Consider the following 1,153,433-nt stretch of genomic DNA (forward strand, 5'->3'; position numbering starts at 1 on the left):
TGCTTTGTTAAAGGAATAAGAAAGTAAAAGGTATGAAGAGGAGGTGGTAAAATGGACAAACCTTAGTGACAAACAGAATATGTTGACAGAGATGGAGGAGTCAAAGCTGATTCAAACTTGTGAACCTCTGGGACAAGGATATAGATTCCATTAACAGAGACAGGAAACCTGGGAAGGCTGCATGTGCAATGAAATTGTGATTATTTAAATACATATATTAATACATTCACAAATAGCCAGCAGATGCTTGGAATGGTAATGCAGGAGCCCGGATAAAAATAGAAGATCAAAAAGTTAATCAACAACTTTCAAATTTGTATATACTCTAGACTGAGGGTATCAGTTATGGATATAAAATCCAGTTATTGCTAGAAGAAAATAACTTAGAACATTTATTACAGGGAATTAGATGTTTATAAAATAATTGGAAAACATGGAGGAACCTTATGTTGCAAGACCTTTAATAGTCTTCTGGCTTCAAACGTCTCTGATCCAGTTGTTACGAAGTGCTATTGCTAGTCAGAGGTCAAGAAAATGTTACCTCTATGGTTGCCACCACTGCTGATGTCATAGCCACCTCAACTGACAACCTAGTAGGTGGGCAATAGATATGGAAGTCTAACTGCTGCTTACATTCTGCAATATACCTGACTGTGCACACTGGGGTAAAAATAATAATAAATTGCTTCCCACTCCTTTCTGCCTTCCAAATATGGTATAAGTGGATTCATTGGCAGACCCTGTAGCGTATCATGAACTCTCATGGTAAGTGTGCCAGGGAAAAGGAGTTTTTACTCTTCTAGCCCTTCTCTTTTAGGTGGTGGTACTCCAGGGACATAAAATATAATTGGAAAAAGATGCCGAGTGCTGGCAGAGAAGATGCAGCACAATGGTCATTGCGCAAAGGGCTATACACACATTTTCTCACTTTTCAACAAGAATAAGTAATTCATATTATTGCTACACTGACTTTATAGATAAGAATGTGAAAATATAGAAACATTAAGTAACTTGACATAGATCCACACCTAATCAGTGTGGGAACCAAGGTTTGTATCTAGGCATTCTAACTTAAAAGCTGACATTCTTTAGCCCTGTGCTGGAGTATTCGCCTTAGAAATAACAGCTGTAGACCTCAAGAAAGAATATTAACTGAACAAAGAATATCAAGTCTAGATTTTGGGGCAATTCCTAAATTCAAGAAACAGGGAAAGGAAGCAGAAGTGGTAGCTGAGACTAGAGAGTGTTGGAAGCGTGTATCATACTCAGAGGAGGTGAATTATAAAGGAGATGGTAGTCTATGGCCAACTGGTCTAAGAACAGAGAAACCATCATACTAGGCAAAAGGCAGGTCAGTATTTTCACTATTATTATTTAATTCTGTTAATATGAATAGAAGTATTAATACTGTATTTATTTGAAGGCTATGGTGAAAATCAAGTCATATGAATTAAGAGACAGAAGACAGCTTTTAACAGTTGAATACCACATTCCCGGCGTTCTACCCAAATGTGATTTTTCCCATTGGCTTCTCTTTGAACTTAAAGTTTATTAAAAGACTTAAGTTCCTGAGTTCCTGTTATGCATCAAAACCACTGAGAGAACAGAACTGAGTGTGTGTCGTTCCATGCAGTTATAGAGTTACAGTCATACCCACGTGGCCGCTTTGGCTGAAAGTAGACTCTAGATTGACAAACTCCAGCCACATCTACCTGCTCTCCTGATTCTACTCTCTGGTCCAAAATAAAGCCTTGGGACAAATTTTCTGAGTCCTTTGTTGTACTCTGATTTTGAGTGGGATGTCATTTCCTTAAAACACAGGAATCTTTATATGGATGTTTAAGAGTACTACTACTTCATTCAGGCTACTCTTCTGGTTTCATAGCAGGCAGAATTTTGCTAGAATTTAGTATGCATTGTTTCACCAAGGAGCTACCTTCAGCGTTATTCCTGCTCAGCTATAGAAAAACATGTTATATTAACATTTTACAGAAGACATTACAGAAAAGGAATATTTCTTGCTGCAGGATCAGATATGTTTTTGAAAATCTCTAGGTGGCAAAAATTGATTCTTTCATTGCATGCAAGCAGGAATATCATTTGGTTAATTCCTCTGCAACATGATCTAATTAAAACTCTTTGGAATTTGCCTTCTACTATCAATTGCTATAACAAATTATAAATGATTAGACCTAAATAGTCTAAGAAAAAGTTTTCCTGGTGTGTTTAAATGACTCTACATATAATCTTGACAACAAAGATTAATGATTTGCTCCATGTTAAAGCATTAACACCTGGTTCTGAACCTTCTTAAAACTGGTTATTATTATTATTTATTTTCATTTATTTATTTATTTTGAGATGAAGTCTTGCTTTGTCACCCAGGCTGGAGTGCGGTGGCATGATCTTGGCTCACTGCAACTTCTCTGTTTTCCAGGTTCAAGTGATTCTCCTGCCTCAGCCTCCCAAGTAGCTGGGACTACAGGCGCATGCCACAACGCCCAGCCATTTATTTTTATTTTTGTTTTTAGTAGAGACGGGGTTTCGCTATGTTGGCCAGGCTGGTCCTGAACTCCTGGCCTCAAGTAATCTGCCTGCCTCAGCCTCCCAAAGGGCTGGGATTACAGGCGTGAGCCACCATGCCCGGGCAAACTGTGGTTAATCTTGCTTCCACGGAATAGCCATCCTGAAAAGTAAATTCCGCTGGTGAAAATTAGATTAACCTAGCATCAATGAAAAATTTTCACTGTTAATTGCAGCCCAGTAGAAAATTAACGGGGAATTGGATTATTGTTTATGCTACATTTCTAATATTTTAATTAAAGTTTAAACATTTCTGTAGTGATGAAAATGAAAACAATGAATAATGGGGAGAAAAAGACAGAAACATAAAAAATAAAAATCACATTTATTTAAACAAAAATATACACACAGTGTACAATGAATATGGTTTCCACAGAACAATAAAACAAAAATGACATGTCTTAAATGCCAATATAAAATGATCAATCTATTTGTGTCTAGAAAAAATTCCTATTTTCTAGGAATACACATTATTGGTTCATCTAAAATATGTATGTAACATAAAAAGAAAACAAATGCCAACCTTTCAGATGAGTACCGCAAAAATCTAAAAGTTCAATGTTAGGTTAAATAAAATATCCACATGAGAAGTCTGTATATACAAAGTAATGTATGTATGCAGTGAAATGAGAGTGCCCATACAGTTAGTTATATGCAGTCAAACTTTTGAAGGTTTCATAGTTGTGTAACATAAAATATTTTTAATGTTGATAGTGACATAAAAACATCACAAGAATTATCTAGATAATATAGCAATCTTGTCAAAATTTGAGTCAATGTTGCCTGTCAGTGCAGTAGGTCATCATTGATCATGTCCTTTCATGACCTGGCAGTAATTTAGATGATTTAAGGAATATTATGAATGTATTTATATTGTGAGTGTGAAAGGGCAACATTTCTTTTTCTTCCTAAAGAACTGTATTTACTAAAAAAAAATACATTTTTTGGCAAGATGTGATTTATCAGGCAACATCACTTGTATTAGGCCTTCTTTCCCTTGATACTCTCTCTGGGTACCATACTCAATTGTAAATCTTTTAAAAATTTAAAATTCTAAGTATGCATGCAATCTGTAAAAATTCCAACTCAGGACAGCTAATTTCATTACATTTTTTTTTTTTTGCTTATGTTACCTTACTATTTTTCCTATCTCCTTGTTATTAATAGCAAGACATAATATGTTCCTTTTAGAAATGTTTGACTCTCTTATTTGCTTAGAAATAAAATTCAGTGAGTGATCAATGTGCACCATGATTCAGAAAAACAAATGCAAATTTCCATACATTAACTCTACACCTAATAGCTTGCAATATTTTATCTAAAACATTCATTTTGTTTTCCCATTCTTAAAGATAGTTTTTGCTATAGGTGACATCTCTGTGAACGCAGAGCTCTAACTTAAAACTGCCAAAGCAACAAAAGATAATATATTGGGACTTTATAAGCTAAGAAACATAAATATGGGGGGGGGGAAGCATAGCGTATGTAGATTGCTACTGGGTTAAATGAATGTGAATTCACACTAAAATTGTCAATCAGCTACACATCTCTCACCAAATCATTCTTTTTAGTCGTGCTTAATTTTTAAGGCCTCCAGCTACTATGATGCCTTGTGATCAATGTTTCCTTCCCTCTGTAACTGATGATCACAGTTTTTTTAGACAAGTTTCCTAAATCTGTGATAAAAGTTAATTTATTTCCTAAAAGACTACAAATGGTGCCTCGTATATTAAACCAAACAAATGATACACCATCCTGCTTGGAAATTAAACACCTAAAATATCTGTGGTGATTTAACATAGTGCCAGAGTGTAACTTATTTAATGTAACAGTTTAGGTTTCAATTGAGCTACATTTATTAGAATCTGGGCACAGTAATATGTTACTGTTTTTCCTACTTTCAGCAAATGCCAAAATTATAAACTCCAAAATAGATGGTGAAGTACATTTTTAGTGATATCTGATTGGGCTAACATTTCCCTGAATTTAGCACTGAGTTATTGCTTAGACTACAGTTGAATTGCTAAGAATTGTCCTGCAAAGCATTATCAAGAGAAAATGTGATTTAATAATTTAATTATGTATATAGTCATCAAATATGACTTTTAACCTAACAGGAGTCTTTAAAGAAGGTAAAAACCAAAACAACATTATAGCCATCTGAAGATAAGGGATTGCATTTGATACCATTTTAACAATTTTATACTGCCTGTCATAATTTATTTCCTAATGAAAAAAATAGATGAAGGCATTCATTGTGTGCCGGTAAATGCTCAACAACTGCCTTTCCAGGAATTAAAATTGCTAGTTCGTAGCATTTGCCAGTTTCTATGGTGTAAAACTCCCACTATGGACAGTTTCAAGCTACTAACACTATGGCGGTGGCTCAAGCCTGTAATCCCAGCACTTTGGGAGGCCGAGGCGGGCGGATCACAATGTCAGGAGATCGAGACCATCCTGGCTAACACGGTGAAACCCCGTCTCTACTAAAAAAAAATACAAAAAACTAGCCGGGCGAGGTGGCGGGCGTCTGTAGTCCCAGCTACTCGGGAGGCTGAGGCAGGAGAATGGCGTGAACCCGGGAGGCGGAGCTTGCAGTGAGCTGAGATCCGGCCACTGCACTCCAGCGCCGGCGACAGAGCGAGACTCCGTCTCAAAAAAAAAAAAAAAAAAAAAAAAATACAAAAAACTAGCCGGGCGAGGTGGCGGGCGCCTGTAGTCCCAGCTACTCGGGCGGCTGAGGCAGGAGAATGGCGTGAACCCGGGAGGCGGAGCTTGCAGTGAGCTGAGATCTGGCCAGTGCACTCCAGCTTGGGTGACAGAGCGAGACTCCGTCTCAAAAAAAAAAAAAAAAAAAAAAAAAATCTGCAGTCAGGAAGAGACCCATAGTAGCACAATATTGTATTCTGTTTTCACTGTAAAGATGCAATAGACCTAAATAGACTCAAGAGTCCTGATAAATAGTATAAGGTAGTAAAATAATTGGGAAGTGGTATGTTTTGATTATTACCTTTGTCTTTAATGTATTCCATTGTGTTTTGTAATTTCATATTTAATAATGGTTACATTTAACTAGCTTACAAAATTTCGGATAATTTAATTACCAACTTTTATGCGTCAGAACAAGCTAGTTCCAGCCCACCAGTGGTATTGTGTCACTGGTACATTAGTGTGTCATTGGTACACTATCAACTTTTACACAGGGAGAGGTTTGATTTGCTTGGGAAGAAAGGCATTACTTTATACAGATCAGTTTCTCCTTGCTTTTTTACCTCTTATTTTATGTAAAATGCCATACATAGTTGAAGGATAAAAAGGAAGTATCCTCCATCCAAATGCTAGCTTTTAAGCCTTCAGAGTTTTTCAGAAGAGGGGTTAGTCTTATAAAATAAGGGCTGGAGACTGAGTCTGTGGAGCTCTGCCCTGATTGGGCAGTTTGTCATTTAGTACAGTTTATCACTGGGATCAAATGGTTTCTTGACTCATTGAATTATGAAGCTGAACAAACTATGTTCAGGGTTTGTTTTGGCAGAGTGTAGACAAACCTCAAGGCAATACTTAAAAAAGCAATGATATGAAATGTAAATGAATGCTTTCCTTGTCTTTAAATATGTTTATCCTAGGGCTCGGTAAATAGCTAATCCAGAATTGATATCTGCATTTAATATCAAAGGGGAACATATTATTTTTGAGCAAAAAAAGAGTTTGGAAATGTCATTTGCTCAGTTCATTTTTTGGCTCAATATGACCTCCTAAAATAGGTCTGCTGGTGTATCTTTTAAGTGAAAATGTAGATAGAATAGCATGACTGTGGCTGTGTTCGTTCAAGAGAGATTTAAACACTTTTTTTTTTTTTTTTTTTTAACATTTGCTCTTTGATTTAGCCTTAATTTAAGAAAGAGTGAAATGGTTGTTCAAAAATTTTTGAACTGTCTCTCAGGAAAAAAGCAGTATTGTTGTCTCTATGAAACACATTTTCTTGATGAAATCCACTTTTAGAAGTTTACACCAGTATAGGCTTTCTATAAGGAAATGCAGATGACTATGCTAATGAATGAAAATTCATAAAGCGTTTATATTACAGTAAGCACTATAATTTGAGGCTTCTATATTATTTATTTATTTATTTACTTATTTAGAGATGGAGTTTCGCTCTTGTCACACAGGCTGGAGTGCAATGGCGTGATCTCAGCTCACTGCAACATGCACCTCCTGGGTTCAAGCGATTCTCTTGCCTCAGCCTCCTGAGTAGCTGGGGTTACAGGTGTGCACCACCACAGCCAGCTAATTTTTGTATTTTTAGTAGAGATGGGGTTTCACCATGTTAGCCAGGCTGATCTCGAGTTCCTGACCTCAGGTGATCCATCCGTCTTGGCCTCCCAAAGTGCTGGGATTACAGGAAATCCTTGAAATGTCTTTTAAAAATAGAAACCCCTACTGTTGGCTTTCTAGTTAATATTTTTCTATATTTGAGTCACGTGGTTTCATTTTTTAAAACTACAAATAAAAATTATTGTTTATAAGAGTATTGGCAGGTTGATAAATTACTTAAGGTTTCTTGGAACTCAGATTACCATTTGATATGCTGAATGAGGCTTCATAGCTATTGGAGGAGGCCTCTGTCATCCCAGCCTCTTTATCTTAAATCCAATGGGGCATGAAAATAACCACAAATCCTACCATTTCCAAATGATATTGAACAACTCAAAGGTCGTATTTAATCACTAAAATAAAGAATGAGTTAAGTGAACATCAAGGTAATTTTGTCTATGAATGGATTCAAAGTACACAGTACATTTTCATTAAAAAGGCTGTAAGTAGTTTCGTAACTGCCTCAAGTATAATACCCACAGGTAATTAGCTAAAATAAAAAATTGATAATTATAGTGTAAAAAACTCCAGATGCTTACCTAAAATTTGTAGTAATTTGGAAATCTTAACATGGGACTAGAAATGTGTTTGGAACCCTTATTTCAACAGGAATATTAGGCAAGGAGCTATCACATTCGATATGGAAAGCATAATATTATCCATTGATCATAGCTAAGAGAGGGCTTAATAAGCCTCTGTTATTTTCAAGGGAGATTTATGCTTTGGATAGCATGCTCTTCTAATGAGAAAGGAACAAGAATAAATTCATAAAATTTGTAGAAAAAAAGTTTCATTCATTCAGACTTTTGTACTCTTAGTTTCAATTCCAGTGATAAATCCTAATTTCTTTTTAACTAACTAGCATTCTCCCTCAATTTTCATGCATATTTAGCATAGCAATTTGCAGAAGGGACAAGCCACAGGCTAGAAAACTGAGAAGAGATTGTAATTCTGATTTTGCAACTCTCTTGCTGGGTGATTGGGGGTGATTAACCTTACCCATTTTTGAGTACTGGTATTATGCAAGATGATTTTTAAGGAAACTTCTACTTTGGGATTTTGGAAAACTTATAAATGTTGTTATTTTACTGAGTAAGGGCAAGTTTGAAATTCAGGGTAACAGAAAATAATTCTTTTACTTTATCATTTGTTGTGATTGCATATGTTTTAAAGGCTAATTAACATATACAAACCTATGCCATAACTGCATGCTTATACTGAGACGACTGCTAAAAAACATCTCAGAGAGACCTCACTGACATTCATGAACTTCATAACATAAAGTTCAGGCTGATGGGGATTTTCATTTTGGGTATCAAAATGTTCATTTTTATTTTCTTTGCAATTTTAGATCATTGCAGTGTTTTGCCTATCATTCTATTAAACGTTCTATATTGCTACATTCACAGCTAGATCACACAACCCAAGTCAGAGTTCTGAAAAGATGCCGTGGTTTTGAAAGGTCTGTTGACTGCTTTACTCACTCCATGCATATGCCTGTTGAAGAGGAGGAGTCACACCTTGACTGGATGATAGAGATCATTGTGGAACATATCTGTAAACCGCCTCAGTATTCCAGATCATGAGTTAACTCTACCTAATTGAGTGGCTACACATTTTCTTTTAATCCCTTATGTTGATTCTCAGGTTGACGGTGTTCTCATAGGTTATTAAGTTGTATCACAAAAAAAAACTCTGCTCCTTTTCCTCCTCTCCTCTCTTTATTTGGATGGACAGTAGTGCTCTCTGAATCACCCCTAGTCCTACTGAAATGATCCTTGTTTCCTCAGAAACATTTAAATACTCATGAATGAAATTTACACTTTGTGAACCAATCACAATCAGCTAGGCTCAGCACATAGAAATTTAGAACTAGAAATGACAGTACTGAGTCATGTAAGATTTTTTTAAATGGATTTCTTTCAGAGTAATATGCTGACAATGAATTCAAGTAGTTCCTAGATTTTGGCAAACATCTGTGATCATCTCCCCCACCACAAATTCATGACAATAAAAACAAACAAAAAAGACCAAGGTGAAGATTATCCAACTGAAACGTATTTGTGTTCCTGTTTATTAACATGTTGGTAAACTTAGGTGTCAGCTTTTCCATAAGTCCCCTCTGGAGGTCTGTAGTACTTGGGGAAAGCCATCAGCTGTAGCATGTTGAAAGCATACTTTCTGCATTTGATATTCTTCAGTACATTCTCTATGCGGCATCCTTCTCTGGTGAAAGGGGAAAAAGTACAACTTCATGAAACACAGAATAAATAAATATGCTTTATTTGTTTAATGCAGAGTTGCAGCAACAGTCCAAGTAAAAATAACAAAGATTCAACTCTACATTTTTTTTTCCACAAGTGATGATACATCTTACAAAATTAAATCCTAGGCCAGGCCCAATACCATTATTGCCCTCTGAAAGAGATGACTTAAGTCTCTTTACTCTTAACAGACATTTAAAATTTAATAAACTCTTTAAATATAATGTGCTCCACAATACAGCTCCACTTTAGTTTCATAAATATATCTGCCATTTTATAACATTTCCACAAATTAATTTCTCACTCTCTTTAAAACACATTAAAATCTATATGTAGCCCTAAGGATGCAGGTTCTAGAAATAAGGCATTTAATTTATTAAGTCTGGCCCTATAGATTTTTAAAGAAAAATTTCATCTCTATTTTAATTTTATTATTTTAGCTGTGCAAGGAAGAGAGAAAATGGCTTTCTGAACAGCCTGGGCCAAGTCTCAGCTTTATAAAGGAAGAGTGCTTGTCCACGGACAGTACAAAAGTCACAAGTGCTGGGAATGGTACATCAAGACACAAACAAGACCTTGTTAAAAAGAATAGAAAAGTCCTCTGAAAGCCAAATCAACCCAAACAAGAGATACAAACAGGTAATTTAATTACAAAACATAAATAGCCATTCTCTCCATAAAGTTACTTGACAGAAAAGAGTTAATTGCAGCGAAGAAGTAAAACAGATTAAAAAAAATTTCTATCAGCAGATGGCATCTATGATATTAGCACAGTGGAAATAAAGTCTGCAACCTCCCACATCTCTAGAACTTGTCTCAGAGTTTCAGTGTTTGTGCAAATTCAGTCTTAATTTCTTTAATAAATTCAATGGGATGAGGACAGGAGGTTCAGAACTTCAAGCTTTCAGGATTCTGTTCTTTGTCTTATTCCAAAGACAGTAATTTAAAAATTCTTCTTGAGCTAGTTAACAGTGGGAAACACTTTTCCATGAACAAAAGAGCAAAATAATCCACTTAATGCATAGCACTTTCTGTTTTTTAGATTTTAGGAAAAACAAACAAAAACACAAACATTTTTTTTTTTAATTCTGTGAATTTGAAAATGTAAAAATATTACAGCATTGTCCCCATGATTTAAACTTCTTTGTCATTTGTAGAAAAGAAAAAGGAATACAACATAAAACTTATTGGTATTTGGCTAAGAGCAATGCCAGACTTAAAATAAGCCACACAACTAGCAGGTGTGAGCTGACAAGCAGCAAGGCGACAGGATAGAAGTGTCGAGAAGTTGGCTTGTTATCAGTTAGACAGCCTGTTTCAGGATCATCGGATTCATTCAGTGCTCCCTGGGTTTGTCTGCTGTTAAATGAGGGGAAGTTAGGGGAGAAAAGAAAATAGTATAGAGTTCACACAGTAAAAGAATTTCAATCTTAAGTATTCTGAAATACAATGCACTATCTTATATAACACAACTGTTTCAGATGAAATCTTATGGTAAATTTCCCCAAATGCATCTTGTGTATTGTTTTCTCATTGTACTACATGGGCGAAGGAATTAAAACAGGAGATTCCTTTAGCTCTCTGTGCAAGAAGGAAGGGAGAAACACTGTAATGATGTTCACATGGGTTGACTATGTATGTACAAGGAAGAATCAAATAAGCATAACAGCACCAAATCAAGACTATGAAATAAGTAAACTATGGATTAGCTCATGAAAATAATCTGATAACTACATCTTTAGAAAATGAAATGAGCAACACAGGATGTAGGGAAGCAAACCAATGTGTCTGGCATATTTAAACATACCCTCTACTGGCATTGCACCTATATAATGTATTTAAAATTATAGAAATGATTTATTGAAATGGCACGATCTTTAAAATGAACAGGACATCTGACATGCCATCCTTGCCAGCCATAATATTAGTTTAATAAAATCCAACTCAGCACCCTTCTGTTAGTTCAGCTCATAAATTACATCGCCTCCTGCTCATCTTCCTTAGATAGGGACAAATCTATCTCCTACGAACACTTCATCTGAAAAGAGATCCATATTTACAGGGCTTACCTCAGAAAATAAAAGACTTCGTTTTTAGATTATTTACTTTCTGTGTAAATAAATAAAAGTAGGGGGTTGGTTCGTAAGTCTCCTTAAAAGCAGCTCCAATTATGGCCAGTCTGAAATATACCATATTGATATAAATTGAAAATAAAATAATGTTCTATGCTCTAGTTCATCAGTATTCAGAGTATTAAGAATCTCAGTCACATTCAGTGGTTAAGGGTGGTATATTCTCTATTAGCTCTTCTACGTTTTCAGGCAAAAAAGTGATTGTGGCTCAGCGTTATGAAAAGTGTGGAACTTTTCAAAGGAAACTTCTAATGAAGATCCTTAGTTATGGCCAATTTCTAGCCCTTTGCAATCCCCAAACAACAGAAAATTTTGACCCGGCATTGACCATGCCAGTGTCAGCATTTACACAAATATCAGTCATAATTATTTCAAACAACATGAATTAGTTTTAAACACCAAATCAACAAATCAACCATGTTGTGCTGTGCTCTGTTATATCCTCATGGTTTGGTAGGACCTAAGAACTATGTAATCAGTGACAAAGTAAAAGATTGTTTGGAAAACAAATGGTTTATTGAGCAAAAGGGGGTTTATTTTGGATTTACATTTATTCCTATTGTCAGTTGTATGAGTAACTTGGTTACTATTCAACTTTTTCCAGCACTCCAGGTAGAAAATGTACAGTATTTTAGGCATTGATATTTTTGAGTGTGATTAAGGGAAGCTCCCCTGTTTTATATTATTTCTCTTATTGGCTTCAAATCCCTAATCGTTAATCCCAGAGAAACAGTTTATTCATTTGTTCAACCCAAAGCTTTTAGTGTCTACTATGAACTAATTGTGCTATGTAGGCAATGGGCATACAAGGTTGGATACATCAGATAGATATTTTTACATTCATAATGTTTATTTTTGAGTTGGAGGAGGGGGAATAGAAGAATAAGAAAAACATCTGATAAAAGCACCGTGAAGAAAAGTAATGCAGAAGGGAGTTTCGTGAGTGTGTGTGAGAGAGAGACAGAGGGAGAATTTTAAATAGGAAAGTTAGAGAAGTTCTCACAAGAAGGTAACATGTGATCACTGACTGAAGATAGAAAGGGAAAGAGTAATGTGGATGTTCAAATTAATTTTTCCATTGAGCAAGTAGTGCATTACCTAGTAACTTCCTGATATAATGGGACTGGAAAGTTTAGGCTGGAGGACAAAGGGGCATGAAGGAATACGGGGAAGGTGTTTTCTGCCTGGCTGGGTCAGTGGGAAAGCCCAGGCTCCCAGTGGCAGCAGAGAGGTGGGGGAGGGAAGTGACCTGAACTGGTGGATGGCAGACCAAACTGGAGGACAGAGTCTACAGTTATAGACCCCACTTCCATTATAGAATCCAAATAGAGACAAGGACACTAAGACCCCTGAGGCTAGCAGTTTAATTTCCCCTATAAGAATCCCCCAAGATGATCTTGGAAGGAGGGCACACAGATCTCAGAGATGGTTCTAGATGGCTCACTGGAGCAGAGGACAAAAGTATGAGAACTTCAATATTGCCAATAGGTCTCTCATTCTATTAAAATTAATCTTTTTCATGTATTTCAAACAGTATATATTAGGAGAATAGCACATATAGAAACTGCTGTGATATAGTAGATCAGAGCACAGACTCTGGAGTCAGATCAGCTGTTTCAAGCTTGGTTCTGTCACTTGCTAGTTGAGTGGCACTGAGCATGTCATTCAGTATGTCATGTCTCTATTTCCTTATCTGTAAAGTGGTGATAATAACAATACTACATCATAGAACTGCTATGAAGTAACTTACATAAGTCGATTCTTACAAAGTTCTTAGAACAGAGAATGCCTACAGCAAGCATTCAATAACTTATGTCATTTGTATATCAATAAATAGGTACATCTTGGTAGTGTACCTAGAAACGTTTTAACTAGTATGTTCCCTCCTGCCTTTTTTTCTCCACAAAGACTCCAGATTCTATTAAATGCATGGTAAAGAAAAATATCACCAGGCCCTTGGGAGTAGCAAGAAAATAAAAAAACCCTAAAACATGTGCTTTGCAGAGAGGAACCCTTATTCCCATGGAAAAGAAAAAGAAAAGAAATCTGAACAATTGCTCATCTGAGGGCCATGTGGGTCTCCAAGGAGGCTTTGTAGCACACATGCTTCCTGTAATTGAGGGGTAACCATTGCTAACCTGGCCAATTCAGCAAAGAGGGAAAAATCAAAGTTCACATGGAAGGCTGGTCCATAAACTCGGTTCTGCGCACGTTGTGTGTCTTACCCTGTCATTACCTTCACATACAAGTCAGACACATTCCTCCTCCACTGTGCCAACCATACCCTCTGGACCATGGGCCAGTGGTCATTTCCAGCAGCAGAGAGGCTTGAGGGCCAGGCAGGGTTGGAAGAAATTGCTGTAGTGAGTGTTGTGACAGCACTGGCCAACGTGGGGGGAAAAAGCAGCAAGCCAATGCCTGGTTGGGGTCAGTTCCTGAGGGTCTGTAAGTCTCCTTCAGGGATCATTAGTGCTAAAAGGAACTTCTAGAGGTCATTCTGTACATTCCTCAACTTCCTTTGGGTCACTTTCATACATGGTTTTCCTTGCAGGTCTGATAGATTTTCAAGAAAGCGCATGCCTTCAGCTTCTTTTTATCTCTCTCTTTTTTTTGACAGGTTCTCTGTCATCCAGGTTGGAGTGCAGTGGTGTGATAATGGCCTGCTGCAGCCTCTATCTCTTGAGCTCAAGTGATCCTCCCACCTCAGCCTCCCGAGTAGCTGGGACTGTAAGTGTGCACCACCATGCCTAGTTAGTAGTTAATTTTTGTATTTTTTTTAATAGAGGTGAGGTTTCACCATGTTGCCCAGGCTTGTCTCAAACTCCTAGGCTCAAGCAATCCTCCTGCCTCAGCCTCCAAAAATACTGGGATTACAGGCATGAGCCACTGTGCCTGGCCTCTACTTCATTCTTATTGAGTACTGATACTCTACTAATCAGGCCAATCAGCTAACATTTCAGGGAATAAAGTCAATAGTTTGGTTACTGTACAGTCCTTGGTAAACATTCAGCCCCGATTATTGACAGTGCTGAGGCTGAGAGACCCTGCTTTAGCATGAGACTCTCTCTATATACATATAAATACATCAACTATAATCTACACATATAAATATATCAACCACAACCTATCTAACCTTTTTATAATTTAAGAAAGTAGTTTACAACCAACTGATGTTACCCAGGGACATTGGGCAATATCTGGAAAGATTGTTGGTTGTCATAACTATAGGAGTGGGGGTACTGCTACTGGCATCTTAGTAGGTGGGGCCCAGGGATGCTGCTCAACATCCTTCAATGCATAGGACAGTCCCTGCCACAGTCATCCAGCCTGAATGTCACTGCTGGCATAGCAGAGAGGCTGGGCCCCGGCTCTTTGTATTTCATACTTGGTTCTGTCCCAATGATCCTCTCTTACCTCTCTCTCTCCATATCTCCTGTCTCCATCAGGAATTCTTTTACTCATGCAACCCCCATAAACAATGCCCAACTCCCTTCCAGCCCTCAGTTCCCCAGAGCCTGACTCATCGCAGCCTGCACAGCCAGGCTCACCACTGCCACCCTTCCTCTATCCCTGCTAGTCTACCTTCACAGACAGGAAGCATCACATGGGACCCTTCCCTCGTATCCAGACCACTTCGGTCAGGAAACCATATATTTGTTTTATGATGTCCTCTGCTCAGAGCACCAGGCACCTCCTCCTAGCCACTCCAGTCACGTTCATTCTCACCCTTGTTCACTCATAACTAACTTTCCCTGTCCTTTCTAAAGTATGGCTCTAGTAGCATCAGTTTCCTGCTGGAAGCTTCCATGGCTTTTCTAGACCTGCTAATGAAGTTGAACCCTCCTGGCTGGGACACCCTCGTCCCTGTGAGTACCAATTCTGTGACCTGGAAAACACACACACACACACACGCACACACCCCATCTCTGACTAGTTTGCTCTCCTCACTTCTTGCATGGCTTCATCAAGTACCACTGCTTCCAGGAAGCCCTCCAGGCCTGTGTCTGTGTCTCCCTGTCTCGCTCATCTTTCTACCTCTTAGAAGCACTCAGCAGGATTTGTCTAAGGCTCACATCCACAGGAGGAGGCAGGCCAGCAGCCCCACTTGGCTAAACACGAGGGATCTGGAGGCCAAAAGTCTGGCTTCAGATTCTACCTGTCCTCTTAGTTCTGCCTGCTTGAGAGATTTGATTTGTCTCTTCAAAGAGACAAATCAAATCTCTTTCCATTTCCCTTCTTGGAAAGTGAGGTTAGGATGAATGAGATCGTCCCAACGTAGGTGCACAAAAAGTGCTGGCTTGCAAAGTCGCAGAGGTGAGTTGGATGGGACACATGCTGTGAGCCGAGATATTTTGTGCACCTACATTGGCACCTTTTAAAATGTATTTCTCTAGAATCTTTTTAACCAGATAAAGGTACTAGTCACCTAGAACCTTTTTAACTGGTAGAGATGTATAATCAAACAAGGTTGCAAGCCACTGACCTAGCCCACTGGTGTTCAAAAGTGGATGTACCAGGGTGTGGGTGGAGGAGCAGAGGGCCAGGACTTGCAGCTTGATCTTACCAGCAGCAATTGTTTATGTACTACTCCAAGCCATATTTGGGTAAACAATAGTCATAATTATTTTAAGCAGATGACACAGCAATTTGAATTATACCAAATAAATCATGCTGTGGTCTGGTTGCAAAGAATAGTTGAAAATAACTGGTCTACCTCATGCTTGAACAATTCTGGCAATGAGGAGAAAACGCTTTTCAAATAAGTTCATTCCACCCACAGTCAGCTGTGGAGGGGTTCAGTCACAGAACACACATGCAGGCATGTGTTGGGGAGCTAGGGAGAGGGGCAGGAGGAGGCAAGGTATAGTTCTTTTTTACAAATCTTTCAACTTTCAATTTAGATATGGGGGGTACATGAATAGGTTTACTATTTGGGTATATTGCCACTGGACAGTGAGCTTAGTACCCAATAGGTAGATTTTCAACCACTCTCCCCTCCTTCCTTCTCCCCTCTAATAAGTGTGCAGTGTCTACTGTTCCCATGTTTATGTCCGTGGGTGCTAAATGTTGAACTCCCACTTATAAGTGAAAACGTAGTGTATTTGGTTTTCTTTTCCTATGTATTGTGGTTGCTATTATCATTAATATTATCCTAGCACTACCTCCTAATCTGTCTAGTTTTAAGGTGAAGGTTATCTGTAGCACATCTTAATAACTTTATTGAAATCTTGATTCCTTTTCAATGTCTCCTATTAGGAGAGAAGGACAGAATCATCTATCAACCAATCAATCAATAATCATAGTATAAATATCACATGCTGATTATAAATTTAGCTTAACATATTAGCCACACTTTATCAATATAATAGTAGAGAAATATTCTTTCTCAGTAGAGCCACCCTACAGATGTTCCTCCTGGCTGAGGAGTAGAGCATTCAAAAGTCTGAAAAGTAATTTGAAAGTGTCTTAAAATGGTCCTTACTCCAAATACAGGGGACTAATTTATGACAGACGGCTTTATGTTCTACAGCTGCCAAATCTGCATTTTGTATTGTCTTCCAAGTGAAAATCACGAAATTAAAAAGCTTTTGTTTTTGTCATGGAGGGGCAGTTTTACATTGGAATTAATTTGTTGTTTATTAACTTCCATCTCTGGAAATTAGAATAACACATTAAAGATGTCTCACATGTAATCATCCTATATTCAGCTGGAATTTAAAGCAACACGGCCTAGGACACTGCTTCAGAACCTAAAGCTTGAGTCCCATGATTGTATCAGAGTAGACACAGGGTGACTTTGGGACTGCTTCCTTGCTTCCTACTAAGAATAGGACAAACTGTCATTTCTTCATGGCCACCAATGAATCTGTAAGTGCCCTGCAAGTTCAAAATGCAAGGGATGTTTTAAGTAATAACATTAGTAACTTCTTCACTAGGAGATTATGACAAATAATTAGTAGCTTGCAAAGTACTCTGTCATTCCAATGTCATTAGTTTTGGCCATCACTGACCGGTAGATCACCGTGGAAGCAAATCACAATGTTGTTTCCACTGAGAACGTGACAAGATCAGACACTTAAGGGCAGTTGCTAAATCTGCAGGATAGAAAATGATCTTTTTATTTATTTTTTTAAGACCTGTCAAAGCAGTCACTTAAAATAGAAACAAGTAAAAAGACATGTCTCACTTTTAAACACATCACTGCCTACAGGAGGAGATATATCCGTAAATATAATCCAGTGTGCATGACTTGATGACATTTGCTTATTTCACTTTCTTTTCTGCAAGTAACTATGCTGTATCCTAGATCACAAGTCACCCATCACAGATACTCTCTCAAATCATTCCGACTTCTAAATATAAAAGTCAGTCTTCCTATCTTCTCCTGCTGGGTAGTTATTCATTAATAGGTTTGCTATTTGATATCTTATTCCTTTAACTATAGCTATTCAAGCTTCCCAAAGGAAAATTACCAATTAAAACTGAATTGAAAAATCTTTCCTTCTGACCACCAACCTGATTTCCTCCCATGATAAAATGAGACCATTTCACATTTAATTATATGCTTCAAGTTTGAAGCTATGGGTATACCATCCTGAAATTACGAGCCAGGATTTTAGAACCAATATCTTGCAGAGCTTTATTTGACTCAACATTCATCTGATGGATCAATATTAATAAAGTACCATGTTTCAGGCCCTGGACTGCTGAAATGTATCAGATTTAAACCCTGCAGATCTGTGTAAAAATGGATATAATGAATCTGGTATCAATAAGAGCTGTGAGTATGGCACAAGAAATCACAGGATCATAGAATCTCAGATGTAAAAATGGCTTTTAAAAGTCTTTGAGTTGAATGTGCACATTTTCTAGATGAGGAAATAAATTTAAAAATCTTTCTTATGGTTCCACAGTAACAAAAAGTAAGTAAAGAATCTTGAGAATGTAGTTTCCCTAATTTACAGTTTGCTTATATCAGTCTGACAGGAAATGGAGAAGGATTTTCATTTTCAGTTTAGATCAATGTCCATGAAGTTAAATAACTCGAAATACTCTAAGATAACAAATCATCTAAACTTTTAAAAGATTATAATTAAAATATTAAAAGTAGAGTTTCATGACTTTTCAAAAACTGCAACTATTTAAATGTTGTGAAAATGTTTATAAAAGAATATCACGAGTCAGATAATTCCCACTGGCCTGGATGTAAGCATAGCCTATATGGCCACAGGATCCCCAGCCCTGTTTAAACTGTCTTCTCGTCTAACTGGATTTCAGAATATAATTTAGAATATATTAAGTTAATCACAGGAAAAGCCCCTAAATGAGGAAATTACTCAAAAGACATAAGCCAATGTCACTGCTTTGAACATCATAGACTGTTTCTAATGATTATGGATAAGTTTGCTATAAAAGAAAGAGCAATCTTGGGCAGCATTAAGCAAAATGCCCACTCATGGGAGGTGTGAGTTCTACCCACATGTGTGCTTTTCTTTTTTTTTTTATTTTATTTATTTTTATTAGACTTCAAGTCCTAGGGTACATGTGCATAACGTGCAGGTTTGTTACATATGTATACTTGTGCCATGTTGGTGTGCTGCACTCATCAACTCGTCAGCACCCATCAATTCATCATTTATATCATGTATAATTCCCCAATGCAATCCCTCCCCCCTCCCCCCAGGATGCAGCTGGAAACCATCATTCTTAGCAAACTATCACAAGAAGAGAAAACCAAACACCGCATGTTCTCACTCATAGGTGGGAACTGAACAATGAGATCTCTTGGACTTGAGAAGGGGAACATCACACATGTGTGCTTTTCTTAACATGGTATTCTAAGGGAAGGGTTTCTGTAAACTAGAGGATATCACAGCATGGTAGCAAAGGTAATGATAGTGGGGTTTGGGAAACCTGGCATATCAGGTTTTCAAAGACTGAAGACATTGAAAATGAGAAAAATCCATTGCGTTGGAGAAGAGGAAAATTTATGATTCAGTGGTTGTTGATTTCAAATAATCGAATGCTATGTAGTGTAAGGCGTAGGCTGCCTTGGAAAGGAGCGGAAGTGTGTGAAGTAGGGAGAGATCGCCTATATACTGTCCTGTCATGCAATACGACATCTTTTTAGATATTTTTTTCATTTACTGCAAGCAGTCACATTAGTTGGTATTATTTTTTGTATAAGCTCAAAATGGTTTCAAAATTTGATCGAGTAGCAGATCAGGGCTTTTATCCCTGTCTGTCTAATAAAAAAGCCATATTCCTTTCACTTCATGATTGAGCTCCCTTAAGCAAAGGTTTTCTGCTACCTCTCAGAAGCAGGGAGATATGGTTTCCTGCCAGTTGTAAGATTAGATTCAGTGACCTCTAAAATTACTTTCATCTTGACTTTCTTGTGATTCTTTGATCCTATGAAAACATAACTGCAGTACTCCAGAGATGCATATTTTTTCTAATAGAATACTTGACTATTCAATAAGAAATCGTGGAGCTGGGGGCAAATCCGAAGCATCCAAAGCATGCTGAAATTGTATTTGGTTTCTAAAATTGTTCATGCACCATCTTATCTATTTTCAATTTCAATATTGAAAATGAAAACATGACAACATGAATATATTTAAAACATGACAACATGAATATATTTAAATGTATTTTTCCACTATCACTTTTTACACCCTTTGTTCCAGTTCAATGTTTTTGTTTTATAAAATTCCTAGAAAATAGGAATATCCTCTCATCAGAAGAAGCCAGGTACTAAGTAATAATATTTTCAGAGGATGTCTAAACATTGCTTTGAAGAGAAAGGAAGTACCTATGGCCAGAATTATAACTCAAGAACAGTTAGGAAAGTGGCCTGGTATGAAATTTTCAAAAGTGCTTTATTAAAAAAAAAAAAAAAGGAAAAATGAGAGACATTATGAGTTGAGAGTATAATTGCTTCCATTAAATCATTTCAAAGAACTGATTCTAGTTTTGATCTTTGAATTTTAGAAAGGAAAATATTTGGATCAAGTCTACAGGGAAATATCACAAAAGATTAAAGGACCAAGAAAAAAAACCTTGTGAAGAAGTGTTTAAGGTTAGCTTTGTTTGCATGAAAGAATGCTAATATGTGATATGATCACTGTATTTAAATATATGTAAGATGTAAAATTTTTGATATATCAATTTTTATTTTGATCTTTCTTTTTTCTTACCTTTTTAGGCTATTGTTTAAAACGTGTGCCCAAGGGAATTTTAGCAGTACTGGAAGCAATAGCTGCCTGAACTAAATACATTTATCCTTTATTCATGACAGAAAATTTGAAGTTTCCGTTGGGAGGGTAATACAGAATAAAAGGATCTTTTAGGGTAGAGAGAGAAAGAGAAACAGAAAAGAAAAAGAAGGGAAAAGTGGGGGAAGAAGAGGAGGGAGGAAGGAGAGGAACAGACAAACACAAATCCAGCAGTGACAGGAGAGAAGACAAGGGGCAGAGTTTGTCCAGGAGGGTGAAGCCTTGTTCACTATTCAGTTGCCTGGTGAGGGAGCCCAATAGCAGAGGACGCTGCAGGATGCATGACTGACCCTTGGTCATTAGTCAGCTTCTCCAAAGATTCCCCTGTGTTGAGTTAGGCTTGGATGCAATGAAATGAAAAGGCATGATGGTACCATGATATATAGGAAATAGGCACATCAGTGGCTAATAATGACTGAAACAGAAAAGTCTGAAAGCTCAGCACAAAGGAAGACTTGTGGCTGGAGGAGAGCATAAAATAATAGAGACTGACTTTCCACCCCCTTGGCTAGATAGGAGCTGAAATATGCAATGAAGCTTGTTGAAAGAAAATTTTTAAAAGAAATGAAACAGGCCGGGCGCGGTGGCTCACGCCTGTAATCCCAGCACTTTGGGAGGCCGAGGTGGGCGGATCACAAGGTCAGGAGATCGAGACCATGGTGAAACCCCGTCTCTACTAAAAATACAAAAAACCAGCCGGGCGAGGTGGCGGGCGCCTGTAGTCCCAGCTACTCGGGAGGCTGAGGCAGGAGAATGACGTGAACCCGGGAGGCGGAGCTTGCAGTGAGCCTAGATGGCGCCACTGCACTCCAGCCTGGGCGACAGAGCAAGACTCCCTCTCAAAAAAAAAAAGAAATGAAACAAAACAAAAATACATATCTGACATACCTTAGTTAGTAGACAGATAAATAGAGGAGTTCTACAAAGAAATAGGTATACAGATATAGATCTATAACTCATTTTCTGGTTCCAGTACCATGTAATTATGCTTTACTCTGTACAGAATCTCCAACAAGATGACTTAGTCTTGCTTGAAAATAACAGAGAAGAAAGGAGACTAGTGTCTTAAACATTCTGTAGGTGTGTTTGTTGCTAAGGTACTTTAAAATATGAACAATCATGTTTCACTGTTCTGGTTTGTCATTCTCCTGGAGTTTGGGATAACTTTAATTCCCAGTTAAGAGGACACTAACATGCAAAATTACTGTCTAAGCCTTCTGATTCTATTCTTGATAAGCACTAGTCAGAGAATAGGAGGTAAATTCATCACGACACCTGGCTGAGAAGGCAGTCTGACTTCAGGGCTGCTCTTAGCTCCCAAATAAAAATAAAAGCCGACATATACCTTAGATAATAGCCTACATTCTGAAAGTAACCTGGGAAATTTAGCAGAACTCAATAACAAAAACAATTAGGATATAAGTAACATAAAAAAAAAAAATAGCTCAACTCCCTATTATCTAACTCCATTAATTCTGAAGTTCTTCCCCTTAAAATGAGAATGTTAACATCTATCCCATAGGATTATTGTTGGAATTATGTAAAGGTACTCAGAACATGCTCAATAGTAAAGATAAATAAATAAAAATTTAATATCCCTTTTGCCAGGTACAGTGGCTTATGCCTGTAATCCCAGCACTTTGGGAGGCTGAGGTGGGCAGATCACCTGAGGTCAGGAGTTTGAGACCAGCCTGACCAAACTGGTGAAACCCCACCTCTACTGAAAATACAAAAATTAGCCGGGCTTGGTGGTGGGCACCTGTAATCACAGCTACTCAGGAGGTTGAGGCAAGAGAATCACTTGGAAGGGGGCGGAGCAAGATGGCCGAATAGGAACAGCTCCAGTCTCCAACTCCCAGCGCCAGCGACACAGAAGACCGGTGATTTCTGCATTTTCAACTGAGGTACTGGGGTCATCTCTCTAGGGAGTGCCGGACAATCGGTGCGGATCAGCTGCTGCAGCCTGACCAGCGAGAGCTGAAGCAGGGCGAGGCATCGCCTCACCTGGAAGCGCAAGGGGGAAGGAAATCCCTTTTCCTAGCCAGGGGAACTGAGACACACAACACCTGGAAAATCGGGTAACTCCCACCCCAATACTGCGCTTTAAGGAAACAGGCACACCAGGAGAATATATCCCACACCTGGCCGGGAGGGTCCCACGCCCACGGAGCCTCCCTCACTGCTAACACAGCCGTCTGCAGCGATCTATCCGCAAGGCAGCAGCGAGGCTGGGGGAGGGGCGCCCGCCATTGCTGAGGCTTAAGTAGGTAAACAAAGCCGCTGGGAAGCTCGAACTGGGTGGAGCTCACAGCAGCTCAAGGAAGCCTGCCTGTCTCTGTAGACTCTACCGCTGCGGACAGCGCACAGCTGCAGTCCATTAGGGGAAAGAGCGGGGCCGCTGCAGACCCGAACGACTCTGTCTGACAGCTTTGGGGAGAGCCGTGGATCTCCTAACGCGGAGGTTGAGATCTGAGAACGGACAGACTGCCTGCTCAGGTGGGTCCCTGACCCCTGAGTAGCCTAGCTGGGAGACATCCCCCACTAGGGGCAGTCTGATACCCCACACCTCACAGGGTGGCGTCACCCCTGAGAGGAAACTTCCAAAGAAAGAATCAGACAGGTACACTCGCTGTTCAGCAATATTCTATCTTCGGCAACCTCTGCTGCTGATACCCAGGCAAACAGGGTCTGGAGTGGACCTCAAGCAATCTCCAACAGACCAACAGACAGTCCTTCTGACTGTCAGACGGAAAACTATCAAACAGGAAGGACACCTATACCAAAACCCCATCAGTACGTCACCATCATCAAAGTCCAGAGACAGATAAAACCACAAAGATGGGGAAGAAGCAGGGCAGAAAAGCTGGAAATTCAAAAAATAAGAGCGCATCTCCCCCTGCAAAGGAGCGCAGCCCATCGCCAGCAACGGATCAAAGCTGGTCAGAGAATGACTTTGACGAGATGAGAGAAGAAGGCTTCAGTCCATCAAACCTCTCAGAGCTAAAGGAGGAATTACGTACCCAGCGCAAAGAAACTAAAAATCTTGAAAAAAAAGTGGAAGAATTGACAGACTAATTAATGCAGAGAAGATCATAAACGAAATGACAGAGATGAAAACCATGACACGAGAAATACGTGACAAATGCACAAGCTTCGGTAACCGACTCGATCAACTGGAAGAAAGAGTATCAGCGATTGAGGATCAAATGAATGAAATGAAGCGAGAAGAGAAACCAAAAGAAAAAAGAAGAAAAAGAAATGAACAAAGCCTGCAAGAAGTATGGGATTATGTAAAAAGACCAAATCTACGTCTGATTGGGGTGCCTGAAAGTGAGGGGGAAAATGGAACCAAGTTGGAAAACACTCTTCAGGATATCATCCAGGAGAACTTCCCCAACCTAGTAGGGCAGGCCAACATTCAAATTCAGGAAATACAGAGAACGCCACAAAGATACTCCTCCAGAAGAGCAACTCCAAGACACATAATTGCCAGATTCACCAAAGTTGAAATGAAGGAAAAAATCTTAAGGGCAGCCAGAGAGAAAGGTCGGGTTACCCACAAAGGGAAGCCCATCAGAATAACAGCAGACCTCTCGGCAGAAACTCTACAAGCCAGAAGAGAGTGGGGGCCAATATTCAACGTTCTTAAAGAAAAGAATTTTCAACCGAGAATTTCATATCCAGCCAAACTAAGCTTCATCAGTGAAGGAGAAATAAAATCCTTTACAGATAAGCAAATGCTTAGAGATTTTCTCACCACCAGGCCTGCCTTACAAGAGACCCTGAAGGAAGCCCTAAACATGGAAAGGAACAACCGGTACCAGCCATTGCAAAAACATGCCAAAATGTAAAGACCATCGAGGCTAGGAAGAAACTGCATCAACTAACGAGCAAAATAACCAGTTAATATCATAATGACACGATCAAGTTCACACATAACAATATTAACCTTAAATGTCAATGGACTAAATGCTCCAATTAAAAGACACAGACTGGCAAACTGGATAAAGAGTCAAGACCCATCAGTCTGCTGTATTCAGGAGACCCATCTCACATGCAGAGACATACATAGGCTCAAAATAAAGGGATGGAGGAAGATCTACCAAGCAAATGGAGAACAAAAAAAAGCAGGGGTTGCAATCCTAGTCTCTGATAAAACAGACTTTAAACCATCAAAGATCAAAAGAGACAAAGAAGGCCATTACATAATGGTAAAGGGATCAATTCAACAGGAAGAGCTAACTCTCCTAAATATATATGCACCCAATACAGGAGCACCCAGATTCATAAAGCAAGTCCTTAGAGACCTACAAAGAGACTTAGACTCCCATACAATAATAATGGGAGACTTCAACACTCCACTGTCAACATTAGACAGATCAACGAGACAGAAAGTTAACAAGGATATCCAGGAATTGAACTCATCTCTGCACCAAGCGGACCTAATAGACATCTATAGAACTCTCCACCCCAAATCAACAGAATATACATTCTTCTCAGCACCACATCGCACTTATTCCAAAATTGACCACATAATTGGAAGTAAAGCACTCCTCAGCAAATGTACAAGAACAGAAATTATAACAAACTGTCTCTCAGACCACAGTGCAATCAAACTAGAACTCAGGACTAAGAAACTCAATCAAAACCGCTCAACTACATGGAAACTGAACAACCTGCTCCTGAATGACTACTGGGTACATAACGAAATGAAAGCAGAAATAAAGATGTTCTTTGAAACCAATGAGAACAAAGATACAACATACCAGAATCTCTGGGACACATTTAAAGCAGTGTGTAGAGGGAAATTTATAGCACTAAATGCCCACAAGAGAAAGCAGGAGAGATCTAAAATTGACACTCTAACATCACAATTAAAAGAACTAGAGAGGCAAGAGCAAACACATTCAAAAGCTAGCAGAAGGCAAGAAATAACTAAGATCAGAGCAGAACTGAAGGAGATAGAGACACAAAAAACCCTCCAAAAAATCAATGAATCCAGGAGTTGGTTTTTTGAAAAGATAAACAAAATTGACAGACCGCTAGCTAGACTAATAAAGAAGAAAAGAGAGAAGAATCAAATAGACGCAATAAAAAATGATAAAGGGGATATCACCACCGACCCCACAGAAATACAAACTACCATCAGAGAATACTATAAAGGCCTCTACGCAAATCAACTAGAAAATCTAGAAGAAATGGATAATTTCCTGGACACTTACACTCTCCCAAGACTAAACCAGGAAGAAGTTGAATCCCTGAACAGACCAATAGCAGGCTCTGAAATTGAGGCAACAATTAATAGCCTACCCACCAAAAAAAGTCCAGGACCAGATGGATTCACAGCTGAATTCTACCAGAGGTACAAGGAGGAGCTGGTACCATTCCTTCTGAAACTATTTCAATCAATAGAAAAAGAGGGAATCCTCCCTAACTCTTTTTATGAGGCCAACATCATCCTGATACCAAAGCCTGGCAGAGACACAACAAAAAAAGAGAATTTTAGACCAATATCCCTGATGAACATCGATGCAAAAATCCTCAATAAAATACTGGCAAACCGGATTCAGCAGCACATCAAAAAGCTTATCCACCATGATCAAGTGGGCTTCATCCCTGGGATGCAAGGCTGGTTCAACATTCGCAAATCAATAAACGTAATCCAGCATATAAACAGAACCAAAGACAAGAACCACATAATTATCTCAATAGATGCAGAAAAGGCTTTTGACAAAATTCAACAGCCCTTTATGCTAAAAACGCTCAATAAATTTGGTATTGATGGAACGTACCTCAAAATAATAAGAGCTATTTATGACAAACCCACAGCTAATATCATACTGAATGGGCAAAAACTGGAAAAATTCCCTTTGAAAACTGGCACAAGACAGGGATGCCCTCTCTCACCACTCCTATTCAACATCGTGTTGGAAGTTCTGGCTAGGGCAATCAGGCAAGAGAAAGAAATCAAGGGTATCCAGTTAGGAAAAGAAGAAGTCAAATTGTCCCTGTTTGCAGATGACATGATTGTATATTTAGAAAACCCCATCGTCTCAGCCCAAAATCTCCTTAAGCTGATAAGCAACTTCAGCAAAGTCTCAGGATACAAAATTCATGTGCAAAAATCACAAGCATTCTTATACACCAGTAACAGACAAGCAGAGAGCCAAATCAGGAATGAACTTCCATTCACAATTGCTTCAAAGAGAATAAAATACCTAGGAATCCAGCTTACAAGGGATGTAAAGGACCTCTTCAAGGAGAACTACAAATCACTGCTCAGTGAAATCAAAGAGGACACAAACAAATAGAAGAACATACCATGCTCATGGATAGGAAGAATCAATATCGTGAAAATGGCCATACTGCCCAAGGTGATTTATAGATTCAATGCCATCCCCATCAAGCTACCAATGAGTTTCTTCACAGAATTGGAAAAAACTGCTTTAAAGTTCATATGGAACCAAAAAAGAGCCCGCATTGCCAAGACAATCCTAAGTCAAAAGGACAAAGCTGGAGGCGTCACGCTACCTGACTTCAAACTATACTACAAGGCTACAGTAACCAAAACAGCATGGTACTGGTACCACAACAGAGATATAGACCAATGGAACAGAACAGAGTCCTCAGAAATAATACCACACATCTACAGCCATCTGATCTTTGACAAACCTGAGAGAAACAAGAAATGGGGAAAGGATTCCCTATTTAATAAATGGTGCTGGGAAAATTGGCTAGCCATAAGTAGAAAGCTGAAACTGGATCCTTTCCTTACCCCTTATACGAAAATTAATTCAAGATGGATTAGAGACTTAAATGTTAGACCTAATACCATAAAAACCCTAGAAGAAAATCTAGGTAGTACCATTCAGGACATAGGCATGGGCAGGGACTTCATGTCTAAAACACCAAAAGCAACGGCAGCAAAAGCAAAAATTGACACATGGGATCTAATAAACTAAAGAGCTTTTGCACAGCTAAAGAAACTACCATCAGAGTGAACAGGCAACCTACAGAATGGGAAAAAATTTTTGCAACCTACTCATCTGACAAAGGGCTAATATCCAGAATCTACAAAGAACTCAAACAAATATACAAGAAAAAAACAAACAACCCCATCAAAAAGTGGGGAAAGGATATGAACAGACATTTCTCAAAAGAAGACATCCATACAGCCAACAGACACATGAAAAAATGCTCATCATCACTGGCCATCAGAGAAATGCAAATCAAAACCACAATGAGATACCATCTCACACCAGTTAGAATGGCAATCATTAAGAAGTCAGGAAACAACAGGTGTTGGAGAGGATGTGGAGAAATAGGAACACTTTTACACTGTTGGTGGGATTGTAAACTAGTTCAACCATTATGGAAAACAGTATGGCGATTCCTCAAGGATCTAGAACTAGATGTACCATATGACCCAGCCATCCCACTACTGGGTATATACCCAAAGGATTATAAATTACTCTACTACAAAGACACATGCACACGTATGTTTATTGCGGCACTATTCACAGTAGCAAAGACTTGGAATCAACCCAAATGTCCATCTGTGACAGACTGGATTAAGAAAATGTGGCACATATACACCATGGAATACTATGCAGCCATAAAAAAGGATGAGTTTGCATCCTTTGTAGGGACATGGATGCAGCTCGAAACCATCATTCTTAGCAAACTATCACAAGAAGAGAAAACCAAACACCGCATGTTCTCACTCATAGGTGGGAACTGAACAATGAGATCACTTGGACTCGGGAAGGGGAACATCACACACTGGGGCCTATCATGGGGAGGGGGGAGGAGGGAGGGATTGCATTGGGGAGTTATACATGATATAAACGTCATGCACATGTACCCTAGAACTTAAAGTATAATTAAAAAAAAAAAAAAAAAATTCAAAAAAAAAAAAAAAAGAGAATCACTTGAACCTGGGAGGTGGAGGTTGCAGTGAGCTGAGATCACGCCACTGCACGCCAGCCTGGGCAACAAGAGCAAAATTCCATCTCAAAAAAAAAAAAAAAATTGATATCCCTTTTTGTTTCCCTTCCTGTGCCAAATCTCAGTTCTTAGACAATGAGTACCTTGCCATTACTCAGTTCTGGCTCTTTTCTCTCTAATATTGAAATGCCCCAGGATTCAGGGCAGCATCCTTTGTTTTTATATATATTTTATTTCATTCAAACAGTTCCATGACTTAAATGTCATTTGATGCTGTATTACAGACACATGTACTGCATTTCCACTTAGTTGTCCAACAGACACATTAGGTAACAAGGCTAAAACATAACGTAAGTCCTGCTTACTCTGCTGCCACCTCAGATCAGCTCTTCCCTTTCTTTCTATCACAGGAAATGACACCCACTCTCAGACATCTGTGTTAAACACCTCAGTCCTCCTTGATGCTTCTGTATTCTCTGCACTCCATAGCTATCCATCAACAAGTCAGACCACTCAGCAAGATCTCCACTGCTGCCTGTCATCACCATCACTCGTTCTCCTACTGTCAGAAGCTATTTTCCTATCTTTTACCATGCTTGCCCATCTATTAAGTTTCACTAATTCCTAATATACCCATTTAGACACATGGCAAAGCAACCAATGCACAATGCTAGCGGCATAGTAAAAATATTTCCAGAAGAGTTTTCATGGAATCAAAATTCAGTTGTATCCTAGCTACGCACAGGGAGCCAAGCTTGTCAAAATAGCAGTGGTGCTTATCCAACTGCAGGGAAGTGGAAATATTTTCAACTGCTCATCACCAAGAGATTGAAACTCTTGAATCTTAAGGAGGAAGTTTATCTACAGCCTCTTTTTGCACAATCTCTTGTTTTTAAACTTGTTTCTCAAATTTTTCAACCCCCTTTTCCACTGCCAACTTTTTTTTTTTCCCCCGGATGGAGTCTCGCTCTGTCGCCCAGGCTGAAGTGCAGTAGCATGATCTCGGCTCCCTGCAACCTCCACCTCCCAGGCTCAAGTGACTCTTCTGCCTCAGCTTCCTGAGTAGCTGGAATTACAGGTATGCACCCCCCATGACCGGCTAATTTTTGTATTTTTAGTAGAGATGGGGTTTCACCATGTTGGTCAAGCTGGTCTCGAACTCCTGACCTCGTGATTCGCCCACCTCGGCCTCCCAAAGTGCTGGGATTACAGACACATGAGCCACCACACCCAGTCGATTTTATTAGGGTTGAATGCTACCAACTTCTCTCAGTGATAGAATCTTGCTTCTGTTCTTTTTTGCTGCATCTGAAATTGATGGAGCTAACCAACTATGAACTGGTTCAACACCAAACACCACCATTCCCAGTGTTGTATATTCTCAAATATTAACCTCAACTCACTCTTTTGAGTCACCCCTCCCAAAAGAGTCAATTTGGAGTTTTGTCCCTGAAAGTATTAGAGGATTCATCATCTTCCCTAAAAGGATAGGGTCTCTCTCTTTCCTCCAGCTTTATTCTTTTTCCACTTCTATTTCCTAACTTTTTAATTCCACTATACCATGCAAACATCATGATGCTACAATTTATGTTATCAATTCCTGGAAGTGATAAAAATCCTAGAGAAACAGAGTAAGATACATTTAAGAATCTTAAGGTTTAGTTTTGGAATAACATGTACATGGCTTTAAAAAACAGCAGCAGCACCTATATGACTATAAAAAAGGCAAAATATAAAATATACCAGAAAGGAATAACTTCCAAGGTATAGCTCAAAATGCTTTACACATATCATCAATTTCTTCTACAAAGATTCAAACACCAGGGAAATTTTCTTAGAGAAACAGAATGTTGTGATGTATAGTGAAAGCCGGATAGGGTTACAAGGATTAGAAATTAGGGGAGATGGGTATAAAAATAACATGGAAAGGCATGGAAAGAAAAATGGCAGATGTATTTGGGAATGATCCACAGCTAGCTTTGGTTATAATGATGAGGAATAAAATAAATGAAGAATGGAAAATTAAATGCTAGGATTTTTTTTATTGCTTATCTATTTTATATATTTTCTAAAATAAACATTTACTATAAGAAATTCAATAAAACGAGATGAGGCTATGTTGTAAATGTTTGTGGTTGATGATAAACACTTAGACATTATTCTCTAGATGGAGGGTGGGCAAACATTGAAGACTCATGAGCAGCAAAGTGGTGGGATTAGCTGTGTTGTAGGATGGCACCTAGCAGGAATAAGTAGGGTCGCTTGAGCCAGGACTGAAAGACAAGAATTGAATAAACTAGGGACATGGAGACCAATTAGGAGGCTACTACAATAGTAAAGGAAAGAAATGGTAAGGGCTTGAACTGAGGAATGAAGAGGAAAGGCAAGGAAGTTACAGATTCTAAAACAGAAGTAATTTAAAAATAGAGTACAATCAAGATTTTAGAAGATCGGAAAGAGAAAAAAATTAAAAAATATATTTTCAGGTTTTAGAAAAAATGCATTATATTTAAACATGCTAAAGTTTGATGCATGACTTTAGTTAGATATGGATAGTAAATAGGTAGGTTTGGACAGGATCTATACCATAGCTCTATTCCTTATATTTCATGAAAAAAGTAGGTTAATTAGATGAAATAATCCATGTGTAGAATACATCACAAAGACAAGGGTTGAGGGCAAAACTCTGGGGGAATGCTTACATTTGTAAGGCTAGAGAAGAAGGCAGACAGTGAGGAGTGACATAGAAAACAGTCACAGATTCAAAGACTTACTCTGTAAGTATGTGTCAAATGCTGCCGGTGGAGCAAGGAGGCTACAAAGGAAACAAGGTCACCAGATTCCATGATTTTGCTATTTATAGCCTGTGACTTTCAGTCAAATTTTAGGATTAGGGATTAGGTGACAAGCAGCTGATGAATGAAGAAATGGAAGACAGCATTCTATTCTATGGAAATACTGTGTTCAGAGCACTGATAGTGAAAGAAAAAAAAAAAAAAAAGCACAGAACCTTGCCCAGCCAATAGAATTGCTGGGACTGTTTTAGGATATATGAGATGAGGATGCTTGGAGGCACAGAGAAAAGGGTAAGTAGGGAAGATCCAAGAATAATATGGAATATTTCACCATCTTTTTGTTGTTTCTCAGGAGAACAAAAAATATTTCAGGGTTAGATATTAGCCATACAATAGATAAGTTTCAATGATTATCAAAAAGTCCTTAGTAAGTCAGAGTCCACAACCACAAAACATTTTCCAATTCATCTGAACATGAAACTGGAGAGAAAGGTGTATAGGTGCAGGACGCAGGGAATGTGGGAAAGTAACCCAGTTAGAAAATTCACCTTTCCATTTTGTGACACAATCAGAAATCTCTGCAATATGTTCAGTCCTTTAGTAAGAAAATAAAGCCAAAATTGAATTTCTGAGCACCTAACAATTAATGACAAAATAAATTAGAACACCTGTGCTGCTAAGTGTGTTTGAAGTAGCATCTTTACATATAATTTTAAAGCCCAATGTTATGAAAATCTCAAGAGTGTACATACCTATATAAACATTAATGCAGTGTATATGTCTCCTGAATTGATCCCTTCTTCACATGGTTATTTGGTTTAAAGCCTTCCACTGAACATATAAATACAACACTACTAATTAGGAACATTTTATCAACACCAATGATTGTCAAAATGATTATGCCAGAATGCCTTTGTACTGGCCTTTTAATTTCTAATAACTCTAATAATTTTTAATTACCTGGGACTAGATTTTGTATCCAACATACTATTTCTGATTATGGTCATTGGAAAAGCCTTACAACTGGCTTCCCAGAACTTCAGTATCTACTCAGAGTTGATAAAGAGGTCCATCTAATTTCCAGATGTCTACTTCCTCTTGTTTTTCTAATATTGAACATTTTCTTTTTTAAAATTGGTACTGTCCCACTGTAAGTTACAGCGACTTGGCTGTGCATGTTTATTAATCTCTTTCCATTTTTTACCTTTACCTCTCAGCCCATCTAGGAATAGGGAATAAAACTCCATGAAATATTTCCCCAAATATGTGTAATTAAATAAGCTTGGAAATGCTGGGTTAGAAAACTCAAACGGAATTTCTAATTTGCTTATTTAGTCAAGAGATATTAAGCATCTGCATTGTGCTAGGCTTTAAGTAACCTGGATACAAAAATAAAGGAGATGAATGTCCTACTTTCATGAAACTTATATTCTGGTCAAAAGGGCAGACCATAAGCAAACAAATATATGTTTTATTTTAGGTAATAAGCCTGAGGAAAAATAAGAGAGTAAAGGGCTTGAAAGCAGTGAGGGGGGAGGGCTTTTTTTCAATAAATGTATCAGGGAAAGCCTTTTTTGAGGGGGTGAGCAAAAGAAGGAGCATTTTCAATACTTGCTTCACCCTGCAGCTTTTTTTTTTTTATTGGTAATACAAAATGTGTGAACCAATATTCTACAAAACAAACTTTGAGAAGGGCCAAGCTACTCTGCTCCTCTACCTTTCCAAATTTGGGCTCTAGTAATAACACTTTTTCTTATCATACAATAGCTATTTATGTCAACTTAAACTTTTATTGTAAGCTAAGGAACAAGTTTGGCAAGATGACCTGGAATGCCAGTTTAATTTTAGAAACAATCTTTGTTAAGCATATACGATGTTTTAGACCTTTGTTAAAACTAAACTCAACTACAATCGAAGGCAGTGATGACAGCACCAGAACTAAGTGCTGGCCCAGAGGAGAAAGGGATTAGCTTGGCCTTGGGGATTCATGGGCATCTCCATGGGTTCTTGTGAAAGCTAAATTGGTGCCTAAAAGACGTATGAATGTAGTAGAGTTGAAGGAGGCTGGTAATCCACGCAGGAGAAGGAAAGAACAGAATGAAGAAAGGTATTAGGAAAAATTAAAGGACATATGCAGAGGATTGTGAATAATCCAAACTGAATAGACACTAGAGTGAAAAGAAAGAAGAGGGAACAAGGCAGGAAAAGCTGATGGATCCTGAAATGGCAGAGGCCCCGAAATTCTAGGTAATTTTAAAATTACTCTGTATGTAGTGGGGAGAGAGATGATCATTTCTGAACTTTAGGAAACTACTCTTTGATGGGAATGTGGAAAGTAGATTGGAAGATAAAGGACTAGAGAAAAGGGAATTCAGTGACTACTGCAGTGGTCCCGGTGAAAAGTCGTAAAGGTCTGGAGTAAAGCAAGAGGAGGAAATGAACAAAAGACCATGTATTAAAGATGGGAGTGAGTGAATTAGCATCTTAGAGAGGTCACCTTACAAGGATTATAGACAGAGGTAGCAATTAAAAACTCCAAGAATGAGGAGACAGTATTTTATCTCATATACATTTTTTTTTCCTTTCTTTTCTCTCTCTCTCTCTCTTTTTTTATAACTACACTGAAACAGATAATCAGACTGGGTCTAACAGAGCCATCATTCATTTCTGACACTTGCAACGATTCTCTGCAATAATGCTTGAAATGACTGTGTTGTTTGTCAAGAAGATGGCTATCAGGGAGAGTACAAAATATCACTTGGAGTCAACAGTGGTAATTTCCTCAGAGTTAACTTTTTTGATAAAAACAAAGAGTATTTCAGTAGTTTTATTCTAGTAGAGCCAAGAGAATTCTAAGGGCACCACAGTTTTTTTCTATCCATTTGGTTTGTGCTTTGTTGCACATCAGTCAGAAATGACATTTTGTATCGACTATTCTGTTCAATTGTATAAGACACAAAGACACAGAGCTTGGAAAAAGGGTATTTTTTTCCTGACTTTTTAGTTTAGGCTTCTGCTAAATTGCTTAAAGCTTTTCTTCAACTCAGACTGTTAAAGTTAGAAGGCACCCTTAGAGATCGCCTGGTTCAACCCCTTCGTTTTTCAGATGAGAAAGCAGAGGCCTCCAGAGAAGGACCAAGATCTCATTAGTAGTCCATGGGGTATAGAGTAGAGATTATGTGCAGAACAATTAGATTAATGATACTCTTTAGCTCCCACGAAATAAAGCAGCATCTCTCCTCCCATGCCCCATCTGGAACAGAGAGGAAAGAGTTGGTTTCTTACTTTTCAGGTTTTATATATTATGAGACATTCCTGTGAAGAAATACTCCCAGGGATTGTAAGGGAGCAGAGGCAGAGATAGCATAGATGTGAAACAAGATCTCTCTATTCCCCAGAAATCCCCATGGTATTTTCATTTCTTTTCCTAGATAATTATAGTATGAAATTATCCTTTCTGAACCTGCCACTGTGGCTGCTATTGCACCAACTTATAAGCCACTAAGAATTCCAGGATACAGAAGAAAGGAAATTAACACTCATTCAAAAGCATCAAGTAAATTCATAAAAAGTCAATCTTAAAAGTTACTATGTATTAAGCACTGACTATTTCACAAATGCTGATCACTTCACCCCACTGGTCACCTTTAGCTTTCATACCACTCCTGTGAGGTAGGTACAAAGATCCATTCTGCAAATTGGAAAACTCAGAGATATTAGGTACTATGTCCAAACTCTCACTGGTAATATGAGGTAGAGATAGAATTTGAATCCAGTTCCTTCTGACACCTAAGTCTGTGCTCTTAACAACTGTGTTATACTTTTTTTCTACATTCTCCATTGCACGAGAAACTCTGTAGATTATAGTACTTGCACACATGGCCTTACAGAATATATAGGACAGCTCAATACTTAGAATAATTAGAGAGTAATAGGTAGTATTCTCTGTAAATGAAATACATGTTCTGAACCTAAAGAGTTATCAGAGTGGGCTTAGGCTTAGGGTGACTTGTGATAGCCCCAGTTCATACCTATTGTCCCAGCAGGATTTACATAGAAGGATGGAAGAAGGGCATCTGGTGAAAGACAGCATTAAAAAAGAGAGAAAAAGAAATAAAGAGAGGCAAGCATTTGTGGTGTTTGTTATGTTTGTGTTACATGTTTGCTACATGAGTTGGCAGGGGCAGGTATTTATGTGAACTAAGTGTGAAAGATATATGGGGGAGAGAAACAGAGAGGTGTGGTCTGATAAAGGGATGAGCAGATGAGATGGGTAACCAATAGAGGCAAAAGGACCTTGAGAGCTGGCAAAGAAAAGCCACTGCAAGATCATAGGATTATACATGATATACTTGGATTTAAAATATTAGCGTGAAAATACTGTGCATGGTAGATTGAAGCAGAGCAGTTGGAAGCAGAAAAGCCAGTGAGATTATTGCAAAGAATATTGAAATAATCAAGATGTGAGCCAAACAAAACAGGATCAGGGTGGCAGAGAGAACATATCAATACCAAAGGACACATCGAGGGGGAAGAAATGGCAGAATTTTGTGCAACAGACTAGTAATTAAGACTTACATCATTGTTTACAATTACATTGTCAACAACTTTGAGATGCTATCACCATGGGCAGTGAAAGAATAAGAGGAGCTGGTTTACTGCACTCATGAAGTTTTGGAAGTACCAGCAAACCAAAATTATAGCACATGTTACCAGAAAGTTGTTTATAGTAACTTAAAAAAACGTAATGGGAGAATGCTATCATCATATAGCACAGAAAACATAGACAATCTGACCTGTTATATGTATTTTAGTTTCAGCAAAACATCATGTCATAATATATGAATTATGCTAACTCAGATTTTGTTGGTTTTGTTCTATGTAAATTTGTACATTTGTTTTGGCTTATAGTTGCATGAAAACTAAAGACATAGGAAGTTTATGTCTGGTTTTATGTTTGTATATCTATAGGAAACATGATAATTTATGCCTGAAGGAAGTTATGTGATAATTACTTTTTCTTAAAGAGGTCTATTCATAACTTGAGTTGAGAAATAGAAATCTAATACAAATAAGGTTGTTTTTTATACTACTGGCTTTGACAAGCTAGTAGCTATCTGTGATCTATGACTGTACAGGTTAAGTGGACTGGTGGTTTAGAAATAAAACTGTAAAGGGATAGGAAGAAAATAGATTAGAAAAGCAACAACAGTAAGTAGTTGTGACTGCATCAAGAAGTGTATGTTGTGTATGTCAAATTCTGAAGGATGAAAAAAGAATGAAGAAATATAAGACATAAAACTAACCATATAATCTACGATTGGTACTCAAGACTTGGTACAATAGATGCACTTGGCTAAAATGTGAGTTTTGTCAGTATGTGGTGGGCACTAAATATATTTCTTTCCAGAAAGATGAATATATGAATAAGCAGAAATTCATTTTGTGACAAAATTAATAAATGGTAATTTGTAAGATATATTGAAATACAAAGTACCAAGAAATATGAAAGGCAATTCAGACACCATAACTCAGTACTCAAAATCACAAAACAATCAACTAAAGCCCTATGTTCATATTTACATAAAATACCACTGATATTGGAAGCTGATTTTATGACTTTTCATCAGGTGATGAATTACTGTCGTTAGACTCCTGCATCACATGGCTCAAATAGTTTTATTTTTCAATTCATTTTTTCTAAATACAAGCAAATAATTCACTGAAAACTGCTGCCAAAAAGTTGGCTAGGGGATAGGGAAGAATTGACTTAGTACAAATGAGATTCCAAACTTAATCTAATAGGTATCTAAAACTTGCTTATGTAGAAATCTGTAGCTAAAATTTACCAGGTTTCTTATCCTTTTGTTTTAGGGGATTGTAGCCAAAAGGATGCCATTCTGGTGAAAGAAGAATTAGCTGTCTCTCTCATTACTTTAACATTTTTCTAATAAGAAGTATTTCAATGAAATGAATAATTAAAAACAAAAAATAATTAGCTAGTGAATTCTTATAATTCTACAAATATCAGGTTTTTAGAGATTTTCAGAAGATAGCACTGCACATGGCACATAGCGATTCTATATATATTATGGGATTCTCAACTCCATGGTATACAGGCTTACAGTGTAGTGCTTATTTACTGAGGACTCAGACAATCCTAGGTCTGAATCGGGCTTATTCTCTTCCTACCTGTGTTATTTAGATGAGCTATACTTTGGTTAATATTTAAAATAGGGATAATATAATCATTCATTAGATTAATGTGAAAGTTAAATTTGTATACACACAAAAAATCATGAACAGAATCTTTAGCATGCCTAGCATATGTTAAATACCATCATCTCTTGGTACCTACAGTGTGGTGGATTGGCTCCAGGATGGACCACCATGGATAACAAAATCCGGAGATGCTCATGTCCCTTACAGCTGGCCCTCTGTGTCCACAGATGCAACCAACCACAGATACAACCAACCACCCATCGTCTGAGGAGGATCCCATAGATTTAATTATATACAGATAATTATTAAAGGGATTATCTGCAGAATAAATTATTAACATGCATAATGATTTTTTTTTTTTTTTGAGACGGAGTCTGGCTCTGTCGCCCAGTCTGGAGTGCGGTGGCTGGATCTCAGCTCACTGCAAGCTCCGCCTCCCAGGTTTACGCCATTCTCCTGCCTCCGCCTCCCAAGTAGCTGGGACTACAGGCGCCCGCCTCGTCGCCCGGCTAGCTGTTTGTATTCTTTAGTAGAGACGGGGTTTCACCGTATTAGCCAGGATGGTCTCGATCTCCTGACCTTTTGATCCGCCCGTCTCGGCCTCCCAAAGTGCTGGGATTACAGGCTTGAGCCACCGCGCCCGGCTGCATAATGATTTCTAAAGAGAAATGTTGTTGCTCTTTTATTATTAAACTATTTATTCCCTAGGAATTATTTAAAATTTCTCTAGAATTTGCTACCTGATTGAGTATAATACATGTTCTTCTGTGTTGAGATATGTAAACTAGAGAAATTGCATATTTGTATAAGTAAAATATATAGGTTCTCTCTTATCCTTCTACTCCTACACAAACAAGCATATATTTATAAAATAACATTAATCCTCAAAAAGATACTACAGCCAAGAATACATTGAATACTTTCATTAAACATTGTTTTGAACATAATGGCATTACTTTACTGGCTAAAATTAATAGTGCTTAAATTGCCTAGTTTTCTAAGACAGGCTTTCCTATATAGTATTCTATGAGTATTGTTATAGAATAAAATAGATGCTGGGTTAACAACAGCATCTATTATGGTAGATTATTTATGGTAGAGTTTTCCTAAGACTTTAATATATAAATGAGATTTCTGGGAGCTAGCACCATGCTATTTCTTGGACTTGGGTAGTGGTTTCACAGGTTTTTGCTTTACAGTTATGTTGAAATGTACATCTATTTTTTATTCATTTTACCATAAATACATAAAAAAGTCAATGTATGTTGTGATATTCTATGGCAAAATAGATTAAAATTTTCCTTTGACGCACATATTTAACATCTGTGTTGCTCTACAAGGGTTTTAAAAGACGTTTAAAGCCACCAACTAATTAGAAAGTAAACCATTTACCTAAATTGATATCCACATACCAAGATCGTGATGGCTCACAAGCTAAGTAGAAAATTAATTCAGATATCATTTTGTTTTGATTTGTAACCTAAATAAATGTTTCCATTTTCTTTTCACTTGGTAAAGGATGAAATCTAGGGTTCTCCTAAAAATCTGTGGGTCCAGAACCTATCATTACAAGAAAGCAATGTGGATTCTTTATAATTACAAGCAAAGGTAGTAACACTGTTCTCATCTCATTTTTCTTTGATGGTTTTACTTTGCAAAAAGTATAAAATGACACATTAGACTGAAATAAAATGTTCTGACTTCCTTAGAACCAACAGGTCTTTTTTGATCAAGAATAGACTATTTTTATCAGACTACCATTATATTTAAATACCTTTCAACTATTTTACAAAAAGACCTCACAAATTGTCCAAATATTTATACCTTTAATAACTTTAAATACTAAATGTCTTATAAATTAGATAATGAAAATTAAAGATTGGATATAGAATAAATTATTAACATGCATAATGATTTCTAAAGAGAAATGCTATTGCTCTTTTTATTAAACTAGCTTATTTATTCCCTAAGAATTACTTAAAATTTGCCCCAAAATTGCTACCTGAATACTGAAGTATAACCCATATTCTTCTGTGTTAATATAAACCTTTTTTTAATTCTTTAGATTTCTAAAAAACATGACATCAATTTTGCTGTGCTAAATAAGTATTGTGTATTACACTTTTGGAAACACTTAAAGACATAAAACATTTCCAACAGACAAGACATGCACAAATAACTGATTTCCCCCAGATTTTTCTATAAATTATATAGTCATTTTAGAGCTTTTTAACAAGAACTCTGTTGATGAGATTTAAGCACAGTTATTGGGGAAAAAAGGCTCCTTTTAAGGAAAAGTAAAGTATTAAAAATGATGGGATTTGGCAAATGGGAACCATACTTATGCAAAGGACACATTGGGGAAGTGGGTTCTGGGCTTGGTGCTCTCACTGACTAGTGGTGTGTACTTAAACTTGACTTACTAGAATGTTATTTGGGAGAACTGGCCTAGGTACTCTCTCTAAGCCTAAAGTCTATTCTACTTCAGCAATTCTATATTTGCTTGTAGAATTCTACCTCTTAATTTCTAACTACCTCTTCATTCATCATGTACCAGGCACTGTACGAGATGCTGGAAAGATAAAGTTCCAGGCTTCAGGGCTCAAAGACTAAGGGGGGAAATGATACCCAAATCGATACCCAAATCAATATTAAAACATCAATCTCATGATGAACGTCTGTACAGTGACACTCAAGCATAGACAAAGGAACAATGAACCATCACGGAAGAGGTATTGTCTGGGAGAGACTTCACAGAGATGCGGGAGTTTGTTAGGCAGAGAAGGGGAAAGGACAGGGCCAACAGGGACCACGTGTGAAAAAGACAGTGAGTTCAAGGACCTGGAGGGTTGCCCGGGAGGACAAAAAATTGTGGAGAAGGGAAAGGAGAGGGAGATGGTTAGAACCGTGTGACAGGCCACTGAACTGTTCTTAAGCAGCTGGTGCACAGATTAGATGTGTATTTTGAAATAGAAATTTGGAAAGCTAACACAAAGGCTTCCAGAAGGCAATCAGGGGAGTGAACCTGAAGAGAGATGGTGGTGAGGCTGGATCTACCAAAAACATTAAGTGGATGACAGCATTGTATCATTAACAGAAAGGAAACATGTATTTTATAAACACTGGTGATATTGATGCCAGTGTCATTGTTTTGCTGGGAAAAATTGTCATCCTGACTTATGTTCTAGTTCCCAAGGATGGCTACTACGTTTCCACATACAGAAAAGTTAAAATTGTACCTGTAGTCATGGCCCACCTTCTCAGAAAATACTGTAGGTATGCTGGAGTGTTTCACTCAAAATTAACCTGAATCTCCCAATTTTTGTCCAAGAAACCATGAACGATAACCTAGACTTAGAAAATTGTGGGAGGGTAGTGAGGTGCTAATTGCTAACCTCTACCAGAGAGCAAGAATGTTACAATAAGAACCCTAATTCAGGTCTTCCTTGATTTCTTGGGCTGATAGACTACAGTGACCATTCTCTAATCCACTTGAGGCCTAATCTGTTCGCACTTGAATATATTATTCTTGCTCACAAAATATAACTTAGTGTTTTAGAATAAAATAGGACAGCTAAAGGAATGAGTTTGTTTTCTTAAAAGCCCAAATAGTTTTAGGCAATTCTTAGGACACTGGGGAGATCTACTCTGTTTCTTATTTTATAATTCTAATCAACCCTCACCTTCATGTATTTTCTTTGGATAACACTGCTGTTTTATACATTAACTTGGAAACTTCTGAAGGAAATATTTGTATACAGGTCATTTGAAAAATTATGTGATCATGCTATATGCTGCTCTGTCAACCTCTATTAAGTATAAAGTAAAATAAAACCTGGCTGGCTGCCCCATGCTCAATGCAACAATATGCCCAACCACAACACACTATATTTTTCTTTTTTCTTTTTGTTTTACCTGTTTCTGAAGAAGTGAGTGATGTTAGCATCTGGAAACACCACTACTGTATCTGAACACTTTTATATGCATGTATGAGATAATCACTGCTGCAAGTTCATTACAGCTTCATTTCAAGTTCCACCTGGGAATTAAACTTAAATTGAGACTGAAATATGTTTTGTTATCCTTATTGTGCTGCTTAGAAAAAGATGCTTCATGGTGATAGGGAGAATGATTGTCATTGGCGCTGAAAACAGCATTTCAGATAGTTCACCACACACACACACACACACACACACACACAAATAATATAAAAGTGAGATAGTTCCAAAGATAGTCCAGAGGGTCCCATTTTTTTTCTTGTGAACTGACTTAATTGTGGGTATCTGATTGGACTGTGGATCTACAACACTTATTTTAATATTTTCCAATCAATTGCTAAGACTAGTGCTGTGATTATAGAAGACTGGATAGTCACAAAAGATTCCTATATCATGCTTAAATACATCCACTGACAGCTAATGGCATTGTTGGGCATTGAGTATTTGGGAGATGGAGATAACAATACATGCAAGGGGCAGTTAATCTTTATTATGTACTGTCTGTAAGAGCAGAATAGATGAAGGTCTCTATATCTGTGTTAACTTATTCAAAATGATGTGTTCCACTCAGCTTGTGTGGCTTCTTTAAAATCAGTCAATTTCAACTATAATCACTCACTAAAGATTGCCTACTAAGAGATAAGAGTGGCTAGGTATGTACATGTGTGTATGTGTGTGTGTGTATGTTAGACTCCACTTACTAGTTTGAAACTTCAAGATTCTTGATGTTAACTCACTATTTTAATCATTTTTGGGGGACCTACTTTGTGCATTTATAATTCCAAAGTAATACTAACTATGGAACTAACTGATTGGCATGGAGAAAATAACCAAGAATACCCTTTTCAACAGTGTGGTACATGAAGGTTTGATGGTTAAATAAGCCACTGTTAATACTGATAATCACTGATTTCTAAAACGTACCACCTAAAAAGAGATGAAACACTGCACTCATTCTTGTCATTTATAGTGATTCACATAGATAATTTTCATTAAATTCTTAAAAATACTACAAAAATGAAATTAAGCTGATGTTTGAGTTAACTCAAAGGACTTTGATAGCTATGTCATATCCTAGCTCATCAGGATAAGTAATCATAAAGTGGTTAAAACTTAAGTGTTTTAAGTAGCATTTGTTCAACATTGTATAATCTTATTTTTCTAAATGTTTATTTTTCTACAGAGAATTGTTTTCATGGAATATTAAAAGGATCCTTTAACACAGCAGTCCCCAAACTTTTTGGCACCATGAACGGGTTTCATGGAAGACTATTTTTCCACTGACCTGGGGGTGGGGGTGATGGTTTAGGGATGATTCAAGTGTATTACATTTATTGTGTACTTTATTTCTATTATTACATTGTAATATATAATAAAATAATTATATAACTCACCATAATGTAGAATCAGTGGCAGCCCTGAGCTTGTTTTCCTGCAACTAGATGGTCACATCTGGGGGTGATGGGAGACAGTGACAGATCATCAGGCATTAGATTTTCATAAGGAGCACACAGTCTAGATCCCTTGCATGTCCAGTTCATAATAGGGTTTGAAATCCTATGAGAATCTAATGTCTGTGCTGATCTGATGGGAGGCAGAGCTTAGATGGTGGCTGTAAACACAGATGAAGCTTTGCTGGCTCACCCACCACTCACCTCCTGCTGTGCAATCTGGTTCTTAACAAGCCACAGTCCTGATACCAGGGGGTTGGGAACCCCTGCTTTAACCAAACCAAGACAGCAAAAACAAAAAAAATTAGTATTTAAATAGGCTGAGTTTGAAATATTTTCTTTTATGTGAGAGAGGCTTGAACTCTCTAAACATTGCTACCTTAAATAAATCTGACTTTAAAAGGAATTCAAGCTATAGAAGATAAAATATTCAGTTGTCTCCCTTTTCTGAAAGTTAAACCTTCAGGGAAACCTTTGATTAGGGAATTAGGCACACTGGTTTATGCAACAGAGGCTACATAAATATAAGAAGGTGTTGTGGTACCTGGAAACATTTAATCTCACTAACGAACTAAGTGATAGGAACGTGAAGAAAGTCAACCTCAGGGACTTTTGATTCCCAGAACAGCGTAAGATTCAGGCCCCAGAAAGAAGCTACTTCTCAGATGTTTTGGTTGGTAACAAAGTGCCAAAAATATCTGGAAACAGCTAAGCCTAAAAACACACACATATTTTACAAGGAAATGAACAGCCTCAAGTGCTAAAATGAAAAAATCTAAATCTGCAAAGTGTTGGTAACATTAATACTTAATGTCCATGGTGATAATAGGGTACATTCATTAACTTGGAGGTCTACTGTCCTCTAGATGCCTTTGGGAATCTGAATAACACTGGTGACAAGAGTAAATTAAGGAGACACTAACTTTGAGCTTCATTTTACAACTCAAATATACCTTGTCTCTTGTCATGGTTGCTTGGGAACTCTGAAGGCTCTGATCAGAGAGTTTTGACCCTTCATCTGCAATCCACACATGGTTGAGAGGTCATTTGTGCTAAATGCTAAGGAGACACATTTTCTTTTAAATTTTAGAGTATGGTACTGTTTGTGATTCCAGAGTACTCATATTCCAGAAAGACAGGCACCATTGAAGTAATTACATTGGGAAAAGATGGGAACATATAAATATCTCATCACACAAATCAAAAATTAGGAAACACAGTATAGCACATTTCCCATGATCTTTTGTAACAATACATATTCCATTTTAATAGGATGTTAAAAATCACACATAAGCCTTTCCTTTCTGCAGTATTTTATCTGTTTATTTCACTCTAAAGTTACAGAAACCTAATCTATAATCAAGTTCTTTATTGGCTGCCTCTTAACATAGTTTTTGTTATTCTTCCTCTTCAGTATTGGTTAGTGATGGAATGTGAGAAAAAAGCAAACCTAGGGGTGTGCCCAAGATGGCCGAATAGGAACAGCTCCAGGTTCCAGCTCCCAGTGTGAGTGACACAGAAGACGGGTGATTTCTGCATTTTCAACTGAGGTACCAGGTTCATCTCACTGGGGAGTGCCAGACAATCAGTGCTGGTCAGCTGGTGCAGCCCGACCAGCGAGAGCTGAAGCAGGACAAGGCATCGCCTCACCTGGGAAGCGCAAGGGTGAAGGGAATCCCTTTTCCTAGCCAAAGGAAACTGAGACACACAACACCTGGAAAATCGGGTAACTCCCACCCTAATACTGTGCTTTACCAAGGGTCTTAGCAAACGGCACACCAGGAGATTATATCCCACACCTGGCCCGGAGGGTCCCACACCCACGGAGCCTCCCTCATTGCTAGCACAGCAGTCTGAGATTTAACTGCAAGGCTGCAGGGAGGCTAGGGGAGGGGCACCCACCATTGCTGAGGCTTAAGTAGGTAAACAAAGCCGCCAGGAAGCTGGAACTGGGTGGAGCCCACTGCAGCTCAAGGAGGCCTGCCTGCCTCTGTAGACTCCTCCTCTGGGGACAGGGCATAGCTAAACAAAAAGCAGCAGAAACCTCGTTAGAGGTAAATGCCCCAGTCTGATAGCTTTGAAGAGAGAAGTGGATCTCCCAGCACGGAGGTTGAGATCTGAGAATGGACAGACTGCCTGCTCAAGTGGGTCCCTAACCCCTGAGTAGCCTAACTGGGAGACATCCCCCACTACGTGCAGACCTACACCTCACACGGTGGGGTACACCCCTGAGACGAAGCTTCCAGAGCAAGAATCAGACAGCAGCACTTACTGTTCAGCAATATTCTATCTTCTGCAGCCTCCGCTGCTGATACCCAGGCAAACAGGGTCTGGAGTGAACCTCAAGCAAACCCCAACAGACCTACAGCTGAGGGTCCTGTTAGAAGGAAAACTAATAAACAGGACACCCACACCAAAGCCCCATCAGTACATCACCATCATCCAAGACCAAAGGCAGATAAAACCACAAAGATGGGGAAAAAGCAGTGCAGAAAAGCTGGAAATTCAAAAAATCAGATCGCATCACCTCCTCCAAAGGAACGCAGCTCATCGCCAGCAATGGAACAAAGCTGGATGGAAAATGACTTTGAGGAGTTGAGAGAAGAAGGCTTCAGTCGATCAAACTTCTCAGAACTAAAGGAGAACTACGTAACCAGCACAAAGAAACTAAAAACCTTGAAAAAAGAATGGATGAATGGATAACCAGAATAATCAATGCAGAGACGTTAAAAGAACTGATAGAGATGAAAACCATAACACGAGAACTACGTGACAAATGCACAAGCTTCAGTAACCGACTCAATCAACTGGAAGAAAGAGTATCAGTGATTGAAGATCAAATGGATGAAATGAAGTGAGAAGAGAAGTGTGGAGAAAAAAGAGTAAAAATAAATGAACAAAGCCTCCAAGAAGTATGGGATTATGTAAAAAGACCAAATTTACGTCTGATTGGTGTGCCTGAAAATGACGGGGAAAATGGAACCAAGCTGGAAAACACTCTGCAAGATATCATCCAGGAGAACTTCCCCAACCTAGTAAGGCAGGCCAACATTCAAATTCAGGAAATACAGAGAACACCACAGAGATACTCCTCGAGAAGAGCAACTCCAAGACACATAATTGTCAGATTCACCAAAGTTGAAATGAAGGAAAAAATCTTAAGGGCAGCCAGAGAGAAAGGTCAGGTTACTCACAAAGGGAAGCCCATCAGACTAACAGCAGATCTCTTGGCAGAAACTCTACAAGCCAGAAGAGAGTGGGGGCCAATATTCAACATTCTTAAAGAAAAGAATTTTCAACCCAGAATTTCATATTCAGCCAAACTAAGTTTCATAAGTGAAGGAGAAATAAAACCTGTACAGAGAAGCAAATGCTTAGAGATTTTGTCACCACCAGGCCTGCCCTACAAGAGATCCTGAAAGAAGCACTAAACATGAAAAGGAACAACTGGTACCAGCCATTGCAAAAACATGTCAAAATGTAAAGTCCATCGATGCTAGGAAGAAACTGCATCAACTAACGAGCAAAATAACCAGCTAATATCATAATGACAGGATCAAGCTCACACATAACAATATTAACCTAAATGTAAATGGACTAAATGGTCCAATTAAAAGACACAGACTGGCAAATTGTATAAATAGTCAAGACCCATCAGTTTTCTGTATTCAGGAGACCGATCTCACATGCAGAGACACATATAGGCTCAAAATAAAGGGATGGAGGAAGATCTACCAAGCAAATCGGAAAAAAAAAAAAAAAAGGATTGCAATCCTAGTCTCTGATAAAACAGACTTTAAGCCATCAAAGATCAAAAGAGACAAAGAAGGCCATTACATAATGGTAAAGGGATCAATTCAACAAGGAGAGCTAACTATCCTAAATATATATGCACCCAATACAGGAGCACCCAGATTCATAAAGCAAGTCTTTAGAGACTTACAAAGAGACTTAGACTCCCATACAATAATAATGGGAGACTTTAACACCCCAGTGTCAACATTAGACAGATCAACGAGACAGAAAGTTAACATGGATATCCAGGAATTGAACTCAACTCTGCACCAAGCGGACCTAATAGACATCTACAGAACTCTCCACCCCAAATCAACAGAATATACATTCTTCTCAGCACCACAACACACTTATTCCAAAATTGACTACATAGTTGGAAGTAAAGCACTCCTCAGCAAATGTAAAAGTACAGAAATTATAACAAACTGTCTCTCAGACCATAGTGCAATTAAACTAGAACTCAGGACTAAGAAACTCAATCAAAACCACTCAACTACATGGAAACTGAACAACTTGCTCCTGAATGACTACTGGGTACATAACGAAATGAAGGCAGAAATAAAGATGTTCTTTGAAAGCAATGAGAACACAGATACAACATACCAGAGTCTTGGGACACATTTAAAGCAGTGTGTAGAGGGAAATTTATAGCACTAAATGCCCACAAGAGAAAGCAGGAAAGATCTAAAATTGACAACCTAGCATCACAATTAAAAGAACCAGAGAAGCAAGAGCAAACACATTCAAAAGCTAGCAGCACGCAAGAAATAACTAAGATCAGAGCAGAACTGAAGGAGATAGAGACACAAAAAAACCCTCTAAAAAATCAATGAATCCAGGAGCTGGTTTTTTGAAAAGATCAACAAAATTGATAGACCACTAGCAAGACTAATAAAGAAGAAAAGAGAGAAGAATCAAATAGACGCAATAAAAAATGATAAAGGGGATATCACCACCAACCCCACAGAAATACAAACTACCATCAGAGAATACTATAAACACCTCTACGCAAATAAACTAGAAAATGTAGAAGAAATGGATAATTTCCTGGACACTTACACTCTTCCAAGACTAAACCAGGAAGAAGTTGAATCCCTGAACAGACCAATAGCAGGGTTTGAAATTGCAGCAATAATTAATAGCCTACCAACCAAAAAAAGTGCAGGACCAGACAGGTTCACAGCCGAATTCTACCAGAGGTACAAGGAGGAGTTGGTACCATTCCTTCTGAAACTATTCCAATCAATAGACAAAGAGGGAATCCTCCCTAACTCATTTTATGAGGCCAACATCATCCTGATACCAAAGCCTGACAGAGACGCAACAAAAAAAGAGAACTTTAGACCAATATCCCTGATGAACATTGATGCAAAAATCCTCAATAAAATACTGGCAAACTGAATCCAGCAGCACATCAAAAAGCTTATCCACCATGATCAAGTGGGCTTCATCCCTGGGATGCAAGGCTGGTTCAACATACACAAATCAATAAATGTAATCCAACATATAAACAGAACCAAAGACAAAAACCACATGATTATCTCAATAGATGCAGAAAAGACCTTCTACAAAATTCAACAGCCCTTCATGCCAAAAACTCTCAATAAATTCAGTATTGATGGAATGTATCTCAAAATAATAAGAGCTATTTATGACAAACCCACAGCCAATATCATACTGAATGGGCAAAAACTGGAAGCATTCCCTTTGAAAACTGGCACAAGACAGAGATGCCCTCTCTCACCACTCCTATTCAACATAGTGTTGGAAGTTCTGGCTAGGGCAATCAGGCAAGAGAAAGAAATAAAGGGTATTCAGTTAGGAAAAGAAGAAGTCAAATTGTCCCTGTTTGCAGATGGCATGATTGTATATTTAGAAAACCCTATTGTCTCAGCCCAAAGTCTCCTTAAGCTGATAAGCAACTTCAGCAAAGTCTCAGGATACAAAATCAATGTGCAAAAATCACAAGCATTCTTATACACCAGTAACAGACAAACAGAGAGCCAAATCATGAATGAACTCCCATTCACAATAGCTTCAAAGAGAATAGAATACCTAGGAATCCAACTTACAAGGGATGTAAAGGAACTCTTCAAAGAGAACTACAAACCACTGCTCAGTGAAATGAAACAGGACACAAACAAATGGAAGAACCTGCCATGCTCATGGATAGGAAGAATCAATATTGTGAAAATGGCCATACTGCCCAAGGTAATTTATAGATTCAATGCCATCCCCATTAAGCGACCAATGACTTTCTTCACAGAATTGGAGAAAACTGCTTTAAAGTTCATATGGAAGCAAAAAAGACCCCTCATTGCCAAGACAATCCTAAGCCAAAAGAACAAAGCTGGAGGCTTCACGCTACCTGACTTCAAACTATACTACAAGGCTACAGTAACCAAAACAGCATGGTACTGGTACCAAAACAGAGATATAGACAAATGGGACAGAACAGAGCCCTCAGAAATAATACCACACATCTACAGCCATCTGATCTTTGACAAACTTGAGAAAAACAAGAAATGGGGAAAGGATTCCCTGTTTAATAAATCATGCTGGGAAAATTGGCTAGCCATAAGTAGAAAGCTGAAACTGGATCCTTTCCTTACTCCTTATTCGAAAATTAATTCAAGATGGTTTAGAGACTTAAATGTTAGACCTAATACCATAAAAACCCTAGAAGAAAACCTAGGTAATACCATTCAGGACATAGGCATGGGCAAGGACTTCATGTCTAAAACACCAAAAGCAATGGCAACAAAAGCCAAAATTGACAAATGGGATCTAATTAAACTAAAGAGCTTCTGCACAGCAAAAGAAACTACCATCAGAGTGAACAGGCAACCTACGGATTGGGAGAAAATTTTTGCAATCTACTCATCTGACAAAGGGCTAATATCCAGAACCTATAAAGAACTCAATCAAATTTACAAGAAAAAAACGAACAACCCCATCAAAAAGTGGGCAAAGGATATGAACAGACACTTCTCAAAAGAAGGCATTCATACAGCCAACAGACACATGAAAAAATGCTCATCATCGCTCGCCATCAGATAAACGCAAATCAAAACCACAATGAGATACCATCTCACACCAGTTAGAATAGCAATCTAAAAAATCAGGAAACAACAGGTGCTGGAGAGGATGTGGAGAAATAGGAACACTTTTACACTGTTGGTGGGACTGTAAACTAGTTCAACCATTGTGGAAAACAGTGTGGCGATTCCTCAAGGATCTAGAACTAGAAATACCATTCGACCCAGCCATCCCATTACTGGGGATATACCCAAAGGATTATAAGTCATGCTGCTATAAAGACACATGCACACGTATGTTTATTGTAGCACTATTCACAATACCAAAGACTTGGAATCAACCCAAATGTCCATCTGTGACAGACTGGATTAAGAAAATGTGGCACATATACACCATGGAATAACAAGCAGCCATAAAAACAGGTGAGTTCGTGTCCTTTGCAGGAACATGGATGCAGCTGGAAACCATCATTCTCAGCAAAATATCACAAGAACAGAAAACCAAATACAGCATGTTCTCGCCCATAGATGAGAATTGAACAATGAGATCACTTCGACACAGGAAGGGAAGCATCACACACTGGATCCTATTGTGGGGAGGGGGTAGGTGGGAGGGATAGCATTAGGAGATACATCTAATGTAAATGGCGAGTTAATGGGTGCAGCACACCAACATGGCACATGAATACATATGTAACAAATCTGCACATTGTGCACATGTAACCCTAGAACTTAAAATAAATAAAAAAAAAAAAGAATAAAACAAACCTTCATTCAAGCAAGTAGCTGAATTTATCTATTTCCACTTATGATTCAAAAAAGATAAAGCCCATGTGGCTATTTTAAAACATAGTTTGACATATACACTCCCAGTGTTGGACTTGAAATTAAGAGGTCAGCTGGTATTGGTATGAATGTTAACAAAGACCTATAGGCTAAACAATAAATAGTTTAGCCTTTTTTAAATTTGCCTGTGTATAAAGATTATGGATAATCTCACATATTCACAGGCAAACGATGAAGTCACAAAATCCAGGGCTGGTAATATTCTATTTCCTTGAACTATTCATGCTAAAATTATATCAAACTTTGCTTTTTTAATCCTTAAAACTTTCTACATGTCCACTACCGCTTTGTGTATTGCCCATTCTGCTTATTAAATATTTCTAGAATCTACAGTGCCCACAATTTAGCAAAAATTTTATATCTACATCTCTATATCTACTATTCCTTAAGACCCAACTCAAAGGCTCCAGGCAAAGAAAGCATCATAGGGTGTCAGCTTCCTCCTGTGAGCATGTATTACACTTTCTGGATTCAAGCAGATGGCATTCACAGCATGCAGCTCTGCATTTTCTCCAGTTTGCATTTCTTTCCTACCCTACTAGACTGGAGTTAGTTTAGGGCAAAGAACATATTTTATCTACCTAATGTGCCATATACTAAAGAATCATATATAAAAATACCATACAAGTCAAGGTCCTCTAATGGAACTAAGTGCCGTTCTAACAAACAGTATCCTCTATTTGGGCCACGCATATCCTAGTTACTCCACAAATAAATGCACTATATCTTAGTAAATTTCAGGAGCTTATGATCACAATATTTAAATTGAGGGTAATCATTATTTGATATTTTATACTGATTTGACATTTTCATCAGATCATATTATTAAGAAGCCTTGAAACTGAGGACTAATTCTGGTGTCTTGGACTCACTCAAATAAAAACAACCCCTCATTTTCAAAAATGGTTTTAAAATACATAGCACAACATTACATATTACTATGCCATTATTTCTCAGATTGTGCTTGATTTTTTCTTTTTCCCTGAAAGCAACTTTGAGGAAGCAATTCCAGGTTCACTCTGTTGTCTATTCCAAAAGCATACAGTAGCACAAGAGACCACACACTCTCCAGTTCAGTATTACATTGAAGGCACTGCAGAATTCATATACCACTCTTATATACCATTCAACGCTTATGAATGAAATACTCAGAAATGGGAAGGATTCAAGACTTTTAAAAACAAAATAGGAAACTAAAAATTCTACTTTTTAGAAGTAATATTTTAAATGTCACTGCCAATTTTAATCCAATATTACAAATCTATTGTGGATTCTTGGACAAAAATCAACTTATCTGTTGTAAGACGTCTAGTTCTAATACAGTTTTCGCTATTTCTAAGAAGAAAGGATTGAGATTAGGTTGAGCAGCGATGGTGTTTACAACAATTGAGAGGTGGACACAACTAAAATTGAAACTAATGGGAAAGATTATGTTTTTGTTTCACAGATTTCTCACTCAAATATAGTCTTGCCTGCCACCGTCTGATAAACTATAAAGCAGAAAAGTGCAGGCAGGTTAGAAATCACCTAAAAATCAAACCAATGTGTTTGTGGACGGAGATAAGGGCTTATAAACCTGGATATTTAGTTGCTTTTCTAGTTTTTCTTAAGGTCATTACTTTGTCAGAGAACATAACTTGATAAAGTAATCGACTTTTAATATTTATTGTCAATACATCCCAATCATAGGCATCTAGCAAAACATGGTGACATTTCTAGAGTAAGCAATAACTTTTTAAAAATAAGAATCATCATTGTCTCCTGCGGGTGGAGGGTGTTGTTTCTTAACTTATCTATCCGGCAATAACACCAGCTTAAAGTTCACTTTCTCCCTGTAGCCCCTGACAGTGCCCCATACTTTTCTTACCCCTCCTACTTGCTTAATTGTTCCCTTATTTCTGTTTCCAAAAGCAGAAATTCTGTTTCCATTAAGTAGTTTGTACTTAATACCCTAAAATACTTAATTTATCATTATGTATCTGTATGTGACTCTCTTTCAGATTTTGAGGTTTTTCATGAGAAGGAACACAACGTACTCATATACGCATCTTCAATGCAAAGCATTGTGCTTGGTAAATAATATGCACTCAAAAATTGCTTACTTATTTGATATAAGAGAGTGTCCAGAACCATATACTCTTTATGGTATATGGATTCTGGCATAGTGGAATAATAACGCAGAATAAAATAACATATTTTTGGAAGAAGCAACGCATAGTCAACTAAATCAACCAAGGTCAGCCTATATAGGCTCTAAAGCATTTTGGGGCAGTAGGTAGACCCCTGAGACATGGCTACATTTTACCAATGGCATAACATATAGCTAGTTCAGGGGACTGATTTGCCAATTTACTTTCCAATTCTGTACTCTGGGTGGATCTTCTTGAAGACAAGCTGGTTCTGGGTAACTGCAAATATTTAGTGGTATTCTGTTCCCTTTGACAGCATTGTGCTACTTAGTCAGTGGGAAACTCAAGTGAATTTGAACAAAGTTAAATTGCCTACCTCATCAATTTTCAAACTTAGTCAAGATTTTATGGTCTGGCTTAACTCAAGAATTAACCACAAATTAGTTATAGAACGGCTGCTTGCTATATACACGTGACTGATTTTTGGTTTTGCACCTTTCATGATTTTTCAATGCAGGAATCTCACCCTGCCCAAAGAAACTGCCCCATGGGATTTCTACTTTAAAAATTTATTTACTTATTTATGTAAGTGTTTGGTTGCAGAGCCCGAAATCATTTATTAATTAGTTATCATTGGGTATAAGTATATCCTACCAAAAAACTCAGTCCCATTTCTTAAAGCACAGAAAATATATAATGCTCATTTAGGCTACTGTACTTACTTGATGGCTAGAGCCAATTAGAATAAAAATGTATTCATTTATATTTCATTGTACAATATCAAGTACCCTAGAAGAACTGAGGAAAAACCTTGCTAGATGACAACATATACCACAAAGGACTACAGTTTTAAATTTATTTCATAGTGAGACAAAGTTCCTTTAAAAAGGTGATGCATTTTATGGATCCAGGAATAAAGAGATGAATGTAATTTATCAGCTGAGGCTCTTGGAAGCTAGGACTCAGAGTAAAAGGGCCTGGTTCCACCACATCGTAGCTGTAAGGCCTTTTGCATGTCATTTAACCCCTCTGTGGCTGTTTCTTTAAGACTTAATCCATAGGTTAAAAATCCATAGAATTAATCCACAAGTTAGAAGATTTAATTCACAGATAACACCCTGCCTGTCTGGAGTCCATACCATCTACCCTGGCCAAGGGGCCCCAGCCATTAGAATCAGAGCAATTAATATCTGTAAAGTAGTTAGAAAAGTGCTTGCTACTTAGTAAGCACTATACAACTGGAAGGAAAAAGGGAAAACAGGCAGACCTTGGTCTTATTTTACTCTGTGTTCTTCATATTAAATATAGAACATGGTAATTGATCTTGCTCGTAATTACTTATAAAGAGTATTAAAATGCAGACTGCATTGAGAAATGATGGCAGTATCTTTCAGGAAGAGCAGGAGTTGGACCAACTTTCACATCTTAAAGGGATTTTTAAAATTAAGCAGAACACAGAAACCATATTCCAATATTTGACAGGCTGACCTAAGGAAGGTGATGGTTGATCCAGGCAGGTGACTGGATCAATAATCGGAAGTTATGGGGTAACAGATTTCAGCTTAACAAGAAGATAAGTTTTATAAATCACATAGCTGTCCAAAAATGGAATGGGTTGATACCCAAAGTGACAAACTCCCTGCTATTGTGCATGTGCAAGTAAAGGTTAGCTGACAATCTGTCAGGGATGTTGTAAAAAGAATCCCTGCTTTACTTGGCAGGGTCACTAGATAATCTCTAAGGTCCTTTCCAAATGCTGCAGTCTTAAAATACCATTAGCAACAAAAGGTATGGGTACATAGAAATGGAAGGAGTTTGAAAATTGACTTTTAAGAGAATAACAATATGTAAATAAACATTTTATTCTGTTACCAAACACTTGTAATGTTTCACTACCCCATGAAAATAAAAAGCAAAGTATATAGTCTGACATATTTGGGAAAAGTTAATTTATATGTATTCTTTTCTCAATTTGTCTTATTTTAATGAGATACACAAATGTTGGAATTTTAAAATTAATATTAAATTTAGTGGCTGAAAAGATAGCATAAGAATACATATATATCTCAGGAGTCACAATAATTGGGTCATTTGAATGAAAATGAGGTTTATAAACACGATCAAATTAGATTTAAGCATAAAGAGCATTTAAATAATTTTTATATATTTTATGTACTGAATACAATAGCATGATATATTAATATATAAAACATAAAATGTTATACATAAAGGTATATATGTACATATATACATACACACACACACCTCTCTCTCTCTCTCTCTCTCTCTCTCTCTATATATATATATATATATATATATATATATCTGTAACTTTGCTCTCCAAAGCAAGTAAAAGTAATATGAAAAAATTCATTCCAATTTACTTTTCAATTTCAGTTATTTTATTTGGATCACAAGTCTTGCAAGTATGCTAAATTCATTTTATCAAACAAAAGTGATTATCTGAAATAGCTTTAGTTAGACTATTTCCTCAAACACAGAGATCTAACCTTGCTCTAGCAATTCTGTATAAATTATCACAGTTGCTCAGGGAAGCATATCTCCTTGCAGTGGAATCAGTTCAGGTGCATAAAGGGAACACCCTATGGCATCCGGTCTGTCTATTCTTGCCTGCCATCACACTATGACAACATCACACCGTCATACCAGGGGGAATCACAGAGCTTTCACATTAGATTCAAGGTGCAGAGTCTTCAATTGAAAAACCTATCAGAAAACTCAACTGAAGGACTAGTATAGAGTTAAGAACAATAGCCAGATTAAAAAATAATTACTTTATTAGGCTAGGCGTGGTGCATCATGTCTGTAATCCCAGCACTTTGGGAAGCCGAGGTGGGCAGATCACCTGAGCTCAAGAGATCAAGACCATCCTGGCCAACATGGTGAAACCCCGTCTCTCCTAAAAATACAAAAATTAGTTGGGCGTGGTGGTGCGTAGCTGTAGTCCCAGCTACTCAGGAGGCTGAGGCAGGAAAATTGCTTGAACCTGGGAGGTGGAGGTTGTAGTGAGTTGAGATTGCGCCACTGCACTCCAGCCTGGGTGACACAGCAAGACTCTGTCCCCTACCACCAAAAAAATAAAATAAAACAAAAATAAAACAAATAAAAAATAAAAAAATCTTTATTAGATGAATACACTCCTTAACATAAGATACTGCGAAGTTTTGGATCAGAAGGTATCTAGTTTGCCTTTCAACACTGATCCAACAGAAGCACTTATCTATAGACCTCAGGTACATATTCTGAGTGAAACGGGGAAATACGTTAACTACACTTTTGTAGGCACTTCAGTATAATTTTTGTCTAACGTTGAAATACTGAACCTTTAATTTAGATTTATTGGTGCCAATGGGGACATAAAGCTTTACAAGGATAAAGATGCAAAAGCCTTCTTTTATATGTAAGAATGCTGATTCAACATTTATTTTTTTCAGGGATGTGGCAAAAATATCAGATTGCCAAGCATTTTCCTTAGAGGAGAAGTCAATATCTATGAGGAGTGCTGACTACTTACCTTGTAGCTACTTTCTTTCTTAACTGCTGGTGGAAATAGTCCAGATGATCTGCCTAAACAGAAAGCTTACCTTTGTAGAGAAGAGAATGCCCTGCCTGTCTGAAGACGCATACTATCTACCCTGCCCAGGAGCCCAAGCCATGAGAATTAGAGAGGGAAGTTCGCACATGCTTTTACCTCGTCAGACTCTAATTGAATTAAAAAGCTTCTTTTTCTCTTCTAGTCCTCCACACACACAAGTCCAGATTCTTCCAAGACTCTTTTAGTTTGTTTTTTCCTTGATTGCGATAAATTAAATTGAAAATTTGCTTCCTTTTCAAACTCCAGAAGAAAATATGTTCAGAAACATATTGACAAAACATGCTAATACCATTTTAACATTTAGTTGGAGATAAGGATATTCAAAGGGCAACTACTAAATTTAAAATTGAGCTCAAAATTTTAAAAATATACACATATAAATTTATTTTCCTTAGTACTAGTGTGCTGACATCCTAAAATCCCTAAGGCTTTTTAAAAAATGGGATATTTTTCATCTTCTTTTCATCTTAGCACTAGTGCCAAGGTTATTAATATACTTTTGTTTTTCAGGGGATGTGGGCAAAGATAGCAAAATACACATATACATATTTATGATAAAACTAAATAAAGCATACTGCAAAGAAACGTGACTTTCTTTTACTTTGCCATAAATAGAAATGCAACAGAGTTTCCACTTTCCGTTATGGTCTGAAATCATAACCTCTGTGATGAAATTTTAATTTATAAACTAACTTTAAGGATTGCATAATGGAAGGTTATAACTGACTACATGAATATCAAATATATAAGTTTCTGAAAATAGACATTTCAACCGCAAATGCCCCATGATTTAGAATTAATTTCTAATTATGTACAATGTCTATGTACTATAATAACTCAACCTTCAAGACTAAATCCTTGCTACAACACTGTAGCAAGGATTTGTAAGGCAAAGTTACATGTAATCACATAATCTATTTTCTTCTGAAACATCACATCTTTTATTATTCAGTGTATTAAAAATCAGCTCGATTCTCTGTTCAGAAACCACATGATACATTAGCAGCTTTTAAGTTATTAACATACACAGGAAAATTGTATGTATGTAGTCAAACCACAGAGGAAAAAAAAAAGATGAAACTCATCAAATGCTTGTTGGAGTGTGGGCTTCCACAGTCCATCAACCACGTGTTTCTCATATATGGTCAAGCTGAATCCATGGTAAGTCTACGCAGTGGTCTCTGTTGCCATTTAACTTTATGACCAAGTAATATTTAACAATATGTACCTTGCACATATGCATATGAGATTTTTGTTGTATGAAAGGTTTTTTTTTTTTTTTAATGGCAACTACAGATACTAGGAGTTTCCAATAAATCTATTTCAAGAGCAGCTGCTATAAAATTGGTTCATTCTTGTGAAGTGGAAGGTATTTTCCTCTTTATTTTCTGGCAAAAATAATATATCTTGACAGCTCTAACAGGTCTTTTTTTCACTTTTGTTCTAGTCTATTTTCCTCAATAGAAAAATTCTTGATCACAAAATCAAATAAAACTATTGGTGTTATAAAATTCTGTGAATTTATGTTATAAAATTAAATTGTGAAACAAAACTGAACAAAATATGACATCTTTGTATTTTCAAAAACAAAAGAACAGTCAAGGTGGTTTGAAAACTCTAAAGCATATAATAAATATAATGGCATTATTTTCTCAAATAGTTGAGAAAACAGACACCATTTTTAAAACACATAAATTCAGATGTGAGAAAACATATTTTGCAGTTTGAAAAAATTTAGTATTTTCAGCTTGTATTGAAGGTTGCTAAGAGTAAATTTAGGAAGAGTCTTTAGTATAGGATATAGTGAATAGTTTACGTGATTTTATTGTTATTTAAGTATTTACACCCTGCCTTATTCCAAAAAGAATTTAAGGCAGTTTACCTGAATACATCAAATTCAGTAAGATATCAGGAATAAAAAGTGAGAAAGAAACAGTAAATGCAAGAGTAATGTCATAAAATGGAGCTAAGAATGAGGCCAACACACACACACACACACACACAGTGAAAGCCTATTAAAGAATGCTATACATTTGAAGTAGATGAATCACAAAATTGGCCCTGAGCTTTTTAGTAGTCTCTACAAAAAGGAAACTACAAAATTAAAGCCCACCTGTACACATACAATCACACATTGCCCCACCCCAGACAAACATATATTTACATGTGCACCTGTTTCGTTGTGGGGAATCATTCATTAGCCGAATGTTAATGCTCTGGGAATGACTGCACAGAATACTCACAAAGAGGGAACTTTACAGAGGAATTAAAAATGTCTGACAACATGGATGCACCTGGAAAATATTATGCTAAATGAAAGAGAGCATTCACAAAAGACCACAAATTGTATAAATCTATTTATATGAAATGTCCAGATAAGGCAAACCGAGTGGTACCCAAGGGCTGGGGGGATGGCATTTGGGAAGATACTGGTAATGGAAATGGGGTTTCATTTAGGAGTGCCAAACAGGTACTAAAATTATTGTAGTGATTGTTATACAAATCCGTCAGTATACTGAAACTACTGCATTGTACCCTTTAATATGTTTACTGGTTTATTATAAAGTTATTACAAATAATACAGATGAAGAGATGTGTGGGGCGAGGTATGAGGGAAGGGATACTGAGCTTCCATGCGCTCCCTGGGTGCACCGCCCTCTAGGAACCTCCATGTGTTTAGCTATATGGAAGCTCTATGAACCCAGTTCTCTTGGATTTTTATGGAAGCTTCATGATATTAGCATTCCTTTCCCCGAAGAGTGTAGAGCACGACCTGCTCTGGGAAGAGTCTCATGACCCACCATCTACATTGTACACTTTAAATGGGTGGTTGTTATAGTCTGGTAAGTATATGTGAACTGTATCTCAAAAAAGATGTTAAAAATGTATCAATGTCCTTACATTAGGCAAGTGCTTATCAAACTTCAGTGCACATCAGAATCACCTGGTGAGCTCATTAAAACATTGATTGCTGGGACCCACTTGTAGAGTTTCAGGTCAAGTAGTTCTGGGAAGGGCCTGAGAATGTGCATTTCTAACAAATTCTTGGATGATGCTGATGCTGGAATCACTCTCTGAGAACCAATGCAACAGATGGTATGAATCATGGAACTGACTTTTTTTTTTTTTTTTAACTTTCCTCAATATAATTTGAGGACATCACAGCCATTCAGTTTAGTAAAAACAATGTGGTAGGAAGCTGCTATGACAAAGAAGCAATAATAACAGTAATAACAGTCATCACCACACATCAGTATTAGCCATGACAGCATTTAATATTTACTAATCCTCATTGTGTAACAAGTACTATATTAACTGCGTCAGCGATGATCGTTTCTTCTAGCGCTCATGACAACTCTATTAGATGAGGATGCTGGTGAAATTATCACTACAATATAACAGTTTGACTTTACCAATTGCTTACTGTGAACTATACCCAGTTACCAATTCCTTTGTATATGTTGTTTCATTTTACAGATAAAGAACCTAAGGCCTCTTAGAATTTCATTCCCACTGCTAAGAAGTGAAGAAATCAGGCAGTCTAATTCCAAAGTCCTTCCTTTTAACCACTTTATGTGCCATAGAGGGGCAGCCTGCCCTTGGCTGAGCTGGCCTAATTGTTAGATTTTAGAGTATTCAGAGCAGTGATTACCCCCAAATAATGCTGTGATATTTGAGAGATATCACATGTGATTTGTTACTAATAAAATACCAATTTTGCAAATGATATGCTTTATAAATTACAGTTTTGATCCCCATAATGATGTCATTCACACTCATATGAGTGAGTTTTGATATGCTCACTAAATGAAAGAGAATGGGGTGTAATTATGCATAATGCATCTTTGCTCATAGGGCTTTAGACCATTATCCTTTGAGCATTAGTATATGATGCCCAGCATTTGAACTTCTCTGTCATCTGTGGTCTTCTGATCAGGAGAAAAGCTTGCAACATTTTGGGGGCTTATTCCTAAACACAGTTGCCTCCTAGTCCAGTTTTCTTTAGAAATTGGCCTGTGAAACCATCCAATTTGTTCTCTTGAACACGTGTCTGGAGCACTATAACCAATATTCAAGTTAGGAGAAGGGCTGAAACCACTTTATGACAGTGTTTACCAGGGTATAGCAAGTGTTCTGATGGAAGACAAGAAGTTTTAGACTGTATACTGATAATTCATTGAATTAATAGTTTTGGATTTCTTTGTATGTGAGGACAAACATAATAGGCACATTGAGTATATGAATTCATGGATATCATTGGCTAGGACAAGGCAGTTGGTGTTTGTAGAAAAAATCATTGGGTGGTGAAATGAAAATTACTCCCTTGATTCTCTTGTCTCAACCTTCCAGGGGCATAAACAGACTCTAGGTTTTGGCATAACTGCTCTCCATAGCTCATTCAGGTTTGGGCTGCCTGCATCTCAGCCTTCTTTAGTGAACATGAGACCTTTTCCTGGACTAGTTCTTGCTACACCTCATTTTCCAAGTGCAAAGCCATCAATCATCTCCCTAATCAACTAGAGGTTTTTGTTTCTCAGCTGGAACTGTCTTTCCCTTGTCTAAAGTGGAGCCCTGTCCCCTTTCCTGCTAAAAAGCCTCACATCATGTCACAGGCTCCCGTCATAGCATGATGCATTCTCTGTCCAAACCCAAGGGATGCTCCTGTCTTATTCCACTGTGCTTTCATTTAAAAAATAAAAATAAAGCATATTTTTAAAAAACCACACCACTCCTGAAACAGTGTCTTCTAAATGTAACTTAAACACAATAGGCCAGTGGTTTATTTATAAATGCTGGAAACCTTTCCTAATTTGCAATTATGTGCAAAACTCCATTATGTGAAATATTGAAGATGAGATGAGTGAGAATCTGGATGGCCAATCAATGTTTAGACAGATATTTAATCTCATTTTGTGTTACTGAGAAAGTATAACTTAATCAACGATAGCACTTTCCATCCATCAGATGGTTAAAAACTCTTACAGTACAAGTATTGGGATGTGTGGAGATATGGGAGCACATGTGCATGGCTTGTGGCTTATAAATTAGTATAGCTATTTGGAAAAGCAATCTGGCAGCATGTAGCAAAATTAAAAATACAAATGCCTTACCACCCATTCTACTTATGGGTTTATATACATGGATATACATGTGAGAATGTCTATTACAGTATTGTTGGTAATGGTAAAACATCAGATGTTTTGGGCACTAAATTGTGGTCTATTTATTCAAGTGAGTATTATACAAGTTTAAAGGAAGATAACTAGATATAAAATAAATAAACACTGATCTCAAAAAGTTGATATCAGTTGAAGAAAATAAGTTGTTCAATGTGGCACACATTACAACATTTATGTAAGCAAAACCACTTGACGAGGTTGACTATCTTATCCACTTAGATAATTCTAATACAGATTTTCCTAACTCCTGGCAACTTACCTAATTGTCTGCATCCTCAAGACACAGTTCAGGTTCTACCTCCTCCAGGACACCTCCTGGCCACAGTGATTCTTTTTATCCTCTGAACTGCTTAATAATGAATGCTTCCTACGCTCTGGACTCATTTATCTGATTCTGTTCTTGTGGGAATCAGCAGTTTCCCCATATAGGATGCTTAGTGTTATTCTTAGTGCATAGTAAGTCCTCATTGACTATTAGCAGCTGTTATGATTTCAAATGCGTTTCTCCATTTGTACAGCATGGTACTCTGCCATAGTAGATATACAAAAGATGTTCACTTTTGACTATGAAAATGACGCCCACATATTTCTATTAATGATCTATTTTCCCAACTCACCTCCAGAGGTGGGGCTGCTGGCACATTTTATAGGATATACTAACTCGCCAATAAAAGCTGTGGGAATTCAGGAGTTAGATATTCACCAGTTCTACAAACTGAGTGCTGAGTGCTGCTCTCTGGGGGCCCCAGATATGCACTAACCCCAGCTCTAAGCTTAGCTGCTTCTAGATTCCCTGATGCTATAGCTAGGGCTCTAGCAAGATTTCCAAACCCTGTAGCCCACTGTCACTGAGAGAAAATTTAAGGCTTTTAGAAAGCAAATGTTAATGCTGGGACTTTTTTCCCTAAGACCTCGAAGACCAGGAGAACTCCCCCATTTTAACAATATCCAAGGATGCACTTTTAGAGAAAAATTGGATAAGGAAGAACAAGCAGGGTAGACAGAGATGGGGAGAGTGTAGAGAGCAAGGATAACATTTCTCAGCAGAACACTTCACGCCCACTGGGTGCAGAGACTTTAAGTAAGTGATCTCATTTATCACAACACTCAAAAGAGGGCGATGGAGCATCATCTCACCTTTACACATTAGGAAACTGAAGCCTTGAGATTAATTAATGTGTCCACCACTACATAGATAATTAGTGTTAGAATAGGGAATTAACTCCAGGTCTTCCTGGATTTAAAAAACCTGTATTTGTGGCAGAAGTTAAATGTATTTGCTTCAGCTAGATTCATTTACATTGATTTTGATTTTAAGTTAAAACATATGTTTGACATCCTTCTATGTCTAGGCACTTAGTTAATAATTTTGGGAGTTGAAAGAAGTGGTTGACTTGGAAAGGTGTGTACAAAGCTGATGGCTGCTCTGGACTATGGCCTCCATGCTCACAGGGTCTCAAGTTGCTACAACTGGAAAACAACCCTATCAACAAAAGAAATTAGGGGAAAGAAATAGACCTCAAAATCATCATTTTTCTGTCAACAGAATACTATGACAACCTTGTCAGGCATGAATATAGGAAGAAGATCGACTAAAATCAGCACATATGTTTTGTTCAGGAAGTCGGAAGTCCTTTGTAGGCCATTCTTTGATTTCCCCAGGAAGGTTAGTTCTCTTCTAGGGTTTATAGTGGATGGCTTATTAAAAGCTACTTGCTCTAACATGATTTCTAAGGATGTACACATTCTTTGCAGTATCTTTCAACTCACCTTCAGCTGAAGTAAAAACATCCCAAATAAGGTCAATTTTCATGTTTTTATTAATAACCCTGAGTTGAAGGTGACTCTTTCTCAGCTTACTCCTGTTATTTGCTGCAAATACTGACTGAAGTAATGTAGCAAACACACCACTGAAATTCTCAAGGGAGGAGACAATACTTAGCAATCATGGAAAAACTGTTCCCAATTACAATGTTCCCTACAAACACATCTCTTTCAAGTAGTCAAAAAATAGCTGCAAACTTCAATTACCTATGTTTATAATGCTTATAATTCTCTTTAATATTTCAAATAGGATATAATATGAAATAATAGCAGCTCTTCTCCAACGAGTACAATCAAAAACAAAGAAAAAAATAAGCTCAAGTGGAAACAAGACTAAAGATAGAAGGAAGAAACTTTTCTATTTTAACAATAATTGAACTATATTACTTAAAAGTGAACTCTACAAGGGAGGAAGTCATACAAACACATCTTTTACAGACATGAATTGGTTAAGAGTCATTTACTTATAAAGCAGAATACTTCATAAATTACGCTCCCCCCAACAGATAAATTACAGGTGCAACATTTGAGAATATGACATTTAATAAATGAAACTCAATAAGGCCAATGGGCCTTTTAAGTCTCTTATAAATTAAATATTTACTGAAATAGAATGACTAAAGCCCTGTATTGCAAGGGTGATACATAAGTATATGCTGAAACTTACCCTGAGTCTTCCTACTAATGGCATATTAACTATCCTAATTTTAAGGAGCCATGACAGATTGAGAAAGTAATGTAGTATAAAACAAAAGACAATTGAGAACTACGGTGTCACATTATTACTTTGTATAGCCATCATCCTAGAGTTCCTGTTAAGGAAAAAAACAGTACCATGGTATTTTTGTTTTAATTTACTTTATAGAGGCATTAAATTTCCCTATACAATTATTTTTTGTTAAAATAGTTTTCTAGATTTATGATGGTCAATGTGGGTTAAGAATCACTGTTTTGGTCTTAAAGATATAGTCAACCACTAAGAGAGCCTTACAGAGTCAGATCACCCAGATACCTTGTGTTAATCTTCTATTCTGAAGAGGGATTTATGCCATTTCATCAAACAGATGGTACTCAAAAGTCCATCAGGAGTGTGCAGCTGAAAGTAATACTGGATATGTAGAAAAAAGGAAGTCTGAATTTTTTGACTATTGTACAAAGGGTGGATTCAGGTGGTGAGCTGAAATGGTTTCTTTATTGCCTATTTGTTTTTGAATTAGGATCATAAGACTTTTCTTTCATATTCTGCAACTTGTGCTTATCAATATATGACAATCAAGTGACAACTTCATATGCTTAATTTAAAATGCCTATGTATGCACAATACCACCTAATACATAGGACCCGAAAGTTTTAGAAACCCATGTCATTCATGTATTCCTTTATTGTATATTTATTGAGAAAAAAATTATACTGTGTGCACTGGATACTGTTTTAGGTAATGGAAACATAGTAGTGAACAAAAAGAAACAAAAGTCTCTACCTTCAGAGAGCTGCTTCTCCTGTGGGGAGTTCTGAATAAGAACCAGATGGAGCTTTATTTACTTTCATTTATATACCTTTACTCATCATAAATAATTTGAAACTGCTACAGAGATACGCATATACAACAGAAAATAATTAATATAGATATAGCAAAAATAAAACTAAATAAAGAATGATATGATAACCTTGGTGAACTTTATTTTTCCCTTGAATTTTTACGATGAAGAAACCTTGGTGAATTTTTAAGAAATCCAGATAAAATAGCCTGGAAGGTGATTGGAATAATTCAAAGGTAAAATAAACTGCAACTGATATTAAATAAAATTAAAAGTTGCAGTAAATTCAAAAACATACAAATCAAATTCCCTTAAAACACTGATTTTTAAAAATCCAGAGTTATTCCCCAGAATGTCTGTAAAGTTCTTAAAAAATTAAATTCCGGGACCCATCTCAGATCTTCTCAATTATAATCCATGTGGGGGTCTAAACATATGTATTTTGTTTCAGTATAGGACATGCTGTTTTATTATAAAATTGAACCCAAGATGATGACAACTTAAACTACATCTTGATATACTTTAAAAAATAGATTTGGGGGTACAGATGCATCTTTGTTACATGGACATACTGCATAGTGCGGAAGTCTGGGCTTTCAGTGTAAACACCACCTGAATAGTGTACATTGTACCCAATAGGTAGTTTCTCATCCCTCACTCCCTTCCCATCCTTCCACCTTTTAACATACCAATCAAACATAGGTATTTTTTAAAAGTTACAGTTCATTTAAAAACCACTGTCTGAAGGGTGGGATTTGACAGATGGCAGAGTGAGGAGCTAGGCAAATCTGCTTCCTCTCAAAAAACTCAACTGTAAAATATTGTCAGAACCCAGAGTTTTGGGACCCTGGTAATCAATCAGCATTAAGCAGTAACTTGAGAAATGTTTATTCATGAACCACTATTGCATGTGGGGTAGGAAATTTGTAAGAGTTATATGTATAAAAATATTGATAAGAAATTTCTAAGGTGACTTATCTTAAATTCTATGATTATTTCTAGATATATAATACACATTAGCATCAAAAATGTTTATAAAAAAACTATTCAGGGATTGTGATGCTTCCATAATTAACACAGCATTTGCAAACACTTGCACATGTTTAAAGTGCTATTTAAAGAGCTGATTTTCGTAAATAGGGAAGATATTGCATTTGAAACCTTATTTACAAGAGCTGCCAGGACACTTTATTTTAACATATGCTATTGTAGTCCAACTTTATGTCATAAAATATTCACAAATATAAAACTATAAGGATCATAATTAACTAGATTATACTGCATATGGAAAATCAGAGTATTAACATCACAGCCCTTGATTTTTTTATTTTTTAAACCAACATTATTTAGTGATTACCATGTGCCAAACATTGTTAATTCCTGTACATGTATCAATTCATTTAATCCTCAATACGCTCCTAAAATGGAGCTACTATCACCATGTCTGTTTTAAAACATGAGGAAACTGAGAGGTAGCAAGAGGTTGCGTAACTTGCCCTAAGGCACTAAGAGGCAGTGAGAGACTAACTTGCCTATGGGTAATGGGCATATAGCCTGGATTCAAATTAGCTGGCTCCCAAGCCTCATGCTCTTACCTACTCTGCTGTGTTGCCAGAGCTTGTAAATCTATGATCCTGTGTTGTGAAGCAAAATACCCAGAGGGAAATGAAGGCAGTTATTAAAGAAAAGAGCACATCTTATTTTCTTTTAAATACGTGCATACATATATACACAAATACAGGTCACACTCACACTCTGGCACAGTCCTCATATACACACAAAACCAAAAGAAGAAGAAGATCACCAGAATACTAGGGATTTCAAGTTAAGCCTTTAGTGTTTTAGATTAAATTTCTAGTGCCTTACCTTAAAAAGACAAAAATGAATCATCACAGACGCTATATCATGAGCAAATGTATTGCATATATAATGTCAATCATAGGCAATACCAAAATATGTTGTTCTATAGTATAACATGTCTAGTATACATATAGCCTTTATTTACCTGTTTGAATTATTTTATTTCTAATTTAAGGGTTCCCTCTTCTATCTTAAATAAACAGACAGCAATTTCATCTTCCAGAAGATTTGTTACCTAAATCAGTTTAGTCCCATGGTGTACCTGGCCTATAATATCATGCATTCCTGCATTTCTCACCAAGCACATTTGTTCCATCTACAGTGACGTTTGTCTTATTTTTCTGCAGATTTGAAGATTTCATACATGAATTTGTTATTTTACCTGTTGGTGCTGAGATATTATTTTTTGAAAGAAGTTTTTATATCAACCAAACATGTTTTATATGGCTGAGATGTTCACGTCAGGCCTCTAAGACATCCTCACACATTTATCAAAAAATTATGATAAAACTCCACTGAACAATGAAAATGCCAAGAGACATGAAATGGGATGAAATACAGGACTTCAGAAACCTCTCGTTAGGGAGAAAACACAGAGGCATAGAACGAGCACAAGCAAACGTCAATGTCGCCAATGAAAGACTGCAGCAGTTAAAAGAAAACTGGTAGCTAATGGCAGGCTAGATAAGAAGCAGCCCTCTCCAGTGAATCACATGACATTCCTTTCTGGGAACCCAGAGCCTGTCCCACACTGCCTAGCGTGCTTCTGAGCTAGGCTTTGCAGCAGAGACAATTTCGTTTAACTTTTTAATTAACGTGTGTCCTTGCTGATAGACACTGTGAATGAAGCACTTTTTCCTTCCCATTATGGCTTAGAGTTTAGATTTAATTACTGTGGAAATGAATCAAGAAACATGACTTCGGGCATAGCATTTTAAATGTCGGCAGAGTAACCATATTAATTCTCTATTTTAAAGTATCAGTGTCATCCCATCTTTATGATGAGTGATGTGAAAATAACTTTAGAAAGGAGGTTACTGACCCAGAGACTCCGTGGGCCATGGGAATATCACCTATTAGTTGTAATTTGGAAAGATTTTGTTTGGATAATGAGTTAGTTTCATTTTGCGAGTACTCATAAATACTTATGCATCATGAAAATTTGCTCTTACAGTGTTACATGTGACATTTTCGGGCCCCTTAACTTCAGCCAATCAGCTAACAAAATATATAATATCATATACAATCATGCATGTCATCAAATGTGTACACAGCCACATTTTCTAAAAATGAAAAGTTTAGAAAAGTAGCCTAAAATGAGTAGGGGAATACAGATAGAGATAAAAATATTATAGAGGTAGAGAAAATTATCTCTTTCGCATGTCATAAGCTATAAGCCATGAAAATACAGTAAAGTACTGAAATATTTAGTCCTCCAATAAAATATGTATTTTGAAAAAAATAAAAACAACTCTAAATGACCTTAAACGAAAAAAAACTTGAAAAACATGTGAGGTACCTTCTCATGCAATCCAGCGCTCGGATAAAGAAGTCCTTGTGTAACTGGTGCTCATCTCTCAAGATTGAGCATTGTTCAAGTGTCACTGACATCGATGTCCTGTCTTTGGCGCTTTTACAACAGGTGAAACGAATACCATTTAGTTTGCGGCAAATCTGTAACATATGTAAAAACGGATGTTTGCTGTACATTTGTAATACGGTAAAGTGTTGACCTCCTCCAAACACTTCTAGTCTAAACACATCAAATATAAATTTGGGTTTCTGTTAGTTTATGGTAGTCAATTGGTTCAATCGGTCTTATCAGATGTAAAGGCATTACCTTTTCATTTCAAAAGCCAATGCAATGGACCTAATTTATTTAGTTCTTTGTACATGAGGCATGGAACCGTTGAAGCCTTATAAGATGTGAAATACCCAGCAGAGGACGCAGCACACTACCCAACGGGGTACCTGGTCTGCAGTGTATGACAATGCTAAACTAATTTCTGCTCAGAAACAACACCTTCATTGTAAAGAGGAAAAAACAAACAAACCAAAAACAAACAAACAAACAAAATCTATATTCCCTGGATTAAACAGTTGATTCAAATCGTATATAGCTAATATTCTCTTATTTTACATTTAAGAAACATTTGCTAGTCTTGGTTTTATGTTATGAGATTTTAAACATCCTCATGGTGCCTCACAACAGACAAGGGAACTACTCATCAGTACTAAAAAGGAGAATACTAGAAATGGCCACTGTTTATTGCAAATTGACTGTGCTCTAGGGTACAACACTAAGAAATTTCATATACAGTTGCACTTTTTAATAAACTTCACAGGGACTGGGTGCAGCGGCTTATGCCTGTAATCCTAACAATTTGGGAGGCCAAGGCAGGAGGATCATTTGAGCTCAGGAGTCTGAGACAAGCCTGGGCAACATAACAAAGCCTCCTCTCTATCAAAAATAATAATAATAAAATTAACTGGGCATGGTGATGCATGCTTGTAGTCCCAGCTACTCGGGAGTCTGAGGTGGGAGGATTACTTGAGCCTGTGATCATGCCACTGCATTGCAGCCTGGGCAACAGAGTGAGACCCTGTCTCAAAAAACACCTCCCAAATTAAAAATAAAAATAAGTAAATAAATAAACTTCACAGGAACTCTAGAGGAAGGTATAATTATTTTCTTTTTATAGATGAGGAAACTGAGGTTTGCATGGGTTAAGTAACTTGCACATAACAGAGCAGAACCAGGATTCAAACAGAATTCTACTTAAGTTCAATAATCAAGTCTTTTAACTTCTGTTATGTTCTGTTTTCCTCTACAGTTCTTTCTTTTTGTTATTCTGATTTAAGTCAGAGAAAAATCACTGAGCATCAGTACTGTCTTGTCTCATTGCCTTATGGTTAATAGGGAAATCATTCCATTTGTTTCTCTTCTATACCATGGTAGGGTTCTAATATGAAATACCAATAATCAACTTCGGCATTACAATGCTAATCAGTGTGCATTTAAAATAGATCTAATGTGATATAACAAAGGTCTTCTTTATTATCTGTCATCAAGCAGTCTTTAAAAGTTGTCTGCTTTTAAAAGAAGGTAAAATAATACAGCTAATCTAGAACTTATTACAATGTTTTAATTGTGATTCTGATACTTAAACTTGAATTTATACATCACTATTAATTTAGACCTTTGGTACTTCTATTTCCAATATAAATGACTAGAAAAATGTGAGAGCATGATTTCTCCATACAATCTTTTTACATCTAGAAAATCCTAATCCTTTCAAATAAACAGTATTTCATTTTTTAAAATTCTTAACTATATTCATAATAATAAAATAGACCATAATGGCTATTTATGAGATACGATTTTTAAATGGAATTAATATTCCTTAAAATTTTTTGTTACTATCATATGTACTTGTCCTACTTAGAATATTTAATGTTTTAAATTTAAAGTCTATTGGAGGTAAGGGCAGTTGCGTAAGAGTACACAGGTTAGGCCTTGATTTCTGTATTTCTACAATACCCGAACTGTTGATTTAAATGCCATTTGTCCTCTTTAAATCTTCACTTTTACTACTGAAACTTAAAGAAGATAAAACCAAATAACTATTTATTTATTTGTTTATTTATTTATTTTTGAGACGGAGTCTTGCTCTGTCACCAGACTGGAGTGCTGTGGTGTGATCTCGGCTCACTGCAACTTCCGACTCCCTGGTTCAAGCGATTCTCCTACTTCAGCCTCCTGCGTAGCTGGGATGACGGGCATGCACCACCACACCTAATTTTTGTATTTTAGTAGAGACGGAGTTTCACTATGTTGGCCAGGATGGTCTTGATCTCCTGACCTCGTGATTTGCCTGCCTCGGTCTCCCAAAGTGCTGGGATTACAGGCATGAGCCTCCACGCCCAGCCACTTTATATTTTTCAATTAGAATGTAAAACATTAACTAAAGCAATATTTCATTAAATAGATTTTTAAAAGGGAAATAAAATAAAAACAAATATTGACAAAATATTTCTGGAAAATATCAAGAGGAATTTCTATATTTCTTTATTTTAAAAGTTTCATTAAGGCCCATGATTTACAAATAGAATATTGAAACTAAGGCATAAGGCAACAGAAATGCTACTAATCATTTATTCAGTGGTGAACTGTGAGTAAATCATATTTGATCAGTATACACATTTCAAAAAATTTTTTAGAAATGTGTGGGACTTATAGGAAAACTTTTTCATACATTAAAATGAGAAATTGCATATATTAAAAGAAAATACACATTTGTGTTTATATGTGTGTATCCTTAATTTATCTATTTACATAACTTCACAATATGTACATAATGACACATTTATGTTTGTAAATCGTCAGATGGCATGAGTATCAAACTATCTTCATGCCGTCGTGTTTTCAGTAAAATAGAAAACACAATTTATGACCTGTCATTGTGAAATTTTTGTTGGAATTAACAACCAGAGTGGTCTTTGAAGATACAAAGAGCAGCCACACTATTAAAAACAACCTTCGTGTAATACAGTATGGCGCTAAATGGAACCAGTGTAAATGAGCTGCCTGAAAGCAACATTTCATATTGTTCTTCCCTGGGGCTCCCAGAAGGCAGGAAGGGAAACTAAAGAAGCTGTCCTCTGCCTTGCTTTTGGTAAATTATTTCATATGGGCTCATGGTAAATCATCCATTCCTTTTTCCCAGAAGAAAGTAAGTAATATTGAATTATAATTGAAACACTGGCAGTAGCGGAAAACTTTCTGTTTTAAATGCTATGACTAGAGAATGAATAGAGTATGCTAGAAGTGTGGTTAACCTGAGCTCCAAATTATAGGAATAACACTGCAGAACTGCAAACATGGCATTTATCATAAAGATCTTTAACATGTACCTTTCCTGATGGAAGAATGCATTCCTAATGAAAGGATGTTTGGGTCTGAATGTTTAACACAATTCATAAATTTCATGTGAGCTATGCCTCAATAGTTACCAGATAAGAGCCTTAAAAATACAGGCATTCTTTACTAATTCTTGTAGAAACCTGCGGTGAGAACACAGGCAGATCTTTTACCCCAAAGGAACCATTAAATGAGGAAGAGCTATACAAAATATAGCTCATTACCCTTAGAGCAATTCATCAGTAATGAATTCTATGCCAATATCTAAATTAACAAACACATTTATAAGCTTGTTAACTGAACAATATGTACAGGAGCCTTATTGAAGCTGTGAATCAGAGATCTGATAACCACATTCTGTTGAAACCATATGTCTCTAAAGCAGCAGTTCAAAATCCTGGGTGATACGGGCAATTGACGTTGCAACATGCAACATCAAGAAACTCACAGATGCTCCCTCAGAGTGGAGAACACATCCAAGGTTAGTAAGAATAGCAAGTGAGCAAGATTCTTTCTTGAGTTCATCTTCTTTCATCTTATGTTCTAGTCTATGGATAGAACTACCAACAAGAGTAAAAATGCCTAATCCACAGAATAATAGAAGATGACAGCTGGTAACCCCAAGTGCAGAGGTTGGAACCTGCACAATAGAGAACTGATAATATTTGCTGGTTATGACGTGGCAGGAAATAAGATTTGCCATGAGAGTGCTTACCGTTGCAGCCAGCCACATAATTTCTACATTCTTTCTTTTTTTGGATTGGATATTTTGATGGAGATTTTCTAGTAATGCTTTTAAATCATTTTGTTCCTGAAAATGTGAAATATCTGAAGGAGGAAAAAAACAAAGGAGAAAAATAAAATGAGACAGTGTTCACATTAAGCTGCCTATGGAGTTTTTTTCAATACATTTATTTGCAAGCACAACTTTTCTTTTAGACAGGGTCTTCCTCTGCCTACCCAGGCTGGAGTGCCAGTGGGACCAAATCTCTGCTCACTGCAGCCCAGCCTCAATCTCCCAGGCTCAAGTGATCCTCCCACCTCAGTGCCCAAAGTAGCTGGGATTACAGGAGCATATAACCATACCCAGCTAACTTTTGTATTTTTTTGTAGAGACAGGGTTTGGCCATGTCACCTAGGCTAGTCTCAAACTCCTGAGCTCGAACAAACTGCCTGTCTTGGCCACCTGAAGTGCTAGGATTACCGGCGTGAGCCACTGCACCCAGCCTCAAACACAATTTTATAACAACAAATATCATTTGAAGCAGAGAGTATCTGAGGATAACCATACATATTAATTTATCTGGTTTTATTCTTTACTTATAAATATGCTTAATTCTCTCATTCTCTATTCTGTATAACTATGGTAATATCAAGTGGTCCTACAGTACTATTTTACCAGCATTTTGGACAAAGATGACAACTTCTGTCTCACTTTAATGAAAGCATAAGACATAGATGTCATGAGATATAACTTTCCTTCTTTTTTTGCCATTGAGTATCTAGTCTGAGTCAAGAGAATATATTAAATTGAACATCTCAGGGGTGGGAGAAATCTAAAAGCTCAAATAAAATACATGAAGTCAGCTGCTATACAGCAAGTTTCCTTGAACTCGGCACTATTAACTTCTTGAATCAGGTAATATGTTGCTGGGAGGAAGACCATATTGTGCATTACAGGACGTTTCACAGCACCCCTGGCCTCTACCATTCACGCGCCAGTAGTAGCTTTCCCAAGGTAGCAGTAAAAACGGCCTTCAGACACTGCCAGTGTCTCCTGACAGAAAAATATATCCTGCTTGAGAACCACTGCCAGAAAGAAGCACAGATATGATACGGAAAGAGGAAAAACATGAGGCTATAGTTCACAGTATGAGGTAATTGGGTAGAAAGCAGGAAATGACACCGGTGGCTCAGATTTCTACATACTAACAACTAAAGCATGGGTAATAAATGGCATACACTTTATTCTAAAAACAGAGACAATGTACATTATGACACAAATGTCCCCAAGACTTGGTGAGATGGGGTTCAAGATTACAGTGACAGAGACAAGAAGACTGTCTAAATGAATGGTTGGGTAAGTACTGTATAGTATGAAAACACACTCTACTGTTGAATCCATAAACTGAGAGAGAAACTCCCGAGAGCTTTAACTAAGACTAAAAACAGGAGAAAATACAATGGACTACACCTACATTACCAAGTTTCACTGAAGAAATAGATGATATAGTCCTTACAAGTTCACAAAAACTGACACAAATGAATTTTAGTAGTAATGAGGCTTTGTACTTTTTCAAATTTGTACCAGATGTTGCAGTTTAGCAAAATAATATATCAGAATAGTTCTAGTTTGTGGCTTTGGCTCCAGGGAAGGGAGGAAGAATCTCAGTGAACTATACTAGTGATTAAGAGCGGAAGTGGTTGTTAAGGTAGGAATTTCCATTGAAAAGAATCATATCTCATCTTGGATTTTATGATCACAGAATAGAGGAAGGTTGGGTACAATCCAGATAGGTTGAGGGAAGTGAGATTCAAAATCGTCGTATAAAATATATGCATGATTCCACTGAATTTGTTTCTAAAAGGGAAAGTTGTCAAAAGTCAAATCTTTACTATTTAACTACAGATGATTCTCATAAAAATGAGAAAGTTTGACTGAAGACATTGCATTGCGAGGTAGAAGCTTCTCTGATATACAGAAATTTTAACAGGACACAGCCCAAAGATAGCCTGAAGAGAAAGGGAAGGAGGCCAAATATGGAATGCCTTGAAGGGAGTTATAAAATCAGACCAGGACTTGGTGGCTAATCAAAGAAGGTAAGGACAATAATGCTGCCTTTTAATTTATAATCATGGCATGCAAGAAATAAGAAGTCAAGTCCACCATCCCTGCTTTTAATGTTGATAAATGGCAACCAAAACAAACCCAGGGGAAGCCATAAATTAGAATTATAAGCAGCCATTAAAATTATGTGCAGGTATATCAGTGACATAGAAAGTGTCCTTGATATTGCTGAAAAGAAGAATTGGTCAGATTAATGAAAGAATGTATTTGTGTAACAATGTGTGTGTATGTGTGTGTGTGTGTGCACGTGCACATGAATGCCTGTGTGTATGTTGGCTTCTCTTGGCATATGTATATAGGCAGAGGGAAACATTACTTTAGATATTAACGTGGCCATCTTTAGGTGTGCAACTTAGTGTAATGTTTCAACTACCTTTTCATATCATTTTAAATGAACATATATTGTTTTTAAATAATAAGATGATTTTAAGAGCAATGGGAAACAGAATGTGCATGAGAAAAGGAAAGAACTTAAATTCTTTTTTTTTTAGATTCATAGTAGAACAGTTTGTTATATCCTGAAGAGCCTAAATTCTTATGATATAAAGACCTGAATTCAAAATTTCCACAGTCTAGTAGGGTGGGATGGATATTTAAACTATTATTAAACATAGGAAAGTATACTGCAGACTGTGACATCACTCAGTAAAGATTTGTGAAGCAAGGGAAGCACTGGACAATTCTATAAGAATTGGTGTGTGTGGGAGGGCATCTAGCAAAGATAATGCTTTGTGTCTACCAAGAGCATTTGAGGCTGAGGGGCAAATAGCAAAGGCACGAGGCATGAGCCAGTACTGCAGAAACAGGGAGTGTGCGGTTCACCATGTGCTTAGAGTGGATAGTCCTGGGGCAAGATTTATGAAGGAGAATCATGTTCTGCTATGCTGGGGAATCTGGGCTTCATCCGAGAAAATGCGGGCAGCTGGTGAGTTTTACACAAGGGCTTAACCCCTTCTGGAAAGCCCCTGAGTTTCTTTCTGAAGTCAGGCTTGTACAAATGGCTCTCAAATCATTTTGAAAGCAATACAGAATAAGAAGTTTCCTTTAACACAAGATGAAGACATCACACGTGTTCTGGAGAGCTGATGCATAACAATGCAATTTTAATCAGCAATACTTTATTATGTATTTGAATTTTGCTAATAGAGTAGATTGTAAATGTTCTCACCACACACACACACACACACACACACACACAAAGTGATAACTATCTGAGGTGATAAAATAGTAATTAGTCTGACTATGGTAATTATTTAATAATGGATACGTGTAACACATCATCAAATTGTATGCCTTAGGTATACGTAATCCTTAATTATCAAAAATATCTCAATTTACAAAAAGAAAAAAGCTTAATTTACATAATATCTCACAGCAGTCATACACACACACACCCCTTTGTAACAAAAATTTTATGAAATAATATTTACCCTTAGTGTATGCCTTGCACCTGAAATTTTTCTATTTCATAATTTTTGAAAAATTGTAGTTCCAACACACCACATTTATTTAACATTTCATAGGATTAACATAAAACATTTGGAAAGCCCTGATTTAGGGCAACCCTATGTCCAAAGTGACTGGGGCTGAAGTGACTTTTTCACAAAGTTCATAGTGAGAGGAGGAGTCAAGGCTAAAACTTTGTCTCTTAACTGTTGTACCCGTAATTTCTCCAACATCTCTGCTGATGTTTTTACCATTGGTAGCACTAAAAACAGCTCTGGTATTAACACAATAGGCCAAATTCTTCAGAATGCTGAGACTCCAGAACACAGCATGATTTATCAAAATAATTTTGTTTCATTGTAGACATGGAAATGTTTTAATAAGCCATTTTAAATAGACTATAGGGATCCTAAATGTAAATCAAGCACTTGGCCATCCTTTCCTCATTCCCACCTCATAAAGAGAGTGTGTTAGAATCGACAGGCATGATGTCTCATGGAAATTTCACTCCCTCTCCCATGGTGTGCTTCTTACAAGAAAGTAATTTTGATGTTTTTTTGTCGTTTGTTTTTTGTTTTTTATTTTTACATTTTTAGGCCACTATTTCTATTTCTATAGTGACAAAACTTGCTTTATTCAGAGCACACCTCTGTCAACCTAATACTTTGGTTGCTGCCAGTTTTTTTTTTTTTTTTTTTTTTTTTTTCCAACCCAATAAAAATTGCAGACCACAGAAATTCAAGTCTGGTTCAGGAGAGCAGTACAATTAATAATAGCCAGTTTGTTAATAGGTGAGATTTCAAGATGTAATGATAGATCCTGATGTATCAACTGAAAATTGTGGTGTACACAGAACGTGAATTGGTTTTAGGCTTAGACTGTGTCTCCTCAAATGTAAATATAGCCAAAAAGTCTTGCTTTTGCTACTCATTCCTGCATTATTCTAACACAAAATTTAGACAGCACAGCTGAGTCTCTATGCATATATCCATAATAGTATTCTTTTTCTTGAAATGGAGTTTAAGAAAGTATTCAGAGGTAAAAGTTACAAGAATGTTTATTGCATTATTGTTTATAATTTTTCATAGCAAAAAAGCTTTAAAATGTTCATAAAGAGTAAGAATAAACCAATATATTAATGCAAACTAATATAAGTAAAAAGGATACACAAATACCATATGTGTCAACATGGATATATCACAAAAACGATATTGAGCAAAAAAGAATGAATTATAGAAAGATTCACCCAAAGCAACTAGTCATATAGTTAAATGTGCAAAACTGTACCATATTTTAATGGATATATAAATACAGAGTAAAATGTGTATGAGGATGTAAAACATCAAATTCAGGGTACTGGTGTTCTCATAGGAGGGGAGGGTTAAGGGTGGTAAGCCGGAGGGATACAAAGAGAGCTTTCACCCTATCTGTAAATATCTGTTTCTTAACGAAAATTCCAAAGCTGAGCAATGGGTTCCCAAATGTGTGCTATTTATGATTTGTTCTTTTTTGTTTGTTTGAAACTTTTATAATTGCTTTTCAAAAACAGCACTGAGCCAAGATTCCAGGAAAATGATTTCTAATGCCAACTCTACTGCTGCTTTGACGTGTAGTCCTGGGCAAATTGCTTAACCCTCTGTCCCTATTTCCTCAACTGCGAAATACGGATAAGAATCCAGTCATGCGTCATTGACTAGTAGTGGAAAACAATGAATAAAAGCCTTGGCAGAAAAGGCTACATTATTAAATTCTGTGTCACCTCTGAAAAACAGAAGAAGATATTAGTAGCACTTAAAAAAGAGTTCATAGACTCAGAAGGGAAGCTACTTTCTCAGGTAAAAGTCAGAATGTATACAAAGTAAGAAAAAGTCTCCTCATACACATGCAGTCACATACCCCAGTCACAAACATTCACAAACCCTGAGACTGTTCTTCCACCTCCCCAATGGAACACAACAATCAAGTTGAGAGTCAGGTGTTAGGACCTATTTCCTCCTTGTTAGGTCAAATAGGTTTCTTCAATAGGAAGAGCTCTGAATATGACATTGACCTGAATCACAGGCACGGTATTAATAAGGAAACAGGAATGGAACCATGGCCTTTTAGCTCACTGAACTGTGATGCTAATGATGTCAAATAGCTTCATTCTCTTACGGCCAAATAACTGTAAATGATGTCAAATAGCTTCATTCTCTTACGGCCAAATAACTGTGTGGCCAGAAACTGTTCCAAGATGAATCAGAAATTATGATTGCCTTCCCAGTCCCTAATCTACTCATTTCCCACACGAAGTGGCAGATACAAAATTTCCATGGGAGGCACCACACTCTCACTCTGACATCCATTGCTGTGATCCATACCCCTTGAAATCAAGACTAGTTCAGGAATGGACATGATCTAAACCAGATGGCACTAAACTCTCATCTCAGCAACTGTTTTAAGGATATGCAAGTGGCCTGTGCTATTCCAGTTGAGTGAAGCTCCGGAAGAGGAAAGGAACCTCTTCTTAACCCTTTGATTGAGCGTGGGGTTAGCTCATGACAGCCATCTTTTAGCCGTGAGGAGACTAGATGTAGGATAAAATTAACATGATAAAAGATAAGATCAGCCTAATGATAAAATACAAAGGAGATTTTTGTTTGTTTGTTTGTTTTTGTTTTTTTGAGGCAGATTCTTACTTTATCACCCAGGCTGGAATGCAGTGCTGTGATCTCAACTCACTGCAACCTCTGCCTCCCTGGTTCAAAGGGTTCTCCCGGCTCAGACTCCCGAGTAGCTGGGCTTACAGGCACCCACCATCATGCCTAGCTAATTTTTGTATTTTTGTAGAGACGGGGTTTCACCATGTTGGCGGGGCTGGTCTCAAACTCCTGACCTCAGGTGATTCACCCGCCTCGGCCTCCCAAAGTGCTGGGATTACAGGTGTGAGCCACGGCGCCTGTCCTGAGATATGTTTTATACTGCTGAGTCACTGCTGAGTCACTGAACCAACCTTCTCTTGAAACCTACCTTACTGCTAGAATTTTCAGTGAGGTTTATCACCAAGTTTTCTTTATTGTTTAAGCTAGTTTGAATTAAGAGTTTTTGTCACTTGAGGCCGGGCACAGTGGCTCAAACCTGTAATCCCAGCACTTTGGGAGGCCAAGACAGGCGGATCACGAGGTCAGGAGATCGAGACCATCCTGGCTAACACGGTGAAACTCCGTCTCTACTAAAAAAAAATACAAAAAACTAGCTGGGCAAGGTGGTGGGTGCCTGTAGTCCCAGCTACTCGGGAGGCTGAGGCAGGAGAATGGCGTAAACCCGGGAGGCGGAGCTTGCAGTGAGCTGAGATCCGGCCACTGCACTCCAGCCTGGGCGACAGAGCTAGACTCCGTCTCAAAAAAAGAAAAAAAAAAAAGAGTTTTTGTCACTTGCAATCAAAAGCATTCTAAGGTAAGTAAATTCTTACATATGTATCTTAAACACTAACCAGCCATAGTACAAATGTGTACTGTTGATTTAAAATGAGGAAAGGACAAGTCAGAGTATTTCTGGAGGGCAGCAAATCTATCACACCTGCAGTGATGGTTTTAAAATATGGTCCTACGTTCTTCAACACTTTTTATTGAGACATGGAATGTATGGCTCCTCAGGTTGAATCTGGGTGGGCTTGTGACTGTCTTGACTAATGAAGTATGACAGAAGTAATGCTCTGTGGCTTCTGAGGCCAGGTCTGAATTGATTATGCCTCTCCTGCTTAATTCTCTTGGAACTTTGCTGACTGTATTCTTCATTTTGAGATGCTCCCCAGTGCTTCTCCCCAGCCACTATGCTGGGAGAAGCCCAAGCCACATGGAAGGTCTTGTTTAGGTGCTTAAGTCAACAGTCACAGCTGAGCCCAGCCTTTGAATCAAGTTAGCCCAGGTGCAAGAATGTGAGTACAGAAACCTCCAGATGCCTCCAGTTCTCAGCCCCCAGGTACTCTTCCTTCCATCTGAAGGTCATGGACATCATGGAGCAGAGACAAACCATCCCCAGTTTCCCTTTCTGATACCTAACCCACAGAATCTGTGAGCATAAATAAAATCATTCTGATTTTATAACAGTAAACTTGAGGTAGCTTGTTATCTGGCAATAAATAACTAGAACAGAACAGCTACAATAAAAATAATTTAAACAGCTTGTACTTCCAAGTATGAAAAAATTAACAGATGAACGCTGCTTTCACTGCCTACTCTGGTGAGTACTATATTCTGTAATATCAAGTCTCTTCTACAATTAATTCTAAAATAATTATAGTTAATTGTACTAGCAAGCAGACAAATGCAATTAGGTAAAAACCATTGAGATATCTTAAAATTGAAAATTATGTTGTTTTAGATGCTGTAAAATCTTGAAAAATAAGAAAAGACAAAACTCCACCGAAACCAGCTTTATTAAAATTGCATTTCTAGTTTTCAATTTATGAAGATGGCAATACAAAAAAAAAAATCAAATGTCAAGATCCCAACCTGGTCTGAGTTGAATATTTTTGACCTACATACTTTCAGTGTCTTGTCTTAAACAAATTTCAAGGTTGCATCACCCATGGCAAAAAGAAAAAACAAACTTTAAAAGTAATTTTTAAATTATACTCAAAACAACATATTAAAAATTATTTGAAATTTCCTCAATCAACATTGTACATTGGGGACTATGGAATAGGGTGTGCAGGGAGAAGAATATAACGATAACATATTTTTTCCTGCTTATATTTTTTTAAAGACAGAATTCATAATTTGATTCCAGAATTTCCAAACAATTTAAAGGCATGTCAAAAAATCTAAAGATGATTTGTTAAATGGCTCTCCAACTCTAAACTCTAGTCTCCTCAAGATGCCTAAGATAGTTCAAGCACAGATAATAGAGCAGAATGGGAAGGAAAACAGGAGTATGAGAAGGGCTTAACACAAATCCCCAGTTCAGTCTTCTTGTGAGCCAAGTTAAACTGGGTGAACAACTACTTTTGCCCATACTCAAGTGGCCTGGGTGCTGGCACCAAAGGCAATTGAATGGCCTCCTTTGTTTCACCTAGTCAAACTCCCTAGTCCCTGCATTTTACCCCAACAATAGCCCTAGCAATAAATGGCCCACTGAAAGTGCATTCTCCACACAGAAGTCTGAAAAACAGACTAAGAATGGATTTCTTAAAATTTAGGCAGAGAAGGAAAACAGCTTTTGAGGTGATTTCAGTGCCCTACCTTCCTGACCGTGCAAGAGCCAGACTGCTAGTGAAATACACCAAGGTCAGATGTCAGCCCAGGGAGGCAGACACATAACAAGCCCTTCTGCAAAAACCAAGGGCTCACCTTTTCCATGCCTCTCCTGTTGCCTCTAATGTGGAAGGAATTAAATCACAAACTGTAAGAAAGTCAGAGAAAAAGGGAGATAGTTGAGAAGATTGGGGCTTTTTCCAATAGTCACTGTATGTGGTCTACCTCTTCAGACTCTTGCAGGCAAGGAACAATTAGGTCTTGAATATTTCTTACTATATAGAATAAGTTAAATGAATAATTTCTGAAGTATTAGGAAAGGTATAAATAGAGGTCAAATACAGGAAGATGATGAAAATAAAGCTGTGTTGGAAGGCTCCAAAATGAGGATAGAGGTAATAAGAATATGAAACCTACAATTTATTCCATTCATATGGCTGCCTTTTTTGACTTGATGTGGTCTCTGATTTGGTAATCTGGGACACTCATATATTTACAGTTTATCAATGGCAACAAAACATATTAATCTATTAATGTGCTTGCACTGTTATTTTCTGACCCACTTGATAAAGACAACTTCATCCTTGAGACTTCAATTTCTCACCCTTACTTAGCTTCTAAGGAGAGTTTCACTCTATCTGACATTCTGTGATGCAGAATTAGAATGACAAAATAAAGGTGGAAGAAAAAGTGGCCTGGAAACAAAAGGCCTTGCAGTTGTGGTTCAGGGAGGAGGAGAATGGTAAATAAAGAGTGAATGTTTGCAAGAGTACTATGCCAAATAGCTGAGTGAATTACAGAGTTGGAAAACTGGATCTAAAAAGTGAAATAAGAATTTGTTAATTGTCTTTAATTTGATGTTTCATTGAAGGTTAGAATTAATGTAGTCAACCTTTAATTGTTGGTTTGATTGAACATCATACTATGATAAATATCTGAATTTAACTTCTTGTTAACAAGAAGTTTAACAAGGATTTAACAAGAAGTTACATTTATATATTTATTTCCAAAAAGGATGATGAGTCTTAATATTTTCAGTATCCATCTTACTTTGCAGTGTAGGACCAAAGAACTTATCCTAATGATGATTTCAGGAGCTCACCTATAGGGACATTCCAGAAAGAAAAATGTATGCTTTATTTGAAAGATTATCAGAGAATCAGTGATTTCATGAAAAAAATAAGATAAGTCAACATAGATTGCAAAGATTATAGAAATGACAGAGAAGGAGAGAGACTATTGGATAGAGAAGAGATGAAGTTTGGTTCAAACTACTAAAAAACTTCACGATCAAATTTAACTAGATTGTTGTTTGTTTCTGTTGTTTGTACACAGCAGATATATGACTCTGTTGAAAAGCTGAAAGTGTGCCACAATTGTCATCTTAACCATCTTTCTAATATTTATAAGTACATGTGACACTTTTTAGTCACAGAAATTGACAGTGGAAATTTTAATACTAACTTCTTTTCCCTGGTGAGATAATGCTAGAATGCACTTTGAAATACAAGGTATATACAAAGTAATTATTCTGATTTGGCTGACAATGAAATGCAGGCATTGAAAACACCAAGTGACTCACCTAAGTGAGCTTTCAGTTGAATTTATGTCTTTTGATTTCATGCCACTATGTGCAGACTTACTAGACTGGTATACTGGGAGGCCAGCCAATCTTTGATGAGTAGTAGAATCTGGAATGCAAGAGTTAGACATTCAAAAAGATGAGAGCCTCAGTGAAGAGGAAATAATGAAGAAAATGTAAGGCTAATTGAAAGGCAAGATGTCTAAGTTTGTACCTACACATACTACAGCAGAATAAGGCTAGCTAAAAGATTTGATGACTATAATTTATGAGGACCACCAAGTAACAGATAGTAACATAGATCAATGCCTGGTTGGCCAAGCAGGTGGACCTTTATATGTGTGTATGTGTGTCTATCTTTGTTGCCTGTACTGCTGTTTGCATTTCATAATTTGATGTAGTCTAAAATTTAAGGGACATTAAAAGTCTATGTCTGTGGTTTAACATGCATTGAGGAAATACAAATTGGATATTATTTCTTCTTACTTTTTCTTTTAAAAAGCAACAGTAGTACTTCAAAAGATAGTAAAAAATTCTCTCAATCTTTTTAATGCTAAAAAGCATTAAAAACTTCAAAAGGTTAGTACATCAGAGTTTCTTCTGCAATTAGTTTAAAATAAATTTGTAATTACAAGTGTGTAAAAATATATGTATTGAAAATAAAAGCATGGTGCTGGAAATATTCAAATATTTAAAAATCTACAATCTTAAATTCAGTGCAGAAGCCATTAGACAGCAATAGTGGAGCAGCAGCATATAAATTAAAAGAACATTTGACTGGGAGTCAGAGAACATGGAATTTAGTCTCTGTTCTCCTACTAAACGGCATGTGAACGACCCTAAGTCCCTCATAGCAAATGATGGGGTTGGACTAGGTCAATATTTCTTAAACTATGTCCTGGGGAACACTTATTTAAAAAACATGAAAATGAGGTTTCAGATAAGTTTTTGTATTCCCATAATGAAAAAAAAGCTATTTTAAACAAAATTAATGTAGATACTATAGATTAGGTTAGCAAACTATGACTTGCAAGCTAACCCCAGGTCATACTTTTTTTTTTATTTTTGTAAATACATTTTTATTAAAACTCAGTCATGTTCATTTTTAAATTTATTTTATTTAATTAATTTATTTTTTTGAGACAGAGTTTCACTCTTGTTGCCCAGGCAGGAGTGCAATGGTGCGATCTCAGCTCACTGCAACCTCCTCCTTCCTGGTTCAAGCAATTATCCTGCCTCAGCCTCCTGAGTAGCTGGGATTACAGGAGCCCCCAACCATGCCTGGCTAATTTTTTTGTATTTTTCAGTAGAGACAGAGTTTCACCATGTTAGCAAGGCTGGTCTCAAACTCCTGACCTCAGGTGATCCACCTGCCTCAGCCTTCCAAAGTGCTGGGATTATAGGTGTGAGCCACCACGCCCGACTTGATTTACATATTGTCTATGACTTATCTTACACTATAGTAGCCAAGTTGAGTGATGACAGAGATCATATGGCCCACAAAGCTAGAATTATTTATTATCCGGCTTTTTACAGAAAAAATTTGCCAGCCATCCTACAGACTTTCTCAGAACTTTCAATGTGATAATGTGAATTCCAAAATAATTTCACTATTTAATCCTTGTATCACTCAACAATTATTAACAGAAATAGTGTTACTTTTCATAGTCTTCATTAAATTACTTCCAACATCCAACAGCTTATACCATGCATTCAACAAATGTTAATGGAATAGAAACAACGTGCTTGTCCTCCTGGAGCTTACATTCTGGCAAGGAGTCACTGTCAAATGATGTAAATGACATATTGCATGCTACATGATGGTAGAGGCTATAGAAGAAAATTAAGAAAGAAGGGTTCCAGGGGGTAAGAGATTGCAATTTCAAAGAGGGTGTTTAAGAAAGGCCTTACTGAGAAAAGTGACATTTAGGTAAAGACTTAGAGGAGGTGAGTGAGTGACCTCTAAGGGGAGAAGGCATTTAAGACAGAGCAAACAGTCATTAAAAAGTCCCAAGAAACAGCAAGAGGTCCATGTGGGGCAGAAGTCAGTGTGGAGCAGAGTAAGGTAAGAGTGAGAAAAAGAGGTGGAGAGGGATCAAAGGATCAAAGGGGTTTTGATCCTTTGTGGTGCCTTAGAGGCCACCGTAAAAATGTAGGTTTTAATTCTGAAAACAAACAAACAACAACAACAAAACAACAAAACTAACAACATTGGGGTTTATTGGAAGAGTTTTAGGACACACATAATGAGACTTTCATTTTAAAATAGTCACTTTGGATGTAGTGGATATGAGGGGACTGAATGAGAAGTGAGAGAAGAAACAAAGATGCTAGGAGGAAGCTGTTGCCAACACCTAGAAGAGGTAAGAAGGGTTTTGCACAGGGTGGTAGCAATGCAGGTGATAAGAACTGGTGGCATATATTTTGGAAGTGGGGCCAGTAAAATTTTCTGATGGACTGGAAAGGGAATGTGAAAGAAGGGACTCAGGGGTGGCTATTTTTTTCCCCAAAGCAACTGAACGGTTGAAATTGATATAAATGTAGATGGGGAAGACTGTAGGAAGAACAGCTTTTTAAGGGCTTATCAGGAACAAAGATTAAGGTGTTAAGCAGGACACAAGAGTTTAAGGAAGAGAGATGTAGATATGAACATTGATAGTTAATAGCAGATATTTAAAGCAACTAGGCTGTGTTCAATTGGGGAGCAGAGTAGACATCCGTGGACTGAATCCTAGGCCACTCCAACGTTACACGTTGGAAAGATAATGAGGATTAGAGATTTAAAAGAAGCAGCCATAAGGCAGGAGAAATCACAGACTGTGGTGGCTGGGAAGCCAAGTGACAAAAGAAGGAAAAAATAACCATGTCACACTTGTTACTAGATCAAGGAAGATGAGGGCAAATGATTGAGCAGTGGGTTTAAGAATGTAGGCTCTTGACAGAAACAGTTTCCACGAAGTTACAAGGGTAAAAGACTTACTGGAATGAGTTTAGGTGAAAAAAATGGGTGGTGAAAAATTTTAATTCCACTTTTATCTACTCTTTTTGGGACATTTTCAAACTTAAGCTTGTCCTGCAGTGTTACATAATATTCCTCTCTATTTCCAATCCCTTTTACACATTTTTATATGTCTATGCAATGACAAATATGAATATATGAAGAATTCCTCAGCCATCTTGATGTTTCCAAATATTCATATGTTTTAAATAAAATATGCAAAATATTTGGATAACTGATGATTTTTCATTTATAGATTTGGGTGTCTACATGGTATGACAGTTGAGATGTTTATAAAACAGTTATTAGAAGTAAATTTTGTTTATTACTCTGTAATAGTCTAATGTATAGTTTCTGCTGGAATGATATTCATGTGCTAATTTAAGAAAATCCTTGTATCTTCTTCTATCTTTAAATCCTTATGTCTTCAAGTTTGTTAAAAATACCCTATAGGCCAGGCGTGGTGGCTCAAGCCTGTAATCCCAGCACTTTGGGAGGCTGAGACGGGCGGATCACGAGGTCAGGAGATTGAGACCATTCTGGATAACATGGTGAAACCCCGTTTCTACTAAAAAAAAATACAAAAAAAAAAAATCTAGCCGGATGAGGTGGCGGGCGCCTGTAGTCCCAGCTACTCGGGAGGCTGAGGCAGGAGAATGGCGTGAACCCAGGATGTGGAGCTTGCAGTGAGCTGAGATCCGGCCACTGTACTCCAGCCTGGGCGACAGAGCGAGACTCCGTCTCAAAAACAAACAAACAAACAAAAACACAAAAAGCTCTGTAATATTAAAATTATTCTTTGTGTTTAGGAAATTTAGATACACTTACTTAGCTTAACATTATAAATCAAGGTAATCTCACATTGAACAGAATCATCATTACTGCTGAGTTGTTTTACATATACGTTTTGCTTAGGTCATTCAACTATTAATATTTGTTAAAACAACAGATAAATAAAAGATGAACAGTTTCAACATTCTGGGCAATTTCATCTTCTTTTACACTCGTGTCCAAAGTATAATGCAGTGCAAAAACGTAACATTTAAAATTTGACAGCTAATTCTATCATATCTTATAAATCCAAACAAGTGGTTCTCAGGTCTTACTGTGCAGGCAGAATCACCAGGAGGGCTTGGTAAAACACAATATCGTGGTCCCACAGCCAGATATGGATATGTTTGAAATTATTCTTGTATGTGTAAAAGGCAAAGAAAGATATTGAGTAGCACAGGGGTTGATGATGCTGATCAATTGCTGATGTGCCCTCATTTCTATATGTACCATTCCCCATTCTGCTCTTTATCACAGGAAACCTCATTTTCCAGGCTAACTTACACTTAACTCTGGGCAATGAGGAGCCAGAGGGAGAGTCAAGGGCAGGAGGAAGATAGAAGCCAGCCTGTTGCTCCCCCACCTTTCTGCTTCTTATGGGCCCCTGGAAGTGCTTATGTCTTTTCTATGGCTCCAGCTCCCACTGGGAACCTTTTGCATTCACGGTCCCAGGTTTTGCTAGACAGTCCTCAACAACACTCTAGATCCAGAGGGATAGCCCCAGCTTTTGGCCTCTGGTGACACTACCTCTGACGTTTGTCCTTTTAGCACCTGGGTTAGTAGCAACTCAGTATTGCTAAACTCTTGGTGACTTCACCAAACTCTGCTTAATTTGTAAATTCCTAGACTTCTTGATTTCCTGTCTGGGGCCTGATGAATACTGCCAATGGGCACTTGGCATCATTTTTAAATTTTACCTCAGTATAGCCTAGGCTAATATCCTAACTCAATTGCCCTTCTCTTCCTGATCTTGTTTGCAGGTTAACCCCTTCTTGAATAAGCTTGACCTCCTCCTCAAAGTTTACAGACAGTGAAAATGATGCAGAGAGAAAAGAGATATTTGGAAGGGAGAGTATGATGATAAAGTGGCAAAGTTTAAGAGTGCTTTTTGTCACTGTTGAACCTTAGTCGAGAGAAAAATGGCCACCTCTGAAGTCACTGTTCTGTAATGTAGAAGGCTCTCTTAACATTCAGAAAGGATCTCTTTATATAAATGTGAACTATTCAGAGGAAACTGAGTATTACCATGTATGGAAAAATGATTAGTAACTTAGAAATTACTGTAGAACCTGGGAAATAGTTAACTTATATCAGAAAGTCTCTGTGCTAATCAGAAACAATCTGATTGTTTGAAGACCTTTTGTGGGTGAAGTCTGGGAATCCAGGCTCAAGATAAGTGATAGTTTCTAAGGATAGAGGGCTCTGAAAAGCAGAAATGAGGAATAACAACCATGGCATGTTCTGAGAAAGTAAAAGCAGCACATTGAAACTTGTGGCAGCAATGAGTCACATTGGGGTGTCATATCAACACACATGATTCCAATTTTAGGTAAATAAGCAGAAAGTGGATTGGTATTCAGATGCACCCTTTTTTGTTTATGGAGCATTGCCATTCACACACAGCTGGTGCTGTCAGTATTGATTCCACCATATATTTTTGGGGTCTGTGACAGAGCTCATCAAGTCACCACTGTGAAAGTAATCCTCACTTAAGTAGCCTTAATTCTCATCATTAGACAGATAAAATGTAGTACAACTCTTCTCTCTGATATATGTACCAACTATATGTCAATTTATATTCTGTTTCTCAGTGATATTATCCTTGTCTAACACAAGGTATCTGTTAACATGTGATACTGACTGCTTTTCCACAGTCTGTGGCTTTGGAACAGTATGGAGAGTCCAACAATGCAGTTTGCTAAAGAAGTCTGCCAAAACCTAGTGTTGATTTCTTCCAGAGCACAATCTATGTTATAAATGTTGTAGCTAGTTTTCTGATTCTCAGCAATAACCTCATGTGTATCAATTTGTAAGTTTATTATACATGGAATATGATTCTGTATATCTTAGTAGCTTTGTTCTTTCATTTTGAAAACAAAATCTAATAATCTCACTCAGAAAAGCATTATCACATACTTGTTCTGGAAAAATTATCTTGATGTACTAGAGAGTTCTCTCCTGTGTTGGAAAAATTTGGTATATATTCAATGGCTGTTTGGACAGAGTATTCAATATTAGGGGTGAGTTGCTCCATTATTTGACCTAACAAAATTCAATTTTATATATTCCACATTGTACTTAGAGTAAAGCTCCTCCTTCTCACCTGCTTCTGTGAAATCCTCTCATGGGAAGGTTTACTTGTCCCAATGGAGTTCTTTTACTTGTCATAAATTTCATATTATTTTTAGTTTCTATAATTTTCTTTCTAGTTGTACCCTGACTTAAGTCATCTTTGCTCCATGAATCTATATTTTAAATAAGATTTAAGATAAATCGAAATACTAAAAATGGAAAATGCTAACTAAAAATGTAAGTTCAAAGGACACAGAATACCTTAATATAAATAAACTGTGCCCTACTAACTAAATGTACTAAATATTAGTTTACTTAAACTAAACCTAAGTCCTTGACATGCACTCACAGCTTTTACACATTATATTTAAGGGTTACATCTTAATAATTATGCTAAAATAATTTTAAAGGATATCAGAGAGAACCATGATTGATCAGATTTTTAGTTGGTAAGGTAGATGTGAACAAAGTCTTTTTTTTTTTTTTAAGCTTTTCCTCTGAAGCAACCAAAGGACCATGGGAGACGTGAGAGAAAGTGTCGTATCAGCAGAGGTCTGAAGACCAATCCCAGACTACATTTAGAATTCTTTCAAAACCTTTGTATCAAGAGTTTTCTGTGACCTTTTGTTGGAATTCTTCAGGTGTTAAAGGGCCTCAGGCCGGCATGGCATATATTTCTTTTTCCCTGAAAACGAGGGTACTATGTTTTCAGTCTCTGCATCATATGAGAGGCCTAGTCCTCTGCGGTCTTACAGCTTCTCTTTAGCTTTCTGGTTAGTCTCAGGGGCCTCATCATTGTTACCTCCCTAGAACCTCTCAGCAGGATCAAGTATAGATCCTTTGCCCATAACTTCCACCCTGAAATTTCCAACTGTCTTTAAACATGCATCAATTTACACCTTGGGAAAAGAAGATTCAAGAAAAGCTCTCTCACTTGATTCTGTTGCATTCAGCCTATTTTTTAATTTCTCTATTTGTATCCACTGTTACGTTTCCTAAGAGAGTAGCTTTCACCACTCTGTTTCTCTATTATACAACATGCATTCTCTCCTTAAATGCCTGTAATGTGATTTCAGTCCATGCTTTTTATTAAAGACTCCATTAAATGTCATTGATGATTCACAATCATCAAATCCAATAGCTTCACTTTCATCCTTATTCTTCTTTCATCAACACATTTGATATTCTTGCTCATTTTCACGTGGATGGTATTCTTCTCATTTAGTTTATTTGACTCAATCTCCAATAATTTCTACTTCTTATGGGATCCTTAGTCCTCCTTTCCTTACACTTATGAATGTTCTCATTTTATAATGTATGTTTTCTATGTGGACTACATAGAAAACTAGTCAAATAATTCCTCTGAAATTAGTTATCTATAAAATATTGGGTTCTTATCCTATTTTCTTATTTTTGTAAATGTAAGTGATGCAGATCATGTTTTATTTTTCCTGGTGCAAAAATAAAATCTGTGACAATGCATACAACGAGTGTCAGAAGTGATTGGTAGAAAGTAAAATTGTTTGAACAACAGCAACAACAAAACTAAATTATTCAGAAAATGAATCAACCCTCCAAAAGAGCAACTATTGTTTCAGAAAGAGGTTTAGCTTTAATGTAGATTATTCTTTGATTACCTTGAGTCATTAAATTGAAAGCTACTAGGGCATAGACTGTATCTTATTCATCTTTCATCATCCAAACTGAATAGACTTTTACACATAATATTATCTCCACCAATATCTGCTAAATTTAATGTGAGACTTACAGTAAAAATTGTTCATAAACACACACACACACACACAACATTCTACATACCCTCACTACAATACTAAATTTCTTTTTCTAAAAAATATTTTGTATATAATCCTTATTGATGTAGTTGATGAAACACTATATACAAAACACTGGAATGTGAAATATTGTATAAAAAGTATAGAACAGGTTAAAAAAAAAAAAGCTCTGTTTTCTTTCTTAGCTCACAGTGCTAGTAAGCTCACCCTTATAGTGCTAGCATAGGAATCATTATGGTACAATTTCATTAGAGCCGTATGACAATATCCTTCTTCTTTGTTTCAGATAAAACACAAAGGATATGGGCATTATTATTAGAGAAAGGACACAGAATTTAGCTGTAATACTTTGATGGCTGGTTCTTCCTCCCTTAAAGGGAAGAGGAAGACAGAAGGGGCTTTATCTGCTTCCTTCAGAAGCCCTGAATCATGTATGATACGCGGTGGTGACTTTAAACACAGAGCAGTTTGTGTTAGTGATTTACAGAAGTACTATTTTATTTTATTTCTAGCACAAAATGTAAGTGTCTGAATGCTTTAGGTAGGCACAAAAGGGAACGTGAAGGATGTCTGAGATCATCAAGCCCAACAGGAAGATTAGAGCAAGAAAAGGGAGAAGCACTAATAACTGCCACACTGGAATTCCCAGGCTGATCAAAGGGGCCAGTGAATATCACAGGTAGGACCTGAGGGGAAGTAACTTCTGAAGATTTCTCGTGCCTTAGAGTCAGCAGAAAAACTGTCTGAGAGCTGCATCACATACAGAGGAGATTTGGTGGGAGAAACACACAATACATGTGCCCAGATAAAGCAGTCATCAACAGCTTTGTCTATCTGACAGATATATAAGTTGTCCCTTGGTACGAGGATTGGATCCAAGACCCCAGAAGATACCAAAATCACAGATGCTCAATTTTCTTATATAAAATGGCATAGTGTTTGCAAATAACCTAAGCACATCATCCCCTATACTTTAAATTATCTCTAGATTAATTATAATACTTCATGCAATATAAATTCTATGTAAAAAGCTTAGACTATGTTTTAAAATTTTTAATATTTTTGTCACTGCATTTTTTTTTTCAAATATTTTTTATCTGGGGTTGATTGAATCTGCGGACACAGATCACACGGATACTGAGGGCCAATAATATATTATTTTCTGCAGATGAAGATTCAGCAAAGATTTACAGGAAAGGAACTTCTGGGATTCCTATATGTGGCCTCTTTCTCTGTAACAGGCACATCCCAGTTCTAGATCCCATGAATTCCCCAAAAGAAAGACACAGAGGCCACCCAGCCCTACCAAGACTTCCACTAATGGCCTTTCTACAGTTGCAAGGAAGATGGGGGTGGAAGATAATAATATCTGAACTTGGCTGAATATTTCTTCCAAATGAAACTGAGATTTTAAGTAGTCTAAAAGCACTAGACTATGCTAAACATATTGAAAGGGCATGTTGATTGGCAACTTTAATTATCCATTTCCTATTCCCAATTACTAACTTCTAAAGGTTGATGAGTGCTTCATAAAACTGGTAGTAGTCACTGAAATAAAACTATTCCATGTTTGTAGATTGCTGAATTGAGGCTATAAATTAAAATTGCTACATATATAACAGAATTAGAAGACATTTTGGAAAGAATATTTAGTCCACAAATGTTTCTATATGAGAAGAGTAAAAAGATGAGAACTACTTGACTGGGAGTGAATATATAAGCTAAAATTAATTTGTCATTAAGTCCTGATATCACAAGTCAGGGATATCCCTTAAAGTTAAGAAAATCTTTGGAGAAGAAACATTTTTTTACTTCAAAAATAGAATTCACCTGCTTAATTCATAAATCATTTAAAAAGCGGATCAATAAATTAAGAGTCAGCACATCAATAATGAATTAAAAAGTGAAAGTAATATGTTTAAGAAATTAACCTATCCTTTAACATTGACACTAATTATCCCTTGACTTCGCTATGAAAGAAGGAAAATAATAGATTATATGGATTGTGGATATGACCCAGCATGACAGTTTTTTCCTTCTTAGCAAATGGCCTAACCTCTACTCATACTCTTATAAAAGCTTTATGGTTTTTTTTTTCCTTAAATAGAGCACAGCTCAAATGATTCTTTGGCTTACAATGTGTCTACAGGAGGAATAAACCCGTATGTCATTATAATTGTATAGACTGGATTTGTACTTTTGTTATGGAGCACAACCACAGCCATACTACAACTCCATTCTGTGTCAAAGAGAGTTGTCTCAAAAATACCAGAAACAAAATATCAGAAAAAAATCCAGTATGTTCAGACAACTGTGTAAGCAATGAAATGCAATTGGTTTTATACAAAATTCCATCTTATTTGCAAGGAGAGAAATATATTTACATGTTTTCAAAAACGCTTGTCTAATATTTAATTGGCAACATATAGAATCACATGTTGTTGTTGTTGTTGTTGTTATTTTGAGACAGAGTCTCACTATGTCACCCAGGCTGGAGTGCAGTGGCACAATCTTGGCTCACTGCAGCTTCTGTCTCCCGGGCTCAAGCAATCCTCCCAACCCTCAGCCTCCTGAGTAGCTGGGATCACAGGCGCACATCATCATGCCTGGCTAATTTTTATATTTTTTGTAGAGATGGAGTTTCACCATGTTGCCCGGGCTACAATTTTTCAAAGTTATATTCCTATGAAGAGCTACTTGAATATATAATTATTTTGTATTTCAACAGTGCCTCTACATATTTCTTTAGCAATATGATTGGTTTTAGTACTGAAACCCTTCACAGACTTTGCCAGCAACCTACTTTGTAATATATGTTTTGAGTAAGGATGGCATATTATTAGTTCTCAAACATTAGCATGAATCAGAAGTCACCTCAAAGGCCTATTAAAACACAGACTCGGGGAGAGTTTAGTAGATTCACAGCGGGGCCTGAGGGTTTGCATTGCTAACAGGTTTCCTGGTGATGCTGATGCTGCTGACCTGGGGACCACATATACTTTTCAAGAATTAATATAAAAAATATAATTTGGAAGAAAGTCTCAGAATTTTTATCAGTAGCTTGATAAAAATTATAATTTGTTAAAAAAATCATTAACAACCAAGTTAAAATAAACTCTTTTTCATTAATTACTAAAGAAAAATAGTTTTACTTACATTATTAACTTTTCAGGTCATTAAAAAATTTCATACTGAAAGTATGTGGCTGCCAAAGAATCTCCATGTACTTAAGTTCATTTCGGCCAAAAATAATATTTGATTTGAAATAAAATATATAAATCATAATATAAAATCTGCAAGTGACATTTTTTAACTATCCACACATGGGCATGCATATGCCACTGTAATATTTTGATACCACATTCATTAGGTTATGAAGACATAAATGCTCTGCCACCTGACATATTTCAACTAAACAACAGAATATAAATCAGTGAGCAAATTGTTCATGATTAAACAACAAGTAGTAACAGGTAGACTTTGATTACAGCTTTTGGTTAAAATATAATTTTCCTACTTTATTAAAACTTCACTTATCATTGTGAATATCTCAACATATTTATACTATTTATAGATGAATTCCAAATACATTCCCAGCTCTCTGATTTTGGACTGCTCAAATGTTTTGTGCTTCATACAATGGGGGAAAAGAAACGTAGAATTGAACAACGGCCCCCTCCAAGACAAATTCCAAACGTGTAAAACACATTTTTAAAGGCTTGGGTCCTTAACTTTTTTGCACAAAATACTGCAATACATATATTTAATAAGTTAGTTCCCTCATTCACATTGACTTAATATTACCTTGTATAACTGGTGTTATATCTGATGTTCTGCATGCGTGTCCAATGTCTGATGTTGCTTATAAATAGAGACTTAAATCTTTAGTCAAGTCTTTTATATGGTTAAGAATTATACAAAATTTTTATCAGACCAATTAAAATGTCTAATTATAAGGTCCATATTTTTATTATTTGGCATTTTCCAGTGGCAATGAAATTAATGTCTCAGAATGAACAGCAGGACACATTCAAGAAGGCAATCAAGAGAATGATGCAGGTTTTGGCCATGCCACCTTGGCAATCAGTCTTTGAAATCAGATAATTTCAAAATCACTCTCATATCCCCACCCCTGCTTCTTTAGTCCAATGACCTCTATGTCTGACCTCTTCTAAAGATTTATAATCAAGAAGCCATTATTGTTGTCTTCTCTACTTCACATACTTACAATCAGGAGGCATCTTTTCCATAAATATCTTGTAATATTCTTGCAGAAGTTCAAAGTTTTCCTGATTAATACTTTCTTGCAAAGAGACATCTCCAAACCTACAAATAGAAGGAAGAAAACAGTTATAAGTTATAAAATGGCACCAAAAAGTAGCACATTTTACCTTTCCTTTTTAAATAGATTGGAATAATTTCCTAAGGAAAGAGTCTGTCTCATTTTTCAGGCTACAATGCACAATGGTGATTTCAAACATATTCCAATCTCCACTGGCCCTGATTTTACTAATCACTTCTAATACATCAAATATCCTCACAACCATCAAATGTGAATTTAGAGGAAATACCATGTGTGAAACACCAGTCTCTGTGCATGGACATAATTGATAATATTAGTTTCCCCATCCTACTCCATACCTCCGCTGCAGGGCTGCATCTCTGTATGTGTTTAAGAAAACCTTCTTTCTTATTATCTATCCAACCTTCCATGTCACTCATGGCTGCTTAGGGAGGGGTCCAGAAGACCAGCACTGGACCCTGGGCTGCACACAGTTTTGCCCACACTATCAACTGCTATAGGCACACGTAGAGCCAGATTTCCCAGACAGTAGATCATTTCTGCTGACATTTTTTTCTGTTCATACCGAGAAGTCAAATGGTTCTGTCCATATAGTCTTCCACCTCTTGTTCAAGACAAACCTGTCTACCTGTGTGTCACTCACCTTGTGTTCTTTTTGAGAATTTCTCAAGTTCAAATGTAAAACCCACTTGTTTCTCTATGAAAGGATGCTATGTAAATGGCTTCCAATATGTATCTCCATCAAAATCTATATTTCTATATGTCAACAGAAAATTTCAGTGTGCATTTTCCCACTCCACTTCAAATACAACACAACCCCAAACTAAAACCACTTCCTCCTTGGAACCATTTCTAAGCATGTCCCTAATATTTTGGCACTAATTCAGGTTCAAAATCTAGGCATCATTTTGGATTTCCTCTTTTCCTCACTTTACCCACTCTTCTCAGTCTTTTCACACCTCATACCCCTTCCTTTTTTTTTTTTTTTTCTCAACCGCTGTCAATATATATTAAGACATTTAATTATATCCAGTGTGGACTCTCCTAAAGTTTTCCAAATATCACAGAACTATGCCTCTAGTTTCTCTCACTTCCAATTTACTTTCTGGAGCCTGGTCTGATCATTCAGTCTCAATGAAAAATGAATTTACCCATACAAAAAATATTTAACATCAACTATGTACCTTTCATTGCACCATGCAATAAATGAAATGTTGGAAAAATTAATCTAACATACATTTCATCATATCAGCTACTGAACTTCAATGCTTCTCTCCTCCCTGAAAGGATGATGTTTCATAATCTCCTTAATTTAGCATCTAACTTTCCACAAAGGCTTCCAAAACCTCTTGTGGGAATGTAGTTACACTGTCCTCCCTTAGCAGCATTTCAATGCCTTTGGGACTTTTAACATTCTATCCACTCTTGACTGGAATGTCTTACTTTCCTTAATGGCTTGATTAATTCTGATTCATCTTTTAAAGCCTGGCTCATCTCTTCTATGATACTTCCCGCATGGATTCATCTCCCATCTGTGAATCACTTTCTTTTATGTACAATTCCTGTCCCTTCCACACCTTTAATTATTGCATGAGCCAAACTGTAACGTAATGTTTGTTGACTTCTCTTCCTCACTGGATTATACATTCTTTCAGGATAGGAAGCAGATTCCATGCTTCTTGTTACCCTCTATTCTCCTTATGTCCCATAGCTTGGCAGAGCACATGGTATTTTAAAAATACCATACTTGCTTAATATTAGTGTTATGGAGTAAATGCTTGTGTTGTCCTAAAATTCATATGTGGAAACCCTATCCCCCAAAATGGCAGTATTTAGAGTTATGGCCCCTAAGGGGTCAAATTAAATGAGATTATGAGGGTGGGCTCTCTCTGTCCACAGGCACAAAGAAGAGGTTGTGTGAGCACACAGGGAGGATGTGGTCAGTCATTTGATAGCCAGAAGAAGAGCCCTCATCAGAAACCAAATTGGCTGGAACCTTGACCTTGGACTTCCTAGATTCCTGAACTATGAGAAACAAATTTCTGTTGTTTAAGCCACCTAGTCTATGGTATTTTGTTACAGCAGCCCTAGCAGACTAATAGTATTTATTTATCTAAGAACGGTCATATACAAGATCTACATTTTGATTTTGAGTAAACAGAAGTAAAATATTACTTCTAGATTACATAGCACATCTAACATGTAGATGTTGCTGCTAAAGCTCAAAATTCAGAATCAGAAAAAGGAGGTTCAGAGAATACAGAGCAAGCAATATGCTCAGATTAACAGTTGGTTGATGTCAGAGTGCTATTCATATTCAGGCCTCCTGTTTCTCGCAGGGTTTCCCTACTTTGCCATTTTGCCTCCTTTTCCAGTCTTGTGTATCTTGTACAGCTTCCGTGTGTGAAAAAAGTGCATTCTTAGTATGAAAGAGAGATGAGAGGGAAGGAAAGGACACTTCTTAAATAAAATGACTGACAACTAAAACAGTCACAATGACAAGAATGATGCAAATTAGTCCATTTTAGAAGCTTTGAAAATATAATACTGACTAGTCTTTGAAAAGTCTGTGAATTAAAGAGTCTCATATCTCTCTCAAGACTGCAATAACAGACCTTGTTAATTCCAACTCAAAACACTCTACTCTAGTGTACCAAAGAAGAGGCAATTTGGAGTGCTGTTTCCCTGCTCCAAGTTGTATAGTTTATGCTCAGGAATATCATTCATCTCAAACACTGAATTTGCTAAGACAAATATATACAGATAAATAGAATATAATCTGATCCTAGACACTAGCCTTCAAAAGTGCTTAATTACCAAAGCAAGGGATGTGCTAGGTACTTTTAAACTTACCTGTGGGGCAGGGGTCACTTGGAGAGTGAATTATAGACAAGAAAGCATGTTAAATATTATACTTCCAAAGGCTATCAAACTCCCCAAATTGTTGCCTGTGAAGGAACTTCTCCAGCCAGCCCCCACAGAGAAGATGATAACTTCTTTCTCTAAAATATTTCAAAAGTATGCTCTATGATTTTTTTTGTTAATTTTTTGAGACAGAGTTTCGCTCGTATCACCCAGGCTAGAGTGCAATGGTGCAATCTCGGCTCACCGCAACCTCTGCCTCCTCAGTTCAAGTGATTGTTCTGTTTCAGCCTCACAAATAGCTGAGATTACAGGTGCCCGCCACCACGCCCAGCTAATTTTTGTATTTTTAGTAGAGACAAGGTTTCACCACGTTGGCCAGGATGATCTTGAACTCCTGACCTCAGGTGATCCACCTGCCTTTGCCTCCCAACATGTTGGGATTACAGGCATGAGCCACCGCGTCCAGCCGAAAAAAGTGGTTTTTAACAGTGACTCATGGGATCACAGTACAATCATTTGTTGACTGAGCAAGTCGTTATTAAAAAAAAGTTAACATTACCAAATAATAGCCATTACAATAAACACAAAAAAGAGAAAGACTCTGTTTTAGATGTAAAAAATTTGATGCTATTATCTGTTTACAATATTGAGATATATATAAACATGAATTCTAAACTTTAATACACACATAGGTATTTGGAAATAAAGAAGGTTAAACAATTTGAATGCTTTATTTAGTACTGGCATCAAGATATTCCTCAATGTTTTTGCCACATTTAAATTCGACTTGGGCCAGGATTCCTTAAATATGAAAATTTACCTTCTATCTCAAATAATTTGGTACTGATTAAAAGAAAAATGTTATGCATAAATCGATGTTAGTTCTATATGCAGATACATGGGACTTCTCATCATATGCTTAAGAGGAACAAAGAAAAATCTCAAGTGCCACTCTTACACCAAAGCTTACCTCTCAGCCAGAGTTTGCTGTTCATTGATTCCAACGTTAAAAAGTACTGGATACACATGAAGCAACTGTCCTTCTTTAATCTGTAGAGGTAGCGACTCAAACATTCTGGCTGGAAGCTTGATCTCTACCACATAATGTTCTCTAAAGAAGGCAGAGGACAAAGTGAAGAAACATTACTTACTTGTTTTGTGTTATTTTAGATTTATTGGAAGAAAACAATAAAAGGGTTGGGATATAGCACTGATTTAGTTTTCTGTTTGCTATATGCTTATTTTCCTCATTCATTCATCTCCTTATTAAATTGCTTGACATAAAAAAGTTTGTAAGAATTCATATACATGTGTGATTTCTCTACCTCACTCTGAATTCCTTAGGAAAGAAATGTTTAGTCCATTTTTGTATACCCAGGGTCATGTGCATTGATAGTCTCATTTTGTTTTCTTATTTTTACAACTCAATCAGTCCTAAGAATAAGAACACTAATCTAATGACTGCTGTTTCAATACAGTGAAGCTAAATAAACCAAATAAGTTATATAATTTTTTGGTATGGCCTGTTTGTTATCACTATTGATGAGTGTTTCTGTTTATGATGGGCTGATGGAAAGGTAATGGTTTTATTGCTTAGAGTGAAACTTTTGGGAATTCTGGTCATTTTGAAGCATTAACATATCACAGGAGCATTTTTCATTGGAAATGTCCATTAAAAACTACCCCCTTTTTAATGTTGAAAATTTAAGTTAGGATTGATACAATATGATTAATAAGAGTAGCTACTTACATATTTTAAAAATTGTCATCTTCCGATACAGTGTGAATTGAATATAGAAATTTAGAAAGTTTTGCCCAGAGGTTGAGCAAATCCATGTGTTTCAAGAACTATACAGGGGATGGGATTGTAAGATACACATTGGGGAAATAAGCATAGGGCAAATAGTGAGCCTCTTTGTGAAAATCTTTTTAATTTCTCCTAGTGTAACATTATTGATAAACAGTAGGGACCACTGACTCTGAGACTTTTTTTTTTCTAGCTATGAAACAGAGACCTGGCAAATATCACGAATTTAGCAAGCATAGATGTTAGCATTACCTTCAGATGAATGAGCGCATTATTTTTCTTTGTTTAATTGCTCTCAATGTCATTTACAATAGCCTGGCTAACAGTCTTTCAGGAATATGAGAAGCATCAATGAGTCAGTTCATGATTTAAACTTGCTCTGAAGGTGAAACATATAATTTCTTTGTGATAATTTTACCAGGTTTATTAAGAAATTGATATGAACTAATGTATTTTAAGTATATAATTAATAATTTTAGCAAATGTATAAAATTACACAATCATCACAATCATCCAGGTTTAGTTCATTTCCATCAACTTAAAACAATTCCTTGTGCCTGTTTACAGTCAACTCTACTACCATCAGCAGCCCAGAAAACCATTCATCTATTTTCTCTCTATTTCCTATGAATGAATTTTATTTTTCTGCACATATGCTATGAATTGATTCATACAGTCTGTAATATTTTCTATCTGGCCTTTTTCACCTAGTATAATGTTTTTGAAGTCATCCATGTTGTGGTATGTATTAGAAGCTTGTTTCTTTTTATTAGTGAATAGGATTCTATTGTATCAATATCACATTTTGTTGACACATTTATCAGTTGATGGACACTTGCATTTCTCCATGATTTGGAGTATTATTAATAATGCTGCTATGAACATGCAGGAATGAGCCATGGTGTGGAGGTATGTTTCATTTTCTCTTGGGTGTATGTCTAAGAGTCATATGGTAATTTTATATTTAACTTTTTAAGACTGTCAAACTGTTTTCAAAGTGACATTTCCACCAGCAATGTACAAGGGTCCCAGGTTTTCCACATCCTCACCAACATTTGCTCTTATCTGATGATTCTAGTGTAAGTGGATTGGTATCTTTGATTTTAAATTTATTCTCCTAGTGATGAATTATGTTGAATATGTTTTCTTGACCTTATAAATCATTCATATATCCTATTTGGTGAAATGATTATTCAAACTTTTTGCCCATATTTAAATTCGGTTTTTGGTATCATTATTATTGAGTTGTAACATTTATTTACATATTCTGAATATGAGTCCTTTTTCAAATATATGATTTGTAAATATTGTCATCTAATCTGTGGCTTGTCTTTTTACTTACTTAATGGTTTTTTTTGATGCTTAAATGTTTATAATTTTGATGCAGTCCTATTTATCTATTTTCTTCTTTTATGGGTTTTGATTCTTGTGTTATGTCTAAGAACTCATTACCTAAACCCAACTTACAAATATTTCCTTCTGAGTTTTCTTCTAGAAGTTTCACAGTTTTAGCTCTTCATTTAGACTGATAATCTCTAGTGAGCTAATTTTTGCATATGTGTAAATTCTTCTCTTTCCATATAGATAAACCAATTGTCTCAGCATCGTTTTTTGAAAAGATTCTCCATTCTCCATTGAATTAACCTTGGCAGCTTTGTAGAAAATCAATTGACTTTAAGGATAATAGTTTATTTCTGGACAGTAAATTTTGTTCAATTAATCTACATGTATATACTTATGCTAATACTACATTGTCTTGATTATTATAGTTTTGTAGTCATTTATGAAGTTTGAAAGTATAAGTTTTTCTACTTTGTTCTTCTTTTACAAAAATTGTTCTTCTTTTACAAAATTTCTGGGTCCTTTGCATTTACATATAAATTTTAGGTTAGGCTTGCCAATTTCTGCAAAAAGACTACAGAGATTTAGATAGTGATTGCAGTGAATCTATAGATCAATTATGGAGAATTACTAAACAATATTGAGTCTTCTAATCCATGAACACAGGCTGTCTCTCCATTTATTGGATCCTATTACTTTCTCTCAGCAATATTTTGTGTGTTCTGTGTACAACATTCTAACTTTGTTAAATTTACATCTATTCGTTTTGATGTGATTGTAAGTTAGACTTGTTAATCTAAACCACCACTATTTCTGACAACTTTCAGGACTGTGCTATTTCCTACTCCAATCCAAGTCAAATCAGCCCACTCTGGTAGTGAAGCTGTTGTGTTAATGGCCTTGCCCTAGGAGAACTGTGTTCACAGGGCCAGGGTTGATGGGAGCAATCCTCAACAAAATGCCTCAGACTCTTACTGATGCTACCCAATGTTCGCTGGTTTCTTGCAAACAAGTGCTTCTGAATTTGTGGTGTGCATCCGATTTATTGTTTGTCCTAAAATGGTTGTTTTGGATTATTATTTCCAGTTGTAATATTGCTTTTGGAGAGAGGGTGTGCTAAGCTGCTCAATTCATCATTCTCGGAGTCATGCCCCTACCCGCATGATCACTTTTGAGTTTCAATACTGCTTGAAGAACTTCCTCAGAAAAAGCAAGCTGCACTCTGCCTACGCCAGATGGTCTGGAAGCTTCCCTTAAACATTGTGATATAAGTATTAGTGTTTCACTTTTGACAGTAAACTTGAGAGAAATATAGAATTGTGCTGTTTTTCGGGTGTGCGTATAAGCAATTTTATTCTCCTTCTCCCAAATGAATGACAAGTTAAGTATTAATTCTAGGTAAATATTTAGTTTCTGAGGATGTGGGTTTTTTTGTGAGTAAGAAAGTTACCTTTCAGCCAACTATGTGGTTCTAGGTATCCTTCACAAAATTTAAAATAATTATTATATGTTTACTATCAACAAGAAAACAAGTTTACTTTGAACTTTATACTTAGTTTGTTTTGCATCTCTCTCTAGCATGAAACGGACTCTCCCTTTTGTATATTCATATGTTTTGAACATGACCTGAGAATGTTTCCAATTTTAAATATCCTCATGCAGCAATTAAAAATACTAACACCAGAATAGTTTGGACTTCTGATTGAGACAAGTTACTATAGGATGTACCTCTTCTTTTGGAGGTATGTTCTACACACCATCATTTTTCTTAATTATTTCTGATATTTTGCCCATCATACACTGACCTTCGAAATTATTTATTTAAAACCCTTCTCGGAAATCTCACAGTCTGAGAGTGAGTTGTCAAAAATAATTAAGAGAAATGGTGGTATATTCCCCTGACACAGAAATATATCTTTTCTAAAATGTTACTGCTTTTAACTGAATTTAATTTAAAGTCATCTCAAGAATTATGACTCTATTAACTGAACGATTCCCACAAAAGTAAAAACACCCAGAGCTTTGGATGAGATAGTAATAAGGAGAAAAATGTTCTCATGCAAGCTATTATTTTGAATTTCTTGTATTTTGTGGGAGAGTACTACCATACTCAACTCACTACAATTTAAAACATTCATGAGACTTCCAGGAGCTTTTCAAGATTGTCCCATATTATAGCATCCATGTTTATTTTTTACCAAAAAGGAAAAAAACAAAATAAAAATTCCCAAATCAAACCTGAATTCTCCTTGCCTCCTCTGACAGGAGTTAATATGACACGTCTAACAAAGCCTGGTCTTCAGGAAGTGAGCACTGTGAGCACTGCTTACCGTCTTCCTGTTATAACTGGCAGTACATCATTGGATTTGGCTTCAATTATTTTAAATGCGACTTTCTTTAAATCAGAAATGCCAACAGCCATGTCCTCTAGCATTCCAATTTCATCACCTAAGCAAGAGAAAAGGCACTTAGTTACAAACAAATATTTGAGGAAAATGTCACTAGTTACTATGCCTCCCCGCTGGAATTTGTTCTAGCATTTTATTGAATGAGTTTCTGAATGCAGTGAACCTACTCTACTTTTCCTCAGAGGCTGAAGGTTTTCCTTAGTGAAATGAGAACGATTTCAATGGACTCCAGAAGTCAATCTACCCTTTGAGGGAAGGAAAAACGTGGTCGTTTGCTGTGAGGCTGGAGAAAGGTTGTAACCCCTTTATGATTTATGTACATTTCTTTCTACTGGCAGGACTGATAAGCGTTGTCTAGAAATAACAGAGGTAGCTGAACTGATAATCACTGACCCAGGTTCATGCTAGTTTTGCATCTCCATACATTAACAAATGCAGCCTGAGAGGGAGATCATTAAGATTCCAGATCAGCACTCTCTAACAGAAACATAATGTGAGCCACATATATAATTTTAAATTTCCTGGTAGTCATTTTTTAAAAGAGTGAAATTAAAAAGGTAGAATTAATTTTGATAATAGATTTTACTTAATCCAATATATCCAAAATACCATTTCAGTTGTAAATTAATATAAAAGTAGTATCAATGTAAAATACCTTTTAAAACTAGTTTTTGAAATCTGGTCTGCATATCTAGTACTTATTGATTTGGACCAGACACATTTCAAGTGTCCAACAGTCACGCAAGGCTACTATATTGAACAGTGCAGTTCTAGACATTACAGGGTTCAGACTTTAAAATCCAGTCATTGAAACTATGTTGGCACAGAGCCTTTTATATTAAAAAAAGCCAGATGGCTGCTCAGGAGTCCACTCTGAAATAATCTATAATTCCATTTTCAAACCTTAATGGGAGGCAAAAGTAAGTTACAAAGTGAATACAAAAAAACTGAAAGCTATATTATTTTTGTAATATTTGGTGCAATAAAGGTTTACTTCTTATTTTTATGTTTTTCTGAAAAAATTGTGGGTTAAATATCCTTACGAATAGAAATGTGATTTTTAACTCGTACTAAAGCAATACTCACTGTATGTACTTAGTAGTCCTTCATATTGTACTATCAACCCCACTGTGTGAAGCTGCTGTAGGAAGCCTGGGTCATACAGACTTGTCTGTAATTTGATGATAAAACCACAAACCAATCCGGCAAGCTGAAAATAAAATACTGATAAGATTTACTGCAGTTAGCAAACGTATTTGTTTTATTTTGAAATATTTTAATACTTCTGAGGCATCACAGATTCAATTCTCAGGTATGTGTAACAAAACTACAACTATTTGGTAGGCATATTAAAACAAGGGGACAGTCTTTGATCTAGAATTGCTGTGTATAAAAGTCTTGGGGAAGGTAGAAGTCCAAAGGGAAAAAGAACATGGATAGCAGTGAGGTTGATGGGTCTTCAAATCTTATGTCTACCATTTCTAACAGTAAAATCATAAACACTTAAGCACTTCCAAATCTTATTATTTTTTGTACATGTAAAATAGAGATGATAATAATCATTTCACAGGGTCATTAAAATAACACAATGACAAAACATGTATGTATAAGGCAGAGCATATTTTCCGACACCTGGTTAACTCCATGTGCCACTGTACCATTCATGAAATAGCGTGGGAAAGGGACAGTTTGGTTAAAACATTCCCTTTTCCTAGAATGTTTAGAAAGATAAGTCTTCTTTTTCTCCCCCTCCATATGCCGTGTCTATAAAACTCAGCCATGGGGATGGAGGCAAGTGGGGAGAAGGAAAGCACCAGCACAGTCACCATGATGGAGGCAGGCCTTGGCATTATGAAACATGTTGGGTGTAGGCAAAGAAGGTGGCCCTGTCAAACTTCCCATTTAAGCCTTACTGCCCTGAAAACTTATTTTAAAAACAAAATAAGAGATCATTGTGAAACCCTGTCCCAAGATTCATGGGGGAACTGTACAAATAAGCAACTGCAAACAGATCCCCCTTGCCAAGTCCTAGTTTGTCACCTGCAGTGCAAGGCAACAGTCCCTTCCCTTACACTTATGTAGACCCCTGAGCATAATACAAAGATAACAACCACGTCCTTCATGGATTTCATGCACTGTGAAGCAGAATTTATATGTTAGAGACTTGGCCATCTCTTTTCAGAAATAAATACTTAAGGTCTCATAAACTATTTGCTTAGGATATTCAGCTGATATTTATCATGAATAAGAAACATGGGGTACCAAAACTTTAAGGATCTTTCTAAAAATAAAGCTGTCCCAATAAGAATTCTATTCATCATCAAGGACAGAATGTTAACAATCCGGCACTGTTTTGTACTAACAATAACAACAGGCACCTACTGCTTGACTGAAGACGATGTCTCTTCTTAGCGTCAGCATCAGACACTGGGGCAAGCTGTACGCAAGTTCCTGAAGGAGCACAAACGTCAGGGACTGCCTGGCTCGGTTCACCACTTCTCCCATGCAGTCCTTCAGGGTAAGGATGAGGGGATACAACTGTTCATACCAGTCCTCTGAGGGGAGGGGGTGTAAGAACAGTGCAACAGATGAAGGAAGGTCTTGGAATATAATGCAGAACCAACTTCCAACTTATTTTTAATTTTTCAGTAAAGTTAGACATATTCTTAAAGATTCACAAAGATTAGACCTGAAGATCTCTAATTTAAATCTGTCCCCTAAAAATGTCCATAAGCAGCCACCCATCAGACCTCTCCACATGGATGCATTTAATATATTTGCAGCAGATCTCTCTTCTCTGTTCATCTCTAATCTGTGCACTGCCTGTATCTTAGTGAGTGGTGCCATCAAACCTTTCTCATACAGGAAATAGAAGTTTTACTGGCCTTCCTCTTCTGCAGTTTTCACATTAACTTGGTCATTAAATTAATTCTACTACTGTAACAGTCCATCAATATGCATCTTCTTCTTGTCCATGCCCATTGTCGTTTATTGCTTTCCCTTGGATCACTTCCTGGACTACTCCCTAACCCATCTCCCTTCCTCCAGTCATACTCTACTGAATTCCCTTCTTAACAGTGTTGCTGGAAAGATTTCTAATCAGTTTGTATCTGATTCTATCACTCACTTCTCACTTCTTAAAATATTTTGATTAAAAAAATCCACTAAAGCATGCATAAATAAATAAAGTTCGAACTCATGAAAGATTCTCCATTATCTAAACTTTGCCTATTTGTCTAATCTCATCTTTCAGAACTGTATTTGCTGTCTTGAGTCTCAGGTGAAGTGAACCACATGTATTTCCTTAAACTTACCCCGTTCTCTCATCTCAATGTCTTTGCAAATCCTATCTCCTCTCCTAGAACACTCTTTTTCTACTTATCTTCCCGACAAATGCTTTATCTCTTTTGCAGACTCAATTCAGGATTTCTCTTCTCCAGGAAATCTTCCTTCATTTCCCCCTTACAACACTTCCCTGTTCCCTGAAGATTGGGTTGAGTTGACTTCCTTTTGTGCCTATAGCTTCTTGTCCTTACTGTTCCAGGACTACTCACACACTACTCACCATTTTCCTCCGCAAGAAAGAGAACTCACTGAGGGCAAGGAATTCATTTTTTAATCACTGAATTACTAGAACCTAGCACAGTGCCTGGCATATAGTAAATATTCAATAAGCTTTAATTGAATGAGAAAAGTTACAGTAAATATAACAGAGTTTTAAAGATATAGATAAGTATAAGTCAGTCAAGTTTTCGGTAGTATTTGGGATTCAAATAGCTGTTCTTCAAATGAGGATGCAAAACTGAGACCATTTGTGCTATTTGTATGTCTAGATTTCTAACATGCCTCGATCATATAATTATGACTTTGGTATGATAGAGAAACAATTTATGTTCTGTTTCAGTTAATTTGGAGATCAAAGTCCTGGCAAATGTTAACTATCATAAATTCTTGACTATGTGACATTCCATTAATATATAAATAAATTAATGGATGACAAATACGATTTGATATGAATGAGTACATGCTGTGAAATTAATTATAAAGCAGGAACTGAAATGATATGATCTCCTCATCATAAAAGTGCAAGCATCATTGTGAGTAATGTGAGTAGTAAATAAGTAGTTAAGACCTTGAAAGAGTGACAGAGAACAATAAAAAGAATCATAATCACTATCGTACCATGTCTACTGTCACTTATTTATTTTATGTTGTGGTATAATAGACTAGATAAAATAAACCCAAAGGGTTGAAAAGATAATTAATGGACCCAACATAATTAAATGATATGCACTTATTAATACTCTATGAAATGTCTATGTGATGCTATAATGTAAAATACATTAGAATGTTAGAAATTATTATTTTAAAAATATTGTAGACGTAAGTGCTATTATAAGGATAAAAAGCATAGAGAAAGAGGAATGCAACAGTGTCCTATTAATGCATGATCATTTAATACTGGACAAACTTATAGGCAGCCTAGAATAAAATGTGAACAAGGGTTCGATTAAAACAAGCATTGGTTAACGGTTGATTCTTATGACAATGACATAAGAATCAACCGTTAATCAATGCTTGTTTTAATCGAACCCTTGTCCAAAAAGGAAAATGGAGGTACACTGGACTTTTTTTCATAATAAAAGATACATCAATAGATGTCAAGAATGAATATCCTATATTCCTATTTTTTTCATATTTGCATTTTTTATCTCCTATTATCTCTCACTTTCTTATGTAATTGTTGCTCTCAATATGAAGGGGTAGACTAACAGACACAGAGAAACACTAGAAAAAACTTCAATAAAATAACCCAGATGTAAATTTTACACAATAGCAGACTGAAAACTGAGTTTGTTCTGTGCTTAGCTCTGTAGAGATTTGTTTCTGCTAAAGAATTCCCGAACATAAAGTACATCTTCTGTGCAGTAGGTGGCGCTGCTTAATCAGGCTGAAGTAGAACTACTTTGCACTTGCTGCGTTCAAGTAACTGATTTTTACTTTTGTATGCAGTTGTATAGTTCCCAAACAGCATGGACTTATTGTTTAAGCATCTTGCATCATATTATTCTGAATCAAGTGGTCAATACTTTATATGATTTTTCTAGTCAGAAAATAAAAAAAAAAAACTTAAGTGGCCACATTTTTCTTTCTTGCAAGATATTAAGTGACAATTCTAATTAAATATTTGTTTCTGTTAAAAGTATTTAAAAGAGAAAACTTTGCAGATTTTCTCATTAGCATAAGGATAGTTGCTTTATTCAATTCCATCTTCACTTATTTAACCAGTTGATTCTTAATTGTAAAGTATAATCAGATGACCAAAAACACAAAACCAAAACAAGTCTGGTTTCCAGTTCTACAAGAATAGAAGTGGAAACCTGGGAAAATAGGAACACACAACATTCTAAACCTAGGAACACTGTTACATACTTCTGATACTAATGATATTCCAGCATCTCTATTTAGCATAATTATATATACTTTTTATGGCTAAAATTTCAGGAAAATGACAATATAGGAAAGCATTAATTATGAATGAGAAAATTACAAGTTTGTGAGCAAGGTAAAATGTCTTTAAAATAGTAGTAAGCCTTCTATGGAGGAACATAAGTGAAAAAGTTAAAAATAAATTGTTTTTTTTCTAGAAAAGAAACAATTTAAATTGAGCAGATAATGGAAAATTGTACTGGAAAATTCCAATTGCCAATGACTCCAGGTTTTCTTCTCTGTTAATATGCAGTCAGTGTAAATCTCAGGTTCTGAAATAAACACAGTGACTATGACAGGCCAAAGCAAGGCCAAAGTCAGTTCATAAATGGCCTTTTTGCTCCAATGAACATCCCAAATCATTCTCACACAGGAACAGTAAATGCTTTAGTTTTTTGCTTTAAAATACGTTTTGGGGGAAATTAAAGAAAAAACCCAAGCTTCAACTCTTCACAGTTTTCAGATTTGTCACTTGCCTATCACCTTTGTATCTCTCCACACTTTACAGTTTATATGGTGTGTATTTGTTCCTCCTGATAAAGATGAAGGTAGTATTCATTCATATATATATGTATGTGTGTGTATATATATACACATATATACATGTGTGTGTGCATACACACACAATCTTAGTTGAAACTTGAAACTAAACTCAGAAGAGTAGATGTATTTCAGGATTTCGTACTTTTATGTACACACACACACACACATATACACACACACACAGTTTTTTATAAACTTAGTGAAGCTGGGGAGCTAAGGGTGCCCCACAATATAGTTAACTGCCCCGACATCTCTTCCCTGAGCCAACTAGCCTAGCAGGCACTAAGTGTGATTTTATTCCCGGGGCTCTTTTCCATGACAGAGGAAAATACTAAGAGAGTGTTTGAGTGTATCTATAAAAACTTGCTGAGACTCCTTAACCCTGAGACCAACAAGCAGAGTCTTTCCTTGGGAAAACATAAAATGCATGTGGCTTAGCTGAGCTTTTCCTGAGCTTTGTGAAGTGTGTTGGAAGCCATCCAAGCAGAGCCTCTGTTTTCCAGCCCCTCTACTTGCTTCTCCGACATATTCAAGGGAAGCTCACTGAAGGATTCAGAGAATTGCTGCTGGGTGCACCCCCCTCACCTCCTCCACACACCATCTATTTCATGTGCAGGATGTTCACGTCCTCTGAGCTCAATGGCTCTTATGTTACTCAGGAGAAAAATAAAAGAGCCAAATATCAACCAGCTGTAGCAGAGCATCATGCTTTCTTTCCAATTTCTGAGCCATTCTCTTCTCAGATGCTTGGTCTTCTTTGCTCATTTAAAATAATTAACTTCACAAAAGCTTGTAGCTATTGTTATTTTTGTTATCACAACCTTTCAGACACCGAAAAAAAGAAAAGTGAAAAGATTGCACATCCATTAAACTTTATACAAAGAGATAACAGAAGAAATGAGCCAGCTCTTAGGATTCTCTTCAGGTAATAAGATGATGAACTGTGAAGATAAGCGATTAGAATGGCCATTAAGGGGGGCAATAAAATTCCCAAGGTCATGAAGTGAACACAGACCAAACTTACAGCCAGTAGGGGTTTTAATCTATGCCTGAACCCCAGGTAGCACAGAAATGGTGATGGGTTCATGGTTGGGGGCTGGGGGTGGGATAAATCTATTTCCTGCTTATAAAATATTTGTTGACTTTGAAGGGTCCATGCCTTACATCAACCCAAATATGGGTACCTATGTGCCTCTCTGAGTGAAGTTCTTGTCTTTCAGGCACAATTTTGCAGTGTGAACATTCATAATGTGAAGAGATCAACTAATAATAAGGCTTCTTCTGCAGACACTTTCTAAGTAAATTCCTTTGTATGGGTATAATATATGTAACCAACTTTGGTCATAGACCCTTGACACCTGCCCATAGGAGGCCTCTAAATACCTGGACATATCCTAGGGGCACAGGGCATAGAAACTAGGCTAATTCCAGACAATAGAAGAGTAATCAGGAAAAGAAAAGCACCCGTGGAAACTTGACTGCTTTGAATGTTTTCTGGGCCACTCAGAATGTCCTTCTCCAACCAAGCCTTCCTGATCCTCTTCCTATCTTTATAATCTACTGCCTGTCTCTGATACAGGAATTGAGAAATCAATTTTTTGTCTTCTTTTAATAAATGCTAATGTGTCTTTCTTATATCATTGTTCCCCCCTCCTTTTTCACTGACATCATGAGAAATGGACTCATTCATTGGACAAAGATAGTGTCTTCTACGTGAGGTGCTGTGGGTGATAGTAATATTTTTAACTCATGTCCCCTCCCTTCAAGGAGCTAAAATCGAGAAGGAAAGGTAAGAAGTATGAAGGAATACCTACAGTATAAGACAATATGATAACAGCTACAAAAGTTGGGATAGTGACCAAACAAGTTTTAGAAGACTGAGAGTTTAGAGGCAAGAGAGTTCATCTCTGGTGAGAAGATTGTGTTCACTCATGGACGTGGCATTTACTGCACACTTAAAGGAAGCCACAGGTGGAAAGAGCCCAGGGAAGGCTGCCTGTACTGCAGGTGGTAGACACCCACAGTGAGGCTTTGTAGGAATAGAGACTGAGAGGAGTGTTTGGTTTTGTAGTGGAAATCTAATAAATAGATGCATAAACTGACCAGAGGGAGAAACAGGGGGTACTGGAAGAGAGGAAATAAATGACTGAGATCACTCAGTGATTTGGAGAAGGCAGGAATAAAACAGAAGTAAATGTTAAGCTGAAGCCATGGACTAAAACCAATAGGAGTCTAGGAAGAGGCAGTCACCATGCTAGGGATAGGGAGTGGAGGTAGATAGGGGTGGGGATAAAGGATGGTGCAGAGGATATGTGAATAGGGCAAGAGCTAAGAAGCAAGGCCAAATCAGAAACAACGCATATCAGACAGGGTGAATGAAGAAACAAGGCTTATGTTAACCCTGAGAAGAAGGTAGCACATGAATGTACTTTCCCTTGCCTCTATCTCAGGGCAGCCTCAAAGGCCCTAAGGACATTCACATAAAGAACAAACATGTATCTTAAAATGCCATCAGTGTAGTGTCCACTGAACTACGTTCCAAGGTAAATGACTGATCTTAGCTACTTCCACATGTATGAGAAATGACTGTACTGCTCATCCCAAGACAAATGGCTAAGACAAGAACAAAGGCAACCTTTCCTCATGTCAAGGGAACCTTGTTTGTTTAAACCCTGCCAGACTGAGAACACAGTGTCATAAAACTTTCCAGTCTTGCTCTTAGAAAAATAGCAAAGGAAATGCATCAACTGATATCCTGGTTAAACTTCTCATTTCGTAGCACAAAGTTGAAAGCCTTAAGTAAATTCTGCTAAGACAGTTTCCAGGAACCAAATCCTTTAATCAAACAAGCCTTGTATTTGTTGTAGCACAAAAGTTTTAAATTCGGGTTATGTATTGACTGGAGGAGTCACACACCCACATTCACTGTGCTTATTTTGTTGCATTTTGGCCTTAAATAAACTGTAACCTCAGGACTCTGGCTCTTAAACAGGTTGGGTATTTAAGAACAAGCTGCATAAGTCTTAGGTCTTTGAGCAATCCGAAATCATCAATATGTCTACAATAGTGAGCTCCTATCATTTAAATATTGGCCAGCATCTAAGGTTGAGAAGAGAGGTAGTGGATACTGAGTTGACTGAATCCTTATCGGCGAGCATTCAGAGAAGTGAAGAGGTGCAACATTTTTACTAGGTGAATGTAAATGAAGTAAACTAGGTGAATATAGAAGTTTCCTAGTAATGTTCAAGACCATGGAATATAGTACATCAGCTTTTTGGTGCATAAGTTTATACAAGTGCAAGTTTGCTATATGCATGGAATGTGTAGTTGCACCAGTTTAAAAACAAAATTCTGCAAACACAATAGGGCCTCATGTCCATAGATTTAACGTATAAATGCCGGGTAAGCAGTCAAGTAACCAAACAATATAAACAGTACATTTCTTAGGCCATTTCATTCAATAATCATATGCCCTACGGCCGAGCGTGGTGGCTCATGCCTGTAATCCCAGCACTTTGGGAGGCCTAGGCAGGAGGATCACCTGAGGGTGGGAGTTCGAGACCAGCCTGACCAACGTGGAGAAACCCTGTGTCTACTAAAAATACAAAATTAGATGGTCATGGTCGCTGATGCCTGTAATCCCAGCTACTCAGGAGACTGAGGCAGGAGAATTGCTTGAATCCAGGAGGTGGAGATTGCAGTCAGCCAAGATCGCGGCATTGCACTCCAGCCTGGGCAACAAGAGTGAAACTCTGTCTAAAAAAAAAAAAATTCACGTGCCCTAAAGTTCCTGGATGGGAGCTATCATCTCCCTTTTCCTCTATCTCGGTTTCTCTGTGGGTGTGAACAACATCATATTTATGAGAAAGTTAAGTAATTTTTCAATGTAATTATGAATTCTTAATTTCTGCATATGATTCCACAGTAAGCCTTTAAGAGATATCTAAGGGATTGATTTTCCTGAAGTTATCATATAGCAACACAAATCTGTGCCTGAAGCAACTCAACATTTTGTTAAAAGGGTCCTAGCAAATATGTTGGTAGAGAATAAGACTGGAGAAGGTGTTTTTTTTCTTGGAGAGAACAGAGGCAATGCATCGTAGACTCTAAGAGGGCAGGCTCTGGAGCCAGACCACCAGGGTTAGAACCCAGGCTGTGCACAGGTCACTTCAACTCTCTACTCCTTCATCCATTAATTTTGTAGAATTACTCCTATAGTGTTGTAAGAATTAAATGAGTTAATGCAGTCAATATTTAAATTTTTTTTTACCACATATCAAGTAACCCATAAATAAGAGCTTCTATGTTAAAACAGCTGAAATCAACAAAGTAATTTCTACATGATACTTTGCACTTGCCCTCCTACAAGCATGGATTCTTCATGCTCTTCCTTCTGTCCTATTTCTGAGGATGAACTGTTGTCCAGCTCAGACCAGCTCCTCTGTTGGTACGCCAGACCTCATCCCCTCTCACCTACTTAAGAGTGTCACTCTAGCAATTCTCTCCCTTCCTCCCACATTATCAATATTTCCTTTTATACTGGATCATTCTTGTCAGAAAACAAACATGTTATTATCTCCCCATCTTGAAAGAAATATCACTGTTTTGACCCTAATTCCCTTTATAGCTCCTATACTTCATTTATCCATTTCCTTTCACAGTGAAACTTCTCAAAAGAGTTGTCTATACAGGTTCTCTCTACTTCCTTTACTTCCTCTTTCTTTTAACCTACTCTACTTAATTCCTACCCACTCCCGTAAGGCTACTCTTGTCATCAAATACATCATTCCTGCTAAATCCAAAGCCATCTCTCAGTCCTCATTTTATTTGACCTATTTTCTAACCCCGGCTTTCAGGATAGGATATTCTTTTTGTATTCCTCCTACCTCACTGGCGGTCTCTTGACCAACTGTGTTGCTGGTTCCTTCACTTATTTCTGACATATCAACACTGAAATGTCCTCAAGTATAATCTATAGGTTATTTCCCCTTTCTCTGTATACTCAATCCCTGTTGTTATTATTCAGTCTCATGTCTTTAAGTGCCATCTATATAATAACAATTTCCAAATTAATGTCTTTAGCCTGAATATGTCTCCTGAACTCGATTCTTATATGTAACTGCAAACTTGGTATCTCTGTCAAATTTAACATTTCAAATGTCTTACCCTAAAAATAGGTACAGAATCTCACTACTTTTCATTACCTCCACCTAACATCTTCTTCATCCAAGCTCATCATATCTCACCTTGACAACTGTATTCATGTTCTAACTGCTTATACCTGGTTTTATCCTCTTCATGTATAGTCTAATCTCAACACAACAACCTAGGTGTTAATATCTAAGTCAAATCAGGTTAATACTCCTGTTCAAAACTCTCTAATTGCTCCCCATTTTTCTCAGAGTAAAAGCCAACATTTACACAAAGCCTCTACATGATCCTTCCCCTAAGTGACCTGTTTAATGTCATCTTCTACTCTCCTACCGTCATTTTCCTTATTTGATCCAACTGGCTTCCTTGTTGTTTCCTGAATATGGTAGGCACATTTATGTTTCAAGGCTACTGTAATAGCCATTTTCTATGACCGATATATCCTTTCCCTAGATAGTCACATGGCTCACTGTCTCACCTCCTGTGTCTTTGCTCAAGCATCAGCTTTTAAATGAGACATACATTGCCTACTCCACTAAACTGCAATCTCTGCCCTACAACATTACATCAAAACCCTTTTACTTTGCTCTATATTTTTTTCTACAGCCTCTGTCACCATTACTATACCATACAATGCCCCTATTTCTTGTGTTACTTTTTATCGTCTCTTTGCTACTAGAGCATAAACTTCAGGAGAGGAAGTGTTTTATCTTTTCTGTTTATTTTTGTAGTCCTCGGGGTCTAAAATAGTGCCTAGCACATAGTAGATAATTAAAATATGTTGAATGGCTGAAAAAAATTATATCACCTTTAAAAACATGGCATCTTTTTTATCACCATAAAACTTTGGAACTGGAAGAGATATTAAAACTTTGTAGATTATTTTACCAAAATAGGATGTTAGATGCAGAGAATATAAGTGACTTGACAAAGGCCACGAAGCCAAATAAGTTCCAAACTGTGGACTTGCCAAGTATCCTGGCTCTAAGTCCCATGTTACTCTGTTACTTCATAATTCATTGTACAATATTTAAGGAAAACAGCATTAGTTTTCTGGTAAGAACAGATATTTTAAAATGTCATAATGTAAAAATGTTATTGAAATTCTAGGCTTACAATAAAAATGTACTTTATATGGCATATTTTGATTATTTAAGTTTTTAAAAAATTTGTAAGTATACTCTAGTTGGGAGGCCAAGGTGAGCGGATCTCCTGAGGTCAGGAGTTCAAGACTAGCCTGACCAGCATGGAGAAATCCCGTCTCTACCAAAAATGCAAAAACTTAGCTGCACATAGTGGCACATGCCTGTAATCCCAGCTACTAGGGAGACTGAGGCGGGAGAATCACTTGAGCCTGGGGGACCGAGGTTGCAGTGAGCCGAGATCGCACTATTGCATTCCAGCCTGGGCAACAAAAGAGAAACACTATCTCAAAAACAAAAAACAAAAAAACACTATTGTTTTAGCTGGAGAACTATTAATTTTTTAAAGCTTCATTCATTGATTTTTTTCCAATGAAATTCTCAACATTCATATGTAGAAATTTATGAAATGCAAAATATTAATATTTAAGCCCTCTAGTGAAAAAGATTTTTGGTACTTGTATGTTTGTATTTTACAAAGTAAAAGACTTGTTATAACTATAAAACCACTGAAATAATTGTCTATATTGTCTATATTATTGAGTATAAATTCTGAGAATATTAATATCTTTGTATAAATGTTGAAGAATATTCACTTAATAATATCAAGAAACACTCAAAAGTGTCAACAGCAATGGTAGATCCTCATTCCACAATATTGGGCCTCTATTATTTGCTATGAATTATGTTAGGTTCTGGAGATTCAAGAACAAATCACAAACACTTTCTTATAGAGCCAAGTCTAATGGGGAAATGACATTTAAGATGGAATGTACAATAAATCAGAGATTCAAAGGTTTCAAATAGCGGCCTATAGACCAGTCTTATATGACCTGCAAATTTTATTTGGAATTTATCATGTTTTAGCAATTTTTAACCTTTAAAACAAGTGAGGTATTTTACATAAACATTCAGATTTATTTGAAAAATCAGAAGGGATGAAAACTTTAGGTCCATGTTCTCCATGGAAATAACTGGCTGGGGCTGGAGCAGTGACCTCCTTTTGGAGGAACATGTACTCTCTACTTTGCTCTGGCTTCTATCCACTTCACTTGATTCGTTCATATTACTTCACATGATGCCTACGGACCTTTGTGCTTGCAAGCCCTGCAGAAAGTGTGACAATATAAATGACAGAATCCAGTAAAAAATAAAAACAGGAGGACCTATTCAAAAAGCAGTAAATGAGATTTTTTTTCCTTTTTCCCTCAGTGGTGTTGCTCCAGACCTGTCAGGATCTTTTGTTTTGTTTTGTTTTAATGTTTGTTTGTTTGAAACAGAGTCTTACTCTGTCACCCAGGCTGGAGTGCAGAGGTGCAATCTCAGCTCACTGCAAGCTCCGCCTCCCAGGTTCATGCCATTCTCCTGCCTCAGCCTCCTGAGTAGCTGGGACTACAGGCGCCCGCCACCACGCCTGGCTAATTTTTTGTATTTTTTAGTAGAGACGAGGTTTCACTGTGTTAGCCAGGATGGTCTCGATCTCCTGACCTCGTGATCTGCCCACCTCGGCCTCCCAAAGTGCTGGGATTACAGGCGTGAGCCACCGCACCCGGGGGGTGCTTTTTATTTACTCTTTTGTGCCATACTCCCTTGGATGTGGGGCTATGTGAATACAGAGCCTCAAAGACACCCAGCCTCACCCTGGCTCTTCTGCACTGGTACCCAAGCATGTTGGTAGGTGGGGGTGGGAAGTGATCATTGGGCTGGCGTGAAGATGAAGGTTGGGCAGGCATTGGAGAAGCCTGCAGAACTACAAGTGAGGCAAGCCTCCAAGGCCTGCACACACGCTTCATTGCCCTATTGGACTTCACTGATAAAACACAAAAGCAAAGATAAAATTATTTGGAATTTCAGGATGGCAACTCAGAGCATTAATCTCAGAGCACAGGGCTCTGCTGAGTGAGTGGCCATGTGTGACCACATTGGTCTCACATTCACAGCCTTGACCTGGGTGACCAGGGAAGGCATCCTGGAGAATGTGAAGTTTGGGAATGGGGAAAGCTTTGAAAGCTCAGGAGTGAAAAGCACCAGGTGAGTTCTCAGAAGAGTTTAATATGACTGGATCATGGAGGATGAGACAGGGTGAGGTGGAAGGAGATATCAAAGTGCCTTGAAGCGGCAGGTCAGATGGGGATAAAGAAATGTAGAGCCATATAAAAAAGGGAGAAAGTGCCTAGAAGAGGCAGGTGGTGGTAAGGGAATTTATCACCTTGTAAAAGAGGGAGAAAGCTTGGCAAACTAGTGAAGCATAAGATATGACTATCCGAGAAACAGTTCATTAAGATATCAAGGGCAAACCTAAAGGCAGGTAAATCTACATACAAAACTGCTCTTAAAATTTAATCATTCCTTTTTCCAATAGATATTCTGAGGATCTCAGACAGAGATCACTCTGGTTGAATTTGAATCCTTGCTTGGATACCCACTACCTCTGTGATCTTAGACAAATTACCTAACCTCTTCATCAATGAAATGGGGATAGAACCAGAAACTCCCCTACAGGCTTGTTGTGAAAAGGAAGAGAGGAAAGAATGCAAAAGTTCATCAAAGTACTTGTCACATAAAGGTGAGTGTAATAAGTGTCAGCTATTAATGTGATCATTACCCCTCCTTTGATACCTCATTTGGTCTCCAAACTGCATTTGATTTTCATCCCTTGATGTTTCTTACACCTCATCTGAGAGTAATCCTCATGCCTCAAGGCTAACAAAGATTTTGCTCATCTTTTCTTCTTCTTTCTCTTTACATTTTATCCAGGTTAATCTATCTGCTGATGCCTCCCAAATGTTTACTTCCTTTCCTAAGTCTTTTATCTCGTAAATGATGCCTTTGGAAGATCTCTCGCTAGGTATATCCCTTCAAATACAACTTACTCATGCACTAGACTGTAAAGACAGGGCCATGACTGAACATGTTCCTGGATACAGTAACTGGAACGGGGTAAGTACTCAACAAATATGGAATGAATGAAAGAATCTTCCTCTTTCTTTTCCAATCAACATAAATTTAGTGTCTTTCCATGAGGCTTAATGCCTGAACTATTTTATATATAATTGCATTAATTAGTGAGTTGTTCTAGTCTTTAATTATTATTATTATTTTAGAGACAGAGTCTCTCTGTCACCTAGCCTGGAGTGCAATGGCATGATCTCAGCTCACTACAACCTCTGCCTCCCAGGTTTAAGTGATTCTCCAGCCTCAGCCTCCCAAGCAGTTGGGACTACAGGTGCATGCTACCATGTTCAGCTAATTTTTGTATTTTTAGTAGAGATGGGGTTTCACCATGTTGGCCAGGCTGGTCTTGAACTCCTGACCTCAAGAGATCCACCTGCTTCGGCCTCCCAAGGTGCTGGTATTACAGGCATGAGCCACTGTGCCCGGCACAGTCTTTAATTATTTTAAGTGTATTAGATAGATAGCTAATCTAGAGAACCAAAGACAAAGGATGGGAAAGAGGAGCAGTTCACTACAGCCTTATATGTGTTCCTATTTGAAGGTTGGGGTGCACTTTTAGGATGAAAAATCTTTGGCACCAGCAAGACATTGATAACTGGTGACAAATCACTGGCAAATCTCTAGTAGTTACCAGCAGACAGCTGTGCATTTTTCTGTTTGTTTGCTTGTTTACTTTTTACATACAGATGGGCTCTCACCATGCTGCCCAGATTGGTCTCAAATTCTTGGCTTCCAGTGATCCACCCACCTGGCCTTCCAAAGTGCTTAGATTATAAGTGTGAGCCACAGCGATTGGCCCAGACGATTGTGTTAACTGAAGGCAGGCAGAGATAAAGTAAAATATAAGGTATATATAGTGCATTATCAGATCCCAGGAGGAAATGTGGAATGTGCCTTACAAGTTAAAAAGAAACTTTCAAGCCAAAAAGGACATGAGTACCACGAAACTAAAAACAAATTCTAAGCAGTGATACGTGGACTAATTCAATGACCTGCATGGATATTTCCCACCTTTGAAAGAAACAGTGATGACTCGAAGCCCATACGGGGTCATTAAGGAAAATTATTTCAGAGGAACTTTATCTTTGACAGGATTTACAGCTGGATAGATTAGGAAAAATAATTCAATGGCATAGGATATTTGGCCTTTTATAGGGCATTTCATGATATACTTGTGAAAGATGGAGAAATATAGGCCATGCAATGATATCAATGGGTGAATATAGAGCTGGTTGAACACACATCCCCAAAGGGTAGTGATTAACCAGCATATTTGAATGCATACTGTTCTTTTTAGTGGTGTGCCTTAAGAATCTTTATTTAGATCTGTTTTCTAATCACTTTTACCTGTTACTTCTAGGAATGGACAGAAAATGCATATAAAATGTGAATTAAATAATCCTGAGTAGGTCAGTAGATACGAAGGACGAAAGAAACAGGTATTTATTAGAGTGTACTCAAAGGCGTTTTATACCAGTCAGTCATGGGTTTAGACATCCATCTCTTCAGTAGAATCGGGATAGACTGTTTTAATCTTCTCATGCCCCCAATATTTCATAATGTCTAGTATATAGTGCTGCTTAAATGTTGCTTGAATCTTTAGAAGCCTGAAGGGTAGGTCAAATTTAGCAACGTTTATGGATATCAATAGAATTAGTGGCAAAATGTGGGTGTCGAAACAGTGAATGTCAGCTTAGATATCATTAATATTAGAATAGTACCCAAAAGTATGGAGGTGGTCCTCCTGGGTTACTTTGCAGCTATTAAACCATATTTGTATCACTATGCCTAATTCTACAGACTGCTGAGACAAACTAGAAGATGTTCAGAGAAATGCAAACTATTGGTTATGCTTGAAGCTATTCCTTTGAAGAATGACTGAAAAGGTGACCATTCAAAAGGGACATGAGGGTTGCTTTCAGATACACCTTAGGCTTAATGTAAAGAAAGAAAAGTAAATTTGTTTTTTATTGCAAAGGATATCTGGGCCAGTGGGTAAAATGAAAGAAAACATATTAGGATCAAGGTCTGGAGTATGCTGCTCTAGAAAATAAAAAGAGTTTTCTATGGCTAAAGATGTGCCTCAAAGGCTAGTTGAAAATTGGCAGATATACTGTAGATAAGCTTCTTAACATATTTTAGGAGGTTTAATTACATAATCTTTAAGACGACATGAAAATCTAAGATTCCAATTTTCACTGATTTTACCTTTAAGTAAGCAGTTTGTGAAACTGAACGCATGTAGTGCTACACAGACGACAGATGATTAGAAAGGTGTTTGTACAAATAAAAGGACAATCTTTGTTCATTAGGAAACCACATAAATATACATAAGCTGTAGAACTTTGGAATAGTTATTCTATTATTTCTGTTCAGAACAGCACAAAACGTTTTACATCTCTCAGCACTATCTGCATTTACCCTGAAAAGACATTTATAAAGCAAGCCAAAGATATATGGTAAAACCTTGGTTCTCAAACAAACAGAAAACCTTCAAAACTACAGATTTAAAATATTACTAAATTAATATACTATGAAAAGGAAAATTTACAACTTGAAAAGAGAAATAGCTGTACATTATAGAACAGTGTAAGAAGATGGATAAAAGTAGCACAACTCAGATGACCATCTGTTTAGCCATGTTAAGTACACAGCAGCAAAACAAACACAAATTATAGCTACAGTGTAAAAATAAAGGAGTGTGATGAAAAAAGAAAAACTGTCATAGAATTGATTTACTCCATACTTAAAAATGTATCCCAACATAAATCAGAATAATCAAAACCCTATAAAATAAAACAAAATTCCAGAATTTGATTTAAAATAGATACAGAATCTAACAAACAAAAAAACAGAAGTAATACAACATGAAGAATAACATCACTAACAAACGATGCTGCAACAAATGCTTATCAGTCTTTATCATACCATATGTTGTAATAAATACTATATGTCTCAAATTGCTTACCTAATCAATTCACTAATTAATTGTAAAAAAGAAAGGAGCAAAATGGCTTCTGCACCCCAACTATGGGCTGGGATAAATTTGAGACTATTGAAGAAATACATTTTATTATCAAAAAAATATTTTGGAATATAGAAATATGTTATATAATGTCAAACTTCACAGAAACAAGAAATTACAATATGACATTTTCACCCACAGTGGCATGAAATAAGTGAAAATATTTAAGGCTGAGAAGACTGTAATTAGAAGGGTGCTTTTAGATCCTGTAGTTAGAGTGCCTTTTGTTATAGAGAACTGTCAAAATGTTTCTATCCATCCAGATGTTGATTTCTAAATGCTGTTCTCCAATAAAATGAAACCAGGGTTCTTTAGAAATTGGCCAAACCTGAAGCTGGGGTAGGGAAAATATAAGATGAGACTAGAGCTTCTTATGGTGCCAAAGAGGAATGCAGCAAGTAAAAAAAGTAAGAAAATGAGTAAGGGAAATAAGAAAGTAAGGGAGTAAACAACATATGGTAGGATGTTGTCAGAAGGACACAGAAATCAGTCTGAATAAGAGAGAACAACTTGAGTCCAAAATAAATAATATTAGTATTGGATTCTTAACCAAATAAACTAAGTATTCAAACAAGAAGAAAAGATTTTGAATGTTATCACCACAAGGAATGATAAACATTTAAAGTGATGAATACGGTAATTACTCTGATGAATACGGTAATAAAGGAGCACATGGGGTTTTACCCCAAAACATGGCTCCCTGATATAATGAATATTTTGAATTACAGGCCCTTGGAGATCAACAGATGCTAGAACAGAATTTTCCTATCTACATAAAGACCGGGCACACCGACGAAGGAGAAGAGTTGTTTCTCCTCTGCCTTGGCTCCACGTCTCTTAATCTTCTACCTCTTCAAAAGCACAGGCTGAAGTTGCCTTAACTGCTTAAAGCCCAGATCTTCAAAAATAAACAAACAAAAAACCAAACAACAATTTCTTGTGATCCATTCCTTGAGTTTCTATTAAGTGAACCCATGCCAGGAGGAAGACCAAAGTCATCAACAAACCTGAACATATTTTTGTCACAAACCAACAGGCCCAACAGACCACTGTATGTTCTTCAACCCCATTAAATTATCCTAAAAATTATTTGCTTTCTTCCTAAAATCATCCACACTACCTCTCCTTTCCCTTTACCTTTACATGTAGGGTATATAAGCATCTGTACCCCATTGAGATACTAGGCAATCACTGTGTGATTCTCCCCTTACACATGATAGCAATAAATTTATATTCCTTTTCTCTTACAAATCTGCCTTTCTACGAGTTAATTTTTCAACAACTTTTCAGAGGGCAAAAGGAGAAGCTTTTCATTCACCCACACATACACATTCATTGAGACATCACAGTGAACCCCATAAAAATGTACAATTATTATGTGTCAAATATAATTAAAATTTAAGTTAAAAATAAGTATTCATGAGTCCACATTGATATTTTAAAAAATGGATAAATAAATACATAGAAGGGAGAGGGCAACTCTTCCTTACAAAATAATTCCAGTTCTCACAATCTAATTTATGAGAAAATATCTGAAATTTAAAGACTTAGAGAATCAAAGATGCTTATATGTTAATTATAGCACTATGATAGTACTTAAAAATCTAAAATAATGGCTTCTATTTTGATGAATTCGTTTACAGTCATTATAATATTCGTTCTGGAGAATGATTATGAGGAAATATTCAGACAAAAGTAACATATTTCACACATTTAAATAGTGACTTCTCCTAAAAAAAATTCTAACACAAGAAAGAATTGATGATGAGTGAAATAAACACAGATAATAAGAAAATAAATTAGAGGGTAATATGTTGTAGTTTGACTCTAACCATCCACAACATTGATCTAGTTGTGAATTCTACTTTTGCAGCAACTTCTACTTGGTTTTAGACTATATCTACACAACATCTCATATTCAAATAAAAATGACTCATCTTATCTTACAGACGATTTATCTACTGAATATTTTACCTTTTAAAATGCATTTTGATTGCTCAGATGCAGTCTTCTGGTGAAATACAAGATAAACACACACACACACACACACACACACACACACACACTATAATTTCAAATATTTTGGAATTTTATTGTCTTCAGTGAGAAGTTTTGGCAACATTGAACAAAAAATGTAACAAAATCCAGTGTCTCTTATTTCTGCTAAAAAATAAAATGTCTTGAAAAAAATCTATCAATGGACATGGTAGGTCACTAAAATGAATTCTTCTTACCTCATTTTCTAGAGGACAGCAGTGTTTGGCCCATACTTGATAATCAATATATGCTCAATTAAAGAAAATTGAAGTATGCTATTTCTTTATGACATAGCTATGACAAGGTTTCATTTTGATTCATGTAAAGTTATGAAGCTAGACAAGATTCATTAACTAATAAAAACTGGTATTATTAAAAACAGAAAATCCCTACATACAGTTAGATCAAGTAGGTGTGAACATAAAGAACATTAGCATAAATGTTTCACCTGTATGAATGTATGACAGAGGAAGAGGGACCATCTACAATAAGAACACTTTAGGAAGCCATAGCTTACAATATAATTTAGAAATGGTTCTACTGTTAATCAAGTGATGAAAGATGGATGTTTGAGATAATTAAACTCCTGACAAAAATGTGAGTAATGAAAAATCAGGAAAACAAATTGAGGAAACATAAATCTAATTTTATAAATGTTTCTATTTTCTTATGCTTATGACTCTTTTCTTTTTAAAGTGAAAGAAAGAACAGATTTCAGAAGAAGAGAGTAGGAAAATATTGCTTATTCTCTACAAACACTTAAGGTACTCAGCAAAAAAGTCTGACTCAACCCTAATAGCAGTTCCTACTGCCATAAAGAGATGTAAACATTTGTCTTGGTTTTTGTGTCAACATTAATCAAACATTAATCAAATCAACAAAAAGAAAATTTCAAAACCATTTATAGGGACACACCTGTAGTTAAAATTTTGTTTGTATTTTCTAGCCAACTTTGTAATAAGGTATACATGTGAAAGTATCTGCCTACCTATCTACCTACCTACCCACCTATCTCTCCACAGAAAAACACACGCACTCACATGTATACACATGTGTACATGTGTGCATGGTTTCACGAAAATCTAGATTTGTCATATATTTTTTAGAGCAATATGCTAACATGTTCCTTACAATCAAATCTTTCTATATGTTTTGGAGATAATTTACACAAATATTTCTCAGAATAATGCAAAAGTCATCCTATCTGATTACATTCTGTTAAGAAACCACTGTGAGATACTGTGTCTGATACGCCTCTAAGTTTCTAAGAGTTAAGTGCAGATGCTTATTTATCTTTCAAAAAAATTTTGGAGGAATGTGTCAAGGTAGGTTAAACTATGTCAGATCCTTAAAACACTTTTCTTTTTTCAAGGTTTTTTATGTGGTAAGAGAATAAAAAAAAGAACATTGCTAGCAGTTCTGAAAACACAACTGAGATGCAATTTGATAAATAGCCTTCCATCATCCAAGCCAGAGCTGTGGAAAATCATGCTATCAGCACTTTCATCAAAGATACTATTGACTCCTCTTTTTCTATCTCATTTTATCATGACTTTCTCATTTTGTTTACTCAGTAAATGATTGGGAAAAAAAAAAGATTTCTTACCTCTTGGGTGAGAGGGGATGGAGTCTGCTAACGAAGGTTCCTTTTCTCCATCATTGTTGCCGCCACTGCCTTCACTGCCGCCATCTCTTTCAATCAGTTTGTCCACCATAGCAATAATGCAGTTCAGGCTCTTCCCTACGTTGGCCCACACCCTGTCCTGAAAAAAGCATGAGTATCACTACGTATTTTTTATCACAAAAACAAGATAAGGTAAAGTCAGATAAATCTATTTTAGAGAAGCATTTGGAAGGGTAGTCATTAGAATGCAGATGGAGTAGCTCTAAATTCCCATTAATTTGGTCAGACTATGGATATATAATAAATATATGTTCTCTTAATAAAGCGAAAATGAAGTATTATGAATCTTTTTATTTAGTACATTATTTTCACTCTGTCATAAAGAAATGATCATCATACAATACTAATCCATAATAGAGCACAAATTATGATATTTTAAATGGAAGATATCAATTCTCTTTATCAACACTTATTACGAAAGCAAAGACACACCAATATTTTTAAAGAATGGCCTCCTCTTATGTTAGGAATTCTTGGAGTATTTTTGGATATATATATTTCAGTAGCATTAAGTATATTCACATTGTCATGCACCCATTACTAACATCCACTTCCAGAACTTTTTCATCTTCCTAGACTGAAACTCTATACCCCTTACACATGAATTTCAAATTTCTTACTCTTCCAGCCCTTGGCAACCATCATTCTGCTTTCTGTCCCTGTGAATGTGACTATTCTAGGTACTAGAAATTCTGGAAGTATAGTCTTTAGACCACTTCTCACAGAATAGCCCAGAAAATTAGTATGCAGATCCCTGGGTCTCACCAATTGAATCAGAAACCCCGGGAGGAAGGCACAATAAATTGAAATTTTGACGAATTCCTCAGATACTTCTGACCATACTGTCTTATAACTTCTACTTAATATTATACACTAGAGCTACATAATAAGTCATTTTGAGTGATTTATTTCCCAGGGAGCAACCTGTACCACTAATGGGCCTCTTTGCCACTAATCTTCCCAGTTCTCATTAGTAGCAATTTTTGCTTAAGGCAATGCATGCAACTAAATTGTTTGATTCACAAAATTGCTATTATTAATTGTTTAAATACTATTTGTAATATATATATCACGATAGAAGACTGCCATTCCTCATTTCCTTCGTGCTTCTCTTCCTATATCATCTAGCTCTGACTCCTAATTTCTCTCTCCAGGCATAATATCCAGACAGATTTATGGTGTTTTCCCTGCATCATACCACAGAACAACCTTTCAGTGGGTGCTTTCTCTATAAAAGAGGTATCTCAGGAACATGGAGTACCACTTAATGTAAAGATAGTACTAAATTATAGTATTTCCTTAGTGGTTTGTATATTTTTTCTCAAATGTACTTTTTTTTTTTTTTTGCCTAAGCTAATTTTGCTACTTCATAAACATATAAATTAATTTTGGAAAGGATAAATCAAGGAATAGAAACTAAAGTTGAATTGAGATTATGCGATGGCTGTCTTGTAAAGACAGAGTGCACAGACTTGCCTACTTTAGCTGAGGAAGTAATAGGGTTTTAAAGAAAAGCAGAACATTCAAAGTTAGCACAGGTAATTTTGGATCCTTATGTGACATGCTACCTAGGAGACATTGAGAAAACTATTTCATCCCTGGGGAAGCCCAGTCGTTTCAGTTGGAATGATAATTATTGCTCTAACTACCTCACCAAACTACAGTGGGAGCCAAATGTTGTGTTTTCTATGACGGCACTTGTTAAAATTACTACCATCTGGCAAAATCACATCCAAAACTTCCTGGCTTTCCTAAGTGAATCAAGCTTTCCCCTCACCCTGTAACCCTGAGTGGGAAGTATTCTTTTAACCACATGTGATTATAACAATCTTTCCCCTAAAGTCTGATCTTTCCACAAAGAATTGAAAGCACTTTACCTCTAAGAAAAATTTAAACATCAATCACATCCATAGATTACATCATCATCTGCCTGTTGTCTGAAACAATGATGTAAAGTAACCTCTGAGCCATAAACCAGGAGAGCTAAGGAAGCTCATTTATTCCAGGAGGAAATGCTGGGGAAAGGTAAGTAACCAGATGGTCTTGACATCAGTTGGATTGGGATTTGGTGAGGAGCTTCCATTCTGGAGCACAATAACAAACTCATGGCCTCTCTTTTGAATATGTCTTAATCACTACCACCAACTGCATCTTTAAGGTGATCAAATTGAAAAATGAAACAACTCTCCAGCTAAAACTGGAAATCAACTCTGCTACTGAGGGAAAAAAAAAGGGGAGCAGATTCCTCTCAATTTTTCAGATTGGCTTTGTACATAAGTTGTCAACTCTCTTCCTGTTGTCCATGTTGAAAGCAACTTGTGTGTGTGTTTATGTGTGTGTGTGCGCATATGTGACACAGTTGGCTCACTGCAGCCTTGATCTCCCGATAAAATGATCAAATGATCAAATGATCCTCCCACCTCAGCCTCCCAAGTAGCTGGGACCACAGTTGCGCCCACCAAGCCTAACTAATTTTTGCAATTTTTGCAGAGGTGGGGTTTTACTATGTTGCCCAGGCTGATCTTGAACTCCTGGGCTCAAGTGATCCACCCACCTCAGCCTCCCAAAGTTCTGGCATTACAAGTGGGAGCCACTGCACCTCAGGGAACTTTATATTTTGATCAAAGATCAAGTTGCATTGCATGTTGCTTTTCTTACATAAAGGAATGTAAGGGATAGATCAACTTCTCTTAATCACATCTCTGAAGAGCCTGAAAATAAAAGTATTTAAAAGATAATTTGACATTCACACGTATATATTGTTCTTCCTTTCCAAACAGCTCAGGTTGTAAGATTTCGCTGGTAGAAAAACCACCTTTGTAGCCTGTAAAGAGATCTTTGTTGGTCTGAGGAGCAAAATGAAGCATGCTCATTGGCTAAAACCAATCAGCATGTCATAAAGGGCTATATACGGTAGGCAGAATAAAAAAAATTTAGTCATTAATGTTTAGAGGACACAGAAGATGAGACAAATATTTGTTAGGGGTGGGAAATTGAGCAGTCTCTTCTGTGATACTAATACACAATTAATGCATAATCAAATATTTGCTTGAGGGGACACTCAACAGCAGACCCTAAGCAGACTCCTTCTATTCCTTGTCTGTTGGAGAGGAGATGCTGCCTATCTGGTGGTGAGAGAATTCAGCCTTGCTGGTCATGGCCTCCTTCTCTTTTATGGCCTTTACTAAGTAGTTATTACTACTTAGTAGCAGTTAATAAAGTTATTGATGTGTGTTTCTGTCTCTAATATTAGACTGAGTTATTTGAGTACTGTGTTCTTGTTTTGTGGCACAGGGTCTGGCTCTCAGAAATTTTTGTTGGAGGAAAGGAAAGAAGGCAGGTGGAGAAAGAGGGAGGAAGTAAGAGAGGGAAGAGAAGGAGGTGACTCCAAAGATAGATTAAAGGCTATATTTATATTCATTTTGTATATGCACATTAGCTAATTTAATGTTCAAAAGCCACCAAATAAGGTTACTGTTATTGACTCAGTTTTTAGAGATAAAGGACTTCTTGTAAGAGATGTTTAATAACATTCAACATTAAAATGGTATAAATGGACTAGAACTTCCATTCAGTTTGGTTCCAAAGACTTGATTCTTTCACTGTGATTTTCCACAGAAATGGGGTACACAGTAGCACAAACTACTGTCACATATGCGCACACACACACATAAACACACACACAAGTTGCTTTCAACATGGACAACAGGAAGAGAGTTGACAACTTATGTACAAAGCCAATCTGAATGTATTTTGTGTATGCAGAAAAAAAAAAAAAAAAAAACAGAATAAAGGAGCCCAGGAAGGGTGAGGTAGAGGTGTGTGCCACCTTACAGGAGCAAGACTAGGTTTTAGTTATCTGAGACTTAAATGTGAGAAGAGATAAGTCTACAAAATGAACTGGCTGGTCCCATCTCATGTACCCTCAAGTCTGAGATCAAAGATGTCTTACAAGCAGTGATAGAGCGGTCATTTGGTTAAAGGGTCATTCAGTTTGGCACAAAGGACATAAGTGACCTGCATTAATAAAGGAGTATCAGGATCAAGGCCCCAGATCCATTCATGTGACCAGGATATAGAGCAGGGTGCAGATAACAAGGAGGAAAGGTGATTATTCAGTTACTAGGAGACTGTAGTACATGGTAGTCAATTGTTTTGAAACTAGGATGCTAGAGAAGGGTAAGAAAGATTTTTAAAGGGAAGCCTTGAATATCTGAGTTTTTTCTTAAACAAGCCCCTTTCCATTATATCTCTGTGAAAACATACACAGAGGAAAGTTACCAGCACCAATACATTCTCATTCTGATGATTTTTACTCACTGTGCCAGTCCACAGGGGAAATACCTTGTGCCTAGATTGCTGGTATGGGGCTAGGGCCTACTCTTCTTTCTTCTCTACTAAAATCACACAATTAGTTTCAGATTGCTCCCATGATGAAGAAAGGCTGATTAGTGGGAAGACAACAGTAGCATAAGAATGTGGCTGCAGTACGTGGTGCTTCCAGCCCCTCCAGATCCTGCTTAGCTCCCCGCCACATGAGAGGATTAAAAACCACTACCACCTATCAGAGAAATGGATTGCTGGGCCTTTTCCCAAGAAACAGTAGCCATTATCTTGCTAGGTCCCCTACTGTCTGAAGGAAGTAATGGGGAATCAGCAGGTTAAAGTCTAATCTTTATTCAGTGGAGCCTAACTGGTGTATTTAACCTCCATGGAGCCTTCACAACAACCCTACTCCTTGGAGGTGAACTGGCTATAAACTTTTCCTGGTCAATGAGGGCATAGAGTCAGTGGGGAACCAGCAGCAATATTTATTTCACTCTGAGTCAGGTGCTGTTTTATTTCTGGGTTACAATCTAAGCTAACATCCAGGTCAAACCCACTGGCAGTAGATGCAGAAATGTTGACGGATATAGCCACGGGGTCATTACACCTGGCAGAGTGAGCCATGAAGGCAGGCAGCATGATGGTGACTCAGCATGTAACACAATTATGAGTTTAGTAGCATCAAGAGAAATCCTGACTGCTTTGGAGCAGTATATTTGGAGAATATATTTTTTAAGTTAAAAAATATATTCCGTAATGCTTAGCTGACCAACGTTTTCTAAGGCCAATTTTTGATCAGAAAGAATGTGAACACTAAGCCAGAGCTGATATAGATATACAAAATAGCCCTGATGTATCTATATTTCCGGAATAATTTCTCACTTGTCATTATCAATTTCTGAGGACTTTGATTAGAAACAGTCAGTGAATTAACAAGGCCAATCCCATCTTTAAAAAGAAGCTTCCATTTATCCTTGATTTTGATAGAGAGCAATATGCTGTATACTGGCCAAGGTCTGTAATACTGAAAACCTTTGTTCTTTCAAGAGCTGGATAGCTTTTCTCCCTGAAGCCTTTATCCAGACTCTTAGGTAAATTGAGTTGCACTTAAAATATTCTGTGTTTCAAACTGGCAAGTGTATAGCCCACGGTATCTGTCTCTTTCACACACACCCACACCCACACACATACACACACCACATATCAACATACACACATCAACACACACACACACATTCACTAAAAATAGCCAGACACATAAACATCCACCAGATGAGATTCCCTGATCTTTGCTTCCTGTTGGTCCTCCTGCTTTAACTTCACCTATTTCCTCATGTAAAAATACCTGACCTTCATCTCCCAATAACTACACTCAGTTTAAAATTTACTCCTGGCCTCATCCTGAAAACGAATCCCCTGTAACAAAAATGGACTCAATTAGCCATTGTTTCTCCAATTCTGACCTCTCCAGATTCCCCTGGCTTGGATTTTTCTCATGCCTATATTATTGGCTATCACAAAATCAGGTCTATCTATCAGTGCCACATTAATCGTCACTGATCACCATCCTCATTTGATTATTTCTAATCAAAAGCAGGCCTAGTACTATAGCCAATATTACATTCTTCCCTCAGCCTGGAGGCACATCTATAGTTAAGTAGACCTAGATAATCCTTATTTCTCATTAGTCTTCAAAATGAAACCTTCATCCAGATGTCTTCTTGTGGTCTTAGAAACATGCTGTTACATTAAATCAACATATATTTACTAGACATCTGCTATATGCCAGTTCAGTGCTAAACATCAAAGATTTGAAGGAAACTTTGGAAGATCTAATATTTCTAATATCTTGAAACATGTTGGCTTTTATACCTAGAATACTTTCTCCATTATCTTTCATCAATCTAAATTCTTCCCCTTTCAAATCTCACCATCTCCAAGAATGTTTCATGCTTCTCTCCTTTCTCTTTGCCTAACATACTTTTTTCTTTTTAATAGACTGTGTGCTCTATAAATGAAATGACTATTATTTTTTAATCATTTTATTCTCATGTCTTAGTCCTAGAGAGGAAGTGGATGAATAAAAGAAGAATGGATACAGGAATAAAAGAAAGAAAAAGGGGGTGATTCCTCCATCTTTTCTGACTGTCACATAACCACTCTCTGAATATTTTTGGCATTTTTAAATTTCAAAATTTCTTCTTCTTCCTTTATTTTTAGAGATTAGATCTCCCTCTGTTGCCCAGACTAGAATGCAGTGGGGCGATCATAGCTCACTGCAACCTCAAACACCTAGGCTTAAGCAATCTTCCTGCGTCAGTCTCCCAAGTAGCTGGGACGACAGGTGTCTGCCACCACACTTGGCTTGGCATTTTTAATGTGTATCACACAACCACTTGCATCCTTGGAATATCTTTCAATACCTCTGTTCATTTTATGAGTGCTAGTCATCTTACTTAAATGAGATGATATTACTGTTAAGGTCAGGTTTCATATAAGTGCCTATACCACTGTTGCACACTGTTTATACTTATTGAATATCTCTTGACTGACTTACTAATCTGTTATTTGGTAGTTAAAAAAAAAAGATACTATAAGAAGTTCTCATTACATGCATCTTCAAATTGAATTTAGAACCAAGTTCCTACTCCAAATGGCTACATTCAACCTAATAAATGCCACATCATGCTAAAGCTTTCAATTCAGTGAAAATGTTAAATAAAGCATTTGCTTAATAATAAGTGAAAAAATTCCACTGATTGACTAAAGCTTTTAACTTTAAATTGGTAACTGGATGCTATCTGCACACCATTAGATACTTGCACAACTGGTTGAATTGTATGACGTTATCAGTTAGTGTGCTGTGCACAACCATTTTCAAAGACTAATTCTTTTTAATTGTATGTACCTTAATAAATCAAGCCAACGGTCTGCCTTACTACACCATAGTGTTTCCTTTACTTATTCACTAAATTTTGGAGTTAAAAATTTTCTATTTGGGAAACAATATCTCATTATTCAAAATAAAATATATTAAACTTTGAGGGCACTTGATTTGAATGTAATAACACATTTCTAAAGTGTATGTATGCAAGTTTGCACATTCATTATACACAGGCACATCAAAATACCTGATATTGAACCAGGCATTATAAATGTCTAGAAAATATCCAAGGGAGATGATGGTATCCAATACAGAACTGCAGGAAAATCATTACATTATTTTACATAATCATTACATTATTTCATTACATTAATAGAAATAAACTATCTATTAAAATACAGGTTTGAATTGGAGGATGAGCTGCTGATTCAGCAAGTCTATCCATTCACTTATTCCTACATTAATTCTGAAAAAGACATTGAGCTAGGATGTATAGGACATGTTAGGTGTTATAAAAGAGGGGACTGAGGTGAAAATATTAACTGCATGTGGGAAAATCTAGAAATTGGCAGGATTTCACGAATATGCATGCACATAAAGATCTCATCAGGGGTTTCTTTTCTTTAATAGAACATTTGTGCATTTTGATGGACAGTCATGAACTTTGCTTAATCACCTTTTGTGGACCTTCATATTGGATAAGTATTCAAAGCACATTTCTCTTGGGTGATATAGACTGGAGAAGTTCAGGAATGTTTCCCATCCATCAAGAAAACAGAGGATAGAACACATTCAGTTGCCATATAGGGAACAACTGGCCCCACTCTCCCTGCCTTTGACTGCCCTTTCTGATGGTGACAGTGAATGCTTTGAGTGTTCCCTCCTTCTTTTAAGATTAACAAAACCATACAACCCTATTATGTGTGACTTAGGGATAAAAAAATAAAAAGCTGAGACAAGGGGCAAATAGTTGCTTTCAATTTACATTTGCTGGGAAATATCTGAAGAAATTATTTCTGTGTAACTAGAACCTTTGTAATCCGCACATGAATAATTAAATAAAGTTGCCACCACTGGTTTCTGGAGGCTTCTGAAGTCCTTCATTAGTCATGACCTTAGTTTTGGTCATCTCTGATTTTCTGTGTCTATCTTGAATTTTATCACTTTCTATATTTGAAGATATTTTGAAGATGACTTAAATAGTCACTACATACAGAGTTGATTAAGACACTAGGAAATATGCACTAGGGAGAGGGGGATATTTTGCAGATGGCTAGAATAGTTATCTTAGAGCTAATTAAGACACTGAGAAATAAGAACTGAGAAGGACATAACTGGGTACTCCTCACTGGAAGGGAGAAACAAAATCCTCAAAAGGACTCATGAATTATAGTGGGAGAAAAGCTACTGGACATAGGGCAGAATTATATTAAGTTGAAATATTCTGTTTCAAAATAAGAAGACAAATAAAAATAACCATCTGCAGACAAATTTCAAAGACATTAATTTATTCTATAAATGTGTATTGAGTACCTTTTGTGTTCACACACTTCACTAACTGTGTAAATGCAACAGTGAACGAGACATTGTTTTTTTCCTATCAGAGCTTATAAAGTTCATGAACATATGGAGAAAACAGACATATAAACAACTGATTATAATCAGTGTTCACTAGGCTATGTGGTCATGTAATATAAGAGTAATGCTTCATTATACAAAATGATTTGAAGTTGGATATATATACATATGTACTAATATAAATACACACATATATATGCACCTGTCTATCACTTACAAAATTTGGAAGTATATGGCCACATTTTAGTAGAGATAATACTCATTTAGGTTACCAAGTTATAAGGTGTTGCTTTGAAAAAGTTTAATCATAGATTAATATCAAGTAGTCTATAAAAATTTGTTACTTCTAAAGAATGAGAATGATTTATCTCCTTATTAAGATCAGGACAATGGTTTTATTTTTTCTTTATTTTTATTTTATTTTATTTTTTATTTTTTTGAGACAGAGTCTCACTCTATCGCCCAGGCTGGAGTGCAGTGGCCAGATCTCAGCTCACTGCAAGCTCCGCCTCCTGGGTTTACGCCATTCTCCTGCCTCGGCCTCCCGAGTAGCTGGGACTACAGGCGCCCGCCACCTCGCCCGGCTAGTTTTTTGTATTTTTTTTTTAGTAGAGACGGGGTTTCACGGTGTTAGCCATGATGGTCTCGCTCTCCTGACCTCGTGATCCACCCGCCTCGGCCTCCCAAAGTGCTGGGATTACAGGCTTGAGCCACCGCGCCTGGCCAGGACAATGGTTTTAAATCACATGTAGCCAATTAGATAACTGAACAAAATCTTTTGAATATTAATTTTCACAGATACCTTTGCATTATGCATGTTCTCAATGTTTTTCTGTAGAGGTAATGTTTTCTAAGATGGACAGAGTAGTTGGACAAGAGAAATTGAGAATACAGATCACTATAGATTTCCTGTGGAGACACCTGGCTAAATATGCTTTGACCTCAACAATTAACAATGCTTGCAACTGTCTATGCTCATTGCTACCAATTATGGCAGTATAAATAGCTCTTCAATACTCCTGTCAAGCTTGATGCTCTTATGCCTAGTGTTCCATTATTGGAATGCTAAGCATGCTGAGTTATTTACATCCAACCGCTCAAGGTCATCGCCAAGGTCTGATTTTTCACTCAGGCAGAAATTCAAAAAATTGCAACCTCAGGAATAACGGGTTAAGCATTCACATTTGCTGTAGGCATCATTAGAGAATAGTATAGTACAAAATGAACTGTATAAAATTTGTAAGGATATATCAGAAGATGGTTCATATAAATCTAATTCCCAAACACAATCTTTGGTAGTATTGAGTTACAGAATGGCCACAAATTTTTAGGTTATCTATGGAGTTTATTAATAGGATGTTTTACATAAATATTACTATAAATTTGTGCTATTGTTTCTAAAGTCTATAAAATTATTGAAAAATTAATATGGATGGATCATCCATTGTGTTTATGTAACATAAACACATTTAACATAATAAGAAATAGCAAATGTTTGCCTAGCTTAAGAATGAAGACTAAAATTTTAAATTTGGTTTATATTTGTAACATGAAAGGAATTAATTGGATAATTTGGATGCTGAAATGCCACTTGACATAGAAATGTAGTTCAATTAAAAATGGGCTTTGTATATGTCTAAATACTAAGAATTGTTTTTCACTTTGCTAGAATGGATCAGAATATAAAGGATCAGAAGTTTCTTTTTTAACAATTGATTTGAATAGAAGTAGGCAGATTTAGCCCTTAACCTATAGTAACTTTGAAATTAAATCACAGTGTTCCACAGAATTTCAGAATTATTAGAAACCACAAAAACTAGGTCAACTTAATAGTTTGGTTAAATGACATGCTTTCATATTTTAGACAAACTAATCTTGGAATCCCAGCTGCTGGAAGCATCTGTTGCAGAGATGTAGAGAAAGAAAAGTAATATGTCATCTTAACTGGCTAAAAGAGAATGCTATGTTAGTCTATTCCTTGGAACAGATTGTTATACAAAACCAAATATTCCTTTGGGGTTTAATTGTTTACTAAATTTTCAGGAAAATAAACCCTTGAAGTATTCCTTTATTTAATAAGTAAAATTCAGCAAATAATGGACTTTTTTGTAAACATTCATTTTAGTTTCAATCTTTACCATATTTACTATACAATTATTATCCAGATTCATATGCCATCAATTTTGTCAACAAAACAAGTTGAAAAGAAAAAGGACAGCCTCATAGTGATTTACAGTGAACAGGATTCTCTTTTTTGACTTCAAAAGAATGGTTCTTACCTGCATCAACCGGGTAGAATTTAAGAGTAATCTAATAACATTTATTTACTTGTCAAATACTTATTATAAGAAGCTAAATACAATTGTCCAAGTTGGGTAATTATTACAGTCACTATCAGAAATTAAGTAAAACAAACAAAAAATGCTTAATGGAGTTACTGTAACCTTATTTGCAAACGTAAGCCACTTTAAGTGATCAGGGAATATCTTCACATAATATCACAGAAACCCAATTAAATTAATTTAAAATACTGAATTACTTCCAGCGTTGACTAGACTTGTAATCAGCACTGAAACTTTTCTAACAACTAATTAAAAAGGGAGTACACAAAGTTATGTTTCTAATTCATTTAATGCCACAGTCTCTAAAGGCATTTTCAATTAGCTGCATTTTCTTTAGTTTTACTCAATTTATCAAAGTTAGATGAAGCTTTGAGAATAATGTTAAATGGTTATGACTCTGGTGAAATATTGTTTCTATCTTTTTATAAGGGATTTCTATCCCTTGATGAAGGAATGTTCTCAGTAGACAGTGGATGCTAAGGAAAATCGATGAAAATGTTATACATCAATGAGACTCGGTTATTGTTTGCAAAAAGAGTACAATTATAATAGAAGGAGAGAATTAGAAGTAACTTTTCTGAGTGGGAAAGATTTTTCTTGTAATTATGGTAAATTTAGACAAAGCTTTTATATGCTTTCCAGAAACAATGAGTTCTGAAGGAGGCTTAGAAATGACAGGAAAGGAGACGCAGAGAGTAATGCAACCCTTCATTATTACCCGACTCCTTTTGCCTTTTGAAGGACAGCAAGAGAAACTGAGATGTCACCCCTTCATCAACTGGAGAAAAGAATCAGGAAGACGTTTTTCCTGGTGTGAAGACTAGCAAAATATTCCCAAAAGAATAATGAATGCTAACAAACAACCATGCCAGCTGATACTCCAGCCTTGGCTGGCCCATCACAAAGCCTCCAATTTTTCACGTTACTCATAAGCTCAAGTACTCATTTCGTCGGTGCCTATTTGAAACCTTCACCACTCACTTCCTCCAGTCCTCCCCGTCTTTCTCTCTTAGCACAGGATTCTACTTTACTGATAAAAGCAGCCATCCAGCCCCACCAACCCTCACATCTTCACATCCTTCCTGCAGTCTCAGGAGAAGGGCCTGTTCTTCCACCTGGGCCCTACCGTTGACTTTCTTCCTTCTCTTGTAAGGACCTTGCTCCATCAGTTATCACCTCTGTGCCTCTCACATAGCCTTTGGAATATAATATGCTCATATTTCACTCACTTTAAAACAAAACATGTAAATAACTAATAATAATCAGACACTAACACACATACTAACTACCGCTCTCTGTATGTCAGCTATTATGTCCCATCTAAAAGGCCACCCCTTCCTCTTTCTTGAATGTTTAACTTATACTCAGATTTAAATCTCCAGAGTTACTTCTGGAAACACCACTATGGCTACCACATTCTTGCTGTATCCCATGTACATCTCTAAGGCTGCACTGCGATTGCCATGTGTCTTTCTATAGCACTGAAATAGGCTGTGGAGTAACTGAGGGCCTAGGTTGTTCACCTGTGTCCCCAGCATGTGGCACAGTGAATAAGGCAGAACAGGTACTCAGTAACACTGGAGGGAATAGTTCTCTGTAAACCTTCTCAACTAATGATACGGTCCTCATTTTTCTTCCTTCTTTGCCCATCATAAGACAGTTCTGGACTTAAAATTTTGAGTTGAAGTCATATTAGCAGAAACTGTCTTCTATCATGTCTCTTTCTAAGCTTTGTTGCAAAATGTTGTAACTATTTGTTAAAGTATTTTTATCTGTCACTAGACTCTGAGCTGCAAGAAGTAAGGGTCTAACATTACTTGCCCTCCCACTTGAAATACTTACTAAATAAAAGGTTTCGAAAATTATCTAAAGAAAAGGAAACAAGGAAGGAAGGAGGGAGACTATTTTCAACAGGAGGAGGAGGGTCAAGGTGAGGAGGAGGGTTTGTAAAACATACTGAGTTACAATGAGGGCGAAAAATTCCAAAATTCTCACTTCATTTAATATCAAATGGCAATTATCTGTCAAAAGGTTAACACTGGATGTTTATTAAAATATATCTTCCTTTCTGTATACACTTGAACTCTTCAAAATTCACAGTCCATATTGTATGACGTATCTAATTCCCCCACTTATCTCAAGTGATAGTATTAATCTTCACAACAAGATTATATACTTTATATTACTTAAGAAACATATAACAATAATACTAAAGTAATATAATACATTTGCCTGGGCCTTTCCAGGAAATGGAACATCATAACGTGGGTAAATCATTGATTTCATGACCACTCTAAGAGCTAACAGAACATGTGCTGTTATTTTGATTTTACAGTCGAGAAAATTGAACTTCAGAGAGGTTAAGAAGTGTGTACACTTGGAACTGTGAAAAAAAATTGAAGAAGGTGAAGGTAAAAGGGAGAAAGAAATATTTGCTCTTTGAAAATGCTTCATTGGGAGAAATGCAATTTTAATCACCAACAACAAACGCTGACTCAGCATTTACCTCTTGGAGTCCAGCTCTGTCCTTTTTGTGATAGAAATTTTACCAAAAGAAAAAGCAGGCATCACCTCACAGCCTTTCAGATAACATTTTTTTTTTTTGAGAGGCCTATGCCTTTTAAGTAATTTACTCCCCAAACATTCTTAAAGTATAGAGTGGCAATAAGTAATTGTTAACTAAAAACTTAACATCTAATAGAGCTAATACACTATTTTTTTGTTAAATATATGATACAGTAATAGATTTCCCTTTGTGTGTGTGTGTGTGTAATATGCATATACTTTGGAGAACTATTGAATAATTTATATGTGTCGATTCAGTAATAATACCCCGTTCCCCTGCCACGGTGAACCTTCACGTTTCTCCCGTCGTATTCGGCCCAACTAGAATTTCTCTCACCATATTTATTTCCTTTGTTTATTCATCTTTCCTAGCTATTTTTTCATATCCTTTTATGGGGCCATTCTTCTGTAAATTTTAGAGCACCTAGAGCAGCATCTTACATTATAGAATCTTGAGCGAGAGATATTTGCGAGATATCTATGTCTACAGTCATTTAAATGTGAATACTTTTAAAAAGTACTTCCAGAATCAAAACACTGGATTGCAATAATGAAAATACTTGTTGCATCCAAGTAGTAGGAACATGGAGGATTTGTTAATCTTTTTCTAAAAAATACCTTTCATGTTTTATACAGCTTGGCAATAAATAAGGAAACATAGAGTCTTGTAACTGTGGCATCTTTGATGACAGATTCTCACTTATATATATAATTCATTGGCTAGCAAATAAATTTTATCAGGATTTCAACTTCCAAAAACAATTGCCCCCAAGGAAAAATGTGACCTATTTATCCACAATCTGTGTTATAACTTTTTTCCATTTTTAAAAATGAAAAGCAGAGCTATCTGATCATTCCTACCTCATTTCTCATTGCTAAACATAGAGAGGCAAGCGATATACAAGAGACTTACCCACTCTTCCTCATCGTAGTCTGAATGATGTGGTATGGAGTCCTGCCGTCTCATCAGTGGGGGCTGCTCTTGGGGACTGCTCTCCTCTGCGCTGCTCTTAGGAGATGGGGGTTTCTTAAGAACGCCGCCTGGCCTTGCAGTGTAGAGTGCTAAAAGAGCACTCCTGACAAGCTGATCCTTGAAGGCATGTACAAAAAGCTCTGTCTGGAAAGAAATTGACAAGGATTAGAAACACCTTGGTAGGCATCTCAGCATAGAGCTGTGAAAAGGTCAATTGCAGATTTGTTGGCACTTAAGTGGTGTGTATGGTGGAAAAAGTACAGACACCAAAGAGAGAAAATGATTCATACCAATCAATGGAAAATAGTTTGGTTTTGGAATGCTGCCAAGGCCCTTAGTCCTCCTGTTTTAAACTTAATGTTGAGGTTTTAAATGTACTATAAACACCATCTGTCTCCTCAACCTTCTCCATTTTAGTTTCACAAATCCTGTCTTTGGAGATGAATTTCACTGGGGATAATCATTTGAACAACATCTACCTGCGGCAGCCTTCAAGTCATTCCAAACACTCCTGAAAAGAAAATGTAAACAGGCTATGTATATCTTATTAAAACCGCAATTACTTTTGCATCAGTCTAATATATTTTAAACAGTTAAAGACTAAAGAAAGACATACATCCTTAAAGGAGATTATTTTTTAGTATCATAAAAAGATCTCAACAATAGTAGAAATGGCATAGGCAGACTTCTTCATGAAAACATCGGGCCTGTATTCCTTATTACCACCTCCTAAACGTTCTTTTCCACTAAATTGTTTCAGTAATGCTTAATGTTAACGAGGTTACTGTGAAACTTGGCTTGTAGATTTTACAAGCTGGTGGCAAATACCTAGTAAGTACTGTAGCAATGAAGGTTTCCCAACAATAAAGAACTTTACAGCTGTACTTTGCAATTTCCTGATGAAATGTTTAACAGTTGCACCCTGTAATAGACTGAAGGGTGCAGTAATGAGTACACTTAGCATGCATGTGGCCTAACAATCTGTTCAAAGAGTAGAGATGTAAGTCAAGTAATGGCCCATATTGTTAACATATTGATCCTCTGTAATCTCTTAGGAAGGGACCCTTTAACTCATAGCATTATATTGAATCATAATTGATATTGCCCCCATTTAAGGAGACAGTCTTGATAATGCTGGCTTCACCAGTAATATAACTCGACAGCATTATTTCTCGGTGCACTCTCAATATGCAGTCAACAGTTCCAAGCCTATCTAGTAGTCACTAAATTATCTCTAAATCTTCTTGTTTTGAGCATCAGCAACTAAAGAAAACCCGTTAAGTCCCATGCAAAACAAGTGTCCAATAAGACTTTGTTATATATGCATAGTTACTTATTTGCCATACATCATAAAATTCTAGACGTGAAAGGGATCTTAAAGTTGACCTCTTCATTAACGAAGATGAGAAAACTAACAAAGAACTGTGGTGATACATTTTAGGGAGTACCGCGTATTGGCAGCACAAATGGAATAGGAATCAGCAACTTTCTCCCTTATTCCACACTACTCACCACCTGCCATAAAACTAGATGTTTCTATCCTTCTTCCTCTTCTTCCCTAACTCCTACTTTCCAAGTGTTTTGAACATCTACCAGTTCTCATAATTAAATGTGCCTATAATGCCTGTGTAACTACTTTACTGCTAAATTTTGTTGAATATTTTAAACACCCTGTTATTAGTCACATTAAAGCAACTTTGCAGGTGAGAAAACAAAACACGAAAAACATAATTTATAAGAATAAGAGATTGAAAAATATTTCAGAATAAATAAGAAAAACAAAATAAAAAGCAGTTTATACTGGATAGGCACAAAAAGAAGTGTTCACTGGTGTTCACAATGAAGTATTAAAATGAGAATGAAAGATATAAAAAAAACTGATGGAAAAATTGGCTAGACAGTACTCAAACAAGTCAGTGTAGTCATAGCAAAATGAGGAAACATGTTATTTACATAATTTTTTATATAGCATGGATGTGCTTATCAGTGTGACTTTAAATATTAAAAACGTGAATTTACTCCCATTCAGCTTAACTAAACAATTTCTCTGTTGATGGTTTCAATAAATTCTTTTGATTTATTTTTAGAGCCAAACAACTTGCCTTCTTTGAATCCCTGCTACTACATTTCAAGTCTCCACAATACTCATATAATTGCCATGTAGCTAAATATTCATTCATACTCAATGAAATCTTCTCTAGCACTTGTAATCACCATCATTTTCTTTCCATCACATGCACATGCAGAGATTCCACTTCATTTATTCAAATCTCATTTGAGTTGATTTACCACCAAAGGCCAGGGAGATCATGCAGGAGGGTCTTGCAGTTTTAAAACCCAGAATTTTTTTTGGATAACTGAATATAAGGCTTACAATCTTAAACATAATAATAGCTAATCTTTCACTTGGTGTCTGTACTGACAAAATTTATCTGACTTCTTGGAAACTCTCTGTATCACCGGTATTCTGTGTATAGAATCACATTTTTTAGAAAATACCCTAATGTCCCATTGTTATATCCATGTAACCCAAAAAAAATTTTAATTTTTTTCACCAGCACTACTCAGTGATGTAGACCATTGTAGACCACTGATGTTTTGCAGTCAAAGAAATCAGCTTGAAAAGATTAATGTAGTCATGAAATCCCAACACAGCTGTATACAGTAGTCCCTCTTTGTCTGTGGTTTTGCTTTCTCATGGTTTAGTTACCTGTGGTCAACCTTGGTCTGAAAATATTAAGTGAAAAAAAAAAAAAAAGAAAAAAGAAAAAATTAAATAGAAAATTCCAGAAATAAATAATTCATAAATTTTAAGTTGTGCAGCTGTTCTGAGTTGAGTGATGAAATTTTGTGCTGTCCTGCCTCAGATTGCCTGGGATATAAATCGCCTAGTGTATCCATGCTATATATATTACTAGCCCGTTAGTCACTTAGGTGCCATCTGGGTCACCAGATCAACTGTCACATTATTGTAGCGCTTGTGTTCAAGTAGCCTTGACGTAGAAGACTGACACTACATCATTTCCCCCACTTTATCTCATCACGTAGACATCGTACCATCTAATATCATCACAAGAAGACACGTTGAATACAGTACAAGAAGAGATTTTGAGAGAAACCACATTTACATAACTTTCACTATAGTATATTGTTATAATTGTTTTGATTATTAGTTCATGTTAGTCTTTTACTGTGCCTAATTTTAAATTAAACTTCATCATAGCTATGCGCATGTAGGAAAAAACAGTATAAACAGGGCTTGATATTATCAGGATTTCAGGCATCCGCTGAGCATCCACTTGGAACATATCCCCGTGGATAAGGGGGAACTATTGTATTGCTGTTCATGCAACTGGGACAATACTAGAAAAGCTGAAGTCATGGAAAGGATGTGACCATATCACCGAGTTGCCTATTGACTTCTGAAAAACCTTTTTCTTTTCTCATGTAGCTTTAACTACATTAAATCAAAAAAGAAATGCTATCTAAATGTCATCGTAAGAGTAGGCCAAACAATTTATTTAAAATATCAGCTTAATAATAGTGTGTAAAAAGAATAAACTCTGAATGTAAGGCAGATCTATTTTATTTTTTCATATCAGAAAATGAAAGAGAAATGTTACCTTAAAAAAATGAAATGTTTTCTAGCCTTCTGACATTTTTTCCAATTCATATCCCCATACAACTATTCTTCAAAGCAACACACAGAATTATCTGCAAGTATAAAACTACTAAAAAGTACTTCTCCTGAGGATGAGTGAGGATAATTTCTAGTTTCCTGAATATTAATGGCAGAGAAATAGTTAGGACATGTTCATTTAAAACCACTCTTTTTCACTAGAGATCTCAACAAATTAAGTAAAGTTCTATTCTACTTAGAAATCTCCTTATTTTTGCTGAAAAAAATTTAAGGCAATGCCTCATTCCATCCATAATACAGAAGCAGCCAATGGCATATGCAAGTGATTATTTTAGTAATCATCTATGCAGCAAGAAAGAATCCTATTTATTTTGATATTTGATATTTTGAAATTACTTGATATAGGAATAGTGCTATACTCTATCATTAGTGCACTGATGTATATTCAATATTCCCTAAAGGAAAGCTAGACTAAAAGCTAGGAGGATACTTAACATCTGGGCAGCTCATATATATATTATCAGTTTGCCCTTGGAAAAATCACATAACCATTTTTCCTAGTTTGCACAAAATTACAGTGCCTACCTGTGAAACTCTTATGAGAGTTCATTGCACACCCTCAAGTGCACTCTTTGATGGTCTTCTTTTTATTTATTATTGTATTTTATTTTTATTTTTAATTTTTATTGTAGAGACAGGGTCTCACTATGTTGCCCAGGCAGGTCTCAAACTCCTGGCCTTAAGTGATCTTCCTGTCTCACCTTCCCAAACTGCTAGGATTAAAAATGTGAGCTACCGTGCCTATCCTAATGCTTCTCTTTCTTGATTGACCTTTTCAACTTCTTTTCTTGACTCATCATTCTCTGTTCACTCAAAATGTGGTAAGTCAGCCCACAAGGGAACTTAAATCACTTTCTCAAAAGCACTTTTTTCATTGGTGAGGTAATCCATTTTACCATAGCTTCACCTGTCATCCTTACACCAAGGTCTAATAAATCCATCTCTACTCACCTCCTGAACCAGCTCTATCAACTGTTTCCACTGAAAAGCCCTTAAAGTCCAGAAATGCCAGGCTGAACTCAAGATTATGTTGTTGTTCTTTTATTTTCAGTAATTTTGTTCTTTCAAGATTTTCCATTTGAGCAGTATCATTAGTATTCAACAACTCAGAGTCCAAACCTCTGAATTATCCTCACTAATGCCTATTTTCTGGATTAGTCAGCAATTTATTCTACTTATACCTTTACAATAATTTCAAAACTTGATCCTTACTTTACATTTCCACAGCTAGTCCCAGTTAAGATCCTTTCTACATTCCATAGGGATACTTTCCACAGTCTCTTTATTGGTTGGTTCACTTTAACTTGTCTTTCCTTTATGATGTTATCAAAGGCCACCAATGTTAAAATATACACTCCTGAGTTCCAACCTTGAACTACAATACAAATACAAATATAAACGAGAATTTGTATTTTTAGCAAAGTCCCCCAGAAGCATTACTTTTATTTTGTGATGCCCAGTAATATTCAATAATTCAAATCCAGTATCTTAACTCAGCCTCTGTATTGTTATAAGGATAACCTTCACAAAACATGTATCTAACCCTTCCTCATTCAACAGCCTTCTCAGTGCCAACAGAATAACATTTCTCTCGAACCAATAAGTAGGTGTCAGATGACCAAATTATATGGTGTTTTTTAAGCTACGAAACATTGCTGAAACATTCACACTTCCAAAGTGTGCAAATAATTGTATACATAGCAGTGATGCATGAAAGTTGCAGGTCCATATCCTCCTCTACTCTTTTTATCCTCAGCCTTTTAGATTTTAGTTGCTCTGGTAGGTGGCTAAGGGCATCTCATGATAGTCTGAATTTGCATTTTTCTAATGGTAAATGGTGCTAGGCAACATTGCATGTGTTTATTTACCATTCATAAGTCTTCTTTGGTGAAGTATATTTTTAATTCTTTTGCCCATTTTTAATTGAGCTGTTTGTTATATTATTAAGTTCTAAGAATGCTTTATATATTCTGATACAAATCCTTTAACATATGCATATTTTATAAATATTTTCTCCCAATTTGTGACTTCTTATAGAAGTTTGCCTGCTTTTATTCTTTTACATTGTACATTAAGGTTTAAGATCTATTTTGAGTTAAATTTTATATACGTATGAGGTAAAGTTAATTGTTTTTTTTTTTTTGCACATGGATATCCAATTGGTTTTGCAAAATATGTTGAAAAGATACTGTTTACCTCTGGCTAGCCATATGCAGAAAATTGAAACTGGGCACCTTCCTTACACCTTTTACAAAAACTAACTCAAGATAGATTAAATATTTAAATGTAAAAACCAAAACTATAAAAACCCTAAAAGAACATCTAGGCAATAGCATTCAGGACATAGGCATGGGCAAATATTTTATGATGAAATCACCAAAAGCAATTGCAACAAAAGCAGAAACTAACAAATGGGATCTAATTATGCTGAAGAGCTTCTACACAACAAAAGAAACTGTCAATAGAGTAAACAGATCACCTACAGAGTGGGGAAAAAAATTTGCAATCTATCCATCTGACAAAGGCTTAATATCCAGAATCTACAATGAACTTTTATAAACAAACAACCACATTAAAAGTGGGCAAAGTACATGAACAGACTCTTCTCAAAAGAGACATTTATGTGGCCAATAAACATACATTAAAAAAAAGCTCAACATCACTGATCATTAGAGAAACACAAGTCAAAACCACAATGAGATACTGTCTTATGCCAGTCAGAATGGCGATTATTAAAAAGTTGAGAAACAACAGATGCAAGTAAGGCTGTGGAGAAATAGGAACACTTTTATACTGTTGGTGGGAATGTAAATTAGTTCAACCATTGTGGAAGACAGTAGTGTGGCAATTACTCAAAGACCTAAAACCAGAAATATCATCTGATCCAGCAATCTAATTACTTGGTATCTAGCCAAAGGAATATAAATCATTTTATAATAAAGATACATGTACGTGTATGTTCATTGCACAACTATTCACAATAGCAAAGACATGGAATCAACCCAAATGCCCATCAATGATAGACTGGATAAAGAAAATGTAGTACATATACACCATGGAATACTATACAGTTATAAAAAGGAACAAAATCATGTCCTTTACAGGGACAAGGACGGAGCTGGAAGCCATTATCCTCAGCAAACACACACAGGAACAGAAAACCAAATGCTACATGTTCTCACTTATAAATGGGAGTTGAACAATGAGAACACATGGACACAGGGAGGGGAACAACACACACTGGGGCCTTTGGGAGGATGGTATGGTAGGGAGGGAGAGCATCAGGATAAATAGCTAATGCATGCAGTGCTTCATACCTAGGTGATGGGTTGGTCTTTGCTACACTAGTATGTTACAAAGGACATAATACATTGGTACTATTTTTGTTTGGAAGAGTAAATATGTTTGAGAAACATGTTTGAATTAAATAAAAAAATCTATTCACGTATTTACCATTTCTGGCATTGCCTATTCTTTTGTGTACATTCAAATTTCTCTTGGTATCATTTCTTTATTCTTGAAGACTTTCCTTTATGATTTGTTGTAGTAGAAATCTGTTACAAAATTTCTCAGCTTTTGTTTGCCTGAAATGGTCTTCATTTCACCTTTATTTCTGAGAGTTAGCAGGATTTTTTTTTTTTTTTTTTTTTTTTTCCAGTAGCTTGAGGATGTGACTTTATTTTCTTCTGGCTTGTATAAAGCCTAATAAGAAGTCTGCTATCATTCTTGGTGAATGTCAGCGAAACATGTGCCCTTTTTTCTTTTATTTCTTGGTTGTTTTCACAATGTTCTATCACTGTTTTTCAGTAACTTGATTATGATGTACCTGAGTTTATTTTTCTATATGTATTCTGTGTGGAGTATGTTGAGCTTCTTGGGTCTGTAGTTTCATTAAATGTTGAAAAAATTTGACCGTGTTTTCTGCCAATATCTTTATGCTTCCCTCTCCCCCTTTTTTGTCATTTCTGTTTATATGCCTTGATTTTTCTTCTGGTCATGGATCATATTTTCCTGCTTCATTGCATGTTTAGTATGTGCTTATTGGATGGCAGGCATTTTGACTTTACATTCTTGGTTGTCAGATTGTATTGCATTCCTTTAAATAATGTTGGATTTTCTATGGCAAAGTAAAATTACTCGGAATCAGTGGAATCCTTTCAAGCCTTGTTTTCAAACCTTGTTATGGTAGACTAAGAGCAGCCTCTAATCTAAGACTAATTTAGTCCCACTACTAGGGCCACATACTTCTGAGGACTTTAGTCAATTCCCGGCGTATTGAAAGGTCTTATCACTTTACTGGTGGAAAGATAAACTATTACCGGGCCTGTGTGACCATGAGGAATTGCTTTACAAGCTTATTCCTAATATTTATTTCTGTGGACATGGGTAGTTTATTCTCATGCATGCATAGATTGGTACTCATAAAGAGTTAAAGGCACTCATTTACAGATCTCCAGGGTTCCTTCTGTGTGAAGTTCCTTACTCTCTAGTACTCTGCTTTGTGAATTCTGGCAATCTTGGCCTCCCAAACTCTAATCTCTGTCTCTTCACCTTGAGAAGAGAGTGTTTAGGTTCCTTTTTGCTACAGCCTAGAAACTGCCCGAGGAAGAAATCTAGATAGCTATAAGAATCACATAATTTGTTACCTATTTTCCAGTGCTAAAAACCATTATGTCTACATTTTGTCCACTTTCTTGTTGTTTAAGGTGGGAGGGTCCATGTTACTCCATCATAAACAGCAGAAATTCTGATTCCATAAATTTTATATGTAGTCTCATTGTCAATATTATCTTACATTCTTATCTTTGTTTTTATCGTACAATTTTCTAATAACAAATTTTGTTTATTGCACACTATCACTTATTTCACCAATTAAATAATTACCATTTAAAGGCAATTATGAAAAACAGAAACATAAGTTCTATCCTGAAATTTCATTTTTACCTAAACTATTTATTCTCAAGTTTTCTTAGACTCCGAATACATACATTCGCCAACCTTAAAAAAACAAACAAAATTTCTACTCATTAAGTTCTTTCCCACAGTTTGGGACTGGGATAGACCTAGGAGTGGTTATAGTGAATAAACAATGAAAAAGTTATTCTCAGTCTTAAATAATCAGCATAACGTTCTTCTCTCTATTACGTGTATCTTCAACTTCTTAGCACACTAGCTGCCTGGCATTGCTGTTACAGAAAACAACATTTCTTGAAAAAATCCTGATTGTATATGTTTCAGAATACAATAGTTTTTATTTTCCTTTGAATATAATAGAATGTTTTGGTATAATATATTGAGCTTGAAAGAATAGTAGGCATTATAAGCTATGAGAATTTCTCAAATATGCTGTGAGTATAGCCTCTAACATTTGCAATAAAGGCCATTATTTAACTATTTAACAAATGCAATATTGCAAAACACCCCCATTCTTTTAAATTCTTAGGTTTTAAGAGTTTATTAAGAGCCATATCTATGTAGTATCAAGTACAATACCACACATAATTAAGTGCTCAATAGTGCTTTTTGATGAGCAGGATAATAATGACTTTCTAAAAAAGGTCTATCAATCTCAATGGAATAGAGAAAGTGATGGGTGTTTGAACGCTAATATCACACAGATTTCTGAGCTACGAGAGACACCTGAACACTGTCCACCTTCAGGACTTTAAAAATATTATTTATTTTAGTTTGAATTTATTTTATCTCTTGTTTTTCCTTCATAGAATTGCATACTTTTAGTCTGAGAAAAAAGGAAAGGCATGTTTATCTCACTCTATTATTAACCGTTCATACTGTGTGTTAAAATTTTGGTCTATCTTTTGCCTTTTTTTGTTGGAATTATTCAGATAAACTCAGTTTGCCTTTTGTTAGATTCTTACACCATAAGATTATACTATTTCTTTAATATTTTCATGAACTAATATGCAATAACCAAACCCAGTTATCCATAAGAAAGCATACCAAGAATGTTAAAATTATAATACAATTTAACTGAGTTTGTGCATATTGGAACATGAAACATTAAATGTATTCATTTTTGTGAAATTGTAGTAGTACTCCTTCCCTGCTCCCACATTTGTTTCCTTAGTCCTATGTACAAGCATCCATATAGCAATCTGAAGATACAGCATACTGGTCAAGCTCACAGAATCTGGAGCCAAAAACACAAGGTGTGTGATTGTGAGTAAATTTAATACTTCTCTGCCTCAGTTTCCTCAACTGTGTAAATTAAGGCTACTCACAACACTTACTTCATAGAATTAGGAAGACTAAATGTTAAAATAATATTATCCACCACATGGAACTCTGAAAATTGAAGAGTTTATAAGACTATCTCAGAGTTATTAAGCCACCAATAAATGCTAGCTATTACTGTCACTTCATCATCATAACCACTACTATCAAGAGTCTTGGAGTTCCTGGGAAGAACAGGCCTGTGTTTTATTCCATTTTTCTACCTTTTGTGTTGAGCACAGTGACTGGAAAAGAATATGAATTCAGGAATTGTTTTTAGTTTATAAATTGTGTGTGTTTGTCTCTACCAACAGTGTTTAGATGGATGGAATTTTGGCTGGGGAGCCCTATCCATGTGCCTTGGTTCTCAGTAGCAGTAGAGATGATGTAAATTACCTTTGGATCTACACATATTGCCTACTCAAAGACTCCTGGAATATGACCTCTCAGCAAGTTGAATTTTTCTGTTGCCACTTGCTTTTCCCCCAGACTATGAGTATATGTTTAATTGATAATGATTTAATGGCTATTGTCTTCAGAATGGCTTACCTACGAGGAGAGACGCCATCTCATTACAAAATAGAATACCTCCTTCTTCACTGCCCTGGGCTGCCCTTAGCCTTCCCCAGGTGCCCCAAGTCTACAACAGTAAACTCTTCCACGTTCAGGTGCTCAAAGGCTATGAAACCTTTACATTTCCCTGATAAGCATGAATATAGATAACTCCTTACTGTCTTGAATATGCTATATGGATAAGTCCCCAAGAAAACAACTCTAGGTACCTATTTTCCAAACATACCAGTTCAGAATCAGTAAAGGAAACCAGGGACTATCCATGAAGTAAACAGTTTTATTTTATAACCCATAGTATACAACAAGCCCAAAACTTAAAAACAGAACTTTTAAAGCTTACATCCTGCTAATATTAAATTATATTTAAATTTAGAATACCACTAAAACAATCTCTCTTTCATACCTGAATTCATGGATCATACTTTGTTTTAAACCATGAGCTACTAAGAGTTTTCATAGACTATACAAAACTGTGAACTTAGATAATTCTCTGAAATTCCAGGCATGAATTCTTAAAAGAATGCATGGCTTGCAAACTTAACTTAAAAAAAAGATCCTCCTAGTTTAAAGGACTGAGAGATTTATTAGTTGACTAAACTTGTCTACTCAGTAGAAAAGAGAAAACATAGGGGAAAAAGTTGGAGCAATGCTGGATTCAAGGAGAAGAGAATGCCCAACCTAACCTCCCCCACCACCAAAATCACTGCAGCAAGTTGTAAATGATGTATGAAATGACAAATCCCTGCCCAGTGCACAAGAAGAATATAAATACTGCTCTGTAATCACTGCAGTGGTGTGCTACTCGCTAAAATTTCCAGCTTAGGTGAACCCAGGAAAACCTCACCTCATCTGTAAATCCAAAAAAACAAATGGACCAAAATGAGATTATATTATTGTACTGTATGCAACAACCTCCTCTTTTTTCTCTTTCCCTAGCCATAAAAAACATACTTATTGAATATCTAGAATACTTAGGTGTTACTAAGGCATTTGCCTAAGAAAAATTTTTTAAAAAACCTTTAAATAAGGAAATGTCAAAATCCATATATTAGATGGAGGACACTAGAAAGAACTTCCATTCTGGAGTCATCCAGACCCAGGTTTGAACCCGAGTTTTGTTTGAATCCTGTATTTGACTCTAGCTGCATGACTTTTCACATTTTTAAAATTTATCTGAGCTTTAGCATTTTTCTGTGTTAAATGAAAATAATACGTTCTCCATAATTCTGATGATTAAATAAATGACATAAAGTGTGAAGCCCATTGTCCTATTTGACACAGAGTAAGTACTTGCAAAACTTGGGTCAATATTTTCCTCCCTTTTCATACAGAGGCATGTGTTCTGGCATGGAAGGAACGCTGCAATTTGAACTGGAAGTTCTGAGTTTGGTTTTTCACTTTTTAATTTATTAGACAATTCACTTGAACTTTCTGAATAGATATTAACTATTTTTTTCATGAAAATAGGTATGTTTTCTCCCATGAGAATAACATATAAAAATGTATAAACTGAAATGTTAAATAAGTATAAGATATTATTATAAATTAACATACCTGAATAAAAAGTATGGACATACATAAGATCCAGGTTTCTATGAATTTGTTCTTCAGAGAGATGAAAAACTATGCTTTTGTCTTATTCTACAATTATGAGAATTTTCTTCGGTCAGTTTCTTCAAGGGCATATTTACTAGAAGTGTCTCGTAAAAAAAATTACATGATCTCCTTAAAATGCAGAGGTGAAGGATGCACACATTGGAAGTGGACTCCAGGACACTGATTGTACATTGAAAATCAACTGTCACTTGTCTTTTTCTATCTGAGCTTTCTATCACACAACTAGCTGCCCTCGTTAGCTCTGGAAGTTGATATTGAGTGTCTACCCCATGCCAGACTAGCTCTCCTTTCTGCAGATAAAGGAACAAGTCACCTTTGGAAAAACTAAGGCTTAGATTCTACTGCTTTTCAAATAACTAACACATTTGGAAATTTTTAGAATCTCTCCTCAGTGTATAATGTTGTAGAGAGCAAACCGAGGCAGAGGAAGGACCCCATACAGACTGATGTAAATCCACATCAAAGTTCTGCCTTCAAATGAAGTGTCATTCCTATTCAAATGTAAAGCTTATATGCATAAAAATTAGGTGATCACCAGAGGAAAATAAAGTAATTTTCAAAATCTCATTTAATTCACTTAATAAGACCATAAACCAAAGAAAATGAAAAATGCCAAGGAAAAGAGAAGATATATACTAACCAATAACAAGTTTCATTTCCTGCTAGGAAAAAAAAAGAGTGCTCAGTAAGATTTGAACAGAGAATGAGGCCAATTCATTTTGATCCTGTGGCAATACTTTGAAGCTTACTTTTTAACCTACTCTATTTTACATTTCCAGATGCTATGAAAGGCAATGTATGCAGAAAGCCAGACCGATGGGGATTTGAGTATTTCATTTTCCCAACTATAGCAATGATTTGGATCTTACTTTTTCTGAAAGCATCTTTAAAGAACTCTTCAGGCTGTCTGGAGAATGCTGGCTTGCAGAATTAAGCAGTAGGTCTGCATGGGTTGCTACAAGAGGTTGTAGTTGATTGATGTTGCTGAGCACTTCTTTTGCTTTGGCTGTGTTTTCAGGTGAATAGTAAATAAACTGGTATCCGGTACTGCAACAACAAAGATAAAAATAAGTTACACAAACAGTATAACGGATGTTCAGCCCTTAATACCAGATGGCAAATGATAAACAGAACTCCAAGTATCACTCTTTCCTACTGATCAGATAAGAACTGTCCTAAGAGATTTTTAATAACGCACTAACAATTTTTATGTAAGGTGACAAAAATACTTTTTAAAACTAGGTAATCTTGTCTTTGCTAAAACACTGGGAAGATTAATACTAATATTTGACAATGATTACTAATACTAATACTTGACATGACACATATGTAATCATGTCAAGTAACAGTATTCAAAACAAATTAGTATTACTATCAATTTCTAATGAACTTGAGGCCACATAAGCCAGTGGGAAAAGCAAGCTTTTATATTCAGGCCAATCTCAACTTAAATCCTGGCTTGTCACTAACTAGCTGGGTGACCTTAGACAGCTTTTTTCCTCATCAGGAAACTGGTAATCATCATTCAAACGATTCTATGAGGTGTGTAACATTAGAAGTCATTCATATAAAGTGCCTAAAATTGTGCTTGGCACAGAGATAGCATTCAATAACTACTTCCCCCTCCCCCCATGTTACTAGGTGAGTGGTGTGGAGGAAGTGAATTTTAATAGCTGAGAAATGAGGAGAAAATTAATGAATGTCAAGTGGGCACATGGACAAATATATTGGATAGAAAAAGGACATTAATAGCAGAATGCTATTTCATGGTGTTATTTTATCATGATACTTTTTCTTCTTATGGTTTTCCATTTAACATACAAAGAAATCTAAAACTGATTATTAACTAAATAATTTTAGACTTTTTTTTTAAGAGACAGGATCTCACTCTGTCACCCAGGCTGTAGTACAGTGGTGCAATCAGAGCCTACTGCATCATCTAACTCTCAGTCTCCAGTGACCCTCCCGCCTCAGCCTCTTGAGTAGCTGGGACTACAGGTACAAGCCACCACACCTGACTAAATTAAAAAAAAAAAAAAAATTCATAGAGACCGGTCTTACTATGTTTGCACAGACTGGTCTTGAATGCCTAGCCTCGAGCAATCCTCCCCTCTTGGCCTCCCAAAGTGCTGGGATTACAGGCTTGAGAATTATTGACTTTTATAATCATCATCTAGGAACTAATCAAGCACATTATGGGAGTAGGGATATTTTAGAGTGAAGGAATCTTTGATCCATTTCATTAGGAAAAGGCATTCCAGCAGGAAAGCTGCAAAACAGCACAACAGCTGCCAGAAGCAAAGAAGAGGGAAGTAATGACTCGTGCATTCACAAGATTGGTGTAAACTTGCTTACATCCCATTATACCCAAATGTCAAGACATTTTTTCAAAACACTTTGCAGTCAATGTTGAGTATTTACTGAATATGTCTACTACATTTTTACCAGCTCAATTATTTAAATTCCATAATTTTATTTCTCACCTTGAAACCTCAGACACCACTAAGAAAAACTGACATCTAGGAAGCATTCTCTGTTCTATTTCTCTCACACTAGTGATTTTTCAGGGGAAAATTACCAGAATCTTTAAGGAAACAGGTTTTTTTTGTTTTTGTTTTGTTTTTTTTTTTTGCAAACACATAATGAATATTCCTATTTATTTAATTAATTAGTAAAAGATTAAAAGAAATGCTCTTTGAGGCTTGGGCTACTCAGAAGATTGAACAATAAGTCAATGAAGGTATCAGGTTTATGAAGGCTAAAGAAACGCACTACTAGTTTATGACCCTTACAGATATTTGCTCTCAATTTTTTACTTGTAGAGTTTTAAATGTCAGAAGTGAGGGCTTCAAATAAAACATATCTTAATTTGCTATTATGTATATCTTAATGCAAGTTAAAGTAAATGAAAAATAACAATTGTGAGGAGGGAAAAGGAAACAGCAGTCCTTGCCAATTCTTTGTGTCTCTTTCTGACTTCTTGAGTGGTTAAGACAGATCTCATGCAGGTGTGTACTAACGACTTTCGAAAAGAAATCATGAACTCAAGTTGGATATAAAGTTTAATCCATAACAGACTTTAATAAACAGCTCCACATTATTTTTGCAAAGAAAATGATTCTCTAAAGATACAGATGTGTCACCAGAATTTAAACAATGTTTGATACCCAGCAGTTCCGAGAGCAGAAAGCAGGACCTACTTACAGACCCAGTACAGAGCCATGTGGTCGCTGCTATGTGATCCCTCTTTGCAGGTCTGCTATTCTGTCATCAGAGGTTGCTTCCTGTCTCCTCTTATGGCTATTTACAGACTCCCCATGGCTTAGCCTTTGGAAAGCTAGAATGCTCATGGCCTTGTGGGGTCTTCCATCTCTCTCTTCACATGACTGCTTTCTGAATGTGTCTTCTCTGGTCTCTCATACACTCACTTCTATCCATTCCATTTTACTCCTATCACTATTGCCTTCCTTCTTTACTATTATTCTTTCCCAGAAGTTCACTGTTACTATTTTCCTGAATATTACTACTTTCATTATCAAATTCCCTGACAGTCTCTACTCCATTCTTCTCTAATTCACACATTTCTAATATTTATTCTGCACATGTTCTTTACTTATGCCCTAGTTGAACGGTGCTCAAATTTTAGCAGTCACAATGAGATTCCCTTGGGGATGAGGACAGGCCTCAATGTTTCCTGAAAAAATGCAGATTCCTTGGCAACATCAAGAGATTCTGCTTTAGTAGGGCATAGCATTTGTGACAAGCACCTCCGGAGATACAAATGTAGGGATGGAGCATCTTTAGAGATACCCTGTCACTGTTTCGACTGAGATCCCCTGTAAACCCTTGATCATGCTACACAAATACTCTGATAAAAGTTCCCTCTTAAGGGATTCAAATTTTCTTAGCACCTTTTACAAGGCTACTTTTACACCCCATCTTATTCACACAAGTTGCTTTGGTTCCCTCCTCATGACCAGCGTTTGCTCTCCTAACCTTTTTCATCATCATTTCATCTTTTCCCTCCCAATATATTCCCTTTCCTCTCCCCAATACATTCTCCAATCACCATGATAGGACATAATCCTAACTTCTGCCTCTTTCTCCTAATTCAGTCTTCTTTGGAGCAGAGTTATGTAGCAGGCATCGGTTGAAGTCTTTTTAACGATGAACACCTCACCTAGTGAGGCTGAAAGATTCATCTTCCATAATAAAAGCCAATGCTGGTGTCCAGGATGAAAGGATGAAATAGTATGGTATGGAAAAAAAAATCACCACTCACAAAATAATTTTAAGTATACATAAATTTTATCTACCTATTCAGTGCCTTACTCTTTAAACATGTCATATATTTTAACAGTTATAGCTTCTTAAATGGGAAGTAATAAGTATAATTTAATTATCTAGATAAAAAGAATATAGCTAAACTCTATTTTATAGTAGTATGAAATTTAAACTGGATCCAAACACTTGAGTCAACAATCAATCAGATGACTCTGGAAGAAAGACAAAATATTTACTTGGACGAAATATTTTATAGAATATAAATAGTACTGCAAATCACAGATAATGAAAATAGAAATTAGTTTCATATTTTTTCTATAGATGAGAGAGTGAATTAAGTGTACTATATACTTTAATATATTCATTTAAATAAGGTAATTTAATATATTTAATATTATTTTCATTAGAATGCACACCCACATCCCCATCCTCACATGTTTGTGTGTGTGTATGTTGTTACTATCCATGTCATATTTTGGAGTTGTAAAAATAATATAAAGCACATAATGAAGTAACATTCACATTCATAAGCTCTAATTGCTAACCAAAGTACAATTAAAACAAGGACTTATATATTCCTGAGTGTATATTTGTGCCAGTCCCTCTTTCCTGGTCTTCCTTATTTTCCTATCCACTTGTTGGCTTGCTCCAAGACTCAGTTTTTGGAACTCTTTTATCTATATGTCCCTCCTAAGTAATCTCATGGTTCAAATACACATGTTGCACTAATGCTTTCTAAATCTCCATCTCTAGCCTAGACTTTCACCCTGAACTCCAACGAAAATAAAAGCTCTCCTATTTACAGATCCAGCTTAACATGTCCCAAACTGATCCCAAGATCTGCTCCCCGCTTTCAACACCCAGCTCCTTTGCACTCTCCCATCTTAGATTATGGCAGGTCCATTTAATATTGTCTGTCATTCTTTGGCTCTTATCTTTCATCCAAATTTTCAGAAAATCTTGCCTTTTCCTTCAAAATATATCCAGAATCCAACTACTTATTTCCACATTCATTGCAACCACCCCATCATTCCTGCCACTAGGATTAGTGTAATAGCTCACAAACTGGTCTCCACACCTCTGTACTTAAACTTATCTATTGCAAGATAAACAATACTCTAAGATATTGAAGTCCTTGACTTATGCTTAGGGTTTGAAGAAGGCAGGAGGCAGACAAGAAGAGAAATATAATTTATTTTCCTTAACTCCTTGACCACAAGTGCACATTGTGGGACTTGCTCTGTTACTTATCCATCCTTTCACTTCCCACTCCATTGCTACCTCCACTCCTTAATCTGTTTGCTCAACCAAGCTACTACTTTGCACAGCGGAGTCATTAAAAAAGATAGATGAGACATGATTAACAGGCAAGGAGGAAAACAAGAAAGAAAAGACAGGGAAGGTGGGGCATGAACAGAAGGGGATTGGGATTGATGAGTTTAGGGAAAAATGACTTAGAGTGGTGTGTCTCTTCTCCTGTGGCAGAATTAAATGTCCAGAGGGAAAAAAAATCTAGAACATCTAGAAGTATTTCCACTTATATTTTTCTAGCTCAAACACACCTTGTAAAAAACAAAAAACAAATTAAAAAAAAAAATGTGGTCTCTTGAATCCGGAGGAAGGGATATATATGCTCTCAGTTCTGACTGAGAAGAAAATAATGTGGATCACAAAAGAAAATTTACACCTTAGTGCACTTAAATATACCCTTCTGGTCTCACACGGTTTAATAACAGGCTTTGTGCCTCTCTGCTTTCCCCAATGCACCCTTTCCATTTTCTACTGGAAGTGGGGTTTGGAGAAAAGAATTAGAAACAAAAACAAAAACAAAACAGTATTTTACCTCCTATGGATTTCACTTACATAATTAAATGAGCTATATGATCTGTACTTAAATTAATATTTATCTTTACTCCTGTTCTAAAAAAATCATGGTTTTGAGACGGGCGCAGTGGCTCACGCCTGTAATCCCTGCACTTCAGGACGCCAAGGCGGGCAGCTTGCCTGAGCTCAGGAGTTTGAGGTCAGCCTGGGAAACATAGTGAAACTCCGTCTCTACTAAAATATAAAAAATTAGCCAGGCATGGCAGCATGCACCTGTAGTCTTAGCTACTCAGGAGGCTGAGGTACGAGAATTGCTTGAACCCGGGAGGCGGAGGTTGCAGTGAGCCAAGATGGCCCCACTGTACTCCAGTGTGGGCAACAGAGCAAAACTCCATCTCAAAAAAAAAAAAAAAAGAAATCATGGTTTCAAGCAAATTTTAGAATCAAAGAGTGTTCTGATCAAAAGTTGATTCTGTCATTTATTAGCTCTGTGACAAATGATGCTAATTAAGCAGGAAAAAAAAAATAGCATTCGTTCCTGCTCAAAATTCCCCCTCTGAGAAAATGTGTTTATTGGCTCAGATCACAGTGGTTTCTACTATTCCACTTTTCAGTTTGCAAGTTCTTACTTGCACTTTCTAAACCACTGAAACCTCTTTTTTATGCACATCCTTTACTTAGCCCTATTCTTGCTTTAATGCAAATTTTCCAGGTACCATTATATGACCTTTAAATAAGCAAAGTCCAATGTGCTTTATTTCCTTTCCTGGCCTATTCCCACTTGTCCATGAGTTCACTTGCCTTGATTTCCTTTGCCACCTTCCAAGATCTAGTCAGTTCTATTTCTGCCTAGTATGGCTTCTGGTATCTTCATGTTGTCCCTCTGCCAGGGTGTTATGAGGATGATACCCAAACCTGGTCTCCTGATTCCTTCCAACCTCAAAACCTTCTCAGCTTCATCCTAGACCTTATGCCCTAATATACTTAATCAAGTATAGGATAAGAAAGATCCAGGAGTAAAAATCATTCCCCAGTACTCTACAAATATAAATGTTCCTTTGACTGCAAACAGGCATGAGAGACCTTTTTGGGGTGATGAAAATGTCCTAAAATGGGATTGTGGTGATGACTGCACAACCCTGTAAATTTACTAAAAATCTTCAAATTATATACTTCCAAAAGTTCATTTTTATTCTAGAAAAACTATACTACAATAAATTTCTTTTAGAAAAACCAAATCTTTCCAGCATAAGACATTATAGACTAACAATTATGATTCTGAGATAATACAAAAAAAAAACAAAAAAAACAGAAGGTACATATATAAGCCATTTTATTTTTTTTCATGTTAAATCAGACAATACTTTAAGTCAATCCCCAATAAAGCCAATATTTTATACTGCATAATTTATGCTAATAATTTAAATCTCCTCCTCTATCATGTTAATAGATAATAATCATTGGGTACATATACACTATGGGCCTAGCATTATGTTAAATGTTACTTTTTCAGGGATTATATTATTTAATTTTGACAACAATCCTCTAAGGAACAAATATTAATCCAAGATGTAGAAACTGAAGCTTGAGTAAGTTAAGTAACTTGACCTGGATCACACAAACTAGCATAGATGTTAAAACCAGGTTCAAACCTGGGTCTTTACTGTTACACAGTTTGAACTCCTAATTATGTTTTACTATCTTTTGAACACAGAATCAACCAATTTTAAATCTGGAAAAATTAAAATGCTATAAGTAATATGGAAAACATCTTTAATAAGTATCACATATAAATATTAAACTAAAATTAAAGAAGTTATCACCTAATTAAAACAAAGTTCATTAGAGATGTATGATTCTATTTTATAACACAGACTGAAGAATTTCAGAATTGTCTCACAGTAAATTATTTTCAACAATATTTAATAACTACTACTCAGTCAATGAATTAAGAAAAGCAAAAAGACAGAGGTACTCAGTTAACAAGGTAATCAGTGGATCATGTGTAATGATGCCAGCCCACTAAATGCTACATGCAGGGCGGGTAGTGAGAAAGAAGAAAAAGGGAAATACTATTTTGTCTGAGTCTTTTTCCCACAAGAGCTTGCAACCTAAGGCTCTAGATGCTTGGTGTCTATGAATATCCTGAGGACAGCTGCAGTTTCAGGGCTTGCTTACTAACCACTCTGCACTAAAGTTCCTTACATTCCTGAGAGGAAAGGAAAAGAATGACATATTGCGTCCAACTGTTCTACGTTTTCCGAGATTGGAGAATCTTTTTGTTATCTAGTTTCCATATTTGCTGGAAGTAGAAGTTGCAAAAAGATTTTATGAAAACATTTCTCTTATTTTACAACTAAAAAAAGGAGGACAGATAAAACAAATATTCAAAAATAAATATAACTGTATTTATCTGTGGCATTCTAAGTAAACTTACTAACCTTTCCAACACATTCACTGATATGATTAGATTGATGTCTTCTGTACACATGTCATACTTTCTTTCAGGCACATTTTTTACATACAGCTCTACATACCTCATAATCCACAGAATAATTGAAATGACTACATAATATTCAGCTTTAGTGATGCAGAATAGTTTGCTTATTCATTCATTAATTCAAAATGCTTATACTATTTTACTCTTATGAATGGTAATCTATGAACATCTCTGAAAAATTTACTCCTTTTATTTTTATTGTGGCCATATTCCTTAAAAAGTGGTATTCCTAAGGGGTATTTGAAAGGGCTGTAGATAGAAAACTGATAAGGCTAGAGCTTTAAAACTATTTTTACTGACTACTAGGCAGAACAATTTTAGGCAGATTAACATAGTAATTGACTCTAAGTGCAAATCACCACATCAATTCACATGATTTTTAATAGTAGAAATAATTTATTTTAAAAAGTATATTCTCTTAAAGACCCATAAGGAATTGAGTAGACCAACTACATTTTATTTCTCTCTGGTGGATAGCAAAATCCCTTCCTAAGTTAACATTGCACATTTATGAAGAGGATGTTTGTGTTGATCATCTTTTGACTGCTTGAGGGTAAATGAGTATGGAAGAAAAACTTGCGAGTAAGGACAGAAGTCTAATTTTCTAGCTTTGGTTCTGTTATTAGCTGTATTGGTGACTGAATCTTTGGTCGTTGGTATTTTCATCAATAAAATAAGTAGGAGAATTCATGCTTTCTGGGATCCTCCATAAGTTCTATGATTTAAAAGATTATTGGCTGGGCACGGTGACTCACGCCAGTAATCCCAGCACTTTGGGAGGCTGAGGCGGGTGGATCATGAGGTCAGGAGATCGAGACCATCCTGATTAACATGGTGAAAACGCATCTCTACAAAAATTACAAAAAATTAGCCGGGCGTGGTGGCGGGCGCCTGTGGTCTCAGCTACTCGGGAGGCTGAGGCAGGAGAATGGCATGAACCTGGGAGGCAGAGCTTGCAGTGAGACGAGATCAGGCCACTGCACTCCAGCCTGAGCAACAGACAGAGACTCCGTCTCAAAAAAAAAAAAAAAAAAATTCTTAATGTGAAAGAAAGCACAGACTCAACAAGATTATTTTCTTTCTTTTATTTTTTTTTTGAGCTTATTTCTCAAAATGTGTCTTTAATGGAATATAAACAACTGACCTTATTAATTAAGCAATGGAAATGTCTTATTTCCTGTATCCCCTTTCTCAGCTGTCTTGGCATTTGCCCAGTTATAGAAACCAGAAACCTAAGAGTGCTTCAATCCTGCCCTGTCTCCCTCAAGCCATCATCCAACTGGATTTAAATTCTGTTAGATATTTCCTTAAAATCTTCAACTCCCCAGGTACCTGTTTTCCCTCATGCCACTATTGTAATAGTCTAATTGTTTGCAATTCTTCTGTTCTCTCTACACTGTCACTCCAAATACCATGATCATGCCAGTCTTCAGCTGAAAACCTACCAATTGCAGTATCTGTAACCTACAGGGTGAACTGCCAGGAGCTGACGTAGCAAATAATTGTTTAAGATTTGGTCCCTGCTCCCTGCCCAGCCTAACATCCTTTCACATTCAACTACACTCGAGCAGCTGCTCTGTGTTGCTGGAGTTTATAAGCCAAGGTGCAGTGAATGGCACTATCATTCCCCAGATGTATGTGCGAGTCTTCCTTGATACCTCTGGGTTCTTACCTCTACTCCTAACACACACACAACCCCCAGTTGCCCCTAAATACCTCTGTAATTTATCTTCTCTCCATCTCTGCTGACACTATAAGCCAATCCATCTTCCTTCTCTGATGGGGTTACTACAATAATCAATTATTAATGTAAGCCTCATCACAAGGAAGAGGACATTGAAATAATTCAGGTAAAGTCTTCTCTAATAACGATTTTCCAATAACAGTATTTATCTCATGTAACACAGCCAATTGTTTGATTTTTCCATGACATAAATTCCATATGTACATTTTTAAAAGTTTGTAATCTTGTAGAAAAAAAAAAGAGATGTTCTACAGTTAACTTTCAAAGCTCTGAAAAATATAGTATATTTTATTTGTAGATGACTGGCAATTTATTTGTAGATGACTTATTTTCTGCTGTATGCTGCCTTTGCAATGATGACTGTTAAATATCTAGAACAACAGACAGCTTTAAAACTATTCTGGAAACGGCCGGGCGCGGTGGCTCAAGCCTGTAATCCCAGCACTTTGGGAGGCCGAGACGGGCGGATCACGAAGTCAGGAGATCGAGACCATCCTGGCTAACACGGTGAAACCCCGTCTCTACTAAAAATACAAAAACTAGCCGGGCGAGGTGGCGGGCGCCTGTAGTCCCAGCTACTCGGGAGGCTGAGGCAGGAGAATGGCGTAAACCCGGGAGGCGGAGCTTGCAGTGAGCTGAGATCTGGCCACTGCACTCCAGTCCGGTTGACAGAGCCAGACTCCGCCTCAAAAAAAAAAAAAGAAAAACAACAACAACAACAACAACAACAACAACAAAAAACTATTCTGGAAACCACTTGGCTTTTAACAAGTTCAAAAGTTCCTCCTTGGATTTAGTGAATACTGCGGAGACAACATAGTGTGTCATGGTTTAAAATGTTGTTTCAGTTTACAGCAAAGGAGAAATGTAACTTCTGATTTATAGAAAATAAATCTTCAAATCATATTATCTTTATATATTTAGTTTTAAAAGTAAACAGGAAAAAAATGTATTTTTTCCTGTAATTTTCATATTAGACTTAACATTTTTGCTATTAAACCCTAATCTTCTTGATTATTTTTTTCTGACATATCTCCAGGTATACACATGTAGCCACAGCCATAGAGAAGACAAGGAAACCCAAGAGTGAGAGGTTCAGTGGCTTTCTGAAATCCCACAATAAGACTGGTTATGTATTTTGTCATTTTCAGACTGCCCTCTTCACCAAATTTCATATCATTAAAAATGTGGGGATAGTTTAGCAAATACATTTTGTCATTTACAATTGAAGTCATTTTCTTTAAAAAAAAAATATTTAACTTTTTAAAATTCTGAACTGTCACACTATACACAGGGCCTCTTGCCTAAACATCAGATCATTCTTTGCTTCACAAGCTTTTGGACAGGTTATTGGAAGAATGCCACAACTTGGAAGTGTTAAAGTCACTACTGCATTACTGATATTGAATCAGGTTTTTAAGTTAGCCATTTTTTAAATAAAGTGTCTCCCTTCTTTCAGAAGACATAAAAGCATATTTTCCCTTGCTAGTGAGGTACAAGGAAACATTGATGTTATACCTGCCAAATATATGTATAGGTTTTGTTATCAAAACCTATAAGACATTTCCCACAAGTGCCTTTTTGTTTCTTTTTCCTAAATCCAAAAAAAGTCTCTATGTCCACTACCTAATTCTGTCACACTGATCTCTTCTTCAGGCATAGTCATTGGTTCTTCCCTTTGCTCTTATGCAGGCAGCCCTTTGATGTTATTCATTCATTTCCCCATATATATGTCCATTCATCAAACACTTATCAAGTGAGTCCCTGGGGATACTGACTGTGGTAAACTGGACAGACCCATTTCATATTCTCAGAGCACATATAGTCCAGAAGGATTTTGTACACTGGAGGCTTAAAGCAGACTTGGCTTAGACAAGGAGTCAGAAGAAGCTTCCAGGCAAAAATGATTTTAAGCTAAGATCTGTGGTGGTGAGAAAGTTCTCTCTGATTCACTATGGAGGGCAGTGGGGAGGGAAAGATGGTGTCGTGGTGTGAGATGAAGCTGGAGAAGAAACCAGGGCCAGATCACATGTATATATTATTGCACCTTAGATTTTCTCCTGCAAGCAAGAGGCAGCTAAAAAATGTTTAAAATTATGAAATCACAAGAATACATATTTGACTTTAAGAAATATAATTCCAACCAAGATAAAGATAAATGATGGGGTGAGAGCCAGTCTGGAAGGAAGGATAGTAATTAAGAGGTTTGATAGTAGAATATTTAAAAGACAGTGGTTCTATGGGCTAGGATTATCTTAACCCATATTTTATTATTAAAATGAATAACTTCCAGATATATAAGAAGGTAAATTAATTTTAAGAGAAAGCAAGGGAGAAAAAGTTGTCAAGGATTTTCAGGTGCTACATTGAACAGTGGGGTAGATGATCATACATTTTTATTAAGAACCATAACCCCCAAAAGAAGCAAGTTTGAGGGCCAAAGGGATGCAAAATGATTCAATATCTCAATCTTGAGGTGTATGGGAGATATGAGTAAAGTGGAGCTACCTGCTAGATGCTTATAAACATAAATATAAATATAAATACATATATATGTATTTATATGTATTTACACACCTCATTAGCCATACCTCTACTTCACACATGAATAATATCCAAAGCTCAGTACTCAAGACTGAATGAGAAATTAGGCATATTATTAATATTAATACAACTTTTCGGTGGTATTATTTCTAAAATTTAACTATCTCTTAACTAAGAAGCCTTAGTTTCTTAGTTAAGAAAGAAGTCCTCTTAACTAAGTGTAGTTATATTAAGTGTAGGAATTTATCTAGAAGAAACACTCAGAAATTTGCAAAGATATATGAATAAGGATATACCTTGCAAGTGCAGGTGGTTCTAACCACAAACTTAGGAACAGTCTAAATGACCATCAGTAGTGTATTGGTTAGATAATTACATTAAATCAAATCAATAAAATCCTACCCAGCTTACAGAAAGAATAAGATTTCCATGCACTAAATTAAGAAACTGCCTAAGCATTTTTGTGGAAATGTATCCTTTATATATATTTACATAAATAATAGCTAATATCGATTAAGACCTCATCATGTGCCAGGAACAGTTATAAATGCTTAGTATATATAAACTCATCAAATCTTAAGAACAATCATCTGGGGTAAGCAATATTATTTCCACTTTACAGATGAGGAAACTAAGGTACAGAAAGGTGTGGTAATCTAATGTCACAAAGACAGTATGTGAGAATCAGAATTCAAATCTACACTGGGAGTGGAGTCTATGAATTGTCTGAGATGAAAGTTTCTGCTTGTCCCAGAATGGGGGACAGAAAAATTAAACAGAGTTACAGAAAATTCAAGAACATTATATTCTCAAGATTTGAGTTTGTGGACTAAGAGAATCACTGCTAAAACTTAAATAATTTGACATTCCAAGAAGAAATCTTGCTGCAAAATATATTAAACTGCTCAGATTGGTTTGTTTTAAAAAGAGGACTGGAACAGGTAGGCTTTCAACTGTACAAGCCTCTTTATTCTTTGAATTTGTGGGCTATAAACAAATTTTGATTTTGTATACAGCTACAATGAAACTAAAAGAGGAGGAAAAACTGCATTACAAATTCACTTATTACAAATTCAGTCAGGATCATGTGAAATTGAGCAAAAGTCCTTCCATTCATTGTACTACATTTAGTTCAAAGCTTTGCAGGCCTCATTATTTACTTCGTACAGTACGTTCAAGCCTCAGCATGACTACTTAATTAAAAGCACTTTACTCTCCCTCTATGAAGATTTGGTGTTATATACAAGGAGTTGTATATAGGGAAGTCCACATGAAGAGAAACCTGGTGGACAGTTTTGGCTGATCTACCCCGTATTTGTCAAAATATGAACAGAGTTAAGAGCTGAGAGTAGCCAACAAGGAACTAACTCACAGAAGGAAAAAAAAAATGTACTCCCAAGGAATCAAATTATAATCAAAAGAAAAACTTTAATTACCGTTTCCTTCAAAATGATATATTGTCAGCTACTGAACACAGTCCAAAAGAAAAAAAGGAACTCACAGGGGCTTTTATTTAAATTATTCTTATTTCCAAAGTGCCCATGTAATTTTATCATAATTTTTAAAAGAAAATTTTGTGACAGAAAATGTTCTTACTGAAAAGAAAAAAGTAAAGTATATTTGAAAGTGAATGGGAGATAAATTTTAGCTAAATTTTAGCTATAGCCTATGAGGCTGATGTTTTTAAACTTGGAGTATTGGGCATGACTTCCAAAGAAACACAAAGTTTTAAGTTGTTTTATAAATGAAGAGTATTATTCATATTATGTGTATGTGTGTGTCTGTGTGTGTATATATATGTATTTATCTATATAAATATATATATATTTGCATACCATATATATACACACCCACACATTTTTTTATTTTATTTTATTTTTTTTGAGACAGGGCCTCTGTCTGTCACCCAGAGGCTGGAGTTCAGTGGGGTGATCTTGGTTCACTTCCACCTCCACCTTGCAGGCTCAAGTGATCCTTCCACTTTAGCCTCCCAAGCAGCTGGGACTAAAGGCACATACTACCAAGTCTGACTAATTTTTGCACTTTTTTTGTAGAGACAAGAGTTTTGTCATGTTGCTCAGGCTGGTCTCAAAACTCCTGAGCTCAAGCAAACCACTGACCTCGGCTTCCCAAAGTCCTGGGATTACAGGCATGAGCCATCACCCCTGGCCTATACTATGTATATAACTTAAAAATTAGTCATTTTAAACAGTTTTGCAGTTTTGAATTTGTAATAGAAAAAATGATGTAAATTATATGTGTTAAAAAAGACTGGATGAGAGCACCCAGTATGCTACCAGTAATTGTTGTGAAGGAAGAATATTACAAGTATGCTTTTAATCTCTTTCTTTTGATTTTTCTGTTTTCCAGTAAGCATATTTCTTTACAAAACTGGAAAGTTATCAGTGAAATTATTTGTTAAAATATATATCAATAAAGGATCAAAGTATTTCTACTTAAAATATATATAGTATGACTTGTGAGTTCATACAAAATACAAAGCATAGTTAAGATCTCAGACTAAATTGCACTGTCAATGACTGACAAGTCAAAGGTCTAAGTGGAATCTAGGGATCAAAGAGAAAGAAAAAATCAAAGTAGGGAAAAAAAGAATTATCATCCCCGATCAAGTAACACGATCACATCGCTTTCACTGAATGCTTTCAAATCACTCTCTTTCATTAAAAGAAATAAAAATTTTTATTCTTAAGAATGAAAGTGAAGGTGATTAAAACAAATATTTTTGTAACTACTGATTAGTCTGCTCATTTGTTACTGGAGAAGGCATAGAAATGTGAATTTATGTTTTGCATCTCCCAAATTAAGTAGTGGTTAATAGTTCTATCAGAAAAACACATTTCAAAGGTAACAGTATAAGGTTGTGCATCCAGCTCTCCCATTCCTGGTTTATTGGATGCCTACTATGTTATAGGTTATGGACAGGTTATTTCCCTGATATGTCTTTCCCCTTTTTATGTAAAAAGCCTCCTATTTATAATAGAGAATAAGAAAATATCTACCCTCATTCCTCCTTACAGTTGTAAGAAAACTTTTCAGTCCCAGAGTTTTTGCCCTGTGACAGTGTAACCATTGATCTTATAGGAGATCCGGCTGCTTTAACTCTTTATGTTGTTGTTTGTTGTGGTCTGAATGTTTGTATTCCCCAACATTCATATGTTGAAACCTAATCATGAAGGTGATAATATTAGCAAGTGGAGCCTTTGAGAGGTGATGAGGTCATGAGGAATCTGTCCTTGTAATGGGAGGCCCCTGAGAGTTGCCTTGCCCTTCTACCAGGTGAGGGCACAGCTAGAAGGTGCCATCTATGAGGGATGGGCTCTTATCACACACTCAATCTGCTGGTGCCTTGATTTTGGACTTCCTAGTCTGTAGAACTGAGGGCCATAAGTTTCAGTTGTTTATAAATTACCTAGTTAAGATATTTTGTTAGCAGCAGGAATAGACTAAGACCTTGCTTTACTTTTCTTTAAAAAAGGTCCCCAGACTGAGCACAGTGACTCACACCTGTAATCCCAGCACTTTGGGAGGTCAAGGGAGGCCAAGGTGCGTGGATCACGAGGTCGGGAGTTCCAGATCATCCTGGCCAATATGGTAAAACCCCATCTCTACTAAAAATACAAAAAAAAATTAGCCAGGCATGGTAGCATACACCTGTAGTCCCAGTTACTCAGGAGGTTGAGGCAGAAGAATCCCTTGAACCCGGGAAGCAGAGGTTGCAGTGAGCTGAGATCGCACCCCTGCACTCCAGCCTGGGTGACAGAGTGAGACTTCCTCTCAAAAAAAAAAAAAAAAGTCCCAAATTCCAGCACAGGCTGTAGTTGTTGCAAGATCAAGTAGAGCCTGCCACATTCTTATCAGTAAAATTTTAGTTTATTTTTCTTAATACTTTTTGAAGTGATTTTTTTCTTTTCTGATTGAAATCTGGGGGAAGCAAATGATCATTAAGAGCATCTGGAGCATATTCGGGGAAGGTGGGTGTGTAACTAGGGCAATTACTCAAGACAGGCATTTAAATTAGGACCACTTGCAGGGCATTAGTTCTGTAGTTCCAAATGAATACATAGATAGTAACAAATTAAAATTCTCAAGAAGAAGCTAACATACCCTTCATGGGCTTTTTTTTTTTTTTTTTTTTTTTTCATTTTAACAAAGAGTCTTGGTTTTAATTACTTTTTTGTGTTAATGAAAGAGTGAGGCTTTTAGGTCATGATCCTACTTAGTGAAGGTTCCGTCTGAATCTGATGTTCCTGACATCGAGGCAGGTGGATTGCCTGAGGTCAGGAGTTCGAGACCAGCCTGGCCAACACTGTGACACCCTGTCTCTACTAAAAATACAAAATTAGCCAGGGTGTGGTGGTGTGTGCCTGTAGTCCCAGCTACTTGGGAGGCCAGGGACAGGAGAATCTCTTGAACCCAGGAGGCAGAGGTTGCAGTGAGCTGAGATCTTGCCATTGTACTCCTGCCTGGGCAACAAAAGCAAAACTCAGGGAAGAGAAGGGGAAGGGGAAGGGGAAGGGGAAGGGGAAGGAGAAGTGGAAGGAGAAGGGGAAGGGAAGAAAATCTGAGTGTGGTGGCTCATGCCTGTAATCCCAAAACTTTGCAAGGCCAAGGCGTGCAGATCCCTTGAACCCAGGAGTTCAAGACCAGATTGAGCAAGATATTGAAACCCTATCTCTGCAAACAAATATAAAAATTAGTTGGGCATGGTGGTGTGCATCTGTAATCCCAGCTACTTGGGAGGCTGACACATGAGAATCACTTAAACCCAGGAGGTGGAGGTTGCAGTGAATGGAGATGGCACTAATGAACTCCAGCCTAGGCGACAGAATAACACTCCATCTCAAAAAAAAAAAAAAAAAAAAAGTTTAAAGAAAGCAAAATATATGTTGTAGGAATAAATTTTCCTTTCTGTTAAACAATACTAAAAGTAAAAACTTGATTCATATTTTGAGGGAGAAATCCACAAACTTTCACATGGTGTTGAAGTAAATCAACTGACACTAGGTACAAGTAAGTGTTTGATGTTACAAGAGAATACAGAAGTCACAAACATCCTGATTTGGGTCTATTTAAAAATGTGTAATTAGAATTTTGGTTATCTTAGAAAGATATCAAGTTTTCTGTATGAAATCCTCTATGATATGTTCAATTGTGTGTGTCTGAATGTTACTCAAGCCCAGATTGTCCAAGATCAAAATTCTTATAGCTTTACCCTCACATTCGGTTCCATTTTGCAACTCTCTAATGAGTTTGGGATTCTCCAAACAAAAATTTCCAGTGAGTGGTAATACTTTATATCTCAATAAATATTCTTTTACTTAGATTTCCTTTCCTCTTGACATATACCAATTGAAGCTCTATATAGTTTTTCAAGTTCAACTCATTTGTGTAGGTATTTCTGGTTTTATTCTCCAAACCTTTCATCTGTCTTCAGATAGCACTATTCGCTCATAGCTGTATCAGTAGTTCTCAACCCTGGCTACACATTAGGCTCACCTGGGAGGCTTTTAAAATGTACCAATCCCTGGGCCCAACTACCAAAGGCTTTGACTTAATTTTTCTGGGGTGATATCCTGTTATAAACAAAAGGTTTTAAAACTCCAATGGTGATTCCAGTGTGCAGCCAAGGTTGGTAACCCCTGCTGTCTATATTATTAATCTTATTGCATTATGATTATTTGTGAAACTTTTTCTCCAATTCTAGCTTTTAGCACTTTTAAGTCAGCAGCTATATCTGATTTATATGTGAATTCCAATGCCTGTGTATTTGATCTACATAATACTTATATATACAAGGCACTCCATCTCTTATTCAAGGAAAGCATAACATGTTATAGAAACATCACACAAGAAAAAACTTAATACATTACTTTGGCCTAGTAAGGCTACAAGAGAAATAAAAATAAAATATTAGGGAGGAGAGCCAAATCAACTTGAAAAATCAGGAAATCCTAATTACAGGAGTAAAATTTTCACATGGACCATGTGTAGAATTTTGAGTAGGATTATGTAAATAGCTTTCACAGAAAGAAATGAAAAATAGTAGAAAATGAGAACAGAATAATTTCTTGTAAAAGGAAACAGAACGAGGAAAAAGGAAAAGGTAGAAATACATGAAGCCCATCTAGGAAATAGTTTATACGGCATTTTAGAAACAACAATAAAAGTGGGTGATGAGGGTAGACATTGGTGGGAAAATCATGGGTGCTTTGAATGCCCAATGGATAAGCATGAACTCCTCAAAGTTTCTAAGCACAAGAGTAAGGTACTCAGATACTGTGCTTTAAAAGTTCAATCTCCCTAATTATCTTATAACTTTTAATAAATATGGTTGTATGACCTGAATTGCTTTATATAAATACTATAAGCAATGTTCTTATGCTAAAACCCTTTTCATTATGTGGCCATTGTATTAATCACAAAAGAGATCACCAACGGACATAAACATAAATTATATCTTTTCTCAGATGACAGTATTTTATTGGCTTAGATGAGAAAAAAATAAATGAAGGTGAAATAGTACAATGACTGTGGTAATTCCCAAAAAACCTGGCCTAAAAGAGTTGGCTATCGGTTTTTTTTTTGGTGGGGGGCAATATCAAATGAAAGATGAGGCAAAGAAAAATTTCCTCACTTGTGATTTCATGTCCTGCAAAACGTCATTGTTTACTTTAACCTAAAACTCAAATTACTCATTTCATATAGTCATTCTTCTATACACTGCTGTTGACTGACAAATGCAATATTTGTTGCTGAAAAAGTCTGCAGAAAAAGTATTGGCATGGTGTGACAACTCTGTAATCATTAAGTCTCGGCTCAAGTTAGCTCTTAATTTAACGGGTAGGCTGATAGTCATGCTCAACAGTATATTGCCTCAGCAAGCAGTATTTGTCCCAAACCACTGCCCTATGGAGAATTCTTTTAAGATCCACAAAGTTATTTTTTATGTCTTTTAAAATCTTTATTGTATTTTATCAATAAAGCAATGAAACACAAATAAAACATTTAAAGCAATCAGTGTTTGTAAGCATTGAACACACTTCTACTTTTATCTTAAAAGTAACCCAAGATGTGTGTGTGTGTGTGTGTGTGTGGTGTGTGTGTGTGTGTGTGTGTGTGTGTTGATATGTAACAGCCCAGTAAAAAGTGAAGAAAAGTGAAGGATTCAAATATTTATGCAAATATTTAAACCTTAAGAAATATTAGTTAGAGTCTAACCATAGAACTCAACAGTTGTCTTTGACAGAAATATATTTTATAAAATTATAGGGTTAGGTTCCATATTTCACATACTGATGCTTTATATGCTCAGCTGGATTCTGACTGCCCTGTGGGCAGTTTTGAGTTTTCTAATTGAGTTAAACACTTTAAAATTTAATTGAGGAAAAAAAAATAGATTAAGTGAACTCTCAGCTCTCAAGGCTGAGACATAGTTCCAGACAAGATGGAGTAAATGCAATCTATTTTATTTCCCCTGTTAATCACCATGAAACATTCTAGATAAAACAGACGTCACCTATCAAAAGACTCTAAAAGGTAGGCTAAAAAGGTATATTGGTTAAGGACCTCGGGACTTAAGGAATGATATGACAGTGAGTTCTATGGGATTTTTTTTTTTGCCTCCTACAATGTCCCAAACTGGGTGCCACAGAATTTCTCAATGCAGCAAAGAACCAACAAAAAATAGCACCCAGGAAAAGCCAAAGAATCTGGAACAGGGTGGCCCAGCCATACCAACCTATTCTGGGGTGAATATCACAAAAATGTCATGTCCCTCCTCCACTAGAAGAATGGTACAGTAGGGAATCAGTGAGAAACACCCTCTATCCCCACTCGATTCCATGGGCAAAACCCTGTCTTCCACCCATACCTCCACTTCAGTAGGTATGGCATTCCTGCCCCCATGGAGCCTGTGGTGTGAATTAACTTCCAACTCCCATAAAGTAAACAGGAGTTGCCTCTCCCCTGGAGAGCCCATGGTTGAAACTTTGACTTTCACTCCCAACTGCAATAATATTTGTGAGAAGGGTGTGAGTATTAATGGGTAACCTGAGGGAGTTTCTTTGTAGTGATGAAACAGTTCTATGTGATGTTTATAATAGTGATGGTTACTCTAATCTACCCACACAATATAATTTTATAAAACTATAAACCTTTACCCACCAAAAGCAAACAAACAAAAATGAACAAAAAAATAGAAAAATCAGAGTAAGAACCATAACAGAGTAAATATTGTACCGAAGTCAATTCCATAAAAGGAAAATAGAAAAATATATGTGTATTGGTAGTTTACATATTTATGTGATAGTCAGTCAATTATTCAACTCTCACCTTCTTTAAATGCTTTCTTCCTAAACATCTGGGCACCAAAAAACAAATTTTATATTTGACAAACGTGATAAAACTTTAAAAAATTTTCTGGTTTTGGCACTCAAACCGATTTTCTAATACTATTACTAAATCAACTGTGACTGAAGAATGAGTATTTTTCCCTAACTTTCAAAATTTGGATTCTTCAACAGACACCAGGACCTACTTAAGGGTGGAGGGTGGAGGAAGGTGAGGATTGAAAAACTACCTATTAGATACTATGCTTATTACCTGGGTGGCAAAATAATCTGTACACCAAATCCCTTTAACATGCAATTTACCGTGGGGAAAACAAAACAAAACAAAACAAAAAACCCTGCACACATACCCTTGGAATCTAAAACCAAAAAAATTGAGATTCTTAAGACGCGTAACTATTTGAAAAGGAAAGTAGTTATTCTTCATACCTGGATAATGCACTTTATGTTTTACATGAGCATGGTCATAGACAGAGAATATTATAGGATAAGCTCAACTGATGAGACATGGGGCAGAACTATAAACTACTGCTGCAAAAGCTTTATAAGGCAATATTTAAAAGCATGTAAAAATAAAAATTGGGGAAAGAGTATAATAAAATTATAAATAACAGTGATAATACTCATGCCTTTTCCCTAAGGAACAGAACATAGAATTCTGTATTGTTGTGTCTTTTTCAAGTGGCACAATTAAATGAGCCTGAGGTCAGTATGGAAATTACTAGCAGGGTAAAAACCATAAATTAGGAGCCATATTCTCTATTCAGTATCTTTGGCTCCATAGTTAAGTTAGACTGTATTTCTAGCTAAATCTCTGAACACTTCCTTTGAGCAAGCAATAGTTGACACTAGAATATCACCCCTTAGTCATATGACTTCTCGAAAATTTTCTGCCATCACAATGCCACTCAGTAAGCAAGACACTTAGGCAATTTGTTTAATCTAATTTCTTCTCTGGTAGTTTTGAGATATTTAACAACTCTATGTTACTAAATAGGTTAAGATGTCAAGAACTATACATTGTGATGGACCAATCTTCTTTATTCTAACCTTGTATATAGACTTCCCCAAAGGGGAGATCTTATTAATGGAATCTGTGCTTTCCTCCTGTCTTTACTTACTTTCTTCTTTCTGTTTCAAATCTATGGAGTAGTTTCCGAAGACCACCATTCTTAAATCCCTGAAAATGGGCAGCTGGGGCTCCCACAGTGATGACATCGTAGAGAGCATCTGGAATAGAAACAGACAAGGAGATGAACACTTTGTAAACATTTATCTCCACCACGCTGTTTGCATTGAAGCATACCTACTGTAGGAAGTATGAGGAATTACTCTGTTTAATTTTGCAGGAATAACTATGAACTCACATCTCAAGGGGGAAAGAGGAGCTAATCAATCTTTCTAAAAGCCACCTGTGCACCTAAACAAGATATAATATTTTCCTGATTTATGACTACATCTTAATTCTATGCTACATTGTAGAACAGTGTGTTCTCTCATTATTCTACATACTTACTGAGATAACATGTTAATTGCTCTTTTGTGTATTTTCCTTTATTGAGTTTTGCATCATTTAATTTGCAATCATGTTGAAATTCAACAATAATGAACAATCTTTCAACCAAATTTTACATAGAAAAAAAAAAACAAAATATTAGGCATTTTGACTCAAGGGCAGAATAGTGCTAGTGCATTTTTAAAAATCTATACAGAGTCTTTCCTGATTGTGTATACTAAATCTTACACAACTTCAAACGGATGCTTTTGCAATTTCCTTAGGTGACATAGAAAGAATACATAAAATGTTTCTTGTTCTGTTTTCTAGTAAGACACTTTGTTTTTATAACCAAAAAATCCATACTTTTAAATTGAAACTTAATCCTTTGATCTTGAAAGCCATGAAGTTTGATACATACTAAGTTTATGACTTCAAAACATGCCATCAGTTTTACATTCTAATGCAAAGTATCCCCATAAGAAGGAAGACAGAGTGAATGGTCTCTTGTTAAACTACATTTTATTTGAGAAACCTAATTTCATAGTAGATCCTTGTCCAATTCATTTTGCTATTGACACTTTGGTTGCTCTTCAGATCTCATTTACCAGGAAAACATAAATTATTTTATTAGCTTCAGGTAAACACCATAACTTCTTCAGAGTAGTTCAATCCAGATGCATCTAAAAATTTTCTTTCAATAAAAAAAGTCTTCAAGCGAAAGATGTCAGCAGCATTCAGAAAATGCAAGATCACAAGAAAAAATACAACACAAACCAACCCATCAATAAGGCATATCATGAAAATCACTTAATAGTTAACTGTGCCCTGTTTAAAAAGTCACTAATAAACTAGAAGTCAGCTCTTCTTAAGATAGCAGAATATTAGATTTGTAAGAAATTTAAATATTTTCTAGTTCGGGGGATTTTAACCTAGGGCTAAGACACTGGTTTCAAGGTATCCAAGAATGTTTGTTAATTACATAATTACGTCTGTTCTATGTCATGGAAAGGGATCACAGCTTTCTCAAAGGGTCATGAGATCACCCCAAAGTTACCAACATTATGTTCTAGTCCACCTTCATTTACCTGGTAAGAATCCTGAGGACCATTACAAGCTAACTGCTTTGTCCATTTATCTGATAAGAAGCCTGAGGATCACTAGAAGTTAACTGCTTTGTCTAAAACCCCAAGGATTTTACCCTCAGGGACTTCTGGCTTTGAACTCAGTGACAGAAAGTCAGGGTTTCCTGGTGGTTTAAGTTACTGATGGGAACCTGAGTGCTGGCTTTGGATTCCAGATCTGCCACTTTTTTAACTTCTCTGTGTCTCAGTTTCCTCACTTATAAAATGTAGTTGAAAGTAGCTAAATGTGGTAAGCATTTAGTAAATGTTATCTATGATTATTATTTTCTGTATAAGAAACAATCGCACCAATTAAAGGTGATATAGTAACTTTTGTCTATTTCCCCATAAAAATAATCTTTTGAGTCTGAAAGGAAAAATGACGCTGGGGCTCAGTCTTCTGAATGGAATGAGTTCCCACGTTAATTGAAACGCAAAAAGACAAATTATCATGACAATGCAACAAAATATGCTGCATTTCTGCCAAAAACTGGGTGACCAGCAATACCAACAATATACAGAATGACTAAAAATATTATTCAGCCTTAAAAAAGATGGAAACTCTGCCATCTGCAACAAAATGAATGAGCCTGGAGAACAATATGCTACGTGAAATAAGCCAGTTACAGGACAAACATTCCACTTACATGAAGTATTCAAAATAGTCAGCCTCATAGAAGCAGAGAATATAATGGTGACTGTCAGGAAATGGAGAAGGGGAATGCAAAGTTGCTATTCAATAGGCATAAAGTTTTAGTTATGCAAAATAAGAGACATGCTGCACAACATAGTGCCTATAGTTAATAACACTGTATTGTTTACTTAAACATGTATTAAGAGGGCATATCTCATGTTAAGTGTTCTTAAAACAACAACAACCACCAAAAGAAAAAGTCCACAAAAAAACCTTTTAGACTTCATGGGTTTGTCTGTTATCTTAATTGTGGTGACAGCTTCATGGGGGTATGCCTATGTCCAAATTCATCAAGTTGTATAAATATATGCAGGTTTTTGTAGGTCAATTTTACTTCAATAAAGCTGTTTTATAAAAAATGTAGACATATATTCCACTAAGCCTAAACTAAATGTATTCTTACTTCAACTTCTCCCAAAACATTGCCAGTAGCCTCTCCAGAACTACCCAATAAGAAGGGAAGGAAAAGGGAGAGAAAATCTGAATAGAGACAGAACTCTGAATTAATGAAAGTTTAAATAACTAACTTTTGCCAAATTTGCAAAAGCATTTGTCCATAAGCATGTTTATAATTCCTTGTAGTGTCTTATAAGAGGCCCATGCAAGTGGCAGGCCCTGACACTTCAGCTGTTTCAGCTTTACGGTGAATCTGTGTCTTCAATTCATCCATAATTTCAGCATCCTCCAAAGTGACTCTCTGGGAACAGAAAGAGTCTCTATTCATCCACCTCCCTGCTCATGAGAATTCTAGACATCTATGAAGAAACCAAGACATTTTGAAATAGCAGGAAAAGAAGAAGCATGGTGTTTGAATGGTCTCCTCCTCTCATAACAAAGAACTGATTGTTTACTGTTAAATCTAAATGAAGGAGTTTGTGTTTCTATAGAACCATCTATATTATAACTCCTAAGTTATGAACAAGCTGTTCTGTAAAGTTCTGATGTTTTCTTTTAATTCTATTTTCTATTTATGAACTCATCCCTTTTAAGGTTTTCACACCATATTTTTACAAAGGACTATGAAATCTCTTGACTAGTTCTGACCTCTTCCAAACAAAATAATCCAATTCCTAACAGCTTTATGGGCAAGTCTGAGTTTCAAAACCTATTCAGCTTAACATGTTCCAACTCTTGACCCTAACTGGCTCTTCCTTCCTGGTTCCCTGTGACAAATACAGACAACACATTCCTTTAAGCCTCCAAGAGTAGAGTCCTCAAGATCATGTTCAACTCCTCTCCTTCCCTCATCATTATATCTCACCAGTTCTAACAACTCTGTTACAAAATCTTAATTCTTTTTGTTCATGTTACTTATCTTTATCTTAGTGCTTACCTTCCTCATTTCTTGTCAGGATGACTACTGTCTCTTAACGTTAGCCTCTCTGCATCCACAATGCAGTAGTTCACTTTTATATGAGTGGCCAGTCGGTTACTCTGACACACAGCCTTCAATACTTAATTCCTCCTTATAAATGTTCATAGTAGAACATTAAAACATCTCAAGGTCATATTTAGGTCATCTATGACCTGGGTCCAATTCTTCCTTGGTCACACCATCCAGTGGATTGTAAGCACCATGAAAGTGAAAATTATTGTAATCCCAGCACTTTGGGAGGCCGAGGAGGGCAGATCAATTGAGGCTAGGAGTTTGAGACCAGGCTGGCCAACATGGTGAAACCCTGTCTCTGCTAAAAATCCAAATATTTAGCCAGGAGTGGTGGCAGCCAGCTATAATCCCAGCTACTGGGGAGGCTGAGGCAGCAGAATCACATGAACCTGGGAGGCACAGGTTGCAGTGAGCCGAGATCATGCCATTGCACTGCAGCCTGGGCAATAAGAGTGAAACTCCATCGGAAAGGAAAGGAAAGGAAAGGAAAGGAAAGGAAAAAGGAAAAAGGAAAAAGGAAAAAGGAAAAAGGAAAAGGAAAGGGAAAGGGAAAGGGAAAAGGAAAGGAAGAAGGAAGGAAAGAATGAGGGAGGGAGGGAAGGAGGGAAGGAGGGAGGGAGAGAGGGAGGGAAGGAAGGAAGGAAGGGGAAAATTATTGTAGTCATTTTCAAGAGTATATCCTCAATGCTTGGCACACGGGAGGTACTCCTCATTTATAGCATGATTGTCTGTTGTCCAGTTACAACAGCAGTTCCACATTTCTTGAAGTCTTTACATCTTCGTCTTTGTGTTCTCTGACTTGGATATTTTTCCATCCCAACCTCCCTTCCATTTCTTTGCTACTGAAATTCCACTGCTCTTTTGCAATCAAACTCAATTATCACCTTCTCTTTGAAGTCTTTCTGAATATTCAAGTCAGAATAATAATTTTTATCTATACTTCCACATTGCTTTGTCTTTACCTTGAAGATGTAATTCCTTATGATAGTTTCTGCATTCAAATAAAATAATGAATATGGTCATAAAATTGTTACAATTGCCTTAAGACTCATATTCTTCACTGGATATATGTTATTTGTGGATAAGAATTGTATTTAATAAACAATAACAATGTTAATAATAATGATGGTGACAATATAGTAAGAGCACAATAAAAGTTCCTAAATGAATGAATAATTATGACAACAGTTGGCATTTACTCAGTGCATACCTGAACCCTTACTTTAGTAGGTACTCTATTTTCAGGATCTCATTTAATTTTCAAAATAATACTATAAGATAAATATAGTTTCCTCAACTTTATAGATAATAAGACAGATTCTCCATGAGATTAAATAATGTGTCTAGTCTTAATGCTAGTAAGTTTCGGATCTGATATATTTTCCGAAGTCTGATTCACTAAACAAAAAAACTTATACTGTAAACAACCTTCAATGTCTTAGTCACGCTTAGATTCTTCCCTTAGCTGCAGCAACAGTGAGCATATACTGGATGCTCAATAAATGTGATTTGTGTTAACATTCTAGATGTTTGTTTCTAAAATAGAGATGTTTTTGTGATCACATCAAAAAGAAGATTAAACATTTATTGTTAATTGTGGTCTCAGAGGGCAAACAAAAGTTTGTAATTTATAAAAATAAAAAAATGATTAAACTGACCCGACCTATATTATCCTAATCTTTATTCATTCACTAAACAAACACCCACGGAACATACATTATTTTCAAGAGTGACCCTAATTTCCCGTGAATATTTAAAATTAAGGGTCAAAAATTTCTGTATTAGAATTGATGTCATTCTTATTTATCAAATATACAGAGGTTTCAGCATGATTTACTACAACAGCAACTAGGTATACACTTAAATTATAAGCAAAATTAATTTTCATTTTAATTACCTTTCTCATCCAGGTATCGTTTCTATTTTTGCTATAGTTTTCATTTGTTCTTTTTTTCATTCTTAAAATACTTATTTTTTCTTAAGCTTTCCTTTTCCAGCTTTCTCCCATGCTTTTTTTCCCCTATTTTTACTTAAAAAAAAATCCTTCCACAATCTTATGTCATATCCACAATTCCCTTTTCTTATCACTCTGTTCATTTCCTTGTTCTCATCTTTGGCTTCCTTCCCTGTGTTCCCTGTAGGATTCCTTCGCTTCAGAGGGTCAATGTCTTATTTATAATCCCTTGAATTACTTACAGTTTGTGAACTCTTTTCCAATTTCTCATCTATTTATTTTAGTATCTTTCTCACTTTTTTATTTTATAAGTTCATAATATAGGCAAACATCAAGTGGCTGTAAGATAAATAAGTGTAAATATTCTGAGGGAAAACAGTATATTTGGCTTTTATCATATTTATGATTCATATTCCTAACTCAAGATAATTCATGGAGAGATATTCTACATATTCTGTTAAGATGTCAGAATATGGAAAGTAAATGACACAATTAATTAAATGTCTTTTCTTTAATCCTGTTCCGATTCTCCCACTCTCCTAAGGCTCTTCCCATTACCTAAACTGCCCTTCTCTCTTTCATTTTTCTGTTCTTTATACTTGTAAATTTCATAGTTAGGCCTTGTTGCTAAGTTAGTTCCTACACAGAGATCTTTGTGTAATGTATTCAGCTAGAAATACTTACTTCTTCCTCTTTCCTATCATAGTCCTAAATTCATATCTTTATCAGAGTATTACTTTTCATATTGCATAAAATAATTTTGATAGTTAATTTACTTTCTTCTCTAGGCTTCACACAATATAAAATACGGCATTGTGCATTTAATGTCTTTTTCTTCAAATGGAAATCATTGTAAGCTGTAGGTGTTCAAAAATGTCGATAAATAAATATATAAATATTTAGATGCTCAATTTGGTTTGTCTTATTTGTCGTTAGATCATACAGGGAATTAATATTCTTAACTGATGAATAAAAAATATATATATATATATATATATACTGTCAATAAAAACATTAGAATCTGGCTACACATGCACACACACACACAGATGTACATATACACACATCTCAGGAATATGTGTGTATGTATGTATATATATTTTCTGGATTATAGTCTATAAACGATCAAAGAGCTTATAACTAAATTGCTATCAATATTTCCATGGAATTTGAATTAACTTTTAATATGCTGTCCAAAACAGGAAGGAATATAGAAGTCCTTTAAGGAGATGTATTCAGGTTGGTTTTTCCACTCACACATTTTTTCTCTTCTAGGATCCTGTCTTTCATTCAGCTGTCAGGTCTTCTCAAGCTCCTCCAATCTATAAGAGTTCCTCAGTGTTTCATTGTCTCTCATAATCTTGACATTTTTGAAGAGTACTGATCAGTTACTTTGTAGAATGTTCCTCAGCCTGGGTTTCTCTTACAGTTTGTCATTAGACTGAGGTCCTGCAATATGGAGCAGAATGCTACAGAAGTGATGTGCCCTTCTCAGAGCATCATATCAGTGTATGTTTCTGTACTACTTTGAGGCTAACCTTGAGGCATTGGGGTGCCTGCCATACTGACAGTTAATTCTCCCCTGGAAAGTTAGTAAAAATCTGGGGGGACATACTTGGAGACTATGCAAATATCCTTTTTCTGCTTAAACTTTCACTCATTAATTTTTACATTCATTGATGGATCTTAATTGTCACTGATATATCTGAATAGTAATTTTTTGTTTCATTCTTCTCACATTATTAATCGGAATTCTTCTGAAAGGCATGATTGACTCTTCTCCTCCATTCATTTACTTATTCTGTTGTCTATTAATATTAATATAGGCCCATGGGAATTTTTTATTTGGTTAATGACTCAGTAATATCTTTTTGCTGTTCAAGTTGTGCCAGCTTTGTGTTTTGGGAGCTCCTTAAGGTTGGTTATTGTGCCCTTTATATATAACTATTCTATTAAGAACATTTTTTTTTAGCATACCACTACTTTCCAGAGCCACAAGATGCTCCAGAATCATCTTGTATTTTCCCTGACTCAGCCCTGCAATCAACCAGCTTTCCAATAAACCTTGATCCTTTTTATTAGGGAATAGTGTTTAGAAATCAAGCACTGAGGACTAGTTATGCTCACTGCTACTATGGTGTCACTGTTTTCCCTTTCAGTAGCTAGGACTAGAAAACATATACTAATTGTGTATACATATTTCCATATTTATTACCTTATCTGCCTCTATTCTTTATTTCTCATTCCTTTTATTATCACTTTTATAATTTTATTGATCATTTATTATCACTTAACACAATGAAAGTAAGTTAAAAATAAAGCAGTTTGGGGATAAGAAATTCTAAGACAGTTATATTGATAGGCAACAAAACAATCAGGATTCGAAAAAAAATAAGCAGACTTATGTGTTCTCAAATGTGAAAGTACTAGAGAGCTAAAATAGGGGAAAAGTCCCCAAACATTCTGCAGTTCTGAACTTCATAGAACAAATTTCAAATTGACAAACTCTCACAGCTAGCAGAAGTGTAGTACCTTATCTAACTTCTAGAAAGGCATTTTCAACCTATGATATTCCATTGCTATCTTCTCCACAAAGACACTAGATATGCTTTATGTCTAGCTACTTATAAAGCAAACAAAGCCTCCCTCTCTTTGTATTTCCTCTATTGCATTCTGATTCTACCTATCTTGATCAGAACCACCCCTCAAAAAGCTTGAATCTTTGTGTGCATATTTTACAGAAGTCCAAAGAGTTTGGCTTTAAATAGCATTTGTATACTTCAGGTCTTCAAAAAACTGGTTTTAAGTTTTAAACTTTTAACTTTGATAGCCAAAGAGTGACTTTGAAGGAAACAATTGGAAAGTAGCTGCTGAATGTTATTCTCAGAACTGACATGAATTTAAGCCAAGAGAAACAGTTTTGTTCTCCAGCTACGCGTATGTTAGGTCTGTCACATGGTCTGAAATGACATTATGTACAGTTGTGTAATCCTTAACTGTAATTGAGATATTTCCCCTCACATTTAAAACTAGTCACTCAAATTGTTAAAATATCAATACTTCTCATGAAAATTACAAATTTATTATCTTAGGTAGTCTTCTTAATATTTCACAATTGTCATTTGATAATTATCAGCTACCAGTATCTCAATGTGAAACAGCTAGGTTTATCTCCTTTACCCCTTCAGCCTTAAATTTCACTTGGAACTACTACAAAATAGTAGACTGATCTATGTATACCATGTGATTTATTTCCTGGTCTCTTCAGTCAATGAAGAATGGTATACACTTAAAGTACCATGTTCATTCTTAGCTGCGGCAGTTGTATTCCTTTAAATTTAGAATTAACTGCAATTGACTGTTTTCCTCCAAGGAGAAAAAATGTACAAGAAAAAAATAACCTATAAGAAAACAAAATTAAAATTCTAAGGTAACAATACCTATAAGAAAACAAAATTAAAATTCTAAGGTAACAATTTGATTGGTAAAATCTGTATTATCATTTTAAAAATCTTTTTATTGTACCCTGCTCTTTATGATTTTTTGAACAGCTTTTACCATGGCCATATCCTGTTCTTTATGTATCTTTGTGATTTGAATAGCCCTTAGCTGTGTAATAAAGGTCTTCAAATTTTTGGTATCAAGAGACAGTTATAAAAATCTAAGTGGGAATTTTTTATAGAAAATTTAAGAAAAAAATACGTTTTTTTTTTCATCTACATGTGTCTTCCTTTTTGGACATTTTATAGTGTCTCAAAAATTGTCTTTGGCTTTGTGAAAATTGCATAGTATCCAAAGTAATAGATAAAAAGTAATAGAGAAGTAGAATTTAAGTTGTTGAGTCTTGCAAAGCTAAAGACACCGGATTGGTTTGAGATTTAATAATAGGGCTGCCTTGTAGCCTTTTAAAAACCATTTAATAATAGAAATGAGATAATAACTCTATTTTTCCCAGAAAATCTTTCTAAAATTTCTACAACTATAAAATAGTGCTAATGTCAAAAATGAAGACACGCTGACCTCATATCAAGGAACAACGTAAATATAATCTCCGATTTCAAAATGGCATGTAATATGCCTTTGACAGGAATTGCAAGTCTTTAGGGATTTTTAAGGGAAATCCGTTTCAAAATAGTCCAAGCAATTTGACATCGTTATTAAATATATCTAACGTAATTATGCTTCACTGATGAGGTGATACTCTCAGATTCTTGAGATACAGAAATCAGAGAGCTCTAGAAGCTCTTCTCTTTTGCTCCTTCTTTCTATGCAGAGATTATAAAATGAAAGGCCAAAGAGGTTAGCTGACTCCTCCACAGTTAACACAGTAAATATTGGCTACTGTTCGACCTGATTTCAACTGCAGCTTTATGATATAAAATCATTTTTTAAACATATTTTAGTCAAGCTTCTTTTCATACCAATTTACAGAATCCCACTTGAGATATCTGAAAAACAACAAACAAAAACAATGAGAGTGGGCGGGGCTGTGCTTGACAGGTGTATTTCACTCATGCAAACTAAGGGCAAGCCCATTCATTCCCTGTGGGCTCAAATCAGGAACTGAAAAGCCATGAGAGACTATCTCTGCCTTTCCTCTCTTTTTGTGGTCTGCCTTATTACTGTATGTCTGATTCTTCTTCCTTGTTGGTTCCCTAGAACACAATTAGAGTTAAATTCGTGAGGACAGATTGTCTCTGAATCCCCAAAGAGAATACACGAGTGAAACTCCATTGATTTAGCTTGGGTGAAGTGATCACACCAGACTCTCTTTTTATTTTTTTGCACATGCTGTGTCAGGCATTGCAATCACTCAAGCAGCTATATCTAAGGGGACCAGGCTCACAAAGTAAAATCACAGCTATATAGTGTTTACAAAACACTCATGCTTACAGTTAGCTAATATATTAATAATGCAGAGTTGCATAAAGAAGGCTTTCAGTACTATAGATTACAACGGATCCATAAACTATGTCTGCTGTGAAACAAAGTAGCTGCTTTAGTTTGAATTCATTACATTTTATAGCAAAATATTATACTTTTCTATTGTATATCTATAACATATAAAATAAAACAGAATATTACATAACAGGAATTTATATTCTATAATATTCACAATTGATGTGCCATGAAAATAAAATGTATTAAAGTATATTAGTATAAAATATTTTGTTTTTAATTTTGGGGTTTACGTTTCATTCTTGTCACTGCTGGCTAAGATCTATTGTGGTGAGCATTCTACTTGTTGCATTTAGTTTAAGTGATGAATAAGGATGAAAAACTTAACTTAATGAGTTTCAGGGCACCCTAAGTTAACTGCAGGTTATTCCATTTGTCAGTATGAGACATGACAACATTAGTTCTGCTCAGTTACTTATTTCAAGAGCTACATATTGGCCTTGTATTTAGTGACTCTGCCAGCTATTGTTTGCAAAGCTTCCTCTCCAAATATAGCAGGCTTATTAATCAAATGTGAAGACACAATTTACTAATGGTAAAAATGAAAAAAAAGATAGACCACATCCAAATAGCTTGCCAGTAAAATGCCAAGGCTTAGCCCATCTTACTTGCATTATTACCTTGCAATAATAATTCAGCTAAACATTCAAATCAGTAGCCACAAATCTTAAATAAATTCAACTGCAATCCAAAATCTGTTAAATACATGTTATAAAAGAAAGTAGAATATTTGATTCACTACCATCTATGAAAACTTTTAAGCTTTTCATTTTGCAAATAACAAAATGACACTCAAAGAGGTCAAATAAGTTAAAGTTAAAGTAGTAAGTGGTAAGGACCCAAAATTTCAATGGAGTTTTCAACCTGTATTATAACATGTAGTTGGTGACCTAGTCTATATAGAGGCTACTTAATCTGAACTCCAGTTTCAACTAATAACTTTTAATATTATATAAATATTTTTAAAACATAAGCTTGATAATTTAGCATGCTGTTATACATGCAATACAATTCTGTGCTGTTCCCATTAATGTGGCTCTTAAGATATCTAGCCTTTTCCCATATTTTCTCTTTAGCTCTTCAAAGACCAGAACCAGTCTTTCTGCTGCTTTGTAAAAAATCTTCTAGTTTCTGGGTTGTACCCTAGATCTGTAACATTATTTTTTTTTCTGTATTGCTTGATATTTGTCATTACAAGTAAGAAATTCCTTTCAAAATCCTCTTGTGGGTTTGCTTGTACCTCCCAAGAAAGATACCTCAGAATGTGACTTTATTTGGAAATAAGGTCTTTACAGATATAATCCAGTTGAAATAAAGTCATTAAGGATGGATCCTAATCCTATATAACTGTTGTCCCTAAAGGGGACATTTGGATACAGAAACAGACATATAGAGAGGGCAGGAGAACACCATGAGCAAGATAGAGGACTGGCATATAACATCAGCAGGCAAAGGATTACCAGCAAACCAGCACATACCAGGAAGGGAAAAGGAAGGAATACTCCATAGGTTTAAGGGGAAGCATGGCCCTGATGACATTTTGATTTCAGACATCCAGCCCCCAGAATTGTGAAAAAATAAGTTTGGCTATTTTAGCAACCCAGTTTTTGGTGCTTTTTTACAACAGCTCTAGAAAACTAATACATATCCCAAACCAAACAAGTTAGAAAATGCATGCATGCATGCATACACACACACACACACACACACACACACACACACACACACACCTTTTGTTTGCTTTTCTGAATTTCTTTCTTTTAGTTGCCAGATTGTTTCTTTCAAATCTTCAAATCAGAGAATCAGAAACTAAACATATTGTCCTCATCCTATTTTACTCTATTTTTCAGATGGTACCTTTGAAAACAGTATAGTACATGGTTCTTTCATTTTCAAGAAAGAAATATGAAGTAAAAGGCCACTTTGATCATAATTTCTCTTTGTTTGGTGGAGGTATTTTAAGGTTAATCAACAAACATTTGAATACATAATTAAATATGAATTCATATGTATGTGGTCCCAAACAAATCTATCTGGTTTGATGACACTGTCATCTACCCACGGCTGTAAAGCAAATTATCCTTTTCCCTCCTTGGCTTATTCCCTCAGTCAGTAAGTATTTGCATGTGATGGTTTCTCCAAAATGCATCTTTAAGTCATCTTTAATCTAAACCTGGCTATTTCCTTAGTTCAAGACTTCGCGGATTTTTAATAGGTTCTTACTTGATCAATTTTCTCCAATTACATCAGTTCTGATAAAACAGATCCATTTTGTTCCAGTGATGCAAAATGCCACATGTATAATAAAGCTACTATTATTTTATCATTTTATGTGTTTTACGCACCCTAACTCAATCAGGAATGAGAATGAAATTGCTTGGAAAGATTAAATAGCAGACTCAGCTCATGTAAAAAGTGGTAGTGCTACAATTCAAGCCCAGGGCTATTACACTTTAAAATAATATAAACATTTTACTACATCATAAAAGCCTTTTCATTTTGGCTATTAAAAAAACATTATGTTGATTGTCAGATAGTTCTTAAGTATTTTAGTTTCTTTAACACTTGTAACAGTTTGTTTTTGGTTATTTTAAAAATCATTACCTAATGTTCTATTCAAACTACTGACAGACACTCAGTAATTAAGGAAGAACTACTGTCTACTCCATTTTGTGCTGTTATAACATAATATTATGGACTAAGTAACTTGTATTTAAAAAATATAAATTATTCTCTAACAGTTCTGGAGGCTAGGAAGTCTAAGATCAAGGCACTGGTATCTGATGAAGGCCTTCTGCTGTGCTTTTAAATGGTAGAAGGTGGAAAAGCAAGAGAGAACAAATTTTGTAAATCTACAAGGCAGAAGAGCTAAAGAGGGTAAACTTGCTTCTGAAAGCTCTTTTTATCGTGGCATTAATTCACTCATAAGTGTAGAGTTCTCTTGATCCAAATGCCTCCCCTTAGGTCTCACCTCCCAACATTGTTGCACTGGGGATTAAGTTTATAACACATGATTTTCAGGGATACATTCAGACCACAGCAGTTTCTAAATGCCTTGGGCCAATCCATCTCTCTTTTTTTTCAGTTCTTCAATTTGACATAATCTTAGGTGAATAAGACCTAAATTAAAATTTCATATACTTGATCACCACATATAATAACATAATATATCAGAATAAGTATAATCACACTTAAACTTGCAAATCAGCTGATGATGTATATATGGTTGGTATGCAAACACTAGAAAATAAAGTTTAATTTTTCAGACTATAAAATTTCAGACAATTCTAAAGCAGAACTTAGATCTCACTTTCACATTTTAAAACCACATTATTGAGGTATGATTGACATAGTAAAAGCGATATATACGTATACAACTTGATGACATTGGACATAAATATATACTCTCTAAACCATTACCACGACTTATGTCATAAGCCTATCAATCATCTCCAAAAGGTTCCTCTCTCTTTAATATTGCTATTATTATTAATGTATATGTGTCTGATAAGAACACTTAACATAAGATCTATCCCCTCAGAAATTTTAAAGTATACAATATAGTACTGTGAACTATAGACACTATCCTGTACCATAACTCTCTAGGACTTACTCATCTTGCATAACTGCAACTTTGTACCCTTTGACTAATACCTCCTTTTTTCATCCTCCCCATAGCCTCTGGAAACCACCATTATACTCTCTGCTTCTACGAGTTTGACTATTTTAGATTCCTCATATAAGAAGTGTCATGTAGTATTTGTCCGTCTGTATCCTGGCTTATTTCACTTAGCATAGTATCCTCCAGGTTCATCCATGTTGTCTCACCATGGCAGGATTTTCTTCTCTATAAGACCGAATAATATTCCATTCTTTGTACATACCACAATTTATCTTTTCACCCATTGATGGACATTTTTCTGTCTTGGCTACTGTGAACAATGCTGCAATGAATGTGGGAGTGCAAACATCTCTTTGAGATTCTGATTTCAATTATTTTGGATAAACACCCAGATGTGTGAATGTTGGACCCTATGGTAGCTTTATTTTTAGTTTTTTTAGGAACCTCCATATTTGTTTTCACCATAGTGGCTACACCAGTTTACATTTTCACTAACAGTGTACAACAGCTCTTGTGTTTTAACCTTTCTAAACCTGTAACTACTATGTTGTGACAAGGGCTACAAAACAGAGTGTCAGAATGAGAATTTAGATGTCTCTCTAAGTATGTTTGTATGCATTTTTAGGCACTTATCCTAAAGAATTTGATAACTTTGTGACCCCTAAAAGACAGGTACTAGTAGGATGAACACAGCATTAGTCTTTTAAACAGGGAAACATTTAAGAAGTAAAGGAAGCAAGAGTACCATTAACAATGGTCATAGGCATATGTAGGGACAGGGACATAATCTAGGACTTTTGCCAGCAAACCAGGGCATAAAGTCATCCTGAATTTGCATAATTGCTATAGTAATAAGTTAAGGAAAAGGGGAGATGAAAAGATATTGGAAAGTATATTTTTGATAAATGGCAAGGGATTATGTATAATGGTAATAAATATGACACCATATTGGTCACTCTGGATCATTTTCAGGTACGTTCAGAAAAACCTATATATTTCTCTTTGACAAATATTTCTTACAACTGATTACTTTTAAATACTCTACCACTTTCTACCTTACTATACTCACTTTTTTTCCATAGAAAAGGGGGCTTCTATCGATAGTTACCAGTAAGTCAAAAAAACTTGGCGTATTAGTCGACTTTGGGGCTTTGGTTTCTCAAGACAGGAAAAATATGAGCAAATTTCGTTTTTTCTTTTTTTTTTCTCTAATTCAAGTGAGCACAAGTGTTACCTATTAGCCACCGTTAATACTACTTAAGGATGCTATTACTCATTTTGCATTTCCATCTCTACCTCAATCCAGGTGCCACAATCATAAAATATTTCTCAAAAATACAGCAACAAAAATGTCATAGTCTCTTTAGCAGGATTTAGGGTCATTATGAGGTTCAATTGTTTCATTTTCAACTGTATATAATTGTTAAACTTCACTTCTGCCAACACTCAAGCTGTTCAAAGAGGTACACACTGTAACATAATTTGCCATTTTGAAAAGAATAATTTATGATGATACCTTTCAAGTGAGGGCTGTGTACCTGCATTCTTTGCAGATGTAGATTTACTGGAACAAATTCTAACGTTTTCTCTCCTTTGCTGCTGCTTGATTTGAAAGAGGACCCTGATGGAAACCAGAAATTAAACATTATTAGTAAATAATGATAAATTAATATGCATGTTAAAAGATAAACCTGACAGAAAAATGTTAAAAGAACTTCAGAAAGAAAAACATATCCTATATTTATGAGTTGCTTTTCTTCTTAGAAATTCAATATTTTAAAAAATTATCTCAATTATTCATATAATAATTCCGTAAGGTAAAATAGGGTAACGTTTTCTTTGTTTTAAGATGTTAAAGTTAGAAGTAAAAGAGTTTTAAAAAAATCTCCAGTTCTCCTATCTACATAAAATCAGTTGATTATTTTTTTTTCATTTCACAAGCAGGAAATGCAATTCACTTCGAGTAAGTAGAGTTATTGCTTCCACACCTGTTTCCTTGCTCAGTTCTGTCAGAATGTCTTGGTACATATTCACCATTTGGTCACAGTGAGTAAGGACATTTTTTCGCAGATTGTCCCAATGTGGAGAAAGCTCACCAAGTTCTTTTATCTCTTGGTTTCTGTTAAGAGTGGAAGAGAGGAAAAATTTTACTTTTATCTTAAATCCATAGACACGTAACACTTAGTCAGAGTTGTCAAGATAGTAAGAAATTTTTTTATCATAATTACTAGGAAAGTTCTATGAGCTTATTAGCTTAAATATTTTTTAAAAATTATTTTAGCACACAAAAAATATGAATAGTTTGGACCACACAAATAAAAACATATGTCAAAGGGCAAAAAATTAGAAATGTTAAATTCCCTGATGAAATTTTCACAAAGATAGTAGACATCCTATTCTTATACACATAGAGAAGACATCAGTGAAAAAGCAAATTGTAAAACCTCTATGTAAAGATGGTTACGTTTTTAAGTTTCAATGGTACAGAATCAAAGAATGTGGGAAGGGATATCTGACCATGTGGGAAGCAAACATGAGATACTTAGGTAATTCAGTTTATATATATAGTACAGTTACAAATATCTCTTTAAAAAGCAAAAGCCCTGCCAGGTACCGTGGCTCATGCCTGTAATCCCAGCACTTTGGGAGTCCGAGGTGGGCGGATCACCTGAGGTCAGGAGTTCAAGACAAGCCTGGCCAACATGGTGAAACCCTGCCTCTACTAAAAATACAAAACTTAGCCAGGCGTGGTGGCGCGTGCCTGTAGTCCCAGCTACTCGGGAGGCTGAGGCAGGAGAATCTCTTGAACTCAGGAGATGGAGGTTGTAGTGAGCCGAGATTGGGCCACTGCACTCCAGCCTGGGTGACAAAGCAAGACTCTCTCTCCAAAAAAAAAAAAAAAGCCTGAATAACAAATAAATGGTATTGTTAGGTATGGTTTTATTGACTTCAGCTTCTGTCAAAAGGACAATGTATGAAACTACTGTATGTGTATGCGTTGTTCCCTCCTTATCAAAAAGAAGAGCTAACCATGTCATTTAGGCTTCAATTATTAATTTTTATCTAAATCTCTACCCTTTAGCCAAGTTAATTTAAATCATCAGAATGCCTTTTTAAAATTATAGTGGTAAATGGTCCAATATGCTGCTTGGTTAGATCTCTTATTCATTTCTGTAACCTTTTACCAACAACATTTTCATGAGGCTAATTTAACCAGTAATAATGAAGCTTCTTTGCTATTTTGGCCATGAAACATGCTAAATACCAAGCTAATAAATTCACAAGCTGTAGAATCTTTAACATTCTGTTAAATGCAAGAATAATGGATGGTGCGCAAAAATGTGACTTGCTTTCAAATGGTTGTAGCTGTCTTTGTTTTGTTCCAATGGGATTGCAATTTTGAATTGCTGCAATTTTCATCTGAGGACTTTATAATTTTTGTGAACATTCATGTCACTCTCAACTTTTCCAAAGATTAGTATTCATGATGAAGCACTCATGGGAGAAAAAGTAATTAATCAATAGACAACAGAGTAAAAAAAAAAAATCATGACCAAATGAGAGACAAAGAGAAGGTTAAAGATTGGGGAGTTAACTTCTTGTTTGCACTCAAACGGCAGGATGTACAAGTTTAGGAAAAAGCAACAACCACTAAAGCAAACAAGTAATTCCAAAAGATTGATATATTCAAGTCTAGAAGAATCTGAGCAATTAGGTTGAATCTGAGATATATAGCAAGTGCAATATATCAACTTAATATGTAAAGTTTCAGCTTTGCTTTCAATGCACAGTTATATGAAAATATTAGCTAACGATTCTTATTTAATACTAATAGATGCACCATACGGTTACAATATGTATTGGCTCTAAATTTTTTTTTTTTTTTTTTTTTTTTGAGACGGAGTCTTGCTCTGTCGCCCGGGCTGGAGTGCAGTGGCCGGATCTCAGCTCACTGCAAGCTCCGCCTCCCGGGTTTTACGCCATTCTCCTGCCTCAGCTTCCCGAGTAGCTGGCGCCTGCCACCTCGCCCGGGTAGTTTTTTGTATTTTTAGTAGAGACGGGGTTTCACCGTGTTAGCCAGGATGGTCTCGATCTCCTGACCTCGTGATCCGCCCGTCTCGGCTTCCCAAAGTGCTGGGATTACAGGCTTGAGCCACCGCGCCCGGCCGCTAGGCTCTAAATTATTATCAGAAAGAATAATTAAAGGGGAGGTGACGAGGAAGGTAGAAGAGTGATAGTGAAGCCCCTGACTACATTCTGGAATACTGGGGGTGGTGTACATTCCCCTGCCTAAGATAAGTTTGGCAAAATGTAATCAGAAAAGTTTAGTATTCTGTGAGGTGTGCCTTGATATAAGCTGTGAGGACTCCATAATTTTTGTTCAAAATTTATTGCACTCTTCCATTATGCCACAATGTATAAAGAGAAGTATACTGATGAACCTGTTTGTTCTAAGCAATGACAGTAAAAAATAGGTACACATTCTGAAAAGGATAAACAACTAGCATACTGTCTCTCTGCACTGAGAAAAGTTCCAATATAGGGGAACTACATGATAAAAGTGTAATAAACCAGACAGAGTAATGAAAACATTGCAAAACAAAATGGGGCAGGGTAAGAGAGACACTGCATTTATTAAAAAAAAAAATGAATAAGCACATTAATTTCATTAAAGTAAAGAAGAGAGGTACATTCATACATTAAAATAGATAAGGATAGAAGATAACTTGGTGCATGAAAATTGGTAAATTTTCCAATCAGGAAGCCTAAAATGTCTTATTCATAAAGACATTTTACTTTGTCATTCAGTGTTCAAAAAACTTCCTGAATTAAAACCTTTGCTTGGCATCTTAATCCAGATTCTCTAGGAAGCACAGCCTGAGATTAAACAATGCCAGGTCAACCACAAGGAGGTAAAAAAGAAGTGATACAGGGAAGAGAAGAAAGCAGCCACAAGGTGGTACATGACTGAGCTGGGCAGAACTTCCCAAGAAAACGTGGCTCATTATTTGGTCATGTGAAACAAACCTAAAGAAGTCATTTGGAACCTTTGTACTTTGGAACAGTTAGTCAGAGAGAGGGACATTTATATGTCAGTTGGTTGTCATACTCTGTGTTTCATTGATAAAGATTCATCCTACAGGTCATTAAGTCCTCTGTCTTTATGATTTTATAATCAGCCCCTTTGTGTAGCCACTGGGGAAACAATACTCTAATGGAGATAGAATTTTCCTGGGTGTGTCCCTATATGACAGTTGCCAAAACTACTGTGAATTCTTCCATGGTGGTTGCTACTAGGGACACACTAATGCCTGGTCTTCACCTTGAGAGAGGCTGATATAGTAAATGATGTTAAGAGATAAGGTGACAGTGGTGGCAATATCTGAGGCTCACCATTGAACAAGTGGTCAAAAATGTGAAGACATGTTAGGATTATAAGCTTTTAATCCTTAGGATTAGGATTGAGCCAATGTAGAAAAGCACATAAACTGGGCCCAGGACAGACAACCCCATGTACAACTCAGATGTACTAGCACCATCTACTGATAACCCGATAGCATGCAAAATAAGATCCCTCACATATTTCCCAAGAGGAGAGTCTAAGTACAGTCCTTTAGAGTGACGGCAAGCTGCAATTCCCCAGAGACTTAAAAGAGTGGTAATAAATCCAGCCACAATATCCAATCCTCCAACTAGTTCTTAAGGCCTTAATTGACATTCATCACCTATGTCCTTTACCATGAATCCCAGATTTTCCCCCATACTCTACCAGCATTTCAGCTGGTCTGAGCTGCTGCTGAGTAGGGTGTTGCAGACCTAAATCCTGAAGAATTAAGCCCTTAGTTTTCTTGCTCCTATGGAGTCTTGGTTGCTGTAATTTCTCCTTCCCATCAGGGCGTGGAGTACTTCTAAGTTTCAGACATATTTTGCCTCACTCAGATTCTGTGGCAGTAGCCCTATCTCCTCATGGTGGTGAGTATGGATATCTCACACCATTTTTTTGGTGTATTGTCATGAGGAACGCCAGATCACATATGGAACCAATCACAGCTTCCACTTAAGTGGGATTCTAATTGTGTCCCCTGACAGAACAGCACTGCTCCCCTGACTCCACCACAAGAACCAGGATTCTAACTGGCAAAGTATAAAGTTGTAGGGAAAGGTAGTGCAAATACCACAAGCAGATCACTGCTATTGATTACAGGAAGGGCCTACCCTTAGTCTCAGGACTGTGGGTCCTGGGTATGATAAATACAGCATTCTATATCAGCAATTGGTTTGGCATATTTCCCAATCCTAAAAGGCAGTATCCCGATTCTAAGGTTTTTCCTCATGCTGGTGTCTTGGCTGAACTTTTCATGATTAATATTATTTCACTGTACCATCAGGCCTGTCGCCATTGGGTGATGAAACACATTATGACCATAAGCTCACTGTTGTGCCTTCTTTGATACAGCAGCAAATGTCCCTCAGTAGAAGCAATATTATATGGGGCACCATATCATTGGATCAGTCATTCTTAGGCTATCAGATGTGGGTGCCAGTGAAAGCACTGTGAGCGGAAAGACAAACACATATCTAGACCATAATTCCCCACTTAGGACAAATTGCTGCCTGCTCCAAAGTGGAAAGGATGCAACTTAATTTGCCTGCCACCCAACAGATGTTGGGTCTCTATCATACCCTGGAGGAATGGTACCATCTCAGTGGCTCATTGTCAGTCTGTTTCTGGCATTTGATAGTTAGAAGTGACAATAGCTATATTAGCTTTGGAAAGGGAGGCCATGTCTTGGGTCCATGCATTTTCCCTGCCTCTGTCACTAAGATCTAAGTCCAACAACAATAGATCATTCTCTTCATGGGTCTATTGCACAAACTCTGGAGTAACTGAGAAAGGAGGCTGGCTAATATCCACTAGACACGTGACAATGTCCACCTGGTAGTAGAAAGCTTCCTCTGCAGTATTTACAGTCTGATAGCATGATTTTGATTGTGTTCACTCCTATAGCCCCATCTACATGTCTCTTGTTCATATTCCTTGTATTTGATTTTCTAGTCTTATTTCTTTCAGGCTCATCAGATTATTAACTCTGCCAAAGCTCAATGTACATCTGCACCTCAGGTTACCTCCTTCTCTACATGAAGGGAACACCAAGTAAATGCTTTGCTGATCTTTCCACTAGGTAAATTTCCTTCATTATTGACCGTGAAGTCCACCCAACATGTCAGGCTGACCCATTTTTATACCAGCGCAAGTTCTTTCCTTCTCCATGAGATAGTCATAGGGAACTCTCGAGGGTGTGAGTTGAGTACATGTATGTTGAATGTACTCTCTAGAGTATATTCGGGAACTCTAAAGGTCTGTACTGACACTTTCCTATTTGCTTTTCCTAAAGATTCCACATAACAGAGTTGTTTCTCACTACAGACACTTTCAGCCCCATTGGCTCTCCTTGGTCACCCCAGGATTTATAATGTAGTCTGAATCTTCCGGGATGTCCTTCTTGAATGGGCCCCACTTGTCACATTCTGCTGTTTAACTCAATGGTTTAATATATATTTATAAAGGGGTTGATTAGCAGTTAGTTAAGCACTAGACAAAAGGTCTTAATGATATGTGAATCAGAAATATAGTTCAAAGCACATCAATTCTTTTTTTCTTTTCTGAGATGGAATCTTGCTCTGCTGCCCAGGTTGAAGTACAGCAGCATGATCTCAGCTCACTGCAACCTCCGCCTCCCTGGTTCCAGTGATTCTCCTGCCTCAGCCTTCCAAGTAGCTGGGACTACAGGCACCTGCAATCATGCCCTGCTAATCTTCATATTTTTAGTACAGATGAGGTTTCACCATGTTAGTCAGTCTGGTCTCGAACTTCTGACCTCAGGTGATCCACCCATCTCAGCTTCCCGAAGTGCTGGGATTACAGGCGTGAGTCACCGTGCCCAGCTCAGCGGGTTAATTATTTGCATAGACGAAAAAAAGACCTTTATTGTGTATGTACACATATGTGTTACATTACTTATTTTCCTCATTATTTGTCATCATACCACAATATGTTAGAGGTGTGGCAACCACAATGCCAGTTTATACCTGTTATTCCACTGTAATTATTAATACTTACTTTTATTCTCAAAATATTTATACTAGATTGTCTAAGTTATAGGATATCAGAGTTCATATAAGAACCATAAACTCCCAGGATGCTACGGTTGGAAGGAAGCTCAGAGAATAACCTGAAATCTCATGTTTCACAGATGGAGAAGCTAAGGTAAAATCGCTTGTTTATCTTAGAGTCACTAGAATACCCTAAAGCTTTTAGACTGTAATCCCCAAGCCCACTGTTCCCTTACCTCATATTATTCTCCACTATACAACGAAGAAACACAAGACAAACAGCAACAAAAATAAAAACAAAAAGCAAACAAATGGAGTGTACTTAATGAAGGTAGGTTGTAAGTGGGATTTGGAACCCGGGCTATTGATTTACAGAACTACATTTGTAAACTTTCACATGCCTTAAAAACTAAACCTGAACAAAGGATAAATTATTATTTGGGATTTTTAACTCCTGGATATTTTAGTTTGAATGACACCCCTACCAGTTACTACACAATAACTGAAATTTTCTAAAACATATTCAAGAGCATAATGGTGTCCGGAATTATAAGACTCGAAGATGACAGCACCCTGTGGTCCAGTCTCTGCATGTTGCTTCATTGATATAAGAAGCAATTTGCACTTTGGGAGGCCGAGACAGGCAGATCACGAGGTCAGGGGGTCAAGACCATCCTGGCTAACATGGTGAAACCCCGTCTCTACTAAAAATACAAAATATTAGCCAGGTGTGGTGGCGGGTGCCTGTAGTCCCAGCTACTTGGGAGGCTGAGGCAGGAGAATGGTGTGAACCTGGCAGGCAGAGCCTGGGTGACAGAACAAGACTTTTGTCTCAAAAAAAAAAAAAAAAAGAAGCAATCTGACATTACTGTTATAACTACACAGTTGCATACCATTACAAAGCCTTTGGCATGAGCAGCAAAGGAGATTAGCTACATAAATGCATTTTTTAATTCATAGAAAAATAGGTTTTAGAATACCCCTTTCCTATCTGTAAACATTCTCATTTTACTCACAGTCACAAAAGCTTCTACTTTCAAAAGTTCTCTCTTTCAATCATTACTTTGCAACAACAACAAAATAATTCTTCTTGGAAAATCCACCCCCTTGCTAAACACATACAATCTCATGAATTCATTGCTTTACTCTCACTAGAGCTCTATCTCCAAAACAAATCTTCTAACCTGTCTCCAGCTTCTCCCAGTTCTGCAAGAGTCCAACAGGTTGACACAAGAAGTTAGGGAGAAAAGACTGAATAATAAAATATTAATAAGCTTAAGCCTCTTACACATTAAACACTTTTGGGGACTTACTTCCATCTGCTCCGTTTCCCTTTGCTGACTACAAAAATAAAAGGCAAATCATACAAAATAAATCTCCAAAGGAGACATATAATTGCTAAGGTCTATTTAGGAAACATCTAGTGCTCTATAGATCCCTGCATTCCAACAGCAAAGTAAGACATTCTTGATACTTGATGAAATATTCATACAGATCTCTGGAAATAATCTCATGAAGTATTTTTTGTCTATATGGCTTGCTTTATCTTACTGTGTTTAAATATTTCAAAAACACATGCTTTTATTTTCAGTAAAACTGCAAGTTCCTGGAAGTCATTATATCCTCTGAACTTTCCACAATATAGAACATCCTACTAATTATATGACATGTTTAAAACATAAGCTATTTTAAAACATGAAGAGAAAATGAGATTAAAAGACAAAACAAAACAACTCTGTGAAGAATAAAGAGAAATAATTAAGCACAGAGTGAATCACAGAATAACTGGGAAAAAAGTAACCAAATGTGCTTTAATTTTGATACATATAATGCATAAAATATTGTCAGGAATATTAAACAGATAAGTGTTTTTTTACACTTTACTCCTTACACCCCTGGGGCTGTTGTGGCTATAGGGACCCGGAAAGTATTGGACAAATTAGGGCAAGTAAATGAATAGGTCTCAGGTTCTTTCCTTTGCTGTACCCACCCAGCAGCTCCAACTATTTCTCTTTAATTCGCATTGGAATTCTGTGTACAATTCTGTTTAGAAAATAAAAGTTACTGGCGGAGGAGGGGGGGGATGTTGGAAAGAAGAAGAAGGCTTAAGATCACCAAAATAGAAAATTGTAGCTCTATTTAAAGCTTCTATTTAAAACACAGCATTAAAGCCCACTGACGATATATTCAAGGAGGGATTTCCAACACGGGGCAAAAGTGCTTTGAGCATGTGAGTGGCACAGACTATCTTTATTCATCTTTTTGTCCGACTACAGTCTCCTACCCATGGGAAGTATCCAGGATGACCTTGAGCTTGTTGACTGAATAAATGAAGTTTGTTTGCAGATTGTTCTTATATTTTCCTAAAATTTAGGATAAAGTCAAAATATAGACTAACCCTAAAGTAGAGTGCTACTGCCAAGTTTCAATGCAGAAATGAGACATTGTACACCTGTAATAAAGCACTTTGGGAGGCCGAGGCTGGTGGATCACGAGGTCAGGAGATCAAGACCATCCTGGCTAACACGGTGAAACCCCGTCACTACTAAAAATGCAAAAAATTAGCCAGGCATGGCAGCGGACTCCTGTAGTCCCAGTTACTTGGGAGGCTGAGGCAGGAGAATGGCATGAACCCGGGAGGCGGAGCTTGCAGTGAGCCGAGATCGTGCCACTGCACTCCAGCCTGGGCGACTGAGCAAGACTCCATCTCAAAAAAAAAAAAAAGAAATGAGACATTGTTCAGTCTTCTAACCTTGTATGATGTAGGTCTGTAATCCTAGATTAAGCAAGTCCTCCTTAGGGATAGAGAAAGATTTGAAAAATTTATCTTCATATGGCATTTCCTACTGTGATGGTTAATCGTATATGTCAACTTGGTTGGGCCACAGCATGCCAAGATATTTGATCAACAGTATTCTGAGTGTTTCCATGAGGGCATTTTTGAGGCAGATTAACATTTGACTTGGTAGCCTCAGTACAGCCCACTGCCCTCTCTAACTTGGGTGGGCCTAATTCAGTCAGGTGGAGGCCTGAATAGAATAAGAGGCTGATACTTCCCCCAAGTAAGAGGATTCCCCTGCCTGACTGCCTTCAAACTAAGACGTTGCTTTTTTCCTGCCTTTGAACTCAGACTGACACCCTGGACTGGAACCACACCATCGGCTCTATTGGGTTTCCAGTTTGCCTACTCAACCTGCAAATCTTGGGACTTGTCAGCTTGCATAATGATGTGAACCAATTCTTTCTAATAAATCGTGTGTGTGTGTGTGTGTGTGTGTGTGTGTGTGTGTTCTACTGTGTTTCTCTATGGAACCCCGACCCACACACTAACTATGCTGGGATTCCATCGCACTGATTTCTCTCTGCTTAGTGCATAAGAAGCTGAGAGGCAGGCCAGTTGGTGGTGGTGGGAGAGAGATGCAAGGAAATCATCCAGAATATAGTTTAGGCTCTTCCATGGGCTTTTATCCTCCTATCACATTTTACAAATGCTCTCCTGACTTGTTCAAAAGAAAAACGACTACAGAGATGTTTGACTTGTCTAAGGGACATGCACAAGAAATCTCTGTAGTTCTGAGGCCAACATTCTGGGTGCAAGCACCTATGATATTGGAATTGTGAACCAGAATTGGTAAACTTTAAAAATCTGGGTATATAAATTCAAAAATGTCAGAAATTATGGAAGGTAATTAGTGTAATGAGTATCTGAGAATAATAGGTAATTAACTTACAGAAAAGTAGTAAGCCAAAGTAGCCTGATAAAAATGTATACACCAAACGAAATAGCCCAGTATGAGAGACATAAACATGTTATTTGAGACTGCTATAATTTAAGTAAACAGAAATATTTTTCCACAAGGAACTCTACAATACCATTTTTAAAAATAAAAATAGCTATAGAACTTAAATAAAGCCTTTTGTTAGTTATTACACAGTAAAACTACACATGGTATGCATGGGTAGAAAGTTTAACAGCCAAGATGCTTTTATTCATTAAACAAAATTAGACCTTAAATCAAACTTAAAAGAAGTCATAAAAAATTTATTCACTAGGAAAAAAATTCAATACTAAATAGTGAAGAATACACTACATAAATGACTGGCAGGTGGCTTCAATTTCATAAAGTGGTTGGGTAACACCATAAAACTGCAAAGTTCAACTGGATGTCAGGTTTCACAGTATATTCAGCCCACAATTCAAAATGTCTGTACTTTAACCCATACATGGATAAAAATTGCATCCATAAATCACAGGCCTATTTTTCAAAATACATTCCTATAAATGACAATGTGGTTAATGTTGCAAGCCATGAGCCACTATTTCAGGGGAAAACAACTGAATATTCCAAGTGGTCATTCACTCCAATTTTCACTTGAAGTTAAAATAATGGCTTATTGTACTACACACACAATAAAGCCTCAAGTTATATACAAAGACTGACAGTTGGAACACAGTTATTACAGGATTTAGTTGTAATCACAAAATCTGTTTGTATCTGATAAACAGCCAGATTCTATTATTTAATTTTAGGTAACTGCATTAGAAAAAATGAAGAACAATAAGTATGTCTTTTTCCAAACTAAGAATCTATTTGCTATTCTTGATAAAGTTAAATTGATATTTATTTACTTCTAAATAACATCTAGTTTACCCTTCATAGGTTGCGTTAAAGTTATGAAACATGGCCAGCATTTAGTTTTTAGTATTTTAAAGCTCAGTGCTCCTCTATTGTCTAAAGCAGTGGTAGTTGCATTGTGTGAAGGTGTCTCACAAATCCACATATGTTCATTACACACCTTTTCATTCTAAGTAGCCATGGAAATTATGAAATGTACTTAAAAGCTGTTAAAACAAGAAAGAGTACTAATACTCTCATCACATTTTAATAATTTTTGCCCATAATTTCAGAAATAGAGAACATTTCTGGATACCACCCCTTTAAATTCCTCCACCCCAGGACTTGGATGGAGTATGTTTTCCAGTTCTGTAGGTAGAAGGAATTCAGCAGGCTCCACTGGATATTCTATGTCACATTTGTTTGGTTAGTGGACACCATAAGATTTGCCAGGTGTTATCCCTTTTGATAATCAAGGTTACTTTTGCATAGAAAAGATCCCTTCCTTTGATTTCAAAACAATCCTCTGAGCTCATTGCCCCACTGCTGCATCAAACAAAATAAAAAATTCAGTCGTGCTAGGTATATTTCAAATGTTCAACAGCCACAAATCACTAGCCTATGGGATGGTACAGTACAGAGCATTTCTATCATCACAGAATGTTCTTTTGGACAATATCACTCTAGACAAATGACTGAGAAGTAAAGTGACTTGGTTGATGCTACAATGCCAGTAAATGGTAGATTCAGAACATGTACTCAGGTCTTAGGAATTCAAATCCTATTATCTTTTTAATGTAAATTCTTGGGGGACTACAGTTTCTCCTATACAAGTGTCCCTGAATAGAAGGACAAGATTAGAAGCTCCCACCTGAGGGGCTCATCCGAATGTAACTTTCAAATAGTTCAACTGAGCTGGTTCAAATATTTTCTTTGAACGTGCATTGAACAGACAGTCTTGGCTATAGCGACTGCTGGAAAGCCAACCAACACAACAAAATGTGTATTTACGTTCTAGTTGTTTAACAATTACTTATAGAGTGCTTCTATGTCAGCTATTATTCTGAGCACTTCACAAATATTCACTCATTTGCCATTCATAACAATTCATTGAAATAGGCACAATGATTATCATTCTCATTTTAGAAAGGAGAAGTTAACCAGAGATGTTAAGTGACTCACTCCTGGTCACCCACCTAGTGAGTGGGAGAGCTGGCGTTAAGTCCAGGCAGTTTGCTAAGACTGTCATAAGAAAATATCATGGACTTGGTGGCTTAAACAACAGAAATTTATTTTCACAGAATTCTAGGGGCTACAAGTCCAAGATCAAGATGTTAGCAGGTTTGGTTTGTTGTGCAACCCCTCTCATTGGCTTGCAGATGACAACCTCTTCACTATATTCACACTATGTCTTTCCCCTGTATACATATACTCCCTGGTGTTTCCCTGCATACCCAAATTTTCTCCTATATGAACATGAGTCAGATTGGATTAGGGCCCACCATAATGGCCTCTCTTTAACCTAATCACCTATTTGAAGACCCTGTCTCCAATATAGTCATATTCTGTAGTACTGGGGCTAGGGCTTCCACATGTGAATTTGGCAGGGGCAAGGCACAATTCAGACCAAAATAGAGCTCATGCTTTAAACTGCTATGCTGTGTGGACTCTCTATTAGAAACGTAACACAATCCCTCTCCCACTAGAAACCTTAGCAGAGAACATCTATCTTGACATTATCAATCTGAGGAAAACACACACACACACACACAAATACCAAATTTCTATCTTGCCCACAAGGATAGAGTAGAACATGTGATGCCAGTCTTTTCGTTTTTCACATTAAATTCCAATGGGCCATAAGAAAGGAGCGTTTTTCCTCCAAAAAATCAATGAATCCAGGAGTTGGTTTTTTGAAAAGATCAACAAAATTGACAGACCGCTAGCAAGACTAATAAAGAAGAAAAGAGAGAAGAATCAAATAGACGCAATAAAAAATGATAAAGGGGATATCACCACCGACCCCACAGAAATACAAACTACCATCAGAGAATACTATAAACACCTCTACGCAAATCAACTAGAAAATCTAGAAGAAATGGATAATTTCCTGGACACTTACACTCTCCCAAGACTAAACCAGGAAGAAGTTGAATCCCTGAATAGACCAATAGCAGGCTCTGAAATTGAGGCAACAATTAATAGCCTACCCACCAAAAAAATTCCAGGACCAGATGGATTCACAGCTGAATTCTACCAGAGGTACAAGGAGGAGCTGGTACCATTCCTTCCGAAACTATTCCAATCAATAGAAAAAGAGGGAATCCTCCCTAACTCTTTTATGAGGCCAACATCATCCTGATACCAAAGCCTGGCAGAGACACAACAAAAAAGAGAATTTTAGACCAATATCCCTGATGAACATCGATGCAAAAATCCTCAATAAAATACTGGCAAACTGGATTCAGCAGCACATCAAAAAGCTTATCCACCATGATCAAGTGGGCTTCATCCCTGGGATGCAAGGCTGGTTCAACATTCGCAAATCAATAAATGCAATCCAGCATAGAAACAGAACCAAAGACAGGAACCACATGATTATCTCAATAGATGCAGAAAAGGCTTTTGACAAAATTCAACAGCCCTTCATGCTAAAAACGCTCAATAAATTCAGTATTGATGGAACATACCTCAAAATAATAAGAGCTATTTATGACAAACCCACAGCCAATATCATACTGAATGGGCAAAAACTGGAAGCATTCCCTTTGAAAACTGGCACAAGACAGGGATGCCCTCTCTCACCACTCCTATTCAACATAGTGCTGGAAGTTCTGGCTAGGACAATCAGGCAAGAGAAAGAAATCAAGGGTATCCAGTTAGGAAAAGAAGAAGTCAAATTGTCCCTGTTTGCAGATGACATGATTGTATATTTAGAAAACCCCATCGTTTCAGCCCAAAATCTCCTGAAGCTGATAAGCAACTTCAGCAAAGTCTCAGGATACAAAATTAATGTGCAAAAATCACAAGCATTCTTATACACCAGTAACAGACAAACAGAGAGCCAAATCATGAATGAACTTCCATTCACAATTGCTTCAAAGAGAATCAAATACCTAGGAATCCAACTTACAAGGGATGTAAAGGACCTCTTCAAGGAGAACTACAAACCACTGCTCAGTGAAATCAAAGAGGACACAAACAAATGGAAGAACATACCATGCTCATGGATAGGAAGAATCAATATTGTGAAAGTGGCCATACTGCCCAAGGTTATTTATAGATTCAATGCCATCCCCATCAAGCTACCAATGAGTTTCTTCACAGAATTGGAAAAAACTGCTTTAAAGTTCATATGGAACCAAAAAAGAGCCCGCATTGCCAAGACAATCCTAAGTCAAAAGGACAAAGCTGGAGGCATCACGCTACCTGACTTCAAACTATCCTACAAGGCTACAGTAACCAAAACAGCATGGTACTGGTACCACAACAGAGCTATAGACCAATGGAACAGAACAGAGTCCTCAGAAATAATACCACACATCTACAGCCATCTGATCTTTGACAAACCTGAGAGAAACAAGAAATGGGGAAAGGATTCCCTATTTAATAAATGGTGCTGGGAAAATTGGCTAGCCATAAGTAGAAAGCTGAAACTGGATCCTTTCCTTACTCCTTATTCGAAAATTAATTCAAGATGGATTAGAGACTTAAATGTTAGACCTAATACCATAAAAACCCTAGAAGAAAACCTAGGTAGTACCATTCAGGACATACGCATGGGCAAGGACTTCATGTCTAAAACACCAAAAGCAACGGCAGCAAAAGCCAAAATTCACAAATGGGATCTCATTAAACTAAAGAGCTTCTGCACAGCAAAAGAAACTACCATCAAAGTGAACAGGCAACCTACAGAATGGGAGAAAATTTTTGCAATCTACTCATCTGACAAAGGGCTAATATCCAGAATCTACAAAGAACTCAAACAAAATTACCAGAAAAAAACAAACAACCCCATCAAAAAGTGGGCAAAGGATATGAACAGACATTTCTCAAAAGAAGACATTCATACAGCCAACAGAGACATGAAAAAATGCTCATCATCACTGGCCATCAGAGAGATGCAAATCAAAACCACAATGAGATACCATCTCACACCAGTTAGAATGGCAATCATTAAAAAGTCAGGAAACAACAGGTACTGGAGAGGATGTGGAGAAATAGGAACACTTTTACACTGTTGGTGGGATTGTAAACTAGTTCAACCATTATGGAAAACAGTATGGCGATTCCTCAAGGATCTAGAACTAGATGCACCATATGACCCAGCCATCCCACTACTGGGTATATACCCAAAGGATTATAAATCATGCTGCTATAAAGACACATGCACACGCATGTTTATTGCGGCACTATTCACAATAGCAAAGACTTGGAATCAACCCAAATGTCCATCTGTGACAGACTGGATTAAGAAAATGTGGCACATATACACCATGGAATACTATGCAGCCATCAAAAAGGATGAGTTTGCATCCTTTGTAGGGACATGGATGCCGCTAGAAACCATCATTCTTAGCAAACTATCACAAGAACAGAAAACCAAACACCGCATGCTCTCATTCATAGGTGGGAACTGAACAATGGCATCACTTGGACTTGGGAAGGGGAACATCACACATCGGGGCCTATCATGGGGAGGGGGGAGGGGAGAGGGATTGCATTGGGAGTTATACCTGATATAAATGAAGAATTGATGGGTGCTGACAAGTTGATGGGTGCAGCACACCAACATGGCACAAGTATACATATGTAACAAACCTGCACGTTATGCACATGTACCCTAGAACTTAAAGTATAATAATAAAAAAAAAAAGGAGGGTTTTTTTTTTATGTTACTATAGCTCTTTTTAAATAAATTACAGATGCTGCAGCTATTTACCCTGGATCAGTCTTGTCCAGTAGAACTCTTCATGATGTTGGAAATGTTCTATATCTGTGCTACCTAGTATGATAGGTACTAGCCACACGTAGCTGTTTAGTCCTTGAAATGTAAGCAGGTGACTGAGAAACTAAATGTTTCATTTTATTTCATTTTTTAAAATGTAAATAAGTTTAAATAGCTACATGTGGCAAGTGACTGTGGTATGGAATAGCTCGGTTCTAGATGATTCAACTAAGTGTCAATGAGGTCCTTTCCTTCTAAACCTGGTGCTTACCCACTATTTCTGTTCTTGTTTTTATTTTTGTTTTTTCTGAGACGGAGCCTCACTCTGTCACCCAGACTGGAGGGCAATGGCAAGATCTTGCCTCACTGCAACCTCCACCTCGCTGCAAACTCCGCCTCCCGGGCTCAAGCCATTCTCCTGCCTCAGCCTCCCAAGTAGCTAGGATTACAGGTGGATGCCACCACGACCAGCTAATTTTTGTAGTTTTAGTAGAGACAAGATTTCATCATGTTGGCCAGGCTGGTCTTGAATTCCTGGCCTCAGGTGATTCGCCTGCTCGGTCTCCCAAAGTACCAGGATTACAGGCATAAGCCACCACGCCCAGCCCTTACCCACTATTTCTTACACCCATGAATTATACTTATCTGTTCAGTTATGCTGGCCAGAATGCTTGAGTCATCCTTGACACTTACCTTCTAAATGTAATCCATCACCAAGTTCTATTGATTTAGTTCCTTACAAAAGCTGAAATTTATGTACATGACTACCCTGGTCTAGGCCACCATCATCATAAGCCTAGGCACCCATAGTATCTCCTAACTTGTTTTTCTCTCCACACTTTTCTCCCATTTTCTAAATGTAATCATGTTGCCCTGTGCTAACAATTTCAATTGTTCTTAGGGAAAATATATTATTGAGTGCTTATTATATGTTAGGTATTATGCTAAATTCCAGGAATAATACAAATAACAAAATTGAGGAATTATTTTTATGTTGCTCAGCAGCTCCTAACTAATCTGAAGCCTGAGTATTACTCCAAAATCAGTGTCTCAGCTTCAAACACACCAGCTTTCTGGACAGACGGCATGCCCTGCCTGCTCTTCTGTCCATTGGGAATTCGTGGCATAGTATCGTCAGCATATCTAAGAAGTGTGCTGGGTTTTAAGCCAGAGGAGACTAAAATAAATCACAGACTCAGATTTGTATCTGAGACAGAACCAACTTTCAGCTGAAATACAAAAGAACTATCATAGTAGCTCTGATACATTGTTTCACCATGTATATGATTCTTCACATAAATGTTAAGCATAGTTTCCACATTTTAAAGGCATATGAATCTGTGAACCAGATTTTTTTTATCAATAGTTTATTTTAAACCTTGCAGTAACCATGTGCATATACTATTTAGTCTCTTTTTTACAGCTGAGGAAACTGAAAGTTAGAGCGGCTAGATAAATTGGGCCATGTCATATAGCTATTAAGTGGCTTTGGGGCAGCCAGGTTTCACACATATATGTTCATATGTTCCAAACATATGTGCATGCACACACACACACTCACACACCCTCTATAGTCTTAAGTGCTAAACTCTCTTGATCACTCAGTTACTATAGTAGCTCTGCCAGACAAATGATAGTGGTATAACCAAAAAATAAAATAAAAATCTGGAAATTGAGAGATTAAATAGTGTTCTAGGAATTTTGTCTATGTGCCAAGTAGTAGATATATATTTTGAGTGAGGTTTATATTTATTCTCATTCTGTACTTTTGTCATTTCCATACACTTTTCCCTCCTCCATTCACTTGAAATACAAAAATCTTGGCACGAGAAAAAAATGTGCTTCTGAATGAGTTTTGCCTTATTCTTTCCCGTGAGGATATGTTAATACCCAAATAGAATATAAAAGACATATTTCTATCACCAGCTTGGTGACACTAAGTGCTCTACAGGACCTCTCATTAAGTGATACCAAGAATCCATAACAATGAACTTAATGACACACAGCATCTGCCCTCAATACTAGGAGTTGGTAGGACAAACATACTTTAGATGATGAATATTATACCACATGGTATTCTAATTGTGCATCAACATTGCATAAAGAAGAACGAACAGAAGAAATAGTATTAATCAGGTGTGAGTCAATGGTAGAGTCCTGATGTGATATTTTTAATGCATTTTTTTTGGATCCTTTGTTCTTAGAGAGAGCAAGCAAGAAAGAGAAACAGAGAAGGAGACAGAAAACTACAAAAAAAATCTATGAAGTTTATCTGATACACATTAGATTAAACAGAGTAGTTGCTCCCTATTGCTTTTCCCACTAATCAATGTTTCTTTAAAGTCAGTAAAGATTTTCACTGTACATTTGTTTTACCTAAGTATTCAAACGTCAACAGACATCCCAAAAGGCATGTGCTTCAGCCATGCCAAAAAAGTCAAGACACAAGGTGAGGCTGGAGAAATAGCTAGATATAAAACCACGCCTACCTTGTAGGCCAAGTGAAGGGGAACCCTTGTCTGATGATAAACATATTTTGACAAAATACATAAATTAAATCTTAGAATGTCAAATCATGCTCAATGGAGAGTCTGGGTCACTATGTAATATAATCCTACTATCTTTTGCATAATGAAACTGTTTTTGATATATAATTCACTTAAATAAATCTGAATGTATTTGGAGTTTTTAATATATATTTTTAATATTTTTAAAAGGTATTCTTGAAGTGCTATCATTTTGAAATAAAATGAATAATCATTTAAATTATAGTTACAAAATGTTTTAAGATGTAGAATCAGAAAACAAAATATCTTCTGTCTCTCAGAACAGCTTTACTGCTTAGGAAACCAATTCTACATTATATGAAAACATTTAAGTAAACATATAGAATGTGTCTCTTTAACATATTTCCTTGTGCAGCAATTAGGATTTCAAAGCTGAGATTTTAGAGACTCATACCGGCCATCTTCTTCATATATAATAATATAAAATGATCAAAATATAGATTTAGGATATATATATAATTTATCATTGTTCTAAAATACAGCTCTAAAATATAGAATACAGAATATCTGATTTAGTGATAAACAAAATGTATGTTTATCACTGAATGAAAAAGTATTTTATCACCATTAATCTAGTATATGTATAACATTTGCCAACTGTGATATCCAAGATAAGGTGTGTATATTCTCTCAAATAAGTTGCCCATAAAACATTATATTTAAAGTTTCTATGTCCCAAACTCTACTGTATTGTTTATACTAAAGTGATGGTTAATGTTAAGTGTCAGCTTGATTGAAGGATGAGAAGTATTGTTTCTGGGTGTATCTGGGTGTTTCTAGTTGTTACCAGAAGAGATAACATTTAAGTCAGTGGACTGGGAGAGGAAGACCTACCCATACTGTGGGTGGCACCATCCAATAGGCTGCCAAAGTGGCTAGAAAAAGCAGGCAGAAGGTAGAAGAAACTACTGAGTTTCTGAGTCTTCCAGCCTTCATCTTTCTCTCATACTGGATGTTTCCTGCTCTCAAACATCAGACTTTAAGTTCTTTGGCTTTTGACTCTTGGACTTACACCAGTAGTTTGCCAGGGGCTCTCCAGCCTTTGGCCACAGACTGGAGGCTGCACTGTCAGCTTCCCTACATTTGAGGTTTTGGGTCTGGGACTGAGCCACTGCAGCCTTCCTTGCTCCTCAATGTGCAGATGGCCTATTGTGGGACTTTACCTTGTGATCGTGTGAGTCAATTCTCCTTAATAAACTCCCTTTCATATGTACATATATCCTATTAGTTCCTGTCCCTCTAGAGAACCCTAATACATACACAAACACACACACATATATAGCAATGTGTATATATATAGCAATTTATATATATTTTAATATTCTATTTATTTATTTTATTAATATTTCATTTATTTATTTTATATATAGCAATTTACAAATTTATAAATTTATATATATATATATATATAAATTTAAGAAAGGCTTTAAGTTCATTGTTTGGAATATTCGTATCCTTTCCTCTAAAGTCCTTGCATTATATGCTAGAAAGATCCTCCCACCTCCTTCCCATTTATTGAGTTAATGATGAGACTTCTATATAGGAATGAAAAGGGGCAGGAGAAAAAGAGAAAAAAAATATGACATAGATCAAATTAATTTTCTCCTGGGAACTTTTACTGGTTATGAGGTTCATTTCCACTGAAAAATTTCTAAGTGTTACTTTAAAATATTTTGTGCTCATGATAGGTTTTCCAAAACTATTTGAGGCGTAGGAATTTATACTTTTTTGACAAAGCCAGTATTTCGTGGCCACCACAGTCTCTCATCTGAACATATAAAGGTACACATGATATAACAAAACATTTGTAGCTGTCATGAAGCTTAAGTTATACATGTACCATCATTTTATCTAGCAACCAACATATTTCAATGTAGACTGAGCAGAGCAAACCTTTCAAGTAGTACAAAATTTGAAGAAAATACTCAACATAAACAAAATATATGGCAACATTAAAACATACTATAAAAATTTTAGCAATAGTTTAGCAAGACATACATAGCTTGTCGGCACTCAACCCAAGCTTGAAGGACTGTAAAGTCTGAAGTACTGTGAATACAAACAAACACACTCACATATAAGCACGTACACACAGACCTTAAATAAACATAGGATCTCGATGCTGTTTTCAACATGTAGCTCGCTTCCTTCCATCATAATTACTCCACAATAAACCAGCTGCCATTTCCCGCATTTCTCATTTATGCTAGATCAAAGAGGTTGTTTTTTAATAGTCCCTTACATATCATGATTATGGAATAATTTATTAAACTTCTCAAAACAAAGATGTTATATTGAGTACGTTAGAACTAATATTATTCGCCCACTCTTCCCTTCCCAACAGATAATTCCAGTATACTTCTTAGGAGGTTAAATATCAAAGCTGTCACCAGAAAACTCCTATTGTAAATCTGCATTTTATAACATTTTCAATCAGATTGTGTGTGTCTGCAACATGAGTCATGAACTCTAATGAAAAGAGTAAAGTTGTAGACAGAAAAACCATTAGTAGTAGAAGGTTGCATTATTATAGGGAAGAAATGATACAGTTTAATAAGAGCATGAAGAACAGTAGATATAAAAATTAAATGGACTTGGGATAAATTGTGGAATTAGAATCATCAGAAATTGACACTTAAAGTAGAATGTGGTTAAATGTAGTCAAATAAAAACAAAAGGACATGTTCTATACTCCTGCACTGAACTGTTGGGTAGGCAGAGGGTAGTATTATGGACTGAGATAGCAACTAATTGAGGAAGAATGAATTTGAAAGGAAAAAGACAAGTTAAGTTTTACACATGTTGAGTTGGAGCTAACTGCAAGACAAACAAATAGAAACATTCGGCAGGTGGTTGTGTAGTGGTATCTAGAGTTCAGAATACGAGTGAGAGTTGGAGGATTTAGAAAACAATAGCATGTAGGTAATGATGAACTCCATGGCAGCGGATGCAACTGACTACAAAGGGCAAATAGAGTGGGAGAGCTGGTATACTTAGAACCAAGCATAAAGAAACACCAGTCTGTAAGGGATGGATAGAAAAAGAAGAGTCTACTCTGGAAACACAGAAGGCATAGCAAGGGAGGTCATTTTACTACCAGGAGAATGTGCAGCCACAGCATCTGATGGCAGACTGTTTCCAAGAAGCAGTTGAATGCTGCTGAGATGCCAAAAATATGAGGGGTAAGGACTGCACATTGGATTTAATGATAAAGCTGTCATTGCAAGATGTTTATCATATAGCCCTTTTAACTTCTGACAGTATAAGTAACAAAAAAAGAGATGAAGAAAGAACATTAAAAATGTTATATGATGAAAAAATTTTAAATTAATGAAAGTTATTACTGCTTTTTATATCTCAGATATAGAATACAATATATTTTCATTTATTCACGAAAAATTTGAAAAAAATTAGGCCAGTCATGGTAGCTCACGCCTGTAATCCCAGCACTTTGGGAGGTCAAGACGGGCAGATCACTTGAGGTCAGGAGTTCGAGACCAGCGTGGCCAACATGATGAAACCTTGTCTATACTAAAACAAAAATGAGCTGGGCATGGTGGTGGGTGCCTGTAATCTCAACTACCTGGGAGGCTGAGGCAAGAGAATTGCTTCAACCCGGGAGGCAGAGGTTGCAGTGAGTTGAGATCATGCCACTACACTCCAGTCTGGGCAACAGAGGGAGATTCTGTCTCAAATAAATTAAAAATAAATAAATAAAAAAGAAAGAAAAGAAAAAATTAAACAGTATGTTTCAAGAAAAGCTAAATATAAAAACAGAATATATTTAAAAATTTTAAACCAAGGGTAAAAACAAAATTTTTAACATCTTCAAAAAGAAAATTTTCTGAATAACATTTGGTCAAAGATGGAACAAAACTAAAATTAAAGACTTTCAAAAATACTAAAAATGGAAACATGCACATCAAGGTTTGTGTATGTGATCTAAGATCTACTTATCACAAATTCACAGTTTTTAAATAGTTTCTCCATTTAAACAGACAGAATAGAAATAAAAGCAGCATGTAGTCCATGTAGAAAGTCTGTATTTTAAAAAAGAATGAAGATAATAAAGATAAACAGAGAAATAATTGATTGAGACAACAGGAAATGTGGAATTGATAAATCCGTAAGAATTCTTTTTTAAAATATTAATACAAATCAAATATGTTGCTTTTTATAAAAATATGCAAAATCTATAGGAACAAAACTATAAAAGTGCATTGTATACAGAAAAGATGTCTTGAGCAGACCATATTCTTAAATGTAAAAAATGAATATCCAAAGCTATGAGTTCTTTTGAAACTAATTTCGCTGTTGCTGTCACTGTTTAATTTTCTTAATCACTTTGGTGAAGACAGTGAGGAGACATGAAAACTTGGCAGTATTGTAAGGAGGTGAGAAAGAGATGAAAGTGCACTAAATGGCATCTCCTTTTACAACATGCTAACTAATCCACTCCAAATAACTAACATGTTTACCATTTAATATTGAACTATTCCCAGAATAAAGTCAAACTTTCTAAGTACAATAGAAAAAAATCCACATTCAATTTTATAATAAAAATAAAATTTTAAATATACAATTAGAGATAATATTTGAAAAATATGTATCATGAAACATATACTGAATATATACTAAATATATAAGTAGTTCTTGTGAATCAAAAGGAAAAATAGGAATATCCCAGTTTCCACATAAGCATTTATGTGTACTTGTGTGGATATTTATAATAAATATACAGATAAATGTTGACTCACACAGGCAATCAAAAACTATCAGTTTAAAAAGTAATAAGAGTTTAAGTTCTGCCTATGTAATTAATGGAGGTAAAATTGACAAACTTTTTGGAGGCAAACTGAAATGTAAAACCAAGGCCCTAAAATACATACACATTTTGTCTCAGTAATTTAACTTATTGTATTTAAACCTAAAGGATACTGAACATGTGCACGAATATGTATTTATACGGTTTTCTACATTTAAATTATTTATATAATATGTATAATATATATTGATGTATAATATAAATTTAAGCAACAATTTATATTTCCCTTATGGAGCAGTTCTATGACAGGACATTATATAACCATTACAAATCATACTGTAGGGAACCATTTGTGAAAGATGTTAAAATATACATGATACACGGTGAAAAATAAGGTTACAAAATGAAGCATAGTGTAATTTTCAATAAAGCATTTAGATTCCTATATAGAATATGCAGCACTATTAATACATGAACTATATAAGGCTTTGACAACAGTGCCTTATTCAACATGATAGATAAGCCATGCTGTGGTACTGATCGTGGAAGGTGGTAGGTAGATGAATACCGTCCTGCTTCCCACATGGCCATTGAATGGTATATAAGGAATCTAAAAGATTACATACATCCCATTGAGGACTCACAGAAGTCCTGAAAATGCCAATGTTTTGGTAGAAGCATATGATCAGGACCAAGTAACCCCCAAGTTTAGGCACTTCAAAGATCGGATGCAAGGAAGTACCAGTAGAGATGCCAGAATATCACTCAAAAGCCAGATGAAGCTAATGGCATCTCCATGATTATCAGCCATCCCATAATAGAAATCCCTAGGCATCCAAAGGATACTGCAAGGAATCAAGAATCCCTTTGTTCCTGATGCTATGAAGACACAGTAAGCCAATCTCATTTACCTATATATTTTTAGGGGATAGGGAAGAAAGAAATTAAAATTCTAAAGAACTGCTGATTTTTCTGAAAAGATAGAGTCATCCAAACTTTTTAAACCAAGCCTGAGGGGAAACTAAATTTTGAACAGACTTTGATATTTAGATGGAAAGTAAGCTATTTAAACTAGAAGAAACCAAGGTACCACTAACTGGTAAGTCTAAACAGCCTACGCTACTTGTAAAGGTTCGTGTATTCATTTTATTTTTCTGTGAAACAAGTTACTACTGTAAATCCATCACCAAGAAATAATCATCGTTCATATGTTAGTATACTTCCTTCTAGTCTTTTTATGTATTAAATTAAAATATTTTTAACTGATTAGTAGCCTACAGTTTTATTTAACATTATATAAATAATCACAGATGTATGCATAATATAACTCAGATGTGCAAGAAAAATTAAGGATGATAACAGAGAGTGATGGTCACAGGAAACAAACCTCTCCTATCGCAGTGAGGCTCATGAAGATGAGAGTAGACATAGAAAATAAAAACAAGGCTGGGTGTGGTGGCTCACACCTGTAATCCCAGCACTTTGGGAGGCCGAGGCAGGCAGATCACCTGAGGTAGGGAGTTTGAGAACAGCCCGACCAACATGGAGAAACTCCATCTCTACTAAAAATACAAAATTAGCTGCACATGGTGGTGCATACCTGTAATTCCGGCTACTCGGGAGGCTGAGGTAGAACCACTTGAACCCAGGAGGCGAGGTTGCAGTGAGCTGAGATCATGCCATTGCACCCCAGCCTGGGCAACAAGAGTGAAACTCCACCTCAAACAAAAAAAAAAAAGAAAGAAAAAAGAAAAACAAAATTGCCTTTCTTGGTGTGGATTTGAAGTCATTTTATCTTTTCTCTTTCATAAATTTTCTATATTTTTACTATTTCGCATAGTGAGCATGTATTATTTTCATGGCAAAAACTCAATATATATTTCATGTATCTGTAACTGTGGCTGCAGGAGCAAAGAATGAGAAAATTACTAAGCCCCCATATGAGCCTTTCTTCACAACAGTAAACAACTCGAGTGATATCTAACATTTCCTCCTTGTGAATTTTTTGGAACTAAACCATAATATTAAAAAAGTCTAGTGTTATGAGAACACTTCACTGCCAATTCAAAAACTGCTATGTATCAAACTTGAACTCAGAAGGTGTTAATGCTTAGGCCAATCGAAGGGAGCTCCCAAAGGATTGAAAGTCTATCACAACCCTGAGATTTTGTGTATGTACCTTCTCAAATTTAATAAAAACAGTTCATGTTGAGTCCAAATGTCACACTAACTGTGAGACTAAGAGACTAATAGCAAGTGTGTTTTTAGATGGCAGCTGCAGGCAAGACAGACCCTGTGTGCAAGTGATGGAAAAGTAGCTGCTGCGCCGTTATGTCTCTGCCAACAACATTTCCATTCAATATCAGGATTGGCTGCAAAGAATAACCTCTTCCATTCTCCTCTATTATACATATGTGTATGCTTTAGACAAATAAGTGAACAGTGGACATACATGATTTCTGCAAACAAGACTCACACGGACTTAACGCTTTCAGGTATACACCAACTTTAGATGTATGAAAGTTAACAATATACTTTAATGTTATGAGTGGGATATCATTCTCACTGATTTTTAAAAAATTATGAAACCACTAATAATACCTTGTTTTTAATACATAGTTTGACTATATATAGAGACATTTCTATATAATATTTTCTTAATACTATTCCTTTGCTATTTGCCTTCACAAATCCACAGTAAAAAATTAAAAAGTCTTTATCTGTGAGTTGTAAAAAACTGATATCAATCATAGGAGGCTTTTAAATTCTCCATTTTCCACTCCCTTGGAAAAGTAGAGACTGTTATGTAAGCAAATATTCAAATAATTGTCTAAACACTTCTATAGAGAGATGGCAACACACCAACTCACAATTGTTTGTTCATCAGCTTATACATAAATGTTTCAAATTGGGATACAAAAAGAGGTAAAGGGTCAATTTATTATAAAAATGTATAGGATTTTTAAAATCCTGACTTCATAGAAGTCAAGGATTGACTATGGTTGCAAATTCATCATCTTGGTAATTAAAAAGACAGGCCTGCTTTTGTCAATAAAGTTTTATTGAAACAGCTACAATTAATCATGCAAATACTGTCTATGAGTGCTTCTTTATTACAATGGTAGAGCTAAGTAGTAAGGATAGAGATCATATGCCTTGCAAAGACAAAAATATTTACTACCTTGCCCTTTTAAGTAAAAGTTTTTGCTTACCCCTCATGTACGGCATGAACGAGTTCATATTGTATTTATTAATTTTTTGTTAAAAATAATATATTTTACATATATATATTTACTGTGTTTTACTGTGCTTAGCTTTATTGCTCTTCACAGATACTGTGTTTTTTTGTTTGTTTTTACAAATTGAAGATTGGTGACAATCCTTCGTGAAGGTCTACCAGCTCCATTTTTCCAACAGTATGTGCTTACTTCCTGTCTCTGTGTCACATTTTAGATTTTTTGCAGTGTTTTCTATGTTTTCATTATTATATCAGTCATGGTGACCTGTGATCAGTGGTCTTTGATATTACTATTGTAATTGTTTTGGGGTGCCATGAACCACACCCAAAAGACAGTGAACTTAGTCAACAAATGTTGTGTGTTCAGACTGCTCCAACTGGTCAGACATTCCACCATCTCCCTCCCTCTTCTCCTTGGGCCTCACTATTTCATGAAACACAAAAATACAAAAGTTAGGCCAATCTATAACCCTACAATGGCCTCTCAGTGTTCATGAAAAAGAGTTACATGTCTCACACTTTAGATCAAAAGCTGGAAATGATTAAGCTAAGTGAGGAAGACATGTCAAAAGTAAAGAAAGGCTGAAAGTTAGGCCTCTTGTGCCAAACAGCCAAGTTGCGAATGCAAATAAAAAGTTTTTGAAGGAAATTAAAATTGCTACTCCAGTAAATACATGAATAATAAGAAAGCAAAACAGCCTTATTGCTGATGTGGAGAAAGTTACAGTTTTCTGGATAGATCAAATCAGCCACAACATTCCCTTAAGCCAAATTCTAATCCAGAGCAAATTCCCAAGAGAGTTACTTCAATTCTATAAAGGCTGAGAGAAGTCAGTAAGCCAAAGAAGAAAATTTGAAGCTGACAGACATTGGTTCGTGAAGTTTAAGGAAAGAAGCCCTCTTCAGGCCGGGCGCGGTGGCTCAAGCCTGTAATCCCAGCACTTTGGGAGGCCGAGACAGGCAGATCACGAGGTCAGGAGATCGAGACCATCCTGGCTAACACGGTGAAACCCCGTCTCTACTAAAAACTACAAAAAACTAGCCGGGCGAGGTGGCAGGCGCCTGTAGTCCCAGCTACTCGGGAGGCTGAGGCGGGAGAATGGCATAAACCCGGGAGGCGGAGCTTGCAGTGAGCTGAGATCCAGCCACTCTACTCCAGCCTGGGCGACAGAGCGAGACTCCGTCTCAAAAAAAAAAAAAAAAAAGAAGCCCTCTTCATAACACAAAAGTACAAGGTGAAGCAGCAATTGCTGATGGAGGATCTGCAGCAACTTATCCAGAAGATCTAGCTAAGACCATTGATGGCGGTGGCTATCACTGATGAATGTGGTCTGGAACTGAATGTATAATATTTCTCAGGTATGCCTCTGTGTGTGTGTGTGTGTGTGTGTGTTTGTGTGTGTGTGTGTGTGTGTATTCCCACAGGTCCTATACAGAACAATATATCAAAGGGACTTAGACATAGTTTGTATCTGCTACTCATTGGTTTACTACTCTTCACCAAAAAATGTTACAATTTAGTTAATATTTATGTTAAAATTTCAGATAATAGTTATTTAGTTTCCTAAGCAATGCAAATGACTATAATATAAAGTTTCTCAGGCAATACTCTTGTCTTTATGGATAAAAAAAAAACAAGCAAAATTTTTACTTAGTGGTCCTTCCAGTTTGGATTTCCAAGCATGTAAATGAATGGTCTGCACTCTTTGCAACTATTGAAACATAATGGTACTAAGGCACCTGTCATTTTCATTAAACAAGGCAAGAGTTTATCTGAATTGTGGGACTGGGAGGGAAGTTGGTATAAATAAAACACTTTCTGGGATCTGAGTAAAGGTAGTGGAAGAGCAGCTGAGAAAAAACCTCAGAGTAAAGCTTTCACTGGAGATTACACCAAGAATGCCTCGAATTCTTTTATAGGACAATTTCCCATTCTTAACATGCCTAATTTTTACATTATGGTACATTAATTTTATATCATCATATAATTTAATTTTTTATTATATTACAAATATAATTCTTAAACTATTTTCTCAGTTGGATAGGATATATCTTCAAGTAGGATTTTCAAGAATGTTTTGTGCATAATGGTTTCTGAGTTCTTGTATATGTCAGTACGTCTGGCTTCATCCATAAAAAATTTATAACCTAACTCTATATAATAATGTAAAGCCACAGCCTTTTTCTCTCAGAAATCAGTAGATACTGTTCCATCGGGTTCTACAGGGAAGTATAATGCTGGCCTGATTTTAGCATGTAAAAGTAAAAACAAAACTGTAGACTCTAATCTTTTTATCAAGTTTTTGCACTAACTGTTCTACTCCAAGAACAAGTAAAATTATTTAGTAATGTCCAGCTCTTTGTCTTGCACATCTAACATCTTCTCTCTCATCCATTTGAACCTTTATTTCAACTTTCGTTAGCATTTAGGAAGAGCTTATTGTGTTTGTCTTCCACATTACAGACATGATTTCTCAGTGTTAAATCTTTTCTGCTGGCTCTGTGGATTTAATGTGGCCACTGCATTTTAAAATTTCATTATTTAGTGCATTACACTTTTCTTCATGACCTTTTTTCTTTAGATGGTTCTCTTTGCATAGATTTCTTATTCTGTTTTACAATAACTATATCTTCTTACACTCCACTGAGACAGCCGGCCAATTTTCCTACAAGCTTTTCCTATTTCCCCTTTGAGTCTCCAGGATGAATTTTGAAAATTTCCTTTTCAATGTAAAATTTTAAACATTCATTGTTGAATTTTTAAATACATTCTAATGATAGGAGATTTATACAGAAAAGGTATTGGAGAAAGCCTGGCCATCATAGACCCTGGTGAGTTTTTGGAATCTATCAGGTTTTTATATCTTTTGTTTTTGTAGAATTAAAATGTAATTTTCTTCTCTGAACAATTCCAGTTTCTAATTTTATCTCTGGCAATGGAGCTTCATATTGGGAGGTGGTGTTTATTCATCTTTCCCAAAACTGCCCACCAGCCCCTTCTATGTGTTAGCAAATGTTTCGCTGTGAAGCATATGGAAATAACAAAAGAGATACAGAGAAAGTCATAAAGAGAATAGGGTAGGTGGATAATACTCTGATGTGTTAAAATAACAACAACAGTAATGACAGTGGCTATGACTACCAAAATTCAATAGCTTATTAGTTTCTTTCTCCTAATTCCCTACTCGTTCTTTCTCCCTTGATTTGCTATCAATGAATGCAGACAGAAGGATATTAATGAGAATAGAGGTGGACTTTGAAGACAGCACTGTAGAAGACTCAAAAGTAGCAGACAAGCATTAGAAAGACAGCTGCTCATCCTTTAAGAGAGTTCTAAACTGAAGACAAAAGACAGGGGCACAAGATGATTTTCAAATTCAAGTGAGATTACTCTTTCTTTTCCTAGCTTGTTGAATTTTTTAATGAAGCGGTGTTAATGATCCATCAACTAAGATTTTCAACTCAAAAATATTGGGCTAAAATTAGTTATTATGTTAAATACTATATATAGTATAATAATAAATGCGATGTTAATGAATATATGTTAATGAATTTCAGTGTTTTATGACATGTCTTTATTTATTTATGTATTTTTTTGAGACGGAGTCTCGCTCTGTCGCCCAGGCTGGAGTGCAGTGGCCGGATCTCAGCTCACTGCAAGCTCCGCCTCCCGGGTTCCCGCCATTCTCCTGCCTCAGCCTCCCGAGTAGCTGGGACTACAGGCGCCCGCCACCTCGCCCGGCTAGTTTTTTGTATTTTTTAGTAGAGACGGGGTTTCACCGTGTTAGCCAGGATGGTCTGATCTCCTGACCTCGTGATCTGCCTGTCTCGGCCTCCCAAAGTGCTGGGATTACAGGCTTGAGCCACCGCGCCTGGCCTATTTATTTATTTATTTGAGACGGAGTCTCACCCTGTCGCCCAGGCTGGAGTGCAGTGGTGTGATCTCAGCTCACTGTAATCTCTGCCTCCCAGGTTCACGCCATTCTCCCACCTCAGCCTCCTGAGTAGCTGGGACTACAGGTGTCCACCACCACACGTGGTAATTTTGTTTCCATATTTTTAGTAGAGACGAGGTTTCACCATGTTAGCCAGGATGGTCTCAATCTCTCAACCTAGTGATCTGCCTGCCTTGGCCTCCCAAAGTGCTGGGATTACAGGCGTGAGCCACTATGCCCGGCCGACATGTCATTATTTTATATTTTCTATGTCTTCAAAGACATTTTATTCCATTTATCTTATGTTTTGTTACTATATCATAGTTGTATATATTTTGGGGGTACATGTGATATTTTGATACTTGTATATGATGTGTAGGTCAGAGCAACTGGGATATTCATCACCTCAAAAATTTATCTTTGTGTGGTGAACATTACAATTCTTCTAAGTATTTGGAATCATAGAATAAATTATTGTTAACTGTAATTAGAAATTTAGTTTTGGCTACATTAGATGTAGCTATTCTGGAGCCATTTAAAGGGTAAGCCCTAGTTCTAAATTCTTAAGTCTGCTTCATGTGGCAACTCTTCTGTGTTTCTCCGGTCCTGCCTGTAATCTCATGCTTGTCTACTGAGAGTCTTTCCTTATTCTGCATAACTCCTGTGAGGACTAGCTACTGTCTTCAACCCTTCAGGATAAAAAGGTGATCATTACATGGCTCTAGTAGGAGTGATTCTTGGTGTCCAGTGGTCTAGAACGCAATCATGTTGAGGATAATGACTTCTAAAATCCAAATTTCTTGTGCTTCTACTGTAATATATAAGCTTGCTTTATCCTTCCAGGTAACGTGAATAACTTGGCTTTTTCTTCTTGCAGTTGGCTCTTACGTAGTGCGCTTAGATTCCTGAGCATGCCATAGCTTCTCTTTGCCTGAGTCAATACATGTTGTCTGATTTCTCTGGCTTTATGATCTTCACTTTGCTACTCTCAAACATTCACCTGTCTCATTTTTAGTGTTTATTTCCCTACATGAAGATCATATTTTAATAATCCAGTTTCCTGTCTAATTTCCCTGAAATTGGGGTTCTATTTTCGTATTTGTGCAGTCATGCCTACCCTAACCAATTTTGTTAATAGTTGCCAATTTGACCTGCCCTGTTTATGGTGTCCTCACTGGCTTAGGTTAACATGGAATCCCTGGGGACTTCAGAGTCTACCAAAAGAGTACAGTACTATTAAATAAATATGTGCACTAATGTGAGCATAAGGCAGGAACCCAAATGCCAGAAATTTCACACTCTGCTGTAGATTTCAGCAATTATAAAGTGTTAGCTTTTTAAAAGTTGCTAATTTAATGAGATTTAGAACCTTAACAGGATTTTATATAATGTAGCAGTCAGCATTTTTAATGTTATTACAGGTTTGTTTAAAAGGCAGAGAAACAAATTGATTAGTCATGGTCCAGAGATACTCTTAACAACCAATAAGCTCTCAAATCCCTCTACCTTATTACAGCAACTGATTTAATTTTGTTGTACAATACTGTCTATTAGCATAGCATGTTTTATTCAGTCATCTCCAGTCGTTTTTAGACTAATAAATTTCTGAAAGCCTTACTACAAACAAGAAGTCCAAAGGTGAGTCAAATAGGAATTACTTCCAGAAACAGCAACCATAAGCACTTGAGGAAAAGACACAAGAATTATTACAAGATCAAAGCTCAAATTATTGGCTAGATATCAAGGTATCCAAGAAATATAGCTCAAACCACAAATGAAAGTAACATATGTAATGTTAAATTTTCTAGTAGCCATATTTTAAAAGTTTAAATAAAAAAGCAGGTGAGGTTAACTTTAGTAATATATTTTATAAAATCCCAATATATCCAAGTTAACATTTTGTTATTAAATCATCTGCAAGTGTGTGCTAAGAATTAAAGACCTGGTGTGTATCTTACACTGATAGAACATTTCATTTTGGATTAGTCATATCTCAAGTAATCGATAGTTACATAGGACTAGTGGCCACCATAGTAGACAGTTCAGGTCTAGATTTTTACATCATCATTATGCCTTTAGAAAAAATATTCTAGAGAAAAAATAATAATTGATAAGTATGTGAGGTAATGAAAATGTTACCTGGGCTTGATTTAGCTATTTCACAATGCATACATGTTTCAAAATGTTGCACAGACTATATATACATTGTCAATCAAAAATTTTAAATCATTAAATTTAAATGATTTTAAATGATAAAATAATTAATATGAGAGACAACAGTTATTTTCTCTTACCTGCACAAATCTTCTTTAATGTGAAGGGAAATCAATTCCTTAGGAATATGAAAGGAAAGAATGCTCTCTGACATTTGCTCACGAATTCGCATCCACTTATTGTCAGACGTGGGAAATCTATATAATTTACATACTGGGTTCTTTAACACTGGAAAAAAAGGAAAAAATAATAGTTAAATTCTAAGCAAATGCATGTCAGGCAAAGCCCAATTAACAAAACCATTAGTCAAGGTAGCACTTTTATTATTCATTTGATCCAAAATTTCTTTTTTATCAAAATCCATTAGTGTATCTGAATTTCTAAGAATTTCATTTTCACATTATTTTCAGTAGCTTCTGAGACATACAATCTTTGTTAAATTAAAAGAAAAAATTATACACCAAACTCCAAATCATAAATGTGGCTACTGTGGCTTTCTAATTTATTACCTATTGATTCTTCTCTTCTTCTAAAGTTTTATAAAGTGTATGTGTCTACAAATATACATTAAAGCATAAATATGTACACATAACATACACTTTGAACAAATATATTTCTGAATTTCTTCTGATCACTTTTAGTCAACTTTACCTATTTACATAGTAGGTCACAAACTGGTATGTTATTTTAGGAGTTACAAAAGGTCTTACTAAATGTTATTTCTTACATGTCAGAAAGGTTCACTCTTTTGTCTTAAAATCTGTTAAAATTCAAGTACCAAGCATACTTTAGTACCTATGAGTCAATAACACACTTTCCTGAAACCACATATTATCAGAAGCAAGGCAGAGAGACTGTGAAGAAACCGTATTTAGTATGTAGGGGAAAGTAACAAAGTCACATAAGCAAGAATTTTTTTAAAAGATTCAGAAAAAGCATATAGGATTAGATATTATGATAACATTTGATACTTATTAGTGAAGCCAGTACTCACACCACACTTTCAAGTCATCGGGGCAGAATTTCATTTCCATTGCTCTTCAGCAATGAATGCCTATGTCACACTTACTTACACACCAAAGCTTAGCGGGCAATAAAATATCAAGTCAGTCACCAGTTAAGAATCTATGATTAGTTGGCTTCAGTTTCAATAAAGCTAATTAAAAACATTATTTGATATTGAAGCAGAAGGCTTCAAATAATATTGAACATGGTATGTGGGCTAGATCTCCTCAATGTACAGGGAAAAATTCTTTTCAAAAGTTTACAGTTTGTAAGAACACCGTATTTCATTCACTACTTGGGTAAAAATACATATTTTTGAACACTGAAATGAGGATCTATTCATCCCTCTGCAATCATCTATTCTCAAAGGTACACTGGAGACATTATCATTATCAAAACTAATACCATAATGGAAACTTTGATTTTGAACATCCCATTCTTCAACCATCAGATTCAAAACTTCTAGTACACTTACATACCTCCTGCCAAGAATTAGAGTGCTCAACAGCACCAATAGAAGTCAGAAGAAAGTACACTATTTCTAGCATGTTGAGAGAAAATACTGCATTTTAAAATCTAGAGTGGTATGCCCCTAAAGATTATCTTTTGAATATAAGCACAATATTTAAATGTTGTCAGTTTGGTTCTTTACAGAATATATACTTAGAGTTTATTATCTTTACTTTGTTTTCCCTGAAATATAAGAACTTACAGCTGATCAATAAAAGAAAAAGTTTTATTCATTTGTGAAGTGACAGTGTTTCAAAGATATAAGAATTTGATTACTCCTTCTATTACAGTATCTCTGGAATAGGAAGAGAAAAAATATGTACTAAATTCGTTATGGTGTCCATATACCAAATATGGGATCTCATGAATTCCCAATATACCTAACATGGTTAGGAATATGCATGCATCATTTTATGGTAAAACAAACTTCAGTCCTTAAAATGGCCAAATTGTTTCTTATTTAGCAACATATATAAATATTTAGTTATTTGGTTTATCTAGACTCAGTATAAGCGCTATTTTTTAACCTCTTTTTTTTTTTCATGATTACACAGAACTTTTGTATCTCCTAAAGCATGGTTAAAAATCCTTGGATTTTGCTTGCCTTTTATATATACATCAATAATAATTTTTTAGAAAAGTTGTATTTTTCATTATGTCACAAAATATAAAAGTCTTCATTTTCTCTGTTGATCTCAAAACAAATCCTTCTACTTTTTAGTTTACTGTTTTCATATATACACACACACACACACACACACACACATATATATATATATATATATCTTTTTTTTTTTTTTTTTTTTTTGAGACAGGATCTCACTCCATCACCAAGGCCGGAGCTTAATAGTGTGAGCTCAGTGATCTTCCTGTCTCATCCTCCCAAGCAGCTGGGACTACAGGAGCATGCCTTTTTTTTTTTTTTTTTTTTTTGTGTGTGTGTGTGTGTGTGTGTGAAGACAGAGTTTCACCATTATTACCCAGACTGGTCTTAAACTCCTGGACTCAAGCTATCCCCCCATTTCGGCCTCTCAAGGTGCTGAGATTACAAGTGTAAGACTCAAGCTATCCCCCCATTTCGGCCTCTCAAGGTGCTGAGATTACAAGCCACCACATCTGGCCTTATTGTTTCCATTCTAATACTCTTCAATGCACTCTGAATATAAACCTTTGTTGAAATAGATTAAGCAGAAATCAAGGGTGGTTTGATTAATGAACTCCAGAACTCTCCTGTAACTACCAGGTACACAGCATCCAAGGACTCTCCAGGAATGTTGCTATTTATAAAGAAAACACTTGGAACAATTTAAAACCCAGGCACTTTAGTTATGCAAAAAATTGCCAGTGATGTTGCCTATTTAAATTTTGTGGTATAGGTTCTGATGTTTTGAGACTCATAGGTCTCCAAACATTAGTAGTAAATTGCATATCTTTATCATTATCTCAATGTAGGTATAATGGAATCTACTTTGCAACCCAGTTTGACCCAGCAGCATTGTTTATTAAACACCTATCATGTCTGAAGCAAGTATCATAAAATGCAGTATATGTATGTATCGTATGTATCCTATGTATCATAAAATGCAGTATAACACAGTATTATTTTTAAAATGAATAAATTGGGTCTGAACTTTAAATACCATGCAAATTTGTTGCACTGGTTACACAAAGAGCAAATAAAATGTTCTCAACTCAAAATTCTTGATGGTCTGATGGCAGGGAGGTTTTGCTATCATCACATAAAAGAAAGGCATGGTACTCATGTATCTAATATTGAACAATGGGCCACAAAAGATGAATGTTTTGCCAACTTAAAAAAAAAAAAAGATTATTCTCTATAGCAGACACTCTGCTCACACACACTCCAGCTGTGTAAATAAGGAAATGACTGTGTGAATGACTTTCATCTCTGGCTCTCCACTGGTGGCAAGTATTTATTCATGCAGGAGATGACTTGCTGTCCATACAATAGGCTTATCTCAATAACAGTAACTATGGAATATCTATTATAAGCTCTTTTTAAAGAGAGCCCTGTGTGTATTCTCATCTTCATTTTTTCACTACTTTTGCCATACAATTGCTAAAAATATCATGTGACCGATTATATCAAAAGAAAAGTAGTTGAGATATTTTAGACCATATCATTGTATTGTGAAAACAATGTGAGTAAAGTTCTGAACTAGTCCAGATCTTGATTGACACATTCCCCTGGAGATGAACACATAGAAGGAAAGTAAATGGCAGATTTTTCTTTCCTTTGAAATTGCAGCACAACTCAAATTTCTATATTGTTTCTCCCAGACTGTAATAGGGATATTTAACAAGGTAGCATGACACCTGCTTTTTCATGGGATTCACTAATTGTGAAAGCCAAACTGCTGCAGTTCTAAATTATCCAGAATAAGGATGCCAAGGAAATGTTCAACAAAGCTAACACAGATAAAAAAGACTGCTGCTCAAGTCACCTTGGAGCAGAGAAGATAAACCAAAGAGATACCATAGAGATGGCCTTCTCTCTGCTGTTTCTGTAAACAGAGCTATGCTAGTAATATCAGTGGGTTCACTGGAGAAGAAATTTTGGAAATATAGATTCAGGGTCCAGGGGATAATCAAAAAGCTCAAACATTTATTTCACCAGGTTATCGTTTGTATGTTTCTCCAGAGGAAGCTAATCTGTGATTATCTTCACACACTTTCTTGCTTCCAGTACATGATAGAAGCAGCATATTTCAATGAATCCAACTTGATTGGCTTCAGGCCATACAGATTCATTATTTTACTACACTGCAGATTCTTGTATAGAATCTATTCATTCCATAGTTTTAATTATGTAGTTGTTTAATTAATTATTCAGCTAAATGTACCTATATTGCCTATTCTCCAAAAGCTACATTATACTTTCTAAGGATAAGTCTGTAATCCAATTAGATACTGACACATCTTCATTTGTATTTGAAAATATCTTAGACTTAAACACATAATAAATGAACGTTGGCTCTTTTAAAGATTGGATGAGCACTGAGAAACCTAAACAGAAATTACAAAAACATTATCCTTAGCATGGCTTCAGACAAGTGAGGGTAAGAAAAACCTGAGAGGAACTCAGAAAATACAGCAAACAGACACCCTGAATCCAGCCAAACTCACAAGCTCTTGGCCAAAAATAAAAACTATTACAGATGTCATAATAAAATACACATGCATTATTTGTCTGCAGTTGGTGACAACTGGTGAATTTCACCTGTAGAATTTGGATTTTAGATCCTAGGTGGTTAGAAAAAGGACTGGCCTTAGGTCTGTTCATTATGCTTCAGTGAGTGAAGGACGCAATTTGTAAAGCTAGAAGCCAGCTCCTATTTCAAGCTGAGAAAACCGGACAACCTGTACTCTATTGCACTCATCAGGTTGTTTCTTGCCAGTATGCCTCTGGTCAAGGCATTCCATGTAAATCACAGGAACTCCCCACTTTCCTAACCACATGTAATCATCCTATAAACTTAGCTCAGCTATCACCTCCTCCAGGAAGCCTTCTTCCCTATGTAGATTTCTCTCCTTTTTACATCACACCCCCATTTCTATCATGGATCTTACCAACTGTACTATAGTAGTCTGTTTAGTAGTCCACGTCTCCTGTGGGAATATGAGCTTTGTGTGTGTGGAGGGGACAGTGGTGGAGAGAGCTGTGTAGTTTTTCTAGTTCTCTTTTTTTCCTCCTGCACTTACCATAATGCCCAGTAAATAAAAACATTCCACAGAAATGAGTCTTAGATCTTACAACTCAGATGTTTCTCGTCATTACTCTCCCCATGAAGAGAGCAGGTAGGACACCAACAATTGTGGAAATTGAGAGGGGAAAATGCAAGAGGGAAGAGCATAATTATAAGCCCCAATGCAGGAGAGAGCACAGGGATCAGAATCAGAGAAAAGATTAACCATAACGAAAGACCCCTTCATGTTCTCATACAAAATGTAAACTTGTTGACTATTATCACTTTCTTGCCTGTATTAGTTTTCTACTCGTTTACCTAAAGGAGGAAGAGGAGGAGATAAATGGACTTACAAAGATAGTTGAAGCATTTAAAGTCATCTAAGAGATGGTCCTATTATTATTAGACAGCGAAGTTTACCCTTCCATTTGAAGCTACTTGACATCTTAAGTTAAATCCCGTATTAGCACACAGTAATGAAAACATACGAAAATTTCAAAACAGCAAAGCCAGTGGATTGCATCACGTTTGTTAAAACAGCAAAGGGCAAATAAATCTAGGGAGGAAGTCAAAAGGATCAAGGGCCAATGTTATAAACCAAGATGGCCCCAAATTTTACATACTAGAGACTTACAACCATTGAGGCAAAACCCATTTAAATCACATGGAGAAAATATATTTTGTTAATATAAAATGAATATCATCTGATATTCAACAAGGTAGTGAATTTAGTAACGCATGAATGAAAGGAAAAACAAGGAAAAACTTAGCATTTGCTTTTGGCTGGAATTCATCAGGACTCAAAATGAGTACAGTGGGGACTAGTTTTGACTATCTTAAAATATTCTGAATCATGCATTGCTTTGGATGGGGGTGGTAATGAGGAGAAAGTTATCTCAATATTTAGCTCAATTGTGTGGTATTGTGAAAGTCAATTAAAATCTATGGTGCTACATGAAGTAGAACAAATTTTATTATTATTGTTATTATTATACTCAAGTTCTGGGATACATGTGTAGAACATGCAGGTTTGATACATAGGTATACACGTTCCATGGTGGTTTGGTGCACCCATCAATACGTCATCTATATTAGGTATTTCTCCTAATGCTATCCTTCCCCTAGCCCCCCATCCTCCAACAGGTCCCACTGTGTGATGTTCCCCTCCCTGTGTCCATGTGTTCTCATTGTTCAACTCCCACTTATGAGTGAGAACATGTGGTTTTTGGTTTTCCGTTCCTGTGCTAGTTTGCTGAGAATGATGGTTTCCAGCTTCATCCATGTCCCTGCAAAGGACATGAACTCATCCTTTTTTATGGCTGCATAATATTCTATGGTGTATATGTGCTCCCCCACTTTTTGTTTTTTTTTTTTTTTTTGAGACGGAGTCTCACTCTCTCTCCCAGTCTGGAGTGCAGTGGTGCAATCTCGGCTCACTGCAAGCTCTGCCTTCTGGGTTCATGCCTCAGTCTACCAAGTAGCTGGGACTACAAGCACCTACCACCACGCCCAGCTAATTTTTTGTTGTTGTTGTATTTTTAGTAGAGATGGGGTTTCTCTGTGTTAGCCAGGATGGTCTCGATCTCCTGACCTTGTGATCCACCTGCCTTGGCCTCCCAAAGTGCTAGGATTACAGGTGTGAGCCACCGTACCCGGACCACATTTTCTTTATCCAGTCTATCACTGATTGGCATTTGGGTTGATTCCAAATCTTTGCTATTGTGAACAGTGCTACAATAAACATACGTGTGCATGTGTCTTTATAGTAGAATGATTTATAATTCTTTGGATATATACTCAGTAATGGGATTACTGGGTCATATGTCTGTGGGCCACATAAATGTCTTCTTTTCAGAAGTGTCTGTTCATACCCTTCACCCACTTTCGGATGGGTTTTTTTTCTTGCAAATTTGTTTACGTTCCTTGTAGATTCTGGATATTAGCCCTTTGTCAGATGAATAAATTGCAAAAATTGTCTGCCATTCTTTAGGTTACCTGTTCACTCTGATGATAGTTTCTTTTGTGTGCAGAAGTTCTTTAATTTAATTAGATCCCATTTGTCAATTTTGGCTTTGGTTGTCATTGCTTTTGGTGTTTTGGTCACGAAGTCTTTGTCCATGCCTATGTCCTGAATGGTATTGTCTAGATTTTCTTCCAGGGTTTTTATGGTTTTAGGTCTTATGTTTAAGTCTTTAATTCATCTTGAGTTAATTTTTGAATAAGTTGTAAGGAAAGGGTCCAGTTTCAGCTTTTCTACATATGGCTAGCCAGTTTTTCCAACACCATTTATTAAATAGGGAATCCTTGCCCCAATGCCAGTATTTTACTGAGGATTTTTGCATCGATGTTCATCAGGGATATTGGCCTGAAATTTTCTTTTTTTGTTGTGTCTCTGCCAGGTTTTTGTATCAGGATGATGCTGGCCTCATAAAACGAGTTATGGAGGAGTCCCTCTTTTTCTATTGTTTGGAATCATTTCAGAAGGAATGGTACCTGCTCCTCTTTGCTTGTTTGTGTCAGGTTTGTCAAACATCAGATGGTTCTAGATGTGTGCCATTATTTCTGAGGCCTCTGTTCTGTTCCAATATATGTGTGTGTGTGTGTGTGTGTGTGTGTGTGTGTCTGTTTTGATACCGGTACCATGCTGTTTTGATTACTGTAGCCTTAGAGTATAGTTTGAAGTCAGGTAATGTGATGCCTCCAGCTTTGTTCTTTTGGCTTAGGATTGCCTTTGCTATATGGGCTATTTTTTTGTTGTTCCATATGAAATTTAAAGTAGTTTTTTCTATTTCTGTGAAGAAAGTCAATGGTAACTTGATGGGGATAGCATTGAATCTACAAATTACTTTGGGCAGTATAGCCACTTTCATGATATTAATTCTTCCTATCCATGAACATAGAATGTTTTTCCATTTGTTTGTGTCTTTTCTTATTTCCTTGAACAGTGGTTTGTAGTTCTCCTTCCAGAGGTCCTTCACATCCCTTTTAAGTTGTATTCCTAGGTATTTATTCTCTTTGTAGCAATTGTGAATAGGAGTAATTTGTGGATCACTCATGATTTGGCTCTCTGTCTATTATTGCTGTATAGGAATGCTTGTGATTTTTGCATATTCATTTTGTATTCTGAGACTTTGCAGAAGTTGCTTATCAGCTTAAGGAGATTTTGGGCTAAGACGATGGGGTTTTCTAAATATATAATCATGTCATCTGCAAACAGAGACAATTCAACTTCCTCTCTTCCTATTTGAATACCCTTTATTTCTTTCTCTTGCCTGATTGCCCTGGCCAGAAATTCCAATACTACATTGAATAAGAGTGGTGAGAGAAGGCATCCTTGACTTGTGCCAGTTTTCAAAGGGAATGTTTCCAGCTTTTGCACATTCAGTATGATATTGACTGTGGGTTTGTCATAAATAGCTCTTATTATTTTGAAATACGTTCCATCAATACCTACTTTATTGAGAGTTTTTAGCGTGAAGGGGTGAATTTTATTGAAGGCCTTTTCTGCATCTATTGTGATAATCATGTGGTTTTTGTCATTGGTTCTGTTTATGTGATGGATTATGTTTATTGATTTGCATATGTTGAACCAGACTTGCATCCCTGGGATGAAGCCGACTTGACCGTGGTGGATAAGCTTTTTGATGTGCTGCTGGATTCAGTTTGCCAGCATTTTATGGGAGGACTTTCGCGTCGATGTTCATCAGGAATGTTGCCCTGAAATTTTCTTTTTTTGTTGTGTCTCTGCCAGGTTTTTGTATCAGGATGATGCTGGCCTTATAAAATGAGTTAGGGAGGAGTCCCTCTTTTTCTATTGTTTGGAATAGTTTCAGAAGGAATGGTATCAGCTCCTCTTTGTAACTCTGGCAGAATTTGGCTATGAATCAGTCTGATCCTGGTCTTTTTTTGGTTGGTAGGCTACTAATTACTGCCTGAATTTCAAAACTTGTTATTGGTCTATTCAGGGATTCAACCCTTCTGATTTAGTCTTGGGAGGGTGTATGTGCCTGGGTATTTATCAATTTCTTCTAGATTTTCTAGTTTATTTGCATAGAGGTATTTACAGTACTCTCTGATGGTAGTTTGTACTTCTGTGGGATCAGTGGTGATCTCCCTTTTATCACTTTTATTATGTCTATTTGATTCTTCTCTCTTTTGTTCTTTATTAGTCTGGCTAGTGGTCCATCTATTTTGTTAATCTTTTCAAAAAAACAGCTCCTGGATTCACTGATTTGGGGGAGGGTTTTTTGGTGTCTCTCTCTCCTTTAGTTAGAGGCAGTACAAAATTTTAATGAGACTTAAGGAAAGTAGTAAATTATTTTATTCCAAACCTAAATAATTACATTTGAACATCTTTCTCAAAGAAAAAAAAATAATTGAGTTTTCTGTTATCTGAAGCATAAATTCAGATAAGATACACCTATTGTTTACCATTTAACAAGCATTATTATATTTTTGTATGGAAGAATCTCTGTGTTCTCCGGAGGGAAGGAAGGCATCACCCCTCCTGTACCTGCCCTCCAGCCTCCTGTGCTCCCATCTGCTCTAGGCAACTTCCACTCCCAGGAGATGTTTATATTGTACATCACCACAATGATGCCTCACTGACTGCTGATCACCCCCATCCCAAGATCAGGTTAGCTCTGAGCATTTTTCCCTTGAAGAGGGTATCAGTGAATGGACTGCATCTATATCAAGACTCTAAGACTATCAATTTTTGAAGCCTTTTCCCCATGAGATTTAAGAAAAAAAAGCACCCTTTCCTCCCCCTCCTTTCCCACTCTCTGTCTCTATCGCTCTGTCTCTATGTTTCTATTTTATTTTATTTTATTTTATTTTACTTTATTTTACTTTATTTTATTGAGATGGAGTTTTGCTCTTATTGCCCAGGCTGGAGTCCAACGGCGTGATCTTGGCTCACTGCAAACCCCACCTCTTGGGTTTTCAAGCAATTCTCCTGCTTCAGCCTCCTAAATAGCTGAGATTATACATGCCCACTACCACACCCAGCTAATTTTTTGTATTTTTATACAGACAGGGTTTCACCGTGTTGGCCAGACTGGTCTTGAACTTCTGACCTCAGGTGATCTGCCCACCTCTGCCTCCCAAAGCGCTGGGATTTCTCTCTCACTTTGTGTGTGTGTGTGTATGTGAGTGTGTGTGTGTGTTTGTGTGTGTGTGTGTGTGTGTTTAGGTTTAGAAGTCACCATTATTTAAAGGGCCATGTGGGGAAATCAACTCTCTTGCTTGGTTCTCCTGAAATCTCAGGGGCACATTCAGCAGGGCTAGAAATTTTTATTCCTTACAACAAATTCTTTTTTAACCCATAAATTATTCACCAAATTCTAACTGATTAGAGATTTCTAGACCAATGGGAGAGGGTACCTGCTCAATAAAGAAGAATTCAATTTATAATGTTTAAGTGCCCAGAGCTTGTTAACATAAAATGATATAGACTGCAAATTAAAAAGTAATGTTCCTTCCTCTTATGTAGCTTACAATCTAGTATCTTCTTCAAAACAACAATAATAGGTGATTTAACCCTATTTGGTGAAAAAGAATCAAAGCTGTGAAGCAAGAAATACAAATACCAGTAAGTTCTCCACATAGGAGGGCGAACTGCACATATTTATGACTAGTAGCAGCACAGTTTCCTCATCTTTGTTTGGATTCCAACTCACACAGTCATGGAAATCATGGCTGTTAGGTATACAAAAATACTGTATCAGATCTAATGCTTGCTGAGGGCTGGAACTCACTGTAAATGGGACCAGAATGGGAAAGTTTGTGACAGGGTCTACTAGATTCTTAGATTTGGCATGGTAATTTTAGGGTCCATGGGCTGAAGTACTCTGTAGAATTATATAATAATTTTACCAAAAAAAGAGAGAATTAAGGTATTTACAGAGAATTGTGTTTAAAACACTTTTTTTTCAATGTTCTGTCACTGGTCAGACTTTTAAACTGTAAATAGTAACCCCTGAGAAAGAAAACTACAAATGCCAAATATTCCTCCATATAAAACTGATGAAAATGAATACTTTCATGAAGTGTTTCTAAAAAGAAGGAGAACAATGTAAACGCTAACCTATGCTACATCAACTTCAAACATTTGAGAGCCAAAAAGGAAGTAAAAAACTGTTTAGGTTAATTTGGTCATTTTAAAATAATTGAAAGGCAAAGAAGCTGAACTGTCTTTCAGGACCAAACTGCTGGTTGAAAAACTTAGGCTTTAAAACCATTGCATCTGTCAGCCCATCCAGTGTTCTTGTATCAATACTACCAGAGCCCATTTATCATTGCTGTGCTGCAGACAAGGTACCTCAGTTAGTGTGACTTAGGCACCAAACTCCATGACTGTGTGAAAGACCTACCATCTCCCCTTCTATACGGTCAAAACTCATTTCCCCTACTCCCCTTTCCATTCCACCTCCAACAGAAAATAATTTAAAGTTTTCTTAGTACTATTTTACTTAAATAAGCAAATAATTAGAGATAAGTCTACTTTTTAACAACTTAATTTTATGAGTTATATAGTTAGAAAGTCAAACTAAGTAAGACCTTCACCTGTCTATTACATACTGTGTCTTCTAGTGTGCCTTGTTTGTATTCCCATGTAATAAAGGTACTTATATATCTTTCTTATGGAATTGTAAATTCTGCCCCACCTGTTCCTTATTCTCTCTCTCCTTCTACCCTAAATCCCCCAGATTCCTAACATCCACATTCAATTTGCAAGGGCATGAAAAGGGTGAGGCCTTTGGGGAAAGTGTTTTTCTTCTTAGTTTTACAACAGATAAGTGAATTCTTGATTTATACCAAAATCTCTAGAGATGTAAATAGAATAGTGAGGAACTGATATAAGATATGACATTCTCTCCCACTCAGTAAGTACTTCATAACTCACTGGAGACTTGAAAGCTCCATTTAAGACATTAATACAAAGACTTGAGAAGAATGTCAATAGATTACTTTGCCCACAGATTAAAGAAATACCACATGGGTATAGAATGGATTAATTCCAAAGTTGCTGAGTTTAGATAAATAAATAGAACAAAAGATTAAAGTCATACATATACATATTTTATATCTGTACAATGCACCTTTGTATTTTGAACAGAAACATTTTATGAATAGCACTTAGTTGTATTTTTATAAGGTTTTTAAAAATCCAGTCTTTATAACATTTGATTTTCATTTAGTCTCATCTTCCCCTAATATAAGATGACTCCAAGAAAATATCTGTGACAAATATCCTAGGTTCTGAGTGGTCCTCCAGGTTGACGGGACCAAAGACATTTAGAATTATCTTCAGAAATAAGTGGACTGTCACCACCAAACTGTCACCTCCATGAAAGGAGAAAAGCAATAATTAATCATCTTTCACTCCACAAAGTATATTTAAATTGCAGAATGTAGCTGCTCCCATCAATTTTATGTCAGTAGCTTTTGTCATATTACAGTTCATCTGTAACAAACAAATACCCTGGTAGTCTGGAAGAATTAGTATGGCTTCCAAGACTTACGCCTTACAGAATTTATGGCGCAGCTATGGAGAGGTAATGATCTATTTTTCAATATGATCTCTCTGTCTCTTCTTCCATAAGTAATATGTTTGCTTGATTTTAAAGTAATGTTTCTCTTTCTCCTTGAAATTTATACTTAACCAATAAGCATCACAAAATGCCACTTCTTTTTGTGTGTATAAAAAAGTTAAGAGGGTTCACGTAAGTCAATCATTAAAATGTGTCTTATTATAGTATAGATGGTTTCGATGATAACCTGAATCAAGCTGTATTTAACATGAACTTAATATCCCACTCAAATTTATTTTTAAAAATTAACATTTAATGAATGAAATAAATTATAGTTTGTGAACATATTAAAGTAAAGAACTAAAGGTTTAGCCAACTTTCAGGTGAAAAATGTGAAGAGGACCCTTTGATAATAGTTTAAATATTTTAAGAACACTAACACCTCGGGTGTTTTTTTAGCATGTATGGTTGATTTATTAATAGCTTTCTGGGTAGACCCTTCAAAACACTATTTAGTACATACCCCACAGTATTATATCTTTCATAAAAACTAAGAAAAATCCCATTTCATTTGGCTGTAGGTTGAGAAACACCTGTTCTTCCTTGGGTTAATTCTTCATTCTGTGAAAGTGGACTTGATGTTTTTAAACATATTTCTCAATTAAATTGCATTTTATTTATCTGTGTGTATAAACAGAGCCAAAGGGATGCCTCTCCTTCCCCATTCCCTATTGTTAGCTGCCTCCTGCAAGAGAAAACTGCTAATAATTTAGGGGTTATGTATTTGTAAGCTGTTGATGTTCTGTATTATTCATTAATCTGATTATCATGCTATCTATGTCACTGCTTAAATGTAAAACACGGCAGGGCTAGAAAAAGAGTAAGGTATTTTACTGTGACACCAATTTGTTTATTAATGCCTTCTTAGTAATACCACAGCCTATTATGAGCAAAGGCCTTGGAATCAAAGTGGGTTTAAATTCTGGACCCATTGTTTACTACATAGGTTATCTTGAAGACTTCCTCATTTGTGAAATATGGATAATGATAGTACCCTCCTTATAGCACATGCCAGAGGATTATCTAAGATAAGGTATATAAGGTATTAGTATATTGTCTTTCACTACAGTAGTCATTATTTACTAACGGTCATTTAATTTACATTATCATTTAAAAATTGGTTACATAATTTTACATATTCATATCACATATATTTTAACTGTACTATATGTCTCAATTTTATTCATAAATACATTTAATATATAGTCTAATATCTTGTTAAAATGCAAACATATTACTGTGAATAAAGCAATACACACATATATACCCAAGAATGTACAAATGTGATTATTAATTTTTCCTACTGAATCCATATATCTATGTTTTAACAACTTTATGAGTTACATAATTAGGAAGTCAAACTAAACAAGAGCTTCACACTGTCTTCTAGTGTTTCTTGTTTGGGATAATACATGATCCAATAGCTAAAAGAAATTTACAGTCATGTGTAGTTTAACAAGGAGATATGTTCCGAGAAATTAGTCATTAGGCAATTTCGTCATGGTGCAAACATCACAGAATACACTTACAAATACCTAGGCGGTAGAGCCTACTACACACCTACGCTCCATGGTATCGTCTATTGCTCCTAGGTTACAATCTGTATAGTATGTTACTGTGTGTAAAACTTTAGGTAACTGTACCATAATGTTAAGTATTTATGTACCTAAACATATCTAAACATAGAAAAGATACAGTAAAAATATGGTATAAAAGATTAAAAGTGGTACACCTATAAAGGGCACTTGCCGTGAATGAAGTCTGCAGGGCTAGAAGTTGCTCTGGATGAGTCAGTGAGTGTGTGGTGGGTGAATGTGTAGACCTAGAACATTACCGTACTCTACTGTAGACTTGATAAACAGTGTACACGTAGGCTACAACATTTTACAAATCTTTTCTTTCTTCAATAATAAATGAACCTAGGATTACTATAACTTTTTTACTTTATAAACTTTTAAGTTTTCTTAACTTTTTGACACTTTCATAATAACATTTAGCTGAAAATACAAATACATTGTACAGTTGTACAAAAGTATTTTTTCTTTCTTCCTTATTCTATAACTTTTTATTTTATTTTATTTTTTTACTTTTTAATTTTTTGTGCTAAAAACTGAGACAAAAACACACATTAACCTAAGCCCACACAAGATCAGGATCACCAAGATGTCACTAGGCGATAGAAATGTTTTCGCTGTGTTATAATCTTATAAGACCACTGTCATATATGTAGTTGTCATTGACCAAATGTCATTATGCAGCACACGATCATATTTGTTTTTTGTTTGTTTGTTTTTTGAGATGGAGTCTCGCTCTACCTTGAGGCTGGAGCACAGTGGCGCAATCTCGGCTCACTGCAACCTCTGCCTCTCAGGATCAAGCAATTCTCCTGCCTCAACCTCCAGAATTGCTGGGACTGCAGGCACGCACCACCGCGCCCAGCTAATTTTTGGTATTTTTAGTAGAGACGGGGTTTCACCATGTTAGCCAGGATGGTCTCAATCTCTTGACCTCGTGATCTGCCTGCCTCGGCCTCCCAAAGTGCTGGGATTAGGGACGTAAGCCACCGCGCCTGGCCGATCACATTTGTTTTGCCATAGAGCTAGCACATTTATCTTTCCTGTGGAATTGTACGATCTTCCCCCATTCTGCTGGTCCCTCATGACTTCCCAGTGTATTTACTAAGCTTCACAAACAACTGTGAGAATGTTGGTTCAGTGTTGATTTTATATAAAATTAAAATTCATTTTCACATGAAACTAACATAAGTATTTAAAACTGAGTTACATACCTGAATTCAAAAAAGGTAAGTTATCTTTTCCGCTCACACTTTCTGGGGCTGTACATTCACATACCAGGGCACACTAGGAAAAAATGTAAAAAAAAAAATTTGAAAATAATCAAAATAAGAAATGATATTCTTTTATTTTCTTTGCAAAACATAAGGCTATGTACACGGTTCCAAAACGTTTTGAATAAAATACTTTTAAAAAACTATTTCTAGTTTTATCTTTACTATGAAGAGTATTTAACTTGTGATTTACTTAAATGTATATGTAATATGCTTATATTATATAATATAGAGGCTACTCAGGGAAAAAATTAAAAACAGAAAAATGATTATCCCCAACATGCTAGAGATATGTTCCTAGCACAGTAAATCATATTTGACAAGCTGAATCATTTTGTATTTCTTTCACCTGAGCTAATTTCAGATCAACAGAAAGCAAATTATTGTCTAGAGTTTAAGTAATTGCAACTTTAAATAAAAGACAAAATATGTTGAAACCACTCGTTATATAGGGCAAAAGATTATTTTGTCTCCAGCAAAACAATGCAAACACTTGCTCAAAAAGTATGAGGACCATTTATAAATAAGCTGATCTGTGGAATCTATAATGAATTGATTAAGCTCCTGACCTTAACGGTACTGTCAATTTCTCAACAGAAAGAGAGAAGAGATACAGAAGAGAACGTGGACATGTTCCTAGTCAATGAACTGTGATGGGAGAGAATGTCCCAGACAATTCCTCATTAAACATGGTACTCTCCCTCAGCTTCCTATGAAACTATAATGGAAAGAGGAAACAAAATTCTTCTGGCCCCAGGAGTTGGACAAGATCTATTTTCACATAGGCAGGCTCTAGCATTTGTGTCTTCAAATGAGTTTCCTTTTATCTTTAGAAAAAACATGTGGGTGGGGGTGGGGACAGGGAAAGAGGAGAGTGAATTTTCACAGCCAATATACCCCATATAAACAAGTAAATGCAAACATAACAAAGCAAACATACACACAAAAATTGCAGAAAGTTCTTTTGGTGACAACGTCTGAGGAAACCAGCCATCCTTCTGTAAGTTTTGCATGGCTCTGCTCATGGGGCTCTGAGGGCTCAGACAAGCTTCTCCAAGGTTCTATCAGCCTTGCTTGAGCCATTTCCCCGCTGTTCTGTCTCCCTCCACCTCTCCTTCCCCAGGCACTGGCCCTCATTGAGAATCATGGACACTGAGGTCACTTTTAACAATGGAATGTTTACATTCATTCCTCAAACATTTTGAGGAAGAAGACAAAGAATTCAAAACATTGATTTAAATGTTACTTTCTATTTTCTTAGAGTCTACTGCTTATTCCACAATCAACATTCATCACATTACTCAGTAAATTTTTTGTTGGGGTACAAAAAATTGTTTCATAATTTTTTTATTGAGGTCCTAGTTGACTGAAAGAACAAATGACTGAAAATAGCTCTTAAAATTTGATGTTCTCTAAATCACATTTCTGACCACCCAGAAGTCAGAGGTGCACTTCCTCTAATCCACAGCAAGTTTGGAAATGCACTTCCTAAATCACTAGAATGATGTTCAATGATACTAGAAATACATAAAATTTTAATTTCTCCTATTTTCAATATTTCCTTTAATTCTTTTAGCATATACAGGGCTGTTAAAATAATTTTTCATCAACATTATATTCATCATATCAGTGTTCTACGCTATAATAAATAATAGCTACTTATTTAGCTCAGAGTCTTATGGCTTACAGCGGAGTACATGATCTGTTTCTCCCCGCCCCGTGAATCTCAGCACTCAACTCCAACCACTTCTCCTCGACCCCTGAGCTCCAGTCACACTGGCCTATTTGTTGCTCCTTCAACACAACAAGCATGCTGCCACCTCGGGGCCTTTGCTCTTGCTATTCATGCTACCTAGAATTTGTATTCCTGCCATATATCCCCGTCTCACTCCCTTATTTCCTGAAAGTTTCAGCTCAAACATCACATTACCAGTGAATCTTTCCTTAACCAACATCTGGTATAAACAACCTGTTCCTTTCACCCTGTCTTTTTTTCTGTACAGCATATAGCACCAGTCAGTAATATATTATCTGTTATTTTAATTGTTTACTTCCCCTGAAGGTACCATCTGTGTCTCTCTGGTTCATTGCTGAATCTCCAGAACCTAGTAGAATGCTTAGAACTTAGTAGGTGATATTTTTGATAAATGAATGATGATTATTTGCCTACAAATATTCTCTATGAGGTAAGGCTGGTTATAATACTTTCAATTTTATATTTGGAGGAAATAAGGGGATAAGACATTCTGAGACTGGTCCTTAGCCACTCAAAGACTCCATCTTTCCTCTGAGCACTGCTGATAAACCTCAGTGAAAACAGTACTTCAAATAACAGGAGCAAGATGGCCTGAGAAAAGCAGAAGGTTTTCATAAGGGGATGTATTAATACTCCACTTACACTATTTTTGCTGGTATCATAAATAAGTAAGACATTTTCTTTCCTTTTATAGAAATCACAATCCCTTTGGTCACTAGTGTTATGCTACATTCCAATACAACACAGATCTTAAACTACAGGAGAGACAAGGCAGGGGCTGAAGTAAACTAAGCTGCTCCCGTGCCTCACTGGAGGATGCTCCTAATAATGCTTCAATCCTGACAGGAAGCTGATCATCTCTGCTGTAGGCAAAAAAGGGCTGTGCTCAATGGGAGGACTTTTCCTGTCTCAATCAATCCTTTTGGCTGTTACTTATTGGGATTTCTCATTTTTCACCTGATTTGATTATTTGGTTCCTACTTATCCTGTCTCTAATAGTATTGTCTTTGACTACTTCAAAAGTTGTTCTATAACTTTCTTTCTTTTTCTTCCACAATCCTACACTCTTTACTACATGCCATCTTATTTATTTTCCACCAATTGGCATGGAGTTATACGCAGCCACATACTGTCTCTTCTATAGGATAATTTTTAGCTTGACTTCTTTACTTCTTTAAAGTAAAGTTGACTTCATTTATTCATTTATTTCTGAGTCAGACTGTTTCAGGTACTGGGGATAAAGGAGGGAATGAAAACAGACAGTTTTGTCTCATGAAGGTTAATACTAGTGAGGAAAATAGACCACAAATGAGATAAATTAGTCATATATATATGACATTGAACAATGACAAGTACTAATGACAAAAATAAAAAATAATGCAGAGAAAGGAGATAGAAAGCTTTGGGGTAGACACTGCAATCTTAGATAGGGTTGCAGGAAAGGCTTCAGTGAGGAGCTGACACTTCTGCATAAAGACTAGAAGGAAATAAGTGAACCACAAAATTACCTGGGGAAAACACTTCAAAGGTAGGTGGAAAAACAAAGTGCAGGGACCTTGAGTTGGCAGTGTGTACCTGAAACGTTCAGGAACAACAAGGAAGACAATGTGACTGAATCGTAGTGAGCAAAAAAGAGAAGTTGGGGAGGAGGTCAAAGAAGTAATGAAGTAGCCGGGGGTGGGACAGGGAGGCTCTTGTAAGACTGTATTTGGTCACTGAAGAGCTTTGAGTTTACACTTTCAGAGAGTCAAGAAGCTGTGGGAGAAAGACATGTCCTAAGTTACATTTAAATAGGATCACTTTGTTGCTCTGTTGAAAACAGCCTGATGTAGTGACATGTGGTGGCAGATAGGGAGAGAAAAGGAAAAAATCAGGGAGACTTTTAAGTCATTACTGTAAACATCCAGGTGACAGACAACATTGGTATCAGTAAAAGGGCCAACAGTTGTTAAATTCTGATTTCATTTAAAAGGTGCAGTCAACAGGATTTGCTGACATATTAACTGTGAGTTTATGAGAGGCAGAAAGGAGTCAAAGATTATTCCAATAAAAGAAAAAATATTTTGGATACATAATGCAACATTCATCTACTATATTAGTTGTGAAAAAAAGAGTTTTTCTTTTGTAATTTTTTATTTCTACTACTATGTGGTTTTAATGCTTTATCTTCTATTTCTATATGTGCATATACTGAAGTTTGAAACAATCTAATATGGTAAATGACCCTCTGAGCAATCTTTCCTTGATAATAAATATGTATTCATAATATAATTAATGGAAACAAGTAAGAAAAAGAAAGCAAACGTATGTGAGAAGAAAGAGTTTGGATTTTCACTTATATTTTATTCCATGCTCTGGAATTTAACACTCAAGATTAAAATGTAGTATTTTAATAATAAAGGTACTATTATGGACTGAACTGTGTCTTCCAAAGTTCATATGTTGAAGCCCCAGCCTCCAATGTGACCATATTTGGAGATAAAGACCTATATTATGGAGGTAACTATGATTAAAAAAGGTCATAAAGATGGGGCTTTAATACTACAGGACTGGTATTCTTACAAGAAAAGGAGAAGATACCAAAACACTATCTCTCCCTCTCTCCCTTCCTTTCTCCTTTCCTCTCTCTCTCCCTCCCTCCCTACCCACACTTCCCCTTCCTGCTTGCACACAGAAGATAGACCATCTGAGAAGGTAGCAAGAAGGCAGCCACCTGCAAGCCAAGTAAAGAGCCCTCACCAGGAACTGAACAGGCTGGCACCTTGATCTGGGACTTCCTAGCTTCCAGAACTGTAAGAAAATAAATTCCTGTTGTTCAAACCATACAGTTTATGGTATTTTGTCATGGCAGCCCAAGCTGAACAATATCAGTATTGCTCTTTTATTTACGTCTATATTAGATAACATGTGTCACTTTCATGACACATGACTATGGTGCTAATAGAAGTTTCATTCCTTTGTCCCTAGCTCATGCAAACCAATGCGAGCAATGTTATTTTAGGAATAACTTCTATTTCAGTTACTTTCTCTTTCCATAATGATAGTCATTCCGGTCTTAAATCACCATTAGTAACAGATAATATTAATTGATTTTCTATGGATTTTTGTTTAGCAGATGTACAACGGTTCACGCATTTGCAGTTCTAAAAAACACTCTAGGTGATTCTAATTACACTTTGAAAAACGCTGAGATAAAGTTATTTACACAATAAATATCCTGCATGTTGGGCCCTACTATATGTCTCAAACATTGATATTCTTAAAGATTGCCAGGAGAGTTTATAGTTACTTTATTAAAAAATTGCAAATAATCCAGACAGGGCAGAGCTGATGCCAAAATATTTGATATGTTTACCATTTTAGTCAGCTTATGACTCACACACGGTGTGTACTGCCACTGCCACCTTCTATTTCTGGAACAGCTCAGTTAAGTCTTTTTTAAGTTCACGTTCCTAAGCCAGAAACACTATGTAGGATTTGGGTGGGGGCATATTTCTAGGTATCAAGTTCTCCATTTATGAAAAGAGTATAATTCAATTTGCACTACCTTATACTGTAGTGACATAGTCTGGAGTCAAAGGGTGGGCTAGTTTTGAGGAAAGTAGAAAAGTGGCTGGTGATATATTCAGAATCAGAGAAAGGAGCTCTACTTTGAAATGGGAAGTGTTTCTGCTTCTGGTTTCCTGGTACACAGTTACAGGTCTAGGCATGATTATCTGCCTGTTTCTGCTCTGTGTCCCCAGTTTAGCTTCCGAATCTTCCTTCCTTGAGCATGATGCAAGTGTTCATGTGATAGTGACAAAGACGAGTCTTATACAGATCTACAAAATAAACAAGGATGGAATGAAGGGACCCAGCACTAAGACAGGGTTTTGAATACGTACCCAAGAAAGTCTGCTCCAAAACTACCACGGCCCCGATATTAGTAAATAAACTGATTTAAACTTGGGCCTTCTTAAAATATTTTTATTATGTGGGATATATTCCAAGGAGAGGAGAGGATAAAACAGAAGAACAAAGTTTAGGGTAGCAGAGAAGACCCTAGCCTATTCCGGGAAAAAGACAAAAAATTTTTGAAAGAAAATCTTTGATATTTTTGTAAAGTTAATAATTTGTTAAGTGATGGATAAACACCATCTCCCATGCAACAGTTTCCTGGGTAAGAAAAACCAGAAAGTAAGTCACAATGGGCCTTTTTTTTTTTTTTAATGCAATCAAGAACGAGACAAAGATGTCCATTCTCACCACTTCTATTCAATGTTATACCAAAAATTCTAGCTAGAACAATCAGACAAGAAAAAGAAATAAAAGGTATCCAAATAGGAAAGGAAGAAGGGAAATTGTCTTTGTTTGCTAATAATGCAATCTTTTATGTAGAAAATCCTAATGACACAACCAAAAAAATAAAAGTCAGTTAAAACTGATAAATTCAGTAAAGTTGAAGGATACACAATCAACTCACAGAAATCAGTAATGTTTCTTTACACTGACACCAAACTATTTGAAAAATAAATTAAGAAATCAATCCTATTCATATTAAAAACATACTTAAAAGTAAATTTAACCAAGGATTTGGAAGATCTGTATACTGAAAACTGTAAAACATTAATGAAAAAAATTATAGATAACACAGATACATAGAAAAGTATCTCATGCTCATGGATTAGAAGAATTAATACTGTTAAAATGTCTATACTACCCAAAGCAATATACAGATTAAATGAATCCCTATCAAAATTCCAATGTCATTTTTTCACAGAAATAAATTTAAAAATCCTAGAATTCTTAAGAAACCACAAAAGAGTTGGAAGAGTCAAAGTTATCTTGAATAAAAAGAACAAAACTGAAGGAATCATGTCAGCTGACTTCAAAATCTACTATAAAGCAAAGCTATCAAAATCAAAATGGCATGTTACTGGCATAAAAACAGACACATTGACCAATGTAACAGGGCAGAAAGCCTAGGAATAAATCCACACATATATGGTCAATTCATTTTCAACAAAGGCACCAAGAACACAGAATGAAGAAAGGGCAATCTCTTTAACAAATTGTGTTGCGGACACTAGATGTCCACATGCAGAAAAATAAAATTGGACCGTTTTCTCATGCCATGCTCATGCACAAAAATCAACTCAAAATGAGTTAAAGACTGAAAAATAAGCCCTAAAACTATAAAAGCACTAGAAAGAAAACATTTACAAATGCTCAATGACAGTGGTCTGGATGAGATTTCCATGACATGATCCCAAAAGCACAGGAACAAAAGCAAAAATAAACAAATGGCATTGTATCAAACTAAAAAGCTTCTGCACAGCAAAGGAAACAATAAAGAAACAACTCACGGACTGGGATAAAATATTTGCAAACCATACGTCTGAAAAGGAGCTAATATTCAAAATACATAAGAAACTCAACTCAATAGCAAGAAACCCAATAAAAAATGGGCAAAGGACATAAAAATCACCCGCAAAAGAAGACATACAAATGGCTAACAGATATATTAAAAAATGCTCATCATCACTGATTACCAGGAAAACACAAATTAAAACTATAATGAGATACTATTGCACACATGTCAGAATAGCTATTATCAAAATGATGAGGGAGGCCAGGTGAGGAGGCTCACGCCTGTAATCCCAACACTTTGGGAGGCTGAGGCAGGTGGATCACAAGGTCAGGAGATCAAGACCATCCTGGCTAACACGGTGAAACCCCATCTCTACTAAAAATACAAAAAATTAGCCGGGCATGGTGGTGGGCGCCTGTAGTCCCAGCTACTCGAGAGGCTGAGGCAGGAGAATGGCATGAACCTGGGAGGCAGAGCTTGCAGTGAGCTGAGATCACGTCACTGCACTCCAGCCTGGGTGACAGGGCGAGACTCCATCTCAAAATAAATAAATAAATAAATAATAAAATAAAATGATGAGAGATAAGTACTGGTGAGGGTGTGAAGCAAAGGGAACCCTTATGCACTGTTGAGAATGTAAATTAATACAACCATTATGGAAAACAACACAGAGGCTCCTCAGAAAACTAAAAATAGAACTACCATAAAACCCAGCAATCCCACTCTGGGTACTCCAAAGAAACTGAAATCAATATGCCAAAGAGATATCTGCACGCTGTTCACTGCAACGTTATTCACAAAAACTAAGATGTGGAAGCAATCTCAGCATCCATCATCAGATGAATGGAAAAAGGAAATGTGGTATATACCCACAATAAAAAACTATTCAACTTTGAAAAGGGGGAAAGTCCTGTCATTAGTGACAACATAGATAAACCTGGATGATATTTTGCTAAATGAACTATGCCAGGCACAAGACAAATACTGTATCATCTCATTTATATGTTGAGAAAGAAAACAGATTCTTGGGACCCCAAACCCACTATGTCGGAAGGAAAGTTAAGATTGGGAACTGAAACACACAAAAAACTGCCTTTGTTTTTTACCCCTGACGAACAGATAGCTGCAATGATAGAAGGCCACATCTCTCCCCAGATGCCCTCATTCACAAATTGCTCACAATTCCCTGTGGGTCCCAACTCTTTCAGAATATATATCCCCCCTATAAAATAGCCTTAATACAGAGTTTTGTTGAATCTCACCCTAACAATGTAAATTAACAGCTTATATTTCCACAGACAGGGGACAAGGATAAGACTAGAAAATCACCCCTCTGCCCACTCTGAGACAAACACATAATTGACTTCTTTTATTTTACATAAAATGCAGATTTACTGAATATTAGAGGAATGTATAATTGACTATTCCTCTTCTCCCTTTCACATATAAAATGTAGATTCACTGAGCACTAATGAAAGCCTCACTGTGTGACCACTTACCTCATTGCCTACCCTCCCGCCTGTCTTTTTCTCTCTTTTTCCCCTCCTGCTTACTCTTTCTCTTTTACATATCGGAGTCCTCACAACCCTTTTTGGAAAAGGCAGGGGTCACAGATGCTCCTCTAATTTGTGCTTTTTCCCAGGTGCAGCCTCAACCTTGGTAACATAAACATGTAAATTAATTGAGACCTGCCTTGGTCATTTTTTTTTTTTTTTGGCTTACATTTGTGGAATCTATGTGAGTCAAATTCACAGAAGTAAAGGGCAGAATGATGGTTACCAGAAGCTGGGGAAGGGAAAGTTCAGGGAAATGGGAGGTACTCATCAAAGGGTACAAGTTTCCATTAGCCAGGAGGAATAAGCTTTAGTGAGCTATTGAGCAGAATGGTCACTATATAATAGTCCATTGTAGATTCCAAAATTGCTATAAGAAGAAATTTTAAATATTTTTACCACCCACACAAAATAAGTATGTGACGTGGTAGGTTTGTTACTTAACCTGATTAATCATTCCATAATGTAAATATATATCAAAACATCACATTGTTCCTAAGTATATACAACGATTGTTTATTAAAATAATTTTTAAGTGCTCCTTTATTAAAAGTTAGAAATTATAGTGTATAAAATTCATTTTCCTAAAAGAAACTACTAGCAGTTTCTAAGTCTACCACATGTGCTTCAGTAGTCTCAATAAAATAGGCAATTGCATTCCTAAGAAAGAAATTTAGGTTACTATTTATGTAGAGTTTCTCTGCCTTAGTGAAAAGGAACAGAAAGAAAGACAGAATCCTGGATGCATGTTTATATGCATCAGGCCTTTATTCTGTGTTTTGGGAAGCTGCTTCTCCTTCAGTTGCCATTGTCCCTCCTCCAGAGCTCTTCCTTCAGTGAATACTATTTCCTGCTTCTCTCTCCTCCATTTCATAAGGCACAAAGTTCTTGCTAAATCTGCCCTCCTTCACATAAAGGTGAAATACAAATTAAAATTGCATATCTTTCCAAAGAGGGTTTTGGGAGTAGAGAACAAGTTATTTTGGGTAATAGCCCTCCCAGAATCTTCTGGCATCTCACGTAGAGTTAATTGTGGTAAAATGCGACAATGACCAATACTTTTGTTCCAACTGAGAAGAGGCAGTGTCAACCAGGGAGCTGGCAGGGAAGAGGAAGGTGCTTCTTAATGGAGCATTGCTTTGCATAGTTCCAAGCAAATAGGCCCTCTGACTCAGAGGCTGAAACATACATATTGTATTCCAATTTCAGAGTTGTTGTCTCATTTAGGTTTTGATAATGAGATTTCAAACCCCACAGAGATGTTGGTGAGACAGGCACCTGGCAAAGCTGATCATTTTTAACTTAATTTGTACAATGAGAGGACTGAGATCCTACCTTTTGTCCCTGTACATCTGTGGTGATGTGGTCGGCTTCCCCATCCTCAATCTCCCCCATCTTCACGACACCAACTTCTATGGTGCCAACCACTTTGCCACCATCTGAAGTTCTGCAACAAAAAATACACGAAATGGAAAGGTAAGAAGCTTCTCTCTTCCCCAAAAATATCGCAAACACATTTGTTTCTGAAAACCACTAGCATTGTTATTTACTTACAAGACAAAATCTGCATAAAACACAGCAAAACATGTTAATAGGGTAGGTGTTTTTTGCTTTGTTTTATTTTGTTTTTGAGACTGAGTTCCACTCTTGTTGCTCAGGCTGGAGTGTAATGGCGTGATCTCAGCTCACCTCAACCTTCGCCTCCTGGATTCAAGTGATTCTTCTGCCTCAGCCTCCCGAGTAGCTGGGATTACAGGCATGTGCCACCACACCTGGCTAATTTTGTATTCTCCATGTTGGTCGGGCTGGTGTCAAACTCCCAACCTCAGGTGATCCACCTGCCTAGGCCTCCCAAAGTGCTGGGATTACAGGCATGAGCTATAGCATCTTGTTTTTAATTTGAAATTAAAATTATTCATGAATGTGTGAGGTAAGAGTATAGACTGTCGAAAAGTAACTCAGGAAGATGAAACCTCCTAAATGTTCTCAGAGGTACCCTCAAGGAAAGAACATTGTGTCATAGATCAATACCCTATTTGGAACCATCAAATCTAAAACAGCATCTATTGTGGCCAAGTAAAATAGAAAAGAGTATAAATATTCTTATCTTCCTCTATGACTGGGCTTTTGGCTACAAAATCTGACTTTGTGCCTTTTCTCTAACATTTTTCTTTATATACTACTAAGTAAAAAAGATTCTCTCCTAGCAAACATAAGAACATGTAAAGCAGAACATAACCCAAAGATCATTTAGTACAACTCTTTACTTTTTCAGATAAAGAAATTGAGACTCAAAAAGATGGAAAGACCCTTCCAAGGTAAAGAAGTGGCAATTTCAGGTTTCTATCTTCTCCAAGTCATCAACAACTCTTTTATATTCAATGATAATAATATAAGATTTTCACCATCATTATTTTTAGCAGCATAAAAATTTTATGTTTAGCAATAATAATGAAAGCTAAAGATAAGTTTAAGAGCCACACTTTAAGATTCTCTAGTTTCCTTTTCTGAGCAAGAAAAATTACAAAATAAATAGTGCCATTATACTGTGGAAACACTGCAACATATAATTATATTTTTCCCTTGAGCCTGTTGTGAAAATAGGTAGCAAGTCATCTCGTAGACATGATGTGTTGCTGTAACTTCTATTTGAGTAGAATTGACTGAATAGTCATGTGACGTCTCATTTTCTTCTTTAGTCATATCTTTCATGAAATTTGTTTTCAACTTTTAGCTGAACACCAATGTTATCTTTCTTTTAACTAATTCCTTCCAAATACTGCTTCTTTTTTTATTAAAAGTGTCAGAAAGGAGAAGGGGCATTCCTATGAGTAGTTTACCAAAATGCTAATTAAAATAATGAATAAATTAAGTGAAAACTAAAATTGACTCTACTACTAGATAAGGTGCAAATTAAAACACAACTTTTGTATTAGGTTTTTTAAGAAAATTAAAAGAGAAAATTTCTGATAGCATGTACACAGCTAATGTCATGGTGCAATAAAATAAAGAAAATTAAAACAAAAAAATAAAAGTGATTTATTGTTAAATAGATTTTTTACTAAAATATGAAGTGAAATGCTTCTTGGTGATTTTGAAATCAGTGGAAATTATAATATTGACTCAGTTGTTTGAAATTAATATAGAAAGCAAGTATTTATCACAAAGAAGATGTGTAGACAGGTGAGAGTATGATCTGTGAAGAAAACTATATTAACTCCAATTCTGGGATGGCTTTAAATAATTCATTATATCATTTTTCCAGTGTGTCATATTCTCATTTGAATATGACGTAATAACTTGTGATACGTCATGGTGAAGCATGTTTCTGTATAATTCTTCAGTACTTAGTAGTTAAATAAAGCATATAATAAGGACATTCATGGGTACTACTTAAAAATTAATTTTGTAGATATTTGCAGATTTCTTTTTGAAAAGAAAAAGAAGGGTTGTGTAATAAATCGTATATGTCGTATTGTTTAAAAGTGTGAACTCAAGAGTTTATCTGCTAGCTGTGTGACTTTGGGCAAGTCATTTACCCACATGAATGTCTGATTTTCTCACTTGTAAAATGGAGATAACAATAGCCTTGTTTTAAGAATTAAATTATAGGAGATGACTAATGTAAAGTGCTCAACACAATGTCTTTTTTTTTTTTTTTTTTTTTTTGAGACGGAGTCTTGCTCTGCCGCCCAGGCTGGAGTGCAGTGGCCGGCTCTCAGCTCACTGCAAGCTCCGCCTCCCGGGTTCACGCCATTCTCCTGTCTCAGCCTCCCGAGTAGCTGGGACTACAGGCGCCCGCCTCATCGCCCAGCTAGTTTTTTGTATTTTTTAGTAGAGACGGGTTTCACCGTATTAGCCAGGATGGTCTCGATCTCCTGACCTCGTGATCTGCCCGTCTCGGCCTCCCAAAGTGCTGGGATTACAGGCTTGAGCCACCGCGCCCGGCCCACAATGTCTTACATAAGATAATTGCCACTTCCACCCCATCATCCTAATAGTAGTATTGGAACAATAACAATAGCAGCAAAAACAGAATTGCTTCTGTTATTAATGTATTAAATTATATTTAATTTGATGTTCTCAAGAAATTTTACTGAAACTGATATCTGAGACTATAGTAAAAGGCTATAGGATCTCACGGCATATGCATCTCAACAGTGATTAAATGCTCACTGGGGATACAAAGACTTTGTAGTAAGAGGATGTTATGATGTTTACATTCCCACAAATTTACTAATTACAGTACAAGTGAATCAGTCAAAAATACTAAAGTAGATGAATAATCAATGAACTATGGGAGTGAACTTGGAAACTATGGCTCTATCTAGTCTCTTTCTTAAAGCATTTGGCTATCTTTTTAATTATTTTCCTTCCTTTTGGGTTTCCTATGTTTCCTTATCTTCTATAGGCTTTCACTTACTGCCTGGGTGGAATCAAAGCAAGGAACATGGTTAATCTAGTGACACTATAAAATTCTAGCATAAATTTTTCCCCAAAAGCATTTTGAATGGGCAGCTTTTTTGCATGCCCTAAAGCATGTTTCCTCAATTGAACTTCACGGAAAAAACAGAATGGTAAATCCAGGTTATAAACCAAAGAACTAAACCCAAGACATCCAAAATATGGTTCACCCTGTCACTGAACTAGAATGTAAAATGTAAAAGCCATTCCCTATTTATTCCGTTATAATTTATCATACAAAGAATACAGATATCCACACTTCCTGTCAATTAGGAGAGTCACAAATGAAATATCTATTTCATGTTTCCAAAGATTTTTCAAAGATGACTTAAAGATTTAGGAAAAACATTCTTAAAAGCTAAATTATGCTTTCAATTTATCACCTTTCAAGTTGGAAAGGCTAGAAATAATAGCTTAATCATTATTCATCACCAAAATTCTACTGAATTTTATCTTATGAAATTTATCACATCTGCATAGAAGATACATTAAAGAGAGTTCTGTGCTAGGAATCAAGAAATTCAGGTTCTGCTTCCAACTCATCCACTAACATATCACTTCAGTTCTCTGGATTTGTTTCCATTACTGCAAACAAAGAGTTGGTCTCTAAAAGCTGTCTCATACTATTAGCACTCAAACCTCATGCTCTAATCACTCCTGTGATTTCATCATAGGGCATCACAGATTGATATGGACTCAGCAAAAATCTCAGATCAATTCTAGCCTCTCTTCGTCACTCTACACCTTCCCATTCCACTTTCTGTCAGACAAACCAAATGCATGCCAAATCTGGAAAGTGACTTAGCACTTATAACTAAATTGAAAAAGAGCTAGCTTTTCTTATAATATCATATTATATAGGTCATACAGATGTATATAGCAATTATGACATTGGATCTTGGTATGTTTACAAGGATACAAATTTGACTGAACCCAAAATAGAAGTGATCTTCATACTCTTACCTTTCCTAGCAATTCAGGTAGCAGTAAGATGGGGCTGCAGTAATCAATATCTCAATCTACTTAAGGAAAAAACCATGTCATTTTAGACAGTGTATTGCCAGGTCATTACCACTGTTTAATGCAGAAAGCAGAGAGAGAGAAGTAAAAGATAAGCAGTTCATGGCTGCTGCGGTATTTCAATCACAATGTCAAGTTTCTCTTTCCCTCAGAAGATAGACTTAAATATTTAACCACAATAAAAAGATATAGAAGACAAAGATGGGGAAAATTTCAGCAACACAAATCTACACTCCCTTCTTACCTAGGTTTTCAGCATATATAATATATTGGTGATTAAGGTTCTTTAAAATCTGCCTTTAAAATGACTCCCCTAATACTTCCTAATGACTAATGTAAAGTGCTCAACACATAAATAAAGTGCTCAACACATAAAGTGTTCACATGCTAGAACACATAAATATTTTTAGAAGACTAAAGGAAAGGGAATGTTAAACAGTCTTCTAACAAAGGACAATTTAATGATACTTTTTTCTAAACTTCTTTCTCACCTATTCTGCCATCATTAATAAAGGGAAAAAAAGAAAAAAGAAAAACACCTCCAGAAGTGTTAAACAGCAAAATGTAAATAACTTCTTGATTTTGGAAATGCCACAGAGATACAAACCAACAAATGACTCTGTAAACATCCAGGGACAAACCGTCATTAGCACTGTCAGTCTTTGTGAATATAAAGTAGTTCTGGTACTATGCACAGGAATCTTCAGCTGTGAGACATGCCCTGCATTTCAACCATCTAGACATGTAACTAGAAATGGAAATCTCACCCAAACATAAAAATAAACAAGGGCCATAAGTAAACAAACAGATTCACTGAGTGAGTGACTGCACCCTGATGATCTTTCTGGTGAACACAATTATACAGCAGTACTGGATTTACAGAGGGCTCACAGAAATTGGATTTATATTTAAGTATGTATAACTAAACACCTCTATTCTGGCTGAAATTCACAAATGTCAGAAGCCATATAATGCTTTCAAATTAACAGTAAAATAAAGCTTTTCAGTATTGTTTAATATTAATAGCTTATACTCTAGGGTTTATTAGTTTTCTGCTCTTTTTTCAGTATAGGCTCACCTTCAGACATTCTATCCATCATCATGAGCTTTAACTATCCTTTTATGAAAATCTACTCCAATCCTATATTCCAAATTTGATCTTGATTTTCTGATCTAGAACTCCAAATTTGCTCTGGTCTCATGACTTTACATTCTACAAGCTTGAGACCTAACCTTTCACTCCCTCAAACCCAAATTCACTCACATTAGTCACATGTCATTCTCCAAAACTCAAAACCAAGAAGATTCCATCTCTACCTCTGCCTTGCCTTTCCCCTATCATTAGTCATTAAGCCCTACCTGTTCTCCCTCCATAATGTCTATTTCATGTGTCCCTTCCCAATAGCAACATTCCAGTTAGTTTTATCACTTCTCCTATGTTATCCCTGAAGAACCTACTTCCCATCCTCTAGTATCTGTTTCTTCCATTTCATTCATGTCAGGTTTTCATCTTAAAGCTCTGCTTTCACTATTTTATTTTTTTCCTGTTAAAAGTCCTTAGACGTTGCTCAGTACTTACTCAAAGGGGCTAAAACTACATAGCCTGTCTTTCAAGTCTTTGTATTAGGATCTGTCAAAGTTGATGGACACTCAGTATTTTTGGCTCACACTGATCCACCTCATCACATACCATTAAATAATGAAGTATGGTTTAGTGAAAAAGCACAGTGAATGTTGAGTAACAAAGCCCTTGGTTATGGTGCTGACTCTCTCTATAAACAGCTATATAATTAAGAGTAGGCAATTCAGCCTCTGTAAAGATTTTCCAGCTATAAAATATAAAGATTGTAAGCCATCCTACTTATCTCACAAGACTCATGTGATCAAAAAGAAAATATCTTAGGTTTAAAAATAAAAATTGCTTTAGTATATGGAAATGAGTAATATTGTTTACATGGCCTGGGCCACAAAGCTTCAAGAGAATGATGTAGAAATGTTGATCATCATCAGTTTTTCAGACTAACTGGCTTGTAGATTACCCTTTACTGCTAAAAACAGTACTGTCCAAATATGAGGAATTATACAAATACAAATAAGATAAAGCAATTTTTATCTTCCTCATGACACTATTAAAAATATATATTATATTTGGAAATTTGTTTCAATGCTAAATGTAAAATATAAATTAGCTCCTTGAATATAGTATTTTATCAGCAAGGTGAGAAAGTAAGGTTGGAGTCTTGTAATTGTCTTGTCAGGATTCCAAAATTGCATTAAAATTAACAGGTCATTCTTCCAGTAGTAAGGTGGTATTGCATTATGATTTTGATTTGCATTTCCCTGATAATTAGTGATGCTGAGCATTTTTGCATATTTTTGATAGTCATTTGTACATCTTCTTTAGAGAACTGTCTATTCATGTCCTTAGCCCAATTTTTGATGGGATTGTTTTTTTTTATTTTTCCTTGTTGATTTGAGTTTCTTGTGGATTCTGGATATGAGTCTTTTGTCAGACATATACATTGCAAAGATTTTCTCCCACTCTATGGGTTGTCTGTTTACTCTGCTGACTATTTCTTTTGCTGTGCAGAAGTTTTTTTTTAGTTTAATTAAGTCCCATCTATTTATCGTTGTTTTGTTGCCATAATAAAATGAATAAATAAAAATAAATAGATGTTGATGTAGTTGTAGTGAAAAGGGAACATTTTCACATTGTTGGTGGGAATGTAAACTAGTACAATCACTATGGAAAACAGTGTGGAAAGAACTAGAAGTAGATCTACCATTTGATCCAGCCATCCCACTACTGGGTATCCATCCAGAAGAAAACAAGTCACTATAAGAAAGATGCTTGCACATGCATGTTTATAGCAGCACAATTCACAATCACAAAAGTATGGAGCCAGCCAATGCCCATCAATCAATGCGTGGATAAAGAAAATGTAATATGTATGTGTGTGTGTATATATATATATATACACACACACACATACAGACACACACACACACACACCATGGAATATTACTTAGTCACAAAAAGCAACAAAATAATGTGGCATTTGCAGCAACCTGGATGGAATTGGAGACCATTATTCTAAGTGAAGTAACTCAGGAATGGAAAACCAAACATCGTATGTTCTCACTCATAGGTAGGAGTTAAGCTATGAGGATGCAAAGGCATAAGAATGGTACAATGGACTTCAGGGACTTGGGGGGAAGGGTAGGAGGGGAATGAGGGGTAAAAGATTATACGTTGGGTACAGTGTGCACTACTTGGGTGATGGGTGCACCAAAATCACAGAAATCACCACTAACAAACTTATTGATGCAACTAAACACCACCTACTCCTCAAACGCCTATTCAAAAATAATAAATAAATAAATAAATGGCCATCATTATCTGCCCATTGGGTTCCAGTTGCAGGTAACACGGAGTATGCACATTCTACCACATTGTGCCTACTGAATACAGCTATAAAACCTAAACAGAACACAAGGAACAGCTATTTGAGGACCAAAACTCAATAGCACCATGCATATTGGGGAAGGAGATCAGAATCTTAAATATCACTGAATCAGCAGTGAGTTTACCGTTTCTTCCCCTCTGGTTTCTCCCAACCTAGATTAGACACAGCTCGAAACGTAAGTGAGGGCATTGGTGTAGACAGAGAGAGCTCCAGGAGAATTCCTTTAGTTCTGACTCAGGGGCAGGAAAGTGGTCTCCTAATATTCAGAAAAATGAAGGGAAATCCTTTTTCCTCTCTTCACTCTCTCAAGCCCCAGCCCTCAAGTAGTCTTGCAGTGGCAGTGATGGCAGTATTTAGGGCTCACAGGGACCTAAAACTATGAAGGACAAAAAGTTTCCTCTCTGATTGGAGAAGCTGTGATCCCAAGAGAGTGGCGTGAATTCCCCTTACCTTTCATTTTTCTCTATTTTCATGGCCCCAAGAAGAAGGAGGAGTTGTACAGAAGAATAGGTAAATAAAACCCAAGCTTACTGGCTGGAGGATCAAAAAAGGAAGCTACAGGAAACAGGAAGTATGGAGGAGATTGTGGAGAGGAAGAAGCTCCAGAAAGTGACTTCTTAATATTGTTCATGAACTCTGGGCTCGCTCAAAGTTGTGCATGGAAAGGTCTGATACTAAAAAGTATGTAAGAGACTTTGAGAAAATCTATGAACCAGAACACCACAAAGGTCTTGGCTGTCACTGAATGACAAATATGAGGAACAGGTCTGAATAACACTATAAAAATTTTGAAAACAGAAGTGACATTGAAACCACAGGTTTCACAGGACACAAGGTTAATGCACAATATCTGGCAATGAACAACTGGAAATTGAAATTTTAAAAATTCAGTAGATCCAAAACAAATACAATGTTTAGGAGTGACTATAACAAAATACATATAAGATCTTTATGCTGAAAACTATAAATACTAATAAAAAATCCAAAGAAGGTCTAAATAAATATACATATAGACATACACTATGATCATGGATTGGAAGATGCAACTTTAAAAGTTATCAATTCTCCTCAAATTGATCTACAGATTTAATGTAATACCAATCAAAATTCCAGTAATATTTCTTGCAGATATCAACAAGCTGATTTGAAAAACAACAAGGAAAGACAAAAAAAAAAAAAAAAAAAAAAATAGAACAGCCAAAACAGTATTGGAAAAAAAAAAAAAATGAAGGAATTGAACTAACTGATTTTAAGATATACTGCAAATCTAGAGTAATTAAACTCTGGTTTTGAAATGGAAAGATAAATTGACAAATAAAATCAAGATGAAATATAGCCAACTGATTTTTGACAAAGTTGCAGGCAATGGAACAAACTAAAAGTAGTCTTTTCAACAAATGGTTCAAATTGTTCCAACAAATGGAACAATTAAACATCCATTTGGAAAAAAAAAATACTCTGCTTAAACTTTACAAATTAAACTAAAGCAGTTAACTATGAAGTTTAACGCTTGTATGAACAGAGTCTGTATCCATAGTCCAGATACAGAACTTTTCCATTACCACAAAGAGACCCCTTCCTACTGCCTCTTTGATTCATAACTCCACCCACACCAACCCCTGGCCACTATCAATCTGTTTTCCATCAAAATAGCTATTCCTTTTTGAGAATGAGATTGAGTAAATTGAATCATATAGTATATAATCTTTTGGGATAACTTCATTCATTCAGTCCAATGTTAATGTTAATTTATAAAATGGGATAAATGAGAAAGGACACATCCATTTTGTCTAATAAATCAACAGCAAAACAAACAAACAAAAAACACACAGCCATTTAGTCTGGGAATACAGAAACCATAATACTAAAATGTTATCATCTTCCATGTCAAGCAAATCTAATTTCTGACATTTACTTGGGATGTTAAAGTGTGGATTTTATCCCATGCACTATAAATTCAAAATATCTAAAGACATTAGAAATTTCATATAGGAAAGGAAGAAATTTCACTTGAATAGTGGGAAGCATTTCATCAGAGACTAGATTCTCATTCAGGAGGTGCAATATATTTACCAAGTCAGTGACTCATAAATCAGCTGGCCACCTATCATCTAAAATTATCACATTTAGACCTACAGAAAAGAAACTGTTGCTGAAACTTTTTGTTAGGTTCATTTATTTCATTATTTTTTTTGAATTTTTACTTTTGAGTAAGAGAAAGAGGAAAAGAATGCTACACCTCTTAAACACAGACTATTGGGAGAGGAAGATGATTGTGGCAAGAAACATATATGTTATAGGAGGTTATAGACAGACAATTGGGAATACCTGACTTCCTGTGGAAATTTTCAGAAGCAAAAAATATACACACTTATAAGCCCAGGTGAAAACAGTCTTGATAGATAGCTAAGCTTTTTTTTTTTTTTTTTTCTTCTGCAACAAAAACTTTTTACATGAATGGTTTATAAACATCACAAAACCAATCAAAATGCTTTTAGACACTGTGAAAATATTCCATAGATAACAGGTATGGAGAACTGGAGTATTAAACTATTAAACAATCAGTATTAAATGCTAGTGATGTGACAATATTTAATATTCAAATTTTGAATTATATATAGAGAGTTTGTATGCTTTTGGGTTTTATGTCCCTTTAATAGTACGAAAGAATGCAAAGAGATGTCGAAAATAAAAGCTAGTATTAAAAGGTCAAAGTTTTACAGTATTGCACATAATTTTAGAGTGTAATGTCTTTCAAACCTGTGCAGCCAGAAATTCACTGAGCTTTAAATTACACAATGAGGCATGTACTCTGAAACTGAGCAGTTCTTAATCCCTATATTTTCATGCTTAATTGCATTACGATTTGTTTTAAATGTTTGTTACTCAGTTATAAAATCCTGTGATTTTTAATTTTTTTAAATTCTCATTTAATCTGACAACACACAATAAAATCATTTTTAAAAAACATAAAAAACCATAGAGATGTAAAATTAAGGTCAAAATTACAGAACATACTAATTATTTTACAAACGTTTATTAAGTACTTACTAGTACTATTAAGCACTAATCCATGCACAATAATGTAACAGAACAAAACAAAATTCTGTGCCCTCATGGAACTTATATTCTAGTGGTAAACAAACTTGATACGTCAAAATATGAAAAATGCCATGGAGAAAAATTAAGCAGGGTAAAAGGTGGATGAGTGCTGTGTTGGGGCTGCTACTTTGTTTTCAGTGGTCATGAAAGGCTTTTTAATAAGAAGACATTTGAACACACACCTGAAGTGTAAAGAAATGAGTCATACATCTTTCTAGGAGCAAGATTTTTCCAGAAAGAAGCAGATGATCCAAAAGCCTTGAAGTGAATCCTGGTTACCCTATTTGAGAAACAGCAAAGATGCCAATGTGGCTAAAGCTAGATAGGTGGGGAAGAAAGCACTAGAAGACCAAATCAGATGGGCACGTATTAGTTTTCCATTGCTGCATACCAAATTTCCATAAACCCACTGACCTAAACTCTGACTGGACTTATTATCTCAGAGTTTCTATAAATCAAATGTCCAGTCAGAGTCCTCTACTCAAGGCCTAACAAGGTTGAAATCAAGATATAGGCTGGACTGCATTCTTATAAAAATCCATGTTCTAATTAATTCAGGCTGTTGGTAGAACTTATTTTCTTGTGGCTTTAAGACTGAGATTCCCATTTGTTTGTGTCCTCTTTGATTTCACTGAGCAGTGGTTTGTAGTTCTCCTTGAAGAGGTCCTTTACATCCCTTGTAAGCTGGATTCCTAGGTATTTGATTCTCTTTGAAGCAATTGTGAATGGAAGTTGATTCCTGATTTGGCTCTCTGCTTGTCTGTTACTGGTGTATAAGAATGCTTGTGATTTTTGCACATTAATTTTGTATCCTGAGACTTTGCTGAAGTTGCTTATCAGCTTAAGCAGATTTTGGGCTGAGACAATGGGGTTTTCTAAATATACAATCATGTCATCTGCAAACAGGGACAATTTGACTTCTTCTTTTCCTAACTGGATACCCTTGATTTCTTTCTCTTGCCTGATTGCCCTAGCCAGAACTTCCAGCACTATGTTGAATAGGAGTGGTGAGAGAGGGCATCCCTGTCTTGTGCCAGTTTTCAAAGGGAATTTTTCCAGTTTTTGCCCATTCAGTATGATATTAGCTGTGGGTTTGTCATAAATAGCTCTTATTATTTTGAGGTACGTTCCATCAATACCAAATTTATTGAGCGTTTTTAGCATAAAGGGCTGTTGAATTTTGTCAAAAGCCTTTTCTGCATCTATTGAGATAATCATGTGGTTCTTGTCTTTGGTTCTGTTTATATGCTGGATTACGTTTATTGATTTGCGAATGTTGAACCAGCCTTGCATCCCAGGGATGAAGCCCACTTGATCATGGTGGATAAGCTTTTTGATGTGCTGCTGAATCCGGTTTGCCAGTATTTTATTGAGGATTTTTGCATCGATGTTCATCAGGGATATTGGTCTAAAATTCTCTCTTTTTGTTGTGTCTCTGCCAGGCTTTGGTATCAGGATGATGTTGGCCTCATAAAAAGAGTTAGGGAGGATTCCCTCTTTTTCTATTGATTGGAATAGTTTCAGAAGGAATGGTACCAGCTCCACCTTGTACCTCTGGTAGAATTCAGCTGTGAATCCATCTGGTCCTGGACTTTTTTTGGTGGGTAGGCTATTAATTGTTGCCTCAATTTCAGAGCCTGCTATTGGTCTATTCAGGGATTCAACTGCTTCCTGGTTTAGTCTTGGGAGAGTGTAAGTGTCCAGGAAATTATCCATTTCTTCTAGATTTTCTAGTTGATTTGCGTAGAGGTGTTTATAGTATTCTCTGATGGTAGTTTGTATTTCTGTGGGGTCGGTGGTGATATCCCCTTTATCATTTTTTATTGCGTCTATTTGATTCCTCTCTCTTTTCTTCTTTATTAGTCTAGCTAGCGGTCTGTCAATTTTGTTGATCTTTTCAAAAAACCAACTCCTGGATTCATTGATTTTTTGGAGGGTTTTTTGTGTCTCTATCTCCTTCAGTTCTGCTCTGATCTTAGTTATTTCTTGCCTTCTGCTAGCTTTTGAATGTGTTTGCTCTTGCCTCTCTAGTTCTTTTAATTGTGATGTTAGAGTGTCAATTTTAGATCTCTCCTGCTTTCTCTTGTGGGCATTTAGTGCTATAAATTTCCCTCTACACACTGCTTTAAATGTGTCCCAGAGATTCTGGTATGTTGTATCTTTGTTCTCATTGGTTTCAAAGAACATCTTTATTTCTGCTTTCATTTCGTTATGTACCCAGTAGTCATTCAGGAGCAGGTTGTTCAGTTTCCATGTAGTTGAGCGGTTTGGATTGAGTTTCTTAGTCCTGAGTTCTAGTTTGATTGCACTGTGGTCTGAGAGACAGTTTGTTATAATTTCTGTTCTTGTACATTTGCTGAGGAGTGCTTTACTTCCAATTATGTGGTCAATTTTGGAATAAGTGCGATGTGGTGCTGAGAAGAATGTATATTCTGTTGATTTGGGGTGGAGAGTTCTATAGATGTCTATTAGGTCCGCTTGGTGCAGAGATGAGTTCAATTCCTGGATATCCTTGTTAACTTTCTGTCTCGTTGATCTGTCTAATGTTGACAGTGGAGTGTTGAAGTCTCCCATTATTATTGTATGGGAGTCTAAGTCTCTTTGTAGGTCTCTAAGGACTTGCTTTATGAATCTGGGTGCTCCTGTATTGGGTGCATAGATATTTAGGAGAGTTAGCTCTTCCTGTTGAATTGATCCCTTTACCATGATGTAATGGCCTTCTTTGTCTCTTTTGATCTTTGATGGTTTAAAGTCTGTTTTATCAGAGACTAGGATTGCAACCCCTGCTTTTTTTTGTTCTCCATTTGCTTGGTAGATCTTCCTCCATCCCTTTATTTTGAGCCTATGTATGTCTCTGCATGTGAGATGGGTCTCCTGAATACAGCAGACTGATGGGTCTTGACTCTTGATCCAGTTTGCCAGTCTGTGTCTTTTAATTGGAGCATTTAGTCCATTGACATTTAAGGTTAATATTGTTATGTGTGAACTTGATCCTGTCATTATGATATTAACTGGTTATTTTGCTCGTTAGTTGATGCAGTTTCTTCCTAGCCTCGATGGTCTTTACATTTTGGCATGTTTTTGCAATGGCTGGTACCGCTTGTTCCTTTCCATGTTTAGGGCTTCCTTCAGGGTCTCTTGTAAGGCAGGCCTGGTGGTGACAAAATCTCTAAGCATTTGCTTATCTGTAAAGGATTTTATTTCTCCTTCACTGATGAAGCTTAGTTTGGCTGGATATGAAATTCTGGGTTTAAAATTCTTTTCTTTAAGAACGTTGAATATTGGCCCCCACTCTCTTCTGGCTTGTAGAGTTTCTGCCGAGAGGTCTGCTGTTATTCTGATGGGCTTCCCTTTGTGGGTAACCCGACCTTTCTTTCTGGCTGCCCTTAAGATTTTTTCCTTCATTTCAACTTTGGTGAATCTGGCAATTATGTGTCTTGGAGTTGCTCTTCTGGAGGAGTATCTTTGTGGCGTTCTCTGTATTTCCTGAATTTGAATGTTGGCCTGCCCTACTAGGTTGGGGAAGTTCTCCTGGATGATATCCTGAAGAGTGTTTTCCAACTTGGTTCCATTTTCCCCCTCACTTTCAGGCACCCCAATCAGACGTAGATTTGGTCTTTTTACATAATCCCATACTTCTTGCAGGCTTTGTTCATTTCTTTTTCTTCTTTTTTCAAACAAATGGAAGAACATACCATGCTCATGGATAGGAAGAATCAATATCGTGAAAATGGCCATACTGCCCAAGGTGATTTATAGATTCAATGCCATCCCCATCAAGCTACCAATGACTTTCTTCACAGAATTGGAAAAAACGGCTTTAAAGTTCATATGGAACCAAAAAAGAGCCCGCATTGCCAAGACAATCCTAAGTCAAAAGGACAAAGCTGGAGGCGTCGCGCTACCTGACTTCAAACTATACTACAAGGCTACAGTAACCAAAACAGCATGGTACTGGTACCACAACAGAGATATAGACCAATGGAACAGAACAGAGTCCTCAGAAATAATACCACACATCTACAGCCATCTGATCTTTGACAAACCTGAGACAAACAAGAAATGGGGAAAGGATTCCCTATTTAATAAATGGTGCTGGGAAAATTGGCTAGCCATAAGTAGAAAGCTGAAACTGGATCCTTTCCTTACCCCTTATACGAAAATTAATTCAAGATGGATTAGAGACTTAAATGTTAGACCTAATACCATAAAAACCCTAGAAGAAAATCTAGGTAGTACCATTCAGGACATAGGCATGGGCAAGGACTTCATGTCTAAAACACCAAAAGCAACGGCAGCAAAAGCAAAAATTGACACATGGGATCTAATTAAACTAAAGAGCTTTTGCACAGCCAAAGAAACTACCATCAGAGTGAACAGGCAACCTACAGAATGGGAAAAAATTTTTGCAACCTACTCATCTGACAAAGGGCTAATATCCAGAATCTACCAAGAACTCAAACAAATATACAAGAAAAAAGCAAACAACCCCATCAAAAAGTGGGGAAAGGATATGAACAGACATTTCTCAAAAGAAGACATCCATACAGCCAACAGACACATGAAAAAATGCTCATCATCACTGGCCATCAGAGAAATGCAAATCAAAACCACAATGAGATACCATCTCACACCAGTTAGAATGGCAATCATTAAGAAGTCAGGAAACAACAGGTGTTGGAGAGGATGTGGAGAAATAGGAACACTTTTACACTGTTGGTGGGATTGTAAACTAGTTCAACCATTATGGAAAACAGTATGGCGATTCCTCAAGGATCTAGAACTAGATGTACCATATGACCCAGCCATCCCACTACTGGGTATATACCCAAAGGATTATAAATTACTCTACTACAAAGACACATGCACACGTTTGTTTATTGCGGCACTATTCACAATAGCAAAGACTTGGAATCAACCCAAATGTCCGTCTGTGACAGACTGGATTAAGAAAATGTGGCACATATACACCATGGAATACTATGCAGCCATCAAAAAGGATGAGTTTGCGTCCTTTGTAGGGACATAGATGCAGCTGGAAACCATCATTCTTAGCAAACTATCACAAGAAGAGAAAACCAAGCACCGCATGTTCTCACTCATAGGTGGGAACTGAACAATGAGATCACTTGGACTCGGGAAGGGGAACATCACACACTGGGGCCTATCATGGGGAGGGGGGAGGAGGGAGGGATTGCATTGGGGAGTTATACATGATATAAACGTCATGCACATGTACCCTAGAACTTAAAGTATAATAAATAAAAAAAAAAAAAAAAAAAAAAAAAAAAAAAAAGACTGAGATTCCCATTTTCCTGTTGGTTGTAAGTGAGGATAACACTCATTCTCAAGGCCCTTCTTGCCGTAAGACCCTCTCCACTGGCAATTCACAGCATGGTGGTTTGCTTCCTCAAGGCCAGCAGGAGTATTTCCATCTCCAGTCTGCTAAGATGCTGTCATACGCATGGTTATCCCAGCCACCTGTGTATAATTACAGGCAGCATATATTCACAGGCCCACCTGCACTCAAGGGGAGGGTGTTATGTAGAGCAGCTACACCAGGGGCTGAGAATCTTGGGGAACATGGTAGCATTCTGTTGACCACAGCAATGTGGAGTGAGATAATGTAGAGCTCTAAAGAAAACACTGTAAGAATTTTGCCTTTTACTTTGAGTGAGGTCAAATAATCAACAGAAGATTTTGAACTGACAAGTTTTAGACACATCTTGGGCTGCAATATAGAAAATAAACTGTAGGGGGCAGAGAGGATCATGAAGATGAGGTAGGAGAAATTAGGAGGAAGGGCAGATGTGTCCGATTTTAGTTTTATTTCGAAGGTAGAGCTAATAAGATACTGTGACTGACTGGCTATAGAGAATATGAGAAAGAGGAATCAGAGACTACAGAGATTTTGCCCTGAACAATAGGAAGGGTGGAATTGCAATTTCCTACCTGGGGAGATGGTGAGGACAAACAGAATTTGGGGGCATAGTGGGAGCAGGCAGGAATGAGGAGTCCAGTTTAGCAGATTTTAAATTTGAGACACTTATTTAGTGTTCAATTTTCATTAGGTGGTTGGATATTAGAGTCAAGAGTTCAAGGAATTGGCCAAGGCTAGAGCTATAAGAACAGTCATGCATTGCTAAATGACAGAATATATTCTAAGAAAGATGCCATTAGGCAATTTTGTCCTTGCATGAACATCATAGCGTGTACTTACATAAACCTAGATGATACAGCCTGTTACTTACCTAGGCTATATGGTATAGCCTGTTGCTCAGAGGCTACAAAGCTGCACAGCATGTTACTATACTGAATACTATGGGCAATTATAACACAATGGTTAGTACTTGTGTACCTCAACGTAGAAAAAGTAGAGAAAAATATGGTGTTATAATCTGATGGAACCAACACTGATTATATATGCAGTCTGTCATTGACCAAAACATCATTATGTGATGCATGAGCATATAGGAATCATCAGAATACAGATGATATTAAAAGCTTTAAGACTAGATGGAAGAGGCTGGGTGCAGTGTCTCACGCCTGTAATCCCAGCACTTTGGGAGGCTGAGGCGGGTGGATCACTTGAGGTCAGGAGTTTGAGAGCAGCCTGGTCAACATGGTGAAACCCCCTCTCTATTAAAAATACAAAAATTAGCCGGGTGTGGTGACACACTCCTGTAATCACAGCTACTCAGGAAGCTGAGGCAGAAGAATCGCTTAAAACTGGGAGGCAGAGGTTGCAGTGAGCCGAGATTGCTCCACTGCACTCTAGCCTGGGTGACAGAGCAAGACTTCGTCAAAAAAAAGAGTAGATGGTAGATGGAAGAAAGTGAATGAAAAGTGAAGAGGACACTTTTCATCCTAAACTGAGGTACAGGACACTTTAACATTTAGAGGTGATAGTGATAAGGAGCAACCAACCAAAGAAACAGAGAAGAAATGACGACAGGAAAATGAAGTCTGGTGTCCCAGATAGCAAGGGAAGAATAGGTTTTGAAGAGTGAGCAATTGATACACTGGGCAGATAACCCAAGAAAGAGGAACACTGACAATTTTCCTTAGGATTTAGCAATATGGAGCCATTACTGATCATGACAAATGCTGTTTAGCTGCTAAAGTAATAGGATTGAAAACCTGATGAGAATAGATTGAAAAGACAATCAGAGGAGGGAGGCAAAGTAGATACAGTTCTTACTCTGGTTCTGCTATAAAGAGAATCAGAGAAATGGGACATAAGTTAGAAAGATAAACAGGAGATTTGATGGCATTGTTTAATGCTGACACACATGATCTAGCAGAGAGAATAATTCATGATGCAAAAGAAAAATGACCTAAGTGCTGGAATAATGTTCTCGAATAAGGGAGAAGAGATAGAATCTCAAACACTAGACAGAGGAGGAGTTGACTTTAGACACAAAGTGGGAGTTTTTGTATAGTAACAGGAGGAAAGGTGGAGAAGGTGCAGGTAGACTAGTAAACGTGGCATGGGAAATTGTCAAATTTCTCTTCTCAGTGAAACGAAAATCAGATAAATCAGCTGATAGGTTGGTAAATGTGGAGTGGGAAATTGTCAGATTCCTCTTCTCAGTGCAACAGAAACCATAAACCAGCAGAGACAGAGGAAGAGGAGAGATATTTTAGAGGTTTTAGGAATGCAGAGGTGTAAAATAGTGGCCCCAGAAAGTGGGAGTGAATGAATCAGGGGAGCATAGTGGCTACAGTATTAATGAGGGTACCTGTGCAGTTAGGGGTCACGTACAAAATAAAACCTGTAAGCACGGAAGTCAAGCTTCCCCAGCCCGTTCAGCTACAGAAATACAAGTGTGAAAGAGGTATGCGAAACGCTGGGTTTAGCCACAGTTTTTGTTGTAATTTTTAAATTAGTGAATTAATCAGTTAATCAATTTATATTTTGCTCATGGAGTATAGCAACAGGAAAGTGGAGCACAGGAGTTGAGGATATATGCGAGGGAATCGTTTTGTGATTTCTCAGTGATGGATAAGAAAAGTGGATGTGGGGGAGGGGCTGCGTAGGGCAGAGCAGGACTTCACATCAATGACTCGGGACAGTCAAAGAGCAACTGGAGGGAGTGTACTGGAAAGAAAGGCGATAGAAGTCAGAAAACAGGATGCTTAAAATTGAGACTCCGGAGCACTGGGATTAATGATGACATCTAGGAGATGACAATGAGAATGGTTACTAAAATAGGGCAGAGAAAAGTCTGAGAGGCCATTGAGCTGAAAAGGGCACCCCTGTGGCTACTGAATCACAAGAAGTCTGGGAGAAGTAATGCTGAACTGAGAGTGCACCCCAAGTAAAAATTTTCATGAAATGAGGGGAGGTGACATCTCTAGGTGATGTAAGGATTGAGGCTCATGGCCTCAGACATGGTATATCTGAGGCCATGGATTGAGGTTCATGGCCTCAGTTATACCATGAAAGGAGGTGACATCTCTAGGTGACCTAAGGATTGAGGCTCATGGCCTCAGATATACCATGTCCAGAAGTGTTTTTAGAGGATGCCTATCCTATACCAGGTACGAAGGGCAGTCACTTGGCAGGGTTGCAGGGAAGAGAGCCAGTTTCTGGGTAAATAAAGGGGAATGATTGAGGAGAGGTCATGGGGCTAAGGATGGACCTCACATACTAGGAGTATAGTTGGAGAGCAGAGGCTGCTAGAGCCAGAGTAGGATGTGGACAGAGAGGTAGAAGGATGATCCGCCATGCAGATGAAAGATGACCTGGGAATACAGGGATTCTGCATGGTGAAAAATCACCTGGGAATGAGTAACAATTATGACTACAATAAAGCAACTCAGTTTAGCTAGGCAAAATATGCAAGGGCAGACAGGGCAACATTAATTTTAAAATAATATAAAGATCTGAAAGTTTCCATTTTCTGATTTTAACTTGTTCTGCTCTGTAGTGTTAACTCTGCATTACTAAATCATCTGGTAATTATTTTAGAGGTCAAAATGGGTCTGATTCATGGTTTAAGCAGTCTATATAGAACAATAAAGATTCCTACAGGACTTTTTTTGTTAAAAGGAAGAAAAGTAATTAAAGCAAAGTTCAAAATACTCAGCTACATGGAAACAGTATTCCACTTTAATTCATGTTAAATAGATTCTAGAGATCAGTGGGAATAAATCAAATGTCCTGCATCCATTTATTCAACATAAAGTACATGGGAAAGCCATCTACTTTCTTCTATGAATAGCTCACTTTTAGAACATTATTTCAAGATTTCTGATTATAAGAAAATTTCTCCATTAGTAGTTAAATGCCTTTGTCATCTCTAAATAAAAGAATCCATATAAGAAAAAGAATATATTTTGGTATTTGGTGGATAGAGGTTCTAATAGGAAGTAGGAAAGATAGTAAAAATTAAAAGTCATAGAATTAAAATGTTCAATTCCAGAGGGATTGCTATATATATTTTTGTAAATCTTTGAGAATTGATATGAAATTTGTATTTTAAATAAAAGGTTTACTTGTTTTAAATAACCCTGGATATAGCTGTTTTTCTTTCTTACTCTGAGATAAATTTCTTAGAACTCTTTGTATCTGAATTGACTGCAATCAGACTTCTTAGGGAAGAGAATAACCTTCAGTATCACTCAATGCATTTTGTATTAACAGGCCCGGAGAGATTACATGAAGGGCTTAAGGCCACCTTACAAGTCATGAGCAGTGCTGGGATTATCCAAGAGTAGAAGAAATTAGAAAGATGCATCTAATTTTTAAAAATTTACTCTGAAAAACAAAATATAAAGTGGTGGTCATTTTTTTATCTTCTTGATCTTGTTTTAGCTGCTTGATCAATTAGTTTACTATCTTTATCTAAATGTCTTTACAGACAATTGTAATGGTTTGGTTTGTGTCTCAACAGCCCACTACTGAACTATGAGGACACTTGCCTTCTTTTAAGGTACCTGATCTTTCTTCTGGGCGGGAGACATTTTCTTCTTCTCTTTAATTTTTTTCTTAGGCTTCTTCTCAAAGTTAGGTGTAGCAGTGTGAGCTTCCTATACATCTCCTCTATGTCTAGAGTTGCAATGTTCTTTATGCATTGAGAAAAATGTTTCCTATAAGCATCTTCATCTTCTATTAGGTTATGCATATAATCTCCAATGGATCTGTTGTGATCCATGATGTGCTTCTGAAGTTTCTGGCACTGAGTTCCCTACTTTCTGAATTATTACCAGGAAATCATTCAGTACCTTGAGGGATAGAAAAGCTTCCATCCATAGCACCCATCAGAGTACCAAAAACTTTATTTTAAGTGGTAGTTCTGGCAACAGCTGCATCTAAATACAAAATACCTTCACACTATACTTTGGGAGTTCATAAGCATCGGCTGTTCAGCGATTACATCCCCTTTTCTGTAGGCATAACAATCAGACAAATGAGTTCTCCATTGGTTACGCAAACTGTCGCCCTGTGTTGTACTAGTTTTGTCCTGGCTTACTAAGCATTTCCAAGCATCACAATTAATTTACCCTCTTGTCTTCTTCTAAATCACACTTGGTATCTCTTGAAGTAGGCATTATTCTTGATAACCATTAAAAACCCCATCCTGTGGAACAGAAATTCTAAGCCTGGGGCTTGCCACAGACCTGTGGCAACAGTGATAATTTTAAAATTATAATTAGAGATAACAACAAGAACACACAGTTGATTTAATAGGAATAGACTCCTAAAGGTCTATTCCACAAACTCTATGAGAATATAATAAGTCTTTATTTTAGTCTACTTGGATTACCATAACAAAGTACCATATACAACTGGGAAACTTAAAAAACAGACATTTCTGTTTTCATAGTTGTTAGAGTCTGAAAGTCCGAGCTCAGCAGAGTTGGTTCTGGTGAGGGCTCTCTTCCTGGCTTGCCAATGACTGCCTTCTAGCTGTGGCCTCACATGGGAGGGAGAGAGTAAGCTCTCAGGTATCCCTTCTTACAAGAGCACTAATCCCACCATGAGGGCCTCACACCCATCAACTCATCCAAACTTAATTGCCTTCCAAAGACCTCATCTTTAAACACCATTACATTGGAAACTAGGGCCTCAGTATATGAATTTGGAGGGAACACAAAAATTCATCCATAACACTCTTAAAACCTCAAACCTTAAAAATTGCCAGAATATGATTTAATATTGGTCATTATTTCTTCTGCTTCAAACACAGAAAAACACACTTTATTTGTATTTGTAAATCTCTAGAAATTTTTATCTTAAAATGGTTGATTACTGAATCTGGCCTATCTTCCCTAAAATAAGGCTTTAATTACAGTTCTATACATTGCCCTTGCTTTATACATTTTCTTCTCTCTCATACTTTCCAGTTTTTGTTTTTTTTTTTTTCATTTTCTCTGAAACATAACAGCAATATCGTATTGGGTAACTTGCTCAACACCTCTAAACTTATTTTTCTCATATGTACAATGGGAATAATCATATATTAAATGCCTTATGAGATATTTTGAAGCTTAAATGAGACAATGTGTGCAAACATTCAGTAAGTTATTATAATATTCTTGGCATCCTGGTGGTGAAAGCAGCAGAATCAGTGAAGGATTCAAGTATATTATTTGAACTCTGGAATATTGCCTGGGTTTATCTTCTGTTCACTGATTCAGTTTTCTGCAGTGTCAAATTACTCTTTCTTACTTTCAACAAGTTTTTTATTTAAACCATTACATTATTATCTTTATTATACTTTCTTCTCTCCATTCTGGTATTGTTTAATAAATTGGTGTGTTATGGGACTTCATGGAAAGCATCAGACAGAGACTTTCTAAAATATACATTTAGCAGTGAATTTTTAAAATACGGTGATGATTTTTCTCTATTATTTCCTCTATTCAGAAATTTGCTTTTCTTGACTGTAATTTAAAATACTTTTCTAGGCCTTCCAGGGTTCTTTCATTATTTTGTATATTAGTTCATTAATTCATTCTTACAAACTTAACTCATCTAAACTCGACAATGTTTAAAACTGAACTTTCAATCTTTCTTTTTTAAAATTTCCAACTTTTATTTTAAGTTCAGGGGTACATGTGCAGGACATGAAGGTTTGTTACATAGGTATAAATGTGTGCCATGGCGTTTGCTGCACAGATCATCCCATCACACAGGTATTAATCCCAGCATCCACAAGCTATTCTTCCTTGTCCTCTTCCTCTTCCCAGCCCCCCGCCCTCCAACAGGTCCTGTGTGTGTTGTTTTCCCAAATGTGTCCATGTGTTCTCATCATTTAGTTCCCACTTGTGAGAACATGCAGTATTTGGTTTTCTTTTCCTTCATTAGTTTCCTAAGGATAATGGTATCCAGCTCCACCCATGTCCCTACAAAGGAGATGATATCATTCCTTTTTATGGCTGCATAGTACTACACGGCAACCCAATCTTTCTCTTAAAACCTGTCTTACCACAGTTTCCCTATTCAGCAACAACTTCATTGTTCCCAAAAACTATTGTATTGTATTTGTAGACCAAAACTATTGAATTCAGTTTTGTTTCCTCTGTTTCTCTGAAATCTCACATTATTCATGCTGTCACATGTTCTACCTGTCCTTTCTTTAAAATGTATCCAGAATGTGACCATGTCTTACCACCTCCCTGCAAACCACCATCACTCCCACCTTGAATTAAGACAGAGTCCTCCTACCTGGTCCCCCGATTTCACTCTTGCCTTCCTTCAGTCTTCTGATCCCAACATAGCATAAGTCAGATCACCCTTCTGCTCAAAACTCTACTATGGCTCCCAGTTTTACTCAGAGTAAAGGATGAAGTGGGCACAGTGTTTTTCATTTCTGTTTCACCTGGAACTCATCACCACCTTGGCCGGCTGGCTTGCTTGCTTTCTCTCTCTCTCTCTCTCTTTCTTTCTTTCTTTTTTTTTTTTTTTTTGAGATGGAGTCTCACTCTGTCACCCAGGCTGGAGTGCAGTGGTGCAATCTCAGCTCACTGCAACCTCTGCTGCCCGGGTTCAAGTGATCCTCCTGCCTCAGCCTCTTGAGTAGCTGGAATTACAAGCACCTGCCACCACTCCGGGCTATTTTTTTGTAGTTTTAGTAGAGATGGGGTTTCACCATCTTGGCCAGGCTGGTCTTGAACTCCTGACCTTGTGATCGACCTGCCTCAGCCTCTCAAAGTGCTGGGATGACAGGTGTGAGCCACCGTGCCCTGCTGGCCTTATTTCTTTACCTCTCCTCCATACACTGCTCACTCAACTCTTGCCTCATTGGACTTTTTACTGTTCCTCGAATATACCTGGGAAACTCCTTCTTTAGGGCCTTTGCATTAGCAATTTCTTTAGTTTGAAACGCTACCACCACCACCATCGCCACTTCCCAACTGATGTCTGCATGGTTATTTTCTCCTTCAAGTTTTTTCTCTAATGCCACATTTCCAATGAGACTGGCACTGATCATCCACTGGACCAAGCTGACCATAGATGGGGGACGTGGCGTGTATGTCCACAGACATCTAGGCATCAAACAACCTGGAGCTGGATCTTTATTTTCAAAGAATGTAGGGGCTATTCAGGGCTCAGTGTTATAAGACACCCAAGTTGATGATGAGGATAGGAATGATGACCAATATTTATTGGTGGCTATGTACCAGGCACTAGTTCAATTTTTTGAACATATTATTATTATTTTTTAAATCTCAAATCAGCCTTATGAGATACAGTCTGCTCTTAGAAGTCCCAATTACAGATGAGGCTGTGAACTCTGTCAATGCCTCTGTTTCTAAAGACTTATTCTTTAAATCTGATCTTAGAAGGGCTATCTTCCAGGGACATAGGAGTTACCCGATAAAAACCAAAAGCTTTTCCTTATATAATTCACTAACCATATCTTCTAAGTAATACAAAATTTACTTCCTTCCTCCCATCTCTTACAAGATGGAGAAAAATCATGAGGCAATTAACACTAGAGATTGTTTGAAAGCATATCTAATTCAATTTTTTTATTTTAGAGATGACATAATTGAAGTACAAAAAAAGATAGACTTTCTGAAGTGATGTGTCTAACTAATGGCAGAACTTAGACACAATTCCTAATGTGATGTGACTTAGTTTCTAGTCCCAGCTGACATTATAGGTAATGCACATGGCCATCGACAATCTGCACTGGGACCTCATGTGTCAGCTTTATATGCTGATTACTTACATGTTTGACTCAAAAATAGGAGGGGAAACTCTTTCCTAGAATGGGTATCCATGTACTGTTATAAAATGTTGCTTGCTCTCTACTCCCAGACTGTCTTCTCACTTCATAGTTGCCCAACATCCTATTCTTAAAATCGGCTCCAGAAGGAGGCCCTCTTTGTCACTGTCACTTGGAAAATCATTAGCCTTCAATTCTGACTCCATCTCTCTAAAGGGAAGGCATTAGGTAGAAAGTTCATAAAGCTCTAATTGAGGAATGGACCTATAAGGTGTAAACAAAAAAATATTCTCCAAAAAATGTATTTTCATTTTTTTCTTCACTTAGCCCTGAAACTGAAAAGAAATTGTGCTGTATCATTTTCTATCCATGACTAGCATTTTTGGACTCAAAGAATTTAAAGTCATTACAAAGACAATCTCTGAGAAAATGACACAATTTTATAGCAAATACAAAACCAGTAATATTTGTTTTTAACATTCCCTCTCCCTGGATCTTTCATATATTATATGTATTTTTGTCTCAATGTATTTTTTCAAATGAACTTAGTGGGAAAGATAACATCACTCAAATACTACTTGTTTCAAGGACTAGTGGGAGTATTGAGAAAGGAGAAATGACATGAAGGAAAGAATAGCTTGAAAACTGTTGATTTTTCTATTAATGTATAGGAGATCCTTTTCTTTAAATCTGGCTTACAAAACTACAATTTGAAGTAATCGCAGTGATATTATTATCACTACCAGATAGACCGGTACATTTAAGCAAAGTAATGAACTCCTGGTAACAGTGATGAAACTCTAAATTCTCTCCATGTTACAATCACAGGCCTATCCTGAAAGTGCTTTAAAAGCTATATCTCACTTGGTCATAGAAGCAACTCATTTTTCCTGATTCTAGAGGCAAGCGTCAATAACCAAAAAAATCAGTGTTAGCTGGCAGCCTGCCCAACAAACAAGCAAACCGAAGAACTATTAGAGACCATCTCTCTTATTTATTGTATGAGTCCTGGAAAATCTTCAATTTGATTCTAGATAAGAGAAAAATAATCCCCACTATACACCATTTCTAAGTTTAGGTTTTAAACTTTTAAATCCTTTCCCTGAGAGAGACTGCATCAGAGAAATACAAGGGAAGATTAAAAACTACGATAAAATTCAAGTGGTCTGCTCTGGTCATCAATGGATAGATGAGGATTAGACCATGTTTATTATGATACCTTAAATTTGTTTTTATCAATCAGTTTTTATATTAAGCTCTAAAGAAGTGTGTTTACTTCCCAATTTACATGTGTGAACATCAGAAAACAAAAGTAACATTTGGCGTGTCTCTACAAGCTAATTTGGTCTTTTGTTTTTCTTGTATAATGTAATATATGCCTAGTAACACTTCAGTCAGGTTCAATTAAGCTTTCATTTGATAATGTGTTAATTTTAAAACTTTACTTTCTATGCAAGATGGTAAAACTGTCCTATAATGCAATAAACTAATCAGCCCAAGACGATGTTATAAAAAAGGTAATTACCGGCCGGGTGCGGTGGCTCAAGCCTGTAATCCCAGCACTTTGGGAGGCCGAGACGGGTGGATCACGAGGTCAGGAGATTGAGACCATCCTGGCTAACCCGGTGAAACCCCGTCTCTACTAAAAAATAAAAAAAAAATTAGCCGGGCGAGGTGGCGGGCGCCTGTAGTCCCAGCTACTCTGGAGGCTGAGGCAGGAGAATGGCGTGAACCCGGGAGGCAGAGCTTGCAGTGAGCTGAGGTCCAGCCACTGCACTCCAGCCTGGGTGACAGAGCGAGACTCCGTCTCAAAAAAAAAAAAAAAAAAGGTAATTACCTAATTTTTATATCCTCTTTTTTTTTTTTTTTTCAAATCATAGAAAAACTCTGTTTATTATTTCTATTGGATACAGACAAAAACTTACAAAGATAAATTTGTTTTCTCTTACTTGCCGGAAAAGAGGTTGTTACTGTGAGTGCCTTCATTTATTAAATAAATTAATTATATTTAACATTGCTTATTTATTTTGTTTATGTTTTATAAACTTATTGAGATGAACATAACATAATTTAAAATTGACAGTCTTAATGCGAACAACTCACTGGCATTTATTTACCTTCACAAAGTGGTACAACCACCACTTCTGTCTAGTTGCAAAACATTTTTCCTGAATGCCTTTTTATTTTATTTTTATTTATTTATTTTTTGAGACGGAGTCTCGCTCTGTCGCCCAGGCTGGAGTGCCATGGCACAATCTTGGATCTCTGCAAGCTCCGCCTCCCAGGTTCACACCATTCTCCTGCCTCAGCCTCCCTAGCAGCTGGGACCACAGGCGCCTGCCACCACGCCCGGCCAATTTATTTTATTTTTTTTATTTTTAGTAGAGACGGGGTTTCACCGTGTTAGCCAGGATGGTCGCAATCTCCTGACTTTGTGATTCACCTGTAGTCCCAGCTACTCGGGAGGCTGAGGCAGGAGAATGACGTGAACCCGGGAGGCAGAGCTTGCAGTGAGCTGAGATCCAGCCACTGCACTCCAGCCTGGGCGAGAGAGCGAGACTCCGTCTCAAAAAAAAAAAAAAAAAAAAAAAAGGTAATTACCTAATTTTTATATTCTTTTTTTTTTTTTTTTTTTTTTAAGACAGAGTCTTGCCCTTGTCACCCAGGCTGGAGTGCAATGGCGGGATTTTGGCTAACTACAACCTCCACTTCCTAGGTTCAAGAGATTCTCCTGCCTCAGCCTCCTGAATAGCTGGGATTACAGGTGCCTGCCACCACACCCAGCTAATTTTTGTATTTTTAGTAGATATGGGGTTTCCCCATGTTGGCCAGGCTGGTCTCAAACTCCTGACCTCAGGTGATCCACCCACCTCAGCCTCCCAAAGTGCTGGGATTACAGGGCATTTCTATTAAGCTTAAGTACATTGATCAGGGAACTTAGTGGATCAACCACAAAACTGTAGGCTGGATGCAAAGTGACCATCCTCCATTGCAGCACAGCATTAAAAAAAGCAATCTGTTTATATTGGTACTAAATGTATTCAAGTAAAACAACATAAACTTGCCTATTACTTCTTCTGTATTATTCTACATCTTTTATTTCTTTCTGTTTGATGTCATCCTTCTCTTCTGCCTTCTTAAAATCTCTCTTGTCATATTATTTCCCATGCGGTTTCTACATTTCCCTATCTTCCATGAATTAAACAGTATTTTTTTTCCTGACTCAACTCTTTCTCTTACTGAAGCACTATTGCAAACAATCTCTCTTAACCACAGTTTTACTATAAAATAACTATGCTAGGCCACAGAACAACAGACAACAGTGAATGTCATTTAATGGTTTAGGGTAGAAATTCCTGAGCTAGAGTATGCTACAAAGGGTAATACACTGCCAAGAGGTAAGTAACTTCCTATCTCTGCTTTAGGATGGTATCTTCAGTACAACTCACACTTAGAACCGACAATATCTTTTGCAGCAACATGGATGGAACTGGAGGTCATTATCTTAAGTGAAATAACTCAGAAAAAGAAAATCAAATACCACATGTTCTCACTTATAAGTGGGAGCTAAGTAATGTGGACACATGGATACAGAGTGTGGAATAATAGATACTGGAGACTCAAAAGGGTTGGAAGGGAAGCGGGTGGTGAAGGATGATAAATTACTTAATTGGTACAATGTATACTATTCAGGGGATGGTTACATTAAAAGCCCAGACTTCACCATTATGCAATATATCCATGTATCAAAACTACCTTTGTAATCCCTAAGTATATTGTAAAAAGAAAATATATAAGTAGAAATGCAAAATAAAATCGCACTGGAAGTAGTTAAAAAATGATGACCTTCTAATGATCATTAAGCATCTTAACTGGAACAGGAATGATGAGCTCTGACATCCTTTTCCCAGCACCTAAAGCTTATGATGATGGACAGACGCTCACTGGTCATAGGAAATTGAGAGGCCAATGGTTAGCTGTGGTAGGGGATGGTAACGAGACCTTCTCACTGACATGCCTGGAGATTATTACCTCTTAATTCTTAGTGTGAGTAAATTTGGAGAACACCAGGTGGATATCTTCGCTGGGCAAGGGATATCAAAAAATGGTGGGGAAAAAGTAGACACAGGCGGGGAACAATCTAAGGTGCACCATCTGCACATACAAAAGTGTGCTCTCTTGCTGGATGAAATTGAAACTGAGCTCAAAGAGCATGAGAATAGGGATCTCAGAGAAATACAGGAACTCTGATTTCACCTTTAGAAAATGTTAAGTACCCATAAGCCACTATAAATGAGGTAAGAAGAGGTGGTCAGGATCAAGAATAATGTGGGTGGTGAGAGATGAAACGGAAAAGTAGACTTACGCCAGGCTGTGGATGAAGCACCTTGTATAGCTGGGCTGAGCAGATGTACAGATGTTCATGTGCATGCTCATGGAGGAGAGAGGAGTGGTGTGGGGAAGGGAAAGAGGACATATAAAGTTTCAAGAAAGAAAAGAACATTACCAGATAAGAATTTTAGAAAGGATAAGTTGAAAATGATGCAGGGATTTCTAGCCTGGGCTACATTTAGGGTACCTGAATGTAGGATGGGTCTTAGTTTAACCTGAAAACAAACAAACAAAAGTCAGAGCTTTCAGCAGAAGAACTAAGTTCAGTTTGGGGTAGGTAAAATAGTAGGTGATTACAAAAATATGTGTTCACTTATGCAAGCTTAAAAATAATCTGTCAATGAACATCAAAGAAACATCGAATATTTTGCCACTTTTCCCCACACTTCTTGTATAAATATTACAAACTCCTGCATGGGCATGAGTATAAGATGCCACAGGTCTGTCAATGACTGTGGATGGGGGTGTGGCACCAGCATGTGGATGGGAGCATGTGTGGGGAAACGGGGGGTGACTGTTCATTTGGGTGAGGACCACACGCCTGTCTGCAGATGTGTGCGTTAGAGAATATGCTTATGGTAGAAAATACACAAATATACATAGACAATCACTCACACATTTCTTTGAAAAATACATTTTTGTTGTTCTTCTAAATCAGGATTTTCTAAATAACATGACTGTGTTTCCTGGAACATAGTGTCTAACAAGTGGTTGATAAGTATTCCATGACGAAAGCTCCTTGCATTCAAATTAATTTTTTTTTTTTTTTTTTTTGAGACGGAGTCTCGCTCTGTCGCCCAGGCTGGAGTGCAGTGGCCGGATCTCAGCTCACTGCAAGCTCCGCCTCCCAGGTTCACGTCATTCTCCTGCCTCAGTCTCCCGAGTAGCTGGGACTACAGGCGCCCGCCACCATGCCCTGCTAATATTTTTGTATTTTTTTTTTTAGAGAGACAGGATTTCACCGGGTTAGCCAGGATGGTCTCGATCTCCTGACCTCTTGATCCACCCGCCTCGGCTTCCCGAAGTGCTGGGATTACAGGTGTGAGGCACCACGCCCAGCCGCATTCAAATTAATTTAAGCAAAGCCGCAGGCGACACGTGCCCTCTGAGAATCTTCAAAGGCCTTGAAAGGCTACTAAAGGCTAAAGGCTCTGAGATGTCCTACAGGAAGGAAATTCACTTTCCCTTTTTTTTTTTTTTTTTTCCTGAGGACTTTCAAACTTATTTGGCCACAGAATTCCTTTATTCAAAAAACATGTATTAATAACCGAAGAGATACTGGTGTTACAAAACAACCCTGGAAAAAGCAGATATAAATGTGTCCAGTGAAGCAGAAACACAGTGATAATAATAAAACTGACTTTGGTAAATATGGGCAAATCCAGTACAAAATTTTCAGGTCAAATATAATTCCTTTCAAGCCTAATCATTCCTACAAATTATCTTCAAAGCTAAATTAGCTCTCAAACTTCTTAAGCAGGTAGGTCTTTGTGTACAGATATCAACTTTACGTGATTTGCATTTTAAAAAAGGAAAGGTTTCAGGCTTTTCTATACAAATTAAGGAGCTATTGAAGTGTACTCTGGTATGTGTTGTCCCTTCAGTGACTGAGAACTCTAAACCAATTTGCAATCTGACAAATCCAACACCTTTTGAATAATGCAAAATAAGAAAGTGCTAATTGGTTTCCATGGTCATACCTACAGCTTTGTTTAAATGGATTAGGAACATAAAGAAAAATAAAGAATATATAACTGCAGAACCACTTAAATTATAATGAAAAACAGTCTCGTTGAATGACATGGAAAATGAAAGTACTGATGATAATAATTTAAATAGTAGGTAACATAATGGGAATCTGCTTTGCATTAGATACCATCTCCAACAGTTTGTGTACAATGTGTCTTATCCTCTCTTGGAAAACAAAAACCGGCACTAGAGAAGCTAATCAACTGAAAATAAAAATAATAGCTAACATTTATCAAGAACTTATATGTCAGATACTGTTGTAAACATTTCACATTAGTAACTTATGTGATCCTCACAGAGAACCCCATGAGGTAGGCAACACTAGCATCCCCATTTCACAGATAAGATAACTGAGTCTCAGAACAATCAGCCATACTGATAGGCAACAGAAGAGCCAGGATTTGGGCACAGATATGTCTCTAAGTCATCTGCTTTTTCTACCTCTTTACTGTCCTAATCTCACATTTGCATGCTTTGCGTTCTCCCCAAGTTCTATAAATTGATGGAATTTTAAGTCATTACAAAATGGCTCATGTTAGAGGCTTTTGAAAATTTCAGACAATTGTGTCCCTGAAGGCCTTTAACATAGTTCACATAAAATAATCAGTTTTATAAGATGTCCCTGCTTCTGTGTTTGATGTCACCCTTCATTCTCACAGTTCAACCCCAAGAAATGTCACTTGAATTTACTTCTCTAGACAGTTTTGTATATATTCAGCAATAAAATGAATCAGTAACGTCTAAAAGCAAAACTCTGTTACACTTACGAATTTCTGTCCTGATTTCAATCTTTTATTGCTAAAGTTTTTAGTTTAAATAAGTATTTTTCTCCCAACTCTGGCACGTTGCCTGATTCAACCAAACTGCTGGCCATATTTCTTTTGCTAGTAGCTGCTACCTGGCAATAAGCCATATGATACCAGAGTGATTAAAGCCAGAATTTAAGTTTCAGGTAAGCACCTCTTCCTTGGATAATAGAAATGCTATATCCAGATCAAGGGTTAAGTCAACCTCTTTCCCACTTACCAAGAAACATAGTTTGGATGTCCCCTCCAAATCTCATGTTGAGATGTAATTTCCACTGTTAGAGGCAGGGCCTAGTGGGAGGTGTTGGAGTCATGGGGGCAAATTCCTCATGGCTTAGTGCCATCCTAGAGATAATGAGTGAGTTCTTGCAAGATATGGTTCATTCAAAGTGTGTGGCACCTCCCCCACCTCGCTTGTTCTCACTCTTGCCATGTGAGACCCCTGCTCCCACTTCACCTTTTGCCATACGTAACAGCTTCCTGAGGCCTCACTAGAGACAGCAAATGCTGGTGTCATGCTTCCTATACAGTCTGCAAAACCATGAGCCAATTAAACCTCTTTTCTTTATAAATTGCCCAGCCTAAAGTATTTCTTCATAGCAACGCAAAAGCAGCCTAACACACCAAGTTTAGAGAAGGTGGCTGTCACATTCTAAAAAGGAATCTCAACAAGTTAAGCAAGTGAACTAAGCAAAAAACTAAGGGATGGCTGAGGGACTTAGTAAGTTTCATGCAAGAATAAAGAGAAACGATATTTATAGAGTTTTTCTCTAATGCAAGGCAATGTTTGGAACTTCACTGCATTTATTAATTGCCCAGAACCACCCTGGAAGGGAGTTATTACTGCTCCCATTAGTAGATGTTAAAAAGACATGCCTGGGTGATGCAGGTGGTGACCAAGCTTGGACTTGCACCCAAGTCTGGTATGAAAGTCCTACTTCTACTACCTCATATACCTTCCTAAGGGGGAAAAAAAAAAAAACAGGAAAGAAGATTTAGAGTTGGACAAAAGAGCTGCTTTCAAATGTGGTTATAGAGAAAAAGCATGAGGCTTGTTCTACTTAACTCCACAAAGAAGAGTTGGGACTGTAGTAAAGAGATAAAACTTGAGATACAATAGAAATACTTTTCTAACACTAGACCTGTATGAAAATGGGAGGAAAAATTCTGAGTTTCAGTCTCCTGTCATGAAAGGGGTCCAAGAAGAAGGTGAAGGGCCAGGTTCAAAGTCTCTTCTGGTCTCTAAAATAATTTGATCTGGTCAGGTGCGGTGGCTCATGCCTGTAATCCCAGCACTTTGGGAGGCCGAGGCAGGTAGATCACAAGGTCAGGAGTTCAAGACAAGCCTGGCCAAGATGGTGAACCCTGTCTCTACTAAAAATACAAAAATTAGCCAGGCATGGTGGAGGGCACCTGTAATCCCAGCTACTGTGGAGGTCGAGGCAGAGAATTGCTTGAACCTGGGATGCGGAGGTTGCAGTGAGCAGAGATTGCACCACTGAACTCCAGCCTTGGTGACAGAATGAGACTCTGTCTCAAAAAAAAAAAAAAAAAAGAAAAAGATAATAATAATAATTTGATCCTAAAATTTTAAGCAAAATTCATATTCTCTGAAAAATACTTGATAGCAAGAACCCTTCTTCTCAATAATCTCCATTCTTTCTCAGCTGTGCAACCTTAAGAAGTCAGACTGCTGTTCCTCAGTTTACTTATTTGTGAAGCAGAATTAACACTATTTTTAGGCCATCTTTTAGAATATTGAGGCGAATAGATGATTAAATATGATAAAACATTTGAAATTCTTAACCCATCATCAACTCCAAAGAGTGTTATTTATCTCTCCCTACATTTTTATGAGGTCCAAGTCAGTGTCAGAGCTGTCATGGAGGAACTTCCTGTCATCTTAAATAGAATCATGCCAAAAGCACAGTGAGGCTTGCTCATATGTGTGTGCCTGGACTCATTAGTGCACATTTGCTGTTGACTCTCATGTTTTCCTGCTTGTTAATTTTTTTTTTTTTTTTTTGGTGGGGGGAGACAGAGTCTTGCTCCTGTCCCCTAAGCTGGAGTTCAGTGGTATGATCACGGCTCACTGCAGCCTCACCCTCTCACCCTCCTGGGCTCAAAAAGGGATCCTCCCACCACAACCTCTCACATAGCTGGGACCACAGGCATGCGCTATCACACCCAGCTAATTTTTGTAGTTTTTGTAGAAATGGGGTTTTGGCATGTTACAGTTGCAAACCACTGAGCTAAAGGGATCCTCCTGCCTTGGCCTTCCAAAGTGCTGGAGTTACTGGTGTGAGCTACCACATTTGGCCTTGTTCACTTTCAAAGAAAAAAAAAAATGTAGTGTTTTGATGCATTACTTTTAGGTCTTATGATGTAAGTTTTTAGTTTCTTTTTTTTCTACACAAAATATAAACTTAGCTACTTATGTGCCATTCTCTTCCTCTAATTTTTTTCATCCATGCTTGCAACAAAGTCTAACACTATTCTGTTTTATAGTTAATTACAAATGTGCTACTCTCTTCCAAAGAGGGGCTATTGGCTGCAATCACTTTCTATTGACCTTATTTAATATACAAAATATTTTAGACGTGGAAAACTCTTACTGTCGTGGAGACCATTAGAATCTTAGTTTCTGGTACCTTCCCCACCCCCCAAAAAACTGGAAGACTATTAAAAGAGAAAGAAATTTATGCCAAATACACATGACTGTTAAGGGGCTTGGATATAATTTTGTAAAGACATCTCTGAAGTTTAAGTAGATATCGATAAGAAAAAATGCCATTATAGAAGTATTCATCATACACACAATTTAAGAAATAGATTCCATGTTTAAAGTAAGAAGACATACGTAAACTTTATTTGTATGCAAAAAAAAAAAAGTGTAGGAATAGAAAATCAAAAGTCTAAGACTGTTTAATTTCATTTGAAAAGAAAACAAAATTTGTTATTTAAAACCCTATTGTCTATCTATGGCCAGGGTTGTTTTCAGGTCACTGCGGGGGTTCACACCAACTTACAGGATTCCAGCAACAAACTTATTTCAATCCACTGCCCTGTGGTCTGTAAAACATGCCTGGCCTCCCAACCTGAGAGGTGCTACTAGCAATTTTATTTTTTTATCACTCTGACTATGCTTGTATACAAGACAATGGAGCTCTCCTTATCACTACTTCTAGCTCTCAAATTAAGAACATGTCTTTGGAAGATTACGTGGAGTTTTTTGTTGTTGTTACTGTTGTTATACTTTTATTTACAGAAACTGCAAAACTGAACTTTGTATCTGTTCATGTGTGTGTATTTAAGGAGGCTAATTAAGCACAATGCCAAAAAATAAAAACTTAAAAACCTCAAATTTGGATCTTACATCTCTAGGCATAAACATTTGACAAAAATAGGAAATAAATATTCATAGTTTGTGAGGAAGCAAAATGTTCTAAAATGATATAGATGACCAAACACATATTCATCCACATAATCTATAATACACATACATAGGCATGCATATGTATACACATAAATACTATAAAAATAGGAGAAATTTAAAAAACAGAAGAAGTTAAATGTTTTTCTTTCATAGCATCTTGCATACATCTATATATTATAAATGCAATTATATATCCATTTAAGATCATCAGTGTTTTATGTTATTTGTTCCATAGAAAGCACTTCTGTAAATGTGGTAGAAGTAATAAATGAAAATCATATTCCCTTTGTATGAATAAATACTTGCACATCTCTATTCAAGAAAAATTTTTATCATATTCACCCTGATAAAATGATATAAAATTTGTTTAATTGGTGGGGTGGGGGTGTGGTGACATGTAGAAGGTTACAAAAGAAAATAAACTCCTTGTTAAGATGAAGTGAAAGCTTCTGTGACAAGGTAAAGTACCCTGTGCTGAAATAAATGTAGATTCTAAGATTTTCAGCTTTTAAAGGAGATTACAACTTTCACTATTACTCTGAAATTTGCTTGTGTCAGATATACTCTAATGCTTATACTGCATAATATTCACCAATTTAGATGAATTATACCCAGAAATGAAGTCTTGGTGCTAACATTATATTTAGCATCTATAAAAGTATAAGGAAGTAATCATCATGAATTGAAACTCCAACAAATAATTATTAAACCTCTACTATGTTGCAGGCAGATAAAATGGAATTTTAATATAAAACATTAGTAAAAATTAATTGAGATTTCTAAAACCCATTGAACAATAGAATTTAAAATAGACAAGGAAGAAAATGTTCTGTTAGATCTTGAGCTTCCTACTAGGTAATAAAATAAAAGTAGAATAGCCTCTGGAGTCAGACCAAACTGAGTTCTAATCCCACTTGTACAGTCAGCAGCTGTAGAATTTTAGACAAGTTGCTATAAGACAGATGATAATGCCTATAAGACAAGGATTAAATAAGATAATGCATGAAAAGTACCTCACATATTCCTTGCATGCTAGCAGATGCTCAGTAAATAATGAGATTTTTTTTCATTAAACACATAATTGGTAACATCAATGGGAAAATATTAACTCTATCCCTGTACTTAGAATATAAAACATTCTTAGTAAATGTTTGCTGAATGAATGAGCACTGAGTGAAATCTAAACTGCGCGGAGTCACACAACAAAGCCGTGACAAGGCTGGAACACTTGCTTCTGTCCCCACTCCCATGAGATAAATTTCCCAGGAAACAAATGTTACCTTTGTAGTTGTTGTTTTGCATCTGTGGTTGTTTAAATACTTTAAGATCAATGTAATTTTTTTCCTGACTGCTAGTATCATTTCCACAGAGAGAAACAACTTTTATATTATTTTATATTTAACTTTTATATTCATCAACTCATAAGACATTATTACGATGTTCCAAAATTCTGCTTGTCCAGTCCCCCAAAAATTATGTCAGGTTGGTAGAGCAAAGGATTGTCGGGTGTTTCGGCAACAAACCAGATCGAGATCAGGATACAGTCATGGTTCTGGGATAAGAACACATTCCATAGGTTTCCCTCAGCCTTCAATCCCCCCTTACACTAGCAGACCCTTTCACACTTTTCCATCATGATTAACATTCCTACCCTGGCATAGGACCACTCTTTTAGTCATCACCTTCTGTAAGCCCAGGCACGATGGTGAAGTCAAACATGGAAGAAACCATGAAAAACTGATTCTGGGCCTCAGTCCTTGCTTTGCTCTGCCATTATTAAGTTATGTGACGTGTGATATGAATTTCAACTAGTTGTCTGTTTTCTCTTTTGTTGAAAGAGACAAAATGTCGGTCATGAAAATCATGGGTTTTGCAGTTAGAAATGTGTGGTTTCATACCCTGCCTTTCCCATTTAAGAGCATTATAACTTTACACAAATTACTTAACTACTTTCTATACCTCAGTTTCTTGATTTATGAAATGGAAATTAAGAATAGCATCTCATTTGATAAGGGTCAATGGGATATCTCTAATATAATTATCAAAGCACAAAGCACATGGTTTGTTGTTGTCATCCTTATTATCATTCTTATAATATCATCAAGCGTCTTTCACAGCTATAATTATAATCCTCCATACAGAAACTCTACTTTGTTTACAAGTCTAGAAGTCAAGACTACACAGCAATGAATTAGAAAACAAAAACAGAAAATATAATTGAGATAAAAAAGAAGTAAGAGGAGACAGGAACTACCAAATGCACAGTAGTGAAACAGAGTGGATGTAATATAAAGATATAGACGATATTACTAAAGAGAACCCAAGTCCATTTGGGATGCTAGAATACTCAAAAACGTAGTAAATTCTGCATTTAACTAAAGATGACATATGAATAGAAACCACTCTATACATCAGAGGCATTTTCCCCAATACAAATAGACAAATTTTACTCTGCATCTTTAAAAATACACAATATCATATTTCATTAAATTTGGGTCTAAATCTATAAATTAGATGCACATGTCTTGTTCCTTTAAGTTTCCTGCAGGAAAAAAATAAAAGCAATATATCCCCTGCCCTTGATCTCCAGTTCAAAGCACATATGACACGGAAGCTATATTAAATCACAGTGCTCTGTGGAATTAGTTTGAAAGTTTTAGAATCTGAATTATCACATAAGAAGCCCCCAAAGAAACAGCAAATACAAGCACAACTGTAAGATTTGGGGAAGCTAAAATTAATCATAAAGAAAAGGAACTGTATTCATTATCAAAGAATGCTGTTACTTCTGTGAATTTGTTTTATAGAAATCGGAGAATTTTACTGTTTTAAAATTAATGACTATAAAATAAAAGTCAGAAATAATCTGTGCAAAGGAATATTTTAAAAATCGAAACAAAACAAAAATGCTTCTTAAGGCTGACCTAAGGCTCTTCTAACTCAATACTTAAGAGACAGAATCAGTGGAAAGAAAATAAATTATATCAGAATTTTTTTAAAAAGCCATCTACCAGAAATCAAGAGGCTATGATAAATCTATAATCTATCTGGTTCATAGAGAGAGAAAACCACAAATTTGGCAAAGCACAAAACTGGGAAAAATAATAACCTAGCCCTTTCAGAATTGTTGAAGAAGTCAACAAAGAAGTCAACTCTTCGTTGTTGAATTTGTTTTATATAATCAAGATCAAATGACTAGGAATCAGGGGTATTAAAATAAAAAGTGAAGAAATTTGTCTTGCTTCCATCTAAATATGAAATTTATGTATTTCTTTTCTCTTTCAAGGGTAATACTTTAAAACTGACCCTTTGGTGCTTGTTCTCTCTCTAAGGTACTGTGTGTTTACTCATTTTCGTTTTACTAAGAACTTCTGGTCCCCTGATTTCTGTTTCAAACCAGTGTCTAAATGTTGCACTACTATGTAGTATGCTTCTGATGTTAATGACTGTTATGTCATAATGAATACTGGGGCTTGTGAGTCAGTAAGATGAGGAAGAACATGGTATGCATCTGATCTAGAAAACATGTGGACTGCTCGGAGTCCTAAGACAGCTCAATGTTTGATATCTTCTGTTATGAATCCAGGGGTATATGGGTCAGATTCAACAGTCAGGCTAGAATGATGATATTTTCTAGGTTATCTGTGACACTGATAACCAGCCTTTTTAGCTGACCCTTTATACTTCAAACTGAAAACAATAACAGCAGCAAAATTGTATTGGTAATAACATCATAAAACCATAAAGATTTTAATATGTTTTCCCATACAAAATATAACACCAACACCACCACCAGATGTTTAAGAGACATAACCTAAAGAAAGCTAGAGCAGATGGCAGCCTCATTAGAATCCACAACTCATTTTTCTGTTTGAAGTATTACATAGTTTAAATTATATTTAAATTATATTATCTTATCAAATCAAAATGAGGAGCTGTAAGGATTAGAAAAAAATCAGAAAAAGACAAATCGTGGAGTAGAGATGCTAACATAAGCCATCACATCTTTATCGAAATAAATTGTTGGTTACAAGTGGGTCCTTGGTGGAAGGGAACAAACAGACTTAAGACATTGTCCAGCTCCTTGAAAGTGGTCTCCATGTTTCATCAAAATAAGAGAGTCTTAACATTTACAAATGGTGTTCTATGCAATTGTTGTATTCATTTGTACCATAAAAATAGTGCAAGGCAGTATTCCCAATGTATGCATAATTATGAAAGTTACTATACTGTTAGAAAACAATTGTTTCAAAATTTATGTGTTTTCAAATTTACTTTGAATTTAAAAAGAAAAGTTTATTTTATTTAATGCTCTTCTTAGTAATTAAAATAGTGTGACTTCCTAAAGACTGTTGTCTCATCTTCTATTTCAAAGCAAACTGTACTCAGAATTAGCTATGATCTATTGTCTGTGTCAAGAATGTGTTTTAACTGATAAGTGGTTTAAGTGGTTTATGTTTAATAGTATAGCACCAACATAGGCTGAGAAAAGAATAATCAGCTTACTCTCTATTATCATAAAACTACGATATTGCCTCTAACAGATTTCAAATATGGAAAGTTATTTGATTAAAGGTAACATTTCAATAAGAGAAAAAAATATTTAATAATGTGATCATAATTTATATATACTTTCTTACTTTCAAAGAATTTAATCACTTTAATGATAATGTGATATTGTTTTTTCTTACAAGGGTTAATAACATTTCACAACCTGAAACATGAACTTCAATGTGAATTTGAATAATTGCTGTTTCACTATAACTTGTTGCAGTGGAGAACATTAGCTATTTGAGAGCTGACATTTAACATCTGCAAGAATTGTGACTTTCAAACACACTGACCATCAACACATACCGCTTGTTATTAACTTTAACAGTGTTTCTACAAAGAGACCCACCTCAGGCTCAGGGCCAGCAACTGCTCCTTTGACTTCAGTAGCTCTCCCACTTTAAAACTGGCATAGCCCAAGAAACTTCGCTGAAAATAACAGAAAGAATGGTTTCATTAACTTGAGGTTCTTTAATATGTTTGCTGTCACATCAATCACACAAAATTAGTCTGTAGAAGAATAAAATATTAAATCTATTAGTCTGACAAATATTTCAGTAACAGAGATAAAATTATCAATAATATATCCACCTTATGGGGTAGGATTAAAGGGTGAAAACGTATCATTTTCCCTAAAAGAAAAGATGATCAACAGGCTAGAAAATAACAAGAGGTAAAATACAGCACCCAGAACTGTTTCACTAACCATAATTTTCTCTGCATATGAAAACTGGGGCAAAAGAAAAGATGATATATTTTCCATATTTACCAATGCTGTTGTTCCTCTTATTAGAATTCCTCAAATCACTGGCAGCAACAACTTTGTATTCCAGATATGAGCAAATCTGTTAGTTGGGGCTATTTTTATGTGGGACTTTGTACAAGTTATAAATAGAAATGTTTTAGTTTTCCCCCGTCACAGCAATGTTTTAAAGCATTTTTCCTTTGTTATTTCTTTACTAGCATGGGACAATTTCATTCTAATACACGAAAGAGAATGGCACTTATTCAGTTACATTTTTTTAAATTGCTTTTTTAGCCTATTATATTAGGTGATGATGACCTTTGAATACCTGCTTTCTACTCTTTTTGACTCAATGCAAAGAATAAAACTCCAAATTGTTTTTTTTTTTTTCTTTCCCAGGATAAAAACCCTATCATCTCTTTCTAATATCCCCGGCTACTTCTGATTTAAAAGTCACAATATTATGGGATAAATAACATGAAAAAGAGCTCTCATTCTTCCCTTCAGGTCAAGGAATAAATATGAAAATATTAAACCCATGTTATTTCTTATGCCACTGTGGCCTAACAAAATGTAAATACTCTATAATAAGTCAATGGTACTTCTTCCAGAACAGTCTCTCATCATAGGTCTGCTGCCAAGCTGCACTAGAATGAGAGGCTGGACAAAGAATTTGAGAGTAACGACATCTTTTTAGAGGTAAATAGGAAAATATTTCATACATGAACGGCTACATCCACACTGACAAATTACTAGGCAGAGGAAACAAAAGCTTGAAGTCGGAATTTTTATCCCTCTTTTAAAATCTTTAACTTAGACAAGCTGGTCCTAAAAGGCTTAAAATCAAACATTTGGTAAAACACACTGGTCATGGTGGCTCACACCTGTCATGCCTATAATCCCAGTGACCCTGGAGGCTGAGGCAGGAGGACTGCTTGAGGCCAGGAGTTCAAGGCTGCAGTGAGCTATGATTGCATCACTGCACTCCAGCCTAGGAGACAGAATGAGACCTCATTTGAGAGAGAGAGGGGGAGGAGGAGGAGAGAGAGAGAGATAGAGAGAGAGAAAGAAAGAAAGAAAGAGAAAGAAAGAAAAGAAAGAGAAAGAAAGAGAGGAAAGAAGGAAGGAAGGAAGGAAGGAAGGAAGGAAGGAAGGAAGGAAGGAAGGAAGAAGAGAGAGAAGAACAACTAACGAATGAACGAACAAAAGGAAAAGGAGGAAAGGAGGAAGAAAGGAAGAAGGAAAGAGGGAGGCAAGGAAGGAAGGAAGGGGAAGGAGAGGAAAGAAGGAAAGAAAAGAAAGAAGGGAAAGGAAAGGCAAGGAAGGGCATGGCAAGGCAAGGCAAGAAAATACAACTCAGTTCTGAAGGAGATACCCATATATTGTTAATGATAAACCCAATTAATTGACTTAAAGTTCAAAGAGCTAGTTTAGACACAAAGTCATCAAAGCCTGAAAAATCTGAGACTAAATTATTAGGTGAGAAACATTAGGCAAAAAATAGAAGATCTGTAGAAACAAGCTCTGATGGTAAGTCCATGAGTGATGAAGTAGAGTGAACCAAGACAAAGAAGGAAGTTTGTGAGCTCTATTAGCAAAGCATGCAGAAATTAGGGTGACTTTTCAGCCAGGGGCAGAGAGGGACTCGGAGAGATCCTCCTGAATAAAGGTGATTATGTCACCTCATCAGAGATGCCTTCTAAAACATCCCTTTACAGAAGCACATCCCCTCCCACATACACGCTCCACTATTCTCTATTCCTGTTTCATTTTTCTCTATCGACACTTATGACCACCTAACATATTATATATATTATATATTTGTTTATTTTGCACCTCTCCAAAAAATAATCGAGAATTGAAGCTCTACAAAGAGTTTTCTTTTGTTTGCTGATAACCCTCCACTGCACAGCACACAGTAGGTAACTGGTAAATATTTACTGACAATGAATGAATGAACAAATGGCATAGACACCAGCCTTTATTTAAGTGATTCTATTAGATACAGGAGAAAAGCTACTTTTGCAGCTATTTATAAACTTCTGTAATTCGCTGAAACGTGGAAAATCGAAACAATTTTGTAGTATGCAGATCGTATACTGCTGTAGTGAATTTTATTTTAGCATTTTGTATTTTAAAGAGATGTTGATCTCACTTTCTCTTTCACTGAAAATCATAGCTTTTAAATTAAATTCCCACTTATTATTCACACTCAAAGAAAACTTTTAAGCAATCATAAATTTTATGACACTCCAAAGTTGCAAAGTATTTTCTATTTGCCTTTTAAGATTTTGGAGGTATGGATGGTTTTAGAATTAATAAAGCTGGCTACACATGTCATGAGATTATTGCAGTCTTTTTAGCAATAAAAGTAGCAAACATCCCACAGTGGAATGTAGCAGCTAGAGACAGGTGGAATTCTATTTTCAGACATAAACTATGGACTCACCATAAGGCACAGCTGCAAGTAAAATTTATGACCACAAGCCATTGAACGTTTCTCCCGTTCACCAGACCAGGAGCTCCTGTGGAAGCAGAACCTTGGCTTGTCCATCTCCTAGCTGAGCCCAGTGTCTGGAACGGAGGGCTGCACTGTGAGTGCATACAGTGTGCCAAGGACAATGCCCATGAGTCAGGTTTATCCATTACAACTGTCAGCCACTTGCTTGATCCCAAAGGATAATGAAAGTGCTCACAAATAATAAAATCTGTTAAAAATCAATCTGGATAATGATGGCATCATACCATTATATTTTGTAAACTTGTCAAACAAGAGGAGGTATTATTTGGGTACCATGCTATACATTTTTTAATCCTAAAAATAACTATATATCAGGACTGCATATTGTATAAACTACATTAATAAAATTAAAAAAATGTGAAGACAATTCTTTTATACTGCAACAACAAACAATGGGATTGTCTATACATTTACTTTTGAGCTGGTTTTTTATTTGTTTTCTTCACCTCAGTATAACGAAAACTAGGATTCTCCCACCCCCAAAGTTAGAAAATAAATCTTTAATCTATGTGAATACTTGCTGAACACATTGTAAAAGAATGAATGAGAAAAGATTCTTCTCTATAGCACATGATGCTAATGTAAAAGAATAATTTAATATAAAGCTATTGTATCTTTGCTATCACTGTCATAATTATATAATTTAAGATAATTTATTTAATTTTTTAATATTTTAAGTATAATTCAAGGGACTTTTTTTCTGAATCTCTTTTGGTGCTATTTCTATCCGGGAGAAATAAAGACAAAAAAGGGAAAGCTTCACTAGAGTTGGAGCTCAGAAGTCTGAAGTGTGGCTCTAAAATCAGTTATTCTGTTCAAAAATGAAAATCTGGACAATTACATTACTTCTTGCAGCCCCCAGGCTCACCATCTACTACTAAGCATTGTCACTTCTTATTTCCCTGTCTTCTCCCTTATGAAGTCTGGGGCCTTGAACAAGTTGCTCCACTACTCTAGACCTTAGTTGCTGGAAAAAAAAATGCATATGATAACTTATCTTTCTCATAGTTATTGCTATGAGAAAATTAAAGTAATCCAGGCAAAGAAAACATCTAACCAGGAAAATAAAACATCTCCCATAAGTATTTGCATAGTGATTAAGATCATTTAACTAGAAGTCAGATGCCTTAAAAGCATCTAATGCACAGCTTAAATACTTTTAGGAAAAGGCAAAGTATTTTTTGAGAAGTCTATCAGAAATGCCTGCACTACAAAAAGAAAAAAATATATCTTTAAAAATAAATATTGGATTTGGGGAAATATAACTTAGAATACATTTTAGAAAAAAGATGAAAACAGATACAAAAGCCAAAAGGCACTATATAGTTATGAGTATTATTGTTGAGAAAATGTTACCTATGATCCCTTATAGCTGTAAGTTGTATTAGATTGCATAGGATATTTAAAGAGCCTTAAGGATTGTTAAGGCCCTGCTAGTCTGTAGATGAAGGAACTGGGGCCTCTAAGAGTAAACTGGCTTACACATGTCACTGAACTAGTTAATCTGTAGAAACCAAGTTAGAACCTGGGTTTCTTGCTTCTCTCTCCAGCATTCTTTCATCCCCACCATGCTGTGCCTCATTTCTAGGACAGGTGGCAGTTCCCTTTCCTTCTGACAGACTCTCTGCTTGCACAACATGCAGCTCTAACCTTTCTTGCCTGCTCATGACAATGCAACACTCAGTTATTCTGATGCAAGAACCCCAAAGCAATGATCATTACATTGCTGCATGATTTCAATCCCTCTCACCTGGCTGGAGAGTACTATCAAACAGGATGAAAAAAAGTGGGGCATCTGTCAGAATCCCTGGCCTCTCTCTACAGGGAGTGTTCACATGAATACTGTATCCCACCAGCCCCTGGAGCCACTCCGAGCAAGTCACAGATATCCAGACTGCTCAGTAGGATTTGACATCTCCATGCAGCAGGTCCTCTGTGGCTCCCCAGTCACCTTTAAGGGGGTCAGAGAAGGTACACCACCACGCATGTGGCCACAGATGTCCAAACCTCCATCATTCATGTTCTTCTCACAAAGCCTATATTCCAAGCACAGGGTTTTTTTCTTTTTTTCTTTTTTTTTTTAATTGCAATTTGCATGAATCTCACCAAATTTATTCAACTACTCTCCAGAGCTGTGCTATCCAATGAGTAGCCACTAGCTTTAGCAGGTAAAATGTGGCTACTCCAAGTTGAGATGTACACTCAGTATAAAATACACACTGAATTTAGAATGCTTAGTATGAAAAAGGAATACGAATATATAATGTATTGATTACACTTTGGAATAATATTTTGCATCTATTGGGTTAAATAAAATATATTAAAATTAATTCAGCCTGTTTCTTCTTACTTTTTAAAAACACAGCTGCTAGAAAATTTAAAATTACATATGCGGCATGCATTTTGTGACATACATTATATCCATTGAACACTGCTGGTTTAGAGGTCAAATGAATATATCAATAATATTTTGACCTATTCTCATAAAACAACATACAGGAACTATGGTATAAGTTTTCAAAGGTCTTTGAAAAGTTGAAGGTTGTATCATAAGACTGATACACAATATTTTTTTTTTATTAGACTGATACACAATATCTCTTACACATAACCTACAGACAGGTCTTTTCATAGCCCAGGTACTTTTTTTTTTTCTGTAAACCATAACAGATACGGTTACATTATTTCCTACCCCACAGGAAGAGAAAAAGACTAAATGAACTATTAACATTGAAAAATACATCAGAAAGAAAAAATAGTTGGGAAGAAATCTATTAAAAGTTGATGAATAGCCCAAAGGAAACATTAAAAAGCACTTTAAGGTAAAGTCACTTATCATAGAATTTTATCTTTGCTTGTGAATATACCTCAAAAGGTCTAAGAGCACATATTAATATTTGCTTGACTAAGTCATCAAGAAAATATTTGGGTGCATCCGGTAAATTCTGTTTGAGAATGAAAAGAAACACACCTAACATATTTGAAAGATTACAATAAAAAAATCTAAGCTCTTTAAAAAAAATTAGAGTACTTGAAGAGTAGAACCCTTGTATGTTGTAATGACAGAGCCATTACTGGCTCTGTGTCCTTGGCCAAGAGCTTAAACTCTCAGACCTGTTTTGGAGTGTCCAAGGAAATATTTTGAGGATTCGCTGATAGGATGTATATTAACAAGTAGTACTTCATAGGCGGTCAACATATGTTAACTTCTCTCTCCAAAATAACATGTAATCTGAGGGTGTTAGAAAGTCAAGGCATGCTGACTTGTTCTTTTTTAGACTTACTCTTACTGTGCTTGATATTTAGTTCTGAAGTCATATTTGCCATTTTGAGTTCTGATGGGTCATAAAAGTTGTTAGATTTTTTACTGTATTATTACAATCATTTCTAGAATCCCCTACCCATTTATTTCTGGTGGTTCTAACAATACATAAAATGGTTGGCAAAATAAAATCGTGGTATGCTTTTTGATTTATTCAAAACATAGATCATAGATTTGCTAGCTTCCAAGCACAAAGCCAGGAATATTAGAAATAGAGACTTTGCTATCATGGAGTACATCTAGCAGGAGTGTGGTGACATTACTAATTGCCTACCTGACACGCTTTCTGCCCATTCTTCATTACTAATAGCACCTCAATTTTGTTTAAATGAGAATTGTACCCAGATTCTCTTCTAGTTAAGGACTTAGGTCTTCCCAATACTATGTAAGTGACAGTATACAAAACGAAATTTCCCAGGAAGTTACTGTTTTCCAGAGTTGAAGGAATAGGCCAGCTGAGCTTTTTCCCTTTATTCTTCACTTAACCCAGAATGTGCTACCTGGGGTACCATGGCCAGTCTATGTAGTTCTCTAAGAAAGAAGGACCAGGAAGATGGATAGAGTCTGGCTGCTTCAAGTCACTTTTGAGTAGCTGAAGCTCTGGACAATTTTCCCAAGACTTCTATAACATGAGAAAAACAAACCCATTAATTAGTTTTAAGCCACAGTTTGTCACATTACTTGCCTTAGGGTACATTCCTAATTGCAAAAATAGGCATGTCACAGGATACCAATTGAGATTTCTCTTTTAGTCCAGGAATTATAGCCGAGTTTTGTCAAAGATGAAGACACAATGTAATAAATGTACCCCATTGTATGTTCAGAGAATCTTCAGTGTTTGAGGCCAGTAATCTTATTAATATGCTTGATGAGGAGCCAGTGTAGAGATGCTGGTCTGTAAGTAGCCATAATACACCCAGTTAATATAAAACTAGGGGTAGAAGAGAGGAGAGGTCAGCATTTAGGAAGGTGTCTGATTTTGGAGATGTGGCTAGTTTCTTTCTTAATCATCCCCCAGGAAAATATCTTTATCCCCAAAGCTGAAGCCAAGAGGGTCTGGTACCAAAAATCACTTATAAAGCCTAGAGGTGTCTAAACCATGTTTACCTCCACTGGGGACTGATTGTCTCTCTTTTGAGAATCATTGAATATGATCCAGTGTCTGATGCGGCTAGGGCTTATAGAAAGGATCAGCAGAGAGATGGCTGAGTCGAAACAGGAAACACACAATGGAACAGCCTGCATTTCTTCCATGTTGGATGGCAAGTACATGTGAGTTTCATGTATTTGGATAGCACAGAAAGTAGCTGACCTGGCGCCAGGTACTTGAATGGTAGATCTCACAACAAGAGGGTATGGAGTGGGGGTGGGCAGTGGAGGAAGTTGGCCCAGAGCCAGGTCCTCCATGGTAGGCAATTATGCTATGAGGAGAACCTGACAAGGTCCCCAGAAATATCTATACCTTTGTCAATCAGAGAGCCAGCAAATCAGTATCTGTCACATAGAGGACTCTAACAGCAGCCACTGCCTAAGAAGCATCAAGTCTAGCATTTAGGAAACCTCACCCTCACCAGGAGCAAGCCCAGAATAAACCTCTGTCTCCCTCCTCCTTCCTCTTTGCTGCCACAACTGAGGAATCAAAAGAAGAAAGGGCAGGCCATGTGTGGGACTCACATTAGACTTCCTCCCTACTGCACACTGTTAGAGTCACAGAAAGTCTAGCCTATAGGGGGAAATGGTGGGAAGAGGTAGAAGAAAATAAAATCAGGTAAGAGACTCAAGGTTTAAAATAATTAAGATGGATTCCCAAGAACCTGAGTGAGGGAAAAAATTCAGAGACATCTACACGATTGGGCCAAAATATCATTAAAGCTTCAAGCAAGGGGAATTCAACACAAGGGCAGTGGTGGAGTGGGGTCAGGGCAGGCAGTGATCACAGAAGAAAAAAATTAAACCAGCTAAGCTTCCTTGAACCTTGATAAATAAATGGAACACCTTGGTAGAACAATGTATTACCCATATTAACAGTTTAAAAAGTCTCACATTTTATGAAGCAGTGCCATGGGTGTGATGAGAGCGTGCATTTAGGACGGAGGGTCCTGTTGGAAGCAGGGCCCCAGGGTGGTCATAGTGGAAACATGTGAGCTGGCCCTGAGCTGTGGAAGGGAGCCCTCTCCCCATGGGGTGCAACAGTCTAGGCTGACAGAAGGCCATCTGCCTGTGTCTGTGGAGGCCTGAGGCTGGGGAGAACTTTCTGGACGCACTGGAGGAACTAAATGAAGGTTTGTGTAGTCAGCACAGAGATTGGTGGTGGAAGTGAGTGGCACAAGAGGTTGAAAGGACAGGCAGAAAAACTGCAAGGATTCCCCCAAGTCAAAGCAGTTACTCAATCAGTCCCCAGGAAGAGATGAAAGGCTTGTGTTACGCATGAGAAAGCAAGACATCCTCCTTTTCCCTCTGCTTCTTCACTAACAGCTGCAGAGATAACTGACATTATGCTCAGTCGAGTCAAACTTTGGTGCATATTTTTGGAGTCCTTCCTTGGCAGTTTGTGGCTGTGTTCCATGAGAAAATGAATGGTACCTAGTACAGTGTCCTACACACTGACTGGAAGAAGGTTGTCAAGTGCCTGTAGAATTTCAGGGTATTTCAAATAGCTCTTCCAGTTGGCTCAGCCCCAGGGCTTCTTAGACCTAATTTACTTCTGGTCTTTTTCCTCCTCTCTGAACACACAGATCTCAAGGATTCAGCCTGTGGGGCTGAATCTTTTAGGAGCTGCCACCACCTACTCTAGCCTTGTCTAAGCAGAAAGCACCCAGTACCTTCTTGTTCTTCTAAATTCTCAATACTGGAGAGGCAGTAGTTCAGTGCAGCAAGAAAACCTCAGCAGGATTTTCCAACATTGGACTGAATAGTGGTGGCTGCCTCTCTTTTGACCATCATTACAGTGTTTAAGTGGCAGAAAACAAAATATCACAATCCTATGGCTGGTTCTCTTCCTCCTTCCTGAAGCGGTAGAGATCACATCTGTAATTTCCCTTGCCTCCTGTTGGTCCAGGAATCTTGGCTCTGAACCACAGTTCAGCTACCTGCAGGGCAAAGTCTAGGTTCATATCTAGCCAGCTGAACTAAATATGAATTCACTTGAGGATGATTTTCAGGAAACAAGAAAATGAATTCCATGCAATTCAGCAAATATGTGACAGTGCCTCCTCAAAGAGCCACACCCTCTTAATGTAATTCAATTTTATTTGTCAGCTACCAAGCAGGAGGCCAGAGAAAATCCAAATGATTAATTTAGAAGCGACGTGTGTGCCTTCTGGAAACATAAGAAACACTTACCCCAACTTCTGGCGGGGGATCCTTATGTTCTGGTAGGACACTGGTTCGAACCTGTGGAGAAAAACATTTTCTGTAAGACTTTGGGGTAGAAACTAGTGCAGAAGCCTCACACAGGTGCAGGGTTTCAATTTCCTTCATCTCGCATCAATTCAGACTCTGTGGTTAATCATTAATGAATTAACCTGTGTGCAACACCCACGGCAGTGCAGTGAAGCTGTGCTGTTACAGTTCCTGAACTTCCAGATTTTTCTAAGTGGACAGAGCTGCCTGGATCCTCACTCCATCTCTTTATCTAATACAGAGATATCTGGGATTTAGACAGATCTCTTTAATCTCCTAAAAAGGCAATCTTCATTCAACATTCAAGGGAAAGGAAAGAGCTGGTATAGAGAAAGCAATTCCATGCATGCGCAACGAATGTTCCCAACACAAAGAAATGATACATGTTTGAAATTATGGATATGCTGATTACCATGATCTGATTACAATACATCATATGTATTGCAATGTCATTATGTACCTCATAAGTACGTACAATTATGTGTCAATTTTTTTAATTAAAAAATTATTCTCCGAATGACTGCCCACACTGATGCTTCTTATAGGATATCTTTCCCACTTGAGAATTCTGGGCCAAACTAACAGATACCATCATCTGAATTTACTGGAAAGGTAATTCTCAATTGTGGGAGGGGGAATAATGTAAAAGAACCAGTTATCTGGGTAAGCTTTCCAAAAAGGTGTTCTAGTTGAAACACTAACTCCTTATATAATAAGAGACATGTATCTTCAACTGCGTGGTAATTTTCAATCCTGGCTGCACATTAGAATCACCTGGGAACCCTTTCAAACTCTTGGTGCTCCTCCATGCCCCCAGATACTCTGCTTCCAATGTACAGCTACCGACTCTATGGTTCGCTTAAGAAATCACATTTCAAATAAAAAAAAAAAAATCATGATTACCTTTCTTGCTTCAGAAAAAGATAGTGAATGTAAGAAAAGGCAAGAAACTTATATCTAGTATGTCTTAATTTGAAATAAAGATGAGTTAAACAAGTTAAATGAATATAAAGCAATATATAAGCACATCCTGTTTACTTGGAGTGAAAGGGGATCGGAGGGGAAGAATTAGGGAGCAACAGCCTAAAACACTTAAAGGATCAACATTTTAGGTGATCATTCTAACAAAATCCTTTTAATCATACTTCTCTTCAAATCCCTTAAGTCTTGACATACCTAACCATACCAAGTCAATCCTCCCAGATTAAAGGGATGCTTCTAATACCTCTAATAAGTTAAAAGACTTGAATCAGCTCCTTGTGGCCTGCTAATCTTGAACACAGTTGCCAATTCCTTGAACAAAGCCACAAGCTATAATAAAATGTGCATTTGAACTTCTAGCTTAATACTTTTTGTTTCTTTATAACAGATCCAGCACTGTCGCTTGCACAATTTGTCAGTCATTATAACTCAAAATTGTTCACCCAAGCACAAAATAAATGACATGAGAGACCTCAATGGAGTAAACACAATTTGTAGAACATACTCAACTCTTCAACTCAGGACCGTGTGACAGAGCACTTACTGGCTAAGAGCATTAGCAGTTTGGCAGCTGCATTAACATCTTTTGGCCCAGATTACCATTCAGTCTCATTATCTGAAAGTCATCAACTGGCCTCAAAGGACAAGGAAACTATATACAAATAGTGGTGGTGGACAATGTAGTGTGTGTATGGATTATATATAGTATGTATAAATATGGTTTCTCCCTCTATCTCTATGTGTATATGAATAGTTTATTATACTACATATATATATGTATATAGTATAAAGTGCTATATAATGAATATTCACATGTACCATATAATGCACACATGTGTACATATATACATTAATTTTTTTAAAAAATTGACAGCCAAATAACATTTTCCAAAGATATACACTTGAATTTACAAATAAAGTGAAAAAGTCAGAAATTGGTAAGAGGGTCAACATACATAGAGCTGTATAAAGTATTTGATTTGGGTCATAAATATTAATATAAAAGTGTTTTAATGTTGGACAAAGGTAGAACAATTCTGACAATTCCTGCAACATGGCAAACTCCCACATTTTAATAATTTTATATGTAGAACACGTATTTCTTATAATTATCAATAAACTACAGAAGGAAAAGAAGATTCCTTTTCCTCTTTTACATATATATATATTTTTTAATATTCTTTATCCTATTACCGATGTTATGGTACATAGGTTATATCAGTGATGCTTTTCTTATATATTCCTCCATTGCAGTGAACACAAGCTAGGTAGCAACCACTGGATTTGCTAGTGAATAATGCCCCAGCATTTCTTGTTGAGACTTCAGAGGCCAGTGAGTGAGACACATATGTGAATAATTTAGCACAATGCAATAAGTGCTATAATAGAAATATGGGCATTGTCCTGTGGGCATTTAGAATGAAGTATAACTATTTTATCCTGTGAGTTTCAGGAAAGGCTTCACAAAAGAAGTGGTCTGGGTTTTGAAGGATGGCTAGGAGTTTTAGGCAAGGAAAGATATGATAAAACAAGCAGGGTTTTATGTAACAAGCATGTGGCATAGAGTTGTAAGAGTTCAGGGGGAAGGGTGCAGGATTTGAAACATGGCAGATTATGTGGGCCAGCAACAAACTACCAAAACCACAGAGGAGCCCCTGAATCTTATCAGGCTCAGCCTAGATGAGCGAATTTACATGAAAATGGGAAATGACTGATGGCTTCAAGGCAGATTACATGCTTATGATCAACATTTAAATATGATGTTGGGAGATGTAGAAGAAACTGTGGCTACTATAGAAACTGATGAACAAACATATGAAGGGATATGTAAATCAACGAAACTGAGTATTCCAACGTTCTTTATCCAGGGAGATGGTGCTGTCCTGGTTGTCCCTTCATTGAAAGTTGGCTGACACAAAGAATTTGTCCTGTATGGAAAATAGGAGACTTTGTACAATTGCCTCTTTAAATGTGCAAAGCATTTGAAAGAGAAAACTGCATACATTTTGATATTAAGAAATAATTCTGAGGATTTTTCCACTCTTGAAATGAATTGATTTGCACATAACCCACAACTTCTTAAGCGAAATGGCACTTTTCCCTCCAACTCTTCCAATAAATACAATCACCAAGATGCAAAAACAAAAACAAAAATGAACAAACAAACAAAAAACCAGAGCTCAGTTGTGTTCAGGGAATATAAGTATTCTGTTGATGCTATTGGGACCCTGCAGGAAATGGCAGGAGTTACATACGTTTGGGGAATTGGTTGGGGCCATTTACTGGAGAGGGCTGTCTCCCATGTTATAGAAGTGGAGTTTTATTCCACTGCATTATTCCAGGCAATAGGAAATCAGGGAAGGCATTGAACAGTGGAGTGGCATGATCAGAGCCCTTGACACATCCCAACGCTTCCCAAGTCACCTTGGGAAAATGATTGAACCTCTTCATGCCAGCTGCCTTTCAGCCTTTTTATCAGTTATTTAACATGGGGTTAATAGACCCTACAGGTTGTTGTATTCTATCCTTTTCAGCACTGCAAACAGTACCTGACCCAGAGAGAGAAGAACACAGTGTGTGAGAAAGAAATGGAGGCGGGAAGAGAGAAAATGAAGAGGAAAGAGGCGAGGAAAGAAAGAAGAGGAAGGCAGAGGAAGGAAGGGAGGAGGACCATGAGACAGGGAGGAAGGGAGAGAAGGAGGAATATGTCACTAAAAATACTAAGGCCTGAACAGATATAGATGAGACCTCTTGGTGAGAAAGGGATGAAGCTAAGGCTGTCACTGTAGCATTTGGAATATTCCGGTTCACCGACAATGTCATGCCTCCTGAGAATTGCAAGCCTTCCTTTGGAATTCATTTTCCCTTTTTTGGTCTTGTCAGCAGTTCTTCTCTCTATTTTTCTTCACTATTCCCCCTCCCTGTCCCTTCCTGGAACATAAGAATGTCTTCCTGACTACAAATTTAAAACATTCTTACAGCTTCCCTTTGTCTAGACTTTTATGATGTCAAATAAAGCAAGGCAGACCAATTAATGGTAGTGATCATGTAGAAAATCATGTTTCTTATTCCATCTTGAATATTTTTTAAGGTTTATCTAAAACAAATTTCCTTCTCTATCAACCCCAGAAGTTCAAAATTAAACTAACTAAATTTATCTTAAAAACAAAACAAAACCAGGTAGCATACAGTGGGTTATTCTCACTCTTTCATGGAATTCCTATAGACGACTTCACAAGTCTTAATTGTTTCCAACAAGATGCTGCTTCAGCTACCAATACAGCAGTTGAACACAGGACTTTAGTGCTCAAATTTATGCAAGACATACACCTCAGACTAGTCAACCTTGTTACAATGAGCATGGGCATTGCTGTCCTGAGGGTGGGAGGAGAGTGAGGACTGCTCCTTTTTTTGTAGATGAGTAGCTGAAAATCAGGCAGTGGGGCTGCCTGAAATGCTAGGAGTCTGTTGGAGATCCAGACCCAGAGAAGGAAAAGGCCATGCTGTCCTGAGTCTGCACACTAGACTGGCAGCACCTGGACCTCATGCAAGTGCATCTGCTCATTGGTAGGTGAGGGAGAAGCATCATCTCTCCGGACAGTCTCAGCTGGCAGGTAGAGGGAAAGATGTTGGTTATAGCGGAGGGACACCTCTCAGCAGGGATAGAGCCCAGATCCTCTTCCTAGAAAACTGTCACACCTGGAAATGTCTCTGATAATGAATGCGTCTCATTTCTTTAAGAAAAAAAAAAAGTGTTACTCTAATTCTCTATGTGTCTCAAATTAGAATATATCATCACATTTACTTCTCCTACTTGGAAGGAGACACATAAGTGTCTTTAATCAAACATTAAAATTTGACTACAACAGAAAGGTTTTGCCCTGCTTCACAGTATGAATTTTCCAGAAGGAAGCTGCCTGCTTAACCAGGATTCCATATGCTAGAAACCCTGCTCCCAGGAGCAGCCGTGTGGCTAGTTCTCACCAGTGAAATGTACATGCAAGTGATGTTTGCTGCAACCAAGCTGGATTTTGCAAAAGTGAATATATACACTCTCTCCACTGTCTCATTCTTCTTCCAATGGCCATACATAGAGGAGTCCAGTCTTTATGTGGTGGCTGAGCTGCACCTGAGTCCCCAAATTACCACATGAAAGAAAGCCATCTGCCAGCCATCACTACTGGTAGTAGACTGTTAAATAATTGTGTTAGTTTTCCACTCATGTGCAACAAATTACCACAAACTTAGCTGCTTAAAACAACATCCATTTATTTGTTCACAGCTTTGTAGGTTAGAAGTCCAGGCATGATATGGCTGGATTCTCCACTCAAGTCTCACTTGGCTGAAATCAAGGTGTCAGCTGGCTGTGTCCTCATTTAGAGGCTTCACTGGAGAAAGATGCGCTTCAAATCTCCCTCAGGCTTCTCAGAATGTAGTTTCTTGCAACTCTTGAACTGTGGTCCTCATTTTCTTGATGGCTGTTCACAGGAGGCTGCTCTAAACTCCTGGGTTCACACACCAGCAGCCCTTGCCAAGCTCCCTCCTCCATTAAATTCAGTAACAGAGAATCTCCTTGGCATCAAATCTTCTCTAACTTCTGTTTTTAGGAAGAACTCACTCTCTTTTAAAGGATTACCTGATTAGGTCAGGCTCTTCTCGGATGATCTCTCTTTCAACTGGGCTATATAATATGACCTAATCACGAGATTAAGTGCTGTTATATCACAGCATTGAGGATTATGCAGGGATGTACATCATGGAGTGCTAATTTTGGGAACAATCTTAGAATTCTGCCTACCACAATAATCAAGAAATAAACTTCCATTGTGCTAAGACACTAAAATTTGGATATTTACATTTACTTTGACCGAATAATTCAGACCCTCTGTTCTTTTTAATTTTACTAGGTTCTGGAAGAACATGTGGTGTTTGGTTACATGGATAATTTCTTTAGTGATGATTTCTGAGATTTTGGTGCACCCATCACCTGAGCAGTGTACACTGTGCCCAATGTATAGCCTTTAATCCCTTACTCCACTCCCACCATTCCCCAAGTCCCCAAAATCTACTGTATCATTCTTATGCCTTTGTGTCTTCATAGCTTAGCTCCGATTTATAAGTGAGAAATATTATGTTTGGTTTTCCATTCCTGAGTTACTTCATTTAGAATAATGGTCTGCACCTCCATCTACGTTGCTGTGAATGCCATTATTTGATTTCTTTTTATGGTTGACCACATTTTCTTTATCTACTCACTGGTTGATGGGCATATGGGCTGGTTCTATATTTTTACAATTATGAATTGTGCTGCTATAAACATGCATGTACAAGTGTCTTTTTCATATGACTCCTTTTTCTCTGGGTAGACATCCAGTAGTGGGATTGCTGGATCAAATGGTAGATCTACCTTTAGTTCATTAAAGAATCTCTGCACTGTTTTCCATAGTGGTTGTACTAGTTTACATTCCCACCAGCAGTGTAAAAGTGTACTTTTTTCACCACATTCACACCAACATCTATAATTTTTTTTAATTTTTAATTGTGGCCATTTCTGAAGGAGTAAGGTGACATCGCATTGTAGTTTTGATTTGCATTTTCCTTATAATGAGTGACATTGAGCATTTTTTCATAGGCTTGTTAGCCATTTATATTTCTCTTGAGAATTATTTATGTCCTTAGCCCACTTTTTGATAGAATTATTTGTTTTCTTCTTGCTGACTTGAGTTCCTTGTAAATTCTGAATATTATCCCTTTGTTAGTTGCATAGTTAGAAAAGATTTCCTCCCACACTGTGAGTTGTCTGTTTACTCTGCTGATTATTTCTTTTGCTGTGAAGAAGCTCTTTAGTTTAATTACATGACATTTATTTATCTTTGTTTTTGCTGCATTTGCTTTTGCATTCTTGGTTATGAATTCTTTGCCCAAGTCAATGTCTAGAAGGGTTTTTCTAATGTTAACTTCTAGAATTTTTATGATTTCAGGTCTTAGATTTAAGTATTTGATCCATCTTGAGTCAATTTGTGTATGAGGTCAGACATGAGGATCCAGTTTCATTCTTTTACGTGTGACTTGCCAATTGTGCCAGCACCATTTGTTGAATAGAGTGTCCTTTACCTTCGTTATGTTTTCCTACTTTTGCTTGCTTTGTTGATGATTAGTTGGCTATAAGTATTTGACTTTATTTCTGGGTTCTGTATTCTGTTCCATTGGTCTATGTGCCTATTTTTATACCAGTGTCATGTTGTTTACTTGGCTACAGCCTTAAAGTATAGTTTGAAGTTGGGTAATGTAATGCCTCCAGATTTGTTCTAATGAAATTTTGGATTTATTTAGTGTGTGGTTATGAGAAAATAAAGCAAAATAGCTAACATTAAAACTTCATTTACTATTTTAAGGCCAGCAAACATGTATCAAGCACATATTATGATTCAATCACTATTATAAGCACTGACAATCTCAGAGAGTAAGAGATTAAGAAGACAAAGTATATTTTGCTGATACACAATAACAATGACATGGTAAGAGTCAGACATCTAATAATAATTGCTAAGAACCTTCAGTTTTCTAAAATCTATCAGCTAGTCTTCGATAACAGTTTTCCAGTTGTTTAATTTCAATCTCGCATGGAGAAAATGATGCATGTACAAATCTAAATGATTTAGGCCACAGAATCTTAGAGATGGAAGGAATGTCTGTTAACCTAAAAATAAAAAACCATCTATGCAATATGAAAATTATATCTGAAATATTCCTGGGAAGTAACTTAACATTTCTTCTTCAACATTTGGAATTTCTAGCTTACTATATCTCACAAATCGGTATCGTAAAGGTAGTGTTACAAAATCGCATGCCCACAGGCTCCAGGTAGGTTAAATTAATTAAAGGAGTGGGCTGGGTGTTTGAGACAATAGGAATTGGAGGGGATTCTGGCAAAATGGAATCACATTTCTAGTCTTTAAGGAGTGACAACTACCCAGCTTCAAAGGATTGAAAAAATTCTAAGAAATATTTCTTCAAGTATTAACAATGGGTAAATATTAATTCTTTTGAAAGTGGGCTATTATCATCATTTGCTGATTTTTACCAGAAACATGCTTTGTAAGTAAGGTGAGTAGGCCAAAGCAAGCCCACTACTATTTTAGTAAAAATATTTTTAAAATGTGCTACCCTAAAACAGTTATTATGAATCTTGATAACACAGTAGAATCACCTGTAACATGTTTTTGGTTTTGTGTTTGTTTTAAATGCCAATTCACAGGTCACACCCTAGAATAATTAAATCAGAATGTTCAAGGGAAGGACCCAAGCATCAGTATTTTTAAGGCTAATACTCTACTTGATTCTAATGTGCAGTCAAGTTAAAGTAAAGAACTATTACTATAAAATTAATTAGATTACTTTTTGATAAGAATGAGCCTCACAAACTAGCTCTAAGTCCTATGAGGAGTCTTAAAACATATTGTGCCATGTTAAAGCCATCAAATATGGTTCCCTTTGAAAAGGACACACAAAAAAGTTAACAGATTCTCAGAGCTGGAACATTTTTAGGAAAGGTTCCTCAAATGTTAGTGTGCATACTCATCACCTGCTGGTCAACAGCTGGTCAGGAGGATGATCTCCAGACCATTCTCTAGAAGTCTGTTAGAAATGCAGTATCTCAGACTTCCCCCAGACACATGAATCATAGTGTTCATTTTGGTAAGATTCCCAATTCATTCATATGTACATTAATGTTTGAGAAGCTCTGGTTTGGAAGAATGCTTATGAATGAAATGGGTCATAATGAGAACAGTAGGTCTTCCTTGCACCTAAACATGCCTGAAATAAAGATGAGGTTTATTATTCCAGTTATGAAGATTTTTTTTTAATATCAAGCAACTGTAAAAACTTCAGATGATACCTTCCAGCAGACAGGTGCCCCCTTTTTATGTGAGGCAAATGGCAGGTGAGGTAAAGGGTAGGGACTCACTCTTCAATCAAGTCAGAGATTGATCTGGGACAGAGCTGGGCTGGAATTGTTTCTAAAATTCAGGGTCAATGGTTGAATTGTGTTTCTCCAATATTCATATATTGAAGCCCTTACTTCCAAGTAGCTCAGAATGTAATTATTTGAGATAGGGCCTTTACAGAAGTGATTAATTTAAAATGAGACCCATAGGATAGGGTGCTAATCCAATGTAACTGGTGTCTTTGTAAGAAGAAGAGATACCAGAAAAGCTCATGCCTAGAGGAAAGACCATGCAAAGAGGCAGCAAGAGGGCTGCTGTCTGCAAGTCAAGGAGAGAGGCTTTGAAGAAGCCAACCTTGCCAGCACCTTGATCTTAGATTTACAGACTCCAGACCTGTGAGAAAATAAATTTTTGTTGCTTAAGCTACCCAGTCTATGGGTAGACTGGGTGTTTTTTAATGGGTAGCCCCAGCCAACTAAGACTCTGAGTCTACCTGTGTTATCTGGTATGGCCTCTGTGATTTTCAACCAACAGCCTGACTGGCCTTTGCTTCTCAGCCCTGAAAAAGTGGAAATTGTAAGACATTCCACTATACTTCTTTAACATTACACCCGACACAGTCTCAGAATCTCACAAAAGTCTTTAGAGGGAGACCAGCCATGAGTCTGAATCTCCTTTGGACTCCAAATGTGTCATTCCAACTATGCATGAAAATCCGAATCTCTGCTGAGTGCTATGCCTGCCAGCTGCCACCTTCTGTTTGGCAAAACCTTAATATTCAGACTTCTAGTCACAGGGAGACTCTGTGAATACCTCCAGGTGAAAAACGGCTTTTTAGTTTCTCAGTGTCAACTCAGCACTCCCTCCAGGGCATCTCTTGCCTGTTGTCAGTTTCTCTCTCTCGTTTCCCAAGCACTGTGAAACTATGGGGACTTTCACTCTGCTTTTTGGAAGCCTTTGACCTGGTTCTTTAGCCTCCTGCAAAGAGTCAGAATTTACCAAGTCTCTTCTGAGAAAAAAAATGGCCACTTACTTGAGCCCCCTGAATTCTCCATTTCTCACTTCATCCAACACAACTGCTGAAAGCTTTGCTGATTTCTCTTTCTCCAAGCAGCAGCTGCAGCAATAGCAGCAGCAACAGCTCTCTGTCTAGGCAAAGGCCTATTCTTCAGCCCACTCTAAGAGTCAGCAAATACCCCTAGACAAAAATCATGGCTCCTGATAGCTCAATGTTGAAAGGTTCTCCTTGCTCTGGAAATTTGGTCTCTCTAGTTATTTTCGCTCTGATAGCTTAATGGTGCTTTCAAACATGTGATTTTTTGCAATCAGCCCAGCTTCTTTTCTAGGTGTTGCCAGAAGGAACAGTGCTTGTCCCACCTGCCACATCCTACCCAAACTGAACTCCTCAATATCCAGAAAAGTGATTGGTAAACTAATAAATCTTCCAAACATGTGGTCAAGGGATGAAAAAATGATATTCAGCAGAGTATGGTTATATGTAATTGGAGAGGAAAAAAATGCCATTTAAATATTGGTCTGTCTGTTGAGTTATGTCTTTGACAAACTGGTACAAATGCATAATGACATTTGGTTCCTTTGGTAAGACTAGAGCTTACTTGGAAGCCTAAACACCATCCCAATTAACCAGTTTGGATAAACAATAATTCTTGAGTGGGATATGCTATCTTGGGTTTTACTCACTAAATGTGATCATCTTTCAAATGTCAAGCACAGTCTACCAAATTATATATACAAGTCCATTCTACAGACTTCCATGCCAAAAAGAAACACTAGTTAAGACAAATATAAGCACTCTTTTCATTTGGATGCTCTAACCTTAGATGTATTCATTTCTTTAAAGCAGTGATGTTCACACCACAGCTCCTAGTCACATGTGTCTCTTTATGTTTAATTGGTGGCTCTTTAAAACTTCTAATTTCTCTATATGAATGTGCCATTATACTAAATTCTACCAGTCATACAGGACTCATGTAGTTCTTTAGGTTAATAGTGACTGTAAATGTGGCTCCAGAGTCATATAACTCTGACTATCCCTGCCATTACCCACATTTTATTCCACTTCCCTTTCCAACTATTACAGAGGTCTATTACAAGCAGGTGAAAGAATACTGAACGACAACAATATCTGTAGACATTACCTTCCTTTATCAGAGAATCACTGAAAGATACAGATTCTGCTGAAAATAAGAGATGTTAGGTATGAGGTTTTGTTTTCATGGAAGTCAAAGAGGTCTCCTTACAGCTTTTCTGAGAATAAGTGATTCTGTCCTCCATACTACTTATTTCTGGGTCTTCCTGAAATGAACAATAGGCTGGGAAGCAAGCATTGTACAGACCCCATCGATTTTCTTCCACTATGTGTTATGAGCCAAGTCCTGACCTGTGCACTTAACTAAAGCAAGAAGGAGAAACCTCTAAAGAGCTGTACAAAGTAGGACAGACAACAGTTTTCCTTTAAGTAGTAAGGGATGTTTACATATTTTACACATAGAAATAAAGGAGCTCTTTGCACTGTAAAGCCACAATCTAAAAATGTGTTTTATAGGCACTAAGGATAATAGCTGATAACTTGCTAAACAACTGTTCTTTATAAGCTGAGAACTCTATTTCTGCTGACTCCCAAAGCCTCACATGAGGATATTATTAACATATGAAACATACATAGAGTGCAATTCAAAGCTCATGTATGCTACTAACAGTTGTTATCAGGTCAAACTTCCACCACTGCCTTCATCCATTTCCTCTCTCTACCACTTCAATATGCAAAAATAATTGTGCCATCATTCTAATAAGTGGAGAATCATTACGGCCGATCAATTATCCTCAGCATTAGACCCGGATGGCGATAGGGTACCCTAGAAACTTTCTGCCCTAGAAATACTGTAAAACTTATAGTTGATACGTAATAATGGAAGCAAGGAAATAATATATGTTTTACCTTTGGGTTAATTATTTCAGGGCATGTCATTTTGTTTTTTTTTACTTGTATTATTTCATTACCGTTCTGTGTTGCATTATTATTGCTTTGACCATTTTACAGATGAGAAAACTGGGTTTCAGAAAACTGGGATAATTGGCCCAGGGTCACTTCATTAGCAAGTGGCAGATTAGACATTAAACAGTCTCCTTCCAAAATCTGTGCCCCTTCCATGGCTGTGTGCCTCCTCAGAGCCCAGACTGATGGTGACTTTAATTGTCTTCCCTAGGGCTGCTTAATTAGAGTTTTAAAAAGCAAATATCTATTAGCCTCAGGAATAGAAACAGACGCAATTTATCACACTACCAGACTCAAAAACGCCATTGTTAGGTATTAACAGCACCCAATTAAGACCACAGTCATGAGTTAATGAACAAGCCATTAGACAGAAAACAGTAATATGAACAAAAGCACATGTCTATTAATCTGTTGCTCACTGAAAGTCATTAGTCCCAACAATATAAGGCTAAATAATTTCTAAGTAGCTTTAAAACAAAACTATCATGATACTGCTTATGTATTCCAGATCATTTACAACCTGGATTTTGAAGATCCAGTCAAAAGAAGATCACCAAACTCCCCATACAAATTAATTGGTTTACATAATCAGCCTACAAAGTATTTATTTACATGAATTGAAAAAATATGTACATGGGCATGGAGTGGATGGGGCTTTCAAGGTAGCTGTCCAGGGAAGTTTCCTGTTTGTCAGGCAAAATTGCAATAACTGCAGTAGATCTATTCTACTGTCACAAGAGTTTCTTTCTCTATAGAATTCTACCAGAGCATCTAATAGTTTAATCAATGGTTCTCAACATGGGCTGCACTTTAGAATTACCCAAAGAAGTTTTAGAAACTGCTGATTCCAGGGCCCTACTTGTTTACACTCCTTTACCTGGGTCATTCTAATCACTCAACATTCTTTTTCACCGCTCTACTTAATTCTCTAAACAACCCTGTGAGAAAACCAAGACTCAATCTTTAACTTTCAACCTGTAAAATAAATAATAATACTCAAAGAGAAGTTAGCTTTCTTCCCAGGTTATGTGGCTAGTAAGTGAAGGAGAGAATATTACAACTTGAATCTGCTGTATTCCAAAACCAGTGCTTTTAACCCTCTGCTATGTTGCCTACAACTTAGGACTGAAGTCACAGCACAAGTCTACTACACAAAGACCATAAAGGGAAGTTAAAGCAAAGCTCCCAGTTTTCCTGAAGCAGACGGAATTGTGATAGCAGCACTCTAAACAGTCACTAGAACCATGTCTTTTCTCTAAGAAAAACTGTTTTGCAGTGTCTGTGGCCCACTGCATGACTAACTCAGTGTTCTTTTAAAAGAGCAAAGGTATTAAATTCAATGTCATGAACTCTTCTGAGGAAGAAAATCGGGAAATGTACAGTTTCTATAGAAAAAAAAGTATTTCAAGCTTCAAAAGACTGACAAAATTAGAAACAAAATTTCATTATGTTGAGGGCTTCTTTACTACAATCAACCAACTACATACTGAAGCCTAAGTCCTTGTGGAGGGCAGTTGAGAGATAGATTTCCTACATTTCAAACTATAAGTCAGCCATTATTCTCAAGTGTGATACAATCAGATCTGCAAGGTCAAAACTATATTCACAATAATATTCAAATGGTATTTTCCTTTTTCACTCTAATTCCTTCACCAGTGTATAGTGGAGTTTTCCATATGCTAAAAGACATGAGATATCACAAGAGATTGAATACAGAGAAGCAGACATGACAATGCAGGTCTCTCCTTTTGATCAGACATTAAGAAGATTTACAAAAATGTAAAACAATGCCACTGTCTCAGTATATATTTTTTTGGTTTTCCAAAACAAAATTTTTAAAATCATGTGTTATTTAACATATGAGTTTATTATTTGCCATTTTAAATGAATTCATAAATATTTTTAAAATTTTAGAGTTTTAATTTCTTATGTGGGAAATATTCATAGTTAATATAACTGTATAAACATAAGCTCTTTGGGATTCTTGATAATTTTTAAGAATGTAAAAGGGTCCTAAGACCAAAAGTTTGAGAAACACTGCCACGGTGGGTCTCAGCATTACATTAATCTTACCCCTTTAATGACAGCTTCTTTCCAGAGTCTCCTTCAGAGGTGGATGTGATGATTACCACAGACACCCAATAATCCCACCAGTCCGAACCACTAAGACTCCCTGGACTTTCCTTGCTCTCACCTCCCTCCATGCCTTTGCATGTGCTGATCTGTCCTTTTAAGTGTAAAAGATATGCTCATGAACAAGGAATAATCACTTTATGAACTACTTTCTAGCATCAGGAAGACATGGAAAATATCAAAATGTGTAAAGAAAGTAAAATATTAAAATAGGGTAATAAAATACAGTGTAACTAGGTGGGAGTGCTTTACCTACAGTGATGAGGTGGGTTTCCCGGAGCAGGTAACTTTGATTCAGACCTGCATAACGCAGAGGAGCCAGCTCAGTGAAACTAAGGGAGAATAGTATTTTAGGTCAACGCAACATCAAGTGCAAAGACCCTGGGGCCAAAGAGGCTGAAAAATGAAAGAGAATAAAGGGGAAAGCAGCAAAAGGTTGGGTGGAAGAAAGGCAGGGCTCTAGGAACACAGGGTTTATGTTACAATTACAATGGGAAACGCTAGCTGGGTTTTAAGCCAAAAAGTGATGTGATGTTTTTCATGCATTAAAACTATTACTCTGATGTGTGGAGAACAGACTGCAGGAGGTCAAGTGTGGAAGGATAAGCAATTAGGAGCCATTTACAAATTAGAGCTTTTTTATCATCATTCCTCTACTTTTTCTAGAGTCAGGATCAAGCTAGATACACAGCTTTTTAGAAGAATAATCATTGGGTAGCCTTGAGTTGTTTCCAAATACTTATAGAAAGCAGTTTAATACTGACAGAGAATTAAAGTGAGTATATAAATTGCCTCTAAATATACTTACATTCATCTATGAGGATAATAATGCTCAACTAGTCACAAGGATACTTGTGGATTAATAATTATTTAAATAAATTTAGAGCTAAATAATAAATATTACACTATTTACTTTTTTTTACACTGTAAATATGAAAAGGCAATACAGCCTTTGAAATAAAAAGCATTCAGAAAAAGCATTCTAACTTAAAACGTGAGGAAACTCAATTCTCTGGAAAAAAATTATAAACAAACTGAGTGATAATAACAGAATTGTAATTACTAATGGAAGTCCTATGAATAAAATTGTTTATGGATGGCTTCAGCTCTTCTGGCAGGCACTTGTGGCAGCCGTATATAGAAAATATCTTCATTGTTACTTATCTGCATTTGAATCATATCGGCAAGCAATGATTCAAAGACCCCTGAATAGCAAATAATGATGCATGTGTGGAAGAATACAAAATAGAACAGCCCCTTTAATTTTAAAACAAACCCCTTCTTTCTAGCACCAAGAGGCCTATTAACAGGAATTTTGAGAAGTATCTTTCTATCTGGGCACAATTTTGCACATCGTTGGGCCTGGATTAAAACATCTTGAAAATCCATCTCTGGGTTTTTTAAGTTAAAGTTGTGAAACATTCTTCATCCGCAGTGGAGCAAGGGCGGTAACTGCCTGTGATATGGGTCTTTTACTTTCTAATCAGTTTTTCTGTTTTACAAAGTAAACTGCCAGTCAGAACCAGGGATGAATACATACATGCACATGTGCACACACACGCACACCCACACGCACACACACACATTCAGTGAAGCCATTCAATTCCATTAAATGATAACTCTTCAACAAATGTCAAAATGTTCCTCTTCCCTTAAGCCATTCAAAAGATTTTAAAATACACCACCTGAGATTTTTAAGGACTTTAGTGTCTCAAGGAAACTACATTTGAAACCTGGAATTTTAACATTTAAAATTCTTAACAGTTGGAATGTATTTGTCTTTTATAATGTATGTTTTGTGCATAAAGTGGGTTTACACTGAGTATTCTTGCTGCCTCAGGGCTTAAAGAAGTGAACTAAATTGGAGCTAATGGGTTCAGGCATTTTAGAGGAAACTACTTAAAACTAAGCCCGCTAAGCAATGTCCATTGATAGGAACAAGAGAAGCAAGGAGTATTTTCATAAATTTGTCCTACCAAAAGTTGTACTTTCATATTTTTTTTTCACTTCTTGAAGTGAATTTTTCTTTGATGCTGTCACAAAGAAGCTTTAAAACATTTTCAGGCCGGGCACGGTGGCTCAAGCCTGTAATCCCAGCACTTTGGGAGGCCGAGACGGGCGGATCACGAGGTCAGGAGATCGAGACCATAGTGGCGAACACGGTGAAACCCCGTCTCTACTAAAAATACAAAAAAAATCTAGCCGGGTGAGGTGGCGGGCGCCTGTAGTCCCAGCTACTGGGGAGGCTGAGGCAGGAGAATGGCGTGAACCCGGGAGGCGGAGCTTGCAGTGAGCTGAGATCCGGCCACTGTACTCGAGCCTGGGCGACAGAGCGAGACTCCGTCTCAAAAAAAAAAAAAAAAAAAAAAAAAAAGAAACAAAACAAAAAAACATTTTCAGGTAATGCTACTCTTTATTTGCACAGACCAAATAAAACCACAGGTAAGGAAATTCAAGGGATTTAATACATGTGGGATGGGTATTTTGTCTTTAAGAAGAGTGGTGTGCACATAAATAACAATTGGCTTTTAAAGGACAAGGATGGAGAGAGCTACCATTAATAGTGCAAGCAATTTCTGTGGTGTAAATACTCCCACCTGGCCCATTTCCAGCTACTAACTTGAAGATCGCTGACCACAGAATTGGAAAGGGACATGTGCAGCAGGCTCCAATATACCACTGTGGCATCACTTTGGAGAAGTCAACTGCATAGAAGTGTTTGGGACCCAGATCCACTGGGATTCTGGTGTGCTGTGAACCTGGCTGCAGCTGGTATAGGGGTCAAGTACAGAAACATCTTCGTGAAATACATGTATATGACAATCAATAGTTTGAAAATACAATCATCTCCCCTCTCACGTGCCAGAGGATATAAAACCATGTCTCTGAAACCAATGATTTTAAGTAGGCTTAAGCTTAATAGAATTTACATGTCTGTTTGAGAGGTGACAAGCACTATCTATTCGATCAGATTCCCAGTCATTGCTAAGGAATTCTTTTACAACCAATGGAAACTTTGGCCATGGGAAAGATGCACGCCAAGAATCCGGTTTACCAGAATCAGTCTCATGACATATTTGGGCTCCAGGGTCAATTTTAAGTGCCCTGGCAGCTAGTGTTGAATGCTTCAAAAGTTTCTCTGTCTTTGGAGTTTCTAATTGTGATCCTCGCAGGCCACAGATCATATTATGAGGCAATGTTTAGAAAATACTCTTACAGAATGTACCACAAAGCTGGGGGGGTGGGGGGAGCTAAGGTTGTCAGTGCATCCCCTGACCCATAAATGGGCTCATAACCAGGGTTTCTGTGTTGAAGTCTAAACTTGGAAAATCATCCATTAAGGAATTTTTAAAATGTGCTCCAATTAAGCCAGTAGAGGTTTCCTTAAGTGTATTTTCCAAGCAGACAATGTAGACTTCTAAAGAAAAGCTAATTTTTAGTACAGCTGTCTTGCATAAGTCTTATATCATAGCTTATTCCAAACCAAGCTATATAACATGACAATCTGTGCTTATATTATACCAGGTTTCAGGGACTTCAGATGATTGTGTTTTTTAAAAAAGAAAAAATATATGACACTATAATGAGACTTTTTATTCTTGGCTTTATTTTCCTTTAAAATAAAACCAAACATGGAGGTAACTACAGCTAGATATTTAGTACAGATTTTGTAATAATAATTAAGTTAGTAGCTTTCGTGGACATATCAATATTCATGAAAACAGCAATGGGATAGAAAAGTATGAAAGGCTTTTATAAAGCAAGAAAGAAATAGGTCTTAAAGTCCTTGAGAAATAAGTACACTTATTAAAGGGGGAAAAAATAAAAGCAAATATAGTTTTTTAAAAAAGTTGTTTAAAAAAGGAAAAGGGGTGTTTGAGCTAGATAAACCTTTAGAAATAATTTAACCATTTTCATGTAACGTTAAGAAAACGGAGGCTATTGGTGGCTAAATGACTTGTCCCAAGTCTCATAATTAGATTATAACAGATCTGTGCCTAGACAATTCTTTCTTTTTTTTTTGTTTAAAACCTTCTAAAACAGGGCCATGTGCGGTGGCTTACGTCTGTAATCCCAGCACTTTGGGAAGCCGAGACGGGCAGATCACAAGGTCAGGAGATCGAGATCATCCTGGCTAACACGGTGAAACCCCGTCTCTACTAAAAATACAAAAAATTAGCCGATCATGTTAGCAGGCGCCTGTAGTCCCAGCTACTCGGGAGGCTGAGGCAGGAGAATGGGGTGAACCCGGGAGGTGGAGCTTGTAGTGAGCCGAGATCGCGCCACTGCACTCCAGCCTAGGTGACAGAGTAAGCAAGCAAGCAAGCAAACAAACAAACAAACAAAAAAACCTTCTAAAACTACAGACATGCAATTGCAATGAAAATCTCCAAAACAGAGACAGATTACACGGAAGAGCCAATCTAGTACCCACTCCAATCACAGGTGCTGAGCAGGGGCCACGTGAGTCTTGTCTGATTTAATTAGTTGGGGTCATATGCTTTGTTCTCTCTTCTCCTGATCCTTAAAATGAGATTGTTGGATCAACAGCACTGGAATCATTTGGGAGCTTGTTAGAAATGCAGACTCTTAGGTCCTGTCCCAGACCACTGAATTAGAATTCAGATTTAGAATCCTCATTTCATAAAATCCTTAGGTGGTCCCTAAGTACATTAAAGTTGGAGAAGTCCTGAAACAATTGATGCATTCATTGAAAATGAAGGAATATTTTCTAAAAGACCAAATCCTTCCTTTCTAGCTTTTATCTCTCATATTCTGTTTTGCAGAAATTAAAAAGAAGGAAAAATAATAGTACATTCTGTTACAATATATTACCTATATGTTATGATGTTAAAGCAAAATAGGGTTCTCATATATACAAGGAAAGAAAGACTTGTAGATAATATATAATTCAACAGTGTAAGTTAACTGTATGATCTTGTCTTTATTACAGGTACTGAATTCAACTGTTTTTTATTTTTGTTTTTTTGTATTGTACTACATTTACTCAGTTGGTCCAATGACTTCATTTTTTTCCAGCTTTATTGAGGTATAATTGACAATAAAAATTAAATATAGTTACTGTGTACAACTTGAGGTTTTGATGGATGTATACACTGTGCAATGATTACCATGAACCAGCTATTTAACCTGTCCATCACCTTACATAGTTACCTTTTTGTGTGTGTGATGAGAGCACTCAAGACCTACTCTCCTAATAACCTTTAATTATACAATATAGTATTGTTAGCTATCTTCACTATGCTGTACATTTGATCCCCAGAACTTATTTATATTATAACTGAAACTCTGTACCCTTTGATCATCATCTTCCCATTTCCTCCTCCCTCCAGCCCCTGGCAAATACCATTCTAATTCTGTTCTGTTTGTATGAGTTTGACTTTTTTAGATTCCACATGTGAGAACATAAACTATTTGTCTTTCTCTGTCTGACTTAGCATAATGCTCTCAAGGTTCATCCATTTTGTTGCAAATGACAGAATTTTACTTTTCTTTGGCTGAATATTTCACCATATATATGTATACACACATATATAAACACATACATATACTTGTATGATACACACACATACACATACCTGTATGTATGTGTATATATATGTATACAGCTCTCTCACAATTTCCTTATTAACTCATCCATCAGAGGATTCTTGGGTTGCTACCCTGTCTTGGGTTTTGAGTATTGTGAATAATGCTGCAATGAACATGGGCATGAAGAGATCTCCTTGAGATACTATGTTCCCTTTGGGTATATACCCAGAAGTGAAATTGCTGGGTCTTATGGTAGTTCTGTGTTTACATTTTTGAGGAACCCCCATACTGTTTTCTATATTGGCTGTGCCAATTTACATTCCCAGGATAAGAGTGTACAAGGGTTCCCTATTCTCCACACCCTTGCCAACACTTGTTATCTCATGTCTTTTTGATAATAGCCAATTTAACAGGTCTCAATTTAATTAAGCCTCATTGTGGACTTAATTTGCATTTCCCTGTTATTAGTAAAGTTAGGCACTTTTCTCTATACCTTTGGCCATTTCCATGTATTCTTTGGATAAATGTCTGTTCAGGTCCTTTGCCCTTTCTTAAATTGAATTATTTGTATTTTTTTTTATTTTTTATTGTTTTGCTATTGAGTTCAGTTCTTCACATATTTTATATATTAGCCACTTATCAGATACATGGTTTGCAAATATTTTTCCAATTCTATAGGTTGCCTTTTCATGGGTTGATGGTAAACTACCTTTAAATACTGAATGAATAAATCTATTAGGGAGCATCTACATCTGGAGCAAACACTCCCCTGAAAGCCAGCTAGAATTCTGGCCTTCTAAGACCTCCTAGGAACAAAGCCCATAACTCATGAGGCTGGTTAATGCTCTGTCTGCTACTTCCTGGGAAAAATGAAAAAAAAAAAAACAAAAAAAATCTGAGTATCCACAAATTCCCAAAGCAGCTGGAGGAGTTATAAAAAGAAAGGAATTTCACCATTTCCATGAGAGCTTCTTCACTTCTCCCATTTTCTTTATTAATAGTGACTCAGATTAAAACTTGCAAATAACAAAATAAATCTAGTCAACTGATTCCATTTACTTGGGGTGGAGGATGCTTTTCTTCCCTAACTTCATTTCTGGTCCTGTTGTTTTTCTAGTCCAAACTACCTTGGGTTTACTTTTCATCATACTCTCTCAATTATCTTATCTTTCAGAATTTAGCCATTAATACCAGCATTTATTTTACGCCTCATAACCCCAAATCTCCCATGTACACCTTAAGGATGTCTTTGCTTCCCAAGTGCCAGAGGGGAAGAAATATTGGTGCAAGTCTAACGGATATTTACTGTATATTCACATTTCCTGTTAAACTACTTACAGTTAGATTCTCAAATAATAAAATGCAATCTGAAATTTAAAAACAGTGACACTAAGCACCCTTAGGAGATAGGCAGAGTCAATTATCAAAGGGCAGAACATGGAGCAAAGTCAGCAAACTTTCAGTCAGTTGACTTTTTAAAATGGTTGATTTATTTTTATTAGAAAGAAACCTGCATACTCACATAGGTACAGTTTAATGAATAAGCAAAAAGTAACACCAATGTGTAACCACTGATAGTGGCAGGAAACAAATTCCTAGTCAGACAAGGGCAGATTATCAGTGAAACCCAACCTTCAAGCAAAAAGACAGCCTGAAGCCTGAAAACCATGCTGCAATTCTGGTACAGTCCACGACCTAGAGAGAACTTCTGTGGTGTCTCTTAGCCAATCAAATGGTGCTTTTTCCAGGCCCGCCCATGGACCAATCAGCATGCATTCCTCCATTCTGAGCCCATAAAAACCCCAGACTTAGCTGTCCACTGGACTTTCCACTTTTGGGCTCCCTCTGACACAGAGGGCTACCCACTCTCAGGTCCCCTCTCCACTGAGAGCTTTTCTTCTGTTGCTGAATAAAATTCTTCTCCGCCTTGCTTACTCTCTGTTGTCCATGTACCTCATTCTTCTTGGATGTGGGACAAGAACCTGGAAGCTGCCACAGGGCAGGAACAAAAGAAGCTGTAATACTGTAACCCTCCCTCCCACTTCAGGGGCAGTCGGGGAGAAAATACCACTGAGAGCCACACATCTCTGTGTTCACTGTGCTGCAGGTGGAGGGAATGAAAAGAGCCCTTCTGGGGGCCCAGACCTTAGGACTCCTTGAGCCAGAGTTGTAACATGCCCCTATCCGCCAAGCCACACGTGGCGGGACTGAACGAGCTGGGACATGTTTCCATTTGCTGCACTGCAGGAGGCAGGAACAAATGTGAACTGTAACATGAACAAGCTGTAATATGCCCCCACGGTTTGCCACACCAGGGGTTGGGGGAATGAGAGAGAGAGATAACACTCCCTGGGGCTTTGCAGTTGCTGGAATCTCTGAGTTTGGGGCATGGCTGTGATTCCCTGCCTCGTCCAGAGGCGGAAGCCAGTTGCAGCACATTGGGCCCAGACACGGGCTGTGCCAGGCCAAGTGGGCAGAGAAAGCTCAGCAGTGAGCATGGAGCTGAATAAGGCCCCAGGCAGAGGCGCCGCTGGCCAGTCACGGAGATTTCTGGTTGGCCAAGTGGCACCAAAAGGATCCTGTGTCAACACTACCTGTAGAAAAAAATGCAACTTGACCAGCAAACCAGAAAATCTCTTTTCTCATACTTTCTCCTAATGCAACCCCAGTATTCTCCACTAGAGACAATCATTGTCCTTTTGTAATGATTTTTCTTTTCCTTAGAGTGTTATCACCAGATAATGCAACCCTAAACACAACAGTGTGGGTTTTCTTTTTGCCTACATCTCTACTTTACATAAAATACATAAATACTATATATATATAGCTCTGTCTTTCTTTGTTAACTCAATTTCTTTTAGATTATACATGTTGTTGCATATAGCTAAAGTACATTTATTTTTCATTGTCAGATAGTAACTCATTGTCTGACTGTACTACAATTTATCCCTATCCCTCTTGATGGTTATTTAGGTTATTTTCATTTATTAGCTGCAGTGAACTGCTGCTATGAAATTCTTGCATGTGTATCTGGAGATCATGTGTAAATCACTTTCTAGGGTACAGACCCTAGAGAATAATTGCTGTATCTTTAGAGATTACATCTACAACTGGACTGGAATGCTAAACTGTTTTTCAAAATGGTTGTATTATTTACCCTCGAACCATATGAAAATTTTACATCCTTATCTGTACTTGAAATTGTTTAACGTTGAGTTTTTACCAATAATTGATATGTAATTATATCTCATTGTATTTTTAATTAATAATTATCTGATTACTAATGAGGTCGATCCCCAAATTTTTACTGGCCATTTGATTTTTCTGTTTGGCAAAGTGCTGGTTCAAATCTTCTGTTCTTTTTTTTTCCAATGGTTATTTATCTCATCTTAATTTGTAGGCATCCGTTATTCATTATATACATAATGAATCTTAGTTCTTTGCAATTTATATGTGTTGCAAATTTCTTCCTCCCTCTACAACTTGTCTCTTTTTGTGGTGTCTTTTTTACTTCTCTTAGACATTCATATTTGAAAGCGTTATGATAAAGTGAGGGGAAAAGGGAGTATATAATTGTATACCTTTAAAAGACTACTTCTTGAAAATGTGCCTAATATCATTATGTCAAATTTTGCATTCTAGAAGTGATTTGTCAGCACTTACATATCTGATTTCAACTACATCAACCCAGAATTGCCTGTATTGCTTTGCAAATGCTTTTAATACTCTTGCTATGTGTCTGAAATTTTCCCTTCCATACAACCCCAACACCTAGCACCTAGTATTGACGTGTCTCTAATAAAATGACTTTTTAAAAGTATGTGATTAAGTGCCATATGAGAGACTAGCCTATCCAAGTATCCTTGGCAACCTTTTGTTTTTTTTGAGATGGAGTCTCACTCTGTTGCCCAGGCTGGAGTTCAGTGGCACCATCTCAGCTCACTGAAAGCTCTGCCTCCTAGGTTCACACCATTCTCCTGCCTCAGCCTCCTGAGTAGCTGGGACCACAGACGTCCGCCACCACGCCCGGCTAATATTTGTTTGTTTGTTTGTTTTTGTGTTTTTAGTAGAGACGTGGTTTCAGTTAGTTAGCCAGGAAGGCCTCGATCTCCTGACCTTGTGATCTGCCCACCCTGGCCTCCCAAAGTGCTGAGATTACAGGCGTGAGCCATAGGGCAACTTTTAAAAGCAATAATATTATAGCTATATGGAAATCTGCTTATCTACCTTGACATAAGCCCAACTAACGAATGAGTTGGCTTCTGTTTTTCCTGCCTTTCAGATTCAATAAAGCAAGGCTCTCAAAGCTCAAACTCCTCATGTGTATTAAATATGTTATTTTATCTATATATTTTTATCTCTTATGATTATCACAAACCATTAAAGACTTTTATTTCCTGATTCTAATTTTCACATATTGGAATTGGTGCTAAATGAGCGAAGCACGCTTCTACTTGTTCCTTCAGATCCCACACCCCACCCTTTTCCATCTTGCCTTCTGCCACTGGAGCATGGGCTCTGTGAACTACCTCAAAGGGCTTCCCTGTCCTCTGACTTTCAGTTGGGTTTCCATAGTGTAGGTCCTGGGAGGAGAATGGAGGGTCCAGGAGGGGAGAAGGAGGTCAGAATATACCTGCCCTTCGCTGTCTTCCTGCTGAGTAGCTTCTGACCAGCTGTTCAAGAAGCTGTGTCTCTTGACCAAGCTGACCTTCTCTACTCAGTTCTCTCAGTTTTCTGGCAACTGTTCCCTCCCTTCCCTTTCAGACCTAGGAGTGATAATAGCTCTACCATTATTAAACCAGGTTACTGTACTATTCTTTGTGGTTCTACTTTGCAAACAGTCCCTTTGTAAATAAACCCTCCTGGAATTATCCTAATTTGCAAGTGCCATCTGTTTGCTACTGGGACGCTGACTGATACAGACTTAATAGCCATGCTTGTGTGCAAAAGGAGAAGCAAAACAAAGCATTAAGGTAGATTATTGTAAGTGCTGCTTTCCTAGGCTCATAGATAAAGCACAGAGAAGCACAAGTACTCTTTTCTATAGAGTTCAGAGAATATAATCAAGGAGTATAAAAATTATGTTGGGCCCTGGGAATATAAAAAGTAATAAAGAACACAATTATTCTTCCCTTTAAAAGGATAGGTTCTTTTTACCAGGATCAGGTTGTAGACCCCAATCATTGTCTGCCAGCTGAATAGCATTCAGGGGTCTGGTGGAAAGCACTTCCCGCACACAATAATTTTTAGCACCTTCTTGTTCATTCATTCTCACTACCACATTTTAAATCTGAAAGGAGACATTTTTTTGTACAGAAAAGTGAATTATGTCTCAAGTGACCCAATGAATACTGGACTCTGAACTTCATTCAGAAATTTTTCTCCCTTACCATTTTTTTCTCTCTCCCTAAGTGAAAAAAAAGGCAGTTTTGATGCTTATTCATCTATTCCTCATTGTATAGATCTCTTATTTTCTCATGCTTTGATATAGTATTAAAAATAATAAGTATCTCCTCTTATTTGTAGCTCACACAAAGCTAAAAAGCAATTATTAAACTGAAAAAAACGAACAAATTATAATTAGCAACATGAATAGATGCACCTTTAGGGGGCTACAAAGATTTTTTTTTTTTTTTTTTTAATTTCTAAGCTACAAGACTGTCTTCTAAAGGAAAAGCTGTATTGTTTTCATATTACAGAAATGAAAGCCTCTCCAAACTGGGGTATATTTAATACCACTAAAAGCACATGGCATAGAGAGCAATTACTAACTGAAATTATTCACTAGAAATACATAAGGTGTCTCTTGGGAGGGAAATAACCGTGGAGGCCTCTCCATCTGTTCATTGATAGAAAAGGTGGCCTAATTTCCACACGAAAAGCTCAGAAAGGTTTAGTTTTAGGATCCCTTGCTCCCCAACTTACTAGATGCTGTGGCAGGTAACAGAGGCAACTGTGGAGATGAGAGCCAGCCATTTTTCTTCACTGTGTAACAACGTTCCCCTTTTAAAAAAATAGGATGCCATATAAGGTACTTCTTTCTTTTTTTCTCCTTTTAAAATTTTTAGAGACAGGGTCTCTTTCTGTCACCCAGGCTGGAGTATAGTGGCAGAGTCATGGCTCATTTTTGCCTCCAATTCCTGGGCTCAAGGGATCCTCCCACCTAAGCCTCCCGAGCAGCCAGAACTATAGATGTGTGCCACCATGCCCAGCTAATTTTTTAAAAAATTGTTTTGTAGAGGCAGGTTCTCACTATGTTGCCCAGGCTGGTCTTGTACTCCTGGGCTCAATCAATCCTCCTGCCTCAGCTTCCCAAAGTACTGGGATTACAGGCATGAGCCACCATATCCAGCCAGGGTCCTTTTCTTTTGCCTGCCAATGAGGAGGAAGCTCAGCTTTATTCCTCCTCTCTACGAGCAACCAGTGACATGACGAAAGAGGAAGAGATTAAAGCCCCTAGAGCAGGCCTCAAGAGTAGGCAAAAAAAAAAAAAAAAAAAAAAAAAATCACAGAGGAGCTTTTCCTAACAGGTCTTTAAGTAACATCCGGAGAAAAAGAGAACTGCAGCTTTGTTGTTTTATCATATCTGGTTCTGGAAAAGGACATAGACAGCTCAAACCTCATAGCCACATCATTCTCCAGGAACTTAAAGGGCATCTAATAATGCATTTGCCATTATTCTATTGGACATTGTGATGATAACAATTAAGTTAAACTTTTTAACAGAAGAACACAACACAGCTTACAATGCACTTATAGTGAATATAAAAATATACTTATTGGATTGGAATTGACACTTTCATCTCTCCTTTGACTTCACTCAACATTTTATATAAAGCAAAAGTGAACCTTTTTATGCAAATGCCATTTGATGTCTAATTTGACATTACAGTTATTATATTTCTAAACAGATATGATGCAACACGTGCATGTTTTAAGGGGTAAATTAGGATAAACAAAGTTTCTATATATAAAACTTATATTACTTAAGTTATACTTTAAAAAGCCTAGTAACATATGCACAGACATAAAGTTATATTTGCATTCTGTTGAGATGAAAAAATACAGTGGTTAATATATAGGCATTTAAGTCAGTAACATTTAGCTGTGAATCATAGCAGCTGTGTGACTTTGGTTAATTTACTTAATACAGCAGAGAGATCTTAGGGTGGCCCTCATGACTCCCCCTGCAACCCCATTCCCAGTGTTCCTGTTTTGTATAATTTCCTGGCCTTGAGTGTAGGCAAGACCTGTGATTTACTTCAAACCTAGATGATGGCAAAGGTCATAGGATGTTATTCTCATGATGTTCATATTAAATGGCAAAGGTGATAGGATCACCTGGTGATTATATTCCATTACATAAGATTCTGTTTTAGCAGACTAGTCAGCAAACTGGTACTTACAAACTTGATATAGTAAGTAGCCATACTGGAGCAGGTCATTTGGCAAGAAATTGCAGGTGGCCTCCAGGACCTGAGATGAGTCAAAAGCTAGCAGAAAACTGGAGTCTTCACTCATACAGCCAAAAAGAACTGAATTTTGCCAATAAGGGGAGTGATCAATGAAACAGATTCTTCTCCAGTTAAGCCTCCAGATGAGAACATAGCCCATCTAACATCTTGACTGTAGCCTTGTGAGACTCTGGGCTGAGGACTGTGCTAAGGCTATGTCCTGACCCAGAGAAGCTGAGAGGTAATAAATATATATTGTGTTAAGCTCCTACATTTGTGGTAATCTGTTATAATTTCTCTAATCCTTAGATTCCTTTTGGATAAAATAAAAATAATAGAGCCTCCCAGAGTAGTGTGAGCATTTAAATGCATACTGTTTTCCATACATAAAGGCTAGGACCTGGTTCATGGAAAGCACCAGGAAATTGGTTGTAATTGTATTACAGTACACTACCATATTAAAAAGTTAAATCTTGGAAGAGTAAATACAAATAATTGCCTCATAAAAAAGTGAGTTTTATTAGTGTTAGTCATGAATATACAATCAAATACAGTACTGGTTAACTACAAAGTTGACTACATTTAATTTTATTACATCTAATTTTTGGCCCAGTCCTAAACAAAATTGAGAAATAAAAGAAATTAATATTGAGTACCCTCCCCCTACCTTTGCAAGCCCTCTCCAACTTCTTTCCCCAGTCTCTCAACTCTTAGGTATTCAGTTTCTCTTAGCAGCACTTTATGTTGAGGATGGAGAAATACATTTTCAGGTAGAGAAACTTAGCTTCAGCCACACCAGAAACACAATTGCCTCTTGTTCCAGAATACAAGAATTGTTGCATATTTTCACAAGAAGTTAAATTAAAATAACAGAGAACTATAAGAATGCAAACATTTTCATAATATGTAAGAATTTCAAAATAGACTTCATAAATTTTATATAAAGAAATTTTCCCAAAAAAGCATTCATGTTCCTTAATAGTAGTCTGAACTATCTTGTTTACTGCCTTAATCTCTGAAACTGAGCTTTATTTATTACTCTCATTTTGATTTCAGATCATTTTAATTACCAATAAAAAGCAAGTACCAATACTGAATAGATTATTACTTATGTGGATGCATTTAAAACTGGAATAGTTAGTGGCCTCATTCCAAAGGTTCTATAAACCATTTTTATAAGTGAATGCTATCATAAAGAAATTTGGATAGAAACCCTGTTATTAGTGGAGAAATGCAAAGCAAAGAATGACTAGTACTTTAAGTGAATCAAGTACAAATCAACATCATTAAGAAAAAACTAAAATTTCATCTATCCTCCAATTTCATTATCAGAATCATCATCAAAAAGAAGATAAAGGATTTCATTTATGTGCTGTCAATTCAAACATGCTAATTAGAAGACATTTGAATATTGCCAGCATAGGAGCTGATATAAAACAATTTTATTATGGTCTCAGTTCATTCCTATGGAGCAAACAAGTTCCACTGAAATTGATATTCTGACTGGTAAATTACCAGGGGTCTCAAGAACTGAGTAGACTACACAAAGCATTCTAAGGGGTGGATTTTGTATTCTGTAGTGACAAAGATATTGATTCTCTAGAGATGAAGGAGTAGATAGATACAGGGCATTTATCTAATGGATCATAAGAATATTCTTTGCCTCTGAATTCTCATAAATTTCTATACCTGTGAAGGCTTAAAAAAAAAACCCTGAGAGTTTATAATAAATCAAACTAATTTAAATTGGTCTTTTACTAAAATGAAGAATTGCAATTTTGCCTGTTTTTTTCTTTTTATATGAATTCCATAATCAGAAATCCTAGTTGATCTGACAGACTAATGACCAATAGCTCAAAATCACCCCTTTTATGACACCTTTTATTTATCTTCCGATTTATTTTTCCTCCTCCTCAACTGGAATGCTAACGAAGTTTAATAGTTAGCTATTAGTGATAACTCAGCCACTAACTAACTATAACTTTGGTCAAACCACTAAATCTCTTTGACCCCTTTTTAGTTTCTAGTAAAAGAGAAAAACCATTTTTTAAACTACTCCTTTGTTTAGGGGGGTCAGAAGTGATGATATATGTGAAAGCACATTGAAAACAGTAAGCCACTATATAAATTCAACACAAAATTACCATAAATATTAACATTATCATTTCTGGAACATAAATAGCTCAATAAGTATCACTTTTGCTAAGTAATAAGCTAAACTGTAATAACAGTTATTATCATTGAGATTTCCTGTGCATTCAAGATGTCACCATTTAGCCGCTTTTAATATTGAATGTGTTTTGGTTATCTTTCTAATAATAGCTATAAATTAGTTTGAATCCATTCACACAATCTAAAATAGTCCTCCTCTCTTGTGAAGAAGAGCACAGATTTAAAGAGAAATAGCCACAGAAATAAAATATATCTTTGCACGTGGAAAAGAGAACATTAGTCTCCTTAGAAGTAGGGTGCTATAGCCAGATGCAGGCTGTTAAACAAGGGAAGTTGTGGACATATGTGTATTTTTAAAATAAAATTTTATGTTACGTGTATATTTTAATGTAAAGTGTTTTTAAAGGCCCTTTAGCCAAACTACAAGGCTTAGTACCTCAGTGATCAGCATTATAATGTAAAATGTACGTGTGGTGAGTTTTCCTATTTCCACCATGCCTGTTCTCAAATATTTCAGCAAAGTCTGAGTTGACAATCCTATACTCCTATAAGGTGTAAATTTACATGAATGGGAAAATTTATCAGATGCAACAAGAAAGTCAATCCTTTTCCAGTTGTATACTTATCAGTGAACTTAAAGATATTACTTGACAATATGATAAGAGCTCATCACTCAAAATGCTAACAATTTTTCTTTAAAATATAAAGGTATATGGAAGAACACATGGTCAAATAGAGGAGAACACACACAGGGGCCTATCGGAGGGTGGAGGGTGGGAGGAGGAAGAGGATGAGGAAAAATAACACATGGACATATGTTTAGTACCTGGGGGATGAAATAATCTGTAAACAAGCCCTCATGAAACAAGTTTACCTATGTAACAAGCGTGCACATGTATCCCTGAACTTAAAATAAGAATTAATATATATCAGGCATAAAATAATCCTGAATTTCCACTTTCTAAAACATTTTGTGTCATGTAGTTAGTACACAACAGTATTTTCTCTAAAGTGAATACCTTAAAATAATACATTGTTCTCTTGGTTTTCTACCATCTCATTTGATTTGGGTAGAAGTGCACCATAAGCACTTCTCAAATTATTCTAAGCTACCTTTGCTTGGTTCTGCTTGTTTCTGTGCAGTCTAAAATTCCCAACTTCATAACCTTAAAGTGCACCTAACTCATTCTTATTTGAGGAAATATACACAATAAAAATATCTTTATGGAAGAATCTATGCATTACAGGGCATAATATTATTCTTTAGTAAATAAGAGACATTATATAGCAGCAGGTACATTTACAACTAATCAAATTTTATGATGAGACACATAAAAGGTGACAGATTTCTAGAAAAAGAAGGTTTTTCTATGAAAAGGATCTATATTCACCATCAGATAATTGCTCCCTAATTTAAAATTAAGGCCACAGGGAAAATACTGTTGAAAAATAAAGCATTTGAAAGATAGTGCCAAAAAGTTAAAAGAAATATGTGTATCATGCATTCAGAGAGGTATGAAAGGCAGCTCTTAAATTCCACGTGTGGTTTAATGAGTGTAGTTATGTCACTCAATGTGCATGGCTTTTCAGAGTGGAAATAGTACACATGGACACACAGCACATACGTGGTGGGAAACTAAAACATGGTATCCGAGCAGAGCTAGATCATCAATTCATTTCATTCAAGTTAAGTGGTTTAATTTCCATATATTCCAATAGTCTTAAGAATAAGAAAAAAAAAATACAGCTATGGTAATTCACATTTGACTTAATTTAACAATGATCAGAAGGACCAGAATAATGAAAGAAAATAGAGGGTTTATGCTTACATGGATGTAGGGCTGATAATTGTCCATTTCCTTATAATTGCTAGTATTTCGTCTTCATCAGTGTATTCTTACCTCAGTAAGTGAACCTTTGAAAAAATGGCTTCTAGATCTTTCTCTTTTTCATTAAGTAATTGTGGCAGTTTTTGGATAAACTGTTTTTCGTCTCAGCTGTCCACCTCAGTTTGCTGATATAAACACGCAGTTGCAAATCTTTCTCATTAAGACGTGCATATATAGTCACAACAACAAGGAAGTGGCATCATAGAAAGGAATACACAGTAGTAGAAGTAGCTGTAATTTATTGTACATCATTATCATCTTCTTACGTGGTGCTGAGCTGGGCACTTAATTTAAGTAGACATGGTCTCTGCAGCCTAGGGATTTATGAACTAAAACATTAACAACACATTCTCGTTCCTTTCCAAAAGGATCTTCCCTGTGGGCTTTGTAATTAAATCCAAGCATCAAAACTTAAGATAAACTGGTCATTAGCTTTATTCCATTTCACTTTTCCTCTTTTTGAGTCTTGCCCTCTATCACTCCATAATTTAAGGAGACTTTGGGAACAAGAAGGCTTAGAAAGGAAATCAAAGAGGAAAAATATTTTCAAATATGAAATAACATGAAATAAGAGAAATGAAATTAGACTAGAAAAAGTGACATATTGATAATGTGGAAAAGGATAAAAATCTCTTTCATAAAACAAAATAGCACCTAAATAAATAAGAGATAAGAGATACTATCTAGGTGAACAATGATAACCAAAAAGTGTAAATTATGCCCAAGAATAAAGAGAAATAAAGAATACTACAAAAAAATTGAAACAGATGTCTTGAGAGCTACTTAAAAAAGATAAATTTTCCTAAATGCAATTATGGCTCTAACAACTCAGTAAAATAGATCAAATTAGATAAATATTAAGTAATTAAAGCCTATACTATCTAGATAACTGAAATATTTGATATGAATCAGAATTTTCCAATATTTTATATAAAGAAACAATACTGAGTAGAATAAAAGTGTTGAATAATGACATTCTAAGAGGTAGAGCCAGTTCCATGATGACATAGGAGTTAGGGGTTAGTGGCACCAGCCATCCTGTTATTGACTGGGTTCAATTTCATGACTGATCCAGATTTAATAGATGAAGATGCCAGGCATACTGATATTCTCTACTTACTTTAATTTTCCATTTTGCTTTGAATACATACAGCCCAGGCCTTCCTTACAAGAATGTTGAACCAATACCTCTGTTAACTAATGTGTTATGTTGGGATGCCTAGATAACCAACCATACCTTTAAAATGATAAGAAAAAATGTAGTTTTGGTTTCATTTTATTTCATCACATTTAGTGCCATTCAACTGTAAGTTCATAGAGCCGTAATTTTTTTTTTTTCAGATTAACCCAGCAAGACTTAAATAAAAGATGATGTCAACCTATTAAACATCTATTGAATATTTACTATGTTCCCTCCACCCAGACCCAAAATTCTTCAACCAACCTCTTAATAGGGATAACATAAAAAAAGTCTGAGGAGTGAGTTTTTCCGATGAAAGTGTTACATACATTCCAATTACCTGATTATTATTTGGCCAGTGCTCTGAGGGAAAAGTGCAGCCCTTATCATTATGAAGCACTTGAAGTATTGCATCACAACTGACACATAAAATGAAGGTTGGAAGAAGCCAAGTCAATACTGGTTTGAACACTTGTCTCATGGGCCAAAAAATTCACAGAGAAGTGAATCTGTTGATCCTTAACTGAATTAGAAAAGATACTGTTATTTTCATTTAATTTCCAACTTGGAAATATCAAAATAAAAAATTTAATTTCAATAAAAATATTTTTAAAATTCATTAATTAAAATATTTTGGTAAATAATTTCTATGTAAACTTTTTTCTGGATATCTGATAACATAAAAGACTGAAAAGGAAAGCATTCATGAGACAAAGGTTGTACTAGGTAAATATTTTTTTTTTTGGATTTAGGTGCATCTATAGCAGCAGAGGTGGTTCAGAGAAGGGAGACAAACTCTCATAAAATGTTGAAATAGGGTCAAACTGCTTCCACCTCAAAGCTAAAGATTCCCATTCTAAGTCATAATAATTTCCTGATACCCTGAAGGAAAAAGATGAGGAAGCAATGAACTATAATTGTCAGAAACATGACAGAACATGTAAATGTGATCATAAATTCTGCTATGGAATTATAAAACAAAATTCATAGTGCCATTATGTGACTGTATAAACATCACCATATTTTGACAAAATCACCACCATCAACAAAAATAAACTATGAGCTCCATCTCACAAGTAATATGCTTCTTGTAGCCTTTGCTTATGATACAGGGGTGAAGTGGACAATGGTATTAGAGCTGAGGAGGGCGCATGGCAGATCCCTACCCTAACCCTGCTACTACAACAAGGTCATTGAAGAGCCTGTCTCCACCGGCCCCTAAGTCAATCCTTTCATTATTGACTGGCTTGATAGGGGATAAAAATGCAGTGACCTTTATCATTTTGAGGAAGTAAAGCATCCACCATTCAGTCACTTTAGTATTTGGTCTTGTTTAAGGAAAATATTTTTTTTCCAGAATATTTTACCTTAAACATAGAAGTCATTAAACACTCCATTGTAGACTCAAATCAGGTTAGTTACTGAGTTTCAGCACCAGCTTCCCCCTCCTGCCCCTCCAATTCTCCCCAGATACAGATGGTGAAGAGACACTAAAAATCATCAGCATGTGGGAGGCCCCTTCTCTAACCTCTTTTCTTCATCCACACAATTGACAAGTGCAAATTCAGGCTATAAGGAAATAAAAGAACTTCTTTCTCAGTAAGAGCTTGGTGACACATTAATCTAAAGCAACATTGCTCCAAGGCTGCAAACTAGAACAGGCTCAACTCAGGGCAATGATTGTCTAAAACGTCCCTAGTGAACAGTTTGAAGGAAGAATCCTTCCCTCTATAGTCACAGAAGGTTACCAGAGCAAAGCCTTATCTGTCATAAGACTCCCCAGATGTCAAGGTCAGTGAGTCCCTAATCCCAGGAGCTGTTCCGCTGGAGGGAAGAGTGATTTCAGGCACTTCGCAGCCAGCTCAGTGCAGGGGGCTGGAGGATGATGCTATGGGAAGCTCGTATTTACAGCTCAGACTTGCCAGTACTAGTGAAGAACAGCGTTGGAGCAGATGTTAGTTTTCCTGTATTTTTACACTCCTTTGGAAAGAGAGATTTCTTGTTTCTCTTCCAAATTTCTATCACATTTGCCTGTTTATTAGATACTGCTACATAGTCTGTTTAGTAGCCAAGATCATCATGGCAACGATCATTTATTTACAATCTAAGCTAAAATAAATTAACTTGAGTCAATTATCAGCAATCTATCTTAACTTAGATACTGTATAAACTTTAACACCACAGAAGACAGGTCATTGTCAGCATACCTCTTTTTATTTCCCCCCAGAGAATAAGAACAACTGATATACAAGAGATAAAAGAAGCATTGTGAATCACTTTCCAAATGAGTGGAAAGAAGAAAGATAATGTAAAAGGGACGCTTCCTTTTTTTTCTGGATTGTATGTAGTACTCTCTCTTTATAAGTTAGATGCTTAGGAAGAAAGATCTACTTTATTATAGTAGCTTAGCACTAAGTGGTCCTCTAAGAGAATCAAAGTCCAACCACTCTCTTAGCAAATAGTTTGAAACTGGAGAATGATTTAGATGTAAGTAGAATCTCATTGATCAGCTTTTCCGTTTTCTTGCAATAGTGAAGAATGTTTCACTTTAAATATAAAATATAGACCTTTTTTGACATCAATAATTTATGAAAATAAAATATTTGATTAAGATTCCCTATATATCCACAAAATACTCTTCTATTTGAAGCAGAAATTTTGTGAAAAGGAAGAAAGTTCATCACTAACTGAATGCAATATCAAGCACTGTTCTCATAAAAGGCACATCTTTAGATTCTTTCCCTCCCCAACAATCAAAGAATCACACATGAGCTTATTTTTCAGCTACAGTTTTAAAAATAGACAAAGCAAGAATTTTATTCTCAAGTAATTCCAGATCTTTCTGAAAACAATACTGTCAGATAAGTTGTACAAAAAAAAAAAAAAATCCATCATTACTGCCACTATCTAACCACTGAATATCTGTTTATTCTCTTCAATGTATGACAGAGAAAAAGGGTTTTCTAAAAAGGTACTCTATTGCCTTAAAAATAATCTTGCTCTAGGACACAGACTGTTATCACCACAATCAAAGCTACCTCTTATGTGCTTAGATGCAATAAGACATAGAAAAGAAAATTACCATGAGATATGAGGCTGAATAACTTGAATTGTATGTTGCTTTCCACCATTAAGAACAGTCTGCACTATTAGCCTTTCTCTGAGTGTTCAGAGATGTAATCTGTAATGGTACTTCAAGAACATATGGTATGCCCTTGCTTTATTTGAGTAAAAAAATTAAAATGGAATCATTGTTGTGTCATTTTCTCTTCAGCAATCGCTGTCCATATTGCAGTTGTCATTTCTATATGATAATTTAAAGATAAGTCAGACTACATAATGCATAATATTCAACCTCTCTCTTCTTGGTGATCATTCTTCCAATTATTTTCTTTGGTAAAACAAAAAACTAGGACCTACATCAGTTTTCCTTACACATCACTAATACTAACGTAATTCAAATTCTTACCACGTTTCCCCTTCCCCTAGGTTTACCTCATTCTGCATTAATGTTCTAATCCTTACTTTACTATAGCAGAATAAGTATATTATTCTTAAACCATTGAGCCTCAACCAAAAGGCCTCGTGTGGTGTAAATTTTAAGTACTTTGCTACTGGTAAGATATTCTATAACACAGAAGTCATTTAAGAATATCTAAGCCACCGTGATTTTCCAAGATTTAAAAGAGCAAAATTGTTAATGAAAATAAAATTCTACCTTTACACTGCAAAATTATACTTTACTTTTGTCTACATTGGAAAGCATTTTACATAAAACTGTGCAAGAAATTATCTCTCAGCTCTGAATCTATTTGTCCATTCTGTAATCTTCATTGTGATGCTATGGTTGAGACTCTCAACACCATGTTTATCCTGACTCTGATGGCTCTATGTTAGGCTCTTCTAACAGGAAGCCCCAGTGGAAATTGAAAAGTCTGGTAAAGAAAGAAGAAACATTGTTTTCCTATGGGCTAGCTGACTGCCTGCTATTCCTAACAGCATCACCCTAGCTGTTTTCTTTGCCCAAGGAGCAGCTGCTCCTTCCCGTAGTAGCAGCTGAAACCAGTTTGCAATACTTCCAGCATTTGCAATACTATTGCACGCCTTTCAGAGATACCAGAGCTAGCCTGACCCATGTTCCCTCTGCAGAATGAATTGCAGGTTTATGGGCCTTGTCCAAGCTCACTATTAGTGGGCTAAATTTCAGCTCTACTGGTTCTTTCCTCCAAGACTCTAAGTTTTAATAACCCCAAATTCTCTCTGTTCCCTAGCTCTAGAGGTGGAAGCTGTATCCTATAGTTGCCACTTCTGTGATTATTTGTAGTTCTCCTTACCCTTTCATTTATTTTATTAACAACAATGTTATATCTAGTTAACAGTTACTTACATTTAATATCTATGTTCAAATAACTGCTCCGGTTTCTGTTCCCTGATGGGCCCTGATTGATTCAATCACCCTATAGGGGAGGTTAGAGAAGGCATTTTTGTCCCCATTTCAGAAAGGGTTAAGTAACATTTTGTTAATCACTTGATTGGTAAGAGGAAAACCTGGGACTTGGACTCAGTTACCAACTCCAATTCTAGCACCTTTTCCATAGAAACTACTTCCATTTGGACACTGAATAAAATTATTCTCCTAAATGCTCTACATATCCAGTCAAGAAACATAGAAAATAATAAGTTGGCCAAGATGAACATGACTATTTAAAGTCAAATCTTTTGTCCAAAGCCCCAGCTTAATTTTCACATCAAGGCTCTTTAATTTCAATAATTTCTAATAGTATTAAGAGTTGGGGTTAAAATGTATTCTTATTCTTGTAGTATGACAATGGTCATGATCTGTTAAATGTGAGCACTTTGAAGAACGCCAAAACAATACTTGTGAGCTCATTATTTCCTATATAGTTTTAAAAGTGGAATTGAAAAAGCAAAAGCAAAATACTAAATGCAATATAGCTCTCTTTTACATTTGCTTGCTGCCAGATATTCTATAAATATAAAAACAGATCTTGGAAGCTGCTGTTTAGAATATAAGTAATGAATTTCCTGATGGAGTGTTCAGTAAAATTTTCCAGACATGAGCTTTCTTACTCTGTTTGGCCAAATAGTGTGTTTTTCCCTTCTGTCTGCTCAGTGAATGTGTTTCTAAAGACCGCTTTGTGTTCCTGCAAATTACAGGAATTCCTGTATAGTACAACTGGAGGCCCTGGCAGCAAAGCCTAATCAAGTTCAAGAAAGCACCACAGATACTTCCCAAATGGCTTTCTTCCACAATTGGCAGTATTAAGACAACAAAAGAAAGTGAAATCAAAAGCTACAAAAATAATACTTCGACTTTTCTTCCTCTCTCCCCATTTGCTTCCAGATCCTCAAGACTGAAACACACACACACAAAATAGATTAAAAGTACAAGTATGTCTGTAGTACCTATCATATTCTGTATGACATGAAAATGATATTTATAATTATAAATTAATATATATATTATACATACTCTTTTCTACACCAAAAATATTCCCAACCCATATGTGTACATGTCTTACCCAAGAGTTTAACAAATTCACTTGCTACTTTAATATAATAGGATCATACTTCGACTCCCTTTTAGGGGTTTATGGCATACCACTAACAGAGAACAAAGTAAGAAATGAGAAAACAAATAAAAGGATCCCTTCCACCTCTCTAATTACATTTTGTTAATTAAACACCTATGAAAGTGCAACCACTCATTCTTATAAACTGAATATTATCAGGATTTGCCTTGAGAAATTCATGATAAATTTCATAACAGCATTCGAATTGCCTGTACTTATTGCTGAATACAACCTGCTGTGTAGGAGGCAATATCTTACGAAAGTCTCGTGCCACGTTATCCATGGAAACTTTAGCTGATGACAAGTGGCCTATTCAGTTACAAATATAGTCACTTAGAAATATAGGGTGGTGTTTTTTCAGTTCACTACCCATATAACTAAACTCCTGTCACCTGACTTTAGGGATTACCTGCATTTTGGAACATAGAAGCCCAATGTTCTACCACCGAGCATAAAAGCTAAAAGGTAAAAAGCATTAAAAGGTAAAAAGTCACCAAATGCATACTTTCTAAAAGTCCATTTAAAAAACGATGTCTTCAACCTTTTATTAATGAGGTACAGCTGTGAATAGTCTACTTTCATCTTATTAAAATGTCTAAAGGTAATGAATAGAGAGCGTGATAATATATGCCTCAGGAAAGTTTCAAGGCTTTGAAAACATCCTTGTATTCCAACGCTTTTTAAGTTGCAAGTATAAATATTAGCCTCTAGGGGGAGCGCTAGGCTCTTCCCCTTAGAGTTTCTAAATGCTAAGTCAAGAAAAGTGGAAAAAATTCCATTCCCCTAAAAGAGAATGATCCAACTGGTCAGATTCCACGACATTGATTGGACCATGTTTGGTAGGACAGAAGTTTTTAAAAAGTGAGCATAAGCAATAACTTCTCTTCTCAGGCTCTCCATGCCTTCCATAGGTAGCAACCAGACTAAATCTCTGCCCTGGCAAACTACTTTTTCTCTCTCTGTATATATATATGCATACACATATATACCTACAGATGCATACACAACTGCACCTAGGATTATCTGATTGCTGACTTTGCTCAGCCACTTATGTCCATGTCCTTGAAGATAAATATTGTAAAATATTGTACAAAGGAATATTTGGCTTTTTGGTGCATTGCCCATAATATCACAGCACCCAAGATCTTTCTCTAATTTCTAATAGCATTCATGAGTAGTATAGAGTTTATTTATTTTAAAGTTGCACAGAATGCCATTAACTAGCTTAGTGACTTTGGGCACATCACTCTGTTCTGTGAGTCCCACTCTCCTCACTAAATGGCTTCTAAAATGTTTTTGATTCCAAAGCTCTATGAATTTTTGTCTTCAACAATTTTTTCCTCAATGCTAAATGAAATTTTGTTCAATAACTCTTGGTGGACTAAGTCATTTCCCCACTATGTGATTTAATTGACACAATGCCATTCAAGGTCACAGAGCAAGACCTAAAACATCTAGCAAGCACATAAGAATTCAAGTCAAATGCATACAACCAGTCAGCTGCAAAGATCTCAGATGCAATAGCCAAAACCACCTTAGTGAATAAATCTAAATAGCAAAGTCACAATCTGCCTTTTATTTAGCACATTGGGTATCTTGTGCCACGAACCTTCTCAGAGCCTTGGGACATGGACTCAGCAAATGTGTATGCTGACTCTTACACCTAAAAATTCAGTAGAAGCACAGATCATCTTCCTGAATGTGCCAGCAGATCTTTATCCCACAACTATGTGCAATTCAAACACAGGTTTGGATGAATACAGCTCATTTATATATTGGAAGAACAGAATTTTCACAGGAAAAGCAGAGTGGAAGATTCTTGTGCCCCCCACAGACTTGGAGTTCTTGTCTGTTTCCATTTGGTACCTTTCATCTATCTTGAACATTTAAGGAACAAACTGGACAGAACAATTCAGATGGAAGACAAAAAGTCAAATAAAATAGAATCATTAGTTCCAATTCTTCCAGAGAATTCACCTAACACAATGAGCTGGTGTTATGGGAGGTAGAACAAAAATAATCCTAAATTGCATTTAATCCAATAACTTTACTAGTTAGAAAACTGAAACTTAGCGAGGTCCAATCTTTCATTGGAATGGCCTTTATTTTGAGCTTATTTTAGATATTATATGCTTTGCCATAATTGGGAAAGGTGAATGGGAAACTCTGCCTTTGCATATTTCAGAGATTAGGGAATCAAGCTAAATAGACCTAACTAACATATGGCTAGTTATCTTTTTCTGTATAGCAAAGCAACCACTTAATGGCTTGATGGTGATTTATCACTTCTCATGGTTCTGTGAGTTGACTAGGCAATTATGTTTGCCTCATCTGGGCTCACTGATGGGGTTCAGTCAACTTGTGGCCCGAGTGGGGCTTGGGGCTCTAAGGTGGCTTCATTCACATGCCTAGGGCCTCAGTAGGATGACTGGAATGGCCCTGACAACTGGGAAGCTCTCTCTCTGTGCAAACTATCACCTGGACTTTTTATATGATTCTGGAAGTATTCCAAGAGGGCAAAAGTAAAAGCTGCAAAGCCTCTTAAAATAGAAGTTTAGAAGCCACATACCACTTTTGTTGCATTCTATCAAAGCAAGTCCCAAGGACAGATCAGTTTCAAAGAATGGAAAATGGACTCCACCTCTTTTTTTTTTTTTTTTTTTTTTTTTTTTTTTTTGAGGCGGAGTCTCGCTCTGTTGCCGGGACTGGAGTGCAGTGGCCAGATCTCAGCTCACTGCAAGCTCCGCCTCCCGGGTTTACGCCATTCTCCTGCCTCAGCCTCCCGAGTAGCTGGGACTACAGGCGCCCGCCATCTCGCCCGGCTAGTTTTTGTATTTTTAGTAGAGACGGGGTTTCACCGTGTTAGCCAGGATGGTCTCGATCTCCTGACCTTGTGATCCGCCCGTCTCGGCCTCCCAAAGTGCTGGGATTACAGGCTTGAGCCACCGCGCCCGGCCTGACTCCACCTCTTTATAGGAGGAGCTGCAAGGAATATGTGGTTGTATTTAATCTAACATGTCCGGGCAACAGAGAGAAATCAGGAAGTTGAATGGGATGCAGATTTGCTCCCTCGCCCCAGCAGAATATGTAGGTAAGGATAGAAGTGATGTTACAGGTCACTAATTTATTTATTCAGATATTTCAGTATTTTGACTTCTAACAAATCAAACCCATGCCAATGCTATGCTTTTATATAGTGTCTACATCATAACTAACACTCACTAAACACACAATCAACAATGAAGAAAAAAGTAGGCACAGGCATGTCTCATAGAAACTAAAATAGACTTGGTCAGTTTATTTATTAAGCACATATTCTTACCTACTATGAAAAGTTATGACCTTCTCAGCTGAGGAAAGCAATTACTTTTGCACAGAGAATCTTTATATAACAACACAAAGGATATTCAAAAGTTACCAGTTTCTGGCAAGACTAAAGCACCCAAGGCAGGCAGTGTTAATTATGCAAACTTTGTGAAGCATGAGATGAATGAAGTCAAAGCTTTGATCCTCAGATAGGCCAATATATTTCACGGACAGAAGCCCCCCCACTCTTTTTTTAAACACAATGATAGCTTTGATCACTTCTTCAACTACTGAGTCCTTTCTTAACCTCAAGAGAAATAGAATTCAATAAGTTTATATATTTTTTAAATGCCACATACTCCAATAGATACTAATGGGGCTACCAAAATTAGAACTATGTAGTTTTATCCTCCCCAATTTTTTCATATTGATAAGGGCAAAAAAATAGGATGACACAATTGGTTTACAATGTATAAAACGATAAAGTGCCGGAGAGAAGGTGCAAATTATAATACAAGTTCAAAAGAGAAAGATTATATTAGTTAATCTAGAAAATGTACAAAGGAGGTGATATTTGCAGAATACCTTTAAAGATGAGGTAAAACTTTTGCCAGAAGAGAAAGGCATTCTAGATAAAAGGGAGAAAGGAGAGCAGTGAGTGTTCATTTAAAATAAGAAAGAATAATTTAACTGTGTAAGAATGAGAATATGCAGAGATGTGTGGCCTGCTTTTCTCAGAGACAGGAGTCAAGTAAGGGAGAACTCTAAATCTTATATAAATGTTTGAAATGATGAGAAGGAAATGTGAGGAAAGCATGGATAGCCTTCTGGCCAGGACTCAAAGGCTGTGGATCCTGGTTAGCAGGAGAGCAAAGACCAGGACCAGTAGGAGTGATGAGGAGCTGGGAGGATAAAAGGTTGCCGCTGAGTTAGTAGGGTTTCAGTTGTGACATAGTACAAATAACATATTTGGTTTCTGCTCTTAGTTCCTGACACAGAACCTTAAAACCTCTGTAATTTCTTGAGTGATAGAAGTGTTAGGTGCATTTTTTGTCCTTTTGTTTGGTCTTTGGCCTCAGTTCCTGACATAGAGCTTCTAATTCCTTAGAACTTTTTGGGTGATCAGAGGGTCTTTTAATTCTAATGAGGTGACTTTTGGTGGGATGCTGGATGGGGGCTGGTCACCTGGTCTTCCTGCTGACCAGGAAGACCAACCCATGGTTACAAGTTTGGGGCTTTTAGCCCCAGCCCTCATCCTGCAGGAAGGGATGAGGGATTACACATTGAGTTAAAAATTGATTATGCCTCCTTGATGAAGCCTCAATAAAGAACCCTACTACTGAGTTCAGAGGGCTTCCAGGCTGCCTTTAATGTGTGGGGTCTTTGCTAACTGCACTGGTTAGTCTTAGAATTAAATTGTTGGACACACAGTTGACGTTCACAGGGATTGGGAGAATTGTTTGATGTGGAAAACCCACATGTCTGGTCACAGAAGTGTTGAGTATGTGAATACGGTGACAAAAAAAAAAAAAAAAAAAAAAGGCCGGGCTCATAGGCCGGGCGCGGTGGCTCAAGCCTGTAATCCTAGCACTTTGGGAGGCCGAGACGGGTGGATCGCGAGGTCAGGAGATCGAGACCATCCTGGCTAACACGGTGAAACCCCGTCTCTACTAAAAACTACAAAAAACTAGCCGGGCGAGGTGGCAACGCCTGTAGTCCCAGCTACCTGGGAGGCTGAGGCAGGAGAATGGCGTGAACCCGGGAGGCGGAGCTTGCAGTGAGCTGAGATCCGGCCACTGCACTCCAGCCTGGGTGACAGAGCGAGACTCCGTCTCAAAAAAAAAAAAAAATAGTTTTTTCCCCTATACTTACATGGCAATTCTATCACCTTTGTGGGGAGAAATGGAGGTGGCAGACACTCAAACCTCCCCCTTTCTCCTCAGACATACCTCAGAAATAGTGAAACATATAGATTATGGGGAGAGGTTTCATCTTTCTCTAGAAAAGTCTTCATATTCATCAACATAAGTACTGAATAAGATGGGTATTAAATAGATGATTTTCGTAGTCCTTTCTGGCATTAGCATTTTATGATTTTGTGCTTTTGCCTCTAGTAAATCTTATTATTTTGTCTACAGTAAATCCCTGACCTCTTAACTAGTTTGTAATTATTTTCAAATACATAGACAACTACAGAAAATAACATATTTGCCTTATTATGGATATACATGTTTGTGAAAAAATGTAAAATATTCATATAATAATGCAAATTAAATTGAAGACAGTATCTTTTGAATTGAAAAAAATTGGGATCAAGAAAGGATACAAAAAAGACTTGATGTGTTTCTTTACATTTTCCTTTAAAAGTAAAACTAATGTGAATATGGTAAAATGCTACAATTAGATTAATAGTAGGTAGAGGGATATTTGATATGTTATGTTTCTTACAATGTATGTAGAGATTTTGTTCATATCGACTACTTTAACAGTGTGAATATACAATTTACCTATATATTGTATCTTAATGAACCTTTAGTTTTCTTGCAATTTTATACTAATACAAAAAAAATTGCAAAGAAATTCTGGGAAACTAGTGACAACACTGCCTAAATATCACAGTTACCTGAGGAATTTTTAAAAATACACATATGCTTTATTCTAGAGCTAAGCATTCCATTTTGTTTTTACATCATGGTAGATCTAGAAAATAATATTTATAGGGTGCACTGGGGTAAAGAGAAAAGTTTACTAATAGATTGTGAAAGAGGACCAGCCATGTCTGCCTCACCAAGCACACCCAGCACCCCAAGGGCTAAGAAGATTCAAAACTCAATAGATTGCAAACTTCTCAATTTCTAACATAGCAATATTCCAGGAACACTGGATGAACAGTTCTACTCTAGAACAGAGATTCTAAAATTTAGCTGCATAAGCTGGAAACCATCATTCTCAGCAAACTATCGCAAGAACAGAAAACCAAATACCGCATGTTCTCACTCATAGGTGGGAACTGAACAATGCGATCACTTGGACTCAGGAAGGGGAACATGACACACCAGGGCCTATCATGGGGAAGGGGCAGGGGGGAGGGATTGCATTGGGAGTTATACCTCATGTAAATGACAAGTTGATGGGTGCTGAGAAGTTGATGGGTGCAGCACACCAACATGGTACAAGTATACATATGTAACAAACCTGCACGTTATGCACATGTACCCTAGAACTTAAAGTATAATAATAATAAAAAAAATTTAGCTGCATATTAGAATCTTCCCAGGAGCTTTTAAAAAACTTCTACGCCCAGGCTATACCCTGCAATGATTAAATTAGAATATCTGACAGTAGGATCAAGACATCAGTGCTTTTAAAAAAACTCCCAGGTGATTCCAGCATGCAGCCAAGGTTGAGAACCATGTTGAGCAGTATCTCTCAAATTTCTCCCATGATAACAATCACCTAGAATACTTGTTACAAATGCACATGCCCACACTTTAAACTCTTCAGTGGATGGCTTGGGAAGCTGTACGCTGAACAATGCCTCAGGTATATACCTAGATGCAACATTGCTGTGTCTCAACTGAGCAGTGGTGAGAGGGCTACTTTAGAGCCACTTGAAAGTCCTTATCTGTTGGAGCAATCAACGTGGCAAGTTATCTTGCCGCTTTGGGCACTTTCCATGTTTTAGAGGGCTATTCTGACCTAGGTACTGCAATGCTGGGTCTGGCTGGAATTGGAAAAATTAGTTCAGAAATCATCAGGAAATGATCCCAGCCTGTGGAGGAGCTGTATAGAGAGTAGCTGTTTGCTGGTACAGATCATATTGTCCATTGTGCCAGGAAATAACCTTTGAGAGTCTAGTCACAGAATTCTTTCTTACCTTTCTTTAAAAGACTGTAAAGAACACTGGCAAAAAAAAAAAAAAAAAAAAAAAGGCTCTGGAGCCAAACAGCCTTGGTAAATCCAGGCTCCGCTAAACAATTGCAATCTTGGGCAATGCAATTTACCTACCCATGCCTAGGTTTGCTTCTTGTAAAAATAGTCACAATAATAATAGTGCCTACCCTCATGTTGTTGTCAGAAAGATTAAATAATTATAAATGCCTAGAATTTCAGTGTTTAAGAAAGATTATTAGTATTACTACTACCAATTTACACTTCTCAGTTCTTCCCTCGTTCAGATATTCTTTTACATTTTTATCATCAAACTTCTTCCCATTTTTATCCACTCAGATTCCTATTCCTTTATTTTCACTGATTGTAACAAAGGAAAAACAAAGCAGTAAAATACCAAAATTCTTAACTACTTATCAGATAACACATTCTACATATTTTCTAAAATATATTAAGTATTTTTCTCTGCTTTTTTGCCATGATTATCAATAAGTAATGTTGAGAAGATAATAACACATTGACTATGTCTACTTTGATGCTTTATGCTATTCAGATTCAATTATTTCAACAGTGTCTAGCTTTCAGTATCCCATACTTACTTTAATAACTTTTTATAGAGTTAAAATAACCCTTTTGGGCAGGAAATCAGGAAATTCTTTTTCATGTCAAAGTTTATCCGGTCATGCTGAACTTTAATCCCATTTTCTCTAGGTTTGTTTTCTGTGCCCATTTTTTAAAAATGGAACTTCTGAAAACTATTATTACATGATATTGATTGCAGAAAGAACTTCAAAGTTTTAAAAACTATACTAGAATGTTACAACATGTTTCTTTCTGAGTTAAATTTCATATATAACAGGAGCCTTTAAAGAAATATTAAAATAAATAGCATTTTAGGTAATTTTAACCATAAAATGGACCCCATTATAGACCCTGAGATCAGGATTCTGTTAACATTTGTATGATTTCTGACTCTAATGTTCATATAAATATAATACACACACAACCAGTAATTATGATGAAGCATTTCAGAGACTGCTATCTATAAGGGTAAATAAGTAGCCAATCTGGCAGATAAAAAACCAGGGCCAAATTACAAAACTTGCTTACTTAAGACTTTTAATATTATTTAGTACTTTGTTTTTTTCCAGAGAAGTGGGTGGTTACCTAAAACTATCTGGTTTTTGTGCTGCATAAAAAGATGTCAACAGTCAAGGTGTTCAAAATCATCATTGCAGAAGCAAATATATTTGAGACCTGGGGAATTCACAGGTTACCCTGAAAGTATATATCACACATTTTTATTTCCAACGACTACTTCATTTTACAAAGACAAGTGTAGTTACTAATACACTGAAAATAATGAATGCTAAAATCCCTCTCTAGGCTGTGAAGAATTTGGGTCATTTCAGGGATAGTGTAATATCTATGTTAATTCTGCAAATCCCACAGGATCCAGGTCAGAGATCCATACACTGCAGGAAAGAAAACCATACTTTTAGATAATAGTCAAGATGATGGTTATGGTGACTACAATGATGGAATGCCATTTAATTATGTCAATTCACAAAAATAGTGATTATCATTTATGACATGTTAGGTGGAAAAAGTAGATTCTAATTGTCATACGAATACAAAAACCTACCAAAGTGACTCAAAATTCTGTATCAGTACTTTTGTTGTAAGAGTTGACTTTCACCAAGGGCAAATATTTATATATACATGTTATTTTGTATAGTTTGTGTGCACATGCTATTGTTTGCTCTTTGAGTATCATCCTTGATGCTTTCTCTTTACTTCAGCTACTTTAGCCTATTGTTCACTAAGTCCATTTGATTTTCCCTCCTAGGTATATCTAAATCCAACCACTTTTCCCCATTCCACTGCCAATACACCGGTCCACCCACAATCACCTTTTCTGTTTTCTTCCATCCGCATTTAAACTGTATTCCACATCATGCCTACTGTGATCATTTAGAAGTATAATTAGGTTTATGTTTCTTCTTTACTTAAAACCACTCAGTAATTTCCCAAGTCAGATAAAATTATATTAGGATATCTTCAAAACCCTTTATAAACTGCCCCTACTTATATCCCTAATCTCTGAAAACTAACATCTGAAACCAGCCTAATCTCTGAAAAGGGACTGGAATAGTATTGGTAGGTGGGACAGGCACCGCTATTTGCCTACTTTATATCGATTTGTCACTTCTTCCTTACTGTAATAATCCAAATTTTGGTAGGATTGGCAATTATCCCAGTTTTCCTTGTAGTTAGATTTGGCTACCAGATTTCAGCCAATGATGTGTAAGTGAATATATATACTAAGGGCCTTCTTTCAAGTTTCCAGTTGAAGATTACTGCTTAAAGAGGCTTTCTCTAATTGTCCTATATAAAATTAGATTCTTTATTGTTAATTTCTCTCATGAAATCCTGTTTCTTCATAACATTCATTAAACTTTGTAATTATATCATATATTTATTGGTTTGTTAGTGTCTGATCACTCTGCAAGGTCTGCAATGACCATTTTTCCCTTATTTATAGGTGGATATTGTCATCTCTTATTATCACAATATTACATATATGATAGTAGACAAAAGAATGAAAATAATTCATTTTATGAGTAATTATCAAATATTATAAATTATAAATCTCTTATGTCAGTAAACATTTGCCACACATTTATTTTGCTTAAACAATCATTCTTCACACTGTAGGAGATATAACAATAAATATGACATGGCTAGTTCCAGTAAGAAGGACACATATTAGTGCAAAAGTAAAACATGAACACAAACAACTATAATGTATGATAGGTGTCATATGTATGACACAGATGTTAGAAAAGTTTAGAGGAGAGACAGATCCCTGTGAACTGGGGTGCTGGGAAGAGATTATGGGAGAATTAATGTCTAAGTTGACAATAAAACTCTCCTGAGGGTGGGTGGGTGGGTGGGAGCCAACTCAGCTCAGCTGGAGAAACTCAGAAGGCATCCCCCAAAAATTCAGGTTGTGTGTGAAGAACAGGGAGTAGGTGCAAATAAATATATCATGTCTTTTGTCCACTTCTTTAACCCCTTACCTTGAGGCACTCAGTCTGGATGATGACTCACTTTGGAATAAGGGTAAGTGTGTTTTAACAAGGTAGATTTAACAAAGGGTAGATTTTATCTCCACTGTGGAGATAAAAGAGAAAGAGAGAAAAGGAAAAGGGTATAGTGTCTTACATAAATTCTATCAAAATTTTCAGGGAGGGTGGGATAGGGAAGTTAATACTACTAAAAATTATTTATGTCCAAATTAGGAATCAATAAAAAGTATAATAATTGGTTATAAGTGTAAGAACTTAGATGATTGGCTGTTTAACAGAAATGTGAAACAGGAGAGAAATGAAGAAAGTGCAGCCTACAAGATGTGGGAAGGGTCCTTGGAATACTACATGGCCATAAAAAAATGAAATCGCATCCTTTGCAGCAACATGGAAGCAGTTGGAGGCCATTATCCCAAGAGAATTAATGCAGGACCAGAAAACCAAGTATCACATATTCTCACTCATAAGTGGGTGCTAAGCATTGGGTACACACAGACATAAAGATGGGAGCAATGGACATTGAGTTTTCCAAACGGAAGGAAGGAGGGAGAAGGGTAAGGTCTGAAAAACTTCCTATTGGTTATTATGTTCACTATTTGGGTGATGGAATCAATGGAAGCCCAAATCTCAGCATCATGCAATATATCCTTGTAAAACACCTGCACATGTACCCCCAAATCAAAAATTTTAAAAAACAGTAACAAAAATAATGTGGAGGGGTAAAAGTAATTTATCTCTGAATACAGTCTGTGATCTCCCTGTACTTTTATTCTCTAAATGTCTTTGGCTCCATTTAGCTGAAGAACCATCAGTAGAGGGAAGCTACAGAGTTAGAGCTAAGAGTCAAGTTTTAGTTACTTGTGAGAGTCTGATTAAGCACATACGCACATATGTGTGCATATATGACAAGTTTTCAAATTATTTAAAAATTGCAATGAATAGCCTATTTCATTTGTATATATCAATTTTAAAAATTTCAAGGGCTACTCCTCCAGTTGTGCCATGCAATTAACACAAAAAGGGGCATATATACTAATATATATATATACGTGTTTGTGTGTATACATATGTCAACAAGTATAAGGATATATTATATATAATTATATAGAGCTATATTATTGTTACATGTGTATATATTTATATATATACACACACATATATATACATATGAAACTACCTGCTCCTACTTATCTTTCATGGATGTTGGAAGACAAATGAAATAATATCTGAAAACCCTTGGAAGAAATGTGTGTAAATCTAACATATATATACATATATATATATATATATATATATATGCTCAGATATATTCCTTAATGTGTTAGGCCTCAAAGACTTTTCTTACCACTTGTGTTACTTGAGCCCCGCATGTTTCTGAGGAGTAAATGTTATTTTGCTGCATATTTTTTAGATATGGAAGTATATGTAAAGAGATAATGCCACTTGTCTAAAGAAATAGATGCCCAAAGCCAAGCAGAACCGAAACTTCAAAACTCATTGAGTCCAGTGATCCTTCTTTTACATTTAAAAGAGCACAGAGTCATCTCCTCTTATAGCAGGTGAAAGAATGATTAAGGTGGTATCTCATATATAATGTTGCCCTAGATTTACACATCACATTTCTTCCAAGGGTTTTCAGATATTATCTCATTTGTCTTCCAACATCCATGAAAGATAACTGGGGCAGGTAGTTTCATCTGCATTCCCCAAGATGGATGATCAGAGTGGAGAAAGGGTGAAGTCACAGTGCGCTGCTGAGCTCATGCAGCAATCAGACTGGAATTCATGCCAGCTCCTCCCATCCTTGGGCTCGTTTCATCGATTTGGGAAACATGAGTTTGTGAGTGGAGATAGCAGCGGATGGCAGAGTGAGGGTGGGAAGATTCTAGAAAAGCAATATAGCTTTGTTATTTCATTATTTTCCTTTCTAACATCTCTCTCTGGTGTTTCTGCCCTTGGGAATATGAGAGAACAGCAACAAAATCTCCAATAGGACTTCTCCTTTTGCTCCAAAATGGCAATTAATGTGTAATGCTAAGAAGAGAAAGAATAAAAGTACCCCATATTCTAATGAGAACTGCAAATAGGGTCCCTCATCTTCAGAGTTTTCTAAGGTAGCTGAAGTAGAATTAATGTCATTCTAGCCTCCTAACTTTCCTTACATGCTTATTTTTTTAAAAATGAGAAAGAATACTTTGAAGAGGTCATCAAAAGCCATAGACACTTGCAATAGACTCTTGGCCTCACGGAAAGTAAAACCTACCCTTTGTCCAACATGCTAATTAAGAGGGATCTAAGAGAATCCCTAATAGATCTTGGGGTTCCAGCATTTCAGTGATTTCCATTTGTGCAGGGTATTATTTTATCTTCCCTGTATCTACCTAAGCCAAGGGAAAGCAAATTTAAAAAAAAAAAACAAAGACCAAGGAAGGTGATTTCAGTATTGCAACTTATACTTCCAGTACTTGATTCTCAAAGTTAAGTGGGTATTTTGGAAGAAAGCTGGATGAACCCCACAGAAAAGGACTACTCACCAGGTGAGGAGCCTCAAGTAGCAAGAGGCTATGGAGTGTGCCAACAGGATCAGATTCAGGAGACTGTGCAGAAGGAAAGTCCCCCAACAGAGCCCTCCAACAAACTCATGTGTGCTTCCTTAGAGAGAACCAGCTATGCAACTAGTAAGCCGGGGAGGCAGCAGCAATCGACAAAGAAAATTAGAACAGCACCAGTCATGCAAGGGACAACTAACTGTACCTTTTCCCTTTTCTTTCTCCCCACCTCACCACACAAGAAAATGGAAAGAAAGAACATATTTAATGGTCAGCCAACCAGTTCTACCCTAGGCTCCCAAGTGAGGTAAGGATAGGAGGAGTAGACAAGGAAGTCATATACCTTCCCCATGGATCAAGGGACCCCAAGTCTGATCCACAGCATTGGAAAAGAAAGTTTTATAAAAGAGTCAAATCAGAGTTTTCAACTGGGCAGAATTTGAGTAATGAAAAATGCCTTGAAAGTAATAGGGCCGGGCGTGGTGGCTCAAGCCTGTAATCCCAGCACTTTGGGAGGCCGAGACGGGTGGATCACGAGGTCAGGAGATCGAGACCATCCTGGCTAACACGGTGAAACCCCGTCTCTACTAAAAAATACAAAAAAACTAGCCGGGCGAGGTGGCGGGCGCCTGTAGTCCCAGCTACTCCGGAGGCTGAGGCAGGAGAATGGCGTAAACCCGGGAGGCAGAGCTTGCAGTGAGCTGAGATCCGGCCACTGCACTCCAGCCCAGGCGAGAGCGAGACTCCGTCTCAAAAAAAAAAAAAAAAAAAAAGAAAGTAATAGAATATGCCTAGGATCTTGTTAAGAGATCTCCCAGTTAGCTGAGAGGAGGAATTTGACATAAACAATAGGAGAGCAAGGGCTTGTAAAAAATAAAAACATTTCATGTTTGATTCCCCACTGAGCTAAGCCTTCGCAATAATCTAGATACATGCAGATGCAAAAATCAACTGAGATCATGAAGAAGGAATGGTGAGCTTTAGCAGTGAAAGAAGAATGTTATTTGTGCTTCTCCACAGAAATGACTTACTGAAATAAAAACAACTCGTAAGTAATAGGTGGAATACAAAGAAGTGAACATTTGCAGCCCTCTCAGCAGTATTTGAGCTTTCAGATTCCTTCTTTTACACTCAGATATGGGCAATGCACATTGAGGAATCTAGAGAGGTTTACACTTGACACTAGAAGGAACATTTATTTCAGACATGTGGCTACATCAATTAAATGTGATGTGTATTCACAACATTAGTCACTCCACACAGCAGCTCATTAGAATGCATGTGCCTTGCAAAAGCAGCCAAGATTCAGTGAGGCATGAAACCACAAAGCATCACTATAGATCACAAAATTTTTTGACAAATATTTTTAGAGGTATCTAAATATTAACAAATATTAAATTTTTACGATTTTTTTCCTCCAAATTATTGATGCCAGTCAAAATAACCATTTTTTTCCTCATTTACTGAGGGTAACTTTGATTTGACTTTCCATCCTGATTATACAAATTGACCTTATAATTACCTTAATTTAATAACAATTTAAAAAAGTGTTTTCTCATATTAAAAAATGATAACTATAAATTTTGCATAAAATATTAAAGAATAAATGGCTCTAATAATATATTATTAGAGGCAGCTATTTCTAAATTAAAAGGCTCATTAATTGAGTTTCAGCATAAGAATAAGGTAAACCACATAAATTAAAAAGAAGAAATAAAGTGAAACCTGATTATATAAATGACTGTTTTAGCTTACGTAGGCAAACTGTCACCAATAATCTATGTGCAGCTTAACATTATCACTCATGGTGCCCGATGGACTAAAAATAGGAGGATTCAGTGTGAATTGGAGTTCAACTGAACAAAGATTTTCTTACAGCATCTTACAGGGATACAATGTGTTGAGGATTGCTCTAGACTCAGAAATGCAAAAATAAACAAGACATAGTCAATAAGGAGGAAACAGTGAAAGTTTGTCAGTATCTCTGTCAGCAAAATGCTATGTAACAAACCAATATATTCACTGGCTAAAAGTAAGTCCTATTTGCTGTATCAGTCAGGGCCTGATGAGAAACAGATGGTGAACTCAAAATGGTTTAGCTGAAGGGGATTAAAGGAAAGGATCATTTATAGAGCCATAGGAAGGTCAAAGGACGCAAGAAGGGCTAGTGAAACACCAAACAATGTACCCAAAGAATGTGATCAGTTCTGCTCACCCCTACTGGGAATGGTTAAGGGGAAGAACCATATGTACTAAAACCTTGCTGAGAGCTGAAGCCAGAAGTAGGGCTGCAGGGCCAGACAGGAACTGTGGCAGGAGAGGAAAGCAGCCAATCCCAGAACCTCAGCAGGGGTGGGGGCTATAAATAGTGTGTGTGTATATATGTAATCTATCTCTATCTCTATCTGTCTCTCTTTCTCTCTCTCTCTCTGTCTCTCTCCCTCTCTCCCTCTCTCTCCCCCTCTCTCTCCCTCTCCCTCCTCTCTCTCTCTCTCTCTCTCTCTCTCCTCTCTCTCTCTCTCTCTCTCTCTCTCTCTCTCTCTCTCTCTGTATGTATTTGCCAGTCATTAGAGAAAATCTAATTTAACTTCGTTATGTTATTTTTACCTCTTGGTTAAAGTAGGTTAAAGATGATAGAGTAAACTTTTTTAGGACACAATTCCCTAGACTTCCCTCTAATTCCCTACCTCAGCTTTCATATACAGTTTCCAACAAGTATTGTCAGATGATGTACAGTAGTAATAAAAACAATTACATGTGGAACTCTAAGTATGGCATGGACTCTACTAAGGGCTGATACTTATTTATTACTATGTTTTACTAGCAGTTTGTCTAGAGGGTGCTATTCCTGTCTCCATTTCATGAAGAGGAAACTGAAGCAGGGTTAGTAGCTCTCAGTGCCAAGACTCAAATCTAGATTTGACAGTCACGAAGGTTTGTGTTCTTAACATTAGGCTCTATTGTCCGCAATTCATACTTCCATAACACATCTTACCCAGTCACACAAGGGATGCCAGACTCAAAGTTTGAGAATTTGTGCCAGGTTCATAGTTCTGACACTAGAATAAGGTTAGAGATCTACCTCTGCTATGCAATTGTAGGCAGTTTATTTATTTGGCCAGATTCTAATATGCTCCCTGAGCTGGAAGGATTCTGGTTTTCCTTATGAATTTAATCTTGGGGCAAAGACAATAAACCATGGGTATAGAAAAGAGGAAGTTGGAAATATTACATGCCAAACTTTTGAATGAACAAATGTGCCTATCACCCAGTATATTTCCTGTCCCTCCGTATTAAGAAACACAAACATACAAAAAGCTCACTGTTGTCTGAAGTAACTTTCTACTAAGCCATGCTGCCTTTGCAAACATGTAAGCTCTCCAAGATCAAACAATAGGAATAATTTACAAATATAAAATAGCTCATTAAAATAAAGGTCACTGCCCTTGCTACTGACATTAAAATAGCTGATTATTTTCTTATATGTCTTCAAACTAACCTAGTAAAATAAAATTATTATAATAATAAATGGTTTGCCATCAAGTGATGATTATTCTCTGTATCTATAGTTCCAAACATTGAGTTTAATTTTGTATTTAAAAAAAAAATAGTACCACAATGAAAAATTCAGTGTCTCTGAAACCAAATAATAATTTCATTTTATTCCAATATTCAACTTTTTGGGCAATGGTATCATTCCCTCAATGATTAAACATTAATAATAATATATTTTTTCATGATCTATATAATTAATAGCTGATGTCTAAATAGCATGTAACCATTCACGAAAAGAAAACAAAAGTTGTGCATATCTATTTATTCTTTCATAAACCACATAATTTGAGGCACACTGAAGCTACAGAGCAATGACAGATACTACCTGTGGTTCAAAGGCATATCGGTTAGTTAAGGAGGCAGGCAAGGAAATAGACTGTTCAAACTACCCAGTACTCATTGCTGAAATGTATGTTTTTATAAACTGTTATGGGATAAGAGGAAATGATGACCTAAATTAATAGGAAAAAAAAATCAAGGGATGTTTCCCAAAGAGTTTCACAGGAACTAATGGACAGGTGAGTGTAAGAAGACAATCTGTGAAAGAGAAAAGAGTGACTGCAGGAAACAGAGACATGATAGGATGCCCAATCATCTAGGAAGAACAAGCCCTTGGGGGAAACACAGGATTCCAAGTGAGGGTGGGAGAGTAAAAGGAGACATTTGCTGAGTTAAGCCTGGGTCACTTCAAGAAGAAACTAGTAAGGAGTAAGGAGCTTGGGCATTTCTCTACAGGTGATGTTAAGAGAAGGAGGAGGAGAAGGAGGAAGAAGAGGAGCCGGGAGGAAAGGTTCAAGAAATGAGAAAAGGAAGAAAAACGTTGAAAAACTAGGGAACATTTGAATTTGTCAGCTCTCCTAAAGTATCCAGGGGTTATACTTGTGTGGGCACACCTAGATCCACTGCACTCTTGGGGTTTTGATTGTTCTCTTTGTTGGCAATATTTTCAGATTCTTTCCAAGAGAAAACAATTAGGTAACTTCTGAGAGCTTCAGCTCATTTCTGAGAAAGGCTTCATCCCCGCATATTTCCAGGATAAAAAAAAAAAAAAAAATTCCTAGGCCGGGTGTGGTAACTCATGCCTGTAATCCCAGCACTTTGGAATGTTGAGGAGGGAGTAATGCTTGATCCAAGGAGTTCAAGACCAGCCTGGGTAACATGATGATGAAACCTCATCTCTACGAAAATTAGCCAGGCATAGTGGCATGCCTGTAGTCCCCAGCTACTTGGGAGGATGAGGTAGGAGGATCACTTGAACCCAGGAGGTCAAGATCACAATGAGCTGTAATCATACCATTGCATTTCAGCCTGGGTGATAGAATGAGACCCTGTCTCAAAAAGAAAAAAAAAAAAGACTGGACTCGGTGGCTCATGCCTATAATCCCAGCACTTTGGAAGGCCAAGGAGGGCAGATCACCTGAGGTCAGGAGTCTGAGACCAACCAGGCCAATGTGGTGAAACCCCGTTTCTACTAAAAATATATTTAAAAAATTAGTCAGACATGGTGGTGGGCGCCTGTAATCCCAGCTACTCGGGAGGCTGAGGCAGGAGAATTGCTTGAACCTCGGAGATGGAGGTTCCAGTCAGTCAACACAGTGCCACTGTACTCCAGGCCTAGAGGACAAAGTGAGACTCCATCTGAAAAAAAAAAAAAAAAAAAAAAAAAAAAATCCTAGTAGAGGGAGTGCCTCATTGGCCTAGCTTAGGTCACACGCCTAGGGAATTTGTGATAGAACATACTGATATATCAGTCATAGACTAATTGTTGTAAACATAAAGCTTGCTTAAACAGTATTGGAATGTACATGTATTCTCTCATTTATAGCTCCTTTAAGAGAAAACTTGATAGCCAGGGAAGTTAAATGCTCAAGGTCACAGACAGCCAATAAACACTCAAACCCATGCCTATCACCAATGTTAATCATCAACATATAAATAAATGTCTTTGTAATAGTCAATTACCAGCCAGAGATGTGTCCAGCAGTATGTTTTGAAAACTGACCCACTCTCATGAAACACACTAACCACTGTACAATAAATCTTTGTGGAGATTGTCTGCAGTCCTAAAACTACTTTAGATTTTCCTTTAAAAGAAATCATTTTGATAAAAGTAGTTAATATTTTAAATAGATTCCTCAAAATTTATGTCTACATAATATAATGCTGTTAATTGAAGAAATCGAAAGATTAATAAGAAAAGGCATCCAAATTGGAAAAGAGGAAGTCAAATTGTCCCTCTTTGTAGATGACATGATCTTATATATAGAAATATCTAAAGACTCTATCAAAAAAAATCTTAGAACTAATAAATGAATTCAGCAAAGTTGCAGGATACAAAATACACAAAAATCAGTAATATTTCTATACAAAATAACTGAAAAAGAAATCAAGAAGGCAATCCCATTTATAATAGCTACAACAAAAAGATACCTAGGAATAAATTTAACCAAGGTAGTGAAAGGCCTCCATGATGAAAAGTGCAAAACAGCAAAGAAAAAGAAGGAAGAGGACACAAACAAATGGAAAAACATCCTGTGCTCATGGATCAGAAGAATATTGCTAAAATAATCATACTACCCAAAGCAATCTACAGATTCAACATAATACCTATCAAAATACCAAGACACTCTTCATAGAAGTAGAAAAAGAAAAAAAACTCTAAAATTCATATGAAACCACAAAAGACCCCAAATAGCCAATGCAACACTGACCAAAGAGAACAAAGCTGAAGGCACCACACTACCTGAGTTAAAAATATACTACAAAGTTATAGTAAGCAAAACAGCATGGTATTGGTGCAAAAGACACATAGACCAATGGAACAGAAGAGAGAGCCCAGAAATAAATTCACAGGCAATTAATTTTCAACAAAGGTACCAAGAATATATATTGGAGAAAGGACACCCTTTTCAATAAATACAGCTGGGAGAACTGGATATCCAAATGTAGAAGAATGAAACTAGACCCTCATTTCTCATCATATACATAAATCAACTCAAAATGGATTACTTAATCATATGACTTGAAACTATGAAACTATTGAAGAAAACACAGGGGAAACACTTCTAGACATTGGTCTAGGAAAAGATTTTATGGCTAACACTTCAAAAGCACACGCAATAGAAACAAAATTAGACAAAGGGAACTATATTAACCTAGAATGTTTTTGCATAGCAAAGGAAATAACAAACAGATTAAAGAGGCAACCTGTAGAATGGAAGAAAATATTTGCAAACTATTTATCTGACAAGGGACTAATATCCAGAATATATAAGGAGTTCAAACAACTCAATAGCAAAACAAAGAAAAACCAGAAAACAATTTTATTCAAAAGTGGGCAAAGGATCTGAGAAGACATTTCTCAAAAGAAGACAAATTGCAACAGGGATGTGAAAAAATGCTCAACATCACTAATTATCAGAGAAATGCAAATCAAAACCACAATGAGATATCATCTCACCCCAGTGAGAATGGGTATGATCAAAAAGACAAAAAATAACAAATGCTGGCAAGGATGTGAGGAAAGGTAGCTCTTATACACTATGGTGGGAATGTAAATTAGTACAGCCATTAGGGTAAACAGTATGGAAGTCTCTCAAACAAAACTATTGTTCATATTGTTAGTATTTATCAAAAGGAAAGAAAATCAGTATATCAAAGGAATACCTGCATCCACATGTTTATCACAGCACTATTCACAGCCAAAATAATGAAACCATCGTAAGTGTTCATTAGTGGATGAATGGATAAAGAAAATGTGGTATATATACACAATGAAATACTATTCATCTATTAAAAATAATAAAATCCTTTCATTTGCAGAAACATGGATGGAACTGGAGGTCATTATGTTAAGTGAAATAAGCTAGGCAAGAAAGACAAATATCATGTGTTTTCACTCCTCTGTGGGTGATAAAATATAGGTCTCATGGAGGTAAACAGTAGAATAATGGTTACCAGAGTCTGGGAAGGGGAGGTGTTTTATAGATACACACATGCAGTTAAATAGAAGGAATCAGTTAGTTATAGTCTTCAAACAGCACAATAGTTAATAATCATTTACCATTTATTTCAAAGTAGCTAGAAGAGATTTGAAATGCTCCCCACACAAAGAAATGATAAATGTTTGAGGTGATGAATATTATAAATACCTTGACTTGATCATTACACATTCTATGCCTGTACCAAAATATCACATGTACCCCATAAATAAGTACAATTATTATATGCATAGAGGAGGTAAAAATAAAGGCAGAAAATATCATATGCATTGGGTTCTGCAGTGGAAAAGATAGAGAGGGTTGGGAAGCATTTCAATGACGGGCATGTCTCCCTTCCTAAGGTCTTATTTCATTTCCAGTACGACTTCTGACAGCTGGTAGAAATGTGTGCCTCTGACAGAGCAGCTTCACACATTCTCAAGTGCAAAAAGTAAGGTTGACGGCATCCTTTTCCATTTCCATCATCAGCTGAAGTGTCTCCTCTCCAGGAAGAAGTAATTAGCTCTGTCTTCTAGTACTGGAAGTCAAACTCAAGCATCTTGACTACACTGACTCCTGCTGCCTTGATAGCCTCACAATTAGGAATTCACATGTTTAAGTACATTTTAGCTCAATCTAGGCCTTGAACTAGTGACCTACCTTCTGTAACTGTCGACACAATACATACATACACACATACAAGGGTGTGTAGTGCAATTCTCTTCTGGACTTGAAATACAGACAGTTTTAAACTGAATCATTTATATTCTATGCCAGAATAGAAATCAGTCTCAAATAGCTGCAGGCTCTAACAATGACTATTTTGAAAATCCAAATCCATGTTATGCAGCATAGTGGAAAGAGTGCTCTGATTGAAGAGCCAAGTCCTGTATGTGTCATAAATTCTATTTTTGCATCTTTATTGAATAGATTGGTGCCCTTTCATAAAGCAGAAAGTGTTTGAGATGAATAGAGTAACAACATTTGACCTTTTAAGGTTCTGACAACCTAACATTATAAATCTCAAATATTTAGAGAAAAGTGTGCTTTCATGAGATTGTTGGAATTGCTCCCTTTGAGACTTAAAATATGTAATTAAAAACACTCCTTGCAAAATATAATAGATATCTGAACAATAAATAATATTTACTATGTTATTTCTAGCCATCTTAGAGTGTATTGATTAAGAAGAGCACAGACTCTGCAGCTAAATGGCCTGGTTCAAATCCAGGAACTTCTACTTCATAGTTTTGTGACTTTGGGAAAGCTACTTCACCTCTCTGTGCCTCAATTTACTCATCTAGAAAATGAGAATGACACTAATAATATCTATGTCTTAGTACTCTTGTGAAGATTAAATGAGCAAATATGTAAGGCCTAGAGAAATGTGTCTGATACAGAGCATGTTATTAAGAGTTTGTTCCTGTGATGATACAGATGAAGACAAGTACATATTTAAAATATAAATATAGAACATTTTTAACATAAATAGTCATTTAGGAAATATTATCTTTGGCCATATTCCCAGTTGAGAGCTTTCCTGTGGTTATTGTTAAAGCAAACAAACAAAAACCAACTTTTCCAAAGTTAATTATAGTACTGGAATACAAATAAAAATCATGTAATAATAGTAAGAACAGCAGCGATATAAACTATTATGCATTGAGCAGCCATTGTATGACAGGCAATCTACTAGAAGCTTAAGGAGTCTAAGTGATTAGACCATATAAAACGGTGGCAAAAAGAAGGAAAAGGAGTGTGAATGAACATGCAGAAATGTTGTTTTAGTTTAGGGTGTGTTTGAACACATTTGTAGATAAAATGAGACAACAATTATCTCATTTTGTCCTTAGAACCACCCTATGTAATACACACTCTTATTATCCCCCATTTTATTGATAGGTAAAGTAAGGCTCCCAGAGGTTAAGTAACTGGCCCATGAATACAGAATTAGTAAGTGTTGAGGCCTGGATGTAAATCCTGATTCAGGTGAGCCACAGTTCACATTCTTAACCACAAAATCAGAGGCCATTGTTCTAAGCAACGATGCATTTTGTATGCTGTAATTTTTTTCTCATAACTTTTTTTTCAGTCATCCAGATTTCTCAGCAAAGCTTACCCAGATAGGTAAACATTTTGGAAGATGTAGAATAGAGAAGAATTTTTAGAAGGGGAGAGTGGGAAAGAGCTTTCCATATTGCAAATTTTTGAGATGGTATGGGAAACAGCATATATGCCATTATTGAACATAATTTCAGATATATTCTTTCATTATTCTACAAGAATTTTTAAATTACACTTACTTTGGATCTTTCAGTTTTGTCAAGCTCATCAAAATCTTTTTTATTGATATTGTTATTAATGTTAAGAAATGACTAGACAATACTAATTTCTTCATGTTTCTTAAGGAAGTCACATTACTGGTGATCTTCATATAACACAATTTACTCCCAACCAGAATCTCCAAATACGTCATGAAAAATAATTATCAATTCTATTTTTTATTCAATGAGGTAGGTCTAAGAGAGGCATTTTATTATTTCTCATTTGGTACAGTGATCCAAGGAAGGAACTGTAATGTATATAATATATAACACTGTAGAAGAAATTTTATAATCTAAACTTAAAAAGCAAAAGCTGTGACTTCTTGGAAGGTAGAACGATTACCAAGAAATCTCCAGCTCTCTGTTCTGAAACCCTCACTTATACACCCTAAACTAATACAACCTTTCTGTGTGTTCATTCACACTCCTTTTCTCTCCCTTCTTTTTGCTACCCATCGTATATGGTCTAATGACTCACTCCTTAAACTCTCAGATTTTAATCTCTTTTCAGCACCTATTTTCTGAAAGGCCAGTAACCTCCCAATCAATAAATCAATTTTTTTCATCTTCCTTGACAGCTCTGTGGAGCTAGTCAACACTGACCAACCTTCCTCTTTGTCGTAAAATTCTTCCATAATTTGTTTTTCAGGACACTGCACTACTTGCTTCCCTCTCCCTGCCCTTTTTTTTCTCACTACTCTTAATCTTTTAACTGAAAGCTGATCTTTTCATTCTCCATATGTCAGTGTCAGTATTTCTCAAGGTTCTAACTTTGATCATTTTCTCCTTCAATTTTTATTTCTTGAGTAATTTTCAAAGATCACTTCTGTAAGGATGCCATCCAAATCTTTATTCCAAACCCTGTGGTTATGTGCTTAATAAAAAAAGTCATTTCCAACCAGCTTCTTTTTTGCACATCCCACTCTAAGAAGTTTGGAAGTACAGATACTTGCTTTATCAGCTTTCCTTGTATTATTGGTAGCCATGGGACACAATTTTGGCCAACAAAATTAGAGAAAAAAGTCTAGGACAGGTGTACTTTGTTGAATAAAAGGGACAAAATCAGAGGTACTACTCCTTTCCCCTTTGCTTCCTGGCTTATAAAGTAAATGTAAGGCCTTAGAACTTTTGCATTTTTCTCGTAACCCTGCAATGAGAGACAAGCATCTGAACTAAAGGTCAAGATGATAAGGGTAGTAAAGTGGAAAGAGAAAAATCCTAGGCCTTTGATAATATCATTAGGAATCTGACCCAGTAACAGCAAGTGCCTACTCCTGGACTTTTTGCTGCACAAGGGGAGAAATACAGCCTAATCATTTAAGCTACTACTAGACAGATGTCTCTAGACAATAAAAATCTTGTCACTATATCTTCATTCCATTCATCTATTTCCAAATTATTGCTTTGATTTTCCACATGGATGTCAAATCTGCATGTCAAATTTATTATAATGAAAATAAATTGATATAAAGAGGCCTGTGTATATATCATTTCTTTATACTTTCTTAATACATGGTAGCATTTTATATGGAATAAGTATTGAAATATTTAAGTAAGTTAATAAATTGTGACACAATTGAACCCTAGAGTAGCAAATATAATTTTGAGGAACTTTCAATTAGTGAAAATAGCATGAAGATATATATTTCTTCTTCCTACTTATTTTCATCTTGATATTATCAGCATCCTGGGATAAGATCTCATGATAACTTGACAACATGGGTCTGCTCCTCTCAGACGTCAGTTCTTCTGCACTGAAGTCACATATATAACCCAGCTAACCTAAAACAGGCACTAAATAATACTGACTTCTTGTAATGATGATAGCTATTACACAGCAATGCCAGGTAGTGTTATCAAAACAATTGAAAGGTCATCAGAGCATTTTGGCATGTGTTTTCAGATCCACTGATTCTCTGAGCTTGATGCATTTATCTAACACGGTTACTCTAGATACCTGTGGACACTTCAAAAAGTGAGTCCCTTTCCCTCCTTAAGAAATTCAACTTTAAAAAGAAGCTCTTAGCCACATCTACAAGTATAGTTATCATCAACAATTAGTTAAGAGGAAATCATCACCAAACTCATATTATTAATGGAGTTATGTACCTTAATACTGTTCCTGAAAAACTTCCCATAGTTCAATGAATTCACGGCAGAAAACTTTGAGTCTGGCCCACATTTCAATCTGATTTTGAGCAAATTCCTCAAATTCAGTTTCCAGTTCCCTAATCTACATGGTAATACAACAGGGTCCCGATTGAGGATCAAATGTGGTGTTCTCCATACAAATTATTTATAATTAATGAAGTTTTAAATCATTACTTGTTCTCTATTTTCTGTAATGTCACAAATAGAATTAACACTGCTGCAAGTGCTATGTACAGTTATGTTACATTACCATTTCCTTTAACTTTTTGTGCATTAACACCACTTATACTCCTATTTGATGTTTAAGTAATGGCACTTAAGTCTTAATTCAATTTCATCTTTAATGTTTCCAAGAGTCTAACTGGTTAAATTATTTTTTCCCACAGGAAAAAAAAATTTTTAAACAAATTTTAGGTGGCTCCAAAAAATCTAACCTGGTTAAACATTGGTACATTTCATGATTTTTTCCTGAAATTTGTAAATTCCAGGCTAGTGAAGAAACATTTTGATCTTTTTTTTCTGACAAATGTCTTAGAAGAAAGCAAAGCAGGATTGTGAGGAAAGTGAAAAAAAAAAAAAAATTCTAATCTGCTGCTTTTACCTTCTGCCATGTCCAAGGTCAAAAAATACTACAAAAGCCTTTCATTTGGAGCAGTTTGAATGATGTCTCAAATATCAAACTGGATAACGACCCAGAGTCAGAAGAGTGAAAAAGAGGGACAAGGTGACATGCTGCTTAAATAAGTATGATTTCGAAAGTGAATCTGGAAGAAGAGGGGTTTTTCTCTCTTATTCTTTCTTACGTGTGGCTCCAGAAGACACACCATAGGCACATTGCCATCCGTAATGTAGGCAGATATGAGAATCAGGTATCAAAATGATGTTATTATGATGGAAAATATGAGCATTCATATGCAGTAATCATGTTTTTCAGTTGCTCTCCTCTTTTCAAAAGAAATACTCAAGAAATGAATGTTGGACTATCAGAATGCAGAGTATTAGAGTAATTAAATACTAAAATAAATACAGAGAAAGTAAGTACTTATTCATTATTCTTCATAGATTTCACACTCAAACAACCCTGGTGCACCAGCATAGGCTCTGTACCCAGCCACAAGTCCCCTGACAAAGACATATGTAACACATCCAGCCTGATCAATACAGTGAGAACATAAGGAGCCTTTTGGAGTCGGATACCATCAAACTGCTAAATCTTATCTTGGAAATACACAGTGTCACTAGGAAAGAATCCCTGAGTTGAAGAAAAATATCTGTAGTAAATAATGCTGATAATGGCACTACTATTGTATTTCCTGTTTCCAAAGTACTTTTACATGTGTGTCTTATTTTCCTTCCAGTAGTCGGCAGAGCAGGTACTGAAGTCTCCATTTTAGAGCTGGAGAAACTGGGACTCAAAAAAGATAACTTGTCCAAAGTCACATAGTAAGCAGCCGATCTGAGACTAGAACTTCTGGCTCTAAATTTTATGTTCTCTCAGTGTGCCATCACGATTGAGAAGGAATCTGTGAGGGAACAGAGTTGCAGCATTGACCCTTAGGTACAGCTATTTCCAACACTAGGTAAGCCTGATTTTTCCACAAAGGTGTTTAAAAACCTTGCTAGGGCACCCATTGGTGGGGTTTCCAAGTGCCTCTTACAGTCTATTGTAATAGCTCATTTCCAGTTTGGTATTATCTTTTCTCAGACACTTGTGTAGGTTGCAAGTTCAAAGTCAAACTAATGCCAAGGGCAAGCAACTATTTATTGCACGTGTATGCTAAGGAAGGCAGAATGGGAAGGCGATAAAACAGAATCTGAAAGACATGTTCCTGTCTTTAAGCCTACATTAATTGAAAAGTTTCACTCTATAGAAAGGAGAATATTTCTCTGAATATTATCATTGCCCTAGGACTATTTTGGCTTTTCTCAACTACAAATGAACTTGAGCCTAGGATTCAAAGTTTCAAGCCTTACCTAATGTACATATACATACAACTTTGTGAATATCACTCAATGTACATGCTTATAATTAAAAGGGTGTGTATGTGTGAATATATAACCACATGCCTAGAGTTTCCAACACGAGGCCCCGCTACCCTTGTTGCTATGAAGCCACAACAAGCAGCTATGCACATTTCACTATTCCTCAACTTAAATTCAAAAATGAGAAGCAAATGTAGTAGTGCTAACATATGTTTCAAACTCCCTGAGCGGGGTAGGACGTTGGGGGGTTGTGGTGAGTGAGCTCTTGTTTATACTTAAATCCCAGCCAATTAATATTTTCTTAGGAAGCTGCTTCCTCACATTCCAAAATGCCAATATGACTTATCAGTGCCCTTTTCAAAAAAACCCAAAATGGCAATTAAAAAAATCAGTATATTATATAAAATTTAAATATCTCTATAGGCCCCATATCATCTTATACAAATCTATCTAGGGCTTTCCAAAAGCTGCTGTCTCTATCATCATTACCAAAGTTTATAAGAAAGACCAACATCCTTGTGAATTCACACAATGAATTCCTTAGGACATGGTATAGTGAGCAGCTACAACCTCAGCATTTAGCTCCATTCTCAATGAGCGCATCTTCAAAGACAGCTTTACTTAATGCCATGAAACTGAAGGAATCAGGCTCATGGCAATATAAGAAGAAATTCTTTCTGATGTGGAAACAGATGTCCCCTAACATTTTTCAGCAAGTGACATCACCTTCTGCCTTGGTACACATAACTTTTCAGTAAGTTTATAAATAATTTTCACATGAATTGAAATACCAACCCCAACCTAGTGGCAATTATCATTCCATTCACATGACTCCAAAGAAAGCCTGCGTTTCTTTAAAACTTCCTTTTGTTCCTGCTGTGCAGCCTATAAAACCTTACAGTAATTAAAAGCGATTCCTAGCCAAAGCAGACTAACATTTTATATTACTTATAAATAACGAGTTTCTGCTCTTTCCTTGTCAGAAGAAATATTTTGGCAATATATCACATATCAGCTTGGCAAAGCCAAGCAGTAATGCGAAGCTATGCAAGACACGTGTCCTCAGTGTCCACGTCGGGCACCGTGTTAGGGATCACAACCATCAAACTGAGGGTTCATATGCATCCACCTGCACTCACAGCTGTGCCAGGAACTCTACTGTGTAGGCAAGACCGGGCAGAGCTGGCCAGCCAGGCGCTGGAGGCCTAACGTCACTAGACAAATGGTGACAACTGCAGAGTACTTGAAAGTCATAAGAAAGAAAGAAATATCTCAGAGTCCAGGGAAATTCCTTGAGGCAGAAATAAACTCTAAGTTCAGGGTCCCAGTTTCACTCACAAATCCCAGTGATCAGTTATCAGATCATTTGACTGGTGTTTAGCAGGTAGAAAAATAAGTGCTCCTAGATCCACTGTGAAGCATGAATTACTTATCCTGTTTACTGACTGAAACATGGCAAAGAATCATGCTCCTCCATGCTGTTGCAGATCTTAGCGTTCCCTTTAAAGTTTCCCCTAGTTATTTCAAGGAGTTCCCAAGGGCTTCATCAAGTATTGCAAAAGGCTGTCACTTTCTTCCTCTTCTGCTCTGACCCACCTTGCTGATATTTTCAGCTGCTGCTTCATTCTCTACAGATATTGAGCAGGCCCTTCACTTACCCCTAGGCACTGATGGCCCTGTCTCACACCATCAGTATTTCTCCAGGCTGCCACTTGCTCAAAACGGTGCCTCCCATAGGAAACTGTGGCAGTCCTGATGTACTGATCTTCAGGATGCAAAAGAGACACTTCTCTCAGGACAATGTATTTTGTGTGGAAGTAATGGGAATGACACTCTTCTTTATAAGTGATATTTATTTTATTTTATTAGAAATAATAAAATCTTTCAGAAAGGCTATTAACGTGTTTTATTATGCTATTATTTAATTTCATATTTTCTTTATTTTTCTCTCACCTCCTCATCTCCTTCTCCTTATTCCATCTACTGTATGTATCCTCCCATATTTCTCTGCATATGCATAATAGTCACATATAACATATATCATGTAAGTGTAAACAAAAATAAACATACCTAAATATATTTTTCATTAATTTTATAAAAGTGTAATTATGTTAAATATTATTTCTGAAACATCTTGCTTTTCCCAATCATGCAATATTTTGTGGTTCTTCCAAGTCTGCTTTTAGAGCTCCAAATTATTACATCCTTCTTTTTTTGTAAGGCTTCACTATATCACCTCATGTGGATGCATCGCAATTTATTCACACATTCCCCTACTGATAAGCCTTCATTGTTTCTAATTTTTCACCATTATAAGCAATGCTCAACCACCATTTTCCATATATCTTTAAGTCCTGGTGTTTTATCTCTATGAGGTTCAAAATTAAGAGTAACATTGCTGGATCAAAATGTACACTTATTTTCATTTGAATACTTGCTGGTAGATTTTTTTAAAGGATGCAAAAATTTACAATCAGTCAGCAATGTATGAGAGTATACTTTTTCTCACATCCTGCCAGCAATGGTTTTTAAAATTCTTGCCAGTCCTACGAGTGAAAATTGACAATCACATTGCTATTTTAATTTTGTGTTTCTAAGAAAAGACAAAGCATTTTTTTCATGTTTCTTGTTTTTATTTTACTGATTTGGATTTGTTTTACTAAAGAGAGCTTCCTCAAACCCTTTGCTCAATTTTTGACCATTCTGAAATCAGAACTCTCTATGTATTATAGAGATTAACCCACTAGCCTCTAAATTGCAAATAATTTTTCATATCTAATTTTCATCTTATTTATGCCATATGTTCCTATAAAAAATGTTTAGATTATGATACAGTCATAAATTACCATATATGTCTTTTCTGGACTTCTTCCCTACTCCTTGCCTCTAGATTGTACAAATAGTCTTTCAGATTAACTTGCAGAAGGTTTAATGTAGTTTAATTTTCTACACTTAAATAATCCAAATGAAGTGCATTTTTACACATAGAATATAATAAACTGTAATATTATTTTCTTCTAGATGGATAGTCATTTTACCTGCACTTTTTTTCTTAAACAACATATTCTTTACCTATTAACTAAAACCATCAAAATCATAGTTAATTATCATGAATCTTGCAGTCTGCTTCAGGATTCAATATTTTTTCTCACTCTTCTTTTTGTCTGTTAGAATTTAAAAAAACTATGCAGATTTGATTGTAGTTTTATGTTATGTTTCAATGCCTGATCAGGAAAGTCTTACTACTATTTTTTAAATTCCTTGGCTATCCTTGGATATTGATATTTACCCATGATTTTAAAGAAAAAAAAATGTATCTAATCCCAAACGTTCCTCTCCATAAAAAATATTTTTGAGATTTTATTTAAAATTATGATAAATTTACACATTGAGTTTGGGACAGTTTCTATTTGTACTTTTCTTTCCGTAGATAAGTATTCCCATTTGTATAGATCTTACTGGATATTGTCTAAAAATATTTTATACTTTTCAGCTGGGCGCAGTGGTTTACACTTGTAATTGCAATACTTTGAGAGGCCAAGGCGGGTGGATCACCTGAGATCAGGCGTTCAAGAACAGCCTGGCTCTACTGAAAACACAACAATTAGCTGGACATAGTGGCAAGTTACTGTAGTCCCAGCTACTCAGCAGGCTGAGGCAGGAGAATCACTTGAACCCAGGAGACAGAGGTTGCAGTGAGCTGAGTTGGCTCCATTACACTCCAACCTGGATGACAGTGAGACTCCGTCTCAAAAAAAAAAAAAATATATATATATATACACACACACACACACACACACACACACACTCACACACTCACACACTTTATTAGGTCATTGATTTACAAATACATTTACCTGTAACCAAAAAACTTATTAAATGACCATATTAGATCTTTATTTACCAAGCAGTCTTGGGCTGTCTAGATATTTCAATCATACCAGAGAAATAATTTTGTGTACTACCTCCCAAACTTCAAATAATTTTCTCATTGTCTTTCCTACAGAGTCCAATAAAATATTGAATAATAATGATGATAGTGGTTAACTTCGTGTCTAGCAGAAATAATTTTAGTATTTAATTGTTTAGAATATTTATATTCCCTTTTAAGGACCTATTTTTATTATATTCTTATATTTCTCTTTTTCTAGTAAGTGTGGCCATGAGATTTATTAAATGCCCCTTAGCAATGAGTTTTCTCCTTTAGTTATTAACAAAATGGATTGTGTTGATAGATGTACTGATATTAAGCCACTCTTGCTTTCCTGAATTAAACATTACTTGGTCCGAGTATAATTTTTTTCATAGATTAATCATACTGAATACTGTTAAATTTATAATCTTTGCACCTATGTTTTTAATTGAAATTTACTTACAGATTTTTTTAAAAAAAAAACATGAATCAGGTTCTGATATTAAACCTACCTAGTCTTAATAAAATACACTTCAGAAGCTTTCTTTTCTTCTCAATATAGTCACAGTCATACTGCTTATGTACCAGTGTTTCACAGATTTCTATTACAATACTCATGAAAGGTGCTTGAAAGAAATAACTGCTTACCACCTAGGCTATGAGGCTGTGGGTCAAATGTAACTGCCTAAATTTCTACTTCCTTATAATGAGTTTCCTAACATCTTCTGAGCAGACATCCATCAAAACAGATTTATGTGGACATGTCAAAATTCCAATCTGTGGACTCAATAGGCTCAAACTATATCTGCCTTGCAACTCACTCAACCACTCTTCTCAATAGTATCCCATGATGTTTAAAAATGAAACTGCTCACTATTCAAACACTGATAAGATTTTTAAAAGTCATATTTTTACCAGAAAAACATATCTATTGTTTTTGGACATGTATAGTAATATTTCAGAAATATAAGCTACAAGGATAATCATTAATATTTGTAACAGTGGTTGCACAGGCAGGAGGGAAAGGAGAGGAGATTGAGAAGGGGAACATAGAGGACCTTGACTTTATTTATGATGTTTTTTGCTTTGAATAATATCTGGGTGGGGGGAACGCAGGTGTGATCTTATTCATGTGACCTCTCTGCATGTCCAGCTATTTCACAAGAAAACTGTTCTGTGTCTCCTTATGTTATCATCATGCAGCTGTCAAGAAGCTCATGCGATGTCTTGCACTTTGTCAACCATCCCACAGACATTTGAACAGGTGTCTGAGCAAGTTGTCTCAAGTTGTCTCAGCTCTGAGGACCTCAAGATCCACCTATACTCAAATTCTGGATGAGTTGGCCATCTTGGGAAGCAAAGTGTGATCAGTAAGTTTCCAATCTGACATAACTTCTAAAAATGTTCAAGAATTCAAGTACATGTGGGTTAAGACAAAAGAAATACTTTAGAAAAAAACAAGTATTAACTCAATTAGATTGTAACAGCTTCGGCCGGGCGCGGTGGCTCAAGCCTGTAATCCCAGCACTTTGGGAGGCCGAGACGGGCGGATCACGAGGTCAGAAGATCGAGACCATCCTGGCTAATACGGTGAAACCCCGTCTCTACTAAAAAAAAATACAAAAACTAGCCGGGCGAGGTGGCGGGCGCCTGTAGTCCCAGCTACTCGGGAGGCTGAGGCAGGAGAATGGCGGAAACCCGGGAGGCGGAGCTTGCAGTGAGCTGAGATCTGGCCACTGCACTCCAGTCCGGGCGACAGAGCTAAACTCCGCCTCAAAAAAAAAAAAAAAAAAGATTGTAACAGCTTCACTAAATTACATTCCAATGAATTACAGTCATGCATTGCATAATGATGGGGATAGGCTCTGAGAAATGTGTCATTAGGAGATTTTGTCATTGTGTGAACTTTGTAGAGTGTACTTACACAAACCTAGATAGTACTGCCTACTACACACTTAGGTTGTATGAAATAACCTATCAACCCTTGGCTTCAAACATGTACAGCATGTGACTGTACTGAATACTGCAGGCAGTTGTAACACAATGGTAAGTATTTGTACATCTAAACATATCTAAATACAGAAAAGATACAGTACACCTATAATACTAGAGTCTTACAGGATCACCATTGATCTTATGGAATCACCATTGTAGATGCGGTCCATCACTGATCAAAACATCATTATGCAGTGCATGACCATATATCTTTTGATTATAATGTCCTTTATTTTTATTTAACTTTTAAGTTCAGGGGTTACACATGCAGGTTTGCTATATAGTTAAACGTGTGTCATGGGGGTTTGTTGTACAGATTATTTTGTCACCCAGGTATTAAGCCTAGTACCCAATAGTTATTTTTTCTGATCCTCTCCCTCTTCCCACCCTCGACCATGCAGTATTTGGTTTTCTGTTCATGTGTTAGTTTACTAAGGATAATGGCCTCTGGCTATATACAAGTTCCTGCAAAGGACATGGCCTCATTCTTTTTTATGGCTGCATAATATTCCACGGTGTATATGTATCACATTTTCTTTATCCAGTGTATGGTTGATGGGCATTTAAGTTGATTCCATGTCTTTGCTATTGTGAATAGTGCTGCAATGAACACATGAATGCATGTGTTCTTATGATATAACAATTTATATTTCTTTGGGTATATACACAGTAACAGGATTGTTGGCTCGAATGGTATTTCTGTTGAGGAATCACCACACTGTCCTCCACAATGGTTGAACTAATTTACACTTCCACTAACAGTGTATAAGCGTTCTTTTTTCTCTGCAACTTTGCCAGCATGTTGTTTTTGACTTTTCAATTATAGCCATTCTGACTGGTGTGCGATGGTATCTCATTGTGATTTTGATTTGTATTCTCTAATGATCAGTGATATTGAGCTTTAAAAAAAAAAAAAAAAAAAAAAAAGCCATTCTTGAATGCTCAGTGGAGGTAGAGCTCAGTATGAACTTAGGCCAGCATTCCATTACAGAAAAACAGGGTAGCGTATGCTTCTCTATCTAGTGATTATTTATGATAACTTGTCCACCTCTGAATACAGAACAGGAAGTGGTCTTACTGAACCATTATATTTAATTGAAAAAGAGAAAACTAATTCTGGATATTGTCATTTTAAGCTACATTAAGCAATTTTTCTGTAATTTACACATTTGTGGACATGTAAGTGCGAAAGTACTAAAACTACAATTCGGTTTGCCTTCATAAAATAAGAATGAGATACCTCTCAGTCAAGCATCCATTCTGCCACAGCCAAGAGATTTTATTTATTTGCGTATTTTTTATTTATTGACTTTTGAAAATAAATTATGGTCTTATTTTAAAATTTTACTGTAAATTGACAAATTATATACTACTATGTGATGTTTTGATATATGTTCACATTGTGGAATAATTAAATCAAAATAATTAACAAATAATCATCTCACATGGTTGTTACTTTTTTGTAGTGAGAATATTTAAAATCTTCTCTTTTAGCAACTTTGAAATATACCATACATTATTACTAATTATAGTCACCATTCCGTGCAACAGATCACTAAGGCTTATCCCTTTGATCAGCATCTCCCCTTCTCTGCACTTTCTTCTTCACAAATACCTCTTTGAAAACCACTATCTTCTCTGCTTCTATGAGTTCAGCTTTTTAAAATTCTGCATATAAGTGAGACCATGCAGTATGTGTCTTTCTGTGCCCACCTTATTTAACATAACATATTCCAGGTTCATCCTTGTTGTCACAGGTGACAATTTTCCTTTTTAGAGATGAATAGTATTCCATTGTGTACATACACCACATTTATTTTATCCATTCATCCATTGATGAACTCTTAGGTTGCTACCATATCTAAGCTATTGTGAATAATCTATTGTGATAATGCTACAATGAGCATGGGAGTACAGATACTTCCTCAATATACTGGTTTGAATTTCTTTGTATATATACTATTAAAGCAAACTAACTATGGCCTGAGAAGGACTTCATGCTTCTATATTTGAGTCCTTGTGGATGAACTGCCACCTAACTTAATAGGTAGACAGGACTGAAAACCTAACTTAGGAGTATGCACCTGTAACAACAGTTGAGTCTTGGCCAACCCCAGCAGCCACTTCAACCACTTAAACACTGCTGAGTATTCAAACCGTGCTCAAATAAGGCAAATGCCTAGCTATAACTAATTCAGCTGTTTTTGTACCTCACTTCCAATATCTCTATGCTACATCCCTTTTTTTGTCTATAAATCTCTTTCCACCATGTGGCTGCACTGGCATCTCTGAATCTACTGTGATTCCGGGGGCTGCCCGATTCGTGAATCATTCCTTGCTCAATTAAACTCCTTTAAATTTAAATCGGCTGAAGTTTTTCTTTTAATAGATGGTATCAGAAGTGGGGTCTGAGTAGACCTTCTAATGACCCCCAGAAGCACTGAATGAACAAGCAAGGTACCTACTGGGCCTACTTGTCTCCATTGATCTCTCAGGGCAGCTGGGGATCGTGGGTAAGTTCTCTCTTGGATTTCAGAGCTCTACGGGTTTGTGTTTTGAGCTCTCTGAGTTTCTTTGAGCAAACTTCTGTTCCAAACCCAGTTTGGAAGTCACGACAGAAAGTGGACTGGGTCCAGGATGGGATTTGATCTGGTAATTAACTGGCTTAGATCCAGTTAGAGGCCTCCTACATCTGACTGGGTCAGAAAGAAACTGGTAGTAAATGGTAATATTGCAGTGGTTGTAAAAATTTGTCTATTAAAAATTCATGGGGATTTTTGTGTTCTACTCCTTTGTTCATTTTTCTTGCATGCTTATGTAGGAAATATCATTGGCTAAGTCATCAAGGGAACCTGAGAAAAAGCTAGTATTTTAGGTAAAAATGGGGTCCTTAATTTCTAAAAAACTGATTTCCTCTGGTGTATACATTAGGCCCAGGAGGCAGCAAAGTCTTACAGAAAGGGCAAAATCTTACTAACGATAAATTACAGTGGAACATTTTAAATGAACAACAATGTACTGAAGTTCATTAAAAAAAAAAAAAGAAAGAAAGAAAGATTTTCTTTTGTGTTGTGGTTGGCCCTCAAGGTTATATAGCATGGCATGCAGGGTTAGGTCACTAGGGCCACTCAGGGAAGGGAACCCAGAAAACTGATATGCCAACAAAAGAGTAAAAGTTCTTACCAGTCACATTTCTAGCCTCTCTTTGTGCATACTGGTTGAATGAATGGTAAAAATCACGGTTTATATCCTCTGTTAAGTTTTGATTAATGGGAAAAAGGATTCATGAGGTAATGTTGAATCTGTAGTGAATCTGGTGTGCTTCGTGTGTCTTTCTGTATTGTTCTATCATAAAGAGGGGTACCTTAGGATAGAATGTGGGCCTAGGTCCCCATAAGCCCACTGTTCAAGATGGCCCAGCAAACTGGTCAGTCATGTCCTTGGGAGCATGACATTGTAACCAAGTGGCAGTACTTTCTCTTGGCCTCTGCCATTTTACGACAGCAGCCCAGGTTCAGTCCTGGCTTAGGGAATGAACACTATCTGGTTAATATCAGTGTGACCTTTATTATTTGTTGATTGTCTTCCCACTCCGCGAACAACTTCCAAGTTCTCTTCTTAAATCTTCCTTTCTCTGAGCTACCTCTAAACATTCTAGATTCTATAAAAAATGCCTACCATCTCTTTGAAAATACCTTGCATACGTGTGGTTAAGTTATAACCTCAGTTGAGACTTGTTGGTTTCACCTGCAAGTCTAAAAATCAAGGAATATTGGCCACTTGGCAAGGCTAAAGCTAGGCAATAAGAAATTTAAGAGCATTTTTAAAGGACTGCTATGGTCAAAAGTCAGCTTAATTAGAAGTGGCTATCCAAGTGATAGGTATATTTAAAAGGCCTTTTTTTTTCTCTTCTTGGATCTTGTCTTTCTGGAAAAAGGGTTTCTTTTTTTTCTTCTCAGTTGACGAAATTATTTTTCTCCATTTTGTCTTGCCACTCTTAATGTACACATGAGAGGCCCTAAGATAACTTCTAGTAGCCTGGGACTCCTTAGAAAAAAACAGAGGAGGAGCCACAGAACCCATTTTGGGAAAAACCTCTGTTTTCCTCATGGAACCCCAGGAATTGAAAGTGAATAGATCCCTCTCAAAGTCTAAGGCTCTGTTCTGTTTTGTATTGAGTTATCTGATGTTTTTGACTTTGGCAGGTATTAGAGATTGCTTTGCATTTTGAGAGGGTTTTAATTTAGTGTGCAATAAATAGGTAGAAAATATACATTTAGGGATGGGCTAATAAAAAATGGGCTGATTGGCTTTTGGCTGCCATGCAGTAAAATGCACAATAAAAGAATTGCACTATCTTCTCCTTTTGGAGATCCAGGATACAATGTAAAAATGAGGCCCTCAATTTTGGAGATCTGTTTTGCCTTTCAGCTGTGCCTTATTATATTAGGCTGTAGAAACTGCATATTTTCCTAAGCCTGTGTTTCCAAGGTCTCCACCCTAAAGCCAGTAATCCAATTAAGAAACTTAGAGGCCCAGCGAGGTAGGTCCGTAATCCCACCTGTAATCTATAATCGCAGGATTTTGGGAGGCTAAGCGGGGCGGATACAAGGTCAGGATTTCAAGACCAGCCTGGCCAACACGGTGAAACCCCGTCTCTACTAAAAACACAAAAATTAGCCAGGCGTGGTGGCAGGTGCCTATAATCCCAGCTACTTGTGAGGCTGAGGTAGGAGAATTGCTTGAAGCTGGGAGGTGGAGATTGCAGTAAGCCAAGATGGCCCCACTGCACTCCAGCCTGTGTGACAGAGCAAGACTCTGTCTCAAAAAAAAAAAAAGAAACTTAAAAACTAGTAAATGAAAAATCTTACAACTACTGGCTCTTCTTCTTTCTGTGCAGTTATATATGTGTTGTGTATATAATGTTTCTATAAAAGAGCTCTAATTAATTGGCTTAAAGAAAAATAAGCACTTAGATAAAATATTTTGAAAGAAAAATAAAAACTATAATGCCTTTTAGTTCATGTGACTTTAGTAATCTTTGGGAAATAAGTTTTAAAGATTGTTAGCAAAAGTAAGTCATTTGGTCTAAATTAGGCAGATCAGATATTAGGTTTGTTGAATACCCTAAGATCATAAACTGCATCTTTGACTTTTGAAAATTGTTCAATTTACTTACTTTGGAGCCTTGGAGTCTAGACAAGGCATGAGGACATGTGAAGAGCCACATCCCTAACTATGCTGGAAAGAGTCAGACCTTATCTGCACCTAGTACATAATTAAAATAATTTGAGATTTTTCACCAAGATTAAAAATTGCTAAGAGTTACCGTGATAACATGTAATTGAGACTACTGAAAACATAGTTTTACATGCAAGATGTCTGAGGAGAGTGAAATGTGTTTTTGGTAAAAGATTATAAAAAGGCATGGGGATGTAAATTTTTGCCTAGTTTAGAGGATGAAGGGATTGTTTTAAATTAGATAAGATAATGTTAAAAGTTTGAACAAGTTGTGAAAGGTTTGTAAAAATTAATCTTGTAAAAAGAAACCCTATGAGGACACTTGGGTAAAGTTAAAGGGGTATTAAGTTTTTCTGTAAATTGAACATTGGAATAAAAGCAAAACAGACCTTTTTTAGAGCACTGATCTGCTCCTTCACAAGAATTATAAAGAATTATAAAATGTTTATGAGACTCTCACCACATGGTCAAACTGATTAAGACTGATACATTTTATCTATAAGGTTTTATTAAAAATTGGGGATTCTATTAAGAGTGGACTAATGCAAGGGTGAAATTTGGCTTTTTCTCTTGAACAAGGTTTTCATGTAGTATTAGAAGATAATAAAAATTTTGTTTGTTTCCTTTTGAATAAACTATCAGATAAAGAAGGGAAAGACAAGAGTTTGGAAAGCTAAGTCTTCCCTCTATCAGTGAGGCGGAGCTTGCAGTGAGCCGAAATCGTGCCACTGCGTTCCAGTCTGGGTGACAAAGCGAGACTCCGTCTCAAAAGAAAAAAAAAGGTCTGTATTGTATTCCATAACTCATCACAGAAAAAATCATCCAAATTGAATATATTGGTGTAGTGACTTATAAATTCCTATAACAGTTTATAACCAATGTTTGGTTTGTCAACCCATATTCCTGAGAAAACAATCAAAGCTTCAGGTACATTTGGTTGCCTTTTGGGCCATTTAAACATTTTATAAAGGAATTTTATTCAATTGTCATTTTCAATGCATGTTTTCTGATTGTATAAAAGCTTTCCCATGGTAGAGGGCTGATGTTATAAAAGTATATTATTATGCTACAGTGTATTTTCAGCAGGAAAAGAAAGCTTTTTATGGTTCACCGAGGACAGTCAACCCCTTCACAATCTAGAACCCAAAGACTGAATCTTCTGAGAATATCAGAGAAAGACTGCCTTTGACATCCACACTACAGCAAAACTGCAGGACTATGAACCTTGGATTTATAATCTCACAACTGAGAATGGTCCCCCCCGTACTGTTGGCACTGTATACCCACTGGAACCTCCTTAGTTAAAGCTAACAAGGAAAGTTTCTTCCCAGAAAAAGATGGCATCCCTGATGTGAACAGTTTTTCCCAAGATCATGGATAAAGACTTCTACTATCATAAGACTCTTATCTTTGAATATTCTTTCCTTGTTTATGCCTCTATGAACAACAGAAATGAAAAGGGAGTCTGTTATGTGCACTTATGGGCTATACTTTTATTTGTGAAGGATTTTGCAGCCAGCCTTATAAATAGATAACCTTATACTTTGATAAAGATGAAGGCCCAATATAGATGAGAAACTTTAATGGTACATATGTTGCCTCATAATCACAGTCAGAAACGGAACATTGGTTCACTCCTCCTAACCCACATCATGAGTTAAAAAGAACACTGCCAGGAGGCTTTCACTCTTCTAGAAGGGCATCATTTGTTAGGTCTATTTTCCATGGTTGGAGTAAAAGAGGCAATGATTAGAAATGTATCCCTAACAACAATCTCTATAGCAGATTCTACTGTAAAGGCTATAGTTACACAACAGACTTTAAATTCTCCTGTCAAAGTTATGCTAAATAATACAGTTGGCTAAACAAAAAACTATCTGTGCAGCTGCTGACAACTATGACCTACAGAGAAAACATTGGGTATTATAGCAATTCAGTTGTAGGAGATTAACAAAAAGGCCACTAAGTTAAGCGAGTAGACTATTTATCTACATCATTCTTTATCTGGTTTTAGGTGGTTTGTTTTTTGGGGACCCTGGGTAAGGAGCATACTCCAAACTCTTAGTATTACCCTGAAGTTTTGCTGTAGTATGGATGTCAAAGGCAGTCTTTCTCTGATATTCTCAGATTATTACTCTTGATAGTTGTAAAAATAATCTCCCTGTATTCTCTCAAATATTTCAAATGTTTATATGCACCCATCTCTAAAATGTCAAATGGTCTCTTTCCAACTGGAATGACAAGAGCTGAAAGAAATGTATGACCATGATGACATTTAACTTATGAATGGCATGCCGAGGCTGAAAACCCCAAATGATGGTAACTCAGAGTGGTGTGAAGGCCCTGAGTTTTGGTCACACTCTAAGTGAAAACCTGACCCAAAAGGGGGAATTAAAAAAAAAAAATTATGAGAGGCCATTGTTTTGGACTGAAGTCATGCACTAGGACTCAACAGACCAAACCAAACCAAAATAGAGTCACTTATGCTAAATATAACATAATCAAACTAAGATTTTAAGGAGACACATAGAACCTAGAACAGACCAGGTTTGGTTTTTCTCCTGTAAACAGGATGCTTCGGCATAAGGAGTTACCCTCTATTCAAGTCCTTGCTCCTACCTTTGCAAAACTCACTGGTCTACTGTTTATGAGTGGGTTTACGATGATAATCGTGACATTAATGACTAAAGTTTTGATCAATCTCTCAAAATTGAGAAAATGACCAAAAAGGAGAAATTGTTAAAGCAAACTAAATATGGCCTGAGAAGAACTCTGTCTTTCTATATTTGAGTCCTTGTGGATGAAATGCAACCTAACTTAATCGCCAAGACTGAAAACTTAGGAGTATGTGTCTGCAACAATAGCTGAGTCTTGGCCAATCCCAGCAGCCATACTTCAACCAATCATACACTGCTGAGTGTTCAATCTGTGTTCAAATAAAGCAAACGCCAATCTGCAACCAATCCAGTTGTTCCTGTACCTCACTTCTGTTTTCTGTACACCACCTCCCTTTCCTTGTCTATAAACTTTTTTCCACCATGTGGTTGCACTGGAATCTCTGAATCTGCTGTGATTCTGGGGGCTGCCTGATTCTGAATCTTTCATTGCTCAATTAAGCTCCTTTAAATTTAATTTGGCTGAAGTTTTTCTTTTAACAATACCCAGAAGTGGGATTTCTGGATCATATGGCAGTAGATCATATGGTTTATGAGAAACCTCCTTAGTGTTTTTTTCTGTAATGATTGTACCAATTTACATTCCTACCAACAGTATTCAAAGGATCACTTTTCTTTATACCCTTGCTGACACTCATTCATTTTTGTCTTTTTGACAATAGCCATTCTAACAAGTGTGAGGTGATATCTCATTATGGTTTAAATTTGCATTTCCCTGATGATTTGTGATGATTAGCATTTTTTTTTTTTTTTTTTTTGTATACCTGTTGGCCATTTGTATATTTTCTTTTGAGGAATGTTTATGCAGGTCCTTTGCCAATTTTCTAATTGAGTTGTTTTCTCATTATTGAGTTGAGTTACATACATATTTTGGATATTATCCCCTTATCAGATATATGGTTTGCAAATGCTTCCAATTCATTGGTTGTCTCTTCACGCTATTAATTGCTTCCTTTTATGGGTAGAAGCCTTTCCGTCTGATGCAATCACATTTGTTTATTTTTACTTTTGTTGCCTATGTTTTTGGGGTCATAGTCAAAATATCTGTGCCCAGACCAATGTCACAGAACTTTTCCCCTACATTTTCTTCTAGTTCCTTTTAGTTTCATGACCAAAGTTTATTTTTTAAAAAATTTATAATTAAACTTACTTTCGTTTCTAACATCAAAAAGTCAGTCTTTCTCCATGCAAACATCATTATTTCCTTGTGGAAAGTGTCAATGCTTATTCTTTCCTCTGTTGTGAGAGTCCCAAACAGAAAGCAAACATAAGTTTTTGAAGAGATGATATAGAACAACTACTGTGTGAGTGCACATAATAGTAAAAAAGAGAGGACGGGAACATGACAGAAAGGGAGAAACCATGTGAAGAGCATCAGCAGAGTGCAGCATACTTTGATATGTAAATTCCAGAGAAAAGGAAGTGAAAGAGGCAGAGATGAAAATGCAAATGTATGGATAGTAGCAAAAATGCTAAAAGAAATCACTTAAATATGTAATACTTCTGCTTCTGCTTAAAATATTAAAAGTTGCTAGAGACTGTTACCCCCATTCTAACACTGAGAAGTCAGGCACACTATAAAAATAATAGTTTTTGTTAAACTCATCAGGAAACTGAGTTTAATAAACCAAAATAAAAAATCCAAGAGTTGGCAGACTTTTCCCAGACCTTTCTTCAAAAAATTAAAAATAGAACTACCATAGGATACAAAAAATCACACTTTTGGGTATTTATCCAAAATAACAGAGCAGGATTGCTAAGAGATATTAGCACTGCAACATTTCTTGAAGCACTATTCATAATGGCCAAGATGTGGAGACAACCTAAACATTCATCAGTATATGAGTGGATAAAGAAAATGTGGCATATAAAATGGAATATTATTTAGCCTTAAACAATAGGAAATCCCATAATATGTGCCTAGATGAAACCTGAAGACATTATGCTGAGTGAAATGAGCTAGTCACAGAAAGATGCATTATTCCAATTAGGATTGTCAAACTCATAGAATCAGAGAGTAAACCTGTGATTGCTGGGAGCTGGGGAGAGGGAAAAATGAGGAGTCGCTAATTAATTAGTATAAAGTCCCAATTATGAAAGACGAGTAAGTTCTGGAGAGCTGCTGTACAATATTATCCCTATAGTTAAAAATACTGTACTGTATATTTAAGAGTATTTAAGAGGTTAAATCTCATGTTAAGTGCTCTTACTACAGTTTTTTAAAAAAGAGGGATTAACCACGAATAAAAAAAAAATGATAAACTGGACTTAAACAGAATTAAAAATTTTTGTCAACAAAATGTATTATTAAGGAAATTATTAGTCTAAGCCAAAGACTAATAAACTCTTTAACACTTATATACAATAAAAGCACTTGCATCCACAATGTATGAAGAACTCAACAAGAAATAGAACACTTTTTTAAATAAATAGGCAAAAGACTTGGATACTTCTTTTTTTAAAAAAAAGACAGATGAATGGCCAGTAAGCCCAGGAAAATGTGCTCAACATAATTAGTCATCAGGCAAATGCCAATTAAAACCACAATGAGATACCACTTCATACCCACTAAAATAGCTAAATGGAAAAGATTGGCAATATCACGCGTTGGAGGAGGAACTGGAACTCAAATTACTAGGAGTAGGAGTAAAAAGTCATGTAATCAATATGGAAAATAATTTGATAGTTTCTAGGAAATTTAAACATGAATCTGTACAATCTAGAAATTATACACCTCAGTATTTACTAAGAATAAAAGCACATTTTCATACAAATATTTGCCAACATATGTTCATAGATGTTTTATTCATCATTGTCAAAAACTGGAAGCAACCTAAATGTCCATCAATAAGAAAGTAAATGGACAAATTATATGATAACAGACTGCAATAAAAAGGAATGGGCTAATGATTCATGCAGGAAATGAATTAATCTAAAAACATGTTGAAGAAAAGATACTAGATGTAACAGTGCAAAACTATATGATTTCATTCATATAAATTTCAACAGCAAACAAAACAGGTCTATAGGAAAGTGTTTGCCTCAGGTTGTATGGGGTGGTAATTGGCTGGAGAAAGGCAGAAGGGAACTTTCTGAAAAAATGGAAACGGTCTATATCTTGCCTTATGAAAGTGACATGGGCATATACAATTGTCAAATTCATGGAACAGAACAGTTAAGATTTGTCCAGTTTGTTACATATAAATTATATCTCAATTTAAAAATTATGTCCTTTGTAAATAAATCCCACTTATCAACAAGGAAAGTGAACTTAATTATAAAGGGTAGAAACATTTTAGAAGCCTCAGCTCCCTCTACATGGAATCTGCAAACCCCCTTTGCAAACTATGTCACAGTGAAGACAGAAGCATTTCCAAAGGCAGAGGCTGAGTGAATGAGGAGGTTGAAGGAACCACGTAGTACACATTTTAAAAAAGGAAAAAGTAAGGCCTATGGAACAAAAGCAAAAGTTTGAGACATAAACTCAGGTATTTCACAACAGGTAATAACAGCTATTTTTTCTATGAATTATTGACCACTTCATTATAAAATTTATTTGGACAGTTTCAATTAGTGATATATGCTTAAGTGCCTAAAAATTTTATATATACGTTTTTCTCCTCTAGCTGAATACTGACCTTGCTTTCATAATTGATCAACTTTTAAGCTTCAAAAGAAATGTGCGGCCGGGCGCGGTGGCTCATGCCTGTAATCCCAGCACTTTGGGAGGCCAAGGAGGGCGGATCACGAGGTCAGGAGATCGAGACTATCCTGGCTAACACGGTGAAACCCCATCTCTACTAAAAATACAAAAAAGAAACTAGCCGGGCGTGGTGGCAGGCGCCTGTAGTCCCAGCTACTGGGAAGGCTGAGGCAGGAGAATGGTGTGAACCTGGGAGGCGGAGCTTGCAGTAAGCGGAGATCGTGCCACTGCACTCCAGCCTAGGCAACAGAGGGAGACTTCATCGCAAAATATACATATATGTGTGTGTGTGTATATATATATATATATACACACACACACATACATATATAAAATATTAAACATAGTGCTTGGCATATACTTAGTATACTAACAAACTCAATTTGTTTTTCCTTACCTACTGTACCATATCTTCTGGATGAAGAAGAAAGCCAACTATCAGAATTTGTATTTCAATACGTATAGCTAGACTTAAGCTTCTTAAGAAACCAAATTAGAAAATCAAGTGAAGTAAAAATAAATTAAATGCAAAATATTATCTTACATAGAAAAACATAAAAAATGAACTGGACATTACTGTCTAGGGAACTGCTCTAGAACTAAACTACCCTGGGCATATAACACAACACACATTATGTAATATGCATATCCAATTTTGATAACTTTTTCTGAAAGTTTCAAATACAGGGTTGCTAATAACTGGTAGTAAAAAATGTCTTAGGACTACATCCCTCCCTGAGAAACATTCAGTGTCTACTGGATACCAGATTCTGTCCTTTAAGCAAAGAATTTAACAAGTTGATGGTACAGCAAGCATTTATTAGTCTCAGATCAAAAAGAGGGGAGTCAATGTTTACTTCTGCAAAATAAAGTAGAAATTCAAATTTCTACCATGGGCAAAAATCATTTTGTGACCTAATTATATGTTTGCAGATTTGATGGCTGTCCTCTGAGGGTGTTGGAAGAGCTTTACTCATCAGTATCTTCCAAAGCACCATGTTGCCTGGGAGGAATGGGAAAAAGAGACAACATTTTATGGTGATGTTCTTTTCATTTCTAAATTTCCTCTTGCTTTTTTCTTGAGACGGAGTCTCACTCTGTCAAAAGGCTAGAATGCAGTGGCGTGATCTTGGTTCACCGCAACCTTTGCCTCCCGAGTTCAAGATATTCTCCTGCCTTGGCAACCTTGGCCTCCGGAGTTCAAGATATTCTCCTGCCTCAGCTTCCTGACTAGATGGGATTACAGGTGTGTGCCACCACGCCCAGATAATTTTTGTATTTTTAGTAGAGACGGGGTTTCACCATATTGGCCAGAATGGTCTCAACCTCTTGACCTCGTGATCCACCCACCTCAGCCTCCCAAGGTGCTGGGATTACAGAGCCACTGTGCCTGGCCAATTTCCTCTTGCTTTTAAGTTTCTGCTCTAACATATGAAAGACTCAGAACCCCACAGCTTAACTCTATAGGGCTAAACATTGTAAATGATGTCCTGAAAATACTTTTGTCTATGTTTCAGTTTCCAGCAGTTTTAAAATCAAGCCTAAAATTAGTATACATCCAGAAGATATCAACTTTACTATATGAACTAGGGTTCTTATAGCCTAGCCAAGAGCTTCAATTTCAGGCTTTAAAATTGCCATCAGACAGTGGAACATTATGGCAGTTCATCCTGAGAAAATAATTTCCTTATAGTGAGAAAAATAATCAAAAGATCATACTAATCCTAATACATAAAGATCCGTCACCCCATGCCCCACCCCTCCCCCACCTTCTAAGCATTCTCTGCCTGCCAAAGAGGGAGACTTAACGGCAGTGAATGGGAAGGATGAAGGATGTAGTAGAAGGAAACTATAGTTATTCTGAATCAACACTTAGACTCTTCTCATTTGTTATGATGACTAATTGCATTTCTGCTGAAGTTACTAAGATAATCAATCCTAGATCCAGCATTTTAGAGGAGCACAGGAACAACTAGTTAGTGAGGTAATATCTGCATCAAGAGCACAAAGACCATCATTTCTCTTTAAAAACATCTAGTACGAATATACATGCAAATGATATGAAATGGCAAGGTAACATGTTTATTTCACTGGTTATCTCCAAGTAATAAGCTCAATAGAGAAACACAAGCAATTTAGTATTCAACCAATATAGAATATCTGATCATCCTGAGTCTAGTCTGATCAATGGCTTGCTAGGACCAAATATTTAAACTACCTTAAAACACATGCACACAATTTATTAACCTTCCAAAACATACAAATATTCACAATCTCATTTCTTATGCCTTAAGAACATTATGATCTTAAAATATTTAGGTTGTTAAGTCCTTATAATTATAAGCTGTAACTATAAGCCACTTGCTGCCTTCCTCTATCACTTTAAAGAAAAACTTCAGAAATGGAAGAAAGGGGCAAGGATAAAGACCACATGTCTATGGGAACTATTAGCATATTAATCTACTGTGTTTCTATTTACACTTCTATCACCAGAGCTAATTATTAGCTATGTTAAGGAAGAGGTTATGCCTTAATTAACAGTGCTGGGTAAATGCAATCTGGTTGTATTTCTTAAGTATGTTCAAATTTCACAAGTGTTATTTCACAGTAGGGGTTCCAGTTCATTCCATACTTTTATGCTATAACACCTCTGATCATGGAAGAAAGTCTTTAAAAGACCCCAAATACTTAGTTTCCAGAACTAAAGTCAACAAAAAGCATAATTAATGAGTAAATTAGTTGTTTATCTCCAAAGTATTAACATTCATGCACATTTTAAATGAAAGAGATTGAAGGGGATAGAAACACATTTGGCATGAAAAATTTCTAACTCTGATACTTCTAAGTACTTCACAAACCCAAGAGTTTAGGGGCAACATTTTCACTTCTGTAGCACAGTGTTCCTATAACTCAGCCCCTTCCATACCCCACCCTATCTATGTGGGGAGAATAACATTTAATTAGGTGCTTTGCAGAACATAAAATCCCATAGTTTCTCCTTTGCTTTTCCTTTAGTCCTGATCATTTCTCTGCACAGTTGCATCACGCACTCCCACCTTCCACATGAACCATACCTCCCTCCTCTCCAACTTTATGATTCCTTCGCCTTTTCCTCCATTTCTCTCTCTTCTCTGGCAGAAGGTTGAAAACAAAAACAACAACAAAACAGCGAGTGAGAGTTCTGGGCATAATTTATCAAAGCTGGTCTAAATGTCCCAGCCGCAGTCTACTCCTTTTTCATGTTACCTCAAAAACCAAAGAGGTTGGAAAAGACAAAACTCCCAGGCAAATATTTTTCAGTTGCCAGTTTTAACCCAAATTTTTGCCTTTTTTGTTCAAAGAAGTAATAAACAGCAAATGTAGGGCCACTTGAGAAAAAACAAAATTAGTAAATATAGAAAACTATTTTGGTTAATATTCCCTTAATTGATTTTTCCTATTTATAAGAAAGCATGAGCAGCTGCCAAAACAGTAACAGCAATAATAGCAGCACCTTACCCTTATTAATTACTCTGTAAGAGTAACGCTTTACATATATTAATTTAATCCTTACAACAATCCCATTGGGTAAATATCTTAAAAGATGAAACAGGGGAACCAAGAATTTCCTCTTCCAAAGTCAGTAGATGGAATGGAATCAGACAATATGGCTCAGAATCTGCCTTCTTAAGAATTGTACCAGATAGCCACAGCTGTTTCCGTTCCACGTACATATGCTGTGCATTTATTTGAGTCTTTATTCCACAATTTTAAAGAAATAAATTTTCTGGGGCTGACATGCATAAAAATTCCTTCAATACAAAATATTTTTTCCATTAAATGTTCCCACTATTAGACTAAGTTTTGTGGTAAAGAATGGAAAGAAGAGAAAGTCATGAACAAAACAGAAATGCCAAAGTGAGGGCAGAGTTCAAAGTGACATTTTCCCTCTACAAGGCACTGTGGGATTCCCCAGGTCCAGCAGCATCCCTTAGCTTCAGCCAGAACTCTCCTGGAACCCACTAGCCCACCTGCCATTAAAGAGTTTACTGCCTCGTGCTATAATATTGACCGTCAAGTCTCTCACAGCTCCCTGCCTTGAAGACACATACAAGTTCATGCTAATGGAAGAAATTTAAAGCAGAGAACTGCCTTCCCCTTTTCAGCACCTCCCAAATGGCATTTTCTCCTGTCCAAGAATTTTAAGAGCGTCCTCTATAGAGACTGAGTACTTATCTTAACCAGGAGGGATGATTCAATTGGAGGAATATGCAGACCAGTTAGGAAGACTGAAGAATCTAAGACAAAAGACCATTGGGACTTTGCCTGGCCTTCATGTAAAGACAGCAGTTAAAGCTTCTTCCCAGTGTTTCCAATTACCTTCTGTTTGCTTTGGTGCCAGTAACAACATCAAGAAAAATGTAGTCAGTTTCTCTCTATACGCTATGTAATGCATTGTAAAAGTAGAGCACTTTGTCAATCCCCTATTTTAGAATAATTACATACCAAGAAAGTTTTAAATATTCCTAATTTCCATTTGTTTCTACCCACAATATTACCACTCTGCTTAAAACAACAACAACAAAATGTAAACCAAAAGATCAAGTCAGCTCTCCTGAAAAAGAAAAATCTGTTCCAAAAGCTTTTGCTCCTAATCAATTGCCAATTTGGAAACAAGTCAAACAAATTTGGGGAAAAAACACTAAACGATAAACATAAGACAATCATGAACACAGTGCAAATATCCTCTTTGAAAAATGTCAGTTACATAAAACAGCCAACCGTGTGGAAAAGCATAACTTTTTCCCAAAGAAAGAAAGAAGTACCATTACTTACGGTGTCATGAGACTTATCCTTGACATCATAGACTGTTAGTTTTATTCTGGTCTCCTCATAGATGGGATACTCAGATGGGAATGTGACACCAGTCAAAAACAGTGGGTCTCTTGTTCCCTGTAACAGCACAAGCAGACAACTTTGATTCAATAAGGCAGCAACTGTAGTTGGCAGCACGCAAGTGACACATGAGAATGCAGAAAGTGTGCCTGCGTCTGTTTTTTGAGGAAATAGTTCTATTAGAAGAGATCTGAATTGTCAAATCCCGCTCATGGGCAACAACATGGCCCAGGGCCTTAAAATAGTGATACAACTGCTAATAGTAAATGAACCTGCATCATTGTCAGCGCTGTCTTGAAAAAGTGTATTTCCATTATCTACAGAACCCTTGTTTAGGGTTAGTCAGTTCATTTAAAATACATTTAATAAATATAACTTGTAATTTATGCAAATAATCTAAGATATTGACTGATAAAATTAAAATGAAGCTATTTTCTCCGAAAGAACCATGTGGTAATCGTGTGCTTCCATTCATTTCCTTTCTGTAATGATTCACTTGAAAGTCATGCTCTGATAGTGTCCATTTGTTTTTAGATGTTCAGCTATGATTTTTTTTCCCTCAGAATCACTTGAAAACTAATGAAAGAAACTCTAAATATGATGGATTTGGGGCTATAAAATTACTAGCTCAGGATGCAGTGCACAGGATATTTCAATGCCTCAGAATTCATTTTTAGAGCTGACACCAGCATAAATTTTATACATATATATTGCCTGATATCATGGAGATGTTTGCTAGAGTTCTATAAACTAATTGTCTATGGGAATTTCTGAAAGCCCAAGTAATTCATTCATTCATTCTTTTATTCAACAAATATATTTTGCTTGGCACTGCATCAGACACTTTGGAACAGGCAATGAATAAAACCAAAAATAGCAAAACATGTTCAAATATAACATTTTAAAATGTGCCAAAATAAGACATTTCTTATAGTTAAGATGGTAAATTTTATAATATGCGTATTTTATCACAATAAAATGAAAACTAAGAAAAACTCAAAAATAAATGAATAAGTACATTTTGGCAATATTTTAAAAATAACAGAAGTTTCAACTTTTTATATAAAATGAATAACTTACAATTTTAGTTAACATGTCTTTATATGAATAAGATTATTTTTGTTAATATAGCATTAACTGTATATTATACCAACACTGGAACCTAAAGTTTCCAAAGGGCATATCCAGGGCTGCATGCAGTATCTGGGTCATTCCCATTATAGAAATGACTCCTGTTCAGTCTGAATCATTTATTCCACCACTGCATCAAAGCAGGCGGTCAGCCCTAAGCCAGCCAGGTCTGGGGCAGGCTAGTTAGGTTCTTACAGAGAAACTCCTTATTCAAAACATATGCAGCTCACAAGTCTAAGAAAAACAAGCAAATCTTAAGAAGTTTAGATTATACTTTCTCCGGCCCCAGATGTTTAAATAAGTATCTCTCATTCACTAAGGTTGTGAAATGTGTGATCAGAACAAAATAATCAAAAGGGAAACACTTCCTCTTTTGAATCTGATCCAACACAATAACAAGTTTCCTCTTGACACATTTTGAATGTTATATTAGTAATAATAAATATAAATAGGAGACCTCCCATATGATGAGTAATATTTATATCTTTTGCCCAAAAACATAGTTTGTCAAATTAATCATCTACTTTTCCTTGAAAAACGTCGTAAGTTGAAAGACACAAACAGCAGAGAATATAAAGTTTCCACAGACTAAATAATATGGGGTGTGGGGGGAGCAAAAACACTTAACATGTTTAAAATTTCTCTAGGTACTGTACAACTATCTTTTTCTTCTCAAAATAAGTATTTCTATTTAAAGTCTATATGTTGTTTTTCTTTATTCTATGCTCTATATGAGAATTTAAAGTGGGAACTTTTTTTCTATCTTTGGGAGAAAAATAAGCTCTTTTTACGAAAAGAAAAAAAAAAGACAAGTTATTTTGTCATTTGTTCGTTCCAGTAAATTATCAACGCATTGCTTAATAATCTCAGGTATGTGCTTAATGACAGAGGATGGTAATACAGCATTACTACAGACTATGAACTAACTTGTTTCAGCTGTTCATTCAAATCCAGAGATGGGGCAGGGGGAGTGGGGGGAGAGGAAGACAGAGAGGGAGAGCAAGCAAGCGAGCGAGCGAGCGAGCGAGAGAGAGAATGAGAGAGATTAATGTAGGCACACAGCATCTCACCTCCACAATTTCCGTGCTGGAGTATCTTGTCAGACTCTGCTCCACGGGGTGGATTACGGAGATCTGCACCAGTGTGTTCAGTTTACGATCACGGACAGGAGCCACGAGATCCTTGCATGCTGGCAACGGCAGAGGAGACAGAAAGAAAAGAAACTAACACCATATCTCAGGGAAAACTTCTGCGCCAGGCTGAAAGTAAACTTAGCTACAGCACTGAAGGAAATCTCCTGGGGCTCAGGCTGATTTTTACAGAGGAAGTCCCTTGGAAGTACCTTACAGAAATAGGAAGTCACGTGCTGTGGAGCTGAATTGAGAGTTCATTTCCACTGACCACATTTGCAGTTCATGCAAGTCTTGACTGGTCTGAGATCCCAGCTCTAATGCGTGACTATGCACACATGGCTCAGAAACCTCGGTGACTTTAATTAGTCATTAAGCCCTGGGCTTTAACTCACACTCCTTGAGGATGTGAAAGTTGATTGGGTCATATCTGGGAAACTTTGGTGTTCCTTATTGACATGAATTGGATTGGATCAAATGTTTGAATGCATACTTGGCCCTTACCTGTGTATTCACTAGAACTGGCCTCCCACAGTAATACACATCAACAGAAAGAAGGAGAGCAGTTTCCCAACCACAACAGCACACAAGCAGGGGAAGAGGAAGCAGAGGAAGAATTTTTAAAGCCCTAGGTCTGGAATTCAAGCTAAGCCTGGAGGAGATGGGTTAATTCTTGCCCAGGGGCCACAAAAGTTAAGGACTTTCCCTTCAGACACCAGGCTCATATTACAGACCCTCACCACCATACCATATTTACTTGAATAGTTTCTCCTCTCACATATCATTCCCCCAATTTGAGGAAGAAAAATCCAGAAAAATATTCCTTTTAAGCAAGCCTGAATCTACTTTCCTCTCTATCCCCACCACCCCCACCTCCCACCTTTGAAATAATAATTTTATTCCCCTCAGCTGAGTTTCTGAGATGTAAAGTGCCCTCACTAGAGGTGGTTCAAGTTAAATTTGGCTGGTGACTTGCTGCAGCCTGGAGCTGCGGATGGGGGAAGTAGCCCAGCGTCTTTGATTTCATGGTGAGAGCATGCAGGGTTCTATACCATCCCTACCCCACTTCTCAGACCATAACAGGAAGGGAGAGAAAGATGAGGTATTTAAGTTATGTTGTGGTCAGAGCCTGCAAGGTCCTCACCATTATTACAAAGGTAATGTGGCTTAAATCTGAAACTTGAAAGCAAAGGAAAGTATAGATGCAATTATCACCTTTCAATTGCTTACAAATAATCTCTTTTAGAAGTCCAAGGAGATAGAAAAAGCAGGAACTTTGGAATGAAACAGGCCTGGTTTTAGTCCAGTTCAAATAGCTAGGCAACACTAGGAACATTATTTAACTGCTTCACTTCTTGCCAGACTTGGAGATCCTGCTGCTTCTGTATGGCAGTTTGTCATATTTTTTTTTTTTTTCCTTATATAAACCACATGCCTCTAGTAACAGAAGAGAGCTTATGAAAGCATGTATGGAAAAAACAATAGCTACAATGTATTTAACCCTTCCTATTTTTGAGGCATTTTGCTAATTATCTCTGTATTCCTTAAAATGGTGCTTTGAACTATTTCAGTTTTACGTAGAACTAGAACTGCAGGCTTGGAAACATGAAGTGCTCACATTTACACTACCAGAATTCTCTGGTAGCTTACATCCTACCCCACTGGCTTCATTTCTCTTCTTGGCATACTGACCTGCTCTCCTGCACAATGGTACCTCTCTTTAGAAGACCCACCGCCACACCACGATTCTTTATTACTCAACCCAAGAGACTTACAGTTTTAAAAAATACTGATGACAGGTTTCAATAATGTCAACATATCACCGGAAGGAAAGAAAAGGCTAGATTTAGATTTTCACTGTTCTTTGGTGGTTATTTTGATCATTTCCTTTACTTGCAATATGAATGTGTTTAATTTTATTGCTCATAAAATTAAACTGTTGGTTTTCTGCTCCCAGTCAACAGCTCTTTTTCCGTTTCCTGATATTGACATATATCTGTCAGAATTTTAAAGCTGAGGCCACTGTATTTCAACTACAGGCATCTTGCCCACTTTCTGCTTGTAGCCCCATCTTTTATCTTGTGAGCTCATGACACCTTCGCTCAAAATAAGTCACTTCTTGTCTGAGTTCTTATCAGACTTGATTGTGGGCTGTGGTTAGTTCCCAGAAATGAGCAGCTGTTCTCCATTTTATCAGAGAAACTCTCACACTCATTCCCCATAAAAACAGAGAAAATTTCTATTACACTGAAATGTTCTGTCCAACCCAATTTGCACATCCCCAATATGGATAAAAATAATGACGATGCTTTGTATTTTATTATATTCTATATCTAAAAACAATAAGGTTACAGCTTGTCAGGAAAACAATAATAGTTACATCTTGGGCTGCACATTTTTCTTCCTACAGCTCAGGATTTACTGTTCCCTAAGTCTTATGCAGCATGATAGCCTGGGGAGACCCTGAGATCAGGCAGAATTCCTAAGCTGTACTCCCAGATTTCCTGCTTTCTAGTTCTGTGGCACTGATTAAGTCACAAACTCTGACACTCAGTTGCCTCATCTATCTACCTACTTCTCAGGATGGAAGTGAGGAAATCGGGCCTTTTTATAAATGGACTTTTCTATCCAAAAAAACTTTACTAATATCATACTAATATATATTAATATCAACATTTACCACTATCTGGTGTTTTATTATTGTGTAAAATTGTTTTTATTGACTCAGTCATACTCAGCTTTTTAAAAGCTGTTATCAGGTCCAATATTTCTCCATAAATACTAAATTAGTACATGAGTCATTGCATTTCATAAGGTGAAACCTATTCACATCATGGATCTATACATACTGAATCAGTCCCACCAGACAGCTGATAAATTATGAGTGATTGGACTGTTTTGTGAAGATATTACTCACACGATCACTATAAAATCTAATCTGCATGAGAATTATTTAGCAGCCAATAGAGAATCCTGAAAAATCTGTTTTCAGGGAAAAAAAAAAAAAATAGTGGCTGGGTGAGGTGGCTTATGCCTGGAATCGCAGCAGTTTGAGAGGCCGAGGCCAGGGTCACCTGACGTCAGGAGTTCGAGACCAGTCTGGCCAACATGATGAAACCCCATCTCTACTAAAAATACAAAAATTAGCTGGGTATGGTGGCACATTCCCGTAGTCCCAGCTACTTGGGAGGCTGAGGCACAAGAATCGCTTGAACCCCAGGGACGGAGGTTGTAGTGAGCTGAGATCACACCACTGCACTCCAGCCTGGATGACAGAATGAGACTCTGTCTCATAAATAAATAAATAAAAAGTTATATCTGTCTTCCAGCTATGTTTACCACTGCTCATTAACCAAATATAATTCTACTCTAGAAGTGGCCTGCATCTGTGGCCTTCCTCAGCTCAGAAGACTAAAAGAAAGCAATGCTTTGGGATTTTGCTTCTGTTTGGTTTTGTTTATTTAAGAATTCTACCCACTTCAATCTAATGGTCAGTAACAAACAAATGCTACTGCAATCATTCATTCATCAGTAGATTTTTACTTTTATTTCTGCCTTCTTAATGGCTTTGTTTAGTAATGAGTTGTTTAAAAGTGTTCCTAGAACTCAGAAGAGTTTAAATATGCAGGAGGTTGATAGGTGGGGATTCTAGTGTGTTTGCATCCAGTGTATTTTTTACTGAAATGGGGGAAAAATAATAATACAGAAGGAATGTATTTTAAACTGTAATTTGTGACTTGTCATCAGAAAAAAAATAAAGAGCAATAAGTGACTTTTTATTTCCTGAGTAATTTTGCTATAGTAACTAGTAACATGAGGGTTCACATTCTACTATTAGTGGCTGTGAGTGAGATGCCTACAGGCATCCCCAGCTCATATTTATACAGGAGCCAGGCAGTTTTCACTCTATGAGAAGAAAATCCTCAGTTGAAGCATAATGATAAAAATAAATGGAGGGGGCCACATTCGGTGACTCACGCCTATAATCTCAGCACTTTGGGAGGCCAAGGTGGGCAGATCGCTTGAGGTCAGGAGTTCGAGACCTACCTGGCCAACATGGCAAAACCCCGTCTCTACCAAAAATACACAAATTAGCTGGGCCTGGTGGTGGGCGCCTGTAATTCCAGCTACTTGGAGGGCTGAGGTGGGAGAATTGCTTGAACCCAGGAGGCGGAGGTTGCAGTAAGCTGAGATTGCGTCATTGTGCTCTAGCCTGGGCAACAGAGCGAGACTCCTTCTCAAAAAATAATAAACAAATAAAGAAACTCAATATCTCTGGTGAGTGAGACTCTCTCTCAAAAAAATAATAAATAAATAAACACTCAATATGTCCAGGGAGGGCTAGGCACTGAACAAACTGGAAAGCTTATGCTATGTCATAAGATGGAACCTCTATAAAAAGCCATTGCCTGAAAAAATGAAGGCCCTGTGTCCTTGATTTTAGGATTTCTCCAAAGCTTGAAATCCACAGTCACTGTGCAGGTGAACAATGGAACAGTCACACAAAATACATCTGGTTGCTTGATTTGGCCAGAAGATTTTCTGAGGAATAGAAATTGCCAAATTCTGGTCTTGACACTTACAGCTACTACTTAGCCTCTTAGGAAGAGGGCACAGATTATCTTCTGCTCCAGTAGTTCTCATTGGAGAGTCCAGAGGTAAAAGGCAGGGATCTTCAGGAGTTTTGTGAAATCAAAGATTCTGTCTACACCAAAATACTGCTTTATATAAAATACCAGTTTCTGTTTCCTGTAGCCATCATTTCAAAATCAGGTAAAGGCTATTGAGTCCGTGATCCTTTCTATCATTCCAAACAATTTTGGCTGGAAGCCTAAAAATACCTCTTGACTCACATCAGAGAGCTCAGTCTCAGCAATGATCAATTTGAAGTAGAACACAACTGTTCATTCAGGTGCTTTTGAGTTCAGCAACACTGCTCTAATTCAAGTAGTTGTAAAGCATACATTAGACAACGGGGGTGTCAACAAGCAGGTGGGTGCCCCAGGCTTTCATGAGAGTGGTGGTGTGAATGACTGAGGCACTGTGAATTGGTAGTCAACACAAGTGACCATCTCTTTCCCTCTAAGAAAACTTTCTTCTGTGAAGTGAGGTCTTTCTCTCGCCTCACTCTTACTTCATCTCTCTTCTTGCCATTCATTGTTAATGGAATCTAACAAAATTTATCCTCTTTCTTCCAGATCAAAGCAGTGGCCACAGGTGGGTGGGAATCAGTGAGGGGGGTATGACAAGAATTTCCACATCTCTACAATTCTATCCTCAAAATTAGCCAAAGGAAATTTAGACTTAGAGGAGAAACCACATACCATAGCATATGCAGGAGAAAGAAATTTCTTTTAAACTTAAGATAAAACCTTATTTGAGAGAACTATATATGACTTTGGATGAATTACTCAATCTCTTTGAATCTCTATTCTAGCATCTATAAAATGGAAGTAAAAGAACACACTTCATAAACTTGCTATAAAGACAATAAAATAATGTATATAGAATGCTAATATGAGTCCCTCTAAATTATTATTGACATTAATATAAGTATACTGTGCATTACCACAAAAATGGATTTTATCTATCCTATATTTTTAAACTAATCATATGCTTAAGATATTCCAGATTGGTCCAAATTTTATATAAAGTTATTCTTTTTTCAGTAAAAACACTTGTTAAATATATGCCTGTGATTTTTTTCACCTTCTTGTTTTCAGATAGCTAAATATACATTTTTAAAAACTCTTTACTAGATCATGTGTTAATTGTGAAAATCAGAGACATCATTAATATGCTTCTTTCTGTGAAATCAGATGTGTACACCTGCACTTGTAATTTTCACCTCTAATGAGGCACTTCCAAATGAGAAACTAACAATGGAGAAAGCAAAGTTGACTTTCTGTCTCCCAGCATATGTGCTACATGTAAATGGTCAACTCACCCTTTAAGCAGGGGTTTAACTAGGAGGTTAGTGTTCCATTACTCAGTGGATGATGGCCAACAGGGGAGCATTTGCTTAACTACTGAGATGTTCCAAAGCGTCAGGGAAAGAGTTGCTTCTCTGCTCTGTACATTTCCTTCATCAAAAAGGAAGACTGTGGATGCTAGTAAAGCTTCTTTTTCTTGCAATTAAAACTAAATGTTACAGCTAGAGCCCAATATAGTCTGATAGAAGCATACCTTCGAGTCTGATGAATGCTTACCTCTTATACCCTCTGAAGACACTGTATAAGGCAATGGGAGAGATAAATCCATGCCTGTTAAGAGCAAAAAGGGCCAGAGTACAGAGGACATTGGCATCCTCAAACAGAAAAGTGGCCTTAATACAAACAGGGGCCAGGCACAGTGGCTAATGCCTGTAATCCCAGCACTTTGGGAGGCCCAGGCAGGCGGATCACTTGAAGTCAGAAGTTTGAGACCAGCCTGGCTAACATGGCACAAACCCATCTCTACAAAAAATATAAAAATTAGCTTGGCATGGTGATGCACGTTTGTAATCCCAGCTACTCGGGAGGCTGAGGCACGAGGATCACTTGAACCAGAGAGGCAGAGATTGCAGTGAGCTAAGATTGCACCACTGCACTGTAGTCTGGGTGACTGAGTGAGACTCTGTCTCAAAAACAAAACAAAACAAAACAACCCAGAGCTTTAGGGAAATAACCATTTGACTTCCTGCTTCCCTCAATAGCACCATTCTTATCTTACCATCATTTCCCTAAGGATACACAAAAGACTTTTGCAGCCTAGGGGGTAGTTTTGTATTCACTTCTCAAATTCTTAATGTTTGTTCAGGTTTCTCAAAACTGTCACGTATATATCCTTCCTCTTTGTACTCCAGAAAATTAAATTCCACTAATTAACTGATAAGCCAATTTAGGTTACGTTTCCAGTCCAATAAATTATTGGACTCCATTATATGGTTTCACAGTTACCATTCCATACCAGTGATTACATCTAGATTAAATCAGTTTACATCATACATTAAAAGATATATAGAGCACTTAAAAAGCCTAATAGCCCCTCTCTCTAATTACTTTACTAGTATAATATGCTTTCCTATTTTTAATCTCCTTTGCTTTTTCTTGTTCTTTTTTCTTTTCCCTCAAGAATTTTAAGACAGCAATTTTCTGAAGCGTAGGAGGTCAACCTCTCTGGTTCAGATCCCCTGAGTACATTCAGAAGAGGATGCTGCCTAGGCTCAGTGCACTACAATCCATGATAATTCAATCATATATAGTAAAATGGCAGAATGTACAGTGTTCCTTCCCAGACTAATATTCACACAATGAGAATTGCACAAGTAGTTGGAAATACTCTCCTCACTACTGACTATCTGTTTATGGTTATTTCTTAGAAGAATATGGCTCTATATCATGCTGAGTTTATGGCCATTAATATATATCTTCCCATCTGTATTCTGTATTCTCTGTAAAATCTTTGAGTCTTTAATTCATGGAGAGTAGCTCTCATCTTGTCCTTCCTCTCATTTTAGCTTATTTTCAATTGGGCAAGCCTGTTTTTTTATAATTTTCCTCATTTGACATTATTCCTTTTTGTTCTCTTCTCTGTTGTCTCATATTTCCTCTCCAACATATGTTTCTGTCATCACTCTGAAAGACGAGGTTATCAAAGTCACCACTCATATATTTTATAAGACTTAGGACTCTAGGAGTCAAACACACATTGCTCTTAACAAACCACAGCTTCTCCCGTCACTTCACTGGTGGTGTTAAAGTCTTTATAGAAACAAAATAAAAATGTGTTGTGTTCTCCTTAACTTTCGTGTGGGAGATTTTAATTAGCACACATTTCCTAAAGGACCAGCATCGCTGCCAACATAATAGATCTTTGTTGGAAAAATAAGAACAAATGTATAAAAGTTGGCATTTTAAAAAATTAGAAAATGTGTGGGTTTTTTTAGTTTGTTTTCTTTTGTCCTTTAAGGCACTAGGTTGTAAAAATTAATGTCCCAAATTCAAAGTCAGGGTCTTTCTCTCCAAGAAAGACAATATCCATATAAGGGAAAAAACAGTATTAATTTTAGATTTCTAAAAGGTCAGCGAATAAAAGCAATTCAATGTTTTTGAATTGTTTTGAAAGAAAAGAAATCAACCTAAGGAATCAGCACATATATACACATAAACTAAATGAGTGAATAAACATACAGACAAATAAATAAAGCCATTCTAAGGTAATAATCTCTTAGGCATATTGAAATAATGCTAGATAATAGTATTCCTACCTTGCAATCATAAAATGCTAGTATTTTCCATATTTTAGGGTTATTATTTAAGATAATACATAAAACATGCAAACAAGGAGAGGAGTGGCAGGAAGTATAATTTGCTAAATGCTTAATATGTGCCAGGAAACATTGGCCTTAGGCTCTTTCCTTGTGTTAGCTCATGTGTGGAACAACACGCCTTCTGCTGCCTTACAGTTCCATTAGTTCCATATTCAAATTTTTAACTAACCAGCCAGTCAATATTTGTGGTTACACTGTCTGGCTCAAGGATAAATACTATCTTTTTATTTAACCAATAGCTTACTATTCAGCAATCTGAGTTAATTTGTTTTCAATAATGTCATTCTGCTTAGTCTGGTTGTCTGCATATTCAGTGGTGATCTAGCTTTGCAACAAGAATTTTAAGACTATCAACACTCTGATAATAGAACCCAAATAAAACTTGAGGAATGGATGAATCTAATACCATGGGGAGAAAACAGATGACAGAGTTATTGAGGAATATAGGTGATAATTTGCAAGAGGGAATTTAAGAGATTTTGTTGTAGAAATATCGCTTTAGAATTCTTGCCACACTGATATTTGAGCACCAATGCTCCTAAATTTCTTTACAACTGATTCACTTGTAAATTAAACTGATTTCCTTAAAGTAAAATATTAGATTCAGACTGTTGAGAAATAAACCCTGAAATAAAATTTGTTATTTTTGTACCATCCTATAACAGAACAATATTAAAACATTGGTCACCATATTTTATGTGTGTCTGTGTGTGTGTTAAATAGAAATGTGCTGGCCTTTTAAAGAAAAAAAAAATGGCTGAGAAGATAAAATTCACTTCTCTAGCTGGGAGTATTATTGATACTAAAATAAACTTCACACCCAGTACCAGTTCTCAATTTAAGTATCACTGAAGAATCAAGAGGGAAAGAAAAACAGCCTAACCTCTGCCTAGAACAATGGTGCTCAAGGGAAATGCTCTTGGATTGTCTGGGAGAAATGAAGATACCAGTTGTACAGCAGACAGCTTATTTGCATATGAAAAGAACAAATTTGGTTCAAATCACTGTTGTCAGTACCAGAAGACTCCCATTCTCAAGCTTATGTCCTGCTCCTTTAGTTTCTCAGGTCAGTCCTCAGAAAATCCTATTTTGTTTTGCTTTCATGAATATTACCTAGGTGGCTGAGACTCCATCTTCAAGCAACTGAAATAAAAACAAGTCTGTGCCCTCATCTTTTCTGGTTTCGATATCCCACACTTCATGCCATAAATTCTTAGCTGGCCTAGCACTGCCTATCGTTGCATTCAGACTTGGCTCTTTTTGTTCATGCTCCAAATCCAAGTTCCACTTTGGAAACAACAAGTGTTTGCAGCTTTCTGCTGCTCTTTTCAGCGGGAACATATGTACTGCTTAAGAAAGGATGAAAATGTTATTCCAAGAAGGAAAGCAGGTCCCCCTGAATACTAAAAGCAATATTGTGAGTCGGTTCATGGAAACCTGTAATGTGAGGATTGGGCTGAAGAAGTAAGTGGAAAAAGAAATGCAAAAAACCACCTTAATTAAGCCTTTACCACCCCTTCTTCAGGGTCCGAGGTGGCAACATGTTTTTGAACACCTACCACTGATATGGGAGCCAACAGGATTTCTGTCCAGTACAAGCATATGGCCCATGAGTGGATTCAGCAGTGCACATAGGTTATTGGGGAGGGGCCGCTTCCCTGATCTACCTCTGAACCAAAAGATGAGGCCAGTGTGGCTGCTGGAAAAAGGTTACAGAAAGGGTGGCAGGAAAGTCAGGGCTTCAGTTACCAAAGGTGGATGGCTAAGGGGAGTGGACTCAAGGTGGCTGGACTCCGAGTGAGTGCACAAAATGGTGTCACACAGGTATTTAGGAGTTTGAGGGAGAATAAAGAAAATAGGGACCTGGAATGTTGTCTTCAGGAGTTGAAAGTCTCCTGAGGTAATCTGTTTGGGCAGGAGGTAGCAAGCAGACTGGGAGGCAGCTGTTCAATCCAGATGACTTCACATACAAGACACTGACTCACGGTCTGGGTTTTACCAAATCCTGAGCATGCTTTCTCAAACCAAAATATTTCAAGAGAATTGCATTGTGCGGATGGCAGTTAAGGGCTTGAATTTTAGGAACTGGTGTCTAAATTAAGGTTAAAAATTATTTAAGTAATTTTTTTTTTTTTCCTGAAAATTTGTTTTGGGCTTAGTGGCTCTGTGTCAAGCTAACCATTTTTAGAAAACTGCTATTGCTCGAATGCTAAATATTTTACCAGTAGAATTAAATTATTAAATTGAAGACATATCAAAAGAGATTAGGAGGTAAGAGGAATAGGGAAGAATGAGAAAAATAGACAGTTCTAGGGGCATAATGAGCTTCTCATTTTATTGTCTCCATCTAGATCATCCTTTGGGAAAGAACCAATTTTGAAGCGCTTAAAGAAGATAACTCCAGTTTCGCTTCAGTCATCAATCATGTGTGATTTTGTGTAGGCAAAAGAAAATCTCAATATTCATTTGACTAACTAGGGCTTTGAAGGCGTCGATTCTTCTGTCATAAGATAGTTGACTCACAGGAAATAAAACAAAGTTCATACAGATAAACTAAAGCTAGAAATGACTAGTGATCCAGGATATAAGAACTAAGAGAAGGAGGAGTCTATAAGTGAGAAAGCAAATCTGGCCTGGCTGGAAAGCAGAAGGTCTAATTATTTGGAGCAAAATCCACCAATTCAACAGTTTGTGAAAGCAACCTAGATCAGACAACTTCATGGGAAAGAGTGGTTCTAAGAGGATCAGTGTTTGAAGGGAAAAAGAGCATACTTCTCGGAATATTTGGGATCTCCAGGAAGAGCAGTTCAAACGAAAGCTCAGCAGAGTGGCTGCTAGCTCAAAGTAAAAGGCTTCAGAGCCCTAGGTATACAGGAAGTTTCAGAACAGAAGAGTAGTTTGCACTACTCCAATTACATTAAAAAGAACCTCCTCCAGGATGCACTGTAGCCCAGGCAAAATGAGAATATGATGCACCTTCTCTGTAAGGTCTTCTTGGCAGTTCTTACTTACGCTACGTTCCAAATTGCCAAAAGTTGAGGGCTTAGATTCAGTCCTGACTGTGTGATTTTGGGTTTGTTATGGAGTCTTAAGTGTCTTCATCTGGAAATGGGAATGATAATTATGTTTATTCTCACTTAGTGCTTGTGTGAATCTAATTAAATAAAATGTGTGAAAAAATGTATTAAATTCCTAACAATGTATTAGTAATATACTTCTCAATTTCATCTATATTAGCTCAAACAACTTGCAAAATTGGAATTATTATCTGCAATTTACAGATAAGGAATCAGAGTTTCAGGGACAGAAAGGGATTAACCCAAGATAATAATTAGAATAATATCATTAGGGAATCACTTATACATCTAGCACTATTCTTAGCGCTTTAGGGATGCTGTCTGATTTAGTCTGCAAAACGACCCAGGAATGATGAATTTTTCAGGACTTTTGAGGCAGAGTCAGGATCCAAAGGCTCTCTGAGGCTGGCAGTCCAAATACCAGCCTGGCCCTGATTTCCCTCAGGGGCACATGTTGTAAGCTAAAATTTAAGCTCAAATCTCCTTCTGCCAGTCTATTTCTATTATTTCAGTTGTCTGTTCTTGTTGTTATTTGTATATGTCTGTTCTTAAGAACATTTCTGCAGGAATACTGGTTGCTTCTTTGATGCTATCATAACATAGGAATCTTCAGGTTACACTGCAAGAATTTTGGCTCCCCAATTCTACACAGGTATGCAGTCATCAGATATGCAGTCTAATTCTAGAACTCAACTTGTTCACCTCAGCCTATAAGCTGATTCTTCTTGTCAATTTTCCCTAAAAGAAGCCCAAGGCCAAAAGACTCTATTTCTCTAAAATATAATATATTCATTTGCAAACAATGAAAATTTAAAAGTTAAATAATTATATTCATTTGAAATTTTAAAAAGGATTACTTTTTACAAATAATTGTGTTGGCAGTAATTATGAAACATTTCAAGGGAACATATAAATATATTGATTTATTTTATGAATAAATGTGTGAGGATAAAGCAATGGAATTCATGCATATCAGCCCATAGATATTTATTGAATGTCCAAATGTGCCCAATATGATTCTAGGTAACAGTTTCACAGCACTGAACAAGAAAACAAATTCCCTGTTTTATGGTGCTTATAGTCTAGTATGACAAGAAATTTTTTAAAAAACAATGAGAATTCTAAACAGTGTAATAAACTTGAGAGTGTTAGGGACTGGTGGATCAGGCAAATGTTCTCTGATGAGGTGGCATTTGAGCTGTGACCTAAAACATACCAAGGAACCAGCTGAGGGGGGACAATAAGCGCAGAGACCTAAACATCTGACCTATTTGAGAAGCAGAAAGAAGCCCCATGGGTTGATGGAGAGTGAGCTAGAAAATTAACACAAGGTAAGGTGAGAATGGCCTGCTTCCTAAGACCCATTTTGATTTTTTTCTAAGTAAAATTGAAGCCATTGGAAGATCTTAACTAGGGGAGTAAAGAAGTTACGTTTATATTTTTAGAAGAATGGCTGTTCCATCAGGAAGAGACTGAGCAGGGACAAGAATAGAAACAGACTCACGAGGACTTGCCTGCTGGCCCGGGTGAAAGCTCACAATGGCTTGTAATCGAAGGACAGTGGTGAGGATGGAAAGAGGCGGTGAAATTCAGAATATATTTTCAACCTAGAACTTGCAGGACTTGATGATGGATTTAATATGAGGTTAGAGAAAAAGAAGAATCAAGAAGGCATTATGGTTTGGGGATTTGAGTAACTAAGTGGATGGTGGTGTGCTTTATGGAGATAGATATCATGGTGGAATTAAAAAAAAGTAGTGATTTAAAAACTCAGGTTTTAGCCATCTTAAAATTTTTAAAATACCTCCTAAACAAGCGAGTGGTGTTATCTGGTAGCCAGTTGCCAGTTGAATATGGGAGTAGAAAGCTCTGTGGAAAAGTGAGAGCAAGAGTTACAAATTTTGAAAACAAAGGCTTATAAATATTCCCTAAAGCTGTGGACCTTGGAATTGCTTAGAGGAAAAAGTAATTTGCATTGGGATAAAACTGACATTCTATATTTGAACAAATTTTGAACTGGAATACCCACATGCTCAAACTGACTTCTGCCACCTTATCACTGTGGATAACAGCTGAGAATAATCTCTTTGTCACTGGTAGAGGTGACGGAGGAGTAAGGGACAGAGAACTTAAGCTTTGGGCTTTTTTCTCCCAGAAATGTCACTGCAGGCAAGTCACTTAACCACTCAAAGATTGAGTTTTTTCCACTACAAAATAGGAATAACACTGCCTTTGCCAACTACAAAAGCTCAAATAAGAAGTATTTGGGGAAAGACTGTTTTATACAATAGAAATGTAAGAGAACTTATCTTTAATCTTGCATTGCACTCCATTAGGTCTCTTCATGTCCCCATGGCATGGTCCCCAAGTGACTTAGGATACATTTGGATGCCATCTGCTCAACAAGAAAACTGACTGACAAACTTCTACCACACAGACAGCAGCATCAGGCGACTTCTCTCTCTCCCAACCCTGGTGGCTTTTGATTTTACAGAAAGCGAAAACATCTGATAAACAAAGCCCTGAGGTAGTCCTGCTTCCTCAGTTACCCCAAGTAGCAACAGATGCTGCATAGAGAGACCTGTTTCAGTGACCAATGCTCTCAGTAATTAGACAATGGAGGGAGAAAGTAATTAGGTAAACCACATAGAAATAGAAATAAACTGTATGGGATATGTTGGTCATGGATGAAAGACAAATTTTAAAAACAGTATAAAGGAAACATTTAGGAAAAAATAACTAATAAATAATTTGCTCAATCCATGTTGAATAATCAATTTAAGCCTGTGAAGTTAAACCTGATTAAAGACATGCCGTAATTAAAAAGTTCCTACAATGTATTACTTAGAAATAAACATGACAAGAAGAATAGATCTATTTTATGTCAACACAGTTCAGTTAAATGATATAGTCCTGGCAGGAGAAGTGGGAGAGAAGTTTGAGGTCTTATATACTTCTCATTTATTAATTGATATATCATATCTCATATCTGCAGGGTGCACCAAATGATAATTTAGACCAACGTCACTAAGAACAGGCTACAATCCAACTGCAGAACATGCTAAATCTTGGTCACCAGAAAACCACTACCCACCTGACAGATGTGTAAAGAAGCTCTAATTGGTTCATTTTCTCTTCTTTCAATTAAATAACTATATCAGAAGTACAAAAACCTCATATAGGCCTTAGATAACCTTTTATTACTGTTCTGTTTCCCATTCCTGTGCTTTTAATCATAAACCACAAAGAACATGGCCTTTGGAATTAAAATCCAGATTGCTCTACATTCTAGACATATGCCTTCACACAAGTGAATGAACTTGTCTGTGAAACACAGGTAATGGGAAGCAACTGTGGAGCCTGTAATAGGAACGAAGGATAAAATGTCAAAAGTGTTTAATGCCTTGTGCTTAGAAGGTGTTTAGCAAGTGATGGCAATTACTATGCACAAAAGGGCAGTGGACTTTTTCTACACAAAAGGGAGTAGACTCCCTGCTCAAGGAAGTTTGGAGTGTGATAAAGTGATTTATTCAAGGAAATATTAACCATACGTTAACCAACCACTTACACTAATTCATTTAATCATCACAAGAACTTTATAAGGTAAATAGTAATATCCTTCCCGTTTTCCAGATAGGAAATAGAGATTCAGAAACATTGGGCAATTTTTCTAAGGCCTTATAACTATAGAGTAGCAAAGACAGGATTCAAACACTAGCAAGTTGGCATCATACTCCTAGTTCTTAGTTGGAAGCTATACTGCCTCCCTACTTAGGCTCAGTTTCAGCCTGGAATGCAAATCCATTTCTATTTATTGTCTTTATTTTTGTTGTTGAGTTGTTGGTGAATGCTTGTTCTGAAAAATATCTCCTTGAAAGTACTGCTAGTTATCCGATGCTCTCAAAATTGACATAGCTCAAAGAAAGGCTCAATGGGAAAATTATTGCCTACATAAGTAGGCAACTAGAGGCACAGCCTGCCTAAAAAGTCCTCTCTGTCCAGCTCAACATGGCCTGAGCCTCCTCTGAGTTTCATCTAGCACAGCCCCAGAGGCAGTAAGACTCAATACATCATGATACCTATATATAATTTGGTGGCAATAAAAATGTTTAAAGACTTGTGTTCATTTAGAATTTTAAAGTGAGTCTCTGATATACATGCGACAATTATAGAATATTGCAAGAGAATTTCTAGAGCTTTAATTTATTTTAGAGTGGAATTATAAGCAATATAGAGGGAAATGTAAATGAGCATTAAATGTATCACCTTGGAAAATGAGCTCTAGGATTTCATGTATTTTTCTATTTCTTTTTTTCTGAATTCTCTCTCGAGTTCCTCCTAAACCAACTGAAATCCTGCTCATTCTTTAAGACTTGGTCCAAATGCCTCCTCCGTTGAGATCTGTTTTCTATGCCATTGTTATAATGAATTATACTTGCTCAGCCCTTCTATAGTTCTTGGCTTATGCCTTTATTTTGCCCTTATCACAATCTGCCTGACATTATTAAAGTTGTTTATCCTCATCATCTCCTGAAAACTCCTAGGAAGTACGAATCAACGAGGAGGGGGATATTGACTGATGGTTAAAAGCAGGAGCCTCTGAATCAGACAAAACTCAGCTTAGATCCTGACTCCAACATTCAACTTCTGTAAGATCTTCAGAAAGTAGACCTTTGAGAATCTAAGATTCTTAATCTGTCCAGTAATGGCAATATGGGAGGAGATATTATGTTATGAACTCAGACTCCTGGGTTCAAAGCTTAGGCTCACTACTTTACCTGTTTATATTTAAGTTTTCTTACATAGAAATCAGGGTTGATAAAAGAGCAATTACTCATAATGAAATAAGAAGTAATTAATATATGTAAATTATTTAGAACAGCATATGGCAAACAAGTAAGCACTCAATAAATGTTAGTTACTTTTAATATTATTATCCTGTAGAATTGTGGTGAGAAACACATGACTTGCTGTTTGTAAAGTTAAGCCCATAATAGATGCTGAAAAAAATGGTAGTTGTTGCTGTGTCCTCCTAGGGCTTTGAACAATGACTTGTCATTAGAAGGCGCCCAGAAAATGGTAGTTCAGGGAAATCCAATGTTTTATAAGGGATGTGTTATACTACAAGAAGCAAGAAGGCCAGGTGTGGTGGTTCATGCCTGTGCTCCCAGAACTTTGGAAGGCTGAGGTGGTAGATTCACTGGAGCCCAGGAGTTGAAGACCAACCTGGGCAACATAGTGAGAACTCCCTCTCTACAAAAAATAAAATTAAAAAAACTAGTCAGGCATGGTTATGAGCACCTGTGGTCCTAGCTACTCGGGAGGCTGCTGGCAGAAGGATTGCTTCAGCCCAGGAGTTAGAGGCTGCAGTGAGCTATGATTATGCCACTGTGCACTAGTCTGCGTGACAGGGTGAAACCCAGTCTAAAAACAAACAAACAAACAAACATAAAACAAAACAAACAAACAAAATAATCAAGAAAATAGATGGCAATCAATTTATAATGAGGCAACAAAATATAAAATAAGGCAAGCACAGGCCTTGTTTAATTCTTAGCAGTTGCTTCTCTTATCACATCCCATGTGGTGAAGTAAGAGTTTTATCAATAGAATAAATGTGAAAATATACCTCTGTGCTTGGTATTCCCTTCAGCTAGCATACCATGTAGAAGGTAAAAATACTGAGGAAGGTATACTAAAACCCTCCATTCTCCCACTGGAGTTTTAAAAAAGTTAGAGCTCTATAATCATTTATAGAACATAGACCAGCAAGAGAGTAGGACTGTGAACATAGAAGATAATTCATAAATTGGGCCTCCTATGATTTTTCCTTTAGAAAAACATATAAAACAATGGCTGATTTATAGCAATTTATAAAGTATAAATGGACCTGACATGCAGGTTAATGAAGGCCCTTGCAAGTTGTAAATGCTGTGTCTGTAAAGAGATGAGACATTTTCTTGTGCAGATTGTCAGTGGGGCACATTTCTATACATTTTTAAATACCGAGCACAGAAAACTGATCACATGATTTTATCTTTTTTTTTCCCCTAAATGGGCTATTAAAATACAGTACCTGCATATACAAAATCCAAAGTCAGTTCACATTATTTAATACATGACCTAATAGACAAAGTATTTAGAATCAGCCCTCTCCTGGACAAAGCCTTAACCACCAGAGGGGATAAGCACTCCTTATTTATAGCCACTATAATATTTGAATTAACCTACCTGAGGACTTCTTGTCATTGTACTGGGACATATTGTTGTGAAAAAACTGAATTCTAATCATTAAACTCTAGGATGGTACACATCATTTACCTGGTACAGACGTATACTGAATTGCATATCTACATGACACTTCTTTCAATCATCCACTTCCATAGAAAAAACAGACCTTCTACGACTGGTGGCTTACAGAGTGAATATGAAGTTAATTTCCTATTAAAAAAAACTTTATGTATTTTTTATATATTAAAAACATTTTAATATATACCACTCTTCCCAAAGGATCAGGATGTAGATGAATCAAAAATCCTATTTGAGGAGAATACTATTTTCATTTTCCTTCTAGAAATACAAGATGGCGGGCCTTTCTATATGTAGCTTGTATAATAAATAATTATTTATTGTGTGTCTTTTTTGTATGTTCTGAATTTGGAGCTTTCATCTTGTTCCAAACACCAACCATCTGCTCATACAGCTCTCCTACTCTAGAATGTAATTTCCCCTTTCCTCTAATTATTCTAATCCTGTTTCCTTTCTTCAAAAATTGGCCTTAGTCAGTCTTCCTTAGCTAGCCTCAGTGACTACTCTTTCTCATAAAATTTTTACGCAATCCCTAATGTTCTTAGGTACCCTAGGAAATAGTTTAGCTGTTAAATGATTTTTAATGATTTTAAGAGTAGTAGTTCAATTTCTCTAATTCTATTTAGAGTTAATTAAAGGCAAAAAGCAGAATTTTACGTCTTAAGATATGCCACTTTTCTTGCTCAGTGCATTCAGGTTATTTATTAAAAACAACAACAACACTTGATTATGAAATTTACATGTGTAGTTTGCAAAGACTTTACAAGATATAGAAGAGCATAACAAAGGAAATAAAAATTCTACCAACTGATGAGAACCATGATTGAAGATACACACATCTTCCAATCTTGTTCTCTTGCACACAGAGACACAGATAGTTAAATAAAGGCCATATTGTGCATATAGTTTGTTATCCTGCTTTTAAAACTTTCATATTCTTTTGTGTGATGAAATATCCTTCTGATAAATGATTTTTAATGACTGATTAATATCCTATCTTATGAACATATGTTTCACTTTAAAAATTAAACAATAACTTATGCTGATCAACTCTGAGTTGGGGATGAAATACAGTGGCTTTTACTTTCTTTCATCCCTCCTGAATTTGACATAGAAGAAAAGCCAGGGAATGAGATGGCAAAACAGAAAAAAAGAGGGTTAAATATGTCTAAAAATGTATGATGGATGGCCACATTCTAGATATAATTATGATGTGTTTCTACATTGCCTATTGTTTATTTTTGTGATAATTTTTGCTATATTAATATAAAATTATAGCAGCTAATGTAGATTTACCCATTTTAGAGAAAACCGACAAATAAAGGCTTTGTTAAATAATTTGAATCACACAAATAATTTGAATCCTATTTTATGTGCCAGTAAAACCTATGGTGAAGCACTCAGCACATTTTAAATTTAAGAGAAAAAATTTTTTGAAGAAAATTATTCTACACATAATATATGGATTCTTAAAAGAAAACAGCTCCACAAAAGGCAAAAGATCTAACAATCTGTTGGCTTCAAATCCCGTATCTCTCCATCCTTTACTCACTAGATGTTCAGCAGCATCCAAACCAGGCCTGATCCCATTATTCAGACAGCTGCAGCTTAGTTAAAGGTGAAAGTGAGGGGACAATACAAGAAGCATGAGAGTAAGGTCTCACTGGCTCAGCACATAGTCTACCCTGCAGTTGTCCTACTCTGATCTTGGGATTTCAGTAGCCCAGCAAATGGTCCTCCACTATCTTGCCATTTTCCCTGCGGCTTTTTTTTTTTTTTTTTTTTTTTTACCTCAAAACCAGAACAACGTGTAACTTGGTTCCATTCCTGGTCAAATCACTAACCTAATTTACTACCCTTTGATCCCAATATTCCCATTATAAGAACCCTATTATGTGTTATTTAAATGTCTAGTATAGCTCGTCCCCTCCTACTTGGAAAGTCACCCAATTCTTAGGATCAATATGGACAATATCCAAATTAGTATCCATACCCTGCATAAGCACATAGAGGTCTTCTTTGAATTCTATATCTAAAATAGTCTCTCTTTCGCCCAAGTCAAGTGCCTCTCCCCCGGATATGTTCTATCCAGTGGCCTATCTTTCTGTCTACATAGAACTTAACACTATCTGAAATGATTTTATATATAGGTTTTCTATGCCTCTCCCAATATAATTTAGATGAGCAAATGACCTGTGCTTATTAAGGCTTTCACTCTAGCTTCCAAGCCCCCATTCCTATCATAATCAACCCCAAAGCTTGTTGACATGTACAAAATGTATCTTTTATTGTATCCCGTATCTGGTCATTTGGCTTGCATTGAGTATTAGCCATCAAGGAATAAATTAATTTCAAAAACATTACTTCAGAGTGTCAAGGAAAGAACACATGGAACACATATGCAAACATATGCATGCCATTCTTTCCTATGTATTTAATAGGTATTAGTATCTATTGTTTTGGATTTATAGTATATGTTGATGTACATATAAAATATGAAGACATTCTCAGAAGCATTCTATTGACTCTAGACACAATAAGTGGAGGTGAATAATTACCAGGAGAAAAACGTTAAAGTAGTTCATAGAAATGTATTTTATATACTTGTCAAGATCAGTCTTCTTTATACATTTTCCACAATTGTTTCCATAAAGAAATGTCCTTAGTTTTTAAGAAATGATCCCTCCTCTTAAATGCCAACTTTATTGAAATCAAAACAACTTCATTAAACCATAAACAAACTCAGTGTTCTCTTAGGTTTTTAACTATTTCTTTCTTTGTGAAAAAAAAAAAAAGTATTGATACACTCGAAGAAACAAAATATGAGGAAACAGAGTTGCAGTTGTAGGGGTGAATTATTTAATTTAAACGCAGTCAACCTTTAGAAATACAGTTAACTATGGACAAGAGATACTCAGTTTTTCAGTACATGCTTATCTTGTGCTCAAGATGCTTTTAGCCAATTAGCTTGCTCAATTGACTAAGTATCTCCTATCTTACTTATTTGGATAAGTAAGGAACTTCAGCAGAGGAACTCAATAAGCAGAGGAACTTCAACAAGATATAATTATTATATAGCAGCACACAAACAAAGCGGACACAAATCCTTGATGGAAAATAATTTATACAAAGCAAGATGGTATCTAACAAATTGGTCGGTGTGGCTGCTTTCCTAATTTAAAAAGCAAGGCCATTGAAATTCCTAAATAATTTGAATACTTTGGTTAAGAGTAGAGAATCAAACACCAAAGATTTCCTTAAAAAAATTAGATGAGGCTGGGCGCGGTGGCTCAAGCCTGTAATCCCAGCACTTTGGGAGGCCGAGACGGGCGGATCACGAGGTCAGGAGATCGAGACCATCCTGGCTAACACAGTGAAACCCCGTCTCTACTAAAAAATATAAAAAAACTAGCCGGGCGAGCTGGCGGGCGCCTGTAGTCCCAGCTACTCGGGAGACTGAGGCAGGAGAATGGCGTAAACCCGGGAGGCGGAGCTTGCAGTGAACTGAGATCCGGCCACTGCACTCCAGCCTGGGCGACAGAGCGAGACTCCGTCTCAAAAAAAAAAAAAAAAAAAAAAATTAGATGAAAAAGCCCTCTACCTTACTGAATTTCTTTTTCCTAGAATTTGTTCTTGTTTTACTTCTGATTAAATAAATATGCACACCCTTAAACATGATACAAATATCTAAGAAGCTATTATTCTTTCATTAGTTGTTAGGAAATGAATAGAAGTGACTCATACAATAGGTGACATCGAAGGATTTGTGGGATTAAAAAATCTCAAAAAAATGACATAAATATACAGTAAAATATACAAGGGTTTATCTGTAATATCCTTGAGGGAGTAGTTTTTAAAAATTCTTCAAGAAATGGTGTAGTTGAAGATCTTAAGCGCTAAGGAACCTAACCGTTTGGGGACTATGTCTTCTAGGATCAACAACAAAGTTCCATGATGACTTGAAAAAACATTCATCAAGCATTTCTTGCCATTTGATAAGATAGAATTATTTGGTGTTGTTTCTTAGCATATTTTAAAAATAAATATAAAAAAAGGAAATTGGAGTTTTTTATACTGGAAGAACATTATTATGAATAAATTCTTGCAGCTGCTAATCTCTTAATTCGGTGATTCAAAAACGGAAATACAAGTGATGATAGTGTTGTTACTGAAATTTACTTGGCTTTCTAAACAAACAGCATAGTTAGTCTTTGAACAAGATAGATTCTCTTAATTGCACTAGAAGACAGGTATTTGGCTCAGGTATGCCATTTCTTGAAGGCTGGCCACCACATTTGCCTGACAATTGCCACCCTAATTGCTTCTGCTTCTTCAGATTCCCTCTTTCTCTAGCAGGCAAACAAGAAAGCTTTATTTGTGCTTGGAAATACATCAAACCACTCTAATGAAACTTCACTTTTCAGAAGTACTGTCAAAAATGTAAAAAGTGAGTTTCTTCTCTTAAAAATGAAAGATGGATAGATGTAAGCTCAAGTAGTAAGAGTGACGAGTGCCTAGCCTTTCTTTTGCTCTTCAGCTCCATTTCCAAAAACATGTTTTTTTTTTTTTATATCTGATACAATCTGAAAACTCTCTAGAGAAAGAGAGAGAGAAAAGAAGAATAGCTTCATTTTTGACACTATAAAATTTTCTTGAGTTTTTCACGTTTCTGCCTGTTTCTCAATACCTGGAAAAATTTAAGTCTTTAATATTTAATTTATAGCACATTTTTAGCTATATTTGTAACAAATAATGTTCAAAAAATGAATTACATATCAACTATGGTCTCAATGTTATATTTTAAAATAAAATATTTTTAGCAAAAAATATAAACATAAAACATAATAAAAATGCATGTTCCTAAAATACTTAGAAATTCCAACCACTAAAACTCAGTATAGAGTATGTATACTGGGTTTTAGTATTTCCATTTGCTCCCCAAACTTTAGAAAATACATGTTAAAATGTAAAACTGTTTATACTATAATACTATATGTGGTCTCTGTATATGAAATTGAATATGTGCATGTATTAGTCTATAAAACTTAGTTTAAAATAACATGTAAAAATAATACTGTCTTTCCGAAATAATTCAGAACCATGAAAGGGAAAAAAAAGACCAGTCGATATAGTGCATATGAACCACATTTTTACCTTAAGTATCTCTTGGTAGCGAATTTCCTAATGGTATTTTTGCAGTCATACTTAATTCAAATATAAAGTAGTTTCCACTCATTAGTTAAGTAGTGGACTGGTGTCAGAATGTATACTTTTAATTCATCCTTGGACAAAGTTACAAATTTTTACATGTGACAGATATTTAGAGTTGCTTAAACAAGTCAAAGCTTGATTAAAAGTTAAATTCTCACATGTCACTGGCATGTTCACAAAAATCAATATGGAAGAGTCAGGGAATGTTCTTGAATAAGACAGAAATGGGCAAGAATCCTGGAAATGCCATAAAGAACACAAAGACAAACTATAGGTGGCCAATCTCCAGCCCAGGTATAGAAAATTAGACAAACAGAGTTGCAGGAATGTTGGTTAGCAACAAAATGCAGTCACTATGTTAGAATGAGTGCTGGGCATGGAATGTGTGATCAGTAGACCTGGTTGAGAAGCAAAACTATCACCACTGAACCTTGTATCCTTGGGCAGCAAGTTAATTCCTATAAATTTGGAGAAAATAACACCTACCTTATAGAACAATTTTAAAAACAGAACAATGTTCATAAAAATTTGTAAAATATGTATTGATGTAAGCAATGTACCTATACTTTGCAAAATACTACACAAATTCTTATATTTATTGATACAAATAAGATGGAATTTCTTACCAAGGATGAATTCCAACTGTGGTTCATTTGGAGTCTTCTGGATACCTATAAATAATAGATGCAAATTCAGCTTTAAAAAAAATCGAATTATCAAGAATATGTCAATATATATTACTATGCTTCATCGTGACCAGAATGAATAAATACATTATTTGGCAGAATGAATAAACTTGGTTTATCAGGCCTATAAATAATCAGTTCTCAGGGCAGGGCATAATATTTGTTGCAGAACTAGATGTGACTTAAGATTTGATTGGTCATTTTATCTCTATGGTTATAAAGAAACCAAGAAATATTGTTTTTGTAAGCCATGGCAAACAGAAAACATATTTTACAACTGTGTTTCTTTTGGATGCAATGTAGACAGAAGTGTATCCTTCATAAAGAACCCCCTTACCAAAATACTCTCTTAAATGGATTTTTTCCAAGCCACTCTGACCTGCTGTAAATAGTAAATCAATAACAAAAAAGATATCTTCAGCCAGGTTATGATGGACATTATAGTGCTGGTTATTCTACTAATTTATTAATAGCTTAAACCAACATTTTATAAAATGTTTCCATTGTTTCGGTTAGCAATGTTTAAAAAATATAACAAGATGGCTAAATAATTTAAGATGAACTAGGAGGGAAAGTGAGTCTGGGGACAAAGGTACGGAAATGGAACCATCTAATGGCTAGAGGTAGAGTGATCAGATTGTGGGAAGTGATATGGGTAGATGCCTGAAGACCACACACAGTGTAGAAGCTTCCTAAACAAGAGTGGATGACTGGATGTATGAATGGGATGCCATTTGTTACAACTCAAGGGTGGCCAAATAAGTAAAACTAACATGTATGGAAAAGTAAACTATTTAGCAATAAATGAAAGAATATTATACAAATCCTTTCCTTGCTTATTTTTGCTGGTGCATTCATCAGATACTATTTAAATTTACTGGCATTTGGTCACTAATACATTTTAAGAATTACCCTTTTGTACAAAAATTAACTGCTTTTTATTCACAAAGTTATCTATTTATTTACTTATTTATTTTTGCGCAGTAACTGTATTTTTTTTCTTCTGTTGATATTTAGCAATTGCTTTGGTTAACAATTTTTAGATTTTTCAAGAGAGGTTAAAGTGACAATCATTAGGTAGGCTTTTGTGAACTTGAAATGTCTGGAATTTTTAAAAGGTCATTAACAATTAACTCTGCTTTAAACATTGACAACCAAATTTCTCAAAAATGCCTCCAACCAATACAATTTTCTAAAGATTAGCTTTATAATGTAAATTAAAAGAGGTTAGGCATATATTGGCCAGTGTTAAATAATTAGACTATAGGAATCTTCTGAAAAGAAAAGAAAAGAAAAAGGCATAATTCATGCTAAACAATAAAACCCAAACCCTAGAATTTTAAATATAAAAGCAAACATACAATTCTTCCAATGATTTTAATTACTTGAGTAATAAAAAATGAATTTTAATGTTCACATGCAAACTTGACCAAATCTCCACTGGCTCTGTATTTGTGGCTTAGTGCTCTTTGGTATGGCAGTGACAGTCTAAATTTCCAGTGTAACCATTTTTTTCTTAATGCTTTCAACTTAACTTCCTTTTGGGTTTAAAGACAGAATTTCTACAGTATAAAAAATATTCCCATATAAGATTATATAAATACCAATAGAAGTTATTCTTAGAAAGTATTAGTGTCTAGAAGGTATACTTAAAAAGTATTAGGCTCTTAATATATATTCAAGAGCTTTGATCTTGTTACTTGATATTTAACCGTTTCATGGATTATCATCTATCTTACCCAAGATAAAAGATGAGAGGCATATCATACACTCACACCACCAAGGTAAATAGTGCAAAGGAAAAAATATTTAGGTAATTTCATGCCATTTGTTAGAACCGAAGTTCCTATGAATCTATGAATACATATATATATGTGTATGTTTCGTCGACCCAATTTGCATCTTTAGATGCAAAAACAGGGAGGGATACACACATACTTACTTGTGAACTGACAGTCCCCGGGATCACTGGCCTGGGCTGTAGGAAGAAAGTGCTGCCCTTCTTCTGATGCCCCTTCCTCTTTAATTTCCATGATCAACCTTCACAGTTTTAAAATTTTCCAAATTTTCTTGTCCCAATGTCACTTCCAGTGATTTCTGGTTTAATGTAGATGTATCTTCACACTAAAGATCTGATATCCCACTCTGAAATTCTGTACCTAGGAAACATCAAAAGTTAAAATTTCAGTCATATTGGAGTTCAGTACAAAGCTAAAAATTAAAGGTAGGTAGAGACTGCAACTACATTCAAATAAATTTTCTTCCTGCCTACTCCACTCATACTTTCAGGACCATTCCACACAATTAATGCATCATAAAGTCTAGGTTTAATAGGTATTCTCAAGGCAATTATTACATAGTCATATGAAAGATTTCTAAAACATGACAGGTATATTATTTCTCTTCTAGTTCATTCTGAAAGATAGCAGATAGCTGTAGAGGCTGCTAACTTAGTATAAAAACTAATTTAGCAGCAAGAGCATGTAGCATCTTGTCAAGACATTACCATGTTTTGGCAAGGTGAATATTACTATCGTTCTTTCCATTAGAATTGCCCTTTACGCTCATCTCTCCATCCACCCTTGTTAGAACATTATTACTGACCACATAAAAAATAATTTGGCATGACATTTTTATTCCAAGATGAGCCAACAGGTTATACAGGAGAGTTTCCAACCTCATTATTATCCATGGAGTCTTTCGCTGCTCTGCTTGATAAGGGTGTAATTGTTTAATGATCATGGTATATGCTGAAAAGAACGAATCATTCTTCTAAAAAGCTAAAGCTCAAGGGGAAATGAAAGCAATAGAAAAATTGATGAAAATTAGCATGGGGAAAGAAAGACACTCCAAGAATTTAATACCCTGTCATACAGACAGCCTCAAATACTTACAAATTCATTTTGATATTTAGCATGATATATATGACCAAGAATAAATTTTTTAAAAATCAATGTTGTTTTAAATCAAGTTACCAGCTGAATTAAAATGTTTAAAAATATTTAAATATCTGTCCAATGCCATGTAATGAGCTAGCAGTAGTCAAGTTTGGTTTGGAATATTAATAAGGTCTCAAACTTCACAAACCAACAGCCTCACTCTGTGGTTCTTGGTAAAGTGGTTTCATTTATAATTCAGCTCTAGTTTGAAAAAATCTGGCAGTAATTAAATTCAAAAAGCTTCTTGAATTTTTAGAAAATAGTAGAATAAAATTATGGATAAATACATTTTGGCTTCTAAGGATGCAATCAAGAATATTTCTGGGGATAGAAGGCTATTGCACCATCAATTAGACCAAATCCATCAATTTAAAAATTATGTTTTGAATTAATAATAAAGCTTGAACAACGATCATGCTTCCTAATTTTTTTTACCATTAAATTTAGAAGTCTTTTCTGATAAGAACACACACACTTCATAGCACCACGTTCTACCAAAGACCTATGACAAATGCTAACAGTGAGATAATATCTGTAGCAGACTGCAAGGCATGTGTGACTTGGACGTGAGGACTATATAATTTGTTAACTTCACTATATTTCTTGACCAAAGACTCAATCCACAATCCTGATCAGTCATCTTCAAATGCGAAAAGGAGTCAATATGATGAATCCTAGCAAAATAACACTTTAGCACACTATCGGTGAATAATTAATGAAATAAATGTCTAACTCTGTGTATCGGTATCTGTGCACTTGTATAATTTGAGGATGGGAGGAGAAGACTGATGTAAGATGTCTACAAAGGCTCATTAATGTGGTCCCATTTTAAGCATACTACCCATGCAAAACTAATTCGCTAAGTGAAAATAAATTCAATTTTAGAGAGAATGAAGTTAAATACACAAAACAAGAATTATGAGATAACCTCTTGATATTCGTTTATTTTCACTGAGGACAAACTTAAGATTTGGTACTTGTTATCCAAGCACACACTTCAGAAGGAATTAGTCACAAAGCTCATGAAAGTAACTGCATTTTTAGCTGTTAAATAGAGCATTTACCTATGGTTATAACATACAACAGTTTATTTTCTGTGCCTACTTGCAAAATTTTTTCCACAATAATAGATTGTGGTTGTTGTATACCACAAGCATGTTTAAAAGAGATAGCTTTTAAGCATAGTTCTACTCAGGCCAGTTCTCACATCTTTTATCTTACTCAGAAGAGGTACAAGCTGAATGGTCATCATACTCATAATACTCTTGGTTCTCTCACCCTCCCCCAGGGACAAAAGATGATTGGTAGTTATAGTTCAGTTACATTTAATTGAACAATATTTCTTACTGACCACTACAATAACAGATATTTGTTAATATTTTGTACATCTCACAGTATAAACGGCAATCTGACAGACACATAAAATCATGCAAGAAGGTTATTATTAATTAGGAAGACAAGACTAACAACACACATTGAAAAACTGGAGACATTACATAATGAGGGGGCAAATGTGATGCACTCAACATTAGTACAGTGCTGTTCCCTCACTAGTGATAAGTAAATCAAGTAGCATCTTTGTATCAAGCTAGTGTTCTGGTAGCAAATTGCAGGTACAGGAGATTGGTGTTAAGGAGAATGCCCTTAGTTGTTATGGTTCCTTTTTAATAGCATATTTCAGGGATAGTGTCGTATATCAGAGTTCTCATCAAATTTGAGATTTTTAAAAAACGGAAATAGAGATTAAAAGAAATAAGAAAGATAAAGAAATTAAAATAAAAAGTACAGAAGATGAAAGGAGCAATAAGAGGTGTCAGATTTCTTAGTGATTACATGTAAAAAGTTATAATGAGGGCAATCACTTTGCAAATATTAAATAATGCAACTTATTTACCTCACAGTCATCTATAGAGACCAAGACATGTTATTTTTTAGTCCAGTGTAGAAAATGGCAAAACAAGTTTGAAGAAACAAGGTGTGCTAAATCCTCTACCTCTCCTTTAGTGAACTACAGTGATGTACCTGTATGGTCAAATTCCAAAATTTTTACATAATGAGCTGAAGACACTCTTGAAATCCATGAAGTTGGAATCAGAGGTAGACAAAGACAGGTAAGGGAGACCAAGTCAGGGTTCAGGGAGTGGTGCTTCTGTCTAGGACTTTAAATCCCTGAAGGGAGGAGAACTCACTGGTGGATGGCAAGTGGATGTCCTGTCTCCATTGCAAATATAGGAGGAGCCATCTTTCAGGTTGTCCCTGTGGAAACTTTGAACTTTCTACTGGGAGTGGAAGAGAGTCCAAAAATCAGATGGGCAGAGGGACACGGCCTCAGTTTAAACCCAGCGTTTCCCTTGGCTCCTCTCACTCATGGATGAACCTGAGAAAAGACTACTGGCTCTCAATGTGTGGATAAAAAGGAAGCTGAGCTGAGACCTAGCACATGTTTCTTATAAAAGGGATATGGTAACCCTGCAGCAGAGGTTATAGTGTTGACTTTCTAGGCCAAGAAGCAGATAGAGGATATGGCCAAAACTCAGTAGGTTTTCTTTGCCATCTAGAGACAAGATGAGGCCAGTTAATCAGAAAGCATGAGAGAGAACAATCTATGTAGCAAGGGTGTCCAATCTTTTGGCTTTGCTGGGCCACATTGGAAGAAAAAGAATTGTCTTAGACCACACATAAAATGCACTACCAGACAGCTGATAAACTAGGGAAAAAAATCACCAAAAAAACTCATAATGTTTTAAGAAAGTTTACAAATTTGCGTTGGGCCACATTCAAAGCAGTCCTGGGGCTGCAGGTTGGACAAGCTTAGGCTACAGGTTACTCCAGCCAGATGGGGGAGCAGTGACTGGGCCAGGATTGCTGTGTCTCAATGGAGGATAGCAAGTATCCACCCAGTAACAGCATGAGTCCAACGAGTTCCATTTGTCCCATGCCACATGGTCACGTGAGACCCTTTTTCTCACACAAGTGATACTATCTTAGAAAATGAAGCAGGGAAAAGGTGAGTTAGCATAAAGATACTTAAACACAAGTGTTTTCAATAGTAGTGAATAGAAAGTTAAAAACTTCTATTCGTTTACTTTTGTTTTGTTTAGTTTTGTGCTCTCATTTAGTGAGTGCTTATTATGACCAAAATATGAAGAAAAAAGGTCCTTTCAATAAGAATGAAACTTGCCATTCCTACCACAAATTTAATTTTTTTCTAGTTAAAATCACTTTTAATGAAATGTTTTAAAAATCCCTACATAGTTCTCCCTTTAAGATAAAAAAAAGTACAGGAATTTATTGGGGGGCAGGAGCGGGGGGGGGGTGCGCAAGATGGCCAACTAGAAGCAGTGGTGATCAGAGGATTTCATCTAAAAGAAGCAAAAGAGCATACAAATCCTGTACCAGCCACCAAAGTATCCAGTTCTGTCATCGGGACTGATAGGCGGCTGGCATGATCCAGAGAGAAAAAGGAAAAGCAGTGTGGTGTGACTGCCCACCTGAGAGCCACACAGGGCAGGGGAACCCCCACACCCAGACAAGGGAGGCAGGAAGTAAGTGTGCTACCCAGCCTGGGGAACCTTGCTTTTTCCAAGGAACTGTGCAACCCATAGATCGGGAAGATCCCACTCATGAACCCACGCCACCAGGGCCTAGGGTCCCAACGACAGAGCCACGCAGATTCTCAACAGCCACTTGACTGGAATCTGCTTAAGTCTGCCAAGCTTGTGGGGGGAGGGGCGGCATCACCACTGCTGCTGTTGCTTGCTGTCTAAGCCTTATGAGTTCCTTGGGGGAGGGGCAGCAGCCAACATTGCAGCTGCTAGCTGCCTAAAACACTAAATTCCCAGTGGGGAAGGGTGGCAGCCATCACTAAAGCTCCAGGCCACACTTTTCCCCTGCTGAAGCCAGGGAGGCTGGATGACAGGGTCCCAAGAGGCATTCCCCACAGCCCAGTCACCAGCTATGGCAGACTACGGCCAGATTGCCTCTTTAAGCCAGACACTGACCCATCCCTCCTCACTGGGTGAGGCCTCCCTACAACTCCAGCCAGGGGCTCAGGGACAGAACTCTGATCTCCCTGAGCCTGAGCCCCTAGAGAAAGGGGTGGCCATAGTCTCTGTGAACCAGCAGACTTAGTCTTTCCTTCTGCTAGCTCTGAGGAATCCAGGCAGCCCAGAAGAGCAGGTTTCCCTTCAGCACAGCACATTCCCTCCACCACTGGACAGCGAAAGTGCTTTGTCAAATGGGTCCTGCTTCCCATGCCACCCAACTGGGTGAGACCCCACAGGGGTCATCAGACACCCTATATAGGAGCATTCCTACTGGCATCAGATCAGTGCCTCTTGAGGTCAGAGATCCCAGAGGAAGGAGCAGGTACCCATCTTTTCTGTTCTCCAGCCTCCTCGAGTGACATCTCCAGGTGCAGGAGCAAACCAGATGAATAGGGCCTGAAGTGAACCTCCAGCAAACCACAGCAGCCCTACAGAAGAGGGAGCTGATTGGTGAAAAACAAACAAAGCAACAACAGCAGCATCAACAAAAATGTCCCCACCAAAACCTCATCCAAGGGTCAGTAGCCTCAAAGATTGAAACTAGACAAACTCATGAAGATGAGAAAGAATCAATAAAAAAAAAAAAAAAAAGATGAAAACCCCAAAGGTCAGAGTGCCTCTTCTCCTCCAAATGATAGCAACACGTCTCCAACAAGGGCACAGAACTGCATGGAGGATGAGATAGATAAATTGACAGAAGTAGGCGTCAGAAGGTGGGTAACAACAAATTTCACTGAGGTAAAGGAGAATGTTCTAACCCAAGACAAAGAAGCTAAGAACCATGATAAAATGTTAACAGGAGCTGCGAACTAGCATAAACAGTTTAGAGAGGAATATAAATCACCTGATGGAGCTGAAAAACACAGCACAAGAACTTTGTGAAGCATACACAAGTATCAATAGCCAAATAAATCAAGTAGAATAATTTCAGAGATTGGAGACTATCTTGGTGAAATAAGATAGGCAGACTAGAGAAAAATCAATGAAAAATCAATGAAAAGGAACCAAAACAACCTTCGAGAAATATGGAATAAAATTTTCAAGAAATATGAGACTATGTAAAAAGACTGAACCTACAACTGATTAGAGTACTTGAAAGAGGGAGAATGGAAACAAGCTGGAAAACACACTTCAGGATATTATCCAGAAGAACTTCCCCAACCTAGCAAGATAGGCCAACATTCAAATTTAAGAAATACAAAGAAATCTACTAAGATACTCCATTAGAAGATCAACCCCAAGACACATATCACCAGATTCTCCAAGGTCGAAACGAAGGAAAAATTATTAAAGGCAGCCAGAAAGAAAGGGCAGGTCACCTACAAAAGGAAGCCCACCAGACTAACAGTGGACCTCTAAGAAGAAACCCTACAAGCCAGAAGAGACTGGGGGCCAATATTCAACATTCTTAAAGAAAAGAATTTTCAACCCAGAATTTCATATTCTAATTTCATATTCATGTGGCTTATGAAGCCAAACTAAGCTTTGTAAACAAAGGACAAATAAAATCCTTTTCAGACAAGCAAATGATGAGGGAATTTGCCACTACCATGACTGCCTTACAAGAGCTCCTGAAGGAAGCACTAAATATTGGAAGGAAAAACCAGTACCAGCCACTGCAACAACATACCAAAATATAAAGACCAATGACACTATGAAGAAACTACATCAACTAGTGTAGAAAATAACAAGCCAGCTTCATAATGACAGGATCAGATTTATACATAACAATATCAACCTTAAATGTAAATAGGCTAAATGTCCTTATTAAAAGACACAGACTGGCAAATTGGATAAAAGGTCAAGACCCATTGGTGTGCTGTATTCAGGAGACCCATCTCATGTTCAAAGACACACGTAGGCTCAAAATAAAGGGATAGAGGAAAATTTATCAAGAAAATGGAAAGTGGAAAAAAGCAGGGGTTGCAATCCTAGTCTCTGACAAAACAGACTTCAAACTGCCACAGATCAAAAAAGACAAAGAAGGGCATTACGTAATGGTAATTCATTCAACAAGAAGATCAATTTAACAAGAAGAGCTAACTATCCTAAATATATATGCACCCAATACAGGAGGACCCAGAGTCATAAAACAAGTTCTTAGAGACCTACAAAGAGACTTATGCTCCCATACAATAATAGTGGAAGACTTTAACACGCCACTGTCAATATTAGACAGATCAATAAGACAGAAAATTAACAAGGATATTTAGGACTTTAACTCAGCTCTGGATCAAGTGGGCCTAAGTTACTCTCCATCCCAAAATAACAGAATATACATTCTTCTTACTGCCACATGGCACTCTAAAATTGACCACATAATTGGAAGTAAAACACTCCTCAGCAAATGCAAAAGAACTGAAATCATAACAGTCTCTCAGATCACAGTGCAATCAAATTGGAACTCAAAATTAAGAAACTCACTAAAAACCACAAACTACGTGGAAATTGAATAAAATTGAACAACCTGCTCCTTAATGACTCCTGGGTAAATAATCAAATTAAGGCAGAAATCAAGAAGTTCTTTGAAACAAATGAGAACAAAGAGACAATGTACCAGAATCTCTGGGATGCAGCTAAAGCAGTATTAATAGGGAAATTTATAGCACCAAATGCCCACATCAGAAAGCTAGAAAGATCTCAAATCACCACCCTAATATCACAATTAAAAGAAATAGAAAAGCAAGAACAAACAAATCTAAAAACTAGCAGAAGATAAGAAATGACTAAGAATTGAGAAGAACTGAAGGAAAAAGAGATATGAAAACCCCTTCAAAAAATCAATGAATCCAGGAGCTGTGTTTTTGAAAAAAAAAAAAATTCAATAAAATGGATAGACAGCTAGCTAGACAAATAGAGAAGAAACAAACAGACACAGTAAAAAAAAAATGATAAAGGGGATATCACCATTGATCCCACAGAAATACAAACTACCATCAGAGAATACTATAAACACCTCTACCAGATAAACTAGAAAATCTGGAAGAAATGGATAAATTTCTGGACACATACACCCTCCCAAGACCAAACTAGGAAGACGTCGAATCCCTGAATAGACCAATAACAAGTTCTGAAATTGATACAGTAATAAATAGCCTAGTAACCAAAACAAACCCAGGATCAAGTGGATTCACAGCTGAATTCTACCAGAGATACAAAGAGGAGCTGGTACCATTCCTTCTGAAGCTATTTTAAACAATTGAAAAAAGAAGGATCTCTTCAAGGAGAACTATAAACCACTGCTCAAGGAAATACAAGGGGACACAAACAAATGGAAAAAGTTCCATGCTCATGGCTAGGAAGAATCAATACTGTGAAAATGGCCATACTGCACAAAGTAATTTATAGATTCAATTCTATTCCCATCAAACTACCATTGACACTCTTCACAGAATTAGAAAAAAAAAAAAAAAACTACTTTAAAATTCATATGGAACCAAAAGAGCCTGTGTAACAAATAGAATCCTAAGCAAAAGAACATAGTTGGAGGCATTGCACTACCTGACTTCAAACTATACTACAAGGCTATAGTAACAAAAACAGCATGGTACTGGTATCAAAACCGACATATAGACCAATGGAATAGAACAGAGACCTCAGAAATAAGACCACACATCTACAAACATCTCATCTTTGATGACCCTGACAAAAACAAGAAATGGGGAAAAGATCCCTATTTAATAAATGGTGCTGGAAAAACTGGCTAGCCATATGCAGAAAACTGAAACTGGACCCCTTCCTTATACTTTATATAAAAATTAACTCAAGATGGTTTAAAGGGTTAAATATAAAACCCAAAACCATAAGAACCCTAGAAGGAAACCTAGGAAATACCATTCAGGACATAGGCATGGGCAAAGATTTTACGATGAAATTGCCAAAACAATTGCAACAAAAGCTAAAATTGACAAAATCTAACTAAACTAAAGAGCTTCTGCACAGCAAAACAACAACAACAACAGCAAAAAACTATCATCAGAGAGAATAGGCAACCTACAGAATGGGAGAAAATGTTTGTAATCTACCCATCTGACAAAGGCCTAATTTTCAGAATTTACAAGGAACTTAGACAAATCTACAAGAAATAAACAACCCCATCAAGACATTAAATGCCTTATACATGTAAAGATGTTTGGTAGCCTAAAACAATTATTTATAAATTTCTTGTGAATAAATCACAGACAAAATCTATAGATGAGCTAAACCTTTAGGGAATGCACACTGTGGGGCCATGGGGTGCACCGCTCAGATGTCCCATCAAAAGACCTGCTGTGAGAAATACATGTGGCTGAGCCTTGAGCCTCCATGTCTGCAGAGTACTCCAAGGTCCTCAGGAAGGCTATGTGCTTCCTAGATTATTTCCAGTGCCTACGCAGGCAGAAGTATTATAGTCAGGCCATTTCTGCCTGATGCGGGATTTTGCTAACAAGCAATCTTTGCTCTGGGGCTCCCCATCAGCTTGGCCAAGACTTTCATAAATCTGTACTGTAGCGTGAGGTTCTTCCTGTGTAATTCCCCTCCTTCCCTCTGTGTGCAGAAGTGTCATACAGGTGTATTACAGTCTGAAGATTCTCCTTCCCTGCTCTCTCACCTTTATCCTTCTCAAGTGTCCTCCCAATAAATCTTTTGCACATCTCATTTCATCTTGGCATCTGTTTCTAGAAGACCCAAACTGACACAAACACTTAGTAAATGCTGCTATGGGAATATGTTCCCTCTTTCATGGATTCTTTCACATTTTATTAATTTATGTATCTATCTATATGTATGATGTGTGCGCGTTTATTTGGGCTGATTCTCGACAGAACAGAAATTCTCAGACATGAACAAAATAATGCACAAACACAAGAGTTTAACCAATTTTTCCTCCTATGAAGCAGCATACTAGTAAGAAACTCTCCTCTTGGTATTCTCTATTGGTTTCTAGCCAAGATTTAAAACTCTCTCTGAGCCAATTATGGAGTTGAGTTGATGACAACCTCTGATATCAAATATACAGAAGAAATGGGTCACATTACACCCAATGGCTTTCTACATCCCATTCTATCATCCTCAAATGCATCCCTAATTGACATACCTTCAAATTCTATGGGCCAGGTTTAAGTGCCACCTCATCCATGATGACTTCTCTTTCTTCAGCTGAAAGCAATATCATGCCCTCCTAAGTTCCCCTAATAACTTATCTTACATAATTTATTACTGCTTATTTTCTACTTTATATATATATAATATACATTTTTTCCTCTGCATTTTTATAAAATAACTCTATCAGAATGTAAATTTGTTTTTCTTTATTTCCCCATAGCAACAAGATTGATTCCAATAAACACTAGATAAATCTACTCATCCATTTATTGTATAAACAAACATTTATTAAGAAGTCACCATGTGCAAGGCACTGAACACACAGAAATAAATAGCTTAGGATTGGTCTTTAAAAGAATTCAGTCTTAGTAGGAGGAAATCAAGTAAACAGTTACAATAGAATGTGATAACTACCATGAAAGGGATATTATCAGAGTATAGGGCAGAAAGAAAGAGCATCAAATAAGGGCTCAAATAAATCAAAGATGACTGCATGGAAGAGGCTCCAGGAAGTGAACTAGGCGAAGGTGAGAGTACTGGCAGTTCCAGGCCAATGAAGCAGCAGGAATGAAAGATGTGGGAAAACAAGAATATGACAAGTCAGATAACTGCAAATAGTTCAGTTTGGCTAAACACAAGATGTTGGTTTTGCTAATATCTTTTATCCTGTCAATGAAATTTTTTCATATGAAATATAATGGCTTATATGTAAAGCAGATAAAAACAGAGCTGCTCTGTTTGGGGTGGGTTGGGAAACACAAGTCCTATTAACCCCTGCCCGTTATTCACTCCTTGCCCTCACTTTTTCTCTCATAGAGCTTTAAAAATACCTTCTTAGAACTCAACTTGAAAACTTTGAGTACCCTTCTTTTTAAAATAAATACATTTTATTGTGTATATTTAAGATACACACATGACATTGTAAGATACACATATATGACAAAATAGTTACTTTGGTGGAACAAGTTAACACATTCATCATCTTATACATTTACCTATTTTGGCCCCTATGGCAAGAGCAGCTATAATCTATTCATTTAGCAAAAACACTGAATAAAATACTATTATTAACACAGTCCTCATGTTGTCCATTAGATTTGTGTGTGTATGGTGGTGGTTATTCCTTATAGGAAATGAAAATTGCTTCCAGAGAAAACCTAGCAAGATAAGCAGAGAGCAGAGAAAAAGCTTTAAGGCCAGACTAGAGAGAATAAGCTTAATTATGAGAGCAGAAAGAAACCACATTAGATAAACTTAAGCAAGAGAATGACATGATCATACGTGAATTTTAGAAAACCCACTAGAGTGTCAAAGTAAAGATTGTACTGAAAGGTAGTAGCTTGATAAGAAAATCAACCTATTCAGAGGTTATTTTAATATTCAAGGAAAATAAAATAATAATGAGGGTTAAGCCAAGATAGAAGTAAATGATTAGAGAACAGAATCTAGATTCTAAGTTATTAAATAGAATTATCTGATGTTGGTGATAGAATTAGATGTGATATCAGAGTTGAATTCATGCAAAAGAGAAAGATCATGCTACCTAGTATATTACATACCACTAACCTATCAGGAGACAATAAAAGAAAAGGAATTTTAGTCAAGGATAAATAATTTAGTTTTACTCATGTTGTTTCTGAGGTGCCTTAAAATAGAAACATATGGGTCTAAATTTTCTGGAGAAATATTAAGGCTAGAGAAGTATCTTTGGTGAAGTGTATTTGGCTAATGGTTAAAACAAAAGGATTCATGAAGTCACCGAAAAAAATGCATATAGTGAGAAGAAGAGAGGACTGAGAAATCAACCTTAAGGTGCAAAAATATTTAAGGGGACAAGAAAAGAATTTAGTTGGAAAAGGCATGGTCAATGACGGGAGGAGCAGCAGGTAGGAATGACAGAGGGAACAGTGTTATCACTCCACTTAGCTGATATTTCTCAAGCAGTTAAGGCCACTGAGTTAAGATATAACTTTTTTTTCTTAATAATTGGGACACATGAGCACATTTAAATGCTGAAGTAACATGGCCAGAAAAGAGAGAGAGAGAAAAAAAAAAAATAATTGAACATTAAGGAGATACAAGCAAGGCAAAATCCAGTTGGTACAATCCACTATAATTAAAGAAAAGAAGGTGAGTAGAAAATGAAGCATGATCTGAAATTGATGATGCTCTTACCAATGGCTTTATTTTTTTTCTTAAATAAAAAAGAATATTTATGAACTCAATGTAGGAAAAGATTTTTCAACCCAACTTCAAAAGCATAGACCATAAAGAAAAACATGGGCTGGGCACTGTGGCTCACACCTGTAATCCCCGCACTTTGGGAGGCTGAGGTGGGTGGATCATGAGGTCAGGAGTTCAAGACCAGGCTGGCCAACATGGTGAAAAGCTGTCTCTACTAAAAAATACAAAAATTAGCTGGACATGGTGGCATGCTCCTGTAATCCCAGCTATATGGGTGGCTGAGGCAGGAGAATTGCTTGAACCCAGGATGTGGTGAGCCAAAATTGCGCCACTGTGCTCCAGCCTGGGCAACAGAGCAAGACTCCATCTCAAAAAAAAAAAAAAAAAAGATGAATAAATCTGACTACTTTAAAACTAAAATGTTCTGTGGGCAAAAGATACCATAAAAAGTGAGAAAACAAACCACAGACCAGGAAAATGTGTTTGTAACATAGAAGGTTCTGATTTCCATTTAGGATGTACAAAGATATAAAGAATGACTCCAACCCTAACTTCAAGAAAAACTTAAATGATACACGAAATCATAAGTTTTCCTTAACTAGTAAAACAGATGAGGTCTCAGGGCAACCAACTAGTTGGATACCTAAGGAAATTTACATGTCTCCGTGGAGCAGAGCATGGTAAGAAGAGATGTCAGGCCCTAAATTTGTGAGTCAGTTCTCACACTGCTAATAAAGACATACCTGAGACTGGATAATTTATATACAAAAGAGGTTTAATGGACTCACAGTTCCATATGGCTGGAGAGGCTTCACACAATCATGATGGAAGGCAAAGGAGAAGCAAAGGCGCATCTTACATGGCAACAGACAAGAGACAGCTTGTGCAGGGGAACTCCCATTTATAAAACCATCAGATCTCATGAGACTTATTCACTACCATGTGAACAGTATGGGGGAAACTGATCCCATGATTCAATTATCTCCACCTGGCTCTGCCCTTGACACATGGGGATCATTACAATTCAAGGTAAGATTTGGGTGGGGACACAACCAAACCACATCAGACCTCAAAAAAGCTGGTAATAAGAATTCAGCCAAAATACATAATGTCATTTGTGGGCTAGCATGAGAATATAACTCTCCTGAGAATGTTTACTCAAGAGTATTCTGCACTAAAAAGTCTTCTTTATGGACCTCACCCAAATGCTCATGAGAATGACTGGAAGCAGAGTAGGTGACTGGAGAAACTGTCCCTTTGAGGTACATGCCTGCTGAAGGGGAGCAGCAGTCATTGCAGGAAATATACAAAGACCCACTTGGATCCTCTTTCCTACAGAACAAAAATGGCAGACCCTGTTGACCATAGGTGAAGACTCATTGAAATTAGCAAGGGAGGACCAGTAAATCTTCCTGGGATGAGACCGTTAGAGATCCCCTGATCCTTTATTAATGTAGAGTGACCGGATCACTGAGAAAGTCCCACCCCAAGACCCAAGAACATAGGGCCTGTCTACAACCAAGCACGAAAGATGAGGATAGAGAATGCCTCTGCCCCCACCACCAGGATGAGACACCAAGAAACAAGTGACAGAAGGCTACCTCCCACCAGAGGGGGCATGCGAGCACAAATAATGAACCTCTCTTAGGTAGAAACTTCCAAGAAAGCTTAAAGTAGAGAGTGGAGAGTGGAGAGCAGTCTCCAGCCATCCAAACTGCTCTCTAAGCACAATTTAATATTAAAGTAGAATAAAGAGAGGAGGAAGAAGAAATTAAGATAAAGGAGAGGGAGAAAGAAGAGGAAGAAAAGGAAAAGTGGGGCAGAAGAGGAGAAGGATGAAAAAGTGTCAAAAGCAAAAGCAAAAAAAAAAAATATGTACATATATACCAAGAGACCCAGACTCAGATATTACCCAGGTATTAGAACTAAAAGAAAGGGAATATGCTAAAAACTCTAGTGGAAAAAGTGGACAAGTTGCATGACCAGATAGGGAATTTTAGCAGAGATAGAAGCTATAAGAAAGGACAAAACCAAAATGCTAGAAATGTAAATAAAATATAATAACAGAGATAAAGAATGCCTTTGACTGGCTCACCAGTAGATTTGACACAGGCAAGAAAACAATCAGTGAACTTGAAGGTAGGCTAATAGCAATTATCCAGACTTATACATTTAAGTTCCTTGTAGATTCTTGATATTAGACCTTTGTCAAATGGATAGATTGCAAAAATTTTCTCTCATTCTGTAGGATGCCAACAAACACCCCCATCAAAAAGTGTGGGCATAGGATATGAACAGACATTTCTCAAAAGAAGACCTTTATGTGGCCAACAAACATATGAAAAAAAACCTTATCATCACTGGTCATTAGAGAAATTCAAATCAAAACAGCAATGAGATACCATTTCACACCAGTTAGAATGTTGATCATTAAAAAGTCAGAAAACAACAGATGCTGGAGAGAATGAGGAAAAATAGGAACATTTACACCATTAGTGGGAGTGTAAATTAGTTCGACCATTGTGGAAGACAGTGTGGTGATTCCTCAAGGATCTAGAACCAGAAATACCATTTGATCCAACAATCCCATTACTGGGTATATACCCAAAGGATTATAAATTATTCTACTATAAAGACACATGCACATGTATGTTTACTGCAGTACTATTCACAATAGCAAAGACTTGGATCCATCCCAAATGTCCATCAATGATAGACTGGATAAAGAAAATGTGGCACATATACACCATGGAACACTATGCGGCCACAAAAAAGAATGAGTTTATGTCCTTTGCAGGAATATGGATGAAGCTGGAAACCATCATTCTCAGCAAACACATACAGTAACAAAAAACCAAACACCATATGTTCTTACTCATAAGTGGGAGTTGAACAATGAGAACACATGGACACAGGGAGTGGAACATCACACACCAGGGCCTGTCAGGGGGTGGAGGGCAAGGCGAGGGAGAACATTAGGCAAATACCTAATGCATGCGAGACTTAACACCTGGATGACAGGTTGATGGGTGTAGCAAACCACCATGGCACATGTATACTTATGTAACAAACCCGCACAGTCTGCACATGTATCCCAGAACTTAAATTATAATTTAAAAAAAGAAAAAAAAAGATATTATCCAGACTTAAACACAAAGAATGAAAAAGCACGATAAGCAAAAAAGCATAAAAGAGTATCCACAGTAGACTGTGGCAATTCAAGCAGTCTAGTACATATGTTATTTGAATCTTAGAAGAAAAAATTGAAAAGAGTAATTATTTGAATAGATAATGACTATGAATTTGCCAAAAACACTGAAAAATATCAAATACAAGAACAAAACATCAAGATCCAAGAAACGTATAAAACATCAACAGAGCAAGCATGCACACACAAACACGTATACATACACCAATAATCAAGCATACCGAAACCCCCAAACCAAAACACTCCCACAAACATTATATTCCAACTACTGCAACTCAAAGATAAAATCAGGTGCGGCTTCAAAGCTAAAATGATGGTTAGATGTAAAGTGGAATTTTAGTTGAGAAACTTTTGAAGGCAGCTACAGCAAACAAGCAAATTACATATAAAGTAACAAGGTAAGAAATACAGTGGAATTTTTATTAAAAACTATTTCAAAAGTTAATGAATTAACATCTTTAATGTTCTGAAAGACAACATGTCAACTCAGAATTCTATACAAAGTAAAAATAATTTTTAAAATTAAGGAAAAATGAAAGCTTTTATCCAGATAAACAAAACTGACAAATTCATTATCAGCTGACCTGCATTGCAAGAAACGTTAAGATGGCTTTTCACGATATAACATAGAGAGCATAACAACAGAGAGATGCTTGAATCTGTAAAGCAAATGAGCAGTATCATAAGTAATATAAAGGAAAGTAAATGTCAATTTCATCTTTTCTTGCTTTTAGTGATTACTAAAGACAATTGTCTGAGGCAGAGGTTGGCAGATTTCTGTTAGGGACCACAGCGTAAATATTTTGGATTTTGTGGGCCATATAGCCTCTGTCACAATCATTCAATTCTGCTATCATAGTGTGAAAGCAATAATTGATAATATATAAATAAATAGACATAATTGTGTTACAATAAACTTTATTTCCAAAAGTAATTGGTATTCTGGATTTGGCCTACAGGCCAGAGTTTTCCAACCATTTGTCTAGTGTAAAAATAGTAGCAGAGCATTATGTGATTATAGTATATATAAAAGGATGATATGAAACATCAATAGCAAAAACGATGAAAGGAAGAAATTGAAAGTATACAGTTCTTACACTAAAAGTATAGTATACAATTATACAACTAAAATATTTGAAGGTAGACTGTGATTAATTAAACTGTATATGGTAATCCCTATAGTAACCACTAATAATTTCTTCAAATAAATATACCTGATAAATACATAGTGGAGATGAAACAGTAACAAAAAAATATGCACCTCATCTAAAAGCAGGGGAAAAGAGTAACAGATGTAATAAATAGAAAGTAACTATCAAAATGATTTTTAATCCAACCATATCAATAATTATATTTAATGCAAACAGCTTCCCCCAACACACACACACATACACACGCACACACACACACCAATTAAAAGACAGAGATTGCCAGCTTGGATAAGAAAAGCAAAGCTGACTATGCATTTAAAATACGTATCATATTGGCTGGGCGCGGTGGCTCATGCCTGTAATCTCAGCACTTTGGGAGTCCAAGGTGGGAGGATCACGAGGTCAGGAGATCGAGACCATCCTGGTTAACACAGTGAAACCCCATCTCTACTAAAAAAAATACAAAAAATTAGCCGGGCATGGTGGCGGGCACCTGTAGTCCCAGCTACTCGGGAGGCTGAGGCAGTAGAATGGCATGAACCTGGGAGGCGGAGCTTGCAGTGAGCTGAGATCTGTCCACTGCACTCCAGCCTGGGTGACAGAGTGAGACTTCGTCTCAAAAAAAAAAAAAAAAAGTGTTATATTTAAATATAATTACATAGACAGGTTAGAAACAAAGAGATAGAACAATATATATGATGCAAATGTTAGTCATAAGAAAATTGGTGTGGCTACATCAATGTCAAACGAAATAGATTTCACATTAAGGAATACTAACATGCACATTACATTATATAATTATAAAATGGTTAATTCATCAAGAAGACATAATGATCTTAAATGTGAATGTACCTAAAAATTTGAAAATAGACAAAGCAAAAACTGACAGAAGTAAAACAGACAAATTCACAATACCTGAGGACAAAAACGTTCCTCTAATTGTCAGAGTAAACAGAAAACCAATGAGGATATAAAATACTTAGACAACACTACCAACAACTTGACCTAATTGACACTTATAAAATGCTTTGCCTAACAATAGAATACATATTTTTTCAAAGTGCTTATGGAATATTCACTAAGATAGCTTGTATCCTGACTCATAAAGGAAACCTTAACAAATTTGAAATAAATGAAATCATAACAAGTGCATTTTCTGACCACAAGAAGATTCAGCTAGAAATTACTAACAATTTCAAAATATTTGAAAGTTAAACAATATATTTTCAAGTATTGATAAAGCAAAAAGTCACAAAAAACATTGGCATTTACTTGTATCAAAATAAAATCACTATACTACATATCAAAATATGATTGGAGGAAAATTTGTTGTATTAAATGTTTATATCAGAAAACAAGGTCTCAAATCAATGATCTTTTACTTCATAACTACAAAAAATGCAAATTAACTCTAAAATAAGCAGGATAAAGAAAATAATCTGTGTCATAAACATAGCTGATGAAGATTAAGTTTCCAGAATATATTAATCATGTGAGCAAATCAATACAAAAGTAAAAACAATAGGAAAAAACTATCAAAATATATAAACAAGTAATTCAAATATATTAAACACAAAATTACCCAGAAACATATTAAATGATTATCAACTTCACTAGTATCAGGGAAATGTAAACTAAAACCAAATTATATATAAAATATAACCATCAATAAGTAAATATTTTAGTTTCAAAACCTCAAATATTGATGAAGATTTAGAGTAATATAAACTTTTATAAACTGCAGGTACTTCAACCACAATGAAAAATAATTTGGTGATATCCAGTAAAGTTAAAAAGTAATTTTACTTCTAAGCATATAATGTAGATAAACTCTTACAAATGCATATCAAAAGATAATTAGGAGTATGTTTCTAGCAAATCAAGTTCTAATAAAATATTGAAAACAAGCTAATTGTCCATCAACAAGAAGGTAGATACTATATTGTGATTTATTCATTCTTTGTAGTAGAGAAAATGAGGAGCTCTTCATTTTATGAAGCAACATAGATAAACTTCACAAAATACTGAGAAAAGAGAAGTAGTGAGTGGCAGGAAGGCAGACAGAGAGGGAGAGGATGGTATTTACAGACATTGTTAAACCCTGTAAAACAATACTCTTTGGTTCTACATTTTGGTGCAAAAGTAATTGATATTTCTGCCACTAAAAATCATATATTGCACCAACCTAATATATTGCTTAAGGGTACATACACAAGAGATACATTACAAAGAAATTAAGGAGGTACCTGATTAACGTGATCAGGGAGGAGAACAAGTATTCTTCAACTGTATCAGGAAAGTTGTATTTCTTAAGATGGGTAATAGAAAAAATGTTTTTCTTTATATCTGTTATGTTTTAAATACTCATTATGAATTGAACTAAAAAGAGGCAGAGTCATGTGTTGAGAGGAAATTCTGAAGCAGTGCAGTACGAGCTTTGAGAAGAAAAGCAGAGTTTTGAGCTGGTTTCCACGAGCACTGGGTGAAGAAACAAGCAAGCATGTGTTAAAGAAGTTGTATGGATCTGGTGGAGCTTGGAGACCACAGATTTGTGGGGGCCTCAGTCTGACTAGCTGAGAGGCTTTCTCCAGCAGTGCTCAGCAACCTGGAGAAGAATGGCAGTATAGTGGCCATAGTGTTGGGATTTTGCCTGCTAGTGCAGTGAGAAAAAAGTGAAGCACAGAATGTATTATTCACAACGTGACGAAGGCTGGATTCGGAAGCCATTAAAAAAGAAAGATGTAATATGTTTAATATATTGGGAGATGAGAGAAGTATTCAGGTCTAAGGGATGAGAAGTGAGAAGTTCAGGGTATAGGCACAGAGTAAATAAGTGGCTGAAATGGAGTGGTGGTGTTAGTCTCTAGGGCCAGCAAGACAAAGAAACTATGCATCAAGGGTGTTAGATGAGTAACTTGCATGAAAACTGAAATCACCCTGAAAGATCACAGTCAGGGCCTGAGGACTAGGGAAAGACTGTGTGCCTAGGAGAAAAGTCTGGAGGACCAGGAGTTTGAACAATAAGCATAATAAATAAGAGTGAAGATATATATAGCCAGGCATCTGTAATTGTAAATGAGATTATTACAACTTAAAGGGCGTCTTGTGGCACTAGGAAAATGGTAACCCTGCCTCTGGGGTCTCTGATGTGTGGCCTGCCTACATGAGAGGAGGCAGCAAGGAAGCAGTCCTTATGAGAATAAAGCCAGGTTTCTATGAAGACAAAGAAACAAAGAAAACATTCCCCAAAGAAGTGGAAGGTGAAAGAGACTGTTTTTCATAGAAACAGAAGACTCCATGAACGTTATGTTATACTTTAAAAGTGAGATGATAGGAGAAGACAGTCATGGCCAACTAAGTCCGTAGCAAAAGAGGATAATACAATAGGGAAAGACAAATGAGAGAAAGTGCCTGTGGTGCAGCTGGCATCTCAGGATGACAGGGATGTGAGGCATCACATGATTAGCTATATTCTTGCGTGCTGAATGGACCTCTAGTAAATAGGTTTCGTGGCCTGTGATGGCTGATGTCCAGGCAGGGAGCGATGGATGCTTGACGATGCTACACACCTACGGCTCTTGTTTTGGTTTCCAAACAGTGCTTAGATATAAACTGCTGAACCAATTATTTCCCATCCATCTCCAAAAAAAAAAAAAAAACACTGAGCAAGACTCAGTTATGCTGATGACATAGTCTTTCCATAGTGAAGCATTAAGCTTGTTCACATCACAACAATGTCGCAACATTTCTGAAGCCAGGAATTCATCCTAGTAATCTAGATATATTTCACACTGTCAAATCACTTAAAAACCGTCTGCACACCTGGAATTTGCAAGATAGAGTGTGAATGGACAGGATCACACCTAGAAAGTCTCGTTAAGTAAGGATCAGCCAAATGCTAAATAATTTCAAGAAAAGGTAAAACCAGAAATACAATCCAGATGGGGATTTGCCTCTGACTTTTCTGTTCTTTTCCTCTCATTGGGAACAAGGAAAACTACTTTGAAGGCTACCATCGTTGTAGGACAACTATATTCAGAATTTTGCAACCAGGCCCCTGTGCCCAGTAACAGGAATATATCCTGATTTAACATCATCCAAAAATAACAATACAGAAATACATAAATACATAAAGTTTCAGGAAAAAAGTTCTCTTTGTGGAAAATTGCATAAATTGGCAAATTCTGTATTTTACCTGATAAAATAATCAAGCATGTATTTAAAGGTTAAAGGCATGCCTGGCTTCTCACGGAGACCCCTGACCAGGCAGAAGATAACTCCCGTCAGGGCAATGGATGTGCATGCATGCATGGGGAAATGTTTCTGCCCAGGAAAACCAATCGCATCAGGAGACAACTGAATTCTCCAGGATGTCAGTATGGTTTTGCTAGCAATATTAAATTCAGTGAGGACCTGCTTTGTCACAATAAGAATAAAGATGAGAGTTGTCAGGGCTCCAGTATGATAAAATATCTTGAAGGCAACCAGTTCGGCTGCAGACTAGCATTGCAACTAGTTAATGATGTTCTCCTCTTTACCACGAGGAAGCAACACTGACATCAAACAGACAGAGAAGACTCATGGATCTAGCAAGACCAAACAGTAACAGTCTGTAAGGGTATTGACACTTAAAATATGGTCCCTGGACAAGCAGCATCTGTATTACACAGAAGCTTATTAGAAGTGCAGAACCTTGAGCCATACTCTAGACTTACCACATTAGAATGTACATTTTAGGCCAGCTTAAGTGGCTCACGCCTGTAATCCCAGCACTTTGGGAGGTCGAGGCAGGTGGATCATGAGGTCAAGAGATTGAGACCATCCTGGCCAACATGGTGAAACCCCGTTTCTATTAAAAATACAAAAATTAGCTGGGTGTGGTGGCACGTGACTGTAATCCCAATTACTCGGGAGGCTGAAGCAGGAGAATCACTTGAACCTGGGAAGCGGGTTGCAGTGAGGCGAGATTGTGCCACTGCACTCCAGACTGGCGACAGAGCAAGACTCTGTCTCAAAAAAAAAAGGAAGTACATTTTGGCAAAGGTGATTCTTATGCACACTTAAGCTTGACAAGCACCACATTAAGGCATAGAAGACCACCCAGATTCTAGGCTCATAAATCGAAAGGGATGAATAGGGAATTCTGCCAGATAAAAAGTCAATGTGGGCTACAGACCCATGTTTATTTAACCAGACTTTCCAGACTGTGGCCTGGAGCTGTCCTGGATTCTAGCCTGGGCTTCAGTCTCTCCAGCAATTGGTTCATGTCGTACTATCAGTACTTCCAGGCTGCCCAGGGTCTCATAATCTCAGTTCTCTCTTCCTGGTGCTGGACACTCACCTTCCCTCTCATCCCCTATAAGAAGTTGACCCCTTTGTGATGGACTTTTACCATAGAGCAGCCCTGACCCAGCCTAGATTCTGTCTCCAGCTCTCACTCCCTTTCATCTTTGCTCTCCCCAGCCTCAGCTCTGCTGCCCAACTCTTGGCACCCCCCTCAGCCCCTGGCAAGGACAGACCAAAGTACCTCTGGGACTAAACAGAGCCACTTCATGGTATGCCAAACTTAGAAATGTGTTGGAGGTTGGCAAGGACAGTTAGAGCACAGCTCAGAATAATAACTAGTGTCTTAATGTCATCAAAGCGAGATCATCTAGAATTTAACAATTCACTATAAGCAATGTGGGTTTTAGGACACACTGCGGTTCAAACTAATGTGACACATAGAAGCATGCAGAGGGAGAGAGAGACCAGAGATAGAATAAATTCTATAAAATACCATTGACTAGAACATCACACTTCCCTTTCCTCCTTGGAAATACCGAATCAGAAGAGGTGCTACTAATATCCATCCATAATCTCCACAGAGTTCTATTTTTACTGCTGTTTGTGAAATTCATTTTAGTCAACAGTAGCCATGATTTTCTGAGGATGTTTATGTGTCATGCTGTATGCTATCATTCTATAAGCATTAAATTAATCTTCATAACAAACTTATCATGTAACTTCAGCTTTCCAGATACAAAACTAAAGATTAAAAAGTAATTTATTCCAGGATCCACTTACTAATTGAAGAAACATAGATGTGAACTGGAGTCTCCAATACTAGAGCCCTTTCTCCTTCTTTTCACACACAAAATTTTTCAAACTTCTATTATTTCTTGAGAAAGAAATTAGGGCAGAGGGATAGAAACAAAGAAGGAAGGACTAGAAGACATTTATCTTATATTTGCTGTTTTTAATTATATTATTCTTAATTCTTAAAAATAACTCCCCCCTAAAAAAAGTATAACCTATCAATATAGCAATTTAATATCCAAATACTACAACCTATAGATAGAAAAGTGAAAATCAAAACACAACAGGTGTATTTATGATCTTATTTATAGTATCCTGTGTGTTTGTGACATACTCATCTCTGGTTCTTTTACTGGTTCTTGATGCAAATATACTTCCAGTGGATAAGCCAGAATAAAAAAACTCAAGAATAAAGATTCAAAATCATTGATGTTTGAACATAGTTTCCTTTTTTGTTGCTGTGTTGTTGTTTTTTTGAGATGGAGTCTCACTCTATCGCCCAGGTTGGAGTGCAGTGGCACGATCCTGGCTCACTGCAATCTCTACCTCCTGGATTCAAGCAATTCTCCTGCTTCAGCCTCCTGAGTAGCTGGGATTACAGGCAAAACCACACCTAGTTAACTTTTTGTATTTTTGGTAGATACGGGGTTTCAACATGTTGGCCAGGCTGCTCTCAAACTCCTGACTTCAAGTGATCTGCCTGCCTCAGCCTCCCAAAGTGCTAAGGTTGCAGGCATGAACCACCGCACATGGCCTGAAAATAGTTTCTAATGATTGGATACATCCCGTTATCCAGACACAGCATTCTGGTTACTTAACAAAGAGATAATAGTTTCTTTTATTGCTTCTTCAAATTATAGGATGGCCTTTTGGAGATCACAATCCCAGTCAAGAAACTATTCCAAATCACAATGAGTAATCCATGTTCACTGGAACTAGCAAAATAGTGACAGTTAAAAGGACAGCACACAAAGCAGCAAGGCAGAGACCTCAGCTGAACAAACAGAAGCACTGTGCTTTTGATTCATTGTAAATCAGAGATCAGTTCTGTTATTCACTCATTTCAAATTAGGATAAGAGTAATGTATATGAAGTAAAGGGGGGTGCTCTGTCTATCTCTGTGACAAGGCACCCTTTTTTTAATTATACTTTTAAGTTCTAGGGTACATGAGCACAACATGCAGGTTTCATACATAGGTATACATGTGCCATGTTGGTTTGCTGCACCCATCAACTCATCATTTACATTAGGAATTTCTCCTAATGCTATGCCTCCCCTGACCCCCCATGTGCCGACAGGCCCTGTGTGTGATGTTCCCCACCCTGTGTCCAAGTGATTTCATTGTTCAGTTCCCACCTATGAGTGAGAACATGCAGTGTTTGGTTTTTTGTCCTTGTGATAATTTGCTCAGAATGATGGTTTCCAGCTTCATCCATGTCCCTGCAAAGTACATGAACTCATCGACGAGGCACCCTTAATTGTGACAACTCAAATAGTATCAGATCTGAACCAGAATTTGAGTAGTTTCCAACAATGACCCGATGTCCTGAAGGGGAACACATGGACCCACTTTGGGAATGCAGTGAGTCAGCCATCTGACTCATTAAATTTTGTTCTGTGTCATTCAGCAAAAGGGAAAGCATCCTGAAGAATTCCAAAGTGAAGATAGAAACACATGCTTGATGGAATCTCCATCTGCTCTTTGAAAGGGCTTGGCTAAATCTTTAAAATACAGGGGTAAAATGTTTCAAGAGAACGTAGAATTGAAGAGGTATAAAGAAACTGGTAGTCATCTCATTTAAGTGATGGGAACACCAAGGCTCAGAGACAAATCTGAAGAGTTTTTCATATATCCAGCTGACTAGTGGCCACATGGGGATTAAAGAGGCCTTTTGTTTTGATGTGAGCTTTTTACTCTGCTCTTCAGTGTGTGACATACTTGGTTCCTTCTCACATGTCATCAAAAGGACAGAAACTTTCACTGGATGTTCTAGAAAAGACTGAAACTTCATGGAAACTTTTATTTCTGTAAATACTCCACCTGACACATTGGACTTTGCCTGCTTACCAAAATCTTGTGAAGCCTTGAACTCCAAATACTTGAAAAGATAAAATTGCTATCACACAGCAAAGGTTTTTGTTTGTTTGTTTGTTTGTTTTTTAAAGAACACGAGAGTTATATAACAGTTTGCTGGATGGATAAGGACTTTTCAGTGCCTTTCTCTGACATCTTCTGGAAATCTAAGTAAAGGAAAAGAATGTATTGTCCACACTTAAGGTGACAGGATTTTTTCTGATACTTTTCTTCAAACAAACTGAAAATTCCAAATACAATGACTTCTAGTATCCTATCTCAGGAAGCAGAAATACATAAAGCAAATTATAATTTGACTGGAGATTCTTTTTTCGCATATACCAAAGTAGAGGAGTCTAAAGAAGTGTGGCCTCAGCACTGTCAGATGTTTCAAAATCCTTATGCACACAGCCACACACATACCCAAGATGAGTTAAATACATGTGCTAAATCAAAACCAAAACTGAAGCTTCGATTGTATCCTCAGGACATTTCTAATACAGACATCATCACACATTATTAATTCCTAGGGCTGACTGAATTCCTTATGATGATGCATTTCAGGTTCAAATTAGTATTGACTAAATTATCTATAGTTTCTGATGATGGATTACTCATTTTATTTTGAAATTTAACATTTCAAAGTAAGACAGATAATGAATTCAATTAAAATTTTATCTTCTGCTTTCTATGATGGCAGGCAAGAATAAATATATATATATGTGATTATTATAATTTCACTTTAGCTCTCCAGAGAAGTTCATTGAGTGCCTGAGGTTATCTGCAAAGAATATAATATGACATAACTAAGTTTTCTCTTTCCCTATTGCCTACTGCATACACATAATGCATCTTAATTCTTTTACTACAAGCAGTTTCCTTACTCTCCAATATGTACACAATCACGCAGTCTACCTTAAAATATTTATTCAATAAAACTGCTCTACAGTGAGAATAAGAGAAAAAATGAAAAATAAAAATTTAACTGCTAAACTCGAACTGGGTGGAATATCTACAAGAAGAAATAGTGCAAACAATGAAGTTCCAGGCCATTGTTCCACCTGCAAATTCATTCAGCATTTCTCTGAGCAACTCATGGGACTAGAGGAAATCATGGACTAATTTAACAAATGCCCAGTGAAACATGGGTTAATCCTCTGTGATGAACTGGGGTATACGAAGGCTTGCCACTGAGTTAGTAGAAGAATATGAGCTCAAATTTTATGTAAAAGTATGATACGATTTATGTCACTGAACACTGAAAAAAAAACACGTGTAGACGATCCTTTTTCCTCCCCCATCTTCTTAGTCTCAAGTAAAAGATCACTAGCTTTCAGGATTATTTTGACCCTACATGTCAGAAGGGAGGAAATATCATGATTAATTCATGTCATATGAATGTATTGAGCACCTACTATATAGAGTTTATTGTTGTAAATAGAAATGTTTTCTTTCACATTCTTCCCTTGCCAGAGTACTGGCTTTCAATTTGTAATTCGCATAACCAGCATAAAACTCATTTCTGCACACTTCCCTATGCACCCTCCTAACCCCTGAATGTTTTTACCACTTAAAACCCACTGCTTCTTTCCCCGTTCATGAACTACTCTGATAATTTCTTGACAGGTTGTATTCCCTTCTCTAGGCAAGTTAATATGTTTGTTTTTGAATGACTGTTTTCTATTGTTTCGGTGTCTTTCCTGTATTCATTAACACTGTGTTAGTCTGCAGTGCTCATCTGGATCCCTGTCATGTCACATGGCATTTATCATTATAGTAATTCAAAATTAGAGAGGTACAGCAAAGTGGTTGGGATCAATTATGGATCCAAACTGCCTAGGCCTTTTCATTTACTCTGGGACCTTGGGCAATTTACTTAGCCATACTGTTCCTTAGTCCCCTTACAATAAATTGGGAAAATGGTAATATCTAATTTTGGAGAGAATTCATACGTGCAAAGTTGTTGTTTTATTTCTAGCCAAGATGCATCAGGGCAGCTAAAAGCTATACCTCACACTGACTAAGAGTAAATATACTAAGCAAGCTACCTAAAGACTCTAAAAAAATAAGTTAAACAGGAAAATTGTTGAAAGGAGTTAAAATTTGGAGAAGTTAACCTTAATACAGTGAATTTTTCATTTTCCTTCTTTGTTTTCTCATGGTTTTCATCAAAGAACAGTCCCCATTCTTTGACATGAGCCATAAAATAATAAAAAATTGAAATCAGATAATGTTTTTAAACCACAATGGCATTTAATTAGAATTCAATAACAAAAAATACCTGGCAAATACAAACATTTGGGAACTGGGAAACACACTCGTATATCAGATTGATGGATGCAGCTAACATGGTGCTCATAGAAAAATATAGAGTGCTTACATTAGAGAAGAAGTTTCAAATAAATGAGCTAAGCTTTGAAAATTTAAAATAGAGAAAATCTATGAAATCAACAATTCATTGTTTGAAAACGTTAATTGATAAACCTCTACCTGGAATGACAAAGAAAGCAGAAAATATATAAATTACCAATATTGGGAATGGAAGAGAGGATATCAATGTTGTGTGAAGTCAGGGACTCCGAATGGAGGGACCAGCTGAAGCCATGGCAGAAGAATATAAATTGTGAAGATTTCATGGACATTTATTAGTTCCCCAAATTAATACTTTTACAATGTCTTACGCCTGTCTTTACTGCAATCTCTGAACATAAATTATGAAGATTTCATGGACACTTATCACTTCCCCGATCAATACTCTTGTGATTTCCTATGCCTGCCTTTACTTTAATTTCTTAATCCCAACATCTTCATAAGCTGAGGATGAATGTTGTCACATCATGAATGTGATGATTGCGTTAACTGTACAAATTGTTTGTAGAGCATGTGTGTTTGAACAATATGAAATCTGGGCACCTTAAGAACAGGATAATGGCGATTTTCAGGGAACAAGGGAGATAACCTTAAAGTCTGGCTGCCTGTGGGCTGGGCAAGACAGAGCCATAGTTCTCTGAAAACTAAAAAATTACTGAAAACGGGTAAGAGAAGTATTGCTGAATTCTTTCCCCAGTAAGGAATTTTAACAATTAACAGCCCTGGGAAAAGAATGCATTCCCAGAGGAGGCCTCTGAAATGGTAGCTTTGGGGGGTGTCTGTCTTATGCAGATTTAGATAGGGATAAAACATGCCCTAGTCTCCTGCAGTGACCCCAGGCTTGCTAAGATTAGTAAATTCCAGCCTAGTAAATTCTAGTCAGACTGGGTCTCTGCTCTTGAACCTTGTTTATCAATGACAACGCGTGCACAGCTGGACAGGGAAGTTCATTAGTGATTCTAGTCTTGCCCTGACCTTGTGATCTCACCCTGATCTCCTGCCTTGTGATCTTTTATTGCCCTTAAATCATGCGATCTCTGTGACCCACACCTTATTCATATACTCTCTCCCCTTTTGAAAATCACTAATAAAAACTTGCTGGTTTTACAGCTCAGGGGGCATCATGGAACCTGCCGACATGTGATGTCTCCCCTGGACACCCAGCTTTAAAATTTCTCTCTTTTGTACTCTTTCCCTTTATCTCTCAGACCAGCCAACACTTAGGGAAAATAGAAAAGGACCCACATTGACTATCAGGGGTAGGTTCCCCCAGTAATCATATAGACCATAAACATTAATATGATAAGGAAATACTCTGATATTATGAAGGTAAACAAAAAAAAAACCAGATAAAATTGACATAACCAAATTTCATTCAAGAAGAAATAGGTAACCTGAATAATTCTATGCCTTTATAGAAATTGAATTTGTAGTTAAAAGCTACAAAGAAAACTGACAGGCCAGATCCTTAATCAGATAATAGGCATAGTGAATGATAAAATCCTTGATTCTTTGCCCATAAAAATGAGAATAAGACAAGGATGTTCACTTTAATCTCTCATGTGTACATCAGAGGTATGATGCCTACGCAATAAGGGTAGCAAAAGAAAAAAAAAAGACATATAGATTGAAAAGCAAAAAATAAAGCCATCACTGTTTGCAGACAACATAACTGTTTACACAGAAATTCCAAAATTTTCTAGAAAAGTTAGAAATAAGTGAGTTTATTATATGCTATTTTAATTTTCAATTATACCAAAATAAAAGTAGAAGAGGGAGAATGAAGTACTGATATATCCTGCAAATGTTGATGAATGTTGAAAACATTATACTATGTGAAAGAACCATATACTGTATAATTCTTTCATGTCAAATGTTCAGAGGAGACAAATCTATAGAGACAAAAGGTAGATTAGTGGTTACTAGAGCTGGGGAAGTCGGAGCAAAATTGAGGTGATGGCTTTAGGGGCATAAGGTTTCTTTTTGAAAAAATAAAAATGTTCCAATATTGATTGTAGTGATGGTTTCACATACAATTCTGTGAATATGCAGTTTAAACAATTTTGTATTTAAAATTTTTATGGGTACATTGTAGGTATAAATGTTTATGAGGTATCAAAACCTCATTATTTCATGATGTGAAATAATCATATCATGGTGAATGTGACATCCATCCCCTCAATCAATTATCCTTTGTGTTACAAATAATTCAATTACACTATTTTGGTTATTTTAATGTATACAATTAAGTTATTATCAACCATAGTCACTCTATTATACTATCAAATAGTAGGTCTTATTCATTCTTTCTAATTATTTTTATAAACATTAACCATCCTCACCTGCCCCTAAGGATACTACTATTCCTAGCTTACTGATAACCATACTTCTACCTTCTAAGTCTATGAGTTCAATTGTTTTGATGTTTAGATCACACAAATAAGGGAGAACATATGATATTTGTCTTTCTGAGGTTGCCTGATTTCACTTAACATAATTATCACCAGTTCTATCCATGTTGTTGCAAATGAGTGGATCTCGTTCTTTTTTTATGGCTGAAGAGTATTCCATTGTGTATATGTACCACATTTTCTTTATCCATTCATCTGTTTATGGACACTTAGGATGCTTCCAACTATTGTAAACAGTGCTACAACAAACATGGGAATGCAGATATCTCTTCTATATACTGTTTTTCTTTCTTGTGGGTATATACCTAGCAGTGAGATTGCTGGATCATATGGTAGCTATGTTTTTAGTCTTTTGAGGAAACAAGGAAACACCAAACTATTTTTCATAGTGATTGTACTAGCTTACATTTCCTCCAGCAGTGTATAAGGGTTCCCTTTCTCCACATTCTGGCCAGCATTCGTTATTTCCTGTCTTTTGGATAAAAAGCATTTTAACTGCGGTGAAATGATATATCATTGCAGTTTTGGTTTGCATTTCTCTTATGAAAAGTGATGTTGAGAACCTTTTCATATACTTGTTTGCTACTTGTGTGTCTTCTTTTGAGAAATATCTATTCAAATATTTAGCCCATTTTTGATAGGATTATTAGATTTTTTTCTATAGAGTCGTTTCAGATCCTTATGTATTCTGATTATTAACCCCTTGTCTGATAGGCAGTATGCAAATATTTTCTCCCATTCTGTGATTTGGCTGTTCATATTATAGACTGTTTCCATTGCTGCACAGAAGCTTTTTAACTTGATGTGATCCCATTTGTCCATTTTTGCTTTGGTTGTCTATGCTTGTGGAGTACTGCTCAAGAAATATTGCCCAGACCAATGTCCTGCAGAGTCCCAATGTTTTCTTATAGTAGTCTCATAGTTTGAGGTCTTAGATGTAAATCTTTAATTCATTTTTATTTGTATATGGTGACAGATAGGTATCTAGCTTCATTCTTCTGCTTATGAATATACAGTTTTTCCAGCCTCATTTATTGAAAATACTGTCTTTTCCACAGTGTATGTTCTTGACACGTTTGTCAAAACTGAGTTCACTGTAGCTGTATGGCTTTGTTCTTGGGCTCTCTATTCTGTTTCATTGGTCTATGTGTCTGTTTTTATGCCAGTACCATGCTGTATTTTACTATTGCCTTTATATTACTATAGCTGTTATATTACTATAGCCTTGTTATATAATTTGAAGTCAGGTAATGTGATTCCTCCAGTTTTGTTCTTTATGTTCTTCATATAGAATATAAAATATAAAGAATATAAAACTTCATTCAGTTTTGTTATTTATATAGAATCTGTGTGCTATAATCTATAAATATTGATGAAAGAAATAAATAAGATCTATTTAAATAGATAGATAGTCTGTGCTCATGGATTAGAAGACTCATCATTGGTAAAAGGTCAGTTTTGCCCAATGGATCTATAGATGATTGAATATAAATAAATCAAAATCCAAGCAAGAATATTAGTAGATATCAAGAAAAAGCTAATTCTAAACTATATATGGAAAGGCAAACAATGAGTAGCAAAGTTTTGAGAAAGCAGAATGAAACCAAAGAACTCAAACTACTTAATTTAAAAAATAACAAGAACTTGGAAGAAGAATAGTTACAGAATAATAAGACAGAGACAATACATGCTTACATAATCAATTATTTTTTTACAGATTCAAAGGCAATTCAATGGATAGAAAAAATAATTATTTAAATAAATAGTGTAACAACTGAATACCTACATGCAAAGAAACAAAAAAGAGAACACATTTCAGACCTTATACAATTAACTCACTATTAATAATCTGAATACAAAACCTAAAACTATAAAGCTTATACAGAAAAATATAGGAGAAAATCCTATAGACCTTGGTGAAGATTTGTTAATATAACACAAGACATAATATAATCCATAAAAGAAAATCATTTGTAAAGTTGACTTTGTTGAAGTTAAAAACTTCCACTCTGTGAAATACACTGCTGAGAAAATGAAAAGACAAGCTATATATTGGAAAAAATATCTGCAAAACTTATATGCGATCAGGAATTTCAATATGGAATATTTAATGACCTTTTAGAACTCTATAAGAAACAAAAATATTCACTAAAAAACAATGGACAAATAATTTAAATAGACACTTCACCAAATAAAACATGTAAGATATATTAATGGTAAATAAGCACATGGAAAAAATGTTGTGTCATTAGTCATTAAGAATATACAAATTAAAAGCCGCTGGGAAGCTCGAACTGGGTGGAGCTCACAGCAGCTCAAGGAAGCCTGCCTGTCTCTGTAGACTCTACCTCTGCGGACAGCGCACAGCTGCAGTCCATTAGGGGAAAGAGCGGGGCGTTGCAGACGCGAAGACTCTGTCTGACGCTTTGGGGAGAGCCGTGGATCTCCTAACGCAGAGGTTGAGATCTGAGAACGGACAGACTGCCTGCTCAGGTGGGTCCCTGACCCCTGAGTAGCCTAGCTGGGAGACATCCCCCACTAGGGGCAGTCTGACACCCCACACCTCACAGGGTGGAGTCACCCCTGAGAGGAAACTACCAAAGAAAGAATCAGACAGGTACACTCGCTGTTCAGCAATATTCTATCTTCGGCAACCTCTGCTGCTGATACCCAGGAAAACAGGGTCTGGAGTGGACCTCAAGCAATCTCCAACAGACCAACAGACAGTCCTTCTGACTGTCAGACGGAAAACTATCAAACAGGAAGGACATCTCTACCAAAACCCCATCAGTACGTCACCATCATCAAAGACCAGAGACAGATAAAACCACAAAGATGGGGAAGAAGCAGGGCAGAAAAGCTGGAAATTCAAAAAATAAGAGCGCATCTCCCCTGCAAAGGAGCGCAGCCCATCGCCAGCAACGGATCAAAGCTGGTCAGAGAATGACTTTGACGATGATGATGAGAAGAAGGCTTCAGTCCATCAAACTTCTCAGAGCTAAAGGAGGAATTACGTACCCAGCGCAAAGAAACTAAAAATCTTGAAAAAAAGTGGAAGAATTGACAGCTAGACTAATTAATGCAGAGAAGATCATAAACGAAATGACAGAGATGAAAACCATGACACGAGAAATACGTGACAAATGCACAAGCTTCAGTAACCGACTCGATCAACTGGAAGAAGAGTATCAGCGATTGAGGATCAAATGAATGAAATGAAGCGAGAAGAGAAACCAAAAGAAAAAAGAAGAAAAAGAAATGAACAAAGCCTGCAAGAAGTATGGGATTATGTAAAAAGACCAAATCTACGTCTGATTGGGGTGCCTGAAAGTGAGGGGGAAAATGGAACCAAGTTGGAAAACACTCTTCAGGATATCATCCAGGAGAACTTCCCCAACCTAGTAGGGCAGGCCAACATTCAAATTCAGGAAATACGGAGAACGCCACAAAGATACTCCTCCAGAAGAGCAACTCCAAGACACATAATTGCCAGATTCACCAAAGTTGAAATGAAGGAAAAAATCTTAAGGGCAGCCAGAGAGAAAGGTCGGGTTACCCACAAAGGGAAGCCCATCAGACTAACAGCAGACCTCTCGGCAGAAACTCTACAAGCCAGAAGAGAGTGGGGGCCAATATTCAACGTTCTTAAAGAAAAGAATTTTAAACCCAGAATTTCATATCCAGCCAAACTAAGCTTCATCAGTGAAGGAGAAATAAAATCCTTTACAGATAAGCAAATGCTTAGAGATTTTGTCACCACCAGGCCTGCCTTACAAGAGACCCTGAAGGAAGCCCTAAACATGGAAAGGAACACCGGTACCAGCCATTGCAAAAACATGCCAAAATGTAAAGAACATCGAGGCTAGGAAGAAACTGCATCAACTAACGAGCAAAATAACCAGTTAATATCATAATGACAGGATCAAGTTCACACATAACAATATTAACCTTAAATGTCAATGGACTAAATGCTCCAATTAAAAGACACAGACTGGCAAACTGGATCAAGAGTCAAGACCCATCAGTCTGCTGTATTCAGGAGACCCATCTCACATGCAGAGACATACATAGGCTCAAAATAGGGATGGAGGAAGATCTACCAAGCAAATGGAGAACAAAAAAAAGCAGGGGTTGCAATCCTAGTCTCTGATAAAACAGACTTTAAACCATCAAAGATCAAAAGAGACAAAGAAGGCCATTACATAATGGTAAAGGGATCAATTCAACAGGAAGAGCTAACTCTCCTAAATATCTATGCACCCAATACAGGAGCACCCAGATTCATAAAGCAAGTCCTTAGAGACCTACAAAGAGACTTAGACTCCCATACAATATAATGGGAGACTTCAACACTCCACTGTCAACATTAGACAGATCAACGAGACAGAAAGTTAACAAGGATATCCAGGAATTGAACTCATCTCTGCACCAAGCGGACCTAATAGACATCTATAGAACTCTCCACCCCAAATCAACAGAATATACATTCTTCTCAGCACCACATCGCACTTATTCCAAAATTGACCACATCATTGGAAGTAAAGCACTCCTCAGCAAATGTACAAGAACAGAAATTATACAAACTGTCTCTCAGACCACAGTGCAATCAAACTAGAACTCAGGACTAAGAAACTCAATCAAAACCGCTCAACTACATGGAAACTGAACAACCTGCTCCTGAATGACTACTGGTACATAACGAAATGAAAGCAGAAATAAAGATGTTCTTTGAAACCAATGAGAACAAAGATACAACATACCAGAATCTCTGGGACACATTTAAAGCAGTATGTAGAGGGAAATTTATAGCACTAAATGCCCACAAGAGAAAGCAGGAGAGATCTAAAATTGACACTCTAACATCACAATTAAAAGAACTAGAGAGGCAAGAGCAAACACATTCAAAAGCTAGCAGAAGGCAAGAAATAACTAAGATCAGAGCAGAACTGAAGGAGATAGAGACACAAAAACCCTCCAAAAAATCAATGAATCCAGGAGTTGGTTTTTTGAAAAGATCAACAAAATTGACAGACCGCTAGCAAGACTAATAAAGAAGAAAAGAGAGAGGAATCAAATAGACGCAATAAAAAATGATAAAGGGGATATCACCACCGACCCCACAGAAATACAAACAACCATCAGAGAATACTATAAATGCCTCTACGCAAATCAACTAGAAAATCTAGAAGAAATGGATAATTCCTGGACACTTACACTCTCCCAAGACTAAACCAGGAAGAAGTTGAATCCCTGAATAGACCAATAGCAGGCTCTGAAATTGAGGCAACAATTAATAGCCTACCACCAAAAAAAGTCCAGGACCAGATGGATTCACAGCTGAATTCTACCAGAGGTACAAGGAGGAGCTGGTACCATTCCTTCTGAAACTATTTCAATCAATAGAAAAAAGGGGAATCCTCCCTAACTCTTTTTATGAGGCCAACATCATCCTGATACCAAAGCCTGGCAGAGACACAACAAAAAAAGAGAATTTTAGACCAATATCCCTGATGAACATCGATGCAAAAATTCTCAATAAAATACTGGCAAACCGGATTCAGCAGCACATCAAAAAGCTTATCCACCATGATCAAGTGGGCTTCATCCCTGGGATGCAAGGCTGGTTCAACATTCGCAAATCAATAAACGTAATCCAGCATATAAACAGAACCAAAGACAAGAACCACATGATTATCTCAATAGATGCAGAAAAGGCTTTTGACAAAATTCAACAGCCCTTTATGCTAAAAACGCTCAATAAATTCGGTATTGATGGAACGTACCTCAAAATAATAAGAGCTATTTATGACAAACCCACAGCTAATATCATACTGAATGGGCAAAAACTGGAAAAATTCCCTTTGAAAACTGGCACAAGACAGGGATGCCCTCTCTCACCACTCCTATTCAACATAGTTTGGAAGTTCTGGCTAGGGCAATCAGGCAAGAGAAAGAAATCAAGGGTATCCAGTTAGGAAAAGAAGAAGTCAAATTGTCCCTGTTGCAGATGACATGATTGTATATTTAGAAAACCCCATTGTCTCAGCCCAAAATCTCCTTAAGCTGATAAGCAACTTCAGCAAAGTCTCAGGATACAAAATTAATGTGCAAAAATCACAAGCATTCTTATACACCAGTAACAGACAAGCAGAGAGCCAAATCAGGAATGAACTTCCATTCACAATTGCTTCAAAGAGAATAAAATACCTAGGAATCCAGCTTACAAGGGATGTAAAGGACCTCTTCAAGGAGAACTACAAACCACTGCTCAGTGAAATCAAAGAGGACACAAACAAATGGAAGAACATACCATGCTCATGGATAGGAAGAATCAATATCGTGAAAATGGCCATACTGCCCAAGGTGATTTATAGATTCAATGCCATCCCCATCAAGCTACCAATGACTTTCTTCACAGAATTGGAAAAAACGGCTTTAAAGTTCATATGGAACCAAAAAAGAGCCCGCATTGCCAAGACAATCCTAAGTCAAAAGACAAAGCTGGAGGCGTCACGCTACCTGACTTCAAACTATACTACAAGGCTACAGTAACCAAAACAGCATGGTACTGGTACCACAACAGATATAGACCAATGGAACAGAACAGAGTCCTCAGAAATAATACCACACATCTACAGCCATCTGATCTTTGACAAACCTGAGAGAAACAAGAAATGGGGAAAGGATTCCCTATTTAATAAATGGTGTTGGGAAAATTGGCTAGCCATAAGTAGAAAGCTGAAACTGGATCCTTTCCTTACCCCTTATACGAAAATTAATTCAAGATGGATTAGAGACTTAAATGTTAGACCTAATACCATAAAAACCCTAGAAGAAAATCTAGGTAGTACCATTCAGGACATAGGCATGGGCAAGGACTTCATGTCTAAAACACACAAAGCAACGGCAGCAAAAGCAAAAATTGACACATGGGATCTAATTAAACTAAAGAGCTTTTGCACAGCAAAAGAAACTACCATCAGAGTGAACAGGCAACCTACAGAATGGGAGAAAATTTTTGCAACCTACTCATCTGACAAAGGGCTAATATCCAGAATCTACAAAGAACTCAAACAAATATACAAGAAAAAAACAAACAACCCCATCAAAAAGTGGGGAAAGGATATGAACAGACATTTCTCAAAAGAAGACATCCATACAGCCAACAGACACATGAAAAAATGCTCATCATCACTCGCCATCAGAGAAATGCAAATAAAAACCACAATGAGATACCATCTCACACCAGTTAGAATGGCAATCATTAAGAAGTCAGGAAACAACAGGTGTTGGAGAGGATGTGGAGAATAGGAACACTTTTACACTGTTGGTGGGATTGTAAACTAGTTCAACCATTATGAAAACAGTATGGCGATTCCTCAAGGATCTAGAACTAGATGTACCATATGACCCAGCCATCCCACTACTGGGTATATACCCAAAGGATTATAATTACTCTACTACAAAGACACATGCACACGTATGTTTATTGCGGCACTATTCACAATAGCAAAGACTTGGAATCAACCCAATGTCCATCTGTGACAGACTGGATTAAGAAAATGTGGCACATATACACCATGGAATACTATGCAGCCATAAAAAAGGATGAGTTTGCATCCTTTGTAGGACATGGCAGCTGGAATCCATCATTCTTAGCAAACTATCACAAGAAGAGAAACCAAACACCGCATGTTCTCACTCATAGGTGGGAACTGAACAATGAGATCACTTGGACTCGGGAAGGGGAACATCACACACTGGGGCCTATCATGGGGAGGGGGGAGGAGGGAGGGATTGCATTGGGGAGTTATACATGATATAAACGTCATGCACAGTACCCTAGAACTTAAAGTATAATAAAAAAAAAAAAAAAAAAAAAAAAAAAGAATATACAAATTAAAATCACAGAGAACTATCACTACATACATATTAGATAACTAATAAATCATTCTAGAAGACTGACAATACCAATCTCTGGTAAGGGTGTTAACCAACTAGATCTCTCACACACTGCAAGTGGGAACACAAAATAGTATAGTTACTTTGGGAAAATATCTGGTAGCTCTTTTTTAGTTTTAGTTTTTGTTTTTTAAAGACAGTGTTTCACTATGTTAACCAGGCTGGTCTCAAACTTCTGAGCTCAAGCAATCCTCCCACCTTGGCCTCCAAAAGTGCTGGGATTCCGGGCGTGAGCTACCATACCTGCCCCAGTCTGGTAGTTTCTTATAAAATTAAATACACATCTATATTATGACTCAGCAATCTAACTTCTAGGTGTTTAGTCAAGAGAAATGAAATCTTTGATTACTCAAAAACCTGGATGCAGATGCTTTTAGTGGTTTTTAAAAAATAACTAAAAATCCAAAATAACCCCAAAGATCTTCAAATAGTAAAAGGACAATTACACAGTAATAAACCTGTAAAATAAAATAAAAAGGAATAAAGAGACAAATGAGTGAATGTCAAGCACAATATAGTAAGTAATAGGTGGCCAGTTCAAAAGGCTGTGTACCGTATAATTCTATTTTAATGGCATAAATATAAAAGACAGAATTAAAGGTATAGAAAAAGTCCAGTAAGTAAGCAAAAGACTTTGACCATAAATGAACAGGAAGAGGGAAGTTTTATGTGATAATGTTAAGTGTTCTGTGCCTTGATTGTGGTGGTGGCTGCACAAATGTGTGCATTTGTCAAAACTCAAAAAACTGTATGCCAAAGGTGAAAATTTAACTGTATGTAAATTTTTTAAACAGTGAATAAAAATAACAAGTATTTTAGAAGGGGTCATTAAATATTATGGCATTATTTATTTTAATTATATTTATTATTAATATGGCCAGGAGAGTGGGAAATGGCCTAAGAGAGGAACAATTTGAAACCTTTGATAATAACAAATGTGAAATCAATGAAAAGAATTGCAGGAATAAAAAAAGTAGCAAACAGAAATCCCTTTGACAAGGCAGTAAGAAGGATAAAACTGGGACAGAAATATTCACTCATCTATAAAGGAGCCAACAGTTGCACGATTTAATTGATATTCTTCAATTTGATCTGAATACACATCAATAAAAAAGAAGCTCCCTTGGGTTTGGTGTGGCTGATAGAAAAATGGTAGAACAGGCTTCTATGGAGGAGCGGTTCTCAGCGTCATGTGTATATCCAAATCATAAATCAGGGTGAAATACTCAAAATAAGTTAAGTCCACAAGGAAACTGATGCAGGCAGGTGTCCTGGGAATTAAGACACCTAGCTCACTGTGCTGCAGAGCCTGGCTCCTGACTTTGAGGAAAACATAACAAAAATGAAGGGCTCATTCAAAAAGCCAACCTGACTCAGACAACTGATATGGCCGCAGCCTGGTGATCATGGCCTAAATTCATCCCACCAGTAACCTAGAAAGCAGTGTGGAAGGAAGCTGCAAGCTTTGCCAGTGGGACACTCCCTTGGTCTTTTTCTTTTTGTTTGTTTGTTAGTAAAGGTTAAGGGTAGAGTAGAGGATAGAAGGAAAGAGGCGTTAACATATTATGTGGCTTGACTTCCACTGGCTGTACTTCAGGCTCAGTTTTCACAGATACGGATCAAAGGACAGTGCCTGAAAACAAACAAATGAAAACAAAACAAAGGTGATAAGATCATTATCTCAGGAAATATCTAGGACAGTTTCATAGAGACAATTATTTTTATAAAAACATGAGGGTCAATAAAAGGAAGGAAGAGGAGGAAGAATGAAATGAAGAAGAAAGGAGGAAGAATGGGAAAGAAAAGTAGGGAAGAGAATATCGATAATAGAAGATATTAAAAAATGTGAGTAAAGACAAAAATGTAGTAATGTGGAATATACACAAATAATAGCAAACTGGCCAATCTGATGGTAGCAGTACATGCAGAAGCAGCACATTTTCAGATGGGTGAATATTCGGTCTGACTAGAATCTCTACTATCAATGAATGAAAAAAGTCACAGAGAAGTGTAATTTATCTTACTCTAGATGTTAGATACGATGTTTGTAAACCAGAGAATAGGACAATTTGGGCTGTTTGCATCCTAGCACTGTTAGTTCATAGCTTCACTCAATCAATCAAATATTAATTGAGCATCTATCAAGCTTAGCAGCATGCAAAGTGCTGTAATTCAGAAATTATATGTTACTATGCCTCTAACTGGAGTTTAAGTCTGGATAGCAGAATCTAGAACATCTGCAAGAAAAAATAGTTTTAATAAAAGGATAAATGAATGTGCCTTTAAGTCTTTGCCTCCAGTGTACAGAATCAATAAGCACTTTCTCAATGTTTTGTATTTGCAATATTGTCTTAGATATATGTTCTTAAAGTTAGCCTCCTTGCTTTTTAAACTTCCTTCCCTTCCTTTCTAGAACTTACTACATCTAGATAGGCTACTATATGCCAGTCAATGTGTCAGTTAAGAGAGCAACAAGACAGAAACAATGTTGAAAAACAGAATTTGCAAATCCCATTTTAGAGAAGAGTTAACTGAGATTAAGAATAGTTACAACATTTGTCCAGGGTCACACCAGAAACAAGTAAAGCAGCTGGGATTTAACCCAGGCTTCAAAATTCACAACCATTGCTTTTATCCTGGGAAAAATATAATCTCTAAAAACTATAATTTACAGATTACAAGACTCCTCATTTGGTTTGGAAAATTCCTCCTGAAAAAGGAAACAGTAAAGTTCAGTTTGGTGTCAAAAACATGCTCCCCAGAGGCCAACTAATTTTCAGATGGGTGATTATTCAATCCAGCTGGATATGATGTTTTTCTTCCTACATTTATGCTTCAATGTTGGTCTATTTTCTTTCTTTTCTTTTTTTTAAGAATCCATTTTCAATTAAGATTTCTAATTAGATTCCATGTTTGAGACACATCTCTAGTAGAAAGCAAATGGCAAGAGTAGTAATTAAAAAGCAGCTGTCTCTTGTCTTTCTGGAATGAAACAAGCCATTTTGTCTGTAAGTTATGAAATCCTAGGAAATTCTGTGATGTTTGTTTCAGTTTTTAATAACAGTCAACTTAATTGGAAGATGCTGAATTGGTCTAAAAAAGTCGATGCTCTTTCTAACACATATGCTGAAAATTTCTCTGCTAGAATAAGCATAAATCCACTCTGGATTTTTCAGACTTTTAGTGTTGCAAAGACAAAATCTCCACATTTTATATAAAATCAAATAATTGGCCCGGCATGATAGCTAACACCAATAATCCCAGCACTTTGGCAGGCCAAGATGGGCTGATCACTTGAGCTCAGGGGTTCAAGACAAGAATGGAAACATGCCAAAACCCCATCTCTACAAAAAATTAGACGGCATGGTGGTGCATGCCTGTAGTCCCAGCTACTGAGAGAGGCTGAGGTGGGAAGATCAGCTGATCCTGGGAGGTGAAAGCTGCAGTGACCCATGACTGTGCCACTGCAATCCAGACTAAGTGACAAGAGTGAGACCCTGAGTGACAGAGTGAGATTCATGGAACATAGCTTTTTCTTAAAGATCAAATCATTCTTTAAAGTACTAAAGTAGGCATTACCCCAAGTCATTTGCCTTACTTTAGGACTTTTTCAGAAGCCTGCATTATAAAACTTTATAAATCAAAGAGAATAAGAATAAGCATTTTCAAAGGAAAGAAATATGATTCAGATTAACTGAGATGCAAACAGTTATTTGTGTAGATTTTCTCTGTTTGGTTTAAGAGAACCAATATTACTAATGCTAATGTCGAAAATTATTTAGGAAGCTTTTACTCCAGTTGTTCTTGATACCTGAGGCTATATTTTCACATGTAAAGTATAATCAGGATTTGAGGCAATTAACCATATAATTAAGGTCAAGAAAAATCTTCAGCTGGAAAAAAAATAAACCAATGAAGCACACAGATTTTTTCTGGCTTGCATTATCCAGATTCTAGAAAATTATCTAACACAGTTTAATGCACATAGCCATAAAATAGGTCAAGTTCCCTAAAAGCAGGCCAGTCTCAAGTACAAAAGAAACCTCTTAAAATGCATATTCCCAAGAGGTAAACTTTTGAAAGATTTCCCAATATAATCCTGGAAATGACTTCAGGAAATATTAAGTTAAATAACAGTACACACACACACACACACACACACACACACACATTGGGGTAAGGTGAGGTCAGGTGACAGATTCGAAAGCATCTATATTCAGGGAACCAGGAGAGAAAACCAAATGACATCACACAGAAATGCAAGCAGAGCAAGTCCAAAGGCATCTTACGATGGATATTAAGGATCTATGGGGCTGGGCTTTTCATCTTATTTTCAGCCCAGCTTCATTTATATCTGTCTTCCCTTCTGTGACTTTACTGTAGCCATACTATTCTTCTTTTAATTGTTTTCTTTTTTTCCTTTATTTATTTTCTTTATTCCATGCTGTTCCATCTACCTGGGACTCTTTATTCTCATACTTTAGGTCTCAGTTTAAATGTCATCTTCCAGAGAAATAGCCTCTGTCTACCCAACCCACAGTAAATTCTTTATTTGTCTCCCAATATTTTATCTCATAGAATTCTGTTATTTTACATTATAGCACTTACCACCGCTTTTACTTATATATTCATATCTACTGAATCTCCTCTGCTGGAATGTAAGTACTGCCAGATTTGTCCAATTCTAGAAAATCGCCTTTCAGATGAGTGTTTCCCAAATAACAAAACTTTAGTGCATATGCATTGATTTGATAAGTAATAATATTATTTTTTTGAATTTCTTCACATTTCTGCCTACGGTAGTTCTGGCCTAACTAAAACCCTCAAAATTAGTTTAATGTACTTACAGAAATTAATTTAGCTATAAAACTATGGCCACTCATCTATAACATGCAGTCACACATATGCTAAAACACCTAACTGACATTATTGTAAAATGTTTGGTTAATAAGTTTGAATTAATCATCAGTTGAAATTAATATAATGTGTTAATGTTATATGTTAAGAATGACTCTTGTACCTGATTTATGGTGTTTTCCTTGACAGAATTGCTCTTCGATTATTGTTTTGCTGGTTTCAAGGCTCTGCAAAAAACAAAAGGAAAAAAAAGTCAGGATTTAGTGTTTACTGGAAATCTTCTCACTAAAGCACCCATAGGTAAAGTGTTTATAGTATGCTTATAATACCCGTCATTCAGACTTGGGGAGTTATCATCATCACAAGATTCATGGAACATAGCTATTTCTTATTTCTATCCCAAATTAGTCAGCTTTATTCAGACCGTAGAGCTCCTCTAGAATAAATTATAGCTGATCCTTGTTTGCTGCTTAAGTGTGCCAAGTACTATCCTATGCCAGGCACTATTTTAAGTTACATGGATTAACTCATTTATTCCTCATAACTACTCAGCAAGAAAGGGTTAACTCAGCAGGCCTGAGTTACTCACATTCTGCCCATCACAAAGAAAGGTAAATCTTCAGGTCTGGCCTTCAGTTAGCTTCTGGGAGATAACCTCTGAACTCCTGGAAAAGTCTACCTGGTAAGAGTGTTTTGTATGCATGAGGCCTTAGGCTATGCTGTTTCAGTTGGATCAGATACATTTATTCTAAAATGTGATTTATGGTGAACATTTATTTTTGCTTGTGGGAAGGGGGTCTGGTGTCTGAATCATCCAGTGCTGCATGCTTATGTGAGTGATATCTAATAGAACTCTAGAAACCAAAGCTTAACTGAGCTTCTCTGGTTTACCACACTTCATGGGTTACATATCATTTTGCTGGTAGCTTTAATCACATCTCCATGTGACTCCACTGGGGGAGGATACCTGGGAGTTTGTTCCTGGACTTTGCACCATGAACCTTTTCTCTTTGCTGTTCTTAATTTGTATACTTTCACTATAAGAAAGCATGACTATGATTATACAGCTTTCCTGTATCTTAGATGATATGGTTTGGCTGTGTCCCCACCCAAATCTCATCATGAATTGTAGTTCCCATAATCTCCACATGTTGTGGGAGGGACCTGGTGGGAGGTAATTGAATCATGGGGGTGGCTACCCAGTGCTGCTGTTCTCGTGATAGTGAGTGAGTTCTCACAAGATCTTATAGTTTTATGAGGGGATTTTCCCCCTTTTGCTCTGCATTTCTACTTGCTGCCACCATGTGAAGGACATGTTTGCTTCCCCTTCCATCATAATTGTAAGTTTCCTGAGGCCTCCCCAGTCCTGCAGAACTGTGACTCAATTAAACTTATTTCCTTTATAAATTACCCAGTTTCAGGTATGTCTTTATTAGCAGCATGATAACAGACTGATACATTAGTAAATCATCAAGCCTAAAGGTGGTCTTGAGGACCCCCAATACAAGCACCCTATGAGGGAGGTACCATTATTATTACATAGAGAGAATTTGGCAAAGACAGGTGAAGTAATTCAGTCAGAGTCCCACAGGTAAAGGGTAGTATTTGAATTTAAAACCACTGATCTCCCAAAGTGCACTTTGGGAGGCCAAGACGGGCAGATCACGAGGTCATGAGATCGAGACCATCCTGGCTAACCCGGTGAAACCCCTCGTCTACTAAAAAATACAAAAAACTAGCCAGGTGAGGTGGCGGGCACCTGTAGTCCCAGCTACATGGGAGGCTGAGGCAGGAGAATTGCGTAAACCTGGGAGGCGGAGCTTGCAGTGAGCTGAGATCCGGCCACTGCACTCCAGCGTGGGCGACAGAGCGAGACTCCACCTCAAAAAAAGAAGAACACTGATCTAGTTCCAGAGTTTGGGCATTTTACCACTATATATCATGCTATAAATAAATAAATGTACTACTATATCTAATTCAATAAGTGTATTTAAAAAGTTACCTGGTTCTTTTTTCTATTTTATTATCAGGAACAGTTTTCAAATTGTAAATTTACTATCAGTTGCCAAGATTTCATACTATTTGGTCAAAAGATGTAGTAACTCATTGGATTAAAGTTGTTGTTTCACCATTGTACATTATTTGAAAGAAACTTTCCCCTAGTAATGTCAAAAATGCAGATGAGATATACAATTTTCTCATTCACATTATCATATATCTCTCATCATTCTGTATTGTTTTCAATATAAGAAGGCTAAACTACAAAGAATAAGCTTTAAATTATACCAGGCCTCCTTTAATTTGGGGAAAACAAAATATTCCACTTTTTCTTAAGTTTTCTCATTTTTTGAGCCTGGTAGACCCAGAGTTGCTTTTAAGATAAGTGTTAAGAAAAAAAACATGTTTCATAATAAGAGAAATCATGAAACTGATCACTTGGCTGCAACTAAAGAAAATACAAACCATCTATTACTAAACTCAAAACAGAAAATAATATAGAAAAGTCACATGTTTGCTATATCAAACTTTCATCCAGTAGACTTTACAAGACATTTTGGTCAAAGTTTTGTGGTCCTTAAGTGTCTGAGATAGGAGTTTTACTTTAACACTTGAACAATATCATAATTTATCTTTCATCTTTTTCAAATCCACCCAAAGCTAGGCATTGTGCTCTGTTGTACAGAGTAGATGGTAGTGTCCTGTCCTTATTAACAGAACAGACTGCACATCTCTTCTGGATGTTTTAGCTGACATCACTTCTGCAAAGGTGATGAGTTTAACTTGCAAATAAAATAAGAACACACAGAGGCCAACATAGTCTCATATAGTCCATAGTGTCCAAACAAGCCCTTGAATAATTTTTTTAAATACCAGTAATGCATACTGAAGAAGGGTAACACTTTATATAGCAATGAATAAACACATCAAATACAAACTGGATAGCTGTGCAAGTCCAAAGGACAAAAGTTTATGATGCAGAAAGGTCATCTGTCTTATGTGAGTCTGAGTCTTTCAGACTTTTTTTTGTTCCCATTATGGAGTCATTCATTACTTGTCAGCTCCTATCACGTAGCAAGAACCAATATTTACTAAAACCCACTGAACTGTATAGTCACCTTAAATACACATCCCACAGAGTTAATGCAAATAAGGCCTTATTTAACATTTATCATTATCTTCATGACAAATGACCAAATAGGATATTTTCTTTAATTAGGACATAAAAGTTTTCCTTCAGTAGAAAATTCAAACTTCTATGTTAAACAACTTCTGAGTGTTAAACTGAATTGAACATTACTGTTTAGAATTAAAATGCATCATATTCAAAAAAATTGAGGTGGCCTCCTATGATGCTTCTACCTTATTCTGTATAGGCTGGTGCCTTTTTGGTCCCTGTATCCATTCTTGTTGTGGCCCTTGATATGGGGTTTGGATATTTGTCTATTCCAAATCTCAGGTTGAAATGTGATTCCCAACATTTCAAGTGAGGCCTAGTGGAAGGTGACTGGATCCTGGGGAAGGATCCCTCATCAATGACTTAGCAACATCCCCTTGGTGATAAGTGAGTTCTCGCTCCAAGTTCACATGATATTTGGTCGTTTAAAAGAGTGTGACACCTCCTCCCCACCTTGCTCCCTCTCTCACCATCTATGTGCCTGCTTCTCCTTTGCCTTCCACCATAATTGGAAGCTTTCTGAGGCCTCACCAGAAGCAAATCCTGTCACCACAGTTCCTATGGAATCTACAGAACTGTGAATCAAATAAATCTCTTGCATTTACAAATTACCTAGCCTCAGATATTCCTTTACGGCAATGCAAAAGCAGACTAAGACAGAAAATTGGTACTGAGGAATGGGGTGTTGCTATAAAGGTTCCAGAAAATATGGAAGCAGCTTTGGAAGTGGATAATGGGCAGAGGCTGAAAGAGTTTGGAAGGCTCAGAAGAAGCAGGAAGATGAGGAAAAATTTGGAACTTCTTAGAGACTGGTTAAATGGTTGTGATAAAAATGCTGACAGAGATACAGACATTGATGTCCAGGCTAAAGAGATCTCAGGTGAAAATGAGAAACTTATTGGGAACCAGAGTAAAGGTCACCCTTCTTATTCTCTAACAAAGAACTTGGCTGCATTCTGTTCAAGTCCTAGGAATCTGTAGAAATTTGAATTTAAGACTGATGACTAGGGTATCTGGCAGAAGAAATTTCTAAGTAGCAAAGCATTCAATATGTGATCTGGCTGTTTCTAACAACCTAAATGAGATACAAGGGCAAATAAATGACTTAAAATTAGAACTTACAATTAAAAGGGAAGCAGTAAAAGTAAAGTAAAAGTTTGAAAAATTTGCAGCCTGGATATGTGGCAGAGAAAAAGCATTTTCGGAAAAGGAATTCAAGCAAGCTGCAGAGCAACTACTTGCTAGAGAGACTGGCATGACTAAAAGGGAGCCAAGTGCAAACACCTAACACAATGGAAAAAAGGTCTCAAAGGCATTTTACAAGTCTTCAAGGAAGCCCCTGCCATCATAGGCCCAGAGGCCTAGGAGGAAAGAATAGTTTCTGGGGCCAGGTTCAGGGCCCCATTGCCCTGATCAGCCTTGGGATACTGCTTCCCACATCCTGGCCACTCCATCTCTAACCTTGACTCAATGGGGTTCAGGTACAGGTATAGCTCAGGCTGCCACTTTGAAGAGCACAAGCTGTCATATACCTTGGTTGCTTCTACATGGTGTTAAGCCTGCAGGTGCACAGAATACAAGAGTGAAAGAGGCTTGGCCACTCCCACCTAGATTTTAGAGGATGTATAGGAAAGCTTGGTTGCCTAAGTAGATGTCTATCACTAGTGCAGAGTCCCAACAGAGAAACTCTACTAGGGGAATGCTGAGGGGAAATGTGGGATTGGAGACCCACAAAGAGTCTGCACCAGGGCACTGCCTAGTAGAGCTGTGGTAAGGGGGTCACTGAACTCCAGACCTGAGAATGGTAAAGCCACCAGTAGATTGCAGCTTCAGCATGGAAAAGCTGCAGGCACTCAACTCTAGCCTAGGAGAGCAGCCATGTGGACCCACAGAAGCCACAAGGGCAGGGCTTCCTAAGGCCATGAGAGCCCAGCCCTCACACCAAGATGTGGGACATGAGGTCAAAGGAGATTGTTTTGAAGCTTTAAGATTTAATGACAGCCCTGCTGGGTTTCTGACTTGTGTGGGACCTATTGCCCCCCTTTTTAGCCAATTTTCTCCCCTTTTGGAATGAGAATGTTTACCCAATGCTTGTACCACCATTGTATCTTGAGAGTCAATAACTAGATTTTTGTTTGTTTATCTCACAGGCTCATAGATGGAAGGAACTAATTTCCAGACGAGACTTTAGACTTGAGACTTTTGAATTAATGTTTGCATGAGTTAAGACTTTAGGGGACTATTGGAAAGGCATGATTTGTATTTTGAAATGTGAGAAAGACATGAGATGTGGGAGTCCAGGGGCAAAATGATGTGGTTTGGATGTTTGTGCCCTTCAAATCTCATGTTGAAATGCGATTCTCATTGTTGAAGGTGGGCCTGGTCAGAGGTGACTGGATCATGGAAGAGGATGGCTCATGAATGGCTTAGCACCACTCTCTTGGTGATAAGTGAGTTCTTGCTCTAACTTCATGCAATATCTGGTTATTCAAAAGAATTTGGTACCTCCCCTCCCTCTCTTGCTCCCCTTCTCACCATGTGATGTGCCTGCTCCTCCTTTGCCTTCCACCATGAGTGGAAGCTTTCTGAGACCTCATCAGGAGCAGATTTCCAGTACTATGCCTCCTGTAAAGCCTGAAAAACCATGGACCAATTAACCCGCCCCCCCCCCTTTTTTTTTTTTTTTTTTGATATGGAGTCTCCCTCTGTCGCCCAGGCTGGAGTGCAGTGGGGCGATCTCTGCTCACTGCAAGCTCCGCCTCCTGGGTTCACGCCATTCTCCTGCCTCAGCCTCCCAAGTACCTGGGACTACAGGTGCCCACCACCACGCCCAGCTAATTTTTTGTATTTTTAGTAGAGACGGGGTTTCACCATATTAGCCAGGATGGTCTCAATCTCCTGACCTCGTGATCAACCCACCTTGTCCTCCCAAAGTGCTGGGAATACAGGTGTTGAGACACCACGCCCGGCCCTAAACCTCTTTTTCTTATAAATTACCCAGCTCCAAGTGTTTCTTTACCATGATGCAAAAGCAAATTAACACAGCCCTGGATGAGGTTTTCATAACATCCCTCTTTTTTTTTCCCCCTACTCCAGGATCCTGGTGTGATGGGGATATAGCTAAAGTCAGAGATGATTATTTGTCTTTTCCATCTTACCCCATGGAAGAAAACTGGGCCTTGTGCTGACCCCAAATAGCCTGAATAACTCCAGGTTAAGGGCCCACATCAGTGAGAGGTTTTGGGATATTATAGCAAAGGCAGAAGCTGAGTGAGACAGAATTTAGAAGAGATCAAGGAGAGACCATGCCGTGTAAGTCAGAGAATTCTGCAATATGGCTGCTATGATTTGGATGTTAGTTTCTCCAAACCTCATGTTGAAATTAGATCCCAAATGATGGAGATGAGGTCTAATGGGAGATGCCTTAGTCATGGGGGTGGATCCCTCATGAATAGATTAATGCCCCTTTCCGCAGGGAGTGAGTCTTCACTTTATTAGTTTCCACAAGAGCTGATTCTTAAAAAGAACCTAGAACGTCCCCTCTTGCTCTCTCTTTCTTCCTCTCTTACCATGTGATCTCCGCATACACTGGCTCCCCTTCCCCTTTCACCATGAATATAAGTAGCCTGAAGTCTTCATCAGATGCAGGTGTTCATTCACCTGCAGAACCATAAGCCAAATAAACCTCTTTTCTGTATCAATAATCCAGCCTCAGGTATTCCTTTATAGCAATGTAAATGAACCAAGACAACGGGTTTTCATGGGTTCTGAGAACTCATACACTTGTTCCATAATAGGTCCAGCATTGAAATATTTGCCTTAGAAATTATTCAAATATAGTTACTAGAATCTAGATTAAACTACTTTTAAGATAAATGTTAAAATTAAATCTAATTTCCCAAAGGTTTTAAAAATCTTATAGTTGTTGCTCAGTTTCCATCCATAACTGTAAAGGCAAAGTAGGATTAAGCTGACAATGGCATTCGCAACATAGCCTTCAGGTCAACAGAAAAATTGTAAAAAAAAAAAAAAAAATATATTAGAATTAATAAAATAACTCAAAAGTCAAGGATGCAAGGTAAATTTGCAGCAATAACTTTTCTATATAATAGCAAAAAATAGAAAATAAAATTTCCAAATGAATGCACCTCCCAATAGCAGCAATAATAATCCAAATTACTATAGCAGTAACAACAAAATCAATAAAGAAATTATGAATAACTCTGTAAGGAAAATTATAAGAATCTATAAAGAGAAGTAAAGAACTGTAACACATATGTAAGTGGGAAATTATTTACAGTATAAATATCAATTCCTTCCAAATTAATTTGTATTTTTAGTATAATTCCAATGAAAATGCTAATGAAAGTAATTTTAGAAGCTCTTAAAATTTTCCAATGCTTATTTGAAGAAAGCATTCTAGATCATAAAGAATATTCTGAATATGAATATTAATAAAATGTTTTGTCTATCTAATGATAAAATATATTTTGTGACATAACATTTGACACAGTGAAGAAATGACTGAGAAAGTTATGTACAGATTAGAGGGAAAATATGGGTGTCCCAGAAACATTCAATTTTATGTATTCGTTCATTCAACAAATATATAATGCCTGTCATATGCCAAGCACTGTGCTAATTATTAAAGGGACAATGTATTTCTTCAGATGTTTGGTGGGGAAAAATTAACAATTATTTTTATTACAATTGAAATTGATATAAATGGGCATAGGACTTCAAAATTGCATATAGATAGCAAACCTAAACCCAGTGTATAATAAAGTGAGCATCACAAATTAATAAAAAAGAGATGAATTATTTAATGATTGCTGAGACTGTTGCCTATCTTTTTGGAATAAAATCAATTGTGTCCCAGTAGACAGGGATATAAATTCCAGATGTATTATGGAAGTAAATACAAAATAAAAAAATAAAGAAAAATGGAATTGATTATTTTTACACCTTTTGGAGGGGTCAACTCTACTTCTGAATCTTATAAGTGCTAGAAGAAATGATAAAGAAAATGCCTCGAAGATTGGGCTATGCAAAAAACTTTCCTAGGTAAAATAAATAGGAGCAGACATAAAATTATTTGCAACAAAAGCAATATACCAAAATCTATTTTGTACAAATACTAAATATCAAGTGAGAAATATTTAAAAGATGCTTCACAGTGAAGGAACAATTCATGAATAAACATGAAAAATGTTCAACTTCATTAATACTCAAGGAAATAACCATTATAAATAATGATCAACAATATTTCATCTAACAAATTGGCAAAGAAGTTGTTCATATATGATGCTATTTTGAGATTGCTTTGAATGCTACTTTCCTACATTCCCAGAGTGTTTTCTAAGAACTCTAAAAGTGTTCCTATCCTGTCCCAGAAAATCTAGGAAGCATTCTCACCATATGTGGTTAGCACAAGATGCTCATTTCAGACACATCTTATTTTAATACCCACTATACAATAATGCTGTTTAGGCAAATGACTGTCAAATATTTATCATGACATTACAGGTACCACAGGAAACATGTGGGACGCATGCAATAAATATGTTGAATGTTGAATAAATTAATGAGCTTGTTTCTTCATTATTAAATAAAGGTATGACATTGGCTTTTCAAAACATGTTTTCATATTCTTTGATCTAGTAATTCTAATTTGGGGTTTCCATTCCAGAGAAATAATCCTAAATATAGAAAAAAGTTATATACACAAATTACCACAATATGACTAACGTAGGAAAGAAATAGAAACATCCTAAATATTCAACAATAGAGAAATATTTGAATAAATTGCATTAACTAATTTGATGGAATACTAGGTCACTATTAAAAAGACATTAAGGAAGAGTTTAAAATGGCTTGTACCAAAATGTTAAATGTAAAAAGCTGTATTAAAAGTTGTATATCTCATTTATGACTATGGTTTGTGTAGCAGGTAAAACTCCACGTAAAATTCCATCTTACTATTCTTTAACTTTATCTCCATGAAGAAGTTACCTAACTTAAGTCTGCTTTTTTCATCTATAAAATGGGAAAATAATAATACTGGCTATCACCAAATGCTGTCATTTTTAATTAATGATCAAAATAGATAATCCAAACAATGTTAGCTATACCTATCACACAGTAAGTATTCATGTTTCTACAGCTATAGCTTTTTTTTTTTTTTAACTATTAAATGAAAACAAAACCTAGCATACCAGAAAGTCTAAATGCTAATATGTCAATGTGTTGGCAGTAGTTATTTTTGTGTGGTGCATTTGGCTATCCAAAACATTTGGAACATCTCTCCTACGTCAAGGAAACATCCCACCTTGCAAGTTCACACATCACCAAGACGGATGCTAGAAATCCACTTCTTAGTCTTCCTTACACATAGAGAACAAATACAGGGCCTAGGCTTTTCTGATACCATTGTTCAACGCATTCTGGGAGATGACACCTTTGCCAGCTCTCAAGACAGTGGGGGCAGAGGTTCTGTCCTGAGGCCCAGCATCAGCAGTATGGGCAGAGATACCTGTGCTAGCAGCAGTCACAGTGAGATTTCTGCTAGCAGCAGTCACAGTGAGATTTCTTTGGAGCAGTGCTCATGTGTATTTGGCTGGGGTTGGAGCTCCTGAGTACCCGCCCTCCAAGCCTGAGCCTCTGTTCTTTAGGATTTTAATGGATCCTAGGCACTCTTGCCTTCACCAGCCCCTTCCTCCATAGTATACACAAACACGCACATGTATATGTTATATAATATTAGTTTATGACTGCATTGGTATAAAGATATATTAATATCATGTAATAAAAATTTTTCAACCTACAAATTATTTTCTTTTTCAGATTTTCAAAGCATTGTGGGCCTTAGCAGTACGCCTATTGTGTAAGTTCACTCTGCTTAATGTTTTCAAAGGAATTCCTTTTCCCTTTAAACTAGCTAGAGTATATTCTCTGCAACTAAGGAAACTGACTGTACAGGTGGCAAAACTACAGTGAAATTTTCACTTTGTTGAACATTTCTAGGAATTCTTAAATTCTTTGGAAAAGTATGTCTTACTTAGTAAAGAGAAAATAATACATTTATGAAGAAAAAAAGAAAATCTGAACAATTAATTTATCTTCAGTAGCTTATAGCATCAAATGAAAAAATTTATGCATATCTCAGAATCTTAAGCTACAAAAGTACTGTAAAGATCGTTGTAGGAAAAAAAACAGTCATTGTGTCCAATTACCCATCTGCCATTTCAATTACCTTTACCCCATACCCTGACCAAGTTGTCATTGTCAGTGATACTCAGCCCAGTAAGTATTATCTCTGGAAGAAAATCAAACATTCTGTCTCTTGATTATATGACTGTTAAAAGTTCCTCTTTAATACTGAAAAAGAAAATATATTTCTGAAATATTTTTCCCCAAATGTATCTCCAATATCTGAATATTCTTTACGTTCCCACTTTAGATCCCCAATACCAGTGCCTCAGAATGATTACATAGTTCCCCAACTCAAAAGACTCTTGTATCTACAGCACAAACTTTTTTCTTTGATTCTGTATCAATCTATGATTACGGAAGCCACCCGTTGCTCCAAGGCAGAGATGTGAATTACTGAATCAGAGGCACTATATCTCTTCAGATCATTATTTCTTTGACTCCCATCAGAAGAATACAAACTTGCATGAGGCCATAGTTTAAAAGGAAATTTGGAATCCAATATAAAAGCAGACATTTGTATTTTGAAAAGAAAAACTTTTCTACTTCATGAATTTTTCTTGAAGTAGCTACCCAAAACAAAATAGTAAAAACTACACAAAACTAGAACTCTGGCAATACCAATTTTCAGTCTTGGCACTGCTCCTAAATCCTATTACCTATAAAATCACAGTGTCTCAGATAAATTAATGAAGACGATGTAGACTCTCAACATTTGATGACTTGACTTCTAATAAAGATTAGATCCCTTAGGTCATTAGCTACATGACTAAGGAAAATTAATAAAACTTATCAGTGTCATCCGATTTGTACTTGATATTTCCTTTTTGGGGGAAAGGCCAAAATGGCAGACTAGAAGCAGCTCACGTGTGCTGCTTCTAGAGGAAACAAAAGGGCTAGTGAACATTGACCCTACAGGCTGATCATCTGAGCAACCACATCAGAATCCATCAAGGCAGCAGAGGAACACAGAGAGCAGAAAGGAGCAAAGCTGGACACCAGCCTGTCTGGGCTTAACGTAGAGCCAGGAGAACATCTCCAAAATGGAAAAGGATAAGTAAGACTCCTCTTGGGGATACACACTATCTACAGGGACAAATGCAAGACAGGGAATGAGAGCATCCCTTTGGCCCACTCCACGACCCCCCACCATGCTTCTATACTGAGGCAGATGTTTTGTGGGGGCAACTCTCTGCAAGGGGAACTCTAAAAGACCTTGGCCTCAGAGCAGACCATCACCAGCACAATAGCCCCAACAGAGGTTGCAGCCGTGGTGCCTGAGAGTGGTAAGATTGCTCCATCCAGCTCACCGGACAAGGTTTCGTGTTAGGTTCTAGCCCAGTGGTCCCACTTCTGCTTTAACTTGGCTGGCAGCTACCATCTCCTATTGTCCTTGGAAGTACCCAGACAGCAGGGCTGGTGACCCCATGACCCCCACAGATAGCCAGATGGGAAACACCTGCTAGAACTTCTAGTCCAGCAGACTCATTTCCCTGTGAACTCAGCTGGAAACTGCAGTTTCCTGTTATCCCGGGAAGCACCCAGATGACAAGACAGGTGACCTCACCCACCCTTGTCACAGATAGCCAGATGGACAATGCTTGCTAGTTTCTGGCCTAGTGGTCCCACTTCTGTGTGTACTCAGCCTTAAAGGCATAGCCTCCTGTTGTCCCAGGAAACATCAGGGCTACAGGCAGGAGACCCCACCCACCCTCACCACTAGTAGCCGGGAGGGCAACACTTGCTAGAGCTTCTGGTCCAGTAGTTCCACCTCTGTCTGAACTGACAGTAGACACAGCCTCCTGTTGTCCTGGGAAACATCTGGGTAGCTGGGCAGGTGACCCTGTCCATTCTCACTACGGGTAGCCAGGCTAGCCATACCTGCCAGAGCTTCCAGTCCAGTGATCCCTCTTCTGTCTGAACTCAGCCAGTGAGTGCAGCCTCCTGTTGTCCCAGGAGACATTCAGACAGCAGGAAAAATGATCCTGCCCTTGCCTCCAACTGCTGTTAGCTAGGTTGACAATGCCTGTTAGAGCTTCCAGCTCAGTGATCCTTCTGCTGTCTGAGCTCGGAAGGAAGGCACAGCCTCCTGCTGTCCTGAGAAAACCCTGTAGAGTAGGGTAGGTGACCACAGGTGGGTAACCACAGGGTGAGTGACCCCACCCACTCCCACTGCTGGTATCCAGGCAGACAACACCAACTAGAACTTTTAGCCTATCAGTCCCACTTCTGTGTGAACCTAGCTGGAGCGCACCACCTCTTGTTGTCCAGGAAAACACCTGGACAGTAGGGCAGACTACCCCACTGACTCCCGCTGCTGGTAGCCAGGCAGGCAACGCCTGCTAGAGCTTCCAGCCCAGCAATACCACTTCTGTGTGAATTCAGCCACAGAGAACAGCCTCCTGTTGTCTGGAGAAACATCCAGATGGCTGGATAATTGACTCCACCTACCCCTCTCTCTCTTAGCTAGGCAAGCTACACCTGCTAGAGCTTCTGGCCCAGCGGTTCTACTTTTGCCTAAATTTGTCAAAGACCACAGCCTTCTATTGCCCCAGAAACCACCTGGATGTAGAAACTACCTGGATGGTAGGGCAAGAAACTCCACTCACACCCACCTCTCATAGCCAGATAGACCACACCTGCTAGAGCTTCTAGACCAGCAGTTTTGCTTCTGTCTGCACTCTGTGGATAGGTGCAACCTTGTGATCTCCCAGGAAGCACAACAACAGCAGATTAGAACTGACCCAGAAAAGATATGGCCTGTCTCCCAACTGTGGCCCCTGCTTGAGAGAGCCCCATGGATCAGAACACTTAACAAAAGAAATTTGGGCACAGAGACAGTAACTGGAGGGGACACCTCCAAGACCCAGGAGTAGAATAGAATCAAAACTAGTCGACTGAACCCATATTATACCACAAGCAAATTTGCAAGGGCATCACAGAAGATAAAAGCAAATAAACAAGAAACCAGAAAACAAAACAAAAAACAAAACAAAACAAAAAAACATCTAAAGGACAGCAACTGCAAGGACTGAAGGAATATTAGCTCACACATATGAGAAAAGAACAGCGCAAAACTCTAGCAACTCAAAAAGCCAGAGTGTCCTTCTTACCTCTAAACAACCACACTACTTACCCAGAAATGGTTTTTACCTGGGCTGAAATGGCTGAAATGTCAGAAATAGAGCTCAGAACACGGATTGGAATGAAGATTATCGACATTCAAAAGAAAGATGAAACCCAATTCAATGAATATAAGAAATATAATAAAATGGTACAGAAACTAGAAGACAAAATGGCCATTTTAAGAAAGAACCAAACTGAGCTGATAGAAGTGAAAAATTCACTTCAACAATTTTTTAGTACAATTGCAAGTATTAACAGCAGAATCAACCAAGAGGAGGAAAGAATCTCAGAGCTCAAAGACTGTCTCTCTGAAATAACTCAGACAAAAAACAAACAAACAAAACCAATAGAGAAGAACGAGCAAAACCTCTGAGAAATATGAAATTATGTAAAGAGATCATATCTATGACTCATTGGCATCCTGAAAGAGAGAGGCACAAAATAAGCAACTTGCAAAACATTTGAGGATATCATTCACAAAATTTCCTCAACCTCATTAGAGAGGCAAACATTTAAATTCAGAAAATGTAGAAAATCCCTGTGAAATACTACACCAGAAGACCATCCCCAAGACATAATTATCAGATTCTTCAATGTTGAAATGAAAGGAAAAATATTGAAGGCAGTTAGGGAGAAGGGACAGGTCACCTACAAAGAGAACTCCATTAGGATAACCGCAGACTTTTCAGCTGAAACCTACAAGCCAGAATAAACTGGAGGCCAATAGTCAGTATTAATAAAGAAATTCCAACCAATAATTTCATATTTAGCCAAACTAAGCTTCACAAGCAAAGAAGAAATAAGATACTTTTCAGAAAAGTATATGCTAAGAGAATTTATTACCACCGGACCTGCCTTATAAGAGGTTCTTAAGAGAGTGCTAAATCTTGAAAGGAAAGACTGTTACCCGCCACCACAAAAACACACTTAAGTACGTAAACCATTGACACTATAAAGGAACCACACAATCAAGTCTGCATGATAACCAGCTAACAACACAATGACAGGATCAAACCTTAAATGTAAATGGACTGAATGTCCCAATAAAAGCACAGAGTGGCAAGTTGGATACAAAAGCAAGACCCAACTGTGTTGTCTACAAGAGACCCATCTCACATACAGTGACACCCATAAGCTCAAAGAAAAGGGATGGAGAAATATCTACAAAGCAAACAGAAAAAAGCAGGTGTCGCTATTCTAATTTCAGGTAAACCAGATGTTAACACTGATAAAAAATGACAAATAAGGGCATTACAAAATGGTAAAGGGTCAAATTCAATAAAAAGATCTAACTATCCTATGTATACACACTTAATGCAGGAGCACCCAGATTCATGAAGCAAGTTCTTAGATACATAAGAAGAGTCTTAGATAACCACATAATAATAGTGAAAGACTCCAAAACCCCACTGACAGACAGTATTAGAGTGATTATCAAGGCAGGAAAGTAACAAAGATATTCAAGACCTAAACTTGACATTTGACCAAATGGGGCTAATATCATCTACAATACTGTCCATCCCAAAACATTCTTCTCATCGGAACATGGCACATACTCTAAAATCAACCACACAATTGGTGATAAACCAATACTCAGCAAATTCAAAAACAGTGAAATCATACCAAACACACTCTTGTACCACTGCATAATAAAAATAGAAAACAATATTAAGAGAATTGCTTAAAACCATACAGTTACATGGCCATTAAACAACATGCTCCTAAATGACCTTCTGGTAACCAATAAAATGAGCACAGAAATCAGTAAATTCTTTGAAACTAATAAGAATAAAAGTGCAACCTATCAGAATCTCTGGGACACAGATAAAGCAGTGTCAAGAGGGAATTTGATAGGGCTAAATGCCCACATCAAGAAGTTAGATTTCAAATTAAAAACTAACATCAAACCTAGAGGAACTAGAGGAACAAAAGCAAACTAACCCCAACACTAGCAAAAGAGAAGATATAAGCAAAATTAGGGCTGATCTGAAGGAAATTGAGATTCAAAAAAAAAAAAAATCAACAAATCCAGAAGTTGCTTTTTGAAAAATAAACAAGAATAAAAGAACACTTACTACACTAATAAAGAAAAAAAAGAGAGAATATCCAAATAAAAACAATAAGAAATAACAAAGGAGACATTACCACTTGACCTCACAGAAAGACAAAAAACTCTCAGAGAATACTATGAAAAACTCTATACACCCAAACTTAAAAACCTGGAAGAAATTGCTAAATTCCTGAAAACATACAACTTCTGAGATTAAACCAGGAAGAAATCGAATTTCTGAATAGACCAATAATGAGTTCTGAAATTGCATCAGTAATACAAATCCTACTAAACATAAAAAGCCCAGGACCAGATGGATTCACAGGCAAATTCTATCAGATATATAAAGAAGAGATGATACCATTTGTACTGAAACTATTCCAAACAATTAAAGAGAAGGGACCCTTCCCTAAGTCATTCTTTGAGACCAGTATTATTCTGATATCAAGACCTGGCAGAATCACAACAGAAAAAAAAAAAAAAAAAAAAAAAAAAACTTCAGGCCAATATCCTCGATGAAGATAGATGCAAAAATATTTTACAAAATACTAGAAATTGAATCCAGTAGCACATCAAAAAGCCAATCTACCATGATCAAGTAGGCTTTATCCCTGGGATGCAAGGTTGGTTTAACATATAGAAATCATTAAATTTGATTCATCACATAAACAGAACTGAAAACCACATGATTATCTCAGACGCAGAAAATGCTTTCAATAAAATTCGGCATCAATTTACATTAATAACTCTCAACAAACTAGACATTGAAGGAATATACCTAAAAATAATAAAATAATACCTAAAAATAACAAAAGCCATTTATGACAAACTCACGGCCAACATCATATTGAACGGGCAAAAGGAGAATTCCCCCTGAGAACTGGAACAAGAAGGATCCCCACTCTCATCACTCATTCAACATAATATGGGAGGTTCTAGCCAGAGCAATAAGTAAGAAAAAGAAATAAAAGGCATCCAAACAGGAAGAGAGGGAGTCAAACTAGCTGTTTGCAGGCTTTGTGATTCTATGCCGAAAACCTTCAGTCTCTGCCCAAAAGCTCTGAGATCTGATGGACAAACTTAGCCACATTTTAGAATATAAAATCAATGCACAAAAGTCAGTGGCATTGGCCAGGTGCAGTGGGTGCCTATAATCCCAGCACACTGGGAGACCTAGGTGGGCAGATTGCTTGAGCTCATGAGTTCAAGACCAACCTTGGTAACATAGTAAAACCCCATCGCTACTAAAAATACAAATATTAGCCAGGTGTGGTGGTGTACACCTGTAGTCTCAGCTACTCAGGAGGCTGAGATGGGGGAATCACTTGAGCAGAAATTTGGAGGTTGCAGTGAGCTGAGATAGCACCACTGCACTCCAGCTTGGGCAATAAAGCCAGATGCTGTCTCAAAAAAAAGTTACTTAAAAAATCATTAGAATTTCTATACATTAATAATATTCAAGCTGAGAGCCAAATCAAGAATGCAATCCCATTTACCACAGCCTGAAAAATAAAATAAAATAAAATAAAATACCTACGAATACATCTAACCAAAAAGGTGAAAGATCTCTACAAGGAGAACTAGAAAACACTATTCAAAAACGTCAGAGATAACACAAACAAGTGGAAAAACATTCCATGTTTATGGATTAGAAGAATCAATATTGTTTAAATGGCCATACTTCTCAAAGCAATTTAACAATTCAAAGCTATCCTTGCCAAACCACCAATGACATTCTTTACAGAATTACAAAAAAAACTTTTTTAAAATTCATATTGAACCAAAAAAGAGCTTGAATAACCAAGGCAATTCTAAGCAATAAGAATAAAGCAAGAGGCATCACCTTACCAAACTTCAAACTATATTACAAGGATACAGTAACCAAAACAGCATGGTATTAGTACAGAAACAGTTACATAGACAATGGAAAAGAACATAGAGTCCAGAAATAAATCCATACACCTACAACCATCTCATTATTGACAACATCTACAAAAACAAGCCATGGGGAAAAGACTCCCTATTCAATAAATGGTGCTGAGATAACTGGGTAGCCATATGCAGAAGATTGAAGTTGGATCCCTTCCTTGCACCTCATGCAAAAATCAGTTCAAGATGGATTAAAGACTTAAATGTAAAACCTAAAACTACAAAAACCCTGGAGGATAACCAGCAAGGTTTTCATGATGCAGACAACACAAGCAATTGCAACAAAAACAAAAATTGACAAATGAGACCTAATTAAACCAAAGAGCTTCTGCACAGAAAAGAAACTATCAACAGAGTAAACAGATAACCTAAAGAAAGGGAGAAAATATTTGGAAATTATATATCTGACAAAGGTCTAATATTCAGCATCTATAAGGAACCTAAACAAATTTACAAGTTAGAAACAAACTCACTAAAAAGTGGGCAAAGAATACAAACAGACACTTTTCAAAAGAAGTCATACATATGGCCAACAAACATATGAAAAAAATGCTCTACATCATTAATTGTTAGAGAAATGCAAATCAAAACCACAATGAGACACCATCTCACATCAGGCAGAATTGCTATTATCAAAAAGTCAAAAAATAACACACTGGTGAATTAGCAGAGAAAAGACAACATTTATACATTGCTGATGGGAATGTAAATTAGTTCAACCATTGTGGAAAGTAGTGTGATGATTTCTCAAAGATCCTGAACCAGAAGTAACAATTGACCCGGCAGTCCCATTATTTGGTTTACACCCAAATAAATATAAATTATTCTACCATAAACACACATGCACATGAATGTTCATTGGAGCACTATTCACAATAGCAAAGTCATGGAATCAACCTAAATCCTCATTAACAGTGGACTGGATAAAGAAAATATGGTACATATATACAATAGGATACTATGCAGCTATAAAAAGGAAGGAGATCATGTCCTAAGCAGCAAATGAATGGAGCTGAAAGTCATAATCCTAAGGGAACTAATGCAGGAACAGAAAACCAAATACTACATATTCTCACTTTTAAGTGGAAGCTAAACATGGAGTACACGTGGACACAAAGAAGGGAACAATAGATACTGGGGCCTATTTGAGAATGGAGGGTAGGAGGAGGGTGAGGATTGATAAACTACCTATCAGGTACTATGCTTATTACCTGGTTGATGATATAATCTGTATACCAAAACCCCTTGGAATGTAATTCATCTATATAATACTGCACATGTACCACTGAACCTAAAATAAAAATTAAGAAAGAATATTTCCTTCTTAACTAATGTACAGAGAAAGTATTAATTGCAGTTGAAATCAAGATAGACTATCATTAGTTATCCTTCTGATTGCCACTCCAGATAGTCTTTTTTTTTTTTTTTTTTTCTGCTTTTGGAACGCAACAGATCTACATGTGCCAAATACAGAAAGATTGCAAAGACATAAATGACTGCAAAACCTATACTTATACTAATTGGAAATCCTTTCTCCTAATTGAGTTCAATTTATTTTTAGTTTGTATATGTTATAGTAAATTCTAGTTTTAGTAAAGCTAACCACAAAATCTCAGTCACTTAGGTTTATGTTATTAATTCATGGATCCAATTTTTGCCTGACAGAGGCAGGAGGGTGGGGAGGATCCTTTCTGCTTTATGAAGTTTTTCAGAAACCCAGCCTGAGAGAGACCCTACCACACTGCAGACAGGTCACTTAGTCACACTCAATATGGACATCCAGCAAGAGACTAGGAATGAGGGAAAATGAGTACTTTACAGGCCATGTCTGTAAGTGTCTCATTACTCAACTGGGTGCAAGGCGGTCTGAGAAGTCAATTATACAACTTGGAAAAAAACAAGGATTTCTGCTGGCCATCTGGCCATCTCCATCATAGTCCACTACAGTTAAATTTTTTATTAGGCTCATTGAGTCCAAGGCAGGTAGCATGCATTTGTCCAGACAAATTCTAGATATCTAAAAAAATGAAGTGGGTAAAGCGAATGAGTTGATGATAAATAAGGTCTTTGGTAAAACTTGCATCTAAAATAGCTGAAGACGAGGATAATCAGAAGAGTGTGTTGATTATAAGCAGCAGGCACTTCAGGGAGACTAGACAATAGGGATCCAAGAGGAAAGTAGTTGTGGATGAAAAGTAGCAGAAATATCTTTGGTACAAAAGTCATATAGAAAAGGGAATGTCTAAGGGTGTCATTTTTATAGTCACATAATAAAAGGTGAAAATGCTCATCAGAAATTCATTCAGGACATTTAAAAATCTGCGCCTTTCCAACCCTTATTATTACTCTACATGGATTTTGTCTTGTTTTGTGGCATCCTTGGATTTCTTTTGTCTGGAGACACCTTTCAACAGGTTACCACCTGCTGGAACTTTACTGACCCAACAAAGGCTCCTTACATATGATGGGAAGAATGTTCTCCTTCTTTGGAATTCTGATATGTTTTATGATATGATGAATTCTTATATGGTTATTTGTATATTGTTATACAAGTCTATACAAGTCTTTTTTTTTTTTTTTTTTTAGAGACAGGATTGTGCTTGTTGCCCAGGCTGGAGTGCAGTGGTACAATCATAGCTCACTACATCCTCAAACTCCTGGGCTGAAGTGAACCTCCAGCCTCAGCCCTGTGTGTAGATAAGACTACAGGCTTATGCACCATGCCCAGCTGAAATCTACTTTCTTTGACTCCTCACATTATCATATATTCTCATATATGGTAAGAGATAAAAATATGTATTGAGTGAAAGACTGAAAAAGTAAAACAGACTTATATGTTCAAGTAATGGTTTCTAAACTTCTTTTATACTAGAATTACTTGGGGACTACAGATCTTCAGTCAGTATAACCGAGAGTATGCTGCATTTCTGAAAAAGCTCCCAGATAATTTGATTTCATGATTTCATGAGCTTTGGGAAAACAAAGTGACTAATCCTGATGTATCTGAGGTAAAACTGTTAAATTACATTTCAGACAAAACTACGAGGTCAGTGGTTTTAATTAACATAAACTGATAGGCATATGATTTAGCAACGGAATGTTTAGGTAGGATTGGGATCTATTTATTAGAATAAGTAGTGAAAACTTCTCAAGAAGAGAGCATGTATTCCATTTTGTGCAGTCTAGTACATAGGAAGTGGTAAAAGAGATGACTGTGGGCCGGGCGCGGTGGCTCAAGCCTGTAATCCCAGCACTTTGGGAGGCCGAGACGGGAGGATCACGAGGTCAGGAGATCGAGACCATCCTGGCTAACACGGTGAAACCCCGTCTCTACTAAAAAATACAAAAAAACTAGCCGGGCGAGGTGGCGGGCGCCTGTAGTCCCAGCTACTCGGGAGGCTGAGGCAGGAGAATGGCGTGAACCCGGGAGGCGGAGCTTGTAGTGAGCTGAGATCCGGCCACTGCACTCCAGCCTGGGCAACAGAGCGAGACTCCGTCTCAAAAAAAAAAAAAAAAAAAGAGATGACTGTGGGTGAGCCACAAAGTAATAATCATCACAATAACATTACCTTTAGCGTTCTCATGAGAGTGAGGAAACAAACGAAATAGTTAAATATTAGAGAAGAAGACATATGGCAGCAATATGGGGGCATTAGTTGAGAATTATTTTAAATTAAAATTGAGAAAGTCAATAGCTTACAAGAATGTGATCATTTACAAAATCCCTTATTATAAGCCCAGGAAAAATACACTTTGAGTGTCAAAACTATAAGCACAGCTAATAAAGGGGAGCCCAGATATCATTGTCAGGAAAAAGGTACTTTTTTGTTTGTTTAAAGTGAAACTAGCTTCATCAACTTTGGGATAATAGAGCTTTGAAATTTTGCTCTTTCATGTAGCTTCGTACACAAACAATAAATACTACCAATCAAATGTCCTAAACAGTCGCCTCCTAAAAAATCATCTTCCCAATCACAGAAAGTCAGACAGAGTAATGATAACAGAGAAGCCCTCAAAATAGCCTACAGATCAAGTATGATCCAAAAACAATGTTTTTCCCAAAAATGACTTGTAAGATTACCTTTCAAGGAATGTCAATGCAAATAAAAATACGCGTGTTTCCAAAATAACAAAGGAAAAAAGCCAGCTAGAGACTCATGATAATGACTGCTCAAAGACACCACTTGGGGGTTAGGATCTTAAAAAAACATAAAGACCAAAAATGACTGGCTGCCTTTTTAAAAGGAAGGATTTTGGCGGGCGCGGTGGCTCACGCCTGTAACCCCAGAACTTTGTGAGGCTGAGGTGGGCGGATCACGAGGTCAGGAGTTCAAGACCAGCCTGACCAACATGGTGAAACCCTGTCTCTACTAAAAATACAAAAGTAAGCTGGGCGTGGTGGCACACGCCTGTAATCCCAGCTACTCAGGAGAGTGAGGCAGGAGAATAGCTTGAACCCAGGAGGCAGAGTTTGCAGTCAGCCGAGATTGTACCACTGCACTCCAGCCTGGGCAGCAGAGTGATATTTTGTCTCAAAAAAAAAAAAAAAAAAGAAGGATTTTAGGGGACTAGGGGATACCATAAATTGTCCCCTACAATCATAGGTTAGCAGTATAAATAAAATAATTACACAAAAATCTAACCATAGAAGTTAGCTTTTCTTCAGAATTTATTATATTCAGGTTGTATGCCTAACACTCTTTCATTATCATCCTTACTTTAGTTGTTTCCCCATTAGAAAGGCTGGCTGAGGTCCAAAATATTAAGTCCAAAAGAAGACGGTCAAGAGATGAGAACAGGCCAGAATGATTTATCCTGAGGGATATTGACCTGGGAAGCTACTGAGATATTGTATGTGTGCTCTTACAAATCTATCATGTGAGCAACAGGAAAGCCATGCCTTGAAAATCCAGATGGCTCTAGAAAGAGATTTTAGAACCTAGGCTTATGTTTGAGGAGTAGAGGCACATAGAATGGCGTCAAAACTTCAGAATGTTATTGGGTTAGTTTCAAGGCTCCATAATTGTAGATAGGAAGGCTTAGATTGCAGTCCCTAAAGCAATGCTGTGTTTCAGGCCATGAGATTCAGCTCATGAGAGCCACATCTCTTCCAAATCTGCACCGCTGCCTACAAGGGACATATTCAAGACATTATTAGAATTAAGACTCCAGAAGAGGAAGCATTTTTGAAAGCACATACTGAAGGAAATCCAAGGAGGATGTTGATGAAGACCATCTAGGCCTAGATTAGATGTTGTCCTAATGAAAAAAATACTTCTGAGATAATGTTCTCCAATTTGGGAGGTAAAGATAAATATAATTTGTGTAAATGTCAGATGCTTTTGGTAGATCCAGAAATGGTTGAATTTTATATCTATCACTACAGGGACCCCTCTAATAAAATATTCAGAAGAATATGCTGGAGAAACAGTTTATTGGGCCAAAAATTTTTTAAAAAGGTACTCAGATGCAGCAAATGCTACCTGTGCTACATGAAGTAGAGAAAAAAGGAGCCAATTTAAGAAGTAGATTATTGCCTGGTGCGGTGGCTCACGCCTGTAATCCCAGCACTTTGGGAGGCTGAGGCAGGCAGATCACAAGGTCAGGAGATCAAGACCATTCTGGCCATCATGGTGAAACTCCATCTCTACTAAAAGTACAAACATTAGCTGGGTGTGGTGGCACGCACCTGTAGTCCCAGCTACTCAGGAGGCTGAGGCAGGAGAATCACTTGAACCCTGGAGGCGGAGGTTGCAGTGAACCAAGATTGCACCACTGCACTCCAGCCTGGCAACAGAGTAAAAAAAAAAAAAAAAAAAAAAAGTAGATTAAACTGTTTAATCATCTTCTGAACCTACCGCCAATGAGTGAGAGAACAGTGGGGGAATGAACACTAGAGGCTGATCTTTCTCCTTTAGAAAAACATGAGGTAGAAGAAAATATTTCCGGTACCCCTAAACAGGCAACATTTATTTAAGGCCTGAAAAGGGTGAAAAAGGAAAACAGAAAAAAATCACCAGGTAGAACGTAGGGTCCTAACTACACAATTACAAATCCCTACAACCACTAAAATCACCTAACTCTATCCATGCTTCTGAGTGGAATCCCTCTAATGAGACTTCACATAGTGAGAAATTGAAGGAAGGAAAATTTAGAAGTTTATTTAATTATTTATTTTAGCTTTGTCTTTGAATATGATTTCTCCTTTGTTAGAGATTTTATAATTTTTTTATAAATTATTAATTGAATTTATATTATCGAAGCATATTTGTTATGTGTTATAGTTGTATTAACTCTTTTGAAACATATTGGCATGTGGCTACGTATAATTTGAGATAAAAACAAAAGTAAATGGGCTTTGGCATAAGGTACAGCAAGGCCCTGGAGCTCACTTTTTCAGTGCCCTCTAGAGTAGTGCTAGCCAATAGATGGTTCTGTGATAGTGCAAATATGTTCTAATCTTTTCCGTTCTCATATTAACCAGCTATTGAGAATTGGCTATTTCACACTGAAATGTACCCAGTGTTAATAAGGAACTGGACTTCTATGTAATTTGAGTTTACATAGCCATAAGTGGCTGGTGGCTAATTTATTGGACAATGTAGCTATAGAATTAAAAGCCAAACTCCCCACCAGATACACAAGGAGTAGTGCTACTCTCAACTTCATGAACAGAGAGCAGGACTTCCTGGGAACCAATAGTCTCTTTTACATAAGGGCCACATTTAATACTGGTGAGCCATAGGGTTTGACTGCTATGTCTAAATGCATGAAGGAAAGAAAGAGAACATGGCTGGGGGTGGGGGTCTTCCATTCCTTAGGAATTTTATTGCTAATAGAACTCCACTAGAGAGTTTGTCCTTTTCTTCCTTCCTTATTCATTTGGGCTTCTCTGTTTTACTCTCAAGAAATTATCTTCCTTTATTGCTTCCTATGTATGGTAAGCCCATGACAGTGAACTCTGCTCCACACAGGAAGCCTGTCTGTCTGGTTAGATAAGTTAATTCCAGAATGAAATATTAGAAAGCATCAAGTATATCATATTATCCAATTAAGCTTTTATCCTTAATAAAGTTGTTATGCAGAACTTCATTTACCTGATTCCCATGCCTACTAATCGGTTGCTTCCAAAACATGAAGGGAAAATGAAAACAAAATGTATTTATCACCATCCCTCCTTAGAACTTCAACACTAAAGAGCTCTGCTTATTTAATAACTTCAAAGTAAAATAATTTGTATTTGTGGTGGACTCACTTTTCTCTAAGAGACACTGATTAGTACTTTGAAGCATATAATACAAGTTCTGTATGTATCAGTTTTTATTATGGCAGTCATAAACCAGAGGAGTAAGTCATATGCCAATGCTTTGTGCTGAGATTAAAGCCTTTCCTGACCTTTTTGACTTGGTCTAATTCTCCATTATTTGCTTCCACGGCATCTAGTACTTCCCCTTTGTGGTATAGCATATATTTACTTGTGTGATTCATTAATGAAGAGTTTACGCCGGGCGCGGTGGCTCAAGCCTGTAATCCCAGCACTTTGGGAGGCCGAGACGGGCGGATCACGAGGTCAGGAGATCGAGACCATCCTGGCTAACACGGTGAAACCCCGTCTCTACTAAAAAATACAAAAATCTAGCCGGGCGAGGTGGCAGGCACCTGTAGTCCCAGCTACTCGGGAGGCTGAGGCAGGAGAATGGCGTAAACCCGGGAGGCGGAGCTTGCAGTGAGCTGAGATCCGGCCACTGTACTCCAGCCTGGGCCACAGAGCGAGATTCCGTCTCAAAAAAAAAAAAAAAAAGAGTTTACAATTCCCATTGGATTGTAAATTCTATAAGGAGAAGAGATCATGTGCATTTTAAAATAATTTTATTTCCCGAGTTTGAAATAATGACTGGCATATATAAGATTATATATAAATACAGCATGCAATATTTCATTTAATGACAGAAAAATTGTCTTTAGTATGGACAAAGATTATAATACAAAGTTAGTTTCTGGCTTCTTCTTTATGCATAGTCCCCCCAAATTAAGGAGTCTGCAAAAGAATGATTTGGAGGTGTGTAATTGTCCCCAGTGATATAAAAATAAAAAGGCCCATGATAATAGGAACCAATAATAATGACTGGAGTCAGGCTATGCTTTTTTTTTTTTTTTTTTTTTTTTTTTGCATTCAATAGGTCAATGCCAAGGGTCTCACAACGGCATTAGATATTCAAAGCACACAATCATGGTGCTGACATCACAGCAGCAGCCTCCATTTGTTGGGTGTAATTCTGTTCAGACATTGTGCTGAACATTCTCAAAAAAGTAATAGTGGCAACCAGTTTATTTAGCTACAATCTTTACCACTTTGCCATGATAGCTCCCCGAACTCTCTGTGAGTGGATATTACTAATAGACTAAAGGGGCAGTAATATCTGATATTCAGTTTCAGCTTTTCATTTTTGCATCACAGTTTCTCTAGGTCTTAGTCAATTTTGTAAACTTGAAATTGTGTGTTTTACGGATGCATGTAGAGCCTGTGTACATATTTTAGATCAAACTGGGAGGCAGGGAGCTAAGATAGGATGAAAGAAATGATATGATTAGAGGAAGCTGGGAAGATGCCTTGTCTGAAGTGATGAGCAGCAACCAGAATAGATTTATTGAATTCAAAAATACTTACTGGAGATTATCAGAAATTCTTACAAAGGGACCTGAGTTTCTTGCTGTTGTATTGAGTGAGTACTGAAAGTTATTGCTATTTGGATATTAAAGGAAAACATGATACTGGAAAGAAAATATATCCATAGGATCCAGGGCTCTGAATTAATTAGAAAGAGGTGAATGGAATCTGGGATGCTTAGAGGGCTGTATGGGTCTTGGTAGATGCTGGTAATAGAGATGTTGATAAGGACTATAGACTGTTATGCATCATGAAAGGATTAATGCAAAAATATCAAAAAACTTTTTCTGCCCTAGGATATCATGTACACTTCTTACCACTATAACTTAAGAAGCATATTTACAATTAAAGAAGATGCAGAAAAGAACACCTAAAACAGGCGAATGAAGTGTGAGAGCTATCATTTGCAGCCAGGTTAAAATGGTATGACTTTGCTAACTTGGAAGCGAAAGCTGTAGAAGAGCAACAATATAAAAATGAACAACTTGAAAAGCAAGATAACTTACCAATTAATACAGATTTGCTCAACAAATCTCAAAGTATCAGGGCAAAGGAATATGCTTTGAAAAAATAAAATTATTAGTATTTTTTAACACCAATTAAGAATATTCTGGAAATATACATGCATATAAAAATGTGTGAAATTTATGAAAAATTAAGTCATACACAGTTATTAAAGGAAAGCTTGTATATAGCCTATCTTTAGGGTTGAAAGCCACAACCTCCAGTAACCATCCTGTAAGGCTTCCATTGGCAATCAAACACCAGAATTAGAAGGGCCTTGATAGATCATCAATTTATCAGAATATTCCAAAATATTTTTAAAAAGCAATTTAAATAATAGCTAATATGTAATTTTCTGAAACAGAACAATTTTACTTTTTTTTTTTTTTTTTTTTTTTACTTTTAAGTACATGGGTACATGTACAGGATGTGCATGTTTGTTACACAGGTAAACATGTGTCATGGGAGTTTGTTGTACAGATTATTTTATCACTCAGGTATTAAGCCTAGTATCCATTAGTTATTTTTCCTGAATCTCTCCCTCCTCCCACTCTCCACCCTTCGATAGGTCCCAGTGTGTGTAAATATTTCCCTCTATGTGTCCATGTTTTCCCATCATTTATTAAGGAAATCCTCCGAAAAGGGTCTCTTTGTTTAGATGTTATAAAAACAATTGCAAATGGGGTCCTGTATTTCGTTTTTGACTAATAATGCTCTACATTTTTAAAATACCTGTATAAGCAAAAGGAAACTGAAGTTTTCAGAATTTTAATTTGTCCTTGGGTGCACAAAAGCAGAAATATCTGACCGCTCATCAGAGAATCCCTGTTCTGCATGGGATTTTAGGAGATGAGTTTGCTTCTTTCTAGGGAATAGAAGTAGCCTCCAGAGAAAGCATGCACCAATAAATTTTTTAACCTGACATTAAGGGAGATACAAAGTTGCTTTGATAGAGGAGATTTTGATCTTAGGCCAGAAAGCTGAGAGAAGAGAACAAAGCGATCAGAATCCAGCATAGTCTCAATCTTCATTTACACTTTTTAAGGAACACCACTTTGGAGTGAAAATGTTCTCATAAAAAAGGAGCGTGCAGTGAGCTGAGATCTGGCCACTGCACTCCAGTCCGGGCCACAGAGCGAGACTCCGCCTCAAAAAAAAAAAAAGACAAACCAACCAACCTTAAGTATTTAGCTTTTAGGCTAATAGTCTTTATCTCTGAGCCACAAAAAGCAATAAATAATGATATTCATTCTACAAGGGCTCTGTTTTCCAAAATCTGAATTTATATCAGCATTACATAGATCAATACTCTTTTGTCAGCTAAGAATGAAAATAATTCATTTTTCATAATGTAGTTTTGATAGTTCAGAGACTCCATCTACTTTGATCTTCAGGACAAAACTAGTATGAGTAAGGGCAAATATTATGACTTCTACTTTATGAAAGTAAAAGTTTAATCTCTAAGAGCTAGGAAATACATAAATAGCTCCGTTTTGTAAGACCCATTGCACAAACTGGTTTAATTAAAGGCTCAGGTTAAGAAATTGGGAACTGAACAAATGTGATTCTAAGCTATGCTCTTAATCCACCATTTAAAAAATTTCTTGTCCAAGGTAACATGCATCTACTGCTAGAACTGGTAATTACACTCATAAACTAGTGTTCTCATTATACAAATTGCCTCCCACATATACCCATTATTAAATAGCACTATAAATAAGGCTACAATTGGCTAAATAGTCACCAAATCCTTTCCCCTTTGCTTCTTTTCACACACATAAACAACGCTTCCCAGCCTTCTGTGAAATTAGGTGACTGAGATCTGGCTGACAGAGTGCAGGTAGATGTTACGTATATTTATTCCAGGTCTGGCCTATAAAACCCCTCTATACTATCCTCCATGTTTTCCTTCCCTCTCCATTAGTGGAATGAGGAAGACAGCAAGAAGTGCTAATTCACAAGAGGAAAGGATCCTAGATCCCTGCATGACCATATAGAAAGCCTTCTAGCTACCAATAATAGCCAGATTGGAATTTATATGAAAAGACATAAACATATTCCAATAAATTACCAAGATTTAGGAATTTCCAAAGTGGTGTGCCATTTTCTACTCCCACTAGCAAAGTATAAGAATTCCATTTGTTCCACATTCTCACCAACATTTAGACTTCTTAATATTAGATATTCCATCCATATGTAGTTGTAATTGTGGCTTTAATTTGCTTTTTTTGTGACTTTTAGTTTTAAGCATTTTCATTATGCTTACCATCCATTTGTTACATCTTTATTTGAGAACTATCTATTCATTTATTTTTTCAAATTTTAACTAGGAAGTTTATTTTCTATTATAGTGTGATAGTAGTTATTATTATATTCTGGATACAATCTTTTGTCAAATATATATTTTTGTCAGAAATATTTTCTCCTAATCTGTGACTTGCCATTTCATTTTCTTAATGGTATCCTTCAAAAATCAGAAGTTTTACATATATAGAAACTCTAATTCATCAGTTTTTCACTTACGGTTTGTGCTTTTAAGGTCATATGTTAGAAACTATTTGCTGTGCAGCATTATAAAAATAGCCTATTTTGTTTTTATTTTTAAAGTTCCATATTTTAGTTCTTGCCATTTTGAATATAGTTTGTCTGGTGAGAATAAAAGCTGGTGTTCATTTTGCTGCATAGGTTTATCCAGTTGTTCCAAAAATACTTATGGCAAAGAATTTCCTCAGTAAAAGGCTTGATGCCTATGCTAAAAATCAACTGACCACTATATATACAGGTCTCTTTTGGACACTGTATTTTGAACCACTGACCGATTTGTCTATACTTATGTGGTATGGTTTGGTTCTGTGTCCCCTCCTAAATCTCATCTTGTAGCTCCCATAATTCCCACATATTTTGGGAGGGACCCAGTGAAAGATGATTGAATCATGGGAGGGTGGGTCTTTCCTGGGATACTCTCATGATAGTGAATACGTCTCATGAGATCTGATGGTTTTAAAAATGGGAGTTTCTCTACACAAGCTCTCTCTTTGCCTGCTGCCATTCAGGCAGCAAGGATGTGACTTGCTCCTCCTTGCTTTCTGCCATGATTATGAGGCCTCCCCAGCCATATGGAACTGTAAGTCCAATAAACCTCTTTCTTTTGTAAATTGCCCAGTCTTGGGTATGTCTTTATCAGCAGCGTAAAAATGGACTAATACATTATGTCACTACTACGATGTCTGGATTACAAAAGCAATATAGTAAAATTTGAAAGTAGAGAATATAAATTCCCTAACTTAGTTCTTCTTCAAAATGTTTGTCTATTCTTGGTCCTGTGGATTTCTATATTAATTTAGTATTAGCTTATCAATTTCTACCCTAGCCCCCCAAAATCTGCCAGTATTTTGATTGAAATTGCACTAAATTTATATATCATTTTTGGAGAATAAAATTGAATTTTTTAATCCATGGATTAGACATGAAATAAAAATCTTATTTTAAATTCTCTAAGCAACATTTTACAGTTTTCACCGTAGAAATCTTGCACGTTTATTAAATTTCCCAGAGTATTTTATGTTTGGGGGATTTTATTATAAACAATTAATCTAAAATTTATTTTCAGATTGTTTCTGCATGAATACAGAAAGACCTTTGTATAAAATTGGCCTTGCATCCTATGGTCTTTCTATATGCACATACTACTTTTAGTTGCTTTTTTGATTTGTCAAGATTTTCTGCAAACACATATCTTCTGTGAACAAAGACAGTTTTACTTATTCCTTTTGAACTGTGATGCCTTTTACTTCTTTTTCTCATTTTCTTTGCATTGATTAGGATTTCAGTACAATGTTGAATAGAAAGCAGACACAACCTGTTTCTGATCTTAGCTAGAAAATATTCAAAATTTCACCATTAAAAATGTTTGCTGTAGAGTTTTTACATAATAGATGTGCACATGAGATTAAATTCTTTTTATTCCTAGACTTCTGAGAGCTTTTATTATGAATGAGTGTTGAATTTTTCAAGTGCTTTTTCTACCTCCATTGAGATGATCATATAACTTCCTCCTTTCTTCTGCTAATGTTATACAATATCTGATTAATTTTTAAATGTTGAACCAATCTTGAATTCCTGGGAAAAACTCCAAGTGTTCATAATATAGTATCCTCTTTATATATAATTAAATTGATTTCCAATATTTTGTTAACTGATGAGAGATAATGGAATGTACTTTCTTCAAATATCTTTGATTACAGAATCATAATGTCTTTGTAAAATCCAGTGTGTAGTGCTCAGTCCTTTTACACTTAAGAAAGTTTATATAAGATTGTAATTTTTCTCTTCCTTAAATGTTTCATATAATTTACAAGTGAAGCCCTGTTGACCTGGAGTTTTCTCTATGAGAATGTTTTGAATTTCAAATGTAATTTGTTTACCAGTTACAGGACTGCTTATATATTTTGTTATTTTCTTATGTCAATTTTGGTAAGTTGTGATTTTTTTAAGAGAACTCTTCATTTCATCTAAAATTATAGAATTTATTGGCCTAAAGTTGGTCATTGTTCATAGTACTCCCTATATTCCTCTTAATATCTTTAGCATATTTGTCTTCTCTGTCAAACGCAATATTGGTAACGTGTACTTTTCTTTCTTAATCTACCTTGCTGAGGTGCATCGTTTTGATTGATCTTTTGAGAAAAACAACTTCTAGTCCTTTAATGTTTTTCACTTTTTCTATTTGATTACAGTGTTTATTATTTTTTCCTTCAGCTTACTTTGGTTTTAATTTACTCTCCCTTTTCGAGCCTTTTAATGTGAAAACTTCGTTAACTAATATCAAGTGTGCTGTCTTTTCTATTTTAAGCATTTAAAAATGTTCATTTGTTCCCAAACACTTTTCTACTTTCTCCCCACAAATTTTAATATCTATGTTTTAAATTTTGTTTAGATTAAAGCATTTTCTAACTTTCTCTGGGATTTTTTCTTTGACACACAAATTATTTGGTCATGTACTACTTAATTTCCAAATATTTGGTAATTTTTCAGATGTATATTTTAATTTTTCCTAGTTTAAATCTACTGTACAGTAGCTAGAGAAAACTGCTCTGCAAAATGTCTATCTTTTGAAACCTTCTTTTATGGCCCAGCATGTGGTCTATTTTGGTGAGTGCTCTATATGTACCTGAGAGAAATGTGTGTTCTGGAGATGTTGGGAATAGTATTCTACATATGTAAACTAGATCAATTTGATAGATGGTGGTTTTTTGTTTGTCTGTTTTTTTGAGATGGAGTGTCACTCTGTCACCGAGGCTGGAGTCCAGTGGCACAATCTCGACTCACTGCAGTCTCTGCCTCCCAAGTTTAAGAAATTTCATGCCTCAGCCTCCCAAGTAGCTGGAATTACAGATATGTGCCGCCATGCTCTGATAATTTTTTGTATTTTTAGTGGAGACAAGGTTTCACCCTGTTGGACAGGCTGGTCTCAAACTCCTGATCTCAAGTGATCCGCCTGCCTCGGCCTCCCGAAGGGCTGAGATTATAGGTGTGAGCCACCATGACTGGCGTAGATGGTGTTTAGGCTTTTTTGTCTAGTGATCCTACCAATTTCTGAGAGGGAATGTTAAAAATACTATGATTGGGCATTTGTGCATTCTTTCTTTGGTTGTGCCAATTTTTAAGCTCTGTTATTAGAGTACATTCAAATGTAGAATAGTTATGACATCTGATATATTGACCCTCTTATCTTCCTTTTCAAGTAATAATCCTTATCTCAAAGTTCACTTTGTCTGATAGTAAAATAGCTAAATCAACTTTCTAATGATTATGTTTGCATGTTACTTATTTTCCCACCATTTTAATTCAATGTGTATAGATCTCTTTGTATTACAGACGGCATATTTTGGGGGAAGGAGGGCCTTGGTTTTTTGGTTTTATTATAATTCTTTCATTTTTTTTGTTGTTGTTGTTCAGACAGGGTCTTACTCTGCTACTCAGGTTGGCATGCAGGGGCGCAAACAGCAAAAATGGCTCACTGCAGTCTCAACCTCCTAGACTCAATTGATCCTCCCAGCTCAGCCTCCTGAGTAGCTTGGACCATTGGACCACAAATGTGTGCCACTACACTAAGCTAATTTATACACACACACACACACACACATATATAAATATATATATATATATTTGTAGAGACAGGGTCTTGATGTGTTGCCTGGGCTGGTCTGGTCTTGAACTCCTGGTCTCAAGTGATCCTCCCACACTGGCCTCCCAATGTGCTGGGATTACAGGCCTGAACCACCTGTATGCCTGGTCTTTTGTATTTATTTTCTTTATTCTTTTTAACTGACACATAAAAATTATAGATATTTATGGTGTAAAATACGATGTTTTGATATATGTATACATTGTGCAATAGCTAAATCAAGCTAATTAACCTATCCATTACCTCATAATTATCATTTTTTGTGGTAAAAACATTTATAATTTGTTCTTTTAGCAATTTTCAAGAATACAATATATTATTATTAACTATAGTCACAATAACATACAGTACACCTCTTGAATTTATTCCTGCTGTCTAAATGAAATTTTGTATCCTTGGACCAACATTTCCACAATTCCTCTATTCCAGCCTACCACCCAAACCCCTGATAACCACCATTCTACTCTCTGCTTTTATGAGTTTATAACTTTTTTAGATTTCACATATAAAAGAAATCATGCAATATTTGTCTTTCTGTGCCTGACTTATTTCACTTAGCATATTATCCTCCAGCTTCATCCATGCTATTGCAAATGACAGGATTTCCTACTTTTTAAGGCTGAATAGTATAATACTTCATTGTGTATATATACATTTTATTTATCATTCATTCACTGATGATCACTTAGGTTGCTTTCATATCTTGACTATCGTGAATAATACTGCAATGAACATGGCAGTGCAAATATCTCTTCAACATATTCATTTCAAACACTTTAGATATTACTCAGAAGTGGAATTGCTGGATCATAAGGTAGTTCTATTTTTAATTTTTGTAGGGCCCCCACACTGTTCTCTACAATGGCTATGTTATAAAAATTTACATTGCCATCAACACTGCACAAGGAAGAAGAATAAAATTGTACCTTTATCTCACCCTTTATACAAAAATCAACTCAAAATGGATTAAAACCTTAAATATAAGATCTGAAACTATAAAACTACTAGAAGAAAACATCGGGAAAAAGTTTATTGATATTAATCCGGAAAAAATTTTTTATACATAAGTCTAAAACACAGGCAACTAAAGCCTAATTAAAAAGTAGGCCACAGCACTTTATAAGGCCAAGGCAGGTGGATCATCTGAGGTCAGGAATTCAAGACCAGTCTGACCAATATGGTGAAATCCTATCTCTATTAAAAAGACGAAAAAAATTAGCCAGGCATGGTGGCACACACTGGCAATCTCAGCTACTCGGGAGCCTCAGACAGGAGAATTGCTTGAACCCAGGAGGCGGAGGTTGCAGTGAGCCAACATCGTGCCATTGCACTCCAGCCCGGGTGACAGAGTGAGACTTCACCTAAAAAAAAAAAAAAATGGTCCAAGAGCATGAATATATATTTTTCAAAAGAAGACATACAAATGAACAACAGGTATATGAAAAAAGTGCTCAGTATCACTAGTCACTAGGGAAATGCAAATTAAAACCACAGTAAGATATCACTTCACATTAGGATGGCTATGGCCAAAAAGGCAAGAGGTAACAAGTATTGGAGGATAGATCAGCATATATTCTATTTCTTCTGTTGCTTTTAAATTATTTTTATACCTTTTTATACAATTTAAATAATAGTAACTTGACATGGTTTGGCTGTGTCCCCACCCAAATCTCATCTTGAATTGTAGTTCCCATAATCCTCACGTGTCTTAGGAGGGACTAGGTGGGAGGTAACTGAATCATGGGGTCAATTAATCCCATACTGTTCTTGTAATAGTGAATGAGTTCTCATGCCATCTGATGGTTTTATAAGGGGCTTTTCACCCTTTGCTTGGCACTTCTCCTTGCTGCCGCCATGAGTGGAAGGATGTGTTTGCTTCCACTTTTGCCATGATTGTAAGTTTCCTGAGGCCTCCCCAGCCATGTTGAATTGTGAGTCAACTAAACCTCTTTCCTCTATAAACTACCCAGTCTTGGGTATGTCTTTATAAGCAGTGTGAGATTGGTACCAGAGAGAAGGGCACTGCTTTAAAGATATTCAAAAGCGTGGAAGCGACTTTGGAACTGGCTAACAGGCAGGGGTTGAAAACTTGCAGGGCTCAGAAGAAGATAGAAAAATGTGGGAAAGTTTGGAACCTCCTAGAGACTTGGAGGGCTCAAAAGACAGGAAGACGTGAGAAAATTTGGAACTCCCTAGAGACTTGTTGAATGGCTTTAACCAAAATGCTAATAATGATATGGACAAAGCAGTTCAGGCTGAGGTGGTCTCAGATGGAGAGGAGGAACTTGTTGGGAACTGGAGTAAAGATCACTCTTGCTATGCAAAGAGACTGGTGGCATTTTGCCCCTGCCCTAGAGATCTGTGGAACTTTGAGCTTGAGAGAGATAATTTAGTGTATCTATGGAAGAAATTTCTAAGAGGCAAAGCATAGAAGAGGAAGAAGAGCATAAAAGTTTGGAGAATTTGCAGCCTCAGGATGCAATGGAAAAGAAAACCACATTTTGTGGGGAGAAATCCAAGCTTGCTGCAGAAATTTTCATAATAATGAGAAGTCAAATGTTAATCACCAAGACAATGGGGAAAATGTCTCAAAGGCATGTCAGAGACCTTCACAGCAGCCTGTCCCATCACAGGCCTGGAGGCCTAAGAGGGAAAAATGGTTTCGTGGGCTAGTCCCAGGGTACCCCTGCTCTGTTCAGCCTTGGGACATGGTGCCCTGTATCCCAGCTGCTTCAGCTCCAGCTGTGGCTAAAATATGCCAATATACAGCTCAGGGCATTGCTTCAGAGGATACAAGCCCAAAGCCTTAGTGGCTTACATGTGGTGTTGCACCTGTGGGTGCACAGAAGTCAAGAATTGAGATTTGGGAACCTCTACCTAGATTTCAGAGGATGTATGGAAATGCCTGAATGTCCAGGCAGAAGTCTGCTGCAGGCGTGGAACCCTAATGGAGAACCTCTGCTAGGGCATGGAGAACCCTGGTGGAAGGGACATGTGGGGTTAGAGCCCACACATACAGTCCCCACTAGAGCACTACTTGGTGGAGCTGTGAGAAAAGGGCCATTATCCTCCAGACCCCAGAATGGTAGATCCATTGAAACCTTGCACTATGCACCTAGAAAAGCCACAGACACTCAATACCAGCCTGTGAAAGCAGCCAGTAGGGCAGCTGTACCTACAGGGGTGGAGCTGCCCAAGACTGTGGGAGCCCATATCTTGCATCAGTGTGACCTGGATGTGAGACAGAATCAAAGGAGATCATTTTGGAACTTTAAGGTTTAATGATTGCCCTATTGGATTTTGGACTTGCATAAAGCCTGCAGCCTCTTTGTTTTGGCGAATTTCTCCCCTTTGGAAGGGCTGTATTTACTCAATGCCTGTAACAATTGTATGTAGAAAGTAACTAAATTGCTTTTGATTTTACAGGCTCATAGGTGGAGGGGACTTACTTTGTCTCAGATGAGACTTAGAACTTGGACCTTTGGGTTAATGCTTGAATGTGCTAAGACTTTGGGGGACTGTTGGTAAGGCATGCTTATGTTTTGAAATGTGAGAAAATGAGATTTGGGAGGGACCAGGGGGTAGAATGATATGCTTTGACTGTGTTCCCACCTAAATCTTATCCTGAATTGTAGTTCCCATAATCCCCACGTGTCATGGGAGGGAACTGGTGAGAGATAATTGAATCATGGGGGTGGTTACTTCCATGCTTTTCTTGGGACAATGAGTTCTCACAAGGTCTGATGGTTTTATATGGGGCTTTTCCCCCTTTGCTCAGAACTTCTTCTTACTGCTTCCATGTGAAGAAGGGCATGTTTGCTTCCCCTTCCACCACGATTGTAAGTTTCCTGAGGCCTCCCCAGCCATGCTGAACTGTGAGTCAATTAAACTTCTGTCATTTATAAATTACCCAGTCTCAGGTATCTTTATTAGTAGCATGAGAACGGACTAATACATGACTCTGAAGATTGCAATTTGCACCCTTAATTTAGAATTGTCTACTTCTAATTGTTATTAATGTGCTATTCTTGTCATATGTTATAAACATTATAGATAATATTATTTTTATTCTAAACAGTTTTCAGTTGAAAAATAATAAAACCATAAAATACAGGCTTTTTTAAAATTTACCAAGAGAGAGTTATCATTTCTTGTGTTCTTCATTCTTTCCCATCAATACAACTATTATTGTCTTCAGCTGGCAGAACCTACTTTAGCATTCCTTGTGTGCAATTCTGCAAAGAATTCCCTCAAATTGGAAAATGTTTCTATTTTACTCTGTTTTGTTGCATACATTCATTAAATATAGAACTCTGATTGATAGCTTTTGTTTTCTTTCCAAAACTTTAAAGATATGGTTCTATTGTTTACTGGCTGTTATTATCTTTGGACAGTAATTGTCCTCTAGGTAATGTGCATTTTTTTCCCTGGCTGCTCTCAATATTTTTTCTTCATCTTTTAAAAATTTTACTGTTAGTTCCACATAAATCTCATCCTATCTTTCCATAGGATACCTCAGTCTCAGTTAGATCTCCACTCTCTGTTTAATATCTCTTCTTTTGCTCCAAGTCAGATAACTTAAAACTGTTTGAGATAAACCTCATTTTTCCCCATTTAACAGCATAAATTCACGCAATGTCTGTTGTCCAACAACTGTAGGTAGTCACTATATTCTGTCCAGTTTTGTAGTTTTGTACAGTGAAAGGATAGCTTGGAAAGCAGTTATTTTTTCAAGGGTCGAAGAAATCTTCTACAGACATCTTAATGACTAATATTCTACAAAGTTCCAATGTAGTACTTTCATTAAACTTTTTTGTATTAATTAACATATATGTTAGTTAAGTATCTTTATCTATTATATGTGAAACTATAAAATTAGTTATTAAAAACTTCAGTACTATTTCCTTGGGATTGATTTCCAGAAAAATTAATAAATACAACAATATTTCTGATTCTTGAAAATACCCAAAAAACTACTCTCCTCAAATCTAATTGGTTTTGAGAAAAAAGAATTCTCTCCATATATACACATATAAAGCACACACACATGCACACATACACACACATATATCTTTAGATAAATATATATCCAAACTATTTCCACAACAGTTCTATCAATGTTATGGTAAACATTATGACAATGTGTTAATCACATAAATAGTCAAATAATGAGTTGATAAATGGCAATATATATATGCATGTGTGTGTGTGTGTGTGTGTGTGTGTGTGTATGTATATTCCTCTGAGTTCTCTGTCCTCTGGTAGCCAGCTTCTGCCTGTGGTTACTTTGGATTCGTATCCTCCAGATGACCCCCAAATCCTTAAGCATCCTTAGGAAAAAAGTGCCAGCCCTCTGCATTGTCATTTCACCATTACAATTTAACCACCAGAATTTTCAGACTTTAAACATGATACAGGTGAGAATAATTTTACTATGATTTTCAGAGGCTTTCGCTTTAGCACTTTAGTTTCATTCAAAACCTCAGAATGTACTGAATTATAAACCAGCTGTGTGTTCAATGATTTTGTTACTTCTGTGCTGAGTGGGCACCAAAACGTTGCTGACTTCTTTCTCCCAGGAGTGATGCTTTGCTTAGGTGACTATGTAATCTTCATGCTTCAGCCCATATAGGCAAATGCCCCAGGGAAACTAACACTTCTGAAATGTTTTCACCTGTCTGAACTTTCAGTGCATCTAGTACTACTTGATTCCTCAGTTTTCTGTTATCTTTAACAATATGATTTTTGTAATTTATTCAGCTTTTGTAGTTTAATCAGCAGTTTTATTGGCCTCACATTACTTGCTACAGTCTACTTTGAAGCAGTTTAGTTTTGCCTGTTTTTAATTTTCTTTAAGTAGAATTACAAAGTATGTTTTTTTTTCTTTCTGGTTAATTTTGCTTCATATTGTTCTTTTTATATATATACATCTATTTTTTGCATGTTCATACTAATTACTGAATTAGTCCATTGTATGATTACACCAAAATTTATTTATGTATTCTACTGTTAGTATTTGAGAAATTTTCACATTTTGACTATAATGAACAGTGCTGCTTTGACCATTCTCATAAATGTATTTCATGAATATGTAAACACATGTTTGTTAAATGTATATAGTAGTAAAATTTCTGGATTATGGGGAACGCACATATGTTTATCTTTAGTAGCTACTGTCAAAAAAGATTCCAAAATGGTAGTTTCCATTTACATTTCTACCACTAGCATATGAGACTTTCCATTTGTATGTATTTAATTGGCTGTATTTTCTCTCAGGCCTCTTTCCATTTCTTTATGAGAGTATTGTTTCCTATTGTTTTAGATAAATCATTTATGTAATAAAGGTATTAATTCTGCCATGCTTGCAGCAAATGTATTCCTATATATTTGGTTCTTTGTGTTTTAACTCCAGCTATAGGAAACACAATGTGGAATGACTTTGAATTACTCATACTTTCAATTTTTCATTCTCTGCTTCAGTTCATTACAGTAACTAACTGTCTTAACTTCATCACAACAGTGAATGCTTTATCAAAAGATATACTTTAAGACTGGGATTTATAAAGCAATTCAGGACTAATGTAGATTCACTCACACTCTTTGAGGAGATAGAATCATAAACTGGCAAACAGCTAAAAAAGGGGGGGAAGAAAAAAAGGATATCTGTATAAATGCTGTTTCATGCTATATAATCAGAGTAGGATGAATCTATCATTAACAAGATGATGAGGCTTTTGTTTGTTTTAGGGGATTGGTTAGAGTTGTGTTTTTCTGCATCACATGCTCTTATAAAAAGTCACATCTGAATGTTTGTGGCCACCCTGTTTCTCTAGCATGCCCACATAAAACAGGCATATTTACCTGATACTTTATTAGCCACATCATATTCCATTACTCTAGTTGTGACTAACGTGAGGTGAGAAATGATGCTGAGCCCCACTCTCCTAGCCTCACGAAAACTGTCAGCACAACAAAGCCAAGCCAACCAGCAATGCAACATGATAAATGATAGTTATCCTGACATTCATTAAAACCAATTTTTAGTCTAATATGTTCCCATAACCAAATAATTTTCTCAAAAAAGTATAATACAGAATCAAAGCTACATCTGTTAATAATGAAAACCTCAAATTTATACAGAAATGATTAAGATCTCCAATACTTCCAAGTAGGTTAATAAATCCACAAGATGTTTCATGGTGATTAATCTTTTCCTCACCTAAAATTTACTTTAAGCAAATGCTTTATTGGTGAAACACAGGATAAAAGCATCAAAGTTATAAATAATTAAATCAATAAATAGCATTACACTTAAACATAAGTAAAACTATGTCTAAAGTATTGGTTTGATTTTAATCTGACTTTTTCAAAATTATCCTGAAACAATAATATTTCCCAGTAGTAGTCCTAGTTTTCTCCTACCAGTATACTGTCACTAGTTTCAGTCATTGCATAAAAAGCCTGTAGCATACTTGGCATACTGCCACCTGCAAAATGCTGTGGCTTGGCTTAACCTCCATTAATGAGTCCACCCTCTACACATCTGAAACAAGTAGAAAACATGAAAACAATCATTTCAAAAAAAGCTGAAGTAGATGACTACCTGGAATTGTGTGGTCTGTGCCTCATTTGGCCCAGAAAATGAGAAAGGTATTGGCCCAGAAAATGAGAAAGGTATTTGCGAATGAAAAGAAAAAACTGTAGTCAAAGCATATGTTATGCATATATAATTTAGTTATTTTTATGAGCCTCTAAAGGAACTTGAAATTATAGCACAACCACTTTATTTCTATTTTGCAATATATTTTGTTTGTGTGTGTGTGTGCGTGTGTGTGTGTGTGTGTGTGTGTACTTTTCTCGGGAGAGTTCATCAGGGGAATAAGTCAGTGTCAAAAATGAGAACCTAAGCAACACATGATCACAACTCAGATCTACCAACCCCTACCCATAATTCCTCTAATGGATAAAAGTCATTTACCATGAAGCCCTGTGATGGAAATAAACTGAGATAATTAGAGCTACCTTAAAGGTTGAAGATGACTGTGATTTTGTGAGACAGTCAACTGTCATTATAAAGAATCTACCTAATAAAACGTATTATTTAAAAAGGAGTTAATTTAGGCCAGGTGTGTTGGCTCACACCTGTAATCCCAGCATTTTGGGAGACAGAAGTGGGAGGATTGCTGGAGTCCAGGAGCTCGAGATCAGTCTAAACAACATGGCAAAACCCCATCTCTACAAAACACACAAAAATATTTGCTGGGTGTGGTGACGTCTGTCTGTGGTAGCACCTACTTGAGAGGTTGAGATTGGAAGATTGCTTGAGCCCAGGATGGGGAGGTTACAGTGAGCTGAGATTGCACCACTGCTCCAACCTGGGTGATAGAGGGAGACTCTGTCTCAAAAGAAAAAATAAATAAATAAAATGTGTCTTATACTGGAAATCAAAAATAAATAATTAATTGACTAAAAAATTAAAAAGGAATTAATTTGAAATACTATGATTTAGCTTAGAAGACACTCTTTACAATGTATTCTTTGAATACTGGAAGACACAATTTTGAGTTAGTATTGTCAAATATAGATGCAATCTGTGTGACTCTGTAAATATTTACTTTCAGAGTTAAACACTGGAATGTGATTTTCCACAATGTAGAAAGCATTCTGAAAAGTTATTTGGAAAGACTTCTCCCTATAGTGACTGGTTATCAGGACCTTTGTAGTTGGGTAAAGCAGAAAACGCTCCTTCATTCCTGTGATCTGCCAAGATAAAGAAAAAATACTCCATAAAAACATTTATTCTATCTAGGGAGCTGAAACTGAGTATTAATGCCACTGGGCAACTGCTCTTGTTGTTCACTTGACTTATCAAGAAGCAAATAATCCAGCACTCAGAGAAAAAAAGATGTAATTAAGGCCTCAACCATGCAAAACAATAATAACCAAATATCTGTAAACAAAGAGTTATTGTTAGCATATCCCATTTGATTAGAAGGGATTTTAACAAGAAACTCACAAAGGCACAAAATAATTCAAAACACAATTTAGAATAGGTTAAAATTGTGTTTATCTAAATGTATATATAAACTATAGTATGCCTTATTGGACAGACTCATTGAGGTGATTAAGATTTTATTGTGTTACTCAAGTTATAAGATAATTTTGCTTTTTCTTGTGATTATATTTACAAACTACTTTTTTTGTCTAAGACATACCGAACAGAAATAGGAATTGCTTTTATCAAGAAACTGAATATGTGACTATTGAGACATAACATGAAACCAGAGTTGTCCTGAAGATGTTGTCATTCATCAATCCACAGGAGTCATAATTGTTCAAAGATACCAATTACCAATTCAACAATCCTCCAAGTATCCTTCCCTTTAACCAGCAGAAAAGATCAGACCTCCCAGACTGTTAAGAAATGATTTAAGACCTGTTACATCTATAAAGAGTGATCTATAAACGCCCTATCTTTACTTCTTTGTTCGTAACCCACCCTTGCAATCTGACTAAAACCCTATCACTATCATTCCATAATACAACCATCACTGAAAACACTAATGAGAGCCTGAGGCCAAATCCCCTGCCTGGTTCCAGCCTTAGAAATATAAGAGAAATAGAGAGGATTCTAAAAATATATGAAAATAAATCCAGGAGCTCCCTTTACCTCCACAACAAGCTCTAAACATTTGGCCAATTCTGAGTTAAACTAATGGCTAGGACTATCACAAGCTAGGGAGGCTAATAAGCTTTTCTCTCTAGAGGGAAGAGCTTGACAAAATTCTGAGGAACTTCACTTAAGTCCAATGAACTGCTTTTGAGGATAAACTTGGCACTTAAAACCTATATATTCCTGATAAGGCTGACCGCTGGGTCTCCTGAACATCTGTCAGATAGAGTAGCTCCATCAACTGGGTGAGACTCCTTGCCCCTAAGTCCAAGACATTACAAGAGACTTGAAAACTGAGAGGCTTTATCAGGAGCAATAGTAATTATAGATTCTAGCCTGTAAATTCTTTCTCTACTCCTTTGAGATGTAAGTCTCTCTTAGCTTCTTGCCAGTTTTATAATTCAGGAATGCCTTTCTCGAGAACCTGGGAGCCATCCCTTCGAAATGTAAGCATCAGGAAAAGTAGTGTGTTCTTTATAAAAACTGAATAACATTCCATTGCATGTATATACAACATTTTCTTTATTGTTTCACCCATGGAGGACGTTGGCTATTGTGAATAATGTTGCACATCTTGGCTATTGTGAATAATGCTGCAATGAACATGAGACTGCTAATATCTCTTCAAGATCATTAGAAAAGAAGGAAATTCTGTCATATGCAACAACATAGATGGATTTTGAGGACATTTTAGTAACTTAGATAAGCCAGGCACAGAAGGACAAATACTGCTTGATTCCACCTATATGATCTACTCAAAGTAGACAAACTCATAGAAGTAGAACTTAGAATGGTAGTTGCCTGGGGCTAGAGTAAGAAAGAGGTAGGGAGTTGTTCAATAAATACAAAGTTTCAGTTAAACAAGATAATAAAGTTCTAGAGATCTACCATACAACATTCTGCTAATGGTTAACAATACTGTATTGTAAAATTAAAAATTTATTAAAAGGTTAGATCTCATGTTATACATGTTTGCCATAATAAAAAACAGTAACAGTAAAAAGATAGTGCTCTAATCTCCAAGTCTCTGTAGAAGGGTACGTGCCTAACTTCCATAAGCGTCAATTAGTAAACACAGATTGCCTAATCACGTTTACCAACATCTACTAATGTTCACTAGGTCATCAGGTGATTGACAGTTGTTGGCTCCTATATAACAGGCCTACAAATATAGAAACCAGTGCCTTTGACCCTTTGTGAAATATCCTAATAACAAGAACTGAGCCAACAAAGAAAACTCACAACTCATTTTAACTGATTAGCAGCCAGAGGTAACAAGAAAATTAGAAAGAGCAATCTGCCCAGAGAAGTAATATTTCTGGAAAAGACAAATGGAAATTGGATAAAATCCGCCTTGATTTCCAAACGAAAGACTTTATTAAATGAAGTGAAGAAGTGAATTATCACTGCCAGAAACAAAAACAGTTTCTTAGAAGATCAAAATCAAGAGTTATAAAATCCAGAACAAAAAGCAATTGAGATGAAAACATGAGGGAAAAAATAAAATATTTGGAAAATAAATACAGTGGATCCAATATCCAAATAAGAGGAATTTTAAAAAGAGAAAAAAGAACTAATGAAGGCAAAGTGACAATTAAATAACAGAAGAGAATTTTCCTGAGGTGAAGAAAAAATCTAAATCAACAATTGAAGTGGTTCCCTAAGTTCCAGACTTCACTGATAAAAAACATATATTCCTAGGCCTGTGCAATTAAAATTCCAGAAGTTGGAAAACAAAGAAAATGCTGTATGAGCTTAAAAACACAAAGAAAATGTTACCTAAGAAAAAAGAAAACCAGACCCTGAAATGGAGCAGGAATCCCTTTTAGAAGCCTTTGTGTCCCCCACCAAGTCCCCCTCCACCTTCACTCACGAGCATGGAAGTCAAGGAAAATCTCTACTTCCTTCAAGGGAAGTTCCAGACACCTAGCTAGCTCTGAGAAGTAAATAAGTGATTTGATAAGCAAGAAGGTAAAATAACAGTTTAAAATAGTAGCCAAGGACATCAGATTTCTCAGATGTTTGCTTCCTTACAAAAACTAAAGATGACATCTTAATATATGTCCCTGAGTTGTTTTTCAGAAACTCAAGACCCACACTAAATGGATCCTCTGGTGCCTAAACCTCAGATAAGGGGAAACTGAGGATTGAACTCTGACCACTGTTTCTTGTTCTAAACTTCTTTCTGAAGTGCCTGGAGGAGGTCACACCCGGAATCCAGAGCTAACGCTCTTTTCTGCTGAACCCAAAATTTTAAAAAACGTTTCTCTTCCTTAGCCTTGAAAGCCAGAAAATCTTTGAATGTACTTATGAATTGCAATCTCCTGCTTCAAGATATCCCACCCTTTTGGGCCAAAACCAAGGTGTAAACTCCATATATTATTGATTTATAATTTTGTCTGTAACTTCTGTTTTCCTGAATTTACCTCTGCCTGCCTTCCTTCCCTCCTTCTCTCCTTCCCTCCTTCCCTCCTTCCCTCCTTTCCTCCTTTCCTCCTTTCCTCCTTTCCTTCTTCTTTCTTTCTTTCTTTCTTTCTTTCTTTCTTTCTTTCTTTCTTTTTCTTCTTCTTCTTCTTCTTCTTCTTCTTCTTCTTCTTCTTCTTCTTCTTCTCTCTCTCTCTCTCTCTTCTCTCTCTCTCTCTCTCCTCTCTCTCTCTCTCTCTCTCTCTTCATTTCTTGAGATAGAGTTTTGCTCTTGTCACCCAGACTGGAGTGCAATGGCGTAATTTCGGCTCACTGCAACCTCCATCTCCTGGATTCAAGAGATTCTCCTGTCTCAACCTCCCAAGTAGCTGGGATTACAGTTGGGCAGCCAGCTAATTTTTGTATTTTTAGTAGAGATGGGGTTTCACCATATTGGCCAGGCTGGTCTCGAACTCCCGAACTCAGGTGATCCACCTGCCTCGGTCTCTCAAAGTGCTGGGATTAAAGGTATGAGCCCATGACCGGCTATCTAGGCCTTTAAAAACCCTTACTTTCGGCCGGGCGCGGTGGCTCAAGCCTGTAATCCCAGCACTTTGGGAGGCCGAGACGGGCGGATCACGAGGTCAGGAGATCGAGACCATCCTGGCTAACACGGTGAAACCCCGTCTCTACTAAAAATACAAAAACTAGCCGGGCGAGGTGGCGGGCGCCTGTAGTCCCAGCTACTCGGGAGGCTGAGGCAGGAGAATGGCGTAAACCCAGGAGGTGGAGCTTGCAGTGAGCTGAGATCCGGCCACTGCACTCCAGTCCGGGCGACAGAGCGAGACTCCGCCTCAAAAAAAAAAAAAAAAAAAAAAAAAACCTTACTTTCAAGCCATCAAGAGGGTTAGAACTTAAGCGTTAGTTCTCCAATTCTCCTTGCTCCATGCCCTGCAAATAAACACCTTCCTTTCTCCTACTGCTAAACTCAGCATGGATATCTGACTTTACTCTGCTGGGCAAGTGGATCCCTAGTTTGGTTCAATAATAACTGAGATTTGTCATATGTAGACTTGGAAGCTATAAGACATTGGAATAAAATTTATAGTGAATTGAGAGACAAGCCTGGCAACAGTAGAATGGTTTTACCAGCCAAGATATCCATTACCCATTAGAGTGAAGTAACAATATGTATGTATATGCGATAATATATAGAGGGTCGCTAGTACTGTGTATAAAGAAAATACTTGTAAAAATACTCTAACCAAACAACCAAATGAGAAATCTCAAAATGAGGGAAGATGAATCAGCCAAATACTTGTGAGTGGGCTGAAATAGTTGGGTCAAATGTACCAGATCATGAATGCTGCGACAGTAAAAAGTAAGAGTTAATGAAAGAGTACAGTAGTGCAGTTTGAAGCAAGATAAATATTATTTTTAAAGCCTTTATTTTCTTTAGCAATAAGAAACTTTACAATGAGAAAAATATAATTATAGTACTTATAAACATTACAAAATACTGAGAAATTAATAAAAATGGCATGAGACATATGCTATATGGAACAAAACCATGTAATTTTATTGTAAGTTATTAAACAATATCTAAACCAAATAGGAAGATCTTTAGTGGGGAACACATAGTATGAAAATAATATCTTTTTCCTAAATTAGCACATATATCTAATGGAATTCCAATTAGAATCCCAACAGGACTTGAAGCAGATTGGAATAATATAATCTGGGATTTACAAGAAGAATAGGTGCCTAATCACAGCCAATAAAATCATGTAATAGATGACCAGTAAGGAGGTAATTAAAACTTATAATAAAGCCACTGTATTATTACTAAATCAATATGCCCTGGTATAGAAATAAACAGACCAATGGAATGAGAAAATACCTAGAAATAGATCTTGCTATATAAGATCAGTAGAGAAAGAACAGATTATCAAATAAATATGCTGGCACAACTAGGTATCTAAAAATTATTTACTCCCGTCCTTTGCCATACACTAAAAAACAAATTCCATATCCATTATAAACTTAATTATAAACAAAACAAAAACATTAGGAGACAGTATCTATGATAAACAGAAAGGAAAATCTAGACAAAATTGGAATCCCATAACTTATATATCTATTTGATTACATGCTACTTTCTGAGGCAAACAAGTCAATAGACAAATGATAGATTTAGAAAAATATATTTGCCAAGTAAATGGTAGACCAAGGGTTAATTATCCACAATATGCAAAATACTACTAAAATTAATTAGAAGACGACTCAATAGAAATAGAGGCAAAGGACCTTGAAAGAACAGTTCACGGAGGAAAAAAAAAAGATGCTTACATTTACCAAGAGGGAAATTCAAATAAAAACAGTGAAATATCACTTTAAACCTATCAGACTTCTAAAAATTAAAAAAAGTTCTAACACCAAATAATGGCAGGTATGTAGGAAAAAAGAAACTCTAATACATTTCCAGGAGTGTGAAGTGTGAAGATGACTTGTTTTTTGGAAAGTCATCTAGCAACATCTGTTAGAATTATAAATGCATATACTTTTCTATATGCCCCATAGAATAAAAGTCTTAGTGCATTAATAGTTATGTAGGAGAAGATTATTGTTCTTCTGTTCATTTTGACCAAAAATAAACACAAAGACAAAACATTGTTAAGCAAATGCTCATATATAGAAGAACGGCTGAAAGAATGATGATATGCCACACAATGGGAGATTATTCAGCCATTAAAGAGAATGAATGAGAGCTTTACCAGTTGATCTAGAAGTATTTCATACTATGTTGTTGAATCCAAAAAGAAAGATATCGAAAAATGTGTAAAATATCACCTATATGTGCAATGTAAATGATTACAAATCACATAAACATAGTTATATTATTAATAGTATATGAAATGAAGAGAAACATGGAAGAATAAACATTAGGACAACACAAGCAAGTACTACCTTTCTTGCATGATGTGATGTGGTTGGTATGGAGATTTATGTTGAAGATGGAGGACAGGCAGAAATCAGGCAAAAAAGAAATAGGAAAAAGACTGTATTAAAAAATTGATACTCAGAAGTCTGAGGTGGGAGTTTTATTTGAGACCAGCCTGGACAACACAGTGAGACCCAATGTCTACAAAAATATATATATTTTTAAATTGGCTGGGTATAATGGTATGCCTGTAGTCCCAGCTACTCAGGAGACTGAGGCAAAGAGGATCCCTTGAGCCCAGGAATTCGATGTTGCAGTATGCCATGATTGTGTCACTGAACTCCAGCCTGGGTGACAGAGTGAGACTCTATTTAAAAAAAAGAAAGAAAGAAAAGATAACTGTGCAAATATGCAAAATTACATATGCAAATCTAATTACATATGTGAATATAATTTTTATCATTAAAAATGGTGATGACTGTTGTTTTGGAAGCTTTTTCCTCAGTGACCAGGAAAATTTCTCTGGCTATGTTTAGGAGATAAAAGAAGAGGGCGCATGGGTTTTGGTGCTGGATAGCTGGAGTTCAGATCCCAGCTCTGTCACCAACTGGAGGTAAGACTCCCAATGCATTTTTTCACTTTTTCAGGTTCCAAATGTCCTCATCCATGAAGTAAGGTTGTGAAAATAAAATGCAACAATGTAATTAAACTGTTTAGCACACTGCCTGCTGCATAGTAAGAGCTCAATAAATAATTTATTAATACTATCATTCTTATTGTAGTTATTGCCAGTTGGCCAGATTTGGGTCCTGGTTAGAGGAGATGGAAAGGTGGAGAGCAAGATGATTTTGAGGTTCAGGTGTCAGTGATTGGAAACCATGCTACTATGTTTAAATCCTCCTTCTTAGGTTTTGTTTCAGTATCCAAGAAAGTTAAAATCCTTAGCATGGCATTTAAGATCTTCAAAATCTGTCTTTCATCTAATTTCAACAATTATCCTATAGCCAGATATTGTATTTATTTTCCAAATAATTCCTGCAATACCTACTCAAAGAGTTGCTATTAGTGACGAGGTTGAGACATTTCTTTTTTTCACCCACTACATGCCAGGGTCTGTGTTATGTGCATTAACACTAAAATGTATGTTCCATTTCCCCATTTTGAAGATAAAGAAATTAATATTATCATAGTTTAATGAGTGTCGAAGTTTGTTTTAATTTTAGGTATGGCTAGCTCCAAACCTTAGACTTTTTCTAATAAAGCTGGCTGTCATCAATGTATACGAGTGTCCTACAAACAATAAATATTCTACAAATTTAAATATAGCAGGATATTTAATAGGAATAAGAGTCTTGGCAGAGGTCCTAAAATTGAGGACAGCTTTGATAAATGTTGATGCATTCTCTAGAGAGGTGCCAGGTACTCCTACCCAGACCTGCTGAGATAAATATAAACATGTTCTTGCCTCCTTTCTTCCTCACCTATCACCAGCTATATAATGAATATAAAGTTGATTAGGTAATGGAATTTTCTAGAAAATGTATTAGCCTAGCAGAAAGAGGACTGGGCTTTTCACCTCCTCACTTTCAGACGATACTCAAGAAGCAGCCTGTTATAGAAAAACCAAGCAACTGATAATCTGAAGCACATGGCACCATGCTGGCTTACAAGAGCACCAGACAGGGAGATATTGTCTCATTACTTCTGTTTCCTAGTTCCATCTTAGAGTATGAGGGAAAAGGAACACAAGAGCAAAGTGGAGGAAGAGTGAAAAAAGACAAGGCTCCTCCTTTCCTACTGTGGGTCTGGGGAATTCTTGTGTCAAAAATGAGTTAGAAAGATGAGGAGATGTCTTAAATGGGATTAGAGGTGAAAGTTATGATATATGATTATATTATACTTTTAATGTTTGAAAATGACAGTCCTAATATTCAATGACTGCTCTATTATTATTTCTGGAAAAGCTCTGTGATCTTTCTGAGATATTCTCCAGGGGCAGAGAAGGGAGATCCAACAAAGCCTGTTGGAGGACAGTGATTGGAGAAAAGATGAGCCTATTTCATAATTATCCCTTATTGACTGGTAACCTAAGAAATAGTACTTCTCCCATCTGCTGTGGCTGACATTGTTCACATACATTGCTCTTTTTTGAAATTCTTCCCAGCATTCTAGTCTTACCTTCCATGACCCTGCTTCCATAATGTCTTTGATAATGTCTCCAGATGAATTCATATTTCCTTCCTTGCTCCCACAGCCCTTAAAGCCCATTGATCATACAGTATTATAGCCACAAGGATAGTCAGACTCCTCTGAAACAGTGAGATCCTTCAGGATGGGCATGGTGTCTTACTTGTGTTTTATTTCCAGAGTTAGCACAGTATTTTGCTTAAGCTAAATACTCAATACTAGCTCATTAAATTGCCATGGAATAAATTGATTGTTGAAATCAGTCAGATACTCCAGAACTTTGTTGTATCTGCTGTGCCCCAGCCTCTGGTGGATAAATCCAGAAAACATCTCCTGGGCAGAGGACTGCTATTTCTGCTTTCTTGTGATGTAACAGGTAAGCAGCAAGATAACTCTGATATAGATAAATATTCAGGAAATTTCAGACCTAGTTATCATCTGTGCATGAAGCAAACAACTAGATAAAGTTCCTACTATGTGTCAGGCCTTGGGAATGAAAGGTAAAAAAGACACAGCATCTACCCTACTCCTTTAAGCAATCTGCAATTGTTTAAAATGAATCTCAGTTTGGGAAATGCATGATCATCTTTTGCTGAGAGTATCAGCAGCTTGAATTTGGAGTTGGCAGAACTCTGGATGTGAGTTGCCAGCTCTACAAGATAAAGATACAGAAACTGAGGTAGGAATAGTCTGAGGGCAATAAAGCAGGCCTTGGCTTCAATACCAGACCCCTCCATAGACTTTCTTTGCTGAGAGTACGTAATGATTCCGTAAGTCCCAATCTAACCACTGACTTAATGACATATCCAGATTCATTCTAATTATGTAAGTATTATCATCACCCAAAATGGCCTTAACATTCCCTTCAGCTAGACTAAACTTCAGACAGGTTTCGCTGATTATAGTCCCCGACCTTCCTTTTCTTAAAGCATTACAACCTTAGAAAACTTAAGGCTGTAAATTCTTTTGCTACCACTTTGAGATAAAGATCTTCTTTCAGTCTCTTGCCGGTTTTACAACCAAGGAATGTCCTTCTCAAGGATCTAGGGGCCATCTTTTTGGCATGGACGCATCAAGAAACGAGGGTAGGAGCCTAACTTCCATGAGCTCCAATTAGTAATAAACACATATGGCCTAATCACATTGACCAATCTTGCCCCTACAATCCTCTAGTATGTTTCCACTAGCTAGTCCAGTGTTTAAAAACTCTTCTGCCTCTTGTTTCAGCAGAGTTGTATTTAATCACTCTCCCCATCTCCCTTATTGCAATAGTCTTTTTTGTTTTGTTTTGTTTTTTGACGAAGTCTTGCTCTGTCACCAAGGCTGGAGGGTTGTGGCGCAATCGGCTCCCTGCAACCTCTGCCTCCCAGATTCAAGTGATTCTCCTGCCTCAGCCTCCTGAGGTAGCTGGGACTACAGGTGTGTGCTACTACGCCTGGCTAATTTTTGTATTTTTTAGTACAGATGGGGTTTCACCATGTTGGGCAGGCTGGTCTCAAACCCCTGACCTTGAGTGATCTGCCCCCCTTGGCCTCCCAAAGTGCTGGGTTTACAGGCATTAGCCACCACACCTGGCTTGCAATAGTCTTGTAAAAAGTTTTCACTGCCTGTTTAACTCCACCCAGTGCAATTTTCTTTGACAACATTTTATAATGTTTCAACCATGGCATAGTGGTGTGATAGTTGTGATTAGGCAAAATTATCCAATAGCCTTTCTTGATAATATAAACCAGTGGTTCTCACCCAAGGACAATTTTTCCCCTTACAGGACATCTGGCAAACTCTGAGGACATTCTTGGTTTTCCCAAGAAAAGAAGGAAGTTTGGCATCTAGTGGGTAAAGGCTAGGGATGCTGTTAAACATTATAAAATGCACAGGGCAGCCCCTCACTACAAAGAAAAATTTAGTCCACATGTTAAAGCCATGGTTGGGAAACTCAGCTACAAATAATTAGACTCCTAAGGGCACTCTTCCTAGGCTTCATCCTGGTCAAGGAAATGAGGTTGTGCCAAAAAGCCCACACCAAAATACAGTTCCCAAAACACAACAAAAGCCAGCAACTGATAAATAACTTTTGAAGAGAATACCATTGAGAAACATGAGCGGAACCAATACAATTTAGAGAGTATCGAATAATGTCAACACCAATATCTTGCATGATTCGGAACGTGTTCCACTTGCTGACAGTGTGCAGGTTCTATCACTTCCTGACTGTGGCAACATGGTTTATTTTTAATTTTATTTTGTTTAAATTTAAGTTCTGGGATAAATGTGCCAAACGTGCAGTTTTGTTACATAGGTATACACGTGCTATGGTGTTTTGCTGCACTCATCAGCCTGACATCTACATAGGTATTTCTCCTAATGCTATCCCTCCCCTTGGCCCCCACCACCCTGACAGGCCCCGGTGTGTGATATTCCCCTTCCTGTGTCCATGTGTTCTCATTGTTCAACTCCCACTTGTGAGTGAGAACATGTGATGTTTGGTTTTCTGTTCCTGTGTTAGTTTGCTGAGAATGAGGGTTTCCACCTTCATCCACGTCCCTGCAAAGGACATTAACTCACCCTTTTTTATGGGTGTCTAGTATTCCATTGTGTATATGTGCCACAGTTTGGGAAAACTGGCTAGCCATATGCAGAAAACTGAAACTGAGCCCCTTCCTTACACCTTATAAAAACTTAACTCAAGATGGTTTAAAGACTTAAATGTGATGGATTAAAGACTTAAATGTAAAACCTAAAACCATGGACCAGTTATGTAACTCTCAGGCTCAGTTTTCTCATGGGTATAAAGGAGGAATCATGGCTCCTGCCTCTTAGCATGTTTGTAAAGATTCAATAACATGATGCATGCTCACTGCTTAAGCCGGTATCTGACTTATAGTAAGCACTCAATATATGATAATACAAAGCAACATTAAGAGGAGAAAATAGGAAATCTAAGAATTTACTACTTAATAAATAATGAGGAAATAAATGGTATCTAATTAAGTCTAGGCTTATCATTTAATATTTTGAGAGCAAACTAACTCTTCCAACACCATTATTTTTTATGATAATTTAAGATGCAGATAATCCAGTTTGTGGGCTTGCTGAGTCACTTTGGATTCATAATCAACATGAAGGTATTTCCTAGTAAGGATCTTATTAGATGTTTGTTCCTCTATATAGAATAATTAACTGCCACTTTGCCATTATGTGCTTTAGAGGTTCATATCAGCTCATTTATTTACACAATAATAACTGATTAATCCAACGTAGAATGCCACTAGCTATCATATATCACTGACAAAGGAATAGCTCTTCAGTTAGCTCATACTCTCCTTAGAGGAATTACTAAATTTGCAGATGCTCCTTCAGTAGCTGGCAAGAAAACTTTAGCAAGTTACCTGATTTTATTTTCATTTACTAAAGAAGCAGTTATTATAGCAATAATAAAGAACAAACATAAATTTAATTCACTTGTGGTACATTGATCTCATTTTATTTGGCAAATACACAATAAAAGAATTAAATGCCTCTTTTGCACATAGCTTGAAAACCCGTATCAGGATAAGCTAGCTCAAAATATTTGTAGGTAGGTCAGTTGTAAATTAATTTGGCTTATTATGTAATATAGAGTTCTAGTGCATTGTCATCAACTACATATTGAGTAATAGACCTTAAATATCATGCCTTATGTTTTCATTTGTCCCACATTTAGAGTTTCTATTACTTGTACTTGTCTTATTCCTTATTTTCAGTGTGTTCAAGATTACCCGAGTTTCCTCAAGAATTAGAGTTGAAACTTTAAAATGCATTAGTATATGAGAAGTAAAATTATGAAATCCCATTAGTTTTCACTCAATAATTAATTTTAAAACAATAGGCAAAGAATGTTTTTAAATCACCAAACTAAAATAAACCTAAAGATTAAATACAATGGATTTCTTACTTCCAAATTTTCTAAACTGATTATTTCTTCAGATAGACTTGTCAGTTCCAAATTGAATGTGACTTAAGTTTCTGAAATCCTGGGAAATGAAGGATATTTCACCTCATTTTTTATTCCTCTATAAAGCAGAGTTGTATTAAAATTTTCAAATTTCCTTTTCTCTTTATGAGCTCCACAGGGTACATTTTGGTTTGTTCAATATACTATTCCTATTTTAACTTTCTCATACATTCATTTTTTTCAATTTTATTCTAAAATTTCAAGTCAAAGAATAAAATCTCTAAAGTGTTGTCCTCCCTAATGTACTTTTGAAAGGAAGATATTAGGTGTAACTTCAGTGAGGTACAGACCAAGACATAATGCTAAGAAGAACTTAAAAAAATATATTATAAAGAGCAGCATAGCTACAGAATTACCCTTTACAATAATCCTAACAGAAAGTCAAATAATCTGCTTGTCATTCTATCTAAAAGAGAAATTTCTTATCATCTAGAAATCCTCTGTAGACATTGTTTGGAAGGACACTTCCTGTAAATCAGAACCCGTTACAATTCGTGAGCTAACAAAAGTCAGTATTTTTTTGGAAAACAATACTATAGTGTAAGTAGATAGTGTGTTAAGAGTTTAAATCAGTGGTTCTTACCTTTGGTTGGGCATTAAAATCACTTATGGAGTTTTGAAACACTCCAATCCCCAGACTGCCCCCCAGATCAATTTAATCAGAATACCTAGGCTAGGACTCAGGCATTAGTATTGTTTATTGCTCTCCCAGGTGATTCCAATATGTAACCAATTTTGAGAACCAAAGCTTTAAAAAATCAAAGGCTTCATAACAATTACCACTATAGGATAGAATTAAAAGAATATTTGAAAATATTTTCATAATTGATGGCTAGAATAAAACAATTGCCTCTATACCCTTAAAATAACATTTAAGATGAGCTTGAAAGTTACTTCTAAAATTGATTTTTAAATTTTTGAACTTTTCTTACAATACTCCAGCAAAACTTTGAGATTTGTTTGATACATTTATATATCTAACTTGGGGCAATTTGATCTGCCATAGCCATTTATAAGACACTAAAATATGAAGGTAAACTTTGCTAACCCAATTCAACTGACTCTAGGTAAAACAGAAGAAATCAGTCATTGCCCAATCTTAGTTCCTCAAAAGCAATCTAGTAGTATAAAATTTGGTATAAAAATATCGTAATACAGCAGGAAAATAACTTTTGGCTTCATATCTTGAGATAGAATCCCATGACCAGTTTATTACTCATTAAAAAATAGCTAAGCACATTTTAGGTACACAGCACCATGCTAGACCCTGAGAATACAGTTTTAACTGAAAAATTCACAGTTCCTACCCTCATCAACTTACAGTCCAGCTCGCTGATTTTGCGAGTCAGGTCAAATATTATGATCCCATCTATACACTCACTATAAACCCGACATTACTAAAACATTAGTAATACATTAAGTTCCAAGTGAATCACCATTTGTCCAAATAATATAATATTTTCAGATTGCATTGGCTGATTTTTCTATATCTTTTTCTATATCCCATCTTCTAAAAGACCAAGGAAAGACTAATAATGTAAACATTACTACTTGAGCTTGGGCAAGTTTATGAGAAAAAAAAAATGTGGCAGATGATTCTTACATCCCAACCTCCCCATAATTTTCTGTTCCTTTCTTTGCTGTCTTTTACTATGTCTTACTTTAGTCGTCGTCGTCATCGTCATCATCATCATCATCATCATACCATTATTGTAATTGTCACAACTACCTAGGCAGAGTCTCTAATGTGCAACTCAAAAAGGTATCTGAAAACAAAAACTATGGCATTGGAAAATTGTTGATCTATTTCAAACATTTTTTAGTTCCTGATTATTTTACATTTTCTTTGTAAAAGTAATTTATGCTTATTAGACTGTAGTAAAAGCACAAGAGAAAATTACCCAAAACCCACCACCACAGCAACCATATTTTTTGATATTACTCTAAGCTTTTATCTATCAAACATGTGCACAAAATCATGCTGAATTTAACATTTGACATATAGCTTTTTAATTTTCTGACATCATATATTAAGAATTTTAAAATGTCATTAAGAACTCTTCATAAACTTCATTTAAAATGGTATGTGGCTGAAATTCATAATATGACAGGGCACTTCAAGAAATTCAGAATCTTAACTGAATGAGCAAATATGTATGCACTGCTTTCTATGTACTGGACACTATTCTAGATTCTGCAGACACTGAAAGAAACAAAGACTAGTGTCTTCGCCCATTCAGGCTGCTTTACCAGAATACCGTCAACTGGGTGGCTTAGGAAAAACAAATTTATTTCTCACAGTTCTGGGGGTATTAGGGGGAAAGCTAGGAAGTGCATAATCAAAGTGCTAGGAGGTTTGATGTCTGGTGAGGGCTTGTTTCCCCATTTATAGATGGGAAAACTGTGGCTGTGTCCTCACATGGTAGGAGGGGCAAGGCTGCTCTCTGGGGTCTCTCTCTTTTTTTTTTTTTTTTGAGGCGAACTCTCCCTCTTGGCTGGAGTGCGATGGTGTGATCTCGGCTCACTGCAACCTCCATCTCCTGGGTTCAAGCAATTCTCCTGCCTCAGCCTCCTGAGTAGCTGGGATTATATGCACCTGCCACCATTCCTGGCAAATTTTTGTATTTTTGGTAGAGATAGGGTTTCACCATGTTGGCCAGGCTAGTCTAGACCTCCTGACCTCAGGTGATCCACTTGCTTCAGCCTCCCAAGTGCTGGGATTACAGGTGTGAGCCACTGTGCCCTGCCTGGGGTTATCTTTTATAAAAGGGCCCTAATCCCATCCAGGAGGGCTTTGCCTTCATGATCAAACCACCTTCCAAAGGCCCCCAATGCCTAATACCATCACATTGGGGATAAGGATTTAAACATATAAATTCTAGGGGAGCACAAGCACTTAGGTCACAGCAACAAGATGCCTGCTTTGTGGATTTTATATTCTATTTTGTAGAAACAGACAATTTTAAAAAATCAACTAGGTAATTTCAGATAGTGATTCCTGTTTTGGACAAAGAAAAATAGTCATGAGATTCCAACATCTTGAGAGGGGCTGGCTAGAGAGGAGAAAGGGGGAAGTGCTTGTGAAATGTCCATCTACAAGTAGGCAATGTTTGATATGAGAATGGAGTGGTAAATAGAAATCAGCCATATGAAACTCTCAAGCATATGCAAATGTGGGAAAAGTGGAATAATACTACCTTCCTGAAAATTCCTAATTGCCTGGAACAGACATCCTTATGAAGGTACAGGAAAATAATAAGCAAACCTTCAAATGCCTCTTGCCCATCAGCCCTCATGTGGTCTTCCTCAAGGTCCATCTCAATTTTAATTTATTCTTTCTTTGAAAGTCACTTAGAAGCCAACGCCTTTGTTACATCATTCACCAATCACAATGAGAACTGCTATGACCAAATTCCTCCCTAAACTTCCAACCAAAGGTGTAGAAACATAATCTGAATAAAATCTGTGTTGTCTTTTGTTTTCTGCCATAAATTTTGACCATAAATTTACTATGATCCTTGACATTTCAAATTTATATTGCTGTTATTATTTTTTGTGATAATATGGAGATGAAGTTTGTCAAGTTTGTATAATGCATTTAGTGCTGTAGTTAAGAGCATGGGCTATGAATGGATGCCAATGGTAAGATATTACTGAAGCTACTTAGGTCAGCTTCAATTTTCTTATCACAATAATAATATTATTAGTTTTATAAAAGATGATGTAGAGAACTCAGCTTGGAGCCTGGCATAAAACAAGCTTCCAATAAATAGTGAGAGAAAGAGAGAAACAGTATACATTGCCACCGCCACTCCCTCCACACACCCCGATTTCATTTTTTTTGTTTGTTTGTTTTGTTTTTTTGAGACAAAGTCTCACTCTGTCACCCAGGCTGGAGTGCAGTGGCACGATCTCGGCTCACCTCAACCTTTGCCTCCCAGGTTCAAGTGATTCTCCTGCCTCAGCCTCCTGAGTAGCTGGGACTACAGGCACCTGCCACCATGCCTGGCTAATTTTTGTATTTTTAGTAGAGACAGGATTTCACTACATTGGCCAGGCTGGTCTTAAATTCCTGACCTCAGGAAATCTGCACACCTCAGCCTGCCAAAGTGCTGGGATTACAGGCATGAGCCACCGTGCCCGGCCTTGAGGTTGTTTTAAATATTGTATGTACATAAAGATCTTAGTAGTAGCAAAAACAAGCTTTAATTTAGTTATGCCAAATTACTCTTTGAATGGTCTCCTGAAACTCTTGCCTGGAAGACTGTGTGTGGTCATCTAAGAAGGGCTGTTCATCAACTTTCACTCAGATGAACTGCTTAACATGGGATGTGGGGAGCCTGAGCTACTGAAACCCACTAACTCTTGGTCACAGACTTCTCGTCAAGTTTCCAATGCAATCATGGTGGATCACGAAAACCAAATGCTGACCATCTTATTTAAATTCTCTCTGGTGTCTTCTTCTATTCTTATAGCCCTCATTAAATGACTTTTTTTCACACTAACACAAATATTTTCAGAGAAGACTGTCTTGAACTCCAGAACTCTGCACTTAAAATAGGACTCCAAAAGACAACGGGGTTGCTGAGTCCTGCACCCAAGGATGTAAGGGAATTCAGAGACTCAAAAGGTAGCCTTCACACTGTTCTCCTCAGCAACCCAGCCCCCTTCCATTGGAGTTATCTCAGAGTAACAGGAAAGAGGGCTCAACAGGTGGGCTTGAGCCAGAAGACTCTTTTCATATAATTCATATGTGTAAGGATATGATGTTCAAAGGGTTCCATGGCTAAAACCAAAGTCTGAAAACCACAGAGCCAGTAATGTGAATGCAGGCCCTCTAAACTATAGTGTGATTTTCTCATGCTAGTTTTTAATATTATTATGGATGTTTGTTCTTGAAAAAATTTAAATGCTTGTTTTATTGGAAATTGCTTAAACAATCAATCTCACAAAAAGGCATTGTTGTAATTCAAAGATTCGTTTTTGTTTTTTCTACCATTTTGTGCAATAAACACTTTTAAAATGCTGTTCCTGAAGGGATTCACTTAGTGGAGAAAGCAGGAGCAATTGACTAAACTTTTCCATCCAAAATTTAATTCACACAGAGTTAACCCAGTCAGTCAACTTTTCCAGAAAAGAAATTCACCAGATTTCTTAGCTGTCATGAAGATATTCAGGGGGAGGTTTTCAAAAAAAGAGGATCTCTTCTTCTGCTGAAAGTGAGGATTCTGAGGATCTCAATTCTATTACTACAAGCTGGATATTTAATCCCAGGATATTGCCCAATACCAAAAGAATACCGAAATATAGTCACTAAGAACAGAAATCCAACTTAATTCAATGTACATTATTTGTCTTAAAAATGAGCAAACAATTACAGGATATGGGATTTAATGATAATAGTAGAGAGGTAAAACGCTTACTATGGGCCAGGCATTAGTTCAAGTGTTTACACACATACGTTCATTTATTCATTACCCCAACCCTGTCAGCTTAGCCCCATAATCATTTTCTTTCACAGTTGTGGGACAGAGAGAGTAAGTCACCTACCCAAAGTCAGTGTTGGAGCTAGAATTCAAACCCAGACAATCCAGCTCCAGAGATCACCACACAATGTTCAGTTTCAGTGAAATACAGCAAACAAAGGCATTTAGATACCAATCCTGCCAATTTTAAATATGCTTTTGTGCTCAGTATCTTCCTTTTGTCCCTTTGGATCCACACACTGCTCTGTGCCCTGAAGCCTGTGTGGACAGAACCAATTAGAGGTGAAGGGAACCAATCATTTTCCTGTTTTCTTTCCCAGTCATGTTACTACTGGTTGGCTGCATCCCTCTGTTGAAAGCTACAGCTCCTGTCAAATGACACAGTCCACTCTGGACTCTGGTACCTCTCCCTTCCTCTGCCCCTAATCACCCAGAGATAGCAACAGCTCTCTACTGTTACACTCACTGAGGCATTGCACTATGTCTATTATTTTCCCTAAACTCTAACCACATCTTTGTAAATACTTCTTTTATTAAACTTTTCTCAACTCACCATTCCAAGAATCTGAGCAGAGCATAAATTTTTTGATCTAGTTTGCATATGACTAGACAAAAAAAAGTAAATGCAGCATAACCTTCACCATTCCCACCTTCCACCCTCTGCATACCAGGCCCAGGAAATAAATTCTACAGCAGTCAAAAAGGAGCTCCTTGCTCCCACAACAAGTCTGTGTGAAAATTATTCTTAATTTTTTTTTTAATTTTACAGGAATTGAGGTTTGCAAGTAGAACAGTATTTTTATTCTAATAATAGTCATTGGGTCTATTAAAGCACCGTTAGTGTCAAACAGCAGGGCAGTAACAGAGTTATTCATGTTGGGTGTTGGTCTCTTTGAGTTGAATGGCCATGCTGAAGCCTTGGTTCAGGTGTTGTAAATCGGACAGCCTAATTAAATACAAAAATATCCAATGTTACACAGCTGACAATACTAGACAGTTGGCTTCCTAGGACTTGGGTGTACAATACATCCAGGAAACGTAATCCCATGGTGCAAAGAGATACCAGGTGCATCCTTGTACTCCCTTCAGTCAAATTAGCTATTCATCAGAAACAGTGCATCTAATGAATATGTCTTAGCCTTAAACAAAGAACGTGAGCTTCTAAACTGAACTTAACATCTCCTCTTCAAAATATCTTAAGTTACTCTTGCCATTTACTTTAGCAGCCCAACAAGTGATGAGAATGGAGTCTACTTCCATCGAAAGAGATGTAAGAACAATACCCTGAGCCATAATTTTTAAAAAACATGGCCACCAATACTTCCTTCTCCCCTAATACACCTTAATAGTGCTAATAACTCTTCACACCTCCACTTCTGGTTTCTATATTGAAAGTACAGATTCATAGCTACAATTCAGCAGGCCTGGTATTGATGGATGTATTTCCTTTTACCACATCTTGATATTTATAGTGAAATATATGTAGAGGTAAATTACTCACTGTCTTTACTAATAAATCTTATTGTTTCATTATCACAATGTGTCACAAAGTTCTTAAAACGTAGGCACACATACCATGTACCAGTGGAATAGATACAATAAGTTGACATCTTCCTGAATTACAATTTCATAGAGCAATGGCTGGAGATGAATCCGTAATATATTGATCTATTTCAGCAATTAGCATTTAAATAATTTCTTGGGGGCACTCCTGGGCTGGTAGGAGGCAATAACCAAAGATTAAAAGTCAGAAACCCTAAATATCATTCCTCTAATTATAACTCTAGCAAAATCTTGATGTGTGACACCAGAGGTTTCCCAGTATAAAATGACAATTCTATCCACATAACCTGATTGACAGTTATTGGCATGAACAAGTGATTTATAAGCACAAACAGTAACATAAAAAAGCATGTGATACTTCACCTAGCAGAAGTCAGTCAGAAATTATTTTTAGTGATTGATATTTTCATTATCCTGAATTATAATTAAGATACAGCAGTTCTTTACAATTATATACATGCTATGTCTTTCCCTCCCCATCAGTGGTAGCCAATCACTAAGGTGACTTCCTCTAATGATTGTCACCTTCTGTTATACACATACTCACATAATTCTCCCCTACACGGATCAGAGCTAACCTGGATGTCCAATACGATATGCAGAAATGACCGTGTATGACTTCCAAGGTTAGTTTATAAAAGTCATTGTTGCTTCTACCTTACTCTCTCATATCATTCACTCTAGGAGAGCCCGTTGTAATGTAAAAAAGACATTCAAGTAGCTCAGTGGAATGGCCCACGTAACGAGAAACTAAGAGTCAGCACCAGCTGCCCATCACATAATTAAGCAAGGTTGGTAGCAGACCTTGTTGCTCCAGTCAAGCCTTCAGATGACTGGAACCCCAGCTGACATCTCCACTGTAACCCTATGAGAGCTGCCAAGCTAGAATCACTCAGCCAAGCCACTGCTGAATTCTGGATCCACAGAGTCTGTGTGAGATAATAAATGTTCATTGTTATAAGCTACGAAGTTTTGAGGCCACTTGGTACAAAGCAATAAATAATTAAGACATTCTTCATTCTAATTTTTCACTGTATACGAGGTTTATGTTGTGTGTGTATATATCCTTTCTGCCACTCCCTAACATACACACTACCATCTCGCAAGCAAGTCCTCCATATAGGAGCACAGGAAAATATCTAGAAGTAATATGTGGGTGTAGACACTTTGATAATCACACACTTTTAAGGAATTAAAACTCTAAGGTATTTGTGTCCATAGCTACACCTGCATACATAATGAGTCCCATCTGTAAAATTTCCTCATACAAGAAATTATTCACAAAATTAAATATCATGTTTAATCTTCATTAACGTACATATGCTAATTAATTTGTAGCACAATACATCATTCCATTTTCTTATAGTAGCATAAGGAGACTACTGCTGATATAATTTTATTACCCAGGTGGTTATAAGCATTGAGTTAATGTCATTGACTTCTGTTAACTGGCAGAATTGAGTTTTTCATACTATTTCAGCTGGTAGTGAGACAAATGAGTTACACAGTTAAGAGGGACATCTGCCTGAAATACTGCTAAGCTGTAGCAGGACAGTTTAAAGCAAATATGAATTTCTTCAGCAGCAGAAAATGTTTATACAATTATCAACTGTAACTTTACTATGAGTCATGATCACATTATGTAAAAAATGCTAAAGTACTAACATTATCAGAAGCACTCAAAGCAGTTAATCTATTATTAGTTCCATCTTCCCTTTGTCTTACATAAAAAATAATTTATCATGAACGTTTCAGATCAATGTTAAAATACGATAAAATTTGAGAAGATAAATATTTACTGTTTGTATCCCTATATTTCCAAGACTAAAATGACAAAGCAGATGAAAGACCACCTCTTTGAAAACTTTTAGATACCTGAATAATCTCTACAATAGAACTGATTAAAAACTGTTTTCAGTATTAGTTTCCAATACAATAACGGTTTGAAAACACAGATTATTTTATGAGTATTGATCTAAATTCCTTCTGTGAAAATCTGGGTTCTAAATTAACCTAAACAATATTAAAGGTATTCAAGTATATTACAATAAGATTTTAACTCTATACAAATTATATTTCTGCAAAGCGCAGATATATTCTTTTGTATATGCCCATGAAACAGCTTTTAGAGTGGCATGAATTATAGCAAAATAAAATTTTAAAAAATGAGATTTAAATGTTTTACCCTTCAACAAATAGCAGCATAATTTTACCAAATAGAAAATGGTCGAAAAGGTAATCATTAGGAAATGAGAATCACAAACTGCTCTTCTGAAACATTAAGACAGACAAGGGTTAACCATTCATCATATGTACTAGATCTTTACACATAACTTTAAAAATTAGATATTTTCATTTAATACCCATATTAATCATTTGTAAATTATTGAAGGAGTAGGAATGAGAGGTATTTGCTTCTGACATTAACTTGGCTAAGTTAATATCAGAGCCTAATATCAAAGCCTAACATAAGGCTTTATGTGTGTTGGCAATACATAAGAAATAAAATGTCAAGTCAATAAATTTTTGCTTAGTCAATTCTATTTATTTTATTATTGTATTAAAATTGTACCCTTGCTAACCAATGAATTGAAAATGTGTATCGTATTCAAAGATATTTAAATGAATCAATTATTTAAATAAAATGGTAAATTGGACTTACACTTAATATAGTTTTAAAAGGGCTGAGTTATTTTACTCTGAGAAATTATTGATGATACAATTGAGATATCTGATGCACTGAATTTTATCTGCTACCCATATATTATTAAAGTATAATTTCTCCCCAGATTATTTAAAATATTTATTGAAATAAAGGAATGAATAAACGAAGGACAGATGTCTACAGAAACAGGTCTGGCAAAGTTCTGGCATAAATATATTCCATTTGTTTGAAAATAAATACCACTGACCTTATGATCTTTGTGTTCCTCAGATTTGCTTTTTAGTGCCAGAGAAAATTGTGTGCAAGGGCATTTTTTTTACTACTTCTCTCCCTTGGCCCCAAACCTACATTAAGTATGGGGATGACCTACACAATAATTTTTCAAAAAAATCAAACAAATCCATCAAAGTATTATTTTTACATCCATCACATGCCTATCTAAAAGGAATAAGACTTCAGTCTTGGTATCAAAGAGATGAAAAATATAATCAGGAAAATTAAGTTAAATTACACGAAACAATTAGGGAAAATTAAGTGCTGTGATGTATAACAGCATTTCCCAAAATATCCATGAGTTGTTAATAGATGTTTCATTAAGACAAAAATAAAAGGCTTCCATGGTAAAATAAGTTTGGGAAATATTTCATAGCACATTATCCTCTTGGCAATTCATATTTCCATTAGCATATTAATGATGGAAAAGTTTTGCAGCAAAGAAAATTCTTGTATTTTAACCGAGAATACCCAAAATGTGTTTGAATCCATGAAAAACCTTTGTTAAATTTTCTATTTTTTAGCCACAAAATATTTCAAAAATTCTGAAAAGTGAAGAGAAATAACTAAAACAAGTACTGGCCACATTAAAGAAACAGGCATTAGCACTTTGCCATAGTTGGTTCAGATTTTTAAAGTTACCTAACAGTGAAACATCACTTATACAATTAAGGCCACCCTGACACCTTTGGTTTCCTTATTCCATCTTCAGAGATTACCAGCATTCTGCAATTGGTATGTATTCTTCTTGTCCATGATTTTATACTTTGGATATATCTATTTGTAACTACAAATAATACATAAAATTTCTGTGTGTTTTAAACTTTAAAAAATATCATTTTTGTACACATTTTGAGTTACTAATCTTACTAGTCTTATTCAATATTACGTTCATGTGGTGTATCTACGATAATGCATATAGAATTAGTTCATCTGCTTTAACTGAGAAATTGTATTTGTATAAATAGAGTCCACAAAATACGAGTTAATTTGTTTGGTATTGAGAATTTAAAAACACAGAGTGGTGAATTAACTAAAACATTCTTCATCATAATATCTATATCACAACAGTGGATTAGAATCCTGGCCTGCCACTTGACTGGCTATGTGCTTTGGGCAAGTTAGTTCTCCTCTGCTGGACTCAATATGCACACATGTAAAACAATGACAATATTGCCAAACATTTTTTGGTTTATGATTTACCTTTGATTTTATTTACCATTTCTTTTGTTGTATTTTTACAGGTTTTTATGTTTATCAAGTTTTAAAGTTTATATTTCAGTATCTCATGTTTTCTTCTAAATTTTTCAGTTTTATTTTCCAAAATTGAGGATTTTATTCCATCTGCTATTGTGTCATGTAGACATTTACTTGTCCCAGAAATATTTCTTTCTTTCTTTTTTTTTTTTCCCCCAGACATGAGATTTCCCTGTGTTGCCCAGGCTGGAGTGAAGTCATTATTCACAGGCATGATCACAGAGAACTGCAGCCTTGAATTGGCCTCAAGACATCCTCATGCATCAACCTCCTGGTAGCTGGGACTACAGGCAATCAACACCACTCTTGGCCTTTCCAATGATATTTCTTGGTTAATCTATCCCTTTGGTGCTGAGTTCCAATGCTACCTCATCATATACCAAGTCTGTGTAATAAAGGGCATATCATTAGTAGATGAGAGAAGGGAGAGAGTTTACTATATCACCTGCTTAATCATACAAGGACTGTCTGAAAGAAGTGGCCTCAGGTGGCATCTGAATATAGGTTGGACACAATAAGAAAATGGGTTTTCATGTCAGACTGACCTTCATTTATATCCTTTCTATAATACCTATTAAAAGTGAATTAATCTTACTACAAATGAATTTCTTTACCCATAAATGAAGCTAATACAACTTATCTAATAGTATTATTTAACAAGCTACTATATTTTAAAGTGGTTACCATAGTATCTTGCACATAAAGCGTGTTCAAAATAGTAGTATTGAAGTCATTTGATTTCTTTTTGCTAGTAGCAGTCATGTCTGATTAGTAGCTGTGAGTTTGTAAAGAAAAAATAAAGCAAATATAAAAGGAATTCCTAGCAAAGAAAAGGTAAACTGCGACATCGCTTGACTAGAAAGATGAAAATTAGAGTTGATGCCAAGCTGCGATGTGGAGGACAAGATAAAACAAAAATTGAAGGTAGTGGTTTAGGACAGAGGTTCTCAAAGTTGTTCCAGCATGAATAGCAACAACAATTACTGAAAAATTATTACAAATGCAAATTCAGGACCCTAGACCTACTAAATCAGAAACTCTGACTCTGACATGTGGACCAACAATTCATGTTTTAACTAGCCCCCAGATAATTCGAATGCATGCTCAGGTTTGAGAACATGATGGAGCATGTTTGGAGTATGATGAGTGGGAGGTGATGCTGAGACACAAGGTGAACATGATGTAAGAGGAATATCAGAACTGAAGCTGCACACTTGTCATGCAAAGGGCTGAAATTCTTCTTGTCTGATGCCTTTACTTGCTTTCAGTTATAGGTTTTATTTTGCTGAAATGCCTCCCAATCTCAGAATAATTTCTAAGCTTTCAAATTCTCCTTGCAATCCATGTACTCGGCAAAGCAATGCCAGGTTTGTAACCCTTAATCAGTCTCCACTCTTCCCACAATGTCCCTCCTGCATTGCTCTCCTCCTGCTTTTAGCTTGAAGTCTCTGCAGGGAAGACAATTTGTCTGGCACAATTTCATGTAACATTAAATACCATGTACATTTACAGTGCTTTATCAATATTAAATGAGAGTAGTAATAGCCTAGAACCCAGACTTTAACCCAGTAGGAATCCCTGGCCATTAAAAATAAAACAGTTATCAATATGTGTGTACCTAGTGACTTCCCTTTCTGGCACCAGAAAGACAGCAGTCTGCAAAGAACATGCTGTATCTATACTATTTAAAAGCCCTTTTATCTTAAAAACAAATTTCATCTTGTATCCAATAGGGGTAAAAGTGCACAAAGAGTAGAGCAGTAGCCAGGCACAGAAAGTACTTGCTGGAGTCACCCTGTTGTGCTATCTATTTTCAGATTTCTCCATAGTATTTCTTTAGTTGTATTGATTCTGTGGTGAAAGTGGAGGTGTGGAAATGAGAGCTCTCCCTTCAATAACCTGTCAGAGACCTGACCAGTGAGTTAATTTTGACCATAATGCATCAATTCCAGCTGTAAAGGATCAGTTGAGCCATGGCTACAGGATCAATTGTATAGACTTCAGAGATAAGTTAATCGATCATGGCATGCTCTAGAGCAGGATGCACACAGAGATATTACCTGGATTTTAAATTAGTGTGAACTTCTTTGCAACATCTGCAAATCCATGTTTAATAAAACAAAATCAATCTTCAGAGGTTTGAAACATGTCACACCTGCTATTTATAAATATGAGATAATCTTTAGTGTTTCTCATATACTTTTCCTTTTGCTTTATAATTTCTGTATTTCATGCATGCATACATGTGAAACAAAATCTATAAAATATATAAGATACCATGTTAAAAGGAGGCCAATAAAACATATTTTAAAATTCTCAATTTATGTAACATGTTTAACAATATAGACAAAATTAATCTGCAATGAAAAAGCTTTAAAATTTCAAATATTTTAGACAGTTAGATAATGCTGTGTTTGTGATGTGAAATTATGATTCTTCACAATAAAGTCAATTTATCTGTATTATTTAATTCATCTACAACCACAACTAGAAGTTTTGAAGCAAGTTCTAAAGTTGAAACTGCCCATTAATTTTGTAATAGAAAATTTAAAATATGCCCCAGATGAAATTCAATTGCATGAAAGAAAACACACAAAACAGCTAGCAATGATTTTATCTTGGAGACAAGATAGTACATAATCTTTTCATTTAAACATAGTTATTTCCTAAATTCCCTGTCATAAGTAATATTATTAACGATACCAATATTAATAATAAAATATAAATAAAATATGTATTTGTAAATATATTTAAATCATATTCAAATTCATACCAGAACCTTTTTAGTTTATGCAAAATAAAAATCAAACACGTATACATACACACACACATAGATGCATATACCAAAAACATATTTACAATATATTTCTTGACAGTTAATAAGCAGAAAGCATTAGCAGCAAGTAACAGTGAGAGTCAAAACTGTTCTTTGGTATGTTTGATCTTGGACTAGTGGACAGTGAACACTGAGGTGAAGCAACGTTTCAACAGTCATGAATTGATAAGCAAAGTCACTTAAGTGTATTATAGAGATAATTTCAAAACGTTATAAAATCCAGTTTTCTTTTTTAAAATGATGAGAATTGAGTATTAATTACCTTTCCCTAGGGTAATTTTACTATGTTGTAACATACAGGCTAGGGATAGGAAATTAACAATTCATCTGGTGTAATAATTGAGATAATCTAGATTAGCAGTTCTGAAAGTGTAACACTCACATCCATAAGGGTCCTAGAATTTTTTTCAGGAGGTCTGTGAAGTCAAGGCAATTCTTACTACATTGTCTGTTTTTTTCATTATTTGTTTTAAAATTTTTTCTTTTCCTTTTTTTAACTGTGTTAACATGTGTTCTTTTTCACTTTGTTGGTATGTATTTGCACTGGTGGTACAAATACAATGGTGGGTAAAATTGCCTTAGAATAAATCAAGGCAATAGAACCAAGATATACTAGTAGACCTTGCATAATTTACTATCATGCACTAAAATGCTAGTTTCACTTGAGACTATCTTTGATGAAACAATAAAATTATTACTTTTATTGTCTTGGCCCTTAAACATGCATTTTACTATTTTATATTACAAGAGTTGAAAGCATGTATAAAGTATATAAAATACTTCTATTACATGGTGAAGTAGAGAACTGTATTAGTTATCTATTGCTGTGTAACAAATTACCCCAAAATACAGCAGCTTAAAACAACATACATTTATTATCTCAGTTTCTGTGAATCAGGAATTCATACACTTCTTATCTGGCTCAAGTGTTTACAAGGCTGCAATCAAGGTGTTAATTGGGGCGAGAGTCATCTTAAGGCCCAAATAGGGAGGAATACACTTCCAATCTACTCATGTAGTTGTTGTAGGATTCAGTTCCTTTTTAGGTCTGAATCCTAAAAAGGTTCCTTGCTGGCTATTGACTGGAGACCACTCTCCATTCCTTACAAATTGCCCTCTATCCAGGTAAAAATGAGGAAGAGCTAGAGGGAGAAGTCCAGCAGGACAGAAATCACAGTCGTTTAAAATCTAATCATAGAAGTGACACCTTCTTACTTTTGTCATATTCTATTTGTTAGCAGCAAGCCACTAGACCCAGCCCATACTGAGGGAGAGGAAATTACATAAGATCATGAGCCAGGATCAGTGAGACCAAGTCAGAAGACGCCTCCCACAATAGTCTTCTCCAAGCATAGCATGTGTGTGACTGTGTTGCAAGCTGAACTAGCTGCTCTTCTTATTTAAACCTGTTTTTACCTGAAAAGATAATTAACAGACAAGCTATAGTTATTCAGGCTTGGGTAGTTGCAGATATTTGCAGAATTGAGTATTTTCTGAAAACGAAAAAAGTGAGTTTTGTCACTGCAAGGAAAATAATGGACTGTGTTTGTTGCCAATTACAGAATTTGAATATTTGAATGAATATTAGAATTTTGGAAAACCTGTATCTGGCAGCAGTGTCTAAACAATTTTTCAAAAGAAAAATTTTTTCTAAGGAAATTGATAGCAATATTAAAGAATGTGGGTTTTTGATGTTGCAAAATGATATGTATTGGCATTTCTCCTATCTGTGAAACTCAGTGAACCAATGTTTTAAAAACGACCAATGGATGCTTTTACGGAATCATACGTGTGTCCATTTAAAGTGCAAGACCAACGGATCTGATGTAACAATATGAAAAGTTTGTTGATATGGTTTCAGATTCTATGTTGCTATTAACCTTTGGGAAACTATCACTTACAGAATTCTTGTGTAGTATCAAAGGATAATATCCATGATTATCAGAAAAGGATATTAAAATACTTCTTTATTTTCAACTATATGAAGCTAGATCTTTTGCTTATAGTTTAACCACAACAAATTACAACTGTTTGAATGTAGCAGAAGTAGATAAGATAATTCAGGTATCTTCTATTAAGTCAAAGACACTTAGGGGCATGTATCTAATCATGATTCTTCTCATGAAGAATGCTTTTAAAAATATAGCTATTTTCAAAAATTATATCTTATGTGAACTTAAAATGGATTTATTATTTTTAAATAAATTACTTTAAAATGTCTATTTTAATTCCTGGCATGATAAATATTGATGAATATGATATCCATAAACAAAAGCTTTTTGGGGGTCTTCAACAAATATTAAGAGTGTAAAAAAGGGGTCCTTAGACAAAAATATTTGAGAAGTACTGGTTTACATTTTGATTTTTTTGACCAAATAACCCCAGAATCTTAGCAGCTTGAGCAAATAGATTTACTTCTCATTCACATTTCATATTCACTGGTAATGGGTGAGGGAATGTTTGTTCAGGAAGCCAGAATTATGGAGACTAGATCTCACCAAAGTTCTGCACACACACACACACACACACACACACACATAGAGAAACAGAGGTATGTTAAAATTTGCAAAGGTTATAAAGCTATATCTAGAAGTTACGTATGCTACTTCCATCATTGGTCATACTCTTATGAAAGCTGCATAGGAACATGCAGGGGGCAGGAACATGCAATAAAGGAAAACCGTAAATGTTTAGTGAATAATACTACTAGCTACCACATATGTCAACTCCAATGGATAGATGGCTGAAGCACTGAGTTGAAAAGTATTCCGAAGTCCAAAAGTACATTAGTTTTTGTTGCTACTGAAGCATGTTGTCAGAAAAGTACTGTCTGTAAAAAACCCAAATATTTGATCTTACAATTCTGAAAGGTGAGATATCCTAAAATCAGAGTATCAGCATGGCTTTATTCCTTCTTCAGGCCCTAGGAGAGAATCAATTCTCTGTTTTTTCCAGCTTCCAGAAAACATCAATTCTTGTAACATTCATTCTTTAAACCAACATTAATTGAGCATCTGTGAGGTATGATACATTATTCTACCCACTGTGGATACTGAGCTGAATGAAAAGTTGAAGTTCCAATTGGCATAGAGCTTACATTTCAGTGGAAGGAGAAATGGAATAAACGAGTAAACAAACATACATGTATATATTAGGAGAGTGACACACACACACACACACACACATACATACACATAAGGAAGAAAATTAAGGCAGAAAAAGGTAATTGACAATGATATGATGGCTGCTGTTTTAGACAGGGTGGTCACCATAGGTCTCTCTGATCAGACTATGATTGAGTAGATGCCTGAATAAAGTGAAGGAACAAATTAAAATATCTGGAGGAAGTACATTCAGGCATTGAAAACAGCAACTGAAGAGGCCTTAATGTGGGAGGATGTTTGAAATGTCTGAGAGAGCAAGGAGGCCAGTGTGGGCTAGGGAGCAGGGGAGGAGAGGAGGAGGAGACTAGGTTAGAGATTGAGCTATTAGGATGACAATAAGGACATGGCCTTTACTCTGAGATGGGCAGCCACAAGATCATTAACCAAAAGAAGTGTTATGTTACAGGTTATATGTTTAAAGGTTACTGACTACTGTGGGAAGAATATAACTTTGGGGGCAAGGGTAGAAGCCAGAAGAGTAGTTTGAAGGTAACTGTAATAACAAAGGAAGGAGTAGATGTTGGTTTGGACTATAGCTTTAAAGTAGAGGTGGGGAGAATTGTCTAGATTCTGGATACAGTTTGAAAATAAAGTCAAGAGACATACTAACAGATTGATGTGGGTGTGAAAGTCACTACCAATAGTTATGACTTAAAAGGGGTCACTCTTAACAGGAAGAGAAGAAGAGATGATTTTTAAAGAAAGGAAAGAAGGGAGGGGAGACAGGAGGGGAAGTCTCTGCTTAACTTTTCAGCTGAAATATGTTTGTACCAGAATGAATAGGTTTTACTGGAAAATTAATTCTGTGATTTAGGGAAGTGTTGGATATCAGTCAGTAGAATGATGAATCATATGTAATCAAAACATGCTTATCTAGCATCAAAAACTTGAAATGGTGTTGGGAAAAGCTGCCACATGCAGTTGCCTGTGGACATTTCTTTCATCTATGAGAAGTAATTTCTCTTTTATGAGTCTATGTTGATGATGTAGCTTTTGACATTATTACAACATGATTTATTATATAATCCACACTTGAGTAAAATGACGGTTATTCTCTGAATGGAATAAAATTTCTTTTGAGTAGATTTTTTTTAAAACAAGCCTGTGTGAAGGTCTTATTTGCTGTCAATTCCACTGCCTCAGACTAAGGGGAAAGACCCTACCAAACGTAGTAAGATACAAGTCAGTGGTAGACCATTTCTCAACAAAGGAGCCAGAATTTGTTAGTGACATTTACAAAGGCCAGTTCTTAGTTGTTTCTCAAGATACTAATTTTAAAGTATTGACTAAGCTGAATATAACTGATAAATATAAACATTATTGATTCACTTTTTAATATCCAATTTCACCATGTTAATTTTATTTTCTAATTATTATTAAGACATATTGATTTGTCCTGTTCTTTGCCATCACCATCCTGGTTCTTATAATCATCTGTAGCCCAGCCTGCTGCAATACTTTTCAAATTGATTTCTGCATTCACTCTTATCCTGCTCTGCTTTTTCTCAAGAGAGCAGTAGGAAGGATCCTCTTAGAAATGCAAATCAGGTAATATTTCCCTCAGCTTAAACGCTTTCAAAGGATTCCAGTTGTTCTTAGAATAATGCAAAACCACTTGAGGGCCTACATGTGCCTGCAGTTGGCCTCTCCATCCGCTTCAGCAGCAGCACCCCCTGCTCTCATTACTCTTCACTGTGGCCTTTCCAGGAACAGCCCTGCTCCCTCCCAGAAGATCTTTGCAGGGGCTGTTTCCCTGCCGCCACACCTTTTACTCTCATACCCTCAACTTTATCCTTCAAGTCTCTGGCCATTCTGCTTTACTTTTTCAGGGAACATTTTCCTAACCTCCATCCAAGGCGGTAAAATCTTTCCGTTACGTGCTCTAATCAACCCTGGCATCCCTTGTTGGTAACACTCACCAAGATAGCAACTTTCAACCAATCTGTGTGATTATTTGAATAATGGCTCTCTCCCTCACTACTGGCCTTCAAGCTTCAATGGAGAAGGAACCACAAGGGGCTGCCAGAGTAAGTAAGATAGGACCTCAGTAACTACTTGATGAATAAAAAATGTATACGTAAATTATTCAAAAATAGAATAAGAAAAAAATCTATCGAAAGAAGAATGAGTGTAAAAATGGAATATGTCAAAATACTTAAAGTAAAAAATATGCTCAACATCTAGATATTTAAATTATAAACTACAATTACGAAATGGATACTTGTAAAAAGAGGGGCTGGGTCAATTCAGATTTTTAAAATCTTGTTCAAAGTGCATCTATCTGCTCACTTACTGCCTTGTGGACTTTTAGAAAACCTTATTATTTTGTTTTGCTTTATGTTAGCAACTGTAAATCACAATGCCAAGTATTAGAGTTTTTAAACATTAATGCTGAGAGAGATTCAAATGCCACTAATTAATGCATTAAAAAGCAAATGAAAGGCATGCTAAAAATACGGTCTCAGTTAAAATAAGTGAATCAGGAAAACATCCCAGTACTGTAGTGCCCAAAATTGTAGGTCTGAAACATGATTATTGCATTCATTTTATCTCTGGAGGTCAAAGTTCAACATATACTACAAATATATCATCAGTCTCACAATGTGAAAGAGCTCAATCTCAGTTGTATGCATTATACAAAAGACAAATGTTTCCAATGATCTGTAGCAATCGCAAAAGCTCTACTTAAAAGACAGTCTACTCTGACATCAGTGTGAGGAAAAAAGGCACTTCCCCTTTGGTGAGTCTTCATCTGATCTTTGCTTGGTATAAAGATTCAACTCAATAAGCTCTCAATCATTTCTTTCGATTTTTAAGAAAGAGGAATTACTGTTGCCCTGGATTCTAAAATGTATAAAAATCTTTATTTTAAAAAACAAAAAACAAAGAATAATGTTGAGCTTTATAGTACAGGATGACTCAACAACACCCCAAGAACATAGTAGGAATTGCTGTTGACATTTTTAAGGGGTAAATCTATTCTCAATTACTCATCGTAATTACTGTTATCACACTTTATAAAAGATTAGACTAAAAACAGTTCGAGTTTCAGGAACAAAGTTAGTGAATCAGGGCAAAAACATAATAAAAATATTACCTTGACTGCATTAGCAAAAAGCTTAAACAAATAAAGAAACATGTTTGTAAGAATATGACCCACTTTGAAAAGTTGTGAAGGCAATTCATGAACACCCAAATCCAAAATCCCACATCTGTGTCTTTGAATATATAGTTAGGACAACTAATGTGGTAGTCATCAGTGCAAGTTCTGAGAACATGGTGGGACTGCATTTATTAGGATGGCATGGTCATAAACTTGCTTTGGCCAATGAAATGTTAGTAGAATTTACTGGTGTCATTTTTAGATAGAAGCTTTAACAGCCAGTGGACAATTTGCCAAGTTCTGTTCTCATTGCCACTGCACTGGCATTGCTGCAGATGGCAGAAACTCATTGATCCCGGGTATCTAATTTTAGAGACATGGATCAAAGCCCCAGCCAACACATTGTGGATATGTATCTTGATTGAGAATTAATGCCTTTAGTGTTTTATGCCCTTTAAAGTTGAAGGGGTTCATTTCTCTAGCATAACCTAGCCCATCCTGAAATATACATATACATACACATACATATATATATACACACACGCACACACATGCAACCTCAAGTCATGAAAAACAATTGCAATTGCTGTACTATGGTGGTGTTATGGTTTAGATGACGGTGACACCTTCAAAATTTATGTTGAAACTTAATCCTCAGTGCAACAGTATTAACAGTATTCAGAGATGTGGCCTTTGGGATGTGACTAAGTCATGAGGATGCTACCCTTGTGAATGAGATTAGCACCCTTATCAAAGGACTCAAGGTTGGAAGGAGCATTTTCTTACCTTTCCACTTTCTGCCATGTAAGGACACAGCAACAAGGGCCATCTTGGAAGCACAGAGCCTGATTACTTGATCTTGAACTTCCCAATATCCAGAACCACGAGAAACAAATTTCTGTTCTTTCTAAATTACCTGGCCCGTGGTATTCTCTTACAGCAGCATAAATGGACTAAGACAAATGCCTATGTATTTATAAGTATAATTACTTGTGGTATGAATAGGATATATCATTTAATAAATTATATAATTATAATAAATATTTAAATAAATAGAATAAAAGAGACTAATGATACAAAGATTGGAGAGTGTCATCAGATTTCAATTCATTAGAATTTCTTTTCTACTCTCTGTACTCAAAATTCTTTAATTTCCTTGCTCTTAAATTTCCTTTAATTTTTTTTGACCTAAGAAGAAAATCTGCATGTATTTCTATAATTATCTAAGAGTAAGTAGAACATTTGTTGTACCCTTTTTTACAGGTATAGCACAATTTACTTGTTACTGAAAATAATACAATTTGTTATTAAAATATGTTCCCTGGGGAAGTAAGAGTTTATTCTACAGCATGTTCTAGTCTCATGCTTATATTAACAAAATCTGAAATAACATCAATTATCATACATTATCAAAAGGAAGTACACATTATCTTGAGGGACTGTATAAATGACTATATTTATGTATAATTTGTTCAGCAATGCCAAACATTAGGCACTTCATGAGTCAGTTGATGATTCAACAAAAGTCCCTGAGCATCTAGAAACACATCTTTTATCTGATGTTGTCCCTTGAGTTAAGTAACAACTTAGAGACAGAAAAGCTGAGAGTTTAGTTTATCCTCCTACACAGAACTGGGTACATCTGTTTTTCTTGCTTCCAGATAAATGTCAACAATTTTTATGTCCTTTTCACAAAAACAAAATTCCAAGCAGAGATTTAGTGCCTCCTGTACTTTGGGCAATTCACTACCTATTTCTGTGCCCATGGTAGATCTTTAGACTTTCCTTGGGAGGATCTGCACATAAGTAAGAGCTAACTCTATGGCAGTATAGCAAAAGTGAGCAGTTTGCTCAGCCACAGTTGCTATTCCTGATTTATCAAAAATAAATGCAAAAAAACTAATTGAGCTATAGCAAATCTCTCATCTGTAATAAAGGGCTTATAATATCCCTTACTTCAAGGGATTGTGAGGATAAGATGTTCTAATCCACACAAACTGTTTGGTGCATGGTAGGGGCTCAATACATTATAGTTATTGTTATGATAATGACTATTTAAATCAATTACTAATATGTGTGTGGATATTTCCTAAATTCAACCATCATTCTCTTTTATTCCACTCCATACTCTTTTCCATAGAAATCTCATCCAATCTTCAGTCTTCAGTTATCAACTCTAAAATAAGATTCCCAAATTTACATATGTACTTCTAATTTCCAGGCTGATATCTTCAGTTCCCTCTAGAACATTTCCAGCTGGATGTTTCATCGTTTTCTCAGACTCCTTATGTCTACATCACGCATTATATACCCAGCCCAGTACTGGCCTTAGGCTTAGGTGAGGAGGGCCTTTTCATCAGGGACCTATTTACAGGATTCTGTTCTATCCTTAATTCGAATGAATTTCTCCCCACAGAGCAAGACTCTGCAGGACCAAGAAGTCTCATCACTATATAATTATAGCACAATTGCCCAATTTTTAGGGGGTAAGTAAGATTGTTGATAGATTAATAGCGTAGAAATAAATTTCCCAATTATCCGTATAAGAATTAAAATTAACATTCAACACTCGGTTCATGAAATCTAACAAAGTCTTATATTTAATATTTCCATAAACAATGTTGACTGATTTGCTTAATCTCTCTTTTCTCTGTGTGCCTTGATAATTAGCTGGTCTCCATCTCTCCATTCTCTGCTTCAGAAAGCTTTTCTGATTTTAACTTCTAAAAATTGAAACTGAAACATTTCTAAGCAGGGAAAAGATAAATGACCATTAATTCAGCTGATAATTAACCACCTGAAAATCAACAAAAGGCTATGTCATCATCATTTTCTGTCTTTCTACAATTTAGGATTTTATTTCCCACTAAGTAGCAAAATTGTTATTTTCTCAAAGAAAAAGAAGTGGCAGCTGCACGTAGAGTGGTGTGCCCTGGCATTTTTAGAGCTGAAGTTGCCTCTTCCTGCACTTCACCAAACAGTTCCTATCAGAACTTAAGGAATCTAGGCAATGACACTAAAGATGGGAAAGGGCCATCTCAGCACCCAGAAGGCTTGAAACTTCCCTAGTAGCCTGCCCCTTTGATTATCAATGAACTTGATTCTAAACGGGCAGAATCACCAGGGGAATGATCAGGACAACAGTTCTTTTTTTTCTTTTTCGAGATGGAGTCTCACTCTGTGGCAAGGCTGGAGTGCAGTGGTGTGATCTTGGCTTGGCTCACTGCAACCTCCACCTCCCGGGTTCAAGCGATTCTCCTGCCTCAGCCTCCCAAATAGCTGGGGCTATAGGCACGTGCTAGCACGACCAGCTAAGTTTTGTAATTTTAGTAGAGATGGGGTTTCACCATGTTGGCCAGGATGGTCTTGATTTCTTGATCTTGTGATCCACCCTCCTCAGCCTCCCAAAGTGCTGGGATTACAGGCATGAGCCACCACCCCCGGCCAGGACAACTGTTCTTAACAGGACAGGACAGTAAGTGTGATTCATAGGTACCAAGGGAAAACTTGGGTGATATATATTCAAACTGAAAGCTTCAGAGTCCTGAGTGGCCAGTAAATATAGGCTTCTAGAGATGGTACTGGGAGTGGGAGAAGTAAGACCTGGGTAGAATGTGAGAGTGGATGGACAGGGCTCTTAAAGGGAGATCAAAGTATATACTTTAGATAGAGGCTGAGTGCCTGTGTCTAAGATGTTGCTGAAAGGAACAAAACAGAAGAAAAACCAGTTCTCAGAGACCAGAGATTTTACACATAGCATATATATATATAGCTTATATATAGTAATATATATAGCAATTATATATAATTGCAATATACAATTGTAATTATATAATAATATATACTGTTGCAGTTATATACTATTGCAATTATATATATATTGCTTATATTGCATATATATATACATATATAATATTGAGAGATACACATACACATATGTACACAAACACATAAAGTGAGTCCTCACAACACACACACAATCACATACACACACACACACGTAAAGTAAGTCCTCATGTAAAGTTGTTGACAGGTTATAGGTTCTTAGAAGTTGCAACTTCAAGCAAAATGATGGACAACAGGTCCTTGAATAATGCTTTTTGCAGCCTCATTTCATTTTAATGGTGAGAGATAAAAAATTGGTTTCATTAAACACTTTGCTTATATATATGTGTGTGAGTATGTATGTGTGTATGAGTGTGTGTGTGTGTGTGTGTGTGTGTGTGTGACTGCACTTATGGAGTGGGAAAATATAAAAAGCATCTTACCACAGAAACCCCAGAAATATTTAATAATTATTGCAAAATTTACTTTGAATTTTTCAAATCTGGGTTTCAAAGAGGAAGCAATGGAAAACCGAAGTAAGCTAGAGTAAGCAATGGAAAACTGAAGTAAGCTAGAGTTCAGGATGTAAAAACTTTTGTTTCAAGAATATCATTTATAATACTTTAACTTTAAAAAGTGTTTGATAACTTTTATACCTTAAAAAATAACAACAACAAAACCCTTACCTAGATGTGAGGATTTTGGAAAACAATCATGCTCATTATGCATGACCTTTATAGAACAGGCACTAAATAGCACAGCTTGGTTTTGATTGCTAATTACCTACCTAAATCCTCATGTAAGTGGTTTCCCATACTCCTTCTTTGTAAGCATTATTTTTAAACACAGAACATATTCAACACTGATTGCTAAATTGGTTAAATCCACATGACAAGAAGGGCAGCCAACAATCTGGAGTGTGGCAAAAGTGGTAAGACATTGCCGATAATTTCTTGCAAATTCTGTGACAGGGCAGAAGTGTATCAGAATAATGTTGATATTGTAACTATGATATAGTAAATTCAGCAGAATTATATGCATGTGAGTATATACACATACTAAAACATAGATGTAGTAACGGGAATTCGAACAACCATGAACCTTTATACTTCAACCATAATATTTTAAGCAAACTCACATTTATGCTAAATGCCAATAACACTAGATTTTATATTCTTTGTGATATCATAAAAGGATACCTTCATTGTCTATGACAGTTGAAGAAAATATAACTCATGCTAAATATTACCTTAAAGAAATTTGAAGTGTTCTCTTATGAACACTGAGAAGTACAGAAATTGCACCTTGGTGAACAAACCACTTTGAAATTCCATTTTGAATATAAGTAGTGGGTATTTACATGTTCATATTGCAGGCATGGATGTGAAGGTTAAGGAAAGTAAAAATATTTTTCCCAAAATTGTTTTAACAAAACATGTATCCTATTGAAATAAGACTTCTTTCAACTTATAATTATGAACCAAGCATGTAGTAAAATAAGAGAGAATCCGTTAAAAAAAAAAAAAAAAAAAAGGAGAGATAAAATTAGTGACAATGCTGAGGCTGGATATTTTATCAACTATACCTCAAAAAAGCTAAAAGTAAACCTCAAATATTTGTACAAGACAACTAAAAAAATCGTTTAAACTTGATCCTGGCCCTTTCAGACCTCTTTTTGTGATTATATACTCTTTTTGTGATTATATATAATTACAAAATTGTTATTATGTGTGTATGTGTGTATATAATATATATAAACAATTTAGGATTTTATTTCCCTCTAAGTAGCATTTTTTTTCTTTGAGAAAATAAAAAATATATATATATTGCCAGATATCTGAGTGTCTGGGAAAGTCAAAAACAGTCCGATGGCATTTATTTTGCATATCAACATGACAGTATAACAACAACAAACTTGTTCCCTAGTGAAGCAGAACATGCTTCAAGGTACATTTGACTGAGGAATTTTGCTAGGAAGAACTATTCATCACTAAAGATTTATCTGTGTTTAGTCAACTAACCCATCAATGAGGTTAATTCTAATAGCTCATCAATTCCATGGAAGTCACATTACTTGAGCTCAACTGCATTGACTTATTGAACTGACCACATGGTTCAATCTAAATATTTGATCAGTGGTTTTAACAAAGAACACAATTAAAGGTGCTATTCCCTTTGCAGCTCCCTTCCCTTTGCCTTAGTTTATTATTTCTCACACTGAATCTTGCTGTTGTGAGAACAAAACCTGCACCAGTGCTCAAAGTTTCCTCTGTGGTTCTCCAAGGAAACCTGTTGAAAACTGTTGAGTAGGACATTGGTTAAACCAAATAAACATCATTTGCCAGCTCTGATGTTATATATCTTCTTGTTTTGAATCTGTTATATATTTTGTTATTTTGTTTAATATATTATTCAATTAAAATGTTCCTTGGGACAAACAGGAACTGACAGCAAGAGATGGGCTATGTAATTATGATAAAATGAATTAGTGTACTGTAGATGACTTTTACAAGTACTATCAATATGTAGGGGAAAAAATTACTAAGTTTTTAGTGAAATGAACAATATCAGGAAAAAATTGAATATGAAAATAAAATGTTCGTGCTAGTTACTGGAAACACATATCTTTTTCATCATTTCAAGTTCCTCTTTTTCTGTCCTCTTTAACTCCAAATCACTTTTTTAGGGAGAAATACTTTTTTACACAGTTCCTCTGTTAAATTACTAGACAAGCTTCAGTTATTATTTGAATACAAGTGGAATGAAATAAAAGGAACTCCGAAACCATTTTATCATTTGAAGACCAGAAAAAACACTACCTTACTTATCATATCACCCTGAATGTCACAGACAGAGATTAAAGTGGAGACCTTGAATAATAAAATCCAGACCAAAAAGGAAAATTTCCTTTCATTTACTGAGGCCAAACTATTTAATCTCCAAACAGTATGATCACATTGGTATGAAAAGGAGGACTTTTTTTTCACCCAGGCTCAATGAAATCCTCCTGTGTAGGCTTCATAGGGTAATACTGAAAATGGTATCTCTCAGGAGCTATCACATCTGAAGATTCTGTGTGTGAAGATGCTGAACCTGAGTTAAAATATCCAGCAATCTTGCTTCTAGTTTTTATATCTTCCACACTAGAGCTTACCCTCATTTCTCTGTTTTCTCTGACTATTCTAGACTGTAAGAGTAACTTGAATAGAAATACTCATCTGCCATCCAAATGAAGTCCTGAGGCAGTCTGTGTGTCTACAGAAGGTTTTACTTTATACTAAAAGTAACTAATATGGATTGAACATCTTTGTTATGTTACAAATATTCTAGGAATGGTGCTTAGTGCTTTAAATATACCATTTTATTTTCTGCACTGTAAGGGGTGTGTGTGTGTGAGACACAGAGAGAGAGAGAGAGAGAGAGAGAGAGAGAAGGCATTTCTACATGCACATACACATAAACACATACACACTTTACAGAAGAAAACATTGGGGTTAAATAGCTAAACAAAGATCAATCACACCAATAATAGTTATAGATTGAAAACCAGACATTCTGGCCACAAACAAATATATTTTTATAACGCTTTTTTCACTTATTGCATATATTTAAAGTAAGAAAGATGATTTACCACTATGTTAGACAGCAAGACATGGTAGACACATTGTTTGGGATGCTACCAGTCCACGTCCTATGGAACTGTTAGTAGACACTCCCTAAAGACAGCATCCCTTCAAGACAAAAGCTGATTTGATTTTGTCATAACCAATATCAATAACTAGTATTGATTATCATAAATAGGTGACCTTTAAAGAGAATTAAAGTCTCAAATAGGTTGAAATAACTAACTCATGTAATCCTCAAAAAAGTAAAAACAGAAATTAGGTGCCACAATTAATACTCTTTTGTGAATAAAGAAACTGAGATGTAGAGAAATCTTCACATAGCTGTAAGTCAGATTTAAATCCAGGCAATTGGCAATAAGTAGAAAATTAACATCTTTCCAGAGGAAGATGTTAGGTACTAGCAAATGTCTACAAGGGTTCTGGTTGGCTACTACTCTTCACTAAATCCCTTTGTACACTGGAGCCCAGAAAAGACAGGGGTCAGGATAGCAGGTTGGCCCCAAGGCACAAACCCCTAGGTATTAAAAGAATCTGTCCAATTCAAGGCCAAAAGACTAGGCACTTTTTTTCTTTAAATATTTGTGCTGCTTATCAATTTATTGCTTCACAACTCCAAATCTACCCTTCAATGCTTGCTTTGCAGAAATGAAGCTGAGCTCTTGAAATATATTTTTCTTCTTTGCCAGTGAGTAAGATGCTAGACTTTGTTGGTAGAGAGCCCTGCAGACTTTTTCTTCTTGGTTCCTGTGCGCTTGCTCAGCTCCTGCAGCGTGAATGCTGACTTCTTACACACTCAGCTCCTATATCATGCTTGGCTTTCCCAGCACCCAGCTCCTGGAGCACATGTAGTGTTCTCAGCTCCAGCTTCTTTCTGCAGTGCATATGGCTTCCCCAGTGCCCAGCTCCTGCATTACTGGCTGCTTCTCCAGGGACCAGCTTGTGAAGATCAGGATGGCCACCACTGCCCACCACCCACTAGCTTCTCCTGGCAAAACTCTCAAGAGATTTTGTAGAAGAGTGCCTCTGGGGATACCGCTTCCCTGTGAACAGTTTCCCTAAGAACCCTAGAGGGTGGATTTCCTGCAAGTTCCAGAGTGCATATTTCCTGCAAGTTCTGCCTGCATGGCACCATGGTAACTTCTCTGTCATCCCATGACCATGGCTGTCCCTCTCCAACAAGTTCTGGATCTCAGGCCTGAAGGAGGGAGAGATGAAACCCTTTGGATGCTCTATCTCCTTACATCTACTATTGGATAATAGTGGTTGCTACTTATATATATTATTCTTATATTTCTTAGATTCCTTTTTATTTGTTAATCTGATCCCCTTTTGTAGATATAATTCTTGTATTAGACTTGCTTTGTTCAAATTAATGTATGGTTTCCATGTTCTGATTAGAAACCCATTGATACAATAATCAAAAACATTCTTCCCCATTATAGGAAAATAAGGCATTCTTTGTCAGAAAGTGAATAAATAATCTCATTATATAAAAACTGTTTGAGAAAAACTAGCAAATTTTCTGTGTCTGATACAACATTTAAATTTCTGCTAATCTTCAAATAATCTTTCTTGCTTTTACTTAATTAATACACATGAAGCAATTGCTTAGGATAGTATCTGAAACGTATTCCAGGATTATGGAGTTGAATATTAACAAATAAAACATGAAGTAGTTTTTCCTTCTTGGACTGCAAATTAATCTTGATGTCCAGAGCCATAGCTCTTTGATACTTGGTTTTTTTTTAATAATCAATTTCATATGAAGCTCATTTCCTTCTCACATTAGAAACACTATAAAGCAATAAAGCCATTTGGTCAAATCAATAACTAGATTGTCATCTTTTAATACTCATAACTCAGTAAGATTAATAAGATGCTACATATACCAATGACAATTCACTGAAAGAAACTGCCTTTTTTTTTATAGTGGCAACACTGTAAATCGTCTGTGTTCAAAATCAACATCAATTGGTTTGATCACGTAATGGAAAAAAGGTAGATGTTCAGAGAAAGGAAAAAAATGCATATGTATGCTTAAAGTGGTATCTTTCTCATTATTATTAGTGAAAACACCATCTGGAAAGATCATACTTCCAGGTTCTAAAATTACATTAACAGAAATTGGAACGTATTTCTCAAAGTATTGATGTATGTGCACAATTTAGAATGCATCTTGTTTACACATACAAATTAAAGCACAATATTCTTACATTTAAATGTATGAATCCCAAGAGAAATCATTGCATTACTGTGGTTCACATTTTCAGTCTATTTTAATCACTAAATAAATGCTGTTTCCAATTAAGTTTAGTGGTGTGTTTGTTCTAACTGATGTTTAACTGCCCTGTTACCATTCTACTTCTTAGCTAACTGCACATTTGGTAAATATGAGTGCTTCTGTTTCCAAGTAAATGAATTTTATGCAAACGCATTTCCACTGTCACAGGATTAATTCCCCTTTAGCATAATAATCTATTATATTTGTGGATGATAGGCAGAAAATGAAATGAAATTTTTCTTTCTGATGGAGCTAAATCCATTAGTGAAACTTCAAACTGTTTAGCTAAAAGGTCATTTTACTTCATTGTAATAGAAGTGGTTTTTTCTTAATCTTAAAATTCAATTGTAGAGTCAGCATTTAAAAAAAAATCCTTCTAATGATGTTCAGTAATGTTTGCTCTTCTTCATTGCACAGCATTTTTCCTTTTTAAAACTTAACTATTACCCAAAGTTTGAATTCCATAAGACTTTTTGTGGGCCTAGTAATTTTTAACCTGGAATCTCAACAGAATATATATTGCATATAGTTAGTGAAATGTTTTTATACAGATTGTATACAGTTAGTGGAATGTTTAAAATACAGATTTTAAAACTGTATTTAAAAGTCCTAGCTGTTCCTTATAAATATATTTTACATCTGATTTTAAATTAAGATGTCAAAATACTAATGAAAACAGATATCAAAGTAAGTGCAGGAATGTCCACCCAGAAGTAAGTCTCAGAACAAGATCCCAAAAGCCTGCTTCTTGGCTGATATAGCCTTCATCCTACATGTAGGTTTAAAAAGAGAGAAGAAGTGGATTTTTATGGAGAGGAATATATGTAGAAGTTTTCTTTGGAGAATGCTGTGCTACATAACTAAAACCTAGTTAGAGACTCTTTCTGGGGCCGACTCAGGAAGTATAATGTATAAATACTGCATGGTGTGTGTGTGTGTGTGTGTGTGTGTGTGTGTGTGTGAGAGAGAGAGAGAGAGAGAGAGAGGAGAGAGAGAGAGAGAGTTCTAGGCTTAATACCTAGGTGATAAAATAATCTATTCAACAAACACCCATGACACAAGTTTACCTGTGTAACAAACCTGAGCTTGTACTGCTGAACTAAAAATAAAAGTTAAAAAAGTATAAAAAAGATCTCATAGTGGACTGAGATCTGACTTCTTCCTGTAAAGTCTACAGAATGAGAGATGCCATGACCAAGAAGCAGAATAACCAGAAGCATTACTATTGCGATAGAATCAATCTGGTTCCCAAAGTACATTGGAATAAATTCATGAGTGTTTGATTGTGGATCAGATGTGGAAACCCATGAGAGAAAGCTGGTCTAGAGGTGCTTCTTCTCAGTGGAAAAACACAGGAAAGAGCATGGAAAGAGACCATGCTGAAGGGCCTACAGCCAGCTGAGCTGGTTGCTGCAGCTGGAGGATGCAGTGCATTTCCCAAGTTATGGGGTTGCCATCACACGAGACCTTCCAAAGAACCATCGGAAGCATACATGAGAGAAAAAATATTTTTAAAATATTTGCTAGAACAGAAAGAATAAAGCAGATTATGATGTCACACTCAAGAAAGAACAACCTTCTTGCTTTATGTTCCTTCCTACCATCATATTGTGACTCTGGAAGGTTGGAAGCAACAAGTCCAGAGAGGGAGGGAGAGGCCCATGTGAGACAGGGCAGGCTGACCATACTTGATTCCCCACAGACAGGTGGCCAATTGAGACTGCCCCAGCCAGAGGAGGGGACTAAATGAAGATTGAGTGTTGACTAATAAATTGGACTTGACAACCTATTTTCTGAATTGTGACTGTATTTTGTATAGAAAGCGACCTTAGAACATCCTATTACCCAAGAGTAATAAACCTGTTGATGTTTTCATCCAGTAATGGATAAAGAACTTCTCTTACTAAAATATATTTTATATAGACACGGGGAAACAAAGCCATGTAAATTTTATGGTTACATTCTAAGAGTTGTACATGTTCAGTTACTTACGTTGTTTACACAAATCTATATTTTAAATTGGAGGGACGTTGATTATATGTGTATAAGAAAAAAACAGAAATAATTGTTTTATTTAAATGTATCTGTGTTAATGTTCCAAGAGTAATGGCTATACAGTATTATAATAAAATATATCAAGGAAAACGGCACTTATATAAGTTCAAGACACAATGAGGCAAAGATTTAATGTAGTTACAGTACAGCAGTTTTAAACTTAATGATAATAATATTTAACATGTGCTATGCATTTATTTTGTGCCAAACACTGACTACTGTGAGTACTTTATAGTGAGAATTTTCATAATGCTGTCATTAACCCTATGAGGTAGGTAATGCTATCATCCCCATTGTACAGAGAAGGTAACTATAACACAGAAAAGATAACTGAGTGACTCACTGAAGGTCACTGAGCTACTACTATATGACAGATAGAGTCAGAGATGAAACTCAACCAATATCTATGATAACCAAAGAGAAAATGAGGTTAAGTCCATCATAGAGTTCTTTTATTTATTTTTACCTAAAAGGCAAGTTCATATGCCAACAATTATTTATCCATCCTCTAGTTCTCAGAAAGCCTCCTTTATAAGCAATTATGTTCAATTTTCACATACTATTTTATCTTGCCTGTGCAAAGAACAAGATATATTAAATATATAATGGTCTGTTGTTCAAATAATTGAGGAGGCAAATTTCAGAAAAACATGACTGAGACATTCATCTTTCAAGAATCAGTTTCTCTTTTATTTTTTTTAACTTTTATTTTTAGTTCAGCAGTACAAGCTCAGGTTTGTTACACAGGTAAACTTGTGTCATGGGTGTTTGTTGAATAGATTATTTTATTACCTAGGTATTAAGCCTAGAACTGATTAGTGATTTTTCCTGATTCCCTTCCTCCTCCCACTCTCCAACCTTTGAAAGACCTCAATGTGTGTGTTGTTCCTATGTGTCCATGTGTTCTCATCATTTAGTTCCCACTTATAAATGAGAACATGTAGTATTTGTTTTTCTGTTCCGGTGGAAGTTTGCTAAGGATAATGGCCCCCAGCTCTATCTATCTCCCTGCAAAGGACATGATCTCATTTTTTTTTATGGCTGCATACCATTCTATTGTGTATATGTACCACATTTACTTTATCTGCTCTATAATTGATGGACATTTACGATTATTTCATGTCTTTGCTATTGTGAATAGTGCACAATGAACATAGCATGCATGTCCCTTATCTAGAAATTGTATATTTGATAGAGTAAGATACCACTAAGGAAGATCTTTCAACCACAGTATATGTCCAAAATTGAGAAACCTGGAGCCTTAGATAGTATCATGAAGAACAGATGTCAGAACCCCAGGTTTTTTGTCTTGATATGCCACTAATAAGTTAGGAGAATTATGATTACATGTCAACACGGAGATATTCTAAGAGTCAAGCTGGATAGTGAAAGTGCCAGTGCTTAAATGTTGTTTAGTAATATCGTTAATTTGAAATATGGGAATACTAAAGCAATATTTCAAAGTAGAGTCTTCATATTGTCTGTTAATTTAAAAAAGTCCCACCATTAAACATTAATGCAACTTGGATAAAATACATCTTTGAGTACATAGAAGAAGTGGTTGAGAGGGATGCTAAATTCCTAATACAACTAACTTTCCCATTTATAAACATAAAACATGCTTGCTGAGTTATATTAAGAAATTACAGATAAATATAAAGAATATAGAAAGTATCTATAATTTTACCATCCAGATGTAAGCAATATTTAATGTTTTTCAAAATTATGATCACAATATGAATTATTTTATCTAGATTATTTCAGTTAACTTAATATTTTGACCATTTGTTTCATTCAAGATTCTTTGAAATCATACTTTTGATTCTCTGCATATTTCCTACTGTATAGCAATATATATGTTCTTTATTCCCCTCTTCCTAATCCCAGTGCTTTTTTTTTTTTTTTTTTTTACTTTCCCATGGCAATGAGGATGGCAAATAAGCTTGCAAAAAGCTAGACAATTACATCCTGCAAATTCATACAGCATACCCCTAAATTAGTGTTTTGTGTGCAAGTAGTATTTATGGAGTCTGAGGTCTCTAAGAATGCTACTGAGATTTTTTTTAAGAATTAAACATCCTGACAAAATAGAGCATGCCCTAACCCTCTCACCAAGCTCTGGGGATCTCACAGATTTAATGAAGGATGTTTCAGCTTCTGATCCCTCAAGTCTTGAAAGATTGCCTGAGCAATAGCTAGACATAAATACTTATGAGTGGCTCCAAAACCCTGCACTGATTTTCTGCAACCCAATTAGCAAAATTTGGCAAGAGAAAAGTGTCCTTCACCTTCTGGATCACTAGCAAATCAGAGAGTAAAAGAGCCAAATGGGCCATGGGAGGTCACAGAGTTTATGCCCCATTTTATGTCTCAGGAAATCTGAAAACCATGAAAGTTAAGTGACTTGGCTGAAGCGACAGTGTGTTGAATGAGGCTCAAACACTGGCTAGTAGAAAAATACTGCTTTTACATTTCCTGAAAGGAAAATGTCATCTCTAAGAATTTACATTGAAAAAATGACTCCTCACTTTTTATTGTATCCTGTTTTCTTATCTGTGGAAAACAAATTTAGGGACCAATTTAGAACCTCATGTGTCACACCTTGGTCTCTTCTTCAGACTAAAATATTATGGGAATTCATAAGCAATCATTGGTCCTGGAATATTCAGGCAAAAACAATGCAACTTTATGAATTTATTGCCACCATGTTTTATTTGAGAGCTTGAACTCTTAAAGATTGAGAGGAAAGCTAAAACATTTTTCTTCAAGACAGCTACAAGCTAAGGCTTGTTATTAATAGAGGTTATACTTGAGACGAGAAAATAGGCTGTGACTCTGGCCAATGTTAAGCTTGGAGAGAAGCCCAAATGAACAGCTTTGAAAGTAGACAGTTTCTCAAACTTCTGTACAATAGAGGCAGACATCTCTTTGGAAGGCTTAAATGGTGGAAGAACCAAGTTGCCAAGTACTAGTCATGACAGAGCAATGTTTCCAGCATGACAGAAAGTTGAGAGAGTCACAGACTCGATGGCTAATGTGTAGAAACTGCATGCAGTGACCTGAGTGTTTTAAGCCCTTCTGTTAGTAATGGAACAACAGTGAAAGTATTTCAAAGAATATAAACATCCAAACAGAGAGACAACAAAGGTCATCAAAGGAAAACTCTACTTTCTGAAATACAAATGAAAAGATCAATATATAAATTCCTAGAAGAGTCTAACTAATTCAAGTGCTCTTGTCTTACAGAGGGAAGAAATATGACATGAAGTGAACACATTAAAACTTAATTGCCCCCATAACAACTCATCTAAATTGTTTAATTTGGAACTTTTTTTGTGGTATTGGTAAACGCCTCAGTATGAAACAGTAATTTTGCTCAATTGTTTTGTAGATACAATAGAGCTTCATTCTACAGAATCCTTGAAATGTGAGTCATTCAAGATGACATGCCTTCAGAATAACAGAGGGGTTACCTAAGTACCAAATATAGTGCATACAGATGTGTCTGTGTGTGTGTGTGTGTATACACACACACATATATATATTCATTTAATGTTTTGACAGAAAATCATTCTAAAATGTATTAAATTTTATAAGGCTTCCTTAAAAGCACATTAAACATAATGCAATTTTCTTTGATGGCCCAAAGTCATCATTGTGAATATTAATTATTATACTGTGCTATAATAAAATGATGTCTGTGAGGCCCTCAAAAATGGGTAATCTCTATTGCCTCTAGAATTATACAATGTCAGAATGAAATGGGACTTGAGAGCTTGTCCAGCCTTCTCAATTACAGATGAGGACACTAATGTCAAGAGAAGAGTGATGGAATTTAATTAAGTGGACACAACAGTGATCTAACCCAGGTCTCCCAACTTCTTATCCAAAGTCCTTTCACTTAACCCACACTGCACAGCATCATCACCTATGCTTTCATTTCTTCTGCTGCTGCCTTTTGTAGTTATTTTCTCTTCTCCCCGGTTAGGGTCTATGTTCACCCCCATGACTGTTGTTGATGAAATCTCATCCTTCCATCCTGTGCACTGTAATCATAAGCGGGGCAGTTCTGGAACGTGGGAGAAGCGCGGGAGCCCATGACCACCAGAGGGTAATGACTGGATGTCAGTTTCTGGAGCATGTGCAGAGAAGACTTAGGAGAGTGATCTAACCTGGCTCCCCAGTCAGGGAGTCTGACCAAATGCTGGAGTTGAAGGTACAAAGCCAAAGTGAGGGGTGGGTGCAGAAACCAAAACACCAGGCATGAGCTGCTGGAAGGAGCAAGCCGTGGGAAGTGATCTGGGTGAATTCCAATGACTAAGATGTCTTTGCTTTCTCTAGGGTGACCGTATATTGAAAAAAAGCACAATGAAAGGGACAGAGACTGTGTGCTTTTTATATGGCCCCTCAACTATCCTATTTTAATTCTGGCTTAGAAAAGAATTCATTCCTTGGATGGTTAAACAGGGGTGTCATGGAGATCTGGTAAGTAACCTGATGGGCTTACATTCAGTTAACAGGCATGGGTTATCAGGCAGGAGCCTATGGCAGGTCAGAAATCTTATTTGCTTACTTCCTGGTAAACATCTCTTCCTGGCTTTATTCCATAGCTCTCTGAGGTTTCAGAACAATTAAATTCCAGGTAGGTGAGATGTTACCTTATGTTTTGGTTTCCATGTCAATAAATAGATAAGGCAATAGCCCAGTGTATTAGGAGGAGGGGGAAATGGCATTTTAAAAGCCAGGTGCATTTGAGCCTGTTCTAGCAGGCCGGTGAATTTTCACTTTCAGGAACAATTGTCCTTTTGTTTAAAATGATGACTGAGGCTCCCAGGGGGTAAATGACCTGTCTAGGGTGCCACAACAACAAGGCTAATATCTCTGATTAAAACAGTCAAGTATCAGAGCCAAGTGGTGGTCATAGGTCACGTTATTATCATCTCAGGGTGGAAAATGCTCACTACGTGGTGGGCACAGGAGATTCTATTGTGCTTTCTCGCTCATCCTTTCCTGTAGTGTCAGAAGGAAGCTTTGCTCTGCTGCATAGTCTGGAAGACAAATTGATATTCTCCATAGGAACAGACAGGATGATTCATGCTGGGTGGTACATAATTAAGGTCTGTGAACTCAAAATGAGCAAACCAGGATGTTAGTAATCTTGGTAGAGAAGTGGCTCAAGAGAATAGGCATACCTTATTCTTTATTTTAATCTCTTTGAGGTGGGAGAGTTCAACTTCTCTGAGATAAGGGAACTTACCCAGAATAGAAATTCTTTTCAAGTGTTTTCTTTCCTATCTCTTGATCTCTCACTTTCGTCATTATATAACTTTACTGCCAAGAAGCTAGATTTTTCTCTCATCCCTTGCACCTTTGAAGCGTTCATTCAATTCAAACAATTACTGAGGCTCTGCAAAGTACTAGAGGACCAAGTACTTCAAAGTCACATATTAAAACATGGTTCTTACTTTCACAAAAGCCCAGTCTAGTTAGGGAGACAGATACGCAAATAAATTACCTGGGTAATTATCTGGCTGTGTCGCTATGGGTAAAACTTAAATTCCATAATGCCAGTCTCCTCAAGTATAAAATGACAAAAATAATACTTACCTTGCTAATGGTGTTGTGAGTATGAAAAAGTTAAAGTACATAAATCACAAGTAGTTTGCTTGGCACATATGAAATAACTTAATACAAAATAGGAAGTGATAACACAAACTAGTAAATGTTCTAACCAAGGAATTGTAAAGAGTCATGGAAACAAGGGAAAGAGGAGGCGACTCTGCCCAGAAGAAGTGACCATTTGTTGTTTTACGAAGCGGCCATTTGTTGTTTTATGACTGTCTAGCAAGCACACATTCTTCCTCTGGCAACAGCATCCAATTTCCTTGGACGAGACCCTTGTCCCCATACTCGACCCATGTGTTTCTGAGGAAGTCGACTCCATTTTTGGTTACATGGGATGACAAGTAGCCTTTTCAAAGCTTCAGCAGAGTCTGGGTTTACAAAGGAAGCCTAAATACTAAATTAAAGTGAACTAAAAGATGGAAAGAACTCGTGGGACCATTTTCCTTTTGTGATTATCTTTTTGGGACTGCACAGAAATAAAAGGGAGGAGAAAGGGAGGGTAAAGAGACAAGGTAGGAACCGGGATCCCAAGGTGTAAAAATGTCCAAAAGCACATTTTAAAACAATGATTGCCTAAATGTTTTACTTTTAAATTATTTGCATTGCAGTGATGTAAATCCCTTCCATCTCCTCAAACCTATTATAATTTGTGATATACACAAAGGTCTCGTGTGAGTGTTTCTGTTTATTCGTTTTTCTGGAAAGTGAGAGAAGTTTGAGCTCTGTATCTGTGTTATCATGCAGTAGAACTGTAGCAGGATGCTAGACTGGCAAACTGATTCATAAACTAAACCAACTCAGTGGAAGCAGAAGCTCAGAGTGACATATGGCCAAGAGAATGTCAATTACATATAGGAAACTTTAAAAAATTGGATGGCAAGAAGGCATAAGACTTCCCTAGGGTATAGAATAGTAATTTGAGCCAATTTTATCTATTTTTGAGGTTAGAAATACTCTAGCTGACACTAGGGCTATATTTTAGGTCCTGTTGTGGTTCATTTGAGCTCTGATGCAATAGACAGTTGCACCTTGTTTAAATCCCTCCTCTCGTTCTGAACCAGAGGCATATAAATGTCAAGTGGCAGGGGACCTATTTCAGAGAAGTAGCAATTGACTCAGCATCAACCAGAGTCCTGGGATTTCTACCACTAAGTCACAGGAAAGCTGTGGAAAGTACTCTGAAATCACTCTTACAGAATTTGAGTAAGGAGGCTCTTTGAAATTGAATATTTGTGGCAAAAAACCAAGTGTAAGAAATGCTAAATGAACTCTCAAAACCAATGCTTTTTAAATTTTGATGTGTGTGTGAATCAACTAGAATCCTTGCTAAAGGGAAGATTCTGATTAGCAGGTCTGGGTAGAACCTGAGATTCTGCATTTCTAACTGGCTTCCCAATGATGCTGAGGCTGCTAATCTAGGATCCTCACAACATAGAACCTTGAAGTTTATTAAGTAAACTAACCTAATTATATACAGAATTCCTTAAAACTTGAAGTCTAAAAAAAAAAAAAAAAAAAAAAAAAAAAAAAAAGAAGTTACTTACTGCGACCCTGCACTGCCTATCTGAGTACAGGCTTAGAGAAATGAATTCCTCGGCCGGGCGCGGTGGCTCAAGCCTGTAATCCCAGCACTTTGGGAGGCCGAGATGGGTGGATCACGAGGTCAGGAGATCGAGACCATCCTGGCTAACACGGTGAAACCCCGTCTCTACTAAAAATACAAAAAAAACTAGCCGGGCGAGGTGGCGGGCGCCTGTAGTCCCAGCTACTAGGGAGGCTGAGGCAGGAGAATGGCGTAAACCCAGGAGGCGGAGCTTGCCGTGAGCTGAGATCCGGCCACTGCACTCCAGTCCGGGCGACAGAGCGAGACTCCGCCTCAAAAAAAAAAAACAAAAAAAAAAAAAAAAAAAAAAAACAACAAAAAAAAAAAGAGAAATGAATTCCTACACCAGATTGGTGATTAGGTAGGTTTTGAATTTTTTGTAGGTGTCACATATCACCAAAACCTAGGAATATTCTTGGAAAGTCCAATACCAAGGATTAGAGAGAATTTGGAGAAGGAGGCAACATCGACTTTCTGAGAATACAAAGAATAAAATTAACAGTTGCTATAATTTAATACTTACCATCTGTCAGACACTGCTGTATTTTATTACATTATGTCTTCATATTACAGCAACTCTACAGGTAGGAATAATTGTCATCCCAATTTTAAAGATGAGAAAACTAAGACTCAGAAAGGGCAAGTTACTTGCCGAAAGTTGCACAGCTTTGGAGACACCATTGAACACAGGCAGTACTGCTCTATAGTCCAGTCATAATCACTATGCTCTCTATATCTCCTACCTTCATTGCATTACCAAAATAGCTTTCGTTTTGGAGATCAATAAATTTCCATTATGCAAGATACAATAGACATTTTCGGTCCTCTAAGCAATACAGTAGTCTGAAGACCTCTCTTTCCTTCTCTAAGTATTACCCTATTATCGTCCCTTGGTTTTTAAGGCTTGGATTTTTCTGGTTTCTGTTCTATTTGTCTAAAACTCCTCTCAGCTTTCTTTTTAGTACCAAATTCCCTTACTTGGCCCTCAATGTCCAGATTTCTCAGAGCTGAGTCAGAAGCTCTCTTGTTTTCTCACCCTGTAGTTTCTTCCAATAAACAATATTAACCACTACTTTCATTATCACCTCTGCACAGAAGATTCCACATTCCCACTATCTTTTGAAACCTAGACTTATATATCCAACTTGTTATCTCAATTTGTATGTCTGTAAAGTTACATCAAGTGCAATAAATCTAAAACTAAGTTCAAGATGCCGCCTCCATCTTCACCTTCCACAAAGTAACCTGTAGAAAAGACTGCTTTCTATGCCCTTTCATATCCCCTTGGCTTTAATAAACTTGTTTTGAGGTCTGCTTCTGGAAACGACCATGTCAAGATACACCTTTCCCTTGATTTTCTTATGTGTTCATTTCCCAATGAATGGCTGAACCATCAGTCTTATTCCACTAGCTAAAAAGCAAGGTGAGCCGGGTGCGGTGGCTCATGCCTGTAATCTCAGCATTTTGGGAGGCCGAGGTGGGCGGATCACAAGGTCAGGAGATTGAGACCGGCCTGGCCAACATGGTGAAACCCCGTCTCTACTAAAAATACAAAAATTAGCTGGGCGTGGTGGCAGGCGCCTCTAATCCCAGATACTCGGGAGGGTGAGGCAGGAGAATCATTTGAATCCTGAAGGCGGAGGTTGCAGTGAGCTGAGATTGCGCACTTCACTCCAGCCTGGGCAACAAGAGTGAAACTCCATCTCAAAAAAAGGAAAAAGAAAAAAGCCAGAGGCATCTACTTTCTTCCATTCCAGATCCACCGTCACCCAGAATGACAAATGTTTTCTATGAAAGAGCTTCAAACTGTCCACGTTTCCATCTCCTCCACCAACTCCACAGTCCATTACTATTATTTTCGCACTTGCCATAGTTAAAAAAAAAAAAAAAAAAAAGAAAAGAAAAGAAAAGAAAAGAAAAGAAATTCCTCTAACTGGTCTCCCATGCCTACGCTTGATCTCCTCAATCAGTAGGAATATAAAGCAACTCTGCTCATGTCATACCCTCCAAGTGCCCCCTATTTAAACCTTTTAGTGGATTTCAGGCTAATGAAAGGCAAGCTTAACTACTGGACATGGTACTGTGAGATTTGTTTTCGCTTCCCTTTCTGGCTTCACCTTACATCAAACTACCCCTCACACCCTGGGCTCTACCCACTCTGAACCTTAAACTAGTGTCTTTGTGTTGTCAACTTCACTAATGAATTTTAGTAAGGTGTGAAAACAATTTAGTTTGTCAAAGTCAGAATTTCATTTTAATGTAATGGGAGAAAAAGAGTGTTGTTAGAACTTTTCTTTCAAATGTCTGTATACTGCATTCATGATGAACAACATTGTTTGTAATCAAAGACAATATCCAAAAAGAGTATGAAAAATGATGCATTCAACATACCATGTTTTTACCACCAATGAGCTTCAGCAGATGCTATTCCCTCTGTGGGAAAGCTATGCCCCAAACTCTTTGTCTACAAATTCCTATATACTCTCTTAACATCAACTACATCCATGCTGGGGTCCTAAGGGCCTGGGGGATGGCAGGCGATCGGGATTTAAAAGATTGGCACCCAGGAAGCACCACATGTAGCTGAGGAGAATCCAACACATCCAACTGGAGAATGTTAAAAGTAAAAGCCATGAAGAATCCAAATATCAGCCTGCAGGATGGCTATGAACCATAGCAACCCAAAAGAGATGGTTTATGAGACAGAGTGGGAAATAGAACCTGCAGATGAGCTTCAAGCCATCAGAGTGTAGCCACTGGGACTTCTACAGGTCACTCGGGCACACTGTGAAGGGCAAATTGTAGACTGAAAAAGCTTTGGCAAAGATACCATATTTAGAAAGCTAGTTCAGCAGCCCTGGTGAGAGGTGTAAGCATTTTTATTTATAAGGAGAGCAGCTACAGCATTCGAGAAAAGAGGTAAATGTGAAAGATGTTAAGAAGGGAGAATCTATAAGATTTGGCTACAATGCAGTCTATCTCATGTATTTGTGTATTTGTTAGACACTGAATAATTATAAATGGCTATTTTACAGTTGATTTATACAGACTCCAGAGTTAACTTTCATAGGGTGAGAACCTTGAAGCTGCTTTAAAAAAATTTAAAAGGCATTTCTATGTTTCTGTCTACTAGCAGAAAGAGAGAGAGAGAGAGAGAGAGAGTGCGTGCGTGTGTGTGTGTGTGTGTGTGTGTGTACATAGATAGATAGATACATATCTTTTCAGTAAGCAAGGAGAGTTCTTAGCTGTGGGTAACTTATGAGGATACAGAGGCAAGATTGTAAAGATGGGATAAATTTCAACTCTTTAATTCATAGGAACTGAGGCTCAGAACTTCATTGTGTTACAAACTAAGAGCCAAAGCTGCAATCAGAACCCAGATCTTTAGTTAGGTAGAAGAAAGTTCTGTCCTGTCTTCTGTGGTTGGTCAAAGGTGTGGCTTCTGAGCATGAGTCACATAAGTCTCTTCTTTTTATACTAGCAAGACCAAGAAACTTCTTTGGTCCAAGTACACTGTGTTCCCACTGTCACCAACTGTGTGGGAACAACACCACATCACTCCTTGGTAACAACGGTAAGTCATTACTGGGTCCGTGGCTCCAGACAGGAGTTCTAATTATATGTAAGTGAAGAAAAACTGTTATTTTTAAAATGAGGACATGGATTAGAATTATGGTAATTTAAATAGAAGAAAAGGAAGTTTGGGGAAAGAGAAAGACATTTTAATACTTGGGTAGATTTGGGAATAAAGGAGAAAGATGCATAAAGAAAGAATCTGAGGCTTGGAGGCTGGTATGAAAGTGGGTACCAATGACCGAAATGGAGTCCCCTGGGAAGGAGAGGCAGCTCAGGTCAGAGAGAAAAAGACCATAAGTCCAGTCTGGGATGTTAACCTTGAGAAGAAGGGGAGGCATGCATGTGATGATTTCCTGCTGATGTGTTATTTAGGAAAAACAAATGTTTTATATCACCTAAGACAGTTTTATTTCCAATTTGAGTCAGAAAGACAAGGTTAGCAGTTGCAGTAGGAGGGATGGGGGCCTGAAAGCAGCATGCAAATTGCAGGGGAAAGTATCGATTGCAGTTTTTTATCATCTAAGCCGATACCTAGGAAACTTCGCTATCTCCTCATATATGCAGGCAGGAGAATAGAAGACAGAGGGCAGGAAGACGCTTTATCTTCTCTTTATTAGATATATCAAAACCAATACAGCACAAAGCTGCTCCTCAAAACTGCCCTGTCATGACCACCGGAGGCCTAGTAGCCAACCTCCAATATTATATCCCTAGCCAAGTTTTCACACAGCTGCACCTAAGAGATGCTTTCAAATAGGCTGCCTGGAGAGAGTTGCTGGTGCAGGCGTGAGCATCTTTCTAAGCACTCACAACTGCTGACAATGCTAGAGAAGGAAGGCCGGCAGTTCTCCAGGGTAGGGCAGCTGATGGGAAATTTGGGGCAAGAATTGTAGAGAGGAGAACATAAAGAATGGATAAAAGTTGAACTAAATTTAGGCTCAGATGTTAAGCGCAACATGAAGAAGAGGAGAACAAGAAGAGTATGTAAAAGCTCCTTTAGTTCCCAGAAATGAAACCTCTGTGAAGGTCAGACTCACTGTAAAGAATTACTTCAAAGACCGGGAGAGACACACAGACCTTGAAGTTCACCTAGTCTACCAGCCCCCACCTCCCACTCACACACAGACACACAGCCTCCACGAAGAAGAAACTGAGGCCAGAGAGGCCACCTGCCCAGCTGGCTGTTCACGGGCAGGAGTTAGTGGCAGAATCTGGGAATATACTCAGGACTGCAGACACATGCTCCCAATGTCCAGGCATAGTTCCACACTACAGTGCAAAACCTGTTTAAGATACAGCCTTGGTAAACATTAACTCCAACATGTCGGAAGTTGTTATAGATACCTAACAAATAGAAAAAATACTAGAGGTAACAATAAGGAATACCAGTGATAAAATATAAGATGCAACTAAAATAATTTATATTCCATATAAAAAGGAATTGGGCCCCCTAAAATAGGTCTATCAGAAAGGGTAGGGTTCCCTACTATAATGACCTCTACTGTCTGTTCTTGCAGAGTTTCTAGTTCCATCTATGTGCTCATTCACCTATTACCCCTTCTAGGTTCTGGTACTGCCCCTGAGGGCCATCAGGCTGCCACAAAATGAACTGTTCAATGACAAAGTAAATCCTGTTTCTAACTCTGTTTTGACCTCACTTTCCAGTTCTATATCTAAGGCTCTACTTCCTTTGCAGCTCTTGACCTGTATCTCTGGTACCAACCATGGTAATCCTATTTGTCCATTTGCATCCTAAGACACGGGTCCCATTCGTCATTCTAAATTCTGAACTGTACCTATCATCTCAAACTTCTGGAAGAGCCCACAGGTTCTAACCATGGTATCATTCCTCTGTCCAAGTTCTTTTCAAAACCCTGACCCCCAGATCTTGAGCTCAGTCTGTGTACTCAGGTCACTTGTCCATGTTGTCTGTCATGGCTTGACAGATATCCAGTCTTACTTTGCCCTGTTCTCTGGATTCATAGCACTTATTTGTCCTGCACCCAATTCCTTACATCCTCATTGACTTCCAAATTTAATCATCCTGCCTGCCCCAAATAAGACTTTGCCAATTTGGTTTTGGCAGCAAAAAGAAGGAAAAAAGAAAGACAAAAATCAAAAGTTAGGGAGGAAATAGATCTTCTCTTAGAAAAAGTTATTACTAATATATATAAATATAGATCCCAAAAGTGAAGAAATTCTATAATCCATAGGTATTATTCAGGCTATGGTGTGCCATTGTTAACAAATTCATCTGGAAATCTCAGTGAGTTAACACAAGATACATTCATTTATCCTTCTTGGTATAATTCAGTGGGTGTTGTGGGGGTGGGGAAAAATCTACTATGTATAGTAACTGGAGGCCTGGATTAAAGGAAGCCTCATTTTTTTGAAGCTTCATCAGGAGTATGTGTCCTTGATAGCCTGTCAGGTGAAGACTGAGCAATTACATGGGGTTTTTACTGCCTCAGCCTGGAACTGACATATATCCCCTTCTGTCTCAGTTTATTAACTAGAAGTAAACACAGAGTCCCACCCATCTGTTAGAACGCTGCGAAACCCAACTTCTCCATGCAGCCGAAAGTGGAGAACTGTAGGTCAGGAATGCTAATAATGTCTGGTGCACAATGATTTCAGTCGACACAACTCTGGAATTTCTGCAACTGTGTCAGTTAAAGGATTAATGCATTCTCAGTTGTTACAGTGCTTCTCATTTTTAGTTGGTAGTAAACAAAGTGATTTGCAGTAAATGTGATAAAAAGGAATGAATATGGACTAATAGGGTCATAAAATGGTAGTGCATACATCAAAAGCTGAGAGAACCTAAGATATCAGAGAGTGGTGGTGCTGTTGCAAGTTTTTTTCACTGTTCTGCTTTTGTTTCTTTTATCTTTGTGGCTTGAGAATTATTTAAATTTGATTGTTAATGTGTACCTTGTTTTAATGAATCAAGATTCATTAAAAAATGAAACTTGAGATTCATTTGAGATTCACTCGAAATTCATTTAAAAACTGAGAGGCAAAATGGGGCAATTACCTCTCATTTTTACATGTAATAGCATATAACATTCAAAAGCATAAAATAGCAAGGATGTCTTTTTTATCAATATTGTGATTTAATTCTAGAGTGCCGCCCACACTTCTACACATATTTATCTTGTAATCATAGCCCTTTAAACATAAACCTGTGATAACCATATATATTATTTATATCACTAGTTTAACTAGACATGTCATTAAAGTACTTTAAACTCTCAATGTATAAATTGAACATTCTACCAAGAGTATACTAAAAATAAGAAGAGCAAGTCATTGAATTTCCCTTTATTCTTGCTTGATCTTCTATTATCATATGTTGAAAAAAAAGTTTCAGTTATTTATTTACATTTCACTCATGAACATGGTTTTTATACAATTTAAAAATCTACAACAAGAATAGAGCTAATGCCATTCTGTCCATCTCACTTGCCTAGAGGCATCTAGGTTGTATATGAGGACTGGTATCTCTAAAAGCCTCATTACATCTCAGGACATCACATCAGATAAGCGGCAGGAAATAAACACAAACAAATAGCTCCTCTCCAATTTCACAGAAGGGGGTTTATCAAGACATGTTTTCTCTATTGAGATTGGTACGGAAGTGAAGTGCTATAAGTAAGATCTAATCCTCAATGCTAACAGCCTGTGTTTTCCTTCCCTGCCTCAGCCATGTGCCTCTCCTAAGCATGCTGAGCAGGAAAAGGGTCAGCCTAGACACTGCATGGGCACAAGACAATCAGCCTCGTCTGTGGAATTTAAGATACTTCTTAATTCTGAAAGCTCACAAATACTACTACTATTGTATTAGTCAGGGTTCTCTAGAGGGATAGGATAGATGTACATACGAAGGGGAGTTTATTACGAGAATTGACTCACACGATCACAAGGTGAAGTTCCACAACAGGCTGTCTGCAAGCTGAGGATCAAGGAAGCCAGTTCAAGTTCCCAAACCTCAAAAGTAGGGAGGCCAACAGTGTAGCCTTCAACCTGTGGCCGAAGGCCCAAGAGGCCCTGGCAAACCACAGGTGTAAGTCCAAGAGTCCAAAGGCTGAAAAACACGGAGTCTGATGTTCGAGGGCAGGAAACATCCAGCACAGGAGAAAGATGGAGTTCAGAAGACTCAGCAAGTCTGCTCTTTCCAACATCTTCTGCCTGCTTTATCCTAGCTGTGCTGCCAGCTGATTAGATGGTGCCCACCCAGATTGAAGGTGGGTCTGCCTCTCCCACTGCACCGACTCAAATGTATCTCCTTTGGCAACACTCCCACAGACACACCCAGAAACAGTACTTTGCATCTTTCAATGCAGTCAAGTTGACATTCAATGTTTACCATCACAACTACTAATTTTTAAAAAACCCATCTCACACAGATCGATAAAATCTCGACTGTCATTTTGGTGAAAACTAAAGTGACCTTTTTATTATCATTTGTTTTTTCCACAGGGAATTACTGCCAACTCCATATTATGAATTCCCCAAAAAAGTATTTAATAAGACTTACAGCACTTAAATGTAACAGAAAATATATGTTAGAGCTAAACTCACTAATAGTATAATTTACACTTCTGTAAAAGATCATAATTTAATTTTTTAATTCAATGTGGTAGAAGACCAAATTAATAATTACAAAATTCTCTACTCACTGATTTTTCTGGAGGTAGTCTCTGTTATGGAAGAAAAAAAATATAATACTGTTTTAAAAGAGACTTGAGATTTAAAAAATACTTTTGAGGAAGAAACTAATTCACAAAATTATTTCACTTGTCTAGATCCCCATTTTATAAATGGAAACATTGAAGCAGAAAGGTTATATGACTTGTTAAAGTTTCTTTGTTTTTTTGTTTGTTTGTTTTTTGAGACGGAGTCTCGCTCTTTGCCCAGGTTGGAGTGTAGTGGCGCGATCTCGGCTCACTGCAACCTCTGCCTCCCGGGTTCAAGCAATTCTTCTGCCTTGGCCTCTGGAGTAGCTGGGACTACAGGTGTGGGCCACCACACCTGGTTAATGTTTTTGTATTTTTAGTAGAGATGGGGTTTCACCATATTGGCCAGGCTGGTCTCCAACTCCTGAACTCATGATTCGCCTGCCTCAGCCTCCCAAAGTGCTGGGATTACAGGCGTGAGCCACCGTGTCTGGCTGACTTATTAAAATTTCTAAAGTTGATTTGTGAATGGAGCAAGAGATTAGAATGTCTTTCTTTCAACGTCAATTCAATATCGAATTCAATATGTTTTTGGGTGCTCATCTTCTTTTAAGATCTGTAAGATTGAAATGTTTATGTGCACACTGTAAAAAAGGTTCTGTCTAAAGCCTGAAAAATAATTTTTTTGCAGAGAGTTTCTATGTTCATTTCAAACCTTCAGCAGTAGTATGTCTAGAATTATTTTTTCCTCCTCTTTTTCTTTTTCTTTTTTCCTTTTTTCTTTTGATTAAGATCCTCACTTCTCACAGGGGGAAAAACAGGAAAAGTGAAATTTTATAAAAGGTCAGTTCTGACCTAGGAAGAGGAAAGAAGGTTTTAACATAGAGGAAAACTGAGGCACATCTTTAAAGTAGAGTAGGGGGTTCTCACTACATCATTTTGCTTTAAGTGGATGTAAAGGGAAAGTTACCAAGTGTTTTCTTGCTTGAACAAAGATAGGTATTTTCTCATGAAGCATTGAAATATTTTCTAGTTGAAATGTAATGAGAAAAACAATGACTTCTGCCACTGAATGATTGTTATAAGCCTCAGTACCTTCAATAAAAAGATGCTTCTGTTCAATTTCCAGTCACATCAAATTCTCATTATAAGCAGCTAAATCCCATCTCTCCATGAGCCAGACTGTATCAAAAGTAGCAGATTTATGCATTAAGTTTTGTAACATATACTTACATCCCAATTAGCCTAGGTCACAAAGCAAATTCTAGGACTTTTTCCCCTCAATGAATACCAGGATTGGACGCCAAGCTTCAAGGAGACCAAGAGCAGGAAAGTACTTGTGGCCAAGGTGTCCTTGAAAAATAAGAAAGACAATCCCAGCACTTTGGGAGACCGAGACGGGCGGATCACAAGGTCAGGAGATTGAGACCATCCTGGCTAACACGGTGAAACCCCGTCTCTACTAAAAAATACAGAAAACTAGCCGGGCGAGGTGGGGGGGCCTGTAGTCCCAGCTACTCGGGAGGCTGAGGCAGGAGAATGGCCTAAACCCGGGAGGCGGAGCTTGCAGTCAGCTGAGATCCGGCCACTGCACTCCAGTCTGGGCGACAGAGCGAAACTCCGTCTCAAAAAAAAAAAAAAAGAAAAGAAAAATAAGAAAGACATCCTATCACTGCTTGAAAACAAAATTGTCCAATTCCCAAGTGCTTGCACAAAATCCATTTTATGTTAAAGAAAACAAAAGATTTCTGAGAGTTTTATTTAGAATCTATAAGAAAAAAAGTAGAGAGATAACAGGCAAAAAAGAAAATAAAGTCCCTAGGGTAGAAAACCAACAGGTATTCTTTTTTTTTTTTTTTTTTATTATACTTTAAGTTCTACGGTACATGTGCATAACGTGCAGGTTTGTTACATATGTATACTTGTGCCATGTTGGTGTGCTGCACCCATCAACTCGTCAGCACCCATCAATTCATCATTTATATCATGTATAACTCCCCAATGCAATCCCTCCCCCCTTCCCCCTGCCCATGATAGGCCCCAGTGTGTGATGTTCCCCTTCCCGAGTACAAGTGATCTCATTGTTCAGTTCCCACCTATGAGTGAGAACATGCGGTGTTTGGTTTTCTGTTCTTGTGATAGTTTGCTAAGAATGATGGTTTCCAGCTGCATCCATGTCCCTACAAAGGATGCAAACTCATCCTTTTTGATGGCTGCATAGTATTCCATGGTGTATATGTGCCACATTTTCTTAATCCAGTCTGTCACAGATGGGCATTTGGGTTGATTCCAGGTCTTTGCTATTGTGAATAGTGTCGCAATAAACATGCGAGTGCATGTGTCTTTGTAGTAGAATAATTTATAATCCTTTGGGTATATACCCAGTAGTGGGATGGCTAGGTCATATGGTACATCTACTTCTAGATCCTTGAGGAATTGCCATACTGTTTTCCACAATGGTTGAACTAGTTTACAATCCCACCAACAGTGTAAAAGTGTTCCTATTTCTCCACATCCTCTCCAACACCTGTTGTTTCCTGACTTTTTAATGATTGCCATTCTAACTGGTGTGAGATGGTATCTCATTGTGGTTTTGATTTGCATTTCTCTGATGGCGAGTGATGATGAGCATTTTTTCATGTGTCTGTTGGCTGTATGAATGTCTTCTTTTGAGAAATGTCTGTTCATGACCTTTGCCCACTTTTTGATGTGATTGTATGTTTTTTTCTTGTATATATGCTTGAGTTCTTTGTAGATTCTGGATATTAGCCCTTTGTCAGATGAGTAGATTGCAAAAATTTTCTCCCATTCTGTAGGTTGCCTGTTCACTCTGATGGTAGTTTCTTTTGCTGTGCAGAAGCTCTTTAGTCTAATCAGATCCCATTTGTCAATTTTGGCTTTTGCTGTCGTTGCTTTTGGTGTTTTAGACATGAAGTCCTTGCCCATGCCTATGTCCTCAATGGTACTACCTAGATTTTCTTCTAGGGTTTTTATGGTATTAGGTCTAACATTTAAGTCTCTAATCCATCTTGAATTAATCTTCGTATAAGGAGTAAGGAAAGGATCCAGTTTCAGCTTTCTACTTATGGCTAGCCAATTTTCCCAGCACCATTTATTAAATAGGGAATCCTTTCCCCATTTCTTGTTTCTCCCAGGTTTGTCAAAGATCAGATGGCTGTAGATGTGTGGTATTATTTCTGAGGACTCTGTTCTGTTCCATTGGTCTATATCTCTGTTGTGGTACCAGTACCATGCTGTTTTGGTTACTGTAGCCTTGTAGTATAGATTGAAGTCAGGTAGCGTGACGCCTCCAGCTTTGTCCTTTTGACTTAGGATTGTCTTGGCAATGCGGGCTCTTTCTTGGTTCCATATGAACTTTAAAGCCGCTTTTTCCAATTCTGTGAAGAAAGTCATTGGTAGCTTGATGGGGATGGCATTGAATCTATAAATAACCTTGGGCAGTATGGCCATTTTCATGATATTGATTCTTCCTATCCATGAGCATGGTATGCTCTTCCATTTGTTTGTGTCCTCTTTGATTTCACTGAACAGTGGTTTGTAGTTCTCCTTGAAGAGGTCCTTTACATCCCTTGTAAGCTGGATTCCTAGGTATTTTATTCTCTTTGAAGCAATTGTGAATGGAAGTTCATTCATGATTTGGCTCTCTGTTTGTCTGTTACTGGTGTATAAGAATGCTTGTGATTTTTGCACATTAATTTTGTATCCTGAGACTTTGCTGAAGTTGCTTATCAGCTTAAGGAGATTTTCGGCTGAGATGATGGGGTTTTCTGAATATACAATCATGTCATCTGCAAACACGGACAATTTGACTTCTTCTTTTCCTAACTGAATACCCTTGATTTCTTTCTCTTGCCTGATTGCCCTAGCCAGAACTTCCAACACTATGTTGAACAGGAGTGGTGAGAAAGGGCATCCCTGTCTTGTGCCAGATTTCAAAGGGAATTTTTCCAGTTTTTGCCCATTCAGTATGATATTAGCTGTGGGTTTGTTATAAATAGCTCTTATTATTTTGAGGTACGTTCCATCAATACCAAATCTATTTAGCGTTTTTAGCAGGAAGGGCTGTTGAATTTTGTCAAAGGCCTTTTCTGCATCTGTTGAGATAATCATGTGGTTCTTGTCTTTGGTTCTGTTTCTATGCTGGATTACGTTTATTGATTTGCGAATGTTGAACCAGCCTTGCATCCCAGGGATGAAGCCCAGTTGATCATGGTGGATAAGCTTTTTGATGTGCTGCTGAATCTGGTTTGCCAGTATTTTATTGAGGATTTTTGCATCGATGTTCATCAGGGATATTGGTCTAAAATTCCCTTTTTTGTTGTGTCTCTGCCAGGCTTTGGTATCAGGATGATGTTGGCCTCATAAAATGAGTTAGGGAGGATTCCCTCTTTTTCTATTGATTGGAATAGTTTCAGAAGGAATGGTACCAGCTCTTCGTTGTAATTCTGGCAGAATTCAGCTGTGAATCCATCTGGTCCTGGACTTTTTTTGGTGGGAAGGCTATTAATTGTTGCCTCAATTTCAGAGCCTGCTATTGGTGTATTCAGGGATTCAACTTTTTCCTGGTTTAGTCTTGGGAGAGTGTAAGTGTCCAGGAAATTATCCATTTCTTCTAGATTTTCTAGTTGATTTGCGTAGAGGTGTTTATAGTATTCTCTGATGGTAGTTTGTATTTCTGTGGGGTCGGTGGTGATATCCCCTTTATCATTTTTTATTGCGTCTATTTGATTCCTCTCTCTTGTCTTCTTTATTAGTCTTGCTAGTGGTCTGTCAATTTTGTTGATCTTTCAAAAAACCAACTCCTGGATTCATTGATTTTTTGGAGGGTTTTTTGTGTCTCTATCTCCTTCAGTTCTGCTCTGATCTTAGTTATTTCTTGCCTTCTGCTAGCTTTTGAATGTGTTTGCTCTTGCCTCTCTAGTTCTTTTAATTGTGATGTTAGAGTGTCAATTTTAGATCTTTCCTGCTTTCTCTTGTGGGCATTTAGTGCTATAAATTTCCCTCTACACACTGCTTTAAATGTGTCCCAGAAATTCTGGTATGTTGTATCTTTGTTCTCATTGGTTTCGAAGAACATCTTTATTTCTGCCTTCATTTCGTTATGTACCCAGTAGTCATTCAGGAGCAGGTTGTTCAGTTTCCATGTAGTTGAGCGGTTTTCATTGAGTTTCTAAGTCCTGAGTTCTAGTTTGATTGCACTGTGGTCTGAGAGACAGTTTGTTATAATTTCTGTTCTTGTACATTTGCTGAGGAGTGCTTTACTTCCAATTATGTGGTCAATTTTGGACTAAGTGTGATGTGGTGCTGAGAAGAATGTATATTCTGTTGATTTGGGGTGGAGAGTTCTATAGATGTCTATTAGGTCCGCTTGGTGCAGAGATGAGTTCAATTCCTGGATATCCTTGTTAACTTTCTGTCTCGTTGATCTGTCTAATGTTGACAGTGCAGTGTTGAAGTCTCCCATTATTATTGTATGGGAGTCTAAGTCTCTTTGTAAGTCTCTAAGGACTTGCTTTATGAATCTGGGTGCTCCTGTATTGGGTGCATATATATTTAGGAGAGTTAGCTCTTCCTGTTGAATTGATCCCTTTACCATTATGTAATGGCCTTCTTTGTCTCTTTTGATCTTTGATGGTTTAAAATCTGTTTTACCAGAGACTAGGATTGCAACCCCTGCTTTTTTTTGTTCTCCATTTGCTTGGTAGATCTTCCTCCATCCCTTTATTTTGAACCTATGTATGTCTCTGCATGTGAGATGGGTCTCCTGAATACAGCAGACTGATGGGTCTTGACTCTTTATCCAGTTTGCCAGTCTGTGTCTTTTAATTGGACCATTTAGTCCATTGACATTTAAGGTTAATATTGTTATGTGTGAACTTGATCCTGTCATTATGATATTAACTGGTTATTTTGCTCGTTAGTTGATGCAGTTTCTTCCTAGCCTCGATGGTCTTTACATTTTGGCATGTTTTTGCAATGGCTGGTACCGGTTGTTCCTTTCCATGTTTAGGGCTTCCTTCAGGGTCTCTTGTAAGGCAGGCCTGGTGGTGACAAAATCTCTAAGCATTTGCTTATCTGTAAAGGATTTTATTTCTCCTTCACTGATGAAACTTAGTTTGGCTGGATAGGAAATTCTGGGTTTCAAATTCTTTTCTTTAAGAACGTTGAATATTGGCCCCCACTCTCTTCTGGCTTGTAGAGTTTCTGCCGAGAGATCTGCTGTTAGTCTGATGGGCTTCCCTTTGTGGGTAACCCGACCTTTCTCTCTGGCTGCCCTTAAGATTTTTTCCTTCATTTCAACTTTGGTGAATCTGGCAATTATGTGTCTTGGAGTTGCTCTTCTGGAGGAGTATCTTTGTGGCGTTCTCTGTATTTCCTGAATTTGAATGTTGGCCTGCCCTACTAGGTTGGGGAAGTTCTCCTGGATGATATCCTGAAGAGTGTTTTCCAACTTGGTTCCATTTTCCCCCTCACTTTCAGGCACCCCAATCAGATGTAGATTTGGTCTTTTTACATAATCCCATACTTCTTGCAGGCTTTGTTCATTTCTTTTTCTTCTTTTTTCTTTTGGTTTCTCTTCTCGCTTCATTTCATTCATTTGATCCTCAATTGCTGATACTCTTTCTTCCAGTTGATCGAGTCGGTTACTGAAGCTTGTCGATTTGTCACATATTTCTCGTGTCATGGTTTTCATCTCTGTCATTTCATTTATGACCTTCTCTGCATTAATTAGTCTAGCTGTCAATTCTTCCACTCTTTTTTCAAGATTTTTAGTTTCTTTGCGCTGGGTACGTAATTCCTCCTTTAGCTCTGAGAAGTTTGATGGACTGAAGCCTTCTTCTCTCATCTCGTCAAAGTCATTCTCTGACCAGCTTTGATCCATTGCTGGCGATGGGCTGCGCTCCTTTGCAGGGGGAGATGCGCTCTTATTTTTTGAATTTCCAGCTTTTCTGCCCTGCTTTTTCCCCATCTTTGTGGTTTTATCTGTCTCTGGTCTTTGATGATGGTGACATACTGATGGGGTTTTGGTATAGCTGTCCTTCCTGTTTGATAGTTTTCCTTCTGACAGTCAGGACCCTCAGCTGTACGTCTGTTGGAGATTACTTGAGGTCCACTCCAGACCCTGTTTGCCTGGGTATCAGCAGCAGAGGTTGCAGAAGATAGAACAGCAAGTGTACCTGTCTGATTCTTACTTTGGAAGCTTCCTCTCAGGGGTGTACTCCACGCTGTGAGGTGTGGGGTGTCAGACTGCCCCTAGTCGGGGATGTCTCCCAGTTAGGCTACTCAGTGGTCAGGGACCCACTTGAGCAGGCAGTCTGTCCCTTCTCAGATCTCCCTCCAACAGGTATTCTTAATAATTTCCACGCCATTCTCTCTTCTCTGTTATTTGCAAAATGTTAGATATTGCTACTTTTTTCCAAGGTGGATAAGAAAATCAAACTAATGCCAGTGTAGTTGAATTTCCCAGATTGACTATGGAAATCAGAATACAAAGGTGCATATGCCAATAATAAACACTAGGGTTCAACACACAAACTCTAAGTCAAAGCACCTCCCACCCTACCAGTAAAGAGGCCAAGGGACATGCCCCTAAGATGGCTGTAACTTTGAAGACAGCTCTGCTTAGCAGTGAAGAGTACCTCTACTAGGCAGAAAGATGAACACTGCTTTTACAAAGAAAATAGGCCAACTGATATGACAAAATGAAAGCAGGATTTTGTCAATTTTTAAGACAGAAAAACTGACAATGAAAGGAAAAAATCAAGGTTACAAAAATGATGTGCTTTCTTATTGGCAACTTGTTCAGTGTCATACTTAGAGTCCACAGTTTGCTGTGCCTGAGAATGTTGGCTTCATTTTAAGATGTAACTAAATTCAAGTATTTAATTGAATAGTACATCCTTATCTGTGTTTCTGATCAATAGATGCAAAGGGTTCTCTAGAATAGGCAAATTGAAGGGGAATAAGGTGACAGGGCTGGAAAAGCAGCAGCAACATTTTGTAACAGAATGGTTTGAAGATTAAAATGAAATGAGGCCTATCTACAAGGCAATAGCAGTGATAGAAATAGAAAATTAGAATCCAGTTTATAGTTACATTGCAAATTACAATCATCAATTCATATGCATTAGAGCCATGGAGTTGATTGCAAAAATGACCATAAACATTTGAGTACCTCCAATCAAGAACCTGAGTCTATTTGCCCATTCTTGAATTTGGGGTGGTGTTGGGACTTGCTTTGGCTAATAGAAAGAGACAGAAATGATATTGTCTAGTTCTGAGCATAAGCATGAAAATAACTTACAGTTTCTTTCTCACTTCTCCCTCTCTATCTCTTTCTGAGAACCCACCACCTCCATTTGCACAAGCCCAAGTTCAGTCTAGCCTTTCAGAGGAAGGTTCACGGCACAGCTATGGATATGGCTCTACCCGATAGTCAGCCAATCCCCAGAAGCAGAGCCTTTTCACTGACCAGCAGCTGCCCACAGACACATGGGTTAGTCCAATTGTATCAACAGAGAAACCGCTTGGCTGATTCTAGACCAAATTTCCAACCCACAGGTTTATGAGCCAAATAGTTGTTATTTCAAGCCCCTAAATTTAGTAATGATTTCTCACACAACAAAAGATAGTAGATAGAATCCATATAGAAACTTCCCGCAAGTCAGTCAGTTAGTAACCCATTTTGCTAAAACTTTACTGAATAGGAACTATGTGCAAGCATGCTAACAAAGCTTATTCATAGTCCTTTGTGGTAACAGAACTCTCTGGTGTGTAATGTGAGGCTTGCAGTTTACCCGGGGAAGCCAGGAAGGCTTGGAGCAGAGAACACCTCCGTGAGGACTTAAAATAGATTTATGAGTGGATCAAGTGAAGTAAGGTGGGATAGTTATGTCAGACAGAGGAAATGATAAAAGTATAAACAAGTGAAATAGCAAGGCATAAGCAAGGGGGTACAGGAATTTATAGTAGAAAAATGTAGTGTCTCAAGGAATGGCAAGCAAAAAAAAGCAACTCAGAAATTAATAAGAACCAGACCATGGAAGACTGGATGCTCCCATAAATATTTTGGATTGAAGTATACTGATAAAGGCCTAGGCCAGTAGTCCTCAAACAGTAGGGCACATGAAAATCATATGAACAGAAATTTTGAGGACTCTCTTACCCATAAATTAAAACTCAGCAACTTTTTGATGGAGCCCAGACTTTGGGCTTTAAATTTTCAAACTTTACATTTTTAATATGGAATGTTAGAGTATCTGATGCAGGTTGTTCATGGATCACACTTTGAAAAATATTACTGTAAGGAATGGGAGGAGTCCAGTAGTGGTTTAAAAAAATGGAATGACTCAGGCACTCTCATATTATTTTCAGGTCAGGAGTTAAGACTGATTTTTCTTAAATCAGTCTCTGGTATGGATAAAATGTATAAGATTATAATATAATATGGAATATTACTTAATCTATAGAACATATTCAAATTTCTCCAGTTTTCCACCAATGTTCTTTTTTGGATCAGGATCCAATCCGAAAACACACTTTGCATTTAGTTGTCATATTTCCTTAGTCTCCTTTAATATGAAACAGTTGCTCAGTCTTTCTTTGTGTTTTATGACCTTGACAATTTTCATGAGTACTGGTCAGGTATTCTGGATGCCCTCGCATCAATGAGCCCAACAGATTCCCAGACTTTGGTTTCTAAATACCACTCTCCAACATAAGAAAACTATGGCTTCTTGGAGAAACAGTTGAATCCAAGGCTGAAGGAGAAAAAAATAAGATGAGCCTGAAATAAATATTTTGTTCTAGAAAATACCAAAGAGTTAAAAAAAAAAAAAAGAAAAATAGGCACACTTCAAAAAGACAAAGTAGCCAACTTGATTGGTGATCCTAAAGGTCAAATATGGAACCACTGAATAACAAAATAAATCTTGATCATAATGGATTATAACCCATAGAATAACGTAAGGATTCATGTGTCTGTACTAACATAAATAAGTGAACAAATGAATGAATGAATGCATGAATAAATAAATAAAGGAGAAAAGAAAACTTTTCCTTACTATAAAACTATAACTTGTATCTAAGTTAAGGAATTGTTGAACCAGAAAATTACTATTTGGCAAACACCACAGTGATAGTTGTTTCAGGCAAGAATCATTAATGGATGCTAAACTTAGTGGCAAAGGTGTGATAAATTACAGGATATTTAAATTCTCTCAAATTATTTCCCCATGAGACACTTATAGAGTACAAAGAAATATAGTGCCTTTGTAGGGAAGAAACCTGGCAAATGCCACCCTCCCCAAGGGATCAAAGTTAACATTTTCAGTAATGGAATAAATTGACATCAAGAGTCTTCGGATAAGATATGTTGAGAAGGTCACAACCTCACTTTTTGGTATCCTTGCCAAAAATGCAAAACTGAATTTAAATATGAAAAAACATCAGAGAAAGTGCATCGATTGTCAGAGCCTCATTGACCTCGTATAAGAGACACACCAAGGTATGTACACTCATATGTGTTAGAGGCACTTTCAGTTTGGCCTTCATTCAGTTCACAAAGAGATCCATTTAAAGACTTTTAAGAAGAAAAATGACAGGATAAAAACTGTGCCTCAAGGAGATTAAACTGGCAGCAGAAGGTAGTATACAAAACGAAGGGGGTGGAAATGAAAGCTATGGAAGGCATTGATGCCTGTAAGTGATCTATTACATTATTTCAGGTACATAGTCACAATAATCTCAACCAGGGTAATGACCATAGAAATGGAGAAAAGGAAACTGAACACAGAAATGAGATGAAGAATAATGAAAATTATTTTTGCACTCATTGAATGTGAAGGAGATATAAAAGGAGGGGAAAAATGATCCTTATTTACTAAACTGGGCACCTGGGTGTCTATGCAGAAGGTGAGTCGATGGAAGGAGAAGGAATGTGATCCTGTACTTTCAAAGAAGGGAGTTCTGTTTTAGGCAGATATTTGAAGGTATTATTGAGATATCCTAAACAGAATGTCTAGCAGGCAGCAGAAAAGGTGAGATTGCTGTCTGGGAGAGAGGGATAATACATAGGAACGACTGTCTTTCATGTGATACTTGGTTTACAGAGAATATGTAACTTTTCTAGTGTTACAAAGCCAGTAAAAGGCAGAATCAGTATTTAAACCCCACTTCTAGGTTCAGATGTTTCTTTGGCCCATATAATGTTCTGTGTGTATTGGGACTCTCCAAGAGGTTAAAAAGAACTGTAAACCTCCATTACTATCTGTTTCTAAGTGCACAATTAGACTTACATGCAAAGTTACAACCAGCTCATTTTTTTAAAAAAGCAAAAGAATAAGTGAAGCTCTCTTTTCATCTGTGAGTTCCATTGGGCTTTCTATAGGAGTAAAGGCTATGTTCAGAGTCTTGTAAGGTTTTTGATAGTCACGTGATTGATTGTCAGAGCCCGGTCATCTCAGAGACCATCCCCTCAAACGCTATCCTTTTACAGATCAGGTATCTGATCCTGCACATTCAAATATTTATATATAGGTTAGATGGGAAAGACATTGTTATAAGTAATTTAATTTTCACTAGGTCTCTCAGCTTATTTTAAGAGCAGTCAGGAGCTAGAGTCTTCAGTCTTCATTTCTTATATAAATTGGCAAAAGTGTTGCATTCTGAATAACTACACTGTAGAAGTACATCGTCCTTTGAATTAACTTGAATCCATACACAACAACACAACTGAGGTCAGCTCAGAGGGTGGGCAGTTGATCCACCACTTCACACACTAGGTCAGAGGGCACAGCTGCCTGATAGGAAAGGAGGGACAGGGCAGATGTTGCTGATTGCTAACTACAACTAGTCACTCTTCTAGTAGTTCCCTCCCAGTGGGTGGTGAAAGTTGTTCTTTAGCTCATTATCTCCCCCTTCAGCCTTCTGATAAAAGAAGATGATGAAGTTAAAAGAAGCAGGGAGGCTCAGCCCCTCTGTAGAAAAGGTAGAATGAAAAAGAAAAATATCTTTCATTTTAGGTAATACATGAAAATGTTGAATAAATATATGCTGAAATAAGTAAGTTTATCTCAATAAATATTTTTTCTTATTTCTGATACCTGTAATAACAGTGAAATAGATAGATACATAATGGAAAAAGTACACTTTAAAAAGCGTATCTCCTACATAAACACAGCACTTTGTAGATGACCACAGTCAAAGTAATCACATTCTTAAATAATTCTCTAACTGTAGTTCATTACATACTCTAAGGAAGGTTTCCATTATTGCTCTTTATTTACTTATGCTCCTGTAAAAGAATAAGAAAAAAAGAAAACCATTTCCAATTCAAGTAGTCTCAAAGCATACTCTAGCTTCTTGCAATTAAAATACAAATTTACCTAAGACATTGGTTGGCTCAAACAATCATATTTTCCAAATAGTTCATGAGATTTGTTAATAAGAGTTGAATGCTTTGGAACAGAGCAAGGCTTCAATTAAAGGATTACAGTTCCAGAGCTAAACTGGGAGAGACTGTGAGCTCAAGGCTGAACCTTTTCCCTCTGCATTCTTTCCCTCTGATTTTAGTTTGGCTTTGATTATTCTTTCCCCTTTTCCTTTCTTTTCTTATTTTATTTTATTTTTTCTTCTATTTGCTGCTGAACAGAATTATAAATTACAGGGAGAAAGAACAGTGTGATCTTACCAAGGAAGTTCTTTTTCTCAAGTCGTTTCTTTCATTTTCAAGGTGTTTCCCAACTCTGGCCTTACTTTGTAAGACCTGAAGCTTCGTCACTTCTGGTGACTTACCAAGGTCCAAAGTCTGCCACAGAACTACCTGAATACTTGAATCACCCAGAAATCAGCTTGCTGGCATGGAACTCTTCCTGCTTTCCCTCATATACAAATAAGATTTAGAAATGTTTAAACAATAATTAAATGAATAAATAAGGAAAAGATTTAGATATCGGACTTCATTGTTATTATCACAATTTCTTTATTCACTTTCCTTTATATCATGTACGTATCTAAGTATCCCTAAGAAGTTAATGAAACCTGAGTACTTAACGTATTTTTCCAAAAATATCCAAATTAGAAAAGTGACAAGTCTCAAAAAAAGTCTCTCTGCCATCATTGATATATTGAGAGCAGAAAAAAAATACATTAATAATCCTGTTAGATAATCATGGATATAATTAACAGCTTTGAAGATGATATTACTTGATAGGATATACTTCAAAATACAATTTAGCACCACTCAGGCTTGAAGCAAAATTGCTTCTCTGTTGGAAAAAGTATCAAATAAATATTTTTAACTTCTCAGTAGGTGATAATTTAGTAGCTCAGAGAAATATTTTATAGGCATATGGAACAAATTAGTATGGTAATTGCAAATGGATTATTAATACCAACAAGTCATAAGACTTAACCTTTTCAAATGTAACTGCTGAGACTAGAATTTAAACTAAACATTGTGATGTTTACCTAAAATGTTTTAGATAAATCAGAGATAAGATTGATGAATTACTTAAATATACCAGGTAAATTTTTACCCTGTATAAATAATAATGGGAAATAATACTTGCCACATTGCACACAATTGTACACACATACACAGACTGTCTCTCTGCCTTACAAATTCTAGATGGCCGCTGGATGGCAAGAAGAAAGGCAAAAACTACATAGCCTTCTTTTATCTTAATTTTGGCCTTGTATTTAGGAAAGGTGAAGGATAATTCTGTCCATTGTTTGTTCAATGTCATACGTTTGTAGAACAGACAATATCAATTTCTTAGCAATGCTACACCATTTATTACCATCATAGCAGAGCCAATTTCCTAATGAAAATATTATTAGAAAAAAGTCCTTCTTATGTAGCACTGTATACCATCTGCCATGTTGCAAGTTTTAAAATATATAGCAAACTCAAAAAGAAAAAACGTAGAAACAAAAGTTTTGGGGATAATCTCAGCATCTAAGAAATAATAATATAAAAATATCACATTACTGGAAACCAGTACACCAAAATGAAAGGCAAATGAACAACAAAATATCTACCACTGCAAATAAAAATGGAATTTTTTTTTTTTTTTTTTGCTAAAAACAACATATTCCTCTCTATGTTGAAATATGTTTCTACCCCACAAAGGAGTGGTTTACTTGCTTTTGCTTATTAACAGTCAACCATGTAGTGCTAAGTGTGAGCCAAGTCTGTTCTAAGTGTTTTATAAAGGTTAAATCACTGAATTTGCATAACAAACATACTTATGAGGTGAACTCTGTTATCATGACTACTTTACAGAAGGGAGAAACTGGGTAAAAGAGACAGTACTGAAACTCAGGCAGTCTCTAACGGTATCTCTACCCTTAATACCATGTATGCTGGTGATTAGCTCCTTTCTCTGCAATGTAGTTGTAAAAATTTCTCTGAGGTACAGATAACTCAAAATTGAGGATTATATTCTAAGAAGACTCATTTCAATGTAAAAGTTATCACTAACATCCAAATTTGCATTCTGATAGCTCATTGAATCTGTGCTTTCTTCCCTGAAAAACTTCTGTATAAAACAAAAGTCCACATAAAAAATGAAGGATGCTTTCGTCTTACCACTGACAAAGAATACGGTGATTAGATACATTAAAAATTCATATACTTAACAAATGCCATCTCTCATACATAAATTTTCTGTGTGTACAAAATACATAGGTAATAAAATAAAATCAACATGATTTTTCTTCCATTCCTCCTCCAATAAAATTTATTGCCTTAGTTGAGTAGCTAGGTGCAAGGATCAACAAGAACACCTCTTCCAAAATGCAGGAAGTAGGGAATAAATAAAACTAAAGAGAAAAATTAGTTTGTGCTTCCCTATTGAGAATAACAATACATACTTAAGAAGTCACATCATTTTTCAGTGTCTATGAACCAACAAATATAAACTAATATTGCTTCTTGATGTATTTCATTTCATACTCAAAAATAAAATGAGTTTCAATGACATTAATAATATGTTCTCTTGCTAAACAACCATATCCCAAGCGCCTCATATTCTTCCTCTTTTTTTAAAATCCCTGAACAATCATTTGAAAATTAACTTAGGCCGGGCGCGGTGGCTCAAGCCTGTAATCCCAGCACTTTGGGAGGCCGAGAAGGGCGGATCACGAGGTCAGGAGATCGAGACCATCCTGGCTAACACGGTGAAACCCCATCTCTACTAAAAATACAAAAAACTAGCCGGGCGAGGTGGTGGGCACCTGTAGTCCCAGCTACTCGGGAGGCTGAGGCAGGAGAATGGTGTAAACCTGGGAGGCAGAGCTTGCAGTGAGCTGAGATCCGGCCACTGCACTCCAGTCCGGGCGACAGAGCGAGACTCCGCCTCAAAAAAAAAAAAAAAAAAAAAATATATATATATATATATATATAAAAGAAAATTAACTTACAGCTCTTATTACACTTGTTCCTAGAGCCACTGAAGATTTTCAGCACATTATAAAAATTAAGTAATATTTTACTGTATTTTTTTCCATTGGGAAGTAATAGGGGTAACATTTCTTAAAGTGTTTTAATTGGGTGGGGGAGTAATAAAATACAAATTGAAAGTTTAAAAAAATAATTTTTAGTTAATTTGAGTGGGAAGATAATACCCTACAGTTGACTATAAGTTACATGAAGGCATGATCTGACTTGATTCTGAACTTGATAGGAAACCTAACACCCAGAAGATGCTCTATAATTAAGCCATTTAAACTATATTTAAAGAAGAATAAAAAACTTCATTACCAATTTTTAAACAATCTAAGTCATTTTAACTGTTTATTTCATGTAACAAAATGCTTTTACAAACCTCAGATGAACTCAGAATCATAGATTTCACCACCCATTGCATACTTGTAGCACACCCAACCCAAATGTTAATGAATTTTACTTCCCTTCTCCTTTCACATCAAGCCTAATTTCTTTTTTGCTACATCTCATCAACCCCACTTTCACCCCTAAAGAAAGACATATTAATATTTTACCCTATAAAAACCCAAAGTCTACCATCAGACCTTCTTTCTTATTCTATGGTTGCATCTTACAATTGCCTTGCTGTTTTTCTCCCTGGCTCCCATGAAAAAGTATGCTTTCGGGACCCTACCCCTACCTCACGAAATTACCCTTTCATGAGACTATCCCAAAGATTTCCAGGAGTCCTCACTCAGTTTTTTGCTGTTTCTCAAAAAAAAAAAAAAAAAAAGACAGAGCATGGAGTGGGGCAGAGGGTGAAGAGGGAAAAGAGGAAGGGGGCCTTGGAACCCCCAGAAAAGCTTCCAATCCACACAGCTCCTGCCTTCTTCATTTTTCTCTTCTCTTCCTCCCACTCATTTTTAATCTGGATCCCACACCTTGACTTATAACCCCAGCAACCTAGTTATCCTGAGCAATTTAAATTTTTTTTTAAAATTTGTGTAAAGATGTACAACTTGATGTTTTGATATACATGTATACAGTGAAATGATTATTGTAGTCAAGCAAATTAACCTATCCATTAACTTCCATTTAATTTGGTTATGCAAAAGAAGTCAGCTAATCATTATTCACATATACTGATTAACATTTATCCTTAAAGTAGGCCAGTAATTATTATATATAATCATAAATGCGGGAGAAACTTTGTTCTGAGTTTCACTTAATAACAATAGTTTATTCTTACTACATGTGCTCAGTCTTTATAAACTCTTGCATAAGTAGCATAATTATCTCCTTGCAATAAAAAAGCAAAAAAATATATTATTTCATATCCATCTATAGACTGGAAACGTCGTCCCAACAAGTGAAAAAGTAAGTTTTGCTAGCAATTATGGAATTAAATAAAATGATATTTTGAGGGTTTTGGCAAGGAATGGCAAAGAGTCAATTTGAATCAGATTATTCCAAAAGGAAATAGAGCACCAGGTATTTATTTTTTAAAGACCCATATTTTAGCCAACTGGTATTTTTGAAGGCTATGTTGTTATTCAGTATTTAATAGTGCCTGATATACAGAAAGCACTCAGTAAGTATTTGCAAATTAAATAAATCAGTGAATAAATGAATGAATTGCTTTTTTGGTTTGTACCAGGGCTACTAAAATACATTTGTGAATATTTTGTCACTTTTTCCATTCTTCAGTTGCGTATTGCTGCTCCATAGACAGTCAATGCTAAAGATTCATTTTCTTGGATTGTCTGTAGTAGGTTTCACTACTTTTATCTCGTCTTTCCAAAGCCTTTTGTGTCTTTGAAGATTGCTTGTCATACTGCTCTGTTGTTGAATTCAATTAAGCCTATAAAGCTTTGTACAACTGGCATGTAAAACTATGAAATTCTGGTCAACAGCTAAAGTGAAAGGGTACGATTTTACCTCAAGTATCCTGAGAAGTGCTGAGCATTGGCACATTTGTGTCCCCCACAGAAAGAACCTGAGAACAAGGTGTACCCGTGGAGAGAGCTGTGGGATATCTACATTCCTGAATGCTTCTCCAGTAAGAAGTGAGAAGTTACACTGACACTGGTGTAGTAGTCTCTTAAGGATACTGATGAATTGGTGGGAAGTTGGAAAGACACCAAATACAACCACAACATTGCTTCTAACAATCACAACATTATATTTTGACAAAAGCACAAATCAGTGAGAAAAATGACTCTTATTCTCAATTTGTATTAGGATTAGAATGGATAGAGAGAAAAGAACACGAATTTAGTGATCTGAGATTTTTCAGAAAACAGAATTCTTTTTCTGGGTGAGAATGCTCCCAGATAAAAGATAATAAGTTAATGATGTCTTATTAACTCTTTGATTAGATCCTTACACTCTCAGTACCCCTCTTTAATTGTACAATGTGAGAAAAATAATAATTACCTTCCATGTTTATGAGTACCATGGTTGAGATTCAGTAACTATTCAATGAATAGCTAACAAGCATTAAATAGGTACTAGATAGATGTGAATACATATACATATATATGCTTTTATATATTATAGATAAATATATATGTATAAACACATAAATACATATCTTTCTATCCCTACAATTATCTTGTACGTATTACAATAGTTCTTTACAGAACTACCTGAGATTGAGTAATTTATGAAGAAAAGAGGTTTAATTGATTCATATTTCTACAGGCTACAGGAAACATGGCTGGGAGACCTCAGGAAACTTATAATCATGGCAGAGCGGCGAAGGGGAAACAAGGACATCTTACCATGGCAGAGCAGAGGGGAGGGAGGGACAGAGAGAGAGACAGAGAGAGAGAGAGAGAGAGAGAGAGAGAGAGAGCGCTAAGAAGGGAAGTGCCATACACCTTTAAACAACCATATCTCACTATCACAAGAACAGCAAGGGGGAAATCACCCCCATGATCCATTCACTTCCCACCAGGTCCCTCACCCAACACTGGACATGAGATTTAGGTGAGACACAGAGCCAAGTCACATCATGGCACTTCGTGCTACCCAGTTCCTTTTTTCTTTTAAAAAACCCTTCCCTCTCTTCCATACTCAAGGACCCACAACCATTTGGGTCTTGCATTCATATCAGAGACATAAAATAGTACAGCAGGAAGAGGAGAATTTTGTTCTTGAGTCAGAATATCATGGTTTTCCAGCTCATAGAAGAAAATTCAAAAAATCAATCATATACCTGGCTCAGAGATAAGTTATCTCTATTGCCTATTTCTAAATCTTACTGTGCTAAACAAGAGTATCTGTCAGTTTCCCACCCTCAAGTTGCATTTTTAAAAACCTCCATCTATTACCTTTGGGCTGGGCCATATTAGTTTGGTAAAAGGATGCAGGTGTATGGTGGGGAATTAGCACACCATTACAGGTTCCTTGTGCTAAATCACACATTGATCAAGTTTAGCTTAAGCACAGTCACAAAAAACATCACTGAATACATTCCCCAATATTGGATTACTGCCACCATTGTCTATTTTCCTGACTTTATTCTCTTCCTCATCAAATCTACCTTGTATTCCATTGACAGTTTACATTCTCCAATCTTCTCATATTTCTCTACTTAAAACTTCTTGGCTACTTATATATCTATTTATTTGCATAGAATTATATAATATACAAATTATTATATATATTATTTTACTTGATTGTCTGAAATAAAATGATAGGGAAATATGACATTATCCACAACAGAGGTCAAAGGGTAAAAAGTACCACTGCTAAAATTCTAACTCAAACCATTTAATCCTTGGACTGTTGCTTTCATCAACACCAAAAGCCTTAATAAGACTATCAAGACATTACAAAATTTGCTTATTCATTTCTAACATTACATCCAGCTGTTTCCAGCTAAGTTTTCCACTCCAGTAAAGCTAGTCTTCCACAGTTACAAACTCATGGAGGGAACTGGTTTCCTCCTCTGTACTCTAATCTCAACATGGAATATTCTTTAGCCTCCTTACTCTGTTTCCTGAAATAAAATCTCTGACAATCCTGTCTGCTTAAGGTCTAATTAAAATCCCTCACTCCCTCCAAGTTTCCTCACACTGCCACAACCCGTCAGGGTCTCTCTTCCTTCAGAATTCTGTGCAGTTATTTTCTCTCTCATGTGGGCATTATGACTAGGCCCTACTAACATTAAATGCTGTCTTGAGTCACTTTCAGCCTTACCTGGCCAGAGAAAGTTACTTGAAGCTTACAGAGTGAGTCTCCCCTGAAAAACCCATGTTATCATGGCACTTTCTGTTATGCTGTCACTGGGGGACAGAAAATTACCAATGTATCAACAGAATACTTTTCAAAATTGTCAGAATTGAATATAACTATCTTCTCCTCAATAAAGTTTCCCTGACTCTTTTAGTAAGAATTCAACAAGTTTTCTCATATTTCCATATATGCTTCTTATACAGCACTTACTTCAACATGCTACCATACCTTTGTTTGTTTGTTTATACAGTGGCACCCTGACTTCAGCTGCATAGCTCCCTAAAGGGAAGGCAGGTAACATTCATTGTGACCAACTACGAAAGAAGATTCAAATAGGCAGGCCTCAGTGCATGTTTGTTATGTGGCTGGGTGAAGGAATGCCTGGATGAATGAACGAATGAAAATGTAGGTTTAGTTGAAACCAGAACAGTTTCCCTAAATAACATTTCGCTAGCACTGAGCGTCTCGAGCTATCCAACAAGAGCACTGTTAATCCTTAAACTGGCTGAACTGATTTTCAATTCTTATAAAGAGCAAAAGAAGGAAAATTTACCGTGAAATAAGGTTGCCCTTAGGAAATGTTAATCACGTTATTTGGCTCTGAGTTCAGTCCCAAATCCCGTTTGACCCATATTGCGGTGAAATCGTGATGAGAGGCCAAACAAAAGGAAAAAAAGAAAAAAAAAAGGGGGGGGGGAATGAAGAACAAAAGTTTCCATTGGACAGAAAGAATAGATGGACTCACTCAAGAAAAGAAATCAAAACAAGAGTCATAGAAATGTTTTTTCAAACTACAGAGGATTTTGAAGACCTGTTGTCATTTTACAGATGAGAAGACTGAGGTCCAGGGTGGGTTGTGAGTTGACAAAGATTAATTAGCTAATTCTATAAGCCTTCTACTTTCTCCACCATACCTTACTATCTGTCTGATATATTTCTGTTGCTGTTATATCATGAATTTAAAAGTTCTACAAGAAAGACAATAATAATGTAAACACCTCTGAGTTCCTCACTCCTCATCAATACGATGAAATAATCAAAATAGGTAAGTCACAAAGCCTTTATCAGTATTAAATGAGATAATGAGATGAGTGCAAAGTGCTTAGGACAGGGATGGCATACTGAAAACACTCAATGAATATTACTATTAATGGCTAGTATCATGTGCTTCAATCTCATGCCCATGTCACTATAGATCTTCCTGAAAAACTGATATGAAATCAGAACTACTACAAATATGACATATACAATGCCATGTCACAAAAAAGAAACTATGATAATTACACTCTACCATTACACCCTTTTTACCCTCTGGTTACTATAAATATCACCTACCTAGTTACTCAAGTAACTCAAGGTTCTATGTGCAAAATCACATATTGTCTGTGCTCAGGTTATACTTAAGAGATAGAATTCCCACCTGTGCCCTTTCATAGCTGATACAAATACACCATGTAGTAGGGTTCACGTTCAAATGCATTTTAACTAGCCTAGATATCTTTGTTGATTTCCCAATAGCCTACCTGTAACACTGCTGTATTTCCACTCAATGTCTGCTTGGGGCTAATTCATTTATTTAGGAAATATTTATTGAGCTTCTGATATGCACCAAATATTTACATGGTGCTGGGATATGGCAGTGAAAAAAGCAGGGAAACATTCCTGATCTAGTAGAATTGCATTCTAGTAGAGAAATGTTCCAGAATTATAAAGGGCAGAAATAAAAGTGTTTATTCTTTGGAAATGGTGTCTACTAAGTCCAAAGTACAACTTCACTTACATTTCAAGAAAAGGTATTTTTTAAACAAAAAGTTGCCTTTTACCTCAACATGATGCAATCTACCTGGTAAGATCGTAGGCATGTCTTTCTACATTATGACCAATTGTTTTTTCTAACATGCTTTTTAACTTCCTTCTCTGCACCATGGATTCCACTTGAAAATAATATATAAAAAATGTAGTATGAGAAATATCTATTGACAATGGAGATAATAATTATGGATAACTTAAAGTAGAAATACCAAAGCCATAAAAGAAATTCATATAATCATATCACCAAGGGGAAAAAAAATTCATTTATAAGGCCCTTTCACTTACACCTTTTAAACCAAAAGCACACCTGTAGTTTGCAATGACACTCAAGGATTTGCGCTACAACCTATCATCTGATCCCTCTACACCCACTACAATACACATATGAAACCCAAATCTAGAATGTTTAAATACAAGGAACAGTTCAAACGTAATGGTATTTAACACACCTTCCAGATATCAGCAGAGTGTGCTACACTTTCCATGGTAAGGTTTATGCTATTTGTAAACATTTTATTTAAAAAGCTATTAAGAAAATGTGGCACATATACACCACGGAATATTATGCAGCCATAAAAAAGGATGAGTTTGCATCCTTTGTAGGGACATGGATGCAGCTGGAAACCATCATTCTTAGCAAACTATCACAAGAACAGAAAACCAAACAGCGCATGTTCTCACTCATAGGTGGGAACTGAACAATGAGATCACTTGGACTCGGGAAGGGGAACATCACACATCAGGGCCTATCATGGGGAGGGGGGAGGGGGGAGGGATTGCATTGGGAGTTATACCTGATATAAATGACGAATTGATGGGTGCTGACGAGTTGATGGGTGCAGCACACCAACATGGCACAAGTATACATATATAACAAACCTGCATGTTATGCACATGTACCCTAGAACTTAAAGTATAATTTTAAAAAATTTAAAAATAAATAAATAAAAAGCTATAAAGAAACTAGTAACTTGCAATAAGAGTGATGTGTCCATATCCATACACACATAGGCATGTAAACATAAATATGTACATTTATTATAAATCTTACAGATACAGAGGTAGCACATAATTTATAAGTAATAAAGTATCCAATAGTCTCTTAAATTTCATATAGTCACTGACTGCTTAAATAATGCTTCCCTACATTTTTGCCTATTCTTGTCTCCATACCAACAAATAACTACGATTCAGCTATATGCACATTTTTTGTGCTACTAAACACTTTTACATTTAATCTGCATGATCAACATACTGTTCATCATTTCCTTAAGTCTAGATAATCAAGAAAACAATAAATTAAGACTTGATGTGTAGTATTCAGTGTCATTGATGAAAATCCTCCTATCATGTCCAATTTCAAGTTACCACCAAGAGATCACTGATGGCAGAGTTAGGAAGAGATACTCAATAAGATACCACTGTATGTTTTTTTCTGCCAAAAAAAATTTAGTTCATTTTTTAATGTCTAATTCTATGCTATTCTCTGTGGACAACATACAATCACATAACACAATTCCTGTCCTAGAAGGGTATTTCTGTCTATTAGGGGAAATATAAATGGGAAGAGAAAGAAGAAAATAATTCACGGAGTCGTGGATTGAGACTGGTTGTATTGTGAAAGACATTTTACCATATGAAAGTCAGCACAAAGTCCCAGCTTTCTCATTTACCAGTTGTAAGAACTTACATGTTATTTCAGCCTTCAGTGCGAGCTTTTCTCATATGGAAAAGGGGCTTGATATATGTATCCATCTTTAGAACTGAGTTTGCTTTTGTGGGTTGTATAGAATAGTGCCTTGAATTTGATAAATGTTGGCTTTTTCTCTCTTATTCTGATTGGAAATCACCAATTTTTGGCTGTTAGTCAGAGGCTGCCCTCAGCTCCTAGAGGTAATCTGCAGTTCCTTCTTACATGGGTTCCCCAACATGGCTGTTTACTTTCTCAAAACTAGCAGAAGAGACTCCAGCAAGATGGATGCTATAATCTCATGCAACATACACATGTTACTTAACATGTTACACTCATGTAACCACATATGGCCTGTCACCTTCTGCCAATTTCTGTTGGTTGGAAGAAAGTCACAGGTTCTACCCACAATCTAGGAGAGGGAAAACCACACAAAGGTGTGAACACCAGGAGCTGAGGATTATGGGAGTCATCTTAGAAGTTTGTCTGCCATATACGTAATGATGTTTATTTTGTGAATGACACAAAAGTTGAATATGTGAGGGCATCAGGCTGAAATTGGCTGATGAATTTACCTCATCTTCACAACAGAAAATCTTGTCAACAAGATGGATACATGCATTCTATGGGCTTTCTTCCTTGAGTGATGCTTAAACTGGTAATGATGAGATTTGCCTTGTGACTATCTTATTTCTTTTCTATGAATCTCCAACTCTTCTCTGATTGTTAGATGCTGTATTAGTCTGCTAGGACTGCGTAATGCAATATCAAATATGGGGTGACTTAACAGAAATTTATCCTCTCATAGTTCTGGAAGCTAGAAGTCCAAAATCGAGGAGTTGGCAGGTTGGTTTTCTCCTGAGACCTCTCTCCTTGGCTTAAAGATGGCTGTCTTCTTCCTATGTCTTCCCATGGTATTTTCTCTGTGAGCACAGACATCCCTGGTCTCTCTTTGTGTGTTCAAATTTCCTCTTCTTATAAAGACATGAGTCAGATTGGATTAGGGACCACGCTAATGGCTTCATTTTAACTTAATCACCTCTTCAACCCTTATCTCCAAATATAACCATCTTCTGAGGTACTGGGGGTTAGGGATTTAATATATGAATGGGAGACGTATTTCAGTCCATAACAAATGCTGTCCTTTAGAAATATTACAACGTGAATGGGCTTATGATTGGACCTCACTTTACTGCTACAACTTTTTAAAGTGATTTAACCATCTTGACTGTGTGATCCATTACATTTTCATGTGAAAGTTTAAGTCTCAGAGATAAATTATAGTCCTCTTAAATTTAAGTTCCCAGGCAATCTGTTACTGTGATCTCTTGTAACTAAAAAGTAAATATGTTTTATGGTCTATTTCTATCAAAAAAGACAAACACACATACAAACAATAACCACAATTTTGCTAAACCCAATGTGTCAAACATTGTATCGAACATCTGACTTCATTTATTTAATAGAATGGAGTTCCTAAAACAAAGTCTACATGTTCTCTACTTTCACACAGCCAACATTTAAATGGGGAAGTAGGGAGGGAAGCAAGTGTTAAATAGGCAAACAAATAAATGCATATCACATTTGTAATGTGAGTTATAAAAAGTGATAAATGCTGTGAAAGAGATAATGTCAGTGGATTAACAGGAGAAGAAACTTGTTTTATACAGAGTGGTCAAAGATGGCCTTTCAGAGTTAGAGACATCTCATTCAAAGCATAAGAAAGAGACAATTGTGTAAAGAAGGAAAGAAGAGTGGTTCCAAATCAAACTGTGATAGTTAATTTTATGTGTCAACATGACTAAGCCATGGAGTGCCCAGATATTTAGTTAAACATTATACTGGGTGTTTCTCTACAAGTGGTTTTTGATGAGATTAACATTTAAATTGGTAGGCTTAGGAAAGCAGATTGCCCTTTGTAATGTGAGTGGGCCTCATCTAAATAGCTGAGGAAGTGAATAGAATAAAATGGTAGACCCTCTCCCAAGTAATGGAGGATTCTTCCTGCCTGACTGCCTTTGCATAGGACATTGGCTTTTTCCTCACCTTCAGACATGAAAGGAAACATGGTTCTTCCTGGGTCTCCTGACTGCCAGCCTTCAGACTAGAATTAAACTCTTAGCTCTCTTGTGTCTCCTGCTTGCTGACGCACTCAGATGATCGTGGCACTTGCCAGACTCCACAATCACAAGAACCAATTCCTTATAATAAATTAGATAGACTGGATGGATGGATGGATGGATGGATGGATGGATGGGTGGCTGGGTGGGTGGGTGGGTGGGTAGATGAATCGATGGATGGATGGATGGATGGATGGATGGACGGACGGACAGACAGATAGATAGATAGATAGATAGATAGATAGATTGATAGATAGATAGAGAGATAGATAGATGTCCTATTAATTCTGTTTCTCTGGGAAACTCTAATACATAGAAACCAGCAAATGCAGAGACCCCCAAGGGAAGATATACAGACTTTGCTCTGTTTGAGGACCTGAAAATACGGCACAGAGGAAATGGTGTGGAGGGAGCTGTGGAATGAAAATAGTCCAGCACTTTTTGATGCCATCTAGTAGCTGACACATACAGGAATTACCCAGGAGAGCACTGTGGTTAAGAAAGTAGGCCCCAGCACTAGAAGACTGGGTGGGAAGAAAATACTTGGGTTCAAATCCCATCTTTGCCACTTACTAGCTGTGCTAGCTAAGATTCAATTTTCTAACATCAAAAGCAGCAAAGGGTTATTGCATTTGTAGACTACATGAGTTCAACAATGTTAGGTACTTAGTATCTGTCACACTGTGCTCAGCAAATATTAGCAGTCTTAACATGAAACAAACCAACACATAATTTTCTCTCTTTATGTTGCTTCCTGTGTTTTTTTTTGGGGGGGGGGAGCACAGTGGCTAATGACTTTATTTTTTTTTATTTTTATTTTTTTCCCCATCAATTCATCATTTATATCAGGTATAACTCTCAATGCAATCTCTCCTTCCCCCTCCCCATGATAGGCCCCGATGTGTGATGTTCCCCTTCCCGAGTCCAAGTGATCTCATTGTTCAGTTCCCACCTATGAGTGAGAACATGTGGTGTTTGGTTTTCTGTTCTTGTGATAGTTTGCTAAGAATGATGGTTTCCAGCTGCATCCATGTCCCTACAAAGGACGCAAACTCATCCTTTTTTATGGCTGCATAATATTCCATGGTGTATATGTGCCACATTTTCTTAATCCAGTCTGTCACAGATGGACATATCGGTTGATTCCAAGTCTTTGCTATTGTGAATAGTGCCGCAATAAACATACGTGTGCATGTGTCTTTATAGCAGCATGATTTATAATCCTTTGGGGATATACCCAGTAGTGGGATGGCTGGGTCATATGGTACATCTAGGTCTAGATCCTTGAGGAATCGCCATACTGTTTTCCATAATGGTTGAACTAGTTTACAATCCCACCAACAGTGTAAAAGTGTTCCTATTTCTCCACATCCTCTCCAGCACCTGTTTCCTGACTTTTTAATGATTGCCATTCTAACTGGTGTGAGATGGTATCTCATTGTGGTTTTGATTTGCATTTCTCTGATGGCCAGTAATGATGAGCATTTTTTCATGTGTCTGTTGGCTGTATGAATGTCTTCTTTTGAGAAATGTCTGTTCATATCCATTGCCCACTTTTTGATAGGGTTATTTGTTTTTTTTCTTGTAAATTTGTTTGAGTTCTTTGTAGATTCTGGATATTAGCCCTTTGTCTGATGAGTAGATTGCAAAAATTTTCTCCCATTCTGTAGGTTGCCTGTTCACTCTGATGGTAGTTTCTTTTGCTGTGCAGAAGCTCTTTAGTCTAATCAGATCCCATTTGTCAATTTTGGCTTTTGCTGCCATTGCTTTTGGTGTTTTAGACATGAAGTCCTTGTCCATGCCTATGACCTGAATGGTACTCCCTAGGTTTTCTTCTAGGGTTTTTATGGTATTAGGTCTAACATTTAAGTCTCTAATCCGTCTTGAATTAATTTTCATATAAGGGGTAAGGAAAGGATCCAGTTTCAGCTTTCTACTTATGGCTAGCCAATTTTCCCAGCACCATTTATTAAATAGGGAGTCCTTTCCCCATTTCTTGTTTCTCTCAGGTTTGTCAAAGATCAGATGACTGTAGATGTGTGGTATTATTTCTGAGGACTCTGTTCTGTTCCATTGGTCTATAGCTCTGTTTTGGTACCAGTACCACGCTGTTTTGGTTACTGTAGCCTTGTAGTATAGTTTGAAGTCAGGTAGCATGATGTCTCCAGCTTTGTTCTTTTGACTTAGGATTGTCTTGGCAATGTGGGCTCTTTTTTGGTTCCATATGAACTTTAAAGCAGTTTTTTCCAGTTCTGTGAAGAAACTCATTGGCAGCTTGATGGGGATGGCATTGAATCTATAAATAACCTTGGGCAGTATGGCCATTTTCACGATATTGATTCTTCCTATCCATGAGCATGGTATGTTCTTCCATTTGTTAGTGTTCTCTTTTATTTCACTGAGCAGTGGTTTGTAGTTCTCCTTGAAGAGGTCCTTTACATCCCTTGTAAGTTGGATTCCTAGGTATTTTATTCTCTTTGAAGCAATTGTGAATGGAAGTTCATTCATGATTTGGCTCTCTGTTTGTCTGTTACTGGTGTATAAGAATGCTTGTGATTTTTGCACATTGATTTTATATCCTGAGACATTGCTGAAGTTGCTTATCAGCTTAAGGAGATTTTGGGCTGAGACAATGGGGTTTTCTAAATATACAATCATGTCATCTGCAAACACGGACAATTTGACTTCTTCTTTTCCTAACTGAATACCCTTGATTTCTTTCTCTTGCCTGATTGCCCTAGCCAGAACTTCCAACACGATGTTGAATAGGAGTGGTGAGAGAGGGCATCCCTGTCTTGTGCCAGTTTTCAAAGGGAATTTTTCCAGTTTTGGCCCATTCAGTATGATATTGGCTGTGGGTTTGTCATAAACAGCTCTTATTATTTTGAGGTATGTTCCATCAATACCAAATTTATTGAGCGTTTTTAGCATGAAGGGCTGTTGAATTTTGTCAAAAGCCTTTTCTGCATCTATTGAGATGATCATGTGGTTCTTGTCTTTGGTTCTGTTTATATGCTGGATTACGTTTATTGATTTGCCAATGTTGAACCAGCCTTGCATCCCAGGGATGAAGCCCACTTGATCATGGTGGATAAGCTTTTTGATGTGCTGCGGAATCCGGTTTGCCAGTATTTTATTGAGGATTTTTGCATCAATGTTCATCAGGGATATTGGTCTAAAATTCCCTTTTTTTGTTGTGTCTCTGCCAGGCTTTGGTATCAGGATGATGTTGGCCTCATAAAATGAGTTAGGGAGGATTCCCTCTTTTTCTATTGATTGGAATAGTTTCAGAAGGAATGGTACCAGCTCCCCTTTGTAATTCTGGTAGAATTCAGCTGTGAATCCATCTGGTCCTGGACTTTTTTTGGTTGGTAGGCTATTAATTATTGCCTCAATTTCAGAGTCTGTTATTGGTCTATTCAGGGATTCAACTTCTTCCTGGTTTAGTCTTGGAAGAGTGTAAGTGTCCAGGAAATTATTCATATTTTCTAGATTTTCTAGTTGATTTGCGTAGAGGTGTTTATAGTATTCTCTGATGGTAGTTTGTATTTCTGTGGGGTCGGTGGTGATATCCCCTTTATCATTTTTTATTGCATCTATTTGATTCTTCTCTCTTTTCTTCTTTATTAGTCTTGGTAGCGGTCTGTCAATTTTGTTGATTTTTTCAAAAAACCAACTCCTGGATTCATTGATTTTTTGGAGGGTTTTTTGTGTCTCTATCTCCTTCAGTTCTGCTCTGATCTTAGTTATTTCTTGCCTTCTGCTAGCTTTTGAATGTGTTTGCTCTTGCTTCTGCAGTTCTTTGTGATATTAGAGTGTCAATTTTAGATCTTTCCAGCTTTGTCTTGTGGGCATTTAGTGCTATATTTCCCTCTACACACTGCTTTAAATGTGTCCCAGAAATTCTGGTATGTTGTATCTTTGTTCTCATTGGTTTCAGAGAACATCTTTATTTCTGCCTTCATTTCGTTATGTACCCAGTAGTCATTCAGGAGCATGTTGTTCAGTTTCCATGTAGTTGAGCGGTTTTGATTGAGTTTCTAAGTCCTGAGTTCCAGTTTGATTGCACTGTGGTCTGAGAGACAGTTTGTTATAATTTCTGTTCTTTTACATTTGCTAAGGAGTGCTTTACTTCCAATTATGTGGTCAATTTTGGAATAAGTGTGATGTGGTGCTGAGAAGAATGTATATTCTGTTGATCTGGGGTGGAGAGTTCTATAGATGTCAATTAGGTCCGCTTGGTGCAGAGATGAATTCAATTCCTGGATATCCTTGTTAACTTTCTGTCTTGTTGATCTGTCTAATGTTGACAGTGGAGTGTTGAAGTCTCCCATTATTATTGTATGGGAGTCTAAGTCTCTTTGTAAGTCTCTAAGGACTTGCTTTATGAATCTGGGTGCTCCTGTATTGGGTGCATATATATTTAGGAGAGTTAGCTCTTCCTGTTGAATTGATCCCTTTACCATTATGTAATGGCCTTCTTTGTCTCTTTTGATCTTTGATGGTTTAAAGTCTGTTTTAGCAGAGACTGGGATTGCAACCCCTGCTTTTTTTTGTTCTCCATTTGCTTGGTAGATCTTCATCCATCCCTTTATTTTGAGCCTATGTATGTCTCTGCATGTGAGACGGGTCTCCTGAATACAGCAGACTGATGGGTCTTGACTCTTTATCCAGTTTGCCAGTCTGTGTCTTTTAATTGGACGATTTAGTCCATTGACACTTAAGGTTAGTATTGTTATGTGTGAACTTGATCCTGCCATTATGATATTAACTGGTTTTTTTGCTCGTTAGTTGATGCAGTTTCTTCCTAGCCTCGATGGTCTTTACATTTTGGCATGTTTTTGCAATGGCTGGTACCGGTTGTTCCTTTCCATGTTTAGGGCTTCCTTCAGGGTCTCTTGTAAGGCAGGCCTGGTGGTGACAAAATCTCTAAGCATTTGCTTATCTGTAAAGGATTTTATTTCTCCTTCACTGATGAAACTTAGTTGGCTGGATATGAAATTCTGGGTTTCAAATTCTTTTCTTTAAGAACGTTGAATATTGGCCCCCACTCTCTTCTGGCTTGTAGAGTTTCTGCCGAGAGATCTGCTGTTAGTCTGATGGGCTTCCCTTTGTGGGTAACCTGACCTTTCTCTCTGGCTGCCCTTAAGATTTTTTCCTTCATTTCAACTTTGGTGAATCTGGCAATTATGTGTCTTGGAGTTGCTCTTCTGGAGGAGTATCTTTGTGGCGTTCTCTGTATTTCCTGAATTTGAATGTTGGCCTGCCCTACTAGGTTGAGGAAGTTCTCCTGGATGATATCCTGAAGAGTATTTTCCAACTTGGTACCATTTTCCCCCTCACTTTCAGGCACCCCAATCAGACGTAGATTTGGTCTTTTTACATAATCCCATACTTCTTGCAGGCTTTGTTCATTTCTTTTTCTTCTTTTTTCTTGTGGTTTCTCTTCTCGCTTCATTTCATTCATTTGATCCTCAATCGCTGATACTCTTTCTTCCAGTTGATCAAGTCGGTTATTGAAGCTTGTGGATTTGTCACGTATTTCTCGTGTCATGGTTTTCATCTCTGTCTTTTCATTTATGACCTTCTCTGCATTAATTATTCTAGCTATCAATTCTTCCACTCTTTTTTCTAGATTTTTAGTTTCTTTACACTGGGTACGTAATTCCTCCTTTAGCTCTGAGAAGTTTGATGGACTGAAGCCTTCTTCTCTCATCTTGTCAAAGTCATCCTCTGACCAGCTTTGATCCATTGCTGGCGATGAGCTGTGCTCCTTTGCAGGAGGAGATGCGCTCTTATTTTTGAATTTCCAGCTTTTCTGCCCTGCTTCTTCCTCATCTTTGTGGTTTTATGTGCCTCTGGTCTTTGATGATGGTGACATACTGATGGGCTTTCGGTATAGGTGTTCTTCCTGTTTGATAGTTTTCCTTCTAACAGTCAGGACCCTCAGCTGTAGGTCTGTTGGAGATTGCTTGAGGTCCACTCCAGACCCTGTTTGCCTGGGTATCAGCAGCAGAGGCTGCAGAAGATAGAATATTGCTGAACAGCGAGTGTACCTGTCTGATTCTTACTTTGGAAGCTTCCTCTCAGGGGTGTACTCCACCCTGTGAGGTGTGGGGTGTCAGACTGCCCCCAGTGGGGGATGTCTCCCAGTTAGGCTACTCAGGGGTCAGGGACCCACTTGAGCAGGCAGTCTGTCCATTCTCAGATCTCAACCTCCGTGTTGGGAGATCTAGTGCTCTCTTCAAAGCTGTCAGACAGAGTCGTTCGGGCCTGCACAGGCCTCTGCTCCTTCCCCTGTTGTTTTTTAGCTGTGCCCTCTCCCCAGAGGTGGAGTCTACAGAGACAGGCAGGTTTCCTTGATCTGCTGTGAGCTCCACCCAGTTCGAGCTTCCCAGCAGTTTTGTTTACCTACTTAAGCCTCAGCAATGGCGGGCGCCCCTCCCCCAGGCTCTCTGCTGCCTTGTGGTTAGATCACAGAGTGCTGTGCTAGCAATGAGGGAGGCTCCGTGGCCGTGTGACCCTCCCGGCCAGGTGTGGGTAGAATCTTCTGGTGTGCCTGTTTGCTTAAAGCGCGGTGTTGGGGTGGGAAATACCCGATTTTCCAGGTGTTGTGTGTCTCAGTTCGACTGGCTAGGAAAAGGGATTCCCTTCCCCCTTGCGCTTCCCACGTGAGGCAATGCCTCGCCCTGCTTCAGCTCTCACTGGTCGGGCTGCAGCAGCTGACCAGCACCGATTGTCCGACACTCCCCAGTGAGATGACCCCAGTACCTCAGTTGAAAATGCAGAAATCGGCCGGGCGCGGTGGCTCAAGCCTGTAATCCCAGCACTTTGGGAGGCCGAGACGGGCGGATCACGAGGTCAGGAGATCGAGACCATCCTGGCTAACACGGTGAAACCCCGTCTCTACTAAAAATACAAAAACTAGCTGGGCAAGGTGGCGGGCGCCTGTAGTCCCAGCAACTCGGGAGGCTGAGGCAGGAGAATGGCGTAAACCCGGGAGGCGGAGCTTGCAGTGAGCTGAGATCTGGCCACTGCACTCCAGTCCAGGTGACGGAGCGAGACTCCGCCTCAAAAAAAAAAAGAAAAAGAAAAAAGAAAATGCAGAAATCACCAGTCTTCTGTGTCGCTCGCGCCGGGAGTTGGAGACTGGAGCTGTTCCTATTCAGCCATCTTGCTCCGTCCCCCTGCTTCCTGTTTAAACATGCATCTGAAGAGATAATTCTAATAGTTAAATTTTCTTAAGAATCTCTAATTAAGAGATATAGTTAATTTGAGAGAAGTGAGGATTAAAGACTACACACGACAGCTGTGGTGAAAATCTAGGTGTTAGTTCTACTCAGAAAAATGATCCCAACATAGGTTACAAAGAACGTGTTCATGTGGTCCATTTTTGGTGTTCAAATATTACAAGAAGACAAAACATGTATTGAAAATCAGATTTTTCTCTTGTTAGCTTCACCTCCTCCCCCAAAATGCAAGACATTGTTGAAGGCTTAGAAAAGGCAGAATCTATTCTATTTTACTGGATAAAGTTAAACCTGACAGAGAGAGATACATTAAGTAAATTGGGTCAAAATCATTTAATCCACTTCCCACACAATTTCAGCTTCTGTAGTAGATTACAAGGTACTGTTTCATAACTCATCAGGCTGGATACATGCATTGTTATATGGAACTATATCTTATTACATGGAGTCTGGCCCAGGTGCAGGACATGTCTTAATTGTACAATATGTATAGGATTTATCCTTAGAGCAGTGTAACTTAGAACTCTTCTCTCACTTTGTCTTTGTGAGATTTCCAGAAGAAATACCTCAGAAATACATATGGACTTATTTCTTGAAGGGGCAAAACAGTGGCATGTCTTGTCATTATTCGGGGGTATAAAGAACAGGATGAAAAGCAACATAGCAGAGAAAAATGTATCAGGTTAAAAGATATACTTTTGTTTACTCTTTGCCGAAAGGATATAAAATCCAGAAGAACAAAAATAAGTACATATTTTATATTTCTCAAAAAGCTTTAGAGGCTTTTTCTCCAAGTTTTGTGCTACACAAGAAAAGCACTCAAGTATTTCTACACAGCTGTTATCTCTCCGATTCAGCTTCCCAAGTCCTATTGGAAATCAAGGGCAAGCAAAGAAACTACCCAGGTTACTGTTAGATTAATAGGTTATTGATTGATATGCTATCTTTCAAATCATCAAGGTCATTGGCAACAATTATCCATGAACTTTGGGTTACCAAGAAATAGATTCTTGGAAAGTTCCATTCTTTCCATTATCATTATTTCCAATAATTCATTTTCCTTCAGATTACCTGATGGGAAAACACAGCACTACAACTATTCTAAATTGAGCATCAGTATAGGCATATTGTTTTGCATGTGAGATTATTCCAGAGGCATGTAATGGTAAGACTCCTATACCATCTGATGCTGAATTCACAGGGGTAGGGAATGGTGCTGTAGATGCTACTTAGAAAATACAAGAGGTAATTGCTGGCATGAGAGAGGCTTACTGTCTTGTTCAATTGTGTTACACAGAAGAAAATTAATCACAGCGAGGAAAAAAACCTACTTAAAAATATATATGTGTGCTACAACTGTGCGTTGTAGGATCCAGCAACTGCTGTATTAGCCAGCAATTTGGCATGCACATGCTGTACTGCTGCTTCTCTTCCCAAACACATTACACCTGCTGCTGCCAATTTGCTCTTACTGTAAAGACCCTAGTGATCTTGAACACCTTCTCCACTCATTTCCCTAATCTGCTGAAAACATAATCATCTAACGGATAAAAAAAAAAAAAAAAAATCTACTCACAAATGGCTATAGGTTGTAAAAAAGTAAATGTTACTAAAGTATAAATTAGTTTTAAAAGGTCCAAGAGTGGACCTAGAATTTGTATCCTACATTTATTAAAGCTGTCAAGTGAAGCCACAAAAATATATAAGAGAAAGGAGCATAGGCAGTTTTATTTTTCCTCTACCTAGGTTCTGTTCAAGTGGGTGGCAAAAACCTAGGTAACTAGAGGTCTATGAAACTTTCAGTAATATGCTCAAACAATATTTTCCCATGCGTGTGGGAGAAGTTGGGCTGAAAAGATGCAAATTGAAATTTATGTCACCTGGAACTCAAGATGTTCCAGAAAGAATTCAATGACTCATGAAGGGGATGGTGCTAGCTATGAATAGTAGCTTAATCAATCTATGAAGAAAATGGTCTAACCAAAGAGGAAAGGAAGTCTTTTGTAAAAACCTCGCAATAACGAATTTGGAGAGTATGAAATCAAACTCTCACGAAATGGGCATGGGCCAGGCCACTCACTGGAGGCACAGTGCAGCTTCCCCATCTGGCAGTTTCCACACTTGCTGATCTGTGGCTGCTAAATTCAAGTCAGAAACAAACAACTGAACAACTGCCCCCATAAGTTCCCTGCAAAACCAATATGATTAATACAGTCCCCATGAGCATGTCTAACACACTGAAAGCTTGGCATTTTGCTTACTGCATGTCCTGCTATTGATGTTTCACCAATGTATAATTTTTTCTAACCAAAAATTAATGACAATTTATATTGAGTTTTATGTGTAAAATGCAGAGAATGAATTGCTAAGACTGAGTCTCACCTTTACTAATTTATTACCTGTGTGACCTCAAGGAAATCTGAACTCTGAACCTCAATTTCTTTGTCATAAAAATGGATATAAGAATAACATGGTATCTCTTACGCCCAATGATCAAATAAAATACATGTGTATCCCCAATGTTCCTAGCCATGCCAATTTTACAGTTCAAATGGAGTCAAATTTATCTTTAGGTCAAAACTACAGTAACTTTGATACCTTACCTGCCTACCCAAGAAAATAGCCCCTGTCACAGATGCGGTCACCTATGTTTTGAGAATCTAGAAAAGGGACTTCACCAACTGCAGTTATTCTCCCTTTTCTTTCCTTGCCCCACTTACCTCTCCTGCTGGCTAAATCTTGCTAGGAAAAGGTAGCCTTGCCCCCACTGTGCAGCAATTATTTTGAGCTTTCTCTCTTTCCATAAAGTATCAACCCAGGCAATGGAGCAGAATGGAAAAGAAATGCCTTGCCACCCCTTCCAACTGTCTGGCTTCTCCAGTCCCTCACCTCAAGCAAACCTCATCAAGGTTTTCCAATTTCCAGACACAGGTCCTGAGCAACTATGTGAATACAAACAAACATTGGAGATGACTGTAAGGTGGGTGCAATATACAAATAGCACATGAAGCTGAAATGCCTGTTTATGTGTAGATGCACTCATTTACTCAACGAATATTTAATTTAACAAATATATTGAACTATCTACATGTGTAGAGTGGAATCAAGAAACAATATTACTTGGCTCATAAAGTAAATTTCAATTCTACTTTTTTTTGGGTAATCCTTTCTTCCCCCAAATTGTATCTCAGAAATTTCCCATAGCCTTTTCCATTTTTTTTCTGGTATCAACACTGGCATTATTAGATATTATATAATTAATTTGATAATTAAATAATTCTATTACAATCAAAATTAAAACTTCAATATCTCAGTAAGTTTAATTTTCTCTTCATCCCTCTCCAGCTCTCACCTCAGCCTTAGAAACCTCTGGGGGAAAAGGAGGGTATAGGTTCTGTCTTTGGCCCTTCTTATTCTATATGCCCTGTACTCTCCTTTTATAACAGGGAGGAAGTATAAAGGAAAAGAGAATAAGAGTTTTTTTTCTTTTCTATGTAACATTTTTATAAGTATATCTTTTTATTTTAGAGCAGTTTTAGATCATCAGAATAACTGTTAAGATAGTAAAGAGGGGGCGGAGCAAGATGGCCCAATAGGAACAGTTCCAGTCTCCAGCTCCCAGTGCCAGCGACACAGAAGACAGGTGATTTCTGCATTTTCAACTGAGGTACTGGGTTCATCTCACTAGGGAGTGCCAGACAATTGGTGCTGGTCAGCTGCTGCAGCCCGACCAGTGAGAGCTGAAGCAGGGCGAGGCATCGCCTCACGTGGGAAGTGCAAGGGGGAAGGGAATCCCTTTTCCTAGCCAGGGGAACTGAGACACACAACACCTGGAAAATCGGGTAACTCCCACCCCAATACTGCGCTGTACCAAAGGTCTTAGCAAACGGGCACACCAGGAGATTACATCCCACAACTGGCCAGGAGGGTCCCAGGCCCGCCAACGGAGCCTCCCTCATTGCTAGCACAGCAGTCTGCAATCTAACTGCAAGGCAGCAGCGAGGCAAGGGGAAGGGCACCTGCCATTGCTGAGGTTTAAGTAGGTAAACAAAGCTGCTGGGAAGCTCAAACTGGGTGGAGCTCACAGCAGATTAAGGAAACCTGCCTGTCTCTGTAGACTCCACCTCTGGGGACAGGGCACAGCTAATCAACAAAAACAACAACAACAAAAAAGCAGCAGAAACCTCTGCAGACGCAAACGACTCTGTCTGACAGCTTTGAAGAGAGCAGTGGATCTCCCAACACGGAGGTTGAGATCTGAGAACTGACAGACTGCCTGCTCAAGTGGGTCCCTGACCCCTGAGTAGCCTAACTGGGAGACATCCCCGACTAGGGGCAGACTCACACCCCACACCTCACACGGTGGAGTACACCCCTGAGAGGAAGCTTCCAAAGTAAGAATCAGACAGGTACATTCACTGTTTAGCAATATTCTATCTTCTGCAGCCTCTGCTGCTGACACCCAGGCAAACAGGGTCTGGAGTGGACCTCAAGTAATCTCCAACAGACCTACAGCTGAGGGTCCTGACTGTTAGAAGGAAAACTAACAAACAGGAAGGACATCCACACCAAAACCCCATCAGTACGTCACCATCATCAAAGACCAGAGACAGATAAAACCACAAAGATGAGGAAGAAGCAGAGCAGAAAAGCTGGAAATTCAAAAAATAAGAGCGCATCTCCCCCTGCAAAGGAACGCAGCTCATCACCAGCAACGGACCAAAGCTAGACGGAGAATGACTTTGATGAGATGAGAGAGAAGGCTTCAGACCATCAAACTTCTCAGAGCTAAAGGAGGAATTATGTACCCAGTGCAAAGAAACTAAAAATCTTGAAAAAAGAGTGGAAAAATTGCTAACTAGAATAATTAATGCAGAGAAGGCCATAAACGAACTAACAGAGATGAAAACCATGATACGAGAAATACGTGACAAATCGACAAGCTTCAGTAACCGACTCGATCAAGTGGAAGAAAGAGAATCAACGATTGAGGATCAAATGAATGAAATGAAGCGAGAAGAGAAACCAAAAGAAAAAAGAAGAAAAAGAAATGAACAAAGCCTGCAAGAAGTATAGGATTATGTAAAAAGACCAAATCTACATCTGATTGGGGTGCCTGAAAGTGAGGGGGAAAATGGAACCAAGTTGGAAAACACTCTTCAGGATATCATCCAGGAGAATTTCCCCAACCTAGTAGGGCAGGCCAACATTCAAATTCAGGAAATACAGAGAACGCCACACAGATATTCCTCCAGAAGAGCAACTCCAAGACACATCATTGCCAGATTCACCAAAGTTGAAATGAAGGAAAAAATGTTAAGGGCAGCCAGAGAGAAAGGTCGGGTTACTCACAAAGGGAAGCCCATCAGACTAACAGCAGATCTCTCGGCAGAAACTCTACAAGCCAGAAGAGAGTGGGGGCCAATATTCAACATTCTTAAAGAAAAGAATTTTAAACCTAGAATTTCATATCCAGCCAAACTAAGTTTCATAAGTGAAGGAGAAACAAAATCCTTTACAGATAAGCAAATGCTTAGAGATTTTGTCACCACCAGGCCTGCCTTACAAGAGACCCTGAAGGAAGCCCTAAACATGGAAAGGAACAACCGGTACCAGCCATTGCAAAAACATGCCAAAATGTAAAGACCATCGAGGCTAGGAAGAAACTGCATCAACTAACAAGCAAAATAACCAGTTAATATCATAATGGCAGGATCAAGTTCACACATAACAATATTAACCTTAAATGTAAATGGACTACATGCTCCAATTAAACGACAGACTGGCAAACTAGATAAAGAGTCAAGACCCATCAGTCTGCTGTATTCAGGAGACCCATCTCACATGCAGAGACATACACAGGCTCAAAATAAAGGGATGGAGGAAGATCTACCAAGCAAATGGAGAACAAAAAAAAAAGCAGGGGTTGCAATCCTAGTCTCTGATAAAACAGACTTTAAACCATCAATGATCAAAAGAGACAAACAAGGACATTACACAATGGTAAAGGGATCAATTCAACAGGAAGAGCTAACCATCCTAAATATATATGCACCCAATACAGGAGCACCCAGATTCATAAAGCAAGTCCTTAGAGACTTACAAAGAGACTTAGACTCCCATACAATAATAATGGGAGACTTTAACACCCCAATGTCAACATTAGACAGATCAACGAGACAGAAAGTTAAAAAGGATATCCAGGAATTGAACTCATCTCTCCAGCAAGCAGACCTAATAGACATCTACAGAACTCTCTACCCCAAATCAACAGAATATACATTCTTCTCAGCACCACATCACACTTATTCCAAAATTGACCACATAATGGGAAGTAAAGCACTCCTCAGCAAATGTAAAAGAACAGAAATTATAACAAACTGTCTCTCAGACCACAGTGCAATCAAACTAGAACTCAGGACTAAGAAACTCAATCAAAACCGCTCAACTACATGGAAACTGAATAACCTGCTCCTGAATGACTACTGGGTATATAACAAAATGAAGGCAGAAATAAAGATGTTCTTTGAAAGCAATGAGAACAAACATACAACATACCAGAATCTCTGGGACACATTTAAAGCAGTGTGTAGAGGGAAATTTATAGCACTAAATGCCCACAAGAGAAAGCAGGAAAGATCTAAAATTGACACTCTGACATCACAATTAAAAGAACTAGAGAGGCAAGAGCAAACACATTCAAAAGCTAGCAGAAGGCAAGAAATAACTAAGATCAGAGCAGAACTGAAGGAGACAGAGACACAAAAAACCCTCCAAAAAATCAATGAATCCAGGAGTTGGTTTTTTGAAAAGATCAACAAAATTGACAGACCGCTAGCAAGACTAATAAAGTAGAAAAGAGAGAAGAATCAAATAGACGCAATAAAAAATGATAAAGGGGATATCACCACCGACCCCACAGAAATACAAACTACCATCAGAGAATACTATAAACACCTCTATACAAATCAGCTAGAAAATCTAGAAAAAATGGATAATTTCCTGGACACTTACACTCTTCCAAGACTAAACCAGGAAGAAGCTGAATCCCTGAATAGACCAATAGCAGGCTCTGAAATTGAGGCAATAATTAATAGCCTACCAACCAAAAAAAGTCCAGGACCAGATGGATTCACAGCTGAATTCTACCAGAATTACAAGGAGGAGCTGGTACCATTCCTTCTGAAATTATTCCAATCAATAGAAAAAGAGGGAATCCTCCCTAACTCATTTTATGAGGCCAACATCATCTTGATACCAAAGCCTGGCAGAGACACAACCAAAAAGAGAATTTTAGACCAATATCCCTGATGAACATCGATGCAAAAATCCTCAATAAAATACTGGCAAACCGGATCCAGCAGCACATCAAAAAGCTTATCCACCATGATCAAGTGGGCTTCATCCCTGGGATGCAAGGCTGGTTCAACATTGGCAAATCAATAAATGCAATCCAGCATATAAACAGAACCAAAGGCAAGAACCACATGATCATCTCAATAGATGCAGAAAAGGCTTTTGACAAAATTCAACAGCCCTTCATGCTAAAAACGCTCAATAAATTTGGTATTGATGGAACATACCTCAAAATAATAAGAGCTATTTATGACAAACCCACAGCCAATATCATACTGAATAGGCCAAAACTGGAAAAATTCCCTTTGAAAACTGGCACAAGACAGGGATGCCCTCTCTCACCACTCCTATTCAACATAGTGTTGGAAGTTCTGGCTAGGGCAATCAGGCAAGAGAAAGAAATCAAGGGTATTCAGTTAGGAAAAGAAGAAGTCAAATTGTCCCTATTTGCAGATGACATGATTGTATATTTAGAAAACCCTATCATCTCAGCCCAAAATCTCCTTAAGCTGATAAGCAACTTCAGCAAAATCTCAGGAGACAAAATTGATGTGCAAAAATCACAAGCATTCTTATACACCAGTAACAGATAAACAGAGAGCCAAATCATGAATGAACTTCCATTCACAATTGCTTCAAAGAGAATCAAATACCTAGGAATCCAACTTACAAGGGATGTCAAGGACCTCTTCAAGGAGAACTACAAACCACTGCTCAGTGACATAAAAGAGGACACAAAAATTGGAAGAGCATACCATGCTCATGGATCGGAAGAATCAATATAGTGAAAATGGCCATACTGCCCAAGGTAATTTATAGATTCAATGCCATCTCCATCAAGCTACCAATGAGTTTCTTCACAGAATTGGAAAAAACTGCTTTAAAGTTCATATGGAACCAAAAAAGAGCCCGCATTGCCAAGACAATCCTAAGTCAAAAGAATAAAGCTAGAGGCATCATGCTACCTGACTTCAAACTATACTACAAGGCTACAGTAATCCAAACAGCATTGGTACTGGTACCAAAACAGAGATATAGACCAATGGAATAGAACAGAGTCCTCAGAAAAAATACCACACATCTACAGCCATCTGATCTTTGATAAACCTGAGTAAAACAAGAAATGGGGAAAGGATTCCCTTTTTAATAAACAGTGCTGGGAAAATTGGCTAGCCATAAGTAGAAAGCTGAAACTGGATACTTTCCTTACTCCTTATATGAAAATTAATTCAAGATGGATTAGAGACTTAAATGTTAGACCTAATACCATAAAAACCCTAGAAGAAAACCTAGGTAATACCATTCAGGACATAGGCATGGGTAAGGGCTTCACGTCTAAAACACCAAAAGCAATGGCAACAAAAGCCAAAATTGACAAATGGGATCTCAATAAACTAAAGAGCTTCTGCACAGCAAAAGAAACTACCATCAGAGTGAACAGGCAACCTACAGAATGGGAGAAAATTTTTGCAATCTACTCATCAGACAAAGGGCTAATATCCAGAATCTACAAAGAACTCAAACAAATTTACAAGAAAAAAAAAAACAACCCCATCAAAAAGTGGGCAAAGGATATGAACAGACATTTCTCAAAAGAAGACATTCATACAGCCAACAGACACATGAAAAAATGCTCATCATCACTCACCATCAGAGAAATGCAAATCAAAACCACAATGAGATACCATCTCACACCAGTTAGAATGGCAATCATTAAAAAGTCAGGAAACAATAGGTGTTGGAGAGGATGTGGAGAAATAGGAACACTTTTACACTGTTGGTGGGATTGTAAACTAGTTCAACCATTATGGAAAACAGTATGGTGATTCCTCAAGGATCTAGAACTAGATGTACCATATGACCCAGCCATCCCACTACTGGGTATATCCCCAAAGGATTATAAATCATGCTGCTATAAAGACACATGCACACGTATGTTTATTGCGGCACTATTCACAATAGCAAAGACTTGGAATCAACCCAAATGTCCATCTGTGACAGACTGGATTAAGAAAATGTGGCACACATACACCATGGAATATTATGAAGCCATAAAAAAGGATGAGTTTGCATCCTTTGTAGGGACATGGATGCAGCTGGAAACCATCATTCTTAGCAAACTATCGCAAGAAGAGAAAACCAAACACTGCATGTTCTCACTCATAGGTGGGAACTGAACAATGAGATCACTTGGACTCGGGAAGGGGAACATCACACATCGGGGCCTATCATGGGGAGGGGGGAGGGATTGCATTGGGAGTTATACCTGATATAAATGACAAGTTGATGGGTGCTGACGAGTTGATGGGTGCAGCACACCAACATGGCACAAGTATACATATGTAACAAATCTGCACGTTATGCACATGTACCCTAGAACTTAAAGTATAATAATAATAATAATAATGAAAAGATAGTAAAGAGAGTTCCCATATATCCCATACCCAGTTTCTAGTCTTCCCAACATATTTCATTCATATAGCTCATATGTTATTATTAGGAACATTATTATTATTTACACTGATGAACATTGATACTTTATTATTATCTAAAGTTCAGACTTCATGCAGATTTTCTTAGTTCATTTTTCTGTTTTAGGATTCCATCCCACACACCTTATTTCATTCAGACATTGTATTTCCTTAGGATCCTCTTGTCTTTGACTTTCTCAGACTTTTTCAATTTTCTATGACAAGTTTTAGGACTGGTCAATTATTTTGTAGAGTGTCTCTCAACTGAGATTTGTCTGATGTTTTTCTCATAATTAAACCAGGATTTGGGGAGGAAGTCCACAGAAATGGAGTATCATTCTCATCACATCATGTCAAAGGTACATATTATCAGTATGACTTATCATTATTCATTTGACCTTCATCACCTGGATGAGGCACTTTTTGTCAGGTTTCTCTGAAGTTATCCTTCTTTTCTTCTTTCCCTATGGTAGTTTTTTGGGGAAAAAAAAAGTCACTAAGTGCATACCATATTAAGAGTGGGAGTTATGCTCCACCTCCTTGAGGGCAGAGTATCTACACAAATTACTTAGAATTTTGCTATATGAGAGACTTAGCTACTCTCCCACATTTATTTATTTATTCAGTCATTCACTCATAACTGTATGGAATCATGGGTACTTACTTTAAACTTTGAGTTATAAGCCAATTACCTCATTTTGTTGCTAAAATTCTTCCAGCTTTGACCACTGAGAGTTCTTTCAGTTGGCTCCTGGACTCCTTTGACACACCCGTAGCATTGCGTGTGTGGTGGTGGGGGAGCAATGAAGGGATGGGATTGCTGTTGTTGTTGTGTGGTGTTGGTGGTGGTATCACTTTCTCACTTTCTGGAAGTAGGAGATGCTCAGGGCCTATTTTATGCATTCACTGTCTTAGCCCTAAACTCAAGCTAAATTCAGTTGTTCTGAGTTCCTTTCACTTAAGAATGATGTCAGAAAACGAGATCTTTGTTTTGTTTTTTAGTTATTTAATGCTGCCTATGATTCTTTCTTGGCTGTCAAATGCTTGCTTTTTAGAAGATGCTCTTTCTTCTTTATGGAGTGCTTTTATGATTTATTCAGAAAAGTGCCTATCGGAAATCTACTACCGCACTTTCCTAGCACAGTTGATGTTCTCTTGGCTTAACACCTACACCTCCCCTTTTAGATATTGCTTTTGGTGGGACAGCCTACACAAACTCTCTCTGTGGGATTATCCAGGAAAGCAAATCTCGTCTGAGGCATTTTCAAAGCTATGCAAGCCCACAGGACAAGTAGTCATATCCACTGTCATACATTCTTGCTCAATCATTGGAGGAAGTCCAGCATGTGGCCCCTTCCTCTTGCTTTGCTATCAGGAGAAGTTCCAGAAAGCCGCTCACAGTTAGATTTTACTACGTGTAAACCAAGCAGTGGCTCATGTGTCATCCACACTCTAGGGCCATGAGTTATTTCTTTGAAGTATCTCTTTCCATGACTTGAGTTACGAGGCAGGCAGAGAGCATAAGAGATTAGAGAGAATATTATGACTATCTCCAAAAAACAATTTACACTAAACACTTTAATATTATTATTATTATTATACTTTAAGTTCTGGGGTACATGTGCACAATGTGTGGGTTTGTTTCGCAGGTATACATGTGCCATGTTGGTTTGCTGCACCCTTCAACTCATCATTTACATTAGGTATTAGGAGAAATAACTAGACACTTTTCTACAGAATCCTTAAATTGGGCCAGGAGTGGTGGCTCATGCCTGTAATCCCAGCACCTTGAGAGGCCAAGGCAGGCAGATTGCTTGAACTCAAGTGTTGGAGACCAATCTGGGCAACAAGGGAAAATGCTGTCTCCACTAAAAACGCAAAAATTAGCTGGGCATAATGGCTCACGAACCTCTGGTCGCATCTACTCAGGAGGCTAATGCAGGGAAATTGTTTGAGCCCAGGAGGCAGAGTTTGTACTAAGCCAAGATCAAACCACTGCACTCCAGCCTGGGCAATAGAGCTAGACCCTGTCTCAAAAAAACAAAACAACAACAACAATAACAACAACAATAAAATAGAATCCCTAAGTCTCCTTGTGTATAACCCAGAGGCAAGAGAGGGACAAAGTGTCCCAGAACATGTTGGGAACCATATATTTTGCAAGTCCTGGATAAATGAACTAACAACTCTCTGTAAAAGTGGTAATTCTTGCCTTCTCCATCATTCCCAACAGCATTTTGAAAGCAGATAAAGGCTCACATTTTAACATTCTGTTCCATTAACAAGCACCTGCAACACACAAGGCTAACAGTTAGGTGCTGGGGATTATAAATTGAGAATAACACACAGGCTAGTGGTAGTAAGTATTGCCAGTAAAGAAGAAGCTTCAGTATTTTTATGTCATAGAGATTAATATATAATACTGAGAAAGTATATAGAAGAGGTACTTATTTTACCCTGTGAGGAGGAAGGAGAGAATTAATGAGATAAGAAGGCAAGGAAGGCTTCTGAGGAGTGATATTTAGGGTGATATCTGAAGAATGGTATTTGAACCAGCCAGGAAAGAGGCAAGTGAGTGTTACAAGGAAAGAAATAGCATGTACAAAAGCCTGAAAGTCAAGGAGGGCAGTGCTTGTTAGTAAGACTACAAATTCTGAAATATGGTGGAAGTGTAGGATGTGAGAAGAGGTATATTGAGAACTGAGGCCAGAGAGCATATGGGACCCTGAATGCTATTTTCAAAATGGGGAGGCTTTGATAGGAATCACATGGTAAACTGTGAACAAGCTTATGGATATATTTGTGTTGAGTTGGTGGAATCTTTTTCCACTGTGAATTAACTGATTTTTTAAATAGAAGTAAACTAACCACAGGGAACACCGAGGGTTATCCTGTAATGGCCAGTGGGTAGTAAGGAGAGAAAATCAGAGAAAGAAAGGAGATAATATCCCATCCATTTTTAAGAGGTCATACTTTTTTTTATATCACTGGTTTCCATAACACCTACTATTTTTGGTGGTTGTGATTAGGTATACATTTATGATGTTTGATCTTACCTGGATTGTAGTGATTTTTAAATGGTACTGAAAAAGAATGCCCTTTTACAAATGGGTTTTGCTATCTGAAAAGTCTTCTATTTAAAAAACTGAATCAACAATTAATAATATTCTGAAAAAAAGGTACCAGCTCTGGATGAGCTCATTGGTGAATGCTACAAAACATTAAAAGAAGAAATGATACCAATTCTTTTTTAAAAAAAATTTTTTTGAGTAAATAGTATGTGTATATACTTATGGGTTACATGAGATATTTTGATACACGCATGCAATGCATAATAATCACATCAGGGTAAACTGGATGTCCATCACCTCAAGCATTTATCCTTTGTGTTACAAACAATCTTATTATACTCTTTTAGTTATTTTTAAATGTACAATTAAATTATTTTGACTCTAGTCCCCCTGTTGTGCTATCAAATATTAGATACTATTCATTCTTAACCATCCTTTCCAGAAAGTAGGAGCAGAAAGAACACTTCCTCTTATTCTATTATGACAAAATTACTTTAATATAAAAACTAGACAGAGACACTAGAAGAAAGGTAAACCATAGACCAATAGCTGTCATAAATATAAATGCAAAAATGTTCAACAAAAATATATAGAATATCATATCTAACTATGCATGAACAAGTGATATTTATTTCAGTTATGCAAGTCTGGGTCAACATATGAAAATCAATGTAATTCACTACCTCAGCAGGCAAAAATAAGAAAAACTATATGATTTTATCAAATACAGGAAAAGCATTTCTATAAAATTCAACATGCATTCATAATAAAAACTCTCAGCAGAGTAGTAATAGAGCAGAACTTCTTTAACTTATCTACAAACAACCTTCAGTTAACATTATACTTAATGGTAAGTAACTAGATACTTTTCCTCTAAAATCAGGGAAAAGGCAAGAATATCCTCTTACCCATTCCTATTCGACTTTGTACTGGAATTCCTAGACACTTAAGATAGAAAATGGAAATAAAATTTATACAAATTTAAAGAGAAGAAATAAATTTGTCTTTTGTTTTTGTTGTAAATGGCATGACTTATATGTAGAAAATACTAAAGAACTAATAACAAGAACAATAAACTATGGAGACAAATAAGGAAGCATAGCACTGGTGCAAGATACAAAGTTAATATACAAAAGTCAATTTATTTGCTATACATTAGCAATGAATAACTTGAATTTCATATTAAATATTTTATAATTTTATAATATATAATTATATAATTCTATATAATTATTAATTCCAAAAAATGAAATAAGAATAAAGTTAGCAAAATATGCATGCGGTCTATATGCAGAAAACTACAAAAATCTGATGAAATAAATCCAAGAAGATCTAAATAAATGAAAAGATATCCCATGCTCATAGATTGAAAGACTCAATATTATCAAGATGTTAATTCTTCTCAAATAGGTCTATAGGTTCAATAAAACCCCAAAAAGCTCAGCAATTAATTTTGTAGAGATCAGCAACAGCAACCCGATTGTAAATTTTTTATGGAAGAGCCGAAGAAATAGAATAGTCAACACAATACTGAAAAGATGAACAAAGTTATAGGACTCATACTATCTGATTTTAAGACTTATTACAAAACTACAGTTATCAACAGAGTGTTGTAATGGCAAAAGAGTAGAAAAAAAATAGAAGAATGAAATAAATAGATAACCCAGAACTAGACCCACACAAACATAGCCAGTTGATTTTTTCCAAAGAAACACACAATTCAATAGGGAAAAGATAGTCTTTTCAACAATGTGTCAGAACAACTGGACATCCATATACATAAAAATAACCAAGCACAAGGCTTACATAACAAAAAGAAACATAGACCTAAATGTAGAATACAAAAACTATACTTGATGTCCTTTTATTTGGTGGTGAGTTCTTAGATACAACAATAAAAGTTTAAGCTGTGAAATAAAAATGTGATAAATTGGACTTTGTTAAAATCAAAAACTTCCTCTGCAAAAGACACTATTAAGGTATCAAAAGACAAGACACAGACTAGAATAAAATATTTGCAGAACACATATCTGACTTATATCCAAAATATACAGACAACTCTTAAAAGAGTAAGAAATTTTTCAAAATGAGCAAAAGATCTGTACAGATAGCTCAACAAAAAATGAATACAGATGTCAAACAGCATATGAAAAACTGATCCACATAATTTTTCCTCGAGAAATTTCAAATTAAAACAAGATACCACTACATACCTATTAGAATAACTAAAATCCAAAAAGACTGACAATACCAATTCCTAGTAAGGATGCAAACCAACAGTAGTTTAAACTCACTGTTGGTGAGAATACAAAATGGCACCACTACTTTGGAAGACAATTTGGCAATTTCTGAAAAGGTAAAGATAACCTTACCATAGGACCCAGCAGTTGTGCTTCCAAATATTTACCCAACAGATTTGAAAGCATGTTTACCTAGAAACTACATGCAAATTTTTATTGCACATGTTTTCATAATCACCCCAAACTGGAAGACAACCAAATTGACCTTCGATAGAAAAACAAACTCTGGTACATCTATAAAATATAAAATGAGATACTCACCAATTAAAAAATAAGCTGTTAAGACTCTGGAAGGATACAGATAAAGCTTAAGTACATATTATTAAGTGGAAGAATCCCTTCTGAAAGACAGAACTATAAATATAGCAAAATGTTCATTAGTCGCCAGGAACTGATGAGACAAGGAGGAAGGATTGAATAGGTGAAGCACAGGAGAATTTTAGAGGAGTATTTACATAGCTAGTCTGTGGGATACCATAATGGTGAATACATGACACTATGCCTTTTTCAAAACCCATAAAAATTCACAGCACAAAAAATTGAAACTTAATGTATGCAGAATTGTTATAAAATCAATTAGAAGATGGAGGGAATCCCAAGATACAATGCAGAATTTTCTTTAAAAAAAAGTCTAGTTATATTACAAATGTATAAAACAACTTCACTGAAGAGAGTGGTAGGAGAAGGTATTGACCAAGCAACTTTGCAAATGTGTGTAGTGATTAAGACTGAAGACAAAAGGATCTGTACATAAGCACTGCACTCTAGTTGATAAAATTGTTTTGCCCATGGGAGTTGAGGTTAACAATTCTAATACTGATATATGTGTATGCTGAAATTGAAAAGTTAAGCACATGGATGACATGTGTTGGAAGCCAGATTTCTCATTGTTGGAAAGGGAGATTACAGATTAGCAACAGGTGGCAGCTAGAATGATCATCTGTTAATGGATTAGAGTTTGATTAATAGGTATAAACTAATATTTAGCTTAATATTATATATAATACAGAGGTTACATAAAGATATTCATAAATGTGTACATATACACAGATTACTCTAAAAACATACATTTCTGTACTTTTTCCATGGACACAGTCTAGTAGCAATGAAACAGAGTCTAGTTGCAATGACACCTCAACAGCAACAAAGCACAGCCAGTGCCAGATATTGGTTCTTTTACATCATTCTCCAAAAAAAAAAAAAAAAAAATCTAGGGATACTTAGAGAAACAGATGAATAGATAATTTTCTGGATGTGAAAAGAAGTATAGAAGGTGAGGCTGGTAGTTCCAGAAAGAAAGGAAGTGATCAAAAAAAGAAAGGGAAAAATACTCAGGTCAGGCTTGGTGACTCTCAGTGTAATCCCAGCGTTTTGAGAGGCTGAGGCGGGCACATCACCTGAGCCCAGGAGTTCTAAGCCAGTCTTGGCAACACGGTAAAATATTTAAAATTTGGCCAGGTGTGGTGGCACACAGCTGTAGTCCCAGCTACGTGAGAGGCTGGGGTGGACTGAGAAGTCGATGCTGCAGTGAGCTAAGATCGAACCACTGGACTCCAACCTGAGCAACAGAGTGAGACCCTGTTCCCATATCTCCCTCAAAAAAAAAAAATAATTTAATGATAGGTTTATTCAAAGGAACAAAGGGGCCAATTGAAGGTGCTCCCAGTGGCCAATGTTACAAAAACTTCAGCAACTAAATAAATAAAGCAACAATGGATTATAACCCAAAGTATAAAATAAATAACCTAACATCCATACTGATATAAATAAATAATTGAATAAATAAATGGAGAAAGGGCAAATCTTCAGTACACAAGAATTCCAAATAATGTATGTAGAAACTCAGCCCTCAAGGAGGTGGAGCAGAACTCCCCACTCCTTAAATGTGGTCTGTGTACAGTGATTCCCTTCCAAAAAGTACTATGGCAAGAAGAAAAAAAAGAATAAATTTACATGGGAAGTCCTGAAAAACACTGTCTTATCCAAGTGATCCACATGAACCTCAACAGTGCTAAGTAATGTTGATACTATGTGCCCTTGATGTGATGTGATGAGAATGGTCTTCCTCATAAAAACACATAACCCTAGACTGACCTATGAGAAAAGTCCCAGACAAATTCCAGTAGAGAGACATTCTACAAAAAGCTTGATCAAAACTGTCAAGGTCATGAAAACAAAGAAATGTGAGAAACTGTCATAGCCAAGAAGAAACTAGGGATATGTGATGATTAAATAAAATGTAGTATCCTGGATAAAATCCTGGAACAAAAAGAATATTAGGTAAAAACTATGAAAATCTGAATGAAGTATGAGCTGTAGATAAAAATAAGGTATCAATACTGGTCCACTAATTATACTAAATGTACCATACTTGTACAAAATGTTAATAATAGGGGAAGGTTTATATGAGACACATGGGAACTTTACCTAGCACCTTTCGAACTTTTCTGAAAATCTAATTTTTTTCTAAAATTACAAGTTTATTTTAAAGCTGAGTTGCAGCAAATATGTGTTTTTCCAAGTAATTCCCAGGTGACAACCCAAGAATGTAGGTGTGTAAACCAACCATTCCTTAGAACTCCAATATACAATTGCTTTTAGAATGGTTTCTCGAAAGACTTCCTATTATATTTGACTTCACTATTTTAAGATTGAAAAATAATAATTAGCAATTAGCATATTGACATTTGGCTGTCTTCTCTTGTTTTTTGAGGTAAATGAAACAATTCCACAGATATTTTCAAATAAAAAACTCTTATTTTTCTAATAATAAGAAAGTTCTTTAAAAAGCAACAAATGACAAAGATTTGTGTGATTTGTTCAAAGGATCTTAAATAACCATCTTCAATAAACAAATTTAAGTAAATGAGTGTATATTAAGTTTTCTTTTTTCTATTTCTATGGAATCAGTTCAAAGTTCCTTCTATCCATAGACTAGAAATATTTTCTTGAAATATTGTATTAGAGATTTGAACTTAGGCAGTCATCATTTTTTTTTCTTTTTAAGTGGAAGCATAGTGTGGAAAAGTAATTGAAGACTTTTTCAGGAAAGACCGTGAAATAAGACTGATTTTATTCTTGTTGAGTTGGAGTAAGGAAATGCTGAATTTATAGGATCAAAGACCATGGTAGGCTGGGTACGATGGCTCATGCCTGTAACCCCGGCACTTTGGGAGGCTGAGGTAGGAGGATTGCTTGAGGCCAGGAGTTCAAGACCAACCTGGGTAACATAGTGAGACCTTATCTCTACAAAGTAAAAACAAAAAATTAGCCAAGTGTGGCAGTGCATGCCTTTTCTCTCAGCTACTCAGGAGGCTGAGATGGGAGGATCACTTGAGCTAGGGAATTCAAGGCCACAGTGAGATGTTATCATGCCACTGCACTCCAGCCTGGGTGACACAGTGAGATCCTGTTTCAAAAAAAGAAAAGGAAAAGAAAAAAAAAAAACCATGGTAGTGTAAATTAAATTATGAAGGGGGGGATTTTAGGATTTTAGGGAAAAACTAGTCTGCATCATTTTCACCATTTATTTAAAATGTGAGGCAGTAACAGTGCATTAGGGAGTCAGAGGAAGCTTAATCCTGACAGATGATGAGGTAAAATAGGGAGATTAGAAGGGATTATTTCAAAGATTCTATGCCTGTAACTGACCTCTTCACCCTCCCCTACAAGTTTCCTCACTCAGTCACCTCAGTCACTTCTTATACTTCTGTTCTTTAACCTTCTCAGAATTTATCACCTTGACCTCTTTCTTTCTCCTTATCAGCCCCATTTGACCTTTATTCTTCCAATTCACAGACCTACCCGTCATTTTAGTGACTCTCTGGCCAATATCTTCAATTTTCTCATCTCACTTTCCTGATATATATTTTAATCCTGTATCAATCAACTCTACTTTCTCATTGCTGAACCCTAGGCCACTGCATATGATTGGCAAAAATAACCACCCTGTAGCTTGTAAACTCCAGTAAAACTCCATAGACTTTTAGCCATAATGGGACCTAGAATACAGCATGCTTTCCATTCTTCCACTTTCTCTCTTTCTCCATAGAATTTGTTTTTCTCTTTTTATAACAATATTGTTATCATTGAATTATTCCATGTTCATTTAAGAAAATAAGCAGCACATAAAATAAAAAGTCAAAGAATCCCTTCACTCTATTTCCCACTCCATAGTTATTTATATATTCTTCCAGAATGTTCTCAGCATAAATACACACACACACACACACGGGATCACACTTTAAATAGTATTGAACTCTTTGTTTTATTGCTTATTATATCTTAGATCTTTTCATATCTCTACAACCAGATTTTCTTCATTCTTTTTAATAACTAGATGGTATCCATTTTATTGGTATGCCATAATAATTGAACTAGTTACTGATTGGTGGACATTTAGAAATTTAACAGAATCTGAATCCATGTTTTCTAATTTGTAACATGAAAATAAAAATATTAACAATTCCATTTAACTCAAGATTGTAAACATTGTTGAAAAATGAAGCAATTGACAGCATTTGTTATAGAAAGGAAATAACATTGCACCAGACATTTCTCAGTGTAGATCTTTATTCTTCTGTTGAATTATTTCTTGAGGTAAATTTTTAGAAATGTGTTTACTGAGGCAAAGTAAAGAACATTTTTATAGTGCTTGGTATGCATTGCCATTTTACATTTTAAAAGGTTTGCATCAATGTCCAATGCCCACAGCAATAAAATAATAGCTAATATTTTTCAAATGTTTATTAACTCATTTGTTTCTTACAAAAATTCTATAAGGTGGATATTATGGTCAACTCCATTTATTCAGATGAGAAAACTGAGATACAGAGAGAAAGCAGCATGCTCCAAATTACTTGGTTAGTAAGGAGTGAATCTGGATTTAAATACAGACAGCCTTACTTTGGGGAGCTAGACCACTTATTATTGCCTTTCATTGATTAACTACATGTATTATATCAAACATTTAGATGTTATAATTCTGGAGGACAATAAAAGGGGAGCATGAGGCCAGGCACAGTGGCTCACGCCTGTAATCCCAGCACTTTGGGAGGCCCAGGCAGGCGGATCACCAGGTTAGGAGATTGAGACCATCCTAACATGGTGAAACCCCATCTCTACTAAAAATAAAAAAAATTAGCCGGGCGTGGGGGTGGGCACCTGTAGTCCCAGCTACTCGGGAGGCCGAGGCAGGAGAATTGCTTGAACCCAGGAGGCAGAGGTTGCGGTGAGCCACGATCACGCCACTGCGCTCCAGCCTGGGTGACAGGGCGAGACTCCGTCTCAAAAAAAAAAAAATAGGCAGAGCATGAATGCAGTAAACACTATCTCAAAGTTGCTTCATTTTTATTTCTTATTAGCTGTAATGACTTTTCCATTGTGTCAATTATTGTCACTATTTTGCATTTTTTTGTATTTTCTTTTACATAAAATGCCTATTTACATAAGTTTTCTATAATAGTGGACATTATATAAGTTTGGTACATTACCTAATTTTTAGTTATAGGGAGGTAGATGTTGAGCCTTTACTCTCTTAGTGGTATTTCCTCTCCCTGCCTATTTGTTCCTGACTCTTGCCCTTGGATGAAGTGGCTCCTTAGGCAGCCCCCACAAAGAGTCTGGGCTCAACAGGCACCTTCTTGCTGACAGATTCTACATCTACAAATTAATATATTAATGACAGAGGCCCTAGAATGGTGGAATTTTTAAAATTTCCCCTCTGTGAATACACCTGTCCTCTAAAATGTCCTCAGTAGTGTATAAAGGTCAAAGGTTAGTCAAAATTATTTTTATCATAGCATGATGGAATATCAAAGTACAAATGTATACAGTTGAACTATACTTAATGGGAACAGAAAATTTATTTTATGTTTATCCAACTAAAATTGGTTATTTTGAGAAGAAGAGAGTGTATTTTTTATTTTATTTTGGGAAAGTAAACAAACAGATCTGCCCTGAACAACCTGGACACACAGTCACCCTGGCCAAGGTAAACAATCAACTTGGCAATGTACAGGTAATTAAGCAGTCATCTGAGGGAGCAAATTTTGCTTTGCTCTTCACAGCAGTAGCTTTCCCTGCATTTTTGGTCACCTAGCATCACTTTGCTTATTATAAATCCACCTGACTACTTCTTTATGAAAAGCTGAAGTAGATTCTATGTATTTATTTATTTATTTATTTTTATTTTTTGAGATGGAGTCTTGTGTGGAGTGCAGTGGCACAGTCTTGGCTCACTGCAACCTCCACCTCCTGGGCTCAAGCCATCCTCCCACCTCAGTCTCCTGAGTAGCTGGGATTACAGCCACACACCACCATGCCCAGCTAATTGCTGTATTTTTAGTAGAGACAAGGTTCCACCATATTGCCCCAGACTGGTCTCAATCTCCTGGCCTCAAATGCTTGCCTCAGCTTCCCAAAGTGCTGAGATTATAGGCATGAGCCACAGCACCCAGACATATTTGTTTTTTTAATAAAAATGACCACAATAATTATTCCCATGCCTGCTTGTAATATGATTCTTCCACTTATTCCATTAAGGATAAAGTCTATATTCTCTTCCCTTGAATTTGGACTGGTCTTGTGACATGCCTTGGACATGCAGAGGAAGTGATATTATGTGATGTTGGGGACCTAGGACTCCAGGCACTTTGCGGCTTCCTCCTTCATCCTCTTAAAATGCTGTCCTGAGACCAATGACATATGAAGAAGCTCAGAATGAAGCCCTCAGCAGCTGGGCCAATTTGTCCCAGCAAAGGTCAGCCTTAGCTGACCACCAGCTGAGTGACTGGGCCCAGGTAATGCCAGCAGAAGAGTCATCCAAGAAACTCACAGACTTGTGAGAAAAGTGACTCACATTTTGTTTTAAGCCAGTATGCTTTGGTCAGTTTGATATATAATAAGTGATAAACAATGCTTAAAATTGCAAATGCAGAAAAAGGGTAAGAACTTCCCATTTATACTTGTAGTTTAATAACAACAATAAAGTCATTTGGGATTCATCTAAAATACCAAGTTTTAAAGACTGTGCAGGTTTTAAAACCACCACAATCCTTAGCACATGGCCTCTCTGCAACACGTTTTCCTGCCTAGGCTCCACAGCTACTGTTATGTATTAAAAGGTACTATTATGATGGACTAAATATTGGACTAAAGGATTTACATAATCTTATCCAACTCTCAAAACAGAGATATAGGTGACATTGGAGAAAATAAATTCCTGGCCCAGGTTTTCCCAAATAGTAACTGACAGGACCAGGACTGCAATTCAAGGACGATCTTACCCCCAGAACTTGTAGGAGTTCCTGTTTATTATTATCTGTCTTAATGTTCAAATGAAGAAGGTTCTGATTTCTTCAAAGAGTCTTTAAGATCTGCAGATTTCATGTTTCCACACATGGAGAACAATGAACTAACAGAACTATCTTAACTATGTGGATCAATGGTGACACCATTTACTGGGGGTAGGGATTAGGTGTTCTTAAACATTTCATAATAAAGTGTCTATGCTTTTCAGATAATGTCAGAAAAATAATAATTGAGATAAATAATGAGATAAATAGGCCTTAAATGAGTGAAGTCTAGGTGATTTTTCACTTGAATGACTCCTTGAATCACTCAGAACTCCTCTTTATCCTAAACTAGAAAATCTCCTCTGAGGTAGGATTAAATTCTGGAAGGTAGTTGTCAGCAGGTTTCAAAATCAGACATGCTGCATATAAATCCCTGAATCCATAAGCCCCTTTCCATTTGGGGAAGCTTAATGAATATCGTAAGTCATTTAAGAATCTGTGGTTACTCATTAGAAGTTTATATACATAGTGACAGAGTATGTATTTATCTATCTTTAAGACTACCGTGTCTTCCTCTGAAACAACAAGATCTACAATAGGCAACAGCAACTAAAATACCTCCAAGTTGGGAGCTAATTCCCTTTTATAAACAAGAATTTACAGTTTGAAAACAAAATGTTCCCAACTTACAGAAAATTTATTGTAGAAATGTCACTATTCTAGTATAAAAAACAAAACAAATAAAAAAATGAAGACAGTCTTCCTGCATCAAGAAAAGTGAAGCAATTCTAGTTCGAGATGGCTAACTGGAAACATTATACACCTGTCCTCTCCAGAAAGAAAAACCAAAATTATGAATAATCATACCACGAATAGAACACCTAGGAGAGGGCCGGGCGCAGTGGCTAAAGCCTGTAATCCCAGCACTTTGGAAGGCCAAGACGGGCAGATCATGAGGTCAGGAGATCGAGACCATCCTGGCTAACACGGTGAAACCCCGTCTCTACTAAAAAATACAAAAAACTAGCCGGGCGAGGTGGCGGGCACCTGTAGTCCCAGCTACTCAGGAGGCTGAGGCAGGAGAATGGCGTGAACCCGGGAGGCAGAGCTTGCAGTGAGCTGAGATCTGGCCACTGCACTCCAGCCTGGGCGACAGAGCGAGACTCCATCTCAAAAAACAAAACAGCACTCCAGCCTGGGTGACAGCGCGAGACTCCGTCTCAAAAAAAAAAAAAAAAAAAAAAAAAAAAAAACAAAACAAAACAAAACAAAACAAAAACAACAACAACAAAAAACACCTAGGAGAGGACACTAGAGTCCAACAGAGAAGTCATGGAGACCACCAGAGGCACAGAAAGAGAGGGAAGCACGTAGCCAGCTCAGTTGACATTGGCCAGGAGCCCGCAGGGGCTTGGTATTACAGGGAAAGGGTAAGTGAGAGAACTTCAGTGGTCCACATCCCCACTGCCGCCTGCTGCAATCCCAACCACAGGAGAGTTATGTTACTCACATAAATTGCTGACACTACCATGGGTGATGATTTGGAGACACCACAAGGGCATTATACCAGACAGGAAACTCACACTAGGTCATTCACCTCCTCACCTCTGAGACTTAAGCAGCTGCAACTGGGCACCATTTTTAGAAAATAGTCATCACAGGACAGAATCCAGCCTGGGAACAACCCCCATATACCCACATCCCATGAGTCCCCATTGACATATCCCATTTCTACCCAAAGGACTACAGTGGCACAGCACTGGCTAGACCCAAGGATGCTGGAGAACCCCAGTACTCCAGCCCACAGGGAGTAGTATTCCTCATGGAAATGACAGTATAAATGCCCAAAATTGCAGCCCCTAGAACAAAGAAAACCAAAGCACATGTTTCTAGAGCCCAGGAGCTCCCTTTGGGGCTGAGACAAGCGATCCCAATCTCAGCAGCAGCACAACCTTTGTGCTTGGCCTTGTAAGCAGAGAATGAGAGTTCCTCCCACTGTGAGCTGCCTCTGTGCTCAGGCTCATGCACAGAGAGCAGAACCCCTTCTGCTCCTCCAGACAGTACCACGGGCCTACCACTACTGCTGCTGCTAGAGGCTGAGGTAGGTGAATCAGAGGGCTGCCTGTTTGGGGCTGGGAGTGCCAACTGCACCCTTGCTGGTTGCATGGCCTCCATGCTCAGGCTTGCATGTGAAAGGTGGGATCCATCCCCTTCTTTGTATAGTGCTGTGATGTTGCTGCCACAGAGAGTGAGAGAGCCTGATAATTGTGTGTCTGGGGCTGTCAGTAGTGAGGCCATACCACAGCCACTACCAGTACCAGTAAGCACGTATTGGGACCCAGTTGATCATCTTGCCACTGCAACTTCCGTTGCCTACACCACAATGGCTTCCCAGGTTCCTGAGTACCCTCTTACCCACCCAACCCACCGCTGCCACTACTGAAATCAAAGTAAGCTCAGCATCAGTCTGACTGGCTGCTAACACCAGTGCCAACATAAGCCACCCAATATTAGCCCTCTGCTGCCACCAATTGGGGCCCAAAGACTGGCCTAGTTGGCATCTTTGTCTTCAGCAAAGCTTCACCATAGCCTTCATTAATAACTGTACCCTTAGCTACTGAAGAAATCACAGATACTACTGATGCTATTTACAGCCAAAGAAATCATACAGAGAACATGCTATGGCACACACCCAAAATCAAAGCCAAAGAGCCCTACCCAAACAACACAATTGTTAGAACTTCAGGAAAAAGTCTTCCCCTATATAAGTAAACTCAAAAATCTAGAAGAAGCCACTACCAGTGGCTGTGCTACCAGAAGCACAGACAGCAACATAAAGACACAGGAAGCATTAAAAAGCAAGAACATAATACACCTCCAAAGGATCATAAGAATTTCTTAGCAACAGATCCTAATAAAAGAAAAATTGCAAAATCTCAGAAAAAGAATTCAAAATTATAATACAAAAAAATCTCAGTAAGATAAAAAAAAATTGTGAAAAAGAAAAGAATACAAAGAAATCAGAAAAAAACAATTTATACTATAAGTGAGAAATTTGCCAGAGATACATATCATAAAAAGAACCAAATAGAATTCTAGAGCTGAAGAATTTCTTTAATGAAATAGAAGGTACACTCAATAATAGACTAGACCAAGCAGAAGAAAGAATTTCAAAATCTAAAGACAGATATTTTTGAAGTAACCCAGTCAAATAAAAATAAAAAAGAATAAAAAGAATGAACAAAGTCCTCATGATATATGAGAAACTATAAAGTGACAAAATATGTGAATTATTGATATCCCCCAAAGCAAAGAGAAAAGGGTTCAAAAAACTATTCAACAAAATAATAGAAGAACATTTCCCAAGTCTAGGAAGAGATCTTGACACCCAGATTCAGGAGGCCCAGCAATCCTCAATCAGACACAATGCAACAAAGTCTATTCCATGGTACATTATAGTCAAACTGTCTAAAATTAATGACAGGTACTTTTTCTTCAAGTTGCCCACTTGGATCTCTTCCAAGTGCAATAAATAAATAAATAAATAAATATAAAGTCAATGACAAAGAAAAACTTCTAAAATAGTGAAAGTAAAGTGTCTAGTCACCTACAAAAGAGTCCCCCATTAAACTAACGGTGGAGTTCTCAGCAGAAACCTTACAGGTCAGGAGAGAATGGGAGGATATATTCAAAAGGCTGAAAAATACTCTAACACACAAGGGTACTATATCAAGCAAAATTATCCTTCATACGTGAAAAGAAATATTCTTTCACAGATGAGCAAATGCTGAGGTAATTCAATACCACTAGGCCTGCCTTACAAGAAATGCTTAGGAGAATCCTAAACTTGGAAGTTAAAAGATAGTAGTTATTATCATGAAAACATATGAAAATATAAAATTTACTATTAAGTACATACAAATAAGTAATAAAAGAAGACTCAAATGATAGTTACTACCATAGAAAAAGCATATCACAAGGACTATCAAGAGAAAAAGAATAAAGAATATACTAAGCCACCAGAAGAAAATTAATAATACAGCAGAAACAAAACGTCACACATAAATAATAACTCTTGAATATAAATGGATTAAATTTTCTACTTAAAAGATATAGACTAACTGATTAGATTAAAAATGATCCAACTACATGCTGCCTACAAGAAACATATTTTACCTATAGAGACAAATATAAAGTAAAAGGTTTGAGAAGTATACTGCCATGCAAACTGAAACCAAAAACAGGCAAGACTAGCTATATTTAAATCAGATAAAACAGACTTTTAAGTCACTAACAGTGAAAAAAAGGCAAAAAAGGGCATTATATAATAATAAAGAGATCAATCTACCAAGACAATACAAAAATCCTAAATATATATAGGCACTGAAAACTGGGGCACCCAGATTTATAAAGCAAATCTTACTAGATCTAGAGAGAGACAGACTTTTATACAATCAAAATGGGTGAATTTCCACATCATACTTTCAGCATTAGACAGATTATCAGGAGAGAAAATAAACAAAGAAACATTGGACTTAAGCAAGCAAAACTGTACTTTAGATCAAATAAGCCTAATAAACGTTTACAGAACATTTCATCCAACAACTAAAGAATACACATTCTTATAAACACATGGAACATTCTCCAGGATAGACTATATGTTAGGCCACAAAACAAGTTTCAACAAATTTTCAAAAAATCAAAATCATATCAAGTAATTTCTCATAACAGTATGGTGTAAAATTAAAATCAATACCAAGAGCAGTTTTGGAAACTATGCAAATACATGGCAATTAAACAACATGATCCTGAACAACTGTTGGGGAAATAAAGAAATTAAGATGAAAATCAAAAAAAATTAAAATAAATAAAAATGGAAACATAACACACCAATATCTATGGGACACAGCAAAAGCAGAGACAAGTTTATAGCAATAAACTACTATGTCAAGAAAAAGACCAGAAAGATTGCAAATATACAACCTAATGATGCACCTCAAGGAACTAGAAAAACAAAAACAATTCCAAATTAGCAAAAGAGAGGAAATAATAAAGATCAGAGAATAACTAAATAAAACAGATTTTAAAAATACTAAGGATCTACATCTAGAACACCTCATTGTTTCAACCCAAAAGCTTCTTAAGCTGATAAGCAAATTCAGCAAAGTCTCAGGATACAAAAATCATTGTGCAGAAATCACTAGCATTCCTATACATCAGTAACAGGCAAGCAGAGAGCCAAATCATGAATGAACTCTCATTCACAATTGCTACTAAAATAATAAAATACCTATGAATACAGCTAACAGGGGAAGTGAAGGACCTCTTCAAGCAGAACAACAAACCACTACTCAAAGAAATCAGAGAGGACAAATGGAAAAACATTCCATGCTCATGGATAGAAATAATCAATATTGTAGAAATGGCGATACTGCCCAAGATAATTTATAGATTCAATGCTATTCCCATGAAACTACCATTGACATTCTTCACAGAATTAGAAAAAACTATTTTAAAATTTATTCTACACGGAATGTAAACAAGAAAAACAAACAACTCCATTAAAAAGCAGGCCAAAGGACATGAACAGACACTTTTCAAAAGAAGACATAGATGCAGCCAACAAACATATGAAAAGAAGCTCAACATCACCGATCATTAGAAAAATGTGAATCAAAACCACAATGAGATATCATCTCACACCAGTCAGAATGGCTATGATTAAAAAGTCAAAAGACAATAGATGCTGGTGAGATTGTAGAGAATAAGGAACACTTTTACACTGTTGGTGGGAGTGTAAATTAGTTCAACCATTGTGGAAGAGAGCACAGTGACTCCTCAAAGACCTAGAGGCAGAAAGATCATTTGACCCAGCAATCCCATTACTGGTTATATACCCAAAAGAATATAGATCATTCTATTATAAAGACATATGCATGAATATGTTCATTGCAGTGCTATTTACAATAGCAAAGACATGAATTGACCTAAAAGCCCATAAATGATAGACTGGACAAAGAGAATGATAGACTGGATAAAGAAAATGGTAAATATGCACCATGGAATACTATGCAGTCATAAAAAGGGACATGATCATGCCCTTTGCAGGCACATGGATGGAGCTGGTAGCCATTATCCTCAGCAAACTAATGCAGAAAAGGAAAAACAAATACTGCATGTTCTCACTTATAAGTGGGAGCCGAATGATGAGAACACATGGACACCTTGGGGGAACAACACAAACTGGGGCCTGTCAGAGAGGGGTGTGGTGGGGAGGGAGAACATCTGGAAAAATAGCTAAAGGATGCTGGGCTTAATACCTAGGTGATGGAATGATCCATGTAGCAAACCACCATGGCACACATTTACCTATGTAACAAACCAGCACATCTGCACATATACTGCAAACTTAAAAGTTGAAAAAAAGAAAAAAATACTAAGGATCAACAAAACTAAAAGCTGATTATTTGAAAAGATAAACAAAATGTATAAAATGCTAACTCATTTAAGAACAGATGAAAGACAAAAACATCAGAAATGAAAAAAGGTGATATTACAACTGATATCACAGAAAGAAAAAAGACTATCAGAGACCATTATGAACAACTACATGAGAACAAACTGGAAAACCTAAAAGAAATGGATAAATTCCAGGAAACATAAAACCTACCAAAATAAAATCAGAAAGAAACAGAAATCCTAAACAGACCAATAATGAGTAGCAAGATTGAATCAGTAACAAAAAAGTCTCCAAAGAAAGAAAAACCCAAGACCAGAGGGATTCACTGTAATATTCTACAAAACGTATAAGGAAGAACTAATACCAATTCTCCTCAAACTATTCCAAAAAAATTGAAAGAAAGGGAGTTCTCCCTAACTCATTTTATAAGAACAGAATTATCCTGATACCAAAACCAGACGAGAACACATACACACAAAGTACAGGCCAATACGCCTGCTGAACATAGATGCAAAAATCCTCAATGAAGTACTAGTGAACTGAATTCAACAGCATGTTTAGAAGATAATACATCATGATCAAGTTGAATTTATCCCAGAAATGCAAGGATGGTTCAATACATGCAAATCAATAAATGTGATATGTAACATCAACATAATAAAGGGCAAAAATCTTATGATCATACCAATAGATGCAGAAAAGTCATTTGACAAAATTCAACATCTGTTCATGATAAAATCTTCTCAACAAACTAGGTATAGATGAACCATACTTTCAAATAATAAAAGTCATATATTACACACCCATAGCTAACATCACGCTGAATGGAAAAATTTGAAAGCTTTTCCTCTAAGAACTGGAGCAAGACAAGGATGCCCAAATTCACCACTCCTATTTATCATAATACCGTGAGGTCTAGCAGAGCAATCAGGCAAGGAAAAGAAATAAAAAGCATCCAAATTGGAAAAGAGGAAGTTAAATTTGTCTCTTTGCAGATGACATGATCTTATATTTAGAAAAACCAAAAGACTCCAACAGAAAACTCCTAGAACTGCAAATAAATTATGTAAAGTTGCAGGATGTGAAATCAACATACAAAAATTAGTAATGTTTCTATACACCAATACTGAAATTGTCAAAAAAGAAATCAAGAAAATAATCCCATATACAATAGCTCCAAAAGTACTTAAAAATAAATTTAACCAAAGAGGTGAAATGTCTCTACAAGGAGAACTACAAAACACTGATGAAAGAAATTGAAGAGAACATAAACAAATGGAAATACATCCCATGCTCATGAATTGGAAGGATTAATATTGTTAAAATGACCATACTTCCCAAGCCATCTACAAGTACAATGCAATATCTATCAAAACACCAATGTCATTTTTCACAGAATTAGAAAAAACATTCCTAAAATTCATACAGAACCAAAATAGAGCCTGAATTGCCAAAGAAATCCTAAGCAAAAAGAACAAAGCTGGAGGCATCACACTACCTAACTTCAAAACCTATTAGAAGGCTGTGGTAACCAAAACAGAACACTATTGGTATAAAAACAGACACATAGACAAATGGAACAGAATAGAGGAGCCAGAAATAAATCCACATATTTATAGCCAACTGATCTTTGACAAAGCCACCAGAAACATGTATTTGCAGTCAACCTACTAAGATTGACTCCAAAGAAACAAAAATTGTGATCTGACCAATTTTCAATAAATGGTGATGGGAAAACTGAACAACCATATGCAGAAAACTGAAACTAAACCACTATCTCTCACCATACACAAAAGTCAACTCAAGATGGATTAAAGACTTAGATAGAAGACCTATAACTGTAAAACTAGAAGAAACTGTAAAACTAGTAGAAGAAAACACAAGGAAAACTCTTCAGGACATTGGCTAGGCAAAGATTTTATGACTAAGACCTAAAACACACAGGCAATAAAAACAGAAATAGGCAAATGGGACTATATTAAACTAAAAAACTTCTACACAGCAAAAGAAACAATTGACACATTGAAGAGACAACCTCTTGAATGAGAAAAAATATTTGCAAATTACTTATCCAACAGGGGACTGCTATTCAAAATATATAAAGAACTCAAACATCTCAACAGCACAAAAACAAGTAATCATATTAAAATGTTAGCATAGGTCATGAATGCACATTTTTCAAAAAAAGGGGGGCATACGAATTGTCAAAGGTATATGAGAAAATGTTCAACATCATTAATCACCTGGGAAACACAAATAGAAATTACAATGAGACATCATCTCACCCCAGTTAGAAAAGACAAGTGATAAACAGTACTGGTGAGAACGCAGAGAAAATGAAACTCATATACTGCTGGTGGGAATCTAAATCAGTACAACCACTATGGAAAACAATATGCAGATTTCTCAAAAAATAAAACCAAAATATAGAACTACTACACCACCCAGCAATCCCACTACTATCTGTCCAAATATCTATCAATATATCAAAGAACTGCCTGTACTTGCATGTTTATTGCAGCACTATTCACAACAGCAAAGACACTGAATCAACCTAAGTGCCCATCAGTGGACAAATGGATAAAGAAAATGTGGTATACATATATAATAGAACACTATTGGCCAATTAAAAAAGAACGAAATCATGTCATTTGCAGCAACATGGATGGAACTGGAGGTCATTAGGTTAAATGAAATAAGCCAGGCACAGAAAGACAGATACTCATTAATTTGTGGGCACTAAAAACCCTTAATCTCATAGACACAGAGAATAGAACTAGAATGACAGATATCAGAGACTGGGAAGGGTGGGGAAGGGAGAAATGAAGGGAGGTCGGTTATGACTACAAACATACACTTAGATAGAAGAAATAAGTCAAATGTTTGATAGCAGATCAAGGTAATAGCAACAATATTACATATATTTCAAAGTAACTAGAAGACAGGACTTGAAGCAATACCAACATAAAGAAAATGATAAACTCATTTTAAACTCCATGATAAAACTCATTTTAAACACTCATGATAAACTCCAATTACCCTGACTTGATCATTACACATTCTTTGCATATAAAACACACTCAATATAGCATAAATTTTTATTTATCAATAAAAGGGTACAAAAGAAGCATTAAACGATTTTAAAATATCAGATTAAAACACAGCTGTTCAAATACATATTTTCAAATATTTTGGATCTTTAAGAATGTTTGCCTGGGCGGAGCAAGATGGCCGAATAGGAACAGCTCCAGTCTCCAACTCCCAGCGCGAGCGACACAGAAGACCGGTGATTTCTACATTTTCAACTGAGGTACTGGGGTCATCTCTCTAGGGAGTGCCGGACAATCGGTGCTGGTCAGCTGCTGCAGCCTGACCAGCGTGAGCTGAAGCAGGGCGAGGGATCGCCTCACCTGGAAGCGCAAGGGGGAAGGGAATCCCTTTTCCTAGCCAGGGGAACTGAGACACACAACACCTGGAAAATCGGGTAACTCCCACCCCAATACTGCGCTTTAAGGAAACAGGCACACCAGGAGAATATATCCCATACCTGGCCGGGAGGGTCCCACGCCCACGGAGCCTCCCTCACTGCTAACACAGCCGTCTGCGGCGATCTAACTGCAAGGCAGCAGCGAGGCTGGGGGAGGGGTGGCGCCATTGCTGAGGCTTAAGTAGGTAAACAAAGCCGCTGGGAAGCTCGAACTGGGTGGAGCTCACAGCAGCTCAAGGAAGCCTGCCTGTCTCTGTAGACTCTACCGCTGCGGACAGCGCACAGCTGCAGTCCATTAGGGGAAAGAGCGGGGCCGTTGCAGATGCGAATGACTCTGTCTGACAGCTTTGGGGAGAGCCGTGGATCTCCTAATGCGGAGGTTGAGATCTGAGAACAGACAGACTGCCTGCTCAGGTGGGTCCCTGTCCCCTGAGTAGCCTAGCTGGGAGACATCCCCCACTAGGGGCAGTCTGACACCCCACACCTCACAGGGTGGAGTCACCCCTGAGAGGAAACTTCCAAAGAAAGAATCAGACAGGTACACTCGCTGTTCAGCAATATTCTATCTTCGGCAACCTCTGCTGCTGACACCCAGGAAAACAGGGTCTAGAGTGGACCTCAAGCAATCTCCAACAGACCAACAGACAGTCCTTCTGACTGTCAGACGGAAAACTATCAAACAGGAAGGACACCTATACCAAAACCTCATCAGTACGTCACCATCATCAAAGACCAGAGACAGATAAAACCACAAAGATGGGGAAGAAGCAGGGCAGAAAAGCTGGAAATTCAAAAAATAAGAGCGCATCTCCCCCTGCAAAGGAGCGCAGCCCATCGCCAGCAACGGATCAAAGCTGGTCAGAGAATGACTTTGACGAGATGAGAGAAGAAGGCTTCAGTCCATCAAACCTCTCAGAGCTAAAGGAGGAATTACGTACCCAGCGCAAAGAAACTAAAAATCTTGAAAAAAAAGTGGAAGAATTGACAGCTAGACTAATTAATGCAGAGAAGATCATAAACGAAATGACAGAGATGAAAACCATAACACGAGAAATACGTGACAAATGCACAAGCTTCAGTAACCGACTCGATCAACTGGAAGAAAGAGTATCAGCGATTGAGGATCAAATGAATGAAATGAAGCGAGAAGAGAAACCAAAAGAAAAAAGAAGAAAAAGAAATGAACAAAGCCTGCAAGAAGTATGGGATTATGTAGAAAGACCAAATCTACGTCTGATTGGGGTGCCTGAAAGTGAGGGGGAAAATGGAACCAAGTTGGAAAACACTCTTCAGGATATCATCCAGGAGAACTTCCCCAACCTAGTAGGGCAGGCCAACATTCAAATTCAGGAAATACAGAGAACGCCACAAAGATACTCCTCCAGAAGAGCAACTCCAAGACACATAATTGCCAGATTCACCAAAGTTGAAATGAAGGAAAAAATCTTAAGGGCAGCCAGAGAGAAAGGTCGGGTTACCCACAAAGGGAAGCCCATCAGACTAACAGCAGATCTCTCGGCAGAAACTCTACAAGCCAGAAGAGAGTGGGGGCCAATATTCAACGTTGTTAAAGAAAAGAATTTTCAACCCAGAATTTCCTATCCAGCCAAACTAAGCTTCATCAGTGAAGGAGAAATAAAATCCTTTACAGATAAGCAAATGCTTAGAGATTTTGTCACCACCAGGCCTGCCTTACAAGAGACCCTGAAGGAAGCCCTAAACATGGAAAGGAACAACCGGTACCAGCCATTGCAAAAACATGCCAAAATGTAAAGAACATCGAGGCTAGGAAGAAATTGCATCAACTAACGAGCAAAATAACCAGTTAATATCATAATGACAGGATCAAGTTCACACATAACAATATTAACCTTAAATGTCAATGGACTAAATGCTCCAATTAAAAGACACAGACTGGCAAACTGGATCAAGAGTCAAGACCCATCAGTCTGCTGTATTCAGGAGACCCATCTCACATGCAGAGACATACATAGGCTCAAAATAAAGGGATGGAGGAAGATCTACCAAGCAAATGGAGAACAAAAAAAAGCAGGGGTTGCAATCCTAGTCTCTGATAAAACAGACTTTAAACCATCAGAGATCAAAAGAGACAAAGAAGGCCATTACATAATGGTAAAGGGATCAGTTCAACAGGAAGAGCTAACTCTCCTAAATATATATGCACCCAATACAGGAGCACCCAGATTCATAAAGCAAGTCCTTAGAGACCTACAAAGAGACTTAGACTCCCATACAATAATAAAGGGAGACTTCAACACTCCACTGTCAACATTAGACAGATCAATGAGACAGAAAGTTAACAAGGATATCCAGGAATTGAACTCATCTCTGCACCAAGCGGACCTAATAGACATCTATAGAACTCTCCACCCCAAATCAACAGAATATACATTCTTCTCAGCACCACATCACACTTATTCCAAAACTGACCACATAATTGGAAGTAAAGCACTCCTCAGCAAATGTACAAGAACAGAAATTATAACAAACTGTCTCTCAGACCACAGTGCAATCAAACTAGAACTCAGGACTAAGAAACTCAATCAAAACCGCTCAACTACATGGAAACTGAACAACCTGCTCCTGAATGACTACTGGGTACATAACGAAATGAAGGCAGAAATAAAGATGTTCTTCGAAACCAATGAGAACAAAGATACAACATACCAGAATCCCTGGGACACATTTAAAGCAGTGTGTAGAGGGAAATTTATAGCACTAAATGCCCACAAGAGAAAGCAGAAGAGATCTAAAATGGACACTCTAACATCACAATTAAAAGAACTAGAGAGGCAAGAGCAAACACATTCAAAAGCTAGCAGAAGGCAAGAAATAACTAAGATCAGAGCAGAACTGAAGGAGATAGAGACACAAAAAACCCTCCAAAAAATCAATGAATCCAGGAGTTGGTTTTTTGAAAAGATCAACAAAATTGACAGACCGCTAGCAAGACTAATAAAGAAGAAAAGAGAGAGGAATCAAATAGACGCAATAAAAAATGATAAAGGGGATATCACCACCGACCCCACAGAAATACAAACTATCATCAGAGAATACTATAAATGCCTCTATGCGAATCAACTAGAAAATCTAGAAGAAATGGATAATTTCCTGGACACTTACACTCTCCCAAGACTAAACCAGGAAGAAGTTGAATCCCTGAATAGACCAATAGCAGGCTCTGAAATTGAGGCAACAATTAATAGCCTACCCACCAAAAAAAGTCCAGGACCAGATGGATTCACAGCTGAATTCTACCAGAGGTACAAGGAGGAGCTGGTACCATTCCTTCTGAAACTATTTCAATCAATAGAAAAAGAGGGAATCCTCCCTAACTCTTTTTATGAGGCCAACATCATCCTGATACCAAAGCCTGGCAGAGACACAACAAAAAAAGAGAATTTTAGACCAATATCCCTGATGAACATCGATGCAAAAATCCTCAATAAAATACTGGCAAACCGGATTCAGCAGCACATCAAAAAGCTTATCCACCATGATCAAGTGGGCTTCATCCCTGGGATGCAAGGCTGGTTCAACATTCGCAAATCAATAAACGTAATCCAGCATATAAACAGAACCAAAGACAAGAACCACATGATTATCTCAATAGATGCAGAAAAGGCTTTTGACAAAATTCAACAGCCCTTTATGCTAAAAACGCTCAATAAATTCGGTATTGATGGAACGTACCTCAAAATAATAAGAGCTATTTATGACAAACCCACAGCTAATATCATACTGAATGGGCAAAAAGTGGAAAAATTCCCTTTGAAAACTGGCACAAGACAGGGATGCCCTCTCTCACCACTCCTATTCAACATCGTGTTGGAAGTTCTGGCTAGGGCAATCAGGCAAGAGAAAGAAATCAAGGGTATCCAGTTAGGAAAAGAAGAAGTCAAATTGTCCCTGTTTGCAGATGACATGATTGTATATTTAGAAAACCCCATTGTCTCAGCCCAAAATCTCCTTAAGCTGATAAGCAACTTCAGCAAAGTCTCAGGATACAAAATTAATGTGCAAAAATCACAAGCATTCTTATACACCAGTAACAGACAAGCAGAGAGCCAAATCAGGAATCAACTTCCATTCACAATTGCTTCAAAGAGAATCAAATACCTAGGAATCCAGCTTACAAGGGATGTAAAGGACCTCTTCAAGGAGAACTACAAACCACTGCTCAGTGAAATCAAAGAGGACACAAACAAATGGAAGAACATACCATGCTCATGGATAGGAAGAATCAATATCGTGAAAATGGCCATACTGCCCAAGGTTATTTATAGATTCAATGCCATCCCCATCAAGCTACCAATGACTTTCTTCACAGAATTGGAAAAAACGGCTTTAAAGTTCATATGGAACCAAAAAAGAGCCCGCATTGCCAAGACAATCCTAAGTCAAAAGGACAAAGCTGGAGGCGTCACGCTACCTGACTTCAAACTATACTACAAGGCTACAGTAACCAAAACAGCATGGTACTGGTACCACAACAGAGATATAGACCAATGGAACAGAACAGAGTCCTCAGAAATAATACCACACATCTACAGCCATCTGATCTTTGACAAACCTGAGAGAAACAAGAAATGGGGAAAGGATTCCCTATTTAATAAATGGTGCTGGGAAAATTGGCTAGCCATAAGTAGAAAGCTGAAACTGGATCCTTTCCTTACCCCTTATACGAAAATTAATTCAAGATGGATCAGAGACTTAAATGTTAGACCTAATACCATAAAAACCCTAGAAGAAAATCTAGGTAGTACCATTCAGGACATAGGCATGGGCAAGGACTTCATGTCTAAAACACCAAAAGCAACGGCAGCAAAAGCAAAAATTGACACATGGGATCTAATTAAACTAAAGAGCTTTTGCACAGCAAAAGAAACTACCATCAGAGTGAACAGGCAGCCTACAGAATGGGAGAAAATTTTTGCAACCTACTCATCTGACAAAGGGCTAATATCCAGAATCTACAAAGAACTCAAACAAATATACAAGAAAAAAACAACCCCATCAAAAAGTGGGCAAAGGATATGAACAGACATTTCTCAAAAGAAGACATCCATACAGCCAACAGACACATGAAAAAATGCTCATCATCACTCGCCATCAGAGAAATGCAAATCAAAACCACAATGAGATACCATCTCACACCAGTTAGAATGGCAATCATTAAGAAGTCAGGAAACAACAGGTGTTGGAGAGGATGTGGAGAAATAGGAACACTTTTACACTGTTGGTGGGATTGTAAACTAGTTCAACCATTATGGAAAACAGTATGGCGATTCCTCAAGGATCTAGAACTAGATGTACCATATGACCCAGCCATCCCACTACTGGGTATATACCAAAGGATTATAAATTACTCTACTACAAAGACACATGCACACGTATGTTTATTGCGGCACTATTCACAATAGCAAAGACTTGGAATCAACCCAAATGTCCATCTGTGACAGACTGGATTAAGAAAATGTGGCACATATACACCATGGAATACTATGCAGCCATAAAAAAGGATGAGTTTGTGTCCTTTGTAGGGACATGGATGCAGCTGGAATCCATCATTCTTAGCAAACTATCACAAGAAGAGAAAACCAAACACCGCATGTTCTCACTCATAGGTGGGAACTGAACAATGAGATCACTTGGACTCGGGAAGGGGAACATCACACACTGGGGCCTATCATGGGGAGGGGGGAGGAGGGAGGGATTGCATTGGGGAGTTATACATGATATAAACGTCATGCGCATGTACCCTAGAACTTAAAGTATAATAAAAAAAATAAATAAATAAACATAAAAAAGAAAAAAAAAAAAAAAGAATGTTTGCCTAAAGGAATTTTTCAGTCTTTTCATATGCAACACTCTGGCCTTGAAAGTGCTAAAATTCCATGAGGAAGCTTCTGGTTACATTTCTGTTTCAATAGAGAAAAATACTAAAATCAGTTTACTCTGGACTCAGATCAAGTAAGGATTACTGAAAATGACAATTTCAATTATCTGTGGTGCATGTATGTCTTTTAAGTATTTGAAAATCAGAGGCAAATTTTTTAAAACACAAAGAAAAGTAACAAATTGTTTAACAATTGTTTAAATCTGGGTATATACCCAAAGGATTATAAATCATGCTACTATAAAGACACATGCACACGTAAGTTTATTGCGGCACTATCCACAATAGCAAAGACTTGGAACCAACCCAAATGTCCATCAATGACAGACTGGATTAAGAAAATGTGGCGCGGCCGGGAGCGGTGGTTCAACCTTGTAATCCCAGCACTTTGGGAGGCCGAGACGGGCAGATCACGAGGTCAGGAGATCGAGACCATCCTGGCTAACATGGTGAAACCCCGTCTCTACTAAAAACTACAAAAAACTAGCCAGGCGAGGTGGCGGCGCCTGTAGTCCCAGCTACTCGGGAGGCTGAGGCAGGAGAATGGCGTGAACCCGGGAGGCGGAGCTTGCAGTGAGCTGTGATCCAGCCACAGCACTCCAGCCTGGGTGACAGAGCGAGACTCCGTCTCAAAAAAAAAAAAAAAAAAAGAAAATGTGGCACATATACACCATGGATACTAAGCAGCCATAAAAAAGGATGAGTTCATGTCCTTTGTAGGGACATGGATGTAGCTGGAAACCATCATTCTCAGCAAACTATTGCAAGAACACAAAACCAAACACCGCATGTTCTCACTCATAGGTGGGAATTGAGAGCACTTGGACACAGGAAGGGGAACATCATACACCAGGGGCCTGTTGTGGGCTGGGGGTAGTGGGGAGGGATAGCATTAGGAGATATACCTAATGCAAATGACGAGTTAATGGGTGCAGCACACCGACATGGCACATGTATACGTATGCAACAAACCTGCACGTTGTGCACATGTACCCTAGAACTTAAAGTATAATTTAAAAATTTTAAAAAAAGAAAAAAAATAGGAACTAAGTAGCTAAAAACTCTGAAAATAGTAAATCTATCAGTTTTATTCTATGTAAATTATATAAAAACAGAAATTTTATTTTTGTTTTAGAACTTTGTCAAATTGCCTCCTATTGAATAACACGGAAATAAGGTGAAATGTATTTTGGAATATGCAATAAACATGTGTATATATATTATATATCACATTATAAATTTAAAAAACACAAAGAAAAGTAACAAATTGTTTAAATTTTACTTTTGCTTTTTTACTTATTAAATGATAATGTGTAATCATTATAGAATAATTAGAAAACTAAATATATAAATAAAGAAATCTAAACTACAAAGAAATCTATATAACATTATGTTAATATGATTATTAACTTATATTTGGTAATACTGTTTTCTGTTTTACATATATCATATTATAATGAAAATATAATACTATATCCAAATTTGTTTTCTCAACATTTTTTGCATAAATATATCCCCACACCTTTTAACAAAAAATAAAAAATAAAAAGACAAACTTTAATGCTGTGTAAAATCTATCACGTAGATATTCAATAATTAAATTAATCATTTCCTTTTTGTTGAATGTTGTGGTAATATATGGAAAGCAGATAAGATTTTATTTACATATAAAACTAGTTAATTAAATATATGCAAATGTTTAAATGAGTTACTATATTAAAGGCTATAGCAGTAGCTTTTTCATTACTATACACTCTGAGCATCCTCTAGTTAGGTAAGCTAATATGAGGCATTTAGAAATTGCCACCTATTTATATATATCTGTAGCTTTACATGTTTCTTAAGTGCTCCAGTCCCAGCTAACATAAAGCTTGATACCAACATTATTAGTCTGCATTCAAACCTCTTAGTCTCTAGAGAATATATATTGCATTTGGATTCTGGTCTGTCCAGCTGATCCAAAATAAAAACATAAAACTATTTTTTCCAGATGTCTATGTACAAAAAAAATTTAAAATTAATAATATATTAATGTTTTGTGTACAGATTTACAGTACTTTCAATTTTATTTTGCACATTCACATTAGCCTTGTTTTACAGAGCAATTATAGAGAAGACATACAAATGTAGAAAGACAATATACGTTTTTAAAAAAGAACACTTATTAACTTCCAGGATCAAGAGAGTTGACGTAATAAAGCTTGCAGGGACGGAGAAAAGCAAAGACGCTTCCGCTATTGCCCTCAATTCCTCAATAAATCAGTTTCTCAACATGAATGTTATATTCCTGTCCTATGGGGCAAATGGCAATAGCTTCCTCTATAGACAAAGCTGCCATAAAACCTTCCCAGGACATCTGCATTCCACCTGATTCTATGCTTCCCAGGCACTCTGCCACCCCAAACATTTTCCATTATCTTACATATTTACTGCTATATTTTTAGAGCACAAGCATTAAATAAGTTGTTTGGTTTTTTGTTTTAAATAAATGAATGAATCATCGAGGGCCTATTGTCTTCTAATTATAAACAGTGCAGTGACTGCACCTGCCCATTAGTTAATGATTTCCTAAAAATAAAGGCAGAGGTTTCCTTTTGGAGTTTTCTGGAAGAATTACCAGGACTTCTTTCCTTTATTTACTCTTTTGCATAATACAAAAGTCGATAATAAAGGCAATTACTCTCTCACCCTCATGAAAATACCACACCTTTGGCATTCTAGTGAGTTGGAAGAAAATGTATTAAAAACAAACATGATAATGTTAATGGACTAAAAAAATTCTTTTCTTGATGCCAGCATTCTGGAATATACAGGATTTGTGAGTTTTCTATACCTTCTAACTATGTTTTTCTTTTTTAATACCCTATAATCTTCCACCTGTTGCACTTGAAATCTGTCTCTGGCATATTCTCTACTGTATTGCCAATGCCTAGAATGCCTAGAACAATACTTGGAAGATAGTAGGTGCTCATTAAATATTTGTGGACTTCCTAGCTTACAGAAGTATCCTCTGGTCTCCACTCTCTCTTCCTCTGACCTACTCTGTACAACAACCTCCAGGACTTATCATCTTGAAAGACCAGTTTGGTCGAGCCCTTCTCCAAACAAAATTTCAACAGAGGCTGCCTTTGACAACGGCATGCACAGCCAATAACTGTTACTTTCTTTTTTTTTTTTTTTTTTTTTTTTTTTTTTTTTATATTTGTTGAATCTTAAATTTTATTTATTTTTTTTTTCTTTTTTTTTTTTTTTATTATACTTTAAGTTCTAGGGTACATGTGCATGACGTTTATATCATGTATAACTCCCCAATGCAATCCCTCCCTCCAAAGATCCTCTCTGTCTTCGCTGTATCTCACCTCTCTAGCCAGTGCTGCTATACTAACTTCAAACACACACTTTTTGTTCCCATCATGCTTCCTCAGGGTCTGTTCGCCAACCTCACCCTTGTCATATTATGTGTACATTTGAATCTTCAGGACTGCTCATCCCTGACTTAGAGGAGCCTCCCTTCCTTTTTCCCCTCTCAAACTCTTATTTATGCTTCAAAGGAAGTTCAGTCTTGCTACATGAAGTGCCTTTTTCCTCTAACTCTATAATGAGATTTCCTTTCTTTGAATCCATATTTCCTAATAATTTTGTTCTCTTATTATTTTTCTGACGTTTCTCTCTTCAGTTAGATCCCCTGTTTATAGCTCCTAATAATTTTCCAGTAATGAAAAATATTATGAAACATATTTATTTATATTTAAAGACAAATACTGATTTATATTTATTATAATTAACATTAAGACCAAAAGGCTGTATGTGGAAGGATCAGAGTACGCTGAGGTTGCCTACTAATTGCTGAGAGGCTCATTTAATTCATCAGCCAAAATCAATTTGAATGTTTCAGCTCAAAAAGAATGGAGGCTTTAAGTATATGATTCTGTGCACATAAGTAAATGTGTGTTTCTATCCTAAAAGAAAAAAAAATAGTTTTCTCTCCTGTTTCTCTGGGGTACTTCCCTTTCCCCTTTTCTCAAAAGATTACCATGTTTAGCCTCACATTGTTGGATATCATATTAATTCAAAGTCTTTACAACTTTACTGACAAGTCCCTGAAATGAATACTTCTAATATTGTCTCCAAAAGGCTTTATCACTGATAAAAATTATGATTCAAAATGTTTCTCCAAAAAAAGCTTATCTAAGATACCATCTATAAATATCCATGATGCTGACTTCCTAAAAACCACTTATCTGCTTAGTTGCACTTATTATTCTAATTTCACACATACTCATTTTCTCTTGAATAGGAAAACTGTTTCTTGAAGAGTCAACTGTTTTCTCAGCCCTTTTGATACTGCTAGTTGCTTGCTCACTGTTCATAACACTCCCATGCACCAGCTGAAACAAGAATGTAATTATAATTTCCTAAGAAGTAGTGAATAGAATAGCCTTCTAACATAGCACTTTCTAGATGACGGAAATGTATAATTTGCACTGGTGGATATGGTAGCCACTACATCTGGCTACTGAGCATTTGAAATTTAGCTAATAGGATTGAGGATATAGATATTTTTATGTTAGTCAATTGATATGGCTTGGCCGTATCCCCATCCAAATCTCACCTTGAATTGCAACAGACCCCATGTGTCAAGGGTGAGGTCGGGTGGAGATAATTGAATCAGGGGGCCGTTTCCTCCATATTGTTCTCATGGTAGTAAATAAGTCTCATGAGATCTAATAGTTTTATAAATGGGAGTTCTGCAGAAGCCCTCTTGCCTGCCACCATGTAAGATGTGCCTTTGCTTATCCTTTGCCTTCCACCATGATTGTGAGGCCTCCCAGCCATGTGGAACTGTGAATCCATTAAACTTCTTTCCTTTATAAATTACTCAGTCTAGGTATATCTTTATTAGTAGTGTCAGAACAGAATAATATCCTAATTTAACCTCAAATAGCCATCTGAGGGTAGTTACTACTGCATTAGATGGTGTAATTTTAACACAATCAACACTGTTAAGATTGTATATTTAATAAAAAATTAAGAGGTTAAATAAACAATACTCAGAATAAAATGACATTTAGTTTAACAGCATATGCTTTTCATATTTGTAAATTAAAAAATTTAGACAGAGCATTCCCTATATCTATGTTTACAGCTATACTCCTAATTAGTTGTGTGGTATTAGAAAAACTGCATTATTTTTATGGACCTCGAAAGTTTAGAACACGTGATCACCAACTTTGAAATTATTTGATTCTATATTGATCTTAAACTTATTACCCTGAGAATATTTTTGAAAATTAACTGAGAAATATATGTATGTATGTGTACACACATTCCCACACATTACAAACTGAAAAGTTGCATGCCAATGGAAGCATAATTTAAAAAAAAAATAAGATTCAGGTTCATCAATTTTTAAATCTACTAGGGGACTTTGATGCTGAAACCTAAGTTTTCTTGGACCACCACAGAATATATATTAGTCCATTCTTGCACTGCTATAGAAACATACCTGAGACTGAGTAATTTATAAAGAAAAGAGATTTAGTTTGCTCACAGTTCTGCAGGATATACAGAAAGCATGATGCTGGTATCCACCTGACTTCCAGGGAAGCCTCAGGAAACTTTTAATAATGACAGAAAGCAAAGGGGAAGCAGGCATGGCATATCTTACATGGCAGGAAGAGGAGCAAGAGAGAGAGAGGAGAGGTGCTACACACTTTTAAACAACTATATCTTGAAAGAACTCACTATCAGGAGAACAGCACCAAGGGATGGTGCTAAACCATTCATGAGAAATCTATACCCATAATCCAATCACCTCCCACCAGGTTCCACCTCCAACATTGGGGGTTACAATTCAACATGAGATCTGGGCAAGGACACAGATCCAAACCATACCAGAATATATGCTGGTATTTCTAAGTATTTCTAAGTATCTGTAATATTTCACATTTGTTTGTTTTGCTTTGTTTTGTTAGCTTCAAGGAAAAGCGAGTAATGGTAAGTATATAACATACTCATAACTATGAATTAAACACTTTTATCTGGCCTAACATTAAAAAATATATATCTTTTATTTTTTCATTTGTAAAAAAATATATATATATTTGTGTGCAAAAAATAGATTGGCTTTTCAAACACTTAATTTTCCTTCTGGAAGTTCCGTCTTTTTTTTTTTTTTTTTTTGAGAGGGAGTCTGGCTGTGTCACCCAGGCTGGAGTGTAGTGGTATGATCTCGGTTCACTGCAACCTCTGCCTCCCAGGTTCAAACGATTCTCCTGCCTCAGCCTCCCAAGTAGCTGGGATTACAGGTGCACGCCACCATGCCTGGCTAATTTTTGTAATTTTAGTAGAGACAGGGTTTCACCACGTTGGTCAACCTGGTCTCAAACTCCTGACCTCAGGTGATCTACCAGCCTCAACCTCCCAAAGTGCTGAGATTATAGGCTTGAGCCACCTTGTCTGGCCTGGAAGTTCCCTCTTTAAGGACAGGTTTCTATAGCTCACTGCATAGCATACACAGGTATACACGCATTATTTTTTTGAACCTCAATAGGTTTGCATACCCTATTTGCACATGCAGGTATGGTGATCATCCCTTTTCTGCCCAACTAACCACTTTCAGGAAAAAAAATAGAGGCAGGAGAAGATAGGGAGTTCTTTCAAGATATGGTTGTTTAAAAGGCAGCTGCTGATTGCAGCTCTCTAGGAATAGCCAAGGAGTTGGCAAAGGAAGCTCACTCTCCCTGCTGCTTCTGCCTCTGAAGTGAGTGATCCACGCTTTGGTAGATGAAATGACTCATTTGTATGCAGAAACAAAATATTAAGACTCTTGCCTATATTTCATTTTTTAGAATAACTAAGAAAGAAATTAGGCCTCACAATTATTTAACATATAGTGTGTAGAGACTGCTATGTGCTCACTGCAATATCTGTTCTTTCTGTCTTGATCCTTCTTGGCTATTTCAACAAAAATGCCATAGACTAAGTAGCTTAAAAACAACAGAAATGTATTTCTTGCTGTTCTGAAGGCCAAGAAATCCAAGTTCAAGGTACCAACATATTTGATGTTTGGTAAGGGCCCAATTCCTGGTTTACAGAAAACTTGAGATTAGGTTGGTGTAAAAAGAATTGCATTTTTGCCATTTTTAAAAGTAATGGCAAAACTGCAATTATTTTTGCACTGACCAATATAACCTCACAGGGAAGAAAGGGAAAGAAAACTCCCTGGGTTCTTTTTTATGAGGGCAGTAATCTCATTTATGAAGGCTCCACCCTCGTGACTTAATCATCTCCCAAAGGCCCCATGTCCAAATATCATCAACATGGGTGTTAGGATTTAACACCCTATGAAATTGACGGAAAAGAAACATTCAGTCAATAGCACTTTCCTCACTTAGCAACAGAACCCGGACTGTTAGCTCAATATGTTGTCACTTAGAATGAAAGTTATTATTTCCTGGTCTTATTTCTAGCTAAGTTTTGGCCCCTATATTCAATCAGAAATAATGTTAAGTGCCATCTAGAAAACTTCCTCGAAGGGAAGCATGGCCTTTGTTCTCCTTTCTTTCTTCCTGCTAATTAGAATGTGAATGTAATGGCTAGAGATCCAGCTGCTGCTTTGTATCATGAGGGAGCAGACCATGTTGAGAAGAGACATTCAACAAAAAAGAGAGCTTTTCTCCCTGATGATCAGAGACCTACCAAACAGTCCTGGACTGTCAACCTACAGATTTCACATGGAAAAGAGATACAATTCCATCTAGTTTAAGACACTGCTATTTGTTTTAAATACTAGTTCTGCTATATGCAGCTGAACATAAGCAAAACTGATACGTATAGATTTGTGAGTAGTACATTTTACAAGGTATATATTAATATGAAGATAACAAATGCATGCTCTTTATTTTTCACAGGATATACAATACAATAGTTTTGAGATTACAAAACTAAAAGACTGTTACATGCTCCTGCCAAGGTCATCTATATCTGGAAATCAATAGAATTTCATGAGTTACCATCATACATACACTGATTATACTGCAGTAGACTCTCAGTATTTCGGGGACCTATGGCTACAGATCCTTGGGAAATCTAAAATTCACAACACATATGTCTTTGTAGAGACCCCTGACTTTTCATAGACATAATTTCTGTCCAGAATCTCATGTTCTGTGAATATATCCTTCCATCACATTACAAAGAGAAATGTTTAAATCATTTAACAAAAAGCTATACAATAACAAATGGAGAATGCAAAAAGCATTAATATTTAGATGCTGGGTGCTTGGCTAGATTCACTTGTCACTTAATAACTTAGTTCTACACATCAGCCTCATGGTATATATTACTCACACACCTTGATTAAATTGTAAAAAATCAGATGTCATGATCTTCAAGGTTATTTGCAAATGGTTGAGTCCTCCAAGGCCAATTTCACAAATATAAAGGGTTTGTTGTACTAACAGCCAGACTTCCACTGCATCCCACCATGTTATAGTAATATTCTTAGTTAATACAAACTTATACTTAAACATAGTGGTAATGGTTATAGGAAGGGGTAGCAAATAAATATCAAAATAAGTCCTCAATAGTAACTGAAACAGTATAGTGCTAGTATAAAAATAGACACACAGATTAATGGAACAGAACAAAGAACCCACAGGAGGCTGAGGCAGGAGAATCACCTGAGCCCTGGAGGTGGAGGTTGCAGTAGGCCAAGGTCAAGCCACTGCACTCCAGTCAGCATGGGTGACAGAGCAAGACTCTGTCTCAAAACAAACAAACAAACAAACAAAAAACAACAACAAAATAAAGCTACATACCTACAAGCAAGTTGTCAAAAATATACTCTAGGGAAAGAACACACAGTTCAATAAATGATGCTAGGAAAATTTGATAATCATATACAGAAGAATGAAAGTGAACCCCTGTCTCTCAGTATATACAAAAATTAACTAAAGATGGATTAAAGACCTAAATGTAAGGCTTGAAACTATAAAACTCCTGGAAGAAAACCTAGGGAAAACTCCTCTGAACATTGGCCTAGGCAAAGAATTTATGACTAAATCCTCAAAAGGAAGTGCAACAAAAACAAAAATACACAAATAGGACTTAATTAAACTGAATAGCTTCTGCACAACAAAATAAATAATCAACAGAGTAATCAGGCAACCTACAGGATTAGTGAAAATATTTGACAACAATGCATCTGACAGAGGGCTAATATACAGAACCAAAGAAACTCAAACAGCTCAACAAAAAAGAAACAACTCCATTAAAAAGTAGATGAAGGACATGAACAGACATTTTTTTCAAAAGAAAACATAAAGTGACCTATAAACATATGGGAAAAATGCTCAATATGAGTAATCTTAAGAGTAATGAAAATTAAAACCACAATGAGATACCATCTTACCCTGGTCAGAATGACTATTGTTAAAAGGTCAAAAAACAACAGACGTTGGTGAGGATGCAGAGAAAAAGGAATGCTCATAGACTATTCGTGGAAATCTAAATTAGTGCAACTCCTATGGAAGACTGTACGGAGATTTCTAAAGAACTAAAAATAGAACTACCCTTTGATTCAGAAATTCCACGACTGAGTATCCACCCAAAGGAAAAGAAACTATTATATCAGAAAGAAACCTGAACTCATAAGTTTATCGCAGCACTATTCATTTTTTGTTTATTTATTTTTATTTTATTTTATTTTATTTTTAATTTTTTTTTTTTTTGGAGACGGAGTCTCGCTCTGTCTCCCGGGCTGGAGTGCAGTGGCCAGATCTCAGCTCACTGCAAGCTCCGCCTCCCAGGTTCACGCCATTCTCCTGCCTCAGCCTCCCGAGTAGCTGGGACTACAGGCGCCCGCCACTTCGCCCGGCTAGATTTTTGTATTTTTTAGTAGAGACGGGGTTTCACCGTGTTAGCCAGGATGGTCTCGATCTCCTGACCTCGTGATCCACCCGTCTCGGCCTCCCAAAGTGCTGGGATTACAGGCTTGAGCCACCGCGCCCGGCCTATTTTTATTTTAAAAGATTAGTTCTGAGTCAGTATGACCATGTATCGAGGAACACAATCTGAAGAGATCCTGAGACAGTGCATCTGCAGAAGTTAGACTGCACTTCGGTTTTATACATTTTAGAAAGGGAGGAGGTTTTACACATTTTAGAAAGGGAGGAGTTACAGGCAAAGTACTAAATCGATACATGGAAGGTATATGTTGGTTTGGTCCAAAAAGGTAGATATCTACAGGTTATAGGTGGATTAAGAGATTCCTTAATTTGCAATTGGTTAAAGCAGTAAAGCTTCGTCTATAAATTTGGAGTCAGCAGAAAGGAATGTTTTAAGTTAAGACAAGGAAGTCTGTTAACCAATAAACTAGGTCAGAGTGACCTGTAGGAGCGTGCGAGTTAACCCTTGCCTAGCATGGCCTTCGGTCCTATTTATGATTCGGTATCTTACTGTCACAAAGAGTCCATCTAGTTAGTGTCATGATCTCTATTTTTATTAATTTTTATTAATGCTAGTCGGTTGTACCTAAACTCCAAAAGGGAGAGGGTATAACAAAGTATGTCTGACCTCCCTTCTCATCATGGCTGGGAATTCAGTTTTTAAGGTTTTCCTGAGGTCCCCTTGGCCAAGAGGGTGTCTCTTCAGTCAGTGGGGTGCTTAAGATTTTATTTTTAGTTTACAACTTGACAGTTTCACTTTTTCATAGGGGTTGAGAGAATGCTTCCTCTTTGCCCACTGAAGGTTCACTGAAAATAAACTGACAAAAGCCAGATGAATGGGAGAAAAAAGGCATACAAATTCATAATGTGCCTAAATACGGAAGTCATATACAAAATATGATACGTAAAGAGGGGCCATATGTTTGAGGCATAAATAATCTCTTTATATGGGAGAGATGTATGGACTCAGGTGTTAGATATTATTTTATAAATGATTCTATTTGGAAGCTAGATGGACAAGGTGAGGGGCAAAACTGCATAGAAACAAAGATTGACACGTTTATGCAGATAAAGCCCCCCAGCCCCACCCAAGAAAATATCTTGGTGCTGCCCTCAGAATGGACGAAATGTCTTTCTCAGTGTGGTGATGACTCCAAGTCACTTCTCTTCTTTGGTGGTTGATCTTTCCTGGTTATTTGATGAGATTCCTAGAGAGGGAGGTTTTTTTTTTTTTTTTTTTTTTTGAGACGGAGTCTCGCTCTGTCGCCCAGGGTGGAGTGCAGTGGCTGGATCTCAGCTCACTGCAAGCTCCGCCTCCCGGGTTCACGCCATTCTCCTGCCTCAGCCTCCCGAGTAGCTGGGACTACAGGCACCCGCCACCTCGCCCGGCTAGGTTTTGTATTTTTTTAGTAGAGACGGGGTTTCACCATTTTGGCCAGGATGGTCTCGATCTCCTGACCTCGTGATCTGCCCGTCTCGGCCTCCCAAAGTGCTGGGATTACAGGCTTGAGCCGTCTTAAAAAGTAACACATTTCTTTTGGAAATAAGCTTTCTTAGATAAAGAAACTTCAGAGAGAGTATCTCCCAGTGCTTCTGTAAAGAGGATTAGAGAGACAGGGAGGCAAGAGGTCGGAGGCTTATTTCTGAGACCTCTCAATTTTTAAGGTGCTTAGCATGTTAAAGAGCCATATTTTGGGGAATTATTTTCTGTACCCCAATACTTCTAAATTTTAGCCATTCTGGTGAGCATAAATTTTTGTCTTATTTTAGTTTTCATTTATATTTCCTTGAAGGCTGAAGATGTTGAGCATCTTTTCATGTGCAGCATTATTCATAATAGCAGTCATGGAATCAACCTAAGTGTCCATTGATGGATGACTGAATTTAAAATATGCTATATATACACCATGGACTACTACTCAGCCATGAAAAAGGAATGAAATCTTGTCTTTTACAGCAACATGGATAAAACTGGGAGCCATTATCCTAAGTGAAATAACTCAGAAACAGAAAGCCAAAAAGCACATGTTCTTACTTGTAAGTGGGAGCTAAACAGCAGATATATATGGGCATCCAGAGTAGAATAATAGACACTGGAGACTCCAAAAGGTTGGGAGGGGAGGAAGGGTATGAAGAATTAAATACTACCCATTGGGTACATTGTAGAGTATTTGGGTGATGGGCACTCTAAAAGCCCAAACTTCACAGCTACACAATATGCCCTTGTAAGAAAACTATACTTTTACCTCTAAGATCTAGAAAAATATAATAAAAATTTTAAAAATAAGCCTTCTATTTTCTCAAACATGCACAAATTGAGAGCCCTCACACTCCTAACCCATTATCATTTATTCTATTCAGTGGCTTTCCTGGAATATCAGGAATTTCTAGCCTGGCAGAATACTCTGTGCCTAGAGCTGCACTGTTTCTATTGACAAATTGACACAAAAAAAGGCAGATCTCATCCATTCCCTGGCTGTGGAAAAATGAACATAGCTGACATACATTTGCTCCAACTCACACACATGCATAGCTGATCTGTACCCACCTTCCCTCAGGTCACAGGGATGACAGCTGGAGGGAGAATGCTCAAGGGCAGCAACCACTGCTTGCTGCTCAGAATATAATCTCCCCTCCCTTCAGCAAGACCAGGACAGCATCAGAGGCAAAAGCTCATGGTTGGAGAGACACAGTCTAGCACAATCTTCACACTCAGAGTGGGTGCTAAGCAGCTATCAGGTACATGAGTTTGGGTAACATAAAGAGAGAAGGCTCTGCCGTTAATTTCATAAAGGTTAGCCGGTGAGCAATAAACAACGAGCTGGCATTATCCTAGGCACTCTCTGCCTGCTTCCGAAGCACGTGACTCCTGGAGTTCAGAGAAAACAGCACAGATGAAAAGGGAGAATATCCTTGATTAAGTCATCTGTTAAAAAATAGTCACAATATAAATCCTATAGAAAACCCTGTTTGGAGGATGCACTTAGCATCTCTCACCTTGCCTTGACAAGTTGGATTGAATTAACACAATTTCCAGGCAATGCAACAGAGATAACAGCATTAAAGTTGGAGATTCTCATGTCACTTGTCACTCTTCAGGTTTTATCTCCTTTTGTTGAAATGAGTTAGTCCAAATTATTACAATTTATCAATAAAAATATCATGCTTAAGAAGCATTATGGCAAAATGTCATTACAATGATGGAATGGTAATTCAAATCATCCTTTTTAAAGGGAATTAAAGAAAATTAGATTTTATATACTTTATGTGCTACAGTAATATATCCAATGGGGAACATTAAGAAATGAATATTGAAATACTTAATATTGTCAAAATGTCCATTCTACTCAAAGTGATTTACAGATTCAATGCAATACCTATCAAAATGTCAATGGTATTTTCTACTGAAACAGGAAAAAAAAACCCTAAAACGTATATGGAATCACAAAAGACCTTGAATAGACAAAACAATCTTAAGAAGAACAAAGTTGGAGAAAGCACACTTCCTGGTTTCAAAATATAATACAAAGCTATTCTAATTAAAACACTATGTTGCTGGCATAATGAAAGACATATGGACCAATGGAACAGAATGGAGAACTCCCGAAATAAACCCACACATGTATGATCAACTGATTTTTGATAAAAGTGTCAAGGATATGCCAAAAGGAAGACAAATTTGCCTCTTCAACAAACAGTGTTAGGAAAACTAGATATCCACATGCAAAAAATAAAACCGGACCCTTTTCTTAGACTATACACATACACACAAAAATCTCAAAATGGATTAAAGACTTAAAAATAAGCCCAAACTATGTAATACTCATAAAAAAAAAAAATAGAGGAAAAGCTTCATGACATTGGTCTTGACAATGATTTATTGCATGTGACACCAAAGCACAGGCAATGAATGCAAAACTAGGCAAATGGGACTATATCAAACTAAAAAGCTTCTGCAGGGTAAACAATCAACAAAATGAAAAGACAATCTGTGGAATGGAGAAAATTTTTGCAAATACTATACCTAATAAGGGATTACTATCCAAAACAGATCCTTCAACTCAATGGCAAAATAAATAAATAAACAAAAAACAAAGAGCCAAATGCAAAAAGGCAAATGACTTGAATATACATTTCTCCAAAGACTACATACAAAAGGTCAACAGATGTATGAAATGATGCCCAACATCACTCATCCCCAGGGAAATGAAAATCAACACCACACTGAGATATCACCTTACACCTCTTAAGATGGTTTTTATAGAAAAAGACGAAATAAGAAGTATTGGCGTGGATGTGAAGAAATTGATTATTTGTGCCTCCCTGAGTATGTAAAATAGTGCAGCTGCTGTAGAAAACAGTATGGAGATTCCTCAAAAAAAATTAAAAATAGAAATACTATATAATGCAGTAATCCTGATTCTGGATATTTATCCAAAGGAATTGAAATCAGGATCTCAAAGACATAGTTCCACTCCCATGCTCACTGAGCATTATTCACGATAGCCAAGATGTGGAAACAACCTACATGTCTACTGACAGATGAAGGGACAAAGAAATTATGGTATATACGTACAATGGGATATGATTCAGCCTTAAAAAAAAAGGCAATCCTGCCATAGGCAACAACATGGATAAACCTTGAAGACATTACGCTAAGTGAAATAAGCCAGTCACAGAAGAATAAATACTGGATAATACTACTTAAAAGAGTTATATGAAAGATTCAAGGAGTTATATAAAAAGGTTCAAACACAGAGAGCCAGAGAATAGAATGGTTGTTGCCAAGGGATAAGAGGGAAAGGGAAGTAAGGAATTGCTATCCAATGAGTATAAGATTTCAGTTATGCAAGATTATTAAGTTCTAGAGATCTTCTATATCATATTGTGCCTACAGTTAATACTGTATTGTCCACTTAGAAACATGTTAAGAGAGTAGATCTCATGTTAAGTGTTATTATCACAGGAATACCCTCAAAAGGAGAAATGAATATGAGATTACAGATTATATTTCAGGAGTGGATAAGAAAGGAAAGGAAGAAAAATACATTTATTTTGCAACTAAGTAAGGATACTTTCTGAAATGTTTGAGCTCACATGATTTAACACAGAATCATAGTCCTAAAATTTAAAACCAAGTAAGAGTAGTAGGATTAATTTAACCTAACCTTTTTTAAAAATGAAGAAACTGGGGTTTTACAAAGTCAAAAAATAACAGATGCTAGCTGCAGAGAAAAGAGAACTCTCATACACAGCTAGTGGGGATGTAAGTTAGTTCAGACACTGGAAAGCATTGTGGAGATTTCTCAAAGAAATTAAAACAGAACTACCATTCAGCCCAACAACCCCATTAATCGGTATATACCTAAAGAAATGTAAGTAGCTCTACCATAAAAACACATGCACACATGTGTTCATTTCCACACTAATCACAAGCATGAATACAGGGAATCAACATAAATGCCCATCAACTGTGGACTGGATAAAGAAAATGTGGTACATATACACCACGGAATATTACAGCTGTAGAAAAGAGTGAGATCATGTCTTTTGCAGCAACATAGATGCAGCTCGAAGCCATTATCCTAAGTGAATTTATGCAGGAACAGAAAACCAAATACCGCATGCTCTCACTTATAAATGGGAGCTATACATTGAGTACACAAGCACACAAAGAAGGAAACAATAGACAGCAGTGCCCACTTGAGGATGGAGTAGGGGAGGAGAGTGAGGATCGATAAACTACCTATCAGGTACTATGCTTATTGCCTGGATGATGAAATAATATGTACAACAAACCCGCATGACATGCAATTTATCTATAGAACCTACTTGCTCATGTACGCATGAAACTGAAATAAGAGTTAAAAAAATAAAGATATGAGTATTAAAAATCAAAAAAAAAGTTAAGAATGTCCATAGAATTTCACAACTAATTAGCAGCAGAGTGCACAGAAAATTTCAAGTTTTCAGATTTTGTTCAAGTTTTTAATTTTTTCATTATTTTCAGATTGCTCCTTTACTTCTGACTTTAATCATTTTATTTTTTTCAAAGACTCGCTTAAAACATAACCATTTGGGGAGTTTGTTAGATGATGGAATTGCACTGTATTCTGATTGTGTTGGTGGTTATACAAGTCTATACATGTGTTAACATTCATAGCACTATAAATCAAATAAAAGTAAATTAAAATATCAAAAAAAAACCTTAAATGCTATTGAAGGAGCTGGGTTTTTTTTTATTAATCTAGTATATCTGGATTTTCATACTTTAATGTCTTAGTTATATCCAAGAGGAAACCAAGAATAAAATGCAGGACGTTTTAGCCCCTTTGTCTGTTATTCACTGATTCTGATTATTGAACGGTCTACTACTTTAGCATGCAATTTTCCTACCACCAAATATAAACATAAAATAAAGAAATAAGAATGAAGTGTAAATCCTTCTCCTTATTGACCAAATCTGCCAAAAAATAGAATACTATTTGTGAGAAATTTAGCAGTAGAGAGGTAAGTGATGTAGATCTACTAAAAGATTTAGAAAATTATATCCGTTTAGGCCAGTCCTAAATAGCTCATGGTAAAATAGATGATGATTGCAACCATCCACCACTTATACAGTCCCTGTGCACTTGAAATTGCTTTAGATGGGTGTCCATTGTATCTATCCAAGATTCAGAAGTAAAAGAAATATTTTTGGATGTCAATCATCTCTATTTAATACTAATATAAGAGATAAATCCAGATCATGGCAGAGTGGAAAGGACATGATTGTCAGAGTTACTCAATAGGATTTAAATTGCAACTTCACTCTCTTCTCACTCTGAGATATTTGATAAGCATTTATTTTTTAACATCTCTAAATCTGTTTTTTCACAAATAGAAAAATCTTTGCTACCTTGCGGAATAATGATGTGGATTAAATATGATATAATCACATATTCCATGCATGTAACAAAATATCACATGTACCTTATAATTGTATAAAAATATTATGTAATAAAATATAATTATGTATATAAACAATAATATTTAACATTTAGTGTTTGCCGCGTTGCACATGATTATTCTCAGTGCTTTAAGTAGTATAACTTACTGGTCTGAAGAAAAACATCTAGAGGCAAGTGTTGATAATAGCCTACTTTTATAGGTAGAACTAAGACAGAAGATTAAGTAACTTAATGAAGGTTATACAGAAACTAAATTGAAAATTGAGATCTGGACCCAAACATTCTGGTTCTAAAGTCCATGTGCTTAAACAGTTTCATCATTATTTTTTCATGTATAAATGACCTGGCACAGAATAGATGCTCAATTAATGCCTGCTGCTGTAACTGCAGCTTTGCATTTTTTATGGCAAACTAATCTCATTGGACTACCAAGAAGCTCAATGTGGGCCAGGGCTACAAACATTAAAGATGTAAATAAAATCATATTACTAACACTGATACTTTTCATTACATTTTGCCTTCGATAAAGTCAGGGATTTATTTATAACGCTGATGTGAATCAACAGTAAAAGCTTCCATTAAAAAAAAAAAAAGTCTCCATTCCTCAACTTCTCTCCAGGGCCCTGTACCAAGATGCCCAGGTGCTCCCAACATCTCAGTGTGCATGTCATACTTGTTTGTAATGGTTAAAGCAATAGGGAATTGGGCAGATAAAAGAGATGGGGCATACAATGAAGAGCAAACACAACTTTTTGCACCTCAGTCCTTGTAAATGAATAGCCTTAATGCAAGAAGAGACAATGAGACTGCCTGAGTGGAGAAGGAGAAAAAAATATCATGCAGGAAATTCCTTGGACCAAAAGAAGATGACAGGCAAGGGGAGCAAGAGAAACCTCAAAGACAATCACTGAGGATCAATGGTGATCCAAGAGAAGGAACTTGGTTGATTGGCACAACCAATCATGGTCTCTGTAGAAAATAGAGTCTACTATAAAACCTCAGCTACATCTTGGACCCTTATTTTGTTATTGTTAAAAAAGATTTCTGCTGTCAAACACATTTTGAGTCTGTACTACAGAGATTTTTTGGAACAGCATTATTGAGACGTAATTCACATATCATAAGATTCACCCATTTAAAGCATACAAAAGTATATTCATAGCACTGTGCAACCTTCACCTCTATCAATTAAAAAATTCTGTGTTAAGCCCATGGGAATAAATTACTGACAAAAGAGATGTTTTGGCCCTTGACACTCCTCTATAGCCTCCTAAATATCCTCATATCCCAGATTCTCCAACACTTCCGACTGTCTGAGGTGACCTGTGGAAATCACTTGAAAATGGAAACTCCAGAGTCAAATCGCCTTTACTTCTCCCTGATTTCCTTATCTGAGGCTTATCTATCACAGCCTCAAATATACACAGAGTCTGTATATCTTCTGCATCTTCTCTACTCCTATTGTCCTATTGTACCTGCTTCAATTCAGTCTGACACCATCCATTTCTAGGACTACTGGAATATCCCTAAAAGGGTGGTGAAAACAAATGCATTTGCTGCCACTCCCACCTTCTTTGCCTAATTACAGGAATCTTCCTGGCTTGGTGAACCCTTAGCACCATGCCCTAGAAAGCCCCCACCACATAATTGCAGTTGACACACAAACTGACACCTTTTGGCAATATCTTCATATCTTTCTAATCTGTCCTTCATATTTTGCCAGAGTCACTCTCCTAAAACAGGGATCCATGGTGATGGCTAAATTCTAAGAGAGTCCCAACATTTCCATTCCTTGTTATACATGCCTGTATAATTCACTGCTTTTGAATGTGAGCAGAACTGTAAATAGGATGGACTATCATCCCTATGATTAGATTAATAATCAGTTGACTTTATTCAAAAGGAAAATGACCTGGGTTGGCTTGACATAATCAGGTAAATCCTTAAAAGGGACAGGGATCTTCTTAAAGTGAGAAAGATTTGACATAAGAGAGATTCTCCAGTGTTGGCTTTGAAGATGAAAGGAGTGATGTGGCAAGGATGTTAGAGTAGCGACAGGAAGCTGAGATCAACTCCCAGTCAACAGCCCAGAAGAAAGCAGGGGTCTCAGTTCTACAACCGTAAGTAACTGGATTCTGCCTACAATGATGTGAATTTGGAAAAGGGCTCTAAGCTCCATGTATTAATTAAACTCCACTTACATCTGATTTCAGCCTTGTGAGATCATGAGCAACGACCTCAGTTATACCATGCCCAGACTTCTGACGTATAGAACCATGAACAAATGTGTAGACATTGTTTTAAGCCACTGAGTTTGTAAGAATTTGCTACACAATAAAAAAAGAAACCAACATATTCACTCTTTCTTTTTCTACTTGAAAAATCTAACCAGCTCCTCCAAAATGGCAGAATAAGTTAATTGTTCTTAATACTCGGTGAAATTTCCTCAAATAAACTAGTATTGTTTGATGCTGTAAGGTATTTCTTCCATTCTCTGGTATATGTCACTATCCAAAAACACCCATAAACTGTGTTTTCTCAATGTGTTTCTCATCCAAATGAAAGCCTCAAGTAGCTAGGTATGATTAAAGGATCCTGCTTGGGAGACTTTTGTAAGAGGCTGTATATTCTATCACTGAAGTTTTTGATACACAGTCTTCTACTACAAGAGCCCTTCACTGTGACACTAGAAAGTGACTTAAAATGACACTCTCCACTCTCGGTACCTCTGTGCAGTGTCAGTGCACTTCAGCCAACTGCACCACTCTTAAGACTTGTTGTTTGATTGTCACTTACTACTGCACCATTTTCCTGCCGTGATTATTCCCTTGGGTGCATAGGTTATTTGTATTTTTCTCTGATTCATCCTTTTTTAATAGACATTTCATAAGACATGGCCCCACAATAATACAGAATTCTTAATGTTTAGTTTCTTTGCAGAGAAGATATATTCATTCTCTGTGACAGTTTTATTCTCCCATAGGAGTTCCACCCAAACAAAAGATAAATGCAAGTAAGCGCACAGACTGCATCACAGGGAAGGTGTGCTGGGGAGGAGCACAAACAAAGTATCAGAGATAACAAAACATTTCTTTCCTAAGAAATAATCCAGTCCAGTACTGTGCAGTCAAAATATGTCCATAAGAAACAAAATCCACCTCTCTCACATTTTATTTATTCTTCTCTATTCTCACCCAGTTTTTATGGAAGCAGAATTTAACCCACTTTCCTGCAATTGATAATCCAGAAACAGAATATACTATTCTGATGAGAGTATGCTGTTCCCTTCCAGGACTAAGGATATAAACAAAAGTAATTAATAGGTAAAGAGTGTGGCCAGTGCTTCTCTCAGCCCAAGTCTGCTGGAAAAGTGAGGAGATTCTGGGGCATATATTAAAACTGCTCCCCAGGGAATTGGCAGTCAATCAATATTGAATGTTTATTGAGCTGAGCATGAATTCCTGGAAAACACTAGTTTTCATTTACTTATTCAACAAATGATTATGGATTGTTTTAGGTGTGGCAAACTGTAAAAGAGTATATATGAGATAAGAAATGGCAACTAAATTGGAGTTGATCATAATTTGGTATAAGAAAATAAACAAGAATGATATTAGATTCAACAGAATAAATGCAGAGATTCTGATTTAAGAAGGAGAGATTGTTTATTTCTAGATGAGATGAAGGAAACCCTAGAGTGTGTGAGTGTATGCATGAGTGTGTCTGTGTGTGTGTTTGAGGGGCAGAGAGAACACACTGAGGTGTTTTGTTAAGCTGAGTCTTTACAATATTTAGGCAATGCTAGATTGCACAACAGAACATATTTCTAGTCAAGAAAACAATATAGAGCCATGAAAAAACATGAAACACTTGGAGGGGAAAGTGAGAAGTTCACTGTGAAAAGAATTAAGGTGTGAGGGGGCAATAGTAAAATGTAATGTTGGAAGCAGGATGGAACTTGTTTGTGAAATATTTGATGCAGCATAATATAGGGGTTATTCTTGTCCTCTGCCCCATTGCCCTTCACCTGCATGCCTCTTCTCCCATAGACAGATCCTGATTCCAAGGCTAGCATCTGCTGCCGCCAATTAGAATAGCCCCTTCTAGAGAAACTGACCAGAGTAATGCATCCAAGGATGAATGTAGGATTTAAGCCGAACTACAGAAACTGAGTACAGTGATGATCCAAACAAGAAGCATAGGGCCTACACCAAACATTGTCTAGACATTTCCTGGGACTCTTCTTATTGGATTTTGATGGAAGGAAAAAGGAAGTGAAGGAAAAGGGCTTTTTTCCCCTTTCTGCTGACAATATGTAAGCCCAACACTATCAGTAGTTATATTCCCACCATGATGAAAAAGCTTGTCCAAAGTAGGGTAAATTCAACATCTAAAGAACAGAAGATGCATGAAAACCAAGGGAGGTATCTTCCTCAGGGTTTTGTGCTTTTAATCTAGTTATTCCTGTTACAGTTCTTTCTAAAAATGTGGTTAAATAAGACAATGCTTTCATACCCAAGCTAATTAAAATTGCATTTCTGCTACTTATAATCAAAATAGTACATTTGTGTTTTGTGTTTATCTTTTATTTTTTAAATCAAGTTAAACATTTAAAAATTTTCAGGAACTTTACTTTTATATTCTAAACACATTAGTGACATTTATGTTCCTCTGGGAGGTGAGGTAGCAATCAAGTTTTTAACAGGTAAACTGAATAAACTCTATTAAGGCTTCTACTTCTGTTAATGACAGGCTGGTTAATATAAATTAATACTGCTACTGAGGGCAACTTGAAATCTGGATAAAATGTTATAAAAAAATACCGCATCTTAAGTCTTTTCAGAGCAAACAAGAGAGTGAAAAATTACCAGGTCAGGAAACTTAGGAGGACAGAAGAAGAGGAAGATAAGCCTGACTTTGGGGGCTACTTTTCTGAGAAATCTGGAGGTTCAGCTAAGAAGCAACTTATATATCCTCACAACACTAGGAAAAATGAGATTGAGGTACAGTACACTTACCTACTATGCTGAGGTGGTAGGTAAATCTATTTCTTTGGGCTGAGACATGAAAAGGCTTAATCTTAGAAGTAATGTTGAATTAAAAGTGAGCATCTCTTTACTGAGACTGCAGCTTAGCTTCAAGCCATCATACCTAGAACTGAATGGAGGCACTCCTGTATTTCTAATGCGACCAGGTGCCTGGCAGGAGTTAACATAAATCCTCTCTGCAGAAAAATGACATCATGCTAGGACTCAAATTATTTCTCCAATTAAAAAATACTATTTTACCATATAATCCAAAATATGGACACAAGGCTATAAATCACCAGGGATAAAACCCTCCATGTACAACATACAAGAGAAACAAAGTAATATGACTTCCAGATAGCAGGATAGATTTTAAAGTGACTAAGCTTATTATGTTCAAAGAGACAGAAGGAGAAGATTGGACATTTTGGCAGAGAAGTGGAACCATAAAAAATGATGACATGAAAATTCTAGAACCAGTAAGTATGATAATTAAAATTAAACACTCAATGGATGGGTTTAAAAGCAAAATAGCAACAGTTGTAGAACTATTTGGTAACCCTGAAAACGATTTGGAAGAAAATATGTAGAATAAAGCATAAGATATAAAAGGATAAAAATGCCAAAAAGAAGGTAAGGAACAGGGAATAGAATGCAATGGTTTATTATTTTGGGTAACTGGAACGAAATAAAAAGAGAAGGAGAAAAGGGTCACTGCATTATTGGAAACAACACCAACTAAAAACATTCCAAAATTTGAGGACATTAAGCCACGGACTCAAGAGATCTTACAAAACCGGAAGCATGACAAATAAAAAAAACTACATCTAAACACATCATGGTAAGCCTACAGGAAATTCAAGATAAAGAAAATATCTTAAGAGGTGAAAAAGAGAGGATTAACTTCAAAGTGCAACAATTATGCTGACAGCTAACTTATCTACAGAAAAAAAGGAAGCTGAACAAGTAAAATATTTAAATAAGCTTAAAACTACATGCCAACCTAGAGTTCTGTACCAAAATACAATATTCTTCAAGAATGAAGGTGAAATGCAGATATTACAAATAAACTCAAACTATAAAAATTTATCAGCAACAGACCCATATACATGAATGTTCTCTGAAAGGATCACATATGCAAAGTGACCCTCAAGTGCAGAAGGAGCCAGGAAACTAAAAAAAGAGGCAGACAAATTCATTTTGTCAGTATTGGGTGATATATTGAGGGAACTTACAAACAGAAGCGTAGTTGTGAAAGGCAGCAAGACAGACAGATCTCCACACTGTTACTTCCCAGACGCAAGGGTTATATACCACAGGGAAAGGATGTATGTGCTCCGGCAAGACAATTAAAGACAATTCTTGTCATTCTCTCAAACAGGCAAGAATGCTATGTGCGTCATAGCCTATAATTTGTGTGACAACAACAAGGTTTGACATGTTCTTACACTAAGGACAGTAAATAAAGTAGAATTAGGAGGCACTCATGGGACTGAGGCTAACAGAAGTCAGCATGGCAGACTAGCATCCAACATGGGGTCACCTTTGTTTTCAGATACACAATGGAATATTGTTCAGCCAAAAAAATAAAATGAAATTCTGTCATTTACAGCAACATGGACAGAACTGGAGGTCATTATGTTAAGTGAAACAAGTCAAGCACAGAAAGATAAATATTACATGATTTCACTCATATGTAGGGACTGAGACAGTATATCTCATGAAGATAAAGAGTAGACTAGTGATTACCAAAGGCTGGGGAGTGTTGTGAGGAGGGGGGAGATGAAGAAAGATTGACTAATGGGTTCAAATATACAGTTTGATAGAAGAAATAATAGGACCTAGTATTTGATAGATCAGTATGGTAACTATAGTTTACAATAAAATAAAGAGCAATAAAAATAATAAATATGAAAATATATACATAAATATCAATGCTATAAAAAACAAATAATAACTTTTTAGATTAAATATATAAAAATAACTAAATACCCAATGATAATAGCATATACTAAAAGGCAAAATAAATTGAGTTAAAATGTTCAAAGGTTCTTATCAGTAATGAAGGAAGACTATCAACTAATATTAATTTTCAGAAGTAAAAGATGCATGTTGTGAGATCTAGAATAAATTCTAAAAATGGTAGAAGAATATACAGCTTTCAACTTGATAAAATATAATACTTCCTCACTATAAGACAGTTAAGGAAAGACAGAAGGATCACAGAAAGATGGTGGATTTGAAAACAAAATTTAGATAATAATAAACATAAATAGGCTAGATCTTAAAACATAAAAGAAGATCAAATAAAAACATCTCAATTTTAAAAACATGTAAACTATATGGACAAAGAAAAGTTGAAAGAAAAAGAACGGAAATATATATATATGATGCCAATAATTCAAAATAATGCTGGTATAATCATACAATTATGAGAAAAAGCAATCTCTAAGTCAACAAAAGTTGCTAATGACAAAAAAGACACTTCATAACAACAAAAAGTTTAATTCACTAGGAATATATAAAATACCTTAAATTTGTAAACACCTAATACTTTTCAAATACTTTTGAAACACCCAATAGTTTCAAAATATAGAAAACAAATGCTTAGAGAAATGAAGGAAAGTACTCAATAATAATTTGTAATTTTAGCACAGCCTTCTCACTATAAAAAAAGTAGAGTGAATACATAAATAAGTAAATACTGAACATAAATACAAGTAGAAGAACAATACCATTAACTGAAAAATATAGAGCACTTTTCCCAAAAGCTGCAGAACAAACTTATTTCCCAAACCACTGGAATATTTGCCAAAGCTGATCACTTGCTGGACTGTCTTAACGTACTTAAAGGAATTAAAAGTATACAAAATAGTAGGTGTACATAGTGCAGTTAAGCAGCTAAGATCATGATTGTTGGAGAATTTATATTTATATGTGTCCCCACTCAAATTTCACCTTAAATTATAATAATCCCCACATGTCAAGGGTGGGACCCAGTGGAGATCACTGAATCATGGGGGCAGTTTCCCCCATGCAGTTCTGGTGGTAGTGAGTGATTTTGCACAAGATCTGATGGTTTTATAAGGGGCTTCTCCTTTCACTTGGCACCCATTCTGTCTCCTGCTGCCCTGTGAAGAGGTGCCTTCTGCCATGACTGTAAGTTTCCTGAGGCCTCCCCAGCAATGCAGAACTGTGAGTCAATTAAACCTCTTTTCTTTATAAATTACCCAGTCTTGGGTATTTCTTTATAGCAACCTGAGTATGGACTAATACAGAAGGTAATATTTACATTAAAATGAAACAAAAGTCAAATACCTAGAAATAAATATAATAAATAATGTGTAAAACTTATAGGAAGAAATAAAATATTTTGAAAAACTAAGGAAAACCTAAGTAAATAGAAGGAACTATTAGTTTCATGAATTACAAGTCTCGATATCATTGAGTCGCAAATTTTTCCCAATTCATAAATAGGGTAGCCAAATTATTGTTTGTCCAATGAAAGAAGGCACTAAATAAATAGTGATTTATTGACCAAGAAGTATTAGTTTTCATTTATTAGTGGACTTATAAAATATTTCTGGTCAATTTTCTCCTAAAACCATACTCTTTCTAAAAAATGTAAATAACCTAAAATGGTATACATGTAAGAAAAAAATTTATATAGATTATCTAAACCTTAAAAATCATACAAGCAGAATTATTTTTGCTATATATTCACATACTTTAATCCATTTATTATCTCCCTTTCTCCCTCTAATATCATGTCACTGATATTTCCTGAAAATATTATTTTTATTGAATATAGTCTTATTATCTTTAAATTTTTATAAAATTACTTGTAATTGTAGGATTTTATTTTATGGCTATAATTGACAACACTTTCAATGATTCTTCCTATAGGTGATATTTTAATTACAAAAATACTCTAAAAACATGACTAAAGTATATTACTTAAATTCTGCTAAATGAGTCATACTCTCAATTTTATTTTTTATTTATCACTAAACTTTATTTTTTAAAGCAGTTTTAGGTCTATAGCAAAAAATGAGTGGAAAGTACATAGAGTTCCCACATACCACCCCTTTCTGAACACAAAACTTGTTCCATTACCAACATGTTGCACCAGAATGGTACATCTGTTAGAATGGATGAACCTGCATTGACACATCATTATCACTCAGTCCATAGTTTATCTTAGGATTCACTCTTGTTGTATATTCTATGGGTTTTGAAATATACATAATGAGGATATACACCATTGTAGTACAGTACAGAATGGTTTCATTGCCCCCTGCAAAAAATTGTCTATGTCATGCCTATTCATCCCTCCTGACCCTGCAAGCCCTGTCAATCACTCATTTTTTATTATCTCCATAGTTTTGTCTTTTCCAGAATGCCCAATATTTAAAACCATATCATTTGTAGTCTTTTTAGATTTGATTATTTCATTTAATAATATGCATTTGAATTTCCTCCATGTATTTTCATGGCTTGATACTTCATTTCTTTCTAGCATGGCATAGTATTCCATCGTCTGAATACACCACAGTTTATTTACCTACTCACTTACTGAAGGACATCTTGGTTACTTCCAAATTTTGGCAATTATAAATAAAGCTGCTGTAAACATTCATGTGTAAGATTCTGTGTGAACATAAGTTTTCAACTCATTTGGGCAAATACCAAAGAGCATGATAGCTGGATCTTATGGTAAGAGTATCTTTAGTTTTGTAGCCAACTGCCAAGCTGTTTTCCAAAGTGACTGCATAACTTTGCATTCCTAACAGCAACAAATGAGTTCCTGTTGCTCCATATGCTCACCGACATTTGGTGTTGTCAGTGTTTTGGATTTGGGCCATTCAAAAAGGTGTGTAGTGGTATCTCAGTGTTGTTTCAGTTTGCAGTTCTCTAATGACATACGAAGTTGACCATCTTTTTATATGCTTACTTGCCATCCATATATCTTCTTTGTATATTTTTAGGTCTTTTGCCCATTTAAAAAAATAAAGCTGCTGGTCTTTTTATTGTTGAGTTTTAAAAATTCTTTATATATTTTAGATAACAGTCTTTCATCAGATTTGTCTTTTGCAAATATTTTCTCCCAGTCTGTGGCTTGTCTTCTCTTAACATTGTCTTGCAGAGCAGAAATTTCAATTTAATAAAGTCCAGCTAACCAATTTTTTTCTTTCATGGATTGTGCCTTTGGTGTTGCATCACCTAAACAATCACCATACCCAAGTTCTAGGTTTTCTCCCTTGCTCTCTTCTAGGCATTTTATAGTTTGGCATCTTACATTTAAGTCTATGGTTCATTTTGAGTAAATTTTTATGAACGGCATAAAATCTCTGTCTAAATTAATTTTTTGCATGTGTTATTCTAGTACCATTTGTTGAAAAGATGATTTTTGATCCATTGTATTGCCTTGGTTCCTTGTCAAAGATTAGTAGACTATGTTAGTGTATTTCTGGGCTCTTTATACTGTTCCATTGCTTTAGTTGTCTATTCCTTTTTTTTTTTTTTTTTTTTTGAGATGGAGTCTTGCTCTGCCGCCCAGGCTGGAGTGCAGTGGCATGATCGCAGCTCACTGCAAGCTCCATCTCCTGGGTTCACGTCATTCTCCTGCCTCAGCCTCCTGATTAGCTGGGACTACAAGCGCCTGCCACCACATCCGGCTAATTTTTTGTATTTTTTAGTAGAGACGGGGTTTCACCGTGTTAGCCAGGATGATCTCAATCTCCTGACTTCACGATCCCCCTGCCTTGGCCTCCCAAAGTGCTGGGATTACAGGCGTGAGCCACCGTGCCCGGCCTTGTTGTCTATTTTTAATGGAAAAACTTCTCGTTTTCACCATGAAGTACGATGTTAGCTGTAGGTTTTTTTGTGGATAGTCTTCATCAAGTGATATTTCCTAATATTTTTGGTTTATTGAAAGTTGTTATCAAGAATGAGTGTTGGAGTTTAGTCAATTTGTTTTTTGTTTTTGTTTTTGGCATCTAATGACATGATCATGTGATTTTTCTCTTACCTTGCTGAAGTGTTGAATTACATTGACTAGTTTTTGAATGCTGACCTAGCCTTGTATACATGGGATCATGCCACTTGGTTGCGGAATGTAATTATTTTTATACATTACTGGATTTGATTTCTTAGTATTTTGTTGCATCTGTGTTCATGAGTAGTATTGGTCTGTAAGTTGCTTTTTTTTTTTTGTTATGCCTTTGGCTCTCATATTCAGGTAATTCTGACCTAATAGAATGAGTTAGAAAGTACTCACTCTGCTTCTACCATCTGAATGTGATCACAGAGAATTGATATAATTTTTTTCTTGAATGTTTGACAGAATACATCTGGTACTAAAACTTTCTGTTTTAAAGGGTTGTTAATTACTGATTAAATAGGGTTATTCAGATTGTCTGTTTCTTCTTGTGTGAGTTTTGGAAGATTGTGTCTTTTTAGGACTTGGTCCATTTCATCTAGGTTATCACATTTTTTGGCATAGAGTTGTTTATTAAAATGCCTATATCCAAATATTTTTATAAATATTGACTCTGCCACTTTTAAGAGCACTATTTTTTTGACAAATATTTTCATAAGGCAGAATTTGTTAGATAACCCAAAGGCACAGGCAGGCGGCTTTTCAGAGACAGCAAAGTCAAGTAATTTTCTGCCACCAACCTAAATCAAAATGAGTTAGCTACTCCTAGCTCTTCATGCTTGAGTTCAGTTCATCAGTGAGCATTCTGCTTGTTGCCTTTGAATGAGAGGTATTATTAGCATTGTGACTGGAAAAGATTGACAAAAAGAAGTGGATCACTGCTGGTCACTTTTCCAATTTAACCATAAGTAAAAGTGAAAAATCTGTTCACTACCCATGTATCGCATCTACTTTAGCTAAAAAGATAATCTTTTCAATAAATGGCACTACTACTGCTTCTAGAAGAAATCATGCAGAAGCTAGAATTACAAAGTAGGGGTATACCCTTTCTAGCTGATCATAATTCAATCATAACATGAATAGTGAAAAGGTGAAAAATCTCATACAAATACTAAACTAGATAGGATACCAGGGCTACAGGTGTAAACTGTGACTGTCCTACGCAAACTAGACAGAATGCCATATTTTCTATAATTCAATGCAATCTTAATAAGAATACTAACAGATATTCCAATGGTACCTAACAAGCTAATTTAAAAACTTAAATGAAAATGCCAAAGAAATAACCAAAATCCTCTTGAAAAAAAAGGGACAAGGTAAGATGACTTGCTCTATTGGAAATTAAGACTTATTAAAAACCTACAGTAATTTAAAATTATGTGGTACTGGTACAAGGGACAAATGAATAGATAAATGGAATAAATTGAATAATTCACATACGGATATGAATTATGAGGAAGTTGACACTGTAGAGCTGTAGGGTAATGATTATTTTCAATATTTGTACTAGGACAGTTGGATATTGGTATAAAAAATATCTAAATATAAAATTTAAAATAGCAAAGGTCCTAAAATATACTATGTAGGGATATAATATCAACAATTTATCAAAGGAAAAAATTTCTTACAAGAATTTAAAAAGCACTAAACAAAGAAATTAGAGATAAATTAAAATCTCTATTTATCAAAATTTACATTAAGACAGTAAAGAGGCAAGTCAGAAAGCTAGATAAGACATTCACAACACATACAACCAATAATTGTTAACAATTAAAAAAAGACACGATAATAGAAAAAAGGTCAAGGGACTTTAAAAAGCATTTTCAAAAAAAAAAAAAAGAGATAGCCAAATTGTCAATAATCATATGAAAAAAGCACACAAGCTCATTAATAATCATGGAAATGCTAATTAAAACTGCAATGAGATACTGCGAGATACTCAGTAGATTGGCTAAAATTTGAAAAGCCTTCAAATCACAAATTTTGGTGAAGATGTGAAGTAGTAAGAACTCTGTTTTACTGCTGATAGGAATAGAAATCAGTACCACTTTGGAAAACTGGCAATATCTGCTAATGTTGCAGGTAAACATAACCTAAGATGTAATAATTGCACTCCTAGGTATAATACCATCATAAATGCACAGACATGAGCCCCAAGAGACATGCACAAGAATGTTACAGCAGCATTGTCTGTAATTGTCCCAACTAGAAACAACTGAAACATCAAATATTCATCAACAAATGACTAGATCACTAAAATGTGGTCTGTTCATACAAGAAAATGCTATACAGTACCAAAAAGTTTAAAAACTACTTCTCACAACAACATGATGAATATTGTAAAAAGTGTGGAAAGAAACAAGATAGACAAGAATAGTGTATGCTTTATAATATTCACATAACGGTGAAGATAAAAACAGAAAGTGCTATATAAAGTGATTTAGGGATACATACTTATCTGGTAAAACTATAAAGACAAACAAAAGATGTGAATAAAACGAAGTAATGCTAGTGATTACATTTAAGGAGGGGAGCAATTCAATGGGAGTGAAAGCAAGCCTCTAATGTGCTGGCAATCCTGACCTGATGATGGTTGCAGGGGTGTTCACTTTGATAAATCATTGAGGAGAATTTTTTTTGTTTTATGAATTTTTCTATATTTTGCTATATTTCAATTTTTTTTTGAAAAAGATAACTCTGTAACAGCTTCTTATTCAGTGTTCATCTCACTTCATTGTTTGGCGTATAACAAGCTCAGTCATATTTGCCTGTACCTTCTTCAAAGCTTACCATGAAAATACTTAATGGCTAATTGAGTAGAGGCTTAAGTGAGGATTTCATACAATTTTAAAAGCTAAAAGCAACAAATTATTAAATAGTAAGTATGGTGCGGAATGGCATTTTTTCCATTCAGAATCACACTAGAACACAGCATGATCAAGAAAACTGAAACAATAGTGAAAAGCTACATCAACTCCCCATATAAGACTATCCGGAGCTGGGTGCAGGGGCTCACACCTGTAATCCTAGCACTTTGGGAGGCTGAGGCAGGAGGATCATTTGAGGTCAGGAGTTCTGGACTAGCCTGGGCAACATTGCATGGCTCCGTTTCTACATAAGCTAAAAAAATTAGCCAGGTGGGGTGGCAGATGCCTATAGTCCTAGCTACTTGAGAGACAAGCAAGAATATTACTTAAGCCCAAGGGTTGGAGGCTACAGTGAGCTGTGGCTACACCACCGCCCTCCAGCAGCACAGGTGACAGAGTAAGACTGTCTCAAAAAAATAAAATAAAATAAGAAAGAGAAGAAGAAGGAGAAGGAGGAGATGGAGAAGGAGAAGGAGGAGATGGAGAAGGAGAAGGAGGAGAAGGAGGGGGAGAAGGAGAAAGAGAAGGAAGGGGGTGGGGAGGAGAAGGAGGAGGAGGAGAGGGGGAGGAAGAGGAGGAGGAAAAGGAGAAGGAGGAGGGGGAGAAGGAGGATACTTAGCAGAGTGGCTAAAATTTAAAAGAGGACGAAGAAGATCTGTTTATACTTATCCTGTCAGGATTACTGCAGTCTGATTATCCCAAGATCTTTCCAATTATGGGCCAAAAAGAAATATGAAGTTATATCACGGGCTAATGGTTTCTGCTTAGATTATTAAAATTTTGTTTAAGACAGGATTATTATTATTATTATTATTTTTTTTTTTTTGCCAAACTTTGGTGATTAAAATGATTAAAATATCAACTAGCTTTAGTTAACTACAGTGACAGAACATTTGGTTCCAGGAAAAATTTTTATTCATTCTGTGAATGAATTTAAAGAGCAAAGAGGACAGGCGTGGTGTCTCATGCCTATAATCCCAGCACTTTGGGAGGTGGGAGGGCCGAAGTGGGCTGGGCGGATCACCTAAGGTCAGAAGGTCAAGATCAGTCTGGCCAACATGTCAAAACCCCATCTCTACTGAAAAAAAAAAAAAATACAAAAATTGGCGGAATGTGGTGGCAGGCCCCTGTAATCTCAGCTACTTGGGAGGCTGAGGCAGGGAGAATCACTTGAGCCCGGGTAGTGAAGGAGCTTGCAGTGAGCCAAGATCAGGCCACTGCATTCCAGCCTGAGTGACAGAGCAAGACTCCATCTCGAAAATGAAAAAAAAAAAAAAAGAAGAGCAAAGAGAAACATCTTAAACATCTTAGTTTTATGTATTAATTTATCCTATGAAGAAAGAAAAAGTACGTTAAGATCAGTTATAGATGATTATATAATTACTAAAAATCAAGATGTATCTAAAACTGTGTTGACAGTGTATGCTATTAGTTATCAACAAACAAAATATATACAGAGGTAGTAAATAATAAGACTCATTTGTTAATTTAAATTCTGTCTCATAATTTAAACAGTACAAAAAAGTAAGGACATTTGTAAATGTTGATGATGAGTTTCAGAAAATGTATAATCAATAGAATTGGACAAAATTTTAATAGAAAAAATGCTCTATCAACTGAAAAGCAGTCATATGATTTGACCATTAGGATGTGGAGGCTCTCTTAGGATGGATCATGTCGGTACAACAGTAGAGGCAGAAGTCAGGAAAAAAATTGAGTGAAAATCAAGACAGCGGAGGCATTAGTTTGTTTCCAAATATCCATTCTTCCTTTTTCTTTTACTATAAAACCCCTAAATTTAGCTGGATATGTGGCTTTCCTAATAAGACTGTATTTCTCACTCTTCCTTGCAGCTATGTGTGGCCATGTGTCTAAATTTTGGCCAATAGTATGTGATGTGTGCAACTTCTGTGCTATCCACATCCTCTTCTCCCCTTCCCACTTTTAGAAAAGCAGCCATGAGTAGTTGAACTAAAGAGATATTTTTAGCCCACGAGGCAGAAGCCGGATGTTAAGGCTGGCAAAACAATGAGATAAAAGGAGTCTGAGTTCCTGCTATTGGAATGGTTATATCAGCTGTTGAATTCTTGTTCAGACTGTTACATAAGGCAGAAATAAACTCTATCCATAAGCCACTGCCATTTTGGTCTCTTCCCCCCCCCCCACCCCCTCAAAGTGGAACCTGGCCTAATTAATACTGTAAGCATTGACTCATCTTGAGAAGTTAAGCAGTGACAAGGAGGAAGAAATAAGAAAAACAAAAGATCCTTTTTAGGAAGAGAGAGACTTAACACATTTTCATAGGTTGAGACTTTAATGAAAAAACAGAGCCCTTTGCTATACAATCAGAAAGAGACCCAAATATGCAGTTAGTGATTCTATAGTGACAGAAACCTGATCAGTAGTATCCTGTGACCAGGGGTAAACTGAGGGATGACTGCAAAGGAGAACAACAGCATGTTTTTTGGATGATGAACCCTTGCTATATTTTGTTTGGAGTCATAGTTATGTGAGTATATACATTTATCAAAACCACTGGATGGTATTTTTAATATTGGTGCATTTTATTGTATGTAAATTATATCTCAATAAAGTTGATTTTTTAAAAAAATTTAGAAGTAAACACAAGAAACTAACACAACAGCCTAACACAGAGTATGAACAGAAATCTACATCAAAGTAAGCCATTATAATGTTTTTAGCCTATCAGCTACAGAGAAGATCCTATTTTTAAAAAAGAAGAAGAAAAACAAGAAAAAAGATTACAGACAAAAGATCCAAAATCAGCATAGTATCAGATTTCTTTATAGCAATATTGGAATGTTAGAAGAAACACCTTCCAATGCCATGAAGTGATACTTTCAAAACTCTGTGAAAAAATGTTTCAAAACTCTGTGAAAAAATGTTTTAGTCCCAGCCACACTGACAACTGATTATGAAGAAAGAATGTTCTGTAATCCCAGCACTTTGGGAGGCCGAGACGGGTGGATCACGAGGTCAGGAGATCGAGACCATCCTGGCTAACACGGTGAAACCCCGTCTCTACTAAAAAATACAAAAAACTAGCCGGGCGAGGTGGTGGGCGCCTGTAGTCCCAGCTACTCGGGAGGCTGAGGCAGGAGAATGGCGTAAACCCAGGAGGCGGAGCTTGCAGTGAGCTGAGATCCGGCCACTGCACTCCAGCCTGGGCGGCAGAGTGAGACTCCGTCTCAAAAAAAAAAAAAAAAAACCAAAAAAAAACCAAAAAAAGAAAGAATGTTGACACATTCAGACATGCCAGAATTCAAAGACTTTACTTCCTAAGTATCCATTTATTAAAAAATAATGGAGAATGTGTGTCACCAATGAAAGGATAAACCAAAAAATGCAGAACATGACAGGTTCAGGTAACAGGAATTGCAACAAAGAAAAGGGCAAAGAAATCCCTCAGTGAGAGGAAATTGCAGGACCACTGGACATCAGGTATAGAAAGTAACCAATCTAGATTGAAACCAGGACAGCGTGCTCCAGGAAAGCCCTCTCTAAGGAGCAAGGGTGCTCTTGAGAAGTTTGGACCACACAAAACTAAGCAAACCAAACACAGCAGTTATTAACACCAAGGAAAATAGAAAAATTTACACAAAAAGGAATGAAATTTTAACATACTAGGTGGCTCAGCTGTGAGCAACATGTTAAACTGTAAACACAATACAATGATTTCACTGAGGACTGTAATTATAACTTTACTGGGGGATAAAAAAGTTTTGTATAGGGGAAGATCTTAGGCCTAAATAAGGATCATCTTCCATAAAGAGAAGTTAATAGATAATGCTTAAAATTAAGAGCATAAATAAAGATGCAGCTGTGTAGGCCTGTTACTAATGAAAAAAGAAGAAAATACCAAAATAAATGGCTGAAGCAGTTGACCATATTTCCCTTAGAAACACGAGAATCAGGATCCAGGAGGGGTGGAGCAGGGCCTGCTGATTTTTTTCGTTGTTGTTGTGTCTTCATGTAAATTGTAACTGAGCATGTGTATTACTTTAAAAATAATAATTTGGAAATGAAATTCAGTTAATGCAAGGATTGAAACCTGAGCATATAACGCCTGACACCAACCCTTTCCTATTTTTATTGGTACAAGAAGATAGAGGGCATAAAGGAAGAAATATGCCAAGAAAGAGTGGAAAGGCCGTCAATGATAACTTGAGGGAATGGAAGACAATGCTCACCCACTTCATGATGGTGCCTAACACCTGCCCAGTTGTGTGTGGAGAAATAGACAGTGTCCCCAGAGGTGTTTTCTTTCTTCCCTGGCTTGCTGATAACCATGTGTGAGACCAGTAAATTCAAAATACCTAGCTAGAGAGAGGGAGCACAGTGCAGTTAAAAGGGTATGAACATTGAAATGGATCTGAATTCTAATCCCTTCCTTCCCTTAACAGCATAGTCAGCTAAAACAAATTACTTCACCAGTTTTCTTACAGGCAATGTGGAGGTAATGATATCTCCCACACTGGATTGATGTGAGAATCAGGTAAGACTGCAAATGTAAAGCACCACACTCAGGGCTTTGCCCAAAGCAGATGCTAATAAAGGTTACTTTCTTTTGTTCTACCATTGTTTTCCACCATTTGTAGTAAGTGACTATCAGTCATGCGAATTTCCTCCTCCCTTTCCTTCTCTTTTCTTCCCCCATTCAATCCAACTGAGTTCAACCCTAAACTTCGAAATGACACAAAATCTGAAACGAGTTAAAATTAATTTCTTAGAAAGGAACTCACTGCTTCTCTTCACCATCTCCTCTACAAAAAAGTACTTCCTGGATTAGTTTCCCTAAGTGACATTTGCCTCCACTGGAAGGCTATGAAAATGCATTGGCACAGGTTAGCAGAAAAATACTTAAGTGGGCTCCAAGATGGCCAAATAGGAACAGCTCTGGTCTGCAGCTCCCGTGATCAGTGCAGAAGATGGATGATTTCTGCATTTCCACTTGAAGTACCTGGTTGATCTCACTGGGACTGGTTGGACAGTGGGTGCAGCCCATGGAGGGTGAGCTGAAGCAGGGCGGGGTGCTGTCTCACCCAGGAAGTGCAAGGGGTCAGGGGATTTCCCTTTCCTAGCCAAGGGAAGCCGTGACAGACTGTACCTGGAAAAACAGGACACTCCCACACGAATACTGTGCTTTTCCCAAGGTCTTAGCAACCAGTGGACAAGGAGATTCTCTCCTGTGCCTGCCTCAGTGGGTCCCACACCCATAAAACCTTGCTTACTGCCAGTGCAGCAATCTGAGATCAAACTGTGAGGCGGCAGCCTGGATGGGGGAGGGGTGTCTGCCATTGCTGAGACTTAAATAGGTAAACAGAGTGGTCAGGAAGCTCAAACTGGGTGGAGCCCACCACACCTCAGCATGGCCTACTGCCTCTATGGACTCCACCTCTGTGGGCAGGACATGGCTGAACGAAAGGCAGCAGACAGCTTCTTTTTTGTTCATAGTTGAACAAAAGGCAGCAACATCCCTGTCTGACAGCTCTTAAGAGAGCCGTGGTTCTGCCAGCATGGTGGTTGAACTCTCAGAATGGACAGATTGCCTCCTCAAGTGGGTTCCTGACACCGTGTAGCCTAATGGGAGACACCTCCCAGAAGGGGCCAACAGACACCTCATATAGGTGTCTGCCCCTCTGGGACAAAGCTTCCAGAGGAAGGATAAGGCAGCAATATTTGCTGTTCTGCAATAGTTGCTGTTCCGCAGCCTCTGCTGGTGATACCCAGGCAAACAGGGTCTAGAGTGGACCTCCAACAAACTCCAACAGACCTGCAACTGAGGGACCTGACTGTTAGAAGGAAAACTAACAAACACAAAGAAATAGTACCAACATCAACAAAAAGATCATCTACACCAAAACCCCACCTGTAGGTCACCAACATCAAAGACCAAAGGTAGATAAAAACACAAAGATGGGGAGAAACTAGAGCAGAAAAACTGAAAATTCTAAAAACCAGAGTGCCTCTTCTCCTCCAAAGTATTGCAGCTCCTTGCCAGCCAGCAATGGAACAAAGCTGGATGGAGAAAGACTTTGACAAGTTGACAGAAGTAGGCTTCAGAAGGTTGGTAATAACAAACTTCTCCGAGCTAAAGGAGCATGTTCAAATCCATTGCAAAGAAGCTAAAAACCTTGAAAAAAGGTTAAATGAATGGCTAACTAGAATAAACAGTGTAGAGAAGACCTTCAATGACCTGATGGAGCTAAAAACCATGGCACAAAAACTTTGTGATGCATGTACAAGCTTCAACACCGGATTTCATTTCAGTAGGTATCAGTGATTGAAGATCAAATTAATGAAATGAAATGAGAAGACAAGGTTAGAGAGAAAAAGAGTAAAAAGAAATGAACAAAACCTCCAAGAAATATAGGACTATGTGAAAAGACCAAATCTATGTTTGATAGATATACCTGAAAGTGATGGGGAGAATGGATCCAAATTGAAAAACACTCTTCAGGATATTATCCAGGACAACTTCCCCAACCCAGCAAGGCAGGCCAACATTCAAATTCAGGAAATACAGAGAATGCCACAAAGATACTCCTCGAGCAGAGAAACCCCAAGGTACATAATTGCCAGATTCACAAAGGTTGAAATGAAGGAAAAAATGTTGAGGGCAGCCAGAGAGAAAGGTTGGGTTTCCCACAAGGGGAAGCCCATCAGACTAACAGTGGATCTCTCAGCAGAAATCCTACAAGCCAGAATAGAGTGGGGGCCAATATTCAACATTCTTAAGGAAAAGAATTTGCAACCCAGAATTTCATATCCAGCCAAATTAAGCTTCATAAGAGAAGGAGAAATAAAATCCTTTTCAGACGAGCAAATGTTGAGAGATTCTGTCACCACCAGGCCTACCTTACGAGAGCTCCTGAGGGAAGCACTAAACATGGAAAGAAACAATTGGTACTAGCCACTACAAAAACATGCCAAATTGTAAAGAACATCAATGCTAGGAAGAAACTGCATCAATTAGTGCGCAAAATAACCAGCTAACATCATAACGACAGGATCAAATTCACACATAACAATATTAATCTTAAATGTAAATGGGCTAAATGCCCCAATTAAAAGACAAAGACTGACATATTGGATAAAGAGTCAAGACCCATCAGTGTGCTGTATTCAGAAGACCCATCTCAGGTACAGAGACACACATAGGCTCAAAATAAAGGTATAAAGGAAAATCTACCTTCAAGTGGAAAGCAAAAAAAAAGCAGGGGTTGCAATTCTAGTCTCTGATAAAATAGGCTTTAAACCAACAAAAGTCAAAAGAGACAAAGAAGGCCATTACATAATGGTAAAGGGATCAGCTCAACAAGAAGAGCTAACTATCCTAAATATATATGCACCCAATACAGGAGCACCCAGATTCATAAAGCAAGTCCTTAGATATCTACAAAGAGACTTATACTCCCACACAATAATAATGGGAGACTTCAACACCCCACTGTCAATATCAGACAGATAAACCAGACAAAAGTTTAACAAAGATATCCAAGATTTGAACGCAGCTCTGCACCAAGCAGACCTAATAGACATCTACAGAGCTCTCCACCCCAAATCAACAGAATATGCATTCTTCTCAACACCATATTGCACTTCTTCTAAAATCGACCACATAATTGGAAGTAAAGCACTCCTCAGCAAATGTAAAAGAACAGAAATCACAACAAACTGTCTCTCAGACCACAGTGCAATCAAATTAGAACTCAGGATTAGGAAACTAACTCGAAACCTCACAACTACATGGAAACTGAACAACCTGCTCCTGAATGACTACTGGGTAAATAACAAAATAAAGGCAGAAATAAAGATGTTCTTTGAAACCAATGAGACCAAAGACACAACGTACCAGAATCTCTGGGACAAATTTAAAGTAGTGTGTCGAGGCAAATTTATAGCACTAAATGGCACAAGAGAAAGCAGGAAAAATCTAAAATTGACACCTAATATCAAAATTAAAAGAACTAGAGAGCAAGAGCAAACAAATTCAAAAGCTAGTGGAAGGCAAGAAATAACTAAGGTCAGAGCAGAACTGAAAGAGATAGAGACACAAAAGTTTCTTCAAAAAATCAATGAATCCAGGAACTGGTTTTTTGAAAACATCAACAAAATTGATAGACCACTAGCAAGAATAATAAAGAAGAAAAGAGAGAAGAATCAAATAGATGCAATAAAAACCAATAAAGGAGATATCACCAGCGATCCCACAGTAATACAAACTACCATCAGAGAATACTATAAACATTTCTATGAAATAAACTAGAAAATCTAGAAGAAATGGAGAAGTTCCTGGATACATACACCCTCCCAAGACTAAATCAGGAAGAAGTTAAATCTCTGAATAGACCAATCACGGACTCTGAAATTGAGGCAATAATTAAGAGACTACCAACCAAAAAAAAGTCCAGGACCTGATGGATTCACAGCCAAAATCTATGAGATATACATAGAGTATCTGGTACCCTTCCTTCTGAAACTATTCCAATCAACAGAAAACGAGGGAATCCTCCCAAACTCATTTTATGAGGCCATCATCATCCTGATACCAAAGCCTGACACAGACAAAACAAAAAAAGAGAATTTAGACCAATATCCCTGATGAACATCGATGCAAATATCCTCAATAAAATACTGGCAAACTGGATCCAGCAGCACAACAAAAAGCTATCCACTACAATCAAGTAGGCTTCATCCCAGGGATGCAAGGCTGGTTCAACATATGCAAATCAATAAACGTAATCCATCACATAAACAGAACCAATGACAAAAACCACATGATTATCCCAACAGATGCAGAAAAGGCCTTGGACAAAATTCAACAGACCTTCATGCCAAAAACTCTCAATAAACTAGGTATTGATGGAATGTATCTCAAAATAATAAGATCTATTTATGACAAACCCATAGCCAATATCATACTCAATTGGCAAACACTGGAAGCATTCCCTTCGAAAACCAGCAGAAGACAAGGATGCCCTCTCTCACCACTCCTATTCAACACCGTGTTGGAAGTTCTGGCCAGGGCAATCAGGCAAGAGAAAGAAATTTGGGTATTAAATTAGGAAAAGAGGAAGTCAAATTGTCCATGTTTGCAGATGACATGATTGTATATTTAGAAAATCCCATTATCTCAGCCCAAAATCTCCTTAAGCTGATAAGCAACTTCAGCGAAGTCTCAGGATAGAAAATCAATGTGCAAAAATCACAAACATTCCTATACACCAATAACAAACAGCCAAATCGTGAGTGAACTCCCATTCACAATTGCTACAAAGAGAATAAAATACCTAGGAATACAACTTACAAGGGATGTGAAGGACCTCTCGAAGAAGAACTACAAACCACTGCACAACGAAATAAAAAAGGACCAAACAAATGGAAAAACATTCCATGCTCATGTATAGAAAGAATCAATATAGTGAAAATGGTCAAACTGCCCAAGGTAATTTATAGATTCAATGCCATCCCCATCAAGCTACCAATGACTTTCTTCACAGAATTGGAAAAAAAACTATTTTAAAGTTCATATGGAACCAGAAAAGAGCCTGCATTGCCAAGACAACCCTAAGCAAAAGGTACAAAGCTGGAGGCATCATGCTACCTGACTTCAAACTATACTACAAGGCTATAGTAATCAAAACAGCATGGTACTGGTACCAAAACAGGTTTATAGACCAATGGAACAGAACAGAGGCAACACCACACATCTACAACCATCTGACCTTTGACAAACCTGACAAAAACAAGCAATGGGGAAAGGATCCCCTATTTAATAAATGGTGCTGGGAAAACTGGCTAGCCATATGTAGAAAGCTGAAACTGGATCCCTTCCTTACACCTTATACAAAAATTAATTCAAGATGGATTAAATACTTAAACGTTACACCTAAAGCCATAAAAACCCTAGAAGAAAACCTAGGCAATACCACTCAGGACATAGGCATGGGCAAGAACTTCATGTCCAAAAACCAAAAGCAATGGCAACAAAAGCCAAAATTGACAAATGGAATCTAATTAAACTAAAGAGCTTCTGCACAGCAAAGGAAACTACCATCAGAGTGAACAGACAACCTACAGAATAGGAGAAAAATTTTGCAGTCTACCCATCTGACAAAGGGCTAATATCCAGAATTGACAAAGAACTCAAACAAATTTACAAGAAAAAAACAACCCCATAAAAAGTGGGCAAAGGATATGAACAGACACTTCTCAAAAGAAGACATTTATGCAGCCAACAGACACATGAAAAAAAAAATGCTCATCATCACTGGTCACGAGAGAAATGCAAATCAAAACCACAGTGAGACACCATCTCACACCAATTAGAATGGCAATCATTAAAATGTTAGGAAACAACAAGTGCTGGAGAGGATGTGGAGAAATAGGAATGCTTTTACACTATTGGTGGTAGTGTAAATTAGTTCAACCATTGTGGAAGACAGTGCGGGAATTCCTCAAGGATCTAGAACTAGAAATACCATCTGACCCAGCGATCCCATTACTGGGTATATACCCAAATGATTATAAAACATGCTACTATAAAGACACATGCACACGTATGTTTATTGTGGTACTATTCACAATAGCAAAGACTTGGAATCAACCCAAATGTCCATCAGTGATAGTCTGGATAAAGAAAATGTGGCACATATACACCATGGAATACTACACAGCCATAAAAAAGGATGAGTTAATGTCCTTTGTAAGGACATGGATGAAGCTGGAAACCATCATTCTCAGCAAACTGTCACACAAGAGAGAAAACCAAACATTCCATGTTCTCACTCATAGGTGGGAATTGAAAAATGAGAACACTTAGACACAGGGCAAGAAACATCACACACCAGGGCCTGTCAGTGGGTAGGCGGGTCGGGGAGGGATAGCATTAGGAGAAATACCTAATGTAAATGGCAAGTTGATGGGTGCAGCAAACCAACATGGCACATGTATACCTATATATGAAACCTGCACATTGTGCACTTATACCCTAGAACTTAAAATATAATTAAAAAAAGAAAAATACATAAAATGAGTTAGAGAACTGAGACTATGAAGGGCATTGGTCACTTTCCTCTGCTCTTCACACTTCCTTGCAGACATAGTGATAATAAATTGATCTTAAGGATAGTTACAAACTATGGATTTAATTGTATACATTCTATGGATCTAATTCTGCTATGATATTATTGTATCATTTCAAGAGGCTTGCTTGATTACATTTTTCTTGTTTCGTTTATAGCGTCAATTTTCCTGGTTAGAATGATACTTATGAAAATCATCTCACCTGGTGGTCCAGCTCCAGTAGGTGAGCTCCATTATCTTCACACTTGTTCAGTCCTTGTCATTTTATTTTCTAACCTTTCATGTACAGGGAATAGTAGATTAAAATTCTCCATCTTCAGTGAGTGCTCTTTGTGTTATAGAGCACACCATGATTTCAATGAACCAAACTCTTTCACACATGGCCCAAGTCTAAGTAAAAGGATCCTCCATATGCTCATTTTTAATATCTGCCTTCAGGATTATCTGTGAAGTGCAACTAATTTGTACAACCTGTATGTTAAGTGCTTTCAGGCACCTGAATGAATTATATTTCTTTAAAAAAACCTGCACCTTACATTTTCTATAATTAACTAGCATGAGTCTATGATTAAGTAACAAGACTGAAAAGGATTCCTTAAAGCTAATGAATGGCACAATTATCTGAGTTTAAAAAAATTGGAATCGGTGGCAACATACTGTAGATTACAAACTTATTCCTAATAATTTTACTTTGTTATTTTGATTTGTGTACATGATTCCTTTTAAAGTCCATGTGAAGGGTATGGGAGATTCCAACTACTCTAATTTATTTTCTATTTTTACTTGCACTCTCAAAAGCCTCTTGCATTTTTGTTGGTTTTCAAAAGCAGACCTACTGTCAGTTAGATGACTAATACCATTCTTTAAATATTGACAGTGACATAATGACATTTGTATACTTGATTAATCATTAATTCTGAAATATAAGATACAGGTAAAATAAATACTGAATATTAAAGGCAATACTAAATCATAATTCTTGTGAGACAGCCAGGTGGGAGAGGGTCCCTGGAGAAATACCAACTAGCCTGCACACTGGAATGGAGCCTCAAGAAGTTCACACCACTTGCAAAAGTGAGGAGCCTGGCCCCTCCGCTTCCTGTGTGGACCTGGGATTTGATCACCAGGTGGGAAGCACTCTAGCGGAGAGACTCTGGCCTTGCTAGAGCCCCAGTTTGCCCACTTTTTTCCATTCTCACCCAATAAAACCCTGTTTTGCTCACCTTTTAAACTGTCTGTGAGCCTAAATTTTCGTGGCTGTGGAACAGATAAGAAAGTCCTGCATCATTTTCGCACCCAAAATGGAGCTCGAGAAGTGGTGAGTGAAATGGGGACACAAAACCTCTTACTGTTGCTTCTAAGCCTTTTCATCCTGGGATTTCTGAGGGTGGGGAAAACCATGCCCCTACCCGCTGTTGCTCTCAGGACTTTTCATGGCCTTTTCTTTCCTTTTTCTGGATCCACTGCTGAGCAGCAGCTTCCTGCCTTGCTGGGACTGGAATGCATGGCCTAAGGGTCCCACACAGCCCGCTGGCTGATCCTAACCACTTGCTGCTGCTGCAGTCTTCCCCTTCCTGGGCCAAGGGGTTTAACTCTATTGGACAGAAATTAAGCTTAAACTTGTCTCCCTGGTGGAGGAACCATTTTCGTAAGAATAAGAGGTTCTTCCCCAGGAATGTTTAAACTGCTTTTTGTTCTTTCTCCTTCTCTACCTCATCAACAAGTTAGTCCTTAAAGGTATTTTTTTTCCTTTTAGAAGATGTTTTTATTGGGCCAGGCCTCCCAACTATCACTGTTTGTACTCTCTGTAAAGTTTTGGTTGTGGAATAGGATTTGTGGGGCTAGTCTTTGGCTGTGGCAAATCTGATGAGCTTTGCATGTCTGTATGGTTTGTGTTGCAAGCCTCCATCTTGCTTTACATCCTGCGAGCAGAGCATGGCCAGTAGCCACTTGGCAAGGCTTTGTTTAGCAATCCTGTCTGCCGGGATGAGCCCTCTCAGATTAGACATCTGCATGTTTTCCTAGCCCTGTCTCTTAAAGGGCTACACCCAGTGACTGGGTGTTCTTCTGCCTGTCTGTGTGTGTACTGTGTGTGCTATCTGTAAAAAGAGCTCTAATTAATTCGGCCTGAAGAAAAACAAGCACTTGGATCTAATATTTTTTAAAGGTAAGATAAAAGCTGTGGTACCCTTCAGTTCACGTGACTTTAATCTTTAAGAAACATAAGCAGCCCTAAAGACCACTGGTAAAATTCCGGTCAGATGCAAGGTTTGTCAAGTGTTTTGAGGTTACAAACTGCTTTTTGGGTTTTGAGAACTATTTGACTTGCCAGTTTCACAACTGGTACGGTGTGGGGACATATGGAACTAATCACGCCCTTAACTAAGAAGGCAAACCTTGGCTGCACTTAGCATACAAAGCAATTTACCAAGTTTTATCTTAAAGTTAAAAATTGCTAGGAGTTAACTGAAACTACTAGAAATAGATTTACATGCAGGGTGGGTAAGAACAGCAAAATGTGTTTTTTATAAAAGGTTATAAGAAGGCATGGAAATGTCAACTTTTGCCTAGGGTTAAAGAATTGTTTTGAGTTAAATTAGGAAAAAGCTGAAGGTTCCAAGAAGTGGTGAAAGAACTGTGGAAATTAATCTTGCAGAAGAGGTTCTTTGTGTAAACATATTGACTGAATGGGTTATAAAAGGTTTTTGCTTCTTTAAAATTTCTCAGTCATCATTTTGGAAAAATAAAAAACATGGTAATCTGGAATTCTATTTCATAATATCATTAAACTGTAAAGATATTTAACAGCTTCTGAAAATCAAATTTAAGTTTCAAATTGTCTTTTCTGACCCCTGGATTTTCAATTACTTCAGAGGGCCCCCGAAGTGTCCAAAAAAGAGAGGTAAACAGGATCATTTGACATGTTTAGATACATAGGATTGCCAAAATGATATTCAATCTTCTTAGAAAATAATGCTTATATATGTTCCAAAATTGCATGGGATTTCTAAAATTCTAATGTCTAATTATTTGCTATCAATCATAATTAAGGTTATGTTAAGTTATTGGAAACCAAGAAGATAACCAAATCTGTCAATTATGTTTCTAATTGTAACTACACTGAACATTTTGCTCTTCACAGACAATTGTTGTCTTATTTTAATCCTTTTCAAAAAATTGTTTATAATTAGCTATAGAACTGTAACATGTGCTCTTAAATACAGGCTTCTGATACCTTTGGATTTTGTAACATTGGAATACAGGAAAATGTACAGGACTCATGAAGAGCTGAAATGCTCACGAATATTAAGCAAAACAAGGGCTAACTAAATGGACTAAACTCAGAAAGCTAAAGCAATCTTTTTGACTTTTGGTTGAAATATTGCTGATCCTTGTTCTGTTTTTCATAGTCAAGGAAACTTACTTTGAATGATTTACAGCCTTTAAGAATTAAGCAAGGTATACTCCTGTGATCAAGATATGGAGCATGTTTGTTTCTCTCTGCCTGGTTCTTCCAGAATTTGGAAACTATCTGTGAGTATTCTTAACTTATGACAATACAATTGTTTGCATCAGTGCAATAAGAATCCATTTTTCTTTTACAACAGGATGCAACGGGAAAAACTGATTATTTTACCAAGACTTTAACTAGAAGGGTTTGCTTCCCTTTAAGCAGACGATCTTGACTTGCAGAGCCAATAAAAGCCCAGTGGGGAAACTGGTCTCATACTTCATCTGTGAAGTCCCTATACAGGGTTCCTGGCCTGTGGTCAGTAAATAATGTCACTTTCTAACAGTTCTAGGAGCTCCAAGTTTATCGACCTTAAGAGGATATAAGCACCCAACTCACAGGTGTTTGAGGATACAAACCCATGGTTGGGCTTGGCTTTAAAAGTTATTATCTGAGATTTCTTGTGGAACAGAATACCATCAAAGCCAATCTAAAAGGCCTATGTAGAAATAATCATTCTTGCTGCACTTTATCAAAATAATCAGGCCAAGTATAAGACTAAAGTCTATTTTGCAAACCATTCAGTCCTATAATTTTTTTTTAACAAAAATGAGGACCACAGAGAGAGAAATTATTTTTCAAAACTTACGTATTTGTCATTAAATTCTAAATTCATTAGTTGTTTTTAATTTTTTGCCTACATTTTAAACTAACCCTGCTTGTTCCTATGAACCAACCAGCAATCTCTAGCTGCAGCTCAGAAAGAACATGAGAGATGAGTGATGTAAAAATCCTGATAAATATTCTAGTTCTGAGCAATTATCCTTCAAATCCTGCCAGGTGATGGGAATAAATAGGATACCGATCACTTGGAGGTTTCCTTTTGGGAAAGTAAAACCAAGGGAGCTAACCAAAGCCAAGCACCATGCACCCAAATCTTAGCAAGCATAACTATAGCTACCACTTATCTGGGCGTCTCACAAGACATCCTTTCCTCTCCCTTGTTGGAGGAAGACTCAATTCCACATCTTCACCTTAGCATTTGGCTTATGATACGGCATCCATACAACCCCACTCCTACCCCCAAGATACAGTTTTGTCCAAGACTCAATTCCAAGCTTTGGGTCAAAGCCCTAGGAAGGAAAACTGGATGTAATGGATCCAAAGGCAGATAACAACAGAGGTTAAAAGGCACAGAGCAGGTGAGCGTGACTGATTTCTGCCAATTAAGCCAACCCCAAGCTTCCTGTTTCATGAATAAAGGCCATGTTAATATCCATGGCATAAATGAGGTCTAGGGAACTCCAAGGCTACTGACATTAGGTGGGAAAGAGACATAGGTGAGAACAGATAATTCCTTTTCTCTAGCCGCCCCTCTCCACCCCCCACTTCATGGGTACAAGCTGCTTTGCATGGCGAGACCTGCCAAGGTCACCAGGACTTGGGGATGCAAGGATGGAAGAGGGAAAGAGGATGCTGTTCTCTCTCCCCCTCACTTACCCCTGAGTATCTACTAGGAAGACAAGGGAACTAAGGACGTCTACTCCCCTCTTTCTAGATGGGTAGCCATTCATCTTCAGTATGCACCCCTTAAAAATGCATCCTGAACCCCTGGGACTCGTTTAAAAGACATCTTCTTTTCATTCCTTTTTCCTCCTTGGTTCTCTCTTCACTGATAGTTAGTTGTGTCTCTGTACTATGGGACACTCCCCTCAGGTGCATTTTCCAAACTGGAAAGAGTTAATTTCCCAAAGCTGAAATTGGTTGGTTTAGGATTGGGCCCAGGGGAAGGAAAGCCCAACATGCCAGCAAAAGGGTAAAGATTTCAACCAGTCAGGCTTTTGGCCACCCTCTCCCCATGCAAGTTGGTAAAGGGCCTCAGGATTTTTGAGCTGTTCTTACCCCTCCCCTTGTTTCATTTTGACACGTTTTCTAATAACTGGGTTTGTCTGTTCTTACCTTTAGGCCATCAAACTCCAAACAGTCATGCAACCAGAGCCTCTGAAGATGGCCCCTTCTGCCGAGAACACTTACATTGGCCTCTTGAGGGAGTTCTGACTGCCATTTCCCCAAAACAGCGCCCCCTGTTAGCAGGAAGCGGTTAAGATCAGTCTTCATCCTTATCCTTTACCTAACAGCAGTTAGATGTACTTCTTTAGAGTGGGGAATGAGGCAGCCAGTGGGAGGAGATCCCTGGAGAAACTCCAACCAGCCTGCGCACTTGGGTGGAGCCTCGGGAAGTTCACGCCATTTGAAGCAGGGAGGAGCCTGCTTCGTCCTTTTCCAGTGTAGACCTGGGATTCGAACGCCAGGCAGGTGTTTCCCCCACCTCTTTTTCTCCCTTTTCACCCAATAAAACCCTGCTTTGTTCACCCTTTAAACTGTCTGTGAGCCTAAATTTTCGTGGCCTTGGGATGGACAAGAACCCAGTCTTTAGCTGAACTAAGAAAAGTCCTACAACACCAGGGAGGTTTACATTTATCAATAAGAAAATAAAAACATATGGGCAGTAATAAAATAAATTTCAACAGACCAACTATAACCAGCGATCATCTGTATTCTGCAGGAGAAGTGCACAAGAAGAAATGAGCTCAATCACAGCACAAAGAATTTTAGTCATAATAAATTCCTGATACTAAGCTCTTAAAATGGATATAAACAAGATGTGGTAGAATTTGAAAAATAGGTTACAATCACAGTAGTAGGTAATGTTTGAGAGTCTCTCCACTTGCAATATTATATCTCTTATAATAGTTAAACACTGTGGACTTCTAAATTTAGAGTTTAAATAAACCCTTTAAAAAATACAACGGGATCTTTCTTTCATGCTTTGTTAGATCTTAAGGATGATTATTTAAAACAGAAATCTTTCAACTTCATTCAGGTATAGTGCACTACAGCTACTAACTAGGAAATAATGAGAAAACACTTTTCTTCACCTTAAGTTACAGATACTGGAAGTTTTTCCTTCAAAACAGGAGACAGTCCATCTGAAGCTAGTAGTAGATGCATAGTTAAGGATAACCTACTAGTATATGGAGCTCAGGAGATGTTACCTTAAGTTGAAGTCTTCCAAATTATCAGATGAGGACTGAGGTGAACAGGATCCTAAACCATAATTGGTCGGAAGAGTGGGAGAGGTTGAATATAGTTTGACCACTGCACATGTGTGATCATGTTCTTGAAAACTCTGCACAATCTTAAAGCTCCCTTGTTATTGTCTCATTATTAGAGAGCATCACCTATATTACCTTTGGGGTATGTACCCACATTTTAAATTTTCTGTGGCATTGATGACTAATCATCCACCAAAAATTTTCCCCTCTATTTCAGAGCATGGTGTTGATGATGCGGGGAGGTGGCTGCACAATTACAGATACACTTCCTAGCTACCCTGGATTCAGGTTTGTCCATGTGCTAGCCCCCACCAAAGGAACTTGAAAAGAGATTGTGCCGCCTCCATGCTTAAAGCATTTAAGCAGCAGATAGATCTGAGATGGAGAACTCAGAGGCACCAGAGTATGGTGGAATCAAAACGTGGAAAGAGCTTGGGTTCCCTAAATGATTCCATGGAGAAAAATTGCCTACTAGTCAGAAATATTCATATTGGACTCAAAGAAGTGAGAAATTAAAAATTTGGTGTTTATTCATTGGAGCAGCTAGAGTAACCCTATAAATCCAAATCCAAAAATAAAGTAAAAGAAAACTTGATATATTGGAGTTTTTTAGAATTCCTGGCTATGGAAAGGTTTGAGAAATAGTTATAATCTTAAAATAGATGGGCTGGTCTCATAATTAAAATGCTATAACCATTGAACGTCATCTCATTAGTCCAAAGCATTTAATAAATATTAATAGTCACAATTTTCCTAAGGATTAAAAGTTACTGGAAGGAGTTGGGGGTCTCTTGTTGAAACAAATTATCAGAATAAAGGAAAACCTTAATTTACCAACTAAGAAATTGAAAGACGTTAAAAGCATAGATGGGGGTGAGAGTGAGACAAAGCTACGAACTACAATGGGTGTTTTTCTAGACCAGAAGTAGTCAGGCAAGGTATTCCATTTCCATTTTCTCATTGAAATGTTTGATATCTATCTTGTTTATCTGTTAAAAGGTCGAGTCAGAGAAAAAGATGTTACATCTCTTTAAAAAATTTCAAGTACTAAGAGAAGCAAATCAATATCATTGTTAATAAATTAGAATAATGAGAACACGTCCATATATTGAAGGATAATAAAATTAATTTCATTCATCTTTCAGATTAGATTTGGAAGTTCAATGAAATCTGTGATTACACATTTTAATATGGATATATTAATAGAAATAGAAGTTTAGAAATAAAATGAGAGATAAGAATTAAATGGGTGATATCTTTAAGAACGGTCTAAGTTGACATTGTAATACAAGAAATGCATCTCTGTTTAGAGAATAAGAATAGACAGGTTTTATTCAATATAAGGAGCACATCTTTTCAAAAGTCACTTAACTGTATATTTTTTGAAATATTTCCAAGCTGCTAAAGTAATTATGTGTAATATTTTTAAATAGACCATTTATTTTTCATAAAGTAAAATTAATATATGTGAATAATTTTATAAGCTGAAAGACCACTTTAATTGTGTTTTGATTCATTTCTAAGAATTTCTATAGCAACTGTCACCATAGTTTTCAGATGTTCAGACAAATGTATTGAAAAATTAGAAAAATATTTCAGTAAGTGGAAATTTTCACTCTGATAAAATTAAAAGATGATGAATTATAGGAAGAAACTCAAGAAGATGTATTTTTAAAAAGTGTTTGCTTAAATGAAGTAATTATCTTGGGAAAATATTTCCAGATATTCCAAAAAGATGACTAAGAAATGAAATGTATCAGAGGAATGACTTGGTTATCTGCATTCTTTGAGGCAATTCATGAACTCGATTTCATCTGAGGAATGCCATGCACTTAACTCTCTGGTCTAAAGACCCTAATTATGTATTTGAGGGATCCACCTGGCCCACTTAGTGGCTTCAATTTGGGCCCAATCAGGAAGAGTATGAGAGGCATCTTATAGATTTTCCCTACTCACCAACATACATGCCAGCCATGCCAGGACTTTGATGGTAGCAGGCTAAGCCATGTCCCACACTGCCCAGATGTTCCTATGCCTAACCCAAGCTATTTACCTGGCTTGCTGGCCCCTGGTTTTCTTTGCCATCTCGGTTCCCCACTAAGGCCAGGTCCCTTTTCAGCCTTGTGTCTAATATTCCACCAAGGTCTCACCCAAGTCTGGGCTGTCCCTTCTGGGCCCAGAACAGGTCATTGCCATCCAATACCTGGCACTGCATAATATATAAATGGGACAATTCAAAGGCCATCAGTGAGATATTAGATCATTTCTAACACATTAGAATGCTGAAATCAGGTTTACATCACTTCCATTCAGAAACACAAAGACTAACGACAAATAATAACAAATAATGAAGACTAAAACAACAGCAAAATTATCAGTTTATAATTAATACTTATAATTAAAAATTAAGTTTTAAGAATTTTTTTAATTTAAAGGAAAGCATCAATAGAAATGAGATGTATTTCAATTAACAAAATATAAAAAACAGAATTCCAAGAGCACAGAAATTTACAAGAAAATACAGAAAACAGAAAACAAGATGCCTAAAGTAAGAAATTAAATTTTACTTTTTTCAGCCAAAATCCTTATGTAGTAGTCACGCCTTGCTTAACAACAGAATATGTTCTGAGAAATGTATTGTTAGGCAATTTCATCATTGTGCCAACATCTTAAAGTGTATTTATGCAAACTGAGGTGGTATAGCTTATTATTCACCTAGGCTCTATGGTACAGCCAATTGGTTCTAGGCCACAAACCTGTATAGCATGTTATTGAACTAAGTACTATAGCCAGTTATAACACAATTAAGCATTTGTGTATCTAAATACATCTAAACATGGAAAATGTATGCTTAAAATATGATATTATAACCTCATTGGACCACCATAGGATATGCTGACCATCATTGATCAAAATGTCATTATGTGGCACATGACCATACTTCATATGCCTTTTGTCTCACAAATTCACTTCTAGAAAATTATTCCGGCCGGGCGCGGTGGCTCACGCCTATAATCCCAGCACTTTGGGAGGCCAAGGCGGGCAGATCATGAGGTCAGGAGATGGAGACCATTGTGGTTAACACGGTGAAACCCCGTCTCTACTAAAAATACAAACAAAATTAACCGGGCATGGTGGTGGGCGCCTGCCATCCCAGTTACTCGGGAGGCTGAGGCAGGAGAATGGTGGGAACACGGGAGGCGGAGCTTGCAGTGAGCCAAGATCACTCCACTACCCGCCAGCCTGGGTGACAGAGCGAGACTCTGTCTCAAAAAAAAAAAAAAAAAAAGAAGAAGAAGAAGAAGAAGAAGAAAATTATTCCAAAGAAATAATGATTGATGTATCAAAGATTTAGCTATAAGGTCATTCACTGCATTTTTCTTTACTAATGCGGAAAAAAAAAAAATGGAAATAATGTAGCCAAAGAACTGATAAAAAAAATTATGATACAGTGGGATACTGTATGCCACTGAAAGTATTTTTCATAACCTATGTGAAGTGATAAAAAATCCAGATTTTATTAATAAAAAAGCACCAAAAATAACTATCATATTTAGAATACTTATTTTGCTTGATAAATCAATATATAAGTATGTGTGTGTACAGTAGCCCCTTCTTATCCAAGAAGGCTATATGCTAAGATCCCCAGTGGATGCCTGAAACCATGGATAGCACTGAACTATGTTTTCTTCTAGGTATACATGCTGATGATAAGGTTTAATTTATAAACTAGGAATAGTAGAGATTAAAAACAATGACAAATAATAGAATATGTCTAACAATATACTGTAATAAAAGTTATGTCAATCTGGCCTCTTTCTCTCTAAAAATATCTTTACGGTTTTCATCACAGGTAAACGAAACTGCAAAATGCAAAATCACAAAAAGGGGACTACTACATATACATGTATGTGTACATATATGTGTGTATATATGTATAAATGGAAAAGTATAAATCAAAATATTAAGAACTAGGAAGGTATTGCTTATTTTTGTATAATTGATCCATAATTCCTAATTTTTCTGCAAGGAACACTTTATTTTTGTAACAAGTAAAAATGTATATATAATTTTAGATTCATTTAATAAAGTTTTAAAAACCTATTTATAAGAAATGCATATAAAGAAAAAATATAAAGCTTAAAAATACAAAGATAAAAAAGAGTTTAGAGATAAATAAAAACAAAAAGTAATCACAAAGCAATGTAAGTTAACAAATATTTATTTAACAATATTATACAGCCAATAAAATCAGATTTTTTTCTTAATATTTTATTATATTAATGAAAATCTTATGATACACTATCAAGCAAAAATGAACCCTTCCAAATATTACAATATCTCAACATTTAGTTATTGAAAATTAAAATTTTTAATGTGGGATTGGCCTTCTATGTGTGTGTGTGTACATGCGTGTGTGTGTGTGTACTTTTCTTGCTGTTGAACACCTACTAGTTGTTAATGTCCAATTACATCACCAGCACTGGCTTTGAGAACAAAAGGATAAAGACAAATGCAATCTATGAACCTTTTAATTTGCTAACATTTCTTAAGAAAGACTAATAACCCTTAATATTTGTTTACTCAATAAACACTATTTATATGATTGGAAGGTCAACACAACCTGAGACTTTTTTCATGCGTTCTGCCAGATTTCAATGGTTGCTGAAGCTCAATTACTGTAAATCACAAACAAAAGCACACCCATATTTTAAAACATGGACTTTATAGATAAAAGAAATCACTTAACATGATATGTATTTGTCAACATCTACCTTCCCTAGCCTGGATCCATCACTGTGGTCTGGCTTTGAAAGCCTAAATTCTGGGGCAATGCTGATCATACTAACAGCATAATAAGCTCAGAACCACGATCAGATGAGGGCATCAGTAAAACGTATTCCCTACATAGAATGACAAGTGTTCTCTCTCAGAATCGGTGTGTCTACTCAATTGTAGCCCACCTTCTCAGTCCCTGCTGCATTTGTTCAACCTTCACATTTTAGTTTTTCCTTGTTTTCTGATCTGTGTTACAGTTTGTTTCCCTAGAATCTTGACCCAGTTGGTCACGACCTGATATCTATATGGTGGAGGCTGTTTCCACCATCATGTACCTCTTGATGCTGGTAGAATATGGCTCCATAAAGTGCAGATTACCAACTCAATAACTATAATGCACTGTATTGGCCTGTTTCAATATGGCTGCAACCTGGACATTAGAGATGTTAGGAATCCAGGTTCTAGAGTCAAACTACTGATATCTAATTCTGTCTTAGCTGCTTACAAATTGCATAGAAAAATGAGTCATTTAACTTCTCTAAGCCTGTGTCTCCATCTGAGAGCATATCTCTATGGGGTTATTTTGAGAATTAAATGAGATTGCATAAAATGATCCTGACGTATGTCCAGCCCTTGCTAAGTGGATCTAGGAGTAGTATATTGGAGGACAGTGAAGAATATGAGGCTTTCGAGGTAGTGAAGAATGAAGAGAGACTCCATTTCACAGTAGATGATTGAATAGAAAGGATTGGGTATAGAGGTGCAAGTCTGAAACTAACTGCTATGATGATGATTCAAACATAAATCTTGGTAATATAAAAAGCTATAAGCCAAATAGGAAGAGATTGAATTAGTAATAAAAATTCTGCCATCAAACAAAAGTCTCGGACTGGATAGTTTCACTACGAATTCTATCAAACATTTAAAGAATACCTAATACAAATTCTTCAAAAAATTGAAGAATGAATATTTTCAGACTCGTTTTATGAGGTCAGTAGTACCCTAATACGAAAATCAAATAAAGTACAAAAAAAAAGAAACTACAAGCTAATATCCCTAATTAACATAAATGCAAAAACCCTCAGCAAAATAATATCAAACTGAATTAAACAGCATGATCAAGTGGAATTCACCCCAGGGATGCCAGTATGGCAGAACATACATAAGTCAATAAATGTGATATGTCACATTAACAGAATGAAGTACAAAACATACGATCACTTCAATAGATGCAGAAAAAATATTTTGAAAATCCAACTTCCTTTTATGCAGACAAATTAGGTATAGAAGGAATGTACCTCAACAAAATAAACGTCATATATGACAAAACCGCAGCAAACATCATACTTACTGAAAAAAAGTTGAAAGCTTTTTTTTTTTTTTATTGTATTTTAAGTTCTAGGGTACATGTGCATAACGTGCAGGTTTGTTACATATGTATACTTGTGCCATGTTGGTGTGCTGCACACATCAACTCGTCAGCACCCATCAATTCGTCATTTACATCAGGTATAACTCCCAATGCAATCCCTCCCCCTTCCCCCCTCCCCATGATAGGCCCCAGTGTGTGATGTTCCCCTTCCTGAGTCCAAGTGATCTCATTGTTCAGTTCCCACCTATGAGTGAGAACATGCAGTGTTTGGTTTTCTGTTCTTGTGATAGTTTGATAAGAATGATGGTTTCCAGTTGCATCCATGTCCCTACAAAGGACACAAATTCATCCTTTTTGATGGCTGCATAGTATTTCATGGTGTATATGTGCCACATTTTCTTAATCCAGTCTGTCACTGATGGACATTTGGGTTGATTCCAAGTCTTTGCTATTGTGAATAGTGCTGCAATAAACATACGTGTGCATGTGTCTTTATAGCAGCATGATTTATGATCCTTTGGGTATATACCCAGTAGTGGGATGGCTGGGTCATATGGTACATCTAGTTCTAGATCCTTGAGGAATCACCATACTGTTTTCCATAATGGTTGAACTAGTTTACAATCCCACCAACAGTGTAAAAGCGTTCCTATTTCTCCACATCCTCTCCAACACCTGTTGTTTCCTGACTTTTTAATGATTGCCATTCTAACTGGTGTGAGATGGTATCTCATTGTGGTTTTGATTTGCATTTCTCTGATGGCCAGTGATGATGAGCATTTTTTCATGTGTCTGTTGGCTGTATGAATGTCTTCTTTTGAGAAATGTCTGTTCATATCCTTTGCCCACTTTTTGATGGGGTTGTTTGTTTTTTTCTTGTAAATTTGTCTGAGTTCTTTGTAGATTCTGGATATTAGCCCTTTGTCAGATGAGTAGATTGCAAAAATTTTCTCCCATTCTGTGGGTTGCCTGTTCACTCTGATGGTAGTTTCTTTTGCTGTGCAGAAGCTCTTTAGTTTAATTAGATCCCATTTGTCAATTTTGGCTTTTGCTGCCGTTGCTTTTGGTGTTTTAGACATGAAGTCCTTGCCCATGCCTATGTCCTGAATGGTACTATCTAGGTTTTCTTCTAGGGTTTTTATGGTATTAGGTCTAACATTTAAGTCTCTAATCCATCTTGAATTAATTTTCGTATAAGGAGTAAGGAAAGGATCCAGTTTCAGCTTTCTACTTATGGCTAGCCAATTTTCCCAGCACCATTTATTAAAAAGGGAATCCTTTCCCCATTTCTTGTTTCTCTCAGGTTTGTCAAAGATCAGATGGCTGTAGATGTGTGGTATTATTTCTGAGGACTCTGTTCTGTTCCATTGGTCTATAGCTCTGTTTTGGTACCAGTACCATGCTGTTATGGTTACTGTACACTTGTAGTATAGTTTGAAGTCAGGTAGCGTGACGCCTCCAGCTTTGTCCTTTTGACTTAGGATTGTCTTGGCAATGCGGGCTCTTTTTTGGTTCCATATGAACTTTAAAGCCGTTTTTTCCAATTCTGTGAAGAAAGTCATTGGTAGCTTGATGGGGATGGCATTGAATCTATAAATAACCTTGGGCAGTATGGCCATTTTCACGATATTGATTCTTCCTATCCATGAGCATGGTATGTTCTTCCATTTGCTTGTGTCATCTTTTATTTCACTGAGCAGTGGTTTGTAGTTCTCCTTAAAGAGGTCCTCTACATCCCTTGTAAGTTGGATTCCTAGGTATTTGATTCTATTTGAAGCAATTGTGAATGGAAGTTCATACCTGATTTGGCTCTCTGTTTGTCTGTTACTGGTGTATAAGAATGCTTGTGATTTTTGCACATTAATTTTGTATCCTGAGACTTTGCTGAAGTTGCTTATCAGCTTAAGGAGATTTTGGGCTGAGACAATGGGGTTTTCTAAATGTACAATCATGTCATCTGCAAACAGGCACAATTTGACTTCTTCTTTTCCTAACTGAATACCCTTGATTTCTTTCTCTTGCCTGATTGCCCTAGCCAGAACTTCCAACACTATGTTGAAAAGGAGTGGTGAGAGAGGGCATCCCTGTCTTGTGCCAGATTTCAAAGGGAATTTTTCCAGTTTTTGCCCATTCAGTATGATATTGGCTGTGGGTTTGTCATAAATAGCTCTTATTATTTTGAGGTACATTACATCAGTACCGAATTTATTGAGCGTTTTTAGCATGAAGGGCTGTTGAATTTTGTCAAAGGCCTTTTCTGCATCTATTGAGATAATCATGTGGTTCTTGTCTTTGGTTCTGTTTATATGCTGGATTACGTTTATTGATTTGCGAATGTTGAACCAGCCTTGCATCCCAGGGATGAAGCCCACTTGATCGTGGTGGATAAGCTTTTTGATGTGCTGCTGAATCCGGTTTGCCAGTATTTTATTGAGGATATTTGCATCGATGTTCATCAGGGATATTGGTCTAAAATTCTCTTTTTTTGTTGTGTCTCTGCCAGGCTTTGGTATCAGGATGATGTTGGCCTCATAAAATGAGTTAGGGAGGATTCCCTCTTTTTCTATTGATTGGAATAGTTTCAGAAGGAATGGTACCAGCTCCTCCTTGTACCTCTGGTAGAATTCAGCTGTGAATCCATCCGGTCCTGGAATTTTTTTGGTTGGTAGGCTATTAATTATTGCCTCAATTTCAGAGCCTGCTATTGGTCTATTCAGGGATTCAACTTCTTCCTGGTTTAGTCTTGGAAGAGTGTAAGTGTCCAGGAAATTATCCATTTTTTCTAGATTTTCTAGTTGATATGCGTAGAGGTGTTTATAGTATTCTCTGATGGTAGTTTGTATTTCTGTGGGGTCGGTGGTGATATCCCCTTTATCATTTTTTATTGCGTCTATTTGATTCTTCTCTCTTTTCTTCTTTATTAGTCTTGCTAGCGGTCTGTCAATTTTGTTGATCTTTTCAAAAAACCAACTCCTGGATTCATTGATCTTTTGGAGGGTTTTTTGTGTCTCTATGTCCTTCAGTTCTGCTCTGATCTTAGTTATTTCTTGCCTTCTGCTAGTTTTTGAATGTATTTGCTCTTGCTTCTGTAGTTCTTTTAATTGTGATGTTAGAGTGTCCATTTTAGATCTTTCCAGCTTTCTCTTGTGGGCATTTAGTGCTATAAATTTCCCTCACACAGTGCTTTAAATGTGTCCCAGAGATTCTGGTATGTTATATTTTTCTTCTCATTTGTTTCAAAGAACATCTTTATTTCTGCCATCATTTTGTTATGTACCCAGTAGTCATTCAGGAGCAGGTTGTTCAGTTTCCATGTAGTTGAGCGGTTTTGATTGAGTTTCTTAGTCCTGAGTTCTAGTTTGATTGCACTGTGGTCTGAGAGACAGTTTCTTATAATTTCTGTTCTTGTACATTTGCTGAGGAGTGCTTTATTTTCAATTATGTGGTCAATTTTGGAATAAGTGTGATGTGGTGCTGAGAAGAAATGTATATTCTGTTGATTTGGGGTGGAGAGTTCTATAGATGTCTATTAGGTCTGCTTGCTGCAGAGTTGAGTTCAATTCCTGGATATCCTTGTTAACTTTCTGTCTCGTTGATCTGTCTAATGTTGACAGTGGGGTGTTGAAGTCTCCCATTATTATTGTATGGGAGTCTAAGTCTCTTTGTAAGTCTCTAAGGACTTGCTTTATGAATCTGGGTGCTCCTGTATTGGGTGCATATATATTTAGGAGAGTTAGCTCTTCCTGTTGAATTGATCCCTTTACCATTATGTAATGGCCTTCTTTGTCTCTTTTGATCTTTGATGGTTTAAAGGCTGTTTTAGCAGAGACTAGGATTGCAACCCCTGCTTTTTTTTGTTCTCCATTTGCTTGGTAGATCTTCCTCCATCCCTTTATTTTGAGCCTATGTATGTCTCTGCATGTGAGATGGGTCTCCTGAATACAGCAGACTGATGGGTCTTAACTCTTTATCCAGTTTGCCAGTCTGTGTCTTTTAATTGGAGCATTTAGTCCATTGACATTTAAGGTTAATATTGTTATGTGTGAACTTGATCCTGCCATTATGATATTAACTGGTTATTTTGCTCTTTAGTTGATGCAGTTTCTTCCTAGCCTCGATGGTCTTTACATTTTGGCATGTTTTTGCAATGGCTGGTACCTGTTGTTCCTTTCCATGTTTAGGGCTTCCTTCAGGGTCTCTTGTAAGGCAGACCTGGTGGTGACAAAATCTCTAAGCATTTGCTTTTCTGTAAAGGATTTTATTTCTCCTTCACTTATGAAACTTAGTTTGGCTGGATATGAAATTCTGGGTTGAAAATTCTTTTCTTTAAGAACGTTGAATATTGGCCCCCACTCTCTTCTGGCTTGTAGAGTTGCTGCCGAGAGATCTGCTGTTAGTCTGATGGGCTTCCCTTTGTGGGTAACCCGACCTTTCTCTCTGGCTGCCCTTAAGATTCTTTCCTTCATTTCAACTTTGGTGAATCTGGCAATTATGTGTCTTGGAGTTGCCCTTCTCGAGGAGTATCTTTGTGGCGTTCTCTGTATTTCCTGAATTTGAATGTTGGCCTGCCCTACTAGGTTGAGGAAGTTCTCCTGGATGATATCCTTAAGAGTATTTTCCAACTTGGTACCATTTTCCCCCTCACTTTCAGGCACCCCAATCAGACGTAGATTTGGTCTTTTTACATAATCCCATACTTCTTGCAGGCTTTGTTCATTTCTTTTTCTTCTTTTTTCTTTTGGTTTCTCTTCTCGCTTCATTTCATTCATTTGATCCTCAATCGCTGATACTCTTTCTTCCAGTTGATCGAGTCAGTTACTAAAGCTTGTGCATTTGTCACGTATTTCTCGTGTCATGGTTTTCATCTCTGTCATTTCATTTATGACCTTCTCTGCCTTAATTATTCTAGCTATCAATTCTTCCACTCTTTTTTCAAGATTTTTAGTTTCTTTGCGCTGGGTATGTAATTCCTCCTTTAGCTCTGAGAAGTTTGATGGTCTGAAGCCTTCTTCTCTCATCTCGTCAAAGTCATTCTCTGTCCAGCTTTGATCCGTTGCTGGTGATGAGCTGCGCTCCTTTGCAGGGGGAGATGCGCTCTTATTTTTTGAATTTCCAGCTTTTCTGCCCTGCTTTTTGCCCATCTTTGTGGTTTTATCTGCCTCTGGTCTTTGGTGATGGTGACGTACTGATGGGGTTTTGGTGTAGGTGTCCTTCCTGTTTGATAGTTTTCCTTCTAACAGTCAGGACCCTCAGCTGTAGGTCTGTTGGAGATTACTTGAGATCCACTCCAGATCCTGTTTGCCTGGGTATCAGCAGCAGAGGCTGCAGAAGATAGAATATTGCTGAACAGCGAGTGTACCTGTCTGATTCTTTCTTTGGAAACTTCCTCTCAGGGGTATACTCCACCCTGTGAGGTGTGGGGTGTCAGTCTGCCCCTAGTGGGGGATGTCTCCCAGTTAGGCTACTCAGGGGTCAGGGACCCACTTGAGCAGGCAGTCTGTCCCTTCTCAGATCTCAACCTCCCTGTTGGGAGATCCACTGCTCTCTTCAAAGCTGTCAGACAGAGTCGTTTGCGTCTGCAGAGGTTTCTGCTGCTTTTTTCGAAAGCTTTTTCTTTAAGATCCATAACAAGAGAAGGATGCTTATATTTACCACTTCTAGTTAACATAGTATTAGAGGCCTCGCCAAGCAATTAGGCAAGAAAAGGAAATAAAAAGTATCCAAATTGAAAAGGAAGAACTTAAATTGTCCCTGTTTGCGGGTGACTTGATCTTACATATCAAAAATCCTGAAGACTCCACCCCAAAACTATTGGAACTAGAAAAACAATTCAGACAAGTAGCAGAATACAAAATCTACGTACAAAAATTAGTAGCACTTTTGTACACTAACAGTGAACTATCCAAAAAAGAAATCATTTGTATTTATAATAACTCCTAAAAAATAAAATGCTCATTAATACATTTAACTAAGAGGTGAGAGATCTGTACACTGAAACCATAAAATATTGATGAAAGAACTTTCAAAAGACACAAATAAATGGAAAGATACCCTGTGTTCTTGGATTGGAAGAATTAACATTGTTAAATTGCTCATAGTACCCAAACCGATCTATAGATTCAATTGAATCTCTATCAAAATTTTGATGTAATTCTACACAGAAATAAAATAATAATCCCAAAATTCATGACACCACAAAGACCTCCAGTAGCCAAAATAATCTGCAACAAAAAGAACAAAGCTGAAGGTATCATACTACATGACTTTAAAATATGCTGCAAAGCTGTAGTAACCAAAACGGCATGGTACTGGCACAAAATCAGACACACAGACCAATGAAGCAGAATGGAGAGCCCAGAAATAAGTTCACACATTTACAGCCAACGAATTTTAGACAAAGGTGCCAAGATTATACAATAAAGGACAATTATTGATGGTATTGGGTAAACTAGATGTCCACATGAAGAAGAATGAAATTAGACCTTTCTCTCTCATCACAAACAAAAATCAACTCAAAATGAATTAATGATTTAAATGCAAAACTGTAAATTATAAAACTACTGGAAGAAAAGATAGGGGAAAAGTTCCATAACATTGGTCTGGGCAATAATGTTTTGGATATTACCCCAAAAGCACAGGCAACAAAAACAGTAGCCATAGCCATGGTTATTATCAAAAATAAGAAAGATAACAAGTGTTGGCCAGAAGATGGAGAAAAGAGAACCCTATATCCTGTTGTTGTGGATGTAAATTAGTACAGCCTTTACTGAGAAAAGTATGGAGATTCCTCAAAAAATATGAAGATACAGGAGCCCCCACTTCTCCACAGTTAAACTTTCTGTGGTTTCAGTGGCTGGTGGTCAAGTACAGTCAAAATTGTAAATAAAACATTCCAGAAATAAACGATTCATAAGTTTTAAATCGCATACTATGTATACACATATACACAGTGTATAGGTTATTTGCCCATTACTCACTTAGTAGTCACCTAGTAGCCATCTAAGTTATCAGATCAAAAAAGCATAGTATTTTTTAGGGTTTGGTGCTATTTGTGGTTTCAGACATTTGCTGGGGGCCTTGGAACATGTCCTTCAGATAAGGGAGGACTACTGTAGAACTACCATATGAAACAGCAATTGTTTAATTATTTAAGTATTTAAATAATTAAAGATCCCAAAGAGGTATCTACATTTCCATGTTTATTGCAGCATTATACACAATAGTCAAGGTATTGAATCAACCTAAGCAAATGTCCATCAGTGGATAAATAGGTGAAGAAAAAAATGTATTATACACAATGATGTACTAGTCAGTCATAAAAAAGAAGGAAGTCCTGTCATTTGTGATGACATAGATGAGCAAGAAGGACTTTATGTTAAGTGAAATAAGTCAGGCACAAAAAAAGAAATACTACATAAATTTCAGTCATGTGTAGAATAGAAAAAAGTTGATGTCATGGAAGAAGAGAGCAGAATGGTGACTATCAAGGGCTGTGGTGGTTTGGGGGTGGAACTGGGAAGATGTTGTTAAAGGATACAAAATTTCAGTTAGATAGAAGAAGTATGTTCAAGAGATCATTACACAACATGGCAACTATATTTAATAATATATTGTATTATTAAAAAATGCTAAGAGAGTAGGTGTAAAGTATTCTCACCCCCAAAATGATTACTATGTAAGGTAATGCACATGTTAGCTAGAATCAATCATTCCACAAATATGTATATACTTCAAAACATGATGCTCTACATGGTAAGTTCATATAATTTTATCTATTAATTTATTTTTTTAAAGAGAGAGGAGAAGCTAGAAGCCTAGATAATTAGACACACAGTCTGTTACAGGCAAAAAGCAAGACTACCCTAATGTTAATGTAAATTTACCTGAAACATTAAACTAGCTCTTAAATTTTGCGCAGTGTGGAAGATAATTTTTTCTAGGGCACTAGACGGGAAAAAGAATATAGATGTCGGTAAAAACACCAAAGTTTTGGGGGGTTGCAGGCTTGTCATATGGAAAATCAAAGGGTCATTATAACCACCTTTTCTCTTGAGCCATATAAATCTATACTAAGGCCTGCCGATCCACCAATCTCCCTAAAGCGCAGCTATAGTCATCAGCCAATTTGTCTCTCAAAGCCCTGAATGGATTACAGAATTACATACAACTTTTTCAGCACAACATCATATGACCCAACTTTCCTTTGCAGCCTTCATCTCACTATAGTCCTACATGTACCTAGTGTTCCAATGAAATGGATTCTGAAACACGTTGTGTATTTTCCTGCCTCCAATATTTTGCTCTCACAATGTTTTTTCCTCTGGGAATCCTTCCCACCTTATAGACTTGTTGCAACTGGCTACTTCAAGGCTCATCTCAAATGCAATTTCATTGTATGGTACTACAATACCAATTCAGTGGAATTTGTAGGTCCAGAAACCAAGGGATAAAGTAGAAGTTGTCCCACTTACTACTATTGCCAGCGACACTTGGGAAATTTGTGCATATCACCCTCATATCTTTAGACTTACTAGGTTTAGAGGTCTCAGTTCCAAAATAGTAACACTTCCACCAGAGGGAATAATAAAATTCCCATCAAACCTGTTAAAATTTCATTTTATTGAGGTGTAATTTACATACTGTAAAATTTACCCTTTTATTATATAATTTGACTAGCTTTATCAAGTATATTAATTGAATAACCACCAAATCAATATATAGAACAATTCCATCACCCCAAAATATTGTCTCATGCTCCTCTGAGGTCAAGTCCTACTCTATTCTCGATGTCTAGCAACCAGTGATATATTTTCTGTCTCATGATTTTGTCTTTTCCAGAATGGAATTATGAAACATGTAACCCTTTGAGTCTGATTTCTTTCATTTCCTATACTGCATGTTGTTAAATATATCAGTAGTTAATTGCTTTTTATGCTAAGTAGTATTCCATTGTTTGAAAGTACTAATTTGTTACCAATCGAGCAGTTGAAACACATTTTCATAGTTTACTTTTTGGGCTATTATAAATAAAGATGCTGTAAATATTCATTTACAAGTGTTTCTGTACTTATATGTGAACATAAGTTTTCAGTGAATAGGAGAGAGACTGGTGGGTCATATGGTAAGTGTAAGTTTACTTTTACAAGAAATTTCCCAACTATGTTTCAAAGTGGCTCTTCCATCTGCATTCACATTAGCAATATTTCAGACTTCTGGCTATTCTAAATCCTGGCTAGTCCTTGGTAGGCACAGTGGTTTTTTGGTGATGTTTGTTTGTTTGTTTTAGACATTTGTTGACTTAGTAGTATCCCCTTGTGGTTTCAATTTGCTTTTCTTTAATGACTAATGACGTTGAGCATCTTTTCATATACTTATTTTCCATCTGTATATCTCCTTTGGCAAAGTGTCTCTTTAAATATCTTTCTTTATATTCAGTTATTTTATTTTCTTATTTCATTTTGAAAGTTATTTATATATTCTAGAAAAAAAAATTCTATAACACATATGTGTTTTGCAAATATTTTCTTTCCATTTTTTAATTTTCTTAATGATGTCTTTCAAGAAGCAGAAGATTCCAAATTTGATAGTCCAATTTATAATTTTTATGAATCTTGCTTTTAGTATCAGAGCTAAGGAAATCTTCACATAATCAAAAGTCACAAAGACTTTTCCCATGGTTTCCTCTGGAAGTTTTATGGTTTAGATTTTCTATTTAGGTCTATGATGTATGTTGAATTAATGTTTGTATATTATGTGAGGTGTAGGTTGAAGTTCATTATTGTGCAAATGGATATCCAATTTTTCCAGTATCTTTTGTTAAAAAGACTACCTTTCTGCAATGAATTGTTTTTGCACTCTTGCCAGTATCACATGGCCATCAATGTGTCAGCCTATGTCTGAAGTTCCCAATCTTTTCTAGCCATTTATATACCTGTCCTTTTCCTAGACCACATTCACTGAATTACTCTAGTTAGTACAAAATCTTAAAATCATACAGTGTGAATTTTCTAACCTTGTTCATTTAGAAAATATTATTGTGGCTATTTTAGTTCCTTTGACTTTTCAGATTTTAAAATCAATGTACCAATTTCTATTAAAATAACTTTGATATTAATTGAAATTGCATTGAATCTATTTTCATTTTTAAAGTAGAGACAGTGCAATTTATAAAGTTCGGAGAAAGTTCTATTATATATTAGCCTATGAGTATTGCTAGTCAGCTTCATCCCTGGGATGCAAGGCTGGTTCAACATACATAAATCAATAAATGTAATCCATCACATAAACAGAACCAATGACAAAAAACACGATTATCACAATAGATGCAGAAAAGGACTTTGACAAAACTCAATACCCCTTCATGCTAAAAACTCAATAAACTAGGTATTGATGGAACATGTCTCAAAATAATAAGAGCTATTTATGACAAACCCACAGCCAATATCATACTGAATGGGCAAAAACTGTAAGTATTCCCTTTGAAAACCGATACAAGACAAGGATGCCCTCTCTCACTATTCCTACTCAACATAGTATTGGAAGTTCTGGCCAGGGCAATCAGGCAAGAGAAAGAAATAAAGAGTATTCAAATAGAAAGAGAGGAAGTCAAATTGTCTCCGTTTGCAGATGACATGATTGTATATTTAGAAAACCCCACTGTCTCAGCTCAAAATCTCCTTAAGCTGATAAGCAACTTCAGCAAAGTCTCAGGATACAAAATGAATGTGCAAAATTCACAATCATTTCTATACACCAAAACCAGACAAACAGAGAGCCAATCATGAGTGAACTCCCATTCACATTTGCTACAAAGAGAATGAAATACTTAGGAATACAACTTACAAGGGATGTGAAGGACCTCTTCAAGGGGAACTACAAAGGATTATAAATCATTCTACTATAAGGACACATGCACACAGCTCAAGGAATAAAGAGAGGACACAGGCCGGGCACGGTGGCTCACGCCTGTAATCCCAGCACTTTGGGAGGCTGAGACGGGCGGATCACAAGGTCAGGAGATCGAGACCATCCTGGCTAACATGGTGAAACCCCGTCTCTACTAAAAATACAAAAAATTAGCCGGGCGCGGTGGCGGGCGCCTGTAGTCCCAGCTACTCAGGAGGCTGAGGCAGGAGAATGGCGTGAACCCAGGAGGCAGAGCTTGCAGTGAGCCGAGATTGCGCCACTGCACTCCAGCCTGGGCGACAGAGCGAGACTCCGTCTCAAAAAAAAAAAAAAAAAAAAAAAAAAGAGAGGACACAAACAAATGGAAAAGCAATCCATGCTCATAGATAGGAAGAATCAATATTGTGAAAATGGCCATACTGCCCAAAGTAATTTATAGTGAATGCTATCCCCAACAAGCTACCATTGATTTTCTTCACAGAATTGGGAAAAACTAGTTTAAATTTCATATGGAACCGAAAATGAACCCATATAGCCAAGACAATCCTAAGTAAAAAGAACAAAGCTGGAGGCATCATGCTACCTGACTTCAAGCTATACAAGGCTATATATAGTAACAAAAACAGCATGGTACTGGTACCTAAACAGATATATAGACCAATGGAACAGAACAGAGGCCTCAGAAATAACGCCACACATCTACAACCATCTGATCTTTGACAAATCTGACAAAAACAAGCAGTGGGGAAAGTATTTCCTATTTAATAAATGGTATTGGGAAAACTGGCTAGCCATATGCAGAAAACTGAAACTGGGACCCTTTCTTACACCTTATGCAAAAATTAACTCAAGATGGATTAAAGACTTAAACATAAGACCTAAAACCACAAAAAAAAAAAAAGAAAGAAAGAAAGAAAACCCTAGAAGAAAACTTAGGCAATACCACTTAGGACATAGGCATGGGCACAGACTTCATTACCAAAACACCAAAAGCAATGATAACAAAAGCCAAACTTGACAAATGGGATATAATTAAACTAAAGAACTTCTGCACAGCAAAAGAAACTATCATCAGCGTGAACAGGCAACCTACAGAATGGGAGAATAATTTTGCAATCTATCCATCTGATAAATGGCTAATATACAGAATCTACAAAGAACTTAAACAGATTTACAAGAAAAAAACAAACAAACTCATCAAAAAGTGGGCAAAGGATATGAACAGACACTTCTCAAAAGAAGACATTTATGCAGCCAACAAACATATGAAAAAAAAAAAACTCATCATCACTGGTCATCAGAGAAATGCAAATCAAAATTACAATGAGATACCATCCCACTCCAGTTAGAATGGTGATCATTAAGAAGTCAGGAAACAACAGATGCTGGACAGGGTGTGGAGAAATAGGAACACTTTTATACTGTTGGTTGGAGTGTAAATTAGTTCAACCATTGTGGAAGACAGTGTGGCGATTTCTCAAGGATCTAGAACCAGAAATACCATTTGACCTAGCAATCCCATTAATGGCTATATACCCAAAGGAGTATAAATCATTCTACTATAAGACACATGCACACGTATGTTTATTGTGGCACTGTTCACAATAGCAAAGACTTGGAACCAACCCAAATGCCCATCAGTGATAGACTGGATAAAGAAAATGTGGCACATATACACCATGGAACACTATGCAGCCATAAAAAGGGATGACTTCATGTCTTTTGCAGGGACATGGATGAAGCTTGAAACCATCATTCTCAGCAAACTAACACAGGAACAGAAAACAAAACACTACCTGTTCTCACTCTTAAGTGGGAATTGAACAATGAGAACCCATGGCCACAGGGAGGGGAACGTCACATACTGGGGCCTGCCAGGGTTTGGGGCTAGGAGAGGGATAGCATTAGGAGAAATACCTAATGTAGATGATGGGTTGATGGGTGCAGCAAACCACCATGGCACCTGTATACCTATGTAACAAACCTGCACGTTCTGCACATGTATCCCAGAACTTAAAGCATAATAAAAAAAAAAGTTTTAAAAAAAGAAAAATAGCTTTATCAAAAGGTATAGAGCATATGAGGAAAAAGTCTTGTCATGTTGAGACCAAGTAAGGGTGACAATATAAATTTATCTTTTCAGTAGAAATACAAATATGAAGACAGACTATTATGACATTATTGATTAGAATACTATGATGATAGGCTGCCACATTAAGCCCACAGGCCTAATAACTGACCATTAGAGATGTAATAAAAATTGAGTCAGTTCAGAGAGGTCTACCATATCAGCCCTCTAGTCCTGCAACAAGCCTGCTTCCTGCCAGTTAGCAAAACAAATCCTATTTTGCTAGAATAAATATTTACCTCATGATACCTAATAATATGCAAGTAGTAACAAATATTCAAACTCCTCCTGAGAGAGGATTTATTAGATGGTGTTATACTCTGTAGCCAGCATGTGTCTCCCATTAGACAATCGAGTGTGTGTGATCTTAGGAAAATCACTTCGCACCTCTAGGCTTCATTTACTTATTTTAAATATTTAGATTTTGAACTAGGTATCCCTTAGTTTTATTTTGGCTCTAAAAGACTATGATTCTATGATACACTGCTCCAGGAAAGACTACTTAGAAGACAGACTTGACACTCAACATAAGAGGATATAAAAATGGTTAGTGAAAGAAAAACTGTTTATATCATATATCCATTCACAAGTTAAATTTTTAATCTGTATTTTGAACTGGAAGAAATGCTAGAAAGACTGTCCTCAAATGGCTTCATCTTAATGATGAGTAGCTGATTTGAAGTTAGACCATCTTTGGAGCATTTAGAAAGTTGAATGTCTCATCTACTCAAACATTTGTTGTGGTGCTTTTTTTTTTTTTTTTTTTTTTTTTCTCCTTTAGCTGGGCAATAAAGAATTAATTGTATAAAACATTCCTGAATCATCTTTCCAAGATACATTAATTTATCTTCTCTAATCCTTAAAAATTCCTTTCAGTAATAAGACTCGGGAAATTATTCTATTGTTCTGACCAAAAAGGGAAAAGAATGTTTAAGGAAGAAGTCATTTCCTTACTAATAAAACAGATTTCCTTTCATGTACTTCAGTTCATTTTTGGCTCTCAAGAGACCACTGACACAATTAGCTATCCAGACCCCTGGACCAGAGATTTCTCAGAAAGAAGCCATTACAACTTACAGGAAGTACAGGAGGGCTTTTATCTGCTTTATATAGATTTATATACTATACACCTGCATATGATTTCTTTGGACGAAAGGGTCCTACTGCTTTAGCAAGTCAGGAAAACATCTATCTAGACCTCAAAGGCTTGACAAGACACTTAGTATACTTTCTTTAAAGGAGGAATCCTAATGAGATTAGTGCAGTCCCCTAAAGCTTTCTTGGATATAGTGAGGGTATTTGTTTGTCTTCTGGTAAAGTCTTGCATGGGCCTATTGCTAGGCACGTTATTTTATAATAACTTATTTCCTTTTTAATGTTTAATTTATGCCACTAGAGTTTTTTAAAATTGCGTATAGGTAGATTGTATTACTTCTGAATTTTATTTTACAGTAGTAACGCATTATTCTAATATAGTCGTTGTATAGTAAGGTTGAGAAGTGCCAATTAAAATAAATACCATTACAGGGGTCATATGTGGTTGGCATGCATTTAACCATAGGAAGTCTGTTCTGTGACACCATCAACACCTCAAACTCATACAAAGGATTAAGATCTATAAAATGAGAAGTTGACAAGCCCTTATCTAGCAGAGAGTACTCTCTATCAGAGAACTTTTCAGACTATTTTTATGAGATTCAATGCTTACTCGGGAAATACTAATGATCACCATCATTTACGAAGAGAGAATTCTCTTTCAGTCAGGGAAGTGGGCATTGATATAGCCGTATACCCTTCAATAGTACTCTCGTGTCAAAACGTTAAAAAAAAAAAAAAAGATACCCTAGGTATTATCTAGACATTAGAGACTTTAGCAATTAAATTTAGAAATAAATGGCAACTCTTAGTGAAGACCTGGCTTCTCTTTTATCTATTCCATTTTATTTTCAGCAATGGACAAGCTGGCTGGTTTTAGCTAGCAATACCCTTCACCCACTTTGAGTTCTGATTTAGCGCTATAACATCACCATGCATGAAACTACTTACAAATCTTAGCCAGTGAATTCAAACTAGACTTGATTATTTTTAGACTAATTTTAAAATGGAATTTTTTTTTTTTTTTGAGACGGAGTCTCGCTTTGTCGCCCAGACTGGAGTGCAGTGGCCGGATCTCAGCTCACTGCAAGCTCCGCCTCCCGGGTTCACGCCATTCTCCTGCCTCAGCCTCCCGAGTAGCTGGGACTACAGGCGCCCACCACCTCGCCCGGCTAGTTATTTTTTTGTTGTTTTTTTTTTTTGTATTTTTAGTAGAGACGGGGTTTCACCGTGTTAGCCAGGATGGTCTCGATCTCCTGACCTCGTGATCCGCCCGTCTCGGCCTCCCAAAGTGCTGGGATTACAGGCTTGAGCCACCGCGCCCGGCCTAAAATGGCATTTTAACATAAAATACTAAAACTTCACATATTTATATTAATTTGAGTTCCTTATTTTGTGCCAAGAACCCCAGCCAAGAAATCAACAGGAAAGTAAATCAAATATTTCTTAGCTACACTGCATTCCAAAATTACCTATACCATGCCAAATCCTATTGCCCATTCTTACCTATCATATCCCTCAAGGGAAGCACTTCAGCTAACATGATCATTTGTTTTAACTTTGCTTCCAAATTAAAAAGGCATTTACTTCTCCCTCTAAAATATCCATTGCTAAACAACCTGATTCTTTGTTTATAGCTGGCTATTTATCTATAAATAACCATGAAAAATAAAAAGACAGAAAATTCTAGAATCAAAGGGTTCTACTTGACATGAAACAGTTTTCAGCAAGTACATAATTTAAGCCTCTTTATTTAACGAGTTACCTGCATGCTATTTAGAAGTGGAAGTCACTTTTTTAAAAAGCACCTTTCATACTAGTTATTTTTACTAGAGATGTATTGGTTCGCCAAATACAGTTCTACAGTTAGATTGCCAGTACTAAAAATGTCCTCTCCACCAACCACCTCCCTATTTCTGTTTCCCAAGCATCTCTTTTTGACTTTGGGCTTAGGACTGGGCTCTAGAACCACCAGGACAAACTGGAGCTGATTAGGCAGCCATGGTTCACTTCCCATGGCTATCATAGCAGATGGGCTTTACAAACACCCACAACACTCAAACATCCATGACACAAAAGTAAGCTAGACACTTTTTACAGACATTCATGAAAGTCAGAAAATCCAAATATCATTTCCCCTTTAATACATTCTCTTGAGGAAACCCCTCTTCAGGAGCCAAGAATAGTCCTGTCAAGACCCATTTATACGAAAAGGCTGCTAGGGTGGTTTCATTTTCATTCAAGTCTATATATAATTCATGTAATTATATTATGTCAGGCTGCATGCATAAAATCCTACTTTCCTGTAGTTTTACTCAGTATATATTCTCATTGACTGTAATTACATGGTCTTTTTAAACAGTCTAAGGCACACACTTATGTTAGCATCCTTTTTTGAAACTCTGTACAGTGTTTTAATGAGCCATAGATCTGAAGTCAATGTCATTTCCTAGCACAGCCATCATAGGCCTACGATCACACAGTGAAGAGAAGCATCCTGTTTAGAGCAAGTGATTCCACTTAACCTGCAGAAGCCAGGACCTAAGGTCTTAAATAGAGAAGAGCCCACTGAACCAAACTAGACTTCACAAAATTCTAAATTCAATTCAGTAGTGAAGTACAAGGCAGAAAAGATCAGGTGTTTAAAGTTTAAAATCAAAGAATGAATTTAAAGTGGCATTAATTTTAGCATTAAAGAAAACATCTGGATAACTGGAGATGGAGAGAGAGAGCATGAGAGAACAGGAAGGGAGAGTGAGAGAAGAAGGGAAGGAAGAAAGAAAGAAAACGAAAAACCAAAAGGGTTTTCAAGGTAGTGGATGCCTGCAAACACCAAAGAAATGAAGGTTGCTAATGATAAGAGAGAAAAAATAACAATAATAGGAATGTTAATAGTAGAAGAATAAGGCAGGTAACTTATCCTAATGTTCTAATAATCTGCCTTGAAATTTCTTAAAATTTAACATAACAAATTGTATTGTATGGCATCTTAATGCTCCATGTGCATTTAATCTTAATAAATGTGGCTGGCAGATATTGCTGTCTATGCTTTACAATGTTTCATTACATATACTTATCTAAAATCCATGCAGAAACAACTCAAAAGTTCAGTCATAAAGTGCAATTTTTTCCTGTTCAATGTGCAAATTTAATCTTAATGTACACCTTTGGGATGTTTGTATCCTTCGTTGTTCTGGTGCTCTGTGAGTTCCAGCCTGATCCTTGAAGCAATATCTGTAGGAAAATTATTTCATCTGCTTCTGAAATTTGAAAACAAATGTTCTAATGATGTGAGGAAATGATTTTATAAGAAGTTAATTTATTCGGTCAATTTCCACAATTTCTCTAGGTTTTTTGGACACTTCCCCCCGGAGAGATTATTTAATGTAATTACTTGGCAAGAATCTTAATCTCTCTTTCTCTCTCTTTCTCTCTCCTCCCTTTTAGTTATAAAACAATACCTACTCAATCTAACCTTGAACACGGATTATAAAAGAAATGACATTTCTTTAAAAATCTAAAGTGTTACATCCTTTTTTGAAGACTGTCATTCATATCAATCAAAAAACTCTGAAAAAGAAGGGATATTTCTATAATATATTGCAAATACAATAATATCCTTAAAAGTAATTAAATTACATCACTGGTAATATAATTATTATATTGTGTTTTTTATTAAAATAGCATTACTAATTCACCAATAATATTTTATACCTAAAACAGTGTCACTTTCATGCAAAGACTATAACAACTATATCTTTGCATGAAAGGTTTTCTCTATCGCATAGGAGCAGAAAATATTCTCTCACGGTATTAGTATGTGAAGTTAAAAATGTCCTCCATCCAGGCACTCCAATCATGGGACTCTGAGAGAAAGGCAATGAATTGATATTTGGGATTTTATCCTCAAAAAGAATAGCATTCTGTTTTGGAAATTTGATGTTATAAAAAATACTTAATATAAAGTACCTTTGACATCTATAAGATATCAATTAGTAGGTATAAAAATGGTACTTTAGCTTTTGGAACAGTAAAGGAGAGTATATTGTACAGTACATGCATTGTGACAATTATATATTATGCATATGCATACACACATATATATGTGCTGAATGGACAGTCTCAAAAAGATGTGTCTCTTAGTATTTGAGATAGATGATTTCCTACGTAAGCAAAGGCTAGCTCAGCTGAAGCTTGTCTTATTCATTTTTTGCTTCTTTAGTCATATTGCCTATGAACTCCTGTCTCCTTTAAAACAGTACATGCATATTAGATGTACAAACAACCCCCTGTAATTAAATGTTGTCACCCTGAAATAAAAGGATATCGTTTCTCAGTGTGCTTTGTTTGTATTTCTTTGGCAGGAGAGGAGGAATGCCAGTTGTTTTATAAAAGCTTATGTAAGGTATTGAGAGCACAAAACAGGATTTCTTGTAATAGTGGAACAAAACAAAGTACTAGAGAGAGTGAAAGGACTTTCCCCATCAGGCAATGGGGGGGACACTGGTGTACAAAATGAGCATGGTCATTTAAACAGAACACCAGACAGGTTTCCATGTGGAAGGAAACAGATGCAGCACAGAGGATCTGGCTTTGGTGGCTTCCAAGGGCCATCAGAGAAACATGCCGTAGAAGAGAAAAATGCTATCTACCACTTGGAAGCTAGCAGGACTAGTTTCATTCCCAAGAGTTGGTAGTCATGGAGTTGTCTCCCATGAAACCTATTAAGTTTCTCGCAAAGGTTTCTTAAGTTTCTTAATAGGTTTCATGGGAGACAACCCCATGACTACCAACTCTTGGGAATGAAGCCAGACAATGCCTTTCTGTCCAGTTATTGTGAACCTATATTTTACTCTCTAGGCTGGAAAGACCTGAGGATATATGAATCACATGTGTAAACAAGTCCGTAAATCTTCATATAATCTATTAAATACTGCTAAAGGTATAAGTATAAGGTGATTTATAAAAAAGGAAGACCAAAACTATTATGTGCTTGGGAAAGGGAGAGAAATTTTGGAAACTTCACAGAATAATTGGTGTTTGAGTTGAATCAGGAAAACTGAGTATATCGTTATCAGACAGTGACAGCAATTTTGGATATTTCAGGCAAACATACAAAGGCAAAGGAGAACATGGTATGTTCCAGGACTAGCTGTTATTTGGGGAGGCTAAAGCATAGTGGATATATGGAGATTAAAAAGACAAGAAATAAGTTTGGAAAGCTATAACTTGGATTTGTTCATTTGTTCATTGCAAAACTCCTCCAATTTGTATGCAATAATAAAACTTTGTTTGGAATTTTTGTGGTCATCATGTTTGCAAGCGGGAGAGTTGCTACCAGCCAACAAGGTTGCCCAGTATATGGGTTTGTCAAGATTTTTCAGTGAGTTTTATGAAACAATACAAAATGAGACATCCTTAGAATGCAATATGGGCCTTACTGAATAGCGCTCCCAAAAGGGATTGCATGGGAATAATCCCTTTGTGGAGACTCAACATAGGAAAGTCAAAAAGGCTCATAGAATTTGTTCAAGAGCACATGTTTGGTTATTTGCAGAACTGTGAATACGAGAATATTCTCAGACTGGAGATCAGTCTAAGTTAATGATATGAATGAAGGCTTCTATAAAGAATTCTCCTCTCTCCCCCACACCCACTCCCTCCTACTTGGACAAAAGGACTCCACTATCAATAATTCCCAAATAGCTCAACAGCCATAAAACAGAGAAAGGTCTGAGAATTTAGGAGGGCGATAGAAATGTAATAATTTAAAAATAAAAAAAGCCAATAACTTATGATTTAGTACATGCCATTAATATTTAATTGCATTTTTCCTGAGTATTCAGGGACATTATTTTTGAAAAGGTATCCTTGATATTTGGCCACAGCCAGTTAAAATTAAAATGAAGAGCTGAGATATATTTAATTAAATATGTCTTGGTCACATTATTCTTATACAAGAAAAAAAGGCACTTTCATATTATTAATTGCTTGGCAAAATTATAATTGGACAAAATGGGCATAAGACTACAAAAAAATTAGCCAGAGTGATAATCCAAACTTCAAAAGGTCAGTTTGAACACTGCATGCTGGTTATATATTAATAAAAGGGAATAAATCAAAGAACATATGTGTGACTTTGAACATTTCTAAAACTTAACATATTTTAAACTGCTGCCAAAAAGTAGATATTTATTTTCTCTGACATTTTTCTCTGATTCAGACTTAAGTATGTCCTCAATAATTCCAAAAGGCGTAATAGTCAGTGATATATCAAAGGAATGCTGCAGCTTCAGATATGCTTCTTCCCAATTTTACAAGCCATAGCAATATTACTTAATAAGCAGAAGCTGACTTCTGCCAACAGAGTTCTATACTTGCCTGAGACAGGCAAATATATAGTACTTTACAAGAAGAACATTTGAATATTTACCATTTTATAGATCCTCCTTGACTGAAGAGAGGAGAAAAAAAAGCCAATTGCACTTTAGAATAATCCTTCATTGGGGAGACATTTTTAGTGAGTAATATTTCAAAGACTATTCAGTGGTGGAAAAAGCATTGTATAAATAATAAATATTTTAGTGACTTCCATGGGGCAAATTTCACAGTATAGTTTTTTGATATGGTCTACTTTACTTCTGCTGAAATTCCACTATCTTCAGTCATTTCTAAAAATACAAGTGGTCAAGATTTTCACTTTTAAACAAAGCCACCTTTAAATTTCCAAAGCAATTATATTTGATCTAAAATTAAATAGGTTTCTGCCAGTCATGTTGACTTACACCTGTAATCTCAGCACTTTGAGAGGCTTGGGTGGGAAAATCACCTGAACCTGGGAGGTCGAGGCTACAGTAAGCTGTGATCACACCACTGCACTCCTCCTTGGGTGACAGAGTTAGACCCTATCTCAAAAAAATATACAAATATATATATAGTTAAATAAATAGGTTTCTATGTGCACATTTTTTAATAACATTTTTTAAATATGTGTCAAGACAACTGACTACTTAAATAGGTAAGTCTATAAAAATTATAAATGGCTATATAAATATCAAAAGATGGGTTAAATGGAGAACATGAGCTATAAATAAATATTTGATTTAGAAAACCAGAGTTTTGACGTTTATGGCAAACTACACGTCATAGGTTAACAAAGCTCAGAAGGCTTGCTTTGAATTTTGAATACACCAAAATCCCTATAGGCTGTTGACCGATTTTCCAGACTCTAGAACCAGGTTGGAATTAGGACTGAAAAGACTTCAAAGACTCTAGGACTATGTTTTCTATTCCCTACATGACCCATAAGAATTTGAGAATTTATCTAGAATGTTAGAATTCAAGATGCTAGAGCAATACAGGCTCTATTTGATAGTCAACGCCTCAAATAACAAAAAGTAAAAGTTAAGACAAGCTTAAGCAGAGAATGACAAAGCCAAAAACTCAATTGTAAATTAAGAACCCTTACCAGGGAGAAATGCTGATTCTAATAACCTTTGCTGCCAATTTGAATAAGCAATATATGGTGGCATGTTGAGTCAAAGCCAAAAGAAAAAACCCGAGTTCAGGGCCAGACCAACAGTCTAGTTGGCTCTGTGTGCACTGCCCTGACAATCAGTGGTCAGGACTCCTAATGAAGGCTGGAGTATAGATAAGTCAAAGGATTAATGGGCCACTGAGTCATGAAACAAAATACAGGGCAATAACCACTTCATGCCATTTTAACACAAAAGAAAAATCAAGGATCCTCAAAATAGTGTTATATCTTTGACATTTTCTATTAATCATTCTGAACTTGACCATCACTACTAAGTTTCATCCTCAAATACTGAGCTTCTATAGTACAAAATGCATTTCATAGATCAGATAGCATACTTCAAAAACAGCTTTATTTACCAGTTATAATCTTTGCTTATTCCTGGATTTCATGTGCTACTTATAATTTGAAAAAATCAACCTTTGTTAGAGAAAATAACCCCCACAGAGATGATTCTGTGCCTCCTTTACCTCCACTCCAGAGATTAGAAAGCAAGCCAGCCAAATCAGGAAAAAATGGAAACAGAAAATGTTCATTTCACTGGAGATAGGGGATAGAGACCAAGACTTATTCTTAGGAATAAAATAGATTTTGGGGGGGAAAAGGCAAGGTATTCTTTTTGGTATATGGGAAACAGTGATAATTTCAAGAGAAAAAAAATTATTGGGGATTCTTGAAAAACTGGGAAGAAACAAAGAGTTTCTTTGTTTCTAATAAGATGGGGGACTTTTTTTATTGAAAGCTATGTGGATGCTAACAGTTACGAAGAAAAAGCACCAAACGAAAGAGTATATGAATCGACCGACTGACGAGGAATCAAGAATGTGCTCCAAAGTAGAGAACTGGGAGGATTATAACCGAGGACTCATAAACTTAGAAAGGTTTTGGATTGTTTTTACTTATTAGTTTTCATCACAGTCCAACAGTGTTTCAGAGCACTTTTAAATATAACTCAAATACCAAAGCCCAAAACTGAGAGATGAGAAAATCAAGAAAAGGCAAAAATAAACATAGGTAACTAAAGAAGGGTCTGGTTAGGACTTGCACAGAGAAATGCAAAGTACAAGCTCTTGTAGAATTGTTGAGCTAGGAAACAAATTTGGCTTTAAAATTCCTGGGATTCAAAGCAAAAAAGGATGCAGGAATAGTGAGGCCACTATTTTCTTTTTCTTTCCCAATTATCCTTCCTCCAAAAAAATAAAAAATAAAAATAAAACATAAAAAAAATCATTGAAGGAAAAACGGAAGCCTTGGGCTAGCCCAGGTACTGTGAGCTGTGAGGCTTCTGTAGGGCAAAGCTGGGCAGGGAGATAACAGTCAGAAAGAGCAAATAAGTGGGAAGCATGGAATTACCAGGAATATAAGACACAGCCCTGATGACTATGAATAATACAGTTGACATTTGCTAAGACACTCTAAGCAGGGTGGATGTTGGGGGACTCTTAGGCACTATGCGCCTGCCCAAGATCCAAACTTTTCATCCTTGTCAGGTTCGGCATCACCTAAGCTGTCAGGATGACACTATCCAATCTCCGCCTTGTCCCCACAACATCCCTCGTGTGTTTCTCTCTTCACTTACTCCTTTCTACCCTGTCCTATGAAACCCTTGTTCCACTATCACTCACTTGACAAAACTTCATTGTGTTTTTGCCTTGAAAGAAACACAAATCTCACCTGAAAACACTATCCTCCCTACTCATTCGCTCATGACCCACAGGCTCTAGATAGATATCAAAGATGTACTCAGCCTTCCCATGAAGGGGCCTGTCCCTTCCATACAGTATTATGATTATTTTAGCTTTGTCTTTATAACACTTTCCAGATTCACTTCATCACAAGAATCAACTACATAATAAATATGAAGCCATCCTGTTTAGTAGCTAACTGAAGACTATTTCCTTGTCTTTCTATTTTCACACATAAAGAGAATTTGTTATCTCTGTGAGTGCTGAAAGGAGAGCAAACTCAACAGAAAACACAACAGAACTGTGTACACTTCCCCCAAATACACCATGAGTGATTTTTTTTTTTTTGCTTTCATCATTCTGCACATGTTATTTGCTTGTTCTGAAATTCCTTCCCATAATACTTTTATCTGGAAAAGATTTATCTTTCAAGACCCAACCAAAAGTCCCCCCATATCCTTTCCTTTCTCCTACATGCCCTGAAGCCTTCTTGAAAACAAACATCTTTGCAAAAATTATAACTGAGAAAATTACAAGGGTAAAAGAGATCTGACCTAACTGACTCCATCTTGATTCCAGCCTCCAAGTTGTCCTTGTTCATTCCTGGGCATAGGCTGAACTAACTTTGGGAGGAACTTTGAAAGAAAGATGATAACAACTCTTGCACAAAACAAATCCCCTTCCTACTTGGGACTAGACTGACTTTGTAGGACTTACAAATTCACCATAAGATTAGAAATCACGGTTTAGGAGTCATGCAGCTGAAGGCTGTAAGATTCTGAACCTCTCTAAATTGCTCCTGGGGATACCATCTCTGTTGTGAAACCTAATATCAGTGCTTGAAATATTCTGGAGACTCTGCACTCAATGGATCAGCTGGTATGACCCAGGTCGATAAACTGGCTCAAGTTCTCTCACCCAGGAACTGACTCAGCCTAAGAGGACAGCTTTCTACTCCTCATGATTTCATCTCTGATCTGACCAATAGCACTCCCCACTTTCTAACCCTCATCCACCACATGATCCTTAAAAACCCCTATCCCTGAGTTTTCAGAGAGACTGATTTAAGTAATAATAAAACCCTGGTCTCCCATACAGCCGGCTAAACTCTTTCTGTATTGCAGTTCTTCTCTCTTAACAAATCAACTCTGTCTAGGCAGTGGACAAGGAGAACTCATTGGGTGTTACATTCTCAGGAGACTAATGGTCTTTCCGTCCAGAATGATGTAGAATGATGAAGGCAAAAACATCACTCTTTACATCACCTTTTCATCCCTGTTGCACCTTGTATCTCCACTATGAAGAAACAAATCTTTCTCATCAATTAATTTACATGTTTGTTGGGTATGGACTAGCACCCAGGACCATATGAAGGTCTCAGCACATTGGCAAACAATGAATATTTGTGAAATAAATGACATTTTTTGAAATTGCAGTCTGTTAGTTTCAGCTAGTGATTTCAACAATCTGTGCTAAATTGCCCATGATAACCATTTTTGTTAGGTTTAAACCAAGAAGTTGTGATTCTTTTAACAGAGTTTCCAAAACTCTTTGTTTCGGGGTGATTTTGAAACAAAAAGCCACAAAATATTTGAAGAGCTAGTGGTATTTCTCTACCTAGCAACATTAATTCTGCAGACTTGTTATACGACACTTCTTAAAGAGGTAACCTAAACGGATGGTATAAAATGACCCAGAATATACTTACCTTTCTAAAGCATTAAAATATCTCACAGTTTTTAGAGATAAACATTTGTGATTAAGCAAATTCTGCCATACATAAATGTACATGTTTATGCACAGCTGACTCTTTTTAAAATGAGATTTATTTTCCCCTTTTCCTATAAAACTAAGTTCTCAGTAAGTTCTGGTTTCATGCAATTTAAAAAGTCAAACAGACTTTCCTTATCTTGCAACATAGATAGATCGCAACTACTGTCTGCATAACAAAATTAAGTGACACATATATTTAATAATCTTTTCCATGATGCACTGTCCTGTATATTGCTTTTGGGTTGTATTAAGCAACTGAGAGACATGATTAGCTCTATTTTACCAAAAAGAGATCTAATCACCATCAATCAGCACCATGACTTCAAGTCAGGATCTGATTCTTAGCATCTTCAGAAGATACCACATGGCATCTTTTATTGATCCATGAATAAATGACTCAGGTGTGTTGTAAAGCACGAAGACACTGGCTGAGAGCTTGAGCCAACAAGGTGCTGTGCAGGTAGATAAAGGAACATAGCATGGAGAAAATGTTTTAAAGGTAATGTTTGTTCTTTTGGACTAGGGAAGCTCTTCACCACGTAAAACAAATAATACTAGAAGATGCAGTGAGAAAAAGACATATGAGGACAGACAACATATTTTTATAGAAATGTCAAAACCCTTTAATTTCTGCTTCCAATTTCCCTTCCTCTTCAGTGGTTTTATTTGCTGCCTCCTTGATTCTGCATCCACTCCCCACAGGAGCCCTGGCTGCCTTCAAAATTTTCTTCACTTAAAAAGACTAGGTTGGGACTTACTGTGCTCTTGATTTAGTGTCAATCTAACATTGAAACAATCTTGAAAGAAATCCAGGCTCCCCTGCAGAGAACTGCTGGAGAACTGGCAAAAAGGACCGGAGAAGGAATTGTAAATGGTTGCCTCCCACTCCTCCAAGAGAACCTCCCCTGGTGCCTTCAACTTCATTAGACTTTTTAAATGGCTCCCAATACCCACTTTTCTATCCTCGTGTATACTAAAATTGACCTTTTGGTACAGCACAGCAAGGGTTTAGAAATCAGTCCTGAGGACCCCAGCACCTTCCTCCTCACCAACCTCCAGAAACTAGAAACCACAGAGTCCAGGACCTTGTCCCTCAAAGCTATTTTTAGAAATGCATACCCAGAAGCTGATTATAGGAAGCAACTATCTCTTTTTCACACTGCTATTTCAAGTTCGGAATATAATGCTGAGTGCCTATAAAATATACGATCCAGCCTGTGATGACCAGCTGACCTGTAGAACTAGACAGCACTAAGAACTCGGTGGGAACCATTGGTTTAAATCCATTCCCACGAGACCATGAAGCTCTAAGTGCATCTCAGCCCCCACAGTGTGCCTCTTTTCCTTCTCATCTCAGCATTCTCTTTGGTTACAACTATCAACATGTTTCCTATCAAACTCTAAAAACCCAGTGAGAAAACTCAAAGGAAAATGATAGCCCCTTTTACACTGAGACTTGAATGTGATGTTGAAGCATTTTGAAAAAATGTCAAAAACAGTGGGTCCAAAATGCCGACAAGAGCAAAGAAGCAAAGATTTTTTTTTTTTTTTTTTTTTTTTTTAATTTTTGCTTTATCAGGACCCACACAATCCTAGGCCTATGTTTGGAAAACAGATGCTACTAGAAAAATTTCCCCTGATGAATAATGTACTCACCAACTTGTACCTTTAATAAGGTCAAACCGTGTTGTACCTTTATAAAAATCAAACAAGGGAAAGAAAACCACTGAATAAAATGTACCGTGTGTCTTGCAGGGTACATTTATATTATTATAAAATCCAGTCTACTTCTCCATCAACAACCCAGATTTAGAAACAACACAACTTCAGAATCCTGGTTACCTGACTCAGAAAACCTCCATTTACTCTCCTATTATTGAGTAAACTCTTCTTTGTATTTCCTGGGGCTAGCTCAGGAAACAGGGAGTGTGACGTGGGTCCTTCTCAACTACCAACTTTCTAAACCACTGACCTTGGACTGCAGGGCCCCTTCTGTTCCCTCCTCCCCTTGAGGAGCTATATAAAAACTCTGAGTCAAAAACGTGGGGGGACAAGTAAAAGGCTTGAGTTAAACTTCTGACTCTGCCACTGACCATGTCCAGGCAGGTTCTTCACTTTTCTGGGTCTTGCTGTCTCCTCTGAAAGGGGGAGGATAAATGAGAGAAACTAAGACACTCCCCTTCCGATTTAAAAATCTATGAAGAATTACAGAATGTTCCCAAAACAGAATCATACTGGGTCTTCACAGGAAAAGGAAACCTCATGGAAGATGTTAATTATTTCTCTGTCCCGCTAAAGATTTTTTTTTTTCCAGAGGCCACAGATGACGCAAATCAGATTAGGTTATCACGAAGGGACCAAGAGGACCCTTCCACTTTGCCCTCTGAAGCTTTATGGAAAAATCAACTGATAAAAGGCAGATTAATTGGGGGTGAAGTTCCTTGTGCTCCTTCACTCACTTCCCTTATTGTTACTCTAAATAGATTACTAAAACAAACAAAAAATACTGGAGTAGAAATAAATATTGAGGATAAAAAATAGAGAATATTAATAGGAATTATCCTTTCAATGTTTAGTAATTCGCCACCTTCTATTTGCCAACAAGATTTACAATTACCCTAAAAATTTTCTCAGATTAAATGTATCAAATTGGGCCAGGCGGGGTGGCTCATGCCTGTAACCCTAGCACTTTAGGAGGCCTAGGTGGGAGGATCGCTTGAGCCCAGGAATTCCAGATTAGCCTGGGCAACAAAACGAGACCCCCAACTCCAAACACAATTAAAATTTAAAAAAATAAAATAAAACAAAATGAAAAAATAAAGTTATCAAATTGGCTTTTGTTGGGGCTCAGAGACTAACACCTGAAAACATGGCATTTTGACATGCTGAACTAAAGGAGCTTCAAGGTCTTTCTGGCCTTCCCGCCCTCACAACTGTCTCTCTCAAAGAAACTGAAATTTCTTTTTCTGCCTAAGATCCAGACCCACCAAGGAGAGCAACAGGTTTGTTTTCTCTCCCTGATATTTTAAGATTTACTGTAGAAAGGATGACCAAGAGGTGATCACACATGAGCAGACTTTTTTGTGAGTATAAGGACTGTCTCTAAGGATCATTTAAATTTCAAAGAAAACTATTTACAAGTTAATTTTTGTTCCCCAATTCAGTCATTCATTCTCTCCAGTGATTATTTATTGCCCTCCATAGGATTCCTCTTCCCCCTTTTCCCATAATCTGTTTTAACAAGGTACAAGCTCTTATTCTTTCTGTAACCTCAAGATAATATATAAGTTTCTATAACTCATTGAGAAGTTGGGTCTTCATTCTGAAAGCTCTCATGTATGCACATTAAATACATTTGTATGCCTTTTTATTTATCAATCTGCTGATTGTCAGTGAACTTTCAGCAAACTTTTAAGGGGCCAAGAGCCTATGGCCCTTTATTAGGTCATTCTTTCATTGCTACAAAGAAATACCTGAGACCGAGTAACTGCAAGAAATAGGTTTAATTGGCTCATGGTTCTGCAGGCTTTACAGAAAGCATGGTGCTGGGATCTGCTCAACTCCTAAGGAGGTCTCAGGAGGCTTACAATCACGCCAGAAGGTGAAGGGGGAGCAAGCATGTCACATGGTGAAATCAGAAGTGTCAGAAGCATGTGAACCAGAGCAACTCCATCTTACACAGGAGCTGGGTGAAATGAGGCTGAAACTTACTGGGCGGCATTCCTAGACGGTTATGGCATTCTAAGTTACAGGATGAGATAGGAGGTCAGCACAAGGTCATAAAGACCTTGCTGATAAAACAGGTTGCAGTAAAGGAGCCGGCCAAAACCCACCCAAACCAAAATGATGACGAGAGTGACCTCTGGTGGTCCTCACTGCTACACTCCCACCAGGACCATGACGGTTTACAAATGCCATGGCAACGTCAGGAATTTACCTTATATAATCTAAAAAGGGGAGGCATGAATAATCCACCCCTTGTTTAGCATATCAAGAAATAATCATAAAAATGGGCAACCAGCAGCCCTCGGGGGCTGCTCTGTCTATGGAGAGTCATTCTTTTATTCCTTTACTTTCATAACGAACTTGCTTTCACTTTGCACTGCGGACTCACTGGCCTTGAATTCCTTCTTGTGCGAGATCCAAGAACCCTCTCTTAGGGTCTGGATTGGGACCCCTTTCCTGTAACAGAGCAAGCAAGAGAACACTGTGGAGGAGGTGCCACACACTTTTAAACAACTGGAATCTCATGCAAACTCAGAGTCAGTGCTCACTTACCACCAAGGGGATGACCCAAGCCATTCATGAAGGACCCTCATGATCAAAACACCTCCCACCAGGCACCACCTTCAGTACTGGCCATTACACTTCCACATGAGATTTGAGTGGGACAAATATCCAAACCATAGCATGCTGTTACAGCTAGTTAGGCATGAGCGGAGCAGGAGAGGGCTCTCTCTCCATGCACTAGGAATACCAAGTGATGATCTGACAATTATCACACTGCCTCTCTAAAAATGATAATTCAGCAGCCCACCCAAGGGACCAAGGAGAGGTCATTTCCTGATGATCCACAGCTATTAACATTAAAGCCTTGATTGAATGCAGATACTAGGAGGAAAAAGAAAAAAACTTTTCTGGGCATGCGCACTAAGGACAAAAATGGCCAACTAAATATAACCTTCTGTGTATACTCCACTAATAAAAGGAAGAATGCCTCAGACAGGCACGTGTACAACTTCCTAAACACACTGCACATGCTCAGTTCCCAAGGGTAGGAAAGGCACTGCACATGCGGAAAGCCCACCGTAAGGGAAGAATCATGGGAAAGAGGCCAGCCTGTGAAGTCCTAGGATCAAGGTTAAACACCTTCCTTTTTCTCTCTCTCTTTGACCTTCAGGTGCTCATTTGGATATCTCCTAAGGGTTCTTTCTTTTTTCACCTATTCTAAAGTCTTTTTAATAAACTTCCAGTCCTGCCCTGGAACACTTGCCTCAGTCTCTTTTTATGCTTTATGCCCCTCAGTCGAATTATTTCTTCTGAGGAGGCAAGGACTGAAGTTGCTGCAAACCCACATGGATACAGCGCTGGTAACTCAGATCTCTTCCATCAATAATAATTCTGCCCCTGCCCCCAACCCTCACAATCTCGTGTCCTTCTCACATTGCAAAATATAATGATGCTTTCCCAATAGTCCCCAAAAGTCTTAACTCATTCTATCATTAACTCAAAAGTCCCAAGTCCAAGTGTAAAGTCTCATCTGGGACAAGGCAAGTCTCTTCCACCTATGAGCAGAATCTCAAAGCTGCTTTTCTCTCCTGGAAGCTACGGTGAACAGAATCCAAGAAACTGCTGTTTTGGCAAAGGGGTAAGAATTTCTTGCTACCCGACCCCCGTCCCCGCCCAGGCTCCTGGCCTCTCTCTGTCTGTGCATTCTGTTGAGTGGGCAGTAAAAATTCCATTTGTCTCCTCTGCAAGGCTTTGATAAATGGGAAAAAAGCATTTGTGTGACTAGCCTTGAGCTGTAGTGACTCTGGTGTACTTTTGGTACTTTGTGTTATGAATATTCATACTGTTTGATCCCTTTTGCTCTCAGAAACAGCCTTTTTTTATTGTTGCTGTTTTTCTTTGGCTTTATCTTTCTGTTTGGTTCTGTCATAAAAAAGGGTTCTATAGGGTAGAACTCCAGCCTAGGAACCCTATAAGCCTGCTGTTTGAGCTGGCCCTGTAGACTAGTCAGTTTAATGGTTGAGTCGACCAGGGTCTGTTAAGACAAACCTTGCTGGGGTCCTTGAAATAAAAACCAGATGAGGTTTCTCTCTTGTATATGTCCTTGAGAGCCTGACTTTATGACTAAGTGGGGTACTTCTTAGTCTCCACCATCCAGAGGGTATAAATTTTCAGGTTCACCTCAGGTGGCTGCCTGAAAGGATGAGGTGTCTGAGACACATAATGTTTTAAACAGCACACTCTTCATTCCAAACATGTCAACTTCTTAGGGCAGTTTTGTATTAAAAGATCCCTTTCTTACTGGACTTTTTGTCTTTTGCTGTCTTAAGTCTATTTCTTAGATAAATTTTTAGGGATCATGGGAATTGCCTCCTGTATACCCTCTTCAGGAATACTTCTTGATAATATGGTAAAAACCTGAAAAATTAACACCTGAGCTTTACATAAAAAGGCTCTGGGTTGAGCCACCATTGGAGTTAGGTATATCATTGAAAATAAAAAAGATTTGAAAGATCTTTTTTTCTAAACAATTGTTGGAAAGGTTAAATTAAATGGACACAAAGTAATGGCATAGCTATTCTTTCCAGCAGATCTGACCTAAAACAAAGTTAAAATTCTGTTCAAGCTCAAAACTGCCTGCTTTACATTCCTTCTGGGAAGAACAATGGAGACCACTCCGTGCTGTGTCCAGGAGTTACAGTTCTGCCCTTTCACTGTGGTGGCCTAGGTTCAATTCCTGGCCAGGGAACAAGTCCTTTCTGGTTTGACAGTGTGTGATTTAAAATATCAACTCTTTGTCCCTACTAAATTCTGGTAATAAGAGGTTTGAGAGGATTTTTTAAGAGATCTATAGTCAAAAGTTGACTTAATTAAAATCTATATTTAGGCTAGTCTCTCTCTCTCTCTCTCTCCCCCCCTTCTCTCTCTCTCTCTCTCTCTCTCTCTCTATATATATATATATATATATATACACACACACACACACACACACATACAGACACATACATAGTAAAATCTAACAACTTGATGTCTTAAAAAAAGAGAGAAATTAACAGGAAAAGGTGACACATATTTCTTTTTGCTAGTAACTGCTATTTTTCCTCAGGGAATCCCCAGAGGTGTAAGTGGACTGAGTCCTCTCAGATCTAAAATTCTGTTCTCTTTTGCGTTGCATTTCCTGATCTTTTTGGCTTTGGGGGGGTACCAGAAATTACTTTATGAAAAAAAATTAACCTTGGTATGTGTCATGGCTAGGTGAGAAATACACTTTTAGAATGGCTGATGGCAGTTGCTTACAGCGAACAGTTATTACTACAGGGTGCTCCTCTTTGAGTGTTTGGATAAGACAAGCATCCTTTAGGCCCTAAAGACTGACTGCTTTCTTAGGCTGAGTTCCTTAAAGGGCTCTACCCTAAAACCAGTAATCTAATTAAGAAATAAGCTAAGTTCAAAAGTCATTTTACAATTTTCTGGCATTTAGTTGGATATCTTAAAATGCTTTTCTCCAAAAAAAAAAAAAAAAAGCCTGACATATTTAAGGAACTCTCCATTTGTAAGGGTGTCTGCTTGTGTACATTAAAAACTCTTAACCATTATTTTAAATTTATAAGCTATACTTTTATTTAAAGTGCTTTTCCTCGCCTTCTTAACTAAAATTTCCTTACACGATTTTTTTCCCTTGGTTTGAACAAATGATGGTACAATTTTTAGGCCTAATGTCTTAATGCTATGCTTTCAAAATACCAAAATTCAAACTATCTATGTTGTTTTATCTTAGCTGTTCCTTTCAAAATGCAAATTTAAGGTAGCCTAGCTAACAATTACTGAGAGCAAAGAAACAGATAATCAAGAAATTGACAGTCTAAAGTGGGAAGAAAAAGCCTTGAAAACTGGCAAATTAAAAATATCACAAATTTATAAGATCTGCTTCTCTCTATGTGTCTATATGTCTACGTAATTACACTGGTAATGTGTGATGTTTTACTACTAAAATATATAAAAAGGCTCTAATGTATTGGTTTAAAGAAAAAGTAAGTGCTTAAATCAAGTATTTCATTAAAAAAAAAAAAATTTAAAGCAGACTAGGCATGGTGGCTCACACCCGCAATCCCAGCACTTTGGGAGGCCAAAGATTGCTGGAGGTTGGGAGCTCAAGACCAGCCTGGCCAACATGGTGAAACCCCGTCTGTACTGAAAATACAAAAATTAGTCACGCATGGTGGTTCATGTCTGTGATCCCAGCTACTCGGGAGGCTGAAGCAAGAAAATACCCTGAACCCAGCAAACAGTGGCTGCAGTGAGCCAAGACTACACTACTGCACTCCAGCCTGGGCAACAGAGCAAGACTCTGTCTCAAAAATACAAAAAGAAAAAAATGAAAGAAAAAAATACCCTTTAACTCAAATGCCTTTTAGTTCACATGACTTTAATAATCCTTAATAAATAAAGCTAATTTCAATATTATTGATAAAGTAAAAATGTTTTCCAAATTAAACATTTAGTCAAAACTGGTCAGGCAGATCAGATACTGTCTTCATTACTTGTTTTAAGGTTATAAACCACTTCTGTAATATTTTTTAGAATTGTGCAACTTGTCTGTTTTGGAGGCATTCGATTCTAGACTCTAAACTAATAGGCAGGGTAAACTATGCTGGGACGGGTCAGACTTTATCTGCAGCTTTGTCCTTCGTGGTGAGCTCTGCATCTGGTACATAATTAAAATTGTACTAACTTTTCAGTGAACCCTCAGAGGATTCACCCTGAGAAGAGCCTATGGCCCCCACACTTTCCCTTAACATTTTTGAAAAATGTGTTTACTTTTACTGCATGTATAGGGAGAGATATCAACTAAAAAGTCCCTCAGAAAAATATTTTTTCTACTGGGAGCAAAAACATAAGAAAAAACACTTCCTGGTTTAAAAACACTACACTTCACTATTGATCCAGTAATAAAATAGGGTATCGTGGTGGGGGTAGGGGTATTATTCTGCATCTCTAAAGTCAAGGATATTTGCACAAATAGCAACACAAGTTAGTGTGCCTACAACAGCTTCATAATCATTCACTTTTTTTTTTTTTTTTTTTTTTTGAGGCGGAGTCTCGCTCTGTCGCCCAGGCTGGAGTGCAGTGGCGCGATCTCGGCTCATTGCAAGCTCCGCCTCCGGGTTCACGCCATTCTCCTGCCTCAGCCTCCCGAGTAGCTGGGACTACAGGCGCCCACCACCACGCCCGGCTAATTTTTTGTATTTTTAGTAGAGACGGGGTTTCACCATGGTCTCGATCTCCTGACCTTGTGATCCGCCCGTCTCGGCCTCCCAAAGTGCTGGGATTACAGGCCACTTTTTTTTTTTTTTAAGTATTAACACCTACTCCCATGTAGTAAAATTATAAAATTATGTATAAATTGTACAAAGCATTACCTGACAAAATAAGTTCCATTATGGAGACATCAAGATCACAGACCCTATTTCAGAATAGCACAAAGATAATAAAGTTCTAAAACTGAGTTTCAACAATGACCCAGGAACTGAAGGATCCCTCATATGAAGCTACTTCTCAAACAGCCTTGACAAAGTTAAAGCAAAGATTCTGTTAGCCAGAAATCTCAAAACAAACCTTCTGCCAAATTGAATAGCTATTTTGTTTCCCTAAAAATAAAAATTTTTAAATTAATACATAGAAGTGAATTTTAATAATGCCAAAAATATCATTTCCTATGTAAAACATCTAAATATCTTAGTTCTTACTGTGCTTTTCAAGTGAAGGATAGAATGTAATGCAGCTGTCACTTTCCTAATATAATTATCTGAAAATTATTAGTTTATTTTTAAAATACTATGCACAAATTTATGATGAAAATAACTGGTTGAAAGAAAAATAAGATGTTCCATCATGTTGTTAGCAGCATGCCTCAAAGGCAGGAACCTACCCCACAGATACGATTTAATAAACTGTGCAATAGAATTTAAATCAGTTATGTAATGCTCATTAAGACAATGACAGTGCTCTATCCAGCAGAGCACTAAGTTACTACAATCAAATCTTAGTTGTCAGGCATAAGGCTTGAAGGAAATCAAAATATTTTACCTCAAAATATACATATTTGGCATAAATTAAGATGGATATCCAGAGGGCTACAAATTCCCCTCAATCCCTACGGGCTCAAGGCAGTGTTTCTTATCTGGATGAGGGATCTCAAGGGAAAGATGGGCCAGGATAACCCAAAACCTAGGCACTGTGGATCAGATGACAGATCAAGTTCAAGGAGAACCAGCTGGGACTATGAGAATTAGACAGGTGCCCCTGGATTGAGCCAACAAAAAAATGTTGAGTATTGAGGAAATCATCAGATAAGGAAAGATTAGAAAGGTCCCAGGAGCCTAGAAAGGCAGTGTTTACAGTTCAGGAAGTCAAATAATGACACCAGCATATTAGATGGATTAAGGCACACTCTGATTCTAAAACAGGTCATTTCCTCTGTGCCATTTTCCATGTGAGTGATAAGACAGAGAGTGTGCCTGGTCCTACTAGCATTTATACCATCCTCAAGGGGCCAGAAAGCCCCAGGAGAACTTTCCAAGAGATCCTCATGCAACAACCCACCTTGTTCCATAACTGTGCCCAGCAGCTCAAGGGAACAATTATAAAACAAGGATACCATCCTCAAAGAGTAATAAAATCCAGCCAAGAGGACAAAATATACACAAACATCAGTGCAAGACACTAACTGATCCAGGCTCTAATTCTGTGGTACAGATACTCCCTTTCCCCACCCCAGCCCTGACATCTGTCTCCTACACAAACTGTAGCTTCAGTGCTTGCCCAACTTTGTTGCTTACTTCACTGCTTACACCCACTTAAACTGGGTCATCCTGGCATCTGCAGTGCCCACTCAACCCTGCATCCCTCTGCCTTGGCATCTGCTACTACTTACATTGTTCTCCAAACATTTCAAAAGCAGGCACTACACAGCCATCAACTTCTGATCCTAATTCACCACGTCCTTTACAGTCAGCCAGTAGAGAGGTTTAGTAAGAGGCAAATTGGATAACACCAAGGCTGTCCAAGAAAAACACGTTCATAGTTCTATTCTTTTATTGTAAAATTACTTATTAAATTACTTCCCTTTGCATGTTTTACTTGTTTTTGTAACAGTGCTTTCCTCTAGCAAGGAAGTAGATAAAACCACAGTGTGCAGCCCCGCACACTCCACTGTATGCGTTTATTCTTAGAATGGTAAGTCAGAGAGAGTGGAACACAGTAAGGGAGCTGGCAAGCTTTTACCTGCTTTAGTTTAAAAGTATGTCAGTTATAGTTTATTATCCCAATGATGCATTTTTTTAAATCCTTGCAATCATATTGTATGCATGTGATGTTGATGTCAATCATAAGCAGCCTAAATTATATTGTTATTAAAATTACCTGTTGTACAATGCTTCATATTTTCCAGGAAAAGGAGACATTTAAATTATATGGCTTTGGTAAAAACACTTCTGTAACTGAACATGGGACGAACAACCTCTATATCATTTTCCCTTTTAATACTGTTAGGCTTTCCCCAACCCACACCAGTGCCATCAGCCTTGCTCCCAGAAAAGCTACCTAAATTCTCTGAGTTGCCATTAATAAAAACAGAGTCTGGGATCAACTGTGAAAGTGAATTATATACATGAGTGAATAAATCAAAATAATACTCTAACAAAATAGGTAAGCCAAGTTTATTGTTTCTGGCAGTAGGCTTTAGCCATGTGATAATGTTCTGTTGATTTTCTCTTAAAAATTTCCTCCAATTATATAAAACTGTCCATCAATCTCAATCAAAGAAGGTTTGGACAATGTATTCTTAGTGGGCTTTTCTATATTATTAAATGATAGGAACTTATTTGCTTTATTACTTTATATGGCCAAAGCATACACTGGAAACCTACAAGAAAAATGGGAGACAAAGGTGAGCTATGAGCAAGGAACTGAAGAAAATGCAGCCATGGAAATTTCCCAATATCATGAGTTATTCAGATCTCCAAGCTGGATCAACTAGAAATCCTAGATCATGAGGCACGGGTAAAAGTTCTTAAATAGGGCAAAGACATTACAAATTCCTTTCTAGGCCATGATTTACTTAAATCACTTTTTGTTCCTGCATTCATATGCAAATAACAATAACAATAAAATCCTTATCAGATAAACTCAGAGTTTTTAAGACTACATTTGAGAATTTCAAATTCCTAGAATACTGAATATTTAACAAAATAAAGGGCTATAATTTAAGGTTAGCTTCTTATAATATGAAACATGCTTGAATTTAGAAAGAGTATGGTGCATGAAGACTGGCTGTGAAAATTTTAAAATTCTAATCTGCTTATAAAACACTCAAGCTAAAATAAATCTTGGCTTTAATTAAGATAAGTAACCACAGCTATATGGCTACTGTTAGCATGAACATGCCCTTACCAGTAAGAGAAAACAATTCAGTTATAGATCTTACAACTTATAAACAATTTTTTTCTGAAACATCATTTTTATTGATTTGAAATCAACAGACTTTTCATAAGCTATTTCTCATAGAAAAAAAGACATATGTGATTAATTTTTCAATCTTAGCACTGAAAGAATAGGTCACCATTTCTCCTTCCAGTGTTATTCTTGTCATAACTATTTGAGATTTCAGTTTCCACAGATATGATCTTGCCTTTTGTCTTAAATGATTGTCTCCAGTTTATTAGGACTACTCATTTTCATGACCAGACCCTAGATCTTGTCACTACCAATATCTGGACTTTCTCCAGATCTCAATCATAAGCATCTCATTTCCTAATTTTTCTAACTCCCATCCTGTGTCCAACAGTCTTTAAGCCGCATCAGGATCTACTGAGAAATCTGCGTTTTGACTAAAAACCTACTGTGATATTTCAGGCCTAACCCCAGGCAGTTACAAAGACTTTTCCTGGCAGACCTGAACTACCATCCTTGTACCAGACTTGGTGTGCAGCCAGTGCATTGCTGAAAGGAGTTGCAGTCACAGACTTAGGCCCCCTGGGCTGGCCATGCTCTTATGCACATCCGTGTTCTTAGCTCAGCAAGAAGGCCTTCAGGAACCTCTGCTAAGAACTTATCATTTGAAGGAGCTGAAGGGGAACCTTGAAGACACTTTTCTCCACTCTAGCTCAATAATTTTTTACTCCTACCCCTTCGTTTTCACCATTTTCCCTGGGCCCCTAGTACATAAACCTAAAGGAGACTTTTGTTCAAGACTCCCTCAGCAGTCAAGCAATTCCCCCACGTGTATTGATTCACCTGACCCTCAGATATTCAGTACTGTTTCATGGGTGAAATGGACAGAGGCGGTGCATGGGTGTGGTGGCAGTGGAAAGTGGTAGAGAGAGTGGTCAGAACTTTCTCTGGTTTAGCCTCTTGCTTATACTATCACAGTGAGTGATTAAATGTTTGAGCATTATTTCACTGTGGCTTATTGTCATAATCAGCTATTCTGACGCATGGTAGGTAGCAGAGCACAGCTCTCTCCAGCTCAGCTTGGCCCCTGACACCTACAATCCATTGTACAACCACCTTTACAATATACCTTCCCTCCTCATGTCCGCATTTCCATTCTTATCCAGCTTAAATGTCATGGTTGTTTATTGCATTCAGCCACATCTTTATACCCCAAACTACCATGACTCTCTTGCACTTCATCATGCTCACTTGGGAAAATCATGTGGTTGGTAAAACCAACCTTCCACCTACTCTGTCCTTTTACCTGTGTGGTTGAATGTGTCTGAAGAAAATCCCATAACCATACTGACCAGCGTTGCTTTATATACATGATCCCTATCTTCATTGGCAAATATACTCTACATCCCTGATCCATTCACTCTTCCATATACCTCAAATTCTATTAAATACTTTTGTCTTCTATTAAACATCTGATACCCCCTCCATCTTTATGTCTCTCTGACACTGTGCTTCCTATTTCAGTAAGAAAATATAAGCAATTGGAAAATATGCAAGCTCCCATCAGAAGGTATGCAATATCTAGACACTTTTAACAACCTCATCTGCACTTGTATATCCTGCCTGTTCTCCATCATTGTGAGTCAACTCTATATGCATTTGTCTAAAACCAACTCCAATTTATACTAAATCTCAACCCCTCTTGCCTACTCAAGGGCATCATTTTAGCATTTTTTTTGTCTTCTACAGTTTTCCCCTCTCCACTAGTTCTTTTTATTCCGTATGCAAACAATGTTACTTCTCCCATCTTAAAAAAACAAAACAAAAAAATTTTATTCAGCAACCACCCTCTTTCTCTCTCTCCCTGTATAGTAAAGCATCTTACTAGATTTGCCTATACTCATGGTCTTCAAAGTTTCTTCTCCAATCCTTTCTCACAACCATTCCAATCAAGCTTTGGCACTCATCACTTTATCAAAAGTCTAATGATGACAAGTAGTAACTTCTAAAACCACAAGGGGAGAGAAAAAAAAAAAAACTAGGGTCACAATAAATGAGGAATTTGAACAATACATGGATATGGGTAATAATAAACTTTTTGTTATTTAAAATGAAGTCATCAAATTTAACTTAAATAATGAGAGCACTAGTTGGACACATTTTATGGCTTCTCTTTTCCATAAATTCACAGTACTGAGTTGAATATGATTTGTATAATTCCTTCTTGTGCTGTATCTTGTATTCCTTCAACTCAATCTATCGGAATTGAAGATGAAACCAATCAGATTCCTATAGAATTGTACTTATTTCCATAGTAGGATAGAGAATTGCTTTGCTCCAAAGTATCTGTTCCAAATTCTATTAACTCCTTCATTCCATATTTGGAAAGAAAAGAGCAATCTTACTTAAGAAAACAAGTAGTCATTGTACACTTGCCCAATTTTTAACTATGTTTTTGCCCTGTCTTATTTACATGAAACATTTTTTTAATTTTTGCAGCAGGTGCATTTTCCTATCTCAGATTATAATCTTTTCTTAGAAGCAGGTCACGTGACGTTTCTGTGAACTTATGTGTGGTTTTGTGTTTGTGCATCAGTGAAATGAATTTATATTTTTACACCAGTTTTCAATATAAAAACTATCTGGACCAAGAATTATTAGGTAATATTATACCTAAAATATTATAAAATATTGATACCCAGATGATTTAAACATTTGTTATCTCAGAATACATTATGGTTAAGATCATGTATCAGTCAGGGCTATAGATCAAAAACAAAAGAAATAGGCTCCAGCTACCTTAATCCATAAGAAAATTTAATGGAAAGGTAACAGCATTAATGGAAGGCTAGAGGGCCAGCCTTGGGGAACTGGTGAGAGGAAAGGAGCCCCAAGAAAGTAGGAATCACAGAAAAGATTATAAGGCAAGAGCAAACTGGTCTGCTTGCCACTCCTGGAGCAGCCTCTACTTGAAAGTTTCAGAAAAGTGCAGGTGGTAAACAAGGTATGTCATAATTACCACTGACTGTTCCAAGGTAAGAGGAGAGGATATCCCACCCATTTGGTTTCCATAGTGGTTAGTAGGTAATCCCTCTTGCCAGCTTCTCCACAGTAGGAGATGCCCCAAAACAGAGGGTGGAAATGATGTATTATAGCCAGGAGAATGAGGAAGATCAACTCTAAGGCTCCTTAAAAGAATGCCACATGGATCCAATCAGGTCAAGGGCAGCCACACTCTAACTGGTGCAATCAGGCTGGCATGATCATCAGAAACACGCTGAAAATGAAAAACAATAACAAGCAGTGCCGAGCAGCCAAAAAAAAAAAAAAAAGTAAGGTTTCATGGAAAGAAAAAGGGATTTGTCTTGGTAACAGTTTGGGTTTGTTTCCATTTCACCAAATATATACTAATATATATGAAATTGTGGAGTTTTGTGTTAAACACTGGTTTGAAAGTTACCATTTCTCCTACTAGATACCTTCCTGAACCATTGCTTATAATTAAACTCAGGAGTAAGGGGTTAGTACCTGTACTCTGATGTGCAGAGGAAAGAGGCGACTATGGAGAGCCTGAAAATCTCATACTGTAGGTGATAAGCCCTTCTAGACATCTATCAAATAGACACTTGAATAGGTTGACTACGTAGGTGAACTATGGAAGTTTCTCAAAGTTGAATGAACACAATAAATATTTGTATTTACTCAAATATTCTACATATTTTTATGTCTACTATACTAGATAGTAGTACTAAAAATTTACTCACATTTATTATATATTATGAGAGTTCAACACAAAATGAACTACACCAAATCAGACTACTAGAAAGAGTTAGACTCCCACCCACCCTGAAGCTCAGCCAAGTCAAGCCTAAGTTAGGAGCCTGAGCAATCTGTTAGCAGTCTTACCAATACAAGGCTTCCTGGCTTGTAACCCCACACACAGACCCTGTCACCTTTTCTGTGCTTTCATGGCTTTGTCCTCGTTAAGCTTTAGTAGTTTCTTTTAAAAAAATCATTCTTTCAAGTTCAAATTGTCTGTTACAATTAGACACAAAAGACTCCATATAGGCACTGGGTGGAGTTTATTTCTTGTGTGCGGTTCACAGAATTCTCGTTAATGAGGCCCTCTTAAAAACCATCTACACTTTTTTATTCCAGTCTTTATCATATTCCAGAAAGCCTAATTACTTACTTCAAAAGCATAAAAATAGAAATCTCTTCAGTAGATTATGATTTTAAGAAGGAACTTCGAGGCCAGGCACGGTGGCTCACGCCTGTGATCCCAGCACTTTGGGCGGCCAAGACGGGCAGATAACCTGAGGTCAGGAGTTCGAGACTAGCTTGACCAACATGGAGAATCCCCATCTCTACTAAAATTAAAATACAAAATTAGCCAGGCGTGGTGGTGCATACGTGTAATCCCAGCTACTCAGGAGGCTGAGGCAGGAGAATCACTTGAACCCAGGAGGTGGAGGTTGTGGTGAGCAGAGATCACACCACTACACTCCAGCCTGGGCAACAAGAGGAAAACTCTGTCTCAAAAAACAAAAAGAAAGAAAGAAAGAAAAAAAAGAAAAGAAAAGAAAAAAATGAATGAACTTTGAATTTACTTTGGGTTCACAAACTATAACATTTTAAAATAAAGATTGATTTCTGCAAAAAAAAAAAAAATTCCCTAATTTGGTTGCACAGCATTAGTGATTTTGGTGCTGACTGCATCTGAAGTTAGATAACATTGAATAAGACATTTTTATCAACAAGTACTAATATCTATCATGTTGAAGAAAAACTAGTTTATCTAGAGCACTTGCTCTGGAATTAATAAGATGTGAGTTTAAGCCTGGCTCAGAAACTTAGTAGCCGTGTTATTTTGTGCAAGTTACTTAACTTCTATCAGCTCGATTTCCTCACCTGCAAAAGGACAATAACAATATGTAATGATTAAAATGAAGAGATTGTGAAGAAACTTGGTACAGGACCTGTTACTCTCTCTCCTGCCCTCTTTGTGAGTCTTTCAAAGCCATTTTTATCCTTTAGTTACTGTAAATGAGACACTCACAATGTCCTCAACTTGTTGTACTGGCCTTTCCAAACATAGCCACTTTCTCACAAACAAAAAATATGTATTTGAAATCTCAGAATTTTAAATTAATAATCAGTTTTCCATTTTTAAAAAGATAATACCTTACAATAATGATAATACATTTTGCAGCAAGTTAGATTCAACGGTTAGGTCACAATACTATTATGGCAGAAGTACTGTTAAAGGAACATTATGAGGGGCAGAGATGACAATGCTAGCCTTAAACAGATTGTTAAGAAGGTAGAGAGAACAAGAGCTTCCGGAGAATAAAAGAAAAATGTGCTCCCAACCTTGGTGATGAGTCCAGTGAGTCCCATTAAACAAATTAGCAGGTTTGGAGCATAGGGTTTGATGTTTATGGTTATATAAATAAAAAGCTTGTTTTCTTTGGAGCATCTTAATTTACTACAGCATGTCTCATCGTTCCTGAAAGAATGAATGATGCAATTACTAATACCCCTAAGAATGAGTTCATCCTAGGATAAAAATGGGCTCCTCTCTGAGGGCAGAATGCATTGGCACCAAACTCTGGAGCATAAAGAAGACCAGATGCATTACAGTAGGAAAAGGGGGCTAACTTGGGCAACAAGTGAACGAGCAGCACCAGACCAGTAACTCAGGAGTGGCTAATTTCTGGAGCTCCACCATTTGGTGCAGCCCAATATGAGAACATTCCCTTCAAAGTATGGAAGGAGATAGTGTATCCAAAATCTGGCACTTAACTAGCCAGGAGCAAGGACTGACCTTAGAAGCAAAAGGGGACGGTACCTCCCCAAAACCAATGAGAGTGCATCGGTAGGAATATCTATTAGAAGGAGCTGTGTTTCACAGAGCAGAGGACTCACAGCCTCACCAGCAGCACAGGATGCAACAGGATGGCAAGATAAGGAGGCCGGAATGAACAAACCGCAGGAACTTGTTCCAGAACATGTATGAATAAAACTTTTAAAAACAAAACAAAACAAGCTGGAGCATGATGGTGGGGTGGTGGAGAGGAGGCACAGAGTATGAGACTGATAAATAACATATTGGAAACATTTTGAGATAGCTAATTTTCAGCAACAAATCAGTAAAGAACTTCTGCCACAAGAATTTACTAAAAAAATTAATTGCATTGAGTTATATAATGGTGAGTACAATGATATATGAATTATATATAATTTGATAAAACTACCCCTTGAGACATCAACTTTATTTAAATCCTGTCTAAACAAGACATGTGTGGCCTCCATGACTTCACAGAATGAATTCCTTCATCATGCAGGATTCCCTTAACTTCTTGCCACAAAACTTACACATTTACAGGCTTCTACACATTTTTTTTACTCATTCCTCCCATTACCATGGGGAAGTTAAATTTAAAATTAAGTTCCCTCCAATGCTCTGTATGAATTCCCTTCCCAATTGCTCAAAGATCGCTATCATTTTCATATTCTTTTTCCCTGCATCTTTCATGTTCTTTTCTACTAACGTTTCTCTATTGCCATGTAAACATGCTGAAGATTCCTTTATTCTTAACAAATGACAAGAACAACTCTCCCTCAAGCCCTTGCTCCTGATAGTCATTGCATTTATTCTTACAACTTACAAACCTCTTGACATAAATGCCAATTTTCTATGTACTTCTCACCCCCTACCCGTCCTTCACGTCACAGTAATCTGGCTTTTGCTCCTACCTTCCCTGATTAGTGCCCTCTTAACCATCACTTTGTCCCTTGACTAACCACTAAATTTAATGCATTTCTCAGTTGTTATCTTATTTTGCATTTCAGAAACATTTACTCTTATTGGTCTTTACCCCTTGAATTTCACCATACCCTCCTGGTTTTCCCTCAGACCTTTGTTCTCAATAACTTTTACTGGCTCTTTCTTCCTCTTACTGTTCTTAAACTACTGTTCCTTCCTGGTCATATTTTATTTCCAATCCAAACATATTTCCTGGAAATGTTCTCCACTGCTCTGGATTAGATGGGAACCCTGATGTTCAGGACCATCGGTTCCCTATTGACAGTCCAGATCATGTTTCTCCGCTGGACAGCTTCTACAGGCATATGCGTGGGCTTTCAATCCTGCACATTCGCTGAATGTATCATCTCCCACAGACTGACTCTCCCTTTTTTGTGCATCTCAGTGAATGACTGAAGCCGTGAACTTAATTGATCAGTAAAAATTCTGCATATTATCCTTCTCTTCCTACCAAGTCTCTCTGCCCATTCCCACCCCAAACACACACACACACACACACACACACACACAGAGTCAATCATATTCTCCTGACTTCCAAGACTAGATTATTTCTCTTCAGCCATTCTACTACCCTCAATCATATATTTCTTCTGGGAAGCTGCAATTGGGGTAATATGTCCTAATGGTTCCAAGCATGAGTCTCCAAGACAGAGACTGATTCCTACCTCTGCCACTCATTCATGGTGCTACTTTCGACAATCTGTTAATGTCTCTAAGCTTTCATCTCCTCATCTTTACAGCCGGAATTATTATAAACTCCAGCCTCACAGGATTATCTTAATAATTAAATGAGATAATGTACAAGGTTTTGTTATAATGCTGTCAAATAGTTAAGCAGTCAGTATACTGCATTAGACAGTGTTTCCAGGCTGCTAGTCTTACTCCTTGGTATCTACTCGCCACAGTGCAACCTGGGTGATTGTCCTAAATAGAAATGTAATAAAGCTCCCAAATTAAAACCATTTGGTGGCTCCTCTTATACAGAGGACAAAATCCAAATCCATTAAGGTGACTCACCAGCTCCTTCATGGCCTGGCATCTTCCACACTACCAGCCTCATCTCTCAACCTTTCCTCCTGTCCTCTGTTATAATCACAGGTAATTTCCTTCCATTCTGCACTAAACTTCATGCTTTCTCATCTCCAAACTTTGCAAATGCAATTATCCACATTTGAACATCTTTCCCACTCCTGTTTGCCTGGCTAACGCTGTCAGGCCTAAGCTCTCAAGGCCATTGCCTTGGCTGTGAATACCCATAGCACCTTGACATACCCAGAGCACAGCTACACTTGTTTGGATGTTTGTCTACCTTTCTGGATTTTAAACTCTGTGAGAGAGTGGTGGATATGTATCTTGTTAACCTTTGTACTTGGTTCATGATTGATACTTAATAATAGTTTTGAGAAACTATATCAATCAATCAATCAATCAATCAATAATTTGGGCTGCTTAATGGCCTTATACAGAGAAAAGGAGCATCCTGTCCTTTGTCTAGTTTGGCTAGGGGTATGTGTTTGTTTACCCATCTGTTTTATGTGGTTTGTTAACATGATTCAATACCCAGAGCTCAGCCACCAGAGCTGATGACCTGACATTAAAAACCACTAATCCATTAAGCTATAATCATCCTAGGCTAAGGCTAAACAAGCAAGCCTGGCTTTACTACATGCTTCAAAAACAAATCCCATTGGCTGAAGTTTAAAGCAGGGATCTCACATTCATACACCTACACGGGCCAGACAAGCCTCACAAATGAGTGATATGCATTATACAATATGCATTTGCTGGGTAATGGAAAGGGGCTGGGCTTAAAGGAGAATACAGGCCTTGTCCAAAGACACTAGATGTTGCTCAACTCCAGTGAATTATTTCAGATATTCTGGCTTATACTTTACATCTGGAAATCTAAAATTTGCATATGAAGCTCTTTATCTTAAAACTTGGCTTATTAAAATAACAGGAAACAAACAAAATAAATCTATGGGTTCTGTCTGGCTCCTATGAATGATCAATTCATAATCTTAACTTTAGACCAATGAGAAAGAAGACAGAATTGTAAGTTGTGAATAGATAAGTACAAAGTGTCAAGTCCACCAATCCCTGCACTGGATCAGCACCTTCTTCTACTCAATTACTCTCTGAAACTTCAGTGTTATCCTCAACCACTCTCTTGACATACACCCTCTTACGCTCAGCAGAAGATCCTAATTCATAAAGAAACTCAGAGATATTAGTAAACATCCTCCTTGTCTTCCCATTCTCAGTGTGCAAACTTAAGTATAATTGGAACCACTCAACCTCAAAGGAGAGGTGGCCGTTCTCTTCTTTAACAAGAATCCTCCTACTTTTTTTCCTAATACAGTGTGATCCCATTAATTATCTTGTTTCTATCAAGGCTCCTTAGTTATGTCTTTCTGATATGGTTTGGATTTGTGTCCCACCCAAATCTCATGTTGAATTGTAATCTGCAATGTTGGAGGAAGGGCCCCATGGGAAGTGATTGGATCATGAGGGTAGACTTCCCCCTTTCTGTTCTCATTATAATGAGTGAATTCTCACGAGATCTGGTTGTTTAAAAGTGTGTAGCACCTCCCGCTTCACTCTCTTACTCCTGCTCTAGCCATGTAAGATGTACCTCCTTCCTCTTGGCCTTCTGCCACGATTGCAAGTTTCCTGAGATTTCCCCAGCCATGTTTCCTGTACAACCATGAGATAATTAAACTTCTTTTCTTTATAAATTACCTAGTCTCAAGTAGTTCTTTATAGCAATGCAAGAACAGGCAAATACAGAAAATTGGTAGCAGGAACCACGCATTGCTATAAAGATAGATGAAAATGTGGAAGCACCTTGGAACTGGGTAATGGACAGGGGTTGGAACAATTTAGAGGGCTCAGAACAAGAAAGAAAGATAAAGGAAAATTTGGAACTCCCTACAGACTTGTTAAATTATTGTGACCAAAATGCTGATAGTGATATGGACAATGAAATCCAGGCTAAGGTGCTCTCAGGTGGAGATGAGGAACTTATTGGGAAATGGAGCAGAGGCCACTTTTGTTATGCATTAGCAAAGAGGTTGGAGGCATTGTACCCCTGTCCTAGAAATCTGTGGAACTTTGAACTTCAGAGTGATGATTTTGGATATCTGGTGGAAAAAATTTCTAAGCAGCAAAGCATTCAAGATGTGGCTTGGCTGCTCCTAACAAAGTATGCTCATATGTGTAGGCAAACAGATGACCTGAAACTGGAACTTATTTTTAGAAAGGGAAGCAGAGCATAAAAGTTTAGAAAATTTGCAGCCTCACCATGTGGTAGAAAATAAAAACCCATTTTCTTGGGAGGAACTCAAGCAAGCTGCAGAAATTTGCATAGGTAAAGATAGAATGTTAATAGCAGAGACAATGGGGAAAATGCCTCAAAGGCATTTCGGAAAACTTCAAGGCAGCTTCTCCTATCACAGGCCCATAGGGAGGAATGGTTTTGTGGGCTGGACCCAGGGCTGCCCTGTGCAACCTCAGGACACTGCTCTCTGCATCCCAGACACTCCAGCTCTACCTGTGGCTAAAAGGGTCCTAGATACATCTCACGCTGCTGCTCCAGAGGGTGTAAGCTATAACCCTTGGTGGCTTCCATGTGGTGTTAAGCCTGAAAGTGCACAGAGGGCAAGAGTTGAGACTTGGGAGCCTCTGCTTAGATTTCAGAGAATATATAGAAACACGTGAATGCCCAGGCAGAAATCTGCTGCTGGGGTGAACCCCTCATGGAGAACCTCTACTAGGGCAATATGGAGGGTAAATGTGGCACACAGAGTCTCCATTGTGGCACTGCCTAGCAGAGCTGTGAGAAGAAGGCTACTCCAGACCTCAGAATAGTAGATCTATCAACAGCTTATACTGTGTGCCTGAAAAAGCTTCAGCCACTCAACGCCAGCCTGTGAAAGCAGTGGAGGGGGCTGTACCCTGCAGAACCACAGGGGCAGAGATGACCAATGCCTTGGGAGCCCATCCCTTGCATCAATGTGCCCTGGATGTGAGACATGGAGTCAAATGAGATTATTTTGGAGCTTTAAGATTTAATAACTGCCTTGCTGGGTTTTGGACTTGCATGGGGCCTGTAGCACCTTTGTTTTGGCTGGTTTCTTCTTTTTGGAATGAGTGCATTTATCCAATGCCTGTACTCCCATTGTATCTTAGAAGTAACTAACTTGTTTTTAATTTTACAGGCTCATAGGTGGAAGGGACTTTCCTTGTCTCAGATTAGACTTTGGACTGTGGACCTTTGAGTTAATGCTGAAATGAGTTAAGACTTTGGGGGACTATTAAGAAGGGATGGTTGCATTTTACAATGTAAGAAGGACATGAGATATAGGAGAGGCCAGAGGTGAAATAATATGGTTTAGATTTGTGTCCCTGCCCAAATCGCATGTCAAATTGTAATCACCAATGTTGGAGAAGGGGTCTGGTGGGATGTGATTATATTATGGGGGCAGACTTCTCCCTTGCTGTTCTCATAATAGTGAGTTCTCATGAGATCTGGTTGTTTAAAACTGTGTAGCACCTCCCATTCACTCTTTCTCCTGCTCCAGCCATGTAAGGTGTACATCCTTCCTCTTCTCCTACCACCATGAGTGTAAGTTTCCTGAGACCTCCCTGGCCATGCTTGCTGTACAGCCTGTGGAACCATGAGCCAATTAAATCTCCTCCTGTATTAATTACCCAGTATTAGGTAGTTCTTTATAGAAATGCAAGAATGGACTAATACACTTTCTTTTCAACTTATTACCTGCTTTGTCTCAGAAGGGAAATTGTCCTTTGATCTGTAACCCCCTCTGTCTACTGCCCACCTCTCATTTCCTTTCAAGTTTATTTTTCATATTGTTCTATAAGCTTTAGTATTGCATTGGCATAGATTTACAGCACAGGAGGAAATGATCATTTCTATTGGCCTATGCAAATTTTCTGATTTTCAAAAAATATATTACTTAATGCCATTTGTTTATTTGACAAATATGTCTTAGCCTCTAGTATATGCCAAGCACTGCTCAAGAAGATCCATTCCAGATCTCAATAGGGATGAAAGCTCTCCAGCACAGTTAACTCCTTCTGCCCTAGGCCGTGGATTTCTATCTCAGAGGTCATAGAGACAGAATAAAATCAAAGTAGGGAAACTTGCCCATATTTTTTGTTGGCAGGATAAATTTATGAGCACAGCCAATGCCTTTAACTGTATACTGAGTCTTAATGATATTAGAATGTGTTTGGATTAGCTTTCCTATTGATTTCCAGTTGGTGACTATACATTGAAGGGTAAAAATTTTATATGTAAGAGAGAGATGATGTTTTTGAAAGCTTCATCAAAATGGCCAAGATATGATACTGACAAACATGGTAGAGGATGTGGACAATGGTTCCAAGAGACAATCTTTTATCCTTGATTGCTACATATGATCATGTTGTTGAAATCATGAGTCAAAACCCTAGAGTGGGTTATAAAATTATTTAATAAAATAAAGCTTTTTTTAAAAAGAGAATGGAAAATATAATAGTATACTGCACATATAAAAAGTAATTTTTATCTCACAAAATATTTTCACATATTGAAATCTACTTTTTTTGTGTCTATCAAACTTCATGAATGAGCAATCTATATCCTCCACCTATACCTCATTACTTCCCAATCTCAATCAGTTGTTTTTGCTTTAGTAACTCCACTAAAACTGAAAGAGATCAAATGAAGAGACTAAAAGGCAGAAATAAAGGCCACAGGCAAATGGCCCGGGCGGCTCCCTGAGCCTAGTTAAAGATCGACCCCGGACCTAACCGATTAAGGTTATCTATAGACTCCAGACATTGTAAGGACAAACGTTGTGAAAGTCTCTGTCCTGCTCTAATTACCAGTGTCTGCCACATATCTTAGTCCTGGGCCCAGTACAAACAATCCTCTATTTTGTCCCAACTTCCTGAGCCCAACGCAGATACATCCCCCTCCCCACACATCTCAGAAACACCACCTAGAGAACCCCCGATAAGGTCACAACCGTTTGTAGTTTTACTAAATGCACGGGAACAAATAGAAACTGTTAATTGTATTAACCAAATTACCAGTTGTGATGCTGCAACCAAAACAATTCCTTTGTACCTCTGTAACCTTATATATCCTGTATGCATCGGGTTATAAAAAGCGGGCACATGCATCATTCGAGGCCCTCTTGTATGTTATAGAACGGAGGGACCAAGTTCGAACTTGCATTAAAGATCCTTGCCGCTTGGCTTTGACTCTGGACTCTGGTGGTCTTCTTCGGGGAACAAACGGTCTGGGCATAACAAAACTACTCTTGAAAATGCCACAGATGAACTTCTATTTGTCAAATCTGATGTATCTTCTTCAGATATAATACATTCATAGTTGAATTCTCTGCAGTGGTGTACATTGTTCATATCTTCTTAAAACTTGCACTGTCTTTGCTTTTGTGACAGCACAAATGATTCTTTTCCCATCTCTCTGGTATTTCTCTCTAGTTTTGGTTCCTTGGTGTCTCTCCCTCACTCTACTCTTTAAATCCTGGCACTTCTGCAGAAGAGAGCATGAGCCTTAGAGAAGCCATATACACTAAAATTGAACTTTATCTCTGCAACATGTCCCTTCCAACACTTCTTTTGGGCCCCATTACTATTGTCTCTTGTCTAGATCTTTCCTTCTGTTGATTCTCAAAAGTGGCTAGAGTGACCTTAGTGAAAGGAAAGTCAGATCAAAGGTTTTGATTCCTTTTATCAAAACCGCTCTTTGACCCTATGACCTCCTTCCAGTCTTTGCTCAAATAGGATCTTCTCAGAGAGGCCTCCCAGGCCTCCCTATTTAAATATATAACTCCAGCCCCACCACAACATGCTCTGTCCCCCTTTCCAGCTTTACTTTTCTCCATAGTCTCTTTATAGAATACTTTATACTTATTTTTTTACTGCCTGTCTTCTTTAACTGGATCATAAGATTGAGCAGCATAGTAATTTCTGTTTTGTAGACTGCTATATTCCCAGCATCTAGAATCAGTGGCTCATAGAAAGAGATTAATAATATTTATTTAAAAATGAGTGACTATCATCAATCATTTATTATTGTTCTTATCATAGTAGACCTAAGAGTACACATGGCTATGTGTATTATTCTATTCAGTTATCTCTCACTAATGCAGTTTTAGAAAGGACTCTTTACCATTGCTATGGTCTGAATGTGTCCCCACAAAATTAGTATGTTGAAACTTATTTGCCAATGTAATAGTATTAAGAGGTGGGACCTCTGGAAAGTGATTAAGTCATAAGGACAGAGCCTTTATGGATGAAATTGATGACCTTATATAAGAGGTGTAGGCTGGACACGTGGCTCATGACTATAACCCTAGCACTTTGGAAGGCTGAGGCGGGCAGATCACTTGAGGACAGGAATTAGAGACCAGCCTGGCCAAAATGGCAAAAAACCCATCTCTACTGAAAAGTCAAAAAGTAGCTCATCATGGTGGCACATGACTGTAGTTCCAGTTACTCGAAAGACTGAGGCATGAGAATGGCTTGAATGCAGGAGGCGGAGGTTGCAGTGAGCAGAGATTGTGCCACTGCACTCCAGCCTGTGTGACAGAGTGAGACTCTGTCTCAAAAATAATAACAATAAATAAATTAAAGAGATCCAAAAGAGATGTTCATCACTTTTGCACCTTCTACCATGTGAGGATGTAACAAGAGAGTGCTAGCCCTCACCAGACACCAAATCTGCTGGTGCCTTGATCTTGGACTTCCCAGCTTCTAGAATTATTAGAATAAGTTTCTATTGTTTATAAATTAACCAAGCCAAGGCACTTTGTCATAGCAGTAGGGTGACTAAGATAGCCACTAGGCAAAAATAAGAGATGTTTATATGAAATTGACTAAAATTAGTAGCCAGGTCTTAAAAGATGAGGACATCTGAATCCTACCCTTAACTGTGTTCCTGCTGGCTGACCCTATAAAATGCAGATACCTGCACATGAGCTGGGATGAACAGATAATCCAAATGTCCAAGGTATGCTGCCATTGGGTCCTTCTTTTTTATCTACTCCATCACACACAAGATCATTTCTATTGGCCTAAAATGTGTTAAAGATAGTTTAGTTTCCTTCTTTTATTTTCCCGGCAATAGCATATCATTGTATATTGAAAGAAAAAAATTGATAAATTATTGTCTCATGAAAACTAGCCAAACGCAAACATACTTGTTTTCTTTTTTATTCACTACTATAGTATTTTAAAGAGATATTTTTTACCATACAAATGTCAGTTAATCCACTAAGATTTTTCCCCTAATAATAAATAAGTACTTCTCCCAAGCCCTCATTCTTAGGGAGAGGAAAGAAAACAACTTAATTTTCTCTCAACACCCCCACTTTATCCTCATCTAATTTCCACAGAATTACAATAACTCTCTTAGGTGGTACTATTATCTCCATCTTACAGATGAGAAAAATAAGACATTAAAGAGAATAACAAACATGTACAGGGTCCCCATATATCAGGTGGAAGAGCTATGTTTTGACTCTGAGGCCAGTGTTTTGCTGAAGCCTAAGGAAAGGAAAGAAAGGGGAATTATGGGACAGAGAAAATATTTTGACAATTGTCAAAACCAATAGGAATCTATAGGCTCTTCAAAGAATCTATAGAAGGAAGAGAATGAAAGTGCAACTTTTTGGGATCAGTTTTGAACATCAGTTCAAGATGTCTCTGGGGATACAATTTTGAAGTTCAAAAGTGTAGCCTGGGCTAGAGCTAGAAATATGGAAGTCAAAAGCATTTAGGTAGGATACAGAATCATAGAGGAAGCTAGTAAGTTCACCCAGAAAGAGTCTACTGCATTTGGCAAATGGAAAATTGGCGAAAGAGGTGTTCTGTTGGAATGAGAGAATAAGTGAAAGATTGTTGTGGATCGAAGAGTAAATGGTTGGTGAGAAAGCAGAAACAGTAAGACAAGTCTACTCTTCTGAGAAATACTTACTTAAAGAGAAAAGGAAGTTATTGAACATTCTCTGAAAGTCACACAGCAGCACTATTAAATTTTCTTGAACTAATAATCTTCCATTTGATGCCTTCCAAAATCGACCTTTCCAGGAACATAACTCTGAAAGCCTCATGTCCCAAAAAAGGCCTTGCCAGATATGGTTGTCCACCCTTGAGTGTCCCTGGAGCCCCCTGAAACAGCACTCCTTAGGAAGTATGTGCTGGCCTGTTCCACATCCTCGGGGTCTTAAGATCCTGCTCATTTAGGAAAGCCAGTCTGTCTAAATAAATGCTAATGTGTTAAAGTGTTACCCTCTCACTGGGTAAACTTTGGGCTTCCCACTTAGGAAACCATGTTTTCATCTAAAGCAGCATTTTACAATGTGCTTCATTGAAACCTAGTACCACTAGATGCAATGAGTATTACATGAAAACATATACTAAAATATAGAAGGCTTCATCGTTCACCAATTTGAGAAAATGTTGGGTTAAACAAAGTGAAACAGGTTTCTTTACAGCAAGATTTCTCAGAGACTAATATTCTAATGTGCATCATAAAATTACGGGAGGGGGATATAAAATTCAACATTTTCCAAAATTACCTGAGGATAGGACTTTCTTAAAGGTTCATCACATGGGTCATAAAATTAGGACTATGTCTTCCAATAGGAACAATATTAGCAGAGGGTTGTGGGGAAAAGAAAGAGAGATCAGCCTGTTACTGTGTCTATATAGAAAGAAGCAGACATAAGAGACTCCATTTGGTTCTGTATTTGAGATGCTGTTAATCTGTGACCCTACCCCCAGCCTTGTCCTTGCAAGAGACATGTGCTGTGGTGATTTAAGGTTTAAAGGATTTTGGGCTGTGCAGGATGTGCCTTGTTAAACAAGTGCCTAAAGGCTGCTTGTGGTTAGAGGTCATCACCATTCTCTTAATCTCAAGTAAGAGAAAAGCATTTGTCTCCTGCTCGTCCCTGGGCAATGGAACATCTCGTTGTAAAACCCATTGTGTGCTTTGTTTACTGAGCAAGGAGAAAACCACCTTTAGGAATAAGGTGGGACTTGCTGGAGCAATGCTGCTTAAAGGTTTATGGAGATGTTTGCATATGCATCTCAAGGCACAGCATTTTCCTTTGAACTTATTCAGGTCACAGAGATCTTTATATGTCTTACTGCTGATTTTCTCCCTAAAATGATCCTATTGTCCTGCCACTCCCTTGTCTTTTTGATGGTAAAGATAATTATCAATAAATACTAAGGGAACTCAGAGACCGGTGCCGGCGTGGGTCCTCTGTAAGCTGAGCGCCAGTCCCCTGGGCCCCACTTTTCTTTCTCTATACTTTGTTTCTGTGTCTTATTTCTGTTCTCAAGTCTCTCGTTCCACCTAACGAGAAACACCCACAAGTGTGGAGGGGCAGGCCACCCCTTCAGAGGGTATTTCCGGCAATTTGACAGACTGATTAGAAATCAAACTTGGAGCCATTGTCATAGTAGCAAGCATCACGCCCTCAACTATGTTCTCTTCTTTTCTCTTTACTTTCCGTACTTTCCTCACACCTTGACATAAATTCAGGCACAATCACTTTTAATGAGAATAGACCCTTGCTTGAAAATTGAAGTGTTTGTTTTCCCTTTTGATCAGCTAAAGTCTATGGATTCCATAATAAAAACTGGGATTGCTGCATGTGGTGCTTTTTATTTTACAGACCTGTGGTGACTGACTACAAATGAGATAAAGCTGATGAATAAACTTGTTGATCGTTGATATTATTTCCCTGCTTCTATTTGTTTTTGTTTTTCTCTTTTATAGCTTGCAAGCTCAGTTGTTACAAGAAAAATCAATAAACAAGCTTTTAAGGAAACTTACACCCAGGGAGAATAAATGCCCTTTTTGCCTTGAAGTTACTCTTTTTCTCTTTTAAGGGAGTAATATCCACTCTACAGCCAGAGTTCACTTTCAAGTCAACAGGAGCCCTGTATACTCATGAGGACTCTCTGCTGGGAGAACAAGGGCCCCAAATATTTGCAAAAGATATCTGGGTTATCTTCTGGGAATTGAACTGTTCTACAAATCAGACTGAACTGATGAACAGAAACTAATATACTCAAGAAAATAAACAATTGTCCACATGTCCAGTGGCTAGGAAATAAATTAGGTAAATCTACCAAAGGCAGTCTTTTCATGTGAATATAAATGAAACATAACCCTGTTAACTGAAGTAGAGATTTTCATCTCTGTCCTCTCCCAGAGCTCATACCTGGGTAAGAGAGACCAAATCCTTTTGAGCTCTCTGTTCTAGGTAAAAAGATTTTCATCATTGAATCCTGGTATTTAAGGGATTTAGCCTTGGACCACATGTGCGATTTGCAAATTGGAACAGTATCATCTAATAGAACAGTGAGATGATTAAAATGCTGTATAATTTTGCAATGTCCAGTATGTTAGCCAGTAGTTGCATATAAATATTGAGCACTTGAAATGTGGCTAGTGTAAAGAAATTCCCAATTTTATTTAATTTGAATTTAATTCAAATTCAGATAATCACATGTGCCTAGTGGCTATCAGCTAGCATAGCAGTAGAGAGTAGGAGTAGAATTTGTCAAGTTGGAATACCAGCTTTTTAATAGGGGGCATAGAGTAACATGGGGATCTCCAACCCCATTTTCATCCAAGAATAGTATATCACAAAGCCAATGAAATACAATACTGAATACAAAATGTCTATAACCACCTGGTAAAGCAAAGTGTGTAGAAATAAAGGCACAGGTGAAAGTGGAATGGCAGTACCAGGTAGAGCAGGTCTGACAAGTGTAGCAGAAGAGAGCCCTGGGAAGGAGCTATGGGAGAAGTTAGCGTTGCAATTAGCTATGACTGCCTAACAAATTATCACAGCATTTAGTAGCTTCAAATACTGACATTTGTTTTGTTCATGAATCTGCGTTTTAGACTGGGATCATGGGGAGATAGTTTTTCTCTGTTTCACTCATTATCACTTGAACTGTGCCAAGGCTAGGAGCTGAGACCATTTGAAGATTTGTTTATTTACATGGTTGGCAAATGATGCTGGCTATTGGCAGAGACCTTAGCTGGACTGTCAGCTAGAACACCTTACAAATGGTTACTCCATTAGGCCTGGACTTTCTCACAACATGATCGCCAGATTCTAAGGACAGGGGTCCCAAAAAAGAGATAGGCAAGCAGCTTCTATGTCAACTTTATGACTACATTTGGAGATCACATAGCATTACTTCTCCAGTGCTTATCAGAGCAGACACAAACCCACTCAGGTTCAAGGGAGGGGAAAATAGTTCTCATCTCTTGATGGAGATGCCAATGAGGTTCTGGAAGAATATGTGAGACTAGAGACATTGCTGTGTCCATTTTTGCAAACTAATCCATTGTCATTAATTAAAATTGTTTCGGACTCAAATAAAAGAAATCTTAGTCAAACCTATTTAATAACATACACATACATATTCTATAAAAATTAGCAAGTTACAGACTTCAAGTACGGCTAGATTCAGTGATCCAAATGATACTATTGCATCTTTCTAATACTTGCTCATTCATTCCGTGTCTTGGCTCTTTCTTATCTCTCATTATATTCCCCAAATGGCAGAACAAAAAATGACTGGCTGCCATTAAGTCAACATCCTGACAATTTTGATCCTAAAAGAAGAATCTTTCTCTCTTAAATAGCATTTCTCATGTTATGGCTATGAAAAATTGTGCTCAGGACACATGCCCCATCCTTGTAGAATCACTGAGTCCTGAAAAGTAAAGTTTCCTAATAGCCCAGGTAGAGGTCCCAAGTCTACCCTAGCAGCAAGTATTTAAAACTCATTTTATTTAAGGTTTTTCATATGTAGAATGGATTTCTGGCATATTCATTGTAAAACAACCTCACTTCTTCCACCTCTTCTATCCAACCAATTGTAATGGTCAGTAGCATGCAGTAATTTGTGTCAGTTCTGAACCTTGGGCCTCAAGAGTTCTTTCACATTTCTGCCTTCTCTTTCTTAGAACCCTGCTACCAACATGAGGATAAGGTATCAAGTGATAGATTAACATAAGTAAAACTTCTAATTCAGTTTCTTACACATAACAGCAGGATAAATGGTTACTATGATCAATCTTATTATTTCTATTTTCTAGTTTTATCTTCATAATAACCCTAGGTATGACCATGGCAAGTATTATTTGTCCTTTTTATTGATGAGGAAATGAATATACCAAGTGGTTAAAATGTATAGATTGCCAAACGCAAAAGTACTGATAGGGTGGGCTGTTAGACCTTGAAATACAGGCTAATGAGATTAGTGGCTGCATGAAGGACAGTAAATTTTGGCACTAAATTTTATGAGGATGAATTTTGAAACTGACTTGATGGAATTCATAGTGGCTAATACACATTAACTACTTACTATGTGCCAGTAACTAGTTTAAGTTTCTATTAATATCCTCACTTAAGTAACTAAATTATGTAAGTATCTTCTTTCCCAGTTTTTTAGAAGAAGGCAATAGGAGACACAGAGCTTAAATAGCTTGCTTCAGCCAGGCAGCAATAAGCTAAGAAGTTACCAGTCTGGGATTTGAACCCAAACTATCTGGCTTCCAAAATATCCATCAATGGTAGACTGGATTAAGAAAATGTGGCACATATACGCCAAGGAATACTATGCAGCCATAAAAAAGGATGAGTTCATGTCCTTTGTAGGAACATGGATGAAGCTGGAAACCATCATTCTGAGCAAACTATCACAAGGACAGAAAACCAAACACTGCATGTGCTCACTCATAGGTGGGAATTGAACAATGAGATCACTTGGACACAGGGTGGGGAACATCACACACCAGGGCCTGTCATGGGGTGGGGGACTGGGGGAGGGATGGCATTAGGAGAAATACCTAATGTAAATAATGAGTTAATGGTTACAGCAAACCAACATGGCACATGTATACATATGTAACAACCTGCACGTTATGCACATGTACTCTAGAACTTAAAGTATAATAATAATAATAATAAAAGCAAAACAAACAAACAAAAAAAAGAGAATTGCCCCTTGCACACTCTGTTGTCTCTGAAATGAAGAATAAGATGTTAGGAAAGGAGAGAAAAGAGTCAAATTCTAGGTGGAAAGAATGGTAAATGCAAAGCCATCAAGGTAGAAACAAGTAAGTCACACACATATGAGATCAACCAGGCGGTATAGCTACAAGGCAACATCTGGGTGAGGCATCGACTGGAAATGAGGTTGAGAAAATTTAGAATGCAGCAGTGGAAAAGTGGTCTTTGAATGTCAGACTGAGGTGTTTGAATTTATGAAATAGCCCAAAGGAAATTTCATTCTCTCTGTTTTAACTTAATCCACATAAATGTGCAAGCAAATGAACATGTTGAGAAGAAACGCACTGATACATGTAGACATGGAAGTTAGCTTTTTAAGTGTAGTTAAAACAGTTTGTTTAAAATTGGCACCCTCTCTATTCAAAATATCTCATGAGCAGTTGTCATTTAACTATAAATTATGAAGAAAGTGGCAGACTGAAGACAGATGCCCCAGTCAGATCTTATTCCTCGCCCCTTCTAGAAAGTTAAGTATGGGAAACATAGGCTGGACTATTCTAGATCAAGCAAACTTGTGCTTCCGTATCAGACTCTATGATAAGAGTGTCTTAACTGCACATCAAGCTAGTGCTGTGCCTTCCATTCATGAATAGCAGTTTCTCATGGCACAGGGAATCAGGGCCATGAGCAAGCACTATTCATGAATGAAAGGCACAGCACTAGCTTGATGTTCATGCCAAGCAACTGCAGCATGATTTCAAACGTCTGCCTCATCACCTGTAAACATAATTAAAGAATAACAATCACAGTCTTGGGGAAAATCCTGATAAGTCCTTTTTACTGGTAGTTCTAAAACAGAGATGCAAAACTCAGTAAGATTTAAGAAACTCAGTGTTAATCTTATGAAGTTAAACCAATAATCCTCAAATACAACAACTTCAGTATGAAAGTACGTACTCCCTTAGCCTGTGCACTCTCTCAGTTAGCCCCACCTCACTATACCAACTAAAATAATTTTTAAAAATCTTAAACATGATAAAGATATAATATTTACATTAATATTTTCCTTGGTACAATGTGCTTCAGGAAAGCAAATGTTTTTGTAATTATCTTTACATCTTGAATGGATTTAAAGTGGATTTTTTTCCAAGGGAGAGAAATGGGAACAACTCTTCCTTTCTCTTTATCACTTACAAATCTGCTTCACACTTGGTTGACTCACGCCCAATCACCTATGACTGATTTCTAACTCATGCCTAAGATCCAACAAATTAGACTGAATCCTCCTGCTAATGTAAACCTAACCTTATAAAAAATTAATGGCATTATTTAAAATAACATTATCAGTATCTATTGAACATTGGCCAATACTACAATTTTCTTATGTTTTATTTTTTGAGACAGGGTCTTACTTTGCCACCCAGGCTGGAGCACAGTAGTTTGATCACGGCTCACTGCCGCCTCGACCACTCGGGGGTTAGGTGATCCTCCCACCTCAGCCTCCTGAGTAGCTAGGACTACAGGTGCCCTTCACATGCCCACCTAATTTTTGTATTCTTAGTAAAAATGGGGTTTTGCAATGCTGCCCAGGCTGGTCTCGAACTCCTGGCTTCAAGTGATCTGCACACCTCGGTCTCCCAAAGTGCTGGGATTACAGGCATGAGCCATTGCACCCAGCCTACAATTTTCTTATTAATTTGTGAAAAAAATGAGACACTTTTACTCATTCTTAAGGACTAAAAAATTATATGTGCTATAATTCAAGGAAAATATCATTTTTTCTTATTTCTAGATTATGTTGTCAACTCATGAGCAAACACTCATAATAATGGCATCTATCCAAAAGTTGAATACCTTGTAACAATTGAACAGAGATCCATGAAAGTTTAGAAATTATTAAGGAAAAAATTTAAAGATAAAATTTACTAAGTAAAAAGGGCACAGATGTAGATGCCAAAAAATTAATACCAGACAGTCTTCTGATGGGCTACAGCACCAAACACTTTTACAAAACCAGAACGAAACAAACCCAAAGCACAAATACTCATCCAATGACAGCATAAATGAATCATAAAGCATCGAAGCAGAAGTTTAGATGCCAGTACCTGGCATCAGGTACAATTCCTGACAAATTACTCAAGTTTGCCCATAATTCTTCATTGCCATCTCCATGATACAGAGAATACTGGAAGTAAAAATAACTTGTTACATGTGAACAGAAACTGGTTTAGAAAATAATTCCAAAATATTTTATGCCTGCAATCCTACTCTTTGTATAGCAAAAAAAAAAAAAAAAAATAGTTCTTAAACTTTCAAATTAAGTACCCACTATTCCCAGATAAGATGTTCTAATGAAGTACCATTTTTTATTGTTAACAAACTAGGGTCACGGGAACCCCAGGAGGTTGCTACTGACATCTAGTGGTATACTTTTTAAAACATCAAATTCATTAAAATATAGAGAGCTATGCCTCATTATCCAGTGGGATATAGTTCCAGGATTCCTCTTTCCCAATGCACCAGAATACGTAGATGTTCAAGTCCCTTATATAAAATGGCATAGTCTTTGCATATAACCTACGCACATCCTCCAAGACACTTCATATCATCTCTAGATTATAATACCTACTACAGTGTAAATGCTATGTAAATAGTTGTTATACTGCATTGTCTTTTAATTTGGATTATTTTTTATTGTCTGTTTTCCAAATATTTTTGATTCCCAGTTGGTTGAATCTGTGGATGTGGAAACCATGAATGTGAATGACCAACTGCATGTGTGTGTGTGTGTGTGTGTGTGTGTGTGTGTGTAATCTCTCTCTCTCTCTCTCTCTCTCTCTATATATATATACACACACACACACACACACACATACACACATACAGCTTTCTTATTTTTATTGTTTGAGACAAGGTCTTACTTTGTCACCCAGGCTAGAGTGCATCTCGTGTGTGTGTGTGTATGGTTTTCAGCATCATATATATATATATACATATATATATATATATAGAGAGAGAGAGAGAGAAGAACAAACATACATTTATATTCATGTGTGTACTTGCAAAATCTAGTGGACATGTTACCAATTATTTGTAGCCCAGATCACTTTGCCTTCAATGATGTGATTCTCCTTCCAAGGTAATCTTAGTGCTGCAAAACCAGAAATAAAAATGAACAGATCTGCTAAAGCCTTAAAGGAACCAATCTCCTCAAAGACTTTAGTCCTTTACTGGGAATTGCCAATTCTCTGAGAGTCCCAAAGCCTTCTCCCCAACCCCAATAGGCCTAATTTCTTTTCAGCTTTCCAAATAATCATGACCCTACTCCATTTCCATACCTCGCATTTAAGTACTTTTAGGATCTTAGCCTAGAGAGACTCCACTATAGAGCAGAGTATATGCTCTTGAACAAAAATGCCTTTGTTGGGTAGGGCAGGTTAGATTTTTCTGGAGTGATATATAGAGTAGCACAAAGCCAGTAAGTGATAGAATGAGGCCATCTCCCTTTGGTGAAGAGAATGTGTTCCTACAGTAGTGTTATAAATTAGTTGATTTGAATTTAGATTTCATTCTTATTAAAAAGATGTCATAAGACCGGGCGCTGTGGCTCATGCCTGTAATCCCGGCACTTTGGGAGGATGAGGTGGGCAGATCACGAGGTCAGGAGATCGAGATCATCCTGGCTAACATGGTGAAACCCTGTCTCTACTAAAAATACAAAAATTAGCCAGGCGTTGTGGCACACACCTGTAGTCCCAGCTACTTGGGAGGCTGAGGCAGGAGAATCTCTTGAAACCAGGAGACAGAGGTTGCAGTGAGCCGAGATTACGCCGCTACACTCCAGCCTGGGTGACAGAGAAATTCTGACTCAAAAAAATAAAAAAGTCATAAAAGCTGAGTAGATTCTCCAGGTAGTCCTAATTAATACAAAACATAGCTAAATTATAACTTTCTTATTACAAAGAGATCTTTTAGTCATTTAAATATACCTTCAATGGAAATCCTGGAGATTCAAGGATCTCATTCACTCAAAATTTGTCTGCTTTACTCATAAGGAAAAGTAAACGTGGTAGGCAGAAAGATCTTTTTTACAATTATATTGAAGAAAAAAAATCCATGTCTGTGCGTGCACTTTTATATATGATGATATCAAATTGTATACACACACACACACACACACACACACTTATACACACAAGAATATACCAAAACATGCAAATCAATGACAGTATGACAGATACCACAACTAAGTGTGAGTGATGCAGTGTAGGCTGGCTAAGGGAGAAAGATAGTTGTAACATAACGAAGGTCTCAGAAAGCATCTTAAAGAAAAGTTTTAAAATTATATAGTTTTTGGAATAAAGAAGAAAGCAGACTGGACATTCAAAGTAGAGCTTTAAACCTAAGCAAAGACAAGAATGTTTGGAGTATGTGGTGTTAAGAGAGACATAAATAGGGTAAGAAACATAGCTGAGGAATTTATGGAAGAACTTGAATAGTAGCAGGAGCTGATTGTAGACAATGCTATGGTTTATAGTTCTGAGAGTTTCAAAAAGATAAAATATTGCACAGAAACTAATACCCAGAAGAGTTAAGAAGACCAAGAACTTTTTGCAAATGAAAAAAACCACAAAAGCCAAATTCTTAAAAACTACCGTAATAGCTTTTCATGAAATTTTTCTTCAATAATTACTTTTAATCATTTCTCCATAAGAGTGTTCAATGATTTATTCTCTGATTGCAGTTTCAATACTCATTGAGAGCATACTGTGCGCAATGTTATAACTACATTTTTGTAAAGCATTGTATAGTATATATCAGACATAGAACCTAATTTCGGCATTCTGAGATTTTCATGTATTTTACATCACTAACCCTAAACTATTTCTAACTCCCATTTAAATCCATGGTCATTAACTTATTAATCAACCTGCAAGTTACGATGCTGTACTTTCATTTATTATTATAGTAGGTATGCGATAAATAATATATAATCTGTAATAAAGTCTTAAAATATCACAAGGTTTTTATCCTTTTGAATCTCAACATGTATCACATCTGTATCATTTTCTACATCAAATAATAAACCAAAATAAAATCAATCTGTAAACAATGTATTTACAACTTATTTCTTACTGTCCTTGAACATAAGTAACCCCATACAGTAGCCTTATAACCCAGTTTCTTTTCAATTTTCAAAATTGTGTTTACAGTAAGCCTAAATATAGTAAACCTATAGTACCTCAAAGAATTGCTGAATTCTTAATATGCTATTTCAATCTCCTCTAGAAAAAATTCAATATATGTGAGAATAAAATTTAATATTCCTGTATAATAAAAATATAATTACAGTCATGAAATTTCCTTAATTGAAATTTGATCTATTTCCAGGACATGTAAACCTATGTAAAAATTGAACAGAATCACAGTCTCTATTTTCACACGTAATCCAGCCACAGTATACCTACCAAGTATATTGAAAGATATTTTAACCTCATTGATGTTGCCTCTGTCTTTGGATGACAAAATTAAGAATATTGTAACTATAACTTATAACCAATAACTTCACATTAAAACACTTCATGAAAAGTTGTTTAAATGCCCTTTTGAAAAGAGTCAAATGTAGACCTCACAGGTATCTGCACACATAAAAGTGTCCGTTAATCCAACAGATTGCATGCTGAGCCCATTGCCACAATTAATCCTACACAAAATGAATGTGTTAGTCATCATGTATAACTAAGAAAAGCTGAATGGTTCCATTTGTTTAAAAATAACACCTTCACTAGTATGTCTTAAATTTTTCACTATTTAAACATTGATATTTAAATGCATATATTCTATCTGAGATAATAGGCAGAATGTTAATATGTTAGCATGTATTGTCTTATTAATAGGAATTTTACGAGATTGCAAACACCCCCAGTTCAACAAACCTGTAGGACCAGCCCAGAAAGATAATGACATGAATGTCATTTCTCCTGGCCATAGTTCTCCCATCTCCAGCTACTCCTCCATATTTCACTTCCACCCTCCACAACAACATACATATCTCGGATCATAATCACCTTGGGAGTTGTATCATGCCAAAGCTCTTGGATTTTGGCAATACACAGAATGATTTCTTTATTTTCAAAATGAAAAACAAACAGACAAAAAACGAATTTTGTTATTCTGAGTACACTGATGCTGAAAATTCTATCCCGCGAATGGGAATTACTTTCCCTCACCCCAAGTCTTCCTTTGTTACATTCACTTCAAACTAAGGTTATACATAGCTTAAATAAATAAAATAAAAGCCTAAAAATGAGTATATTAGTATATACACACCTCTGAGAAAAGAAAAACGCACATAAATGCAACCTGGAGAGTCTGTGCTCCCTGCATGCCTTATTTATATTCTAAAGCACATGTATCCCTGACCTTTCCAATTGGCTTCATGTCATTCATGATATTTTTCTTTCTCTCTTTACTGTGCCATCTTCCATTGAGTCCCCTTCAACAAGCACTTTTCTATCATTTATCTCCATATGCCTACATCACACAGCTCAGCTTCAACCTCTTCTACATATTGTATTTGTTCTCTTTCTAATATCCCTATTTGCAGAGTCAAAGTTAATAGTTCTATGTAAAAGACAACCCTCAATTAACTTTATTAACCATTTAAGAATATTTTAATTTGAATTAACATTTCAGTATAGATAAAACTTGGATAGGGTGATTACCCTTAGGAAAAGAAGCTATTTTCTCAAGGGGTTTACACCTGTTTTGAAGAATTAACTAGAAGCCAGAAATATGTAGAAATATACCACATTTGTAATTCAAATTTAACAATTTATTTTTGCTCAACTGCAAATCAAAGTTCAGAAACAAGTTTTCTGCTGATGTCCATTAAATTTAAATGCTACCTTTATTTCAGTACTCATTTGCTTTTAGAAATTCAGAAATTTGTCAAAAATAAAACCTAGTCAATTCTAATTAATATAAAAATATATAACACATTTCATTAATATATATGTTCATGAACATACAGTGTCATCACATCTTCATAGCTATATAAGTAGACAGGACTCAATGGATGTCTCAGTTTCCTTCAAAATTCTAAACTGTCTGAAACTTTTCTGCAAAAATCTCTTTTGAGATAGCAGTTTTATTCATAAAACATACACACATTGTTTATCTGCTGCTATACTCATACTTTGTATACATGCATATGCCATTAGAATATTTGCAGGAGTTTTCATATTCTTAAAACAACATATGTAAATAAATCACATAGCAATTTGAAAATTTAGCAACTAAATATGCAATCTGTTAAACATAATCAGGCATGCTATTCAACAACTGTATGATATAATTCAATATTTCCAAAGAAAATATGTATTTTGTATGAGGATGTCTTCATAAAGCTTGATGACATTTTTTAGAAATTCATATTGAAATTTTTTTGTATATTCAAAAAAATACATAAAGTCATCATCTAATGCCAAATAAAGGCACAAAGAATCTTATTGTACCCTAACAAGGGTCTAATGCTATTATCACCTATCATTTGTAAATACGATAAACCAATTGGAGTTATTTCCAAAGAGACTGCAATCTTATAGTCAAGATCCTATTTATATATTAACATAAACTTCAAAATGGTATCAGAAAATTAGCCATTACCCACAATGTTTTGAAAAGCTATTATATATCTAAAAGTGTACTGTTCACTTATCAATCTGATGATCATCGTAAGGCCTTCCCTTGGCTTTTCAGATAATAATTTACTTTTTTGATGGATAATTCAATATCTAAAACCAGTAATCAAGGATAGCCAACTAGTTTCATGTATCAGAGTTATACAGACTGAAAAAAATATCAATTCAAAATAAGCATTACCTTTGTCTAATTTTTCATAAAAGACAGAAGATCTCTTGCCAGGTAACACCATTTCTTTGTGTTCTATGGGAAAAGAGAAAGAAGATTAATAAAAACAACCTTTCTTTTTTCCTCTTTAAATGCTTCTTAAAGAAGATTCATTAGTAATAAAGGTCAGAGAAGAAAATAATTTAACAAAATATTCAGCTCCATTCAGCAGCTGCCTCAGGAAACACTTGCTTTAAATGCCAAATTACTTCCCCAAATGTCCTTTCTCCCTTGCAGCTGAGAACATGGTTGACTGCAGCAGATACTCAGCCCTGTTTTCTTTGCTTCTCTTTCTTCTCTCACATGTGAACAAGACTGGCACTCGAGCAAGAAAAGGCACTAGCTTCGATCATTTCAAAAGACAAGATGTAAGCCGTGTCAGGACAGAACATTTACTTGGAATACAATGGTCTGAAATGGAATTTACAATTATCTAAACTGACTTTCTTTCCACTACTAGTGAGCATGGGTTTTAAAATATTCATGCAAGTTTTGGTCTTTCCACAAAGTAATAAAATGAGATATTGTGGGATAACTAAATAATTGCAGATTTCCTTCCTTATGAGATGTAATTTCAGAGCTTTTCTATGCTGCAACGAGGAGGAAAGTACTCTATTGAAGTCAAAAGTTATGAAAATATATCTTATTCCCTCCCTTAACGTGTAACAATCTTGAGGAGTATCCCATAAAAGATTTTACTGCATCATTATCTAAATGTTCACATTGGAGGATACAAAATTCAAGCCTGAGCAATAGCTTTCCAGAAAGGACTGTCACATAGATAGGTAAGAATTTTAAATTCACCCCTTAAGAAAGTTATTTGGCTAAAGAGAAGATGCTAACAGTTTAAAACAACATTGATTAATTGACTAAAGCAGTCATAAGAATAGTGATATAACTGCAATCACTTCATCTTACCAATTGTGTGATTTTGGACAAATAAATTCTGTAAGTCTTCATTTTTCATCTGTAATACGGGAATGATATTTTTTCCTATCCCCCATGGAGTTGATAATTGAGATAAAAACATGTGAAGAACATAGCATAGTACCAAGCTAAGCATTAGCTAATATAATATCATCATTATTATTCCTATTATCATCATTGTTCTTTAAATAACAACAACAAAGAAAGCTTACTATTCCATTGAGAATCACTGCCCCACACAATAAAATGATTGAATCATATCATACTGGACATTACCTATTTTGCCGATTTATTAATTAGATTCTGTGATGATGAAGGAAGAGAGTCCTTCTGGGTCTTTCAGGCAGGTGGGTGAAAAAGACTGAATAGCAGTATTTCAAGAAGATTAGTAAGCTGTCAGCTGCTCGACTGCAGTGGTTCCCCTTGATTTTGCTGAGAACTTTAGCTTGAAGAAGGCCTTCAAGAAATTGTGATATACTTCAAGACTCACTTGAAGCAACTGGCCCTTAACTATTCTTATGAACCCTTGATCCAATTCAGAAAACACTTGGTGAGCCCCTACTGCAAGCCAATGCCTGTGACAGACTGAAGAAACCACAGCAAACAAAGAGAGACTTAAGAAAAGCACAGTTTAGTAGAGGAAACACATCTGTGGACAATTATTTCAAGTAATTGGTGAAAATATCATCATTAGACAATACACAGAGTTTGAAGGGCAGGAAGTATTAAAAGAATATTCTGGAGTCGGAAAAGGATTTAAGACATATTCTTAAAAAATAAGTCAGGACCGGGTGCAGTGGCTCACCCCTGTAATCCCAGCACTTTGGAAGGCCAAGGTAGGAGGATTGCTTGAACCCAGGAGTTCAAGACCAGCCTGGGTAACATGGCAAGGCCTTGTCTCTACAAAAACAAAAATTAGTCAGGTTTGGTGGCGCATACCTGTAGTCCTAGCCATTTGAAAAGCTGAGATGGGAAGATCACTTGAGACCAGGAGACAGAGGCTACAGTGAACTGAGATTATAGCACTGCACTCCAGCCTAGGCAACAGGAAGAGTCCCTGTCCCCCATCCCCACAAAAAACAGTCAGAATAGCTGAACTGGTACACATGGCTGACAATCAGCACTGTTTGGTCTAAGAAAATTTCACAGAAGAGAACTCTGAAGTACTAAGGCCTAACAGACAGGTAAGCAAGTATGTCTTTCCAGGAAGATGGGGCAATGTATACAAAAACTGGAAGCATTAAAAAAAAATGAAGTCCAGATTAACGTGAGGTCCACTCACAGTGTCTATCAGGAGTCTTCTCAATTTCTTGTTAAAATGCTCAGAGGATGTCAAAGAAGAGAAACATTAGTAACAGCACTGGGAGGAAAATGGACAAAATATAAAGTGTCATTTCTAATAGCTGAGCCCCGACTGGGCTTAACTAAGAAACACTGTTTCAGACTCAGAACCTGACATTGTATATTTTGAAAGAGTACAGCATACATGTCTTCCAAATAAAGAAATTAGGAAGGGACTTTGATTCATACCAACAACAATCCCTAACTCCAGGTACAGGCATCAAGTAGACCAAAATCTACATAACATCTGTTGTGGGTTAAATTATGTACTCCCGAAAGATATATTGAAGTCCTACCCTAAATATGATCTTACTCAGAAAGAATCTTTGCAGATGCAATTAAGATGTAATTTAAGATGAGGTTATGCTAGATAAGGTGGACCCTGAATCTAGTATGACTGGTAACCTTATAAGAAGAGATGCGACACAGGGATGAACATACATGGAGAAGAGAATGCCATGTGACACAAAGACACACACAGAGAGCCATATGACAAGACACGCAGAGATCGGAGTGATAAATCTACAAGCTAAGGAATGCCAAGGACTGCCAGCAACATCAGAAACTAAGAGAAAGGCATCAAACAGATTCTCCTCTAGAGCCTCTGGAGAGAGCAGGGCCCTGCCGACACCTTTATTTTAGATTTCTAGCCTCCAGAAAAGTGACATTGAATTTCTCTTGTTCTAAACTGCTCAATTAGTGGTAATGTTTTATGGCAGCCAAAGAAACTAATAACACGTGTCTTCGGCCAACCAGAATCAGACTTCTACCTAGACCCTGATCACTTAGAACTTATTTCAAAAAAAAAATCTTATGGTTACTTTAATTGGTAGTCCTCAAACCTTTTGGTCCCAGGACAATTTTTTCTAAAGATGGGGGAGGTGAAATGGTTTCCAGATGAAACCTCAGATCATCAGGTATTAGATTCTCATAAGGAGCACACAACCTAGATCCCTTGCATGTGCAGTTCACAAGAGGGTTCATGCTCCTATGAGAATCTAATGCTACAGTTGATGTGACTAGAGGTGGAGCTCAGGCAGTAATGCTTGCTTGTCCACCATTCATCTCCCACTGTGTGGCCTGGTTCCTAACAGGCCACAGACAGTTACCTGTCCATGGCTTGAGGGCTGGGGACCTCTGCTAGCTCATCAAACATATTCTCAATTTAGAAATCAGAACACCCAGCTGCATGTGACAAACTGGCTTACAGTTTTAAGGACTGTAATGGGAGCCAATAGCCAACGGAAAGGAATTTGTTGGTCCCTATTTTTCCCCCATGTCCTTCTTTTCCAGCTAGTGAACCTTGGATCCTGATGCCTCTGTAATGTGGCAATGGAGTGAAAAAGGAAAGGTGAGGAAACAAGAGATAAATGAAGAAGGAAAGTGCTTACTTTCTGCTCACTAAGCAAGAAGGTTCACTCTTTGGGGCAGGCACAAAGTTGGTTCTCTCCCCGTTGGAGCTTTTCCTGGTTCTTCAGTAATACTCCCCTCCAATCACTGGAAACCCTTCACCTGTACTCTGCCTGATGTGGGTCGTATTGTCTCACTTTTTTACTTACTCCATCCACAGCCACTAGTCAGCTGAGACCAGTTCAGTTGCTGAGAAGCCTTAAGGAAATACCTAGGACAACCTCATATTCGTGGCCCACCTCTCTTCCAGAGGAAACTAATGACCCTGAAAAATAGATGAATCCCCATTCAGAATCTTTACTTTGCTCTACCATAAGCTGCTCACTGCCTCATCTTTGGTCTTTGAATTCATCAGAAACCAGTCCACTGTCTCCACTAAAACCTCAAAACTTCAAGAGATAACTTTTAGACTCTCTAAAGTCTCCTTGAATTAGCTTTCTCTGGTTCCAAGGGGGAAAACACCCTATACCATCTCTCCTTATGTATATTTCTAGTACACCCTCGGCTCACTCCATAAAATCTTCCCCCAATCTCCAGGTCTCCCAACCCTTTTGGATTAGAAATATAGGAGATATCTGTGCAGTTCTTACGTTCCCACTAGGGAATTTCTACAAGGTGATCTGGTTCATAAATCACATTAGTATCTGATAACTATTGCTTTAAGGGGTCAAAGTTTTCCAATTTTACATCCTATGATATTAGTTTTTTACAATTTATGTTTTAAGAAACTCAAGGGGGAAACAGCTAAAAATTATACAATATGTCTTATGGATATATTATTTTCTAAAGCTTTCCTAAACATTCCATGAATTTTACATTGTTCTTCAGTATAATCTCTGTTAGTCAAGCAGAGTGTCTAATGGCTGCCACATTGTTCTAACCCAGTTCCATTCTTCATGTCTGTTCCTTCTGCTTGTGGTTCAATTCTTACTTTTCAACACCTTCCAAATTTACTGCCCTGTCAAAGCTTTAATGACAACTTCTCCAGAAAGTGATCTCCAGGTACTTTGGACTCTGTTGATTTTATCATTCTTCTACCTTGTGCAGTAATTATAGCCAATGCCTATAACTTATATTGCCTTCTTGCGTTGTCTTGTGCTGTCATGTCTCCACAGATATATTTGAAGTTCTTCAAGGGCAGTTGTTATAACATGTGCCTCTCACCATTTTCCTTTTCTGCTAAACTCAATGATCAGAATATATGGAGAAGTTTCCTGTTAAGTGCAGACACAATTGCTATCTATTAAATATCTATTAATGTAGGCAGACAGAGTTGACTTATGCGGCATAATATCTTTCCATGTCCTATGATAGCAGTTCCTTATTGTTGCCACACCAAATTTTTTTTTATTTACTTTTACTTTAAGTTCCAGGATACAGATGCAGGAAATGCAGGTTTGTTACATAGGTAAACGTGTGTCATGGTGGTTTGCTGCACCATCAACCCATCCCCTAGGTATTAAGCCCCGCATGCATTAGCTATTTATCCTGATGCTCTCCCTTCCCCTGCCCCACTCCCCTGACAGGCCCAGGTGTGTATTGTTCCCCTCCCTATGTCCATGGCCACATTAAACTTAAAGACTATTAGGACATGTCAGATAGAAAAGAAGCAGAAAACAAAATCACATGAGAAATATGGTATGACATTGTTTAACAAGGATAACAAGGATGCTGTTGTTTGGAAATGTATCTAAAGGCAATCCTTTTGCATTTCTCTGTGTCTGACCTCACCTTTCTGCCAGGCATAGCATTTGCCTCTAAAAAAATCAGAATTGCTACAAGATGAATAAAGTAAGAAAAAGGTCAGTCTACTTTTTGACATCTGGCAACAATTCTGGATCCATATAGCAAGACAATGATCTTGACTATAAGGCTTTTCCTGTTTCCATTACAATATTCGAATTCAGACTTAGAAAACTAGATCAAGGACTTTCACTATGCTAAAAGAGGAGAAAAGGATATGATGTAAAGAATATAAAAAATTACCTCAAGCTCAAGTGTATAGGCAAGAGGAAAAGAAACAGAGGAGAAGGCCAAACGTGAAGTCCTCATTTCCCTTTTCTCTAAGTGAAATCCCCCACAAGAAAGTGGAATAAAGGTAATAGAAGCATTAGGACTAGCAGATGACTTTTCAGGACATAGACTCAAAAGAACTTGAGATTTTTAGGGGAAAAAACATCATTCAACATTTAACATGATATAGGAACACTTAGGGTGCATTAGTGGAGGACAGTCTCTAAAGAGATGAACCTGAGACAAAATTGCATCATCTCAATAGCCAACACCTGGTATCCAGGAGCAACAGACGTTCTCAAATACCCTGAATAGGAGATGGGGGAGTGCAAGTGGACTTTGTCCCACCTAGTACCCTTCCCCAGAATGAGGTCACATAAGGCCCATTATCCCCATCATCACAAGACTATAAAAGAAAAAGCAGAAAAGGAAAAATGTCTAAAGCACAATCATTTAGCAAAAAGTTATCTCAGTCATCCATCCCAGATAAAACAGAACTTAACCTCATGTAGTACTGTATCATAATTTTGTAGATATAAAAACTAAAGACCAGAATGGCAGACTTATTTACTGAAGAGTATTATGCTTATGAAGACAGAGAAGAGGCAGTGGTTCCAGTTTTTCTAGCATCTACTCACATGCTGTTGAACTATTCCACACTCTCATCTATAGTCCAGCTTTTCTTTTCACTATAAGTTAATATTACTATTCAATTAATATTTTAAAATAAAAATTCCAATTTTATTTGCAATAGAAATATCAATGAAAATAATTTTAATTCATTTCTTTTAATGATGAAATACATTAAAATGAAAATAACGGTTTTTAAAGAGTTCACAGAACACTATTAATTAGTAAATTTAGCAATGTTACTGAATTCAGTTATTGTACAAAAACAAATTATATCACCATAATGAACAAATAAAAAATAAGAATTATAACATTTAAAATAGAATAAAATATCTCAAATACTCAGAATAAAATCTAACAGAAGATGTTCATGATATCTACACCAAAAATCTACAAAATAGTATTTAGAGGAAATAAAGCAGACAAAAATAAATGGAGAGAGATGCATCATGCTCACACACTGGAAGACTCAGAATTATAAGGATGTCAATTCTAAATTAATCTGGATATTCATGGTAATCACAACCAAAATTCCAGTAGTCTTTTTTTTATATAAAAAATACCAAGCTAAAATTTGTGCAAGAATACAAAGCGCCAAGATTAGCCAAGGAAGACAAAACTAGAATTTTTAAATTGCCAGATAGCAAAACTTATTATAAAGCTTTTGTAATTAAGACAATAACTGGTACAAAGACAGATAAATAGATATATGAAACAAAAGAGGAAGTCTAGAAACAAACTCACAAGTTATAACAACAAATTACACACGTAAATTATGGCAAGTTTGACAACATAGAACAGTAGAGAAGGGGCAATTGCTTTACTAAATGGTGCTGAATGAATTATATATGCATTTGTGATGAAAAAGTGGATCTTGACTCCTGCATACACAAAAATCAATTCCAGAAGGTTGTGCATTTACATGTTCAAAACAAAACAATAAAGCTTTTAGAAGAAAATATCTTTCCCTTTGGGGCAGACCAGGATTTCTTAAAGAGAATATAAGTGGTGACCGTCAAGGGAAGACATTAAAGTTTGACTGCATTTAAACAAAAAACTTCTGTTTATCAAAAGATGCCAAGTAGAAGATGAAATGACAAGCCATGGAGTATAAAAAGACACTTGCAATACTCAGAATATATACAATAAACTTCTATAAATCAATAAGAAAAAAGGCAACTCAATAGAAAAATGGGCAAAAGTCATAAATATAAACTTCACAAAAGAAGGCTTTCAAATTTTCAATAAACATACTAAAAATCCCTCACCTGTATTAGTCTTTTGGAATGCAAGCTAAAATTACAATGAGACATCACTACATGCAAACAAATGAGGCTGAATTTAAAAAAAAAAAGATGATAGCAAGAGTTAGCAAGGATGTGGAACAATGGTACTGCCATACCATGCTGGTGGGGGTAGAAATTCATGTAATTATTTTGGAAAAGAGCTTGATAGTAACTCTCCTTTGGTAGTATCTCACCTTATGTCTGTGCGATTCCACTATAAAAGTTGCCGAATATTATGTACAAGAATACATATTGTATTATGTACAATATTCTTAGTAGCACTATTCACAATAAGAAAAAAACAGAAATAACCCAAATTTCCATAAACAGTAAAACTGATTAATAAAGATATATTCATACAATGAAATGCTCTGCATTAATGAGACTGAAGAAACCCTGATTACATGAACAACATGAATGAATATCACAAACCATGTTAAAGAAAGAAGTCATATGGAAAGAGTATGTACTACAGGAAAACATTCTGTTATGGGCTCAATTGCATCCCCTCACAATTCATATCGCAAAGCTCTAACACTCAATTAGACTGTCTTTGGCAATAGGGCCTCTAAGGAGAAAATTAAGGTTAAATTAGGTCTTTAGAGTGGCGCTCTAATCTAATGCAGCTGTTGCCCTTGTAAGACGAGAGAAAGACGCCAGGGATGCATGAGCCCAGGCTGTGAGGGCACAAGAAGATACTGTCTGCAAGTCAAGGTGGGAGGCCTTGGGAGAAATCAACCCTGCTGGCACCTTAATCTTGGACTTCCAGCCTCCAAAACTGTCAGAAAATAAATTTCTGTTTCTTAAGCCACCCAATCTATGGTATTTTATTATGCCAGCCCTGAAAAACTAATACACATTTATATAAAAGTGGGAGGAAATGCTCCGAGGATACAGTACCTGAAAGAGGACATGAGGAGAGCCTCTAGGGTTAAGAAAATGTTCTGTTTCTTGATCTAGGTGTTGGATCTTCAGGTATATTCCTTTTGCAAAAAATGTATTGAGTTGCACCCTTAAGATTTGCTCACTTTTCCATATGCACATTTTTCTTCAATATGCTTTTCAAGTGACATTAGGATCCAAATTCATCTGTCTATGGTCCTTAAAAAATGGGCACTATTAGATTTTGTTTGTTTGTTTCTTTTGAGACAGAGTTTCACTCTTGTTGCCCAGGCTGGAGTGCAATAGGACGATCTCGGCTCACTGCAACCTCCACCTCCCAGGTTCAAGCGATTCTCCTGCCTTAGCCTCCCAAATAGCTGGGATTACAGGCATGCGCCAGCACGCCCAGCTAATTTTGTATTTTTAGTAGAGACGGGGTTTCACCATGTTGGTCAGGCAGGTCTCAAACTCCTGACCTCAAGTGATCTACCTGTCTTGGCCTCCCAAAGTGCTGGGATTACAGGCATGAGCTACCATACCTGGCCAATTTTTTAAATAATTCCTGATTTTAAAGGTAATCAAGAAGAAATAAAAGGGCAGCTTTCAATCTGCAGGTGTTCCTCATTAGCACTACAGGTGTGATCATTGGAGAACCAACCTTTCAGGGCTGCGCCTGAAGACAACAGCAGTCTTTCCCTCGAATACATTTTGTTTTTATATTTTTGACTTAGACTTCTCCTCAGATTATTTAATCATTTTTATGTATGTTTAATTGAGCATAGAATCTATGTCTATTCAATTTTAAAGCATATTTTTATACTTAACAGTATATATATTTGAGAAATTCTTAAAATTTGGGCAACTTTAGCCAGGAAACACCCAGCGTCAGACTTTCAGTGCTATGCCTGACCTCTGAAATTATTTCCTTTTGTAAACACTAAATATTCCACCAATTGGATTCCTATCTAATTTTCTGTGGCCTATTAATTTTATGGAGCTTTTTTTTTTTTTTCAGAAAAAAACACAGGTAAAGCAAATGTTTGTAATTGTAGGTTTTTAGAAGTGTCTGCATTTAAACTTTGGAAAGAAAATATAAACAGAAAAAGAAATACAGTAAACACCTCTTCTTTGTCTCTGTCTAAAAGCAATAAGATAGAAAAAACTTTACTGAATTATAATTATACCTAAATCAATCATCAATAATGAACACCCACAAAGGTAATGATCAAGGCCCAGGAATTTAAAAATATATGCTTAATCCATGCCAGAAGAAAGGAAGAAATAAAATAACAAAGATAACAAAGCTAAATCCCATGTTTAAAGCATATGGAGAAGCTGTTTCCTAAGAATATATAATTCAAGTCTAGCATTACTTTTTAAATTTTAATCAGATTTTTACTTCGTTGATGACAACATCCTTCTCTAAATGACATACTCTGTCCATGATAATTTTATTTTCTTAATCATTATTTTTTACTCCGTATTGTTTATTTAAATAAATAACCCAACTTTTCTCCCATAGACAATTTAGCAGCAACATGGACTCAAGAAATCTTCTATTTATTTATTTGTTTATTTATTTTTTGAGACTGAGTTTTGCTCTGTCACCCAGGCTGGAGTACAGTGATGTGATCTCGGCTCACTGCGACCTCCATCTCCCAAGTTCAAGCAATTCTCCTGCTTCAGCCTCCCGAGTAGCTGGGGTTACAGGCTCGTGCCACCATGCCTGGCTAATTTTTGTAATTTTTAGTAGAGACAGGATTTCACCATGTTGATCAGGCTGTTCTTCAACTCCTGACCTCAAGTGATTCGCCCACCTTAGCCTCCCAAAGTGCTGGTATTACAGGTGTGAGTCACCATACCTCGCCAGCTTCTATCTTTTGAGAACTATCCTTTAAATCTCTTAGCCTTAAATTTTTAGAAATAACATTATTATCATTATTGTAATAATAAAGCTAATCCTTCAGTACTGCCAAATAGAAGCCAGGCATTGCTCTAAGTTGCTGTCTTGCATATTAAATTTTCTATGTAGATAATCATGTCATCTGCAAATATAGACAGTTTTAGTTCTAAAATAAATAAATAAATAAATACTCATAACAACCTTCCTGGCTGATTACACTATTATCTCCATTTTATAGATGAGTGAGCTGAAGCACAGTTTGGTTACCATGTTGCCCAAGGCACAGCCATTGAGCAAAGGTAAGATCTGAAGGCAGGGAACTGCCACCAACCCTTATCCTTTGACTTCTCAGCTGAGCTAATGTGCTTCTGTTCTTTCCACATGTGCACCTGTTAGTCTAACACAAATTCTGTCCTTATGTCTTATTATTGGAATGTATTCTTCTTACTGTGAAGTTTCTCATTTTACTTTAAATGTATGTCCCCCACAAATTCTATTCTTTGTATGTCTTTGCTATTTTCTACATTTTCATGCATTCATTAGAATTTTAAACATATTATATCTTTAATTCAAAATAGTTATTATTGCCTAAGAGTTTAAAGAAATTTACATATATTATTCTATACATTGCAGTGCACGCGCACACACACACACACACACACACACACATCCGCCACTATTCTCTGAATTGCATTTGAGGTATTTTATTACTTATTTTCTTACCTTCTGTGTGACACCATTGCCAAAGTCAAATTCCAAGAGTCTAGACCTCTTATACTCAAATGGTGATCCATAAACTGGCAGCATCACCATCACCTAGAGTTCATTAGAAATACAGAATGCCAGGCTCCACCAGCTGAGTCAGATTCTTCATTTCAACAAGAGTGCCAGATGATCAGAAGGCATATTAAAGTTTGAGAAACTTGTTTTAGATGATATAGTGCTCTAAACTAGGGCTTTCTTAATTCTTCCTTCAACTATTTCCTTAATTTCTATGAAACTTATTATTGTAATTATTTTACCACTAAGTGTTCTAGTCTGTTATAATTAATAGTATGGAGTGCTTCTCTCCCTTATCAGCTTTCCTTCCTGGAATATTATTTAATTTTCCTGAGTTAATTATTGAGACCTTAAAACAGAAGCTTCTCTTCTTATAAACATATTAGATTCCAAGGGCTGTCTGCAAACTAGTTGTTTCAAAGGTTCTGTATTCCCCATATGTGTCTACAAATGCCATCAGTTGGAAATAATAGGCAGAACTGACATACTTGAGCTACGGTGTGTAGCCTAGTAAATGTCTATGAGAGTTCCTAAGTTAAAAGATCAGTAGTAGAGGAGCTACTATTTTCTCAAAATCCTGTTTGATTTTATACTATCCGCTGCATTTACAATGTTCATCTTAAGTCTTGTGTAAATTCTTCTCAGGTTTTCTTAGCTATCAGGTATTCATTTACCAGTTGCCCTAGGGGTTTCTTGCTTTTTGTATAAGCTGTCCTAAAGAAGTTCCAGAAAGATGACTTAGTAGTAATACAGGATTCTTGCTTCTGGCTAAAACAATCACCATCAACAATGTCTAAAACCAAACATAATAACAAAATAAAACCCTCAAAGAGAAGTAACCCTTTGAAAACCATCAAATAAACTTATAAAACAGTAAATTAATTCAAAAGAAAATCAATCTTATTTTCAGTTTTTAAATTAAGGCAAAATTCTGTGTTGGTAAGTGCTTTTCACTGTTTTAGTGAAATTCTAGTACCCATATCTTGACAGAAATTATGAAATTTCTTTATCACTTTGTCTTTTTGCACTGGCTCTGGAATGATTTTCCAACATATGAGCTAAGTAGGATAAGAATATTAATTTACTTGAGCATATGGTATCAAGGAAAGTAATTGTTTAGAATTTGTCCAATAGGAAAATATGAACTGTTTGCCTATAGAATGGGCATTAGATGGTAATGAGTTAATATTAATTGTGTCACATGTGATAACCATATCAGAGTTATGTAAAATGAATATATTTATCTCTTAGAGATTTATATTTAAGTAAATTCAATTGAAATATCAAAAAAATTATCAATGTAATATACTGGTATACACACACCACCAGCACAAAATGTAAAAAGACAGAAGCACCACACACATACCACAAAAACAAACAGAAAGAGGAACATTAAGAGCCTAGAAAATATATCAATAACACAGAAATTTTAGCATGAATGGAGGAAGCTCAAATAACTCATTAGCTCATTGGATGAAAAGCAATGAAAGAAAAAATAATATGATTTTAAGTATTCACAGTGTAACTGAAATTTCACATTACATTTAAGAAATGCTACAAGCACCTTTTATTGACCCTTTGCTCAAACTAATCACTTGGAATTTCTTTTACATATATATTATTGCTCTTACTATTCACAATAACTATTGAAAAGAGACGTGAAGAACACTTTTTCCATTTTCATAACATTTCTGATTTAGCCCAAAGAGGACGGAAGTTTTACTAGTAGGTAGTTTCAGTGCATAACACACTAAATCATGTATAAAACATAGTATACAAATTTAGGTGTGCAAAGGAATTAACATTTTAAAAATTAGATAAAATTAACTCTCAGTCTTTGCCTCTATTCTTCTAGGATTCAGCAATTTTGATGGAGAACATAAACAACAGAAATAATTCAGCAGAAACAAATTTTGCAATGTGGAAAGCACATAAGCACAGAAAACCCAAAAAATCTAAATTCAAAAAACAATCTAAGCAAATGGAATTATAGTTGAATACCTCCATATCCCACTATCAAAGTATGATGGCAAAAGGAAACAAAAATAAAAACTACATTGTGCTCAATAAAGTAGATTTATGCTTCTGGCAATATAGACACTAATAATTCTCAAACGCTCTTCTGCTTCAAAACATTTAGAAATCCGTAATAAAATACAACAAACATACTTTAAAATGCACTTTTGAATTCACAAAAAGCAAGGATGATCTCACAAGGGCAAAATGAAGACAGAGTTGAAACAATGGTTAACATCCTAGTGCAAAAATTATGGGTACTTTGGTGGTGTTTACTAACACTAGGATCTTGGAACCTTGGATTTTAATAGCCTTATAGGAAATAGTGGAGAAGATTTTAGGCTTGCAAAAGATGAGCTGTTGGAGTTTACAGCACTCAAAAGTCCAAAAGGGTGGATACTTTTTTAAAAATGCCCCTTAACAGGGGTAAGTGACAAGGGAAATATTTGTGACATTTCTGGTTTGGAGTAGCAAAAAAAAAGGAATTCTTCTAAAAATGCATAATCCACAATCCTTCCCCTATGGCTTTTGGACTTTGTTTTCTAGTGTTTATAAGTCCTGAAAATCTTCCAGAAGATAAATTAACTTAAAGAGCAAATTAAATCCTCTTCAAAGGAATTTAACCCCATCTTAGACATCTCAGGATTCCCAGAATTTTAAATAAACCAATAATAAGTTCACAATCCAAAATTACACAACCTACCCAAAAGTAAGCCTTTATAAAAGAGAGTGCAAACAAGCAACAAACAGTAGAATTAGATTGCCAAGGAATTCAGATTTTGTACAGTCACATAACACAAAATAATATCAGTGTGTTAAAAACCCCTGAGAGCATAAAAGAGGAAATGTATTAGGCCATTCTTGTGTTGTTATACAGGAATACCTGAGACTGGGTAATTTATACAGAAAAGAGATTTAATTAGCTTACAGTTCTGCAGGTTGTGCAAGCATGGCACCAATATCTGCTTGGCTTCTGGTGAGCTCAGCAGTAAGTGTACAAACATGGTGGAGGGTGAGGCGGGAGTAGACACATCACAAGGGAAGAGTGGGAGTAGGAGAGAGACATGGAGGAGGCAGCCCCTTTTAAACAACCAGATCCCATGTGAATTAACTGAGCTAGAACTTACTCCAAGGGGATAGTGCTGAGCTATTCATGAGATATCTTACCCCATGATTCAATACCTCACACCAGGCCCCATCTCCAACATTGGGGATTACATGTCAACATGACACTTGGAGAGAACACACATCCAAACCATTTGCAGAAACTAAAGATGTAACAAAGAAACAATAGAATATTAAAAACAATTAGAATTTTAAAAGACTAAAAGTAACTTCTAGAAATTAAAAATTAAATAAATAAATTATAATTGCATAGACGCATTGAAGAAAATTAGGTACAACTTCAGAGAGGGAGTTAATAAACTGAAAAATACATTCGAATAATTAGATAAAATAAAACAAAGACAGAAAAAGTGATAAAACCTATGCAAGGTGGAAGAGAAAATAGGAAGCTCTAACTTGTGACCAATCAGATTCCCTGAAGAAGAGAGAAGAGAGAATGCAAAGACCAGGGCCAAGCTGAGGTCAAGGCAAGCGAATAAGGCAAAAAGTTTAAGGAGGCATTTACTCTTAAATATTGTCATCTAGAAGAGACAATATTTTAAAAAAAGTTTCAATTTTCCATAATTGAATCTTCAGGTTCAGGAAACACAATGTTTTCCAAGCAGAATAAATAAAAAGAAATTTGCACCAAGAAACTGGTAAAACAGTACAATACCAAAAACAAAGAGATCTTCTTACAGCCTGAAATAATAGGTTGACTCTTGGTGCCCTGCCCAGAGTTCCTTCACCAAAACAATAGACCCACACTCACCCTCCTATTGATAATTGTCCTCATATCACTGGAAATGTCTCAAAAGTTTCACACTCCCTCTAGGGACAGCCCAAAGCCAAAGCATGACTTATAAAAGGATACCAAAGGCCAGTACCCCAGCGTGAATGGGGGACATTTTTGTGGAACCCTCAGATTGCAGAGCTGCTTATGGGACCAGGCTGATCTGCTAAGTCGCATCTTTAACTTGTGATTTTCCTGCTCTATCTTGTTTTTTTTATTATTATTTTTATTTTTCTGATTCCAACTAACAAAACTGAGAATCCTCATCTTGAGTTGACTCTACTTAATTGCAAGCTAAGACAATTACCAACAAACAAATCACAAATATATCATCCATCAACAGATTTTCAAAGCAATGACGGATGTCAGAAGACTAGAAAAACATAGTCTTAGTACTGAGAAAAAAATGTCAGTTAAGACTCTATTCTCAAACTATAATTTGAGAACAAAAATGAAGTAAATATATATTCAGATGGATCAAAACAAAGTTTACAACCAAATGACCCAAGGGAAAGGATACTTTAAAGAAAGATTTTGGGGCAGAAAGAAAAGAATCTCAGATAAGTATGAGATACAAGAAGAACTGGAAAAAATAGTGAATAGGTAGGTAAACTTAATAAACAATAACTATTTAAAGTAATCATGTTTAATTCAATAAGTAACAAAACAATGTAGAGCTAAGTGATTGTACCAAAAAAGAAGGAGGTGATAAAATTTCAGTTATAATATCTTGCAATGTTGAGAAGGAGACAAGAGAGATGAATTAACTTTAGAATCTGATTATGAAAGTAATGACTCTAAGATTAATTTCTATAAAACAGAATTCAAGTGGATTAACCTCAAGCCAGCAGAGTGAACAGAAGAAAATAGAAAACCTCAATCAGAAAGAAGGCATGAGGAATTTCTGTTTCTGGCTATAATGAAGTAACTTGTCCTGGATTAGTCCATTCTGTACAAATGACCATAAAGTGGCCAAAATATATTCAGAAAATATTTTCAAGCTTTGTACAACAATGTTTTCAAGCATTGTACAACATTGTACAAAACTGTACTTTATGAGTAACAGGAAAGCTCCATAATAGTCCCAGTTATCTCCTTAGTGATAACTTTCCAACCTCAGCAAAGCAAGCTGGAATCTAAGCAAAGCAAAGGGCCTGCAGCTCTTAGAAGGTAGAGATTAGAGTTCAAGGAAGCTGAAGTGAACAGAATATGCAAGGCAAGAAGCCAGAAAGGAAGTAGCTGCTCAGAAGGGAGGTTTCAGATATCTGAGCAGAATTCCCTATGAGTTCTTGGCCAAGAATTGAGCTATACATGTCCAGAACAAGAATACATGAGGCATTTTAGAGAGTTACTGCTACTGATTGAGAATGCATGAGAGATGTTAGAGAAATTAGAGGTCAAGCAGTGACAGTGGATATTGGAGTTCATGTCACCCAGAGTGGAGATCCCTCATTAATGCAGTCTAATACCCCAGGCAGCCAGCTGAGAAATTGGCTGCTTTATGAGTCATGCTTTGTGAGCAGAGATAATGAGCTAAAATAAGGTATGTTTTAGATTCAGCCTAACAAAGCTTTAAAGCTAAATCTTGACAAGATCTACAGGAGACATAGAGTTCAGAGATTAAGTGAAACAGTTAGAGTGGCTTTTGACACATGTAAGGTTTTCCAAAGGTCTGCCCTAACAAAATGTATACCCTGGGATACGTGAATTTAACGTGATCATCTATTAAACGTTTTTACCATGTCCAGTATATAACTACTTATATTACTAGATTACTAGATAGACAAAATAAAATGACACACAGTAAAGAATAAGCCATCAAAAGAAACTGACCCAGAGATGGCATGGCTCTTGCATTTAGCAGATGATGACTTTAAATCAGCTATTAACATATACTCAAAAAACCAAAGAAATTGTGTTCATAGAATTAAAGGAAAATATAGTCTTAATGAAAGAACAGATGGTAACTCTCAGAAAATAAATGAAATCTATTTTTAAAGGCAAATAGAAACTCTATAATGGAAAGAACAATAAATGAAATGTAAAATTCACTACACGAATTTAACAGCAGGCCAGAAATAGTAGAAGAGTCAGTGAGATGAAAGAGAAATCACTTGAAGTTCTGCAATCTGAAGGATAAAGGCACAATTTATTTTTTAATGAACAGAAATGGGGGACAATATCCAATAACTAACATATGTATAATAGTAGTTTTAGGAAGAAAAAAATAGAATATAAAGTATTTAAATAAATCATGGCTGAAAATATGCTAAATTTGATGGTGAAAAATCAACTTATAGGATCCAGAATTTGAAAAAATCCTAAAAAAGATCAAAATAAAGAAATACCCAAGCATGTCATGGTCAAACCACTGAAAAAAAAAGATAAAGCAATCAGAGGAAAAGGAACATTACTACAGGGAACAATAATAAAAAATAATTGCTTACTGTTCATCTAAACAAGGTAGGCAAGCTAATAATGAGCCAATATCTTTAACATGCTGAAAAAATTTATTTGAGAAATTTATGTCTAATAAAAATATCCTTCAAAAATAAGGTAAAATGGGCATTTTATTATAAACAAAAGATCATAAATTATTTGCAACAAACATAAACTACAAAAAATGCTAAATAAAAAAAGGGAAAATTATACTATATGAAAAGTCATGTCCATAGATGGGAAGAGTCATAAAAATAGACAGAAATATAAGATGTTATTCCCCCTTATTATTTTCTTAAAAGATAGGCTATTTTTTATAAAAGCAATAATAATTTCACAAGGTAGAGTTTTTAATAAATAAAAAAGATGTGCAAAAGAATGTACAATGGATAAGGGACAAGCTAACAGAATTTTACTTTTGAATGTTTATTATATTTGGGAAATGGAAAGTAGAAACTGAGAAGTGGGAATCATCAGGTTTGGAGCTGGAACTGTGAAGGGTTAGGTGTTAAGTGGAATAACACTGAATCTAAATAGACTTAAAAGCTGAGAATAGGATAGCATTAACCTTAAACACTATAAAATTTTTTTAAAGAGCTAAGAAGTCAATAAAGTAAATAAAACAGAATATTTAAAAGTATGCAATTAGCACAAAATAGTCAAAAAAGGAGCAAAAACAAAACAAAACAAAAAAAAAAAGACAAAAGGAAAACAAATAGGATGATGATAGACTTGAACACAACCGTATGTATAATTACATGAAATGTAAACAGAAAAAGAAATATAAATAGACTAAAACTAAACAAGGAGTCAATAAACTATGTCTTGTAGGAAAAATTTTGCATACTTGTTTTGTAAATATTTGTGGGAAAAAATCGCCTGACCATTCACATGTTTTCTGTGAATGCTTTTGTGCTACAATGGCAGAATTTGGTAGTTTTGACAAAGACTGGTTTGCAAAACCTAACATATTTACTGTCTGGCCCTTTACAAAAAACATTTGGTAACCCTTGGAATAAATACTCTATACAGGAGAATTTATGAGAATTATGATGTCACTTTTTAATCCCCATAAAGTCTCCTGTATAATCAGAGTGCCTACAAAAGAGTCCATTTAAATTTGAAAAGACAAATAAGTTGAAAATAAAAAGATGGAAATAATATATAGCATAAGTAGGAATCATAAGAAAGTTGTTGTGGTTATGTTAATATGAGACAGATCTCAAGACAAAATCTATTTCAAGAAACAAAAATAGTATTTCAAAATGATAAAAGAGTAAACTCATCAGAAAGATATGACAATCTTTTTTTATTATTATTATACTTTAAGTTCTAGGGTACATGTGCATAACGTGCAGGTTTGTTACATATGTATACTTGTGCTATGTTGGTGTGCTGCACCCATCAACTCGTCAGCACCCATCAACTCGTCATTTACATCAGGTATAACTCCCAATGCAATCCCTCCCCCTCCCCCCTCCCCCCTCCCCATGATAGGCCCCGGTGTGTGATGTTCCCCTTCCAGAGTCCAAGTGATCTCATTGCTCAGTTCCCACCTATGAGTGAGAACATGTGGTATTTGGTTTTCTGTTTTTGCGATAGTTTGCTGACAATCTTAAATATGTATGCACCTAATAAGAGAGGTTCAAAATTCGTAAAACAAAAACTGGTAACACTAGAGGGAGAAATAAGCAAATTGACAATCTTTGTTGAAGGTTTTTAATACTAGCCTGTCAGTAATTAATATAAGAAGAAGATGAAAAGTCTTTATTATTTATTTCTTCATTAAGAAAAAAATCTGAATAACACTACCTAACCACCTTTGCCTAATTGGTAGTTATAGAATAGTATACTCAGCAAATACTATACACACATTCTCTTTAAAAACACATGGGATATTCATCATGATAGGACATATGCTAACCAGAAAATAAACTGCAAACATTGCTATATGCCAATAACAGACAAACAGGAGCAGAATCATGAGTGAACTCCCATTCACAATTGCTACAAAGAGAATAATATACCTAGGAATTGACTTACAAGGGATGTGAAGGACCTCTTCAAGGAGAACTACAAACCACTGCTCAAGGAAAAAAGAGGGGATATAAACAAATGGAAAAACATTCCATGCTCTTGGATGGGAAGAATCAATATCGTGAAAATGGCCATACTGCCTAAAGTAATTTACAGATTCAATACTATTCCCATCAAGCTGCCATTGACTTTCTTCACAGAATGAGAAAAAAATGCTTTAAATTTCTTATGGAACCAAAAAAGAGCCTGCATAGCCAAGACAATTCTAAGGAAAAAGAACAAACCTGGAGGCATCATACTACCTGACTTCAAACTATATTACAAGGCTACAGTAACAAAAACAGCATGGTACTGGTACCAAAACAGATACATAGACCAATGGAACAGAACAGAGGCCTCAGAAATAACGCCACACATCTACAACCATCTGATCTGTGACAAACCTGACAAAAACAAGCAATAGGGAAAGGACTCCCTATTTAATAAAAGGTGTTGGGAAAACTGGCTAGCCATGTACAGAAAGCTGAAACTGGATCCCTTCCTTATACCCTAGGCAAAAATTAACTCAAGATGGATTAAAGACTTAAACATAAGACCTAAAACCATAAAAACCCTTGAAGAAAACCTAGGCAATACCATTCAGGATATAGACATGGGCAAAGACTTCATGACTAAAACACCAAAAGCAATGGCAACAAAAGCCAAAACTGATGGGTGGGATCTAATTAAACTAAAGGGCTTCTGCACAGCAAAAGAAACTATCATCAGAGTGAACAGGCAACCTACAGAATGGGAGAAAATATTTGCAATCTATCCATTTGACAAGTGGCTAATATCCAGAATTTACAAGTAACTTAAACAAATTTACAAGAAAAAATCAAACAACCCCATCAAAAAGTGGGTAAAGGATATGAACAGACACTTCTCAAAAGAAGATATTTATGTGGCCAACAAACATATGAAAAAAAGCTTATCATCACTGGTCATCAGAGAAATGCAAATCAAAACCACAATGAGATACCAACTCACACCATGGCGTTGATTAAAAAGTCAGGAAACAACAGATGCTGGAGAGGATGTGGAGAAATAGGAACGCTTTTACACTGTTGATGGGAGAGTAAATTAGTTCAACCACTGTGGAAGACAGTGTGGTGATTCCTCAAGGATCTAGAACTAGAAATACCATTTGACCCAGGAATCTCATTACTGTGTATATACCCAAAGGACCATAAATCATTCTACTATAAAGACACATGCACATATATGTTTATTGTGGCACTGTTCACAATAGCTGAGACTTGGAATCAATCCAAATGCCCATCAATGATAGACTGGATAAAGAAAATGTAGCACATATACAGCATGGAATACTATGCAGCCATAAAAAAGAATGAGTTCATGTCTTTTGCAGGGACATGGATGAAGCTGGAAACCATCATTCTCAGCAAACTAACACAAGAACAGAAAACCAAACACCACATGTTCCCCTTCATAACTGAGAGTTGAACAATAAGAGCACAGGGACACAGGGAGGGGAACATCACATACTGGGGCCTCTCGAGGGGTTGGGGGGCTAGGGGAGGGATACCATTTAGAGAAATTCCTAATGTAGGTGACGAGTTGATAGGGTGTAGCAAACCACCATGACACATGTATACCTATGTAACAAACCTGCACATTCTGCACATATACCCCAGCACTTAAAGTAGAATTTTTAAAAAATTAAAAGAATGAATTTTCACAAAGTATGTTCTCTTCCTAAATTGAAATTAACTTAAAAATCTATAATAATTATATATATAGAAAAAGCCCAACCAATTAGAAATTAAATAACCCACTTCTAAATAACCCATAGACCAAAGAAGAAATCACAAAGAAACTTAGAAAATGCTTGAAACTTAATGTTAAGAATGCAACAGCGTAATAGAGGACACAACTAGCATGGTGATTAGAAGGAGATTTGTAGCTTTAAATGCCTATCTCTACTAGAAAATAAAATCTAAGTTTCTGACTTAAAAAAATGAAAAAAGGAAGAGCAATTTAAATCAAAGAAAGGAAAAGAAAAGTAATATTAAAAATCAGAACAGAAGCCAAAGAATTAAATAGACAAATGATAGAGAAAATTTAAAAACACAAGTTAGTTCTTTGAAAAGTTTAATAGAATTGGTAAACTCCCAGCAAATCAGAAAAAAAGAAGAAACAAAAATTATAAAAGTTAATAATTAAAGAATATATAGTGCTGGTGATTCTACAGATATTAAATGGAAAATAAAATATAATGAACAACTTTATGTCAATTAATTTAATAACAAATAGAATGGATATTTTCTAAACAACTCAACTTATCCAAACTGAATCAGAAAAAAAAAAAAAGAAAAGAAAATTGAATGATATTCTTCCCTCTATTAAAGAACTTTAATAGTAATGGGAAACTTTCCCACCAAGAAAGAAGGCAGAAAGAGGAAAAACAAAAAGTACCAGGGGAAAAAAGACAAAAGACAAATTGGAAACACAAAACAACAGCAGAAGGACTTTCAAAATATTAGCTAAGACAGGCCTTGCACAATGGTGCAGGCCTATAATCCCAGCACCTTAGGAAGCCAAGGCATGCAGACCACTTGTGGCCAGAAGTTTGAGACCAGCCTGGCTAACATGGCAAAACCCTGTCTCTACTAAAAATACAAAAATTATCCAGGTGTGGTGATACACACCCATAATCCCAGCTACTTGGGAGGCTGAGGCGCAAGAATTACTTGAACCTGGGAGGAGAAGTTGCGGTTAACTGATATTGTGTCACTGCTCTCCCGCCTCTGTCTCAGATATATATATATATGTGTGTGTGTGTGTGTGTGTGTGTGGTGTGTGTGTGTGTGTGTATTTGTATATATATTTGAGTGTATATGTGTATATATATACACACACATATATATAGTTTAAACGTGTTCTTTAAAAAATGAAGTTTCTAACTTCAAAAAAGTACCCAAGTAAATCTAACAATAGGTCTTCAAAAGAGTCAAACTTACAAAGGAATATTGGATACAAAGGATGAATCAAAAGAGTAAACCAACTAAAAGAAGTAAAAGAAAATGATTTAGCCATCATTTTAAGGATCCATTTTAAGACTAAAAGTAGTACTGGGGATAAAGAGGTATCCACTTGATAAAAGATCCAGTTCACCTTAAAATACAACAATGAATAATTCTAAAGTTGTGTCCACTTTGCTATATAAAATTAATAGGATTACAAGAACAACAGTATTACACAGTGCTGATACAATTCTTTCGGAAGACTAACCCAGATAAAATTATGTAAGAATAATATTAAGGCTGTGACACATTTATGTGATGTTAACCTATATTACAAAGTGAAAATTACTGAAACGATAAGTATTCGACATAGAAAACTAAATTAATACAAAAGAACAGATAGTCAAGAAAATAAATCAAACAATTATAAAACTTTAATAAATCCCAAATCAGAGCAACACAATAATAGATGAAAAATCATTACTACTACTAAAGATATCATTGCGGAGAAACTTTTATAAACTCATAATTCACCACCTCATGGCCATGCATTTCAAAAGCATCAAATAATTAAAACCAATTTTAATACAAAAACAGTATTTTTCATCCCATCTGAAAATGAGACAATATCTTGACTCTTAAAGAGATGAAGCACAATTATTAGACACAAGATAGATTAAGTACATTTTAAAATTGCACACTAAAATGTAATATATTAAAGATAAAACCATGATATATAGAATATCAATATATATGTGGATAAAAATGATCCTACAAAATATTTAGGGAATATGTAAGTGTTCAAAGGCCAACTTTCTTCAGATAAATCACAAAGCAGATGAACTAATGATACAGAGACTGAAAAATACAGAAAATACTTCACAGGTGTAATCACGGGTACAACACCATTATAATTGAAAAGAGTAAAACATAACCAAACTGCCTAATGAAAGGAGAATCATTAAAAAATCTGTCATTTACCAAGTGGATGGAATATACGATTTTTTTTAATGACAAGTGTCAGGGAGGATGTCTCTTTCACTAAACCTAGCATTTATCGCCACCAATAACTCTCACTCATAGTTTGTCATATGTATGTAGATATATAGAAGAGTTTTCCACTAAGAAAGTGGCACATAAACTGGGAACAAAGCTTGGGTGGGTTTCAAATCACCTGGATGTAATGGGAAGAGGTCTGAGAACAGCTGGTGCTGGAGCAGAATAAACACAGAGGAAAGACTGAGGGATCCAATTCCAAGGGCCCCTTGGCAGATGGGTCTGATCAGATTGGAAGTGAATGCTGAGTAACTCTTAAGTCGGATAATGAGCAGTCTTGGATGCCAAGTTATAGAATTTAAACATTATTTAAACAATTTCTGAGGAGGGGAGGGTTATGACCAATACTATTGTCTTTTAGATCATTTAATGTGAAACACATGGGAGAACCTAGAAACAGGGAGACTAAATGTAAAATATCAGATGAGAAAACTTAATAAGGAAAATTCTCAAAAAGTAGAAGAGTTAGGAATTCATACAGTATGCAAAAGAACTAAATACAATTATTGTAAAAAGACCTAAGTACATTGTAGCCCAATAGCAAATTTTGAGTACAGCTGGAAAAATAGCACGATGTTGAGAAATACTGAGAAGAACTATGACAAAAAGGGGTCCATGTAAGCTCCATGCTAGAACTATGTGAAGGTAGTTGCATTCATCATATGTTAAAAATGAGCTCTAAGAATACTATACGTGAATTAATGGGCAAACAGAAAGTTTTGTTTCCTTGTTTTCATAAAAAGCCAAAGTAATGGAGTTAACTGTGGCAAAAAAAAAAAAAAAAAAAACCAAGACTGATGATGACAATTGACCTCAAGTATGGAGAGGGAGTGTTAAGGAGACAGATGCTGATTAGCTGACTTTTGCAATATATCTGTGGAGGACTGTGCAATACAAAATGAGTTTAATTAGGCAAACAAGATGTATTTTCCTATAAGATATAAAAGCATCTCCGAACACATACCTTCTTTCCACTCTCTCTCTTTTACCCCAAAAACCTATGTAATATGCATCCCTGAAAATCTTCAAGAAGCAGTAACACTCTGCTTTTCAAATTCACATTTCCTAATGGCCTCCTCAAGACACATGATTCTGTGATTCTATTAATATGCCATGCTCTATTCAATAAGATTGTCTTCTAAGCAGATAGCTTCTGCCTGGAGTATATGGAGCTATGATGAAAGAGAGAACTGTCTTGAAGTCAGCTGGAACATACCAGTCAGCCATCAGAGAACAGTGATGTGATAGACACGTTTCTATCACTTATTCCACATTTGACACAATAATTTTTTCAATCATTACACAATATCACTCAGGCACAGAGAAGAGACAACCTCTTTCAAAACGGTCCCCAAGGCCTGATGCACTGTCCAAAAGAGACAATCTGAGTTGTCTCATTGCCAGCCTAGATGCTGCTTCACTCTGCATATTTTCTGCTTTCCACGTCTCTACTTTAGTATTTTTCCAAGTATTTCTGAAATTTATTTCACCCTCTCCAAAGCATATCATATCTTGTATACAACCACTTTTTTAAAAAGTTTAAATTTTAAACAACTTGACATTTTTGGAACGTATAATTCTATTTTATTTTTATCTAGGGGCCTGTCTTGTAATATATAAAGCTAAAACACAAACTCTATAAGCCTAGAGGCATCTAAGTTGAAGTTTCCTCTAAGACCTACTTAAGGAAGTAGACTTTTTTTAGAGCTGTAGAATGGAAGCTAGCCACATAAGGTGAAGATCAGTGAATCACATCCAGCTGAAAAAGAAAATTAAGTTGTTCCCTGTGGAGAGCAGAGATTTAGGAAGCCAAAGGTGCCTCACAGGCAAGGGGATGTGGGCCTAGGAAATAAAATTCTGATCCAGGAGGAAGTTGTCCTGGCAATCCTCTCCTAAAGACAGGCTTGAATTGTCACACGGGTCTTCAGTTTCCCCAACTACTGATTTTCTCCAGATCTAACTTCTCTAGACTCAAGAATCACAACCTGAATTTCTGCCCAAGCTTCTGTCCCTAAGGCTTGAAAGTATGTGTCTTTCGTGTGTCAAAAGTGAACACCCTGCTGGTTGCTGGAGGAGAAGAGAGAAGCTTTGTCCTTTCTCAGCTTTACTGTTTGATTTTAAGCAACCAGCTGGGGAAATTCTGGACTTAATGAGTCCTTCTTTTGTCCTTGGAAGAGTTACAGAATGCAGCTGTCAGGCAGCAAGAGTTGTACAGGAATCTTACAGATCCTCTGTAATTCTTCACATAACATCGTATTTTACATTATCAGTTACTAGCGGCGTGACAGCTGAGACTCTACCTCCTATAAATTCCCCAACAAAGGAAGACCGATGTGTCTTCTTTATCAGCCACATTTTCCTGTACATCCTCTGAGAGGTCTTTGAAGAAAAGCAAATTTTCCTTTTTTCCTATGAACAAAGGAAGGAACAGCATGTATTAATACAGAGTTACTAGAATTCAGTGACCCAGGAAGCACTTCCTAAATATCTCTTTGAGCCAGGCATAGAGTGAGGTTCTATAGATCTGGTTCAGAAGAGTATAAATAATTTTTTGCACACCCTGCCTAGGCAGAAGCAGCTCTGTGCAGAGGAGAGCTCCAAGTCTCAAGACATGTGATAAAGCCTTTATTCTGACAGAATCAGAACTTTTTAGTAAGAATAAGCATTTTACTGAGATGTAATGTTTAAAAAATACTCAACATAATAGTTTTATAACACTGTTCTTACACCAACCAGATTTGGACTTATACCAATTAATTATATCTTGTTATAATAAAGTGACAATTTTATTTCAAATGCTTACTTTTTTCAAGGTTAAACTTATAAACGTACATGGAAGAGTGGTCAACAATAATGATGTAGTATGTCTTTGTCATTCTCGTTATCATACAATATTTAAATATATCCAACATTACTTGGTAGCTAGCCTGATATTGTTGGATTACTCATACTCTTGAACCTACTTTATAGTGAAGCTATAATTGATTTTCTATTAACATACTGATTGTGATTTCAACATCAGCAATCCAGCTGGTATGATGAAGACCAGGTCAGGAGAATCTCTCAAAACAGGAGAATCTCTCAAAACAAATGTGCATATTGATTCCCCTCTCTCTCCATTTGCTCTTGACCAGATTTAAGGCTTACTGTGATCTAGGGACACTTGGGAGTATATGTCTTTTCAAATAGAGATAACCCGAAAGCTTCCATAAATTTATTTTAAGGATTAATTTTACTGTTGAAACCTCACCTATAGTAGAATACGCTTCTCAAAGAAGAAATAAAATATTTTAAATAGTTTTCCCTATGTACAAAAAAGATGAACTTTGTATCAGTATGACTATGACAAAGAAAATATTAAGAACAATATCATATCTTTTTTTGTGCAAATTACTACAAAAAGCTAGTATACTTATTACATGTAATTTTATTTTAAACACTCTGAAGATAGCATTTACCACTTTCTGGAAATCTCAAGTATAATTCTCCTTCTACTTTCTTTCATTTCCTTCCTTTTTTCACAAATGCCCAATCCAGCTCTTAATAATTTTTAAGAAAAGCCTAGAAGGCATTACTTTCGTGACTGATTTCCACCTTCAGCAACTGAAAAATCAGAATCACAATGGTGCAATTCCAAGTAAGTTTGTATTTAACGCCATAGATGCCAATTGTGATTGTTTCCAAACTTGCTGATTTGGAATGATGAGCATGAATTTTTCATTCAGAATTTCCCTTTATACCTTTAGTAATTCCCTGGATTCTCAAACATAACTCCAAAATATTATTAGCTACGGGTTTCTTTCGCATTCAATTTGTCAAGTAAATGAGTCTTGCTGTTCTCTAGGACTTCTTTTGCTAGTGAGCTTTTTTATTTGGGCTGAAGTAACAGTGACCCCAAGTAATAAAGCAACAAAAAGAATTGCTTGGAACCCAAATCATGTGTCTATATGTGAATAAACCTAATGCATGTTGTGGTATATACCTGCTTTTTCTTTCATTCCGTATCTCCTCCCTGCCTACGCCAATATTCACTATCATGTTGTATCTTTTTTAACAGTTACGCCATATCCAGTCTTTAAAAATCCTTGCAGTAGCATTTTAAACACAGGTCTATGTTACTTAGCAAAATATATTCTTTCCCAAATCAAAAATTATTTTTTAAAAATTCAAAGTTATTATCTCAGGGTATGGGGGTTCTTGTACTCATTTGCCAACTTTAAAATATACCCATATCTGTGACATGAACGGATTCAGTCTCAAAATGTGGTTGGACTAGTGAATTTTATTGGAAACTCATTCCTGATTTAGTGAATTTATTAAATATGATGAGGTATTGAGAATAGGCATCAGATAAAATTGCTTAATGATTCTTATATAGCTAAACTCCGATCCATGGACTTTTTGTGTATTCACATTAGAATTGAAAGGAGCTAGCAGGCCCAGCAATAGACTGACATGTGTGCAGAAAAACATGGACTAAAAATATCTTGCATTTGTATGGCACATCACAATTTATAATTACTTAATTTCTTATGATTTATACCTGCTTCATATTGCACCTGCCTCAAAGGGTTGTAAGGATTAAATGAAATAATGTGGGTGACTCCTGCACACATACTTCAATCACAATGAATGGAAACTCTCATTCTGATGATTGATCCCATTTTCTTCTATAGGTGGTACACATTTCTATCTATCGTCATAAATCTGCTAATCTTTTATTTAAGTTAGCATTGAAATTAAATAATAGTTACTTTCATTCACCTAGAGTTTTCTTTCTGAAGGGCATTGAGTGATTTACAGTGCATGAATTCCTCAGACTACATTCTATGTCTATATCATTGTCTGTTTCTGGGCCCTATATTTCACTAGGATCAATTAAAAATAATATTGTATTGACTTTATATGAACTTTTGCAAACAAATTTTTAATTTGTGCTTAACTATCCAGCTCATTGAAAATTATAGTTCCTCTTCAAGATGATTTCCTCTGTCAGCAGTCTCAATTAGTCCTATTTTTCCATTACTTCCAATCACAAAGCTGTAATTTTGACTCCTTTTAAAGAGTTATTGTAAAACAGATTAAAGAAAAAAAATAAAGAAACTCTTACTTCTGAGAGCTGAAGGTCCCTTCTGAGAAAAGATGGAATACGCTACATAAAGCCAACAATCACAGACATAAAATTAATCTGGAGCCATTCATAAACTATTTTTTTAAACTGGCTTTAATTAATTTGCTTTTAAGAGAAATAAAATACTAACATGTGATCAGTATAATAGTTTATCCTGTTAACTTTGCCCTATAAAATATTTGCTTGGTCTTCAGCAAAAAGCCAGAATCTCAACTATTTGGAGAATATTTTTAGTAGCATAATTACAATATATACTCTTTAAAAATAGAAAAGGTTTTCGAGCTTTAGTAGTGTAACAAACATTGGTAGTTTCTCGCCCAGAAATTGTTCCCAAAAACACCTTTGTTATTGTTCACAGAATCTCAATTTTGTTTAGGTGTTGTTCATTAAACCCCAATTTTTACTAGGTATCAAATCCTCCAATGGCCTCATCTCTAGATCCAGTCCCAGTCCTAGACCCTGGAGGGGAATCATAATTTGTCCACATCCTCTTGCTAGTGATTGCGTTATTCTGGGGTATATGATATAGTGCAGGCGAATGAATGAGACAAGAGAGAAAGTCTGATGAGAAGATTCTAAACAGAGATGAAGAGGAAAGAGTTCCTCTTTTGCTCCTCAATGTTGCCATGTCTACATGTTATGAAACTGTAGCAGCCATTTTGGGACCATAAAGGAGGTAGCCTGAAGCAATAGCCTGAAAGGAATTGCTGAAGATGGCAGAGTAGAAAGATGAAAATAAAGTAAGATTTTCATGACATTAGAAAGCTGCAGAGTTAACAAAATTGAAACTGCCTTACCTCTAGCGTTCTTGCTAGGTAAGACAATTAATCCTCTTATTATTTAAGATACTCTAAGTTGAGATCCTAATACTGGCAGCCAAAATCATCCCAACTAAGCTACAGCAATATCATCTTATAAGATCCTTGATAACAGCTGTAAGATACCTAACTTTACTGATTAAAAGTGGAGGCTCCTTCTCTTACTCTACGGCATTCCGAGCTCATTCTCTATCAGCTCCAAACTCTGTTGGCATGGATTATTATAATTTAGAAAGGGAAGGTGATTCGAAGTATTAGGCATACGAATAGATATGTCAAATATAAATGAGTAAGGACAATACATTATAATCATAAGAAAAGAGTATGATAAAGAACAGACCTGAATTAATAGCTTTTGTAAAATTTATCATTTTGGATTGCCTACCCAGAAGTAATGAATTTTTAGGATAATCTGAATTAGGCACATGAAATTGTAAATAACAATGGTAGTATAGAATAATGGCTAGAAATGGCCAGGATGAGATGTAATAAGTATAAACGTAAAGCCATAGATTTATGTCCCAGAAAATGCAGTGTACAAATTTTGGAAAGATCTAAAAAGGAGTCCTGCTGGTTTTAACAGTTTCCAAATCTGGTATATAATGAATAGTGTTATATGGCTGCAATAAACGTTATGGTATCTTACCTTCATTAATTGAGTATAGTGTCTAGATTTATGGCTTCCAGCCCCAGATAGATATCAAAATTATGTGCAGAGCTTTTAATTAGTAACTTTTATTTTAGAGTAGTTTTATGTTCACAGCAAAATTGAGTGGAAAGTACACAGAGTTGTCATATATCTCCTTCCACTACAACACACAACCCTGATACTGTCAATAGACCGAACTCCTTCTCTACCAGACTACAACAGATTGGTATATTTTTTTACAATGGATATCTACAATGACACATCATTATCACTCAAAGTCCATAGCTTACTATGGGTCTGTTCTTGATGTACATTCTATGGGCTTTGACATATATGTGATGACATATACCTAGCATTGCAATATTGTACAGAATAGCTTCACTGCCCTAAAAATCCTCCATGCTCTGCCTATTCATCCCTTCTTCCCTGAAACTCTTGGCAACCACTAATCTTTTTACTGTCTCCATAGTTTTGCCTTTTCCAGAATGTCATATAATTGGAATCACACAGCATATAACCTTTTCATGTTGGCTTCTTTCCCTTAGTAATATTTATTTAAGCTTCCTCCATGTCTTTTTCTAACTTGATAGCTCATTTCTTCTTAGCACTGAATAATTTTCCATTGTCTGGATTTACCACAGTTTATTTATTCACTCACCTACTGAAAGGCATCTTGGCTGCTTCCAAATTTGGGCAATTATGAATAAATCTATAAACATCCATGTGCAGGTTTTTATGAGAACATAAGTTTTCAGTTCATTTGGGTGTATACCAAGAAGCATGATTGCTGGATCTTATGGTAAGAGTATATCTAGTTTTGTCGCTAACTCCCTGTCTCCCAAAGCATTTTCATTATTTTGTATTTTCACCATTTTGTATTTTCACCAGCAATGAATGAAAGTTCCTATTGTTTCTGTGGCGCTTTTTTAAAATACCAATATCTGGGCCCAAATCCAGACCTAGTGAATCAGAATATTTTTGGATTGGACTTGGCTTTGTGCATTTTTTAAACTCCATAGGCAACAGGCAGTGACACTGGTCTAGATTCTAGATTAAGCAAGATTTGTTGTACTTAGCTCTGAATAGATCTCATCAGTGGGACATTATTTAGTTCTGGAATAACAGTTTTTTAAAAAAAGATATTTAAAAATTGAAGTGCAGCCAAAGGAAGCCAACCATAAAAGTGAAGAATCTTTCAATCATAGCATAGGATGAGTAGATGAAAGACCAAGGATATTTGGTCTAGAAGTGAAAGGACACAGGGGGAACCCATGAAAGGAAGTCACATATTTATGCTGAATATTTAAGGCTTGACCTGTGAAGAGTTGCTGTCATTTGTTATCTCTGAAATAAGAGTTAGGGAATTAATGTATGAACGTTACAAGGCAAAGAATCTCAGACCACTAGATAGAAAACTTTTCAAGCCATTAAGTATTCAGCAATGGAAAGGACTGATTTTGGAAAAGAGTGAATGATCTCATAACTGTAAGTTCTCCCAGAGGCCCATGACAGTACAGAATAAAATCAGGAAGGTTGTAAAGGGGACACTCGCCCTCAACAGGCAGTGGATTAGAAAACTTCTAAGGTTCCCTTGGACTCTGCAGTTCTATGATATTCTGAGCAAATAGATCACATACAGATCACAGAAACATGACAAAGAAACCAAACTTGAAATCCATTTGTTAAGGCTGGGCGCAATGCCTCACACCTATAATCTCAGCACTTTGGCAGGCCAAGGTGGGAGGATCACCTGAGGTCAGGAGTTCGAGACCAGCCTGGCTAACATGGTGAAACCCCATCTCTACTGAAAATACAAACATTAGCCAGGTGTGGCAATGTACACCTGTAGTTACAGCTACTCGGGAGCCTGCAGCACGAGAATCGCATGAACCCAGATGGTGGAGGTTGCAGGGAGCTGAGAAATGTGCCATTGCACTCCAGCCCGAGTGACAGAGCAAGACTCAGTTTCAAAAAAAAAAAAAAAAAAAAAATTCACTTGTTAAAAGCCTTTCATTGTATAGATAACAATTGCTAATACTAAGTGAACAACTACTATGTGACTGTCTCTTTATGCATGCTATTCTTAATTCTTACAGAAACACAGAAAGATGAGATGGCTATTATCATTTTATAGATGAGGAAAGCAAGTTTCTCAAGAGTTAGTTTGACTTACTTAAAGCATTTAACTAGTACGTAGAAGAGAAAGCACTTGAATCAATGTCTTGCCAAAGCCAAATCCTTAATGACATCTCAGAGAAGTTCTACAAAATATACACTAAACCCCTGTTTTGTGTTCAAGATCAATGATCTGCCACCAATGTTAATTTTCAACCTTAGTTTCCTTCCAAGTTCCAAGTTTCCTAGCAACAAGGCTTACATTAAAGTGGTTCTTTCAGATTCCAACACCATTTCGTCTTCCCTCTACATCTTCCTGAACCCAAACTCTATTAGAAAACTAGTCCAGATCCTCCCTCCTGAAATCTGTGTTGACATCAACTCAAAATGAATTACTTATCCCAAGAAGTCTCACTGCATCTTATATTAAATCTCTCCTAGTATTTAAAATGTTCTGCTTTGCATGAATTACATGTGTGTGTATGTGTTGTCTAATAACAATTTTTGTATGTGTCTCATTTCTTCTTCTAAGTTCTAAAATTCACTCGTAAGTTCCCCTGAAAAGTTGAATATAACACAAGGCACATGGTAAACAATCAATACATTTTGATTCAATAAATGAATGGAGCAAACATACTTTGCCACAAAGAGGTTAAGTGATTTGTCCAAGATCACAAAGGCAATTTGGCTCTCAACCAGAACTTACCGCCCAGCTTATATAGAGCTTTTTTAAAAAAATAATTTTAAATTGTCCTGTGAAGCAATTCTGGTACATACTTAGACAATAAGAAACAAAAAAAAGAACATGTGACTTATTGATTCAGCTCTCCAAGGGGCAGGAGAAAAGGGGGACTTTTTCCTAAACTTAAAAAAAAAGTTTAAGGAAAGTCCTCTGATTTTCTTCTCTGAAGAAAGAAAACCAAAAAATCTATTTGTTGGCATTTTTATGATATTTTGCCTCAGTTAATTAAAGCCAAGCTAAAGTACCTCAAACCAAGATCTGTCAGTGCAGTCGCTAAATATACAATTGCCAAAGTTCACAAATATCCAGAAACCTACATTTCTAATTAAGTAGATGGTATCATGCAGTTGAGAACACATTTTCTGAACAAATAAATCTGGAAAATGCTATTCGTATGCCATCATATTTAAGAACAGCAATAAATCATTTTAACAGCTTCTCTGCCATGTCACACATGGGGAAGACAAAATATCTTTTAACTAACAAAAGAGATCAGAGAGGAAACTAAAATCAGAGATCTTGGTAGAAAAACATAGCAAAAGGATATAAATTATTATAAAAGGTTATTGTTTTATTCAAATGGACAATTTACATAAATGACCAGCTGTATACTTGAAGTTAGTGGCAACACATGTAAAAGCCTGCAAAACCAATTCCAGAGATGAAATCAATTATGCTGAAGAGCCACAATACTCTTAAAGAGCAATCAATTAGGCTGAAAATTCATACTTTCAACTACTGACTCAAAAAACTGGGAAAGTCATGTTACATAAAAACAGCTAACTGAAAAAAAAGTGAATCCGATCATTTTAATGATTCTACCTATTCTTACATTAAATTTTGTATAAAACCACTGAAAATCAGATCTTTTATGAAGAAAAGTGTTCCCTGAACAAACCATGCTTTTTCTTTTACCTTTGGCCTAGCAATGGTGTTACCACATCCAGGAACATCATTGGCAATTATTTCTCTCTACCCTTAACTCTTCTACTTTGCCTAAATTGTACTCACTCTTTAAGTTTTAGATGACGAGTTATTACCTTCAAGAATTCCTCCCTGAATGTTCTTCCTAATGCTGGGTTAGGTATTCCCCAAATGAACACTAGACCTAGCACCCTGGTCTCACCCACTAATATAGTACACATCACAGTGTTCTGTTATTTCTTATTTATTTGTATTCTCCCCCAGTCTTGCAACATGAAGACACACTTACACAGAAGCTTCTTTGGCCCAGGATGTAGCATCCACTATCTCCCCAAGAACACAATATAGACATAATTATTTTGCTTATATAAATACACTGTCATAAAAATAAGTAATTTTTATTTTTTGCTTTTTGCTAAAAAATATCCACACCTTACCGAACATTTGTAATTGTATTCTGCAGCCTTCTCCACTTTGTCTCTTGGTCATGCTAACAGGAGCCCTCAGTCCTTCTGCAAGTTGGAAAATGTGTTGAAGTTTTGTGCATAGGTTCCTTTTGACATTTTCCATATTGATCTCCCCATTTGAGAATAGAGAAAATGTACTATATCATACAATTTATTTCAAATTGGTACCATGAAAACCTTTCTACAGAAAAACATACATCAGTGTGTGGCCAAGATTGAGAAATGTGTTCATTTTAGTATTCACACCAATATTTGCCAAATAACTGAGTCATATTTTTTTCTACTAAATTTGAATTTTATAAAAAGACTGTTCACAGTGGATGCTATTGCAATAATTGTTGTAAGAGATTTTTAAAGCCCAACCTGTGATAGAAAACTTCAATTGAAAGTCATTGTCAAGTTGACCAAGCACTTGTGACATTTGTTTCGATTCCTACACATTGACAGAAATAGAAAGATTGCGCCAGCCCTTTTTGTCGGATATTACATTAAGTAAATTACATTAGGCATTCTCTGTTAAAAGGGAACATTGGGGCAGCCCAGACTTTTTATATATTCAAATACAAATCAGTCACACTTAGACACTTAAGACAAGATAACATAATTCTAGCCAAGGGTGGAGCATAAACCATTCCCAAAATCTCTCAAAATACAGCAGGGCCAGCTGTGTAGATATGGGAACTAGACAGATTATGGTTGCTAGCCAAAAATGATCATTTCCGATCTTCTACAGTCAATATGAAACCCTGACACAATTGGATGTAAAAGAAAAATGTGTTGCATAACTTGAGGCCGTGACTTGGGGTTGACTTCCCTTAATCTGCTCAGGCAGACAGAGTTGCCTGTGATGTTACGCCAAATGCACACACACACCATGCTTGATCTCGTTTGTTCATTTTGATGCACTCTACGCACTCTACATGTCTGTGTTATGTGTCCTGACTCTCATTCTGCAACTCCCTCAAATTTTGTAAGCATCTTAGAGCCTTCGGGGCTCATGGAAACACTGGTTAGTACTAGAGTGGAGAAGTAGCCATCACCCTACCCACCTTACTACTCTAACTGCGCCCCCAACCCAAACATACACACAAATACGTATGCACAGAGTTTCCCTAAGTTCAGAAGAAAAACTTTGGGAACACACATCGCCTCAGTGATAAAAATGTTCAGTATAGTTATGGGAACCACCACAATCCTGTGAGGTGAGCTTATTCAAGAGTAAAAATAGCTGTCCTGAGTGACACTGCATCTGGATAAAGCTCACTTATGACACATTGCTGAACAGTAAAGCAATCCTACAAGAAGCACTTTTCGGCCGGGCGCGGTGGCTCAAGCCTGTAATCCCAGCACTTTGGGAGGCCGAGACGGGCGGATCACGAGGTCAGGAGATCGAGACCATCCTGGCTAACACGGTGAAACCCCGTCTCTACTAAAAAATACAAAAAAATTAGCCGGGCGAGGTGGCGGACGCCTGTAGTCCCAGCTACTCGGGAGGCTGAGGCAGGAGAATGGCGTGAACCCGGGAGGCGGAGCTTGCAGTGAGCTGAGATCTGGCCACAGCACTCCAGCCTGGGCGGCAGAGCGAGACTCCGTCTCAAAAAAAAAAAAAAAAAAAAAAAAAAAAAAAAAAAAAAGCACTTTTCAGCAAGTCAGACCAAATTTGTTCATGAATTTCCCTGTCTTGTTAGTTTAGATCTAATCCACTGCAGTATACTTTTCTAACAAACATCAACAAGTACGTTATCTTACATCATCACTGAAGTAGAAAGCATTCTATATGCGGTGTGGTGTGTGTGTGCCATATATTTATTTGAAGAGGATGTGTGAGCAGGAAGAAACAATATCAGAACAAGAATGAAATCTTAGCAGCTAGCTGTGTCATTGCTATGGTCTGAATGTTGAAACTTGATTGCCAATGTGATAGCATTAAGAGGTAGGGCCTTTACGAGGTGATTACATCATGAGAGTAGAGTCTTCACAAATGGGATTAATGATCTTATAAAAGAGGTGTGAGGGAGCTGTCCATTCTTTTTCCCCTCCCACCTTCCATCATGGGAGGACACAGCGACAGGGCGCCATCTTGGAAGCAGAGAGCAATCCTTACCAAACACCGAATCTACTGCTGCCTTCAGTCTGGACGTCCCAGAACTGTGAGAAATAAATTCCTGTTGTTTACAAGTAACCCAGTATAAGGTATTCTGTTATAGCCACGAGGATAGACTACAATTGTCATCTTGGAGAAGTCCTTAATTTCTCTAAGCAGCAGTTTCTACTCACTTGCACCTACATTATCTTATTTCAATTTTAAATAATATTGTTAAAATTGCTTAAAAGCTTACGTTTAAATATATTCCAAGTCTCTCTCCAAGTATGTTAACTTATTAACACTAACAGAAGTCTTTCATAATTTTGTGAAAGTCATTAACACATTTTACTGATAAAATTAAAATGGCAAATTTAAGAGAAATAATATTTTGATAGATATTAATTAATTTTCCCCTTGATTAGATTTAACACTAAATAACAATATGCAAAACCAAGAAACAAGCAACAGAACATTATGAAGAACCAATATATTGTCCTAATAAACAGGATGGAAGAGTTTCACCAGAAAAATCAACCCATGATTGAGAAGGGAAACTGAGCTTGAGAATTACAACATAATGTAACATCAGATGTTAAGGAAAAACCTGGGAGCCAAAAATATATTCAAATTGTACTTGTTGCTTTTCTAAAGAACAAATAAATAATATCATAAGGAAGTAGGAAACTAGTAACCACCAATCAGTGTGCTAGATGTGTCTACTACCACAGTAAAAGTGATGCCTGAACCAATTTTAACTATGGTTCAATTTTTATGCCATACATCTCTGCAGCTAGGCAATTTTCTAAAGACAAGATTACAAATTTTGATTTGTAAAATTTTTTTTTTAAAAATCAGCAAAGAAGTAATGTCAATAGTCGAGACATGAAATTATATAAGTTCTCATAAAATTGAAACAGAAAGGAAATTCTGTAAAAAATTAATGATTCAACATACTCATTGATGCTGCCTAAAAGCTCAATCTGCTGTTTAAAATTCTTTGAGCTTATTCATTTTAAGATGTTTTATTTCAAGTTCAAAAAGTTATGACAGAATGCTAATTTTATTACTTAATTTATGAGAGTGTAAATTTTTCTTTCCTCCAAAAAGTTTTACCACATCCTCAAGATATTTTTTATCCCTTCTTGATGTGTTAGACAAGATTACATATGCATATGCAATAAAAATATATAATTTACATCTGAAATACAAACTGCATTTAATCTGTACTTTGTAAGTAAAAACTCACAAGCAAACCAAAAACAACAGAAGCTCTTTCCTCACTAAACTCTTAGGTTCATTTCTTGACTTTTAAAATGGTAGTTGGAAAAGTATATGAATGAACACATACATCAAACAGATACTGAAATCCTCAAAGGTCATTTCTTGCTTTATACAATAATAAAAATTTCAAGGCAACTGTCAGAAAATAGCTGGCACAGCACCATACTGGGCTGACATCAAAGAAGGTGTTGATGTTATAGTCACTGTCAAATAAAAAAAAAAAAACCTTAGTTGGGGCTCTAATGATACTGAGATCCCACCCTGTGAACATAACCATCTTGTTTTGACAAGAACAAAGAGAAACTAACTGTTCTCCTAGGAACATATCGGAATTCATAGCAGCCATTATTCCTCCAGGGATGTTTCTGAGAGAGGATAATGTCCTAAATTTCTGAGGATTTCTTTATTATGCAACACCCAGCATTAGTTTCCATCCTTTACCCCACCCTCCCACCTCCTGACATTAATGTTAATCAAGATCTACTCTGAAAACAAGAGATCCTTAACAGACTGGAGATCCTCAGATACACACACTAGAACACGGAGGTTAAGGCTAGACTATGGAGGCTCTTAAATATGAGGTTAAAAAGTTTGTTTGGTTGAAAGGACAAAGGGAACCATGAAACTCATTAAGGCTAGGGACATATGAGATTTACTCTCTTAAGAGTAAATAGGGCCGGGCGCGGTGACTCAAGCCTGTAATCCCAGCACTTTGGGAGGCCGAGACGGGCGGATAACGAGGTCAGGAGATCGAGACCATCCTGGCTAACACGGTGAAACCCCGTCTCTACTAAAAAAAATACAAAAAAACCTAGCCGGGCGAGGTGGCGGGCGCCTGTAGTCCCAGCTCCTCGGGAGGCTGAGGCAGGAGAATGGCATAAACCCGGGAGGCGGAGCTTGCAGTGAGCTGAGATCCGGCCACTGCACTCCAGTCCGAGCGACAGAGCGAGACTCTGCCTCAAAAAAAAAAAAAAAAAAAAAGAGTAAATAATCTACTCTGGGGATGGTGCAGTCAGGGTGTTTGAAAAAAGTGAAAAAGATTTGGTGGAATTGCTTTGACAAATATCCTAGAAAGTAAGAGAAATAAGAGATTAAGCCACAGTGAGGATACAGCAGAGGTGAGAGATCATGATGCTGCACAGACCTCAATCCAAAAAACGTAATGGCATTCTTCACCAAAGCTTGGTAACCTGACAGTGAAAAAAGCTGATAATGGAATGACCCCAAATTAGAGATTACCAAGGCAATGAAGATATTGAAGCTTTTAAAATGTTAAGTATGGATCCAGAAGCACAGTGAGGGAAATGAGGTCTACAAGGTGCTTATGGGTGGGGGTGGCACTAAAGGGGTGGATGTGTAATTCTGCAAAATAAAATTACACAGGAGTTGTGACCACCTAAGTATGTCTTTATTATGCAACATCCAGCATTAGTTTCCATCGTCTACCACACAGCAAGCGGTAGACTGCACCAAAACACTCTCTCCAAATACAGTACAGAAATTCAGATTGGACCAACCACTTTGACTGCATTTAAAGATTGTAATGGAAAATCAGTAGACAGGTGGAGGTTGGTCCTTGTAATTGAAAATAGGTGTATTTCCCCACTGTCCTCCTAACAATCATGTGAGAGATAATTTGCTTGAAGATAAAATTAACAAAACAGAATGACTTTGGATGGATCCAGAAAACTAAGGATTTTCACCGCTAACCTCATTATTTCTGTCACTTCTAAGGGAGATATCAGTAAAACCAGTTAAAAGCATAGTATGCCAACATCTTTCTTTTATTTATATAAACATGGACTAAAATCCAGAATTATTTTTCTGATCGTCTCTTATAAGCTATAATTCCAGCTCATAAAACTTGTATAAGAAACTCAGCAAAAAGCTTCTGTTTTTTTTTTTTTTAATCAAATACAGGACAATGTAAGGCAATGTATCATTATTTTCCTGCTAACAAGGTGCTATTTTTTTCTCAATAAATATATTACTTGAGCTGAGGTTGGTCTGTTGAATTTTTCCAGCCCATTAGATTCTCACTTAATGAGATTTTTCTCTCTAAAGAAAATAGAGATATTGAATCAATATAACTTATAGAAAAGTCGAGAGCAGTGAAACATCTGCATAAACATCTTAATCACAGACATTGGAATCAGAAATAGAAATATCAGAATACCTATCCATCATGTTCTCATTACTTTAAATTTTATTTATATTGTACAACAAACATTATTTGTAGGGTATGCCTATCAGTTAATCGTTTACATAACCACTGTCATGGCAAAATAAAATATTCAAACATAGAATAACAACAGAATAAGATGTAAGATATAAATGTTTGTTTCTTCTCACTAATGTCTATTTTAAAAATCACCTGGACTCATTAAATATTTTGTTTATGGTGAGTCTGACAGCAGAAAGCATAAGGTCTTTTTTGTTGTTGTTGTTTTTGAGATGGAGTCTCATTCACTCTCTCACCCGGGCTGAAGTGCGATGGTGGCATGATCTTGGCTCACTGCAACCTCAAGTGAGTCTCCTGCCTCAGCCTCCCAAGTAGCTGGGATTATAGCCGTGCACCACCATGTCCAGCTAATTTTCGTATTTTCAGTAGACACAGGGTTTCACCATGTTGGCCAGGCTGGTCTTGAACCCCTGACCTCAAGTGATTCTCCTCCCACAGTGATTCTCTCCCAAAGTACTGGGATTATAGCCATGAGCCTTTATGCCGAGCCATAAAGTATTTTCTCGCAAAAAATCTAAATCAAAATGAAATCAATGTGTGCTTCCTTACGTAAGACCATAGGAGGCTGGAACTGAAATAGGGTTTAGAAATTGTGTCCATGGATTTTTAACCCCAGAGGGTCCACAGATGACACCAGCGTCTGAAATTACACAAGGAAGAACACATGTACTTGTGGATGTATAGAGTGGGAGGAGAAATAATAGAGATGATATACATAGAGTTCAGAAGATTCTTAATGACTCTAAAAAAAGTAAGAGCACCCACTTTAACTCAAACTCTTTATCTCACACAATAGGCAAAATAGAGGCCCAGATTGGGGAATAAAGTCACCCAAGGTGATGAAACTAGTTAGCGATTCAGATGACACTGGTTTCCTCAATGATAATCGAAATGCTCATTCCACTTTTCACACTACCTCTATTCAAAGCCCTCCAATGTGAAATTTTACTTTTGAAAATGGGAAGTTACAATACTTTACTGTTTGCTTTATCACTCTTTTAGATTGTTCTTCTTCTGGGGAAAAAAAAAAAAAACACTTTGGAACTTAAAAGTGGGAATTCATTTGAAAGAAGGAGAAAAATCTAAAGAAGCAGGATGCCCTTGCTTCCAAACTAGGAAAGAGATATGAAAACTTAATCTTCCAGCCAAGACAAGTTTTAAACATGATAAGGGTAGGTAGGTAATATTAGACAGTTTGAGACCCCTACATCTGTTATAAACCTCATTGAGTATAGAGTGATAGGAATGGGCTGGCTCTGCAGCCAGATTATCTGAGTTCAAATTCAGTCTCTCTCACTTTCCAGGTGTAAAGTCTTAGGTAAGTTACTTAGCCTCTCTGTGCCTCTGTTTCAAATACATTGGGGACAGTAGTAGTACTTATCTTCATTTGGGTTTCTCAAAAATAGAACATGACAAGATCTTGGATGCAGGTATTTGGCTTGGGAGATGCCTCTGGAAGGAGTTATGAATGACAAGAGTGAGACAGCTATAATAGGAGTAAATTATAGAAGCCGCTTCTATAAGCAATGGAAGTTTGACTCAGCTGAGACTTCCAAGAGTATACAAAATGCCTTTTAGAATTGTCCATTCAAAGGGTGGGAAGCTAGAGAATTTACCCACCAGCTCTTGTGCCTCTGTGGTTGAGGGTTGCCCTGAGAATGTTAAATCCACTTCACTTCCGTGCCAGGACATAAAAGAATCTAGTGACTTCCTGTACTTTAGAGAAGGCCTGAACAGGCAGACTGATACTTGTGCATGGAGTGAGACACTGAGCACAAGTCTGAGCTCACACAAAACTCTCTGCCATAGTGATGGCTGAAATCTGAGTTATGTCACAGTGACACAGGGCACTGGAAGCATTGGCTGTGTTGTCTATCTCAAAAGCATTGTTGTAGGGACTTAATAAAGTAATTCATGTAAAGTGGTTAGAACAAACCTCACAGATAGCAAGGGATCAATTATGTTAGCTGTGATACTTCTTTTTAACATTTACTGAGTGCCTACCAGACACTAAGTACTATATCATGTGATACAAAAATAATGACAATAAATTAAGTGAATAAATAAATACTAAACACTCTGCTCTCAGTCTCTTCACAGTTTACCACAGTTTACAAAGACACATTTGCCAGTCAAAGCAGTAGACATCAAGATAAATGTATACATTGGGGGGTAATTGCTACACAAAGTGGATAGCAACACACTCTGCCCAGAGATCATAACAGTCAGAAAGATTTCCCAGAGGATGTGCCATCTGACCACAATCTTACCAGACACATAGGAGTGGCCTCAGGAATGGCCGTGGAGATGACTGAAATCAGAGTTAAGTCACAATGACACAAGGCAGTGAAGGCATTGGCTGTATTATCTACCTCAGAGCATTGTTGTAGGAATTTAATAAAGTAATTCATGTCAAGTGGTTAGAACAAAGCTGGCACATAGCAAGAGATGTGCATTTCAAGTACTGAGAGCAACATATACAGAAGCAAGTCACAGAAGCAAGAAAGAACACGGAGCTTTTAGAGAACAGCCAGGGCGCTCAAAGAGGCCAAGACATTGAATTCCATGGCTGACTGTCAGAAAATAAAGCTGTACCATGAAGAGGTCAAGATGTGGTCCTAAAGGATAAACAGCTACATTTGCCTTAGTTTGGGATTAATTCTACAGGCAAAAGGGAACAAGGAAAGGATTGTTTTTAGGAACTTGCTAGAAGTATGGAGGATAGATTTGTGGAAAACTATACTAGATACAGAAAGGATCAGATGGTATTCTAGTACAATAGTCCAAGGTAAATGTTGTGAAGATCTGAACTAATCTGGAAGAGTGGTAGTGAAGAGAAGAGGTCAAATTTATAGGTTTTGATGACTGGATATACATGGAAATTAAGAAAGAATCATGTTTCTGAGGTGACCCCAGGTTTCTGTCTTAAGTGGTTGCTTGTTTAGCAATGCTGTCAACCAAACAGGAAATAAATAAGGGACATGCATCTTAAAGAAAGGAGAAGAAAATAATGAGCTCATTTTGAACCTGTTGGCTTTGAAGGATCTACCTAGTGCACACTCTCTGCAGCTGCTCTACCCGTATCCACTGTGAACTCAGCGAAACGGAGGTGAGAAAGGCACAAAGAGTTCCCCATAATGCTCTGCAAGGTACTTTGCAGGATTTTTCTGGATCCCAGAGTGAAACCAGACCTTAATAAGTACACCTGCGATATTTTAGTCAACTATAACTAAGGTACATGCAACCATTTTTTAACTCTGCTAGTTTACTCTATCATTGTTAGAGTAGACATTAAGACCATGGCACATGGGTGTTTGATGATATGACGCAAATTAACATTATGTCTGAAATTCCCCTATGGATAATTACTCTTAAGTGACTGTTCTTTTCAGGAATTTTTATTTTAAAAGTGCAAATACCAGCCGGGTGTGGTGACTCACACCTGTAATCCCAGCACTTTGGGAGGCTGAGGCAGGTGGATCACCTGAGGTCAGGAGTTCAAGACCAGCTTGGCCAACATGGTGAAACACCATCTCTACTAAAATACAAAAATTAGCCAGGTGTAGTGGTGTACCCCTGTAATCTCAGCTACTCAGGAGGCTGAGGTGGGAGGATTGCTTGAGCCAGGAAGACAGAGGTGGCAGTGAGCTGAGATCCCACCACTGTGCTCCAGCCTGCACAATAGAGTGAGACCCTGTCTAAGAAAAATAAATAATAAAATCATAAAAGTAAAAGTGCAAGTACCTTTGGACCCACACATTGGGTATTATTACTCATTGAAAAATCTGTTTTTCTTCAAGTGAGAGAGAGGCTCATAGAAAATGGGAAGTCATTGAAGACCAACTTCATTATTTTAGCTCTTTGAACTCAGCCTTCAAATTCTGGTATGATGTGTGCTGTCAAAAAAATTACATTAAAAACTGACTGAGTTATCCTTGCAGAATACTGATAACAGTTGTTTGCTTAGTTGGTTGGTTGGTTTACAAAATCAGATCACTTCTTAGTCACAGGAGTTTGCCAAAGAACCTGAAGTATTCCCTTGGTTGGAAGTAAAGCCAGCAACTCTGGTCCAATACCAATGTTCCATGTATAATATTAAGTTATATTATCTAAAATTTTATAATAAAGATAAACATTTAATCGTGTTAATATAAGTAAAAGGGCTGTAATTTGTGAGAAGACGTAAGCCAGTCTCTCAGCTTACAGAGAAGACAAACTTTTCTGACAAATCATTTTTTTCAGTGAATTAATCGCATTGGTTTTCCTGCCTAATAAACTGACATCAGGAGCATCAAATCTTCATCTCCTCTATTAAGTGAAACTATTCCCACTGCCTTCCTACCACATTATTTCATTAGGCAAGTACCTTAGGTCAGAGTTTCTTTTTACCAATTATAGGCCTCATCAATTCCCCAGTCTCAGTTTTAAAAGGCTCTAATAGGAATTTAAGTTTCCTATAACTAACAAGCAATTTCATTAGAAAAAGAATGAAAGAGGAGTGATTACAGGATTAAAGAGAAAACACATGCACTCATCTGTGCCATGTTCTCTGAGAGGCAGTGGTGATACAAGTGTGGTATCTGCTTCCAAGGAGCTCACAGTCAAGCATAAGAAAAGGCTGTGATAAGTGTGGAGAGCTACAAGACAGGGCACAATTCTTACTACAGGAAAAGGATCTGGCCACCTAGACAGCAAGGCAGACTGTCACTGAGATGGCATTAGTCCAGCAGTTAGTCAGTCAATAAATACATATTAAGGCAAGTACTATTGTAGATAACTCATAACTCATTCTAGTTGGAAAGTGCAGGTAACAAATGCGTCCTGCACCCAGTATGGGCTACAGAGAATTTGAAATCACAGGATGCTCATTATCCAAGGTGGTCAGGGAAGACTTCTGAGGACTTGAAGGGGAAGCTCTGAAAGAAAAGCATTTCGAGCTCAAATTACAAGAACAAAGTTCCTACGCAAGAAAACGTTTCTTTGTCATGTTTGAGTGACAGAAAGCGGGTAAATGTCACCATACCATGTGAACAAAGAGGAGAGAGACAAGCTAGAAGTCACTCAGGGGTCAGATTAAGTGGGCCATTGGATAATGTGGTTAGAAATTTACATTTAAGGCCGGGCGCGGTGGCTCAAGCCTGTAATCCCAGCACTTTGGGAGGCCGAGACGGGCGGATCACGAGGTCAGGAGATCGAGACCATCCTGGCTAACACAGTGAAACCCCGTCTCTACTAAAAAATACAAAAATCTAGCCGGGCGTGGTGGCGGGCGCCTGTAGTCCCAGCTCCTCGGGAGGCTGAGGCAGGAGAATGGCGTAAACCCGGGAGGCGGAGCTTGCAGTGAGCTGAGATCCCGCCACTGCACTCCAGCCTGGGTGACAGAGTGAGACTCTGTCTCAAAAAAAAAAAAAGAAAGAAAGAAAGAAATTTACATTTAATTCTAAGTAGAAGCCATTGGAGAAGTTTTAAAATGGGGATGTTATGATCTGATGTACACCCTAGAGAAGTTTCTCTGGCAAATGTATGGGGAACCAATTTTAGGGAAGTAATAATGAAGGCAGGTAGACCAATTAGGAGGCTCTGAATGTAGTTCAGGAAAGAATATGGTGGTACTATTCCAGGTAAGAAATGATGATGGCTTGGACCAAAGCTGTGGAAAAGGAGATGGTAAAAATCTCTAAGACTCGGATATATTTTGGTAATGAACTGACAGGTCTTATTCATGAATACCGTGTGGAAAGGAGAAATCAAGGCTTATGCTCAGGTTTGGCCTGAGCGGTACTGCAGTGCTGTAAATGGTTGTACCTACAAACCATTTGCCTTGGTCACAAGGGAAACTTGTGACCAAGAAGTGATCTGCTTTTGTAAACCAACCAACCAACTAAGCAAACAACTATTATCAATATTCTGCAAGGATAACTCAGTCAGTTTTTAATGTATTTTTTTTTCACATCACACATCATACCACAATTTGAAGGCTGAGTTCAAAGAGCTAAAATAATGAAGTTGGTCTTCAATGACTTCCCATTTTCTATGAGTTTCTCTCTCACTTGAAGAAAAACAGATTTGTCAGTGAGCTGAGAAAACTACTGCAGTGCTGTAAATGGACTTTTACTTGAGATAAGGAAGAGAAAAAAAAAATCCAGAGTTCTCCGGTCACGATAAGTTTGTGATTCTAATTGGAAAGGCAAGGGATTAAGTAGATACTTGGATATGTGAGCACAAGATAGGTAAAGAGAGGTCCAGGCTGGAGATATAAATTTGTGAGTCATCAGGGAATAGATGGTTTTGAAACGATCTTAATAAGGCCCTGAAATGTGTCATTCATTCAATTCACACTTATGAGGTATCTGTAATGTGTGAAGAAGGTACTATTCCTGTGCTGGGATAACCAGGATGCCTGTCCTTAAGGAGCTTACAGCAGAGTGTGTGGAGGCGTGTGTCTCTGGGGTGAGAGTGAGGCATCAATAAGTAAAATACACAGCAGAAGGAAATAGCTGTGAAAGAGAATGAAGCAAAGTGGTGTTGAAGTTGTGATTAATTCCAACCGAACAATCTGTTTCTCCCAGACTATCACATTTCAGATGACTCTTAAATAATGCATAGATATCAGCAGGTAGATGAAAAGGAAAGGAGTTGAAGTTCAATGAGGGCAGTAGCAGGAAGGTGCAAAAGCAAATGCAAAACACCATCATGGCACAAGAAGGAATAAACGAATAAACAATACACAAACCCAACAGCAAAAGAGCCTAAAGACTACATAGGGAAATTGACACGTAAACAAATAATAAAAGTGGCTGTCCAAAGGAGTGTGGGTGATGTATGAAGGAAAATTCACCCTATGAAATTTGATGCTTTAAAGACACAATCTGGCCAGGCGTGGTGGCTCACACCTGTAATCCTAGCACTTTGAGAGGCCAAGGCAGGTGGATTGCCTGAGCTCAGAAGTTTGAGACCTGCCTGGGTAACATGGCGAAACCCTGTCTCTACTAAAAATACAAAAAATTAGCTGGGTGTGGTGGTGCATGCCTGTAATTTCAACTACTTGAGAGGCTGAGGAACTAGAATTGCTTGAACCTGGGAGTCAGAGGTTGCAGTGAGCTGAGATTGCACCACTACACTCCAGCCTGGGTGACAGTGAAACTCTGTCTAAAAAAAATGTTAAAAAATTTTTAAAAAGACACAATCTAATAGTACAGTTGTTAATAAGGTCTAAATCTTAAGGACTCAGGAAATGGATGCTCTTAGAAACTGATGCTGGAAAGTAAAAATGAAAGCATCCTCCTAGACTACAGATAAGAAAGAAATTAGTTAATATTAATAAATAATATTAGCAAAAAGTTAGAACTCTAGTGTGGCACAAGAGCAGACATAAAATCCAAAGGTTGGTATCTTCCACTAAAAAATTACCTTATTGACATTTTTTTTTTTTATTTATTTATTTTTTGTTTGACAGCAATAGGGGTTTTTTATTTGTTTCTTAAATATGAGCATTATGGTATGTTCTAGGCCTTCCCAGTCTGCTGGGAAGGGCCATAGCTATTGAAAAATATAAACATAGTGACATGGAATCTGGAGGCTAAAATTCCACTGGAAAAATGTCCTCACCTTTTATTATTGTATGCAAACCATTGCCAACAAATATAGAGCTTAGAAATGACAGATTTTCTACTTACCATGTACTTATATTTTAAAGTGGCAGAACTGTCTAATGGAATATGCAGTTTATTATTAAAATTCACATGAGCTACACATATGCGCACACACAAATGTACACACACACATTGCTCTGTATACATTCGGTATACTAGGATATTTCTTGATGTGAGATTTACTATCTACAAGCTTAATTATTTTTACTGGAAGAGCTAAAATTTTAAAGCAGCTTGAGCTTCAATGTGATACACTTCTTAGAGGGCAAATGTGATAGAAGACATCATAATTTAGCATTCATCTCTGTATTCTGAGGTTCTGTAATTTTTAAAAACATGAGTCACAAAGTAGAGATGTGTGAAGAAGAAATGCACAGGCATGGAAACACATAAGCAAGAAAACACTATTTCTCCACCATTATCAGAAGGGTGGTGACTAAAATTTCTGCTATTGTTGTTTCCCCAGAAGAGAATGAAACTGATCTGGATTTTTGGAGAGTAACAGCCATCTGTTCCCATGGATAACAACAGTAGCGCTGCCCTCCAAAAGTTATTCCTATTCACTGGAGTTGGCCTCAAGCATCATTTTACCAGATAGTATTTAAAACTGAGATGGTAACATCCAATATTAAAACCATGGTGGTGGTGTTTTGTTTTCTGTCTTAATTTTATCGCCTTTAACTTTTTGTTAGTTTTCTTAAGAGAAGAGTGCATGTACATAAATAAAATCTCAGAGGCTTTTCTTTAATCCGTTCCTCACAGTGCTCAACAATTATTTCTCCCTTTCTATCCAGACTGTGTAATTCCAAGATGATCAGAGAAAAACTTGCCATCTGGATGTCATAAGTAAATAACTTGTTTCTGAGGCCTGCCTGGAGCTGTCTGAACCAGTGCAATCGTGGAAGTGTTGGCTAACGCAACAGTAATCACGCCATCTGAGATGAAGACACCTTCAGGCTCATTCCTGTTCAACTGTTCTTCACTATGACATTTCTTTAGCCTCTGTCTGAAGATCATTAAAAGGTAGTGCTGCAATCCTCTCCAAAGGCAGGTTAGTTATATTTGGACATCTTAATAATCATAAAATTATTCTTTCAATCTAAGTTAAAATCTGCTCCCATGGAACTTGAATCAATTTGTTCTTTTTCTGCCACTGGAAACTAAAGTGAGCATGATCCCTTTATATACAACATCTGAAATATTTGAAGGCAGTAATTATAAGTAATTCACCTACAACAACTTCATAAACACTTATTCGATTATAAGTACTTCATCAATACTATCTCTTTAATTTTTTAATCACCTGTTCCATTTACAAGCTGTTTACCAGAGTTATTTATTGATTTTGTCTTCTGCACATCTTGTTTGCCTCTTTTTAAATGAGTTATTTTGAAACTGTTTTAGACTTACAGAAAAATTGCAAAAATAGGGCAGAATTCCCATATACCTTACACATGCAGTTTCTATTATTAGCATCTTACATTAGTACGTATATTTGTCACAATTAGTGAACCTATATTGATATAATTAACTGAAGTTCATACTTTACTTAGATTTCCTTAGTTTTTAATGTCCAGATTTCATCTAGCTATTTCATTAGGCTCCCCTTTACTGTGACAGTTTCTCAGGGTTCCTTGTTTTTTATGACTTCGATACTTTTGAGGAATACCAGTGAAGTATTTTGTAGAATGTCTTTCAACAGAAATTTGTCTGACAATTTTCTTATAATTAAACTGGGGTTATAGGCTTATGGAGGTAAACCAGTAGTAAAAGTGCTATTTTCATCATATAGTATCAAGGGAAAATATCACGAACATGATTTATCACTGTTGATGGTGACCTTGATCACTGGTGAGACAGTGGTTGTCAGGATTCTCCTCTGTAAAGTTACTCTCCTCCACGCATTCTTCTTTACTGTACTCTTTGAACCAATGTCATTATACAGAGCACACAGTTCAAGAATGGATAGTTATGCTCAAACTTCATGAAGGCAGAGTATCAGCATATGATATTTCGAATTCATTTGCATCAGATACTTGTCTTTGTCCACCATTAATTTACTTATTAAATCATTTATTATATCCACATGGATATGTTGAGTATCCTTCTGTATGCTTATTTACCGTCTACATATTTTTTTCCTTTCTTCCTTCTTTCCCTCCTCCCTCCCTCCCTTCTTCCTTCCTTCCTTCCTCCTTCCTTCCTTCCTTCCTTCCTTTCTTTCTTCCTTTTAATGGAGATGGGATCTCACTGTGTTGCCCAGACTGGTCTTGAATTCGTGGGCTCAAATAATCCTCCCACCTTGGACTCTCAAACTGCTGAGATTACAGGCATGAGCCACCATGCTGTATATTTTCTTTAGTGAAATGTCTATTTAGATCTTACGTCCATTTAAAAAATCAGATTTTTTGAATGTTCAGTTTTTTATGTATTTTATATATATTATATATTCTATCTAAAATATATCCGTTATCAGATATGTTATTTAGGAAGGAAGCATCTCATTTCTCATTATTAAGCATGATGTTTACTGTAGGTTTTTTTGTAAATGATATATTGAGAATACTCCTATTCGTATTTGGTAAGAGTTTTTATGATAAATGAGTATTGATTTTGTCAAATGCTTTTTCTGCATCAACTGATATGTTCACCCAATGTTTCTTTTTAGCCTATTGATATGATGGATCTTTGTATTTTACAATATATCTATGTCTTTCCATATAGAGTGTATATGGGGGTCCCAAACCCCCAGGCTGTGTACCGGTACCAGTCTGTGGAGTGTTAGGAACTGGACCGCACAGCAGGAAGCGGGTGGTGGGCAAGCAACATTACTGCCTGAGCTCTGCCTCCTGTCAGATCAGCGGTGGCCTTAGATTCTCATAGGAATGCAAACAATAGTGAACTGTGTATGTGAGGGATCTAGGTTGAACACTCCTTATGAGAATTTAACTAATGCCTGATGATCTGAGGTGGAACAGTTTCATCCCAAAACCATCACCTCCCCACCCCTCCCCAGTCTGTGGAAAAACTGTCTTCCGTGAAAGTGGTCCCTGGTACCAAAAAGGTTGGGGAGTGCTGATATAGAGTACTACGTTGATATTGACAGGAGACAGGCAGATTCCTAAACAGACAGGGATGGGTCCCTGGTGAAACCCAACTTTCAAGCCAAAGACGGTTTAAACCCTGAAAACTGAGCTGCCAGTTAATACACTCCCACAAGTGATAACACTATTGGTTCCAGATAGAGTCCACAACCAAAGTGAGAACTTCTATCCCAATCTTACCTTTTCTCTATATATATTGGTTGCTTCTGGACAGTGCCTTTTAACCAATTGATGGTGCTTTCTCCAAGCCCACCCATGGACCAATGAGCAAGCACTCCCCAATTTTAAGCCCATAAAAAGCCCAGACTCAGCCGCACAGAGAGCTACCCCTGCTTTCAGGGTCCCCTCTCGCAGGTGAGAACATTCTTTCTGTCACTCAATGAAATTCTTCTCTGCCTTACTCACTCTCTGGTGTCTGCGCACCTCATAGCTCTTGGTCTCAGGACAAGAACCTGGAACTGGCAGAGCTGCAGGCAGCAGGAATAAAAGAGTTGTAACATGCTTCCACTTGCCAAGCCACCAGACTGAAGAGCTGCAACATTTCCTGGGGACTCAGACCTTGGACACCCCGAGGAAGAACTGTAACACCCCTTGGAGTTCTGCGATTGCTGGTATCTCCAAGTTTTCGGGCCCCACCATGTTCATCTCATCTACCCACCAGAGCCCAACATAGAAGCCACTCACGGCATGCCCAGTCCATCCACAGGCTGAGCTCTGTGCCACAGCAGGCGTGGGATCCAAGTGGGCGGAGCAAGCCCCATAGGCCCAAGTGATGACCAGACAGAGGTGGCAGCGGCTGCAGATATTTTCGGCTTGTGAAACGGAAACAAAAGGAATCCTGTAACAATGTGACTATTACTTCCTTTGTTTCTACTAATATAAGTGATATATGTATTAATTTTTCAATACCCTGATACCCAATTTGTGCTTGCTATTGAGAAAAGTCTCAAATTATTTTCTCTCACTAATTATTCTTGATTTAGATAGTTTCCATTCTCTACTCATGTAGCTGATTTTTTATTTCTCAATATACAATCTTACAATTATTCTTATCAAATTTAATTAAGTATTCATTAAACAAGTATGTATTGAATGCCTTCTGTGTGCTCCTCTATTTTAGGTACTGGGAATTGAGCACTGAGTGGAACAGGCCATGTCCTTGTTCTCATCAAACTTGCATTCTGATGGAGGTGACAAAACATAAATAAATAAATAATTACATATATCAGATTCTAATAAGTACTATGAAAAAATAGAGCAATGTCTGGGAATACACTGAGAGCTGAGATGTTAGTTCGCTGAGCATGGTAAAGAAGGGCCTCTCACATTAAATGTGATATTTGAAGCATGAGAAGTCAGTTTATTGAGATTTATCTTTTGAGTTCTGCCATCGAGCATATTTTATCATTTACAGCTTTGCATTATTAAGTGCAATCAGCAGGACAGGGCCAAGGACAGAGCTCTGTTGACTGTATGGCTCTAGAGCTTTGAACTGTGTCAACTCAGCTATGTGGGAACTACATTTCCCATAATTCCTTTCCATTTGTAGTTAAGATTGGCTACAAGAGAAATTTATGGAGATTGAAAGTCAAGAGGGAAGCAGCATCCACATTGATGCTGGGAAGATTTGGAGCAGGACCAAGACCTGTTGCAGTTCCTACAGATCTGTCCTGAATCTGCTGGCTGGCCTCATTGGCACATGGCAGGTGCCAGGATTACAGCTCCTTCAGTTTCTCTGTTTCCTTCCAGATACCTGCATCATTGGAATTGGAAACTTAGAGATTGAAGCAGGATCCAAATCATCCTCACACATTCAGGTTTGTCCTCATTTTCTCCCATTTCACATCTATCTTTTCTTCCAGATTTCCTGCCATGCTCATTTCAAGGCCAGCACCAAATGCAGAAGCAACAGCCTTACACTTCAGCTAGTTCCTACAATTGCATAACCTCAAATCCCTATAAGCAATCCCTTATTTCATATAATTCCTAGGGGTTCTCCTCCTACAACTGAATTCTTACTGACACAGGGACCCACTCCTTTCCTCAAACTGTTTCAAACTTCTTTCCTTAAACTATTTGTTATTCAACTTATAAGAGACAATTATTCAACAATCACGCATTCATTTGGCTGTGCTATTATTTGTACCACAATTCTGCATATAATCTGTAAAGGTATCATTAGAAACTACCATGCCTGTAGATTTGTTAGGTCCTACCAGTTTTAGATGCACATTACAGAAAAACAAACGAGGTTAATTTGGCATGATTCCTGGTGATTGCCATTTCTATTTCTAAGAGCTGACAGGTTACCTGTTTAAGAGTTCTTTCCAGAGTTTTGTAGGAAATTGCTGTAAGGCTTACTACCCAGTAATTTTTGGAATTCATCTTTTTGTTTGTTTGGAAAAAAAAAAAGGCACCTTTTTGGTTCTCTGTGATTCTTCAGATTACTGGCAGTGCTTCTCTAATCACAGCTATAAATTATTTCTGTACCCCAAGGATGAAATTTGTCTGACCCTGGAGACCTGTATTAATTCAAAGCAGTTTGACTTGCTCTTACTATTTCTTTTCAAGATTGTTATTAGCTGTGGGCTAAGGTCTATTACCCACTCACTCTGACCAAGAAAACACAGGTTGAGTGTAGCTCGTAGAGGCAGTAGTGCTGCTCAGTATGTGGTATAATGTGGTACATCTGAAACACTAATGTGCATTACATTACCCAGGATCTTACTGAAATGAAGGTTTTTCTTCAGCAGGTATGAAAGGCGCCAGAGATTTTTCATTTTAATACACTCCCACAAGTGATAACACTATTGGTCCATGGACTGCTTGTTGAGTATTGAGGATACAGTGGGAAGCAGACACAGAATTCCACGGAAGCTAATGAAGCTTCAGTGCTCATCATTTGCACTGGCTTTCTTGGGTATTGGAAGTTGCCAGGAACTACAGAATGTTCTAGATATATGCAAGGAAGCTGGACTGCAAATAAGAAGTATTTCTACATAAGCATTTCTGACAAAGTGCTTAGATATCTTAGAAAACAGACACCCAAATCCCCAAGGTTTGAATGATTTGTGGTGATTTCTCCTCCCATTTTAAACATTCTATTTATATTGAATATTGTACATTGTAATTTTGTGTTCTCTTGCTCAAAATGGACACCACAAATTGTATAAATTTCAGAGCCTAGAGACCTGGATCTATCCCAGTGTAGAGTATAGAATTTAGAGCCCCACAAACCTGAGATTCAACTCCAGGACTGCCAGGTACTAGTGAGTTAGTCCACACATGAATTCTGGCCTGAATTTGAAAATGATCATGAGTAGTGACTGGAACTCAGTTCAAGGTTGCCTTTAATCTGATTTATTCCTGAAGCAACTAAAAAGCAATGCAAAAAATTATATGTGATAGAGGTGTAGATGGGGAGTGAGTTTCCCCACTGCCTTCTTTACACTCATGAATGCATGTCCAAAATTTGGTGGTCCTAGCAGTCTGTGTTAAGGGAGTGGCTCAACTAGGCAGAGCTTTCTACAACTATGGACTTTTATATGTGACAGACAGCCCCTAGGGTGACCTCTCAGTACTCCCCACCTCATGGTGTTAAGACCTTGGCATAAACTCCTCCCTTATGACTTGCTTCTAACCAACAGAATATGGCAAAAGTGATACGGTGTAACTCTTATAATTACATTACAGAAGACTGGAGAGAGACAGAGAGAGAGTCAGAGAATCTCCTGCTGGCCTTAAAGAAGCAATCATGTGTAAACTGCCTATGGAGAGAGCAGACTGTGTCAGGAAACTGTGGGTGGCCTCTAGAAGTTGAGGGCCTGAGTCCTGCAGTCCCAAGGAACTGAGTTCTGCCAATAATCACATGAGCTTGGAAGAGGACCTAAGCTCCAGAAAAAAATGCAGCCCAGCCAACACCTTGATTGCAGCCTAGTGACATCCTGAGCCTCTGATCCAGGTAGGCCATGCCCAACCTCCTGACCCACAGAAACCGTGAGATAATAAATGTGTGCTGTTTCAAGTCACTAAATTTGTTACACAACCATAGAAAAGTGATATAATGCATCAAGCCACACTAGCATCCAGAAACTACTTATACTATCACATGAGACAATGATTCTTCTTCTGAGGGAGCCACATCCCCCAAGCCTAAATCTTGATTCCAGAACACAAAGTTCTGGCTGTGTCTGCCCTGGGGCTACCTCTCTATTTCTACATCTGCTTTACAGGGAAGAGTTTTCACAGTGTGTCTTTAGAGATTATCTGTGGACAGAATGGCACAGCCTACCAGCAGGATTGGCTATATAATATGTAAAACTCAATATGAAGTGAAAATGTGTGCTCCTTGTTCAAAAATTTTTAAGAATTTCAAGACGGTAACAGCAGATCCCGTCTAAGTTTGGGGCCCATCTAAGAACAAGGCCTTGTGTAAGTGCACAGGTCTCAAAATCATGAGGCCAGATTTTACTATTACACCATTTTAGCCATGCCTTGAGAAAATTATTTAAGCTGAACCTCAACATACTCATTTGGAGAAAATGACATGCTGTAAGCTTCGGTACAGAGAATTGTGAAATTTAAAAGAGATGATATATGTGGAAGTCTCTGACCTAGCAATAGGTATTCAATAAATGTTGACTTTTTTGTCTTCCTTTCAGTCTTTACTTTTTATTGAGCCATCAGCCTCACGCATGCATCCTTCCTTACTCATCTTTTTTTTTCTCCAAACACAACTGATACAGGAATTTGAATCGTCCAAGAACACACTGGCTACAGGAAAAGCAAAAATGATTTCTTTTGAGAATCATGACTTGTTTTCAGGTATCTATTCCTGTTTTATTATTTTAAAAAATCAGCAAGTTACATAAAGTTTTATAGCACAAATTCTGAAACATCTCAAGGTTTTCCAGCCTAGATTTCTGTCATTTCATTACCCTTCTCTTACCCATCTCATTACCCATCATTAGAGAATTTTCTCCACCCAGTACTCCGGAGCAATATGGCACACTTCCATCAGTACCAGTGACTTACCATAGAAGATTCTCAGCTGAGTGTGTCTTGGGGGTTAGAAGGAGACATTAAGAACTAAAACAGTCTCTCACGTTGTTTATGATTCTGACAAGGCAAGCATGCAACTTACCACCACTACTTTGTTGAGAATCATTATTTTAGAAAGAATTTCATATAGTTTACCTTCCAAGGATGTACAGGGTTATTTCATTTTCAATATATTTTTTCCAGATCTACAATTGTTCATGACTTGTGACTTCCTGATCATGTAAAATCTCATGTAAGCAACATATGACATAATTTAGGATGTGAGATTGGTTCATACATACAACTAGACAATTGAGGGTCTAAATTCAAAGCATTTATACTTGTCCACCCCCAAGAATGTAGGAATCAATGTAGCTGCTGGAGAGTAAGCCAAATTACCAGCTTGCATATTTTTATGTAAATGGAAAAGGTAACTTTCCATATGCATAAATAGAGTTAACATGCCTCTGATTTTTAGGTGACTCACTCCTACAACCCCTTCCAACTCAGTCCCTAACAGAATGACAGCCAAATCTCCTTGGCATACTGAGATGAAACTCAAGATTTTTTTTTTCCTGAGGAAATTTTATAAATGGCAGTAACAAGTATTAAAAGTATTAAATACATATCTTAGATTCATTATTGTGTGTTGAATGATATTTTTAGGGTATCCTAGGACCCCAAACAACATTGGTAAGGATGTTTTAATTATATAAAGTCCCAAGTCAGTAACTTATAAACAAAATTTTGGAATGCCCCTTGCACATGATTTGGGATCCACATGAATTCATAACATTTAAAACCATCAAGAGTACAGACCAAAGGAGATTATAATAAAAGAAAATGACACATTAGTGATACATATACTATCTTATCACAAAATGTTTCCTTCCATCCTTTCTACAAATCCATGACTCACAGCTATTATTATTTATTATTTTGTACTAACATGGTACACTGAGGTCAATATTGGTATGGCATCCCTTCCCTCTTGTCCTTCATTCCATGTTTATAACATAAAACGTAGTGGCTAAACCATGAGACACAGCTTCTTGTTCCATCTAAGAGATCAGGAGGGTACATCTGGTTTTTAAACAACAGAAAAGTAAACATTTGATTGTTACAAAATAAAAATGAATAAAGAGAGGAAAGGAATGAAAGAGGGAAAGGAGGAAAGATAAAAAGAAAACCAAGAAAAGATATTAGGTTGGTGCAAAAGTAATTGCGGGTTTTGCCATTACTTTTGCACCAACCTAATAGTTAAATCTGTGTGGTAGAAGAGAGTCACAGTGGCAGAGCTCACAAAAGGGAGTGAAAGGGAACCAGAGACTACACTTCAAGGCGATTGAGCCAGAAAATAAGGCTGCAGCAGATCAGACAAGATGTGTCCAAGGTGCAGTGCACTTCAGAGAAATGAGCCCGTATTTACTAAATAAATGCCATTACTTTTATATTCACAGCCAAGAAAGAATAGAGCAACTTCTGCCACCTCAATGACAGCTAAGATAAGTTCAGGTTCAATTTAGAGATAATTACATCTTTTCTTTAAAGTGAACATTATTTTCACAGTTTATTAATGTCAATTCCATAAAGCTAAGTATCTGTGTCTTCACTATGATAAAAGCAAGTAGAGTTTCTCATCTCTGACCTTCAAAAACATCCCAGAAGAGAGGTCATGAGAGTTTCAACTAAGGTTGAATATCAGAGGAAATTGAAAAAAGGAAATGGATTCAAATGAATTTTCAGCAATAGAATCAACAGGACTTAATCAAAATACAAAATGATGAAAGAAATAGAACATAAAATCACAGCACATTTAACATGATACATGCTGAAAACACATACACTTAGCACTAAGAAATTAAGGCATTAATAAACTCAAGAAAGAGAATTTCTAGGTCAGGCACGGTGGCTCACGCCTGTAATCCCAGCACTTTCGGAGGCTGAGGCAGGCAGATCACCAGGTCAGGAGTTCAAGACCAACCTGGACAAGATGGTGAAACCCCCGTCTCTACTAAATACACAAAAAATTAGCTGGGCATGGTGGTGGGCACCTGTAATCCCAGCTACTCGGGAGGCTGAGACAGAGAACTGCTTGAACCCAGGAGACAGAGGTTGCAGTGAGCCGAGGTCATGCCACTGCACTCCAGCCTGGGTGACAGAGCAAGACTCCATCTCAAAAAAGAAAGAGAACTTCCAATTTTAACCAAAATTTGATTCTGTCTAGACTGAATCCGATCTTAATCTACTTCTCATAAAGGTGTCAGAAGCTATGAGATTGCTTCTTTTTCGGTTGTGAATATAAAATTAATGAGAATATAGAGAGTGCCTATGAGCTCATTTATCTTGAGACCTTAGAGGTGTTAGAGAAATCAATCTCATATAATACTCACTGGATTTGTGAGCTAAAAAGTGCTCTAACAATGCATGGTATCGTTACTTTTGTTCTTTAGGTGCAAGTGAGATATTCTTAAAACTTGGCAGATTTTCAACAAGATAGTGATGGAGCTAGGTGTCAATGAAAGAGTGGTTGTTAGGCAAGTGGGAACAGGATGATGTGTTTCATTTAGAGATTCATCCTATGAGGATGTAAGCGAGTACTTCTCCCTCCAAATCATAGGGAAACTTGCGCTCTCCTGTCCTTCACATATTTCCCCTGCTGACGAGTCATCTTTCAAGTGTTGATCCTATTTCCATAGGCAGGGCTCACCTCCCCACATCCCACTGGTTGTACTGCTCAGAACAGGCTCTCACTCCTTAAAGATAGAAGAAGGAGGGAATAGCGTTCAGTCACTTTATGAGAGAACCATGTAACACCCAGGGTGGTTCACTATGGAATGGATCATCTTAAGAAGTGATTAGTTTCCTGCCACCAGAAACATTCAGACCATTTATTGGCATGGATAATATAAAAACATGAACTGGATTGATTGTGGTAGAATTAATGAAAATTTCCCATCTGTGATTTAGTGAAACTGGAAAAGTCTAAAAAACCAAAGATATAAAATTAGAAATTGGATGATTTTTGCAAGGGATCATAGAATTTATACATCCAGTGGAAAATAAATCTTTATAAATTAGGATTTACATCTTCACGTGTGGTGTGTACCACTGATACTGCAATATTAAACGTATAGAATATAATAGTAAAATAAAAGAAAGCCCCATGGAAATGGACTTTGCATAAGAAAATAAGCATGTAGCAATAAGAATCTAATTACTGCCCTTTAAATAATTACTACAGAAAGGCCATTGCTTTACTTGCTGGTCATTGTTTCTGCTGAAATGACTTATTCTCACTTTTCGTCGTGCTAACCTTTTTTAAAGCAAGCTTATGCTAAATTAAATTGGGTATCTTCCATATTGGCAATATTTATGTTATGGGGAGTACCGAAGCACCACGCATAGACAGTTTTTATTGACCTAGCTTCCTTTCCCCTCCTCTCTCGTAGTTTTTAGTCTCTAGTTTCATTTTTATGTATCCCTTGTGGAAGATTAATTTTATTAAATATCACATTTTGCAACACTGGGATTATGATAAACAGAAATTTAGAATCCTCTGTGTACTCTGCAAAACATTAAAATGACAGAAGTATGCATTAAAAAGAATACAGACTGTAATAACATTTCATGTAGCATATTACTTGCTTCTCCCAATCCTTCCCACCTCTTTCTTACCAATTATTGAGGTGGGTTAAGCACCTAATGTACTAGGTTCTGGGTGGCAAATAGTGAATGTAGAGCAGGGTAAGAGAAAAGGCAGAATGTTTGCAAACAGGTAAGGGTGCATCATTGGACTATAAAGAATGAGACAAATTAGTTTATAAGAATAAATTTTAAGACTTTTCAATCTAAAAAAATTTGCCAGGGACTTTTGGTTTCTCCTCCATCATGTAAAGAGCTTAGAAGTCATCACTCTCATGATTAGGGCAAGTGAAAAACTGAACAAACTAAAAATCAAGAACATGGCCAGGCACAGTGGCTCATGCTTATAATCCCAGTACTTTGGGAGGCTGAGGCGGGCAGATAGCCTGAGGTCAGGAGTTCTAGAACAGCCTGGCCAACATGGTGAAACCCCATCTCTACTAACACTACAAAAATTAGCCAGGCATGCTGGCATGTGCCTGTAGTCCCAGCTACTCAGGACGATGAGGTAGGAGAATTGCTTGAACCCAGGAGGAGGAGGCTGTGGTGACCTGAGATCATGCCACTGCACTCGAGCCTGGGTGATAGAGAGAAACTTTGTCTCAAAAATAAATAAATAAATAAAAATTGAAATCCAAAATTGAGGTCACAGGGCAAACCACCACCCCAGAATTTGAAAGGACAGGCAAATACATAGAGTCACAGCCAAGAAAAGCTTACCTGGAACAAAAGCTGCTGGAACCATCAATTTCTAGAAGCATTTAACTGATAATTTTGATGAATTGCTGGAGGATAAATGCAGGTTAGCTTGAGAGTGAGAAACTCCTGGAGACCAAATTTAAGAAGACCCCACAAGTTGGTAGATTTTACCTCCAGGAACCCAAACGGGTCCTCACGGTAAAGATCTGAGAAAAATGTTTGTTAGTTTGTTTGTTTGTTGGTTGGTTTGTTTGTTTATTTGTTTCAGAGAAAAGAGAAGAGTAACCATTTTACAATGCACCCATAGCATTCCTCATACCAAAGTCTTCCAGAAAAGACTTTGCCAGAGCTTCATCTGACCTAAGAGCAGGATCATGTTTCAAAAATAGCCCCCTTTAGGCTTCCTGTCTCACTTATAGAGATAACAAAAAAGAGCTAAGAGATACTTGTGGAGGTAACAGCCCAGGTACACAGCCTACTGAAAGACAGACTTAATCATAAGAGTACAGAATATACTCCCTACTCAAACCTGTGCAGCAATGTCAACAGGGCTCCAGCATAATAACAGTGAATTATATTTAGAAGATCAAGAAGATACAGATTCTACTCAAAAAGGAGTTCTCAGGGAAACCCAAAGACAACTGAGAAGAAAAGAACAATAAAATTAGAGCAAATTTAAGCCTCTGGTACCTATAGCTATAGCAAATTTTAAACACAGCTAAGTTTTTTGTCAGAAAAACATAAACTTCCCCCTGAATTTACTATTATCCAATACATCATGCCCATCTTTCAATAAAAAAATTACAAGTCATGATTAAATGGAAGAAACAACACAGTCTGAAGACATAAAGCAACCATCAGATGAGATTCAGATACAAGAGAGTTTTAAATTATCAGATAAAAAATTAAAATAATTATAATTAATATATTAAGGGCCTTAATGAGAAAAGTATCCAAGTAAGAATATATGGATAACATAAGCAGAAAGATGAACACTCTAAGAAAGAATCAAAAGAACATGCTGGAAATCAAAAACGCTATGATAGAAATTAAGAATGCTCTCGATGGCCAGTAAGTAGATGGGCATGGTTGTGAAAAGAATTCATGAGTTTGAAGATATAATAATAGCAACTTCCAAAATCAAAATGTAAAGAGAAAAAAGAACAGAATATTCAAGAATTGTGAAACAAGTTCAAAAAGTATATACCATTGGAATACTAGAAAATGAAGAAAAAGAAAAAGGAGCAGAAGAAATGTTTAAAGTACCAAGGGGGAAGAACTGTCTAGTATTAATGAAAATCATCAAAACCATGGATTCAGGAAGCTCAGAGAACACCAAGCAGGATAAATCCCCTAAAATCTACACCTAGCCATGTCATATTCAAACAAAATAAAACCAAAGACAGAAATTATTGGAAGAAGCCGGGGGGTTGGAGGGGACACCTTGCCTTTAGAGAAATAAGGATAAACATTATATCAAACTTTTCATCTGAAATCATACAAGCAAGAGGTAAGTGAAGTGTGTGCATGTGCATGCAGGTTAGTATATAAACATATTTCTTCATTCTGTCAACTGAGAGGACCTAAATGAAATGACACCCCAGCAAAAACAAATACCCATAGCATGCAAATCTTGATTTCTAACACCAGTCTCCACTAAAAGGAACCTGTACTCTTTGGATAAATGGTTGATTCTAGGACTGAGGCAAGAAATATCCAAGATTAGGCTAGAGCATCTTGGAGTGCAAGTAAGTAAGAAAGTGCTCAAAAACAGAAACTAAAACCTCAAATTGATGGGGCTATACCAAAGAGGCAGAGGAGTCAAGTTAAAGAGCTCCCTTTGGCCAAAGCTGAAACAATTTAAGCAAAAAATAAATTCGTATTGGATTACAACCCAAAGCATAAAATAATTAAGAGTCTATATTGATATAAATGACTTAATAAATTAATAAATGGGAGGGATAAGAGACATATTCAAATAATTTATGTAAATACTCTACCATAAAGGAGCTGGAATATAATTCCCTGCTCCTTAAGTGTGGAGTGAATACAGTGATTTCCTTCCAAAGGACTAATATGAAAATGAAGAGAGAGAAAAAAAGTAACTGTACAGTGAAGAAACACAACACACAGTATTTCAGCCAGGTGCACAAAGGTCAATATGCAATAAATCATGTTGACAATATGTACCCTCAATATGATATGATTAAAAAAGTCACTCTACCTTTGTCATTTTCCTCCCAGCTCCCCCTAAAAGCATAGATTATACACAATAGACAAGTCTAAATTGAGAGACATTCTATAAAATACCTAACCAGTAATCCTCAAAACTGTCAAAGTTGTCAAAAATTTAAAGAGGGAGAAACTGTCACAATCAAGAGGAAACTAAAGAGACATGACAAGTAAATATGATGCGGTATCTTGGATGGAATCCTGGAAAATAAACTAAATACATGCTAGGTAAAAACTTTAAAAATCTGTGTAAATTATGAGCTTCAGTTAATAATAATCTATCAATATTTGTCGGTTAATTATATCAAATGTTAAAAATAAGGGAAACTGTGTGCATGGGGTATGTAGAATTCTCTGTACTATCTTCTCAATTTTGCTGTAAATCTGAAACGGTTCTAAAAAGAAAACCTATTAAAATAAATGTCAGTTTCAGGATAACAAGAAATCCTATTTCTAGGGTCTAAATTTATCCTTCAAATAGCATGTGTCGAAAACTTAATTTGCAATGCAACTATGTTGGGAGGTGAGGTCTAGTGAGAGGTGATTAGGCCATGTGGGCTCTGCCCTCATGAGTGGATTAATACCATTATTGTGGGAGTGTGTTTCTTATAAAAGAACAAGTTTGGTCCTTATCACTCTTTCTTACGTGCTTGCCTTCCACCACGGGATGATGCAGCAAGAAAACCCTCTCCAGATGCTGGCTCCTTTAGCCTGGATTGCCCAGCCTCTAGAACTATGAAAAATTGATTTATTTTCTTTATAAGTTACCCAGTCTCTGGTATTGTGTTTGAGCAGCACGAAATGGATTGAGACACCTATAAGCTGGGTTTAATTCATATTCATATTACCAATTTATTTTATACATTGAGCAGTCAGCTATGCCTGTTTATGCAACAATAGTTGGGAATACAATAGTTAATTACAAATTTAAATCCAAATTCTGCTTTGGGTAAAGTAGTATGTTGGTATTTAAAGAATAAAAATATCCCATAGGAAATAGTGACTCCCTCCAAAAAAATCTACTGTCAAAATGGAGGTGGAGGAACACACACATAAAAAGGCAAATAGTAATTTACAATAAGCACCAAGTAAATATAACTGCTATAAACATTCTGACAGATTGGTGTAGACTTGATGATCAGAAAATAGGTCACAAAGAAACTAGTGCAAGATTGGGAGAGGTGGAGGGGGAGAGGGCAGAAATGTGATGAGCACAGAGAGTAGAGCAATTAAGAGGAAGTGGAGGAAAGTCCTGGGAGTTCTGATAGGAGCAATTGGAGCACTTCCGGTTGTGTGAAGCCTTAAAGCCAACTTATAAAATATAGACATTATCCTCTTTGCAAATGTCTCAAAAACGCTGACCCATTGGCACAGAGCATAGCAATTATAATATTCAAGCCAATAAACATTTAGTACATTTAGAGCAAATAATAACTTAAAAATAGGCAATATTAATAAATTTAATAATGCATCTTTATTCCAAAAAATTCAAGATAATCTCAAATAAAATTTTAGTTAACTTTTTATAAAACATATTAAAAGTAGTAAAAGTATAAGATTTAAAAATGCTAATATAAAAGAACAGAAGATGACTTTCTAAGATAAACCTGATACTAAAATGTGGGTTTCCAAAGCCTTATAAGAAACGTTCTGCCATATCACCTACTAGTAACATTTAAATGTTCTTTAGGATATTAGAGAAACTAGAAAAGTTTTTTTATTGAAATTTTTTATTTCCATAGGTTATTGGACAACAGGAGATGTCTGATTACATGAGTAAATACTTCAGTGGTGATTTGTGAGATTTTGGTGCACCCATCACCCAAGCAGTATACACTGCATCCAATTTGTAGTCTTTTATCCCCCACCCCTGCCTGGCCTTCCCCACTGAGTCCCCAAAGTTCATAGTGTTATTCTTGTGCCTTTGCATCCTCATAGCTTAGCTCTCACTTATGAGGGAGAACATATGATGTTTGGTTTTCCATTCTTGAGTTACTTCACTTGGAATAATAGTCTCCAGTCTCATCCAGGTTGCTATGAATGCCATTAATTCATTCCTTTTATGACTGAGTAGTATTCCATTGTATTTATATACTACAGTTTCTTTATCCAATTTTTGATCAAAAAGATAATCCACCATGATCAAGTGGGTTTGATGCCAGGGATGTAGGGATAATTTAACATGTGCAAGTCAATAAAGTTGATACATCAAATAAACAGAATTAAAAACAAAAATCAGATGATCATCTCATTAGATGCAGAAAAAGCATTTGATGAAATCCGGCATCACTTTAGGTTAAAACTCTCAGCAAAACCAGCATACAAGGGACATGTCTTGATGTAATAAAAGCCATCTATGACAGACCCACAGCCAACATAATACTGACTGGGAAAAAGTTGAAAGCATTCCCTCTGAGAACTGTAACAAGACAAGGATGGCCACTCTCACCACTCCTCTTCAAAATAGTACTGAAAGTCCTGCCAGAGCAATCAGACAAGAGAAAGAAATAAAGGGCATCCAAATCAGTAAAGAGGAAGTCAAACTGTCACTGTTTGCTGATGATATGATTGCTTACCTAGAAAACTCTAAAGACTCTTCCAGAAAGTTCCTAGTACTGATAAATTAACGCAGCAAAGTTTCAGTGTGTAAAATTAATGTACACAAATCAGTGCTCTTCTATACACCTACAGTGACCAAGTTGAGGATCAAATCAAGAACTCAACCCCTTTTACAATAGCTCCAAAAAACATGCTTAGGAATATACCTAATGAAGGAGGCTAGGTATATTTTGTAATTTTCCTTGCAGAAAACTGCAAAATACTGCTGAAAGAAATCATAGACAATACAAATAAATGGAAACACATCCCATGGTCATGGATGGGTAGAATCAATATTGTAAAAATGACCATACTGCCAAAAGCAATCTATAAATTCAATGCAATTCCCATCAAAATGCCATCAACATTCTTTGCAGAATTAGTAAAAGCAATCCTAAAATTCATATGGAACCAAAAATGAGCCTACATCACCAAAGCAAGGCTAAGCAAAAGAATAAATCTAGAAACATCACATTACCTGATTTCAAACTACACTATAAGGCCATAATCACCAAAACAGCATGGTACTGATATAAAAAAAGGCACATAGACCAATGGAACAGAATAGGGAACACAGAAATAACCAAATTACTTACAACCAACTGATCTTCAACAAAGCAAACAAAAATATAAAGTGGGGAAAGAGCACCATATTCAACAAATGATGCTGGGATAATTGGCTAACCACATGTAGGAGAATGAAACTGGATCCTCATCTCTCACCTTCTACAAAAATCAACACAAGATTGATTAAGGACTTAAATCTAAGACCTGAAACTATAAAAATTCTAGAAGATAACACTGGAAAAACTCTTCTAGACATGGGCTTAGGCAACAATTTCGTGACCAAGAACCCAAAAGCAAATCCAATAAAAACACAGATAAATTGCTTGAACTTAATTAAACTAAAGAACTTTTGCATGGCAAAAGGAACAGTCAGCAAACAGACAACCCACAGAGTGGAGAAAATCTTCACAATCTATACATCTGACAAAGGACTGATACCCAAAATCTACAATGAACTCAAAAAATTAGCAAGAAAAAAAACAAACAATCCCATTAAAAAGTGGGCAAAGGACATGAATAGATATTTCTCGAAAGAAGATATACAAACGGCCAACAAACATATGAAAAAATGTTCAACATCACTACTGATCAGGGAAATGCAAATCAAAACCACAATGTGATACCACCTTACAACTGCAAAAATAGCCATAATCAAAAAATAGTAGACGTTGGCATGGAAACTAGAAAAGTTTTAATAGATTTTCAAAGCTGAAGGCCTTTGTAGAAGAAAGAAACAAAGTGGAGCAAAAACAACAACAACAAAACTTATTAGTTAAATCAATTAACTATTAAACTGCTTTATTTAAAAAATATATATTAATACCTATTTCTATACGATGCAGAAAAGAATATTGTTTTAAATTGAGTTCTTTTTTCTTATATTAAAAATAAACCAGGTTCCAGGAATGTCCTATTTTTTCCTCCTTTAAGACCTTGAAAGGGAGACATATGAAGCCCAACATCTCAAATGGGTGCACCAGTTAATGAACCCCACACTTCATCCCACTCCTACTCTCTAACACCAAACTCAAACTCCATTGCAAGTTTTCAGAAACCTGCCCACATTTAAGAACATTCTAACTAAAGAATAATAATGTTAATACCTAGCATCTATATAAAACATAACTATTTACTTGATATTTTCACGTACATTATTGTCTTTTGACCTTGGACTTCAAAGCTGGAGAAAAACATATCACGAATTTATAGAAAGGAAATAGAGATACAGAATATTGCAGTGATCTGACTAAAATCTGATGCCTAAGAAAGGGCATGAGTTTCTGGTTTTATCACCAAAGCTTAATTTCAAAGCATGGAGGCTTCATTTCAGAAATTTACTGCTGTGTGGAAAGGGACTGTTAAATATTGCTGTTCTATAAGAGCTTTTGTTTCATTTCATTTGATTTCAGCAATTTTCCAGGAGAAGGAAATGGCTGTATACTAAAGGGTCAGAGATTATAACAGCAGCAATTAAGATGAGATGCTGCCTATAGCGTTAGCGCATTGTCTACTTCTCAAACATAAGGTAAATTCTTTGAAAGGTGTATGTAGACAGCAGCCAGCAAGGGGTAGATAGATTGGGGAGGATTAGAATGAAGCAGTTTATTTTGTGGTCACTCAGCATCAAGGCTTTAAATAGGCCATACCATGTCTTGCCACTAACATGGCTCTTGATTTCTTCTTGATGATTTAGCTTCAATTCAGTGACTAGTTTAATATCTTACTCATATCGACCTACATAAGAATTTCCTAATACCTCAGCCCCCGGGGGTGCAAACTCAGGGATCATGAATGGCTTCTTTTTGCATTTGTTTTCAGCTGTAATTATTTCCAGAGCCAGCACCCTCCTGTAAAGTGTATACCCTGACACCCAGGCTCTGCTACTTACTCACCCATTGACTGCTATCTATACTTGCCACTGTCATTGATCCTCCTAAATACTGATTTCCCACCCAGAGGTTCTCATATTGCATTGCATTGCTCACAACCCACCTCCAGCAATCCTGGGACCCAAGTATGGTTGACAAGAAATTCTAAAATGAACTTCAAATTATAGTAACCAAGAGAGAATTGTTTAAAGTTCATCAAATTCTTAAATTTCCCAAGTAAATAGCTCTATAATGTCTCAATTCATCACACAGGTTGTATTAATGTGATATTCTTTTTAAAAAATAAATTTTAGCTAGATGTGGTGGTCCTGTGCCTGTAGTTGCACAGCTACTTGGAAGCCTGAGGCAGAAGGATCGCTTGAGCCCAGGAATTTGAGGCTGCAGTGAACAATGATGGTGCCTCCAGCCTGGGCAACAGAGGGAGACTCTGTCTCTAAATAAATAAATACAATTTTATTATTTTTTAGACAATGTACTCTAATTGGCAAAACAATACATACGAATTTTAGAAAACTTAGAAGAGAAAAAAACAAAAAATACAAGAATCATTCATATATCTCAGTGAATATTAATAATATGAAACACACAGCAACAGTTCATTTTGCTCATTTCACTTAGCATTTTGTCATAAACATTTTCTCATAACATTAGTAATTATTTGAATGCTTTTAGGTGCTGCATGATTTTCCATCATATGAATGTATGATAGTTGATTTAATCATTGCCCCAAGGTCTTTTTCTCTTAGCTTACGGAAACTGCTCTAAGGTGTGTCTAAACAGGGACACTAATAAGCCCATTACTATGTACTCAGAAAAAGTGACATATGCCTTGGCCATATTCTCATTAATTTTAGAATGGAAAATGTGCTGAGAGTCTTCTCAGATGGAAAAATCACTACACACCTAAGCACAGCAGCTTTCCAGGCCACACAAAGCCAGTGGGGATGGATTCTGTCCACATCATAGGTAAAGGGTTGATGTAAAAACAATACCAAACTTAATTCAAACACTGCTCTGACTTTCAAAATTGAAAATGAAGTGCCCAAGGTATTTTTAGAAACACAAGACAAAAAAATTACCAAAAGTATATCTCAAAATGGATTGGGCCACATAAGGTTCTCTATACCCCAATCTTGGCCCTGATGCTCCCTTTACTAGATAGACATCGGCAACCAAACTCAGGAGCTGGAAGACCCAACATCCATTCTGTCAAAATGCTCGTCTTTTAACTCTTTGACTCTCCCAAGATACCCTCTGAAGTAAAGAGCAAATGACAAAAGTGCTACAGAATCAGGGATGGGCCAATCAATAACACACATGTTTATTTGTTTAATCCCCAAGATAAAAACATATGAAATACCCACAAGAATGTTTTGCTTCTAGTAACTGCCCATCAGAAGTGGAACTTCCTGAAGAAGATAAATTACCCTCAGCAATAAACAATTAATCAGGAACAAGTCAGCCAGAAAGTCCACTAGACTCTAAATTACTAGAAAACAAGAACTGACTTGTCCATTCTTGTATCCCTAGCATCCAATCCACTGTCTGGACCAATATTTAGCCACAACAGAAACTCAGTTAGTGTTAGGCTGAATAGAGAAGCAGAACTGTGAGCAGGATGCATATTCCAAAGCAATCATCAGTGGAACAAAAAGAATTCAGGGCAAAATAAAGCAAATGATATGCTTGTTGCAACACCTAGGGTTCAAGCCCTGCAAGTAAGAAAATGTATCTGTAAGGATTTTCCTCAGAGGCCTCAAAGTCCTAGTCAAAGGATGGCGGTAATACTAAGCACTTTAATCAATTGCGCATAGAAAACTGTGATTTCAAACATCAAACAGAAAAGACAAAATAAATGAATAGGGTGCAGAGCTAAGCACTTTCTATTTGTTACTAGGATTAATAAAACATTTTAGAAGGGTTACTGAAAACAAAACAATATAAAACCAATTGCATTTCAAAACACCAGCAGCAAGGAGTCAGAAAATGTAAAAAAGATGCTACTTTAAAATAGCAGGAAAAAAATCTACAAAGTAGTTAAGATTACACTTAACAAAATATATGCAATACCTTTCTGAAAATACTATAAAGCTTTATAAAATATTAAAGGAAACTAAACAAATGGATAGATGTACCATATTCATATATTGGAAAATTATATAATGTATAGATGTCAGTTCTCAAATTGATCTATAGAATCAATACAATTATAAACAAAGAATCAATGGGTTATTTTTGGTGGTAGTGGTGGTATCTATCTACCTAAATGTTTACCTATCTATGGATCTACTTATGTCTGTATGTATCTATCTATCACAAGCTAATTTGAAAATGTATCTATTGGAAGAACTAATTTTCGAGAATAGCCAAGACATTACTAAAGAAAAACAAGGTAGGAAGACCTGTCTTGCCAGCTATCAAGTCTTACAATTTTTAAGCTATAAATAAAGTATTCAGGATATCAGACTGTAGTTTAAGATGGCAGAGATTAGGGATAGACAAATAGAATGGGAGCAGCAAGAGGACCCAGAATCAAAGACATATGGAAGCTTGATTTATTACAGGCCTGAATTAAAGGTCGATAGAAGAAGGATGGACTTTTCAGTAAAAGAGCCCGAGACAAAGTGGAAGAAAAATAACATTAGATCCCTACTGATAACATACACCAAAAATTCTATGTGGATTAAAGAACTAAGTGTAAAAGATGAAAGTTTGCAATTTTTAAAAAATAAGAGAAAATAATATACTTAATGCTCTAGAGTAAAGAATGATTTCTTAAACAAAACACCCAAATCATGAAGATATCCTGGATTATATCAAAATGGAGAACTTTTGTTTATCAAAAGATATCATCCTTTAAAAGTAAAAATTCAAGGCACAAACTGGGAGATAATATTTGTAATATATTAAAATATTAGCATAAATACATAAAGCTCATATGCCAATCAATTAAACAATGACAAACTAATAAGAAATATAGCAACTCTTCACAAAAGGAGCAATAAAAATCAAACCAAAATTGGGGCAATGTAATTTGGAAAGCAAATTGGTATTATGCAGTAAGATGTAAATACATTACATCTTAGCATACACTTTAAGCTAACAATACAAATCCTAGGTGTGTGTGCATATGTATACACTTTTTTCATGTTACATATATGTGTGTGTGTATATATATACATATATTCATGCATAGGAGCATGCACAAGAATATACATCCAGCATTATTTGTAATGGTCAAATATAATTCAAGAATAAAGTTGATTAATAAAGCACGGTATACTCATTTTGGGGAATGCTGTTTAGAAACGAATTAACTACCAGTGCATGCAATAATACAGATGAATGTTAGAAGTATAACATTATGTGAAAACGCAAGTTATAGAAGAATTTGTCAAACATAATGATTTCAAAAAATATGTTGTTTAGGATAAAGAAATACAGATAAACTATAAAGAAAAAGCAAGGAAATTATAGCCACAAACTTCAAAATAGTATTTATGTCTTAGGAAGCACAGACAGATGCCAATGGGATGGGCACTCGAGAAGCTTCAAAGGCAATTGTTCCCTTTCTTAACCTGAGTGGTGGGTGTATCAGAAACTGCCGTATTTTCACTTTGTATACTTTATGCATATTTTATAGTTTTTTGTTGTTGTTTTTCTGAAATAGGTAACAAAAATAAAACAAAGAATGCTGTTGTAAGTTCCTCTTAATGTCCTTGGGCTGATAACTTTTCCCTTTTAAGGCTGTTCTTCAGTTTGTAAAATGAATTCTAATAGTATCCCTTCACAAGGCTATGTGAAAAACATAGCAGAGCTTAGAACAGTATCTGTCACATAGTACGAGGTTAAAAATTGCTAATTGTCATCATTATTCTCATCAATATCATTGTATCATTACCAAAGCAACCATCAATGTGGCCAAAAAAACCTGTATCATCTCTACTCACCCAGTGCTTTAATCCTCTCTACAACCAATAAAAACAAACTCGACTAATAAATTAGACCTTTAATCAACTACCTTTAAAATCTTTTATATCCTACTGTTCTTATCACTACAAATCCTTTTTCTAAAACTTCCATAGTTGCTGTGTTGACTTAATATGCCCCCTATATGTTCTTGCCTAATTTAATCATTATTTCCAATTTAAAAATATTATCTAATATGAGAAAAATGTACAATTCTTCCATATTCATTGCATTTTACATCCACTCCTCCTAAAATAAAATCCCTTATTGTTGAATTTGGTTACGGTATTCATGTATGATACAATAAATATGAGAATCTTGAAGATAATCATCGTTCTACATCCATCTTCTTGTAGGTGATAAGCACATTCATACATGCTTAAGAGATGCTTGTAGAATGAATGATGGGTTGTAAAATGAATGAATTAAGGAGAAGTAAACAGACTTGGAGGATTCTTGTTCAATTTGAAGGACAGCAGAATTTTTGCCTCTCATTTGTTCAAAGACAACAGCGCCATTAAAATGATAAAAATCAACACAAAAGGAAAAAATATATTAAAAGAATAGGGGCTTCAGCAGTCAAATTATTAAATTTCTAACAGGGAGAAAGTTGCTGGGAAACCTGTTAAGAATAAAACAGAAAAGAAGACACTGTAACCAGGGGATGAGTACTCTGAACATGCTCTGTGCTAAAGTCAGCAGACACAGTGGACAGTAGGGAAAAAGGATGCTGAACAGAGAAGAGGTAAAAGAGCGCTTTCCATGTTTAAGAAAGTCTACCCATGGAGATTCTCTCTTTCTGCCAAAACATAAAGGCAGAGCCACCAGCAGCTTAACATTTATATTCAGGCAAAAAAAAAAAAAATCTAAAAGAGCTCTTTCTGAAGATTTAAATAATTGCTGCAGAAACTAGACTATTGATAATGAAGTTGGCACCTACCTATTCTGGCATTTATGAGCTCTCAGCCTAGAGGGAGGTTTCTGCTCATTCACCCTAGAACATCAGTTGACATTTACAAGACCTATCTACATCCAGAGAGTTTCCAAAAGGCTTCTGTATTCGCAGAAACTGATGCGGAAAACAGATGTGTGTGTGTGTGTGTGTGTGTGTGTGTGTGTGTGTGTGTGTGTGTAATAGCAGAGAACAAAATTATACTACCTACCTAGATGATGAATCTAGTTCCATATTCTCAAACATATACAGAAAATTGGAAATAATTAAACATATTGCCTCCATAAAAGAGAAAGACAAATAGAAAAACAGATTATATTCATCAGCGAAGTTCAAGAAAGTAAAACGCTAGCATTTATTTCGAGTTTAGTATGTGCCATGCTCTGAACTGAGAATTTGACATGCTTAATCTAATGAAATGTTCCTAGTGTCCTCATAAAAAAGCAGATAGAGAGCTCTAGATTCAGATAAATTAAGAAACATGTCTAATGTCACACAGTAAATGACTGAGCCAAGATAGGCACCCAGGTGTTCTAAAATCTCTATTCTCAGCCTTAACGTTCTACTGCCTTTTGAAACATAGCATCTATAAAGCAAGAAGTCTGCTATATAATAAGATTGCAAAAAAAGCTTCCATAAATGTCAGTCATGATTACCATCAGCAAAACGGGAAGGTAAAGTCAAATAATTTTCCTGGAACACAGAGCAAAAAGGCAAAGAGAAGAGAATTTGAGCTGAGAGAGAAGAGACATAGAAAATCTACATCTAGGTGATTGAACTTCCACAAAATGAAGATAGAAAATATTTAGAATCATCAAATTTCCCAATCTAATAAAAGAAAAAATCTAGAAAATTTTTCATGCCATTTTATATCCCTAACATAAAGGGAATTTCCAAAGTGCTTCCAAAATAAAAGAAAATAGTAAAAGGTTGCTAACAATAAAACATAGCAATCATTTTGCCATTTTTATCATTAAATGTTGGAAAATAAAATTAGAGTAATGCATGAAGAATTTATGGGAAAAAAATTAAACCTAAATTGTCTATTTTCAAATTTGAGGTAAAATAAATATGTTTTCAGATATTCAAGAATTCAGGAAATTTATCTGCCCTATACTCCTTGAGGAAGTCACTTGAGGATGGTCTCATCAAAACAAGAATGGAAATCAAGAAAGGGAAAGATAAAAGAAATAACAACAACGACTGAAGTAAACCAGAATAAAGTGAAAAGAAATATCACTTATGTAGAAAGCCTAAAGAGTAATTGATTTCAACTGGGACAGGAAAACACTGGACCATCAATAGAAAAATCTTAAATCACAAAAATTACATAGATTCTAGTCAATATAACAAAAATAAGTCAAATGAAATTACTGATCTTATAAAAAGTCACCTATCTCTTTACTGTTACCAAAGGAAGGACGGGAGAGAGAAGATCAGAAACACTAGGAAAAATAGAAAACTATTTTTACACACAAAAAGCAACCCAAAATGTGGCATGATTTTGAGCAATTAGCAGAGTACAAGAAAACAACACTACTCATTTGACCTTGATGATAGATTCAAGAGGCATAAGAAGTGGGTAATTGGGCCCATGAAGAAGGAAAATAATCTTAGCTCATCATCTTTAGCATTTACTTAGAGTTAAAGCATGAAAAAAAAAACAATTATATGGTTGCAGAACAGAGAATGTGAATGTTTTCTACTTACCTTAATAATGTTTGAGTGAAGTTACAGCTCACAGAGGTTGGAAGATGGAGTTGAGTAAATAGGAAAGAGGAGAGGTGCTAATATCCCCCCCAAACATAATGAGGAATAAGGAGAACCCTTGTAAAGACTACAGAACAAGAGTAGAAATTAAAGTGTATCATCAAAAGTGATGCAGACACATAACTGAAGAACTTTTCTGAAATATGTTACTATTCAAAATTTAAAAGGGGAGGGAATTGTGTGGGGGAGATAGTATAATGAGATAAACTACTATATTTCACAGTAAGAAATAGAGAAGTAGAGAGAATGCTGAAAGTTGATACATCAATTAGTATATTATTTATTTAAAGTATATATAAGTACATATAAAGTATACAATGTGTATGTATGTATATATGTTTGTGTGTGTGTGTGTATAAAGTACACTAAAGTTATAGCATTAACTAATAGAAGTACAAAAAGCGGAAATGGTGTAATGGTTAAAGTGTTCATAGGAGCAGTAGGATGGGGACCATGAGAGACTGGTGCTTTCCTTGATTAACACTTCGGTAGTACTGGACTTTACCCATGAGCACATGATACACTGGTAATTTCTTTTTAAAGAATTAAGTAAATTTTACAAAAATACTAGAGTTAAATATTGGGATGAATGTCCATGGAATATCATTATAAAAAAGGAATTCTCAAATTCAATCTCTGTTAAAAGCTCTAAGACTAACATTATTTATAAATGCTACTTATACAACTCCTTGTTCTGCTTTTCCCCATATATATTTCAGGATTACTTTCTCTTCATTACTCTCTAAAACTCATCAGTCTCAATATATTTTGAATAGACATGTGCTTTTTTCAACAATTTTAAATTGTACACATAAAAAAGGTATATATTTGTGAAAAAATTAAACAATTCCAAAAAATGTACACTACAAATGATCATAATCCACCCTTCAGAAGCAACCACTTTGGATACTTTGACAATTATCTTAGTTATCTAACATAGCTGAAATTACAACACAGCTAATACTTTGCATTCTACTTTCAAAAAATACTATAAAAATATGTATGCTATTAAAAGAACTATTAATTTAAAATATCATTTTAAGTAAATATTGAGGGATTATAAAATAGTACATAAAAACGTAGAAAATTCAAAAAGTATAGAAGAGATAATAATCCTCATAATTCTATAATCCAGAGATACTCAGTTTTAACATTGCAACATATTTCTCCACATATTTTCCCTGTATATATTATAAATAGTGTGTTTCTAATAGTGGATCTAGTGTATCTGCAAGTTTGTTCCCTGTTTTTTTTTACTAAATATTGTAACAAACGTATTCCTCCCACATATAAATTTCTTTATGAATATCTTTTACATGTTTTATTATCAAATTTTAATGAACTCTTTTTCTACAATAAGTATTTTGTGTTCTTCCAATATATCAATTATTCAGATTATAAATAATGATGCAATGAACACTCTTATACATAAAATCTTTGCCTCTTTTGGATTATTTTCATAGTTTAAAATTTCCAGAAGTATAAATACTGAATCTAAAAGAAGTCCAATAAATTTAGACTATAGAAAGATCATTCTGGATACAATAATTGGAAAAGCATTATAATTTAAGCACGATGACTCTTTGACTTATATAAAATGTTTTTGCATAAAAAATTAAAAGGGATAGGTGAGAGTTCTTTGTTAGCGCTTTGAAAATGAGTGAGAAAACATGATGCCTTTTAGGTCGAATGTAAGTACAATAACCTTAGCAGTAACAGAAATAGCAATCTCCTTTCTCCCAAAAGTGAGTAATAATTTATACTAGGCAAACAAACACACTACTGGTTTCATTCGTTTTATAGCCAGTGTGTCTATATGGAAGCAGTAAAGCAGGTAAAGATTCGGAGTCAAATACAAAGTACTAGTACTTATTTACAAAGCTGTAAAGAAGTTGCTTTAATGAATCATGTTTTCTCTCCTATCATAATGATTTTTGCATGGCATCAAGTTAAGATAATGATATAATATATGTACGATCAAACAGAAATTGGATCAACAGAAATATTAAGTGATATTAAAGAATTTGAATTTTTGTGAGACTTTTATACAGATTCCTGAAAGGAAAGGGAAAATCCCAAAAATTTGCTTGGATCTCTTAGTATGTTAAGTTCTAAAGGCAAAGCACTAAGTAACCTTATTATGTTAGTTAGCTTATAATCTTAAAACACCACAGGATGTTATAGTATAATACTGACTTCTGTTTCAGGGATTTATATTAATTACTTGTGTGTTACATTTTGGGGATCCCTTTTAGTATTTCCTCCTTAGTACTATGCTTGCAACTTCTTATGTTCCCATTAAGTGATTAAAGGTAATTAAGTGGTAGCCTTAAACTCAAGAAGAGGGGATAAACAGAAGACAGCATATTATTCAACTTTGGAAATGAGTAACAAACAAAGGGGGTGTCTGAGAGTCCATCTGTAGAGAAGTTCATTTAAAGGATCTGAAAGTAGATGCATGTTGGCTGGAAATAGATTTGATGAAGAGTGTGCTTGAGGAGGAATTGTCAAGAGATAAAGATGGAAAGATTGACCAGAGACTGATCAAAGGACCTTGCATACCAGGTTAAAGTAGTGAAAAAAAAAAAAAATCAGTGGAGGTATTTAAACATGGAGTATGAAGATGAGACATAACAAACAGTATAGTTGGAAAATATGGAAAGAGCTGGAGGTATGGTCAAAAGTGGAAAAACAGAGGTGATTACAGTAATCTAAGCAGGAGATGATAATGGCCAAGGTTAAGACAGTATAACAGGGACAGTGCTATGGGCTAAATTATCCCCGCATCCTAAAAACATTCACATATTGAAGCTCTAATCCTCAGTCCCTCAGAATGTAACTGTATTTGCAGAGAGGGCCTTTAGAAAGGTAATTAGGCTAAAATGAGACCATTAGGGCAAGCCCCAATCCAATCTGACTGGAGTCATAAGAAGAGGAAATTTAGATGCAAGCAGAGACACTGGGTTGCACGTGCACAGAGGAAGGACTATATGAGGACACAGCGAGTGGAGACATCTGCAAGCCAAGGAAAGAGGCCTCAGAAACCAAACCTGCCAACTCCATCTCAGACTTCCAGCCTCCAGAACTGTATGAAAATAAATTTCGGTTGTTTAAGCCACACAGTCTGTGGTATTTTATTATGCCAGCCCAAGCAAACCAGTACGGATGGATTTAGTGAAAGATTCTGAGAGATATTTAGAAGGCAAAAATCTTAAAATTCAGGGATGGATATAGGTTATAATGGAGAAGCATAAGTCAGAGTGACTCCCAGATTTTTAGTTTCAGTATTTGGGAAGGTACAGAGCCATTGTTCAAGGTAGGAAATCCAAGAGGAGGAGCAGGCTAGACTAAAAAAATAACAAATTCTGTTGTGGTCCTGTCAAGTTTTTTTTTTTTTTTTTTTTTTTTTTGGAATCATGCTACATGCCCGTGGTAAATACTCCATGGTTAAATAAATACATGGATCTGAATCTCAGGAAAGAGAACTTGGCTAGAGAAATTGACCTAGGTGTCATCAACATACAGATTAAAACAGACTCAGTTAGGGACCAAGAAAATCATGGGTTTGGTCACATACAGAAATGAAAACATCACAGACGATCTCATCCTCCTCAAAGGTCACTAGGGTTTGGCTTTCAGGTATTGAGGCAGATACTCGAATGCCTACCCAGAAGACATCCCACACCCCACCACATCCCTTCCTGCCCCAACAGAGTTTTTAATGTGGCAAGCCCCCAGAGAGTGAATCATCATGGAACCTGCAAGTCACAGTAATTCTACTTCCTTTTGCCAGAGACTGTTTAGTAGGCATTTGACCTATTCATATCCAACAAAGATATATCTAAGGTTTTCTTCCAGATAAAAAGAGAAAACAAGTATGAAGAACAATTTACCTTTTTTTTCCTGAATGTGAGAACTAATGAGAAGCCATGTTGATATTGTGGCGCCATCTTGTGAGAATGAGAGACCCAAAGATGGCCCAAAGAATCACAGAGAAGCCTTCCCAGAGGTCTGTGTGTGTGAACCTGGAATCCTGGAATCACCTATCCACTCACTTGTTATAGGAGAGATAAATAATCTCTTGCCGTTTATTCCAAATTGCACTTTCAGTTGTTCAGAATCCTATCTTTTGAAGTTAAAGCATTTCAAGAGGTTCTAGCATTTTTCTTAAAGAACTCACCTACTAAAATGGCATGGAAGTTACCTTGAAAGCACAGGCTAAGATGTCAACTTACTCAGTCTACTAAGGCTAAGAAATTCCAACTTTTCACCTGGGAGTGAGTTTTTCCTCTTTCAGTTTCTGTTTTTTAAAATGATAATTTTAAAAGTGGTATTGACTATTTTATGCCTTCCCTATGCAAAATAATAAAGTTTAATTCAGTGTCTAGCAGATGTAACAAATGAAACATCAGGCTTTGAAAATGAGTGAGAAAACATGATGTCTTTTAGGTCGAATGTACGTACAGCAACCTTAGCAATAACAGAAATAGAAATCTCCTTTCTCCCAAAAGTGAGTAATAATTTATACCAGGCAAACAAAGCAGTGGCTAATGCCTGTAATCCCAGCACAGGGAGCCTGAGGCAGGTGGATCACCTGAGGTCAGGAGTTCAAGACCAGTCTGACCAACATGGTGACACCTCATCTCTACTAAAAATACAAAAATTAGCCGGGCATGGTGGCGGGCGCCTGTAATCCCAGCTACAACAGGGGAGCTGAGGCAGGAGAATTGCTTGAACCTGGGAGGTGGATGATGCCATGAGCCGAGATTGCAGCACTGCACTCCAGCCTGGGTGAAAGAGTGAGACTCTATCTTAAAAAAAAAAAAAGAGAGAGAAGGAAGGAATGAAGGAAGGAAGGAAGGAAGGAAGGAAGGAAGGAAGGAAGGAAGGGAGAAAGAGAGAGAAAGAGAAAAAGAAAGAGAAAGAAAAGAGAGAAAGAAAGAAAACATCAAAAACCAGTTCATTAAAGAACTTTATACAATAAAATGGATTTTTGCAGGAGTTATCAATTACATCAATTAGTTAATAGGTACAGATAGTGTAATTTTAAGAATATATTCATTTAATAATCAGGCAGTAGATACTCAAGAAATGTTTTTTATCAGTTGAATTTGACAGGAAAAGTGCTGAATATTGTCAGTAAAATCATTTTTAGTTCTTTATTTTCTTGTTATATAAGGAAAAAACGTTCATAAAGACTATTCTTTACATTTTGTTTCATAAAAGAGGGGAAAAAATATCTCTACCACTTTATATTTTAATTTTACTACAGAGAGAGAACCCTACAAAGGGACTTCCCTTCTGTGTTCTAAGGCAGGAATAGATGATATAAGAAATATGTCTCTGGCTTCCCAGGGAAATTCAATAAACCTAAAAAAATAAAAATAAAAATAAAAAAACAGAAAAGAAACCTCTCAATTCTTTTTATGAAGTAAGCAAGATACTGATGGTAATCCTCAATAAGATGACTCAGTGAAAACAAAAACCATCCAGACCAATTTCACTTATGACTATCAATATAAGAATCCTTGAGAGAATCACTTTGGGAGGCTGAGGCAGGTGGATCACATGAGGTCAGGACTTCGAAACCAGCCTGGCCAACGTGGTAAAATCCCGTCTCTACTAAAAATACAAAAAAAAAAATTAGCTGGGCATGGTGGCACGTGCCTATAATCCTAGCTACTTGGGAGGTTGAGGTAGGAGAATTGCTTGAACCCAGGAGGTGGAGGTTGCAGTGAGCCATGATTGCTCCACTGCATTCCAGCCTGGGAGACAGAGTGAGATTCCATCATAAATAAATAAATAAATAAAATCATAGTAAACAAAATCCATTATTACTTCAAAAAGAGTAGTGCATCTTGACCAAATATGTCTCATTCTAATAGGAAATATACTATTTATAATAAATGTATCACTTTAGCATTAAAGTCAGATCATGTGACTTTTCTACTATAAACCTGCCAAAGACTTGCCATTTCACTCATGGTAATGCCAAAATTCTTACACTAACCTAAAGGGTTTATATAATCTGGCACCTGCTGCATCTGGGTCTTATTCTCTCTAGGTCATACTGTGCACTCTGCTGCTTCTCAAACAATCGAGGAACATGCCTGGCTTATTTGTCTGGAATACTTCACTCAAGCAACCACAGGGTTGGATCCTTCATCTCCTCCTTCTTTGTTTCACTTAAGTCTTCCCCTCACAGTAAGGCTTATGCTGACCATGCTGCTTAAAGTTACAACCATCCTACCCTCACTTTGACACTTTTGATTCCCTTTCCCTGCTCCTTGTATGAAGCATATAGAATATGCTTTATTCTATAGCACTTTCTACAGCACTTTGATATCACCTTCTAGAACTGACTCAAAGTATTGCTTAGTTGCTTTTTTTTTTTTTTTTTAAGACATGGTCTCACTCTGTTACTCAGGCTGGAGTGCAGTGGCACAATCATGGCTCACAGCAGCCTTGACCTCCCTGGCTCAGGTGATCCTTCCACCTCAGCCTCCCAAACAGCTGGGACTACAGGTGTGTGGCACCACATCCACCTAATTTTTGTATTTTGTGTAGAGACGGAGTTTTGCCATGTTGCCCAGTCTGGTCTCGAACTCCTGGGCTCAAGCGATCCACTGGACTCAGCCTCCCAAAGTGCTGGGATTACAGGCATGAGTCACCATGCTCGGCTAAATTCTAAGAGAGCAGGAGTCTATCTGTGGCATTCACCACTGTACTCCTTTCACCTACAATAGTACCTAACATGCAGCATTCAACTGATCTTTTAAGATAAACAACTGAATGGTTATATTAATGTATATGAATAGAAAGCACAAGATAATCTCTATAGACATTAAAAAGCCATTTGATAAATAAATACACATTCTTTCAAAATGTTTAACTAAATAGAAAATTGATGGCTAAATCCTTAACATAATTTCACTGAAAAATATTCTTAGTATGTAAACACTGGGGGCATTCCACTACAGAAGTTAAAAGGATGTCCTCAATCACTGTTAATACTTAACATTATATAAGATGTATTAGGGGAGTCAATTATAAGTAGAAAGACATTATAAATAGAAAAAGAATGGATGGAATAAACTAGAACTACTTGTGGATAAGAGGATTATACAACTAGAGTAAGAAAGTCCAGTGGAAAACTACCAAAATAAATATGAGATTTAGTGAAGTAGTGGAATACAAAATTACAGTTGGCCCTTGAACAACATGGGCTTGAACTGATGGGTCCACTTACATGCAGATTTTCTTCCACCTCTGCCATCCTTGAGGCAGCAAGCCCAACCCTTCCTCCTCCTCAGCCTCCTCAGTGTGAAGACAATGAGGATGAAGACCTTTATGAAGATCCACTTCTACTTAGTGCGCAATAAATATATTTTCTCTTATGATTTTTAATAACATTTTATTTCTCCTAGGTTACTTTATTGCAAGAATACAGTGTATAATACATATAACATACTATATATGTATTAGTTGACTGTTTACCAGGAAGAATTCTGCTCAACAGTAGGTTATTAGTTGTTTTGGGGGAGTCAAAATTTACACATTCATGTGCAATTGCATGGGTGTTGGCACCCATAAATCCCACATTGTTCAAGACTCAACTGCATTGTTAAGTGAAAAAAGTCAAGGTATGGGAGAGTATGAATAAGTATGTCATTATCTTTGCTTTAAAATAGAGGAGAAAAGAACACACAAATGCATGTGTGCACTGTATTTTCAGGCGCTTGATAATACATATGTATTATCGCTTCGAAAATTTAAATACTTTTTTTTTAAAAAGAAGCACCTGTCTCCAAAACATTGCAGAATAACATCTTAAGAAACATGACACATGGGATCTAATTAAACTAAAGAGCTTTTGCACAGCTAAAGAAACTACCATCAGAGTGAACAGGCAACCTACAGAATGGGAAAAAATTTTTGCAACCTACTCATCTGACAAAGGGCTAATATCCAGAATCTACAAAGAACTCAAACAAATATACAAGAAAAAAACAAACAACCCCATCAAAAAGTGGGCAAAGGATATGAACAGACATTTCTCAAAAGAAGACATCCATACAGCCAACAGACACATGAAAAAATGCTCATCATCACTGGCCATCAGAGAAATGCAAATCAAAACCACAATGAGATACCATCTCACACCAGTTAGAATGGCAATCATTAAGAAGTCAGGAAACAACAGGTGTTGGAGAGGATGTGGAGAAATAGGAACACTTTTACACTGTTGGTGGGATTGTAAACTAGTTCAACCATTATGGAAAACAGTATGGCGATTCCTCAAGGATCTAGAACTAGATGTACCATATGACCCAGCCATCCCACTACTGGGTATATACCCAAAGGATTATAAATTACTCTACTACAAAGACACATGCACACGTATGTTTATTGCGGCACTATTCACAATAGCAAAGACTTGGAATCAACCCAAATGTCCATCTGTGACAGACTGGATGAAGAAAATGTGGCACATATACACCATGGAATACTATGCAGCCATCAAAAAGGATGAGTTTGCGTCCTTTGTAGGGACATGGATGCAGCTGGAAACCATCATTCTTAGCAAACTATCACAAGAACAGAAAACCAAACACCGCATGTTCTCACTCATAGGTGGGAACTGAACAATGAGATCACTTGGACTCGGGAAGGGGAACATCACACACTGGGGCCTATCATGGGGAGGGGGGAGGAGGGAGGGATTGCATTGGGGAGTTATACATGATATAAACGTCATGCACATGTACCCTAGAACTTAAAGTATAATAAAAAAAAAAAAAAAAAAAAAAAAAAAAAAAAAAAGAAACAAATTGGGCCAGGAGCAGGTGGTTCACACCTGTAATCCCAGCATTTTGGGAGGCCAAGGAGGGGTGAATCACTTGAACCCAGGAGTTCAAGACCAGACTGGGACAAATGGTGAAACCCCAATTCTACAAAAAAAATACAAAAACTTAGCCTGGTGTGGTGGCATGTGCCTGTAGTCCCAGCTGCTCAAGAGGCTGAGATGGAAGGATCACTTGAGCCTGGGAGTCGGAGGTTGCAGTGAGCTGACATCATGCCACTGCACTCCAGCGTGAGCAACAGAGCAAGACCCTGTTTCAAAAAAAAAGAAAAAGAAAAAGAAACGAGCTAGAGAGTGAGAGAGAGAAAAATTCAAACGTGAAGTCTTCCTAGAACTTAAACAGGGTGAGCAGCCTCATAAACAGGATGAGCAGCCTCATTTCCAAGGACTGCCATTCTCATCATGTGTCTGCCCCTCAACATGTTCATCCGACAAAAAATCATATTTGACGCTTTGATACACGATTGTGGTGTTGCATGAGCTGTTCCTTTTGCTTTGCTATAATTTTTTTGTGTTTGCAAGCATCTAGAAATGATGTGTAAGCACCATTAATTCAACTCAATATGATCCAACAAACACTGAGTGCTGATTTTGCTGATTAGCCAGAGCCATTGCCTTCCACAGTAGCAAATATTGTCAGGGAGGTGTGAAACATGGGACACATATAGAAGTATAAAGGTAACAAAAAGGCTCAAGAAACTTCCCAAAAGAGGTGATATCTCATACCAATTTTGAAAGCAGACCATAGGAACAGAGAAAAGGAATATTCCAGGAGGACGAGATTGCATGTGCAAACTAATAAATGTGTAAAGTAGCACAAAGATGAGTTTGGAGAACAGTGTGTTGCTAAACTGGAAAGTGGTATTCAAAGGGCAAAGGGAATATGGAAGCGGGAGGGCAATGATCAAACTATCAAGGGCCTGGACAGTTTATGCTACAGAGTTTAGACTTCATCTTGGAGTGATGTGGAGCAAGAATATCTATCAGTAGGGAGAACATGTGGCCAGACGCATCTGTTCACCTGGTTAGCAATGTGGAATATACTTTGGAAGGAGCAAGACCAAAGCATGCAACCGTCCACTGAGATATGATGAGAACAAGGTTTCCTTAGGGTTCATCTTTGTGTCCTACTCAGCAACATGCACAGTAAATTACACACAGTGACTTTCAGTGCCCCTGATTGCCTACAATGTCACAACTTTTATTTTTCTGACAGTATCTTAGCTGTAAGAATAAAAGAGTGTAAGAATCAATTTAACCTGGGCTGCCCTAGCATTTTGAAACAATATTTTATCTAAATATGCTAACATTTATACTAGAACGATGTGAAAACTAAGATTTGTCTATATGTTATTCAAAATTCATTTGACTATGCATGGGTTGCACCAGTACCACAGGTGGTGTTTTGATTTTCTAACTTCGTTACAAATATTTAAGTAGTCAAGTTCCATCATCTCCTATTACCACCTAAAATAAAAGACTTTACTGAACTCTTGCTATTTCTCTAAAGAAGCCCTGTTATTCATTGAGCTTCATGATAAAATACACACACACACACACACACACACGCACACACACACACACACACGCGCGCGAGAAAAAGAAACACAGAAAAACAAGCCGTCCATCCACCAACTAGATTCTTTGTTGGGGGGAGAGTAGTTGTTGTTTTCCTTGTTTCATTTTGCTGAATAACAAATGCTGAAAATAAATACCAAATAAGGTTTCACAACAGGTGAGACTTCCTAGGATTCTTTCTTGAAGGTTTGTAAATGGACAGTAAAAATGCAGATAATTCACAAAACTTCTCAAATTGAAAGCCAGGTGAAGATACATACAAAAATGACAGAGAGAAAGTCTCTCAGATGATTTTTAATACCTGTTTCAAGACTCAAAGAATCATCCAGTCAGGAAGAAAACAACACACAACCTTTATTTAGAAATTGAATCTAATCTCAGCTGTGCTTCCCACTGTACCCATCATTTTTCAGGGCAACAGACTACTTCAGATAAATAATATGCATAAGTAATTAATAAGAATATAACTGAGTATATTCAGAGGTAGTTTTACTGGAGGATCTAGAACTTAAAAGAGATTGTTTATGTGGAAATAGCCTTTGACAATGCAAACATAAGTCCCTATCATTCTCTATTTTTATTCATTTAATTTACGGTCAGAACACTATAGAAATTGCCACATAAGAAATAATCTTTTCAGAATGTTTTAATTTTGAATGTTTTTAGAACATTTATTTATATAACTCACTACTTAAAATAGTAAACATTTTGAATCTGAAGAACTTTAGGATGAAAATCATCTATATATTTAGTATGACATTAGCAGCTAACGTTGTTATTCTAAATAATTGTGGATTTGTTAATATTATAATATAATGTTCAAAAATTAGAATCAAATTTTCAGTTTGTTAAGTGAAATGTATAAAATGTTTTTAATTTTTTATTTGCAGGAATATTTATATATAAGTGATTAAAAACCTTGTTGTATATTAATCTTATCAGTAAATAGATTAGATTTTTATCAATTCATGAATGATGTTTTAGAATCAAGCATATGATTAATAAATTTTAATGTTAAAAATTTTAATGTTAAAAAAGCATGAGGGAAAATGGTCAATATTTTTATTTAAAAAGATGTAAAACATAAGATTCCAAAACATAATTTTATGTCTTATTTTTTATTTTTGTGGGTACATAGTTGGTATGTATACTTCCTTATTATTTAATTTTCATTGATGCAATATAAGAAAAGATGTTAAGAGGACTAAACAGCAGTGCTAAATCTTAATCCTGACTTTGCATATTTCTTAAGACCTAGTAATTAATTTTCATTTCACTCTTTGGAAAAACAAAGGCCTTCTAAAAATCCAGCTGTTCTAACAAGTATTACAGAGATCCATTAGTCTCTAATACCTTCAACATTACATGTAAGACAATGTTTGATGTTCCAGGTACCTCTATAGTAATAGGTACCGCATGCCGCCCATTTGGCATAAATGGAGGTTTTGGAGGATAGATTCACAGACTGAATTTTCATTTACAAGCTAGTAATTATATTCTGTCATCCTTTGAAAAAAGTACTGACTCAAGTGCAAAGAAAAAATTGTACAAACATCCTAGAATATATATCAGAGCGTATGTAACAGTGGTGAATGTTGCATAAATTATCCATCGTGTTTCTTCACCTGTATTCTCCTTATGACTGATTTCCCTGAGTCAGCAAGACACAGTCAAGCTGTGGCCAATGACTCTGGAAAAGATTTGACTTTTCCATGTTTAAGAAAAAAAAAAAATCCACAAGATATTACCTGACCTTGGTCTTAAGAATTTATCACCAGCCAGGCATCGTGGCTCACACCTGTAATCTCAGCACTTTGGGAGGCCAAGGCGGACAGATCACCTGAGGTCAGGAGTTCGAGACCAGCCTGGCCAACATGGTGAAACTTCGCCTGTACTAAAAATGCAAAAATTAGCTGGACATGGTGGTGGGTGCCTATAATCCCAGCTACTCGGGAGGCTGAGGCAGGAGAATTGCTTGAACCCAGGAGACGGAGGTTGCAGTGAGCCAAGATCACGACACTGCACTCTAGCCTGGGTGACAGAGTGAGACACCATCTCAAAAAAAAAAAAAAAATGATATCAAGTTGTAAAACAATGTGAATGTACTTAATGCCACTGGATTATGCAATTAAAATGGTTAGAAGTATAAATTTTATGTTGGTTATGTATATTTTACCAAAAATAAAAAAAGAATTTGTCATGAAACATGCATCAGTGAGGCTGCCACTTATTATTTAAGTATAGAATAGTATTCTTCACATTTGTTCACTATGCATCCACACAGAGTTTAGAATGTGCCTTTGTTCCTGTGGTATCAGCATTTTTACCCATAGTCCTGAACTACACCTTGATCCATCAGCATTATTTATTCATTGATTCAGAATATAAATATTTTCCTGCTGTAAGTATGAGTAGTAACCTACTGAGATTAACATTTCAGGCCGGGCACGGTGGCTCAAGCCTGTAATCCCAGCACTTTGGGAGGCCAAGACGGGCGGATCACGAGGTCAGGAGATCGAGACCATCCTGCTAACACGGTGAAACCCTGTCTCTACTAAAAATACAAAAAAAAAAAACTAGCCGGGCGAGGTGGCAGGCGCCTGTAGTCCCAGCTACTCGGGAGGCTGAGGCAGGAGAATGGCGTAAACCCAGGAGGCAGAGCTTGCAGTGAGCTGAGATCCGGCCACTGCACTCCAGTCCGGGCGACAGAGCGAGACTCCGCCTCAAAAAAAAAAAAAAACATTTCAGTTATTGGGCCACAGCTAATACACACAATCATATTTTTAGTCCCTAGCCAGTGATTTCATAAAATCAGCTCACCTAACATCTATTAAATTCCTATGGAGCAAAAAGGACTCTCCCAGTTGCTTTTATTGTCATCTCAATATATAGGTGACTAACTTATAAGCTTTATGCTCATACTATAAGTATGGTCATACATAAGGCTGTTATTAATCTCACATTGTAATCCTAAAGTCACTAAAGAAATTTTCCAGGACCAAATCTTGTTGGTATTTTATGTATTCTACACTTATACTTAGATCTGACCCCTAATCCTCTTGCCTGAAAGACAAGTGTCTTGCATACAAATTGTCATTCAAAAAATACATTGGTTTAGAAGTATTTCTTCCTGTTTTTAACTAATTATACATGTCCAGATAGAAGGAGGTTCTATTCTAGCCATTTAAAAATGAAAAATATTGTGTAAGTGCACTGCTGACATTTTTCTGCACTGGTTGTTAAAATACTAGTCTACTTTCAATCCAGTTGTTAAATTCTACACTTACTGTCTTATAAGGAGTCACTTAAAGATATTGCTGCAGCAGTAGAGGCTGAGATTGGGGCTCGATGCAGTGCTGGTGCAGACGTCTTCCCTACCTCCACTTATACATATATATGCTCAGCACACCAAAGTAGTAGTGGAGTCATAGGCAGTGGCTATCATTGCCTCAGAGGAGCATAATGCAAGCAGAGAGCAGTGTTGACGGCAGAGAAGGCAGCATTAGCGCAAATGTTGTTGACAGAGGAGAGGGCCAAGTCAGTATTCCTGGGCTCCAGCACTGAAAGGTTGCTGACATCCAGGTTCGTTCTTGACCCAAAAACATTATGTCAGCCACCCTCCTACTGCATGAACATGCTGACTGGGGGGGCACTTACCGGGGACAGCAGTGGAAAGCTTGATGTAATTTGCTAAGTCACGATTCAGAAAGGGGCATTCTAGTTATTGACAGCTTCCCAGAAACAGTATATCACATTGATACAATCAAAAAATTAACTGATGATTTGAAAATTATTAGAATGATGTGACTAACAATTTGCATTCCTATTTATAGCACTTGGTAAGCAGTCTTAGATATGTCAGATTAGAAAATAAAATAATTATTTTTAAAATTTTGCTTGTACATTGATTTTTATAACTCAGCTGACCATCTGGCTATTAATATTTTGAATATCATTTCTTCATTTTATTCTCATCAACTCCCCACTCCATGAGGATTAGGACCTATATCTCTGTTTGCTTACCAATATATCCCCAAAGAAAAGTGCACATCTAGCACATAGTAATTCTCGAAATATTACGCAATGAATGATTAAATAATTGAATAAATATATACTCAACTACCAGGTATCATTCCCCAGGTCTCCCTAAATCCAAAGTCAATAATTCTATTTCACAAAACATCTTTTTTGAGAAGCTCCTAAGTGTAAGGCACCATGAGAATTGGATGGATGTATGAAGATGAGTAGTTACCCAACACCTGCTCCCAAACAGCTTAAAATCTAATGAGAGCTAGAACTTCTTAATAAAAATTAAAGCCTCTTCTAGTTATTGCATACTTCTTTGCTGAACTCTATATTCCAGTGACAGCAGGCCCTTCAGGAAATGATATATCTCCCAGCATGCACCTGCCCAGGCACCCATGGTATTTTAGCCTTGACAGTGAATAAAGAGTTTGAGGTTTCAGGATTGTACCTCTCCTACACTGCCCCAGAAGCCATACTCCTCTTATAACTGTGGTTCTCAAAGAGGAACACTGCACTTGCTTCTGGCTCTGTATGTCATGACAGATGCTTCATCATCAAGATTCTTGTTTTTCTTTTGTGTTTCCTCCCTTTAAAGTTAGAAAAGACTATTATGCATTTTAATAAATATAACTGTTTAACAAATTCCACTAAATTCTATTCAATCCCATCCTTACCAAAATGTTTGTCTTCCTGCCTACTGTACTGTAACAGGCATAAGCACATGCTATTCATTTTGAGAAATAAACAGCATGGCTGCTTAAAGGGTTTGAGAAATATCTAAGTTACCATAGAGAAAAAAACTAGAAACAATTATATTATTGATGTCATATTTATACTTTTTTATACCAAAATAAGGTAAAAAAGACATTAGAACACCTAATTTTAGTGAAATATTTTTGAGCAATAAAGACTTCTAGAATCTACACACTCCAGGATGATAGAATTTCCACCTTCTCCATTGATGTAGATTTGACAGGTTGTATACATAAAAGCATGACCATCCTTTATAATTATTAGAATACCCATCTGGAACATCTTACCAGTCACAGATGGGGGATTTTCATCTGTCCTTTGGACGCCAAAAAATAAAAGGCTTTGCTATGATCAACATCAAATTTATATTCACAACATAAGGCAGTCCAGGAATTTAATGCCATATCACCTGCCTCAGCTTCTCATGTTCTTGTGAGCTAACTCCTAAAAATGTTGAACATGAAATTTGAAAGCAGTCTCGCTGTAGAGAGAATTTCTTCCACTCCATTCTAGTGCTACATGAACTCTTTCTAAACCAAGCAAAGAGACTCATACATGCACTGTTGATATCCCAAGCCAATAAGGAGTAAAAATGACACTATCTTACAACCTTGTAACCTTTTCATAAACATTATGTCATTTAAGAGTGGAAACTAATATCTTATTCTGGACATTCTTATAATAACCTGCTCTGTCATTCCTCCCCATTTATTTGATAAAGATAAACAAAGAAATGCCAATGGATCTCCTAGAAAACAAACTTCTCCAGACAAATCATCATATGGAGCCAAAAATCTCTGGATGAACAGAGCCCAGAGTTTACTTGTAGGAGTCAGTTGGGTGAATGCAGTAAATAAGTATAACACATGTTTCTCTAATATCAATTTTTTCTTGTCTTTCCTTTATCCCTGTGTTACTAAGAAATGGAATGATGTTTGGGGTTATTCAATAGAGCTTTGCTCTATACTTTGTCACTGACAATAAAGCAATAAAGAAATAAACAATATCACATAAAATAAGTTGGCAAAGCTTTCTCATGGCACAGATTATAGATCCGAGCTAATAAAAAGTTTCATCTAAGAAGGTCACAGGGCAACCAACAAAATACATGAATACTAAATCAATGATTTATAATATATTGTGGCTTTATATCCTAGGAAACAACAAAGTAACTTACGTAACCTCTTATCTCTCCCTTCCTTTTATTATGCTGCACTTTGTGTCTTTGGGCAGTATTTATATTCTTAACTGAAATTCGAGTACTCAATAAAACAGTGTTAACTGCTTTAAAAATCAGGATACCAGTTTCTCTAATCAAACCCCAAAACACTCTACTCCAAATCACCAGACTGCTGCCAATTTGGTGTTACCCCTGAGAGGAAGAAAAAGTTATAGAAAAGAGCTCAAACTTTCCTTCAAATGTAGACTGACTGGAGAATGCTTTCAGCTGCAGGCTGAGGGGATTCTTACTGGGAAGTAGCTGAAAAATGGGAGATACCTTTGCCCTCTCAGGGTATTCCACCATTACTGTGCAAAAGACAGAAGGGGAAAACTGGTAAGAAAGCAGATAACAGGGAAAAGGAGAATCATGCATCCTCTCTAAAGGAGATTGTATTTTAAGTACAGTATCTTCAAGCAAAAACAAAATGTCAGTGGAAGGCTGCAGGCAATGGGGGTAATGTTTCTTCATCACCCACCTCCCCATCCTTTTCCCCAACATCCCAGAAGTTAAAGAAAAACTACTTAAAGTGTGAAATAATTGGCAAACATATTAGCATAAATTGAAAAATGTGTCTTTTTTTATTGAGACAGTATAAATTAACAAAATGCTAAGATAAAAATGAAAACAAAGATAGAAAACAGATACCACTATCTAGTTCAGTTACCTACTGCTACCTTGGCCATGTAATCTCTCTGTTTTTCTCCAAAATTATCTTACAGAGTTATTGTTATTGTATGAAGAGGGAAAGAGGTGTCATGGATCATTTAATTCATTTTGGCTGACCTAAAAGCTACACATAGGACTCAAGAGCAACTCAAAGAGTTCCCAATGGCCAAAGCCGGAAAAATTGTAGCAATAAAATTCATAAAGTAGTATGCAATTATAACCCAAAGCATAAAATAAATATCCATGATTCCATAGTGATGTAAATAAATGATTGATTAAATATAGAAAAAACAAATCTCCTGTGAAAAAGGATTTCAGATAATGTATGCAGACACTCTACTCTCAAGCAGATGGAGCATAAGTTCCCCCATTCCCATTCCTGTGCACAGTAACTCCCTTCCTATGAGTCCAATGTGGAAAAGAAGAGGGAGAGAGTAATGCTGGGGTGCTGCCGTGGAGACTCCTGATAAACACTACCTCACCAGGTGATCAAGGTTCACATCAACAGTGTTAAGCCATGTGGCTAATATGTACTTTTCATATGATGTGATAAGATTGACATTTTACTTCTGTGGTCTTCCTCCCAAGAATGCATAAACCCAGCAGAATCAGGAGGAAACACAAAATTACTCTAGAGGGGTGTCCTACAAGATGCCTGGAATGGTATTCTTCAAAACTTTGAGGTCATTAAAAACAAGGAAAATCTGAGAAACTGTCACAGCCAAGAGGAGCCTCAGGAGACATGATAACTAAAATATAATGTGATGTACTGACATTAGATAAAAACTAAAAAAATCTGAATAAAGGATAGGCTGTAGTGAATAATGTATCAACACTGGTTCATTAATTGCAACAAATGTACCATACTAATGTAAGATGTTATTAATCAGAAATCAGATGTGGGAAGAATGGAAACTCTATTTCCTTAATGTTTTTGTAAATCCTAAACTGTTCTAGAATAATGTTTACTTTAAAGTTAAACTAATAGAACTCTATTGTGCCACTCATTCGTTTCTGTTTAGAAAAACAATCATCTTCATGCTATTCATTCTTTTAAACATAAGCTGTGATGAAAAAAATCAAATCTGACATCTAAACTATGTCTTTCTGCAGGGATCTAGTTGTCATTAGATTTCTAATCCGATGAAGGCAAATTGTATAAGTAAAGCTTAACAAAACATTAGCTTAATTCCATATATTTTTATATGTATTTGCTTCATTATTTATTTTTCTCTATCCCAAATCAGGTGATTGGAAGAAAACACATTTCAAAAATTAAAATGCCCTGCTTTAAAGGGTAGGTGAGAAACCTACTCCAGAAAACCTCGTTTTTCTTCCATAGGTAGTTATTAATTTTATTTTCACTTTTGTAAATTGCTCACTTTGTACTCAAACAAGATGCTTTTTTTCCTTTCACAGTAGGCCTTGTTCACCTACTGTGTAAAGAAGCAAAAGAAAAATAAAGGCCTGTTTTCTATTGTGAAGTCATAATGCAAAATGTGTGTCCCACCAGTGTTTCTGTGGCAACAGACTGATGTCAGAGAGGTGAGCAGGCTGACTCACTCCAGGACAGAAAAGAGATGCATGTCTTCTGCTTCTCTTCCTAGCAGGCCCTCTTGGGGAAATACCTCTGCCTTTGTATCCAACATTGAGCCTTTAGGAATAGATATCCTCTTGAAGGGCTGTTTTTCCATTCCTTATTTTTAGGATTGTAAGATTTAGAGAAGAAGATATTTCTCAGAATAAGTTAAATCAGGGTAAATTCAAAGTTGCTAATTTCTATTTCATACGAAATTATTTCATCAATAATATTATGATGATACCCTTTTAAATTATGTTTTTATAACTTCCATACCCTTTTGTTAAATATTCTGTCATAGGAAACGTTAAGAGTTAGTGGGAAATGGAAAAAGGATCTTCCCTTTAAAGATCGTTTAAAGTTAAGAGTTAGTAAAGATCTTAAAGGATCTTCTCCTCTCCCATTAACGCTTCACTTCCAGTCATTTCTCTCAGGCAACAGGCTTAAATTATTTCTCATCTTAAAAAAACAAATAATAACAATATCCCATTGTACCTAATTTCTTTAGAAAGTTGTACACAAACATATGAAAATATACCTATATCTACATATGCGTATGCATGCAGAAATATATATACATATATATGTACACACACACACACATATTCAGCCATTACTCTTCCCTCATGGAAATGTTCTTAGGTACCGGGACCTAATTTTTTCTTAATAGTATATTTGAATGTTCAAAGTAAAGTTGTCATTTAACAACCATTTATTAAGTACCTACTGAGTTCCAAATACCATACTACGTATTGGGAAACAAATAAGGTATAGTACACTCTTTCAAATACATTTAGAGTTTTGTGAGGAAGTGTACTGGGTTGAATAGTGTCCCCAAAATTTTATGTCTATCTGGACCTCACAATGTGACCTTAGGTGGAAATGGGATCTTTGCAGATTCATTGAGTAAAGTTAATATGAGTTAATATAATAAGAACTGGTATAAGAATGGATTCAGTTTAAATAAAACTCCTTAAAATACTGATACATACAAATCCTTCTCTGTCAACATGGTTGTCCTAGACAAAAAATTATATAGGACATAACAATGAAGATGGGGATCAGGGAGGAAATGGGATTTCATTAGTTCCTCAGTGGTTGATAAGCCTGTTCTTATACATTGTATTGCATTCATTCATTTAACAAGGTGGTTGATCATTCTGACGACAAGAAAAGACTTTTTTAGTGAGGTTTCCAGCCATCTCTAAAAATTTAAAACATAATACTAACGAAGTGTGAAATAAAATTATCAGTCACATATCTGATAAGTTTCCATCAGACAAGTGAGCAGGCCACTCAAAGCCTCTGCAGTCCCCTTGCTTTCTCCTCAATTATCCAAGCTTTACAAAGTCAAACTGTATATGGAGTGCTTTAATCTTTGAATGTACAGCTGCGTCAGACCTTTCCCAGTTCTTTTCACACTTTTAATGGATCCAATTCACCTCCTTTCCAAGGGGCATGTCTAGGTAAGCGACAGGGTGACGACAATGCCTTGGCCACACAGGCCTCAGAAAAGAATGGTGACTAACGATTAAATGCTTAGCATGCCAGCCCACATAAACCACAAACCATGAAGCCAGGGATTAAGACTCACTGGCAGCACATCACCCAGGAAGTCAGCTTTCAAATAGAACTAAATCAGTTTTAAATAACTTAACATTAACATTTCTTGGGTCTCTTCCATCATCATATTGTGTAACTTTATACTTTGGGTTTATTTGGACTAAAAATATAAAAACATCTAAACCTACTTTATAACTGCTATATATTGACATTAAAAGGAAACCAAAATAACAACAAAGACACCAGGAAATTGGGACTTCTTGGATAAACTTAGTTGTGTGGTATTTTGCTTTCCTTTCACTAGAATTAGAAAAATAAATGGCCTACTTTCTAGAAGTGGAGAGTGAAAGGGAGGGAAAGAGAAAAATTGAGAAGAAGAAAACATTTAAGTCACAAGAAAACAACAGGATAGGAAAAATATCAAGTCTTCAGAAATAGTAAGGAAATGAAACTCTAATAATGTTAAAGAATGCAAACATGATAGGAAACCAGCTCCTCTTGATATCGTATGAAAAAGTGTGAGAGAAGAACCTGAGCTATGTCCAGCTTGCATGTAGTCACTGAGTCCCCTCTACTCCTCTGCCCTGGCCAGTTTTTCATTTCCTCTCTGATATCACTCAAACTTCAAAGACCATCCATCAATCCTTCATTGAGAAATGCCTGCTTTCCCAGAAACAACACGAGGGCAGCTTTTTATGCCATTACTGGCATTTTATCAAAGTAAAATTTCCATGGCTTTTTCTCTCAGAGGCTATCCTAGGGCTTGTTTTTTCTACAAAAAAGGAAGGTAATTTAAGTGTGTGTGTGTGTGTATTTCCAGTTCTATCTATATCTATATTTCAGCAGAATTATAATTTCTATAGGAATCAAAATTTAAATAAAGTAAATAATATACTTCAAAATTTTATAAACATTTCATTGACAATATAGAAAGGAAATTGATACAGCATTAGCAATAAAAAAAACTTTGTGGCTAGGTGAGCTCCTGGGGTCACCTCCTGCCCCCATTCCTGTAACCAGTAGCTGCCGCTATACATTTTCAAGTGCTATGTCTGCTGCTTACAACTCTCTTCTCCTCCTATCACCACAACTCTTTCAGGTCACTGTTCAATTGTTCCCACATTAGAGAGCCCCTCACTCTTATTAGTTTATATAAAATAGCAACCACTCAACATTCTTGTTTTATTTGTAACTTCATTCTGTTGCATTTTTACCCATAGTGTATCTCTTCCACTGATATCATATTTGCTTATGAGTTTTTGGTCCACTAGCATGTGAATGCCAAGAGAACAAGCACTTTTTAAATTTGGTGTATTGCTTTATACCCAGCACCAAAAGAGCAGTTGGCTCCCATAGGCTCAAGATGAATGTTTGTTGAGAGATGAAGGACTCTGGCCATGCACCATGTGCTGATGTGCTGGGATTACTCTTTAGTATTTACTCTAGAAGAAAGAGTGGCCCAAACACTTGTATTCCCACCCTTTGGGGTAGAAATGCTTTGGTGTAAAAAAAAGATCAAGAACTGAGGACGGAGTATATACTGATGAACAAACAGCTTTAACAGCTTGAGTAAACAATTTCCCTTTCAAAGACAGACCAAAAGGCCTAAAGGGCTACATCCAGGGCTCTCCTAGTCCTTACCTTGTCCTTGTCACATGGCCTGCAGAAATTGCACTGAGAAGTTTCATCCATTTCTAACCAACTTGTAAAGATCTGTCCCTACTGAGAGTGGAACATAGGGTCTAATTCACATTTGAGTCACCAAGCAACAAAGCAAGAAACTGAGCACACAAAATGGGAGGTCTTAACATGGCAACTAGAAAATTCAAAGTGAACCTTAGGGGATTATGAAACTGGAATTCAAAATGAAGGCTGTTACCCACTTCATCTAAATCTACAGCTATCTACCAATCTGGGTGAAACACTAGTATAATTTTTGTGCTGCAAATTCTATCCGCATTCCTTTTCTCTCTGGAAGGGCATATAGAAAATGTATTTCTGAAGGCCATAGTAAGTTGGTAAAACCAAAATTCAAATATGTATGTGGTAGAGGTTATGTTGATGTCCTGTCCAGATCTTTCTTTATGCCAGTGCCATGCCGATAGGGGGCCACCTCACCAGGGAAGTTACACACACACACACAGACACAGTTCATAGGGTTCATAGTCAATGATTGACAGACACCCTTGGCTGACAATTCAAAGTATAACGTGGCTTATGGTGGGTTTCATTCCTCCACAGTCCCTCTCCTCAGTACCACAGTGAATCTACCTCGAGCCAAGGCTAAAATTTACTTGAAACCACCCTTCCTTCACCAGCCTGCATCACCTCCTCCCTCATATCCTCTTTCTGAAGAGCATTCCCTCAATAAATAATGGCACCTGAATCCTTTTCTCAGGCTCTGCTCCTGAAAGTCCAACACAAAACAGTGTACCTCCAGGTTAGGCTATTGTCTCAAAACCTGAATTATTTGGGCTTAATTTAGATGATATTGGAATAAATGTGCTGTAGTTTAGAGATTTATCCTCCTAAACCCCGTGTTGAAGTCTTATCCCAGTGTTAGAGGTGGGGCCTGATGAAAGATCTTTGGGTCATGAGGATGGATTCCCCATGAATAGATGCCCTCTCTGGGGAAGGGAGAGTGAATGAGCTCTTGCTCTATTAATTCCCACAAGAGCTGGCTGTTAAAAAGAGCCTGGCACTTCCCTCCCTTCCCTTGCTTTCTATCTCTCACTTCCCCTCTTACCATGTGATCTCTGCACATGCTGATCCCCCTTCCTCTTCTGCCATGAGTGGAAACAGTTGAGGCCCTCACAGCAGATGCTGGCACCATGCTGCTTGTACAGCCTGCAGAATAGTGAGCCAAATAGCCCTCTTTTATTTATAAATTACCCAGCCTCAAGTATTCCTCTATATCAACATAAAATGGACTAAGACAAAATCCTCCCACATTCTGAGGTCACATAAATGTAATAAATTTTCAGTAAGTTCTTAGAATTACAAATACGTTGTATACAAAGGCAGAATTTTCCATATTTCAGTTGGCTAGTTCATTGCCCATCCAAGCTGTGATGGTGTTGAGAAGGAAAATAGAAATGCTTTATTCAAATGAAGGATTGCAATGTATTGTAACAGTTTCTCCCTTTGCTCCTTTTCTGTATGTATAATCAGTTGGCTTTCTTTTCTTCTTTGTTTTTAATCTTTTAAAGTAGAAAAGTTGACCCTCGAAGTTTAAGGAAATAATTTGTTTAGCTTAGTCTGAGTCCTTTTATTCTAATTTCAATGTTTTGTCTTATAAAGTCGATCTGTGTATTTGATGGATTTTAAGTGGTTGCTTTCTCATGATTTCTATTACAACTTTATACTGGTTATAGTCAGTTAAGAATTTTATCTGTCTCCTCCATTTTATTAGCAAGCTGTGTGAATTATCTTCACAATATACAGGCTTGCTCCTGTTTGGTCAGTTATTTCTCTAGGAATTATAATGCCTCTTGAGAACTTGGTCAATTGCTTCTTTATTTTAAGTTCACATTTTTAGAGCCTAAGTTCTCTTGAGTGGATTTATTTATTTGATTTATATACTACTTTCTCATGGAGCAGTTAGATTTGTATTTTAGTCAGTTTTCTATTTTCTTACATTATATTAGAAATACACACTGCCCTAATTAAAATGATACCACATGGTGGCTATACCTTTTGTGGAGGACAACGTTCTTTCTTTGTTGCTTAGAATAATCCAAAATGTTACTAATGTAAGCATAGCAATAATGTACATTTTCTACATTATATTATTGGTTACCTAATTAATATTAACATGATATTAGTAGGTATATTTTATTTTTCAAATTGCCATAACTATGTAGCCTTATCTAACATATTTTTTATTTTATTGTTTATTTTGTGAATTTCCAGTTATAACTAGATATACAAATATTTTCCTATGTATTCAAAAATAAACAAATAGAATGATATCCTTTTTACTTTTCTCAGTTTCTTAAATATAAATTGAATATAATAACAAGAATTACCTCATAGAATTGCGGAGAGAACACAGCCTGGCAGGTAGTGAGCCCTCAACAAGCACTAGTCTGACTGTTATGCTGGTACAGCAGTCTGTATTTCAGTCTAGACACACACCTAAAGGAGTCACTGTCACATCAAAGAAGAAGTGACGGTATGGGGAAGTCTTCTCATCTAATGGTTGGGCAAAGGAACTAGCAGTATTTTGTGGCAGAAAAATTCGATTTTACCTGTGTGTCCCTAAAGGCCAGGGTGAGAACCGATAGGTGGAAGCCATGGGAAGATAGTCTTCATTCCCACATGTAGAAGAAGTTCCAGCTGCCTCACAAGGAAGTGAGTTCACTGTCACTGGAGATTTTACGCAAAAGCTGAAGAGCTACCCACCAAAAACATTACAAAAGTGGTATCTCAAATGGCTGGGAAGTTTGGCAAGAAGAATTCAAGATTCCTTTCAACTCTCATCACAAAAAACAGTAAACCCTAAAGCTCACGGTATGTTTACCGTGCAGTACTATGCCGAGCACTTTAAGTGCATTATCATTTAATCATCACAACTTCAGGAGGTAAGTGCCAAGGTGATCACTCCCATTTCTAGAAGAGGAAACAATGGCTTACACACGGTGCCTTAAAGCAGGGTTTCCAGCGCCTGGGCTATGGACCAGTATGAGTCCGTGGCCTGTTGAACACCAGACCAAATAGCAGCAGGTGAGCTGCAAGAGAGTGAGCATTACCACCTGAGCTCTGCCTCCTGTCAGATCAGTGGCAAAATTGGATTCTCATAGGAGTGCAAACCCTATTGTGAACTCTGCATGCAAGGGACCTGGGATGCACTCCTTATGAGAATCTAATGCCTAATGATCTGAGGTGGAACAGTTTCATAATGAAACTGTCTGCACTACCCCTGACTCCATCCATGTAAAAACTGTCTTCCATGAAACTGGTCCCTGGTGCCAAAAAGGATAGGAATCACTGTCTTAAAGGACCAGACAGTCCTTAAGCATTAGAATATATTGCCTTCTGTTACATGAAAAAGGTGACTCAGATCCCCTCAACAATAACAGTGGACATTCTCTCCTTTTTTTTTTACATAGTCTCCTAACCTAGTCTTACAATTTGGAATTCCTTCTGTTTCAGTCACTACGCAGGGTTATATGTTCACAAACAATTCCAAAATCTTCCTGTCTTTTTACAGAGGTTTCTTTCTCATTCACTACACATGTTTCTCATGGGTTGGCTCCAGGACCTGCTCTGCATCTCCTACTCTTGGATCAGGGTTGACAGAGTGGCCACCATCTCAAAAGTTATCTGTAATCATAGCAAAGGACAAACAGAAGAGCTCTGGAGGGTGACACACTGGCAGTCAAATGCTCAGGTAAAGAAGTGACACAAAGGCCACTTTAGCTCACAAGTCACTGGTCAGAACTAGTCACTTGGCCACCCACCCACAAGTGGCTAGGAAGTACAATCCTGTGAAGCTCAGAAGGCAGAGAGTCAGAAGTATTGGGTGAAGCAAACTAAAATATTTTCCCCAAGATATTAATGAAGTGAACTTTTCATAGTAGCATAATATAGTGATAACATTGTTCATTTATTTCTCTTTCACAGCATTTATACCTCTTCAAAAAGTAGTTTCTTCTAACATGAACACAAACCATTAAGATGTAAAATACTTCCAAAGCATCTGAAATAAAATAGTAATTAATAATAATAATAAAAGATGTAAAAATATTACGAAAATATAATAGTATCTGTTCACTCCCAAAACAATGCACTTGAGTAAAGATGATGACACAATTTTACATGTAGTCTTTTTGAAATCATAGATTAAATTTCTATTAATCTTGATAATGCTAAATGATGAAGATTCATTTTCCATTAACAGCTTTATTGCTGTTTTTAGGTCATATAAGTCATTAAATATTTTGTCTTCCAAATTATCTCTACTTTCAAAACTAATTCACAAAAATGTATGCTGTCTTTAGGACACAAACTGACTTTTGATTGTTCCGGTTGGAATGATAGTGTTTTGATAAAAGCTATTCTCCTTACTCTTGGAGGCTCCGATAGGAAAGCAAAGGTTGCACTGTCTAAGAACAGTCAGTCCTTGTGATGGTTATTATGGTTATTTTTGTGTGTCAACTTGATTGAGCTAAGGGATACCCAGATAGCCAGAAAACATTATTTCTGGGTGTATCAGTGAGAGTGATTCTGGAAGAGATTAGCACAGAATTACTACACTGAATAATAAAGATCCACCCTCACCAATGTGAGAAGGCATCATCCAACAAAAGGTGAGAAAAAGTACAAAGTCATTCTTTCTGCTTGAGCTGATGTATGCATCTCCTCCTGCCCTTGAACATGGTAGCTCCTGGTTCCCAGGCCTTCAGACTCTGGGACTTATACCACGGCCCCCCATGTTCTTAGGCCTTTGGACTCAGACTGAATTATACCATTCACTTTCCTAGATCTCCATCTTGCAGATGGCAGATTGTGAAACTTCTTGGCCTGCATAGTAATGTGAGCCAATTCCCATAATAAATCCTCTTTTAGCTAGCTAGCTAGCTATCTAGCTATCTATCTATCTCCCTCCCTCTATCTCTATCTATCTCTATCTCTTTCTCCTACTGATTCTATTTCTCTGGAGAACGCTGGCTAAAATAGTTCCCTAGGCTCTTTTCCACCTTGTCATCCTCTAAATCACCATGACTCTAAAATACTCTCTAACAGGCTAAGAGTAGTTGTTAAGTGTTGCCTTGAACCTATTCAATTAAATAAGCAATTACTTTAAAGTTGAGCATTAACCATAACTCTGATTCTATAACTCCATAACTCCAAGAGCCATGGCTTTTCTGGTATGAATCACTCCCTTCAAAGGCACAATCCAGAAGCTTTCTCTGCACAGTATCAGAAAAAAATGAATTTCTTTAGTTATGAGCTGTCATAGCAACCTCAACTCTGATTCATTTTCCCCATTTCTTTATTCAGATACAAGGGTTGAATGCCTCTCTCAAAAAGATGGTTTGATTACCTCAACATTATTCTACTTTATAGAAATGAATTTTTTAAATACAAAGGATCCTTTATTGTTAAAGAACTCTAGAACTTAAAAAATCATATCTTAATTTTCATAATATAAATTGGAAATACGTTGTTTAAAATGGAAATGTTTGTCTTTGGGTTTGCAAATACTTTCATTGACAAAGTGTTGAGGACTTTTTTTAAAGTTATTTTCACTTTGGCACTAGAGAATTTAAACTAGAAAGTACACTACAGGAGAAAAAAATTATGACAACCTTGTGAAAAAGCACTGCATCCTTGGATTTGTGTGCTAGTTCTCACTGATGAACTAAAGTACATGTCAGACATTTTTAGTAACCATGCTCCTTTGACATATTTTAAAGGGCAGGCTATTTGCATTTTGTGAATGCAATAGGTTATTTTCTTCCCTTTGACTTATCTTGCCTTTCTTTTGCTTTAGTAATTTTGTTTCAAGAGAGGATGTGGTTACTGGAATTACTATAATGTAAATATTGATAATCTAACTTATCACATCTGGAAATAGAGATGTCCAGAAAAGTTCCCATTCACTTGTTTTAGATGCTAAATCACAAAATTTGAATATTTTCACTAAATGTATTGCATAGGTTGGAGATTTTACTGTAACTTTAGTTGACTTTATTACCAGCAAGTTGTTTTCTTTCTAAACTTTCTAGTCAACATATATGTGCAAAGGCACTATATATATACATAGATATGTATCACATCATCATATCATATCATATATCATTGAAAATCCAACAGTGGAATCTCTGACCCCAAGAAGCTTATAATCTAATAGAGTTATTAAGAGTGGGCATGTAAAGAAATAACCATACTATAAAGAAGCATGCAAAGAGTATTAGAGTCACAAGTACTTTTGTGTGTAGCACCTAGAGATCACCTTGAGTTAGAGGATATGGGGAGAGCTTTATGGAAAAGCTGGTATATGAACTGTGTTGGACCTTAAAGTATGGGTAGAATTTCGAGAGGCAGAATTGGAATAGAAGAGTGCTCTGAAAGGACAAAATATAAAAAAAATAGGACATGTCTTTGGGAAAAATCAAGTAGTCTTATTGGGCTATAGTATAGGGTACAGCAAAGAAGAAATAAGAACTAAAATGTAAAATGTAGAGTCTAAAAGTCCTATAATGCTTAAGTTAGAAGAGATCTCAGTAACCCTTTGTCTTATCTCGTGTTTTACAGATATGGAAAATAAAAGTCTCTTTTCACATGTTCCTTTGTTTATGTACCCTGTTCTAAACACTGATTTTTAATTTGATTGTGTTGTCACATTGCCATTGATAGGCTCAAATGTAATTTTGATGCAAATAGCTTGAGTAAAAGTTACTCAACAAATTCATCCATGAAATATATACATATATGAGAAACGGTAATCACATCTTTCTTTTTCCAGCTCTGACAACCAAAATTTGAACATGATATATCTTTTCCCTAGAATTCAGCTGGTTAAGTTTGTAAATTTATTTGGCTGCACAAGGGAATGAGCCTAAGCTATACTTTAAGTTTCATGAGCCAAGTTCTTCATTTTTTACCATTCTTGCATTTCAGGACAACACTGCACAAGTATCAATAGCATTGGCTTCAGCCTTTTACCTAAGAAATACATGTCCTTTAGGTTTGCCCTTGCAGATTTTGCCTGATGTCCCCAAATCTGAGTCCCATTAGGCACTGAATCCTGTCCCCTTTTCCATTCTTCTAATGCTAAATTGTGTTCATTAAACCAAACACACACACACACACACACACAAATAAAACCAAAGCAAACAAACAAAACTTTCCCATTCAAATATCTTAAAATTTTATAGTATCTGCCCTCCAGAACTTGTTCTGCCTCTCTAATATTTTGGTTACGCTGTCCTTACCCAAGATACTGTTCTTTTTAACTGCTGTTTCCTATAGAAACTCACAGCCAGTTAAGCCTATGTTTCCATTCACTCTGACAAGAGCTCTCTCCACTTTGGTCTTCACAAACTCAACTCTTCACCTTCTAACACACAGAAAGAATGAATGACCCAGCAAGCTCTTTAAAATAGTCCAGATGAAGTACAATAACCATTTTCATCTTTAAAAGCTCTTGGAAGCTTGTCGCTGTTGTTGAAATAGCTTTTCCTGTGTAGCTACTGAAATTTGCGGCAGCATCTCTTTGTCTACAGGCCTATTGGTGCCTTTTGGTAGTCCCTATTATGCCAAAGTCTTTTATGGCAAAGTCTATTATGCCCACCATTGTCTTCAAAACCTCACTGTAGAACGCAAATCAGGTCCTGCCATACTGTGCCTAATAGTCATTCACTTCCTAGGCTTGTTGTTGGGAAAAGCCACAAGTGCTTTATTTTGAGGGTCAGTCTTTGGTTTTACTCCACACAACAGTAGCTTGTTCTTCGTACTATCCTCTGTGGGAAGAATCTTAAATATACCAGCCAGCCCCATGTTGTTAGCATAAGAGCCATGCAATATTGATAAAGTCAGATTTCACCCTACTCCTCTCCCTCTGTGCACTTAAAGTGCTCTTCTACATATTCCAGTGTTGTATTCTCTGAATATTTGCAGAACTTAATTTTATTTTATCTGTTCCACTTGAACCTAAGTCTCCAAGTCCAGTCATCCAACTTAACAAAGTCACACACAAACTAGAAGGTCCTCATATAAATTGGAAAAAAGTCAATAATAATTTGTTACCATTCACCAAAAAAGGTGCAATAATATCCCCCTGGGTAGAGTGAAAAGTCTCATCATGAACAGAAACAATTTAGAACTCACCCAAGTACATTATAGCTATACATATTTTTAAGAAAGGGGTAAACATACTTAACATTGTCTATAGCGTGAAGGTAGAGAAAAACTTAGAGTCAGAAATATATTTCCTAAAGAGAAGTGCAAACTTCAGGAAACTGAAATAAAATGAAAATATTTATCCATTATGATGCTGTTGCTGTTCTATGCCTCCCTACCAATGGAAAAAAATATTAATCATTTTCTATTAAGAAACATTAATGGTTCTTCCTTTCTCTCATTCATTCAACACATCTGAATTGGACTAGAACTATGTGCTAGATATTATGCTAAACATTAAGGAGATATTGGTGAAAAATACCAAAACAATTCCTGCCCACATAAAGATTACGGTAGTTTGTGAGTTAAATAATAATGAATTTGTAAGTGTAAGGTGATACAGAAAGAGGGAGTTGAACAGCACTCCGAGGTATCCAAAACTGAAAGGATAATCAGGAAAATGATATTGCAAAGGGTGACAAGGCAAGAAAAAGGGTGAATAAATGGGAGAATTGATGATCTTCTTTCACACCAAAGTTCCACATTTCAGATAAATTGTCATAGCATATACAATTCTGAGCTCACAAGAAATTAAAGAAAATCTCTCCGTGGCAAATTAAAATTAAAATAAATTTTAAAAGAATAAAACAAATATAAAATGCCAGGAAACTAGGCTTTGGGGAATTTAAAGTCCAGGCATATGAGAATAGATATTAAGGCCTTAAATCTATGTTATATTTGGTGGATGACCTGAGCCCCACATAGAATACACAATACGCAAAAGTGAAATATCGTTCATAAAAGCTGGGCTGGAAGACTTCTGCCTATCAATAAAGGAACAGCTGAAGAAATCTGTTACTCTCTAACATAGTTCTGAGCACGAAAAAAAATGATAACCTTCTCTAAAATACTGTTCATATAATCATTCGTTTACATGAGTCCAGGGTTTAAAAGACTCTACTTAGACAGAGAGGGCTAGTGGAAGTCCATGATATCTTACAGGAAAAAAATGCAAATCCTCATTGGAGAAAAAGATCCTCAACTCAGGTCCCTTAAGAATAGCAGAGATTAATTTTAGACAAGAGTGGGCTCGCATTGAAAAATGAACATAAACTCAAGAAAACAAGCCATAGTGAGCAAGAGATAGCAGAAACAACCAAAAATTATTGAACCTCAAGACTTAGATATCAGAACTAACAGACAAAACATAAATAACTATGCATGAAGTGTCCAAAGAAATAAGAGACAGAATTAAAATTCAAAAAAGGAGCAAGAAGTATCAAAAATGACTAGACAAGTTTGAAGAAAAAAGAGAATATAATTGGCTGAATATTTTATGTTGACTTTTATCCGCTCTTCTCAGCTTTTCCACCATGCTCTCTGCCCTCGGAAAGCTGACCTGTATGAATCATCTCAGCAATCATATAATGACCCCTGACTTCTGATGGACTTTAGTCAATGTGGATCATAGGTAGATCAGAGGGAGGGGGGAGAGTGAGTCCAGGTGTTTATGCCCTTCGCTTTTGCCCTGTGAGGTCCCCAGGACTGGCTCTACCTTTTGACAGAAGTCATTGCTCCCTCTATGTGGACCTGCTCCACAAAGCCTCCCTTCTTCTTAATTCCGTGAGTTCTCCCTCACTTAGACTTCTGTTGCTGCTATTCCTTAGTTTCTGCACTATTCATTGTGGTTAGCCTTTATCCTAACCAGAAAAAAAGACAGAGTACTCCAAAGAAATGGCAATTACACTGACAGTGAAATTCTTAATAGTAACAATAGAAGCCAGAAAACTGTGGAGCAATATCCTCAAAGTGCTGAAAGAAAAACTGTCAAGTTGGAATTGTATAACATTATCATTCAGTAGCAAGCTCCAGTTTAAGACAAACAGAAATAAAGAACATTTACTAGCAATAGACTTTTATTACAACAAATATTCTACTTAGAAGATACCAAAGTTATAGAAAAAAACTAGCATGAGAATTTAATAAAGGGACTGATGAAGTCAATACATTAAAATCAACAATATTTCTATATGCCATTAACAAATAATTAAAACATTTAATTTTTAAAAATATACCATTTTAATAACTACAATAAGAATATGTTTAAGAATAAATCTGGCACAGGATGTAGAGGACCTTTCTCGAGCAAATGTTTGAACTCTATTGAAAGACACTGCAGAAGACAGAGATGCATTGTGTTCATGAATACAAAGGTTATCATCAACATTACAAGAGGTCAAGTCTATCCAAACTGATCTAATGATTATAGATATATGTATCTGCACATAGATAGGTACGTATATATCTCCAAGATCCTTTTATATTCAGAAATTACATTTAATAAAAGGAAAATTCAGTATCAAGAAAACCAAAGCAAGAATTTTTCTAAGGGATTAACACAATTTAATATTGCCAAGTGGTCAAGTAAAATTAAGACAGAGAAGTACCTGTGAAATGTAATACAAAGTCTCTCTCTTTTAGTGACCTTGACAAAAGCAATTTCATTGGAGTTGTGGAGGTGGAATCCAGACTATAATGAAATGGAAAGGTATTGAAAATACTGACCACCTCTGCCAAGATCCTTGGCTCTGCCATGGAAGAGAAAAGAAGCCAGCTAGAAGAGAATATGGAGTGGAGAGGGAGTCTTACTGTTTTAATGTGTGGAAATCTTGAGTGTGTTCCCTGCTCAAAGAAAAGAGGCAGAGGAGAAGGAGAGGTGAAGATACTGGAGACTAGGAATAATGGCCACATAGAGATCCCTGAGACTGCAGGAGGAAACAGGATTGAATGCAGAGGTTCAGGGCTTAGTTTACCCATGCAGAAAGAAGAGAATGGCAAAAAGATTCAAGAGTGGAGCAGGCACAGTGACTCATGCCTGTAACCCCAGCACTTTAGGAGGCAGAGATGGGAGGATTGCTTGAGTCCAGGAGTTAGAGATTAGCCTACGCAACATGGCAAAATGCTGTCCCTACAAAAAGAAAAAAAAAAGAAAAAATTATCCAGGTGTGGTAGCATATGCCTGTAGTCCCAGCTACTAGGGAGGCTGAGGTGTGTGGATCAGTTTCGCCCAGGTAGCAGAGGTTACAGAGAGCCAAGATCACACCACTGCACTCCAGCCTGGGTGACAGAGTGAGACCCTGTCTGAAAAAAGGAAAACAATAAAAATAGATTCAAGAGTGTAGTAGACTGGGTGGCGGGTTATTAAAGGAACTGCTTTTACTGGCTTCTACTTTTTCTGGAAACAAAGATGTGAGAGGATTTAAGGATACATCCTCCCCTCACACCATTTTCTACTACTCAGCTTTGATGCCAGTAAATTGAGTAATAAATTTCAAAGAAATGGATAAGCAAGAAAATCTCAATATTGCCATGTAGATAGTTATTCCACCAGATCTAAGTCACAGTTGCTCCACAGTTCTATACAGCAGAGTCTTCAAGTGCAGGCCAGATATGGCTTTGCTGTAGTGGCTCTATTTGACTCTACAGAAGTCTTTAGGAAGATAGAACTTAAGGGGAAAATAAAGCAGTAAAACTGTGCAGCTCAGAGTGCCATTGAGCAAAAGAATTGTGACTTGTCTGCTTTTGCATATTAAAACATTAATCTCCCCACGGGAGAGAAACTCTGGTAATTTCTCTGCAAATGTCTTCTACAAGGATTCACAAGGGTAAAGAAAGATTCCTCACTATCCATTAGTTTAAAGAACATGGTACATACAGATCCTTTTCTGTTTTCAATGAATTATGATTAGGCTAAAAACACAAATTCCTGTCATATTTTTCAAAAAGCATTTTTTCCTCTTCCCAAGATTAAGCCTCTATGTTGAATAATCTGCAAACAAACTTCACCTCACCCATCAGCAAATAAATCTGCAATATTCACGCAATGTTAGTTCACAATAGTCCTCCATTAAGAGATGGAAGATGTTTTATAGAATGAGATTTAATCCATGGTTATTTTAATGAAGATTTATCACCCAAGGTATACTTATATTTTTCTATATACATTGTTTTTACAGTATGTATAAATCCCCATGGTAGGGGCGGAGCAAGATGGCCGAATAGGAACAGCTCCAGTCTCCAACTCCCAGCGCGAGCAACACAGAAGACCGGTGATTTCTGCATTTTCAACTGAGGTACTGGGGTCATCTCTCTAGGGAGTGCCGGACAATCGGTGCTGGTCAGCTGCTGCAGCCTGACCAGCGTGAGCTGAAGCAGGGCGAGGCATCGCCTCACCTGGAAGCGCAAGGGGGAAGGGAATCCCTTTTCCTAGCCAGGGGAACTGAGACACACAAAACCTGGAAAATCGGGTAACTCCCACCCCAATACTGCGCTTTAAGGAAACAGGCACACCAGGAGAATATATCCCATACCTGGCCGGGAGGGTCCCACGCCCACGGAGCCTCCCTCACTGCTAACACAGCCCTCTGCCACGATCTATACGCAAGGCAGCAGCGAGGCTGGGGGAGGGGCGCCCGCCATTGCTGAGGCTTAAGTAGGTAAACAAAGCCGCTGGGAAGCTCGAACTGGGTGGAGCTCACAGCAGCTCAAGGAAGCCTGCCTGTCTCTGTAGACTCTACCTCTGCGGACAGCGCACAGCTGCAGTCCATTAGGGGAAAGAGCGGGGCCGTTGCAGACGCGAATGACTCTGTCTGACAGCTTTGGGGAGAGCCGTGGATCTCCTAACGCGGAGGTTGAGATCTGAGAACGGACAGACTGCCTGCTCAGGTGGGTCCCTGACCCCTGAGTAGCCTAGCTGGGAGACATCCCCCACTAGGGGCAGTCTGACACCCCACACCTCACAGGGTGGAGTCACCCCTGAGAGGAAACTTCCAAAGAAAGAATCAGACAGGTACACTCGCTGTTCAGCAATATTCTATCTTCGGCAACCTCTGCTGCTGACACCCAGGAAACAGGGTCTGGAGTGGACCTCAAGCAATCTCCAACAGACCAACAGACAGTCCTTCTGACTGTCAGATGGAAAACTATCAAACAGGAAGGACATCTATACCAAAACCCCATCAGTACGTCACCATCATCAAAGACCAGAGACAGATAAAACCACAAAGATGGGGAAGAAGCAGGGCAGAAAAGCTGGAAATTCAAAAATAAGAGCACATCTCCCCCTGCAAAGGAGCGCAGCCCATCGCCAGCAACGGATCAAAGCTGGTCAGAGAATGACTTTGACAAGATGAGAGAAGAAGGCTTCAGTCCATCAAACCTCTCAGAGCTAAAGGAGGAATTACGTACCCAGCGCAAAGAAACTAAAAATCTTGAAAAAAAAGTGGAAGAATTGACAGCTAGACTAATTAATGCAGAGAAGATCATAAACGAAATGACAGAGATGAAAACCATGACACGAGAAATACGTGACAAATGCACAAGCTTCAGTAACCGACTCAATCAACTGGAAGAAAGAGTATCAGCGATTGAGGATCAAATGAATGAAATGAAGCGAGAAGACAAACCAAAAGAAAAAAGAAGAAAAAGAAATGAACAAAGCCTGCAAGAAGTATGGGATTGTGTAAAAAGACCAAATCTACGTCTGATTGGGGTGCCTGAAAGTGAGGGGGAAAATGGAACCAAGTTGGAAAACACTCTTCAGGATATCATCCAGGAGAACTTCCCCAACCTAGTAGGGCAGGCCAACATTCAAATTCAGGAAATACAGAGAACGCCACAAAGATACTCCTCCAGAAGAGCAACTCCAAGACACATAATTGCCAGATTCACCAAAGTTGAAATGAAGGAAAAAATCTTAAGGGCAGCCAGAGAGAAAGGTCGGGTTACCCACAAAGGAAAGCCCATCAGACTAACAGCAGACCTCTCGGCAGAAACTCTACAAGCCAGAAGAGAGTGGGGGCCAATATTCAACGTTCTTAAAGAAAAGAATTTTCAACCCAGAATTTCCTATCCAGCCAAACTTAGCTTCATCAGTGAAGGAGAAATAAAATCCTTTACAGATAAGCAAATGCTTAGAGATTTTGTCACCACCAGGCCTGCCTTACAAGAGACCCTGAAGGAAGCCCTAAGCATGGAAAGGAACAACCGGTATCAGCCATTGCAAAAACATGCCAAAATGTAAAGAACATCGAGGCTAGGAAGAAATTGCATCAACTAACGAGCAAAATAACCAGTTAATATCATAATGACAGGATCAAGTTCACACATAACAATATTAACCTTAATGTCAATGGACTAAATGCTCCAATTAAAAGACACAGACTGGCAAACTGGATAAAGAGTCAAGACCCATCAGTCTGCTGTATTCAGGAGACCCATCTCACATGCAGAGACATACATAGGCTCAAAATAAAGGGATGGAGGAAGATCTACCAAGCAAATGGAGAACAAAAAAAAGCAGGGGTTGCAATCCTAGTCTCTGATAAAACAGACTTTAAACCATCAAAGATCAAAAGAGACAAAGAAGGCCATTACATCATGGTAAAGGGATCAATTCAACAGGAAGAGCTAACTCTCCTAAATATCTATGCACCCAATACAGGAGCACCCAGATTCATAAAGCAAGTCCTTAGAGACCTACAAAGAGACTTAGACTCCCATACAATAATAATGGGAGACTTCAACACTCCACTGTCAACATTAGACAGATCAACGAGACAGAAAGTTAACAAGGATATCCAGCAATTGAACTCATCTCTGCACCAAGCGGACCTAATAGACATCTATAGAACTCTCCACCCCAAATCAACACAATATACATTCTTCTCAGCACCACATCGCACTTATTCCAAAATTGACCACATAATTGGAAGTAAAGCACTCCTCAGCAAATGTACAAGAACAGAAATTATAACAAACGGTCTCTCAGACCACAGTGCAATCAAACTAGAACTCAGGACTAAGAAACTCAATCAAAACCGCTCAACTACATGGAAACTGAACAACCTGCTCCTGAATGACTACTGGGTACATAACGAAATGAAAGCAGAAATAAGATGTTCTTTGAAACCAATGAGAACAAAGATACAACATACCAGAATCTCTGGGACACATTTAAAGCAGTGTGTAGAGGGAAATTTATAGCACTAAATGCCCACAAGAGAAAGCAGGAGAGATCTAAAATTGACACTCTAACATCACAATTAAAAGAACTAGAGAGGCAAGAGCAAACACATTCAAAAGCTAGCAGAAGGCAAGAAATAACTAAGATCAGAGCAGAACTGAAGGAGATAGAGACACAAAAAACCCTCCAAAAAATCAATGAATCCAGGAGTTGGTTTTTTGAAAAGATCAACAAAATTGACAGACCGCTAGCAAGACTAATAAAGAAGAAAAGAGAGAGGAATCAAATAGTCGCAATAAAAAATGATAAAGGGGATATCACCACCGACCCCACAGAAATACAAACAACCATCAGAGAATACTATAAATGCCTCTATGCAAATCAACTAGAAAATCTAGAAGAAATGGATAATTTCCTGGACACTTACACTCTCCCAAGACTAAACCAGGAAGAAGTTGAATCCCTGAATAGACCAATAGCAGGCTCTGAAATTGAGGCAACAATTAATAGCCTACCCACCAAAAAAAGTCCAGGACCAGATGGATTCACAGCTGAATTCTACCAGAGGTACAAGGAGGAGCTGGTACCATTCCTTCTGAAACTATTTCAATCAATAGAAAAAGAGGGAATCCTCCCTAACTCTTTTTATGAGGCCAACATCATCCTGATACCAAAGCCTGGCAGAGACACAACAAAAAAGAGAATTTTAGGCCAATATCCCTGATGAACATCGATGCAAAAATTCTCAATAAAATACTGGCAAACCGGATTCAGCAGCACATCAAAAAGCTTATCCACCATGATCAAGTGGGCTTCATCCCTGGGATGCAAGGCTGGTTCAACATTCGCAAATCAATAAACGTAATCCAGCATATAAACAGAACCAAGACAAGAACCACATGATTATCTCAATAGATGCAGAAAAGGCTTTTGACAAAATTCAACAGCCCTTTATGCTAAAAACGCTCAATAAATTCGGTATTGATGGAACGTACCTCAAAATAATAAGAGCTATTTATGACAAACCCACAGCTAATATCATACTGAATGGGCAAAAACTGGAAAAATTCCCTTTGAAAACTGGCACAAGACAGGGATGCCCTCTCTCACCACTCCTATTCAACATCGTGTTGGAAGTTCTGGCTAGGACAATCAGGCAAGAGAAAGAAATCAAGGGTATCCAGTTAGGAAAAGAAGAAGTCAAATTGTCCCTGTTTGCAGATGACATGATTGTATATTTAGAAAACCCCATCGTCTCAGCCCAAAATCTCCTTAAGCTGATAAGCAACTTCAGCAAAGTCTCAGGATACAAAATTCATGTGCAAAAATCACAAGCATTCTTATACACCAGTAACAGACAAGCAGAGAGCCAAATCAGGAATGAACTTCCATTCACAATTGCTTCAAAGAGAATAAAATACCTAGGAATCCAGCTTACAAGGGATGTAAAGGACCTCTTCAAGGAGAACTACAAACCACTGCTCAGTGAAATCAAAGAGGACACAAACAAATGGAAGAACATACCATGCTCATGGATAGGAAGAATCAATATCGTGAAAATGGCCGTACTGCCCAAGGTTATTTATAGATTCAATGCCATCCCCATCAAGCTACCAATGACTTTCTTCACAGAATTGGAAAAAACTGCTTTAAAGTTCATATGGAACCAAAAAAGAGCCCGCATTGCCAAGACAATCCTAAGTCAAAAGGACAAAGCTGGAGGCGTCACGCTACCTGACTTCAAACTATACTACAAGGCTACAGTAACCAAAACAGCATGGTACTGGTACCACAACAGAGATATAGACCAATGGAACAGAACAGAGTCCTCAGAAATAATACCACACATCTACAGCCATCTGATCTTTGACAAACCTGAGAGAAACAAGAAATGGGGAAAGGATTCCCTATTTAATAAATGGTGCTGGGAAAATTGGCTAGCCATAAGTAGAAAGCTGAAACTGGATCCTTTCCTTACCCCTTATATGAAAATTAATTCAAGATGGATCAGAGACTTAAATGTTAGACCTAATACCATAAAAACCCTAGAAGAAAATCTAGGTAGTACCATTCAGGACATAGGCATGGGCAAGGACTTCATGTCTAAAACACCAAAAGCAACGGCAGCAAAAGCAAAATTGACACATGGGATCTAATTAAACTAAAGAGCTTTTGCACAGCAAAAGAAACTACCATCAGAGTGAACAGGCAACCTACAGAATGGGAGAAAATTTTTGCAACCTACTCATCTGACAAAGGGCTAATATCCAGAATCTACAAAGAACTCAAACAAATATACAAGAAAAAAACAAACAACCCCATCAAAAAGTGGGGAAAGGATATGAACAGACATTTCTCAAAAGAAGACATCCATACAGCCAACAGACACATGAAAAAATGCTCATCATCACTCGCCATCAGAGAAATGCAAATCAAAACCACAATGAGATACCATCTCACACCAGTTAGAATGGCAATCATTAAGAAGTCAGGAAACAACAGGTGTTGGAGAGGATGTGGAGAAATAGAAACACTTTTACACTGTTGGTGGGATTGTAAACTAGTTCAACCATTATGGAAAACAGTGTGGCGATTCCTCAAGGATCTAGAACTAGATGTACCATATGACCCAGCCATCCCACTACTGGGTATATACCCAAAGGATTATAATTACTCTACTACAAAGACACATGCACACGTATGTTTATTGCGGCACTATTCACAATAGCAAAGACTTGGAATCAACCCAAATGTCCATCTGTGACAGACTGGATGAAGAAAATGTGGCACATATACACCATGGAATACTATGCAGCCATAAAAAAGGATGAGTTTGCGTCCTTTGTAGGGACATGGATGCAGCTGGAATCCATCATCTTAGCAAACTATCACAAGAAGAGAAAACCAAATACCGCATGTTCTCACTCATAGGTGGGAACTGAACAATGAGATCACTTGGACTCGGGAAGGGGAACACCACACACTGGGGCCTATCATGGGGAGGGGGGAGGAGGGAGGGATTGCATTGGGGAGTTATACATGATATAAACGTCATGCACATGTACCCTAGAACTTAAAGTATAATAAAAAAAAATAAAAAATAAAAAATAAATAAATAAATAAATCCCCATGGTATCTGCACTTATAAGTAGCTATGGTACAAATAAACCTTAGCAGCATTAGCACCATCAAGCATAAACAAATCCTTCCCAAAAATAAAATATATTTTGTGCTCGAGACATATCTTCTGAGACAGCAGGAGGGAAAAACAATCCAGCATGTACAGTGGTTTTTCTACATTTAGCTGCCAATTTCTACGGATAGCTTTAGCCAGTGGATTTGACGGAGGTTAACATTTATTTCTACTTATGTGGAATGTGCCAAGTAGAAAATTCAGTGATGAGTAAAAATTTTAAGTATGCCCGATGTACATAAAATGACCGTGTAAATGAAGCATATTGGGTTCCAAAGTTCTTATGAAAAGCAACAGATGTTTCCTTCCAACTATAATGTGTTTCAGGCCATGAAAAAAAAAATTGGCTAGAATGTTCAAAATGCATGATTAAAGATTTCCAATTCCTGGGCAATTTTACAATGATTATCATCATAGGATCTTCAGACAGCATGTATATGTTCAATAGATTGATCCAGTCAGAGCTAAATAACCATTTTCCAATTTACAGAAGAGACAAATGGCAAAGCAAAGAATCCTACAGATACATAAATTGCTTTTAGCCTTTCTGAACTGGAAGTCACCTTCAACTTCATAACCACAAAGGAGGAAGCCCACCTCGCCCCTACCACCACAGTGGTAAGCCACTCCCAAAGGGCATTTCCTTTCCCACCAGTTGAAGCTCAAGTGAAGAACACCCAGTATATGTATTTTAACTGCTTTAGGCAGATCAGGGTAACAATATTTGTTTAAATTTAATTTAATTGATTTTAGATGGACCATGTCTATTCACATATCACAGTCTCTACTCCCCAACCCATTGTCTTATACCTAACCCATTTCACACACACACAAATAATTTTTATTGGATTTTTAAATTTCACAAAAGAATGTCAAGTCTACAAATCATGTTTTAGTCAAGTTTTAGGTCTTAAGCAGCCATAAAGTGTATTTGAATAAAAACACTGTCAGAAAACCTAACAGTGACAGTATGTTGCTTCCCTTTTGCTGAAGCCTTGTTTTACATGCTATTATGCATAAAGGATCATTTGGGGAATATATAATCCATTTGGTTTTTTTCTAGTTTGGAAGATTTTTTTCTAGTTTTTTTTATTTTTGTTTTTGTTTTTTTTTTCTAGTTTCGAAGACTCAAGTTTTTTTAGGGACAGGCAAATAATATACACAAGTGAAGAGGGTCAAGTATATGACAATAAGGAATGGTGGAGACCATGACATGTGAATAGACATAGTTTGTTTAAATTTAAACAAATAAAAAATTTAATGAAAGGAAAACCAAGGTCTCAATATGTAAACAGGTTAAAGATATGAATTAGCACTACAAAATGAAGTACAAATAAAAATACACATTTCAAAAATGTTCAATCTCAAACAATAGTAGAAGAATATAGTACTGTTTTTTATTTGTATAAATTTAAGGAGTACAAATACAGTCTTGTTACATGGATATATTGCATAGCACTTTAAAACCTAGACTTCTGAGTAAAATCAATCTTGGTCCAAAACCCAATTCTACCACTTACCTGCTGTGTGATCTTGGGTAAGTCACTTAACTTCTCAAAAAATAAGTTTTCTTAACATTTAAAATAGGAGTGATAATATTCTCCTCCCTTGATGTTGTTGCAAAAAGTAAATGAGATAATGTAAAGGTTTTGCATGGTAAATTGTCTATAAGAGGGGCTCAATAAATTTTAGCTTTTGTTGTTGTTGTTGTTACAATCACATTCACCTTTCCAATTAACACACTTAAAAAAAAAATCCCTCAATACTGGTGAGGATGGCAAAATGACTTATATCTTCCAGAAAGAATGAAATGAGGGAAAGCTTTCTGGAAAGCAATTTGGCAATATGTATAAGGCACTTTTAAAAGGTTCATACCCTTTCTCCAGCATATCACATCTAGGAATCACTCCTAAGAAAAACAATGAGAAAAGTAGATAAGGAATATAAAAAATGAGATCATACAGAAAATATCCATCGCAGTGTGATAGCAAAAATATTTCCAATAATCTTAAGGTCTAAGTTGAGAGGGAAGGACTAAACAATTGATAATAATTCATAGGCCTAACTATTAAATAGCAATGAAAAGTTAGACAAGTGCTTACAGCCATGGGAAAGTGGTGCTTTTTTTTTTTTGAGACTGAGTCTCGCTGTGTCGCCCAGGCTGGAGTGCAGTGGCGCGATTTCGGCTCACTGCAAGCTCCACCTCCCGGGTTCATTTCATTCTCCTGCCTCAGCCTCCCGAGTAGCTGGGACTACAGGCTCCCACCACCATGCCCGGCTAATTTTTTGTATTTTTAGTAGAGACGGGGTTTCACTGGATTAGCTAGGATGGTCTCGATCTCCTGACTCGGCCTCCCAAACCAAAGTGCTAGGATTACAGGTATGAGTCACTGCGCTCGGTCCGTGGTTTTGTGTGTGTGTGTGTGTGTGTGTGTGTTTTTTTGCTGTTGTTCTTGTTGTTGTTGTTTGTAAGTATTTATTGCTGTGAACCAGAACAGAGTTTATCACAGTGCCTGGCAAATAGTAAGTCTCAATCAATAATTCAATTTAATTGAACTATAGAATTCTAAGTGACAAAAAGCAGGCACTCATTTTTCACACACATACACACACACATAATATATCTCAACTTATCTAAAAGAATCACAGAAACCCTAGAAGCAAATATGATATAATGCTAACAATATTGTCTTTTGATGATTTTTTTTTTCTGACTCTTTAGGCTTTTCTCTACTTGCCATTTTTTTTTCAATGGAGATTTATTACATTTATAATCAGAAAAATAGTGAGTAGGAAAAAAAGAAAGAAATCCTAGAAACTGAGTAGAAGCCAACTGTATCAATTATTTCTCATTACACTAATCTGAGTGTATACTATTCTTTGCTCCTACCCAAAATATAAAGTGGGAAAAAGGATATGAATAGCATGAATAAATTGAGAGGCAGTCTTTAAAACATACCCTATGAAAAAATATTGCAGTATATTTCAAAAAAAGTCAAAAAAGTATGTATCTAATATTAAGAAAATTATACATATGCTTTGCTGCCTATATAACTTGCAAGTATAAAAATCATGCCATGGCATAAACCCTTTAGGTACAAATTACAAATTTTTTTACAATGGAATTATATTTGCTTTTAGATACTTAATGTCACAAAGATTCATACATAGTGGTTATCATCAATTTTTTTTAAACTGAAAACATTCTATTCATTTAAAACTTCAACTCTATATGAAATCCAAAAGGTGTATTTCAGGACATCCATGACATTCTCCAAGGGTAGAACCAAATAATTTCTCAGATTCCCAAATTCTCAAACACACTCACCACAGACAGCCCTAGAAAGTGACAAAATTTGTCAACCAGTGCATCAAGTTACATGGGGGTGTGGCTGCCAGGCCATTGGCTGGGCTCACTCACTGAAAGTTCAGTCTCCAAAAGGATGTGACTTAAATTCACACCACAGTAAAATTATAGCTTACTATATGTCATGTACCTTTAAAGAGGATGGTAAAATCTTTACTCATGTAAAGCTAAGTTCTTGCATTCCATTGGTCTGCTATATCTACAATGTCTGCCACTTATAAAAGTAAAACTTTGGCTAGGTCTGGTAGGCTCATGCCTGTAATCCCACCACTTTTGAAGGCTAAGGCAGGTGGATAACCTGAGGTCAGGAGTTCGAGACCAGCCTGCCCAACATGGTAAAACCCCATCTCTACTAAAAATACAAAAATTAGCCTGGCGTGGTAGCGTGCACCTGTAGTCCTAGCTACCCGGGAGGCTGAGGCAGGAGAATTGCTGGAACCCAGGAGGCAGAGGCTACACTCCAGCCTGGGCGACAGAGCAAGACTCCATCTCAAAAAAAAAAAAAAAAAAAAAATGACATAGAGCATAAACTGAAGTCTATACCTCAATCATGTAACAAATTCAAGTACTTAATTTATCTAATGCCAAGAGTTTGGACTTTTAAAGTAAAATATGTAGTGTTTTTACTATAGTAATTATTTTTTAAATTTTCCTTTTTATGGTAACTGTATTTGTAAATAACTGCTTCGCAAGTCTATTTCTTTTGATGTAACTTCTAAGGTTTGCTTCCAAAAACTCCTAAGAGGGAAAATGTGAGTGGGAATGTAAATGAAATGAGAATGGCCACGATTTGACAATTATTGAAACTGGCTGATGGGTATGTGGGAGTTCATTGTACTACTCTATTTTCCACCTTTGAAATGTTACATAATAAAAAGCTTTTAAAAAAGGAAATGCACTTCTTAATTATGCCAATTTGGGTTCATTAACTTATTTTCTTTGTTCTCCATTCTTACAATAGCCACATCCAGTGAAATGGCTGAAATGTCCACCACATTGATCTTGAGGACATTCCAACCAGACACTTAAACAATACAGAGAATGCATTCTGATGCACAGATGACAGAATAAATTAATTTACTCTGTTATGTCCCATAATTTAATTATTCAGCCAAAGGCAGGGGTGTATATATCCAGATTAACCAAGAAGAAATAGTAAAACAAGTTTCAGCTGTCATTGTAACCAATAAATTATAATACTGCATGGCTGATTCAGTTTGGTCATTGGTGACCAGGTCATCACTATAACAGAGAACATTAGGGGATCTGCTGAAGCGTCACTGAGGTAATTTGCATTTTTTCTGCATTCTTCCAAGGGCAATGCAACAGAAAAAATTAATAATTATAGTCTTTGACTCCTAGAAAAAAAGAATTTGCTCAGCAGATGCTGTGAGGGGATTAGGATTAAAAATGCAAATGGTTAATACAATGTCTATTTTAGAATAATCATACATTTTTTTCTATCATGTTCATTTAATTTTCTTTTTTCCTTTCTCTTACCCAGACACAAATAGAATTTTAGCATATTTAATTTAATTAATTCCTAACAGTTCCTCACATAAGCAGACCTCACATAAAAGCAGAGTGTGTTAAATATTACAATCAAATCTTTAAAGTATTACTCATAATTGATCTTCTGACTATACTACTAAGAATTTAGGTGCCTGTTGACTTTAATTTTATTAACTCACTATGATATAAATAAATTATGTTTAAAAGAAAAGCTTTAAAAAAATGAATGTATTGTACTTACAATGACTCAAGGTTTCTAAGCATTGCACACTGCCACCTAGTGCTGAATGTCTCTTTAACGCCAAATGCATAATGGATGTCTTCAACCAAGTGGAAATGCTGTATTTTAAACCAAATTTATTCAGAATGACAGGTCTAAAATAATTTATTCATAATTTCTTCAAAATAAGAATGCTATTGGAAGTAAATGAAATGACACATACCATAAAATCACACCTATCTCAAATTAAAATTTAAAAGATCTGAGTGGACTAGTTAATATAAAAAATTGCAAGTTTTGTTAATAAAGACATGCTGTCTTTTTAAAAACAAAGTGATTTGCAGGTTGCGTTAATGAAGACAAGAAATTTTTACTTTTTTTAAAAAAGTGATTTTTAACTACTGTGCATCAACTATGCAACTATTTTCTTATGAATGTGATGCGTGCTCATTTATAAGTGGAATATGTGGTTATCTAGCAAGTTTTGCATAAGAAGATGTTGAAAAAGACATCATAGAGTGTTATCACTAATAGTACTTTAAAGATTTCTTGAAGAGATAGCCATAATCTCCGTGCACCTACAGGTTCTAACTTCAATTAAAGATCCCACTGGTTTTTAGTCCTACTTTATTTTTATTTTCCCAGCATTGAATGGTTTTTGTGTTTTGGTTGTTGTAGTGGCTACAGCTCATCTCTGATCTTTTGGCTAAGAAATCAAAGCCCCATGAAAATGAGTGAGAACCGGTTTGAAAGAACTAAAGGAAAGATTGCTATTGATGGTCAGGGAGTATATTCTATTTGATTCACTGTATTCTAAAATGGTAGTCCCCAAGTCTGATCTACTTAATGCACTACAACTATCTATTCTAAGAACTAAGGTGAAAGGTGAAAGGCTCATATTTCTGTCAAATTTTTCATAGTAAAAAATATTAAGATGATTTCCTATAAATCATTGTCACTTAACATTGAAAAACTCACACTCTCTTTTGAGAAACATAAAAATCTCGAAGTTCTCCTTCAAAGCTATTCAAAATGTATAAATAAATGATCTATTATAAACAACTAGTAAATGAAAATTTTAAAAAATTATTTTCTTTTGATCTTGGAAGATACTTTACATCAATGCTGTTACTCCAATCATTAGAAGTCAGCATAACAATTTAAGTTGTCTGTGTATCTCACAAACTTTTCTATCCTTGTGAAACAACAAAGAACAACATTGAGTAATTTCACCATTATTTGTTGCATTGCTTTATTTTCATAACCAGAAGAGCATGTAAAGATAGATAGACATAGATAGATGATAGATAGATAGATAGATAGATAGATAGATAGATAGATAGATAGATACTCTCCTTTTAAGGGAGGAGATGTTGCCCTCATTCCCTTGAATATTATTGATTTAGATAATTCCCAAAGAAATGTATCATCAAAACTACATGATTTGAAAAACTTCTCAAAATTTCCTTTAATCAATTTAAACAAATTACTGCCAAATCTGTTTCACTTAGTTCTGCATAGGGCTATTTAAAGACTTTCAATACACAATCAGGAAACCAAGTTGGCATGGCTGCCTAATACAGAAGATAGAATTTACTCAAAATATTGCAACTTAAGAAACTCAGTTTGAAATATATTATTTAAGGACACACACTGTATCGAAACCCAATTCACATCATGTTGGAATGATATCTATCATAACAGCTAATGTTTGGTGAAATTACACAGTCCATTTAAAAAATCTAAAGTTCTGGCTCCTAGATATTCCATTGGCCTTATGGTATGCCATTGATAGTGAGATACTTCCAAGAATATATATATTATATATCTATAAATAATAATCCTAACGTAACATAATATACTGGATATATATAATCCATATATATTATATATATAATATAATCCATAAAATTTCCTAAACATTTTAAATGTTTCTTTTAATCTACAAGATAGTGAAAATACATTTTAAAAAATAAACTAACACACCTTGATTCAAGTGACAATTGTGTCCGAGACTGAAAGAGTAATTAACATTTTTGCACATATCTTAATGTCTTTTCCAGTTATATACTGATCTTTTCTAGGTATATACTGATCTATAGTTTTAGACCTCAAAGACTATATGTACCTTGCACAACAAAATTCAATCATAGCATCATCATTTGGATTTATCTAAAAATAAATGTTTAAACTAAAATTGTTTAATAATCTCATGTCTGAAGCCTAAATATTATAGTATATATGATTAGAGTATGCTCCAAAGAGTTCTCTAATCAAAGGTTTCTAACTCGACATTTTTTGAAAGTATTAACAAAATGGCCTATGGAAAGATTCCTTAAGGCTTTAGGAAGATATACAGGACATGTTGAAAAACTAAGGTAGATAATACAGAAGAGACTCATACAGCTTTCACCTGAACATTTAACTTGAGATTATTTAAAACAGGGCATTTCTATCTATTAAAATCCTCATAGTTGTGAAAGACAAGAATTTATTTTATACAGATTAGGTATGATATTTGTATACCTAATATTAGTACTACTGGGCATTACTCACTATGAAATAAGAAAATGTAATAGATATTCAATAAGCATTTTACTTACTAATTATGATTCCACAATTTCTTTAACTTTTTGTTCTCAGATGTCAAATACTTACCTAGAAACGGCCACTCATTTGGCTGCTATGAGTTTTAAGATCAGTTGGCAGGGTTTTCTTCTGTCTTTCAGAGAATTGCCATCTTGGGTTCTGCCTCAAGGTAGTGAAAGTTAACTTTGTTACCCATCTGGGGATTTATAGTACTTATACTAGAAGATACTCCAAGGTTTCAGAAAGGAATTAATTACTTTCAAGTTGCACAGTTTAGAACAAATATCTGGCTTTTCCCTAAGCTTAATGATTTTCCATTTCACACAACTAAAATATAATAGCATTATTTTATAAACAAGTTTACCTGATGACTCTATGATATTAGAGCCATTTAGTGTTTTGACAAAAGTCTTATGAGAAATGAAGTCATTCAGTTTGCAGCCCCAAACTGAAGCTCGAACACAACATTTTAAAAGTATTTTCTGCCTATACCTTTGACTGCGTGCGACTTTAAATAGAGGGACAAGACTAAATGGTCTATCTGGTTGTTCTTATACTTTATAAAGAGTCAAAGGCAAATTTGAGTTATAAATATGCACATCATAATGATCATTAGTTTATCACAAATAAATATTGATGTGCTTAATCAAAGAGAATACTCTCCTAGAATAAGGGCAGTATTTCAATCAGCAAACATGTTTCTTAATGACACTGAGCATTTAGCCTATCTTCACACACACATTTCATAACCTTTCAAGGACAATCTTCTAAATCACATTTTAAAGAAATACACTGAAAAAGCAATACATTTTGCAATAGCATTTTACATTACTACAAATTCATGAAGTTCAACCTTTAATGCCCATGTACCTTTCACAAAACTATTGATCATTTCCTATCAATGCTTTACCGGATTATATCACAAAGGAACACATAATGCATGTATGTCCATCAATGCACAAAGGAGAGGATGCATTTCTTTGTATACTATGTGAACTGACAATGCTCACTTGCCCAGTCCTTGCTTTACTCAACTTCTTACACATCATCAGCCATCTGCCCTGTTGATGATTCCTTGCACCTTTTGTGCTGCTTTATCCTTGAGTCAGATTACTACCATTTCTGGTCCAGAACTCATTAAGAAAATTCCTTTTTCAAGCAAGGTCTTTGAAATGTAGTTGTACACCTATAAAAGAACTATCTGGAGCTCATTTTGAGAGAGAGAAGATGAATTTATCCTCTGTCTTTAGGCTTTTTCTTACAGAGCCACACCTTTATAAACAAGTTCTGTCTGTCATACTGAGAGGAAGGAGATACTCAAAATGTAACATCTGGAGTCATAAAATGTAATGACCTCAAATAACATTCTAGAAAGAGAAATGAAAACTAGTTCTAGTTAGGGAGAAGATAAAAGAGTAAAAGGAGCAAACTTACATCATTAAAACAAGAGTAACAGAAAACCCTACCGGGTTTTTCCAGTAAGTTTTGTGCAGCAGCAGCAACAACCTAATCAATATGTGCTTCCTCACCCACTTGTCCCCGAAGAGAAACTGCTGGGCCCCTCTCCACCGCCTCCTCAGGAGCAGAAACTATTGCCCCCAAGGAAGGGAGAATTCAGAAGCGTGGGAAGGGGGAAAAACAGGTATATGTGGTTCTAGCATCCTCATCTTCATATCAGCTACCAGCCTGAAAGTACATTCAGGAACCAGGCTCCCAGACATTCTCCGGCCCTGGGCCCTGCCAGAGGTGCCAGAGAGCTTGAGGAGCCTGCGGCATAGTTCTCAGACCCGAAACAATGACCTCCCCGCTCCAAACCCAGGCACTCTCGCACCAAGGCCCTAACCTCTCAGCGAGACCTCTTTGGGGTAGGACAAGAGATGCTGCCTGATGGCCGAGAGAAGACATGCCAGGCTTCTCTGCCAGAATGAGTTGTTGAGGGTGGGATGAAGGTGGTCAAGGAGATGGGCTATTTATTTTTAAAACAAAAAAAACAAGGCAACCGGGACCCCCAATATCAGTCACCCTCACTCCCCACCACTGTCCCTATTCCTTGAGGACTTCAGAGGCCGGCGGCGGCAGCTTGCGATCATCAGGATTGGGAGTGAGAGCGAGTGCCCGGGCCAACCTCAGCGTCTCTCAGGGACAGCGCAGGTGGGCGCAGCCTTGGAAGGTCAGCGAGGCCAGAGCTCAGAGTTCCACGGGGACCCAGAGAGTGTGCGTGTGTGACTGAGAATGCGAACACGCGCGCTCGCCAGGCGGAGGGGCGCTCGGCGAGAGGGTAGGCGCGGTGACAGGGGTACCCCAGCAGTCAAGGAGAGACAGCACAACCCACCCTTTAAGCTAAAGAGCTGGAGGGGTGATGGAGGCTGCAAGACTGAGAAACTTGATGCAAAACAGACAGGCTTCCCCCACGAAGACGTGCCGCCACGCTCTCAGACACGCTCCCTCGCCTCCCGGATTACCCACCATGAGCCACTCCACCCTGCAAAATTCCCCACCGAGCCCTAGGATCCCAGGCGGGTAATTACCTCTCCCGGAGGCGGAGTAGGGGGCGGCAGCAGCAGCAGACACTTTTAGCCTGACTTTCCTGCGTTCGCTTGTGAGCGTGTGAGCGTGTGCGCGCCCAGGAGGAGCTGTAACCTGCTATTTATAGACTGAAGCCTCAGCACCCGGGGCTGAGAACCCGGAGGAAACTAGCAGGCTGCGGTGGCGGCGCAGGGCGCGGGCCGCGGCTTCGCGAGGCTCCAGCAGCTCCCCCAGCCTCTGGTTTCGGCCGCGCTCCCTGCTCGCTCCACGCCTGCCAGCCCCGCGCGCGCCCCAGAGAAGTTGTCACCAGCGCGGCTGGCTCTCCGGCTGCTCACACGCCCCCTGGCACAATTGCTACTTTCTTCCCCCCCCCAACCCCCACCTTCCCCGCTCCTCTTCCTCCTCCTCTGCTCTCTCCAAGCGGTCTCCTCCCAATGTCACCAGCGATCGAGTAGAGGCGGCCGCGGCAGCGACAGTCGCGCAACTGGCGCAGCTCGCTTCCCGCTACTGATAGAGCGGAGACGGTGGCCCTGCTGCCCACCCCGAAATCACCACGCTGGCTCCGTGTGCTGACACCCCGCACCCCGACCCCTTTCTGCGGTCCCTCTGCCGGCTGGGTCCGACACCCAGACTGGGCTGTGGGATCACCGCTACCGCGAAGAGGGGGTCCCGAGGCCGCCACGCTGCCGCGGGGGCAGGAGAAACCACAGAGAAAGAACCCGCGGAGGAAGAAAGCGCCCCAGACCCCGGCCTATGGCAGCGCAGTCCCCAGACCGAGGGTTTTTTTGAAGGGGCTTGGAATCCCTGCTGTCAATGCCTGCGTCTAGGCATCCATTCACGCCCGCAGGACCCCCGTCTGCAGCCGCGCTGGGACCCCTGTCTCTTGCCTCTCCTCCCCCTTGCCCCGGGAGGAGGTAGGGCTGGAGAGACCAGCTCAGAACAGCCCTCGGCCACCCACCGCCAGTCCCCACGTCGCGGCGGGTGACTGAGGCCGTGATGCTCCCAACTAGCCTGTGACATGCCTTTGATATCCCTGGTGCATGGGGACAAATCCGCCCTGAGTGTGTTGGGGTATCAGGAAAACAGGGTATGTAAGCAAGCAGGCAGTCTGGACGGAGACTAAAACTCCCCCACTTCCTAGCCAACAAGCCCACAGGTGAAAGCACGCACCCTGTTTATTCCGGGCTGTGTAGGGTGTGGGGCAAATGACTCCCCATCTGCGCCTTACAGGTGCCACCTGGCGGCTCTCTCGGAAAGGTTTTGATGGAGCCGTTCAAAGGTAAAGGTGCCCAGAGTCAGCCCATAAAGACACCCCAGCCCTTCTCCCTGAGGGCGTTTTAAATTCACAGTTTAAATAAAGCAGTGTAGGAATGCTTGTACACAAGTGTTACATTTGCCATGCAAAAAGACTGGAATCTCAAAGTCAGGACAGTGAAATCAATTTGGGTTAAGTCGGGGCTTAACGGTTTCACAAACTAGGAAGCTGTATGTACCCCCAGCTGTCACCCCTGCTGTCACTGCCTGCATCTAGGCATCCTTTCACTCCTCAAACATTTGATCATCACATTATAAGCCTTGCCAGTGAGGACAGGGACTTTGGGGGTTTTTTTGTTTTGTTTTTGTTATTTTGGAGGGGGGAGTTGTTTGTTTCATTTATTTTTCTCACCACTCTGCTCCCAGAGCTTGGGACAATAACTAATATTCCGTAGTTTCAATAAATGTTTATAGAATCAATTAATAAACACTATAGGCCAGAAATTGCTTGGCGCCTCTGAACCCTTCCTTTTGCTTCTCTTCAAGCTTTTTCTCCTATGCTCAGCCTCTATCCCAAGTGAGCTGAATGCAGAGAGATAGGAGAGTGAGGAACAAATAAATAAACCCTGTCAAGATGTGGATCAGCTTTGAGAAGCCATCACACAGTTAGATTTCTCCTCCATGGGGCAGCACTGAACACACCCATCTCCAAGCAATGGGTAAGTTCTGTTCATAGAGATCTGCTGGAAAGATGATAGAACTTTCTCACTGGGCGGTTTCTGATTTTTCTCACAAGAGAGAGATTGAAATAATATCAGGACATTAGGATGTCAGAGCTTTGCTACTAAATTGGAAATATAGTTAACATATCTGTCCTCTAACTTTAAGTGGAAGAGTGTGTGTGTGTGTCTGTGCACATGTGTGTGTTTATGAAGACTACAGCAGCAATGCCAGAAATATCAAACCATACCTCCTAAAAGACTGAGTGGTAAATAAATGCAGTTACTGATTCTATGGAAATGAGTTTCAAGTGAGATGCTTAGATGACCCTATTATAATTAACGTCCAGACATGGACCATGCTGCTAAAGTCCTTTTACAGGACGGCTGAGAAATACGTGACTTACTTATGCATATCATGTAAGAAGTTTGAATTCTGGGAAAAGAGAGAATATGAATCAGGATGCCATCAGATGCATGTAACACAAGGCATTTTTTTAAAATCCAGCAATCATCCTGATATTTACCTTTTTTAGTTATTTGATGGCTTTTTGCTTGAATAAGCCTGGAGGATTCGGATGCTTCCATGGTTTAATAAACTCATTCAGCATTCACTTTTACAAACCTTGAACTTTTGCCCACTTGTACCCCCAAAACATAACTCCATTTGCCAGTGAAGGACAAAACATTTTTCATCTCCTTTTGAAATATCTTTGTAGGGCCAGAAGTCAAAGGTGATTCCCTGCAGGTACTTTGCTGTCTAAAACAATAAAATCAAGCCAGGATCTACAGGGCTCTTGTCACACTCTCCTTTGCAGTGAAGCAGCCTACACTCCCTCCATAGATTCATTGTTCCTCTAGATTTTTATCTCAGGTGAGATTAATATGACATCATATCCACACTTTTATGATCCTTCACTATTCAAAATCTCTTCTAGAATATAGCACCATGCATCATATAGGTTTTTTAATGCTTATTGAGTTATGTTAACGATAACTCATAAAGTAAGTCTTTGTTTTCATCTCAATTTTTAAAAACTTAAACATTACAGAAACTCTGTTGTGTATACATTAGCATCATCTCTTGTGTGTATGATTGTGTGTGTATGTCTGTGTGTATTTAAATTAAGGGGGATGTTGTTAGAAATAAGAACTAACTTAAGTAAAAAGGGTAAATTATTGTAAAGATACTTGGCTGCCCCATGGAACCCCCAAACAAGAATGCAACTGGGCACTAGGAATGACTGGAAACAGAGACAGGCCATTAGAAATTTCTCTGTCTCTTTTCCCCCACTACACTAACTGTTCCATTCTGTATCTCTCTCCTCTTTTTCTCTCTCCTCACACACATTGTCTCTCTCTGCTTATCTGGTGTGCACTAAAGTGCATGGTTGCTAACGACTCTTAAACTTTATAACTTGTGAACCAGTTCCAAATTCTCCAAGTACTGTGATTCTTCCAGCTACCAAACCCCAGCCAACAACCTTGGCCAAGGATAGTAATCAAGTGACATTTTCATAGTACCTACGTAGTAAGTAGGTAGATTAGAATGGTAGGCTGAAGAAGAAGATGAAAATTCCCAAAATGAGGGGAGGAATACAGGTCATTCCTTACCACTACTATCTCCTATTCCTGGTTGTTTCATGAACATTGACACAAAAGCCAAAAGAAAGTAGGAAAAAGAAATATTAAAAAAGCAATAATTTCTATGGTGTATTAATGCATATGCATGTTTGAATATTGAATAAGTTGGAATGCTTCTTACTGCTGGTAGTGCTCGAAGATAGCTGTTCCCAGTATAAGTAGCAGTATGATTTTATGATCTCTTAGCATGGGACTGGGTGAGTATGAGGAAGAAATCAAGTTTTTCATAGACAGTTTACTTTAGCTTCTTTTTTCATGGCAAATTAAATAAGAGATTTTTAAAAGAAAACAAATGAGTGTGCTACAATTTTACATTTATTGAAAATAAACATTAGTGGCTCTCTCACTTTGCATAGTATATTTGTAAAATTATATGTAAATCATATATTTGAAAACGAGTCATATTTCAAATATAATACAGTGGTGAATCTTAACATTTTTGCTGTCATAAATCCATTGGAGAATTTGAGGAGAGTTGTGGACTCATTTTCCAGAAAAATATGAGCATGCACACACACAGTTATAATGGGATGTTATATGACATATTTATTCGAGATCTGGAACTTAACATTTCATATTGCTTTTGTCTTCCCCCAGTCATTTCTATTTGAACAAATGAAATAAAGACTCCAGATTCTTAAACAAAACCTTCAAAATGCCCAGTATGTACAAGTCAAAAAATGGATTGGGGTGGGGAACATATATGAACGCAGGGAACTAGCTCCCTCTTCCACCAGCTCCTGCTCCAATGAGACCTAACTAAGCTGTAGTAGGAAATGAAGATTGAGCTCTTAGAAGGACGGGAGAGAGTTATAATGTGGAGAATGCTGTATTTGTCCACTAGGGCTGCTATAACCTATTACCAACAGGTTTGGCGACTTACACAATAGAAATGTATTTCTCACAGTTCAGGCGGCTGTAAGTCAAAGCCCGAGGAGTAGGCAGGTTTGCTTTCTGAGGCCTGTCTCCTTGGCTTGCAAATGTAGCTGTCTCGCTGTGTCCTTATGTGGTCTTTCCCGTGTGCATGTGCAGCACTGGTATCTGTGTGCGTCTAAATTTCCTCCTCTTGTAAGGACACCAGTCAGACTGGATTAGGGCCTGCCCTAATGGCCTCTTTTTAATGTGATTGTCTTTTAAAGACCCTATCTCCAAATGCAGTCATATTCTGAGATACTGGGTGCTAGGGTTTCAACATATGAATTTGACGGGGACAAGATTCATCCCATAACAAATGTGCACTATAACAAACTCCAGGAAGGGTCTGGGGTGAAGTTTGAATATAAATTTCTCCCTTATGTAAAGAGGACCCAAGAGTAAAAATATTTGTACTGTTTTCCCCTTGGAGTATCGAGAAGGCAAGGGTGTAAAGTGGGAATATACATGCTAGCATGCCTTATCTAGATCCTAAAGGGCCAACGATCCCTGAGATTTTGTTGCCTAAGTGATGAGGAAGAGACTGTGGTTCCTTTGGGCTATAGGAGGCCTGGAAGTTAGTCAGGAGTGACAGCCAGCAGGACAGGTAATCACCAAGAGGTGCCCTGGGAGGACAACCAGATTAAATGCCAAGGAAAGGGCATGGTCTGTCTATGGGAACATAGAGGTGTGGCTACAATTGCCATGGCAAAGACCTCAGAAGAGTCAGTGGCTACGCACTAGAGTAATGCCATCTTCATTCACACCTGTAGAATGGAAGCCAAGTCAGCTCTTCAGAAAATGACAGACATGTACCCCAGTGTCACAATGCTGCATAAGTCTCCCCTGCACCAACAAGCTGCCCTGGAGGTAAAGAAGGAAAAAGGGAGGGGCAGCAATACTTAAACTGAGTAAGTTTTAAACCAGGGTAGACTTGGTTTAGCTTACTGGATACAACTAAGAAAACTAAATTAACTTTGCTATTTCTGAGTACAAACGGGGGCTTAAAATTAAGTTAAATTTATGGTAGAAAAATTATGTTCCATTTTTAACCCAAGGTTTAAAACTCAACTGATATCCTTTTATATTTCATGTTTTAATGCCTTCTCAGGAAGCCCATAGATACCCTGAATAGCATCTATGATTCCATATTAAGAATATTTGTCCTAGATGATCTGATTCTTTAAATCTGGCTGTAGGAAAAATATTTTTAACTGAAAAATACCTGCTAATAGGTATAATTCTCCACTGACATGTTGTTTGAAATGCTATTTCCGTTTTTTTTTTTTTTTTTTTTTTTTTTTTTTTTTTTTTTTTGAGATGGAGTCTTGCTCTGTCACCCAGGCTGGAGTGCAGTGGCGCCATCTCGGCTCACTGCAAGCTCCATCTCCCGGGCCTGGGTTCACGCCATTCTTCTGCCTCAGCCTCCCGAGTAGCTGGGACTACAGGCTCACGCTCAGTTAATTTTTTTGTATTTTTAGTAGAGATGGGGTTTCACTGTGTTAGTCAGGATGGTTTTGATCTCCTGACCTTGTGATCCACCTGCCTTGGCCTCCCAAGGTGCTGGGATTACAGGCGTGAGCCACCGTGCCCGGCCCTGAAATGCTATTTTCTTAAAGAGAGTAGTATCTGTAAGTTACAACATAATAGCTTACATAATTATGTTTAGCAAATGCCAGAAAAAGAATAAAATCACAAATGGAAAAATTATAGATAATGACTAGATAAAGATAGCTATATTCAAATTTAGGGGGATTGAAGGTGACAGTATTATGCTGCTTCATTTCAAGAAGTAGGAAGCTTTTTTTTTTTTTTTTAAGAGAAGTCTTCAAAAAAGAAAACATCTGAGTTAATTCTTTTTCTTACTCTCCCCATTTTCATCCAAACACTTTTTTATTACCTAATTATGTCACTAAGAGCATAAAATGGAAAAGAACCTTATATATCAGACACATTTTTAGGAAATATTTGTGGTAATCAGGGAGATTGATGGGAGCCACTCGTTCTTTCCAGAAGTGAGCATCTTACCTCTGAATATTTTGTTACACTTTGTTCATCAATGTCTCTATCTTATCTTCCACACTTAAAGACATAAATAGATTCTTCTCACCTATTTTCAAAACTTTCTCTATATCTAATCATCTCGTCAAAATACCATCCCGGGTCTCTTTTCCTTGGTGTAATACAGCTCTGCCATCTCCTGGTGACCTGGCTTTGGCTGAAATAGACCAACTGTAATCACCAGAGCAAGTCAGAAGAATTGGTCAGATGTCAGAAGATACTAGAACCTCTTAGTTAAACCTGTATCTCTGGAGAGTCCTCTCCTTCATTTGTTCATCAAAGCAAAATTTGTGCTTCAGATCTGGACAAATTAGGGCTCCATTCATGGTGCCACATTCACCAAGTGCCTTAAAATTTCTGAGTCTCTGTTTCTTTATCTGTAAAACTGGGGATAATAGTCCCTTCCTTCTAGAGTGACCAAAAATCCAAGACACTGTGAGGACATGACCTGCTGTCCATCTTGTGCTACTTTTTCTTACCCATAATCTTTTGCTAAGACTGAAGAAGATGGGCATGGACGTGGCAACAGCAGTGCCCTCATGAAATCCTCCAACGTTTGTGTTCTAGGCTAGCTATTTCACCATTACCTACAACCTCACAATTGTCATAGAAATATTGGTCCACAACTGTGAACAGTAACACACTTCTGGAGAATCTGGCTAAAGTCTTTGCCATATGAGAGAAGAATTTTCCACAGTTTGTTATGGAGACTCTCGGCAGAACCACTTCTAACTCTCAGTTTACCTTTACAACCCTCTTTCCTATGTCTTCAATTCAGTTCTAACAAGTGTTCACTGAGCATCTACTACTTGCCACAAATTGTGCTTGGCTCTGGGAATAAAAAGGTGAAAAGGGCACACATTGTGTCTTCCTTGTTTGGTAGAATTAGAGTTGATTTTCATAAACCTATCTTCTATTATTTATTTCCTATTTGGTTTACTCTAACATATTTATTGAGTGTGTGAAAGTTATCAGTATCAAAATGGAATGTGCATGTGCAACCCTGATGTGTCTGTGTGTGTCTAAATTTCCTCCTCTTATGTGGATGCTGGTCAGATTGTATCAGAGCCTGCCCTAATGGCCTCATTTTAATCTAATCATCTTGTAAAAATTCTATCTCCAAATACAGTCACATCCTGAGGCACTGGGTGCTAGGGCTTCAGCATATGAATTCTGGGGTGAGAGGGACACAGTTCAGCCCATAACAGGCGTCAAACACTAATGTTAAATTAAGAAAAAAAACCTCCCTAACAAATAGAGCTGGGGAAACCCATGAAGAAAGGGTTCCCACACTACTATGCCTCACAATAAAAACTGTCACAAAGAGTTCTGTAAAAAGCACAACCTGGCAGAAAGGCCATCACAACCTTGCACAAAAAATAGTTCTGCATGGACATCTGCCTCGCAACTGCCCATTCAACCCAGCCTGGCATCATCCTTGGTATTGGTATTTGTAGCCAAATAATATCATTTCGAATCAGTTGTGTAATCCTCCTCATTTGTCCTTTAAAAACCTTTGACTTTCTTTTCCGTCCTGAATATGCACATGGTTTACTATGAAATGCACACATATTCCCATTGCAATGCTCTATTCTCAAATAAGTAACTTTTTCTTTAAGAGAGCCTCTCTATGTTTGTTATTTAGGTTAACAGTGTTTAGTACACACAAGGTAAGGGGATGTGGCAGCACAGGTATGCGCAGATAATTTAGTTGAGGGGACAAGGCAAGTATACAAATAGGTACAAAATGAAGTGAGATATTATGTGTCAATAGAGTAAGCGAAAGTGCCATGAATATTAGAAGGCAGGAGAAACCAAATCGAGTTGGAAGGATCAGAAAAATCTTCATGCAGTGGCATTTGATAGATGGAGGATTTCAGGGAACATAATTGGCAGGCATCCCAACACAGGCATGAGTAAGGCCCTCCTGGTAGACTTATCCTTCAGGTCTGATTGGAACATTACCTACTCTGCGAAGACTGCCCAGTTAATCCTTTTCTGTGGTCTTCTAGCACTGAGCATTTTAGTTGGTTGTATCTCTTACTGCACTGTATTTGTTTAACCATTTGTCTCCTTCACTGGGTTGCAAGCTCCTCCTAAGAGTAAAACCATGTTTTATTTAGGTTTATGCAACAGATGCAAAGGCCCCAGAAAACTCTGAGAGCTTGGAATCTAGGGAATGTTGTATTTATTTATTTTTAAGGGAAATTAGATCCAATTTGAACTTCTCACTAACTTGTTGAAAATCTGTCAGTTTGGGGAGTCCTCTTTGGCTGTCTTGGACTCCACGTTTGGATAAGGATCCACACCGCAGATCAACACCTTCTGATCCACAGTTTTCTCAGCACCCTTCCCTGCTCCACAAGGTCATCAGAAACTTTGCATCTCTGCATGGCATACCCATCTGGACACTTCCCTCTGCCAACACTCTCTAACATGTTACACCATGCTGGGTGTGAGATTTCTGAGACCCGTTGTGTTTGGAGTTCTTCAAATTGTGTCTTGTTGTATCTACTCTCTCCCACTGCCAATCAACCTGTAAGGATGAACAAGGAAAAGTCACAATTCTCCTGCCCTTCCTCCTCCTCATTTTCTGCCATTTCTCCTCTCCCAGCTTTCTGCTTTCCCACCATATTTGCCAAGGCTCCTATATCATCTCCTCCTCTTTCTCTGGTGTCATTTGTGCTACCCTTTTATGGGACCATAATGAGAGAGTAGATTCAGAGAAAAAATTTGTTACCACAAGGAGAAAATTCATCTTGAATACTTCAAAAGTAGTATCCAGTGTTACACAAATATGTGGCTGTGTATGTATGTATATTGTGTATGTACGTGTGGAATCACTAACTCTTTTAAAACTTTTAACATTCCAGAGTAACTTTTTTTATATACACTGAAGTGTTTGTAACTACAGCATACTCCAGAAAAGTGTAAAGTTACAGATATTTTTCTTTGTAAATAGAATGTAAGCTTCTCACAGAATCACTGTAACATTCTCTAAGTTAAAAGCTGAGAAATCATTATAGATAGCTCAAAAATGTTTTTCCTTTGAAACACAGCACTTATGGGCAAATAGGATCATTTGAAACCTAAGGAAAAAGTTGAGAAAATTCATCAATGTGAATAGACAACCAAAGACAACCATTTTATTTGGCCTAAAATGAAGTTACATTTTACGGGACTGAAGTTTAGCTTCAGGAAAGTTATAATGAAAACAAATAAGTGATTCACTTAGTGCTTTCTGTAATATAAAAATAAACTTCCCCCTCCATCTGAGTTATCCTTTTCTGGTTTTATACCCAAAAGCTCTAGCTGAGAGTAGACTCAAGTATTTTTTAAAGCTTTGATAGATGGGATATGCCGGGGTGAGTGGGAACAGAAGGCAAGGGAAACACCACTATTTTAAAACTGTGACATTTTATCAAGTTCTCCAAATGGAAGTTTAACTTGAACCATGTGGTCAAATTTTGTTCTATTTTAGGAAAAAGTACTTTGTGGGTTTTTGTAATGGTAAAGTCAAAAAGAATTCTATTCTACAGTGGGAGTTTCAAAATAGTGGGAAGGGGCAAACAGCTCTGTAAGATGATGAAAAGTTTGTCTTCTAGATGATTCTGGGTCCTACCAAATCTCTGAGCATAATGTGTTTTGGAGGAAGGTTTTGAACTGGGGGATAGGGTTAGTGGATAAGGGAGAAATTGGATTTGCCTCTTGCTGGACCTCAAAAGACTTTGGAGGAACGAGACCCCAGGAAGAGAACCCACGACCAAAGGTATTTTTCTTTCAAAACCGGGGAATCCTGCCTGTAACATGTTGGCAGACCAAGTTGCATCCCTTCAGCACCTCCATTTGCTCCACTCCCATATTTTAGCTCAGAATGCTATAGCAGAATATGATCGACTGGGTGGCTTAAGCAACAAACATTTATTGGTCACAGTTTTAGGGGATGGAAACTCCAAGATCAAGGTGCTGGCAGGTTCTGCGTCTTGATTTTTGATTCATAGACAGTCATCTTCTCATCATATCCTCATGTTGTCTCACCAGACTAATCACTTTTTCAAGCCTCTTCCTTATAAGGTTACTAATCATTCATGAGAACTCCACCCTCATGACTTAATTACTTAATTACTAGCCAAAGCCTCACCTCCTAAGACCACTACATTGCAGATTCGAATTTCAACATATGAATTTGGGAGGAAGGAAAAAACATTAAATCCATAACACTCCCCATCCCATGTACCCTTCATGAAGGACTTTAGAAGTAAAGAAGACTAAGAAATCGCCTTTTTGTTTTTCTTTTTCTTCCTCCACTGTCATTCCTTCCTGTGCTTCCCATCCATCTCCCAGGTGTAAAGTACAGTCAGTCACAGAATCTTAGCCAAACCTGGTAACTTGTTCCTTCCCAGGACAGGCAAGGGAGGCAGCAACAGTCTGGAGAAAACAGCCATGGAGTTGGAACCAGAAGATAATTAGTTAAAGGGGCTCTGCAAACCAGAAAAAATGGGTGAAATATAGAAACATTTTTCGGATCAAAAAAAAAATACTAGATCTCCGAAAATAAAACAGGATGCCAGCCCTAACTAATCTTGTTTGTTAAAGGAAGTGTGATTCTTGAAAGCTGAAGAAATTGCAAACGTTTGGGTGATAGTTACAAGGAACACAGATATACTGGGCAAACATGAAATACTATGAGTCTGTGGTATTTGGCCTGTAATGGCAGGTCCCCTCTCCCTATAGCTGTCATTTTTCTCTGCCAGAGAAGCTGCTGACATTGGTGTTACTGGGGTCCCAGTCACTTTCTACTACGTAGCTATGAGGGGAGGGATGAGGAAAATTTGGGGAACTTGCCATCCAGGACCACAGTCTTGCTATCTTCTGCATGCTTCCCTTGGATAGTTAATACTTCTCAGCAATTTTCATTGACAGTGCTTCTATTTAGCGTTAACCCTTTCCTCTTCTCCCACTAACTGAATGATCTCCATTCTCCTCAGTCTAAATTGCAAAGGATAGCATTAGATTGAGATCATTAACATCTCTCCTGTTAAAAGGAGAGCCTCTTGCAGCAAGCTGCCTCATAGGTTGCAGACCCATTCACACGTAAGCTAGCCTTAGGTCAGATGGCCATGCTCTAAAGAGCATCTTAGCCAGGTGTGGTGGCTCACGCCTGTAATCTCAGCACTCTGGGAGGCTGAGGTGGGCAGATCCCCTGAAATCAAGAGTTTGAGATCAGCCTGATCAACATGGTGAAACCCTGTCTCTCTAAAAATACAAAATTAGCTGAGCATGGTGGAGGGTGCCTGTAATCCTAGCTACTCGGGAAGCTGAGGCAGGAGAATCACTTGAACGCAGGAGGTAGAGGTTGCAGTGAGCCAAGATTGCACCACTGCACTCCAGCCTGGGCAACAAGAAGGAAACTCCTCCAAAACAAAAAAAAAGAGCATCCTAGCATTGTGTCTGAGAGCAGAGAGCTGTGAGCTGGGGATTTCAGCTTGAAGGGGATATTAGCCACCAGGCTAATAGAGGTCCTTAATGAAATGAATACACATTCAAATACATAAGAAAGTAGCCTTTGATGAAAATATACACACATACAGTGAAATGTGTTTCTACTAAAGGTCACGGAATCAAAGAGAGAGGTTCAAGTACTTGTCACCACTACAGACCACATTTATAGATGAGGTTAAGCCAAAACAGCATAGGAAAGTCAAATCTCCTACCATTCAGGTCAAACTCCTAATATGCTATTAATTGTGGAGCTTTATCTTTCTAAAATAAGAGAAACACTGCCCACTCTTTGTTCTGTTTTCTATAATAAAACATGCAGTTGTGGCTTTTATTAATTCTGAAAGAGAAAGCATACTACGTGAAATAGTAAACCACAGCTTGATTGTCTCTTGATAATCTATATTCCAGGGAGGCTGCAGTTTATTTATCCAAGTATTGATGAAAGCCTAAATTTTTATAATGTACAAGCCAATTTAAACTGTTCTTAAAATGAATAGAGAAGAAAAGTCATTCCTACTTGCACAATTACATAATTACATAGTTTTCAGCAATCTCTGAATGTTTCTTTCTTTTAAATTTTCTTGAGATGTAGCTATTTTTATATCACCTGTAGGTAGATTTTTTTTCTGGGAATCTGAGGAATAAAATTAAAGGTAAAAGTGACTGGCTTCTATCTCAATGACAGACAATATTCCCAATCCAAACAGCTTATTGGTGAAGAGGCTCAGAATCAATATTGCAGAGACTTGTTTTATCAAAGCCTGCAGTTCCTGGCCACTGCATTTCTCCTCTCCTTGCAGCCGAGCCATTTGACACTTCTCAGTTCCAAAGGCACTTGATGAGAGGGTGTTGAAGACAGCCACATGATACTGGAAGAGCCAGATTTGAGACATTTATTGTTCATCCCTCCCAGAGCCTGTGTCCAGTTCTACTGACTACATTTTTCCTTGTTGGTGAACCCCCACATTAAAAACACCTTTTTGAAAATTGGCTTTGTGTCTTGGACAGGTCATTGAACTTTCAAAGGATTTGTCTTTCACCTTTGACATCAAAGTGTCTTATGAAGACATCTAAGCTACCTTCTGCTCATCGGATTCCATACTAATAGTGGTGTCAAAGTAGTGGAACAGTTGGATGTTCTGTAGACTGGTGAGGTGGCCAAAGTCCCTAGGAGCTAAGCTAGGGGTCAGCAAACTACAGTCTGGAAGTTGAATCTGACCTGCACCCCATTTTTGTAAATCTTGCAAGCTAAGAGTGGTTTTTGTTTTGTGAGGAGGAGGAGGAGGAGGAGGAGGAGGAAGAAGAAGAAGAAGAAGAAGAAGAAGAAGAAGAAGAAGAGGAGGAGGAGGAGGAGGAAGGAGAAGAAGAAGAAGGAGAAATAGAGACCATATGTGGCCTGCAAAGCGCAAAATATTTACTATTTGGCCCTTTACAGGAAAAGTTTGCCAATCCCTACACTAAATTGTCACACAGAGCCAAAGAGTTGATGTAGCCCTTAGTCCATTACTGTTCCTGCCAGTTGAAAGGAAATTACTTCTGTGGTCCCTTTTTATTGGGGTATTTTTTTAAAAATCGTTTGCCAACTTGATAGATAACTCTGTATATCAGGCATCAGAATCTGTGCCGACTGGCTCCAGAAAATAAGCCACATATGGAACAGCGGCTTCAACGGGAATCACGCTCTCATTAAGTTTGTGATAATCCATTGCTATTATTCCCAAGACCCATCTATTTTCTCACCAGTCAAATGGGAAAGCTTAATGAGGATGCAAGAACCTAATGAGGATGTGGGGAAATTGGGGGATGTAATAAGAATTATGATCCCTACCTTTTCCAACTGCTTAATAGCAACCCTGATCTCTACAACCCCTCCAAGTATGTGGCATTTTGGTAGTGCCCTTAGCACAGAGGCTTTCTCTGGCCCTTCAAAGCCTTCACTCCATGAATCAGAAAGCCAATGTGGAGATGTTGACAAGTATGTCTATTCCAACTATACAAATGGAAACTAGGACAGTAAACACAGAAGAATTCACCAATGAGTCCACATTGTCCCACTGTGAGGCAAACATAGACAAAATCCCCACTTAGACTCCCTGACCCCTGTAAGCCTCCTCAGAGTAGAGGACCACAGTGACATTCTGGGTCCCCCAGGGTTGATATTAGCTAGAACTCATGTCAATAATTCCCCAGAGATCTAAGTGGTTCATTTTGCTGAAAGATGACTACAAGCCCTTTTCAGAAGATGATGAGAATGAAGACATATAGTACATGCTTGTGGCACTGTCATAGGGTACTTCCTCAAGAGTTCCTGGCTTTTCTGTCATTTATGGGTGATAGGTCTATGAACCAGTAATAGCGCCATAACTCTTCATCATATTTCCTCAGATCACCTAGAGTTTTGTTTTTGCTTTGGTTTCAGTTTATACAGATCAAAGGGGATGATAATGGCTACATACCTCTTTTGGTCCTAGAAACTTCTCACTCCATTAGCCACTCCCAGTCAAACCTTGTGATCATCTCTCAAACTCTACTATCTGCTATATTATAGTAACCACACCTACTTTGCCTCTGTCTTTGAACCCTGTCATTGTGCTGTCCTTTGCATTCTGCCATCTGGGCCCCTATCTCCTCATAGAAATCATTCTGCTTCCTGGGTCCCCATCCCACTATGGAAATCAAAGAATCCTTTTCTTTGGCAGCTCCTCCTACAACCGTCAGGTCTGGCCTGCAGAGGACAGCCATTCTGATACTTATCAAGTTATTTCTTGATGAAAGTAGTGCCTCAATGAAGAAGGTAACTTCTGGGCCCTCTTGTGAGGCATGATTAGGTATAGATGAGTGATTTGCATGTGATAAATATACCCCAATGTTTCCTTGTGTTTGCATCCATTTCTCTACATTATCCCAAGAAATTTCTGGCATTGTAACTTAAGCATTGACTGCCAATGCACCCACATTTCTATCAAACACTCTGAGCTGCTCAAGTGAGCATATTGAACCCAGAATCTCTGGCAAGTGCACTCAATGCAAAATATTCAACCCAATCTAAAATTAAGCTTCTCCCTTCCTGGTTTGGAGCCACTGAAATCCATTGTCACACATATTCCAGGTTTTTGCCATTGCAAATGAGCAAACTCTTGTGATTCTTTTTGTTGGGTAAGACTTATCCTTTTAGCTTTGACTTGGTGTTTGTTTGCCACCACATCAGCATGCTGGATTTGATTATAGTTAAGGATTGGAAGGAAATGCTAGAGGATAGGGCATGTAGAGAGGATTGACACCTCCTTGTGGGTTAACTCCCTCCAGTGAGGTTACTGCAGGGCCCTCAGGCCAAGAAGAAACAGCTTCATAAAACAGGAAACAGGGCCGGGCGCGGTGGCTCAAGCCTGTAATCCCAGCACTTTGGGAGGCCGAGACGGGCGGATCACAAGATCAGGAGATGGAGATCATCCTGGCTAACACGGTGAAACCCCGTCTCTACTAAAAAATACAAAAAACTAGCCGGGCGAGGTGGCGGGCACCTGTAGTCCCAGCTACTCCGAGGCTGAGGCAGGAGAATGGCATAAACCCAGGAGGCGGAGCTTGCAGTGAGCTGAGAACCGGCCACTGCACTCCAGCCCGGGTGACAGAGCAAGACTCCATCTCAAAAACAAAAAAAAAAAACAAACAAAAACAAAAACAAAAACAAAACAGGAAACAGGTTTGCTTCTGTTTTCAATAAATACTTAATTTTGTCAAAGGCCTTTTCTGCATCTATTGAGATAATCATGTGGTTTTTGTCTTTCGTTCTGTCTATATGATGTATTACATGTATTGATTTGCATATGGTGAAACTGTCTAGCCATATGTAGAAAGCTGAAACTGGATCCCTTCCTTACACCTTATATAAAAATTAATTTAAGATGGATTAAAGACTTAAATGTTAGACCTAAAACCATAAAAACCCTAGAAGAAAACCTAGGCAATACCATTCAGGACATAGGCATGGGCAAGGACTTCATGACTAGAACACCAAACGCAATGGCAACAAGAGCCAAAATTGACAAATGGGATCTAATTAGACTAAAGAGCATCTGCACAGCAAAAGAAACTACTATCAGAGTGAACAGGCAACCTACAGAATGGGAGAAAATTTTTACAGTCTACCCATCTGACAAAGGGCTAATATCCAGAATCTACAAAGAACTTGAACAAATTTACAAGAAAAAAATCAAACAACCCCATCAAAAAGTGGGCAAAGGATATGAACAGACACTTCTCAAAAGAAGACATTTATGCAGTCAACAGACACATGAAAAAATGCTCATCATCACTGGCCGTCAGAGAAATGCAAATCGAAACCACAATGAGATACCATCTCACACCAGTTAGAATGGTGATCATTAAAAAGTCAGGAAACAACAGGTGCTGGAGAGGATGTGGAGAAACAGGAACACTTTTACACTGTTGGTGGGACTGTAAACTAGTTCGACCATTGTGGAAGACAGTGTGGCGATTCCTCAAGGATCTAAAACTAGAAATACCATTTGACCCAGCCATCCCATGACTGGGCATATACCCCAAAATTATAAATCATGCTGCTATAAAGACATATGCACATGTATGTTTATTGCGGCACTATTCACAATAGAAAAAACTTGGAACTAACCGAAATGTCCATCAATGATAGACTGGATTAAGAGAATGTGGCATATATACACCATGGAACACTATGCAGCCATAAAAAAGGATGACTTCATGTCCTTTGTAGGGACATGGCTGAAGCTGGAAACCATCATTCTGAGCAAACTATCACAAGGACAGAAAACCAAACACCACATGTTCTCACTCATAGGTGGGAATTGAACAATGAGAGAACACCTGGACACAGGGTGGGGAACATCACACACTGGGACCTGTCATGGGGTAGGGGGAGTGGGGAGGGATAGCATTAGGAGATATACCTAATGTAAATGACGAGTTAACGGGTGCAGCACACCAACATGGCACATGTATACATATGTAACAAACCTGCATGTTGTGCACATGTACCCCAGAACTTAAAGTATAATAAAAAATAAAATAAAATATTTCACTAAGAAATACTTAGTGGAATTTGAGTTTTTAAGGTACTTGGAGACATAAGAATTTATCACATGTCCCTGGTTCAGTTTTCCTGATCCCATTCTTTCCAATAAAAGTCCTAATGCTCACAATAAACACTTTCTAAATGTATGAATTCATCCTGCCTTGCAGTTCAGCAACTTAAGAATCACACTGGGGTTCTGCTTTTTGGCTCTGTCAGTTCAGCAACTACAAGACAAAAGAGATTCTTCAAGGAAACCACAGAAGTTCCTTGATTATCTGACCGTGCTTTAAACAAATAACTTTAGATCTTATTTTATCATTTTTTTCTTTAAGCTTTTTGAAACAGAGGAAAAACTTCAGTACCTCACACACACACACAACTATCATTACATTCCTTATTTTACCCGTAATGATCAGCATTACTTAACACTTCAAAACACCGCCTTTGATAGACTTCTTATTCTAAACAACCCCAGGTGATTATTTTAGTTAATATATTATCAGCATGTACCAGTTATAATGCTCAGAGAATCTTAGCTGTCTTCAGTTCAAACTGGTGAGCTAACCAATCACAGAAGCTCATTTCTTTGAGAGTCTGTTGCTTGCAACCAGTAGAGACAGCAATTACTCTACTGAAGTTTAATTGTACAGAACAAAAGCCACTCTAGGTTGTGTCAACAGAAAGAAATTTGTTTTATGAGTTGTGAAATGGCGTATAAAATGGTTTATAAACTGAAGAGACTTTAGACTGATCTTCCAGAAAAATCTCTTAAATCATGATGCTGAAGTGGACCACCTAAAATGCTCTTGCCATGGTCATAATCAGGAAGCCACCTGATAAATCAAGAAGCCATGATGACAGCTGCTAGCTCAAGATCAAAGCACTACCACTTTGATCTGCACCAGCAAAAGTAGGGACCTCATGCCACCTTTCCCTCTGTTTTTTGTCAAATTTTTAAAATTTGGGTAAAATTAACACTGTTACACGACCATCACCAACATCCATCTGCATAACTCTTTTCATTTTATAAAACTAGAACTCCCTACTCATTCAACACTAACTTACTATTCATCTCCCCTTCCCCGCAGCCCCTCATAACCACCCTTCTCTTATGGTATGGACTATACCTTATATATGTGGAATCATGTGGTATTTTCTTTTGGTCACTGGCTTATTTCACTTAGTATAATGTCCTCAAGGTTCATCTATGTGGTAGTGCATGTCAGAATTTCCTTCTTTTTGAAGGCTGAATGATATTCTCTTATATGTATATACCATATTTTGCAGCATTTATTCATCAGTGGATACTTGGTTTGCTTCCATATTTTAGCTATTGTGACTAATGCTGCTATGAACATGAGTGTGCAAATATCTCAAGGCCTTGTTTTCGATTAATTTATATGTATATACAGAAATTGAATCACTGGATCATATGGTAATTCTATTTTTAATTTTTTGAGGAGCTGCCATACTGTCTTCCACAGCACTGTATCATTTTACATTCCCACCAACCGTGCACAAGTGTTCTGATTTCTCCACATCATCACTAACACTTATTTTCTATTTTATCAATAGTAGCTATCCTAATGGGTGTGAGGGGATATCAAATTGTAGTTTTGATTTGCGTTTCCCTAGTGATTAGTGACATTAGGCGTCTTCTCATGTTCTTATTGGTCATTTGTATATCTTCTTTGGAGAAATGTCTATTGACGTCCATTTTCCATTTTTGTTTAGAGTTTTGGGTTTTATGTTGTTGGGTTTTCCTTCGTTTTTATTTCAGTTCTAGATTTAAGTCTTATGTGAGTCTATTCAGTTAGCAGAGCATAAATTACATCCAGAAATGTGGGAAATGCAGATTTTAGCTCCACAGCCTCTGTGGTGTAGAAAGGTGCACTAGAAAGAGGTGGGAATCAATTCTGAGCAAGCCAGTCTGCACTATCCATGACAGTTCTCTCCCTGGACACTTCCTGTGATCAGAACCCTGCTACCTGCTGACAGGATTCCCTGATGTCACCCTATCTGTCTTGCTAAATGTCCTTACATTGACAGCTCTTAGATTGTTCATATCATCCATTAGATAAATATCTACCATCCCATTATTTGGTATTAAAACTCTTCCTCAATAAGAGCTACTTTCCTGGAGCATTTCTGTGTGCCTGTCCTGGTAATACTAACTGCATGTAGTTTTATGCTTATGAGGTTGAGCATTTCCTACCCCTTCTTCTGTCTTCACAGCGCTTACCCCACAGAAAGATCTCGGGCACTGACAAGATATCCAATCTCAGTGATATCTTTTATCAAGTCTCATGATATATTGATAAATAAGTCTTAGTGGCATTAATCTAAATAAATTACTATTCCAAATTCTCAAATAAATCCATTTCCTCTCTTATAAACTGTAGTTTCTTGGTATGACTTGATATTAGTATTTATCAAGTCATATCCAGAAACTGAACAATATCTTGAACCTTCCTTTTAAATCAGATGCATGAACAAGGCTGTGTATTTTTTCTGATTCAAATATTTCTTCTTGTTTCCAAAAGGATATTAATTGTGCTGATCCATTCTCAGCTAACTGGGTCTACCCTAATTTATAAATCTCTTTTTTTTTCAAACCCCTTGACTTACTCTGGTGTCTTTGCGTTTGATTTTAAGATTTTTCTGAAGAATCTAATACAAAACAAATGATGCTTCTTATTTCTACATGTAATTCAATTTCAAAAAGTTTTTTTTCTATCAATAAATTACATACAGATTAAATTTATCCTCACTACCCTAGGACCCTTCTGTGCTGGTCATACCAGAGTTTAAAAGGAGCGTGGAGAAAATAGTAGCTTTGTCAAACTATGTTGAATTTTCCTAATAACTGGTCTATCACAGATTATATTCTTGATCTTATGCATGATTTATATCAATTTGAATATAGTATAGGTAAGGAAGGCAAGGACTCCATTTTATTTGTACTTGACATTTTTGTTAAATTGGTAAATTTTGCCACCAATAAAATATGCATTTTGTTCTAAAACAACTGTTACATATATTTTTGAGATTAGGTCTCCAGCATATAGTTGCAAAGTTTCTATCTTTGATGAGTTAGAATATTGGTTTTGTCTAAATGTGTCTAGCATGTTTGATTCTAAAAATAAGTTTTGGATGGCTTCCAGGTTAGCTTTCTGAGATTACATTTTTTCCCAAGTTATTAATATCACTCAAAATTTTTCTTTCCATGTTTATTTTAAAAACAACATGTGGTCTCCTTTACTACCACTATCATCCCTAAGTCACTCTTCTTTTCTCTTAAGGGGGTCTTGATAAAGAGAGGCATTAATTAATTCTATCTTCCTAATCAGCAGTAATAGGAAATGTGGGCCTCTCAGATAGCTCTAGTTCCAAGGACACCCCATGTACTTTCAGGCTTTTGAAAACAGTCATTTCTGGTTGTTCAGAATTCCCTTTTTAATTGTTACTGCACTGTTTGCCAATGCAGAAGCAAGCCACATGGTGGGCTCTGCATTCCCCTGTGTTGAAATCCAGGTCTGCACATGGTTAGCAAAGCACTCCACAGCAGGCAAAATCAATGGCTTTGGTTCTCTGCAGCTTGTCTTCATGATCGATGGATTATTGCAGCTGGGCTAATTATGCGGCAATTTATATGGATTGTTGAGAGCAGCAGTGGTGAATCCTACTGACTACATTTGCCATACTAAGACTTGCTTCTTCTTGGCCTGTACAGATACAGGATAATTGAAATGCCTTCTGAATTTACATAAGTTTTAGGTCCATAATTCCATGTGGTCCAAATAAGCCCAAGAGGGAACACAGCTTTCTATTTACACAAGGCTTTAAAATATGACTTGGAGATTAAGGTGGGCAAAATATTTTCTTACAGGTTTCCAGTTATTATTCTATTGTTTTCCTTTAAAATTAAAGCAGATGCAGAACAGTATGCATGCACTTAATTGTATATATGAGCAAGTTGATTCAGCCTATATCATTGTGCCTATAACAGATTTAATATCAAATAGATCTCAAGACTTCTTTTCACCTTTAAACATTAAACTCGATGGAGACTTGAAACTCTAGTTATTTTACATTTAAAAGTCAATTTCTGGAAAGAAATTTGAGCAAGATGACTGAATAGGAACAGCTCCAGTCTGCCATTCCCAGCAAATCAACGCAAGAGGCAGGTGATTTCTGCATTTCCAACTGAGGTACCCAGTTCATCTTACTGGGACTGGTTAGACAGCGGGTGCAGCCCATAGAGAGTGAGTTGAAGCAGGGCAAGGCGTCTCCTCACCCAGGAAGTGCAAGGGGTTGGGGAACTCCCTCCAATAGCCAAGGGAAGCCTTGAGGGACTGTGCTGTGTGGAACGGTGCATTCTAGCCTAGATATTGTGCTTTTCACATGGTCTTCCCAACCCGCAGACCAGGAGATTCCCTTGGGTGCCTACGCAACCAGGGCCCTGGGTTTCAAGCACAAAACTGGGCAGCTATTTGGGCAGACACCAAGCTAGCTGCAGGAGGTTTTTTATTTTGCTGTTTGTTTTGATTTTTCTTTGCATGCCCCAGTGGCACCCGGAATGCCAGCAAGACAGAATCATTCACTCCCCTGGAAAGGGGGCTGAAGCCAGGGAGCCATGTGGTCTAGCCCAGTGGATCCCACCCCCCAAGAGCCCAGCAAGCTAAGATCCACTGCCTTGAAATTCTCGCTGCTGGCATAGCAGTCTGAAGTCTACCTAGGACACTTGAGCTTGGTGGTGTGAAGGGCGTCTGCCATAACCGAGGCTAGAGTAGGTGGTTTTCCCCTCACAGTGTAAACAAAGCTGCAGGTTCAAACTGGGTGGAGCCCATTGCAGCTCCACAAAGTCACTGTAGCCAGACTGCCTCTCTAGATTCCTCCTCTCTGGACAGGGCATCTCTGAAAGAAAGACAGCAGCCCCAGTCAGGGGCTTATAGATAAAACCCCCATCTCCCTGGGACAGAACACCTGGGGGAAGGGACGACTGTGGGCACATCTTCAGCAGACTTACACATTCCTGCCTGCTGGCTGTGAAGAGAACAGTGGATCTCCCAACACAGTGCTCAAGCTCTGCTAAGGGACAGACTGCCTCCTCAAGTGGATCCCTGACCTCTGTGTCTCCTGACTGGAGAGGCTGACAGATACATCATACAAGAGAGATCTGGCTGGCATCTGGTGGGTGCCCCCCTGGGATGAAGCTTACAGAGGAAGGAACAGGCAGCAATCTTTTCTGTTCTGCACCTCTGCTGGAGATACCCAGGCAAACAGAGTCTGGAATGGACCTCCAGCAAACCCCAGCAGACCCGCAGCAGAGAGGCCTCAGTGTTAGAAGGAAAACTAAGAGAAAGGAATAGCATCAATATCAACAAAAAGGACATCCACAAAAAAACCCATCCAAAGGTCACCAACATCAAAGACCACAAGTAGATAAATCCATGAAAATGAGCACAAACCAGCACAAAAAGGCTGAAAATTCCAAAAACCAGAACACCTCTTCTCCTCCAAAGGAACACAACTCCTTACCAGCAAGGGAACAAAAGTGGATGGAGATTGAGTTTGACGAATTGACAGAAGTAGGCTTCAGAAGGTGGGAAATAACAAACTCCTGTGTGCTAAAGGAGCATGTTCTAACCCAGTGCAAGGAACCTAAGAACCTTGAAAAAAGGTTAGAGGAATTGCTAAAAAGAGTAACCAGTTTATATAAGAACATAAATGACTTAATGGAGCTGAAAAACACAACATGAGAACTTCATGAAGCATACACAAGTATCAATAGCCAAAGCAATCAAGTGAAAGAAAGGATATAAGAGACTGAAGATCAAATTAATGAAATAAAGCATGAAGACAAGATTAGAGAAAAAAGAATAAAAAGGACTGAACAAAGTCTCCAAGAAATATGGGACTATATGAAAAGACCAAGCCTACATTTGATTAGTGTACCTGAAAGTGATGGGGAGAATGGAACCAAGTTGGAAAACATACTGCAGGTTATCATCCAGAAGAACTTCCCCAATCTAAAAATATAGGCCAACATTCAAATTCAGAAAATACAGAGAACACCACAAAGATACTCATCAAGAAGAGCAACCCCAAGACACATAATCGTCAGATTCACCATGGTTGAAATTAAGGAAAAAATGTTAAGGGCAGCCAACGAGTAAGGTCAGGTAACTCACAAAGAGAAGCTCATCAGACTAACAGCAAATCTCTCTGCAGAAACCCTACAAGCTAGAAGAAGTGAGAATCAATATTCAACATCCGTAAAGAAGAAAAATTTCGAGCCAGAATTTTGTATCCAGCCAAACTAACTTTCATAAGAGAAGGAGAAATAAAATTCTTTATAGACAAGCAAATGCTTAGAGATTTTTTTGTCACCACCAAGCCTGCCTTACAAGAGCTCCTCAAAGAAGCACTAAATATGGAAAGGAAAAACTGGTATCAGCCACTGCAAAAACATGCCACTTTGTAAAGACCACTGACACTATGAAGATACTGCATCAACTAACGGGCAAATAACATCAACTAACGGGCAAAACAACCAGCTGGAATCATAATGACAGGATCAAATTCACACATAACAATATTAACCCTAAATGTAAATGGACTAAATGCCCCAATTAAAAGACAAAGCCTAGCAAATTGGATAAAGAGTCAAGACCCATCAGTGTGCTGTATTCAGGAGACCTATCTCATGTGCAAAGACACACATAGGCTCAAAACAAAGGGATGGAGGAATGTCTACCTAGCAAATGGAGAGTAAAAAAAGCAGGGGTTGCAATCTTAGTCTCAGATAAAACAGACCTTAAGCCAACAAAGATCAAAAAAGAAAATGAAAGGCATTACATAATGGTAAAGGGATCAATATAACTAGAAGAGCTAACTATCCTTAACATATATGCACCCAACAACAGAACCAATGACAAAACCACATGATTATCTCAATAGATGCAGAAAAGGCCTTCAATAAAATTCAACACCCTTTCATGCTAAAACCTCTCAATAAACTAGGTATTCATGGAACGTATCTCAAAATAATAAGAGCTATTTATGACAAACCCAAGCCAATATTATACTGAATGGGCAAAAGCTAGAAGCAGTCTCTTTGAAAACTGGCATATGACAAAGATGCCCTCTCTTAACACTCCTATTCAACATAGTATTGGAAGTTCTGGCCAGGGCAATCAAGCCAGAGGAAGAAATAAAGGGTATTCAACTAGGAAGACAGAAAGTCAAATTGTCTCTGTTTGCAGTTAACATGATTATATATTTAGAAAACCCCATTGTCTCCACCCAAAATCTCCTTACACTGATAAGCAACTTCAGCAAACTTTCAGAATACAAAATCAATGTGGAAAACTCACAAGCATTCCTATAAACCAATAATAGACAAACAGAGAGCAAAATCATGAGTAAACTCCCATTCACAATTACTCTAAAGAGAATAAAATACCTAGGAATACAATTTACCAAAAAAGTGAAGGACCTCTTCAAGGAGAACTACAAACCACTGCTCAAGGAAATAAGAGAGGACACAAATGGAAAAACATTCCATACTCATGGATAGGGAGAATCAATATCATGAAAATGGTCATATTGCCCAAAGTAATTTATAGATTCAATGCTATCCCCATCAAGCTACCATCGACTTTCTTCACAGAATTAGAAAAAAACTACTTTAAATTTCATATGGAACCAAAAAAGAGTCTGTATAGCAAAGACAATCCTAAGCAAAAAGAACAAAGCTGGAGACATCATGCTACCTGACTTCAAACTATACTACAAGGCTACAGCAACCAAAACAGCATGGTACTGGTACCAAAACAGATATAGAGACCAATGAAACAGAACAGAGGCCTCAGAAATAACACCACACATCTACAACCATCTGATCAACCATCTGTTTTTGACAAATCTGACAAAAAAAAATCAATTTGCCCTGATTTGTCCCATTTATTAAATAGGGAATCCTACTGGTACCAAAACAGATATATAAACCAATGGAATAGAACAGAGGCCTCAGAAATAACACCACACATCTAAAACCATACGATCCTTGACAAACCTGATAAAAACAAGCAATGGGGAAAGGATTCCCTATTTAATAAATGGTGTTGGGAAAACAGGCTAGCCATATGCAGAAAACTGAAACTGAACCCCTTCCTTACACCTTACACAAAAATTAATTCAAGATGGATTAAAGACTTAAATGTAAGAACCAAAACCATGGAGACCCTAGAATAAAACTTAGGCAATACCATTCAGGACATAGGCATGGGTAAAGACTTCATGATTAAAACACCAAAAGCAACTACAACAAAAGTCAAAATAGACAAATGGAATCTAATTTAACTAAGGAGCTTCTGCACAGTAAAAGAAACTATCATCAGAGTGAACAGGCAGCCTACAGAATGGGAGAAAATTGTTGCAATCTACCCATCTGACAAATGGCTAATATCCAGAATCTACAAGGAACATAAACAAATATAGAAGAAAGAAACAAACAACCCCATCAAAAAGTGGGCAAAGGATGCGAACAGACACTTTGCAAAAGAAGACATTTACGCGGCCAATGAACATATGAAAAAAAGCTCATCATCACTGGTCATTAGAGAAATGCAAATCAAAACCACTATGAGAGACCATATTATGCCAGTTAGAATGGTGATCATTAAAAAGTCAGGAAACAACAGATGCTGGAGAGGATGTGGAGAAATAGGAATGCTTTTACACTGTTGGTGGGGCTGTAAACTAGTTCAACCATTGTGAAAGACAGTGTGGCGATTCCTCAAGGATCTAAAACTAGAAATACCATTTGACCCAGCAATCCCATTACTGGGTATGTACCCAAAGGATTATAAATTATTCTACTATAAAGACACATGCACACATATATTTATTGTAGCACTATTCATAATAGGAAAGACTTGGAATCAATCCAAATACCCATCAATGATAGACTGGATAAAGAAAATGTGGCACATATACACCATGAAATACTATGCAGCCATAAAAAGGATGAGTTAATGTCCTTTGCAGAGACACGGATGAAGCTGGAAACCATCATTCTTAGCAAACTAATATAGGAACAGAAAACCAACCACCTCATGTTCTCACTCATAAGTGGGAGTTGAACAATGAGAACACATGGACACAGGGAGGGGAACATCACACCCCAGGGTCTATTGAGGGGTGGGGTCTAGGGAAGGGATAGCATTAGGAAAAATACCTATTGTAGATGATGGGTTGATTGGTGCAGCCAACCACCATGGCACTTGTATACCTGTATAACAAACCTGCACATTCTGCACAACAAACCTGCACATTCTGCACGTCTCCCAGAACTTAAAGTGTAATTAAAGAAAACAAAAGAGTCAATTTCTGAATTATTTCTCAGTTTGAAGAATATGTCCTATCCATTAGAGGAGAAAAATTTTCACACAATGTTGTAGTGCTCTTTATGACTACAGTTCACCAGTGCCTATGGTCATACAGTTGTGTGTGTGCAATGTATGTGTAGTCAAATTGCTAGCCAAGGGCCACTGATGTTTTAAAGACAAGTGAAACAATAGTTCTTCTAAATGGGAAACGTTATTAAGAAACTATCGACTGGCAAGTTGTAGGTGACTCCAGTCATTCTTGAATTACTGGAAATAGGCAATTTGCTCTTTTGCCTTTTACCTAAAATAAATGAAGTTCTTCTGACTCATGAATGCTATAATAAAATGTCAAAATCTTTTATTCCCATCTCAGGAGCAATGTCTCTAAAAGACACCATGCCCTATGCTTTTGCTGAGCAAAACAGCTAGAGAGGTAGTATTTTTTTATTATAGGATACAATGCTTTTCCAATGACCTTATGACTTTGGGACATTAAAAAGCCTATCCACTAACAGGACACAAAAACAGAAGACACTTGAAGGAAAATGTCAACTGAAATGTTACATAAAATTTGTTTAACTGTATATGAATAAAAGAAAATCAGTTGCATGTCTTTTTTAAAAATAAATTGTTTAAAAATATTTGAATTTCCTTTTCTTATATTTATGGAATATGTGAATGTGCACTTTGTGTTACCCTATTGATAATTGCTATTGAAATTATATGTGGTTTTCTTAAAGTAACACAAGTTCTAAGTTTAAATTTTTTATGACAGAATAGGTATTTTATAGAGAAACACAAAAGATTTTTTCTCATTGAATCACCATTGATGACTGTAAGTTTCAAGCTGATCTATCAGGTAAACAGAAATATTCCATGAAGAGAGTTCATCACTAAATTATTCGTGGTTTTTTAAAAAACTATAATTACAGAAGTATTAATATTCATTTAGTAAATTCGGAAAAGCATTTTGAATTTAGAAAACCTACTATAACCTACTCAGAGGTATCTACTATTAATATTTTGATGGATTTTATTTCAATATTAAGTGGTTAAGAGCATAGGATCAAGAGCCAGTTCAAAATACTGCTCTATCATTTACTAATCTTGAGACTTTAAGCAAATCACTTAGTTACTTTGTGCCTTAGTTTTTAATCAATAAAACAGACATGATAATAGACCTAAGTCACAAGGTCATTGACAGGTTTAAGTGAGGTAAAACATGTAAAGTGCTTAGAAAAAATCCTGGTACATAGTAAGCATGCAATATGTAATAGCTTTAATATTATTGCTAAGGTTTTCCCTTTCTTTTTTTATATTGTTGATTTATTATATTTAGGATGTCACCAACTTAAAAATAATTATGAACTTTTTGGAAATTTTGGAAAATATGGTCAAACTTTAAAAATAAAATTGCACTTCTTATTACATTATCATACATAAGCACTGTTAATATCTGGATGCACAGTTTAAAAACCACCTCTGATCATAATAGACCCCAAAATACTCAGATGTGATAAATATATACATGTATATTTATAAATACATAAAAATAAATTTAACATAAGTAGTGAGAGACTTGTACACTAACAATTACAAACATTGCTGAAGAAAATTAATGTCTAAATTATTAGGAAGACTTTCCTTATACATTAATTGAAATATTCAATACCATTAAGACTGTATTCTCCCAAAACTGATCTATAGCTTCAGCACAACATCTATCAAAATTCTAGTGGGCTTTTTTGGGGCATAAATTGAGAAGATAATCCTAAAATGTATATGAAATTGCAAAATGTCAAGAATAGACAAAACAATTCTGAAAAGAATAGCACAAGTAAGGAGGGGCCAAAATGGATGACTAGATACAGCTATGGTTGGCAGCTCCTACTGAGAAGAACAAAAATAATGAGTGAATCCTGCACCAGCAACTGAGGTATCCAGGTTATTTCACTGGGACTGACTAGGCAGTTGGCACAACCCACAGAGAGTGAGGAAAAACAGGGTGGTAAGGCCCACCTGGGTGCCACACAGAGGCAAGAAGAGACCCCACCCCAAGCCAAGGGAGGCGGTGAGTGATTGTGCTACTCTGACTAGGAAATCACACTTTTCTCATGGATCTATGCAACCCATGGATCAGGAGATCCTCCTTGTGAATCTATGCCAGCCACCAGGGCTTTGGGTCCCAAGCACAAAGCTATGCAGATTCTCAGCAGCCACTCTGCTGGATACTGTTTAAGACTATGGGGCTCCACAGGGAAGGAACAGACATCGTCACTGTGACTACCTGCTGCCTAAGGTGACTGAGCTCCTGGAGGGAGGGATGGCACTGCAGCTCCAGTCTTCCATTTTTTCCTTGCTGGGGTCAGATAACTGGGCAGTTTGGACCGAAAAGGAATTACCCACAATGCAGCACAGTGGCTGTGGCTGATCATGGCCTGACTGCCTCTTTCGACCAGACCTTGATGCATCCCTCTTCACCAGGTGGGGCTTTCCTGCAGGAATTTCAGCAACTCCACCCAAGAGTTTAGGGACAGAATTCTGAACTCCCTAGGACTGAGCACCTAGGGGGAGCGGTGGCCATGGTCTCCATGGATCAGCAGACTTAGTCTTTCCCCCTGCTGACTCTGAGGGATCCAGGCAGCCCAGACAAGTAGGATTTTCCCCAGTCCAGTGCACCCACTCCACCAAGGGGCAGCCAGAGTCCTTCATTAAGGGAGCCCCAGATCCCATGCCTCCTGACTGGGTAAGATCCACCCAGCAGATGTCACCAGACACGTTATACAGGAGTGTTCCTGCCAGCATCAGGTTGGTGTCCCACTGGGACAGAGATCCCAGAGGAAGGAGCAGACAGCCATCTTTGCTGTTCTGCAGCCTCCACTGGTAACACTCTCAGGTGTAGGAGGGACCCAGAAGAATAGGATTTGGAGTGGACCCCAAGCAAACCACAGCAGCCCTATGGAAGAGAGGCCTGATTGGTAAAAGAAAAACAAACAAACAGAAAGCAACAACAACTCCATCATCAAAAAAGTGTCCCCACAAAAACTCCATCCAAAGGTCAGCAACTTCAAAAATCAAAACTAGATAAACTCACGAAGACGAGAAAGAATCAACAAAAAAATTCTGAAAACTCAAAAAGCCAGAGTGCCTCTTCTCCCGAGGAAGGCAACACCTCTCCAGCAAGGACACAGAACTGGGTGGAGGCTGAGATGGATGAATTGTCAGAAGTATGCTTCAAAAGGTGGGTAATAGTAAACTTCACTGAACTAAAGCAGCATGTTCTAACCCAATGCCAAGAAGCTAAGGGCCATAATAAAACATCACAGGAGCTGTTAACCAGAATAACCCAGTTTGGAGAGGAACATAAATGACCTGATGGAGCTGAAAAACACAATACAAGAACTTCGCAATGCAACCGTAAGTATCAATAACTGAATAGACCAAGCAGGAAAAAGAATTTCAGAGCTTGAAGACTAACAGACTGAAATAAGACAGGTAGACAAGATTATTTCAAAAAAGAATAAAAATGTATGAACAAAACCTCCAAGAACTATGTATCAGATTATGTAAAAAGATTGAACCTGTGACTGACTGGGGTACCTGAAAGTGACAGGGAGAACAGAACCAAGTTGGAAAACATACTTCAGTTTATCATCTAGGAGAACTTCCCCAACCTAAAAAAATAGGCCAACATTCAAATTTAGGAAATCTGGAGAACACCACTAAGATACTCCATGAGAAGATCAACCCCAAGACATGTAATCATCAGATTTTCCAAGGTCGAAATGAAGGAGAAAATGTTAAGGGCAGCCAGAGAGAAAGGCCAAGTCACTTATAAAGGGAAGCTCATCAGACTAACAGCAGACCTCTCAGCAGAAACCCTACAAGCTCGAAGAGAGTGAGGGCTAATATTCAACATTCTTAAAGAAAAGAATTTCTAACCCAGAATTTCATATCTGGCCAAACTAAACTTCATAAGCAAAGAAGAAATAAAATCCATTTCAGACAAGCAAATGCTGAGGGAATTCATCACCACCAGGCTTGCCTTGCAAGAGCTCCTGAAGGAAGCACTAAATATGGAAAGGAAAATCAATTACCTGCCACAGCAAAAACACACTGAAGTTACAAAGATCAATTACATTATGAAGCAACTACATCAACAAGTCTGCAAAATAACCGGCTAGCATCATGATGACAAGATCAAATTTACACATAAAAATATTAATCTTAAATATAAATGGGCTAAATGCCCCAATTAAAAGACAGAATGGCAAGCTGAATAAAGAGTCAAGATTCATTGGTGTGCTGTATTCAAGAGACCCAACTCATGTTCGAAGACACACATAGGTTCAAAATAAAGGGATAGAAGAAAATTTACCAAACAAGTAGAAAGCAGAAAAAAAGGAAGGATTACAATCCTAGTTTCTGACAAAACAGATTTTAAACCAACAAAGATCACTTAATAAACTCACAAAAAAAGTCCCTCCATACTGGAGCTGTACTCAGCTCTGGATTAAGTGCACCTGACAGATATCTACAGAATTATCCACCCAAAACAACAGAATATACATCCTTCTTACCACTACATGGCACTTACTCTAAAATCAATCACATAATTGGTAGTAAAACACTTCTCAGCAAATGTAAAACAACTGAAGTCATAACAAATAGTCTCTCAGACTGCAGCACAATCAAATTAGAACTCAAGATTAAGAAACTCACTCAAAACCACACAACTACATGGAAATTGAACAACCTACTCCTGAATGACTCCTGGGTAAATAATGAAATTAAGGCAGAAATCAACAAGTTCAGCAAACTGCCATGGCACATGTTTACCTATGTAACAAATCTGCATGCCCTGCACATTATCCCAGAACTTTAAATTAAAGTAATTAAAAAAAAAAAAAAAAGAAGAAGAGCACAGTGAGAAGACTCAACCTTTCAGTTTCAAAAAGTAATATAAAACTAGGCCAGGAATAGTGGCTCGCACCTTTAACCCTAACACTTTGGAAGGCTGATATGGTATGGCTGTGTCCACACTCAAATCTCATCTTGAATTCCCACATGTTGTGAGAGGAACTTGGTAGGAGATAATTGAATCATGGGGTCGAGCCTTCTCGTGCTGTTCTGGTGATAGTGAATAAGTCTCATGAGATCTGATTTGAAAAGGAAGAGTTCCCCCTGCACAAGTTCTCCTTCTTTGCCTGTAGCTATCCATATAAAACATGACCTTATCCTCCTTGCCTTCCACCACGATTGTGAGTCTTCGCCAGTCATTGGAACTATAAGTCCAATTAAACCTCTTTCTTTTGTAAATTGCTCAGTCTTGGGTATGTCTTTATCAGCAGCATGAAAACAGACTAATACAGAGGCCAAGGCAGGCAGATTGCTTGAGCATAGTACTTTGAGACCAGCCTGGGCAACATGGCAAAACCCATCTCTCCAAAAAAAAAATAAATAAATAAACTAACCAGGTGTGGTGACACATGCCTGTAGCCCCAACTACTCTGGAGGCAGAGCTGGGAAGATCCCCTGAGCCAGGGAAGTTATGGCTACAGTGAGCCCCAGTCTTGCCACTGCACTCTAGTCTGGGTGACAGCATGAGGCTTTGTCTCAAAAAAAAAAAAAAAAGTAATATAACACTACAGTTAACAAAACGGTGTGCTGTTGGCATAAGAATATACATATTCTTGTTTATAGATTTATAGACAATTCATTTTACTTTTTAACAAATGATGCTTGAACAAGTGGATATCCATACGTCAAAAAATTAAAAAATTAACTTAGACCGTTACCTCTCACCATACACAAAAATTAACACAAAATGGGTCACGTATTTAAAGAGCCAAAACAATAGAACTTTTAGAAGATAACATAGAGGCAAATATTTGAGATCTTGGATTAGGTAAAGATTTCTTAAATACTATACACCACCAAAAGCATGGTTCATAAAAAATTCACTAAGTTGGATTTCCTCAAAATTCAAAACTTTTGTGCTTTAATATATATCATTCAAAAAATAAAATTGCAAACCACTGAAAGGAAAGAAATATATGCAAAATATATCTGAGTTTTTAAGTATATCCAGAATATACAACTTAACAATGACATATAAACATTTGAATAGTCACAAAACAAAAACATGAACAACAGATTTGAATGAATCTTTTACAAAAAGCAGGGTATGTATGGCTGATAATCCCATGAAACGATGCTCAACATCATTAGTTGGTAGGGAAATGTAAATTAAAATCACAATGAGATACCATTTCATACCAAATAGAATGGCTATACTCAAAAAGATAGACCATAACAGGTATGGGCCAGGATATAGAGATCAGGAAGCTTCCTACTTTATGATGTGAACACGAAGTGGTACAACGACCTTGGAAAACAATTAGGCAGTTTCTTATAAAGTTAAACATAAATTTGCTATATGCTCCATGAATTCCACTCTGAGGTGTCTATCCAAGAAAAAAATAAAACATATGCCCAGACAAAGATTTGCACATAAATGTTCTTAACAGTATTATTTATAATATCCATAAATTTGAAACAATGTAGTGTCCATCAGCTGGCAAATGGATAGATACGATGTAGTATACCTGCACAATGGAATACAATTTAGCAATAAGAAAGAATAATACATTCTTTGTATCATGTACAAAGAATGTTATGTAAAGAATGATACATAACATCCACTGATACATGTTATGACATAACTATTTTGGATCTTTTCATTCGTCAATGACATTTGGTTCTTAACCAATCTTCAAACATTCCATTAAGCGAGAGAAGCTAAACACAAGAGATCACATATTGTATAATTTCATTTTTGTGAAATATTGAGAAAAAGCAAATTCTATAGAAAGAGAAAAAAATTAGCTGTTGCCTAGGGCAAGGTGTGGGAGATGGAGATGGGGATTAGCAGTAAAAGAATATGAAAGCTATTATCAGGGTAATGGAAGTGTTCTAAAACTGATTTATGATAATGATTATACAAGTTGGTAAATTTGATAAAAAATCATTGGATTGTATGCTTTAAATAGATGAATTATATGATGTTTATAATATCCTTCAATAAAGTTATATTAATAAATACTCTGGTCCAGTTTTGCATGTGAGAAGATTGGAAGTCGCCTCTCTGTCCTCACATCAAGTAAAAAAGCAAAAAGATTGAAAAATCAGCAACTTTTCTAACATCTATAAAAGAGTTGAGGACACAGGGCAAACTGCAGCCCCCAGGATTGGAGAGATAGATAGGACAATGCAGGGAGTCATGGCTTACCAGAGCAGGCACTCAGGAAACCATCACAGGAATCAGTGCCAAGGTAGGAAAACCGGAACTGTAACTGATGAAATGCTGGAAGCTCAGTGTGGACAACTCTGAGATCTAAAATCTCCAGGGGAATGCAGTCTGCTCCAGCTTTTCCTGTGGGAGAAGGAAATAACCAACTCCACCTTTACCACCTAAGGAGGAATTAAAAATCAAGAAACATTTGTGAAGCTCAAAATCCAGTGGTACATGTCCACTGAAAGACCTAATCACAAAATTATAGAATGATGCTTGCCTCCCCCAACACCTCACTGCCACATTTCTAAAGGCCTATTTCAAGCAATTTTATTTACCTGGTACATCATGTCTGGCTACAAGGAAAAAATTACAAGGCCTACTAAAGGCAAAAAATACAAGTGGTAGAGACAGAGCAGGCATCAGAACCAGACATGGTGATATGGTAGGAAAGTTGGAATTTCTTTAAAATAAATTTTCAAATTGGAAAGTAAGTGATCTTCAATGTTGTCATTTTTAAAATTGTTTTGGCTATTTTGGGCTTTTCTGTTCACTTATAATTGACATTTACTTCTTAAACAAGCAATTGCCTTCAAAGCTTCATTTACCTGCTATTTTTTTAAGTTATGCAAGCGCTATGCTTTTCACATAACAGCAAAGAAGAGAAAACACAAACTTTGTTTTTGAGCCACTATGATAGATTGGTAACTATAGGGATATGACAGTGTACATAAAGTACTATATATGAACATGAAAAATTTAATTTTGTAAAAATTATATATATTTAGCACCATGTCATTGAGATAACAGTATAGAAATATTTTTGGCAAACACATGAATATGTAATGTTAAGGCAGAAATATCTCCATTCAGTTATATCATCATTTATGTCTGATCTTTTTTATCACAGAAAGATGTTTTCCATATATTGTTCATAATAACATTACAAAATAATTAACTATTCAAGAAATTGTTGTCCTAAGTACCAGTTAATCCGTCAAAACAAGTTAAAATAGCCGTGCAAACTGTTTGTTTTGGTTACTAAAAAGATGCAGCAGTATCTCCTGGTAAACATGTTTCTTTTACGTTTGGTACATTTTCTCAGAAATAGCTATGCTAAAGAAGCAAGAAAATTACGATAAAAATCAGCATGTGTTTTTTCATTTGATAGATAATATTGAATGTTTATCACTTGCTTATGAATATATCATCCAATAAATATTTAATGGCTTTTCTATCTGTGAGTAAAACAAAATGAATATCACAATCTCAGCAGCCCAGAAATGTACAGCTACTAAGAACAAGATAGCAATTTTGGGGATCAAATCTAGCCTGATGATTCTTAGGTAGAGGCGACTACTTGAAAAAAAACTCTGGACCACATTTATATACAATCTTGTCAGTATCCTGTACTATCTCCTACAACCCAAAGCATCCTTAAAGTTGTAAGAAATTTACTGGCAAATAAAAGAAATTCCTCACATAATCCTGCACTAGCATTTCCTATACTGAAATGTGTTACTTATTATGAGGGAGGATAGGAGATATCCTTCTCACACAGTTTCAAGGAAGATCATGAAATAAGAACTTGTGGGTAAAACTTCTCATTTGATGGTCCCTGAAATAGAAACTTTAAAATAATGCCAAATCACTCTTTGGCTAGATTCTATCGGCTTCTCTATTGTTCCCCACTCATATGTGAGCTAGTTGTGGCAAGTCTCTTTCCTGCTTTGAGTCATTGCAGACATCAAGCATCACCGTTAATCATTCACATGAAAGATGCTTACAGTAGGGAGTACAGTTTGTGCACACCTTAAAAATATGTTTTTAAGGTCTTTATCCAGGATCCATTAATACTCATTTTATAGACACACATGAAGTCAAGCTGCCTGAGCTCTTTCACAGAACCTGTACAGGGTCTTCTACAATATAAGGGTCAGCTAACTTCCAAAAAACTTATATAAAGTCTTCCACAATGTATGGATCAGCTAATTTATAGAAGAACCAATATAAAGTCTTCTACACTACAAGGGTCAACTATATGTATGGAAGAAATAGCTCAACCTTACATGTCATAAAACCATCTGACAAAAGCCACCTGTTACTTACACAACTTCCTTCCCCCCCATCCCCCGCCGCATTCTCTCAGGTATGCTTTTTACATTTAGTGACCCCCCTAAAAAAGTCAATCAATACTAATCAAATTAACTGTCAAACCCTTTAACTTCCCAAGCAAAGCATTTCCAAATTCATGATGCCCCAAATACTAAACGTATTCTGCTAATATTAGATTTATTTGAAGCAAGTTGTTTTCTTCAGTATTAAATCAACCAGAAGAAACAATGTCAACCAAAACAACTTTACTACTGTAGCTGAATTATCTCAGTACCTAGCTCATAGCCACATGAATGGGGCGGTACATAAACTCATTCTGGCAGCTCCAGTAAGTGTTGTAAACCAGCGCTTCTCAAACTTTAATGCACATATGAATCACCTGGGATTTTGTTAAAATGTAGATTCTGATTCAGTAAGTCCAAGGTGGAGTCTGAAGTTCAATAAGTCTAGGGTGGGCTGAGTAAGTCTCAGCATCACAACTCCCAAGCAGTACTGAGGCTGCTAGCTGGTGGGCCACCGTGAGTAGCATAGTTGAGGTCTTGAATAAGGAAAGCATACCTGTAAGTATGGAAATATCCAGACAAAAAATGCTTCCATTCTTTCACATTTGTCTACAAGTAGTTTCAGTATTCAAATATCATCAAAGGGTGGAACTTTAGCAAAAAAGATAGGAAGAGTTTCTAAGACTAAACATTATTAGTCCCCAGTGCAGAGCTTGGAAACTACAAGTTTGTTCATTCCTGTGTTTCCTTATTCATTCATGCACAAAGCATATATGGACTGCCTACTCTATGGTAGGCACTGTGCTAAATTCCAGAGTACAATGTTGAATAGACAAAATTTTGGGATTTAGGAAACTCATAATCTCATCCAAACAAATAATAAATTGTGAGATAAAGAGACCTATTTATGATTGCACACCAGGAAAAGTAAAAACATGGAGGAAAAAATACTTCATTCAGTAAGGTGGGACGATAAAGTAGGCAGCTCAAGGAAGAGTTTACAGTAAAAATTGATGGTGTTTTTTTTTGATAACTTAATTAGTGCTAGGTACTTTTCTAAGCACTTTAACTCTCACAATGATTCTTTTAAGGTAGGTGCTCTTGTTTTTCCAATTTTTAGAACTGAGAAAACAAAGGTGGAGAGAAATTATATAATCTCCAAAGTAAATAAGTTACTAATGATAACCAATAGCCACAGAATTTCCTCTGCTGTCTTCCCTAATACTGTTTACTAATATGTCCCACAAGGTAGACATTAGATTTCTGGTAATCACTAAGATTTCTGGTTCTCCTTCCCTTCAGGGCACATTCCTCTTTGAATACATGCATGGACACATGCCAATGAAGTGTAATCAAATGCAACACATATCACTACCAGGCAGAAGCATTTAATAGCCCAGTGCACAATTTTCCATGCTCTCTTTACCAGTCCCTGTGGCCAAAGTCTTTATCTGCTCCAATGGGAACCTGATCCCATTGTTGATGTGCAACTCCTGCAAGATCAAAAGATCCTGCAACACTAGGCCTCTACGAAAAGGACAACCTCCTCAGATCATCTCTCAGACTCATGCAGGATATTCCAAATGCAAGAAATTTACTTCTGTCTTGTTAAGTCACAGATTTGCATTGTATTTGTTACTGTAGCCTAATGTAACCTATATTGATAACGCATTACTGTAGAGGTAATGTGTAAGTTACTTTGCAGAATAAATGTAAGTAAGTCACCAGAGGAGGGCAGTGTGTGCTGGGGAGGAAGCTCACAGTGGCCATAGGAGATGTTCAGAAGTGTTCGATACAATGGTACATTTAGGAAACGTCAGATTGTCACGCTTTACTAGAGAATATGATTCGGAAGAAGACATGAAAGAGGAAAGAGAAACAATGTGAGTCTCAGGCCCCTCTGGAGTAAAGGAAAGAAATGGAGAAGGAGTTAAAGTCCAGGCATATCACTCAGGGCTGCGTACAGAGGAAGATAATTACCAGATTGGACTCAAGGTTAAATCAAAGAAGTGAGCTTCTGCCTAGGAAATCGGAAATCAGAAAAAGCGCTATGCTAGAAAGAGGAGTCAGCCACAAATAAGGAGGTAGAACAGAGGGAAAGAGGAAAGAAGCAAACAGACCAGGAATTTAAAAACCTAGAATAGAGCTAGAGAAGATGGGAGGCATAGGGATGGGAGGGTGGGTTCACACCAGAAAAAGCTGAGAAGAAATATATGTGTCTATTTGTAGGATACGTCTGTTCTCGCCCACATATCTCACACATGCTGCTCTGTGGTTTGCCTTTCCCATATGCCTTCACCTGGATGATGCCTGCTAACTAGGCTCAAAGATGTGGCCTCTGAGCAGTCTTCACCTCCCCACATTCCCATTGACCTCACCCCTGGGCCCACCTGGTATCCTTTCCACATTGTCACAAAGTTCCCTCACTTTCATCACTAACTTATCCAAGGGTATTTTAGTTGTCTGTTCATTTGTCTGTCTCCCCAGTTATGACAAACTTCTTTAGGAGGGTGATTTGATTTAATTTGCTTTTCTAACTCCAAGACCAAGGTCAGGGTTTGGTCTGTAGTCATCCCTTAATAATTGTTGGTGACTGTGGAAAATCCAGGGAGAGAATTTCCCATGGATGTTTAATATATTGTTTAGGAGCTCAGAACTAGATCTGAAATAAAGATTAAAATTTGGTCATCCTCAGTGAATTTGCTTACTCAATAAATACTTACACATGCTTATTATACTAAGTGGTGGATAGTCTGGTGAGCAAAGAAAACACAGTGTCTGTTTTTATGGTGCTTGGATACTCATAGAAGAGAATAAGTTAATTTAAAAATATACACATGTAAATATAAACAGCTTTTCTCAAAATCCCCAAGGATCTCCACATTACTAAATGCAATATTCAATTCTTAGTTCCTGTCTTACGTGACCTCTCATCAGCATTTGACACAGTTCATCACTCCTTATTCCTTGAAGGAAGACCTTATATTCCCCTGGTTTTCCTTTTGTCCCGCTCCATCTCTTAGATGGTTCCTCATTACCTACCAAACTCTAAAAGTGGCTGTGCCCAAGATTTTCCTCTTTCCTTCTGCATTCACTCCATAGTGATATCATCTAGCTTTAAATGCATTCTATATGCTAATGATACCAAATTATATTTCCAGTCAAAACCTTTTCTTTGAATTCTAGATCCATATGTCCCAACTGCCTACTCAACCACTCTATTTGACTGTCTAATAAACATCTCAGACAAAACATGTCCAAGAGTCCCTGTTATTTCCCTCACGACCAGATCTTTCTACAGTCTTCTCCTTCTTGGGTAGTTGTAACTCTATTCTTACAGTTTCTCAGAACAAAAAGTTAAATCTCATCCCTAACTTCCTTCTTTTGCTCACATCCTACATCTTGTCCATTAGCAAATATTGTCTTCAAAGTATGTTCCTAACTTTACTACTTCTTACCATTCCTACTGCCACTACCCTGATCTAAGCCAGCATCATCTCTTATCTGAGGTCTCTCACTGGTCTCCTAATTGATCTCTCTGTTTTTGCACTCACTATCTTTTCTCAACACAGCAACCAGAGTGATCCTGTTATGTCATATCGTGTTACTCTTCAAAACTTCACACTTGCTTCTTATTTCACTCAAACTAAAGGTCAAAATCCTTCCAATTATTCATAACCCTCCATATGATTTGGATGAAATATGGTCTCCCTTAGAATGCATCCTATTATTTTAGTATTTAAAGTACTTTTCTAAAATTTATCTCCCCTTTAAAAGAGAAGCCAATAAACAAAGAATTATTGAACAAAGTTTCAGTATCTCTTCTTTTTATTTATATTTTGTGAATGTCAGTGTCAGAGCAGTTAAGTGGAAATTGACCTATTCTATTTTCAAAATTCCTTGAGAAATCATAGTTCAGTGTTTTTTTGAAGGACTTTGTGAGTTCATTTATAAAGACTCCCAGAATCTATTCTTTATTTAGGCAACATCAGACTTGCAAGGTAATAAGATGGAACAGAGATTTAGAGAGGGAAAAAGCCTACTTCAGCTGATAGAGTTCAAAAAGTATTACTTACGTCAATCTCAGCAATTTTTTTGTGCTATTTATTTCCTCTTATTCTGTTTCACTACCAAATCACAGAGTTCTTCACTGCTAACCTACAAGTATTTACTACTTACCTCATACTCAACAAAAAGCATTTTCCACTCTGATCCTAGACTAAAGTGAGTTCATATGTCTGAGTATGTGTATATGTATTAGAGAAAGAGAGAATTATGGAAAGAGGGCAAATTAATTCAGAGGAAACAAGGTAGTAGGTTAGACTAGGTCTTTGTACAGGAAGAATAGCTAGCCACCAAAAAGCCCACTGGGAAGCCAAAATAGAGTTAAAACAGAGGTATTAAGGCATTTCTCTCCCCCATTTTATTCATCAAAACCTGGAGAAAATAACAAATATTAAAAGCAGAGAGAAAAACAAACAATTTTCGGTGATACTACGAAACACCGCAGCCTAATCCAGAATCTATTGAAAACACCTACCAAATTCAAGACCACGTCAAGAAAAGATTTTTAGAGAAGCATATTCCTATGCAAATTTCAAATACCCTAAGGAGCTCCCCAAAAATAAGTGGCAAACCGTGAGGAAGTAAACCAATGACCCTTGCCTGGCGCTAAGTATATGAGAAGACCAGATGCATTCCTGTGCCTAATTCAACAGCCCTAAGTGACAGAAGAAGACAGCTGAACAAGGAGCCAGACAGATATACCACCTTTGCAGGAAGCAGATGTCATAGAATGGAGGGGAAAAAGAAGATGGCAATCAGGAACGTAGCTGCTGAGGGAGAGCAAATGTCAACTCATGAGGCAAAAGACCTGGGGCATTCATGCTTCTCTGAGTTCTAGGAATTCCTGACTGATGCAACCAATTATCTCCATATATCCAGCAGAGCCTCTGCCCTAGGTCTGAGCTACTGCAAGAATTTCTCTACAAGAGTTACAATGAACTTCTCTTCTTAATGCTGCTTTATGTAGCTCAAAGGCAAATTTGGCACAGGCCACAGTTCAACTGACTAGTGCACCAGTGGTCAAGCAGAGACGGCAGCAAAGAATGTTTTTCCCACCATCACCAGAGACCAGCGGAGTTGGCTACCCCTACTCTTTGTATTTATCTGTGCTTAACTGCACATGCCCCACCTACTGAACTTGAAAGGGAAGTGTGATATCAGGTTATATATGGAAAGAGTCAAAATTAGTAAAATGTGTTATTGTCTGTCAACCCTTAGATTTAACTGTATGTTAACTCTGCTCACTGTACATGCATAAGTAGCACATTTCGAAGTGGAGGCTGGAAGTATAGAGTGAAGGTTTATCAAATTCATTCAAGATTATTTTCATGCAACTATTTATATACTACTTCATTTTAAAATAAAAGTAAAAAATCTGAGGCAAATGCAAAATCAGACCAAATCCTAGGGCAGCAGGTCAAACTATGGCAAACTTCTGGTCATAGAAGCAAGAGACTAACTCATTTTTAAGGGAGAAGATTAGGCTGGCCTCAAAATTATTCATAGGAATATTAATAGCAGAATATTGGGAAGCATTCAACAAAGTTGACAGAGAAATAATAGAAATCACGAAGAATTTTTTCAAAGGCAAACAATGTTCAATGTAAAGAAGGAATATAGCACCACAAACCATTCTTGAAAACACTACATAATAAAATCCAACAAAACTGGTGATAAATGGAGGAGCCAACGAGAAAAGACTAAATGAGAACACTGAATTCGTATAATCACATAGTATTAAACAAGGCATGGTAGGCAGTTTATAATGATAAACTGTCACGAATTTGTGCATTACAAAATATACATAGCACCAAAAGTAATAAAGAAAAGCTACAGAAAACACCAGGAATATAGAAACAAAATGAAAGAATTTTAACTTTCCCATTCTATGAGAAAGAGGAGAAAAAAAAGTAAGGGATACAGACTCTAAATAACAACACATAAGGTAGTTCTAGCAGGTAAATATTCAACAAGATGCTAGGAGTCAACAGTTTCTTCTCAAATGCCCAGGAAAATATATAAAGCTAGCATGTACTGAACCACAGAGAAGACCTGCTGCAGATCACATGTCAAAGTGAAGACCTGGATTAGATAGATGGTGAATGGGATTCACCATCCTTCATTGCTAACCACATTCAGATCTGCTGCTGGTTTAAGGACTAACTGTGAGTTGTTAGTCTTAAACAACCGTGAGTCGAGAAGCAAAACAAAACCAGTATTTTAGAATATATCACAGAAAAGCTATGAGCTAAACTCCATTCAAGTAAATTTGAAAAGCTGAATGAGTTAGCTCTTTCTCCGGAAAATATATAATCATCTAAATTAGGTTCCAAAAGAGAGATAAATCTAAATAAATCATTCGTATGGAGAAAATCATTGGTAGTGGCCTTTACAAAATCTACATTTTAAAATGAATGTCATTGCGATTTTGTGATCTAGTTTTTGGGATTTCCCCCTCATTAAAAATAATTTGTTGAGATATAATACACATACCACAAAATTCATCTTTTTATAGTGTCCAATTCAGTAGTTCTTAGTATATTCACAAAATTGTGCGGCCATCACCACTATGTAATTTCAGATAGATACATAATCCCAAATTTTTGTAACTCTGAGAATAAACACTCATCATTAGCAGTTACTCTCACCATAAGCCCTTCTTCCCAGCTTCTGGCAACCACAAACTTACTTTTTGTCTCTGTGGATTTGCCTATTTTGGATGCAGTGGGCTGAATATTTACGTTCCTCCAAATTCATGTGTTGAATCTTAACCTCCAAGGTGATGATGTGGGTCTTCAAGAGGCGATTAGGTCATAGAGGCTTTTGAATAGGTTTAGAGCCCTTATTAAAGAGGCTGGGGAGAGATTCCTTGCCCTTTCTGCTATGTGAGGTTATAGTGAGGACAGCTGCTGAATAAGGAAGAGGTCCCTCACCAGACACTGAATCTGCCAGCACCTTGTTCTTAGACTTTTTAGTCTCTAGAACTATGAGAAATAAATTTAGGTTGTTTATAAGCTACTCAGTCTATGGTATTCTGTTATAGCAGCCTGAATACTCTAACACACAGAAAATGTCTTATAAATGGTATGATACAATATGTAGCCTTTTGTGGGGGACTTCTTTCATATAGCATAGTGTTTTCTGGGTTAATTATTTTGCAGTATATACTGTAAGTTCATTCATTTTTATTGCCAAATGTTATAACATTGTTTGGATATATCACAAATATGTTATTTATTCATTCTTCAGTTGATGAACATTTCAGCTGTTTCTTTTATTTTTCCTGGGACAGGATCTCACTCTGTTGCCCAGACCAGAGTGCAGTGACACAATCATAGCTCACTGCAGTCTCAACCCTCTGGGCTAAAGTGATCTTCCCCACTCAGCCTCCCAAGTAGTTAAAACTGCAGATGTATGCCACCATGACTGAGTAATTTCTTTTTTTTTAAAGAGATGAGATCTCACTATATTGCCCAGGCTGGTCTCAAACTCCTGGCTTGAAGTAATCTTCCTGCCCAAGCCTCCCAAAGTGCTTGGATTATAGGTATGAGCCACCTCACCTGGCCCTGCTTTTACTTTTTGGCAATTATGAATAATGCTGCTGTGAACATTCATGTGCAAGTTTTGGTTGGGTATATGTTTTCAATTTATATCTATATAACATATAACTAGAGGTAGAATTATGGGTCATATGGTAACTGTTGAAATTTTTGAAGAATTGCTGTCTTCATCCATCTAGTGTTGCTATAACAACGTACCTAAGACTCAGTAATTTATGAAGAAAATAAATTTATTTCTTACAGTTCTGGAGGCTGACAAGTCCAAGGCTGTGGGGCTGCATCTTGTGATTGCCTTCTTGCTGTTGGAGACTCTCTGCACATCCAAAACTAGCACAGGGAAACAAATGGCAAAAGGACTCATGAGAGACAACACAACTGGCTTTTATATCAGACTCACTCTCCTGATAACTTACTAATTTATTAAGTCATTAATTCATGAATGGATTAATCCATTCACAAAGGCAGAACCCTCATCACCCAATCACCTCTTAAAGACACAATTTTTAAATATTGTTACATTGGGGATTGAGCTTCAACGTAAGTTTTGGAGAGAATATTCAAAGCATAGCAACCACTAAACTATTTTCTAAACTGCTCTATTATTTCATAGTCACACCAGCAATGAAGGGCAATTCCAATGTCTCCAAATCCTCACCAATACTTTTCATTGTCTTATTGATTATAGTCACCCTAGTGAATGTAAAGGGTCTCTCTCAATTTTTAAAAGTTTTTTAATGTATTGAAGATATTGGTTCTTTTTCTAAATATATGAGATTATTATCTCCTTGTTTGTTGTTTTTTTTACTATGTGAATAATATAGTTTAAAAAAGGTTTTTCTCCCCTAGAATGAAGGGATTTTTAATGTAATCAAATTTATCAATCTTTTTTCTATTGCATATAAATTTTGAGCCACAGTTAGAAAGCCTTTTCCTATTCCTAGATTATAAGAGAATTCACCCATACTTTCTCCTAGTGTTTATATGGTTTCGTGTCTTTTTAATACTTAGATCTCCCATCCATTTGGAGGCTTTTGTGTGTGTGTGACAGGATCAAACTTTATCTTTACCCAGAAGACTACACAGTTATACCAGCACCATTTATTTAAAGTCCATCTTTGCTCAAATTATTAGAAATGACACTACTCTTATATCAAGTAATTCCATGTGTGTTTGGGTCTGTATCAGGACTTTCTATTTGATTCTGCAAAGCTATTTATTTATGAGTGATTTACTGTTTCAATTGTGGAGGCTTTATAATTTTATATTTTAATATCTGAAGGTCTAGATTTTCCATAACTTTTCTATTTACTTTCTTTTATGTTTAGTTTTTTACTTATTTATACCTTTTATTGTATGATAGGTTTTTAAAAAACTTTTATTTTAGGTTGAGGGGGTATATGTACAGGTTTGTTACATAAGTAAATTGTGCATTGTGGGGGTTTGGGGCACAAATTATTTCGTCGCCCAGGTAATAAGTATAGTACCTGATAGACAAATTTTTGACCCTGAGCCTCCTCCCACCCTCTATTCTCAAGTAGGCCCTGATATCTCTTGTTCCATTTTTCATGTCCATGTATATTCAACATTTAGATTCCACTTATAAGTGAGAACATGTGGCTTTTGGTTTTCTGTTGCTGTGTTAGTTTGCTTCGGATAATGACCTCCAGCTCCATTTATGTTGCTGCAAAAGACAAGATCTCATTCACTTTTATGGCTGCATAGTATTCCCTAGTGTGTATATACAACATTATCTTTAGCCAGTCTGCCACTGAGGGAATTTAGATTGACTCTGTGTCTTTGCTATTGTGAATAGTGCTGCAATGAACATATGCATGTAGTTTCTTTATGGTAAAATGATTTATATTTCTTTGGGTATATACCCAATTATAGCATTGCTGGGTCAAACAGTAATTCTGTTTTAAGTTCTTTAAGAAATTGCCAAACTGCTTTCTACAATGTCTAAACTAGTTTACATTCCCTCTGTTGGTGCATAAGCATCCCCTTTTCTCTACAACCTCACCTGGATGTGTTATTTTTTGACTTTTTAATAATAGACATTCTGACTGGTGTGAGATGGTATCTCCTTGTGTTTTGATTTGCATTTCTGTAAGGATTAGTGATGTTGAACATTTTTTCATATGCTTGTTGGCCACATGCATATTTTCTTTTGAAAAGTTTCTGTTCATGTCCTTTGCCCACTTTTTAATGGGGTTGTTTGTTTTGTGCTTGTAAATTTGTTTAAGTTCCTTATAGATAATGAATATTAGACCTTTGTTGGATACATAATTTGCAACAATTTCCTCCCATTCTGTAGATTATTTGTTTACTCTGTTGATAGGTCTTTTTTTAATTTGTGTGTATTTTTTTTAATGTTCAGAAGCTCTAGAGTTTAATTTAGTTTCATTTGTCAATCTTTGTTGCAATTACTTTTAGTGTCTTTGTCATAAAGTCTTTGCTGGGTCTTATGTCCAGAGTGGTATTTCCTAGTTGATACGGTCTGAATTTGTGTTCCCACCCCAAATCTCATGTCAAACTGTAATCCCCAGTGTTGGAGGAGGGGCCTAGTGGGAAGTGATTGGGTCATGGGGGCAAATTTCCCCCTTACTGTTCTCATGATAGTGAGTGAGTTCTCATGAGATGTGGTTGCTTAAAAATGTGTGGCACCTTCTTCTTCATTCTCTTCCTCCATCTCCAGCCATGTAAGATGTGTCTGCTTTCCTTCACCTTCCACCATGATTGTAGGTTTCCTGAGGCCTCCCCAGCCATGCTTCCTGTACAGCCTGTGGAACTGTGAGTCAATTAAACCTCTTTTCATAGGCAGAAGGGACTTACCTTGTCTCAGATGAGATTTTGGACTCTGGACTTCTGAGTTAATGCTAAAATGCGTTAAGACTTGGGAGACTGTTGAGAAGGAATGATTATACTTTGCAATGTCAGAAAGACATGAGCTTTGGGTTGGGCCAGGGGCAGAATGATATATTTTGGATTTGTGTCCCCACCCAAATCTCATGTCAAGCTGTAATCCCCAAGGTTGGAGGAGATACCTAGTGAGAGGTGATTGGATTATGAAGGTGGACTTCCCCCTTGCTCTTCTCATGATAATGAGTGAGTTCTCATGAGATCTGGTTGTTTACAAGTGTATGGCACCTTCCCCTATACTCTCTTCCTCCTTTTCTAGCCATGTAAGACATGCCTGCTTCCCCTTTCTCTTCCCCTTCCACCATGATTGTAAGTTTCCTGAGGCCTCCCCAGCTATGCTTCCTACACAACCTGCAGAACTGTTAGTCAATTAAATCTCTTTTCTTTATAAATTACCCAGCCTCAAGTAGTTCTTTATAGTAATGAGAGAACAAACTAATACACTAGGTTATCTTCCAGGGTTCTTATAGTTTTTGGTTTTAGATTTCTCTTTAATTGATCATGAGATAATTTTTGCATATGGTATAATAAGGAAGGGATCCAGTTTCAGCCTTCTGCATATGGCTAGCCAGTTATCCCAGCACTATTTATTGAATAGAGTCCTTTCCCCATTACTTGTTTTTGTGAATTTTATCAGAGATCATACTGTTACAGGTGTATAGCATTATTTCTGGTTTTGTTATTCTGTTTCATTGCAGTATATGTCTGTTTTTGTACCAGGACCATGCTGTTCTGGGTACTGTAGCTTTGTAATATAGTTTGAGGTGTGGTGATGTGATGCCTCCAGCTCTATTCTTATTGGTTAGGATTGCTTTGGTTATTCAGGCTCTTTTTTGTTTTATATGAATTTTAAAACTGCTTTTCCTGATTCTGTGAAGAGTATCATTGGTAGTTTGATAGGAAAAGCATTGAAATTGTAAATTACTTAGGACAGTATGACAGTTTTGAAATACTAAATGTTTATATTCATGAACGTGAGATATTTTTCCATTTGTTTGTGTCATCTCTGATTTCTTTGAGCAGTATTTTGTAATTTTCATAGTAGAGGCCTTTTACCTTTTTGGTTAGCTGTATTCCTAGGTGTTTTATTCTTTTTGTGGCTATTGTGAATAGGATTGGATTTGTGATTTGTCTCTCAGCTTGGATGTTGTTGGTAAATAGGCATGCTACTGATTTTTGTACATTGATTTTGTATTCTGAAACTTTGCTGAAGTTGTGTATCAAATCAAGGAGCTCTCGGGCAGAAACTATGACATTTTTTAGGCATAGAATCATATCATTGATAAACAAGAGTAGTTTGATTTCCTCTCTTCCTATTTGGATGCATTTTATTTCTCTCTCTTGCCCAGTTGCTCTGGCGAGAAATTCCAGTTCTATGTTTAATAAGAGTGGTGACAGAAGGCATCCTTGTTTTGTTATCATTTTCAAGGGGAATACTTCCAGCTTTTACCCATTCAATATGATGTTGGCTGTGGGTTTTCCATAGATGGCTCTTATTATTTTGGAGTATGTTTCTTCAATGCCTAGGTTGTTGAAAGTTTTTAATATGATGTTGAATTGTATTAAAAGCCTTTTCTGCAGCGTGTGGTTTTGCTTTTAGTTCTGTTTATGTAGTGCATATCGTTTATTGATTTAAGTATGTTGAACCAACCTTGCATCTCAGGAATAAAACCTACTTGATAGTTGTGGATTAGCTTTTTGATGCGCTGATGGATTTCATTTGCCAGTGTTCTCTTGAAGATTTTTGTATTTATGTTAATCAAGGATATTGGCCTGAAATTTTTGTTGTTGTTGTTGTGTCTCTGCCAGGTTTTGACATCAGAATGATGCTGGACTCATAGAATGAGTTAGGAAGGAATCCCTCCTCCTCAATTTTTTGGAGTACTTTCAGTAGAAATGGTACCAGTTTTAGACATCTGGTAGAATTTATCTGTAAATCCATCTGATACTGGGCTTTTTCTGGTTGGTAGGCATTTTATTACTGATTCAATTTCAGAACTTTTTATTGGTATGTTCAGGAATTCAATCACTTCCTGGTTCAATCTGTCAGGTTGTATGTTTTCAGAAATTTATCTATTTCTTCTAGGTTTTCTAGCTTGTGTGCATAGAGTTGTTTGTAATAGTCTCTGAGGGCTTTTTTGTGTTTCTGTGGGGTCAGTGGAAATGTCTCCTTTGTCATTTCTGATTGTGTTTATTTGAATTTTGTCTCTTTTGTTTTTATTAATCTAGCTAGCAGTCTTTCTATCTGATTATTTCAATGAACCAGCTCCTGGATTCACCAGTCTTTTGTGTGTTTTTTTCATGTCTCAGTCTCCTTCACCTCGGCTCTGATTTTGGTTATTTCTTCTGCTAGCTTTGGGATTGGTTTGCTCTTCTTTCTCTAGTTCCTCTAGATGTGATGTTAGCTTGTTATTTGAGATCTTTCTAACTTTTTGCTGTGAGAATTTTGGGCTATAAATTCCCCTCTTAACACTTTGACTGTATCTTAGGAATTCTCATATGCTGTATCTTTGTTCTCATCAGTTTTAAAGAATTTCTTGATTTCTGCATTAATATTATTATTTACCCAAAAGTCATTCAGGAGCAGGTTGTTTAGTTTACATTTAATTGTATGGATTGAGTGATTTTCTTAGCATTAATTTCTATTTTTATTGTACTGTGGTCCAACAGTGTGGTTGGTATGATTTTGAGGGTTTTTTCTTTGTATTTGCTGAGGGTTGTTTTATGTCCAATTGCGTGGTCAATTTTAGATGTGTCATGTACAGATGAGAAGAATGTATATTCTGTTGGTTTGGGGTGGAAAGTTCTGTAGATGTCTATTAGATCCATTTCCTCAAGTGCTGAGTTAATATGTTTCTTAATTTGCTTGGATGATCTGCCTAATACTGTCAATGGGGTGTTAAGTCTCCCACTATTATTGTGTGGTTATGTAAAACTCTTCATAGGTCTCTAAGAATTTGCTTTATGTATCTGGGTGCTCCTGTATTGGGTGCATATATATCTAGGATAGTTAGATCTTCTCGTTGAATTGAGCCCTTTATCATCATGTCATGTCCTTCTTTGTCTTTGATCATTATTAGTTTTAAGTCTGTTTTGTGTGAATTTAGAATAGAAACCCCAGTTGTTACTCTGTTTTCCCTTTACTTAGCAAATTTTTCTCAATGCCTTTACTTTGAGCCTATGGGTGTCATTGCATGTGAGATGCGTTTCTTGAAGACAAGGCACCATTGGGTTTTCCTTCTTTATCAAAATTGCCACCCTGTGCCTTTTAATTGGAGTGTTTACCTAATTTACATTTAAGTTCAATATTGATACGTGTGGATTTAATCCTGTCACCATGTTGTTAGCTGGTTAGCTGCAGACTTGTTTGTGTGGTTGCTTTATAGTATCACTGGTTTATATACTTGTGTGTTTTTGTAATGACTGATAACAGTCTTTGCTTTCCACATTAGCACTCCCTGCAGGACCTCTTGTAAGGCAGGTCTGGTAGTAATGAATTTTCTTAGAATGTGCTTGTCTGAAAACATCTTATTTCTCCTTTCCTTATTAGGCTTAGTTTGGCCAGATATGAAATTATTGGTTGAAAATTATTTTCTTTAAGAATGCAGAATTTAGGACCTCCATCTGACTTACAAGGTTTCTGCTGATGGGCACGCTGTTAGCTCGATGGGTTTTTCTTCGTAGGTGACCTGTTCCTTCTCTTCAGCTGCCTTTAACATTTTTTCTTTCATTTCAACTTTGGAGACTGATGGCTATGTGTCTTAAGGACGGTCTTATTATGCAGTATTTCTCAGGTGCCCTCTGCATTTCCTGAATTTGAATGCTGGTCTCTCTAGTGAGGTTGAAGAAATTTTCATGGATAATATCCTCAAATATGTTTTCCATGTTGTTGGCTTTTTGTCTCTCTCTTCAGCGATGCCAATGAGTTGTGGATTTTTTATCTTTACATATTCCCATATTTCTCAGAGGTTTTGTTCATTCTTCTTTATTGTTTTTTCTTTATTTCTCTCTGACAGAGTTATTTCAGAGAGCTGGTCTTTGAGCTCTGAGATTCTTTCCTCAGCTTGGTCAATTCTACTGTAAGTACTTGTGATTGTATTACAAAATTCTTGCAGAGTGTTTTTCAGCTCTATCAGATCAGATTATTTCTTCTTTTTATAATGCCCATTTCATCTATTAGCTCCTTTATCACTTTATTGTAATCCTTAAATTCATGGGAATGGATGACTTTCTCCTGTATGTTGATGATCTTAATTCCTATTCATATTCTGAATTCTTTTTCTGTGATTTCAGCCACCTAAGCCTGGTTAGAAACCATTGCTGGGGAAATAGTGTGGTTGTTTGGAGGTAACACACTGGCTTTTTGAGTTGCCAGAGTTCTTGCACTACTTCTTTCTCATCTTTGTGGACTGATATTTCCTCAATCTTTGAAGTTGCTGACCTTCTGATATTTTTTTCTTTTATCCCATTCAATGTATTTGGGGATTTGATTGTGGTATAAGGTGGGTTCTGTCAACTGTCTTCATTTCTGGAGAATTTTAGGAAGCCAATGCTCAACTCAGGACTCCAGGACTGCATGCTCTAATTCTTGGGGGCTGACATCTGGCCTCTGGCTTTGTTTTGTGTCCCCCTAAGGTTAGGAACATGCCATGCTGGAGCGATTGAGTTGTTCCTGGACCACTGGTCAAAACACTCCAGTGAGTGATTCCAGCCACAGTGCTTTGTAAGATTGTAGCAGCAGCATCTGTCCTCAATTGCATGTGCCAGCAACAGCAGCAGCAGCACAGCAGTGTGCACATTCATAAGCTGTAGCAGGGTCCTGGCAGGTGGAGGGGTGCCAGTCTCCATGTGGGCATTCACAGTGGCAGTGGTAGCAGCACAGTACAGGAGGGCCAGGGGTTCTGCCATTGCCTGTGTGCATGTTTGCGCTGGTAGTAGTGTTAGCACAGGGGCAGGCACAAGACTGTGTACCCTCTATGCATCTGTTCACACATGCAGCTGCTACTGCTGGGGGGTGAAAACAGATCTCCTGCTCTCCCTGCCTAGTTTCACACCGGTACTGGGTGGAGCACTGGCAGGCTCTGTGCCTGCAAATACTCCAACAGCAATGGTGGCACAGCAGGGGAATTGGGGGAGGGGGTGCACTCATGTCCGCAACTGTAGCATGGTGGGCAGGCTGCATGCACACATGCATGCTGACAAGGAAGGGAAGGCAAGGTGCACCAACTTGCACATGTGGTGAGAGAGTAATGTGAGGAATGGCCATGTGTGAGTGCATGCAGGCCAAGCAACTCCAAGGAGGCTGTGGTTGGGGGAGGCCACAGGCAGGCTAGTGCACATCTGCTGGGTTGCTCTACTGAAATTCTCCATTAGTCAAGCATAGTCCATCAATGCAGGATCTATGATGCAGGCTTCCAGGAATCCTCCAACCTGGGAATCTGAGGTTGCACTGCAAGCAGGTGTGGCCAGGCTGGGGCCTCAGAGAGAAGCAAACAGACAAAGGGATGCCCAGGTTGGACCAGCCTCATCTCATGGACAAGACCATCCTGCACTCTTCAGGTCCAACTGTTTTCCTAGAGCTAAAGTCTCCTGGAGGAGTAAGGCGAGAGTCAGGGGATGGGTGTCCTGGGCATGCTCCACTACAGATGCTCCCATGCCAAACTCTTTGGGCTCCCAACTCTCTAGAGTTCTTTCCCTACTATTTTTCTAAGCAGCTTTCCCTGTCAGCTCAAGTGTCTGTGGGGGTTGTGGAGTCTCCTGTTGGCAGGATTTCAGAGATCTGTGGCAAGAGTGAGTTTCTCCTTGCCTGCTCAACTCACCAGTTCTCCAGGAGTCAGTGGAGGACAGGAAGGAGTCCCAGGGCATGGTAGACTCATTCAGGGTTTCCAGCTTCCACCCCCTTCAGTCCAGCATCTGTGTCTTCCCTCTGTCCACTCTCAGTCTATGTTTATGTTTCTACATAAACTTTGGCATTAACTTGTCTAGCTTCAGGGGAAAAAAAGGCTATTTTTACAATTGGGATTGCATAAAATTAATTACAGAGAAAAAACTTTTTGATGATGCTGCATCATCCTATCCAAAAATAAAAACTATTTTTTTTCATTTATTCAGCTCTAATTCTTTCTTTCAAAAATGTTTTAGAGGTTTTTTTCCACATAAATTTTACATATTTTTCTCAGGTTTATCTTTTTTTTTTTTTTTTTTTTTTTCGAGACAGAGTCTTTTTCTGTTGCCCAGGCTAGAGTGCAGTGGCATGATCGTGGTTCACTGCAACCTCCGCCTCCTGAGTTCAAGTGATCCTCCCACCTCAGCCTCCCAAGTAGCTCGGACTACAGGCGCACACTATCATGACTACTAATTTTTGTAATGTTTAGTAGAGATAGAATTTTCCTTTGCCACCCAGGCTAGTCTCGAAGGCTGAACTTAAGCAATCCACCAGGCTTGGCCTCCCAAAGTACTGGGATTACTATTCTTACTATTGCTTTGGCTTTTCAAGGTCTTTGGTGGTACTATACAAATTTAAAACTTTTTTTCTATGCTCATGAAAAATGTCTTTGGTATTATTCTATCTGTAGATGCCTGTAGGGAATACAGAAATTTTAACAGTATTTATATTTTTCCATTCATGAGTGTATTAGTCTGTTTTCACACTGCTGACAAAGACATACCAGAGACTGGGTAAATTATAAAGAAAAAGAGGTTTTAGGGATTCACAGCTCCACATGGCTGGGGAGGCCTCACAATCATGACAGAAGGTGAAAGGCATATCTTACATGGCAGCAGGCAAGAGAAAGAATGAGAGCCAAGTGAAGGGGGAAATCCCTTACAAAACCATCAGATCCTATGTAAGACTTATTCATTACCAGGAGAACAGTATGGGGGGATCCACCTCCATGATTCAATTATCTCCTGCTGGATCTCTCCTACAACATGTGGGAATTATGAGAGCTACAATTCAAGATGAGATTTGGGTGGAGACACAGCCAAACCATAAGTATGCAAATCTTTTTTTTATTTTTTAGTGTGTCCTCTTCAATTTCTTTCACGTGTGTTTTATAGTTTTCTTTATAGAGTTCTTTCACTTTTTTAGTTAAATTTATTCCTAGAAACTTTATTTTTTGTAGTTAATATAAATGGGATTCTTTCTTCTTTTTCACATTGTTCACTGTTGGTGTGTATAAATGCTACTGATTTCTGTATGTTGATTTTGTATTTTGCAACTTCACTGAATTCATTTATTAGTTCCAACAGTCTTTTTTTTTTTTTTTTTTTTGGTGAAGTCTTTTATCAGTATATAAGATCATGTCATTTGCAAAGAAGAATAATGTGACTTTTTCGTTTCCTATTTGGATGTCCTTTATTTCTTTCTCTTGACTAATTGCTCAGGCTAGAACTTCCAGAAGTATGCTGAATAAATGTGGTGAAAGTGGGCATCCTTTTCTTGTTCCAGATCTTAGAAAAAATGCTTTCAGTTTTTCCCCATTCAGTATATGTTAGCAGTGGGTTTGTAATACATGGACTTTATTATCTTGAAGTATGTTTCTCCTATACTCAGTTTTTTGAGTTTTTGTCATAAAAGGATGTTGAATTGTGTCTTATTATTTTTCAGTATCTATTGAAATGACTATACGGCTTTTGTTCTTGATTTTTTTAATGTGATATATTATGCTTATTTATTTGCATATGTTGAACCATCCTTGCATATCTGGAATGAATCCCACTTGATCATGGTGAAAGATCTTTTCAATGTGCTGTTGAATTCAGTTTGCTAGTCATTTGTTGATGATTTTTGTATCTATGTTCATTAGTGATATTGGCCTGTAGTTTTCTTTCTCTCTCTCTCATTCATTCTTTCTCCTTTCTTTTTCTTGCTTTTTTCTTTCTTTCTTCCTCTTTTCTTTTCCTTTCTTTCTTTCTTTCCTTCCCTCCCTCCCTCCCTCCCTCTCTCTCTCTCTCTCGTTTCTTTCTTTCTTTCTTTCTTTTTCTTTCTTTCATTTGTTTTGGTCTGCTTTTGGTATAAGAATAATGCTGGCCCCAGAGAATGAATTTGCACATTGTCCTCTTTTTTTAAAAAAGAGTTTAAACACATTTGGTATTAGTTCTTCTTTAAATGTTTGGTAGAATTTAGCAGTGAAGCCATTAAGTCCTGTTTTTTCTTTGATGGGAGACTTTTTATGATTGCTTCCATCTCTTTACTCATTATAGGTCATTGTATATATTCAGGTTTTCTATTTCTTCATTTTTCAATCTTCATAGATTTTGTGTGTTTATGAACTTATCCATTTCTTTTAGGTTTTCTAGTTTGCTAGCATATAGTTGCTCATAATAGTTTCTTATACTCCTTGGTATATCTGTGTTATCAATTGTAATATCTCCTTTCTAATCTCTTACTTTATTTATTTAGGTCTTTTTTTCCTACTGTAGCTAAAGGCTTGTCAATTTTGTTTATCTTTTCCAAAAACAAATTTTTATTTAATTGATCTTTTGTATTTTTTTTTTTTTTAGTCTCTATTTCATTTTCTTCTGTCGTGATCTTTATTATTTCTTTCCTTCTACTAACTCTGGCTAATTCTTGGTTTTCTAGTTCCTGGAAGTGCATCATTAGGTTGCTTATTTGAAGTCTTTCTACATTTTTGGTGTAGATGCTTATTACTACAAATCTCCCACTTATAATTGCTTTTGCTACACCCCATAGATTTTGGTGTGTGATATTTCTGTTTTTATTTATTCCAAGAAATTTTTGAATTTACTTTTAACTTTCTTCACAGTCCCATTTATTGTTTAGAAGCATGTTGTTTAATTTTCATGAATTTGTAAAGTTTCCAATGTTCCTTCTGTTATTAATTTTTAGAAGAGAGTTATATTCCATTGTGGTTAGAAAAGACGCTTGATATGAATTTGATTTTTTCAACTTTTTAAAAAATGTGTTAAGACTTGTTTGGTAATGTAACATATGGTCTATCCTGAAGAATGTTCCACATGCTATTGAGAAAAATGTGTGTTCTGCAGCTGTTGCATGGAATGCTCTGTAAATATCTGTTGGGTGCATGTAGTCTAGAGTGCAATTTAACTATAAAATTTATGTGCTGATTTTGTTTCTGGATAACCTGCCCATTGCTGGAAGTAGGATGTCGAAGTCCCCTACAATTACTGCATTGCAATCTCTCCACTTAGGTCTATAATATTTGTTTTATATATTTCAGTGCTCCAGTGCTGAATTAGGTTCATCTATATTTACAATTATTATATCCTCTTGCTGTATTGACTCTTTTATCATTGTGTAATTGCCTGCTTTGTCTTATTTTTAAATCATTCTTGACTTAAAGCCCATTTTATCTGATATAAGTATAGCTACTCCTTCTCTTTTTGGTTTTCATTTGCATAGGATATCTTTTTCCATTTCTACACTTTCAGTTTGTGCATATCTTTAAGGTGAATGAAGCCAGTGTCCTGTAGAAAACATATAGTTTGGACTTTCTAAGTACATTTAGGTACTTTATGTCTTTTAATCAAAGAATTTAATCAATTTACATTCAAAATTATTAGTGATAGGTAAGGTTTTATTTATCTTTTCCAAAAAATATTTATCATTTTCTTACTTGTTTTCTCGCTATTTTGTAGATCCTGTCTTCCTTTTCAATCCTCTCTTACTGTCTTTGTGGTTATTTTTCTCTGGTAGTGTGTTTTTATTCTGTGCTATTTATTTTTCATGTATCTATTACAGATTTATGCTTTGTGGTTACCATGTGGCTTACAAAAAAGACATCCTACAGTTCTAACAGGTTATTCTTAACTGATAGTTTCTTAACTTTGATTGCAAAGAAAAACATAAAAAGGAAACTACATTTTAACATCATACCCTCCACATATTTTGACTTTTTGATGTTTCAATTTATATCTTTTTATACTGCCTATCTCTAAACCAATTGTTGTAGTTATTATTGTTTTTAAGTTTTGTCTTTTACTCTTCATACTTAAGATGTAAGTGATTTACTTACCATGATTACGGTACTACAGTATTCTGAACTTGTCTGTTTTATTACTCTTACTAGTGACAGTTATACTTTCAGATATTTTCTTGTTACACGTTAGTGTTCATTTCTTTCCAATTGAAGAACTTTCTTTTAACATTTCTTGTAAGACAGATCCAGTGTTGATGAATTCCTTAAGCTTTTGTTTATCTGGAAAAGTCTTTATCTCTTCTTCATGTTGGAAGAATAGCTTCACTGAGTATGGTATATTTGGTTGACAATGTTTTCCTTTAGCATCTTGAATATAGCATACTACTCTCTCTTAGCATGCAAGGTTTCTTTTTTTTTTTTTTTTTTTTTTGAGACGGAGTCTCGCTCTGCCGCCCAGGCTGGAGTGCAGTGGCCGGATCTCAGCTCACTGCAAGCCCCGCCTCCTGGGTTTACGCCATTCTCCTGCCTCAGCCTCCCAAGTAGCTGGGACTACAGGAGCCCGCCACGTCGCCCTGCTAGTTTTTTGTATTTTTTAGTAGAGACGGGGTTTCACCGTGTTAGCCAGGATGGTCTCGATTTCCTGACCTCGTGATCCGCCCGTCTCGGCCTCCCAAAGTGCTGGGATTACAGGCTTGAGAGCATGCAAGGTTTCTGCTGAGCAATCTGTTGAAAGCTGTATTTGTGTTCCGTTGAATGTGATATATTTCTTTTCTCTTGTTCCTTTGAATATTCTTTCTTTATCCTTGAATTTGCTAATTTTATTATGATATGCCTTACACAATTCCTCTTCAGGTTGAATGTCATTAGTGACCTTTGAACTTCCTGTATGTGGATGCTCTTATCTTTGTCTAGATTTGGAAAATGTTCAGCTATTATTTCTTAAAATATTCTTTCAATGCCTTTTCTTACTTCTTTGGGAACTCCAATTATGCAACAGTTAGTTCATTTGATGGAGTCCCAAAATTCTTGTAGGCCTTCTTCACTCTTTTTGCACCTCTAATTGGACAGTTTCATGTGTTCTGTCTTCAAACTTGCTGATTATTTCCTGTGTTTGATCAAGTCTGCTGTTTAAGCTTTCAAACGAGTTTTTGTATTCAATTCAGTTTTTGTATTTAAATATATATATATATGCAGTTAGATTGTTAAAAATTGTTTCTATTTATCTGTCCATTTTCTCATTTTATTCTTGGATTGTTTTCAAATTTTATTGTTTTCTATTTATATTGTCTTGTGATTCCTTGAATATCCTTAAGAACGTATTCTGAGATCTCTGCCGTACATTTCATAGATCTTCAATTCTTCTGGGTCTATTGCTGGAATTTTGTTGGCTTCTGTTGGTGGTGTCATATTTTCCTGAGTTTGCACAATTCTTATATCTCTATGCTGATTCTGTGCCTTTGAGAAGGCACCCACCCTTTCCACTTTTTGAAGATGTTCTTTGGTGGGTTTAGACTTTTACTTCTTAGGATCAGTATTTAAACACACATCTTTTTTGAGGAACACTTACAGTAAGCACCAGAACTTATAGTAAGCACATTTCACTGGACTTAACTTGCTACCCGGTCATTGTTTCTCAGTCTAGGTAAGACTTATGGTGAATAAAGTTGCTTGAATACTGCTCTGGAACTGTACTGCCCTGCTGTTGTTTCTCAGTCTGAGGAGAACTGAAGCAGGGACCAAAACTTAATCAGAACCTATTAGTTCTTTCTGGGCCACGATAAGTCTCCAAGCAAAAAACTGGGCTCTGTGTAAAATCAGGTTAGGAATTCAGGTTTTCTTACGTACTGTGTCCCCTGCAGCACTATGGCACCGGTCAGTCTTTTCAATGTGGTGTCCCTGATAATCAGAGTGCTGAGTAGCCACTAAGGTCCACATGCCAGTCACTGCAACTAGTGACCTGCTCTTTGTTCTTAGTTTATCCCACAACGTTCAGTCTTCCTGGCACTCTCAGTGATTCCTATGGGACAGAACCAGAGTGGGCTTCTCATGAAAATTCTCAAATCTGTGTGGAAATTGAATATTTACCTCTAATTCCCTCCTCTTACCTTAGCAAACTGTGCATCTAGGAAAACATTTTGTGAATGGTATTATGCTGGCTTAGGGGACAGGGTGATACGCCTGAAATACCATTTCTCTTACCAGTCATGACTTCTCTTGATTTCATGAGTCTAGCGGATTTCTCCACTTCTCCCCCAAGTTCTGGTACCATCTGGGTGGCATTCTCATCTTTGAATAGTTTATAGTTGTATAATGTGGGGGCAGTGATGCCAGAGTATTTTCTATTTTGCCATCTTGCTGATGACGTTCTCTGATATGAGAATTCAATATTAGCAGAAGTGAAACCAATCCTTTAATTAAAATTAAGTGGGCAGAATGTAATTGTATCAGTATCCAAAATCTGTCTAACTCATTCTTCTAAAGTATCAGTGGCCAAAAGTTAAATCTGATTTTTCTTTCATAATAAAGAGTTGTCCAGAAAGAGTATTAGCTATAGAATTTAGAAACACATTGCAGAATTTAGAGTTATGAAAAACTTAATAGACCATAGAATCCAACATTTTTATTTTATAGAAATCAAGATCTAAAAAATTCATATAGCATACCTAAGGAGGCTATATAACTAAGCCAGTTTCATTTCATTTCAAATTCAAACTTCTTATTCCCCATGGTAAAGTTGTGCTTTATATTGTAATGTTTTGTTCACTGCCTGGATACTAATCTCCTAGAAATGAAAGTCCACACCTAAATATAGACCTCAATCTAGCATTGAGACATGCCAACTAAGCTTTCTCCCTATGAACCAACTGGTGCATGCCAAGCCCAGCTAAAGATACTGAATGCAAAGCTTTCTATTCCTCATTATTTATTTGCAGCCATATGCATTTTAAATATGGCTTCGCACATCACAAAAAGTGCAATTTCACACTTTTTGTACCTAATTACAACATTCCCCATTCATTGGTAGACTCAATCATCCAATAAGTAACCTTGGCATCTGCTACATAGTCTTTCTTGTAATGAAATGTGTAAGAATTATTGTTCAATTAGATTCTATAATTGAAACAAATGAAAAATGAACCAAGAATTCCAGAGTTAGCAAAGCTGTTATTTGTTTGTTTTTTTTCTCAAAATATATCAGTGTATTTCAAAATACTGTTTAAGGATAGCTTTTGAAAAGAAGGTCTACATTTTTGAAATATAGATAGGTCATTCATGAAAAGACAGACAAGTGGCACTTAAATGCATAAACCAAAATATAAATCCAGGATGAATTTCTTGTGACAAGAAGCTATTATTACAGATTTGAGTATGATGGTGAGATCCATTGTTTCTATCAAAGAAAAACAGGAACTACCCAAGTTGTCATGAGTACACTGTTTCTCATTTGATGCCTTCTTTTTTTACCCTTTATATTCTGATTATTTGACAATCTATTGTTATTCCAGTTTTTTTCTCTAAGGTACCAGAATATTTCTTTTGCATTTTCTCCCTTAAATTTTATTCTCAAAGATTCTGATTTTATTCTTATTACATGTACTTCAGAAATTTCTTTTTCTCCTAACAAAGCTATTGGTTCATGTTCAATCTTTAAATGCAGTCACGTATGTACATATCAGTAAAACAACTCCAGTTTTTAATATTTCTAATAGTTATCTGTTTCTTTTATAACTGCTTGAGATGTGCTACCAATTTGCATAAGTCTTAAAAACTGCCAACTAATTCCATAAAAATTTATTTTATTTGTTTAAGAGAATAAAGTAGCAGTCATCGTTTTAATGAAATGAAAATAAAGCTTCTTTTCCTTACCATTAAGCAATGAGAAGTTTGATTGGCTAGCCAAGTTTCTGATTTTCCTGTTACCAAGTGTAACTATGTGAACTGGGGCTCATTATGTTAGTATTAAAAATAAGGTAAAAGTGAAATAAATAAGTCAGCTTCTGAAAGCTCCAGGAAGTAAGATAATATAAAAGCTACATTTCTGTTGTTGATAGAAGATATTTATCTTTAAGTGTGAATCTCTTAATCCATGGAGCTTGAATATAGTAAATACTTATCATATTGAGTGGTAAAGCAGAAGGATGATATTAAAGTTTGACTATTATAACAGGTCTGCAATGCTTGAACAGAGTCTTTGTTAAACATCTGCTTTTAAAAACAGCCACCAATGGGGAAAAAGCTTATACATTTCTCAGTCTGTGCTTCATTTTAGTCTAGGTCTATAATAACAAAGTCAAGTGGAACGTTAAAACAGCCAGTTACATCAAGACACAATTCTAGCATGGGAATAGAAGATTTGAGAGTCTGAATTGTCTATGTTAATTTAGATTTTCAACCCAAACTGTTATGATTTCTTAGCTCCCACTCTAAAGAGGTAGGCAGTGAAGTGATCTGATTGAATTCCTGCCTGAGCATCTCTCTAAAGCCCAAATTTAGGGAGGCTAAGCCTCTCCTTCAGCTTCCTTCCTACTCTAGACCTTGAAACCAGTGTTATTCCTATTTGGGAAGGATTAAAGTAGCTCTACACCAGGAGCTCACTGGCTTAAAATCAAGGTGATCTTTTCCTTAGTTGCTCACCAGAATATAAATTTTGAGAACAGGAATTTTTCTGTCTTTTCCAACTCTACGTATTCTGCACCTAATTTTTGACAAATACTGGTTACTCAATAAATATGTATTGAACGAACAAAAATGGATGAACAAGTAAATGAAAGAACTAATAGTTTCTCTAATGTTCTAGTTCCACTCCAGGCACCAAACCCTTCTTGTAACTAAATTCAAATTAGTGAATCTTGAGGTATTGCCTGATGTCTGTCCTGAGGTCTTGCCTTGCTTTACAATGGTCCTATGAATAAGAACACTGCTTCCTAACTATGGTTCTGTGGTTGAGTCCTTTCTCCACTTGCTTCTTGATTTTCCTTGGGCCAAATAAATCTTTATTTTCCTCCCATTTCCTCTTTCAGACTCCATGCTGCCACCATACTCCATCTATCCACTAGAATATTCACGTTAGAATTTGCTGCACATTCCTAACATGGATCTTCTCTCTACTTCCCCAGTTGCTGTAGTCTAATACTCTACTCATGATCTTTTAATATAAAAACAAGAATTTTCAGGCTTATATATAATTATCAACAATTTTATGCTGGAATATTTTTGAAAAGCTGAATGGTTCTTCAAAGTAATACCTATACTTCATTGAATGATACAAATGATTGGTAGCTTAGTATTTATATTTCTGTTTTCTCTGTTCTATAAATGTCATAAAATGTGGAAAGAAGAGCAATGATGGCCAATTTGTAATTAAGAAAATTCAAGTAAGAGTCACGAGGCGGATGGTGTAAGAACAGGATTAATCCCACTAATCTATTGCAATGCTGTGTTTATCTCCAGAGATGTTTTCAGTCATAGGCCTTGTGAGACTGGGTAATTTATTATGTAAACAAAAGAGGTTTAATTGACTCACAGTTCCACATGGCTGGAGAGGCTTCACAATAATGGTGGAAAGAAAGAGGAATCAAGGCATGATCTTACATGGTGGCAGGAGACACAGAAAGCAAAGAAGCGCCACACTTTAAAACCACCAGTTCGGCCGGGCGCGGTGGCTCAAGCCTGTAATCCCAGCACTTTGGGAGGCCGAGACGGGCGGATCACGAGGTCAGGAGATCGAGACCATCCTGGCTAACACTGTGAAACCCCGTCTCTACTAAAAAATACAAAAAACTAGCCGGGCGAGGTGGCGGGCGCCTGTAGTCCCAGCTGCTTGGGAGGCTGAGGCAGGAGAATGGCGGGAACCCGGGAGGCGGAGCTTGCAGTGAGCTGAGATCCGGCCACTGCACTCCAGCCCCGGAGACAGAGTGAGACTCCGCCTCAAAAAAAAAAAAAAAAAAAACCACCAGTTCTCATGAGAACTCACTCATTATCACAAGAACAGCATTGGAGAAACTGCCCTCATGATCCAGTCACCTCCCACCAGCTTCCTCCCTCAACACATGGGGATTACAATTTGAGATGAGATTTGGGTTGGGACACAGAGCCAAACCATATCAGGGCTGATCATTGGCCAAACTTGAATGAAATGTACTACGTAGCTATGAATGTAGCCCTGAGCTAGAATCCAAAACAGACAGGAACAACCTATGCCAGTTTATCAGCATTGTTTATAGATAAAGTACAGATGGGTGGTTTGTACCTAGTTTCTATTTGTTGTCTTTGTTTCTGTTTTTGAGCTTGGTCATGAAGCCTAGTTTGGGCTATGTGGCAAGAGAGGTTTAAAAGACATCTTACACGGGACTTTGGTTTCCCAGAGATCAAGGCAACTTGCATATATGTTGGTGGCTCAAAATCCAAAGACAAAGTAAGTCCTGTGTGACTAAGAAAGGAACCGGGGAGCTGTACCAGAAAGCTATGTGACTCCCTGATTTTGTACCTTCTTTCTCTTGCTATACCATATCCTTTCCCTTTATTAGTCTGTTATCACACTGCTATGGAGAAATGCATGAGACTGGATAATTTATAAAGGAAAGAGGTTTAGTTAACTCACAGTTCTGCATTGCTGGGGAGGCCTCAGAAAACTTACAATCACGGTGTGAGGCGAAGGAGAAATATGCACCTTCTTCACAGTGTGGCAGGACAGAGTGAGTGCAAGCAGGAGAAAAGCCAGATGCTTATAAAACCGTCGGATCTCATGAGAATTCACTTACTATCACAAGAACAGCATGGGGGAAACCACCCTTATGAACCAATTACCTCATCCTGGTCCCACCCATGACACGTGGGGATTATGGGGATTGCAATTAGAGGTGAGATTTAAGTGGGAACACAGAGACAAACCATATCAGTGAGTATGCATGAAGAGTTTCATGAGTCCTTTTAACCATGTAACTGTAAAAATTGCAGTCCACATAAATTCAAATTTCCTTTTGTATTACTTCCCCTGACATAGTTATTTGTGATGGTGATCTCAACAGCAGATTATATTGACCAGGTTGCTGGGTCAAATATGATGCAGCTTGATGGAATAAATGGCCTGGATATGCCAAATTGTTCTGACTTTCTATCTGTGTGGGGTGTATTCACAACCATGACTTCAGTATCTTTATAATGTCAGAAACCTACTTTGTTAAAAATGTGGTGTAACCTTAGTGTACCTCTGCCCATCAAGCTATAGCTTTGGGTATTTTTAAAATAGATCTTAGAAAGGCAGAGTCACAACAGGAAGGAACCAAAGACCTTGGTGTATTAGTCAGGGTTTTCCAGACAAACAAAACCAATAGGATTTATATATATACACATACACAGACACATACACACACATACATATATATATATATATACACATTATTAATTCAAAAATAATTATTTTACTTTCTTGGAAATCACTCTATCCTTAAAGTATGCATATATATTAAGAGTATTCTGCTGATTGTTAATGGTAGCTCATATCCAGTTTACAGGCTGTAGTTCATTTAAGGAACATGTATTCATATCAATTGTGTCCTTATTACTTACATTTTTTATTTTTGAATTTTTATTGTTTCTATTGCAGTTTATCATTACTATTGCTAATGTCAAATTGATAAACCATGAAAGCAGAAATTATGGTTTAGAGTTGACTTATTAAAGCATAATAGTACTAAAGAAAATATTAACCTAAATATTACAGCTTAGATAATATCATAAACATACAAGATGAATATGAATATATAGAATAGACTGGGACAATTGCATCTTCAACAGTGGTTATTTGTATAAGCCTCAATAGTGAATTTTATTGGACCTGTGATCCATTCACTTCTGGTCCCCATGGCAGTTTCAACAAAACATTGTTAAGTCTTCTGCTTCATTTTCAAATAAATCACATGGTCTCTTTCGTAAACCAGTTGTGTTTTTCCAGAGAAATTACAATATGATGTTCCTGAAGGAAAAATATGGTTATATCACTAAAGATGGAGAAGAAATAAAACAACAGGAGCATTATTCATATTGCACATCTTCTAGCGAAAATAGAGAAAGCTTATTGCTCATAACAAGTCTCTAAAGATAATAAAAATATTGTGCTAAAAAGAAAACAGAACTTACATTATTAACAAAATTCCTTTTATCAAATGAACTTATTGGATATCACCTAGTATCAGCGACACAAAATGTGGTGTTACAAACATATATGTATATTATCTTGCATTTGGATGAAACCACTGATGTATTTTATAAATCAGTTCTTACAATATGGTAAGTTTAAAAAATGCATTACAATCAAAAATTTTAAAATTTGAACAATTAAATATTAGATAATTTAATTATATAAGAGGAAAAAGTGATGATTTCTTATCACATTTAACTCTAAGATTTCATACTAAAGGACAAAAGACATTTAAAAAATATTAGCTACAATTTTCTTTGAGGGATGACGTAGTCTAGAAAGGGTGTGTTGGGATTAGCACTTAAATAACAGTCATTAGCTATGCAGCAAGAAAGGGTGTTACTAAGCTTTTGCACCAAAAAATCAGTTAAATATCCTGCTGTATTCATTTTAAAAATGTGGTTGATTCAGTGTTGCAGAAATAGCAATCATTTTGAATATAATTAGGTTAAAGTTCTTTAGTTACAAACAACCAAACCAATTTCTGACTGACTTAGATAAAAGTGAACTTATTAAAATGGTAACAAAAGCTTACAGAATTGATGGCAGGCTACAGAAGAACCTTTGGGAATGGGAAGGAATGAAATCAGTTCCCGAGGCTAAAAATCGGAAGTCCAGCATTTGTGGCAAATCAAGACCAGACTGGTGAAAGCCTGCCACTAGAATGAGACAGAAGGCCAGCTGTTTAACTCCCTTTTTTCCTCTACACAAGATTAAAATCTTTCACCTCAAATTGTAGAAGACGGGGACCTAATAAGAGTCCTACCAGATTGTATTTCATTCATCAAATTGAAGTGCTAAAGGGCTAGGTGGGCAAAATGTAACCCATGTCCGAAACAGGGAGACTCTAAGAACTTTACTTTCAGTATACTATGTAAAGAAATGGTCAGCAAGTACAGGAGACTACACTGCCACATGTCAAAGACAAGATATCAGGGTTTCTTAAGAAAAACAAATTGTGATACAAATGGTTTATCTCTAAGGGTTTAACTTTTATAATGTTGGATAATTTTCTTCACACCAAGAAACAGAAACTGACAACATGTTTTACATGTTACATGTTATAAAACATTTTATTATCACATGTAAATTCTGATACAGAACAGAGTTAAATGAAACTGCAAAGTAAATTTAGAGGCCCATCAACCTCACCTCCCAATATAAAACATTTACTAGATTTCCCAACTTCTGAGCATGGTCAGCTTATAACCATATCTAATGGAGCAATGAATGTTGTTTTCAGTTTAAAAAAATCTGCAAAATCACTAGATATATATCTGATCTGATTACCTAGAACTTTTGACATATTCCCTAAACCCCTGTAAATTAGAGGTTTTAAAGAAACAAAGAGAAAAAAAAAAGATGTGAGTCCTAACCAGCAGCTCAAAATATCCATCACTGAACCAGATACTGTTATTCTAGGGAAAGGTTAAAGCAATGTGATCTCACTGAGATGAAAAAACAAAAACTACACATTTAGAAAGTCTATGCTTTATATTTAATTGGTTTAATTTTAAATTTTTAAATTTTAATTTTAAAATGTTAATTGTAAAGAAATGTTTTTAACTTACCAAAATTGGTGGGCTCCATTTTCTCATGTTGAATGGTCCTTAAGTCAACAGAGATGCCAGAACTTGAGAAACAACCCTCCAGCAGCAGCCTGGACTTATCTGTAAATCTTGAGCATATTAATCTTTGCCCAGAGCTCAAATCTGGAGATACAATGAACAGCATTCAACATGGATCATAAACATGAACACATTTAATAACAGCTATAGGAAGCTTAATCTTAGAAGAAAGGCATGCCACACTCTCAGAAATATGTACTAGAAACTAAGGTGATAGGTTGAGTAATTTGACAGATAATAGGGTGTGTGTTTAAGTATAAATTATCATGATTATTTGTTAATTATAATGGGAAGCAGAGTGGTATAGAAAGTACACAAGATTTTGAGACAGAAATCGCCTTATCCCTGGTTTTTCTACCAAGTGAATGTTTGCTATTGAATGAATTATTGTACTTAATATCTCTAAACCTCACTTCATTCCCCTGTAAAATGGAAAAAATAATGATATGCCCAGATACTACATGTAAAGTAAATAAGGTAGCAGTGTGTACATTATAAAGTAATCTAAAAATATTGCTGACTTTTTCACATAAGTTCTCAAATCTTCATTCTATTTGGCCTAGGAAAATGAGATTAAAAACGTGTTTTAATCATCCAAAAAAGACTAACCTTTTATCTTACCCTTCAGAATTAAAATTGGGGGAAATAAGCATCATCATAAATGATAATGTCAAGTAGATGTAATTCATCATTCTTATAATATTTCAAGTGTCAAAATAATCTCTTTTTGGCACCAATCCTAGTATCAGCCAGAAATGGTAATGTCAAAACCACCATTACACTTTTTATTATTGTGCACATTGTATTTTTAATATTGCCTTCATTTCAAATTCTTATCAAATTATTGTGAATTATCACCAATAGCATTTAGATGTTCATGAGTAGAAGTACATTTCCCTGCTACTTGATTAGAGGAGAAATATGAGGACTTAAGACCTTTATAAGTACATAGAAAAGTCCTTTTCTGAGCTTGAAAATGTTACCCATGTTGAATGAAGTAAAATACAATTTTCTAATACCAATAACCTCTCTAGATTTTTGTCTTTTCATCAGTGCAGATCTTAACTGAAAAGGCTGTTATTGATTTAAGATAAACTAACAAAAATAAATAACGACTGGCTGTATTAGTCTGTTCTTGCACTGCTAAGAAATACCTGATACTGGGTAATTTATAAAGAATACAGGTTAATTGGCTCACAGTTCTGCAGGATTTACAGAAAGCATTGCTGTGGAGGCCTGAGGAAACTTACAGTCATTGCAGAAGGTGATGGGAAAGCAGGTAGATCTTCCATGGCCAGAGCAGGAGGAAGAGAGAAGGGGAAGGTGCTACACACTTTTAAACAACGCAGTCTCATGAGAACTCACTCACTATCATGAGAACAGCAAAGAAAAATAAATGTTGAGTGTCACTATAAGTTTTAATAATAAAAGAATAGCATTTACTGCACAATTTCTCTCTGATTAATAAGTGTGCCCCAGGTTAACTAATATATCAAAATCCTACACCAAATTAATCCTAAACCAACTTACAAATTCAATCCAGAAACCAACTCCTCCAAGCATACAAGGTTTATGGGTTCCATGACATTATCTCATACCATTTGCTCTTCTAGATATTACCTGCTGGATATCTGCTGAGGGAGCAACAGCAAGTTATTACCCAGATATGTTCTCCCTTTCTTCCTTTTAGTAACAAGATCCACAACATTTCTGGTTGGCCTGTGACCACCTAGATCCAGCCCCCTTGAAGCCAAGTGTAGCTGGTGACAGTGTGGTTAATAAGGTAGGAATTGAAGTGATATATGCAACATTCAGGTATCTCCTAAGAGCCACTGCTGCCTGCCCTGTACCTTCTCCATACCCCTTATCATTTCCTTAGAAATGGAGATGATTGGGACAACAATGGAAACCACAGATTGAGAAAATTCTACCTAGCATAGAAAATCCCTCCTTTCATTTATAGAGCCCTACAAATTTTAAACACTGAAACGCTTAAAACCTATGGAACTACAGTCTATTTGCAGTAGAATGGAGTGACACATCCCAGAAAGTTCAATCACCTCACCATTAGATTAACAGTTGTCTATAACATGAAAGCTTGTATTATTCACTTGGTGTTCACTAAACATCTGTGAAAGTAAGAGAAGGAAGCAATAAAGGAGTGAAGGAAATAATGGAGAGAAAGAGGGAAGGAGGGAGACTATTAGTAAATATTTGCTGATTAAATTGATGACCAGACTATCACCTCCTAATTGGAATGAATCCATCCCAATGTTAGCACTTTTTACGCCGTTGAATTTCAGCTTAATTTTGGACCATAGAGACCCAAGAATGAAAAGGATTTTTCCTGTTTGGTTCATGGAAGGAAAACTTTGTTTTAGAAAATGAATAATCTCATGAAAACATTTAAGACTACAGCTAAGAACATAACAAACTAGCAAGAAAAAAATCTTTGATGAGGAACTCAGTTGTCAATTTCCATACAAAGGCTTATCCAGCACAGGCATGCAGGTAGTTTACACATGGAGAAGTCAAAAGCAGCTTTTCAGTGTCTGGAAGCCAAGGTGAATTCTAATAATTTAATCACTTCTGCTCCATATCTTTCACCTCATTATCAAAAGACTCAGAAGAAGACTAGCAGTGAGAGAAACGAGAAGCTGGGTCGCACCTCCAGGACTTATTCCGATATCCCAATTTCGCCCTTCAGGGTTAAGATGGCATCACGCAACCAGATGCAGTGGCTCACATCTGTAATCTCAACATTCTGGGAAGCTGAGGAGAGCAGATCACCTGAGGTCAGGAGTTCAAGACCAGCTTAGCAAACATGGTGAAACTCCATCTCTACTAAAAATACAAAAAAAATTAGCTGGGCATGGTGGCGAAAGCCTGTAATCCCAGCTACTCAAGAGGGTATGGCAGAAGAATCGCTTGAACCTGGGAGGCTGAGGTTGCAGTGAGCCGAGATCATGCCAGTCCACTCCAGCCTGGTGATAGAGTGAGATTCTGTAGGGGGGGGGGGGGGGGGAAAGATGGCATTACTCAAAGAATTGCTGAAAGAGGAGTGGGGAAAGCTCTATTGTGAGCAGATGAAACGGGCATGGAGGTTCTGGGTCACAGAAAGTTGATGACACCTCTAATGTCTAAAACATGTTGGCCAGAATCTCAGACACAAAGTGGTCATCAGTCTGCTTCTGAAATCTGAGTCAGAGCTAATGCAAAGAAAAATGTTAGAATGTAAAGGCCAAGACCTTACCAGAAACAGGTTAGAAGGGATGCGGGTCACTCTTCTCATCCACCAGCAGAGAACATGAGGTCCTGAAGCTCTATCTGTAACATGCCCCTCACTCTTAGGTGTTGTTGATGTTTCCTGGGAGAGCACCCTGGCAGAGCCTCGAGAGCTTGCTGAATGTCCGCCTACACACCAAATTGAAGCAGCCACACACTTAGTTCCCATACATGCACTTTCTGGGGTGCAAAAGAATGATACTGTCCAATTGGACACTGTCCAATTGACACTGTCCAATTGGACTTGTGAAGAACCGGAGAAGCTTCTTTCCTTCATGCCATAGGTTTCATTAAGCAGATTTTAAGGATAGTTCTCACTCTTTTGATCATTCTAGAGGGCTTCAATCTGGCCTCAAAATCCCCTCCAAGAAGTGCAATAATGTGGCCATTTATTTGTTTATTTTTTCAGCTATTCGTTTAACACCTATCAACTATTAACCCTTATTTCATACTCAGTTCTGTGTAAGGTTCCCTGGGAGTCACATTCCCAGGCTTTGAAATGTACTTGCAAGCCGGGGGGACATAATTCAATGTATTAAAAGTGCCATGGAAGCAAGAAAAAGATCAAAAATGAGAAAATCTAACCTGAACCAAAAAGGTTTAGCATTTACCAGGAAGAGAAGAGCAGGAAAGCAGTCCAAACAAAGGGCACAGCACCAGAAAAACAGGTGGAAAATGTCTTCTGTATCAGGTGAAGTGTAAAGAACTCCGTGTGGTTAACAGCACTGAGTGCGTGGGTTCCGGGTTAGAACATGAGGCCAAAATAATCTGCTGGGGCTCCATTTGTGAACATAGCTTCAACAAAAATGGAAAAATATTCTAGAGTCCCCTGGGATGCATCAGGGTATACCCCAGCCTGAATTTCCTTATACAATAAACAGAGTTCACTCCATTCCCCACTCCAATTATCTCTACTTCCTACTCTTTTGGAACCATGTGATTCAGGGCTTTTAACTGTTGACCTTGAGGAGGGAATAATTAAACTGGTGACTGGGAAAGCCAGAATCTTTCAATCCTGAATGCCAAGGATTGCAAGACACAAGAAGCTTTTGAGCAAATAGCAAAGGTTAAAATAAGCAAATTTCCTTTCTCAATCTTGACAATATTTACTCTACTCCTCTGGCATTCAATGTGAGTAGATGCAGCTCTGAGTTGGAAGAAGGATGAAATTCAAAACAGATCATGAAAGTTTAGATTGGGAGAAAGGAATGTTTGGTGATCTTTATGGATATTGCTTAAAAAAAAAAAAAAAGTACGTACATCATTGACTTCAGCTTCCGGAACTAAAAGGGAGAGATTCTCTGAGCTGTCTTCTACTATGGTATTAATACAACTAGGTTCCAGGTAAAATACTGTAATTCATTGCTGGGTATAAGAAAGAAAGAAAAATCTATTGGAAAACAGTGAAATAAGGTTAGAAATGTCCGCAACAAGCAAACACAACGCCAGTGTTATGCTGGAGCCAATGTAAATTGCTAATAGCAATAGGTCAGGAACCTATTTTAGTCTCCTCGAGGTGGAAGAGCTGAACTACAGTCCCACTTGGCTGTACAAAGGGGTTCAGGTGGCCCAAAGACCCCAGGCAGAAAAAAAAGACATCTCTGGAAGAAATATAAGCTAAAGTCACTAGAAATAACAGTGCACAACTGTCATATTGGCAAAAAAAAAATTTAATAAGTTTGATAAGAAATGTTGGTAAGACTAGCAATGAGGATTCTTATACATATACTTCTAGTAAAGATGTAAACTGAAACATGAATCCTAGACCACAACTTGGCATTAAGGTATTTGTAATGTATTTATAATTCTTAGAGAAACTCCAGGAAATATGTAGACCAATATTCATAGTAATATTGTTCACAATTAAAAAAAAAAACAGAAACAACTCAAATGTCCACTGGAATAATTAATTTTTATATAGTTATATAATCAGACAACAAAATGTTATAGTGCATTGTTTTTTAAATCAAGAACTAAAACTAGAAGCAGAAATGATTTTAATGAATTCTTTTGATTTTTAAGGCAAACTTTTATATCTCATATTATGCTTGAGAGTTTTCTTTAAAGATATTATATAAATTATTTACTCTGGTAACTTCAACCATATTCTTAGAATCGTGTGAATGTGTTTCCTACAGTACGTCTCTGTGCATTCTGAAATCATTAGGTGATTTTTTTTTAATACTAAATCTGGGAGGGAAGGACATAGTCATTTCTCAATATTTGTTGGTTATTTAAGTCAAATGAACTTTGTGCATCTACACGATTGATAAGGGATCCTTCAAGAATCCTAGCACTCCTAAAAGTTACCTGAGTCTCCAGGACCACCGTCTTAAGGGTTATCCTCAGAATAGAGAAGGATTTGCTATAATTGATCTGTGTCTAAGATATTAAAGACCTCACGGATTTATGCATATATATAGTGTACACATTTACCCTGTCTCTGTCTACTGAGAAGGCTTAAAAACAATGACTCACAGTAGCAATGAGAAATCTCATGCCAAGTTTTTGCTTTCTAAATGCCATTTCTTACTAAAACGATCCAGAGATCCTTTGCAGAAATGGTTGACTTCAGGGCTGCTTTTGGGAAAGTACAAGATGAGCCTGGAACATCTTGCTGATCCAGAAAGTTAGGAAATGTTGACAGAATCAAAGGGCCACATCAAAAAGTCACAGGAGCCAGCCTAAAGAAAGACCCAATGGCCAAATCTAGGACAATCTGAGCAGCAAACTCATGATGGTAATGGATTATAACCCACTGAATAAAATAATACCTGAGTTCATTCTGATACAAGTAAACAAATAAGAGGAAAATCTCTCCCTTATAGTTTAATGACAACTAATAAATGCAGAAAGAAAGATGGAGTGTAAAAATCATCAGTGGATGCTGAAACTAGGAAGTAAAATCTTACTATGAAACAATATTTTTATGGATTCACATAATATCTTTTTATAGATTATTGATTAATTACCAAAAAAGTAGATTTACAGTGGAGACTGCTGGCATCACCAGTATTAGAACAATCTGAGATCATGCGGCTCTGGGTACAATGGCCTAAGAAGTAGATGGCATCTCTTCAGTTGTTTTCTTGCCAAAAATAACTACATACACAAAAATTAGAAAACATCAGATAACCGCAATTAAATGTCATTCTACAAAATAATTTAATAACTCAATTATTCTACAAAATAAAATCATCAAAGTCAAGAAAAATGCAGGCTGAGGAACTGTTCTACATAGACTGAAACTAAAGAGACGCAAGAATTTCCATGCTCCTAGACTAGATCCTGTACCAGGGAAAAGCCATAACAGACACCGATAAGACGATTGATGAAATCTGAATAGCCAGTAGATTAGATAATAGCATTGTATCGATATTAAGTTTCCTGATCTTGACAACAAAGATAATGTTCTTTTTTAGGAATACATGCTGAATTATTGAGGGATAAAAAGATACAGTTTCAACTTACAAATGGTTCAGGAAAAAAAAATGTTTAAACACACATAAGGAAAATAAGCCCATATAAATACAAATATATATACTGAGAGGGAGAGAGACAGAGACGGAGAGAGAAAGAGAGAGAGAAAGGATGATGAAACAGAAACAGAGGAACCTAGTTATTTCCTGAATAAAAGGTTTTCAATGACTGGCCAGAAATAGTTGTCCCCTCACAAACTAATGCCTATTCTCGTGATTCACCCCAAATTCTCTCACGGACTCTGTACCCTAACAAGAGGTAGAGCCTTTGCATAATCCAGACAGACTAATACAAGAACATTTCCAAAGGATAGAGTCTACACACTGGAAGAGATGCAACGCGTATGGCAGGGCAGGGAAGCATGAATGGATGTAGATTCTGAGTATCAGATCAGGAAGAATGAGGCATAAGGTTTGACCCAGCTGAATTAATTGTCAAGAGTCTGTTTACCCAGGATTCAAGAAAAATGTACTAGGTCATAAACATGGCAGTGATGTTAATAGTCTGCTAAGCTGGTCAACTGAAGTTGAATCTCAAAATTATCTATGTCAGAGGTCAGCAAACTATGGCCCACGAGCCAAACCCTGTTCACCATCTGTATTTGTAAATAAAGCTTCATACGAATGAAACTAAATTCATTTATTTCCATATTGTCTGCGATTACTTGTGAACGAAAATGGCAGAGCTGAGCAGTTGAGACAGAGACTATAAGGTTCTCAAAGCCTAAGACATTCACTGTCTAGCCTTTTACTGAAAAAGTTTGCTGACCCCTGCTCTGCATCACTGAGGTCAAAATGCTGGAACATTTTGAGTACTAGAGAGGAAGAAGCCCTGATGGTAAATGAGAGATTGGAATGAATCTATTATAAGTAATCTGCTCACCACTTCTAACCATAATCCACAGGCTGCCCAGAGAATGCTTCCTTTACCAAGGCATTGATGAGAACAGCATCAAGGGCTGAAAAACTATGTTGGCCAGAGATAATGATGCTGCATTAAAATTTGTCTTCCTGATTTCAGTGGAAATAATGAGATCCCAGAGGGGTAGAGACAAGGCATTTTCACTAACCATAAGCAATAAGGTACATGCAATTAAACAATAAACCTCTAGGAAAAATGGGGCCAGACTGTTTTGGCCCAGAGGGATTTGTGGGGATGGTAAATTGATCATGGAATCCCTAGATATGAAGCAGATGGGCTGTAAATTAAGGTATGTCTGTACATGTGTTGGCAGAAATATTCTGGATATGATCATCAGAAATTTAAATCACCAGAGTAGGGATTTATGGTCTTTTATCCACCCAGGGCAATCAAATTCACAAATTCAGAGGCCCTGCCTTGACTGAGGGAGAGGCTCGGACCCTTGGGGAAGGTCCACACAAGACCAGGAGTGTTTCCCAGTCCTTCCTGAACACATATCTGTGGCCATTTTACTAGGTTGACTATGCACTAAGAAAAGGAAAGTACTCAGGCCTTCTGAGGCTTATTAGAGCCTGGTTCTGATCTGCTGCTAAGCTTAGTCACTGAAACACCACCACTGCCCCGAAAGGATATTTATGCAGTCTTGGCTCCAGTTACTCTAACAATTTATCACTGGGTCTAGTGGAGAGAGTGAGATTAGGGTATTTATTCCTCCAATTCCCTGCAATGTAATCACAGGTTGCCTGCCTCTCTTACTTGAAATTGACAGCTCTGGTCTCCATGTACATTTCTCCTTTTCTAAGTTCTGGTAACCACTTTTTCCCCTTGCTCCTTCAGGCATAGGCATGGTAAATATACCCTGCCATTAATACTTCTAAATTCTGGTTTTCCTAAACTCTACCCACACACATTGTAAAAAGTCCCCAAATTAAATTATCATGTTATAGTCACAATACTGTATAACAAAATTTGCAACACTTCAGTAGCATTCAACAATAAGCACTTATTGCTTGAATCTCAGGTATCAGCTAGACTATCAACTAGTGAACCCTTGGTCAGGGTTGCGCATATGTCTGACAGCTGTCTGATAGCTGATCTCAGACAGCCTCAGCTCTGTTCTCCGTGCTTCTTGACCTTCAGGAGGTTATCCTGGGCATGCTCCCATGGCGCTGCAAGAGGCACAAGAGAAGAAGCCCCAGTGCTTCTGCTTGTATCCATTCTGCTAATACTGCCTTGGCCAAAGCAAACCACCAAGTTGAGCCCAGTGCCAAAAGAAAAAGGAGGTAAGGAGATACGGCAGGTCACCCTGCCTATAATGAAAAAACTCTGCAAAATCACATATCAGAGGGGACAAATGGGGGAAGAATAAAGAATTCAGACCATCATTTGCAAACCAGTACAGTCCTCAAATTACTCAATTTGAATGTGCCATCTTTTCCTGATAGAGACCTGTCTAGTTTGTTTAGAGATTAAGAAGGTATTTGAGTTTATCCATTAACAGATCAAAGCTGTGAAATAAACCATGCAGACTACCTACAGTATCCATAACAATAACCATTGTCTTGGCTTGGTTATTAACACAAACAGAGTAGCTACCACCAAAGGACAAAGGCAAACTGGTAGAGGCAAACCACCTTTCAGAAGTGAAGAAGCCGCACCACTGGCCAGGTCCAATAGATGAGCATGGGAAATAAAACAGCAAATAAGGTGGCATTTGAATATAGGTAAGAGCAGATACAAATGGAACAGAAATATGAGAATCTTCTGGAAGGAAGAATCTTGTGACATTAAATATGAACAATATGGGGAAGGCCCAGAATTTACATTTATTGGGTCTCTCTACATGGTAGTTCTAATTGATCTACAGGTACAGACTTATGTAGTACAATAGGGAACAACAAAATTTGCAAACATGGGAACTTTATAAAAGTTTTAGAAAATCATATACACTTCTTTCTGTCATCACACCTATACTTGCTGGCTCACTTCTTTGATTATTGCTCTCCTGCATCCCTCTTTGACACTCTTATTCTTTGTCATGTTGACCTCTCTTCTCCTCAATGTTCTTTCTTGTCCCTTTCTTTCTATTAGTCGTAAAGATGAACTAAAACAAAATTAGGAGTGGTGTGTCCTAGTATGTATTTATGTATTTCAGAAGCTGTCCCTGTTGGCTGTCACCCCTTTCAATGGGTTCTCTCCCATTTTCTCATTAGATGGGAAGACGAGTGTAAAACTCCTTAAGTTAATCACTAGTGTCACAGTGAGGCAAAGAAACAGAAGCCAAGCTGAACATGAGGAAGCCACAGCTTATAAAGCAAGTTACTGCCTTAGGCTATAGAAAATTCTTATCTAAATGTTCTTTCACAATTTCCTTATGGTGCACTCAGGAAAACCATGTGTCTATGTTTGGGTCAAAGTAAAAAAGAGAAGGCCGGGCGCGGTGGCTCAAGCCTGTAATCCCAGCACTTTGGGAGGCCGAGACGGGCGGATCACAAGGTCAGGAGATCGAGACCATCCTGGCGAACACTGTGAACCCCGTCTCTACTAAAATACAAAAAAAAAACTAGCCGGGCGAGGTGGTGGGCGTCTGTAGTCCAGCTACTCGGGAGGCTGAGGCAGGAGAATGGCGTGAACCCGGAGGCGGAGCTTGCAGTGAGCTGAGATCCGGCCACTGCACTCCAGCCCCGGCGACAGAGCAAGACTCTGTCTCAAAAAAAAAAAAAAAAAAAAAAAAAAAAAACAAAGTAAAAAAGAGAAAACAAAAACCTTCCCCTACCCTATTTGGTCAGTAGTGGTGTCAAGTGGAAATGAGGTAAGAGAGGGGATGGGTAGGGAAGAATATCACGAAATGTTACAAAGACACAAGCTATGGCATTTGGAGGCAGCTTACATGAAGGTCTCCAAATATCCTTTCATTATCAGAAAAACACACTTCTGCAAACATAACAGGCTACAATTTTCTCCAAGTTCTCATTAATGTTTGACTTTTAACAGAATGCCAAGCACAAGCCAAAATGAAATGTCATCTTTAACAATATAATAAGATTTAAAATCCTGGAGAATGCCTACATGATAGATCAACCTTCATATGAAATCTCCTCGATAACAATATTCTGTGTAATCATGCATATTTTGCATTCCACAGTCAGTGTAATGCATAGGTAGAATACTGCCAGTCTGAAAAATAGTAAAAATATTGCCAGGCATTAAACTTTTCTGCATACAAATCACATCTTTTATTAAAAATAAATTCTAGAACGTTCAAGGATGGCATTAGAAGAAGGTTCCTCATGTAAGGACGGCAGCTGGACCTCACATCTCACTTGTGTTTTCCCTGGGATCACTTTCTCCTCTTCTTAATTCCAATGCTACCACTGCCAAGGGTAGAAAATACTGTTGTTCCACATTTAATGCTCTGGTCCAAACCCTGTAGTCCAAACCACAGCAAAAATCACACTGAAACAGGTAAATAAAAATTTTATGCCCTGTCTCTACTAAAAAAATACAAAAAAACTAGCCGGGTGTGGTGGCAGGCGCCTGTAGTCCCAGCTACTCGGGAGGCTGAGGCAGGAGAATGGCGTAAACCCGGGAGGCAGAGCTTGCAGTCAGCCGAGATCCGGCCACTGCACTCCAGCCTGGGCGACAGAGAGAGACTCCGTCTCAAAAAAAAAAAACAATTTTATGAAATTTGAGGATCACAAAAAGAAAATCTACTCAGAAGGTAACTTTAAACTAGATATATGTGTAATGGCTACAATATTTTAAAACTAGTATAACCATGTATTTTTAATTCCCTACAACTCTCTCATGCAGTGAATCAAGGGTTTTTACTGCTTTCGTGGAAGAACCCATAATACCTCGGAAAAAAATTATTCAGATTTGAGTGTTAAATCATATTTGTTCAATTCATAGTGAGAAAATAGCCTTGAAAGCCTGGTGTCTTTTAGCAAGAGCACACACACACATAAACACACATATGCCACTTAATTTCCAAAAGCTTCTCTTCAAATACTGAGAAACTGGGCGTCCGCTGGAGTACTTACTGGGAAGTGCGCACGCTCAGTGGACTCGCCTCGGGCTCTTTCCTTCCAGTAGACCTCTGTGCGGGTCTGCAGTGCAGCACAGATGGTTCTGTCCACATCAGTATCTGTTTACAAGGCCATGGCTGTGATTATGGAGACACCTGGAGTTAAAACAGACTTGCCTCACTGATTACAAGGAGCCGACACAGTGTTATTTTGCATATTTGCACAATATTTTGCTCTGTCTTACTTACTGAAATTTAAAGATGTCACAGATTGGGATTTGAATGTTTCAGCATATGTCAGCTCACGGTTTCAGCAGATGATGCTGCTGAGTCACAACAGATGACTTATGTACTGGGCTTGTCCTTAAATTGTCTTCTATGCCCAAATCACCTGTAGACAACTTTTAAAAATTAAATTCAAAATAAAATTAAGTTTAAACCTTGGAGAAAAGGTGAAGTCAAACTGGCATGGTTTAAACTAAGTACTTTGTGTGGAACTAAAATATTTTCCGGAATTATCTGAATAATTTCAGAGTCACTTTTTCTCTTCCAATATAGCTTCAGAGGAATTAACTAGTAACAGAAAATTCTAAGAGAATTAACTTATTTTTATATTTTAAAAAAGGAAAAAAATCCCGTGGATGTATCTACAGACTAAAGAAAGTACAATTTTCCATTTTCTATTGGTTACTATATACTTACTGATGGCTACTGAGAAAATATGTTTTCCACATAAGCAAAGCAAAGTTTATGTCTATGCATATGACTATGTCTTGTCTATATTTTCTATATATAAAAGTGCTTTAAAAACTGGATATCTGTAAGTTCATTTTATGCTTTAATTTTTGAGACAAGGTAATTTCAAAGAATCATTCTATTAAATGTAAGTAAATAAAATATTATTAATTAAGATTCCTATATTCCCTGAAGTGGCTTTTAATTCTTATTTTAGTATTATGGTTTTTATTACCAATAAAAATTAAATGTGCACATTAAATATCTAACATAGTTATGATCTGAATACATTACAAAATGTGTATTGCTATATTCTTAAGTCAACTAAAAATCAAAATACTTTGAATAGTTAAATACAGACCTAAAGGCAGTATTTATTTCTCATTAATATATGGAATCAATAGCAATTAAGTTAAAATGTCATTGAAAGAAAAGACCACATGTCATACATTCTTTTTAGTTAAATCTCAATAAACCCCAGAGCAGGAGAAAGATCTGAGAAGAGAGAGGAAAATGGGATTTGTGAGCAACTTGTTCACAGGCAAAGCCATGAAAGTGATTGAAATTACCCAAAGATAGCACAGACAGCACAGACAGTGACAAAAGAGGTAGAAGGAGAACAGAATGCTGGGACACCAACATTTAAAAGGCAGGAAGAGGAGGAGAGCAGGGAGTCCATGAAGCAGACTGATAAAATTTTGCAAAGCTCTAAAAAGAACTCCAAGAGAGAAGGGTGCCATTAGGAAGTAAACATGGCTGAAAAAAAAAATCGAGATAAGAACACATGATGAGTGAGAAGGATTTTTAAAGTGTTTAGAAAAAAAAAAAAGAGTGGGCAAGGTGTGTGCCTGCATGCCATACACATGTAAGTGTTGGCCTTTGCTGTGCTGTGCTTATAGTTGCTGAGCAATTACTACAGTGAGTGGTGACTGGTTTAGGACGAGAACTCTTCCATGTGTGCCAGATAACGCCACCATGACCAGGAAGTAGTCTGTTGTTGAGTGAGCTATTTATATGAACACTCAAGCCAAAACTGAGTTTTGTCTATGGAGGCAGTTCATGCTGTCACATTAGGACTGATGTAGAGAGGAATCATAGGTAATGATTGAGGGCATTGTGCTGAAGTCAGACACGCTGGATTCATATTCCGATTCACTTACTTACATCCTTGAGCAAGAGAATGCCATCAGCAGAGCAGGGATAATAAAAGCACCTACCTAGTAGGATGGTTATGAGGATTAATTGAGGTGATACATATGAAGTCATTAGAGTAGTGCCTGGCAGATAATAGGTGCTCAATTAATGTTAGCTACCATTTGGAATGAATTGTGACACAGTGCCCTTGACACTGTGTGTCAGATAAATTAATTCTTATGGCTTAAGCTCCAGTCTTTTCACATGTCAGTAGATGTCTGTCCTTTACCAGCCAGCGAGCATGAAGGATGTCACCTTCCTAGTTAATATGCATGTAATGCCCAATTTCTGGAGCTAATCTGTTCTGTTATCTCACAGTGCTTTTGTGCCTGTGCAGGAGTGAATTCTCGAGCTTTCTGGTTAAGCCTTAAGATGCCAACACCGTTGTCAGTGAGCCCCTTCTAGGGACTACTCTGCTAGGCTCTGAAGGCCTCCACAGGGGTGGGCTGTTGTTACCACCTTTGAAAAGGGGCAGGGCTACCCACCCCCATTAACAGTCAGGATATGGGACCCTCCTTTACTTCCCCACAGCCTATATCAACCTCTCACAAGGCTCCAAAGAGCATGCACAGATAACAAAAACCCCAATACAGATTAGCCTATAACTAACTTACTTCCTGATACAGCTGCCCTTGGGCCCATGAAGCCACCTTGTGTTCAGAATCTGCCTCAGGATTTCTCACCATCCCTACATGGCAGGAGCACCTCGTGTATCTTAAGCTGTGAAATCCAGGCCCAACTTTCACAGCCTCGGAACGAAGAAGGATTGTACCTGTCCTCCAGTCCATGGTTCACCTTCTCAGTATCTCTGCAATCCCTTGCAAAGATGGCTGTCCTTCTCTATTAATCTTCCCCCTGAAATGTAGGAACTTAGTTTTTTATTCAAAGCACATGTGCACTCAGGGCAGGACTCCAAAAGATGGTATTTCACAGGAAAAGTTGCCTACAGCATATGGGTGGCATTTCTTGCTGGCATTCCAGGGAGCATGCCTGTGGATCTGGTCAGGCAGAGGTCTCAATCCCACAAGCAAGAGGGGACACCTGATCTTTCTGGGGACGCTCTTTGCTGATCTTCCTCTGCCCTTTGGTTTAAGACCAAAATGTGTACAGTGACATCTTCTGTCAACCCTCGATTAGGTGTCACGGGGCACAGCTAGCCCTTCTCTCTACCTTTCCTCAACAACCTAGTTATCAGGCTGACTTCTTCACTCCTCTTCCAGGACCTCATCTGCCTCAGTCTGCTCAAGGAGTCACTGTGACTCATCTCAATAGTGTCCATCGAGTATCCCCAACCCTCTAAGGAAATGGCCATCTCCCTACGGCTAAGACTAAATAGCAGATATTTTCATTTTATAAGTATGTAAGAAGAGCCTCAGGAACTTTCATCTTTAGGTGTTAGGCAATGTCCCTCCAGACTGGGATAGATGTTGAAGATCCACCTTGAACAATTTGAGCTCTACTCACTGACTAAACTTCTGCTAAGAGGACCTCAGAGTATCTTATTCTTGCTATCATGCATGGTCCCCTCCCTCCCTCTCTTTAGCTCCAGGACACCAGGAAGCTGGCTTTGATATTCCTGCAGATCAGCATGCCCTGGAACACCCCACTAAGGAGAACCCCAACCAGCGGCCACTTGGAAGTGCTTGGAATAAAGCCTATTTGTAGTTGGTGGAGTAAGAACCACTAATCAAAATTAATTTTTATAAATGTGATACTAGAAGGCAGGAAATACACAGAACAGTAACTTCAAGAACACGTCAGTTTTAGGAGAGAGGATATTTCACTCATTTTTTATTTCATTCAAAAAATGCTAAGAGTGTACTATGCTCCAGGCACTGAACCAGGTACTGGGGGGGAGTTGAGGTTGTAGCCATGAGCAACAGCAGGTGCCTCAGTCCTCACATGGTTAGAGTCAGTGTAGAGTGGGGGAGAGGTAGACATTAATTAAGTAATTACACAAATAAACATAAAATCACAATTGTTAGAAACGCTGTGATGAAAGGTTAAAAGGTGCTATAAGAACATATAACAATCATTCCTGAACCTACTCAGAGTATTCTCATAAAGTCCCCCTAAGGAAAGGAGGCCTAAACTGAGACATAAAGGTTGGGGAGGAGGATAGGAGGAAAGAGGGAAAGAGAGACCACAAAAGCCACATATTTCTTTAAGCAAATCATCTTTAAGTCTGGATGTGCAGAGGCATTTTATTACTACATATAATATGTGTTATGGATATTATTACTATAATATGTGTACATAAAAATATATTTGCACATAGTATATAAGCGGAATTATCTTATTTTCAAAAATCACCAAAATGATCTTTTTGAATACCTTAAACAAATTATCCAGGACCAACAAGTCTTGCTAGGATAAGGGCACTTAAAGTTGATGAGGGCTGAGGAGAACTTAGAACCTGGCTTCCAAATTCCAGGTGCTAGCATTGGCTTTCTGTGAATTAAATGGCCTTGAGCAAGTCACTCAGTCCTTCAGAATGTCATTGCTCACATGTGAAATTTGAATGTTACAATAAATTATATTGAACATCCTTTCAAATTCCAAAATTCTATATTTCTGTAGTTATTGCCTGCAGTATCTAGAGACCTAAAATTACGATTAAATAGTTACCCAGAGACTTCCACAATATGAATACCTATGTAAAACAGCTAGGAAGAAAACTAGCTCAACTCTACTTGGAATTAAGAATGGTTTATACCTTAAATTAGACACTTTAAAAGAGTAGAATAAGTTTTTTCACTAAGCTCTTTTTTAAAATATATCAATTTTGGGACATGGAATCCATTTTGAAAGTCTGGCAGAAATATATGCTAATGGAGTTCAGGATGTAAAGGAACTGGAAACATCTTGCAGTGTTACAACTCATTAAAGTACTTACTAGACCATAGAGCACAGCATCTGAGAAGAAAATAGGGCTCTGAACACTTTTCTTATTTAAAATTCTCTATTTAATTCAATTGAAATATATAGTAAAAAAGAAATAAGATGAAAATTCAAAGCAGAATAGTCATTGAGAAATACTACTATTTGTATTTTTGTACTATTGTAAGCCCTGACTATTTGTTTTTCAACTTGCAGGGTATTTCAAGTTGCAGAATCATGATGTAGTTAAAAATATAATGAGGAATTGGCACTGGTAGTTTCATAGGAATTCAAGATTGGTTTTTGGTTTTCATGCATCAAGCTTTTTGTTATTTAAACTTTGTTACTGTCATCATTTGTCTAGCTGTTGAATTTAACCTTTGAACACCACAGACTGCAAGATATATGAAAAACGTTACTGGGCCCAGTGATCCATAGGGCATGTCATTCCACGGTGAAGCTTGCATGAAATGAGCCCTCTTTTCTTGTGCATGTGTTGTTAAGCTGCGCATAAACTGCCCAATTTATAAACCACTATATATGAATTTACTTATATGATTCCCAATACAAAAATAAAACACTTAAAGGCTAGTCGGCACACAGATAAGGTAGAGAAGCATTTGAATAATTATAGAATATGTGGGCTGGATGAGACCTCAAGGTCTTCTAGATGAATGTTTCCCAAATGTGCCTGAAAAGAAAACTCATCTGAAAGCATGTTTAAAATGTCTAAAAATTATAAGCTGACCAAGAAAATTGAATTTAAACTCTATAATCTGACTTAGAATTCTCAGTGCAAAAAGCCTTGACTAAATGGTTACAAGTGCTCTCAGGTAATATCTGAGAAAACCTGATCCAGTCCAACTTTCTACCTGAAATTTCAATCCCAGCTTATGTGGTTCCTAATATTTTATGTTCATTAAAATCACTTGGTGCATTGTTTTTGTTTTTATATCAAGTCCAGTGCTTCTTCTCCAGACATACTGAATTTTGTTTTTATATTGAATCCATTGCTTCTTTCCCAGACATACTGAATTAGAAGAACCTCTACGGGCTGTGATGGTTAATTTTATGTCAACTTAACTAGGCTAAAGGATACCCGGTTAGCTGGTAAAACAGTATTTCTAGGTGTGTCTGCAAGGGTGTTTCCTGAAGAGATTATGTTTGCATTAGTGGACTGAGTAAAGCTCACCCTCACCAATGCAATGGGCATCATCCAACCCATGGAGGGTCCAAATAGAAGAAAATGGCAGAGAAAGGACAGATTTGCTGTCTTTTCTTCAGCGAAGACATCTTCATCCATCTTCTTCTGTCCTGTGACATCAGATTTCCCTGGTTTTTGGGCCTTCAGACTCAGACCAGGACCTACATGACTGGCTCCCCTGGCTCTCAGATTTTGGGGCTTGGACTGGAACTATATCACAGGCTTTCCTGGGCCTCCAGCTTGCAAACACAAGATTGTGGGATTTCTCAGCCTCTGTCATTGAGTGAGCTAATCCCTCATATTACGTCTCTTTTGTGCATATCTCTATGCATCCTACTGGTTTTGTTTCTCTGAAGACCCTGACTAACACAGGGATTTGTAATTTGTTTTTGTTTTATTTTGTTTCATTCTGTTGTGGGGCTGGGAGTGGGGTCTGCCTGTTTATTAGTGTGCCCTAGATAATACTGAATCCCAGGCTGGCTTCGAAGGAGCCCTCAGCCCCACTTTCCCTAACAGAATTTAGCCCATCTCTGCTTGGACACCTCCAAGCCAAGAGCCCAACCACTCCCCGCAACATAATTACAAATATTTTGTTTTCTCTACCTAGAAAAACTCAAATTTCTCCACTCTCCTTTTGCATATAAACAAAGCTAATCTATGAAAACAAGTACATAATTTTTTTCCTACAATCAACGTATTGACAGTGAGTTGGAAGAAAGTTTTTGTGTTGTGACAACATTCTCTTCAGGGCAAGATGAGAGGAATGGAAAGGGGAAAAGGAAAATCTAGTCAAAACCTGTTATTTGGCAATGTGCATGAAAAACAATTAGTTGACTGGCTAAATTTGTAATGCTAACTAATAAATTCATCAGAAACAGCTATTTACAATACAACATTATATATTTTGAATACTATAAAACTCAGCTAGTTGGGAATCTCTTTGAAGAAAAGCATGTCATTAAATGAACATATTTCTTATTCTAAATTGATGTTTTGAACCTCTCTAACATTCTGAGAGATCACTAGAAAATTACCAAACTGAATTTTTACTTTTATTTCAGCAAATATATATTGAGAACTTTCTATGTTCAGGCAGTGTTTTTGACACTGGGGATGCAGCAGGAAACAAGATTGTCCAAAGACTCTACCCTGCTGTAACCTCCATTTGGGATGGGATTGGAAGGAAATAACCTATAACAAAACAAACATGTATAATAAAATATCTGGCAAAAATGAGGCAACGAGGAAAATAAATCAGGATAAGCAGATAGAGAATGACTGAAAGACTTTTATGGAACACAGTATCCAGCACATCACTATTAACTGGCATTCATTAGTATGATTTATGGATGTACATCAGTTTCTTTCATATATGATGTTAATGATGCTGGCAATGCTGCTTTCCACATTTATGAATGTAGCTTTTAAAGAAACTGCAACCCGCTCCAAACAGAGAGTTTCGCTGGTCAAATCCAGCTTTCTGACTGCACATACCAAGGCAGGGCCTGTCACTGTTGCTGATTTTCCTAGACTCACAGGCTGCTCAATACCTTGAATCAAAATGAGCCACCCCGTCACATGCCATGACTGACAACACCCCTCATTCATCATTAATGGCAGCCCCTGGGTGTCATGTCAACATTTCCGGATGGGCTTCTCGGTGAATGCCTCCGTGGAGGTTTTTTACACCCATCTTACCACCAAGCAGCTGCTTCATAGTCCTAAGCATCCATCCTCAGCCAGTGTGCAGCCAGGCAAAGAGGCACACACGGCACCGTTTGCACACTGGCTGCTTTCCAGGGCAGCTGGTAAAGGCTAGTGTGATGCTGTGTTGCTATGTATTTATACAGTGATAATCACCTGTGAGGCATGGCGACAGGCTGATCAAACAATATGTCCAAACTAAACCTCGATACATTCACTACTTCTCAGAGAAGCAGGAAAAAGTGAGGCACAAAGAGGTGATAGAAATGCTAGCTTACAAAAACATGGAATTAGTGAGCTTAAAATGTCTTGTGTAGCATATTGTGGTGCTGACAAACATGGTGATACTAAGAGGCCTGGCCAAGTGTGCCCCATTCTTTAACTGAGTTACATATAAACATCACATCTTTTATGTTTATAGATTGTTTAGATTGAAAGTCCTTTTATAGACATTGTATCACAGTATGTTCACTTGGTTTTCACTGAAAGTATTTTTGACTACATCATAAAAATAAAAATTTAATAAAATAACATTTTAAAATCTGTTGTTTAGAAAACTTGACTTTATTACCCAGAGACAGATGACGTCTACAGTTAACTCAAAATTATCTGTGTCCACGGACAGAAACAATGGAATACATTGTAGATAATCTAAAATCCACTTATACCACACTGTACCACAGAATTCAATTAACTGCATAAGGGATATATCAAATGTTTTGTTTTACCCATTTTACAACAAATTATTTCATCTCCACTAGTTACTGCTGCCCTGACCTCATCTTGAAACTTCCCTGAATTTTCTGTCTACTTCATGCATAACTCCTTTTCTTGCTCCCTTTCTCTAAAGACAAATATGTCCTAAGGTTCAAGATACATGTTTGGTCCTTCTCTATATCTACTCTCTTCCTCAAGATCTCATCTGCCTTCACATCTTCAACTTTCTTCTCTTTGTGAATGATTCATAAACCTTTATCTTCTACCTGTAAATAGATTCTATGGGGAATGCTCCATAAAAGGTATAAAAACAACTGACCATTCATTTGGAAAAAAAAAAAAAAGTAAATGCAGATTCTATCTTCACACTATGTACAAAATTGAATTGTAGGTGGATTACAGAAAAAAAGTCTTATAAAGTTTTTCTACAAAAGTACAACATAGTCATAAAGTTTGGAGATAGATAAATGATAGACAAACTGAACTGCTTTGGTAATATCCTCTGAGATATGTCAAAGGGATAGGTTTATTCAGGAAAATCAGAGATACAAATCAGCACATTACACACGCAGGTTCAGGGACTGATGGAAATATAATGTCAATGAAACACATTAGTTGCAACTTTGTAATGCATTGAACTACGTGGCACTAAAGAGTGACAACACATTGAACATATCATGCAATGTCATGAAACATATCCCTTATAACACAATATCAATAAGCCTTTTATTATGCATATTTAGTTGTGTTTCCAGACTTTCGGATAACCTTGTTTAAGGACAAAGTATATGATTATTTTATTTAAAACCATAGGAAGAGGGAAACATTTCTACCTACATCATAAAACTCAAAAGCCATGAAGTAAATATTTTAAAATATTTTAAAAAGTAAAATATTTAAAAAAAAGAATGCAAACTGATAACAGAGATTATCTTTAGTGAGTGGAAAATTTATATTTATTCTAAAAATGTCTTAGTTATTTTATTTTTTAGTAATGAGAACATTGCCACAGATTATTTGTATAAATTTTTAAACCATAGACATAAAAAGTACTGTACAGTACTCAACTAAGTCACTACTAATCAATATACTTATTGGAATAAATTTATCTGTCAAAACACTTTTTAATATTACTGATAAAAACACAAAATATGACTTTTCTATAATGTTTTCAACTAAGGAAGAGTAAACATATAGAGAAGAAGAAATTTATCTCTCCAAGTTATTCAGAAAGATGACCAATTACAGAAATCTATTGGAAATGATAGGAAAAAAAATACGGCTATCTTGACTGGAAATGTCAGAAACAAGAAAAGGAAGTTTTGAAAAACAACAGGACAATAAATTATGCATTAAAACAGCTGCTTCTGGCCAGGCATGGTGACTCACGCCTGTAATCCCAGTACTTTGGGATGCCAAGGTGGGTGAATCACTTGAAGTCAGGAGTTTGAGACCAGCCTGGTCAACATGGTGGAACCCTGTCTCTACTAAAAGTACAAAAATTAGACTGGCATGGTGGTGGGCACCTGTAGTCCCAGCTACTCAGGAAACTGAGGCAGGAGAAACTGCTTGAACCTGGGAGGCAGAGGTTGCAGTGAGCCAAGATCATGCCACTGCACTCCAGCCTAGGCAACAGAGCAAGACTCCATCTCAAACAAAACAATACAAAACAAACAAACAAAATCTGTTTCCCAAGGGGTTTTTTTTTTTCTTCCTTGCAACACTAGCACTTCAGTATATAAGTATTCTATTCTATAGGGGAAAAAAACCTATTTCATCATCCAAAAACTTTGAAAGAAACCTTGGCTAAACATGAAAGTATTTCTTAACTTCCAGACTTCTTGAAACCCTTAACATATTCATGAACATGGTGAGTCTCAACCCAAGGGAAATAGTATCAAAAGAATGATAATTGATTTGATTACAAATCCTCTTTTCCATGGTAGCTATTAATGGCCCATGTTTTGCCAAATTTTTATCAGCATGTCAAGGAAAGTGCTTAAGTTAAAATAATGGGTCCCAAAAATAGAAGTTACAAATTGCCCCCCTGATTCCTTAGCTCACTAAATAAACCTAGACCATACATAGGCTGCACCATGTGTTTCCTAGGACAAAAATGATAGTCAAAAGTTTTAGAAATTCTTAGGAAATAATAGCCTATTTATCTTAATATGTATCCCAGATATTCAAATTTGCATCCTATTTACCAAGGGTGTATCCGAGCTTCAGGGAGTATTTTCTCTACCACTATTACTCATCTTTTATGATCTGTAATTAAAACATATATACTGCTTTAAATGATTTTTTTTTTTTTGAGACAGAGCTTCATTCTGTCATCCAGGATGGAGTTCAGTGACATGATCTCAGCTCAATGTAACCTCCACTTCCTGGGTTCAAGCAATTCTCCTGCCCCAGCCTCCCAAGTAGCTGGGATTACAGGCATGCACCACCATGCCCAGCTAATTTTTGCACTTTTAGTAAAGACAGAGCTTCACCATGTTGGCCAGCCTGGTATGGAACTCCTGACCTCAGGAGATCTGCCCCCCTCAGCCCCGCAAAGTGCTGGGATTACAGCTGTGAGGCACCACACCCATCCTCCCATCAATAGCTTTTGAGTTCAGAACTTTGTATCTCTGGATGTATTTATACTAAAACACTGCACACCAAAAATTGTGTAGCAAAATTCCTATAATTCAAATTATTTAGACTGATTAATAGTGTCTATATTCACAAATAAGTCAAATTACATATAATAAGTACATTATAGATTTATACTCAAAGAGAAGAACTAGTTCTAGAAAAGTTTACACAAATGAAATAAAAGTATATGTAATATGTAGGGGAATTTTTATTGTATATTAATTCAAACACAAGTATATGTGCTAATATACATTTACATGTGAATCTGTACATATATTAGGTATCTCCTTTTCCTTTCCCTTATCATTAAAAAAATCAGTGAAAATCCTTAGTGGAATATGGCCAAGAAATATCTCTGTTCTAGAATTGCAACGTTCTAAACACAAAGAAAAGATAAATGTTTAAGGTGATGAATATCCCAATTACCCTAATTTGATCATTATACGTTGTATGTATGTATCAAAATATCACATGCACCCAAAATATGTACAACTATGATATATGAATTTAAAAATACAAAAAAAAGGAAAGACTCTGTTCTGACCCAGATTCTTTTCCCTTTACAGTAGACTGCAAACACTACAGGTCAGGAATCAGATCACACACATTAAGCAGAGATGTGGATATATTTATACTTTTAGAATGACCTTAAGCATATTCCCTAGTTGCAGAGGCTTGGAAAGTTTACCATTTAGTCACTCTATACCTATAATTAGATGAACTGCAATCAGATTTCAGTATTTTCTAAACAATGTCTAAGAAGAAGAGGCTAGCAAACTATAGCCCTTTGGTCAAATCCAGCCAGTACCTGTTTTGTGAGTATAGTTTTATTGAAACACAGTTATGCCTGTTCATTTTAAATACTGTTGATGATTATTTTCATGCTACAATGAGGACTTACAATAAAATTTCCTTTATGGCCAGGAAAGCCTAAAATATTTACTTGCTTGCCTTTACAAAGAAAGTTTGAGGAGAAAGTGAGATGGTAGACTAGATGCAGCTGGGAACCACCTCACCACCAAAATATTGAGTAAACCATTACACTTCAAACAGATCTTTTGAGAGAAAACACTGAAAGTCAATAGACAGACAATGCAGACACTGCAACTGAAGAGGGAGGAAGCTGTGAAGGCTGCATGGAGCTGCTGAGCACTAGGACCAGCTCCTGGTCCTAAACAGACCCTAAGGAAGGAGTGAGTGAAGGAACTCCACAGCACCGCACTCCCACCATGGACCTCTGGGACGCTAGCTACAAGAGATCCCATGATCCCTATAGACATTTGAATTGGAAGGGGGAACTGCCCAGAGATGAGGCAGAGTCAAAGCTCAAACCTGTGCAGAACTGTGGTTTTGTGGTGCGTGGAGCCCCTGCAATAAAATGCAACCATAGGAGCCCATCCCCCAAGGCTCTCTACCTTGATCTGGTGTCTGCTGCCCCTACTACTGCCAGGCTGGGAGATAACAAGGCTACCTGTCCCACAGGATCAGGGCACATCTGATCCATGCACCCCCTTGTCCACTGGCCCCTCAACCAAGACTGCCTACCTGGTCACTCCTGCGGGAGTGCCCACAGCAAAATCTCCACTGTCCTGGCTGAGTGTTTGACTAGCAAATCTGGGAGAAATTTGGCCCCCCAGCACAGCTGGCACTCAACCCTGAGGGGCCAGAGGACAAAACCACATGCCCAGTCCCAACACCTCAGGATTCAAACACACCACACAGGGGTCTCAAGCTGAGATGTGTGGTCTGAACTTGAGCAGAGGAGGAACCACCACTCTCAGAACACTGAGAAGAGTGTGGGTCAGGGTCATGTGCTGACACAGGAGCTGGGCATCCCTCCCTTAACAAGCCTGGTCCATGAAGGGTATAGCTGGTTAGCCAGCTGCAGCTTCTGCCCCAGGGTTCTCCAAGGCCTGAAACACCTGGAGCATTCCAACAATATGGGCAGAGAACGCTTTGGACAAGTTTAGCTGGTCAGGCCTGCTCCAGGGACAGATAATGGAAGAAGACCTGGTCAGGGGAGTGTGAGCCATGTAGGGACCACAGTCATCTGCTGGGCTAAAAGCTTTAAACCATAGGCGCCACACAGCTGCACACCTGCAGTGCAAACACCCTGCTTGGGGATCCTCCCTGCTGACCCACTGCATCACCAGACCAACAACAGACATACCCCACAACGCACTCTGACTCTGCAAAGCTCAGAGGCCCAGCAGGTCCCCAGAGTACTTCAGGTCTCGTGGTGACTTAACCTTGGACTCAGATCACTCCTAAGGGAAAAGGGGGTGCAACCCATTTAAGAAATGTGGATGCAGAGCCAGTAATTGGAAAGGGATACCCCAAGACCCAGGAACAGACTTGGTGAGGATGTCACTGTCTCCATCCTCATCTCCACTGTGCACAGCATTGTTGCAAACACACTGAAATGGAAAAGAGGTGCATGTCTGAGTAAAAGCCTATCTGCTGGCCTATCTACTGGATCACAGTCTGAATTCTATCACCAAACAAAAGTAAATTCCTTCAACTTGCAATTACTGTGAAATGCAATGCAGGAAACTATCCACAGATAAGAGACCTGAACAGAGCCTCGGCCCTCTGAAAGCACCCAGAAAATTTTCCAATCAACTATACACAACATACACCACAGCCAAACCCTGAAGGAGGAAAAAAAAGAATATAAAAACAAAAATCCCTCTCCAAATGACAGCAATTTCAAAAATAAAAAGGAGTATCAGCTCCTTCAGATAAGAAAGAATCAGCACAAGAACTCCAGCAATTCAAAAAGTCAGAGTGTTTCTTTACCGCCAAAGGATTACACTAGCTCTCCAGCAATGGGTCCTAAACAGATTGAGATGTCTGCAATGATAGACATGGAATTCAGAATCTAAATGGCAAGAAAGCTCAATGAGATTTAAGAGGAAGTTGAAATACAATCCAAGGAAGCCAGGAAAACAATCCAACAGCTGAAATACAACATAAGAACCAAACTGAACTTCTGGAATTGAAAATGTCATTACAGTAATTTCAAAATACAATTAGAAGCCTTAACAACAAGTTAGGCCAAGCTGAAAAAGGATTTCAGAGCTCAAAGACCAGACCTCCAAATCAGTCCTGTTAGACAAAGGTAAAGAAAAAAGAATCTTAACAACGAACAAATCTGTGAGAAATATGGAATTATGTAGAGGGACCAAACCTACATCTCATTAGTATTCTGAGAGAGAAAGAGAGAGAGAGTAACCAACTTGGAAGACATATCTGAGGATTTAATCCACAAAAATTTCCCCAATATTACTAGAGGTTTACATGCAAATTCAAGAAATTCAGAGAACTTCTACAAGATACTCTACAAGATGACCTTCCCCAAGACAAATAGTTAGCAGACTTTCCAACGTCAATGTAAAAGAAAAATTCCTAATTGCGGCTAGAGAAAAGGGCCAGATCACTTTTTAAAAACTAATAAAGAAAGAAAAACCTACTCAAACAGTGAACTTCTTGGCAGAGACTCTACAAGCCAGAAAGCATTGAGGGCTTATTTTTAGCATTCTTACCAAAAAAGAAATTCCAACTAAGAATTTAATGTCCCAACAACTAAGCTTCATAAGTGAAGGAGAAATAAAACATTTTTCAGATAAGCAATCATTAAGGGAATTCATTACCATTAGACCAGCCTTACAAGAAATCCTTCAGGGAATTCCAAACAATGGACATAAAACAGCAATAACTGCTACCATAAAAACATACAAAAGAACATAGCTGGCCAGGCATGATGGCTCACACCTGTAATTCCAACATTTTTGGAGGACGACACAGGTGGATCACCTGAGGTAAGGCGTTCAAGACCAGCCTGGCTAACATGGTGAAACCTAGTCTCTACTAAAAATGCAAAAAACTGGACGAATGTGGTGGCGGGCACCTGTAATACCAGCTACTCGGGACCCTGAGGCAGGAGAATTGCTTGAACCTGTGAGGCGGAGGTTGCAGTGAGCCAAGATCATACCATTGCACTCCAGCCTGGGTGACAGAGTGAGACTCTATCTCCAAAAAGGAAAAAAAAAAAACAGCAAAGAACATAATCCACAGACCCTATAAAAAGCTATACAATCAAGACTGCAAAGCAACCAGCTAGCAATACCATGGAAGGATCAAAACCTCACAAATTAATATTAATCTTGAAAGTGAAAGGCCTAAACATCCCACTTAAAAGGCACAGAGTGGCAAGTTTGATTAAGAAAATAAGACCCAACCTTCTGCTATCTTCAACAGACCCATCTCAAACGTAATAAACCCATACGCTCAAAGTAAAGGAATGGAAAAAGATCTATCACACAAAAAGAAAAGAAAAAAGGGCGAGTGTCATTATTCTTTTTTTTTTTTTTTTTTTTTGAGGCGGAGTCTCGCTCTGTCGCCCGGACTGAAGTGCAGTGGCCGGATCTCAGCTCACTGCAAGCTCCGCCTCCGGGTTCCCGCCATTCTCCTGCCTCAGCCTCCCGAGTAGCTGGGACTACAGGCGCCCGCCACCTCGCCCGGCTAGTTTTTTTTTGTATTTTTAGTAGAGACGGGGTTTCACCGTGTTAGCCAGGATGGTCTCGATCTCCTGACCTCGTGATCCGCCCGTCTCGGCCTCCCAAAGTGCTGGGATTACAGGCTTGAGCCACCGCGCCCGGCCGAGTGTCATTATTCTTACATCATATAAATCAGACTTTAAACCAACAGCAGCAAAAAAGGAAAAAGAAGGTCACTGCATAATGATAGAGGGTTCAGCCCAACAATAAGACTTAACTATCCTAAATATACATGTATTCAATACTGGAGCAACAGGATTCATAAAACAAGTGCTTGTAGACCTATGGAAAGACTTAGAAAACCACATAACAGTAGTGGGAGGCTTCAGCACCCCACTGACAGCATTAGACAGATCATCCAGGCAGAAAACTAACAAAGAAATTCTGAACTTAAATTTGACACTTGACCAATTGGACCTAATAGACATCTACAGGACACTCCACCCAATAACTACAGAATGTAAGCTCTTCTCACATGAAATATACTCTAAGTTCAACCACATGCTCAGCTATAAAGCAAGTCTTAATAAATTTAAAAAATAGAAATCATATCAAGCATATTCTCACACTTCGTGGAATAAAAATAGAAATTGATACCAAGAAGTTCTCGCAAAATCACACAATTACATAAAAACCAAACAACTTGCTCCTGAATGATCATTGGGTAAACAAAATTAAGGCAGAAATCAAATACTCTTTAAAATAAATGAAGAGACAGAATATACCAAAACCTCTGGGATGCAGCAAAAACAGTGTTAAGAGGAAAGTTTAGAGTGCTAAACACATCAAGAAGTTAGAAAGATCTCAAATTAGCAATCTAATATCTCAACTAGAGGAACTAGAAAAACAAGAGCAAACTAACCCAAAAGCTAGCAGAGGAAAAGAAATAACTAAAATCAAAGCAGACCTAAATGAAATTGTGATCAAAACTTCATGCAAATAATCAATAAAATGAAAAGTATCCTTTGAAACGGTGAACAGGATAGCTAGATTAATAAAGAAAAAGAGAGAGAATATCCAAATAAGCATAATTAGAAATGACAAAGGTGGCATTACAACTAAACCCACAGAAATGCAAATAATCCTCAGAGACTATTAATGACACCCCTTTGCACACAAACTAGATGATCTAGAGAAAATGGCTAAATTCCTGGAAACACACAACCTCCCAAGACTGAAGTAGGAAGAAATTGAAACCCTGAATGGACCAGTAAAATGTTTCAAAATTAAATCACTAATAAAACAACCTACCAACCAAATAAAGCCCCGGAACAGATAAATTCACAGCCAAAATCTACCAGACATGCAAAGAAGAGCTGATACCAATCTTACTAACAGTATTCCAAAAAATATCTAGAAGTGATGCCCCACTAACTCATCCCATGAAGCCAGCATCATCTTGATAAAATCTGGCAACGACACACACACATACACACACACACACACACACACACACATACACACACAAGTACCGGCCAATATACCTGATGAACTTAGACACAAAAATCCTCAGCAAAATACTAGCAAACCAAATCCAGCAGCACATCAAGAAGTTAATTCCCCACAATAAATTAGGCTTCATTCTGGGGATGCAAGGTTGGTTCAACACATGCAAATCAGTAAATGTGTTTCACCACATAAACAGAATTAAAAATAAAATGCATAGGAATATATATCTTATTGTCAGTGTCACTGCTATTAGATTTGGTTTGGAATTGAGTCTGCATATATGTGAATATTGGAGTTTTCTGAGCATTCACAATTTGTATTAATGAGATTATATTTTAAGGTTCTGACTAAAGAATGTAGTAAAGCTGTGCTTTTTTTTCAATACTACCTCATGCTTCAAAAACGTGCTCTTCTGAGAGCGATGAAAAGCTCCAATCTCATAGAGAACCACTGGTTAACTTCCTAGAGAAATAAACCTAATGAAAAATAAGTAAGGCTTCTATACAGAAAACAATAAAACATTACTAATATAAATTTTAAAAGATAAGAGAGAGAAAGAGAGAGAGAATGCTTCCAAGAATTGAAAGGCTCAATTTTGAAAGTTAACAATTCCTTTCAGATTGATCTGTAAATTTAATGGAATACCAAAAAAAATTCACAAGAAATTTTTATAGAACTTGACAAGCTTATTCTATGATTTATGTGGAAATCCTAAAAACAACGAATAAAGACAACTTAAAGAATAAATTTGGAGTGTTTGCACTACCCAGATATCAAGACATATTACAAACCTCAGTAACAAGAAATCATGGTTTTCATGCAGGAGATATAAACAGACCAATGAACAAAAACCAGGATCCAGAAAAAGAAGCAAGCATAAATATTTACTTGATGTATGACATATAAATTTTACTGAGTCTTTTGTTAATCTACATGATATAAAAATGAGTCTCAATTCCTCTCTCACATAAAAATCAACTCCAAATATATTGTAAGACTGAATGTGAAATGTAAAACAGTAAAACTTCTAAAACATTTCAAAAATCTTCTAGACTGTGGACGTGACTCTTACAGGCCCCATCAATTCCTGTTTGCTGGTGTTCGCATCATATATAGTGCCATCCCCTTTGCTGTGATTTGCTTCTAACTAATAGAATATGGCAAAGGTGAAGAAATTTCAAATGTAATTAAAGCCTCAAATAATAACTTATTTGGAGTTATTATCAAAAGAGATTATCCCATATGGTCTGACTTATTCAAGGGGAGGTCTTTAAAAGAAGGACTGGAACCTCCTCAAAAAAGGAACTTTCCTTTTTGACTTGATGAAGTAAGAAGATTGGTTGAAGAAGCTCCATGATAAAGAACTGCAAGCTGCCTCCAGAATTACAAGTGGCCTCCATCACCTGAAGTTAGCCACCAGCCAAAAGTCAGCAAAAATCCACAGCCCTCATTCATATAGTCACAGAAAAGTGTATTCTGCCAAAACCTGAATTAACTTAGAAGTAGATTCTTCCCAGTCAAGTCTCCAGATGAGAATACAGCCCAGTCAATACCTTAATTTCAGCTGTGTAAGGCCCTGAGCAGCTAATTCATCCTCAGACTCTGACACATAGAGACAGTGAGATCATATTATTTAAGCTGTTGAGTTTATCTAGCAACAATAGAAAACTAACACAATGACTTTACCCTAGGCAAAGATTTTTTGGATAGGATGCATAAAAGCACTAACTATAAAGAAAAAGATTGATAAATTAACTTCATTAAAATTAAGAGCTTCTGCTCACCAAAATTACCATCAAGAGAGTAAAAAAGCAAACTGTAAAGTGTGAGAGTATATTTGCAACCATATATCCAAAGAATGAACTCCACTCCATAATATATGAGGAACTCCTATAAATCAATAAAAAACATATAGACAACTCAATTTTTAATGGAAAAAAGATTCAAACGGGCACTTCACAGAAAGAATATCAAATGCTTTGTTTTTATGAACAGATATTTAGCACTATTATTCTTTTAGTAAAATAAATGTTAAAGTCAAAATGTAAAAATTGCTACAAATACACCAGAGTAGCTAATAGTAAAAAAAAAAAACTAAACCAAACAGTGACCAGAGTATGATACAACAAAAACTCTCATATTCTGGTGGTAAGTGTGTAAATTTCGCAACTTCTTCTGAAAATTGAAAATGGCTTTAGAGTGTCTACCAAAGATGAATGTACACATATCCTATGGTCTTTCAATTCTACATCAAAATACATATCAGACAAAACTGTGTACAAATATCATGTACTAGATTATTTATATTCTTGAGTATTCATATTTGGCTATACTTAATAGTCAAGACCTGTAAAGGATTGAAATGTTTGTTAATAACGGTATGGATTAACAATTGCAATATATTCATGCAAAGGGATACTATACAACAATTAAAAGAAATGAATAATTACCACATGTACAACACAGACAAATATCACAAACAGAAAGATGAGTGGAAGAATCCAAACATAAAAGAACACATACTGCATGAGTTTATTTACACAAGGTTCAGAAGAGTCAAAACTGATTTATGGTTGTAAAAGTCAAAATGCTAAATACAGTAGGGTACTGAGTGGAAGTGTGGCAAAAGGAAGTTTTCTAGGTACTATTAAATATTCTATTTTTAATCTGTAAAGTAGTTACAAAAGTGTGTTTATTTTGAAAATTTATAGAGCTATACACTTAAGATGTGCACTTTTCTAAATGTATTCTATATGTCAGTAAAAATTGATAAAGACTATATAAATAAGTAGGTTAATCAAAAAGTTTCAAATCAGAAGAGGATTGTAGAGTTAGAGTCAGTTCAGTGTGATTTTGGCACCAGGATGGACAAAAAACCAATGAAACAGAATAGAATGTCCAATATTGGAAGCACACTTGTAGGGTCATTTGATTTATGATACTAGTCCATGACTTGGAAAACTTCAGAGCCCAAACAAACAGAAGAAAAGAGATAAAAATACTAGGCAAAATAATCAAAACATACAGAGGAACTGAGGGAGTGGATGCAAAGCAGAGAGAATGGATACTCACTCAAGAAGAACTCTGGTGAAGGTTTCCTAAGAAAGGCTTTCTGGAAAGTCTCCAAGTGGTGACACATGAAAGCAGCAGACAATGGTAAGTACAGAGTTACAGAGCAAACCTTGTTCTCTGGGGAAAAGACCACTTCCCTGACAACGGGTCACAATGCTCAAAAGAATGTGAAATCAATGCTACATCATCAACCTGACTGTATTGACTAGGTAGTAGAATTAAAATGTGAGATATAAATTAAGGTGCTTCCCACCTTGTGTTTTTTGCTACATAACAAACTGCCCCTAAAGTTTAGAGGATTAAAACAACTAATTTATTATCTCTTATGATTTTGTGGGCCAGTAATCTGGGCAGGCTAAGCTGAGCATTCTTCATGCTCCACAGTGTTAGTAGCTGTAACTTGATGTTACACAGTTTGTGAATGGATTTATCTATGGGGTCCAAGAAAGCTTCACTTAGCCGCAAGGCTGGCTGGGTTCAGCTGCGACTGTTAATCAGGATAACCCCCCATGGCCTCTCCAGAATGGCAGTCTCAGAGTATCTGGACTCCTTATACAGCAGCTCAGTATTCCCAGTGTTCCAGAAGTGAGCATTCCAAGAGATCCACACAAAAGCTTCAATACTTCCTATGATCTGGCCTTGGAAGTCTTATAACACCACTATTCCCCTTTCTTTTGGTCCAGCAAGTCAACTAAGCCAGCCCAGATGTAAGGGGAGAAGTGTGAAATAGACTATCACTTACAGAAGAAAAAGCATTCAGGGAAGAATGGGAGTGATGCCAGCCTTCTTAGAGACATGCTATCATACCCCATCATTTCCTTGTTATACCAAGACATTCTTCATACTAAGTCAGTAACATCCTTTGCATCACTAGAGGAATTACAAAGTTTTTAAAGCACAAAAAAGTTAGATTTTAGCTTTTGCATGAGAATGGGTATCAACAACTAAATCAGCGGATGGAAGGTGTGACAACAGATGCCAGCAAGGACAGTTGAGGGTTGAGGAGTAGATGCCCTGCCCCTCTGGCACTAAGCACTGGAGGAAGCTCCGTGTGTGTGTGTGTGTGTGTGTGTGTGTGTATAAATATTATATACATAGAGAGAGAGAGAGAGAGAGAAAATACACTTTTCTATATATATGCTATACATCAATAAAAATTGACAAAGACTATAAAAATAAATAGGACAATCAAAAAGTTTCAAATCAGAAGAGGATTGAAGAGTAAGAGTTAGGTCAGCGTCATTTTGGTACCAGGATGGACAAATAAACCATATGTGTATGTATATGTATACACACACACCTTCTTGGGGAGAATGGAAAGGGGAAAATCCTGTATGGTTTGAGAAGTTCTTGAAATGACTAAGTTTATCTTAAAGTGACAATGGTTAAATTTGTACCAGTAGGCAGAATGGACAGGGCAGAAATTAATTTCAGTTGTAGGAAAATAAAATCATACTTTTAAACTCCTAAATTTGTGGTAAATTAAATACATACCTATAAAATTGCTTTAAGTGTATGTTCCTATTGGTTTGATGGTCTTAATTATTAATTAATTCCTATAACTACAATTCAGGAAGAGTTAACTCTGATGAGCAATTTTTCCTGTCTACCTATTTTATTTTTCCTGAAATCTTTGTATTACTCTTGTATTCTCATAGCAAAGAGTGAACCATCTTACTATTTACTTCAATTCTATAGTCTAGATGACTTTAAAAATCCAATTTGTCTTAGACATAAAATATTTATTATTTTAAACACTTAGTTAATTTCTATTGACTCATGGTCTTCTAAATATTATACCTCTGAGATTGTCTAGCCCATTACTTCTAAAGGAGCCCCTAACATAATACCTAGTCAGGTTCATTATTGTTTGTTTTCTGGGAAACTTTTGTCCTTGAGTAGAGTTACAATAATTCTTCAGAGACAGTTGGGCAAATATCCACTCAGATCAGCCACTAGATATAACTGAAGCAAGAAAAGGTGCTTTTAAAATACAGAGACAAAACTTCAGAAAGTAGAATTTCAAGGGGCAAAGATAAATCACAATTGCAAATCCATTTGCCATAAACAGAATAAAAGTTGTACAGGATTAGGAAACACACACCAACTACCGAGTCAGACACAAACACACTATAGTCTTTCGCCAAAAGAATCCTGAGCTGTCTTTTTCCCATTGTAGCTTCCGTTTTGTCCCCTTCCATCTGTACTACACCCAAAATTCTTGTGCCGACAGCCATAGGGAAGGTTCTACTCACACTCAAATTTAGGTATAATCAGATCTAACTATAAAATTTAAACACCCTCCCACATGAAATACCAGTATCTCATACACACACACACACACATACACACACACACTCTCCAACTCAATGTAAAAAGATTTTCTTCTGAATATGTTATTTCACTCTCAAATCAGCCAACATAAAAGAACATTGTCATATTAATTATCATACTGTTCTTGCAGCAATCTCAACCCCTGCAGAAGCCTGAGTCACTGATAATATCACAACAGTGAAACCTTGTTGAGTGCTCACCATAGGAAAGGCACTATGATACGCAATTTGCATTATGACTGCACCTCGCCCTCACACCGAATACTCACAGCCCTAACAAGTCAATGCTGTTATTAGTCCAATTTTATAGGTAAGGAAACTGAGGCTCAGAGAGTTTAAATAAATTTGCCAAGCTGCAGTCATCTATAGCCTTGACTACTGAAGAATCTTTTCAACTGATCTCTCCACTCACACTCTTGCTTCCCTTCAGTTTATTCCCAACCGAGAGTCAGAATGACTCATTTCAGAAATGTCTGATCAATCTCATCATTCTTCCAATGGCTCTGCAGAATCAATAGCTGACCTGGAATAAATCCCACAGTCCTTACAACAGCAGACAAGCCCCCTGGAAGGTCTGGATTTCTTCTAAACCTTTCTGCTCTCATCGATGGCTCTGTGCTTCATTCCCTTCATTTCAGCCTCACTTGTCACCTCCTTGCTATTCCTGCAATGCACCCACCAAGCTCTTGCCCCTCTGCCTGGGATACTTTTACCTCACATTTCCACATGGTTTATTCTCTTACCTTTAAAAAAAAAATTGCTCAAATGCTCTCTTCTTCATGAGACCCTCCCTTTACAACTTCACCCACAACATGAATTATTTTCCCCATAATAGTTACCGTCTCATAACATATTAACTGTCTATTTTCTTCATCTTCTGTCTCCACAAATCAAAATGTAAGCTCTATGAGGGATTTTTTCCTGTTTTGTTCATTGATGTATCCCTAGCCCCTGAAACACAGTCTGGGAATTAGTAAGCCATCAATAAATATGCATTGAATGAATAAATGATGGGAAGGTTATAGGTGTTACTTCAAAAAAAAAAAGGTAGGTATCAGTTACACTGCCTTTCTTTGATATGTTTCATTTTTAATTACTGACATCCAGGGCTTCTGCTATCATTAGCAGCATATCAAATCTTCTTCCCACTCTATCCCCAATACCCTGTATTACTAAATTCATCCTTTCTAAGGAACTGTGACACCCACTAGATATTCCTGGCAACCTGGTCTTCAAGTCAGGTTGTGACTTCAACCCTCATCAGCTCTGAGAATGCCATTTCTCTATACACACAAAGACTTGTACAATAACATTCATAGAAATCTTATTCATAATGACCCCAAAATGGAAAAGTCCAGGGCCCATCAATAGAAGAATGAATAAGAAATCTGTAGTATATCCCTATGATGGAATATTATCCACTAACGAAAAGGAATAAACTACAGATACATGCAACAAGTTTGATGGATCTCAAAAGCATTATATAATACTAAGTGGGGAAAAGCCAGACACAAAAGACTATATATTTTTGTACTGCATTTATATGATATTCTAAAATAGGAAAAACTAATCTATAGAAAAAAATTAAAGATTATTTTATTCTGAGGATGGAGGTAGGGTCTGCTTGGAGAGGGTCCTGAGGAAATTTTCTTGGGTGTGGTAATGTTCTATATCTTGATATGGGTTTGCTTTCAACAAGTGTATGGATTGGTCAAAACTTGGTAAAGGTGTTGGTAATATTTGTACATTTTAGTTATATATTTTGTGTAATAAAGAAAAACAGGCTGGGCGCAGAGACTCATGCCAGCACTTTGGGAGGATGAGGAAGGTGGATTACTCGAGCTCAGGAGTTTGGGACCTGGGCAATATGGTGGAACCTTGTCTCTACCAATGATACAAAAAATTAGATAGGCATGGCGGTGCACGTCTGTGGTCCCATCTGCTTCACAGGTAGAGCTGGGAAGATCACCTGAGCCAGGGAAGTGAAGATTGCAGTGAGCCATGATTGTACCACTGTACTCCAGCCTGAGCAACAGAGTGAGACGCCATTTCAATTTTTTGAAAAAGAAAGGAAATTAAAAAGAAAAACAACAACCCAATATTGAATTCTAGTGAATTATATGCATACTGAAATATTTAGGGGGAAGTGCACTGACATCTGAAACTTATACTGACATGCATCAAAAAGATAAAATGGATGAATGAATAAGGGAATGCATAGACACCTAAGTGATAAAGCACCTGTGGGACAATATAAAGGATAGAATTATGCTGTGGTTATACATTTTTTTCAATGTGAAGTCCTTTTAACTGTGCTGTATGTTTGAAAAACATTATAATAAAATGATTTTTTAAAAACCCAGCATCTCATACCTACCCTGCCTGAAAAACTCTTCTGGATTAAAGACTTACCACCAATTGCATCTTCTCCAGATGGGTAGGTCTGAAGGAAAACTTCAAGGTCCTGAAGACTTGGGGCCAGGATACCCAGCAGCTTCTTCTCCAACACTGCTGATTTGTTTAAGAGTTGGACTGGAGTCTTGGTCATAGAAACCTTGGCATCCAACTTTAACAAGAATATGGAATATACTATATGTTCCTTCCTTATTCCAAAAAAGAAAAGGATGGAATAAATAAATAAATCTTTAGAGCTGCGCTCACAAAGTTTTACATAAACTTATATACATGAAGGTTTAGATGTAAGAAGAATTATTTCAGCTCCATTGCAATTTTATCTTTTCGTTCTCCTTGTAAAAAATACACTGAAATTTATTGCAAGGATCCTTATAAAAGTAATAAAATAATGTAAAATGATCATAAAACCAATCACATATTTTATAGAAAATAGTAGAATAAAATCACTTTTTGTAAGATGTCAGATGCAAAGAAATTTATCACTTAAGATAAAACAATGTTCTGCTCTCTGTAAGCATTTAATCTCTCCAGCTTCTTATGCCCTTGCAGGACTGGAAAGCCAATTTATGATGACCAATTTGAAAAGACTACTGATTACTGATTATGCTTTTAGAACCGTTCAGTGTGAGTTCTGCTAACTGAAAAATCTTTTTAATAATTGTCTTTATCTTGTCTTTTCAACTATATTTACTCAGTCTCTATCCCCCCACATGCCAGCCAAAATAAAACAAAACAACAAATTCACGTTTTCTGTAATATATTATTTGAAACCAGTTGTTCTTATGTTATACTAACATTGGGGCCTATGTAGAAATGTAAACAAAAGATCATAGAGATCACAGGGCACCAAAAGTTGAGTATAATCCAGGAGTTCAGCATACTTCTAAGCAAATGCTATTTAGAAATGAATTAATAAAAGCATAGAGAGGTTAAATGGAACATTAGGCTCAATTCAACTATTGAAACTCTTTCGAGATAAAGATTCAATGGGGATTTCAGAGAAGTAAACAATGAATATATTTCTGAGAAGGCTCACAAAACTTAAAGAATGAAACTGAATAGGAAACAACGAAGAAATCATCGGCAAGAAAAGCAAGAGACAGTAACCATCTGCCTTCCATCTCCACTGGAAATGAAAGAAGAAATGGTCTGCAACAATGATAGGTCAAATAAGAGCTAAGGCTTACTCAGTGGCCCCTTTTCAGTCTTCAGTGAACTCAATATTCTGAAACATTGTGCAATGTCAATTACTCCCTCCTTCTTGAGCAACCTTGTCAATCCTCTAAGGTACAACTCTCTGTTCTCATCCTACCTTGCAAATCACTCCCTTTGCATCCGTGGTGCCCATGATCTCAAGTTCATATGAGAAAGGCAAGAGTTTAGAAACATTCTGGGTTAGTTTCCACATATTTTTTTAACTTTTACTGTTTACTTTTAATTTTAGTACCTTTGCTTCTTCTGACCACCTATAAACTATTGTGTTATTTAAGATTCTATCCTTTCAGGTACCTTTTTCCTTTTATTATTTTTTTTCCTTCCTGGGCATCTCACCTACATATACTGGTGACTTCTAAAAGTATAATCTACCTTTATTCTCTTTTCTGAGCTCCAAACTAATTTTCTCTCTTAGTTGTCTTGAAGGTGCATACAACTTTCATCATGTTGAAAGCCAAATTTATCGTTTCCGCCTAAATCTTTCTCCTTCTCTCATGTTTTCTCTTGATAGAATCTCCATCAAAGCAATCCTGAAATGACCTTTAGCAACCATGAAAATGACTTTTGGATCCTCCTTCTCCCTCTCCGCCTCCCACATTGTGTATTTTTCATCTCCCTTTCTATGCTGATGCTTCTTGAAAGTAAAGACATGTCTTATACATCCTCCTTATCTCTATGCGTAGAAGAATACCTAGTATATATGAGGTGCACAAAGTAGGAAGAAAAAAAAGAAAAAGAAAGAAGGGAATGGAGGCAGAGAGGGTCATAATGAAAGGAAAAGGGAATAAGAAGAAATGGGAAAAGAGAGATGTAAGGAAGAAAGAAATTAATAAAGTTACTGAACTCATAAGAGAATGTTTAAAAGTTGTAACAGCTGACCCTGTCATTCTTCTAAGGACAAAAGCTCTCTTTGATGGAAAAATATTATGAGGAGTCCTTGGAGTAAAAGTTAAACTCCCCAGGACCTAGACATCAGCCAGTGAAAGATTGGAAGGAGAGGGGGAAATATTCTCCATAATAGAGAGACAGAGTTTGGATATTTCCAAGGCAAAATAAAAGAAAAAGAGTGAGACACAGAAAGAAATAAAGATAATATGAAACAAGCAGGACCATGACAATGCACTCACCTCCGTGACTTCAGAATTTCCAATCAGTTCTAGGAAATTTATTAAAGTTTGTTGTAAGTAGGTACTTTTGTTCTTGCAATGCAGTGAAATTATGGATTTTAAAACCTAGGCTTACATGGGGTGAAAACTGAGACAAAACTCATGAATGCAAAAGCCAGAGCACAAGGCAACAGCTGGCATCTGGGTTTATATTCACGATCCCATATTGTAATGAAAGTACTTAGCCTTCCTGTAAAGGAATGTAGCAGCTGAAGCCTGACCTCATCCTCTGCCAGGTAATTTGACACAGATGACCAGATCAAAGGAACAATGATCCCATCCGAAAGATCAAACCAAAGTTATAAAATCAAGTGCTCAAGACTGTGCAATATACATTGCTAAATAAACCAACTTAAAATTCTAATAAGAACTCTAACAATTCGACTTTGATCTTGGTCGATCTCTTCTTATACCCATTAAAAATAGTGATGTAATCTCTAAAATAGGTTTAAATACTCTAAAGCTACTAGCCCAGCCTTGAAAATAGGCACTGGCACATATCGCATGAATATAAAAAAAAAAAAAATCTGTATTAACTGAAAGGCACTTTGGCAATAGGCTAGCAATTAACTTCAATACTGTCCTTTTTCTTTTCGAGAGACTCTGTGTTGATCAAGGTACACTTGTGTTCTCATAGCTGAGTGAGGTGGGAAGCAATAGAAGGAGATAGGGATGTCTAATGGTTTGAAGTAAAAAATTCATGTCTGACGATATCAAGTTCTAAAATATAAAATTTCTTACCAGTAGACTGCTATACCCTTCATCTCATTTTGATGCCATATAGGCTACTTTATTTCCTTTATATGCTTCAGTCCAAGTTTTATAACCTATAATTATATGTGTTGTTATATAAAAAAATGAATGTAACTACTCATTTTGACAGGCTAATGAGGTGCAGGAGTTCTACCATCATACTTGTTTTGTAATAAACCGAATTGTGGACCTCCAAAATGTGCTGCTGTCTCATAATAAAACCATTGGCAGCAGTAGCTAAGAGATGAGAATTCTTTTTTTTTTTTTTTGAGATGGAGTCTCGCTCTGTTGCCCAGGCTGGAGTGCAGTGGCCGGATCGCAGCTCACTGCAAGCTCCACCTCCCGGGTTTACGCCATTCTTCTGCCTCAGCCTCCTGAGTAGCTGGGACTACAGGCGCCCGCCACCTCGCCCGGCTAGTTTTTTGTATTTTTTAGTAGAGACGGGGTTTCATCGTGTTAGCCAGGATGGTCTCGATCTTCTGACCTCGTGATCCGCCCGTCTTGGCCTCCCAAAGTGCTGGGATTACAGGCTTGAGCCACCGCGCCCGGCGAGATGAGAATTCTTAATTTTTCAATCAGTGAAATCAATTCACCTCTGCTATAAAGAAAACGCTCTGGGTTGTTTTTAAAGAAGAAAAGTAAGTAAGCACCCAAGACACACTCCAAAACCTGATGTTAGTTATCAAAATAACCTAGTAAAGCCTTGAAGCCATTTGAAAAATATCAATCTTGTGGAGGTTATAACAATCTTAGTGTCTACTCTACCATCAGCATTTACAGAATGCTTTTTTTTTTTTTTTTCTCTTGGTTTTTGGCATTGTTCCCAGCTAGTATGTTCTTACTCTACGATGCTCTGCGCCACATTTTACTTCAGGTTAGAAGCATTGCCAGATAATTTACATTGCATTTTTCAAATGCATATTTCCTTCCAGAGTACCAACTTTGCACATTAGGTAGACACCTATTTCCTGGACCAAGAGACAATCCTTTTTTCCTTTGAAACAGTCATGTTTGGAAACTGGTTTTTATAGTATAGCAGCAAAGAAAAATACTGGTGACAGTCCCTAGACTTTTTTTTTCTTCCCCTGAAACTTTCTCTCCTGATGATGCAAACAATCAATATGTGAATAGTCTGTGGATTTCAAATCAGAAGCCATTAAGCAAACTGCTGTTTGGCCACTGTGAGAAAAAGAATAAATTGGCTTCCAATGACAGTGACAACAAATGTAGAAAAAAAGAAGTACTTGATTTTACCTTTGAACACCTGCTTTATAATTTGTCTTCTTTTCACAGCATAGAACAAACTCTCACTGCTTTCTAACATAACTGCCCAAACAGCTGAAGTGGCCAAAACACCTCACCTACATGAAACTTGTCTATCTTGTGAGTCAATCTGTATGCAACAGAGCAAGGAGAAAATGCTTGGAAGGCCAAAAGTGTTATTTATGTAAGAATGTCCCTCACTCTCTTTCAGAATTTGAGTTCGACTGAGTTGAATGCTGACTCTGCTATTTACAAACTCTGTGACTTTGGGCAAGTTATTTAAACTCAATGCTCTATTACATCACTCATGAGATGAGAAAAATAATAATTCGTATAGGGTTGTTATAAGAGTGAAATGAGTTAAAATATGTAAAACACCTAGAACTGAGCCATGCACATGGCGTTTGTTTCATTTCTAAGCTCATAAAACATTATAAAAGGCAAGAAAAAAGACAGAGAAGGGTTTCTGTAAGCAAATTGCACTGACACCAGCCACTAAAAGTTTTCACTAAAAGTTTCACGGAGGCAGGAGAGGTTTTGTTTAAAGATAGGCACAAGAACTGGAGACATTGAGTATAGGAACAAATGCCTGCTGAGCGTCCAAGGGCATCAGTTTATTACATCGCAATAGAGTAGTGAAAGTTTATAAAGAGGAACTTGAAGCATCAAGTCCAAGGACATCACTTCAGCTCAGTAAAATAGTTAATGTTTATAAAGAGGATCCTGAATATCCAAGAAATTATTTTAAAAGTTAGATTATTATTTTCAATAATTTAACTGAAGAGGCAATACATTTTGAACGATTTCTGTTGAGAAGAGCCAAGTAAAAAGTGTTTGTGCCTTAATGAATACCTATTCAGCTATCAAAAAAAAAAAACCCAGTTATTCAAACTGATTCCATCTTTAAGTGCTGTTTTTATAAAAAGACAATGAAAGTAAAAATAACATATTAACATGGCAAATCATTTCACAAGAAGGTATGGCAAAGACTGCTCATTGTCCCTGAATTTTCACTCTCCAAGTCTTCTTTTGGGAAATAGAAATGTCCCGTGTATTTAGGGAGATGGCTACATCTCATCTGGAAACTGCATGCCCTAGACTTCCTTGTAGCTCAATGTAGCCATGTGACAAAACCTTCATTACAGAAATGTGAATAAAAGTCTTTTGTTAACATCTATGGTGCTTCCTTACAAGGGAATTGCTTTTCTTCCATTTCCTCTTCCTCTCTCCGCAAGTCGTATGGAAAACAAGAAGCAGATAAGCTAACTTCAACCAAACAGATGAGGCAACAACCAAAGAAATGACTGAAAAACAAAGACAGAGCACACAGCGTCCTGGGTCAGCTTGTGGAGGGAGCAGAGTGCTCTGCCTTCCCTGGACCCATGCCTCCCTCGAGGCCATTAACTTTCTATCTCATTGGAGCCAGGTCTTTTTGTTGTAGCAGCCTATCATTATCTTAGCACATTTGGAGAAGATGAGGGAAATGAAATCCAAACTTATTTCAGGTGCAAGTATTGAGTAATTTACTGTGTTTGGCTCTACAAAGATGCAGAATTAATTAGAAGCAAATTCTGCCCTCAGAAGCTTTATAATCCAGAAAATAATGAGAGAAGTACCCAAATAATTATATTACCATCCGTTCTACATTGCTTGTCATCTGAGAGTTATAGACAAGACATTATGGTATTAAAGAAGGAAAAAGTTCTATCAGTTTGGACCAAAAATTACTCACTCAGGAAAATAAACTTTCATGAAGATGGCCTTTGAGAAGGACTTGTAATTGATAGGATTTCAAAGGCAGAAATAAACAATGAAAAGAAAGGAGGGCAACACTTCAGGAAAGAAAACAACATAAATAAAAGCACTACAGCAGAAAAATTGATACATCTTATTTTGTTCTGTTAGAATAGAAGGTATAGTGGGAGGGCTTTGGAACACATAAGCTGGAAGAGTAAGTTTAGATCACATTGCAAAGAGCACCAAGTTGTTATAATTATAAAGTATCTATGAAGCTCTTTCTATATGCAAGCATGATGCTAGATACTTCATGTGTACTCTCTCATATTATCATCGGAATAAACTCTAATTTGTTACATATCGCCTCTAGTCTGAGGCATCAGTATCTAATTAAACAGAAAATGTTGAAGAACCACAAGAAACTGAATGACACTCTCTAGCTGGGCTTCCGGAAGGCTAATCATGTAAGAGCATTAAGTAGAGGATGCAAAAGGGAGTAATAACAATAAAGGTACTTTGTAACAGATAAGACACAAGGTAGGATTGAAACAGTGTGGCAATGTTCAAACTGAAGAAGAAGGGCTAGAGTCAAGACATTAAAAACAACTTGGCAAGTAACTATGTTACGGTGTGAAGAGACCTATGAAGAAGATGAAGGAAAACCCTAACATTTAGAACCTGAGCCCCGAAATTAAAATAAGGAGTCAAGTGTTGTAATTAACAAAAAATAGGAAGTAAGGCAGATGCAGTGGTCTTATTAAGATATTTCTAGAGTCTATGCAGAGAACTTTTGCTTTTTTATTAAGTGGCTTTGAGAAAATAGCTTAATGTCTCAAGCCTGTTTTCTTCTCTGAAAAATTGTGAATAACATCCAACTTATAGACTTTACAGGGGAATTAAATAAGATAATATTTTTTAAAAAGAAAAGGAAAAGCACTATGGATAGCACATCTCAGATACTCATTACACAGTAACTAATACTGTTGTTATTGATACAGCTATTGTGTCTTCTGGGCATTATGAAAAATTGGGAGTAAAAAGTTTAGATTTGGAAGATATTAATTGAAGATGTGAGAGAGGAAGAAATCATCAAAGAAATTTTTTTTTTAAGTTTTGAGGAGAAAATCTTGGATTGCTTCCATTTTAAGACACAGTAGGAAAGCGGGGACTCCGTGAAGGAGAGAGAGGAGGAAATATTAGTAAGGTAAAAAGAAATGAGAGATGGGGAAAAGAGAGATCATAGAGGAGATGGTTAAGATGTCAAATGCTGCTTAGAGTATAAAAAATTTTGAGACCCAAAGAAAATGTTAGCAGCAGAGTCAAAAAGTGTGGTCTGTCAGAAGACAGAGACCTAAATGTGTTTATTGGCATACAGGAAATAGCTAGTAGAGAGGAAGATTAAATTTACAGAGAAAAATTGAAGAAATAAGATCTCAGAGAAAGCAAAGGTGTCTAGATTAAGAGCATAAGTGGAAAGGTCAGCCTCTGCTAGGAGGAGACAGGCACTTCCTCACAGCAGGGCATGAGAGAAATGAGGAGGAGGTCAGAGCTGCGGATGAAAAACTGAAGGCCCTAAAGGCAATGCCAAGTGATGACAGAGCTCACTTAAGCTGGCTTTTTAGTAAAGTAATAGGTTAGGTCATCTACTAAGGGGAAGTGAAGTGGATCAAATTAAAGCCTTGAAAATATGTTCACAGTTTTTTTTTTCTTCCACAGGTAAAGGGCATTCTTCAAGTTTTCACCTTAATAATATTTTATCAAAGCCATTTTTCTCCTCAAAGCACTCATTTTCCAAGTATTTGGAGAAAGTTTTCGGAGAAAAGCATCTTAAGCGACTGAAATTAGTCCACTCCTTAAGGTCAACTCTACGAAAAAAAGGACTAAGTGATGGTGATGACAGTGGTGAAGGGGGTTCCAAATTGCACAGCATCACTGTGAAGCATTCACCTTCCTACAGAATGATTATAATACAATTTTTATAGATCTCTTTTCTACAACCCCTGTATTGGGTTGAATGGTGTCCCTGCAAAATGCATTTCTCCCTGGAGCCTTAGAATGTGTCCTTGTTTGGAAATTAGGTATTTGCAGATGTATGCAGTTAAAATGAAGCCATACTGCATTAGGGTGATCCCTGATCCAATAGGACTGGTGACAAAGAGAGAAAACTGGACACAGAAGAAAAACACAGGCAGAAACTGAAGTTACATTATCACAAACCAAGGGATGTCTGGGGCTTTTAGAAGTGGGAAGAGGCGGTATTAGTGTTTTCATGCTGCTTATAAAGACATACCCAAGACTGGAAAGAAAAAGAGCTTTAATTGGACTTACAGTTCCACATAGCTGAGGAGGCCTCAGACTCATGGCGGGAGACAAAGGCACTTTTTACATGGTGGCAACAAGAGAAAATGAGGAACAAACAAAAGCAGAAATCCCTGATAAACCCATCAGATCTCACCATACTCATTTACTATCACGGGAAAGACCAGCCCCCATGATTCAATTGCCTCTCCCTGGGTCCCTCTCACAACACCTGGGAATTCTGGGAGCTACAATTCAAATTGAGATTTGGGTGGGGACACAGCCAAATCATATCATTCCACCCCTGGCTCCTCCAAATCTCATGTACTCACATTTCAAAACCAGTAATGTCTTCCCAACAGTCCCCCAAAGTCTTAACTCATTACAGCATTAACCCAAAAGTCCACAGTCTGAAGTCTCATCTGAGACAAGGCAAGTGCCTTCTGCCTCTGAGGCTGCAAAATAAAAAGCAAGCTAGTTACTTCCTAGATACAATGTGAGTACAGGTCTTGGGTAAATACAGCCATTCCAAATGGGAGAAATAGGCCAAAACAAAGGGGTTACAGGGCCATGCAAATCCAAAATCCAGTGAGGTAGTCAAATTTTAAAGCTCCAGAATTATCTCCTTTGACTGCAGGTCTCACACCCAGGTCATGCTGTGTCCGTAATTGGTGGGTTCTTGGTCTCATTGACTTCAAGAATGAAGCCACGGACCCTCGCAGTGAGTGTTACAGTTCTTAAAGATGGTGTACCCGCAGTTTGTTCCTTCAGATGTTCAGATGTGTCTGGAGCTTCTTCCTTCTGATGAGCGGTCTTGCTGTCAAGAGTGAAGCTGCAGACCTTCGTGGTGAGTGTTACAGCTCTTAAAGGCAGCACATCTGGAGTTGTTCATTCTTCCCAGTGGGTTCGTGGTCTAGCTGGCTTCAGGAGTGAAGCTGCAGACCTTCACGGTGAGTGTTACAGCTCATAAAGGCAGCCTGTACCCAAAGAGTGTGCAGCAGCAAGATTTATTGCAAAGAGGGAAAGGACATAGCTTCCACAGTGTGGAAGGGGACCCAAGAGAGTTACTGCTGGCTGACTGGGGCAGCCTGCTTTTATTCCCTTATCTGACTCCACCTACATCCTGCTGATTGGTCTATTTTACAGAGAGCTGATTGGTCCATTTTGACAGAGTGCTGATTGGTGCATTTACAATCCTTGAGCTAGACACAGAGTGTTAGAGGGAAAAGTTCTCCAAGTCCCCACTAGGTTAGCTAGACACAGAATCAGCTAGATACAGAGTACCAATTGGTGTATTTACAAACCTTGAGCTAGACACAGAGTACTGATTGGTGTATTTACAAACCCTGAGCTAGACACAGAGTGCTGATTGGTGTATTTACAATCCTTGAGCAAGACACAGAGTCAGCATGCTAGGCCTCCAAGTCTCCACCAGGTTAGCTAGACACAGAGTGCTGATTGGTACACATGCAATCCTCCAGCTAGATATAAAAGTTCTCCAAGTCCACATCTGGCTCAGGAGACCAGCTGGCTTCGCCTAGTGGATCCTGCACTGGGGCTGCAGGGGGAGCTGCCTGCCAGTCCCAAGCTGCGCCTGCACTCCTCGGCCCTTGGATTGTTGATGGGACCAGACACCACGGAGCAGGGGGCAGCGTGTCTGGGGGAGGCTGGGGCCGCAGCGGAAGCCCACCTCAGGCAGGGAGCTCAGTCATGGCCGGCTGCAGGTCCCTAGCTGTGGCCTGTGGGGAGGCAGCTAAACCCTGTGAGAATTTGAGTGCAGCCCCGCTGGGGGACCCCACGCAACCTCCACAGCTGCTGGCCCGGGTGCTAAGCCCCTCCCTGCCCTAGACCGGTGGTGCCAGTTGGCCACTCTGTGCAGGGACCCGGAGCCCACGCCCACGGGAACTCGCACTGGCCTGCAAGCCCCATGCACAGCCCGGGTTCCCACCCACGCCTTTCCCTCCACATCTCCCTGCAAGCAGAGGGAGGCAGCTCCGGCCTCAGTCAGCCCAGAGAGGGGCTCCCACGGTGCCGTGGCAGGCTGAAGGGCTCCTCAAGCGCTGCCAGAGTGGACTCCGAGGCGGAGGAGGTGCTGAGAGTGAGGGCTGTGGGCATATTGTCACCTCTGAATGCTGATGCAAGAGATGTGTTCTCATGGTCTTGGGCAGCTCCACCCCTGTGGCTTTGCAGGGTACAGTCTCCTTCCCAGCTGCTTTCACAGGCTGGCATTGAATGTCTGTGGCTTTTCCAGGCACATAGTGCGAGTTGTAGGTGGATCTACCATTATGGGGTCTGGAGGATGGTGGCCCTCTTCTCACAGCTCCACTAGGCAGTGCCCCAGTAGGGACTCTGTGTGAGGGCTCCAACCCCACATTTCCTTTCTGCATTGCCCTAGAAGGGGTTCTCCATGAGGGCCCTGTCCCTGCAGCAAACTTCTGACTGGGCATCCAGGAGTTTCCATAAAGCTAAATCTAGGTGGAGGATCTCAAACCTCAGTTCTTGACTCCTGTGAACCCACAGGCTCAACACCATGTGGAAGCTGCCAAGGCTTGGGGCTTTCACCCTCTGAAGCCACAGTCCAAGCTGTACGTTGTCCCCTTTCAGCCACAGCGGGAGTGGCTGGGACACAGGGCACCAAATCCCTAGGCTGCACACAGCACAGGGACCCTGGCCCAGCCCATGAAACCACTTTTTCCTCCTGGGCCTCTGGGCCTGTGATGGGAGGGGCTGCCATGAAGGTCTCTGACATGGCCTGGAGACATTTTCCTCATGGTCTTGAGGATTAACATTAGGCTCCTTGCTACTTAGGCAAATTTCTGCAGCCAGCTTGAATTTCTCCCCATCAAATGGGTATTTCTTTTCTATCCCGTAGTCAAACTGCAAATTTTCCAAACTTTTATGCTCTGCTTCCCTTGTAGAGCTGAATGCCTTTAACAGTACCCAAGTCACTTCTTGAATGCTTTGCTTCTTAGAAATTTTTTCTACCAGATATCCTAAATTATCCTTCTCAAGTTCACAGTTCCACAAATTTCTAAGGCAGGGGCAAAAAGCTGCCAGTCTCTTTGCTAAAACATAACAAGAGTCACATTTGCTCCAGTTCCCAACAAGTTCCTTATCTCTATCTGAGACTCAGCCTGGACCTTATTGTGCATAACGCTATCAGCATTTTGGGCAAAGTCATTCAGCAAGTCTCTAGGAAGTTCCAAACTTTCACACATTTTCCTGTCTTCTTCTGAACCCTCCAAACTGTTCTAACCTCTACCTGTTGCCCAGGTCCAAAGTCACTTCCATATTTTCAGGTATCTTTTCAGCAATGCCCTAAATTACTGGGACCATTTTACTAAAGAAATATGTTTTCACCCTGCTGATAAAGACATACCTGAGACTGTAATAAAAAGAGGTTTAATTGGACTTACAGTCTGGACTGGGGAGGCCTCAGAATCAGACACCAAGAACAATCTTTCCCTACAGGCTTCCAAGGGAGCATGGCCCTGCCAACACCTTGATTTTGGACTTCTGGCCTCCAGAACTGTGAGGGAATAAATGTTCATGTTTTAAGTCACCCACTTTGTGGTGCTTTGTTTCAGCAGACCTAGGAAACTAAAATACCCACCAAAAGGAACAAGGTATGTAAATCCTGTAATTATTGAATGCTTCCTATATTAGGCATCTTAAGAATAAATCAAAAATCAGAAGTATCATTTTCTGCCAGAACTTAGCTTTGTTGAGCCTGCACCCCTCTTTGGAAATACCAAGAAAAATATTTCTTAAACTGTCATTGTAAACAGAGTGTGGTTTATCTGAAAATCCTGGAAAACCAATAGGAGTGGACATGAGATAAAAGTATCTATGTGAAAAATTATCCACGTACTGTTAGTCCCAAGGTTCTACAGTAGAGGTCAAATGAGAGTGAGAACTAATCACTTCAAATAACCAATTGGTAGAAAAAAGAAATAGCTTAAGGTCCTAATCCATGTCTCCTTAAAAAGAGAGACACCAATTAGAGCACTGAACCTGGAGCAATGTACAGTAATGAAAGCAAACAAGAGTGAGGTATCCGTCTGGAACTACTTGATAACACATCAAAAGGAATCACCAGCACACAGATGCCAGAGGGAGTGGAAAGGACAAAGCCCATTCCATGTGTGAAGCCTTCCCTGCTGAATCTTACCACATATTTGGGTAAAAAACAACCTGAGTCTCTCTACTTTAAGCCTATGAGATATCACACAAAAGAATAAATCAAAATTTAGAGATCAAGGTCTGAGATTGTGTTGCAATTACTCTGGAGAGGTGGTGAAAAGATACCACAAGGAGCCACAGAATAGCAAAAAAGAAACCTTAGGACTAAGCTTCTGCTTTCTCTTTAAACAATATAGTTGGAAGGGAGAAAAAAGGAGAAAACTATTTTTTTTTTTTAATTTAGAGAGCTCCTGGGAAACATGCTGTATTTATAAGTATAAAATGGAAAAAAATTATAATGGAGTTGAAAGGGCCATAGAAAGAAGAAGTTAGAGGAGATATTATTTGTAAAGAATAATAAAATTTAATTTGAAAATGGACCGGAACCATTATAGACTTCTACAAAAATTTGTAGATCAAACTGGCTTTTTAGAAAGATGCTGCTCACAGATCACTGATCTGTGAGCAGCATCTTTTACAGAACAGAGAAGGCAATAAAAAGAATTCAACACTTTGGGAGGCTGAGGTGGGTGGATCACGAGGTCAGGAGATCAAGACCACCCCAGCTAACACGATGAAACCCCATCTCTACTAAAAACACAAAAAATTAGCCAGGCGTGGTGGCAGGCACCTGTAGTCCCAGCTATTCAGGAGGCTGAGGCAGGAGAAAGGCATGAACCTGGGAGGCGGAGCTTGCAGTGAGCCAAGATCGCTCCACTACACTTCAGCCTGGGCTACAGAGCAAGACTCTGTCAAAAAAAAAAAAAAAATGAATTCAAGCAAGAGGCAATTGAGTATACAGACTGGGCTATGAGTATAAAAACACCAGGACATAGGATTCAAAATGGATTAAGTAGAACAGCCCTGCAGTCAGATCTACATTCCTTCCATAAACTCTTCAACCAAAACCTCCAGTCTTTTGTTCTCCCACTCTCAAGAGGATATTCCATCAATCCTCTGCCGTAAATCCATTGATCTCAACAACTTTTGTATTGTTCCTGTAAATCAAAGAAAACGAACGACAGAGACAAGTCTCAATCATTTTAGGAGGTTAATTTGCCAAGATTAAGGACACACCCAGGAAAGACCATAGATCTACAGGAAAAATTGTGGTCCATTGTTTTTCTGAAGAGGGTCTGGGAACTACAATATTTAAAGGAAAAAGAGTGAGTACTGGGGAAAGAGGATGAAATTTTTTAAAAGGTATGAGTAGATAAGAGGCAAGTTAAGCATTCTTTTGAGTCTTTGATTAGCTTTTCACTTATTACACAATGTACATGAGAGAAGGGGATAGAGAAATAGCCATTTATACCATCATCTAGCTCAGTGAATCTTCATTTTCACATAAGATAAAATAAACATAGGGTAGAGAAAGCAACCAGATATGCATTTGTCTCAGGTGAGCAGAAGGATCACTTTAGGTTCTATGCTTTGTCCCGTACCTATGAAGATAAGCTATCAATTTACATGGCCAGGGTGAAATTCAACAGAACTGTTTTAAGATAAAGATCATGGGGAATTTCTTTGCAGGCAAATTGTGAGGAAGGTATGTGGGGCTTTTTTTTAAAAAAAAAATCTCCGTAGCTATCTTTTTAGGAACAAAATGGGAGGCAGGTTTGCATGACCCAGTTCCCAGCTTAACTTTTCCCTCTGGTTTTTGTGAGTTTTGGGTCCCTTTTATATCCTTCATCTCCATTATGTCCTCACTTCTTTGCGTACACAAATTACATTCCATAGATCACCATTATAATCACTCTCTTTCACATGCCCCCAGTGGCCTATCCCCCTCTCTTTCCAATGTATTTACCTGGCTAAATACTATTGTTTCCTAAACTCAAATCATCGCCCACTTCACCCTTGCACCTAAACAACTGAATGGGGCTGAAGAAAAACACACAACCATGCACAACTCTCTCCCTTTGATTTCATAATCCCTATACTCAAGAGGGCTCTCGCTCAGCAATCATGCTGCTTTCCTGGCTCATTCACTCTCCCAGCTGCATAGAAAATTATTTCATGTCTTTTCTATCCTCAAGTCTCCAATACTATCTCCCCTCAACTGATGATCTTGTTTTCTATTTCTCTGAAAATACAGTGATATCAAAAGAGAAATATTCACAGTCCTATTGCCATATCTATCTTTATATCTGACTTTCTTCTTGTTACTATAAATCACAACATGCTCTTATCTAAGTTTAACCCCTTCTATTGTGCTCTACATCTGATCCCCTCTTACACCTAGTCAAAGACATCACTCCAATATCTATCCTTCTTCCTCCTTTTCTTTTTTTTTTTTTTTTTTTGAGACGGAGTCTTGCTCTGCCGCCCAGGCTGGAGTGCAGTGGCCGGGTCTCAGCTCACTGCAAGCTCCGCCTCCCGGGTTTACGCCATTCTCCTGCCTCAGCCTCCGAGCAGCTGGGACTACAGGCGCCCGCCATGTCGCCCGGCTAGTTTTTTGTATTTTTTAGTAGAGACGGGGTTTCACCATGTTAGCCAGGATGGTCTCGATCTCCTGACCTCGTGATCCGCCCGTCTCGGCCTCCCAAAGTGCTGGGATTACAGGCTTGAGCCACCGCGCCCGGCCTCTTCCTCCTTTTCATTATAATTTCTGCTCTTCCTAGATTACCATTAGCATACAAACATAACAGCTTAAAAATGTTGGCTTATTTTCATATTCTTCTTTAGTTATTGCCTCATATCTCTATTTCACTTTATAGGTAAACTTAATATTCTGTCCTGAATGTCATTCTTATCTTAACCTACTTCATACAGGCTTTTGTCTTTACTTAAATGAAACTATGCTTATCAGGTCACCAGCTGTCACACTATTGTATGTGCAATGATAAATTCTTAGTCTTCATCTCATTTGACTATCATCAGCATTTGACACAATTGGTCACTCCCCCTTGGAAACATTTTCTTTACAAGGCTTCCAGAATATCCCTTCTTCTTGTTTCTCCTCCCACTTCACTGTGGGTCTCTTCTGGTATCTTTTTCCTTTTATTCATTCCAGCCTATAAATATTGTAATGACTCAGGGCTTAGTCGTCAGATGCCTTCCCTCTTTTATCTACAGTCTTCCAAAAGTGATGAAATCGAGTCTCATAGCTTTAAAAAATCATTTATACATGGATAACTACCAAATATATCTTCTTTTCCCAGATCTTTTCTCTGAACTCCAACCCTACATGTCCAACAGCCATATGTCATAATTCCTTATTGCATATCTGTTATGAGATTAACAATAAGTAAACATAGTATATTTACATTTTAATGGGATGCTCATTTTTTTAAAAATAACATAATTAAAATAGATTTCTTAATTCCCCCATCTCTATCCCAAGATTTCTACAGTCTTCTCCATTCATTCTTCCTAGTTGCTCCCACCAAGAACCTTGGAATCATCCTGGATGCTTCTCTTTCTCTCAGACCATTCATACAATTTTTTTACCAAACCCTTTTTTTCAAGCCACCATTATGTCTCTCCAAAATTATTATAAGAGCCTACCAACCAATCTCCTTGCTTCTACCATTGGCCTTCTACACCATATACTTCACACATAAGCCTGGATGGTGCCTTCAAATGTAAGTCAGATCAGATCACAGAACAGGAAGTTTGAGGGTTGTGAGCTAATAAGTTAGTCTGCTGCAGTTTCATAATAATGGGAGAAGACACAAAACTACTGGGTCAGAGACAAAAGATAATTTATTGCTCACATTAATAATAGTCAGTCTAACATTATTATACCGGTTCACTAAATCCCAGTTCTCACAGAATGATGTAAGGCCAGGTATTGACAGCACATGGAGTGAGGTCTGTTATAGGATAGGGGCACAAATGTTAGGAAGTCTTGGTGTTATATGAGTAGCTGCTGACAAAACGGCCTTGCTTCCTTTCCAGATGGAGATATCTCTTTCTTTATTACCCACAATATAAACAAATCTGCTCCAGAAAAAACAAACAAACAAACAAAAAACAAAACTCCATCTTCCTAGGTTACTTGCTGTGTAAACACAGTTAAACAGGTAGTTCAGAGCAAATTATCTGTTAATGCCTTTGAAGATGTACAGAAATGTGAAAGACTCCTGGGAAATTTTGTTCCAACAATTACTTTTCTCCTTCAAGTCCTCTAATGGTTTTTCACTTCATTGATAGTAAAAGCCAAATTCACTGTAAAGGCTTGCAAGGTCCTATGTGGTGTTATCCTCTGCTCTCTATTAGAGCTCATCTCCTACCACTGTCACTCTTAGCCACTCAGCTGCAGCCATGCTCTCATCATTACTGTTTCTTAAAATGCCATGTATGCTCCTACCTTGACTAACCATTGGAATATCTCCCAGCTATCTATTATGCTCATTTTCTTTAGTTGCTTCTCTGTCTAATGTTAACTTATCCAAGAGTTTTCCTAGATCATCAGATATAAAATAAGTTATAAAATAATAACCCAGCACTCCCTATCTCCCTTTACCCTGCTTTAAATTCCTTCATTGTTAATGACCACTTGACACATTATCTATTTGCATGTTTATTGTCAAAATCACCTCATTAACATGAAAGCTCCGTTAAGGCACTTGAAATAGTGTCTGGTACATAGCACCTAAGAGGAAGGAAGGAAGGGAGAAAGGACAGAAGGAGAGAGAGAGGGAATTCAAAGGTTAGAAGGAGGGCAGAGTGAAAGGAGGAAAAAAACATCAAAAATTATTCTAAGGTGGCAAGTCTGAGGAAGTTTAAGGAGAGTAGCACCATGGCAAATTTGGCTATTATTCATTTTTTAAGAAAAAATCACTAATAAGCAAAAGTTTTAGTAAGTTAAATGTGACTTGATAAAAGGTTATTTAAGTGCTCTGTTTTAAACCAGTATTTCTAAAATACGAGTCCATAGACCTCAGAGGATAAAGGAGCATATTCCTATGAGTCTAATGATTTTCTAAGAGATTTTTAAACTTTTTAATTTTGATTTTGATAAAAATAAAACGTGTGTACTTAGCAATGTAAGATTATACAAATAGTAATTTACGTCAACACTGGGGGTCCACAAGTATTTTTACCATAAAAAGTATCCATTATTTCTCAAATATGAGGGACATGGGTGCTTTAGTTCTTTACAGCTCCAAAGTATACATTCTATTGTATCTTACACTGTAGCTCTCCCATTTTTTCCTATTCAGGGATGTGTCTATAAATTAGGGGGAATAAGATGACTCTTTACTTAATATGTTCTGATATTCAACCTCTAATGTAACTCGGGCCCTGAAATCCATAAATATTAAAACTCCCATAATCATAAAACTTTTCAAGATCTGAAGTGTTACCTTCACTATCAAAAGAGCAATTAAAATGTATTCAGAAGAGTTCAATTAGCTCATCGTATAAGCAGTGCTTTTCCATTGCCCACTCAGAGGCCAGTATAAGCTTTAGCTTTGGCAGGATAAATTGTTAATTTGTGTCAGGAGATAACAAGAGTCTACTCCAGAGCAGCATTCAGGAGGTCTGTTTAATTTCTAATCAACCTTTATATTCATCTTCTTGGGCTGCATAACAAAACACCATAAACTGAGTGGGTTAAACAACAGAAATGTACTTTCTCACAGTTCTGGAGGCTGGAAGCCTGAGATCAGGGTGCCAGCAGAGTAGATTCTCGTGAAGGCTCTCTTATTGGCTTACAGACAGTGCTTTCTTTCTGTGGCATCACGTAGTGAAGAGAAAGACAGGGTAAACTCTCTGGTGTCTCCTCTTGTGAGAGCACTAACCCCATCATGAAAACCCCACCCTCATGAACTCATCTCAACCTAATTATCTCCCAAAGGCCCAGTCTCCAAATATCATCACACTGAGGGTTAAGGCTCCAACATATGCATTTTGGGGGAACACAATTTGGTCCAGAGCAATACTTAATATGACACAACTGTTTTGTATTTCAGAGCATTCAAAACTCCCATTCCCTAGGAGCTGTTCATAACCAGGAACTCATCCTGGCATTCAGCAACTCCAAGCAGGGCTCCCAGCTTCCTCCCTCTTCAGCCTTAGCATCTACCTCACCTCTTAATTGTTTCTCAGTGTTTTCTCTTTGAAGATAGGCAGAAGTGTGGTCTTGGGTGGCTATGAGAGAAGTAGATCTCTGCAAGACAGGTAGAGCTCCACCACAACTCTTTAACATATACTAACATGAACTTGATATTTTAAAGTGCAGAAATCAAAGTGTAGAATCAAAATGTAGAACCTATATAGGTTAGTTGCATGTATTTAAACATGTATATATGTGTATGTATATATGGATATAATACCTATATGGTATCATTAAATAATATAATGATTAATTATATGGTATCATTACATAATATAATGATTATAATTAAATGATATAATTAAATTATTATAAATGATATAATTAAATAATGATTAAATAATCATTTTATTATGTAATGATACCATGTAGATATTATATCCTACCTCTGGAAAAGGGAACTAGATGATCAAGGGACAGAATAATATTTTTTTCTAAAATAAGCCCTTTTGGACTTTTGGAATGGTGAATCCAGTGTATGGATTTCCTTTTAATAAACATATAAACAGACTTAGAACCTATCTTCTTTATTGAGTGAACTTCTTAGTAATGTTGATGCAATGCAGGTAGGCACCCCATGCCTTGGGGGAATGGCAGAGCACAGCATTTGTGTGATTAGATGACAGCCACTGCTACTAATACCTTTTAGTATAGAGAGCTGTTCTCTACGGAGGATGCAAGCACACAATTGCATAGGAGTCAGGTTGAAGAGCACCAGGGAGCATAGACATTGAGATCTTGATTCTTCTTTGAGACTGTTGTTATTAGAAACTTTCTTGTTGATGAATATGGTATCACTAGTGAGAATGACTTAAAATAGTCCCCAAGGATGACATTACCATTATGGGAAAGGCATCTGGACTGGTAAGCTAGCTCAGAGCCAGGACCAATAATTCATGGTGGAAGGGCTAATTGCAGCATAGCAGCATCTGTGAATGGACTTCCTTGCTAAGCCTGCTCCCTGATACGTGCCCATATTTGGAGTATAATAGCTGAGCATGTGAGTATGAACTAAAGCTGAACTTGGCAGCCCAAGTCTGAAGCACCTTTGCAAAGTGTCACAATGAGGGAGTGAGATCATCTTCTCTAGAAGTACCTCTACAGTCTCTCAAATTCTGCCCCATCCTTTATGTTAAAATCATTATAAGTAGTGGGAACCCAGCTCGGCTTAACAGTGTAGGGAGAAACCTATAAAACATCCCCTCCCTACACTGGAAAACTACTAGATCTTCAGTGGTGGCATTGCAACAGTGAATTGGACGCCAGACAAAATTGTAAGACTTTCCATTTTTAGCAGCAACATGTGAAAGCAACAGAAACAAAATCGGCAAAATACAATGATGTCCTCTTTCCCGTGACAGTTTAGAACTGTGGCTATCCTTTTGACTGAGTAAGCCCTTGAAGGATTACGAGTAATTTTTAATTTGATGGAAAAGAAGAAAATTTTTGAATCAGATATTGGACTTTCTAGTAATTTGTGCACATGAATAACCAAGCCAGTGTCAATTTGAAAAAAAAAAAAAGTAGATATGAACTCCTTTATACTCCACGCTGGTGAAGTGGAACATATCAGTACCCTAGGAAAGAAGAACTGCATCCATGAGCAGCCTCTGCACTGCCCAGGAAAAGCCAAACAGTCCTCACAAACCACTGGTTCAGAACAGAGCTGGGCCTCTTGGAGCCTGAAACTAGAAGGTGGTTCACTTCCCATTTAAGAAATTAATGAATGAATTCAAAACTTTTTCAAAAGAAAAGTACAGCCTAAATTTGTAGAATTAAAGGTTCTTTGCATCTCTCTTCTTGTTCCTGAAACCACTTAACACGCCTAACCCCTTAATGTATGCATTACAGTATATTATGATTAAATCATAGTTTAATTATGCTCCACAAACATCCTTGTTGTACTAACAGCCCCTAATGAAACTATGAGTTGAATATATTAAATTTAAAACCATTAGGCTGAGAATGAAACAAAAAATCATTGGTTATTATGTTAATATGGTGATCTTTTAGACATGAGTTGATTGTTGGACCAGCCTTCATTACAAAAGGAGGATTAGGGCTTAATTTAATGGCTTCTTCTTTCCATGCCCCAAGGTTACTGTAGCAAACTCTACCGGATTATTGGGCAGAGATAATGGGGGCAAGAACCAAGAAAGTTCACACAGTACGAAGAGCTCCAAAATGTGTTTTTGAATCTTGGATTTAAAATTATAAGAGTTTCAGCTACTTAAGGAAGGTGAAGATCTCAGCCAAATTGCTTGGCAACAGCTTGACTGTATGATAACTCAGTGGGTTTATTTTGTGACTTATTTGCTCTCTCAGGAAAATACCGAGACTGCAGCCATGTATAGATACCACAATTAAATTCTCAACTAAAATTTGAATTGTTAACTTTTTAAAGCAAATTATAAAGAGTAATACAAATTATATCATTTTGGTTTTGTCTGATCCTGTTGCATACTGAATAATATCTTAACCAGCCAATAAACCACATGTGAAAAGAAAGAATTTTAAGTATATGTATTCTATTACATGTTATGTTTCTTAATCCTTATTGATTTACTTTGCTAAGTAAAACATTTTACTGTACACAGAAGCAAGTTTGGAAGCTTTCTGCAAATTGAATACTATGTTTCTCTTATTAGCTGCCCCTGGAGTTTTCAGTTATAAAGATTTTTATTTTGACCACCCTATTAATTGGTGAGAACCTATATGAGTTTATAAATATATTTCCCTGTGCCCAATATTGCACACTAACATAAAACTTTAAGAGATTAGTGGGTACATCACTTCTTCTCCATAATGAGTAAATACTAGGCTTGGTATTCTTGTCACCATAGCATGAGGTGGGTACTTTGCAACCTTATCATACTTGCTGTCTACCATAAGAGCCTTTTACTTTTGATATTTAATAACTTTCACAGCTATTCAGGTATCACAAGTACTACGGAAAAGTCATATTCTGAGGTAGAAAGCTCTACCTCAATCAATGACCCATCTTATTTGTATTTAACAACCGTATAGAATACAAACTTCATTTCCAGCACTATGTTAATAATGAATGACAATAGTAAAGTCAGGAGGAGATCAATGATAAATTAATTCAAATGAGTAAAATTGCAATAACTGAGAAAAGATAAGAGACAAAAAGATAAAATCACAATGACTGAGAAACTAAAAAGGCGAACTAAGCAAAAACAAGATAAAAAAACCCTAAAGCAAGAATGATAATCTTATAATGAAAATTGTTAAAAGTTGATCTAGCAGAAAGTAGCAAACTTACCAAAATAATTCCAAACAAAAACCAAGAAGAATAATATTTATGTAAAATAAAGAAATGTTTTGACCAGGCATGTTGGCTGACCTGGTGTGGTGACTCACGCCTGTAATCCCTGCACTTTGGGAAGCTGAGGTGGGTGAATCACTTGAGGTCAGGAGTTTGAGACCAGCCTAGCCAACACAGTGAAACGCTGTCTCTACTAAAAGTACAAAAATTTATACATGATATAAACGTTATGCACATGTACCCTAGAACTTAAAGTATAATAAAAAAAAAAAAAGTACAAAAATTAGCCAGGCGTTGTGGCATATGCCTGTAATCCCAGCTACTCCAGAGGCTGAGACACAAGAATCACTTGAACTTGGAAGGTGGAGGTTGCAGTGAGCTGCAATTGTGCCACTGCACTCCAGCCTGGGCAACAGAATAAAACTGCATTTAAAAAACAAAAAACAAAAAAACTTTAATATACACAAAGAAAGGAAATTTTAAAGTTTATTTAAAGCAAAATAGAGAACATTTTAAAAATTACCTTATAAATATGCTAAGATATATTTAAATTAAAATCACAGTAGGTTACCCTTTATAACAGACTCATCACTAGCCTCTACTCACTATTACTACTGCCTGTGTTAGGGGTCTCTACTCTAGCTTTTTTCCCTTATGGAGTAAATGCTGACTGTGCTAAATTAAGTTCACCAATTCTTAAATGTCATACACCTGCACCCTCATGACTCATTTGCTCCCTAGATTATCAACATTTCAAAAATGAAATAGATTGTACAAGAACAATATGATTCTACATATTATTCATAGAGGTGAAAAATGTTATGAGGATATGAATTATTAGTAAGTTATCTTAAAAAAAAAAACCCTGACATTAATCTCCAGAGACCATCTAAGCTAAATTAACTTCCTTATTTTAAAAGGTGGAATAGGTCTATAAAGATAAGAACATAATTTTTTGAATACATTAGTTTCCCAAGGATAAATAGAATACCTACAAACCCTCTTCTTTCTATCTCTTTTCCTTCTACTTAGTAATACTTTTAATTTGGTAATTTTATTACTTCTCAGGCAATGTGTGTGTGTAGTGGGGAGCTAATAATATAACACAAAATATTCTTTAGTAATCCCTGACTTGAAGAAGGAGGTGCATAGTGCATAACTATGTGGTCTTGGGTTAGATCCTGAGGCATTCCAAAGAGTTGTATACGGAGAATCTTCTGTCTCTGCAATGCTGATGTCTTTAAAAAATTTACTAAGTTTTTGGAAGTCACAGAGAGGAGTGCATGTTCAAAAAGTACTATTGTTTTGTTTTGTTAGTTTTTTTTATTTCAATGACAGTTATATTATGGATGCTGTTTTGGAAAGTCTGCAATATCAATATTTTGTTAAATTGTGGTATAATCACATTCATACACATAAACACAGATATGCTGAATATTAATTTGCCAATGGTTTTGTTATTTCAAGACTTTCAGCAGTGAAGATCACAGAATTAAGAGTAGAACCAAATTCAGACAACCAAATGCATGGCTTGGATAAAAGTTAGAGGTCAGGTACTGAAGAAGGCTAGAAACTGATAACAAAGTTGGAATTAGAGGCCAAAAGCTATGTGTTTAATCAGGGATTATAGATAATGCAGTTGCCAAAGATTAAGATAAATCAGCACATTGAGACCAGGAGCTGTAAGAATTTGAGAGACAAAGATGAGGAGTAGTGAACTAGAACAAGAGCAGGAAATACAGCTTGGCCACTTCCTTCTAGAATAAAAACCAGTTCCATAATGTGATAGCCTAGGACCTAAAACCAAAGGCTAAATGTGTTAATCTGGTTAGACGTGACATTCAAAGCCAGGATAATTATGCCCTCTCAGTTCCTGGGAATCCTTCCATAAATCCTTTAAGAGGTTATGCCTGAAAACGTTTGTGACAGAAGTATTTTAAAGTTTGAGGTAGAAAATGGTTACGCCTTAAACTGTTAGAAACATTTGTATTTTCCACAATCTTTGTGTGGATGCAAAATTGAGTGACATGCAAAATTGACCACTATGAATTTTCATGAACACTCAGATAATTTTCAAACCAAATAAGTCTTTCCCACAGGCAACTAATACCTTAGGAAAAGACAATGACAGTTCTACATGGTTTTGAGCTTGAATTTCAAATCTATTCATTTTTTTTGTTCCAATAAATAAGAACTAGTCTCCCTAAAGCACAGAAGGCTTAAAACAAAATTCAGGAGAAATATTAGAACATTTAGGTTACAATGATGCTAACTAACTGAAACTGACACATATTTTCTGATCTGCCAAGACAAAGAAAAAGAAAAAAGAGAAAAATGATAAAAGCAATAGAAACTTGTAAAAAAACAATTATTAATCAATCGTCTACCCCCAATTATGCTTTCCGAAGGTTTAATCGTTGACAAGACCTTTGAAATAGCAATTCAGTTTTATGGGAAAGAATTGAAAAGGTCATAACACATCACTTAGGTACTTAATAATGCAGATTGTTTCATTACATTCGTTTTTACCTCTCTACATCCATTCATTAAGGAAACAACAACTTCTAGTGCTGAATACTAAGTAGAGGATATGTAGAGGTGCACAGAGGACTTGATGGCAAGTTCAGCCTTTAGTAAGAGCAGGCACTCTAGAGATTGTACTGGTAATGAACTATCTCTAACATATTATTCAAATTTCAAAATATCCAAAAAATAAATTTATTTCTTCACACTTTAAGAACCAAAAACTGAGAGAAAAAAAATCTCTCACTCTGTATAATAAAGTCGTCCTAAATGAATGTCTGCTATATATCAGAAATTTGTTAGAGGTTGTGCTCACAAAGTTGGTTACAAACTTAAGAGTTCATAAGGGAATTCTAGCAATAAAGGTATAGATAATATATAAACTGAAAGAGAATTAAACTATCACATTACTTGACAAATACCAGGACCAGAAAAATAACTTCTTGTTCAAGTTTGATAAATCATACAGAAATGGGGAAAACTGGACTTTAAAATAAAAAAAACACTCTGTGATATGTAAGAAATAACACAGCTATTGTCCTGAAAATATAGAGAGATATCTATCTCTAAATAGTATTTATCCAAGAAGTGAAATAAAAGCTTATTTTCTCTTTGGTTTTATTATATTAATAAAATATAAATAATCATGGACTCAGTGAAGTAAAAAATAAAACATAAGATGAAAATTGATATGGCATAAAAAAGTAAAAATACAGAGAATTCCCAAAGAAGCACAGTAAAATATAGAATAATTAAAATCTGCATTGGAACGTGTAAAGGACAGAACTAAGACTACAAACAATGTAATTATTAACAACCTAGAGAAGTTCTCTAAGAAAATCACAAATAGAGTGAAAGAGAAAATTCAACATGTGAATAATCACACTGAGAAAAAAATAAGAATAGAGAAGCAATCATCAAAGAGATATTAGAAAGAAAAAATATAATGTCCTAAGTGAAAAAAATTAAAGCATAGACATTGATATATCAAAAAGGGTTACCAAATTCTAGACAAAATTAATATAAAGTAGGCTTAATTAAATATATATTTTTAAAAGTCTGACATAAGATTTTGTAAAAATTCAGAAAGACAACAAGAATAGTTTTGGAGAATCGAAAAAAGTCAGGCCTGTCTTATTCAACCCAGAATACCAGAATTGTATTCAGAATTGGGGAGATAAAAGATGTGGTACTTATTTTATACCCAGACAAGATAACATGGCCAAATGGTTCAGGAAATACAACTCCCCAAGTATATCTACCTGAAAACTTAAACAAAATTTGTTATCAGAATATTGAGAGCAAAACCAAGAGTACCAATGAGAAACTAGAAGTATAAAAGGACTATGTCAAGCAATTAAAAATATTAAATATCTGCAAATATGATGTATTAGTTAGAGAACAGGTTAAGAAGCTAAAACAAAAGGCTGCAAAATACAGGGGCTAAAACAAGACTGCAGCTTACCTTCTCCTACAAGAGTTTAGAGGTAGGAAGCCAATCCCTGGTGGGAGGCAGACAATCCATTAGGTCATATGGAAAGCCCAATTCCTTCTATATAATTGCGCTGCCATCTCTTAGAGTGTTATCCTCATGAATATGGTGAGGGCTTGCATGAACAATCATGTCCATATTCTAGGCCATGGAAATTGGGAAAAAGAGGGGTTAAAAAGCAATCAATTTCTTTACATAAAATTGATCTGGAAATTGCACACATTGCTTTGCTCACATCTAGTGGAGGAACACTTAGTCACATGATCTCACCTAGCTGCAGGGAGATTAGAAACTACAGTCTCTGAGTGGACATATGACCAATTAAAACTCGGAATGTATTTGTATGTGTGAAGGAGAGGCATTTTTTTAAAGAGCTGAGAATAACAAATATGATGTCCAATTTGCTAACTACTGTCTTTGCCATATATTAAAATTAAATTTTAATATATGCCCAAATTAAAAGCAAAACTGAGGCATGAAAAAGAAACAAAGTTGAAATCTGTAATGAAATAAAAATAATAATTAACATTCAGAAATCTAGATTACTTTGGAGAATCAAGAAAAGGTAATGAAAAAATATATGCCAAAATATTCATTTTATTTAGACTCAAAAATTCTTATTTTTAAATATATTAAGCTAGAAAAAGTTTAAAGATCAAAGTAATTTCCATTCGAAGAAGATAAAACAAGATGTTTATCATTCAATCACTAAAAAAAGTGAAAGGAGAAGCAGAGAAAGAAATGTAACAGCAAAGAAACATTTTAAATAAAAAAAAGAAAGATGAAAGAAATAAGATCACTCAAAAGAGTTTGAACAAAAAATAAAATAACTGAACTCTCCTATTAAAAGAAAATTTAACAATATTCCTCTTCAAAACTCACACGTAACACAAGGACACCCAAATGCTAAAAACAAAAGGAAACAGAAAGATTTACTAGGGAAAATCAGACGAAAGGAAAGCAACTAGTAATATTAATTTCAAACAAAGTTAAATTGAATTTAGTAAACTATTAAAAAGATAGTCTTTTTTGTTGATAAGCAATTTAAATTACAACGAAAATAAATCAGTCATGAACTTATTTGCTGGCAGTAGAAAGCTAACACTGATAGAAAAATTATTTTTGTTGTGAGAATTTAAAACTCTCTTTTACAGAACAAAGACTGACCAAGGTCTTAAAAGGATTTCAATAGTACAATTAATAAGGTTTTTTATTAGACAAAGTAAACTTTACAGAGAACATTTTGAAAATATTATTATGCAGTTGTTCATGAATATAATCTCAATAAATGCCAAGAAACAATATATTTTACAGCTCACATTCTCTGACTGAAAATGAAAACTGGTAATCAACAACAACAATTTTAAACATAAACTCCCATATCGCTTGTAAATGTAAAACTGCCTTGCTCAATAACTCTAGGATGAACAGAAAAATAAAAACTGCAATCATAAAATATTTTTTTAAATTAAATGTCTGGTTATTAAATAAAAATGGAAGTAAATGAACTCATAATCCAACTCCAAATGGTTAAAGGGAAAACATTTTAAAAAACAAGATGAGTAAAATCATTTACTCTTTATTCAATAATTTATTCAGCAAATATTTTGACAAAGCCTATAAGGTTCCAGATATTGGTTTAGGCGCTGAGGATATAGGGAACTTACATTTTAGTAAGCAGTAAATCAGTAAATAAGTAAACATAAGTAAAAAGTAAACAAGTTCTTATATAACAATTATATAGAGATCAATGCTATAAAGAAACATAGTAGGATAAGGAGTCAGAGGTAGAAATAGGATAGGAGAAAATAGCTATTTTAGATAAAATAGTCACAGGGGTTTATCTGAACAGGTGACTTTTGAAAAGCGATTTGAAAGACAGAAGTGAGCAAAACAGGCAAACGTCTGGAAGAATTTGATGAAAAATGCAGAAATTGGTAAATCAGTAAACTGAGAGCTGATTCCTAGGAAAGTTATGTATACCCCTGAAAAATAATACTAAGAAATAAAAAAGAAAGCATGCACACACAAATATAACTATAAGAGATTGTAACAACAAACATAAAAGAGAGTTTAAAAATAAACATATATATGACATAGCATAGTTAGTGCATTGACTTTTTTTCTGGTTATATTGTGGGGCATTCATTATTCTCCAGAATGATAAATACTGAGCTATTAGCTCAGCTTTCCTCTAAATCATACCTCAGTAAAAAGCCCTGTGATTCCAGCACATTCTTGCCCAACAATTTTGCTGCCTTTTCAAACTGTGCTAAAGTTTTCTCTCACTTAATGGCCATTCTGCTCAAAGAAACATACATTTCATCACTTACAGAGTTACTGTTGACAAGTAGAGAACAACAAAGCCACAATGAGATAAAAGCGGCTTTGGACCCAGACCCAGGTTTGTTCAGTCCAAATTCTTACCTCAGTAAGATTTTAAGTTCCTTATGTCGTGACTATTAGGAGCCAATTGTGAAGAGCTGAAACAAAAATATACTATGCCCCCTAAATAACTCCATAAAATGATTATGAAGCGAAAAGCCAAGATGACATATAATTTTTCTAAGAAAATAAGTATTTTAAGAAATAAAGAAAAAATAAAAAATTTAGGAAATAGGATTTTGAATTAGACATTTCTGTGGTCTGGGAATTTGGGATAAATGTTCAAAGAAACTTTGCTTTAAAGAGAATACCAAGGACCTGCCAAATATCCACTGTGGGGTTTATTAAAAGAAATCAGACTCAGACCTGATCCCTTCACCCCCATTTACCCACGTCCAGCTTATTTTAAAAGAAAGCAATGCTAAAGCAAGTTAATGTACTACAGAACTGAACTGAGGTGTAAGCTGTCAGCCGAGAGAGAAGAATGTAATGGGTTTCCCCCTCCATTTCCTCACTTCAGTCTAATGAAGGAGAGAGTCCAAGAGAACCAGTTATAGAGATCAGGAGTGCCTAAAGGAAGAGGCAACTGACATTCCCTTCTCTGTCTGATTAGAGTAGAATATATGGACCTTGGCCCTGCCAGGTGCAGAGGAGACTGTGGTAAGAGAGCTCTCGGGAGAACCTGACACATATTCCTTGTAGCTGACTTGAGCAGGTGTCAAAAGCAGGAACAAGGAGAGAGGGCAGCAGAAGAAGGCCTTCACTACAAGTCTTTTAAAAAGGTGTTGTACACTGTTGGTGGGATTGTAAACTAGTTCAACCATTATGGAAAACAGTATGGCGATTCCTCAAGGATCTAGAACTAGATGTACCATATGACCCAGCCATCCCACTACTGGGTATATACCCAAAGGATTATAAATCATGCTGCTATAAAGACACATGCACACGTATGTTTATTGCGGCACTATTCACAATAGCAAAGACTTGGAATCAACCCAAATGTCCATCTGTGACAGACTGGATGAAGAAAATGTGGCACATATACACCATGGAATACTATGCAGCCATCAAAAAGGATGAGTTTGCGTCCTTTGTAGGGACATGGATGCAGCTGGAAACCATCATTCTTAGCAAACTATCACAAGAAGAGAAAACCAAACACCGCATGTTCTCACTCATAGGTGGGAACTGAACAATGAGATCACTTGGACTCGGGAAGGGGAACATCACACACTGGGGCCTATCATGGGGAGGGGGGAGGAGGGAGGGATTGCATTGGGGAGTTATACATGATATAAACGTTATGCACATGTACCCTAGAACTTAAAGTATTAAAAAAAAAAAAAAAAAAAAAAAAAGGTGTTGTGGTCTTGAAGGTGCCCCGCAAGAGAACAACCAGAGGACCTCACTATTAGGGGCTCAGATATACTGCCAGGATGGCGAAGAAGTCTCTGTGACACTCCAAAGAATTAACATCTGAAGCCTGCGGTCCACAAAGGCATCAGTGACAATAGTTAAGTGGTAAAACTTCTGTTACTCTCCTGAAGTCCCTCAAGCACCCCATCCCACCCCTGTGGGAGCCTGTTCAGCAGACAGACAGAGAAGAGGAGAACAAACGGGAGAAGGGCAGTGAAGTAATAGACCTTGTCTTGGCTCTTGCTGCTTTCTAGGATTATATCAATAAAAAGGATTCAGGAGCTAACTTCAAAGGGGTACCACAGCTCACAAATGAAATAAATTGAGCATTGATAGGAATATTGACTGTAATAATTTGAAATGTATTTAATATATTAAAATCTTTGATGCTTTAACAACAACAAAAAAAGAAAGGGCGCCAATGTTTACCATAGGAAGATGCTAAAGAAAGAAATAATTATCCTGAAAACCAATAATAAAGAGAAAAACTCAGAAGTACAAGAATAAAACACCATGGAAGTTGTATAATGAAACTTAAGCTCAGAGTCTCCAGAGTTCAGTGCAATCCCAGCACACAGTAGCAAATTAATAAGTAATATTAAATTAAAGGCAAAAAGGAGGGACATCAGAAAGATGGAGAAATATGAAGCATTTTCTCTTCCTCCTTTCCATGGACACACAAATTCAACAATAACAGTACATGGACCAATTCCCTGCATGAGAAGTCCAGAAACCAATTGAGGGGCTCCAAAACCACAGGCAAGAGCAACACAAGCCTAACTGAAGATGGTGGAAAAATTCAAGGTTCCCTCCTCTCAGCCACATGATCAACAACAACAACAATAACAAAACCAGTTCCCAATTTTCTACCTGGGGAGATAAGAAAAGGACCGGACCATAATTCAAAAGTTATGACTTTTCTGGGTGCTGTCTTTCTGCCTGGCTGAATCTGAATACTGTCAGGAAAGGTCCCCAGTTGGAAGTCACTGAGAACAAAGGCAGCAGGTTAAACTTGCCTGCACACACTTTCCATATGCCCTCCCTCTGGCTCAGTGCTGAGTGAGTGGGACAAAACCCTCGAATCAGAACTTGTCCCTGGAGAAAAACAGTTGAATTGTTCATTCATCATTCCAAATTTTCCAGGGACTGCCTGAGGGACTGTTTTTTGTTTGTTTGTTTGTTTTTCTCACCTGTCTCAGAATACCCACAGGATCCAGTGTACTCTAGATGCCTGAGGAACGACTGTTGAGAACAACCACAGAAAAAGAACTTGGGGCGTGCTGCTGCCCCAGAAGACCCATACAGCACAGAGACACCAGAGGGAACAAGAGATTACAAACTCCTGAAGAAAAAAAAAAGGCTGGCAAATCCAGCTAATTTGGATAACACAACTTCAGATAAAATGTATACAGAGAGGTTTGAGAGGCCCCCAGTATCTCTGGCCGGACTGACTGGTGAGGGTCTTCTCCCATACAAGGCCAGTCTGTGAAGACGGGTAGAGATGTCTATTTTTCCTAATATACAGATGCCAACACAAAAAGTCAAGAAAAATGAAGAAACAAGAAAATACAGCCAGAAAAAAAGGAACAAGATAACACATCAGAAGTCAACTCTAATACAACAGAGATGTATGATTTATCTAATAGATAATTCAAATTAACCATATAAATATCCTCCATGAGCTCAGGAGAAAAATGTACATGCAAAGTGAGAATTTCAACATAGAACTAGAAAGTATTTTTAAAGTGCTAAACAGAAATCTTTGAGTAAAAGAATACAACTACACTGAAAAATTCACTAGAAGGATTCACCAGAAGACTAGACGAAGGAGAAGAAATAATCAACAAACTCCAAAAAACATTGAAAAGACAACTTATGGAGTGGAAGAAATATTTGCAAACTATATATCTGATAAGGGGTTAAGAGATTTTCTACAAATTATATTATGTAATCTATAAACAGATAATTTTACTTCTTCCTTTCTGACTTGGATGCCTCTTTTTTTCCTGCCTAATTTCTCTGGCTGGGATTTCCAATACTATGTTGAATAGAAATAGCAAGAGTGGACATAACTGCTTCTTTCATGATCTTAGAGGAAAAGTTTTCAGTTTTTCATTGATGAGTAACTGCGAGCCTTTCACTTCTGCCCTGTATTATGGTGAGGTATTGTTTTTTCTGTTCCCTAGTTTGTTGAGTTTTTTTTTTTAATCATTAAACAGTATTGATTTATATTAAATGCATTTCTGCATCTGTTGAGATGATCATGTGATTTCTATCCTTTGTTCTGTTAATGTATTGTATCATGTTGATTGATTTTCATATGCTGAACCATCCTTATGTCACAGGCATTAATACCATTTGACATGGTGTATGATATTTCTTGGTTTGCTAGTATTTTATGGGGATTTGATCATCTTATGGTGTCTTTGTATGAGTTTGGTATTAGGGTTATGTTGGCCTCATGAAGTTGGGAATGTTCCCTCCTCTTCAACTTTTTGGAAAAGTTATAGAAGGATCAGCATTAATTCTTTTTAAATGCTTGGTAGAATTCACTAGTGAAGCCATTTGATTTTGGGGCTTTTCTTTGTAGGGAATTTTTGATTACTGACTCAATCACTTACCACTTATAGATATGTTCAGAATTTCTATTTCTTCATGATTCTGTCATGGATGGTGGTTAAGAGTCTAGAAATTTATCTGTTTCTTCTAGGATATTCAGTTTGTTGGCATGTAATTATTCATAGTGGTCTCTTATAATCCTTTCTATTTTTGTGGTATTAATAGTAATGTCTCCATTTCTGATTTTATTTACTTGAATCTTCTCTTTTTTTTTTATTAATTAACCCAAAGAATTGTCAATCTTGGTCTTTTTTACCAACTTAAGTTTCATTCATTTTTTCAATTGTTTTACTATTCTGTATTTCATTTTTGCTCTAATCTTTATTGTTTTCTTCCTTCTGCCAACTTTACACTTAGTTTGTCCTTTTCTAGATTTTTTTAACTTTTATTTTAGGTTTGGGGTACATGTGAAGGTTTGTTACATAGGTAAACACCTGTCATGGGGGGTTTGTTGTACCAGCTGTTTTATCATCCAGGTATTAAGCCAAGTACCCAATGGTTATCTTTTCTACTCCTCTCTCTCCTCTGGAGCTCCCTCCTCAAGTAGACACCAGTGTCTGTTGTTTCATTCTTTGTGTTTATGGGTTTTTATCATTTAGCTCCCACTTATAAGTGAGAACATACAGTAGTTTTCTGTTCCTGCATTAGTTTGCTAATGATAATAACTTCCAACTCCATCCATGTTCCCACAAAAGACATTATCTCATTCCTTTTTATGGCTGCATAGTATTCCATGGTGTATATGTACTACATTTTGTTTACCCAATCTGTCAATGATGGGCATTTAGGCTGATTCTATGTCTTTGCTATTGTGAATAGTGCTTCAATGAACATTTGTGTAAATGTGTCTTTACGGTAGAATGACTTATATTCCTCTGGGTATATACCCAGTAATGGGATTGCTGGGTCAAATGGTAGTAAAGTGTAAAATTAGATTGTGTATTTGAGATCTTTGTTCTCTTTCAATGTAGGCATTTATAACTCAGTACTGCTTTTACTGCACTCCATGTTTTGATATGCTGTGTTTTCATTTATATCTCAATATATTTCTAATTTATCTTAGGAGTTACCCTTTGACCCATTGATTTTCAAGGTTGTATTGTTTAATTTACACAAATTTTTGGATTTTCCAGTTTTCCTTTTTCTATTAATTTCTAGTTTCATTCCATTGTGGTGAGTAAAGGCACTTGGTATTACATAAATTCTTTTAAATTTGTTAAGACTTGTATTTTCACCTAACACAATCAATTCTGGAGAATGTTCCCTGTATTCTGGAGGAGAATGTGTATTCTGCTGCTGTTGAGTTGGTCTCTATTGTTGTTGAAGTCTTTTTTCCTTATTAATCTTCTCTCTGGATGTTCTATCCATGATTGAAAATGGGAACTCTCCTACTACAATTGTGTTGCTATTTTTCCTTTCAGTTTGAAAATGGGAAATCTCCTACTACAATTGTGTCGCTATTTTTCCTTTCAGTTCTGGCATGTTTGCTTCATATATTTGGGTATTCTAATGTTGGGTGCATACACATTTATAATTGTTATAAATTCTTGGTGATTTGACTTTTTATCATTGTATAATGTCCATCTTTGTTATTTATAGTTTTTAATTTAGTTTATTTTTTCTGATATAAGTACGGCTCCCGTGCTTTCCTTTGGTTACTATTTCCTTTGAATATTTTTTCCATCCTTCCAATTTCAGCCTCTGTGTGTTCTTATCTCTATAGTAAGTCTCTTGTAGACCGTATATGGTTGGATCTTATTTTTTATCTACTCAGGCACTCTATGGCTTTTGATTGAGGAATTTAATCCATTTATACTCAAACTAATTACTGATAGGGAAGTACTTACCACAGCCATTTTGTCTAGTATTTACTGTATATCTTGTAGCTTTTTCATCCTTCTTTTCCTTTCTTGTCCTCTTTTGCAGTGGTTTTTTTTGTGAGTAATGACCTACTTTGATTTATTTCTCATTTTCGTTTGTGTATCTTCAGTAAGAATTTTCTTTACGATTATCAGACTTAAATAAAATACCTTGTAATTATAACAATCTATTTTGTGCTGATAAAAAGTTAACCTCAATTGCATACAAAACTTTACTTTTTTACTTCTATTCCTCCACACATTTTATGTTATTGATGTTACAATTACAACTTTTTATATTGCATATCCATTAAAATATTTTCATAATTACAGTTTTCTAAATAATTTTGTCTTTTAACTTCTATACCAGAATTAAAAGTGCTTAATGCACCACTATTAGAGAATTATTCTATGTTTATCTATATGTTTACCTTTACCAGTGAGTTTTGTACTTTTATATATTTTTGTGTTGATGTCCAGCATCCTTCTGTTTCAATTCAAAGGACTCTCATAGCATTTCTTATAAGGCAGATCTAGAGCAGTGATAAACTCTTTGAACTTTTGTTTGCCTGGAAACATCTTTATCTCTCCTTCATTTTTGAAGGACCATTTCATGCAGTATAACATTCTTGGTTGGCAGTGTTTTCTTCAGCAATTTGAATGTCTTAGTCTACTCCCTCCTGGCCTATGTTGGGTTAGCTGAGAAATTTGCTAATGGTCTTATGGAGGATACCTTGCATGTGATGATCCCCTTTTTTCTTGCTGCTTTCAGAATTCCCTCTTTGTCTTTGACTTTTGGCAATTTGATTATAATGTGTCTCAGCGTAGACTTCTTTAGGTTTATTCTAGTTGAAATGCACTGGCATCCAGAATCTAGATGCCCATCTTCATCCCCATATTTGAAAGGTTTTTAGTCATTATTCCTTCAAATAAGTTTTTTTCCTTTTTCTCTCTCTGTTCTTTTTCTATAACACCAATAATATATATAGGTCTATTTGATGTTCATCTCATAGGTACCTTAGGCTTTCCTTACTCTTTTTCTTTTTATTCCTTTTTTCTTTTTCCTCCTCTGAATAAATATTTACAAATGATCTGTCTTCAAGATAGATGATTCTTTCTTCTGCTCAATCAAGTCTGTTGTTGATCGTCTCTAGCTCATTTTTTTTGTGCAGTTATTACATTATTTGGCTGTAAGATTTCTGCTTGGCTCTTTTCTATATTTTCCATCTCTATGTTGATGCTCTCATTTTGTTGATGCCTCATTTTACTGGTCTCATTGAGCAACTTTAACATGCTATTTTGAATTATTGGTCAGGTAATACATATATACCTCCATTTCTTTCAGGTGACTTTCTAGAGATTTGTGTTGCTTTTTGATTAGACCACATTTCCCTATTTCTTTGTGTGCTTTGTAACTTTGAGTTGGGATCTGTGTATCTGAAAAAAACAGCCACTTTTTCAGTGCTTGTGGGTTGCTTTTGTACAAAGAAGGATTTTTTCCAGTCATCCTGGCTAGAGATTCTGAAAGCTTCTCAAACCTTATCTGTGTATGTATCTTCTCTGGATTTCTGCATGTAAATTCCCAATTGGAAGGATTGGCCAGTTTCTTTTTTCAGAAGCTTATAATGTCTTGCTCATTCTGGTGTCTGTGTGTGGTTTTGTAAGTTCTCTAACCTGCTACAAGCTGTCCAGTCTTCTTTTGGTCTTAGAAGCCTGTAGGCTTCTAGACTATGTCAGGTTCCCTCAGTAATCTAGAGGTAGGTGAGACACAAACTAGTACTTCAGGAAGTCTCCTGAAAAGTCAGAACATTGGAAGCATTCTTATTTTGTTGTTGTTGTTGTTCTGAAAGCAGGCAGGCAGTGGAATTTTCTCCAGCTCATTTCATGCTAAGTGGAGTGAAGAATTATGGCAAGTGAGTGTACAGTAGTGCAAATCATTGCCTTAGTTCTCAGAAGCCTTAGTCTGATGCTCTTTCTTGTCAGCATTTAGATTCAGGCAAGACAGAAACCAGTCCTATGGGTAGCCACCTAAAATGTCTAAACCTTGAAAGCATGTTTTAGTCTTCTTGTTCCCTCCTCAGAAAGAAGCCAGGAAATGGATGCTTTTCTCCTAATTGTGCCACATTGTGATGAACTATGGCCAATGAGTATGTGTTAATGCATTCTTGCATTGCTATAAAGAAATATCTGTAATTTATAAAGAAAAATGATTCAATTGTCTCACAGTTCTGCAGGTTGTACAGGAAGCATAATACTGTCATCTGATTGGCTTCTGAGGAAGCCTAAGGAAATTTACAATCATGGCAGAAGGCAAAGGAGGAGCAGGCACAGTCATATGGCCTGAGCAAGAACAAAAGAGAGAGCTAGAGGAGAAGTGCTACACACTTAAAGAAGCGGATCTCACAAGAACCCATTCACTATCACAAGAACAGCACCAAGGGGATGGTGCTAAGCCCTTCATGAGAAAACCACCCTCATGATCCAATCACCTGCCACCAGACCCCACCTCCAACATGGGGATTACAATTCAACATGAGATATGGGTAAGGACACAGATCCAAACCATGTGAGAGTGCCACAGATTTTTTTCTACTGTATTTAGCGCAGCTGGTTTTGAATTCATCTGGAGTGCAGGAGCTACTTAACTTGTTTCTAGATTTCTCACAAATTGGTTCTTCAGTGCCTCTGTTGTTGAATCATTGCCTCTGTAGTGGAAGGACGTTCGGGGGCTTCCTAATTTGCCATTTTGGTGGTGTCACCCATAATCTTCCTTTTAATTACAAATCCAGTAAGGCTTACATTTCCTGAAAATCTTTGGGAAAGTATTGTAATGTAGCTGTTTCAATTATAATTCTTCTTAATAAAAAGCAGAGGAAAATAATTAATAAGGCTGCCTAAATTTCCATGACTTGTAAAGAGAGGATCACAATACAATTAAAATATTTTGTACATTTAATTTATATGCACCTTTTAATCTGAATTAAGACTATTTGAGTATTATCTTTATGAGGGTAAATGCAGAAAGTTAAATGAATGTAACAAATGTCAGTTTTATAGTCACAACATTTTATTATATCTACATAAATTATATATATGTACTACATATAAATATATATTTACACAGAAACACACACTTTTATATAGATATATACACACATATATAAATGATACATGTGTATATATGTGTAGACACACACACTAAGCAATAAAGCTACTCTTTTCTTTTGATAATAGCCAAAATATATTTGAAAACAAAAATACAATCCTATATGAATATTGCCTTTCAGAAATAAATGAAATATGTTGCTTACTGTACAATAGAAAAGGATTTTCTTTGTTTTTGTTTTGTTTTGTTTTGTTTTATAGAGATGAGGTCTCCCTCTGTCATCCAGGCGAGAGTACAGTGGTAACACCATAGCTCACTATAGCCTTGATCTCCTGAGCTTAAGCAATCCTCCTGCCTCAGCCTCCCAAGTAGCTAGGACTACAAGTGTGTACCACTATGCCTGGATAACTTTTTTATTTTTTTTGCTTTTTTTTTTTATTATTATACTTTAAGTTCTAGGGTACATGTGCATAACGTGCAGGTTTGTTACATATGTATACTTGTGCCATGTTGGTGTGCTGCACCCATCAACTCATCAGCACCCATCAATTCGTCATTTATATCAGGTATAACTCCCAATGCAATCCCTCCCCCCTCCCCCCTCCCCATGATAGGCCCCAGTGTGTGATGTTCCCCTTCCCGAGTCCAAGTGATCTCATTGTTCAGTTCCCACCTATGAGCGAGAACATGCAGTGTTTGGTTTTCTGTTCTTGTGATAGTTTGCTAAGAATGATGGTTTCCAGCTGCATCCATGTCCCTACAAAGGACGCAAACTCATCCTTTTTTATGGCTGCATAATATTCCATGGTGTATATGTGCCACATTTTCTTCATCCAGTCTGTCACAGATGGACATTTGGGTTGATTCCAAGTCTTTGCTATTGTGAATAGTGCCGCAATAAACATACGTGTGCATGTGTCTTTATAGCAGCATGATTTATAATCCTTTGGGTATATACCCAGTAGTGGGATGGCTGGGTCATATGGTACATCTAGTTCTAGATCCTTGAGGAATCGCCATACTGTTTTCCATAATGGTTGAACTAGTTTACAATCCCACCAACAGTGTAAGTGTTCCTATTTCTCCACATCCTCTCCAGCACCTGTTATTTCCTGACTTTTGAATGATTGCCATTCTAACTGGTGTGAGATGGTATCTCATTGTGGTTTTGATTTGCATCTCTCTGATGGTGAGTGATGATGAGCATTTTTTCATGTGTCTGTTGGCTGTATGAATGTCCTCTTTTGAGAAATGTCTGTTCATATCTTTTGCCCACTTTTTGATGGGGTTGTTTTTTTCTTGTAAATTTACTTGAGTTCTTTGTAGATTCTGAATATTAGCCCTTTGTCAGATGAGCAGATTGCAAAACTTTTCTCCCATTCTGTAGGTTGCCTGTTCACTCTGAGGGTAGTTTATTTTGCTGTGCAAAAGCTCTTTAGTTTAATCATATCCCATTTGTGAATTTTTGCTTTTGCTGCCGTTGCTTTTGGTGTTTTGGACATGAAGTCCTTGCCCATGCCTATGTCCTGAATGGTACTACCTAGGTTTTCTTCTAGGGTTTTTATGATATTAGGTCTAACATTTAAGTCTCTAATCCATCTTGAATTAATCTTCGTATAAGGAGTAAGGAAAGGATCCAGTTTCAGCTTTCTACTTATGGCTAGCCAATTTTCCCAGCACCATTTGTTAAATAGGGAATCCTTTCCCCATTTCTTGTTTCTCTCAGGTTTGTCAAAGATCAGATGGCTGTAGATGTGTGGTATTATTTCTGAGGACTCTGTTCTGTTCCATTGGTCTATAGCTCTGTTTTGGTACCAGTACCATGCTGTTTTGGTTACTGTAGCCTTGTAGTATAGTTTGAAGTCAGGTAGCGTGATGCCTCCAGCTTTGTTCTTATGATTTGGGATTGTCTTGGCAATGCGGGCTCTTTTTTGGTTCCATATGAACTTTAAAGCAGTTTTTTCCAATTCTGTGAAGAAAGTCATTGGTAGCTTGATGGGGATGGCATTGAATCAATAAATAACCTTGGGCAGTATGGCCATTTTCACGATATTGATTCTTCCTATCCATGAGCATGGTATGTTCTTCCATTTGTTTGTGTCCTCTTTGATTTCACTGAGCAGTGGTTTGTAGTTCTCCTTGAAGAGGTCCTTTACATCCCTTGTAAGTTGGATTCCTAGGTATTTGATTCTCTTTGAAGCAATTGTGTATGAAAGTTCATTCACGATTTGGCTCTCTGTTTGTCTGTTACTGGTGTATAAGAATGCCTGTGATTTTTGCACATTAATTGTGTATCCTGAGACTTTGCTGAAGTTGCTTATCAGCTTAAGGAGATTTTGGGCTGAGACAATGGGGTTTTCTAAATATACAATCATGTCATCTGCAAACAGGGACAATTTGACTTCTTCTTTTCCTAACTGGATACCCTTGATTTCTTTCTCTTGCCTGATTGCCCTAGCCAGAACTTCCAACACGATGTTGAATAGGAGTGGTGAGAGAGGGCATCCCTGTCTTGTGCCAGTTTTCAAAGGGAATGCTTCCAGTTTTTGCCCATTCAGTATGATATTGGCTGTGGGTTTGTCATAAATAGCTCTTATTATTTTGAGGTACATTCCATCAATACCAAATTTCTTGAGCGTTTTTAGCATGAAGGGCTGTTGAATTTTGTCAAAAGCCTTTTCTGCATCTATTGAGATAATCATGTGGTTCTTGTCTTTGGTTCTGTTTATATGCTGGATTACGTTTATTGATTTGCGAATGTTGAACCAGCCTTGCATCCCAGGGATGAAGCCCACTTGATCATGGTGGATAAGCTTTTTGATGTGCTGCTGAATCCAGTTTGCCAGTATTTTATTGAGGATTTTTGCATCGATGTTCATCAGGGATATTGGTCTAAAATTCTCTTTTTTTGTCGTGTCTCTGCCAGGCTTTGGTATCAGGATGATTTTGGCCTCATAAAATGAGTTAGGGAGGATTCCCTCTTTTTCTATTGATTGGAATAGTTTCAGAAGGAATGGTACCAGCTCCTCCTTGTACCTCTGGTAGAATTCAGCTGTGAATCCATCTGGTCCTGGACTTTTTTTGGTGGCTAGGCTATTAATTATTGCCTCCATTTCAGAGCCTGCTATTGGTCTATTCAGGGATTCAACTTCTTCCTGGTTTAGTCTTGGGAGGTAAGTGTCCAGGAAATTATCCATTTCTTCTAGATTTTCTAGTTGATTTGCATAGAGGTGTTTATAGTATTCTCTGATGGTAGTTTGTATTTCTGTGGGGTCGGTGGTGATATCCCCTTTATCACTTTTTATTGTGTCTATTTGATTCTTCTCTCTTTTCTTCTTTATTAGTCTTGCTAGCGGTCTGTCAATTTTGTTGATTTTTTCAAAAAACCAACTCCTGGATTCACTGATTTTTTGGAGGGTTTTTTGTGTCTCTATCTCCTTCAGTTCTGCTCTGATCTTAGTTATTTCTTGCCTTCTGCTAGCTTTTGAATGTGTTTGCTCTTGCTTCTCCAGTTCTTTTAATTGTGATGTTAGAGTGTCAATTTTAGATCTTTCCAGCTTTCTCTTGTGGGCATTTAGTGCTATAAATTTCCCTCTACACACTGCTTTAAATGTGTCCCAGAGATTCTGGTATGTTGTATCTTTGTTCTCATTGGTTTCAAAGAACATCTTTATTTCTGCCTTCATTTCGTTATGTACCCAGTAGTCATTCAGGAGCAGGTTGTTCAGTTTCCATGTAGTTGAGCGGTTTTGATTGAGTTTCTTAGTCCTGAGTTCTAGTTTGATTGCACTGTGGTCTGAGAGACAGTTTGTTATAATTTCTGTTCTTGTACATTTGCTGAGGAGTGCTTCACTTCCAATTATGTGGTCAATTTTGGAATAAGTGCGATGTGGTGCTGAGAAGAATGTATATTCTGTTGAATTGGGGTGGAGAGTTCTATAAATGTCTATTAGGTCCGCTTGGTGCAGAGATGAGTTCAATTCCTGGATATCCTTGTTAACTTTCTGTCTCGTTGATCTGTCTAATGTTGACAGTGGAGTGTTGAAGTCTCCCATTATTATTGTATGGGAGTCTAAGTAAGTCTCTAAGGACTTGCTTTATGAATCTGGGTGCTCCTGTATTGGGTGCATATATATTTAGGAGAGTTAGCTCTTCCTGTTGAATTGATCCCTTTACCATTATGTAATGGCCTTCTTTGTCTCTTTTGATCATTGATGGTTTAAAGTGTATTTTATCAGAGACTAGGATTGCAACCCCTGCTTTTTTTTGTTCTCCATTTGCTTGGTAGATCTTCCTCCATCCCTTTATTTTGAGCCTATGTATGTCTCTGCATGTGAGATGGGTCTCCTGAATACAGCAGACTGATGGGTCTTGACTCTTTATCCAGTTTGCCAGTCTGTGTCTTTTAATTGGAGCATTTAGTCCATTGACATTTAAGGTTAACATGGTTATGTGTGAACTTGATCCTGCCATTATGATATTAACTGGTTATTTTGCTCGTTAGTTGATGCAGTTTCTTCCTAGCCTCGATGGTCTTCACATTTTGGCATGTTTTTGCAATGGCTGGTACCAGTTGTTCCTTTCCATGTTTAGGGCTTCCTTCAGGGTCTCTTGTAAGGCAGGCCTGGTGGTGACAAAATCTCTAAGCATTTGCTTATCTGTAAAGGATTTTATTTCTCCTTCACTGATGAAACTTAAGTTTGGCTGGATATGAAATTCTGGGTTTAAAAATCTTTTCTTTAAGAATGTTGAATATTAGCCCCCACTCTCTTCTGGCTTGTAGAGTTTCTGCCGAGAGGTCTGCTGTTAGTCTGATGGGCTTCCCTTTGTGGGTAACCCGACCTTTCTCTCTGGCTGCCCTTAAGATTTTTTCCTTCATTTCAACTTTGGTGAATCTGGCAATTATGTGTCTTGGAGTTGCTCTTCTCGAGGAGTATCTTTGTGGTGTTCTCTGTATTTCCTGAATTTGAATGTTGGCCTGTCCTACTAGGTTGGGAAAGTTCTCCTGGATGATATCCTGAAGAGTGTTTTCCAACTTGGTTCCATTTTCCCCCTCACTTTCAGGCACCCCAATCAGACGTAGATTTGGTCTTTTTACATAATCCCATACTTCTTGCAGGCTTTGTTCATTTCTTTTTTTTTTTTTTTTTTTTGAGACAGAGTCTTGCTCTGCCACCCAGGCTGGAGTACAGTGGCCGGATCTCAGCTCACTGCAAGCTCCTCCTCCCGGGTTTACGCCATTCTCCTGCCTCAGCCTCCCGAGTAGCTGGGACTACAGGCGCCCGCCTCGTCGCCCGGCTAGTTTTTTGTATTTTTAAGTAGAGACAGGGTTTCACCGTATCAGCCAGGATGGTCTCGATCTCCTGACCTCGTGATCTGCCCGTCTCGGCCTCCCAAAGTGCTGGGATTACAGGCTTGAGCCACCACGCCTGGCCATTTCTTTTTCTTCTTTTTTCTTTTGGTTTCTCTTCTCGCTTCATTTCATTCATTTGATCCTCAATCGCTGATACTCTTTCTTCCAGTTGATCGAGTCGGTTACTGAAGCTTCTGCATTTGTCACGTATTTCTCGTGTCATGGTTTTCATCTCTGTCATTTCATTTATGACCTTCTCTGCATTAATTATTCTAGCTATCAATTCTTCCACTCTTTTTTCGAGATTTTTAGTTTCTTTGCACTCGGTACGTAATTCCTCCTTTAGCTCTGAGAAGTTTGATGGACTGAAGCCTTCTTCTCTCATTTCGTCAAAGTCATTCTCTGACCAGCTTTGATCTGCTGCTGGCGATGAGCTGCGCTCCTTTGCAGGGGGAGATGCGCTCTTATTTCTTGAATTTCCAGCTTTTCTGCCCTGCTTCTTCTCCATCTTCATGGTTTTATCTGCCTCTGGTCTTTGATGATGGTGACGCATTGATGGGGTTTTGGTATAGGTGTTCTTCCTGTTTGATAGTTTTCCTTCTAATAGTCAGGACCCTCAGCTGTAGGTCTGTTGGAGATTCCTTGAGGTCCACTCCAGAGCCTGTTTGCCTGGGTATCAGCAGCAGAGGTTGCAGAAGATAGAATATTGCTGAACAGCAAGTGTACCTGTCTGATTTTTACTTTGGAAGCTTCCTCTCAGGGGTGTACTCCACGCTGTGAGGTGTGGGGTGTCAGACTGCCCCTAGTGGGGGATGTCTCCCAGTTAGGCTACTCAGGGGTCAGGGACCCACTTGAGCAGGCAGTCTGTCCGTTCTCAGATCTCAACCTCTGTGTTGGGAGATCTACTGCTCTCTTCAAAGCTGTCAGACAGAGTCGTTCATGTCTGCACAGGCCTCTGCTGCTTCCCCTCTTGTTTTTTAGCTGTGCCCTGTCCCCAGAGGTGGAGTATACAGAGACAGGCAGGTTTCCTTGAGCTGCTGTGAGCTCCACCCAGTTCGAGCTTCCCAGTGGCTTTACCTACTTAAGCCTCAGCAATGGCGGGCGCCCCTCCCCCAGCCTCGCTGCTGGCTGCTGCCTTGCGGTTAGATCGCAGACTGCTGTGCTAGCAATGAGGGAGGCTCCGTGGCCGTGGGACCCTCCCGGCCAAGTGTGGGTATAATCTCCTGGTGTGCCCATTTGCTTAAAGCGCAGTATTGGGGTGGGAATTACCCGATTTTCCAGGTGTTGTGTGTCTCAGTTCCCCTGGCTAGGAAAAGGGATTCCCTTCCCCTTTGCGCTTCCCAGGTGAGGCGATGCCTCGCCCTGCTTCAGCTCTCACTGGTCGGGCTGCAGCAGCTGACCAGCACCAATTGTCTGGCACTCCCCAGTGAGATGACCCCAGTACCTTAGTTGAAAATGCAGAAATCACCGGTCTTCTGTGTCGCTCGCGATGGGAGTTGGAGACTGGAGCTGCTCCTATTCGGCCATCTTCAACGTTTTTATTTTTTAATTTTTTACAGATGCAGGCTTACTAAGTTGTCCAGGCTGGTCTTGAACTCCTGGCCTCAAACAATCCTCCCTTCTCAGCCTCTTAAAGGTCTGAGATTACACATGTGAGGCACTGTGCCTGGCCAAAAAAGGGTTATCTTTGATAAATACAAGAAAAACATTGATAGGTCATCACCTAGATGACACCCAGTTATCAAATTCTAGGGGTTTGATCTACTGTCTGATATTATCTAAGAAGGACCAAAATTCAGAAAACTTTTTGTTATTGAAAGATAGAAGAGGCCGGGCGTGGTGGCTCAAGCCTGTAATCCCAGCACTTTGGGAGGCCGAGGCGGGCGGATCACAATGTCAGGAGATCGAGACCATCCTGGCTAACATGGTGAAACCCTGTCTCTACTAAAAAAATACAAAAAACTAGCCGGGCGAGGTGGCGGGCGCCTGTAGTCCCAGCTACTCGGGAGGCTGAGGCAGGAGAATGGCGTGAACCTGGGAGGCGGAGCTTGCAGTGAGCTGAGATCTGGCCAGTGCACTCCAGCTTAGGTGACAGAGCGAGACTCAGTCTCAAAAAAACAAAAAAAAAAGAAAGAAAGATAGAAGAGAGGTTTCAATGTTTTTAGTTTTTGTTTTGTTATATTATGACATACAAAAGTACACACAATATTAATGCAAAATATCTTGGGTTTTCAGAAATATATTTGTTAGAACTCTTTTATTAACAAGTAACAAAACCCAAATCATGGTACCATAGATTTCTTAAAGGGATATTTATAGAGAATATAGAGAATTTCAAAAATATAGATGCAGCTGGACTCCTGGACCAGTGGAGTTCAAATGCCTTCGTGACTCTTCCTCCATCTTTTACCACTGTGTATTTGTAAAAGTCAGCTTCAACCTCTTTCCATCCTTGCAGTAAGGCTTTCTCTTCTTGTCTAATTCATACAGTAGAAAAATGGCCAACAATAACTCTAGAGTTCATAATTCAAAATTCAAAAGGCCAGAAAAAGACTAAAACTTAACAACTTAATTTCAAATTCTTAGAGCAGCTTTGAAGAGGCCACTGCTGTTGTACTAACATGACTGTTATCACTATAACCATAAAGACTGAGTTTAGAGGAGTCATGAATATGCCTAAATGAATTGTGGAGCAAGTAATCCCATGAGTTTTCACTACAAAGAATAAAGAGCTAACATAAAGATAGTTTGAAATGCTTCAAGCATGAAAATATGCAATATAATTTGACAGCTTCTAGTAGACTTTTGTTGTTGTTGTTGATGTGTAAATGTTGTGTTTGTCATTGCTGAAATAGAAAGACAAGGTAATAGAACCTATAAATGTTTAGACTAACAGTTTGCTCTATTTGCCAGTGTGCTTTGTGAAATAATTAGTCCAGAAACAAGAAATCAAGCTAGCAAACACATGCTAACTGGGACTATCATGTAGCAAACAGGAAAAAGATGTGACTGTTATTACGGGGGAAGAAACACTGAAACATTCAGCCCATGCAAATCAACAATAAAGAAAAGAAAATGAGATACTTGGATATTCTTAGCTAAATTAACAAATACACAAAGTGGGGCATAATATTGTCTGATACAGTGTCTCTTTGCTTTCATTTGGAGAATTGGGTACAGAACAGATCACCAGAATGCAAAATACCATGAACTCCACAAAGTAAATGTATCTTCTGTTCCAAGCAGAAAAGTACTGAAAACACTTTATAAATTTGAATGAGAATAACTTAGTATTTTCAGTGACCTGATACTTCTTATAATGAATGAACAAATAGGATTTTTACACTGGCATTACACTTACAAATGAGAAAGCATCCAAAATTCATTAACAATCAGAAAATAGGTGTTACTCCCTGCAATATCACTCCCTGCAAAGTATAATTATAATGAATAGATTACTGTGGAAAACCAAGTAGGAAAGAAATATCATATAACTGTCTGTAGTAGCTAGAGGTTGTTATGTCAAACCAATGTGATTTCTTTTAGAATCTAACCAGTACTTACTTCCCAGGAGTAGCATTCAGCAGTGGGACATACATTCCTTTGTGAAATGAAATGACCTTATTCCCTTACCCTTAATAATCTTATACAAAATTACCTGCCTATATTAATAACAACCAAATTCAAACAGATTTCTCATGCTGCTTCAAATTCTAAGTCCTTTGCTTCTTCAAAGAGCACAAATTGTCATCAGTTTTATTTTTTCTCATAATTCATGATAAATTAATATGAATACAGGAATGCTTAATGTTCCCACAATATACATGTACTTAAGCCAATATTTTATATCTATATTTGTACTCATTATCCTATATGAGGTATTTGCTAGAACCCAGTATTCTCTATGCCACTTGCTCTGTGAAACACCTCTCTGTAATTTAAAAGATTACGCTATTTCAAAACCTTTCATTGTTTTAAAATATGTAAGCTCAACTTCTGTTATTATGAGGATAAAGTATCTTAACAACCAGTATATTAATTAGCATTCAGATATTCTTGCCATGTCATTGAAGTTACATTCATCACAAGGAGATATTTGGGGACAAATTATTTTCCAGCTCAAGTTTTGAAGAATTGTATTCTGACTGTTATTTCTTCTTACTGCAAGCTTTCTTGATTTAAGGCTCTTTGAAATAATATTGACTTTAATATTAGTAACTTAAAATGATATGGAAAGCTTATCTCTGCCAACCTGATGTGAAGACAAAATGTTCATTCCCTTTAATTATATTTCAACTATAAACCTTTATATCATTGCAATGTAGTTTTCATTATTTTAATTATTATAGTTCACTCTTACTATTACAATACCACTAAAATTATGTGAAATTGTGTTACTATTTTGTCATATTTAATTATTTTACTTTTGCTCTGGATTGAAAGATATTACAATTATAAAATCGACACAAGCAATATATTTCTTAGTGATCATTGCTAGTATATATGTTCTACTTGGAAAAATTCTAACTCAGCTGACAATACAGTCAATGAAAGTAAAGGATACTTTATTTTATTATTACTATTATTATTATACTTTAAGTTCTAGGGTACATGTGCACAACGTGCAGGTTTGTTACATATGTATACATGTGCCATGTTGGTGTGCTTGCACCCATTAGCTCGTCACTTACATTAGGTATATCTCTTTCTGCAAAGCGATAAGCATGATCATGTCATGAAATGAAATGTCATGTGATGATTTAAGTATATTGGGTATGTTTCAGGACATTTTGATCAAAAACATGCATGTAAAGATGGCACATATACACACCATTGGGCCTCTTGAAATAAATAAAACTATTGTCTATGATAAAAACAGAAGAACTAGTTTCTTTTTTTACTTATAACACTACCCAGGCAGTACCTAGACTACACACATATTAGTATATATATATGTTCAGTAGTTATTAGGGTGTTTCTTACTAGTAATTTTCACCAGTCCAGGAATATGAATGGCATTGAATTCGCAATAATAACACTGGGTGTGAGAAAAAAATGATGCAATGTATTACAGTTGAGAGGAAAAATCAAATGCCTCAAAAATTTAACTTTTCAGGCACTTTTTCTGAGGAAGCCATTGAAAAGTATGCCATGCTAAAATGAAGTCATAAAGGAAGACAAAGACTAGGAATCTAGGAGACAGAAGACCCAACAGAGGAAAGTGGTAAAAGAAATTTGAATAAACTTATCAAAAAGAAGTCCTAAGTTGAGAGTCGTGCAGGAAGTCTACACTGAAAACCATCATGGCACAGAAAAATGCAAGTTTCCTAAAAAGATGCTTTTATTAATAAACAAATAAAAGCGGTGATACAGTTACTAGCAGATTATCTGAAAAATTTTACTGCTTTCAAAATTATATTCAGAGATATTCTCTAAAGCTCTTAGAAGGGGTAGAAAGAATAGTTGTTGAGTTAAAGAAAACCAGGTCAATGGTGGAAGGGAGGCAATTATCAAATTCAAAGAGAAAAGATCTGACTGGAAACTGTAATCATGCTACAATGCTTGAGTTCAGCAGTAGAGCAAAAAAAAAAAAAAAAGAAAGAAAGAAAGAAAACTATATGCACACACACATTTATAAGGGAAACTGAAAACTGGTTTAACCAAAAACCGTAACATTAACTATATTAGAATAGAAAAAAGATAAAGAGAAAATTCTCATCTACTATAACAAGAAGTCAATAGACAGCGTCTAAAATTTTTAAAAGAAACATGAGAATAGTTTGCACATATTTAAAAATGGAGAAGCAAATTCCAAAAAGAAAACTTTTTACACTGAAAAAAAAGTTCTGGTTTCTCCAGAACAGGCTTGGTTTTATTTTTTTAATCAAATAACACTGCTTCCATATTAAATTAGCTTGTTTTTCCATTACACATTTTCTTGTATTTGTATGAAAAACGAAGTGATAGCTGTTAATAGGTTGGCTCCATTAGCAGAAGCAAAACACAAAAAGAACTCATTTTGCCAGTTTCATATCTGTGTCATCAGATCCTTCAAGTGGAAAATGAGTTAATGTTAATAATCATTTGATATTTTTCATAAAACTTATGGAATCAAAATGAGACTTTAGGAAACCCATTCCACTGAAGGTCAAACATCTCACATTATTATGAGTGCCACTGAAAAAAGCGTTTGTTTTTCCAGTAACAATACATATACAAATTTTGAGCTGAGCACAGTGGCTCATATCTGTAATCCCTTTTACTTGGGACGCTAAAATGGAAGGGTCCCTTGAGTCCAGGAGTTTGAGGCTACCAAGTAAGCTATGATTGTGCCACTGCATTCTAGACTAGGTGACAGAGCAAGACCCCGTCTCTGATATATACATATAAAAATTCTGACAGAGGCCAACATCACGGTAAAAACAATGCTCCTGCTGTATTAAAAACCTATGACATGGAAATGTGCTTAGAACTGATTGTGTTGCACTCATCATTTATAACTGCATTTAAATGCGTATTGATATTCTACCAGTTAAAAAAAGGAGAAATTTTTAAAATTTATAAATATTTTATGTTTACTACAAAATTTTGTAATAAAACTAACATAAAAATAAAGCAATGGCAAAAAGAAAAAAAAAGAGTTTCCAAATGGTGATATGCATTTCCTCTTTGCTACCTCTCACAAAATATTTAAGCTTTTGGAAACTTTGTTAAATTAAGTTTTAAATGTCTTAAAAATACATGGAACTTTTTGTTAGCAAGTCTTTTACATTTTGATTGCATCTTGTTCAGACTCAGAAATTTTTAATTAAAGATTAAATGATTAGATGTTTTCCAGGTGTTTGGAGAAAGAGAAGATTTAAACAGGTGAAGTACAAGGAATTTTGGGGGGTAGTGAAACTCTGTATGTGGTAGATACACGACACTCTACATTTGTCAAAACCCTGATAAGACTGGGCACGGTGGCTCACACCTGTAATCCCAGCACTCTGGGAGGCTGAGGCAGGCAGATTACTTGAGGTCAGGAGTTCTAGACCAGCGTGGCCAATATGGTGAAACTCGTCTCTACTAAAAATACAAAAATTATCCTGGAGTGGTGGCTAATGCCTGTAATTCCAGCTACTCGGGAGGCTGAGGCAGTAGAATTGCTTGAGCCCAGGAGGCAGAGGTTGTCATGAGCCAAGATCATGCCACTGCACTCCAGCCTGGGCTTTCTCAAAAAAAAAAAAAATTATATATATATATATATATATATAATTGTAACACAAATAATAGACCTTATACATGCAAATTTTAAAAATCTTAGGAGGTCAGTGGAGTCTCACAATAAAATATAGAATGTGACAAAACCATCTAGCTGTATTATGATATATAAAACAACCTCACTAAAGAAGTTGGGCAGGGGGGATGCGTTGACCTAAGTAACTTTGGAAATTATTGGCGTCTGTAAAATGAAAGCCAAAAGAAACCATAAGCATTGTACTCTAGTTGATAATGTTGTTTGCCAAAGAAGTACAGATTAATCATTCTGATACGGCTATCCATGTATAATGAAATTAATTAATTAACTAGATGCCAGGTAGAAAAAGCCAACTTCTCAGTGTTGGAGTGAAACATTACAGATAAGGAAGGGCAGGAGACTAGAAGGACAACACCTGAATACCAATGAACACATCTAGTACCCAGATTTAGTCTGTAATATCATTCTCCAATAAAAGGAATAAGGGACCTTGGAAAAATAATTGAATCCAGGCCTGGTGCAGAAAATATACAAGATGAGCCTGTAGCATCTTATATCTGCAATGAATATTATATCTGCAAGTAAATAAATAAATTGCTTTAAGAAAAAAATTAACACATTAATTTGACAGTTTATTTCATGACTCATTTAAATTTCAAGGGATTATATTAATCTGAGAGGTTAGTAGTGACTCATAATTAAAGAATGAAGATAAACAATAAGCAACCAATTTTACAATAAATAATATCTTCATTTCTATGCAATGTTATGTTCTAAATTTTCTCAATGATTCTTTTGACATTACTTATTGACTGTAATGGCAGTTTTTGAGGGAGAAATGCTATCATCTTTGAAGCCAAGATATTGATATAAGAAATGACTCAGGTTTGGATGGCCAAATTTTACAATTACCAGTTATTTAATATTGTAATAATATTTGAAATTAATAGTCATTATATTTCAATTCTGCTCTCATTAAATTTTGTATTTTTAGAAAAAGTAGGAAAAGACACATTTCCCTACTCAATGCAAAATAATGCTTAAATTTATGCAAATTTAGAACAATTGGTTAAGATTCCTTTACTAAGAAGAATAGAAAGAGATCTTGGATATATTCTGGAATGTTTTAAAAGACAACAAAAGCAAAATCTTTTAACAAATAACAAATGAGAACTATGCACTGCAATGTTTTCAATTATCAGAAATTAAAAAAGCAGAACCAATTTTGCCAATAGATTTAGAGACTGAAAATATGAAAATCTTCCTACTCAACATTCTGCCTTAGTTTCCTAACACGAAATATTAATAAAATGCAGGGTGAATCACAGTATTTCGTTAGACATTAATATCATTAGACATTTCCTCAATGGTTTGAATAATTGAGACCAAAAAAACTTTTTTACCTGAATAATCAAACTAAGCATGGCCATAATTGTCATTTAGTTTTCACAGCTAAACAAATCCTAAAGAATCCTACTCAAACATTTTTCCTGCCCAGCAGAACTTTCAGGTTATATTATTTACACATCTTCTTTTCTATCCCCCGGTACTCCATTTCTTTTTGTGCTTCCTTCTACTTCATAGCCTTCTCTTTATTTTATTTTCCAAACACCAATCCTTGCATTTGTCTTCAAGTTGTCCAACAAGTTGGGCTTCAGAGTTCTTCCAACCTGGAGCACACCATGCTTCAAGGTGACTTCTCCTTTCTGTTGGTATTTCTGTCGCAAGGGGCACCGCCACACACAGCTACAGAAACCTAACGTTAAATGACTACAACTGCCTAGTCGGCTCTGAAAACCCTCTTAAGTCAAAAACCAAACTCACTAACATGGTTATATTTCCCATTTATTATCTTGATTGCTTACTTCTCCAAACTTGATACCAGGATATATTGCTCTCTTGTCTAGGACTACAGATTAGGAGACCTGCATGAGGACATTGGTGCTATTTATTTGTCCTTGGCTTTGCTTCTAAGCCAAATCTTCTTTGTATTTGAAAACCAGGGCTTTCAGCTTCTCTACAACTTTAGAGCTCTTCCTCCTTAGAAGTTAATTCGCTCTGTCTCCATTACACCATTGCAGAACTCACCAAATTCCCTATGCTGAGCTAACATCCAATTGATCAATACCTACAAGTCAGTTGGAAAGAAAATTGGGCACAAATCTTTGAAGTCCAGTCAGCAATGCTTCTCAAAATTTTTAATTTATAACACTCTTTTGAATTAGAACTTCTGGGAGGTTGTTTTTTGGAAGAGGTTAAAAGACTCAAATCAACTCTATCATGTCAGTAATAACATAATCACTCCTATAGTTGGCATATCTACTCCACTCCCTAGGATTTCCTTCTATACTGTCATGGTAACAGAGAGGTAAACATTCTAGCCAACCATACCAGCAAAAGAAATGACAGACACTGTATCCAGGATATTCTTGGCAGACTCAATAAATCTCTTTTTTTACTGCCTATATTTCCCCCAAAAGATTTCATTCTTTTTCCTGTGCTCCAAACTCTCCCAAACTCCCAAAGCATTCTCATCACCTTCAAGGTAAAGCTCTGAAGACCACATGTTGCTCTGCTTTTATGGTTTTTTTTTTTTCATTGCATGTGGCTTTTTTTATTATTGATGAATGGGATGGAGGCAAGAGCTTCCCATATCCAGGGTGGATAGTAGTGATGTCAGCACAGTTTAGTTCTATGCAGTTTATTTTGCTTCATCCCCCAATTTTTTTCCCTCACCTAATTTCTGTGATCAAAAGATGCAACATTCAATGAGTTCTTCCACTTATCTCTTGTATCTCCACATAACTTATTGACCAAGACATAGTGTCTTAAATCAACTAATTTAATGCATCCTGTTTTATTGTGCTGTTTTATTGCATTCTGTTATGTGCTGATTATTCTCAAGCATAAATAACAATAAAGCACCTACCTAAATACATTTTATATATGTATTACCTTCATAGTGGACTTCCTTTCTAGTTACAACTGTCATATTTTATCACATGGATATTTTAAGCTTATTTGGTTATCTAACTATTTAGTTGTCATTTGATAGAATTTTTTTTTTTTTGCCCTGACCATACTTTCTTGGTTACTCATGAGGCAAAATGCTCACACATCAGAGTAAACTACCAATCTTTCATAAGCATGGTTTGAAATAAGAAACATATGATAACATTATAATATGCCTTATATTTACTAACTATAGAATAGCTTTTAACTCAGTCTGCATGGTGTCAAATGACCCACTCAATTCAATTATCTAGCTAATGTATAATCACCACAGTAAGTTAGCAAAATAATTATACATTGATAAAAAGTTGAAGAGTTCATTGTCACCTGTTAAGCAACAACTGGCACAAGGGAAAACTGAGTAATGTCATCAAGATAACAAGAGTAAGAGACCCCAGCATTTGTTTTCCCACAAAAAATAACAATTAGCAAATTATCCACAAACAAAAATAGCTTAGAGCACTCTGATGTCCATTTAAAAAGCTGCAGCAACACAGTGGAGCAAAAGAACCTGAGAATAAGTACACAGAAAAAATAGGAAGAACAGTTTCCTTTTGCCTATATCATCCCATCCCCCAGGATGGCACTGCTCAGTGCTGAGAGGGAACTCTCCAGCCCACCAGTTCCTCTCAAGGAAAAGGAGAGCAGAGTGAACAACCAGTTTTCCCTGCCTTTCAGGGCATTGCCTGAAGAACTCACTTTGGCTTCACTCCACCCAGATCACTGGGGAGACCAACAAAGCTGAGACATCTGAAGACAGCTAGGAACAAAGAAGAAAGGCAGGGGTTTTCAATGTCAACCATGCAGCAATATTCAGCATGGTTTCCTGTGGCTTGCTCTGCAGAGGACCCCAGTGGCCTTCACTAATGAGGACCTCAATAGCCCTTGTGGCCACTTCACCCTCCAACACACTTTTGCTATGGAGAGACAAAATTTTTGCCCTCACAAGCTTCACTGCTGAAGTAGCAGCACCCTCGTCAGCTACTACATAGGTACCCTGTCCCCAGGAGCCACAGAAGCCACTGCTCACATGCCCACCTGCAACTACGGCTCCTGTTACCAGCTCTGGGTCCCAATGTGGTATGAAGCTGATGCCACAGCTGTGTACATAAGCATAGCCAACCTCAATCTTTCTGCCCGCTTCCAGCACTGTAACATGGCTCCTACTTTCATGCACATACACATAACTAGCCCTAAACCCTACCACAATTGACTGGCCCAGGTTCCCCCCACTGGACTTGGAGGTGCCACTGAGAACCACAATAGCCCTTACACCCACTGCAGACCTCTTATAGACCTCTTACACAAAGGCCATATGGTTACCAACTTTACAGACCTCAACTGCCTGAGTTAATGAGACAACATTGCCCCCAAGACCCAGAGCCACTGCACAATCCCTCACAACAGTTTACCTAGCACAATATACTCCCCTACAGATGAAGGCTCTTCCTTACAAAAGCCAGCCCATGAAGTCTTGAAGTTGTGCCTGCTTCAAATGTGCTGACATCCATGCAAAGCGACAAGGATTATGAAGAAACAGGAAAACGACACCACCAAAGGAACACAATAAACTTCCTGTTACTGACCCCCCGGAAAATGAAGACACAGATTTCCTGACAAAGAACTTAAAATAATTGCTCTAAAACTCAGAGAGCTACAATCAAACACAGAAAAAGAATTTAACAAAATCAGAAAAACAATAAAAGAACAAACTCAGAACTTCAGCATGATAGAAAAAGGTAATTTAAAAACGAACAAAAATTTGGGAGCTGAAGAATACAACAGTTGAGCTAAAAAAAAATCAATTAAGAGCTTCAACAATAATTTTGATTAAGGAGAAGAGTTAGCAAACTGAAAGACAGATCATTTGAAATAATCTAGTCATAGGAGAAAAAGAAAAATAAAATACAAAGAATAAAGAAAACCTAAAGAATTTATGATACACCATTAAAAGAATGCTAGCATTGGCCAGATGTGCTGGCTCACACCTGTAATCCCAACACTTTGGGAGGCCGAGGTGGGTGGATCACCTGAAGTTAAGAGTTTGAGGCCCGGCTGGCCAACATGACAAAACCCCAATTCTACTAAAAATACCAAAAAAAAAAAAAAAAATTAGCTGAGTGTGGTTGCACGTGCCTGTAATCCCAGCTTCTTGGGAGGCTGAGGCAGGAGAACTGCCTGGACCCCGGATGTGGAGGTTGCAGTAAGCCGAGATTGCACCATTGCACTCCAGCCTGGGCGATGGAGTGAGACTTTGTCTCAAAAAAAAAACAAAAAAAGAATGTTAGCATTAACATTATGGAAGTTTCAAAAAGAAGAGAGAGAAGACCGGGCGCGGTGGCTCAAGCCTGTAATCCCAGCACTTTGGGAGGCCGAGACGGGCGGATCACAAGGTTAGGAGATCGAGACCATCCTGGCTAATACGGTGAAACCCCGTCTCTACTAAAAAATACAAAAAACTAGCCGGGCGAGGTGGCGGGCGCCTGTAGTTCCAGCTACTTGGGAGGCTGAGGCAGGAGAATGGCGCAAACCCGGGGGGCGGAGCTTGCAGTGAGCTGAGATCGGCCACTGCACTCCAGCCAGGGCAACAGAGCAAGACTCCGTCTCAAAAAAAAAAAAAAAAAAAAAAAAGAAGAGAGAGAAAAAGGCAGAAAGTCCACTTTAAAAAATAATGACTAAAAACTTTCCAAGCCTGAGGAGAAATGGAAACATTCAGGTACTGATAGCCCAGACATCTCCCAAACAAGCTGGTCATAGTGAGAGGTGCCTATAGTTCCAGCTCCTTGGGAGGCTGAGGCAGGGTATTGCTTAAAGCCAGGAGTTCAAGACCAGTCTGGGCAATGCAGCAAGTTCCCATCTCAGAAAAAAGTCTCAAACATATTCAACCTGATAAAGTTTTCCCTTAGGTATGTTATATTCAAACTGTCAAAAATCAAAGACAAATGATAATATGGTTTGGCTCTGTAGTCTCACCCAAATCTCATGTCAAATGGTAATTCCTAAATTCCTAATTTTAGGAGAGGGACCTGGTGGAAGGTGATTGGATCATGAGGGTTGATTTCCCCTTGCCTGGTCTCATGATAGTGAGTGAGTTCTCATGAGATCTGGTTGTTTAAAAGTATATAGCACTTCCCCCTTTATTCTATCTCTCCTTCTCCACCATTGTAAGATATGCTGGCTTCTCCTTCCCCTTCCATCATGATTATAAGTTTAGGTCTCTCCAGCCATGCTTTCTGTATAGCCTGCAGAATTGTGAGTCAATTAAATTCGTTTCTTCATAAATTACCCAATCTCAGGTAGTTTTTTATAGCAATGTGAAAATGGCTAATACAAACAGAGAACTTTAAAATCAATAATAGAAAAGAAGCTCATCACCTACAAGAGAACCCTGATAAGATTATCAGTAGGATTATCTGCAAAAAGCTTGGAGGCAGGGATACAGTGAGATGATGTATTCAAAGTATTGAAATAACAAACTGCCAATCATGAAAACTTTACCTGGCAAATCTTTCCTCCAGAAAGGACGGAGAGATAAAGGCTTTTCCAGACAAACAAAAGCCAAGGAAGTTCACTGTCACCAGAACTGCCTTACAACAAATTTCAAAGGAAATTTTTAACATTGAAAGAGAAAGAAGCTAATTAATAACATAAAAGCATATAAAACTGTAAAACTCGCTGGCAAAAGTAAGTTTGAGGTAATATTCAGAATAATCTAATGCTGTGATAGTGGTGTGTAAATCACTTATGTCTTCAATATGAATATTAACATCAAAACTATTAAAAATAATAACAGCCATAATAATTTGTTTAGGAATACACAATATAAAAAGATGTAAATTCTGACATCAAAAACACAAAATGTGTGTCGGCAGTAGAGTTAAAGTGCAGAGTTATTTCATGCAATTAAAGTTAAGTTGCTATCAGCTTGAACTAGAAAAAGAGGAAATACTTGCAAATGTATTTATTGAGGCTAATATTGTCTTGATACCAAAATCAGACTAAGACAGTAACAAAAATAAATAAATACATAAAAGAAAATTACATACCAATATTTCCCATGAACTTAGACAAAATTTCCTCAACAAAATATTAGCAAATTGAATCCCACAATAAATAAAATGAATTCTACATATTCCACATATGAAAGACTGATTGAATATTCGAAAATTCATCAATGCAATTCACCATATCAGCAAGATAAAGAGGAAAAATTGTATTATCTCATCAATATATGCACAAAACACATATTGATAAGATCCAATACTTGGTCATTTAACAACTGTCACGATGTTAAGAACAGAGGGAAACTATTTCAACATAGTGAAGAACCATAACAAGAAAACCTACAGCACACTAAAATAATATTATACTTTGTGGTGAAAGACTAAATGTTTACCCTAAGATCAGAAATAAGGCAAGGATGTCCACTTTCACCACACTTATTTAATACAGTACTGGATGTCCTAGATGCTGAAATAAGGCAAGCAAAAGTAATACAATTAATCAAGGTTAAAGAGAAACAAAACTTGTTCTTATTTGAAGAGAATAAGATTGCTGGGTAGAAAGACTATTTTTTTAAAAAATGAATGTATAGTCCTAAAAGGTCGTAATATACAAAATCAACGCACACACAATTACATTCTATATACTAACAAAGACTATGTAAAAGCTATAATTAAAACACATGCCAAAGAAATAAAATCATTCCAAAGTAATAAAAAATACACATATATATTTAGCAAAATCTGTACATAAAATGTATAGTGAAAAATTATAAAATACTGATATAAAAATCCAAGATAACCTAAATAAATTGAGAGACATACTGTATTCATGGATTGGAAAACTCAACATAGTAAAGATATTAATTATCCTTAAATTGATATATCAGTTTAATATAATTCCTATCAAAATCCCAGATCAATTTTTAATAGATAAAAAACTTATGTTAAAATTTATGTGGAAAGGCACAGTCCTTAGAATTATTAAAATCATCTTGAAAAAGAAAGACAAAATAAAAGGAGTCATTTTACTCCATATTAAGGCTTACTTTATAGCTATAAAAATCAAGCTATTATGATATTACCAGAAGGATAGACACATAGATCAGTGGAGCATAATATAGAACCCAGAAATATACATACAAATGACTTTTTTACAAAGATGCAAAAGCAATTCCAAGGCTAAAAGATACCCTTTGCAACAAATCGTGCTACAACAATTGAGTATCTACAAGCAATAACAAAAAGAAAGAAGGGAGAGAGAGAGAGAGAGAGAGAAGACCTAACGATCACAACTTGTGTTTTAAAAAGATAACTAAAAATGGTTCATAGAATTAAATGTAAAATTATAAAACTTATGTAAAAAAATAGGAAGACTTTTTAGAATTAAGGTATAGACAAAGAATTTTTAGACTTGACACAAAAGCATCATCCATAAAGCAAAATTGATCAATTGGACCTCATTAAGATTCAAAACATTTTCTCTGCAAGATATTTTATTAAGCTGGTAAGAGATAGCTAAAGAATGAAAGAAAACAGTTTCAAACCACATATCTGACAAATAACTGTTATCTAAAATATATAAAGAATGGACAAAACTCAAGAGTGAAAATGAAAGAACCAGTTCAATTAGAAGAAGGGTAAGGCTTGAACAGATATTTCAGTGCCAAAGATATACAGAAGGCAAGTAAGCACATGAAAAAATGTTCAACTTAATTAGCCATTGGAAAAATTCAGAATAAAAACACAGACAAGTAGACATTACTACACACTTATAAGAATGGTGAAAATAAAACATATTGACCTCATCTGGACCTCATCTGCCTGGACCTCACTGTCCGTATTTCTATCAGCACTTTGGTAACAACCACTTACCAGTCTCTAAGAAGTTGCAAACTTTCCCTCATACTCCTGTCTTCGGAGCCCTTGAAACTCTTCTGAAAGAATCAACCAGTTCTTTTGGAAGAGTTCGAGGACAGAGAAGTTCCAAAGCTGCTTCCACATTTTCAAGTGTCTTTATAGCAATGCCCCACTCCTCAGTACCAATTTTCTATTTTGGTCCATTTTGCATTGCTATAAAGGAATACCAGATACTGGGTAATTTATAAGAAAAGAGGCTTATATGGCTCAAAGTTCTGCAGACTGTACAAGAAGAATGGTGCTGGCACCTGCTCCTGGTGAGGGCCTCAGGAAGCTTACTATCATAACAGAAGATAAAGGGGGAGCAGGTGTATCACATGGCAAGGGAGAGCAAGAGAAAGAGGAGGAAGTGACAAGCTCCTTTAAACAACCTGCTCTTGCATGAACAGAGCAAGAATGCACTCGTAACCATGGGGAGGGCACCAAGCCAATCATAACAGATCTACCCCCATGATGCAAACTCCACCCACTAGGCCCATCTCTAACATAGGCAGTCACATTTCAAGATGAGACTTAATGGGGACACATATTCAAATCATATCAACACTCCTAGATATTTATTCAAGAGAATTTGAAAATTATACTTACACTGAAACCTCTATGCAAATGTTTACAGCAGCTTTATTCATAATAGCCTAAAACTGGAAACAAAGCAGACGTTATTCAACAAAAGAATGGTTAAACAAACTGTGGTGGCTCCATACTATTCAGCAATAAGAAGGAATGAATGATTAATACATGCAGAAACTTACATGAATCTCCAGGGCTTTATGCTGAATGAGAAGGCCAGTCCCAAAACCTTACATACAGTATGAATCCATTCATATAGAATTATTTAAAGGACAAAATTATAGAAATGTGGAACAGATTCATGGATGGCAGAAGTTGGGAATAGTGGAGAGAGAAGGGTAGTGGCTGTCATTATAAAGAAAAACCCCAGAAATTCTCAATCCTTGTAGTGATGGAACTACGTTGTTTTTTACGGTGGTGGTGGTGGTGATAATGTGCCAAAGATTCTTTAGCCATTCTTCTATTGAAGGACATCTGGGGAGTTTTCAGTTTTTGGCTATCAAGAATATAGTCGTATGTGCAATTATATGTATATTAAATCTTCTTTGCCTATCTTCTATATATTTTTCTAATTCATTTTCTGCTTTATCATATACTTGCTCTCTTGGCTATTTATGTGCATTTTCTCATTCCCTCTTGCTAAATTTTCAGCTGAATCCATTCTCCCTTGTGTTCCCTGTCATATAGTCTTCATTTTAAAGATAATTTTTGGTTGGGAGGGGCAGAGCAAGATGGCCGAATAGGAACAGCTCCAGTCTCCAACTCCCAGCGCGAGCGACACAGAAGACTGGTGATTTCTGCATTTTCAACTGAGGTACTGGGGTCATCTCACTAGGAAGTGCCAGACAATCAGTGCTGGTCAGCTGCTGCAGCCTGACCAGTGAGAGCTGAAGCAGGGCGAGGCATCGCCTCATCTGGGAAGCGCTAGGGGGAAGGAAATCCCTTTTCCTAGCCAGGGGAACTGAGACACACAACACCTGGAAAATCGGGTAACTCCCACCCCAATACTGCACTTTAAGCAAACGGGCACACCAGGAGATTATACCCACACCTGGCCAGGAGGGTCCCACGGCCACGGAGCCTCCCTCATTGCTAGCACAGCAGTCTGTGATCTAACCACAAGGCAGCAGCCAGGCTGGGGGAGGGGCGCCTGCCATTGCTGAGGCTTAAGTAGGTAAACAAAGCCACTGGGAAGCTCGAACTGGGTGGAGCTCACAGCAGCTCAAGGAAACCTGCCTGTCTCTGTGGACTCCACCTGTGGCAACAGGGCACAGCTAAACAACAACAACAACAAAAAGCAGCAGAAACCTGTGCAGATGCAAATGACTCTGTCTGACAGCTTTGAATAGAGCAGTGGATCTCCCAACATGAAGCTTGAGATCTGAGAACAGAAAGACTGCCTGCTCAAGTGGGTCCCTGACCCCTAAGTAGCCTAACTGGGAGACATCCCCCACTAGGGGCAGTTTGACACCCCACACCTCACAGGGTGGAGTATACCCCTGAGAGGAAGCTTCCAAAGTAAAAATCAGACAGGTACACTTGCTGTTCAGCAATATTCTATCTTCTGCAACCTCTGCTGCTGACACCCAGGCAAACAGAGTCTGGAGTGGACCTCAAGCAATCTCCAACAGACCTACAGCTGAGGGTCCTGACTAGTAGAAGGAAAACTATCAAACAGGAAGGACACCTATACCAAAACCCCATCAGTACGTCACCATCATCAAAGACCAGAGGCAGGTAAAACCACAAAGATGGGGAAAAAGCAGAGCAGAAAAGCTGGAAATTCAAAAAATAAGAGCGCATCTCCTCCTACAAAGGAGCGCAGCTCATCGCCAGCAACAGATCAAAGCTGATCAGAGAATGACTTTGACGAAATGAGAGAAGAAGGCTTCAGTCCATCAAACTTCTCAGAGCTAAAGGAGGAATTACACACCCAGCACAAAGAAACTAAAAATCTTGAAAAAAGAGTGGAAGAATTGATAGCTAGAATAATTAAGGCAGAGAAGGTCATAAATGAAATGACAGAGATGAAAACCATGACACAAGAAACACGTGACAAATCCACAAGCTTGAGTAACCGACTTGATCAACTGGAAGAAAGAGTATCAGTGATTGAGGATCAAATGAATGAAATGAAGTGATAAGAGAAACCAAAAGAAAAAAGAAGAAAAAGAAATGAACAAAGCCTGCAAGAAGTATGGGATTATGTAAAAAGACCAAATCTACGTCTGATTGGGGTGCCTGAAAGTGAGGGGGAAAATGGAACCAAGTTGGAAAACACTCTTCAGGATATCATCCAGGAGAACTTCCCCAACCTAGTAGGGCAGGCCAACATTCAAATTCAGGAAATACAGAGAACGCCACAAAGATACTTCTCGAGAAGAGCAACTCCAAGACACATAATTGCCAGATTCACCAAAGTTGAAATGAAGGAAAAAAATCTTAAGGGCAGCCAGAGAGAAAGGTCGGGTTACCCACAAAGGGAAGCCCATCAGACTAACAGCAGACCTCTCGGCAGAAACTCTACAAGCCAGAAGAGAGTGGGGGCCAATATTCAACGTTCTTAAACAAAAGAATTTTCAACCCAGAATTTCATATCCAGCCAAACTAAGTTTCATAAGTGAAGGAGAAATAAAATCCTTTACAAATAAGCAAATGCTTAGAGATCTTGTAAGGCCTGCCTTACAAGAGACCCTGAAGAAAGCCCTAAACATGGAAAAGAACAACCAGTACCAGCCATTGCAACAACATGCCAAAATGTAAAGACCATCGAGGCTAGGAAGAAACTGCATCAACTAACGAGCAAAATAACCAGTTAATATCATAATGGCAGGATCAAGTTCACACATAACAATATTAACCTTAAATGTCAATGGACTAAATGCTCCAATTAAAAGACACAGACTGGCAAACTGGATAAAGAGTCAAGACCCATCAGTCTGCTGTATTCAGGAGACCCATCTCACATGCAGAGACATACATAGGCTCAAAATAAAGAGATGGAGGAAGATCTACCAAGCAAATGGAGAACAAAAAAAAAGCAGGGTTGCAATCCTAGTCTCTGATAAAATACACTTTAAACCATCAATGATCAAAAGAGACAAAGAAGGCCATTACATAATGGTAAAGGGATCAATTCAACAGGAAGAGCTAACTCTCCTAAATATATATGCACCCAATACAGGAGCACCCAGATTCATAAAGCAAGTCCTTAGAGACTTACAAAGAGACTTAGACTCCCATACAATAATAATGGGAGACTTCAACACTCCACTGTCAACATTAGACAGATCAACGAGACAGAAAGTTAACAAGGATATCCAGGAATTGAACTCATCTCTGCACCAAGCGGACCTAATAGACATCTATAGAACTCTCCACCCCAATTCAACAGAATATACATTCTTCTCAGCACCACATCGCACTTATTCCAAAATTGACCACATAATTGGAAGTAAAGCACTCCTCAGCAAATGTACAAGAACAGAAATTATAACAAACTGTCTCTCAGACCACAGTGCAATCAAACTAGAACTCAGGACTAAGAAACTCAATCAAAACCGCTCAACTACATGGAAACTGAACAACCTGCTCCTGAATGACTACTGGGTACATAACGAAATGAAGGCAGAAATAAAGATGTTCTTTGAAATCAATGAGAACAAACATACAACATACCAGAATCTCTGGGACATATTTAAAGCAGTGTGTAGAGGGAAATTTATAGCACTAAATGCCCACAAGAGAAAGCTGGAAAGATCTAAAATTGACACTCTAACATCACAATTAAAAGAACTGGAGAAGCAAGAGCAAACACATTCAAAAGCTAGCAGAAGGCAAGAAATAACTAAGATCAGAGCAGAACTGAAGGAGATAGAGACACAAAAAACCCTCCAAAAAATCAGTGAATCCAGGAGTTGGTTTTTTGAAAAGATCAACAAAATTGACAGACCGCTAGCAAGACTAATAAAGAAGAAAAGAGAGAAGAATCAAATAGACACAATAAAAAATGATAAAGGGGATATCACCAACGACCCCACAGAAATACAAACAACCATCAGAGAATACTATAAACACCTCTATGCAAATCAACTAGAAAATCTAGAAGAAATGGATAATTTCCTGGACACTTACACTCTTCCAAGACTAAACCAGGAAGAAGTTGAATCCCTGAATAGACCAATAGCAGGCTCTGAAATGGAGGCAATAATTAATAGCCTACCAACCAAAAAAAGTCCAGGACCAGATGGATTCACAGCTGAATTCTACCAGAGGTACAAGGAGGAGCTGGTACCATTCCTTCTGAAACTATTCCAGTCAATAGAAAAAGAGGGAATCCTCCCTAACTCTTTTTATGAGGCCAACATCATCCTGATACCAAAGCCTGGCAGAGACACAACAAAAAAAGAGAATTTTAGACCAATATCCCTGATGAACATCGATGCAAAAATCCTCAATAAAATACTGGCAAACTGGATTCAGCAGCACATCAAAAAGCTTATCCACCATGATCAAGTGGGCTTCATCCCTGGGATGCAAGGCTGGTTCAACATTCGCAAATCAATAAACGTAATCCAGCATATAAACAGAACCAAAGACAAGAACCACATGATTATCTCAATAGATGCAGAAAAGGCTTTTGACAAAATTCAACAGCCCTTCATGCTAAAAACGCTCAAGAAATTCGGTATTGATGGAACGTACCTCAAAATAATAAGAGCTATTTATGACAAACCCACAGCCAATATCATACTGAATGGGCAAAAACTGGAAAAATTCCCTTTGAAAACTGGCACAAGATAGGGATGCCCTCTCTCACCACTCCTTTTCAACATAGTGTTGGAAGTTCTGGCTAGGGCAATCAGGCAAGAGAAAGAAATCAAGGGTATCCAGTTAGGAAAAGAAGAAGTCAAATTGTCCCTGTTTGCAGATGACATGATTGTATATTTAGAAAACCCCATTGTCTCAGCCCAAAATCTCCTTAAGCTGATAAACAACTTCAGCAAAGTCTCAGGATACAAAATTAATGTGCAAAAATCACAAGCATTCTTATACACCAGTAACAGACAAACAGAGAGCCAAATCAGGAATGAACTTCCATTCACAATTGCTTCAAAGAGAATAAAATACCTAGGAATCCAACTTACAAGGGATGTAAAGGACCTCTTCAAGGAGAACTACAAACCACTGCTCAGTGAAATAAAAGAGGACACAAACAAATGGAAGAACATACCATGCTCATGGATTGGAAGAATCAATATCGTGAGAATGGCCATACTGCCCAAGGTTATTTACAGATTCAATGCCATCCCCATCAAGCTACCAATGACTTTCTTCACAGAATTGGAAAAAACTGCTTTAAAGTTCATATGGAACCAAAAAAGAGCCCGCATTGCCAAGACAATCCTAAGTCAAAAGAACAAAGCTGGAGGCGTCACGCTACCTGACTTCAAACTATACTACAAGGCTACAGTAACCAAAACAGCATGGTACTGGTACCAAAACAGAGATATAGACCAATGGAACAGAACAGAGTCCTCAGAAATAATACCACACATCTACAGCCATCTGATCTTTGACAAACCTGGGAGAAACAAGAAATGGGAAAAGGATTCCCTATTTAATAAATGGTGCTGGGAAAATTGGCTAGCCATAAGTAGAAAGCTGAAACTGGATCCTTTCCTTACTCCTTATACGAAAATTCATTCAAGATGGATTAGAGACTTAAATGTTAGACCTAATACCATAAAAACCCTAGAAGAAAACCTAGGTAGTACCATTCAGGACATAGGCATGGGCAAGGACTTCATGTCCAAAACACCAAAAGCAACGGCAGCAAAAGCCAAAATTGACAAATGGGATCTCATTAAACTAAAGAGCTTCTGCACACCAAAAGAAACTACCATCAGAGTGAACAGGCAACCTACAGAATGGGAGAAAATTTTTGCAATCTACTCATCTGACAAAGGGCTAATATCCAGAACCTACAAAGAACTCAAACAAATTTACAAGAAAAAAACAAACAACCCCATCAAAAAGTGGGCAAAGGATATGAACAGACATTTCTCAAAAGAAGACATTCATACAGCCAACAGACACATGAAAAAATGCTCATCATCACTGGCCATCAGAGAAATGCAAATCAAAACCACAATGAGATACCATCTCACACCAGTTAGAATGGCAATCATTCAAAAGTCAGGAAACAACAGGTGTTGGAGAGGATGTGGAGAAATAGGAACACTTTTACATTGTTGGTGGGACTGTAAACTAGTTCAACCATTATGGAAAACAGTATGGCGATTCCTCAAGGATCTAGAACTAGATGTACCATATGACCCAGCCATCCCACTACTGGGTATATACCCAAAGGATTATAAATCATGCTGCTATAAAGACACATGCACACGTATGTTTATTGCAGCGCTATTCACAATAGCAAAGACTTGGAATCAACCCAAATGTCCATCTGTGACAGACTGGATGAAGAAAATGTGGCACATATACACCATGGAATAATATGCAGCCATAAAAAAGGATGAGTTTGCGTCCTTTGTAGGGACATGGATGCAGCTGGAAACCATCATTCTTAGCAAACTATCACAAGAACAGAAAACCAAACACCGCATGTTCTCACTCATAGGTGGGAACTGAACAATGAGATCACTTGGACTCGGGAAGGGGAACATCACACATCGGGGCCTATCATGGGGAGGGGGGAGGGGGGAGGGTTGCATTGGGAGTTATACGTGATATGAATGACCAATTGATGGGTGCTGACGAGTTGATGGGTGCAGCACGCCAACATGGCACAAGTATACATATGTAACAAACCTGCACGTTATGCACATGTACCCTAGAACTTAAAGTATAATAAAAAAATAAATAAATAAATAAAGATAATTTTTGTGTTTTTCTTCAATTCCTTTCAAATGTTTGGTAAACTCTTCTTTTACATCTTTCTATTTTCTGGGGTTTCGGTCTTCTTTTTGATCAGTTCTTTTCTGGTACTTGAAATTTCTAATTCAAGAATGTTTTTTACATCTACAAATACTTTTTTAAAATGTTTAATGAACTGCAAGTATTGGGTTACAGTTTTCTTCTGTTTTGGGTTATTTGGGGAGAGAAATTTTCATCAGCTAAATGTTTCGTTCTCATTCTTCTCATAATATATTTTTTGCTTTTATCATTCTTTTTAATTGACATTGTAGAAATTTTAGAAATACAGTATGATTTTTAATGCATATATACAATGCATTAAGGATAATTAGGAAATTAAGGAAAAATTAAGGATAATTAGCATATTTATCAACTCAAATATTTATTTCTTTGTGTAGGGAACATTCAAAATATGCTTTTCTATCTGTTTGAAAACATGCAATAAATGGTTATTAATTATAGTCACCCTACAGTGTTATAGAATACTATAATTTATTCCTCCTATTGAGTTATAATGTTGTATCCACTAACTCACCTCCAGGTATTTTGCTCCCCACTCATCCCAACCTCCAGGAACCACTATTGTGCTCTCTACTTCTATGAGATCAACTTTTTTTCTTTCACTTATGAATGAGAATATGCAGTATTTGTCTTTCTGTGTCTGGCTTATTTTACTTTATATAATGTCTTCCACAGTCATTCATATTGCCAAGATTATGGGATTTTATTCTTTTCCTTGGCTAAGTTGTGTATATTACCTGATTTTATCTCTTTACTTGTTAACGGACAATTAAATTGCTTCCATATCTTGGCTATAGTGAATAGTGCTGCAATAACATGAAAGTACCGATATCTCTTCAACATACTGATTTCCTTTACTTTGAATATATATCCAGTAGTGGGATTTCTAGATTATATACTATGTCTATCTTTCATTTTCAGGAATTTTTATACTATTTTCCATAACAGTTGCACTATCTTACATTTATACCAACAATGTATAAGAATTCTCCTAGCTCTGCATCCTTACCAGAATTTCATTTTTTTTTTTTAGAATAACCATTCTAACTACTGCGAGATGACAGCTCACTGTAGTTTTTTAGGTTATTGGAAAAGTAACTTCAGTTTCGAACTGTGAATTTTAAATCATTATAACTAGGCTGAAACACATATTTATAAATCAAAATAGGGACCATTACAATCAACACATTTTTGCCAATGATAAATAAATTTGTTTATTCCTGTAATGTAAAAATCCATGCTTTGGGATTTGAGAAACTCTTGGAAAGCGTATTCTGCATCTTGCTAGTGTGGAAGCATTTTTCCTGCAAAAAGCTGTCGAGATGCTTGAAGAAGTGGTAGTCAGTTGGTGAGAAGTCAGGTGAATATGGTGGATGAGGCAAAACTTCATAACCTGGTTCATTAAACTTTTGAAGCATTGGTTTTGTGACATGTGATCGGACATTGTCATGGAGAAGAATTGGGTCTTTTCTCTTAACCAATGCCTGCTGCAGTCATTGCAGTTTTCGGTGCATCTCATTGATTTGCTGAGCATAATTCTCAGATGTAATGGTTTTGCTGGAATTCAGAAAGCTGTAGTGGATCAAACTGGCAGCAGATGGCCAAAACAGTGACTATGACTTTTTTGGTACAAGTTTGACTTTCTGAAATGTGTTGGAGCTTCTTCTCAGTTCAACCACTGAACTAGTCATTGCTGGTTGTCATATAAAATCCACTTTTTGTCACGCGTCACAATCTGATCTAGAAATGGCTCGCTGTTGTTGCATAGAATAAAAGAAGATGACATTTTGAAATGATGATTTTTTAAAATGTTTCGGTCAGCTCACGAGGCACCCACTTACCAAGCTTTTTCACTTTTCCAATTTGCTTCAAATGCCGAACAACCATAGAATGGTCAACATTGAGTTCCCTCAACTTCTCGTGTAGTTGTAAGAGGGTCAGCTTCAATGATTGCACTCAATTGGTTGTTGTCAACTCCTGATGGCCAGCCACTAACTCCTCATCTTCAAGGCTCTCATCTCTGCAAAACTTCTTGAACACCACTGCACTGTACATTCATTAGCAGTTCCTGGGCCAAATGCACTGTTGATGTGAGTTGTCTCCACTGCTTTATGACCCATTTTGAATTTGAATAGGAAAATCACTGGAATTTTCTTTTTGGCTAACATTTCCATAGTCTAAAATAAACATAAAATGAATAGCAAGTAATAAGTCATTAGCAAAATAAAGCAAGAAAGGCTCATTACAATGATGTATAACATAACCACATTTATTTAAGAATATATTCCAGTATCAAACAGCAAATTCCAACAATGCAAGAACTGCAATTACTTTTGCACCAACCTATAATTTGCATTTCACTGATCATTAGTGATATTGAGCATTTTTCATATCCCTGTTCTCCATTTGTATGTCTTCTTTTGAGAGATGGCTACTCAGCACATTTGCCTATTTTTAAATCTTATTATTTATTGTCCTTTTTTTTTTTTTTTGCCATTGAGTTGTTTGAGTTTCTTACATATTCTGGATATGAATCCCTTGTCAGATGAATAGTTTGCAAATATTTTATCCAGTTCTTTTCATTGTCTCTTTACTTGATAACTATTTCCTTTGCTGTGCAGAAGCTTTTTAGTTTAAAACAATTCCATGTGTTTATTTTTGTTTTTGTTTCCTGTGTTTTTGAGGTCTTACATACAAACAAAAAATCTTTTCCCAGACAAATGACCTGAAGTATTTTGCTTATTTTATTCCAGTGGTTTTACAGTATTAGATATTACATTTAGGTATTTGATCCATTTTTAGTTGATTTTTATAGAGTGAAAGATGGAAGTCTAGTTTTATTCTTCTGCATATGAATATTCAGTTTTCTCAGCACCGCTTATTGAAGAGATTGTCTTCTCCCTAACGTATATTTTATGTGCCTTAATCAAAAATCTGTTGGCTGTAGATACATGGATTAATTTCTGGGTCCTCTATTCTGTTTTATTGTTCTGTTTCTGGTTTTATGCCAGTATCATGCTGCTTTGGTTACTAAAGCTTTGTAGCATATTTTGAAGTCTGGTAGTGTGATGTCTCCAGCTTTGTTCTTTTTGCTAAGGATTGCTTTAGCTATTCAGGGTATTTTGTGGCTTCATATATATTTTAGAATTGTTTCCTATTTGTGAAACGTGTTGTTGGTATTTTGATAGAGATTGCATTGAATGTGAATTTGTAGATTGTTTTGGGGAGTAAGGTCATTTTAACCATATTAATTCTTCTTATTCATGAGCATGAGATTTTTTTTATTTGTTTGTATTTTCAATTTCTTTCATCCTTTTTTTTGTAATTTTTACTAATAGAGATCTTTCACCTTCTTGGTTAATTTTATTCTTAAGTATTTTAATTTTTTGCAGCTACTATAAATAAGATTCCCCTCTTGACTTCTTTTTGGCTACTTCATTGTTTGTGTATAGAAGTGTTACTAATTTTTTGTATGTTGATTTTGTATCCTGTAACTCTACTGAATTTGCTTATCAGCTTTAGGAGTATTTTGGTAGAATTTACATTTTTCTTTGTATAAGATCATCTGGGTCTGCAAACAGGAACAATTTGACTTTCTTTTTTCCAATTTGGGTGCTCTTTATTTCTTTCTCTTGCCTAACTGCTCTGCCTAGTACTTGCAGTACTAAATTAAATAAGAGTGGCTAGAGTGGACATCATTGTTTTGTTCCAGTTCTTAGAGAAAAAGCTTTCTGCTTTTTTCCATTTACTATGATATTAGCTGTGGGTTTGTCATATATGGACTTTATTGTGTTGAGGTGCATTCTTTCTATACTTAATTTATTGAGAGTTACTATGAAAAAGATATGTTGAAGCTTAGCAAATGTTTTTTCTGCATCTATTGAGACAATCACATATTTCTTGTTATTCATTCTGTTGACGTGGTGTATCATGTTTATTGATTTGCCTATGGTGAACCATCCTCACATTCCTGAGATAAATCCTACTTGATTGTTTATATTATGTTTTTTGATGTGTCGTTGGATACAGTTTGCTAGTATTTTGTTGAAATTTTTTGTATCTAACTTCATCAGATATATTGGCTGGTAGTTTCCTTTTTTCTTGTGTCCTTGTTGTTGTTGTTGTTTTTGGTACAAGGGTTACCCAGGCCTTGTAAAGTGAGTTTGAAGAATTCTCTCTGCTTCAATTTTTTGGAATAGTCTGAGAATAGTTGATATTAACTGTTCTTCAAAGGTTCAGTAGAATTCAGCAGTGAAGCCATCTAGTTCTGGACTTTTCTTTGTTGGGAGACTTTTTGTTATTTATTCTCTCTCATTAATCATATGGTCTATTCATGTCTTCTCTTTCTTCTCAGTTCCGTCTTGGTAGATTGTATGTGTCTAGGAATTTATCTATTCCTGTATTAGTCCATTCTCATGTTGCTAATAAAGATATACCTGAGACTGAGTAATTTATAAAGAGAAAGGATTCAATTGATACACAGTTCAACATGGCTGGGGAGGGCTTAGGTAATTTACAATCATGGCAGAAGGCAAAGGGGAAGCAAGACACCTTCTTTACGGGTGGCATGAAGAGGAATGAGTGCCCAGTGAAGGGGAATGCCCCCTTATAAAACCATTAGATCTAATGAGAGCTAACTCATTATATTGAGAAGAGGATGGGGAAACCACCTCCATGATTCAATTATCTCCATCTGGTCCCTTCCACAACACGTGGGGATTATGAGAACTACAATTCAGGAGGAGCTCTGGGTGAGGAGACAGCCAAACCGTATCAATTTTTACTACATTCTTAAACTTTTTGACATGTAGTTGCTTGTAATACTCTCTAATAATCCTTCGGGGTTTTTTTGTGGCATGAGTTGTAAATTCTTCTTTTTCATTTCTCATTTTATTTATTTGGGTCTTTTCTTGGTTAGTTTAGCAAATGATTTGTTGAATTTGCTTATCTTTTTCAAAAAACAACTTTTTTTATTCGTGTTTTGTATTTTTTGTCTCTATTTTATTCGTGCTTTGATTTTTATTGTTTATTTCCTTATACTAATTTGGGATTTGGTTTGTTCTTGATTTTCTAGTTCTTTGTTATGTATTATTGGGTTGTTTACGTGAGATCTGTGTTTTTGATGTCAGTGTTTATTCCTATAAACTTCCCTCTTACTACTGGTTTTGTTGTATCCTATAGGTTTTAGTATGTTGTGTTTCTATTTTATTTGTTCCAAAAATTTTCTTCTTAATTTATTTATTGATCCATTGGTCATTTAGGAACATGTTGTTCAATTTCCCATGTGTTTATATAGTTTCAAAAGTTTCTCTTGTTATTAATAGACAGTGTTATTCCATTGTGGTCAAAAAGGATACTTGATATGATGTCAGTTCTTTTAAATTTGTTGAGACTTGTTTTATGGCCTAACATGTAGCTTATCCTGGAGAATGTTTTATGTGCTGATAAACAGAATGTGTAGCCAAGCACGTGGGCTCATGCCTGTAATCTCAGCACTTTGGGAAGCTGAGGTAGGAAGATTACTTGAGCCCAGGAACTTGAGACCAGCTTGGCAACATGATAAAGCCCTGTCTCTACAAAAAATACAAAATATTACTCAAGTAAGGCGGGGCGTGGTGGCTCACGCCTGTAATCTCAGCACTTTGGGAGGTCTAGGAGGGTGGATCATGAGGTCAGGAGTTCGAGACCAGCCTGGCTAAGATGATGAAACTCTGTCTCTACTAAAAATACAAAAATTAGCTGGGCATGGTTGCAGGTGCCTGTAATCCCAGCTACTTGGGAGGCTGAGGCAGAGAATTACTTGAACCTGGGAGGCAGAGGTTGCAGTGAGCCTAGATCGCACCACTATATTCCAGCCTTGGCAACAGAGTGAGCTTCCGTCTCAAAAAACAAAAAAGAAAAAAGGAAAAAAATATCTCAGGCATGGTGGCATGTTCATGTAGTCTCAGCTACTCAAGAGGCTGAGGTGGGAGGATTGTTTGAGCCCAGGAGTTCAAGGCTGCAATTAGCTGTGATTGCTCCACTGCACTCTAGCCTGGGTGACAGAGTGAGACCCTGTTTCACCAAAAAAAAAAAAAAAAAAAAAAAAAAAAAATGTATTCTATAGCTTTGAAACAAAAAGTCCTGTAAATGTCTATTAGGTATATTTGGTCTAAAGTACAGTTTAAATCCAAGGATTCTTTATTGAATTTCTGTCTAGATTATCTTTTTAGTTGTGAAAGTGAGGTATTAAAGTCTCCAACTATGATTTTATTAAGAGTTTATCTCTCCCTTTATATCTAGTAATATTTGCTTTATATGTCTGGGTGCTCTAGTGTTGGATGCATGTATATTATATGTATTATATTCTCTTGCTGAATTGATCCTTGTATCACTATATAGTGACCTTCTTTCTCTCTCTTTACAACACTTGAGTTAAGCTCTGTTTATCTAATAAAAGTATAATTATTCCTCACTTTTGGTTTCCATTTGCATGGAATACCTTTTCCATCCTTTCACTTTCAGTTTATGTGTATCTTTACAAGTGAAGTGAGTTTCTTTCAGGTAGCAAATAGTTGGATCATGTTTGGTTATCTATTCAGCTAGTCTATATCTTTTAAGTAAGAAATTCAGTCCATTTATATTCAAGGCTAACCTTGACAGCTGAAGACTTAATCCTGTCATTTTGTTCACTGTTTTCTGGTGGCTTATTTGTTTATTTATTTGTTGGTGTGCCATGCATTTCTTTTTTCTCTTATTGATTATTATTGTAGCTTGGTCATTCTCTGTAGTATTGAAGTTTGATTCTTTTCTCCCTCTTGCTTGTGTATATGCTTTGCCAGTGAGTTTTACACTTTTGTGTGTTTTTATAATGACAATTATTATATTTAACTTCCAGGACTTCCTTGACTGTTTCTTGTGAGGCTAATCTAATAGTGATGAATTGCTAGTTTTTGCTTGTCTGGGAAAGACTTTATTTCTCCCCCATTTCCGAAAGATAGCTTTGTTGGATATAGTATCCTTAACTGATCATTGTTTTTCTATCAGCACTTTAAATATATCATCTCATTCTCTCCTGGCCTATAAGGTTTCTGCTGAAAAAATATGCAGTAATCTAAAAGGAGTTCTTTATATGGGACTTGATGCTTTTCTGTTGTTGTTTTAGAATTCTCTTTGTCTTTTGAAGATTTGACTGTAATGTACTTCAGTTGGGACATTTGTGGGTTGGATCTATTTAGGAATCTTTGAGCTTCTTGAATTTGGACATTATCTCTCCAAAGACTTGTGAGGTTTTCAACTATTGTTTAATTAAATTGATTTTCTATGTTTTTCCCATCCTTTCCCTTTCTGGGACTCCCTTAATATGAAGGCTTTCTTTACTCTTTTTTATTTTTATTTTTTTTCCTCTGATGAGGCAACTTCAAATGACTTATCTTTAAGTTCAAAGATTCTTCCTTCTGCTTAATAAAGTCTGCTGTTGAAGCTCTCTACTGTATATTTTAATTTTATTAATTGAATTCTTCAACTATATGATTTCTATTTGGTTACTTTTTATGATACCTGTTTGTTAAGTTTCTTTTTCATAGGACTTGGACATTAGAGGACTAAAAATATTTCTTATTCATATTGTAGGTTTTTTGTTTGTATTAAATTGTGTATCTGTATTTTCTTGTATGTCATTGAATTTCCTTAATATTATTATTATAAACTCCTTTTCTGACAATTTGTAGATTTCCTTTTCATTGGGGTTTATTATTAGAGATTTATTCTGCTCCCCTGGTTGCATTATATTAACTTGCTTTTTCGTGTTTCTTTTATCCCCGCACTAATGTCTATGCATCTGGTAGAACAACTTCCTCTTTCAAATTTTCTAGAGTGGCTTTCACAGAAAGACTTCTACCTACCATTATATCTTAGTGTACCAGCTGGAAAGGGTATAGTGACTCTGTTTCTGGTAGATACAGTGGTATAGTTTTTGTGCAGCTTCTTCAGTTGTGTTCAATAATAACAACTGAGGGTGTCTCCATGGCCCAGGTTGTAAAAGTTTGTGGCAGTGGCAGCAGATTAATAGGTTGTTAAGGTCTTCGGTGACAAAGGCTATGGGGTCCTCCTATTCTCATTTTATCCAAAATGAAGAGACATAATTGAAGGGATCCCTGTATCAGGTCTAACATGGCCTATAAGCAGCTGCAGCTGTGCTGGGTCCCATGTGCAGGTACTTGGAGCAGCTGTGGGGCCCAGGACCTAGGCTCAAGGTCTCATGAACCTATTGTGGCACCTGTATATTGAGTTGCAGGTTTGTTTCTCTTTTTTTCTTTATACTTTAAGTTCTAGGGTACATGTGCACAATGTGCAGGTTTGTTACATATGTATACTTGTGCCATGTTGGTGTGCTGCACCCATCAAGTCGTCAGCACCCATCAACTCGTCATTTACATCAGGTATAACTCCCAGTGCAATCCCTCCCCCCTACCCCCACCCCATAATAGGCCCCAGTGTGTGATGTTCCCCTTCCCGAGTCCAAGTGATCTCATTGTTCAATTCCCACCTATGAGTGAGAACATGCGGTGTTTGGTTTTCTGTTCTTGCGATAGTTTGCTGAGAATGATGGTTTCCAGCTGCATCCATGTCCCTACAAGGATGAGCTGCAGGTTTGTTTCTAGGGCAGGATCAGATGTTGGTTGCCTACAGAGCCAGCGTCTGTTACTCTGAGGCACCCATAAAAGTTTGGGCCCAGGGACTGGGATGTAACTCTGATTTTACTCCCAGGGAGTAAACAACCCTTGTCTGACTCCAGAGAAAAAGGAGTGCTCTGAAGTTTTGAGTCCAGGGAAGAAGTTATGGCTGTAATTTGAGAATCTGAGCCAATAGGGTTCAGTAGCAACTCAGGTCCCAGAGGGCAAGGCACTGTAGAGTGATGACACTAGACTCTGGGATGGTGAGACGTGGCTATATCAAAAACTCACTGAGACCAGGTGCAGTGGTGGTGGTGGAGCACAGCTGTCATTTGTGCTCTGGTGGGCAGGGAGCAGCATACTAATGACTCCACTCCCCAGGGAGAGGAGCATGTCAGAAGTTCAGGCTTTAGAGAGCTAGTGTAGCTTCAGGTAAGCGGGGTACTACAGTTGTTTTGCCTGTAGGGAAAGGTGTCTCAGCTCAGCCACTGCTTTGTTTCCCTAGGATGTGGGAATTATGTCAACTTAACCCTGGGATGTGTAGCTACTCAGCTTGGCCAAGGCACCACTTCCCTGGGAGGCAATATGCCTCTTCAACTCAGGCTTAGGGTGTGTGACTATTCTGGCCCAGGCATCATTTCCCTAAGATGCAGTGTCTTGCTTCAGCTTAGTTATCGTGATGTGTGACTGCTCTAGGAAGCCAAGGCACCATCTTCTGGAAGGGCAGCATAGCTGCTCTGGTAGGTCAGGGTACTGGTTTCCCAGAGGACAGGGTACCATTTCAGCTCAGACACAGAGGGGTGTGACTGCTCTGGGTGGCCAAGGCACTATTTCCTTGGGATGCCTGGCATTGCTTCAACTCTGACACGGGGTTCAGGATGCTTTAGCAACCTGGAGAGGTATGTTGAGGAGCTCTGCTGAACTACCATTTCCTTTGGAGGCAGTGTGTAGCTTTAGCACAGGGCTCTAGGGGTGGGGAACGACAGTGACTCAGAAGGGCATATGGAACAACTCCACCAAGCCACTGTTTCCCTGAGAAGGTAGTGTACTGCTTCAGCTCCATTCCCCCAATACATGGTACAGCAACAGTGACTGTGAGGAGTAGATGCAGCAGCTCTGCCAAGGCATGATTTCCTCCAGTGGTAGTGTACAGCTTCAACTCCCTCAAGGGGGTAGGGCACAGCAGTGATGGGAGAAGTCTATGGAATGGCTCTGCCAAGGCACTGTTTTCTCAGGAGGAAGTTCATAGCTTCAGCTCAGAGCCCTTAGGAGCACAATGCACCAGTGACTGGGAGGAGCAGATGGAGTTCTACCAATTAACCATTTTTCCAGGGAGTGGTGCACAGCTTCAGCTCAGGCCCCTAGGGGTGAGGTGCAGCCATGACTGAGAGAGGTAGATGGAGAGGTTCTGCCAAAGTACTATTTCCCTAGGAGGGGGTGTGCAGCTTCAGCTGTGGCCTGAGGGGGCAGGGAGTTATGCACATGACAATATTAGTTATATATCTGGCAATAGCATCTGTTGGTAGCTCAGCTGGATCCTCTGGGCTCAGATTATTAGGGACAATTGGAAATTAAAAGACTCTGCAGCTAACTTAAATAAAACAAGCAGAGTGCTGTGCTGAGACTCTCAGAAACTAAATCATGCATGATGTCCAAGATCAAGCACAACAAAAGAAACAAGATGTGCAGCCAAGAGTTCAGGGGTCAGGTAAGCACAGAACGTAGCAGGATGCAATAAAGAAGCAAAGTTCCAGGACAATTATTGTGCATTGGACACATAATGTGTGAATGGATGAGCTCGAGCTAAAGGCACAGTATTGGAACGGGTTTAGTTCTCCAGATGCTGGCTGTAGAAGCTTTCTATGAACACTAAACAAACAATGCTGTGAGTCTCAGAGAACCAAGCTACCAATAAAAGGAATCAAGAACACGCACACCAGGCCAGACATGGTGGTTCACTCCTTAATCCCAGTGTTTTGGGAGGTTGAGGTGGGAGGATCATTTGAGGTCAAGCTAGGCAAAATAGTGAAACTTCTGTCTCCACAAAAATATTAAAAAATTAGTTGAGTGTCATCACCCAGCTACTAGGGAGGCTGCAGCAAGAGAACTGCTTGAGTTAAGGAGTTCAAGTTTACAGTGAGCTATAATCATGCCATGGTACTCCAGCCTGGGAGACAGAGCAGGATCGTGTCTCTAAAATTTAAAAGAAAACATATGAAAAATATAAGGCCTAATTTTCTATTATTATAAGCCATCTTTAATTTCTAAGTTACACACATACACTTCAGTCAAACCCATGCTTTCATAAAAAGGAAACTGCAAGAAAAGGATCTCTCCTTCCAGTTTAATTATTAGTGTACGCCTATTCTTTGACCACTGGCATAAACATTTAGCTTATTTTGTGTTAGTTTATATTTTTAGTATTTCCACTACTGAACATGACAGAGGCTATACTCCTGAGAGCTACTTGATAATTGTAATTGACAATTTCCAAACTAAACTGATAAATTAAAGAAACAGCACTTTAATTTTTTACATATTTTTATAGACACCCAGGAAAATTTGACTGAGGTTTTTAATACTATCTGTTGCTTATCATATACTTTTAATGGAATACTGGAATGCTCTTTTATATTAATTTTCCTAAAGTAAATGAATTTCTATGTAATAGAATAAAATTAATATCTTTGATACATTATCTAATAAGTATAATTTGGAGGAAAAGGAATATTAATGACTTGAGGTGCAAATTACCATTTAAGTAAGGGTAGAAAGATGATAAAACATAGAATCATTATGTACCTCTAGCAATTTTTCAAGTTTTATTCTTTTTACCATTTAAGTAATTATGTCTTCTTTTTGGGCCTCACTTTTTTCTGTTCTCCAATTAAATAATTTTTAACTTACAGACATTCAGCCTACTATTTTTGTGGCTGCTTTTGCAATTCCAAATGAAAATGTCTTCTACAAAATATAATCAATGTATTTACAAAAATAACACAAAATTTCTCTAACATCCTCTTTCTACTGATTTCAAATTAATCCAAATTTAGTGTTCATTTAGTCCAGAATCAGGAGATTCCAGTAACCACTGTGCAGTTCCCAGAATCACACAGTTGAGTTCTATTCAGTTGACTAGGGAAAGGTAAGACATGCTGGTTGTCCCATTAACTTCCTAACATAATTAGGAATGAAATAATCTAACTGCTCCAAGTCAGTTCAGGATATGTTTTACAGTTTTATATCTCATAAGAGGAATCCCCAGTGTATGGGCTGGACCCAATCTAAATCCACTTTATCCAGTTCTCAAGGTCATAATACTGCACTAGGTACTGCCAATATATTCCAAGACATGATCCTATATGTCTGTCAGAATGTACACCTAATACCAGGATAACAAATAGGTTTAATTTTGCATGTCAGCTCGATTAACTGGTGGAGGCTGCCTTAAGCAGTCTGTTAAGGACATTTTAAGGCTACATGCAGACTTGGAAGAATAGATGTATTAACAATGTCGACCATGTGTTCAGAAAGGAGGAAATCGCAACTTAAATGTCTCATATTTACTGATCCTAATCAAAGAATTCCAAGGGAAAAAATGGAAATGCCTAACCCCGAAGTTCAAGTAAAAGCTGAAGTGTAATAAGAATAGTGTGTACCTACTAATCTACACTCCCTTTCTTCTTAACGGAAGAATTTCCATCTCTGCCAGTTTTCCTTTTACATGTTTCTCTCTCTTCTGCTGTATTTCCTAATTCCTCTGTTTCTCTACCACAAAATAGAAGTCAGAATTCATCTAATAAAGTAATTTTTCATTTCCTCTAATATTTTTATATAGTGAACTTTTAAATAGTGCCCTCTCCCTACCACAATGAAAGTTTTGAATCAAAACAAAAGTTGTGCTTTGACTTGTATGTGGAAAACATTATTACTTTTAGTAGATCAATTTCCTCTTAGGGAAATAAAAGTCTTCCTATTTCCTTTCAGAAGGTCATTAGTGGAGGCTACCTGATTCATGTAAACATGTGTGTTCAGGCCAGACCTTGCCTTGGAATCTGTCTGCCCAGCAACCACTGCTCTGCATCCTGTACTCCAGCTTACCTCCAACCCTGCTAGTTGCTTCTTGACTCTACTCTGTGCACTGCAGTCCACAATTTTCAGTCCCTATGGTGCAGTACTCACTTCAGGCATGACTCAGCACATTGTCAGCTGTGGTGGTCACAGGGAGAGACTTCTGCTTAAGGAAAGGTGAAGGAAGAGTAAAAAGAACTTAGTCTTGCAACTTGGGTACCATCTCAGTCACAGTAACACCAAGTGGAGTCCTAATGTTCACAACTCCAGGCCCTAGCTCCTGGACGGCATTTCTAGACCCACCTGGGACCAGAAGGAAACTTATTACCCTAAAGGGAAAGAGACAAGCCTGGCTTGATTCACCACTTTCTAACTAAAATACCCTTGGACCTTGAATAAATATCAGCAGTAGCCAGGCAATAGTTACCATAAGCCTTCAGCAAGGCCCAGTACTGTACTGGCTTCAGGTCTGACTCAGCATAGACCCAGTAGTGGTGGCCACAGGGGTGCTCAGTCATCCCTCCCCCAGCTGCAGGTAGCAGGGCATGAAGAGAGAGAGAGAGAGAGAGACTCTGTTTGTTTGGAGAAAGGTAAGGTTGGTGCAAAAATAATTGCAGATTTTGCCATTACTTTCAATGGCAAAAACTTTTGCACCAGCCTAATAATTCAAAGAACTCTTTGGGCTCTTACTTAAAACCTCAAGGCAGCACCTCTACTAGTCTGCAAGAGTCGCAGCATTACTGGGCTTGGAGTGCCCCCTAATGTAGATATGGCTGCAGCGATCAAGGACATAGATCACAACACAATTCCTTTTGAATACTTGGAAACCATCTCCCCAAGAAGGATGGGTACAAACAAGCCCAGACTGCAAAGACCGCAATAAATACCTAACTCTCCAATGCCCAGAAATCAACAAATACTCACAAACATCAAGTCCATTCCGCAAAAGAGAGGGTCAACATGGCAGACTAGAAACAGCTCATGTGTGCCTCTCTCACAGGGAGCGGACAGACTGGCTAGTGAACACTGACCTTGCAAGTTGATTGTCTAAGAAACCACATCAGGATCCATCAACACAGTGAGGGAACAGACAGAGCAGAAAGGAGCAAAGCTGGCCAGCAGCCCATCTGGGATCAGTGCAGAACCAAGAGAACCCTCTTAACATGGGGAAAAGGTGAGTGAGTGAGAGCCTCTGGAAAATTCACACTTCCCACAGGAACCTGTGCAAGTCTAGGAACAGGAGAATTCCTCTGACCCCCAATCCTGGGCCTCTAAACTGCAGCAAAGAGCTACCCGGAATTTTTGCAAAGGCAACACGCAAGTCCACGGGGACCTCTACAAGCCTTGGACCCTGGAACAGACCAGCACCAGTGCAATAGCTCCAACAGAGGCTGCAATCACTGTGCCTAGGAGCAGTAAGCTTGCTTCACATCCCTCACCAGACAAGGCTCAAAGCCAGTCTCCACACAGAAGCCCTGCTTCTGCCTGAATTCTGTAGGTAGGTGCAGCCTTCTGTTCCCCTGGGAAATATCCGTATGCCAGGTCAGGCAACTCCACCTACCCTGAGTGCTCAAAACCAGGTAAGTCATGCCTGCTAGAGCTTCCAGAAAGCAGTCCTGCTTCTGTCTGAACTTTGTGGCCAGGCACAGCCCTATGTTCCCCCAGGAAACAGGCAGGCAGCAAGGTAGGCAACTCAACCCACCTCTACCATATGTAGCCAGGCAAGTTACCTGCTAGAGCTTCCAGCCCAGTAATCCCACTTCCACCTGAATTCTGCCAGTAGGCTCAGTCTCCTATTCCCCCAGCAAACATCCAGATGGCAAGATGGGTGACTCCACCCACACCCACCACTTATAACCAAGGAGGCCATGCATGCTAGAGCCCACAAGTGGTGGGTTAGGTGACTTCACACATTAACACTGCTCCTAGGTGAGACTTGCTAGCTTGGGTAGTGTCCAAGCAGTGGTGAGCTCTCACTCTTAGACCACAAAGAGGGGTGAGATTCCTAGGTTTGCAGGCCAGCAGAAAAGCAGGGTGTGTCTCCCTCCACATGGCTGGCCCAGGAAGAGTACAGTCTGTCTGCCAACTGCAGGCCCTGCCTAAGGGAGTCCAATCTTCCAGAACACCTAACAAAAGAAACTTGAGGATGGAGTCAGTGATTGGAAAGGGCTCCTCCAAGTCCCAGGAGTGAATCAGCTGAAGGTGTCATCTTGCTCCTCCCACACCACAGAGTATTACTGCCAACGAAGCCAAAACAAAACAGCCATGCAGTTCAGTAGGAGCCTATCTGTCAGTCAACACTCTTAAGCACCAAAGCAAAGATCCAGCCACAAATAAAGATTCTACACAAAGTTCTAGCACTCTGGAAACACCCAGAAATGAAGCCTACTGACTATACTCAATTTACATCACAGTTAAAGGAAGACCAGCCCTCACACATGAGAGAGTATCAATACAAGAACTCTGGCAACTCAAAAAGCTGGTGTGCCCCCTTATCATCAAACACACTAGTCCCCCAGAAATGATTCTTGGCAAGATTGAGATGAATGAAATGACAGACATAGATTTCAAAACAGAATGGCATAGAAGCTCATTGGGATAAAGGAGAAAGTTGATACTCAATCCAAGGAACTTAGTAAAACAGCCTAGAAGCTGAAAGATGAAATAGTCATTTTAACAAAGAATCAAACTGTGAACTTCTGGAATTGAAAAGAAAATCACTTCAATAATTTCACAATACAATCACAAGTGTCAACAGCAGAATAGTTCAAGTTGAAAAGAAGAATCTCAGAGCTTGAAGACCAGTTCTTCAAATCAACTCAGACAAAAGTAATGAAAAAAGAATTTTAAAAATAAACAAAACTTTCAAGAAATGAGATTATGTAAAAAGAGACCTTTTTTTTTTTTTTTTGAGATGGAGTCTCACTCTGTCACCAGACTGGAGTGCTGTGGTGCAGTCTGGGCTCACTGCCAACTTCTGACTCTTGGGTCAAGCGATTTTCCTGCCTCAGCCTCCCAAGTGGCTGGGATTACAGGCACATGCCACCATGCTCAGCTAATTTTCTTTGTATTTTTAGTAGAGATGGGGTTTCACCACGTTGGCTAGGATGGTCTCGATCTCCTGACCTCATGATCTGCCCTCCTCAGCCTCCCAAAGTGCTAGGATTACAGATGTGACACGTTGGCATTCTTGAGTAAGAGGAAAAAAGAGGATAAGCAACTTGGAAAACATATTTGAGGATATAGTCTGTGAAAATTTCCCTAAACTTGCTAAAGATGAGGTCATACAAATTCAAGAAATAGAACAGATTCTTTAAGATACTACACAAGACAACCGTACCCAAGGCACATAGTCATCAGATTTACTAAGGACAATGCAGAAGAAAAAACCTTAAAGGCAGCGGTAGAAAACCGTCAGTTCACTTACAAAAAGAACCCCATCAGGCTAGAAGCAGAAATCTCAGAAGAAACTCCACAAACTCCACAAACAAGAAGAGATTGGGCACCTATTTCAGCACTCTTAAACAAAAAAAGAAAGAAAGAAAGAAAGAAATTTTAGCCAAAGATATTATATCCTGTGAAACCAAACTTCATAAGTGAAGGAGAAATAAAATCCTCAGACAAGCAAGCACTAAGGGAATTTATTACCACCAGACCACCGTTATGAAAGGTCTTTAAGGGAGTGCAAGACATAGAAACATTAGTGATGTTGAGCTTTTTTTCATATGTATATTGGCCATTTGTATATCTTCTTTTGAGAATTATCTATTTATGTCCTTAACCCACTTTTTAGTGTAATTATTTGTTTTCTGTTTGCCAATTTGCTTGAGTTCATTATAGATTCTAGATATTAGTCCTTTGTCAGATACATAGATTGTAAAGATTTTCTCACATTCTGTGGGTTGTTTACTTTGCTGACGGTTCCTTTCGCTGTGCAAAAGCTCTTTAGTTTAATTAAGTCCCAGCTAAATGAAACAAATATACACACACAATGGGAAACTACTCAGCCATAAAAAGGAAAGAATTAATGGCATTCACAGCAACCTGGATGGAATTGGAGATTATTGTTCTAAGTGAGGTAACTCATGAATGGAAAATCAAACATCGTATGTTCTCACTCATAAGTGGGAGCTAGGCTATGAGGACGTAAAAGCCTAAGAATGACAAAAAGGACTTTGGGAACTGTTATGGTTTGGCTCTGTGTCCCCACCCAAATCTCATCTTGTAGCTCCCATAATTCCCACATGTTGTGGGAGGTAACCAGTGGGAGATGATTAAATCATGAGAGCAGGTCTTTTCCATGATGTTTTCATGATAGTGAATGGGTCTCGTGAGATCTAACGGTTTTAAAAACGGGAGTTCCTCTGCACAAGCTCTCTCCTTCAAAAAATTCAAAATCATAACAAGCATATACTCAGACCATAGTGCAATAAAAATGGAAATCAATACCAAGAAGATCTCTCAAAACTACACAAAACCATGGAACTTAAACAACTTGCTTCTGATAACTCTTGAATGAACAATAATATTAAGGTAGAATCAAAAATATACATACATAATTAATGAAAATAGAGATGCAACCTGCCAAAACCTTTGGGATGCAGCTAAAGCAGTGCTAAGAGGAAAATTTATAGTACTAGAATGCCTTCACATCAAGATGTGATGATGACCTAACATCACAAGTAGAGGAATTAGAAGAAAATGAGTAATTCAACCCCAAAGCTAGTAGAGGAAAATAAATAGCTAAAATCAGAGATGAACTGAATGAAATTGAGACATAGAAATCCATACAAAAGATCGATGAAATTAAGCGTTGGTTTTTCAAAAGAATAAGCAACATTGATAGCTGACTAGCTAGACTAACAAACAAAAAGAAGATCCAAATAAGAACAATCAGAAATAACTAAGATGGCATCACAACTGATCTCACAGATATTAAAAGATCCCCAGAGACTATTATGAACACCTCTATGCACACATTTTAGAAAATCTAGAGGAAATGGCTGAATTCCTCAACATGGACACAAAAATCCTCAACGAAGTGCTAGGGAACTGGATCCAACAAAACATCAAAAAGTCAATCCACCACAATCAAGTAGGCTTTAACTCTGGGATGCAAGGTTGATTCCACATAAATCAATATGACTCACCACATTAAAAAAATTAAAAACAAAAACCCTATGATCATCTCAGTACATACAGAAAAAGCCTTTGATAAAAATCCAACATCTCTTTCATGTTTGAAGAATAATTTTACTGGATATATTTTTCTATGATAAAACTTCTTTTTTTTTCAGCACTTTAAATATGTCATGTCACTCTGTCTTGGCTTGTAAGATTTCCACTGAGAAGTCTGCTGCCAGACATATTAGAGTTCCTTTCTATGTTATTTGTTTCTTTTCTGCTACAGATTTTATTATCCTTTCTTTATCCTTGATCTTTGGGAGTTTGCTTATTAAATGTCTTGAGGTAGTCTTATTTGGGATGATTCTGCTTATATAACCTTCTTATACTTGAATATTGAGCCGTCTATAACAAACCCACAGCCAACGTCATACTGAATGAACAAAAGCTGGAATCATTCCCCTGGAGAACTGGGAAACCTAGAAGAAATTGATAAATTCCTAGACACATACCACCTACCAAGATTGAATCATGAGGAAGAAACCCAAATAGACCAATAACAAGTAATGAAATCAAAGTCATAATAAAAAGTCTCCCAACAAGGAAAAGCCCAGAACTCAATAGCTTCACTGCTGAATTTTAATAAACATTTAAATAAGAACTAATACCACTCCTACTCAAGTTATTTCAAAAAGTAGAGGAAAAAGGAACACTTCAAAACTCATTCTATGAGGCCAGTATTACCCTGATACCAAAACATGATAATGACACATCAGAAAAAGAAACTACAGGCCAATATCCCTGATGAGCTTTTATGTAAAAATCTTCAACAAAATACTAGCAAACTGAATTCAAGAACTCATTATAAACATCATTTATCATGGCCAAGAGGGATTTATCCCAGGGATGCAAGGATAGTTCAACATATGCAAATCAATCAAAGTCATACATCATATCAACAGAATGAAGGACAAAAACCACGTGATCATTTCAATTAATGTTGAAAGGGCATTTGATAAAATTTAACATCCCTTCATAATAAAAATCCCTCAAAAACTGGGTATAGAGGGAACATACCTCAACATAATAAAAGCCATATACAATATGCCTACAGCTAGTATTACACTGAATGAAAAAAAAATGAAAGCCTTTCCTCTAACATTTGGAACAAGAGAAGGATGCCCACTTTCACCACTATCATTGAACGCAGTACTGGAAGTCCTGGCTAGGGCAATCAGACAAGAGAAAGAAATACAGGGTACCCAAATTGGAAAGGAAGACATCAAATTATCTTTGTTTGCAGATGAGATGATCTCATATTTGGAAAATCCTAAAAACTCCACCAGAAAAAAGAAAAACTGTTAAAATTGTTAAACAAATTCACTAAAGTTGAAGGATACAAAATCAACACACAAAAATCAGTAGCATTTTTATGTGCCAACAGTGAATCATCTGAATATGAAATGAATAAAGTAATTTAATTCACAATAGCGAAAAATAAGATAAAAATACCTAGGAATAAACTTATTCAAAGAAGTGAAAAATCTGTATAATAAAAACTATAAAATACTGATGAAAGAAATTGAAGCGGACACAAAAAAATGGAACCACATCTCATTTTCATGGGTTGGAAGAATCGATATTGTTCAAATGTCCATACTACCCAAAACAATATGCATATTTGATGCAATTCCTATCAAAATACTAATGGCATTCTTCACAGGAATAGAAAAAATAATCTTAAAATTTGTATGGAACCGCAAAAGACCCAGTATAGCCAAAGCCATCCTCAGCAAAAAGAACAAAACTGGAGGAATCACATTCCCTGACTTCAAATTATGCTATAGAATTATGGTAACCAAAACCACATGGTACTTGCATAAAAACAGGCACACTGACAAATGGAAGAGACTAGAGAAACCAGAAATAAATCCATATAGTTATAGTGAACTTATTTTTAACAAAGATGCCAAGGACCTTAGGGAAATGACGGCCTCTTCAATAAATGGTGCTGGAAAAACTGGATAGCCTTACACAGAAGAATGAAACTAGAACCTTATATCTCACCATATATGAAAATAAAATCAAAATAGATTAAATACTTAAATCTAAGACCTTAAACTATGAAACTACTAAAAGAAATATTAGGGAAACTCTCAAGGACATTGGTCAAAGCAAAGATTTCTTGAGTTATACCCCATAAGCACAGGAAATCAAAGCAAAAATGGACAAATGGGATCACATCAAGTTAGAAAGCTTCTGTAAAGCAAAGGAAACAATCAACAACAACCCACAGAATGGAAAAACGTATCTGCAAATTGTCCATCTGACAAGGGATTAATTACCAGAATATATAAGGAGCTCAAGCAACTCCATAGGAAAAAATATCTAATAATCTGATTTTAAAATTTGATTTCTCAAAAGAAGACATACAAATGGCAACAGGTATTTTCAAAAAGTGCTCAACATCATTGAGCATCTGAGAAATGCAAATCACAACTACGATGAGATATCAGCTCCCTCCAGTTAAAATGGCTTTGATCCAAAAGACAGGCAATAACAAATATTAGTGAGGATATGGAGAAAAGGAAACCCTCACACACTGTTGGTGGGACTGTAACCTAGTAGTACGGTCACTGGAGAACAGTATAGAGGTTCCTCAAAAATCTAAAATAAGAACTATCATATGATCTAGCAATCCCACTGCTAGGTATATATACCCAAAAGAAAGGAAATAAGTATAACAAAGATAATCTGCATCCCCATGTCTATTGCAGCACTATTCACAATAGCCAAGATTTGGAAGGAACCTAAGTATCCATCAACAAACAAATGGTTAAGGAAATTTGTGGTACATATACATAATAGAGTACTATTCAGTCATTGAAAAGAATGAGATCTTGTTATTTGTAACAACAGGGATGGAACTGAAAGTCTTCATATTAAGTGAAATAAGCCAGGCACAGAAAGATAAACTTTGCATGTTCTCACTTATACATGAGAGCTAAAAATTAAAACAGTTGAACTCATGGAGATAGACAGTAGAATGATAGCTAGCAGAGATTGGGAAGGATAGTAGATGGGGAGGAAGTGGGGATGGTTAATGGGCATAAACAATATAGTTAGATAGAATGAATAAGGTCTAATATTTAAGAGCACAACAGGGTCACTACAGTCAACAGTAATCTATTCTATGTTTTAAAATAACTAATAGAGTGTAATTGGGATATTTATAACATGAAGAAATGATAAATGCTTGAGGTGATGGATACCATATTTACCTTGATGTGATTATTACACATTGCCTATATCAAAATATCTCAGGTACCCCATAAATACACATCTACCTACTGTATAGCCATAAAAAAATTTAAAACTTTTAAGAAAACTAAGACATGAATCAACTCATTTAATCTTTTAAAAATCCTCTGAGGCCAGTAATATTATTCCCATTTAACAGATATGGTTAAGTGACTTGATCCAGACCACACAGTTGGTCAATAGCAGGTCCTGGGGCTAAATGATCTGTGGTAGAAAACTTGTGAGATTCCCAACTATCATAAAATCCAACAAATATAAACAATTTCAAGAAATATAATTTTAAAATAAAACCATATGAAACAAACAAAAAACAAACAAAAATATAGCCTGTCTGTGAGTGAAGCAATACTAGGAAAAGGAACTCTCATGGTCATATCAAGAATATATTTTTTTTTCTGATTTGTCTCAAACTCTGACTAAGGCAATGTTGTATCTAGATATTTCAGTGTTATGAGTTAATAAATTCCCATTTTTCCCTAATTACTTTGAGTTTGGCTTCTAACAAAATCAACAAAAATATCTCTGGCTAATAGATTTATCAATTTACAGAATGATTTATTTTCAAATATTTGTGGAAATCTGGGAAAAGGGCTTGCCTGGTGAGACTGTTCCCCACAAAAGCAGATGAGGTAGGAGCCTGAATTAATTTCCCAGTTTGATTGAGGACTTGTAGAGGACCGTGCAGTATCAAGCATGAGGCCAGAAGATGATATAAGGCTAAATCATAGATATTAAAGTCCCTAAGACCTATCGTAAATAGTCTTAGTCTGTTTTTGTGTTGCTATAAAGAAATATCTGAGGCTGATATTTCATAACTTATAAGGAAAAAAAGGTTTATTTAGCTCATAGTTCAGCAGGGCTATACAAGAAGCATGACACCAGCATTTGCTTCTTGTGAGGAAATCAGGAAGCTTCAAATTACAATGGAAGGGGAGTAGGAGTCAGCATGTCACATGACCATAGCAGGAACAAGAGGAGAGGGGTGTCATGCTCTTTTAAAGAATCAGCTCTCATGTCAGCTAATAGAGCAAGAACTCACTTATTACCACTGGGACGGCACCAGCCCACTCACGAGGGATCCACCTCCATGACCCAAACACATCCCACCAGACCCCACCTCCAACACTGAGGATAAATTTCAACATGAGATTTGGAGGGGACAAATATCCAAGCTATATCAACATTGAGCTCATAAAACATTGAATTGGAGTTTTCTGAAAAACTGTGGAGAATTTGGCTTCATCTTTAAATTTGATGTTTAAAAGAAAAAGTGCAGAAGTATAAACTCAAGTGCAAAAAAGCAAAGAGAGGAAACAGAAAGTAAGATTAATAATTCACAGGAATTCACAGAAATCAGGAGAAGATTCTCACAAGCTGTAAACTGGCGGTTCAGGACATGTTGAATCAGATCTTCAAATGGTAGGGGGCTCTAGGTAACAGCAATATTACAGGATTTTGTGAGACACATTTATCATTCATGATTACCTAGTCTGGACCCCAAAGGTCCCCATTTAATGATCGATTAAGATCCAACCTTGCTGTTTCCAACTTTTCAGTAGGCATCAATATTCCAGAGATTAGCTTCCTGTTTCTGATAGGGAGCTGGGTACCAAAGGTCAGGCTTGGGTTGCAAGAAAAAGTTAAAAGATGGATGGAAAAAAGAAGAAAGTTCTCACCAGTCTCTACACCCTCTCAAACACCTTTTCAAGACACCCCCTCTGAAATCTATCCCCCACTTTACTGAATGTTCATTGTTTCCTTAAAGGAGAAACAAACCCAAAATCGAAAAACTTCACTCAGTTTTAGATAGAATTTATTTAGCAATTATTCTGTAACCATGAGGAAAAAGCAACCAATAAATGTTGGTCAAGTGGAAATATAGGAAAAGCCATAGTATTTGATGACATGCTTGAGTAACTTAACTTATACACATTGTATTTCTTCTGTGTAACAAAAAGACACCCCCATACTTTAAGCAACTCTTGACCAGGATTTTTGTCTCTTGCAATCAAACAAAATCCTGAATAGTACATATATAAAAGATGCAAAAGTGGACAGTGAAACAAAAACTTTTTAAATTTAGAAAATCTTCATGAAGAAAAAAAAAACTGTATGTGAATGCTGTGATTTAGGTCCCTCTAAGAAAATAACTGTCATGTATCATAATAAAGCTGCCAAGAGAAGTTAAAGGTGAAACAAATACTAAATAAAGTTAACAAAGATCTCATTCAGTGAAATGCTATTTGTACAAAGAGTACTTGACCTTCAAAAGCCAGAATCTGCAAAGTTTTTAAGAGTTTGTAAACCACTGAGATAAATCCCCATTCAAAAGAAACAGTCCTTATATTGGAAGATCTCATTCACAAAAGAAAACAGAAATATCACTTCAGTGCAACCTCTAAGAATGAGAAAGACACAAAATATGTCTTTGGATGGGCTAGAGATTAGAGCAGAAATGTTCTTAAACGGCAAGAAGAAAATGATACAAAATATTCACGCTAAATATCTGACACTGAAATCCCCATACAATAAGAAAAAAAAAAAGAAAAAGCTTTAATAGGGCCTACAGATTTCAAACTCACATGAAAATTGTTCAGATTTCTCCTTTATTTAAAAAAAATCTGAAGAAGCTCTCAGATAAGGGTGCAAAAAAATGTATTATGTAACAAATAAATAAATTTTTAGAGTGTGTCAGCCAAAATCTTTAGCAAAGCACTACTAAGCAGTAGCACTACTAATTCCATGTGAGACAGATACTTGCTCTCAATAGACCTCAGGCTACTCTACTCTAAAGGAGGAAAAGGAATTTGAACTAGATAATAGCTAAGACTCACTACAATCCTAAAACTCTTAAATAATACATTGCCTTATTACATAAATAATATGCATTCATTAGAGAACAAAGTATAAACACAGATTAGCAGAAGCAACATGTGATTCTTGCCAAAACCAAGGTTATCTTCTTTGACAATTTATTTTCAAAACAATGAAACAGAGATTTCAGAATACTGAGAGAGCTCAGTCAGATTCGTTTGTCTATTTTGTACCCGAGGTCACGACTTGGGTCATGACCTAAGGACAGGTCAGATGTTTGGGTCAGATACTACCTAAACTGCCTCTCAACCATCTGCTAGTGAGACTTTCTCTTTCAAACATGCAATTCATCTAGACCTTTTCCAGGATAAATATTAGGACAAAAAGGGGGATTTTATAGTCAAACTTTGTGGGTACAATCTGGAAATTTCTTCAAAGCAGAATAATATTCCCATCTAATTGTACCTTCTTTTTCTTGACTTCATTGAAGCACTGAAGAACAATTTTTTTGTTCCCTAATAAAATCATTAAAAGAACTATAAACCAAAACTCTAGAAGATAGGGCTGTAATACATATCTTTTAGACTCTCTATCTTCTCTTAAACTGTTATGGTACTGAGCCTATTAGGAAAGCTAATGTTAATTCATTGGTCCCATTTTTCTCCCAGGAGAAGAAAGATTGTCACATGTTCTATGTTAAAAACCTTGCCAGTCTATAACCAGGATGGTATGAGGATCTTCTGAGATAGTTGCATTTCAACTGGCTTTTTGTCACTTAATATATCAGAAACATCTTTCCATTCATTAAATGTACCCCTGTATTATTATTTATTTATTTATTTATTTATTTATTTATTTATTTATTTTTGAGACAGAGTCTCACTCTGTCGCCCAGGCTGGAGTGCATCTCGGCTCACTGTAAGCTCCGCCTCCCAGGTTCACGCTATTCTCTTGCCCCAGCCTCCCAAGTAGCTGAGATTACAGGCACACGCTGCCACGCCCGGCCAATTTTTTGTATTTTTTAGTAGAGACAGGGTTTCACCGTGTTAGCCAGGATGGTCTTGATCCCCTGACCTTGTGATCTGCCCGCGTTGGCCTCCCAAAGTGCTGAGGATTACAGGCATGAGCCACCACGCCCAGCCTCATTATCTTTTTTAAGAATTAACTTTCTTGCTATTTTTAATTACAAATGTAATACCTCCTCCATTGTTTCATCTTGAACAATTTACTTAAAATAAAAGCTTCAATTTCCTCATCAGTAAATTGAGAATAATATAATCCTATCTTTTGTTGTGAAAATTAAAGAGTAAATTAATATGTGTCATTTATCACAGTGCTGGAAACATAGTATAAGCATAAGGTTTTTCTAAAAATTCAAACGGTATAGTAAATTATTAGTAAATTTTACTTTTACTAATAAATTTTAAAAGTAAATTTTACTTTTACTTTAGAAAAAGTAAATTTTACTTTTACTTTAGAAAAAGTAAATTTTACTTTTACTTTAGAAAAAGTAAATTTTACTTTTACTTTAGAAAAAGTAAATTTTACTTTTACTTTAGAAAAAGTAAATTTTACTTTTACTTTTACTTTAGAAAAAGTAAAAAGAGCCTGTAATCCTACCACCCATAGTAACTTATTTTGGCATTTTCTTTTAGTCTTTATAGAACTTTCTCTAGACATATATATATGTAAGTGCTCACAGACACAAACTCATGCTTTTTTTTAATTTTTGTCATTGTTTAGCAGAGTGTTATGTAAATATTTGTGTAATGTTGAGCATTGAGGATTTAATTAGCATAAATGTGACTTTATGAAAAGTCTCTATTGTATTCAGCCCCAACCAATGGAGCATTTATTTCATATAATGTTTGACACATTTAAAACCCAGTATAAAAAAATAATCTGAATATTTTTCACAGTTCATTAGAATATGATTTAACTTATAATTTGAAAAATGTATGTGTGGGCTTATATCAATTAAAATTATTTGCCTACAAGTAACAGAAAATATAATTCAAATTGAATTTAACAATGGAAACATTTATATTGCCCTATAACTAGAAATTCAGAAATAGGGTGTTCATCAAGGTTGGCTTGATCTAGTATTTTGGGCTCAATTTCTTTTGGTCTTGATCTCTATCAGATTTTAGATTCATCTCCATGCTATTAACAAGATACAGAACTTCCTTGTATCACATTTACACATGAGAATGGCACAAGGTAAAGTTATGATTTACTTCCGGAAGTTATCTGGAAATTCAGCCATAATAGGTTAACAGGTATCAGGTTTACCCTCCTGCAGTAAATAGCAACAAAGCAGAGCAAATATATGAGGTGGATGTTTTCAAGCATTAGACAAAAGAAAGCATGGGACAGTGATCTTTGGGAGAAGAAAAACACATAACACAAGTTCTACTTTTACTCCTGTTTTTGTTCTATTCACACTTTCAAACTGCCTCAGATAGAGGTATAACCTGAATCAGTCTTGCTGAATGTATAATATTAATATTAGAGTTAAGGATTGCTGAAACAGTAAGAATTGGCTAAACAGGGTGCCAGAGAGGAAGAGATTATGCAAAGAAGGAAACACATAAATATATTAGAAGTTATCTTGAGTCTTTGGTCAGATCCTTAGTTGTGTATGCACAGGGTGGAATTCTGCAAGGCCCGATGGGGATCAACTACTGGAAGTCTTTAAGCTGAATAAAGATTCTAGAGATCATACAATGCTGGGATTCTGACCACTCACAGACTTCATACAGCTTTCTAAGCATTCGATATCTTTTAAACCTATTTTTTATGTGACATCAGAAAAGCCATAACTTAGGAATAGGCATATCTTAGTCACAATGAAAGGCCTCTGTAGACCCACACAAACAAAGCTGAAAGCAATCACTCAAAAGAATCACCAAATCTATAAATCACCTTTCTGCCAAAATAAAAATTGACACTTTGTAAAGAAAAACAACATAATTTAGACTCTCAACATGATTTTTATAACGTGTAGCATACAGTAAAAAATTACTAGATGTAATTTGGCTCATAACCAGGAGAAAAAAGAAATCAATAGAAATAGTCCTAGATATAATAAACATGTTAAAATTAACAGGAGAAAAATTAAATTGATGATACTTTCACAACATCATGAGAATTTTTGAGTGCTAGCCACTTTGTCTATTCTCAAGTAGACAAATATAAAATATCCCAAATACTCTCCCAATTTCCCAAATATAAAATAAAATGTTATAATTTGATGTCTTCATTGTCAATCACCCCAGGTACAAAGGGGGAGACAGTTACCCTTAGAAAGGAAGAAACAGTAACTAGATCATATTAATAAAGGCTGACTGTGGGTCAACTTCATTTTGCCTGCCTTAAGCTGATATGGTGATGTTGGAAGACAGAAGATAGATAGGTGTTTGTGGGCATTATAATTTGAAACAGAGCCTGAGAGAATGTGATTAAATGGCTTTTTATTGGATACATTCTTTGGAAGATACAACCTCCGGAGATTGAACTAGGAAGAAATAAAACTCCTGAACAGACCAATAATGAGTAGCAAGACTGATTCAGTATTTTAAAATCGCCTATCAAAAGAAAAGCCCAGGACCAGATGAGTTCACAGCCAAATTCTACTAAACCTATAAAAAAGAACTTATGCCAATCCTCCTGAAAGTATTTCAAAAAATCCAGGAGAAAGAAATTCTCCCTAATTAACTATTCAAGGCCAATATCACCCTGATACCAAAACCAGACAAGGTCACAACAAAAAAGAAAACTACAGACCAATATCACTGATGAACATAGATGCAAAAATCATCAAAAAATACTAACAAATCAATCCAATAAGACATCAAAAGGATAATACACCACGATCAGGTGGAATTTATCCCAGGGACATAAGGACTGTTCAACATTTGCAAATCAATGTGATATATCACATAAAGGACAATAATCATATGATGATCTCATAGATGCAGGAAAAGCATTCAATAACATTTAGCATCCCTTTATGATAAAAATCCTCAACAAACTAGGCATAGAAGGAGCATACCTCAACATAATAAAGGCAACACGCAACAAACCCACAGATAACATATTTAACAGGAAAAAGTTGAAAGCATTCCCTCTAAGGACTAGAAATAAGGAAATGATGCCCAATTTCACCACTATTATTCAACATAGTACTTGAAGTCCTCGCCAGAGTAATCAGGCAAGGGAAAAAAATAAAAGGCACCCAAAATGAAAAGAGGAAGTCAAACTATTCCTGTTTACTGATGGTATGATCTTATATCTAGGAAACCCTAAAGACTCCACCAAAAAACTTATATTGATAAATGAATTCAGTAAAGCTTCAGGATAAAAAAATCAGCATGCAAAAATCAGTAGGATTCTATACACCAATAATGATGTAGCTGAGGAACAAGTCAAAAATGCAATCTTACAGTAGCTACAAATAAAAAATAAAATAACTAGGAGTATATTTAACCAGGAAGGTGAAAAATCTCTACAAGAATTACAAAACCCTGATGAAAGAAATCATAGCTTATACAAACAAATGGAAAAAACATCCCATGCTCATGGATTAGAAGAATCATTATTGTTAAAATGACTAAACTGCCCAAAGTAATCTACAGATGTAATGCAATCCCTATCAAATTACCAATGTCATTTCTCAGAGAATTAGAAAAAACAATTCTAAAATTTATATGGAACCAAAAAAGAACCTGAATAGCCAAAGCAATCATAAGTGAAAAGAACACAGCTGGAGGCATCACGCTACCTGACTTCAGATTATACGGCAAGGCTATGGTAACCAAAACAGTATGGTTACTATAGCCATGCTGGTAAAAAATAAAATAAAATAAACCTTCAGATCTCAATGGAGCAGAATAAAGGACCCAGAAATAAAGCCACATTCATACAATCAACTGATCTTTTACAAAGTCAACAAAAATATGCATAGGGAAGGACACTGTATTGAATAAATGGTGTTGGCAAAATTGGGTAATCATATGCAGAAGAATGAAACTGGACCTACACCTTTCACCACACACAAAAATTAACTTAGGATAAAATTAAATACTTAAACATAATACCTGAAAGTATAAAAATCCCTCAAAGAAAACCTAGGAAAAACTCTTCTGAACAATGGCCATGCAAAGTCGTTATGACTAAGTCCTCAAAAGCAAATGCAACAAAAACAAAAATAGACAAATGGGACTTAAACTAAAAGGCTTCTGCATAGCAAAAGAAACAATCAATAGAGTAAACAGAAAACCTACAGAATGAGAAAAAATATTTGCAAACTATGTATCTGACAAAGGGCTAATATCTAGGATCTACAGGCAACTCATACAAATCAATAAGAAAATAAAACAAATAACCCCATTTAAAAATTGGGCAAAGGAAATGAATATTTTTCAAAGAAGATATACAAATGGTGAACAAGCATATGAAAAAATCAACATCACTAATCATCAGGGAAATGCAAATTAAAACCACAATAAGATATTATCTTACACCAATCAGAATGGCTATTATTAAAAAGTCAAAAATAATCCAGGTATTGGCGAGGATGTGGAGAAAAGGGAATGCTTATACACTGTCAGTGGGATGTAAATTAGTACAACATTTATGGAAACAGTATGGAGAGTTCTCAAAGAGCTAAAATGAGAACTGCCATTCAATCCAGCATTTCCACTATTGGGTATATGCCCAAAGGAAAAGAAGTCATTATATCAAAAAGATACCTGAGACGGGGCATGATGGCTCACGCCTGTAATCCCAACATTCTGGGAGGCCAAGGCAGGCAGATAACCTGAGGTCAGGCAGATAACCTGAGGTCAGGAGTTCGAGACCAGCCTGACCACCATGGAGAAACCCCATCTCTACTAAAAGTACAAAATTAGCCAGGCATGGTGGCGCATGCCTGTAATCCCAGCTACTAGGGAGGCTGAGGAAGGAGAATCACTTCAACCTGGGAGGCGGAGGTTGTGGTGAGCCAAAATTGCACCACTGCACTCCAGCCTGGGCAATAAGAGTGAAACTCTGTCACAAAAAAAAAATACCTGCACCCATATGTTTATCGCAGCACTATTCACAATATCAAAGATATGGAATCAACAAAAGTGTCCATTAAAAGGGGACTGAATAAAGAAAATGTTTTTATATTTTAGATAAAGAAAATGTTTTATTTATACACACACACACACTATGAAATACTACTCAACCATAAAAAGAATGAAATTATGTCTTTTGCAGCAACACAGATTGAACTGAAGCCCATTGTGTTAAGAGAAATAACCTATATTGCATGTTCTTACTTACAAGTAGGAGCTAAACAATGGGTACACATGGACATACAAAGTGGAATTATAGACACTGGAGACTACAAAATGTGGAAGGATGGGAGGGAGGTAAGGGCTTAAAAATTACCTATTGGGTACGATGTTCACTATTTGGTTGATGGGTACACTAAAAGCCCAGACTTCACCACTATGCAATATATGCATGTAAGAAATCTGCACTTGTATGCCTTAAATATATTATAAATAAATATACCAATAAAAAGAAAATAAATAGTCATGTATTTGATTGTAAAACTTATTTCCCAAATCAGCCAGGATTCATTCAGAAAAGCAAAATTCATTTTACCTGTTTCAAGCAATAGGATGTTACACCCGGTAACTTCGATGATTACAAAATCAGTGGAAGGACTGGTGGAATGAAGGTCAGAAAAAGCCAGCACTAACTCTCGGGGTCACCAGTGGCTTTCAGAAACTTCAAAGGTTACAAGCATTGCAGGATATAGCTGGCAATGAACATAGGTGCTCTTGCTCCATGGTAGGTGATATTCAAGTAAATGTCCAGAGACCTCTACAAAAAGGCCTGTCTCAGATTGCTCCTCATGAATCTATCCACTGCTGCTGAAGCAGTCTTTAGTCTTTCAAATAACATACAGATGCTTCTCAATGATAGAATCTAACCCAGAATTCTGCTGGCCAGGATTCTGAAAATTTTGTTTCCGGGCATACAATTTCCACTAAACAGGAAAGACTCTAGAAGAAAGAAAATGCCTCTGAGTTGCCTATAGGCCGTCAGAAATATCTTCCATCACCCCTGTTTATCAAGACTTACATGCGTTGTGTTTGCAAAATACTTTCACACACTTTTTTTTTTTTTTTTTTTTTGAGACAGTCTCACTCCATCACCCAGGCTGGAGTGCAGTGGCGAGATCTCGGCTCACTGCAACCTCTCCACCTCCTGGGTTCAAGTCATTCTCATGCCTCAGCCTCCCGAGTAGCTGGAATTTCAGGCACACACCTCCACAGCCAGCTAATTTTTGTAGTTTTTGTAGAGACAGTGCTCCTCCTACCTCGGCATCCCAAAGTGCTGGGATTATAGGCATGAGCCACCACGCCCGGCCTATTTTCTTACTTGAGTTTCACCATAACATTTTGTGCTCATATGGCTGATGTTGTTACCCTTAATTTACATTTGCCTTTACTTTATTCATTCTACAGTGTGCTGTTGGCCCAAAGACACTGAGTTGTATTCCAGCAGATGCATTCTAATCAAGGAAATTTTTTGACTCTAAGGTAGCAATTTAACTTCCACACCAAATGGTGTGATAGTGAAGGTCACTGATAGTAGTTCCCAAGTGAACTTACAAGTTTAGTTCTCTAAATTGTACTTTATGTTATCTTCAAATATGAGAATTCTTAATATTTCTAACTTTATGTTAATGAGGAATAATTGTGTAGACTTCTCTTACATATGTGAAAAGGACTTAAAAGTTATACAGTCAGACTTTCACTACCTACCAGTAATCACTTGCAAGATCAAGTTGGGCAGCACACAGAAATTTTTTGAACATTTAATCAACAAACCTAAACACATAAAGTAGCAATGGTAAATGGCACAGTTAATATTAAGATACAAATACACATAAAATAGTTCTTGTGTGGTATGGGGAACTGAGAAAACAAGAGAAATAATCAACGCAACCAACGAATCACAAACCATGGCATCTCAAGGAGTTCTATTAAAAGTAATGGCAAAAACCGCAATTACTTTTGCACCAACCTATATAAGACCTGTATATTCTGTCACTAACAGTTCCAACAATATAAATTTAAATTTGGCTGAGGTACCAGGCCTGGAGGAGAGGTCCACAGTCCTGGCTGGGGGTCTGTGTGGGCTCAGTCTCCCAGCCTGCCTCACTTCTTGGTTTGGGGCCAGGGAACCATTCCCCAGGCTCCTGGATGACCCTTCTGCAGCTGGACGGGTGGTGACCCTGACTGTCCAGGGCTGGCCCCACGTGGCTGAGGTCCTGCCTTTGTGGAGTGTTGGGGCCCCACCCTTACAAGCCTTGGGGTTGACTGCTCCATGTGCGTTTTTGTGTGAGCTTCGATTTAGGAATCCCCTCCTTTAACAGAAGGGGCCAGCCTGACCAATATGGTGAAACCCTGTCTCTATTAAAAATACAAAAATTAGGCCGGGCGCGGTGGCTCAAGCCTGTAATCCCAGCACTTTGGGAGGCCGAGACGGGCGGATCACAAGGTCAGGAGATCGAGACCATCCTGGCTAATACGGTGAAACCCCGTCTCTACTAAAGAATACAAAAAATTAGCCGGGCGACGAGGCGGGCGCCTGTAGTCCCAGCTACTTGGGAGGCGGAGGCAGGAGAACGGCGTGAACCTGGGAGGCGGAGCTTGCAGTGAGCTGAGATCCGGCCACTGCACTCCAGCCTGGGCGACAGAGCCAGACTCCGTCTCAAAAAAAAATACAAAAATTAGCCAAGTGTGGTGGCACATGCCTGTAATCTCAGCTACTGGGGAGGCTAAGGCAGGAGAATCGCTTGAACTCAGAAGGCAGAGGTTGCAGTGAGCCAACATCGTGCCACTGCATTCCAACCTGGGCAACAGAGCGAGACTCCGTCTCAAAAAACAAAACAAAAAAAGAATGCCAATGGGGCGTCCTCTGAGGAAGACTCACCCTCACACCCTGTAGTTCTGCGGCCCTGGACAAGGAGCCTGGAAGAGCAGTATCTACCAGCCCCACCAGCCAGGAGCAGGTGCTGGTGCCACTGCAACAGGGGCTGGCCCAGGAGGACAGCCTCAACAAGCTGGCTTTGCGGTACAGCTGCAAAGTCGCAGATATCAAGGTCAACAACTTCATGAGAGTTGTTGACCTTTCAGACTTATATGCCATTACAATTCCAGTGAAAACCAACGGGATCCTAACAGAGACCCACAAATAACTAAAACCCCTTCTGAGCCCATTTTCAGAGACCGAAGTCACCACAGAACTGCCAAATCCAGACAGCAGCCACAGACACTGATGCCCAGGCCAGTCAACTGATGGATTTCTTTAAGGAGATTGACCAGAATATTGAGCATGCATTGCAGTCTGCATAGAGACTGTCCTATCAGCAATTGCTCCCAGCTCCTCCAAAGATGCCAACAAATGGTGCAGACTGTGGAATTCGGTGATGGAATGTCTTTTTTATCATGCTTCTAGTTGGGATTGTTTTACCCATCTTTCATTTGGTCTATTTTAAAATACAGGCTACTGGTGAGACCCCTAATAGCATGAACACAACTCCTGTCCCCAGTGGTTCCGTGGCAATGAGTACAACGCCAGGGCAAATCCCCAGGTGAGTGATTCCAGAGACAACCACAACCTCTTCAGACAGCCAGTTCAGTCAGACCACCCAGCCAGGGAACTAAGCTTTGTTTTTAAAGAACCGGCCCAGCTTTTGCAATTGGCTCTTGAAGTGCATCACCTGTCACTGGCCACATCCTAGAGGTGCTGCATTTTATGTCATGGGAAGGATGGACACGTTTCAGAAGTCACCACAGTGTTCTCAATTGCAGTGACCCTGAGGAATGGCCTCACCCAACCCAAGCCTCCAGGATCAAAAACACCAGCACCCTTAGCCTCTTCTATCCAGAGAGGATCAGCAGCAAGGCATTTACATGTGACAGATGGTTATTTCTTGTAGACATTTAGTGGACTGACCATGTCTTCACAGCAGCACTGTGTGGGTCCCCAAGGTGGACATGCTTGAAAGAAAGGAATGGCCTCGACCGAGGGACCTGTAGTGTGGGAGCCCCTGTGATTGGTGTGGGTCGCCTGGTTGTTGCAGTTTCCCTACTCGCTGGGGAGCAAGGACTGGCTCTGAGAAGGGTTGTTCTCTGCCTCCCTGGCAAAGGTGCTGTGGAATAGTCTTGGCATGTGATCCCTGTTTTAGAGAGTGACAAATTACAATTGCAACAAGCCCTACTTCATATTTGCCTCATCAGTTAGTCTTTTTGAGGCAATCCCACTTCTAGAATTGAAAAAGCCCCAAGTCCAAACTGTGCACTATTGAATAAAGGGCAGTTCTGCCCCTGTCCTTTTAGAGCTGTTTAGTCTGACACGCAGGCATGTCTCAAGCCGAGCATACAGGGCCATTGCCCAGTTCTGCAGAGGCTCCCTAGATTCTCCCAGGAGGCCTCCTTGGAAGGAGCGCTTGCTGGCCAGCATCTGCCAGCAAGGAGGAGGATGGGTGCCTGTTGCTGAGGCGCCAGCGTGGATATCTATCTGAAGCTGCGCAGTCGCCAGGCCAGCGCTGCTGAGAGTAGCAGCTCCTGTACTATTTGGCACAGGGTGTTCCCTGCTGCTTCCTTAACTCAGTTCTTAGGAACTGTAGTGTCACAGCACAAGAGTGTGTCCCTAAAATAACACTCTATATACACTGTAGCTCGTAATGTCAAAGGACCAAATACTTCATGGAGGGGCTAGAGGTGACCCTTGCCATCGAAAGGCCATCAAAACATGGGGCCTGATACCTGAGGGAAGAGGCCTGCAGTTTACCTGGTCCTCCTCCCTGCCAAGGCAACAGCAGTGCTGTGGATGGGCTGGAGGTGAGAGCCTGCTGCTGCCTTGGAGTCAGTGGCCTGTAGCACAGAGGGATGGGGAGGGGTGGAGGTGGCTGGTGGCCCAGCCTCCTAGGGGTGTGGACAGGAAGAAAACCCACTGCACAAATGCTGGGCTTAGGGATGGTTATGGCCTTTGACACATCAGGCCTGGAGAGAATTTTAAAAGATCTCACCATGTACGAGGATGGGAGTGTGGCCAAGGAGTACTTGAGATTGGCTTCCAATTTCTCTCATCTCAGTTGTGTGAAAAAAACAATTGGCCTAGGGCTCAATTAGCAAATTCAAATTATCTTCAATGATAAATGTTTTCTTAGACACCAGAATGATCTTCAGGATAAAAAGAACTTCTGAACTTTTGCTACAGGAAATGTGTTAATCACGTAAGTGCTTTTCCAGCCAAATATCTGTGCTCTCTGTGCCACTGAGGGCCACAGCTTCCTCTAACATCTGCCACCAGAACTTCGCCAGGCAGGGCCTGGAGTCCCATGGGAAAAATCACTTTTTCCAGGCAAAGAAAGAATGTATCCTTTACTTTCCTCAAGTGGAATGAAATAATTTCTTCTATGAAAAAATTTTAAAAAATTAAATGTAATCTTTTAATAATTGATTTTCTTTTTATCAATATATCAATACATTTGAACCATACCTCTTCTAAACTTTCTAGCAGAAAATATTGATACATAGATTTTTTATGTGATTAGCAAATTAATGCCAGGACAACCAAAGAAAATTTAAATTTTAATAAAATAGGTAGCAGTACAAATAATACCACTGATAGATTACTTCTGGGAGTAAGTTGCCAACTAATCAGACAATGTAAAAGTAAAAGTTGTCATAAAAACTTTACATTAAAAAGAGAAATAATTTTATCCTACTATCTATTGAACAAAAAACATTTTTGTGATCTAGACATGCAAATAAAAGTGACTTTAATCACATTTATTTCTCCTCCTTCTCCTTCACTTTATTCTGTCCCCTTCCTCTCCCATTCTTCCTCCTAATACCCTTCTCCATTTTATCCTCTTCTTTCCTTCAACTCCTCCTCATCCTTTCATTATTCTTCTCAGTCTCCCTTCCTCCTTTTCTTCTTCTCAGGTCCTAAGATTTCCTACTAACTAAAATTGGCGAGGCTGGGTGTGGTGGCTCACACCTGCAATCTCACCACTTTGGGATGTGGAGGCAGGCAGATGCCTTCAACTTAGGAGTTTGAGACCTGCCTGGGCAACATGGCAAAACCCTGTCTCTACCAAAAAAAAAAAAAAAAAATCAGCTGGGTGTGGTGGCACATCCCTGTAGTCCCAGATACTGGGGAGGCTAGGTGAGGAGATCTCCTGAGTCTGGGAATTTGAGCGGAATTAACCTATGTGGCAGAGACTGGCTAGATGCATATAAAAGAGAATGACCCTCACAAACAGAAAGTTGTTTAGCAGAATAGTGACATAAACAATAATTTTCAAGTGTAATACTCATTAAAATCAGTTCTTAAAAACCCAATTTTAAAAACACTGATGGAGTGCCTCATGGGTATCAAACACAGTCTTAAGTATTTGAAAAACATTTTATCCTGCCAAATTGCACATGATGTAGTTAAGTAAATCAAGATTCAAACCCAGGCCAGTTCAGATGCATGTCCGTGCTGCTTCCTCTAGTTTCTTCTTATTGGGGACTTTCATTTACACCTACGCTCTGGTCTACTTAGCAATCGCCTTTGAATTAACTGCTATTTAAACTAATTAGAGGAATAAATTCCATTTGCCTTCAAGTCTCCCAATCAACTAGAATTATCTGCTGCTCCTTCTGACATTATTACATCCTCATTATTTACCATCTCTCTCTCCAAAACAGACAACTGTAAGCTCCTGTCACGTGAGCACCTCTTAACCCCATTTATGCATCTTTTTTATTTAAGTGGGAAAAAGTTTCTATGCCACTCTCAGAGGAAAGAGAACTCTTTCCCTACCCCTAATAATATTTGCTCTCTAGAAGAACTGAGTGGGAGAGGAAAATGAGTGAGGCAAAAAGCATGAGAGGATAGGAGGCATCTCAAACTGTAACCACAGTGATTCTTTAATAAGCAGCTGAGATAGCCTAGCAACCTGAAACTTTGAAAAATGTTCCTATGGTACAAAAAATTATAGCTTGGTTGGAAATCTAAGTAGACATCTTAGCAAGAGATATTTGAAAAGGTTTGTCATAATAAAAATATCTGGTATATATTTAGCACTTCTCCTAATGATTTTTATAATTATTATATTAATTGAGCCTTACAACAAGCCTGTAAAAATGTCTGGACAATTTTTTGTCTTTTATATTTAAAAAATAATGCATACATTTTTATCGTTAAAAATTTCAAAATACAGTAGATAAAGCAAAATGTGAAGGTCCCCTTTGTTCAAGTCTAGTATTCTTTTAACTATTTTTCTATGTATGCATTCTCATACGCATATACATAAACAGGTAGAGATGGCAGGTGTTTATAAGTGGGATTCTATACATACTATTTTGTGAAATGCTTTTAATGCTTACCAACATATCTTGGAGATGTTTCTATGACAGGATCAAAAATCTGCCACATAGTCGTCCATAATATGGATGTAAGCGTAAGTTATTAAGTCATTCCTCTAGATGTATATTAGCTTTTATTAATTACGATAGGCTAACACCTAAAACAAACAATGCTGAAACTTTGAGTAGTAAAGTTTATGCTGAACTCACGTCACCATCCAAAGTGTCACAGGGCATGTTCTTTTTACCATGGCCCTTCAGGCCTCAGGCTCCTTCCTTACCCAGTAGACAGGAAGAAAGAGAAAAGGTGAAGCTACACCCACTCTTCCGTGCCTTGCTTGTACCGGAAGTGATTTATCTCTCCTACTCAAGTTCTTTTGGCAAGATCTGGTCATAGTCATACAGACCACCAAAAGGGCTGACAAATGTGGTTGAGTTCGTGCCAGGAAGTGGAAACAGGCTTTATATGCATCTAGCCAGTCTCTGCCACATAGGTTAATTCTGTTCTTTTCACTATTATAAGCAATGCTATAATAAACCCCTTATATGTGCACTATGCCAGTATTTCTGCAGGATAGATATCTAGACCAGTAACTGATAGACAAAAAGATGGGTAGAATGTATTTTCTAAACTCCTATTTGAAATAGGAATATTTTAGTAGATATGTTACCTGTGTAAAGTAGCAGAGCATTTCACCAGAATAGAACCATCTTCTAGTGCACACTAAGTATACACTAAGAAGTTGGCATTCCAAGCATTGTACAATCCAGTTTTTATCATTGAAACTTTTCTCTCTCCTAGACCCCATAAGGATCCTCTTCCTCTCTCAGACTCCCAAACATGTCATGACTCTTTCAGATCCTGGATCTTCAATTTACTAACTCTGTGTTCTTGGAAAAGTCACTTTGATCTCTCTGAGTCTTATATTCATCATTTTGAAAAACATTATAAACTACACCAGTTTTTTGAAAAAGCTAAGTAATGAAAAATGGTCAGCCTGGCCACCATGGTAACACCCCATCTCTACTAAAAATAAAAAAAAATTAGCCAGGCATGGTGGCAGGCACCTGGTAATCCCCGTTACCTGGGAGAATGAGACAGGAGAATTGCTTGAACCTGGGAGGTGGAGGTGGCAATGAGCAGAGACCATGCCATTGCACTCCAGCCTGGGCAACAAGGGTGAAACTGTCGAAGAAAAAAAAAAAAAAAAAACACAGAAAAGAAAAATGGCACATGGGAAATGCCTAGCACATAGTAAACGCTCAATGAGTGTTTGCTTCTATCCTTCCTCCTCTGATTATCCCAGGCAAAATAATTTTTTATTTATTAATTTTTTAAATTCAGCACTCTGGCATACATGAGTCTCTATCATCATTTATCTTTTCATGTGTATCTTGTCTCCCTATCTTGATGAATCCCAAATTGATTACAGGCAACTTGAGAACAAGAACAGTATCATAGTGTTCCCTAGATCACCATCACCTTGCACAGTGCATTATGGTGTGAGGCCTGGATACATATTTGTGATGATGCCACCTAAATTGAGCAAACCAGTGAAAGAGAGAAAGCAAACTGAAAAAAAAAAAAAAAGTCCATCCTAGTTATTTAATTATAGAAGAAGAACATGAAAAATCTGTAAAGATTAGTCAGGGGAAAAATTGCATAATAGCATTTAAAAATTCAATAACCCACAGGAAGCTGAAAAACATTTGTGAAGAGTTCATTGTAAACCCAAGATAAATGTATGTCAGATTTTAAATGCCAAGCCTGTGTGTCTGCGTATGCAGCAAGGCTAAGGGAATGTGAAAGCAGATTTTTCCATTTAAGAGAGCTATTTGAGAAATTTTTTTTTTTAAGTAGAGAAGGGAAAAAGGGAGAAAGGAGAGAAGGAAGGGAAGGGAAGGGAAGGGAAAGTGGGGAGGGAGGGAGAAAGGAAAGGAGGAAAGGAGTGAGGGGAAAGATTGGGAAAATAAAGAGAGAGATAAATAAGAGGAAATAACCTTTCAAAGACTAGAAAGCTAGCTCAACTAGAAAGAACTGGAAAGCCCAGAAAGAATGCCAGGTCATATACCAACCAAATTTTATTAGGCCAGTTAAAAAAGAATTTTGAGGGACATTTTAAATTTTTTTTTTTTTTTTTAGATAGGTTCTCACTCTGTCACCCAGGCTAGAGTGCAGTGGCACAATCAAGGCTCACTGCAGCCTTCAACCTCTGGGCTCAAGGGATCCTCCTGTCTCAAGCTCCTTAGTGGCTGGGTCTACAGTCCCATGCTACCAGGCCTGGCTAATGTATGGAGCTTTTGAAAGAATGTCCAAAACCATCAGCAGAATTTGTGGATGCTACCTGTGGAACTGGTGGCACCACTTAAAGGTTATGGTGTACATTTTCACCCAAGAACTTGTTGAGGAAGAGGAAAATGATGCTGCCTCAAATGAGCAGACGCTTGAGCTGATTTAAGGAGCTGAGGCTTTGGAAAGGGTGTGTCCTGTCTTTATGAGCAGGTGTGTGGAGATGGAGACTGGGTAGGGTGAGCAAGAGATAAAGGCCCTTATATTTCAATTACTCTCTCTCTTTCTCACCTCTGCTTTTCCTTGCCTGGCTGCCTTTCACTTTCCCCTCTTGCCTCAAAATTCCTATGCCTTTTTCCATCATTCTCTCTTTGCCTTAAAGAATCTAACTCTCAAATATATACTTTTGTATGGAGTCCTCCCTGTTTCTCAAAATCTAAAATTGATGTCAACATTTAAATAAAATATGAATGTTAAAAACATTCCATATTTCAGATGCCTCTTAAAAACACACAAGATCTGGCAACATAAGGTCCTAGTCCCATAGGAGCAAAGAGCTAGCACTGAGTCACTTCTGTACTTCCAGACAGAACAAGTCTCCATCCCCTCAGTCTCTATCCAGCCAGTTAGCACCAATACCATCTGCCAGGCCCATTCAGGATGAAAGTTTGCTCCCCTACAGGCATTCTTATCCCTTTTCTTTTTTCTCTCATGGAGTTTATTCCTTTCTTTTCCCTAGGTATTTATTTTCTTCTTAAATTTCCATAACCTGTAACTGTGGTACATATGTTATTTACTTTGCCTGTTCCCAATTTTTAACTGAACAAATAGAAACTTTTAGTATTCTTTTTATTTCATGCCACCTCCATACCAAATAATATGCTTTTAAATTAGTTCTTGACTATGGATAAAAATATCCTTAGCACCCATCCAAAAATGAATAAATAAAACCATTTTGTTCTTGCTTCATTGCTATTTCAAAGTCAGTACAAGTGGTGAGGTCTGTCAGAATGATAGCAGTGAAAATAACACAAGTATTTTAATATATGTAGGTTTCTATTTGACAACCATCAATCCAGAGGTGGTGTTTGTTTGCTTTTTTAAATAGTGATTGTTTGTTTCTGTTCGTAGAAAAACAAAAATCATTTTCATGTTCTTATAATCAGTATGAACATAAATTTAGTTCTCCTAAAACTTGTTTATGAAGAGCTTTCCAATGATTTGTCTGCCTAGACATTTTTTCTTCTAATTTTTGTTAGGTTCAGGAGTACACGTACAGGTTGTTATATTGGTAAACTCGTGTCACAGGGTTTAGTGTACAGATTATTTCGTTATTCAGGCAATAGGCATGGTACCCGGTAGGTATTTTTTTATGACCCTCTCCCTCCTCACACCCTCCACCATCCAGCAGACCCCAGTGTGTGTTGTTTCTCTCTATGTGTCCATATGTTCTTGTTATTTAACTCCTACTTGTGAGAACATGCAGTATTTGGTTTTCTGTTTCTGCATTAGTTTTCTAAGGATAATGGCCTCTAGCTCCATTCATGTTGCTGCAAAGGACATAATCTTGTTCTTTTATGGCTGCATAGTATTCCATGGTATATATGTATCAGGTTTTCTTTTACTTTTCTTTTTTTTTTGAGATGGAGTCTCACTCTGTCACCCAGGCTGGAGTGCAGTTGAACGATCTCGGCTCACTGCAAGCTCTGCCTCCCGGGTTCACGCCATTCTCCTGCCTCAGCCTCCCAAGTAGCTGGGACTACAGGCACCTGCCACCATGCCAGGCTAATTTTTTGTATTTTTAGTAGAGATGGGGTTTTGTATGTATCATATTTTCTTTATCCAGTCTATCACTGATGGGCATTTAGGTTGATTCCATGTCTTTGTTATTGTGAATAGTGCTGCAATAAACATACAAGCGTATGTGTCTTTATAGTAGAATGATTTATACTCCTTTGGATATATACCCAGTAATGGGATTGCTAGGTTTAATGGTATTTTTGTCTTTAGGTCTTTGAGTAATAACCACACTGCTTTCCATAATGCTTGAACTAATTTATATTCCCACCAGCAGTGTTTAAGCATTCTCTTTTCTCTGCAACCTTGCTAGTATTTGTTTTTTTATTATTATTATTATTTTAGTAATAGCCATTCTGACTAGTGTGAGACGGCATCTCATTGTGGTTTTGATTTACATTTCCCCAACGATTATTGAAGGTGACCATTTTTTACAATCAGGTCCTGATCTGCCCAGTCTCAACCTGCATTGACAACTTCCCTTCCCACTGAGCTGTGACTTCATCTCTAACAGAGTTCCTCATTTACCTGTTGTTTACAGATTTGAAGTTCCTTCATACAATTTTGATGATTGTACATCATTCTGATCATATGTAGTATGATGATCCTGACATCCTCCTGAAGATGTCAGGTGAGACTCACTGCTTGTTTTATTCATTTAGTTAAAAATTATTCCTGGATGCCTTGCTTGAGGCTACATGTTGTTCTAGGTGCTGAGGATACAGCATGAAGCATGACATAATCTCCATTCCAAGAGTATATTTTTTCCCATTTTTATAGGCAAGGAACAAAAGATAACTTGACATTTCTTTCAAAATAACTAACACGTAAAAGATAAAATGCAATAGCAGATCCAAATTTGTTGATGTTTATATAATTTCTCTTTCCCAAGATTATGATGCCTAGTTGGATTTTTTTTTTCCTTTAAAGCCTTGCTTTTCCTCCCTCCTTTTTCATCCAGTTTGTCTAAATGTCTACCTTTCATTAAATTCAATGATTATTTAATTCTCAGACCAAAATAACCAAATGAATTGTATTATTTATCTGCTCAGATATTACTTTCTTATGACACAGATCTGTTATATATGTTAATGATCTCAGGTGTTTGTACAGCTCAGATCTCTTATTCTTATATTTTTAATTCTTTTCTTTTTTCATGCCTGCTTATTTCCTTTGATTCCTCATCTCCTCACAAACTGGGGTAAAAGACTCCCAAACACAGTATTGCAAAATAGACTTCACAGGAAATTCAGAAATAGTAATTACAGATATTCTGACATCCCCACTTGTTTAAGTAGGCATTTTAAACAAACTTGGCACAGATTCATTCAAAATAGTCTCTCTGTAAAAAAGAAAAAAATAAAAGAAAAGAAAAAATGGGTTTTGTCATTTTTTCAGTTTACCACTTTTTAAAATTCATCACATTTCTAATATTCAGGTAGTTTCTTGTAATGTTTTACTTCTATTCACAGTTACTTCCTTGAGGATTATTTTGTATTTTAAATCTGAGGCCCAGGCAAGATTTTTTTTGTCTATTTCTAGCTGATAATTATTTTGTTTGGGGCTCTTGGAAAATCCTTGGGTGTCTGGATTTTAATCACCAATAAGATGGTCATGTCATGATTTTTCTTGCAGTAGTAAGCTCCCTCCCCTTTTTATCTGCTTCCTAATTTCAATTTTCTCTTGGGCACTAATTATCTTAATCAACTGCAATCAGTAAAACAACTTTTGCTAAAGAAATAGGCTAGTGAGATTTCATTTTTATTTCCTAAAGCTTAGATAAAATATTTTCCCCAAATATTGACTCTATGCTTTTGTTCTGATGTCTGGTATACATGCTACTCTACAATTAATAGTTCAGTTTTTCAGATTTCTGGATAACGAGAAAGAAGGGTGTCTTGGAGAGAGGATTATGAGTATGCTTGTTACTACAAACAGGTGTGCTCCATTATAAATTAATCAGCATTCATGTATATCTATCAAAATCATGGAAATTTTGTCAGTATGAGTCATCAATGGAGCAGCAAATTATCCCCTATACTGAGAAAATCTCATTTCTAGAATAGCAAGATTGAGGAATAGTAGTTCCTGCCAGTGGTGATATTGATAAGAAGCCCTGTCTGCCACCAGTCCTTGCCACACGCACCCACCACTAGCGAAATATGATGCCATTGCTAAGTGTGCGCCAAGCACCACACCCAATACTATGAGGCATACAATATACAGCACTCCAGGTTTTAGTAAGCCTTCATGACTTTCCTTCAGGAGCCTGGTCTGTGATTAAGGGATTGCAGAAGGGGACCTCTCTCACCAGGCTGGAGTGCAGTGGTGTGATCTTGGCTCACTGTAACCTCCACCTTCCGGGGTTCAAGCGATTCTCCTGCCTCAGCCTCCCGAGTAGCTGGGACTACAGGCATGCACCACCACGCCCGCCTAATTTTTGTATATTTAGTAGACACGGGGTTTCACCATGTTGGCCAGGATGGTCTCCATTTCTTGACCTCATGATCCACCTGCCTCGGCCTCCCAAAGTTCTGGGATTACAGGTGTGCACCACCACCCCCGGCCAGAAAGAGACTTTTTATAATATAATTCAGATAGAAAAAAGAGATAAAGACATCTTTAACAGAATAATAACCCGGAGTACTACTAAGAACCAATCACCTTGGCAGGTAAAACTTGATTTTTTTCTATAGTTTTTTTTTTGTGGGGGGAGGGATTAAGGGGAGGCTGGGGGGAGGGTCTTGTTTTGTTTTGTTTTTACCAGAAGGCCGAACTAATGAAGGCAATTTCCCTTCCTCCACACTCATGGATTAAAAACACATTCAGGTAGCCTCACTCAAAGAAAGACAGAATAGAGTTATTAACTACTGCAAACCCAAGATAGGGATGGGGGGAATCTCCATCATGAGAAGAGGCTCCCAAGCAACCAGGAATCACCAGTTTGAGAGCAAGGGATACCATCTGGAGCACAGCGTCGCAGCCACTTCTGTTTCTCCACCCAAGGAAGAAAAAAAATCCTCCCTTCCCCTTTCTCATGCCAATCAACGAATAGTGAGAGTTTCTCACAGAATGGAGACTACACTATATTATCTTACCCTGCTGAGAGTTGAGGCACAAGAAAGAGATTAAACGATGAAGAAACCCAAAAAGCAGGCTACTTTCAGGAAGCTAACAATGAAAAGCAACATGGGCCAGTTTGTATAATGCTACGTGTACTTTTTAAGTTTATTTAAAACCTACCTTCAATACAACAATGGCTCTACTGGGCGTGGTGGGGGAGGGTGGCTGTGGGTGTATGCATGGGAGCGTATATATATTCAGTTGTAAGACATATACTGATTTAAATTTTTTTTTTAATTTTAACTAGAAAATAGCTTAATGGCCTAGTAACAATGTGGATAAAAATATTTGCTGCCAATTGTAATGGTGCAAATTAAATCTATGTCTAATTTCCACCACTTGTGAAAGATGTAAAAAGTGACTAAGCATCAAACTCCATTAATACACTTAGGATAAAATGCAATAAGACGAATATTTTCTTGATCAAGATGGTTCTTTAAAAAGTTACTCCATCAAAAAAACAAAAAGGAGAGACAGAGAGAGAGAATTGCCCATATCTGAGCTGAGGTAGAACTCTGAGTTATATAATTAGCAGGACCTTATGGAAAATATCTATTATTCATAATAAAATGCTGAAGCAATTTTCTAATAAACTCTCACAAGATTCAAACTCCTTTTGAGTCTAGGTGCAGGGATTCATGCCTCTCATTTCAGCACTTTGGGAGGTCGAGGCGAGAGGATCACTTGAGCTCAGGAGTTTGAGGCCAGCCTGAGGAACATAGAAAGACGTTATCTCTTCTGGAAATTTTTTATAAACAAAACAATTAGCTGGGCATGGTGGTACATGCCTGTAGTCCCAGCAACTAGGGGGGCTGAGGTAGGGGGATCACTTGAGCCCCTGAGATCAAGGCTGCAGCGAGCTATGATTACACCACTGCACTCCAGCTTGGGCAACAGAGTGAGACCTTGTCATAAAAAAAAAAAAGAAAAAGAAAAAAAAAACTCCTTTTGAGAAATTAGAGTAACACCACCAGCTTGTAGTCATCTTGTAATAGGCTTAATGATCTTAAACTATACATGCTTTTTAAAAATATATAATCTAATAATGATTACATAACCATGCATTTCCCCCTAAGATACCTCTACTAAGAGGAAATCTTTGAACTGGCTTTCTTAGAAGCCTCTTCCCTATTGTAAGTTTGAAATAAAACTTTGGCACACGCTCATCACCTGAAAAGCTGTAACACATGAATGAAATCACAACTCACAACCTGAGAAGTTGTAGCACAAGGATGAAATCACAACTCACAACCTGAGAAGCTGTAACAGAAGGATGAAATCACAAGTAGGATTGATAAACTTCATACTCCTCTGCTTCTCCCAAGGAAGACAATAGGCTCCAGTTTGACAGGCCACAGTGTAAGGTGTAATTAAAGGAAAACCCAGGCCAAAAAAAAAAAAAAAAAAGGAGGAAAAAATTTGATTCAATAAAAGCTAGAAGCCAGGGAGGACAGATTCTCCTTTAACTGGGGAAAAGGGAAGCTCAGATTGAGATGAGATGAAGAAAAGCAATTTGCAACTCAGGACACAGACTTCACTAGCAAAACTTCAGCTTTTCCACTTCTAAGAGAAGACACAATGGGGAGCAGTTAAAAAAATCTAAATTTCGAAGGACCTAGGCAAAAGTATTCACACAGATAGAAAAACGAATGAAATTTTTAACTTTTCTTTTAAGTTCATGTGTCCATTTGCAAGTTTGTTACATAGGTAAACTTAAATGGGTACTACCCTAGTACCCATTAGTTATTTTTTCTGATTCTCTCCCTCCTCCCAATTTCTATCCTCTTATAGGCACCAGTGTGTGTTGTTCCCATTCCTGTGTCCACATGTTCTCGTCACTTAGCTCCCATGTATAAGTGAGACTTATTGGTTTTCTATTCCTGTATTAGTTTGATCTGGATAATGGCCTCCAGCTCTATCCATATCCCTGCAAAGGACATGATCTCATTCTTTTTTATGGCTGCATAGTATTCTATGGTGTATATGTAGCACATTTTCTTTATCCTGTCATCAATGTGCATTTAGGTTTATTCCATGTTTTTGCTATTGTAAATAGTCCTGCAATGAACATACATGTGTATGTGTCTTTATAATACAATGATATATATTCTTTTGAGTATATATCCAGACATGGGATTGCTGGGTTGAAGGGTATTTCTGTTTTTAGGTCTTTGAGGAATCTCTGTCTTCCACACTTTCTTCCACAATGGTTGAAGTAATTTACGCTCCCACCAACAGTGTATAACCATTCCTTCCTCTGCATAACTTTGCCAGCATCTGTTATTTTTTGACTTTTTAATATTTGCCATTCTGACTGGTGTAAGATGGTATCTCATTGTGGTTTTGACTTGCATTTCTCTAAAGGTCAGTGATGCTGAGCTTGTTTTCATATGATCTTTGGTCACATAAATGTCTCCTTTTGAGAAGTGTCTATTCATATCCTTTGCCCACTTTTCTATAGAGTTTGTTTTTTTTTTTTTTTTTTTGGTAAATGTGTTTAAGTTCCTTGTAGATATTAGACCGTTGTCAGATGCATAGTTGGCAAAAATTTTCTCCCATTCTGTAGGTTGTCTGTTTACTCTGTTAATAGTTTCTTTTGCTGTTCAGAAGCTCTTTAGTTTAAACTGGACCCCTTCCTCACACCTTATACAAAAATTAACTCAAGATGGATTAAAAACTTAAATGTAAAATCCAAAACTATAAAAACCCTGGAAGAAAACCTAGGCAATACTATTCAGGAAATAGGCATGGGCAAAGACTTCATGATGAAGACACCAATAGCAATTGCAACAAAAGCAAAAATTGACAAATGGAAAAAATGAAATTTTTAAAAAGTCATATTAGAGGTTCTCTGACTCTATTCAGAATGTATGCTTTCCTTCCTTTTGTGTCTTCACCGTCTGTGGCAAGGTCTCTTTGGCTGAGTTTCTGATAGACTGCTTTCAGATAGTCATGCTGGGAATATTCTGCAGTAAAGGAACCATACAGGGAGTAAAAGCAGGGCTGACCTTTTATAGCTAATGACCCATGAAGAATTCAAATCCCATAATGGTAGTATCCAAGGGAGAAGTCTACTGCAAAAGTTGGCCCAAGTTTACCAGATTTACTAAATAATGTGTGGCTGCTGAGAAAGAAAGGATAGAGCCTCAAACTCTTAGTCACAAAGTAGCTTTAGATGTTCCTGTGGTGGCAGAAATGGTAGAGTCTGCTTTTCCCAAAAAGATGGTGACACGTTGTATTTGCCAAGTAACAAATATAGACTGAACAGGGTCTTCTGAAAATAGTACGCTAGCATAGGGGACAGAATTTCAGGCACATGGCAAGCTTTTTAAGGCTTTTCTAATCAACCGGTAGACCTCTCTCTAATTTAACAGATACTTCATCCCTAAACCAACCAAGGAACAAATGAAGAAACAATACCATGAATGTAGAATAATTTAATGCTACTGGCATTATTTAGGAAAATATAAAGCTACACTTAATTTGAACACACACAGACATACACACACCAGATAAATCTAAGAACTATAAACAAATTTATACAAGTATTAGAATAAATTCTACTAGAATATTTTTATAACCTTTGGTTCTAGGAAAGGCCTTTCTACATGAAAAGAGAAATATACTCAAATTTGATGTTTAAAAAATAAAACCCTCTTGGGAGGCCGAGGCAGGCAAATCACGAGGTCAGGAGATCGAGACCATACTGGCTAACATGGTGAAACCCCGTCTCTACTAAAAATTAAAAAATTAGCCAGGCATGATGACTGGCACCTGTAGTCCTAGCCACTCAGGAGGCTGAGGAGAATGGTGTGAACCTGGGAGGTGGAGCTTGCACTGAGCCGAGATTGTGCCACTGCACTCCAGTCTGGGCGACAGAGTAAGACTCCATCTCAAAAAAATAATAATAATGATTAAAAAAAAAACCCTCTGAGTAAAAATGTTCCAGAAAGTTAAATCAAGCAACAGAGTAGAAAAAAAATATTTGCAGAGTATATAACAGACAATGACCACTCATCAAGAATGTATGTTTCTTATGAAGCATGAGAAAAAGACATAGCTCAAAATAAAAATGGGAAAAAATATATGAGCTGATGAATTACCAAAAAAATACGAATGACCAATATATTTATTCTTCGATTCATTCAACAATTATTTATTGAGTGTTACTATGCGTCAGGCACTGCCTTAGCAGTTGTACACATACGGCATTAAACAGAAGATACAAAAAGGAAATTAAGAAATAAAGTAGCAAATCCAATTTGCTCATTTGATTGGCAAAAATTTAGAGATTGATAATGTCAAGTGCTGGAGGGATGTGGGAAAATGAACCTACTGATGACAGAGAGTGTAAATTTGCACAGCCTTTTGAAGTCCAGATTGACAGTATCTATTGGAATTTTAATTATTCATATGATTTTTTATGAGCAATTCTGTTTGATTGAGTCTATCCTACGGACATTCATACCTTGCACAAGGATAGTCATTAGAGCATCATTTATAATTGGGAAAAATTGGAAAGGGTCTGCCTATTCCCATGGCAACCATTTAAAAAGGTTTGCTACATACATACTATGGAATATTTAGCCACCTTTCAAAAATGTAGTAGATTATATGTAATGAAATTTAAAACTCTAAGAGTTATTTTGCAGAAAATAAAATCATGAAACAATCTGTGGTATAAATCCCACTTATGTTTAATAAAAGGCACACATGCATAGGTATAGCTATATACATAAATGCATACAAGGGGAACGAAAAGGGGACACAGCAAAGTTGCTGAGACTGCTAATCTCTGTGTCAGGGAGAGAAAGTGGGGATGAAGGGAGTTTTTGAAACTTCTTTCCATGTATGGTTGATTATCACGTTAGAAAGAGATTCAGAATATATATGGTCTTTGGAGTCAAATTATGTAGGTTCAAAATCTAGTTCTACTGTTTTCCAGATGCAGAAACCTGGAATTCCCCTTTTGTAAAATAATTATGGGGCACAGTTCACAAAATTCTGAGAATTCTGAGAATTAAATTAGGTAATCCATGACAAAATACTCCAAGTAGGCACATAGAACTCATCTGTTAGTCATTATTAATGTTTGGAATTGTTTTAATCAATTACAATGAGAATCTATTCATACATTATTTGTGTAATTGAAAAAATACCATCAAAGCACTCTTTAACAAAAAGTACAAATTGAGGGCTGTAAGAATTCAGAAGAGACAGAAAACTTTATAATTATTCTGCCACATCCTAAACCTGCTTCTCTCTTGAATGTAACAAATGCAAACACATGAATCACAAATCTTGTTGGATAAAACCACAAACTAATATTTGTACTATATCTCCCTCTTCTATAAAAATATATAGAAAAGAAAAGCATTTCTACACCAATTAACAAAATTAAATATTTATAACTCTTATAAATAAATTTGTTTCCTTTTTACTGTGGCAAGTTAGACACGTTTATAAAGAATTTTACTGAAGAGTCCCTTGGTAACTAAAGCAGACTCCAAATTCTGTGGAAATAATTCCCATCCATGGAAAATATATATTTTTCTAAATGATCATTTTTATTTTAAAGTTATATTTAAACTTTCACAAGACATGTTTTATCAACCATTTATTTCTAACAACAATTATTCTTTTTACACTATTGGTGGGAGTGTAAATTAGTTCACCTCAGCAATCGCATTACTGGGTATACACCCAAAGGATTCTAAATCATTCTATTATAAAGACACATGCACACATATATTTACTGCAACACTGTTTACAATAGCAAGGACCTGGAACCAACTCAAATGCCCATGAATGATAGACTGGATAAAGAAAATGTGCACATATAGACCATGGAACACTATGCAGCCATAAAAAAGAATGAGTTCACGTCCTTTGCAGTGACATGGATGAAGATGGAAACCATCATCCTCAGCAAACTAACACAGGAACAGAAAACAGAACACTGCATATTCACACTCATAAGTGGGAGCTGAACAATGAAAACACGTGGACACAGGGAGGGGAACATCACACACCAGGGCCTGTGGGGGGTGGGGTGGGGGGAAAGGGGAGGGAGAACATTGGGACAAATATCTAATGCATGCAGAGCTTAAAACCTAGATGACAGGTTGACAGGTGCAGCAAACCACCATGGCACATTTATGCCTATGTAACAAACCTGCACATTCAGCACATGTATCCCAGAACTTAAAGTTTAAAAAGTGTGTGTTGGGGGGCAGCGGGTGGCGGTCAGTGCTACATGACCTTGTCAAAACATAAGAATCACCTGGCAGCTTATTGGAAATAAAGATCCCCAGGCCCCACCCTTGGATAATCTGATGCAATTGGTCTAGGATGTGACAAAAGAATCTGCTGTGACAGGTACCCTGGGCAATTCTTAGGAAGTTAGGGAAAACCTAAGCTAGATATATCTGTTTCATGAGCTACATTATCTGCGTCCTGAGCTACATCGCTACATCTCAATTTCACAGGAAGCAGCTGATCTATAAGGTGAAATGTTTCTGTGTATCAGAAAAAAAAAATTTACAAATTGTGTTCTTGCTCCTCTGCACAGCCAAACTTCTTGAAAGAGTTGCCTACAAATGTTATGTCTATTTCTTCATTTCCCAAAGTCTTTTTTTTTTTTTTAAGGAAATGAAATGCCTTGATACACGTTGGATGACCTTTCCTTCTTTATTCTTGTACCTCCAATTTATCTTGGCTAAATTTGACCCTTACCTTTTCACAGAATGTATGGTCAGCTTATCAAGATCCATAAAAAAAAAAATTGCACTAAATTATAAGGACAATTTGAGGAGAATTGTCACTTTTTCAATATTGAGTTAATTCACCCATATTGAGTCCCAGGGCAATGGTTGTACATAATTTTCTCACTCTATGTCCTTCAAGAAACTTTCAGAATTTTTCTTCATAAAAGTTATGTGTGGTTTTTATAGATTGATTCTTAAGTAACTTTTAGTTTTTATTGCTAACCTGAATGGAATTTCATGAGTGTGGGTGTGAGTGTGAATGAAACAGAGGAAGAAATACATTATACAAAGAGAAGATATATGAAACATCATGATTTTAAAAACAGCAATATAAAACACCCGTCTGCTTCCTTCCCCACAAGAAACAGGACTTAACAGAACCTTATGTGTTCCTCTCTGATCTTATTAGCCTCCCTCCTCCACACTTATAACCACTATCTTAAATTTTGTGTTAAACATTCCAGTACTTCTCCTTACAGTGTTTTTACCTATGTATGTCCCCACAAACAAAGCATTGATTAGGTTTTGATGGTTTTCAACTCTATAAATAAAACCCTGTTTTTGCAATTCAGCCACATTAATGCATGTGATGGTTATTCTATCATTTTCACTGGGTGGTATATTTCATAGTATGAATATGCCAAATTTTATCTGTTCTACTGTAGATAACTATTTGGGTTATTATCATTTCAGGACTAAAACAAATAATGCTCCTATGAACAATGCTAGGCAGTATCTTCTGGCGAATGTACCAGTTTTTCAAAGGTCTATGGCTGCGAGTGAAAATGCTGAATCATAGTGTCTGCTTATGTTCAAATTTAAGGTTGTTTTTCAAAGTGATACACCAAATTACACTCCAACACTGTCTGAGAGTTTCTGTTGCTCCATATTATGAAAAAGTTAGTATAGGCTAATTGTGTTTTATATTCACAAACTTTTTTTTCCAAGTGTACATTTCACCTAGCTCCTATTTATAAGTGAAAGCATACAGTGTTTGACTTTCTGTTTCTAAGTCATTTCACTTAAGATAATGGTTTCAAGTTTCTTCCATGTTGCCGCAAAAGACATAATTTCTTTATTTTTTATGGTTGAATATTATTCCATTGTATACATATACCACAACTTCTCTATCCACTCATCCACCGATGGACACTTCCGGTGATTCCATGTCTTTGCTACTGTGACTAGGGGTATGATAAGCATACAACTGCAAGTATCTTTTTAGTGTAATTATTTATTTTTCTTTGGGTAGGTACCCAGTAGTGGGATTGCTGGATCAAATGGTAGTTCTACTTTCAGTCCTTTGAGAAATCTCCATACTTTTTTCCATAGAGGTTGTACTAATTTATATTCCCTCCAGCAGTGTGTAAGCCTTCCCTTCTCTCTGCACCCTCACCAGCATTTGTTATTTTTTTGTTTTTTTAATAATAGCATTCTGATAGGGTAAAAGTATATCTTTTTATAGTTTTAATTTCCATTTATCTGATGATTAGTGATGTTGAGCATTTTTTTCATATGCTTATTGGCCATTTGTATGTCTTCTTTTGAAAAATGTCTATTCATGTCCTTTGCCCACTTTTTGATGTGGTTATTTGTTTTGTTTTGCTTTTTTATTTTTATTTTAAATTCCAGGATATATGTGCAGGATGTGCAGGTTTGTTACATGGAAAAATGCATGCCATGGTGGTTTGCTACACCTATCAACCTATCACCTCAGTATTAAGCCCAGCATGCATTAGCTATTTTTCCTGATGCTGTCTTTCCTGTTGTACCCGCCAACAGGCCCCAAGGTGTGTTGTTCCCCTCCCTGTGTCCATGTGTTCTCATTTTTCAGCTCCCACTTATAAGTGAGAACATCTTGTGTTTGGTTTTCTGCTCCTGCGTTAGTTTGCTGGGAATAATGGCTTCCAGCTCCATCCGTATCCCTGCAAAGGACATGATCTCATTCCTTTTTATGGCTGCATAGTATTCTATGGTGTATATGCACTACATTTTCTTTATCCAATCCATCAGTGATGGGCATTTGGGTTGATTCCATGTCTTTGCTATTGTGAATAGTGCTGCAATGAAGATATGAGTGCATGTATCTTTGTAATAGAATGATTTATATTCCTTTGGGTATATACCTAGTATTGAGATTGCTGGGTCAAATGGTATTTCTGTTTTTATGTCTTTGAGGAATCTCCACACTGTCTTCCACAATGGTTGAACTAATTTGCATTCCCACCAACAGTGTAAAGTGTTCCTATTTCTCCACAGCCTCACCAGCATCTGTTGTTTTTTGACTTTTTAATAATAGCCATTCTGACTGGCATGACATGGCATCTCATTGTGGTTTTGATTTGCATTTTTCTGATGATTGGTGATGGTTAGCCTTTTTATATGTGTTTGTTGGCTGCATAAATGTCTTCGTTTGAGAAGTGTCTGTCCATGTCCTTTTCCCACTTTATAATGATTTTTTTCTTGTAAATTTGTTACAAATTCCTTGTAAATTCTGGATATTAGTTAGATGGATTGACTGCAAAAATTTTCTCCCATTCTGTAGGCTGTCTGTTCACTCTGATGATCATTACTTTTGCTGTGCAGAAGCTCTTTAGTTTAATTAGATTCTATTTGTCAATTCTTGCTTTTGTTGCAATTGCTTTTTAAGTGTTTGTCATGAAATCTTTGTTCATGCCTACATCCTCAATGGTATTGCCTTGATTTTCTTCTAGGGTTTTTTTATAATTTTGAGTTTTACATTTAATTTTTTAATCCATATTGAGTTAATTTTTGTAAAAGGTGTAAGGAAGGGGTCCGGTTTCAATTATCTGCAAATGGCTACCCAGTTCTTTCAGCACCATTTATTAAATAGGGAATCCTTTCCCTATTGCTTGTTTTTGTCAGGTTTGTCAAAGATAAGATGGTTATAGATGTACAGTCTTATTTCTGAGTTCTCTATTCTGTTTCATTGGTGTATGTGTCTGTTTTTGTACTAGTACCATGCTGTTTTGGTTACTGCAGCCTTGTAGTATAGTTCCAAGTCAGGTAGCATAAGGCCTCCAACTTCATTCCTTTTGCTTAGGATTGTCTTGGCTATTCTGGCTCTTTGGTTTTGTATGAATTTTAAAGTCATTTGTTCTAATTATGTGAAGAATGTCAATGGTAGTTTAATGGAAATAGCATTGAATCTATAAATTACTTTGAGCAGTATAGCCATTTTCACAATATTGATTCTTCCTATTCATGAGGATGGAATATTCTTCCATTTGTTTATGTCCTCTCTGATTTCCTTAAGCAGTGGTTTGTAGTTCTCCTTGAAGAGGTTCTTCACTTCCCTTATTAGCTGTATTCCTAGCTATATTATTCTCTTTGCAGCAAGTGTGAATGGGAGTTCATTCATGATTTGACTCTCTGCTTGTCTATTTTTGGTGTATAGGAATCCTTGTGATTTTTGCACATTGATTTCATACCCCAAGATTTTGCTGAAGTTGCTTATCAGCTTAAGAAGTTTTTTGGCTGAGACAATGGGGTTTTCTATATATAGAATCATTTCATCTACAGAGACAATTTGACTCCCTCTCTTCCTACTTGAATTCCTTTCTTTCTTTCTCTTGCCTGATTGCCCTGGCAAGAACTTCCAATACTGTGTTAAATAGGAGAGGTGAGAGAGGGCATCCTTGTCTTGTGCTGATTTTCAAGATGAATGCTTCCCTTTCAGTGTGATTTTTTTTTGCCCATTCAGTGTGATACTGGTTTTTGCCCATTCAGTGTGATATTTTTTGCTTTTGTCCATTCAGTGTGATATTGGTTGTGGGTTTATCATAAATGGCTCTTATTATTTTGAGATATGTCCCATCGATAGCTAGTTTATTGAGAGTTTTTAACATGAAGGAATATTAAATTTTATTGAAGGTCTTTTCTGTGTCTATTGAGATAATCATGTGGTGCTGGTTTTTAGTTCTGTTTAGGTGATTAATTATGTTTATTAATTTTTGTATGTTGAACCAACCTTGCATCTCAGGGATGAAGCCAACTTGATCGTGGTAGATGAGTTTTTTGATGTGCCACTGGATTCAGTTTGCCAGTATTTTATTGAGGATTTTTGCTTCGATGTTCATCAGGGATATTGGTCTGAAGTTTTCTGTTGTTGTTGTTGTATCTCTGCCAGGTTCTGGTATCAGGATGATGCTGGTCTCATAAAATAAGTTAGGGAGAAGTCCCTCCTTTTTAATTGTTTGCAATAGTTTTGGAAGAAATGGTACCAGCTTCTCTTTATACCTCTGGTGGAGTTCAGCTATAAATCCATCTAGTCCTGGGCTTTTTTGGTTGGTAGGCTATTTATTACTACCTCAATTTCAGAACTTGTTGTTGGTCTATTTAGGGATTCAACTTCTTCCCAGTTCAGTCTTGAAGGGTGTATTGCTCAGGAATTTATCTTTTTCTTCAAGATTTTCTAGTTTACTTGCATAGAGATGTTTATAGTATTCTCTGATGGTTGTTTGTATTTCTGTGGGGTCAGTGGTAATATCCTCTTCATCATTTTTTATTGTGTCTATTTGATTCTTCTTTCTTTTCTTCTTTATTAATCTAATTAGAGGTCTATTTTATTAGTTTTTTCCAAAACACAGCTCCTGAATTTGTTCATTTGTTGAAGGGCTTTTATGTCTCTATCTTCTTCATTTCTGCTCTGATCTTTGTTATTTCTTGTCTTCTTTGGGGTTTGTTTGCTCCTGGTTCTGTAGTTCTTTTAGTTGTGATGTTGGTTAGGGTATTGATTTGAAATCTTTCTAGCTTTTTGATATGGTCATTTAATGCTGTAAGCTTCCCTCTTAAACACTGCTTTAGCTGCATCCCAGAGATTCTGGTACGTTGTCTCTTTGTTCTCATTGGTTTCAAAGAAACTTCTTCATTTGTCTTAATTTCATTAATTACCCAGGAGTCATTCAGGAGCAGGTTGTTCAATTTCCATGTAGTTGTGTGGTTTTTAGTGAGTTTTAATCTTGAGTTCTAGTTTGATTGCACTGTAAAGTGAGAGACTGTTAACGATTTCAGTTCTTTTGCATTTGCTGAGGAGTGCTTTACTTCCAGTTATGTGATCGATTTCACAGTAAGTGCCATGAGGCACTGAGAAAAAATGTATATTCTGTTGTTTTGGGGTGGAGAGTTCTGTAGATATATATCAGGTCCACATGATCCAGAGTTGGGTTGTTGAAGTCCTGAATACCTTTGTTAATTTTCTGTCTCGATGATCTGTCTAATATTGACAGTGGGGTGTTAAAGTCTCCCACTATTATTGTTTGAGATCTAAGTCTCTTTGTAGTTCTCTAAGAACTGTTTTCTAAATCTGGGTGCTCCTGTATTGGGTGTATATATATTTAGGAGAGTTAGCTCATCTTGTTGAATTGAACCCTTTACTGTTGTGTAAAGCCCTTCTTTGTCTTTTTTGATCTTTGTTGAATTAAAGTCTGTTTTGTCAGAAACTGTGATTGCAACCCCTACTTTTCCTCTGTTTTCCATTTGCTTGGTAAATTTTTCTCCATTTCTTTATTTTGAGCCTGTGTGTGTCTTTGCACATGAGACAGGTCTCTTGAACACACCACACCGATTGGTCTTTATTCTTTATCCAGCTTGTCATTTTGTGTCTTTTAATTGGAGCGTTTAGCCATTTTCATTTACGGTTAATATTGTTATGTGTGAATTTGATCCTGTCATCTTGATGTTAGCTGGTTATTTTGAAGACTTCTTGATGTAGTTGCTTCATAATGTCATTGGTCTTTGTACTTCAGTGTGTTTTTCTAGTGACTGGCAACGGTTTTTCCTTTCCATATTTAGTGCTTCCTTCAGGAGCTCTTGCAAGGCAGGCCTGGTGGTGATGAATTCTCTCAGCATTTGCTTGTCTGAAAAGGTCGTATTTCTCCTTTGCTTATGAAGCTTAGTTTGGCTAGATAGGTAATTCTGGGTTGGAAATTCTTTTCTTTATGAATATTAAATATTGGCCCACAATCTCTTCCTGCTTGTAGGATTTCTGCTGAGAGATCCACTGTTAGTCTGATGGGCTTCCCTTTGTAGGTGACCTGGCCTTTCTCTCTGGCTTCCCTTAACATGTTTTCCTTGGAGAATCTGAAGATTATCTGCCTTGGGGTTGATCTTCTCATGGAATATCTTACTAGGGTTTTACAGATTTCCTGAATTTGAATGTTTGCCTGTCTAGCTAGGTTGGGGAAGTTCTCCTGGATGATATCCTGAAGTATGTTTTCAAACTGGATTCTGTCTCCACCTCTCTTTCAAGTGCCCCAATCAGTCATAGGTTCAATCTTTTTACATATTGCCATAGTTCTGGGAGATTTTGTTCATTCCTTTTTATTCCTTATTCTCTAATCTGGTCTACCTGTTTTATTTCAGTAACATAGTCATCAGGCTCTGATATTCTTTCCTCCACTTGGTCTATTCAGCTGTTAATACTTGAGGTTGCATTATGAAGTTCTCATGTTGTGTTTTTCAGCTCCATCAGGTCATTTATGTTCCCCTCTAAACTGGTTATTCTGGTTAGCAGCTCCTGTAATGTTTTGTCATGGTTCTTAGCCTCTTTGATTTGGGTTAGAAGATGCTCCTTTAGCTCGGTGAAGTTCGTTATTACCCACCTGCTGAAGCCTACTTCTGTCAGTTCATTCGTCTCAGCCTCAGCCCAGTTCTGTGCTCTTGCTGGAGAGATGGTGCAATCATTTGGAGGAGAGGATGCATTCTGGCTTTCTTGCATTTTCAGCATTCTTTTATTGATTTTTTCCCCTCATCTTCATGAGTTTATCTGGCTTTGATCTTTGAGGCTACTGACCTTTGGATGGAGTTTTTGTGAGGACATTTTTGAAGATGCTCTTGTTGCCATTGCTTTCTGTTACTTTGTCTTTCTTTTAACAGTCAGGCCTGTCTTCTGCAGGGCTGCTGTGGTTTGCCGGGGGTCCACTCCAGACCCTATTTGCCTGGGTCTTTCCCACACCTGGAAGTGTCATGAGCAGAGGGTGCAGGACAGCAAAGATGGCTGCCTTCTCCTTCCTCTGGGAGCTCTGTTCCAGAGGGGCACCGACCTGATGCCAGCGATAACGTTCCTGTATAAGGTCTCTAGCAACCCCTGTTAGGGGGGTCTTACCCAGTCAGGAGGCATGGGATCAGGGACCCTTGTAACAAAGTACTCTTGCTGCCTCTTGGTGGAGGGATTGTGGTGCGCTGAGGGGAATCTCACTCCTCCAGACTGCCTGGATTTCCCTGCAGAGCCTGCAGGGAAAAAGACTAAGTCCACTCATCTATGGAGGCTGCAGCCACCCCTCCCCACAGGGGCTCCATCACAGGGAGATCAGAGTTCTGTTTGTAAACTTCTGGCTGAAGTTGCTGAAATTCCCACAGGGATGCCCCACACAGTGAGGAGGGATGGGCCCGGGTCCGGCCTAAAGAGACAGTCTGACCATGATCTGCCACAGCTGCTGTGCTGTGCTGTGGGGAATTCCTCCTAGGTCCAAACTGCCCAGTCTCCCCTGCACCAGCAGGGGAAAATGGACGACCAAAGCTGCAGTAATGGCTGCCACCCCTTCTCCAAGAAACTCGATCATCTTAGGCAGCAGGCAGCTGCTGTGATGATAGCTGGCTTTCCCTCCAGGAACTCAGTAGCCTTAGGCAGTCTCCAGCTGAGCAGCTGAGAACCTAAGGACCTGGTGGCACAGGCTCACAAGGGAATCTCCTGATCCACAGGTTACACAGATCCATGGAAAAAGCATGGTTTCCTGGGTAGGGCAGCACAATCACTCACTGCATCCCATGGCTGGGGGTGGGGGATCCCTTTGCCCTGTGTAGTTCACAGTAGGCCACTGCTGCACTCTGCTTTTCCTCACTCTCCAAGGGTTGTGTCAACTGCCTAGTCAGTCCCAGTGAGAGAACCTGGATATCTCAGGTGCTGGTACAGGATTCACTTGCTGTTTTTGTTCTTCTCAGTGGGAGCCTCTACCACAGCTGTTTCTGGTCTGGTCTTGGCCCTTCCCTTTTTAGTCAATCCAGAGAAAAAGTAAAGATGATCACAAGATGAAGTCCCACAATAGGCCATCTGCAAGCTGAGGTGCAAGAAAGCCAGTCTGAGTCCCAAAATCTCAAATGTAGGGAAGCTGACAGTGTAGTTTTCAGTCTGTGGCTGAAGGCCTGAAAGCCTTAGCAAACCACTGGTGTAAGTCCAAGAGTCCAAAAGCTGAAGAACATGGAGTCCAATGTTCAAGGGCAGTAAGCATCTTGCACAGGAGAAAGATGAAGGCCAGAAGACTCAGCAAATCTGCTCTTTCCATCTTCTTCTGCCCGCTTTTGGTTATTTGTTTGTTGATGTTGTTGTTGAGTTGTTTGAGTTGATGGTGAATTCTATATATCCACAAAGTTTTATTTATTTTTTTAAATTAATAGTAAAAATTGTACATATTTATAGTGTACAATATGATTTTTTTGAAATATGTATACATTGTGGAATGGCTAAATCAAGTTCTTTAACACATGCATAACATCACATGATTATGTAACCCACAGTCCCTGGGCTTGGGGGTATGTACTGTGAAAAAGTACCCACTTGTAACTTGTACCTTGAGTCATTATTGTTTCAAAACACTTCCAGGAAGAAGTTCAGCCCCAGAAAAACAAAAACCAGTTAGATTCAGAAAGGCCTGAGTTGGAGATGAACTTTGGCAAACTCTCCTCATTACTATTCTAAGATCTCGCCTACGGAGGAGCTTTTTCACCATTTTCTATACATGTGACGTACATAGAAGCATAATCAGTGACTGTGCTTGCACTGCCTTTACTCCATCTCTACATCCATAAAGTTAATCAGTCCAATACAAGATGTTTTCACCTTTATTTGGAGAGGCACTGCTTTGGGAAATATCCCACGTGTCCTCTTTACTTGTTGTATGTAATAAAATCCCTGTGTTAAATTCTCCTTGGTTGTGGTCATTGGACTGTCATCCACCAAGTGATCGAATCCACCCATTGTTTGGTTAACACCTATTTTGTGCATGTGGTGAGAACATCTAAAATCTCCTGTCTTAGCAATTTTCAAATATGAAATATAATGATTAATTGTAGTCACCATAACAGACTTAGACAATAGACATCTTGAAATTATTCCTTCTGCCGAACTAAAATTTTGTGTCTTTGACTGACATCTCCCCAGTTCCCTCAACCCCCAGCCTCTGGAAACCAACATTCTATTCTCTGCTTCTATGAGTTCTATATTTTTAGATTTCACATGTAAGTAACATCATGCAGTATTTGTCTTTCTGTGCCTGATTTATTCCACTTAGCATAATATCCGACAGGTTCATCCATGTTGTGACAAATGACAGGATTTTCTTCTTTTTTTAGGATGAACAGTATTCCATTGTGTATATATACACTACATTTTCTTTATCCATTCATCTGTTCACAAACGTCTTGCTTATATTATATCTTTGCTATTATGAATAATGCTGCAGTAAACACAAGAGTGCAAATCTCTTTGACATACTGTTTTTATATTGTTTGGATATGCACCCAGTATTAGGATTATCAGATCATATTATAGTTCTGTTTTTAATTTTTTGAGGTGCCTCCATACAGATTTCTGTAATGGCTATAATAATTTATATTCCCACTCTCTAGCAGAGTTCCATTTTCTCCACATCCTAGACAACATTTCTTATGTTTCATCTTTTTATAATACCCATCCGAATGAGTGTGACATTATATCTCTGTATTAGTCTGTTTCCACACTGCTGATAAACACATATCCAAGACTGGGTAACTTATAAAAGAAAGAGGTTTATTGAACTTATGGTTCCACATGGCTGGGAAGGCCTCACAATCATGGTAGAAGGAAAAGAGGAGCAAGTCACATCTTACAGGCAAAAAGAGAGTTTGTGCAGGGCAACTCCCATTTTTAAAACCATCAGATCTTGTGAAACTCATTCACATCATGAGAACAGCACAGAAAGACTCACCCCCATGATTCAATCATCTCCCACTTGTCCCTCCCACAACACATGGGAATTCTGGGAGCTACAAAATGAGATTGGGTGGGGACACAGAGCCAAACGATATCAGTCTCATAGTGGTTTTGATTTGCATCTCTCTGATGATTACCATTTGTACGTCTTCCATTGAGAAATGTCTATTCAGGTCCTTTGTCCATTTAAAAAATCTGTTTTCTTAATACTCAGTTGCTTGAGTTTCTTATATATTTCAGATATTAATCACTTATTAGATGTGTGGTTTGCAAATATTTTCTTCCATTCTGTAGGCTGTCTCTTCACTAGGTTGAATGTTTCCTTTGCTGTGAAGAAGCTTTTTAGTTTGATGTAATCCTATTTGTCTATTTTGCTTTCCTTGCCTGTGCTTTTGGGGTCGCATCCAAAAAAATCATTGCCAAGACCACTGTCATAGAGCTTTTCCTCTATGTTTTCTTGTAGTAGTATTATGGTTTCAGGACTTATATTTAAGTATTTAATCCATTTTGAATTGATGTTTGTATATAATAAGAGATGAGGGTCTAATTTTATTGTTCTTCACATGGATATCTAGTTTTCCCAGCACCAATTCTTAAAGAAACTGTCCTTTACCCACTGTGTGTTATTGACATCTTTGTCAAAATCCATTGACCGTAAATGTATAGACTTATTTCTGGGATTTCTATTCTGCTCCACTGATTATGTGTCTGTTTTTTTGCCAGTTCCATATTGTTTTGATTACTGTGGCTTTATAACATATTTTCAAATCAAGTAGTGTGATGTCTCCAGCTTTGTTCTTTTGGCTTAAGATTGCTTTGGCTATCCAGGTTCTAGTCTGGTCCCATATAAATGTTAAAATTGCTTTTCCTAGTTCTGTAAAAAATCTCATTTGAATTTTGATAAGAATTGCATTGAATCTGTAGATCACTCTGCGTTTTATTCAACAGTATTAATTATTCCAATCTATAACATGGGATATTTTTCTATTTATTTGTGTCTTGTTTAATTTCTTTCATTAGTATTTTACAGTTTTCATTATACACATATTTCACCTCCTTGGTTAAATTCATTCCGATTTTTTTGGTAGCCATTATAAAGGGGATTTTTTTTCTTAAATTTTTTCAAATAGTTTGTTGTTAGTATATACAAATGCTACTAAGTTTTAGATGTTGATTTTTTATCTTGCAGCTTTACTGAATTCATTTATTCACTCTAACAGTTTTTTTGTGGAGTCTATGTATATGATTATGTTGTCTGCAAACAGAGAAAATTTTACTTCTTCCTTTCCAATTTGAATGCCTTTTATTTCTTTCCATTGCTTTGCCTGGTATGTCCAGTATTATGTTGGCTAAAGTGGCAAAAGTGAGTGTTCTTGTATTATTCCTAATCTTGGAGAAAAAGCTTTTCCCCCATTGAACTTTTCACCATTTAATATGGTGTTAGCTATGGGCTTGTCACATATGACCTTTATTGTGTTGAGATACATTTTTTCTACACCTAATTTGTTGAGAGTTTTTATCATGAAAGTATGTTGAATTTTGTCAAATGTTTTTCTGCATCTATTGAGATAATCATATAGCTTTTGTCCTTCATTATGTTAATGTGGTATATCACATTTATGGATTTATTTATGTTGAAACATCCTTGCATCCCAAAAATAAAATGCTTTTGCATTTTGTCCCATATGTTGGGTATAGAGTGGTATCTTGTTGTGGTTTTAATTTCTATTTATCTAATTTTAATGATGTGAGTACATTTTTGTATTTCTACTAGTCACTTTAATCTCCTCTTTTGTAAAGTGCATATTCAAACCTTTTCTCCATTTGTCTATTGAGTGTCTCTTTTGTTGATTTGCAGATCATTATGTATTTTGAATATTAATCCTATTTCAATTACATTTGTTGTAAATATCTTCCCATTTGTGATGTCTTTTCACTCTCTTTATGTGTCTCTTGAGAGAGATGCTCATTATTTTAAAGTGGCCAAATTTAGTCTTTTCTGTATGGGTCTCATTTTTAAAATAATATTTAGGAACTTCTTTCCTACTTCATGTTATAAAGTTAACTTCTTACATTGCCTTCAAGGGATAAAAATTCTAAAATTTTCACAGTTTTGGTTTAAACATTTAAGTCCTTAATCTACATGGAATTGATGTTTGTGTATGGCATAAGGTAGGGATTGAATAAAAGTAAAAATTACATTTTGCCTTTTCTATTTGTTTGTGGCTGGTATATGGGAACAACATCAATGTCAATAAATTTATCTTGTGTTTAGTAGCCTTGTTGATCTTTCGTATTAGTTCTAATATTTGTTTGTAGATTTTCTTTGATTTTCTATGTGAAAAATCACTGCCTAATTTTTTTTTCTTCCTGTCTGGTGCTTTATCATTTCTTCTCTATTTATCTATTACATTGGATAAGAGCTCCAGCACAACGTTGCATGGAAGCAGTGACAATAAGAATTCTTGTGTAGCTCCTGACTTTAAAATAAAATGTTCCTAAAGATATCATTCACTGGACTACAGAAATATCTTTCTATTCCTAATGCTAAGTTTTCTTGTTGCTGTTTATTTTTAAATTTTGAATACATGTTATAGTTTATCGGTTTATTTTTCTAAGATGTAGTAGGCAAAATAACAGCTCTCATAGAAGTCTGAGTCCTAATCCCAACAGCCTGTGAATATATTGTCTTATATGGCAAAAGATCTTTGCAAATTTATTTAATAATTTTGTGATGGGAGGAATATCCTGAATTGTCTATAAGTTAAGTGTAATCATGGATCCTTGTGAGAAGTAGTCAGGAGAGTCAGAGTCAGAGAGAACAAGACTGGACCATACAACGCTGCTGGTTTTGAAGGTATAGGATAGGTCTATAGCCAAGGAATGTGGACTGCTTTTAGAAGCTAGAAAAAGGAAACAAGGTTTCCCCTTAAGCCTCCAGAAAGGCTTTAGTCTGTGACTAACTTTAGGTTTTAGTCACAGACTAACCATCTTTACTCTATGATTATAATAAATTACTTTATAGAATTTTAGTTCTACATGATGGAAGTTGCACATCACATCTTCTCACTCTTTCAGTAGCACAAATAAACCATCCTTATATTCTTGACGTGACCCTTGCTTGGTTAAGATGTCTTATTTTTATTATTCAGTAGTAAATATAATTTGAAAATATTTTCTTCAGTATTACTGTAACTATCTTCATAAATGAGACTGACCTTTAATTTTTCTTCCTCATAGTATCTTATCTGTTTGGGGTATCAATGTTCTTGGACTTATGAAAGGAAATTAAGAATATATCCTCTTTTACTATTGTATAGACATATTTTATAAGATTGAGATTTTTTTCCTTAAAACATTCACAAAACTCATCCTTAAAAGGTTCAGAGATCAGTATCACTGTTGTGTGTAGATATTTAAATGCTTGTTCAAATTTTTAGTGCTTATAAGTCTTTTTAGGTTTTGTAATTATTTTTTAATAAATTTTAGTGATTTACATTTTTCCAGAAAAGTGTTTGTCCCAGCTCTTTTTTGACCCAGTAACATAAATCTATTTATAGTAGTCTCCTATTTTTTTCACCGTTTTACTTTTACTTCACCCATAATTATGCCTACTATTTAATTACTACTATTGTTTATTTATGACTTCTCTTAGCTTATCTTGTTCAATGTTGGACCAAGTTAATCTATTTTGTAATCATTTCCAATAATTAGCTTTTGGTTTATTTAATTTTATATTGTTTGTTTGATTTCCATTTTCTTAATTTATGTTCTTATCATTATTATTTTCTTTCTTTTATATTGTTTGGGTTTACTCTATTATTGTTATTTTTAATATTTAGTTGAATACTTAGCTTATTATTTTTCAATCTTTTTGTCTTCAAATTTGTATGGAACTATTATGTTTAAAGAAGAAACCAGATGAAGTACAAACAAAATAATTGTAGCTCCCCACTGTTGCCTGTTGAAATTTTATTAGGTTTGTTCTTTCTTGTCCTTTGAGGACATTCTACCACTGGACTGATAACTTTTTCCACTATCTCAAATAATAAGCATCTTCTGGTTTCTGTAGTCCCAAGACTAATCTGATTTCAGTAATTAAAATGGTGGGACTTATGTAATAGTCAAAACTCTGAAATTCATTAAAAGTCAAAGATTATCCTCATTCCCAGTTGAGGTGCTTCAGAAGAGAATTCTGCTATGCAAAAGAGAGGTATGGGAGCCAGGCATGGGGGGCACATGCCTGTAGTTCCAGCTACTCTGGAGACTGAAGTGAGAGAATCTCTTGAACTCAGGAGTTAGAGGTTGCAGTGAGCTATGATCATGCCATTGTGCTCCCACCTGGGTGACAGAGTGAGACCTCATCTAAAAAAGAAAAGAGGAGAAAAGACAAAAGTGACACGTGGTGAGCTTCCTCTTTATTCCTAACTGTGTCACTTCTGCCCCTCCCCACTAGCTTGGTAGCCAAAAATAATGGTAAGATGCAGGAAGGCCTTCCTCTGCTAGTTATGGTGCTCAAAGATTAGTCTTTTATATATTATATTAGTTAAGGTGCAGTCTATGGTGCTATGAAAAAGAATACTTAAAATACAGTGACAAAACAAAAGTTTATTGTCCCTCACAGAGATAGAGAAGTGATCTAGGCTAATGAGACAGCTTGGTTCCATGAGGTTATTCCAAAACCCAGGTTTCTTCTAATTGCTCCACACCTCAAGAGTTTTGTACTCATTTTTTTATGCTCCAAGTGGTCATCACCTTGCCTGCATTCCAACTCACAGGGAAGAGGAGGAGGAAATGGAGTACATCCAAGGAAAGCAGTTTTCTTTTAAGTAAGTGATGGAAGTTGCACATCACATCTTCCCACTCTTTCAGTAGCACAAGCAGTTCACTCTTCTTTTTGCTTCTGAAACATTTTGCTTATCAAAAATGTATGCTTTGAACTTAGACATATAGATTCATTCAGACAAGCCCAAACTGAGGAACATCAGCAATATATCTGGCCAATACACTTCCAAAATGTCATAGTCATGAAAGACAAAGGAATTATTCCAGATTAAAGCAGACTGAGGAGACATTACAACTGAAAGCAATGTGTGATCCTACATTTAGATTCTAGATGACAAAAAGGACATAAGAACATCCTAAATTTAGATTCCAGATGACAAAAAGGATACTTGGTAAAATTTGAATACAGTTCATAGGTTAGATAGTGCTGTATTGATGGTAATGTCCTGGTTTTATCATTATACTATGGTAATGTAAGATGTTAACATTTGGGGAATCTGGATACATACAGGATTTTTGTACTATTTTTCAATTTTGTATGTCCAAAATTATTTCAAGATAAAAAGTAAAAAACAGAATTTATGTGCTTTTGATCTCAAATCTCTAGCCCAAAACTCACTTCTGAACTAGTATACACAGCTGCCTAATTGATATCTCCACTGAGATGTACCATAGGCATTTTCAAGCTTAAAAGCTTAACATTTCTAAAATTGAACTCTTGCCCTAGCTTCAAAATCTCTTCTTTCAAGTCTTTTCCAGATCACTAAATTCCACCACTACCCATCCAGCCACTCAAAGTAGATTTATTGACATCATTCCCCATATCCAACCCATCACTAAAATCTGTTGATGCTGTCTTCAAATATATATCTCAATACATTTGATTGTTCCCATCTTCATTGGCCTTACTCTAGTCCAAGTCACTTTATCTCCTGTATAGTGTATTACAATCATCTCCTAAGAAGTCTCCCTGCTTTGACTAAGATTGCCCTCCAGTCCATTCTCCAAACAGGAGCACAAATGATTCCTCTGAAATGTAAATGAGATAATGACTCTCTTATTTTCAAATATTTCAATAACTTCACATACATGGAAAAAAATTTACAACTCTTAACCTGATTTAAGATGAACTAAGCATTATATAATTGTATATTTTGTGTACTCTTACTACTCTATCACTCACCAGCTCCAGATCACAGTGCACATAAGGTTCTTTAAGAATTGCAATTTATTTGCTTAACCATAACCCTCTAAAATTGCTATTTATTCTCCATTGGATGCTCCTTCTATGCCTAGGACCCTCTTCCTTATAGTCCTCCCTTGACTAGTTCTTTTTCATCCTTCAAATTCAGATCTCAGATGAAATATCATCTTTTTCTAGAGGTATTCCTAGCTACCCAACTTAAAGTGTGCCCCTACCACTATTCTCTCTCACCGAATTCTGATCTTTTCCTTGTAATACACAGGAAAATTTTTAATTATACTTTTACTTGTTATTTGTTTGGTGTCTGCATTTCCAATTAGGCTAGGAGCTCAATGAGAGCAGAAATCAGGTCTATTTTATCCACCTTATATATCAAGTGCCTAACTTAGGTTCAGAAAATACATGGTGAGCAACTACATAAATACATTGATTAAAGTATCTGTGCTGAGATGAACTATTTCCATTTACCAAGAGGACTAGGCAGTTCTGGTTCTGATTCACTGCATGAAATGTGTCTCTTGTCCTGGGGAACTGAGACAAACCCTCAATTCAGTAGCTAGTACAAGTACTACTACATCATTTTGAGCACAAAGCTAAATTTGTTTTGTGATGGTGATCTCCCAGGTTAGAGATGAGGAGTTATTTCCATACTTCAAAAGAATATAGAAGAGATGTCCTATTCAGTAAATGTAATTAAGCACCTCCACTTAGAGGTCATTCTGTGATTTAATGGGAAGTGAGTAGCTTGACTTCATATGGTTGTTGGGCCATTCTTCTAACTACCAATTCATTCTGGAATTGCATTTTGCAATGCATTAAAAAGTACATGCTGGATCTCTGCTTGTATGTTGAAAACATACACCAAGGGACAACCATTTTTGTGTCTCAGAATTATGCTCTTAGGAAAATCAAAATTACATAGGAAAATTGGCACTTCCTATATTTGGGTCAGAATGTTGTAGATATGGGGTTGCAATAAAAATGTTCTTATATAACTTACTGAACTTCGGAAAATGGGATGCATGAGACATCTGAGTTCAGAATAATTTGCCTTCGGAGGTTTTCTTGGGAATATATTAGTTCCAGAAGCAAAATAAAAAGAAATGAGAGGGGAGATTTTATTTTTAAGGATTTTAATTTCACTGTGGAACCTTGCTAATTGAAACAAAGGAAACAGAAAGTGTTCAGATTTCAAACTTTCATATTACTGCATTGTATTAATAGGATTACTGGCATCTGTACATAATTCTCTCTAATTAGCTGAGTTATACAGTCTAAAATGGATTATAAAATAGGGGGGGAAGTTTTCCAGAATGTAACCTAAGAATTAGCATAAGCAGTATCATCTGGACTCATTTCAGAATCTCCTCTGATTATTTCTTAATCTTTTTTCCCATAAGAGACATCCTCAACTTTAGATTTGGCTCTGAAACCCAATGAATTAGCAGGATAAGTAGCAAAGTCAAAGAAAATAGGCATTAGGAGAGGGAAAACCACCTCTACTGATGGGGACGTTTCTTAAGTGCAAGAAACAACTCTCAATACAAACAAGGTTAAACAAAAAGGAGATTAATTAGTAACACACTTGTTTAATCATAGACTCAAAGAGGAAGCAAAGAAGCTTTGAAGACCTCAAGGAGTAACTCCCCAGGATCATCTCTCATCAGACTTGTTTCCCCAAGTGGTGGGAGACATAGAACCAGCAACTCTAAATCGTACACCTTCAGGTTTCTTGCAATAAAGAAAGAGAAAATATCCCCCAGAGAGCTACTTAGGAAACAAATCTCAGGGAAGTATTCTGGTTGGCTCAGCTTAAGTTAAATGTCCACTACTGAGCCAATCACAACATCCAGGGTAATATAATAATCTTTTTTTTTTTTTTTTTTGAGACGGAGTCTTGCTCTGCCACCCAGGCTGGAGTGCAGTGGCCGGATCTCAGCTCACTGCAAGCTCTGCTTCCCGGGTTTACGCCATTCTCCTGCCTCAGCCTCCCGAGTAGCTGGGACTACAGGCGCCCGCCTCATCGCCCGGCTAGTTTTTTGTATTTTTAAGTAGAGACGGGGTTTCACCGTATTAGCCAGGATGGTCTCGATCTCCTGACCTCATGATCCGCCCGTCTCGGCCTCCCAAAGTGCTGGGATTACAGGCTTGAGCCACCGCGCCCGGCATGATAATCTAATTGGACAGAATTGCATCATGTGCACAGCCCTGAGACAATGAGCTAGAGGAGTATTATGATTGGAAACTCTACCTGAATATCACGATATGAATTAAAAAATAGAACCCCCACTTCCCCCACCAAAGGCTGAGGACATTTTTGTTACAAGAAGACAAGAGAAGCTGAGTAGCCAAAAGCACAGATATTCCCCTCACTTTCCTTCCACCGACATTCAGGAGGGAAAGGAAGAGAAAGGGAGGGGAAGAGAGGGGAAGGGAGGGGAGTTTTAAAGTCAAAATGACTTAATCAAAACTTTTCCTCACTTTATTTGTGATAGAAAGTGAAGACTTTTTCCTCCCTTTATTTAAAGAAACATACATATATATCGACATTGGAAATGGGGATTTCTATACAGGGTATTTATAAGAGTTACGTGCATCCAGTTTTCAATGCATTTTATTATTTTTTTTTTTTTAGAGAAAGGTATGATGGGCAAAACAATGGCCCTAAACATGTCTACATTCTCATCCTCAGAACACATGAATATGTCGCCTTACATTGCAAAGCAAAGGGGACTTTGAAAATGTGATTAAGGTTACAGACACTGAGAGGAAAAGATTGCCTGTATTATCCAAGTAGGCCCAATCCAATCACATGAATAATTAACAATGGAGATCCTCTCCTGGCTTTGGTTAAAGAGAGACTTGGTGAGGGTTAAAAAGTCACGGAGATGCAATGTTGCTGACTTTGAAGATGGAAGAAGGGGACCAGGAGTCAGATAGTACAGATGACCTCTAGAAGCAGGAAAGGCAAGGAAGCAAATTCTTCCCTAGAGCCTTCAGAAAGTAACTGAACCTGTTGATACCTTAACTTTAGCCCAGTGAGACCAGTTGTCAGACTTCTGGCCTACAGAGCTTTAAGATAATATATGTGTGTTGCTTTGTAACAGTTCATTTGTGGTAATTTGCTATTGCAGCAACAGACAACTAACAAAAGGCTATAGGAAACTGTTTACAAAACTTTGATTAAGAACAATAGACCATACACAGGGTCTGTTAATATTTGCTTCTGAAGACAAGAAAAAAATTGTAAAGTAGCTGTTCTATGGGGGTTTCAAGTTCTATTAGGAGGATTTTCCAATGAGTTAGTAAGATGTGAGGGCATAAATTATACCCTGTGAATTATATATTCACACAGGTGATGTCATCCCTTGTGTCAAAAGGTTACTGTAAAATGTAGTTTGGGTTTTTTCTCCCCTGACTTTTTCCTCTAGCTAGCCTAAATTATGGAAAGATTTCAATTGGCTTTAGGAGATTTGGACCATTGAGTGATATGTTTCTGTTTCTCATATAACAAACTATGGGGCCAGGAACCACGTAGAAACGACCCTGACCTGAGAGACAGAAGTTAAGTAGGGATGAGAATGCACTGGGTGAGTCTGAATCTACATTATAGAATGGAACTGTAGAAATAAGACATTCTGTCTGGTAGATTTCAATGATGCCAGAGGTAATGCTCAAGATCTTTATAGGCAAGAATTATTGAAACTACATGTATCTTCAAGAGAAGAATCCCACTATGAAAAGAACTCAGCTGGTATTGTGGTGGGAGAATTGAAATCCTGAAAATTGGTGTCACTTCCCTCTTTGTTCAAATGCCCAACAAATACAAGAGTTCTAAATGTAGTCAAATAACGTATAGACTAAAGAGAACCTAAGCAAACCATGTGTAAATTACATAAGCCATTCTGCAACACCTGGCCTTAATGTCGTCAGATACAAACTCGTTGAAGGCAGAGACTTTATTTGTTCCCGACTTTATACTCAGTGTCTGGCAGTAGATAGTTAATATGAGCATACTGAATATATGAAAAGCTTTCCAGTTGCATCGTGACTTCAGATACCAGGATGTCCTGTTTGGCTTGGAACCATCCTAAGAGGACACAATCCTAAATTTCCTCAGCTGAAGAACAGCCAGTTCCAGAGCAGTTCTTCCTTTTGCCTGACAGTGCATGCCAGTCACTTAAAATGAGCAGCAACTCCTGCAGCTGTTATAAAGACACACACCAATGACTGCTTATCTCCAGGGGAAGCCCGGACATTAGATGTCTAATGTCAGCTGCTTAAATAACAAGCTAGTGATACTGGATGAATCTTTTAGTGCCACACAGCTTTGTCTCCTTCTTCCAAAACTGAGAGAGTAATAACCTTTTTCCCCCTCAGGCCTTTGTACCAGCTGTTCTCTCTGCTTGGAATGCCCTCCCCTAGAATTTGCCAACCTGGCTCCTCCTTACCATTCTTGGCTTTAGCTGGAATGCCACCTACTGAAAGAGGCTATCCCATCTGGAGTAGCTCCTCAGTTACTCTTTATCATCTCACCTCGTTTTATCACCAGCTTATATTCCCTTGTTTCTTGGTTTGGATTTTGCTTTTGCTTTTGTTTTTATTTTTGTTTATTATCTGTCTTCCCACTAAAATTTAGCTCTTTTCCTCCTTCTTCGCCTCTATATACCCGGCTGCTAGAACACAGTATATGTTCACAGTATATGTTTAATAAATACTGTTGAATAAATGAATAAAACATGTCAAAGGTAAGTTCATGGGACCCATTCGATAGACAATGTTAAAATACCTGAGCAACGCTTGGGACTGCAGATCCAGTAGACAAACAGAGGACAGGAGACAAATTAGTTAGTCCTTTCTCCTTTCCTCCCCATGACCCCTACCTGCACTCTGTCATCCCTTTCTGGAGCAACACACACACCATCTGGCATTCTCTGGAATGCTGAAGAGTTTTGCCACAGACCTAGAGGCCCTCCAGGAAAGAAACAATGCTTTATTCAGTTCCATGTCTCAAACCCCTGGCATGTGACAGTCACCAGCAGGGCACCAATTAAATGTTTGGTTGAAGGAATGAAATTGTTGAGACCTATAGACAACAAAACTGAGCTTAAGTACCATCTTTGCTACATAATAGATGACTTGGGCAAAGTTTATACTCTCTGAGCCTCAGTTTCCTCATCTGGTTAATAAATATCAAATGAGATAACAATTTAGAATATCCTAAGATAGGGTCAATTTTCAAAAAACATTGGTTTAGGAAAAAGGGCTATTCACTTTGGTGAAGTTTACACTTTTGAATGGAAAAAAGTGACAACATTTTGAAGACTAAGAACAAGAAATATAATTTATTATCCCATAAATAGCAAGACACATATTTCAGTTTCCTAATAAGGAGAATATGGTAAGACCAATAAAGATAAAACCCTGTTGTTTTTCAAAGCTGCAGGAGGAAATGATAATTAAATAACACCGTGATTTTTCTTTTAATGTAATTTTTAGATGCATAAGGAAATGGCTAAAGGTTGCTAGGATTTGTCACCAAAAGTATTTTAATTCCTCCTTAAGGTTCAGAAACATATATAAAGTCTCCCTTATTTTTTTCCTAAAAAAGGTTAACGTCATAATTCAGGAATATTTCACAAACTTTCACAGTGTAATGAGCCCATCTTGTGGCCTTTTATAATATTGCCACTTTTAAAGTGAAATATTACTTGTTAACCATAGGTTTAAATGGTGCCTTTTATTCAACAAATAACTTTTGAGCACTTACTGCATGCCAGATATTATGCTGCTGACTGCTGGAGATACAATGATAGGAAATGAAAAAGAAAAAAAAAGATAAGGTCCCTGCTGTAAAATCATATAAATCTAAAAGTGACAGACTTTTGAGCAGAGATATTATAGTATAAAAATAGTTAAGTGCAATTGTACAAGTGTATAAACTTTAGTTACTACACAAGAATTAAGTGTTCCCAGAACTCAGATGAAACTGCTATATCCCCACTTCCAGGAATAACTCTGATCACTAAAGAAATCCTGTCTCCTTACAGCCTGGGTTAAATATTAATTTCCAGTCTGCCACTTTATAAGAAAGTGTTGGGGCGGAGCAAGATGGCCGAATAGGAACAGCTCCAGTCTCCAACTCCCAGCGTGAGCGACACAGAAGACTGGTGATTTCTGCATTTTCAACTGAGGTACTCGGGTCATCTCTCTAGGGAGTGCCGGACAATCGGTGCTGGTCAGCTGCTGCAGCCTGACCAGCGAGAGCTGAAGCAGGGCGAGGCATCGCCTCACCTGGAAGCGCAAGGGGGAAGGAAATCCGTTTTCCTAGCCAGGGGAACTGAGACACACAACACCTGGAAAATCGGGTAACTTCCACCCCAATACTGCGCTTTAAGGAAACAGGCACACCAGGAGAATATATCCCACACCTGGCCGGGAGGGGCCCACGCCCACGGAGCTTCCCTCACTGCTAACACAGCAGTCTGCCGGGATCTATCCGCAAGGCAGCAGCGAGGCTGGGGGAGGGGCGCCCGCCATTGCTGAGGCTTAAGTAGGTAAATAAAGCCGCTGGGAAGCTCAAACTGGGTGGAGCTCACAGCAGCTCAAGGAAGCCTGCCTGTCTCTGTAGACTCTACCTCTGCGGACAGCGTACAGCTGCAGTCCAATAGGGGAAAGAGCGGGGGCCGGTGCAGACGCGAACGACTCTGTCTGACAGCTTTGGGGAGAGCCGTGGATCTCCTAACGCGGAGGTTGAGATCCGAGAACGGACAGACTGCCTGCTCAGGTGGGTCCCTGACCCCTGAGTAGCCTAGCTGGGAGACATCCCCCACTAGGGGCAGTCTGACACCCCACACCTCACAGGGTAGAGTCACCCCTGAGAGGAAACTTCCAAAGAAAGAATCAGACAGGTACACTCGCTGTTCAGCAATATTCTATCTTCGGCAACCTCTGCTGCTGATACCCAGGCAAACAGGGTCTGGAGTGGACCTCAAGCAATCTCCAACAGACCAACAGACAGTCCTTCTGACTGTCAGACGGAAAACTATCAAACAGGAAGGACACCTATACCAAAACCCCATCAGTACGTCACCATCATCAAAGACCAGAGACAGATAAAACCACAAAGATGGGGAAGAAGCAGGGCAGAAAAGCTGGAAATTCAAAAAATAAGAGCGCATCTCCCCCTGCAAAGGAGCGCAGCCCATCGCCAGCAACGGATCAAAGCTGGTCAGAGAATGACTTTGACGAGATGAGAGAAGAAGGCTTCAGTCCATCAAACTTCTCAGAGCTAAAGGAGGAATTACGTACCCAGCGCAAAGAAACTAAAAATCTTGAAAAAAAAAGTGGAAGAATTGACAGCTAGACTAATTAATGCAGAGAAGATCATAAACGAAATGACAGAAATGAAAACCATGACACGAGAAATATGTGACAAATGCACAAGCTTCAGTAACCGACTCGATCAACTGGAAGAAAGAGTATCAGCGATTGAGGATCAAATGAATGAAATGAAGCGAGAAGACAAACCAAAAGAAAAAAGAAGAAAAAGAAATGAACAAAGCCTGCAAGAAGTATGGGATTATGTAAAAAGACCAAATCTACGTCTGATTGGGGTGCCTGAAAGTGAGGGGGAAAATGGAACCAAGTTGGAAAACACTCTTCAGGATATCATCCAGGAGAACTTCCCCAACCTAGTAGGGCAGGCCAACATTCAAATTCAGGAAATACAGAGAACGCCACAAAGATACTCCTCCAGAAGAGCAACTCCAAGACACATAATTGACATATTCACCAAAGTTGAAATGAAGGAAAAAATCTTAAGGACAGCCAGAGAGAAAGGTCGGGTTACGCACAAAGGGAAGCCCATCAGAATAACAGCAGACCTCTCAGCAGAAACTCTACAAGCCAGAAGAGAGTGGGGGCCAATATTCAACGTTCTTAAACAAAAGAATTTTCAACCCAGAATTTCATATCCAGCCAAACTAAGCTTCATCAGTGAAGGAGAAATAAAATCCTTTACAGATAAGCAAATGCTTAGAGATTTTGTCACCACCAGGCCTGCCTTACAAGAGACCCTGAAGGAAGCCCTAAACATGGAAAGGAACAACCGGTACCAGCCATTGCAAAAACATGCCAAAATGTAAAGACCATCGAGGCTAGGAAGAAACTGCATCAACTAACGAGCAAAATAACCAGTTAATATCATAATGGCAGGATCAAGTTCACACATAACAATATTAACCTTAAATGTCAATGGACTAAATGCTCTAATTAAAAGACACAGACTGGCAAACTGGATAAAGAGTCAAGACCCATCAGTCTGCTGTATTCAGGAGACCCATCTCACATGCAGGGACATACATAGGCTCAAAATAAAGGGATGGAGGAAGATCTACCAAGCAAATGGAGAACAAAAAAAAGCAGGGGTTGCAATCCTAGTCTCTGATAAAACAGACTTTAAACCATCAAAGATCAAAAGAGACAAAGAAGGCCATTACATCATGGTAAAGGGATCAATTCAACAGGAAGAGCTAACTCTCCTAAATATATATGCACCCAATACAGGAGCACCCAGATTCATAAAGCAAGTCCTTAGAGACCTACAAAGAGACTTAGACTCCCATACAATAATAATGGGAGACTTCAACACTCCACTGTCAACATTAGACAGATCAACGAGACAGAAAGTTAACAAGGATATCCAGGAATTGAACTCATCTCTGCACCAAGCGGACCTAATAGACATCTATAGAACTCTCCACCCCAAATCAACAGAATATACATTCTTCTCAGCACCACATCGCACTTATTCCAAAATTGACCACATAATTGGAAGTAAAGCACTCCTCAGCAAATGTACAAGAACAGAAATTATAACAAACTGTCTCTCAGACCACAGTGCAATCAAACTAGAACTCAGGACTAAGAAACTCAATCAAAACCGCTCAACTACATGGAAACTGAACAACCTGCTCCTGAATGACTACTGGGTACATAACGAAATGAAAGCAGAAATAAAGATGTTCTTCGAAACCAATGAGAACAAAGATACAACATACCAGAATCTCTGGGACACATTTAAAGCAGTGTGTAGAGGGAAATTTATAGCACTAAATGCCCACAAGAGAAAGCAGGAGAGATCTAAAATTGACACTCTAACATCACAATTAAAAGAACTAGAGAGGCAAGAGCAAACACATTCAAAAGCTAGCAGAAGGCAAGAAATAACTAAGATCAGAGCAGAACTGAAGGAGATAGAGACACAAAAAACCCTCCAAAAAATCAATGAATCCAGGAGTTGGTTTTTTGAAAAGATCACAAAATTGACAGACCACTAGCTAGACTAATAAAGAAGAAAAGAGAGAGGAATCAAATAGACGCAATAAAAAATGATAAAGGGGATATCACCACTGACCCCACAGAAATACAAACAACCATCAGAGAATACTATAATGCCTCTACGCAAATCAACTAGATAATCTAGAAGAAATGGATAATTTCCTGGACACTTACACTCTCCCAAGACTAAACCAGGAAGAAGTTGAATCCCTGAATAGACCAATAGCAGGCTCTGAAATTGAGGCAACAATTAATAGCCTACCAACCAAAAAAAGTCCAGGACCAGATGGATTCACAGCTGAATTCTACCAGAGGTACAAGGAGGAGCTGGTACCATTCCTTCTGAAACTATTCCAATCAATAGAAAAAGAGGGAATCCTCCCTAACTCATTTTATGAGGCCAACATCATCCTGATACCAAAGCCTGGCAGAGACACAACAAAAAAAGAGAATTTTAGACCAATATCCTGATGAACATCGATGCAAAAATCCTCAATAAAATACTGGCAAACCGGATTCAGCAGCACATCAAAAAGCTTATCCACCACGATCAAGTGGGCTTCATCCCTGGGATGCAAGGCTGGTTCAACATTCGCAAATCAATAAACGTAATCCAGCATATAAACAGAACCAAAGACAAGAACCACATGATTATCTCAATAGATGCAGAAAAGGCTTTTGACAAAATTCAACAGCCTTTATGCTAAAAACGCTCAATAAATTCGGTATTGATGGAACATACCTCAAAATAATAAGAGCTATTTATGACAAACCCACAGCTAATATCATACTGAATGGGCAAAAACTGGAAAAATTCCCTTTGAAAACTGGCACAAGACAGGGATGCCCTCTCTCACCACTCCTATTCAACATCGTGTTGGAAGTTCTGGCTAGGGCAATCAGGCAAGAGAAAGAAATCAAGGGTATCCAGTTAGGAAAAGAAGAAGTCAAATGTCCCTGTTTGCAGATGACATGATTGTATATTTAGAAAACCCCATTGTCTCAGCCCAAAATCTCCTTAAGCTGATAAGCAACTTCAGCAAAGTCTCAGGATACAAAATTAATGTGCAAAAATCACAGGCATTCTTATACACCAGTAACAGACAAGCAGAGAGCCAAATCAGGAATGAACTTCCATTCACAATTGCTTCAAAGAGAATCAAATACCTAGGAATCCAGCTTACAAGGGATGTCAAGGACCTCTTCAAGGAGAACTACAAACCACTGCTCAGTGAAATCAAAGAGGACACAAACAAATGGAAGAACATACCATGCTCATGGATAGGAAGAATCAATATCGTGAAAATGGCCATACTGCCCAAGGTTATTTATAGATTCAATGCCATCCCCATCAAGCTACCAATGACTTTCTTCACAGAATTGGAAAAAACGGCTTTAAAGTTCATATGGAACCAAAACAGAGCCTGCATTGCCAAGACAATCCTAAGTCAAAAGGACAAAGCTGGAGGCGTCACACTACCTGACTTCAAACTATACTACAAGGCTACAGTAACCAAAACAGCATGATACTGGTACCACAACAGAGATATAGACCAATGGAACAGAACAGAGTCCTCAGAAATAATACCACACATCTACAGCCATCTGATCTTTGACAAACCTGACAAAAACAAGAAATGGGGAAAGGATTCCCTATTTAATAAATGGTGCTGGGAAAATTGGCTAGCCATAAGTAGAAAGCTGAAACTGGATCCTTTCCTTACCCCTTATACGAAAATTAATTCAAGATGGATTAGAGACTTAAATGTTAGACCTAATACCATAAAAACCCTAGAAGAAAATCTAGGTAGTACCATTCAGGACATAGGCATGGGCAAGGACTTCATGTCTAAAACACCAAAAGCAATGGCAGCAAAAGCAAAAATTGACACATGGGATCTAATTAAACTAAAGAGCTTTTGCACAGCTAAAGAAACTACCATCAGAGTGAACAGGCAACCTACAGAATGGGAGAAAATTTTTGCAACCTACTCATCTGACAAAGGGCTAATATCCAGAATCTACAAAGAACTCAAACAAATATACAAGAAAAAAAACAAACAACCCCATCAAAAAGTGGGCAAAGGATATGAACAGACATTTCTCAAAAGAAGACATCCATACAGCCAACAGACACATGAAAAAATGCTCATCATCACTCGCCATCAGAGAAATGCAAATCAAAACCACAATGAGATACCATCTCACACCAGTTAGAATGGCAATCATTAAGAAGTCAGGAAACAACAGGTGTTGGAGAGGATGTGGAGAAATAGGAACACTTTTACACTGTTGGGGGATTGTAAACTAGTTCAACCATTATGGAAAACAGTATGGCGATTCCTCAAGGATCTAGAACTAGATGTACCATATGACCCAGCCATCCCACTACTGGGTATATACCCAAAGGATTATAAATTACTCTACTACAAAGACACATGCACACGTATGTTTATGCGGCACTATTCACAATAGCAAAGACTTGGAATCAACCCAAATGTCCATCTGTGACAGACTGGATTAAGAAAATGTGGCACATATACACCATGGAATACTATGCAGCCATCAAAAAGGATGAGTTTGCATCCTTTGTAGGGACATGGATGCAGCTGGAAACCATCATTCTTAGCAAACTATCACAAGAAGAGAAAACCAAACACCGCATGTTCTCACTCATAGGTGGGAACTGAACAATGAGATCACTTGGACTCGGGAAGGGGAACATCACACACCGGGGCCTATCATGGGGAGTGGGGAGGAGGGAGGGATTGCTTTGGGGAGTTATACATGATATAAACGTCATGCACATGTACCCTAGAACTTAAAGTATAATAAAAATAAATAAATAAATAAATAAATAAATAAAAATTTAAAAAAAAGAAAGTGTTACAAATTTTATTAACCTACTGAACCCACAGAAACCTGAGTACATCTAGTTCTCATCTAAATCTCTAATTCTCAGAGCACATCAAGGATAAAAATATTTTCAGTAGCTTCTTACGTGTGTTCCCTACCGGTAAACAGGTTTTCTATTTCCCTAGGCCCACTCAAATCATAGCTTTAAGAAAATGGAAAGGCAAAAATATCTTAAGGAAGTGAAGGATATAAAATAGAAATTTTCATCATGTAGGAAAAGAAAGAGAAAGCCCATTCTTTCCAACCTGATGGTTTGGGAGAGAAAATAGGGATAGAAGTCAGGAATATTAGCAATCAGATCTGTGCCCCAACCTCCTGGCTTCAAGGCTTCGTGGGATAAGGAGGTTGTAACAAGTTGGGAAGAGCATTCCCTATTTGAAGCTATTAGAGGACATCATTCTGCACAGTGGCCTCTGACCAACAACTGACCACATCTAGTACAGGGGAGACAGTGGAGAGGCATGGTCAACCACAGAGATAGAGGGCTGCCCCTCTATTCCTGTGTGACAGAGATGCTGGGATGAGAACCCATGGGCCAACTGTGGGATCTGCTATAGCAGGGGCAAAGCTATTGCTTCTGTTGCAGGATGAACTTTCTTGGCCAAGGGCAAATGGAGGGTGTGAATAAGATTCAAAAGTGTCTCAGAACTATAAAGGGCTAAACAGAGGCCAAGTTATCAGGAAGGGGAAATCTGAATCACATCTTGTCCAAGCTGAGAAAGAGGAATGCCTAAGTTTACCCATCAGAGAAGTCTACAGTGAACCCTAGTAGAAAGCAAGAATTAGAACAGATCAAACATCCTTCAGTAGACAGTAGACAATCTACACCTTAGGATGCCATGTAGTTTACAACCATATTTCCTGATGCCTACATTTCTCTATCTCTTATGTATAGACTACCACCTTCACTTGCTTTTACAACTCATGCCTCACATACCTCATTCAGCAAAAGAAAGGAATCCATTCTTCTTAAAATGCATAAGAGAAGGAAAAGAGCTAATTCTTTTAAAAATATATCCTCCAATAATGTTTATATGATCATGAGATTGAAAATAGGGTCTCATGGCAAATGCAAATTTTAAAGTAATATTGAAGGTAATGGAGAGAGAACAGATTTTAAGCTTGACATAAGTTATTTGGAAAGATCTCTGTGGCAGAAGTATGCAAAGTGAGCCAAACTTTTTCTTCCCCTTCTTTCCCTCCTTATTCATTTAATGTCTTCAACAGATATTTTGGAGAACTTACTTTATACCAGATGCTTAGCAGATAATTCATACAAATATGATTTAAGAGAGAAGGGAATCTTGTCTTCCTCCAAAGTTTTCAGATCTAGAGATTAGATGATTTTTTTTTTTTTTTTTGGACACACGGTCTCATTCTGTTTCCCAGGGCTGGAGTGAAGTGACAAGATCATGGCTCACTGCAGCCTCAACTTCTCAAGATTAAGGTGATCCTCCTGCCTCAACCCACTGAGTAACTGGGACTACAGGCACACACCACCACGCCCGGTTAGTTTTCGTACTTATTTTAATACAGACAGGGTTTCGCCATGTTACCCAGGCTGATCTCGAACTCCTGGACCTAAGTGATCCACCCCTCTTGGCCTCCCAAAGTTCTGAGATTACAGGGGTGAGCCACCTTGCCCAGCCTAAATGAATTCTTTAGTAATCGAGTCAACAAATATGTGTTGAGTGTTGACTATGTACAACATACTGTGCTAGGCACTAGACAGGAACAGTTATACCAGAAATTAATATAAGAAATGAAATACGTTGCAGAAGTTTTAGATCAAGTAATCTGTCACATTCTGGAGCCATGTAGATGAACCAAGAACATAAGAAGAACATAAGAATTTTGTTAGTTCCTTCAGATCACTCAATCATAAAGGTTGCTCTCCTGAAATTAAAGAATTATTATCAATTCCTCAGTTAAGAGACTGTATGTCAGGGGTCAACATGACAATTTTCTTTACAAATTCCTTTTAAATAAATAAAAACTCAATTTCTTTCCTGTTCTTCTACTCCTCATTCAATTTATTCACTAAATATGTATTAATTGCTACTATGTGCCAGTAAACTCTAGTAGATGCTTGAGATACAATTATAAATAAGACTTTTTGTCAGTTCCTACAGCATGTTTTTTTCCCACCAATCCTCTCTCTCTAAAAGACTCTGGAATTCTAGATGTCTATCTTTGTATCAAGCCCATTCACCTAATTACCAGCCTCAAACATTGCTGTCAGCCTCCAAGGTACCATGTTTCTCCAGCATCATGATGAACTCAGGGCTTCCTTAAGAGGCTTCCCTGAGTTACGGAAAGGAAAGCAAGGAAGGAAAACTCTTTTGCTGTTCTCTCCCTCATGTTTCAGGATCCTCTATTTGGACCAAAGAGGGCTTTTGTCTTCTCCCTGTGTAACTTATTCTTCACCCTCCCTACCCTAGAGGTTAGAAAAATTCTACCTTAGTCCCACAAGCTTTGAGTATTGATTATTAACCCATTTCCTGTTTGCCCTGAGAGTGTTTATATCATCATATACATTTCTGTTACATTAGGATTAGAGACACGTTCTGTTTAGAAATAACACCATGAACAGTTTTTATATTTTATTTTCACATAGAAAATCAGTCAGATTTGCTTTGGCCTGAAAGAGCATGTTTATGTAAAAGTAAGTGAGCCTGGGCAGTGAGCTGCACCTTTTTTTTCTAAATGGGAAATGAGTTAAAGGGAAGCTTTTAGAATTCAGGAATCCCTTCTCTCCTTGGGGTGACTAGCTCTTGCAACTGAAACTTGGCCTTCAAGAATACTGTCTTACTATGAACCATTACATTCAAAACTTATCAGTGATCTCATTATTCTAGCCAGTCTTTGCCTTCTTCCTAAATCAATGAATGGGAGAAGAACCCTAAGATGACAAGAATGATTTCAGTAAAAAGGAATAGAGGACCTCAGTTTAAAAATCTACAAAAAGGATTCTTCTGCTTAAATTTGAGTAATTACTTGGAAAATATCAGTTTCTCTCACCATGCTACAAGTGTCTACAATAGAGACTGTGTCTGTTTCCCTCCCAGTGTGTTCCCAGTTAATGGAGACATGGTCCTTGCCCTGGCAGTGTTAGACTGCTCAGACAGACAATTAAACAAACAATTACAATGCAATATGTTTTGTTCTAAAACAAGAAACTGCAAAGCACCTTAGGAGAACATTTGAGGGTGACAACCCAGACTTGAGCACCAGAGAAGGATCCCTGGAGGAATTAATAGATAAACTGGGACCTGAAGGGTAAAGAGAAGTTAGTCAAATAAAGGCCATTTGTGAAGGGCTCTCTATAAATTATGCTCCAGAGTTTGGATTTTTTTCTAAAGGCAATAAAAAACCATTGAAGGATATAAATAGGGGATTTGGACCTTTTAAAAGGTCATACTGTAGGACAGAAATGGAATACAGAAGAATGTGTGGAGGTGGGAAAGGCTGTTAGGAAATGTTGGTTGAATACCAAGCAAGTCTGGAATTCCAGGGGGCCTGGCCCAGGGTTATGATAGTAAGAATGGAGAGAGGTATGTGAGTTGGTGATAAAGTAGGGAAAGAGAAAGAAGAATTTAGGACATTAGCTAGATTTCTGGCTTAGAAAATTGGGTGATGACATTGACCAATATGAAAAAGAGGTGTAGAAACAGTTTTGTGAGCAATTTCCAAGTGTATTTATAACAGTTATACATAATGGCTCTAGGTTTATTTATTCATCAATAAATACTTTGATTGTAAAAGGTAATTTTTACAAATTCCTCCTTACTAGCAATAATCACTTTACCTTTCCAAGATTTGGAAAGAGTTAGGGACTACTGTCTCTGCACCTACCCTTTCATCTCACTTCAGCAGAGGCAAAAAACATTTTCTGTAAAGGGCCAGATAATAAATACTTTTAACTTTGAATATCATACAGTCTTTGTCACCACTACACAATTCTGCCACTGTAGCAAAAAGTAGCTGTAAAAAAAATTTAAATAAATGTGTGTGGCTCTGTTCCAATAAAACTTTATTTATAAAAATAGACAATGGGCAGGATTTGGCCCACAGGTTCAACTTTGCCAAACTCTGACCTAGAGTTATGTTTCCCAGCACATCCCAACACTGTGTAATGTTTCCATACCCCTGGATATACTTTGTGAAAGGAAAATATCTTGAGCCTCCAAAATCACTAAGGAAAACTCAAGATGGAAACAGATTAGGGCAAACCTGCCTCCTATTCTATTCAAAGTCACTCCTCTGCTCACTGAGATAGAGGCATATCTTATTTGCCTCCTTTGGAAAGGCTAACCAGAAACTCAAAAGAATGTAACCATTTCCGTATCACCTATCTGTGACCTGGAAGCTCCCTCCCTACTTCCAGTCTTCCTGCCTTTGCTTCAAGTTATCCAGCCTTTCCAGATGGAACCAATGTACTTACATATATTGATTGATGCCTCATGTTAAGGGAGGAGACCACCCCTCGTATTGTCTTATGCCCAATTTCTGCCTCCAAAGAAAGAAGAAAAAACTAAAAAGCAGAAATGAAATCCACAGGTAGACAGCCCAGCACCACACTCTGGGCCTGGTTGTTAAAGATCGACCCCTGACCTAACCAATTATGTTTTCTATAGATTGCAGACATTGCATGGAAAAGTATTGTGAAAATCCTTGTTCTGTTCTGTTGCATTCTGATTACTGGAGCATGCAGCCCCCAGTCATGTACCCCCTGCTTGCTCAATTGATCATGACCTTCTCCTGCAGACCCCCTTAGAGTTGTAAGCCCTTAAAAACGACAGAATTGCTCACTTGGGGAGCTCAGCTTTTGAGTCGCAAGTCTGCCAAAGCTCCCAGCTGAATAAAGCTCCTTTCTTCTTTCACTCGGTGTCTGAGGAGTTTTGTCTGCAGCTGGTCCTGCTACAATGTCTCCCTAAATGTATAAAACCAAGCTGTGCCCTGACCACCTTGGGCACATGTGGTCAGGATTTCCTAAGGCTGTATCACAGGCACATCCTCAACCTTGGCAAAGTAAACTTTCTAAATTAACTGAGACTTGTCTCAGATTTTCTGGTTTCATATTTTGGTAATCATGAAGGGATTCTAAGTGGAGATACCCCTGGCTTTTGACAAATCTCCTAACAGTGCTTGGTACCAGCATGAGCTAACTTTATGGCTCAACCAACAGGATAATTTGCTGAGGTATGAGAGCAGCCCCTCCAGAGAATCCCTTAGCTCCAAAAATGTGGGCGAGATCTAAAGTTTATTTTGCTGTACAACTTCCCTTTTTTTGGAGTTTTACTTGCTTCCAACAGGAAGGCAAGTTTTCCTGCTTTCATGATGATGGAAGGCAGATAACTCCTTTATGGAGTTTGAGCTCGCTTACAAGAGGGAAGTTGAGGTTTTTTCCCTACCTCTAGGATGGTAGAGAGCAATCACAGCCTGAGGCCCATCACAAGGTAAAAAACTGGTTTGGGATTCTGTCTTCCAAATTCTTTTTAAACAACTAAAGTTAGCATTAACAACCAGCTGGTGTTAATTTCTGCTTACACTTAGAACTCTCAGAAATGTGTATAATTTGTGTGATCATTGTTGGTTTAGCAGCATTTTGTCTTAGCTAAAATATCGTAATGCAATTTAAAAAGATGTTTTGTTGTTGTTAAAGGAGCTCAATAGTTAAAAGTCAGCTTAATTTAAAGGCTAACATCCAAGATGTGTGCATGTATGTATGCATGTTTGTATTTTAAAGGCCTTCAGGTTTGGTGGGGGTTGTTTTTCTCTCCTAAGACCTTGCCTTTTTTTTTTTTTTTTTTGAGCAAAAGTTCTTTTTTTCTCCTCAGTTGACCGAATTCTGTTTTCACTGGATTTTTTGACTAAAATAGTATTGCAACAGAGGCTACTCTTGGGTTTTTAAGGAAGAACATAGTTTAGACACTCAGAAATGTCTTTGCTTAAAAAAAAATTTTAGACTGATGTATACTTTGCTATTTGATTTTCACCTCAGCTGTTTCCTTTAATGTGAAATTTAAGTCTATTTAGCTGACAACTGCTTAGGGTTATGAAACAGATTATCAAGAATCTGAAAGTCTAAGATAGAAAAAAACAGGGGGAGGAGTGTCTTTATAAGTCTATAAAATGTACTTCCACGGCATGCCTAATACAATTTTATATGTATTTATGTGTTGCATACAGAATGTTTTACTACTAAAAATACATAAAAGAGCTCTAATTAATTGGCTTAAAATTCCAATTTGTAATTGGCTTAAAAAAATAAAAGTGCTTAAATTAGATACTAAAAAAGAAAAGACTAGTCAAATGCTTTTACTTAAGTAAAATTTTTAATAAACAAGTTAACTTTAAAATTATTGGTAAAGTGGCTGGATGCAGTGGCTCATGCCTGTAATCCTAGCACTTTGGGAGGCCAAGGCGGGCAGATCACGAGGTCAGGAGATCAAGACCATCCTGGTCAACACAGTGAAACCCCGTCTCTACTAAAAATACCAAAAAATTAGTTGGGCGTGATGGTGGGTACCTGTAATCCCAGTGACTCAGGAGGCTGAGGCAGGGGAATGGTATGAACCCAGGAGGTGGAGCTTGCAGTGAGCTGAGATCGTACCACTGCACTCCAGCCTGGGCGACAGAGCAAGACTCTGTCTCAAAAAAAAAAAAAAAAATTATTGGTAAAGTAATATTAGAAATGTCTTAAGAATTGCCCAGTATACATTTTTGTTTGAATATGTTAATCAAGCAATTTCATACTTATCCCTGCCAAATACTATAAGGTGTCAAAATTTGCCATAGGGGTTACAAAACTATAAACCCATCCCAAATCAGAATGATCTTTGCTCATATAAATAAGACATTGACATGGGTTTAATGAAAATAGCTGCATCTTGAATTTAGTAAGATTACTATAACTTCTAATCCTGCGGCTTTAGGCAGTCTAGTCCACAGACAATAAGGAGGTTTCTTTGGGGAAAGGACTGTTACCACCTTTGCTTCAAAGTTAAACTATAAACTAAGTTTCTCCCAAAGTTAGTTCAGTCTATGCCCAGGAATGAACAAGGACGGCTTGGAGGTTATAAGCAAGATGGAGTCAGTTAGGCCAACTCTTTTATGCACTGTCTCAGCTATAATTTTGCAATGGTGGTTTCAGAACTTTAAATCATGACTATCACAGCTTTCATAAATAATCTAGGTAAACAATTAAAATAAAATAATTAGGTAAATGTAACAGGATAAACACTTGTAGGCAAACTGGTCATAATTTAGAATATAAAGTTAAATTAAATAATAGATATTTCATTATTTGGGTATTTTCCAATAAATATATATTGTAGAAAAACATTCTTCTAAAAAAAAGAAAGAAAAACATTGAAGCGTGTCTTTTTTTCAAAAAAAAAAAAAAGGTGAAAAATGTTTGTCTAATTCAAAGCTTATTTAAAGGTTATGTATAAAATAAGGCAAAAGGAACCAGGAAATAAAACAATATGTAAAGGAAATTATAAAATTAAAGAAGTTTTTTTGAGGTTATTTAAAAAGGAGGGATGTTCACAACAAACCAGAAAGCCATGAATGGTCTGCGTAAGTCACAATAAGAGGATTTATATATATTAAAATATAAAACCAAAAACTTTAATATAATCAGGTTGTCATATTATTGTTAAGTGTTGGTTGGCTAGGAAAAAAAAAGCTGAGAAAATTTTAAAGTAAGGTTATTACATCCATGTGTTTTCCTATATGTGCTTTTGAAGTCCTTGTACATTGTGTTACAGGGCTTTGCCTGGGTCTAAAAAGGACACCAAATCCTGCTAAATTTTAAACACTGAGAGCAATTAAAGCCTCATCTTCAGGCCTCATAGAAGATGCCAATCAAAATAAACTTCTTTCCTGAAACACAGGGCAAGAAATTAAAGCTATTCAACTCTTCAAGGCCCAGGAACTATTGCAGAAGAAATGGGAGTGTAAAATTGTAAGGGCTGATTTTGAAAGATAAAATAAGTTCAGTTTTTCTATAAATTAATTATTAACATCAAAGGCACACTGATGCAAAACCAATATATGGACCCCTGAGTCAGAAATGTCTTCACTTAAAAAAATATTAACAAGGTTTTCTTGAAGCATTAACCAACTCCTTAATAAAGGTTATAAAAGGCTTATGGAAGTTATATTTTATAATCAAGATTAAATTTTATAGATTGTTTACAAAATTTTGAAAAACAAATGTAATTGATTTCATGCTGTTTCTATTAGGGCTTCTTTTTTAGAAAATTAAGTCTCCTCTCTTAAATAATGAGGATTATTGCTTTTTTTGAAATCCTTGAATTATCACTTTTGTTAAACAAATTACTTTACAATGACTTGTAATCCTATTTTGTAATATCAAGTGTCTTAAACTTTTTATATTTGACAGACTTTCCGAAATCAAATTATGAATTATGTCTTTCTCTAACCTAATTTATCCTTTAAGACATTAGATTCTCTAAAGTTCATAACTGGTGTAATTTGGCTTATTTGGTATAAAAAATTACATAGGAAGCATTGTCAAATATGAAATGGTGTTTGGGTTTCTTTGGGCTGTATTTGTATAAATACATTATTGGTATGTGTTCCAAAATTATGGGAAACTCCTGCAATTTTGATATAACTTAGTGTACATTATCAGTAATAATCATAATTGCTATGTTAAAATTATTGTGTAGCACAGATGTAACAAATTTCCTTGTCAATTGTGCCTTTTAACTATGGCTGCCTTAAAACTTATTTTCATCCATGGACAATTGTTGTCTTTTGCAGTCCTCTTTAAAAGATGGTTTTATAATCAGCTATAAATCTCCAACAGGTGTTCTTGAATGCAGATTTCCAATAACTTTGGAGGCTGTGACATGAGAATAGAGGAAAAACTTTCAGGACTCATGGACAGCTAAAATGACCATGAGTCTCAATCAGAACAGGAATTAACTGCATGAACTGAACCAATCTTTTTGACTTTTTGCTTAATATGTTTGCTGATTCTTTTTGTTTGTTTTTCAGAGTCTTAAAACTTTTCTTTGAGCTATTGACAGCTTTTAACAATTTAGTATACTCCTGTGAACAAAATTTGGAGCATATTTGCTTCTCTCTACCTGATTTCTCCAGAATTGGAAACTACTTGTGAGTATTCTTAACTTACGGCAATACAGTTATTTGCATAAGTGCAATAATAATCTGCTTTCATTTATAACAGGACACAACTGGAGAAACTGGTTATTCTACCAATGCTTTGACTAGAATGGTGAGCTTTCCTTTAAGGAATCAAACTTGACTTATGGAGCCAATAAAGCCCTTGGCAAAACTGGCCTCATATTTTGTGTACACAGTCCCTGTACAGGGTTTCTGACCTGTGGTAAAAAAAAGAATATCACTTTCTGACAGGCGCAGAAGCCCCAGGCTTATCTTGGAACCTTAAGAGGAGAGGAAATTTCACCCAACTCATGGGTATTTGATGGCACAATCTGTGACTGGGCTGGGCTTTAAAAAGTCTTATCTGAGATTCCTCTTATGGAACAAAGTTCCATCAAAGCCAATTTAAAAGCCTATGCAAAAAATAATTATTCTTACTGCACTGTATACAAATATTTAGGCCAAGTATAATAAGCAAACCCATCCTACCATGATTTGTCTTTAGTAAAATGAGAAACTGGAGAGAGAAAAAAAATTATGTTTCAAAACGATAGGACACCTTGAGGACTAGGCTCTGATTTTTTATCTTGCCCAAATTCCTACCTAAGGGGTCTAGGGAGTCATGCCCTACAAACCGTAAATTCTCATCATATGGGTTTTATTTGACCCTATATATCATGACTTACTTTTCAATATGACTCTGGCATAACATTATGAGACAAGGAAAAACTACTTAAACCCAAAATATATTTACTTGCCATACCTTGAAATTGCCCTTCAAAGTCTTTTGTGGGAAAAATCAACATCCTGTAGAGAATCCCCCTTCCCCTTTGTTTTTCTTCCTTTCTTTTCAGATTCAGGAGATAATCAGCTAAGAGCCAGGCACTCTTTTAGTCCCATAAGAAATATTTTACACCCTGCTCTCTCTCTCAAGTCTGCTGAGAGATTCCTCTGCACAATAAAACTTGGTCTCCACAATTCTTTATCTTTTTTTTTTTTGAGATGGAGTCTCACTTTGTCACCCAAGCTGGAGTGCAGTGGTGCTATCTCAGCACACTGCAAGCTCCGCCCCCCAGGTTCCCGCCATTCTCCTGCCTCAGCCTCCCGAGTAGCTGGGACTACGGGTGCCCGCCACTGTGCCCGGCTAATCTTTTTGTATTTTTAGTAGAGACAGGGTTTTGCCATGGTCTTGATCTCTTGACTTCATGATCTGCCTGCCTCAGTCTCCCAAAGTGCTGGGATTACAGGCGTGAGCCACCACGCCCAGCCCACAATTCTTTATCTTAACCTGAACATTCCTTTCCATTGATCTCAGATCTTCAGAAAAACAACCAATTGTCAACCAGAAAATGTTTAAATCTACCCATAGCCTGGAAGCCCCCCTTTGAGCTGTCCTACCTTTCTGTTCTATTGGGATCCTGGCTCTTGAAATCTATTCACATGTTGTGTGGAAGCCCAAGCAGTCAATGGAGCAGTCTGTGTGGAGAGGTACCAAAGTACCTGGCCCAGAGCCTTGACTGAACTCCCAGCCAACACCAACTTACCAGCCATGCGGGTGAATTATCTTTAAAGTGGATTCTCCAGCTCCCAGTGAAGCCACCCCAGCTAAAATTATGTGGAGCAAAGATGAACTATCCCCATTGAGCCCTTCCAAAATATAGATTCATGAGCATAATAAATAATTGTTTTTATTTTAAGCCAAATTTTGGGATAGTTTATTACACAGCAATAGAAAAGCAATGCATACATGCTAATTATTTACTGAATGCATAAATAAACAAATCCATGCTTCATACTGCCAACATGGCTTAGTGACATTGAGTACATCTCTCAAAACTGATCTAATTTCAACCTAGAAAGTTATTTATTCTGTAAGTTCTAAATAGACATTATAAATGCACACGCTGATATAAGCAACAGACCAAGAATCTGGCAAAATTTGAGAGAATGGATGCAGTGGTGATGTAGAGACTACTCTGAAGGGAATGAAACATATTTCCTCTACAGTGGAGCAATGGAGGTAAGGACTTGTGCAACTATAGGACTCTCTTATAATGATATTTGACAAAGCTGGACATGTGACCATTCTAAATAGTATGAACTCCTATCCAAAGGTATAACAAGGTTTTGCAGAGACCTGAAGCTTGTACAATTTGAGGTGCTCACTTCTAGAAAAAGAATCCAAAAACACATATTAAAAACAAGTCTTATTAATGGGTATTATTTTGAATGAGAAAAATCACAAGTCATAAATCTTAAAAGGTTGACAAAGACCAGAATAATAATATGTTTATTAACTGCCTAGCATTCATTTATGTTTTTTCTGTATTTTTTGGCTGCATTCTCTTTGATCATCTTTTCATATGGCAAAAATTTTATAATATTTTCTATAGATAGAATAAAAAATAATTATTATTTCCTCTAGCATGATTAAAAGGAATTTGGTTTTTTAACTATCGTCAGTTTAGGAAAGTGTCTTTTATCTCTACAACTCATTATAAGAAATGCCTTGTAAGTTTTTACAATTTTTGTCAAATTTTTAAAATCTCTATCATCAAGTTTCTTTCCTTTTAAAGGAAAGATTTGGGAAATTTTCCCACAGGCTAGCCTCTGACTCCAGACATTTTAATCCTTGCTTCTCATCCACTAATCACTTACTTCTATTCCTGGTCCCATGAGACACATTTATAGTCCAAAAAGACCTCTGGTGCTGTACCTTCATATCATAACAATGGGTTAACTGACACAGCAGGTGACAGAGCTATTCCTAGAACCCGTTGCTACACTAGGATAGCTAATAGATAATAATAACCATACAGAAATGACTACAAACCACATAAATATTATGCACTAAAGATAAACTAATTATATTTCCTATTCTACTCTCAATTAGCTTCACCTCATATCTGTCTCTGTTTCTATCCATTCCACCTCCTTCCTCTTTCTTGCCCTATCAAACATCAATACACACACACACACACACACGTACATCTTTATTATTAGAGCTTAAGTCTTTGATCTGTATTAAAGTTGTTAAATGCATGAAGTGATAGAGTCAATTTTATGATCAGGCTTCTTTAAGATAAAAGCCAAGAAAATTACTGTCTCCCAATATAGGAAGGCTTAATCAGAACCTAATTTAGGGAAGAAATATAATTGAGAAATGAAGATTAATTTTGGCCAATTTCAGTGTTACTTGGTTTCCTGGTAGTTTCCACAGAGATAGAATAAATCAATGCCTAATATACTAGGTTTTAGAAATTTGTCATTATGAAATATCTAGAGATTTGCACAAAGATTGATTTAAAGGATGATTGGGGAAATGAAGGACTAAAAGTGGAGGATGAACAGGGAGTATTAAAATATTGTCAATTATTACATTTAATTGAATATAATAATTTAGAAATTTAGAACTCTAATAGTGTGGAATACTGGATGTGTGATGGGTGTGTGTGTGGGTGTGTGTAGATGTGTGTGTGTGAGAGAGAGAGATTTGTTTGGGTTTTGGTATTACCTTTTCACTTGGGATATTCTAAGAAAAACAAGTTGAAATATTCATAGGATAACCTTATAAAGTAATACATAATTCCAAGCTGATAGAAGTCTGAGTAATTTTTTCTTTTTTCTTTTCTTTTTTTTTTTTTTTTTTTTTGGAGACAGAGTCTTGCTCTGTCGCTCAGGCTGGAGTGTGGTGGCTCAATCTCGGCTCACTGCAGCCTCCCTGGTTTAAGCAGTTCCCCTGCCTCAGTCTCCCGAATAGCTGGGATTTCAGGTGCACGCCACCACACCCAGCTAATTTTTTTGTATTTTTAGATGAGATGGGGTTTCATCCTATTGGCCAGATTGGTCTCAAACTCCTGACCTCAGGTAATCTGCCTGCCTCGGCCTCCCAAAGTGCTGGGATTACAGGCATGACCACCATGCCCGGCCCTGAGTAACATATTTTAAGAACATTCTTATTTGTCTGGCAAATAGTTTGCCAGATTCCCAAATGTCTGCCCCTCGCATTCAAGTCTGGTCCTTGTAAATGCATGCGTAATATGTATGTGGTTTGAGAACGCAAATATATAAATGCTTTCTAAGCATCTACTTCCAGTTCTGAGTAAATAAGATTATTCTATAAGAGCATAACAGATTGTTATCCTGTTGTATTATTCTGTTTTTCCTCCTGGCTCAGCTGCTGATGAGCTATGTTGTCTTGGACAAGAAACTTGGCCTCTTGGTGATTTCAAAAGTTTCTTCCAGACTTTTATGGTGCCATGACCTTGTTTTAGCCTTCACTTAAAATTTCTGGAAATCAATTCTACTTTCTAATTCAAGTTCTCTGAGTGACTTTGTTGGCTGTGTACCTCTCAGTCACCAGATGTTTTCTTAACCATACTTGGCTCTGTTAGTATGATATAAAATAACCTCTGCTTTTTTGTATTAAATAATTCTGAAGCATTCCATTGTTCCCCTCGACAACAGTTTTTTTCTTAATGTTATTCCATGAAAATCTTAACTCACATGCTTATATTTATATATTTATTTGTTAAAATTAAACCATGTTGTTTTCAAGTTTTCTGTGTTCAGCATTTCATTTAAATTTTTTTAAAATTGTTTTTGAGTTATTTTCAAGATTTTCTTACAAAAATACGATGGTTATGGTTCTAGGGAAGTACATCAGAATATAAAGAATACAGACTCTGGAATCTCTCAGACATCAGTTCACTCCAGCTTCACTAATCTCTAGCTGTAGGTCTTCAGCAAGTGATTGTCATTTAACCTGTAGCCTGAGGCTCAATTTTCTCACCAATAAATGAGAGCAATTCTAGTATGTATCCCTGGGTTGTTATGAAATTTAAATACAGTTATGTGAGTAAAGGGAGTTTAACACAGCATTAAGCCCAAAATAAACATTTCGTAAGTGTTAGCTATTATTATTTAAATTGAAGTTATTATTATTTATTTTCCTCATTCTACCTCAGTTAATACCATGAAACAAAAATGATAGGTTTTAACAGATAATCTCTACTTTCTCTACAAAAAAGCAAGTAGTTCTTAAAGACTCACAGGTCAGATTAAATTCTAATTTTCTCGTAAGAAATAAGACTCAGTTTCATCAAAAAAGTTTTCAATTCAGTAAAAACTGAAATGTACTTTGAGGATTGTAGCTTAACTAAAAGAGGCATAAAGCTTTCAGAAGATAATAGAGAGTGAATACAAGCTAAAAGAAAACCTGAGAAATTATTTAATAGAGATTTCTCAGGGATCTGAACAAACAGGAGCTTGGAGAGTAAAAGACAGGAAGAAGTGTTCAGAGTGTAATGCTGAAAAACAAGTTTCCTGAGAAGACTTTCACTACCTCACCCATTCATTCACACATAAGTACACTCATCTATTTATTCACCTTACATTTATTAACAGAGCCTACTATGCACCATATTCCCAGCACTGGGAATACACAAATGAACGAGATAATAATAATATTTCTATGATAGCTAACTGAATGGGTTGCAATCATGGCATATTTTAAATGTTTTCCAGAGCTCACAATATTTACTCTAGCTAGCTATCTGATTTCCTGGGGTAGATAAGAATTTATTGTAGAAAGAATGGAAAGAGAAAGACTGAGTTAATATTTCAGTAACTGACCTTCAAAAATATGATTTTGGCAGGGCATGGCGGCATGCATCTATAGTCCCAGCTACTCAGGAGGCTGAGGCGGGATGACCACTTGAGCCCAGAAGTTTGAGTCCAGCCTGGGAAACATAGTAAGACCCTAAAAAATAAAAAATAAAAATTTTTAAATTAAAATTAAAAAATATAATTACGCACTTGAACCTTGATTTAAAAGAGAGACTATTGGATTATAGCCCTCCGAGAGCCTAACAAAAGAAGCCAACTAAGCCCTGCCCAGATTCTTGTCCCAAGAAATTGTGAGATAAATGGGTGTTGTTTTAAACTGCTAAGTTTGAGGTAATTTGTTATACAACAATAGATAACTAATACAGAGAAGTATTCCTATTTTTCACTGAATGTGTACTAATACCTAAATATCACTGATGTTATTTTTTTCAGTAGGTATTGTAAGATTTATGCATGTGTGACTAGTCACACTTAATACCTGCTAGCCAAACATATATTATGAACTTATGATTGCTTATCTATATATAGCTTGCATACTCAATATCTGTAAGAAAGCATTTTGTATTACACTGAAGACTTGCCTGAAAGGGTGATTGAGTTTTGCTACTTACTACAATGGAAGGAAACATGCAAAAAGTGAATGTTACCTATATAAAATGTAAAATCCCAAGATAAATTATTGGGATTTTACTTTTTACAGGAAGTTTACTTTAAAGCCTGGTTCATGTTTAGCTTTACTGAACACAGTATTTCAAGTTTGAATAAATTAGGTGATCAGATTATAACCAAAATAAAATTATGGGGTGTAGGTAAAATAAAACAAAATATTTTGTTGCCATAGCAAGCCAGGTGTATTTTTATAGAAAGGTGTTAGAGTAAAAACACTAGCTGGCAAATGCACAGTAATTTCATGTTCAACAGCTTGCAGTAACATTAATTCTTGGTAATCCCTAGTAATTAAGATAACTGTTTTTCCAGCCCTATCCATTCACAATATGAAAAACAAACTATTTCAACATCACTTTATATTTTTACTTAAGAACTGGCTAGAACAATCTTTAGATTAGAAAGTATTTACTGAGAACCATTTGTTTTGTTCAACTAATGCTTAATGAGTGTAAAGCCAGGTACTAGAGGTGGGGAATAAAATGGTAAAAGATGCAGTCCCTGCCCCAAAGAAGCTTTGACTCTAATTCGGCTCCTTTAATATACTTTTATGTCCTCAGCTCTATACCAAGCCCTGCTGGTAATCTGTACTAGTGATATGCCAGGTTCTTTACCTAAAGAAATTTGACTGTTGATGGGGAAATGGAAATAAATATTCTTAATACTACTGATAACTCTGTTGAAACAGACTGTTCATGACATAAGATTTCAGAGAGAGAGACAGAGAGGTCAGTGATGGATGGAATAATCCAAAAAGTCTTATACAGGGACTCAAGCTGAGCCTGAAAGGATAGCTAGAGTTCAGAAAATCTGAAGAGGGACTATAGGAAATTCTGGGCAAGGAAAATGTTCCTGAGAAAATGAGTGGAGGTAGAAATGGAATTTGAATAGACTTTGTATGTTAGAGAAACACAAAGAAAATGGGTCAATGCAGAGAAGCAGGGTTTTTTTCTGATTAGAGTGGAGAATGTGGAAAATAAGAATGATGAAGGTACAGATTTCAGCTATAGATAATGTGTTTTTATTCTGAGTTTTCTCATTTAAAAGTTATGCTTGGAATGAGTATCATTTTCAGCAGAATCACTTGGCAATTTTAGTAATATGTAGAAGCAATAAAATTCTTCTCTATGTAACGAAATACGTAAAATTATATTCTCTTCATAGCTGGTTCAACAAGTCTTATACAGATATTGTGAAAAGCAGATTGGAGAGAGAGATGAGACCCACAAAGGATGTGTTCATTTAAGAATAAATGGTTGTAATCAGTTTGTTGTTGTTGTTGTTGTTGTTGTTCGGTGGGTTGGTCAGTTGGTTGGTCGTTCGGTCGGCCGGTGGGTTGGTTGGTTGGTAGGGCTGGTTTGGTTTTGTTCTGCTGTTTGCTTTTGTTTTTGTAAGCACTAAGATGTTAGATTATGCTAGATTGAGATATCACTGGATGACTACAGAGTCATCTCAGTCAAAAGTATCTGAGGTAATTACACTCAAAGTATCATAAAACAATTTAATGTATTAGAATAAAATGCATTTAACACATTAAAATAATTTAATACATTAATTTCACGTATGATAGTTCAAGAAATGCACAATCCCATCATGATATAAAAGAAGTTACCTGCATCCTTGGTAGGTGTGCTGACTTCTCCCTTTTCAAATAAAAAAAAAAAAAGAATTGAATAAGGGTATAACTTTGGCACAGGAATAATAGTTTGTGAAATCTAAAATGTGTGGACTCAGACGGCCCTGTTTTCATACAGGATAATGTAGCTGTTGCTAAGGGAGACACACGTACATCTGCAAAAGCAGATTTCATGTTCCACCCTCAAATGTCTGGCCTAAAATAGTCACAATAGCATGAACATGAATTGATGATGTAACCTCAACCTGTTTGAGATGACAAAATTGTTCTCTTAGTGGGAAGTGACTTTTATACCCCAAAATGGTTTTAGAAGAAAGAAATAATGAAGTAAATGAAATCATAGCATTAATACTTTGGATATAACGAATAAAGTTCTGAAATTAATGTTTAAATGAATTAGTGCATTGGAGAATGTAACATTGGCTTTGTGATTCTAATAAAAAGTGTATAATTGATTTTAGATGTGTGATTGTTAAGTTGAAAGGCATGAGACTTTACTTGGGTCAAAGGATTTTACTCCTCATTCAGTGATTGTATCTCTGGAGAGTATAAAGAAATCAGATTTTAAAGTCTCTTAAAGGATCTCTGCTTTGATTAGCTTATAGAGATAAATAAGCACTCAGATAAATCAAATATTTCTAATATCCTGAGAAAATAAGGAAATTGAACTTTGTATATTTTAAATGTGCTACACTTCTCCTACCAGAATAATTTTCTGTGCTTTATTTTTGCTTTATTGTGTCTCTGATTATTTAAGAGGAAAGGAAACAACAACAACAAAAAAAAGCTACAGGTCTTCTTTGACAAAAAAGAAGAGTCTCAGAGGCTCATGGGAAGACTCTAACAGGTACTTTGAACTACTGACACTTCAAAGAATTGACTCTTTTAAGTACAAGTTTCTGGGTTGATGTTGCTTAGACAGCTACAAGTCAACTCAGTCAGGATTTCCAGGACTTGTTTTCATGATTACCAATTATTAAAAATGAAGTCAAAGAGACACGTGCACACTTAGGTTTACTGCAGCACTATTTACAATAGCAAAGACTTGGAACAAACCCAAATGCCCATCAATGATAGACTAGATAAAGAAAATGTGGAACAAATACACCAGGGAATACTATGCAGCCATAAAAAAAGAATGAGTTCATGTCCTTTGCAGGGACATGGATGAAGCTGGAAATCATCATTCTCAGCAAACTAACACAGGAACAGAAAACCAAACACCACATGTCCTCACTCATAAGTGGAAGCTGAATAGTGAGAACACATGGACACAGGGAGGGGAACATCACACACCAGGGCCTGTTAGGGGGTGAGGGACAAGTGGAGGGACGGCATTAGGACAAATATCTAATGAATACAGGGCTTAAAGCCCAGATGACGGGTTGATAGGTGCAGCAAACCACAATGGCACATATGTACCTATGTAACAAACCTGTACGTTATGCACATGTATCGTGGAACTTAGAGAAAAAAAAATAAAACTTATCCACACAGATTTGGTTACACATTTGGTGTAACCAAAAACTACCTGTTCCCCAAAAACTATTGAAATAAAATTCTAAAAAGAGGACTTATGTAAAATAAATGAAGTCTACCAGTGAGTATTTTTGCAAATATGAGCTTCCTTGTGATTTTTCTGAAGAACTAAAACATAAGGCAAAAGATGTTATATCTTATTATCTAACACTATGAATTAGCACATTTGCAATTATAACCCATATCGTATAGGATTACTTTTCATTTCACTTCTCAGGAAAATGCTCCATAAATGTCCCCTTCTCCCACACAAATATATATTCTTTACCATAAAAATGTACTCCCCACATTTAACAGACTCATCATACATGGTGTTTACCTGGTTTAATGGGTCAAATAGTGCCCCCTAAAATTCATGTCCACCCAGAACCTCAGAATGTGTGTGACTTTATTTGGAAATAGGTTATTTGCTGATGTAATTAAAAGGATGGAGATGAGATCATACTGGATTAGGGTGTGCTCTAAATCCAATAAAAGTGTCCTTATAAAAGACAGAAAAGGATATCCAGAGGTACAGGAAAGAAAGCCGTATTAAGACAGAGACAGAGATTGAAGTAATTCAGCCACAAACCAAGGAATCCCAGGAGCCGTCAGAAACTAGAAGAGGTAAGGAAGGATTCTCCCCTACAGATTCTCGGGGGGAGAATGACCCTGCTAACAGCTACCCTTCAGAACAGTAAGAGAACACATTTCTGTTGTTTTAAGCCACCAGGTTTGTGGTAATGTTAGAGTACTCCTAGGAATCTAATGCACCTGTTATTAATCATTACTCGTCCTTAGATGATGAGGCCCTGTTACATATACTTCAGTCAAATAATCATTTTGCCTTCTGAAGCTCTACTTGAGTGCATTTACTTATATTTAGAAATAAAGTCATCTCAGAGATCAAATGACAAAATGCCCAAGACCTAATAGGATGTTTAATTTTATTACGCAACAACTCTGAAGAGAAACAAAAATCATTATGTGGATTATATCCAATATCTTTAATATGTCAAAACTTTAACTGGAAAGGGTGCTTTAATATGTGTTTCAGCAGTAATTTTCTTTTTGAAAAATTAAATTATGTATTTCTAGAATTCAGTTGGATTGTTATTAAATTTGTTATATATTTGCTTCCAAATTGTTGTTTATATTTTGAACTTGTTTGAACTGAATCCTTTGACTTTTGCCACTTCAATTATTTTTAGCTTGTTAGCCTTTAATTACTTTCAACCTTTCCTGCAAATTAGAAAAACCAGTGGAGCTTTCGAAAAATATCTATGCCTAGTCCCTATGCCTAGAGATTCTGCTTTAATTATTTTAAATGGGGCCTAGGCAGCAATGTATTTTTCAAATTCATTTTTTTCAGACTCCCTATGATTCCCATGTACACATAAAATTGAATGCTATTTGCTAAAACTACTAGCCTGCCAGATTAGCAGTGATTTTGTAGTAGATTGCATGAATTTGTATGCCAAGAGCTAATCTGACAGGCTAGCAGTTTGCTTTTATTAACACTACGTACTATTTAGAGATTTTATAAGACTTTTCATTAACGATAGGCAATGATTTCACACAGTGAGATTTTTTTTTAAATGCAGGTAAAATAAATTATTGCAAATGCCACACAATTATAGTTTTTAAATTACAGAGCAGAAAGGAACTTAATGGACTATGGACCCCAACTCTTCTAATTCATAAATAAGATCTTCTAGAAATGTATGAGATCTGTTCAAAGTTAAACAGCTAGAAATTCACAGCATTAGACATTAAACCTGGTTTTCTAATAACCTATCCACTATATAGAGTTGTAATGATTTTTAAAAGCCCTACATTTGTCGTCATAAAACCTAAGAAATAGAGAGGATGTAGTGTTTCACAGGTGGGTGAACAATTTTTTCTCTCTAAACCTTAAACTTCACTGGGTTTTTGTGTCTCATAGATAACTATTTCCTAGGTCAAAGGCAGAAGCATTATAAAAGTTCACTTAACAAAAAAGAATGACTGGTTATTCAAGATTTGTATAAGAGTAAGTGGGTTTTGACCCCATTAAATTTAAATTACACTTTTCAATATGACAAATTAACATGGGTTGCTGGCTCTCTCACCTCAAATCAACCCTGGAGAAACTGTAAAAGCAAGGGGGAAACATGGGTTTTAGGTATTAACAGCAATTACAAAAGCCACAGGAGACATCCGTGGAGAAACTGAACACCATGTCTTGAACAGGTGTAAGGGTTATGGAAACCTCTGATTTGTAGTCAAGTTGAACAGAAGTGTGGGAAGCTGGGGATCCACTACTTGCAATTGGCATCTGAAGTGGAAGGCAGTCTGGTTAGACTGATCCTTTAACCTATGGGGTCTGCACTAACTCTAGGAAGTTAGTGTCAGAATTAATTAAAGTTAAATTGTAGAACACTCAGTTGGTGTCCACAGAGAACAGGAAAATTGCAGTGTGTGAAAACCCCACACATTTGGTGTCACAAGTACTGTTAGTACAGAAACATGTATTTTGCTTTTAGTGACAAATATAATTTAGGCAAAATATATGTATATATGAATATATTGATGTATATGTATATACATATATAATACATGTGTGTACTATACACATGCCTACATATACCCAGTATGAATATATACCTACATAACAAGGAAAGAAGGATATAATATGCTGAAAAAAGAGTGATAAAAAAGAAGATACATTTATCATAAATGTCAATGTACCTAACATCCTCAGATATAGGTGGTAGCCAAGCAGTTAGGAACAAAGAAGCACTTGAATTTGGGATATATTTTGAAGGTAGAGCTGATGGGACTTGCTGGTGGACTAGATTTGGGAGATGAGGAAAAGAATCAAGAATTCATTGAGATGGGGAAGAGGATGGGAAGAGCCAGTTGGCAAGGGATGGTAGATGCTGGAAATCAAGTATTCAGTTCTGGACTTGTTAAATTTGAGATGCTATTTTGACATCCAATCTGAGGCAACAAGCAGGCAGTTGGATACACAAGTCTGTAGTTCTTGGAGATGGCAGGAATGTAGGTAAAAATTTGGAAGCCATTAACATATAGATAACATTGAAAGTGGTGGGACTGGATTAGATTGCCTAAGCACAGCATAAATAGAGAAGAAAACCAGGCTGGGGACGGAACCCCAAACACCCCAAAATACATAGATGGAGCAGAGAATACATGCAAGTGATGGAGCCTGAAGAAAAACCAGGGAGCTCTGAAGAAAACCAAGGGAATGTAGTGCCCCGAAAGCCAAGTACGGTAAGTTTCAAGAAGTGGGCAATCAGGTGAGTCAGATATTGCTGAGAATGTGAATAACATAAGAAGAGAAAATTAACATTAGATTTGGCAAAAGGGAGGTAGTGGTTGATATCAGTAAAAGCAGTTTCAGTGAAGTAGTGGAGAAATAAATCTCTTTTAAGCTGGGTCAGTGTAAGAGTTATCACCTCCAGGTCAATAAATCAAATTCAGTTTTTGGACCAGCAAAACTGAGTGTGATTAGAACTACTGAGAGATGATTCCAGCTGGTCACATGCCACTGAGAGAATCAGTTGCCAACCCTTATGTATGCTATGTCATCTTTTGAAAACTCAGAGTAAAAACAGAAGTTTTAATATTATATTTTAAGTACACTGTGAGACTTTATGCTTACAGTAGACTTTATGGTTATTGTAATCTAATGGTAAAGTCCTTTGCCAAGTGAAGAATCTGCTTAAAACCAGTAATTCCTATTTTTTAAATAAGAGAAAAATCTTAAATATATCGTTTATATGTTATTTTCATGAATTATGCACTTGGGAAGCAAAAAGGTGGCCCAAAACACAGGGCAGTTGAAGGGCAGCTCCAGGCCTATAATAGAGGATAGAAAAAACAGAAGATGTGAGAGCAGAGAAAGTCAGGCTCTCCTTTCATACTCTCCATGGAATGATTTATTCAGGATTAAAACCTATGCACAGACATGTGATCACAAAGAAACACACATTCTATTTCCTGGGGTGCTGAATCAAATGGGTCAGGAAACAGGAATGCTCACTATAATCCATTAAAAGCCCTTCCTCTCTCTATGTCTCTTGATCCCTAATAAGGAAAAAATAAAAGAAAAAAGGAAATAAGAAAAAGTATCTAACTCACATATTCAAAATTTTTGGTCTTTCTCCATGAGCTTCTGTAGCCCCCAACACATTCCCCATTCCTCAAACATATACATATTCTTTGCTTTTCTCATTCTTCTTTTCTGACCTGGACACAACTCTGAGAAAAGACTGAAAAAAGGCTCCCAATATGACCAGTGTGGGTGAAAAGACAAAGTTCAGTCATAATGAAAACAAACCTACAAACTGTGTCATCTTTGACAGTCCCTTAAGCCCCCTGAGCCTGTTCGCTCAACTATTTAAAACAGAAAAAAAAAAAAACAAAAAAACATTGATATGATTAACTCAATGGTCTCCTCTAACTTTTAATTTCTATGACTTTAATAAGTAGGTCTGACATTTCAGCAGTTTACAAAACAATTGGAATAATTTCTAACTTTACCATAATTCATGTATGCCAAACTATCACATCATTTATTCATGTACTTAACAAAAATATTAAATGTCTACTATGTGTGAAGCACTGTGTTAGATCCAGAGAATGGAAAGATAGGCCCCTGCTCTTTAGAAGGCCATAATTGAATGAAGTTATATTTTCCAAACAAATACTTCCCAACATGCTGTCCATGCCATATCAGAGTTTTATGCCAGTTGTGGTCCACAAAGAGAGAGCAACTAACTCTTGAAAAAGGGGAGGGGATGGTCAGGGAATCCTTTGAAGGAAATTACGTTTGAGATGAAACTGGAGCCCTTTTAATTGATACAACTTTTTTTTTTAATCTCACCCCCTGAAATAAAGCAAACAAACCCAAAGACTTTTTTTTTGAGAAAAATCTTTGTTTTCTCTTTATTAATATATATGATCTGAAACCAAGCAATTCTAAAAATGAAGTTAGAAAAATTCATTCACAGGAAAGCATTGTTCATCTTGACATTTCATTCAGTTTTATTCGCTTGATTGAATCATAAGTTATAAGCTTTTCACAATGATAAAGCTATTTAAACTCAAGAAAGTAAAAGCCCTATGGATTGCTCAGAATTTTGTACTTTTAGAATAACTTTATAATGTTATCAATTTCCAAAGTATGGATCTTTGCATCTCCGAAGGTTGTCACAATGCCTGACGCATATTAGGTACCCCATAAATATTTGTTGAATTTAATTGAATAAGTAAAGAAATGAATGAAGGAGGCCAGGTGCAGTAGTTCAAGCCTGTAATCTCAGCACTTTGGGAGGCCAAGGTGGGTGGATCACCTGACGTCAGGAGTTCGAGACCAGCCTGGCCAACATGGTGAAACCCCGTCTCCACTAAAAATACAAAAATCAGCCAGGCATGGTGCCATGAACCTGTAATCCCTGCTACTCAGGAGGCTGAGACAGGAGAATCTCTTGAACCTGGGAGGCAGGGGTTGCAGTGAGTTGAGATCACGCCAGTGCACTCCAGCCTGGGCAACAGAGCAAGACTCTGTCTCAAAAAAAAAAAAAAAGAAAGAAAGAAAAAGAAAAAGAATGGATGAATATGAGAGACATTGTCTGGAGAAGATATCAAAAGAGAGTTAACCAAAAGAGAACTTGTATTTAGTATTTTTAAAAGCAAAGGTTAAATTTGGCCACAGATTATTTTAAATCTCTCTCATCAAGAAGTAAAGTCTATTTTCCAACCACTTGAGTCAGGGGGCTGGATTGTGACTTACTTTGACCAACAGAATTTGCCAAATTAATGTTAAGTGATTTATAAGTGTTGGTCTCAACCTTTAGAATTCTATTCTCATCCTCGAACTCCTGCCACCACTGCATATGATATGGTTTGTCGCTATGTCCCCACCCAAATCTCATCTCAAATTGTCACCCCCACGTGTCAAGGGAGGAAGGTGATTGGATCACGAGGGTGGTTTCCTCCACGCTATTCTCTTGATAATGAGTGAGCTCTCACAAGATCTGATGGTTTTACAAGTGTTTGGAAATTCCTCCTTTGTTCTTCTTTCTCCTGCTACCTTGTGAAGAAGGTGCTTGCTTCCCCTTCACTTCCTGCCATGATTGTAACTTTCCTGAGGCCTCCCTAGACATGCAGACCTGTGAGTCAATTAAATCTCCTTTCTTTATAAATTACCCAGTCTCAGGTATTTCTTATAGCAGTGTGAAAATGGACTAATACAGCAAAAGAAACCCAAATTATCCTGCAAGAGATGACCTGTAGATAAGCAAAAGTATCCAGTCAACAGCCCCAGCTAACAACCAGACATACTCTCAGTGGAGTAGCCAGATTACTGCAGCCACGTAAGTGACCCCAAGAAAAATCAGTAGAAGAACACAGATGAATCCAACCAAACTGCATAATCATAAGTAAGTAAATGGGTTGTTGTTTTAAGCCATGTCTGGGGGTGCTTTGTTATGCAGCAAAATAATTGATACAGAAATTTGAACACAGAATTGGGATGCTGACTTAACAAAATATAAAATAGGCATCATTGGATTTTGTACCAAGTCGTGAGCGGTGGCCAAAAACGCAGCAAGAATGACTGGAGCAGTGGTGAACAAACTGTTAGTAGAGGTTCTGTGAGGCAGTGATTTTTTTTTTTTTATTGGAGTCTAGAAAAATGAAACTCATGGTATGTAGTGAGGGTATAATTGGTGAAACTGCTACCTGAAATAACTTGAAAGCTATATCATGTATCTAATGAATTGTGGGATCCAGTTAATGGGTTGTTATACAGAATATTGAAACTGTCAATTCTCTTCTTTGGGCTATCCATAATAAGGTATGAGACATAAGAGATTACATAAAGAAGGAGTTTTTCAGTTTGAAAATAGAATATACAGAAAACTTAGAGGGCCCAGAACTTAATGACTTAGCATATAAAATTGCTCCCCATGCCAACCCTCTTCAGCAAAAAATTCTTAAAGCAAGAAATGACCTTCCTTAGAGTGAAGATTATCTCAAGAGTGGCTGTAAGACTCACGGGTGTTAGTTAAGACCTCAGAAAGATTTAAGATTCTGCCTAGTAGACTCTCTCAATTAGAAAAATGCTTACTAAGAATTGTAAGGCTGTTTTTCTCCAGTAACTGTTGCTTCATTCTGAGAGAGCTCTGTTTCAAACCAAATCATGGATTTGAACTAAAAGTAACTAAGATTATTCAAATTGAAAAAAAGGACTTCAATTTTCTACAGTGATGGACACTGTATTGCATCATCCAGATCCCACTTCAGGAATAAAGGATTTATCATTTAATATTTGGAAATGTTGCTCTGGCAGACAGTCCTATGCTACAGCCCCCTTTGGGAATTGCCATAACTAAAGAGAGTACTTTGACCAAAGTCACTCCTCTCTTAAGAGTCCCATATCCAATAACTGACAATTTTGTGTGTATAAAGGCCCAGCTCTTTCTCCCCAACTCAATCCAGCTTTATAACTACCCATACAGTTAGCTGAGTTCTCCATTCAGACTTCATTATAGCAGCTTATCATTTCCTTCTGCCCAATCTGGCTTTTTTTTTAATCCCTACCTCTCCACAGGCATTGATCCAACAAGCATTCCTAGCAAGTCTCCCACACACTAATTTCCACCTAAGATTCTACTTTCTGGAGAACCCAACCTGCAAAATTTGGTACCAAGAGTGGGGAAAAGGGAAGTAGAGGTATGTGAATGTACATATATAAAAGTAGTCATGAAATGAGAAAGTCTTTGTTTTACATGTCAATTAATGCCTACTGCAAAGCAAGCATCACAGAAGAGTCAATAAGCAATCAGGTAAACAAAGTGATTCGGTAACGTGATGGCAACTATTCTGTCATCAGCCATCTAGTTCTGGTACAATGGACACCTGAACAGAATAGTTTTGATGTCAGGGATAAAGGACATACATGAGTGCAGTAGCATAAACTCCCATTTACCAAGGCTTATCTAGCTACTACCACTTCTGAATGTACAACCTGCCAATAATAAAGACCAGTGCTGAGTCTTCAACATAGTACCATCTCTTGAAGAGGCCAACCTGCCATAAGCTGGCAAGTTGACTGCATTAGACCACTTTTACCCAGTGGACCACTGTTACCTTTTAGGTGAGAATGAAAACAAATTCTCGATATTGGTTTTTCTTTCCTGCTTTCAGCACCTTAATCTGCACCCCTCCCAAAGCGTTCACTGAATGATCTACCAGCATGTGATTACATATAATATTGCATCAGACTAAAGGACACACTTTCCAGCAAAGAAGGTGTGGGTACAGGTATATGACAATGAGATCCACTGGTTATATCACATATTACACCATCCTGAAGCGACGAGTTTAATAAAGCAATGGGATAGCCTGTTGAAGGCATAGCTGAAGCATGTTTGAATGAGATTCTTTTTGAATGTAGAGCTCCAGGACACAGTGCACACTTCAAATCAGAAAGTTTTATCTGGTGCCAGGTCCCTAGTAGAAAGAATATTTTTCTCTGGGAACCAAGGTGCTCTTGCTTCCTATTCTTCCCAGTGATCCATCTCAGGAATGTATACTTCTTATACCTTCAAGTCTAGGCTTTGTGGATTTAGAGGTACTGTTTCCCAAGGGAGAAAGTTTATACTAGAGTTTATAGCAAAAGTCCCATTGAACTATAAAATATGAGTGTCTAGGTATTTTGGTCAACTGTATTAAAGGACCAGTAAGCAACAAGTCATAATTTTGGCAAGGATAATTGTTCCTGATCAACAGGGAGAGGTAGGAGTGCTATTACACAATAGGGACAGGAGTAACATATGTGATAACAAGTGGTACACTTGGGTATATTGTTATACCCCTTTGCCCAATTTTGATAGTAAATAGACAAGCGCAGTGACTCTGACCCCAGAAGGGCATGGTAGTCAGGGGCTCAAACCCCTCAGGAATGAAAGTCTTGCTGGACCATGCTACCAACTATGCCACTGAGAACCACAAGTTCTAATTGAGGGTCAAAGCAATATAAAATGAATAATAAAGGAGGTAGAGAATGAGAATCAATTGCAAGACCAGTTGTAGTAATAGGGGTTGTAGTTCATTCCGATAATCTTTCTCTTCTAAGTTTGACCCACCAGAATGCTGGTGAAGTTATTTCCAAAACTTTTAGGAAGAAGTAGATATGAGCAATGTATGGAGTGGACTATGGTGGATCCTGTGATTCACCACCCAGATTCTCCTTCGGGAATGAATAATTTATTATTCCAGCCTCTGAGAGTGTTGCTGATAGACAGTCTTCAGCTCTCAACCTCCTTAGATTGCTGCATCTGAAGAGAACCACCTCATCCAAAGGCATACCCCTTCCTAGAGTGGCCTACACGTAATGACTGATCAACACTATGGTTTAAAGGTTCAGGCCTCTTGCCCCATCTTAAACAGTTTTGAGGAGTCATCTCATCTTTAGAATACTCTGTAGGGACAGTGGAGTCTTCTATTAAGACTGCATCACAGCTCAATTTCTCCCTTACCCAGTCCTACTCTCTTCCCTTCCCTTCAACAACTGTTGGTCCCGTGAGCACTCCCTAATAAACATCCTACACAATAATCTCCATCAAGGAGTTCACTGCCTATGAAAGCCAACCTAGAGGCAGACAGGAATCAGCTTCTAGGTTGAGAAAGCTATTTATCTGCAAGCATGGGTTATATATTATGGACAGTATTCCATTTCTTTGTTTGTTTGTTTTTTGTTTTTGAGACAGTGTCTCATTCTGTCACTCAGGCTAGAGTGCAGCCGGATTATCATGGCTCACTGTAGCCTCGACCTCCTGGGCTCAAGAGCTCTTCTCACGTCTGCCTCCTGAGTAGCTGGAACTACAGGCATGCACCACTACACCTGGCTAATTTTTAAAAAACTTTTTGGAGAGACGGGGTCTGGATTAGGACATTGATTGAGTCATCGGCCATGTGAGTAAACTCAATCTCCAGCCCACTCCCCTCCCTAGAGATTAGGCTGCCTCAAAGTCCTAACCCTCTGATCACATAATTGGTCTTTCTCCCTCTGTTGCTCAGGCTGGTCTCAGACTCCTGGGCTTGAGGGATCCTTCCTACTCCGCCTACCAAAGTGTTGGGATTAGAGGCATGAGCCACTGCACCAGGCCCACTATTCCATTTCAACTCAAACTACATACACTGCAACTCAAATCTAGCTCTAACCACCCAGAGTTAGTGCAGACCCCACAGTTAAGGATTCAGTCCTCCACAAGATTGTCTCACTTTAAATGCCAGCCACAAGTCCAGAGAGTCCCCAGGTAACACATCCCTCTGACTTACTGGCTACAAATTTAGGGGTTTCCACATCCCCCTCAGGTTCAATAATCCACTGGAACAATTCACACAACTCAGGAAAGCACTATACTTAAAATTATGTTTCATGATAAGGAATACAACTCAGAAACAGCCAATGGAGACACAGATAGGCCAAGGTCTGGGATGGCTCTAGACACACAGAGTTCATGCTCTCTCCTTGTGAAATCAGATTGTATCACATTCTTAGTACATCTGTGTATCACCAACCAGGAAATTCCACTGAGCTTCAGTGTCTAGAGTTTTTATATAGGGTTTCATTACACAGACATGATTAACAGGGTAGGTAATGGCCTACCCTATTATGGCCATGTAGGTAAACTCAATCTCCAGCCCACTCCACTCCCTGGAGTTTAGGCTGCCTCAAAGTCCTAACCCTCTGATCATGTAATTGGTCTTTCTAGTGAGTAGTCCACATCTTGAAGTTATCTAGGGCCTCCCATGAGCTACTTCATTAGCATAAATTCAGGTATTATGCAAGGAGCTCATGAACAACAAAGACATTTCTATCCTTTGGGAAATTCCAAGAGTTTAGATTCTCATTCCAAGACACCAGGGACAAAGGCCAGTCAAATATGTTATTATATAACAGACAAGGAAGAACCCCTTAGAGTACAACAAAAGCTCAGGGGGTAGAGGCAAAAATCACAGAAAACAATGGCTTAGGGAACCACTGCCATGGACAAAACTAGGCCCTAATCAAGCAACATTTCCTACATCTGAGTACAGGCCCTGACAACATGTGCTTAGCTTGATTCCACAATTTCATATACCGGTAACAATGGCAACTTTTAATTCACCATTCTCTGAAACCAGAAAATTACTTCAAGAAGCCACATCTGTTTTCAGGCTTGATGAAGATCATAAACTCATATGTCAAACTTGATACAAAAATTGAATAAGACTTTGGGGGTTTTGGGACGTGATAAACATAATTTACATGTAGGAGAAATACACTTGCAGTTGATCTATGGGTAACACAGAGGTTAGGGATGCAAAATCCCCCTCCCTACAGAGCCAAACAAAATGTATAATTTTTACTTCCCCAAAACTTAACAATTAATAGCCTCCTGTTGACTGGAAGCCTTACCAATAATATATACTGTTGAGTAACACATATTTTGTGTGCATTATATAATTATATATGTGATTAAGGTAAACTAGAGAAAGAAAATGCTATTAAGAAAGTCATAATTAGGAGAAAATATATTTACTATTCATTAAGTGGAAGTGGGTCATCATAAAGGTCTTCAACCTCATTATCTTCCCGTTGAGTAGAAGGAAGAGGAGGAGGAAGTGGAGGGTTGGTCTTGCTGTCTCAGAGGTGGCAGAGATGGAAGAAAATTCTCATGGAAGTGAACCCGTGCAGTTCAAACCCATGTTGTTCATG

At 37.1% G+C, this 1,153,433-nt stretch overlaps 1 protein-coding gene, 2 long non-coding RNA genes and 2 pseudogenes across 9 annotated transcripts; 4 read left to right on the top strand and 1 right to left on the bottom strand.

Annotated features, from left to right (window-relative positions):
• Positions 1–8,990: 8,990 nt before the first annotated feature.
• INPP4B (inositol polyphosphate-4-phosphatase type II B) lies at positions 8,991–874,478 on the bottom strand. 6 transcript variants are annotated; one of them, XM_033215349.1, is made up of 27 exons: positions 874,140–874,478; positions 790,040–790,130; positions 749,366–749,428; positions 456,276–456,339; positions 413,689–413,905; positions 411,687–411,731; positions 388,093–388,211; positions 385,832–385,948; positions 298,678–298,728; positions 289,097–289,176; positions 248,913–249,024; positions 238,859–238,931; positions 223,334–223,481; positions 190,844–190,974; positions 190,372–190,476; positions 174,742–174,850; positions 153,225–153,402; positions 140,172–140,375; positions 125,486–125,642; positions 105,919–106,091; positions 104,623–104,746; positions 103,459–103,576; positions 98,951–99,091; positions 95,041–95,138; positions 72,504–72,616; positions 68,387–68,541; positions 10,403–10,577 (listed from the first exon to the last, which is right to left on the bottom strand). In XM_033215349.1, exons 5-27 carry the CDS (start codon positions 413,777–413,779, stop codon positions 10,403–10,405), a joined length of 2,817 nt encoding a protein of 938 aa, XP_033071240.1. In that variant the 5' UTR covers positions 413,780–413,905; positions 456,276–456,339; positions 749,366–749,428; positions 790,040–790,130; positions 874,140–874,478. The 6 variants fall into 6 exon arrangements, with proteins under 6 accessions (XP_033071242.1, XP_033071243.1, XP_033071239.1 ...); XM_033215348.1 differs by lacking the exon at positions 790,040–790,130 and having other exon boundaries at positions 9,222–10,577; XM_033215352.1 differs by lacking the exons at positions 10,403–10,577; positions 749,366–749,428; positions 790,040–790,130; positions 874,140–874,478 and adding exons at positions 9,096–9,180; positions 42,985–43,042.
• Positions 301,323–301,631, top strand: LOC117085961 (annotated as a pseudogene).
• On the top strand, positions 670,476–676,090 carry LOC117085962. Of its 2 annotated transcripts, none has more exons than XR_004438152.1 (3): positions 670,476–672,711; positions 673,955–674,078; positions 675,961–676,090. It is a non-coding gene; the product is annotated as an uncharacterized LOC117085962 (long non-coding RNA). The 2 variants fall into 2 exon arrangements; XR_004438151.1 differs by having other exon boundaries at positions 670,476–670,767; positions 671,535–674,078.
• On the top strand, positions 753,914–775,588 carry LOC117085963. Its single transcript, XR_004438153.1, has 4 exons — positions 753,914–753,924; positions 758,314–758,318; positions 770,454–770,658; positions 775,572–775,588. It is a non-coding gene; the product is annotated as an uncharacterized LOC117085963 (long non-coding RNA).
• A 200,950-nt stretch (positions 874,479–1,075,428) lies between the features above and the next one.
• Positions 1,075,429–1,077,136, top strand: LOC117084952 (annotated as a pseudogene).
• Positions 1,077,137–1,153,433: the final 76,297 nt, after the last annotated feature.

The sequence above is a fragment of the Trachypithecus francoisi genome, unplaced genomic scaffold (assembly GCF_009764315.1).
Source record: "Trachypithecus francoisi isolate TF-2019V2 unplaced genomic scaffold, Tfra_2.0 Lachesis_group1, whole genome shotgun sequence".
Lineage (NCBI taxonomy): Eukaryota > Metazoa > Chordata > Mammalia > Primates > Cercopithecidae > Trachypithecus > Trachypithecus francoisi.

Excerpts from the sequence above, each read along its gene's own strand:
- INPP4B (XM_033215348.1), bottom strand. The coding sequence starts at position 413,779 with ATGGAAATTAAAGAGGAAGGGGCATCAGAAGAAGGGCAGCACTTTCTT. Across the intron at positions 140,376-153,224 it reads TAAAGATGCTTTCAGAAAAA|ACAGAGCTTTTTGTACATGC; the intron begins GTAAGATCCAAA and ends ATTTCTTTCCAG. Across the intron at positions 95,139-98,950 it reads CAGCAAACTCTGGCTGAGAG|GTTTGGAGATGTCTCTTTGC; the intron begins GTAAGCTTTGGT and ends TTCTATTTGTAG.